Source organism: Phyllobates terribilis, unplaced genomic scaffold (genome assembly GCF_046119375.1).
Source record: "Phyllobates terribilis strain yellow unplaced genomic scaffold, ASM4611937v1 Scaffold_2__4_contigs__length_985480577, whole genome shotgun sequence".
Lineage (NCBI taxonomy): Eukaryota > Metazoa > Chordata > Amphibia > Anura > Dendrobatidae > Phyllobates > Phyllobates terribilis.
This window is the reverse complement of record NW_027362762.1, coordinates 519,839,955-520,993,387: the sequence shown is the minus strand read 5'-3', so window position 1 is coordinate 520,993,387 and position 1,153,433 is coordinate 519,839,955. Positions and strand designations below refer to the sequence as shown.

At 43.9% G+C, this 1,153,433-nt stretch overlaps 1 protein-coding gene across 7 annotated transcripts; it reads right to left on the bottom strand.

The window, feature by feature from the left end:
* Positions 1–404,875: 404,875 nt before the first annotated feature.
* Positions 404,876–1,131,554, bottom strand: DLGAP3 (DLG associated protein 3). Of its 7 annotated transcripts, none has more exons than XM_073666010.1 (13): positions 1,131,162–1,131,544; positions 958,723–958,807; positions 780,055–781,107; positions 672,314–672,519; positions 670,842–670,953; positions 659,544–659,648; positions 599,972–600,206; positions 563,594–563,931; positions 540,331–540,416; positions 489,277–489,704; positions 440,979–441,070; positions 421,551–421,694; positions 404,876–413,377 (listed from the first exon to the last, which is right to left on the bottom strand). In XM_073666010.1, the coding sequence occupies exons 3-13, from the start codon at positions 781,048–781,050 to the stop codon at positions 413,159–413,161; spliced, it is 2,961 nt and encodes a 986-aa protein (XP_073522111.1). In that variant the 5' UTR covers positions 781,051–781,107; positions 958,723–958,807; positions 1,131,162–1,131,544; the 3' UTR covers positions 404,876–413,158. The 7 variants fall into 7 exon arrangements, with proteins under 7 accessions (XP_073522111.1, XP_073522112.1, XP_073522113.1 ...); XM_073666011.1 differs by having other exon boundaries at positions 670,842–670,905; positions 1,131,162–1,131,543; XM_073666012.1 differs by lacking the exon at positions 659,544–659,648 and having other exon boundaries at positions 1,131,162–1,131,545.
* Between the last annotated feature and the right edge of the window lie 21,879 nt (positions 1,131,555–1,153,433).

Below are 1,153,433 nucleotides of genomic sequence, written 5' to 3'. Positions count from 1 at the left end.
TTCGTGCACCAAAATCATAACTGGATTTTTTCTCAGTAATGATGAAAATTAATGTTAATACGCAGTTTGAGTGTACAGCGGGGTGGGGGGAGGGGCAGGGGATGGATCTCTGCAGGAACAATGAAGATCTCCATTTTTTTTTCTCTTTCCCGCATTTACAGTGGGGAGGTGCAATCTGTCAGCCTATCAGCAGCGCACACACGGAGCGAAGTGCTTTTTTTCACACAAGCAAGGGCATGTGTCATTGGCAGTGTATGTCACATGTCCTTGCCCTATAAGACCAAGCCATTTTCCCCGTCGCCACCATTTTCTCACTGCTGCAGCTGCGTGTTAGACGGCACCGCTGTTGCTGTGTGCGCTATACCTTGTTAATTTCAAGCCAATTTTCGCACAAATATACAGATAGCTTGGGAGTAGGGAATAGTTGTGATTGCAGTCCTTTTAAGGACTAGGTTACAGCATTTCCTACGACTTTTATCAGGCAGGTCTGTGCTCTTAAATAGATAGGTTGTGGGAGTAAAGACTAATTGTAATTGGAGTCCTTTTCAGGACTAGGTTACATCAGTTCCTATCAGTTTTTGCCAGGCAGGTCTGTGCCAGTGTTGTGCAAGTTTTTTTCACAGCATTTGGCTGAATCTAGCAAAGCTAATCCTTTTTGGCCTATTGCAGAGTGTGTTAGTCAGTGGAGTAGCCTATCTGTGTTGCAAGATATACCACCTGTGTATAGAATACCAATTTTTTTACTGCACCTAGTGAAGTAAAATCTTTTGGGCATAGCATCATTCTATTAGTCCATCTATACTGACCTCCATCAGGTTGCAAACTGAATCTAATTTTTTTCTGCATCTAGCTCTGAAAAAATATTTGGCCTTCTAGCAGTGTGTGGGACTTGTTCTATTAGTCCACCTATACTGACCTCCATCAGGTTGCAAACCGAATATATTTTTTTCTGCATCTACCTCTGAAAAAATATTGGGCTTCTAGCTGTGTGTGGGTCTTGTTCTATTAATCCATCTATACAGACCTCCATCAGGTTGCAAACTGAATATAATTTTTTTCTGCATCTAGCTCTGAAAAAATATTTGGCCTTCTAGCAGTGTGTGGGACTTTCTCTGTTAGTCCATCTATACTGACCTCCATCAGGTTGCAAACTGAATCTAATTTTTTTCTGCATCTAGCTCTGAAAAAATATTTGGCCTTCTAGCAGTGTGTCGGACTTTCTCTATTAGTCCATCTATACTGACCTCCATCAGGTTGCAAATTAAAAATAATTTTTATCTGCATCTACAGTACCTCTGAAAAAATATTTGGGCTTCTAGCTGTGTGTGGGACTTGTTGTATTAGTCCATCTATACTGACCTCCATCAGGTTGCAAACTGAATATATTTTTTTCTGCATCTACCTCTGAAAAAATATTGGGCTTCTAGCTGTGTGTGGGTCTTGTTCTATTAATCCATCTATACAGACCTCCATCAGGTTGTAAACTGAATATAATTTTTTTCTGCATCTACCTCTGAAAAAATATTGGGCTTCTAGCTGTGTGTGGGACTTGTTGTATTAGTCCATCTATACTGACCTCCATCAGCTTGCAAACTGAATATATTTTTTTCTGCATCTACCTCTGAAAAAATATTGGGCTTCTAGCTGTGTGTGGGACTTGTTCTATTAATCCATCTATACAGACCTCCATCAGGTTGCAAACTGAATATATTTTTTTCTGCATCTACCTCTGAAAAAATATTGGGCTTCTAGCTGTGTGTGGGACTTGTTGTATTAGTCCATCTATACTGACCTCCATCAGGTTGCAAACTGAATATATTTTTTTCTGCATCTACCTCTGAAAAAATATTGGGCATCTAGCTGTGTGTGGGACTTGTTGTATTAGTCCATCTATACTGACCTCCATCAGGTTGCAAATTGAATATAATTTTTTTCTGCATCTAACCCAGCCAATAGTTTTGGCCTAATACCACAGTTTGGCCACTCAGCTCTGCTCGGTTACCATCCATTGTTTTTTTGTGCAAACAACTCCAGAGTTGTGAATTAGTTAACCACCAAAATGAGTGGAAAAAGGCCTGCTGCTGGTGGAAAGGGGAATAGGCGTGTTGGGAAGGGGAAAAAAGGTTGTGTCCGTGGGGTAGGTGTTAAAGCAACAGTAACATCTGCAGAAGAAAGACCATCTTCCAGCCAAACTAAAATGTCTACTTCTTTTAGCGGACAATGTGATAAGATCCCTTTCTTACGGCCACGCCAATCGCTACAAATTCCAGATGAGGCACAAAAACAGCAGGTGCTTCAACGGATATCAAGTGCTCCTTTAAGTGGGCTCTCCTCCACATCAACTTCAACATCACAAATACTCCAGTCCTCAAAGGTGTCACCCAAATCGCACTTGCTTCCTCACAGCTCCCAAATCTCCAGCTGCCCGTCTGAGTATGAGGTAGAACAGATGATTGAGTCTGCAGAGCTGTTTACTCATACTATAGCCTGGGAATCAGAGGTCGACTCCAGCGCTTCTGTGAATCCAGACGAGGAAATGATCTGCACTGATGCCCAGAATCTTTATGAGTCGGATCCAGGACCAGACGCAGAAGGTTCTGACCATAATGTAGACCCTCATTCCCAAACTGTAACTCCTGTTGGTGGAGACAATGAGGAAGACGATGATAAGACTCAAATACCTGATTGGAGCGACAACTTTAGTTTTTTGTCAGGGCAGGAACAGGTTGGCTCTGAGGACGACGGGTGTGATAACACACAGGGTGATGATGATGAGGTTGGAGACCCCACTTACTGTCAACCCACAGTCAGCCAAGAGATGAGGTCAGCAGAGGAGGTGGAGGAAGATGCTAGTGACGACGAGGTCAGGTTGCGCCTTCCTGGACAGAGACGTAGTACTGGAAGCACGTCAACAACTGCATCCTCAAACACAACTCTGCCTCTCACCACAAGTCGTGGTGGCTCTTCAGGTCGTATGGGTGCTAAGCCTTGCATAGCCTGGGCATTTTTTCAGATCAATAAAGATGACCCAACTCGTGTTATCTGTAACATTTGTCAGCAAAAGCTAAGTAGAGGCCAAAAAATACATAGTTTGAGTACTTCATGCATGAACCGGCACATGGACATGAAGCATAAGTTGCAGTGGGAAGCTCAGTGTGCTACAATGCGGCCTAGCCGGCCGGGCCAACCACCGTCTGCCATATCTTGTGCATCCTCGGCCTCTTCATCCTCTGTGACTGGGGGGACAGCAGTCACACCTGTTTTGGGGCGCAGACCTGCCACCTCTTTACCCGCAACAGCCAGCATGATTGGCAGGTCATCATTTTCTTTGGAGGTGGTAACACCAGCTGGTGTTGAGCGCTGTCCGACATCGATAGCACCACCTTTGGATCAAGGCAACCTAACATGTCCGCCTGCATCTTCCTCACAGACCGGCAGTTTGCCGGGGACACCCTTATCAACCCCGTCTAAGCACAATAGCCAGCCCTCGGTCCCTCAGATGTGGACAAGTAAAAGACCATTTCCTCCTAGCCATGAGAAAGCTAAGAGGTTGAATTTCACCATCTGCAAGCTCTTGGCTACAGAAATGCTGCCTTTCCGCCTGGTGGACACAGAGGATTTTCGAGACCTTATGTCCGTCGCAGTGCCCCAGTACCAGATGCCCAGTCGGCACTACTTCTCAAAGAAAGGTGTGCCTGCGCTCCACCAGCATGTCGCACACAACATCACCGCTTCTTTGAGAAACTCTGTGTGTGACAGGGTGCATTTCACCACAGACACTTGGACGAGTAGGCATGGACAGGGGCGTTACATGTCGCTGACTGGGCACTGGGTAACTATGGTGACAGCAGGACAAGGGGCTGCTGTCCAAGTCTTGCCGTCCCCACGAGTTGTGCGTCAATCCTCTTTATGTCAAAGTTCCTCCACTGCTTCTGCCTCCTCAACCTCCTCTCGGTCTTCCACCTGCAACCAAAGCCTGTCTGGTCATGCCACAAGCTTTCTAACTGCGCAGAAGGGATCCTGCACACCTCATTACTATGCTGGCAGTAGGGCTCAACGTCATCAGGCGGTTTTTACTTTGAAATGTCTGGGAAATGTGAGTCACACAGCTGAGGAGTTGTGGTCAGCTCTGGAGAACCAATTTCATGAATGGCTGTCTCCACTGGACCTGAAACCAGGGAAGGCCGTGTGCGACAATGCTGCAAACCTGGGTGCGGCCCTTCGCCGGGGCAATGTCACAAACGTGCCTTGTATGGCTCACGTGTTGAACCTGGTTGTCCAGCAATTTTTAGCCCACTATCCCAGACTAGATGGCCTTCTGCAGAGGGCACGGTCGCTGTGTGCTCACTTCCGCCGTTCGCATCCCGCAGCTCAGCGACTTACATCTCTACAGAAGTCGTTGGGCCTGCCACTTCACCGGCTAAAATGCGATGTGCCTACCCGGTGGAATTCAACTCTGCACATGTTGCAGCGACTGTGGCAGCACCGACAAGCCCTGGTGCAATACGTTCTGACGTATAGCCTGGGCCAACGAGATCCAGAGGTGGGGCAAATCACGCTGGAGGAGTGGTCTCAGATCAGGGACCTATGCACCCTTCTGCACAGTTTTGAAATGGCGACGAATATGTTTAGTGCTGATGATGCCATTATCAGCATGACTATTCCGGTGATTTACATGCTGGAGCACATGTTAAACAGAATTCGGCATCAGGTGGTGGCACAAGAGGAGGTGGAGGAAGTAGAGGAGGAGGAGTTGTATGCGGAAGGGCTAACATCTGCAAGGTCCAGACGGTCGGCAGCACCAAGGCGGCAGGCATGTGAGGGTGGGGGAGATGGTTTTACCAGGGCGCATGGTAGCAGCCAAACTAGTGAGGAAGGTGCAGGAGCCCAGGAAGTAGTGGAGGACGAACTGATGGAAGACTCATCAGATGAGGGAGACCTTGATCACATTTCTGTTGTGCGAGGTTGGGGGGAGAGGACAGAGGAAGGAAGCATGATTGTTACCTCGCCACCAACACAACAGGGACTTGGTGCTCCTGGATGCGCAACACACATGAGTGCCTTCTTGCTGCACTACCTGCAACATAACCCTCGAATTGTGAGAATTAGAAATAATCCTGACTACTGGGTTGCCACACTGTTAGATCCCCGGTACAAAAGTAAATTTGCCGAAATTATTCCTGCCATAGAAAGGGATGCACGCATGCAGGAGTATCAGCAGAGACTGTTGCAGAATCTTACATGTGCTTTTCCACAAAACACCAGTGGTGCACGTAGTGAATCTCACAGTTCCAACTTGCCAACCGTGGGACCGTCAAGTGTTCAGCACTCAAACCGTAACAGAACCACAGTATCTGCTGGTAACATCAATTTTGCGGAATCATTTCACCACTTTTTTAGCCCATCCTTTGCAAGGCCACAGGAGACAAGAAGTCTGACACATAGTCAACGCCTAGAGACGATGGTACAGGAGTATCTCCAAGTAAACATTGAAGCCACGACTGTGTCACTGGACCGTTGCTCTTTTTGGGCTTCCAATCTGGATAAATGGCCGGAGCTAGCCACTTACGCCTTGGAGATCTTGTCATGCCCCGCAGCCAGCGTTCTGTCTGAACGTGTGTTCAGCACTGCTGGTGGTGTGCTGACAGATAAGTGCACGCGGCTCTCCACTGATAATGTAGACAGACTCACGTTCATAAAGATGAACAAATCATGGATCCGAAACGACTTTTCTACCCCTGTGTCATCCTGGGGAGAGTAAAAGCTTGATGATTGGTTAAAATCACCCTACCAACCGTTTTAAGCTTTCAAATTACTAATCATGTTTATCTGTATCTTGACTGGAAAATAATTTGGGCTTTGTAGCAGTGTGCAGCACTGATCCTATTAGGCCATCTATAATAAGCTCCACCAGATTTAAAATTAAAAATAATTTTTAGCTGCATCTAGCCCGGAAAATAATTTTGGGGCTCCGAGATGCGCAAGACACATAAGTGCCTTCTTGCTGCACTACCTGCAGCATGACCCTCATATTGTCAGAATTCGAAGTAATCATGACTACTGGGTTGCCACACTCTTAGATCCCCCAAACTTTTCGATCAACCTTTTCATTTTAATAAAGACCAAAAAAATGGTCATTTTTGAAATTATAAGCATTAGCAGGTTGTTAGAAACTGAAATCAAACAGTTTTCAACTCAAAACTTTATTCTAGGTGATGTTACATTTTCACATAGGACCCCTTGTTCGAAAGGAGCTTCTGAACTCTCTCGTCCATTGAATTTGTCAGGTTTTGGATGGTTTCTGCTTCAATTGTTTTGCATGAGGACAGAATACCCTCCCAGAGCTGTTGCTTAGATGTGAACTGCCTCCCGCCATCATAGACACTCCTTTTAATGATGCTCCAAAGGTTCTGAATGGGGTAGAGGTCAGGGGAGCATGGGGGTCACACCATAAGTTTGTCCCCTTTTATGCCCATATCAGCCAGAGATGCAGATGTTTTATGTGCAGCATGAGATGGTGCATTATCATGCAGAAAAATGATCTTGCTGTGAAATACACGGTTCTTCTTCTTGAACCATGGCAGGAAGTGCTGTTTGAGAAAATCCACATACATTATGGAGTTCATCTTTAGCGCCTTCAGGGATCCTAAAGGGGCCGACAATCTCTCTCCCCATGATTCCAGCCCAAAACATTACTCCACCTCCTTCTTGTTGGCGCTGTAGCCGTGTTTGCGTGGGGTGTCCATCAACGAGCCATCCTCCACTCCATCCATCTGGACCATCGAGCGCTGCACGGCACTCATCCGTGAACAAAACAGTTTTGAAATCAGTCTTCATGTAATGTTTGGCCCACTGGAGCCGTTTCTGCTTGTGTGAAGTGGATAGAGGAGGTCGACAGGATGGCGTATGCACAGCTGCAAACCTCTGAAGGACCCTGCATCTTGTTGTTCGGGGGACGTTGGAGGCACAAGCAGCTTCAAAAACTTGTCTGCTGCTATGACAAGGCTTTTTTGCCGCTGCTCTTTCAACCTGACGTAATTGCCTGTAGGAAAGAGTCCTCAATTTGCCCTTATCAGCACGCACACGTGTGTACTGTGAATCAGCTACATACTTCTTGATTGCCAAGACACTTCATCCTGATCATCGCACAATGTTGATTGTAGTCATGCCTTGACCTAAACACTCCACAATTTGTTGCTTCTCAGCAGCCGACACATCCTTTTTCTTTCCCATTTTGGCAGAAAATGTAGGCTGCTTAATAATGTGAGAGAGCCTTCTTAAGTAGTCTTGCCTTTCATTGGACACACCTGCCAAACTAATTAGCACAGGTGTCTGCAATTGCTTACAGTGATATAAAGAGCCCTGACACACATCACCATCAATGAGTTTAACTGACAAACAAACAAATTCTTCCCTTATCACTCCTAAACACTTTTTGCATAATAATTTGGAACGCAGTGTACATGTGCTTTTCCACAAAACACCAGTGGTTCACGTAGTGAATCTTACAGTTCTAACTTGCCAACCGTGGTCTGTATGGAATTGTTCAATAAAGGGCCCAAAATTAAGATAACATAGATGGGAGAGGTGTCTATGAATAGGAATTCCTAAGTATTTGATACCCTGTGAGGGCCAGGCAAAGGGAAAGTTGGACTGGATGGAATCCTATATGGATTTGGGGAGGGAGACATCGAGGGCCTCAGACTTCGCTGCATTGATTTTAAAATTTTACCATGTAACAAAGTGATCTATTTCAGCCATAACAGCAGGGATGGATATATGTGATTGAGTGATATATACTAGGACATCATCAGCAAATAGAGAGCACTTGTACTCGGTGCCTCCCACCTCAATCCACCTAATATTGGGGTTATGGCGAATTGATGAGAGCAGGTGCTCCGTCACTAGGATGTATAAGAGAGGGGACAGAGGACATCCCTGCCTTGTCCCATTGGTGATTGTGAAAGGTGATGAAAATGTTCTGACGCACCCCCTGGGCCTTGGGACACCCGGAGCCGGACCCTTTTTGGTGGATGCTGGTGGTTGTAGTCTTCGTGGCGGCGACCCGGTTCTGTGGCTCAGGGCGGTCAAACCAGTGGCGGAACTATTTATGTGGTTTTGATGTTTAAATGTCCGACTACGCCACCCGTGGATTGCGGTCAGAGTGCACCGCCGCTACAGGGCAGACCGCTGAGGCTGGTGTTGTGGGTGCAGCAGAGCGTAGCATAACTCCCCACGGGAGGAGTATAGCCTCAGGGCAGTGTATGCGGAGGATGGGGGTGATGGTGCAGGGCAGCAGCAGTAACGACACGGAGTCAGTGATGCAGTCCAGGGCCTTTACTCACAGTTCTTATTATCCAGACCACGTCTGCAGGTAACGGCTGCCCACGTCGTACTGTGCTCACCAGGTTAGGGGCTCAGACAACTCCCAGATAACTTTGGAGCACTTCACAGGACCCCCTTTGTGTGTCCTTTGTCTGGCCTTTCTTACCAACACTTCTGTCCGGCTGCCTCGGGCCTCCTCTTGGTAAACTTGGCGCCAGTTTCCCTGACCCTATGTGGTGCCTTCCTAGCGGGTGTAGCGAGGGGCTGCGCCACATAAAATGTCAGAGCCTCCGGTTTCTAGCTGAGGGTCGTTTCCTGCCTCCACTAGTTCGGGGACCGGTCTCCCCCTTTGGCCTGACCCCTCCACGCAGGTGGATTCGGGCGTGCGGTGGCGACTCGCCCGTCCGCACCCCTGGGATCCCTTCATTCCTCGTTCCTGGAGCCTTCTCCGCTCCTCTTCCTTCCTTCTCCCTCTTCCAGGCCTGGGCCTCTGTTACTAGGCCCGCCTCCGGAGCAGAGCGCATGCAGAGCCCCTGCTCCCTGCCACTTCTGCTCAGACTTCTCTGCACTGAACTAAGATGGTGCCCACCTTTTATACTCCCTTCTCAATGCACCCAGGAACTGCTTCCTCCCTGCTCCTGCACTACAGGGTTCCCCTTCCTCAGTGTTCCCTCCCCCCACTCCAGCCAGGGACAGGGACTGTCGTGCCCATCTCAGGGGCATATTGGTCGCCCTGCCCCACGGCAATGTGGTGTAATGCATGCAGGTGTCGGGTCCTGATCCACACTCCATCCTTACCTGAGAGTGAGATATCACACCTCTGGGTGAGGTGCAATACGTCTGTAGCAACCGAGCCCTCAGGGTGCTACAGTTCCATTTATCTTCAGCCTAGGTGACGTATTGCGATACAGGGCCGTGATTTTGGCTATAAAAGGGTCCCCTAGACCCCTACCCGAAGCTTTTTAAGAGAATCATATATGGCGTGCCAGGAGACTCTATGGAATGCTTTCTCAGCATCCAACGAGAGTATCTAATTACAAATTTTTAACTGCATCTAGCCCAGGAAATACTTTGTGCCTAGTAGCAGTGTCTGCTAGTCAGCGGATTATCCCGGCTGTTAAGCAAGCTACACCACCTGTAGTTTAGACACTTAATTTTTTCAAAGGAAATGCTTCGGGACCATGGGATACTTAGTGAAGAGCATCAGGAGGCACCCCAAGGCATAGGGGCTGGGACTGGCAGTAGGATGCCTTGCGGTGGACAGCCGAGCTCGATCCTTATAAAAGCTTTTTAACTGCAGCAGCTTTAGTGGATGCTACTGGAGCTGGAATTACCGCGGCTGCTGGCATGAGACTTGCCCTCCAATAGATCCTTGTAAATGGACTTAAAGTGTATTCATTCAAATTAGAGAGACAATTTAAATTAAAAAGCTTAGAGCTGCCTCCACCACAGGGGGGCTCGGTCGACCCACCAGCGGACAGGCACCAGTATTGGGAGAGGGGGGCTGGCCGTCAGGGTTCACCGCGGCTCTGGCACAAACCCGGCGACACGGAGGTGGCACGGGCAGGAGCGGACTGGCCGTGTCGGCTTCTCACTTTTTGGATTTTAGAAGGGCATGACATGCCTATATCTGTGTCTCCCCCTCCTTTTACTCCTCCACCTCTTTTATTTTCGCATGACTATATGTACTTGTCACTTTTCCATGTGTTAGTTATGTCTTCTGAGCAGTTTGTCAGCTTTTGGACACCTTTGAAGGTGTTTTCTATGTGTTTCTATGTGTTTTTGTTTGCCTGCCATTGGTTTTAATGGTGTTCGAAGGTGTTCGACGAACAGTTCGACGAACAGTTCGGCGAACACACGGGTGTTCGACGAACCGAACCGAACTCGAACACTACGGGGGTGGCTCAACACTAATTGTGATATACTAACTCAAAGTAGCAAGAATTTGTGAAGTGAAAAGGAAAAGATACATGAGTTTCTAATTATTTTAAAAGTATATATCTAAAAAAGTGACGTTCATTTGTATTCAAACCCCTATTGTCTGATACCCCTAAATAAAATCCTGAGTGACCAATTGCCTCCAGAAGTCACATAATTAGCAAATTGATTCAACCTGTGTGTAGCGTATTTTCAGTATAACTACAGCTGTTCTGTGAAGCCCTCAGAGGTTTGTTTGAGAACATTAGGGATCAAATTGCATCATGAAAACCAAGGAACACATGAGACAGGTCAGAGATAAAAAGTTGTGGAGAAGCGGAAAGCAGAGTTAGGTTAAGAAAAAATAGCCCAAGCACTGAACATCTCAGGGAGCATTGTGCAATCCATCATCCAAAAATAGAAGGTGTATGTCACAACTGCAAACCTACCAAGACATGATCGTCCACCTAAACTGACATATCAAGCAATGAGACCACTTATTAGAGAAGCAGCCAAGAGGCCCATGGTCACTCTGGAACTCTGGAAAAACTGCAGAGATCCACGGCTGAGGTGGAAGAATCTGTCCACCGGACAACTCTTCATTGTATATTCCACAAATCTGGGCTTTTTGGAACTGTGGCAAGAAGAAAACCATTTTTTAAAGCAAGCTATAAGAAGTCTCATTTTCAGTTTGTAAAAGCCATGTAGAGGATACAGCTAGCATGTGGAAGAAGGTGTTCTGTTTAGATAAGACAAAAGTGAAACTTTTTAGACATGATGGCTCAGTGGTTAGCACTACTGCTTTGCAGCGCTGGGGTCTTGGGTTCAAATTCCACCAATGAAAACATCTGCAAAGAGTTTGTACGTTCTCCCTGTGTTTAAGTGGGTTTCTCTGGGTTCTCCGGTTCCCTCCCACACTCCAAAAACATACTGATAGGGAATTTGTATTGTAAGCCCCAGTGAGGGGACAGTGATGATGATGTCTGTAAAGCGATGTGGAATTAATGGCGCTATATAAGTGAATAAAACGAATAAATAAATAAATAAATGGAAAATGCTATGTGTGGTGGAAAACTAACACTGCACATTACCATGAAAACACCATCCCCACCTTCAAACATGGTCGACACAGCTTCATGTTGTAGGGATGCATTTCTTCAGCAGGAACAGGGAAGCTGGTCAGAGTTGATGGGAAGATGGGTGAAGCTAAATACAGGGCAATCCTGGAGGAAAACTTGTTAGGGTATGTGCCCACGATGCTTACCAGTCTGTGGCCCCGGCGCTCTGGAATGGCCACGCGGCTTCTGCTCATTATGCAAATGAGCGGAGCCATATATATATATATTTTTTTACCTGTGGACTTTCCTCATAGAGGTTAGGTCTATGGGGAAAGCCCGCATGCGATCCAGCAAGAGAAATTGATATGCTGCGGTCTGGAAAGACGTGCCGCATGTCAGTTTCCGCGGGTGTGCCGCAGGTGCACGAAGATGCATAGTGGACATGAGATTTCTACAAATCCCATCCACTATGCTGTAACATCTGGCCGCTGCGAATTTGACGCTGCATAAGCACGCAGTGTCAAATCCGCAGCGGCTCCGGATCGTGAACACATACCCTTAGAGGTTGCAAAAGACTTGAGACTGTGGCATAGGTTCACCTTCCAGCAGGACAACAAACCTAAACAAACTGCCAGAGCTACAATGGAATGGTTTATATCAAAACATACTCATATGTGTTTATGGCCTAGTCAAAGTTCAGACCTAAATACTATTGAGAATCTGTGGCAAGGCTTGAAAATTACTGTTTTATCTAGCTTTTACATAATGTACTTTGACGAATCATACAGTTTCAGTCCAAACTTGGACACGTCTGATCATGGAATAGCTTATTTTTTATTAGAATGAGCACATTGTAGATTCAGACTATAGACTACTAAAATACAAAGAAACATGTATGGAAACAAGGAGTAAAAAAACACACATGAAACAAACCCGAATATAAAGTTAAACCTTAGCTCTCTAAATGTGGATTCCTTTTAGGCTGGGGTCACACGACCGTTGATTCTCTCACGTGAGAGAATTGGGCTGATAATGCTAATGTCACTTGGATCAAACGCTGACAGAGTTAGAGCCGGGTGTCTCCTTAGTGTGATGTCAGAATCGTAGCACAGGTGTGGAGAATACGGAGAACTTAATTTCTCCATCGTCTCCATTTTGTGTCCACGGATGTTTCTCATGCACCCATAGACTTGTAGTATAGTATAATATTTGGCCGAGTCCTATCCAACAAAACATCGGATAGCACTCGGCCATGTTATACCCTCGTGTAAGTGAGCCCTTATTCTGATGATTGCTTTAAATACCCTAGGCATTCTCTCAAGCAGATTCATCAGGTCGTCATCTAGAATGGCTTTCCAACTGTCTTGAAAGAATTCCCAGAGGTGCTGACCATCTTCGGGCTGCTTTGCCTTCACTCTGTTGCCAACTCATCATAAAACATCTCAATTGGGTTGAAGTCAGGTGATTGTGATTGTACAAGCCATGTCATCTGACGCAGCTCTCCATCCTTTCTCCTTATTGATCACAAAACCCTTAAAAAGCCCGAAGGTGTGTTTTGAGTCATTGTCCTGTTGCAACACAAATTTGGTCCCACTAAATGCAAACTAGATAGAATGGCCTGTTGTTGCCATACTAGGTAAGTGTGCCTGGAATTTAGAATAAATCACTAAGGTTCACCAGAAAAGCATCCCCACTTGACCAAACCTCACTTCATGGTGGGTACCACACATGTAGGAACCATTTGCTCACCTTTTCTGTGTTTTACAAAGATATGTCAGTTGGTACCAGTAATCTGAAATTTTGACTACTCAATCGAAGTATAAATTTTCATTGATCTAAATTCCAGTCCTTGCGTTGCTTGGCCCAAACAATTCTCTTCTTGGTTGTGGTCTTTAGTAGTGGCTTTTCGCAGCAATTCGACTATAAAGGCCTGCTTCTCACAGTATTTATAGAAAGTTGATGTTGAAAAGTGTTTGGCGCTTGATGTCTGGGCAACATTTATGTTAATTGTAATCTAAGGTGCTGTCAGTTTGGGTCGTGAGACTTGTAACTCTGATAAACTTATCATGAGAGGTAATTATTGGTCTTCCTTTCCTAAGGTAGTCCTCATAAGAGCCAGTTTTATCACAGGAATTGATGGTTTTCTTAACTGCGCTTGGGAATACCGTTATGGTTCTAAAAGGTGTCATCATGTCTTAAAATATTGATGGAGCGTCGTTTTTCTGAGTTGAGTGGTTCTTGCAAAATTCTGTCTTAGAACAGTTGTGAAATGGAGATCAGCACTGTATGGAACTGTGTACCAACAGTTCCTTTGCAAAACACACCCGATTTAATTGTTTTAGTAGTCAACTTTCACAACAATACATGTCACAGCAATACTGCTGGCTGTGGTCACAAATTACTTTGCGCGTGCGTACCTATGTAGCAAAATAATATTTTAGGTTAACATCGTACTTTGCATTTTTTGCCAAAGGTTGGATAATTTAAAAAGAAATAAAAGCTAAAAATTAAATGCTAAAAAAAGTTTAAGACTTTACATTTGTTTTAGTAGTAAAAATTAACAACTGTACATGTCACAATAATACTGCTGGCTTTTGCTGCAAATTACTTAACCCTGTATGTACCAAACAAACAATGTAGCACTCTGGGTTAAGTTTTTGGTCAAGGGAGGTAATGTTTCAAGAACCAAAAATAGAAATTTTAAAACATTATACACATGACTTACTTTTTTCATACCTATTGGCAACCATACACTTTTGAGGCATTTGAGTATGTGTTCATACTTTCACGCATCCTTTGCTGTTACATGATCCATTTTGGGCATGGGTAATTAATTTTCTTTAACAAAACATTTGAATAGAAATTATTAAAGTAAATCAAGACACTTAACAGTGCAGATATTTTGGTGCAAACTGTTTAAACTGGATTTGCATTAGCCTTTTATCCCCTCAGTGATGGAGCCAATTATGTCCTAAAAGAGGACCTATCACTAAATTTTTTATGATTTAACTTAAAAGCAGAGGTAATAATGTTAATGATCGTAGCGTCGATGTCTCTGCCTCCTGCCGGTCAGAAACACCGTTCCCCTCACCGCCGTGGTCCCAGGCCGGCGTCCTCCAGCTCCCCTGCTGATGTTGCGAGCACCGCACGCAGCTTCCTGGGCACTGTGCTTAGGGTGCACGCGCGAGCGCGCTCCCTCCCTCTTAAAGGGGCTGCGCGCGCTGTCCTAAAGAGTCCCCGGCCAATGGCCGGAGGACCAATCCTATTTAAAGCACCTCCTCCAAAATGGAGGTGCCTGTGCAAGGTTGTTGTTTGTGTCCTAACACTCTCCTCAGCCCTCAGGTTCCAGTGCCCGCCAGTCTGTCTATCAGCCGTGCCCGCCTGCCGGTTTATCAGTCGTGCCTGCCTGTCTATCAGCCGTGCCCACCAGCCTATCAGCCATGCCCGCCTGACTGTCTATCAGCCGTGCCCGCCAGCCTGTCTATCAGCCATGCCCGCCTGCCTGTCTATCAGCCGTGCCTGCCAGCCTGTCTACCTGCCGTGCCCGCTGGCTTGCCTACCTCGATCACCTGTCAGGTTACCTACTGTGCCCGCCTGCTTGTCTTCCTGGATCACCTGCCTGTCTACCTGCCATGCCCGCCGGCTTGTCTACCTGGATCACCTGTCAAGTTACCTGCTGTGCTCGCCTGCTTGTCAACCTGGATCACCTGTCTAGCTACCTGCCGTGCCCACCTGCTTGCCTTCCCGGATCACCCGTCAGGCTACCTGCCATGCTCATCCGCTGTACCTGTCAGCCTCAGCCACCTGACCCGTGGGAGTTCCCTGCTCTCACACAAGGTTGGTCCCAGAGTGGCACCTGGTGCACCTGCCCGGTCCCTCCTTCGTTCACGGAGTTGAATAAGCCGCCGTGTGGCCAGGGTCGGTCCGAATTGGCACATAGTTATGCCCCTCTGGTCCCTCCTTGCATCCCAGCACAGAGGTTCCACCACCCGGATCCATAACAGTTTGCACAGGCCATGGAACCCGGTGGCTCCCAGGCTCCTTTGCTCTCAGACCTGTACCAAGAGGTCTTTCGCCAGAAATCCCAACAGGATACTATCCTGTCCTATCTGCGGACAGTCAACTCCCGCTTGGACGCGCTGTCCACCTCGACTGTGTCCGCCTCTAACCGAGCGGCACACGCTCTGGTGGCACCCGCTCTGGCGGCACATCAACCCAGTGGCGCTGTGGCACCCGGCTTTTGACCCCAGCTTTCTGTGCCTCCACGTTTTGGTGGTGATCCTGTCCTATGTCGGGGCTTCATAAATCAGTGAAAGCTGCATTTTGAACTCCTGGCACATCAGTTCACCTCTGACCGGGCCAAGGTGGCATTCATCATGTCTCACCTCACCGGAGAGTCCTTGGCGTGGCTTAACCCTCTGTGGGAGAGAGGTGATCCTCTGGTGTCCGATCTCCAGGCTTTCTGGAAGGTGTTCGATGAGCCTGGATGAAAATCTTCTACTGCCTCCTCACTTCTCCGACTCTATCAAGGGAGTCTCTCTGTGGGCCAGTATGCCGTGCATTTCCGAACCCTCGAATCTGAACTTGCCTGGAACAATGAGGCCCTGGTGTCCACCTTTTGTGAGGGCCTTTCCGGATGGATCAAGGATGAGCTAGCCGGTCGTGACACACCTCCCTCCCTGGACGACCTGGTGTCATTAGCTACCCGGATTGACATCCATTTTCTGGAACCCGCTAAGGAGATGACCCATGTGAGGAAACCTCTGCGCCTCACTCCCATCCTCCAAAGTCCAGTCTCGAAACCTGCACTCCCCCGGGTGTCTTCTCCAGAGCCTATGCAAATTGATCAAGTTAAGATGGTCAAGTCTCGCCAGGACATCCGTCGTGCCGAGGGGAGTTGCTTTTAGTGACAATGTAGAGCATCAGATCCGCTCTTGCCCAGTGAGACCAGGAAACTCCAGTGTCTAGGACCGCTCGGAGAGGTTGTCCTAAGCAAGAGTTCTTCCTCTCCGCCTTTGTCCCTTTCCATTACAAGTGGTGGCACCCGCTTCTTCGAGACTGCCCATCTGGATTCCGGAGCCGCTGGGAATCTCATCCAACAGGCCGTTGTGAAGCATTTTCAGATTCCTACCATACATCTGGCAGATCCTTTAGCGGTTTCCTCTGTGGATGGAAAGCTTCTCCCTGAAACCATCTTGTTGGTCACTGAGCCGGTAACTCTTCAGGTGGGAATGCTGCACTCTGAGAAGATCTCCTTTTACGTACTGTCCAGTCTCTCTCATCCCCTCTTGCTTGGCCTGCCTTGGTTACAGAGACATGAGCCCGTCCTGAATTGTAGCTCGGGTGAGGTGCTCTGTTGGGGTCAGGAATACCATAAAACCTGTCTGGTTCTTGTTCGTCCTACTCGACCCCCGTCTACTCCGGCTAACCTACCTGGCCTGCCAGCACCCTACTAGTCCTATGCGGACATCTTTGATAAAAAGGAGGCAGAGACACTACCACCTCATAGGCCGTATAATTGCCCCATCAACCTAATACCTGGTGCTTCACGTCCTCGTGGGTGAATCTACCCCTTGTCGCTGGCCGAGACCCGTGCTATGTCTGAATACATTGAAGAAATTCTTGCTAGGGGATTTATCCAGGAATCCACCTCTCCGGCTGGAGCAGGATTCTTCTTCGTCAAAAAGAAAAACTGCTCTCTTCGTTCTTGTATCGACTATAGGGGCCTAAACCAGATTACCATCAAAAATAAGTACCCCCTGCCTCTCATCTCGGAGCTGTTTGACTGCCTAAAAGGCGCAAAGATCTTCACTAAGCTCGAACTGCGTGGGGCGTACAATCTGGTCCGGATTCACCAGGGAGACGAGTGGAAGACGGCATTCAACACTCGGGATGGTCACTACGAGTACCGCGTGATGCCCATCGGTCTCTGTAATGCTCCAGCCGTCTTCCAGGAGTTAGTAAAAAATATCTTTCAAGATCTCCTGTATTCCTGCGTGGTGGTGTACCTGGACGATATCTTAGTGTTCTCCCCTGATCTTCCCTCTCACCGGAGGGATGTTCGTCAGGTCCTGCTGAGGCTCCGGTAGAATCGGCTGCATGCTAAGTTTGAGAAATGCCTCTTTGAGCAGACCTCCCTGCCGTGTCTGGGGTATATCATCTCTGAGACCGGACTGCGGATGGATCCCGAGAAGTTGTCTGTTGTCTTAAAGTGGCCCCGACCGGAGGGCTTGAAGGCTATTCAGTGGTTTCTGGGATTCGCTAACAATTACCGCCTCTTCATTCCTCATTTCTCCTCCCAGACAGCTCCCATCTCTGCTCTTACCCATAAGGGAGCAAATACCAGGGAGTGGTCTTCCGAGGCAGAGAATGCCTTTATCTCTCTTAAGCCTTCTCCTCTGCTCCTGTGCTACACCGTCCGGATTGCAATAAACAGTTCTTCCTGGAAGTTGATGCCTCTTCCTCCGGAGCCGGAGCAGTGCTTACCCAGAAATCCTTGTCCGGACGAATGGTGACCTGCGGCTTCTTTTCCATACCCTTCTCTCAGTTCGAGCACAATTACTCCAGAGATCGAGTACTGCTGGCCATCAAATTAGTGCTGGAGGAGTGGCGCTACTTGCTTGAGGGGGCTCTGCACCCGGTGGTCATCTACACTGACCATAAAAACCTCGTTTATTTGCAGACCACCCAAAGACTAAACCCACGTCAGGCCAGATGGTCTTTGTTCTTTGCTCGATTCTGCTTCACTCTCCATTACCGCCCGGCAGACAAGAACATTAAAGCCGACGCTCTATCCCGCTTTTTCCTGTCTTCCGACCTAGAGGAGGAGCCTCTACACATCGTTGACAGCCCCAGAATTATGAATGTTGCTCCATTTTACCTGTCTCATCTACCTCCTGGTAAGACCTTTGTAGAGGCTCAGGATCGGAAGAGGGTCTTACTCTGGGGCCATTCGTACAAACTGGCTGGCCATGCCGGCTAGAGGAAGACGCTTCTGCTCATTGCCCGGCATTATTGGTGGCCCACCCTGCGCAAGGATGTTGCGGATTTTGTCGCGGCTTGTTCCTCTTGTGCCCGTAACAAGATACCTAGGCACCTTCCAGCTGGTCGTCTCCTTCCTCTTCCCGTGCCTTCCACTCCATGGCAACATATTGCAATGGATTTTATCACAGATCTTCCTGTATCGATCGGTTGTACTGTCATTTGGGTGGTCGCCGACCGCTTCTCCAAGATGGCTCACTTCATCCCTCTGCCTGGTCTTCCGTCTGCACCTGTGCTGGCTCAGGACTTCATCCGTCACATCTTCCGTCTCCATGGCTTACCCCTCCACATTGTCTCGGACCGAGGAGTTCAGTTCACTTCTCGCTTTTGGAGAGCCATGTGCAAACTGCTGGATGTCTCTTTGGATTTTTCTTCGGCCTATCATCCTCAGTCCAATGGTCAAGTGGAACGTATCAATCAGATCCTTACCAGTTTTCTTCGGCACTTTGTCAACACTCACCATAGCGATTGGGCTGAGCTCCTGCCCTGGCCGAGTTTTCCTATAACAACCATGTGAGTGAGTCTTCTGCTAAGTCTCCGTTTTTTGTGGTCTACGGTCGACACCCCCGAATTCCGTTTCCCGTCTCCTCTTCAATGGACAATCCTGCCTCGGAGTCTCTCGTCATTGAATTTTCTGCAATTTGGGAAGACACTAGATCTGCGATTCTTCAGTCCTCCGAGCGGATGAAGAAGCATACTGATAAGAGACGTCTGGATCTGCCTCTATTCCGTCCGGGAGACAATGTCTGGCTTTATTCCAAATATGTCCGTCTCAAGATACCATCATACAAGTTGGGTCCGCGGTTCATCGGTCCGTACGAGATTCTGAACCAAATAAATCCAGTGGCTTTCAAGCTGAAACTCCCGGCCTCCTTACAGATCCCCAACTCCTTTCACGTGTCTCTACTCAAACTGGTTGTTCTTAATTCTTTCTCTGACGATCCAGGTACCACTCCAGCTCCCATCTCCACTGAGGACGTCTTTGAGGTAGAAAACATTTTGGCCATCAAGAGGGTAAGAGGAAAGACTTTCTTTCTTGTGGATTGGAATGGGTTCTGTGCCTGAGGAGATGTCTTTGGAGCCCAGGGAGAACATTTATGCCCCTCGGAAAAAGAGGGGGCGTAAAGGCGGGGGTACTGTAGCGTCGGCATCTCTGCCTCCTGCCGGGCAGAGACGCTGTTCCCTTCACTGCCGCGGTCCTGGTCCGGCGTCCTCCAGTTCCCCCGCTACTGTTGCACGCACCGCGCGCAGCTTCCCAGGCACTGTGCTTAGGGCGCGCGTGCGCTCCCATTCCTCTTAAAGGGGCCGTGCGTGCCATCCTAAAGAGGCCAATGGCCGGAGGACCATTCCTATTTAAAGCACCTCCTCCAAAATACTCAGGGTGACAAAAAGTCATTGTGATTCTGATGTTTGAAGAAAGTGACACATCAGACTCACACATAAAAATCAAACATCATTTGAATTTGGCTTGCTTTCAGTCTGTGCATAAGTCCCAATGCGTTTTAGACAAGTTTGCACTAAAAATCATAGAACTGAATAGAACTCCTAGATTTTTACAACTGAGTTTATAGCTCAGTGGTTAGTGTGCTGGCTTTGGGACCCAGAGATTGGGTTCAAGTCCCATCAGCTAACAGTTACTTTTATTATTATTATTACAGTTGTAAAAGTCACTTGTCAAAGTCACTTGTCAGGATCACTTGTCAGAATCACTCGTCAGGATCACTCGTCAGAATCACTCGTCAGAATCACTCGTCAGAATCACTCGTCAGAATCAGTTCTCAGACACGGTATTTAGCTTCAAACTGACATCATTCTGATGTTTGATTTTGATATCTGATCATGTCCTAAAATGGACACTGTATGTATGTAAACATGTGCAATGTGTGTAGAGTGTGTATATATACTGTGTGCAGAGCGAGTGTGTGTATAGACATATATATATATACAGTTGTGCTCAAAATAATTTTTGCTTTCTTGGCCTTGGTTCAGAGAATATGAATGATAACAAAAAAACTTTTTTTCCACTACTGTGTTTTCTCTTTTTAAATCTTAATGACAACCAAAAGCATCCAAATGACCTTGATCAAAAGTTTACATACCCCAGTTCTTAATACCTTGTATTGCCCCCTCTAACATCAATGACAGCTTGAGTCTTTTGTGGTAGTTGTGGATGAGGTTCTTTATTTTCTCAAATAATAAAGCTGCCCATTCTTCTTGGCAAAAAGCCTCCAGTTCCTGTAAATTCCTGGGCTGTCTAGCATGAAATGTGCACTTGAGATCTCTCCAGAGTGGCTCGATGATATTGAGGTCAGGAGACTGAGATGGCCACTCCAGAACCTTCACTTTGTTGTGCTGTAGCCAATGACAGGTCGACTTGGTCTTGTGTTTTGGATCGTTGTCATGTTGGAACGTCCAAGTACGCCCCATGTGCAGATTCCGGGCTAATGAGTGCAAATTTGCCTCCAGTATTTGCTGATAACATGCTGCATTCATCTGTCCTTCAACTTTTACCAAGTTTCCTGTGTTTTTGTAGCTCAAACATCCCCAAAACATCAGCGATCCACCTCCGTTCTTTACAGTAGGAATGGTGTTCCTTTCATCATAGGCCTTGTTGACCTCTCTCCAAATGTAACGTTTATGGTTGTGGCCAAAAAGTAAAATTTTGGTGTCATCACTCCAAATTACATTGTTCCAGAAGTTTTGAGGCTTGTCTCTGTGCTGTTTGCTGTATTATAGGTGAGATACTTTGTGGCATTTGCGCAGTAATGGGTTTCTTCTGGTGAATCGACCGTGCAGCCCATTTTTCTTCAAGGGCCTCCTTATTCTGCATCTTGAAACTGCCACACCGATAGTTTTCAGAGAGTCCTGAATTTTAGCTGATGTTATTGGGTTTTTCTTTGCATCCCAAACAAATTTCCTGGCAGTTGTGGCCAAAATTTTTTGTTGGTCTACCTGACCATGGTTTGGTTTCTTCAGAGCCTTTTCCCATAGATCCGTTGACAATTCTATTGCTTTCTCCATGACTCACAATCCACAAAAGTCAGTGGCTGGATGAAAGATGCAAGAGTCTGTCTGGATATCAGAAACTCACTCAGCTTTTATGCACACACACTAATTACAAGCAAACCGGTCACAGGTGAGGATGTTACCTTTAGTAGCCATTAGTAATGGGTGAGCACTAAAATGATCAGGTGCCCGATGCTCGGGTCGAGCATATTGGAATACTCGGGTGCTCGACCCAAGCAACGAGCCCAATGTAAGTCTATGGGAAACTAGAGCATTTTTCAGGCGGCTCCCCCGGCGGTCTGCAGAGGCCCTAAAAATTGCCCAAATCAATGGGAACAGTGCTCAAATGACATGGGAACAGCATGGGGAAGATCCCTTGAAGCATTTATGACTCCCAGGTCACTTCTGTCAACAACGTTGTCAGAGGTATTACGCCACTTTTACGGACTTACAATAAAACATACAAAAACAAAACCAAAATGGATTTTCCTGGGAAATATGTTAAGGAGCATCCTTTCCCGGGTAATCACTTCTATATAAAGCAAAATAAATAACCAAAACCAAAAATACTCCTACACACACCTTGGGCTATGTTCTTCCTCCTCCTCTTCCTCATTTTCACCCAATCCACATTGGGATGAGATGAGACTGGGCTGTGTGTAATCACCCTGTATGGTTCCTTGCTCCATCTCATCGTGCTCCGCCTGCAATGCATCCTCTTTGATTGTGAGCAGAGAGCATTTCAGAAGACAGAGAAGTGGAATGGTGACGCTAATTATGGCGTCATCGCCGCTCACCATCTTTGTGGAGTCCTCAAAGTTTTGAAGGATGGTACATATGTCTGACATCCATGTCCACTCCTGAGGTCTAATGTGTGGAGTATGAACTGAATACCAATGGCCTTGTTGATGCTGGTACTCAACAACTGCCCTCTTCTGCTCACAAATCCTTCCCAACATCTGCAGTGTAGAGTTTCAACACGTTGGGACTAGAGATGAGCGTTGTTCTACTCGAACTGTTCGCCAATCTCAAATTCGAGCTGTTTTGGGCGGTGTTCGAGCCGTTCGGCGAACACGAACAATTTGAGAAAAATTCGACTGTTCGAGGTTATGTTCGATAACTGTTCGTGCACCAAAATCATAACTGGATTTTTTCTCAGTAATGATGAAAATTAATGTTAATACGCAGTTTGAGTGTACAGCGGGGTGGGGGGAGGGGCAGGGGATGGATCTCTGCAGGAACAATGAAGATCTCCATTTTTTTTTCTCTTTCCCGCATTTACAGTGGGGAGGTGCAATCTGTCAGCCTATCAGCAGCGCACACACGGAGCGAAGAGCCTTTTTTCACACAAGCAAGGGCATGTGTCATTGGCAGTGTATGTCACATGTCCTTGCCCTATAAGACCAAGCCATTTTCCCCGTCGCCACCATTTTCTCACTGCTGCAGCTGCGTGTTAGACGGCACCGCTGTTGCTGTGTGCGCTATACCTTGTTAATTTCAAGCCAATTTTCGCACAAATATACAGATAGCTTGGGAGTAGGGAATAGTTGTGATTGCAGTCCTTTTAAGGACTAGTTTACAGCATTTCCTATGACTTTTATCAGGCAGGTCTGTGCTCTTAAATAGATAGGTTGTGGGAGTAAAGACTAATTGTAATTGGAGTCCTTTTCAGGACTAGGTTACATCAGTTCCTATCAGTTTTTGCCAGGCAGGTCTGTGCCAGTGCTGTGCAAGTTTTTTTCACAGCATTTGGCTGAATCTAGCAAAGCTAATCCTTTTTGGCCTATTGCAGAGTGTGTTAGTCAGTGGAGTAGCCTATCTGTGTTGCAAGATATACCACCTGTGTATAGAATACCAATTTTTTTACTGCACCTAGTGAAGTAAAATCTTTTGGGCATAGCATCATTCTATTAGTCCATCTATACTGACCTCCATCAGGTTGCAAACTGAATCTAATTTTTTTCTGCATCTAGCTCTGAAAAAATATTTGGCTTCTAGCTGTGTGTGGGTCTTGTTCTATTAATCCATCTATACTGACCTCCATCAGGTTGCAAACTGAATCTAATTTTTTTCTGCATCTAGCTCTGAAAAAATATTTGGCTTCTAGCTGTGTGTGGGTCTTGTTCTATTAATCCATCTATACTGACCTCCATCAGGTTGCAAACTGAATCTAATTTTTTTCTGCATCTAGCTCTGAAAAAATCTTAGGCTTCTAGCTGTGTGTGGGTCTTGTTCTATTAATCCATCTATACTGACCTCCATCAGGTTGCAAACTGAATATAATTTTTTTCTGCATCTAGCTCTGAAAAAATATTTGGCCTTCTAGTAGTGTGTCGGACTTTCTCTATTAGTCCATCTATACTGACCTCCATCAGGTTGCAAATTAAAAATAATTTTTATCTGCATCTACAGTACCTCTGAAAAAATATTTGGGCTTCTAGCTGTGTGTGGGACTTGTTGTATTAGTCCATCTATACTGACCTCCATCAGGTTGCAAACTGAATATATTTTTTTCTGCATCTACCTCTGAAAAAATATTGGGCTTCTAGCTGTGTGTGGGACTTGTTGTATTAGTCCATCTATACTGACCTCCATCAGGTTGCAAACTGAATATATTTTTTTCTGCATCTACCTCTGAAAAAATATTGGGCTTCTAGCTGTGTGTGGGTCTTGTTCTATTAATCCATCTATACAGACCTCCATGAGGTTGCAAACTGAATATAATTTTTTTCTGCATCTAGCTCTGAAAAAATATTTGGCCTTCTAGCAGTGTGTGGGACTTGTTCTATTAGTCCACCTATACTGACCTCCATCAGGTTGCAAATTCAAAATAATTTTTTGTATGCATCTAGCTCTGAAAAAATATTTGGCCTTCTAGTAGTGTGTCGGACTTTCTCTATTAGTCCATCTATACTGACCTCCATCATTTTGCAAATTAAAAATAATTTTTATCTGCATCTACAGTACCTCTGAAAAAATATTTGGGCTTCTAGCTGTGTGTGGGACTTGTTGTATTAGTCCATCTATACTGACCTCCATCAGGTTGCAAACTGAATATATTTTTTTCTGCATCTACCTCTGAAAAAATATTGGGCTTCTAGCTGTGTGTGGGTCTTGTTCTATTAATCCATCTATACTGACCTCCATCAGGTTGCAAACTGAATATAATTTTTTTCTGCATCTAGCTCTGAAAAAATATTTGGCCTTCTAGTAGTGTGTCGGACTTTCTCTATTAGTCCATCTATACTGACCTCCATCAGGTTGCAAATTAAAAATAATTTTTATCTGCATCTACAGTACCTCTGAAAAAATATTTGGGCTTCTAGCTGTGTGTGGGACTTGTTGTATTAGTCCATCTATACTGACCTCCATCAGGTTGCAAACTGAATATATTTTTTTCTGCATCTACCTCTGAAAAAATATTGGGCTTCTAGCTGTGTGTGGGTCTTGTTCTATTAATCCATCTATACTGACCTCCATCAGGTTGCAAACTGAATATAATTTTTTTCTGCATCTAGCTCTGAAAAAATATTTGGCCTTCTAGTAGTGTGTCGGACTTTCTCTATTAGTCCATCTATACTGACCTTCATCAGGTTGCAAATTAAAAATAATTTTTATCTGCATCTACAGTACCTCTGAAAAAATATTTGGGCTTCTAGCTGTGTGTGGGACTTGTTGTATTAGTCCATCTTTACTGACCTCCATCAGGTTGCAAACTGAATATATTTTTTTCTGCATCTACCTCTGAAAAAATATTGGGCTTATAGCTGTGTGTGGGTCTTGTTCTATTAATCCATCTATACAGACCTCCATCAGGTTGCAAACTGAATATAATTTTTTTCTGCATCTAGCTCTGAAAAAATATTTGGCCTTCTAGCAGTGTGTGGGACTTGTTCTATTAGTCCACCTATACTGACCTCCATCAGGTTGCAAATTCAAAATAATTTTTTGTATGCATCTAGCTCTGAAAAAATATTTGGCCTTCTAGCAGTGTGTGGGACTTTCTCTGTTAGTCCATCTATACTGACCTCCATCAGGTTGCAAACTGAATCTAATTTTTTTCTGCATCTATCTCTGAAAAAATATTTGGCCTTCTAGCAGTGTGTCGGACTTTCTCTATTAGTCCATCTATACTGACCTCCATCAGGTTGCAAATTAAAAATAATTTTTATCTGCATCTACAGTACCTCTGAAAAAATATTTGGGCTTCTAGCTGTGTGTGGGACTTGTTGTATTAGTCCATCTATACTGACCTCCATCAGGTTGCAAACTGAATATATTTTTTTCTGCATCTACCTCTGAAAAAATATTGGGCTTCTAGCTGTGTGTGGGACTTGTTCTATTAATCCATCTATACAGACCTCCATCAGGTTGCAAACTGAATATATTTTTTTCTGCATCTACCTCTGAAAAAATATTGGGCTTCTAGCTGTGTGTGGGACTTGTTGTATCAGTCCATCTATACTGACCTCCATCAGGTTGCAAACTGAATATATTTTTTTCTGCATCTACCTCTGAAAAAATATTGGGCTTCTAGCTGTGTGTGGGACTTGTTGTATTAGTCCATCTATACTGACCTCCATCAGGTTGCAAATTGAATATAATTTTTTTCTGCATCTAACCCAGCCAATAGTTTTGGCCTAATACCACAGTTTGGCCACTCAGCTCTGCTCGGTTACCATCCATTGTTTTTTTGTGCAAACAACTCCAGAGTTGTGAATTAGTTAACCACCAAAATGAGTGGAAAAAGGCCTGCTGCTGGTGGAAAGGGGAATAGGCGTGTTGGGAAGGGGAAAAAAGGTTGTGTCCGTGGGGTAGGTGTTAAAGCAACAGTAACATCTGCAGAAGAAAGACCATCTTCCAGCCAAACTAAAATGTCTACTTCTTTTAGCGGACAATGTGATAAGATCCCTTTCTTACGGCCACGCCAATCGCTACAAATTCCAGATGAGGCACAAAAACAGCAGGTGCTTCAACGGATATCAAGTGCTCCTTTAAGTGGGCTCTCCTCCACATCAACTTCAACATCACAAATACTCCAGTCCTCAAAGGTGTCACCCAAATCGCACTTGCTTCCTCACAGCTCCCAAATCTCCAGCTGCCCGTCTGAGTATGAGGTAGAACAGATGGTTGAGTCTGCAGAGCTGTTTACTCATACTATAGCCTGGGAATCAGAGGTCGACTCCAGCGCTTCTGTGAATCCAGACGAGGAAATGATCTGCACTGATGCCCAGAATCTTTATGAGTCGGATCCAGGACCAGACGCAGAAGGTTCTGACCATAATGTAGACCCTCATTCCCAAACTGTAACTCCTGTTGGTGGAGACAATGAGGAAGACAATGATAAGACTCAAATACCTGATTGGAGCGACAACTTTAGTTTTTTGTCAGGGCAGGAACAGGTTGGCTCTGAGGACGACGGGTGTGATAACACACAGGGTGATGATGATGAGGTTGGAGATCCCACTTACTGTCAACCCACAGTCAGCCAAGAGATGAGGTCAGCAGAGGAGGTGGAGGAAGATGCTAGTGACGACGAGGTCAGGTTGCGCCTTCCTGGACAGAGACGTAGTACTGGAAGCACGTCAACAACTGCATCCTCAAACACAACTCTGCCTCTCACCACAAGTCGTGGTGGCTCTTCAAGTCGCATGGGTGCTAAGCCTTGCATAGCCTGGGCATTTTTTCAGATCGATAAAGATGACCCAACTCATGTTATCTGTAACATTTGTCAGCAAAAGCTAAGTAGAGGCCAAAAAATACATAGTTTGAGTACTTCATGCATGAACCGGCACATGGACATGAAGCATAAGTTGCAGTGGGAAGCTCAGTGTGCTACAATGCGGCCTAGCCGGCCGGGCCAACCACCGTCTGCCATATCTTGTGCATCCGCGGCCTCTTCATCCTCTGTGACTGGGGGGACAGCAGTCACACCTGTTTTGGGGCGCAGACCTGCCACCTCTTTACCCGCAACAGCCAGCATGATTGGCAGGTCATCATTTTCTTTGGAGGTGGTAACACCAGCTGGTGTTGAGCGCTGTCCGACATCGATAGCACCACCTTTGGATCAAGGCAACCTAACATGTCCGCCTGCATCTTCCTCACAGACCGGCAGTTTGCCGGGGACACCCTTATCAACCCCGTCTAAGCACAATAGCCAGCCCTCGGTCCCTCAGATGTGGACAAGTAAAAGACCATTTCCTCCTAGCCATGAGAAAGCTAAGAGGTTGAATTTCACCATCTGCAAGCTCTTGGCTACAGAAATGCTGCCTTTCCGCCTGGTGGACACAGAGGATTTTCGAGACCTTATGTCCGTCGCAGTGCCCCAGTACCAGATGCCCAGTCGGCACTACTTCTCAAAGAAAGGTGTGCCTGCGCTCCACCAGCATGTCGCACACAACATCACCGCTTCTTTGAGAAACTCTGTGTGTGACAGGGTGCATTTCACCACAGACACTTGGACGAGTAGGCATGGACAGGGGCGTTACATGTCGCTGACTGGGCACTGGGTAACTATGGTGACAGCAGGACAAGGGGCTGCTGTCCAAGTCTTGCCGTCCCCACGAGTTGTGCGTCAATCCTCTTTATGTCAAAGTTCCTCCACTGCTTCTGCCTCCTCAACCTCCTCTTGGTCTTCCACCTGCACCCAAAGCCTGTCTGGTCATGCCACAAGCTTTCTAACTGCGCAGAAGGGATCCTGCACACCTCCTTATTATGCTGGCAGTAGGGCTCAACGTCATCAGGCGGTTTTTACTTTGAAATGTCTGGGAAATGTGAGTCACACAGCTGAGGAGTTGTGGTCAGCTCTGGAGAACCAATTTCATGAATGGCTGTCTCCACTGGACCTGAAACCAGGGAAGGCCGTGTGCGACAATGCTGCAAACCTGGGTGCGGCCCTTCGCCGGGGCAATGTCACACACGTGCCTTGTATGGCTCACGTGTTGAACCTGGTTGTCCAGCAATTTTTAGCCCACTATCCCAGACTAGATGGCCTTCTGCAGAGGGCACGGTCGCTGTGTGCTCACTTCCGCCGTTCGCATCCCGCAGCTCAGCGACTTACATCTCTACAGAAGTCGTTGGGCCTGCCACTTCACCGGCTAAAATGCGACGTGCCTACCCGGTGGAATTCAACTCTGCACATGTTGCAGCGACTGTGGCAGCACCGACAAGCCCTGGTGCAATACGTTCTGACGTATAGCCTGGGCCAACGAGAACCAGAGGTGGGGCAAATCAAACTGGAGGAGTGGTCTCAGATCAGGGACCTATGCACCCTTCTGCACAGTTTTGAAATGGCGACGAAGATGTTTAGTGCTGATGATGCCATTATCAGCATGACTATTCCGGTGATTTACATGCTGGAGCACATGTTAAACAGAATTCGGAGTCAGGTGGTGGCACAAGAGGAGGTGGAGGAAGTAGAGGAGGAGGAGTTGTATGCGGAAGGGCTAACATCTGCAAGGTCCAGACGGTCGGCAGCACCAAGGCGGCAGGCATGTGAGGGTGGGGGAGATGGTTTTACCAGGGCGCATGGTAGCAGCCAAACTAGTGAGGAAGGTGCAGGAGCCCAGGAAGAAGTGGAGGACGAACTGATGGAAGACTCATCAGATGAGGGAGACCTTGATCACATTTCTGTTGTGCGAGGTTGGGGGGAGAGGACAGAGGAAGGAAGCATGATTGTTACCTCGCCACCAACACAACAGTGACTTGGTGCTCCTGGATGCGCAACACACATGAGTGCCTTCTTGCTGCACTACCTGCAACATGACCCTCGAATTGTGAGAATTAGAAATAATCCTGACTACTGGGTTGCCACACTGTTAGATCCCAGGTACAAAAGTAAATTTGCCGAAATTATTCCTGCCATAGAAAGGGATGCACGCATGCAGGAGTATCAGCAGAGACTGTTGCAGAATCTTACATGTGCTTTTCCACAAAACACCAGTGGTGCACGTAGTGAATCTCACAGTTCCAACTTGCCAACCGTGGGACCGTCAAGTGTTCAGCACTCAAACCGTAACAGAATCACAGTATCTGCTGGTAACATCAATTTTTCGGAATCATTTCACCACTTTTTTAGCCCATCCTTTGCAAGGCCACAGGAGACAAGAAGTCTGACACATAGTCAACGCCTAGAGACGATGGTACAGGAGTATCTCCAAGTAAACATTGAAGCCACGACTGTGTCACTGGACCCTTGCTCTTTTTGGGCTTCCAATCTGGATAAATGGCCGGAGCTAGCCACTTACGCCTTGGAGATCTTGTCATGCCCCGCAGCCAGCGTTCTGTCTGAACGTGTGTTCAGCGCTGCTGGTGGTGTGCTTTTGTTCGAAAGGAGCTTCTGAATTCTCTCGTCCATTGAATTTGTCAGGTTTTGGATGGTTTCTGCTTCAATTGTTTTGCATGAGGACAGAATACCCTCCCAGAGCTGTTGCTTAGATGTGAACTGCCTCCCGCCATCATAGACACTCCTTTTAATGATGCTCCAAAGGTTCTGAATGGGGTAGAGGTCAGGGGAGCATGGGGGTCACACCATAAGTTTGTCCCCTTTTATGCCCATATCAGCCAGAGATGCAGATGTTTTATGTGCAGCATGAGATGGTGCATTATCATGCAGAAAAATGATCTTTCTGTGAAATACACGGTTCTTCTTCTTGAACCATGGCAGGAAGTGCTGTTTGAGAAAATCCACATACATTATGGAGTTCATCTTTAGCGCCTTCAGGGATCCTAAAGGGGCCGACAATCTCTCTCCCCATGATTCCAGCCCAAAACATTACTCCACCTCCTCCTTGTTGGCGCTGTAGCCGTGTTTGCGTGGGGTGTCCATCAACCAGCCATCCTCCACTCCATCCATCTGGACCATCGAGCGCTGCACGGCACTCATCCGTGAACAAAACAGTTTTGAAATCAGTCTTCATGTAATGTTTGGCCCACTGGAGCCGTTTCTGCTTGTGTGAAGTGGATAGAGGAGGTCGACAGGATGGCGTATGCACAGCTGCAAACCTCTGAAGAACCCTGCATCTTGTTGTTCGGGGGACGTTGGAGGCACAAGCAGCTTCAAAAACTTGTCTGCTGCTATGACAAGGCTTTTTTGCCGCTGCTCTTTCAACCTGACGTAATTGCCTGTAGGAAAGAGTCCTCAATTTGCCCTTATCAGCACGCACACGTGTGTACTGTGAATCAGCTACATACTTCTTGATTGCCAAGACACTTCATCCTGATCATCGCACAAAGTTGATTGTAGTCATGCCTTGACCTAAACACTCCACAATTTGTTGCTTCTCAGCAGCCGACACATCCTTTTTCTTTCCCATTTTGGCAGAAAATGTAGGCTGCTTAATAATGTGAGAGAGCCTTCTTAAGTAGTCTTGCCTTTCATTGGACACACCTGCCAAACTAATTAGCACAGGTGTCTGCAATTGCTTACAGTGATATAAAGAGCCCTGACACACATCACCATCAATGAGTTTAACTGACAAACAAACAAATTCTTCCCTTATCACTCCTAAACACTTTTTGCATAATAATTTGGAACGCAGTGTACATGTGCTTTTCCACAAAACACCAGTGGTTCACGTAGTGAATCTTACAGTTCTAACTTGCCAACCGTGGTCTGTATGGAATTGTTCAATAAAGGGCCCAAAATTAAGATAACATAGATGGGAGAGGTCTCTATGAATAGGAATTCCTAAGTATTTGATACCCTGTGAGGGCCAGGCAAAGGGAAAGTTGGACTGGATGGAATCCTATATGGATTTGGGGAGGGAGACATCGAGGGCCTCAGACTTCGCTGCATTGATTTTAAAATTTTACCATGTAACAAAGTGATCTATTTCAGCCATAACAGCAGGGATGGATATATGTGATTGAGTGATATATACTAGGACATCATCAGCAAATAGAGAGCACTTGTACTCGGTGCCTCCCACCTCAATCCACCTAATATTGGGGTTATGGCGAATTGATGAGAGCAGGTGCTCCGTCACTAGGATGTATAAGAGAGGGGACAGAGGACATCCCTGCCTTGTCCCATTGGTGATTGTGAAAGGTGATGAAAATGTTCTGACGCACCCCCTGGGCCTTGGGACACCCGGAGCCGGACCCTTTTTGGTGGATGCTGGTGGTTGTAGTCTTCGTGGCGGCGACCCGGTTCCGTGGCTCAGGGCGGTCAAACCAGTGGCGGAACTATTTATGTGGTTTTGATGTTTAAATGTCCGACTACGCCACCCGTGGATTGCGGTCAGAGTGAACCGCCGCTCCAGGGCAGACCGCTGAGGCTGGTGTTGTGGGTGCAGCAGAGCGTAGCATAACTCCCCATGGGAGGAGTATAGCCTCAGGGCAGTGTATGCGGAGGATGGGGGTGATGGTGCAGGGCAGCAGCAGTAACGACACGGAGTCAGTGATGCAGTCCAGGGCCTTTACTCACAGTTCTTATTATCCAGACCACGTCTGCAGGTAACGGCTGCCCACGTCGTACTGTGCTCACCAGGTGAGGGGCTCAGACAACTCCCAGATAACTTTGGAGCGCTTCACAGGACCCCCTTTGTGTGTCCTTTGTCTGGCCTTTCTTACCAACACTTCTGTCCGGCTGCCTCGGGCCTCCTCTTGGTAAACTTGGCGCCAGTTTCCCTGACCCTATGTGGTGCCTTCCTAGCGGGTGTAGCGAGGGGCTGCGCCACATAAAATGTCACAGCCTCCGGTTTCTAGCTGAGGGTCGTCCCGCCTCCACTAGTTTCAGGGACCGGTCTCCCCCTTTGGCCTGACCCCTCCACGCAGGTGGATTCGGGCGTGCGGTGGCGACTCACCCGTCCGCACCCCTGGGATCCCTTCGTTCCTCGTTCCTGTAGCCTTCTCCGCTCCTCTTCCTTCCTTCTCCCTCTTCCAGGCCTGGGCCTCTGTTACTAGGCCCGCCTCCGGAGCAGAGCTCATGCAGAGCCCCTGCTCCCTGTCACTTCTGCTCAGACTTCTCTGCACTGAACTAAGATGGTGCCCATCTTTTATACTCCCTTCTCAATGCACCCAGGAACTGCTTCCTCCCTGCTCCTGCACTACAGGGTTCCCCTTCCTCAGTGTTCCCTCCCCCCACTCCAGCCCAGGACAGGGACTGTTGTGCCCATCTCAGGGGCATATTGGTCGCCCTGCCCCACGGCAATGTGGTGTAATGCATGGAGGTGTCGGGTCCTGATCCACACTCCATCCTTACCTGAGAGTGAGATATCACACCTCTGGGTGAGGTGCAATACCTCTGTAGCAACCGAGCCCTCAGGGTGCTACAGTTCCATTTATCTTCAGCATAGGTGACGTATTGCGATACAGGGCCGTGATTTTGGCTATAAAAGGGTCCCCTAGACCCCTACCCCAAACTTTTTAAGAGAATAATATATGGCGTGCCAGGAGACTCTATGGAAGCTTTCTCAGCATCCAACGAGAGTATCTGATTACAAATTTTTAACTGCATCTAGCCCAGGAAATACTTTGTGCCTAGTAGCAGTGTCTGCTAGTCAGCGGATTATCCCGGCTGTTAAGCAAGCTACACCACCTGTAGTTTGGACACTTAACTTTTTCAAAGGAAATGCTTCGGGACCACGGGATACGCAGTTAAGAGCATCAGGAGGCACCCCAAGGCATAGGGGCTGGGACTGGCAGTAGGATGCCTTGCGGTGGACAGCCGAGCTTGATCCTTATAAAAGCTTTTTAACTGCAGCAGCTTTAGTGGACGCTACTGGAGCTGGAATTACGCGGCTTCTGGCATGAGACTTGCCCTCCAATAGATCCTTGTAAATGGATTTAAAGTGTATTCATTCAAATTAGAGAGACAATTTAAATTAAAAAGCTTAAACCTGCCTCCACCGCAGGGGGGCTCGCTCGACCCACCAGCGGACAGGCACCAGTATTGGGAGAGGGGGACTGGCCGTCAGGGTTCACCGCGGCTCTGGCACAAACCCGGCGACACCGAGGTGGCACGGGCAGGAGCGGACTGGCCGTGTCGGCTTCTCACTTTTTGGATTTTAGAAGGGCATGACATGCCTATATCTGTGTCTCCCCCTCCTTTTGCTCCTCCTCCTCTTTTCTTTTCGCATGACTATATGTACTTGTCACTTTTCCATGTGTTAGTCATGTCTTCTGAGCAGTTTGTCAGCTTTTGGACACCTTTGAAGGTGTTTTCTATGTGTTTCTATGTGTTTTTGTTTGCCTGCCATTGGTTTTAACGGTGTTCGAAGGTGTTCGACGAACAGTTCGACGAACAGTTCGGCGAACACACGGGTGTTCGACGAACCGAACTGAACTCGAACACTACGGGGGTGGCTCAACACTACTGCTGACCTCATCGACTGGCTGACTGTGGGTTGACAGTAAGTGGGATCTGCAACCTCGTCATCATCACCCTGTGTGTTCTCACACCCGTCGTCCTCAGAGCCAACCTCTTCCTGCCCTGACAAAAAACTCAAGTTGTCGCTCTAATCAGGTATTTGAGTCTCATCATCGTCTTCCTCATTGTCTCCACCAACAGGAGTTACAGTTTGGGAACGATGGTCTACATTATGGTCAGAACCTTCTGCGTCTGGTCCTGGATCCGACTCCTAAAGATTCTGGGCATCAGTGCAGATCATTTCCTCGTCTGGATTCACAGAAGCTCTGGAGCCGACCTCTTATTCCCAGGCCATAGTATGAGTAAACAGTTCTGCAAACTCAACCATCTGTTCTACCCCATACTCAGACGGGCAGCTGGAGACTTGGGAGCTGTGAGGAAGCAAGTGCTATTGGGGTGACACCTCTGAGGACTGGAGTATTTGTGATGTTGAAGTTGAGGTGGAGGAGAGCCCACTTAAAGGAGCACTTGATATCCGTTGAAGCACCTGCTGTTTTTGTGCCTCATCTGGAATTTGTAGCGATTGGCGTGGCCGTAAGAAAGGGATCGTATCACATTGTCCGCTAAAAGAAGTAGACATCTTAGTTTGGCTGGAAGATGGTCTTTCTTCTGCAGATGTTACTGTTGTTTTAACACCTACCCCACGGACACAACCTTTTTTTCCCTTCTCAACACGCCTATTCCCCTTTCCACCAGCAGCAGGCCTTTTTCTACTCATTTTGGTGGTTAACTAATTGACAACTCTGGAGTTGTTTGCACAAAAAACGATGGATGGGAACCGAGCAGAGCTGAGTGGCCAAACTGTGGTATTAGCCCAAAAGGATTGGCTGGGTTAGATGCAGTAAAACAATTTTATTACATACACAGGTGGTGGAGCTTAGTATAGATGGATTAATAGAATGAGTCCCACACACTGCTACAAGCCCAAAATTATTTTCCGAGCTAGATGCAGATAAAAATTATTTGTAATTTGCAAGCTGGTGGAGCTTAGTATAGATGGCCTAATACAATGAGTACCACACACTGATAATATGCCCAAAATTATTTTACAGGCAAGATGCAGCTAAAAATTATTATTAATTTCAAAGCTGGTGGAGCTTGGTATAGATGGCCTAATACAATGAGTACCACACACTGCTACTAAGCCCAAAATTATTTTCCAGGCAAGATGCAGCTAAAAATTATTAGTAATTGGAAAGCTGGTGGAGCTTAGTAAAGATGGCCTAATAGAATGAGTACCACACACTGCTAATATGCCTACAATTATTTTCCAGGCAAGATGCAGCTAAAAATTATTATTAATTTCAAAACTGGTGGAGCTTGGTATAGATGGCCTAATACAATGAGTACCACACACTGCTACTATGCCCAAAATTATTTTCCAGGCAAGATGCAGCTAAAAATTATTAGTAATTTGAAAGCTGGTGGAGCTTAGTATAGATGGCCTAAAAGAATGAGTACCACACACTGCTAATATGCCCAAAATTATTTTACAGGCAAGATGCAGCTAAAAATTATTATTAATTTCAAAGCTGGTAGAGCTTGGTATAGATGGCCTAATACAATGAGTACCACACACTGCTACTATGCCCAAAATTATTTTCCAGGCAAGATGCAGCTAAAAATTATTAGTAATTTGAAAGCTGGTGGAGCTTAGTATAGATGGCCTAATAGAATGAGTACCACACACTGCTAATATGCCCAAAATTATTTTACAGGCAAGATGCAGCTAAAAATTATTATTAATTTCAAAGCTGGTAGAGCTTGGTATAGATGGCCTAATACAATGAGTACCACACACTGCTACTATGCCCAAAATTATTTTCCAGGCAAGATGCAGCTAAAAATTATTAGTAATTTCAAAACTGGTGGAGCTTGGTATAGATGGCCTAATACAATGAGTACCACACACTGCTACTATGTCCAAAATTATTTTACAGGCAAGATGCAGCTAAAAATTATTATTAATTTCAAAACTGGTGGAGCTTGGTATAGATGGCCTAATACAATGAGTACCACACTCTGCTACTATGCCCAAAATTATTTTACAGGCAAGATGCAGCTAAAAATTATTAGTAATTTCAAAACTGGTGGAGCTTGGTATAGATGGCCTAATACAATGAGTACCACACACTGCTACTATGACCAAAATTATTTTCCAGGCAAAATGCAGCTAAAAATTATTATTAATTTCAAAACTGGTGGAGTTTGGTATAGATGGCCTAATACAATGAGTACCACACACTGCTACTATGCCCAAAATTATTTTTCAGGCAAGATGCAGCTAAAAATTATTATTAATTTGAAAGCTGGTGGAGCTTGGTATAGATGGCCTAATACAATGAGTACCACACACTGCTACTATGCCCAAAATTATTTTCCAGGCAAGATGCAGCTAAAAATTATTATTAATTTCAAAGCTGGTGGAGCTTGGTATAGATGGCCTAATACAATGAGTACCACACACTACTACTATGCCCAAAATTACTTTCCGAGCAAGATGCAGATAAAAATTATTTGTAATTTGCAAGCTGGAGGAGCTTAGTATAGATGAACTAAGAATAAGTCCCACACACTGCTACAAGCCCAAAATTATTTTCCGAGCTAGATGCAGATAAAAATTATTACTAATTTGCAAGCTGGTGGAGCTTAGTATAGGTGGCCTAATAGAATGATGCTATGCCCAAAAGGTTTTACTTGGCTAGGTGCAGTAAAAAAAATTGTATTCTATACACAGGTGGTGTAGCTTGCAACACAGATACGCTACTCCACTGACTAACACACACTGCAAGAGGCCAAAAAGGATTTGCTTAGCTAGATTTAGCCAAATGCTGTGAAAAACACTTGCACAGCACTGGCACAGACCTGACTGGCAAAAAGTCCTAGGAAATGCTGCAAAATAGTACTCAAAAGTACTGCAATTACAATTAGTCCCTACTCCCAACCTATCTATTTCAGAGCACAGACCTGCCTGCTAAAAGTCGTAGGAAATGCTGTAACCTAGTCCTCAAAAGGACTGCAATCACAACTATTCCATACTCCCAAGCTATCTGTATATTTCAGAGAAAATTGGCTTAAAATTAACACTGACAGTATAGTGCACACAGCAACAGCGGTGCTGTCTAACACGCAGCTGCAGCAGTGAGAAAATGGTGGCGACGGGGAAAATGGCTGGGTCTTAAAGGGCAAGGACATGTGACATACACAGCCAATGACACATGCCCTTGCTTGTGTGAAAAAAAGCAGTTCTCTCCGTGTGTGCGCTGCTGATAGGCTGACAGATTGCACCTCCCCACTGTAAATGCGGGAAAGAGAATAAAAAATGGAGATCTTCATTATTTCTGCAGAGATCCATCCCCTGCCCCTCCCCCCGCCCCGCTGTACACTCAAACTGCGTATTAACATTGATTATTAGCATTACTGTGAAAAGCTCCAGTTATGATTTTGGTGCACGAACAGTTATCGAATATAACCTCGAACAGCCGGATTTTTTTCAAATCGTTCGTGTTCACAGAACGGCTCGAACACCGCTCAAAACAGCTCGAATTTGAGATTGGCGAACAGTTCGAGTCGGACACCGCTCATCTCTAGTTATGAAAATACAGAAAAATCTTTAAATGAGAAGGTGTGTCCAAACTTTTGGTCTGTACTGTTTATTAGTGCATTCTGGTATATAAGAGGCAACTAGAAATAAAGAGGTAGAGATAGTTACCAGGTGTAAGGCAGCGCTCGTCATCATACTGGGGGTAACTCGCTTCGCTGCGTCAATCAATGCACACGTGCAATGTCTTTACGTTTTTCACACAGTGTTGCAGTTTATTATGGCACTTCATAAACCGCTGTTCACACACAGTTCATCTTAGTCCGCCACCGGCAGGTTTACACACATAAACCATTCATGAGCCAAGTGGCACACCGGCCCACTTGCTCCAGGGTACAGCTTACGGCAAGGTAATAAAGTAGCAATGTTCATATCACAATGTCCATATAGCACCGGGTATTACCTTTGCCGGGTATAGCTGTCTCAGTCCGTTATTCTGCCACCACTGTGGCTCTGCGGATTCCCAGGTAGGGGTCTCCAGCCGTCGTTCCCTCAAAGGCCACTGACATCCACACAGGATCCAGGCTCTGCCTTTCAGGACTCTTACTCAAGCCTCTGCCTTCCAAGGCCACTGACATCCACACCGGATCCAGGCTCTGCCTTCCAGGACTCTTACTCAAGCCGGCTCTCCCTCAAAGGCCACTGACATCCGCACAGGATCCAGGCTCGACCTTTCAGGTACCAAGCTTCACTTCAAAGCCGCTGCCTTCCAAGGCCACTAGCATCCGCACAGGATCTAGTCTTTGCCTTCAGGCTGCCAGGCTTCACGGTATCACGGTATCCCACACACATGGGGAACAGGCCTCACGCCTCTCACACCGAACACACCTGTCTCAAATTAAGCAGGTTTATATATGCTGTGCACAGACAGCCTCATACTGACAGGACCTTGCTGATGTCACAGTCATGTGATCAGTCAGCTGTGTGTATAGGTCCTGTGTGCTGTCCCAGTCATGTATACAGAGCTTTACTGTGCATGCAGGACCTGGGTGATGTCACAGTCATGTGACCAGTCAGATAAAGGGGAAGGTACATGGTCCAGTAAGCACATCCTGGACCATTTACAGTAATGCTAGCAACCTGCTGCATTACATATCCCCCCTCTCTGTTCAAACTTGTGGGGTTGAACACATAATATACACAATAACATTATAACCCCCCAGCTCACATATAGACCATGAACTTTACAATTGTGCTACTCAGCCCCTGGAACCTTAGTCAATGACATTAGCCCATTCCTTAGGGACCTACCATTTGTCACTGTCACTGACTTCGTCAGGTCACCTTTCCGGGTCGTAACTTTGTCAGGTCTCCCCCGCTCCCAGCGGTCAATACAGCAGCGCAACTCGCATGCCCCGGTATCTAAGGTCCGGTTCGACTCCGTACTGTCCCATCCTCTATTGGGTCGTTTGTATGGGCTGCTCAAACCGGAGTTACTGGAGGTCTCACTACCTCTAAACCCACGCCCACTACTCTCAGGACATCCTAAAAGGTCCCTAACTTCAGCTGTAGCTGTTCTGTTATTTAGGGGGCCCTTTCTCTGTCGGGTCTCACTATTTCTAGACGGCTTCCATCTTCTGCTGCTCAGATGATGCTGTCTATCTACTCGCAGTCTAGCGAGATTCAATTGTTCTACCTCCTGCAAGCAGGTCACTCGGTACTCAATCAGCATGCATATATATTCTAGGCTTTCTTCTGTTCCTACAGCGGAAAAGGACACCATGCCGTCTTTGTCTGGTATCCAGTCCTGTTGATCACGTGGACTGCTTACTTTCACCACACCAGACTTCTTGACCATCATCTGCATGGCTCGACCGCTTCTCCCAATGAGCTTTCTCACCAGAACATGAGGCACCCGGATGACCTCTTCACGCATACTGTGAGCTTTTCTCCTAAGCTCCAGTTGTCTAACGGCTTTTTCCGTCTTCAACCGGAGAAACCGCTTCGTGCGAACACATCGCCAGTGCATGTCACTTAGGATAGCCACCCTCTTCACTGTGACTTTGGTCGTGGACAGGACCACCAGCTGTTTAGTTTCTGAGGTCAAGTAGACCTTACAGGCTCCCACAGCCTTCTTAAACTCTTCATGCACGGACTCACGGGTGCATTCTTCCCTCAAGTCCTCGGGTACTTCTACGAGGCACTTGTACCGAGACGTTTCGGTCTCACCAGTGGTTTCCAGACGATCAACCAGCTCAGGTTTCAGGAACAACTGACTTCCAGCCTCTTCACCCTGGATGCTTCCCCTGAGCTGACTCACAGCTACCACTTCACAACTTTTCGTCTTGACCACCTCCACTTCACCTTTATCTTCCAACACCATACTTTTAGCTCTCCTCAGGTCCTCCTTCTCAGGGTCTAAGGGAGTAAGTGCAACTTGTTTGCCTTTTCCTTTCTCCAAGGAGACCTCGTTCACCACGTGACACTTTGCTAGGCGACCTTTGAGCTCTAAAACTTCTCCTTCCAGCTCAGTTACTCGCCTCTCAGCGGCCCGTCTCTGAAGCTCTTCCTGCTTCAACTGCTCTTCCAGCAGCAGAGCTCTCTCAGACCTCTCCGTCTCCAATGTGCCCACTCGGCTCTCAATAGCCAGTCTCTCACGCTTCTCTTGCGTCCACTGGGTTTGTAGCAACTCCTTGAGCTCCCTGATCTCGGCTCTTACTTCCACCGAATCATCCAAGCTCGCATCACTCGAGGAGGTATCTGCTTCACACCTCCCCTCACCAGCGGCCAACTCCTGGCCCTGGTCTGTGGATTCTCCGACAGACTCCTCCATCTTTTTCCGCTCAGCTTCCATCTTGCTGACGGTTTCTTTAAGGTACGTCTCCGCCTTCTGGAGAGCATCACAGGACATCTGTAGCTCCTTCACCTGAGCTTCCAGATCTAGGGTCTTTCCCCGGAGACCATCATTCTCCTCACGGGTGTCTTGCAGAGTGGTCTCAACCGCTTGGTGCACTTGCTCTGCACCCACCTTATCCTCCTCTAGTTTCTCCTTCACCTTGAGGAGATCCTCATAATCTCTCTTACTCTGTTGCAGTTCCCTACTGCGTTCACCACACACCTTCTTGGAGTCACACAGCTCCTGGTTGAGCTGTTTGCGCAGTCGTTCTAGGATTTGTTCGCGTCCAGAAACACCATTCTGCCGCGCCTCCTTCTCAAGCTTCAACTGCAAAACCTCTTCCTGGATTTTGCGGCGGTCCTCCTTAATTGCGTAGAACATTTCCTTCCACTGGTTAATTTCCTCGTTGCTTCCCTTTAGATCTCGCTGTAAGTCCTTCACAAGCTGGAGTATTTTCTGCTGTACAGACTCCAGGTTCAGCTGGTCTGAGGACAAGTTCCCCAGGTTTCCACATAATTGCTGCCCATCACTCTGACCCTGCTGGCCGATAGGTTCCAGCTCTTGGTCACGACTGGCCGCCTCCCCTTCCAGGGCTGTCAGATCCTTCTGACTCGGTACCGTACCGGAGGTTGCTACTGGCAACGTCACCTCCTCTTCTACCTCTAATGGAGGATCCACACTTGAAGCAAAGGCACACAGTACTACCCTCTCTTTATTTTTATTTTCAGCCAAGTCTACAGGAGCAACCTTTTTGTGGCCCTTGCGCCGTCTACGAGATGGGGACTCTCTCACCACGTCTAGCCCCTCCTGACTGAACTCACTTTTTACTTTCATAGTGTCACAGTCAGCTACGGGGTCTGTGTCACTACCCATGGTGTTGTGGACTAACAGGTCACCTCCCACTTTGACGTCACCCCCTTCTACTGGAGTTACCCCGTTATCAACGGTCACATTGTCATTTTTAGGAGGCACCAACCCACCAACAGTAACAATTTTCAGTTTTCTACACTCCACACTCTTATGAAAATCCGCCCCTTTTTTAGACTCCGCCCCCTTTTTAACAACCACACCGGCAGGGTAATTTTTACACAAAAAATCTGCAGTAGTCTTAGGACTCAGTTCACAACATCTCTTACCACCTCCCCGGGCACTCTGGGACAACACTGGCGCCCCCGGAGAGTCCATAGAATGGTCCACTGCAGTCATTCCATATGGTGCCCACAGCTCCTGCGGTTCCTGCACCATGTCCAGTAAAAGTTTCCCAAATACCTGCTCCAGTCCCAACCGGCCCTTCAACCGCTCAATAGCTCCAGACAGATCTGCTGCTTTGCTCACAGCCATCGCGGTACACTGTTCACACTAGCACTTCATCGCTCTCCCGGAAAAATTTTCGTGGCCCCACCAAGCCACCGCAAAACCGGATTTGAGTGCGATGAGAATCTTCGCAACCCCGCCGAGTTGCCGCAAGATGCTTTATACTTCGTGAGCCCCGCCGAGCCACAGCAAACCAGGTTTGAGTGCGACGCCAATCTTCGCAACCCCACCGAGTTGCCGCAAGATGCTTTATCCACACTCGTCGTCCTGTGCCGTTGCCCCTAGCAACCAGGGTTGTCGTTGCCACTAGCAACCGGGCTGCCGTTGCCCGCACTCTCGAACCATATGTAAGGCAGCGCTCGTCATCATACTGGGGGTAACTCGCTTCGCTGCGTCAATCAATGCACACGTGCAATGTCTTTACGTTTTTCACACAGTGTTGCAGTTTATTATGGCACTTCATAAACCGCTGTTCACACACAGTTCATCTTAGTCCGCCACCGGCAGGTTTACACACATAAACCATTCATGAGCCAAGTGGCACACCGGCCCACTTGCTCCAGGGTACAGCTTACGGCAAGGTAATAAAGTAGCAATGTTCATATCACAATGTCCATATAGCACCGGGTATTACCTTTGCCGGGTATAGCTGTCTCAGTCCGTTATTCTGCCACCACTGTGGCTCTGCGGATTCCCAGGTAGGGGTCTCCAGCCGTCGTTCCCTCAAAGGCCACTGACATCCACACAGGATCCAGGCTCTGCCTTTCAGGACTCTTACTCAAGCCTCTGCCTTCCAAGGCCACTGACATCCACACCGGATCCAGGCTCTGCCTTCCAGGACTCTTACTCAAGCCGGCTCTCCCTCAAAGGCCACTGACATCCGCACAGGATCCAGGCTCGACCTTTCAGGTACCAAGCTTCACTTCAAAGCCGCTGCCTTCCAAGGCCACTAGCATCCGCACAGGATCTAGTCTTTGCCTTCAGGCTGCCAGGCTTCACGGTATCACGGTATCCCACACACATGGGGAACAGGCCTCACGCCTCTCACACCGAACACACCTGTCTCAAATTAAGCAGGTTTATATATGCTGTGCACAGACAGCCTCATACTGACAGGACCTTGCTGATGTCACAGTCATGTGATCAGTCAGCTGTGTGTATAGGTCCTGTGTGCTGTCCCAGTCATGTATACAGAGCTTTACTGTGCATGCAGGACCTGGGTGATGTCACAGTCATGTGACCAGTCAGATAAAGGGGAAGGTACATGGTCCAGTAAGCACATCCTGGACCATTTACAGTAATGCTAGCAACCTGCTGCATTACACAGGGTTATAGGTTAGTCTGCTTGATAATAATGCCAATCTGGCTTTGTAGTAGTCAGCGGAGTTCCTAATGCTTTAGCCGGAATAGGGTGCTGGTATTTCACTGTTAGAGTAGTCTGCTGAGAGGAACAGCTTAATTGTAGGTCTGATTTGTAGGCACAAAGGATATCAGAACAGGCAGGTTTAGGATACTTGGTCTAAAAATAGCCGACAGGCTCTGTTAGCGTTTCATGCACGCAAGAGGCAAAAGAGTAATGAGAACAATTAGAACAAAAACCTTCTTGTGGAAGAATGGTGGGCACAGATGTAAAAGATCCAATGCGGGATAACCCGTGTTGTACAGGTAAGTGGTTGTTAACCTTGCGTTCTTGAAGAAGGGACTAGTAATGCACGTGCATGAGCAGTGGAAGCTCATGGTCCGTAGAGCAGGAGGCAGTGCCGGAGTCCCGGCCAGAGACTCCGAGCGAGAACACGGTGTCCGGAAGTGCGCTTGAGGTACTAGAACCTGCGTACAAGGACCTGCGTGACGTCAGATTTTGGGCGATCACGTGACCTGGGTTGAGAATGGATAGCAGCAAAGGCCAAAAAGATCCTACACGTTTCGGATACTGCAGTATCCTTCATCAGGGATGGCCTATGGTTCCCTTATGCTCCTTTATATACATGTCCATATGGGAGGTGGTTTATCGCAGTTAAAGACACAGTGCCTAATTAAAACCAAATCGCTCTATCCCACTATTGAGACCCTTTGGTCTCAAGAAATACAGCTTGAAAATCCAGTTTGTTTCTGCTCTTGACATCTGTTTGATAAAATTGCCTTGTCTCCAGTGTTTTTGTATAATTTGGATGCCTGTTACTTCAATCCCTTTCAGAAGACCATTGTGTTTATCTTTAAAATGTTTCGAGAGGGGGTGCCCTTCAAATTTATTTGTAATATTTCTAATGTGCTCCCCTAATCTTTTATTAAGGGGTCTGAGCCAACATAAAGCTTGTTGCATGGGCACCTTAGGCCATATATTATCCCCTTACTAGTGCAGGTTATATGGTCTTTTATGGGGAACTCATTGTTCTCATGTGTGATGTTGTTTTGTTTTTTATATATTTTTTATGGTGGGTGCCACCCTGCTGCCAATCTTTCTGGCCTTTCTAAAAATAAATTTTGGGAAGGTGGATATTTGGTCTCCTATAATTTTATCGTCTTTGAGAATTTTCCAATGTCTATTGATGATGGTTTTGAATGTATGGATGTTTGAGTTGTATGTGGTAATGATCGGAATTTCTAGTTTAAAATCCTCAGTAGCAGTATATATAGGATTTTTATTTGTTAATAATTGGGAACATGGTATATCACTCACTTGATTTTTTGTAGTATCAAGGAAGTGATGCTGGTAACTTTTGGTCAGGAATTTTTCAGTAAGAAGGTCGGCTTCAGTTTTGAAATCTTGTACTTCTGAGCAATTCCTATGTATTCTCAAATATTCACTTTTTGTTACATTCAAAAGGCATCTGGGTAAGTGGCAGCTATCCATGTGGATATATCTGTTTTGTATCTGTTGGCTTAAAAAAGGTACGTGTACAAAGTTGGCATTGGTGGACAAAAATATTGAGATCTAAAAAATCTTTATCTTGACTGACTGAGGAAGTAAAATTCAAATAAAAATCATTCTTATTTATATCAATTAAAAATTCTTCCAAGGAGGAGCGGTCCCCTGACCAAATAAATAAAATATCGTCGATGAAACGGCGCCATAGGACCAGGTCCGCCCACAATGCTTCCCCAGGGTATATGTAGGATTGTTCCCACATACCCACATACAGGTTTGTATAGCTGGGTGAGAATCTTGTCCCCATGGCGGTGCCCCATCTCTGGGTGTAGTGGTTCTGTTCATACTTGAACAAATTTGACACAAACCCATTTGTGTCAAATTCTGAGCATGTTATCAGGCCAAAATCACCAGGGTATGTGAACTTTTGATCAGGGTCATTTGAATGTTTTTGATTGTCGTTAAGTTTTCAAAAGAGAAAACACAGTAGTTTGACAATAAATGGCTTCACCCAACCAATAATCATGAGTGGAGAAAAAGTTTTTTTGTTATCATTCATATTCTCTGAAACCATGCCAAGAAAGCAAAAATTCTGCTGGGGTATGTAAACTTTTGAGTGTGTGTGTGTGTTTATATGTATACACTGTGCACAGCATGTGCATGTGTGTGTATATATACAGTACAGACCAAAAGTTTGGACACACCTTCTCATTTAAAGATTTTTCTGTATTTTCATGACTGTGAAAATTGTACATTCACACTGAAGGCATCAAAACTATGAATTAACACATGTGGAATTATATACTTAACAATAAAGTGTGAAGCAACTGAAAATATGTCTTATATTCTAGGTTCTTCAAAGTAGCCACCTTTTGCTTTGATGACTGCTTTGCACACTCTTGGCATTCTCTTGATGAGCTTCAAGTGGTAGTCACCGGAAATGTTTTTCACTTCACAGGTGTGCCCTGTCAGGTTTAATAAGTGGGATTTCTTGCCTTATAAATGGGGTTGGGACCATCAGTTGTGTGGTACAGAAGTCTGGTGGATACACAGCTGATAGTCCTACTGAATAGACTGTTAGAATTTGTATTATGGCAAGGAAAAAGCAGCTAAGTAAAGAAAAACGAGTGGCCATCATTACTTTAAGAAATGAAGGTCAGTCAGTCTGAAAAATTGGGAAAACTTGGAAAGTGTCCCCAAGTGCAGTTGCAAAAACCATCAAGCGCTACAAAAAAAATGGCTCACGTGAGGACCACCCCAGGAAGGGAAGACCAAGAGTCACCTCTGCTTCTGAGGATAAGTTTATCCGAGTCACCAGCCTCAGAAATCGCAGGTTAACAGCGGCTCAGATTAGAGACCAGGTCAATGCTACATAGAGTTCTAGCAGCAGACACATCTCTACAACAACTGTTAAGAGGAGACTTTGTGCAGCAGGCCTTCAAGGTAAAATAGCTGCTAGGAAACCACTGCTAAGGACAGGCAACAAGCAGAAGAGACTTGTTTGGGCTAAAGAACACAAGGAATGGACATTAGACCAGTGGAAATCTGTGCTTTGGTCTGATGAGTCCAAATTTGAGATCTTTGGTTCCAACCACCGTGTCTTTGTGCTACACAGAAAAGGTGAACGGATGGACTCTACATGCCTGATTCCCACCATTAAGCATGGAGGAGGAGGTGTGATGGTGTGGGGGTGCTTTGCTGGTGACACTGTTGGGGATTTATTCAAAATTGAAGGCATACTGAACCAGCATGCCTACCACAGCATCTTGCAGCGGCATGCTATTCCATCCGGTTTGCGTTTAGTTGGACCATCATTTATTTTTCAACAGGACAATGAGTCCAAACACACCCCCAGTCTGTGTAAGGGCTATTCGACCAAGAGGGAGAGTGATGGGGTGCTACTCCAGATGACCTGGCCTCCACAGTCACCAGACCTGAACCCAATCGAGATGGTTTGGGGTGAGCTGGACCGCAGAGTGAAGGCAAAAGGGCCAACAAGTGCTAAGCATCTCTGGGAACTCCTTCAAGATTGTTGGAAGACCATTTCCGGTGACTACCTCTTGAAGCTCATCAAGAGAATGCCAAGAGTGTGCAAAGCAGTCATCAAAGCAAAAGGTGGCTACTTTGAAGAACCTAGAATATAAGACATATTTTCAGCTGTTTCACACTTTTTTGTTAAGTATATAATTCCACATGTGTTAATTCATAGTTTTGATGCCTTCAGTGTAAATGTACAATTTTCATAGTCATGAAAATACAGAAAAATATTTAAATGAGAAGGTGTGTCCAAACTTTTGGTCTGTACTGCATATGAAATATACAAACACTGTGCACAACGTGTGTGTGTATATATATATATATTTATATATATATATATAAATATATAAATATGCATATATTTATATACTGTTTGTGCACAGCGTGTGTACATATACTGTATGTGCTGACGGGCATGTAGAGTTTTATGCAGCCAATACTGAACACCTGTGGAGGTTTCTCTACACCTCTATGTATTTCTATTTGACAGTCAGTCCCACCACAACCCCCCTTTATATACACTTTTCGTGTTCCTATAACGGTACAATTTGCTAAATGAGCAGTTAGGGTTCCTACACTGCTGCTGAGCAGAGGCGCTGCTTAGCAACCAGCCTTGAATCTGGGCCGTGTCTCATTAGAACACATCACGGTGAGCTGCCAATCCCAAGATGGCCGCTCCCATAAACTGATTTTCTCATAACTTAATTTACATAATAATAGTCATTATTCTTACGGAGGTAATTCATTTATATCTACAATCTCCTTACTGTAATATACCGTAGTAAGTGTGAAGGCGATAGGTCCTCTTTAATGACCAAGCCAATTTTTACAATTCTGACCACTGTCACATTATGAGGTAATTACTCTGGAACGCTTCAACGGATCCCACTGATTCTGAGATTGTTTTTTCGTGATATTGTATTTCATGATAGTGGTAAAATTTCTTCAATATGACTTGCATTTATTTGTGAAAAAATGGAAATTTGGCGAATATTTTGCAAATTTCAAACTTGGAATTTTCATGCTCTTAAATCAGAGAGTTAGGCCACACAAAATAGTTAATAAATAACATTTCCCACATGTCTACTTTGAATCAACACAAATTTTGTTATAAGGGTTAAAAGTTGACCAGCGATTTCTAATTTTTCCAAGAAAATTTACAAAACCATTTTTTTAGCCACAACATCACATTTGAAGTGACTTTGAGGAGTCTATATGACAGAAAATACCCCAAAGTGACACCATTCTAGAATTGCTCATTTTGACTTGTTAGCAAAATTGTTAAGTTTTGGTGCAGGCAAATTGGCGTCTTGAAAGGATAATATGTTTCCCATGTTCAGTGAAGCTTATGCACAGCCGACAGCTGCCGACCGCATGTCTGATCAGTCAATCACTATGTGCTTCTGGCAAAGTCAAAATTTCGGCTTGTGTGCCACCACTACAGCTTCAACAAATAACTAAGGCAGCAGTACCAGTCACAGTATATACTGTATGACATGATGGACCAGATGTTTCCTCTGCTGGTGCACCAACCTGATGCACATCAGCAAATAGCCTGAACATGCGTACTGTCATCTCCAGTCCCTAGTATGCTGACAAGAGGAGATTAAGTGTGACACTTGGCTTTGTCACACCTAAGATGTCCAGGTTATCCTCCATCAGCATGAAAAATCTTTCACTTATCAAAATGAATCAGGCATAAACCAGTAGGGACTTATATTGACCCATGGCTGATGCCAATGATTACATCAGCAAGACCACCTGCCTACATGATCCCTTGCCTGACTTCTACTCAGATCTGCTGCTATCATTGCCAATGGACCATGCTCAGCCGGACATATACACCCTGTCCATTGTGTCATCTATACTGTATTACTGCTGCTGCCAGGGCTTCCTTTGCTGGCCCTATTTTGCCAGACATGTTCTTGCCTTGCTCATCCTAATTCTTTATTGTGAGGCTTCAGCTGCTGCTACTGCACAGCCACACCAGTCATACATCTCCTGGGTGCACACTGTGTTTTACACCATTGATGGGAAATCTACAGAAAATAAAAAAAAGTGAACAAATCCAAGAAACATTTGAAGAGGGTGTTTAGTATATTTGATGGAATGGATTAGAACATTCTTGGTGGCACTGTATGATCTAAAACAAGCAACTTTACAAAAACTAATAAAGTCACTTTCAAAATGTATATCAAATCAAGAAGGATCCCAGCACTCACGTGTTGAAAACATTGCTGTTTATTGCAGTTTCAACACAAGATTAAATGTTTCAGCCCATCCCAGACTTTTTTCAATAATGTGGACTGAATGCAATTTAGAAGCTTATATGGGGTTACATCTAGGAAATGACATCATAGCAGCAGCCGCATATAATATACCCAAATGAAAAAAACTCAGAAATCTATGCATATATATAACAATATCTGTTGTGCAACAATCCATTCATATATTTATACAATTATAGATAACAATAAACAGAAATCAAAAAAACTATAAAAATAAATAAAACTATCTAGAAAAAATATATTAGGAAATATTTTACATAAATTCATCAAAATCATCTCATCAAGTGGAACGCCTCCAGAACCACATCATTATAGCTATTGCTTCTATTGGAATAGGCATTAAAATCATGTCCCTTTAAAATTATTTATATAATTTATTCTTTTTTATTATTTTTTTAATATTTTTAAATTTTCAAATGTTTAATCTTTATTTTTTTATTATTTTTATTATAATCATTTCTATTGATTTCATATTTATTTAATTTTATTTAGATATTTTATTGACATGATTTTTATCAACCACTAGTATAATTTAAGAATATACCAAAAAATATTAATCAAATATATCTTTATATGAAAAAAAAATTGATATTTGTAGATCAAGGTATGAGAGATGTCTGAAAAGAGAAAAAAAATAAATAAAAAGAAAAATTAAATTAATGAAAAAAAAAAAGAATATAGACTGACTAATCTGACGTGATCCGACTAATATCATAATCCTTATTCAATCTGTTGGGGGATAGAGTGTTCAGTCTATGAATCCAAAATGCCTCTCTTTTCAGGAGGATTGTTTTAATGTTCCCCCCTCTCCTAGGCATTGTTACTTGTTCAATGACTTGATATTTTAACTGTGTAATCCTATGATTCTTATCTTTAAAATGAGCTGGAAGAGGTAACATCATGTCCCCACAATGGATTGTGGATTTGTGTTTATTTATACAAGTGCCTACTAGCTGCATTGTTTCAAAATGCTTGCAACATTGTCAACTATAGAGAACATGTAAACTCAGTGCATGAATATACTTTTTAATATACATCTTTCCAACATATTCCTGACTTCTTTATTTCTCAGCGTATAAATGATAGGATTGCACAGAGGTGTTACCACAGTGTATAGAAGAGATAAAAACTTATTTAGGTCTAATACCTGTTCACTCTTAGGAATGATATAGATAGTTATTAGAGTGAAGTAATAAGTACAGACAACAGCCAGATGAGAGCTACAAGTAGAAAAGGCTTTTTGTTTCCCAATGGACGATGGAATATGGAGTATTGCAACAACTATACGAAGATAAGTAACAATAATGAAAATGAATGGAAAAATTGCTATAGGAATGAACAACAGAAATATTTGTGTTTTTAGTAAAGATACATCAGTGCAAGTCTGTTCTAAAAGTGGAGTCAGATCACAATAATAATGATCAATCAAACCTGAGCCACAAAACTTTGACATACAGAGCTGAATAGTGACAATGCAAGTCGACGTAAGACTTAAGACCCAGGTTGGTATGGTTAATTTAAGGCAGAACCTCAGGTCCATTAATTGAGAATAATGCAATGGTTTACATATGGCGATGTATCGGTCATATGACATTAATGCAAGAAAGAAGGACTCAGCATTGGTAGCAACAGAGAATATGTAAAACTGAATGACACAGCCAGTGACAGATATGATGGCGCCTTCTGCCAAAATTACATGGAGCAAGTTAGGTATAATATTTACGGTAAGCATCAGTTCGGCCAAAGACAGTTGGCTCAAGAAAAAATACATTGGTGTTTGAAGATGGTGGACATATATCACTAGTAGGATGAGGAATATATTGATGGTTAATGTTACAAATTGAACTATGCAGATGCTAAAGAAAAATGCAATTTTCATAATAAAAAGATTTTGGAATCCAAGAAGGAAAAATTCTGTAATGATAGTTTTGTTAGTTTCTGGCATGGCATTACCATGGGTTTATTTTTAGACATGAATTTTAGTTCTACGGTAAAAAATAAACACTCATAATTAATATAACTTACATCAAACTTAATGGTATTTTATATTATATTCTTAAGCATTGGCTAAACCATGCGAAATACTACTTAAATAAGACAACGCATATTGGGCATCTTTTGAAAATGTCAGGTATATGAGTGTAATTTCCAAATCCAAACATATCTATGGGCCCATAATATCCCTTTATTCACATCCCAATACAATCTCTATTACATCTGCATTCTTTTAAATATTTAATATGCATTTATTAGAGATGAGAAAATTTCTTTAAGTGGAATTTAATTCTACTTGAATTTTAAAAAAAAATCTGTTTTCTTCTTTGCCAATTTTTTTTCTAATTTGCTCCACATGAATTTGATCCACATGGCTGGCCACCATTTTACTGAACCATAGAGGGCTGGCAAAAGGTTTTAAAAAAATAATATTCACTTCACCGCTCAGCTCTCCAGTCAACTCTACTACTCGTTCTCCCCCATATGGTCCTAGGTGCATCTTGTTACCACCTCCATGCGCTGCATCTTTATGCTAGGCCAGGACTTCGGGCCATGACTAGACCTTGGACAATCCTAAGCATGGGTCATCCCAGTTCTAGTCACGGCTGGGAGTCCCAGCCTAAAGTGCACGTCGGTAGGTCACGGCATACAGTGCGGAAAATAAGTATTTGATACACTGACAATTTTCCACGTTTTTCCACCTACAAAGAATGGAGAGGTCTGTAATTTTATCATAGGTACACTTCAACTGTAGAGACAAAATATAAAAAAAAATGCAGAGAATCACATGGTATGATTTTTACATAATTAATTTGTATTTTATTGCATGAAATAAGTATTTGATGAAATAGAAAAACAGAACTTTATATTTGGTACAGAAACTTTTGTTTGCAATTGCAGAGGTCAGACGTGTCCTCTAGTTCTTCACCATGTTTGCACACACTGCAGCAGGGATGTTGGCCCACTCCTCCATACAGATCTTCTCCAGATCTTTCAAGTTTTGGGGCTGTCGCTGGGCAACATTGAGTTTCAGCTCCCTCCAAAGATTTTCTATTGGGTTCAGGTCTGGAGACTGGCTAGGCCACTCCAGGATCTTGAAATGCTTCATACAGAGCCGCTCCTTAGTTGCAATAGCTGTGCATTTCGGGTCATTGTCATGCTGTAAGACCTAGCCATGACCCATCTTCAATGCAGGAGGTTGTTGGCCAAAACCTCACGATACATGACCCCATCCATCCTCACTTCAATACGGTGCAGTCGTCCTGCCCCCTTTGCAGAAAAGCACCCCCAAAGTATTATGTTTACCCCACCATGCTTCACTGTTGTGTTCTTGGGGTTGTACTCATCCTTCTTCTTCCTCCAAACACGTCAAGTGGAGTTCATACCAAAAAGTTTTATTTTGGTCTCATCTGACCACATGATCCTCTCCCATGTCTCCTCTGGATCATCCAGATGGTCATTGGTGAACTTCAAATGGGCCTGAACATGTGCTGGCATGAGCAGGGTGACCTTGCGTGCCCTGCAGGATTTTAATCCATGATGGAGTAGTGTGTTACTAATGGTAATGTTTGAGACTGTGGTCCCAGCTCTCTTCAGGTCATTGATCAGGTCCTTCCATGTAGTTCTAGGATGATTCCTGACCTTTCGCCAAATCATCCTTACCCCATGAGGTGAGATTTTGCATGAAGCCCCACACCGAGGAAGATTGACAACAGTCATCTTGTGTTTCTTCCATTTTCTAATAATTGTGCCAACAGTTGTTGCCTTCTCATCAAGTTGCTTGCCTACTGTTTTGTAGCCCATACCAGCCTGGTGCAGGATTACAATTTTGTCCCTAGTGTCCTTAGACAGCTCTTTGGTCTTGGTCTTTGGTCTTGGCCATGGTGGAGAGGTTGAAGTGTGATTGATTGAACTTGTTACCTGTATAAAAAAACACCTGTCCACACACTCAAACAGGTGCAATTAGTACAGGTAATGAGTGCAGAGTAGGAGAGCCTCTTAAAGAATAACTAACAGGTGTGTGAGAGCCAGAATTCTTGCTGGTTGATAGGTGATCAAATACTTATTTCATGCATTAAAATGCTAATTATGTATGTAAAAATCATACAATGTGATTTTCTGTTTTTTTATTTTTAGATTCTGTCTCTCACAGTTGAAGTGTACCTACGATAAAAATTACAGACCTCTCCATTCTTTGTAGGTGGGAAAACTTGCAAAATCGGCAGTGTATCAAATACTTATTTTCCCCACAGTATGTGGTGATGTTACGTAGTCCCCATGAAATTACATGCAGATTCACAGAGACTTTTTTTTTACATATTATGTTTATAATTTCCTGGGGTTTATCCAGAGTATACTAAGGAACATTCAATTTGCTGAGAATAAATTTACAGTGAATTGAATTTCTAGGTAAAATCGTGTGATTTGGCAAATTCAAATCTCGTCAGATTCGCTCATCTGTAATATTTAGAGAAAAAAAGCCAAAACAAACATGCTTTTCCTTAGAACAGTTGCTTCAACGATTATTCAACATCCATAATATTACTTTGTGGATTATAGCAGTGAAATTTCTTGTTTGCAGATGCATATTATGTAATGTATCGTATTCTTCTTACTACAATCACCAAGGATCTGTTATGCTGTCTTTAAAGCCCCCGTCACACTAAGCGAGATCGCTAGCGAGATCGCTGCTGAGTCACAAGTTTTAGCAGCGACACTTAGCAGCGACCAGGCCCCTGCTGTGAGATCGCTGGTCGTGTCGAAATGGCCTGGACCATTTTTTGATCGTTGAGGTCCCGCTGGGTAGCATGCATCGGTGTGTTTGACACCTTACCAACGACCTTGTTGACGACCCAGACACAGAAACACATAGGCGTGCATCGTTATACAGATCGTTACGGGTCGCTGCATCGTTGCTGCGTCGTTGGGAAGATCTGACTGTTTGACATCTTACCAGTGACCACACAGCGACGCAGCAACAATCCCTGCCAGGTCGTATCGTTGTCGGGATCGCTGTAGCGTCACTAAGTGTGACGGTGCCTTAAGATTAAACACATGAAATAGATCACTCTGTTTGTAATGACTCTATATAATATATGAGTTTCACTTTTTCTATTGAAGAACTGAAATAAATAAACTTTTTGATGATATTCTAATTTAGCGAGATTCACTTGTACATGTAAATCGCTATTTGATGGGTAATAGGTTGACAATTTTGACAACCTTAAGGATTTTAGGTGCCCTTTACTTTTATACTTTTTATTGCCAAGTTGAGAGAAAATATAGTTGATTGTTTCCTAATATTATTATCAATTTTCTCAAATGCATTCTTTAGTGTATTAAGTTTTAAAGGATTTTAAATAACTGCCGTTCTGTTTTTCTATTGGTATTTGAAAAACTAAAATTAATTTATTAAACTTACCACTATCAGCAGACACTGACTTTTCAAACACCTAAATGGTATTGAAGAACCATATAAAGCTGTTGAGCCTATTGTTTTATACATTTTATTTTAAGTCCCTGTGGTATAAGTAATTTTTGACTTATGCAGGAACATGACGAGTTTATTTTTAACAACTTAAAACAAATCTCTGTTGTATTGCGCAACATGTCTGTTTTTCTAAAATTCCCAGTGCAATTACTGCTAATGATGAGGATTAAAAAAATGGAGATGTGTTTATTTTTAAAATCTGGGCAGTTGAATGATGAAAAAATGTATCTGTGTTTCATCAGTAAAAGAGCTCATGCAGATGAGCGTATTCATCGTACTTGTGCTGTCCGATTTTTAATCAAATAGTACACAGATGGAACACTAACTCAGGTTATTCAATAGGGCTGTTCAGATGTACGTTTTTTTCCTTGGTTCAACCATCCAAGAGAAAAAAAATGCAGTATTCACTACTTTCAGGCCAAATTCACACGTTCAGTATGTGGTCAGTATTTCACCTCAGTATGTGTAAGCCAAAACCAGGAGAGGGTGAAAAATGCAAAAGTGGCGATGTGTTTCTATTATACTTTTCTTCGGATTGTCCCACTCCTGGTTTTGGCTTACAAATACTGATGTAAAATACTGACCAAATACTGAATGTGTGAATATGACTTGACTTGACCGAGTCTTAGATGAGATTCACCCATTCAAGTCTAAGGGTGCGTAAAAAAAAAATCAGATCCCACATGGACCATCCGAGTGGCATTCGATTTTTATCGATACATTTATATTATAAATCTAGAAAACAGTATTTGATCATGTACATTTTTTTGTGTAGATTTCTGAAAATGGATGGCACCTGGACGTCGCACAGACACATCACATATATATCACATAGACATAAAAAATGGACACACGGATGGCACATGGATGAAAATCAGATGAATATTAGAAAAGATATTGACCCAGTTTTCTGGATGAAACTCATACAATTTCTCATAAGCTCCAAAACAGACTATTTTTTCATCCAAGCTGCATCACTTTTGTCTCTCTGCTGTCTTTCATGATCCCATTATCAGCCCACGTAATGTGTTCTGCGAAATTCTCTGCATGTACTGATGCAGAAAATTGCGCATGTGAATTAACCCATTGATTTTAATGGATCAGTGTTCAGTGTGAGTGCTGTTTGATTTACACTCACATAGCACTGCTTGTGAGAATTTGCTGTAAGGATATGGCACAAAGGTAGTTTATCCTTGGCATAATACTTTTTGAGTAATATTTAGTGACGCATGCTCGCCGAGAATTTCCGGGGTTGCTCAGCGGGAGCTCGGGTCTCCTCCATGAATGTTTGGCGCTCTTTAGAGAGCCAATGAACATGCAGGGATTGTCTGCCACACACTGTAATGCCGCAGCCATGTTGGTTGTGGCATTACAGTGATTGGCTGGCCGCACAGCGTCATCAGGTCTATATGAGACCTCGCGCTGTCATGCTTGTCACAGTCTACTCCGGAATCAGGCAGTGTAGGGAGAGGTGCTGCTGAGCTAGGGAGAGATTTGCTTGTTTCTTAGTTAGTGTAGGTGTACCAAACTATATTAGAGACACATATCCATCTCAACAAACAGTCCTTCTGAGGACTAATCCAACTGCATAGATATCAGTGCTAGGCAGACAGGCAGTGTATGTGGCAGACTGCAGTGAATATAGCATGAGGGACCATTCCAGTTCTGTCTGCTGCTGGTGCTTTTACAGATATTTGTAGAAATAGCCCCAGGTATCAGGGGCCAGGAATAATTTTTTTTGGATCTTAATTCTGATTATTTTCTTAAAAAGCAATCCAGAGAACACAGTTTTCTGCTCCATTTGCTTGTTGGCATTGTAGAATACAGCCAGATTCTTTCCATATTACAGCACTAAAAATCCAGCTATTTAAAACTGTGGTTGGTCCGTCACATGGATCACATATAAGTGCGCTCAAAATTCTGCCATTTCTGGCCTCCATTTAAATTTTGTTGCAGTGTGTTAGTGAAGTTATCGACACCAGCTCGCTGTTAAAAATAGTTACCTACAGGCCAGCTATTTTAAACTGTTGTTTTCCGTCACACGTATCACATATAAGTTCGCTACAAGTTCAGCCATTTCTGGCCTTCATGTAAATTTTGTTGCAGTGTGTTAGTAAAGTTATTGACACCAGGTCGCTGTGAAAAATAGTAACCTGCAGGCCAACTATTTAAAACTGTGGTTTTCTGTCACACGTATCACATATAAGTTCGCTCAAAATTCAGCCATTTGTACTGAAAGTGGAAAATATTGTCCTCCATTTAAAATGAAAATGGGCAAGGTGCGTGGCAAGGGACGGGGAAGTAGACGTGATGGTGATGATGGTGCATGTAGAGGATGAGGCCGAGGCCGTGGGCAAGCTGAAATTGTGCCACAACAAACACCCACATCTTCTCGCCTGACCTTCCTGTCCCAATTAATAGGGGACCGCAGAACACCACTATTGAACCCAGAGAAGTGCCAAAAGGTTATTGGTTGGATAGCAGATAATGCTTCCAGTCACTTAGCCACCACCACCACCCTGTCTTCCACATGGTTAATTCTCAGTAGCCGTGAGTCTGGACCGCATATTCCTCACCCTGATCCTCCTTCCTCCCACCATGCCGAGTGCCCGGAGACAATTGATCCCCCACTTGGACACTCCGAAGAGCTGTTCACTTTTCTATTTATAGATTTGGGCCTCTCACCCAGTCCACTTGAAGAGGAGATCACATGTAGCGATGCCCAAATATCTGAGCAGCCACGGTCACATGAATTCAACAGTGGGAAATTGTCACAAGAGGTGGATGATGATGAGACACAATTGCCAGAAAGTCAGGAGGAAGACCAGGGTGTGAAACTGCAAGATGAGGTGGTGGATGATGAAGCCACTGACCCAACCTGGCAAGGTGACATGCAGAGCGAGGACAGCAGCACACAGGGGGAGGGAGGCGTAGCACCACAACAGGCAAGAACAAGCAGTGTTGTGGCCGCAGACAGAAGGCGGGCAAGCGTTCCCCGTAACATCAACATGACGGAAATTGCCAGTACAACTATTAGGTCTTCCCGAGTCTGGTTGTTTTTTAAAGACTCTGCCGATAACCCCAAAAATGCCATTTGCACCACCTGCCAGGCCAGCATCAGCATGGGTAGCAAAACTACCAGCCTGACCACCACCAGCATGATCAGGCACATGGCAGCAAAGCACCCGACTAAGTGGGCCGAACCCCAGGGTCCAGCAACAGTGTCTGCGGGTGACACCACTGCTTGTTCCGCTGTTGTGTGTGCATGCCAATCCCCTGTCCATGCCACATGTCACGATGCCTCCCGCCATGCACCTGTCGTTGAACCCTTTCAACTAGCACCATCAGCAAGCACGTCCATGTCCTTGTCCCAGCACAGCGTTCAGTTGTCCCTACCCCAGTCCTTGGAATGCAAGCACAAATACGCAGCTAACGCCCCACAGGCCACACTACTAAATTCACACATTTCGCGAATGCTTGCGCTCGAAATGTTGCCTTTTAGGCTCATGGAGACAGAAGCTTTCTGCAACCTGATGGCGGCGGCCATCCCTCGGTACTCGGTCCCCAGCTGCTACTATTTCTCCCAGTATGCCATCCCCGCATTTCATGTGTCCCACAGCATTAGCCGTGCGCTCAACAACGCAGTTACTGGGAAAGTCAACTTAACCACAGACACGTAGACAAGTGCTTGTGGGCAGGGACGGTACAGCTCGTTGATGGCACACTGGGTTAACATAGTGGAAGCCGGGACCCAGTCGGACCTTGGGATGGAACACGTCCTCCCGATGCTGAGGATTGCGGGCCCTGGGTCAATCAGGGTTGCCCCCACATTCTAGAGCTCCTGCACCTCCTCCTCTTCAGCATCCATCTCCGAAATGACCATATCAGTCGCAAGCTGGAAGCACTGCAGCATAGCCTCAGCCAAGTGGCAACAGGTTGTGCTGAAGTTAATAGGTGACAAACCACACAACGCTGAAGAGTTGTGGACAGCTCTGAAAGAGCAGGCAGATCGGTGTCTGACACCGCTGAACCTACAGCCAGGCATGGTGGTGTATGACAATGGCCGGAACCTGGTGCCGGCTCTGAGGCAAGGCGAGCTCACACACGTACCATGCCTGGCCCATGTGCTTAACCTCGTGGTTCAGTGGTTTCTCAAAACCTACCCATATCTTTTGGGTTCTGCTTGTCAAAATACGCCACCTGTGTGCCCATTTTAGAAAGTCAGCTACAGCTTCCGCCGCTCTTGCCATGCTTCAGCAGCATTTGCAGCTTCCGGCTCACCGACTAGTATGTGATGTCCCCACACATTGGAACTCTACATTGCAGATGTTGGGAAGGATTTGTGAGCAGAACAGGGCAGTTGTTGACTACCTGCATCAACAAGGCCGTCGGTATTCAAGTCAGACTCCACACATAAAACCTCAGGAGTGGACATGGATGTCAGACATCTGTACCACCTTCCAAAACTTTGACGATTCCACCAAGATGATAAGCGATGATGACGCCATAATTAGCGTCACCATCCCGCTTCTCTGTCTTCTGAAGTGCTCTCTTCTCTCAATTAAAGAGGATGCATTGCAGGCGGAGCATAGTGAGATGGAGCAAGGAACCATACAGGGTGATGACACACAGCCCAGCCTCATCTCATCCCAATTGGGTGACAATGAGGAAGAGGAGGAGGAGGAAGAACAGGAGGTAGTTTTTATGCGCTATAGACGGTATTACCTGCAGAACTGCCATACTGTCTGTTCAGCGTGAGTGGCCTGAGCACAGGGAGGAGGAGGAAGAGGAGGAGGAGAGTATGGTCAGACGTCCTCTTGGTGAGGACACGGAAGTCTTGCTTTTTTAAGTCTGGCACACATGGCTGAGTTTATGTTACGCTGCCTTTCCCGTTACCCTCGCATTGTCCAAATTTTGGGTGACAGTCATTACTGGTTGGTGACGCTTCTAGACCCATGCTACAGGGAGAACTTTATGTCTCTTATTCCTTTGCAGTACAGGCCTAATAAAATGGGGCAGTATGAGAAGGCCCTTGTTGCGTAATTAGTGAAAAAATTCCCATCTGAAAACGCTGGCGGCAGAGGTCACAGTTCGTTGGACAACCAAGGTGTACAGGCGAGCGAGCCACAAATGCAATCCAGCAGAGGCAGGGGAACACTGTCAAAGTTCTGGGAGAGTTTTCTCAGACCCTCCCATCGCACAGGCCCTGAGGTGGGGGGTACTCTCACAAGGAGTGTACATTTTCGGAAGATGGTGAGGGAGTACCTTGCCGACCATACCAGCGTCCTCCGTGATTCCGCTGTGCCTTATAATTATTGGGTATCCAAGCTAGACATGTGGCATGAGCTGGCTCTTTACGCCTTGGAGGTCCTGGCCTGCCCTGCCGCTAGCGTTTTGTCAGAGCGGGTTTTTAGTGCCGCTGGTGGAATTATAACTGATAGGCGCATCCGCCTGTCAACTGAAAATGCTGACAGGCTGACTCTTATAAAAATGAACAAGGGCTGGATTGAGTTAGACTTCTCAACATCACCGAGTGATAGCTGCTTAACATAAACTCAAATACAGTGTCTTTTTTTGGGGAGGTCTAACTCTATTTCCATGCACCTCTGTCTTCACACCCAGACATGGGTATACGCTTCCTGAGTTTATCTATTTGCTCTTGTCCTCCTCCTTCTCCGCATTCTCATCCTCCACCACCATATCACCACCATATGTACCATATCAACATATGTACGTCTCTTGCAAGGGGCATTGGAATTCCTCCAAATTTTTGGCAGTCCTTGCTTCACTGCATAGGCAAACACTATGGGAGACCCACTTCCTAATAATGGGAACATTGTTTTTAGGAGTCTCTCTGACCTCTACGTCTCTTGCAAGGGGCATTGGAATTCCTCCAAATTTTTGGCTGCCGTTGCTTCACTTCATAGGCAAACACTATGGGAGACCCACTTCCTAATAATGTGAACATTGTTTTTAGGAGGTTCTCTGACCTCTACGTCTCTTGTAAAGGGCATTGGAGTTCCTCCAAGTTTTTGTCAGTCCTTGCTTCACTGCATAGGCAAACACTATGGGAGACCCACTTCCTAATAATGGGAATATTGTTTTTAGGAGGCTCTCTGACCTCTACATCTCTTGCAAGGGGCATTGGAGTGCCTACAAATTTTTGGCAACCCTTGCAGTCACTGCATATGCAATAACAGTATAGGAGACCCAGTCATTAATAATGGGAATAACAAAGCATATCTGGTTCATGGCTCTCTAACAATAGCGAGGGCCGACTGCTGGCCCTTTAAGAATAGTAAGGGCCGCCTGATGGCCCTATAAAAATAGGCTTTGTGACTTTCAGAGTCCCTCCATCATAAATTAAACAGGATGTGTCTGATGATGTGTCGTCACACACCACATGGCCAGATAAGGTTGTACAATGTTAAAATGACATTTCCCGGTGAATTCATTTGTCTTGGTTGAAAGCAATGCAAAAGTGCAAAAACGCATAAAAAACGCTACGTGTGAACATAGCTTAAGGTGTGGAGGATCATTATTGTTTTTGGTTATTTATTTTGCCTTATATACAAGTCATTACCCTGTAAAGGATGTTCTTTAACATATTTCTCAGGAAAATCTTGAAAGCTTGTAAGCTTGAAAAAGGCTGTATTCAGCCGAAACGTTGCCACAGCTCTTGCTGAGCTAATAAATCATCTATTTTTGGAGTGCTGTTTCTACTATTTTTTTCATATGTAAGAAGGTTTGGTATTTACCTGGAGGATGGGCACCCACCCATTTACAAGTTGTTTGCTTGTGCTGCTCTTTTTCTTTTTTTTCTATGCAATTTTCTAAGTAAATATATTTAAAGGTGCTATTGACATTAAATTTTTACCAGACGTCGGTAACACCCTACCTATCTAATCCTCTAATCCACACAGACAAAGAAATCAAGTCATAGATGTCCAATGTCCACAAATTAAGGTACGTGGAATAATGAGAAATGACATAGGGAAAAAGTATTGAACATGCTTACTGAAATTTAATTAACACTTTGTGCAAAAATGCAGATGATCCTAAAATATAGGTTAAACAAATGATCCCCTAGTATAGGTTAAGTGCCGTGAAAGGCTACTCAAACCTATGAGGCCTGTACATCCTTAATGAAGACACCATAGAGATAGCAATACATCTCAAATCTCTATAGACGTTATGTGTCCTTAGTTAATCATATATGATAGGACATGTCACATAAACCTCTAAAGTATGAACTAAACCCTTTAAGTGTCTTGCCAACTTCAGTGTATTAAGTTCACAGGGACAGGAATCAACCATAAGCCCTCATAAGCAACCTGCTACCATGGAGGCCATAGGTAGGGTATGTTCATACAGCACGGACCAAACTTGATTCTATCATACATCAATTGGAATCACACGGGTCCTATTGTACATATAGGATGTAACACATCGCCTAAACAAACCATCACAAGCATGAGAGAGAACCATGTGCAGTCATGAGTATTGCTTATTAGCTTTTAGATATAACCACATGATGTACACAGGTAAAAAGAAGCAGGAACCTCCACATCAAAACTTAAGGACTAATCACACTTAGCTTTATCCCTCATTGGTGGCAGTGTTCCTATACGGCAGGCTCTCAACGCGTTTCCCTTAGTTCATCAGGGGAGTATGTTGTCAGTAACTATCAACTCCTCGCTACTGCTCTGTGCTCGCCCGAGCATTTCCGGGATTGCTGGGCGGGAGCTCGGGTCCCCTCTCTGCATGTTTGGCGCTCTTTAGAGCGCCAATCAACATGCAGGTATTGCCTGTGTAGCATCGGCGTCTCTGCCCCCTGCCAGGCAGAGACGCCGTCCCTCTCTGCCCGGCGTCCTCCAGCGCTCCTCTTCCTGCTTCTGCCGGCGCTCACAGCTTCCCGGACACTGTGCTTAGGGCGTGCGCGCTCCCTCCCTCTTAAAGGGGCCACGCGTGCCGCCCTAAGGAGTCCCCGGCCAATTGCCGGTGGTCCTCCCATATTTAAAGCACCTCCTCCAATATGGAGGTGCCCGAGCAATAGTTGATGCACTGTGTACTTACCTCTGTTTCAGCCCTCAGGTCCTGCTGCTAGCCTGACTACTAGTCTTGCCCGCCAGCCTGACTATCAGTCCTGCCCGCCAGCCTGACTACTCTCCAGCCCGACAGTCTATCTTCCGTTCAGTCCGCCAGTCTGTCTATGGGCTTAGCCCGCCTGCTTACCTGGAGGCTCCTGCCCGTCACTTGCTGTGACCACCTGACAGCCTACCTAGAGGCTCCTTCCGTCACTTGCCGTGACCACCTGACAGCCTACATAGAGGCTCCTGCCTGTCACCTGCCATGACCACCTGTCAGCCTACCTGGAGGCTCCTGCCCGTCACTTGCTATGACCACCTGTCTGCCTACCTGGAGGCTCCTGCCCGTCACTTGCCGTGACCACCTGACAGCCTACCTAGAGGCTCCTTCCGTCACTTGCTGTGACCACCTGACAGCCTACCTAGAGGCTCCTGCCTGTCACCTGCCATGACCACCTGTCAGCCTACCTGGAGGCTCCTTCCCGTCACTTGCCGTGACCACCTGACAGCCTACCAAGAGGCCTCCCCCCCGCCTGTTGCCTGCTGTGCCCATCTGCTGTATCGGTCAGTCCCAGTCATCTGACCCATGGGAGTCACCTGCTCTCTTACAAGGTCGTCCCCAGAGTAGCACCTGGTCCCTCTGCTCGGTCCCTCCCTGGTCACGGAGTCATTAGCCGCCGTATGACCTAGGTCGGTCCGAGTTGATACTTAGTTACGCCCCTCTGGGTCCCTCCTTGCACCGCAGCACATAGGTTCCACCTTCCGGATCCGTAACAGTTTGCTCGGGCCATGGAACCCGGTGGCCCCAAAGCTCCCTCGCTCTCTGACCTGTACCAGGAGGTTTCTCGTCAGAGATCCCAACAGGAAACCATCCTGAACTTCCTGCGGAGTGTCAACACCCACCTGGACACACTGACTGTTCCACCTGTGTCCTCCTCGAGTCGTGCGACTCCTGCTCCGGCAGCGCCGCTGCCCACCAATACCATGGCATCCAACCCAGGTCCCCGACTTTCTGCACCTCCTCATTTTGGAGGCGACCCCGCTCTAGCTCGGGGTTTCATAAACCAGTGCACCCTGCACTTTGAACTTTTGGCACATCAGTTTCCCTCCGACCGGGCCAAGGTGGCGTTCATCATGTCTCACCACACTGGTGAAGCACTGGCATGGCTAAATCCCCTGTGGGAGAGAGGGGATCCCCTGGTGTCCGATCTATCGTCTTTCCTTGCTGCTTTCCGGAAAGTCTTTGATGAACCAGTACGAAAATCCTCTACTGCCTCCTCTCTGCTTCGTATACGCCAAGGCAGTCTCACCGTGGGCCAATATGCTATACGGTTCCGTACCCTCGCTTCTGAGCTTGCCTGGGACAAGGAGGCCCTGGTGTCCATCTTCTGGGGGGGCCTTTCCTGCCGGATTAAGGATGAGTTAGCCGGCCGGGACATTCCTACCACCCTGGATGAACTGGTGTCGCTAGCTACCCGATCGACATCCGTTTCCTGGAACGTGCTAAAGAGACTACCTGGGAGCCAAGATTTCCTCATCTTGCTCCTACTTTCCAGAGACCTGTCTCTCAATTAGCAACTCCCCGGGCACGCTCGCCCGAACCTATGCAGGTCGACCAGACCAAGATGGTCAAACCTCACCAAGAGTCACGTCGAGCCGAGGAGAGCTGTTTCTATTGTGGCAGTAAGGAACACTTCATCCGTTCCTGCCCGGTGAAGCCGGGAAACACCAGTATCTAGGACCACTCGGAGAGGTCGTCCTAGGCAAAAGTAAACCCTCTCCTTCCCTGACTTTGTCTCTGTCTCCATCTCCTGGGGAGAGAACCGCTACTTTGAAATTGCAAACCTAGATTCCGGAGCTGCTGGGAACCTCATTTCCCAGTCCCTGGTAGAGAAATATCACATTCCCACCAAACCTCTGGCTGAACCATTGGCAGTCGCCTCCGTGGATGGAAGACTCCTTCCGGTGACTATCCTGCTCGTCACAGGACCTATAACACTGGAGGTGGGAATGCTGCACTCTGAGAGGATCTCCTTCCATGTGCTTTCCGGTCTCTCTCACTCCCTATTGCTAGGTCTACCCTGGCTTCAGAGACATGAACCCGTGCTGAACTGGCAATCCGGTGTAGTTCTCCGTTGGGGGCAGGATTGCCATAAGACCTGCCTGGTCCTGGTCCGCCCGGTTCGTCCGCCCCTCACCCCAGCTAATCTACCCGGTTTACCGGCACCTTACTGGTCCTATGCAGATGTCTTCGACAAAAAGGAAGCAGAGACACTGCCACCTCATAGGCCATATGATTGCCCGATCGACCTGGTACCCGGTGCCACTCCACCCCGTGGGCGTATTTACCCGTTGTCATCGGCCGAAACCTGGGCCATGTCGGAATACATTAAGGAGAATCTGGCTAGGGGACTCATCCGGAAATCTACCTCCCCGGCTGGAGCCGGATTCTTCTTCGACACGAAGAAGGATGGTCCTCTACGCCCATGCATAGACTATCGAGGACTCAACCAAATCACGGTCAAAAACAAATACCCCCTGCCACTCGTCTCCGAGTTGTTTAACCGCCTTAAGGGTGCTAGAGTCTTTTCCAAGCTGGATCTACGTGGGGCATATAACCTGGTCCGGATCCGTCAAGTAGACGAGTGGAAGACGGCATTCAATACCCGGGACGGTCACTATGAATACCGTGTAATGCCCTTCAGTCTCTGCAATGCTCCCGCCGTCTTCCAAGAATTAGTCAATGACATCTTCCGTAATCTTCTATATTCGTGCGTGGTGGTGTACCTGGACGACATATTGGTCTTCTCTCCAGACCTTCCCACACACCGGAGGGATGTTCGTCAGGTCCTGCTTAGGCTCAGGCAGAATCACCTCTATGCCAAATTTGAGAAGTGCCTCTTCGAGCAGACCTCCCTTCCATTCCTGGGCTATATTATCTCCCAGACAGGTCTATGAATGGACCCCGAGAAGCTCTCTGCCGTCTTAAAATGGCCCCGTCCGGAGGGGTTGAAGGCGATTCAGCGATTCCTGGGCTTCGCCAACTACTACCGTCTCTTCATCCCGCAATTCTCTTCCCGGACTGCTCCCATCTCTGCGCTCACCCGTAAGGGAGGAAATCCCAAGGTATGGCCGCCCGAATCTGAGGAGGCCTTCCTTTCCTTAAAGCAAGCCTTCTCCTCTGCCCCAGTGCTGCACCATCCGGACTGCAACAAACAGTTCTTCCTGGAGGTTGATGCTTCCTCCTCCGGAGCCGGAGTGGTGCTCACCCAAAAATCTTCATCCGGGAGAATGGTAACCTGCGGCTTCTTCTCCAAACTCTTCTCCTCGTCTAAGCGCAACTACTCCATAGGAGACCGAGAACTGCTAGCCATCAAATTGGCGCTGGAGGAGTGGCGTTACCTGCTTGAAGGGTCTCTATACCCAGTGATCATCTATACTGATCACAAAAACCTTGCATATCTCCAGAATGCCCAAAGACTCAATCCGCATCCGGCCCGGTGGTCTTTGTTCTTCGCTCGCTTCGACTTTATCCTACATTTCTGCCCGGCGGACAAGAATGTTAAAGCTGACGCCTTGTCCCGATCCTTCCTGTCCTCCGATCTAGAGGAGGAGCCTATGCGCATCATTGACCCCTCCAAAGTGATGAGTGACCACCTGTCAGTCTACCTGGAGGCTCCTGCCCGTCACTTGCCGTCACCACCTGTCTGCCTACCTGGAGGCTCCTGCCCGTCACTTGCCGTGACCACCTGACAGCCTACCTAGAGGCTCCTTCCGTCACTTGCCGTGACCACCTGACAGCCTACCTAGAGGCTCCTGCCTGTCACCTGCCGTGACCACCTGTCAGCCTACCTGGAGGCTCCTGCCCGTCACTTGCCGTCACCACCTGTCTGCCTACCTGGAGGCTCCTGCCCGTCACTTGCCGTGACCACCTGACAGCCTACCTAGAGGCTCCTTCCGTCACTTGCCGTGACCACCTGACAGCCTACCTAGAGGCTCCTGCCTGTCACCTGCCGTGACCACCTGTCAGCCTACCTGGAGGCTCCTACCCGTCACTTGCCGTGACCATCTGACAGCCTACCTAGAGGCTCCCGCCTGTTGCCTGCTGTGCCCATCTGCTGTATCGGTCAGTCCCAGCCATCTGACCCATGGGAGTCACCTGCTCTCTTACAAGGTCGTCCCCAGAGTAGCACCTGGTCCCTCTGCTCGGTCCCTCCCTGGTCACGGAGTCGTTAGCCGCCGTACGACCTAGGTCGGTCCGAGTTGATACTTATTTACGCCCCTCTGGGTCCCTCCTTGCACCACGGCGCAGAGGTTCCACCACCCGGATCCGTAACAGCCTGCCACCCACTGTAATGCCGTAGCCATGTTGGTTGTGGCATTACAGTGATCGGCTGGCCGCACAGCGTCATCAGGTCTATATCACACCTGGCGCCGCTGTGCTCATCACAGTCACTCCGGAATCAGGCAGAGTAGGGAGAGGTGCTGCTGCATCAGGGAGAGATTTGCTTGTGTATTAGGTAGTGTAGGGAGAAAAACCGTACATTACACATATCCATCTTAACAAACAGTCCTTTTGAGGACTAACTAATCCATCTGCAGAGATATCAGGCAGGCAGTGTATATAGGCAGGCTGTGTATATAGCAGTTTGCAGTGCATATAGCACAAGAGGCTCCATTCCAATTCTGCCTTCTGCTGCTGTTAGATATTTCTATACAAAGACCCAGGTCTCAGGGGCCAGGAATACTTTTTTTTGGATCTTAATCCTCATTATTTGCTTAAAAAGCAATCCAGAGAACACCGTTTTTCTGCGCCATTTGCTTGTTGGCACTGCAGAATACAGCCAAGTCCTTTCCATATTACAGCGCTAGAAATCCAGCTATTTAAAACTGTGTTTTCTCCGTCAAACGGATCACATATACTTGTCAGAAAATACTGCCATTTCTGGCCTCCATTAAAAATTTCTTTCAGTGTGTCAAAAGCAATTCACACTAGTTTGCTGTTCAAACTACTTACCTACAGGCCAGTTATTTAAAACTCTGTTTTCTCCGTCAAACGGATCACATATACGTTGTCAGAAAACACTGCCATTTCTGGCCTCCATTAAAAATTTCTTTCAGTGTGTCAGTGAAGCAATTCACACCAGTTTGCAGTTCAAAATAGTTACCTACAGGGCAGGTATTTAAAACTCTGTTTTCTCTGTCACATGGATCACATATATACTGTGTTCCAAATTATTATGCAAATAATATTTTCTCAGATTTTCCCAAATTACCTATATGAATTGCAGTTATTGTAATTTTCCAGTCAAATAACTATTAGAGTACAATTGAAAGGTTTTTGTACAAACTGCCTATGATAACAGTATATTTTTAAAAAAAGAAAAAACTCAAACTGCACTCAAAATGCATGTTCCAAATTATTATGCACAGCAGAGTTTTCAACCTTTTCATTTTAATAAAGAACAAAAAAATGGTCATTTTTGAAATTATAAGCATTAGCAGGTTATTACAAACAGAAATCAAACAGTTTTCAACTCAAAACTTTATTCTAGGTGATGTTACATTTGCACATAGGACCGCTTGTTCGAAAGGAGCTTCTGAACTCTTTCGTCCATTGAATTTGTCAGGTTTTGGATGGTTTCTGCTTCAATTGCTTTGAATGAGGACAGAATACCCTCCCAGAGCTGTTGCTTAGATGTGAACTGCCTCCCGCCATCATAGACACTCCTTTTGATAATGCTCCAGAGGTTCTCAATGGGGTTGAGGTCAGCGGAGCATGGGTGCCACACCATAAGTTTGTCCCCTTTTATGCCCATAGCATCCAGAGATGCAGATGTGTTATGTGCAGCATGAGACGGGGCATTATCATGCATGAAAATGATCTTGCTGCAGAATGCACGGTTCTTCTTCTTGAACCATGGCAGGAAGTGCTGTTTGAGAAACTCAACATACATTATGGAGTTCATCTTTACCCCTTCAGGGATCCTAAAAGGGCCAACAATCTCCCTCCCCATGATTCCAGCCCAAAACATTACTCCACCTCCTCCTTGTTAGCGCCGTAGCCGTGTTTGCATGGGGTGTCCGTCAACCAGCCATCCTCCACTCCATCCATCTGGACCATCGAAATCATTTCATGCATGATAATGCCCCGTCTCATGCTGCACATAGCACATCTGCATCTCTGGCTGCTATGGGCATAAAAGGGGACAAACTTATGGTGTGGCACCCATGCTCCCCTGACCTCAACCCCATTGAGAACCTCTGGAGCATCATCAAAAGGAGTGTCTATGATGGCGGGAGGCAGTTCACATCTAAGCAACAGCTCTGGGAGGGTATTCTGTCCTCATGCAAAACAATTAAAGCAGAAACCATCCAAAACCTGACAAATTCAATGGACGAGAGAGTTCAGAAGCTCTTTTCGAACAAGGGGTCCTATGTGCAAATGTAACATCACCTAGAATAAAGTTTTGAGTTGAAACTATTTAATTTCAGTTTGTAATAACCTGCTAATGCTTATAATTTCAAAAATGACCATTTTTTTGTTCTTTATTAAAATAAAAATGTTGAAAACTCTGCTGTGCATAATAATTTGGAACATGCATTTTGAGTGCAGTTTGAGTTTTTTATTTTTTAAAAAATAAACTGTTATCATAGGCAGTTTTTACGAAAACCTTTCAATTGTACTCTAATAGTTATTTGACTGGAAAATTACAATGACTGCAATTCATATAGGTAATTTTGGAAAATCTGAGAAAATATTATTTGCATAATAATTTGGACACACAGTGTAAGTTCGCTCCAAACTCAGTCATTTGTAGTGAGCATGGAAGATACTGTCCTCCATTTAAAATGGGCAAGGCACGTGGCAAGGGACGGGGAACTGGACGTGATGGTGATGGTGCATGCAGAGGCAGAGGACAAGGCCGTGGGCAAGATGAAATTGTGCCACAACAAACACCCACATCTTCTCGCCTGACCTTCCTGTCCCAATTTCTAAGGTACCACAGCACACCACTATTGAACCTAGAGCAGTGTCAAAAGGTTGTTGGTTGGATAGCGGATAATGATTCCAGTCACTTAGCCACCACCACCACCCTGTCTTCCACACGGTCAAGTCTCAGTAGCCGTGAGTCTGGACCGCATATTCCTCACCTTGATCCTCCTTCCTCCCACCATGCCGAGTGCCCGGAGACAACTGATCCCACACTTGGACACTCTGAAGAGCTGTTCACTTTTCCATTTATAAATTCGGGCCTCTCGCCTGGTCCACTTGAAGCAGGGCAAAAGGAGATCTCGTGTCGCTATACCCAAATATTTGAGCAGCCACGATCACACAAAGGCGACGGTGGGAAAGTGTCACAAGAGGTGGACGATGATGAGACACAATTGCCAGAAAGTCAGGAGGAGGACCAGGGTGCAGAAGTGGAAGATGAGGTGGTGGATGATATAGTAACTGACCCAACCTGGCAGGAGGACATGCAGAGCGAGGACAGCAGCACACAGGGGAGGGAGGCAGAGCACCCCAACAGGCAGGAAGAAGTAGTGTGGTGGCCGCAGACAGAAGGCAGGCAACTGTTCCCCGTAACACCAACATGAAGGAAGTTGCCAGTACAATTGTTAGGTCTTCCCAAGTCTGGTTGTTTTTTAAAGACTCTGCCGATAACCCCAAAAAGGCCATTTGCACCACCTGCCAGGCCAGCATCAGCAGGGGTGGCAAAACGACCAGCCTGACCACCACTAGCATGATCAGGCACATGGCAGCAAAGCACCCGACTTTGTGGGCCAAACCCCAGGTTCCAGGAACAGTGTCTGCAGGTTGCACCATTGCTTCTTCCACTGTTGTGCATGCAAGCCAATCCCCTGTCCATGGTGCATGCGAAGATGCCTCCTGCCCTGCACTTGTCGTTGCTCACTCTCAAGTAGCAGCATCAGGAAGCACGTCCATGTCCTTGTCCCAGCACAGCGTTCAGTTGTCCATTCCCCAGTCCTTGGAACGCAAGCGCAAATATGCAGCCAACGCCCCACAGGCCACACTACTAAATTCTCACATTTCACGACTGCTTTCGCTTGAAATGTTGCCTTTTAGGCTCGTGGAGACGGAAGCATTCTGCAACCTGATTGCGGCGGCCATCCTTCGGTACTCGGTGTGCCGTCCCCGCATTACACAAGCACGTGTCCCAAAACATTAGCCGTGCCCTCAACAACGCAGTTACTGGGAAAGTCCACCTATCCACGGACACGTGGACAAGTGCTTGTGGGCAGGAACGGTACATCTCGCTGGTGGCACACTGGGTTAACATAGTGGAAGCCGGGATCAGTCGGACCTTGGGACGGAACACGTCCTCCCGATGCCAAGGATTGCGGGCCCTAGATCAATCAGGGTTGCCCCCACGGTCTACAGCTCCTGCACCTCATCCTTCTCAGCCTCCATCTCCGAAATGACTACATCAGTCACAAGTTGGAAGCACTGCAGCACTGCCTCGGCCAAGCGGCAACAGGCTGTGTTGAAGCTAATATGCTTAGGTGACAAACTGCACAATGCTGAAGAGTAGTGGACAGCTCTGAAAGAGCAGGCAGATCTGTGGCTCACACCGCTGAATCTACAGCCAGGCATGGTCGTGTGTGACAATGGCCGGAACCAGGTGGTGGCTCTGAGGTGAGGCGAGCTCACACATGTACCATGCCTGGCCCATGTGCTTAACCTCGTGGTTCAGCGGTTTCTCAAATCCTACTGGGGGCTGCCGGATCTGCTTGTTAAAGTACGCCGCCTGTGTGCCCATTTTAGAAAGTCAGCTACAGCTTCCGCCGCCCTTGCCGTGTTTCAGCAGCGTTTGCAGCTTCTGGCTCACAGACTGGTGTGTGATGTCCCCACGCGTTGGACCTCTACACTGCAGATGTTGGGAAGGATTAGTGAGCAGAAGAGGGCAGTTGTTGAGCACCAGCATCAACAAGGCCGTCGGTATTCAGTTCAGACTCCACACATAAGACCTCAGGAGTGAACATGGATGTCAGACATATGTACCATCCTCCAAAACTTTGAGGACTCCACCAAGATGGTGAGCGGCGATGACGCCATAATTAGCGTCACCATCCCGCTTCTCTGTCTTCTGAAACGCTCTCTGCTCACAATCAAAGAGGATGCATTTCAGGCGGAGCACGATGAGATGGAGCAAGGAACCATACAGGGTGATTACACACAGCAAAGCCTCATCTCATCCCAACGTGGATTGGGTGACAATGAGGAAGAGGAGGAGGAAGGACAGGAGCTAGTTTCATGCACTATAGACAGTACTACCTGCACAGCTGTCATACCGTCTGTTCAGCATGGATGGCCAGAGGACAGAGAGGAGGAGGAGGTCAGCATGGTCAGTCATCCTCTTGGTGAGGAAACAGAAGTCTTGCCTGTTAGTAGTCTGGCACGCATGGCTGAGTTTATGTTACGCTGCCTTTCCCATGACCATCTCAAAATTTTGGGTGACAGTCATTACTGGTTGGTGACAATCCTAGACCCACGCTACAAGGAGAACTTTATATCTCTTATTCCTGAGCGGACAGGTCTACAAAAATGGGGCTGTACCAGAAGACCCTTGTTGCAGAACTATTAAAAAAACTCCGATCTGAAAAGGCTGGCGGCAGAGGGCACACTTCGTTGGACAACCAAGGAGTACAGGCGAGAGAGACACAACTTCAATCCAGCAGAGGCAGGGGAACACTGTCAAAGTTCTGGGAGAGTTTTCTCAGACCCTCCCATCGCACAGGCCCTGAGGCGGGGGGTACTCTCACAAGGAGTGCAAAGTTTGGGAAGATGCTGAGGGAGCACCTTGCCAACCGTACCAACGGCCTCTGTGATTCCGCTGTGCCTTATAATTTTTGGGTATACAAGCTGGATATGTGGAATGAACTGGCTCTCTACGCCTTGGAGGTCATGGCCTGCCCTCCGCCAGCGTTTTATCAGAGCGGGTTTTTAGTGCCGCTGGTGGAATTATTACTGATAAGCGCATCCGCCTGTCAACTGAAAATGCTGACAGGCTGACTCTTATAAAAATGAACAAGGGCTGGATTGGGCCAGATTTCTCAACACAACCGAATGATAGCAGCGTAACATAAACTCAAATCCAGTGTCTTTTCTTGGTAGGTGTATTCCCATGCACTTTTTCACACCCACACATGGGTATACGCTTCCTGATTTTTGCTATTTGCTCTCCTCCTTCTCCTCATCCTCCACCACCATATCACCAGGGTTACCGTGGTCCATGATGCAACACCCACATAGTTTTTTAAAGGGTGTTTATGATGCCCGTAAAAAAATTTTTTTATACAGTATGTTCATGTATACCCCCCAGGGGTAAATGTTTGTCAGCCCATACACTTAGTGCATGGGCATTACAAGTATAGGAGGCCCGCTCCTTTCTATTGGGAACATTTTTTTATGAGGGCCCTCCTCCGCGTCTCTTCCAAGGGGCATTGAAGTGCCTCCAAATTTTTGGCAGCCCTTGCATTCACTGCATAGGCCAACACTATGGGAGACTCTCTCATTTCTAATGGGAATTTGTCGTTACTGTGGCCCTGCTCTATGTGTATTTAATTTGTTAGTGGGGTTTTTCCTAAATTTGGTCAGCCGTTGGACTCACTGCATACCCTATAACTTTATAGCAGACCCTCTCCTTTCTAATGGGAACATGTCGTACCTTGATACTGTGGCCCTGCTCTATGTGTCTTTAAATTCTTAGTGGGGTTTTTCCTAAAATTGGTCAGCCGTTGGACTCACTGCATACCCTATAATTGTATAGCAGACCCTCTCCTTTCTAATGGGAACATGTCATACTTGTTACTGTGGCCCTTCTCTGTGTGTCTTTAAATTCTTAGAGGGGTTTTTCCTAAAATTGGTCAGCCGTTAGACTCACTGCTTACCCTGTAACTGTATAGCAGACCCTCTCCTTTCTAATGGGAACATGTCGTACTTGTTACTGTGGCCCTGCTCTGTGTCTTTAAATTCTTAGTGGTATTTTTCCCAAATTTTGGCAGCCCTTGCAGTCACTGCATGGGCATTACTACTATAGGAGACCCGCTCCTTTATTATGGGAACATTTTTTTTACTGAGACCCTCCTCTATGTCTCTTCAAAGGGGTATTGGGGTGCGTCCAAATTTTTGGCAGCCCTTGCAGTCACTGGATAAGCAATAACAGTATAGGAGACCCACTTGTTAACAATGGGAACAACAAAGCATAGCCGGATGATGGCTCTCTAACAATAGCGAGAGTCGACGGCTGGCCTTTTAAGAATAGTAAGGGCCATCTGATGGCCCTATAAAAATAGGCTTTATGACTTTCAAAGTCCCTCCATCATAAATAAAACAGGATGTGTCTGATGATGTGTCACACACACCACATTGCCAGATAAGGTTGTAAAATGTTAAAATGACATTTCCCGATGAATGCATTTGTCTTAAAAAATAACGTAAAAAAAATAAAACAATAGGATCTTTCTTTAGTATAAAAAACAGCGTCATCAATTTAACCTCAATGTAATCACACTGTTCAGCTCCTGCACCTCCTCCTCCATCTCCGAAATGACCACATCAGTCACAAGCTGACAGCACTGCAGCATTGCCTTGGCCAAGCGGAAACAGGCTGTGCTGAAGATAACATGCTTAATGCTTATTTGACAAACCGCCCAGCGCTGCAGAGTTGTTGAAAGCTGTAACACAGCAGTCTGATCTGTGGCTCTCACCACTGAACATACAGCCAGGCATGGTCGTGTTTGACAATGGGCGAAACCTCCGCAGGGGACTGTATATTCCTTGGCCTAAGAAGCCTGGAGGCCCTGCCACAACAGAAGGGACCAGCAAAGCCGTACAAGGCTGGGAGCAGAAAGGAACCCACGTCGTAGGCCATACAGGCGAGAATACATGGAAAGCTCGGAAACGTGGGCTGTTACCCTATAACGAGGAGATAGTCAGAAGGAGCGCAGAAAGCACGGTAGGCCTACACCCTCACCCTGACCAGGGCCAATTTCCCCATTGCTCTCAGACATCCAGGTCCCCTCCTAGCCGGGACTGTTTATGGGTCAGTTTACCTGTTTTAGTAAAGACCCTGGACTGCAACCTGTTGTCTGTGTGCTCCTTAGCGCCTCCAGCATTACCGGTACTGGGACTCCCACCACCATCATTCCCATCATCCATTATACTGCCCTGGGGCCGCACTCTTCCCATGGGGAGTCACACCATCCCAGCTGCATACATCATCAGCCCCAGCGGTCTGCCTTGCAGCGGCGGTTCCTGATGACCGCAAACCCACAGGTGGCGTAGTCGGACATAATCAACAGCACATAACGGACTACCACTGGCGTGACCACCCTGAGCCACGGAACCGGGTTGCCACTACTACCCCCACCGTTTCCCTATTGCCCGGATTCGAGTGCCCCACGGCCCAGGGGGTGAGTCAGCTTTGGCGTAGTCGGCAGGATTGCAACCAACCCGCCACAAACGGGTATTGCGCGCCTGAAAAAGACTTTGCACTTACCTGAAAAGAGGTTTCCCGCCGTCCGGAGCCGTTTTCCGCCATCTTCAGCCATTTTCCCGCCATCGGACGCCATCTTCAGGACGCCGCGCGGGAAGAAGAGGGGCATGGACGTCCAAACCGCGCGAGACCCGAAGCTCCGCCCCACGCACCGACGCTGCGCAAGGTCCTGGAAGGGAGAGGGAGCGACGCTGATGTCATCAGGACACGACGCAAGGTCCTCGTCCGGAGCAGCAGCAGCGGAGCCGCGGCCTACACAAGAGGATCATCGGAAAGTAGGCCACGCTTAACTAGGGGGGAGGAAGATGTCAGACAGGGAGGCGCCCACTACCAACAGCGCAGCTGCAGCAGCGGTGATGCCATTTTCCCTGCCCTACATCCCTGGAGCGGCCTGGCTGCCTAAGTACTCAGGGGAGCCCCATGCCCTAACTGACTTCAAGGAAAGGCTGTACAGTTTGTTCCAAGTCTACCCCCTGACAGAGGAACAGAAGGTCAGCATACTAACAGGGCAGTTAACTGGCGCAGCCCAAAGGGAGGTAAAATCATGGCCCACTGAGGAGAAAAGGACAGTGAAGGGTATTCTGGCCCGGCTGCGGGGTACCTTTGACACACGTACCTCCGCTGAGATTAAAATGAGGTTCTATGGATGTAAGCAGCGGGCACAGGACAGCATCGGAGACTATGCCCTAAATCTGCAGGAAGCCTTGAGGGCTATTCAACAAACTGACCCTGGCAGTGTGCAGGAAACGGATAAGCTGCTAACAGAACAATTCACAGAAGGTCTGCTGTCTAGCGCCCACAGGGCCCAACTGCGCCTCATGTTCTTTCAGAACCCCGACCTGACCTTTGCCCAATTTAAGGACAGGGCCATAAGGGTGCTCCGTGAATCTGCAACCAGTGGTGCTATAAACCCCCGGTGCCCTGCTCTCACCTACCACCAGGAGGCGGCGCCCTCCTCTATGCACCCCGTGGGGGCTGATGCACAGGCCCTGAACCAAGCCCCGTCGAAAGACCTGCACCACCAAGTCCAGGAGCTGACCAGGAGCGTCGCGGCGTTGATCAGGACCGTCCAGGCGTTACAAGTGGACCCGTCAAGACCCATCGAGCTGGCTTCAAGTCCGGAGGATGTCCCGTGGCGTCGACGGAGGAGGATCCCGTCGTTCCGAGGGAGGCCCACAGACCGCTACGCAGAGGATGGACAGCCCATTTGCCGCCGATGCAACCAGCCCGGACACATTTCCAGGTACTGTAATTTAAACGGGTCCAACCTGGGGCAGAGGGCCAACCCCCAGGCATAAGATCACCAGGCCCTTACAATTGGCGTAATAAGTACGTTGGGGGGCGCCCGGTTTTACCCGTGGTGCTGGACGGTATCCCCATGAGCGCCTTGCTGGATACTGGGTCGCAAGTAACCACTATCGCTTATGTACTTTTTAAGCAGTATTGGACTGATGCTGATATCACATGGTATCCAGACAGTAACTTGAGCATCATCGCCAGTAATGGCTTACCCGTGCCGCAGGTGGGGTTCAAGGAGATGACCATTAAAATTGGTAAAGTTGAACTACCGGCACAGGGAGTGATTATCGTGGACATTGACCGTCGTGAAAGTCACCCTAAAATAACTGTGGGTACTAATGTAATTGAAAATTGTCTTTCAGAGGTAATTGTAATTCTACAACAGGTGGCGGTGAATGATAGTTCCAGCCAACAGAGAGTCCTCAACAAGGAGATAAAAGCCCTGATGAGACAGCAGCAGGTAGAACTGTCTGGTGGTGAGATCGGTACCGTAAGACTGAGTGACCCATTCCCCATTTCCATGCCTCCCAAAAGTGAAATGATGATCTGGTGTCGGACTGCAATCGGGTTGAGAGGTAGAGACTACCAAGCCATGGTAGAACCCGTGTACTCAGACAGCAGGCCCACCATTTTGACAGCCAGGGGGGTGGTTGATGTCCGTCATGGGAGGGTGCCCGTCCGCATTCTCAACATTGGGGAGAGGGAAGTACACTTACCAAGGTACTCGTCAAAGTGTTTGTTGTCGAACACAAAGCTATCAGGGCCGTGGAACCCTTGCCTCCATCTCCACAGGCGGAGGGTAATGGCTCCCAGAAAGTAAAGGAGGACTGGTGCCAGAAACTCCATGTGGGTGCTGACTCCACTCCCCTGCACCAAAAACAAGGAGTCTACCGGGTGGTACAGGAGTACGAGAGAGTCTTTAGTAAGCACCCGCTAGACTTCGGCAGAGTAAAAGGGATAGAACACCATATCCCCACAGGGAGCCACCCACCAATAAAAGAGAGACACAGGCCTGTACCCCCTGCACATTATCAGAACGCCAAGGGTATGCTGCGGGAAATGAAAGAAGCTGGGGTCATTAGAGATAGCTGTAGCCCCTGGGCAGCCCCCCTGGTTCTGGTAAAAAAGAAAGACGGCACCATGAGAATGTGCGTAGACTATAGACAAATCAACCGTATCACCCATAAAGACGCATATCCGCTGCCTAGAATAGAGGAGTCTTTAGCCGCACTAAAATCAGCTAACTTCTTTTCCACTTTGGACCTTACTAGCGGGTACTGGCAAGTTCCTGTGGCAGAGGTTGACAAGGAGAAGACCGCCTTCACCACCCCGATGGGACTGAGTGAATTCAACTGTATGCCCTTTGGGCTCTGGAACGCACCAGGGACCTTCCAGAGGCTGATGGAATGCTGTCTAGGGCACCGAAACTTCGAGACGGTCCTCCTTTACCTGGACGACGTGATCGTCTATTCAAAAACCTACGAGGACCATCTAAAGCACCTGGCCGAGGTGTTCGAAGCCCTGGCAGGCTATGGCCTGAAGGTGAAACCATCGAAGTGTCACCTGCTGAAACCAAAGGTCCAGTACCTAGGGCACGTGGTAAGCGCGGAAGGAGTGGCCCCCGACCCTGACAAGGTCATGGCAATCAAGAGCTGGCCAAGCCCCTCGAACATCAAAGAGGTGAGACAGTTTCTCGGATTGGTAGGCTACTACCGAAGGTTCATCCCCGGGTTCACTAGGATGGCAGCTCCTATGCAGGACCTCCTAATCGGACAGTCTAAGTCCAGGAGCCAAAAGCCGCCCTTCAAGTGGGATAAACCAGAAGAGGAGTCCTTCCGCCAGTTGAAGATGGCCCTCACGGGGGATGAGATCCTGGCCTACCCTGATAATGGTCAGCCTTTTATTCTCCACACAGACGCCAGTAATGTGGGACTGGGAGCAGTAATGTCCCAAAACCAACAGGGCAGAGAAAGGGTGATCGCGTACGCCAGCCGGAAGCTGAGGCCCACCGAGAGGAACCCGGAGAATTACAGCTCCTTCAAGCTAGAATTCTTGGCGGTGGTGTGGGCCGTGACAGAACGCTTCAAGCATTACCTGGCCTCCGCAAAGTTCACCGTGTACACGGACAACAACCCGTTGACACACCTGGACAATGCAAGACTGGGTGCCCTAGAACAGCGGTGGATGGCCCGTCTCTCCAACTATGACTTCGTGATCAAGTACCGGGCCGGCAAAACCAATGCCAACGCTGACGCCCTATCGAGGATGCCTCACTTACCTGAAGGTGACGAAGACCCAGAAGAGCTGGAGGAGGTAGAACTCCCCGCGTTTCACCGGTATGGAGCCGCTCAATACTCCCACCGCACGAAGGAGGAGGATCTAACAACCGTGATGATCAATCCCCTATCTCACCACAGCTGGGCCGAGACCCAAGATAGTGACCCTGCCATCCGCCTCGTGAAAGATCTGCTGACCCAGAAGGATGCCCGCATGGATCCGGATTCTCCAGAGGAAGCCAAGCAGCTGTGGAAGGAGAAGAGCAAGCTGTTCCTCTACAAAGGCAAGCTGTGCAGAAGGATTGTCAACCACCGGACGCACGAGCTGACCTGGCAAGTCGTGGTCCCAAGGCGGGATGCAGCTATGGTCCTGGGGGCTTACCATGACAGAGCGGGACACTTCGGTTGGAAGAAACTGGAGTTCCTACTAAGAGGAAGGTTCTTTTGGGTCGGCATGAGAGAAGCTGTAGAAAAATGGTGCAGAGACTGTGGCCCTTGTCACCTAAGGAGGAAGGACCGTGCCAGCCAGAAGACACCCTTGAGGCCCATCGTCACCACGCAGCCTCTTGAGCTGGTAGCTCTGGACCTTGTCAAATTGGCTCCCAGCCGGTCAGGATACATCTATGCCCTGACAATCGTGGACCACTATTCCCGTTTTCTAGTGGTGGTCCCGGTAAAGGACTTGACAGCCCAAACAGCGGCCAGAGCCTTCCAGCAATACTTCTGCCGTCCACACGGGTATCCGGAACAGGTCCTGACGGACCAGGGTCCAGCGTTCGAAGCTGAAATCTTCCAGGAGTTCTGCAACCTCTATGGCTGTAAGAAGATTCGTACAACGCCTTACCACCCACAAACCAACGGGATGTGTGAGAAAATGAACAGCATAGTCAGTGATCTCCTAAAGACGTTGCCCCTGGAGGAACGCAGCCTGTGGCCAGAAAAACTGCCGGATCTGATAGACTTATACAATCATATCCCGGTGAATGCTACCAACTGCACCCCGGCTTACCTGATGCGAGCCAGACCAGGTAAGCTGCCCTTAGACCTGGAGATGGGAGTCCTAACACCTGAGGACACCTCCCCAGATGCGGACTGGGATATGGAAAGGCAACTGCAGTACAAGAAGGTACAGGAGAGTGTGGAGAAGAGCCTGGCCCAGGTGAGAGAAAGGCAAGAAAGACTCTTCAACCAACACGCCCCTGCTGGTCCCCTAGAACCTGGTGAGCAGGTCCTGAAGCGGAAGAGAAGGCTACATAAGTTGGACGACCAGTGGGAAAGGGAACCCTACACCGTACTGCAGTCTGATCACGACAACCCGAAGGTGTGCGTGATCACCAAGGACGGAGGAGAAACCAGTAGTACCGTCTCCAGAGACCACCTCAAAAGGTGCCCCGAGCAACTCCGTAGTGCAGAAGAGGATCAGAGTGACCTTGAACCAGCAGAGGACAAGGAAGAAATGATCAGCACCGTTCTCGGAGAGTTCCCTCAGTCCTGGACCCGAATAAATGATGCCATAGTGGTACCCATCCTGCATTTCCTGCAACCGGCACAGCAACAACCAACACCAGAGCCGGAAGGTGAAGAGGAGCAAGCGGTTCCAGAGGCAGAAGAGCCTGTATCAGCAGCCCAGGAGAGTCAACCCTCTGCTGACAGTGAGCCTGCCATGCCTGCGGTAAGCCAAAGAACCTGCAGACAGCTGCCTGCCCTACCTGTACATCCAGCTGGTAGCTGTACCCCTAACGCTAGTGGGGAAAGCTAGGTTGGTCCACCACCAGACAGTGGGTTAAGGAGGTCAACCAGGAGCACAAAGGGGCAGATACCCGCTCGCTGGAAAATATAGAGCGTACTAAAATTGTAAATAACCCTGTTGCCAAATGTTGAAATGTTTGCCAAGTTACATGCATGTTTGGTAATTCTGTGTTTCAGTTTCTTGCAGCTACCGTAAGGACTCACAGGTTATGGACTTTTTATAACCGGGACTTTGTATGGACTGCTTTCGGAGCCTAACCCAGGAATGAACTAAGACTGTAAAAGACTTGGGGTAGGACAGACCCCCACCTAGTTAAGGCTCCCCATTGCATTGGTGATATGGACACCAGGTCACAGACCACACTGTGACCTTAAGAACTCAATCTGTGCGTCGTCTGTCTGTTAGTGTTTTATGGTTATGCATATTGTCATTGTTTAGTCCCGGAGTACTAAATTTCACTAGGGGGGAATGTGTCACCCTGGCCTGGATGCCACCAAATGTAATAAAGCTGTGTCTGAGAGCAAGGGGGAGGTTCTCTAGTCAGGGGAACATTAGCATGCAGTACCTCCTGTCTCAGGCCAGTAGGGGGAGCAGGCTGCCCCTATAAAAGCTGGTGCTGGGGGCAGGGTTAGGGAGAGCTTGACGACCTGTCTCAGGATTCAGGTCCCAGAGCAGAGAGGGACAATTGTATTGCACCTAAGAGGAAGTGTGGCAGGAGGAGAGCCACAAGCCAGAGACAAGAGGCGAAGAGAGCCTGTCTTGGCAGATAACGGACTTAATTTACCAGACTTTGGTGTCTGAGGCTGGGAGGATTCCACATCCTACAGCAGATAACCAGTCCGCAGGGGACTGTATATTCCTTGGCCTAAGAAGCCTGGAGGCCCTGCCACAACAGAAGGGACCAGCAAAGCCATACAAGGCTGGGAGCAGAAAGGAACCCACGTCGCAGGCCATACAGGCGAGAATACACGGAAAGCTCGGAAACGTGGGCTGTTACCCTATAACGAGGAGATAGTCAGAAGGAACGCAGAAAGCACGGTAGGCCTACACCCTCACCCTGACCAGGGCCAATTTCCCCATTGCTCTCAGACATCCAGGTCCCCTCCTAGCCGGGACTGTTTATGGGTCAGTTTACCTGTTTTAGTAAAGACCCTGGACTGCAACCTGTTGTCTGTGTGCTCCTTAGCACCTCCAGCACTACCGGTACTGGGACTCTCACCACCATCACTCCCACCATCCATTATACTGCATACATCATCAGCCCCAGCGGTCTGCCTTGCAGCGGCGGTTCCTGATGACTGCAAATCCACGGGTGGCGTAGTCAGACATAATCAACAGCACATAACGGACTACCACTGGCCTGACCACCCTGAGCCACGGAACCGGGTTGCCACTAGTACCCCCACCGTTTCCCTATTGCCCGGATCCGAGTGTCCCACGGCCCAGGGGGTGAGTCACCAGTCCTTTCACCGAGCTAAAGAATATGGCTCAAGAGCCCTCAGAATCAAATCCTCTGGTGGGCACAATGTTTTTTATGATAGCAGCTGCAAAGTTAGCACTATCATGAACTCTCCTGAGGTAGAAGTCAAGGCACACCAGAGGATTCTCTGGTGGGACAGTCCAACCCTGCGAGAAGCAGGGTTGGACGGTGAAAAGTGTGGGGGAAGGTTCCCGGACACTCTATGGCTGCTTTTTTAATGCGGATCAGACGTGCTTATGCATGTTATTTCCCAAACCGCATTGGAGATCAGGCCATTGCCCAACTCTGTAGTCATGAAATTAAATGCGCAAAGAAAGATGTGTGTGTGTCAAAGCACCACCGACAAGTGCGAGTTGATGTTGGACGGGCTGCCATTGCTTTTGTAACAAGATGCATTAGAGGACTTCCTGGGAGAAATGATACCCAGAGTAGATACGGTTTCCCTCTATGCCAGTCCTTTCACCGAGCTAAATACAACTCTCAGCAAAAAAAGCTGTGGACTGGCTCCGTACCGTCCCTGGCCACATTTACCTGTCCATGTGTTTGTGGGTAGGCAGTCCTTCCCAGTAAGTGCACTGGGGAGATCACAGGTAATGTTGTGGGACCCGTGCTTGTGGAAGGCGGAGACGACACCGGGAGAAACAGTGGCAGCTGGGGACCGAGTATGGACACCCGGCAGCCGCCGGCATGAGGTTATGAAAAGCTTCCACCTTCACGAGCCTAAAAGGCCACATTTCAAGTGCAAGCAGCTGTCAAAAATTTGGCAGTATAGTATTGCAGCCTGTGGGTGGGTGGGTGGCTGGCTGCATACTTGAGCTTGCATTCCAAGGAATGGGGTAGGGACAACTGAACGCTGCACTGGGACAAGGACGTGGACGGTGATTGTTGCAAGTCTGCAATGACAGGTGCATGGCGGGAGGCATCTTCGCATGCGCCAAGGATCACTTATGATGGGCACACTTTTAGGCAGTGAATTGGGAGTCAGAAATGCTTCCAGAGGTCTTCCCCATGCTGTTCCCATGTCTTTTCAGCACTGTATGCATGTGTCTGATGATGTGTCACACACCACATGGCCAGATAAGGTTGTAAAATGTTAAAATGACATTTCCCAGTGAATGCATTTGTCTTTGTTGAAAGCAATGCAAAAGTGCAAAAACGCATCAAAAACGCTACGTGTGAACATAGCCCAAGGTGTGGAGGAGTATTTTTGGTTTTGGTTATTTATTTTGCCTTAAATACAAGTCATTACCCTGGAAAGGATATTCCTTAATATATTTCCCAGGAAAATCCATTTTGGTTTTGTTTTTGTATGTCTCATTGTGAGTCCGTAAAAGTGGTGTAATACTCTGACAATGTTGTTGACAGCAGTGACCTGGGAGTCAGAAATGCTTCCAGGGGTCTTCCCCATGCTGTTCCTCTCTCATTTGAGCACTGTTCCCATCGATTTGGACAACTTTTAGGCCCTCTGAAGACTGCAGGGGGGAGCTGCCTGAAAAATGCTTGAGTTTCCCGTAGACTTACATTGGGCTCGTTGCTCGGGTCAAGCACCCGAGTATTCCAATTTGCTCGACCCGAGCAACGAGTACCCGAGCATTTTAGTGATCGCTCATCACTACTCCTGTCCCATTGCGGTGTAGAGCGAGCCTCTCTGCTCCGCAATGGGACAGGAGTTGATAGTTACTGGCAACATACTCCCCTGATGAACTAAGAATCAAGTGGGTCCGTGCTGTATGAACATACCCTACCTATGGCCTCTATGGTAGCAGGTTGCTTATGAGGGCTTATGGCTCTTTCCTGACCCTATGAACTTAATACACTGAAGGTGGCAGGACACTTAAAGGGTATAGTTCATACTTTAGAGGTTTATGTGACATGTCCTATCATATATGATTAATTAAGGACACATAAAGTCTAAAGAGATTTGAGATGCATTGCTATCTCTATGGTGTCTTCATTAAGGATGTACAGGCCTCATAGGTTTGAGCAGCCTTTCATGGCACTTAACCTATACTAGGGGATCATTTGTTTAACCTATATACACATCTGTGTATTTTTATTTATGTGTGTTGTTTATTGAGTTAGTATAATGCACTTTTGGGTTTTAAAGTAGTCTAAATGAAAGAATTTGAACCTCTTGCTAGTTCTACAATTTGTACAAAAGCCTTTGTTGGTGATGACAGCATCAAGATGACTCTTGTATGGAGACACTAGTCGCATGCATTGCTCAGGTGTGATTTTGGCCCATTCTTCCACACAAACACTCTTCAAATTCTGAAGGTTCCGTGGGCTCCTTCTTTGAACTCTGAGCTTTAGTTCCTTCCTTAAATTTTCAATTGGATTCAGGTCAGGCGATTGACTGGGTCATTCTAGCAGCTTTATTTTCTTTCTCTGAAACCAAACGAGAGTTTCCTTGGCTGTGTGTTTGGGATCATTGCAGTAGCGTAGCTACCGGGGGGAAGGAGGGGGCGTTCACCCCAGGTCCTGCGCTCTGAGGGGGCCCACCCGGAGCTACGCTAATGTAACTGTATTGGCGTGCACAGCACGCCTTTACAGTTACATTACAGGCAGAGCAGGAAGACTGGATGTCCCTGCACTGCCCGGCGGCCAATATACGGCCCTTGAGCAGGAGGGGGTGGGGCTGGTGCCAGCATCGGGCTCCCTCAACCGTCACCGCCGCAAGTTAACTGATGAGAGAAGGAGCGCGATGTTCCCTCTTCCATCAGTCCCCCCTCAGCGTCTGACGTCAATGACATCATCACCTGGCGCCCGGCCACTGTGCTGAAGATGTGTGCGGGCCGGGCACCCGGAGCAGCATATTTTTCCTATTGGGGGGGATATTATGATACATACTTTACATATGTGGGGGGAGATTATACTCCAGACTGCCTATGGGGGGGAGATTATACTACAGACTGCCTATGGGGAGGGGGAGATTATACTACAAACTGCCTATGGGAGGGAGATTACGCTACAGACTGCCTATGGGGGGGGGGGAATTATGCTACAGACTGCCTATGGGGTGGGAGTACATTATACTACAGACTGCCTATGGGGGGGGAGATTATGCTACAGACTGCCTATGGGGGGATTATGCTACAGACTGCCTATGTGGGGAAGATTATACTACAGATTGCCTATGGGGGGGGGATTATGCTACAGACTGCCTATGGGGGGAGATTATGCTTCAGACTGCCTATGGGGGGGAGGAGATTATACTACAGACTGCCTATGGGGGGGAGATTATGCTACAGACTGCCTATGGGGGGGATATTATGCTACAGACTGCCTATGGGGGGGAGATTATGCTACAGACTTCCTATGGGGGGGAGATTATGCTACAGACTGCCTATGGGGGGGGGAGATTATACCACAGACTGCCTATGGGGGGGGAGATTATGCTACAGACTGCCTATGGGGTGGGAGTACATTATACTACAGACTGCCTATGGGGGGAGATTATGCTTCAGACTGCCTATGGGGGGAGGAGATTATACTACAGACTGCCTATGGGGGGGAGATTATGCTACAGACTGCCTATGGGGGGATTATGCTACAGACTGCTTAATGGGGGGTTTATGCTACAGACTGCCTATGTGGGGGTTATGCTACAGACTGCCTATGGGGGGATTATGCTACAGACTGCCTATGGGGGGGTTATGCTACAGACTGCCTATGGGGGGTATTATGCTACAGACTGCCTATGGGGGGATTATGCTACAGAATGCCTATGGGGGGATTATGCTACAGACTGCCTATGGGGGGATTATGCTACAGACTGCCTATGGGGGGGATTATGCTACGGACTCTGCCTATGAGGGGATTATACTATATGAAGGACTTGTTGTGATCTGCTACAAGCACTAAGGAAAGACAGGAGATCTGTCCCTACAATAGAACTAAGCTAGATCCCTACGATGTAAAGGGGAACCTGATCCTGCGATCAGACCCGCTAAAGTCCTCAGCTAGTCTGAACGAAGACCTATAGATGTGAGGGAGGGATCCCTACAAGAACTAGGGACTGGGAGAAAGATGGACACCTCCTAGCAGAAATTGTAGCAGTAAAAGACAAACAAACAACATAGAACATAGAGGTCAAAATACCTAGCTAAACTGACTGAGAAAGGTAACAAAGCACCTGGCTAGCTTAAGAGTAGAAATTACAATGAAGTCCAGCAAGGCCAGAAGGGCGGAGCAGGATTAAATAGGCAAAAACGGTCATATGACCAGCATAATAAAAAAAACCTAACAGGATAGTTCTAACAGTACCCCCTCTTCTATGAGGATCCTCCGGATCCCCTAGGCCCAGGCTTATCAGGAAACCTATTGTGAAACGCTCTGACAAGTCTGGAAGCAGAAACATCATCTGCCCTCACCCATGAGTTATCCTCGGGACCGAAACCCTTCCAAGCGACGAGATACTGCAAACTCCCTCTATACCGTCTAGAATTAAGGATGCGGGAAATGTCATATTCCCCGCCCTCCACCACCGGAGGAACAGTGGCAGTGGCATCTCTATCTGATACATAAGCTTTTTTCAATAGAGAAACATGAAACACCGGATTAATCTTCCAGGAGGTAGGAACCTCCAACCTAACAGCAGATTGGTTAACTACCTGAAGCACCTTAAAGGGCCCTACAAACTTGGGACCCAATTTTTTAGAAGGAATCCTCAACCGCAGATTCTTAGAGGACAACCAAACCATGTCACCAACCGTAAACAAAACCTCTTGACGTTTCCTGTCAAAGTACCTCTTAGATTTTTTGTTAGCCTCCTGAAGATTACCATGCACATCCGTCCAAACTCTTTCCAAATCACCGGAAAAACTCTCCTCCTCAGGCACAGCCGATACCAATTTGGAGAATGACCCAAAAGACGGATGTCTCCCAGAACAACAAAAAAAAGGTGAACACCCAGCAGAAGAGGATGTATGGTTGTTAAGAGCAAATTCAGCAAGCGGCAGAAACTCCGACCACCCCTCTTGATTGTCTGCCACAAAGCAACGCAAGAACTGCTCAACATCCTGGTTCTTCCTTTCTGTCTGGCCATTAGACTCAGGATGATATCCAGATGAAAATGACAAATGAACTCCCAACCTGTCACAAAAGGCACGCCAAAAGCGAGCCACAAACTGAGGTCCCCTATCAGAAACAATGTCAGTAGGAACACCATGGAGTCTGACAATCTCCTTGATAAAGGCCTTAGCGAGTGTCTGCAGGGCAGTTTGATGAAGGGAACCAAGTGACACATCTTGCTAAAACGGTCCACGACCACCCAGATGACCGTGAAACCCTCAGAGGGGGGAAGGTCAGTAATAAAGTCCATAGCCAGATGTGTCCAAGGTGCACTAGGAACCTCCAGAGGGCAAAGCAACCCCACAGCAGGAGTATGTGAAGACTTAGATCTAGCACACACAGTACATTGACGCACCCACTTAATGACCTCCTTCTGCCATCCAGGCCACCAAAAACTGCGACCCACAAGTCTCTAGGTCTCAGAAATTCCAGGATGACCTGCCAACCGAGACTCATGGCACTCAACAAACAAATCTCTCCTAAAGGTCCTAGGCACAAACAACCTCCCATGGGGAGTGTTAGATGGGGCATTCTCCTGGGCTTTCAGAATCCCATCTTCCAAAACGGAGTCCAATGCTGCTATCACAACACCTTCCTGTAAAATGCTCTCCTCCTCCTCAGTACCAACCATGGGAGAAAAACTGCGAGATAAAGCATCAGCTTTTACATTCTTGGTACCCGGAATGTAAGTAACAGAAAAATTAAACCGCGAAAAAAAAAGTGCCCACCTAGCTTGACGGGCATTCAAGTGCTTGGCAGTGACTCGCCCCCTGGGCCGTGGGGCACTCGGATCCGGGCAGTAGGAGAACGATGGCAGTAGTAGTGGCAACCCAGTTCCGTGGCTCAGGGTGGTCAGGCCAGTGGTAGTCCGTTATGCGCTGATGATTATGTCCGACTACGCCACCCGTGGATTGCGGTTATTAGGAACCGCCACTGCATGCAGACTGCTGGGGCTGATGAGGTGTGCAGCTAGGGTAGTGTGACTCCCCACGGGAAGAGTGCGGCCCCAGGGCAGTATAATGGATGGTGGGAGTGATTGTGGTGAGAGTCCCAGTACCGGTAGTGCTGGAGGCGCGAAGGAGCACACAGACAACAGGTTGCAGTCCAGGGCCTTTACTAAAACAGGTAAACTGACCCATAAACAGTCCCGGCTAGGAGGGGACCTGGATGTCTGAGCGCAATGAGGAAATTGGCCCTGGTCAGGGTGAGGGTGTAGGCCTACCGTGCTTTCTGTGCTCCTTCTGGCTATCTCCTCCTTATAGGGTAACAGCCCACGTTTCCGAGCTTTCCGTGTACTCTCGCCTGTATGGCCTGCGACGTGGGTTCCTTTCTGCTCCCAGCCTGGTACGGCTTTACTGGTCCCTTCTGTTGTGGCAGAGCCTCCAGGTTTCTTAGGCCAAGGAACATACAGTCCCCTGCGGACTGGTTATCTGCTGTAGAATGTGGAATCCTCCCAGCCTCAGACACCAAAGTCTGGTAAATTAAGTTCTTTATCTGCCAAGACAGGCTCACTTCGCCTCTTGTCTCTGGCTTGTGGCTCTCCTCCTGCCACACTTCCTCTTAGGTGCAATACAACTTTCTGTCCCTGCTCTGCTCCGGGACAAGTCTCAGTACTGAGACAGGTCATCCAGTTCTCCCTAACCCTGCCCCCAGCACCAGCTTTTATAGGGGCAGCCAGCTCCCCCTACTGGCCTGAGACAGGAGGTACTGCATGCTAATGTTCCCCTGACTAGAGAACCTCCCCCTTGCTCTCAGACACAGCTTTATTACATTTTGTGGCATCCAGGCCAGAGTGACACATTCCCCCCTAGTAAAATTTAGTACTCCGGGACTAAACAATAAACAAAGACAATATGCATGACCATAAAACATTATCAGGAAAGTGACGCACAGATTGAGTTCTTAAGGTCACAGTGTGGTCTGTGACCGGGTGTCCATATCACCAATACAACGTGGAGCCTTAACCAGGTGGGGGTCTGTCCTACCCCAAGTCCTTCACAGTCTTAGTTCATTCCTTGGTTAGGCTCCGAACGCAGTCCATACAAGATTCCGGTTATAAAAAGTCCATAACCTTCGAGTCTGTACGGCAACTGTAAGGAACTGAAACACACAATTACTAATCACGCAGGTAACTTGGCAAACAATTCAACATTTGGCAACAGGGTTATTTACAATTTTAGCGCGCTCTATATTTTCCAGCGAGCGGGTATCTGCCCCTTTGTGCTCCTGGTTGATCTCCTTAACCCACTGTCTGGTGGTGGACCGACTTGGCTTTCCCCACTAGCGTTAGGGGTACAGCTACCAGCTGGGTGTACAGGTAGGGCAGGCAGCTGTCTGCGGGTTCTTTGGCTTACCTTAGGCATGGCAGGCTCACTATCAGCAGAGGGTTGACTCTCCTGGGCTGCTGATACAGGCTCTTCTGCCTCTGGAACCGCTTGCTCCTCTTCACCTTCCGGCTCTGGTGTTGGTTGTTGCTGTGTCGGTTGGAGGAAATGCAGGACGGGTACCACTATAGCATCGTTTATTCCAGTCCAGGACTGAGGGAACTCTCCGAGAACGGTGCTGATCATTTCTTCCTTGTCCTCTGCTGGTTCAAGGTCACTTTGATCCTCTTCTGCACTACGGAGTTGCTCGGGGCACCTTTTTAGGTGGTCTCTGGAGACGGTACTAGTGGTTTCTCCTCCGTCCTTGGTGATCACGCACACCTTTGGGTTGTCGTGGTCAGACTGCAGTATGGTGTAGGGTTCCCTTTCCCACTAGTCATCCAACTTGTGAAGCCTTCTCTTTCGCTTCAGGACCTGCTCACCAGGTTCTAGGGGACCAGCAGGGGCGTGTTGGTTGAAGAGTCTTTCTTGCCTTTCTCTCACCTGGGCCAGGCTCTTCTCCACACTCTCCTGTACCTTCTTGTACTGCAGTTGCATTTCCGTATCCCAGTCTGCATCCGGGGAGGTGTCCTCAGGCGTCAGGACTCCCATCTCCAGGTCTACGGGCAGCTTACCTGGTCTGGCTCGCATCAGGTAAGCCGGGGTGCAGTTTGTAGCATTCACCCGTATATGATTGTATAAGTCTATCAGGTTCGGCAGTTTTTCTGGCCACAGGCTGCGTTCCTCCAGGGGCAACGTCTTCAGGAGATCAATGACTATATTGTTCATTTTCTCACACATCCCGTTGGTTTGTGGATGGTAAGGCGTTGTCCGAATTTTCTTACAGCCATAGAGGTTGCAGAACTCTTGGAAGATTTCAGCCTCGAACGCTGGACCCTGGTCTGTCAGGACCTGTTCCAGATACCCGTGTGGAAGGCAAAAGTATTGCTGGAAGACTCTGGCCGCTGTTTGGGCTGTCAAGTCCTTTACCGGGACCACCACTAGAAAACGGGAATAGTGGTCCACGATTGTCAGGGCATAGATGTATCCTGACCGGCTGGGAGCCAATTTGACGTGGTCCAGAGCTACCAGCTCAAGAGGCTGCGTGGTGACGATGGGCCTCAAGGGTGTCTTCTGGCTGGTGTGGTCCTTCCTCCTTGTAACATACCTGGCGGCGTCCTTGCATAGTGGTCCATCTCCCACTGTGCAAGAGTGCGCACTTGATCTCCTGTCCAGAATGTCTCTCTGGCTTCCCTCCATGCTGTCTGTTTGTGTCTGTTTCTGCTGCTTAAGGGCGGCGCCTGATCACTTCCTGCTTTTTGTACCTGCTGTGGGTCACACCCCTTGTGCGTCCTCAGCCTATTGCTGTCTGTCACCTGGTATATAGCTCAGCTGCTCCCATCTATCCCTGCCCGAGCATAGTGTTTCATTCAGTGTGTGCATGCACTCTGAAGGTGCCAGGTCCCGTTCTTTGTCTCCTGCCTTGCGGTATCAGTTCCCATGTCTGAACTGAGTCCTGTCTTTGTCTCCTGCCTTGCGGTATCAGTTCCCGTGTCTGAACTGAGTCCTGTCTATGTCTCCTGCCTTGTGGTATCAGTTCCTGTGTCTGAACTGAGTCCTGTCTGTGTACTCTTGCCTGCTGCCTCTCCTGGAGGCTGTATTTCCAGGCCTGTCTGAACACGCTCCTAGCCTGTTCCTCCTGCCTTCTAGGGGCCGTTTACCTAGACCCGCTCCTGTATCTTGTCTGTCCTGTCTGAACACGCTCCTTGCCTGTTCGTCCCGCCTCTCTGGGGGCCGTATTCCCAGACACGCTCCTGTATCCCGCTGCAGTGTCGGTCTCCTCCGTACACTCAGTTCCAGTCTGAACTCTCTCCTATCCTTTACCTGTTTTGCCTCTATGTCCGTTCCCTTCCTTTTTCTGCAGAGTCTGAACTCGTACCTAACTCCTGCTTGTTGTCTCTGTACTCCTGTTTGTGAGTTTGTGGTCCACTCGCTACTTCACTGCAAGTACCCTGTGGGTATCTGGCTCTGCCTTTCTCTTCCTGTCTGTTTCGTGTGAACAGAGCCCTGTCCCCCCTGCTCTGCTTTGTTTGCCGCTCTGCTCCTGCCTTGTTTACCGCTCTGCGGTTTCCGCTCTGCTCCTGCATTGTTTACCGCTCTGCGGTTTCCGCTCTGCTCCTGCCTTGTTTACCGCTCTGCGGTTTCCGCTCTGCTCCTGCCTTGTTTACCGCTCTGCGGTTTCCGCTCTGCTCCTGCCTTGTTTACCGCTCTGCGGTTTCCGCTCTGCTCCTGCCTTGTTTACCGCTCTGCGGTTTCCGCTCTGCTCCTGCTTAGCTTGCCACTCCTGCGGTTTCTGCTCTGCTCCTGCCTTGTTTGCCACTCTGCGGTTTCCGCTCTGCTCCTGCCTTGTTTGCCGCTCTGCGGTTTCCGCTCTGCTCCTGCCTACTTAGCCGCTCTGCGGTTTCTGCTCTGCTCCTGCCTTGTTTACCGCTCTGCGGTTTCCGCTCTGCTCCTGCCTTGTTTACCGCTCTGCGGTTTCCGCTCTGCTCCTGCCTTGTTTACCGCTCTGCGGTTTCCGCTCTGCTCCTGCCTTGTTTACCGCTCTGCGGTTTCCGCTCTGCTCCTGCTTAGCTTGCCACTCCTGCGGTTTCTGCTCTGCTCCTGCCTTGTTTGCCGCTCTGCGGTTTCCGCTCTGCTCCTGCCTACTTAGCCGCTCTGCGGTTTCTGCTCTGCTCCTGCCTTGTTTACCGCTCTGCGGTTTCTGCTCTGCTCCTGCCTTGTTTACCGCTCTGCGGTTTCCGCTCTGCTCCTGCCTTGTTTACCGCTCTGCGGTTTCCGCTCTGCTCCTGCCTTGTTTACCGCTCTGCGGTTTCCGCTCTGCTCCTGCTTAGCTTGCCGCTCTTGCGGTTTCCACTCTGCTCTTGCCTTGCTTGCCGCTCTTGCGGTTTCTGCTCTGCATCTGCTCGCTGCTCCGGCAGTCCTGTCCTGCTCTGCTTCTGCTCGCTGCTTCGGCAGTCCCGTCCTGCTCTGCATCTGCTCGCTGCTCCGGCAGTCCTGTCCTGCTGTGCTTGCGCTCGCTGCTCCGGCAGTCCCGTCCTGCTCTGCTCTTGCCCACCGCTTCGGGCATTCCCTCTCTGCTGTGTTTGGCTACCGCATCTGCGGTTCTGTTTCTGTGACCCAGTCTGTACTGGGTCTTGTCCTCTCTGTGCTCCAGCCAGTCCTTTTGGCCAGTACCTCCCCGCCTGCATACTCGCCTGTATCCACCCGTCTACATACCTGCCATGTTCGCTTATATCCACCAGTCTGTGCCAGCCTAACGTGCCTGTTCCAGTAATCCCTGTGTGGGTCAACCCCCGTGTCCGGAGTTTGACCTGGAGTAGCACCTGGTCCCTCTGCCCGGTTTCTCCTTGGTGCACTGGCGTCGTATGCCGTCGTGCCACCTTGGTCGGATCGGCCAGATACTTAGTCACGCCCCTCCAGGCACTCTCCGGTTCATGGTCCAGTGGAACAACTACTCCCGCACACGCCAGTCAGTCCGGGCGTGTGCATAACACTCCTTAGGTGACAAGGGCCACAGTCTCTGCACTATTTTTCTACAGCTCCTCTCATGCCGACCCAAAAGAACCTTCCTCTTAGCAGGAACTCAAGTTTCTTCCAACCGAAGTGCCCCGCTCTGTCATGGTAAGCCCCCAGGACCATAGCTGCATCCTGCCTTGGGACCACGACTTGCCAGGTCAGCTCGTGCGTTCGGTGGTTGACAATCCTTCTGCACAGCTTGCCTTCGTAGAGGAACAGCTTGCTCTTCTCCTTCCACAGCTGCTTGGCTTCCCCTGGAGCATCCGGATCCATGCGGGCGTCCTCCTGGGCCAGCGGATCTTTCACCAGGCGGATGGCAGGGTCACTATCTTGGGTCTCGGCCCAGCTCTGGTGAGGTAGGGGATTGATCATCACGGTTGATAGATCCTCCTCCTTCACGCGGTGGGAGTATTGAGCGGCTCCATTCCGGTGAAACGCGGGGAGTTCTACCTCCTCCAGCTCTTCTGGGTCTTCGTCACCTTCAGGTAAGTGAGGCATCCTAGATAGGGCGTCAGCGTTGGCATTGGTTTTGCCGGCCCGGTACTTGATCACGAAGTCATAATTGGAGAGACAGGCCATCCACCGCTGTTCTAGGGCACCCAGTCTTGCATTGTCCAGGTGTGTCAACGGGTTGTTGTACGTGTACACGGTGAACTTTGCGGAGGCCAGGTAATGCTTGAAGCATTCTGTCACGGCCCACACCACCGCCAAGAATTCTAGCTTGAAGGAGCTGTAATTCTCCGGGTTCCTCTCGGTGGGCCTCAGCTTCCGGCTGGCGTACGCGATCACCTTTCTCTGCCCTGTTGGTTTTGGGACAGCACTGCTCCCAGTCCCACATTACTGGCGTCCTTGTGGAGAATAAAAGGCTGACCATAATCAGGGTAGGCCAGGATCTCATCCCCCGTGAAGGCCATCTTCAACTGGTGGAAGGACTCCTCTTCCGGTTTATCCCACTTGAAGGGCGGCTTTTGGCTCCTGGACTTAGACTGTCCGATTAAGAGGTCCTGCATAGGAGCTGCCATCCTAGTGAACCCGGGGATAAACCTTCGGTAGTAGCCTACCAATCCGAGAAACTGTCTCACCTCTTTGACGTTCGAGGGGTTTGGCCAGCTCTGGATTGCCGTGACCTTGTCAGGGTCAGGGGCCACTCCTTCCGCGCTTACCACGTGCCCTAGGTACTGGACCTTTGGTTTCAGCAGGTGACACTTCGATGGTTTCACCTTCAGGCCATAGCCTGCCAGGGCTTCGAACACCTCGGCCAGGTGCTTCAGACGGTCCTCGTAGGTTTTCGAATAGACGATCACGTCGTCCAGGTAAAGGAGGACCGTCTCGAAGTTTTGGTTCCCTAGACAGCATTCCATCAACCGCTGGAAGGTCCCTGGTGCGTTGCAGAGCCCGAAAGGCATACAGTTGAACTCACTCAGTCCCATCGGGGTGGTGAAGGCGGACTTCTCCTTGTCAGCCTCTGCCACAGGAACCTGCCAGTACCCGCTAGTAAGGTGCAAAGTAGAAAAGAAGTTAGCTGATTTTAGTGCGGCTAAAGATTCCTCTATTCTAGGCAGCGGGTATGCGTCTTTATGGGTGATACGGTTGATTTGTCTATAGTCTACGCACATTCTCATGGTGCCGTCTTTCTTTTTCACCAGAACCAAGGGGGCTGCCCAGGGGCTACAGCTATCTCGAATGACCCCAGCTTCTTTCATTTCTTTTAGCATGCCCTTTGCGTTCTGATAATGTGCAGGGGGTACAGGTCTGTGTCTTTCTTTTATCGGTGGGTGGCTCCCTGTGGGGATGTGGTGTTCTATCCCTTTTACTCTGCCGAAGTCCAGCGGGTGCTTACTAAAGACTCTCTCATACTCCTGTACCACCCGGTAGACTCCTTGTTTTTGGTGCAGGGGAGTGGAGTCAGCACCCACATGGAGTTTCTGGCACCAGTCCTCCTTTTGTTTCTGGGAGCCATTACACTCTGCCTGAGGAGATGGAGGCAAAGGCTCCACGGCCCTGATAGCTTTGTGTTCGACAACAAACAGTTTGGCAAGTGTAGCGTACCTGGGTAAGTGTACCTCTCTCTCCCCAATGTTGAGAATGCGAACGGGCACCATCCCATGGCGGACATCAACCACCCCCCTGGCTGTCAAAATGGTGGGCCTGCTGTCTGAGTACACGGGTTCTACCATGGCTTGGTAGTCTCTACCTCTCAACCCGATTGCAGTCCGACACCAGATCATCATTTCACTTTTGGGAGGCATGGAAATGGGGAATGGGTCTGTCAGTCTTACGCTACCGATCTCACCACCAGACAGTTCTACCTGCTGCCGTCTCATCAGGGCTTTTATCTCCTTGTTGAGGACTCTCTGTTGGCTGGAACTAGCATTCACCGCCACCTGTTGTAGAATTACAATTACCTCTGAAAGACAATTTTCAATCACGTTAGTACTCACAGTTATTTTAGGGTGACTTTCACGATGGTCAATGTCCACAATAATTACTCCCTGTGCCGGCAGTTCAACTTTACAAATTTTAATGGTCATCTCCTTGAACCCCATCTGCGGCACAGGCAAGCCATTACTGGCGATGATGCTCAAATTACTGTCTGGATACCGTGTGATATCAGCATCAGTCCAATACTGCTTAAAAAGTACATAAGGGATAGCAGTTACTTGTGACCCAGTATCCAGCAAGGCGCTCATGGGGATACCGTCCAGCACCACGGGTAAAACCGGGCGCCGTCAAACGTACTTATTACGCCAATTGTAAGGGCCTGGTGATCTTATGCCTGGGGTTGGCCCTCTGCCCCAGGTTGGACCCGTTTAAATTACAGTACCTGGAAATGTGTCCGGGCTGGTTGCATCGGCGGCAAATGGGCTGTCCATCCTCTGCGTAGCGGTCTGTGGGCCTCCCTCGGAACGACGGGATCCTCCTCTGTTGACGCCACGGGACATCCTCCGGACTTGAAGCCAGCTCGATGGGTCTTGACGGGTCCACTTGTAACCCCTGGACGGTCCTGGTCAACGCCGCGACGCTCCTGGTCAGCTCCTGGGCTTGGTGGTGCAGATCTTTCGACGGGGCTTGGTTCAGGGCCTGTGCATCAGCCCCCACGGAGTCCATAGAGGAGGGCGCCGCCTCCTGGTGGTAGGTGAGAGCAGGGCGCCGGGGGTTTATAGCTCCACTTCTTGCGGATTCACGGAGCACCCTTATGGCCCTGTCCTTGAAGTGGGCAAAGGTCAGATCAGGGTTCTGAAAGAACATGAGGCGCAGCTGGGTCCTGTGGGCGCTAGACAGCAGACCTTTTATAAACTGTTCTGTTAGTAGCTTATCCGTTTCCTGCACGCTGCCAGGGTCAGCTTGTTGGATGGCCCTCAAGGCTTCCTGCAAATTTAGGGCATAGTTTCTGATGCTGTCCTCTGCCCGCTGATTACATCCATAGAACCTCATTTTAATTTCAGCGGAGGTACGTGTGTCAAAGGTACCCCGCAGCCGGGCCAGAATACCCTTCAAGGTCCTTTTCTCCTCAGTGGGCCATGATTTTACCTCCCTTTGGGCTGCACCAGTTAACTGCCCTGTTAATATGCTGACCTTCTGTTCCTCTGTCAGGGGGTAGACTTGGAGCAAACTGTACAGCATTTCCTTAAAGTCAGTTAGGGCATGGGGCTCCCCTGAGTACTTGGGCAGCCAGGCCGCTCCAGGGATGTAGGGCAGGGAAAATGGCATCACCGCTGCTGCAGCTGCGTTGGTGGTAGTGGGCGCCTCTGTATCCGACATCTTCCTCCCCCCTAGGTAAGCGTGGCCTACCTTCCGACGATCCTCTTCTGTAGGCCGCGGCTCCGCTGCTGCTGCTCTGAACGAGAACCTTGCGTTGCATCCTGGTGAAGTCAGCGTCGCTCTCTATCCCTTCCAGGACCTTGCGCAGCGTCGGTGCGTGGGGCGGAGCTACGGGTCTCGCGCGGTTTGGACGTCCACGCCCCTCTTCTTCCCGCGCGGCGTCCTGAAGATGGCGTCCGATGGCGGGAAAACGGCTGAAGATGGCGGGAACCGATGGAAGATGGCGGGAGACGGCTGGAAATGGCGGGAAACGGCTCCGGACGGCGGGAAACCTCTTTTCAGGTAAGTGCAAAGTCTTTTTCAGGCACGCAATACCCGTTTGTGGCGGGTTGGTTGCAATCCTGCCGACTACGCCAAAGCTGACTCGCCCCCTGGGCCGTGGGGCACTCTGATCCGGGCAGTAGGGGAACGATGGGAGTAGTAGTGGCAACCCGGTTCCGTGGCTCAGGGTGGTCAGGCCAGTGGTAGTTCGTTATGCGCTGATGATTATGTCTAACTACGTCACCCGTGGATTGCGGTTATTAGGAACCGCCGCTGCATGCAGACCGCTGGGGCTGATGAGGTGTGCAGCTAGGGTAGTGTGACTCCCCACGGGAAGAGTGCAGCCCCAGGGCAGTATAATGGATGGTGTGAGTGATGGTGGTGAGAGTCCCAGTACCGATAGTGCTGGAGGCGCGAAGGAGCACACAGACAACAGGTTGCAGTCCAGGGCCTTTGCTAAAACAGGTAAACTGACCCATAAACAGTCCCGGCTAGGAGGGGACCTGGATGTCTGAGAGCAATGGGGAAATTGGCCCTGGTCAGGGTGAGGGTGTAGGCCTACCGTGCTTTCTGTACTCCTTCTGGCTATCTCCTCCTTATAGGGTAACAGCCCATGTTTCCAAGCTTTCCGTGTACTCTCGCCTGTATGGCCTGCGACGTGGGTTCCTTTCTGCTCCCGGCCTGGTACGGCTTTACTGGTCCCTTCTGTTGTGGCAGAGCCTCCAGGTTTCTTAGGCCAAGGAACATACAGTCCCCTGCGCACTGGTTATCTGCTGTAGGATGTGGAATCCTCCCAGCCTCAGACACCAAAGTCTGGTAAATTAAGTCCTTTATCTGCCAAGACAGGCTCACTTCGCCTCTTGTCTCTGGCTTGTGGCTCTCCTCCTGCCACACTTCCTCTTAGGTGCAATACAACTTTCTGTCCCTGCTCTGCTCCGGGACAAGTCTCAGTACTGAGACAGGTCATCCAGTTCTCCCTAACCCTGCCCCCAGCACTAGCTTTTATAGGGGCAGCCTGCTCCCCCTACTGGCCTGAGACAGGAGATACTGCATGCTAATGTTCCCCTGACTAGAGAACCTCCCCCTTGCTCTCAGACACAGCTTTATTACATTTTGTGGCATCCAGGCCAGTGTGACACAGCAGCATCAAGGTAGATCAGATTTTTATGATTAGTGAAAACCTGAATGGGAAAATCAGCACCTTCCAAGAGATGACGCCAGTGTTCAAATGCGAGTTTAATAGCCAGCAATTCCCGATTACCAATATCGGAATTAAGTTCAGTCTCAGAAAAATTTTTTGAAAAAAAGGCACAGGGATGTACTCCATCATTGTTTTCCTGAGACAACACCGCACCGACCCCCATAGAAGAAGCATCAACCTCAACCAAAAACGGCTTAGTCACATCAGGCTGCATAAGGATGGGGGCAGAGCTGAACCTCTCCTTTAGAAACACAAAAGCTTCAATGGCCTCAGTAGTCCACTGAACCGTATTAGAACCTTTCCTGGTGAGATCGGTCAGTGGTTTAACAATAATAGAAACATTTTTAATGAATTTTCTGTAATAATTGGCGAAACCCAAAAACCTCAGTATCGATTTCAAACCAATAGGCCTAGGCCATTCCTGCACAGCTTGAACTTTCACCGGGTCCATCTCAAAGCCCTCGCTGGAGATAATGTAGCCCAAAAAACTAATTCTCTGTACAGCGAACTCACATTTCTCCAGCTTAGCAAAAAGCGAATTGTCAATCAATAACTGCAATACCTCACGTACGCTCCGCCAATGAGACTCCAGGTCAGGCGAATAAATCAAAATGTCATCCAAATACACAACCACATTTTTGCCAATCAAAGGTCTAAGGATGTCATTAATAAGATTCTGAAAAAATGCTGGTGCATTGGTAAGACCAAAAGGCATAACCAAATTCTCAAAATGACCCACAGGAGTGTTAAAAGCAGTCTTCCATTAATCACCCTCCTTCATGCGCAACAAATTGTATGCCCCCCGGATATCAATTTTAGAGAACCACTTGGCCCCCACTAACTGGTTAAACAAATCAGGAATCAATGGCAGTGGGCAGGGATTGCGTACAGTAATTTTATTAATCTCGCGAAAGTCCAAACAAGGACGTAAACCGCCGTCCTTTTTTTAACAAAAAAAAAATCCAACAGCCACAGGTGACTTAGAGGGTCTGATATGACCAGCGGCCAAGCTCGTCTGTATGTATTCCTCCAAAGCCTTTCTCTCAGGAATAGTCAGATTAAATAAACGACTTTTAGGAAGAGTCGCTCCAGGGACAAATTCAATGGTACAATCGTAGTCTCTATGGGGAGGCAAAATTTGCGACTCCTCCTCAGAAAAAACTTTCCAAAAATCCTGAATAGGTACAGGTAACTCCCCTTTATCCACAGCAGCAATGCGCCCGTTACAACACTTGTCATAACACTTAGGGCTCCAGGACTTAATTTCATTGGTAGACCAATCCAGAGCAGGATTGTGCAATTTCAACCAGGGCAACCCCAAAACTACTGGAGAAGGCAAATTATTTAATACCACCAAATCCAAATTTTCTTGGTGAATACCATTAATAGTGAGGGGAAATTCATAAACCTTGTGAGTAGTGTTGAGCCACCCCCGTAGTGTTCGAGTTTGGTTCGGTTCGTCGAACACCCGTGTGTTCGCCGAACTGTTCGTCGAACTATTCGTCGAACACCTTCGAACACCGTTAAAACCAATGGCAGGCAAACAAAAACACATAGAAACACATAGAAAACACCTTCAAAGGTGTCCAAAAGCTGACAAACTGCTCAGAAGACACAACTAACACATGGAAAAGTGACAAGTACATATAGTCATGCGAAAAGAAAAGAGGTGGAGGAGTAAAAGGAGGGGGAGACACAGATATAGGCATGTCATGCCCTTCTAAAATCCAAAAAGTGAGAATCCGAGACGGCCAGTCCGCTCCTGCCCGTGCCACCTCCGTGTCGCCGGGTTTGTGCCAGAGCCGCGGTGAACCCTGACGGCCAGCCCCCCTCTCCCAATCCTGGGGCCTGTCCGCTGGTGGGTCGAGAGAGCCCCCCTGTGGTGGAGGCAGCTCTAAGCTTTTTAATTTAAATTGTCCCTCTAATTTGAATGAATACACTTTAAATCCATTTACAAGGATCTATTGGAGGGCAAGTCTCATGCCAGCAGCCGCGTAATTCCAGCTCCAGTAGCGTCCACTAAAGCTGCTGCAGTTAAAAAGCTTTTATAAGGATTGAGCTCGGCTGTCCACCGCAAGGCATCCTAGTGCCAGTCCCAGCCCCTATGCCTTGGGGTGCCTCCTGATGCTCTTCACTAAGTATCCCGTGGTCCCGAAGCATTTCCTTTGAAAAAATTAAGTGTCCAAACTACAGGTGGTGTAGCTTGCTTAACAGCCGGGATAATCCGCTGACTAGCAGACACTGCTACTAGGCACAAAGTATTTCCTGGGCTAGATGCAGTTAAAAATTTGTAAGTAGATACTCTCGTTGGATGCTGAGAAAGCATTCCATAGAGTCTCCTGGCACGCCATATATGATTCTCTTAAAAAGCTTGGGGTAGGGGTCTAGGGGACCCTTTTATAGCCAAAATCACGGCCCTGTATCACAATACGTCACCTAGGCTGAAGATAAATGGAACTGTAGCACCGAGGGCTCGGTTGCTACAGACGTATTGCACCTCACCCAGAGGTGTGATATCTCACTCTCAGATAAGGATGGAGTGTGGATCAGGACCCGACACCTGCATGCATTACACCACATTGCCGTGGGGCAGGGCGACCAATATGCCCCTGAGATGGGCACGACAGTCCCTGTCCCTGGCTGGAGTGGGGGGAGGGAACACTGAGGAAGGGGAACCCTGCAGTGCAGGAGCAGGGAGGAAGCAGTTCCTGGGTGCATTGAGAAGGGAGTATAAAAGGTGGGCACCATCTTAGTTCAGTGCAGAGAAGTCTGAGCAGAAGTGGCAGGGAGCAGGGGCTCTGCATGAGCTCTGCTCCGGAGGCGGGCCTAGTAACAGAGGTCCAGGCCTGCAAGAGGGAGAAGGAAGGAAGAGGAGCGGAGAAGGCTCCAGGAACGAGGAATGAAGGGATCCCAGGGGTGCGGACGGGCGAGTCGCCACCGCACGCCCGAATCCACCTGCGTGGAGGGGTCAGGCCAAAGGGGGAGACCGGTCCCCGAACTAGTGGAGGCAGGAAACGACCCTCAGCTAGAAACCGGAGGCTCTGACATTTTATGTGGCGCAGCCCCTTGCTCCACCCGCTAGGAAGGCACCACATAGGGTCAGGGAAACTGGCGCCAAGTTTACCAAGAGGAGGCCCGAGGCAGCCGGACAGAAGTGTTGGTAAGAAAGGCCAGACAAAGGACACACAAAGGGGGTCCTGTGAAGCGCTCCAAAGTTATCTGGGAGTTGTCTGAGCCCCTCACCTGGTGAGCACAGTACGACGTGGGCAGCCGTTACCTGCAGACGTGGTCTGGATAATAAGAACTGTGAGTAAAGGCCCTGAACTGCATCACTGACTCCGTGTCGTTACTGCTGCTGCCCTACACCATCACCCCCATCCTCCGCATACACTGCCCTGAGGCTATACTCCTCCCGTGGGGAGTTATGCTACGCTCTGCTGCACCCACAACACCAGCCTTAGCGGTCTGCCCTGTAGCGGCGGTTCACTCTGACCGCAATCCACGGGTGGCGTAGTCAGACATTTAAACATCAAAACCACATAAATAGTTCCGCCACTGGTTTGACCGCCCTGAGCCACGGAACCGGATCGCCGCCACGAAGACTACAACCACCAGCATCCACCAAAAAATGTCCGGCTCCGGGTGTCCCAAGGCCCAGGGGGTGCGTCAGAACATTTTCATCACCTTTCACAATCACCAATGGGACAAGGCAGGGATGTCCTCTGTCCCCTCTCTTATACATCCTAGTGACGGAGCACCTGCTCTCATCAATTCGCCATAACCCCAATATTAGGTGGATTGAGGTGGGAGGCACCGAGTACAAGTGCTCTCTATTTGCTGATGATGTCCTAGTATATATCACTCAATCACATATATCCATCCCTGCTGTTATGGCTGAAATAGATCACTTTGTTACATGGTAAAATTTTAAAATCAATGCAGCGAAGTCTGAGGCCCTCGATGTCTCCCTCCCCAAATCCATATAGGATTCCATCCAGTCCAACTTTCCCTTTGCCTGGCCCTCACAGGGTATCAAATACTTAGGAATTCCTATTCATAGAGACCTCTCCCATCTATGTTATCTTAATTTTGGGCCCTTTATTGAACAATTCCATACAGACCACGGTTGGCAAGTTAGAACTGTAAGATTCACTACGTGAACCACTGGTGTTTTGTGGAAAAGCACATGTACACCGCGTTCCAAATTATTATGCAAAAAGTGTTTAGGAGTGATAAGGGAAGAATTTGTTTGTTTGTCAGTTAAACTCATTGATGGTGATGTGTGTCAGGGCTCTTTATATCACTGTAAGCAATTGCAGACACCTGTGCTAATTAGTTTGGCAGGTGTGTCCAATGAAAGGCAAGACTACTTAAGAAGGCTCTCTCACATTATTAAGCAGCCTACATTTTCTGCCAAAATGGGAAAGAAAAAGGATGTGTTGGCTGCTGAGAAGCAACAAATTGTGGAGTGTTTAGGTCAAGGCATGACTACAATCATCATTGTGCGATGATCAGGATGAAGTGTCTTGGCAATCAAGAAGTATGTAGCTGATTCACAGTACACACGTGTGCGTGCTGATAAGGGCAAATTGAGGACTCTTTCCTACAGGCAATTACGTCAGGTTGAAACAGCAGCGGCAAAAAAGCCTTGTCATAGCAGCAGACAAGTTTTTGAAGCTGCTTGTGCCTCCAACGTCCCCCGAACAACAAGATGCAGGGTCCTTCAGAGGTTTGCAGCTGTGCATATGCCATCCTGTCGACCTCCTCTATCCACTTCACACAAGCAGAAATGGCTCCAGTGGGCCAAACATTACATGAAGACTGATTTCAAAACTGTTTTGTTCACGGATGAGTGCCGTGCAGCGCTCGATGGTCCAGATGAATGGAGTGGAGGATGGCTGGTTGATGGACACCCCACGCAAACACGGCTACAGCGCCAACAAGGAGGAGGTGGAGTAATGTTTTGGGCTGGAATCATGGGGAGAGAGATTGTCGGCCCCTTTAGGATCCCTGAAGGCGCTAAAGATGAACTCCATAATGTATGTGGATTTTCTCAAACAGCACTTCCTGCCATGGTTCAAGAAGAAGAACCGTGTATTTCACAGCAAGATCATTTTTCTGCATGATAATGCACCATCTCATGCTGCACATAAAACATCTGCATCTCTGGCTGATATGGGCATAAAAGGGGACAAACTTATGGTGTGACCCCCATGCTCCCCTGACCTCTACCCCATTCAGAACCTTTGGAGCATCATTAAAAGGAGTGTCTATGATGGCGGGAGGCAGTTCACATCTAAGCAACAGCTCTGGGAGGGTATTCTGTCCTCATGCAAAACAATTGAAGCAGAAACCATCCAAAACCTGACAAATTCAATGGACGAGAGAGTTCAGAAGCTCCTTTCGAACAAGGGGTCCTATGTGAAAATGTAACATCACCTAGAATAAAGTTTTGAGTTGAAAACTGTTTGATTTCAGTTTCTAACAACCTGCTAATGCTTATAATTTCAAAAATGACCATTTTTTTGGTCTTTATTAAAATGAAAAGGTTGATCGAAAAGTTTGGGGGATCTAAGAGTGTGGCAACCCAGTAGTCATGATTACTTCGAATTCTGACAATATGAGGGTCATGCTGCAGGTAGTGCAGCAAGAAGGCACTTATGTGTCTTGCGCATCTCGGAGCCCCAAAATTATTTTCCGGGCTAGATGCAGCTAAAAATTATTTTTAATTTTAAATCTGGTGAAGCTTATTATAGATGGCCTAATAGGATCAGTGCTGCACACTGCTACAAAGCCCAAATTATTTTCCAGTCAAGATACAGATAAACATGATTAGTAATTTGAAAGCTTAAAACGGTTGGTAGGGTGATTTTAACCAATCATCAAGCTTTTACTCTCCCCAGGATGACACAGGGGTAGAAAAGTCGTTTCGGATCCATGATTTGTTCATCTTTATGAACGTGAGTCTGTCTACATTATCAGTGGAGAGCCGCGTGCGCTTATCTGTCAGCACACCACCAGCAGCGCTGAACACACGTTCAGACAGAACGCTGGCTGCGGGGCATGACAAGATCTCCAAGGCGTAAGTGGCTAGCTCCGGCCATTTATCCAGATTGGAAGCCCAAAAAGAGCAAGGGTCCAGTGACACAGTCGTGGCTTCAATGTTTACTTGGAGATACTCCTGTACCATCGTCTCTAGGCGTTGACTATGTGTCAGACTTCTTGTCTCCTGTGGCCTTGCAAAGGATGGGCTAAAAAAGTGGTGAAATGATTCCGCAAAATTGATGTTACCAGCAGATACTGTGGTTCTGTTACGGTTTGAGTGCTGAACACTTGACGGTCCCACGGTTGGCAAGTTGGAACTGTGAGATTCACTACGTGCACCACTGGTATTTTGTGGAAAAGCACATGTAAGATTCTGCAACAGTCTCTGCTGATACTCCTGCATGCGTGCATCCCTTTCTATGGCAGGAATAATTTCTGCAAATTTACTTTTGTACCGGGGATCTAACAGTGTGGCAACCCAGTAGTCAGGATTATTTCTAATTCTCACAATTCGAGGGTCATGTTGCAGGTAGTGCAGCAAGAAGGCACTCATGTGTGTTGCGCATCCAGGAGCACCAAGTCCCTGTTGTGTTGGTGGCGAGGTAACAATCATGCTTCCTTCCTCTGTCCTCTCCCCTCAACCTCGCACAACAGAAATGTGATCAAGGTCTCCCTCATCTGATGAGTCTTCCATCAGTTCGTCCTCCACTTCTTCCTGGGCTCCTGCACCTTCCTCACTAGTTTGGCTGCTACCATGCGCCCTGGTAAAACCATCTCCCCCACCCTCACATGCCTGCCGCCTTGGTGCTGCCGACCGTCTGGACCTTGCAGATGTTAGCCCTTCCGCATACAACTCCTCCTCCTCTACTTCCTCCACCTCCTCTTGTGCCACCACCTGACTCCGAATTCTGTTTAACATGTGCTCCAGCATGTAAATCACCGGAATAGTCATGCTGATAATGGCATCGTCAGCACTAAACATCTTCGTCGCCATTTCAAAACTGTGCAGAAGGGTGCATAGGTCTCTGATCTGAGACCACTCCTCCAGCGTGATTTGCCCCACCTCTGAATCTCGTTGGCCCAGGCTATACGTCAGAACGTATTGCACCAGGGCTTGTCGGTGCTGCCACAGTCGCTGCAACATGTGCAGAGTTGAATTCCACCGGGTAGGCACATCGCATTTTAGCCGGTGAAGTGGCAGGCCCAACGACTTCTGTAGAGATGTAAGTCGTTGAGCTGCGGGATGCGAACGGCGGAAGTGAGCACACAGCGACCGTGCCCTCTGCAGAAGGCCATCTAGTCTGGGATAGTGGGCTAAAAATTGCTGGACAACCAGGTTCAACACGTGAGCCATACAAGGCACGTGTGTGACATTGCCCCGGCGAAGGGCCGCACCCAGGTTTGCAGCATTGTTGCACACGGCCTTCCCTGGTTTCAGGTCCAGTGGAGACAACCATTCATGAAATTGGTTCTCCAGAGCTGACCACAACTCCTCAGCTGTGTGACTCACATTTCCCAGACATTTCAATGTAAAAACCGCCTGATGACGTTGAGCCCTACTGCCAGCATAGTAAGGAGGTGTGCAGGATCCCTTCTGCACAGTTAGAAAGCTTGTGGCATGACCAGACAGGCTTTGGGTGCAGGTGGAAGACCGTGAGGAGGTTGAGGAGGCAGAAGCAGTGGAGGAACTTTGACATAAAGAGGATTGACGCACAACTCGTGGGGACGGCAAGACTTGGACAGCAGCCCCTTGTCCTGCTGTCACCATAGTTACCCAGTGCCCAGTCAGCGACATGTAACGCCCCTGTCCATGCCTACTCGTCCAAGTGTCTGTGGTGAAATGCACCCTGTCACACACAGAGTTTCTCAAAGAAGCGGTGATGTTGTGTGCGACATGCTGGTGGAGCGCAGGCACACCTTTCTTTGAGAAGTAGTGCCGACTGGGCATCTGGTACTGGGGCACTGCGACGGACATAAGGTCTCGAAAATCCTCTGTGTCCACCAGGCGGAAAGGCAGCATTTCTGTAGCCAAGAGCTTGCAGATGGTGAAATTCAACCTCTTAGCTTTCTCATGGCTAGGAGGAAATGGTCTTTTACTTGTCCACATCTGAGGGACCGAGGGCTGGCTATTGTGCTTAGACGGGGTTGATAAGGGTGTCCCCGGCAAACTGCCGGTCTGTGAGGAAGATGCAGGCGGACATGTTAGGTTGCCTTGATCCAAAGGTGGTGCTATCGATGTCGGACAGCGCTCAACACCAGCTGGTGTTACCACCTCCAAAGAAAATGATGACCTGCCAATCACGCTGGCTGTTGCGGGTAAAGAGGTGGCAGGTCTGCGCCCCAAAACAGGTGTGACTGCTGTCCCCCCAGTCACAGAGGATGAAGAGGCCGCGGATGCACAAGATATGGCAGACGGTGATTGGCCCGGCCGGCTAGGCCGCATTGTAGCACACTGAGCTTCCCACTGCAACTTATGCTTCATGTCCATGTGCCGGTTCATGCATGAAGTACTCAAACTATGTATTTTTTGGCCTCTACTTAGCTTTTGCTGACAAATGTTACAGATAACACGAGTTGGGTCATCTTTATCGATCTGAAAAAATGCCCAGGCTATGCAAGGCTTAGCACCCATGCGACCTGAAGAGCCACCACGACTTGTGGTGAGAGGCAGAGTTGTGTTTGAGGATGCAGTTGTTGACGTGCTTCCAGTACTACGTCTCTGTCCAGGAAGGCGCAACCTGACCTCGTCGTCACTAGCATCTTCCTCCACCTCCTCTGCTGACCTCATCTCTTGGCTGACTGTGGGTTGACAGTAAGTGGGATCTCCGACCTCATCATCATCACCCTGTGCGTTATCACACCCGTCGTCCTCAGAGCCAACCTGTTCCTGCCCTGACAAAAAACTAAAGTTGTCGCTCCAATCAGGTATTTGAGTCTTATCATCGTCTTCCTCATTGTCTCCACCAACAGGAGTTACAGTTTGGGAATGAGGGTCTACATTATGGTCAGAACCTTCTGCGTCTGGTCCTGGATCCGACTCATAAAGATTCTGGGCATCAGTGCAGATCATTTCCTCGTCTGGATTCACAGAAGCGCTGGAGTCGACCTCTGATTCCCAGGCTATAGTATGAGTAAACAGCTCTGCAGACTCAACCATCTGTTCTACCTCATACTCAGACGGGCAGCTGGAGATTTGGGAGCTGTGAGGAAGCAAGTGCGATTTGGGTGACACCTTTGAGGACTGGAGTATTTGTGATGTTGAAGTTGATGTGGAGGAGAGCCCACTTAAAGGAGCACTTGATATCCGTTGAAGCACCTGCTGTTTTTGTGCCTCATCTGGAATTTGTAGCGATTGGCGTGGCCGTAAGAAAGGGATCTTATCACATTGTCCGCTAAAAGAAGTAGACATTTTAGTTTGGCTGGAAGATGGTCTTTCTTCTGCACCTACCCCACGGACACAACCTTTTTTCCCCTTCCCAACACGCCTATTCCCCTTTCCACCAGCAGCAGGCCTTTTTCCACTCATTTTGGTGGTTAACTAATTCACAACTCTGGAGTTGTTTGCACAAAAAAACAATGGATGGTAACTGAGCAGAGCTGAGTGGCCAAACTGTGGTATTAGGCCAAAACTATTGGCTGGGCTAGATGCAGAAAAAAATTATTTTTAATTTGCAACCTGATGGAGGTCAGTATAGATGGACTAATAGAACAAGTCCCACACGCTGCTAGAAGCCCAAATATTTTTTCAGAGATAAATGAAGAAAAAAAATATTTTTAATTTGCAACCTGATGGAGGTCAGTATAGATGGACTAATAGACCAAGTCCCACACACTGCTAGAAGCCCAAATATTTTTTCAGAGCTAGATGCAGAAAAAAAATATTTTTAATTTGCAACCTGATGGAGGTCAGTATAGATGGACTAATAGACCAAGTCCCACACACTGCTAGAAGCCCAAATATTTTTTCAGAGCTAGATGCAGAAAAAAATTATTTTTAATTTGCAACCTGATGGAGGTCAGTATAGATGGACTAATAGACCAAGTCCCACACACCGCTAGAAGCCCAAATATTTTTTCAGAGCTAGATGCAGAAATTTTTTTTATTCAATTTGCAACCTGATGGAGGTCAGTATAGATGGACTAATAGACCAAGTCCCACACACTGCTAGAAGCCCAAATATTTTTTCAGAGCTAGATGCAGAAATTTTTTTTATTCAATTTGCAACCTGATGGAGGTCAGTATAGATGGACTAATAGACCAAGTCCCACACACTGCTAGAAGCCCAAATATTTTTTCAGAGCTAGATGCAGAAAAAAATTATTTTTAATTTGCAACCTGATGGAGGTCAGTATAGATGGACTAATAGACCAAGTCCCACACACCGCTAGAAGCCCAAATATTTTTTCAGAGCTAGATGCAGAAAATTTTTTTATTCAATTTGCAACCTGATGGAGGTCAGTATAGATGGACTAATAGACCAAGTCCCACACACTGCTAGAAGCCCAAATATTTTTTCAGAGCTAGATGCAGAAAATTTTTTTATTCAATTTGCAACCTGATGAAGGTCAGTATAGATGGACTAATAGACCAAGTCCCACACACTGCTAGAAGCCCAAATATTTTTTCAGAGCTAGATGCAGAAAAAAATTATTTTTAATTTGCAACCTGATGGAGGTCAGTATAGATGGACTAATAGACCAAGTCCCACACACTGCTAGAAGCCCAAATATTTTTTCAGAGCTAGATGCAGAAAAAAATTATTTTTAATTTGCAACCTGATGGAGGTCAGTATAGATGGACTAATAGACCAAGTCCCACACACTGCTAGAAGCCCAAATATTTTTTCAGAGCTAGATGCAGAAAAAAATTATTTTTAATTTGCAACCTGATGGAGGTCAGTATAGATGGACTAATAGACCAAGTCCCACACACCGCTAGAAGCCCAAATATTTTTTCAGAGCTAGATGCAGAAAAAAATTATTTTTAATTTGCAACCTGATGGAGGTCAGTTTAGATGGACTAACAGACCAAGTCCCACACACTGCTAGAAGCCCAAATATTTTTTCAGAGCTAGATGCAGAAAAAAATTATTTTTAATTTGCAACCTGATGGAGGTCAGTATAGATGGACTAATAGACCAAGTCCCACACACTGCTAGAAGCCCAAATATTTTTTCAGAGCTAGATGCAGAAAAAAAATATTTTTAATTTGCAACCTGATGGAGGTCAGTATAGATGGACTAATAGACCAAGTCCCACACACTGCTAGAAGCCCAAATATTTTTTCAGAGCTAGATGCAGAAAAAAATTATTTTTAATTTGCAACCTGATGGAGGTCAGTATAGATGGACTAATAGACCAAGTCCCACACACCGCTAGAAGCCCAAATATTTTTTCAGAGCTAGATGCAGAAAAAAATTGTTTTTAATTTGCAACCTGATGGAGGTCAGTATAGATGGACTAATAGACCAAGTCCCACACACTGCTAGAAGCCCAAATATTTTTTCAGAGCTAGATGCAGAAAAAAATTATTTTTAATTTGCAACCTGATGGAGGTCAGTATAGATGGACTAATAGAACAAGTCCCACACGCTGCTAGAAGCCCAAATATTTTTTCAGAGATAAATGAAGAAAAAAATTATTTTTAATTTGCAACCTGATGGAGGTCAGTATAGATGGACTAATAGACCAAGTCCCACACACTGCTAGAAGCCCAAATATTTTTTCAGAGCTAGATGCAGAAAAAAATTATTTTTAATTTGCAACCTGATGGAGGTCAGTATAGATGGACTAATAGACCAAGTCCCACACACTGCTAGAAGCCCAAATATTTTTTCAGAGCTAGATGCAGAAAAAAAATATTTTTAATTTGCAACCTGATGGAGGTCAGTATAGATGGACTAATAGACCAAGTCCCACACACTGCTAGAAGCCCAAATATTTTTTCAGAGCTAGATGCAGAAAAAAATTATATTCAGTTTGCAACCTGATGGAGGTCAGTATAGATGGACTAATAGAATGATGCTATGCCCAAAAGATTTTACTTCACTAGGTGCAGTAAAAAAATTGGTATTCTATACACAGGTGGTATATCTTGCAACACAGATAGGCTACTCCACTGACTAACACACTCTGCAATAGGCCAAAAAGGATTAGCTTTGCTAGATTCAGCCAAATGCTGTGAAAAAACTTGCACAGCACTGGCACAGACCTGCCTGGCAAAAACTGATAGGAACTGATGTAACCTAGTCCTGAAAAGGACTCCAATTACAATTAGTCTTTACTCCCACAATCTATCTATTTAAGAGCACAGACCTGCCTGATAAAAGTCGTAGGAAATGCTGTAACCTAGTCCTTAAAAGGACTGCAATCACAACTATTCCCTACTCCCAAGCTATCTGTATATTTGTGCGAAAATTGGCTTGAAATTAACAAGGTATAGCGCACACAGCAACAGCGGTGCCGTCTAACACGCAGCTGCAGCAGTGAGAAAATGGTGGCGACGGGGAAAATGGCTTGGTCTTATAGGGCAAGGACATGTGACATACACTGCCAATCACACATGCCCTTGCTTGTGTGAAAAAAAGCACTTCGCTCCGTGTGTGCGCTGCTGATAGGCTGACAGATTGCACCTCCCCACTGCAAATGCGGGAAAGAGAAAAAAAAATGGAGATCTTCATTGTTCCTGCAGAGATCCATCCCCTGCCCCTCCCCCCGCCCCGCTGTACACTCAAACTGCGTATTAACATTAATTTTCATCATTACTGAGAAAAAATCCAGTTATGATTTTGGTGCACGAACAGTTATCGAACATAACCTCGAACAGCCGAATTTTTCTCAAATTGTTCGTGTTCGCCGACCGGCTCGAACACCGCCCAAAACAGCTCGAATTTGAGATTGGCGAACAGTTCGAGTAGAACAACGCTCATCTCTACTTGTGAGTAACACATTTCAAGGGAGTGCCATCGACAGAAACCACGGCAATAGGGGATGACAAAGGTTTGGGTTTTAAATTAAGTTTTTCTAAGAATCCCCCATCAATCACATTCAGAGTTGAACCACAATCCACAAATACCCGAAATTCAATTAATTCTTCCTGAGCTGCGGTAGTAGCAGAAAGAAATCCACCCTTAGTATTTAAACAGGCTATACGGGCGTAACTGACCTTTTTTTTTTTCTTTGTTCATACGAAGCACACAGTTCTTAATGAAATGGTCAGATTTGCCGCAATAGAAGCACAAACCTTCAGAAAACCTGCGGTCTTTTTCCTGAGAGCGGGGTGACATCGCCCCCATCTCCATCGGCTCTCCAGTGTCAGTACAGACCCTCTCAAGACTCGGAGCTGACATGGCAGAGGATTTACTCTCATTAACCCTTGCACGCAGTCTCCTGTCCACCCTTATAGCTAATTGCATTGCCTCCTGCAAGTTTCCAGGTGTAGGATAAGCAATCAGCAGATCCTTAACCCTTTCACCTAGCCCAGCAAGAAACAAACTTTTCAGAGCTGAATCGTTCCACCCCACCTGAGCAGACCACCGACGGAAGTGAGAACAATAATTTTCCACATTACCTGATCCCTGCCTCAAATGTCTCAATTCTGTCTCCGCTGATGAGACACGATCAGGATCATCATACAACAACGCCAAAGTAGAAAAAAAACTATCCACTGATCTAAAGCACGGATAACTAGGTTGGAGAGAAAAGGCCCATCCCTGAGGTTCTTTGCGCAAAAGTGACATTATGAACCCTATGCGCTGTGATTCATCACCAGAGGATCTGGGTCTCAAACGAAAATACAATAAACAAGCATTTTTAAAGGAAAAAAAATCTTGTTGGTCACCAAAAAATAAATCAGGCAATTGTACCTTTGGCTCCACAAAATGCGCTCCAGAACAGCTACTCATGTGTTTTTGGAGCTCGGCCACCTCCAGAGAGAGTCCCTGCAGGCATTGAGCCAAATCCTGAACTGACACCATGATGGAAACTGGAGGTCTTTTCTTAGAGAAATTTTCTGGGCTAGACTTACTGTTGTGATCTGCTACAAGCACTAAGGAAAGACAGGAGATCTGTCCCTACAATAGAACTAAGCTAGATCCCTACGATGTAAAGGGGAACCTGATCCTGCGATCAGACCCGCTAAAGTCCTCAGCTAGTCTGAACAAAGACCTATAGATGTGAGGGAGGGATCCCTACAAGAACTAGGGACTGGGAGAAAGATGGAGACCTACTAGCAGAAATTGTAGCAGTAAAAGACAAACAAACAACATAGAACATAGAGGTCAAAAGACCTAGCTAAACTGACTGAGAAAGGTAACAAAGCACCTGGCTAGCTTAAGAGTAGAAATTACAATGAAGTCCAGCAAGGCCAGAAGGGCGGAGCAGGATTAAATAGGCAAAAACGGTCATGTGACCAGCATAATAGAAAAAACCTAACAGGAGAGTTCTAACAGGACTATCTGGTGCATTATACTATATGTAGGCTATTTATACAGTATGGGAATTACAGTTAGGGTCATACAGTGTGGGAGATAATGTGGGGTCTTTGCACAGTGTGGGGCCATCATACAATGTGGGAGATAATGTGGGGTCTTTGCACAGTGTGGGGGCTTTCATACAGTGTGGGAGATAATGTGGGGTCTTTTTATAGTGTGGGGGCCATCATACAGTGTGGGAGATAATGTGGGGTCTTTTTATAGTGTGGGGGCCTTCATACAGTGTGGGAAATAATGTGGGTTCTTTGCGCAGTGTGGGGGCCATCATACAGTGTGGAAGATAATGTGGGGTCTTGGCACAGTGTGGGGGCCATCATACTGTGTGGGAGATAATGTGGGGTCTTTGTGCAGTGTGGGGGCCATCATACAGTGTTGTAGCCATCAGTTTGGAGGCTACTAAGGGGTCAGTATACTGTGTGGGGTACTATACGTTGAGGGAGCATTGTACTGTGTATAGGAGAGCATCATACTGTGTAGAGGGGAGCTGTACATGGGGGGAGACTCAAGACAATTTTTAATGTTAAGCGGGCATTTATCGTTATAGGGGAACTCAAGTTATTATGACTGTCAAATGGGCACACAGAGGGCATTATTACTTTCTAGGGGACAAAATGTGGGCACTGTTTTCTAGGGCACTTGCACATGGCATTACTATATTCTAGAGATTTATTTAACCATCTAGAGGGCACACAGCAGGTGCAGTAATAGGGACACATACAGTAACAGAGGCTCAGTACTGGGGTATCAGCGGGATGAGGAGTTTGTGCAGGTTGGGAATAGATGGGGACGGGGCCTGAAATGTAAGGAGTCAAATGTGTCTTTGTTGTGATCTCTGCAGACCTGAGACTGAGTCCTGGATGGAGGAGTTGTCGTGTCGGTCTGGGCCAGATGGAAAAGACGGGAAAAATGAACAATTTAATCAGAAAGAACGTCAGCTGTAAGTTACAATATATAACCGTGCTGTGATCTCTTATATGTTATTATTATTATTATTTATTATTATAGCGCCATTTATTCCATGGCGCTTTACATGTGAAAAAGGGGTATAATACAAGAACAATTACAATAATCTTGAACACAATGTGACAGCAACTGGTACAGGAGGAGCGAGGACCCTGCCCGTGAGGGCTCACAATCTTCAAGGGATGGGTGAGGATACAGTAGGTGAGGGTAGAGGTGGTCATGCAGCGGTATGGTGGAGCGGTGGTAACTGCAGGTTGTAGGCTTGTCGGAAGAGGTGGGTCTTCAGGTTCCTTTTGAAGGTTTCCATGGTAGGCGAGAGTCTGATACGTTGGGGTAGAGAGTTCCAGAGTAGGGGGGAAGCACGGGAAAAATCTTGTATGCGATTCTGGGAGGAGGAGATAAAGGGGAGTAGAGAAGGAGATCTTGTGAGGATCGGAGGTTGCGTGCGGGTATGTAACGGGAGACTAGGTCAGACATACAGTACAGACCAAATGTTTGGACACACCTTCTCATTTAAAGATTTTTCTGTATTTTCATGACTATGAAAATTGTACATTCACACTAAAGGCATCAAAACTATGAATTAACACATGTGGAATCATATAGTTAACAAAAAAGTGTGAAACAACTGAAAATATGTCTTATATTCTAGGTTCTTCAAAGTAGCCACCTTTTGCTTTGATGACTGCTTTGCACACTCTTGGCATTCTCTTGATGAGCTTCAAGAGGTAGCCACCGGAAATGGTCTTCCAACAATCTTGAAGGAGTTCCCAGAGATGCTTAGCACTTGTTGGCCCTTTTGCCTTCACTTTGCGGTCCAGCTCACCCCAAACCATATCAATTGGGTTCAGGTCTGGTGACTGTGGAGGCCAGGTCATCTGGCTTAGCACCCCATCACTCTCATTCTTGGTCAAATAGCCCTAACACAGCCTGGAGGTGTGTTTGGGGTCATTGTCCTGTTGAAAAATAAATGATGGTCCAACTAAACGCAAACCGGATGGAATATCATGCCGCTGCAAGATGCTGTGGTAGCCATGCTGGTTTAGTATGCCTTCAATTTTGAATAAATCCCCAACAGTGTCACCAGCAAAGCACCCCCACACCATCACACCTCCTCCTCCATGCTTCACGGTGGGAACCAGGCATGTAGAGTCCATCCGTTCACCTTTTCTGCGTCGCACAAAGACACGGTGGTTGGAACCAAAGATCTCAAATTTGGACTCATCAGACCAAAGCACAGATTTACACTGGTCTAATGTCCATTCCTTGTGTTCTTTAGCCCAAACAATTCTCTTCTGCTTGTTGCCTGTCCTTAGCAGTGGTTTCCTAGCAGCTATTTTACCATGAAGGCCTGCTGCACAAAGTCTCCTCTTAGCAGTTGTTGAAGAGATGTGTCTGCTGCTAGAACTCTGTGTGGCATTGACCTGGTCTCTAATCTGAGCTGCTGTTAACCTGCGATATCTGAGGCTGGTGACTCGGAGAAACTTATCCTCAGAAGCAGAGGTGAATCTTGGTCTTCCTTTCCTGGGGCGGTCCTCATGTGAGCCAGTTTTTTGCAGCGCTTGATGGTTTTAGCAACTGCACTTGGAGACACTTTCAAAGTTTTCCCAACTTTTCGGACTGACTGACCTTCATTTCTTAAAGTAATGATGGCAACTCGTTTTTCTTTACTTAGCTGCTTTTTTCTTGCCATAATACAAATTCTAACAGCCTATTCAGTAGGACTATCAGCTGTGTATCCACCTGACTTCTGCACAACACAGCTGATGGTCCCAACCCCATTTAAAAGGCAAGAAATCCCACTTATTAAAACTGACAGGGCACACCTGTGAAGTGAAAACCATTTCCGGTGACTACCTCTTGAAGATCATCAAGAGAATGCCAAGAGTGTGCAAAGCAGTCATCAAAGCAAAAGGTGGCTACTTTGAAGAACCTAGAATATAAGACATATTTTCAGTTGTTTCACACTTTTTTGTTAACTATATAATTCCACATGTGTTAATTCATAGTTTTGATGCCTTCAGTGTGAATGTACAATTTTCAAAGTCATGAAAATACAGAAAAATCTTTAAATGAGAAGGTGTGCCCAAACTTTTGGTCTGTACTGTATATGGAGGAGACAGGTTGTGAATGGCTTTGTATGTCATGGTTAGGGTTTTGAACTGGAGTCTCTGAGCAATGGGGAGCCAGTGAAGAGTTTGAGAGAGAGGAGAGGCCGGGGAATAGCGGGGGGACAGGTTGATTAGTCGAGCAGCAGAGTTTAGGATAGATTGGAGGGGTGCATGAGTGTTAGAGGGGAGACCACAGAGCAGGAGGTTGCAGTAGTCAAGGCGGGAGATGATGAGGGCGTGCACTAGTGTTTTTGCAGATTCATGGTTGAGGAATGTGCGGATCCGGGAGATTTTTTTGAGTTGGAGTCGGTAGGAAGTGGAAAGAGCTTGGATATGTGGTTTGAAGGAGAGTTCAGAGTCCAGGGTTACCCCAAGGCAGCGAGCTTGAGGGACTGGGGAGAGTGGGCAGCCATTGACGCTGATAGATAGGTCAGTTGGGGGTTTGAATGAGATGGCGTAAAGATGATGAATTCTGTTTTGTCCATGTTAAGTTTTAGAAATCTGGCAGAGAATAAGGATGAAATAGCAGACAGACATTGTGGGATTTTGGTTAGTAGGGAGAAGATATCGGGTCCAGAGAGGTAGATCTGTGTGTCATCAGCATAGAGGTGATAATGAAAGCCGTGAGACTCTATGAGCTGTCCCAGGCCGAAGGTGTAGATGGAGAAGAGCAGCGGTCCTAGAACTGAACATTGGGGGACACCGACAGATAGGGGGCGAGATGAGGAGGTGGTGTGTGAGTGGGAGACACTGAATGTCCGGTCTGTTAGGTATGAGGAGATCCAGGATAGGGCCAAGTCTATGATGCCGATAGATGAGAGAGTCTGTAGTAAGAGGGAATGGTCCACTGTGTCAAAGGCAGATGACAGGTCTAGGAGGAGGAGGACAGAGTAGTGTCGCTTAGATTTGGCGGTTAGTAGGTCGTTGGTGACTTTAGTCAGTGCAGTTTCAGTAGAATGGTGCGGTCGGAAACCAGATTGTAGGTGGTCAAAGAGGGAGCAGGAGGAGAGGTGGGAGGACAGTTCAGAATGGACATGTTGTTCCAGTAGTTTTGAGGCATAGGGGAGAAGTGATATGGGGCGATAGCTAGACACAGAGGATGGGTCAAGGGAGGGCTTTTTGAGGATGGGTGTGATTGAGGTATGTTTGAAGCATGAGGGGAAGACACCAGTTGTTAGTGACGGGTTGAAGAGGTGGGCTAGGGCTGGGATGAAGATAGTGGTAAGGTTTGGGATGAGGTGCGACGGGATTGGGTCAAGTTTACAGGTGGTGAGGTGTGATTTGGAGAGTAAGGAGGAAAGTTGATCTTCAGAAATGGTGGAGAAGGTGGTTTTGAAGGAAGAGAGTTGAGTAGGTGTGGGGAGGGGCTGTGGGGGCTTTAGGCAAAAGCTTTGTCTGATGGTGTCAATCTTCTGCTTGAAGAATGAGGCAACGTCTTCGGCTGAAATAAGATGAGAGGGAGGAGGCACTGGGGGACGGAGGAGAGAATTGAAGGTGTTGAATAGTTGTTTGGGGTTGTGAGACAGGGAGGATATGAGAGATGTGAAGTATGTTTGTTTTGCTGCAGTGAGTGTGGACTTGAAGGTAGTGAGGGACTGTTTGAATGCGATGAAGTGCTCATGGGAGTGGGACCTTTTCCATCTATGCTCAGCAACCCTGGAGGCCCGTCGCAGTTCTTTAGTTAGGCTGGTGTGCCAAGGTTGTCTGTTGATTGTGCGAGCCTTGGAATGTTTGAGGGGAGCGACTTAATCGAGAGCAGCAGCGGTTTTGGTGTTGTATAAAGTGGCAGCAACATCTGCATCATGTAAGGAACTAATGTCTGTAAGAGGGAGAAGGGATTCAGAGAGTGAGTGTAGGTCAAGGTGTTTGAGATTTCTGCGAGGGTATGCAAGTTTGTGGAGTGGGGATTGTTGCCCCGGGGAGGAGAGAGAAGACAATGTGAGTAGGTTGTGGTCAGAAAGAGGGAGAGGTGAGTTAGAGAGGTTAGATAGGGAACAGAGGCGGGTGAAGATGAGGTCCAGTGTGTGGCCGTCTTTGTGGGTGGGTGTGGAAGACCACTGAGTAAGACCAAAGGAGGAAGTGAGGGATAGAAGCTTAGAGGCAGCTGAGAGGGAAGTGTCAATGGGGATGTTAAAGTCGCCCATGAGGATAGTGGGGATGTCAATGGAGAGGAAATGAAGTAGCCAAGTGGTGAAGTGGTCAAAGAAAGTGGTGGTTGATCCTGGGGGGCGGTAGATAACAGCCAGTTGGAGGTTGGATGGGGAGTAGATGCGCACGCAGTGCACTTCAAAAGAAGGGAGAGTAATTGAGGGCGGCAGTGGGATATGGGTGAAGTAGCAGTTTTCTGAGAGGAGGAAACCTATTCCTCCACCGTGCTTGCCGGTAGGGCGGGGGGTATGGGAGAGGTGGAATCCGCCATACGAAAGTGCAGCAGGAGAGGCTGTGTCAGAGGGGGTGAGCACGGTTTCAGTGATGCCGAGGAAGGAAAGCTTGTTAGTGATGAAGAGATCGTGAATGTAGGAAAGTTTGTTGCAGACGGAGCGAGAGTTCCATAGAGCTCCTGTTAGGGGGACTGGGGAAGGAGGGGCTGGGCGGATGGGTATGAGGTTAGAAGGGTTACGAGAGTTTGGGATAGATCATGGCTAGGAGGTGGAAGTGAGTGTAGGGATGTGGAGAGATGTCGCCGGCAGTAAGGAGGAGCAGAGAAAGCGTTAGTAGGTGGGAGCAGGAGAGGGCATGAGGTGGCTGTCTGTGTTTGGAGGCAAAGGATTGTATGTTAAGGAATAGCTCTGAGGAGGAGGTGAGATGGGTGGGGAGAATGGAGGGAGAGATGAAGAGTTCATTACTAGGTGTAGGGATTAGGGGTGGTTGTAAGAAGTGAAGGATTAAGGGGGTGAGAGTGAAAACTAACACAACATTGTTTACTGTGACTTAGTATCCAGTTACCTTCAGTTCACTTCAGGTTCAATTCAGGATTAATTCAAATTTCAGACACTTCAGCTAATGGACACTTAAGGTGATGGACACAGACTAAAGTCTGACACAGACTCCAGGCCCACAATATATTTGTAACAGAATGCATTCAGCTGTGAACCAGTGGGGAGTGGTCTGTGCTCATCTTGATCAGCTGATTAGATTGAGCCAGATGCTGGATACTCAAAGACTGAGTAAACAAGGTCATAAATGAAAGTGGGGGGTAGCTGGTGTAAGTTGGGTGACATACCATTACAAAGTAGGAACAGAACGGTATAGAGAAGACGGCATGGAAGTCAGCATGGGAAAGTTGGGTGACATACCATATGTTCTGCAGGATTGGCATCAATCAATATATGCCACCATATGGCGGTAGTATCAGTGCTGGTCTTTGTATAGAGATTATTTTTAGCAACAGCACCGTCATCTGCTGAGGTTTTCCTACATCCACTATCTGGGTGCGCCACCATAGCTGTATTCAGGGTTACCTGGTAAGGGGCCCACTCAGAAGTTTCGCCCCCCCTGAACCAAAACCCTAGCTATGCCTCTGGATCATTGTCTTGCTGAAATGTCCACCCACATTTCATCTTCATCATCCTGGTAGATGGCAGCAGATTTTTTTAAGAATGTCTCTGTACATTTGTCCATTCATCCTTCCTTAAATCATATGAAATTTACCAGTGCCATGTGTTGAAAAACAGTCCCACACCATGATGATTCCACTTCCAAACTTCACTGTTGCTATGATGTTTTGGGGGTGATTTTCAGTGCATTTTAGCCTTCAAACATGGTGTGTACAGTCATGGCCAAAAGTTTTGAGAATGACACCAAAATTATATTTTCACATGATCTGCTGGCCTCTGGTTTTTATTAGTGTTTGTCTGATGTTTATATCACATACAGAAATATAATTGCAATCATATTATGAGTACCAATAGGTTATATTGACAGTTAGAATGAGTTAATGCAGCAAGTCAATATTTGCAGTGTTGCCCCTTCTTCTTCAAGACCTCTGTAATTCTCCCTGGCATGCTCTCAATCAACTTTTGGACCAAATCCTGACTGATAGCAGTCCATTCTTGCATAATCAATGCTTGCATTTTGCCAGAATTTGCTGGTTTTTGTTTGTCCACCCGTCTCTTGATGATTGACCACAAGTTCTCAATGGGATTAAGATCTGGGGAGTTTCCAGGCCATGGACCCAAAATCTCTATGTTTTGTTCCATGAGCCATTTAGTTATCACCTTTGCTTTATGGCAAGGTGCTCCATCATGCTGAAAAGGCATTGTTGGGCGGCAAACTGCTCTTGGACGGTTGGGAGAAGTTGCTCTTGGAGGACATTCTGGTACCATTCTTTATTCATGGCTGTGTTTTTAGGCAAGACTGTGAGTGAGCCGATTCCCTTGGCTGAGAAGCAACCCCACACATGAATGGTTTCAGGATGATTTACAGTTGGCATGAGACAAGACTGGTGGTAGCGCTCACCTCTTCTTCTCCGAATAAGCTGTTTTCCAGATGTCCCAAAGAATCGAAAACGGGATTCATCAGAGAAAATGACTTTGCCCCAGTCCTCAGCAGTCCACTCCCTGTACCTTTTGCAGACTATCAGTCGGTCCCTGATGTTTTTTCTGGAGAGAAGTGGCTTCTTTGCTGCCCTCCTTGAAACCAGCCCTTGCACAAAGAGTCTCCGCCTCACAGTGCATGCAGAAGCACTCACACCAGCCTGCTGCCATTCCTGAGCAAGCTCGGCACTGCTGGTAGTCCGATCCCGCAGCTGAAACAATTTTAAGAAACGGTCCTGGCGCTTGCTGGTCTTTCTTTGGCGCCCTGGAGCCTTTTTGACAACAATGGATGCTCTCTCCTTGAAGTTCTTGATGATGCGATAGATTGTTGACTGAGGTGCAATCTTTGTAGCTGCGATACTCTTCCCCGTTAGGCCATTTTTGTGCAGTGCAATGATGGCTGCACGTGTTTCTTTAAAGATAACCATGGTTAACTGAAGAGAAACAATGATACAAAGAACCAGCCTCCTTTTAAAGTGTCCAGTGATGTCATTCTTACTTAATCATGACTGATTGATCGCCAGCCCTGTCCTCATCAACACGCACACCTGTGCTAATGGATCAATCACTAAAACGATGTTAGCTGCTCCTTTTAAGGCAGGACTGCAATGATGTTGAAATGTGTTTTGGGGGTTAAAGTTCATTTTCTGGGCAAATATTGACTTTGCAAGTACAGTAATTGCTGTTAAGCTGATCACTCTTTGACATTCAGGAGTATATGTGACTCGCCCCCTGGGCCGTGGGGCACTCGGATCTGGGCAATAGGGGAACGGTGGGAGTAGTAGTGGCAACCCGGTTCCATGGCTCAGGGTGGTCAGGCCAGTGGTAGTCCGTTATGTGCTATTGATAATGTCCGACTACGCCACCCGTGGATTGCGGTTATTAGGAACCGCCGCTGCATGCAGACCGCTGGGGCTGATGAGGTGTGCAGCTAGGGTAGTGTGACTCCCCACGGGAAGAGTGCAGCCCCAGGGCAGTATAATGGATGGTGGGAGTGATGGTGGTGAGAGTCCCAGTACCGGTAGTGCTGGAGGCGCGAAGGAGCACACAGACAACAGGTTGCAGTCCAGGGTCTTTACTAGAACAGGTAAATTGACCCACAAACAGTCCCAGCTAGGAGGGGACCTGGATGTCTGAGAGCAACGGGGAAATTGGCCCTGGTCAGGGTGAGGGTGTAGGCCTACCGTGCTTTCTGCGCTCCTTCTGGCTATCTCCTCGTTATAGGGTAACAGCCCACGTTTCCGAGCTTTCCGTGTATTCTCGCCTGTATGGCCTGCGACGTGGGTTCCTTTCTGCTCCCAGCCTTGTACGGCTTTACTGGTCCCTTCGGTTGTGGCAGGGCCTCCAGGCTTCTTAGGCCAAGGAATATACAGTCCCTTGTGGACTGGTTCTCTGCTGGAGAATGTGGAATCCTCCCAGCCTCAGACACCAAGTCTGGTAAAGTAAGTCTTTTATCTGCCAAGACAGGCTCTCTTCGCCTCTTGTCTCTGGCTTGTTGCTCTCCTCCTGCCACACTTCCTCTTAGGTGCAATACAACTGTCTGTTCCTGCTCTGCTCTGGGACACGTCTCAGTCCTGAGACAGGCCATCAAGTTCTCTCTAACCCTGCCCCCAGTACCAGCTTTTATAGGGGCAGCCTGCTCCTCCTACTGGCCTGAGACAGGAGATACTGCATGCTAATGTTCCCCTGACTAGAGAACCTCCCCCTTGCTCTCAGACACAGCTTTATTACATTTTGTGGCATCCAGGCCAGGGTGACACATTCCCCCCTAGTGAAATTTAGTACTCCGGGACTAAACAATAAACAAAGACAATATGCATACCATAAAAGATTAGTATACAAGTGACAGATTGAGTTTTTAAAGTCACAGTGTGGTCTGTGACCGGGTGTCCATATCACCAATACAACGGGGAGCCTTAACCAGGTGGGGGGCTGTCCTACCCCAAGTCCTTTACAGTCTTATTTCATTCCTTGGTTAGGCTCCGAACGCAGTCCATACAAGGTCCTGGTTATAAAAAGTCCATAACCTTTAAGTCCTTACGGTAGCTGCAAGAAACTGAAACACAGAATTACCAAACATGCATGTAACTAGGCAAACATTTCAACATTTGGCAACAGGGTTATTTACAATCTTAGCGCGCTCTATATTTTCCAGCGAGCGGGTATCTGCCCCTTTGTGCTCCTGGATGACCTACGTAGCCCACTGTCTGGTGGTGGACTGACTCGGCTTTCCCCACTAGCGTTAGGGGTACAGCTACCAGCTGGGTGTACAGGTAGGGCAGGCAGCTGTCTGCGGGTCCTTTGGCTTACCGCAGGCATGGCAGGCTCACTGTCAGCAGAGGGTTGACTCTCCTGGGCTGCTGGTACAGGCTCTTCTGCCTCTGGAACTGCTTGCTCCTCTTCACTTTCCGGCTCTGGTGTTGGTTGTTGCTGTGCCGGTTGCAGGAAATGCAGGACGGGTACCACTGTGGCATCATTTATGCGAGTCCAGGACTGCGGGAACTCTCAGAGAACGGTGCTGATCATTTCTTCCTTGTCCTCTGCGGGTTCAAGGTCACTCTGATCCTCTTCTGCACTACGGAGTTGCTCGGGGCACCTTTTGAGGTGGTCTCTGGAGACGGTACTAGTGGTTTCTCCTCCGTCCTTGGTGATCACGCACACCTTCGGGTTGTCGTGATCAGACTGCAGTACGGTGTAGGGTTCCCTTTCCCACTGGTCGTCCAACTTATGTAGCCTTCTTTTTCGTTTTAGGACTTGCTCACCAGGTTCTAGGGGACCAGCAGGGGCGTGTTGATTGAAGAGTTTTTCTTGCCTCTCTCTCACCTGGGCCAGGCTCTTCTCCACACTCTCCTGTACCTTTTTGTACTGCAGTTGTCTTTCCGTATCCCAGTCCGCATCCGGGGAGGTGTCCTCAGGAATTAGGACTCCCATCTCCAGGTCTACGGGCAGCTTACCTGGTCTAGCTCGCATCAGGTAAGCCGGGGTGCAGTTTGTAGCATTCACCGGGATATTGTTGTATAGGTCTATCAGGTCCGGCAGTTTTTCTGGCCACAGGCTGCGCTCCTCCAGGGGCAACGTCTTCAGGAGATCAAAGACTATATTGTTCATCTTCTCACACATCCCGTTGGTTTGTGGGTGGTAAGGCGTTGTACGAATTTTCTTACAGCCATAGAGGTTGCAGAACTCCTGGAAGATTTCAGCCTCGAACGCTGGACCCTGGTCTGTCAGGACCTGTTTCGGATACCCGTGTGGACGGCAGAAATATTGCTGGAAGGCTCTGGCCGCTGTTTGGGCTGTCAAGTCCTTTACCGGGACCACCACTAGAAAACGGGAATAGTGGTCCACGATTGTCAGGGCATAGATGTATCCTGACCGGCTGGGAGCCAATTTGACATGGTCCAGAGCTACCAGCTCAAGAGGCTGCGTGGTGACGATGGGCCTCAAGGGTGTCTTCTGGCTGGCACGGTCCTTCCTCCTTAGGTGACAAGGGCCACAGTCTCTGCACCACTTCTCTACAGCTCCTCTCATGCCGACCCAAAAGAACCTTCCTCTTAGTAGGAACTCCAGTTTCTTCCAACCGAAGTGTCCCTCTCTGTCATGGTAAGCCCCCAGGACCATAGCTGCATCCCGCCTCGGGACCACGACTTGCCAGGTCAGCTCATGCGTCCGGTGGTTTACAATCCTTCTGCACAACTTGCCTTCGTAGAGGAACAGCTTGCTCTTCTCCTTCCATAGCTGCTTGGCTTCCTCTGGGGCATCTGGATCTAAGCGGGTGTCTTCCCGGGTCAGCAGATCTTTCACCAGGCGGACTGCAGAGTCACTATCTTGGGTCTCGGCCCAGCTGTGGTGAGGTAGGGGATTGATCATCACAGTTGTTAAGTCCTCCTCCTTCACGCGGTGAGAGTATTGAGCGGCTCCATACCGGTGAAACGTGGGGAGTTCTACCTCCTCCAGCTCTTCTGGGTCTTCGTCACCTTCAGGTAAGTGAGGCATCCTCGATAGGGCGTCAGCGTTGGCATTGGTTTTGCCAGCCCGGTACTTGATCACGAAGTCATACTTGGAGAGACGGGCCATCCACCGCTGTTCTAGGGCACCCAGTCTTGCATTGTCCAGGTGTGGCAACGGGTTGTTGTCCATGTACACGGTGAACTTTGCGGAGGCCAGGTAATGCTTGAAGCGTTCTGTCATGGCCCACACCACCGCCAAGAATTCTAGCTTGAAGGAGCTGTAATTCTCCGGGTTCCTCTCGGTGGGCCTCAGCTTCCGACTGGCGTACGCGATCACCCGTTCTCTGCCCTGTTGGTTTTGGGACAGTACGTCTCCCAGTCCCACATTACTGGCGTCTGTGTGGAGAATAAAAGGCTGGCCATAGTCAGGGTAGGCCAGGATCTCATCCCCCGTGAGGGCCATCTTCAACTGGCGGAAGGACTCCTCTTCCGGTTTATCCCACTTGAAGGGTGGCTTTTGACTTCTGGACTTAGACTGTCCGATCAGGAGGTCCTGCATAGGAGCTGCCATCTTAGTGAACCCGGGGATGAACCTTCGGTAGTAGCCTACCAACCCGAGAAACTGTCTCACCTCTTTGATGTTCGAGGGGCTTAGCCAGCTCTTGATTGCCGTGACCTTGTCAGGGTCGGGGGCCACTCCTTCCGTGCTTACCACGTGCCCTAGGTACTGGACCTTTGGTTTCAGCAGGTGACACTTCGATGGTTTCACCTTCAGGCCATAGCCTGCCAGGGCTTTGAACACCTCGGCCAGGTGCTTTAGGTGGTCCTCGTAGGTCTTCGAATAGACGATCACGTCGTCCAGGTAAAGGAGAACCGTCTCGAAGTTTCGGTGCCCTAGACAGCATTCCATCAGCCGCTGGAAGGTCCCTGGTGCGTTGCAGAGCCCGAAAGGCATGCATTTGAATTCGCTCAGTCCCATCGGGGTGGTGAAGGCGGTCTTCTCCTTGTCAGCCTCTGCCACAGGAACCTGCCAGTACCCGCTAGTAAGGTCCAAAGTAGAAAAGAAGTTAGCAGATTTTAGTGCGGCTAAAGACTCCTCTATTCTAGGCAGCGGATATGCATCTTTGTGGGTGATAAGGTTGATTTGTCTATAGTCCACGCACATTCTCATGGTGCCGTCTTTCTTTTTGACCAGAACCAAGGGGGCTGCCCAGGGGCTATAGCTGTCTCTAATAACCCCAGCTTCTTTCATTTCTCTTAGCATGCCCTTTGCGTTCTGATAATGTGCAGGGGGTACAGGTCTGTGCCTCTCTTTTATTGGTGGGTGGCTCCCGGTGGGGATGTGGTGTTCTATCCCCTTTACTCTGCCGAAGTCTAGCGGGTGCTTACTAAAGACTCTCTCGTACTCCTGTACCACCCGGTAGACTCCTTGTTTTTGGTGCAGGGGAGTGGAGTCAGCACCCACATGGAGTTTCTGGCACCAGTCCTCCTTTTGTTTCTGGGAGCCATTACCCTCCGCCTGAGGAGATGGAGGCAAGGGTTCCACGGCCCTAATAGCTTTGTGTTCGACCACAAACAGCTTGGCGAGTGTAGCGTACCTGGGTAAGTGTACCTCCCTCTCCCCAATGTTGAGGATGCGGACGGGCACCCTCCCATGACGGACATCAACCACCCCCCGGGCTGTCAAAATGGTGGGCCTGCTGTCTGAGTACACGGGTTCTACCATGGCTTGGTAGTCTCTACCTCTCAACCCGATTGCAGTCCGACACCAGATCATCATTTCACTTTTGGGAGGCATAGAAATGGGGAATGGGTCACTCAGTCTTATGCTACCGATCTCACCACCAGACAGTTCTACCTGCTGCCGTCTCATCAGGGCTTTTATCTCCTTGTTGAGGACTCTCTGTTGGCTGGAACTAGCATTCACCGCCACCTGTTGTAAGATTACAATTACCTCTGAAAGACAATTTTCAATTACGTTAGTACCCACAGTTATTTTAGGGTGACTTTCACGACGGTCAATGTCCACAATAATCACTCCCTGTGCCGGCAGTTCAACTTTACCAATTTTAATGGTCATCTCCTTGAACCCCATCTGCGGCACGGGTAAGCCATTACTGGCGATGATGCTCAAGTTACTGTCTGGATACCGTGTGATATCAGCATCAGTCCAATACTGCTTAAAAAGTACATAAGGGATAGTGGTTTCTTGTGACCCAGTATCCAGCAAGGCACTCATGGGGATACCGTCCAGCACCACGGGTAAAACCGGGCGCCCCCCAACGTACTTATTACGCCAATTGTAAGGGCCTGGTGATCTTATGCCTGGGGGTTGGCTCTCTGCCCCAGGTTGGACCCGTTTAAATTACAGTACCTGGAAATGTGTCTGGGCTGGTTGCATCGACGGCAAATGGGCTGTCCATCCTCTGCGTAGCGGTCTGTGGGCCTCCCTCGGAATAACGAGATCCTCCTCTGTCGACGCCACGGGACATCCTCCGGACTTGAAGTCAGCTCGATGGGTCTTGACGGGTCCACTTGCAACGCCTGGACGGTCCTGGTCAACGCTGCGACGCTCCTGGTCAGCTCCTGGACTTGGTGGTGCAGGTCTTTCGATGGGGCTTGGTTCAGGGCTTGTGCATCAGCCCCCACGGGGTCCATAGAGGAGGGCGCCGCCTCCTGGTGGTAGGTGAGAGCAGGGCGCCTGGGGTTTATAGCGCCACTTGTTGCGGATTCACGGAGCACCCTTATGGCCCTGTCCTTGAATTGGGCAAAGGTCAGGGCCATAAGGGTACAGCCTTTCCTTAAAGTCAGTTAGGGCATGGGGCTCCCCTGAGTACTTGGGCAGCCAGGCCGCTCCAGGGATGTAGGGCAGGGAAAAGGTCATCACCGCTGCAGCAGCTGCGTTGGTGGTAGTGGGTGCCTCTGTGTCCGACATCTTCCTCCCCCCTAGTTAAGCGTGGCCTACCTTCCGATGATCCTCTTCTGTAGGCCGCGGCTCCGCTGCTGCTGCTCTGGACGAGGACCTTGCGTCGCATCCTGATGACGTCAGCGTCGCTCTCTCTCCCTTCCAGGACCTTGCGCAGCGTCGGTGCGTGGGGCGGAGCTTCGGGTCTCGCGCACTTTCGGCGTCCACGCCCCTCTTCTTCCCGCTCGGCGTCCTGAAGATGGCGTCCGATGGCAGGAAAACGACTTCGGATGGCGGGAAAACAGCTGAAGATGGCGGGAACCGACTGAAGATGGCGGAAAACGGCTCCGGATGGCGGGAACCTTCACCACGGCAGGTATGACAGTCTTTTGAAGGCACGCAGTACCCGGTGATTGCGGGCACGAAATCCTGCCGACTACGCCAAAGCTGACTCGCCCCCTGGGCCGTGGGGCACTCGGATCCGGGCAATAGGGGAATGGTGGGAGTAGTAGTGGCAACCCGGTTCCGTGGCTCAGGGTGGTCAGGCCAGTGGTAGTCCGTTATGTGCTATTGATAATGTCCGACTACGCCACCCGTGGATTGCGGTTATTAGGAACCGCCGCTGCATGCAGACCGCTGGGGCTGATGAGGTGTGCAGCTAGGGTAGTGTGACTCCCCACAGGAAGAGTGCGGCCCCAGGGCAGTATAATGGATGGTGGGAGTGATGGTGGTGAGAGTCCCAGTACCGGTAGTGCTGGAGGCGCGAAGGAGCACACAGACAACAGGTTGCAGTCCAGGGTCTTTACTAGAACAGGTAAATTGACCCACAAACAGTCCCAGCTAGGAGGGGACCTGGATGTCTGAGAGCAACGGGGAAATTGGCCCTGGTCAGGGTGAGGGTGTAGGCCTACCGTGCTTTCTGCGCTCCTTCTGGCTATCTCCTCATTATAGGGTAACAGCCCATGTTTCCGAGCTTTCCGTGTATTCTCGCCTGTATGGCCTGCGACGTGGGTTCCTTTCTGCTCCCAGCCTTGTACGGCTTTACTGGTCCCTTCGGTTGTGGCAGGGCCTCCAGGCTTCTTAGGCCAAGGAATATACAGTCCCTTGCGGACTGGTTCTCTGCTGGAGAATGTGGAATCCTCCCAGCCTCAGACACCAAAGTCTGGTAAAGTAAGTCTTTTATCTGCCAAGACAGGCTCTCTTCGCCTCTTGTCTCTGGCTTGTGGCTCTCCTCCTGCCACACTTCCTCTTAGGTGCAATACAACTGTCTGTCCCTGCTCTGCTCTGGGACACATCTCAGTCCTGAGACAGGCCATCAAGCTCTCTCTAACCCTGCCCCCAGTACCAGCTTTTATAGGGGCAGCCTGCTCCCCCTACTGGCCTGAGACAGGAGGTACTGCATGCTAATGTTCCCCTGACTAGAGAACCTCCCCCTTGCTCTGAGACACAGCTTTATTACATTTTGTGGCATCCAGGCCAGGGTGACACATATGCAAATTGCCATTACAAAAAATGAAGCAGTAAACTTTGGAAAAATTACTATTTGTCTCATTCTCAATACTTTTGGCCATGACTGTATTATAGCTTCCAAAGAGTTCAATTTTGGTTTCATCTGACCAGACTATTTTCTCCCAATATTTCACAGGCTTGTCTAAATGCTGTTGAGAAAACTTTAAACGAGCTTGAACATGTTTTTTGTTCGGCAATGGAGCCTTGGTGGTGAGAGCCCATACAGTCCGAGGAGGTTGAGTGCATTACTTATTGTTTTCGCTTAGACAATTGTACTTGTCTTTCTGTAGCTCTCCCCAGCTGGTCCTTGCCTCTTGGACAACTCTTCTGATAATTCTTTTCACTCTTCTGTCTAAAATCTTGTGGTAAGCACCTGGTTGTGGTCAGTTTATGGTGAAAAGATGTTCTTTCCACTTCCAGATTATGTCCCAACCGGGCTCACCAGGACCTTCAGTAGTTTAGAAATTCTTCTGTAACCATTGCAATCAGTATGTTTTGCAACAATAAGGTTGCCAAGGTCTTAAGACAGCTCACTGGTTTGACTCCTCATGAGATGTTTCTTGTGTGGCACCTTGGTAATGAGACCCTTTTTTAGGCCATCAGTAAAACCAGCTGATATTATTTTTTACAAAGTGGCAGAATTGCTTTCTAATTACTGATAGGTTTCAGCTGGTGTCATGACTTTCTATGGCTTTTGGCACTTTTCTTTTTTCATGTATATAATGCTTTTCCCTGTGTCATTTCTCATTATTCCACATAACTGAAAGCATACCTGTGGTTTTAATTTTTATTTAATAGACTGATGAGCAAAAGGGTAACAATATTTTTAACTTTTTAGTTTCAGGCTCCATATCTCACCATCTACTACTTCTTCGAATGTGAGACTACCATCCTTTTATAGACAATCATCTTGGCTATCTCACGCATAAATTTGACTTGCAACTATTTCTCATATGATTAGTTATGCAGATTCTTGTCATCATGTCACTGCATTATTACTGTTTCGCACCTGGAAAATAATTTTTCTTCCTGTATACTACAAAATACAACCTGTTCTCACATTCCCTAATGGCTGAGTGTGTTATTAGGTTAATTTCCAAGCGAACGGTCACTGGTTTGAATCAAGGAGCAGCCATGAAGAAGATTTAGCGAGAAACAGAATTATCCAGCTAATTGTTAACGGTCTCTCAGCCAAGAAAATTTATTAATTTGCATCATGTGAGTGCCATGACAGTTGGAAGAATATGAAATGAAGTCTATCCATAAATTCAGAGGACAAGAGGTGGACATCCAGGCAAAATACTGGTGTCAACAAATCGACTCATCATAAGGTCTATCAGTTCTGACGCGACAAACATGGCAGTGGATATCACAGAAGTCCATGCAAGCACCTTGCAATGCACGTTACACAAGTCTGGAATAGTGGCCCAAAGAAAGTGTGAAGAAACCTTGACTACAATGTCGTCATAAAAAGCGTTGGCTTGAGTTTGCAAAAAAGTTCGAAAAGTGTATAGTAGAACATTGGAAACAGGTGATTTGGAGCGATGAGATGAAAGTTAATAAACTATGCTCTAATTGGTTCAAATGGGCCTGGAAGAAACAAGAGAAAAAGAGGTTAACAGAGAAATTGAAGGAACTGTCAAGTTCGGTGGAGGAAGCCTGATAATATGGGGTTGTTTCACAGCCAAAGCCTGATACTTGACCAGGATCGATGGTGGTCTCAATGCCACGATATATGTGTGTATCCTACAAGAGGAGTTACTTTGTACACTCGAGTACTATGGGTATAAAAGGACATCATAGTTTCCCAGCAGGACAACGACCCGAAGCATTCATCAAGATTGGCGAAGAAATGGTTCAATGACAATGAAGCAGAGGTGCTGAATTGGCCCCCACAGTCCCAGACCTTAACCCAATTGAACACTTGTGGGAAGAGTGGAAGAAAAATCTGTATACATACCCAAGTGAGTCAACTAGTAAGTACCAACTTTGGGAACGTGTAGAAGAGACCTGGGATCTGATTTTGGTGGAGACATGCTGGAATCTGATCCAGAGCAAGCCCAGAAGGATTCAGGCAGTGTTGAAAGCCAAAGGGAATTAAAATAATAAAAATTTAAATTTAGATTTTTAGGAGCAAAATAGTAACAATGCAGTCACATGACAATCTGCATATTTAATTATATGCTAAATAGTTGCAAGTCAAATTTATGTATGAGATTGCCAAGATGGCTGTCTATAAAACGATAGTAGTCTGTCTCATGTATGAAGCAGTAGTGGGTGGTGAGATTTGGGGCCTGAAAGTCAAAAGTTCAAAACATTGTTACCCTTTTGCTCGTCAGTGTAATAATGAAGAGCGAGCAAATTTATTAGTCCTTCAAATACACCTTATCAATGAAATCTGAAAGAAAACCTTTCAAAATCCTTCTAGAAGATGTCCCCCTATGCTGTTCCTGAAGCAAATACGTATTCAGTTCCACACACACTTCTCAGTGACATCTAAACTTCTCAGTGCTATTCTGTCAGCTGCTAGCTCACGTGCTGCCTGTGAGTGATGGAAATTCCAGCATATGTCCCTCGGGACAAACAATTACACTGTAAAGTGCTGATGTCAATGAGCTCATAGGAACCAGTTGACGGGCAGAAGAAGCAGTGTGATAAACACTGAAAACTATATTACTGAGCTCCTTCTGCCCTGTCAGCTGATTGACCTGTGTGTCTGTGCTATACACTGAGGAAAACAGCCAATGTCACTGAGCACACAGGAACCAAATGAAAAGCAGAGGACCAGTATGCCAACAGCCAAGAGCTGGCACAACTTGTGTATTGTGCCGAAGACTGAGGTAAACTGCTACATGCAGTGCATAAGATTCAGCTAGGAACGCGCACATTGTTCATACTCCGTTCCCACCTTTAGAAAGCTGTATTCAGTGTGCGTGGGTGGAGCTCAATACGGATTTGCTTCAGAAACAGCACAGGGGACATTTTTTAGAGAGTTCTTGAAAGGTTTTCTTTTGAATTTTTGTAGTATTAAAAATGCATTAAAAAGCGGATGAACGTCTGCACCAAAAAAAATCATCAAATAAGTGGAAAAACGCATAAAATAAATGCAGCAAACACACAATAATCAGAGAAGATTGTTATAGTATAGTGTGATGCAGACAGCTGAAGAGAAAAAAAGCAGCAGAAAAAATGCAACATTTACTACATGTGTATATAGCCTTAGCGTTACATTTTTATCATTTCTATGGGTTAATAGAGAAAAAAATCAATCACACAATTTTTTTACACCTTTTACAGATCACCATAAAAATTTTGATCTCTGTGTTGTGCAACTCGTCACGATTACAGGGACACCAAATATGTCCATGTTATTTGCTGATTTATGGTGTTTATTATTTTTTTAAAAAGCGCATTAAAAATGACGTAATTGTTTTTCATTATTTTTTAGCAATTTTATAGGAAGAAAAAAAAACTTTTTTTATTTCCCTTTTAAAATACAGGGACATAGAAATACACTACTATGTACAAATATATCTCTATGTGCCAGTATAGTATAATCTGCTTCTGGATTCACTGCCTGCAATACTGATCAAGTATACAAAATTCTCCTGGTGATGTCAGAGGAGCATGTTGTAGGTTTGGGTCCTGGGGAGTCTCACAGAAAAGAGAAAACTACATTTTTGTAATTGTTTTTTGTTATTTTTAGTAGTTTTATAGGAACAAAACAATCTGACTCATCACTTCTACAATACAGGGACATAGAAATACATTGCTATGTACAGATATATCTCAATGCACCTGTATAAACTGCTTCTAGGTTCACTGCCTGCAGTACAGATTAAGATTAACAAATTCTCCTATGTCTGTCATTGTGTTCTGTGTCTCATAGATTAAGCTGCTGCCTGCAAACGTGAAGATTGTGAGTTCAAGTCTTGGGGAGACCAGATCAGAAGAGAATTGCTTGTTTAATTTAAGTAAGTGCAGTAAAATTCTGGCCTCCGAGGAGGAGGAACTATGGAGCGATGACGACAACGGAGAGAGATGAGTATTGGAAGTCAAAACTAAGCCCATCAAATCAGGACAGTCCTGCTGAATCTGGGATAGTTGGGAGCTATCTGTTAGTAGTAATAGGGAGGGAGACTATAGGTTGCAGTAGCCCCAGGGGTAGTGATGTGGCAGCATGGGTCATTGTAGGCTTTCCTAAAGACATGCGTTTTCAGGTTACATCTGAAGGTTCCAAATATGGGAGACAATCATATGTGATGGGGAAGGCTGGAGGCAGGTGAGAAATGTATGAGTGCAAAGGAGAGATATGTGTGTAAAGATATGAGATACAAGTGTAACGTGGTGCAGGGCGTTAGCCGTGGGCAAGGTACTCGACTCTTTTGCACATTACATAAAAGTGGGGGCATTACGCCCATACAGGCTGCTAGTAACTGATGTTGCTGGTTTGCCAGGACCAGAGGGTTCACAGTTCATTGAGGGAGACCAACATTCAAAAATAAACTCTTTACTGAATGGCAAATTGATAAGGGTTATATACAAGGGATGGCGGATGCACAGTCTTATGAACGTTTCCTATACAATTTGAAGCAATTTCTGCACAGTTTCTTTTCTTAGTAGTTTATAAATCCCAAATTTTTTTTATAAATGCATCAATGCCAAAAAGAAAAAAAACAGATGATATCGGCCCCTTAAAAGACGATAATAAAAAGATAAATATAAAGGACAGAGAAAAGGCTGAGATATTACACAGGCACTTTTCATTCGTGTTCACTAATGAACTGTCTGTACCAGGGAACTTTCAACAAGGCAAAAATCAAAGTTCATCACCTGATATACGGTATTTTTCAGACTATAAGATGTACTGGACTATAAGACGCACCCTACATTTTCAGGAGGAAAATAGGGAAAAAAAATGGAATGTGTCAAATGGGGGTCCGTCTTACAGTCTGAATTCAGCTTACCGGCGAGGGGCACCGGCGGTGATGGAGCGGGGACACAGGAGGTGTTAGGAGGTGAGACGGTGTGGGGTGATGCTGGGAGTCCGATCCCAGGCTGGAAGAAGGGGCTACTAAGCAGTGCTCGGCGGCAGGAGTCGGGTGATACTGCGGGTGATGCTGCGGATCCTGCGCTTGGAGGAGGAGATGTCTGGAGGTGCAACTCTGCATGTCCCAGGGTGGTAAGAGGGGGTGTTTGACGGTCCTCGGCGGTGCGGGGGCTCCGCCGACATTTTGTGAAAGTCCGGAGCCCCCGCACTTCCATGTACTCTATGCGGTGGACTTCGGGAAAATGGCCACTGGAGGCGGCGCCTGCGCAGATTGAGATCTCGGCACTGAAATCTCATCTCAGTATTTGTCTTCGGTCTCCTCTCACTTATGCTCACCCCGGAATGCGGCATTGCTCACCTTTAGGTGCATTTACTATGCATTCCTGACCCTATCTGACTCTCTGACAGGAAATTGTCACTTTCCTGTAGCCATCCCCTCCCACTCTGGGCTAGTCCCAAACATTAACTCTAACTATCCTTATGGTCATATCATTACACAAGTACACACCAAACACACCCCTGAATGAAATTTGGTTAACAGTGCTTGCAAAAAATACTGCACACACCACTCCATGAAAAATAATATAGATTAAATGGCTCAATTATCCCAAAGGCTGTTTTTAGCTGAGGTGGCATACGCCTTCCTTGCCTCTGATACCAATAATGAGGGAGAGGTTGCCACAGTCCTTCATTTTTCCTTCTCTTCCTCTTCCTCCAGAGAGAATGAACCATCATGTAGCTACCCCAAAACTACAGGTGAGGCAACGCCCACAGGCAGGGATCCTCTGTGTATTCCATCTCGCATAGATTTTGAGCCTCAGATTCCTGGTTTTGTGGCCAGCTCAGGAATTCAATTCAAAACTGCAGGGTTAACAGAAATTGACTTTTAAATTCTTATTGTCTGAAGATTTCGCAAATCAGCACAGAATAATTTATATGCGTTGCAATTTCTTGCCCTAAGCGCTACCACATCATTCATTAATTGGATACCCATATATATCATATGGAGTTAGTGTGAAAGTCAGACATTTGGCAATATTGGAGTGCTGACATTTTATATAAGGCTGTTAACATGCAGCATTTTTTCAGTATTTTTTATGCAAATGAAAATCTGCATTTTACAGAACCAGCAAAAGCTAAGAGATTTCAGAAATCTCATACTCACGCTTGATTTTTTTTTGTCCTGACTGAATCGGAAAACTGCAGCATTTTTTAAATCTGCAGCATGTCAATTCTTTCAGCATTTTTGCAGCGTTTTCTTCACTTATAAAAAGCAAAAGCATTTTTGGACAATAAAACTAACTTCATTAAATATTTTCTGTAGAAAAAGCACATATGTATTCTGCACCTAAAACAACTGTAAAATACTATGCGAAAACACTGCAAAAATGAAAAAAAATCGAGCGTTTTAATGCAGAATTATTATTGACAAGAGAACAGGTTTTGTCTGGCTGCAGAAAAAATAGTGAAAACACTGCTTGTGAACATAGTCTAAGACTCCAATTTTCTGCAGGGCTGGGAACTAGACATGCTTTAGGAAGCTTATTGACACCGTGCTTATGTAGCGCCCCGAGGGTTCGGTCGCTACAGGAGTATTGCACCTCAACCAGAGGTGTGATATTCCACTCCTGGGTAAGGATGGAGTGTGGACCGGGACTCAGTTAGCTGCATGCATTACATACACCCCATTTCCGGGGGACAGCTCAACGGTGCTCCCATTAGTACAGTAATGCAGGCACGACAGAACATGTCCCTGGCTGGAGTGGGGAGGGGGGAGGAAAACCCAGTGATGTAGGAGCAGGAGGGGACGGTTTCTGGGCATAGGTAGGAGTCCATTGGTTGCAAGTCACCTGGGCTCATACACAGAGAGGGAGGTATATAAGGTGGGCACCATCTTAGATCAGTGTTCAGTCTGAGAGAGGAAGTGACAGAGCAGGGCCTCTGTGGAGCTCTGCTCCGGAGGCGGGCCTAGCCTGTGAGGCCCAGCCAGCACTGAAAGAGAAGAAGTCAGTGCAGAGAGTTGGAGAAGAGAAGGAGTTCAGCCAGAGAGGGCTGACAGGGAGCTGTGGCTCCGTCTGGGCCCTGCTCCATGAGGCATGCCTGGAGTGGAGGCCAGAGCCAGAGGAGATGAATGGAAACAGAAAGGAACAGAAAGGAAAGTAAGAAGGAACAGAACACCAAGAGAGGCCCAGAGACACGAAGGCAGAAGGAACCCTAAGGACCTAGGAGATTGCGGGTGATGGGTTGGCAGAACAGGGTACCGGATCCTAAGTTGGTGGAGGTGACTAATCCTCAGCCAAGGACCGGCGGTCGTGATCATATCTTGGTGCGACCCCTCGCTACACCTACTAGAAAGGCACACCACATAGGGTCAGGGAGGTGAGCACGAAGCCCTCCCAAGAGAAGGCCCGCGGGAGCTGGACAGACGTAGTGTCACTGGTGGGGCACAGCCAGAGAAAGGAATAGAAGGGAGTCCTGTGACACACTCTGGAATTGCCTGGGGGTTGACCGAGCCCCGCATCTGGTGGACGCAGCACGGCTCGGGCAGTCATTATCGGCGGAGTGACTTGGAATATAAAGAACTGTGAGTAAAGAACTTGAACTGCAACCCCACGTCTCTGTGCTTCATCGCCGCACCAGCACTACTAGTGCTGGGACGCCCGTGCACCATCACTCCCATCATCCACTCTTACTGCCCTGGGGCTGCACTCTTCCCGTGGGGAGTCACACTACCTCAGCTGCATACACCATCAGCCCCAGCGGTCTACCTTGCAGCGGCGGTCCACACTGACCGCAATCCACGGGTGGCGTAGTCGGACAATTAACCCAAAACCCCCACAAAATACCGCCATCGGCCTGACCACCCTGAGCCACGGGACCGGGTCACCGCCACGGATTCTACAACCCCCAGAGACCCGGCTCTGGGTATCCCACACACGTCCACACTAGGCCCAGGGGGAGAGTCACTTATTCAGTGAAAAAGCGACCAAAACCACATGGATTTCCACCGCATGTTTTTATAGAGGCTCAGGCTCCAGATGTAATATGTGCAAGTTTGCAGAGGATAAAAAGAAAATTGTTATTATCAGATGGTTCAGATTTTCGCTTGCATTCCTTTATGAACTGTAATTCTCACCATATAATGTACTGTGTTGAATGTCAGGCGTGCAATGAGAAATATATAGGGTGCACAATACGGAAAGTAAAAAAACATTTCTCCGAACATATTAAAAACATTAAGGACAAAAATGCTTCTTATTCAGGGTGTGCAAAACACTTTGTGAATATACATAATGGCGATGTGACCAATTTAAAAATGTTTGCAATAGAGAAGGTATTTTGCCCTGTTCGTGGAGGGGATTAGCATAAAAAGCTTTTCTTGCGAGAAGCCTTTTGGATCCTGAAGTTGGGCACAAAATTTCCAGCGGGTATGAATCACAAAAGTGATTTATATTATATATATTAGTTTCTTTGTACGCCTGCCCTTCGTTACTGGTCAACTGTGGTGATTTTTAAACCGCAAGATATGTATTAGGAATATATGATATGACAACCTTCCTGATTGTTTCTGATTTCTCCTGTTTTATATATGTATTTGTGATGTGATACTGGTTCATTGATTAAGTCCATCTTGATACATATTTTATTTGTTTATGAGAATATATGCATACTATATTGAACTTCAGCTTTCACATGTATAATATAAATAATGAATTAATTGTTCCTCCTCCCCTTTAAGGGGTGGGATTGCCATGTCATGGATTTTAAATCTCACTTGAGCACAGTTCACCTTTCTGCTATGATTAAGGGCGCAGCAGCGCCAATGTGGCGCCCCTGCGGGTCCAGTTGCCACAGACGTACTGCATCTCACCCAGAGGTGTGGTACACCACACTCAGGTAAGGAGGGAGTACTACCCGGGACCCACACACCCACATCCAATACACTCCACTTCAGGAGGGAAGGGCGAGATTGCTCCTAAGGGAGCACAGTCCCTGGTCCCTAGCTGGCGGGTGGAACTAGGTAGAGGAGGTGGGTGGAGGAAGTAGTTCAGGGGAGCACAGACAGAAAGGGTATGAAAGAAAGATAGAAACATCTATAAGGAGTTCAGAGGTCGAGTCCTGCTCAGGAGAGCAGTGTAGAAGGGTCCAGTCTCCTGGCTCCAGTGCTTGGAGCAGGAGTTCAATGGAGAGAGAGGAGTTGGGCCTAGTCAGAGAGGCCCAGTAGGAGAGAGTGAGAGAGAACAGGAGCAGAGGAAAATGCTCCAGAGACAGAGGGGATCCCAGGGGCACGGTGAGTGCAGGAAGCCACCCGTGCGCCCGAATCTACACAGACATGGAGTGGAGAACAACCAGGCTCAGCTAGCCAACCGGAGGCTGCAGCATTTTCAAGGTGTCTCAGCCAAAACCCACAATTATATCGCTGAAAAGGTGGCCACATAGGGTCCAGGGGATTGCAAGTCGTCCGACAAGACCCGAGGCCACTGGCTTCGGACACTGATTGTGAGGCGCAGTGCAGGAGGGTGAGAGCCAGCGCAGTGAGACGACTGGGAAAGGTACATAGAACGGGGGCCCATTTAAGTGCTCCTAAGGTACCTGAGTGATTGCTGGATCCCTACCCCGGAGGACACAGGACGACATGGGCGGTCATTCCCGGCTGCAGCGGTGACTTGGAACTGCTTTGAACTGTGAGTAAAGCCTGAAGACTGCACCCCACTGTGTCCTCGACTCATTATCTGCGCCATCACCAGCCCTGCACTACACCGCACCAACAACATCTACCTCATAAAATCACCATCCACTGCCCTGGAGCTTAGCTCTACCTGTGGAGAGCTGAACCAACTGCGTCACCATCAGTTCCAGAGGATCTACACTGCAGCGGCGGCCCCATATAGCCGCATACCACAGGTGGCGTCACGACTCACGAACATTATATCAAAAAAATTTAATCCCCTTTTACTTTACCTTTAATTGACCGCCCGGGGCCACGGACCGGGTCACTGCCACTGTGACATTCCCAGCACCGACCGGCCCGGCTACCGAGTACCCCATGGCCCCAGGGGGCGCGTCACCAGAAACGTCAGTTGTCTGTAACATGCGGCTGTATTCCATCATCTAATCATGGATTAATAAACAAGCACTTTGGAATTTTATTGACTGGTATCATGGAGGGGATTGGCATAAGTCCCGTCTTTTCCTATTCATATATATTTTTTCTGGATGGTCGGCTGGCAAGATGTGAAAGACGAGCACCTACCAGACCATTTAAGCTGGAGCTTTTGAAATCATCTGCAGTGTGGTGAGCTTTTCTCCTTTTTTTTTAATTTTTACATAGAAATATACACAATATAGATACTAGTAGGCTGAGGGGTGAATATATATATCATCAATATATTTCAACAATCTGACCAGAAAAAAAAACCCTAACAAAGTCCAAGAAGAAACATATATAATGTCCTTGTGAAACAAAATCAGATCATAAATGAAACTTCAGATCATAAATGGCCGGTCAAGTGGCGGTGCAATTAAAGCCACAAAACATCCATATACATCATAGTCATGTTTCTATGGACATGGACTACCCTAATATATATATATATATTATAAAATATATATATACATATATATATATATATATATATATATATATATATATACATATATATATATATACATATATATATAGAGAGAGAGACCCTATATGGCCTGAACAGTTGTGTACTTAGCTTAATGGCATCTTCTTCCGACACTTTTTCTCCTCCTTTGGTCATTCAGGGATCCATCAGGGAATTCCTTCAATCAGGGCATGAAAAAGAGAATATAAGCCGAACTGCAATGAGAATAACAGCCCACAGGTCCAGGCAATATGCCACCACGTAGTCATCTATATACAATATGAGCCTCCACACAGGCCCCCCATATACAGTATGAACTCACAAACAGCCCCCTACATACAGTATGAGCCCCCCATAGCCCTGTACATACAGTAGGAGCCCACGCACAGCCTCCTACATCCAGTATGAGCCCCCCATAGCCCTGTACATATAGTAGGAGCCCACACACAGCCCGCTACATACAGTTTGAGCCCCCTATAGCTCTGCACATACAGTAGGAACCCACACACAGCCCCCTACATACAGTATGAGCACCCCATAGCCCTGTTCATACAGTAGAAGCCCACACACAGCTCCCTACATACAGTATGAGTCCACACACAGCCCCCTACATACAGTATGAGTCCATACATAGCTACCTAGATACGGTAAGAGCTCTCACACAGCCCCATAGATAGAATATGAGCACCCACATAGCTCCCTTTATACAGTATAAATCCACACATAGCCCCCTACATACAATATGACACCACACAGTCCCCCAATATACAGTATGATCCTCCACATAGCCTCCTATATACAGTATGAGACCCCACGTACAGTATGAGTCCACATACAGCACGCAATATACAGTATGAGCCCCTACATAGCTACGGTAAGAGCTCTCACACAACCCCATAGATACAATATGAGCGCCCACATAACTCCCTTCATACAGTATAAATCAACACAAAGTCCCCTACATACAATGACACCACACAGTCCCCCAATATGCAGTATGAGCCCCCACATAGCCCCCTACATACAGTATGTGCCCCCTACATATAACATGAGCCCCCACACAGCCATATACATACAGTATGAGTCCTCACATAGCTAGCTCCCAATATATAGTATAAGCCCCCACATAGCTCCCTGCAGCCCCCAAACCCACAGGATAACATTAATCTGTAGCCTGCAAGATAATATACTATGCAGCCACTGGTCACATGCCCTGTGGCTTCCCCATGGTCACATGCCCTGCGGCCTCCTATGGTCACATGCCCTGTGGCCCCCCCATGGTCACATGCCATGTGGCCCCCCCATGGTCACATACCCTGTGGCCCCCCATGGTCACATAGCCTGTGATCCCCCATGGTCATATACCCTGCAGCCCACCGGGTGACATGCCCAAGTCACTAACAGAACAGGATGCTATTTGCTGCTTACCATCACCAGGAGCTGCCAGCAAGAGGGAACAGGGAGCATTGAAAGGCAGCACAAGACGAGCAGGGAGGTGGAGCCAGCACTGAGCACCACACAGGTCCCGGAGGTGCAGTGCAGGAGCAGACAGCCGGAAATCCCAGGGGCTCTGCGTGTGAGTACTGCTGAAGTGGCCACGCAGAGTGTGCTGCATGTTCGTGTCTCCTACACTCTCATGCGGGTGGCACACATAACATTATAATGAGGGAAATCTGGCTATTGACTCTCCCCGGAGCGTTGGGGCCCCGGGCGGTAGCCCAGATTGCCCTCATTATAATCTGCCTATGGTCATGTCCGTTATTTATCTGCAGATGCAGAATTAATCTGCAGGTAAATAGCATTAAATTTGTGTTAGGAATTCAGCAGATGTGTGTGCAGAGCTGGCTGTCAAAATACCAGGGCGTGATCACAGCTATGCTCACTTTGTAAAATGAGCGGTGACTAATCACTCCTTGTACTGTCCCTATGAATGAAAGTGAGCGGCAGCAAGGAGGATATAAAATGTTTTTTCCCTGTAGCCCCTGCTCCAGCAAGGTAGCCTAACCTGATTGTAATGCTATTTGCCAGTAGATTAACCCTATATCTGCAGGAAAATAGTCTTTCTGGATTTGACAGGTTCAATTTACATTCCAATAATACCTGTCCAGTAAGAAGGTATGGTACAAAATTAAAATGAATAAACTTTGCAAGATTTCCTCAGGATTCACATGGGAGGAGTTGATCTCTCTGATCAAGTCCTCAAGCCTTAGAGTGCCATATGGAAAACAAAAGAGTGGTATTGTAGTAGTGGTGGAGGTGATAGTCTGCCCCTGATACTAAAAAGGGTTAAAAGCACATTCTCGAAGCTAGAACCCTCTGGGACTGCAGTTTGGCCTAGGTAGGGTTAACTGTGACAGCCACCCCAGTAGAGGGAGGAGGAACTGAGTGCCAGTGTCAAGTGCAGAAAGTGAGCATAGTCAGTGTTGTACAGTTCAGCAGAAAGCATCAGGCATCAGGCTCTGCTAGGGTTGATGTGGGCCTAGTATCACGGACAGTGGATCGCCAGAGAATCCCTCCACCAGAGTCCCTTTAAACAGCCTGGGAACCTCGAGAAAGTCATCGGGCGCCTGGGGGCACATTTTGTCTGCGAGGCTGCAGAAGAAGTCAGGACTCAAGTACTCAGAGGTGGAGAAAAATGGGATCCAGATATACTGTCATTGGTGAGGAAAAGTCTCTAGGGGTAGAGAAGAAAGCAACAGAGATACTTCACCTAGATCGGAAACCAGGGCTGAATACCTGTGGGAAAGATGACAACCCATTGGGCCTTATCCTATATACCTGCCTGTGAATACTGTAAATACTGCCAGTTACCAAGTAAAGTTCTGGTTGTTTTTATGAACTCTGTGTCCTTTGAATGGATTGCTGTCCTGGTTCCAGAAGAGGAGTTCCTGGAGTCTGAAGAGGCCAGCTGGCCAGAAGTAAGTGGGAAATACCACATACACAGCATCACACCAGAGTGAGGACACACTTTGTCTGTAGGGTGCCAAAGTGAGCATGGGCTACAGCTCACCCACGACTACCTCGTTTGGGCATCTTACAGTATAAAAAGCTAGCCATGCACAGTATACAGATGGCACTTGAGGCGCTCCCACATCCCTTCCTGTGTGTCCCACGCCAGCACACCATGTCTCAAGGTATTATATATTACCATTATATGTACTCACTGATGCACAGACATGGTTGTATAGCTGATAAAACAGATCATTGGCTTTTTGTAGGATGATATGATATGATGCTTTCTAAGGTATACTGTATATTCAGCTCCTCATTTTCCCTATAGAGTTGCCCTTTAGCACTATTGCACCATTTTAAGAGTATATACAACTGTTTAACTATACTTCCCCTCCTTTCATTTCGGTCTTTGGTGTAATTATTCTCTGACTTCTACATTTGTAAGTTTCTGCCTATATCTCCTGAGCATATAGTGGCACAGTTGTCTCTTTACTGCTCTTTTGTATATAAACCCTTATGGTACAAGTCCTTTTCTAGCATATTTATATCATTATCTATATATATCTTTAATCATTCTATATAGGTTCCAACTCTAACCAGCAGCTGTTTTTGACTGCAATGTTTACAGGTCGTTTATGGGACTGAACTTAGGGAGCCCAGGAGTTTGGGATTGGTTGTCTTTTTTCAACGGTTGTTCCATCTTCAGTTTATCTTTTAGCCGTACTCACCGATTTCCATTATTTGATTGTACGTTGTATTTTTCTGTAATTATGCTAATAAATGTGAATTGTTTTTTTCTAATCCCTTAGTCTTAATGGGCTTCTTTACCGCATTATACGCATAGGATATATCTATATATTCTTATTTTATCTACTGGTAGATGCCCATTTGTTTGGTTTATAATGTTTGTTCAGGGATTATATTTTTAGGTTAATATTCACATGGGAGGGGTTGATCTCTCTGATCAAATCCTCAAACCTTAGAGTGCCATATGGAAAACAAAAGTGTGGTATAAAAAGCTAGCCATGCACAGTATACAGATGGAACTGTGTAGTACTTACAAGTAATCATGATTACAAGACTTACAAATTCCTTCAGTTTCAGTGCTAGTAATCAAGGCCCCAATATTTGGAAATCTGGAAGCAGAAGGTTACTATACATCTGGGCAGAAGGTGCCCGAATTTTAGCAGAGCAACATATCCTCTGTGAGGTTGCTTAAACTGCAAGTGACAGGTTACAAAAAGGTGCAAGATGCGCAAAGGGGCATACGAAAGGACGCCAATTTTCAGTGGACCATTTCACCGACAAACCTGGCCCAGGCATGAAGGAATGTTTCAAAGTGTACAGTGCTCGGCATAAATGAGTACACCCCCTTTGGAAAGTAAGATTTTAATCAATATCTCACTGAACACAAGAACAAATTCCAAAATTTTGATAAGACTGAATTTCATTAAAAAAATTGAACCCATAACATGAAAGGGAGGTTAATAATATAACTTTCATTACAAAATCTTCAGTTTTACTCAAATTAGTTGATGAAAAAAATGAATGCATCCCACATCAAAAACTACTACATCTAATATTTTGCATGACCTCCATGATTTGTAAGGATTAAATTCTACTAGGCATGGAATGAACAAGTCGACGACATATTACAGCATCTGTATTTTTCTATTTTCCAAGAATGACCTCTTTTAGAGCCAGGATACTGGATGGAGAGTGATGCTCAACTTGTCTCTTCAGAATTCCCCATACATGTTCTGTTGGGCTCAGATCAGTAGATGTACTTGGCCACTGAATCACTTTCACACTGTTCTTCTTCAGAAATGCAACAGTGGCCTCAGATGTATGTTTTGGATCATTGTCATGTTGGAAAAGTCCACGTCTACCAAGGGCAGGGAGTGATGGTAGCATCTTCTCTTCCAATGTAGAGCAGTACATCTGTGACTTCATGATCATATCAAAGAAATGAAGCTCCCTGACAACAGCAGCACTCATGCATCCCCACATAAGGACACGGCCACCACGATGTTTCACTGTAGGCACCATGAAAATGAATTTGTTTTTCATTTTAATAGTCACTGTTATAAAATTCTGTGAAACACCTGTGGGTTCAAAATGCTAACTTGACCCAAAGATGAATTCCGTGAGGGGTGTAGTTTATACGATGAAGTTACCTATGGATAATTTTGCTGGTACCTCAAGTGTTTTACAAATGCTACATGAGATCTGCATACCATTTCAGCATAATCTGTTCTCCAAAATGACCCTTCTTCTTTTATGAGCATTCTATCAGGCGCAAACAATAAGTTCCAACCAGATATGATGTATAGCCATACTTGGAAGAAATTTCATAACAAGTAGTGGGGTTTATATTCTTCTATACCTATAGTGAAAATGAAAAATTTGGGTCTAGAGCAACATTTTAGTAGAAATAATGTAATTTTTCATTTTCACGGCCCACTTTTATAAAATTCCGTGAATCACTGATGAATTTAAAATGTTACACCTCTACATGAATTCCTTAAGGGGTTTTACAGTGGTGGCCAAAAGTATTGGCACCCCAGCTATTCTGTCAGATAATACTCAGTTTCTTCCTGAAAATAATTGCAATCACAAATTCTTTGGTATTATTATCTTCATTCAATTTGTCTTCAATGAAAAAACACAAAAAGAATTGTCCTAAAGCCAAATTGGATATAATTCCACACCAAACCTAAAAAAGGGAGTGGACAAAAGTATTGGCACTGTTTGAAAAATCATGTGATGCTTCTCTAATTCGTGTAATTAACAGCACCTGTAACTTACCTGTGGCACCTAACAGGTGTTGGCAATAACTAAATCACACTTGCAGCCAGTTAACATGGATTAAAGTTGACTCAACCTCTGTCTTGTGTCCTTGTGTGTACCACATTGAGCATGGAGAAAAGAAAGAAGACCAAAGAACTGTCTGAGGACTTGAGAAACCAAATTGTGAGGAAGCATGAGCAATCTCAAGGCTACAAGTCCATCTCCAAAGACCTGAATGTTCCTGTGTCTTCCGTGCGCAGTGTCATCAAGAAGTTTAAAACCCATGACACTGTGGCTAACCTCCCTAGATGTGGACGGAAAAGAAAAATTGACGAGAGATTTCAACGCAAGATTGTGCGGATGGTGGATAAAGAACCTCGACTAACATCCAAACAAGTTCAAGCTGCCCTGCAGTCGGAGGGTACAACAGTGTCAACCCGTACTATCCGTCGGCGTCTGAATGAAAAGGGACTGTATGGTAGGATACCCAGGAAGACCTCACTTCTTACCCCAAGACATAAAAAAGCCAGGCTGGAGTTTGCCAAAACTTACCTGAGAAAGCCTAAAACGTTTTGGAAGAATGTTCTCTGGTCAGATGAGACAAAAGTAGAGCTTTTTGGGAAAAAGCATCAACATAGAGTGTACAGGAAAAAAAAAAGAGGCATTCAAAGAAAATAACACGGTCCCTACAGTCAAACATGGCGGAGGTTCCCTGATGTTTTGGAGTTGCTTTGCTGCCTCTGGCACTGGGCTGCTAGACCGTGTGCATGGCATTATGAAGTCTGAAGACTACCAACAAATTTTGCAGCATAATGTAGGGCCCAGTGTGAGAAAGCTGGGTCTCCCTCAGAGTTCATGGGTCTTCCAGCAGGACAATGACCCAAAACACACTTCCAAAAGTACTATAAAATGGTGTGAGAGAAAGCACTGGAGACTTCTAAGGTGGCCAGCAATGAGTCCAGACCTGAATCCCATAGAACACCTGTGGAGAGATCTCAAAATGGCAGTTTGGAGAAGGCACCCTTCAAATATCAGGGACCTGGAGCAGTTTGCCAAAGAAGAATGGTCTACAATTCCAGTAGAGCATTGTAAGAAACTCATTAATGTTTACCGGAAGCGGTTGTTCGCAGTTATTTTGGCTAAAGGTTGTGCAACCAAGTATTAGGCTGAGGGTGCCAATACTTTTGTCTGGCCCATTTTTGGAGTTTTGTGTGAAATGATCAATGATTTGATTTTTGCTTCATTCTCTTTTGTGTTTTTTTCCTTGCAAGCAAATTAAATGAAGATAATAAGACCAAAGAATTTGTGATTGCAATCATTTTCAGGAAGAAACTGAGTATTATCTGACAGAATTGCAGGGGTGCCAATACTTTTGGCCACCACTGTATTTCCTAAATGGGATTACTTGTTGAAGGAATTTTTGCTATTCTGGCACCTCAAGGGCTCTTTAAATGCATCATGTCATTGGCAAACTATTGCAGCTAGACAACGCTTCTTCCCTTCTGATCCCAATAGTGTGCCCAAACAGTCGATTATGACAAATGGGATAATAACATATTCAGTAGAAATTAGATAACAAATTCTGGGGTCCATTTCTTCTGAATTCTTATTCTGATTCTGATTATTAGATTATTGGAGAACGTCTCAAATAGAATAATTGGATATATCACCCAGTCACCCAGAGACTATAAATATACACAAACGTATTAAAGTTTCTAAAGTAGATAATTTTTCATAAGGCCTAGTGACGCGCCCCCTGGGCCGTGGGGATACCCGGAACCGGGCCTGATGTAGTTGTTGGGGATTGTAGTCACCGTGGCGGCTACCCGGTCCGTGACCCATGGCGGTCAAACCAAGGACATATTGTCTGTATTTAGGTTACCGTCTGACTACGCCACCTGTGGATTGCGGTTATTGTTAACCGCCGCTGCGGAGCAGTCCGCTGAAGCTGTTGAAGTGAGCAGCAAATGTAATATGACTCCCCACAGGAAGAGTGTAGCTTCAGGGCAGCGCGTGTGAATGATGGTGGTTGTGCAGGGTGTCCCAGTACAGTTAGTGCTGGCGCGGTAAGAAACACGGAGACAAGATGGTGCTGTCCCAGGGTCTTTACTCACAGTTATCTACTTCCAAGTTACAGACGTCCGGGCAACTTCCCACGTCATGCTGTGCGTACTCAGTGAGGGGCTCAGTCCACCCTCAGATAACTCCAGAGCACTTATCAGAACCCCGTTCTGTGTACCTTCCTCTGGCCTCTTCCTGCACCTCACACCCAGCGCCACTTCTATCCGGTACCCTCGGGCCTTATCGGGCGACGTATGTTCCGTCCCCTGGTCCTATGTGGACACCTTCTTAGGGCCACTGGTGTGGATTATAGTTACAGCACATTAGACACTGTAACTGCCGATTTCTAGTTGAGCCGTTAATGTTTCTCTGCTAGTTGAGGGATCCGGTTCCCTATTCTGGCCTCGACCCCTCTACCTCCTGGTAGCATCGGGCGTACGGATGGCCTTCTGCACGGCCCATACCCCTAGGGTCCCTTCTGGACTTCTGGAGCCTTCCTGCCCCTTGTCTCTCTCCCAGGCTCAGGCCTTCTGGATAGGCCCGCCCGTGGAGCAGAGCTCGTATGGAGCCTCTGCTCCCTGTCTTCACCTCAGTCTGTCTGACTGGAACTGACTGAACTGCGCACTGTCCTAATATGGCTACTCTCTTTTATATCTGCTACTCCAGTGCTCCCAGGATCTACGTCCTCCACCCACCCACTACATAGTTCCCCCTCTCTAGGTGGTTCCTCCCCACTCCAGCCAGGGATCAGGGACAGTTGTGCTCTCCCTTAGGAGCATTGTCGCCCTGTCCCCCGGAAATGTGGTGTAGTGAATGCAGTGTTAGGGTCCTGAGCCATACTCCTTCCTTACCTGAGAGTGAGATACCACACCTCTGGGTGAGATGCAATACCTCTGTGGCGACCGAACCCTCAGGGGCGCCACACTAGTACTTTCAGAAGTTTTAAAAAAGATGCATAGTCTGAATAGGCACTTATTCAACCACTTTGAGGTAACAAATTTATTTTTTTTAGTGCACAAGTAGTAAAAAGCTCCTAAAAAACAATTAGTAGCAAATTAATAGCAAAGTTCAGTAAAACAATGGTTCCTCTTCATAGCCAATGTTTAATTACATACTCACAATGTAGTATAATGCATGTAAAATCATTATAAAATGCCTTCAAACTACCTTTTCAGTGTGGAATCTGCATTTAGCATACATTTATGGCATATCCTGTGAATATATGCCAGAAATTCATGAGAGTGGAATACAAATTAAATTTATAACATTTTCAAACTGCAGCCTTAGGGCATATGAACTTTGCCAGAAAACAGACATAGTCATAACTGCTTGATACAATGTCAGCTATAAAAACAAAAACTAAAACACAAAAAACTTTTTTTTCAATAAACGTTTTTCCAAAATTTCCCTAATTTCTTTATTTCTTAGCGTATAAATGATAGGATAGCACATAGGTGTGACCACGGTGTATAGAAGAGATAAAAACTTATTTAGGTCTAATACCTGTTCACTCTTAGGAATGATATAGATAGTTATTAGAGTGACATAATACATACAGACAACAGTCAAGTGAGAACTACAGGTAGAGAAAGCTTTTTGTTTTCCAATGGCTGACGGTATTCTAAGTATTGCAGCAACTATATGGAGATAAGTTACAATAATGAACACAAAGGGAAAAACTGCTATAGGTAAGGAGAACAGAAATATCTGTGTTTTTAGTAGAGATACATCGATGCAAGACTGTTCTAAAAGTGGAGTCAGATCACAATAATAATGATCAATCAAACCTGAGCCACAAAACTGTGATATGCAGAGCTGAATAGTGACAATGAGAGTTGATATGAAACTGAAGAGCCAAGTTGACATAGTTAGTTTTAGGCAGTACCACATGTCAATCAATGAAGAATAACGTAATGGTCTACATATAGCTATATATCGATCGTAGGACATTAATGTAAGAAAGAAGGACTCAGCATTGGTGGCAACAGAGAATATGTAAAACTGAATGACGCAGCCAGTGACAGATATTATGGCGCCTTCTTTCAAGATCACATGGAGCAATTTAGGCATGATATTTATGATAAACATCATTTCAGCCACAGCCAGTTGGCTCAAGAAAAAATACATTGGAGTATGAAGATGGTGAAAGTATATCACTACTAAGATGAGAAATATATTGATGCTTACTGTCACAAACTGGACTAATATGACAATGAAGAAAAATACAATTCTCAAATCGGAAAAGTTCTGGAATCCAAGGAGGAAAAATTCTGTAATAATAGTTTTATTATTTTCTTGCATTATTTAACCATTTATTTAATATTATTTTGGCAGTTTTTAGAAATGTCAATTCTGCTGTAAAAATAAATACATGTAATTAACATATGATAGTTTATACCTACATACTTACATATATCTTGCATCAAATTCAGTACCATATTCTGAATGCATTCTGAAATGTGAAATACTGTTAAAACGAAATCGGTAATAATATATATTGTATAGTGGGCAGCCCATCTCCTTTACAGATCAATCTCACAGCAGGTGTATGGCCCTAAGTTCTTTAGATTTTTAATATAGCAGCTATTGACAACATTAGGCAGATATTGTACCCCCTTTTTGCTTAGAAAATAACTCATTATAATGATTTTGAATTGTTTTAAAAGATTTCATATCTATCCATGACAGGAAACGATAAAATGAAGATACTTTCCCATGTTTTGAGATGTCTTAGACAGATGTTTCTGTGGTTACAGAAGTACAATATTAAGCATTTAAGTTTTTAAACTTATATTGATAAGATTCAATATTTACAGTGTTGACTCTTATTTTTCAAGACTTCTGCAATATCCTCTGCTGGATATCAACTTCTGGGCCAAATACTGAATGATGATAACATATTCTTGCCTAATCAGTGCTTGGAGTTTAACACAATATCTATATTTTTGTTTCTCGACACGCTCTTTGATGACTGACCACAGATACTCAACTGGATTGAGATCTGGGGAGCTTCCTAGCAATGTGTCCCAAATTTTAATTTTTTGCTCACCAGCCACTTAGTTATCACTTTTTCTTTGTGACATGATGCTCCATCATGCTGAAAAAAACATTTTTTTCATCACCAAATTGCTCCTGGATCATTGGAAAAGTTACTCTTGAAGGATGATTAGATACCATTCTTTATTCATAGCAGAGGTCTTAAGCAAAATTTAGAGTAAGCTCACTCTCTTGAAAAAATAGCAACCCTACTCATGAACAGTCTCTGGATGCTTTACTGTCAGCATGGCACAAGACTCATCTTTTCATCTCCAGACAATAATTTTTTCAGACTTGTCAAACAGTCTAAAGGATGCTTTAGCCAAGTCTTACCAAGTCCAGTCCCTATACTTCCCATGTGGGCTTGCTTTTAATCTAAGGGATTGGCATCTAAACAACCTCCAAGAGCACCTGCTCCCAATGATCTAGGAGTAATTTTGTTATGAAGAATGTTTTTTTCAGCATGATGGAGCACCATATCACAAGGCAAAAGTGAGAACTAAGTGGCTTGGTGAACAAAACATTGAAATTTTGGGTTTATGGCCAGGAAACTCCCCAGATCTCAATCTAATTGAGAACTTGCGGTCAATTATCAAAAAACGGGTGGAAAACAAAGAAATTCTGATAAACTCCAAGCACTGATTAGACAAGAATGGGCTGTCATCAGTCAGGATTTGGTCCAGAAGCTGATATCCAGCATGTCAGGTCGAATTTCAGAAGTCTTGAAAAATAAGGGTAAACACTATAAATTTTGAGTCTTTACATAAACTTGATGTATTTGTCAATAAAAGTAAAAAAAAAAAACTTATCAAATGCTTATAATGGTATTTCAATGTTATAGAAACATTTGACTAAAAGAACTAAAACACTGAATCAGAAAACTTTGTGTGAAGACAAAAAATTGTGTCAGTCTCCAAACTTTTGGCCCTGACTATAGTGGAGAATATGGGAACTAACAGATTCCATGTGAGAGAACGTGACTGCCACATCTACAGTTTTCTGTTACATGGACGGATGCACAAAGATGACTAAGATTGTAAAACATATAATGATAATATGGGAAGTGTCAAAATGTTCAGAAGCTTTTATGATCACATCCAATGTCAATTGCCATTATTAGATTATAAAAATGATATAAAGGAAAGGATTTTTCAGATTGTTACGTGAATTAAATGCAGGAGCACATAAGCATTTTGCACATGTTGTTGTATATTAACAGTAGGCTATTGTTCTATATTACCAGCATAAAGCATGTTGTCCATTTGTAATACAATTCATTACAAGCATCTCTTGGACTGATTTACCTTGTAATGATTATAACATTTTTAAGGTCTTACAGTATGTACTTTCACATTTTTTATGTCTATATTCTGCAACAATACCTTCGTTACTTTTTTCCCAAAATCATTATCACTGATTCGTTTTCATTCTTTAGTACATTAAATCATTTTAAATTATTGCTATCTAGATGTTTTATTGGTCAATTAATGAAAATAAAAATGAGTTTATTAAACTTACCACTGTCAGCAGAGGTGGATTTTCTGCCACACATCTGATATTGTAGAACCAATTCTACCGTTTTATATATTTTCCGATACGTCCCTGAGGTATGAGTAATTCATTAACTTCACCTGATCCCACTAATTGGAGGCTTATATTTGTAACAAAACAACACATGCTGTATTACTTAACATTTTTACAGAAATAATCATTTCTAGGCATAAGGCTATTGCTCCATGGGGACATCAGCAATTTACTAGTAAAATTTCACAAATTCCTGGTGATTTTTCATTTTACAGATTAAGCTCAAATGTTATAAGGCTGTGTGCCCACGTAGCGTTTTTCAAGCGTATATGCTGCGGAATTTCTGCAGCGTAAACGCTTGAAAAACGCATGTATATCCGCACCCCATGGTCCCCAATGGCATTCCGCAATGTCAATGCCCATGCTGCGGATTTTTCCGCAGCGTATATGCTGCGGTCAAAAATCCGCAGCATGTTCATTAATTTTGCGGAAGCGCAGCGGAATCAATGTGCGGATGGTACCCAAGTCTGGATGAGAGGAGACTCTCATCCAGACCTGGGTACCAAAGAACCTGTAAAAAAAAGAATAAAATAAAGTTTATACTTATCTTCTGATGTTTTCCCTCCGTCGCGCTGTTGTCTGAAGGACCTGCCACATCATTGAGTCATGTGACCCACCACATGACTCAATGACGTCACCGCAGGTCCTGCACACAACAGCGTGAGCCGCTCAAGCCTCCGGACGGGGCAGAGAATGCATCGGAAGGGGAGTATAAACTTTATTTTTTTATTTTTTACCATTCTGAACAAGTTGTCAAGCACTTTTCCAAGTGATGCTTGGAGAAGTGCTTGATAACCCGCAAGCGGAAATGCATGCAAAGACGCCTCACAAACACTTCTACCTGGCGGGAAAACCGCATGTAATATCCGCATGCGATTTTCCCGCCAGGGAGAAGCGTAAAAAATATGCTTCAGGTCCGCAACGTGGGCACATAGCCTAACTCTTTACATGCCATGTTCACACTGACCGAACGTGTAAAGACTTTGACATAGAAGGATCTCTTCCTCCGTCTGCCCATCAGCACCCCTGCTGTGTGAGTGCCAATGTGGTGCCATGGCAGCCAGAAGCCTAACAATGACCTCCATGTCATATGCAGCAGCCTATCAGGTCGCATTGATAAATACTGATAGGATTAGTAATGTACTGTACAACATAAACTGTACAGTGTATTATAAGTATGATCAATAGATTGTTCACAATAGACTGTTCACCTTCTCTTGCGGGATTAGCAAGTATTGTAAAAAAAAAAAATAAATGTTGTAATACCAGAACTGTTTTTCTGTTTATCCTACCTCATGAAAAAGTGAAATGTGAAGGGAGTGATAAAAAAGTTGCCTACAGCCCAAAATGATGCCAAGAGAAAGTATAGCTCTCTACACAAAAAATATGCACATGTACATCTTTGGAAAAAACCAAAAAATTAAAAAGTTATAGCTCTCAAAATATGACTGCCACCCCCTCCCTCACCCACTCAACTAAACAATATGGAAAAATATTTTCTGCTGCAAAAGTATAAAAGAAATACAACTTATAGAAAACTTTTGCAGATCTATTTTTTATTATTCATCCTTGGGTCAAAAAGATGTAATAAAAAGGTGAATAAGTTGTATGTACCCAAAATTGACACTAGCGAAAAATACAATTTGATCTGCAAAAACAGCTTTATCTATAGAAAACTAAAAAAGACATAGGTCTAAGACTATGGCAATCAGCATTTTTTTTTTATTGTCTAACTTATCTAACTATCCCCGTTTTGCCCATACAAGATTTTCTTCAAAATCATGACCCTGGTAGCATCTGTTCACACACCCTCCACCTGTGTGTCAGTACTTGTACACATACTGGCTGGTGACAGGTTCATGCTGCATTATGTGAAGACCCTATTTAGTATATTAAGGCAGGGTCATATAGTACAAGCGCTTTTTACCATTTACCTTTCGTGTCTCCCCTATTTCCTCAGATTGTAAGCTTGTTGTGTGTTATTCTGTGATGTCTTTATTGTCTGTACAAGTCCCTCAAAATATGAATAAAGATGCATGAAGGAAGGGAACAGAGTATCAAAAGTGTATAGGAAAATCCCATAAAAATTCACAAATTTTTATTGTAATATATTAAAATGCACCCAAAAATACCCGTGTGCCAAGAAAGTCAATTAAAACAGACAAGACCTAAGTTGACTGTCTGGATATGTGAATTAGATAATCATCAATACAGTCAGACAAAATGCCAGACAGTTATCAGTGTGTATAGATCAAGTCATATATCCACAGAGAGACACTAGCTTAAATTAGATAATGGAGCATAGTGTCTCTTGTCACATGGATATCGAACGAATCAGCAATGATTGCTCGTCCTGATTGGACAAAACAGAAATACATGCAGGAACAATTCAATCAGCAATTAAGTCATAATGCACAGTGTATTCTTGTCGGACTGATCATTCCGATATTAGTGACATAAATGATATCTTCACATTTAGCTGATATTGCTAATAATGTTTAAAGATGATACATTTGCAAGTAGTAACTGAAAACCCTCCAGTCATATCACAATTTAGGCAGCCCATGTTTCCCTAGGATAGACACTAGGCTGTTCCTGCCTAGCAGCGGAGGTTGGCACCCTAGATTAACGGGATTTGGCGCCCCCTCTCCACGGTGGCTCTCCCTCTCTTTCGCTGTTAGACCCTGCTAGATAGTTACCAATAAATGCTAATCTAGACAGAGGTAATCATAATCTGAGAGGGGCACATTTAATCACACCTTATGCTAGAAATGACGCACCGTACTGTATTCTCTATTCCTCATGCCTCAATGCGTTTCTCCAAAACATGGCTCATCAGGAGGTTCCAATATAGGCCAAAGTGATATGGAGTCTTCATAGCTCATTGTGATATGCCCTATATACCAGGATGGGGGATCATATACCAGGATGGGGGACCAGGATGGAGGAGCATATACCAGGATGGGGGAGCATATACCATGATGGGGGGAGCACATAACAGGATGGGGGAGCACATGACAGGAGTAAGGACCAGGATGAGGGCTAAAATACCAGGATGGGGGTATTGCACAACTTCTGGATACCCACAGTTCAGGTAGAAACTTCACAGAGCAGATTACATGGGATAACAAGCTTTTACTTCTCAGAACATGAGGTAAAGGAAAAAACGCACAGTCACACAGTACTGCACCAGGAAGTAAGAGCAAAACAGAAAGTACAAGAGAGACTTTTTTATTTTACAATACAGTAAACAAGGAAACTTTACACAACATTGCCATCTACTGTCAGATCAGCATAAAGTCCTCCTTCACACAAACAAAGAAGTCCACAACTGTAGCATATACCAACACCCTTTCTCAACAATAAGGACTTATTCAGTCAAACCTAATTTTTTCATTAGTCTCTGATGTTTTTCAGCATTCAATGCCTTTGTGAAAATGTCTGCTGTCATAACTTCAGTTGGACAATATTCTAATTTCAGGATTCCTTGTTCCTGATGGTCCCTCAAGAAATGATGCTTCACATCAATGTGCTTGGTTATTGGGTTAACTCCTTCCATCTGATCAAGAACAAGACATCCTTGATTGTCCTTATTTATTTTTGTTGGTTCCAACTGTGCTTGTCCTAGGTCTGTTAGCAATTGTCTTAAGCATAGAACTTCTTGACTCTCATGTGCTGCTGCAACATATTCCGCTTCTGTTGACAACAGCATTACTATTGATTGTTTTTTACTAGTCAACTAATTGGTCCACCTTAGAGAAAGAAAAGATAGCCACTGGTAGACTTTCTGTCAGTTGGATCTCCAGCCCAATCTGCATCAACGTATCCAGTTAAAATGCATTTATCACTTGTAGGCAGTTTCAGTTTAACATTGCTGGTTCCTTTCAAATAACGTATTACTCTCTTCACAGCATTCCAATCCTCTTTATTTGGCTTGGACACTTTTCTGCTCAGAATTCCTACTGCTGCTGCAATGTCTGGCCTTGTAACAGTTGCTAGATACAGTAATTTTCCTATCGCCATTCTGTACTCTTCATTATTTGGTAACACATTTTTCTCACTTCTCATGTCTTTAAGATAATTAGTTTCCATTGGAGACCTTGCTGGTTTTGCATCCTTCAATCCAAATGTTTTGGTTATGTCTTGAATCATGTGATTTTGATTAAGTAGGAAACTTATATCTTCTTCTCTTTCTATCTGTATTCCTAAGTACTGTTTCACATTTCCCAAGTCTTTGATCTGGAAATGTTGATTCAGGATTTTTAGTATGTCCTCTTTATTCCTTTCTTTTTCAAAACAAACTAAAATGTCATCAACATATATGAGTACATAGATCCATCTATCCATTAGTCTTTTAGTGCACAGGCAAGGATCAGCTTTGCTTCTTTTAAATGTTTCATTTGTGAGCACCTCCGTGATTTTATCATTCCACGCTTTAGCAGTTTATTTTAAACCATATATATTTTTCTGTAATTTGCAAACCATGTTTGGGTTACTTTCATCTTTGAATCCTGGAGATTTTTCCATGTAAATATCTTCTGTTAAACTTCCATTCAAAAATGCTGTCTTTACATCCAGATGTTTCAGTTCCATTTGTTTCATTGCTGCAACTGCAAACAAAGTTCTTATTGTAGTATGTTTGACAACTGGAGCAAATGTTTCATCATAGTCTTCTCCATATTTTTGAGAATAACCTTTAGCTACGAGTCATGGTATCGTTCAGCTGTGCCATCTGTTCGGTACTTCCTATAGCTTTTCTTCCTTCTGGTAATTGTGGTAGTGTCCATGTTTTTGAGTCGTGCATGGATTTTATTTCTATTGCTTCTATCCATTTATTGACTTCTTCTTCAGGAAGTCGAGATATGTCTTCCCAAGAGGTAGGCTCATAAATTTTACTTGTACTTGCCTTGTATGAAAGGCCTATTGGTGTTTTTCCTTTGTTTTCTCTTATTGAACGTCTTGATTCTGTGTCTGTTTGTAGTTGTTTCTCTTCACTTTCAGTATTCTGTTTTTTATTAATTTTAACTTCTTTTTCATCAGATATTCCTTCACCTATATCATTGCTGTTTATTTAATTTTTTGTTTCCAGTGAAATCATAGTGTCTTCATTTAGATCCTCAATGAATGTCACACTGTTACTCACCATAACTCTGTCTGTTTTGGGATCTAGGATTCTATATCCTTATAAATTTTCACTATATCCAACAAATATTCCTTCCATGGACCTATTTTAAAGTTTGGAACGTTTTTCTGTTGGAATGAATACAAAAACTTTACAACCAAAAGCTCTTAAATGATTTACACTTGGTTTCATACCTTGCCACAGTTCATATGTTTTTTTTTTTTCAGTTTTCTAGAAAAAAGTCGGTTCTGTAGATATGTAGCTGTCATTGCTGCTTCACCCCAATATTTCTCTGATAGTTTGGAATCTGTCAGCATAAACCTTATCATTTCAGTCAGAGTTCTGTTTTTCCTTTCTGCTACTCCATTTTGTATGGAACAGTCTTTTGATGCTCTATACCATTTTTTCTTAAGTAGTTTTCTATTTGGTGTCCTGTGAATTCACCTCCATTATCACGTCTAATGACAATAGGCTTCCTCTGAAACTTGTTATTCGACTTTGTCACGTAGTCTACTAGTTTATTGAAAACTTCGCTTTTGTTCTTGATCAAGTATGTGACTGTGTTTCTTGAGTAGTCATCTATGAAAGTCACCATGTATCTTTTGCCTCCTGATGTAGTCACTTTCTTTCATCAGGAAGTAAGAACAAAACAGAAAGTACAAGAGAGACTTTTCTACTTTTACAATACAGTAAACAAGGAAACTTTACACAACATCACTATCTACTGTCAGATCAGCATAAAGTCCTCATTCACACAAACAAAGAAGTCCACAACTGTTGCATATATTAACAGGGGGAGCATATACCAAGATGGGAGACCAGGATAGGATGGGGGAGCATATACCAGGATGGGAGGAGCACATAACAGGATGGGGGAGCACATAACAAGAATAAGGACCAGGATGAGGGCTCAAATACCAGGATGGGGGAGCACATAACAGGATGGGGACCAGGATGGGGGAGCACATAACTGGAGGAAGGACCAGGATGGGGGCTCAAACACTAGGATGGGGGAGCATATACCAGAATGAGAGAGCATATACCAGGATGGGGGACCAGAATGGGGGAGCATATACTAGGATAGGGGACCAGGATGGGGGTGCAAATACCAGGATGGGGGAGCATATATCAGGATGGGGGAGCATATACCAGGATGGGGGAGTATGAACCAGAATGGGGGAGCATGGACCAGGATGGAGGAGCATATGCCAGAATGGGGGAGCATATGCCAATAAAAATGCTCACCACCCGGACGTAGAACGGGCTCAATAGCTAGTATAAATATATATAATCCAGAACTGATGCTTATTTGCTTATTCTACCTCCCAAAAAGTATAAAAAAAAAGTATGAAGTCATACATATCTCATAATGGTACCAATGAAAACTACATCTTACCATGAAAAAATAAACACACAGCTCAAGTATTTTTTATTTTATAACTAGTGTTGAGCGAGTATGTTCTGTTAACCCTTTCGCTGAGTATGCTCGGGCGAGCACTGAGTAGTTACAGCTGCTCGGTGTTATGTTTAAATCACTTCCGTGTGCATGATTTGCGACTGTTTGACAGCTTTATTACATGTGAGGAATGATTGTTTCTTTTGCATTCCTCACATGTAATAATGCTGTCAAACAGTCGAAAATCATGCACACGGGAGTGATTTAAACATAACACCGAGCAGCTGTAACTACTCGGTGCACGTCCGAGCATACTCGGCGAAAGGGTTAACAGAACATACTCGCTCAACACTATTTATAACCAATAGTACAGAGGAAAATAAGAAACTGAGAAATATATATTATCAGAGAAATTTGCTTTTTTCTCTGATAGGGTTTATCTTCCATTTTCAAAATTCTCAATTCACATGTAAAATCTGTCTTCAGTGAATACAGATTGTTACATTAGGTAGGAGATGGCAGTTGTTACTAATAAGATTCCATGTGGGGGAAGGAGCTGTGGCTCATAAACAGTTTGTTGGCTCTTTGGACTCTTCCTCCATTGTTTCGTCAATTAGCCTTTTGTGTACCAAAAAAACATGCATTTGGTCATCTGTTTGTGTGGAAATTGAAGTCCCACATGTCCAACTTCACCACAATTAATGCTAAACAACATGGATTGTACATGGGTTCTATACACTCCTAGGAGACAAAACCCAAGAGAAATACAAAACAAGCCTGCAGTAAATAAATAGCCATAGTGCATGAAAATAATATAGGTTGCTTAGTTAACATACAGTACAGACCAAAAGTTTGAACACACCTTCTCATTTAAAGATTTTTCTGTATTTTCATGACTATAAAAATTGTACATTCACACTGAAGGCATCAAAACTATGAATTAACACATGTGGAATTATATACTTAACAAAAAAGTGTGAAACAACTGAAAATATGTCTTATATTCTAGGTTCTTCAAAGTAGCCACCTTTTGCTTTGATGACTGCTTTGCACACTCTTGGCATTCTCTTGATGAGCTTCAAGTGGCAGTCACTGGAAATGGTCTTCCAACAATCTTGAAGGAGTTCCCAGAGATGCTTAGCACTAGTTGGCCCTTTTGCCTTCACTCTGCGGTCCAGCTCACCCCAAGCCATCTCGATTGGGTTCAGGTCTGGTGACTGTGGAGGCCAGGTCATCTGGCTTAGCACCCCATCACTCTCCCTCTTGGTCAAATAGCCCTTACACAGCTTGGAGGTGTGTTTGGGGTCATTGTCCTGTTGAAAAATAAATGATGGTCCAACTAAACGCAAACCGGATGGAATAGCATGCCGCTGCAAGATGCTGTGGTAGCCATGCTGGTTCAGTATGCCTTCAATTTTGAATAAATTCCCAACAGTGTCACCAGAAAAGCACCCCCACACCATCACACCTCCTCCTCCATGCTTCACGGTGTTGTAGAGTCCATCCGTTCACCTTTTCTGCGTCGCACAAAGACACGGTGGTTGGAACCAAAGATCTCGAATTTGGACTCATCAGACCAAAGCACAGATTTCCACTGGTCTAATGTCCATTCCTTGTGTTCTTTAGCCCAAACAAGTCTCTTCTGCTTGTTGCCTGTCATTAGCAGTGGTTTCCTAGCAGCTATTTTACCATGAAGGCCTGCTGCACAAAGTCTCCTCTTAACAGTTGTTGAAGAGATGTGTCTGCTGCTAAAACTCTGTGTGGCATTGACCTGGTCTCTAATCTGAGCTGCTGTTAACCTGCGATTTCTGAGGCTGGTGACTCGGATAAACTCGGATAAACTTATCCTCAGAAGCAGAGGTGACTCTTGGTCTTCCTTTCCTGGGGCAGTCCTCATGTGAGCCAGTTTCTTTGTAGCGCTTGATGGTTTTTGCAACTTCACTTGCGGACACTTTCAATGTTTTCCCAATTTTTTGGACTGACTGACCTTCATTTCTTAAAGTAATGATGGCCACTCGTTTTTCTTTACTTAGCTGCTTTTTCCTTGCCCCATAATGCAAATTCTAACAGTCTATTCAGTAGGACTATCAGCTGTGTATCCATCTGACTTCTGCACAACACAACTGATGGTCCCAACCCCATTTATAAGGCAAGAAATCCCACTTATTAAACCTGACAGGGCACACCTGTGAAGTGAAAACCATTTCCGGTGACTACCTCTTGAAGCTCATCAAGAGAATGCCAAGAGTGTGCAAAGCAGTCATCAAAGCAAAAGGTGGCTACTTTGAAGAATTTAGAATATAAGACATATTTTCAGTTGTTTCACACTTATTTGTTAAGTATATAATTCCACATGTGTTAATTCATAGTTTTGATGCCTTCAGTGTGAATGTACAATTTTCATAGTCATGAAAATACAGAAAAATCTTTAAATGAGGTGTGTCCAAACTTTTGGTCTGTACTGTAATTTTGATTTTGATCAAAAAAATGTTAAAGCTTTCCCATCACGTCAAGGTGACCCTATATCAGAATGGTCCTAACCTCTAGTATTAAAACTCTATCATATGTCAAGTGATGTATTGTGAATAGGTCTGAGAAGGACTCAGACCTGGCTAATGGACACCCAGCCATTGGGAACTATATGAATGTAATGTCCAGCTCATGGAAAAGAGTGCCCATAGCCTTATTTAAACAGGGAGCAAACAAATCTGAATAAAAAAAAGCTAAAGAGATGAACTGTAACATAAGTTGGTGTGCATGCAGCGTGTAGGTGTTAGAACCTTGCTGTTAGGTTTTTTTTTCCTTTGCTGGTCACATGACCTTGTTGGCCTATTTAATCCTGCTCCGCCCTTCTGGCTTTGCTGGACTTCATTGTATATCTACTTTCTAGCTAGCCTGTGCTCTGTATCTAGCTCTGTTAGTTTGCTTGGTCTACGGACCTCTATGTTCTATCTATTTTGTTTGTTCGTCTGTCTGCTACTATTTCTGTTAGGAGGTGTCCCATATTCCTCCCAGTCCTTAGTACTTGTAGGGATTCCCTCCCCACATCTATAGGTCTCCGTACAGACTAGATTAGGACTTTAGCAGGTCTGATCGCAGGATCAGTTTCCCTGTTACATCGTAGGGATTCAGCTGAGTCCTATAGTAGGGACAGATCTCCTCTCTTTCCTTAGCTTTGGTAGCAGAACATAACAGTAAGTCCAGCCTGCAAATTCTCTAAGGAAAGATTTTTTTTTTTTTTTTTTTTGTTCCATCATGGTGTCGGTTCAGGATTTGGCTAAACACCTGCAGGGACTCTCTCTGGAAGTGGCCGAGCTCCGTCAGCACGTGAGTAACTGTCCTGGAGCATATTTCTTGGAGCCTAAGGTATGTTTGCCGGATTTATTTTTTGGTGAACATCGAGAATTTTTTTCATTTAAAAATGCTTGCTTATTGTATTTTCGTTTGAGACCCAAGTCCTCTGGGGATGAATCCCAGCGCGTAGGGTTCATAATGTCACTTTTGCGCAAAGAGCCTCAGGAGTGGGCCCTTTCTTTGCAACCTAGTGATACATGCTTCAGATCAGTGGATAGTTTTTTTTCTGCTTTAGGATTATTATATGATGATCCTGACCGTGTGGCATCAGCTGAGACTGAGTTGAAACGTTTAAAACAAGGATCAGGTAATGTGGAAAAATATTGTACTCATTTTCATCGTTGGTCCACTCAAAAAGGGTGGAACGATTCTGCTCTGAAAAGTCTATTTCTTGCTGGGCTCAGTGAAAGGGTTAAAGACCTGCTAATTGTTTATCCTACACCTGAGGATTTGCAACAGGCTATGCAATTAGCTATACGGGTGGATAGAAGACTGCGTGCTAGGGTTAATGAGAGCAAATCCTCTGCTATGTCAGTTTCTGGTTATGATGTGTGTACTAACAGTGGTGAACCGATGGAGATTGGATCGGTGGCACCTCGCTCTCAAGAAAAAGACCGTCGTTTTTCGGAAGGCTTGTGTTTCTATTGCGGAAAATCTGGTCATTTGATTAAAGGCTGTGAGCTTCGTATGAAGAAAGAAAAAAAAATGGTCAGTCACGCCCGTATTGCCTGTTTAAATTCCAAGGGTATATTTTTAGCTGCTTCCACGATTGCTCAGGAAAAATTAATGGAATTTCGGGTGTTTGTTGATTGCGGGTCTACACTGAATGTAATTGATGGGGGATTCGTGGAAAAACTCAATTTAAAACCTGAACCTTTATCATCCCCCATTGCTGTGGTTTCTGTGGATGGCTCCCCTTTGAAGAATATTACTCTCAAGGTCAGTGAATTTCCTCTCACTATTAATGGTGTTCACCATGAGAAATTGGATTTGGTAGTGTTGAATAACTTGCCTTCTCCAGTAATATTGGGTTTGCCCTAGTTAAAATTTCACAATCCTGTACTGGATTGGTCTACCAGTGAAATTAAATCCTGGAGCCATAAATGTTATGACAAGTGTTGTAACGGGCGTATTGCAGCTTTGGATAGGGGAGAATTGCCTGTTCCTATTCAGGATTTTTGGAGAGTTTTTTCTGAGAAAGAATCGCAGGTTTTGCCTCCCCATAGAGACTATGATTGTTCTATTGAATTTGTCCCTGGAGCGATTCTTCCTAAAAGTCGTTTATTTAACCTTACTATTCCTGAGAGGAAGGCTTTGGAGGAATACATACAGACAAGTTTGGCCGCCGGTCACATTAGGCCCTCTAAGTCTCCTGTGGCGGTTGGATTTTTTTTTGTAAAAAAAAAGGACGGCGGTTTACGTCCTTGTCTGGATTTTCGTGAGATTAACAAAATTACGGTACGCAATCCTTACCCACTGCCATTGATTCCTGATCTGTTTAACCAGTTATTGGGGGCCAAGTGGTTCTCTAAAATTGACCTTAAGGGGGCATACAATCTGTTGCGCATGAAGGAGGGTGATGAATGGAAGACTGCTTTTAACACTCCTGTGGGTCATTTTGAGAATCTGGTTATGCCTTTTGGTCTTACTAATGCTCCTGCATTTTTTCAGAATCTGATTAATGACATCCTTAGACCTTTGATCGGTAAAAATGTGGTTGTGTATTTGGATGACATTTTGATTTATTCGCCAGATCTGGAGTCTCATTGGCGGAGCGTGCGTGAGGTATTACAGTTATTAATGGACAATTCGCTTTTTGCTAAGCTGGAGAAATGTGAGTTCGCTGTACAGAGAATTAGTTTTTTGGGCTATATTATCTCCAGCAAAGGTTTTGAGATGGATCCGGTTAAGGTTCAGGCTGTGCAGGAATGGCCTAGGCCTATTGGTTTGAAATCGATACAGAGGTTTTTGGGTTTCGCCAATTACTATAGAAAATTCATAAAAAATTTTTCTAGTATTGTCAAACCTCTGACTGATCTCACCAGGAAAGGTGCTGATGCGGTTCAGTGGTCTTCTGAGGCCATTGAAGCTTTTGTGTATCTCAAGGAGAGGTTCACCTCTGCTCCCATCCTTATGCAGCCTGATGTTACTAGGCCGTTTTTGGTTGAGGTTGATGCTTCCTCTGTGGGGGTTGGCGCAGTATTGTCTCAGGATAACGGGGATGGATTACATCCCTGTGCCTTTTTTTCAAAAAATTTTTCGGAGACTGAATTGAATTACGATATTGGTAATCGGGAATTATTGGCTATTAAACTCGCATTTGAACACTGGCGCCACTTCTTGGAAGGTGCGGAATTTCCCGTTCAGGTTCTTACGGATCATAAAAATCTGATATATCTTGATGCTGCCAAGCGCCTGAATGCCCGTCAGGCTAGGTGGGCACTGTTTTTCTCGCGGTTTAATTTCTCCGTTACTTACATCCCTGGTACTAAGAATGTTAAGGCGGATGCCTTGTCTCGCAGTTTTTCTCCCATAGTCGGTGCTGAGAAAGAGGAAAACATTTTACAAGAAGGTGTTGTGATAGTTGCTTTAGACTCCGTTTTGGAAGATGAGATTCTTAAAGCTCAGGAGAATGCCCCATCTAACACTCCTCATGGGAGGTTGTTTGTGCCTGGGACCTTTAGGAGAGATTTGTTTGTTGAGTGTCACGAATCTCGGTTGGCAGGTCATCCCGGAATCTCTGAGACCAAGAGACTGGTGGGTCGCAGTTTTTGGTGGCCTGGATGGCAGAAGGAAGTCATTAAGTGGGTGCGCCAATGTACTATATGTGCTAGATCTAAGTCCTCACATACTCCTGCTGCGGGGTTACTTTGTCCTTTGGAGGTCCCCAGTGCTCCTTGGACACATTTGGCTATGGACTTTATAACTGACCTTCCCCCCTCTGAGGGTTTTACTGTCATCTGGGTGGTCGTGGACCGTTTTAGCAAGATGTGTCACTTGGTTCCCTTCGTCAAACTGCCCTGCGCTAAAACTCTCGCTAAGGCCTTTGTCAAGGAAATTGTCAGACTTCATGGCGTTCCTACTGACATTGTTTCTGATAGGGGTCCTCAGTTTGTGGCTCGTTTTTGGCGTGCCTTTTGTGACAGGTTGGGAATTCATTTGTCGTTTTCGTCCGGATATCATCCTGAATCTAATGGCCAGACAGAAAGGAAAAACCAGGATGTTGAGCAGTTCTTGCGTTGTTTTGTGGCAGACAATCAAGAGGGGTGGTCTGAGTTTCTGCCACTTGCCGAATTTGCTCTGAACAATCATACATCTTCTTCTGCTGGTTGTTCGCCTTTTTTTTGTTGTTCTGGGAGACATCCGTCGTTTGGGTCGTTCTCCAAGTTGGGATCTGCCGTGCCTGAGGAGGAGAATTTTTCCGGTGATTTGGAAAGAGTTTGGACGGATGTGCGTGGTAATCTTCAGGAGGCCAACAGAAAATCTAAAGACTACTTTGATAGGAAACGACAGGAGGTTTTGTTCGCTGTTGGTGACATGGTTTGGTTGTCCTCTAGGAATCTGCGGTTGAGGATTCCTTCTAAGAAATTGGGTCCCAAGTTTGTAGGGCCCTTTAAGGTGCTTCAGGTTGTCAACCAATCTGCTATTAGGTTGGAGGTTCCTACCTCCTGGAGAATTAATCCGGTCTTTCATGTCTCTCTGTTAAAAAAAGCTGTTGTGTCGGATGGTGACGCCTCTGCCTCTGTTCCTCCGGTGGTGGAGGACGGGGAATATGAAATTTCTCGCATCCTTGACTCTAGACGGTATAGAGGTAGTTTGCAGTATCTTGTGGCCTGGAAAGGTTTCGGACCCGAGGATAACTCTTGGGTGAGGTCAGATGATGTTTCCGCGTCCAGACTTATCAGAGCGTTTCACAGGAGATTTCCTGATAAGCCTGGTCCTAGGGGATCCGGAGGATCCTCTTAGAAGGGGGGGTACTGTTAGAACCTTGCTGTTAGGTTTTTTTTTCCTTTGCTGGTCACATGACCTTGTTGGCCTATTTAATCCTGCTCCGCCCTTCTGGCTTTGCTGGACTTCATTGTATATCTACTTTCTAGCTAGCCTGTGCTCTGTATCTAGCTCTGTTAGTTTGCTTGGTCTACGGACCTCTATGTTCTATCTATTTTGTTTGTTCGTCTGTCTGCTACTATTTCTGTTAGGAGGTGTCCCATATTCCTCCCAGTCCTTAGTACTTGTAGGGATTCCCTCCCCACATCTATAGGTCTCCGTACAGACTAGATTAGGACTTTAGCAGGTCTGATCGCAGGATCAGTTTCCCTGTTACATCGTAGGGATTCAGCTGAGTCCTATAGTAGGGACAGAACTCCTCTCTTTCCTTAGCTTTGGTAGCAGAACATAACAGTAGGCACATGATCACACTGACCACTAAACAGACAAAACCCAAGACCAGCTGCACGGGCTTTCCCATAGCAGCTATCATGACACATTGTCTTGCGCAGCCAATCAAGTGGGACTATAAGGCCATGGCCCAACTATCAGTATTCGGTCAGTATTTTTGCTCAGGAGTGGGAGCCAAAACCAGGTGAGGAGCAATCAGAGAAAAGGTATAATAGAAACAAGTGCACCAATTCTGCATTTATCACCCACTCCTGGTTTTGGCTCCCACTCCTGAGAAAAAATACTGACGGAATACTGACCAAATACTGATAGTGGGGCCGTGGCCTTACAGGGAGTATAAAAGATAAGGGCATGTAGCGACTATTTTATGATTTTACACTGTAGGTACAGGAGGTCAAAGCGTTCATCTCCATACCCATATGAGTAGAAAAAAAGCCTAAATCTGCTTATGTCGTATTACTGAAATGCTAAAGCACATTGAACAAGAGAATGTTAGTTTCAGTCAGTGAATAATAATGCAAATGATCAAGTGGTAGGGAGGTGCTGGATCTGCAGAGTCAAATGTGACTGTAAATTGATCAGTGGTATACTTCAGTAACAGCACCTTAATAATGGTATTTTTTTTATTCTTCTCACACTGCAAACAAAAAGGGCAGTTTAATACACATTTGTCCAAATTTTGGTGCTATTTTTTTAGTTTGATAAGTCAAAAGAAAAATCTCCCCATTCCATACATTTTTAATACAACTGTCTACCTCACACACTGTGCATGTTGTAAAAAATGTATATATATGTTTTTTTTTGCAAACTTCCCTTTTGGAATAGTCCAATATTGCAGATGCATGTTATTGTGAACTGAACGCATCCCTTTGAAAAAGCCATGGCTTCTTCCATATCTACTGCCTGTGTAAAAAGCAAGTCAAGCATGTGCCCCCAAAAAGGGATAATTTTTGGACCATTTTTACAATTTAAGGAGCCTAAAATTTGGAAACTGCAACGTGTTGTTAAATAGACTGTTGGTTACCATATTATTATATTGTTATTCCTTAACCAGATAGGTAGAGATAACTTAGACAACATTTCAAAAAGTTCATCTCTAATTGGTTCACTGATTTGGAAATACATTTCAATATGAGATTGATGGGGGTGAGAAATTAACAGCAGTACTCAGAAGTGCCAGCACTATCACTTCTGGGAGCTTGGCTTCCGTGATAGCTGAGCCCCAGCTGTCACAGCAAGGAGCGGGGTGTAGTTTGCAAAATGCTGTCACTCTTGGGGGCTTTCCACTGTTTAGGCACATCAGGGCTCCGCAAATGCAACATGATGTCTCCTATCGATTCCAGACAATTTTCCATTCCAAAAGTCAAATAGTGTTCCTTCCCTTCCGAGCCGTGCACCCAAATAGTAGTTTTCGACCACAAAAAGGGTATCGTTGTACTCAGGAGAAATTGCAAAACAAATTTTGGTATCAATTGTCTCCTCTTACCCTGGTGAAAATGAAAATGTGGGTCTAAAGCAACCTTTTTTTGTGTTAAAAATGTGATTTTTTTTATTTTCATGGCTCAATGTTATAACATTCTGTGAAACACCTGAGGGTTCAAGTTGTTTACCATACCTCTAGATAAGTTAATTCAGTAGTGTTGTTTCCAAAATGGGGTCACTTGTAGGGGGTTTCCATTATTTAGGCATATCAGGGGCTCTGCAAACACAACATTGCATCCGCTATCTTTTCCATCCAATTTTGTGTTCCAAAAGTCAAATGGTGCTTCCCTTCCAAGCTTTGCCATGTGCCTAAACAGTATTTTTACATCACATATGGGATATTGGCGTACTCAAAAGAAATTGCACAACAAATTGTGTGGTTCATTTTCTTCTGTTACCCTTGTGAAAATGCAAAATTTGGGGCTAAAGCAACATTTTTGTGGGAAAAGGCAAAATTTTCATTTTTTCCTTTCAAATTGCTTTAATTTCTGTGAAGCATCTGAAGTGTTAATAAATTTAATAAATAACTTTGGGGGTGCAGTTTTTCAAATGGTGATACTTTGGGTATTTTCTGTCATATAGGCTCCTGAAAATCACTTCAAATGTGATGTAGTTTTTTAAAAAATTGGTTTTGTAAATGTTGTTGGAAAAATCAGAAATTGCTGATAAACTTTTAACCTTTCTAACTTCCTAACAAAAAAATTATGTTTAAAAAATTATGCTGATGTAAAGTATACATGTGTTAATGTGTTAAATGCTATTTATTAACTATTTTGTGTGATATAACTTTTTAAGCTTTAAGGGAAGAAAAATTAAAAGTTTGAAAATTGCAAAAATTTTCTACATTTTCACCAAAATGCAAATATTTTCACAAATAAACGCAAAAAATATCGGCATAAATTTACCACTCTGATGAAGGAGAATATGTCACGAAAAAATAATCTGAGAATCACTGGGATATGTTGAAGGATTCCAGAGTTATTACCTCATAAAGTGACACAGGTCAGAATTTGCCTGGTTAATAAAATTTGGTCTGGTCAAGATGGTGAAAACGGGCTTAGGGCTGAAGAGGTTAATATAGCAACATTAGGTTCATGAAATGCAGACACTGGACAGAGGAAAAAAATTGAGAACATTGCAAGAGCAGACTGATTAAGTGAATTGCAGCAAAGAGAGCAACACCTTCCTGACCAACGCCTCCTTAACAAGTCCGTGTTTCCAGTATGTGTGGTATCCATTTTTGTCATGGATCCCTCACATACCCATTAAAATCTATGGGTCTACTCACATGTCTGTGTTTTTTTTTTCCAGCAGTACAGATGACAAGGGTCAATACAAGTCTCTGGGTCTAGGGGTCCATGAAAAACATGTACAGCACACAGATGGCATCCGTGTGTCATCCATGTTCCATCTGTGTGCTGTCCATGTTTAACATTGCAAAGTATAGGAGAAGCTTTGTAGTGCAATTCTTTCTTTATTTATACCGGGAAAACACTGATGGAAAACACTGATGACATTTTTATGTATCATGTTTCCTAACATGGCCTAACACAGCATCAGTGAACCCTATATCTCGCCTTCTCTATCAATTTAATGCAATTTTATATCTAGCTACTCTCTTCTACTCACATACTAATGCTCACAATGTGTACTGTGTCTCTCCTACTGAACTCTGAGCATCTCTCTTCTATCTAAATTCCCAACAATATAACAGCAGCATTGCCTGAATGAGCTTTTATAGGGGCAATGAGATATTATTGACCTCTGACCTGTAGTTACTCATATTTGGCCAGGTGGTGGGGTACCGGCAATATATTATTGGATAGCTTGCCAGGCCAGGCCTGAGGTCATGTAATCTATTTTCTTTTTCTTATGTCTGATTAGTTAGAAGGAAAAAGAAAGGCTTTGGTGCTGTGTTAGCCAGTTGAAAAAAGATTGATTGTTCTCAGTGGGAGAAACAAAATAATAATCTTGTAGTTATGATACCTTTTAATGGCTAACAAAAATAACATAAGGGGTATCGCAAGGCAAGCTTTCGAGACTGTCACGTACACACTTCTCAGCACGTGAGGTGGGGTGCGCCTCCAGGGGTTAATTTATCTCCTCCCCCTTAATCCAGCACTCAACCTCTGGTTTAGGCTATAAAGTGACCATAAATCACACCCCAGCACATTTGGTACCCCCCCCCCCCCCCCCGATTTCTAAACGCGCGCTATGTTACTGTCAGACAATCAAAAGGTCCCACACTCTCTCAAAGGCTATGGATTCTTTAGAGTGAACAATGATCAAACTTATTAAGGATTTTAAGCTTTAATATAAAAACATACAGTGCTTACAATAAAAGATATAAAAAGATAAAAATAAAAGGACACAGAAATATGCAAAAGAGGTATAAAATAAAAAGGGAGAAATAACAGAAATACCTATTGTCTTTCTGCTTTCCTTTCATCTGCAGCCCCTACATGTGAACAATCTCTTTTGTGCCACTTTTTATAGTATTGACCATAGGCTCATATTTCCAGGATCACCTGATTGGACTATTTAAAAATTGTAGTTTGGTCACTGGACAGTGAGCTTGCATTTTAAATATCCTGTGTCCCCTCCACTCTTCTCTATACAGTCGATAGGAAATATTCTGCCCAGTTACAAACCATTTGCTAACCCCTTTAACCCCTTAAGGACCCTGGGATTTTCCGTTTTTGCATTTTCGTTTTTTGCTCCCCTTGTTCCCAGAGCCATAGCGTTTTTATTGTTTGGTCAATATGGCCGTGTCAGAGCTTATTTTTTGCGGGATGAGTTTTACTTTTGAACGACATTACTAGTTTTACTATATCATGTAAGGGGAAACAGGAAGAAAATTCCAAGTGCGGTGAAATTGCAAAAAAAGTGCAATACCACAGATGTTTTTTTTTTTTTTTACCATGTTCATTGAATGCTAAAAATGACCTGCCATTCTTATTCTCCAGGTTATTACGAGTTCGTAGATACCAAACATATATAGGTTCTTTTTTATTTAAGTGGTGAAAAAAAATTCCAAAGTTTGCTAAAAAAAAAAAAAAAAAAAATGGCGCCATTTTCCAAGACCCGTAGCATCTCCATTTTTCGGGATCTGGGGCCAGGTGAAGGCTTATTTTCTGTGCGCTGAGCTGATGTTTTTATTGATACCATTTTGGGGTAGAGCCGATGTTTTGATCGCCCGTTATTGCATTTTGTTGCAATGTTGCGGCGACCAAAAAACGTAATTCTGGCGTTTCGATTTTTTTTCTCATTACGCCGTTTACCAATCGGATTAATTCTTTTCTCATATTGATAGGTCGGGCGATTCTGAATGCGGCGATACCAAATATGTGTATGTGTTTTTTTTTTTTATTATTTTATTTTGAATGGGGCGAAAGGGGGGTGATTTAAACTTTTATATTTTTTTAATTTTTTTAATATTTTTAAAAACATTTTTTTTCACTTTTTGCTTGCTTCTATAGTCTCCATAGGAGACAAGAAGCAGTAGCTGTCCGATCACCTCTGCTACATAGAGGTGATGAGCAGATCACCTCTATGTAGCAGAAATGTTCCTGTGCTATGAGCGCCGATAACTAGGTGGCGCTCATAGCGATCAGCACATGACAACCACTGGGGTCTGCTGCAGACCCTGGGTTGTCATGCCCACCCATCAGTGACCCGCGATCACGTGACGGGGTCACTGATGGGCTGGATAAGTGACGCGCTTCCGGCGCGGCGATGTTAAATGCCTCTGTCAGAGATTGACAGCGGCATTTAACATGTTAACAGCCGCGGGTGGATCGCGATTCCACTGGCGGCTGTTGCAGGCACATGTCAGCTGTAAGAATCAGCTGACATGTGCCCGGTTCAGTGTGTGCTCAGCTCCGGAGCTGTCCCAGGCTGTAAAGTGGTTAAAGGGAAGGTGCCAACAAAAAAAAAAAATTTCAACAATTGAAAAAAGTATTAATGCTTTAATAAAAAAGAAATTATTATTTGTTTTTCATGAAGTAAAATATGTAAAATAATTTTAAAAGATTCGGTATTTCCACTTTTAAACACTAGAGGGAGCAGCTGCTGAAATTTTCCATGAAAACCTAGTGTACAACTAGCTCACATTACGACTGCAGTAAATGTGGGCTGCATCTGCTCACATGTGTGTGATGTCGCTCCTCTCCTTCTGGGTGTTTGTAAAAAGATAAGCGAGGATGGAGTTTAGGATCACAGTGTGGAGCCATTTTGTTGGTGACTGCCAGTGATAGTGACAAGTACAGTGTCACTGAGGACGGCCGGCAACACCAATTCTGTTAGATGGTACTGCTAGCTGTATCATAAGCTGGGGTTAAATACGCTCAATGTAATATATCACATGATGGGATTAGATATTGAGCTCAGCGCAGTGTATCACACAGGATGGTATTAGATACACAGTATATAAAGTATGTAAGATGGGACCCCACTCCGTCCACTTCTATGGGAGCAGTGGTAAAATGTGTGACAACCAGGAAGGGGGGCAGAGTGGGCGGTTGCCTTGGGCCTCATGCCCTGAGAGGCCCACCCAGAGCTATGCTATTGTAAACTGTATCGACTTGCGCCTATGCAGTGAAACTCTGCAGCAGAGCAGTGGGACATGATCTCCCTGCACTGCCATGCGGCCGATGTGGGACCCATGAGCCGGATGGGGTGAGGGGCCCAGGTCCAGGCCCCCTGCCAGTCCTCTCAAATTCAACTGTATTGACTGGTTGCTGATACAGTTGAAAGCAATGTTGAGTGAGGGAGCGTGACGCTCCCATCAATACCCTTCTGCGTCTGACGTCACTCATGCAGACACTGACATCGAGCGCAATTACGTCACTACAAAGAGCATAAAGAACAAGGAGGAGTGCATTCTACTCTATGGAGGACTATGGGGAGTGCATTATACTGTATGGAGTTCAATGGGGAGTGAATTATACTGTATGGAGTCCAATGGGGAGTGAATTATACTGTATGGAGTCCGATGGGGAGTGCATTCTACTGCATGGAGTCCGATGGGGAGTGAATTCTACTGTATGGAGGCCTATGGGGATTGCATTCTACTGCATGGAGTCCGATGGGGAGTGTATTCTACTGTATGGAGGCCTATGGGGAGTGCATTCTACTGCATGGAGTCCGATGGGGAGTGTATTCTACTGTATGGAGTCCGATGGGGAGTGTATTCTACTGTATGGAGGCCAAAGGGGAGTGCATTCTACTGTATGGAGGCTGATGGGGAGTGCATTATACTATATGGAGTCCAATGGGGAGGGCATTATACTATATGAAGTGCGATGGAGAGTGCATTCTACTGTATGGAGTGCGATGGGGAGTGCATTCTACTGTATGGAGGCCTATGGGGTGTGCATTATACTGTATGGAGGCCGATGGGGAGTGAATTATACTGTATGGAGTCCAATGGGGAGTGCATTTTACTGTATGGAGTTCAATGGGGAGTGCATTCTACTGTATGGAGTCCAATGGGGAGTGCATTCTACTGTATGGAGTCCAATAGGGCATGCATTCCACTGCATGGAGTCCGATGGGGAGTGCATTCTACTGTATGGAGTTCAATGCGGAGTGCATTCTATTGTATTGAGTTCGATGGGGAGTGAATTCTACTATATGGAGGCCGATGGGGAGTGCATTATACTATATGGAGTCCGATGGGGAGGGCATTATACTATATGGAGTATTTTATATTTTTAGTAACAGCGGGGTCATCTGCTGAGCTTCTCCTACATGTACAATTAGGCTGCACCACCGCAGTTATAATCAGAGTTACCTGGTTAGGGGACCACTTAGAAGTTTCACCATCCCAAACCAAAACCCTAGCTATGTTTCCGGTGACACCACTCTGTCCACTTCTATGGGAGCAGTGGTGTAATGTGTGACCCACGCTCCATCCACCATATTACTACTCCCATACTCTACTATATGGAGGCCGACGGGGAGTGCATTCTACTGTATGGAGTGCGATGGAGAGTGCAAAAAATCTTCAACTCGTTGGGCAAAAAATAAGCCGTCAAACAGCTCTGTTCACCAAAAAATAAAAAGTTACAGCTCTCAGAATATGGCACAGAAAAATAAAAAAATTTATGAAAAAGCATTTTTAGTGTGTCATAGTAACAAAACATAAAAGATATATAAATTTAGTATCGCTGGAATCATACTAACTCGTAGAATAAATCTGTCTATCGCCTATACTGCATAAAAATTGGCATAACAAATGAGAACTATTCTTGTACTACTGTTTATTTGCTCATTCTGCCTCCCAAAAATCATAATAAGGTTCCGTTCACATTTATCCTGCGCTCTCCGCTGAGCACTTCTGTCGGGGTGTATATCTCAAAAACTTTGCACTCCATCTGGTCTCTGTTCTGGCAATGTCCCATCATTTTAGGCCTCTTTTTAGTGCACAAGTGTGGATGACGACAGTTCTGTGCATGCCTAAAAAGATGTATAGAAATTGAACAGACATTAAATGGAGTACAAAGTGTCTCCATCTGCGTCATTAGAGTGAGTGGTTCTGTCGGGGGTTTTGTCTGAATCGCTTTTTTGTGGGATTTACATGGAAACCCCGACGTAAGTTGTCAGCAGAGAGAACAAGAATGTGATCCCAGCATTATACTGAAAGCGATTAAAAAATGTTATATACCCTAAAATGTTACCAATAAAAACTTACCCTGCACAAAACCAGCCCCCGCTCAGGTCCATCACTAGTCACGACAAATATAGGGGGTTCTCATGTTACTGGTAGAACAAAGACTTTGGAAAAGCAACATGGCTCCCACCCCCTTAAATAAAATCCAGTGAAATCTGTGTTCCCAAATCCAAATACACCCCCTTGCTTTGAGCCCTACTTGTGTGTGTCTCCAGAAACACAAGCTAGGCACTACTATATGGATGGGTACTAAAATGACAGATTTGCAATTCTTCAGACTAAAGCACAGCGTGGATGTTGCAAACTAGTCACTGCAACCGTAGATGAATTCATTGAGATGTGAAATTTCCACAACAGGGTCACTTTGATTTTTTTCTGCTGTTCTGGCACCCTAGGCTCTCCGCAAATGTCGCCCCCAAACTAAAATCTGTGTTCCAAAAGCCAAATAATGGTCCTTCCTTTTCAGGCCTGATGTGTAGCCAAGTAGTAATTTTTGACAACATATAGGGTATCACTGCATTTGGGAGAAATTGCGCAATAAATTGTGGGGTCCAGGTTGACCTATTAATCATTGTGCACCTGACAAATTTGCAGCTAATAAAAATATTACATTTTTACAACTAAAATATTATATTTCCACATTGCAATGTGATAAAATTCTGCGAGGCCCCTCTGGGTTTAAAATACTCACTACACCACTAGATGAAATCCATAAGCAGTGAAGTTTCCAATATAGGTTCATTTGTGGGGGTTTCTGTTGGTCTGTTACTTCAGGGGCTCAGCTTCTGGAGCCCACAATCTATTCAAATGGAATCTGCATGCTAAAAGCCAAGTAACGCTCCTTCCCATCTGAACCTTGCCATATGCTCAAACAGCTACAACTAAATACAGGGTACTGCCATGTTTGGTAAAAATTGCATAACAAATTATTTTCTCAATTTTCTCCTGTTACCCTTGTGAGAATTAAAACTTTGAGGCTAAAGTAAAATTTTAGCGGAAAAACTCTGATATAGTTTGTGGCTTAAAATTGCTCACCAAATGAATAGTTGAATTCCTTATGGGGTTTAGTTTGCCAAATGGGGTCGCTTGTGGGTGTTTCTGCTTTTTAAGGAACCTCAGGGGCCCTGCAAATGCAGCACAGTATCCAAATTTTTGTTCCAAATATTAAAGTGCTCTTTGTTTTCCGAGTCTTGCCATGTGTGCGAAAAAAATTTTTTGACCACATATGGGGTAAAACTGTGTTCGGGAGAAATTGCTTTAGCATGGGGCTAATGCAATATTTTTGTGAAAAAAATAAAATTTTTAAAAATGTCAACAAAACGTTATCACATTCAGTGTTGATTGTGTGTGGATAAAATCCTTGAAGGGTGTAGTTTTCAAAATGGGGTCTGTTGTGGTATTTTTTTTTTGCTGTTTAGGCACCTTAGGGGCCCTGCAATTGGAACATGGCGACCACAGTCTATTTCACCCAAATTTATGTTCTGAAACTAAATGGAGCTCCTTCACTTCTGAGCCTTGCCCTTTCTCCAAACAAAGGTTTTAGACCACTTGTGGGGTATCAACACACTAGGAAGAAACAGAGTAACAATTGAGGGGTCCATTTTATCATGCTATCCCTTGTAAAAGTGAAACATTGGAGCTAAAGAAACATTTTAGAGGAAATATTACAATTTTTTTTTTATTCCACTTTGCATTAATCCCTGTGTAGCACCTGGAGGGTTAGCACATTTTTTGACAGCAGTTTTGAAGTATTTGAGGGGGGTGTTTTTTAATATGGAATCACTTTGGGGGAGTTTCCAATATATAGGCTGCTTCAAGTCCACTTAAATCTGGATAGGTCCCTAAAGAAACAGGCTTTGCAAATTTCTTGAAAAAAGCAAAAATTGCTGCTAAACCTAACTTTACCACTAACATAAAGTACAATGTGTCACAAAAAAACAATCTGTGAATCACTGGAATATGTTGAAGCATTCCAGAGTTATTACCACATAAAGTGACAATGGTCAGATTTCAAACATTAGATTTGGTCATTAAGGTCAAAATTGGCTGTCACTAAGGGGTTAAATATATTAATTTACTTTAAGAATTTATTTACAAATTTTGGGCCAAAAAAGATTGCGTAAAAACTAAATGCTAGGAACACTGCCTAAATATGTTGCAACAGACCACAGTATACATCGGTGGTATACCATTGCCAGAATGGAAAAATGGGAGAAAGTAAAACGTGTGTGACTGTGTTTTCTTTGGTATTTTTTTCTGGGGGGTGATATTTTTTGTTTAAAATTCTCCCACCATTAACAAAAAATAATCCTAAATATAGAGTTCGCTATGTATGTACATGCACATAAGTAATTTGTGGCAACAGAGAGCGATATTTTTATGGCTTCTACAATTGTTAAATGTGACTAGTCAAACCAGTCAGTTTTCTTCTTTCAGCGAAACTGAAACATGATTTAAAGAAACAAAAATGCTAGGCTGTGAAGTTGCTACACGTAGGTTGACATATGGAAGAAAACATGCGGCAACAGTAGGCAGTATAGTGGTGGGGTGTATGGTATCACTCACAAGCATTAAATTCAGCATTTTGTTTTAGTTGCACAATTAGCAATGAGGGCTTTAATACTGACCCTCCTTGCTAGCACTGTTTGAAAAAAAAAACCTTAAATATTAAGGTGCTGTTACTGCAGTACAGTATATCCCAGATCAATCAATTCACAGTCACACTGGGTGACTATACAGCCATAGCAGTTCTCTGTACAGTATATCACTTGAATTTTTGGATTAGTATACACAGACTGAGTCTATCACTTTCATTTTCAATCTGGTACAACATCACTGAATTAGTACACCTCAATCGCATTCAGCCTTTTTTTTATCCATATGCTGTGTGCTCTCAGCTCCTATCCCTACATAATACAAGCTTAAAACTGCATTCCTTGACTGGCCTCCAAGCTTTATACTGTTTGTGATATTCCCTACACCCCCGGATTGACTGGACTAGACCATGTGAAGTGATTGCTGATGGGCATTACAGATAAGCCCAAGTAGCTGTGCCTTATGCCATGACCACGCTCACTGCGACTTTACCTGTTTGTGAAATGGTGCCATGCATGTTTCTATTTGATGATCCCCGTGAATCAAATGAAGACTGTTTGAATTAACGTGGAACCGAATTTCAAGAAATTCAACTTGAACTCGATCCTCCAGGGATCAATCCGCTCATATCTACAGTAAATGGGACCTTTAACTATATTTTAAGTAGGTGACCAATACAGAAGCATGAATATGTCCTATTAGCAGGTATGTTCCATTTAATTAAAAAATAACTGTCGTTTTATTTATTAAATTTTTTATAAATTAAGTGTACACATAAAAATAAGAAATTTTGTATTATATCTTTTTGGAGAAATATGCTTCTGTCTAAGCCTGGACTGATCATTCATTATTATCAAAATTATCAATTCATGGGTAAAATCTGTGTTCAGTGAATACAGATTTTCCCATTACTGAGATAGTAAAGACAGTTCATGCTTATGAAGTTCTATGGAGGACAGTAACTGTCTTTTCAGGAGAACTTGCAACAGAATGTCTGTGTCTGCCTCCCGATCCTCCCTGCTTACCATCTCCCCTCTCCATATAATTTTATAAGCACCAACTGTCAACTTCTATCTCATTATTTGGAACCATTTCATCCATGAATTGAGAGTTAATGATCAGTCCAGGAGATAAAAGAAGCAGTTTTATCTAATAAGATATCTTAGAAAGTTGCTTATTTATATATGTACTATTGATTCATGAATTGAAATTTAAAATGATGGATACTCTTTTAAGATTGTGTTAAGTTTCATCTTGAGATCATACCTTGATTAGTTGATGTATATAGGTTTCAGCTTGTAGAATATCAATATCAATAGAAGATAAAAAGCTTAAGCAAGAAAGGAAATATTAGTTGTAGAAGAAGAGACGCCTTAATGAATTGCTGATATCAGTTTTTCTAAGCAATTTCAACCAAAGGAAGATAAAAAAAAACTTACAGATAAGAAATATACATTGCAAATATTGTTCCTTGTTTGATTTTGGCACTTGGTCTGTACATTGCTTTCAGTGTGATAAGAAGAAGAAAGGCAGAAAAAGCTCTGCAAATTATAGTTGTAAATTGTGCTGTTATCGAATACTATGTTTTGGGGATACTATGTAATCTAACAATATGCTGAATGAAGAATTTTGAAAGGGCCTGAGAATAAGGCAGTTAAGCCAGAAAAACAGAATGGGACTGCAAACTAAACCCATGTACCACTTATCAGACACAGTTATTTAGAGATGAATGAATTGATTGGATGCATATGAAATTTGTGGCACATTTTTTAGGAATTTGTTGAACCCAAATTTGAACAATTTGAATTTGTATCTCTTAAAATGGTCACCTGCATTTCATGCATTGTAAAAGGTTGCATCAGGAAGGGAAGGCTCACATAACTTTGGGTGTGAGGCAAAATGGTGGTGAACAGGAGGCGTGAGTGAGCCGGGCCATTGCCTCTAGCAATGACGTACAGTACAGGGGTTAGTCTGGGCTAGTACAGCAGACAGGACGGGGGCTGGTCAATGTGGGAGAGGCCCAGCGAGCTCTGCTAGACTTTGTCAGAAAGACTTGCGGTGGAGCGGGAAGAACCGAAGAGGAAGAAATAGGTAAGAAACAGTACAGTGATTCCCATAGTGCCGTGACTATTACCCCTATTAGGAAGGTGTAAGATTATATAACGAGAGAGTGTTATAATAGTTATAGTGAACCCGAGAATCCTCTTGTCATATTGCGTGCTGTAATTATTCTGCGTTACACTATTCACTGTTGCTACAGTTACCCCATTTTCCAGCCCACTCTAGAGAAATAAACAGTTTAATTAGTTACTTCTGCCTTATCTTTGTTGGCTGTCACCTGCTTACATTGAAATAGAAAGAGATCCCAGAGTGAGTAAAAGAAATCACGAAATACACAATAAAGAATTAAGTACGTACTGTTAGAGTACATGTCGCCTACTTCCTAAAAAGAAACTGAATATAGGTGCACTGTAAAGAACATAAACAGCAAAGAGAAAAGCTCTAGCTGGTCTTTCACTGACTAGCTTAAACTACAGCAGTATGGTTGGACATCTTAATAAGACTATCACCAGCAGGAAATACCAACATGGGGAAAGTATATAAAGCCTCACCCGAAAGGCCGAAAGGTAATAGGGCAGACAAATGGGTAAATGAAAACACCTGTTACTCTAACAAGACTGAAGCAAGGATAACAGAAACTAAAAACCAAGAGCAAAGATGTATGAGACTTAAGGCCCCGTCACACATAACGAGATCGCTAGCGAGATCGTTGATACGTCACGGTTTTTGTGACGCTATAGCGATCTCGCTAGCGATCTCGTTATGTCTGACAGGTAGCAACGATCAGGCCCCTGCTGTGAGATAGCTGATCGTTACAAAGCTTCCTGGACCATTCCTGGGTCGTTGCGCTCCTGCTGGGCAGTGTGCATCGCTGTATTTGACACCTTATCAACGACCTCGTTAGCGATTCAGAACTGAGACACGTAGGCGTGCATAAATTGGACTTTTCCGCGCCCCTCGTCCCCGATTGGTGGTCGCTACAGCGTTCTCATTTTCCGCCGTGCATAAAGAAGGCAACAGAATAGCGATTCCATCCTTTGTTTTTGACCTTGTGCTGGATTGCAGATCCTAGCAGAATTCTCCAGGCTGTTGATATCCGTTCATTCGACTGAGTCCTGATTTTGCGGAGATGAGGGAGCACGGAAAAGTAATTTTATGCACACCTTTGTGACACAGTATAGTCCCTATCAAGGTGTGGATCGTTGAAATAGCTGCTGTGTGAAAGCGTCCCAACGACCGCCGAGATCGTTAGTTAGATCGCTGGGGCGGCCGAAATCGTTGGGAAGTTCTGCATGTTTAACAGCTCCCCAGCGATCACGAAACGACTCTCCAGCGATCCCAAAACCGTGACGTAATAACGATCTCGCTAGCGATCTCGTTATGTGTGACGGGGCCTTTAAGGGTTAGAACACAAATGAACACAAGAGAGATAGCAGCAGTGATTTATCACAGTCATTATAGTGCAGCTGCCGAACTTCAATTGGGCATTTTTTTAATTCGTCATGCCGAAGCAAGTCGACAGTATTGCTATGAGAAAACAAAAGTCTAATGAAGAGTCTCACAGTGTGTTACACACAGTGTGCATGTCAAAAACTACTGTACTGAGTTTTTGCACACCTAATATATTAATCTAATTTGAATTACATAAAGTATACACATATTTAATTAAAAAAATATTCATGGCAGGGCTTCTTTAAGATCTCTTGGATGCAGCTCATCTTGGCCTGGGTGGCTTTGATAACATTAATTTTATGTAACATAAATTAGACCATATCTATATTTAGCCAACTGAATATATTAGTTGACTAAGAGCACTGGGATCAAGAACAACAGCCATTTTCTCTTCTTGGATATACAACGAGCTAAAGAACCCATTTAGTAATTCTGCCTTCTTTTCATCTCCAGTGACCAACCATTACCATCATTCAGAGGATCCACCTGTGCAAATTTTATTATTTTGTATTTATATGTTGAAATAATTTATTGTGATTCATTAAGCACTTTTTAGTTTTTAAATGTTATCACTGAGCTCTAAGAATTATGTATTCTAAATGCCCTTTTTTGTCATTAATTATCTTTTTTGAGTAGGTGTAAGCTAAATGGGGTTTAATTTTGTCATCTATAATTGTTACCTATAGGAATATATTTTGCAGTCTGATAGACAGATTTGAATCACTCCCATTGATCATTTGTATTACTATCTAACAGAAGCTACTCCGACTCAATGCCCTAAAGCAGTAAAGGAAGTGTGGGTAACCTCAGGCCTAAGCGCGAATTCCCTGAGACCACAATGCCCGGACTGGCAGCTGCTTTTTGACAGCTGCCAGACCTTCTTGTTATGCGAGCACGTGCATGCACATGCCGCGTTCACTATTGGACACTGTGGCGCACACAATGAAATATTACATCCTGGCCAGTGCAGTGTCAGGATATACTTTGTGGGCAGACTTAAAACATGATGCGCTCCCTTTCTATAAAAGAAGACAACAGAAGTGTCTCCTTTGATATATATACTGCAGCGTCATGTCTCCTCCTGCGATGTCTATGCCACAGCCCCATGTCTACTCCTGTGATGTATATGCCGCTGCCCCATGTCTCTTCCTGTGATGTCTATGCCACAGTCCCATGTCTCCTCCTATGTTGTCTATGCCACTGCCCCATGTCTCTGATGCGCCCCCTGGGCCGTGGGGTACTCGGTGCCGGGCCGGTCGTTGCTAGGGGAGATGTCACAGTGGCGGTGACCCGGTCTGTGACCCAGGGCGGTCAATAAAAGGGAAATATTTACAGGGGATTTATAGTTCTTTTATATAAAGTTCGTGACGCCACCTGTGGTATGCGGCAAAAGGGAGCCGCCGCTGCTGAGCAGGTCCTCTGGAGCTGGTGTTAATGCAGCAGAGGTGGTTTAGCTCTCCACAGGTAGAGCTTATCTCCAGGGCTGTGCTAAGATGTTATGGATGTTGTGGTGTAGTGCAGGGGTAATGGCGCAGCAGTAATTCACGGAGACAGTGGGGTGCAGTCTTCAAGGTTTACTCACAGTTGTTGCAATCCAAGTTACAGGTACCGGTGTAACTTCCCACATCGCGCTGCGTTCACCAGGCAGGGGTTCAGCAATCCCTCAGGTAATTCAAGAGCACTTAACGGGACCCCCCCTCTGTGTGCCTTTCTCAGTCGTCTTCCTGCGCTGGCTCTCACCCTCCTGCCCTGAGCCTCACAATCAGTGTCCCAAGCCGGTAGCCTCGGGTCTTGTCAGGCGACCTGCAGTCCCTTGGACCCTGTGTGACCACCTTTTTGGCGATGTAATTGTGGCTGTGGCAACTGCACCCTAAAAGTACAGAAGCCTCCGGTTTCTAGCTGAACATTGCAATTCTCACTAGTTAGGGGCCGGTCCCCTCTGCGGCTTGATCCTTCCACGTCCTGGTAGATTCGGGCGTACGGGTGGCCTCCAGCACTGCCCGTACCCCTAGGATCCCCTCGTTCCTCCTGGAGCCTTCTTTCCTGCTCCTCTCCCCTCTCCTCTCCTCAGTCTTGGGCATCTCTGCTAGGCCCTCCTCCTGAGCAGAGCTCCTGCAGAGCTCCTGCTCCCACTACCTCTCCTCTCAGACTTCCTTGTCTTTCCAAGATGGTTCCCTCTTTTATATCACTTCCTTTCCTGTGCTCCCCTGAACTACATCCTCCACCCACACCCAAAACATAGTTCCACCCTTCAGCTAGGGACCAGGGACTGTGCTCTCCCTTAGGAGCAATCTCGCCCTGCCCCCACTGAAGTGGAATGTGTTGGATGCAGGTGTTAGGGTCCCGGGCAGCACTCTATCCTCACCTGAGAGTGGGGTACCACACCTCTGGGTGAGATGCAGTACCTCTGTGGCGACTGAACCCGCAGGGGCACCACAAACTCCCTTGGTAAAACACAGCACATCCGCGGGCTGGAACAGAGTAAAACACAAAATATTTTAAAGACATGCAATTTTTAGAATGCATTTGCATAGAAGATTATAAACAAACTTTTTCTTCCCTTTATGGGAGGCACATTACTTGAATGTTACAGGTTTCCTTAGCAGCTTACAACACATTGTAAAACATTCTTCAAGTAGATAAAACATTTCTCATATCAAACATTTTTAGCAGGCCACAGCGCGATCTGCAACCGGCTGTCCATTCTTTTCAACAAGGTGCAATCTAGCAAACATGAGCATGAGGGACCCATCCGAAAACCCTCAACATAGGCCCTGGGCGTGGCTGCAGGGCATAGGTGATCCAGGTGTTGGACCACGTCTTCGGCCACGCCAAACGGGTTTTTGTTCTGAGGTCATCTTTGTTGCATAAAACCAATAAGGGGCACTTTAAGAAGTGCAACTATTTACAACGTCAGTTCTTGGCTGCTCACAGTCCTTAGCCTGTCAGTTTGTATACCCTTACCGGATAATTATGGAAACACACTCATAACTTTTTCCAGTTCACACCAACATTGCTGTACCCTTCCGGGTAACTAACTATATACAGTACAGTTCCTTTTAAAGAAGCAGTTCAATAGTAGTGTTCCCTCCAGGGAAGCACCTGTCCACAATAGGCTGGCCCAGCTGGGTCATCAGCTCTAGATGGCGAGGGTTCACTCTCCTCCACCACCCTGTGGACATTCAGGGCATACCAGCCCCTCTCACCTCTATGCCTGGTGTAGGTGATGTAATCACCAGGGTAGAGATTCCGGTCTGGATGTCCTTCCTTTAGGTGGGATTCCACGTCCCTCCTGTTGACGAAGAAATCTGTCTCGGTGTATGGATCCCGGATAAAACCCCATCCTCCATCCAGGTTAAACTTCACTACGGTCCCTTTGGCACGGGGACCATGTGCAGCTTCTTTGTTTTTGCAGGCCTGGACCTTCTCCTCCATGTTCCGGGCCTCTAGTCTCTCCCAGCGCACCTGCCGGAGGCGCGCAGCCTCGGCTCTGGTTTCCCGGGGAAACCCCATGAGGCCCCCCCAGGGTTGTCCCACAGGAACTGGTCCTCTTCACTCCCGAAGATGGCTACGGGTTCAGGAGCGGGTAAGAGCGGGAGGCAACGGTCTTCCACCTCCGCGGACCAGTCCCAAGGCAGACGCCCGTACACCCACTCAGGTGTCGGAGGCGGTGGTTACTGCAAGGGGCCTAGGAGTGGGCCAGCATCACTGGTGCCTGGGGGTGACGGTTCCGGGCTCCGAGGTACGTTTACTGCGTGCGTGCCCGGCGACGGGCGATATTTAAGGAGGGCTAGGAACTGATCGTCATTTTCTACGCCCAGGGACGGAGGGCTCTGCAGGGGGACCAGGAGCGAGCCTGTGTCGGTGGCGCCCGGTGTAGAAGGCTCTGGGACCAGGAGCAGAGTGGGCGCATGCGCGCCCGGGTACGGAGGTTCCGGCAGGGGGCCCAGGAGCAGATCACAACTTTCAGCACCCGGGACAGGGAGCTCTACCAGGGGGCCCAGGAGCAGGTCAGCGCTTTCAGCGCCCGGGACAGGGAGTCTTCTCTTACCTGCTCCCGTGGCTGCTCCTGTGCTGCACGCTGCCTCCTGGTTCTGGTCAGGCTCCGCTGGGCCTGGGGCGCTGCTGGTCACTTGCAGCGCTGACTGCTGCCGGGTCACCAACTTCTCCATCAGCTCTGCCCTCCAGCAGCAATCGCAGCTCGCTGGGCCTCTTCCATCCTCCTGCCCAGTCCTTGCATTTCGCCCCAGATGAAGCTGGTGTCCTCCAGAGACAACTTGGGTAGCATCCCCTCCATGGTGAGGGGTTTTGCCGCGGGCTGCAGACCACAAGCCGGAGCTTCAGGCTGTCCTCCTTCCATCTTGCCTGCCGGGTGTGGTCTGTCTAGACTTCTCGAGACCACACCCCGTCTCCCAGTTTTCTTCTTTTTTCCTCTCCCCTGTCTGGGGGGGTCCCATGGCTGCTTGCTGTCGGCCACACCCGGGGGCAGCTCCCCCACCTTGATGGACACATCTACGTACATGGTTACTGCTGCTTGGGACGTGCTCCGCTTTTGGCGCCATTCTGGGACCCGGCCCACAATGGGAGGTTCTCTGTTGTCCTTGATAACGCACATAATGGCACCCGTTCTTCTGAGGCGGGCGCCACATTCAGTATAGAACACAGTCTCTAGGCGCACAATACCCAGTGATAACGGGTGGGTTCATATCCTGTTCGTGACGCCAAGGATGACGCGCCCCCTGGGCCGTGGGGTACTCGGCGCCAGGCCGGTCATTGCTAGGGGAGATGTCACAGTGGCAGTGACCCAGTCCATGACCCAGGGCGGTCAATAAAAGGGAAATATTTACAGGGGATTTATAGTTCTTTTTTATAAAGTTCGTGACGCCACGTGTGGTATGGGGCTAAAGGGAGCTGACGCTGCTGAGCAGGGTCCTCTGGAGCTGGTGTTAATGCAGCAGAGTTTGTTTAGCTCTCCACAGGTAAAGCTTAGCTCCAGGGCTGTGCTGAGATGTTATGGATGTTGCGGTGTCCCAAGCCGGTAGTCTCGGGTCTTGTCCGGTGACCTGCAGTCCCTTGGACCCTCTGTGACCACCTTTTCGGTGATGTAATTGTGGCTGTGGAAACTGCACCCTTAAAGTACAGAAGCCTCCGGTTTCTAGCTGAACGTTGCAATTCCCACTAGTTAGGGGCCGGTCCTCTCTGCGGCTTGATCCTTCCACGTCCTGGTAGATTCGGGTGTACGGGTGGCCTCCAGCACTGCCCGTACCCCTAGGATCCCCTCGTTCCTCCTGGAGCCTTCTTTCCTGCTCCTCTCTCCTCTCCTCAGTCTTGGACATCTCTGCTAGGCCCTCCTCCTGAGCAGAGCTCCTGCAGAGCTCCTGCTCCCACTACCTCTCCTCTCAGACTTCCTTGTCTTTCCAAGATGGTTCCCTCTTTTATATCACTTCCTTTCCTGTGCTCCCCTGAACTACGTCCTCCACCCACACCCACTACATAGTTCCACTCTTCAGCTAGGGACCAGGGACTGTGCTCTCCCTTAGGAGCAATCTCGGCCTGCCCCCACTGAAATGGAATGTGTTGGATGCAGGTGTTAGGGTCCCGGGCAGCACTCTATCCTTGCCTGAGAGTGGGGTACCACACCTCTGGGTGAGATGCAGTACCTCTGTGGCGACTGAACCCGCAGGGGCGCCACATCTCCTTCTGTGATATCTATAATATAATCGGCCAAGCGTCCGTCTGTCTGAAGCCTCTATAGACTACGCATGCGCGACGCGCAGTCTGGCTCCAGGCAGAAGAACGCTTGTATCCGTTACAGGTAAGAGGAGTGTATGGCGCCAGAGAACACGGTATGCGTAGACACTGAACGCATACCGCGATCTCCGGTGCCATACTTACATACTTACCTGACCGGGAGGAGCGTTGCCGTGGAGCCTCTCTTCTGGCCGGAGACCAAGGGCGGAGTGACGGCATCGGAATCGGTGCATGCACATAGCGCTATCCGGTGCCATTTTACTGAAGACACATTTACAGTGTGTCTTCAGCAAAATGGCACCGGACAGCGCTGTGCTCCGGCGCCTCACTCCTCCCCCGGCCTCCAGCAGAACAGGACACAGCAGCGCTGGACCACAGGAAAGAAAGGTGAGTATAAGTGTTTATTTTTTTTGTATGTGTGCAGCGTGAAAGGGATGAGGGGTGCCATACATACCTGGATTGGGGGATGAGGGGGCCACACATACCAGGATTGGGGGATGAGGGGGCCACATATAACAGGATTGGGAGATGAGGGGTACCATACATACCAGGATTGAGGGATGAGGGGACCATGCATACCAGGATTGGTGGTGAGGGGACCATGCATATCAGGATTGGGGGTAAGGGGAACATGCATACCAAAATTGGGGGATGAGGGGGCCACACATACCAGGATTGGGGAATGAGGGGTACCTTACATACCAGGATTGGGGGATGAGGGGTACCATACATACCAGGATTGGGGGATGAGGGGTGCCATGCATACCAGGATTGGGGATGAGGGGACCATGCATACCAGGATTGGGGGTGAGGGGACCATGCATACAGGATTGGGGGTGAGGGTACCATGCATGCCAGGATTGGGGGATGAGGGATACCACGCATACCAGGATTGGGGGATGAGGGGTACCATGCATGCCAGGATTGGGGGATGAGGGGTACCATGCATACCAGGATTGGGGGATGAGGGGTACCATGCATACCAGGATTGGGGGATGAGGGGTACCATGCATACCAGGATTGGGGCATGAGGAGTGCCATGCATACCAGGATAGGGATGAGGGGGCCATGCATACCAGGATTGGGGATGAGAAAGCCATGCATACCAGGATGAGGGATTGGGTACCATACATACCAGGATTGGGGGATGGGGAGTTCCATGCATACCAGGATTGGGGGATGAGGGGTCCGATACATACCAGGATTGGGATGAGGGGTGCCATGTATATCAAATTTGGGATGAGGGGTGCCATGCATACCATGATTGAGGATGGGGGCTGCCATGCATACCAGGATTGGGAATGGTGGGGTGCCATGCATACCAGGATTGGGATGAGGGGTGCCATGTATACCACATTTGAAATGAGGGGTGCCATGCATACCAGGATTGGGGATGGTGGGGTGCCATGCATACAAGGATTGGGGATGAGGGGTGCCATGCATACCAGGATTGGGGGAAGAGGGGAGCCATGCATACCAGGATTGAGGGGATGAGGGGTGCCATGCATACCAGGATAGGGATCTGGGGGGCCATGCATACCAGGATTCGGATGAGGGGTACCATGTATACCAGGATAGGGATGAGGGGTACCATGCATACCAGGATTGAGGGTGAGGGGTGCCATGCGTACCAGGATTGGGGGTGAGGGGTGCCATGCGTACCAGGATTGAGGGTGAGGGGTGCCATGCGTACCAGGATTGAGGGTGAGGGGTGCCATGCGTACCAGGATTGAGGGTGAGGGTGCCATGCATACCAGGATTGCGGGTGAGGGGTGCCATGCATACCAGGATAGGGATGAGGCGTGCCATGCATACCAGGATAGGGATGAGGGCAGCACATAACAGGATGGGGGAACAGGATTGGGGAGCACAAATACCAGGATGGGGGCAGCACAAATACCAAGATGGGGGCAGCACAAATACCAGGATGGGGGCAGCACATACCAGCATGGTAGACCATATACCAATAAAAATGCTCGTCACCCGGGCATAGAACGGGCTCAATAGCTAGTCTATATTATAATGGGGTCAGGTAACATCTGCGACGCAGCTCTCCGATTTAAAAGATTTGAGTGACAAGGCGGTAATCAGTTTGGTACCAATAAGTGAGACTAGCAGGACATGTGCTGAGAGAGACGCAGAGGCCGAGCAACCAGTACGGCTCTGGGGACCCAGACGAAGACAGTCAAGACCCAAGAGCCAGACTATGCCTGTCAAGACCTGAGGCCTAGCCCAGCATGGTCAAGACCAGCAAGCCAGACTACGCCTGTCAAGACCCGAGGCCCAGTCCTCATCCGTCCTGGCCCGATTGACTATTGTCATAGATTAAGCACCGAAGACCAAATGCGTGCTCCAATCCGGAAGTGGATGTCCACTGCGATGATCAGGAGGCCCGAGTGAGCCAGGGCGTTACTTCCTATGCTAACGTACGGTACAGGGTTCGATTTGGGGGGGTGCAGCAAATAGGATGCATACCAGCCAGTGTGAGGAAGGCCCAGAAAGCTTTAATTGACTTTGCTAGAAAGACTTGTGGCCTAGCGAGAAAACCTAGTGACCCCCATTAGAGCCTTTAACTTGAGTAGAACCACATTAATGACACCTTTATCCCTATGAACGCTGCACCCACTGGGAATTAACTAGATAGGGAAGAGAAATTCTGTTGTACAAGTTATTTTGTGTTTGATATCAACTTTGCTGACATTGTATTCTGACATATTCTGTTCTCAAATGATTTACTTAGTATTCAAAACTACCCTTCTCTATATCTGTGTTAAGGAGAATAAACTGTTAAGTTAGTTACTTCTGCCTTGTTCCTATCTGCATGTTGCATCCCAGTAACCTGCTTACATTTGAATCTCAAAAGATTCTCTCATCTCTAGAGAGGCTGCCATTAGAGGTAGGAAGCAGCAGATGCTTGTGCCTCTTTTATAGTGCTCCTATCCTGCTGAGGGGAAGTTCTGTGCATTGCTGTGCTGAGAAGAAGCTTAATCCTGTACCCCACTTCATAAACTAGTCTCTCTAGACGCTCAAGGTATATTAGACAGACGGGCATTAACCAGCCTTTCTATGTCTCAATGTGCTATTTCAATTCATCCTACATTATAGCTGCCTCCATTTTTCAGTGAAAAAGTACATTATTTAATATTTTTTAACAGAGTGCCACCTTGTGCCCATACTGTGGAACTGCATTTCACAGAATCCTGATATAGGAGAACTTTGTGTTGCGTGGTCTATATATTATGGCTGGAGAAAACAGGTTTAAAAGCCTATCCCAGAGAGATCCTGGCCCTGATATGGACAAAAATCCAGCTCTGGGTCAGGTGCAAACTACTAATGCAGCAAAAGACCAATGTCCACCAGAGTCAGACTCCTTGAAAAGTAGGTGTGCTTAATCAGCACAGAGGCTAGGTCACAGGCAGTACAGATGAGCATATTGACCTGCAGAGGATTGAGCCCAATTTGAACTTTCTTTCATGTGAAGCATTAAAGGGAACATGTTACCAGATAAAATGCTATTAACCTGCTGATATGGTGTTAATCTGCAGGTTAATAGTGTTACAAACTTTCTCAGTGCCTTCCCCCCAGTGTTTCATCCACGGGGGGCGGTGCCAGCGCAGGTTCAGTCACTGCTCTGAGTATACAGAGTGGTGGCTGCGGTGGCAATTACAGCCGCCGGTGACTGAACCCACTAAGTGGGCTAAGTGCAGGCAGCAGACAGGTTATTAAAGCTATTAACCTGCACATTAACCCCATTTATGCTGGTTAATAGCATTTTTTTCTGGTGACCGGTTCCCTTTAACCCCTTAAGCCCCACGGGTGGTTTGCACGTTAATGACCGGGCCAATTTTTACAATTCTGACCACTGTCACTTTATGAGGTAATTACTCTGGAACGCTTCAACGGATCCCCCTGATTCTGAGATTGTTTTTTCATGACATATTGTACTTCATGATTGTGGAAAAATTTCTTCGATATCACTTGCGTTTATTTGTGAAAAAAATGGAAATTTGACGAAAATTTTGAAAATTTTGCAATTTTCAAAATTTGAATTTTTAAGCCCTGAAATCAGAGCGATATGTCACACAAAAGAGTTAATAAATAACATTTCCCACATGTCTACTTTACATCAGGACAATTTTGGAACCAAAATTTTTTTTTGTTAGGGAGCTATAAGGGTTAAAAGTTGACCAGCGATTTCTCATTTTTCCAACAAAATTTACAAAACCATTTTTTTAGGGACCACATCACATTTGAAGTCACTTGGAGAGGTCTTTTTGACAGAAAATACCCAAAAGTGACACCATTCTAAAAACTGCACCCCTCAAGGTGCTTAAAACCACATTCAAGAACTTTATTAACCCTTCAGGTGCTTCACAGGAATTTTTTGAATGTGGAAGAAAAAAATGAACATTTAACTTTTTTCACAAAAATGTTACTTTAGACCCAATTTTTTTTATTTTCACAGGGGTAACAAGAAAAAATGGACCCCAAAATTTGTTGTGCAATTTCCCCTGGGCACGCAGATACCCAATATTTGGGGAAAAAACTGTTTGGGCGCACGGCAGGGCTCGGAAGAGAAGGAGCGCCATTTGACTTTTTGATTGTAAAATTTGCTTGAATAATTAGCGGACGCCATGTTGTGTTTGGAGAGGCCCTGTGTGCCCAAACTTTGGAGCTCCCCCACAAGTGACCCCATTTTGGAAACTAGACCCCCCAATGCACCTTTATAGATGCATAGTGAGCACTTGGAACCCCCAGGTGCTTCACAAATTGATTCGTAAAAATGAAAAAGTGAAAAAAAAAACACTTTTTCATTTTTACGAATCAATTTGTGAAGCACCTAGGGGTTCCAAGTGCTCACTATGCATCTAGATAGGTGCCTTGGGGGGTCTAGTTTCCAAAATGGGGTCATTTGTGGGGGAGCTCCAATGTTTGGACACACAGGGACTCTCTAAATACAACATGGTATCCGCTAACAAATTGAATGGAAAATCGGCTCAAATTGTTAGCGGACACCACATTGCGTTTGGAGAGCCCCTCTGTGCCCAAACTTTGGAGCTCCCCCGCAAGTGACCCCATTTTGGAAACTAGACCCCCCAAGGCACCTTTCTAGATGCATAGTGAGCACTTGGAACCCCCAGGTGCTTCACAAATTGATTCTCCAAATGCAACATGATATCCGCTAACAAATTGAGCCGACAATTATTATTTTTTTTTTTACCGTGTTCACTGAAGGGGTTAACTAGTGGGACAGTTTTATAGGTCAGGTTGTTCCGGACGCGGCGATACCAAATATGTGTACTTTTATTGTTTTTTTTTTATTTTTTTTATAATAATATTTATTGATGGGTACATTATATTTTTATTTTTGGTGTATTATTTTTTTTATTTTTTTATAATATTTTTGCACATTTTTTATTTTTTTTCCACTTTCACACAGTTTATACACTTTATTACTTTGTCCCACTCTGGGACTTTCACTTTTTTTTTTCTGATCGCCTGCATGGCACAGGAATGAAGCACCATCCCTATGCCATGAAGGCTGTCAGAAGTGCACAGTGTGAAGATTGCTTGGAGATGCACTGCGCATGCCCAAGCAATCTTCCTGCTCTCTGGTGTCCCGGATGTTGTCATGATGACATCGGGTCGTCATGGCAACACCCGGGAAGCCTTTGCAGACTGCGCTGGAAGCCGGAAGAGGAGGTGAGTATCGCCGATCACCTCCCCTTGCCCCCGCAATGCCGTGATCGACTTCGATCGACTTCGATCGCAGCATCGCGGGGGTTAATGTGCTGGGAGCGGTGCAGGACCGCTCCCTGCACATAGTACCGGGTGTCAGCTGTGACAATCAGCTGACACCCGGCGGCGATCGCGCCCGCACAGCCTGTGTGCGCACGCGATCGCCATGACGTACTAATACGGGTCTGGCTCTTAAGTCCCAGGGCACAGACGCGTATTAGTACGTCAGATGTTATTAAGGAGTTAAAGAGCACGCTATTGTCTTTTTGCGAGGTCGCATGGGCTTCTACATAATGCCTTGTAGAGCTATGACATCTAGCTGATTATTATACCTTGTACAGTGATGGTCAGAACCTGGGCCATCACAGATCAGTGGTTCCCAATTGAGCACAGTTTGTACTGCAGAGTTGTTTTCCATTTCCAGAGTCACTGGGTAAGCCTCCCTCTTTGGAGTGTAAGCTCTTATGTTCAGCAGGGTCTTCTCTCTCTCTGCTTTCTGTAGTGTATAATTTCTTATGGTCGGCAGGGTTTTCTCTTTTCTATAGAGTGTAAGCTCTTTGGGTCAGCAATGTTCTCTCTTGCTTTCTCTCTCCCCCCTTACCCACTTGTATTTTCTGAGCAATTACAGGTAGAGATGAGCGAACATTTCAGTGTTCGGGTAGGTTCCCTATCTCCGATGTTCACCGAATAATTAGTCGAACATTCACCGAACATATCCGAACCCCATTGGATTCAATGGGAGGCAAAACCAAATGCATACACAACACCTTCAAACGGGCCCAACAGCTGCCAAAACAGATCAAACTAGGGGCAGACACCAGTAAAGTGGCCTCAATTGACCCACAGTACAAATTTTATAACGGCACTGCAGCAATCAGCCATGGGCCATGCATGAGGCATCAGGGTCTAGGCCAGCATTTACAGCTTTGAATTGAACTTCAAATTAAGACAAGGTGGGAGAGGGATCGGTGTAGACCTGCTGTGCTAGGAGCCCTGATACCACATGCAACAGCTCAAGCTGATATTCTGCTCAGTCACACTATTGCTAGAAAAATTTAAGGATAGTAACACGGTTAGTTGACTGAAAGTAAGGGAAGGCCTGCCGGTTTCGGAGGCCTATTGCTACAGGCAACACACATGAAGGAGACCCAACCAGGAGTCTCCCCATTTCCAAACATTAGGGGCTGATACAATCAAAGTGGCATCAATTTCACCAGGGTATAAATAGTATAATGGGGACCGACACTTCTTCCACTACAGCCTACCCAGCAGATAGAGACCCAAGCAGGAGTCTTCACATTTCCAAAAATTTGTGTCAGACACCACCAAAGTGGCATCAATTTCACTAGAGTAGAACTAGTATAATGGAGACCAACATCTCTTCCACTACAGCCAACCCAGCAGATGGAGACCAAACCAGGAGTGTTCACATTTCCCTAAATTAGGGGCTGACACCACCAAAGTGGCATCAATTTCAGTAGATTGTGACCAGAGAGCGTTTCAGAAGACAGAGAAGCGGGATGGTGACGCTAATTATGGCGTCATCACCGCTCACCATCTTGGTGAAGTACTCAAAGTTTTGGAGGATGGTACAGATGTCTGACATCCATGTCCACTCTTGAGGTCTTATGTGTGGAGTCTGACCTGAATACTGACGGCCTTGTTGAAGCTGGTAGTCAACAACTGCCCTCTTCTGCTCACAAATCCTTCCCAACATCTGCAATGTAGAGTTCCAATGCGTGGGGAAGTCACACACCAGTCGGTGAGCCGGAAGCTGCAAACGCTTCTGAAACACGGCAAGGGTGGCAGAAGCTGTAGGTGACTTTCTAAAACGGTCAAAGAGGCGGCGTACTTTGACAAGCAGATTCGGCAGCTCAAGGTAGGTTTTGAGAAACCGCTGAACCACGAGGTTAAGCACATGGGCCAGGCATGGTACGTGTGTGAGCTTGCCTCGCCTCAGAGCTGCCACCAGGTACCGGCCATTGTCACACACGACCATGCCTGGCTGTAGGTTCAGTGGTGTAGTGGTGTCAGCCACAGATCTGCCTGCTCTTTCAGAGCTGTCCACAACTCTTCAGCGTTGTGTGGTTTGTCACCTAAGCACATTAGCTTCAGCACCGCCTGTTGCGACTTGGCCAAGGCAGTGCTGCAGTGCTTCCAGCTTGCAACTGATGTGGTCATTTCGGAGATGCATGCTGAAGAGGAGGAGGAGGAGAAAGTGCAGGAGCTGTAGAATGTGGGGGCAACCCTGATTGACCCAGGGCCCGCAATCCTCGGCATCGGGAGGACGTGTTCCGTCCCAAGGTCCGACTGGGTCCCAACTTCAACTATATTAACCTAGTGTGCTGTCAGCGAGATGTACCGTCCCTGCCCACAAGCACTTGTCCACTTGTCCGTGGTTAGGTGGACTTTCCCTGTAACTGCGTTGTTGAGGGCTAATGTTGTGGGACACGTGCTCGTGTAATGCGGGGATGGCACACCGGTAGAAATAGTGGCAGCTGAGGACCAAGTACCTAGGGACTGCCACCGCCATCAGGTTGCGGAAAGCTTCCATCTCAACAAGCCTAAAAGGCAACATTTCGAGCACAAGCAGTTGCGAAATGTGGGAATTTAGTAGTGTGGCCTGTGGGGCATTGGCTGTGTATTTGCGTTTGCGTTCCAAGGACTGGGGTAGGGACAACTGACCGCTGCGCTGGGACAAGGACGTGGACGTGCTTGCTGATGGTGCTAGTTGAGAGTGTGGAACGACAGGTGCAGGGCAGGAGTCATCTTCTCATGCGCCATGGACAGGGGATTGGCTTGCACGCACAACAGCGGAAGAAGCAGTGGTGCCACCCACAGACACTGTTCCTGGACCCTAGGGTTCGGCCCACGTAGTTGGGTGCGTTGCTGTCATGTGCCTGATCATTCTGGTGGTGGTCAGGCTGGTAGTGTTGCTACACCTGCTGATGCTGGCCTGGTAGGTGGTGCAAATGGCCTTTTTGGGGTTATCGGCAGAGTCTTTAAAAAACAACCAGACTCAGGAAGACCTAACAGTTGTACTGGCAACTTCCTTCATGTTGGTGTTATGGGGAATGGTAGCCCGCCTTCTGTCTGCGGCCAGCACACTGCTTGTTCCTGCCTGTTGTGGTACTACGCCTCCCTCCCCCTGTGTGCTGCTGTCCTTGCTCTGTATGTCCTTCTGCCAGGTTGGGTCAGTTACTATATAGTGGTGGGCGAGCACTAAAATGCTCGGGTGCTCGATGCTCGGGTTGAGCACATTGGAATACTCGGGTGCTCGACCGAGCAACGAGCCCAATGTAAGTCTATGGGAAACTCGAGCATTTTTCAGGCAGCTCCCCCCGGTGGTCTGCAGAGGGCGTTAAAAATTGCCCAAATCGATGGGAACAGTGCTCAAGTGACATGGGAACAGCATGGGGAAGACCCCTGGAAGCATTTCTGTCTCCCAGGTCACTTCTGTCAACAACATTGTCAGAGGTATTACGCCACTTTTATGGACTCACAATAAAATATACAAAAACGAAACCAAAATGGATTTTCCTAGGAAATATGTTAAGGAACATCCTTTCCAGGGTAATGTCTTGTATATAAAGCAAAATAAATAGCCAAAAACAAAAATACTCCTCCACACCTTGGGCTATGTTCACACTTAGCGTTTTTGATGCGATTTTACACTTTTGCATTGCTTTCAACCGCGACAAATGCATTCACCAGGAAATGTCATTTTAACATTTTACAACCTTATCTGGCCATGTGGTGTGTGAGATATCATCAGACACGTTGTGTTTCATTTATGAAGGAGGGACTCTGAAAGTCACAAAGGCTATTTTTATAGGGCCATCAGGCAGCCATTACTATTCTTAGAGAGCCATCAGCCGGCTATGTTTTATTGTTCCCATTACTAAAGAGTTGGTCTCCTATACTGTTATTGCATATGCAGTGAGTGGCAGAGCTGCCCAAAATTTGGATGCACCCCAATGCCACTTTGAAAATTTAGACGCACCCCAATACCCCTTTGAAGAGACTTAGAGGAGGGCCTCCTGAAAACAACGTTCCCATTATTAGGAAGTAGGTCTCCCATTGTGTTTGCCTATGCAGTGAATGCAAGGGTTGCCAAAAATTTGGAGGCACTCCAATGTCCCTTGGAAGAGACGTGGAGGTCAGAGGACCTCCTGAAAACAATGTTCCCATTATTAGGAAGTGGGTCTCCCATTGTGTTTGCCTATGCAGTGAATGCAAGGGTTGCCAAAAATTTGGAAGCACTCCAATGCTCCAGTGTTGATATTATGGGGAACAGTTTCCTGCCTTCTGTCTGCGGCCACCACACTGCTTCTTCCTGCCTGTTGGGGGCTCTGCCTCCCTCCTCCTGTGTGCTGCTGTCCTCACTCTGCATGTCCTCCTGCCAGGTTGGGTCAGTTACTATATCATCCACCACCTTGTCTTCCACTTCCGCACCCTGGTCCTCCTCCTGACTTTCTGGCAATTGTGTCTCATCATGGTCCACCTCTTGTGAGACTTTCCCACTGTCGCTTTCATGTGACCGTGGCTGCTCAAATATTTGGGCATCACTACATGTGATCTCCTCTTGCCCCGCTTCAAGTGGACCGGGCGAGAGGCCCGAATCTATAAATGGAAAAGTGAACAGCTCTTCAGAGTGTCCAAGTGTGGGATCAGTTGTCTCTGGGCACTCGGCATGGTAGGAGGAAGGAGGATCAGGGTGAGGAATATGCAGTCCAGACTCACGGCTACTGAGACTTGACCGTGTGGAAGACAGGGTGGTGGTGGCAAATTGACTGGTAGCATTATCCGCTATCCAACCAACAACCTTTTCACACTGCTCTGGGTTTAATAGTGGTGTGCTGCAGTTCCCTAGTAATTGGGACAGGAAGGTCGGGCGAGAAAATGTGAGTGTTTGTTGTGGCACAATTTCATCTTGCCCACGGCCTCTGCCTCAGCCTCTGCATGCACCATCACCATCACGTCCAGTTCCCCATCCCTTGCCACGCGCTTTGCCCATTTTAAATGGAGGACAATATCTTCCACGCTCACTACAAATGGCTGAATTTGGAGCGAAGTTATATGTAATCTGTGTGACGGAGAAACCACAGTTTTAAATACCTGGCCTGTAGGTAACTATTTTGAACAGTTAACCAGTGTCAAAAACTTTGATGACACGCTGAAAAAAAATTTGAATGGAGGTAAAAAATGGCAGTATTTTCAGCACAATTATATGTGATCGGTGTGACAGACAAACCACAGTTTTAAATACCTGGCCTGTAGGTAACTATTTTGAACAGCAAACCGGAGTCAAAAACTTTGCTGACACACTGAAAAAAAATTAGAATGGAGGCCAGAAATGGCAGAATTTTCAGAAAACGTATTTGTGATCCGTGTGACTGACAAACCACAGTTTTAAATACCTGGCCTGTAGGTAATTATTTTGAACAGCAAACCGGTGGCAAAAACTTTGCTGACACACTAAAAAAAAATTGAATGGAAGCCAAAAATGGCAGTATTTTAAGCGCAATTATGTGTGATCCGTGTGACGGACAAAACACAGTTTTAAATACCTGGTCTGTAGGTAACTATTTTCAACAGCAAACTGGTGTCAAAAACTTTGCTGACACACTGAAAGAAAATTTGAATGAAGGCCAAAAATGGCAGTATTTTCAGCGCAATCATATGTGTTCCGTGTGACGGACAAACCACAGTTTTAAATACCTGGCCTGTAGGTAACTATTTTGAACAGCAAACTGGTGTCAAAAACTTTCATGACACACTGAAAAAAAATTTGAATGGAGGCCAAAAATGTCAGTATTTTCAGAGCAATTATATGTGATCAGTGTGACGGACAAAGGACAGTTTTAAATACCTGGCCTGTAGGTAACTATTTTGAACAGCAAACCAGTGTCAAAAACTTTACCGACACACTGAAAAAAAATTAGAATGAAGGCCAGAAATGGCAGAATTTTCAGAAAACGTATATGTGGTCCGTGTGACGGACAAACCACAGTAGTAAATGCCTGGCCTGTAGGTAACTATTCTGAACAGCAAACCAGTGTCAAAAACTTTGCTGAGACACTGAAAAAAAATTTGAATGGAGGCCAAAAATGGCAGTATTTTCAGCGCAATTATATGTGATCCATGTGACGGACAAACCACAGTTTTAAATACCTGGCCTGTAGGTAACTATTTTGAACAGCTAACCGGTGTCAAAAACTTTGCTGACACACTGAAAAAAAATTTGAATGGAGGCCAAAAATGGGAGTATTTTCAGCGCAATTACATGTGATCCGTGTGACGGACAAACCACAGTTTTAAATAGCTGGATTTTTAGTGCTGTAATATGGAAAGGACCGGGCTGTATTCTTCAGTGCCAACAAGCAAATGGCACAGAAAAACGGTGTACTCTGGATTGTTTTTGTTAGAACCTTGCTCTTAGGTTTTTTCCTTTGCTGGTCACATGACCTTGTTGGCCTATTTAATCCTGCTCCGCCCTTCTGGCTTTGCTGGACTTCATTGTATAACTACTTTCTAGCTAGCCTGTGCTCTGTATCTAACTCTGTTAGTTTGCTTGGTCTACGGACCTCTATGTTCTATATATTTTGTTTGTTCGTCTGTCTGCTACTATTTCTGTTAGGAGGTGTCCCATTTTCCTCCCAGTCCTTAGTACTTGTAGGGATTCCTTCCCCACATCTATAGGTCTCCGTACAGACTAGCTTAGGACTTTAGCAGGTCTGATCGCAGGATCAGGTTCCCTGTTACATCGTAGGGATTCAGCTGAGTTCTATCGTAGGGACAGATCTCCTCTCTTTCCTTAGCTCTGGTAGCAGAACATAACAGTAAGTCCAGCCTGCAAATTCTCTAAGGAAAGATTTTTCTGTTCCATCATGATGTCGGTTCAGGATTTGGCTCATCGCCTGCAGGGACTCTCTCTGGAGGTGGCCGAGCTCTGTCAGCACGTGAGTAACTGTCCTGGAGCACATTTCTTGGAGCCTAAGGTATGTTTGCCGGATTTATTTTTTGGTGAACACCGAGAATTTTTTTCATTTAAAAATGCTTGCTTATTGTATTTTCGTTTGAGACCCAAGTCCTCTGGGGATGAATCCCAGCGCATAGGGTTCATAATGTCACTTTTGCGCAAAGAGCCTCAGGAGTGGGCCTTTTCTTTGCAACCTAGTGATACATGCTTCAGATCAGTGGATAGTTTTTTTTCTGCTTTGGGACTATTATATGATGATCCTGACCGTGTCGCATCAGCTGAGACTGAGTTGAGACGTTTGAAACAGGGATCAGGTAATGTGGAAAAATATTGTACTCATTTCCGTCGATGGTCTACTCAAACAGGGTGGAACGATTCTGCTCTGAAAAGTCTATTTCTTGCTGGGCTCAATGAAAGGGTTAAAGACCTGCTAATTGCTTATCCTACACCTGAAGATTTGCAACAGGCTATGCAATTAGCTATACGGGTGGATAGGAGACTGCGTGCAAGGGTTAATGAGAGCAAATCCTCTGCTATGTCAGTTTCTGGTTATGAGAATGTGTGTACTAACAGTGGTGAACCGATGGAGATTGGATCGGTGGCACCTCGCTCTCAAGAAAAAGACCGTCGATTTTCTGAAGGCTTGTGTTTCTATTGCGGAAAATCTGGTCATTTGATTAAAGGCTGTGAGCTTCGTATGAAGAAAGAAAAAAAAATGGTCAGTCATGCCCGTATTGCCTGTTTAAATTCCAAGGGTGTATTTTTAGCTGCTTCCACGATTGCTCAGGAAAAATTAATGGAATTTCGGGTGTTTGTTGATTGTGGGTCTACTCTGAATGTAATTGATGGGGGATTCTTGGAAAGACTCAATTTAAAACCCGAACCTTTATCATCCCCCATTGCTGTGGTTTCTGTGGATGGTTCCCCTTTGAAGAATATTACTCTCAAGGTCTGTGAATTTCCTCTCACTATTAATGGTGTTCACCATGAGAAATTGGATTTGGTAGTTTTGAATAACTTGCCTTCTCCAGTAATATTGGGATTGCCCTGGTTAAAATTTCACAATCCTGTACTGGATTGGTCTACCAGTGAAATTAAATCCTGGAGCCATAAATGTTATGACAAGTGTTGTAACGGGCGTATTGCAGCTTTGGATAGGGGAGAATTGCCTGTTCCTATTCAGGATTTTTGGAGAGTTTTTTCTGAGAAGGAATCGCAGGTTTTGCCTCCCCATAGAGACTATGATTGTTCTATTGAATTTGTCCCTGGAGCGACTCTTCCTAAAAGTCGTTTATTTAACCTTACTATTCCTGAGAGGAAGGCTTTGGAGGAATACATACAGACAAGTTTGGCCGCCGGTCACATTAGGCCCTCTAAGTCTCCTGTGGCGGTTGGATTTTTTTTTGTAAAAAAAAAGGACGGCGGTTTACGTCCTTGTCTGGATTTTCGTGAGATTAACAAAATAACTGTACGCAATCCTTACCCACTGCCATTGATTCCTGATCTGTTTAACCAGTTAATGGGGGCCAAGTGGTTCTCTAAAATTGACCTTAAGGGGGCATACAATCTGTTGCGCATGAAGGAGGGTGATGAATGGAAGACTGCTTTTAACACTCCTGTGGGTCATTTTGAGAACCTGGTTATGCCTTTTGGTCTTACTAATGCTCCTGCATTTTTTCAGAATCTTATTAATGACATCCTTAGACCTTTGATCGGCAAAAATGTGGTTGTGTATTTGGATGACATTTTGATTTATTCGCCGGATCTGGAGTCTCATTGGCGGAGCGTACGTGAGGTATTACAGTTATTAATGGACAATTCGCTTTTTGCTAAGCTGGAGAAATGTGAGTTCGCTGTACAGAGAATTAGTTTTTTGGGTTACATTATCTCCAGCGAAGGTTTTGAGATGGATCCGGTTAAAGTTCAAGCTGTACAGGAATGGCCTAGGCCTATTGGTTTGAAATCGATACAGAGGTTTTTGGGTTTCGCCAATTATTACAGAAAATTCATAAAAAATTTTTCTAGTATTGTCAAACCTCTGACCGATCTCACCAGGAAAGGTGCTGATGCGGTTCAGTGGTCTTCTGAGGCCATTGAAGCTTTTGTGTATCTCAAGGAGAGGTTCACCTCTGCTCCCATCCTTATGCAGCCTGATGTGACTAAGCCGTTTTTGGTTGAGGTTGATGCTTCCTCTGTGGGGGTTGGCGCAGTATTGTCTCAGGATAACGGGGATGGATTACATCCCTGTGCCTTTTTTTCAAAAAAATTTTCGGAGACTGAACTGAATTACGATATTGGTAATCGGGAATTATTGGCTATTAAACTCGCATTTGAACACTGGCGCCACTTCTTGGAAGGTGCGGAATTTCCCGTTCAGGTTCTTACGGATCATAAAAATCTGATATATCTTGATGCTGCCAAGCGCCTGAATGCCCGTCAGGCTAGGTGGGCACTGTTTTTCTCGCGGTTTAATTTCTCCGTTACTTACATCCCTGGTACTAAGAATGTTAAGGCGGATGCCTTGTCTCGCAGTTTTTCTCCCATAGTCGGTGCTGAGAAAGAGGAGAACATTTTACAAGAAGGTGTTGTGATAGCTGCTTTGGACTCCGTTTTGGAAGATGAGATTCTTAAAGCACAGGAGAATGCCCCATCTAACACTCCTCATGGGAGGTTGTTTGTGCCTGGGACCTTTAGGAGAGATTTGTTTGTTGAGTGTCACGAATCTCGGTTGGCAGGTCATCCCGGAATCTCTGAGACCAAGAGACTGGTGGGTCGCAGTTTTTGGTGGCCTGGATGGCAGAAGGAAGTCATTAAGTGGGTGCGTCAATGTACTATATGTGCTAGATCTAAGTCCTCACATACTCCTGCTGCGGGGTTGCTTTGTCCTTTGGAGGTTCCCAGTGCTCCTTGGACACATTTGGCTATGGACTTTATAACTGACCTTCCCCCCTCTGAGGGTTTTACTGTCATCTGGGTGGTCGTGGACCATTTTAGCAAGATGTGTCACTTGGTTCCCTTCGTCAAACTGCCCTGCGCTAAAACTCTCGCTAAGGCCTTTGTCAAGGAAATTGTCAGACTTCATGGCGTTCCTACTGACATTGTTTCTGATAGGGGTCCTCAGTTCGTGGCTCATTTTTGGCGTGCCTTTTGTGACAGGTTGGGAGTTCATTTGTCGTTCTCGTCCGGAAATCATCCTGAATCTAATGGCCAGACAGAAAGGAAAAACCAGGATGTTGAGCAGTTCTTGCGTTGTTTTGTGGCAGACAATCAAGAGGGGTGGTCTGAGTTTCTGCCACTTGCTGAATTTGCTCTGAACAATCATACATCTTCTTCTGCTGGTTGTTCGCCTTTTTTTTGTTGTTCTGGGAGACATCCGTCATTTGGGTCGTTCTCCAAGTTGGGATCTGCCGTGCCTGAGGAGGAGAATTTTTCCGGTGATTTGGAGAGAGTTTGGACGGATGTGCGTGGTAATCTTCAGGAGGCCAACAGAAAATCTAAAGACTACTTTGATAGGAAACGACAGGAGGTTTTGTTCGCTGTTGGTGACATGGTCTGGTTGTCCTCTAGGAATCTGCGGTTGAGGATTCCTTCTAAGAAATTGGGTCCCAAGTTTGTAGGGCCCTTTAAGGTGCTTCAGGTTGTCAACCAATCTGCTGTTAGGTTGGAGGTTCCTACCTCCTGGAGAATTAATCCGGTATTTCATGTCTCTCTGTTAAAAAAAGCTGTTGTGTCGGATGGTGACGCCTCTGCCTCTGTTCCTCCGGTGGTGGAGGACGGGGAATATGAAATTTCTCGCATCCTTAACTCTAGACGGTATAGAGGTAGTTTGCAGTATCTTGTGGCCTGGAAAGGTTTCGGACCCGAGGATAACTCTTGGGTGAGGTCAGATGATGTTTCCGCATCCAGACTTATCAGAGCGTTTCACAGGAGATTTCCTGATAAGCCTGGTCCTAGGGGATCCGGAGGATCCTCTTAGAAGGGGGGGTACTGTTAGAACCTTGCTCTTAGGTTTTTTCCTTTGCTGGTCACATGACCTTGTTGGCCTATTTAATCCTGCTCCGCCCTTCTGGCTTTGCTGGACTTCATTGTATAACTACTTTCTAGCTAGCCTGTGCTCTGTATCTAACTCTGTTAGTTTGCTTGGTCTACGGACCTCTATGTTCTATATATTTTGTTTGTTCGTCTGTCTGCTACTATTTCTGTTAGGAGGTGTCCCATTTTCCTCCCAGTCCTTAGTACTTGTAGGGATTCCTTCCCCACATCTATAGGTCTCCGTACAGACTAGCTTAGGACTTTAGCAGGTCTGATCGCAGGATCAGGTTCCCTGTTACATTGTAGGGATTCAGCTGAGTTCTATCGTAGGGACAGATCTCCTCTCTTTCCTTAGCTCTGGTAGCAGAACATAACAGTTTTTTAAGCAAATAATGAGGATTAAGATAGAAAAAAAATTATTCCTCGCCCCTGAGACCTGTATCTTTGTCTAGAAATGTCTAACAGCAGCAGAAGGCAGAACTGGAATGGAGCCTCTTGTGCTATATGCACTGCAGTCTGCTATATACACTGCCTGCCTATATACACTACCTGCCTGATATCTCTGCAGATGGATTAGTCCTCAGAAGGACTGTTTATTGAGATGGATATGTGTAATGTACTTGTTTTCTCTCTACACTACCTAATACACAACCAAATCTCTCCCTAGCTAAGCAGCACCACTCCCTACACTGCCTGATTGCGGAGTAGACTGACGAGCACAGCGGCGCCTGGTCTGATATAGACCTGATGACGCTGTGTGGCCAGACAATCACTGTAATGCCACAACCAACATGGCTGCGGCATTACAGTGAGTTGCAGGCAATCCCTGCATGTTGATTGGAGCTCTAAAGAGCGCCAAACATGCAGGGAGGGGATCCGAGCATCCACCCGAGCATCTCGCAAGTACTCGGCGAGCTCCAAGCATCTCGAGTACTTGGCACTATTACTATATCATACACCAACTCATCTTCCACTTCCGCACCCTGGTGCTCCTCCTGACTTTCTGGCAATTGCGTCTCATCATCGTCCACCTCTTGTGACAGTTTCCCACCGTCGTCTTTGTGTGATCGTGGCTGCTCAAATATTTGGGCATCACTACATGCGATCCCCTCTTGCCCCACTTCAAGTGGATCGGACGATAGGCCCGAATCTATAAATGGAAAAGTGAACAGCTCTTTGGAGTGTCCAAGTGTGGGATCAGTTGTCTCCGGGCACTCGGCATGGTGGGAGGAAGGAGGATCAGGGTGAGGAATATGCAGTCCAGACTCACAGCTACTGAGGCTTGATCATGTGGAAGACAGGGTGGTGGTGGTGGCTAAGTGACTGGAAGCATTATCTGCTATCCAACCAATAACCTTATCACACTGCTCTGTGTTCAATAGTGGTGTTCTGCGGTCCCCTATTAATTGGGACAGGCAGGTCGAGCGAGAAGTTGTGGGTGTTTGTTATGGCACAATTTCAGCTAGACCACGGCCTCTGCCTCGTCCTCTGCATGCACCATCATCACCATCACGTCCATTTCCCCGTCCCTTGCCACGCGCCTTGCCCATTTGAAATGGAGGACAATATTTTCCACGTTCCCTACAAATGGCTGGATTTGAACGGCAGTGATATGTGATGCGTGTGACGGAAAACCACAGTTTTAAATAGCTGGCCTGTAGGTAACTCTTTTAACAGCGAACTGGTGTCAATAACTTCACTAACACACTGCAACAAAATTTCATTGGACGCCAGAAGTGGCTCGTTGCTGCTGCCACAGTTGCTGTGACATATGCAGAGTGGAATTTCACCGTATCCAGACATCGCATATCAACTGGTTAACTGGCATGGACAAAGACCTCTGTATCGATGCAAGTCGATGACATGAGGGGTGCGAACGGTGGTAGTAAGCATACAGCTTCTGTGCTTTCAGCAGCAGTGCATCCAGGCTAGGATATTGGTGGAGAATAGAGATGAGCAGTGTTCGACTCGAACTGTTCGCCAATCTCAAATTCGAGCTGTTTTGGGCGGTGTTCGAGCCGTTCGGCGAACACGAACGATTTGAAAAAAATTCGGCTGTTCGAGGTTATGTTCGATAACTGTTCGTGCACCAAAATCATAACTGGATTTTTTCTCAGTAATGCTGAAAATTAATGTTAATACGCAGTTTGAGTGTACAGCGGGGTGGGGGGAGGGGCAGGGGATGGATCTCTGCAGAAATAATAAAGATCTCCATTTTTTTTTCTCTTTCCCGCATTTACAGTGGGGAGGTGCAATCTGTCAGCCTATCAGCAGCGCACACACGGAGCGAACTGCTTTTTTTCACACAAGCAAGGGCATGTGTCATTGGCAGTGTATGTCACATGTCCTTGCCCTATAAGACCCAGCCATTTTCCCCTTCGCCACCATTTTCTCACTGCTGCAGCTGCGTGTTAGACGGCACCGTTGTTGCTGTGTGCGCTATACTTTGTTAATTTCAAACCAATTTTCGCACAAATCTACAGATAGCTTGGGAGTAGGGAATAGTTGTGATTGCAGTCCTTTTAAGGACTAGGTTACATCATTTCCTACGACTTTTATCAGGAAGGTCTGTGCTCTTAAATAGATAGGTTGGGAGTAAAGACTAATTGTAGTTGCAGTCCTTTTCAGGGCTAGGTTACATCAGTTCCTATCACTTTTTGCAAGGCAGGTCTGTGCTAGTGCTGCGCAAGTTTTTTTCACAGCATTTGGCTAAATCTAGCAAAGCTAATCCTTTTTGTCCTCTTGCAGTTTGCGTTAGTCAGTGGAGAAGCCTATCTGTGTTGCAAGCTACACCACCTGTGTATAGAATACAACTTTTTTTACTGCACCTAGTGAAGTAAAACCTTTTGGGCATAGCATCATTCTATTAGTCCATCTATACTAACCTCCATCAGGTTGCAAATTTAATATAATTTTTTTCTGCATCTAGCTCTGAAAAACTATTTCGGCTTCTAGCAGTGTGTGGGACTTGTTCTATTAGTCCATCTATACTAACCTCCACCAGGTTGCAAATTCAATCTCATTTTTTTCTGCATTTAGCTCTGAAAAAATATTTCGGCTTGTAGCAGTGTGTGGGACTTGTTCTATTAGTCCATCTATACTAACCTCCAGCAGGTTGCAAATTCAATCTAATTTTTTTCTGCATCTAGCTCTGAAAAAATATTTAGGCTTCTAGCAGTGTGTGGGACTTGTTCTATTGGTCCATCTATACTAATCTCCATCAGGTTGCAAATTCAATATAATTTTTTTCTGCATCTAGCTCTGAAAAAATCTTTTGGCTTGTAGCAGTGTGTGGGGCTTGTTCTTTTAGTCCACCTATACTAACCTCCAGCAGGTTGCAAATTCAATATAATTTTTATCTGCATCTAGCTCTGAAAAAATCTTTTGGCTTGTAGCAGTGTGTGGGACTTGTTCTATTAGTCCATCTATACTAACCTCCAGCAGGTTGCAAATTCAATCAAATTTTTATCTGCATCTAGCTCTGAAAAAATCTTTCGGCTTGTAGCAGTGTGTGGGACTTGTTCTATTAATCCACCTATACTAACCTCCAGCAGGTTGCAAATTCAAAATAATTTTTATCTGCATCTAACCCAGCCAATACTTTTGGGCTAATACCACGGTTTGGCCACTCAGCTCTGCTCGGTTCCCATCCATTGTTTTTTGTGCAAACAACTCCAGAGTTGTGAATTAGTTAACCACCAAAATGAGTGGAAAAAGGCCTGCTGCTGGTGGAAAGGGGAATAGGCATGTTGGGAAGGGAAAAAAAGGTTGTGTCCGTGGGGTAGGTGTTAAAGCAACAGTAACATCTGCAGAAGAAAGACCATCTTCCAGCCAAACTAAGATGTCTACTTCTTTTAGCGGACAATGTGATAAGATCCTTTTCTTACGGCCACACCAATCGCTACAAATTCCAGATGAGGCACAAAAACAGCAGGTGCTTCAACGGATATCAAGTGCTCCTTTAAGTGGTCTCTCCTCCACCTCAACTTCAACATCACAAATACTCCAGTCCTCAGAGGTGTCACCCCAATCGCACTTGCTTCCTCACAGCTCCCAAGTCTCCAGCTGCCCGTCTGAGTATGGGGTAGAACAGATGGTTGAGTCTGCAGAGCTGTTTGCTCATACTATAGCCTGGGAATCAGAGGTCGGCTCCAGAGCTTCTGTGAATCCAGACGAGGAAATGATCTGCACTGATGCCCAAAATCTTTATGAGTCGGATCCAGGACCAGACGCAGAAGGTTCTGACCATAATGTAGACCCTCGTTCCCAAACTGTAACTCCTGTTGGTGGAGACAATGAGGAAGACGATGATGAGACTCAAATACCTGATTGGAGCGACGACTTTAGTTTTTTGTCAGGGCAGGAAGAGGTTGGCTCTGAGGACGACGGGTGTGATAACACACAGGGTGATGATGACGAGGTTGGAGATCCCACTTACTGTCAACCCACAGTCAGCCAAGAGATGAGGTCAGCAGAGGAGGTGGAGGAGGATGCTAGTGACGACGAGGTCAGGTTGCGTCTTCCTGGACAGAGACGTAGTACTGGAAGCACGTCAACAACTGCATCCTCAAACACAACTCTGCCTCTGACCACAAGTCGTGGTGGCTCTTCAGGTCGCATGGGTGCTAAGCCTTGCATAGCCTTGGCATTTTTTCAGATCGATAAGGATGACCCAACTCGTGTTATCTGTAACATTTGTCAGCAAAAGCTAAGTAAAGGCCAAAAAATACATAGTTTGAGTACTTCATGCATAAACCGGCACATGGATATGAAGCATAAGTTGCAGTGGGAAGCTCACTGTGCTACAATGCGGCCTAGCCGGCCGGGCCAACCACTGTCAACCACATCTTGTGCATCTGCGGCCTCTTCATCCTCTGTGACTGGGGGGACAGCAGTCACACCTGTTTTGGGACGCAGACCTGCCACCTCTTTACCCGCAACAGCCAGCGTGATTGGCAGGTCATCATTTTCTTTGGAGGTGGAAACACCAGCTGGTGTTCAGCGCTGTCCGACATCGATGGCAACCTAACATGTCCGCCTGCATCTTCCTCACAGACCGGCAGTTTGCCGGGGACACCCTTCTCAACCCCGTCTAAGCACAACAGCCAGCCCTTGGTCCTCAGATGTAGACAAGTAAAAGTCCATTTCCTCCTAGCGATGAGAAAGCTAAGAGGTTGAATTTCACCATCTGCAAGCTCTTGGCTACAGAAATGCTGCCTTTCCGCCTGGTGGACACAGAGGATTTTCGAGACCTTAGGTCCGTCGCAGTGCCCCAGTACCACATGCCCAGTCGGCACTACTTCTCAAAGAAAGGTGTGCCTGCGCTCCACCAGCATGTCGCACACAACATCACCGCTTCTTTGAGAAACTCTGTGTGTGACAGGGTGCATTTCACCACAGACACTTGGACGAGTAGGCATGGACAGGGGCGTTACATGTCGCTGACTGGGCACTGGGTAACTATGGTGACAGCAGGACAAGGGGCTGCTGTCCAAGTCTTGCCATCCCCACGAGTTGTGCGTCAATCCTCTTTATCTCAAAGTTCCTCCACTGCTTCTGCCTCCTCAACCTCCTCTCGGTCCTCCACCTGCACCCAATGCCTGTCTGGTCGTGCCACAAGCTTTCTAACTGCGCAGAAGGGATCCTGCACACCTCCTTACTATGCTGGCAGCAGGGCTCAACGTCATCAGGCGGTTTTTACTTTGAAATGTCTGGGAAATGTGAGTCACACAGCTGAGGAGTTGTGGTCAGCTCTGGAGAACCAGTTTCATGAATGGTTGTCACCACTGGACCTGAAACCAGGGAAGCCCGTGTGCGACAATGCTGCAAACCTGGGTGCGGCCCTTCGCCGGGGCAATGTCACACACGTGCCTTGTATGGCTCACGTGTTGAACCTGGTTGTCCAGCAATATTTAGCCCACTATCCCGGACTAGATGGCCTTCTGCAGAGGGCACGGTCGCTGTGTGCTCACTTCCGCCGTTCGCATCCCGCAGCTCAGCGACTTACATCTCTACAGAAGTCATTGGGCCTGCCACTTCACCGGCTAAAATGCGATGTGCCTACCCGGTGGAATTCAACTCTGCACATGTTGCAGCGACTGTGGCAGCACCGACAAGCCCTGGTGCAATACGTTGTGACATATAGCCTGGGCCAAATTAGATCCAGAGGTGGGGCAAATCACGCTGGAGGAGTGGTCTCAGATCAGGCACCTATGCACCCTTCTGCACAGTTTTGATATGGCGACGAAGATGTTTAGTGCTGACGATGCCATTATCAGCATGACTATTCCGGTGATTTACATGCTGGAACACATGTTAAACAGAATTCGGAGACAGGTGGTGGCACAAGAGGAGGTGGAGGAAGTAGAGGAGGAGGAGTTGTATGCGGAAGGGCTAACATCTGCAAGGTCCAGACGGTCGGCAGCACCAAGGTGGCTGGCATGTGAGGATGGGGGAGATGGTTTTACCAGGGCGCATGGTAGCAGCCAAACTAGTGAGGAAGGTGCAGGAGCCCAGGAAGAAGTGGAGGACGAACTGATGGAAGACTCATCAGATGAGGGAGACCTTGATCACATTTCTGTTGTGCGAGGTTGGGGGGAGAGGACAGAGGAAGGAAGCATGATTGTTACCTCACCACCAACACAACAGGGACTTGGTGCTCCTGGATTCGCAAGACACATGAGTGCCTTCTTGCTGCACTACCTGCAACATGACCCTCGAATTGTGAGAATTAGAAATAATCCTGACTACAGGGTTGCCACACTGTTAGATCCCTGGTACAAAAGTAAATTTGCAGAAATTATTCCTGTCATAGAAAGAGATGCACGCATGCAGTAGTATCAGCAGAGACTGTTGCAGAATCTTACATGTGCTTTTCCCCAAAACACTAGTGGTGCACGTAGTGAATTTCACAGTTCCAACTTGCCAACCGTGGGACCGTCGAGTGTTCAGCTCTCAAAACGTAACAGAAACACAGTATCTGCTAGTAACATCAATTTTGCGCAATCATTTCACCACTTTTTTAGCCCATCCTTTGCAAGGCCACAGGAGACAAGAAGTTTGACACATAGTCAACGCCTAGAGACGATGGTACAGGAGTATCTCCAAGTAAACATTGAAGTCATGACTGTGTCACTGGACCCTTGCTCTTTTTGGGCTTCCAATCTGGATAAGTGGCCGGAGCTCGCCACTTATGCCTTGGAGATCTTGTCATGCCCCGCAGCCAGCGTTCTGTCTGAACGTGTGTTCAGCGCTGCTGGTGGTGTGCTGACAGATAAGCGCACGCGGCTCTCCACTGATAATGTAGACAGACTCATGTTCATAAAGATGAACAAAACGACTTTTCTACCCCTGTGTCATCCTGGGGAGAGTAAAAGCTTGATGATTTGTTAAAATCACCTCACCAACCATTTTAAGCTTTAAAATTACTAATCATGTTTATCTGTATCTTGGCTGGAAAATAATTTGGGCCTTGTAGCAGTGTGCAGTACTGATTCTATTAGGTCATCTATACTAAGCTCCACCAGATTTAAAATTACTAATCATGTTTATCTGTATCTTGGCTGGAAAATAATTTGGGCCTTGTAGCAGTGTGCAGTACTGATTCTATTAGGCCATCTATACTAAACTCCACCAGATTGAAAATTACTAATCATGTTTATCTGTATCTAGCCCGGAAAATAATTTTGGGGCTCCTAGATGCGCAAGACACATGAGTGCCTTCTTGCTGCACTACCTGCAACATGACCCTCAGATTGTCAGAATTCGAAGTAATCCTGACTACTGGGTTGCCACACTCATAGATCCCCCACACTCTTCGATCAACCTTTTCATTTTAATAAAGAACAAAAAAATGGTCATTTTTGAAATTCTAAGCAGGTTATTAGAAACTGAAATCAAACAGTTTTCAACTCAAAACTTTATAAACTTTATTCTAGGTGATGTTACATTTGCACATAGGACCCCTTGTTCAAAAGGAGCTTCTCAACTCTCTCGTCCATTGAATTTGTCAGGTTTTGGATGGTTTCTGCTTCAATTGTTTTGCATGAGGACAGAATACCCTCCCAAAGCTGTTGCTTAGATGTGAACTGCCTCCCGCCATCATAGACACTCCTTTTGATGATGCTCCAGAGGTTCTGAATGGGGTTGAGGTCAGGGGAGCATGGGGGTCACACCATAAGTTTGTCCCCTTTTATGCCCATATCAGCCAGAGATGCAGATGTGTTATGTGCAGCATGAGACGGTGCATTATCATGCATGAAAATGATCTTGCTGCGGAATACACGATTCTTCTTCTTGAACCATGGCAGGAAGTGCTGTTTGAGAAACTCCACATACATTATGGAGTTCATCTTTACCCCTTCAGGGATCCTAAAGGGGCCGACAATCTCTCTCCCCATGTTTCCAGCCCAAAACATTACTCCACCTCCTCCTTGTTGGCGCTGTAGCCGTGTTTGCGTGGGGTGTCCATCAACCAGCAATTCTCCACTCCATACATCTGGACCATCGAGCGTTGCACGGCACTCATTGGTGAACAAAACAGTTTTGAAGTCAGTCTTCATGTATTGTTTGGCCCACTGGAGCCGTTTCTGCTTGTGTGCAGTGGATAGAGGAGGTCGACAGGATGGCTTACGCACAGCTGCAAACCTCTTAAGGACTCTGCATCTTGTTGTTCGGGGGACGTCAGAGGCACCAGCAGCTTCAAAAACTTGTCTGCTGCTATGACAAGGCTTTTTTGTCGCTGCTCTTTTAACCTGACATAATTGCCTGTAGGTAAGAGTTCTCAATTTTCCATTATCAGCACAGACACTTGTGTACTGTGAATCAGCTACATACTTCTTGATTGTGCGATGATCAGGATGAAGTGTCTTGGCAATGTTGATTGTAGTCATGCCTTGACCTAAATACTCCACAATTTGTTGCTTCTCAGCAGCCGACACATCCTTTTTCTTTCCCATTTTGGCAGAAAATGTAGGCTGCTTAATAATGTGGGACAGCCTTCTTAAGTAGTCTTGCCTTTCATTGGACACACCTGCCAAACTAATTAGCACAGGTGTCTGCAATTGCTTACAGTGATATAAAGAGCCCTGACACACATCACTATCAATGAGTTTAACTGACAAACAAAAAAAATGCTTCCCTTATCACTCCTAAACACTTTTTGCATAATAATTTGGAACACAGTGTACATGTGCTTTTCCACAAAACACCAGTGGTTCACGTAGTGAATCTTACAGTTCTAACTTGCCAACCGTGGTCTGTATGGAGTTGTTCAATAAAGGGCCCAAAATTAAGATAACATAGATGGGAGAGGTCTCTATGAATAGGAATTCCTAAGTATTTGATACCCTGTGAGGGCCAGGCAAAGGGAAAGTTGGACTGGATGGAATCCTGTATGGATTTGGGGAGGGAGACATCGAGGGCCTTAGACTTCGCTGCATTGATTTTAAAATTTGACCATGTAACAAAGTGATCTATTTCAGCCATAACAGCATGGATGGATATATGTGAGTGAGTGATATATACTAGGACATCATCAGCAAATGCAGAGCACATGTACTCGGTGCGTCCCACCTCAATCCACCTAATATTGGGGTTATGGCGAAATGATGAGAGCAGGTGCTCCATCACTAGTATGTATAAGAGAGGGGACAGAGGACATCCCTGCCTTGTCCCATTGGTGATTATGAAAGGTGATGAAAATGTTCCATTTATCTTCAGCCTAGGTGACGTATTGCGATACAGGGCCGTGATTTTGCCTATGAAAGGGTCCCCTAGACCCCTACCCCAAGCTTTTTAAGGGAATAATATATGGCGTGCCAGGAGACTCTATGGAGTGCTTTCTCAGCATCCAACGAGAGTATCTAGTTACAAATTTTTAACTGCATCTAGCCAAGGAAATACTTTGTGCCTAGTAGCAGTGTCTGCTAGTCAGCGGATTATCCCAGCTGTTAAGCAAGCTACACCACCTGTAGTTTGAACACTTAATTTTTTCAAAGGAAATGGTTCGGGCCCCCGGGACACTCAGTGAAGAGCATCGGGGAGGCACCCCAATGCATAGGAACTGGGACTGACGGTAGGACGCCTTGCGGTGGACCGCCGAGCTCGATCCTTATAAAAGCTTTTTAACTGCAGCAGCTTTAGTGGACGCTACTGGAGCTGGAATTACGTGGCTGCTGGCATGAGACTTGCCCTCCAATAGATCCTTGTAAAAGGATTTAAAGTGTATTCATTCAAATTAGAGAGACAATTTAAATTAAAAAGCTTAGACCTGCCTCCACCGCAGGGGGGCTCGCTCGACCCACCAGCGGACAGGCACCAGTATTGGGAGAGGGGGGCTGGCCGTCAGGGTCCACCGCAGCTCTGGCACAAACCCGGCGACACGGAGGTCGCACGGGCAGGAACGGACTGGCCATGTCGGCTTCGCACTTTTTTGGTTTTAGAAGGGCATGACATGCCTATATCTGTGTCTCCCCCTCCTTTTACTCCTCCACCTCTTTTCTTTCCACATGACTATATGTACTTGTCACTTTTCCATGTGTTAGTTGTGTCTTCTGAGCAGTTTGTCAGCTTTTGGACACCTTTGAAGGTGTTTTCTATGTGTTTCTATGTGTTTTTGTTTGCCTGCCATTGGTTTTAACGGTGTTCGAAGGTGTTCGACGAACAGATCGACGAACAGTTCTGCGAACATACGGGTGTTCGACGAACCGAACTCGAACACTACGGGGGTGGCTCAACACTAGTGGAGAAATCACTGTACCTCCTGGTTAAAATCGTTATCCATGCAAGGCACGTGTGTGAGCTTGCCTCAGCGTAGGGCCAACACCAGTTTCGCACTGTTATCGCACACGGCCTTCCTTGGCTTCAGGTTCAGCGGTGACAGCCATTGCTCAAATTCAGCCTGGAGAGCTGTCCACAACTCTTCAGCTGTATGACTGCGATCACCAAGGCATATTCATTTTAAGACTGCCAGATTGCGGTGAGCCCTGGCTGCGCAATACGGAGGTGGTTTTGGAACACATGTCTCATTAATACAGAGGTTGAGGGTGCAGGTGGAGGTCCTAGAGGAGGTGGTGGAGGCAGAAGCAGTGGAGAAAGTGTGAAATGCAGAGGTTTGTCCTGCAAGCCTTGGAGATTCCAAGACTTGTGGAGCAGCCCCTTCCCCGCCTGCCCCCACAGCCAACAAAGTCACCCAGTGCCCAGTCAGTGAGATGTAACGCCCCTGGCCATGCTTACTCGTCCAGGTGTCTGTGGTGAAATGCACCCTGGCAGTCATATATTTAGTCAAGGAATGGGTGATGTTGTCTGCGACATGCTGGTGTAGTGCAGCCTTCTTAGAGAAATAATGGCGACTGGGCAACTGGTACTGGGGGTTTGCAACGGCCATCAGCTTTCGGAAACCATCTGTAGTTACCAGGCGGAAAGGCAGCATTTCTGTGGCCAACAGATTTGAGATAATGGAGTTCAACCTCTTAGCTTTGTCTTGTGTAGGAGGAAACAATCTTTTACATGACCACAACTGCGGGACCGAGGGCTGGCTGCAGTGCTGAGAGAGGGCAGAGTACGGTGAACCAGACAAACTGCTGGACTGTAAGTGAGGAGCAGGCGGAAAAGTTATGGTGGATTGAGAAAGATGTGGTGTGCTTGACGCGCCCCTTGGGCCTGTGTTGTGCAGGGGAACCCGGAACCGGGCCTGTTGTAGAATGCTGGGGGTTGTAGTCTCCGTGTGGTGGTGACCCGGTCCGTGCCCAGGGTGGTCAAACCAGTGGCAGTCTATTTGTATTGTAATAAGTGTCCGACTACGCCACCCGTGGATTGCGGTCAGTGGGGACCGCCGCTGCGCTGCCAACCGCTGAGGCTGATGTTGGTTGCGCAGCCGAGTATGGGATAACTCCCCACGGGAGGAGTATTGCCTCAGGTCAGCTAATGTGAGAGAGATGATGGGAGTGATGGTGTGAGCGTTCCAGTACTTATGGTGCTGGTGCGGCGAGGAATCACAGAGACGTGCAGTTGCAGTTTTCAAAGCTTTACTCACGGTTGTTATTCTGGTCACTTGTGCACATGAGGGACCGCCTGAGCCGTGCTGCGTTCACCAGGCAAGGGACTCGGTCAACTCCCAGGCAATTCCAGAGTGTGGTTCAGAGCTCCCCTATCTTCCTTTCTACTGGCCGTCCCCACCAGGGACCCACCTTTGTCCAGCTTCCTCGGGCCTTCTGTTGGCGAAACCTCTCTCCGGTTTCCCTGACCCTATACGGTATGCCTTTCTGGTGGATGTACTGAGGGGTCGCACCAAGATGTGGTCACAACCTCCGGTTTTGGCTGAGGATTAGTCGCCTCCACCAATTCGGGTTCCGGTACCCTGCTCTGCCAACCCTTCACCCTGTATCTCCTGGGCATATGGGGTTCCTTCTGCCTTCGTGTCTCTGGGCCTTTCTCTGTGTTCCTTGCTTCCTTTCTCCTCTGTTCCAGTTCCTTTCCTACTTTCCTTTCTCTTCCTTCTTCTCTCTCTCTCTCTCAGGCTCCAGCCTCCTGACAAGGCCTGCCTGCAGAGCAGAGCCCATGCAGGGGCTCTGCTTCCCGTCTTCTCCTCAGACTGTCTCCACTGAACTGAACTGGACTGGACTGGACTCTGTTCTAAGATGGTGCCCACCTTATATACCTCCTTCTAACACCCGAGCCCAGGTGACTAGCAACCAATGGGCTCCTACCTATGCCCAGAGACCCACCCCTATCTGCTCCTACACCACTGGGTATTCCACCCCCTCCCCACTCCAGCCAGGAACAGATGCTGTCGTGCCTGCACTTCTGTCTAGTGGGAGCACCGTTGAGCTGTTCCTCGGAAATGGGGTGTGTGTGGTGCATGCAGCCTACCGAGCCCTGGTTCACACTCCATCCTTACCCCGGGAGTGGAATATCACACCTCTGGACTGAGGTGCAATACCCCTGTAGCAGCCGAGCCCTCGGGGTGCTACATTCCCCCCTGGTAAATCACAGCACATCCTCGGGCTGGAAAAGAGCAAAGACAATTTAAACATACAAGTTTTTTAGAATGCATTTGTATATAAGACAATAACTTTTCACTCATCCCTTTATGGGAGGTATTCTTCTCTTTTTAACGTTACTGGTACTCTTTTTCATAAAACATCTTGCTAATGCCACTGGAACTCTTTTAGCATATAAAACATCACATAAAACATTTGTATTATTATTCTAGCAGCATACAAAACTTTTCAATATAAAACTTTTTCAAGTAGAACATTCTTGAGCTCTGGCCGCTGTGCAACTTGCGACCAGGTAAAGGTGCAACAGTCCATTTAATCCGTCTTGAGGTAGACGTTGCGGTTCTTGTATAAAACCAGTAGGGGGCGCTTTAAGAAGCGCAACTATTTACAAGGGATTGGCCGCTCTCAGTCCTCGGCCAGTGGGGATAAGGGAGTGGCTGCTCACAGTCCTCAGCCTGGTTAGGGATTGAGGGGGTTAACTTGCACACAGGTAACAGTCCTTTAACTATTCCACACGAGTCCCAACGGGGACCAAACTTCACTCAGCAACAGTTCTTGTACCCAGACGGGTAACTATATACAGTTCCATTTTACCGTTTACTGGTAACGGTGTCCTTCTCGCTCTTCCGGGTAATCTTCTGGTCCGTCCGGATCCTCAGTGTATTCCGTGTCTGGGCGGTACTGCAGTTCCTCCTCTGTGAGCCGGTGAACGTGGAGGGCGTACAGTCCCTTTGCGCCCTTGTGCCGGGTGTAGGTGACCACGTCGCCGGGGTACAGGTCACGTCCGTGATGTCCCTCTGGCAGGTGGCTTTCAACGTCCCTTCTAGTGACGAAGACGTCGGTGTCAGCCTCCGGGTCTCTGATGAAGCCCCAGCCATGCTCTAGCTGGAACTTGACTACGGTCCCGGTGGCTCTGGGTCCGCGGATGGCGTGGGTGTCTTGTCGGGCCCTCCTCTTTTGCTCCGCGCTCCTGGCCTGGAGTCGCTGCTCCCTGATGCGCCTCTGCCGCCGCTCTCTTTCATAGGTGGCTAGCTGCTGACGGCAGTACTCCAGGCGCTGGGCTTCTTCCGCCCGGGTCTCCTGGGTGAAGCCCATGAGGTTCTCGCCAGTGGGGTCCCATGCAAACTGGGCATCCTCCGGCAGGGGTAGAGCGATGTTGGCGGGCTCCGGGGCCGGGATCAAAGGCTCACTCAGGGGTCGCTCTTTCCGGAGACGGGGGTTGGCGAACTCCGGCGGCCATTCAAAGGGTAGCCCGTCCGGGCTGGTATATTGGGCATACAGGTCCGCGCCCAAGGGTGGCACTGTGGGCTTCGGACGGGTGGCAGCGCCCGGGGGCACTCGGCCTTGTGACCAGGCCGGTGGTCGCTTGTTGGTCGCGCCCGGGGGTGGCACCGCCAAGGTAGGGGGCGCTGGTGAGGCAGCGGCGCCCGGGTGTGCTAGGTCTTGCGTCCTGGCCCGTGACGTCTCACGCTGTACGGAGCCAGGGTTCAGAGGGCACAGCGCGGGGCGGGGCGTGACGACGGTGCTTGCTGCCTGAGGCCTAGCTGGTGGCGGTGGAGGCGTGGTGTCAGGTACGGTCCCCGGGGCTTCGGGTCCCGCAACGGAGGGTGAGGGCAGGCTGGTGTTCCCCGGGCTTGGGGTGGTGGCGTCCCCATTACCTGCCTCGGTCTCCGTGGCCTCCTCCGCGGCGTCATCTGCAGCTGCCGGTCCCTCTTCTCCGCGCCCAGTGGTAAGCGCGCTGCCCGGTTCCGGCGGGGTCCTCTGCTGGTCACCTCCGTGCTGCCGGGCCATCTCCTCTCTCCACCCGGCAAACACATCCCGCTGCGCCCAGACCATTCTTCTATTCAGATCTTCCAGCGCTGCGCGCGCACGATCCGGGTCTCTAGGCAGTTGGGCCAACAGTTCCGTCAGGCTGCAGGGTGGCTCCGCCTGCAGCAGGCTGCGGGCCAGGGCGCTGGTGGAGTTTTCTGCTCCCTCCATCTCCGGGTGCAGCAGGTCCAGACTGATCCAGGCCGCACCCAGCCCCTCAGTTTTCTTTCCTATCCGCCCCCATGGGGGTTGGTCTTGGGGGCATCTGCTGACAATCACCTTCAGGGGCAGCCCCCCCATGTTGATGGACATCTCCATTGCTGCATTCATGGCTGGTGGGGGCGGGCTCCTTCTTTTGCGCCACTCTGGGACCTGGCCCACGATGGGAGGTGGCTTCCTGCTGTCCTTTGGTGCGCACATAATGGCGTCCGCTCTGCCAGGGCGGGAAAAACGGATGAAGATGGCGGGAAACGGTCCAAAATGGCGTCTGATGGCGGGAATCGGCTCCGGATGGCGGGAAACGACTCCGGACAGCGGGAAACTTCTGGAAATGGCGGGAGACTTCTTTTTAAGGTACATGTGCAGTTTTCTTCAGGCACGCAATACCCGCTTGTGGCGGGTTGGTAAAGATCCTGCCGACTACGCCAAAGTTGATGCGCCCCCTGGGCCTGTGTTGTGCAGGGGAACCCGTAACCGGGCCTGTTGTAGAATACTGGGGGTTGTAGTCTCCGTGTGGCGGTGACCCGGTCCGTGCCCAGGGTGGTCAAACCAGTGGCAGTCTATTTGTATTGTAATAAGTGTCCGACTACGCCACCCGTGGATTGCGGTCAGTGGGGACCGCCGCTGCGCTGCTGACCGCTGAGGCTGTTGTTGGTTGCGCAGCCGAGTATGGGATAACTCCCCATGGGAGGAGTATTGCCTCAGGGCAGCTAATGTGAGAGAGATGATGGGAGTGATGGTGTGAGCGTTCCAGTACTTATGGTGCTGGTGCGGCGAGGAATCACAGAGACGTGCAGTTGCAGTTTTCAAAGCTTTACTCACGGTTGTTATTCTGGTCACTTGTACACATGAGGGACCGCCTGAGCCGTGCTGCGTTCACCAGGCAAGGGACTCGGTCAACTCCCAGGCAATTCCAGAGTGTGGTCCAGAGCTCCCCTCTCTTCCTTTCTACTGGCCGTCCCCACCAGGGACCCACCTTTGTCCAGCTTCCTCGGGCCTTCTGTTGGCGAAACCTCTCTCCGGTTTCCCTGACCCTATACGGTATGCCTTTCTGGTGGATGTAGTGAGGGGTCGCACCAAGATGTGGTCACAACCTCCGGTTTTGGCTGAGGATTAGTCGCCTCCACCAATTCGGGTTCCGGTACCCTGCTCTGCCAACCCTTCACCCTGTATCTCCTGGGCATATGGGGTTCCTTCTGCCTTCGTGTCTCTGGGCCTTTCTCTGTGTTCCTTGCTTCCTTTCTCCTCTGTTCCAGTTCCTTTCCTACTTTCCTTTCTCTTCCTTCTTCTCTCTCTCTCTCTCAGGCTCCAGCCTCCTGACAAGGCCTGCCTGCAGAGCAGAGCCCATGCAGGGGCTCTGCTTCCCGTCTTCTCCTCAGACTGTCTCCACTGAACTGAACTGGACTGGACTGGACTCTGTTCTAAGATGGTGCCCACCTTATATACCTCCTTCTAACACCCGAGCCCAGGTGACTAGCAACCAATGGGCTCCTACCTATGCCCAGAGACCCACCCCTATCTGCTCCTACACCACTGGGTATTCCACCCCCTCCCCACTCCAGCCAGGAACAGATGCTGTCGTGCCTGCACTTCTGTCTAGTGGGAGCACCGTTGAGCTGTTCCTCGGAAATGGGGTGTGTGTGGTGCATGCAGCCTACCGAGCCCTGGTCCACACTCCATCCTTACCCGGGAGTGGAATATCACACCTCTGGACTGAGGTGCAATACCCCTGTAGCAGCCGAGCCCTCGGGGTGCTACATGCTCATTCTCTGAGATCTGTCAAAAACAGCAGGCATGTCCACGTCCGTTATAGCTGAGGGGCTTTCACTCAGTCTTACTAGAGCAGGTAAACAGGAGGTTCTGCGGTCAGAGACCTGCGTGACAACACTTGGCATGGTAACAGAGGAGGAAGAAGCAGCAGATGCGGTTGATGGGACGACTACTGGTTGTTGAGGTCCGCTGGTCCACATTTTATCGCAGTGAGATTGCCAGAGTAACATATGTTGATTGTGCATGTGAAGGTTCATGCATGTCGAAGTCAAATTATTGCACTTTTTCCCTCTATTGAGTTTTTTTTTGCAAAGTTGGCAGATAACGTGAGTTGGCTCAGCCCTTGTGGTGTCAAAAAAGGCTAGGCTAGGCAACCCTCGCTGCCCCTGCGAGCTGCATACCTGTGCCCGCTGCTGGCCACAGCCACAGTTGTGGCTAAGGATGCAGTTCTCGTCATGGTTGCATCATTCAATGTCTGCGCCGTAGGGTGCAACGTAATCACCTTGTCTACCTCCTCCTCCACCTCCCCAGATGACCTACTCAGCTGTGTGCCTCTGGGTTCACAGCATGTGGGATCTACAACCTCATACTCATCCTATCTGTTATTCCATTCCTCGCCCTCAGTGTCACCCCTCCTCCTCTTCCTGCCGTGACAGCACAGTACAGTCCGTGTGAACCTCAGGTATCTGAGTCTCATCAGGATCACCTCTACCCATGAGGGTTAATGTCTGGTGATTGGGATCAGGATGCTGCTCGGACCCTACTTCGTCCTGCCCCGGATCCAACCTAAAAAAAATTTGTGCATCGGTACAGGTGCTTTCCTCCTCTTGAGTCTGTGAATCTTTGGAGCAGACTTCTAATGCCATGGAACAATGTGTGAACATCTCTGCAGACTCTACAGTCAATTGGGCAGTTAGAGAGTTGTGATGCGGAGGAAAACAAGGGTAATTGGGGTGCCACCTCTGTGGACTGTACTGTGTGTGATGTTGAGGTGGAGGAAGAGGAGGAGAGGCCATTGATGCAGCGCTTGCCATCCACTGGAGCACATGCTCTTTCTGGCCCTCATCTACAAGGCGTACCGCTGTGCGGCTGTGAAAGAAAGGGGGTGGAGTAGCCCGTCCAGTAACAGAAGTTGTCAGTTGTCTTTTGATAGGACGTGACGTGTGTTGGTTCACTAGCGCTTTCACTAACATTACCACCTATCCTATGTATACCTTCAACACTAAGCCTATTCCCCCTTCCACCACAACCTCGCTTTTTACCACTCATGTTGCTCAGTGTGGTTGGAGCACGCTATTTGGCTAAGTGCCCATGATGCAGAAATGCCGCATATTTTTTCCGCTTCTCCCTAGCAGGAAAACGCATTCAGATTTTACATGCATTTTTCCTGCCAGGTAGAAGCGTTTGTCAAGCATTTTTGCATGCATTTCTGCATGTGGGTTATTTTCCAAGCGATTTTAGCATCACTTGGAAAAGTGCTTGACAACTTGGTCACACTATATAAATCATGCAACCGGCATGGATTTATATAGTGTGACTAAGTAATAGTTTAAAAAAAATAAGAAGAATGGTAAAAAATAAAAAATAAAGATTATACTTACCTTCCGATGGCCCCCGGTGTTTTCTCCGCTACGTCAGGTCTGTTGTATGGGTCGCGGTGGTGTGAAAGGACCTGCCATGACGTCATGACGTCGGCAGTCACGTGACCTGTCAGATGACTAAATGACGTTATGGCAGGTCTTTTCTCACCACCGCGACCCATGCAACAGACTGGACGCATCGCTGAGGAGACCGAGGGCCATTAGAAGATAAGTATAATCTTTATTTTTTATTTTAAATTATTTTTTTAACAGGTTCTATGGTACCTGGGTCTGGAGGAGAGTCTCCTCTTCTCCAAACCCGGGTGCCATCCACACATTGAATCGCATAATATCCACTTGTGCAAATGTGATCATACGGATATTATGCGGTTCAATGCAAGTCAATGGCGGCAATTACGCTGCGTGTCCACAAAATTAATGGACATGCTGCGTATTTTTCTGCAATGATAATCCGCAGCAGAAATTTCCGCAGCATATGCACAGCACATGGGGATTATCATTAGGGACCATGGGGCACATATTACCAAGCGTTTTTTAAGCGTTTTCGCTGCGGAAATTCCGCAGCAAAAGCGCTTGAAAAATGCATAGTGGGCACGCAGCCTAAGCAACAAAAAAAATGATTTCTTACTGTGGATGAGGCCTGTAAGAAATAGAATATATGCTCCAAACAATTTGAAACTGAGATCTCCCTTGCTGTATCACGTTAGTAACAGAAGAAATTATTATTTTTACTGTGTATGAGGCCTGTATTAAATAGAATATATGCTCCAAACAAGTTCAAACTGAGATCTGGCCTACTTTATCACGTTAGTAACAGAAGAAATTATTCTTTTTACTGTGTATGAGACCTGTATTAAATAGAATATATGCTCCAAACAAGTTCAAACAGAAATCTGGCCAACTGTATCACATTAGAGACAGATGGCATTTTTTTTTACTGTGGATGAGGCCTGTATGGAATAGAATATATGCTCCAAACAAGTTCAAACTGAGATCTGTCCTACTTTATCACATTAGTAACAGAAAAAAATATTCTTTTTACTGTGTATGAGGCCTGTATAACATAGAATATATGCTGCAAACAATTTCAAACTGTGATCTGGCCTGCTGTATCACCTTAGTAACAGAAAAAAATGTTTTTTTTTACTGTGGACGAGGCCTGTATACAATAGATTATATACTCCAAACAATTTCAAACTGAGATCTGGCCTACTGTATCATGTTAGTAACAGAAAAAAATAGATTTTTTTTACTCTGAACGAGCTCTGCATACAGCTGAATTTCACCGTTACAAAAGGTAAACTGAGATATGGCATGCTGTATCAAGTTAGAAACAGAAAAAATAGATTTTTTTTTCTCTACACGAGCTTTGCATATAGCTGAATTTCACCGCCGCAAAATGACAAACTGAGATATGGCATGCTGTATCACGTTTGTCACAGAAAAAAATAGATTTTTTACTCTGCATGAGCTCTGAATACAGCTGTATTTCAGCGCCATAAAATGTCAAACTGAGATATGTCGTGCTGCATGAAGTTTGTAACAGGCAAAATAAGATTTTTAAAGGTGTAGTCGTGCATTGAGTACAATAGAAGCAGTGCACAACAGAGTTCTATGCTGAAATGTTCCCTGCTCATGTAGTAGATAAGAGGGTCAAATATAAGATAGGATTGACACTTGTAATAGTGGGGAAGGACGTAGCCTTCCCTAGGCACTGAAGTAGTTAAGGAAAGTGTTCCCGTAATTAATCCTCTCTGAACTGTGGTAGGCCAAGCTAAGGGGTTAGCTCTGGCATAGTTCCTTGTGGGCTGCAGTACCTGTAATCAGCCACAAGATGCCACTGTCCTGGGTGCAGATGTCAGGTTGAGTCTGCTAGCAGTGTTATAGACAGTGATGGGTTAAAGTTCTGTGATGACAGCTCACAGAGGGTGGGCACATTAGCAAAAAGCCTCTGTTTTAGTGTCCAGAGGGCAGTTAGAGATAGGACAGTGACCATTACGGGCAGCCTGAATATATGTGGCTGCTAGGGTAGACGGGAGCTCCATACCCTCAGACAGTGGGATCAATAGTGCAAAAGTCTCCCTACGCAAAAGCAAGAGTCCTGTTAGCCGGCCGGAGAAACTCAAAGGAAGTGTTGAGGACCCGGGGCACTTCTAGTCTGCAGGAAGCAGAAGAAGATAAATAGGACTCCAGGCTAAGACATGGGGGAGAGATTGGATCCAGATCACTGTTAGTATTACAGAAGAGTCTCCTGGGCTAGAGATAGAGTCACAGAGATGCTTCACTCAAAGAGGGAACTAGGGCTGAAGATGTTGCCAGCGCCTGTGAGAGAGATGATAACCTGTCGGGCCTTATCCATTATATCTGCCTGTAAATATTGTATATATTCCTCTTCCCCAAGTAAAGTTTAAGTTCTGATTAAGAACCTCGTGTCCTCTGAATTTATTGCTGCCCTGGTCCCAGAATAGAAATGCCTGGAGACAGCCGCGATCGGATGGCTTGAAGTAAGTGAAGAGCACCACATACACAGCCACACTTCAGAGGGAGGACATGTATTGTCTGTAGGGTGCCAGAGCGAGAGGGGGCTACAGCTCGCCCACGACTACCTCGCTTGGGCACCTTACACACTGACACACCAATGTGTTTTTAACTTTAGATCACAGTTACTTTAGAAAGTAAAAAATAAAAGTCATGTTTTAAATCATCCCTAAATCAGGGTTTATTTACCCTTTTGGTAATTAGGTATTAGTCATATGTTTTTCCTATAGGGTTGTGAATATCTTTTGTTATTGTCTGCTGTCTTTATCTGGACCTCACTAATGGCACAAAAAAACTGCTGGAAGGTCAATTTCACAGCCACACAGGACACTAGCTATCTAAACTATCTGACTTAGAAGCAACTGCCTAGCTAACTAGCTAAAATCTCTCCGTATCCAGTAGTCCAGCAGACCAGGAGCATCCTCTTTGATCTGCTATAGTCACAAAATGGCACTAAAACAACATGTATGCTTTTTATATAGAGAGGGACATGTGATTTTAGCAGCCAATGGCACAAGCCCTTGTGTCTGGATATTATGGATGGTTCCTGCACCCTGATTGGCTAGCCGCAATTGGCAAACATAAAATTAGGGGGAAAAAAATTAGATTGCAAGCACGCCGCTCCTCTGACCTCTCCCCACTCCCTCCCCTCATCAAACACGTTCCCCCCGCTCATCATACAGCACCACTATCCTAGTCAAAGTTATGAAAATACTGTAGTGGAAATGCAATCATTTCCTGCACTTTTACCGAATTTTGCAGATTTTAAGTAGAAATACCCATGTGACTGATCACGAATCCGAAAGTTTAATGTTCGTGACCAATTTGAAATTGGCGATCGTTTTTAGAACATGTTCGTTCATCTCTAATTACAAGCTTTCCTGTATTGAGTTTCATGCAACGCAAACTTTGGGAGAAAATTCTGCAAAGAATTTTAAAAGATCTATTCATCTCTACTCCAGAACTGTGGTGGCTAGCCAAGAGTCATCCCTGGATCCCTGTCTCCCACTCTTTGAGAGTTGCCCCAGCCCCTCCATATATCACTCTTTGAGTCTGTAGGCAGGCAACTTGTCTTACCCCATTTGTCAGATATACTTTGAAGTTCTCTCTACTATTAACAAATGCAAAAACATGCTAGAGGTGAAGGTGGATGAGCTTAAGAAAGATTTTACAATCCTCAAGTAGGAATCACAAAAGCTACTGGAGAGAGCTTCTGAATAAAAAAGGCATATATCAGACCTACAGGATATGCAGCATCCTATTCCAGAGCAAAACAACTCCCTGTAAAGGAAAATGTTTGCCCTTAATACACATTAAAACGGCGGCCGTTAAGGGGCCTTATTCCCTCATTAACGATAATCTGAAAAATCATCTCAGATGAAATAATGTTTGCATTGTGTGACATAATGAAAATTGCTAGGGAGATAACTGTGCTGTCTTCCTGGAGTCATGGTGGGAAAGCCTTTTTCTTTATTTTTCACCATTGAGAGGGAGCATAGCGTTCTAGCACACACTGGACCTCCGGGTGGTCCACAGCGCCTTTAGTTGGCACAATTGCTACATTTCAGAGATAGACACTATCTTCACTGCTGTCAAAAGAAGGGAGAAATCTACTACTGGCATGGCTGCCCGCTGCCTTTCATGCATCTATAAGGTCTCCTCAGTGATGTTCTCTGGATTGCCTTGGATAATCTTCTGTTAATCTGCAAGCCGCCTTTTATGTGACACTCATACTTATGTTCTTTGCAATGTTATGATTGTTTTCTCCTTCTCTTCCTTTTTTTCTTTTTGTTTTGCCCACATTCAGGGTGAATCTCTGCAACAATGCTCTGGTAATTGTAGCGTAACACTTCAATGTGATCCCCAGATTTGGATCATTACACTGGACTTGAATGTTTAGTGTACGTTTAGTACATTAATCTCACACTCTAATATACTGTAAGTAGTTTCATTTCATTGTTTTTCTCTTTCCTTCCCTTCCTTTCTCCCTCCCCTTCTCTCCCACTTTTCCTGTTTACTTTTTGAGGGTTGTTTTATTCTCCTCTACTCTTTTCTTACATTCGCCTTCCTTCTCACACTTCACCTAATTTTCTCTGGTTTACTGTTTCCAATCGTGATGCACACTTGATGATAATGTGCAGATCATTGTGGCAGTACTTTTTATTACTATTGTTAGAAAATATGTACAGTATCTCACAAAAGTGAGTACACCTCTCACATTTTTGTAAATATTTTATTATATCTTTTCATGGGACAACGCTGAACATGTGACATTTTGATACCATGTAAAGTAGTCAGTGTACAGCTTGTATAACAGTGTAAATTTGGTGTGCCCTCCAAATAACTCAACACACAGCCATTAATGTCTAAACCACTGGCAACAAAAGTGAGTGCACCCCTAACAAGACAATGACCCAAAGCACACTGCTAAAGCAACACTCGAGTGGTTTATCTCCTTGGTGACCGAGACAATTTTGACCTTAATGAGCAAGCCAAATCTTACAATTCTGACCAGTGTCACTTTATGAGGTATTAACTCTGGAACGCTTCAATGGATCCCATAGATTCAAAGACTGATTTTTCATGATATATTGGACTTCTTTATAGTGGTAACATTTCTTTGATATGGATTGCGTTTATTTGTGAAAAAAATGGAAATTTGGAATAAATTTAGCAATTTTCAAACTTTGAATTTTTATGCCCTTAAATCAGAGAGTTATGTCAGACAAAATAGTTAATAAATAACATTTCCCAAATGTGTACTTTACATCAGCACAATTTTGAAACATTTTTTTTTTGTTAGGAAGTTATAAGGGTTAAAATTTGACCAGCGATTTCTCATTTTTCCAGTGTAATTTACAAAACCATTTTTTTAGGGACCAAATCATATTTGAAGTGATTTTGAAGGGTTTATATGACAGAAAATACCCAAATTGATACCTTTCTAAAAACTGCACCCTTCAAAGTTCTCAAAATTACATTCAAGAAGTTTATTAACCCTTCACGTGCTTCACAGGAACTGAAGCAACATGGAAGGAAAAAATGAACATTTAACTTTTTTTCACAAAAATGTTATTTCATTTCCAATTTTTTTATTTTCACAAAAGTAACCAAAGAAAATGGACCACAAAATTTATTATGTAATTTCTCCTGAGCATGCTGATACCCCATGTGTGGGAGAAACCACAGTTTGGGTGCGCGGCAGGGCTCAAAAGGGACCTTTTGAACGCAAAATTGGATGGCATCGAAAGCGGACGCCATGTTGCATTTGGAGAGCCCCTGATGTGCCTAAACAGTGGAAAGCCCGACAAGTGACCCCATTTTAGAAACTAGACCCCTCAAGGAACTTATCTAAATGTGTGGTGAGCACCTTGAACTCCCAGGTGCTTCACAGAAGTTTATAACGTAATGTCGTGAAAATAAAAAATCAATTTTTTTCCACAAAAATGATCTTTTAGCCCCGAATTTTTTATTTTCACCAGGGTAACAGGAAAAAAAAGGACACAAAATTTGTTTTGCAATTTCTCCTGAGTACGCAGATACCTCATATGTGGGGAAAAAACACTGTTTGGGAACACGGCAGGGCTCATAAGGTATGGAGCACCATGTGACTTTTTGAACGCAAAATTGGCTGGAATCAAAAGCAGATGCCATGTCGCGTTTGGAGAACCCATGATGTGCCTAAACAGTGGAAATCCCCCACAAGTGACCCCATTTTGGAAACTAGACCCCCTCAAGGATTTTATTAAGGGGTATAGTGAGCATTTTGAACCCAGAGGTACAGCACAGAATTTGATCACATTAGATCATCATATTGAATACGTCGTCATTAGTGTTGAGTGCAAGTGCTCAGTACTCAAGTTTGCCTAGGGTGTTCGAGTACGCACTGTGTATTGCAGGTGCTCAAGTGACATGCTCAATTCCCTGCCCCACATGTTTTGCGGCTGTTAGACACCCCAAAAAACTATGCATGGATTGCCCATGTATGGCAGGCAATCCCCGCGTATTTTCTTTGGCTGTATAACACCCGCAAAACATGTGGCGCAGGGACTCGAGCATGTCACTCGATCACTCAAAATACTTGGTGCATACCTGAGCACCCGATGCAAACTCGAGGAGCAAGCATTTGCGCTCAACACTGGTCGTCATAACGTCATCATAACCACAACCCTAACACAACCCCAACCTTAACACAACCCTAACCCCAATCCTAACACAACCCTAACCCCAACCCTAACACAACCCCAACCCTAACACAACCTTAAGCCCAACCCTAACACAACTCCAACCATAACACAAACCGAACCCCATCACAACCCTAGCCCCAACACAACCCTAGCCCAACCCTAACACAACCCTAATCTCAACCCTAACACAACCCCAACCCTAACACAATTTTAAGCCCAACCCTAACACAACTCCAACCATAACACAAACCTAACCCCATCACAACCCTTGCCCGAACACAACCCTAGACCAACCCTAACACAACCCCAACCCCAACTCTAGCAAAGCCCCAACCCTAACACAACCCTAACCCCAACCGTAACCCAACCTGTCAGGGATCACCACAGCGATGACACTGGGGAGATCATGCAATATCTCGCCGTTGCCATCATGCTGTCAGTATTTCGTCTGGAATCGCTAGCACATGATCCAGACTACTCACTCCTTAGGTATCGGCAAGCGACCAGTGCGTATTCCAAAGCATGGAATACGTGTTGTGCCCTACGTACGGTCACTGTCAGCTTCATGATAGCCCTATTATTAATATTATTCGCTGCCACCACCAGCCGAGTTTGAAATATAATACAGGCCTGGCTGGACACCTGCTTTTTGGAAGCTTATATTGCTTTGGAAAAGGGAACGATTAGAGGACAAAAGAAATAGAACTATTACATTTTATACAGTGGTGGCCAAAAGTATTGGCGCCCCTGCAATTCTGTCAGATAATACTCATTTTCTTCCAGAAAATGATTGCAATCACAAGTTCTTTGGTCTTATTATCTTCATTTAATTTGCTTGCAAGGAAAAAACACAAAAGAGAATGAAGCAAAAATCAAATCATTGATCATTTCATACAAAACTCCAAAAATGGGCCAGACAAAAGTATTGGCACCCTCAGCCTAATACTTGATTGCACAACCTTTAGCCAAAATAACTGCGAACAACCGCTTCCGGTAACCATCAATGAGTTTCTTACAATGCTCTGCTGGAATTGTAGACCATTCATCTTTGGCAAACTGCTCCAGGTCCCTGATATTTGAAGGGTGCCTTCTCTAAACAGCCATTTTGAGATCTCTCCACAGGTGTTCTATGGGATTCAGGTCTGGACTCATTGCTGGCCACCTTAGAAGTCTCCAGTGCTTTCTCTCAAACCATTTTATAGTGCTTTTGGAAGTGTGTGTGTTTTGGGTCATAGTCCTGCTGGAAGACTCATGACCTCTGAGGGAGACCCAGCTTTCTCACACTGGGCCCTACATTATGCTGAAAAATTTGTTGGCAGTCTTCAGACTTCATAATACCATGCACACGGTCAAGCAGTCCAGTGCCAGAGGCAGCAAAGCAACCCCAAAACATCAGGGAACCTCCGCCATGTTTGACTGTAGGGACCGTGTTCTTTTCTTTGAATGCCTCTTTTTTTTTCCTGTACACTCTATGTTGATGCTTTTTCCAAAAAAGCTCTACTTTTGTCTCATCTGACCAGAGAACATTCTTCCAAAACGTTTTAGGCTTTCTCAGGTAAGTTTTGGCAAACTCCAGCCTGGCTTTTTTATGTCTCGGGGTAAGAAGTGGGGTCTTCCTGGGTATCCTACTATACAGTCCCTTTTCATTCAGATGCCGACGGATAGTACGGGTTGACACTGTTGTACCCTCGGACTGCAGGGCAGCTTGAACTTGTTTGGATGTTAGTCGAGGTTCTTTATCCACCATCTGCACAATCTTGCGTTGAAATCTCTCATCAATTTTTCTTTCCGTCCACATCTAGGGAGGTTAGCCACAGTGCCATGGGCTTTAAACTTCTTGATGACACTGCGCACGGAAGACACAGGAACATTCAGGTCTTTGGAGATGGACTTGTAGCCTTGAGATTGCTCATGCTTCCTCACAATTTGGTTTCTCAAGTCCTCAGACAATTCTTTGGTCTTCTTTCTTTTCTCCATGCTGAATGTGGTACACACAAGGACACAGGACAGAGGTTGAGTCAACTTTAATCCATGTTAACTGGCTGCAAGTATGATTTAGTTATTGCCAACACCTGTTAGGTGCCACAGGTAAGTTACAGGTGCTGTTAATTACACGAATTAGAGAAGCATCACATGATTTTTCAAACAGTGGTAATACTTTTGTCCACCCCCTTTTTTAGGTTTGGTGTGGAATTATATCCAATTTGGCTTTAGGACAATTCTTTTTGTGTTTTTTCATTGAAGACAAATTAAATGAAGATAATAATACCAAAGAATTTGTGATTGCAATCATTTTCAGGAAGAAACTGAGTATTATCTGACAGAATTGCAGGGGTGCCAATACTTTTGGCCAGCACTGTATTTAATCCAAAAGGGAGGCAGTGTTTAAGAAAAATATATACAAGGATGATACAAAGGAGACATTAAAATACATAAGCATTAAGCAGTTACACAAATAAAACAGGATGAAAAAAGAGAAACTTACACTATAAAGAACGCTGCGACGATTCAATATAGGTGGAGGGGAGACACACCGTTTAAACTGTTATTGAACGGGATCCTCCACTATGATAGACATATACTCCTGGGCAAAGAACACTGCTTTAGTCTCAACAAACTATTTTATGCTGAAGGGAGAGACCCTCCCTGTGATGACATCACAGGGGCTGGGCTTTACCCTTCAGATTTATATTAAAAACCTGTTTTTTGGGATAACTCATCGCACGTTGATCTCAGAAGCCCAAAAGTGATATCATATTTTCTATTATGATTTTACCTTTATGTAGAGACCACACATCGCATAGTTGCAGTCTGCTATCCTGGTGTTTTTGCACTACAGCTCCCTGATTCTGCCACTAAAAATACATGTCCCATTATTGCCGGACGTATGAAACTCACAATATTTCAGATTTAGTTTCGGAGTCGAAGTGTCTGGAGATTAATTTTTTGAAGCTTGGGAATCAAGCTCCAATAGTTACAGGCAAATTTTTGCAATCCTGCCACTAATTACCCTCTGTGTCTGCCAGGGACAAGATGATCGCATTCTAAGTAGCTTGGTGGCACCTCTTGGCTGCCATTTGTTTGTGTAAACTCTTACTCATGGCTTTGTTAATTGGGACTTTGTGCTGGGAAAAAGGGGAATGAGGGAGAAATGGTCAATATCTATGACAGACTTTCAATATTCCTCAATATTTCCCTGACACAGCCCTAAGCCTAAAGGAAAAGTGTCGAAAAATAATATATATATATATTATTATTATTTTATATGACTAATGGGATAACAAAAAGGGGATTTGATTTATTTTTGTTTCTTTTGATCACTGTGATATAATGTATGACAGTGATCAAAAGGAACCAATAGGAAAAATTCCCTATGGTTGCCTGGTACCGGCCAGCTGATCTTGGCCGGCACATTTTTTTACAGGAGATGATGCGGAGGGCCGAGGGATGGATCAGGAGGTCCGGGGCAATGGCAGAGGCACTGGTGGAGATCAGGGGACATCATTTCTCTCTCCTCTGACATATATATCATGTCTGAAGTGAGAGAAATCATTGTAACAGCGGGCAAAGTTTGTTTTTCTTGTGATCACTGTTATTCACTGAATAACAGAGATCATGTGATTGGGGACCGGAAAATCCTGCCCTGATCATGTTCTCCAAGGTCTCAGCTAACCCCAGTAGCTGAGACACCAGTGATTTTGGGGGGCACTACAGCCTTATTCCCGATCACCATTTTAAAACAGCAATCAGGGAATAAGGCCTCTTACCGGCCGCCATTTTAATGCATATCAACGGTCATTAAGGGGAAACGTGTAAATGTTTTGGAGTGGCCTAGTCAAAGCCCAGGTCTTAATTCAATTGAGAATCTGCGGTCAGACTTGAAAATTGCTGTTCACCAGATGAAACCATCTAACTTGAAGGAGCTGGCGCAGTTTTGCCTTACTGAACTGGCAAATATCACAGTGACAAGATGTGGAAAGCTCATAGAGTCTAAGTGTCTTGCAGCTGTAATTGCCACAAAAGGAGGCTCTACAAAGTACTGACTGTAACATACCTGGCGGCGTCCTTGCATAGTGGTCCATCTCCCACTGTGCAAGAGCGCGCACTTGATCTCCAATCCAAAATGTCTCTCTGGTTTCCCTCCATGCTGTCTGTTTGCTTCTGTTTCTGCTGCTTAAGGGCGGCGCCCGATCACTTCCTGCTTTTTGTACCTGCTGCAGGCACACCCCTTGTGCGTCCTCAGCCTATTGCTGTCTGTCACCTGGTATTTAAACCAGCTGCTCCAATTAACCCATGCCTGAGCATTGTGTTTCATTCAGTGTGCTCTCTCACTCTGAATGTGCCAGGTCCCCTTCTGTGTTTGCTTGCCTGCCCTTCCTGGAGGCTGTATTTCCAGGCGTGTCTGAACACGCTCCTTGCCTGTTCGTTCCGCCTTCTAGGGGCCGCATAGCTAGACCCGCTCCTGTATCTTGTCTGTCCTGTCTGAACACGCTCCTAGCCTGTTCCTCCCGCCTTCTAGGGGCTGCATACCTAGACCCGCTCCTGTATCTTGCTACTGTGTCTGTTCTTGTCTGTATTCTCTTCTAGCCTGTTTCCTGCGTTTCTCTATATCCGTACCTAACTCCTGCTCGTTGTCACTGTACTTCCGTTTGTGAGTTTGTGGTCCACTCGCTACTTCAATGTAAGTACCCTGTGGGTATCTGGTTCTCCCTTTCCCTTCCTGCCTGTTCCGTGTGTACAGAGCCCTGTTCCCACTGCTCTGCCTTGCTCACCGCTCCGGCGGTTCTAGCCTGCTCTGCCTTTCTCACCGCTCCGGCGGTTCCAACCTGCTCTGCCTTTCTCACCGCTCCGGCGGTTCTAGCCTGCTCTGCCTTGCTCACTGCTCTGGCGGTTCTAGCCTGCTCTGCCTTTGCTCACCGCTCCGGCAGTCTCGCACCGCTCTGACCCTTTGCTCACTGCTCCGGCAGTCTCGTTCCGCTCTGACCCTTTGCTCACTGCTCCGGCAGTCTCGCTCCGCTCTGACCCTTTGCTCACTGCTCCGGCAGTATCGCTCCGCTTGGACCCTTGGCTCACTGCTCCGGCAGTCTCGCTCCGCTCTGACCCTTTGCTCACTGCTCCGGCAGTCTCGCTCCGCTCTGACCCTTTGCTCACTGCTCCGGCAGTCTCGCTCCGCTCTGACCCTTTGCTCACTGCTCCGGCAGTCTCGCTCTGCTCTGACCCTTTGCTCACTGCTCCGGCAGTCTCGCTCCGCTCTGACCCTTTGCTCACTGCTCCGGCAGTCTCGCTCCGCTCTGAAACTTTGCTCACTGCTCCGGCAGTCTCGCTCCGCTCTGACCCTTTGCTCACTGCTCCGGCAGTCTCGCTCCGCTCTGACCCTTTGCTCACCGCTCCGGCAGTCTCGCTCTGCTCTGACTACTCTCGCTCACCGCTCCAGGTGGCCTCGTCCTGCTCTACTTTCTCTCACCGCTCCTGGCGGCCTCGTCTTGCCCTGCTCTCACTCACCACTCCGGGCGGCCTTACTCTGCTGTGTTTGTCCGCCACATCTGTGGTTCTCTTCCTGAGTCCCAGTGTGTACTGGGTCCTATCCCGCCTGTGTTCCTACCTGCTAGTGCCTCCCTGTCTGCACTCTAGCCGTGCTTGCCTGTACCCCCCTGCCTGCATACCCGCCTGCCTGCATACCAGTCGTGCCTGCCTATACCCACCAGTCAGTGTGCCAGCCTAACCTGTCTGTTCCTGTATTCCCCTGTGTGGGTCAACAGCCGTGTCCGGGGTCTGTCCTGGAGTAGCACCTGGTCCCTCTGCTCGGTTCTTCCTTGGTGCACTGGCGTCGTATGCCGTCGTGCGACCCTGGTCGGATCGGGTGAATACCTAGTTACGCCCCTCCAGGCATTCACTCTCCGGCACGGTCCAGTGGAATCACACGCTCAGCCCGGGCGTGTGCATTACACTGACTTTAGAGAGGTGAATAGTTATGCACACTGAAGTTTTCAGTTATTTTGTCCTATTTGTTGTTTTCTTCACAATAAAAAGAAAACCAAATGTTCACAGTTGTAGACATGTTCTTTATATGAACTGCTGCAAACCCTAAAAAAAAGAGTGAAATCCCAGGTTGTGAGGTGGTAAAACACCAAAAATGTCAGTGGGGAGGGTAATCATTTTGCAAGCCATCTATGTCTGATTCACCAGATCAGATTGGGTTCATGCCTCGTAAGACTACCGATATTAATTTACATTGCCTATTCTCAAATATTGCTGCAGCTAATCTATTCCAAAACCCGGGTTATGTTGTGACCCTTGATACTTGAAAGGTCTTTGAATCTGTTGATTGGTCTTACCTTTGACTCAGGAGAGTCAATATTGGACCCAAGGTTTCATCTTGGATTCAGCTATTGTATGACTCCCTACTAGCTTGAGTCCATACTAAGTTGAATATATAATCCTACAGAAAAATTTGTACATAAAGAACCATATTTAAGAATAAGAGGTAAAATTTTATTGTAAAACACACAAAGCATATTAATAAAAAAGATTAAAAAGTGGGAAGCCAATAGGTGGCACCAGAATATAAATATGTATCACTAGAGGTAAGTATACAGATAAAAATTACATAAATAAGCAAAGAGACATATATATATAATGGAGTAGGATGATAAAAGATAGAAAGCTGCAAAGCAGCTGGGCTTAACATGAGAGATGTGTCATAACAATGATATTAAATGAACACACATATACAGCTCTGGCAAAAATTAATAGACCAGTGCAAAATTTTCATTTTCTCTGATTTTCCTCTTTATAGGTATATTTTTGAGTAAAATGTAAATTGCTGTTTTATTCTATAAACTACTGACAACATGTCTCCGAAATTCAAAGCTAAAAATTTTGTATTTATTTGCAGCAAATGAGAAATCGTCAAAATAATAAAAAAGAAACAGTGCTTTCACACCTCAAATAATGCAAAGAAAGCAAGTTCTTACTCATTTAGAAACAATACTCATGTTTTAGCTCAGGAACAGTTCAGAAATCAATATTTGGTGGAATAACCATGATTTTAATCACAGCTTTCATGCGTCTTGGCATGCTTTCCACCAGTCTTTCACACTGCTTTTGGGTGACCTTATGCCACTCCTGGCACAAAAATTTAAGCAGTTCTTTGTTTGATGGATTGTGACTATCCATCTTCCCTTTGATTACATTCCAGAGGTTTTCAATGGGGTTCAGGTCTGGAGATTGGGCTGGCCATGACAGGGTCTTGATGTGGTGCTCCTTCATCCACACATTGATTGACCTAGCTGTGTGACATGGGGCATTGTCCTGCTGGAAAAAACATGTCTCCATCTAACCATTAGATGACCAGGTGTTGGGCTAAGCTGAAAATTAGACTCATCAGAGAAGATTACCTTACTCCAGTCCTTTATGGTCCAATCCTTATGGTCTTTGGCAAACTTCAGCCTGGCTCTCCTTTGCTTCTCATTGATGACAGGCTTTTTTCTAGCTTTACATGACTTGAGGCCTGCCTCTAGGAGCCTGTTACGAACTGTTCTTGCCGTGCACTTCACCCCAGCTGCCATTTACCATTCCTTTTGTAGGTCACTTGATGTCATCCTGCGGTTGCTGAGTGACATTCGAATAAGATGACGGTCATCCCGGTAATTGGAGAGTCGCTTTCGCTCTCTGCCAGTCTGTAGCTTTGTTGTCCCCAATGTCTGCTGCTTGACCTTGTTGTAATGGACTGCCGTCTTTGAAATTTTAAGGATGGAGGCAACATGACGCTCACTGTATCCCTCTGCTAGTAAAGCCAGAATTGAGCCCTTCTTTTCCTCACTCAAGACTTTTCTTTTAAACTCCTCTGGCATGGTTAAAAGTTATTTTTTCATTCAAATTACTTTTGGGCTATTCTTAGCACTTGTTTTGCCATCCATCTTGTCCTATTGCAAGAGGATTGTAAAGACCACTGCTGTGTTTTTTATACTTTCCCTCGTTACATAAGATTTGGTTCAGGTGATCACCTAATCAGAAGCACATTAAGTAGAATGAGGTGGACTTTGGTTGGAAATCAACTGACACAGGAATGGAATGGCTGTCAGACATGTAGAGATGGTGATTTTTAGAAAACTGTGCAGTGGTCTCTTAATTTTTGCCAGAGCTGTATATGTAACAAATAGATTATTTAGTAAAGAGCTGTTGCGCAATAGAAGTGTATAGTAATATAATTTATCCTAGCATAGATTTCATGACTATGGTATTACATTGCTGTATGCTGTATAACAATTACACCCTCCACACAGCATATTATGGAAAAATTATCACAAAGTACAAGACAGATGCAACATGTGTCATTACTTTCTGTAGCATGTGGTGCCAATCCCTGATGTATGTTTTGGCGTATTGCCTTCTTCTCCCCCAGAAGAATGCAATACGCTGAAATGGCTTAATGGCATAAAAAATTGACATCTCATTCATGCCCCTTTAGGTGGAAACTTACAATAACAGAGTTACTAGTGTTTTTATTTCTTTGTATGCATGCTGTAGCAATGCAGCAACAGTCCAATGTTCATTTTGCTAGAATATGTTAGTCAATTTTGCAGTTTACCTTTGAGGGTAGGTAATTGATTCCAGATTGACTGAGCACTTTTCTTGTTTTTCCAAATTTTGATCCTACATGCCCTTGAAGTTTCCAGGCTTAACCCCAAGAGAGATAAACCTATTAGTGTAAGTTTCCATTTACAGAGATCTTCTTATTACGGACAGATGGGCTCTCACAATTTGATCAAAGTGTGATAAGTACTTCAATTTTATATGGGGTCTGCATAGCAGTAATTCAGTTAAAAATTTGTCTATTCAATGTTCACATTTTCCTTTATGCCCTCAGTATGGGGTTGTATTTATTAGCTTGTATGCTAACAGTCCCAGCAGCGTACATATGTATGTTTATTTCATTTTGTTAGGAGGTGCTTGTTAATTTTATTTTTTGCAGCGGTCAGGAGACAGTGATAGTCACTTCAAAACCATCATTAGGTTCTTCTGCAGCCTCTAAAGTATCGACTCAGCCTTAAGTTTTGGATAATTATAATTGTCATGTTGAAAATCCAAATGTGCCCCATGCACAGCTTCCATGTTTTTTTTTTTACTAAATTCACAGAGATGCTATAGCTCACACTTCCCAAAAGAAGATCCACCTTTCTGATTCATGGTAGGCATTACAAGCTCTCTTTAGGTCTTGTTGACATCTCTCCAATCATAGCCTTTAAAGTTCAATTCTGGTTTCATGACATGATTTCAGAACTTTAATTCAGAAGTTTCTGTGCTTTACAAGTGGCTGCTTTGTGGCTGTCATGCCGCTGGCAAGTCTACCATGCAGCACATATATCCCAGTATTTTTTTTGCATTTGTTTTTTTTCATTCTATCTTGAAAGTTTTTGTGTCTGAAATCCCACTTGGTCTACATGAATGTGGCTTTGGAATAGTTAGAACCATTCCCTTTCCTCTTCTTGATCAGAGTTCATTACTGATTGAAAGTTTCAATTTTTTTGACACATTTTTATATCTTTTTCCTGTTTGATAGTTTTATTACTGTTGCCTGCAAATCCTTTGATGCTTATTTTGCTTCCACATGCCTCATGAAAAATGCAAAGTAAGTTCAGTCTGGATGAAATATACAAGGGTTTCTCAAGAACTAAGAAACTCATTAAATATTTATACACAGTCACCAATCACAATCAAAAAAGGCAAATGTGTTGATACATATTGTCAACCCAAGCTGTGTGTATTTTACCAAACATTAAACAGTTTGTAAACTTTTGATGAAGGCAATCTGTACATTTTCAGTTATCATTATGGTTAGTAAAAGATACGCACAACTTTGGAATAACAAATAGCTTCACTTTCCTAAATTGACTAATAGTGTTTTGCAGAACCACTAATATGTGCCAAAATAGTACACAAATTAAAATTTTTGCTGGGGATACATAAACTTAAAAGTGCAATAAAATCCAATGCACGTATATTGTTGTTTTTCAGCTTGAGGCAAAATTCAGACAAGCGTATTTTCAGCACTCGTGCTATCTGTCGATGCCATGGATCAAACCCAGACAACATATGGGCCAATGTTAGGTTATGTGCTAGTACATATGAATATAGATAGACCACAAGTCCACATGGAAAAAAAACAGCATGCACTAGTCTGGCCTTATTCCCAGACCAAACTAGTGCATGAAGATATTAGGCAGCTCCTTCACTCATAAGCATAGCAGTTTGCAGACATGCATAATCCGCAAAGTTTGGCGCTCGTCAGAATAAAAAAAATTTAGGGCTTGAGTCTAAAAAGAACAAGTGTTGCGCTGTAGTTCACAAATTTTCCATCCATCAAGATACCTTCAATATTATCAGATCTTTAATTATTTTGAAAACAATACAGCATTAGAGGAAGAGGAGTTTTAATTATCAAAATGTTTAACAATTAGAATACTTCAGAGAATCTAGTGATTTGGGATACTAATAAGCCCAATAGCTATATTGTGATTTGGGATATAGGACAGAGCTCCCTGTTAGCCTCATTAATGTTGTTTACAATTTCCTGAGCCTGCTTTAATTAGATACAGCGTCCAATTAGGTGTAATACCTTGTACTTACTGTTATTCTTAGAAAATTGATAACATTTATTGGTAACTATGCAGAAATAATGCTGGGATTTTGAAATGCTATGGCAGTAAGGAGAAAAAAAACTAGTAACAGGTGATAAAATACAATAGAATTATATATCACAAGGAATTCAAAGTAATTAAATTTAAAATAGATTAGCTTAAGAGGAGATATAAATTGATCACTTACAACCAATACATCATATATTTGTTAAAGTTTACCAACAGCAAAATATTTTTTAAAGAGGTTGCCTGATCTCTTACATTTATGGTACATGCACAGGATAAGCTTTAAATGTCTGATGGATAAGACCATTGCATAATGTGGGACATGCTGAGACGTTGTGCCTGTTCTAAATTAAAAGTAAATCCAAACATGTGCACAGAAGAGCCACACTGATACATTGAGCATCAGCGCAGACCTCTCTTTATTACTTCAGTACATCATCTTATATAGGTATTTAATTGACATACATGGTAACAGTAGAATTGGCTTGGCTTATCTCTAAATACGTGCTGGCATTAGCATACATACAGTACAGACCAAAAGTTTGGACACACCTTCTCATTTAAAGATTTTTCTGTATTTTCATGACTATGAAAATTGTACATTCACACTGAAGGCATCAAAACTATGAACTAACACATGTGGAATTATATACTTAACAAAAAAGTGTGAAACAACTGAAAATATGTCTTATATTCTAGGTTCTTCAAAGTAGCCACCTTTTGCTTTGATGACTGCTTTGCACACTCTTGGCATTCTCTTGATGAGCTTAAAGGGGCACCGTACAGACCAAAAGTTTGGACACACCTTCTCATTTTAAGATTTTTCTGGATTTTCATGACTATGAAAATTGTACATTCACACTGAAGGCATCAAAACTATGAATTAACACGTGGAATTATATAGTTAACAAAAAAGTATGAAACAACTGAAAATATGTCTTATATTCTAGGTTCTTCAAAGTAGCCACCTTTTGCTTTGATGACTGCTTTGCACACTCTTGGCATTCTCTTGATGAGCTTCAAGAGATAGTCACCGGAAATGGTTTTCACTTCACAGGTGTGCCCTGTCAGGTTTAATAAGTGGGATTTCTTGCCTTATAAATGGGGTTGGGACCATCAGTTGTGTTGTGCAGAAGTCTGGTGGATACACAGCTGATAGTCCTACTGAATAGACTGTTAGAATTTGTATTATGGCAAGAAAAAAGCTGCTAAGTAAAGAAAAACGAATGGCCATCATTACTTTAAGAAATGAAGGTTAGTCAGTGCGAAAAATTGGGCAAACTTTGAAAGTGTCCCCAAGTGCAGTTGCAAAAGCCATCAAGCGCTACAAAGAAACTGGCTCACATGAGGACCACCCCAGGAAAGGAAGACCAAGAGTCACCTCTGCTTCTGAGGATAAGTTTATCCGAGTCACCAGCCTCAGAAGTCGCAGGTTAACAGCAGCTCCAATTAGAGACCAGGTCAGTGCTACACAGAGTTCAAGCAGCAGACACATCTCTTCAACAACTGTTAAGAGGAGACTTTGTGCAGCCGGCCTTCATGGTAAAATAGCTGCTAGGAAACAACTGCTAAGGACAGGCAACAAGCAGAAGAGACTTGTTTGGGCTAAAGAACACAAGGAATGGACATTAGACCAGTGGAAATCTGTGATTTGGTCTGATGAGTCCAAATTTGAGATCTTTGGTTCCAACCACCGTTTCTTTGTGCGACGCAGAAAAGGTGAACGGATGGACTCTACATGCCTGGTTCCCACCGTGAAGCACGGAGGAGGAGGTGTGATGGTGTGGGGGTGCTTTGCTGGTGACACTGTTGGGGATTTATTCAAAATTGAAGGAATACTGAACCAGCATGGCTACCACAGCATCTTGCAGCGGCATGCTATTCCATCCGGTTTGCGTTTAGTTGGACCATCATTTATTTTTCAACAGGACAATGACCCCAAACACACCTCCAGGTTGTGTAAGGGCTATTTGACCAAGAAGGAGAGTGATGGGGTGCTACGCCAGATGACCTGGCCTCCACAGTCACCAGACCTGAACCCAATCGAGATGCTTTGGGGTGAGCTGGACCGCAGAGTGAAGGCAAAAGGGCCAACAAGTGCTAAGCATCTCTGGGAACTCCTTCAAGATTGTTGGAAGACCATTTCCGGTGACTACCTCTTGAAGCTCATCAAGAGAATGCCAAGAGTGTGCAAAGCAGTCATCAAAGCAAAAGGTGGCTACTTTGAAGAACCTAGAATATAAGACATATTTTCAGTTGTTTCACACTTTTTTGTTATGTATATAATTCCACATGTGTTAATTCATAGTTTTGATGCCTTCAGTGTGAATGTACAATTTTCATAGTCATGAAAATACAGAAAAATCTTTAAATGAGAAGGTGTGTCCAAACTTTTGGTCTGTACTGTAGTCACCAGAAATGGTCTTCCAACAATCTCGAAGGAGTTCCCAGAGATGCTTAGCACTTGTTGGCCCTTTTGCCTTCACTCTACGGTCCAGCTTGTGGCAGTGAGTGGCTGTTCCAGCTGAAGTACCCGTCTACAGACTAACCCAGATACATTCTCCTCCCCTAATAGAAGAAGCCAGTCTTCCTACGCTGCTTCACTGGATTCTCCGGATCAGTCTGTCTGTCACACCATTGTATAGACATACACAAGCCACAACAAGCAAGAAACTATACATGTGCCACATTCATGGGTTCTCTATTGTCAAGTAGAGGGGAAGACAGTTGCCAGACTTACAAGTAAGACAGGATCCTACTGTACAATGTTTGGACACGTATTTTGTTTGTAACAGAGTCATTCAAGTAAGGAGGCTTCTACCCTTGCTGTCTTGTCTTTTCTCAGGCTAGAGAAGGGTTGTAGGCCCAGTCTTTCATCCCACCATACTCCAGGACTGACAATCAGATCCATGGTTAGTATTGGCAGTGGTAATGCATATATACTTTTGGGTGAGTTTATAGGTGTCCCCATGCTGCCACTCCACCCTAGGGCAGGAAACCATGTTACACAGGTCAAATTTGTAACTGACTATAGGGTCTAAAGTATTAAACCAGAAAGTGGTAACTGGCTCCTCAATCTTTCTCTCTTGGGATATAGCCCTTGAAGAGCCCCCATTTATCAAGGTAAAAAGGATAAGGAATAGAGTGTGTGTCCACATCATTCTGTGGCTTTCTTGGGTTCAGCAGTCTTCTTGCAGTGGGAGGCGTGGATCCAGTTGGGCTTTCCCTCAAGCTTTACGGCCGTCTCAGTTGTCAGCAGAACTTGGAAGGGCCCATCAAATCGAGGTTCAAGGGTTCTTCTGACATGTCTGTTGACCACCACCCGGTCACCTGACTGCACGGAGTGGCTCTCTTCCAGAGAATCTGGATCTGGAGGAGAAGGGTAAACTCGAGAGCATATGTTAGACAAGCATTTTGTAAGTTCAATAACATAAGAAGACCCTCTATCATGTTGCATCTGGATCTGCTGAAGAAAATACAACCCTAGCCTAGGGGCTGAACCAAATAACACCTCATATGGGATAAGGCTGTCTTTTTTTTGGGAGTATACCTGACTGAGAAGAGTGCAAGGGGCAAGCTTTCTGTCCATGGTTTTCCCGTTTCAGCCATGTCTTTCTGGATTTTCAGTTTCAGGTTCCCATTCAATCTCTCTACTATACCGCTACTTTGTGGGTGGTACACAGCATAAAAGGCCTGTTCCACTCCCAGGGCGGACATTATTTCCTGCATTACTTCTCCAGTAAAGTGGGTGGCTCTGTCACTAACTATAGTCTCAGGCACCCTGTATCTGCCAATGATTTCTGTGATTAGTTTCTTAGCTGTACTCTTGGTGGTGGCTTTACACATGGGGTACGGTTCTGTCCATCTTAAGAAGAGGTCAACACACACAAGTACATACTCATAGGTTTGCACCCTGGGAAGTTGAATGTAGTCTTTCTGAAGGCGCTGGAATGGGTACAGGGGCCTCGGTGTGTGTCTCATAGGCAACTTGGAATGCACAGGTCAGACAGGCTCGAATGTGTTTGGCTGCAGTGACACTGAACCCAGGAGCATACCAATGGCGGTGGACGAGGTCTGTCATGGCAGTCTTCGATTGGCGGATATTGCCGTGGGTGACTTGAGCCATCATGGGATACAGAACCTGGGGAAGGCAAACCCCATCTCCCACATGCCACAGTCCTTCTGGTGACTGCACAGCTCCCTTTTCTTTCCATCTGGCAAATTCTTCAACACCAGCCTGTTGTAGCTTCTGGAGAAGGTCGTAGGTCACAGGTGGGTCTGCAGCAGGGTTGTCTCTTGGTTGGTAAGCTGCAGATTTTGCAGCCTGGTTGGCCAGGTGATGGCCTTTGACTTTCACTATGACAACTTTCTCTGGTAAAAGTATGGCCTCCATCAGGCGTTGGACAGATTTATCATTCTTGATAGGCTTCCTGCCACTATGAGGAAAGATCGAGCTCTCCATATAGGTCCATAGTTGTGAAAGCATAGTGGTTGTCTGTATAAATGGTGGCAGTTTTGTCTTTAGCACATTTGCAGGCGTCTTCTAGGATACGGAGTTCGGCTTCCTGAGTGGACATGTGTGGGGGCAGCGGTTCTGCTTTTATGGTTTCATGGAGAAAAAAAGCAGCATATCCAGTTTAGAACTGGCCATCCACACCATACCGCGATACATCCACAAAGAGCTCATGGTCTGAGTTATCTAGTGGGACGTCGGTAGCATTGCTGAAACCCCCCTTGAGACATTATTTATATACAGTCATGTTCCTCTTGTGGCTCAACTATCAGGTCACCCACATTACCACTACCACCCCTGCCCCACTCCAGAAGCAACAAGGTGGCTGGATTCAGAGTAGTGCAATGGGAATCGTGATGTTATCAGGCATAAGGAGAGCACATTGAATTCTGAGATGTTGAGCGGTACTGAGATGTTTTGGTTGTACTTGATAAAGAATGGCCGTAACATCATGAGAGACATAAACAGTGAGGGAGAAAGTTAGAAAAGGATTATGCAGGAATAGCTGCACAACATTTACGGCTTAGTGAGACCCTGACTTACCCGCTGGAGAAGGAGGAGGGAGGGGGTTATCTATCTCCCTCTGAGTCAAGCAGGGTTGCAGTTTATCTGTGTTCAGGTTTTTCATAATATAATGCTCTTATAATTAATTATAATTTCTTCGTCCTTGCCTGGTCTGGTCGTACATAAGAAGACCCCTGGACCGAGTTTTTGCCTTGTTATTTAGGGCATTGGATGTTTCCACACCTTTGGCTATTTGGAGTATCATGGCTGGGGACAAAGTCAGGTACTCCGGGAAGAACACTATTAGTGGCTCTTTAATCACGTGCTTTAAACCTTAAACAAAGGCACAGGACAGTAAATGGGTGTGAACTTCAGACGTGTTTTCATAAGACCTACCATCTTTGCTAGAGGCGGGTATAATATTTTTCTACTGATTCTGTAGCATCCTGTTGGATATCATGAAAAGTGGCTTACTGGGAAGGTTGGGTTGTGTCAGGGGAGGAGCTGGAGGGCAGGGTAGGATCTGAAAGGTCATTGGTTCCATCCAGTGCAGGCATGATATTGGAGGCATAGTCGAGACTTATGGGGGCGTACATTTGAGGCGATGACCAGGGGGGCCACACTGGCTTCATCGAGTTCTGGGGGCTTATAGTATGCAAATGGATTGTGGGGCGATAACAAAAGGGTACAATCCTGTCTTTGAAAAGATAAACATCCTACTCCTATGTGCCAACAGGGGGCACCACAAACACAACAGGTCTCCACCCAATCTGGATTCTGATTCCTGCATATACAACATGTCCATCCTTCAGGGACAATGTAAAGTAGTGGAGTCAAACTGGGAGCGGCAGGGGAATCAACGCCATTTTTGTTACATACTTTCACAAACAAAAACTTATCACCATGTTTTTCTTCCTCCAACTCGCCTCTAGTTACAGATTTAGAGGTTTTCCACCATATCTCAGCCTGGTCTAATAAGCCAGCATCATTTAAACAAACTTGCTGTTCCTTCAATACACTTTCCAGAAACCTTCATTAAATCTGCCACCCAGTGGACAACCAGACACTGAACAAAACCTATGCATTTTCTACACAATTTACCCTTACATTGTCCCTGAAGGATGATCATGTTGTATATGCAGGAATCAGAATCCAGATTGGGTGGAGACCTATTGTGTATGTGGTGCCCCCTGTTGGCACATAGAAAAGATAAGCCTCCTACTCCTAAGACAGGATTGTACCCTTAAGACAGGATTGCACCCTTTGGTTATCGCCCCACAATTTTCTACACAAATTTATTTTTTCTATTTCACCAATTTTAACAGCATCTCTACCATGCTCAATCTGCCCCTTAACAAACAGATGACCCATCTTCTGTTTCTTTAAAACAGGAATACAGGACTAGAGAGGCAAACCAGCTGGGACTCTTACCACACTCACTATGGTTTCCTACACTGTCACTCCATGCCTGACTAATATATAAACAGTCGAAAACCATCAGCCCCTATGTCTAGGAGCTAGAACCATATGGGTTTCTTTATCAATACAGGAGTCTGCTGCCATCAATCACCAATGTCGGCTCCACCAGGTACAATCAACTAATTGCTAAAATCCAACCTCACGTACAGATGACCAGTATAATGCCAAATCCACACTCCCCATAGAAGATACAGCAGAGGAATTCAACACAGTACACAAGGTCTCCTCTTCTTTGTCTAACAATAATGGACCTGTAGCGCCCCAAGGGTTCGGCCGCTACAGGGGTGTTGCACCTCAGACCAGAGGTGTGATATTCCACTCCCAGGTAAGGATGGAGTATGGACCAGGGCTCAGTTAGCTGCATACAGCACACACACCCCATTTCCGAGGGACAGCTGAACGGTGCTCCCACTAGACATAAGTGCAGGCACGACCGACTATGTCCCTGCCTGGAGTGGGGAGGGGGGGTGGAACACCCAGTGCTATAGGGGCAGATAGGGGTTGGTTCCTGAGCGTAGGAAGGAGCTCATTGGTTGCTGGTCACCTGGGCTCATGGTCAGAGGGAGGTATAAAAGGTGGGCACCATCTTAGTTCTAGAGAAGGAGTTCTGTCCAGAGAGGAGAAGACAGGGAGTAGAGGCTCTGTAGGTGAAAGGGACCCTAAGAACCCATGAGAATCCAGGGTGAAGGGTCAGGCAGATTAAGGGTACCGGATCCCAAGTTGGTGGAGGAGAAACTACCCTCAGCCAAAGACCGGTCGTCGTGATCATCTATTGGTGCGACACCTCATCAAACCTGCTAAGAAGGCACCATATAGGACAGCGGAGGACGGGGCCCACGTTTAACCGCACAAGTCCGCGGCAGCTGGACAAAAGTGGGTCACTGGTGAGGCAGGCCAGAGAAAGGATTAAAGGGGGTCCTGTGCCATGCTCCTGAACTGCCTGGGAGTTGACCGAGCCCCTCACCTGGTGGACGCAGCACGGCTCGGGCAGTCACTGCCGATGGAAGTGACCCGGAACAAACGAACTGTGAGTAAAGACCCTGGACTGTAACTTGTTGTCTGTGTGCTCCTTCGCTCCTCCGGCACTACCGGTACTGGGACCTCTACCACCATCACTCCCACCATCCACTACACTGCCCTGGGGCCGCACTCTTCCCGTGGGGAGTCACACTACCCTAGCTGCACACTTCATCAGCCCCAGCGGTCTGCATGCAGCGGCGGTTCCTAATAACCGCAATCCACGGGTGGCGTAGTCGGACATTATCTGAAGCACGTAGCAGACTACCATTGGCCTGACCACCCTGAACCGCGGGACCGGGCCGCCACTACTACTCCCCCCCCATCGTTCCCCTATCGCCCGGATCCGCATGCCCCACGGCCCAGGGGGCGAGTCAGCTTTGGCGTAGTCGGCAGGATTTCGTGCCCGCTAGCAATGGGTACTGCACGCCTGAAAAGAGACTGTTTCATTGTACCAAAGATGGCGCCCGCCCCAGAAGAACGAGCGCCATAATGTGCGCACCAAAAGACCACAGGAGGCCGCCTCCCATCGTGGGCCGGGTCCCAGAATGGCGCCAAAGAGGAAGCCCGCCCCCAACCACCATGAGCACGGCGGTAGAAATGTCCGTCAACGTGGGGGGGCTGCCCCTGAGAGTGATTGTCAGCAGAACGCCCCAGGACCACCCCCCATGGGGGCGGAAAGAGAAGAAAACTGCGGGGCAGGGGGTGGTCTGGATCAGTCTGGCCAGGCCACACCCAAAGATAGAGACAGGAACCAGCTCCAGCGCCCTGGCGCGTGGCCTGCTGCAGGCCGAATCCCCATGCAGCTTCACGGAGCTGCTAGCACACCTCCCCAAGGAAGACCCCGAGTATGTGCGGGCTGCGCTGGAGGAGCTGGACCGGAGGATGGTCCGGGCGCAGCGGGACGTGATTGCCGGGTGGAAAGAAGAAATTGCCCGGCGGGCCGTGATCCTGCAGCAGGAGGCGCCGTCGACATCCAGCGGCACACCAGCCACCGAGGGCAGTGAAAGCAGAGCGGAGGCCGAGGACGACGCCGCGGAGGAGGCCGGGCCGGTACAGCAGAGGCAGGTAACGGAGACGCCCCTACCCCGAACCCTGGGGCCGCCGACCTGCCCCTGCACCCTGTTGCGGAGCCCAACGTACCTGAACCCGCCATCGACACCGTGCCCCCACCGCTACCAACTGGTTCCCAGGCCATCGACACCACCAGCGAGCCCCGCCCCACGCCGTGCCCTCTGACCCCGGGCGTGATCAGTAGACCACAATCGCAGGCCCGGTCGCAAGGCCTAGCGCCCCCGTACGCCGCCCGTCGACGGGAGTACTGCCGCCAACAGCTGGAGGTGTTCGAGAGGGAGCAGCGGGAACGACGCATGAAACAGGAGAAGCTGCAGGCCCAAAGTGCGGAGCAGAAGATGAAGGCCCGACGAGATCCCCGAGCTGCCCGCGGTCCCCGAGTCACCGGGACTGTCGTGAAATTTCACATGGAACATGGCTGCGGTTTCATCCGAGACCCTGAGACCATCAGCGATGTGTTCGTGACGAGGAGAGATGTGGAGAGCCACCTGCCGGAGGGTCATCGAGGGCGAGATCTGTTTCCAGGGGATGTGGTGTCTTACACCCGACACCAAGGCGTGAAGGGATGGTACGCCCTCCACGTCCACATAGTAGTAGAGGAGGAGGAACAACACTACTCGGACGCTGAGTATCAAGAGGACCCGGATGGGCCTGAAGATGACGAGGAGGAGCAAGGCGCATATGGAGGACGACGATAGAAAGTAAGAAGAAGCACCAATGTAAATAGTTACCCGTCTGGGTACAAAGGAACTGTGTGGGACTGTTTCCAGAAAAGTGTGGTCCCCATTGGGACTGATATAGGACTGTTTGATTGTTGCCCTATCCCCTAAGTAACTAGGCTGAGGACTGTGAGCAGCCATTCCTCTCCCCAAAACAGGCCGAGGACTGGGAACGGCCAATCCCTTGTACATAGTTGCGCTTCTTAAAGCGCCCCCTACTGGTTTTATACAAAAACCGCAACGTCTACCTCAAGATTTACTGGACTGTTGCACCTTTACCTAGTCGAGATCCAAGAATCCAAGAATGTGCTTTACTTAAAAATGTTTTACATGAGAAAGTTTTATATGCTGCTAGGTAATAATGCAAATGTTTGCAAGATGTTTTATATGACAAAAGAGTTCCAGAGGCATTAGCAAAGTGTTTTATAATAGTGACAAGAAAAGAAAAGTGTTTCCCATAAAGGGAATTGAACCGTATTACCTGTTTTCTGATGTGAAAAGTTATTGAAAAAGTTTTGCATGTCCTGTAATTATCTGTTTTTGCTCTTTTCCAGCCCGAGGACGTGCTGTGCTTTACCAGGGGGTAATGTAGCGCCCCGAGGGTTCGGCCGCTACAGGGGTATTGCACCTCAGACCAGAGGTGTGATATTCCACTCCGAGGTAAGGATGGAGTATGGACCAGGGCTCAGTTAGCTGCATACAGCACACACACCCCATTTCCGAGGGACAGCTCAACGGTGCTCCCACTAGACATAAGTGCAGGCACGACCGACTATGTCCCTGCCTGGAGTGGGGAGGGGAGTGGAACACCCAGTGCTGTAGGGGCAGATAGGGGTTGGTTCCTGAGCGTAGGAAGGAGCTCATTGGTTGCTGGTCACCTGGGCTCATGGTCAGAGGGAGGTATAAAAGGTGGGCACCATCTTAGTTCTAGAGAAGGAGTTCTGTCCAGAGAGGAGAAGACAGGGATTAGAGGCTCTGTAGGAGCTCTACTCCAGAAGGGCCTAGTGAGAGGCCGAGGAGGAGGTGAAGGGGAGCTGAGATTTTGGCTCATCTCAGCTCCAAGAGAAAGGAACAGAAAGGAACAGAAACAGAAAGGAACTGCAAAGAGAGAGAGAGAGAGAAACAGAAGGGCTCAGGAACAAGAAGGTGGAAGGGACCCTAAGAACCCACGAGAATCCAGGGTGAAGGGTCAGGCAGATTAAGGGTACCGGATCCCAAGTTGGTGGAGGAGAAACTACCCTCAGCCAAAGACCGGTCGTCGTGATCATCTATTGGTGCGACACCTCATCAAACCTGCTAGGAAGGCACCATATAGGACAGCGGAGGACGGGGCCCACGTTTAACCGCACAAGTCCGCGGCAGCTGGACAAAAGTGGGTCACTGGTGAGGCAGGCCAGAGAAAGTATTAAAGTGGGTCCTGTACTATGCTCCTGAACTGCCTGGGAGTTGACCGAGCCCCTCACCTGGTGGACGCAGCACGGCTCGGGCAGTCACTGCCGACGGAAGTGACCCGGAACAAACGAACTGTGAGTAAAGACCCTGGACTGTAACTTGTTGTCTGTGTGCTCCTTCGCTCCTCCGGCACTACCGGTACTGAGACCTTCACCACCATCACTCCCACCATCCACTACACTGCCCTGGGGCCGCACTCTTCCCGTGGGGAGTCACACTACCCTAGCTGCACACTTCATCAGCCCCAGCGGTCTGCATGCAGCGGCGGTTCCTAATAACCGCAATCCACGGGTGGCGTAGTCGGACATTATCTGAAGCATGTAGCAGACTACCATTGGCCTGACCACCCTGAGCCGCGGGACCGGGCCGCCACTACTACTCCCCCCCCATCGGTCCCCTATCGCCCGGATCCGCGTGCCCCACGGCCCAGGGTGCGAGTCAGACCCATTACTATGAACAGATCAAGTGATCTGTGGACAGACTTACCCAAAACACACTGGAACCACCAAGACAGAGACAAATTCAGCTATTGTAAGAATAAAACTTCTTACCTATTGCTGCAGCTGTCCCAAGTTGTCTGTCTATCTAGGCACCAGAAAAATGTTTGAATCAAGCAGTCCTTTAACTAGCAGGTCCCTGTTCATTGTGCCAGGTTTTGTCGTCGCCATATAATGTGGGACGTTCTGAGCTGTTGTGCCTGTTCCAAATTAAAATGTAAAACCAAATACGTGCACAGAAGAGCCACGCTGATACATTGAGCATCAGGGTAGATCTCTCTCTTTATTACCTCATTACACCATCTTATATAGGTATTTAATAGTAGTCATACATGGTAACAATATAATTGGCTCAGCTTATATCTAAATATGTGCTGGCTTTAGCATACATACATCTCACTGGCTAAAGTTAATTCTGTCTATACCAAGCTGAAGTCTAGATGTAACTCTATTTTTAGGTTTTGTTTATCCATTATGTCTTCTCTAAGTCCGTTAGACAAAGACATTCCTAAGGGATCCCTTATCTGAAAACACACATACTGGCGAAAACTCCATTTCGGAAAGCAGGGAGATGCACGTACAAAAATCAAAATGAAGTCAGGATACATAAAATAACTCCTGCTCTCACATTGCACTTTTATTTATTTTCTCCCCGTCTTCTGCCTTCCAAAAATCATGGCTTTTTTATTTTTCTGTCGACATAGGCTTCTATTTTGCAGAACAAGTTGTAGGGTTAATTGTCCACATTTAGTTTACCATATCATGTACTTTCAAGCAGGAAAACTATTCAAAGAGGTTTGAAACGGAGAAACAAATGCAATTCGTCCACCATTTTTGAGCTTTAGTTTATAACACCGTTCTTTGTGCAGTACAAAATGGCATTACTTGTATTCTGCTAATCAGTATGACTACCCAATTTATATAGTCTTCTTTTAAGTTTTACTGATTTTAAAACATAAGAGAATTCAATTTAAAAAAATATAAAATAATTGAGTTTGTGTTGCCATATTCTGAAATCTAGAATGTTATTTTACAATTACTTGAGTAATGTGCAAGATTTTTATTTATTTGGCAGGGAAAGTTGTAGTTTGTATATGTACCATTTTGATACATACAATTTTTTGATAGCTTTTTATTATATTCAGAGGCATAGCTAGGGTTTTGGTTCAGGGGGGGCGAAACTTCTGATTTCAAAAATAGTGGCGCACCCAGATAGTGGATGTAGGTGAACCTCAGCAGATGACCGCACTGTTACTAAAAATAATCTCTATACAAAGAACAGCACTGATATTACTGCTATATGGTGACATATATTGATAGATGCCAGTCCTGCAGAGTATATAAGAGATTACAGTTATACATAGTAATTTACAGCTGACGTTCTTTCTGATCAAATTGTTCACTTTTCCCGTCTTTTCCATCATGCCCAGACCGACACGACAACGTCTCCATCCAGGACTCAGAGTCTCAGGTCTGCAGAGATCACAACAAAGACACATTTGACTTCTCACATTTCAGGCACCGTCTCCATCTATTCCCAACCTGCACAAATCCCTCATCCTGCTGATAATTTAATACTGAGCCTCTGTTGCTGTACGTGTCCTTATTACTGCACCTACTGTGTGCCCTCTGAATGGAAAAAAACAAACCTCTAGAACAGGGGCCCTCAAACTTTTTAAACAGGGGGCCAGCTCACGGTCCCTCAGACCATTGGAGGGCCGGAATATAGTTTTTAAAAAAAACTATGAACAAATTCCTATGCACACTGCACATATCTTATTTTGAAGTAAAAAAAACAATACAGGAACAAATACAATATTTAAAATGAAGAACAAGTAAAGTTAAATCAACCGGTATTTCAATAGGTAGGTAACTGTACCCAATAGGCAGCATAGGTCCCCAATAGGCAGGTAAATATCCCCAATAGGCAGCAAAGGTCCCCAATAGGCAGCATAGGTCCTCAATGGGCAGGTAAATGTTCCCAATAGGCAGGCTGTTTCCCTCTTATAATGCCATATGCAGGCTGTTCCCCCCCTTATAATGCCCCATGCAGGCTGTTCCCCCGTTATAATGCCCCATGCTGGATGCCACCCCCCATAAAATGCCCCATGCAGGATGTCCCTTTCTCACACCATATAATGCCCCATGCAAGATATCACTCCCCTGTCTTTATAATGCCCCATGCAGCATGTCACCGCCCCATATAATGCAGCATGTCACCCCCACATATAATGCCCCATGCAGCATGTCACCCCCCCTATAATGCCCCATGCAGGATGTCACCCCCCATATAATGCCCCATGCAGGATGTCACCCCCCCATATAATGCCCCATGCAGCATGTTACCCCCCCATATAATGCCCCATGCAGCATGTCACCCCCCATATAATGCCCCATGCAGCATTTCACCCCCCATATAATGCCCCATGCAGCATGTCACCCCCCCATATAATACCCCATGCAGCATGTCACCCCCCCCATATAATGCCCCATGCAGCATGTCACCCCCCATATAATGCCCCATGCAGCATGTCACCCCCCCATATAATACCCCATGCAGCATGTCACCCCCCCATATAATACCCCATGCAGCATGTCACCCCCCCATATAATGCCACATGCAGGATGTCACCCCCCCATATTATGCCCCATGCAGCATGTCACCCCCCCATATTATGCCCCATGCAGCATGTCACCCCCCCCCCATATTATGCCCCATGCAGGATGTCCCTTTCCTCCCATATCATGCCCCATGCGGGATGTCACCCCCCCATATTATACCCCATGCAGGATGTCACCCCCCATATTATACCCCTTGCAGGATGTCACCCTCCATATAATGACCTATGCCTCCATACATTAAAAAAAAAAAAAATCCAATACTCACCTCACTTCTCACTTGCTGCCGCTGCTCTGGCCTGGACTCCAGCGTCGCGGCGGCGTTGTCCCGCTCTGTGCTGCCTGTGACAGCACTCGGGAGGGCGCGGTGTAAAGACGTCACCGCGCTCTCTGACCTGAGACGTCACAGGAAGCGCAGAGCACGGAAGACAGCGGATCTGCAGAGGCACGGGGAGAGGTAAGTATCCGCCTGCCAGGGCCCTGAGCAAGCGGGGGGAAGGGCGGGAAATGGCACCGCTCTCCTCTCCTCCGCCCATAGCCCGGCTGGCCGGATGAAAGTCCTCCGCAGGCCGCATGTGGCCCGCAGGCCGTAGTTTGAGGACCCCTGCTCTAGAATATAGTAATGGACTGGGCAAGTGCCCTAGAAAACAGTACCGACATTTTGCCCCCTAGAAAGTAATAGTGCCCTCTGTGTGCCCCTTTGACAGTCACCATAACCTGAGTTCCCCGATAACGATAAGTGTCCACTTAACATTTAATAATGTCCTCAGTCTCCCCCATGTACAGCCCCTCTCTACACAGTATGATTTTCTCCTATACACAGTGTAATGCCCCGTCACTGTATAGTACCCCCCACACACAGTATACTGATCCCTTAGTAGCCCACAAACTGATGTCTCCAACACTGTATGATGGCCCCCACACTATACAAAGACCCCACATAATCTCCCACACTGTATGACCCTAACTGTAATCCCCACACTGCATAAATAGCCTCCATATATTATAATGTACCAGATAGTCCTCAATATAGTATAATGCACCCCCAATAGGCAGAGTCTGTAGCATAATCCCCCAGAGGCAGTCTGTAGCATAATCCCCCATCCCCCATGGGCAGTCTGTAGCATAATCCCCCCAGCCCCCATAGGCAGTCTGTAGCATAATCCCTCCACCCCCCATAGGCAGTCTGTAGCATAATCCCCTCACCACACATAGGGAGTCTGTAGCATAATCCCCTCACCACCCATAGGCAGCCTGTAACATAATCCCCTCACTTCCCATAGGCAGTCTGTAGCATAATCCCCTCAACCCTCATAGGCAGTCTGTAGCATAATCCCCTCACCCCCCCATAGGCAGTCTGTAGCGTAATCCCCTCACCCCCCATAGGCAGTCTGTAGCATAATTCCCCTCACCCTCCATAGGCAGTCTGTAGCATAATCCCCCCACCCTCCATAAGCAGTCTGTAGCATAATACCCCCACCCCCCATAGGCAGTCTGTAGCATAATCCCCCCCTTCCCAATAAGAAAAAATAAATAAATAAATAAGTACAATACTCACCTATCTCTCCTCCTCATTCCCACGCTGCTCCAAGCGCCCAGCCCGCACTAATGGTCAACACAGCGAGCCGGGCGCCAAGTGATGACGTCAGTGACGTCAGACACAGATGACGCTATGGGGACTCATGGGAGAGGGAGCGTCATATGGGGGGGGGCGATGCTGGCACCGGGTGCCCCCCCCTGCTCAAGGGCCCGATAGCAGCCGCTGGGCAGTGCAGGAACATCAGGTCTCCCTGCTCTGCCCTTGAGTGTAACTGTAGCTGTGTGCCGCAACAGTTACAATAGCGTAACTCCGGGTGGGCCCCCTCAGAGCGCGGGGCCCAGGGCGACTTCCCCCTCTGCCCCCCCGGTAGCTACGATACTGATTATATTTTTTGTGAGGCTGAGCGATCAAAAAATTCTGGCACTGCTTATTTTTTATCGTATTAAATGTGCATATTTTGTGCATACTTGCGGTCACAAGCCCTCCCACTCCCGATTCCGGGACTACAGACGCCGTTGTAGTAGAAATACCACTTGGTTAAAGGGGTTGTCTGGTCTTAAGTTACAAGTCTGCTGTCACTGCAGATGCACTGCGCGCTATGAGGATTCTCCGGTGCCAATGCCAGTAGTAGTCAGTCATGTGACAAGTATACGATTTGCATAGTTATGACCACATTTCGACTAGACTGTATCTAGCCTTGCTCAATACACTTGCATTGAGTGAGGCTGCTTCCATCTAGTCGGCACGTGACCACATGTGTGCAAATCACATATTTGCAGTCATGAGCCTGCCGCTCCCAATACCAGCACCAGATAATTCTCACAGCGCACAGTGTGCGCGATGTGAGGATTCACAAATCTGTCATCATATAGAGTGACTGCAGACTTGAACCCCCAAGCCTGGACAACCCCTTTAAGTCTGTGTCAATCAGCTACATATTATCAATAGATTATTTCTAAACCACTGTATTTGTTATGGAAAAGCATCCAGTCCTTAAAATGTTGATATAGTATCTGCAATTACTACCTTATGATAGGGCATTCCTCCGTCTGACTGCTCTAAACATAAAGAACTCTTTCCTGTATCGATTTCTGAATCGTCTTTCCTCCACACAAAATAAATGTCCCCTGGTGCTTTATAAAGTTTTTGGAAAGAACAAATTGTGCGGATTCTTTGAACTGTCCACACATGTATGTATGCATGTAAATGAGATTTCCACTGTTGCATCTTTTTTCTAAGCTAAAAAGCCCAATTTTTGCAACCTTAACATTAGAAGACAGACCTTCTATCGCGTAGGTGTCAAACTCAAGCCTCGCGGGCCGAATCCGACCCGCTATATCATTCTATGTGGCCAGCGAGCTCAGGACACTCTTAACCACTGCTCTAACCAGCTCTCCATATGGGGAAAGTGGAGAGCCGGTTGAAGCCTTGTTAAAGTATGCACTGGAGCTCAAAATCTAAGATGACAGCCACCCAGTGTGCTGGTGCCACCCCCTCTACTAAGTACTGGCTGCTTTCTACATTGACATAGCCAGTCGATGCATTGCAGTCCATGATTAAACCATGTTGCACAAACGTCTGTATGAGCCCTTATGACGTGCCCCCTGGGCCGTGGGGTACCTGGTGCCAGGCCGGTAGATGCTGGGGGATGTCACAGTGGCAGTGACCCGGTCCGTGACCCAGGGCGGTAAATAAAAGGGGTTATGGATAGGGGATTTATAGTGTTTTAAAAGAGTTCATGACGCCACCTGTGGAATGCGGCTAAAGGAAGCCGCCGCTGCGGAGCAGTCCTCTGAAGCTGATGTTACTGCAGCAGGGATGGTGTGGCTCTCCACAGGAAGAGCTAGCTCCAGGGCAGTGTAGATAGTGCAGATTGTGCTGGGCATTGTAGTGCCGGGGTTAGTGGCGCAGCAAGAAACACAGAGACAAGGAAGTGCAGTCCCAGGGTCTTTACTGGTGGTGATTAGACAAGCCGGGACTAAGGTACTGGCTAGAAGTGGAAGTCCGGGCAGCCTGGAAGCAAGTAAAGAATCCTCATTGCCAGGTGAAGTTGGAGGCCTTCCCTTTCCACTAAACTCTTTGGCCCTGCAGCTTGTAGCTGTGCGGTGGCCCTCGTCCCTGAGTGCAACGTTTCTGTGCTCACCCGTATGGCAGGCAGCTCTGGCCTTGCTGGTGCATCGCTCCCACGTCGCGGTGCTGGACCCTGCAGTGCTGCTGAGCCTCCGGGCGTCTGATGGGGCCAGGAGACCTGCAATCTCCTCCCCTCCGGTTTCTACTGCTGGGCCTTCGGTGCCCCACAGCCTCGGACTCCGGTGTCCGGTTCTTCTGTGCTGGTTCATCTGGGGTAAGCTGCCGCACAGCTCCAGTCCCCAGCTCCTCTCTCCTCGACGTCCTCGCTTCAACTCCTCACACTAAGACTAACTAATCCCGTCCCCAGATCCCAGTTGCCAAGGGAAGTGGCTCCCCTTGTTGGTCTGGAGACAGGAAAGTGTTGCATGTTTAATATACCTGACTAGGGGATCCCTGCTTGATTCCAGGCATGGCATTATCTCTTTTGAGGGAGACAGTGTCACTGTGGCAACCGGACCCCTGGGGTGCCACATTCCCCCCTAGTTAACTTCAGTACTCCCGGACTGAGGATACTTTTCAAAATTAACAAATAACAATTCACATTAGAAGATTATGAATATAACATTCTGCAACAGGTTACAGCACGATCTGTAACCGGGTGTCCATTTTCTTTAGTTAGGTGCTATCCAGTGAACATGAGGGACCCGCCCGAAAACCCTCAACGTAGGCCCTGGGCGTGGCTGCAGGGCATAGGTGATCCAGGTGTTGGACCACGTCTTCGGCCACGCCAAACGGGCTTTTGTTCTATGGTCTTATTACATAAAACCAATAGGGGTCATTCTAATAAGTGCAACTATTTTCAATATTGTCCTGACCACACCTAGTCCTGGGGTCCAATTGTCCATAAATTCAACAAATATACTTTTCCAAGACTGTTTAACGGGTACAACTATATACAACATACACTTTAATTCTCTTATACTTTAATTCTTTACATTTTAGTTTCTCCAGCGGGCAGGGAGCTGACCTTTTGTACTCCTGGTTGATCTACGTAGTACATTAGTAGTCACTGCTCTACTCTGGTCCCTTGTGTCTACCCCTGATGTGGTGGGCTCAGTGTGAACTACTCTATGGGTAGTCTGAGGTAACACTGGTAGGCTGGGTAATCTCCTACGAATTCTTTGGCTCACCATGGGTACGACAGGTTCACTGCTAGCAGAGGGTCAATTCTCCTGGTCTGCTGATGATGAAGCATCTGTCTCTGGGGCCGACTGGTCTTCCAGCTGTTCTGGGACTTCTGCAGCTTCCGGTGAGGCCGTTTGGAGAAAGATAAGGACCAGTACTACATTTGCACTGTTCACCTGCATCCAAGACTGGGGAAATTCTTTGAGGACTGTCTGAACCGTTTCCTCCACTTTTTCTGTGGACCGAGGGCTGTCTTGATTTTCTTTGTGTTTCAACTGTTCCGGACATATCTTCAAGTGATCTCTTGAGACTGCCGCTGAAGTTTCACCTCCATCTTTGCTGATGAGGCACACTTTGGTGTTATCGTAATTCGAGGGTAGGACGGTGTATGGCTCAACCTCCCACTGGTCATCTAATTTATGGAGTCATCTCTTTCTCTTAAGTTCCTGCTCTCCAGGTGACAAGGGAATGGCAGGTGCGTGCTCATTATAAGTTTTCTCTTGCTTCTGTCTAGCTTGGGACAAACTTCTCTCAACACACTCTTGCACTTTGCGGTATTGTTGCTGCCACTCGGTATCCAAATCCGCATCTGGTGAAGTCGTCTCTGGTGTTAGGACTCCCATGTCCAAGTCAATGGGTAGCTTACCAGGTCTTGCTCTCATCAGGTAAGCAGGTGTACAGTTGGTGGAGTTCACCGGGATGTGGTTATACAGGTCCACCAAATCTGGTAACTTATCTGGCCACAGGCTACGTTCTTCAAGGGGCAACGTCTTCAACAGGTCTATCACCACCTGGTTCATCTTTTCACACAACCCGTTGGTCTGGGGATGATACAACGTCGTCCTGATTTTCTTGCAGCCGTACAAGTTACAGAATTCGTGGAACACCTCTGCTTCAAAGGCTGGACCTTGGTCGGTAAGCACCCGTTCAGGGTAACCGTGCAGGTGACAAAAGTGCTGTTGGAACACTTTGGCTGCCGTCTGAGTCGTCTGGTCTTTTACTGGCACTACTACCAGGAACCGGAAGTAGTGGTCTACTATGGTTAGAGCGTAGACATAGCCTGACCTGCTTGATGTCACGGTCTTTTCGTCTCAGGTTGCATGGACCACATTCTCGACGCCATCTCTCGATTGCTTTCCCCATGCCAGCCCAGTAGAATCGCTTCCAACTTCTTCCACCCGAAGTGTCCTGCTCCATCGTGGTACGCTTGTAAGACCATTGACGCATCCCGCCTCGGGACTACCACCTGCCAGACCAGTTCATGTGTCCGGGAGTTGATGCATCTTCGATACAGCTTTCCTTCATAGATTAACAGTTTGCCCTTCTCCTTCCACAACTGTTGGGTCTCCTGTGGAGCATCTGGATCAGGGTACTAGTCAGCTTGCGTCAGCAACTCCTTGACTAGGCGGACAGCCGGGTCGCTATCCTGCTTTTCTGCCCACCCATGGTGGGGTAATGGGTTGAACGTGGCTTCTCTGTTGGCGGAGCTCTTGTCCCTTTCACAGTGGGAGCACTGGGTCACCCCATGACGATGGAAAGCGGGTATCTCTATCTCTTCCAGCTCTTCCGGGTCTTCTCCCCCATCTGGCAAGTTGGGCATTCTGGACAGTGCATCAGCATTTACATTTTTATGCCCCGCCCGATACTTGATGGTAAACTCGTAGTTAGACAGTCGGGCCATCCATCGTTGCTCTAGGGCACCAAGCTTCGCAGTCTCCAGGTGCGTCAGTGGGTTGTTGTCTGTGAAGACTGTAAATCTGGGGGAGGCGAGGTAGTGTTTGAAGCGCTCTGTTACAGCCCAGACTATGGCGAGAAACTCCAACTTGAAGGAACTGTAGTTGTCGGGGTTCCTTTCCATGGACCGGAGCTTCCTGCTGGCGTATGCAATCACTCGCTCTCTGCCTTGCTGTACTTGGGACAGCACCGCTCCCAATCCCACGTTGCTGGCATCTGTAGGGAGTATAAAGGGTTGGCCATAGTCGGGGTAGGCCAGGACTTCGTCTCCGGTCAGAGCCATCTTCAGTCAGGTGAAGGATTCGTCTTCTGGTTTACCCCATTTGAACGGAGGTTTCGGGTTCTTGGCCTTCTTGGACTGGCCTACCAGGAGATCCTGCATGGGTGCTGCTATCTTGGTGAAGCCCTTGATAAATCTTCTGTAGTAGCCTACCAGCCCAAAGAACTGCCGCACTTCCTTGATAGTGGAGGGTCTTGGCCAGTCCTTGATTACGGTGACTTTTTCAGGGTCTGGCGCTACACCTTCGGCGCTTACCACATGACCTAGGTACTGCACCTTGGGCTTCAACAGGTGGCATTTGGACGGCTTTACCTTCAGACCAAAACCAGATAGGGCTTCAAACACCTCGGCCAGGTTAACCAGGTGGTCTTCATATGTCTTCGAGTAGACAATTACGTCGTCCAGGTACAGCAGGACAGTTTCGAAGTTCTTGTGTCCTAGGCAGCACTCCATTAACCGCTGGAAGGTTCCTGGGCTGTTGCAGAGCCCGAATGGCATGCAGTTGAACTCGCTGAGCCCCATTGGTGTTGTAAATGCGGTCTTTTCTTTGTCGCCTCTGCCACAGGAACCTGCCAATACCCACTGGTGAGATCCAAAGTGGAGAAATAATTAGCAGATCTTAATGCAGCTAGTGACTCCTCAATTCTGGGTAATGGGTAGGCATCCTTATGTGTAATGCGGTTAATCTGCCTGTAGTCAACACACATCCTCATTGTAACATCCTTCTTTCTCACGAGAACTAATGGAGCTGCCCAGGGGCTACAACTATCTCTGATCACCCCAGCCTCCTTCATCTCCCGTAACATTCCTTTGGCACATTGATAGTGAGCTGGAGGTACAGGCCGGTACCTCTCTTTAATGGGTGGATGATCTCCCGTGGGGATATGATGTTGGACCCCTTTTACCTGCCAAAAGTCTAATGGGTGTTTACTGAAGACCCGCTCATACTCTTGGACCACCCGGTATACTCCATGCTTTTGGTGCAAAGGGGTGGAGTCAGTGCCCACTTGTAGCTTCTGACACCAATCCTCCATCTGCCCCTTGGAGCCATTACCCTCCACCAGTTTGGATGGAGGCAAGGGTTCCACTGTCTTTATTGAGTTGTTACTGACAGTGAATAACTTAGCAAGGGTAACATACCGGGGTAAATGGACCTCTTTCTCCCCACAATTCAGGATGCAGATTGGCACTCTCCCCTTGTGGACATCAACCACCCCACTGGCTGTCAGGATGGTGGGCCTACTGTCAGAGTATACGGGTTCTACCAGGGCCTGGTAATCTTGACCCCTGAGACCAATTGCTTCTCGACACCATATCAACATTTCACTCCTAGGGGGCATTGCAATGGGGAACGGATCACTCATCCTGACACAGCCAATTTCCCCACCAGACAGTTCTACCTGTTGTCTTTTCATCAGGGCTCTGATTTCTTTCTGTAGAACCCGCTGCTGACTGGAACTGGCAGTCTCTGCGACCTGTTGTAACAAAACAATAATTTCTCCAAGACAATTTTCTATCAAATTAGTGCCTAAGGTTATCATGGGATGACTTTCTCGGCGATCAGTATCAACAATAATCATTCCTTGTGATAGCAATTCTACTTTGCCAACTTTTATGGTCACCTCTTTATACCCCACCTGAGGCAAGGGCTGACCATTGCTGGCATAGATGTTAAGATGTTCATCTGGACTGTGGGTAATGTTTAAATCAGTCCAGTATTGTTTATAAAGGATATATGGCATCGTGGTCACCTGGGACCCAGTGTCCAGCAACGCGTTCATTGGGATGCCATCAAGCACGACAGGCAGGACCTCCCACGTACTTGTCTCACCAGCTTTGTGGGCCTGGTCGTCTTACTCCTGGGGGTTGGCCTTCTGCCCCAGGTGTTGCTCATTTAAATTGCAGAATCTTGCGTAGTGTCCCGCCTTTTGACAGCGGCGGCAGATGGGTTGTCCGTCCTGGTCGTAGCGATCGCTGTTCCTCCCTTTGATTGGTGGAATTCTTCTCTGTCGTCGCCACTGGATGTCATCTGGACTGGAAACCAGCTGGATCTTTTCCTTTGGAGACACTTGCATGGCCTGCACGGTCTTGGGTAACGCAGCCACACTTTTGGTCAGCTCCTAGACCTGAAGGCGCAGGTCTGCAGACGGGTCATTGTCTAAAGTCTGCGCGTCAGCTTCCACAGGTTCTGGGGAAAAGGATGCCACCTCCTGGTGGTATGTGATAGCTGGGCACCGGTGGGAAGCAGCGCCACCTGGTGTTGATTCTCGCAGCACCCGGATGGCTCTGTCTTTAAATTGTGCAAAGTCCAGATCAGGGTTTTGCAGAGCCATAATGTGCAGCTGTGTCCGGTGAGCGTTAGACAGGAGCCCCTCAATAAACTGCTCAGTTAGCAATCTGTCCTCATCTCGCACACTGTCGGGGTCTACCTGTTTGATGGCCCGCAGCGCCTCCTGCAGGTTTAGAGCATAGTCCCGTACACTGTCCTGCACCCTTTGTTTGCACCCGTAAAACTTCATTTTAATTTCTCCTGCAGTGCGGGTGTCAAAGGTATCCTTTAACCGGGCCAGTATTTTTTTTACAGTGTCTTTGTCTCTGCCCGGCCAGGACTTCACTTCTCTCTGGGCTGCACCGATTAGCTGGCCTATGAGGATGCTGACTTTCTGCTCCTCCGACAGGGGGTACACTTTAAACAAACTGCGCAGTCTCTCCTCAAAGTCGTTCAGGATGTGCGACTCTCCTGAGTACTGGGGCAACCGCGCCACCCCCACTATATATGGCATTGATAACGGCATCACAGTGGCAGTGGCCGCGCCTGCGGCTGAACCCTCCTCCATGTTGGGCATCTTCCTCCCCTCTAGTGAACCTCAGCCAGGTCCTGGGCGTCTCCTCACGCACCAGTTTGCTGCTCTGCAGGCGGAAGGATCTCTTACCCGGCGGTTCCAGATCGGGGCTTCTTTCTTCCCCCTCGGCGGGCGGCAAACCACGTGATGACACAGTTCAATAAAGTCTATGGCACACAGGACCCGGTTATACTGTGCTTCGTGAATCCTGTTCGTGACGCCAAGTTGACGCGCCCCCTGGGCCGTGGGGTACCCGGTGCCGGGCCGGTAGATGCTGGGGGATGTCACAGAGGCAGTGACCCGGTCCGTGACCCAGGGCGGTAAATAAAAGGGGTTATGGATAGGGGATTTATATTGTTTTTATAGAGTTCGAGACGCCACCTGTGGAATGCGGCTAAAGGGAGCCGCCGCTGCGGAGCAGTCCTCTGAAGCTGATGTTACTGCAGCAGGGATGGTGTGGCACTCCACAGGAGGAGCTAGCTCCAGGGCAGTGTATATAGTGCAGATTGTGCTGGGCGTTGTAGTGCAGGGGTTGATGGCGCAGCAAGAAACACAGAGACAAGGAAGTGCAGTCCCAGGGTCTTTACTGGTGGTGATTAGACAAGCCGGGACTAAGGTACTGGCTAGAAGTGGAAGTCCAGGCAGCCTGGAAGCAAGTAAAGAATCCTCATTGCCAGATGAAGTGGGAGGCCTTCCCTTTCCACTAAACTCTTTGGCCCTGCTGCTTGTAGCTGTGCGGTGGCCCTTGTCCCTGAGTGCAACGTTTCTGTGCTCACCCGTATGGCAGGCAGCTCTGGCCTTGCTGGTGCGTTGCTCCCATGTGGCTGTGCTGGACCCTGCGGTGCTGCTGAGCCTCCGGGCGTCTGATGGGGCCAGGAGACCTGCAATCTCCTGCCCTCCGGTCTCTACTGCTGGGACTTCGGTGCCCCACAGCCTCGGACTCCGGTGTCCGGTTCTTCTGTGCTGGTTCATCTGGGGTGAGCTGTCGCACAGCTCCAGTCCCCAGCTCCTCTCTCCTCGACGTCCTCGCTTCAACTCCTCACACTAAGACTGACTAACCCCGCCCCCAGATCCCAGTTATCAAGGGGAGTAGCTCCCCTTGCTGGTCTGGAGACAGGAAAGTGTTGCATGTTTAGTATACCTGACTAGGGGATCCCTGCTTTCTTCCAGACATGGCATTACCTCTTTTGAGGGAGGCAGTGTCACTGTGGCAACCGGACCCCTGGGGTGCCACACTTACAATTAGAAGTAGCCTTTTGAAGCCAATCATAATGCTGATGTTGCCCTTGGTGAAAATGAGTTTGACACCCTTGTTCGATCCTATTTGTTAATGTAGACAACTGCCTTTGTACTGGTTCTGGAGCTTCAATACTAGGCTGTAGTGTGGTACAGTATCAAGATACAGTATATCACATCAGCTGCATAACCACCATCCTGATTTAGGCACAACTCGTCTTTCATGAAACCTGGCTATCAGTTATTAGATTTTTTTCAGATCAGATTTTTAGTTTTGCTCACCACTGATGACAAACTTACTAGATAATAGTAGTATGGATCTCCTTTTTATGTCCTATCTTTCAGTATCATATCAGTCATCCTCTAATGTTGTGGCACCGGCCCTGTTCAAAGAGAGTCTTTGAGTGAAAGATACAGCAGACTATCAAAGACAAAGCTCAATTCCCAAAGATGAATACATTCTGGACTGGGGCTTTAATAGTTATGTTACTGAGATGCAGCCATACTTCTTGTGTTAAAGGTAATGTGTTACCTTTTTTATTTTTTTTATAAAGAAATAGTATATTTGATAATATTTTATTTAAAAACAAAAGTTAAAATATAATTTTTTTTGATTTTTTACATTTTAATTAATTTTTATGCAGCCATTGAAGCTTGCCTTTTTAATTTGCTTGTATGTAAGTATTAATGGGCACACAGGGCATAGGACACTCCAGTATATAGTTTCATGGTTGTAGTTATAAGGTTGAAGGTAGACTTAAGTCCATTGAGTTCAACCTATAGCCTAACATGTTGAGCCAGAGGAGAGCAAAAACCCCATGGGGTAGATATTAATAGCTCCATATTAGGGGAAAAATTTCTTCCCAACTCCATATGGCAGTCAGACTACGGTAGTTCCCTGGATCAACGCCCCATTACAGAATCTAGTGCCCATAACCAGTAATATTATACTTATCAAGAAAGGCATCCAGGTCCGTCTTGAATTTTAGTAGTGAATCACTCATTACAACATCATGCGGCAGAGAGTTCCATAGTCTCACTGCTCTTACAGTAAAAAATCTGCGTCTGTGATTATGATTAAACCTTTTTTCCTCTAAACGTAGAGGATGCCCCCTTGTCGCTATCACAGACTTAAGTGTAAAAAGATCATTAGAATAATCTCTGTACTCTCCTCTCATATATTTGTACATTTTAATAAAATCGCCCCTAATCCTCTGTTTTTACAAACTGAATAAGCCAAAGTTTAATAACCTGTCTTGGTATTGTAGTTCACCCATTCCCTTAATAACCATGATTGCTCTTCTCTGCACCCGCGCTAGTTCAGCTGTATCCTTCTTATACACCGGTGACCAAAATTGTACACAGTATTTTAAGTGTGGTCGCAGTAGTGACTTATATAGAAGCAAAGCTATGTTCTTGTCATGAGCATCTATGCTTCTTTTAATACATCCTATTATTTTATTTGCCTTTGCAGCAGCTGCCTGAAACTGATCACTAAAGTGGAGTTTGCCTTCCATCCATACATCCAAGTCTTTTTCAGTGACAGTTTTACCCAGTGTTTTACAATTTAGTACATACTTATACATTTTATTTCCTCTGCCCAAGTGCATAACCTTCCTTTATCTACATTACATTTCAATTGCCATTTCTCAGCCCAAACCTCCAGCTTACATAAATCCTTCTGTAGTATTATTATAATTATTCTCCTGTATATTGATTACCCTGCAGAGTATAGTATCATCTGCAAATATTGTAATTCTATTCTGTATGCTCCCTACAAGGTCATTAATAAATATTTTAAAAAGAAAAGGGCCCAACACTGACCCCTGTGTAACCCCCTGTTAACTGTAACCCAATCCATATGTGTATTTCCTATCACTGAGCCAGTTGTTAACCCAGTTACACATATTTTCCCCTAGTTCCATTTTATCATTTTAAATACCAACATTTTGTGAGGCACCGTATCAAATGCCTTTGAAAAGTCCATATACACAACATCCACTGTGTATCCTTGGTCCAATCTGGGACTTACCCCTTCATAGAAGCTGATCATATTAGCTTGACAGGATAGATTCCTCATGTTGATGCTGGGTCATGAGGATATTCTTATTGAGATACTCCAGAATAGCATCTCTTAGAAAACCCTCAAGGATTTTACCGATAGCCGAGGTTAAACTTACTGACCTATAATTTCCAGGCTCAGATTTTGTCCACTTTTTGAATATTGGCCTCACATTTGATATGCTCCAGTCCTGTGGTACAGATCTATTGTTATGGAATCTGTGAATATTAAGACTGCGGGGACCACTAATCAAACCTCGACGCACGCTTAGCCCCCCTACAGTCCCCCTTCCCTTGCCAATAATGTACCAAGTACAACTGGATGGGTGAGGATCGGTCACAGCTTTGTTAACTATTTCCATTCATTTCATTAGAAAGGCATTTCATTTTTTCCACTATCAGCTCATTGCCCCATGCCCTGTGTCTCTGCACAGGCAAGTCAGCCAACAAGCGGAACTTTCCAACATGTCTTTTCTTTATTTCCAGGTCGCTGTGACTTGAAATGTCTCTAATTGTCCTTTTTGCCGTGTTCTCACAAGGGAGGGAGGGTGGGACGCTTGATTCCCAGACCACCAGGGAAAAGTAAGGAGGTTGGGACATCTCCTTGTTTATATATCCATGGGACGGCTTGTGACGGCGTCCCTTTCACTTTATTGGTCCCTTCAGGCACTTCCTATTTTTTTGGTCAGTAAGGGACAGTGTAGGGGGACCACCAATCATCACGGCCCAAGGAGGGGCCACCGCAGTCAGAGACCCTCTCCTTATTATGTGCAGCGCCTGCCAGACTGAAGGGAACCCCCAGCCAAACCTCGACGCATGCTTAGCCATCTTACCACCCTTCTTTCCTTGCCAATAATGTGCCAAGTACAACTGGATGGGTGAGGATCGGTCACAGCTTTATTATCTATTTCCATTCATTTCATTAGAAAGGCATTTCATTTTTTCCAAAATAAGCTCGTTGCCCCATGCCCTGTGTCTCCACATAGGCAAGATGGCCAACAAGCGGAACTCTACAACATATCCTTTCTTTATTTCCAGGCCACGGAGGACCCTGCATATCTGTATGCAGAACTCCGACCTCCATCCATCTCACTTAACGCTTGCTCGACTCCATCTTGGAGCCCTGTCAAGAATATATCTAGACCAATATCAGTTAAGTGAACTCCATCGGGCCTTAAAAGGCCTGCTTTATCCCCTTTCAGTTGTCGGTGTCATATCACTACTCCGGCTCTGTCCTCGCCATACCGCTCTCGGCACGATCTCTGACCACACTATCGTCAGTTTTGGGAAAAATGCTCTGAAGCGCCCTGGGTCTAGCTTCATCATTGTGATTAATTCTGCACTCTTGTGATGGCTGAGGTCGTTTGCCCCGGCGTGTATGACTAAGATGACCGAACCTCTTGCCTCCCTGCCTATATCAATCACCTCTAGGAGTAGTTGTGGCCATCGTAGGCCTCTAAAGCCTCTCCAGTTGAAACATGCCTCCTGAAACCCCAACTTCCTACCACCTGGGCAGACTTTCGTCCTTTTTTCTGCCCAGTATATGTATGAGTGGCCTATAATGCAAACTGTAGGCTTTGTGTCACCTGGAAGAAAACAAACCACGTTAAGATAACAAGTCCAGTCTTAGGTATCTCGCAAAACATGCGGAACACCATCTCCCTATCCTCTGAACTTCCGTTTCTGACAGTCCTGCTTTTGCTGCTTCTGTGGCTATGCGGAATGAGTGTGTCCCGTACTCTTTGGAGTGATTCCCTGCTGATGTTAGGCATTTATTAAATAATGATTGGAACTGGTATCTCGTTAATGGGGATCCGTCGATGTGTGATAGGAAGAAATTACTTTGTGGCCTGATGGCTTTATATGTTTTTAGTATTTTTACCGAACAAAGTGTGCCGTGTGTGGAGTGTAAAAGCACCCAAGTGCCCCTGGCAGCTGGGTCCATTTTGGATTTGCATATGCGTAGGCATATTGCATTATTGGCTATGACTACGTCCTGGTGTAATAAGCCTCCGTTGGCGCTATTTTTGGATCGAGGGACTAATTCGCCTATATGCATCGCCCCAAAGAAGGCTATCGCAAATGCGGTAGACAGTAGTGTTCAAATTGGTAGTGGCATGTTACTGATGTTAGGGATATGATGTGGGAAAGCAATCTTAATGACACAAGACGTCTACACTCCTTGCCTGGCTGAGCCCTTTTTCACCCTTTCAAGGCTCGCCTGAGGATGAATCTTTTTGTCACGTCTCCCCAATTCAGTAGTTGGAAATGAAATGCCACTCCGGACAGCCACCGCTGTGCCGACGCCCCTGATATGCCTCTCATCATTAGCTGGTGGAGAAATTCTATTGTGACTTTTAATCTGGCTTGGTCACATTGGTCAACCCGTCTGCGTGCTACTAGTCGTGTCCACTCTTCCCATGCCTTACCGTATGCTTGCACCATCGACAGGTTGACTGACGCTCAGATTAATGGCATCAGCTGTTTGCCACTAGATCCCATAGGGAGGGGGGGCAAAGGGAGCCCGACGGATGGGCATTGGGGAGGAGTTCTCTGAACACCTGCCAATTAAATTGTGATAAAACATTAACAGTATCATTAGTCCCCTCTGTGCCGTAGCTAGCGCGGACCCATACATTGTGGTTTAGGCACAGGTTTAGGCACAAGAGTGCTATCCAGCGTAGTAGGCCTAGCACTGGGAGAGACGATGATGCCATCTTGTTTATGCAGTGTGCTAGGCTGGTGTTTTTTGTTATGAAACGTTTTTGTTCGCCAGGCTTGTGCCCCATAGTTCTATTGCTACCACTATCGGAAAGAGTTCAAGGAGTGTCTGTTTTTTTGTCAGGCCTTGCTCCAACCAATAAGGAGGCCATAAGCCCGTGCTCCACTGGGTGTCTAATATCGCTGCATAACCGCCGATTCTGCCGCCCAGGTGAATCATTTTAATTCAATATTAGACGTTTCTGCTGACATGAATAACGTATGACTGTTGAATGGTTGTAAAAAAGTTTTCCACACCTCTAAGTCTGCCCGTAGCTGCCTGTTGATTCTGATTCTGTGATTCACTTTTGATGTCCCTTTTGTAGCGAGTGATAAGCAACGAGAAAAAACCCTGCCGACTGGCATCACCTGGCTCGCAAACACGAGAAGGCCTAGTAACACTTGCATCTGCTGTAGCGTGACTTTCCGTACTGCGCAAAATCCCTCGATCAGTTGTAATGTTTTTTGTATTTTTTCCATTGGGAGGTGGAACACACTTAACGTAGTGTTGATTTCGATGCCTAAGAACGATAGCTTTGTTGTGGGGCCTACGGTTTTTGTGGGGCATAAAGGGTCTCCGAACCGTTGCGAGATGTTTTTGAATTCGTTCAGTAGTGATTGGCATTGGTTTGAGTTTTTGGGTCAGACGAAAAGGATGTCATGTAGGTAATGTGTGATGGACCTATTGCCGGTTTCGTACCTCAGCACCCATTCCAGGAAGGAACTGAATAGTCGTTGTCCACTTGGCATCCCAACAGGTGGTAGCAATCTGGGTGTATCGGTAGTAGACGAATGGCGGATTCTATGTCTGATTTAGCGAGCAGCACTCCTGGCCCCGCATCGCATACTAACATTACTGCTCTGTCGAAGGATGTGTAAGAGACCGAGGCGTCTTCCGACAAAATACCGTCATTCACAGACTCTTCTTTGGGGTAGGACAGATGGTGGATCAGGCAGAATGACCCTGGTTCTTTTTTGGGGATTATTCCCAGTGGGGAAATTCTTAGGTTACTGAATGGTGGTTTTGGGAAGGGGCCCACTATTCTGCCTAGAGCTACTTCTTTTTGGATTTTATTTCTAAGTATTTCAGGGTGCTCTCTTGCTGATTTAAGGTTATTTGCCAAGGTGGGTGATTTATTGAGCTTGAAAGGGATGAAAAAAAGTATGTGAAACCAAAACGTAACTGCTCCACTGCGTCTTTTCTAGGATATCGGTCTACCCAGGGAACCATCACGGGTTATGGGAGTTTAACTGATACTTTGCTTGTGGGATGAGAACATCTTGCTGCAGGGTGGGCTCCCCCACAGGCTGAGCATTCGTGTTTGTATCTGCATAAGGTGTAAAAACGACAATGTCCCCCATTATACTGCCAGCAGAACCCTGGTCTATGTACGACCACTGAATTTTGAACTGCTGTTGCCGGTTGTCCAGTAGTCTCTGTTGGAAAGGGATGGTGTTTTTGTGATAGCATTAGTTGTAGCCAAACGTCAGTTGCTTTAACCCCCCAGCCCTGCTGTGGTTGCAGGAACTCTTCGTCGTAGCGCCACCATGCTGAACCGCTGTGAGCTTTGTACGAGTTATACACCGTATCTTGATATATGAATAGTTCCGAACAGCGTTCCGGATTCTTTTGGCCCTGAACGCTTGTACCAGTTACTCATTGTTTTTGTGACCTTTTGTCTGTGTTTGACAAATGGTCGGTCGGCTACCCCTCTCTCTTTATCGATAGTATGCTGGTCAGCGGATACAAGTGACCATATGTTGATGTACTCGTTATTTCATATTTTTGTTTTGGTTTCCTCATCTATGTGTGATCTTAATGGAATAATCCTGCAAAAGAACGTGTAGTCTTATTTGTCGTGCCTGGTGGCGCTAATAGTTGATCAACTAGGGCCTTAAGGGCCGCTATCAAGTGGGTGTTGTTATTTCCCATTCCAGTTATGTCGCACTCACCCATTCCTGTGACTGGAGGAGGGACTTCGATGTGTGGAGGAACTTCGGCACCAGTCTCATTTGGGATGAGCGGCATGCCTCTGCTTGAAGTTCTGTGTGATGCCATTTAATTGTTCAGACTGAAAGCTCTGGAGGGTGCCCTTACCTTGCTTCTATCCCCCAAAGGACGAGATCGATGTGACCGGCTGTTGGGGCTCGCCGATGTGCTCTACATCTCTGATGTTGAACATGGTGAGCGCCACCTCGAGGACCGAAACCTGTGACCCCTCCTGTGGGATGCCGATCTCCGACGTGAGTGAGACGACCGCTTCTTTCGTCTGTGATGTGTGTGTGAGGATGTGGACGTTTCTTCGGAGGAACTGCTGTGAGTACACCCGGTGTCTCTCTCTCCATGTGAGGGTATGGGGGGTTATGCTATGTTTACAGGTGCCCGCCGGGGCACGTGGATGGTACTTGTGGCCAACTGGTGGGTGTAAGGGACACGTTGAAAATGAGGTGATCATATGTGAGCTGCGCTGCTGTAGTTGCGGGGTTAAGCGTTTCTGTCACTGCGCAATTGTTGCTGCCGGGGTGTATGGAAGAGGGCTGGGCTACTGTTATGTCTGGGGCTGCCAAAGTGTATATGCTCCCTGCAGCGCGTGTCAGTGGGGTATTGATGTATGTGGTGTTTTGTGTGCTTTTACTTTTCCTTTTATTTTTCCTATTGGATTTGTTGTGATTTGGTACCAGAGGGGGCGGTAGAGCAGAGCTACTGACAGAGAACTGTAAGCCAGAACTTTGCTCTGCCTCAACCTCTATTGTGTGATGAGGGGGCGGGGACTTCTGGCCTTGAAACTGGCGGCTTCAGCTGGGCATCGGTGTGCTGTGCCTGAAGCCTTCTGGAGGGAGTGCGAACCGGACTGCCACTCTCCAGGGCGCTCCTTTGGTGTGGACTGGAGACAGGTAGGTGAGTATGAGGGAGGTCAGGTTTGGGACAATGCAGTCGCCTGCGACGGGTGCGGGCCTAAAACAGGCAACGCACTGGCCACTGCTGCCTGGGCCGCAGCATGCGGCGCCTGACTGGGGGATGACGGGGGCGGCTGGGCTCTTCCTATACCGGGGTCCATGCTGTACGCTGGTGGCGGGTGTGGACCGAGTGCAGGCGCCGCTGACTGTGTCGCATCGTGCGGCACCTGCTTGGGTGTGGGGGGCCGCGTGCCATACCTTTCCATCAGCGGCGGGCACAGGCCTATATCTGATGCTGTGCCGTGCAGTCACCACCCACGCCACATCACATGGAGCCAGTTTGGGGGGATCCTGACTCACCACATACACAGACGGAGGGCGCGGGCCTATCGCCATAGCAGCATCATCCGCCGGTGCCACAGCACGCAGTTGGTTTGACAGCATGGTGAGAGGGGACATGAACGGAGAGGGAGCTTCCAATGGCATAGGTTCCTCGCCGTGAGGGAGCAGCGGGGGACAGGCCGGCGCTACGGGGACTGACATTAGAAGTGGGGATTCAGAGCTGGGGACAGGGGGATGAGCGCTGAGCCCAGAGATGAGGGCCTGTAACCAGCGCTCGCCCCCCTGGGCAAACCCAGTCCGCAGGGCCTCAGCAATCTGACCTGATCCTTCCATGAGACACGCACGCTCGATTCCAGGACCACCAGGGAAAAGGAAGGAGGGTGGGACATCCCCTTGTTTTTATATCCATGGGATGGCATGTGACGGCCGTCCCTTTCACTTTATTGGTCCCTTCAGGGACTTCCTATTTTTCTGGTCAGTAAGGGGCAGCGAAGGGGGACCACCAATCGCCATGGCCCGAGGAGGGGCCACGCAGTCAGAGGCCCTCTCTTTATTCACTGCAGTGCCTACCAAAATATCGGTTTCTCACTGTACTTAATTCCTGCAGTATTCGGGGCTATATACCACCCAGGCCCAGGATTTGTCTACTTTAGTGATTTTGAGATGGCGCCGTACTTCCTGCTGGGTTAATCAGGTGACATTTAGTGGAGAAATTCTTGATCATGTCAGCTGTCATGGGATTTCCTTGTATAAATACTGAAGAGAAAAATGACTTTAGCAGGTTGGCCTTTCCCTCATCCTCCTCCAACATTTAACTCAGACTGTTTCTGAGGGGGCCAGCACTATTATTTTTCAGTTTCTTAATGTTTTTGTAGTTGTAGAATATTTTTGGATAATTTTTACTTTCTTTGGCAATGAGTCTCTGTCTCAATCTTTGCTGCCTTCATTTGAGTTTTACACAATTATTTTTTTTCTATAATTATTTAATGCCTCATCACTACCATCTTGCTTTAATTCTCTAAATGATTTCTTTTTGTCATTTATTGCTCCCCTTACAGCTGTATTTAGCCATAGTGGTTTCCTCCTATTTCTAGCTTGTTTATTCCCATAAGGTATATGTTGTACACAGGTCTGATTCAGGATGCTTACAAAATATTTATTGTATGAACAAAACATGATTAAAATGAAAATGGGTTGATGACAAAGCCATGATCGGCATGGAAAAAATAGGACAAGGAAGGTAAAATAATGAAAACAATAATGGTACTCAGGGTTCGCTCACACCAGCGTATACATCGGACGAGTGCTATCCGATATTTTTACATGATAGCACTCGAATCAATGTTATTCAATACGGAAGGGCTGATACACAACTTTTTTCACTGACAGAATATGTCAGCATGCTGTGATTTCACTTTCAAATCTAATGTTACTCACCCATTCAAATCTATGTGTGCATGGAAAACATCGGACTGCACTCGAATGACAGTCAAGTGTAGTCTGATTTCCACAGACACACAGAATGGAAAAGATGTAAAATTATAGTTCTCCATCTCCCCCTCATAGTGAGCTCCGATTCTCTCATCCAAGAGAATCTGATCATCCTCTCATCAGAATTTTATCAGAGTGTCATTTGCATTATTGGCCTGATTCTCTCAGATGAGGGAATCTACGGCCATCTGACCATAGCCTCAGGCTATATATATAATAGTGACAAATTACTATGTGCCAAATAAGAAGTACATGTGGTATTGATACCGTTAGGTCCAGAAATATTTGGACAGTGACGCAAGTTTTGGCATTTTAGCATAATCAATATGGGCTTAAAGTGCAGACTCTCAGCTTTAATTTGAGGGTATTCACACTCTAATTGGAGTAAGGGTTTAGGAATTACAGCTCTTTAATATGCAACTGCCTCTTTTTAAAGGTACAAAAAGTGATTGGACAATTATCTCAAAAGCTCTTCAATAGGCTGCATGAGCTTTTCCTATTTTAACATCCACGTTAGAAAGCAATGGTGTAAAATGTTGAAGAAAAACCCTTCACAACATCCACCAAAGTGAATAAAACTCTCTATGAAGTAGGTGTTTCAGTATCTAAATCTACCATAAAGAAAAGACTTCATGAAAGCAAATAGAGGGTTCATCACAAGGTGCAAACCATTAATCAGCCTTAAAAATAGAAAGACCAGATTAGACTTTGCAAAAAAAAAACATCTAAACAAGCCGCCCAGTTCTGGAGAAGCATTCTTTGGACAGATAAAACCAAGATCAACCTGTACCAGAATGATGGCAAGAAGAAAGTATGGAGAAGGCTTTGGAAACGCTCATGATCCAAAGCACACCATATCCTCTGTAAAACATGGTGGAGGCAGTGTGATGGATGGGCATGCATGGCTTCCAATGGCACCGGGTCACTAGTGTTTATTGGCATGACTGAAGACAGAATCAGCCGGATGAATTCTGAAGTGTGCAGGGCTATACTTTCTGCTCAGATTCAACCAAATGCAGCAAGGTTGATTGGACAGCGCTTCACAGTACAGATGGAGAATGACCCAATCATACTGCGTTAGCAACCCAGGAGTTTTTTAAGGCAAGGAAGTGGAATATTCTACAATGGCCGAGTAAATAACCAGATTTCAACAATTGACGATGTATTTCACATGCTTAAGACAAAACCAAAGGCAGAAAGACCCACAAACAAGCAACAACTGAAGTCAGCTGCAGTAAAGGCCTGGCAAAGCATGACAAAGGATGAACCAAGTGTTTGGTGATGTTCATGGCTACCAGACTTCAGGCAGTCATTACATTAATTCTCATACCTCATTAGAATAAATCAGAAAATAATAATTCTTGTGCTATCAAAATTTGTAAGTTTATTACATCAAAGAAATACAAAATTACACAACCAACAGACAAAACCCTTATATAAAATAGCCCCTAAAAAGAACCGTTTAAAAGACTTGGTCAGTGTGGTTCTAGATGAAAATATTATTTGGCATCATGATTATATCATCAAAATTTAGTGGTGAACATGATACAAGGATTCAGTTCATATATTCCAGAGATAGGGTAACATGGATAACATATATTATAAATTTCATATATATGTAGCTTTATGATAACAACCATTTGTAACAGTGATTACAGTTGCAATACATGATTCTGAGATAGATATTAGAAGCTAATATATGTATCACACATAATTTAAATTTTGTATCATGATCACTATCTCTGTGGGTCAAGAGATCATACAGTTATAAGATACAAAGAGCCACCCAGAGATAAATCAAAATAGTGAAGGACAAAGAAAATTGCTGTGACCCCCACAGCTTGATAAAAATCTATTTAGCCAGCAGTAAGCATATAGACCATGTGCCATCTTAATGGAAACCACACTGGCTCGTACCCCAACGTGCGTTTCACATTCTACTTCGTCGGGGAAACGCGCGTTGGGGTACGAAGCAGTGTGGAAGTTGCAGTTCTGTCTGCTGCTGCTGTTAGATATTTCTAGAAATAGGTCCAGGTCTCAGGGGCAAGGAATAATTTTTTTGGATCTTAATCCTCATTATTTGCTTAAAAAAGCAATCCAGAGAATACCGTTTTTCTGCGCTATTTGCTTATTGACACTGCAGAATACAGCCAGGTCCTTTCCATATTACAGGGCTAAAAATCCAGATATTTAAAACTGAGGTTTGTCCGTCACACGGATCATATATAATTGCGCTAAAAATACTTCCATTTCTGGCCTCCATTAAAAAAAATTTCAGTGCATCAGTGAAGTAATTGACACCAGTTTGCTGGTCAAACTAGTTACCTACAGGCTAGGTATTTAAAACTGTGGTTTCTCCGTCACACAGATCACATATACATTTTCAGAAAATACTGCCATTTCTGGCCTCCATTAAAAAAAAATTTCAGTGTGTCAGCAAAGTTTTTGACACCGGTTTGCTGTTCAAAATAGTTACCTACAGGCCAGGTATTTAAAACTGTGTTTTCTCTGTCACACGGATCACATATACATTTTCAGAAAATACTGCCATTTCTAACCTCCATTAAAAATTTGTTTCAGTGTATCAGTGAAGCAATTGACACTAGATTGCTGTTCAAAATAGTTACCTACAGGCCAGGTATTTAAAACTGTGTTTACTCCGTCACACGGATCACATATACATTTTCAGAAAATACTGCCATTTCTGACCACCATTAAAAAAAAATTCAGTGTGTCAATGAAGCAATTGACACCAGTTTGCTGTTCAAAATAATTACCTACAGGCCAGGTATTTAAAACTGTGGTTTGTCCGTCACACGGATTACATATAAGTTCGCTCCAAATTCAGCCATTTGTAGTGAGCGTGGAAGATATTGTCCTCCATTTAAAATGGGCAAGGCGCGTGGCAAGGGATGGGGAACTGGACGTGATGATGATGATGGTGCATGCAGAGGCTGAGGCAATGGGCAAGATGAAATTGTGCCACAATAAACACCCACATCTTCTCACTCAACCTTCCTGTCCCAATTAATAGGGGACTGCAGAACACCACTATTGAACACAGAGCAGTGTGAAAAGGTAATTGGTTAAATAGCAGATAATGCTTCTAGTCACTTAGCCACCACCGCCACCACCTTGTCTTCCACATGGACAAGTCTCAGTAGCTGTGAGTCTGGACCGCATATTCCTCACCCTGAACCCTTCCTCCCACCATGCCGAGTGCCCAGAGATGACTGATTCCACACTTGGACACTCTAAAGAGCTGTTCACTTTTCCATTTATAGATTCGGGCCTCTCGTCTGGTCCACTTGAAGCGGGTCAAAAGGAGATTGCATGTAGCGATGCCCAAATATTTGAGCAGCCACAGTCTCACGAAGGCGACGGTGGGAAAGTGTCACAAGAGGTGGACGATGATAAGGCACAATTGCCAGAAAGTCAAGAGGAGGACCAGAGTGCAGAAGTGGAAGACGAGGTGGTGGATGATATAGTAACTGACCCAACCTGGCAGGAGGACATGCAGAGCGAGGACAGCAGCACACAGGGGGAGGGAGGCAGAGCACCCCAACAGGCAGGAAGAAGCAGTGTGGTGGCCGCAGAAAGAAGGCAGGCAACTGTTCCCCGAAACACCAACACGAAGGAAGTTGCCAGTACAACTGTTAGGTCTTCCCTAGTCTGGTTGTTTTTTAAAGACTCTGCCGATAACCCCAAAAAGGCCATTTGCACCACCTGCCAGGCCAGCATCAGCAGGGGTGGCAAAACGACCAGCCTGACCACCACCAGGATGATCAGGCACATGGAAGCAAAGCACCAGACTTTGTGGGCCGAACCACAGGGTCCAGGAACAGTGTCTGCGGGTAACTCCATTGCTTCTTCCGCTGTTGTGCATGCAAGCCAATCCCCTGTCCATGGTGCATGCGAAGATGCCTCTTGCCCTGCACCTGTCATTGCACACTCTCAAGTAGCAGCATCAGGAAGCACGTCCATGTCCTTGTCCCAGCGCAGCATTCAGTTTTCCATACCCCAGTCCTTGGAACACAAGCGCAAATACGCAGCCAATGCCCCACAGGCCACACTACTAAATTCCACGACTGCTTGCGCTTGAAATGTTTCCTTTTAGGCTCATGGAGACGGAAGCATTCTGCAACCTGATGGCGGTGGCCGTCCCTCAATACTCAGTCCCCAGCCACCACTATTTCTCCCGGTGTGACGTCCCCGCATTACACAAGCACTTGTCCTAAAACATTAGCCGTGCCCTCAACAATGCAGTTACCGGACAAGTGCTTGTGGGCAGGGACGGTACATCTTGCTGACGGCACACTGGGTTAACATAGCGGAAGCCGGGACCCAGTCGGACCTTGGGATGGAACTCGTCCTCCCGACGCCAAAGATTGCGGGCCCTAGGTCAACCAGTGTTTACCCCCATAGTCTACAGCTCCTGCACCTCATGCTCCTCAGCCTCTTCTTCCTCTTCAGCCTCCTTCTCCGAAATGACCACATCAGTCACAAGCTGGAAGCACTGCAGCACTGCCTCGGCCAAGCAGCAACAGGCTGTGCTGAAGCTAATATGCTTAGGTGACAAACCGCACAATGCTGAAGAGTTGTGGACAGCTCTGAAAGAGGAGGCAGATCTGTGGCTCACACCGCTGAACCTACAGCCAGGCATGGTCGTGTGTGACAATGGCCGGTATCTGGTGGCGAGGTGAGCTCACACACGTACCAGGTCTGGCCCATGTGCTTAACCTCGTGGTTCAGCGGTTTCTCAAATCCTACCCAGAGCTGCTGGATCTGCTTGTTAAAGTACGCCGCCTGTGTGCCCATTTTAGAAAGTCACCTACAGCTTCCGCCGCCCTTGCCGTGTTTCAGTAGCGTTTGCAGCTTCCGGCTAACAGACTGGTATGTGATGTCCCCACGCGTTGGAACTCTACACTGCAGATGTTGGGAAGGATTTGTGAGCAGAAGAGGGCAGTTGTTGAGTACCAGCATCAATAAGGCCATCGGTATTCAGTTCAGACTCCAGACATAAGACCTCAGGAGTGGACATGGCTGTCAGACATATGTACCATCCTCCAAAACTTTGCGGACTCCACCAAGAGGGTGAGCGGCAATGACGCCATAATTAGCGTCACCGTTCTCTGTCTTCTGAAATGCTCTCTGCTCACAATCAAAGAGGATGCATTGCAGGCAGAGCACGATGAGATGGAGCAAGGAACCATACAGGGTGATTACACACAGCCCTGCCTCATCTCATCCCAATATGGATTGGGTGACAGTGAGGAAGAGGAGGAGAAGGAGGAAAAACAGGAGCTAGTTTCATGCCCTATAGATGGTACTAACTGCACAACTGTCATGCCGTCTGTTCAGCGTGGATGGCCAGAGGACAGAGAGAAGGAGGAGGAGGAGAGCATGGTCAGTCATGCTCTTGGTGAGGACACAGAAGTTTTGCCTGTTAGCAGTCTAACACGCATGGCTGAGTTTATGTTACGCTGCTTTTCCCATGACCCTCGCGTTCTCAAAATTTTGGGTGACAGTCAATACTGGTTGGTGACACTTCTTGATCCACGCTACAAGGAGAACTTTATATCTCTTATTCCTGAGGCGGACAGGTCTACAAAAATGAAGCAGTACCAGAAGGCCCTTGTTGTGGAACTATTAAAAAAATTCCCATCTGAAAACGCTGGCGGCAGAGGTCACAGTTTGTTGGACAACCAAGGAGTACAGCCGAGTGAGACACAATTGCAATCCAGCAGAGGCAGAACACTGTCAAAGTTCTCGGACAGTTTTCTCAGACCCTCCAATCGCACAGGCCCTGAGGTGCTGGGTACTCTCACAAGGAGTGCAAAATTTGGGATGATGCTGAGAGAGTACCTTGCCGACCGTACCATCATCCTCCTTGATTCCTCTGTGCCTTATAATTATTTGGTATCCAAGCTGGATACGTGGAATGAACTAGCTCTCTACGCCTTGGAGATCCTGGGCTGGCCTTCCGCTAGCGGTTTATCAGAGCGGGTTTTTAGTGCCGCTGGTGGAATTACAACTGATAAGCACATCCGCCAGTCAACTGAAAATGCTGACAGGCTGACTCTTATAAAAATGAACAAGGGCAGGATTGGGCCAGACTTCTCAACACCACTGAATGATAGCAGCGTAACATAAACTCAAATCCAGTGTCTTTTTTTGGGAGGTGTATTCCCATGCACCTCTTCACACCCACAAATGGGTATACGCTTCCGGATTTTGGTTATTTGCTCTTGTCCTCCTCCTTCTCCTCATCCTCATCCTCTACCACCATATCACCAGGGTGACCGTGGTCCGTGATGCAACACCCACATAATTTTTTTAAAGGGTGTTTATGATGCCCTTAAAAAAAATGTATACAGTATGTATCCCAAGCACAAGAGATCCCATACCCGTAGAACTTCCTTGTCCCAGTGGTGGCATCCTTTACTTTTTCACTTGCACAAGCACTTTTAGATTTTGTGTGCATTTGAAAGGTGATTCATATGATAATATTCACAGGACATGAATTTATTAATTTGATTAGGAGCATGTTGTCAAAAAAATCTCATGATCCCCTTAACTAGTAAAAGATAGTACAGAATACACTCTAATAATTATTAATATATATATTATAAGACCTATATATGTCACACAGACTGGAGTACTATATTTATATGGTAAAAGCACAACATTTTATTAATATAATGAATAACAACAACGAGTATAAATAATAGAAGGTGTTTTGCCAGAGAAAGATCCAAGAGAAATCCAAGGAATTGCAACATATATAAGGCTAAATCATATTAAATGGATAACAGTTCATGTATTACTTATAGTAAGAAAGTCACAGAAAATATATGATAACACAGACACAAATAAAGAGCAACGTACTGAGTGAGGTATAAAAAGAAGTAACAATGACTGAGAGAAAAGATCAATGCCTATCTGTGACATGAAAACTAATGAACTCTTATGGAATGTCAAACAATGAATCATAAGGAAAGCATGCCCAAAGTGTAAGATGTAAATGCAGAGCCCAGGGGTGATCCCCTAATGAATGATAAACAAAAATAAGGCATGTGCTTTATCAAGGGGAGTAAGGAAATAAGTGTTCTGCCCAGTATATATAGGAGAACTAGTAATGGTTGTCTTTCTTTAAGTGCATGCACAGTGGTACGCAGACTGGAAGTAATACTATCAATTCCAGCATTCAAACAGCATATGTCAGGGAGAAATCTCCCAATGACGTCATGGACATGCTCAACTCTGTATTGGAAGCCGTCGGTGAAATCATATAGGATCACAGCCATTTTTAAGAAGTCCAGAGAGTGGCGCTGTTAGAACCCCCCTGTTTGTTTTTTCCATCTTGTGTTTTGCGGTCACGTGACCTCCTGCCTTTATATTCCAGCTCCACCCTTTTGGCTGTGCTGGACTTCAGTGTTTGACTGTTTCTCTAGCCAGGTGCTTCTGTGCCTTTCTCTGTCAGTTTGTTTGGTCCTCCTGGGACCTCTAGTACTTTTTTGCCTGTTTGTCTTTTTGTGTTCTACAACAACTTCTCTGTTTAGGAGGTGTCCCATTTTTGTCCCAGTCCTTAGTTCTTTTAGGGACCCCTCCCCTTATGCTATAGGTGTTCATTCAGACTAGCCGAGGACTAAGGCGGGTCTGTTCGCTAGGAACAGGCAGCCCGCTAGTTCGCAGGGATTCAGCTTAGTTTTACAGTAGGGACAGTTTTCCCTTATCTTTCCTTATTTCATGCTGCAGATCATAACAGTAAGTCCAGCCCAAAAAAAAACTAAAAGGAAAGAAATTTGGGGATCAGTATGGTTTCCGTCCAGGATTTGGCTCAACGCCTGCAGGGATTGTCTCTGGAGGTGGCCGAGCTCCAGCAACACGTGAGTAGCTGTTCTGAAGCGCATTTTGTGGAACCCAAGGTAGGACTGCCTGATGTTTTTTATGGTAAACAGCAAGATATTTTTTCCTTTAAAAATGCTTGTTTGTTATATTTTCGTTTGAGACCAAGGTCCTCTGGGAATGAATCACAGCGCATTGGTTTTATTATGTCACTTTTGCGCAAAGAACCACAGGGGTGGGCCTTTTCTCTCCAGCCTAACGATCCATGTTTAAGGTCTGTAGAAGAATTTTTTTCTGCTATGGGGCTATTATATGACGATCCTGATCGAATCTCATCTGCTGAGGCAGAACTCAGGCGTTGGAATCAGGAGTCATGTGATGTTGAAAATTATTGCACACACTTCAGAAGATGGGCCTCAGAAGTTAAATGGAATGATCCAGCTCTGAAATGTCTATTTCTTGCTGGTCTGAGTGAAAGAGTTAAGGATTTGCTAATTGCATTCCCCGCACCTGAGACACTGCAGGATTCCATGCAATTAGCTGTTCGTGTGGATAGGAAACTGAGAGACAGAATGAGGTAAAGACTCCTGTAATGCCAGGTCCTAGTCCCCAGAAAATCTGCTCTGACGGCAGAGAACCGATGGAGGTTGGGGCGAAGTCGCTTCCCTCTCAGGAAAGAGACCGGAGGTTCACCAAGGGATTGTGTCTTTATTGTGGTAAAGCTGACCATTTCATTAAGTATTGTGAGCGTCGTTTAAGTAAAGAAAAAAAAAAGGTCAGTTACGCCCGTATAGCTTGTTTACACTCTGCAGGAGTATTTCTCTCTGGGAGTACTACTTTTCAGGACATTTTGATTGAATTTAAGGTATTTGTGGATTGTGGTTCAACACTTAATGTGATTGATAAAGGGTTTTTGGAAAACCTTAAATTGAAATCCAAACCTTTGTCATCACCTATTTCTGTGATTGCAATTGATAACACTCCCTTGAAATGTATTACTCACAAGGCTGCTGCATTTCCCCTCACTATCAATGGAGTTCACCAAGAAATTTTGGACTTGGTTGTATTAGATAATTTACTCTCTCCCGTCGTTCTAGGATTGCCTTGGTTAAAACTGCACAATCCTTTGCTGGACTGGTCTACTAATGTGATTAAGTCTTGGAGTCCGAAGTGCTATGATAAATGTTGTAATGGTCGCATTGCGGCTGTGGAAAAAGGGGAATTACCTGTACCTATTCAAGATTTTTGGAGGGTTTTTTCAGAGGAGGAGTCGCAAGTTTTACCTCCTCATAGGGATTATGATTGCGCCATTGATTTTGTTCCTGGAGCTACTCTTCCCAAGAGTCACTTGTTTAATCTGACTATCCCTGAAAGAAAGGCCTTGGAGGAGTACATAAAGACTAGCCTGGCTGCTGGTCACATTAGGCTTTCTAAGTCGCCTGTGGCAGTTGGATTTTTCTTTGTTAAAAAAAGGACGGGGGTTTACGTCCATGTGTGGATTTTCGTGAAATTAATAAGATTACCGTATGCAATTCCTACCCATTGCCGTTAATTCCTGACTTGTTTAACCAGTTGGTGGGGGCCAAGTGGTTCTCTAAAATTGATCTCAGGGGGGCATACAATTTGTTATGAGTGAAGGAGGGTGATGAATGGAAAACTGCTTTTAACACTCCGGTAGGTCATTTTGAGAATCTGGTGATGCCTTTTGGTCTTACCAATGCACCTGCATTTTTTCAGATCCTTATTATTGACATCCTGAGACCTTTGATTGGTAAGAATGTGGTTGTGTATTTGGATGACATTTTGATTTATTCACCAGATCTAGAGACCCATTGGCAGAGTGTACGTGACGTTTTGCAGTTATTGAGTGATAATTCACTCTTTGCTAAGCTAGAGAAATGTGAGTTCGCTGTGCAGAAAGTTAGTTTTTTGGGCTACATTGTCTCCAGCGAGGGCTTTGAGATGGACCCGGTGAAGGTTTAGGCTGTGCAGGAATGGCCTAGGCCTATTGGTTTGAAATCTATACAGAGATTTTTGAGTTTTGCCAATTATTACAGGAAATTCATTAAGAATTTTTCTGTAATTGTTAAGCCTCTGACCGATCTCACCAGGAAAGGTGCGAATACGGTCCAGCGGACTACTGAGGCCATTGAAGCGTTTGAGTATCTCAAAGAGAGGTTCAGTTCTGCTCCTATCCTTATGCAGCCTGATGAGACCCAGCCTTTTTTGGTCGAGGTCGATGCTTCATCAGTGGGGGTCGGAGCAGTTTTGTCTCAGGAGAACAAAGATGGAGTACATCCTTGTTCCTTTTTTTCGAAAAAATTTCTCGGAAACCAAACTGAATTATGTTGGAAATCGGGAGTTGCTGGCTATTAAACTCGCGTTTGAACATTGGCGTCATTTTTTGGAAGGCGCTAGATTTCCTATTCAGGTTTTCACAGATCATAAGAATTTGATCTATCTGGATGCTGCCAAGAGCTTGAATGCCCGTCAAGCTAGGTGGGCACTTTCTTTTTCTCGGTTTCATTTTTCTGTTACCTATATCCCTGGTACTAAGAATGTTAAAGTCGATGCTTATCTCGCAGCTTCTCTCCTACGGTCGGTGCCGAGGAGGAGGAGAGCATTTTACAGAAAGGAGTTGTGGTGGCAGCATTGGACTCCGCTTTGGAGAATGGAATTCTGAAAGCTCAAGATGATGCTCCCTCTAAAACTCCCCATGGGAGGATGTTCGTGCCTAGAGCCTTTAGGAGAGATTTGTTTGTGGAGTGTCATGAGTCTCGGTTAGCAGGTCATCCAGGAATTTCGGAGACTAAGAGACTTATCAGTCGCAGTTTGTGGTGGCCTGGATGGCAGAAGGAAGTCATCAAGTGGGTGCGTCAATGTACGGTGTGTGCTCGGTCAAAGGCTTCACATACTCCTGCTGCAGGGTTGCTTTGCCCTCTGGAGGTTCCTAGTGCGCCTTGGACGCATCTCACAATGGATTTTATTACTGATCTTCCTGTGTCTCAGGGTTTTAGGTCGTCGTGGACCGTTTTAGTAAGATGTGTCATTTGGTTCCATTCATTAAGTTGCCCTGCGCCAAGACACTTGCTAAGGCGTTTGTTAAGGAGATTGTCAAGCTCCGTGGCATTCCCACGGATATTGTTTCTGATAGAGGACCTCAGTTTGTGGCTCGCTTTTGTCGTGCTTTTTGTGACAGGTTGGGAGTCCATTTGTCATTTTCGTCTGAGTATCATCCTGAGTCTAATGGACAGACTGAGAGAAAGAACCAGGATGTTGAACAGTTTTTGCGTTGTTTTGTGGCGGACAATCAAGAGGTGTGGTCTGAGTTTCTGCCTCTCGCAGAATTTGCTCTTAACAATCATACATCCTCCTCTGCTGGGTGTTCTCCTTTTTTTGTGGTACTGGGAGACATCTGTCTTTTGGTTCATTCTCCAAATTGGGGTCGGCGGTGCCGGAGGAGGAAAACCTTTCCGGTGATTTGGAGAGAGTTTGGACTAATGTACGTTGCAACCTTCAAGAGGCTAACATGAAGTCCAAGAAGTATTTTGACAGGAAATGTAAGGAGGTTTTGTTTACTGTGGGTGACATGGTTTGGTTGTCCTCAAAGAACCTGCGGTTGAGGATTCCCTCTAAAAACCTGGGTCCTAAGTTTGTGGGTCCATTTAAAGTGCTTCAGGTTGTTAACCCATCTGCTGTTAGGTTGGATGTCCCTACTTCCTGGAAGATTAATCCTGTATTTCACGTTTCCTTGTTGAAAAAGGCTGATGTATCAGATAGGGATGCCACTGTCTCAGTTCCTCCTGTGGTGGAAGACGGCGAATATGAAATTTCTCGTATCTTGAATTCTAGATGGCATAGAGGGAGATTCCAGTATCTTGTCTCCTGGAAGGGTTTCGGTCCTGAAGACAACTTCTGGGTAAGGATGGATGGATGATGTCTCTGCGCCTAGGCTTGTTAAAGCTTTCCTCAAGAGGTTTCCGGATAGGCCTGGGCCTGGAGGATCCGGAGGATCCTCATAAAAGATGGGGTACTGTTAGAACCCCCCTGTTTGTTTTTTCCATCTTGTGTTTTGCGGTCACGTGACTATCTGCCTTTATATTCCAGCTCCGCCCTTTTGGCTGTGCTGGACTTCAGTGTTTGACTGTTTCTCTAGCCAGGTGCTTCTGTGCCTTTCTCTGTCAGTTCACTTGGTCCTTCTGGGACCTCTAGTACTTTTTTGCCTGTTTGTCTTTTTGTGTTCTGCAACAACTTCTCTGTTTAGGAGGTGTCCCATTTTTGTCCCAGTCCTTAGTTCTTTTAGGGACCCTTCCCCTTATGCTATAGGTCTTCATTCAGACTAGCCGAGGACTAAGGCGGGTCTGTTCGCTAGGAACAGACAGCCCGCTACATCATAAGGATTCAGCTTAGTTTTACTGTAGGGACAGTTTTCCCTTATCTTTCCTTAGGTCATGTTGCAGATCATAACAGGTGCCACCTTGAAAGATAGCGATAAATAACCAGGGGATAAATGATAAATAGTATAATTAACATCATTAAGGGAAATATACAATCTGGTAAGTATCCAATGCAGGAAAGGAGCAAGAAAAAAAAGAAAAAATATTAAATATAAGGGGAGAAAATGAAATCTAAAAAGGGATGATAAATGTAATGTGCATGCAGTAATGTATATGTGGCACCCTAGGAGTCCGGTTGCCACAGTGACATTGCCTCCCTCACAAAGGGATGATGCCATGCCTGGAAGCAAGCAGGGGTCCCCTAATCAGGTTTTGCTAGCATGCAACACTTTCCTGGCTCCAGACCAGCCAGGGGAGCTTCTCCCCTTAGCAACTGGGATCTGGAGGCGGGGTTAGTTAGTGTGAGGAGAGCAGACAGGAGTTGAAGTCAGGACGTCGACGAGGAAGGACCTAGGGAGTAGAGCTGCATGGCAGTTCACCCCAGAGGAAGCGCAGAAAAACCCGACACCGGAGTCCGAGGTTGTGGGGCACCGAAGGCCCAGCAGCAGAAACCAGAGGGCAGTAGACTGCAGGTCTCCTGGCCCCATCAGACGCCCGGAGGCTCAGCAGCACGATAGGGTCCAGCACCGCCCCGTGGGGGCCGACACTCCAGGAAGGCCTGAGCTGCCTGCCATACGGGTGAGCACAAAGACGTTTCACTCAGGGACGAGGGCCACGGCATAGCTATACGCAGCAGGGCCAAAGAGGTAGCGCAAAGGGAAGGCCTACAACTCTACCTGGCTCAGTGGATCCCCCAACTTGCTTCCAGGCCGCCCGGACCTCTACTACCAGCTAGTACCCATGTCCCAGTCTGCCTAACCACCGCAAGTAAAGATAAGAGGAAACCGCCTTAAGTTCGTGGCGTCACGAACTGTATATAAAAAACTATAAATCCCCTGTAAATATCCCCTTTTTACTGACCGCCCGGGTCACCACCACTGTGACATCACCCCTAGCAATGACCGACCGGCACCGAGTAGCCCAGGGGGCGCGTCAACTTGGCGTCACGAACAGGATTCACGAAGCCCGGTATAACCGGGTCCTGTGTGCCATAGACTGTACTGAACTGTGTTATCACATCATTTGCCGTCAGCAGAGGGGAAGCGGCAGTTCCTCGGGCTGGTAGGCTGCTACAGGAGATTCATCAAGGGTTTCACCAAGATAGCGGCATCCATGCAGGACCTCTTAGTTGGCCAGTCCAAGAAGGCCAAGAACCCGGAACCTCCGTTCAAATGGGGTAAACCAGAAGACGAATCGTTGACTCGATTGAAAATGGCTCTTACTGGAGACGAAGTCCTGGCCTACCCCGACTATGGCCAACCCTTTATACTTCATACAGATGCCAGCAATGTGGGATTGGGAGCGGTGCTGTCCCAGGTACAGCAAGGCAGAGAGAAAGTGATTGGCTATGCCAGCAGGAAGCTCCGTCCTACGGAAAGGAACCCCGACAACTATAGTTCCTTCAAGTTGGAGTTTTTAGCCATAGTCTGGGCTGTAACAGAGCGCTTCAAACACTACCTCGCCTTCCCCAGATTTACAGTCTTCACAGACAACAACCCACTGACGCACCTGGAGACTGCGAAGCTTGGTGCCCTAGAGCAACGATGGATGGCCCTACAGTCTATCTACGAGTTTACCATCAAGTATCGGGCGGGGCATAAAAACACTAATGTTGATGCGCTGTCCAGGATGCCCAACTTGCCAGATGGGGGAGAAGACCCGGAAGATCTGGAGGAGATAGAGCTACCCACTTTCCATCGTCACGGGGTGACCCAGTGCTCCTACTGTGTGAGGGACAAGCGCTCCGCCAGCAGAAAGGCCACGTTCAACCCATTGCCCCATCATGGATGGGCAGAAACGCAGGATAGTGACCCAGCTGTGCACCTGGTAAAGGAGTTGCTGACACAAGCTGACTCACACCCTGATCCAGATGCTCCACAGGAGACCCAACAGTTGTGGAAGGAGAAGGGCAAACTGTTCATCTACGAGGGAAAGCTGTGTCGAAGAAGTATCAACTCCCGGACACACGAACTGGTCTGGCAGGTGGTAGTCCCGAGGCGGGATGCGCCAATGGTCTTAGAAGGGTACCATGATGGAGCAGGACACTTCGGGTGGAAGAAGTTGGAAGTCCTGCTACGTGAGTGATTTTACTGAGTTGGAATGAGGAAAGCAATCGAGAGATGGTGTCGAGAATGTGGTCCATGCAACCTGAGACGGAAAGACCGTGATAGCCAGAGGGCTCCCCTGCAGCCCATAATCACCAAGCAACCACTTGAACTGGTAGCCTTGGACCACGTGAAACTAGCCCCAAGCCGGTCAGGCTATGTCTACGCTCTCACCATAGTAGACCACTACTCCAGGTTCTTGGCAGTAATGCCAGTGAAAGACCAGATGGCTCAGACGGCAGCCAAAGCGTTCCAACAGCACTTTTGTTGACTGTACGGTTACCCTGAACGGGTGCTTACTGATCAAGGTCCAGCCTTTGAAGCAGAGGTGTTCCAGGAATTCTGTAACTTGTATGGCTGCAAGAAAATAAGGACGCCGTATCATCCCCAGACCAACGGGTTGTGTGAGAAGATGAACCAGGTAGTAATAGACCTGTTGAAGACGTTGCCCCTTGAAGAAAGTAGCCTGTGGCCAGAGAAGTTACCAGATTTGGTGGACCTATATAACCACATCCCGGTGAACTCCACCAACTGTACACCCACTTACCTGATGAGAGCAAGGCCTGGTAAGCTATCCATTGACTTAGACATGGGAGTTTTAATACCAGAGACGACATCACCAGATGCAGATTGGGATGCAGAGCGGCAGCAACAATACCGCAAGGTGCAAGAATGTGTGGAGAGAAGTTTGTCCCAGGCTAGCCAGAAGCAGGAGAAAACTTACAATCAGCACGCACCTGCAGTTCCCTTGTCACCTGGAGAACAAGTACTCAAAAGGAAGAGACGAGTCCACAAATTAGATGACCAGTGGGAGGTTGAGCCATACAGCATCCTACCCTCAAATTACGATAACACCAAAGTGTGCCCCATCAGTAAAGATGGAGGGGAAACTTCAGCAGCAGTCTAAAGAGACCACTTGAAGATATGCCCTGAAGAATTGAAACACAGAGAAGAAGACCAAGACAGCCCTCAGCCCACCGAAGAGGTGGAAGAAACGGTCCAGACAGTCCTTGGAGCATTTCCCCGGTCTTGGACGCAGGTGAACAGAGCAATTGTGGTACCGGTCCTGACCTTTCACCGGAAGCTGCAGAGGCTCCAGAACATCTGGAAGACCAATTGACGTCAGAGACTGATGCTTCATCAGCAGCAGATCAGGAGAATCTACCCTCTGCTAGCAATGAACCTGTCGTACCCAGGGTGAGTCAAAGAATTCATAGGAGATTACCCAGCCTACCAGTGTTACCTCAGACTACCTGTAGTGTAGTTCACACTGAACCCACCACACCAGGGGTAGACACTAGGAACCAGGGTAGGTCAGTGACAACAAATGTACTACATCGATCGACCCGGAGTACTAAAGGTCAGCTCCCTGCCAGCTGGAGGAACTAAAGTGTAAGAGAACTAAAGAGTATGTTATAAATAGTTGTAATTGTTAAATAATGCTATATATATATATATATATTTGTTAAATTTATGGACAATTGGACCACAGGACTAGGTGTGGTCAGGACAATGTTGGATATAGTTACTAATTGGCCTAGAAAATAAACCGCAGGCGTGGCTGAAGATCAGGCCCACCGAAAGAGTGCCCTGAAGCCACGCCCAAAGACGATACACAAAGTGGGTTGATGCGGTTCCCACCAGCCAAATTGCAGTTACCCGGATTGTGGCGCAGAGACTAAGCACCGCAGTGACTGCTGTACATTTTTGTTGGGTTTTTTGTAATTTTTAATTTTGTAAACTGTTTGTAATGTGAATTGTTATTGTTGATTGTTAATTTTAAAAAGGTATCCTCAGTCCGGGAGTACTGAAGTTAACTAGGGGAGAATGTGGCACCCCAGAAGTCTGGTTGCCACAGTAGCATTGCCTCCCTCACAAGGGGGTGATGTCATGCCTGGAAGCAAGCAGAGGTCCCCTAATCAGGTTTCGCTAGCATGCAACACTTTCCTGGCTCCAGACCAGCCAGGGGAGCTCCTCCCCTTAGCAACTGGGATTTGTTAACCGGGGTTAGTTAGTGTGAGGAGAGCAGACAGGAGTTGAAGTCAGGACGTCAACGAGGAAGGACCTAGGGAGTGGAGCTGCACAGCAGTTTACCCCAGAGGAAGCGCAGAAGAACCGGACACCGGAGTCCGAGGTTGTGGGGCACCAAAGGCCCAGCAGCAGAAACCGGAAGGTAGGAGACTGCAGGTCTCCTGGCCCCATCAGAGGCCCGGAGGCTCAGCAGCACGATAGGGCCCAACGCCGCCACGTGGAAGCGACACTCCAGGAAGGCCCGAGCTGCCTGCCATACGGGTGAGCACAAAGACGTTTTACTCAGGGACGAGGGCCGCAGCATAGCTATAGGCAGCAGGGCCAAAGAGGTAGCTCAAAGGGAAGGCCTACAACTCTACCTGGCTAGGTGAATCCCCCAACTTGCTTCCAGGCCACCCGGACCTCTACTACCAGCTAGTACCGGTGCCCCGGTCTGCCTAACCCCTGCAAGTAAAGATAAGAGGAAACCACCATTAAGTTGTGGACCATAACAGCAACGTCTACACTGCCCTGGAGCTAAGCTCTACCTGTGGAGAGCTAAACCAACTCTCCTGCATTAACAACAGCTCCAGAGGACCTGCTCCTCAGCGGTGGCTCCCTTTAGCCGCATACCACAAGTGGCGTCACGAACTGTATATAAAAAACTATAAATCCCCTGTAAATATCCCCGTTTTACAGACCGCCCTGGGTCATGGGCCGGGTCACCGCTACTGTGACATCACCCCTAGCAACGACCGGCCCGGCACCAAGTACCCCACGGCTCAGGGGGCGCGTCATATACAGGGCTGTATTTGGTGTTCATGCTTCCCTAGACACTCGAAGCGGTGATGTCCCCTACTGGTAAGTCAGACTAAAAATATCCATACCGTTTGGATAGTAGTTAAGGTCCCCCATACACACCAGACTAATGTAGGCCAAACTCGCCGATATCACCAGATTCGGCTGACAGTTTAAGGGTGCCTGCAGATGAGCGTATGAGAAATCACCTGAGCTTCAACCAGAAAATCCAAAAGATTTTTTCCCATTTTCATTAGATTTTCATCCATATGCCACCCATGAGGCCATTTTTTACGTCCGTGTGACATCCATTTGATATCCATGCATGATCCGTTTTCATACAACTGCCTTAAAACATGTACATGATCACATAGATTTCTATTATAAACCTAGGAAACTACCTGTAAAAATTGGATACCACTCGGATGGTCCATGTGGGATCAGATTTTTTTCACCTTTTTACCACTTGGAAGAGATGTAGAGGTGGGCCTCATTAAAAAAATGTTCCCATTATAAAGGAGCAGGTCTCCTATACTGTTCTTGCGTATGCAAGTGCTGCCAAAAATTTGGACGCACTCCAGTGCCCCTTGGAAGAGACGTAGAAGTGGGCCTCATTAAAAAAATGTTCCCATTATAAAGGAGAAGGTCTCCTATACTGTTTTTGCATATGCAGTGACTGCAAGGGTTGCCAGAAATTTGGACGCACTCCAGTGCCCCTTGGAACAGACGTAGAGGTGGGCTTCATTAAAAAAATGTTCCCATTATAAAAGAGCGGGTCTCCTATACTTGTAATGCTCATGCACTAAGTGCATGGGCTGAAAAACATTTACCCATGGGGGGTATACCTGAACATACTGTATAACAAAATTTCCTAAAGGAATCATAAACACCCTTAAAAAAGTTATTGCTCGAGATGCTCGGCGCTCGGTGAGTATTTCCGGGGTTGCTCGGCAGGAGCTCGGGTCCCCTCCCTGCATGTTTGGCGCTTTTCAGAGCGCCAATCAACATGCAGGGATTATCTGCCACACACTGTAATGCCACAGCCATGTTGGTTCTGGGAATTACAGTAATTGGCTGGCCGCACAGCGTCATCGGGTCTATGTCAGACCTGGCGCTGCCATGCTCGTCACAGTCAGTTCGCAATCAGGCAGTGTAGGGAGAGGTGCTGCTGAGCTAGGGAGAGATTTGCTTGTTTCTAGTTAGTGTAGGTGTACCAAACTATATTAGAGACACATATTCATCTCAACTAACAGTCCTTCTGAGGACTAATCCATCTGCAGAGATATCAGGCAGGCAGTTTATATAGGCCGGCAGGCAGGGTATATAGCAGACTGCAGTGTACATAGCAAGAGGGTCCATTCCAGTTCTGTCTGCTGGTGCTTTTACAGATATTTGTAGAAATAGGCCCAGGTCTCAGGGGCCAGGAATATTTTTTTTTTATTTTAATCCTGATTATTTGCTTAAAAAGCAATCCAGAGAATACCTTTTATCTGTGCCATTTGCTTGTTGGCACTCCGGAATACAGCCAGGTCCTTTCCATATTGCAGCGCTTAAAATCCAGCTATTTAAAACTAGTTTGTCCGTCACACGGATCACAAATAATTGCGCTGAAAATATTGCCATTTCTGGCCTCCATTGAAATTTTGTTGCAGTGTGTCAATGAAGCTATTGACACCAGTTTGCTGTTAAAAATAGTTACCTACAGGCCAGCTATTTAAAACTGGTTTGTCCATCACATGGATCATATATAATTGCGCTGAAAATATTACCATTTCTTGCCTCCATTTAAATTTTGTTGCAGTGTGTCAGTGAACTGATTGACACGAGGTCGGCGCTGTTAAAAATAGTTACCTACAGGCCAGCTATTTAAAACTGTGGTTTGTCCGTCACACGGATGACAAATAATTGCGCTGAAAATATTGCCATTTCTGGCCTCCATTGAAATTTTGTTGCAGTGTGTCAATGAAGCTATTGACACCAGTTTGCTGTTAAAAATAGTTACCTACAGGCCAGCTATTTAAAACTGTGGTTTGTCCATCACATGGATCATATATAATTGCACAGAAAATATTGCCATTTCTGGCCTCCATTTAAATTTTGTTGCAGTGTGTCAGTGAACTGATTGACACGAGGTCGGCACTGTTAAAAATAGTTACCTACAGGCCCGCTATTTAAAACTGTGGTTTGTCCATCACACAGATCACATATAAGTTTGCTCCAAATTCAGCCATTTGTAGTGAGCATGGAAGATATTGTCCTCCATTTAAAATGGGCAAGGCACGAGGCAAGGGATGGGGAAGTGGATGTGATGGTGATGGTACATGCAGAGGCCGAGGCCGTGGGCAAGCTGAAATTGTGCCACAACAAACACCCACATCTTCTCGCTCGACCTTCCTGTCCCAATTAATAGGGGACCGCAGAACATCACTATTGAACAGAGAGCAGTGTGAAAAGGTTATTGGTTGAATAGCAGATAAAGCTTCCAGTCACTTAGCCACCACCACCACACGGTCAAGTCTCGGTAGCCATGAGTCTGGACCGCATATTCCTCACCCTGATCCTCCTTCCTCCCACCATGCCGAGTGCCCAGAGACAACTGATCCCACACTTGGACACTCCGAAGAGCTGTTCACTTTTCCATTTATAGATTCGGGCCTCTCGCCCAGTCCACTTGAAGCGGGGCAAGGGGAGAATGCATGTAGCGATGCCCAAATATTTGAACAGCCACGGTCATACGAAGGTGACGGTGGGATAGTGTCACAAGAGGTGGACCATGATGAGACACAATTGGCAGAAAGTCAGGAGGAGGACCAGGGTGCGAAAGTGGAAGACGAGGTGGTGGATGATATAGTAACTGACCCAACCTGGCAGGAGGACATGCAGAGCGAGGACAGCAGCACACAGGGGGAGGGAGGCAGAGCACCCCAACAGGCAGGAAGAAGCAGTGTGGTGGGCAACTGTTCCCCGTAACACCAACACGACGGACGTTGCCAGTACAACTGTTAGTTCTTCCCGAGTCTGGTTGTTTTTTAAAGACTCTGCTGATAACCCCAAAAAGGCCATTTGCACCAACTACCAGGCCAGCATCAGCAGGGGTAGCAAAACTAGCATCCTGACCACCGCCAGCATGATCAGGCACATGGCAGTAAAGCACCCGACTTTGTGGGCCGAACCCCAGGGTCCAGGAACAGTGTCTGCGGGTGACACCTCTGCTTCTTCTGCTGTTGTGCATGCAAGCCAATCCCCTGTACATAGTGCATGCGAAGATGCATCCTGCCCTGCACCTGTTGTTGACACTCTCAACTAGCACCATCAGCAAGCACGTCTTGTCCCAGTGCAGCGTTCAGTTGTCCATACCCCAGTCCTTGGAATGCAAGCGCAAATACGCAGCCAACGCCCCACAGGCCACACTACTAAATTCCCACATTTTGCGACTGCTTGCGCTCAAAATTTTGCCTTTTAGGCTCGTGGAGATGGAAGCTTTCTGCAATTTGATGGCGGCGGCCATCCCTCGGTACTCGGTCCCCAGCCGTCACTATTTCTCCCGGTGTGCCGTCCCTGTGCTCACAACAATGCAGTTACAGTGAAAGTCCACCTAACCACGAACACGTGGCAAGTGCTTGTGGGCAGGGATGGTGCATCTCGCTGATGGCACACCGGGTTAACATAGTGGAAGCCGGGGCCCAGTCGGACCTTGGGACGGAACACATCCTTCCGACGCCGAGGATTGTGGGCCCTAGCTCAATCAGGGCTTCCCTCACAGTCTACAGCTCCTGCACCTCATCCTCTTCTTCCTCTTCAGCCCCCATCTCCAAAATGACCACATCAGTCACAAGCTGGAAGCACTGCAGCACTGTCTTGGCCAAGCGGCAACATGCTGTACTGAAGCTAATATGCTTAGGTGACAAAAACCGCACAATTCTGAAGAGTTGTGTACAGCTCTGAAAGAGCAGGCAGATCTGTGGCTGACACCTCTGAACCTACAGCCAGGCATGGTTGTGTGTGACAATGGCCGGAACCTGTTAGTTAGCGTCACCATCCCACTTCTCTGCCTTCTGAAATGCTCTCTGCTCACAATCAAAGAGGATGCATTGCAGGTGGAGCATGATGAAAAGGAGCAAGGAACTATACTGGGTGATTACACACAGCCCAGGCTCATCTCATCCCAATGTGGATTGGGTGACAATGAGGAAGAGGAGGAGAAGGAGGAGGAAGAACAGGAGCTAGTTTCCTGCACTATAGACGGTACTACCTGCACAACTGTCATACCATCTGTTCAGCATGGATGGCATGAGGACAGGGAGGAGGAGGAGGAGGAGGATGAGGAGGAGAGCATGGTCAGTCGTCCTCTTGGTGAAGACACAGTAGTCTTGCTTCTTTGCAGTCTGGCACTCATGGCAGAGTTTGTGTTACATTGGCTTCCCCGTGACCCTCGCGTTGTCCAAATTTTGGGTGACAGTAATTACTGGTTGGTGACACTTCTAAATCCACCCTACAAGGAGAACTTTCTGTCTCTTATTCCCGCGCAGGACACTCTCTGCTCACAATCAAAGAGGATGAAGCAAGGAACTATACAGGGTGATTACACACAGCCCAGCCTCATCTCATCCCAACGTGGATTGGGTGACAATGAGGAAGAGGAGGAGGAGGAAGAACAGGAGCTAATTTTATGCGCTATAGACCGTAATACCTGCACAACTGTCATAACGTCTGTTCATCATGGATGGCCTGCAGACAAGGAGGAGGAGGAGGAGAGTTTATTTTACACTGCCTTTCCTGTGACCCTCGCGTTCTCAAAATTTTGGGTGACAGTCATTACTGGTTGGTGACACATCTAGACCCACGCTACAAGGATAACTTTATATCTCTTATTCCTGAGGCTGACAGGTCTACAAAAATGGAGCAGGGGCAGTACCAGCAGGCCCTTGTTGCGGAACTATTAAAAAAAATCCCATCTGAAAAAGCTGGCGACTGGAGGTCACAGTTCATTGGCAACCAAGGAGTACAGGCGAGAGAGACATAACTCCAATCCAGCAAAGGCAGGGGAACACTGTCAAAGTTCTGGGAGAGTTTTCTCAGCCCCTCCCATCGCAAAGGCCCTGAGGCACGGGGTACTCTCATAAGGAGTGCAAAGTTTGGAAAGATACTGAGGGAGTACCTTTCCAACCGTTCGAACGTCCTCCATGATTCCTCTGTAGCTTATAATTATTGGGTATCCAAGCTAGACACGTGGAATGAACTGGCTCTTTACGCCTTGGAGGTCCTGGCCTGCCCTGCCATTAGTGTTTTATCAGAGTCGGTTTTTATTGCCTCTGGTGGAATTATAACTGATAAGCGCATCCGCCTGTCAACTGAAAATGCTGACAGGTTGACTCTTATAAAAATGAACAATGGATGGATTGGGCTAGACTTCTCAACACCAACGAATGATAGCAGCATAACATAAACTCAAATCCAGTGTCTTTTTTTGGGAGGTGTGTTCCCATGCACCTTTTCACACCCACACATGGGTATGCACTTCCTGATTTTGGCTATTTGCTCTTGTCCTCCTCCTTCTACTCATCCTCATCCTCCTCCACCACCATATCACCAGGGTGACCGTGGTCCGTGATGCAACACCCACATAATTTTTTTAAAGAGTGTTTATGATGCCCATAAAAAACAAAATTATACAGTATGTACATGTATACCCCCAGGGGTAAATGTTTGTCAGCCCATACACTTAGTGTATGGGCATTACAAGTATAGGAGACCCGCTCCTTTCAATTGGGAACATTTTTTTTGAGTCCCTCCTCCATGTATTTTTCAAGGTGCATTGGAGTGGCTCCCAATTTTTGGCAGCCCTTGCACTCATTGCAAAGGCCAACACTATGGGAGACCCACTTCCAAACAATGGGAACTTTTTTTCATGAGGCCCTCTACGTCTCTTCCAAGGGCCATTGGAGTGCCTCCCAATTTTTGGCAGCTCTTGCATTCACTGCATGGGCCAACACTATGGGAGACCCACTTCCTAATAATGGGAACATTTTTTCATGAGGCCCTCCACGTCTCTTCCAAGGGGCATTGGAGTGCCTCCCAATTTTTGGCAGCCCTTGCATTCACTGCATAGGCCAACACAATGGGAGACCCACTTCCTAATAATGGGAACATTGTTTTCAGGAGGCTCTCTGACCTCCACTTCTCTTCCAAGGGGCATTGGAGTGCCTCCAAATTTTTGGCAACCCTTGCATTCACCGCATAGGCAAACAAAATGGGAGACCCACTTCCTAATACTGGGAACATTGTTTTAAGGAGGCCCTCCTCTACGTCTCTTCCAAGGGGCATTGGAGTAGGTCCAAATTTTTGGCAGCCCTTGCATTGACTGCATAGGCAAACAGTATGGGAGACCCAATTCCTAATAATGGGAACATTGTTTTCAGGAGGGGTATTGGGGTGCATCAAAATTTTCAAAGGGGTATTGGGGTGCGTCCAAATTTTGGGCAGACGTGTCACTCACTGCATACACAATAACAGTATAGGAGACCCACTTTTTAGTAATGGGAACAATAAAGCAAAGTCGGCTGATGGCTCTCTAAGAATAGCGAGGGCCGACTGCTGGCCCTTTAAGAATAGTAAAGGCCGCCTGATGGCCCTAGAAATATAAGCTTGTCTGAAATGAAACAGGATGTGTCTGATCATGTCTCACAAACCACATGGCCAGATAAGATTGTAAAATGTTAAAATGACATTTCCCAGTGAATGCATTTGTCACGGTTGAAAGCAATGTAAAAGTGCAAAAACGCATCAAAAACGCTACGTGTGAACATAGCATATACGAGTCATTACCCTGGAAAGGATGTTCTTTAACATATTTCCCAGGAAAATACATTTTGGTTTCGTTTTTGTATGTTTTATTGTGAGTCTGCAAAAGTGGCATAATACTCTGACAACGTTGTTGACAGCAGTGACCTGGGAGTCAGAAATGCTTCCAGGGGTCTTCCCCATGCTGTTCCCATGTCATTTGAGCACTGTTCCCATCGATTTGGGCAATTTTTTGGCCTCTGCAGACCGCCGGGGGGAGCCCCCTGAAAAATGCTCATGTTTCCCATAGACTTACATTGGGCTCGTTGCTCGGGTCGAACATCCCAATTTGCTCGACCTGAGCATCGAGCGCCTGAGCATTTTAGTGCTCGCCCATCACTATGGGTGTTGCATCACGGTCACCCTGGTGATATGATGGAGGATGAGGATGAGGAGAAGGGGGAGGACAACAGAAAATAGACAAAATCAGGAAGCATATACCCATGTCTGGGTGTGAAGAGGTGCATGGGAATAGACCTCCCAAAAAAAAGACACTGGATTGGAGTTATTGTATAAGAGCTCCTCCACTTTGTCCTTCATCATAATTATTTTCTTTTTAAAGATGTGATACACCTACAGAGGCGCTGCACGGCAATGGGGGCGGCCTGCGCGCCCTGGTATGCCACTTGTACCATTTAGAAGTACTTAGAACTAAACCACTTGTACCATTTCTGTGACCTGAATTATGGCTTCCAATTAATATGGCATTTGCTGCTGTGATGTGGTAAATACTACTGGGGGACATGTGATAGAGTGCAGCAGCGTTCTCTCCCAGCACACTGCACTTTATGTCTGTTATGGCAATAATTCTCTGATTGAACACTTGAAATTTTATACTTGTATTAAATAAAAAATCTATTTTTATGCCATACTTACTCTTTGTCTCTCCTGGTTCTTGCTATGATATTTCAGAGTAGGCATATGGGTTGCAGGCACAGCGTATTGACTGGCTGCTTAGTAACCCTATCATTAATATGAAGGCCGATGTTTATTTAATAATAAGTAAATATCCTGCAGTAAATAAATAAACAACAATAGTGCATGAAAATAATATAGGGTGCTTAGTTAACATAATTTGATAAAAAATAATGTAGAAGCCATCCCACCACATCATGGTGACCCTATTCAGGACGGTCCTAACCTCTAATATTAAACCTTTCCATTTGCCAAGTGACGTAATGTGAGGGCTGAGAAGGACTGAACCTGGCTAGTGGACACACAGCCATGGGGAACCGCATGAATATAATGTCTAGCTCAAAGAAAATGCACTGGGTGCAAACAAACTGAAACAAAAAAATGTAATTCAGTAGGTGTATGATGTATCAGCAAAGACTTCCTCTCTTTACAGTACAGTTAACAACCTCTACTGGTGTATTCTACTTTTTATCCACAAGATGTCAATGCATGCTTGGTACAACCTTGCATAACAGCATGACCTACTGTACAGTATACATTAACATTGACAAATGTTTAGAATCTTGAGAAAGATTAATTATTTTATGACTTTTACTTATCCGAATATAAATGTGATTGTTCCTTATCCATTAAGGTGGAGTATCAAAAATGTAAAGCTCTGGCCTCATAGCGCTATCATGAGTTCATGGCATACGAAATTGTTGTCAGCAAGTCGCTGGCTGTATCCCACATCCAGCTGCGGACATACCAAATGTGTAAGCTATATGGCCACATGGGTCTAGAGGGTGATGGGGCCCACTACTAGTGTTGAGCCACCCCCGTAGTGTTCGAGTTCGGTTCGGTTCGTCGAACACCCGTGTGTTCGCCGAATTGTTCGTCGAACTGTTCGTCGAACACCTTCGAACACCATTAAAACCAATGGCAGGCAAACAAAAACACATAGAAACACATAGAAAACACCTTCAAAGGGGTCCAAAAGCTGACAAACTGCTCAGAACACACAACTAACACATGGAAAAGTGACAAGTACATATAGTCATGCGAAAAGAAAAGAGGTGGAGGAGTAAAAGGAGGGGGAGACACAGATATAGGCATGTCATGCCCTTCTAAAATCCAAAAAGTGAGAAGCCAACACGGCCAGTCCGCTCCTGCCCGTGCCACCTCCGTGTCGCCGGGTTTGTGCCAGAGCCGCGGTGAACTCTGACGGCCAGCCCCCCTCTCCCAATACTGGTGCCTGTCTGCTGGTGGGTCGAGCAAGCCCCCCTGTGGTGGAGGCAGCTCTAAGCTTTTTAATTTAAATTGTCTCTCTAATTTGAATGAATACACTTTAAATCCATTTACAAGGATCTATTGGAGGGCAAGTTTCATGCCAGCAGCCGCGTAATTCCAGCTCCAGTAGCGTCCACTAAAGCTGCTGCAGTTAAAAAGCTTTTATAAGGATCGAGCTCGGCTGTCCACCGCAAGGCATCCTACTGCCAGTCCCAGCCCCTATGCCTTGGGGTGCCTCCTGTTGCTCTTCACTGAGTATCCCGTGGTCCCGAAGCATTTCCTTTGAAAAAATTAAGTGTCCAAACTACAGGTGGTGTAGCTTGCTTAACAGCCGGGATAATCCGCTGATCAGCAGACACTGCTACTAGGCACAAAGTATTTCCTGGGCTAGATGCAGTTAAAAATTTGTAATTAGATACTCTCGTTGGATGCTGAGAAAGCATTCCATAGAGTCTACTGGCACGCCATATATGATTCTCTTAAAAAGCTTGGGGTAGGGGTCTAGGGGACCCTTTTATAGCCAAAATCACGGCCCTGTATCGCAATACGTCACCTAGGCTGAAGATAAATAGAACTGTAGCACCCTGAGGGCTCGGTTGCTACAGAGGAATTGCACCTCACCCAGAGGTGTGATATCTCACTCTCAGGTAAGGATGGAGTGTGGATCAGGACTAGAGATGAGCGTTGTTCTACTCGAACTGTTCGCCAATCTCAAATTCGAGCTGTTTTGGGCGGTGTTCGAGCCGGTCGGCGAACATGAACAATTTGAGAAAAATTCGGCTGTTCGAGGTTATGTTCGATAACTGTTCGTGCACCAAAATCATAACTGGATTTTTTCTCAGTAATGATGAAAATTAATGTTAATACGCAGCTTGAGTGTACAGCGGGGCGGGGGGAGGGGCAGGGGATGGATCTCTGCAGGAACAATGAAGATCTCCATTTTTTTTTCTCTTTCCCGCATTTGCAGTGGGGAGGTGCAATCTGTCAGCCTATCAGCAGCGCACACACAGAGCGAAGTGCTTTTTTTCACACAAGCAAGGGCATGTGTGATTGGCAGTGTATGTCACATGTCCTTGCCCTATAAGACCAAGCCATTTTCCCCGTCGCCACCATTTTCTCACTGCTGCAGCTGCGTGTTAGACGGCACCGCTGTTGCTGTGTGCGCTATACCTTGTTAATTTCAAGCCAATTTTCGCACAAATATACAGATAGCTTGGGAGTAGGGAATAGTTGTGATTGCAGTCCTTTTAAGGACTAGGTTACAGCATTTCCTACGACTTTTATCAGGCAGGTCTGTGCTCTTAAATAGATAGATTGTGGGAGTAAAGACTAATTGTAATTGGAGTCCTTTTCAGGACTAGGTTACATCAGTTCCTATCAGTTTTTGCCAGGCAGGTCTGTGCCAGTGCTGTGCAAGTTTTTTTCACAGCATTTGGCTGAATCTAGCAAAGCTAATCCTTTTTGGCCTATTGCAGAGTGTGTTAGTCAGTGGAGTAGCCTATCTGTGTTGCAAGATATACCACCTGTGTATAGAATACCAATTTTTTTACTGCACCTAGTGAAGTAAAATCTTTTGGGCATAGCATCATTCTATTAGTCCATCTATACTGACCTCCATCAGGTTGCAAACTGAATATAATTTTTTTCTGCATCTAGCTCTGAAAAAATATTTGGGCTTCTAGCGGTGTGTGGGACTTGGTCTATTAGTCCATCTATACTGACCTCCATCAGGTTGCAAATTAAAAATAATTTTTTTCTGCATCTAGCTCTGAAAAAATATTTGGGCTACTAGCAGTGTGTGGAACTTGGTCTATTAGTCCATCTATACTGACCTCCATCAGGTTGCAAATTAAAAATAATTTTTTTCTGCATCTAGCTCTGAAAAAATATTTGGGCTTCTAGCAGTGTGTGGGACTTGGTCTATTAGTCCATCTATACTGACCTCCATCAGGTTGCAAATTAAAAATAATTTTTTTCTTCATTTATCTCTGAAAAAATATTTGGGCTTCTAGCAGCGTGTGGGACTTGTTCTATTAGTCCATCTATACTGACCTCCATCAGGTTGCAAATTAAAAATATTTTTTTTCTGCATCTAGCTCTGAAAAAATATTTGGGCTTCTAGCAGTGTGTGGGACTTGGTCTATTAGTCCATCTATACTGACCTCCATCAGGTTGCAAATTAAAAATAATTTTTTTCTGCATCTAGCTCTGAAAAAATATTTGGGCTTCTAGCAGTGTGTGGGACTTGGTCTATTAGTCCATCTATACTGACCTCCATCAGGTTGCAAATTAAAAATAATTTTTTTCTTCATTTATCTCTGAAAAAATATTTGGGCTTCTAGCAGCGTGTGGGACTTGTTCTATTAGTCCATCTATACTGACCTCCATCAGGTTGCAAATTAAAAATAATTTTTTTCTGCATCTAGCTCTGAAAAAATATTTGGGCTTCTAGCAGTGTGTGGGACTTGGTCTATTAGTCCATCTATACTGACCTCCATCAGGTTGCAAATTAAAAATAATTTTTTTCTGCATCTAGCTCTGAAAAAATATTTGGGCTTCTAGCAGTGTGTGGGACTTGGTCTATTAGTCCATCTATACTGACCTCCATCAGGTTGCAAATTAAAAATAATTTTTTTCTTCATTTATCTCTGAAAAAATATTTGGGCTTCTAGCAGCGTGTGGGACTTGTTCTATTAGTCCATCTATCATAGAATCATAGAATCATAGAATGGTAGAGTTGGAAGGGACCTCCTGGGTCATCTGGTCCAACCCCCTGCTCAAAGCAGGATTCACTAGATCATCTCAGACAGATGTCTGTCCAGCCTCTGTTTGAAGACGTCCATTGAAGGGGAACTCACCACCTCTCGTGGCAGCCTGTTCCACTCATTAATCACCCTAACTGTCAAAAAGTTTTTTCTAATATCTAATCTGTGTCTCCTCCCATTTAGTTTCATCCCATTGCTTCTAGTCTTTCCTTGTGCAAATGAGAATAAAGATGATCCTTCTACAATGTGACAGCCCTTGACATATTTGTAGACAGCTATTAAGTCTCCTCTCAGTCTTCTTTTTTGCAAGCTAAACATTCCCAAATCCTGCAACCGTTCCTCATAGGACATGGTTTGCAGACCAGTCACCATTCTGGTCGCTCTTCTCTGAACTTGCTCCAGTTTGTCTATGTCTTTTTTAAAATGTGGTGCCCAAAACTGTACACAGTATTCCAGATGAGGTCTGACCAAAGAGGAGTAAAGACCGATAATGACTTCACGTGATCTAGACTGTATGCTTCTGTTAATACATCCCAGAATTATATTTGCCTTTTTTGCTGCTGCATCACACTGTTGACTCATGTTCAGTCTATGATCTATTAGTATACCTAAGTCTTTTTCACATGTACTGTTGCTTAGCTCTATTCCTCCCATTCTGTATATGCTTTTTTCATTTTTATTGCCCTATACTGACCTCCATCAGGTTGCAAATTAAAAATAATTTTTTTCTGCATGTAGCTCTGAAAAAATATTTGGGCTTCTAGCAGTGTGTGGGACTTGGTCTATTAGTCCATCTATACTGACCTCCATCAGGTTGCAAATTAAAAATAATTTTTTTCTGCATCTAGCTCTGAAAAAATATTTGGGCTTCTAGCAGTGTGTGGGACTTGGTCTATTAGTCCATCTATACTGACCTCCATCAGGTTGCAAATTGAATAAAAAAATTTTCTGCATCTAGCTCTGAAAAAATATTTGGGCTTCTAGCAGTGTGTGGGACTTGGTCTATTAGTCCATCTATACTGACCTCCAGCAGGTTGCAAATTGAATAAAAAAATTTTCTGCATCTAGCTCTGAAAAAATATTTGGGCTTCTAGCGGTGTGTGGGACTTGGTCTATTAGTCCATCTATACTGACCTCCATCAGGTTGCAAATTAAAAATAATTTTTTTCTGCATCTAGCTCTGAAAAAATATTTGGGCTTCTAGCAGTGTGTGGGACTTGGTCTATTAGTCCATCTATACTGACCTCCATCAGGTTGCAAATTAAAAATAATTTTTTTCTTCATTTATCTCTGAAAAAATATTTGGGCTTCTAGCAGCGTGTGGGACTTGTTCTATTAGTCCATCTATACTGACCTCCATCAGGTTGCAAATTAAAAATAATTTTTTTCTGCATCTAGCCCAGCCAATAGTTTTGGCCTAATACCACAGTTTGGCCACTCAGCTCTGCTTGGTTACCATCCATTGTTTTTTTGTGCAAACAACTCCAGAGTTGTGAATTAGTTAACCACCAAAATGAGTGGAAAAAGGCCTGCTGCTGGTGGAAAGGGGAATAGGCGTGTTGGGAAGGGGAAAAAAGGTTGTGTCCGTGGGGTAGGTGCAGAAGAAAGACCATCTTCCAGCCAAACTAAAATGTCTACTTCTTTTAGCGGACAATGTGATAAGATCCCTTTCTTACGGCCACGCCAATCGCTACAAATTCCAGATGAGGCACAAAAACAGCAGGTGCTTCAACGGATATCAAGTGCTCCTTTAAGTGGGCTCTCCTCCACATCAACTTCAACATCACAAATACTCCAGTCCTCAAAGGTGTCACCCAAATCGCACTTGCTTCCTCACAGCTCCCAAATCTCCAGCTACCCGTCTGAGTATGAGGTAGAACAGATGGTTGAGTCTGCAGAGCTGTTTACTCATACTATAGCCTGGGAATCAGAGGTCGACTCCAGCGCTTCTGTGAATCCAGACGAGGAAATGATCTGCACTGATGCCCAGAATCTTTATGAGTCGGATCCAGGACCAGACGCAGAAGGTTCTGACCATAATGTAGACCCTCATTCCCAAACTGTAACTCCTGTTGGTGGAGACAATGAGGAAGACGATGATAAGACTCAAATACCTGATTGGAGCGACAACTTTAGTTTTTTGTCAGGGCAGGAACAGGTTGGCTCTGAGGACGACGGGTGTGATAACGCACAGGGTGATGATGATGAGGTCGGAGATCCCACTTACTGTCAACCCACAGTCAGCCAAGAGATGAGGTCAGCAGAGGAGGTGGAGGAAGATGCTAGTGACGACGAGGTCAGGTTGCGCCTTCCTGGACAGAGACGTAGTACTGGAAGCACGTCAACAACTGCATCCTCAAACACAACTCTGCCTCTCACCACAAGTCGTGGTGGCTCTTCAGGTCGCATGGGTGCTAAGCCTTGCATAGCCTGGGCATTTTTTCAGATCGATAAAGATGACCCAACTCGTGTTATCTGTAACATTTGTCAGCAAAAGCTAAGTAGAGGCCAAAAAATACATAGTTTGAGTACTTCATGCATGAACCGGCACATGGACATGAAGCATAAGTTGCAGTGGGAAGCTCAGTGTGCTACAATGCGGCCTAGCCGGCCGGGCCAATCACCGTCTGCCATATCTTGTGCATCCGCGGCCTCTTCATCCTCTGTGACTGGGGGGACAGCAGTCACACCTGTTTTGGGGCGCAGACCTGCCACCTCTTTACCCGCAACAGCCAGCGTGATTGGCAGGTCATCATTTTCTTTGGAGGTGGTAACACCAGCTGGTTTTGAGCGCTGTCCGACATCGATAGCACCACCTTTGGATCAAGGCAACCTAACATGTCCGCCTGCATCTTCCTCACAGACCGGCAGTTTGCCGGGGACATCCTTATCAACCCCGTCTAAGCACAATAGCCAGCCCTCGGTCCCTCAGATGTGGACAAGTAAAAGACCATTTCCTCCTAGCCATGAGAAAGCTAAGAGGTTGAATTTCACCATCTGCAGGCTCTTGGCTACAGAAATGCTGCCTTTCCGCCTGGTGGACACAGAGGATTTTCGAGACCTTATGTCCGTCGCAGTGCCCCAGTACCAGTTGCCCAGTCGGCACTACTTCTCAAAGAAAGGTGTGCCTGCGCTCCACCAGCATGTCGCACACAACATCACCGCTTCTTTGAGAAACTCTGTGTGTGACAAGGTGCATTTCACCACAGACACTTGGACGAGTAGGCATGGACAGGGGCGTTACATGTCGCTGACTGGGCACTGGGTAACTATGGTGACAGCAGGACAAGGGGCTGCTGTCCAAGTCTTGCCGTCCCCACGAGTTGTGCGTCAATCCTCTTTATGTCAAAGTTCCTCCACTGCTTCTGCCTCCTCAACCTCCTCTCGGTCTTCCACCTGCACCCAAAGCCTGTCTGGTCATGCCACAAGCTTTCTAACTGCGCAGAAGGGATCCTGCACACCTCCTTACTATGCTGGCAGTAGGGCTCAACGTCATCAGGCGGTTTTTACATTGAAATGTCTGGGAAATGTGAGTCACACAGCTGAGGAGTTGTGGTCAGCTCTGGAGAACCAATTTCATGAATGGTTGTCTCCACTGGACCTGAAACCAGGGAAGGCCGTGTGCGACAATGCTGCAAACCTGGGTGCGGCCCTTCGCCGGGGCAATGTCACACACGTGCCTTGTATGGCTCACGTGTTGAACCTGGTTGTCCAGCAATTTTTAGCCCACTATCCCAGACTAGATGGCCTTCTGCAGAGGGCACGGTCGCTGTGTGCTCACTTCCGCCGTTCGCATCCCGCAGCTCAGCGACTTACATCTCTACAGAAGTCGTTGGGCCTGCCACTTCACCGGCTAAAATGCGATGTGCCTACCCGGTGGAATTCAACTCTGCACATGTTGCAGCGACTGTGGCAGCACCGACAAGCCCTGGTGCAATACGTTCTGACGTATAGCCTGGGCCAACGAGATTCAGAGGTGGGGCAAATCACGCTGGAGGAGTAGTCTCAGATCAGGAACCTATGCACCCTTCTGCACAGTTTTGAAATGGCGACGAAGATGTTTAGTGCTGACGATGCCATTATCAGCATGACTATTCCGGTGATTTACATGCTGGAGCACATGTTAAACAGAATTCGGAGTCAGGTGGTGGCACAAGAGGAGGTGGAGGAAGTAGAGGAGGAGGAGTTGTATGCGGAAGGGCTAACATCTGCAAGGTCCAGACGGTCGGCAGCACCAAGGCGGCAGGCATGTGAGGGTGGGGGAGATGGTTTTACCAGGGCGCATGGTAGCAGCCAAACTAGTGAGGAAGGTGCAGGAGCCCAGGAAGAAGTGGAGGACGAACTGATGGAAGACTCATCAGATGAGGGAGACCTTGATCACATTTCTGTTGTGCGAGGTTGGGGGGAGAGGACAGAGGAAGGAAGCATGATTGTTACCTCACCACCAACACAACAGGGACTTGGTGCTCCTGGATGCGCAACACACATGAGTGCCTTCTTGCTGCACTACCTGCAACATGACCCTCGAATTGTGAGAATTAGAAATAATCCTGACTACTGGGTTGCCACACTGTTAGATCCCCGGTACAAAAGTAAATTTGCAGAAATTATTCCTGCCATAGAAAGGGATGCACGCATGCAGGAGTATCAGCAGAGACTGTTGCAGAATCTTACATGTGCTTTTCCACAAAATACCAGTGGTGCACGTAGTGAATCTCACAGTTCCAACTTGCCAACCGTGGGACCGTCAAGTGTTCAGCACTCAAACCGTAACAGAACCACAGTATCTGCTGGTAACATCAATTTTGCGGAATCATTTCACCACTTTTTTAGCCCATCCTTTGCAAGGCCACAGGAGACAAGAAGTCTGACACATAGTCAACGCCTAGAGACGATGGTACAGGAGTATCTCCAAGTAAACACTGAAGCCACGACTGTGTCACTGGACCCTTGCTCTTTTTGGGCTTCCAATCTGGATAAATGGCCGGAGCTAGCCACTTACGCCTTGGAGATCTTGTCATGCCCCGCAGCCAGCGTTCTGTCTGAACGTGTGTTCAGCGCTGCTGGTGGTGTGCTGACAGATAAGCGCACGCGGCTCTCCACTGATAATGTAGACAGACTCACGTTCATAAAGATGAACAAATCATGGATCCGAAACGACTTTTCTACCCCTGTGTCATCCTGGGGAGAGTAAAAGCTTGATGATTGGTTAAAATCACCCTACCAACCGTTTTAAGCTTTCAAATTACTAATCATGTTTATCTGTATCTTGACTGGAAAATAATTTGGGCTTTGTAGCAGTGTGCAGCACTGATCCTATTAGGCCATCTATAATAAGCTTCACCAGATTTAAAATTAAAAATAATTTTTAGCTGCATCTAGCCCGGAAAATAATTTTGGGGCTCCGAGATGCGCAAGACACATAAGTGCCTTCTTGCTGCACTACCTGCAGCATGACCCTCATATTGTCAGAATTCGAAGTAATCATGACTACTGGGTTGCCACACTCTTAGATCCCCCAAACTTTTCGATCAACCTTTTCATTTTAATAAAGACCAAAAAAATGGTCATTTTTGAAATTATAAGCATTAGCAGGTTGTTAGAAACTGAAATCAAACAGTTTTCAACTCAAAACTTTATTCTAGGTGATGTTACATTTTCACATAGGACCCCTTGTTCGATAGGAGCTTCTGAACTCTCTCATCCATTGAATTTGTCAGGTTTTGGATGGTTTCTGCTTCAATTGTTTTGCATGAGGACAGAATACCCTCCCAGAGCTGTTGCTTAGATGTGAACTGCCTCCCGCCATCATAGACACTCCTTTTAATGATGCTCCAAAGGTTCTGAATGGGGTAGAGGTCAGGGGAGCATGGGGGTCACACCATAAGTTTGTCCCCTTTTATGCCCATATCAGCCAGAGATGCAGATGTTTTATGTGCAGCATGAGATGGTGCATTATCATGCAGAAAAATGATCTTGCTGTGAAATACACGGTTCTTCTTCTTGAACCATGGCAGGAAGTGCTGTTTGAGAAAATCCACATACATTATGGAGTTCATCTTTAGCGCCTTCAGGGATCCTAAAGGGGCCGACAATCTCTCTCCCCATGATTCCAGCCCAAAACATTACTCCACCTCCTCCTTGTTGGCGCTGTAGCCGTGTTTGCGTGGGGTGTCCATCAACCAGTCATCCTCCACTCCATTCATCTGGACCATCGAGCGCTGCACGGCACTCATCCGTGAACAAAACAGTTTTGAAATCAGTCTTCATGTAATGTTTGGCCCACTGGAGCCGTTTCTGCTTGTGTGAAGTGGATACAGGAGGTCGACAGGATGGCATATGCACAGCTGCAAACCTCTGAAGGACCCTGCATCTTGTTGTTCGGGGGACGTTGGAGGCACAAGCAGCTTCAAAAACTTGTCTGCTGCTATGACAAGGCTTTTTTGCCGCTGCTGTTTCAACCTGACGTAATTGCCTGTAGGAAAGAGTCCTCAATTTGCCCTTATCAGCACGCACACATGTGTACTGTGAATCAGCTACATACTTCTTGATTGCCAAGACACTTCATCCTGATCATCGCACAATGTTGATTGTAGTCATGCCTTGACCTAAACACTCCACAATTTGTTGCTTCTCAGCAGCCGACACATCCTTTTTCTTTCCCATTTTGGCAGAAAATGTAGGCTGCTTAATAATGTGAGAGAGCCTTCTTAAGTAGTCTTGCCTTTCATTGGACACACCTGCCAAACTAATTAGCACAGGTGTCTGCAATTGCTTACAGTGATATAAAGAGCCCTGACACACATCACCATCAATGAGTTTAACTGACAAACAAACAAATTCTTCCCTTATCACTCCTAAACACTTTTTGCATAATAATTTGGAACGCGGTGTACATGTGCTTTTCCACAAAACACCAGTGGTTCACGTAGTGAATCTTACAGTTCTAACTTGCCAACCGTGGTCTGTATGGAATTGTTCAATAAAGGGCCCAAAATTAAGATAACATAGATGGGAGAGGTCTCTATGAATAGGAATTCCTAAGTATTTGATACCCTGTGAGGGCCAGGCAAAGGGAAAGTTGGACTGGATGGAATCCTATATGGATTTAGGGAGGGAGACATCGAGGGCCTCAGACTTCGCTGCATTGATTTTAAAATTTTACCATGTAACAAAGTGATCTATTTCAGCCATAACAGCAGGGATGGATATATGTGATTGAGTGATATATACTAGGACATCATCAGCAAATAGAGAGCACTTGTACTCGGTGCCTCCCACCTCAATCCACCTAATATTGGGGTTATGGCGAATTGATGAGAGCAGGTGCTCCGTCACTAGGATGTATAAGAGAGGGGACAGAGGACATCCCTGCCTTGTCCCATTGGTGATTGTGAAAGGTGATGAAAATGTTCTGACGCACCCCCTGGGCCTTGGGACACCCGGAGCCGGACACTTTTTGGTGGATGCTGGTGGTTGTAGTCTTCGTGGCGGCGATCCGGTTCCGTGGCTCAGGGCGGTCAAACCAGTGGCGGAACTATTTATGTGGTTTTGATGTTTAAATGTCCGACTACGCCACCCGTGGATTGCGGTCAGAGTGAACCGCCGCTACAGGGCAGACCGCTAAGGCTGGTGTTGTGGGTGCAGCAGAGCGTAGCATAACTCCCCACGGGAGGAGTATAGCCTCAGGGCAGTGTATGCGGAGGATGGGGGTGATGGTGCAGGGCAGCAGCAGTAACGACACGGAGTCAGTGATGCAGTTCAGGGCCTTTACTCACAGTTCTTATTATCCAGACCACGTCTGCAGGTAACGGCTGCCCACGTCGTACTGTGCTCACCAGGTGAGGGGCTCAGACAACTCCCAGATAACTTTGGAGCGCTTCACAGGACCCCCTTTGTGTGTCCTTTGTCTGGCCTTTCTTACCAACACTTCTGTCCGGCTGCCTCGGGCCTCCTCTTGGTAAACTTGGCGCCAGTTTCCCTGACCCTATGTGGTGCCTTCCTAGCGGGTGGAGCAAGGGGCTGCGCCACATAAAATGTCAGAGCCTCCGGTTTCTAGCTGAGGGTCGTTTCCTGCCTCCACTAGTTCGGGGACCGGTCTCCCCCTTTGGCCTGACCCCTCCACGCAGGTGGATTCGGGCGTGCGGTGGCGACTCGCCCGTCCGCACCCCTGGGATCCCTTCATTCCTCGTTCCTGGAGCCTTCTCCGCTCCTCTTCCTTCCTTCTCCCTCTTGCAGGCCTGGGCCTCTGTTACTAGGCCCGCCTCCGGAGCAGAGCTCATGCAGAGCCCCTGCTCCCTGCCACTTCTGCTCAGACTTCTCTGCACTGAACTAAGATGGTGCCCACCTTTTATACTCCCTTCTCAATGCACCCAGGAACTGCTTCCTCCCTGCTCCTGCACTGCAGGGTTCCCCTTCCTCAGTGTTCCCTCCCCCCACTCCAGCCAGGGACAGGGACTGTCGTGCCCATCTCAGGGGCATATTGGTCGCCCTGCCCCACGGCAATGTGGTGTAATGCATGCAGGTGTCGGGTCCTGATCCACACTCCATCCTTATCTGAGAGTGAGATATCACACCTCTGGGTGAGGTGCAATACGTCTGTAGCAACCGAGCCCTCGGTGCTACAGTTCCATTTATCTTCAGCCTAGGTGACGTATTGTGATACAGGGCCGTGATTTTGGCTATAAAAGGGTCCCCTAGACCCCTACCCCAAGCTTTTTAAGAGAATCATATATGGCGTGCCAGGAGACTCTATGGAATGCTTTCTCAGCATCCAACGAGAGTATCTACTTACAAATTTTTAACTGCATCTAGCCCAGGAAATACTTTGTGCCTAGTAGCAGTGTCTGCTAGTCAGCGGATTATCCCGGCTGTTAAGCAAGCTACACCACCTGTAGTTTGGACACTTAATTTTTTCAAAGGAAATGCTTCGGGACCACGGGATACTTAGTGAAGAGCATCAGGAGGCACCCCAAGGCATAGGGGCTGGGACTGGCACTAGGATGCCTTGCGGTGGACAGCCGAGCTCGATCCTTATAAAAGCTTTTTAACTGCAGCAGCTTTAGTGGACGCTACTGGAGCTGGAATTACGCGGCTGCTGGCATGAAACTTGCCCTCCAATAGATCCTTGTAAATGGATTTAAAGTGTATTCATTCAAATTAGAGGGACAATTTAAATTAAAAAGCTTAGAGCTGCCTCCACCACAGGGGGGCTCTCTCGACCCACCAGCGGACAGGCACCAGTATTGGGAGAGGGGGGCTGGCCGTCAGGGTTCACCGCGGCTCTGGCACAAACCCGGCGACACGGAGGTGGCACGGGCAGGAGCGGACTGGCCGTCTCGGCTTCTCACTTTTTGGATTTTAGAAGGGCATGACATGCCTATATCTGTGTCTCCCCCTCCTTTTACTCCTCCACCTCTTTTCTTTTCGCATGACTATATGTACTTGTCACTTTTCCATGTGTTAGTTGTGTCTTCTGAGCAGTTTGTCAGCTTTTGGACACCTTTGAAGGTGTTTTCTATGTGTTTCTATGTGTTTTTGATTGCCTGCCATTGGTTTTAACGGTGTTCGAAAGTGTTCGACGAACAGTTCGACGAACAGTTCGGCGAACACACGGGTGTTCGACGAACCGAACCGAACTCGAACACTACGGGGGTGGCTCAACACTAATCAGGACCCGACACCTGCATGCATTACACCACATTGCCGTGGGGCAGGGCGAACAATATGCCCCTGAGATGGGCACGACAGTCCCTGTCCCTGGCTGGAGTGGGGGGAGGGAACACTGAGGAAGGGGAATCCTGTAGTGCAGGAGCAGGGAGGATGCAGTTCCTGGGTGCATTGAGAAGGGAGTATAAAAGGAGGGCACCATCTTAGTTCAGTGCAGAGAAGTCTGAGCAGAAGTGACAGGGAGCAGGGGCTCTGCATGAGCTCTGCTCCGGAGGCGGGCCTAGTAACAGAGGCCCAGGCCTGGAAGAGGGAGAAGGAAGGAAGAGGAGCGGAGAAGGCTCCAGGAACGAGGACGAAGGGATCCCAGGGGTGCGGACGAGCGAGTCGCCACCGCACGCCCGAATCCACCTGTGTGGAGGGGTCAGGCCAAAGGGGGAGACCGGTCCCCGAAACTAGTGGAGGCAGGAAACGACCCTCAGCTAGAAACCGGAGGCTGTGACATTTTATGTGGCGCAGCCCCTCGCTACACCCGCTAGGAAGGCACCACATAGGGTCAGGGAAACTGGCGCCAAGTTTACCAAGAGGAGGCCCGAGGCAGCCGGACAGAAGGGTTGGTAAGAAAGGCCAGACAAAGGACACACAAAGGGGGTCCTGTGAAGCGCTCCAAAGTTATCTGGAAGTTGTCTGAGCCCCTCACCTGGTGAGCACAGTACGACGTGGGCAGCCATTACCTGCAGACGTGGTCTGGATAATAAGAACTGTGAGTAAAGGCCCTGGACTGCATCACTGACTCCGTGTCGTTACTGCTGCTGCCCTGCACCATCACCCCCATCCTCCGCATACACTGCCCTGAGGCTATACTCCTCCCGTGGGGAGTTATGCTACGCTCTGCTGCACCCACAACACCAGCCTCAGCGGTCTGCCCTGCTGCGGCGGTTCACTCTGACGGCAATCCACGGGTGCATAGTCGGACATTTAAACATCAAAACCACATAAGTAGTTCCGCCACTGGTTTGACCGCCCTGAGCCACGGAACCGGGTCGCCGCCACGGAGACTACAACCACCAGCATCCACCATAAAGGGTCCGGCTCCGGGTGTCCCAAGGCCCAGGGGGAGCATCAGAACATTTTCATCACCTTTCACAATCACCAATGGGACAAGGCAGGGATGTCCTCTGTCCCCTCTCTTATACATCCTAGTGACGGAGCACCTGCTCTCATCAATTCGCCATAACCCCAATATTAGGTGGATTGAGGTGGGAGGCACCGAGTACAAGTGCTCTCTATTTGCTGATGATGTCCTAGTATATATCACTCAATCACATATATCCATCCATGCTGTTATGGCTGAAATAGATCACTTTGTTACATGGTCAAATTTTAAAATCAATGCAGCGAAGTCTGAGGCCCTCGATGTCTCCCTCCCCAAATCCATACAGGATTCCATCCAGTCCAACTTTCCCTTTGCCTGGCCCTCACAGGGTATCAAATACTTAGGAATTCCTATTCATAGAGACCTCTCCCGTCTATGTTATCTTAATCTTGGGCCCTTTATTGAACAACTCCATACAGACCATGGTTGGCAAGTTAGAACTGTATGATTCACTACGTGAACCACTGGTGTTTTGTGGAAAAGCACATATACACTGTGTTCCAAATTATTATGCAAAAAGTGTTTAGGAGTGATAAGGGAAGAATTTGTTTGTTTGTCATTTAAACTCATTGATGGTGATGTGTGTCAGGGCTCTTTATATCACTGTAAGCAATTGCAGACACCTGTGCTAATTAGTTTGGCAGGTGTGTCCAATGAAAGGCAAGACTACTTAAGAAGGCTGTCCCACATTATTAAGCAGCCTACATTTTCTGCCAAAATGGGAAAGAAAAAGGATGTGTCGGCTGCTGAGAAGCAACAAATTGTGGAGTGTTTAGGTCAAGGCATGACTACAATCAACATTGTGCGATGATCAGGATGAAGTGTCTTGGCAATCAAGAAGTATGTAGCTGATTCACAGTACACACGTGTGCGTGCTGATAAGGGCAAATTGAGGACTCTTTCCTACAGGCAATTACGTCAGGTTAAAAGAGCAGCGCAAAAAAGCCTTGTCATAGCAGCAGACAAGTTTTTGAAGCTGCTGGTGCCTCCAACGTACCCCGAACAACAAGATGCAGGGTCCTTCAGAGGTTTGCAGCTGTGCATACGCCATCTTGTCGACCTCCTCTATCCACTTCACACAAGCAGAAACGGCTCCAGTGGGCCAAACATTACATGAAGACTGATTTCCAAACTGTTTTGTTCACGGATGAGTGCCGCGCAACGCTCGATGGTCCAGATGGATGGAGTGGAGGATGGCTGGTTGATGGACACCCCACGCAAATACGGCTACAGCGCCAACAAGGAGGAGGTGGAGTAATGTTTTGGGCTGGAATCATGGGGAGAGAGATTGTCGGCCCCTTTAGGATCCCTGAAGGGGTAAAGATGAACTCCATAATGTATGTGGAGTTTCTCAAACAGCACTTCCTGCCATGGTTCAAGAAGAAGAACCGTGTATTCCACAGCAAGATCATTTTTATGCATGATAATGCACCATCTCATGCTGCACATAAAACATCTGCATCTCTAGCTGATATGGGCATAAAAGGGGACAAACTTATGGTGTGACCCCCATGCTCCCCTGACCTCTACCCCATTCAGAACCTCTGGAGCATCATCAAAAGGAGTGTCTATGATGGCGGGAGTCAGTTCACATCTAAGCAACAGCTCTGGGAGGGTATTCTGTCCTCATGCAAAACAATTGAAGCAGAAACCATCCAAAACCTGACAAATTCAATGGACGAGAGAGTTCAGAAGCTCCTTTCGAACAAGGGGTCCTATGTGAAAATGTAACATCACCTAGAATAAAGTTTTGAGTTGAAAACTGTTTGATTTCAGTTTCTAATAACCTGCTAATGCTTATAATTTCAAAAACGACCATTTTTTTGGTCTTTATTAAAATGAAAAGGTTGATCGAAAACTTTGGGGGATCTAAGAGTGTTGCAACCCAGTAGTCAGCATTACTTCGAATTCTGACAATATGAGGGTCATGTTGCAGGTAGTGCAGCAAGAAGGCACTTATGTGTCTTGCGCATCTCGGAGCCCCAAAATTATTTTCCTGGCTAGATGCAGCTAAAAATTATTATTAATTTTAAATCTGGTGGAGCTTAGTATAGATGGCCTAATAGAATCAGTACTGCACACTGCTACAAAGCCCAAGTTATTTTCCAGCCAAGATACAGATAAACATGATTAGTAATTTTAAATCTGGTGGAGCTTATTATAGATGGCCTAATAGAATCAGTGCTGCACACTGCTACAAAGCCCAAATTATTTTCCAGCCAAGATACAGATAAACATGATTAGTAATTTGAAAGCTTAAAACAATTGGTGAGGTGATTTTAACCAATCATCAAGCTTTTACTCTCCCCAGGATGACACAGGGGTAGAAAAGTCGTTTCGGATCCATGATTTGTTCATCTTTATGAACGTGAGTCTGTCTACATTATCAGTGGAGAGCCACGTGCGCACACCACCAGCAGCGCTGAACACACGTTCAGACAGAACGCTGGCTGCGGGGCATGACAAGATCTCCAAGGCGTAAGTGGCTAGCTCCGGCCATTTATCCAGATTGGAAGCCCAAAAAGAGCAAGGGTCCAGTGACACAGTCATGGCTTCAATGTTTACTTGGAGATACTCCTGTACCATCGTCTCTAGGCGTTGACTATGTGTCAGACTTCTTGTCTCCTGTGGCCTTGCAAAGGATAGGCTAAAAAAGTGGTGAAATGATTCCGCAAAATTGATGTTACCAGCAGATATTGTGTTTCTGTTACGGTTTGAGTGCTGAACACTCGACGGTCCCACGGTTGGCAAGTTGGAACTGTGAGATTCACTACGTGCACCACTGGTGTTTTGTGGAAAAGCACATGTAAGATTCTGCAACAGTCTCTGCTGATACTCCTGCATGCGTGCATCCCTTTCTATGGCAGGAATAATTTCTGCAAATTTACTTTTGTACCGGGGATCTAACAGTGTGGCAACCCAGTAGTCAGGATTATTTCTAATTCTCACAATTCGAGGGTCATGTTGCAGGTAGTGCAGCAAGAAGGCACTCATGTGTGTTGCGCATCCAGGAGCACCAAGTCCCTGTTGTGTTGGTGGCGAGGTAACAATCATGCTTCCTTCCTCTGTCCTCTCCCCCCAACCTCGCACAACAGAAATGTGATCAAGGTCTCCCTCATCTGATGAGTCTTCCATCAGTTCGTCCTCCACTTCTTCCTGGGCTCCTGCACCTTCCTCACTAGTTTGGCTGCTACCATGCGCCCTGGTAAAACCATCTCCCCCACCCTCATATGCCTGCTGCCTTGGTGCTGCCGACCGTCTGGACGTTGCAGATGTTAGCCCTTCCGCATACAACTCCTCCTCCTCTACTTCCTCCACCTCCTCTTGTGCCACCACCTGACTCCGAATTCTGTTTAACATGTGCTCCAGCATGTAAATCACCGGAATAGTCATGCTGATAATGGCATCGTCAGCACTAAACATCTTCGTCGCCATTTCAAAACTGTGCAGAAGGGTGCATAGGTCCCTGATCTGAGACCACTCCTCCAGCGTGATTTGCCCCACCTCTGGATCTCGTTGGCCCAGGCTATACGTCAGAACGTATTGCACCAGGGCTTGTCGGTGCTGCCACAGTCGCTGCAACATGTGCAGAGTTGAATTCCACCGGGTAGGCACATCGCATTTTAGCCGGTGAAGTGGCAGGCCCAACGACTTCTGTAGAGATGTAAGTCGCTGAGCTGCGGGATGCGAACGGCGGAAGTGAGCACACAGCGACGGTGCCCTCTGCAGAAGGCCATCTAGTCCGGGATAGTGGGCTAAAAATTGCTGGACAACCAGGTTCAACACGTGAGCCATACAAGGCACGTGTGTGACATTGCCCCGGCGAAGGGCCGCACCCAGGTTTGCAGCATTGTCGCACACGGCCTTCCCTGGTTTCAGGTCCAGTGGAGACAACCATTCATGAAATTGGTTCTCCAGAGCTGACCACAACTCCTCAGCTGTGTGACTCACATTTCCCAGACATTTCAAAGTAAAAACCGCCTGATGACGTTGAGCCCTACTTCCAGCATAGTAAGGAGGTGTGCAGGATCCCTTCTGCGCAGTTAGAAAGCTTGTGGCATGACCAGACCGGCTTTGGGTGCAGGTGGAGGACCGAGAGGAGGTTGAGGAGGCAGAAGCAGTGGAGGAACTTTGAGATAAAGAGGATTGACGCACAACTCGTGGGGACGGCAAGACTTGGACAGCAGCCCCTTGTCCTGCTGTCACCATAGTTACCCAGTGCCCAGTCAGCGACATGTAACGCCCCTGTCCATGCCTACTCGTCCAAGTGTATGTGGTGAAATGCACCCTGTCACATACAGAGTTTATCAAAGAAGCGGTGATGTTGTATGCGACATGCTGGTGGAGCGCAGGCACACCTTTCTTTGAGAAGTAATGCCGACTGGGCATCTGGTACTGGGGCACTGCGACGGACATAAGGTCTCGAAAATCCTCTGTGTCCACCAGGCGGAAAGGCAGCATTTCTGTAGCCAAGAGCTTGCAGATGGTGAAATTCAACCTCTTAGCTTTCTCATGGCTAGGAGGAAATGGTCTTTTACTTGTCCACATCTGAGGGACCGAGGGCTGGCTATTGTGCTTAGACGGGGTTGATAAGGGTGTCCCCGGCAAACTGCCGGTCTGTGAGGAAGATGCAGGCGGACATGTTAGGTTGCCTTGATCCAAAGGTGGTGCTATCAATGTCTGAAAGCGCTCAACACCAGCTGGTGTTACCAGCTCCAAAGAAAATGATGACCTGCCAATCACGCTGGCTGTTGCGGGTAAAGAGGTGGCAGGTCTGCGCCCCAAAACAGGTGTGACTGCTGTCCCCCCAGTCACAGAGGATGAAGAGGCCGCGGATGCACAAGATATGGCAGACGGTGGTCGTCCCGGCCGGCTAGGCCGCATTGTAGCACAGTGAGCTTCCCATTGCAACTTATGCTTCATGTCCATGTGCCGGTTCATGCATGAAGTACTCAAACTATGTATTTTTTGGCCTCTACTTAGCTTTTGCTGACAAATGTTACAGATAACACGAGTTGGGTCATCTTTATCGATCTGATAAAATTCCCAGGCTATGCAAGGCTTAGCACCCATGCGACCTGAAGAGCCACCACGACTTGTGGTGAGAGGCAGAGTTGTGTTTGAGGATGCAGTTGTTGACGTGCTTCCAGTACTACGTCTCTGTACAGGAAGGTGCAACCTGACCTCGTCGTCACTAGCATTCTCCTCCACCTCCTCTGCTGACCTCATCTCTTGGCTGACTGTGGGTTGACAGTAAGTGGGATCTCCAACCTCATCATCATCACCCTGTGCGTTATCACACCCGTCGTCCTCAGAGCCAACCTGTTCCTGCCCTGACAAAAAACTAAAGTTGTCGCTCCAATCAGGTATTTGAGTCTCATCATTGTCTTCCTCATTGTCTCCACCAACAGGAGTTACAGTTTGGGAATGAGGGTCTACATTATGGTCAGAACCTTCTGCGTCTGGTCCTGGATCCGACTCATAAAGATTCTGGGCATCAGTGCAGATCATTTCCTCGTCTGGATTCACAGAAGCGCTGGAGTCGACCTCTGATTCCCAGGCTATAGTATGGGTAAACAGCTCTGCAGACTCAACCATCTGTTCTACCTCATAGTCAGACGGGCAGCTGGAGATTTGGGAGCTGTGAGGAAGCAAGTGCGATTGGGGTGACACCTTTGAGGACTGGAGTATTTGTGATGTTGAAGTTGATGTGGAGGAGAGCCCACTTAAAGGAACACTTGATATCCGTTGAAGCACCTGCTGTTTTTCTGCCTCATCTGGAATTTGTAGCGATTGGCGTGGCCGTAAGAAAGGGATCTTATCACATTGTCCGCTAAAAGAAGTAGACATTTTAGTTTGGCTGGAAGATGGTCTTTCTTCTGCAGATGTTACTGTTGCTTTAACACCTACCCCACGGACACAACCTTTTTCCCCTTCCCAACACGCCTATTCCTCTTTCCACCAGCAGCAGGCCTTTTTCCACTCATTTTGGTGGTTAACTAATTCACAACTCTGGAGTTATTTGCACAACAAAACAATGGATGGGAACCGAGCAGAGCTGAGTGGTCAAACTGTGGTATTAGGCCAAAACTATTGGCTGGGTTAGATGCAGAAAAAAATTATATTCAAATTGCAACCTGATGGAGGTCAGTATAGATGAACTAATAGAACAAGTCCCACACACAGCTAGAAGCCCAAATATTTTTTCAGAGGTAGATGCAGAAAAAAAATATATTCAGTTTGCAACCTGATGGAGGTCAGTATAGATGGACTAATAGAGAAAGTCCCACACACTGCTAGAAGGCCAAATATTTTTTCAGAGCTAGATGCAGACAAAAAATTATTTTTCATTTGCAACCTGATGGAGGTCAGTATAGATGGACTAATAGAGAAAGTCCCACACACTGCTAGAAGGCCAAATATTTTTTCAGAGCTAGATGCAGATAAAAATTATTTTTAATTTGCAACCTGATGGAGGTCAGTATAGATGGACTAATAGAGAAAGTCCCACACACTGCTAGAAGGCCAAATATTTTTTCAGAGCTAGATGCAGAAAAAAATTATATTCAGTTTGCAACCTGATGGAGGTCAGTATAGATGGACTAATAGAAAAAGTCCCACACACAGGTAGAAGCCCAAATATTTTTTCAGAGGTAGATGCAGATAAAAATTATTTTTAATTTGCAACCTGATGGAGGTCAGTATAGATGGACTAATAGAGAAAGTCCCACACACTGCTAGAAGCCCAAATATTTTTTCAGAGGTAGATGCAGAAAAAAAATATATTCAGTTTGCAACCTGATGGAGGTCAGTATAGATGGACTAATAGAGAAAGTCCCACACACAGCTAGAAGACCAACTATTTTTTCAGAGCTAGATGCAGAAAAAAATTATATTCAGTTTGCAACCTGATGGAGGTCAGTATAGATGGACTAATAGAACAAGTCCCACACACAGCTAGAAGCCCAAATATTTTTTCAGAGGTAGATGCAGATAAAAATTATTTTTAATTTGCAACCTGATGGAGGTCAGTATAGATGGACTAATAGAGAAAGTCCCACACGCTGCTAGAAGGCCAAATATTTTTTCAGAGCTAGATGCAGAAAAAAATTATATTCAGTTTGCAACCTGATGGAGGTCAGTATAGATGGACTAATAGAACAAGTCCCACACACAGCTAGAAGCCCAAATATTTTTTCAGAGGTAGATGCAGATAAAAATTATTTTTAATTTGCAACCTGATGGAGGTCAGTATAGATGGACTAATAGAGAAAGTCCCACGCACTGCTAGAAGGCCAAATATTTTTTCAGAGCTAGACGCAGAAACAAATTATATTCAGTTTGCAACCTGATGGAGGTCAGTATAGATGGACTAATAGAACAAGTCCCACACACTGCTAGAAGCCCAAATATTTTTTCAGAGCTAGATGCAGACAAAAAATTATTTTGAATTTGCAACCTGATGGAGGTCAGTATAGGTGGACTAATAGAATAAGTCCCACACACTGCTAGAAGGCCAAATATTTTTTCAGAGCTAGATGCAGAAAAAAATTATATTCAGTTTGCAACCTGATGGAGGTCAGTATAGTTGGACTAATAGAGAAAGTCCCACACACTGCTAGAAGCCCAAATATTTTTTCAGAGGTAGATGCAGAAAAAAATTATATTCAGTTTGCAACCTGATGGAGGTCAGTATGGATGGACTAATAGAACAAGTCCCACACACAGCTAGAAGCCCAAATATTTTTTCAGAGGTAGATGCAGAAAAAAATATATTCAGTTTGCAACCTGATGGAGGTCAGTATAGATGGACTAATAGAGAAAGTCCCACACACTGCTAGAAGGCCAAATATTTTTTCAGAGCTAGATGCAGACAAAAAATTATTTTTAATTTGCAACCTGATGGAAGTCAGTATAGATGGACTAATAGAGAAAGTCCCACACACTGCTAGAAGGCCAAATATTTTTTCAGAGCTAGATGCAGAAAAAGTTATATTCAGTTTGCAACCTGATGGAGGTCAGTATAGATGGACTAATAGAACAAGTCCCACACACTGCTAGAAGCCCAAATATTTTTTCAGAGCTAGATGCAGAAAAAAATTATATTCAATTTGCAACCTGATGGAGGTCAGTATAGATGGACTAATAGAATGATGCTATGCCCAAAAGATTTTACTTCACTAGGTGCAGTAAAAAAATTGGTATTCTATACACAGGTTGTGTAGCTTGCAACACAGATAGGCTACTCCACTGACTAACACACTCTGCAATAGGCCAAAAAGGATTAGCTTTGCTAGATTCAGCCAAATGCTGTGAAAAAAACTTGCACAGCACTGGCACAGACCTGCCTGGCAAAAACTGATAGGAACTGATGTAACTTAGTCCTGAAAAGGACTGCAATTACAATTAGTCTTTACTCCCACAACCTATCTATTTAAGAGCACAGACCTGCCTGATAAAAGTCGTAGGAAATGCTGTAACCTAGTCCTTAAAAGGACTGCAATCACAACTATTCCCTACTCCCAAGCTATCTGTAGATTTGTGCGAAAATTGGCTTGAAATTAACAAGGTATAGCGCACACAGCAACAGCGGTGCCGTCTAACACGCAGCTGCAGCAGTGAGAAAATGGTGGCGACGGGGAAAATGGCTGGGTCTTATAGGGCAAGGACATGTGACATACACTGCCAATGACACATGCCCTTGCTTGTGTGAAAAAAAGCAGTTCGCTCCGTGTTTGTGCTGCTGATAGGCTGACAGATTGCACCTCCCCACTGTAAATGCGGGAAAGAGAAAAAAAAATGGAGATCTTCATTATTCCTGCAGAGATCCATTCCCTGCCCCTCCCCCCGCCCCGCTGTACACTCAAACTGCGTATTAACATTAATTTTCATCATTACTGAGAAAAAATCCAGTTATGATTTTGGTGCACGAACAGTTATCAAACATAACCTCGAACAGCCAAATTTTTCTCAAATCGTTCATGTTCGCCGAACGGCTCGAACACCGCCCAAAACAGCTCGAGTTTGAGATTGGCGAACAGTTCGAGTCGAACAACGCTCATCTCTACCCACTACTACCTTCAAAGTGACAAGCAGTTTCTATCATACATGCATAAAAAGCATATTAAGATAAACTAATGGACTGCATAGGGCCTATGTTCTGATTTTGCACAGGGACCCTTTCTGTCTGTGTCCGCCCCTGACCACATCGCACATACTGCGGCAATTTTTATTTGAAACTAAGGCTTCATTCAGACATCTGTGAGTCAAGTACATGTACTGCGTTTTTCAATAATAGAAAATGTTTCTAATATAACCGATAGTGCTGTACACATATCAGTGTCTTTTTGAGTGGTCAGTAAAAATCACATAGAAATATACATTTTTGATCTGAGTCACGGATCAAAATTACCCACACATCTATGGGTCTGTTAAAAGCACAGACAACACATGGATGGCATCTGTGTGCTGTCCGTGATTGATTTTGCAATGGGTAGGAGAAGCTTTGTCATTTTTTTTTTCTTTTGACTGATAATCTACTAATGGTAAAAACCGACACACTGAGCAAACACTGATAAAACTTGGATCACCAATGTTCCGTATTTTTAAAGATCATAAAAATCACAGATGTTTGATTCAAGTCAGTACCCTAACCTCTCCCAGTTCTTTGTATGAGCCCATACAGAAATAGTGCTCATAGTGAAGCCCAATAATATTGTTACCACATAGTGTGGTACTATTTTCATGGTTCCTACAGTACTCCCTATTCAGTAAGATGTCCCCATAGTCCCCCACAAATAGTATATAGTCCCAACAGTGCTAAAAACTCAGAATGATGCCCCCAACAGACCCCCTGCAGTATGATATCCTCCACACATGGACCTGTCCACATAGTAAGATATCCCCCACAGTGTATACAAACAAACACCTCTGCTTCATCAACACACACACAGCTTTGTTACAACACATACAGTTCTTCAAATCCCATACTCACTTAGTGGTGCTATATACATACACTTAGCTCTGATGCATACTGTATACTGTGTATAATCTCATCTCTGATACACCTCTTCACCCACCCACTTTGCCGATGTCTTGCTCCTCATCCATCCTCTCCACTGCCAGTATTGTGACCCTGATAGAGATTTTTTTAATCATCAAGATTATGGCAATATTAAAATTCTATAGATGATTTGTTTATGTAAGTGATGAAAAAACAATGAAATCTGTAAAAATAATTTTGTCTCCATTTTCTAATATCTGTAATATTTGTATTTTTCCATCGATGGTGCTGTGTGAGGGCTTTCATTGACACCATTTTCAGGTATTCACAATGTTTTCAGAACTTTTTATTGCATCTTGCTAGGGAATTGTAGTGACCGGGAAAAATAAAAAACAAATCCTGGCATTTTGAGTTTTTTCTTTTACACTGTTTACCATTAGGATTAATAATTTTATATGTTGATCAACAGATGTAAAGATTTCATATAAGCTTATTTTTTACTTATTTAAAATTAATAGTGGAAAAAAAGATTCCATTGTTATATTTTTATTTGTTTCACATATATTTTAAAAGCTTTTTTTATTTGTTACTTTATTTTTTAGTCTCCTTAGGGAACCCAACCCTACAATTATTTTATACTATAATGCCATATTGCTTTATATAGACAAAATGATGTTCTCCTGTGTAGCCCAATCACTGTATTATGGCGAGCGCTGTACATTTTTAAAAAAGAAGGGAGTGCTCAAAGAACTGATGCTGATAAATGGATAATTATCAAAAAGAAGAAAAGGAGCACCAATATACAATAAAGACACATCCAAATATTAAAACCAAACATTTTTAGTATTGACACATGACAATCTTGCAAACAAAACCAGACATGATTAAAAACTTCTAAAATCAAGCTGTTCATATAAAAACTTGGCACTCATTGAGATAAAATTTCTTTATTGATAGGCAATCCAAAGTGATTTAGACTTTTTGAACATGAACTCTGACCTTCATCGGTAACACTATATAACATTGCATAATAATCAATCACAATATCACAAAAATACACATCAACTTTACATAAAGACACAAAAAACCACTAAAGAAACAGGACAACAGGAAGAGTTAAGACAGAGAATAAAGTAGTCTGAGAGGACTGTACAGAGACTCAGCATGAAGGAAAAGACATAATGACGTTCGGCATAGTATACACAGTATATATGACTAGTATATTTGACTAACTTTTTGGCTTTTAAATCCAAAAGTGATCCATGTTTTTCTCTATCACAACTTTTTAAGCTACAGGATACTCTCCCTTTGTCTCCATAACCATACAACATGTACATACAATGGAAAATAATGCAAAAAATAACCTGAATGTAATGTTTATTTAAAGGGAATCTGTCACCCCCTGGGACTTTTCAGACCTCTACTATGGGCATACAGGTTATAGAAAAGTAAATCTATACATAACTGTATGGCCCATAGAGGTCTGATTGCAGAGAAAGCACTTTAATCAATTTTTTTTCCACCAATCCCTAACCTCTCTGCTTAATTATCATATCCCCATGCCCAGAAGTCAGGGATGACAGTACACGTCACAGGGCCCTGTGACGTACAGGGGAGGGGGGGATATGATAATTAAGCAGAGAGGCAGGGATTTAGGGGAATAATAAGCAGAGAGGCAGGGATTGGTGGAAAAAAAATTGATTAAAGTGCTTTCTCTGCAATCAGACCTCTATGGGCCATACAGGTATGTATAGATTTACTTTTCTACAACCTGTATGCCCATAGTAGAGGTCTGCTATCGCCCAGGGCGGTGCCACATTCCCTTTAAAGCTACTTTGTTCATACAATGGATATATAGTTACTGAAAGTAAATTGTGTGCATGTAGAAAAGTTAGCAGTTAAGGTAAAAATTTACGCTTTTCCTGGAGTGTTCAATCTGTGGACAATCACTCCTGATGCTCCAACAATAGTCTGCCATCATATATACATCCCGTCTCCGCTGATACCGTCCCTCCATGACCTTCAAATCTTCGTAAAATCATTCACCTTGCTAATCACTGACTGCACCAAGGTTTTCAGGGAAGATAGCAAGATGGGTATGCAGAAAATGCACCTTGATGCTCATGTTGCAACCAAGAATTTTGTAACTTTCCAATAGTTTCTGGACAATTTTGGTGTAATTGTTTGCTCGTATGTTTCCAAAAAAGTCTTTGACATCATCTTTGAACAATAACGTATTCTTTTGGAGTTCTGACATTGTCCCAATGAAATTTTCATCTTTGATGAGCTAACGAATCTGTGGACAATCAAACACATCGGCTTTTATTGTTTCAAATGACAGGAAATGCCAAAATTAGGTATTTGAAACAGTCTCCTTCAGTTGGCATAGCTTTAACAAATTTAACAAATTGCTTCATGAGACCCAGTTTCATGTGCAGAGGTGGGAATAAAATGTTCTCTATGTCTACAAGTGGCTCATGTAGAATGATTGGATCATAAGGTTTGAGATCTTGGAGACCAATTCCACTCCACCCAATGCTTCTCACGAGCTCTGTTGTCCCACATGCACATAAAGCAAGGATACTTGGTGTATCCGCGTTGCTGACCAAGAAGTAAGCATACCATTTTAAGCAGGGCCGGCTACAGGTTTTCGTGGGTCCCGGGCGAAAGAGTCTCAGTGGGCCCCTATAACACATACCACGATTTAGGATGCATAGATAAGGCAGAGAAATATAAGTATAGTACAATGCCAAAGATTTCACTCACCTCTTATATTGCATGAGTGATATTTATTGTAAATTCTACAATAGCTCAGAAACCAGTGAATTCTCGCAGCGCACAGTGCGTGACCTGGGGGATCCAAAAGTTTTAATTTTAGACCGGACAGTATAGTCTTCCATACAATATTATGGGCTCTACATAGTTCTCCACACAGTATTATGGGCACCACATAGTCCTCCACACAGTATTATGGACCCCATATAATGCTCCATATACAATAATGGACCCCATATAATGCTCCATATACAATAATGGACCCCATATAATGCTCCATACAGAATAATGGACCCCATATAATACTCCATACAGAATAACGGGTCCCATATAATGCTCCATACAGAATAATGGGCCCCATATAATGCTCCATGCAGAATAATGGGCCCTATATAATGCTCCATGCAGAATAATGGACCACATATATTGTTCAATACATAATGGCCCCATATAATGCTCTATACAGAATGGGCTCCACATAATGCTCCATACATAAAAAAAATACTCACCTCTCCTCGCTGGCCACAAATCTGCTCCGGATTCGTCAGCATCACCATCTTCCCAGTCTCTTCACTGTGACTGCTCAGCAGAGGGTGCGCTGTAAAGACGTCATCGCACCCACTGACCTGAGACCTCACAGTCAGAAGATGCAGAAGATACAGGACCTGCAAGGAACGGGGAGAGGTTAGTATTGCAAGTGCCAGGGCCCTGAGCAAGCGGGGGGGGGATCCACTCGCGGGTGCTGGCACCGGACTCCCCTGCTCACGGGCCCCATAGCGCGCCGGGTGCTAACGCCTGCCCTGATTTTAAGGTCCACACAGATGATCCAATTATATTTGTGAAAAAACTCAATAACTCTCTTTATGTCTCAGAATTCTTCACTAAGGCCACAGCCCCACTATCACTATTTGGTCAGTATTCAGTCAGAATTTTTTCTCATGAGTGGGAGCCGAAACCAGGTGTGGGTGAGAAATGCAGAATTGGTGCACTTGTTTCTATTACACCTTTCCTCTGATTGTTCCTCACCTGGTTTTGGCTTCCACTCCTGAGAAAAAATAATGACCGAATCCTGACTAAATACTGATAGTGGGGCCATGGCTAGTGATGAGCGAACGTGCTCGCCACTGCTCGGTACTCACCCGAGCATCACAGTACTCAACAAGCTCAGAGAGTATTTCCGGCTTGCTCAGGCGGGAACTCGGGTCCCCTCCCTGCATGTTTGGTCTTTAACCCTAGCATGCGTGATGTCACAAATAGAGATGAGCGTTGTTCTACTCGAACTGTTCGCCAATCTCAAATTCGAGCTGTTTTGGGCGGTGTTCGAGCCGTTCGGCGAACACGAACAATTTGAGAAAAATTCGGCTGTTCGAGGTTATGTTCGATAACTGTTCGTGCACCAAAATCATAACTGGATTTTTTCTCAGTAATGATGAAAATTAATGTTAATACGCAGTTTGAGTGTACAGCGGGGTGGGGGGAGGGGCAGGGGATGGATCTCTGCAGGAACAATGAAGATCTCCATTTTTTTTTTCTCTTTCCCGCATTTGCAGTGGGGAGGTGCAATCTGTCAGCCTATCAGCAGCGCACACACGGAGCGAAGTGCTTTTTTTCACACAAGCAAGGGCATGTGTCATTGGCAGTGTATGTCACATGTCCTTGCCCTATAAGACCAAGCCATTTTCCCCGTCGCCACCATTTTCTCACTGCTGCAGCTGCGTGTTAGACGGCACCGCTGTTGCTGTGTGCGCTATACCTTGTTAATTTCAAGCCAATTTTCGCACAAATATACAGATAGCTTGGGAGTAGGGAATAGTTGTGATTGCAGTCCTTTTAAGGACTAGGTTACAGCATTTCCTACGACTTTTATCAGGGAGGTCTGTGCTCTTAAATAGATAGGTTGTGGGAGTAAAGACTAATTGTAATTGGAGTCCTTTTCAGGACTAGGTTACATGAGTTCCTATCAGTTTTTGCCAGGCAGGTCTGTGCCAGTGCTGTGCAAGTTTTTTTCACAGCATTTGGCTGAATCTAGCAAAGCTAATCCTTTTTGGCCTATTGCAGAGTGTGTTAGTCAGTGGAGTAGCCTATCTGTGTTGCAAGATATAACACCTGTGTATAGAATACCAATTTTTTTACTGCACCTAGTGAAGTAAAATCTTTTGGGCATAGCATCATTCTATTAGTCCATCTATACTGACCTCCATCAGGTTGCAAACTGAATATAATTTTTTTCTGCATCTAGCTCTGAAAAAATAATTGGGCTTCTAGCAGTGTGTGGGACTTGGTCTATTAGTCCATCTATACTGACCTCCATCAGGTTGCAAATTAAAAATATTTTTTTTCTTCATTTAGCTCTGAAAAAATATTTGGGCTTCTAGCAGTGTGTGGGACTTGTTCTATTAGTCCTTCTATACTGACCTCCAGCAGGTTGCAAATTGAATATAATTTTTTTCTGCATCTAGCTCTGAAAAAATAGTTGGGCTTCTAGCGGTGTGTGGGACTTGGTCTATTAGTCCATCTATACTGACCTCCATCAGGTTGCAAATTAAAAATAATTTTTTTCTGCATCTAGCTCTGAAAAAATATTTGGGCTTCTAGCGGTGTGTGGGACTTGGTCTATTAGTCCATCTATACTGACCTCCATCAGGTTGCAAATTAAAAATAATTTTTTTCTGCATCTAGCTCTGAAAAAATATTTGGGCTTCTAGCAGTGTGTGGGACTTGGTCTAATAGTCCATCTATACTGACCTCCATCAGGTTGCAAATTAAAAATAATTTTTTTCTTCATTTAGCTCTGAAAAAATATTTGGGCTTCTAGCAGTGTGTGGGACTTGTTCTATTAGTCCTTCTATACTGACCTCCAGCAGGTTGCAAATTGAATATAATTTTATTCTGCATCTAGCTCTGAAAAAATAGTTGGGCTTCTAGCGGTGTGTGGGACTTGGTCTATTAGTCCATCTATACTGACCTCCATCAGGTTGCAAATTAAAAATAATTTTTTTCTGCATCTAGCTCTGAAAAAATATTTGGGCTTCTAGCAGTGTGTGGGACTTGGTCTATTAGTCCATCTATACTGACCTCCATCAGGTTGCAAATTAAAAATAATTTTTATCTGCATCTACAGTACCTCTGAAAAAATATTTGGGCTTCTAGCTGTGTGTGGGACTATTTGTATTAGTCCATCTATACTGACCTCCATCAGGTTGCAAACTGAATATATTTTTTTCTGCATCTACCTCTGAAAAAATATTTGGCCTTCTAGTAGTGTGTCGGACTTTCTCTATTAGTCCATCTATACTGACCTCCATCAGGTTGCAAATTAAAACTAATTTTTATCTGCATCTACAGTACCTCTGAAAAAATATTTGGGCTTCTAGCTGTGTGTGGGACTATTTGTATTAGTCCATCTATACTGACCTCCATCAGGTTGCAAATTCAAAATAATTTTTTTCTGCATCTAACCCAGCCAATAGTTTTGGCCTAATACCACAGTTTGGCCACTCAGCTCTGCTCGGTTACCATCCATTGTTTTTTTGTGCAAACAACTCCAGAGTTGTGAATTAGTTAACCACCAAAATGAGTGGAAAAAGGCCTGCTGCTGGTGGAAAGGGGAATAGGCGTGTTGGGAAGGGGAAAAAAGGTTGTGTCCGTGGGGTAGGTGTTAAAGCAACAGTAACATCTGCAGAAGAAAGACCATCTTCCAGCCAAACTAAAATGTCTACTTCTTTTAGCGGACAATGTGATAAGATCCCTTTCTTACGGCCACGCCAATCGCTACAAATTCCAGATGAGGCACAAAAACAGCAGGTGCTTCAACGGATATCAAGTGCTCCTTTAAGTGGGCTCTCCTCCACATCAACTTCAACATCACAAATACTCCAGTCCTCAAAGGTGTCACCCAAATCGCACTTGCTTCCTCACAGCTCCCAAATCTCCAGCTGCCCGTCTGAGTATGAGGTAGAACAGATGGTTGAGTCTGCAGAGCTGTTTACTCATACTATAGCCTGGGAATCAGAGTTCGACTCCAGCGCTTCTGTGAATCCAGACGAGGAAATGATCTGCACTGATGCCCAGAATCTTTATGAGTCAGATCCAGGACCAGACGCAGAAGGTTCTGACCATAATGTAGACCCTCATTCCCAAACTGTAACTCCTGTTGGTGGAGACAATGAGGAAGACGATGATAAGACTCAAATACCTGATTGGAGCGACAACTTTAGTTTTTTGTCAGGGCAAGAACAGGTTGGCTCTGAGGACGACGGGTGTGATAACGCACAGGGTGATGATGATGAGGTCGGAGATCCCACTTACTGTCAACCCACAGTCAGCCAAGAGATGAGGTCAGCAGAGGAGGTGGAGGAAGATGCTAGTGACGACGAGGTCAGGTTGCGCCTTCCTGGACAGAGACGTAGTACTGGAAGCACGTCAACAACTGCATCCTCAAACACAACTCTGCCTCTCACCACAAGTCGTGGTGGCTCTTCAGGTCGCATGGGTGCTAAGCCTTGCATAGCCTGGGCATTTTTTCAGATCGATAAAGATGACCCAACTCGTGTTATCTGTAACATTTGTCAGCAAAAGCTAAGTAGAGGCCAAAAAATACATAGTTTGAGTACTTCATGCATGAACCGGCACATGGACATGAAGCATAAGTTGCAGTGGGAAGCTCAGTGTGCTACAATGTGGCCTAGCCGGCCGGGCCAATCACCGTCTGCCATATCTTGTGCATCCGCGGCCTCTTCATCCTCTGTGACTGGGGGGACAGCAGTCACACCTGTTTTGGGGCGCAGACCTGCCACCTCTTTACCCGCAACAGCCAGCGTGATTGGCAGGTCATCATTTTCTTTGGAGGTGGTAACACCAGCTGGTGTTGAGCACTGTCCGACATCGATAGCACCACCTTTGGATCAAGGCAACCTAACATGTCCGCCTGCATCTTCCTCACAGACCGGCAGTTTGCCGGGGACACCCTTATGAACCCCGTCTAAGCACAATAGCCAGCCCTCGGTCCCTCAGATGTGGACAAGTAAAAGACCATTTCCTCCTAGCCATGAGAAAGCTAAGAGGTTGAATTTCACCATCTGCAAGCTCTTGGCTACAGAAATGCTGCCTTTCCGCCTGGTGGACACAGAGGATTTTCGAGACCTTATGTCCGTCGCAGTGCCCCAGTACCAGATGCCCAGTCGGCACTACTTCTCAAAGAAAGGTGTGCCTGCGCTCCACCAGCATGTCGCACACAACATCACCGCTTCTTTGAGAAACTCTGTGTGTGACAGGGTGCATTTCACCACAGACACTTGGACGAGTAGGCATGGACAGGGGCGTTACATGTCGCTGACTGGGCACTGGGTAACTATGGTGACAGCAGGACAAGGGGCTGCTGTCCAAGTCTTGCCGTCCCCACGAGTTGTGCGTCAATCCTCTTTATGTCAAAGTTCCTCCACTGCTTCTGCCTCCTCAACCTCCTCTCGGTCTTCCACCTGCACCCAAAGCCTGTCTGGTCATGCCACAAGCTTTCTAACTGCGCAGAAGGGATCCTGCACACCTCCTTACTATGCTGGCAGTAGGGCTCAACGTCATCAGGCGGTTTTTACATTGAAATGTCTGGGAAATGTGAGTCACACAGCTGAGGAGTTGTGGTCAGCTCTGGAGAACCAATTTCATGAATGGTTGTCTCCACTGGACCTGAAACCAGGGAAGGCCGTGTGCGACAATGCTGCAAACCTGGGTGCGGCCCTTCGCCAGGGCAATGTCACACACGTGCCTTGTATGGCTCACGTGTTGAACCTGGTTGTCCAGCAATTTTTAGCCCACTATCCCAGACTAGATGGCCTTCTGCAGAGGGCACGGTCGCTGTGTGCTCACTTCCGCCGTTCGCATCCCGCAGCTCAGCGACTTACATCTCTACAGAAGTCGCTGGGCCTGCCACTTCACCGGCTAAAATGCGATGTGCCTACCCGGTGGAATTCAACTCTGCACATGTTGCAGCGACTGTGGCAGCACCGACAAGCCCTGGTGCAATACGTTCTGACGTATAGCCTGGGCCAACGAGATTCAGAGGTGGGGCAAATCACGCTGGAGGAGTGGTCTCAGATCAGGGACCTATGCACCCTTCTGCACAGTTTTGAAATGGCGACGAAGATGTTTAGTGCTGACGATGCCATTATCAGCATGACTATTCTGGTGATTTACATGCTGGAGCACATGTTAAACAGAATTCGGAGTCAGGTGGTGGCACAAGAGGAGGTGGAGGAAGTAGAGGAGGAGGAGTTGTATGCGGAAGGGCTAACATCTGCAAGGTCCAGACGGTCGGCAGCACCAAGGCGGCAGGCATGTGAGGGTGGGGGAGATGGTTTTACCAGGGCGCATGGTAGCAGCCAAACTAGTGAGGAAGGTGCAGGAGCCCAGGAAGAAGTGGAGGATGAACTGATGGAAGACTCATCAGATGAGGGAGACCTTGATCACATTTCTGTTGTGCGAGGTTGGGGGGAGAGGACAGAGGAAGGAAGCATGATTGTTACCTCGCCACCAACACAACAGGGACTTGGTGCTCCTGGATGCGCAACACACATGAGTGCCTTCTTGCTGCACTACCTGCAACATGACCCTCGAATTGTGAGAATTAGAAATAATCCTTACTACTGGGTTGCCACACTGTTAGATCCCCGGTACAAAAGTAAATTTGCAGAAATTATTCCTGCCATAGAAAGGGATGCACGCATGCAGGAGTATCAGCAGAGACTGTTGCAGAATCTTACATGTGCTTTTCCACAAAATACCAGTGGTGCACGTAGTGAATCTCACAGTTCCAACTTGCCAACCGTGGGACCGTCAAGTGTTCAGCACTCAAACCGTAACAGAACCACAGTATCTGCTGGTAACATCAATTTTGCGGAATCATTTCACCACTTTTTTAGCCCATCCTTTGCAAGGCCACAGGAGACAAGAAGTCTGACACATAGTCAACGCCTAGAGACGATGGTACAGGAGTATCTCCAAGTAAACATTGAAGCCACGACTGTGTCACTGGACCCTTGCTCTTTTTGGGCTTCCAATCTGGATAAATGGCCGGAGCTAGCCACTTACGCCTTGGAGATCTTGTCATGCCCCGCAGCCAGCGTTCTGTCTGAACGTGTGTTCAGCGCTGCTGGTGGTGTGCTGACAGATAAGCGCACGCGGCTCTCCACTGATAATGTAGACAGACTCACGTTCATAAAGATGAACAAATCATGGATCCGAAACGACTTTTCTACCCCTGTGTCATCCTGGGGAGAGTAAAAGCTTGATGATTGGTTAAAATCACCCTACCAACCGTTTTAAGCTTTCAAATTACTAATCATGTTTATCTGTATCTTGACTGGAAAATAATTTGGGCTTTGTAGCAGTGTGCAGCACTGATCCTATTAGGCCATCTATACTAAAGCTTCACCAGATTTAAAATTAAAAATAATTTTTAGCTGCATCTAGCCCGGAAAATAATTTTGGGGCTCCGAGATGCGCAAGGCACATAAGTGCCTTCTTGCTGCACTACCTGCAGCATGACCCTCATATTGTCAGAATTCGAAGTAATCATGACTACTGGGTTGCCACACTCTTAGATCCCCCAAACTTTTCGATCAACCTTTTCATTTTAATAAAGACCAAAAAAATGGTCATTTTTGAAATTATAAGCATTAGCAGGTTGTTAGAAACTGAAATCAAACAGTTTTCAACTCAAAACTTTATTCTAGGTGATGTTACATTTTCACATAGGACCCCTTGTTCGAAAGGAGCTTCTGAACTCTCTCGTCCATTGAATTTGTCAGGTTTTGGATGGTTTCTGCTTCAATTGTTTTGCATGAGGACAGAATACCCTCCCAGAGCTGTTGCTTAGATGTGAACTGCCTCCCGCCATCATAGACACTCCTTTTAATGATGCTCCAAAGGTTCTGAATGGGGTAGAGGTCAGGGGAGCATGGGGGTCACACCATAAGTTTGTCCCCTTTTATGCCCATATCAGCCAGAGATGCAGATGTTTTATGTGCAGCATGAGATGGTGCATTATCATGCAGAAAAATGATCTTGCTGTGAAATACACGGTTCTTCTTCTTGAACCATGGCAGGAAGTGCTGTTTGAGAAAATCCACATACATTATGGAGTTCATCTTTAGCGCCTTCAGGGATCCTAAAGGGGCCGACAATCTCTCTCCCCATGATTCCAGCCCAAAACATTACTCCACCTCCTCCTTGTTGGCGCTGTAGCCGTGTTTGCGTGGGGTGTCCATCAACCAGCCATCCTCCACTCCATCCATCTGGACCATCGAGCGCTGCGCGGCACTCATCCGTGAACAAAACAGTTTTGAAATCAGTCTTCATGTAATGTTTGGCCCACTGGAGCCGTTTCTGCTTGTGTGAAGTGGATAGAGGAGGTCGACAGGATGGCGCATGCACAGCTGCAAACCTCTGAAGGACCCTGCATCTTGTTGTTCGGGGGACGTTGGAGGCACAAGCAGCTTCAAAAACTTGTCTGCTGCTATGACAAGGCTTTTTTGCCGCTGCTCTTTCAACCTGACGTAATTGCCTGTAGGAAAGAGTCCTCAATTTGCCCTTATCAGCACGCACACGTGTGTACTGTGAATCAGCTACATACTTCTTGATTGCCAAGACACTTCATCCTGATCATCGCACAATGTTGATTGTAGTCATGCCTTGACCTAAACACTCCACAATTTGTTGCTTCTCAGCAGCCGACACATCCTTTTTCTTTCCCATTTTGGCAGAAAATGTAGGCTGCTTAATAATGTGAGAGAGCCTTCTTAAGTAGTCTTGCCTTTCATTGGACACACCTGCCAAACTAATTAGCACAGGTGTCTGCAATTGCTTACAGTGATATAAAGAGCCCTGACACACATCACCATCAATGAGTTTAACTGACAAACAAACAAATTCTTCCCTTATCACTCCTAAACACTTTTTGTATAATAATTTGGAACGCAGTGTACATGTGCTTTTCCACAAAACACCAGTGGTTCACGTAGTGAATCTTACAGTTCTAACTTGCCAACCGTGGTCTGTATGGAGTTGTTCAATAAAGGGCCCAAAATTAAGATAACATAGATGGGAGAGGTCTCTATGAATAGGAATTCCTAAGTATTTGATACCCTGTGAGGGCCAGGCAAAGGGAAAGTTGGACTGGATGGAATCCTATATGGATTTGGGGAGGGAGACATCGAGGGCCTCAGACTTCGCTGCATTGATTTTAAAATTTTACCATGTAACAAAGTGATCTATTTCAGCCATAACAGCATGGATGGATATATGTGATTGAGTGATATATACTAGGACATCATCAGCAAATAGAGAGCACTTGTACTCGGTGCCTCCCACCTCAATCCACCTAATATTGGGGTTATGGCGAATTGATGAGAGCAGGTGCTCCGTCACTAGGATGTATAAGAGAGGGGACAGAGGACATCACTGCCTTGTCCCATTGGTGATTGTGAAAGGTGATGAAAATGTTCTGACGCACCCCCTGGGCCTTGGGACACCCGGAGCCGGACCCTTTTTGGTGGATGCTGGTGGTTGTAGTCTTCGTGGCGGCGACCCGGTTCCGTGGCTCAGGGCGGTCAAACCAGTGGCGGAATTATTTATGTGGTTTTCATGTTTAAATGTCCGACTACGCCACCCGTGGATTGCGGTCAGAGTGAACCGCCGCTACAGGGCAGACCACTGAGGCTGGTGTTGTGGGTGCAGCAGAGCGTAGCATAACTCCCCACGGGAGGAGTATAGCCTCAGGGCAGTGTATGCGGAGGATGGGGGTGATGGTGCAGGGCAGAAGCAGTAACGACACGGAGTCAGTGATGCAGTTCAGGGCCTTTACTCACAGTTCTTATTATCCAGACCACGTCTGCAGGTAACGGCTGCCCACGTCGTACTGTGCACACCAGGTGAGGGGCTCAGACAACTCCCAGATAACTTTGGAGCACTTCACAGGACCCCCTTTGTGTGTCCTTTGTCTGGCCTTTCTTACCAACACTTCTGTCCGGCTGCCTCGGGCCTCCTCTTGGTAAACTTGGCGCCAGTTTCCCTGACCCTATGTGGTGCCTTCCTAGCGGGTGTAGCGAGGGGCTGCGCCACATAAAATGTCAGAGCCTCCGGTTTCTAGCTGAGGGTCGTTTCCTGCCTCCACTAGTTCGGGGACCGGTCTCCCCCTTTGGCCTGACCCCTCCACGCAGGTGGATTCGGGCGTGCGGTGGCGACTCGCCCGTCCGCACCCCTGGGATCCCTTCATTCCTCGTTCCTGGAGCCTTCTCCGCTCCTCTTCCTTCCTTCTCCCTCTTCCAGGCCTGGGCCTCTGTTACTAGGCCCGCCTCCGGAGCAGAGCTCATGCAGAGCCCCTGCTCCCTGCCACTTCTGCTCAGACTTCTCTGCACTGAACTAAGATGGTGCCCACCTTTTATACTCCCTTCTCAATGCACCCAGGAACTGCTTCCTCCCTGCTCCTGCACTACAGGGTTCCCCTTCCTCAGTGTTCCCTCCCCCCACTCCAGCCAGGGACAGGGACTGTCGTGCCCATCTCAGGGGCATATTGGTCGCCCTGCCCCACGGCAATGTGGTGTAATGCATGCAGGTGTCGGGTCCTGATCCACACTCCATCCTTACCTGAGAGTGAGATATCACACCTCTGGGTGAGGTGCAATACGTCTGTAGCAACCGAGCCCTCAGGGTGCTACAGTTCCATTTATCTTCAGCCTAGGTGACGTATTGCGATACAGGGCCGTGATTTTGGCTATAAAAGGGTCCCCTAGACCCCTACCCCAAGCTTTTTAAGAGAATCATATATGGCGTGCCAGGAGACTCTATGGAATGCTTTCTCAGCATCCAACGAGAGTATCTAATTACAAATTTTTAACTGCATCTAGCCCAGGAAATACTTTGTGCCTAGTAGCAGTGTCTGCTAGTGAGCGGATTATCCCGGCTGTTAAGCAAGCTGCACCACCTGTAGTTTAGACACTTAATTTTTTCAAAGGAAATGCTTCGGGACCATGGGATACTTAGTGAAGAGCATCAGGAGGCACCCCAAGGCATAGGGGCTGGGACTGGCAGTAGGATGCCTTGCGGTGGACAGCCGAGCTCGATCCTTATAAAAGCTTTTTAACTGCAGCAGCTTTAGTGGATGCTACTGGAGCTGGAATTACCGCGGCTGCTGGCATGAGACTTGCCCTCCAATAGATCCTTGTAAATGGATTTAAAGTGTATTCATTCAAATTAGAGAGACAATTTAAATTAAAAAGCTTAGAGCTGCCTCCACCACAGGGGGGCTCGCTCGACCCACCAGCGGACAGGCACCAGTATTGGGAGAGGGGGGCTGGCCGTCAGGGTTCACCGCGGCTCTGGCACAAACCCGGCGACACGGAGGTGGCACGGGCAGGAGCGGACTGGCCGTGTCGGCTTCTCACTTTTTGGATTTTAGAAGGGCATGACATGCCTATATCTGTGTCTCCCCCTCCTTTTACTCCTCCACCTCTTTTATTTTCGCATGACTATATGTACTTGTCACTTTTCCATGTGTTAGTTATGTCTTCTGAGCAGTTTGTCAGCTTTTGGACACCTTTGAAGGTGTTTTCTATGTGTTTCTATGTGTTTTTGTTTGCCTGCCATTGGTTTTAACGGTGTTCGAAGGTGTTCGACGAACAGTTCGACGAACAGTTCGGCGAACACACGGGTGTTAGACGAACCGAACCGAACTCGAACACTACGGGGGTGGCTCAACACTAGTCACAAATCTACACTTTTATGTAACGGGCCTTTCAGTGCAAATCATATGGAAAAACTCACATAAATAACTTTTACAAATTTATTTCAAAATTGCAAAATAAGATATGAATAATGCACAACATTTTAATTATAATTTTTTGTAGAAAACACCAAAAAACATTTTTTTTTCCAAATTTCAAACAAAGATATGAAAAACACACAAATATATATAAATCTAGAGTAAACTAGCTGCAGTTACATTTCTTTTCTAACTTTTTATTTTCAATTTTATTGGTCATCCGAACAATTTTCACGTTATCTTTTCTGAAGAATGTTCTTTACAGACATTTTCCCCACAAGTGGTACAATATTGCTCAGTTTTCCTCTCTAAGTTTCTTGGACAAATGAAACAACACTTTCGTTTTCTTTCTCCTGGCCCTGGAATATCCTGAAACTGTACACCACACTGTTTCATTGCTTCTTTAGTTTGCTTTGGCAAGCATTTCATGTTGATTCGCTCCATCATGTGAAGCATTACAAGTTCATGGCAAAGGTCTTTCAAGAATAGGCATCTCCTGTCCCTCCTCCTTGCATGGAATTCTGGGTGAGTTTCTGTATAAATAATGAATGAATTCGGGGCTGTTACATCAAGCATATTTGAAAAAATTACTACAGGCAAACGTCTTGTTTGCCTCTTGCATGAATATTCTCCCACCATTTCAACCATTTTGCCTACACCTCCTTTAGTTTTATTGTAATATAGGATGATTTCTGGTTTCAATTTCCTGTCATTGCTGTCAATGCTGCAATCATAATGCATGGTACTGAGTAATATAGCGGATTTCTCCTTCTTCGCTTTGTAAGATACCGGTGTCGCTTTGTTGTTGAAACCAAAGACACTCTCATAAAGTGCTTGCTGTGGATTGTGTTTCATTGCTTGAGGAATTTCTCGTCGGTTTGGCTTCATAGTACCAAAAAGTGTAACAGTTTTTTCAAGCAGAAAATTGCCCAGTGCAACATTAGTAAAATAATTGTCCATGGTAATGTTTCTACCTGAATTGTATATTGGTACAAAAAGTGTTTTCACAATCTCAGACCCCAGATCTTTCAGTACTGGTGCATTAACTTCTTTGCCACAGTAGATAAGCCCATTTATTCAATAATAATCACACATCCAGAAGATTTTTATTCCATACTTGGCTGGTTTACTGGGCATGTATTGTATGAACTTGCAATGTCCTCTGAAGGGTACAAGTTACTCATCTACTGTAACATTAGTACTAGGATTGTAAAGTTTGGTGCAATTTTTGATAAATACAGTAATATGAAAAAGTTTGGGCACCTCTATTATTCTTAAGCTTAATGTTTTATAAAAATTGGTGTTTTTGCAACAGCTATTTCAGTTTGATATATGTAATAACTGTTGGATACAGTAATGTTTCTGCCTTGAAATGAGGTTTATTGTACTAACAGAAAATGTGCAATCTGCATTCACCCTTGTCATTTTCTTGTTTTAAATACTCCTACCTACTTTTTACTGACTTACTAAAGCACTTTTTTTGGTTTTGTAACCTCATTGAGCTTTGAACTTCATAGCCAGGTGTATGCAATCATGAGAAAAGCTACTTAAAGTGGCCACTTGCAAGTTGTTCTCCTGTTTGCATCTCCTCTGAAGAGTGGCATCATGGGCTCCTTAAAACAACTGTCAAATGATCTGAAAACAAAGATTATTCAACATAGTTGTTCAGGGGAAGGATACAAAAAGCTGTCTCAGAGATTTAACCTGTCAGTTTCCACTGTGAGGAGCATAGTAAGGAAATGGAAGAACACAGGGACAGTTCTTGTTAAGGCCAGAAGTGGCAGGCCAAGAAAAACATCAGAAAGGCAGAGAAGAAGAATGGTGAGATCAGTCAAGGACAATCCTCAGACCACCTCCAGAGAGCTGCAGCATCAACTTGCTGCAGATGGTGTCACTGTGCATCGGTCAACTATACAATGCACTTTGCACAAGGAGAAGCTGTATGGGAGAGTGATGCGAAAGAAGCCGCTTCTGCAAGCACGCCACAAACAGAGTCGGCTGAGGTATGCAAAAGCACATTTGGAGAAGCCAATTTCTTTTTGGAAGAAGGTCCTGTGGACTGATGAAACCAAGATTGAGTTGTTTGGTCATACAAAAAGGCGTTATGCATGGCGGCAAAAAAACACAGCATTCCAAGAAAAACACTTGCTACCCACAGTAAAATTTGGTGGAGGTTCCATCATGCTTTGGGGCTGTGTGGCCAATGCCGGCACCGGGAATCTTGTTAAAGTTGAGGGACGCATGGATTCCACTCAGTATCAGCAGATTCTTGACAATAATGTTCAAGAATCAGTGATAAAGTTGAAGTTACGCAGGGGATAGATCTTTCAGCATGACAATGATCCAAAACACCGCTCCAAATCTACTCAGGCATTCATGCAGAGGAACAATTACAATGTTCTGGAATGGCCATCCCAGTCCCCAGACCTGAATATCATTGAACATCTGTGGGATCATTTGAAGAGGGCTGTCCATGCTCGGCGACCATCAAACTTAACTGAACTGGAATTGTTTTGTAAAGAGGAATGGTCAAAAATACCTTCATCCAGGATCCAGGAACTCATTAAAAGCTACAGGAAGCGACTAGAGGCTGTTATTTTTGCAAAAGGAGGATCTACTAAATATTAATGTCACTTTCTGGTGAGGTGCCCATACTTATGCACCTGTCAAATTTTGTTTGAATGCAGATTGCACATTTTATGTTAGTACAATAAACCTCATTTCAAGGCAGAAACATTACTGTCCAACAGTTATTGCATATATCTAACTGAAATAGCTGTTGCAAAAACACCAATTTTTATAAAACATTAAGCTTAAGATTAATAGGGGTGCCCAAACTTTTTCATATAACTGTATGTTCCAGATATAACTGATAGGGGCTAATTTGTCTGTTTGGAACCGCGCTGCACGAGTTCGCTCAAATCAAATGTTTTTTCTAATTTCCTCATATCTGTCCGCTGCCATTGTCGCTTTATAGTGTGCATCAGAAAGTGGGTCCAGAAATAATTCTCTGATTGGAACATCATATGATTTTTGACTCCCTGCGAGCAGTAAAAGTCCAATATATGCTGTGAGGCAGTGACGGGGATCGTATACTAGGGACGGTAAATATCCCCCAGAATATGTACAGAGACCTATTAAACCCATTGAAGTACATTGCAGTCACAGACACACCTGCGGCTGAAATGCGGGAATGAAGGTGAGCATTGACCTGCTCAGGCTATCTGGCTAAGGCCGATTAGTAAAACCCGGCAGGGCCTTCATTTCTTGGAGGAGGCTACAGGAAGGCAGTGGGGCGGCCTCCTCCCCCCAACCCGGGTTTTCCAGTGGCTCTTGCCACAGGTCCTTTAAAAACTCTGCATTAAGGATTAGTGTTGTTCAGTGTTGGGACCTGCTAGGAGTATAGCAGGAAAGCTCAGCGGACCTGTGTGCAGCTGAACCCACGCCCGGGAAGGCTCTGTACCCGTCAGGCTCTAACGGCAACCGTTATTTATGGACTTATGTTAACCCAGCTGCAAACCGGAGGACTTTCTGTTTACCCCTAAGTTGCTAAATAAAAACTGTTTATGTTGGACTTGCTTGGGTCACTGCCTCAGTTAATGCACGGTGTGAACACCGCCACCTTACAGCTTGGTGGAGAATGCGGGCATTGTGACTGAGGCATACCCCACCGGCAGCTGCATGACCACAATCCGGCCTGCCACCTTTCAGCCCCACCCTGTGGAAAAAATGGAGGAGTTGTTAAAGCAGCTGGTACTCACCCAGCAGCAGCAGCTGCAGTTTCAGCGGCAACAGCACGAGCAGCACCAGAGTCTCTAACGGCAACAGCAGGAGCAGCACCAGAGTCTCCAATAGCAACAGCAGGAGCAGCACCTGAGTCTCCAGCGGCAACAGCAGGAGCGGGAGCAGCAGCATAATCAGCAGCAGCAGCTACTGTACCAGCAGCAGCAAAAAAACAAATGAAATGTTGCTGCAACAGATTGCTGCCCTGCGGGAAACAGCCACAACACCGATTCCGGAACGTCGAGAGGCCCGGGGCAAGGTTCGCTCAGCGTTGAGGAAGATGGTACCGGAGGACGACATGGAAGCCTTCCTGACCGTCTACGAATGCACAGCAGAGCGGGAAAACCTACCAGCTGGCCAGTGGGCGGAAGTGGTGGCTCCGTTTTTGGTGGGCGATGCCCAGAAGGCCTACTTCAACCTCAGTCGGGAGGACGCCCAGGACTGCCAGAGGCTCAAAGGTGAGATCCTTGCCCGGCTGGGGGTCAATACATGCATGAGGGCGCAGCGCGTATTTTCATGGATCTTTGTGGAGACCCAACCCGCTTGGTCTAAGGCTTATGACCTTTTGCAGCTAGTCAAGAGGTGGCTCCAGCCTGTGTCTTTGACTCCAGCCCAAATGGTGGAGAGGGTGGTGGTCGGCCATCAGATGAGGACTCTGCCTGCTGCTGTCCAACGTTGGGTGGGGCAAGGGGACCCCGGCACCCTCGATCAGGTGGTCAGCCTGATCGAGCGCTACTCGGCCACTCAGGACTTTATCCGGGACTCTACCCCCTCGCGGCTGTCATGCCGATCGCTGCCAATCCAGGAACCGGGAAAGGGGTCGCGTCCCTCTGCTGAGGACAGTCAGCACCGTACCTGTGCTGAAGGGGTAGCGTACCATGGAGTGAGAGTAGCAGGAGACCGCTGCCCTCCCAAATGGTCATAAAGAACTAACAGTACCCCTATCATTAGGTGCTGGTGGTGTCAGGGGCTGGGACATGTGGTTGCTAACTGCCCCCTGACTACGCAGCCCATGGACTGCGGGTATAACCGCCAGGTCTCAATCTATGCCCAGACCGTCTGCACTGCGAGTGCCGACCCCTCGCACAGTGAACCCCAACTGTGCCTGGTATTGGATAATGGGTACCCCACGGGGGCCCTCCTAGACTCGGGGAGCCCAGTGACTTTGGTATATGGGTCACTGGTGGCAGGAGACAACCCCAGTGGACGGACAATCAGGGTTGTGTGTATCCATGGGGACCTCCGAGACTACCCAACCACGGAGGTAGTTTTGTCCACGCCATGTGGTGACATAAAACATGTGGTGGGGGTGGTAAAAACTCTTCCCTATGGGACTGTGTTGGGAAGAGACTTGTCCCTGTTCTGGACTCTGTGGAAACACAAAATCCACTCTCCCCCGATAAAATTTGTTACAGGCGCTGTACCCGACGAACCCGAGTCAGGGATACCTGCCATAGGGGTGTCCAACCTAGGGACAGAGTGTGACCCCGATAGGTCTCCCCTAGAGGTGCTGGCAGGAGATGTCGAGGAGACCCCATCAATTCTCGAGCTGGAAGTGTCCCGGGACACGTTTGGGACAGCTCAGCTACAGGATCCCACCCTGACTCGGGCATGGGAAAGGGTGTTAGAGGTAAATGGCGTAGCTCAACAGCCCGATGCAGATACTGTATTTCCACGCATGGTAGTCAACGGTGAGTTGCTCTATAGGGTAGACAAAATTAGAGACAAGGTCGTGGAACAGTTTGAGGTACCTTAGTCGTACCGTCGGGCGGTTCTGGAGATGGCACACACACCCCTGCTGGGTGGACACTTAGGGGTTAAAAAGATGCAAGAGCGTATCTTGCAGCAGTTCTTTTAGCCAGGAATTTACATGGAGGTCCAAAAGTACTGCAAATCTTGCCCCGAATTTCAGCTGACCACACCCACCGCAAGTTTCTGTAGCCCATTGGTACCTCTGCCAGTGATAGAGGTACCTTTTGAACGGATTGCAATGGACTTGGTAGGGCCCATTGTAAAATCCGCTCGTGGCCACCAACATACACTGGTGGTCGTCGACTATGCCACCCGGTACCCGGAGGCTATTCCGCTACGCCACACCTCGGTGAAACTGATTGCACCGGAGCTGTTTGCCATATTCTGTCGCCTTGGCTACCTAAGGAGATCCTAACAGATCAAGGGACCCCTTTTATGTCCAAGGTGACAAGGAAACTGTGCAAACTGCTAAAAATAAAACAATTGTGCACCTCGGTGTACCACCCTCAAACGGACGGGCTAGTAGAACAGTTCAATAAAACCCTCAAGTCCATGTTAAAAAGGTGGTTTCTAAGGACGGAAGGGATTGGAACATGTTGCTACCCTATTTGATGTTTGCCGTCCGTGAGGTACCCCAGGCTTCCACAGGGTTCTCTCCCTTTGAGTTATTGTACAGCAGACACCCTAGGGGTCTGCTGGACGTAGCCAAAGAGACGTTGGGAACAAGAGCTGACTCCACATAGGAGTATAATTGAACACGTGGCTAGTATGCAGGACCGGATCGCGGCAGTCATGCCCATCGTGAAAGAACATCTGTTAGATGCCCAGGCGCACATATAGTAAAAGAGCCACAGTCAGGTCTTTTAGCAAGGGCGATCGGGTGATAGTACTGACACCCACAGCCGAAAGTAAGCTCATGGCCAAGTGGCAAGGGCCATATGAGGTTCAAGAAAAGGTGGGGGAGGTAAATTACCGGGTGTATCAGCCCGGAAGGAGGAAACCAGAGCAGCTTTATCATGTAAACCTACTAAAACCTTGGAAAGATCGAGAGTGTTTAGTTACAGACATCACTTCGGGCATGCTGCCAGAGAGTTCTCTACCTTCAGCCAGGGATGCGTCCGGGGGAGAGGTCAGGATAAGTGATGTTCTCACTAAACAGCAGCGACGGGAGGCTCGCTCACTGGTGCAGCAGAATACCGACGCATTCTCAGAGCTACCAGGTAGGACTACGGTTCTCCAACATGACATTGTCACCAAACATGGGGTAAGGGTACGAATGAGACCGTACCGGGTACCCGAAGCCCGGAGGCAAGCTATCATGGCTGAGGTAAAACAAATGCTCCAGTAAGGCGTCATCGAGGAATCACGGAGAGAGTGGGCTAGCCCCATCGTACTGATTCTGAAACCAGACCGATCGTTATGCTTCTGTAACAATTTCCAGAAATTAAATGAAGTGTCGAAATTTGACCTATATCAAATGCCCAGGGTGGATGAGCTGATTGAGACACTGGGGCAAGCCCAGTACTTTACCACGCTCGATCTCATCAAGGGTTACTGGCAGGTACCTCTCACGGAATCGGCAAAGGAAAAAACCGCCTTCATAACTCTATATCTATATCTCTATGTGGTCTTACCTTACCATGGGGCCCCGGATACATTCCAGAGGTTGATGGACATAGTGCTCAAGCCTCATCAGGAGTACGCGTCCATGTATCTTGATGATATTATCATCTTTAGCACCGACTGGCATACGCACCTATCCCAGGTACAAGCGTTTCTGGATTCTCTCAGAGCCACGGGGTTAACCGCAAACCCCCAAAAATATGTGATAGGGCTAGAGGAAGCCCGATATTTGGGGTATGTGATTGGCCGAGGAGTTATCAAGCCCCAAATCAATAAAGCTGAGGCCATAAAAAACTGGCCTAAACCGTCAAGTACAAAGCAGGTGAGAGCGTTCCTTGGCATCCTTGGGTATTACCGCAGTTTATACTTAATTTTGCTGGGAGAACAGTGGCCCTGACCGATCTCTTGAAATGAAAAAAATCGGTAATGGTGGAACCCTCAGGCAGAAGAATCCTTTCAATCCATGAAGTTGGCCCTGTGTGGACAGCCGGTCCGCATCAGCCCCAACTTCAAGGAAACCTTCATTGTACAGACAGATGCCTCGGAGGTAGGCCTAGGGGCAGTATTATCACAAAAAGTGAATAGTGAAGAGCACCCGTTCACCTACTTGAGTAGAAAACTTATCCCGGCAGAGAAAAACTATAGCGTGGTAGAGAGCGTGTTTGGCTATTAAGTGGGCCTTGGAATCACCACGTTATTATTTACTCGGGCGTCAGTTCCTCTTGGTGATGGACCACTCACCCTAGGTATGAATGAGGAACGCCAAGGAGAGGAATGCGCGAGTCACCAGATGGTTCCTGTCACCGCAAAATGTCAGTTTCTCTGTAGAACATCGCCCTGGGAAGTCGCAGGCAAACGCGGATGCACGGTCCTGGGCACCCTGTATGGTGACAAATGTTCAACCCCACAAGTTTGAACAGAGGGGGGGGGATATGTGAGGCAGTGAAGGGGATCATATACGAGGGACGATATATATCCCCCAGAATATGTACAGAGACTTATTAAACCCGTAGAAGTGCATTGCAGTCACAGACTCGAGAGAGCCCCCCTGTGGTGGAGGCAGCTCTAAGCTTTTTAATTTAAATTGTCCCTCTAATTTGAATGAATACACTTTAAATCCATTTACAAGGATCTATTGGAGGGCAAGTCTCATGCCAGCAGCCGCGTAATTCCAGCTCCAGTAGCGTCCACTAAAGCTGCTGCAGTTAAAAAGCTTTTATAAGGATCGAGCTCGGCTGTCCACCACAAGGCATCCTACTGCCAGTCCCAGCCCCTATGCCTTGGGGTGCCTCCTGATGCTCTTCACTAAGTATCCCGTGGTCCCGAAGCATTTCCTTTGAAAAAATTAAGTGTCCAAACTACAGGTGGTGTAGCTTGCTTAACAGCCGGGATAATCCGCTGACTAGCAGACACTGCTACTAGGCACAAAGTATTTCCTGGGCTAGATGCAGTTAAAAATTTGTAAGTAGATACTCTCGTTGGATGCTGAGAAAGCATTCCATAGAGTCTCCTGGCACGCCATATATGATTCTCTTAAAAAGCTTGGGGTAGGGGTCTAGGGGACCCTTTTATAGCCAAAATCACGGCCCTGTATCACAATACATCACCTAGGCTGAAGATAAATGGAACTGTAGCACCGAGGGCTCGGTTGCTACAGACGTATTGCACCTCACCCAGAGGTGTGATATCTCACTCTCAGATAAGGATGGAGTGTGGATCAGGACCCGACACCTGCATGCATTACACCACATTGCCGTGGGGCAGGGCGACCAATATGCCCCTGAGATGGGCACGACAGTCCCTGTCCCTGGCTAGAGTGGGGGGAGGGAACACTGAGGAAGGGGAACCCTGCAGTGCAGGAGCAGGGAGGAAGCAGTTCCTGGGTGCATTGAGAAGGGAGTATAAAAGGTGGGCACCATCTTAGTTCAGTGCAGAGAAGTCTGAGCAGAAATAGCAGGGAGCAGGGGCTCTGCATGAGCTCTGCTCTGGAGGCGGGCCTAGTAACAGAGGCCCAGGCCTGCAAGAGGGAGAAGGAAGGAAGAGGAGCGGAGAAGGCTCCAGGAACGAGGAATGAAGGGATCCCAGGGGTGCGGACGGGCGAGTCGCCACCGCACGCCCGAATCCACCTGCGTGGAGGGGTCAGGCCAAAGGGGGAGACCGGTCCCCGAACTAGTGGAGGCAGGAAACGACCCTCAGCTAGAAACCGGAGGCTCTGACATTTTATGTGGCGCAGCCCCTTGCTCCACCCGCTAGGAAGGCACCACATAGGGTCAGGGAAACTGGCGCCAAGTTTACCAAGAGGAGGCCCGAGGCAGCCGGACAGAAGTGTTGGTAAGAAAGGCCAGACAAAGGACACACAAAGGGGGTCCTGTGAAGCGCTCCAAAGTTATCTGGGAGTTGTCTGAGCCCCTCACCTGGTGAGCACAGTACGACGTGGGCAGCCGTTACCTGCAGACGTGGTCTGGATAATAAGAACTGTGAGTAAAGGCCCTGAACTGCATCACTGACTCCGTGTCGTTACTGCTGCTGCCCTGCACCATCACCCCCATCCTCCGCATACACTGCCCTGAGGCTATACTCCTCCCGTGGGGAGTTATGCTACGCTCTGCTGCACCCACAACACCAGCCTTAGCGGTCTGCCCTGTAGCGGCGGTTCACTCTGACCGCAATCCACGGGTGGCGTAGTCGGACATTTAAACATCAAAACCACATAAATAGTTCCGCCACTGGTTTGACCGCCCTGAGCCACGGAACCGGATCGCCGCCACGAAGACTACAACCACCAGCATCCACCAAAAAGGGTCCGTCTCCGGGTGTCCCAAGGCCCAGGGGGTGCGTCAGAACATTTTCATCACCTTTCACAATCACCAATGGGACAAGGCAGGGATGTCCTCTGTCCCCTCTCTTATACATCCTAGTGACGGAGCACCTGCTCTCATCAATTCGCCATAACCCCAATATTAGGTGGATTGAGGTGGGAGGCACCGAGTACAAGTGCTCTCTATTTGCTGATGATGTCCTAGTATATATCACTCAATCACATATATCCATCCCTGCTGTTATGGCTGAAATAGATCACTTTGTTACATGGTAAAATTTTAAAATCAATGCAGCGAAGTCTGAGGCCCTCGATGTCTCCCTCCCTAAATCCATATAGGATTCCATCCAGTCCAACTTTCCCTTTGCCTGGCCCTCACAGGGTATCAAATACTTAGGAATTCCTATTCATAGAGACCTCTCCCATCTATGTTATCTTAATTTTGGGCCCTTTATTGAACAATTCCATACAGACCACGGTTGGCAAGTTAGAACTGTAAGATTCACTACGTGAACCACTGGTGTTTTGTGGAAAAGCACATGTACACCGCGTTCCAAATTATTATGCAAAAAGTGTTTAGGAGTGATAAGGGAAGAATTTGTTTGTTTGTCAGTTAAACTCATTGATGGTGATGTGTGTCAGGGCTCTTTATATCACTGTAAGCAATTGCAGACACCTGTGCTAATTAGTTTGGCAGGTGTGTCCAATGAAAGGCAAGACTACTTAAGAAGGCTCTCTCACATTATTAAGCAGCCTACATTTTCTGCCAAAATGGGAAAGAAAAAGGATGTGTCGGCTGCTGAGAAGCAACAAATTGTGGAGTGTTTAGGTCAAGGCATGACTACAATCAACATTGTGCGATGATCAGGATGAAGTGTCTTGGCAATCAAGAAGTATGTAGCTGATTCACAGTACACACGTGTGCGTGCTGATAAGGGCAAATTGAGGACTCTTTCCTACAGTCAATTACGTCAGGTTGAAAGAGCAGCGGCAAAAAAGCCTTGTCATAGCAGCAGACAAGTTTTTGAAGCTGCTTGTGCCTCCAACGTCCCCCGAACAACAAGATGCAGGGTCCTTCAGAGGTTTGCAGCTGTGCATACGCCATCCTGTCGACCTCCTCTATCCACTTCACACAAGCAGAAACGGCTCCAGTGGGCCAAACATTACATGAAGACTGATTTCAAAACTGTTTTGTTCACGGATGAGTGCCGTGCAGCGCTCGATGGTCCAGATGAATGGAGTGGAGGATGGCTGGTTGATGGACACCCCACGCAAACACGGCTACAGCGCCAACAAGGAGGAGGTGGAGTAATGTTTTGGGCTGGAATCATGGGGAGAGAGATTGTCGGCCCCTTTAGGATCCCTGAAGGCGCTAAAGATGAACTCCATAATGTATGTGGATTTTCTCAAACAGCACTTCCTGCCATGGTTCAAGAAGAAGAACCGTGTATTTCACAGCAAGATCATTTTTCTGCATGATAATGCACCATCTCATGCTGCACATAAAACATCTGCATCTCTGGCTGATATGGGCATAAAAGGGGACAAACTTATGGTGTGACCCCCATGCTCCCCTGACCTCTACCCCATTCAGAACCTTTGGAGCATCATTAAAAGGAGTGTCTATGATGGCGGGAGGCAGTTCACATCTAAGCAACAGCTCTGGGAGGGTATTTTGTCCTCATGCAAAACAATTGAAGCAGAAACCATCCAAAACCTGACAAATTCAATGGACGAGAGAGTTCAGAAGCTCCTTTCGAACAAGGGGTCCTATGTGAAAATGTAACATCACCTAGAATAAAGTTTTGAGTTGAAAACTGTTTGATTTCAGTTTCTAACAACCTGCTAATGCTTATAATTTCAAAAATGACCATTTTTTTGGTCTTTATTAAAATGAAAAGGTTGATCGAAAAGTTTGGGGGATCTAAGAGTGTGGCAACCCAGTAGTCATGATTACTTCGAATTCTGACAATATGAGGGTCATGCTGCAGGTAGTGCAGCAAGAAGGCACTTATGTGTCTTGCGCATCTCGGAGCCCCAAAATTATTTTCCGGGCTAGATGCAGCTAAAAATTATTTTTAATTTTAAATCTGGTGAAGCTTATTATAGATGGCCTAATAGGATCAGTGCTGCACACTGCTACAAAGCCCAAATTATTTTCCAGTCAAGATACAGATAAACATGATTAGTAATTTGAAAGCTTAAAACGGTTGGTAGGGTGATTTTAACCAATCATCAAGCTTTTACTCTCCCCAGGATGACACAGGGGTAGAAAAGTCGTTTCGGATCCATGATTTGTTCATCTTTATGAACGTGAGTCTGTCTACATTATCAGTGGAGAGCCGCGTGCGCTTATCTGTCAGCACACCACCAGCAGCGCTGAACACACGTTCAGACAGAACGCTGGCTGCGGGGCATGACAAGATCTCCAAGGCGTAAGTGGCTAGCTCCGGCCATTTATCCAGATTGGAAGCCCAAAAAGAGCAAGGGTCCAGTGACACAGTCGTGGCTTCAATGTTTACTTGGAGATACTCCTGTACCATCGTCTCTAGGCGTTGACTATGTGTCAGACTTCTTGTCTCCTGTGGCCTTGCAAAGGATGGGCTAAAAAAGTGGTGAAATGATTCCGCAAAATTGATGTTACCAGCAGATACTGTGGTTCTGTTACGGTTTGAGTGCTGAACACTTGACGGTCCCACGGTTGGCAAGTTGGAACTGTGAGATTCACTACGTGCACCACTGGTATTTTGTGGAAAAGCACATGTAAGATTCTGCAACAGTCTCTGCTGATACTCCTGCATGCGTGCATCCCTTTCTATGGCAGGAATAATTTCTGCAAATTTACTTTTGTACCGGGGATCTAACAGTGTGGCAACCCAGTAGTCAGGATTATTTCTAATTCTCACAATTCGAGGGTCATGTTGCAGGTAGTGCAGCAAGAAGGCACTCATGTGTGTTGCGCATCCAGGAGCACCAAGTCCCTGTTGTGTTGGTGGCGAGGTAACAATCATGCTTCCTTCCTCTGTCCTCTCCCCCCAACCTCGCACAACAGAAATGTGATCAAGGTCTCCCTCATCTGATGAGTCTTCCATCAGTTCGTCCTCCACTTCTTCCTGGGCTCCTGCACCTTCCTCACTAGTTTGGCTGCTACCATGCGCCCTGGTTAAACCATCTCCCCCACCCTCACATGCCTGCCGCCTTGGTGCTGCCGACCGTCTGGACCTTGCAGATGTTAGCCGTTCCGCATACAACTCCTCCTCCTCTACTTCCTCCACCTCCTCTTGTGCCACCACCTGACTCCGAATTCTGTTTAACATGTGCTCCAGCATGTAAAACACCGGAATAGTCATGCTGATAATGGCATCGTCAGCACTAAACATCTTCGTCGCCATTTCAAAACTGTGCAGAAGGGTGCATAGGTCCCTGATCTGAGACCACTCCTCCAGCGTGATTTGCCCCACCTCTGAATCTCGTTGGCCCAGGCTATACGTCAGAACGTATTGCACCAGGGCTTGTCGGTGCTGCCACAGTCGCTGCAACATGTGCAGAGTTGAATTCCACCGGGTAGGCACATCGCATTTTAGCCGGTGAAGTGGCAGGCCCAACGACTTCTGTAGAGATGTAAGTCGCTGAGCTGCGGGATGCGAACGGCGGAAGTGAGCACACAGCGACCGTGCCCTCTGCAGAAGGCCATCTAGTCTGGAATAGTGGGCTAAAAATTGCTGGACAACCAGGTTCAACACGTGAGCCATACAAGGCACGTGTGTGACATTGCCCCGGCGAAGGGCCGCACCCAGGTTTGCAGCATTGTCGCACACGGCCTTCCCTGGTTTCAGGTCCAGTGGAGACAACCATTCATGAAATTGGTTCTCCAGAGCTGACCACAACTCCTCAGCTGTGTGACTCACATTTCCCAGACATTTCAATGTAAAAACCGCCTGATGACGTTGAGCCCTACTGCCAGCATAGTAAGGAGGTGTGCAGGATCCCTTCTGCGCAGTTAGAAAGCTTGTGGCATGACCAGACAGGCTTGGGTGCAGGTGGAAGACCGAGAGGAGGTTGAGGAGGCAGAAGCAGTGGAGGAAAAATGACATAAAGAGGATTGACGCACAACTCGTGGGGACGGCAAGACTTGGACAGCAGCCCCTTGTCCTGCTGTCACCATAGTTACCCAGTGCCCAGTCAGCGACATGTAACGCCCCTGTCCATGCCTACTCGTCCAAGTGTCTGTGGTGAAATGCACCCTGTCACACACAGAGTTTCTCAAAGAAGCGGTGATGTTGTGTGCGACATGCTGGTGGAGCGCAGGCACACCTTTCTTTGAGAAGTAGTGCCGACTGGGCATCTGGTACTGGGGCACTGCGACGGACATAAGGTCTCGAAAATCCTCTGTGTCCACCAGGCGGAAAGGCAGCATTTCTGTAGCCAAGAGCTTGCAGATGGTGAAATTCAACCTCTTAGCTTTCTCATGGCTAGGAGGAAATGGTCTTTTACTTGTCCACATCTGAGGGACCGAGGGCTGGCTATTGTGCTTAGACGGGGTTGATAAGGGTGTCCCCGGCAAACTGCCGGTCTGTGAGGAAGATGCAGGCGGACATGTTAGGTTGCCTTGATCCAAAGGTGGTGCTATCGATGTCGGACAGCGCTCAAGACCAGCTGGTGTTACCACCTCCAAAGAAAATGATGACCTGCCAATCACGCTGGCTGTTGCGGGTAAAGAGATGGCAGGTCTGCGCCCCAAAACAGGTGTGACTGCTGTCCCCCCAGTCACAGAGGATGAAGAGGCCGCGGATGCACAAGATATGGCAGACGGTGGTTGGCCCGGCCGGCTAGACCGCATTGTAGCACACTGAGCTTCCCACTGCAACTTATGCTTCATGTCCATGTGCCGGTTCATGCATGAAGTACTCAAACTATGTATTTTTTGGCCTCTACTTAGCTTTTGCTGACAAATGTTACAGATAACACGAGTTGGGTCATCTTTATCGATCTGAAAAAATGCCCAGGCTATGCAAGGCTTAGCACCCATGCGACCTGAAGAGCCACCACGACTTGTGGTGAGAGGCAGAGTTGTGTTTGAGGATGCAGTTGTTGACGTGCTTCCAGTACTACGTCTCTGTCCAGGAAGGCGCAACCTGACCTCGTCGTCACTAGCATCTTCCTCCACCTCCTCTGCTGACCTCATCTCTTGGCTGACTGTGGGTTGACAGTAAGTGGGATCTCCGACCTCATCATCATCACCCTGTGCGTTATCACACCCGTCGTCCTCAGAGCCAAACTGTTCCTGCCCTGACAAAAAACTAAAGTTGTCGCTCCAATCAGGTATTTGAGTCTTATCATCGTCTTCCTCATTGTCTCCACCAACAGGAGTTACAGTTTGGGAATGAGGGTCTACATTATGGTCAGAACCTTCTGCGTCTGGTCCTGGATCCGACTCATAAAGATTCTGGGCATCAGTGCAGATCATTTCCTCATCTGGATTCACAGAAGCGCTGGAGTCGACCTCTGATTCCCAGGCTATAGTATGAGTAAACAGCTCTGCAGACTCAACCATCTGTTCTACCTCATACTCAGACGGGCAGCTGGAGATTTGGGAGCTGTGAGGAAGCAAGTGCGATTTGGGTGACACCTTTGAGGACTGGAGTATTTGTGATGTTGAAGTTGATGTGGAGGAGAGCCCACTTAAAGGAGCACTTGATATCCGTTGAAGCACCTGCTGTTTTTGTGCCTCATCTGGAATTTGTAGCGATTGGCGTGGCCGTAAGAAAGGGATCTTATCATATTGTCCGCTAAAAGAAGTAGACATTTTAGTTTGGCTGGAAGATGGTCTTTCTTCTGCACCTACCCCACGGACACAACCTTTTTTCCCCTTCCCAACACGCCTATTCCCCTTTCCACCAGCAGCAGGCCTTTTTCCACTCATTTTGGTGGTTAACTAATTCACAACTCTGGAGTTGTTTGCACAAAAAAACAATGGATGGTAACCGAGCAGAGCTGAGTGGCCAAACTGTGGTATTAGGCCAAAACTATTGGCTGGGTTAGATGCAGAAAAAAATTATTTTTAATTTGCAACCTGATGGAGGTCAGTATAGATGGACTAATAGACCAAGTCCCACACACCGCTAGAAGCCCAAATATTTTTTCAGAGCTAGATGCAGAAATTTTTTTTATTCAATTTGCAACCTGATGGAGGTCAGTATAGATGGACTAATAGACCAAGTCCCACACACTGCTAGAAGCCCAAATATTTTTTCAGAGCTAGATGCAGAAAAAAATTATTTTTAATTTGCAACCTGATGGAGGTCAGTATAGATGGACTAATAGACCCAGTCCCACACACTGCTAGAAGCCCAAATATTTTTTCAGAGCTAGATGCAGAAAAAAATTATTTTTAATTTACAACCTGATGGAGGTCAGTATAGATGGACTAATAGACCAAGTCCCACACACTGCTAGAAGCCCAAATATTTTTTCAGAGCTAGATGCAGAAAAAAATTATTTTTAATTTGCAACCTGATGGAGGTCAGTATAGATGGACTAATAGACCAAGTCCCACACACCGCTAGAAGCCCAAATATTTTTTCAGAGCTAGATGCAGAAAAAAATTATATTCAATTTGCAACCTGCTGGACGTCAGTATAGAAGGACTAATAGAACAAGTCCCACACACTGCTAGAAGCCCAAATATTTTTTCAGAGCTAAATGAAGAAAAAAATTATTTTTAATTTGCAACCTGATGGAGGTCAGTATAGATGGACTAATAGACCAAGTCCCACACACTGCTAGAAGCCCAAATATTTTTTCAGAGCTAGATGCAGAAAAAAATTATTTTTAATTTGCAACCTGATGGAGGTCAGTATAGATGGACTAATAGACCAAGTCCCACACACCGCTAGAAGCCCAAATATTTTTTCAGAGCTAGATGCAGAAATTTTTTTTATTCAATTTGCAACCTGATGGAGGTCAGTATAGATGGACTAATAGACCAAGTCCCACACACTGCTAGAAGCCCAAATATTTTTTCAGAGCTAGATGCAGAAAAAAATTATTTTTAATTTGCAACCTGATGGAGGTCAGTATAGATGGACTAATAGACCAAGTCCCACACACTGCTAGAAGCCCAAATATTTTTTCAGAGCTAGATGCAGAAAAAAATTATTTTTAATTTGCAACCTGATGGAGGTCACTATAGATGGACTAATAGACCAAGTCCCACACACCGCTAGAAGCCCAAATATTTTTTCAGAGCTAGATGCAGAAAAAAATTATATTCAGTTTGCAACCTGATGGAGGTCAGTATAGATGGACTAATAGAATGATGCTATGCCCAAAAGATTTTACTTCACTAGGTGCAGTAAAAAAATTGGTATTCTATACACAGGTGGTATATCTTGCAACACAGATAGGCTACTCCACTGACTAACACACTCTGCAATAGGCCAAAAAGGATTAGCTTTGCTAGATTCAGCCAAATGCTGTGAAAAAAACTTGCACAGCACTGGCACAGACCTGCCTGGCAAAAACTGATAGGAACTGATGTAACCTAGTCCTGAAAAGGACTCCAATTACAATTAGTCTTTACTCCCACAATCTATCTATTTAAGAGCACAGACCTGCCTGATAAAAGTCGTAGGAAATGCTGTAACCTAGTCCTTAAAAGGACTGCAATCACAACTATTCCCTACTCCCAAGCTATCTGTATATTTGTGCGAAAATTGGCTTGAAATTAACAAGGTATATCGCACACAGCAACAGCGGTGCCGTCTAACACGCAGCTGCAGCAGTGAGAAAATGGTGGCGACGGGGAAAATGGCTTGGTCTTATAGGGCAAGGACATGTGACATACACTGCCAATCACACATGCCCTTGCTTGTGTGAAAAAAAGCACTTCGCTCCGTGTGTGCGCTGCTGATAGGCTGACAGATTGCACCTCCCCACTGCAAATGCGGGAAAGAGAAAAAAAAATGGAGATCTTCATTGTTCCTGCAGAGATCCATCCCCTGCCCCTCCCCCCGCCCCGCTGTACACTCAAACTGCGTATTAACATTAATTTTCATCATTACTGAGAAAAAATCCAGTTATGATTTTGGTGCACGAACAGTTATCGAACATAACCTCGAACAGCCGAATTTTTCTCAAATTGTTCGTGTTCGCCGACCGGCTCGAACACCGCCCAAAACAGCTCGAATTTGAGATTGGCGAACAGTTCGAGTAGAACAACGCTCATCTCTAGTTACAACACTGATGTCCAGCGGGGAATGATAGCCAGTTGTTGAGTAATAAAGGGTGCAGAGATCACGTGACCAAGAAACCCAGCACCAGAGGAAAAGACTAGAAGCCAGCAAACCACAACAAGATGGCCAATAGTAAAACAACATAGATTCTAACAGTACCTCCCCTTTTACGAGGATCCTCCGGATCCTCTAGGCCGAGCCTTACCAGGAAGTCTCCTGTGAAAAGCCTTAATTAGCCTTGAGGTCGAGACGTCCTCGGCCTTCACCCAGGAATTATCCTCGGTGCTGAAACCTCACCAGGGCACAAGATACTGTAATCTTCCTCTATGCCACCTGGAATCCAAAATGCGAGAAATCTCAAATTCACCGTCCTCATCAACAGGAGAAACAGTAGGTTTCGCCTGCCTATCAGGTGTGTCCTCCTTCTTAAGTAACGACACATGAAGCACAGAATTAATCTTCCAGGACGAGGGAATGCCCAACCTCACCGCTGCCGAGTTGACAATCTGAACCACTTTGAAAGGCCCCACAAATTTAGGGACCAGTTTTTTAGAAGGAATTTTCAAACGAAGATTCCTAGAGGACAACTAAATCATATCCCCAACAGCAAACAAGGACTCCTTTCTTTTTTTTGTCAAAATACCTTTTTGATCTCCTGTTAGCCTCTTTAAGGTTCAGACGTACACTGGTCCAAACCCTCTCCAAATCACCAGAAAAATTGTCCTCCTCCGGTAGAGCAGCCCCAACTTTGGAAAATGGACAAAAAGATAGATACCTGCCAGTACAACAAAAAAAAAGGAGAACAAGGAGCCGAGGAGTAGGTATGATTATTAAGGGCAAACTCTGCAAGTGGTAGAAATTCTGACCACATTTCCTGATTGTCTGCCACAAAACATCTCAAAAACTGCTCGATATCCTGGTTCTTCCTTTCAGTCTGTCCATTGGACTCTGGATGATACCCCGACAAAAATGACAAATGAATTTTCAATCTGTCGCAAAAAGCACACCAAAAGTGAGCCACAAACTGTGGTCCTCTATCGGAAATAATGTCTGTGGGAACACCATGGAGCCTAACAATCTCCTTCACAAAAGCCTTAGCAAGAGTCTTGGCGCAAGGTAACTTGTTGAACGGAACCAGATGACACATTTTACTAAACCGGTCCACAACAAACCAGATGACAGAAAAACCCTCCGATAAAGGCAGATCGGTGATAAAATCCATGGCAAGGTGCGTCCATGGCGAACTAGGAACTTCCAAGGGGCATAGCAACCCCGCAGCGGGAGCGTGAGAGGCCTTCGACCTAGCGTACACTGAACACTGACGCACCCACTTGATGACTTCCCTTTGCCACCCTGGCCACCAGAAACTCCGAACAATAGACTTCCTAGTTTCCGAAACCCTTGGGTGACCCGCCAACCGAGACTTATGACATTCAACAAACAACGTTCTCCTCAAGGCACAAACAATTTACCACACGGAGTGTTAGTTGGTGCCGCACTCTGAGCTCCTAGGATGCTATTCTCCAACTCAGAATCCAATGCGGTCACCACCACCCCTCTCTGCAAAATACACTCCTCCCTCTCAGCATTCACCGCTGGAGAGAAACTACGAAACAAAGCGTCAGCCTTAACATTCCTTGTCCCCGGGACAAAGGTTACGGAAAAAATTGAACCGGGCAAAAAACAGTGCCCACCTAGCCTGATGGGCATTCAAACGTTTAGCTGCGTCCAGATAAATCAAATTCTTATGATCAGTGAAAACTTATATAGGATGTAGAGCCCCCTCCAAAAAATGTCGCCAATGCTCGAACGCGAGTTTAATAGCCAACAACTCACAATTCCCAACATCATAGTTGAGCTCTGTCTCAGAAATTTTTTTTGAAAAGAAAGCACTACGCCTATTGATGAGGCATCCACCTCAACAAAAATGGCTTGGTCTCATCCATCTGGATAAGAACAGGAGCAGAACTGAACCTCTCCTTGAGATACTCAAAAGCTTCAAAAGCCTCAGTGGACCATTGGACTGTATTAGCACCCTTCTTGGTGAGATCAGTAATGGGTTTAGCGATGACAGAGAAATTCTTTATGAATTTCCTGTAATAACTGGCAAACCCCAAAAACCTCTGTACGAACTTCAAACCCTCAGGCCTCGGTCACTCCAGCACAGCCTGAACTTTCACCGGGTCCATCTCAGAAACATCACAAGAGACAAAGTAACCCAAAAAACTAATTTTTTGGACAGCAAACTGACACTTCTCCAATTTAGCAAAGAGTGTGTTATCTCTCAGAATCTGAAGAACTTTGCGGACTCTCTGCCAATAAGACTCAAGATCCGATGAATAAATCAAAGTGTCATCCAGATAAACAATAAAACTCCTACCGATCAAGGGTCTCAGAATGTCATTGATGAAATGTTGAAAAAATCAAGGGCGTTAGTAAGCCCAAAAGGCATCACCAAACACTCAAAATGTCCTTCTGGGGTGTTAAAATCTCTTCTTCCATTCATCTCCAACCTTCACCCGCAGCAAATAATATGCCCCACGAAGGTCAATCTTAGAAAACCATTTAGCTCCGGTCAATTGGTTAAACAAATCCGGAATAAGTGGTAATGGGTAAGGATTGCCCACAGTGATCTTATTAATCTCCTGAAAATCCAGACATGGCCTAAGAACCCCATCCTTCTTTTTGACAAAAAAGAACCCAACCGCCACAGGAGACTTAGAGGGTCTTATGTGGCCTGCAGCTAAGCTAGTCTGAAGGTACTCCTTCAAAGCCTCCCTCTCGGGAATTGTCAGATTTAACAACCGACTCTTTGGGAGCTTAGCATCAGGGACGAAGTCAATAGCGCAATCGTAATCTCTATGAGGTGGTAAAGCTTTCGACTCCACCTCCAAAAAAAACCCTCCAAAAATCCTGAATGGGTTCAGGTAACTCCCCCTTCACAACAGCCGCATAACACCCCTGACCCCAGGATCTTATGGAACCAGACGACCAGTCCAGCAAAGGATTATGCACTTTTAACCAGGGCAACCCCAGGACGACCGGGGAAGGCAACTTAGCAAGTACAAATAAGTCAATCTGCTCCTGATGTTCCATATTCATAGTAAGCACAAACCCAGTAACCTTTCGAAGAATGCTCCCATGCTCCAGGGGAGTATTATCAATCGTCACCACAGGAAAAGGAGACGACAAAGGTTCAGAATCAAACTTATACTTTTCAAGAAATTGTTGATCTATCAAATTAAGTGCAGAACCACAATCCACCATAACTTGAAACTCAATCAAACGACCCTGACAGGTGGTATTACCAGGAAAATACACCCCAGCAGAACGTAAAAACGCAATGTGAACGGGAGTGTTATTTCTACTGACCATTTTTTTTTCCTTAAGCGAACCTCACATTGCTTTAAAAAATGATCAGCCTTACCGCAATACAAGCAAAGTCCCTCAGAGAACCTCCTGTCCCTCTCCTTGGAATGGGATGACATTGTCCCGACCTGCATAGGTTCCCCAGTGTCGGCAGGAATATCATGAGAAACAGAATCCAACAATACAGGAAACTTCTCATTCTGTCTGGCCCTCGACCTTCTATCCACACGGATAGCTAACTGCATGCATGGCAACTTGCAGAGTATCAGGTGCAGGGAATGCAATGAGCAAATCTTTAACCCTTTCACTCAAGCCTGACAGAAACTGAAACTTGAGTGCAGGGTCGTTCCACCTGACCTCTGCAGACCATCATCTGAACAGGGTGCAATAACTCTCAGCATCAAGAGAACCATGTTTGAGACGTCTGAGCTCTGCCTCAGCTGATGTAACCCGATCAGGATCATCATATAGCAAACCAATGGCATCAAAAAATGCCTCCACAGACCTCAGACAATGATCATCATGAGACAAGGAAAACGCCCAGATGTGAGGTTCCTTACGCAATAGAGACATAATAATTCCTACACGTTGTAGTTCAGTACCAGAAGATCTATGTCTGAGATGAAAATACAACAAACAAGCATTTTTAAATTTAAAAAAATCCTGTCGTTTCCCCGAGAAACACTTAGGTAATCCTACGTTAGGTTCTTTGTAGCGTTCTGCAGGGAATTTACTCACGTACTGCTGAAGATCAGCAACCTCCAGAGTCAACCCTTGCAAGTGTTATGCAAGCTCCTCAACGGTAACCATACTGAAGAAAATCCAAGAAGAAGAGAGGAGAGGAAAAAAAAAACTTTTTTTTTTTCTTTAAACGCGGCTGGACATACTGTTATGTTCTGCAACTTAGAACTAAGGAATAGGAGGGAAAAGCTGTCCCTGCAATGAGACTCAGCTTTTACCCTATGCTGGGGTGGGTGCCCTATTCCTTATGAATAGCCCCAGCGAAACTCCTGCACTGTACTCAAACAAAGACCTGTAGGAAAGGGAAAGGGGTCCTTAAAAGACCTAAGGACTGGGAGCAAAAACAGGAGACTTCCTAACAGAAAAGTTAGTGGCAGAAACGAAAATTAAAGGAAACAAAACTGGTGGAACAAGAAGTCCCAGGATAGCAATAGTCCAAACCAAGAAGAAATAAACACTGCTACTTAGCCAGAGTACGAGCGAACAAACACAGCACTGATGTCCAGCGGGGAATGAGAGCCAGGTGCTGAGTAATAAAGGGTGCAGAGATCACGTGACTAAGAAACCCAGCACCAGAGGAAAAGACTAGAAGCCAGCAAACCACAACAAGATGGCTGATAGTAAAATAACATAGATTCTAACACAGAATAGTGTCAAAAGGTTGTTGGTTGGATAGCGGATAATGATTCCAGTCACTTTGCCACCACCACTTCCACACGGTCAAGTCTCAGTAGCCGTGAGTCTGGACTGCAGATTCCTCACCCTGATCCTCCTTCCTCCCACCATGCCGAGTGCCCAGAGACAACTGATCCCACACTTAGACACTCTGAAGAGCTGTTCACTTTTCCATTTGTAGATTCGGGCCTCTCGCCCGGCCAGCTTCAAGCGAGTCAAGAGGAGAATGCGTGTAGCGATGCCCAAATATTGGAGCAGCCACGGTCACACGAAGGGAAAGTGCAATTACTGTCGCAAGAGGTGGATGATGATGATGATGATGAGACACAATTGCCAGAAAGTCAGGGGGAGGACCAGGGTGCGGAAGCAGATGACGAGGTGGTTGATGATATAGTAACTGACCCAACCGGGCAGGGGGACATACAGAGTAAGGACAGCAGCACACAGGGGGAGGGAGGCGTAGCACCACCACAGGCAGAAAGAAGCAGTGTTGTGGCCGCAGACACAAGGCGGTAAAGCGTTCCTCGTAACGCCAACATGACGGAAGTTGCCAGTACAACTGTTAGGTCTACCCGAGTCTGGTTGTTTTTTAAAGACTCTGCAGATAACCCCAAAAATGCCATTTGCACCACCTGCCAGGCCAGCATCAGCAGGGGTATCAAAACTAGCGGCCTGACCACCACCAGCATGATCAGGCACAGGGCAGCAAAGCACCCTACTAAGTGGGCCGAACCCCAGGGTCCAGAAGCAGTGTCTGCGGGTGACACCACTGCTTCTTCTGCTGTTGTGCGTGCACGTCAATCCCCTGTCCATGGCACATGCCTAGATGCCTCCCGCCCTGCACCTGTCGTTGAATACTCTCAACTAGCACTGTCAGCAAGCACGTCCACATCCTTGTCCCAGCGTAGCATTCAATTGTCCCTACCCCAGTCCTTGGAATGCAAGAGCAAATACGCAGCCAACGCCCCACAGGCCACACTACTAAATTCCCACATTTCGCGACTGCTTGCGCTTGAAATGTTGCATTTTAGGTTCATGGAGAGAAAGCTTTCCACAACCTGATGGTAGCAGCCATCCCTCAGTACTCGGTCCCCAGCCGCCACCATTTCTCCCGGTGTGCCGTCCCTGCATTACGCGAGCATGTGTCCCACAACATTATCCGTGCCCTCAACACTGCAGTTACTGGGAAAGTCCACCTAACCACAGACATGTGGACAAGTGCTTGTGGGCAGGGAAGGTACATCTCGCTGACGGCACACTGGGTTAATATAGTGGAAGCCTGGTCCCAGTCGGTCCTTGGGGCAGAACACGTCCTCCCGACGCCGAAGATTACAGGCCCTGGGTTAATCAGGGTTGCCCCCACATTCTACAGCTCCTGCACCTTCGCTTCCTCTTCAGCCTCCATCTCCGAAATGACCACATCAGTCGCAAGCTGGAAGCACTGCAGCACTGCCTCGGCCAAGTGGCAACAGGCTGCGCTGAAGCTAATATGCTTAGGTGACAAACAGCACAACGCTGACGTGTGGTGGACAGCTCTGATACAGCAGGCAGATCTGTGGCTGACACCATTGACCCTACAGCCTGGCATGGTCGTGTGTGACAATGGCCGGAACCTGGTGGTGGCTCTGAGGCGAGGCGAGCTCACACACGTACCATGCCTGGCCCATGGGCTTAACCTTGTGGTTCAGCGTTTTCTCAAAATCTACCCGGATCTGACGGATCAGCTTGTCAAAGTACGCCGCCTGTGTGCCCATGTTAGAAAGTCAGCTACAGCTTCTGCTGCCCTTGCCATGCTTCAGCAGCGTTTGCAGATTCCAGCTCACTGACTGATCTGCGATGTCCCCACGCATTGGAACTCTACATTGCAGATGTTGGGAAGGATTTATGAGCAGATGAGGGCAGTTATTGACTACCAGTATCAACACGGCCGTCGGTATTCAGGTCAGACTCCACACATAAGACCTCAGGAATGGACATGGATGTCAGACGTACCATCCTTCAAAACTTTATGGACTCCAGCAAGATGGTGAGCGGTGATGACGCCATAATTAGCGTCACCATCCCGCTTCTCTGTCTTCTGAAATGCTCTCTGCTCACAATTAAAGAGGATGCATTGCAGGCAGAGCATGATGAGATGGAGCAAGGAACCATACAGGGTGATTCCACACAGCCCAGCCTCATCTCATCCCAATGTGGATTGGCTGACAATGAGGAAGAGGAGGAGAAGGAGGAGGAAGAACAGGAGCTAGCTTCCTGTGCTATAGACGGTACTTCCTGCACAACTGTCATACCATCTGTTCAGCGTGAATGGCCTGAGGACAGGGAGGAAGAGGAGGAGGATGAGGAGGAGAGCATGGTCACTTGTCCTCTTGGTGAGGACACTGTAGTCTTGCCTCTTTGCAGTCTGGCACACATGGCAGAGTTTGTTACGCTGCCTTTCCCGTGACCCTCGCATTGTCCAAATTTTGGGTGACAGTTATTACTGGTTGGTGACACTTCTAGACCCACCCTACAAGGAGAACTTTCTGTCTCTTATTCCCGCGCAGGACAGGCCTAATAAAATGGGGCAGTATGAGAAGGCCCTTGTTGCGGAATTATTTAAAAAATTCCCATCTGAAAACGCTGGCAACAGAGGTCACAGTTTGTTGGACAACCAAGCAGTACAGGCGAGAGAGACACAACTCCAATCCAGCAGAGGCAGGGGAATACTGTTAAAGTTCTGGGACAGTTTTCTCAGACCCTCCCATTGCACATGCCCTGACACAGGGAGGTAATCTCACAAGGAGGGAAAAGTTTTGGAAGATGGTGAAGGAGTACCTTGCCGACCTTACCAACGTCCTCCTTGATTTGTCTGTACCTTATAATTATTGGGTATCCAAGCTGGACACGTGTCATGAACTGGCTGTCTACGCCTTGGAGGTCCTGGCCTGCCCTACCGCTAGCGTTTTGTCAGAGCGGGTTTTTAGTGCCGCCGGTGGAATTATAACCAATAGGTGCATCCGCCTGTCAACTGAAAATGCTGACAGGTTGACTCTTATAAAAATGAACAAGGGCTGGATTGGGCCAGACATCTCAACACTAGTGTTGAGCGAATTTGTTCGGCGAATGTTCGAAAGTTTCAAATTCGGCACTAATATGGCACATTCAGTTTTGTGATCGCAAAGGCGAGCAAATTTCTTAAAATCGTAAAAGTTTGACGAATTTGCTCGGGACTGTGAATACAGGGCAACCATGGCGTTTTGAACAGTTTTGTTAGCATAGTGGAAGTGTATAATGAGCAGTGACATGTGCCAGGTGAGTGTGGGGGCTGTGGAGAGCTTAGAACAGGTCAGATCAGCGGCGCACTGTTTTGTTTTTCCTGTGGGCGGTCATTTCAACTGAGGAGAGCGCGGCCAGCCAATCATAGCGCAGGAAGCATCTACACTGTCCAGTGTGAGGCAGTGACTGGGATCATATACGTCACTGCCTCACACGTTATATATCCCGCAGAATGTGTACAGAGACCTATTAAACCCGTTGGAGTGCATTGCAGTCACAGACACACCTGCGGCTGCAATGCAGGAATGAAAGTGAGCATTGACGTGGTCAAGCTATCTGGCTAAAGCAGATTAAGTAAAACCCGGCAGGGCCTTCATTTCTTGGAGGAGGCTACAGGAAGGCAGTGGGGCGGCCTCCTTCCTCCAACCCGGGTTTTCCAGTGGCTCTTGCCTCAGGTCCTTTAAAAACTCTCCATTAAGGATTAATGTTGTTCAGTGTTGGGACCTGCTAGGAGCATAGCAGGAAAGCTCAGCGGGCCTGTGTGTAGCTGAACCCACGCCTGGGAAGGCTCTGCACCCGTCAGGCTCTGAGCGGCCCAGCGCGGCCGTTGCCCCTGGCAACCGTTATTTATGGACTTATGTTAACCCGACTGCGAACTGGAGGACTTTCTGTTTACCCGTGAGTTGCTGAATAAAAACTGTTTATGTTGGACTTGATTGGGTCACTGCCTCAGTTACTGCACGGTGTGAACACCGCTACCTTACACCAGACATAAGGGCTTCTGCAATTGGATGCAGAAATCACATGTCCTCTCAAAATAAAAAGTGGCCATGTTCCCTTATATCCATGTCACTGCTGAAGACAGACAAAGCTCAGTTTTCTCCTGTGTAATGAGAGATATTAGCTAGATAGATGGGCCCTTGTGTGGTAGTCAGATAGTGTAGATAATTCCTGGCCTGTGTACCTCTGCTACCACTGGCGAAGCACATTTTTGGTGTTCTTGAGCAAGTATTGAGATTCTGGCAGAAACAGAGGGCCCATGCCATACAATAGTGCTGTGCACCACTGGTATATAGCTCCATGTTTCAGTATATATTGAATCTTTTTTTGCACTTGCTAATGTGATCAAGCAAGCGCAGTGCACCTTTTCATTTAGTGGGGTTGAAATTGTGTTCTGTACAGTCTGCAGAGCTTCTTATTGCAGAGCACAAAATTTATTTTTTTTCTGTTGCTATTGTGATATTGAAAGCTGTGTGCACTAAAGTTTTTTTTTTTTGTGTCAGATACTATTTTAGTGGAGTTGAACTTCAGGTGGTTTCAGAGTAAAAAAATAAATTTTTTCTCTTGCTATGCCCAGTCCAAAAAATATGTTTTCCTGTGCCAAAAGTCATACAGTGCTATAAGCCAGCTACTACGTCAGTGGCGGTCAAATTCAGCTTGTACGCACAGTCATACCTATATATATTTTTGGTTGGCAGGCAGAGTCCATCAAAGGTTTTTTACTGTGGCAAAGTTGATCCAGTCTGCTAAAAGGCAGATCCTATTTTAATGGCTTTGAACTTGTCCTGGTTTCACAGTAAAAAAAACAAAAAAAACTTCTCTTACTAGGCCCAGTCCAACAAATATTTTTGCTCTGAGTATAAAGTGATACAGCTGGCTAGATCTGAGTTTGAAATATTTTGGAGCATATAATCTATGTCATACTGGCCTCATCCATATTCAAAAAAAAAAAATTCTCTGTTCCTAAAGTAATACAGCAGGGGATATCTCAGTTTGAAATTGTTTGCAGAATATCTCGTAGGTTTTATCGGCCTCATGCACACTAACAAATTTCTTTTGTCTGTGAGTAACGTTATACTGCAGGCCATATCTTACCTTGTCATTTAGTGTCGCTGAAATTCAGGTGTATGCTGAGCTATTGCACAGGAGAAAAACATATTTTTCTTTAGTTAATTGCATGCTCCTACCATTGTATCTGACCAACATGAGTGGGGAAAAAGAGAGGGTGTGGTGGAAGGGGGAATAGGCTTGGTGTTCGTGGGGTACGTGGTAATGTTAGTGAAAGCACTAGTGAACCAACGCAAACAGGTCCTATCCAAAGACAACTGACAACTTATGTTAGTGGACGGCCTACTGCACTCCCTTCCTTTGTTGATGCGCCTTGTTAATAAGGCCCAGAAAGATCAGGTGCTCCAGTGGATGGCAAGCTCTGCTTCCAGCGCCCTCTCCTCTTTTTCATCCACCTCAACATCACACGCAGTACAGTCCACAGAGGTGGCACCCCAATTACGCATGCTTCCACCCGTGTCACAACTGGCCAACTGCCCAACCACAGATGGGCGAGTCTGTAGAACTCTTCACCCATTCTACACTATGGGCATCAGAAGTGTAATCCAAACAATCACAAAGTCAAGGGGAGGAAAGCATCTGCACCGATGGCCAAAATTTTTTTAGCTTGGATTCGGGGCAGAACGAAGTAGGGTCCGAGCAAGTTCCTGACCCTCGTCACCAGACGTTAACCGCAGGGGAGGGAGGTGATCCCAATGAGACTCAGATACCTGAGGCTCATGTGGACTGTACTGTGCTGTCAGGGCAGCAAGAGGAGAGGGGTCACTCTGAGGGTGAGGAATGGGATAACACATTGGATGATGACAAGGTTGAAGATCCTACTTGGTGTGAACCCAGAGTCACGCAGCCGAGTAGTTCATCTGAGGAGCTAGAGGAGGAAGACAAGGAGGTTACATTTCACCCTATGGCACAGACACGGAGTGATGCAAGCAAGAGGAGCACTGCATCCTTAGCCACAAATGTGGCTGTGGCCAGCAGCGGTAATGGGTCTGCAGCTCGCAGGGGCAGCAAGGATTGCCTAGCATGTATTAGGTGCCGGGCGCTTGCTAGATCAGAAATGGGTTCTGAATCATCAGTGGATTCTGAGGTCTCCCATTCTGGTTCAGCCAGGGCTGATGCTGCACAGCATCACCGTTGGTCCCAACGCCTAGCCAATGCACGAGAGGTACAAGTGGTATCTCGTGTATTTGTGCCTAGCAACATGAAGCACAGGTTGCGGAGAGAGACTAGGCCACTGCAGCCTAAGTCTAAAATGCATCGCACTGAGCATGTCCGTGACCTGGCGGATCATGATTGGTGGTTTGGCACCCACCTGACCCGGTGACCTGGCACCGCCTGATTGGTCACGGGTGTCGTCACCAATGGTGCGACAGTGGGGCAGGGCTTAATCTTTAAAAGGCCCGCGCACAAACATGGCGGCACGCTCAGATCATTTGAGCTAGCTGTTTGTGGTGTGTGCACGCTTACTCCGGGCTCAAAGAGCCATAGCTTTAGCTAGGCAGGTAGCTTCGCCTCGCTGACTGGCTCTAACCAGGGGGTTCGCCTTACACCCCGAGCCGCCTGTGAGCTAAATAGAGCGGGTTTGCTCAGTCCGGTAGCACGCCGACTGAGTGCTCGAATACCAGGCGGGAATCACCTGCACGCTAGCGCCGTCTCCTATAGCGTAGCGCCTGTACCATAGACAGGGCTACTGCTCATAGTCCGGTCACACGTCTCCTTGCGGTTCTTGGAGAATAGTGTGAACCGCTTTAGCGCCAATCCCCATAGCGTAGCGCCTGTATCAAAGACAGGGCTACTGCTGTTCCCACGGTCGCACGTCTCCTTGCGGTTCTTGGAGATTGTGCGAACCGTCTTACCCTTCCGTGTGCTTTAACACGAAGGGCTAAGGTTTTGTTAGGTGCGTCGCCGGTCGCTCTCCCTCCGTGCAGTCAACAGAGATAGAGCGTACCGCTTTACCCTGTCCAGTGTGAAGTTAACATGGAAGGGTTATCTTTAGTTGGTTGTCTTCCCTTCTCACCCGGGAAGAGTTCGGCAGCAGTCCACCAGGCTGCATCGCGGACCCCGGGGTCGGTTGCGTTCCTATTTAATAAAGTGTTTGCAACCGTCCCCCTAACAGTATCTGAGCGCCAGGTTCTTGCCGAACATGACCGACAACCAGCTGCTGCAGCGTCATATACAGCAACTGGAGACCAGACTCAGGTCTCTGGAACAAACGGTCCTGGTTGCTGATACCACTGCAGTAGCTACCCAGGCGGCTTCTCTAGCAGCCAGCATGATAAACTCGGCTGCCACCGCTGCAAGTGCTCCATTACCTCGCTTTGATCTCCGGGAGAAATTTTCTGGGGACAGTAAATTTTGCAGGGGTTTTATAAATTTATGCTCCATTCACTTGGAGATGATGGAGGCACGATTTCCTTCTGAGAGAGCCAAAGTGGGTTATGTTATCCCCTTGCTCTCCCACAGGGCTCTGGAGTGGGCTACTCCACTGTGGGAGCGGAATGACCCAGTTGTGGCTAATGCAGGTCTTTTTCTTAGGACCTTAAAAAGCGTCTTTCTGGGGCCTCAGGTCACGCATGATATGGCTCTTATGCTGCTTGCATTGACCCAGGGTTCGGTCACCGCCAGCCATTATGCCATTCAGTTCAGAACCTTCGCGGCTGAACTGGATTGGCCGGAGCGGTCGCTGATCCCGGTGTTCTGGAGGGGGCTGGCTGGGCACATTAAAGATGCTCTAGCTACCAGAGAGATTCCAACCTCTCTGGAAGAGTTAATTACACTTGTTAACAGAATCGATCTGCGTCATGCAGAACGCAAGTTAGAGCTGGAGCTTTCCAGACCCCGGTTTCGGTTGGCACCCGCTTTCTCTAGGCCTTTCTCCAAACCCGCGGTTTCCTATCCGGAGCCTGAGGCTATGGACATATCCCCGACTAAGTCTAAGTCCCCTCATTCCCAACTTACACGTCCCCTGGAGTACCCCGTTAATAAGGTCTCCAAGCAGTCGGGAAACGAGAGTGTCTAACCGCCGTTGGAGGGGGTGTGTTAGATTCAGGGGTCTCGTCCTCCAAATTACTTTATGAGGTGACGTTGTCCTTCGGAACAACCATGGTCACAGCCAAGGTGTGGGTGGATTCTGGAGCTGATGGCAACTTTTGTCTGCAGCATTTGCCCAGAGACATGCCATTCCTATGGACTTACTGCCTAGGCCAATGAACATCAGGGTGGTCAATGGGTCCCTGCTGGATACACAAATTACCCACCAGTCTGTTCCTCTCACTATGTCGTTTCCTCAGGGTCACCAGGAGGTTATCTCCTTCCTTATTATCCCCGGGGGATTAGATGAGGTGTTATTGGGCCTTCCTTGGCTACGCCATCACTCTCCACACATTGACTGGTGTACAGGGAGAATTTCGTCCTGGGGTAAAGACTGTGTGCTCCAGCGTATGGTTACAGCTGCCTGAGGAGCAGTCTCTGAGCCTCCTTCCGACTTGTCCGCTCTGCCTGTGCAATACCGGAGCTTTGCGGATGTCTTTTCTAAAAAGGCTGCTGAGACTTTACCTCCCCACCGACCGTATGACTGCCCTATTGACCTGGTCCCCGGTACTGAGCCTCCTCGCGGTAGGGTCTACCCTCTGTCTGTACCCAAGACCCAGGCCATGTCTGATTATATCAAAGAGAATCTGGCTCGGGGGTTTAACAGAAAATCGGTCTCTCCTGCGGGAGCGGGGTTTTTCTTCGTTCAGAAAAAAGGGGGTGATTTGCATCCCTGCATTGATTACAGAGGATTAAATGCCATCACCATCAAGAATAAATATCCTCTGCCCCTTATTTCTGAGCTGTTTGACAGGTTGCGGGGGGCTCATATTTTCACTAAACTGGACCTGCGAGGGGCATGTAATCTGGTGCGAATCCGTGAGGGCGATGAGTGGAAAACAGCCTTTAACACTCATGATGGCAATTACGAGTATCTCGTCATGCCTTTCGGATTATGCAATACCCCCGCGGTTTTTCAAGATTTCGTCAACGATATCTTTCGGGATTTGCTGCTATCTTCCGTGGTAGTCTATCTTGATGATATTCTCATTTTTTCCCCGGACCTCTCCACACACCGAGAGGATGTTCGCTGGGTTTTCGAGCGATTGCGAGCAAATTCCTTGTACTGTAAGCTGGAGAAGTGTTAATTTGAACGAGAGTCGTTGCCGTTCCTGGGCTACATCATTTCCAGTAAGGGATTGGCTATGGATCCACAAAAGTTGGTGGCAGTACAGAAATGGCAGGAGCCCCATTCTCTTAAAGCGGTACAACGCTTCATGGGCTTTATTAATTACTACCGGCAGTTCATACCACATTTTTCCACCCTGGTGCCTCCCTTAGCCGCTTTAACCCGAAAGGGTGCCAATCCCAAGCACTGGTCTCAGGAGACATCCGAGGCGTTCCGGGAGATTAAATCCTACTTTGCTAGAGCTCCCATTCTCCATCGCCCGGATGTGGACAAGCCGTTCTTCCTGGAGGTTGATGCCTCTTCTGTCGGAGCACGAGCGGTTCTCTCCCAAAAGAATGAACAGGGTCGGACAAGACCATGTTTTTTCTTCTCCAAGACCTTCTCTCCAGCAGAGAGGAATTATACTATTGGTGACAAAGAATTGCTGGCCATTAAAATGGCTTTTTCAGAATGGAGGTACCTCTTGGAGGGAGCTAAGCATCCATTCGTGGTATATTCCGATCACAAAAATCTGTTATACCTACTGACGGCGCAGCGTCTTAACCCGAGGCAGGCCAGGTGGTCTCTTTTTTCTTTTCTCGGTTCAATTTCTCCATTCACTTCTTTAAAAGGAGAGAAGAACCCTCGGGCGGACGCTTTGTCCCGGTCCATGGATATGGCTGAGGATGAGGACGAGCCAAGACTCTTTGTTCCGCCTGAGTGTATGCAGACGCTGGCTCCAGTGTCTCTAAATCAGGTTCCTCCCGGGAGGACGTTTGTTCCACCAAATTTACAGAACGAGGTACTGTCCTGGGCACATGCCTCTAAGATCGGAGGTCATTTTGGGGTCAAGCGTACCACAGAGCTTATCCAACGCTCATATTGGTGGCCTCGGTTACCCCAGGACGTTAAGGAGTATGTCCAAGCATGTGTCTCCTGTGCGAGAAATAAACCATCCCGTCAGAAGCCGGCTGGTCTTCTTCATCCGTTACCCGTGGCGGATAGACCTTGGGAGCTGGTTGGGATGGATTTTATTGTGGAGTTACCTAAGTCCCGGGGAAACACGACTATATGGGTGGTGTCTGACCATTTCTCTAAGATGGTTCACCTGGTCCCTCTGCCTAGGGTTCCTTCCTCCCAGGTTCTGGCATCGTTGTTCATTCGTCACGTTTTCCGTCTCCACGGGATGCCTGATAGGATTGTCTGTGATCGGGGACCACAGTTTTCCTCCCGGTTTTGGAGAGAATTGTGTAATGTGCTTGACATTGAACTTAATCTTTCCACTGCTTATCACCCAGAGACCAATGGTCTGGTGGAACGCACTAACCAGACGCTGGTGACATACTTGCGCCATTTCGTTTCTGCCAACCAGAATGACTGGTCAATATTGCTTCCCTGGGCAGAGTTTGCCTTAAACAACGCAGTGGCGGATTCCACGGGTCAGACTCCGTTTCTCCTAAATAATGGCCAACATCCGCGAGTCCCAGTTCCTATGCCAGTTTCCGCTGTGGAATCTGGGGTCAGAGATTGGGCTCAGGAGGCACGGGAGGTTTGGGATCATACCCAGGAGGCTATTTTGGCTTCCAAGAATCGGATGAGAGAGTCAGCTGACGCTCATCGTCGTCCAGCCCCCATATTCTCCCCGGGCGACAGAGTGTGGCTCGCGGCTCGCAACATCAGGGTACGCGGGGAATCCGCTAAGTTTGCTCCCCGGTTTATTGGTCCTTTCAGAATCCTGGCCCAAATAAACCCCGTAGTGTACTGGTTACAATTACCTCGACACATGAGGATTCACGACACCTTTCATGTGTCGCTTCTCAAGCCGGTTCGTCTGACCAAATTTTTGGAACCCCAATCTGCTCCAGCCATCAGGGGTGATGATTTTGAAGTACAGGCGATTGTGGGGTCTAAGATGGTTCGGGGGAAAAAATTTTACCTCGTACACTGGAGAGGTCATGGGTCTGAGGATCGCTCCTGGGAGCCTGTGGACCACATTCATGCCCCCCTGCTCATTGAGGAATATGAGCGTCAAGTGGAGGGGGAGGTTAGAAGGGGGGATAATGTTAGGCGCCAGGTGCTTGCTGGATCAGAAATGGGTTCTGAATCATCAGTGGATTCTGTGGTCTCCCATTCTGGTTCAGCCAGGGCTGATGCTGCACAGCATCACCGTCGGTCCCAACGCCTAGCCAATGCACAAGAGGTACAAGTGGTATCTCATGTATATGTGCCTAGCAACATGAAGCACAGGTTGCGGAGAGAGACTAGGCCACTGCAGCCTAAGACTAAAATGCATCGCACTGAGCATGTCCGTGACCTGGCGGATCATGATTGGTGCTTTGGCACCCACCTGACCCGGTTACCTGGCATCGCCTGATTGGTCACGGGTGTCGTCACCAATGGTGCGACAGTGGGGCAGGGCTTAATCTTTAAAAGGCCCGCCCACAAACATGGCGGCGCGCTCAGATCATTTGAGCTAGCTGTTTGTGGTGTGCACTCTTACTCCGGGCTCAAAGAGCCATAGCTTTAGCTAGGCAGGTAGAGGCCGGGCTCAAAGAGTCATAGCTTTAGCTACGCAGGTAGCTTCGCCTCGCTGACTGGCTCTAACCAGGGGGTTCGCCTTACACCTCGAGCCGCCTGTGAGCTAAATAGAGCGGGTTTGCTCAGTCCGGTAACACGCCGGCTGAGTGCTCGAATACCCGGCGGGAATCACCCGCACGCTAGCGCCGTCTCCTATAGCATAGCGCCTGTACCGTAGACAGGGCTACTGCTCATAGTCCGGTCACACGTCTCCTTTAGCGCCAATCCCCATAGCGTAGCGCCTGTATTAAAGACAGGGCTAATGCTGTTCCCACGGTCGCACGTCTCCCTGCGGTTCTTGGAGATTGTGCGAACCGTCTTACCCTTCCGTGTGCTTTAACACGAAGGGCTAAGGTTTTGTTAGGTGCGTCGCCGGTCGCTCTCCCTCCATGCAGTCAACAGAGATGGAGCGTACCGCTTTACCCTGTCCAGTGTGAAGTTAACACGGAAGGGTTATCTTTAGTTGGTTGTCTTCCCTTCTCACCCGGGAAGAGTTCGGCAGCAGTCCACCAGGCTGCATCGCGGACCCCGGGGTCGGTTGCGTTCTTATTTAATAAAGTGTTTGCAACCGTCCCCCTAACAGCATGGGCCTTTTTTGTCACTGCAAAGGATGAGCCAACTCACGTTATCTGCAAACTTTGCGATAAAAAAACTCAGTAGAGGGAAAAACTGCAAGAATTTGACTACTACATGAATGAACGTTCACATGCTCAAACAACATTCTTTACGCTGGGAATCTTACCGCGCTGAAATGCGGACCAGCGCACTTCAACAACCATCAGTTGCCCCATCAAATGCATCCGCTGCTTCTTCCTCCTCCTCTGTTACCGTGCCAAGTATTGTCATGCAGGTCTCCAATCGCAGAAACTCCGGTTCTTTACCCTCTCCAGTCAGGCTGAGTGACAGCCCGTCAGCTGTAACGGAAGCGGACACGCCTGTGTGTTTGTTTCACCAAGCACACCGCATGTCTCTCAATCCACCGTAACATCTGCACCTCACTCACGCTCCACCAGTTTTTCCGATTCACCATACTCGGCCCTCTCTCAGCACCTTAGCCAGCCCTCTGTCCCGCAGTTGTGGTCACATAAAAGATTGTTTCATCCTACGCATGACAAAGCTAAGAGGTTGAACTCCACCATCTCCAATCTGTTGGCCACGGAAATGCTGCCTTTCCGCCTTGTAGATACAGACGGTTTCTGAAAACTGATGGCAGTCGCAGTCCCCCAGTACCAGTTGCCCAGTCGCCATTACTTCTCTAAGAAAGCTGTGCCTGCACTACACCAGCATGTCGCAGACAACATCACCCGTTCCTTGTCTAAAGCTACGTGTGCCAGGGTGCATTTTACCACAGACACTAGGACGAGTAAGCATGGCCAAGGGCGTTACATCTCGCTAACTGGGTACTGGGTGACTCTGGTGGCTGTGGGGTCAGGCGAGGAAGAGGCTGCTCCACAAATCTTGTAATCCCCAAGGCTTGCAGAATAAACCTCTGTATTTCACACTTCTTACGCTGCTTCTGCGTTATCCACCTCCTCTAGGGCCTCCACCTGCGCACTCAACCTCTGCCTTAACAAGACACGCGTTCCAAGGGTGCGGAGTGAATGCACACCGCCTCCATACTGTGCTGTTAGGGCTCACCGTAATAAGGCAGTCTTCAAATTAATATGCCTCGGAGATCGCAGTCATACAGGTGAAGAGTGAGTTGTGGGCAGCTCTCCAGGCTCAGTTTGGGCAATGGCTGTCTCCGCTGAACCTAGAGCCAGGGAAGGCCGTATGCGATAACGGTGCGATCCTGTTAGCGGCCCTAGGCCGAGGCAAGCTCACACACGTGCATTGCATGGCTCACGTCCTCAACCTGGTGGTACAGCGATTTCTCCGCCACTGTCCTGGCCTGGATGAGCTGCTTCACAAAGTACAGAAGCTGTGTGCTCACTTCTGCCATTCGCACCCCTTATGTCATCGACTTGCATCGATATAGAGGTCTTTGTCCATGCCAGTTAACAGGTTGGTCTGCGATGTGCCAACGCGGTGGAATTCCACTCTGCACATGTTGCAGCGACTGTGCCAGCAGCAATGAGCTCTGACGTAGTATGTCATGACGTATAGCTTGGGGCAACGCAGTATGGACTTGGGGCATATCACGTTTGCGGAGTGGGAACAGATTAAGGACCTCTGCACCCTTCTGCTTGGTTTTGAAATGGTTACTAAACTGGTTAACGCTGACAATGCCATCATCAGCATCACTATTCCGGTCATATACAAGCTGCAGCAATCTTTGAACAACCTGCAGCAGGAGGTGGTGGCCCCAGAAGAAAAGGAGGATGCGGAAGGGATATCAATGTCTCAAATTTCCAGACTGTCGTCACACAGGCGGATGCCAAGTGACAGTGGATTACAGCGATCAAGAGAGTTTGGTGATACCAGGCAAACTGTTAGTGAAGGTGGAAGAGCCGAGGAACTAATGGAGGAGGAAGAGGTGATGGGCGAGCAGCTGTCAGAGGATGAAGAGGATAATCATCCCCTCTCGTTTAAATGTGGTTGGAAGAGGGGACTGAGGGAACAAGCATCAGTGTTACGCATCCCACAATACAGCCTGGCTTTGGACCTCCTGGAAGAGCCCGATATATGAGTGCCTTCTTGATGCACTATCTGCAACATGATCGCTGTATAGTTAGGATTCAAAATAATGCTGATTACTGGGTTGCCACTCTTTTAGATCCACGTTATATGAGTCAATTTTGCCAGATGCTTCTGGCCCTGGAAAGGGACCCGCTTATGTTGGAGTATCGAAACAAGCTTTTAAGCAACCTTAATAGAGGTTTTGCCCAAGGTAACAATGAGGCACACAGTGTGCATCACAGCTGTAGTCTTTCAACCTTTGGCACGTCAGTTCATCAACGCCAAAACATTAGCAGCAGCAGAGTAAGTGGCATAAGCAATTTCTGGGAGTCCTTTCACACATTTTTTGCACCAGCTCGTGCACCAGCACAACAGAGTACAAGTCTGACACATGGTGAACGACTGGAGAGCATGATGCAGGAGTATCTAGAGTTCAGTATCAATACCATCAGGGAGGGTTTGGACCCTTTTACATTTTGGTCTTCAAAAATGGATGAATGGCCTGAGCTTGCCTCTGACGCCTTGGAGGATTTATCATGCCCGGCAGCCGTTCTCTCTGAACATGTCTTCAGCGCTGCTGGCAGTGTCTTGATGGATAAGCGCACCCGGCTGTCCCCTGAAAGTGTAGACCACCTAACTTTCATCAAGATGAACAAGTCATGGATCTCCAAGGACTTTTGCACCCCAATTGCAGACTGTACAGAGTAGGCGATGTTGTCGTTTTGAGTGTGCTGCATTGATCTCTTGAAATTGCAGTCTGTGATATGGCTTCTGTACCTGCTCTTACTGCTGCTGCAGGTTTTAGGCCCTAATTTTGGGAAATGTGGAGAATTCTGATTGTGTCTCCATCCATTGGGTTGGCTGTAGTGGGACAGGTTTGGGTTTGCGTTAAACTACTTGCAGTCTGATGACATTGATGCCACTTCGGTGTTGTTAGGCCCTCATTTAGGGCAATGTTAACTCCTGGTTAGGTCTCCATCTCCTGGGTTGGCTGTACTGGAAGAGGTGTGGGTCTTATTTACACTATTTGTACAGTATTGAAATTGATGCCACTTTTCTGGCGTCTGTCACTAATTTTTTTAAATATGGGGAATCCTGATTGGGTCTCCATCTATTAGGTTGGCTGTAGTGGAACTGGTTTAGGCCTCCTTTGCAATACTTATACTCTAGTGAAATTGATGCCACTTCGGTGGTGTTAGCCCTCATTTAGGGCAATGTGAACATTCCTGGTTAGGTCTCCATCTCCTGGGTTGGCTGTACTGGTACAGGTGTGGGTCTCATTTACACTATTTCTACTGTAGTGAAATTGATTACACTTTGCTGGCGCCTGACGCTAATTTTTGGAAATGTGGGTAATCCTGAATGGGTCTCCATCCATTAGGTTGACTGTAGTGGAAGAGGTTTTGGTCTCCATACATTTCTATAGTTATACTGTAGTGAAATTGAGCATTTGGTGCAGATATTATTCTCCCCAAACGGGTACACAAGCATGATAAACTTTAAATGGATTTTCAATAAATAAACATCAGCCGCCCCATCAAACATCTCTGCTGCTTCTTCCTCCTCCTCTGTTACCGTGCCAAGTTGTGTCACGCAGGTGTCCGACAAAACCAGCTGTATACCCGCTGCAGTTAGGCTGAGTGACAGCCCGTCAGCTGTAAGTGAAGCGGACATGCCTGCTGTGTTTGTTTCTCTGAGCACACCACACGTTTCTGAATCCACCGTAACATCTCCGCCTGCACCTCACTCACGGTCTATCGGTTTGTCCGTTTCACCGCACTCTGCCCTCCCTCAGCACTGCAGCCAGCCCTCAATCCCGCTGTTGTGGTCACGTAAAAGATTTTTTCATCCTACACATGACAAAGCTAAGAGGTTGAACTCCACCATCTCCAATCTGTTGGCCACGGAAATGGTGGTCTTAGGCCCTATTTTTTTAAATGTAAACACTTCCGGTTGAGTCTGCATCTCCTGGGTTGGCTGTAGTGGGACAGGTATGGGTCTGTGTTAAACTACTTGTAGTCTGATGACATTGATGACACCTCGGTGGTGTTAGGCCCTCAGTTAGGGCAATGTGAACACTCCTGGTTAGGTCTCCATCTCTTGGGTTGGCTGTACTGGAAGAGGTGTGGGTCTTATTTATATTATTTCTACAGTAGTGAAATTGATGCTACTTTGCTGGCGTCTGCCACTAATTTTTTTAAATGTGGGGAATCCTGATTGGGTCTCCATCTATTGCGTTGGCTGTAGTGGAACCTTCCTGTTCTGCAGTCTAAGTTGTGTAAGGTTGCGTACCAGTCCTTGCTGCACTCCTGATACAGACTCTGCCTGCTGCACTCCTGATACAAACTCTGCCTGCTGCACCCCTGATACAGACTCTGCCTGCTGCACTCCTGATACAGACTCTGCCTGCTGCACTCCTGATACAGACTCTGCCTGCTGCACTCCTGATACAGACTCTGCATGCTGCACTCCTGATACAGACTCTGCCTGCTGCACTCCTGATACAGACTCTGCCTGCTGCACTCCTGATACAGACTCTGCCTGCTGCACTCCTGATACAGACTCTGCCTGCTTCACCATCTTGTCTGTCCTACTGGGTCCAGCTGCTGCGCGTCCGTTAGTCTGTCCTGGAGTGGCACCTGGCGTTCATCAGGAGCCAAATCTAACCTCACCCTCAGAGGCTCTAATGAACAGTTCAGTGCTCGCTTAGTCACACCGCTCCAGGCTCTCCAGGGTCCATGGCACAGTGGTTCCACAAACCAAGTCCGTGACAGTGCGCCCTTGAAGGCAGGGTCCTCTCTCCTGTTGTACCAGTCGGTGACCCCTTTTGATATGTAAAGAGCAACTGAATAAATGTCGCTGTCACAGTAATAATAATTATAGTACTTGTACTCTGGGTCAATTGATGGCACTTCCCTGGTGTCTACACCTAATTTGATGTGTTTTGGCAGCTTTTAGTCCCGTTTCTAGGTGTTGTATGTGCATTTTTTTGGTCCCTCCATTGACACCTATGGGATTCGGAAATGTTCGACGAACATTCGGCGAATAAATTTGTTCAATATCAATTTGTTCAGCAAACTTTTCCGAACCAAACATTGAAATGTTCGCTCATGCCTACTCAACACCACCGAGTGATAGCAGCATAACATAAACTCAACTACAGTGGGGTTTTATTGGGAGGTCTAACTCTATTCCCATGCACCTCTGTCTTCACACCCAGACATGGGTATATGCTACCTGATTTTGTGTATTTGCTCTTGCCCTCCTCCTTCTCCTCATCCTCCACATCCTACTCTATATCACCACCATATCTACCATATCACCATATCTACGTCTCTTGAAAGGGGCATTGGAGTTCCTCCAAATTTTTGGCAGCCGTTGCATTCATTGCATAGGCAGACAGTATGGGAGACCCACTTCCTAATAATGGCAACATTGTTTTCAGGAGGACCTCTGACCTCTACGTCTCTTGCAAGGGGCATTGGGGTTGCTCCAAATTTTTGGCAGCCATTGCATTCACTCCATAGGCAAACAGTATGGGAGACCCACTCCTTTTAATGGGAAAATGTCGTACTAGTTACTGTAGCCCAGCTCCATGTGTCTATAAATTGTTAGTAGGGTTTTTCCTAAAATTTGGCAGCCGTTGGACTCATTGCATACCCTATAACTGGATAGCAGACCCTCTCCTTTATAATGGGAACATGTCGTTACTGTGGCACAGCTCTATGTGTCTTTAAATTGTTAGTGTGGGTTTTCCAAAATTTTGGCAGCCCTTGCACTATAGGAGACCCACTCCTTTATAATGTGAACATTTTTTTTACTGAGACCCTCCTCTATGTCTCTTCAAAGGGGTATTGGTTTGCGTCCAAATTTTTGGCCGCCCTTGCAGTCACTGCATACGCAATAACAGTATAGGAGACCCACTCTTTAATAATGGGAACAACAAAGCATAGCCACTGCTGGCCCTTTAAGAATAGTAAGGCAGTAAAAATAGTGTTTGTGACTTTAACAATCCCTCCTTCATAAATCAAACAGGATGTGTCTGATGATGTTTCACACACCACATGGCCAGATAAGGTTGTAAAATGTTAAAATGACATTTCCCAGTGAATGCATTTGTCTTGGTTGAAAGCAATGCAAAACTGCAAAAACCGCATCAAAAACGCTACGTGTGAACATAGCCCGAGGTGTGGAGGAGCATTTTTGGTTATTTATTTTGCCTTATATACAAGTCAGTATCCTGGAAAGGATGTTCCTTAACATATTTCCTAGGAAAATCCATTTTGGTTTAGTTTTTGTATGTTTTATTGTGAGTCCATACAAGTGGCGTCATACCACTGACAACGTTGTTGACAGCAGTGACCTGGGAGTCAGAAATGCTTCCAGGGGTCTTCCCCATGCTGTTCCCATGTCATTTGAGCACTGTTCCCATCGATTTGGGCAATTTTTACGCCCTTTGCGGACCGCCGGGGGGAGCCGCCAGAAAAATGCTTGAGTTTCCCATAGACTTACATTGGGCTCGTTACTCTGAAAGCGCACTCGAGCATTCAAATTTGCTTGACCCAATCAATGAGTACCCGAGCATTTTAGTGCTCGCTCATCACTAGTGAGCACACCATTATTGGTTTCACTTAGATTTCTCACTTGTTCATTGGCTTTACATTTTATTAATTGATAAAAAATAAACTATTAATACTTCAATTTTTTTTAAGGCCTAAGGGGTAACGTTTCTCCTTGTGGAGAGTGACATACCGGCTCTGGCATGCCAAGATAAGGAGGCTTATTTGCCGTGCAATCCTCCTCTGGGAAATTTAATGTGCAAATTGTCTCTTCAGAGAGAAAGAGGACTGGAAATCTATAGCGCCACCTATTGGAAGCACCAATCCTACAAGTCACAAATCGACCCTTTAACGAGTCTTGCAATATGACTTAGGATAATAGCCAAATCAGAATCTCAATTTGCAGACACAGTGTTTTGGGCTATTGGCCCTGGTCAGTGCAAAGTATGAGAACTGATTTGGCTAAGTGAGAGGCTTACTTATTTTCCAGAGTTTTTCCTCTCCTGTGTAAAACTTTTCCACAGTACTATATATCTTGTAATCAATATGGTTCATTTTGTTTTTCTAATTTGCCTGTAAACAAAATGTTGGATATCTGTGATTTTTGCATAAGTTGTTCAGAAAAAAATAAAATTAAGGCTTGTAACACTTTAATTGAGCTTGGACTTTAGTGTAGAACTGTAGATATCTTTAGCAAGAGGTTGATAGGTAGTAGTATTATTCGAATAAATAGGTAGAGGCGCTGGTAGGTAAGCCTGGTTGTACCTGCTGCAAGGAGAGACAACCAACCACAAGTTGTCAGAATTGGATAAATCCAATATATGAGAAGTAAATATAAAGGGGTGCTTGTGCAGGTAGTGTTAGACTTTGAGATAAGAATTATCAAAAATTATTAAAAATGTGATGCATAGGTAGATTAAAACACAATATTTATTTAGGGCTAGTATTACAATAAAATAGGAGAAGAGGGGGGATATAAAATAAATAAAATAAATGGAGAATAAAATGAGCTGAGAGCACAGGGGCCTTGAGGGTAGGACCAGGGATCTCAGATGATGGTAGAGGGTGAGTATGGTGAGTAGAGTCCAGGTGGTCTCCTAAGTTGAAATAAGAAGGGAGGAGAGGAAGATTAGTAAATTCACGTACTCATCACGTTAGCGGAGAGGAATAGGATTTACCTGGATTGGAGTGGAGTGGAGAATGAGTCCATATAGTGGAACAATATGATGGTCGTGGTTATGGTGGAAGGTCCATGGACTATAGAGAGAGATAGATCGGCAATGAAGTGACCAGGTAGATTGCAGATCTAACTGGGCCTAGAGAGAGGAGTTAACTTTGGCTCATATAGCTGGATGAATAAGATTAAACAAATGAGTGGGATTTACCTGTTAAGAGTGATGATTGATGCCTGGGAGGATGAGCGTGGAGCGTGTCTTAGAGAGAGCATGGCCTAGAGGGTGCTAAGGGCAGTAGTTGGTTAATAAAAGTCAAGTATTAAAATACAATAATGCTGAAGGTAAGGAAGTTGGGTTACCCGTGGCTCACGCAAATGAAGTTGGAAGGTGGTAGAGACTTGAAGTTCCCACCGGGGAGCTTGCAGAGCTAGCAATGATGGTGAGCATATAGATGCAATTAGAAACCTCTGGACTGAGGTAGCAGCAGCTACAGGTGGGGCCTGTACTGCAGCAACCTGCTGAGTCTGATGTACTAGCACCGGCTTCTATTACATTGATAACAATGCACCTGCTTTAGTGCTAATGTTGGGTTACCAGAGCAGTAAAACCGAGGTATCACAGTTCTTAAGCTGCTAACACAGGTGGAGCTTGGCGGGAGACTTACATTTATTGAGTCCATGGAGTGGTTCCTGCTTGGAGTGCAGTCCTGTGTGGTGATGAGTCAGCGCGGAGCATGGTCGTGCTCCTGAAGTTCAGGGATGTGAGGAGCAGATGGTAGGTTGAGGGAGAGAGAGGGAGTTAAAACAGGGTCCCGGCCGGAGACTCACTGTTTTCCCACGATTCTCTCGGGATCTTGCGTTGTCAGCGTGGAGGAAGCAGCTGAGGACCTGCGGTCAGCGTCTAGTAGTATTATTCAATTGTCCTTCTGCCTCAGCAACATAATAATCTTTTGTCATAAATACAATGTTGCCCCTTTATCAGCTTTTTGTTAGAATAAACTTTTCTCAAAAAAAACAATCCAAATTAGGGAAAGCTGAAAGAGGGCTAAATAGTTATTCAAAACCTAAACTATGGAACGCTCCAGACAGCCACTGCTTGAATTGGGGAAGAATTCAAATTATATTTTTCACCATCAGTAAATTCATTCACTTCCAGGAACACACTATCTGATAGCTTTATTTGAAAATTCAGACAAGCTAGAGGTACATTGTCTTTGTGTTTCATTAAAAGGACACTTTCTCAGTTAATCCATGCTGCCCAAATCATGGGCTGACTGCTCCCCGCTCCACTCTGAAGGACTATCAAGTCTCTTTCTTTACACACTCATAGGCGGAGACCTGTAATTCTAGGTGAACAGGGCTGGGGAAAAGCTGGCGGGGACATACAGTTGAAACCAGAAGTTTACATACACTATATAAAAAGACACATATGCATGTTTAAGATTTGCAAAATGCCAGAATAATGAGAGAGAATGTTTTAAGTCATTTTTATTACTTACTGCAAAGTGAAAAGTTTACATACACTAAGGTTACTATGCCTTTAAACAATTCTGGACTGCCCATATGATGATGTCATGTGTTTGGAAGCTTCTGATAGGTGTTTTGGCAACATCTGAGTTAATTACAGACACACCAGTGGATGTATTTTAATGCACACCTGAAACACACTGCTTCTTTGTGTAGCATTATGGGAAAGTCTAAAAAAATCAGCCAAGATATCAGGAAGAGAATTGTGGGCTTGCACAAGTCTGGCTCATCCTTGGGTACAATTTTAAGATACCTGAAGGTGCCTCGTTCATCTGTACAAACAATTATATGCAAGTACAAACAAGATGGGAATGTCCAGCCATCATACCACTCAGGAAGGAGACGGGTTCTGTGTCCCAGAGATGAACGTGCTTTGCGATTGCGATCAGGGCTTTTGCAAATTTATGGGCAAAGCTAAAAAAGCAGATGCGAGCAAGGCGACCTACAAACCTGGAACAGTTACACCAGTTTTGTCAGGAGGAATGGGCCCAAATTCCAACCAACTATTGTGAGAAGCTTGTGGAAGGTTATCCCAAACGTTTGACCCAAGTCATTCAGTTTAAGGGCAATGGTACAAAATACTAATGAAATGTGTGTAACTTTTGACTTTGCAGTAAGTAATAAAAATGCCTTAAAACATTCTCTCTCTCTCATTATTCTGGCATTTGGCAAATATTAAAAAATTATGGTAATCCTAATTGACCTAAAACAGGAAAGGTTTATTCTGATTTCATGTCAGATATTGAGAAAAATATGCATATGTGTCTTTTTATATAGTGTATGTAAACTTCTGGTTTCAACTGTACCTCTGTGACTATTCATCCTAGTCACTTCTAGCACTAAAGTCAAAAGAGTCAATTGTTAAAGTAATTTCCAGTTCATGTAAGGTCACTATTCATACTGCTTTATAAATATGAGCTGCAATATTGAAACTAAAGACAATTCTGATTCGTTCCAACATCTGTCAGGTATATCACGTTAGGTACACAAACGTTGTCTCCTCCATTTACCGCCTCCAGAATACCTGCTTCTTCTTGTATCCCAATCTGTTGTTTCTTCTTCCTCTTTTGCCCTAGTGGATTCTTTGTAGCAATTCCCTTATAAAGATCTGACAGAGGCTGCTTTGAACAGTTGTGACGATATTTAGATCTGTCTGCTACTTGAACATAGTGAAGCTTTTTTTAAGCCTATATCTGCCGTGCTGTTAACAGGAAGTTTTCAAAACACTTTTTACATAACATTGCTAAAATTAACTGTAGGATATCTGGATTAATGAGTGTACACGATTCTTAAAAATTACTAATTATAACCAATATTATAAAGAACAGAGGGCCATAAATTCTCCAAAAGGTTGTTTGACTCTGAAAGACACTGAAAATAAAATGTTCAATTCATTTTTACTAAAAATGGTTCTAAATGCTATAGAATATTAGTGTGTACTTATTTTTCCTATCTGGTTTCAGAAAGTTGCTAGATTTTAATGAAAATTATTTATTTTACATGTTTTTTTCTTTTTGCCCCCATTACATTTTTATGATTAGTAATCAGATTATCATTAGCAGCAGATATTGTTTTGTCATAAGGCAACTGATTAAGATGTTCTGTCATTATTTTATTAATTAAGATGCAATGAGGCAAAAAGCTAATTACATGGATACATAAGTTTTAACTGAAAAAAATGTGGGTGTGCAAGGCCCTTGTGGGGGGTTACACTATTTAAAACAAATAAATAACTTGATAGTGTAAATAAATAGTTCACATCTCGGGGGTGAATAAGCTAAGCAGGATCTTTAGGCTGTGTTCACACGATGCGTATTTCATGCGTTTCCGCGGCGTTTTTGCAGTTGCGTAAACGCCGCGGAAACGCATGAAAAACGCATGGTAGAAGGGCAGCAATGTTCCCCAATGGAAATCCGCATGTGCTGTGCCCATGATGCGGATTTTTCCGCAGCGTTAACGCTGCGGTCAAAAATCCGCAGCATGTCAATTAATTTTGCGGAAACGCGGCGATTTCGCCGCCATTGACTTGCATTAGAACGCGCCAATTCCGCAAGACAGCATTTGTACTTGCGTAATTGGTGCGTTCTAATGTGCGGATGGTACCCGGGTGTAGAGGAGAGGAGAGTCTCATCCACACCCAGGTACCATTAAAAAAGCTGTAAAAAGAAGAATAAAATAAAAAATAAATGTATTCTTACCTTCTGTCGGCCCGCACAGCGCTCCCGCTTGGTTCCCGGCACTTGCAGTGAGTTGTAGGACCTGCGGTGACGTCAGAGTCATGTGACGGGTCACGTGACGCTGACGTCGGCAGGTCTTTCAATTCAAAGTTGCCGGCAGCCGGGAGAACGGAGTGAGCAGGACAGCGCGGGCCATCGGAGGTAAGTATATACACTCTCTCGGGTCACACTGTATAAATCCATGCTGTTTGCATGGATTTATATAGTGTGACCTAGTTATCAAGCACTTTCCAGGTGATGCTAACATCGCCTGGAAAGCGCTTGTCAATCTGCATGCGGAAACGCATGTGAATCTGCATGTGGATCCGCATGTATTCTGCAGGAAAAACGCATGCACAATCTGCATGCGTTTTTTCTGCCAGGGAGATGCAGAAATGATGCAGAAATTTTCTGCTTCATTTCTGCATCGTGTGCACATACCCTTAGATTGGAAAAACATTTGGCAGCACTCTAAACTAGCAGCTGATCACTGGGACACGTTGCTCGGACTGTCACATAACAGAGTTATTTGGACTTACTAATTATTCAGTTATTCATTATTTATTCATTTTTTCTCCTACCAATAATACCACCTCTTCAAAGTCTTTGAAGAAAAAATAGTAAAAAGAAAAAACAGGAAACAACAGAATTCTAAAAATCCTAAGAATCCAAAGAAAAAATAACCAATCCCGCCAATGATTTCTGAATCCAAAGTCCAATGCATTTACCCTAAGGATCAGAGTAAAATATAAATACACTTCAACAGTTAAAAAAATGAGTTGGTTTTAGTTAAAGTTTAAAAGGGTTGTCTCCTTTCAGGTAATGTTTGTCTCTGAGTGCACTTTAGTATTAAAAAATGAACCACACTATAATCATCATCTCCAGCTCCACTGGCAAGTCTCTGCTCTTGTGCCCAGTGTCTGGCATTGGCTGCGGCACTGAAGTCACGTCAACAGCATGCCAGGCAATGAGTGAGCTCAGCGGCTTTGAGTGGGGCATTTTGCCAACACTGTCAGTGCTGCTGAGTTCACTGATTGGCTGCGGCGCTGTCGATATGACTTCAGTGCCGCAGCCAATGCCAGAAGCAGCAGCAGAGAATTGCTCTTAGACTCAGGAAAGGTTAGTACAGAAGGGTTTGTTTTTTTTCATATCAATCTGCGCTCATTGACAAACCTTAAATGAAATAGAACAACCCCTTCAAGTTTTACAAAAAATTGTGTAATAGGCTAAAACCTTTCTTGACCACCTACCTACAAAAAAAGGATCAGGTAAGTTTTATCCTGAGATGAGTCTGTCAATAACACTGGAGGAAAAGTGGACACAGCGAAGTAAAATTGGAATTTCCGGATCCCTATTGCAACATTTTTACCAGGACACCAAACTTACTACATGTAATTTTTAATAATAGTCTCTACTTAAAGGAAACCTGATGGCAGGATTTTGCTAAGTAAACTACGGGCAGTGTCATGTTGGGGTTGCTGCACTGATTAATATGATATCTGAGATGAAGAAACCGATCTTGTGGTTCTTGTGTAAACCCTCTCAGGCTGTCTCTCTCTGTGTCTGGCTGTCTCTATGATGAGGAACATACTTGTGCTTCGGGGTGGCATGTGGGCAGGTCTTATCTTGCTGATCTGGCCTAAAGCACCAAGGAAAGACCCCGCCTATAGTCCCGCCCTGAAGTACGGGCTTATCATTAACTCAAAACTGCAAACACTGATTACACAAGAGCCACAAGACGGATTTCTTCACCTCAAGTATCACATTAATCAGTGCAGCAGCCCCAACATTACACTGTCTGCAGTTTACTTAGCAAAATCCTGCTGACAGTTTCCCTTTAACTGGAAAAATGGTCTTTAGACGCCATGAACACCAGGGCACCTTCTGTGTATAAAGCATTTGACACTTTTCTACATAACATGGTAACATTTGGAGATTTGAGACCACCTTCTAGACTTCACGATATATGACCATTCATCTATTGATATTCAATGTTGTCATAGCTTCTCAGGGTAGGGAATAACAAATTTGCAACAACAGGAGTATAACTTTATAAGTGTATAAAATATACTTTGCAAACTATTTTCTTAAACAGAATAAATAAAGGGAAAGAAATAGATCCAGATAAAATGATTGTGCTTCATTAAACAAAGATTTCTTTATTTCATTACAGTTAGATCATTACAATGCGAAATAACCACATGTCACAGTCACTGTATTGTCTTACAGAGTCAAAGAGAGTGGAAGAATCCATGAGGCACGTAGCTAAGAGCTAAGGTGTGGAAGAAGAGACGAGTTGAATATATCAGTGAGATCTGGAACCACTCATTATAAAGGCCCAGTGTGTGTGAGCCCTCCAATCCTTTCTTCTGCTGGTAGCTCACAAATCATGTCTGTCAAAAAGATCATTCAAATTATTTGCTACATAACCACCACAAACAATGGATGTGAAAAGACTGGTGCACTCAGACTACAAGTCCCAAGTCCAGGCTTTTAGGGTATACTGGAGAAGTGGCTTTACCTGTTAAGAAACTGGATGAAAATGAATACAGTCCACTCACCAGTCATTCTTATTGGATTGTTAGCCAAATACGAGATTTTCATAGGGACTTACAAAAGACAGATGGAGACACAGGGAATAGGCTTATCAGTGAGGTTAGTCTTTTGCCAACTATGATACCAACTGCTGCCATATTCCTTTGGTAGAAGACAAAATATAGGAGTACAAATTAGTTGTAAAAAGGTAAATTGCGCAATTGCCAAATTTTATTATCCTACAGTCAGTCTCCTATAGCTACCATGTTAGGGGGCAAAATTATTGAGCGAAATGAAAAACAAATATGAGTGGAGCTGTAATCTCAGAAAACATCTTTGATGGAATGGAATCATGGAGAGATATATAATAATAATAATGTTTGTTAGGACAAGAATATTCCTCTGATATTACTTCGAGATCTAGCCTAGAAAGTATTTATGTATGGTAAGAGTGGAGAGGTTCATAAGTGCACTCATGTCATGATGGTCATAAATAGAAGACAGGAAGGGAACAAAGGCAAGTATGGTTTTGTGGAGTATGAAGGAATATTTTTCCACAAAAAATATAAATGTAGTTTTCCACTTTGCTCAATGGCCTTATGTTAGAAAGATCCACCAAAATATGCTAATTTCTGGGCATTTCAGTGCCGTGACCCCTAACAGGGAATGGCAATCTGATGAAGGACCTGACAACGTTTTTTTGTTTTCCCTGCAGCGCCAATACAAAGGTTTCAAAGCGTTTTACAAATCCAATTGAAATCAATGGTTTGCCCCTGTAAACATGCAGGGTCCCCCAGCCTTAGAAATGATCTTGGTAGCTTACATTCACTTTCCTGGGTAATTGATAATGGTATAAAATAAGAGATACTCCTCTGTTCATTTAGAAAATGTTTTTACAGCTACAAATAATTAAAAAAATAATAATGGGTACCTCAACGGAAATGCATAACCTCCTGGATAAAGCTCTGCATCTTCATTTGTTACATGCCCTTTATACAAATAATTATGATTGGCTAATAATTATTGGCTAATAATCCAATTTTTGACACATATTTTTCAATCTAAAAAAAAACATTGCTCTGTGGTTCATAACGGATGATAATAACTGCAGTAGAAGACGTTGCTTTAGGACTGAAATAGCAGTATAAATAGACAGACAATGGTTGCCAAAAAAAGGATCTCAACCTCAATATGTAAACGTACAGCTATTATTGTCAGCAATTCCCAGGCAGGTAATTCACGCTCTGAAAGTGTGATATCTAATGAACTAACAAATAAAGCATAGTGTATCTCAAGCAAGTGAAATGATTACATCTTAGGGTGTCTTTCACATTGCGTTCAGGCACCTGTTCGGTGGCCCCATTATGCGCTTATGGGTCTATAGACTATGATGGTGTCAGCAGAGTGAACGTGCGCTCTGCCGTGCATCATTTTCAGTCATGTATGCCTTTTGGAGGTGAACACTCAGATGTAGTAGACTGCGTCTGAATGTCCCCCTCCGGTAGGCATATACACCCAAAAATGATGTATGTCAAAGCACATGTTCACTCTGCCAGCACCATTATAGTCTATGGCCTCATTGGCACATATGTCCGAATCCCGGTTTGCGCAGGGTTTTGACGTAAGCCCCGATGGGAGCCACTGCACGAGTGCCTAAACGCAGTGTAAAAGCACCCTTACAAATACAATTCACAGGTTCTCCAACCTGGGTTCCATAAAACAATTGGACTCCTTGGAGCATTCTAATGGGTTCAGCTTGCTTGAACCTGCAACCTCTCAGCATGACTGATAGCCTGTTTAAATGTAGACATAAGCCCAAAGTAAAGGCAACTTTCAGAAGGACAGAGAGACCTAGAGTAAATAGCTCAGGTCTAGAATCTCACCATACCCTCTAGAAGGAATTCTAATCAAGAAACATTGGGATGCATTTAGCTTGAGAAATATTCCCATTGCCTTTCAATAAATATTACATTTAATTTCTGTTTGTAAAACATAACCTATATAAAGTTTAAGCATCCCCTTATGGTGTAATGGTGTTACACAAGTTTTAGACCTAGAAGAAACTTGTCCTCTTGACTTTTAAAATCTGTGCAAACTAGTAACCACATTTCACACGAATCATGTCTCCATTCACAGACTTACAGCTGGTGCGTTCTCACCCCTAGGTTAGTGTTCATTGCATGGCTTACACAGTATTCATATCTTAGTAGAGTGGATTTACTAGGAAAATCTGAATGCAGCGCTGTCATTTAAGCATTATAATGAGATAGGCATTTTCACTCAACATACCCAAGTTTTCAAAACCTTTGTACTCAATTCTACAACATGAATTGCATTCACATGTTGACATTTTTGCTGTAATTTTCATAAAAATTACAGAAAAATATTTGCTATAATTTGAGAAGGTTATCCTATCGCAAACATTTATGGCATACCTACATGTTATGGCACAAATGTCCAAGAGATGCGGGTCCTACTACTGGGGCCTTAAACCATCTCAAGAACAGGGACCCATTTCACATGGTAGAGGAGATTCTCTCTATTCAATTGTATGGGCATTTTGAGAAATTACCAAGTAAACAGAGAGATTTGGACTTGCACTGCCACCTCTTGTCCATACCCAACTGTGCAATACAGGGCCCCATTCCCAAAATAGATGAGGGTCCCACCGCATATCCAGTAGATATGCTTTATATGTTCAAGAGGATACAAACTCAATTAAAAAAATATGCCGCAGAAAGATGTGGACCCTGCCTTGTGGATATCAAAACCAAATAATAAAGTGCAAAGTTCCATTACATCCAATTATATTTATTATTAAAAGAATATTGATATAATTGTATCATTAATATGTAAGTAGGTTGATAAATTAGCCTTTATGTCAAGATATTCACTAACCATTTTTCTATTGTGGCACATATTCCATGGTTTAATAAAGAAACAAGATGTTAGAAGTGAACATATGCATGCCATATTGTGACTTGTAGCAAAAAAAAAAAAAATATACAAATATGTACATGCGTTCTTTGATTTAAAGGAATTGAGAACATGAGGTAGATAAGAGAGGGGCGAACCAAATTACTTATCTGAGAAAAACATGGGTCTATTTTACCACAGACTGTGTTTTATTCCTTGTAAATAACATTGCATCATCCATACCGGTGAATTGCCTTGAAAATATGGTTAACCTATCAAAATGTGATTTCAGTAAATAAAACTACAAAAGACAACATATACTAATATAAATAGAGCTATCATAAATTTAACATGTAAGCACTTACTCAGGATTATATCTAAAGCTATGTTCTATGCATATGCAGTGAGATTATAATAGAAACATTTGTCCCCGTCCTCTATGAAACAAATTTACACATTGGCACATTTTAAGTTTCCACTTTGTGAGTACATTGTGCCTTAAATATATTAGAAAAACAGCAGGAAATGATTATAGGAGTTTATAAAGTGTGCAATCCATAGAGAATACACCTCAACAAAAAATAACAGGCATCTACTCGCTAATTAGCATTGTTTGATCTGATCCAATTGATATAAAATAATACAATTACAACATTACCTGAAATTAACATACAAGATATGTGGAAAGAGCATTCCATGTGTAAAATAAACATGCTGTGTTGTATAGAGGCGAATATAGCAAAACGGTATAACTGTATACCTAATTATATTTCCCTGTGTAATAACATGTTAACAATTGATTAAGGCTGTTAATATGGAAGTCTAAAGCCATAAATCAAAAACTCCACGTAAGCCATTTTCTAGAGGTCCAATATTTATCACTTTCATGAAATAGACTGATTTGCAATGGGTATCATGGTCAAGGAAAGGACGACCCTAATGTTATATATTAATGGGGTTAGTTGAGAACCAATGCTACAAGACAGAAGTGGACTACGCAAACCAGACAGTGCAATAAGCACCAAAACTGAGAAAGGTTGTTGGATTTTCAGTGGGTCAAAGGAAGCTAAAATCCAAAATCAATATATCAATTGGTCACCATAAAAAAAAATCTATTAATGCATTGACTTGTAATGCAAGAATTACAGTATGCACAGACTCAAACAGTAAAGGCTTAGACTTCCACAGCCAAAATTGAAATGATTTTCTTTTTTTAGAAATGGCAATGGAAATAAGTCCAGCTAGCCCTAGTTAGTGAAAGCTAAGCCGACGCCAAAACGTAAAGCAGATTTTGAGATGTTTAACATGATCAACCAGAATATCTTGATTTCTAACATCTGTCTGACCTCCATGTACATGATTAGACATAGACACAAATACATGAAAGCATAAATGTTCGCTCAGACTGGCATATAGCCAGAGTATGACTCGGATGAGTGCTAAGCAATGTTTTATTGGATAGCACTCGCTCCAGTGTTATACTATGGAGCAGTGTCGACTAGTGTTTATTTTTTCATGCCGTGCCGGCATGGGAAAAAAATCACTGCATGCTGCAATTGGCAGCATATAGCGGACGGCACGCACCCATACAAATCTATGGGTACGTGCAAAACATCGCACTGAACTCGGATGTAATAATACTGCAGTCCAATATATGCTGACTCACACAATGGAGAAGATGGAGAAATTAAGTTCTCCATCTTCTCCGCACATGTGATCTGATTCTCACATGCAAGAGAATCAGATAACAGTAAAATGACTCTCGGCTCAGGCTTGCAGCAGAGTTTGAGCCGAGGGTCATTTGTATATTGCATCTGAATCTCTCGCATGAGAGAATTATTGGCTGCTACTCGCCAGTGTGAGCCAATCCTAAGAATGAAAACACCATCCATAACCTGGGTATAACCTGCTACACTTAAAATTCCCTGCAGCATGAAATGAACATGATCATCTGCCCCAGTCAAGTAGACACAGTGATGAACTCCTCTTACTTCTGAATCCAGCATTGAATTTGTGGTCAATATAAGCTCACATCCGAGTGGTAAAAGGTCATTGGTTTATGATTGTAAACATGTTCAATAGGCTAAACCCATTAGAGATGTACATGGGAGATTGAAACCTTCCAGCACCAGAAAAAGCCAGTCCAATGTACAATTCTCCAATTTTACCCATAAACTATCACTTGGACCCCTATTCGTGAAACAGAATTTGGGGGCCATCAGTATTTTGTGTGCAGCAATGGCTTTAAAGTTCCTATCTGTTTGAAAGTCCGCATTGCCCCCTTTTTGAACAGTCAGCCCCATAAGTTATTGTGCAATTTATCAGGAGCAGCAAATTAGAGTTTAAACTTTACTGTACAATTTTGCCACACAGACACAAAACGGAATGAAATACACATTTCCCCGTCTGCTAGAGGGTTAATCTCCCAGCCTTAAAAAAGAAACCAAAGAGGTTGGATCTCTTAGCTAATCTACAGAGTGTACCCTATAGTACCAGAGAGAGACGTGAGATCCTGTCTATATACATATACAGTATATTGTGTGCATCAAGCTAATGAATATCCCACTTCAACCAAAAAGGGCCTAAAAACAACGGCACAAGGAACGCACGCCTTCCTGACAGCAAAGTAATTAATACTGAACATGAAACAGGTTCTATGAGGGTTTGTGTCAGCAAAGTGAGGAAAGAAGTAATCTACATATTAAATAGAGATACAGCAAAATGAAAAGTGCATAAAAAGATTAGACAAGAGCAGACTTTTATAGTACATGATTTATACTAATACTTCTAATTATAATAGCAATAAGTAGAATAATAAGTTGCAGGTTATTAACTAGAAAATCCCAGCGCTTTTACTATATATGATAAGCGAACGTGCAACCAGGTGCAAAGTAGTAGAGGCTACAGCTATAATCATCACCTAAAATCTCCTAATAGAATATATTCAATATTTTCATTTAAAAATATTACAGGTGTAGATGAGGCACCGGGAGGTATTGTATATAAAAATCATTATGTGATTTCTAGTGACCTGGCAGAGGTTAGGTCACGCTATGAATATATGGCACATTTGTGGTTATGGCACACAGGTGCGGATTGGTCAGGGTCCCAGAGCCAACCCTTTGGAATATACGTACACATGCACTGATTGCGGGATTGTGCACAGACTGGTACTTCCACTACTCAAATAACTGTTTTACAAAAATCAAGACCTCAGTGGAAAAATATTTCAAAGAGGACTTGCATGTCAAATCCATATAGCAGAGAAGATTGCTTCAGTAAAGTCATACAGTATTCATCAAAAAACAGATGAAGCAGTCTTTTTGATCAATGAGCTGCCCCTGTGGAACAAATAAGAGAACTGTCAAGTATCTCCTTCACAAACAAACAGTCAATCTAGATTTTCGTTCTGGTTCCACTTTACGAAAACTCATAGAAATGGGGATGTGCTCAGCTCTTAGCATGGCAACCCTCATGGCTTGTTAGTAATGGTGTAATTAAACATTGACTATTATGTAAATTAGATTCCTATTATTCTAATCAGAAACGGTAGCTCGTTTAGTTAGGCTCAACCAAAAAATTCTAAATATGCTCCACTACTTATATAGATATAGCATTAGCAAATGAAAAGACCAAGATCATGCCTTCTACAAACTGGTGTTGTATGTATTACATATGGCAGGGTCTGGAAATTTATGTTGGCTGGTTCCTACACATCAGTCTTCCTTTTAGTACTTGCAGTATTATTTTTGCCACAGATTAGACTGGCCTATTTGTTATTCATTTAGTGAATTGCTCCTAGAAAACAACAAAGCCACGTTCTCGGAGGAACACAGCGCGGGAGCTGCACCAGAGGTGCCAGACACGTTCTTCTAATCAGCAAACTATCAACTAGTAGTCTCTATAGGATTACCTAATATTTGACGTCAATTCATCTAGAGCTTCATGTTCTCCACATGGAGCTAAGCAACCTATTATATAAATATAAATTGCGAGTTGGGTGATAATAGCAGTTAAATATAATAAGTAAACCACACAATCATAGTGTATATAATAATGGTAATATAGCAGACGTGAGAGTACAATCAGATCAATAATGGCTTAAATAAATGTGTGTGGGAGGGGCAGTAAAAAAGTTTCTCAACAGTACCTTAATGTCACACTATATTGTTTGGTAGTTTCTTCCAATCTCATTATTATTACAAAAGTGGAGCTCAGCTTATCACAAATAATATTTTTTGAACATATGGTAATGCAAGATAATATAAAATCCTGTACAACAAAATCAAAACACATTTATATACCTAATGTAAGCATTTCAGTTGAAACAATAGTCATTATCATTTTAAAGTAGTTTTCTGTAGAGAAAAAAAGTTTATGAAATAATAAAGTTTCCAATATATCCAAATATATCCATAATGCCACTTTCATACAATTACTGTACAGTGTGTTTAGTGCCCTGCCATAACCAGCTCACATTTTGATGGTACATGCAAACTGGTGGCATTAAAGAGGATTTTTTACTTTAAATTTTATATATGAAATGAATACCTCCTCCAATTGCTGCTGTTCCATTGATTCTGGAACAGTTTTTGTTACCTTTTTGTTCCACCACATTCCAATGTTATACCCCCAGCAAATTTTACTTTCAACCATCTGGACATATAACACAGAAAAAAGCAAACACTCACAGAGAGGTGCAGGAGTATACACCCATCAGGTTGAAGGGAAAATTTGCATCTTTGTTAGCGGGGGATGTAACTTTGGAACAGAGGAGCACAGAAAAAAAGGAAACTTTTCCAGAATCAGTGGAACAGTGGAAACTGAAGGATGCATTCAGCGTAAATTGAAAAATCCAGTGAAAGGTCCTCTTTAAGTCACAATCCCACTCAGTTCTTTGGGTTTACAGGCAACTCACTCTCCATCTAAATATGTCTGTATGACCACTTTTACATCTATTGCATTTTTTTTTATCATGGTACACTTTGGACACATTATTCATATTATCCAGTAGGTTATTGTGAATCTACATCTATTGTGGACAACATGCATAACAGATAATCAAGGCCAAAAATTCAGACCCTAGCTATGTCTCCTGATTTAGCGCTTATACTTCTACACTTGCCTGAGTGTGCATTTGTTCTTTATGGTGGGGAAAGAAGAGTAAGCTGATGTCAGGCAGTGGCTTATCTTCCCAGAGAAGTAAGGAAGTTAAAATTCAATATGACAATCTTCCTCTTCCATGAATAAATGGTTTTCGACATTAGATTTATACCAACATTATTGATCGGTACAGACTCAGACTCCTGTTCTGAGTATTTTTACGCATAAAAAAAATATCCAAAAGACCATATTGCTTCTCTTCCTTACCATCATCTGTAGTAAATGATTGGCTACAAAGTCAGCTCCAAATGGGATAGTCTCTGCTGAACCTTTTCTAGTCTCTGGTGAACTATTAATGTGTCAAAGGTTAGATCGACTAGATGATTCTGTTCTACTCTGATTTGTCAGTTATACATTGCTTAAATGGAAACGGTACAAAAAACAGTAAGGTGATTATATTGGAAACATTATTATTTTTAAAATATGGGGTCTGAAAAACACACTTTCCCCAAGTGTACCTTTAAGGCTAAGTTCATACAATAAATGTTTTTATAATTTTTATCTAGAAAAAAATATAAATTTTTCAGTCCGTATTGTCATTCTTGAATTATCCACATGCAAACCATATGCTATCTGTATGTCTGTTTTTTAAATTTGAATGGCATTCGTTTGTAGGCATCAGCAGTTAACAAAATTTACAAGGCCAAATACAATTTCCTACAGTGGGTACAGGAAATATTCAGACCCCTTTAAATTTTTCACTCTTTGTTTCATTGCAGCCATTTGGTAAATTCTAAAAAGTTTATTTTTTTCTCATTAAAGAACACTCTGCACCCCATCTTGACTGAAAAAAAAACAGAAATGTAGAAATTTTTGCAAATTTATTAAAAAATAAAAACTGAAATATCACATGGTCATAAGTATTCAGACCCTTTGCTCATACACTCATATTTAAGTCACATGCCATCCATTTCCTTGTGATCCAGCTCACAGCTCACAGTACATGTCAGACCAAATGAGAATCATGAGCTCAAAGGAACTGCCCAAGGAGCTCAGAGACAGAATTGTGGCAAGGCACATCTGGCCAAGGTTACAAAAGAATTTCTGCATTACTCAAGGTTCCTAAGAGCACAATGGCCTCCATAATCCTTAAATGGAAGAAGTTTGGGACCACCAGAAGTCTTCCTAGACTTGGCCGTCTAGCCAAACTAAGCAATTGTGGGAGAAGAGCCTTGGTGAGAGAGGTAAAGAACAACCTCAACATCACTGTGGCTGAGCTCCAGAGATGCAGTAGCGAGAGGGGAGAAAGTTCCACAAAGTCAACTATCACTGCAGCCCTCCACCAGTCGGGCCTTTATGGCAGAGTGGCCCGACGGAAGCCTCTCCTCAGTGCAAGACATATGAAAGCCCTCATAGCGTTTGCTCAAAAACACATGAAGGACTCCCAGACTATGAGAAATAAGATTCTCTGGTCTGATGAGACGAAGATAGAACTTTTTGGTGATAATTCTAAGCGGTATGTGTGGAGAAAACCAGGCACTGCGCATCACCTGCCCAATACAATCCCAACAGTGAAACATGGTGGTGGCAGCATCATGCAATGGGGGTGTTTTTAAGCTGCAGGAACAGAATGACTGGTTGCAATTGAAGGAAACATGAATGAGGCCAAGTACAGAGATATCCTGGATGAAAATCTCTTCCAGAGTGCTCTGGATCTCAGACTTGGCCGAAGGTTCACCTTTCAACAAGACAAGGACCCTAAGCACACAGCTAAAATAACAAAGGAGTGGCTTCAGGACAACTCTGTGACCATTCTTGACTGGCCCAGCCAGAGCCCTGACCTAAACCCAATTGAGCATCTCTGGAGAGACCTGTAAATGGCTGTCCACCAACGTTCACCATCCAACCTGACGGAACTGGAGAGGATCTGCAAGGAAGAATGGCAGAGGATCCCCAAATCCAGGTGTTGAAAACTTGTTGCATCATTCCCAAAAAGACTCATGGCTGTACAAGCTCAAAAGGGTGCTTCTACTCAATACTGAGCAAAGGGTCTGAATACTTGACCATGTGATATTTCAGTTTTTCTTTTTTAATAAATTTGCAAAAATTTCTACATTTCTGTTTTTTTCAGTCAAGATGGGGTGCAGAGTTTACTTTAATGAGAAAAAAAATGAACTTTATAGAATTTACCAAATGGCTGCAATGAAACAAAGAGTGAAAAATTTAAAGGGGTCTGAATACTTTCCGTACCCACTGTATGTTAATAATGGCAATGCTTCCATAAAAATAAGAAGATATACAGGTGATACATAGGGGACCAAATTTTAAATTATTTATTTTGCACACCGTAGGCAAATCTCATCCAAATATGCAAGAGAATAGTGCTTGCGCAATTTTTTTCACACAGATATTTGGTCCATGTGAACAAAACCTGTGATCTGAACAGCCCAATTGAATAACATTGTTCTGAGTGTTGTCCGTGTAAAGTCAGTTGTTTTCACACACAGCATTCAGACCAGAAATATGGCCGTGTGAACACATCCTATGGGAAGACTCTACATTACTTATAACCTGCAGAACTTATCAATTTTGAACTAAGTAATGTCTAGAAATAAATTCTGCATTTATGTATATTTCAGTCATTCCGTATACATGAATATTATAATTTGGCACCTATGCAAATGAAGGCTAACATTGCTAATCTTGGACTTGTATTCAAGCCATCGTCATATGTATGTTTATCTCATATGTGCAAAAAAATACCACTGAGCTCCAGCAAAATGACTTTTGGAGCCCAGTTTGATGTACATGTGTACACCTATGGGGTCATTTATTTAAAAATTGTTTAAGACTGATTGTTTGAAGCTTAAATTCCTAAATGTTATAATAAATCTCTTTGCATTGGAGCTTATTATGACCTAAATTAATAGTATGTTACTCTTCATCCACCAAATATTTTAGTATAAATGCTCAAACTGATTTCACATATCATATTCCTTTCTTTAAACTTAAAATGCAAATTTTTTTTTGCTAAATTATCAAAATACGAAACTGTGATTTGCTAATAAATAACTATCTATCTTTATGAAATAGGGTGTGCCAGAAACCTGAATCTGACATAAAAGGTGACGTTATTATGGTCCATTTTTAATTATACACAGAAACCTTAACTTGAGTTATATAATACAATGTTTGTTTAATATTTAATAGTGATTAAATATTCCTACTGCACAGAGCAAAGGCGATAGATCAGCTTTTTCAAAATTAATAAAACATTCATAAGGAAATATATATATTAAAAAATGAGTTTTCAGGGTTCCTCAGCGGAGAAATATGTTACAGATGATGAAAAGAAAACGTGCTCACGTCATATATAGAGATGGCTGCATTTGATACATAAACTGAATATTAAATGGATTTTCAGAACTTTTGTTTCTATTTTGCTTCCGCCCTTCCTAAATCTTTATAAACACTTTGCAATGCATTTACATTTTCAAATTTACCCCCGATCTCCGTTCTGGACATGCATCACGTAATGGGGGATTTTGTCTTTTCTCCTAGATGCAGTGATGTCCTGTATGCCAATTGTATGCTATAAGGAGCTGATCAGTGATGTGATCAGTGTTGTTGTGTTACAGTGGTGTGCAGTTTCACTGTGGGGAATGGCCTATTTTGTGTCCCCTTCTTCTGAGCAGCCCATCATATTAGCATGTAAAGCAAGATGGGAAATGTATTCTTGGCATGAATCTGGGACAACAGAAACAGAGCCCAATAGAAGAACATCAATGGGGCATCACCATCTGTTTGCCATATGTGGAGTCAAGAAAGAAATTTTCCCCTAATTTCGGGTAATTAGAAAGGGTTTTTGCCTTTCTCTGGATTGATTAACATGTAAGGTTATAGGGCGAACTTACGACTTTCAACTTTAAAAACTATGAAACTATCTTTGGTACATTATGAGATCGCCACATTTTTTGCAAATGTTTTTGTTAGATGGGATCTAGAAAAAACCCTTTAAAGGCCAAGCTGCATGTTCAAATGTATGGGGGAGATGGGAGACATAGTAGTGGGTCAAAACGAACATTCAGGCAACAGCTATATAATGCGTATGAGGGCTTTAACTCAGATCCTTGATGCATTTCTTCCAAGCCCCTGGCTTCTATTTTTTTTTGAGTGGAAATGGACGTTTCTTGGCAGTTCATCCCTTTTTTACATGAGAGGATGTGCTATCCAACAACAATGATTTGTAGACCTGGATAAAAGATGCGATCACCCACCTAATGAGTACGTTATTATGAAGAGTATCACAAATGTGTACCCATACACTAAGGGCGCAACACCTCAAGATGAGGAGATGTGCTGGAGTCAGACATTCCTGATTCATGAATCAGGAGCTCCAGCACCTCGCCACAAATCCTATTCCAGTCCCTGCTAGAGTATGATTTCTGGTGTAATGGGTGCCACTGCTAGTCAAGAATTTGACAAGCAGCAGTCGCCACGCTCCTTCACGTCTTAGCTCTGCCTATTCTGTCAGTGCTGGGCAAAAATGGCATGAGAATGCCAAAAGTCACATAACTCTAGCGCAACCTCCAGTTACGTGAAAATGATGTGACTTTTCAAACATTTTTACGCCAGTAAGAGTTTTGAGGCATCGGGACTAACTTCAGTATAGTTATCCAGTTATCATGTAGAAAGATATGAATTATGAATCAATTAGCAGAATTTTTATTTTGGAACGTTACCATGCACATTGTGATGATCACAAGCTATGGTATCTTATCTTTAGCTTTTATACTTAATAAATTGGCGTGCATGGGATTATACTCCAATATTGACAACTATGATACACTATAAACTCTCCATATAGTTTACTTATTAATACACAGGTTGGATTTCAAATTATGACCATCAGAGAATTTCTACACTTAACCACTATTTATTAATTAAAATAGATAAATTAAACATTTTGTGTTATTTCTTAATTTACCACCATTTTTTACAGAACTTTAAAGTGTTACTTTCTAGAATGCTATATTTTTATAGGGAACCTACCACTAGTTTTTTAGTGTCTGAACTAAAATGAAATGCCACCTGTACTGCATTACACAAACTTGTCTATTGTCTCCCTGTATACCCACAATAATACCTTCTGAATTGCTCCCACGCTGTATCTAATTCGGATGGTCTGGTCCGATGTTTGCCATCGCTGCAACGACTGCTCCTAATGGCCATTCTTCAGCTTTTATTGATGTGGATGACGCCTCCTGCGTCATCCACATAGGCCAATGAAATCATGCACCTGCACAGTGGCATCGCCGGCTCACGCCGGCGCACTTTGCTCTGTCCTACTGCGAGAAGGGCATAACTGCACCTGCACTGAGACACATCATTCCGGCTCCTATGTCCCACAACCAGTAGGGCAGAGCAAAGGGTGCCTGTGTGAGCTGGCGATGCTACTGTTCAGGCGCGAGCTTTTATTGGGCTATGTGGATGATGCAGGACGCGTCATCCACATCAATCAAAGCCAGAGGATGACAATTAGCAGCAGGGAGGAGGAACAGATGCCGCAGCAATGACACCCATCAGACTGAACCATTTGATTTACATACAGCGTTGGCGCAATTCAAAAGGTATTTTTGGGGGTATACAGGAAGAGTTAGAAGACAATAGACATGTTTGTGCAATGCAGAACAGGAGCTGTAAAAGGTAGTGGTATTTGTTCAGACACTAAAAAACTGGTGACAGGTTCCCTTTAAGTTATGTCTATGCTATTAAGACATATTAAGAAATTAATCAGCTCAGAATTTTGTCTTATAGCAAGCCTATAATTGAGAAAGCATATAAATCTATATATTATTTTAGTCATGGCACACAGTAAAGGTAAAAGCTGTGTCTTATGTAAAAATAATTATCTAAGCCCTCCGATGCAAGCTTACATCACTTGTACAAAATGTGTTTTATACACATGAAAAGTAAAGAATACACCTAAAAAACATATACTCTCTAGGTTTTGTATGGGTATAATTTACTAGTGTGAGAAAATATGACTGTGTCACACATGGCAGGTGCCATCATTAGTGTTGAGCGAATTTGTTCGGCATTTCAAATTCAGGTTCATGTTCGGGGTTCCGGCTTGTTTGCGCCAAAAAATCAGCTCCGAATTTGAAATGCCAAACAAATTCGCTCAACACTAGCCATCATTACTGAAAATGAATCATACAAATAGAATGCAGTAATAAATGGCTACCTTTCCATTTGGGTGTTAAAGGTATGAAATATCATGAAATTTTATACCTCAGGCAGAATATAGGCAGTATAGGTACCGTCCCAATTTAGGGTCACCTTGCCGCTGGTGGGACGGCTTGTATACTTTTTTTGATCAAAAATAGTTCACTAAGTACCCTATATTTATTATGCAATTTTGCTTTACATTTATATATAATTATGGTAGGGTATGAGATATATTTTTGTCTTGCTTCTTTTTTGCTAGTGTGAACATGCCTCTGTTTCTTGTATGTCTGCCATCTTAGACCTCAGTTCACATTGTCTGGTTTTTTGACTTGTTTGCATTCTGTGCAATTTAAGGGTGTGGCATGCCCTTTGTTGAGCTGATTGGTATATATGTAGCTTACCACGGGCCTAGGTGGTCTGGAGTTGGGACCCGGTCCTATTTGTCTACCCTTTTATATGCATTACTTCAACTTTGATATACAGTAAGGTTTTTAATATAGGCAGTATAGGTACCGTCCCAATTTAGGGTCACCTTGCCGCTGGTGGGACGGCTTGTATACTTTTTTTGATCAAAAATAGTTCACTAAGTACCCTATATTTATTATGCAATTTTGCTTTACATTTATATATAATTATGGTAGGGTATGAGATATATTTTTGTCTTGCTTCTTTTTTGCTAGTGTGAACATGCCTCTGTTTCTTGTATGTCTGCCATCTTAGACCTCAGTTCACATTGTCTGGTTTTTTGACTTGTTTGCATTCTGTGCAATTTAAGGGTGTGGCATGCCCTTTGTTGAGCTGATTGGTATATATGTAGCTTACCACGGGCCTAGGTGGTCTGGAGTTGGGACCCGGTCCTATTTGTCTACCCTTTTATATGCATTACTTCAACTTTGATATACAGTAAGGTTTTTAATATAGGCAGTATAGGTACCGTCCCAATTTAGGGTCACCTTGCCGCTGGTGGGACGGCTTGTATACTTTTTTTGATCAAAAATAGTTCACTAAGTACCCTATATTTATTATGCAATTTTGCTTTACATTTATATATAATTATGGTAGGGTATGAGATATATTTTTGTCTTGCTTCTTTTTTGCTAGTGTGAACATGCCTCTGTTTCTTGTATGTCTGCCATCTTAGACCTCAGTTCACATTGTCTGGTTTTTTGACTTGTTTGCATTCTGTGCAATTTAAGGGTGTGGCATGCCCTTTGTTGAGCTGATTGGTATATATGTAGCTTACCACGGGCCTAGGTGGTCTGGAGTTGGGACCCGGTCCTATTTGTCTACCCTTTTATATGCATTACTTCAACTTTGATATACAGTAAGGTTTTTAATATAGGCAGTATAGGTACCGTCCCAATTTAGGGTCACCTTGCCACTGGTTGGACGGCTTGTATACTTTTTTTGATCAAAAATAGTTCACTAAGTACCCTATATTTATTATGCAATTTTGCTTTACATTTATATATAATTATGGTAGGGTATGAGATATATTTTTGTCTTGCTTCTTTTTTGCTAGTGTGAACATGCCTCTGTTTCTTGTATGTCTGCCATCTTAGACCTCAGTTCACATTGTCTGGTTTTTTGACTTGTTTGCATTCTGTGCAATTTAAGGGTGTGGCATGCCCTTTGTTGAGCTGATTGGTATATATGTAGCTTACCACGGGCCTAGGTGGTCTGGAGTTGGGACCCGGTCCTATTTGTCTACCCTTTTATATGCATTACTTCAACTTTGATATACAGTAAGGTTTTTAATATAGGCAGTATAGGTACCGTCCCAATTTAGGGTCACCTTGCCGCTGGTGGGACGGCTTGTATACTTTTTTTGATCAAAAATAGTTCACTAAGTACCCTATATTTATTATGCAATTTTGCTTTACATTTATATATAATTATGGTAGGGTATGAGATATATTTTTGTCTTGCTTCTTTTTTGCTAGTGTGAACATGCCTCTGTTTCTTGTATGTCTGCCATCTTAGACCTCAGTTCACATTGTCTGGTTTTTTGACTTGTTTGCATTCTGTGCAATTTAAGGGTGTGGCATGCCCTTTGTTGAGCTGATTGGTATATATGTAGCTTACCACGGGCCTAGGTGGTCTGGAGTTGGGACCCGGTCCTATTTGTCTACCCTTTTATATGCATTACTTCAACTTTGATATACAGTAAGGTTTTTAATATAGGCAGTATAGGTACCGTCCCAATTTAGGGTCACCTTGCCGCTGGTGGGACGGCTTGTATACTTTTTTTGATCAAAAATAGTTCACTAAGTACCCTATATTTATTATGCAATTTTGCTTTACATTTATATATAATTATGGTAGGGTATGAGATATATTTTTGTCTTGCTTCTTTTTTGCTAGTGTGAACATGCCTCTGTTTCTTGTATGTCTGTCATCTTAGACCTCAGTTCACATTGTCTGGTTTTTTGACTTGTTTGCATTCTGTGCAATTTAAGGGTGTGGCATGCCCTTTGTTGAGCTGATTGGTATATATGTAGCTTACCACGGGCCTAGGTGGTCTGGAGTTGGGACCCGGTCCTATTTGTCTACCCTTTTATATGCATTACTTCAACTTTGATATACAGTAAGGTTTTTAATATAGGCAGTATAGGTACCGTCCCCAATTTAGGGTCACCTTGCCGCTGGTGGGACGGCTTGTATACTTTTTTTGATCAAAAATAGTTCACTAAGTACCCTATATTTATTATGCAATTTTGCTTTACATTTATATATAATTATGGTAGGGTATGAGATATATTTTTGTCTTGCTTCTTTTTTGCTAGTGTGAACATGCCTCTGTTTCTTGTATGTCTGCCATCTTAGACCTCAGTTCACATTGTCTGGTTTTTTGACTTGTTTGCATTCTGTGCAATTTAAGGGTGTGGCATGCCCTTTGTTGAGCTGATTGGTATATATGTAGCTTACCACGGGCCTAGGTGGTCTGGAGTTGGGACCCGGTCCTATTTGTCTACCCTTTTATATGCATTACTTCAACTTTGATATACAGTAAGGTTTTTAATATAGGCAGTATAGGTACCGTCCCAATTTAGGGTCACCTTGCCGCTGGTGGGACGGCTTGTATACTTTTTTTGATCAAAAATAGTTCACTAAGTACCCTATATTTATTATGCAATTTTGCTTTACATTTATATATAATTATGGTAGGGTATGAGATATATTTTTGTCTTGCTTCTTTTTTGCTAGTGTGAACATGCCTCTGTTTCTTGTATGTCTGCCATCTTAGACCTCAGTTCACATTGTCTGGTTTTTTGACTTGTTTGCATTCTGTGCAATTTAAGGGTGTGGCATGCCCTTTGTTGAGCTGATTGGTATATATGTAGCTTACCACGGGCCTAGGTGGTCTGGAGTTGGGACCCGGTCCTATTTGTCTACCCTTTTATATGCATTACTTCAACTTTGATATACAGTAAGGTTTTTAATATAGGCAGTATAGGTACCGTCCCAATTTAGGGTCACCTTGCCGCTGGTGGGACGGCTTGTATACTTTTTTTGATCAAAAATAGTTCACTAAGTACCCTATATTTATTATGCAATTTTGCTTTACATTTATATATAATTATGGTAGGGTATGAGATATATTTTTGTCTTGCTTCTTTTTTGCTAGTGTGAACATGCCTCTGTTTCTTGTATGTCTGCCATCTTAGACCTCAGTTCACATTGTCTGGTTTTTTGACTTGTTTGCATTCTGTGCAATTTAAGGGTGTGGCATGCCCTTTGTTGAGCTGATTGGTATATATGTAGCTTACCACGGGCCTAGGTGGTCTGGAGTTGGGACCCGGTCCTATTTGTCTACCCTTTTATATGCATTACTTCAACTTTGATATACAGTAAGGTTTTTAATATAGGCAGTATAGGTACCGTCCCAATTTAGGGTCACCTTGCCGCTGGTGGGACGGCTTGTATACTTTTTTTGATCAAAAATAGTTCACTAAGTACCCTATATTTATTATGCAATTTTGCTTTACATTTATATATAATTATGGTAGGGTATGAGATATATTTTTGTCTTGCTTCTTTTTTGCTAGTGTGAACATGCCTCTGTTTCTTGTATGTCTGCCATCTTAGACCTCAGTTCACATTGTCTGGTTTTTTGACTTGTTTGCATTCTGTGCAATTTAAGGGTGTGGCATGCCCTTTGTTGAGCTGATTGGTATATATGTAGCTTACCACGGGCCTAGGTGGTCTGGAGTTGGGACCCGGTCCTATTTGTCTACCCTTTTATATGCATTACTTCAACTTTGATATACAGTAAGGTTTTTAATATAGGCAGTATAGGTACCGTCCCAATTTAGGGTCACCTTGCCGCTGGTGGGACGGCTTGTATACTTTTTTTGATCAAAAATAGTTCACTAAGTACCCTATATTTATTATGCAATTTTGCTTTACATTTATATATAATTATGGTAGGGTATGAGATATATTTTTGTCTTGCTTCTTTTTTGCTCAGGCAGAATTTGTAGGATGTGTACAAATTTTTGAAAATATGTAGCATCCTTAAAAACACTATTAGTTAATTTAGAAATATTGGTCAGATAAAGGTATTTATCATTAATAGGAATGTGTGTAACATTTAATAGTTATACTGAACTAAAATGGAATGGCAATAAATGGTATCTACAGTACCGGTCAAAAGCTTGGACAAACATGTTCATACAATGGTTTTCTTTGTTCTTACTGGAATGTGTACATTGTAGAATGAGACTAAAGGCAGCAAAACAATGAAGGTACACTTATGGAAGCAAGGAGTAAAGAAACACATGTGAAACAAACCAGAATATATGTCATACCTTAGACTCCTCAAATTAATCCCCCATTACTCTGATGACAGCTTTACACAACCTTGGCATTCTCTCAAGCAGTGTCAACAGTTTGTGACCTGGAATGCTGAAACTAACAGGTATGCCTCGTCAAGAGTTCATTTGTAGAAGCACTGGTCCTCAAAAAGTGTTTGCAACCATCAGGAGAGTTTTACAAAGGCAGTGTTGGAACACAGTTCAGAACAGTGGTGTCGTGAGTTGGGGGTGAGGTGGAGGGCAGGCTCCCCAGCCTGTTACCACACTTTCAAGTGTATCGGCATTATGGATGCCAATACAGTTGAAATCAATGATGGAAGTGGCCTCCTCCATCATTGTCCCTGCACGTCTGAGCTCTGATATCTCAGTGCAGCGGGCACAATAATTTCACTACATCATGGCCGCTCTGCCATGCAGCAGGTAAACGAGGAGAGGTGAGTATTTTTTTTTAATCAATGGAGGAAATTATAGTTTTCAGAGCTGTGTAAGGGCCATTAAACTACTGTTTGCATGGCTATGTGGAGAACTTTATAGAGTTTGGAGGGCTATGTGGGGGACCTTATACTGTTTGGAGGGCTATGTGGGGGTCATTATGCAGTTTGCAGGGCTTTATGAAGGTCATTATACAGTTTTCAGGGCTATGTGGGGGCCATTATTCAGTTTGCAGGGCTATAGGGGGTCATTATACTGTTTGCAGGGCTATTTGGGGCCTTTTTGTACTATATGGAGGGCCATTATATAGTTTGCATGGCTATATGGGGCCATTATACAGTTTCCAGGGCTATGTGGTGGCCATTATACTGTTTGTAGGGCTATGTGGGAGCCATTATTCAGTTTGCAGGGTTATGTGGGGCCATTATTCAGTTTGCAGGGCTATGTGAGTTCAGTTAGACAGTTTGGAGGGCTAAGTGGGGGCCATTATACTATTTGGAGGGTTATGTAGAAGCCATTATACTATTTTGCAGAGCTATGTGGAGACCATTATACTATTTTTAGGGCTGTGTAAGGTCCATTAAACTATTTGCATGGCTATGTAGGTGCCACTATATTATCTGGAGGTCTATGTGGGGGACATTATACTGTTTACAGGGCTATGTGGGAGCCATTATACAGTTTGCAGGGCAATATGGGGTTATTATACTATTTGGAGGGCTGCGTATGGGGCTATCATACTGTTTGCAGGGCTATATGGGGGCCATCATAAAGTTTGCAGGGCTATGTAGGGGGCATTATATTATTTGAAGGGCTATGTAGAAGCCATTATTCTGTTTGCAGGGATATGTGGGGGCCATTATGCTATTTGGAGGATTGTGTGGGGGCCATTATATTATTTGATGAAACCTGTTTTAGTGAGGAACGCCCAAGGAAAGGAAAAATAAAAATTACCTTTGCTGCAGAGGATAAGTTCATCAGCATTACCAGCCTCAGAAAATTGACAGTGTCTCAGATAACTGCCCCCACAAATGATGTATGGACATCAAGTAGCAAACACATTTAAACTTCAACTTCCAGGGGAGACTAAGAGAAATAGATGTGTATGCTTAAATTGATGCAAAGAGGCCAATACTGTGTCTTGCAAAACAAGAAGAAGAGACTTGTTTGGGTCAAGCAACACAAAGACTGGACTTTAGCTTAGTGGAAATATGTACTGTGGTCTGATGAATCCAAATTTGAGATTTTTAATACAAACTGCTATGACTTTATAAGATGCAGAAAAGGTGAGTGTACGGTCTTTACATATGTTGTGCCTACCATAAAGCATGGAGAAGTGTCATGGTGTGGGGGTGTTTTGCTAGTGACATTATTTGTAATTCATACAAAGTTTAAAATATACTTACCCAGCATAACTACCACAGAATTCTGCTATAACATTCCATTCCAACTGGTTTGCGCTTAGTGGGACCATCATTTTTCTTGAAACAAGACAATGACCCAAAACTCACCTCCAGACTATATAAGGACTATGTGACCAAAAAGAAAAGGGATTGAGTGCTATGTCAGATGACATGGCCTCCACAATCACCAAACCTCAACCCAATTGAGATAGTATGTAGTGGATTGGACTACTACTTTATGGAGCACCTTGACAGAATGCAAAGAATGTGTAAAGCTGTCATCAGAGTAAAAGCGGGGTACTTTGAGGAACCTAAGGATTAACACATATTCTGGTTTGTTTCACTAGAAAACAAAGGAAAACTGTTGAATGAACAGTTGTATCCAAACTTTTGACGAGTGTTGTATCCAACCAATGCCCTGTAGGGCTGTGATTGGGTTGTGATCAGTGTATGAATAGTCAATGAGTTACTTAGCTCCTAAGAAACTCTTAAATATTTCATCCAGTCTATTTTAACTTTATTATTATTGTTCCTGAAGTGTTTGGAAAAAAAAAATACTGATAAATTATCTGTAAACAAAATTAGTTCAAATTAGTTGAAGTAGTTCAATAAATCACAAATAGGATATAAATAGATATCTAAAGATTTGAAACATGTAATATAGTACGGTTCAAGCTGTAAACACAATGTGATGGCTAGGTATACCAAGTATGATTTTAGATAGGAACATTTTTTGGGATGCAATAAAATCCCAAAACCAACTTCTAGGGAAATCTAGGCCTCTCTGAAACAAAGTGGTGTGGCTATTTCAGAAATAAAAATGAGGAAATATTTGAACAAGAATAGGCAGCATAGTAGAGTTACAAGAAAAAAATATAATTCACCATTGCAACAACAATAGCTGCTTACACTATGCCCAATGACACCTTATATAGCCTGAAAACTTCTGGAATAAAATAGTTTGGAGTGTGTAACCAAAACTGAATTTATGGTCAGAACTATAAAGCCTTAGTGAGAAGTCAAATCCAAAAAAAATAGTGCAAAGTTTGTACCATCAGTAATGTCCCCTGCTACAATGAGAATGGCTAAGGTTTAGCTACATTGTGAATTTAGTCAAAACTGGTGATATTAGGATGAATGCAGCATTTTCACAAAAAATAATGGGGGGGGGCAATAAGGCAATGACAATAAATATTAGACAACTGAAGGATGTAAAGGTTCTTGAGTGGTCCTCAAAGTTTTCTGATCTTAACATTATAGAATCACATTGAGTAGAACTCAAACATGCCATCCATGATAGCCAAACAAAAAATTGACAGGTTTTGGAAGATTTTTAAGAGGAATGGGCAGCTTTATGACATGAGAAAATAAAGGGTCTCTTCACAACTATCACAAAGACTACAACCCGTCATTGATGGGAATGCAGGCAATACACAATTAGAAACTAGGGGCATGCAGTCTTTTGAATTGTATTTTTTAATTATGTATTGCTATAATTTGTTCCATAATATTAAATAGTAACATGTTGAAAATAACAGACTTTTTTTTTGCTTTCTAAAAAAAATGTTATGCACATCTTGGAAGTTCTGCCTGGGGTATGGAAACAAATAAGTATAAAAGTGCATCAAACCTTGTATACAGTACACAGATCTGATTTTGCTACATTCAACAGACGTCATTAAGTAGTTATACTGTATCAACATTTCACAGAAGACAAATATGGAAAACTGTATTTTTTTTGTAATTATCAATTTTCATTTCGACAATTATTATACTACTCCAATTCCAATTTGGCGCCATAAGAAAAAAGTTGTCTAAAGAAAGATAATATGGATTAAGAACTAAAACAAATCACATTTTGACCTCCAGTATGCCAAACACTTAAAGGGAACCTGTTATCTGATCCATTATGCCCAAGCCGCAGGTTGCATGAATCAGAGATTGGCTGCACAACTGCAGCCAAGTATATTTTTCTCAGATACGCCGGAGCCTACTTGAAAGATCGAGCGGCACTGCAAGTAATTAGCAGGTCTCTCCAAGGGTATACTTGGATTTATTAAAGGGTTAAGTGCCAAATCCTAAATTTGGCTTCCTAGTGTGAGAACCTTCAATGCTCATACTGTATTTTTCAATTTAGTCTGTGCTAAAATGTCCAGTGTAGAAATGAATCAGTCCTGAAATCGGTCTTAATCAAAAGTGCCTAAGTTGCCATGAAAAGACATTTATGCTGCTGTTAGGTCTCTCCAGACCCCAAAGCAAAATAAACAGAGGGGAGGTGTTATCAAAAATAAAATACATTATACTCACCGGTCCTAGGCACTCATCTGTCTTAGACTTCTGAAGCAGCTCCCCACTCTTGCTTTCCAGTGCCAAGTTCAATGATTGGCCTCACGTAAGCACTTGGAAGGCAACACATGTCATGATGATCATTGCTCCCCCTACATGACTGGCGCTGAGCTTCATGATTGGTCCCATTGAGAAGGGGACATATATCATGACCACTGCAGAGATTCGTGTATCTGTGCAGGACAGGTGAGGGTCTAGGAAAAGGGAATTTATGCATTTTATTTTTTTAACCATTCCCTTTAAAATAATCCAACAAAATGGGAGCTGGCCACTATTTTGATGGATTCATGCAAATCAAAATCCGAAAATTTCAGATTTGTGCATAAATTTTGGGGAAACTAATTTGATTTGTTACAAATCGATTGGCTCATCTCTAGTTACGTCGTAGTTATGTAATGGAAGTGAACCGTAGTACAGACTGCAAGCTCATCTATTTAAGCAGCTGCAAAGTCAAGTATAGGAGACTGTGCCTATGTTAGGCTGTGTTCACATGTTGCAACCACAATGCGTTTGTTTTTTTTGCCTTAACTATGAGATTTGCCATAACAGTGGCGAAAAAAATTGAGACTGTACCGCGATTACAAAAAAAATACAACACAGCCGCAGTATGTGAATGCAGCTTTACTGCTTCCTCCCAATAGCTGCATTATGTTCCAGCACCTAGTGACAAAATGTAAAGGAAACCTACACCAGGAAGTTAGTAATACAAGTAAGCATAAAATATGGTGGGCTACACTATTAGTCAGTCCTAGGCACATTCCTAAAACTAATAGTTTTGTATAAATCCTGCAGAGAGGAACATTTCTTCTCATCCCCTCTATTTGGGCTCACAGATGCCTTAGGGTAGGTATAAAGAAACTCATATGTCTACAATAGCTGTTCAGATGAAAGTTAGTCCTTTTGACTACCCCATACACATACAGTAGCCTGTGTGCACTATCACTGGGAAGACAAGAATAAGTCACTGCCAGACACCACTTCCTTCTTTCCCCTGATATCTGTCATTGGGCACCCCGCTACACATTGCTCAGCCAGTCCTGCCGAAACGTAATCATATGTTTATGGGCACCTCTAGGGTATGTTCACATGTAGCGGATGCGCTGCAGGCTTTCCCTTAACCTTTTAGCTGGAAAACATGCAGAGTATTACAGTAGCAGCAAACTGCACGAGATTTAAACAAACTTCTTTCATAGGAAAAAAAATCAGAGTGGAAATTGACATGTGGATTTTAAAACTGTAGCATAAATGTTTCTGTGGATTTTCACCATAGATTTCAACATTTCCTAAGCATAATGTGAAATCTTAAGCAAATTTATGACAAAACTAACATGTAAAGCGTAGATCCTGCCACAAATTTGCTGTGAAATATGTCTCAAAATCAACAACTGATATTTTTTCAGATAAAATGAACTTACCCATAGAATAGGTTCACATTGAGTTTTTTAGGCGCAAAAAAATCAGGAAATGCTCCTATTTTGGAAGCGGGTATTTTTTCTTGAAGCATTTCCTGAAGTAATTGAAGTGGGTTTTAAAGCAATACTTTCCCCCAAAGTGTTTTGCAGTCCTTTGACTTGACAGTGCCAAATTTGGAGTGGATTCCATGAGTGACATGTAAGTTTTTTTTAATGTTTTTATAGCTTCATTTTGCAAAACCTTGTTAGGGAAAAAAATACTCAAAAACATATGATCAGCAAATTGGATTTTACAAATGGAAAGGGCTCATGCAGACGTCTGTGGACTTTGGTCCGATCTCCGACTGCAATGCACAGACTGACTGCGGCTCTCCCGACCCGAGGGTGACAGCTACATATGAGACTGTCACGCTCAGGTTGGAAGAGCCGCGGCCAGTCCGTGCATTAGCGGTCCACACTTGGACGTCTGCATGAGTCCTCAGAGTAGTTCAAGTGTATTTCATGCATTTTTTAAAGCTGGTTTTAGAGCAGATTCACTTGAAAATCTCTTTCAAATAAGTGTGTGAACAAAGCCTAAGATTGCAGGGTAAATTACATCTTCTGGGACATACTGTATATGGTAGATTTATTTTTATTTCTTAGTTTTTGAATATAAAACTAAACAGGATCGCGTTCTATTACTACTGACTTTATACTCACATTGTGTAGTTTTTTTTAACATTTGTAATTAGGTTACGCTCCCACAATGAGTTTTTGGTGAGTATTTTACGCTGCGTACTTTCGAAAAAATGCAAGTAACCAATTTTACTTAATGGATGCAGAAATGGTGCAGAAAATCTGCAACATCAAAAACTCACCAAAAGCTCATCGTAGGAACGTAGTATAAGAAACCATATTAATTAAAAAATAACGAACTCAATGTGGGCCAAAACTCCAGTGCAAATGATATTTGTAAATCTTTCTTTCCAGCTTTTAAATTATTTTACTGTAATAAGTAAGGCTGGAAGTTGTCATGTGCCACGCAGCGCATTGCTTCTTCCAGACAGAAATCAATGGCACAAATTGCAGATATATCTTTACACAAAAATAATTACATTTTATAGGATTTTGCAATCTAAGCACACATTGTTGTAATTTTTTATATATGGGAAATCTTCTTTAAATTCCATTTTTTATACACAATTGAACTAAACTGATGTATGATGCCAGAATATATATCATTTCTTATTTAAGACGTCCCTTATAACCTACCTGTGTATACTTCCCCAACAGTAGTGAGTTACCTGTATTCTCAAACATGCATGTACCGGTATATAGCAGGGTCACAGAGCATTTAAAGACTACACAGCACAAACTGAACGCACTGCATTGGAGGTCAATAGAGAGTGTTTCCTTGTATCTAAAAAATAAGATTTTCCCAATACAAATAAAAATTATTGAAAATATCTCTTCTAGTTTGGTTTCCTCCAGGCATTAAACGCCTCTAATCAGGATGCATTAAAACATAGCTCTAAAAGGAGCTACAAAAAGACTTTTGACACAGTGTTTCCTTGTGGTCATACTCAGTACTGCTACACAATGCAGCATGCCATTTTTTAAGCTACATATGAGTTTAAGGGTAGAGGGAGAAGGAATGAGACCGGACGTGTAAGCAATTCCCTCCAGTCTCTGCAATGGAGACAGCACTGATTGGTTAACTAGCTCTGCCCTTTGAAGGGGAGGGATTTTAATGAAAGGGTAGTTTGGTATGGGTTAGAGGGGCCTCCCCAAAATTACACAGCTGTGGTCTTTTTTTCAGCGTTTTTCTTTTTTTTTTCTTAGAATATTCTTTAAATATTTTCTATGTATATATATGTATATTATTATGTACAGAGCATACAAAAGGTTATTAGTGTACATCGTCCTGTTCACAGTCGAGTCTGGGCTTCAGGTATATAAATCTCTATGCTGTCGGCACTCTCTGTGGCAGAGTTATGCCGGTAAGAAGCAGCCCGCTTGGCTGCCAATAGCCTCTTCCTGGCCTCCTGCCTTTGACGGTCAACAGAATCCAAAGAGCGATCTTTGACTGGATGAACCTTCTGACGGAGTGGCTTCTTTGGTATGGGAGGAGGAAGCTTCTTCTCCTCCTAAAAATTGCAAAATACATTACATAATCTATAATACAATAATTAATTTGTACAACACATTTCACAAAATTTTAACTTACCATATTCTTAATTATGCAATTTTATTTAATAAAATTTAGTTCAAAATGAAGACAATAATATTCCGCAGTCACATAAATTTGTAGAGAATTTGACCTGCAAGGCCCCCAAAAAATCACAGAAACTTATATGAATTTCAACAATGCATTCTGATTGTCATCCTGCCGTTTAACCGCTTCCCGACCGCCCACTGTAGATAAACGTCCGCGCTGCCTGGGCTCTGTGCAGCGCGGACGTTTAAAAACGGTGGGTGGTCTCGCAGTGCTCAGGACCCCCTGGGTCCTGCAAGCGCTGTGAGAGCAGTGCAGAGCGTTAGCTCTGACAGGGAACATCATCGGGACCTGATTAGATCAGGTCCCAGTGATGTTAACCCTTTGCTGTCTTCTATATGCTGTGATCTATAGTGATCGCGGCATATAGGAGACAGCAGGAGGAGAGGGGGTCGTCCACTTACCTCTCTGACGACCCCTTGATTGCTTTCAGGACCTGGCGTTGCTATGGCAGCTGGAGGTCACATGACCGCCTCCAGCTCTGCCATATATGGTGTCCTTCCTGTCTGACTTCAGCCTGTATGTAGCTGATGCCAGACAGGAAACTGACTGAAAGAGTCAGTGAAGATCTCATGTAATGTAATATATGTCTATTACATTACATGAGATCAGGGATCAGAAAAATAAAAATTAATGTCCCATACAGGGACTAAGTAAAAATGTAAAAAAAGTAAAAAAAAATATTTTGAAACTGTTAAAAAAAAAATACAAAATAAATAAAAATAAATAAATAAAATATTAAACCGATAAATCCATATAGTTATGCAAAAATAAAAAAAGTACACATATTTGGTATTGCCACATTCGAAACAACCCGAGCTATAAAACTGTCACACTAATTAACTCCTTATGTGTACATCGTAATAAAAATAAATAAAAAACGGAGCAAAAAACTATGCTTTTTCCTCATATCGCCAAACAAAAAGTGGAAAAGAATGCGATCAAAAAGCAAAATGGAAATAGAAATGGTACCGCTGAAAACGTCATCTTGTTCTGCAAAAATCAAGCCACTATACAGCTCCATCAGCCAAAAAATAAAAAAGTTATACCTCTCAGAATAAAGCAATGCAAAAAAAATATTTTTTCTTTAAAATTGTTTTATTGTGTAAAAGCGCCAAAACATAAAAAAATATACAGTAAGTGTAGTATCGCTGTAAATGTACTGACCCGAAGAATAACGCTGCCTGATCACTTTTACCACACGCAGAACGGCATAAAAAAAAAACTCAAAAAACAATTCCTGAATTGTTGGTTTTTGTTAATTTTACCTCCCAAAAAAACGGAATAGAAAGCGATCAAAAAATGTCACGTACCCACAAATGGTACCAATAAAAATGTCAACTCGTCCCGCAAAAAACAAGCCATCACATGACTCTGTCGGCCGAAATATGGAAAAATTATAGCTCTCAAAATATGGCGATGCAAAAACTAGATTTTGCAAAAAAAAAGCGTCTCTTAGTGTGTGACAGCTGTCAGTCATAAAAACCCGATATAAATCTGGTATCTCTGTAATCGCACCGACCCGAAGAATAAAGTAATCTAATCAGTTATATCACACTAGGAACGGTGTAAAAAAATAAATAAAACCAATTCTTCACCTGCTACTGATTTGTTTATTATGTCTCCCAAAGATCCCAGTAAGGCTCTGCCAACATTTATCCTGTGCTCTGCGCTGAGCACTTACGCCAGAGTTTCCATGTAAATCTCTGAAATATGTGATTCAGCCGGAACCCATGACGGAAGATTCCCTGTAATGAGGCAGATATAGGCCACTGTGGATGCCGTCTGGCCTGTGATCCCACGGTGTCATTTGTTTTAGGCGTGCATAAAAGTGCGGTTGGCCACAGTTTTGTGCACTTCTGAAAAAAAGGACACCGCTAAACAGAGGCCAGACGGAGTCCAGAGTAACTCTGCTGCCTCATTACAGTGAATGGATCCCGCAGGGGTTTCATCTGAATTACATCACTTGGAAAATTAGATGGAAACCCCGATGTAAGTGCTCAGCCTAGAGCGCCGGATAAATGTTACGTAAAATGTCCCCAATAAAAGCTTCAACTCAGTCCTCAAAAAAAGCTAGTCCCCACTCAGGTCCGTCATCTGTTAAAAATATAAGGGACTTCCAAGTTACTGGTAGCAGAAAGGCTCTGGAAAAGCGAAATGGCCCTTGCCCCCCAAAAGAAATTCAAAAAATTTTGTGCTCCCAAATCCAAATGCCTATTCTACAATAATTTGTTCTCCAATTGTCAAATAGCACTCCATCCCCCCCAGATCTCGCCGTATGGCTGAGCGGTACGATACAGCCACATATGGGGTATTGGCACTTTTAGAAGAAATTGTGTGACACATTTCGGCACCATTTTTACCCATTGCCCTGTGTGAAAATGTAAAATCTGAGGGTAAAACATTTTTTTGTGGTAAAAATATAATTATGCTTTTTTCACTGCCCAATGGTATAAATTTAAAAATTAAAAAATACTCACTACTTCCCTAGATGAATTCCTTGAGAGGTGTAGTTTACAAAATGTGGTCACTTGTGGGGGTTTCTGCTGTTTCTGCATGTCAGCGACTCTTCAAATGTGACATGGTGTCTGCTGCCTATCCCAGCCAACATAGCGCTCCTTTCTCTTCCGAACCCTGCCGTACACCAAAGCAGTGGTTTTCCCCCACATATGGGGTATCGGCGTGTTCAGGAGAAATTGCACAACAAATTTCATGGTGCAATTTATCCTATTACCCTTATGATAATGCAAAATTAAGGGATGAAAAATGTTTTTGCGGGAAAAATGTGAAAATTTTATTTTTACAGCTGATTATTATAAACTTCTGTGAAGCACCTTGGGGTTCAAGGTGCTCACCACACATCTAGATAAGTTCCCTAAGGGGTCTAGTTTCCAAAATGGTGTCACTTGTGGGGGGTTTCCACTGTTTAGGAACATCAGGGGCTCTCCAAACGCAACATGGCGTCTGCTAATTATTCAGACAAATTTTACATTCAGAAAGTCAAATGGCGCTCCTTCCCTTCCAAACTCTGCCGTGCGCCCAAACAGTGGTTTTCCCCCACATATGGGGTATCGGCGTGTTCAGGAGAAATTGCACAACAAATTTAATGGTGCAATTTATCCTATTACCATTATGATAATGGAAAATTAAGGGATGAAAAACGTTTTTGTGGGAAAAATGTGAAAATTTTATTTTTACAGCTCAATATTATAAACTTCTGTGAAGCACCTTGGGGTTCAAGGTGCTCACCACACATCTAGATATGTTCCCTAAGGGGTCTAGTTTCCAAAATGGTGTCACTTGTGGGGGGTTTCCACTGTTTAGTCACATCAGGAGCTCTCCAAACGCAACATGGTGTCTGCTAATTATTCAGACAAATTTTACATTCAAAAAGTCTAATGGCGCTCCTTCCTTTCCGAGCCCTGCCGTGCGCCCAAACAGTGGTTTTCCCTCACATATGGGGTATCAGCACGCTCAAGAGAAATTGCACAAAAAATTTTGGGGTCCATTTTTTCCTGTTACCCCTGTGAAAATAAAAAAAATTGGGTCTAAAGTAACATTTTTGTGAAAAAAGTTAAATGTTAATTTTTTTCTTCCACATTCCAAAAATTTCTGTGAAGCACCTGAAGGGTTAATAAAGTTCTTGAATGTGGTTTTGAGCACCTTGAGGGTTGCAGTTTTTAGAACGGTGTCACTTTTGGGTATTTTCTGTCATAAAGACCCCTCAAAGTGACTTCAAATATGATGTGGTCCCTAAAAAAATGTTTTTGTAAATTTTGTTGGAAAAATGAGAAATCGCTGGTCAACTTTTAACCCTTATAGCTCCCTAACAAAAAAAAATTTTGGTTCCAAAATTGTGCTGATGTAAAGTAGACATGTGGGAAATGTTATTTATTAAGTATTTTGTGTGACATATTTCTCTGATTTAAGGGCTTAAAAATTCAAAGTTTGAAAATTGCAAAATTTTCAAAATTTTCGCCAAATTTCCGATTTTTTCACAAATAAACGCAAGTGATATCAAAGAAATTTTACCACTATCATGAAGTACAATATGTCACGAAAAAACAATCTCAGAATCAGGGGGATCCGTTGAAGCGTTCCAGAGTAATTGCTTCATAAAGTGACAGTGGTCAGAATTGAAAAAATTGGCCCGGTCACGAAGGCAAAAACAGGCTCTGGTGCGAAGTGGTTAAGAAAGAGTTTCAGACACCCTATTTGCATGGTAAATCACATAGCCAAAGTAAATTGGGAGGCACTAATTTACTATATATCTATTTCCAAGTGACTGTACATTTGCATAATTCTTTAGGAAAGGGTCTAATGATCAAATTTCGTTATTGTAAATTTTCTTTCCATCCACCCAAGTACTGGCTGCAAACTCCAGACCACTAGGGTAAATTCATAAGTCTGCAGTCACACAGAGTGACTGCAGACTTATTAGTTTGGACCGGACAACCCCTTATCATGCCTGTTTTTGCTACTAGAAAAAGACCATACCTAGCAGGCAGTGGATTATTGAGACCCCCTAGTAGTCTGGAGTTTGCAGTCAGGTCTTGGGTAGATGGAAAGAAAAATTTACAATAAAGAAATTTGATCATTAGACCCTTTCCTAAGAAATTATGCAAACATACAGTCACTTAGAAATAGATATACAGGTGCTTCTCAAAAAATTAGAATATCATCAAAAAGTTAATTTATTTCAGTTCTTCAATACAAAAAGTGAAACTCATATATTATATAGAGTCATTACAAACAGAGTGATCTATTTCAAGTGTTATTTCTGTTAATGTTGATGATTATGGCTTACAGCCAATGAAAACACAAAAGTCATTATCTCAGTAAATTAGAATACATTATAACACCAGCTTGAAAAACGATTTTAAAATCCGAAACGTTGGCCTACTGAAATGTATGTTCAGTAAATGCACTCAATACTTGGTCGGGGCTCCTTTTGCATCAATTACTGCATCAATGCGGCAGGCCATGGAGGCGATCAGCCTGTGGCACTGCTGAGGTATTATGAAAGCCCAGGTTGCTTTGATAGCAGCCTTCAGCTCGTCTGCATTGTTGGGTCATGTGTCGCTCATCTTCCTCTTGACAATACCCAAGGCGAGTTTGCTGACCAATCAAGCACAGTTATACTGTTGTTTTTAAACCAGGTATTGGTACTTTTGGCAGTGTGGACAGGTGCCAAGTCCTGCTGGAGAATGAAATTGCCATCTCCAAAAACCTTGTTGGCGGAGGGAAGCGTGAAGTGCTCTAAAATTTCCTGGTAGACGGCTGCACTGACTTTGGTCTTGATAAAACACAGTGGACCTACACTAGCAGATGACATGGCTCCCCAAACCATCACTGATTGTGGAAACTTCACACTAGACCTCAAGCAGCTTGGATTGTGTGCCTCTCCACTCTTCCTCCAGACTCTGGGACCTTGATTTCCAAATGAAATGTAAAATTTACTTTCATCTGAAAACAACACCTTAGACCACTGAGCAACAGTCCAGGTCTTTTTCTCCTTATCCCAGGTAAGACGCTTCTGGCATTGTCTATTGGTCATGAGTGGCTTGACACAAGGAATGCGACACTTGTAGCCCATTTCCTGGATACGTCTGTGTGTGGTGGCTCTTGAAGCAATGACTCCAGCAGCAGTCCACCACTTGTGAATCTCCCCCAAATTTTTGAATGGCCTTTTCTTAACGATACTTTCAAGGCTGAGGTTATCCCGGTTGCTTGTGCATCTTTTCTACCACACTTTTTCCTTCCACTCCACTTTTCATTAACATGCTTGGATACAGCAATCTGAACAGCCAGCTTCTTTAGCAATGACCTTTTGTGGCTTACCCTCCTTGTGGAGTGTGCCAATGACTGCCTTCACTTTTTGCATTGAAGAACTGAAATAAATTAACTTTTTGATGATATTCTAATTTTGTGAGAAAGTGTTAAAAGTAAAACATCACTGTAGTTTATGTGCTAACCAGCATAATTTGAAAAAAAAATGTTCTTCTCCTGGGATTTGAACCACAACACTCCACTCCATAAGGCTGAAGCTTTATCATTCAGCTATAGGGTCAAGTGATAGTGGTTGGTAGTTTTTCTTGGCTTATGAGATCAACCATGAAAATACTCAGGGTGTCTAAAAGTCATTGTGATTCTGATTCTGATGTTTGAAGAAAGTCAGTTATCAGAGTCACATATCAAAGTCACACATCATTTGAATTTGGCTTGGAGGAGGTCTGTGTGAAAGTCTCAATGAGTTTCAGACAGGTTTGCACTGAAAATCACATAACCAAATAGAACGCCTAAGTTTCTTCAACTGAGTGTATAGCTCAATGGTAAGAGTACAGTCTTCTAGACATAAAGTCCCTGCAGCGTACAGTGAACTTTTTTTTTATTATTATTGTCAGTTGTAAAAGTCACATGTCAAAGCCACATATCAAAGTCAGATGTCAAAGTGACTTATAAAAGTCACTTATCAAAGTCAGATGTCAAAGTCACTTATTAAAGTCAGTTCTCAGACAGGATACTTAGCCTCAAACAGACATTATACTGATGTTTGACTTTGATATCTGATATCTGATCATGTCCTAAAATGGACAAGGTACACACCACCTAATCTGTAATATAGTGCCTCAGAAGGAAGTGGGAGCACTTACGTGCTGCAACAGTGCTGTGATATGAAATCCCAGTAAGTAGTTGTAAAATCACAAGTTGCATGTAAGAACCATAAGGCTGGGTTCACAAACCATTTGCCACTACGTTCAGTGGCTCTGTCAAAGATCACAACCAAACGCTTGCAAAATGGGATTTGGGTTCACATACCATTTGCACTACGTTCAGTGACTCAGTCAGGGCTTATGTCCGAACGCTTGCAAAGACAGATTTGGGCATATGCACTGATGGCGCCATTGACTCTAATGATGCAGATAAAGTCATAGTGTGCTTTGTCATGCATAATTTTCAGCTGTATATGCCTAGCTGAGGCAGACAGAAAGACGTAGTCGACTATGTCTTGTTACCCATCTCAAGTGGGTGTATACAGCTGAAAATAGCACCATCAGTGCACGCGTCCAAATCACATTTTGCGGGTGTTCAGACGTAAGCCCCAAGCCACTTAAAGGAGTTGTCCAGTCAAAACCAATAAGTCTGCAGTCATTCTGTGTGACTGCAGACTTATGAATCCTCCCAGGGCACGCACCGTGTGCTGCGGGGATTCGCCGGTTTCAGACCCGGTAACGGAGGGTATGTATGAGTTATACATACCCCCAGCCAGTGGACGCAGCCTCGCTCTCCATACACTTGTATTAAGCGAGGCTGTGCCCTCCAGTCAGACTCCCCCACTGGCCATCCGCGTCACTAGAAAGGGCGTGGCCTCACTCAATACAAGTGTATGGACCGAGGCCACGCCCACTGGCCGGGGGTATGTATAACTCATACATACTTTCCGGTCCCGGGTCTGAAACCGGTGAATCCCTGCAGCACACAGTGCCTGCGCTGAGGGGATTCATAAGTCTGCAGTCACACAGAGAGACTATAGACTTATCAGTTTTGACCGGACAACCCCTTTAACATAGTGGCAAATGCTATGTGATCCAGCCTAAGAGGGATATGGGCCATTAAAATTTTTGACAATGTAGATTAAAATGCATTGTTATCTCCCCTGAGTGCTCTTTAAACTTTTGTTCTTAATGAATATGCCTAAAAGTATGTCATCACATTAACCACAAATTTGTTAATTTTTGGACAAATTTTGTACTATTTTGGCACTTTTTACATGCTATTTTATACATGTGCAATCTCTGCCTAAATGAAGTTTAAACTGAATAATAAATGTACAGATGTACCCATCATTATTTTCTCAGCACAATGCTATTGGTGTAAAGCTCCATATGTTATTTACGTAGCCCAGCCAGGGACGTAAAAATGCAGTCACAAGTGAGATGACTGAGCCCATAGATGAGGTGGGCTCTCCAGTGGGCTGCACTATTTTCAACTGCATGTTTTGCATGGATAACTATTCTAGCACACACTTATTGGAAGTACTATACCTTGCATTCCAATAATTTCCATCCATTGTCTTTCAGTTGCTGCAGCTCGGCAAATTTCATGCCCACATCCTCAAAGGATAGCTGAAGGAGGTCCCAGAAACCAGCCAGGTCTTGAGAAGTGGGTAGAGGAAATGAGGTGGGATCCTGAAAAAAAAGTTAAGTAAATATAGCTGAAAGTTTTAAACAGGCAAATTATTTGTTTCTACTGATCTAATGTATACCTATTTGTAGGATTCTTTTAAGGGCATTTATGTTTCTGGACATCACAGAAAGCTAATGTGCCACTGAAATATCTTCTTAATAATAGTGTTAGTGGTAATATACTGTAAATATTACAAAAGTATAGGCAGGTGTACAAAATAACAGGTGTTGCAAACAGTATCAAGGTATCAATACTTCTAGACAAACTTGCACACAGCTTTTGAAGGAGCTTAGCAGGGAGATTGTTCTAAACATCTTGGAGAACTAACCACAGACCTGTGCAAGTAGGATTTCCCAAATCCTCCTGTCTCTTCATGTAATCCCAGGCACTCTCGATGATAGAAGGGAAATAAGCATGAAGTGTCTTTCATCTGCTGCATTGTTTTTGCTTGGCTGACCGCTGCGTCTACTGTGCTTAACATTGCCTATTTCTTGGTGTGCTCAATGCTGAGAAATTCAAGCAGGTACTTGTCCATCATGCAATACCTACAGGGAGGCTTCTGATAGGCTCTAAATGTATTCTGCAGAAGGACAACCATCCTAAACTTATAGCCACACATACTGTCATTAAGAAGAACTATCTTTAGCATATAGAAAAATGCTGAAGTAGTCTTCGAAGTGATGATATAGCCCCCACAAAGACATCATTGAGTTTGTATGAATATATTAAAGGGAACCTGTCATGTGAAAAAATCGTTATTAACCTACAGATATGGGGCTAATCTGCAGGTTAATAGAGTTCTAAACCTGTCCAGCGACGGCACTTAGAGCCCTGCTGCGGGGAGGACATGAACTTTATTCCTCCGGGCAGCGTTTGGCATTCATTCATAGGGATGGTGCCGATGCAGGTTTAGTCATTGCTTTGTGTACAGAGAGTGGCGGCCGTAACCACACCCTTGGCACTGACTGACAGCTGCTCATCATTAGGGCCGGCTGTAAGTCAGTACTTGTGGCGCAGTTACAGACACCGATCACTATACACAGAGCGGTGATGGAACCCACACCGGTGCCACCCGTGTCTGAACGCCGAACGCTTCTGAGGGGAATAAAGTTAATTTTTGCCTGGCAGTGGGGCTATAAATGCGGTCACAAGGTGGGTTCAGAACAGTATTAATCTGCAGATTAACCCCATACCTGAGGGTTAATAGCATCACGTGACAGGTCCGCTTTAAGAGCCAGAGGGATTTGCACGAGCCTGTATTCACAGAAGATGTGTAGTTTGTTCTCCAATAACATCCCTGTCGAGTTCCTTCAAAAACTGTGTTTAAATGCACCTAAGAGAATTAATGCTTTGATGCTGTTTTGAAGGAAAATTTTGGTCATGCCAAATATTGATTTGATTTACATTTCATTATTATTCATTCACTTTACATTTTATTAATTGATAAAAAATAAACGAATAACAGCCTTTTTTTACTTTGCAGCATTTTTCCACTGCTGCCTAAATGTTTTGCACTGTGACCTGATGGTGCTACCTAGAAAATATACTATAAGAACAAAGAGAGAGGGCAACACATTACACGTTACATATTATCTTATTGGATTCATTTTACTATTCTTTTGTGATTTATTGGTATATTACAGACATTTTCTATCTCTCTGTTTTTTCTATTATTCATTGGTTATTTTCTAGGTTGTTTTTTTTCATCTGTTATTTGTAGCATACTACCATACTATCCCCATACTACCTCCCCCCTATTTAGCATACTACCATACTACCTCCCTCCTACCCCTATCTGACCACCATCTACTCACTTTCTCATCCCTGTCCTCCTCACCTGTCACCCATGTCCAGCAACTAGCACACCCCTGCAGAAACCTTGCACATCTAGACACGCACACACTCTCTGACTCTATTCTACCACTGACATCCATAGCTTCACTTCACGACACAGACAGCACCACTGCTTTCTACGATGCCACTCTCGCATCAGCTATTGACTTGCTCGCCCCTCTTGTGCATGGCAGAGCGCGATGAGTCAACAGGCAACCCTGGCACAACAATGTCACTAAACAGCTTTGACAAGCATCCATGGTTGCGGAGCGGCGTTGGAAGAAAACACATTCTCAAGATGACTTCACTGCATTCAAACAAGCAACACTCGCATTCAAATCAGCACTCACCTCGGCTAAACAGGCCTACTTCACAACCCTCATATCTTCCCTATCCTACAACCCTAAACAGCTATTCAACACTTTAAGTCTCTCCTCTGCCCTCCACTGCCCACTCTGACCTCCATCATCTCTGCTAAGGAGTTTACCACACACTTCAGAAACAAGATTGATCAAACACGGCAAGTCTTTACTGTCCGACCACCACAACCCCTTTGTTTTCCACACCATTGCCCTTCCCCCCATAACCTCCCTTCCCAACATCATGGAAAGAGACCTTACTCATCTCCTCTCCAAATCACACCTCACCAATTGTGCACTTGACCCCATCCCATCCCACCTCGTCCCCAACCTCACCCCCACACTCATCCCATCCCTAACCCATCTCTTCAACCTATCACTAACTTCTGGTACCTTCCTCGCTGCCTTCAAACATGCCACAATCACGCCCATCCTCAAAAAGCCATCTCTCGACTAGAGATGAGCGTTGTTCTACTCGAACTGTTCGCCAATCTCAAATTCGAGCTGTTTTGGGCGGTGTTCGAGCCGGTCGGCGAACACGAACAATTTGAGAAAAATTCGGCTGTTCGAGGTTATGTTCGATAACTATTCGTGCACCAAAATCATAACTGGATTTTTTCTCAGTAATGATGAAAATTAATGTTAATACGCAGTTTGAGTGTACAGCGGGGCGGGGGGAGGGGCAGGGGATGGATCTCTGCAGGAACAATGAAGATCTCCATTTTTTTTTCTCTTTCCCGCATTTGCAGTGGGGAGGTGCAATCTGTCAGCCTATCAGCAGCACACACACGGAGCGAAGTGCTTTTTTTCACACAAGCAAGGGCATGTGTCATTGGCAGTGTATGTCACATGTCCTTGCCCTATAAGACCAAGCCATTTTCCCCGTCGCCACCATTTTCTCACTGCTGCAGCTGCGTGTTAGACGGCACCGCTGTTGCTGTGTGCACTATACCTTGTTAATTTCAAGCCAATTTTCGCACAAATATACAGATAGCTTGGGAGTAGGGAATAGTTGTGATTGCAGTCCTTTTAAGGACTAGGTTACAGCATTTCCTATGACTTTTATCAAGCAGGTCTGTGCTCTTAAATAGATAGATTGTGGGAGTAAAGACTAATTGTAATTGGAGTCCTTTTCAGGACTAGGTTACATCAGTTCCTATCAGTTTTTGCCAGGCAGGTCTGTGCCAGTGCTGTGCAAGTTTTTTTTCACAGCATTTGGCTGAATCTAGCAAAGCTAATCCTTTTTGGCCTATTGCAGAGTGTGTTAGTCAGTGGAGTAGCCTATCTGTGTTGCAAGATATACCACCTGTGTATAGAATACCATTTTTTTTACTGCACCTAGTGAAGTAAAATCTTTTGGGCATAGCATCATTCTATTAGTCCATCTATACTGACCTCCATCAGGTTGCAAACTGAATATAATTTTTTTCTGCATCTAGCTCTGAAAAAATATTTGGGCTTCTAGCAGTGTGTGGGACTTGGTCTATTAGTCCATCTATACTGACCTCCATCAGGTTGCAAATTAAAAATAATTTTTTTCTTCATTTAGCTCTGAAAAAATATTTGGGCTTCTAGCAGTGTGTGGGACTTGTTCTATTAGTCCTTCTATACTGACCTCCAGCAGGTTGCAAATTGAATATAATTTTTTTCTGCATCTAGCTCTGAAAAAATATTTGGGCTTCTAGCGGTGTGTGGGACTTGGTCTATTAGTCCATCTATACTGACCTCCATCAGGTTGCAAATTAAAAATAATTTTTTTCTGCATCTAGCTCTGAAAAAATATTTGGGCTTCTAGCAGTGTGTGGGACTTGGTCTGTTAGTCCATCTATACTGACCTCCATCAGGTTGCAAATTAAAAATAATTTTTTTCTTCATTTATCTCTGAAAAAATATTTGGGCTTCTGGCAGCGTGTGGGACTTGTTCTATTAGTCCATCTATACTGACCTCCATCAGGTTGCAAATTAAAAATAATTTTTTTCTGCATCTAGCTCTGAAAAAATATTTGGGCTTCTAGCAGTGTGTGGGACTTGGTCTATTAGTCCATCTATACTGACCTCCATCAGGTTGCAAATTAAAAATAATTTTTTTCTTCATTTAGCTCTGAAAAAATATTTGGGCTTCTAGCAGTGTGTGGGACTTGTTCTATTAGTCCTTCTATACTGACCTCCAGCAGGTTGCAAATTGAATATAATTTTTTTCTGCATCTAGCTCTGAAAAAATATTTGGGCTTCTAGCGGTGTGTGGGACTTGGTCTATTAGTCCATCTATACTGACCTCCATCAGGTTGCAAATTAAAAATAATTTTTTTCTGCATCTAGCTCTGAAAAAATATTTGGGCTTCTAGCAGTGTGTGGGACTTGGTCTATTAGTCCATCTATACTGACCTCCATCAGGTTGCAAATTAAAAATAATTTTTTTCTGCATCTAGCTCTGAAAAAATATTTGGGCTTCTAGCAGTGTGTGGGACTTGGTCTATTAGTCCATCTATACTGACCTCCATCAGGTTGCAAATTGAATAAAAAAATTTTCTGCATCTAGCTCTGAAAAAATATTTGGGCTTCTAGCGGTGTGTGGGACTTGGTCTATTAGTCCATCTATACTGACCTCCATCAGGTTGCAAATTAAAAATAATTTTTTTCTGCATCTAACCCAGCCAATAGTTTTGGCCTAATACCACAGTTTGGCCACTCAGCTCTGCTCGGTTACCATCCATTGTTTTTTTGTGCAAACAACTCCAGAGTTGTGAATTAGTTAACCACCAAAATGAGTGGAAAAAGGCCTGCTGCTAGTGGAAAGGGGAATAGGCGTGTTGGGAAGGGGAAAAAAGGTTGTGTCCGTGGGGTAGGTGCAGAAGAAAGACCATCTTCCAGCCAAACTAAAATGTCTACTTCTTTTAGCGGACAATGTGATAAGATCCGTTTCTTACGGCCACGCCAATCGCTACAAATTCCAGATGAGGCACAAAAACAGCAGGTGCTTCAACGGATATCAAGTGCTCCTTTAAGTGGGCTCTCCTCCACATCAACTTCAACATCACAAATACTCCAGTCCTCAAAGGTGTCACCCAAATCGCACTTGCTTCCTCACAGCTCCCAAATCTCCAGCTGCCCGTCTGAGTATGAGGTAGAACAGATGGTTGAGTCTGCAGAGCTGTTTACTCATACTATAGCCTGGGAATCAGAGGTCGACTCCAGCGCTTCTGTGAATCCAGACGAGGAAATGATCTGCACTGATGCCCAGAATCTTTATGAGTCGGATCCAGGACCAGACGCAGAAGGTTCTGACCATAATGTAGACCCTCATTCCCAAACTGTAACTCCTGTTGGTGGAGACAATGAGGAAGACGATGATAAGACTCAAATACCTGATTGGAGTGACAACTTTAGTTTTTTGTCAGGGCAGGAACAGGTTGGCTCTGAGGACGACGGGTGTGATAACGCACAGGGTGATGATGATGAGGTCGGAGATCCCACTTACTGTCAACCCACAGTCAGCCAAGAGATGAGGTCAGCAGAGGAGGTGGAGGAAGATGCTAGTGACGACGAGGTCAGGTTGCGCCTTCCTGGACAGAGACGTAGTACTGGAAGCACGTCAACAACTGCATCCTCAAACACAACTCTGCCTCTCACCACAAGTCGTGGTGGCTCTTCAGGTCGCATGGGTGCTAAGCCTTGCATAGCCTGGGCATTTTTTCAGATCGATAAAGATGACCCAACTCGTGTTATCTGTAACATTTGTCAGCAAAAGCTAAGTAGAGGCCAAAAAATACATAGTTTGAGTACTTCATGCATGAACCGGCACATGGACATGAAGCATAAGTTGCAGTGGGAAGCTCAGTGTGCTACAATGCGGTCTAGCCGGCCGGGCCAACCACCGTCTGCCATATCTTGTGCATCCGCGGCCTCTTCATCCTCTGTGACTGGGGGGACAGCAGTCACACCTGTTTTGGGGCGCAGACCTGCCACCTCTTTACCTGCAACAGCCAGCGTGATTGGCAGGTCATCATTTTCTTTGGAGGTGGTAACACCAGCTGGTCTTGAGCGCTGTCCGACATCGATAGCACCACCTTTGGATCAAGGCAACCTAACATGTCCGCCTGCATCTTCCTCACAGACCGGCAGTTTGCCGGGGACACCCTTATCAACCCCGTCTAAGCACAATAGCCAGCCCTCGGTCCCTCAGATGTGGACAAGTAAAAGACCATTTCCTCCTAGCCATGAGAAAGCTAAGAGGTTGAATTTCACCATCTGCAAGCTCTTGGCTACAGAAATGCTGCCTTTCCGCCTGGTGGACACAGAGGATTTTCGAGACCTTATGTCCGTCGCAGTGCCCCAGTACCAGATGCCCAGTCGGCACTACTTCTCAAAGAAAGGTGTGCCTGCGCTCCACCAGCATGTCGCACACAACATCACCGCTTCTTTGAGAAACTCTGTGTGTGACAGGGTGCATTTCACCACAGACACTTGGACGAGTAGGCATGGACAGGGGCGTTACATGTCGCTGACTGGGCACTGGGTAACTATGGTGACAGCAGGACAAGGGGCTGCTGTCCAAGTCTTGCCGTCCCCACGAGTTGTGCGTCAATCCTCTTTATGTCATTTTTCCTCCACTGCTTCTGCCTCCTCAACCTCCTCTCGGTCTTCCACCTGCACCCAAAGGCTGTCTGGTCATGCCACAAGCTTTCTAACTGCGCAGAAGGGATCCTGCACACCTCCTTACTATGCTGGCAGTAGGGCTCAACGTCATCAGGCGGTTTTTACATTGAAATGTCTGGGAAATGTGAGTCACACAGCTGAGGAGTTGTGGTCAGCTCTGGAGAACCAATTTCATGAATGGTTGTATCCACTGGACCTGAAACCAGGGAAGGCCGTGTGCGACAATGCTGCAAACCTGGGTGCGGCCCTTCGCCGGGGCAATGTCACACACGTGCCTTGTATGGCTCACGTGTTGAACCTGGTTGTCCAGCAATTTTTAGCCCACTATCCCAGACTAGATGGCCTTCTGCAGAGGGCACGGTCGCTGTGGGCTCACTTCCGCCATTCGCATCCCGCAGCTCAGCGACTTACATCTCTACAGAAGTCGTTGGGCCTGCCACTTCACCGGCTAAAATGCGATGTGCCTACCCGGTGGAATTCAACTCTGCACATGTTGCAGCGACTGTGGCAGCACCGACAAGCCCTGGTGCAATACGTTCTGACGTATAGCCTGGGCCAACGAGATTCAGAGGTGGGGCAAATCACGCTGGAGGAGTGGTCTCAGATCAGGGACCTATGCACCCTTCTGCACAGTTTTGAAATGGCGACGAAGATGTTTAGTGCTGACGATGCCATTATCAGCATGACTATTCCGGTGATTTACATGCTGGAGCACATGTTAAACAGAATTCGGAGTCAGGTGGTGGCACAAGAGGAGGTGGAGGAAGTAGAGGAGGAGGAGTTGTATGCGGAAGGGCTAACATCTGCAAGATCCAGACGGTCGGCAGCACCAAGGCGGCAGGCATGTGAGGGTGGGGGAGATGATTTTACCAGGGCGCATGGTAGCAGCCAAACTAGTGAGGAAGGTGCAGGAGCCCAGGAAGAAGTGGAGGACGAACTGATGGAAGACTCATCAGATGAGGGAGACCTTGATCACATTTCTGTTGTGCGAGGTTGGGGGGAGAGGACAGAGGAAGGAAGCATGATTGCTACCTCGCCACCAACACAACAGGGACTTGGTGCTCCTGGATGCGCAACACACATGAGTGCCTTCTTGCTGCACTACCTGCAACATGACCCTCGAATTGTGAGAATTAGAAATAATCCTGACTACTGGGTTGCCACACTGTTAGATCCCCGGTACAAAAGTAAATTTGCAGAAATTATTCCTGCCATAGAAAGGGATGCACGCATGCAGGAGTATCAGCAGAGACTGTTGCAGAATCTTACATGTGCTTTTCCACAAAATACCAGTGGTGCACGTAGTGAATCTCACAGTTCCAACTTGCCAACCGTGGGACCGTCAAGTGTTCAGCACTCAAACCGTAACAGAACCACAGTATCTGCTGGTAACATCAATTTTGCGGAATCATTTCACCACTTTTTTAGCCCATCCTTTGCAAGGCCACAGGAGACAAGAAGTCTGACACATAGTCAACGCCTAGAGACGATGGTACAGGAGTATCTCCAAGTAAACATTGAAGCCACGACTGTGTCACTGGACCCTTGCTCTTTTTGGGCTTCCAATCTGGATAAATGGCCGGAGCTAGCCACTTACGCCTTGGAGATCTTGTCATGCCCCGCAGCCAGCGTTCTGTCTGAACGTGTGTTCAGCGCTGCTGGTGGTGTGCTGACAGATAAGCGCACGCGGCTCTCCACTGATAATGTAGACAGACTCACGTTCATAAAGATGAACAAATCATGGATCCGAAACGACTTTTCTACCCCTGTGTCATCCTGGGGAGAGTAAAAGCTTGATGATTGGTTAAAATCACCCTACCAACCGTTTTAAGCTTTCAAATTACTAATCATGTTTATCTGTATCTTGACTGGAAAATAATTTGGGCTTTGTAGCAGTGTGCAGCACTGATCCTATTAGGCCATCTATAATAAGCTTCACCAGATTTAAAATTAAAAATAATTTTTAGCTGCATCTAGCCCGGAAAATAATTTTGGGGCTCCGAGATGCGCAAGACACATAAGTGCCTTCTTGCTGCACTACCTGCAGCATGACCCTCATATTGTCAGAATTCGAAGTAATCATGACTACTGGGTTGCCACACTCTTAGATCCCCCAAACTTTTCGATCAACCTTTTCATTTTAATAAAGACCAAAAAAATGGTCATTTTTGAAATTATAAGCATTAGCAGGTTGTTAGAAACTGAAATCAAACAGTTTTCAACTCAAAACTTTATTCTAGGTGATGTTACATTTTCACATAGGACCCCTTGTTCGAAAGGAGCTTCTGAACTCTCTCGTCCATTGAATTTGTCAGGTTTTGGATGGTTTCTGCTTCAATTGTTTTGCATGAGGACAGAATACCCTCCCAGAGCTGTTGCTTAGATGTGAACTGCCTCCCGCCATCATAGACACTACTTTTAATGATGCTCCAAAGGTTCTGAATGGGGTACAGGTCAGGGGAGCATGGGGGTCACACCATAAGTTTGTCCCCTTTTATGCCCATATCAGCCAGAGATGCAGATGTTTTATGTGCAGCATGAGATGGTGCATTATCATGCAGAAAAATGATCTTGCTGTGAAATACACGGTTCTTCTTCTTGAACCATGGCAGGAAGTGCTGTTTGAGAAAATCCACATACATTATGGAGTTCATCTTTAGCGCCTTCAGGGATCCTAAAGGGGCCGACAATCTCTCTCCCCATGATTCCAGCCCAAAACATTACTCCACCTCCTCCTTGTTGGCGCTGTAGCCGTGTTTGCGTGGGGTGTCCATCAACCAGCCATCCTCCACTCCATTCATCTGGACCATCGAGCGCTGCACGGCACTCATCCGTGAACAAAACAGTTTTGAAATCAGTCTTCATGTAATGTTTGGCCCACTGGAGCCGTTTCTGCTTGTGTGAAGTGGATAGAGGAGGTCGACAGGATGGCATATGCACAGCTGCAAACCTCTGAAGGACCCTGCATCTTGTTGTTCGGGGGACGTTGGAGGCACAAGCAGCTTCAAAAACTTGTCTGCTGCTATGACAAGGCTTTTTTGCCGCTGCTGTTTCAACCTGACGTAATTGCCTGTAGGAAAGAGTCCTCAATTTGCCCTTATCAGCACGCACACGTGTGTACTGTGAATCAGCTACATACTTCTTGATTGCCAAGACACTTCATCCTGATCATCGCACAATGTTGATTGTAGTCATGCCTTGACCTAAACACTCCACAATTTGTTGCTTCTCAGCAGCCGACACATCCTTTTTCTTTCCCATTTTGGCAGAAAATGTAGGCTGCTTAATAATGTGAGAGAGCCTTCTTAAGTAGTCTTGCCTTTCATTGGACACACCTGCCAAACTAATTAGCACAGGTGTCTGCAATTGCTTACAGTGATATAAAGAGCCCTGACACACATCACCATCAATGAGTTTAACTGACAAACAAACAAATTCTTCCCTTATCACTCCTAAACACTTTTTGCATAATAATTTGGAACGCGGTGTACATGTGCTTTTCCACAAAACACCAGTGGTTCACGTAGTGAATCTTACAGTTCTAACTTGCCAACCGTGGTCTGTATGGAATTGTTCAATAAAGGGCCCAAAATTAAGATAACATAGATGGGAGAGGTCTCTATGAATAGGAATTCCTAAGTATTTGATACCCTGTGAGGGCCAGGCAAAGGGAAAGTTGGACTGGATGGAATCCTATATGGATTTAGGGAGGGAGACATCGAGGGCCTCAGACTTCGCTGCATTGATTTTAAAATTTTACCATGTAACAAAGTGATCTATTTCAGCCATAACAGCAGGGATGGATATATGTGATTGAGTGATATATACTAGGACATCATCAGCAAATAGAGAGCACTTGTACTCGGTGCCTCCCACCTCAATCCACCTAATATTGGGGTTATGACGAATTGATGAGAGCAGGTGCTCCGTCACTAGGATGTATAAGAGAGGGGACAGAGGACATCCCTGCCTTGTCCCATTGGTGATTGTGAAAGGTGATGAAAATGTTCTGACGCACCCCCTGGGCCTTGGGACACCCGGAGCCGGACCCTTTTTGGTGGATGCTGGTGGTTGTAGTCTTCGTGGCGGCGATCCGGTTCCGTGGCTCAGGGCGGTCAAACCAGTGGCGGAACTATTTATGTGGTTTTGATGTTTAAATGTCCGACTACGCCACCCGTGGATTGCGGTCAGAGTGAACCGCCGCTACAGGGCAGACCGCTAAGGCTGGTGTTGTGGGTGCAGCAGAGCGTAGCATAACTCCCCACGGGAGGAGTATAGCCTCAGGGCAGTGTATGCGGAGGATGGGGGTGATGGTGCAGGGCAGCAGCAGTAACGACACGGAGTCAGTGATGCAGTTCAGGGCCTTTACTCACAGTTCTTATTATCCAGACCACGTCTGCAGGTAACGGCTGCCCACGTCGTACTGTGCTCACCAGGTGAGGGGCTCAGACAACTCCCAGATAACTTTGGAGCGCTTCACAGGACCCCCTTTGTGTGTCCTTTGTCTGGCCTTTCTTACCAACACTTCTGTCCGGCTGCCTCGGGCCTCCTCTTGGTAAACTTGGCGCCAGTTTCCCTGACCCTATGTGGTGCCTTCCTAGCGGGTGGAGCAAGGGGCTGCGCCACATAAAATGTCAGAGCCTCCGGTTTCTAGCTGAGGGTCGTTTCCTGCCTCCATTAGTTCAGGGACCGGTCTCCCCCTTTGGCCTGACCCCTCCACGCAGGTGGATTCGGGCGTGCGGTGGCGACTCGCCCGTCCGCACCCCTGGGATCCCTTCATTCCTCGTTCCTGGAGCCTTCTCCGCTCCTCTTCCTTCCTTCTCCCTCTTGCAGGCCTGGGCCTCTGTTACTAGGCCCGCCTCCGGAGCAGAGCTCATGCAGAGCCCCTGCTCCCTGCCACTTCTGCTCAGACTTCTCTGCACTGAACTAAAATGGTGCCCACCTTTTATACTCCCTTCTCAATGCACCCAGGAACTGCTTCCTCCCTGCTCCTGCACTGCAGGGTTCTCCTTCCTCAGTGTTCCCTCCCCCCACTCCAGCCAAGGACAGGGACTGTCGTGCCCATCTCAGGGGCATATTGGTCGCCCTGCCCCACGGCAATGTGGTGTAATGCATGCAGGTGTCGGGTCCTGATCCACACTCCATCCTTATCTGAGAGTGAGATATCACACCTCTGGGTGAGGTGCAATACGTCTGTAGCAACCGAGCCCTCGGTGCTACAGTTCCATTTATCTTCAGCCTAGGTGACGTATTGTGATACAGGGCCGTGATTTTGGCTATAAAAGGGTCCCCTAGACCCCTACCCCAAGCTTTTTAAGAGAATCATATATGGCGTGCCAGGAGACTCTATGGAATGCTTTCTCAGCATCCAACGAGAGTATCTACTTACAAATTTTTAACTGCATCTAGCCCAGGAAATACTTTGTGCCTAGTAGCAGTGTCTGCTAGTCAGCGGATTATCCCGGCTGTTAAGCAAGCTACACCACCTGTAGTTTGGACACTTAATTTTTTCAAAGGAAATGCTTCGGGACCACGGGATACTCAGTGAAGAGCATCAGGAGGCACCCCAAGGCATAGGGGCTGGGACTGGCACTAGAATGCCTTGCGGTGGACAGCCGAGCTCGATCCTTATAAAAGCTTTTTAACTGCAGCAGCTTTAGTGGACGCTACTGGAGCTGGAATTACGCGGCTGCTGGCATGAGACTTGCCCTCCAATAGATCCTTGTAAATGGATTTAAAGTGTATTCATTCAAATTAGAGGGACAATTTAAATTAAAAAGCTTAGAGCTGCCTCCACCACAGGGGGGCTCTCTCGACCCACCAGCGGACAGGCACCAGTATTGGGAGAGGGGGGCTGGCCGTCAGGGTTCACCGCGGCTCTGGCACAAACCCGGCGACACGGAGGTGGCACGGGCAGGAGCGGACTGAATGTGTCGGCTTCTCACTTTTTGGATTTTAGAAGGGCATGACATGCCTATATCTGTGTCTCCCCCTCCTTTTACTCATCCACCTCTTTTCTTTTCGCATGACTATATGTACTTGTCACTTTTCCATGTGTTAGTTGTGTCTTCTGAGCAGTTTGTCAGCTTTTGGACACCTTTGAAGGTGTTTTCTATGTGTTTCTATGTGTTTTTGTTTGCCTGCCATTGGTTTTAACGGTGTTCGAAGGTGTTCGACGAACAGTTCGACGAACAGTTCGGCGAACACACGGGTGTTCGACGAACCGAACCGAACTCGAACACTACGGGGGTGGCTCAACACTAATCATGACTACTGGGTTGCCACACTCTTAGATCCCCCAAACTTTTCGATCAACCTTTTCATTTTAATAAAGACCAAAAAAATGGTCATTTTTGAAATTATAAGCATTAGCAGGTTGTTAGAAACTGAAATCAAACAGTTTTCAACTCAAAACTTTATTCTAGGTGATGTTACATTTTCACATAGGACCCCTTGTTCGAAAGGAGCTTCTGAACTCTCTCGTCCATTGAATTTGTCAGGTTTTGGATGGTTTCTGCTTCAATTGTTTTGCATGAGGACAGAATACCCTCCCAGAGCTGTTGCTTAGATGTGAACTGCCTCCCGCCATCATAGACACTCCTTTTAATGATGCTCCAAAGGTTCTGAATGGGGTAGAGGTCAGGGGAGCATGGGGGTCACACCATAAGTTTGTCCCCTTTTATGCCCATATCAGCCAGAGATGCAGATGTTTTATGTGCAGCATGAGATGGTGCATTATCATGCAGAAAAATGATCTTGCTGTGAAATACACGGTTCTTCTTCTTGAACCATGGCAGGAAGTGCTGTTTGAGAAAATCCACATACATTATGGAGTTCATCTTTAGCGCCTTCAGGGATCCTAAAGGGGCCGACAATCTCTCTCCCCATGATTCCAGCCCAAAACATTACTCCACCTCCTCCTTGTTGGCGCTGTAGCCGTGTTTGCGTGGGGTGTCCATCAACCAGCCATCCTCCACTCCATTCATCTGGACCATCGAGCGCTGCACGGCACTCATCCGTGAACAAAACAGTTTTGAAATCAGTCTTCATGTAATGTTTGGCCCACTGGAGCCGTTTCTGCTTGTGTGAAGTGGATAGAGGAGGTCGACAGGATGGCATATGCACAGCTGCAAACCTCTGAAGGACCCTGCATCTTGTTGTTCGGGGGACGTTGGAGGCACAAGCAGCTTCAAAAACTTGTCTGCTGCTATGACAAGGCTTTTTTGCCGCTGCTGTTTCAACCTGACGTAATTGCCTGTAGGAAAGAGTCCTCAATTTGCCCTTATCAGCACGCACACGTGTGTACTGTGAATCAGCTACATACTTCTTGATTGCCAAGACACTTCATCCTGATCATCGCACAATGTTGATTGTAGTCATGCCTTGACCTAAACACTCCACAATTTGTTGCTTCTCAGCAGCCGACACATCCTTTTTCTTTCCCATTTTGGCAGAAAATGTAGGCTGCTTAATAATGTGAGAGAGCCTTCTTAAGTAGTCTTGCCTTTCATTGGACACACCTGCCAAACTAATTAGCACAGGTGTCTGCAATTGCTTACAGTGATATAAAGAGCCCTGACACACATCACCATCAATGAGTTTAACTGACAAACAAACAAATTCTTCCCTTATCACTCCTAAACACTTTTTGCATAATAATTTGGAACGCGGTGTACATGTGCTTTTCCACAAAACACCAGTGGTTCACGTAGTGAATCTTACAGTTCTAACTTGCCAACCGTGGTCTGTATGGAATTGTTCAATAAAGGGCCCAAAATTAAGATAACATAGATGGGAGAGGTCTCTATGAATAGGAATTCCTAAGTATTTGATACCCTGTGAGGGCCAGGCAAAGGGAAAGTTGGACTGGATGGAATCCTATATGGATTTAGGGAGGGAGACATCGAGGGCCTCAGACTTCGCTGCATTGATTTTAAAATTTTACCATGTAACAAAGTGATCTATTTCAGCCATAACAGCAGGGATGGATATATGTGATTGAGTGATATATACTAGGACATCATCAGCAAATAGAGAGCACTTGTACTCGGTGCCTCCCACCTCAATCCACCTAATATTGGGGTTATGGCGAATTGATGAGAGCAGGTGCTCCGTCACTAGGATGTATAAGAGAGGGGACAGAGGACATCCCTGCCTTGTCCCATTGGTGATTGTGAAAGGTGATGAAAATGTTCTGACGCACCCCCTGGGCCTTGGGACACCCGGAGCCGGACCCTTTTTGGTGGATGCTGGTGGTTGTAGTCTTCGTGGCGGCGATCCGGTTCCGTGGCTCAGGGCGGTCAAACCAGTGGCGGAACTATTTATGTGGTTTTGATGTTTAAATGTCCGACTACGCCACCCGTGGATTGCGGTCAGAGTGAACCGCCGCTACAGGGCAGACCGCTAAGGCTGGTGTTGTGGGTGCAGCAGAGCGTAGCATAACTCCCCACGGGAGGAGTATAGCCTCAGGGCAGTGTATGCGGAGGATGGGGGTGATGGTGCAGGGCAGCAGCAGTAACGACACGGAGTCAGTGATGCAGTTCAGGGCCTTTACTCACAGTTCTTATTATCCAGACCACGTCTGCAGGTAACGGCTGCCCACGTCGTACTGTGCTCACCAGGTGAGGGGCTCAGACAACTCCCAGATAACTTTGGAGCGCTTCACAGGACCCCCTTTGTGTGTCCTTTGTCTGGCCTTTCTTACCAACACTTCTGTCCCGCTGCCTCGGGCCTTCTCTTGGTAAACTTGGCGCCAGTTTCCCTGACCCTATGTGGTGCCTTCCTAGCGGGTGGAGCAAGGGGCTGCGCCACATAAAATGTCAGAGCCTCCGGTTTCTAGCTGAGGGTCGTTTCCTGCCTCCACTAGTTCGGGGACCGGTCTCCCCCTTTGGCCTGACCCCTCCACGCAGGTGGATTCGCGCGTGCGGTGGCGACTCGCCCGTCCGCACCCCTGGGATCCCTTCATTCTTCGTTCCTGGAGCCTTCTCCGCTCCTCTTCCTTCCTTCTCCCTCTTGCAGGCCTGGGCCTCTGTTACTAGGCCCGCCTCCGGAGCAGAGCTCATGCAGAGCCCCTGCTCCCTGCCACTTCTGCTCAGACTTCTCTGCACTGAACTAAGATGGTGCCCACCTTTTATACTCCCTTCTCAATGCACCCAGGAACTGCTTCCTCCCTGCTCCTGCACTACAGGGTTCCCCTTCCTCAGTGTTCCCCCCCCCACTCCAGCCAGGGACAGGGACTGTCGTGCCCATCTCAGGGGCATATTGGTCGCCCTGCCCCACGGCAATGTGGTGTAATGCATGCAGGTGTCGGGTCCTGATCCACACTCCATCCTTACCTGAGAGTGAGATATCACACCTCTGGGTGAGGTGCAATACGTCTGTAGCAACCGAGCCCTCAGGGTGCTACAGTTCCATTTATCTTCAGCCTAGGTGACGTATTGCGATACAGGGCCGTGATTTTGGCTATAAAAGGGTCCCCTAGACCCCTACCCCAAGCTCTTTAAGAGAATCATATATGGCGTGCCAGGAGACTCTATGGAATGCTTTCTCAGCATCCAACGAGAGTATCTAATTACAAATTTTTAACTGCATCTAGCCCAGGAAATACTTTGTGCCTAGTAGCAGTGTCTGATAGTCAGCGGATTATCCCGGCTGTTAAGAAAGCTACACCACCTGTAGTTTAGACACTTAATTTTTTCAAAGGAAATGCTTCGGGACGATGGGATACTTAGTGAAGAGCATCAGGAGGCACCCCAAGGCATAGGGGCTGGGACTGGCAGTAGGATGCCTTGCGGTGGACAGCCGAGCTCGATCCTTATAAAAGCTTTTTAACTGCAGCAGCTTTAGTGGACGCTACTGGAGTTGGAATTACCGCGGCTGCTGGCATGAGACTTGCCCTCCAATAGATCCTTGTAAATGGATTTAAAGTGTATTCATTCAAATTAGAGAGACAATTTAAATTAAAAAGCTTAGAGCTGCCTCCACCACAGGGGGGCTCGCTCGACCTACCAGCGGACAGGCACCAGTATTGGGAGAGGGGGGCTGGCCGTCAGGGTTCACCGCGGCTCTGGCACAAACCCGGCGACACGGAGGTGGCACGGGCAGGAGCGGACTGGCCGTGTCGGCTTCTCACTTTTTGGATTTTAGAAGGGCATGACATGCCTATATCTGTGTCTCCCCCTCCTTTTACTCCTCCACCTCTTTTATTTTCGCATGACTATATGTACTTGTCACTTTTCCATGTGTTAGTTATGTCTTCTGAGCAGTTTGTCAGCTTTTGGACACCTTTGAAGGTGTTTTCTATGTGTTTCTATGTGTTTTTGTTTGCCTGCCATTGGTTTTAACGGTGTTCGAAGGTGTTCGACGAACAGTTCGACGAACAGTTCGGCGAACACACGGGTGTTCGACGAACCGAACCGAACTCGAACACTACGGGGGTGGCTCAACACTACTCTCGACCCAACTGCCTTGTCCAGCTACCGCCCCATATTGCTGCTCCCATTTGCCTCCAAACTCCTTGAGCAACACGTTCACGCTGAACTTTCCTCAGACTTCTCATCTAACTCTCTCTTCGACAACCGACAATCCGGCTTCCGCCCCCACCATTCCACCGAAACTGCCCTTACCAAAATCACCAATAACTTACTTGCAGCCAAAGCTAAAAGACAATTCTCTGTACTCCTTCCTGACCTGTCCTATTCTTTCGATACAGTTGACCACTGCCTCCTACTACAGATCCTCTCTTCCTTTGGCGTCAAAGACCTTGCCCTATCTTGGATCTCCTCATACCTTTCTAAGTGCACATTTAGCATCTCCCACACTACCTCCTCACCCCGCCCCCTCTCTGTTGGAGTCCCTCAAGGCTCTGTCCTAGGACCCCTACTCTTCTCACCCTTGGCCTAGGACCCCTATACCCTTGGCCTGGGACAGCTCATAAAATCCCATGGCTTCCAGTACCATCTGTACGCAGATGACACCCAGATCTACCTCTCTGGCCCAGATGTCACCTCTCTGCTGTCCAGAATCCCAGCATGTCTAGCAGCCTTCTTCTCCTCCCGCTTCCTCAAGCTCAATGTGGACAAAACTGAACTCATCATCTTTCCCCTATCTCGCATATCTTCCCCACTTGATCTTTCTATCACAATAAATTACATCACTCTTTCCCCTGTACTGACAAGCCGCTGTCTCGGAGTAACCCTTGACTTTGCCCTGTCCTTCAAACCCTACATCCAAGCTCTCGCCACCTCCTGTTGCCTCCAGGTCAAAAATATTTCCAGAATCCGTACTTTTCTCAGCCCTCAATATACTAAACTGCTTGTGCATGCCCTCATCATCTCCCGCCTCGACTACTGCAATATCCTCCTCTGTGGCCTACCTGCTAACACTCTTGCACCCCTCCAGTCCATCCTTAACTCTGCTGCGCGACTGGTCCATCTCTCGCGTTGCTACTCCTCTGCTACACCCCTTTGCAAATCCCTTCACTGGCTCCCAATTGCCCAGCGTATCCAGTTCAAACTACTAACATTGACCTACAAAGCCATCCATAACCTCTCTCCTCCATACATTTCTGAACTAATCTCCCGATACATTCCCTTACGTAATCTACGGTCCTCCCAAGACCTCCTTCTCTCCTCCACACTTATTCGTTCCTCGCCCAATCGCCTCCAAGATTTCTCCCGAATATCCTCCATCCTATGGAATTCTATGCCTCAACACGTCCGATTATCTGCCACACTTGGATCCTTCAGACAGAACCTGAAAACCAATCTCTTCAAACAAGCCTACAGTCTGCCATGACCTTGCTTGCTGCCACCTCAACAACACCGGAGCTACTGCAACCCCCCAACCTACTGTCTCCTTCCCCATTCCTGTAGAATGTAAGCCCCCAAGGGCAGTGTCCTCTTCCCTCTGTACCAGTCTATCATTGTTAGCTTGTTTACTGTAAGTGATATCTGTATTTGGTATGTAACATGTGTATATGTAATATATATAAATAATAATAATACCAATATACCTCTGTATTTTTGTTCTTCATTGTTTTGTAGAGAGATGGTTTGGATCTCCACATATACAGTATTTCGCTGTGGAGACCTAGTTTGTCTTATTGCAATATTATTTTTTGCTTTTAATTGTTTTTAATGTATGTTTGTTCACTATGACCATATAATAAGTTATCTTATAACTTTTAATTCAGATTGTCTGTCATATTATATGGGTATTAGTGTCTTCTTTTCTGTTCATTGTTTTTTGGGTGTATGGCACAGTAACTTGCTATTTGGGTGGTGGCAATCTATTTCTTTTTTTAGCCAAAAAATGGACAAATGAACACTGATGAAAATTTACTGCAGCACGCTGATGGAAAATAGTCTGTAATTTTAATTATTTTCATATACCTCTATTATTATTATTATTATTATGGTCAAGAATTTAATCACTTACCATGTTTTGCTGGCAAAGCCTGAAAAACTGTTGAACTTTCTGAGACATTAGGAGTTGGGAGCTTCCTACTGCGCTACGAATCTTCTCCAGAACTGCAATACAAACAAAGTTCACAAGTTCAGGTCAATCGTAACATAGGTCCATTTTTGCCACTGAGCAATGGAGGTCCAGTGCTGAGGGCAGCAGGTTTCAAGCGGCACTACCCTCTACTAAAAAAAGAAACCATCCTTGTTTTTTACTGCCCTCTACCCTGCCTACAGCCATACTGTTTCGGGTGCACACAGAAGAAATTAGAAGAGTCTGCAGAGAGAAGTGAATTTGGTAGATCTGCTGACTGCTGTTAAAAATGCTTTTTCACGATTATCTTGCTGTGTAAACAGGCTGCCGATGAACGATCAAAAATCTCAATCATTGGGTGAAATGATCTTTCGTGCAGCACAAAAAAATCATTGTTCTTGGGTGTGCATTGTCTTGTGTAAACAGGTTTTGACATGCAATAAACATGAGGGTTGGTGTATATTTAACCCTTTCACAACATGCGCAGTACATGTACGGCACATGTCGGGTCTCTCCCTTTGGCACAGGCTCCGGCGATATACCCGCGCCTTTCCGGGGACATGACAGCTGATCCGATCAGCTATCATGTGCCCCTAACAACCGCGGGTGAAATCACGATCCACCCGCAGCTGTTAACATGTTAAATGCCGCTGTCAATCTCTGACATTGGCATTTAACATGGCTGCAGTGGAATGCTGTCACTGCTCCCGCCCATCGGCGCCTCTATCACATGACTGCGTGTCACCGATGGTTTGCCGGGATGCTATGAGCGCCGCCCAGCGGCACTTCTGCTACACACAGGTGATATGATGATCGCCTGTGTGTAGCAGAGGCGATCAGATGATTGTAGCTTCTAGTCTCCTATGGAGACTATTGAAGCAGGTAAAAAGTAAAAAAATGTTTTAAAAAACATTAAAAAATTTTTAAAAATATAACATTTTAAATCACCTCCCTTCGCCCAATTCAAAATAAAACAATAAAAAAAATAAAATATACATATATTTGGTATCGTCGCGTTCAGAATCGCTCGATCTATCAATATATAAAAATAATTAATCCAATTGGTAAGCGGCGTAATGAGAACAAAAATAAAAATGCCAGAATTACGTTTTTTTAGTCGCCGCAACATTGTTGCAATAAAATGCAATAACGAGCGATCGAAACATCATATCTACCCCAAAATGGTATCAATAGGAATATTAGCTTGGTGCACAAAAAATAAGCCCTCACCTGGCCCCAGATCCTGAAAAATGGAGACGCTATGGGTCTCGGAATATGGCGACTTTTTTTTTTTAACAAACTTTGGATTTTTTTTCACCACTTAATTAAAAAAGAACCTATACATGTTTTGTATGTACGAACTCATAATGGCTTGGAGAATCATAATGGTAGGTCAGTTTTACCATATAGTGAACCTGGTAAAAAAAAAAAAAAAAAAACACCTGTGAAATTATACTTTTTTTGCAATTTCACTGCACTTGGAATTTTTTCCCATTTTACAGTAAATTCTATTGTAAAAACAATGGTGTCATTCAAAAGTATAACTCATCCCACAAAAAAACATGGCCATATTGACCAAATAATAAAAAAGTTGTGGCTGTGGGAAGAAGAGGAGTAAAAAACGAAAGCGCAAGAACAGAAAAGGGCCACATCGTGAAGAGGTTAAACATTATTGCTTTTGTATGTTTCATGCTATGAAGAAGGATCATAATTGATCTGAAACTCATTGAATGTATATACTCTGTATCTTCTAAACATTTTTTTGTAGATTATTCAATAAAGCCATCTATTATTTTATTTGCATTGTGGGAGCTGGATTTTTTTTTGTTTTCTGTGTAAACTATCCTACTTGGTTTTTTACATAATGAATAAATTGTTATTTTAATGTGTACAGCTATATATAGTATAGTTTTATGTCTATACGAGCAAGGTAGAAATCCCCTAAAATACCAAACAGCGTTGCTGTTTTTTTAATCAATTAAGGATCCTGTTACCTAAACTTAATAACATATTCAAAATGTGACTGTATAAAAAGTTTAGAATGTAAGTCATGCAGTGAATACATTAAAATATTTTAAACAGTGTATCAGGCGGCACCAGAAGAGCTAAAAGAAAGAATTAACATCAATTACTCATTTTCTTCCAAACATGGCAAAAACAAATTATCAGCTGTAGTGACAGGACTTCCCAATGCAGAACTCACCAATCATCAGGAAAAAATGCATTATTTATAGCTACAAACATCAAAGTCTCCCAAATATTATCTAGCTAAACTAGTCTACATTTTCAATCTTTTTTCAAAAATTCAGTATAGCTATATATATATATATATATATATATATATATACAGTATATATATATATATATATATATATATATATATATATATATATACCGCTCAAAAAAGTAAAAGGAACACTTGAACAACAGAATATAACTCCAAGTAAATCAAACTTCTGTGAAATCAAACTGTCCACTTAGGAATCAACACTGATTGACAATCAATTTCACATGCTGTTGTGCAAATGGAATAGACAATAGATGGAAGTTATTGGCAATTCTCAAGACACCCTTAATAAAGGAGTGGCTCTGCAGGTGGGGACCACAGACCACATCTCAGTACCAATGCTTTCTGGCTGATGTTTTGGTCACTTTTGAATGTTGGTTGTGCTTTCACACTCGTGGTAGCATGAGACGGACTCTACAACCCACAGAAGTTGCTCAGGTAGTGCAGCTCATCCAGGATGGCACATCAATGCGAGCTGTGGCAAGACGTTTGCTGTGTCTGTCAGCGGAGTGTCCAGAGGCTGGAGGCGCTACCAGGAGACCGGCAGTACACCAGGAGATGTGGAGGGGGCCGTATGAGGGCAACAACCCAGCAGCAAGACCGCCACCTCCGCCTTTGTGCAAGAGGCCTGCAAAATGACCTCCAGTAGGCCACAAATGTGCATGTCTCTGCACAAATGGTTAGAAACCGACTCCATGAGGGTGGTATGAGGGCCCGACGTCCACAGATGGGGGTTGTGCTCACAGCCCAACACCGTGCAGGATGCTTGGCATTTGCCACAGAACACCATTTGCTCTTCACAGATGAAAGCAGGTTCACACTGAGCACATGTGACAGACGTGACAGAGTCTGGAGACATCGTGGAGAGCGATCTGCTGCCTGCAACATCCTTCAGCATGACCGGTTTGGCAGTGGGTCAGTAATGGTTTGGGATGGCATTTCTTTGGAGGGCCGCAGAGCCCTCCATGTGCTCGCCAGAGGTAGCCTGACTGCCATTTGGTACCGAGATGAGATCCTCAGACCCCTTGTGAGACCATATGCTGGTGCGGTTGGCCCTGGTTTCCTCCTAATGTAGGACAATGCCAGACCTCATGTGGCTGGAGTGTGTCAGCAGTTCTTACAAGATGAAGGCATTGAAGCTATGGACTGGCCCGCCCGTTCCACAGACCTGAATCCGATTGAGCACATCTGGGACATCATGTCTTGCTCCATCCACCAACATCACATTGCACCACAGACTGTCCAGGAGTTGGCGGATGCTTTAGTCCAGGTTTGGGAGGAGATCCCACAGGAGACCATCCGCAACCTCATCAGGAGCATGCCCAGGCATTGTAGGGAGGTCATACAGGCACGTGGAGGCCACACACAATACTGAGCCTCATTTTGACTTGTTTTAAAGACATTACATCAAAGTTGGATCAGCCTGTAGTGTGTTTTTCCACTTTAATTTTGGGGGTGACTTCAAATCCAGGCCTCCATTGGTTAATAAATTTGATTTCCATTGATGATTTTTGTGTGATTTTGTTGTCAGCACATTCAACTTTGTACAGAACAAAGTATTCAATAAGAATATTTCATTCATTCAGATCTAAGATGTGTTATTTGAGTGTTCCCTTTATTTTTTTGAGCAGTGTATATACAGTACAGACCAAAAGTTTGGACACACCTTCTCATTTAAAGATTTTTCTGTATTTTCATGACTATGAAAATTGTACATTCACACTGAAGGCATCATATCTATGAATTAACACGTGTGAAATTATATACTTAACAAAAAGGTGTGAAACAACTGAAAATAGGTCTTATATTCTAGGTTCTTTAAAGTAGCCACCTTTTGCTTTGATGACTGCTTTGCACACTCTTGGTATTCTCTTGATGAGCTTCAAGAGGTAGTCACCGGAAATGGTTTTCACTTCACAGGTGTGCCCTGTCAGGTTTAATAAGTGGGAATTCTTGCCTTATAAATGGGGTTGGGACCATCAGTTGTGTTGTGCAGAAGTCTGGTGGATACACAGCTGATAGTCCTACTGAATACACTGTTAGAATTTGTATTACGGCAAGAAAAAAGCAGCTAAGTAAAGAAAAACGAGTGGCCATCATTACTTTAAGAAATGAAGGTCAGTCAGTCTGAAAAATTGGGAAAACTTTGAAAGTGTCCCCAAGTGCAGTTGCAAAAACCATCAAGCGCTACAAAGAAACTGGCTCACATGAGGACCGCCCCAGGAAAGGAAGACCAAGAGTGACCTCTGCTTCTGAGGATAAGTTTATCCTAGTTACCAGCCTCAGAAATCGCAGGTTAACAGCAGCTCAGATTAGAGACCAGGTCAATGCCACACAGAGTTCTAGCAGCAGACACATCTCTTCAACAACTGTTAAGAGGAGACTTTGTGCAGCAGGCCTTCATGGTAAAATAGCTGCTAGGAAACCACTGCTAAGGACAGGCAACAAGCAGAAGAGACTTGTTTGGGCTAAAGAACACACTGTACTGTAAGTATTTTCCCCACTGTACATATATATACACATATATAACTGTATATATATAGATATATTAATATCTAGATAGATATATTGCTAGATAGATATGTGAGAGATAGATTAATATTATATAGATAGATAGACAAGTTTGCTATAACTATAATCAAATTGACCTGAAGAATGATGCGTCCAGGTCAGTTTTACCGAACAATGCACACCTTAAAAGTAAAACCCAGAAACCAGTAGTGCACTGCATTTTTGTTACACAGCACTTGGATTTTTTTCCCTCTTTTCAGAACATTGTATGGTGAAATGAATGGTGTCATCAAAACTATAACTAATTCCTCATAAGGTTATGTCATTGACAAAATAAAAGCTTTAAGACTCAGAAGAAGTTAATTTGTTTCAGGCCTTTCAGATATGGATTTGATTGTGAGGGGAAGAGGAAGAAGCTAAATGTAGACCTCCCCCTACATAGAATGTTATCACATGTAATTTCCTATCTCAGTAATGGGAAAGTCTGTTTTTACTGAAAACAGATTTTACCCATAAATTGAAAATCTGAAAATGACTGATAAGTCCTGGCAGAGAAAGGAACAGATTTCCCTAATTAAATGTTACAAAGTTGCTTATCTTCATGTGTACTATTGATTTATGAAATAAAAATTAAAACAACGGTTACTCTTCAAGTGATGTTTAACACCTTCACGACACATGACGTGTATTTATGTCATATGTCTTGTTTTTTACTTTGATACAGCCTGCATCTTTCCCAACGCATGACAGCTGATTAAAACAGCTGTCATATGCCTTTAACAGTTGCGAGTGGATTGGAACTCCATCCCTGGCTGTTAACCAGTTAAATCCCATAGTCAATCTCTGACGGCAGGATTTAACACGCTTCAGCCGGAAGCGTGTCACAAATCCCGCCCATTGGCACCCTCTTCACATGATCGGGGGGCGCCAATGGGTTGTCAAGACAGCCAGGGGTCTGCAGAAGACCACTATGCCTGTCAATGTGAATCTCCTTTGAATACTGACTCGAAGCTGACGTTCACAGGAGATCTTGATTTCTGCTATACATAGCAGTGCTGAAGCCCTGCTATGTACAGCACAAGCGACCGGACGATTGCAGCTCCAAGGTCTCCTAAGGGGACTATTGAAGACAATAAAAAGTGAAAAAAAAGGTTTTAAAAAATATGAATAAAATTAAAAAAAAACTCAAAAAATTCAAGTCACCTCCCTTTTGCTCCATTGAAAATGAAACTTTTTTAAAAAAAATACACATTTGGTATTGCTGCGTTCAGAAATGTCCGATCTATCAAAATATAAAAGCAATTAATCCGATCGGTAAACGGTGTAGAGAGAAAGAGAATCTAAATCGCCAAAATTACATTTTTTCGGCCGCCGCAACATTGCAATACAATGCAATAAGAGGTGATCAAAACATTATAACTACCCAAAAATGGTATCAATAAAAATGTCAGCTCAGGGCACAAAAAATGCCAGCCCCAGATGCCAAAAAATGAAAACACTACGGGTCTCGGAAAATGGTGACAAATGAAAAAACTTTTTTTCAAACAAATTTCATAATTTTTTTTTTCACCACTAAAATAAAAAATAAACTGTACATGTTTGGTATCTGTGTACTCTCACTCACCTGGGGAATCATATGTTTTACCATATAGTGAACATGGTAAATTGGTAAATAAAAAAAAAAATCCACTTTTTTGCAATTTCACTGCACTTGGAATTTTTTCCCCGTTGTCCAGTACAGTATATTGTAAAATCAATGGTGTCATTCAAAAGTACAACTTGTCCGGCAGAAAACAAACCCTAATACGGCTATATTGATTGAAAAACATAAAAGTTATGGCTCTTAGAAGATGGGGAGAAAAAAATGAAAATGAAAAAAAAAATGGAAAATGGCCATGGCGTGAAGGGGTTAAAACAGGTCTGGTAGTAATTAGGGCTGGCAGGACATGGCTTGTGAAATTAAACTCAATTGTCTCTTAAATTAGGCTAATTTAGTAGCTAAGAGGCATTCACTTTTTATTTTATTTATTTTTATTTCTATTTAGGGCAAGGTTAGGGCGAACATCATTTTGTGTTTACTTGGGTTATCTATGTCTAATATTAAAAGTAAATAGTAAAAAAAAAATACTTTTTACACAACTGTGCATTGTACATTTATAAGTAAATTCCTACAGAAGATTCTTACGATATTTAGGCTATAGTATAGCACCAGACATGCCGAACAAGGAAAAGACTGCAGAGGATGCGAATACTACCCCCAGTACAACAGTATTAGTCAATGCATTTGACTGTTACGGCAGCTCATTCTGGGGGATAAGTGTATCCAATTATATATGAAGCTAAAACTGGAAAAAGTCCATTGAAACAGTATAAGAAATTAAGTCAAGTCCTTATGCAGACTAAAGGAATTGGGCATAATCTAACACAACTGACAATAGGAAGAAATCAGTATGACCTGCCAGTTTGCATCCAATCTACTCAGTAATTTTCACATATAGTGGTGTGAAAAAATGTTTGCCCCCTTCCTGATTTTTTTATTCTTTTGCATGTTTGTCACACTTAAATGTTTCAGATCAGAAAACAATTTAAATATTAGACAAAGATAACACAAGTATACACAAAATTCAGTTTTTAAATTAAGGTCTTTATTATTAAGGGAAAAAGAAATTCAAACCTTCAGGGCCCTGTTTGAATAAGTTATTGCCCCTGTTAGGGGGACGGTTGCAAACACTTTATTAAATAGGAACGTAATCGACCCCGGGGTCCGCGATGCAGCCTAGAGGACTGCTGCCGAATACTTTCCGGGTGGAAAGGCAAACGACAACTAAATAATAAACCCTTCCGTGTTAACTTCACACCGGACAGGGTATAGCGGTACGCTCTAGCTCCGTTTACTTCATGGAGGAGAGAGCGACCGGTGACGCACCTAACAATTATCTTAGCCCTTCGTGTTAATGCACACGGAAGGGTAAGACGGTTCGCACCATCTCCAAGAACCGCAGGGAGACGTGCGACCGTGGGAACAGCAGTAGCCCTGTCTTTGATACAGGCGCTACGCTATGGGGATTGGAGCTAAAGAGGTTCACACAATCTCCAAGAACCGCAGGGAAACGTGTGACCGGACTATGAGCAGTAGCCCTGTCTTCAGTACAGGCGCTACGCTATAGGAGATGGCGCTAGCGTGCGGGTGTGATTCCCGCAGGGTATTCAAGCACTCAGCCGGCGTGCTACCGGACTGAGCAAACCCGCTCTATTTAGCTCACAGGCGGCTCGGGGTGTAAGGCGAACCCCCTGGTTAGAGCCAGTCAGCGAGGCGAAGCTACCTGCCTACTTTTTCTACCTGCCTAGCTAAAGCTATGGCTCTTCGAGGAGCCCAGAGGTAGCGTGCACACCACAAACAGCTAGCTCAAATGATCTGAGCGCGCCGCCATGTTTGTGGGCGGGCCTTTTAAAGATTAAGCCCTGCCCCACTGTCGCACCATTGGTGACGACACCCGTGACCAATCAGGCAGTGCTAGGTCACCAGGTCAGGTGGGTGCCAACCCACCAATCATGATCCGCCAGGTCACGGACATGCTCAGTGCGGCAAATCCTGGACTTAGATTCTGCAAGCCCTGTCTCCCTCTGCAACCCAGGCTTAACATTGCTAGGCACAACTACCTGGGAGACAACCAGTGCTCGCGGACCAGCTAGGCGTTGGGGCTGACAGCGATGCTGAGCAGCATCAGCCCTGGCTGGACTGAAATGGGAGACCACAGAAGGTCCTGGACCCATTTTGAATCCAGCACCAGACTGACGCCTAACAGCCCCCCTCCACCCTTTAAAACATAAATTACCTGTGGTTTAGCACATCTTTGGGAAGCTGAGTTCAATTTCCCTAGTCACACACAAGCCTGATTACAGCCACACCTGTTCTCAATGAAGAAATCACTTAAATAGGACCCGCCTGACAAAGTAAAGTAGACCAAAAGATCCTCAAAAGCTAGACATCATGCTGTGATACAAAGAAATTCAGGAACAAATGAGAAACAAAGTAATTGAGATCTATCAGTTTGGAAAAGGTTATAAAGAAATTTCTAAGGCTTTGTGACTCCAGCAAACCTCCACAAGTGGCGAAAACATCAAACAGTGGTGAACCTTCCCTGAAGTAGCCAGCTGACCAAAATTACCCCTAATGCGCAGTGATGACTCATTCAAGAGGTCACAAAAGGTCACCCCACAATAACATTCAAAGAACTGCAGGCCTCAGTTAAAGGTCAGTGTTCATGACTCCACCATAAGAAAGAGACTGGGCAAAAAATGGCATGCATGGCAGAGTTCCAAGTCGAAAACCACTGCTGAGCAAAAAGAACATAAAGGCTTGTCTCGGTTTTGCCAGAAAACATCTTGATGATCGCCAAGACTTTTGGGAGAATACTCTGTGGACTGACGAGACAAAAGTTTAACTTTTTGGAAGGTGTATGTCCCATTACATCTGGCGTAAAAGTAACACAGCATTTCAGAAAAGTAGCATCATACCAACAGTAAAATATGGTGGTAGTAGTGTGATGGTCTGGGGCTATTTTGCTGTTTCAGGACCTGGAAGACTTGCTGTGGTAAACGGAACCATGAATTCTGCTGTCTACCAAAAAATCCTGAAGGAGAATGCCCGGCCATCTGTTTGTGACCTCAAGCTGAAGCGCACTTGGGTTATGCAGCAGGACAATGATCCAAAACACACCAGCATGTCCACCTCTGAATGGCTTAAGAAAAACAAAATTAAGACTTTGGAGTGGCCTAGTCAAAGTCCTGACCTTAATTCAATTGAGATGCTGTGACATGACCTTCAAAAGGCTGTTCATGCTCGCAAACCCCCCAATGTTTCTGAATTACAACAATTTTGCAAAGAAGAGTGGACCAAAATTCATCCAGAGCGTTGTAAAAGAATCACTGCTAGTTATAGCAAACACTTGATTGCAGTGGTTGTTGCTAATGGTGGCCCAAGCAGTTATTAGGTTTAGGGGGCAATCGCTTTATCACACAGGGCCCTGTAGGTTTGGATTTATTTTTCCCTTAATAATAAAGACCTTCATTTAAAAACTGCATTTTGTGTTTACTTGTGTTATCTTTGTCTAATATTTAACTTTATTTTGTGATCTGAAACATTTAAGTGAGACAAGCATACAAAAAATAAGAAATCAGGAAGGGGGCAAACACTTTTTCACACCACTATACATGCAGTATATCGCAGGTATATGAACTAGTGGTAATGTCTTTGCTGTTGTTCTTTCTACCCTTGACATGCGCCTTGAAAAAAGGATTCGAAAAAACATGCTTGAGAATATTTTACTATGTCATGACATTTTTTAAAACGCTTCATAACATTTTCTTTAAAGGGGTCTTTAATAAGAATACAGAGAAAGAACAGCATGATCCTGTTAGTCAGGCATGGCGTCCTGGACATATTTAAATGAGCATAGACACAGTTATTGAGTATAAAAAAAATGCTTAAAAAGTGTATATAAGGGTATGTGCACACGATGCAGAAATGAAGCAGAAAATTTCTGCATCATTTCTGCATCTCCCTGGCAGAAAAAACGCATGCAGATTGTGCATGCGTTTTTCCTGCAGAATACATGCGGATCCACATGCAGATTGACATGCGTTTCCGCATGCAGATTGACAAGCGCTTTCCAGGCGATTTTAGCATCACCTGGAAAGTGCTTGACAACTAGGTCACACTATATAAATCCATGCAAACAGCATGGATTTATATAGTGTGACCCGAGAGAGTGTATATACTTACCTCTGATGGCCCGCGCTGTCCTGCTTTACAAAGTTCCCGGCTGCCGGCAACTTTGAATCGAAAGACCTGCCGACGTCAGCGTCACGTGACCCGTCACATGACTCTGACGTCACCGCAGGTCCTACAACTCACTGCAAGTGCCGGGAACCAAGCAGGAGCGCTGCGCGGGCCGACAGAAGGTAAGAATACATTTATTTTTTATTTTATTCTTTTTTTACAGCTTTTTTAATGGTACCTGGGTGTGGATGAGACTCTCCTCTCCTCCACACCCGGGTACCATCCGCATATTAGAACGCGCCAATAACGCAAGTACAAATGCTGTCTTGCGGAATTGGCGCGTTCTAATGCAAGTCAATGGCGGCGAAATCGCCGCGTTTCCGCAAAATTATTTGACATGCTGCGGATTTTTGACCGCAGCGTTAACGCTGCGGAAAAATCCGCATCATGGGCACAGCACATGCGGATTTCCATTGGGGAACATTGTTTCCCTTCTACCATGCGTTTTTCATGCGTTTCTGCGGCGTTTACGCAACTGCAAAAACGCCGCGGAAACGCATGAAATACGCATCGTGTGAACTCAGCCTAAAGGATGATGAAAATGATACACTTTTTTTCTGGATATTCCAATTAACATTCTAATTCAGATTGCAAGTCTAGCTATATCAGTAGCCATAATACTAAATTAAGACTAAATACCTTAACAGCTGCACAGAAAGTCTATGCCCACAAAATTTCAGGAATTAGCATTTTTGAAAATAAATATGGAAGAATGAAAAGGAAACCTACAATACAGTATATGTTCACACAAGGAGACTAGCAAGCAAAAAGCGAGCGCTTGAGGCCTTTGTCACGCAAGGTGTGGGAAAAACTTAGTGCCACACAGAGGGAAGAGGGAAAGGGTGGAGTGGAGACCTCCTAGTCTGGTCTAGTGTCACCCTGTCTCAACTACCGTCCCTATATTGGCACTTCACCAATCGCCACACGTGTGCCTCGCCCTGACTTTCCCTGGCATATGGCTAAGGCTAGGGAAGGAAGGAGATGAGCACTAGTTGATCTCCACTAAACTCTATAGACAACAAGGGTAGACAAACAGGGGGGAAACTGCTTAGCTTTAGATGACTCCAAATAAATGTGCACACCGCCTCAAGCTCCAGACAGGACAAAGTACTGCTCTTGCTAAGCCTCACAAGTAGAAATGAATATCGCCGGCACCTCCCTCTCAGACACACCAGGTATTTATACACCCAGGCCAGAGAGCTAATTAGCCAGAGGGAGATAGCTGCTGTGTCCTAGAGACAGACAGCCTCTAGGAAGATGTTTGTAATGCCAAATGTAGAGATCTCCTGCAATCAACTGTAGGGTGACTGTCTCTCACCTCTGGAACAACCGTGACAGTACCCTCCACCCCTCTACGAGTGGCCTCCGGACACTCAGGACTGGGTTTCTCAGGAAAAGAGATGTGAAATGAGCGTACCAATCTGGGAGCGTTCACCTCTGACGGTAAAACCCACATCCTCTCCTCTGGACCATAGTCTTTCCAGTGCACCAAGTATTGTAGAGAACGATGTTAGAGACGAGAATCTACAATCCTCAAAATCTGGAACTCCAGATTACCATCAACCATTACTTGGGGCACTGGTAGAGGCGAGGGCTCAAGAGGTTCCACATATTTTCCGCAGGCAACGTGACAAAATGAACCATTTTACTGAATCTCCTACCACCAAAAACACTGTTTTGCCTGCAGAAACCGGTAGGTTAATAATAAAATCCATGGACAAGTGTGTCCGTGGCCTACTAGGGATAGATAGCAGAAGAAGAGTACCAGACGGACGGGAATGCGAAACCTTAGAACGCGTGCAAATAGTACAAGCAGCTATGTGTTCAATTACAACTTGATGCAACCACGGCCACCAAAAATGACGAGAAAGGAGGTCCGCGGTTGTCTTACCACCTGGATGCCCAGCAAGCACAGAGTTATGATGTTGCTTAATTACTTTGCGGCGCAGATGAGATGGTTCAAATAACTTTCCTGAAGGGCAGGAGGTAGGGCGTCCCCCTGTGCCTCCAACACGTCACCCTCCAGTTCAGGAAAAAGTGTCAAAATGACTACCCCTTTCAGTAATATCAGGGCAGGGTTCTCATGGTCACCACCACCAGAGAAGCTCCGAGACAAAGCATCAGCCTTGATATTTTTGACCCCTGGACGAAAAGTGACAACAAAATTGAACCTAGTAAAAAACAAGGACCATCTGGCTTGCCTAGGGTAGAGACGTTTAGATGACTGGAGATATGACAGGTTCTTATGGTCAGTAATAACAATAATAGGATGGACAGCCCCCTCCAACCAATGTTGCCATTGCTCCAACGCCAATTTGATCGTCAAAAGTTCCCTATTACCCAAGTCATAATTTCTCTCAGCCAAAGAAAATTTTTTAGAAAAGAAGATGCATGGACGCCATTTAACAGGGGACGAACCCTGAGACAACACAGCCCCAACCCCGAAATCCGATGCATCAACCCCCACAATAAAGGGTTGAGAAACATCTGGTTGACTGAGTATAGGTGCAGTGGCAAAATGATTCTTTAAGGAAGAAAAAGCCTGGAGGGAAGCATCCGACCATATGGGAAAATCAAACCCCTTCTTAGTCATGTCAGTAAGGGGTTTCACTATAACAGAGTAATTTTGGACGAATTTCCGGTAAAAATTAGTAAAGCCCAAAAAATGTTGTAGAGCCTTCAGGTTCTCAGGACGTTCCCAGTCAAGGACTGCACGGATCTTCTCCGGATCCATCCGAAAACCAAATGTGACAACAAGTACCCCAAAAACTGCACCTCCTGAACAGCGAAAACACATTTTTCTAATTTGGCATAAAGTTTTTATCCCTTAATATCTGGAGCACCTGCTTAACATGCCCCTGATGTGTCTCAAAATTAGGTGAGTAAACCAAAATATCGTCCACATAGACCACCACAAACCTCCCCACCAAATGATGGAAAATGTCATTTATGAAATACTGGAATACTGCAGGTGCATTGGTCGAACCAAAAGACATAACCAGACTCTCAAAATGTCCTTTCGGGGTATTGAACGTTGTTTTCCATTCGTCCCCTTTTCTGATTAGGTTGTAGGCTCCCCTTAAATCTAACTTGGAGAATACCTTAGCTCCCACAACCTGGCTGAACAAATCAGGAATCAGAGGAAGAGTGTATGGATCACGGATGGTAATTTGATTTAATTCCTGGAAATCTACACAGGGACGTAAACCGTCATCTTTTTTATTCACAAAGAAGAACCCTGCTGTCAAGGGCGAAGATGAGGGTCTGAGATGTCCCTTCTCCAGACTTTCCGCAATGAAATCCTTCATGGCTTGTCTCTCAGGGCCAGAAAGATTATACAGTCTGGACTTCGGTAGTTTAGCTCTGGGGATCAGGTTAATAGGACAGTCATAAGCATGATGAGGAGGCAAATCCTGACACCCCCTCTCAGAAAAAACGTCCTCAAAACCAGACAGAAAAGCAGGTAATATTTCCGTAGAGACAGTAGCAAGGAAAATATCTAAACAGTTCTCATGGCAGTAATCTCCAAGCCAAGAGATACCAAAGACAATTGGTGTGGGAAGATTGTCCAGAACATAACAAGGGATTATTTACTGACCCCACCCTCAGTTTTACATTATGTACAATCTGAGCAAATGCTTTCTGTGCAAGTGGTGCAGAGTCGATGGTGAAAATGAAAATAAATTTATCAAAAGTACAGCAAGCAAGACCATGAGTTTTCACAAACTCAGCATCCACCATGCTGACTCCGGCTCCACTGTCAACAAGCACAGAAATTTTCTCGGTATTGCTCTCTAGCACCATTTCTGCTGTCAGGACAAAGCAAGAACTGCAGTTTGGCCACAAATGCACCCCTTGTTTATCCAACTCCAGACTACCAAGAGTTAATCGAGTCTCCTTTTGTTTAGAAATTGAAGGACAGGTCCCAACAAAATGTCCCTTTTTCCCACAAAAAAATATACGCCTTTTTTCTTGCAAATCTCTGGGGAGATGTAAGATGCAGAGACACCCCCTAACTTCATGGGTTCCTTCTCCTCCCCCAGTTCTGATTCACCTCCAGAACGCTCTCCTGGCAGAGGTACACAACCCTGACAAGAAGGCCCCGGAGAAGGTGGTCTCACCCGTCTATCCCGAAGACGTCTATCAAGACGTATGGCCAAAGACATGGCCTCCAAGGACTGAGGAGTTTCATATACTGCCAATCTTTTAACGTTTCAGTAAGCCCCTCACAAAATTAACTTCTAAGGGCAGAGTCATTCCATTTGGAATTCATTGCCCATCTACGGAATTCAGAACTATACGTCTCCACTGACCGATTCCCATTCTGAAGGCGACGTAGCCTAGACTCAGCCAAGGCGACTCAGTCAGGGTCATCATAGATAAGGGTCAGAGCCCCGAAAAACCCATCCACAGACTGGAGACAAACCGAGTCCTGTGGTAAAGAAAACGACCAGGATTGAGGATCACCCTGCAGATCAGAATTCCAACCCGTTGCTCTTAATTTTTGGAGGAATAGGGACGAAGTTTAAAATACAATTTGCAGGCCTCCTTGAATACAAAAAACTTGTCCCTACCTCCAGAAAACCTGTCCAGGAGGTCCACGCCCAAAAACACACAGAGATAAAAAAACAAAATGTCAGTCTCCCTTTTTTTTTTTTTTTCCTTTTCGAAACGTGCTTGGCCGGCAATAATGTCACGCAAGGTGTGGGAAAGACTTAGTGCCACACAGAGGGAAGAGGGAAAGGGAGCCCAGACACTAGGGAAAGGGGGGAGTGGAGACCTCCTAGTCTGGTCTAGTGTCACCCTGTCTCAACTACCGTCCCTATATTGGCTCTTCACCAATCGCCGCACGCGTGCCTCGCCCTGATTTTCCCTGGCATATGGCTAAGGCTAGAGAAGGAAGGAGATGAGCACTAGTCGATCTCCACTAAACTCTATAGACAACAAGGGTAGGCAAACAGAGGGGAATTGCTTAGCTTTAGACAACTCCAAACAAATGCGCACACGGCCTCAAGCTCCAAAGAAGACGAAGTACCGCTGTTGCTAAGACTCACATGTAGAAATGAATATCGCCGGCACCTCCCTCTCAGACACACCCGGTATTTATACAGGAAGGAGGAGGAGTGTGTCTGTATGTTGGGAATGGTATGAAAGCGAGTGACAGAAGCAATGGGGAGGAAGGTTGTAAGGAAGTTGAAATCTTGTGGGTGGAATAACATAGGGAGATAAACCATGAAAAAGTTATTTTTGGTGTAATCTATAAACCACCCGCCAACATCACTAAGGAGTTGAAAGATATCGAAGGCTGCACATGCTCATATTAGTGGTTATGGGCTATTTTAATTACCCACATATTGATTAAGGTTATGGTTCTGTTTCAATTGCAAAGGGGAGAAAATTCTATAGGTTGTTGCAGAATAATTTTATTGGCTTGTTTATGGAAGACACAATAAGATGCAATGCTCTGACAGATCTGCTCATTTCTAACAATGCAGAGTCTGTCATACGTGTCAATGGAAAAAAAACAATATAATTTTATTTTACTTACACTGTAGAATGTTGAAGACTCCAACATCTACCCGGGTGGGTCGCTGAGCGCGAACCTGGTCCTATGGTATCGCTTTATTGATGATATAATTTTTATTTGGTCCGGCAACCAACTCTCTCTGGACAATTCATTGAGGATATTAACCAGAATGACTGTTTTTTACATTTTACCTCAACCACGAGTACCCAACAAATCAATTTTCTTGACCTCAATATCCATGTACGTGATAATCAGATCCACCCCCGCACTTTTACCAAACCCACAGGTGCAAACAGCTACATCTCCCTGGACAGTTGCCACCCTCCTAGTTGGTTATTCAACATCCCAAAGAGCCAATTTATGCGACTTCATAGAAACTGTTCAGATACCAAATACTTTGAGGAGAAAGCAGGACTACTAACCACCAAATTCCAAAATAAAGGATATGACCCTCATTTCCTCACCTCAACCAAAAATCTAGTAAAACAAATCCTACGTGACAACATTCTAAAGTGCCCCACTAGAAAGATTCAGGTAGCATCTAATGATTTGAATGTACCCATTATAACACCCTATAACTCCAATACACATTTACTAAAGAGAATCATTAAAAAACACTGGAGTATCCTACAAAATGATAAGATTATCAGTGACAAACTCCCAAAGTACCCACGCTTTATATACAAGAAAGCATGCAACCTGGGAAATCTTGTGGCCCCCACAGTCCAAAATTACCCCCCCCCAAAAAATGGAACCCTCTCCTTTACTAAAGATATCTGCGGCCTCTTCCCATGTCAAAAATGTACAGTATGCAAAAACTAAATTTGAAAAAACAAAAAGTAATAACCGAAAGAGACGTAACAAATACCATACCAGATTTCATTACATGCACAACAGAGGGGGTTATTTATTGCTTAAAATGTCCGTGCAAAAAACTATACGTAGGCAGAACAAAACGCCCCATGAATACGCGTATTAATGAACACCTACGGAATATCACCAACAAGTTTGACGGACACCCACTTTCAAAACACTATGCTGAAAAACATGGGGGATCCATAGCAGGAACTGTGGTGATAGCTATACAAAAAGTGCCAAAACAATGGCGGAAAGGTGACTACCTGAAACAAATGTCTTGGGTTGAAAGTAAATGGATCTTTATGTTTGACTCTCTAAAACCTAGAGGTTTGAACTCAGAAATCAAACTGTTCGCATTTAATGAAGATCGACAGCCATAGAAAAAAAAAGAAAAAAAGAAAGAAAATAAAAAATAAGTGACAGCTACCTGCCCATTGGTACACTCCCACCCATAGACCTATAAAAAGGACCCACAAGTGCCTAGGGATCAGCTCTGAAGAAGGAAACCGGAGTTTCCAAAACGCGTCAGCCTTTCTGATCCCCCTAGGCCACCGCACCGGTACTCACCCACGTGACGTGACGCCATGCAGGTCCTCAAGCGGCCAGTGTGCACAAGAGCGCAGGTCCTCTACTGCACTGCCGAGTGCCGACACAGAGATTGGTGAGAACGGCGGGTCTCCGGCCGGGACCCTGCCCCTCCCCTCTCTGCACCACGCTACCAGCACTCATTCATACAGCGGAGGAAGCTTCTTCTGCCACACGGACTGGCAGCCACACAGGTCCACTGACATTGGATTTCCACAACTGACAAGAAGAGTGCGACTGAACCGTAAGTCATTGTGCCAACTTGCTACAATACGTGCAGCTCCCTGGACTGTTCTATGCACGCTGTGATTAAGCTGTGATTTGTTTTGTTTGACCCACGCAAGGATTTAAAACAACAGTGGTCAGGGGACTGCCCCTACGTCTATAAAACCAAGACAAGCCACCCGCTACTAGTGCTGCAGGAATTCTACCCCATTCCACTACAGCAAGGAACCCATTTGCTTTAACTACTCCTGGGTCCAAGAATACACCCACCAGTGTTTAGCACCTTGCAACCACTAAATGCTGGTCTCCTCCTAAACAGCACCATTCAGCAACAAATAAGTGACTCGACCTGTACAGGTATATTCAACCACTGCTCTGTAGCAGTACTCGTTATAAAATATCACCATTTCCTATTAATCTTTTTTCCCACTCTCTTTGTCACTAAATATAGGTGATTGCCTTCACTCCACAAGTGGAAGCCGCCCCCTTGTCTGCATCCAAACCTTCCAACTACAATCGACCAACACAGGTACAAAAAAACATTCCCCCCCCCCTCCCTTCCATAGGCAACTAAGACCTCCCGTGACTGAAGGAAAATCGACTCTCATTCCCTTGCAGTCTAACTGGAACGTGGATAACCCACACCTGACCGGACCCCTTCCCTAAAACCCTCCTACACCTCAGATCAGGTAACTAGATATCTCAATAATATAAGAAGGCAACTTCTAAAACTTGCCACTAAACAATTCCCTTCCTTTTCTCCATATAAGGGGGACCCTCTGACCTAGTCATCAAAAGACCCTCCAGGAAGCTCATAACTGTCTCTCAACCAGGAAAAACTTCTAGGGCTCTCATCCTGACTATCTTCCCTCTTCCCATTGCTTTTAGCCTACTAGCCACCTTTTAAAACAATGATTTTTAACTTCTTGTAACCTACGTATTTAATAAAATTGGACAATTTTAACATCTTCATTGTTATTTCTTGCCACATACCCTATACACTAGCGCAAGTTGTTTTAAATAGATTTTTTATCTTGAAAACGTCAGACAACTGTGGTAGTTGTCCTCTCTTGCTAAGAATCTGATACAGCGCTTGTTCTTTATTTCCAGGATCTGTGATGGAGCATACTCTAATTTAATTTATCAAATTTGAATTCTGGATGAGCCATGATTTGATGGCAATTGGATTGATAAACTACCTTTATGGAACATTTTCTTGGGATTTCTTGACATGAATTGACCTGTATCTGAAAATTTGTGAAAAGACCATATATTATAATCTAAATGAAAAATATACAAGATGAAAGGACCTACAACAGAGTGTGCCCATTATAGGAGAGTATAGACACTTGCTAATATTTTGCAATAGGGTATCAAATATTTCTATCAGCCAGTGTGATCTCCATATATTCTAATAAACAATAAGAAGATGCTTTTAATAGGGCATTGGACAGGTTATCTACTGGTATCGTGTGCAGCGATGCAAGTTGCATGTGATATTTGTGAACTATTCATAATCTGAATTTTAGATATACTCAAAGGAGTAGGGGATTATCTAAACTTATGACTAGTAAATATCATGACCATTATTTATTGAATAAATTATAAATTTGGAGTGCTTGAAACTACCTCAAAGCACCAATTTTATTTTAAAAGGTATAGATGTTGAAGTTATGATGTGTTCATTGGATGCACATTTTACATGTAGACATTTTGATATATTGCTATATATTTTTTTTATTATTGTTCTATACCATATTTATATTTGTACATCTGTCACAAATTGTATAATTGCTGAAGTATAAAATGCATCTAGATATGTGTATGAGAGTGAATGTTGTGAGTCCAGAGATTTTTATGCCTTGACCCTCCCTTTACGGTAATTTTTCATACTAATATTACAGATTAATTTTCAAATATTCATTTATACATTATGTAGCACGTTCATATTTTTCCTTGCCAGCAATGCAGTTTAAATGCTTTAAAACAATCATTCTTAGCAATTAAGGTTGCAACTATATTGTTTACTATAGCTTAATTTTTTAGTTGGCTCCTGTTCACACTAGTTTGGATGTGCAGGCCATTTTCTGCTATTTGTATCTAATTCTTTTTTGGCATGTGGACTCCCACTCCCATTAGCCTCAGGTGATTTTAAGTGGTTAGCTGGTTCACTCCTGACCAATAAATTGTAGGCTTCTTAGCCCAGAAGAAGTGACAAAGCAGGACAGGGACCCAACAATGAAGGACGCCTTGACGCTAGCTGTTGGGCACACATATATTGGCCAATCTATGTGCTAAATACGTTCCTTTTACTGTAATTTTTTCATATTACTATAACAGATTAATTTTAAAATAATTTATATATACCAGATTTTTTAGACTTTAAGACGCACTTTTTTCCTCCAAAATTTTGGAGGAAAGTGGGGGGTGTCTTATAGTCCGAATGGACTATACTTGTTGCTGTGACTGAGAATGGGGGGAAGCGGCAGCGGAGCGGGGCACATGAGGCAGGAGCCAACCAACACTGCGCCCCCTGCTAAAGAAAATGAATATTCACTGCTCTCCACGCCCATGGGCGTGTGGAGCACTGAATATTCATTCTCCTTAATAGCGTGCACAGTGTCAGCTGCAGCCGCCGGCTCCTGCAGCGGCTTGGCACTTGTGCCCGCTACTAAAGAGCATGAATATTCACTTCTCCCCACTCCCATAGGTGTGGGGAGTAGTAAATATTCATGGTCTTTAATAGTGGGCCGGTGGCTGCAGCTGACACTGTGCGCGCTATTAAGGAGAATGAATAGTCACTACTCCACACGCCCATAGTCCAGGCATGGAGAGTGGTGACTTTTCCGTCAGCTGATCTCTCTGTGTGGGGGCACATGGCAGTGAAGTCATGCGCTGCTCATGTGGTGAGATCAGCTGCTGACAGCAGAACAGGATGCAGCGCTGGAGCAGAGGGAAGGAAGGTGAATAAAATCATTTACTGTTTGTGTGAAGCGTGATGGGGATGGGGGGTGCCATGCATACCTGGATGGGGGTGCCATGCATACCAGGATTGGGGTGCCATGAATACCAGGATGGGGATGAGGGGTGCCACGCATACCAAGATGGGGATTAGGGTTTACCATGCATACCAGGATTGTGATGATGAGTGCCATGCATACTAGGATGGGGGTGCCATGCATACCAGCATGGAGATGAAGGTTGCCATGTAGTGATGAGCGAGCATGCTCGCCACTGCTCGGTACTCACCCGAGCATCTCAGTACTTGAGATGCTCGGAGCTCGCCTAGTACTTTCAAGATGCTCGGGCAGGAGCTCGGGTCCCAGTCCTGCATGTTTGGCGCTATTTAGAGCACCAATCATGCAGGGATTGTCTGCCACTCACTGTAATGTCACAGCCATGGTGGTTGTGGCATTACAGTGATTGCCCAAATCAATGGGAACAGTGCTCACAGTGAAACATGAAAAGCCGGCAATTCATCAGCGGCATACACCGGTACCCGACAATTTATAACAGAAAGAATAGAGCATCACACATAGATTAGATAGATAGAAACATGTCAGTCACATATATAATAAGTACAGTGACAGTGTTGGTTACTGTACTTGTTATTTAGTGTTAAAATAAAGGATTTATTTAAAAAATAATAATAGTGTTTTCATGCACCCGTCTCTTTAAAAAAGCCGGCCGGCAATTCATCAGCGGCATACATCGGTACCCGACAATTTAGAACAGAAAGAATAGAGCATCACACATAGATTAGATAGATAGAAACATGTCAGTCACATATATAATAAGTACAGTGATAGTGTTGGTTACTGTACTAGTCATTTAGTGTTAAAATAAAGGATTTATTAAAAAAAAAATTGACGTAGGGCTCCCCATAATTTTAGTCTCTAGCGGAGGTTAAGCAGACAGCTGGGGCAGATGTTTGAAGCCTGGGAAGGGGGTACTACCCACGGAGCTTCCCAGGCTACTAATATCAGCCCCCAGCTGAATACCTAGCCTTTACTAGCTATTAAAATGGGGGACCCCCCAAAAAAATGACGTGGGGTCCCCCCTATTTTAATAGCTAGCAAAGGCTAGGCAGACAGCTGTGGGCTGATATTAATAGCCCAGGAAGGGTGCCATGAATATTGGCCCCCTCCCAGGCTAGAAACACCAGCCATCAGCCGCCCCAGAAATGTCGCATCCATAGGATGCCTCGCTCTTCCCACTGCCCTGTAGTGGTGGCAGTGGGGTAATAGGGCTGGGGTTGATGTCAGCTTATAATGCCAGCTGACATCAGTGTCTGGCTGTAATCAACACTATCACTGTACATATTATATGTGTGACTGACATGTTTCTATCTATCTAATATATGTGTGATGCTCTATTCTTTCTGTTCTAAATTGTCTGGTACCGGTGTATGCTGCTGATGAATTGCCGCCGGCTTTTTTAAAGAGACAAAAACACTACTATTTTTTTTTAATAAATCCTTTATTTTAACACTAAATGACAAGTACAGTAACCAACACTGTCACTCTACTTATTATATATGTGACTGACATGTTTCTATCTATGTAATCTATGTGTGATGCTCTATTCTTTCTGTTCTAAATTGTCGGGTACCGGTGAATACCGTTGATAAATTGCCGGCCGGCTTTTTTAAAGAGATGGGTGCATGAAAATCGGAGGGCACTAGTGTGTTCCAATTGCCCTGCTCTGTTTTTCATGCACCCTCCTATATATCCTGCCTGCCTGCCTGACGTTTAATTAGAGCACAGTTCCCATCGATTTGGGCAATTTTTGACCTTCTGCAGACCGCCGGGGGGGACCGCCAGAAAAATGCTCGAGTTTCCCTTAGACTTACATTGGGCTCGTTGCTCGGGTCGAGCACCCGAGTATTCCAATGTGCTCGACCCGAGCTTCAAGCACCCGAGCATTTTAGTGCTCGCTCATCACTAGTGCCATGCATACCAGGATGGAGATGAGGGGTGCCATGCATAACAGGATGGGGATTGGAGTGCCATGCATACAAGGAAGGGGATAGGGGTGCCATTATATCAGGGTGGAGATTGGGGTTCCATGCATACCAGGATGGGGATTGGGGTGCCATGCATACCAGGATGGGGATTGGGGTGCCATGCATACCAGGATGGGGATTGGGGTACCATGTGACTCGCCCCCTGGGCCTTGGGGCACTCGGAACCGGGCTTCAGTGTAACGATGGGGGTAGTGGTGGTGACCCGGTCCCGTGGCTCAGGGTGGTCAGACCAGTGGCAGTCTTTTATATGTTTTAGGTAATGTCCGACTACGCCACCCTTGGATTGCGGCTATCATGAACCGCCGCTGCAAGGCAGTCCCCTGAGGCTGATGGTGTGTGCAGCTGAGTTAGTATAACTCCCCACGGGAAGAGTGTAGCCTCAGGGCAATGTAGTAGATGGTGGGGGTGATGGTGCAGGGAGTCCCAGTACCGTTAGTGCTGGCGAAGTAAGAAGCACAAAGACAACATGTTGCAGTCCAGGGTCTTTTACTCACAGTTCGTATACTCCAAGCCACTTCTGTACAGGTAGTGACTGCCCAAGCCGTGCCGTGTCCACCAGGTGAGGGGCTCGGTCAACCCCCAGGCAATTCCGGAGTATGGCACAGGACTCCCTTCTATCCTTCCTCTGGCTCGTGCCCCACCAGTGACTAAGCTTTTGTCCAGCTGCCGCGGATCTATGCGGGTAAACGTGGGCCCCATTTCCCGCTATCCTATATGGTGCCTTCCTAGCAAGGTTTAGCAGGGGGTCGCACCAAGTAATGATCACAACCTCCAGTTCTTGGCTGAGGATTATTTGCCTCCACCAACTTGGGATCCGGTACCCTTTTCTTGCCTGACCCGTCACCCGATTTCACATTGGTCCTTAGGGTCCCTTCTGCCTTCTTGTTCCTGAGCCCTTCTACACTTTGGGTACTTCTCTTCCTTTTCTGTTCCTTTCTGTTTCTGTTCCTTTCTGTTCCTGTTCCCCTCTCCTCTCTGACTCCGGCCTTCACCCTAGGCCTGCCAAGTGGAGCTGAGCTCAGGCTGAGCCGCAGCTCCCTGTCTTCTCCTCTCACTCTGACTGACTGAACTGAACTAAGATGGTGCCCACCTTATATACCTCCCCCTAGTGTGTGAGCTCAGGTGACCAGCAACCAATGAGCTCCTACCTATGCTACAGGAACTGTCCCCTTCTGCTCCTACATCACTGGGTATTCCTCCCCGCTCCCCACTCCAGCAAGGGACATGGTCTGTCGTGCCTGCATTACTGTATAAATGGGAGCACCGTTGAGCTGTCCCCCGGAAATGGGGTGTGTGTGATGCATGCAGCTAACTGAGCCCTGGTCCATGCTCCATCCTTACCCGGGAGTGGAATATCACACCTCTGGCAGAGGTGCAATACCCCTGTAGCGGCCGAACCCTCGGGGCGCTACACATGCATACCAGGATAGGGATGGGGTACGATGCATACCAGGATGGGAATGGGATGCCATGCATACCAGGATGGGGATGAGGGGTGCCATGCATACCAGGATGGGGATGATGGGTGCCATACATACCAGGATGGGGGTGCCATGCATACCAGGGTGGGGATTGGGGTGCCATGAATGCCAGAATGCTGATTAGGGTGCCATGCATACCAGGATGGGGATTGTGGTGCCATGCATACCAGGATGGGGATGGGGTGCCATGTATACCAGGATGTGGATGGGGGCCACATATAACAGTAAGGGGGGGCCATATATACCAGGATGGGAAATATTAGTACAGAATTGTGTAACATTACCCATATAACAGTGTCAACAGCAGACCCCCTCCCCCATAACAATGCATCATGAACACATTTTTTGCTTCACTTTTTTTGTCTATTTTCCTACTCTAAAACCTAGATGCATCTTATGGTCCGGTGCGTCTTATAGTCTGAAAAATACGATACATTATGTAGCGCTTTAATATTTTTCCATGGCAGCAATGCAGTTTCTATGCTTTAAAGCAATTATTCTTAGCAATTCAAGCTGCAACTATATGTTTTTCTAAAGTTTAATTTTTTTAGTTGGCTCCTGTTCAGACTAGTTTGGATGTGCTGGTCATTTTCTACTATTTAAATGGGCTACCGTTCGGCTCACATGGTGAGATACATTCACGAAGCTGAAAGTCAGGGTGAACACATAGCGAGTTGCAAAATGAGTCCGGATAAATCCTTTATATCCAATGGCAATGGTGTTAATGCCACTGAACCCTGAACCTTTGTCTGCCTATTCAACTAGGCTCACCTGATGAGGTGGCTTCATGAAAAAGGTCAGGATAGACACACAAGCCCATAGAGTTTGCACAGCAGTCAGGAAGGCATGTGGAACAGGAACGAAGCAGACAACAGGCTACGATAGACAGTCGACAAACAATCAAGGCAGGACACGCCAGAAGCCACAGAACCAGGAGGGCAGATACAAAGGAAAATGGCAGGTTTGATGCACCATTCAGATGTAGGTAGCAGAATCAACATCAGATTGTAACATAATGCAAGCAGACTCTTAACAACCTTTTTTGATGCTTACAGTGAGTTAATCAGCAAAGACGCAAGTAATAGAAAACTCAGCAGATGGTATGTATTCTGACTCCATAACTGGGCTGTGAGTGTGAGGCTCTCGAGACACCGTTTTTATGGATGTCAGCAGCACAAAATTCAAGCCTTGGTACAGAATGCGCAACTTTTGGCATTAGTTTGGCCTTACCCAGCACATATCCACAATGAACCTTGTTAGCTTCTGAGGTCTTCAGATAGGCTACTGCAGCTATGGCCTCTGTAGAAGCATCAGAGAAAATATGGACTTCTCTTCTGAAGGCAACTGGAAGGGACTTTAAGGTGAGATTTGGAGATGCTATAAGACCTTCCAAAACTTCTTTCATGTCTCCCACTTTTGATGTTTCTGGGATGGTAGCCAGAGTGTCCCAATTTCTGCTCTCAGCAGTAAACTGCCTCAGCAGTATTTTGCCTTGAATGGTGATGGGTGCAATAAACCCAAGAGGGTCATATATGCTGTTCGCTTCAGATAAGACTCCGTGTTTGGTTAAGAGTTTATCTCAGGCTGACATCTAGAATGTGAACCTGTCCTGTTTAATGTCCCACAGGAGTCCAAGACTGCGTTGCAAGGGAGGAACATCATAACTCAGATCGAGGTCCTTTCAGCCTGTTTGAGATAATCTTGTGAAGTCTGAGGCTTGCTGCAGACAGCAATTCCTGTGTTCTACAGAGCAGATTGATTCCCTCTTCACTTTTGGGCAAGTACTTAATTCCATCATCCACATCGAAATTCTTCTCCATAAACTGATGAGCATCAGATCTGTACTCTCACTTTCCTGGGTTGTCCATCTCAGCCATAGATTGCCACAGCAGGTGAGGAGCTGTGGCTGAAGACATATACCTTCATCCGGTAATCTATGACCTCATTGTGGATGTCAATGTCCTTGTGCCATAGGAACCTGGGGTAGTTTCTACTGTCTTCCCTTATGATAAAATAATGAAACATTTGCTGAATTTCGGCCATTACTGCAACAGGTTTTTGTCTGAAGCAAATCAGTTCTCCTATAAAACTGTTGCTTAGGTTTGGCCCAGTGAGGAGTAGGTTATTGAAAGAGATGCTTTCATATAGAGCACTGGAGTCACACACCACTCTGGCTTGGTTAGGTTTGCAAGGGTAATAGACACCAAAGAATGGATGGCGCCAACAATCTTCTCCTTCCTTTAGTGGTGGTACAAGCTCAATATAATATCTGTCAAATATATTCTGCATAAAGTCAATGAAATGTTTCTCCATCTCTAGTTTTCTCTTTAGGGTGTGTTTTAAAGATGAAAACCTTGCAGAAACTTGCTGCAGATTATTTGGCAACTCTGTTCTTGGAGAACAAAAAGGTGTCAACTTGTTGTCTTCACTTGAAAAATTGAACACCATTGACCTCAGGCTGTCATCACAGGACATGAAAGTATTGATGTTGTCAAAGGGTTCTTGCTGCCACTTACTGTCTCTCAGCTTCTGCTTCACCAAATAATGGTGTGGGCATGGCGGAAAATTACTGCAGCGACCATTTGGAAAGATATGAGTCTAACATAAGGAAATTGTGATAGGTATCTTCATCTTATCTATGCAGAGATTGCCTATGATAAGCCAGCCTAGATCAAAGCGTTGGGCGAATGGAACATCATGTGGTGCATTAATTTGCTGACTTACCTTGTGTAGCTGCAGAATGTCTCTGTCAAGCAGAATTAGGATATCTGCATTGTTCTCAAGGGCTGGTAGCTTGTTGACTATAGCGCTTAGATGAGGGTGATGAAGAGCAGCCTCTGGTGTTTGGATCTCCTCCCTCTTGGATGATATCAGGTTGCACTCGATGGCTTTAGGTAAGGGTATCTCCTCAAGAGAAGCACTACAGTCATGGCCAAAAGTGTTGGCACCCTTAAAATTGTTCCAGAAAATGAAGTATTTCTTCCAGAAAATTATTGCAACTACACTACACTACACTAAAATTATTGCAACTACAGTCATATGAAAAAGTTTGGGCACCCCTATTAATCTTAAGCTTAATGTTTTATAAAAATTGGTGTTTTTGCAACAGCTATTTCAGTTTGATATATGTAATAACTGTTGGACACAGTAATGTTTCTGCCTTGAAATGAGGTTTATTGTGCTAACAGAAAATGTGCAATCTGCATTCAAACAAAATTTGACCGGTGCATAAGTATGGGCACCCTTATCATTTTCTTGTTTTAAATACTCCTGCCTACTTTTTACTGACTTACTAAAGCACTTTTTTTGGTTTTGTAACCTCATTGAGCTTTGAACTTTATAGCCAGGTGTATGCAATCATGAGAAAAGCTACTTAAAGTGGCCACTTGCAAGTTGTTCTCCTGTTTGAATCTCCTCTGAAGAGTGGCATCATGGGCTCCTCAAAACAACTGTCAAATGATCTGAAAACAAAGATTATTCAACATAGTTGTTCAGGGGAAGGATACAAAAAGCTGTCTCAGAGATTTAACCTGTCAGTTCCCACTGTGAGGAACATAGTAAGGAAATGGAAGAACATAGGGACAGTTCTTGTTAAGGCCAGAAGTGTCAGGACAAGAAAAACATCAGAAAGGCAGAGAAGAAGAATGGTGAGATCAGTCAAGGACAATCCTCAGACCACCTCCAGAGAGCTGCAGCATCAACTTGCTGCAGATGGTGTCACTGTGCATCGGTCAACTATACAACGCACTTTGCACAAGGAGAAGCTGTATGGGAGAGTGATGCGAAAGAAGCCGTTTCTGCAAGTACGCACAAACAGAGTCGGCTGAGGTATGCAAAAGCACATTTGAAGAAGCCTATTTCTTTTTGGAAGAAGGTCCTGTGGACTGATGAAACCAAGATTGAGTTGTTTGGTCATACAAAAAGGCGTTATGCATGGTGGCAAAAAAACACAGCATTCCAAGAAAAACACTTGCTACCCACAGTAAAATTTGGTGGAGGTTCCATCATGCTTTGGGGCTGTGTGGTCAATGCCGGCACTGGGAATCTTGTTAAAGTTGAGGGACGCATGGATTCCACTCAGTATCAGCAGATTCTTGGCAATAGTGTTCAAGAATCAGTGATAAAGTTGAAGTTACGCAGTGGATGGATCTTTCAGCAAGACAATGATCCAAAACACCGCTCCAAATCTACTCAGGCATTCATGCAGAGGAACAATTATAATGTTCTGGAATGGCCATCCCAGTCCCCAGACCTGAATATCATTGAACATCTGTGGGATCATTTGAAGAGGGCTGTCCATGCTCGGCGACCATCAAACTTAACTGAACTGGAATTGTTTTGTAAAGAGGAATGGTCAAAAATACCTTCATCCAGGATCCAGGAACTCATTAAAAGCTACAGGAAGCGACTAGAGGCTGTTATTTTTGCAAAAGGAGGATCTACTAAATATTAATGTCACTTTTCTGGTGAGGTGCCCATACTTATGCACCTGTCAAATTTTGTTTGAATGCAGATTGCACATTTTCTGTTAGTACAATAAACCTCATTTCAAGGCAGAAACATTACTGTATCCAACAGTTATTACATATATCAAACTGAAATAGCTGTTGCAAAAACACCAATTTTTATAAAACATTAAGCTTAAGATTAATAGGGGTGCCCAAACTTTTTCATATGACTGTACATGTTATACACATGTTTATTTCCTTTGTGTGTATTGGAACAACACAAAAAATAGAGAAAAAAGGCAAATTGGGCATCATTTCACACAAAACCCCAAAACGGGCCAGACAAAATTGTTGGCACCCTCAACTTAATATTTGGCTGCACACCCTTTGGAATAAATAACTGCAGTCAATCGCTTCCTATGACCATCAACAAGCTTCTTACATCTCTCAACTGGAATTTTTGACCACTCTTCTTTTGCAAACAGCTCCAGGTCTCTCGTGTTTGAAGGGTGCCTTCTACCAATAGCAATGTTAAGATCTCTCCACAGGTGATCAATGGTATTTAGATCCAGACTCATTGCTGGCCACTTCAGAACTCTCCAGCGCTTTGCTTCCATCCATTTCTGGGTGCTTCTTGAAGTATGTTTGGGGTCAATGTCCTGCTGGAGGACCTAGGACGCAAACCCAGTCTTCTGACATCGGGCACTACATTGCGACCCAAAATCCTTTGGTGATCTTCAGATTTCATGATGCCTTGCACAGAGGCAAGGCACCCAGTGCTGGAGGCATCAAGACAACCCCAAAACATCTTTGAACCTCCACCATAGTTGTACATACTGTGTTCTTTTCTTTGTAGGCCTCATTCCATTTTTGGTAAACATTAGAATGATGTGCTTTACCATAAAGTTCTATCTTGGTCTCAACTGCACACAAGATGCTTTCCTAGAAGATTTTGGCTTACTCACATATATTTTAGCAAACTAAAGTCTAGCTTTTTTATGTCTCTGTGTCAGCACTGGAGTCCCCTTGTGTCTCCTGCCATAGCATTTAATTTCATTCAAATGTTGTCAGATAGTTCTCACTGACTCTGATGCACCCCGAGCCTGCAGGACAGTTTGAATTTTTCTGGAACTAGATTGAAGCTGCTTATCTACCATCCGGACTATCCTGCTTTGCAACCTTTCATCAATTTTTATTTGATGTCCACATCAAGGTAAATTAGCTTCAGTACCCTAGGTTGTAAACTTCATGATTATGTTGCACACTGTGTATAAAGGAACATCAAGATCTCTGGAGATGAACTTGTAGCTTTGAGATTGTTGATATTCTTCAACAATTTTGGTTCTCAAGTCCTCAGACAGTTCTCTTCTCCTCTTTCTGTTCTCCATGCTTTGTGTGGCACACACAGACACACAATGCTAAGCCTGAATCAACTTTTCCCCTTTCAATCTGGTTTCAAGTGTGATTTTCATATTGCCCACACCTGTTACTTGCCACAGGTGAGTTTAAATGAGCATCACATGCTTGAAACTAAGTTGTTTACCCACAGTTTTGAAAAGATGCCAAAAAAAATCTCCGGTCCATTTTGTGGGTTTGTGTGAAATTATGTCCTATTTGCCTCTTTTTCTCAGTTTTTGTTTTGTTCCAATACACACAAAGGAAATAAATGTGTATAACAAAACTTGTGTAATTGCAATAATTTTCAAGGAGAAATACTTCATTTTCTGGAACAAGTTCAAGGATGCCAACACTTTCGGCCATGACTTAAGTCTATTGGCTTTTCTCCCAGAGACCTCTGTTACACCACTGAGGTGCCCAAGATGAAAGGGTAAGCATTTCCTTTTAAATTGAACAAATCAGAGTTCTGACCTTGTGGGCAATCGGTTGATCTGATCTTTCAAGATGGTGTACACCCATACGGTTTTCTCCGATTGACCCTTGTGATATACATTTGCCAGTCATATCTTGACACATGACTTATCCTAGAGACCTTCTCTGCAGACTTCTGTGCATGAAGAACATATTGTGATAGGACTTGCTGCTTCAGCTGCATCCTCCTCACCATGTTTTGTGGAGGGAGAAGGCGTATGTGGTGCAGAGTTAGGTTGGGATGGAGCACTTGTACGTGGTTATCACTGTCACACTCCAAACAATAGTAATTTGACAGTCTTTAAATGTTCAGTAGAAGCATAACTGTTGTTCAGTAGAAGCCTAACTGAATAATCTGAAACATAACCAAATTTTCTTTAGAAGCTCCTTGTATTCCTGGAACGGTTTCTTTTTTAAGCCTATGCACTTCTTTAGGGGATGTGGATTCTTATGAATGGTACACAGACAATTAGGTTTATAAATTTTTCTCCTTTGTTGCTCTTGTCTGGACCTAATATAGGTGTGGGAAGAATATCAGTCTTCTTGACTTACACTGGAGGAGATAAACCAGGGCCGCTGGGTTCTCCATAGGAAAACCTTGGGTTAGTCTTATACTCTGCAATATTTTTGATAAACTTCCAGAGGTAGGAAAATGGAGGAAAAGAGACTAGATATTCTCTTTTATATCTTGACCCAAGTGACATCTACTTCTCTTGTATATTGTATAGCATCTTTGAAACTATTGGGTTTACCACATAAGCAGAACCCAGGTAGCTGAGGCCAAGAAGATGAAAGTCTGCCTTGGCCAGCTGGAGCTCCAATATCAAGTCACTGAGCTCTTGGAATTTTGAACTTTTCTTACAGAATATTTTAGGAAAATCCTGAAGCCACTTGAACAGTACATTCTCAATGGGTTCGAGACTACCAAACCTTTGTTCTCGTTTCTCCCATGCAGCCATGAGGCCAACCACTGGATTATTGATGTTGACAGATCTGAGTCTATTGACCTGCTCTGTGGATTGTGGTCTGAGCCACCTAATCAGCAGATCCAGCTCTTCAGCAGCAGTGATGCCAAGGTCACTAATTGCAGTTGTAAGGACACATTTCCAACCTATTTAGTTCTCATGTTGATCATTGAACCTTGTGAAAAGCAGTCTTAGTAAGTTCACGGAGAAACACGTACCTCGCAAGTCAGACATATCATTCTTTTCTGATTTTGGGAAGACAGTTGCTGGCTGAGTAGTGTTATTCATATGGTCTATAGCACCTTGACCTAGAAACGCAGGAATATATGGCGCAGTATAGGCATTTAGGCAGTAACTGGTTTAATGTGCATGGTTTCTACCACTCGTGGAACTGGAACTGTGTGAATGTGATGACTTGCCGGCATATTGGCTTAAATATGTGCATCTGTGTATACAGTGGTGGCCAAAAGTATTGGCACCCCTGCAATTCTGTCAGATAATACTCAGTTTCTTCCTGAAAATGATTGCAATCACAAATTCTTTGGTATTACTCTCTTCATTTAATTTGCTTGCAAGGAAAAAACACATAAGAGAATGAAGCAAAAATCAAATCATTGATCATTTCACACAAAACTCCAAAAATGGGCCAGACAAAAGTATTGGCACCCTCAGCCTAATACTTGGTTGCACAACCTTTAGCCAAAATAACTGCGAACAACCACTTCCGGTAACCATCAATGAGTTTCTTACAATGCTCTGCTGGAATTGTAGACCATTCTTCTTTGGCAAACTGCTCCAGGTCCCTGATATTTGAAGGGTGCCTTCTCCAAACTGCCATTTTGAGATCTCTCCACAGGTGTTCTATGGGATTCAGGTCTGGACTCATTGCTGGCCACCTTAGAAGTCTCCAGTGCTTTCTCTCAAACCATTTTATAGTGCTTTTGGAAGTGTGTTTTGGGTCATTGTCCTGCTGGAAACCCATGACCTCTGAGGGAGACCCAGCTTTCTCACACTGGGCCCTACATTATGCTGCAAAATTTGTTGGTAGTCTTCAGACTTCATAATGCCATGCACACGGTCAAGCAGTTCAGTGCCAGAGGCAGCAAAGCAACCCCAAAACATCAGGGAACCTCCACCATGTTTGACTGTAGGGACCGTGTTCTTTTCTTTGAATGCCTCTTTTTTTTTCCTGTACACTCTATGTTGATGCTTTTTCCCAAAAAGCTCTACTTTTGTCTCATCTGACCAGAGAACATTCTTCCAAAACGTTTTAGGCTTTCTCAGGTAAGTTTTGGCAAACTCCAGCCTGGCTTTTTTATGTCTCGGGGTAAGAAGTGGGGTCTTCCTGGGTATCCTACCATACAGTCCCTTTTCATTCAGACGCCGACGGATAGTACGGGTTGACACTGTTGTACCCTCGGACTGCAGGGCAGCTTGAACTTGTTTGGATGTTAGTCGAGGTTCTTTATCCACCATCCGCACAATCTTGCGTTGAAATCTCTCATCAATTTTTCTTTTCCGTCCACATCTATGGAGGTTAGCCACAGTGCCATGGGCTTTAAACTTCTTGATGACACTGCGCACGGAAGACACAGGAACATTCAGGTCTTTGGAGATGGACTTGTAGGCTTGAGATTGCTCATACTTCCTCACAATTTGGTTTCTCAAGTCCTCAGACAGTTCTTTGGTCTTCCTTCTTTTCTCCATGCTCAATGTGGTACACGCAAGGACACAGGACAGAGGTTGAGTCAACTTTAATCCATGTTAACTGGCTGCAAGTGTGATTTATTTATTGCCAACACCTGTTAGGTGCCACAGGTAAGTTACAGGTGCTGTTAATTACACCAATTAGAGAAGCATCACATGATTTTTCAAACAGTGCCAATACTTTTGTCCAACCCCTTTTTTAGGTTTGGTGTGGAATTATATCCAATTTGGCTTTAGGACAATTCTTTTTGTGTTTTTTCATTGAAGACAAATTAAATGAAGATAATAATACCAAAGAATTTGTGATTGCAATCATTTTCAGGAAGAAACTGAGTATTATCTGACAGAATTGCAGGGGTGCCAATACTTTTGGCCACCACTGTAGGTTTTGCTGAAGTGAAGGGGTTCTAGTGCATGAAGGAGGTTTAGGATGAGGGATTGGCAGAACATTGTACTGACCTTGAATGCAGAGTATAGAGCATACATTTCAAACTCTGGCCCGTGGGCCAAATCTGGCCCACAAGGTGATTATACTTGGCCTGCAACATCAGAACCACCAACACTATGTGGGGCCATTATTCTGTATAAAGGACTTTGTGGGGCCCATTATACTGTATGGAAGGAAATGTGGGGCCCATAATACTATAAGGAGGAATATGTGGGACTCATTATACTGCACAGAGGACAATGTGGTGCCCGTTATACTGTATGGAAAGTTATGTGGGACCCATTATACTGTATACTGGTTGGCCTGCCACTTTGTCCAAGTTTTTCATTTTGGCCCTCTATGTGTTTGAGTTTGACATCTCTGGTATAGAGGAAGAACCTGCATCCTATTGCTTAGGAGAAATGTCTATACTGTCAGGAACTATTGCACCCTTGCATTATCTTGACTTAATATATAGTCTCTTGTGTGCTTAAGAGGGTCTTCTGAATCAAAATCACTTAAAGATACTGCCTCTTTGACTCCCATTGATATCTTGTTCCAGGACCTTTAACTTTGCCATAGTTGTGCCATGCTCGCATTCCTTCTTTAGGGTCTCTATTTCTGCCCTCCTGCGTGCTGCTCTCGCTTGCATCTCTGCCTTCTTGCGCCCTGTGTTAGCTTCAATTGCATCCATTTCTGCCTTCTTGTGTGCTGCTTCCACTTCCATTTCATCCATTTCTGCCTTATTGTGTGCTGTCTTGACTTCTATCTCAGATTTCTTTTGCACAAAGGCGACTTGTATCTTAGTAGCCTCAGCTTCTGCGCCTGTCTTTATGAGCTTCTCACTAAGAACTGAAGATTTCGAAGAGCGTGACTTAGATGACTGCTTGGTGGACTTAGAAATGTGTCATGACATTTTTTATATTTGTGCAATTCTTGCCTCTGTCATAGACTTAATATCACGTACTATGCGGTCTCTCTCAGAATTAAGTTGCTACGTTTCTTCAGAGTTATAATCTATTCCCTGCTTTTCCTTGTATGAGGCTATGTGCCCACGATGCAGAAATGTTCCGGATTTTTCCTGAGCGTTTCTGCATCTCCCTGGCAGAAAAAAACGCATGCGGATTGTACATGCAGATTGTACATGCGTTTTCCTGCCAGGGACATGCGGAAGTGAAGCGTTCTTCACTTGCATTTCCGCATGCGGGTTGACAAGCGTTTTCCAAGCGATTTTAGCATCACTTGGAAAGTGCTTGACAACTTGGTCACACTATATAAATCCATGCAAACAGCATGGATTTATATAGTGTGACCCGAGAGAATGTCAAAAAATAATCCCGGCTGCCGGCATCAGTAGACTGAAGGACCTGCCGACGTCAACATCGCGTGACCCGTCACATGACTCTGACGACAGCGCAGTTCCTTCAGTCCATCGCGAGCTTCCGGCAAGCAAGGAGGGCCATCAGAAGGTAAGTATATATTTATTTTTTATTTTATTCTTTTTTTACAGTTTTCTATGGTACCCGGGTCCGGAGGAGAGTCTCCTGTCCTCCACATCCGGGTACCATCCGCACATTAGAACGCATGGAATGCGCATCTACATATACAGTGATGCGTAATCCATGCGATCTAATGCAAGTCAATGGCGGCAAAAACGCAGCGCTTCCGCAAAATAATTGGTAGAGCTGCGTTTTTTTCCGCAATGATAATCCACAGCGGAAATTTCCTCAGCATGTGCACAGCACATGCGGATTATCATTGGGGGACATGGTAGGCCTTCTACCATGCGTTTTTTAAACATTTCTGCAGCGTTTTTGCCGCTGCGGAAACGCTTAAAAAACACATCGTGGGCACACAGCCTAAAACTCATGTACTGCACACAGTTATTCTAGAGCTCCCTCTGGTGGTATTTTGTGAGAAGCAGGCTAAGAGATGGTGATGAGGTGACTCAGCAATTTTTACCATAAGTCTGACACATTGCAAGAAAGATCATGTTTAACACTTTCAACTTTTCTTTAACTTTGTATGTGAGCATGGTTGATCATTTAGCCTTCTCATTGATTGAACTATGGATTAAGACCTAAACATTCTTCATCTGACAGTGCAACGACCATGCAGTCTTCCCTTCAGCCATTGTACTTCACAGGCAGAAGGGCTCTGTATTGTGATGTAGGCTGATGAATTCTGGCAGGGTGTATGCTGAGGGAGACTGATCATGGATTGCTTTACACACACTCTCTCTATCAACCAGTACTCACACAAAAAGATTTCATCAAATGGCTTGACTTGACTGCGGAGGCACGTATGAAGATTCTAGAAGAAGGTTCATTTTCAAGCTGAATTCTTGTAGTTATGCACAATTACAGTACGTAAAAAAGACTATTGTGAACCAGACCTGTTTATAGAATTGATCCTCACATGAATATGGCTGATAATAAGTTTGTGATGCTCATAGCAAACCATGGTTAACCAGAAGCAGCAGATGCAAATAGTAAAAATTACAGGAGTCTGTGGAGGAGATGGCAACAGAAAAAAAGATGGTGGCAGTCTCCAAACAAACCGCAACTGAATGCATTACAGTCTCAATACTCAGACACAGGCATCTGTCTAATTGGACCTTAAAAAGCCTTGGGAGATGATGTCGCTGAAGAACACAGGCCATCGGTAAAACCCAATGTGAAGTACATCAAAGGGTGGCCATCATTGGGGAAGAGAGCAGAATCCAGGCCTGAAGACAAGACAGGCATGCAACAACTAAATACAACATTTCTTAGGGAACTCAACTCAGTTATTGCTGGGCCCCTCTTCATAATTTTTAGAGACTCTCTTGTGACTGGTACTGTATGATGCAACTAAAGCAAAACTAACGTGGTGCCCATTTTCAAAAAAGTCTTTCCTAAGCTCTTTCAGATGAGCACATTATATGGATGAGTACTGTCCTGATAAAAATGAGACATCACACTGACCATTATAATTCAATAGGCCCGTTTAAATTAAAGCTTTTTCACACAGATCCTCACAGCATGCGCTATTAACTCCTTATATCGGATGAGATTCCAGTCTTTGGGTGCGAAAAAATGGATCCCGTACAAAACACCCGCATTGCATCCAATTTTTACAGATACATTGCAAATATGAACCTAGGAAACTGTGTTTGATCATGTACATTTTAAAATATTGATTTATAAATACAGATGCCACATGGTTATCAAGTGGATGCAAAATATGGACACACAGATGGCAAATGGATTACGATAAGGATGAAAATTATCCAAGTTTTCTGGATGAAAATTGGACAATGTTTTACAAATATCGTCTGTCCACAGCCTCATATCTTTTATGGAAGAAATCCTTCAGGGGCCTTTCACAAATTATATACAGGAGTATTTGATAAAAAATAACATTATAAGTGAAAGTCAGTATAGCTTTATGAAAGCCAGAAGCTGTCAAACTAACCAGCCAAGAGTTTATAAAGAGTCGAAACCTGCACAGAGTGGTAGATGTGGATGCATTGTTTTTGGACTTTGCAAAGGCATTTGACAGTGGATCAAAAACTGGTTCAAAAACTGCACATAGAAATTTGTGTTGAATGACTGCCACTTCTGGGTCTGCTAATATTCAACATGTTTATTAATTATATAGATGATAAAATTAATAGTGTTATTTCTAATTTTGCAGAGGACAGCAAACTATGTAGCACAGTGCAGTCTGTGGAAGATGTTCAGAATTTACAAGTTGAGATGGATATATTAAGTGTTTGCACATCCTCTTGGTAGATGAGGTTCAATGTGGATAAATGTAAAGTGATGCACCTGGACACTAAAAATATGCGGGCATGATATGATCTAGCCATAGTAAAACTAGGAGATTCACTTACAGAGACAGACTAGATAACAGAATGCAATGTCAATCATGAACTACTAAGGCCAGAAGGATATTGTCATGGTATGAACCTGCAGGACAGGGACATAATACTAATTTACAAAGCATTAGTGCAACCCCATCTGAAATATGTAGATCTGTTCTGGTTAGCATTTCATAGAAAGGATCTCTTGGAGTTAGAAAAGGTACAAAGAAGAGTCACAAAATTGATCAGTGGCATGGAAGATCTCAGCTGTGGAGAAAGATTACAAAAATTTAATCTGTTTTTGCCTTGAGAAGAGACATCTAAGGAGGACATGATTAACTTGTAGAAGTAAATAAATTATCCATGCAAAAAGAATGGTCAAAAGCTGTTTCATGTAAACCACCAATGACAAGGTGTCAGTCCTACCAACCGCCAGGAGAAAGATTGTTTCGATCTGAGACAGGCATTTTTTTACCATAAAATCTATTAATCTGTGGAATAGTTTACCTCAAGAGCTGTCACTGAAGAAATCATTAATGGTTTAAAAAAATACTTTGATTTTTTTTTTAGAAGAAAATAATATAAATGCTTATGTAAATGTGTAAAGTTGCTTTCTGAATGGTCAATCCAATAGATTAAACATGAAGATATGGATGAACTCTTTATGTATCAAATGATCAAGTTCTCCAAAAAATATGACGCAGTGGTCATGGGAGATTTCAACTATCCAGACATTTGTTGGGAATCTCTCTCAAGTAAAACTAACAGGTCAAGCAAATTCTTATCTTCTCTTGCTGACAACTTTATCTTCCAAAAGGTAGTGGAGAAAACAAGGGGATCTGCTACTTTGGATCTAATCCTTATAAACAGGGAGGAAATGGTTGAGGAGGTAAAATGGCTGGGACGCTAGGAGGCAGCGATCATGCTATTATAGAATTTTGGATAACTAGAGGAGGAAGACATGTGAAGACTCAAACTTCAATGTTAGATTTCAGAAAGGCAGATTTTAATCGACTCAGAAAAAGAATAGGAGGGATCCAATGGCTGGATGTTCTTAAGGACAAAAATGTCCAGAAAGGATGGGAAATTTTTAAAAATTAGATTCTCAAAGCACAATCGTTAACAATCCCAAATTGGGAAGCATTTAAGGAAAAGAGGATGGATGAACACAGAACTTAAACACATGCTAAAAAGAAATAAATAAATGTTTATCAAATGGAAAGAGGGAGGCATATCTAAAGAAGATTATAATGCAATCTGCAGAACCTGAAGGGCACGTATCAGGTTAGCTAAAGCTGACAATGAATTAAGGCTTGCAAGAGATGTCAAAAGCAATAAAAAAGGATTTTGGGGGTATGTCAAAAGTAAAAGAAAAGTCAAAGATGCTATAGGATTTTTACAGGATGAAAATGGTGAAATGGTAAGAAAGGATGTTGAGAAGGCTGAACTTTTTAATTCCTATTTTGCATCAGCTTTCTCTCAGAAAGAAAATGTTACATCAACTGATCTTCACTGTCCTATTAAAGGAATAGAAGAATCCAGGTTATCTGTAAACAGAAAGATTGTGAGGGAATATTTAGCTAACATAAATGAGTTCAAGTCTCCAGGTCCAGATGAATTACACCTCAGAGTACTGAAGGAGATCGTAGAAGAAATTTTAGAACCACTCTCCATAATCTTTGAAAATTTTTGGAGAACAGGAGAAGTCCCAGAAGACTGGAGAAGAGCAAATGTTGTTCCTATCTTCAAAAAGGGGAAGAAGGTAGACCCAGGGAACTATAGGCCGGTGAGTCTGACTTCTATACCAGGAAAGATCTTTGAATAAATTATTAAAAAACATGTATGTAAGTACCTGGATAAGAATGAAGTGATTAACCAGAGTCAGCATGGGTTTGTAACTAACAAGTCATGTCAGACTAACTTAATTTCCTTCTATGACAGAATCACTGACTGGGTGGATCAGGGAAATGCTGTAGATATAGTATATCTTGACTTCAGCAAAGCATTTGACAAAGTATCTCACACCATCCTTATTGAAAAAATGACCAAATATGGAATGGACAAGGCAACTGTTAGGTGGATTCATAACTGACTTAGTGATTGGACTCAAAGAGTGGTCGTAAATGGCTTCACATCAAGTTGGATGAATGTCTCACAGGGCTCTGTCCTGGGACCTGTAATGTGCAACATCTTTATCAATGATTTAGATGAAGGAATTGAGGGTAAACTGATTAAATTTGCTGATGACACAAGGCTAGGAGGGATAGCTAACACTAGAGAAGAGAGAGAATGGCTTCAAAAAGACCTAAATAAACGGGAGCAGTGGGCAGCAACTAACAGAATGGTTTTTAACAGGGAAAAATGCAATGTACTACATCTTGGCAATAAAAATGAAAAAAAGCATATACAAAATGGGAGGAATAGAGCTAAGCAACACTACATGTGAAAAAGACTTAGGTATACTAATAGATCATAGACTGAACATGAGTCAACAGTGTGATGCAGCAGCAAAAAAGGCAAATACAATTCTGGCATGTATTAACAGAAGCATACAGTCTAGATCAAGTGAAGTCATTATCGCACTTTACTCCTCTTTGGTCAGACCTCATCTGGAATACTGTGTTCAGTTTTGGGCACCACATTTTAAAAAAGACATTGACAAACTGGAGCAAGTTCAGAGAAGAGCGACCAGAATGGTGACCGGTCTGCAAACCATGTCCTATGAGGAACGGTTACAGGATTTGGGAATGTTTAGCTTGCAAAAAAGAAGACTGAGAGTAGACTTAATAGCTGTCTCCAAATATCTCAAGGGATGTCACATTGTAGACGGATCATCTTTATTCTCATTTGCACAAGGAAAGACTAGAAGCAATGGGATGAAACTGAATGGGAGGAGACACAGATTAGATATTAGAAAAAACTTTTTGACAGGGTGATCAATGAGTGGAACAGGCTGCCAGGAGAGGTGGTGAGTTCCCCTTCAAAGGACGTCTTCAAACAGAGGCTGGAGAGACATCTGTCTGAGATGATTTAGTGAATCCTGCTTTGAGCAGGGGGTTGGACCAGATGACCCAGGAGGTCCCTTCCAACTCTACCATTCTATGATTCTATGATCTACAATTGGTATTGTTGTTTTGCATGCTATCACCCATAGTCTAAGGAGATGGATCAGTTCTTCAGTCCGCTCTATACATGTAATGCTCACAACCATCGTATATTTATGGTAGATGCCACCAAGTGTGTATTCTGAATATTAGAAATGTAAAGCTACAATTTACAAAAAAAATGTAATTTTGTATGTTATTTTGACATCATTTAAAGGTCTAAACCTTTGCTCCTCCAAAGCATTCATAAAATAACCAGATCTAAAACCTGCAATCAACCTACTAAGTGGTCATTGACATAGCCCAAGATTCTATATGTATTTTAAAGTTGTATCCTGCTGATAAAAACAGTTCACTAACAGAGAAGAAGTTATATGCTAAAAGCATATTTTCACTTTAAACTATAAAGCTATGAAGTTAACATTCAGTGAAGTAAAAATATGAATACATTCATATTTATATGGTTCTACGTGTGGGTGGCCTCCTTCACACTGAAATATGTTTGCATACTGAGATTATTATGGACACAGAATCTAGTTTGCTAAATCTGTGTTCACCTTCAAATTTATGCCCTATTGATTTTAAAAGGGATCTGCTTACTAAAATTGTATTAAAATATGGCCCAGCTGTGAACACTAGTCTCAAAGCAAAGCTCTGCTTTTCACATAAGAGCTCTAAATTGCTTGCTAATTTTGCCAGTAGCATCTGATAAATATACTAGTCTCATCATGGAACTGCTCAACCATGCTGAACCTCTAATGTTGGGTTTGCAATTCTGAACACCCCAAATTATAGTGTTTATTCTGGACACCACAACAAAGACAAGTTTTTGGTGAAATGAGGAGCTATTATGGTAGGAGCAATTCTAAGTGAAATGACTTACAGGGTTACATGGTGACGTGTTGTGCCATAAAAGTATCACACAAGTCGCACAACTAATATTTGTGCGACTGGTCTGCGACTTATGCAACCTTTTGGAGGTTTAACTTATCTTTAAGTCACATCAACCTTGTGATTTGTAACCAAGAATCCAACCGATTGGAATTGCAATGGTTACTTTAAGTTGCATTTTGTCTATCTGGTTACAGACTGCCGAGCACTCCATTAACAATAATTAAATATGCATAAAATCCCCAACCCTTTCTTAAAGTTGAGTATAGTAAAACAAAATGTTTGTTCCATTTTTATAATGCATAACAAAGGGCCATTCTAAGGCTGTGTACACATAGAGTTTTATTCAGAGTTTTTTGAGAGGGTCCCCTCAAATAATAAAACCCTGAAAAAATTTCATAATCAAGGAGAACATACAAAGCTATTTCCCTTGGTTGGATTTGAATCCAGGACACCGTGCTAAGCACTAAGCCAATATGCTACCTGCCGGTTATGAAAAGGGCCACCAAATACTCCCCAAAGAATGAGAGTCTCCTGAAAAAGTTTCCATTTGAAAAACTCCGAGTTACTCAAGAGACCTCCTTTAAGATAATCTCCAGATGGTACAGGGTTCCTGTATTACTTCATAAGTGGTTTCCCGCAGTATCAGATAGATGCTGGAGATGTGGAGTGGAAGAGGGGACGATGACACACATTTGGTGGAGCTGTTCCATAATAAGAGGTTTCTGGACTCAGGTAATTCAGACTATTAAATAAATGACTAGTCTCTCTGTGCCCGACTCTCCTGAATCTCTTTTGCTCTTTATGATCCCAACTAGTCTCACCAAATACAAAAGGTCTTTAATAAGCTACCTTATACAGGCTGCTAAGAATATCATTCCTCGTCACTGGAAAAGTACTTCTCCACCTACTCTGGAGGAGTGATTCTGTGAAATAGCCCTTCTAAATAGGATGGAATATTTGATTGCCCAATCCCCCAATGATTGTGATAGATACTGTGAAACTTGGAGAGACTGGATTGAATTCCAGGAAACTGATGCCTACCGTCTTACATCAGACCCTTTTCTCTGGTGCGTTTCTTCTTTGTCCGGATTGTGCTCTGTGTTGGTTCGCGCCTGGCTGCACTATGTATGGTTTCCATTGGATTTTAGTAACTTCATAATTGTAATACTGATGGCCTAAAATGTTCCCTTCCTTCCTTTTTCTTCCTATAACTTGATGTTTTGATGGACGTTATACTTATATTCTATGATATATTGATGCTGATATTGTCCTGGTTATTCTTTTTTTTGTATTTTTTGCAATTGAAAATCATTTAACCTTTCAATAAAAATTGAATTTTGAAAAAAAACTCGGAGCTTTGACCACCTCAAGACTACATTCACACATCCATTTCCATTGTTACATCTGTATAAAATGGACCATTTTGAAGAAGGTAGTCTCTCTCAACTTTTTTATTCTTAGACTCTTTAACAATGGGTACAAAAAAACTAATGAAATACAAATGAAAAGCTTAAGTAAAGAGTATGTCTTCCATATCTCATGGGCGGCACGGTGGCTCAGTGGTTATCACTGTTGCTTTGCAGTGCTGGAGTTCTGGTTTCAAATTCCACCAAGAACAACATCTACAAGGAGTTGGTATGTTCTCCCCGTGTTTGCGTGGGTTTCCTCCGGGTTTCGTACCACACTCCAAAGACATACTGATAGGGAATGTAGATTGAGAGCCGCAATAGGGACAGTGCCGCTAATGTCTGTAAATTGTCTGAATTGTAAAGCGCTGTGGAATATGTTGGTGCTATATAAATAAAAAGATTTATTATACCATCCCTATAGACGTTCTCCTAAAATGGATGAGAATAGGACATTCTCTGATTTTCATGCATCAGGCACAAACAGGTGTGTAGATGGATTAATAAAACGCTATGGGACTGAGTGCTGTTCGAGGAAAAAACGTACAATACACGGACATGTACGATGGATTTGTGAATGCAGGTTATGTTTAAATTTGTTTTTTTGAGTGGTCAAAAATGATGAGTTTTTTAAGCAGAGCATTCTAATGTTGCATTTCCTAGGCATTTTTTGTCCTGGTGCATTTTTTTTAACGTTTAATATCCTTTTCTTCAAGCATTTTCTTAATGTTTTCTTGTGGAGTTTCCTGCAAATGTTTTAAGTGTTTTTAAGCATGTTTTTGTGGGCGATTTTCTCAAGTTTTTTTTTAAATCCATCAAGCAATAAATAAAATGGTAAGATTGTATGATGCAAAAATGCCACAAACAGTAGCCTTCCCATTGACATCTACTGTAAAGTATGAAGAGTATTCATGACGGAAAATGCATGAAGAGTTGCCAGGCCACTTGTTTTAACCCAAAAACATTTTTTCAAAAAAATGTTATCTGAACATACTCTCAGGGTGGATTTTTGTAAAGCAATGTCAGTACTGGACTATTTCTATAAAACATTACTGACAAGAACTGCTACTTGGTTAGTTCTAAGCTTCAAAACATGATTTCATTTTGTTTTGCGGCTTCATACCACTCATAGTGAAACAATCTGTTATTCATTTTAGCTCAGCCTGCCTATTAACAATAATGTCATATTAGACTGTCATAAAAATATCTCTCCGTTCTCCACATTTTAGTAATGCTGCAAATATTAACCAGCTAATTGATTGACCGGGAGGAAAAGCTTAGGGCAAACCTACTGATGCATTCACAGCCATGTAGATGCGGGCACATTATGCAATCCATGGCAACTGCTTTCTAATGCAACCCTGAGAGATTCCGAACACTCTCAAGACTTGGCACTCTGCTATGCAAATGATAAGCTTGACTAATAAATGTTTGAACACGTGCAGATTTGACCTTTTCAAACCAATGAACAATCTTGTCATCTACAGATCATATATGAAATTCATAGTAACCATTTATATGTGCATCTGCTTCTGTTAGCTTCTACTAGACATTTAAAGAGGGGTAAATGTCCTACCTCAGACTTTTATGGTGTATCAGAAGGATATGTCATACATGCCTGAAAAATGCAGTTCCCACCCTATCTAAAAAAAAACAAGGTGCTGTCTTAAGCAGTCAAATATGGAAAGGCGGCCATACAAATACAGTTTTCACCATTCACTTCTATGGGAGTCATAAAAAACAAGCAAGCTTGGGACCTGCATCCATCAGGAATTTATAGAGTATCCTGTAGATATGCTATAAATATCTGACATAGTATCACCCCTTTATTGGCTCAAAAGCTCAGATTTACTAAGGAAATGTATTGCATGGTCCATACCTCCTAAAAAATTTGCTGCATATTGCACTATAGCAAAAAAATGTATGTTATTAAAACAAAGCTTTTAACAGCAATATGTTACAATAATTTACTAAAATTACCTATAACAAAACGTGAATGGAAATGAAACAACAGCAACCTATAGGTAAGACAAGTATGGATAACGATCGTACTCTGTGGTCAGTCTTAACAGAGGCGGTCTATAACAGAGGCAGTCTATAACCGCAAAAAGTCACCCCACACAAAACAAGAAAAAATTGACCACTATTAAAAACATGTCTATTGACAAAAGAAACATCGAAGACAGAATAAATACAAGGACTAAAAAAAGGAACAATCTCAACCATGTAGAGCTTTCAATGTAGTCATGGCATACCAGATCATGTCATATGGATTCCTGTTCCTTATCCTCAGTAAGCAGGTACTGACCCTACAAAAGAACCTATACACTAAGGTGGCCCTGATTTGTCCCCATAACTCCTGCCCTGACCAGGGCAGTCAACTGCTGTCCCTGGCCACCATGAAGCCCTAGGTTGTCCCTCCGTGATTTCCCAACGAGTTTCTCCCAACCGGGTTCATCAGGGAAGCGCAGTAGGTGTCCATATGTCCAAATAAGAGACAGGGCTAAAACCCTAAACACCGTCATCTAGAACAAGCATATATCTACAATGGCCATTACCTAGGATAAGGAAGAGGAGTCTATGTGACATGATCTGGTATGCCATGACTACACTGAAGCCTCTACATCAGTGAGATTGTTTGTTTTTTTTACTCCTTATATTTATTCTGTCATTGATGTTTGGTATGTTTGCTAATAATGGATGATTTTTTCTTGTTTTGTGTGGAGCGACTTTTTGCGGTTATAGACTGCCTCTGTTATAGACCGCTTCTGTTAAGACTGACCACTATCAGAGTAGGATCGTTATCCATACTTGTCTTACCTATAGGTTGTTATTCTTTCATGTTCATTCACATGTTTTGTTATAGCTAATTTTAGTAAATTAGAGACTGACATTACAATTATTTTAACATATTTCAATTGAAAGCTATGTTTTAATAACGCACCTCTTTTTGCTATTGCTACAATTTGCCTTATGAGTGGTACCATATAGATAAGGTGATTGTCTTTCTTCCTCTCTCTTTTTGTGATTTCTCTCATGCATTTTGAACTATCTGAAAGTGAAGTCTACACCTACTTTGAGGAGTGGGATTTGCAATATTTCAACTTTTTAATACTAAATTTGACTATGCTGTGCGTCCTTGAAGAACCTGTCTGTTTTTCTCATTACTTTCCAATTTGGGTAAAAACCAAAAAGGTAAAGAATAACAATTTTACTGCATATTTTTCACTATTTGCAACCTTTTTTGCACAATTTTCAGTAAAAATTGTGGAAACTGACGATAACAATAGTCTGTTCCTGCAGATAAGTCTGCTCAAGTTTGCCATCAACCACTGTACGACAGCCAAACCTTTCCCGTCCTTTTATCTAATGAACTCTATCGTTGCAGCTACAGTATTTATTGTTGGTGTCCAAAGTTTACAAATGATCCTCCCAACAAATTACTACAGAAGTGTAATCTTTCACATGCTCAAGTCCAAAGTGCGTGCAAACTCAAGAGAATTTAAATAATACAGAAATGTAAATGACTGGGCATGTGCCTTATCTGCCTGCATCAGTTTCCAAGTGAGTGCAGCTCTCTATAAAACCAAGCAGGCAGAGAGAGCTGCAGCCATGTCCTGCTGAGATCTACAAAAGTGAACTCTTCCTGCAAAATCTTAGGCACTCTGTATGTCACCATATGGTTATATATTCTCCTACAGAAGCAATGCTGCCATTTACTTCATATTGATTCTAATGGAATTAAGCTGATTTCAGCAAGACAACCCTACCATCTAGTGTGGGGGGCTTGAGTATTACTGCAAAATAATGTTGCAACACTTTACTTCCATGGCTGGGGAACAAGTACATTATGCAGCTAAGGCTATGCACACAGCTGCCATACAGCTCCTTCATGTGCAGAGCCTAGTCCATGTATCAAAAATGTGTGCCATGAACAGAAATACAGAGATAGATGTTGGGAAAGGAAGTTGTTTCTGCGCTCTCTGAAGTCACGACAAACCATTAGTATGGATAAAAAGGTAGGTTTATTGTCTACGTGTTTCAGAATCCACCGACTCCTTCCTCAGGACAACCATACAGGATATGTATGGTTGTCCTGAGGAAGGAGTCGGTGGACTCTGAAACGCGTAGACAATAAACCTACCTTTTTATCCATACTAATGGTTTGTCGTGACTCCAGAGAGCGCAGAAACAACTTCCTTTCCCAGCATCTATCTCTGACATATCCATAGGAAGCTGCAGCATTTCGAGTCCAGACTTTATAGGTTTTGTGTCCCACACAACCCTACTAGGTGACCAGTTTTTAATACTTTTATGTAACATTTATTAATTGGATAAGACCCTATTGCGCGGCTGCACTTTTCCATGAACAGAAATACAGGCTCTTACACACATTGGTATGCTATCAATGAAGTTATTAATGGTTATGTGAGGAATGTTCTGTCACACTGAATGCACTTGGGCACGTAAATCATCATGATTCTCTGTTGGCAGATACCTTTGCAATTGCCGACAAATGAAATCTCATATGTGCTTCATGGGAAATAAGTCTGGAGATGCTGCAGGCCATCAGGCCATGGTAGCACAATTTGGCCATACAGGCTGCCCATAGTAGCATGAGTAACATTGTCGGGTTAAAAAACGGCTCCTGGGACACTTTGGAAAAATGGCTGTACCACTGGTTACACCACCAAATCAATATAATGCCAAGTCTGGAATGAAGACTGAATGGGTCCGGCTACTGTACATTATACCAGTCTGCTACTGTGTGATACACCAACTTTACTAACAGCTGTATCTTTTAAGATGTCCTTTGTCAAACAGAAATCTATGTCAGCTAGCCCATAAAAATCAAAGTAGCAATATTTTTGTACCACCATATATTTTGTAAAAATTTTAACTTTTATACGCCAATTTTAAGTAAAAACCTGGATGAATTTCCCCCATAATTCTGTTAATGCCAGGTAGAGTATAATGTTCTCTATGCATAATCACATTAATGCAGTTACAAATTATATGCAATCCAACCAAGTAAGATATTGCTTACTAGAGCCATATACAATGAAAAAGCAATGTGTGCAACATCAGCAGGCAATTTTTATCAGTTATTTGTTGCATGTTCTTGGAGAGACTCATTATTTTTCCTACAATAAATTTTATGTTGTTTGATAACCCCTCATCTCTGTAACTGATGTTGGTCTTCCTCATAAGACAAAAGATGTTAGTACTTACTTTCTTCTGGTAGATCATATTCTTCTGCCTCTCTTTCCATCTGCTGACACCATCCTTCCATCCTTTCTACCTCTGCCTGCAACATCTTAATGAACCACTCTCCATCCCTGTGACACGGGGATGCTCTGCCAGAGTCTGGGAGACTCCGAGTGCCTCTGTCCATCCAGGACTCCTGACGAGACTCTTCTCCTGTATCATACTGCATTTGATAGTCCTCTCTGTATGCCCATTGGCCTTGAGTATGAACTGTCTTATACACTGAGTACTGCTGGCTAGTGTCTGAGGGCTCAGAGGAGTGTCTCTGAAAGGAGCGTCCAAACTGGAGACCTTTATCTTCTGTAGGAACAGTCAGTCCAGGAAAGCCTTCAAGCTCCAAGTCAGCCTGGACTCCAGCCGTCACACTGTTAGAACGCTTAAACCTTGCCCTCCTGTTATAGAGGAAAAGAGCAATTAAAGGGAAATTAGTTATAGAAAGTAAAGTGTGCAAGACATTTTTAAAAAGAATGATCGCTTCATTGCTTCCTAGTAGAGTGCGATACATACATAATTATTCTCATAAAAACATACAAGGACTAACAGTGTTCTCTGGAGGGCAGAATACACAATGCCTAATGGTCTATAATAACAGCTCAAAGGCATTCTTCCCCAGAAGTAATATCACAATAGTATTGTTGTAGATTGTCATAGGACATGTATGCCTTAGTGATGGTAGTTCCTAAAATATTGACAAGGGTAGCTCCTACTTTGTTTACAACCTAAGGTGCTTTTACCACTATAGACTATGGCATCCAAGGAGTTTAAAGATTAGAAACTCCACTCTAGGTCATTCCCAAGATATTTCTGCTGTCTGTAAGAATTAGCTGCCATAAAACATAAGCTTCCACATCTGAGCCATGCTAGTATGGCATAATACAGGAAAGACCTAGTACCTGAATACCTCATATACAAAGGTATATAGGGATACAGTATGCAAAATTAATAAAAACTGTCCCACTCGTAAAATATAACATAAGGCCTTTACTTTAAGTCATGTGTTGCTCCATCTGCTATCTTGTAAGAATTTTTGATGGCAAAAATTACCTGTGTGCTAGTCTATCATCTACTATTGCACAAAACTGAGCTGGTAGAAGCAAAGTACTAAGTGGAGCGGGTACATGAGATTAAGGCTCTGTTGTTGCATATAGAAAATAAAATGTTTATTAAGATATCTAGGATGCCGAATATGAAAAAAAAATGTAAAATGTAAAAATTATTTTAAGAACCCAAGGCAACTCTGACTTCATTTTCACTGATTTCAGCTTCCATCTCTAAAAATTCTTCTATGAAAAGCGTCTTATAAGTCTACATGTGTGGGTTAACTTCTAGTTTGTTTATTACTTGTGGGTAATGTAATTACACATATTTTATGAATGAAAAAGTTAATTAATGAATAATAAATAAATAATTTGGAGCCTCTGTCACAGACTCCATAAAATATAGTCCCTGATCCAGAATTCTACCATAAAACACCCTCAAATGTCAGAAGAGTTTTGGGTATCATCAAGTTACACAAAAATGTTGCAACTTTTGGAATTTTTTCACACCAATTTTGGGCAGCTCCGCCAACATGAGTGGATCTAGGGAGGGGCCAGGGAAGGATGGAGCGTGTCAACGCATGTTAAACAAATTCATTAAAAGTGTTGTCATTCCTTATGCAATAAATGTTACTCCAGTCCCTAACAAAGCGCTCCAATAAGTCCCTTGCGAGGTTCATTGTTAAGATGTGCCTAATTTATGAATTGATGTGCACCTGTAAGTATTCTGTATTAGGTGCGTCTGATTCCTTCACGCCCATCATTAAAACTGGCATATGAAACACCAGTCTTAATGAATCGGAGCCATAGTGCACAAAATAGCACAGCACGCTGGTCTGTTTTGTCTAATAAAATGTTGGACATCTTGAAGGAAACTTGAAACCTAATACATCTAATAGGGTATGTTTAGCAACAGTGGTGTCTGTCATGAGAGGGATCTGGAACTGTCATTATTTCTGTTGCTCTACTCCTATGACAGATTAGAACAATGGAAATGAAGAATGCAGATATGAGCAGAGCCTTAAGCCCCTGTCACACTAAGCGAGATCGCTAGCGAGATTGCTGGTGAGTCACAAGTTTTGTGACGCAGCAGCGACCTCAGTAGCGATCTCGCTACGTTTGACACTTAGCAGCGACCAGGCCCCTGCTGTGAGATCGCTGGTCGTGTCGGAATGGTCTGGACATTTCTTTGATCGTTGAGGCCCCGCTGGGTAGCATGCATCGGTGTGTTTGACACCTTACCAACGACCTTGTTGACGACCCAGACACAGAAACACATAGGCGTGCATCGTTATACAGATCGTTGCTGCGTCGTTGGGAAGACCTGACTGTTTGACATCTCACCAGCAACCACATAGCGACGCAGCAAAGATCCCTGACAGGTCGTATCGGTGTCGGGATCGCTGTAGCGTCGCTTAGTGTGACGGGGCCTTTACTGTAAATGGTAGGAGCACAGAATGAATAAAATAATGATATTTCCAACTTTAACCAACAAGGAAGTTCACATTTTATAAACTGGCCATAGTTCTAAGTAGGAAATGGTCTGCAAGTGAGACATTTCCAGTCTGCTGAAAGCATGTGACAGCAATGCATGAAGGCAGTCAGCAAGAAATACCAACATTTCTACAGATTTTTGCTTGAGAAGTTGAACACTCCTGGGACGATTGATCAAAACTGACGTTTTGTACACCAGTCTTGAAGCATACTCAGTTGAAGTACATTTGTGCTTTAATTTACTCCAATTTTGAAGTGTGAATTTTAATTAATTTGTTGGGCCGCACAAGCTAAGCTCCTCACAATTTTCAAAAAGTTAGTGTGGCTCACATAACAGTGCAAAAGCAGCCACATTTTTAAGATAATGTGTGCGGCACAAAAAATGTGACCTTTCCAATAGTTTTATGCCAATTCTCCAGAGAAAACTGATCAGACTCTATGTTGCTAAACTTTGGTCGTTTAGTCTAAACAACAATGCAGTATATACACACTGAGGCACAGCACAGCTAAACATCTTATTTCACAAGATGAATACTTTGTTTCCACTTTTAAATTCCACAAGACGTGTGACTTCTCTGTCCTTAAATGTCATGTTTGATAACATTAAAGGGTTTTTTGTTTTATAGCACTAAAGTCTCACGGTTTACAAAAGAAACTATAAGATAGTGTAGAATCCTTAAAGGGAACCATGTATTTCCCATATAAAGTAGGGCCAGCACCTGTACACCCTCATATATAGCATTCTAGAATGCTGTATATATGTCCCCAAAAAACAGCTAAAGGAAGAAAAAACGTCATACCCAGAACATGCTATGTTTTGAAAAATCCCCAACATAGACTGGAAAAATCCAACAAAAACATCAAAGGCCAAAACACTGTGGCCAGCATTTCTTAAAACAGTTTATGGCATAAAATGTGCCTAAAAAAGTTGAAAATCATGGTGCACATTAAAAATTGTGTGGCTTTTCTTGTCACTCATCAAATTTGAATAGTGACAATAAAAATGGGAATGTTTTCTAAAGAGCAGATGTAGTCTCCCGTTATTAGGCCACGTTCACACGTTGAGTATTTGGTCAGTTTTTTATATCAGTATTTGTAAGCCAAAATCAGGAGTGGAACAATCAGAGGAAAAGTATAATAGAAACACGTCACCACTTCTGGATTTATCACCACTCCTGGTTTTGGCTTAAAAATACTGAGGTAAAATACTGACCAAATACTGATAGGTAAAACTAAGGCCACATTCAAACTATCACCCACAGAAGAAAATCCGAACGGAAAAGATGACCAAATGCAAGCCATATTCAAATATATATATATACATAAATACATTGCTCAAAAAAATAAAGGGAACACTCAAATAACACATCCTAGATCTGAATGAATGAAATATTCTCATTGAATACTTTGTTCTGTACAAAGTTGAATGTGCTGACAACAAAATCACACAAAAATCATCAATGGAAATCATATTTATTAACCAATGGAGGCCTGGATTTGGAGTCACCCCCAAAATTAAAGTGGAAAAACACACTACAGGCTGATCCAACTTTGATGTAATGTCCTTAAAACAAGTCAAAATGAGGCTCAGTATTGTGTGTGGTCTCCATGTGCCTGCATGACCTCCCTACAACGTCTGAGCATGCTCCTGATGAGGTTGCGGGTGGTCTCCTGTGGGATCTCCTCCCAGACCTGGACTAAAGCATCCGCCAACTCCTGGACAGTCTGTGGTGCAACGTGACGTTGGTGGATGGAGCGAGACATGATGTCTCAGATGTGCTCAATCGGATTCAAGTCTGGGGAACGGGCGGGCCAGTCCATAGCATCAATGCCTTCATCTTGCAGGAACTGCTGACACACTCCAGCCACATGAGGTCTGGCATTGTCCTGCATTAGGAGGAACCCAGGGCCAACCGCACCAGCATATGGTCTCACAAGGGGTCTGAGGATCTCATCTCGGTACATAATAGCAGTCAGGCTACCTATGGCGAGCACATGGAGGGCTGTGTGGTCCTCCAAAGAAATGCCACCCCACACCATTACTGACCCACTGCCAAACCGGTCATGCTGAAGGATGTTGCAGGCAGCAGATAGCGCTCCACGGCGTCTCCAGACTCTGTCACGTCTGTGACATGTGCTCAGTGTGAACCTGCTTTCATCTGTGAAGAGCACAGGGCACCAGTGGCGACTTTGCCAATCCTGGTGTTCTGTGGCAAATGCCAAGCGTCCTGCACGGTGTTGGGCTGTGAGCACAATCCCCATCTCTGGACGTCGGGCCCTCATACCACCCTCCACATGCACATTTGTGGGCTGCTGGTGGTCATTTTGCAGGGCTCTGGCAGTGCTCCTCCTGTTCCTCCTTGCACAAAGGAGGAGGTAACGGTCCTGCTGCTGGGTTGTTGCCCTCCTATGGCTCCCTCCACATCTCCTGGTATCTGCTCCATGCTCTGGACACTGTGCTGACACACACAGCTACCCTTCTTGCCACAGCTTACACTGATGTGCCATCCTGGATGAACTGCACTAATTTTTTTCCCTCTGCTTGGTCTGAAAATAATTACCCTTACTGAGTACCACATTTTTTTTCTTGATTTCTTTTAGTGTTTCTTAAAGCCATAAAGTTTCCATTTGAAATGACTTTAGTTTTAAGCCATGTCTGTGATCTGCTTTTTTTCAACAACATTAAACAACTGAATGAACATCCTCCGAGCCTGGTGATTCCATAATTTTTGCCAATGGTTGTAACATGATTTCTCAAGTCGATATGATTACATAGATACCAAATTTATCACATTTTTTAATATAATTTAAGTGATGAAAAAATTCCGAAATTTGTAAAAAAAAAAAAAATGTTGCTTGTGTTTCCATTTTCCAAGACCTATATCATTTTCAACTCGAAGAAGATGTATGAAGCTTTCTTTTTTGCATATTGAGCTGGCGTTTTTTATTGATACCATTTTGGGGCACATAAGAAGCTTGTATCACTTTTAGCTACATTTTTTGCAGATTTACAGTGACCAAAACACGAGGTTCAGGCGTTTTGACTTTTTTTCTCATTATGTCAGTTACCAATTGGGGTAATTAATTTTGTATTTTGATAGTCCGGAATTTTATGGACACAGTGAGCCAAATACCAAATAATTTTGTTTAGGTTAGTGCTCGCTCACATCAGCGTATGAATCAGACGAGGATTATCCGATTTTTCATCGGATAGCAATTGGACCAATGTTATTCGATAGTGAAGTGCCGATGATCAAATTTTTTTCAGAAAAATTCTGAAAAAAATTGGTGTGAAAGACATCAAACGAGTGCAAGCATTGTGTATTGCTGCACTGACTTTTAATAATTACACAACCCTATATATTACAAAATGTGGCATCTTCATTTAAAGTTTAAAGGGGTTGTCCAGCTCTTGAGACATTTTTTTACTCAAGTGGGTGTATTTAGGGATAAAAAAAAATTCAATTGGGCTTCTATAATAATTTTGTACCATTTTATTTTATTGGCTGTTTGCCTGCACATTCAACTTTGATCTGATGTGGTCATAATTCAGTAAAGATGATTTGGTAAAAGAAAGCTAGAAAAGTTACAAACCCTCTGTCAAAAAGCCATAGCGGGTTGAATGATGGAATCTGAATTAATAGTAAGGAGATAGGCAGCTTTCCCTGCGCAGCTGGCAATATCCCACAAATGGATTCGAGAGATCAATGAGGATGAAAGCGACTTTATGTCGTGGTGTAAAAGCTGCGCGTTTCGAGGTTATCCAACCTCTTCTTCAGGATAAAACCACATGCGTAGATTTTACACCACAACATGAAATCATTTTCATCCTCATTGATCTCTCGAATCCATTCATCGGATATCGCCAGCAGAGCAGGCAAAGACGTCTATCTCCCTACTTCTACCTTCTGGTCAATGACACGCAGTTGGAGGAGCTGGTATACATGTTTAAACTGTTGCAATTGCAATAATACAAGGTGAGCAAGTACCCCTTGTTTTGTTTTTTTTTGTCACAGATAAAACCCTATTTTACACCATTTGCTCCCCAGCTTCAATGTGGAATCTCAATTAAGTCATTCTACAGCCAGTAATGTCTAGCAGGATACAGGCTATAGAAGCAAAAGGTACAAACATTGTAATAAAACCCAATAGAAAAAAAATATTTTTGTCCCATTTAAATGCATTTAAGTAAAAAAAAAAATCAAACACCTTTAATAGATAGATGAAGTCTGTGTGAATAAATGACTATTGATTTATTTATTGCTCCTCTATGAAATCATTCCAGAATAGTTGGTGGTAGCTCTTACATTGCCTACGTAATATTTTATATATACTCCTCAAACTTAAAAATGCAACACCAAGAAAGAAAAGTTGTGGAACGATAGACATGTCAGATCAATCTCCGGCTATCAATGTGTCCAAGACAAAAAGGGTTAGTCGCTGAAGAGGATAGACCTCCAATCCAGCATACATTGCTCTATTACAGTTTACGGTCTCCTTCTGGAGATCATATGAGCAACACCATGAAGAGGCCTTCACTATGGAACATCACATCGGTCCTATTTCTGGAATTATGGTGTGGGATATAGTAAAATGCAAGACAGCCAGACCCTTCTAGTCTTCATTAACGATACACTAACAGTTCGGAGTTATATTGATTTGTTAACAGAATTAGTGGAATGGCCATTTCTCTAAAGTGTCCAAGGAGCCATATTTCAATACAACAATGCCAGGCCACATGTTGCTCATGCTACTGTGAGTAACCTACATGGTCTAAACGTGCTACCATGGCCTTCAATGTCTCTGGACTTGTCTTTCATGGAGCACATCTGGAACGTTATTGATCAGCAACGGGAAAGGGAGCTGCCAGTAGTGGATCTTAAAGGGGTTGTCCGGTACTTTTTTTAAGTTGCCCAATGTATTTAGCATGTAGGCGTAAGTACCCTAGTAAATACTTTGTGTTGCAGATAATGACTGTGAGCGGCGCTATCACTGGCTGCTCACAGGCATCACGTGACCCCCGGGGCTGACATCCGCTGACGTCACGACAAGTCCAGGCTGCAGCCGAGGGTCCCTCTTCCGCGTTCTAGGTTGTGGGCGGGGTTATTCCCCTGCGTCACACCCGGCATCCACCGTGTGCTCTCCCTCTCCCCATTCATTTAGAAAGCGCACGGTGGATGCTAGGTGTGATGCGGGGAATAACCCCGCCCACAACCGAGCAGCCACCGCAGGGACCCCATCGCTGAGTCACGCCTCACTTGTCGTGATGTCAGCGCGGGGACACGTGATGCCTGTGAGCGGCCACCGATAGCACCGCTCACAGTCATTATCAACAACACAAGGTATTTACAAATATACTTATGCCCATGCTGAATACATTGGGAAATTTTAAAAAAGTACCGGACAACTTCTTTAATATTTTGCGTGCTCAAGCGTATTCAGCGAGGCAGAACATTCGTCAGATAACCATTAATAACCTTATTGGTAGCATGCCATGGTGTCTAAGTGCATGTATTTCTGCATGTGCTGCTTATAGTTGATACTGAATAAATTGAGATGTTTTGAAAATGTTGTTTCTATTTTTTTCATCATTTTCATATCATTAACATGTCTATCGATCCTGTGATTTCCATAATTCCACGACTTTTTCTTCTTGGAGTTGCAATTTCAATGCTGAGACGTGTATAAACTACTTTGTGCCACATATGCTGCATGCTGTGTAGTGTAATTTGTCAATTAGCATATCCATTCAATAAACATAATTAATATATAAAGAAAAGAAAATATGCATAAAAATAATACATTATGCATTTATTAGTAAAATGTATAAAGATTTAACAGCAGCATAATAATTTGAAGTGCTGAGTAGAATTTTTGTAGTCCTCAAATACCAGCTGCAGTATATGCACCTTGCTCCTCATTTATTTTGTAGCAAATATTAGCAGCAAAAATGTAGGTGATGAGTGGGGACACTCCTAAATCACATAGATTTATAAGTACATGAATAATTATATATTATCTCTGAAAAATAATCATTTGCAGGAAATTTCACATTCACATGTGGTTTCTTTGCAAGCCCAAATGCTGAACTGGACACTTGATGTAATAGTGGCTGCAGAGCGGAATAAAACGGAGGCAGAATTTTGCCTCTCCGTTTTGGAGATTTTATTCATCAAATATATGGCAACTAATGAATTCACTTTTGATAAGTCCAAGAGGGTGTTATCAGACAGTTTTCACTGAGGACATGTACTTCTTCTCCATGTATGATGCTGACTAATCAGCAGACAGCAACACTCAAAGAAGAACTCATTACATGCCAAATACTTTGACTGCTAATATCTCGATGGAGAGGAGAAATGAAAAAGAAAATTAAAAAAAGTTTTATTATAATAACATAGTGTTCCAGCTCAACATGATACATTTGGTGAAAGGTCCTCTTTAACCCCTTTACCTCCTTGGACGTACAGTGAGGAAAAAAGGTATTTAGTCAGCCACCAATTGTGCAAGTTCTCCCACTTAAAAAGATGAGAGAGGCCTGTAATTGACATCATAGGTAGACCTCAACTATGAGAGACAAAATGAGAAAACAAATCCTGAAAATCACATTGTCTGATTTCGAAAGAAATTATTTTCAAATTTTGGTGTAAAATAAGTATTTGGTCAATTACAAACAAGCAAGATTTCTGGCTCTCACAGACCTTTAACTTCTTCATTAAGAGGCTCCTCTGTCCTCCACTCATTACCTGTAGTACTGGCACCTGTTTGAACTTGTTATCAGTATAAAAGACACCTGTCCGCAACCGCAAACAGTCACACCCCAAACTACACTATGGTGAAGACCAAAGAGCTGTCGAAGGACAAAATTGTAGCCCTGCACCAGGCTAGGAAGGCTGAATCTGCAATAGGCAAGCAGCTTGGTGTGAAGAAATCAACTGTGGGAGCAATAATTAGAAAATGGAAGACATACAAGACCACTGATAATCTCCCTCAATCTGTGGCTCTACACAAGATCTCACCCCATGGGGTCAAAATGATCTCAAGAACAGTGAGCAAAAATCCCAGAACCACACGGGGGGACCTAGTGAATTACCTGCAGAGAGCTGGGACCAACGTTACACAGGCTACCATCAGTAACACACTACACCTCCAGGGACTCAGATGCTGCAGTGCCAGACGTGTCCCCCTGCTTAAGCCATTACATGTTCGGGCCCGTCTGAAGTTTGCTAGAGAGCATTTGGATGATCCAGAAGAGTATTGGGAAAATGTCATATGGTCAGATGAAACCAAAGTAGAACTGTTTGGTAGAAATACAACTCGTTGTGTTTGGAGTAGAAAGAACGCTGAGTTGCATCCAAAGAACACCATACCTACTGTGAAGCATGGGGGTGGCAACATCAAGCTTTGGGGCTGTTTCTCTGCCAAGGGACCAGGACGACTGATCTGTGTACATGAAAGAATGAATGGGGCCATGTATTGTGAGATTTTGAGTGCAAACCTCTTTCCATCAGCAAGGGCATTGAAGATGAAACGTGGCTGGGCCTTTCAGCATGACAATGATCCCAAGCACACAGCCAGGGCAACGAAGGAGTGGCTTCGTAAGAAGCATTTCAAGGTCCAGGAGTGGTCTAGCCAGTCTCCAGATCTAAACCCTATAGAAAACCTTTGGAGGAAGTTGAAAGTCCGTGTTGCCCAGCAACAGCCCCAAAACAACACTGCTCTAGAGGACATCTGCATAGAGGAATGGGCCAACATACCAGCAACAGTGTGTGCCAACCTTGTGAAGTCTTACAGAAAACGTTTGACCTCTGTCATTGCCAACAAAGGATATATAACAAAGTATTGAGATGAACTTTTGTAATCGACCAAATACTTATTTTCCACCAAAATTTGAAAATAATTTCTTTCCAAATCAGACAATGTGATTTTCAGGATTTGTTTTCTCATTTTGTCTCTCATAGCTGAGGTCTACCTATGATGTCAATTACAGGCCTCTCTCATGTTTTTAAGTGGGAGAACTTGCACAATTGGTGGCTGACTAAATACTTTTTTCCCCACTGTGTGAGTACATCCAAGATGGTATCCCTGCACTCCAGCGCTGAGCCTGCAAGTTTCCGGACACATGACAGCTGATCTGATCAGCTATCTTGCGCCCCTAATAGTCGCGGGTGGAATCGCGATCCACCCGTGGCTGTTAACATGTTAAATGCCACTGTCAATCTCTAACATTGCTGTGCCAGAAGCGTGTAACTAGTTTGGCCCATTGGCGCACGTGTCACCGATGGGTTGCCATGACAATCGGTGTCTGCAGGAGACCCCTGTGGTTGTCATTGCCGGGATACTATGAACGCCGTCCACTGGTAGACGCTCATAGCAAGTGAGCATTTTGGCTACACACAGCAGGGCTGGAGCTCCGCTGTGTGTAGCACAGGCGATCAGACGATTGCAGCTTCTAGTTTCCCATTGAGACTATTGAAGCAGGTAAAAAGTAAAAAAAATAAATGTTTTTAAAAATATTAACAAAATTAAAAAAATATAAAAGTTCAAATCACCCCCCTTTCACCTTATTCAAAATAAAACAATAAAAAAATAAAATATACACATATTTGGTATCGCCGCGTTCAGGTTCGCCCGATATATAAAAAGAACTAATCCGATCGGTAAACAGCGTGATGAGCAAAAAAATCAACACGCCAGAATTCCGTTTTTTTGGTTGCCGCAACATTGCAATAAAATGCAAGAACAGGCAATCAAAACATTGGATCTACCCCAAAATAGTATCAATAAAAACGGCAGCTCGGTGTGCAAAAAATAAGCCCTAACCAGGCCCCAGATCCTGTAAAATGGAAATGCCACAGTTCTTGAAAAATGGCGCCTATTTTTTTTGCAAATTTTGGATTTTTGTTTTACCACTTAACTAAAAAAGTACATGTTTGGTATCTACAAATTCGTAATGACCTGGGGAATCATAATGGCAGGTGAGTTTTCGCATTTAGTGAATATGGTAAAAAAAAAAAAAAATTGTGGAATTGCACTTTTTTTGCAATTTCACCGTACTTTGATTTTTTTCCCACTTTCCAGTACACAATATGGTAAAACCAATGGTGTCATTCAAAAGTGCAACTCCTCCTACCAAAAACAAGCCCTGAGATGGCTGTATTGACCGAAAAATAAAAAGTTATGGCTCTGGGAATACAGGGAGCAAAAAACAAAAACGGAAAAACTCAAGGTCGCGAAAGGGTTAAAGAAGATCTCATTATTCTCTTTTTTTCATTAAATATGTGTTTATGTGTATGGTGTGTAGAGTGTGTGTATTAATATACTCACCTACCGCTACTCTCTCTGGGATCCAGTGACGCTCTGCTCTTCTCATCGCAATTCAGACATGAGTCACTCTATGCTCTATGCATTGGCCGGAAGCCTTTTTTACAGTGTAAGTCTATGGCGCTTCGTCCTGACGTTCTATAGGCTGTAATGCAGCGGCTTGCGGCATTACTGTAATGGTACAGGCGTGTGTTCTGGCTGACCATGTACCTCTCCCTCAGGTGACTGATCACATGACTGTGACATCATCACAGGTCCTGTGCATACAGAAGGACTGATCACATGACTGTGACATCATCACAGGTCCTGTGTGCACTGAAGGATATATATGTGGCGCCCTGCTACGCACTGGTGCCACAGAACCCAGAAGGGTGCATGGATGGACTTCTCCACAAGAGGCCCTCACACATTCACACACCTCCACCCTACCACCTCAGACCAACAGAGGGAACCCGTTAGGGATATATATAGGGAGGTTGGAGCCAGGCAGCTCAGTTGTTAGTTTAGTTCAGTGTCAGTTTAGTCTCTCAGCCAGAGAGAGAGCGTGCCGACGCTCAGAGAGCAGTGAAGAGGCAGCACACTGGCTGCTGTGCTTAGGTGAGCCAAGGCCTACAGCACGAGGTGAAGCCTAGTGAGGGCCCTGAGTGTGGCCGAAGGCGAGAGGAGAAGGAAGAAGTAGCGAGGGGGCAGAGGAGCATACCAGGCTCACCCCAGATATATACCAGACACCGGGTCCGCGCCTACGGGGTCCCTTTATACCCAGTAGGGACCACCGGACACCTGGAGGACTACAGGTCCCAGGTTTACCAAACGCTGACTACAGTACCAGGGCTAGGAGTCACAGAGACCCCAGCGACCAGAGAGAGTGATCTCCAAGAGAAGGCCCTACCACCAGGTCAGCAGGTGCAAGAGAGAGACAGTAATCAAGCTAGGCCTAGCTCCAGGCAGGTCAGAAGCTTAGCAAGAGGAAGCAACGGATCAGGAGGCCCTACACCCGCTCACTGGGGAGAGTCCAAAAGTGCACCCTTCTAGTGTTGAGCCACCCCCGTAGTGTTCGAGTTCGGTTCGGTTCGTCGAACACCCGTGTGTTCGCCGAACTGTTCGTCGAACACCTTCGAACACTGTTAAAACCAATGGCAGGCAAACAAAAACACATAGAAACACATAGAAAACACCTTCAAAGGTGTCCAAAAGCTGACAAACTGCTCAGAAGACATAACTAACACATGGAAAAGTGACAAGTACATATAGTCATGCGAAAATAAAAGAGGTGGAGGACTAAAAGGAGGGGGAGACACAGATATAGGCATGTCATGCCCTTCTAAAATCCAAAAAGTGAGAAGCCGACACGGCCAGTCCGCTCCTGCCCGTGCCACCTCCGTGTCGCCGGGTTTGTGCCAGAGCCGCGGTGAACCCTGATGGCCAGCCCCCCTCTCCCAATACTGGTGCCTGTCCGCTGGTGGGTCGAGCGAGCCCCCCTGTGGTGGAGGCAGCTCTAAGCTTTTTAATTTAAATTGTCTCTCTAATTTGAATGAATACACTTTAAATCCATTTACAAGGATCTATTGGAGGGCAAGTCTCATGCCAGCAGCCACGTAATTCCAGCTCCAGTAGCGTCCACTAAAGCTGCTGCAGTTAAAAAGCTTTTATAAGGATCGAGCTCGGCTGTCCACCGCAAAGCATCCTACTGCCAGTCCCAGCCCCTATGCCTTGGGGTGCCTCCTGATGCTCTTCACTAAGTATCCCATGGTCCCAAAGCATTCCCTTTGAAAAAATTAAGTGTCTAAACTACAGGTGGTGTAGCTTGCTTAACAGCCGGGATAATCCGCTGACTAGCAGACACTGCTACTAGGCACAAAGTATTTCCTGGGCTAGATGCAGTTAAAAATTTGTAATTAGATACTCTCGTTGGATGCTGAGAAAGCATTCCATAGAGTCTCCTGGCACGCCATATATGATTCTCTTAAAAAGCTTGGGGTAGGGGTCTAGGGGACCCTTTTATAGCCAAAATCACGGCCCTGTATCACAATACGTCACCTAGGCTGAAGATAAATGGAACTGTAGCACCCTGAGGGCTCGCTTGCTACAGACGTATTGCACCTCACCCAGAGGTGTGATATCTCACTCTCAGGTAAGGATGGAGTGTGGATCAGGACCCGACACCTGCATGCATTACACCACATTGCCGTGGGGCAGGGCGACCAATATGCCCCTGAGATGGGCACGACAGTCCCTGTCCCTGGCTGGAGTGGGGGGAGGGAACACTGAGGAAGGGGAACCCTGTAGTGCAGGAGCAGGGAGGAAGCAGTTCCTGGGTGCATTGAGAAGGGAGTATAAAAGGTGGGCACCATCTTAATTCAGTGCAGAGAAGTCTGAGCAGAAGTGGCAGGGAGCAGGGGCTCTGCATGAGCTCTGCTCCGGAGGCGGGCCTAGTAACAGAGGCCCAGGCCTGGAAGAGGGAGAAGGAAGGAAGAGGAGTGGAGAAGGCTCCAGGAACGAGGAATGAAGGGATCCCAGGGGTGCGGACGGGCGAGTCGCCACCGCACGCCCGAATCCACCTGCGTGGAGGGGTCAGGCCAAAGGGGGAGACCGGTCCCCGAACTAGTGGAGGCAGGAAACGACCCTCAGCTAGAAACCGGAGGCTCTGACATTTTATGTGGCGCAGCCCCTCGCTACACCCGCTAGGAAGGCACCACATAGGGTCAGGGAAACTGGCGCCAAGTTTACCAAGAGGAGGCCCGAGGCAGCCGGACAGAAGTGTTGGTAAGAAAGGCCAGACAAAGGACACACAAAGTGGGTCCTGTGAAGTGCTCCAAAGTTATCTGGGAGTTGTCTGAGCCCCTCACCTGGTGAGCACAGTACGACGTGGGCAGCCGTTACCTGCAGACGTGGTCTGGATAATAAGAACTGTGAGTAAAGGCCCTGAACTGCATCACTGACTCTGTGTCGTTACTGCTGCTGCCCTGCACCATCACCCCCATCCTCCGCATACACTGCCCTGAGGCTATACTCCTCCCGTGGGGAGTTATGCTACGCTCTGCTGCACCCACAACACCAGCCTCAGCGGTCTGCCCTGTAGCGGCGGTTCACTCTGACCGCAATCCACGGGTGGCGTAGTCGTACATTTAAACATCAAAACCACATAAATAGTTCCGCCACTGGTTTGACCGCCCTGAGCCACGGAACCGGGTCGCCGCCACGAAGACTACAACCACCAGCATCCACCAAAAAGGGTCCGGCTCCGGGTGTCCCAAGGCCCAGGGGGTGCGTCAGAACATTTTCATCACCTTTCACAATCACCAATGGGACAAGGCAGGGATGTCCTCTGTCCCCTCTCTTATACATCCTAGTGACGGAGCACCTGCTCTCATCAATTCGCCATAACCCCAATATTAGGTGGATTGAGGTGGGAGGCACCGAGTACAAGTGCTCTCTATTTGCTGATGATGTCCTAGTATATATCACTCAATCACATATATCCATCCATGCTGTTATGGCTGAAATAGATCACTTTGTTACATGGTCAAATTTTAAAATCAATGCAGCGAAGTCTGAGGCCCTCGATGTCTCCCTCCCCAAATCCATATAGGATTCCATCCAGTCCAACTTTCCCTTTGCCTGGCCCTCACAGGGTATCAAATACTTAGGAATTCCTATTCATAGAGACCTCTCCCATCTATGTTATCTTAATTTTGGGCCCTTTATTGAACAACTCCATACAGACCACGGTTGGCAAGTTAGAACTGTAAGATTCACTACGTGAACCGCTGGTGTTTTTGGAAAAGCACATGTACACTGCGTTCCAAATTATTATGCAAAAAGTGTTTAGGAGTGATAAGGGAAGAATTTGTTTGTTTGTCAGTTAAACTCATTGATGGTGATGTGTGTCAGGGCTCTTTATATCACTGTAAGCAATTGCAGACACCTGTGCTAATTAGTTTGGCAGGTGTGTCCAATGAAAGGCAAGACTACTTAAGAAGGCTCTTTCACATTATTAAGCAGCCTACATTTTCTGCCAAAATGGGAAAGAAAAAGGATGTGTCGGCTGCTGAGAAGCAACAAATTGTGGAGTGTTTAGGTCAAGGCATGACTACAATCAACATTGTGCGATGATCAGGATGAAGTGTCTTGGCAATCAAGAAGTATGTAGCTGATTCACAGTACACACGTGTGCGTGCTGATAAGGGCAAATTGAGGCCTCTTTCCTACAGGCAATTACGTCAGGTTGAAAGAGCAGCGGCAAAAAAGCCTTGTCATAGCAGCAGACAAGTTTTTGAAGCTGCTTGTGCCTCCAACGTCCCCCGAACAACAAGATGCAGGGTCCTTCAGAGGTTTGCAGCTGTGCATACGCCATCCTGTCGACCTCCTCTATCCACTTCACACAAGCAGAAATGGCTCCAGTGGGCCAAACATTACATGAAGACTGATTTCAAAACAGTTTTGTTCACGGATGAGTGCCGTGCAGCGCTCGATGGTCCAGATGGATGGAGTGGAGGATGGCTGGTTGATGGACACCCCACGCAAACACGGCTACAGCGCCAACAAGGAGGAGGTGGAGTAATGTTTTGGGCTGGAATCATGGGGAGAGAGATTGTCGGCCCCTTTAGGATCCCTGAAGGCGCTAAAGATGAACTCCATAATGTATGTGGATTTTCTCAAACAGCACTTCCTGCCATGGTTCAAGAAGAAGAACCGTGTATTTCACAGCAAGATCATTTTTCTGCATGATAATGCACCATCTCATGCTGCACATAAAACATCTGCATCTCTGGCTGATATGGGCATAAAAGGGGACAAACTTATGGTGTGACCCCCATGCTCCCCTGACCTCTACCCCATTCAGAACCTTTGGAGCATCATTAAAAGGAGTGTCTATGATGGCGGGAGGCAGTTCACATCTAAGCAACAGCTCTGGGAGGGTATTCTGTCCTCATGCAAAACAATTGAAGCAGAAACCATCCAAAACCTGACAAATTCAATGGACAAGAGAGTTCGAACAAGGGGTCCTATGTGAAAATGTAACATCACCTAGAATAAAGTTTTGAGTTGAAAACTGTTTGATTTCAGTTTCTAACAACCTGCTAATGCTTATAATTTCAAAAATGACCATTTTTTTGGTCTTTATTAAAATGAAAAGGTTGATCGAAAAGTTTGGGGGATCTAAGAGTGTGGCAACCCAGTAGTCATGATTACTTCGAATTCTGACAATATGAGGGTCATGCTGCAGGTAGTGCAGCAAGAAGGCACTTATGTGTCTTGCGCATCTCGGAGCCCCAAAATTATTTTCCGGGCTAGATGCAGCTAAAAATTATTTTTAATTTTAAATCTGGTGAAGCTTTAGTACAGATGGCCTAATAGGATCAGTGCTGCACACTGCTACAAAGCCCAAATTATTTTTCAGTCAAGATACAGATAAACATGATTAGTAATTTGAAAGCTTAAAACGGTTGGTAGGGTGATTTTAACCAATCATCAAGCTTTTACTCTCCCCAGGATGACACAGGGGTAGAAAAGTCGTTTCGGATCCATGATTTGTTCATCTTTATGAACGTGAGTCTGTCTACATTATCAGTGGAGAGCCGCGTGCGCTTATCTGTCAGCACACCACCAGCAGCGCTGAACACACGTTCAGACAGAACGCTGGCTGCGGGGCATGACAAGATCTCCAAGGCGTAAGTGGCTAGCTCCGGCCATTTATCCAGATTGGAAGCCCAAAAAGAGCAAGGGTCCAGTGACACAGTCGTGGCTTCAATGTTTACTTGGAGATACTCCTGTACCATCGTCTCTAGGCGTTGACTATGTGTCAGACTTCTTGTCTCCTGTGGCCTTGCAAAGGATGGGCTAAAAAAGTGGTGAAATGATTCCGCAAAATTGATGTTACCAGCAGATACTGTGGTTCTGTTACGGTTTGAGTGCTGAACACTTGACGGTCCCACGGTTGGCAAGTTGGAACTGTGAGATTCACTACATGCACCACTGGTATTTTGTGGAAAAGCACATGTAAGATTCTGCAACAGTCTCTGCTGATACTCCTGCATGCGTGCATCCCTTTCTATGGCAGGAATAATTTCTGCAAATTTACTTTTGTACCGCGGATCTAACAGTGTGGCAACCCAGTAGTCAGGATTATTTCTAATTCTCACAATTCGAGGGTCATGTTGCAGGTAGTGCAGCAAGAAGGCACTCATGTGTGTTGCGCATCCAGGAGCACCAAGTCCCTGTTGTGTTGGTGGCGAGGTAACAATCATGCTTCCTTCCTCTGTCCTCTCCCCCCAACCTCGCACAACAGAAATGTGATCAAGGTCTCCCTCATCTGATGAGTCTTCCATCAGTTCGTCCTCCACTTCTTCCTGGGCTCCTGCACCTTCCTCACTAGTTTGGCTGCTACCATGCGCCCTGGTAAAACCATCTCCCCCACCCTCACATGCCTGCCGCCTTGGTGCTGCCGACCGTCTGGACCTTGCAGATGTTAGCCCTTCCGCATACAACTCCTCCTCCTCTACTTCCTCCACCTCCTCTTGTGCCACCACCTGACTCCGAATTCTGTTTAACATGTGCTCCAGCATGTAAATCACCGGAATAGTCATGCTGATAATGGCATCGTCAGCAATAAACATCTTCGTCGCCATTTCAAAACTGTGCAGAAGGGTGCATAGGTCCCTGATCTGAGACCACTCCTCCAGCGTGATTTGCCCCACCTCTGAATCTCGTTGGCCCAGGCTATACGTCAGAACGTATTGCACCAGGGCTTGTCGGTGCTGCCACAGTCGCTGCAACATGTGCAGAGTTGAATTCCACCGGGTAGGCACATCGCATTTTAGCCGGTGAAGTGGCAGGCCCAACGACTTCTGTAGAGATGTAAGTCGCTGAGCTGCGGGATGCGAACGGCGGAAGTGAGCACACAGCGACCGTGCCCTCTGCAGAAGGCCATCTAGTCTGGGATAGTGGGCTAAAAATTGCTGGACAACCAGGTTCAACACGTGAGCCATACAAGGCACGTGTGTGACATTGCCCCGGCGAAGGGCCGCACCCAGGTTTGCAGCATTGTCGCACACGGCCTTCCCTGGTTTCAGGTCTAGTGGAGACAACCATTCATGAAATTGGTTCTCCAGAGCTGACCACAACTCCTCAGCTGTCTGACTCACATTTCCCAGACATTTCAATGTAAAAACCGCCTGATGACGTTGAGCCCTACTGCCAACATAGTAAGGAGGTGTGCAGGATCCCTTCTGCGCAGTTAGAAAGCTTGTGGCATGACCAGACAGGCTTTGGGTGCAGGTGGAAGACCGAGAGGAGGTTGAGGAGGCAGAAGCAGTGGAGGAACTTTGACATAAAGAGGATTGACGCACAACTCGTGGGGACGGCAAGACTTGGACAGCAGCCCCTTGTCCTGCTGTCACCATAGTTACCCAGTGCCCAGTCAGCGACATGTAACGCCCCTGTCCATGCCTACTCGTCCAAGTGTCTGTGGTGAAATGCACCCTGTCACACACAGAGTTTCTCAAAGAAGCGGTGATGTTGTGTGCGACATGCTGGTGGAGCGCAGGCACACCTTTCTTTGAGAAGTAGTGCCGACTGGGCATCTGGTACTGGGGCACTGCGACGGACATAAGGTCTCGAAAATCCTCTGTGTCCACCAGGCGGAAAGGCAGCATTTCTGTAGCCAAGAGCTTGCAGATGGCGAAATTCAACCTCTTAGCTTTCTCATGGCTAGGAGGAAATGGTCTTTTACTTGTCCACATCTGAGGGACCGAGGGCTGGCTATTGTGCTTAGACGGGGTTGATAAGGGTGTCCCCGGCAAACTGCCGGTCTGTGAGGAAGATGCAGGCGGACATGTTAGGTTGCCTTGATCCAAAGGTGGTGCTATCGATGTCGGACAGCGCTCAACACCAGCTGGTGTTCCCACCTCCAAAGAAAATGATGACCTGCCAATCACGCTGGCTGTTGCGGGTAAAGAGGTGGCAGGTCTGCGCACCAAAACAGGTGTGACTGCTGTCCCCCCAGTCACAGAGGATGAAGAGGCCGCGGATGCACAAGATATGGCAGACGGTGGTTGGCCCGGCCGGCTAGGCCGCATTGTAGCACACTGAGCTTCCCACTGCAACTTATGCTTCATGTCCATGTGCCGGTTCATGCATGAAGTACTCAAACTATGTATTTTTTGGCCTCTACTTAGCTTTTGCTGACAAATGTTACAGATAACACGAGTTGGGTCATCTTTATCGATCTGAAAAAATGCCCAGGCTATGCAAGGCTTAGCACCCATGCGACCTGAAGAGCCACCACGACTTGTGGTGAGAGGCAGAGTTGTGTTTGAGGATGCAGTTGTTGACGTGCTTCCAGTACTACGTCTCTGTCCAGGAAGGCGCAACCTGACCTCGTCGTCACTAGCATCTTCCTCCACCTCCTCTGCTGACCTCATCTCTTGGCTGACTGTGGGTTGACAGTAAGTGGGATCTCCAACCTCATCATCATCACACTGTGCGTTATCACACCCGTCGTCCTCAGAGCCAACCTGTTCCTGCCCTGACAAAAAACTAAAGTTGTCGCTCCAATCAGGTATTTGAGTCTTATCATCGTCTTCCTCATTGTCTCCACCAACAGGAGTTACAGTTTGGGAATGAGGGTCTACCTTATGGTCAGAACCTTCTGCGTCTGGTCCTGGATCCGACTCATAAAGATTCTGGGCATCAGTGCAGATCATTTCCTCGTCTGGATTCACAGAAGCGCTGGAGTCGACCTCTGATTCCCAGGCTATAGTATGAGTAAACAGCTCTGCAGACTCAACCATCTGTTCTACCTCATACTCAGACGGGCAGCTGGAGATTTGGGAGCTGTGAGGAAGCAAGTGCGATTGGGGTGACACCTTTGAGGACTGGAGTATTTGTGATGTTGAAGTTGATGTGGAGGAGAGCCCACTTAAAGGAGCACTTGATATCCGTTGAAGCACCTGCTGTTTTTGTGCCTCATCTGGAATTTGTAGCGATTGGCGTGGCCGTAAGAAAGGGATCTTATCACATTGTCCACTAAAAGAAGTAGACATTTTAGTTTGGCTGGAAGATGGTCTTTCTTCTGCAGATGTTACTGTTGCTTTAACACCTACCCCATGGACACAACCTTTTTTCCCCTTCCCAACATGCCTATTCCCCTTTCCACCAGCAGCAGGCCTTTTTCCACTCATTTTGGTGGTTAACTAATTCACAACTCTGGAGTTGTTTGCACAAAAAAACAATGGATGGTAACCGAGCAGAGCTGAGTGGCCAAACTGTGGTATTAGGCCAAAACTATTGGCTGGGTTAGATGCAGAAAAAAATTATATTCAATTTGCAACCTGATGGAGGTCAGTATAGATGGACTAATACAACAAGTCCCACACACAGCTAGAAGCCCAATATTTTTTCAGAGGTAGATGCAGAAAAAAATATATTCAGTTTGCAACCTGATGGAGGTCAGTATAGATGGACTAATACAACAAGTCCCACACACAGCTAGAAGCCCAAATATTTTTTCAGAGGTACTGTAGATGCAGATAAAAATTATTTTTAATTTGCAACCTGATGGAGGTCAGTATAGATGGACTAATAGAGAAACTCCGACACACTGCTAGAAGGCCAAATATTTTTTCAGAGCTAGATGCAGAAAAAAATTATATTCAGTTTGCAACCTGATGGAGGTCAGTATAGATGGACTAACAGAGAAAGTCCCACACACTGCTAGAAGGCCAAATATTTTTTCAGAGCTAGATGCATACAAAAAATTATATTCAGTTTGCAACCTGATGGAGGTCTGTATAGATGGATTAATAGAACAAGACCCACACACAGCTAGAAGCCCAATATTTTTTCAGAGGTAGATGCAGAAAAAAATATATTCAGTTTGCAACCTGATGGAGGTCAGTATAGATGGACTAATACAACAAGTCCCACACACAGCTAGAAGGCCAATATTTTTTCAGAGGTAGATGCAGAAAAAAATATATTCAGTTTGCAACCTGATGGAGGTCAGTATAGATGGACTAATACAACAAGTCCCACACACAGCTAGAAGCCCAATATTTTTTCAGAGGTAGATGCAGAAAAAAATATATTCAGTTTGCAACCTGATGGAGGTCAGTATAGATGGACTAATACAACAAGTCCCACACACAGCTAGAAGCCCAAATATTTTTTCAGAGGTTCTGTAGATGCAGATAAAAATAATTTTTAATTTGCAACCTGATGGAGGTCAGTATAGATCCACTAATAGAGAAAGTCCGACACACTGCTAGAAGGCCAAATATTTTTTCAGAGCTAGATGCAGAAAAAAATTATATTCAGTTTGCAACCTGATGGAGGTCAGTATAGATGGACTAATAGAATGATGCTATGCCCAAAAGATTTTACTTCACTAGGTGCAGTAAAAAAATTGGTATTCTATACACAGGTGGTATATCTTGCAACACAGATAGGCTACTCCACTGACTAACACACTCTGCAATAGGCCAAAAAGGATTAGCTTTGCTAGATTCAGCCAAATGCTGTGAAAAAAACTTGCACAGCACTGGCACAGACCTGCCTGGCAAAAACTGATAGGAACTGATGTAACCTAGTCCTGAAAAGGACTCCAATTACAATTAGTCTTTACTCCCACAATCTATCTATTTAAGAGCACAGACCTCCCTGATAAAAGTCGTAGGAAATGCTGTAACCTAGTCCTTAAAAGGACTGCAATCACAACTATTCCCTACTCCCAAGCTATCTGTATATTTGTGCGAAAATTGGCTTGAAATTAACAAGGTATAGCGCACACAGCAACAGCGGTGCCGTCTAACACGCAGCTGCAGCAGTGAGAAAATGGTGGCGACGGGGAAAATGACTTGGTCTTATAGGGCAAGGACATGTGACATACACTGCCAATGACACATGCCCTTGCTTGTGTGAAAAAAAGCACTTCGCTCCGTGTGTGCGCTGCTGATAGGCTGACAAATTGCACCTCCCCACTGCAAATGCGGGAAAGAGAAAAAAAAATGGAGATCTTCATTGTTCCTGCAGAGATCCATCCCCTGCCCCTCCCCCCACCCCGCTGTACACTCAAACTGCGTATTAACATTAATTTTCATCATTACTGAGAAAAAATCCAGTTATGATTTTGGTGCACGAACAGTTATCGAACATAACCTCGAACAGCCTAATTTTTCTCAAATTGTTCGTGTTCGCCGAACGGCTCGAACACCGCCCAAAACAGCTCGAATTTGAGATTGGCGAACAGTTCGAGTAGAACAATGCTCATCTCTACACCCTTCGCCCGGAGTACCCTGGACCGTGCCTGTATCACCACCAGTAAAGGTACTGAAGCTTACCCCCATGTGAGTGTCCGTCTTTCCTCCGGGACCGTCCTGCCGTCTCTCACCAGCATCCATCATCTACCCCTACACTGCCCTGGAGCTAGCTCTACCTGTGGAGAGCCACACCATCCCTGCTGCCGTAACATCAGCTCCAGAGGACTGCTCCGCAGCGGCGGCTCCCGTTAGCCGCATTCCACAGGTGGCGTCACGAACTTACTATAAATCCCCTATAAATATCCCCTTTTTGTTGACCGCCCTGGGCCACGGACCGGGCCAGCCGCCGTGATATCCCCCACCAGCATCCATAGGCCCGGCTGACAAGTACCCCACGGCCCTGGGGGCGCATCATATAAATCCTGGTGGTTTTGAAACAGTGTGAGAGGCGTGAGGCCTGATCCTTGTGTGTGGGATACCGTTAGCCTGGAGAGGCTGGAAGAGAAAGAGTGGCCAGGTGAGGCCTAGAGAGAGAGGCCTGGTGAAGCCTGGAAGGCAGAGGCTGGATCCCCCCTGTGTTTGAGATACCAGTAGCCTTTGAAGGTACGTGGCCCGGAGGCCCCATCTGGGAAGCCTTAAAGCCACAGCTGTGGTAGAACCGAGCTGACTGAAGCAGCTACGACCCGGCAAAGGTAAAAACACTGCTTGATGTGGACATTGATATTGTTACCTTGCTGAAGGCTGTGTCTGGAGCCAAGTGGGCATGTCTGTCACTAGAAAGGCTCTGGGATATTATGTGTAACATGTCGGCGAGCCACTGAGATGAACTATGTTATGAGCAGTTTATGAGATGTAATAAACTGCTGGACTGTGAATTACCGGAAAAACGTTGCATGTGTGCTTTAATTGACCCGGTGAAGCGGGTGCCACCAGCGTGATGAATAGCGCTACCTTACAAGGCTTACATTGAAAAAGCGCTGCATGACCCGGGCAGTCTGCAGAGGGGTGACGTCATTGAAAATCGTAGAATAGCGCTGGATCCTGGAGAGACAGCGGCACGTGAGTATACTAATACACACACACACCATATACATATATACTGAATTTATGAAAATTAATATTAATGAGAGTGCTTCTATAAGGGCATATATTTTACTTCTAATCTTAACATGGGACTTCTGAAAAGGTAACCAAGGATGGTTATTTCATTATAGGTCTACAGCGTTCAAATGTAAAATGTAAAAAATACTTTTTTTCTATACAGAATCTCCAACAATTCCAATGATGTTTAAAAAAATGCCAGCGGTGGGCATATCAAATTCTCCATACACTAAATATAAGTTCGCCCTTAGCATGTTTGTTCAATTAACAATTGAAGAGAAGATACATATTTTTAGATATTTGCAAAAAAAATCTAAAATGTATGTAATATTAAGTAATTTATTTTCCAGTCATTAGTATGTATGAGTTCCTAAGGTTTTCATGGCTACTGTTGAAAGATCTCAATTATAAGTGTACGTGCATACGACGTCTCAGACGGGTTCCGCTACAGAAACCATCTTAAAAAAAAAAACAGAAAATGCTCAAAAGAATGAACATATGCATTTCTATGTAAAAATGACTTGCTGTTCATATGTTCAGTCTTCTGCATGACTTTTAACCTTTTCATATTTCTAAAAAACGGCACACGGTTAAAGCACCACTCCAGCGTTTTTATTTATTGCACCGCTGGAGTGGTGCTTTAAATGTAATTCCCCTGCCCCCTGTTATATACTCACCTTCTGCCGCCTTCATCTTTTTCCAACGTCGCTTCCATCGGTCTCTGGCGCCAGTGTTTCATGGAGCGCGCCGGAGCTCAATTTTCAATACAAGTGTATGAGAGCCTCGTTCTGGCCTCGCTCTGGCTCTCATAGACTTGTATTGAGAGCGTGTGACTTAGCTTCTGACGTCTGGTCTGTCAGAAGTTACAGGCACAAGATGGCGCTGCAGGACCGGAGCAACGTTTAGTTTACGTGAATTTAGGGCTTACATTTAAAGTGCCACTCCAGCGCTGGAAAAACAACAATACTGGAGTGGTGCTTTAAATAAAGTTGCATATCCCTTCTAGCAATTTTTTGCCAGAATCAGACTCTGTAGAGCTCCATCTTGAATAGAGGTGTACATGCTTGACCTTCACTCCATTCGTAGTCTATTGGACTACCAAAGAAAGATGATTACAACATTCAGCTATTTCCAGCAGTGCTAAAGGCATCTAAAGGAGCTTATGTGGAGCATGTGCACCTCAGTTACTTTCAATATGGAACTCTACAGATCCTGGTTTCTGAAATGCAGATTCCCATTCTCAAGATTTTTGGAGTCCCATTGATAACTGTATTTTTCTTGGAGCACCCTTTAGTACTTTAAATTTAACAGAAACTAGAAAATAAGGGATGTATTGTTTTTTTTCACGCTTCTGCACACAGACTACCTTCTTAGTAACTAAGCATACCATATGCAGTACAGACCAAAAGTTTGGACACACCTTCTCATTTAAAGATTTTTCTGTATTTTCATGACTTTGAAATTTGCACATTCACACTGAAGGCATCAAAACTATGAATTAACACATGTGGAATTATATACTTAACAAAAAAAGTGTGAAACAACTGAAAATATGTCTTATATTCTAGGTTCTTCAAAGTATAGCCACCTTTTGCTTTGATGACTGCTTTGCACACTCTTGGCATTCTGTTGATGAGCTTCAAGAGGTAGTCACCGGAAATGGTTTTCACTTCACAGGTGTGCCCTGTCAGGTTTAATAAGTGGGATTTCTTGCCATATAAATGGGGTTGGGACCATCAGTTGTGTTGTGCAGAATGTGGATACACAGCTACTACTACTGAATAGACTGTTATAATTTGTATTATGGCAAGAAAAAAGCAGCTAAGTAAAGAAAAATGAGTTGCCATTATTACTTTAAGAAATGAAGGTCAGTCAGTCCGAAAAATTGGGAAAACTTTGAAAGTGTCTCCAAGTGCAGTTGCAAAAACCATCAAGCGGTACAAAGAAACTGGCTCACATGAGGACCACCCCAGGAAAGGAAGACCAAGAGTCACCTCTGCATCTGAGGATAAGTTTATCTGAGACACCAGAATCAGAAATCACAGGTTAACAGCTGCTCAGATTAGAGACGAGGTCAATGCCACACAGAGTTCTAGCAGCAGACACATCTCTACAACAACTGTTAAGAGGAGACTTTGTGCAGCAGGCCTTCATGCTAAAATAGCTGCTAGGAAACCACTGCTAAGGACAGGCAACAAGCAGAAGAGACTTATTTGGGCTAAAGAACACAAAGAATGGATATTAGACCAGTGGAAATCTGTGCTTTGGTCTGATGAGTCCAAATTTGAGATCTTTTGTTCCAACCACCATGTCTTTGTGTGACGCAGAAAAGGTGAATGGATGGACTCTACATGCCTGTTTCCCACCGTGAAGCATGGAGGAGGAGGTGTGATGGTGTGGGGGTGCTTGCTGGTGACACTGTTGGGTTTTTTTTCAAAATTGAAGGCATACTGAACCAGCATGGCTACCACAGCATCTTGCAGCGACATGCTATTCCATCCGGTTTGCGTTTAGTTGGACCATCATTTATTTTTCAACAGGACAATGACCCCAAACACACCTCCAGGCTGTGTAAGGGCTATTTGACCAAGAGAGAGAGTGATGGGGTGCTACGCCAGATGACCTGGCCTCCACAGTCACCAGACCTGAACGCAATCGAGATGGTTTGGGGTGAGCTGGACCACAGAGTGAAGGCAAAAGGGCCAACAAGTGCTAAGCATCTCTGGGAACTCCTTCAAGATTGTTGGAAGACCATTTCCAGTGACTACCTCTTGAAGCTCATCAAGAGAATGCCAAGAGTGTGCAAAGCAGTCATCAATGCAAAAGGTGGCTACTTTGAAGAATCTAAAATATAAGACATATTTTCAGTTGTTTCACACTTTTTTGTTAAGTATATAATTCCACATGTGTTAATTCATAGTTTTGATGCCTTCAGTGTGAATGTACAATTTTCATAGTCATGAAAATACAGAAAAATCTTTAAATGAGAAGGTGTGTCCAAACTTTTGGTCTGTACTGTATATATGGTATATATAAAGGGAACACTCAAATAACACATCCTAGATCTGAATGAATGAATGAAATATTCTCATTGAATACTTTGTTCTGTACAAAGTTGAATGTGCTGACAACAAAATCACACAAAAATCATCAATGGAAATCAAATTTATTAACCAATGGAGGCCTGGATTTGGAGTCACCCCCAAAATTAAAGTGGAAAAACACACTACAGGTTGATCCACCTTTGATGTAATGTCCTTAAAACAAGTCAAAATGAGGCTCAGTATTGTGTGTGGCCTCCACGTGCCTGTATAACCTCCCTACAATGCCTGGGCATGCTCCTGATGTGGTTGCGGATGGTCTCCTGTGGGATCTCCTCCCAGACCTGGACTAAAGCATCTGCCAACTCCTGGACAGTCTGTGGTGCAGCGTGAGGTTGATAGATGGAGCGAGACATGATGTCCCAGATGTGCTCAATTGGATTCAGGTCTGGGGAATGGGCGGGCCAGTCCATAGCTTCAATGCTTTCATCGTGCAGGAACTGCTGACACACTCCAGCCACATGAGGTCTGGGATTGTCCTGGATTAGGAGGAACCCAGGGCCAACCGCACCAGCATATGGTCTCAAAAGGGGTCTGAGGATCTCACCTCGGTACCTAATAGCAGTCAGGCTACCTCCCTAGAGCACATGGAGGGCTGTGTGGTCCTCCAAAGAAATGCTACCCCACACCATTACTGACCCACTGCCAAACCGGTCATGCTGAAGGATGTTGCAGGCAGCAGATCGCTCTCCACGACGTCTCCAGACTCTGTCACGTGTGTCACATGTGCTCAGTGTGAACCTGCTTTCATCTGTGAAGAGCACAGGGCGCTGTGACTTTGCCAATCCCAGTGTTCTGTGGCAAATGCCAAGCGTCCTGCAAGGTGTTGGGCTGTGAGCACAACCCCCATCTGTGGACGTCGGGCCCTCATACCATCATACCACCCTCATGGCCTGCTGGAGGTCATTTTGCAAGGCTCTGGCAGTGCTCCTCCTGTTTCTCCTTGCACAAAGGCGGAGGTAGCGGTCCTACTGCTGGGTTGTTGCCCTCCTACGGCCCCCTCCATGTCTCCTGGTGAACTGGCCGGTCTCCTAGTAGCGCCTCCAGCCTCTGGACACTACGCTGACAGACACAGCAAACCTTCTTGCCACAGGTCGCATTGATGTGCCATCCCGGATGAGCTGCACGACCTGAGCAACTTCTGTGGCTTGTATAGTCCGTCTCATTCTACCACAAGTGTGAAAGCACAACCAACATTCAAAAGTGACCAAAACATCCGCCAGAAAGCACTGGTACAGAGATGTGGTCTGTGGTCCCCACCTGCAGAAACACTCCTTTATTGAGTGTGGCTTGATAATTGCCAATAATTTCCATCTATTGTCTATTCCATTTGCACAACAGCATGTGAAATTGATTGTCAATCAGTGTTGTTTCCTAAGTGGACAGTTTAATTTCACAGAAGTTTGATTTACTTGGAGTTATATTCTGTTGTTTAAGTGTTCCCTTTATTTTTTTTGAGCAGTGTACATACAGTACAGACCAAAAGTTTGGACACACCTTCTCATTTAAAGATTTTTCTGTATTTTCATGACTATGAAAATTGTACATTTACACTGAAGGCATCAAAACTATGAACTAACACATGTGGAATTATATACTTAACAAAAAAGTGTGAAACAACTGAAAATACGTCTTATATTCTAGGTTCTTGAAAGTAGCCACCTTTTGCTTTGATGACTGCTTTGCACACTCTTGGCATTCTCTTGATGAGCTTCAAGAGGTAGTCGCAGGAAATGGTTTTCACTTCACAGGTGTGCCCTGTCAGGTTTAATAAGTGGGATTTCTTGCCATATAAATGGGGTTGGGACCATCAGTTGTGTTGTGCAGAATGTGGATACACAGCTACTACTACTGAATAGACTGTTATAATTTGTATTATGGCAAGAAAAAAGCAGCTAAGTAAAGAAAAACAAGTGGCCATCATTACTTTAAGAAATAAAGGTCAGTCAGTCCAAAAAATTGGGAAAACTTTGAAAGTGTCCCCAAGTGCAGTTGCAAAAACCATCAAGCGCTACAAAGAAACTGGCTCACATGAGGACCGCCCAGGAAAGGAAGACCAAGAGTCACCTCTGCTTCTGAGGATAAGTTTATCCGAGTCACCAGCCTCAGAAATCGCAGGTTAACAGCAGCTCAGATTAGAGACCAGGTCAATGCCACACAGAGTTCTAGCAGAAGACACATCTCTTCAACAACTGTTAAGAGGAGACTTTGTGCAGCAGGCCTTCATGGTAAAATAGCTGCTAAGGACAGACAACAAGCAGAAGAGACTTGTTTGGGCTAAAGTACACAAGGAATGGACATTAGAACAGTGGAAATTTGTGCTTTGGTCTGATGAGTCCAAATTTGAGATCTTTGTTTCCAACCACTGTGTCTTTGTGCGACGCAGAAGAGATGAACGGATGGACTCTACATGCCTGGTTCCCACCGGGAAGCATGGAGGAGGAGGTGTGATGGTGTGGGGGTGCTTTACTGGTGACACTGTTGGGGATTTATTCAAAATTGAAGGCATTCTGAACCAGCATGGCTACCACAGCATCTTGCAGTGGCATGCTATTCCATCTGGTTTGCATTTAGTTGGACCATCATTTATTTTTCAACAGGACAATGACCCCAAACACACCTCCAGGCTGTGTAAGGGCTATTTGACCAAGAAGGAGAGTGATGGGGTGCTACGCCAGATGACCTGACCTCCACAGTCACCAGACCTGAACCCAATCGAGATGGTTTGGGGTGAGCTGGACCGCAGAGTGAAGGCAAAAGGGCCAACAAGTGCTAAGCATCTCTGGGAACTCCTTCAAGATTGTTGGAAGACCATTTCTGGTGACTACCTCTTGAAGCTCATCAAGAGAATGCCAAGAGTGTGCAAAGCAGTCATCAAAGCAAAAGGTGGTTACTTTGAAGAACCTAGAATATAAGACATATTTTCAGTTGTTTCACACTTTTTTGTTAAGTATATAATTCCACATGTGTTAATTCATAGTTTTGTTGCCTTCAGTGTGAATGTACAATTTTCATAGTCATGAAAATACAGAAAAATCTTTAAATGAGAAGGTGTGTCCAAACTTTTAGTCTGTACTGTATATATACATTTACATGGATTATTATTTTTTAAACTTTACTTTATTGTTCACAAACTAGTATAGACCTCAGTTTTTTTATTAAGTTTATCTTTTTCTCCGTTGCACTAACTTAATCTTTATTTCACAATTATCTAAGCAATTCATTGTGTAGTCTACTTGTTCATGCAGAAGGTTTACATTTCAAACCCACACACAGTATGGAAGGACTTTGACTAGTGATGAGCTGACATGCTTGCTACTCGCCCAAGCATCACGGTGCTCGACAAGTATTTCCGGGTTGCTCAAGCAGGAACTCAGGCCCCCTCCCTGCATGTTTGGCGCTCTTTAGAGAGCCAATGAACATGCAGGGATTGCTTGCCACACACTGTAATGCTGTAGCCATGTTGGTTGTGCCATTACAGTGATTGGCTGGTCACACACAGAATCATCAGGTCTATATAAGACCTGGCGCAGCTATACTCGTTTCAGTCTATCCAGAAAACAGGCAGAGTAGGGAGAGGTGCCACTGAGTCAGGGAGAGATTTGTTTGTTTATAGTTATTACGCAACATATATATATATATATACATCCGTTAGGCGTCAGTCTGGTGCTGGATTTGAAATGGGTCCAGGACCTTATGTTGTCTCCCATTTCAGTCCAGCCAAGGCTGATGCTGCTCAGCATCATCATCAGCCCCAACGCCTAGCTGGTCCGCGAGCACTGTTTATCTCCCAGGTAGTTGTGCCTAACAATGTTAAGCCTGGGTTGCAGAGGGAGACAGTGCTTGCGGAGTCTAAGTCCAGAGTTTGCCGTTCTGAGCATGTCCGTGACCTGGCGGATCATGATTGGTGGTTTGGCACCCACTTGACCCGGTGACCTGGCACCGCCTGATTGGTCACGGGTGTCGTCACCAATGATGCGACAGTGGGGCAGGGCTTAATCTTTAAAAGGCCCACCCACAAACATGGCGGCGCGCTCAGATCATTTGAGCTGGTTGTTTGTGGTGTGCACGCTGAAACTCTTGGGCTCCTCTAAGAGCCATAGCTTTATGCAGGCAGGTTGCCATATGTTAGGTGCGTCGCCGGTCGCTCTCTCCTCCGTGCAGTTAACGGAGATAAAGCGTACCGCTTTACCCGGTTCGGTGTGCTGTTTACAAGGATGGGTTATCTGTTTAGTTGTCGCTTTTCCTTTCCACCCGGAAAGTGTTCGGCAGCAGTCCATTTGGCTGCATTGCGGACCCCGGGGTCGGTTGCGTTCCATTTAAACAAAATTGTCTGCAACCACCCTCCTAACAGTATCCATCTGAACTAACAGTCCTTCTGAGGACTAATCCAGGTGCATATTTTCAGTGGTGAAGGTGATAGCAGGAGTTAGGCAGGCAGGCAGTGTATGTGGCAGACTGCAGTGCATATAGTGCAAGAGGGTCCATTGAACGTCTTGTTAGTATAGGTATTCCACAAAATATATATATATATATATATATATATATATATATATATCCATCTGAACTAACAGTTCTTCTAACTAACAGGACTAATCCAGCAGCACATAATCAGTGCTAGGAAGGAGTTAGGCAGGCAAGGAGGCAGAGTATGTGACTGCACTGAACGTCCTTTCTGCTGCTGCGGTAATAATTACAGATATTTGTAGACATAGCCCCAGATATCATGGACCAGGGCAATTTTTTTTTTCTTAATCCTGGTTATTTGCTTTAAAAGCAATCCAGAGTACACCATTTTTCTGCTCCATTTGCTTGTTAGCACTGCAGAATACAGTCAGATCTGTTCCATATTTCAGCGATAAAAATCCAGAAATCTGAACTGAACGTGGAAAATACGGCCTCCTTTTCCATTTTGTTGCAGTGTATCGGTCAAGCTATTAGCACTAGGTCTCTGTGTAGAATAATATTAGTAAATTACAGGCCTGCTATTTAAAATCGTGGTTCTCTGTCAGACATATCACCTATAAGAGCGTTCCAAAATCAGCCATTTCTGCCTTCCATTTCGTTGCAGTGAGTTGGTGAAGCTATTCACACTAAGTTTTTGTAGAAAAATATTAGTAAATTACAGGCCTGCTATTTAAAACCGTGGTTCTCTGTCAGACAAATCATCTATAACAGTGTTCCAAAATCAGCCATTTCTTCCAGTTTCATTTTGTTGCAGTGTGTCGGTCAAGCTATTCACACTAGGTCTCTGTGTAGAATAATATTAGTAAATTACAGGCCTGATATTTAAACCGTGGTTCTCTGTCAGATATGTCACCTATAACAGTGTTCCAAAATCAGCCATTTCTTCCTTCCATTTCGTTGCAGTATGTTGGTCAAGCTACTCACACTAGGTCTCTGTAGAATAATATTAGTAAATTACAGGCCTGCTATTTAAAACCGTGGTTCTCCGTCAGACATATCACCTATAACAGTGTTCCAAAATCAGCCATTTCTTCCATTTTCATTTCGTTGCAATGTGTCAGGCAATCTATTCACACTAGGTCTCTGTGTATAATAATATTAGTAAATTACAGGCCTACTATTTAAAACCATGGTTTTCTGTCAGACGTATCACATATAGCTGCGATCCAAAATCAGACATTTCTCGTGAACATGGAAAATATTGTCCTCCATTTAAAATGGGCAAGGTGCGTGGCAAGGGACGGGGAAGTGGACGTGATGGTGATGGTGCATGCAGAGGCCAAGGACGTGGCCGTGGGCAGGCTGAAATTGTACCACAACAAACACCCCCACATCTTGTCGCTCGACCTTCCTGTTCCAATGACTAGGGGACCGCAGTACACCACTATTGAACCCAGAGCAGTGCCAAAAGGTTGTAGGTTGGATAGCAGATAATGCTTCTAGTCACTTTTCCACCACCACCCTGTCTTCCATACGGTCAAGTCTCAGTAGCCGTGAGTCTGTACCGCATATTCCTCACCCTGATCCTCCTTCCTTCCACCATGCTGAGAGCCCGGAGACAGCTGATCCCACACTTGGACACTCAGAAGAGCTGTTCACTTTTCCATTTGTGGATTTGGGCCTCTCGCCAAGCCAGCTTCAAGCGAGTCAAGAGGAGTACGCGTGTAGCAATGCCCAAATATTGGAGCAGCCACGGTCACACGAAGGCAATGGTGGGAAAGTGCAATTACTGTCGCAAGAGGTGGATGATGATGATGATGAGACACAATTGCCAGAAAGTTAGGAGGAGGACCAGGGTGAGGAAGTGGAAAACAAGATGGTGGATGATAAAGTAACTGACCCAATCTGGCAGGGGGACAAACAGAGCGAGGACAGCAGCACACAGGGGGAGGGAGGCGTAGCACTACAACAGGCAGGAAGAAGTAGTGTGGTTGCCGCAGACACAAGGCAGGAAAGCGCTCCTCGTAACACCAACATGAAGGAAGTTGCCAGTACAACTGTTAGGTCTTCCCGAGTCTGGTTGTTTTTTAAAGACTCTGCAGATAACTAGTGTTGAGCCACCCCCGTAGTGTTCGGGTTCGGTTCGGTTCGTCGAACACCGGGATGTTCGAGGAACTGTTCGTCGAACTGTTCGTCGAACACCTTAGAACACCGTGGAACACCGTTAAAACCAATGGCAGGCAAACAAAAACACATAGAAACACATAGAAAACACCTGCAAAGGTGTCCAAAAGCTGACAAACTGCTCAGAAGACACTCTCTTTAAAAAAGCCGGCCGGCAAATTCAGCAGCGGCATACACCGGTACCCGACAATTTAGACAAGAAGGAATAGAGCATCACACATAGATTAGATAGATAGAAACATGTCAGTCACACATATAAGAAGCACAGTGACAGTGTTGGTTACTGCACTTGTCATTTAGTGTAAAGGATTTATTAAAAAAAATATTAGTGTTTTCATGCACTGTCTCTTTAAAAAAGCCGGCCGGCAATTCAGCATCTGTACCCGACAATTTAGAACAGAAAGAATAGAGCTTCACACATAGATTAGATAGATAGAAACATGTCAGTCACATATATAATAAGTACAGTGATAGTGTTGCTTACTGTACTTGTCATTTAGTATTAAAATAAAGGATTTATTATTAAAAAAATTGGCGTGGGGTTCCCCTTAATTTTAGGCTCTAGCGGAGGTTAAGCAGACGGCTGGGGCAGATGTTTGAAGCCTGGGAAGGGGGTAATACCCACGGAGCTTCCCAGGCTACTAATATCAGCCCCCAGCTGAATACATAGCCTTTACTAGCTATTTAAATGGGGGACCCCCCAAAAAAAATGACGTGGGGTCCCCCCTAATTTAATAGCTAGCAAAGGCTAGGCAGACAGCTGGGGGCTGATATTAATAGCCCAGGAAGGGAGCCATGAATATTGGCCCCCTCCCAGGCTAGAAACACCAGCCGTCAGCCGCCCCAGAAATGGCGCATTCATAGGATGCGCCAATTCTGGCACTTAGCCTCGCTCTTCCACGCTGCCCTGGTGCGGTGGCAGGGGGTAATAGGGTTGGGGTTGATGTCAGCTTATAATGCCAGCTGACATCAAGCCCAGGTTAGTAATGGAGAGGCGTCTATAAGACACCCCCATTACTAACCCCATAGTCAAAGTTAAAAAAAATACAAACACCCAGAATAAAGTCCTTTAATTGAAATAAAGACACAATCCTTTATTGTTCTAAATTAAACCATACTTACCATCACGCCCATTCCAGCTGAAGCCAACGATCTCCTGCAATAAAAGAAAAATAATAAAGCAACCTCATCCTTACCTTTCCATGGTTCCCACGACAGCTTCAGCTCTGCTACATCGAGATGACAGGCTGGACCGCAGCAGAACGCTGCCATCCAGCCTGTCATCCCGCAGACACTGAGAAGCGCAGGCTTGCTTGCGCTGCTCAGCGTCTCTCTGTGACGACATCCAGATGAGCCGAGTTCATGTCCAATGAACTCGGCTCACCTCATGCACGTCACTGACAGCGCTGATTGCAGGAGAATTTTCCCACGCTGTCAGTGACGTGCAGGAGGTGAGCTGAGTTCATTGGACATGAACTCACCTTATGCACGTCACTGACAGCGTGGGAAAATTCTCCTGCACTCAGCGCTTCAGCGTGGGAGAATTCTCACGCTGAAGCGCTGAGTGCAGGAGAATTCTCCCACGCTGTCAGTGACGTGCAGGAGGTGAGCTGAGTTCATTGGACATGAGCTCACCTATGCACGTCACTGACAGCGTGGGAGAATTCTCCTGCACTCACCGCTTCAGCGTGAGAATTTTCCCACGCTGTCAGTGACGTGCATGAGGTGAGCCGAGTTCATTGGACATGAACTCGGCTCATCTGGATGTCGTCACAGAGAGACGCTGAGCAGCGCAAGCAAGCCTGCGCTTCTCAGTGTCTGCGGGATGAGAGGCTGGATGGCAGCGTTCTGCTGCGGTCCAGCCTGTCATCTCGATGTAGCAGAGCTGAAGCTGTCGTGGGAACCATGCAAAGGTAAGGATGAGGTTGCTTTATTATTTTTCTTTTATTGCAGGAGATCGTTGGCTTCAGCTGGAATGGGCGTGACGGTAAGTATGGTTTAATTTAGAACAATAAAGGATTGTGTCTTTATTTCAATTAAAGGACTTTATTCTGGGTGTTTGTGTTTTTTTTAACTTTGACTATGGGGTTAGTAATGGGGGTGTCTTATAGACCCCTCTCCATTACTAACCTGGGCTTGATGTCAGCTGGCATTATAAGCTGACATCAACCCCAACCCTATTACCCCCTGCCACCGCACCAGGGCAGCGTGGAAGAGCGAGGCTAAGTGCCAGAATTGGCGCATCCTATGAATGCGCCATTTCTGGGGCGGCTGACAGCTGGTGTTTCTAGCCTGGGAGGGGGCCAATATTCATGGCTCCCTTCCTGGGCTATTAATATCAGCCCCCAGCTGTCTGCCTAGCCTTTGCTAGCTATTAAATTAGGGGGGACCCCACGTCATTTTTTTTGGGGTGTCCCCCATTTTAATAGCTAGTAAAGGCTATGTATTCAGCTGGGGGCTGATATTAGTAGCCTGGGAAGCTCCGTGGGTATTACCCCCTTCCCAGGCTTCAAACATCTGCCCCAGCCGTCTGCTTAACCTCCGCTAGAGCCTAAAATTAAGGGGAACCCCACGCCAATTTTTTTAATAATAAATCCTTTATTTTAATACTAAATGACAAGTACAGTAACCAACACTGTCACTGTACTTCATATATATGTGACTGACATGTTTCTATCTATCTAATCTATGTGTGAAGCTCTATTCTGTCTGTTATAAATTGTCGGGTACCGCTGCTGAATTGCCGGCCGGCCGGCTTTTTTAAAGAGACGGTGCATGAAAACACTATTATTTTTTTTGATAAATCCTTTACGCTAAATGACAAGTACAGTAAGCAACACTGTCACTGTACTTCGTATATAAGTGGCTGACATGTTTCTATCTATCTAATCTATGTGTGAAGCTCTATTCTGTCTGTTATAAATTGTCAGGTACCGCTGCTGAATTGCCGGCCGGCTTTTTTAAAGAGACGGTGCATGAAAACACTATTATTTTTTTTGATAAATCCTTTACGCTAAATGACAAGTACAGTAAGCAGCACTTTCACTGTACTTCGTATATATGTGGCTGACATGTTTATATCTATCTAATCTATGTGTGAAGCTCTATTCTTTCGGTTCTAAATTGTCGGGTACAGGTGTATGCCGCTGACGAATTGCCGGCTTTTCATGTTTCACTGTTGGCACTGTTCCCATCGATTTGGGCAATCACTGTAATGCCACAACCACCATGGCTGTGGCATTACAGTGAGTGGCAGACAATCCCTGCATGATTGGTGCTCTAAATAGCGCCAGACATGCAGGACACGCTTTTGGTGCACGAACAGTTATCGAACATAACCTCGAACAGCCGAATTTTTTGCAAATCGTTCGGGTTCGTCGAACAACTCGAACACCGCCCAAAACAGCTCGAATTTGAGATTGGCGAACAGTTCTAGTCGAACACCGCTCATCTCTACAGATAACTCCAAAAAGGCCATTTGCACCACCTGCTAGGCCAGCATCAGCAGGGGTAGCAAAACAAGCAGCCTGTCCACCACCAGCATGATCAGGCACATGGCAGCAAAGAACCCCGACTAAGTGGGCCAAACCCCAGGGTCCAGAAACAGTGTCTGCGGGTGACACCACTGCTTCTTCCGGTGTTGTGCGTGCACGCCGATCCCCTGTCCATGGAGCATGCGAATATTCCTCCTGCCCTGTACGTGCTGCACACTCTCAACTAAAACCATCAGCAAGCAAGTCCACGTCCTTGTCCCAGGGCAGCGTTCAGTTGTCCCTAACCCAGTCCTTGGAACGCAAGCACAAATACGCAGCCAATGCCCCACAGGCCACACTACTAAATTCACACATTTCGCGACTGCTTGCGCTCGAAATGTTGCCTTTTAGGCTCATGGAGATGGAAGCTTTCCGCAACCTGATGGTGGCGGCAATACCTCGGCACTCGGTCCCCAGCTGCCACTATTTCTCCCCAGGGTGCAGTCCCTGCATTACACGAACACGTGTCCCACAACATTAGCTGTGCCCTCAACAACAGTTACTGGGAAAGTCCACTTAACCCGGACACGTGTACAAGTGTTTGTGGGCAGGGACGGTACATCTCGCTTTTGGCACACTGGGTTAATATAGTGGAAGTCAGGACCCACCCGGACCTTGGGACGGAGCACGACCTCCTGACATCGAGGATTGCGGGCCCTGGGTCAATCAGGGTTTCCCCCACATTCTACAGCTCCTGCACCTCCTCCTTCTCTTCAGCCTCCAACTCTGAAATGACCACATCAGTCGCAAACTGGAAGCACTGCAGCACTGCCTCAGCCAAGCGGCAACAGGCTGTGCTGAAGCTAATATGCTTAAGTGACAAACCGCACAACACTGAAGAGTTGTGGACAGCTCTGAAACAGCAGGCAGATCTGTGGCTGTCACCGGTGACCCTACAGCCAGGCATGGTCGTGAATGACAATGGCCGCAACCTTGTGGCGGCTCTGAAGCGAGGCGAGCTCACACACTTACCATGCCTGGCCCATGTGCTTAACATCATGGTTCAGAGGTTTCTCAAAACCTACTCGGATCTGGCGGATCTGCTTGTCAAAGTACGCCGCCTGTGTGCCAATTTTAGAAAGTCAGCTACAGCTTCCGCCGCCCTTGCCGTGCTTCAGCAGCGTTTGCAGCTTCCAGCTCACCGACTGATCTGCGATGTCCCCACGCGTTGGAACTCTACATTGCAGATGTTGGGAAGGATTTGTGAGCAGAAGAGGGCAGTTGTTGACTACCAGTATCAATACGGCCGTCAGTATTCAGGTAAAACTCCACACATAAGACCTCAGGAGTGGACATGGATGTCAGACATATGTACCATCCTCCAAAACTTTGAGGACTCCACCAAAATGGTGAGCGGCGATGATGTCATAATTAGCGTCACCATCCCGCTTCTCTGTCTTCTGAAACGCTCTCTGCTCACAATTAAAGAGGATGCATTGCAGGCGGAGCACGATGAGATGGAGCAAGGAACCATTCAGGGTGATTCCACACAGCCCAGTCTCATCTCATCCCAACGTGGATTGGGTGACAATGAGGAAGAGGAGGAGGAGGAAGAACAGGAGCTAGTTTCCTGTGCTATAGACGGTACTACCTGCACAACTGTCATATTGTCTGTTTAGCGTGGATGGCCTCAGGACAGGGATGAGGAGGAGGATGAGGAGGAGAGCATGGTCAGTTGTCCTCTTGGTGAGGACACGGAAGTTTTGCCTGTTAGCAGTCTGGCATACATGGCTGAGTTTATGTTACGTTGCCACTCCTGTGAACCTCGTGTTGCCAAATATTCGGTGACAGTCATTACTGGTTGGTGACACTTCTAGACCCATGCTACAAGGAGAACTTTCTGTCTCTTATTCCCTTGCAGGACAGGTCTAATAAAATTGTGCAGTGTGAGAAGGGCCTTGTTGCGGAATTGTTTAAAAAATTCCAATCTGAAAACGCTGGCGGCAGAGGTCACAGTTCGTTGGACAACCAAGGAGTACAGGCGAGAGAGACACAAATGCAATCCAGCAGAGGCAGGGGAACACTGTCAAAGTTCTGGAACAGTTTTCTCAGACCTTCCCATCGCACAGGCCCTAAGACGCGGGGTACTCTCCAAGGAGGGAAAAGTTTCGGAAGATGGTGAGGGAGTCCCTTGCCAACCGTATCAATGTCCTCCGTGATTCCTCTGTGCCTTATAATTATTGGGTATCCAAGCTGGACAGGTGGCATGAACTGGCTCTCTATGCCTTGGAAGTCCTGGCCTGCCCTGCCACTAGTGTTTTGCCAGAGCGGGTTTTTAGTGCCGCCAGTGGAATTATAACCGATAGGCGTATCTGCCTGTCAACTGAAAATGCTTACAGGCTGACTCTTATAAAAATTAACAAGGGCTGGGTTGGGCCAGACTTCTCAACACCACGGAATGATGGCAGCATAACATAAACTCAAATACAGTGGTTTTTTTTGGGAGGTCTAACTCTATTCCCATACACCTCTGTCTTCACACCCAGAAATGGGTATATGCTTCCTGATTTTGTCTATTTGCTCTTGTCCGCCTCCTTCTCCTCATCCTCATCCTACACATCCTCCTCCATATCACCACCATATCTACCATATCACCTTATCTACAGTGCTGGCCAAAAATATTGGCACCCCTGCAATTCTGTCAGATAATACTCAGTTTCTTCCTGAAAATGATTGCAATCACATATTCTTTGGTATTATTCTCTTCATTTAATTTGTCTTCAATGAAAAAACACTAAAAGAATTGTCCTAAAGCCAGATTGGATATAATTCCACACCAAACCTAAAAAAGGGGGTGGACAAAAGTATTGGCACTGTTTGAAAAATCATGTGATGTTTCTCTAATTCGTGTAACGAACAGCACCTGTATCTTACCTGTGGCACCTAACAGGTGTTGGCAATAACTAAATCACACTTGCAGCCAGTTAACATGGATTAAAGTTGACTCAACCTCTGTCCTGTGTCCTTGTGTGTACCACATTGAGCATAGAGAAAAGAAAGAAGACCAAAGAACTGTCTGAGGACTTGAGAGACCAAATTGTGAGGAAGCATGAGCAATCTCAAGGCTACAAGTCCATCTTCAAAGACCTGAATGTTCCTGTGTCTTCCGTGCGCAGTGTCATCAAGAAGTTTAAAGCCCATGGCACTGTGGCTAACCTCCCTAGATGTGGACGGAAAAGAAAAATTGACGATAGATTTCAACGCAAGATTGTGCGAATGGTGGATAAAGAACCTCGACTAACATCCAAACAAGTTCAAGCTGCCCTGCAGTCCAAGGGTACAACAGTGTCAACCCCCGTACTATCCGTCGGCGTCTGAATGAAAAGGGACTGTATGGTAGGATAACCAGGAAGACCCCACTTCTTACTCCGAGACATAAAAAAGCCAGGCTGGAGTTTGCCAAAACTTACCTGAGAAAGCCTAAAACGTTTTGGAAGAATGTTCTCTGGTCAGATGTGACAAAAGTAGAGCTTTTTGGGAAAAAGCATCAACATAGAGTGTACAGGAAACAAAAAGAGGCATTCAAAGAAAAGAACACGGTCCCTACAGTCAAACATGGCGGAGGTTCCCTGATGTTTTGGGGTTGCTTTGCTGCCTCTGGCAGTGGACTGCTTGACCATGTGCATGGCATTATGAAGTCTGAAGACTACCAACAAATTTTGCAGCATAATGTAGGGCCCAGTGTCAGAAAGCTGGGTCTCCCTCAGAGGTCATGGGTCTTCCAGCAGGACAATGACCCAAAACACACTTCCAAAAGCACTATAAAATGGTTTGAGAGAAAGCACTGGAGACTTCTAAGGTGGCCAGCAATGAGTCCAGACCTGAATCCCATAGAACACCTGTGGAGAGATCTCAAAATGGCAGTTTTGGAGAAGGCACCTTTCAAATATCAGGGACCTGGAGCAGTTTGCCAAAGAAGAATGGTCTACAATTCCAGCAGAGCATTGTAAGAAACTCATTGATGGTTACCAGAAGCGGTTGTTCGCAGTTATTTTGGCTAAAGGTTGTGCAACCAAGTATTAGGCTGAGGGTGCCAATACTTTTGTCTGGCCCATTTTTGGAGTTTTATGTGAAATGATCAATGATTTGATTTTTGCTTCATTCTCTTTTGTGTTTTTTTCCTTGCAAGCAAATTAAATGAAGATAATAATACCAAAGAATTTGTGATTGCAATCATTTTCAGGAAGAAACTCTGTATTATCTGACAGGGCTGCCAATACTTTTGGCCAGCACTGTACGTCTCTTGCAAAGGGCATTGGAGTTCCTCCAAATTTTTGGCAGCCGTTGCATTCACTGCATAGGAAAACAGTATGGGAGACCCACTTCCTAATAATGGGAACATTGTTTTCAGTAGGCCCTCCGACCTCTACGTCTCTAGCAAGGCACACTGGAGTTCCTCCACATTTTTGGCAGCTGTTGCATTCACTCCATAGACAAAAAGTATGGGAGACCCACTCCTTTATAATTGGAACATGTCGTACTCATTACTGTAGCCCAGCTCCATGTGTCTTTAAATTGTTAGTATGGTTTTTCCCTAAATTTTGGCAGCCATTGGACTCACAGCATACCCTATAACTGGATAGCAGACCCTCTCCTTTCTAATGGTAACATGTCGTTACTGTGGCCCAGCTCTACGTGTCTTTAAATTGTTAGTGGGAATTTTCCTAAATTTCGTAGGACGTTGGACTCCCTGCATACCCTATAACTAGATAGCAGACACTCTCCTTTCTAATGGGAACATATCATTACTGTGGCCCAGCTCTATTTGTCTTTAAATTGTTAGTGGGGGTTTTCCTAAATTTTGGCAGCCATTGGACTCACTGCATACTCTATAACTGGATAGCAGACCCTCTCCTTTCTAATGGGAACATGTCGTTACTGTGGCACAGCTCTATGTGTCTTTAAATTGTTAATGGGAATTTTCCTAAATTTCGTCAGATGTTGGACTCATTGCATACCCTATAACTAGATAGCAGACACTCTCCTTTCTAATGGGAACATATCATTACTGTGGCCCAGCTCTATTTGTCTTTAAATTGTTAGTGGGGTTTTTCCTAAATTTTGGCAGCCATTGGACTCACTGTATACCCTATAACTGGATAGCAGACCCTCTCCTTTCTAATGGGAACATGTTGTTACTGTGGCTCAGCTCTATGTGTCTTTAAATTGTTAGTGGACTTTTTTCTCAATTTTGGCAGCCGTTGGACTCACTGCATACCCTATAACTGGATAGCAGACCCTCGCCTTTCTAATGGGAACATGTCGTTACAGTGGCCCAGCTCTATGTGTTTTTAAATTGTTAGTGGGGTTTTTCCCAAATTTTGGCAGCCCTTGCAGTCACTGCATACGCAATAACAGTATAGGAGACCCACTCTTTAATAATGAGAACATCAAAGCATAGCCAACTGCTGGCCCTTTAAGAATAGTAAGGCTGTAAAAATAGTGTTTGTGACTTTCACAATCTCCCCTTCATAAATGAAACAGGATGTGTCTGATAATGTTTTACACATCACATGGCCAGGTAAGGTTGTAAAATGTTAAAATGACATTTACTGGTGCATGTATTTTTCAACGTTGAAAGCATTGCAAAAGTGCAAAAACGCATCAAAAATGCTACGTGTGAATATAGCCCAAGATGTGGAGGAGCATTTTTGTTTTTGGTTATTTATTTTGCCTTATATATAAGTCACTACCCTGGAAAGGATGTTCCTTAACATATTTCCCAGGAAAATCCATTTTGGTTTCGTTTATACCTCTGACAACGTTGTTGACAGCAGTGACCTGGGAGTCAGAAATGCTTCCAGGGGTCTTCCCAATGCTGTCCCCATGTCATTTGAGCACTGTTCCCATCGATTTGGGCAATTTGAAGACAGCCGGGGGGAGCCGCCAGAAAAATGCTTGAGTTTCCCATAGACTTACATTGGGCTCATTATTCGGATCGAGCACTCGAGCATTCCAATTTGCTCAACTCGAGCAACGAGTACCCGAGCATTTTAGTGCTCGCTCATCATTAACATTGACCAATAATTATTGGGATTTTTAATTTTGAATGATGTAATTTTTTCTATTTGCCAATGATGATCAGATATAGTATCACACTGATCGCACTTCCTGGTGTGATGTAACTGCTGTACTGTGTGCTCTTAGCCAGTCTGATGTGTCCCCTTCTCCTTGCAAGAAATTGCAGCTGCATCCTCTTCCCATCCATGCTCTCATTTTACATTTGTTACTGTTTCATACAGATTTTCTGATGACTGAGATGCTTTCTGAATATTTTCAGAGAGCCTGCAAGAAGCAGCTAGGAGGAGGGTTGCAGGGCTGTGGACCAGTGGCCATGGTCCAATGAATCTTTTTGCTCAACTCTACTTGCTACATCACTAAGCTGGACACTCTCTTTATGTATATATATTGTAGGGTTTTACTCACTCAGGTGCTTTTGAGATAGGCACAGGAAGCAATTTCTTTAAAATATCCAAGGCAAGTTTATTGCAACTTCATAAACCGAACTTCAAAAGTAAAACAAAACACAGCCTTGTCTGGCACAAAGTAACAAAACAGAAAATAAACAGTCCACACAGTACTGTGGGTTCGCCCGCTCATGGTCCTTGTCCTTTAGCACAAACACGCTGGAGGTCTCCACACCTCCAGCCACAGATTCTGAATGAGACACTTGGTCTCCATTTTATTTACTAAAATCACGCTCTGGGGTAGGGATATGTGAGCAGCCATTCCCTCCCATCTCTTATGACTGCTCGTAAAAAAAGGCCCTGATATGCCCTATTAACCCTCTCAGAACTACGTGTACTGCAGCATACTTTGTCGGGTTTACATCACCGAAGCTACCAACCTCCGTGATACATATCTCCCCTCAAGGACCTGTTCAGCGGCCATATTACAATATACAGTTGTGCTCAAAAGTTTACATACTCCGGTAGAATTGTTCCTTTCTTGGCCTTGTTTCGGAGAATATGAATGATAACAAAAAAACTTTTTCTCCACTCATGGTTATTGGTTGGGTGAAGCCATTTATTGTCAAACTACTGTGTTTTCTTTTTTTAAATCTTAATGACAACCAAAAACATCCAAATGACCCTGATCAAAAGTTCAAATACCCTGGTGATTTTGGCCTGATAACATGCACAAAATTTGACACAAATGGGTTTGAATGGCTATAAAAGGTAACATCCTCACATGTGACCTGATGGCTTGTAATCAGTGTGTGTACATAAAAGCTGAGTGAGTTTCTGGGATCCACACAGACTCTTGCATCTTTAATCCAGCCACTGACATTTCGGGATTGTGAGTCATGGGGAAAGCAAAAGAATTGTCATCGGATCTGCGGGAAAAGGAAGTTGAACTGTATAACACAGGAAAGGGATACAAAAAAATATCCAAGGAATGATAATGCCAGTCAGCAGCGTTCAAACTGTGATTAACAAATGGAAAATGAGGGACTCTGTAAAAACCAAACCACGGTCCGGTAGACCAACAAAAATTTCGGCCTCAACTGCCAGGAAAATTGTCCGGGAAGCAAAGAAAAACCCACAAATAACATCAGCTGAAATTAAGGACTCTCTGAAAACTAGCAGTGTGGCTATTTCAAGGTGCACAATAAGGAGGCACTTGAAGAAAAATGGGCTGCATGGTCGAGTCGCCAGAAGAAAACTATTACTGCACAAATGCCACAAAGTATCTAGCCAACAATACGCCAAACAGCACAGAGACAAGCCTCAAAACTTCTGAAACAAGGTAATTTGGAGTGATGAGACCAAAATTAAAATTTTTGGCCATAACCATAAACGTTACATTTGGAGAGAGGTCAACAAGGCCTATGATGAAAGGAACACCATTCCTACAGAAAAGCACGGAGGTGGATCGCTGATGTTTTGGGGATGAGTGAGCTACAAAGGCACAGGAAACTTGGTAAAAGTTGAAGCACGTTATCAGCAAATACTGGAGGCAAATTTGCACTCATCAGCCACAAAGCTGAGTATGGGACATACTTGGAAGTTCCAACATGACAACGATCCAAAACACCAAGGCCAAGTCGACCTGTCATTGGCTACAGCAGAACAAAGCGAAGGTTCTGGAGTGGCTATCTCAGTCTCCTGACCTCAATATCATTTAGCCTGCCCAGGAATTTAGAGGAACTGGAGGCTAATTGCCAAGAAGAATGGGCCGCTTTACCACCTGAGAAATTAAAGAACCTTATCCACAACTACTACAAAACTACTACAAAAGACTTCAAGTGGTCATTGATATTAGAGGGGGCAATAGACAGTATCAGGGTCATTTGGATGCTTTTGGTTGTCATTAAGATTTAAAAAGAGAAAACACAGTAGTTGGACAATAAATGGCTTCACCCAACCAATAGCCATTGTAGAGGACATATTGATACTCGTGCTAGAGCAACTCCATTTTGTCTACTCGCTTTAAAATCATGTTATTATCACTCCTTGCATAACATACATTCTTTCTTTCTCTTCCCATAGAACTTCTCTCACACTAACTTTTTCTCAAGAGAACATTTTGTCAGACACTCTGTTATCTAACTTGTTTAGGCTAGGTTCGACCTTGTAAAATATCCATAGTGCTTCGAACTAACAATGATAATATGACCATATATGTGTTTTCCGTAATAATTGTACTAACATCAGTTAGCCTATAGTATTGTAGTATGGCTGTAGAGTTGATTGGCTATTTGATATACTCAAAACAATATAAAATGCTAAGCAAAATAAACGGGAGCAGAGATTCTTTGAATCCTCCCAATACAGAACATTGTTTCCGTTTGGTTTTCTGTGGACTGCAATCAACATAATAATTTGACACTCACTTGGTCAACAGTGAAGGGTTATTGCCCTCCCTTAACAACATGAGTGGAGAAAAAGTTTTTTTGTTATCATTCATATTCTCTGAAACAAGGCCAAGAAAGGAACAATTCTGCTGGGGTATGTAAACTTTTGAGCACAACTGTGTATATGCACTACCGTTCAAAAGTTTGGGGTCACCAAGACAATTTTGTGTTTTCCATGAAAACTCATACTTTTATTTACCAAATGAGTTGCAAAATGAATAGAAAATATAGTCCAGACATTGACAAGGTTAGAAATAATGATTTTTATTTGAAAGAATAATTTTCTCCTTCAAACTTTGCTTTCGTCAAAGAATGCTCCCTTTGAAGCAATTACAGCATTGCAGACCTTTGGCATTCTAGCTTTTAATTTGCTGAGGTAATCTTGAGAAATTTCACCCCATGCTTCCTGAAGCCTCTCCCACAAGTTGGATTGGCTTGATGGGCACTTTTTGCATACCATATGGTCAAGCTGCTCCCACAACAGCTCAATGGGGTTGAGATCTGGTGACTGCGTTGGCCACTCTATTACAGATAGAATACCAGCTGCCTGACTCTTCCCTAAATAGTTCATGCATAATTTGGAGGTGTGCTTTGGGCCATTGTCCTGTTGTAGGATGAAATTGGCTCCAATCAAGTGCTGTCCACAGGGTATGGCATAGCGTTGCAAAATGGAGTGATAGCCTTCCTTATTCAAAATACCATTTACCTTGTACAAATCTCCCACTTTACCAGCACCAAAGCAACCCCAGACCATCACATTACCTCCACCATGCTTGACAGATGGCGTCAGGCACTCTTCCAGCATCTTTTCAGTTGTTCTGCGTCTCACAAATGTTCTTCTGTGTGATCCAAACACCTCAAACTTTGATTCGTCTGTCCATAAAACTTTTTTCTAATCTTCCTCTGTCCAATATCTGTGTTCTTTTGCCCATATTAATATTTTCCTTTTATTAGCCAGTCTCGGATATGGCTTTTTCTTTGCCACTCTGCCCTGAAGGCCAGCATCCCGGAGTCGCCTCTTCATTGTAGACGTTGACACTGGCGTTTTGTGTGTACTATTTAATGAAGCTGCCAGTTGAGGAGCTGTGAGGCGTCGATTTCTCAAACTAGAGACTCTAATGTACTTGTCTTGTTGCACTGTTGTGCAGAGGGGCCTCCCACTTCTCTTTCTACTCTGGTTAGAGCCTGTTTGTGCTCTCCTCTGAAGGGAGTAGTACACACCGTTGTAGGAAATCTTCAGTTTCTTGGCAATTTCTCTCATGGAATAGTCTTCATTTCTAAGAACAAGAATAGACTGTCGAGTTTCACATCAAAGTTCTCTTTTTCTGGCCATTTTGAGAGTTTCATAGAACAAACAAATGTAATGCTCCAGATTCTCAACTAGCTCAAAGAAAGGTCAATTTTATAGCTTCTCAAATCAGCCAAACCGTTTTCAGCGGGACTAACATACTTGTGCAAGTGTTTTCTAGGGTTTTCTAAACATCCATTAGCCTTCTTACACAGTTAGCAAACACAATGTACCATTAAAACACTGGAGTTGTGGTTGTTGGAATGGGCCTCTATACACCTATTTAGATATTGCAAAAAAAACAAGACGTTTGCAGCTAGAAGAGTCATTTACTGATTCATTTAATGTTAGCTTCTTTGAAAAAAAATGTGCTTTTCTTTCAAAAATAATGACATTTCTAAATGACCCCAAACTTTTGAACGGTAGTGTATATATACACATATATATATATATATATATATATATATATATATATACACACAGTATATGCACACACATACATGATATTGATGAATTTAATTGGGATTAGACTTTGAGCAGATTCACTCTATTGAGTTTCATGAAAATATCACTTGAATATGTCTTTCATTGTAATTCTGCACAACTCGAGTTAAAATAAAACATTTATAACACAGAGCTGATACTTTTCTTCCCAGCATCCTTTGGCTGATTTGTTGCCATAGTAACACAAGAGGTGTGCTATGAAGACAGTCAAATGGACATTGTTAGGAAAATGCCCCATGGAGACAGACAGATAGAAAGGACGCAACGGGCTGTCTTCTTCTGCATACCTCTTTGTCAGTCACAATTCCTTCATGGAGCTTTCTCTTTACATCCATCGCAGCCCTGTTTATTATTTTACAGCAATGTGCACCTGCATCTACTGTATATAACAGCACATTTTACCTCTACCTTCTCACCATTATTTTGCTCTGCATCTCAGTATATTAAATGGCTCTTTATTACAGCCCTGTGTGCCACTACCGCTGTAAGCATACTATTATATTGCTCAGTGTGTCCTTGTACAGATTAGCTCTGTGTGTGATTATACCTTGCCGTATATCATTATTATATGAGTCTATTATCATACGTATTTTATGTCTCTACGGATCTACATATTTTGTCATTAGCCTAACTTCTGTGATAATTTGTCAACTGCGTGTTACTATATTAATCTTGCTTTCATACTGGATAGCTAACAGACTCCCTTAACCTAAAACAAATACCTTGTAAATAGACGTATTTCTACACTATTAATAACATAAGCAGGGATTTTCTTTTTTACCAGCTGAGCCTGTGAATGTCTGCTGGGTAGCTAGATTTAATATAATACTCAACATATTGTAGATATACTGTATATAATAATGATTGGCACTAAATTTAGTCAAGAAATTTCAAATCCCACACCAAGATGTGGTTAATTCTCGCTCTTGAGAATCAGTTTGGTGTCAAATAAGTCAGCAATATAAAGTAGGCCTTTGTGGCAGGGGGACAATGGGGTGACATAAGGGGCCCGCTCTGTCCATTTAACCACTCACATGGCACAGTTGCTGCAGAATATATGCACAGTAAATATATATATATATATATATATATATATATATATTGTACTGCCAATAAACACAGTATTCTTGTAAGAGCTATGTTACAGAGACAATGTCAATATCCACAAGTATCAAGTATAAAATCGAGATTCAATCTCATAAACTGAGTGGTTGTTTTTTTTTGCCTTGATAGATGCATAGATGCACTTGAAGAGCATAGTGACGCACAAGAAACGGACTCAGTAATAGAATTAGTCAATAATCAATCAAGTGTGATGTGGGAATAATAAGGAACACATGTAAATTGTGAGCTGTACTGTAAAGTACTAAAAAGAAATAGTGTAACAAGGACAGATGACATGATGTTGGCATTGTCATTGCGCAGGGTACATTTAGGGTTTATGCACATGTCGGCTATATGGATTTGCTGTAAAACAGCACCCATAGAAATATGTGGGCACATATATAAGGGTTATTCACAGTTTACTGTATTGTTGAAGATTTATGATGTAATAAATTATCTAGCCAGTAGAGGGCAGCAGCGAGAGGTCGGAGTTGGAGAACGGGGGTTTGGCGGTTGGGAGGAGTCGAAGGAGAGTCCGGGTGGAAGTGAAGCTGCGGATCCTTGGAGAAAGTCTGGATTGAGCGGTGCAACTCTGGATCTGGTTTTGGTGACTCTGCGACGTGTTGTTAGGGTAGACATGAGCCGACTCGGTGAAGACAACCAAGTACACAGCATATTGGGCTAGGCCACATGAGGCTCTATCTCTAAGGACTTTGAGAAGCCCTGGATTGGATAGATCAGAATTCCCTAAGAGCTTCAAGACAGCGTTTCTGATTATTCGGGACTCAGCCCAGCAAGGACCCTTCTACTTCAGTCTCAGGACGTACCGGTACGATCTTACATCTGAATATATAGGCGCATTTATAAATAGCCTTATAGAGGTCCAGTTAGTTAGGAGAAAAGGCCTCTTCTGTAAGAGATTAGTCATGATCGAGCATGCTCGTTGCTCGAGATTTACGAGCATGCTCCGGCGAGCACCTATTATCTTCAGCATGCTTGGGGGTTAAGTTTTCGTCACTCCGTGAACATGATTTGCAACTGTTTGACAGCTTTAATACATGTGAGGAATGCCTGTTTTTCCAACATTCCTCACATGTATTAAAGCTGTCAAACAGACGCAAATCATGTTCACGGAGCGACGAAACCTTAACCCCCCAGCACGCTGAAGATAATAGGTGCTATTCCGAGCATGCTCGTAAATCTCGAGCAACGAGCATGCTCGATCATCACTATAAGAGATACTTTTAAAACTGCTCTGAGTAGCCAATTACTAAAGTGCTGACACAACACTGTTGTTTTATTGATTTATGTATAGAAAGGGTTAATCACGTTGTATTTTGCTCTCTTATAACTGTTAATTCTGTTTAAGTGTAACAGCGTATACTCTTATTTGGTGTTATTGGGAGTAACTGCTGTCATTGTATTTGTTATATATATGCTATTTAACTACCATCCTTTCCTAGGTTTTATAAACTGGTTTGTAAATATTCAAATTACATTATCTAATCTTTGTGCGTATCTGCTGATTGTTGCTGTAGCCCTCGTCCTGTGGCCGTCCCTCATCCACGTTTCACATAGTTTAAACTTAGTGACTGAAATAAAGGGTGAACACAATATAATGAAATTGCTAATAAGAGGATTTTTAAAGGGAATCTGGCACCACCGTTATATTGCCCTCTCTGAGGGCAGCTGGAGATTTGTAACTTTCATATAAAGGCATTATCTCTATTTCCCTATAATTGTGTCATATAAACACAGTTGTGTAGTCAGCATAATTATGTCCTCTTGACTTGTTGCATAGTAGATAGATTAACAAATAAAGGCACCTTCTGTCATCTTCTACTTGAACCCCAATGGAGTGAACTTCTCTCCTGCTCTTCCCTTCAGTGTCCGAGTCCGAGATAGTCTCTACCTGCAGCAATAAAAAGGTAATATATCAATTATTTAAAAGATTTAGTAGCAATAGCACATACTTTCTAAATATTTAACCCAAGTTTGAAAGTTGGAGAACTTTTAGATTGAAGACAAATTTTCATTGAAAAATAATGGAAACTGTGTACTTGCCTGCAACAGTAGGATATTACTGTTTACAGCTGCCTTTCCACAAACCTTTCCATACAGAATATCAGACATATAATATGCAAAATCTTAGATTCCTTGAGTTGCTGCAATAAGCCATAGTTGACCTACATAGATGATAGAATGCTTTTCCAGAACTGGGCTGGCTTCTATAGATATTTTTTTGACAAAGTCTAATTTGGCCTTTCTTTTTTAAGGCTGATGAATGGTTTGCACCTTGTGGTGAACCCTCTGTATCTGTTCTCATGAAGTCTTCTCTTTATGGTAGACTTAGATACTGAAACATTTGTCACTGCACGGTTGGTTGGTGACCAGGGAACAGGGGCTCCTACCCTGTCCCTAACACTAGGGGGAGCCCTAGCTCGCCCTATTCCCCGGGATACCTCTGAAGGTGAGGATCCTGGGGCCTCTGCCCTTGCCCTAACTCCTGAGTTAGCCCTCCATCTGTTCTTCTCCCCCACCCAGGAAAGGGGGAGCTACTGTGTACCATAGAACACCCACCCAACAAACAAGGCTACACAGACAGGGGTAAACAGAAAACTCCAGGCACACAAAATATTCACTCACATATAACAGAGGGAAGCTGTTATGATCTGCAACATGTACTAAGGAAAGATAAGGGAAAACTGTCCCTACAGTAAAACTAAGCTGAATCCCTACGATGTAGCGGGCTGCCTGTTTCTAGCGAACAAACCCGCCTTAGTCCTCGGCTAGTCTGAACGAAGACCTATAGCATAAGGGGAGGGGTCCCTAAAAGAACTAAGGACTGGGACAAAAAAAGGACACCTCCTAAACAGAGAAGTTGTTGCAGAACAAAAAAAGACAAACAGACAAAAAAGTACTAGAGGTCCCAGAAGGACCAAACGAACTGACAGAGAAAGGCACAGAAGCACCTAGCTAGAAAAACAGTCAAACACTGAAGTCCAGCACAGCCAAAAGGGCGGAGATGGAATATAAAGGCAGATGGTCACGTGACCGCAAAACACAAGATGGAAAAAACAAACAGGAGGGTTGTAACAGTACCCCCTCTTTTATGAGGATCCTCCGGATCCTCCAGGCCCAGGCCTATCCAGAAACCTCTTGTGGAAAGCTTTAACAAGCCTAGGAGCAGAGACATCATCCGTCCTTACCCAGGAGTTGTATTCCAGACCGAAACACTTCCAGGAGACAAGATACTGTAATCTCCCTCTATGCCATCTAGAATTCAAGGTACGAGAAATTTCAGATTCGCCGTCTTCCACCACAGGAGGAACTGTGACAGTGGCATCCCTATCTGACACATCAGCCTTTTTCAACAAGGAAACATGAAACACAGGATTAATCTTCCAGGAAGTAGGGACATCCAACCTAACAGCAGACGGGTTAACAACCTGAAGCACTTTAAATGGACCCACAAACTTAGGACCCAGTTTTTCAGAGGGAATCCTCAACCGCAGGTTCTTTGAGGACAACCAAACCATGTCACCCACAGTAAACAAAACCTCCTTACGTTTCCTGTCAAAATACTTCTTGGGCTTCTTGTTAGCCTCTTGAAGGTTACAATGTACAGTACAGACCAAAAGTTTGGACACACCTTCTCATTTAAAGATTTTTCTGTATTTTCATGACTATGAAAATTCTACATTCACACTGAAGGCATCAAAACTATGAATTAACACATGTGGAATTATATACTTAACAAAAAAGTGTGAAACAACTGAAAATATGTCTTATATTCTAGGTTCTTCAAAGTAGCCACCTTTTGCTTTGATGACTGCTTTGCTCACTCTTGCCATTCTCTTGATGAGCTTCAAGAGATAGTCACCGGAAATGGTTTTCACTTCACAGGTGTGCCCTGTCAGGTTTAATAAGTGGGATTTCTTGCCTTATAAATGGGGTTAGGACCATCAGTTGTGTTGTGCAGAAGTCAAGTGGATACACAGCTGATAGTCCTACTGAATAGACTGTTAGAATTTGTATTATGGCAAGAAAAAAGCAGCTAAGTAAAGAAAAACGAGTGGCCATCACTATTTTAAGAAATGAAGGTCACTCAGTCCGAAAAATTGGGCAAACTTTGAATGTGTCCCCAAGTGCAGTTGCAAAAACCATCAAGTGCTACAAAGAAACTGGCTCACATGAGGACCGCCTCAGGAAAGGAAAACCAAGAGTCACCTCTGCTTCTGAGGATAAGTTTATCCGAGTCACCAGCCTCAGAAATCGCAGGTTATCAGCAGCTCAGATTAGAGACCAGGTCAATGCCACACAGAGTTCTAGTAGCAGACTCATCTCTACAACAACTTTTAAGAGGAGACTTTGTGCAGCAGGCCTTCATGGTAAAATAGCTGCTAGGAAACCACTGCTAAGGACAGGCAACAAGCAGAAGAGACTTGTTTGGGCTAAAGAACACAAGGAATGGACATTAGACCAGTGGAAATCTGTGCTTTGGTCTGATAAGTCCAAATTTGAGATCTTTGGTTCCAACCACTGTGTCTTTGTAAGACGCAGAAAAGGTGAAAAGATGGACTTTACATGCTTGGTTCCCACCGTGAAGCATGGAGGAGGAGGTGTGATGGTGTAGGGGTGCTTTGCTGGTGACACTGTTGGAGACTTAATCAAAACTGAAGGCATACTTAACAAGCATGGCTACCACAGCATCTTGCAGTGGCATGCTATTCCATCCGGTTTGCGTTTAGTTCGACCATCATTTATTTTTCAACAGGACAATGACCCCAAACACACCTCCAGGCTGTGTAAGGGCTATTTGACCAAGAAGGAAAGTGATGGTGTGATACGCCAGATGACCTGGCCTCCAAAGTCACCAGACATGAACCCAATCGAGATGGTTTGGGGTGAGCTGGACCGCAGAGTGAAGGCAAAAGGGCCAACAAGTGCTAAGCATCTCTGGGAACTCTTTCAAGATCGTTGGAAGACCATTTCCAGTGACTACCTCTTGAAGCTCATCAAGAGAATGGCAAGAGTGCAAAGCAGTCATCAAAGCAAATGGTGGCTACTTTGAAGAACCTAGAATATAAGACATATTTTCAGTTGTTTCACACTTTTTTGTTAAGTGTATAATTCCACGTGTTAATTCATAGTTTTGATGCCTTCAGTGTGAATGTACAATTTTCATAGTCATGAAAATACAGAAAAATCTTTAAATGAGAAGGTGTGTCTAAACTTTTGGTCTGTACTGTACATTAGTCCAAACTCTCTCCAAATCACCGGAAAAATTCTCCTCCTCCGGCACCGTGACCCCAATTTGGAGAACGAACCAAAAGACGGATGTCTCCCAGTACAACAAAAAAAAGGAGAACACCCAGCAGAGGAGGATATATGATTGTTAAGAGCAAATTCTGCGAGAGGCAGAAACTCAGACCACACCTCTTGATTGTCTGCCACAAAACAACACAAAAACTGTTCAACATCCTGGTTCTTTCTTTCAGTCTGTCCATTAGACTCAGGATGATACCCAGAAGAAAATGACAAATGGACTCCCAACCTGTCACAAAAAGCACGCCAAAAGCGAGCCACAAACTGAGGTCCTCTATCAGAAACAATATCCGTGGGAACGCCATGGAGCTTGACAATCTCCTTAACAAATGCTTTAGCGAGTGTCTTGGCGCAGGGCAACTTAATGAATGGAACCAAATGACACATCTTACTAAAACGGTCCACGACCACCCAGATGACAGTAAAACCCTCGGACACAGGAAGATCAGTAATAAAATCCATTGTGAGATGCGTCCAAGGAGCACTAGGAACCTCCAGAGGGCAAAGCAACCCCGCAGCAGGAGTATGTGAAGCCTTTGACCTAGCACACACAGTACATTGACGCACCCACTTGATGACTTCCTTCTGCCATCCAGGCCACCAAAAACTGCGCCTGATAAGTCTCTTAGTCTCCGAAATTCCTGGATGACCTGCCAACCGAGACTCATGACACTCCACAAACAAATCTCTCCTAAAGGCTCTAGGCACAAATAACCTTCCATGGGGAGTGTTAGATGGAGCATCATCTTGAGCTTTCAGAATCCCATTCTCCAAAACGGAGTCCAATGCCGCCACCACAACTCCTTTCTGTAAAATGCTCTCCTCCTCCTCGGCACCGACCGTAGGAGAGAACCTGCGAGATAAAGCATCGGCTTTAACATTTTTAGTACCAGGGATATAGGAAACAGAAAAATGAAACCGAGAAAAAAAAAGTGCCCACCTAGCTTGATGGGCATTCAAGCGCTTGGCAGCATGCAGATAGATCAAATTCTTATGATCTGTTAAAACCTGAATAGGAAATCTAGTGCCTTCAAAAAAATGACGCCAATGTTCAAACGCGAGTTTAATAGCCAGCAACTCCCGATTTCCAACATCATAATTCAGTTCGGTTTCCGAAATTTTTTTCGAAAAGAAGGCACAAGGATGTATTCCATCCTTGTTTTCCTGAGACAAAACTGCTCCGACCCCCACTGATGAAGCATCGACCTCGACCAAAAATGGCTTGGTCTCATCAGGCTGCATAAGGATAGGGGCAGAACTGAACCTCTCTTTGAGATACTCAAACGCTTCAATGGCCTCAGTAGTCCACTGGACCGTATTCGCACCTTTCCTGGTGAGATCGGTCAGAGGCTTAACAATTACAGAAAAATTCTTAATGAATTTCTTGTAATAATTGGCAAAACCCCAAAATCTCTGTATAGCTTTCAAACCAATAGGCCTAGGCCATTCCTGCACAGCCTGAACCTTCACCGGGTCCATCTCAAAGCCCTCGCTGGAGACAATGTAGCCCAAAAAACAAATTTTCTGCACAGCGAACTCACATTTCTCCAGCTTAGCAAAGAGTGAATTATCACTCAATAACTGCAAGACTTCACGTACACTCTGCCAATGGGACTCTAGATCTGGTGAATAAATCAAAATGTCATCCAAATACACAACCACATTCTTACCAATTAAAGGTCTCAGGATGTCAATAATAAGGTTCTGAAAAAATGCAGGTGCATTGGTAAGACCAAAAGGCATCACCAGATTCTCAAAATGACCTACCGGAGTGTTAAAAGCAATTTTCCATTCATCACCCTCCTTCACTCGTAACAAATTGTATGCCCCACAGAGATCAATTTTAGAGAACCACTTGGCCCCCACCAACTGGTTAAACAAGTCAGGAATTAACGGCAATGGGTAGAAATTGCGTACGGTAATCTTATTAATTTCACGAAAATCCAGACCCCGTCCTTTTTTTTAACAAAGAAAAATCCCAACTGCCACAGGCGACTTAGAAGGTCTAATGTGACCAGCAGCCAGGCTAGTCTGTATGTACTCCTCCAAGGCCTTTCTTTCAGGGATAGTCAGATTAAACAAGCGATTCTTGGGAAGAGTAGCTCCAGGAACAAACTCAATGGCGCAATCATAATCCCTATGAGGAGGTAAAACTAGCGACTCCTCCTCTGAAAAAACCCTCCAAAAATCTTGAATAGGTACAGGTAATTCCCCTTTTTCCACAGCCGCAATGCGACCATTACAACATTTATCATAGCACTTCGGACTCCAAGACTTAATCACATTAGTAGACCAGACCAGCAAAGGATTGTGCAGTTTTAACCAAGGCAATCCTAGAACGACCGGAGAGGGTAAATTATCTAATACAACCAAGTCCAAAATTTCTTGATGAACTCCATTGATAGTGAGGGGAAATGCAGCAACCTTGTGAGTAATACATTTCAAGGGAGTGTTATCAATTGTAATCACAGAAATAGGTGATGACAAAGGTTTGGATTTCAATTTAAGGTTTTCCAAAAACCCTTTGTCAATCACATTAAGTGTTGAACCACAATCCACAAATACTTGAAATTCAATCAAATTTTCCTGCAAAGTAGTACTCCCAGAAATAAATACTCCTGCAGAGCGTAAACAAGCTATACGGGCGTAACGGACCTTTTTTTTTTCTTTACTTAAATGAAGCTCACAATACTTAATCAAATGGTCAGCTTTACCACAATAAAGACACAATCCCTCGGTGAACCTCCGGTCTCTTTCCTGAGAGAAGAGCGACTTCGCCCCAACCTCCATTGGTTCTCCGCCATCAGAGCAGATTTTCTGGGGACTAGGACCTGGCATTACAGGAGTCTTTACCTCATTCTGTCTAAATCTCAGTCTCCTATCCACACAAACAGCTAATTGCATGGCATCCTGCAGAGTCTCAGGTGCGGGAAATGCAATTAGCAAATTTTTAACCCTTTCACTCAGACCAGCAAGAAATAGACATTTCAGAGCTGGATCATTCCATTTAACCTCTGAGGCCCATCTTCTGAAGTGTGTGCAATAATTTTCAACATCACCTGACCCCTGATTCAAACGCCTGAGTTCTGCCTCAGCAGATGAGATTCGATCAGGATCGTCATATAATAGCCTCATAGCAGAAAAAAATTCTTCTACAGACCTTAAACATGGATCATTAGGTTGGAGAGAAAGGCCCACTCCTGTGGTTCATTGCGCAAAAGTGACATAATAAAACCAATGCGCTGTGATTCATTCCCAGAGGACCTTGGTCTCAAACGAAAATATAACAAACAAGCATTTTTAAAGGAAAAAAATCTTGCTGTTTGCCATAAAAAACATCAGGCAGTCTTATCTTGGGTTCCACAAAATGCGCTTCAGATCAGCTACTCACGTGTTTCTGGAGCTTGGACACCTCCAGAGTCAATCCCACAAGCGTTGAGCCAAATCCGGGATGGAAACCATACTGATACCCAAATTTCTTTCCTTTTAGTTTCTTTTTGGGCTGGACTTACTGTTATGATCTGCAACATGTACTAAGGAAAGATAAGGGAAAACTGTCCCTACTATAAAACTAAGCTGAATCCCTATGATGTAGCAGGCTGCCTGTTCCTAGTGAACAGACCCGCCTTAGTCCTCGGCTAGTCTAAACGAAGACCTATAGCATAAGAGGAGGGGTCCCTAAAAGAACTAAGGACTGAGACAAAAAAGGGACACCTCCTAAACAGGGAAGTTGTTGCAGAATACAAAAAGACAAACAGAAGGACCAAACGAACTGACAGAGAAAGGCACAGAAGCACCTGGCTAGAAAAACAGTCAAACACTGAAGTTCAGCACAGCTAAAAGGGCTGAGCTGGAATATAAAGGCAGATGGTCACGTGACCGCAAAACACAAGATGGAAAAAACAAACAGGATGGTTCTAACAGAAGCACCAGGGTATGAAGGTAGGGGAATAAACCCAAAAAAAGAGAAGGATATGGAATTACCATAGGTACAAACCAAACAACAGTCTCTGATAATCCCTCCAACTCTCCTTCTCATAATAACTCCTATCCCTCTGTTAGCCATGCAGCAAAAGCTAGCTCTGACAGGGACTAAAATCAGAGCCCAGATTATAAAGGGAAAAGGAGTAGCTAACCGAGCTCAGCTGTAAGCACCAAGATTTCCAACATGTCCGTTTAACACGTTCTGCCAGAAGAAATAAAACATGTCTTAAAAAGAAGAAGTGCTTCTTCTCGGAGCAGGAGTAGGAGCCCTCAGATGCTGCGGTCTTCTGGCTCCACCCCATTGCGGTAACCCCATGACAATTTACTTCCTGAAGAGTGTTCTTCATTTGGGTGGACGCTTATTAATGGAATGCTACCTCTTTTTATCTTTATATATCTGACGGATTATGGGATTATTGGTCCAGGAGGCTGGCACCATGAGTTTTTTTGAATTATTTGCAATTTTTTGCATGTTGTGCTGCTTCATTTTTCGATAGATAGATATGGCAAGGAATATGAGCTAGTGTTGGAATATACTGCCTCAATAAAGTTGTTTGCTCCAACAGATTTGTGATGTTGTGATGGTTAATTATATGAGTTGTGAAGTAGGAGGTTTGTCAAATTGCATCTCATAGTTCACTGGCTTTATGCAAAAGAAAACTTGTTTATGCGGTCAGTTCATACAAGGACAAGGCTTACTAACAGTGATTTGTCGGTCGGATAACGTTCTATTGAAGTAAACTAATAGCAAGCTGACTTTTATTTTTGCGCTCTTGTTTTTACCTCATCTTCCAAGAAGCATAACTTTTTTATTTTTCTGTCGACATAGCTATAAGAGAGCTTGTATTTTGCAAGATGAGTTGTAGTTTTGAAAGAAACTATTAATTTTACCATATACTGCACTACTGAACTAAGAAATGTTAAAAAAAATATGGTGAAAAAAAACAATTCTGTCTTTTAGTCTTGGGTTTAGTTTTTAGCGCATTCATTGTGCGGTAACTATGACTTGGCTTAATTCTTCAAGGTCAGTCCAATTATGGTGATACCAAAATATATTTTTTTAATATTTTACTTGCTTGAAAATTCTTAAAGGGTTATTCCCAGAAAATAAACTTTCTGCATACTGGGGGTCTGACTGTTGGGACTGCCAAGGATCCTGAGATCAGGGCTCTGGAATCTTGAGAATGAGGCTATGCAGACCTATTCTGAATGGAGCAAAAGTGCAAATAAATGGCCTCCTCTCCATTCCAGGCCACATTGTCAGATAGAACCAACATCATGGGTCACAATTAGAGATGAGCGTTGTTCTACTCGAATTGTTCGCCAATCTCAAATTCGAGCTGTTTTGGGCGGTGTTCGAGCCGTTCGGCGAACACGAACGATTTGAGAAAAATTCGGCTGTTCGAGGTTATGTTCGATAACTGTTCGTGCACCAAAATCATAACTGGATTTTTTCTCAGTAATGATGAAAATTAATGTTAATACGCAGTTTAAGTGTACAGCGGGGTGGGGGGAGGGGCAGGGGATGGATCTCTGCAGGAATAATGAAGATCTCCATTTTTTTTTCTCTTTCCCGCATTTGCAGTGGGGAGGTGCAGTCTGTCAGCCTATCAGCAGCGCACACACGGAGCGAACTGCTGTTTTTCACACAAGCAAGGGCATGTGTCATTGGCAGTGTATGTCACATGTCCTTGCCCTATAAGACCAAGCCATTTTCCCCGTCGCCACCATTTTCTCACTGCTGCAGCTGCGTGTTAGACGGCACCGCTGTTGCTGTGTGCGCTATACCTTGTTAATTTCAAGCCAATTTTCGCACAAATCTACAGATAGCTTGGGAGTAGGGAATAGTTGTGATTGCAGTCCTTTTAAGGACTAGGTTACAGCATTTCCTACGACTTTTATCAGGCAGGTCTGTGCTCTTAAATACATAGATTGTGGGAGTAAAGACTAATTGTAATTGCAGTCCTTTTCAGGACTAGGTTACATCAGTTCCTATCAGTTTTTGCCAGGCAGGTCTGTGCCAGTGCTGTGCAAGTTTTTTTCACAGCATTTGGCTGAATCTAGCAAAGCTAATCCTTTTTGGCCTATTGCAGAGTGTATTAGTCAGTGGAGTAGCCTATCTGTGTTGCAAGATATACCACCTGTGTATAGAATACCAATTTTTTTACTGCACCTAGTGAAGTAAAATCTTTTGGGCATAGCATCATTCTATTAGTCCATCTATACTGACCTCCATCAGGTTGCAAATTGAATATAATTTTTTTCTGCATCTAGCTCTGAAAAAATATTTGGGCTTCTAGCAGTGTGTGGGACTTGTTCTATTAGTCCATCTATACTGACCTCCATCAGGTTGCAAATTAAAAATAATTTTTATCTGCATCTACCTCTGAAAAAATATTTGGGCTTCTAGCTGTGTGTGGGACTTGTTCTATTAGTCCATCTATACTGACCTCCATCAGGTTGCAAACTGAATATAATTTTTTTCTGCATCTAGCTCTGAAAAATATTTGGCCTTCTAGCAGTGTGTGGGACTTTCTCTATTAGTCCATCTATACTGACCTCCATCAGGTTGCAAACTGAATATATTTTTTTTCTGCATCTACCTCTGATAAAATATTGGGCTTCTAGCTGTGTGTGGGACTTGTTCTATTAATCCATCTATACAGACCTCCATCAGGTTGCAAACTGAATATATTTTTTTTCTGCTTCTACCTCTGAAAAAATATTGGGCTTCTAGCTGTGTGTGGGACTTGTTCTATTAATCCATCTATACAGACCTCCATCAGGTTGCAAACTGAATATATTTTTTTTCTGCATCTAGCTCTGAAAAAATATTTGGGCTTCTAGCAGTGTGTGGGATTTGTCTATTAGTCCATCTATACTGACCTCCATCAGGTTGCAAATTAAAAATAATTTTTATCTGCATCTAGCTCTGAAAAAATATTTGGCCTTCTAGCAGTGTGTGGGACTTTCTCTATTAGTCCATCTATACTGACCTCCATCAGGTTGCAAATTAAAAATAATTTTTATCTGCATCTAGCTCTGAAAAAATATTTGGCCTTCTAGCAGTGTGTGGGACTTTCTCAATTAGTCCATCTATACTGACCTCCATCAGGTTGCAAATTAAAAATAATTTTTATCTGCATCTACCTCTGAAAAAATATTTGGGCTTCTAGCTGTGTGTGGGACTTGTTCTATTAGTCCATCTATACTGACCTCCATCAGGTTGCAAACTGAATATAATTTTTTTCTGCATCTAGCTCTGAAAAAATATTTGGCCTTCTAGCAGTGTGTGGGACTTTCTCTATTAGTCCATCTATACTGACCTCCATCAGGTTGCAAATTAAAAATAATTTTTTTTCTGCATCTACCTCTGAAAAAATATTGGGCTTCTAGCTGTGTGTGGGACTTGTTCTATTAATCCATCTATACAGACCTCCATCAGGTTGCAAACTGAATATAATTTTTTTCTGCATCTACCTCTGAAAAAATATTTGGGCTTCTAGCTGTGTGTGGGACTTGTTCTATTAGTCCATCTCTACTGACCTCCATCAGGTTGCAAACTGAATATAGTTTTTTTCTGCATCTAGCTCTGAAAAAATATTTGGCCTTCTAGCAGTGTGTGGGACTTGTTCTATTAGTCCACCTATACTGACCTCCATCAGGTTGCAAATTCAAAATAATTTTTTGTCTGCATCTAGCTCTGAAAAAATATTTGGCCTTCTAGCAGTGTGTGGGACTTTCTCTATTAGTCCATCTATACTGACCTCCATCAGGTTGCAAACTGAATATATTTTTTTTCTGCATCTACCTCTGAAAAAATATTTGGGCTTCTAGCTGTGTGTGGGACTTGTTCTATTAGTCCATCTATACTGACCTCCATCAGGTTGCAAATCGAATATAATTTTTTTCTCCATCTAACCCAGCCAATAGTTTTGGCCTAATACCACAGTTTGGCCACTCAGCTCTGCTCGGTTCCCATCCATTGTTTTTTTGTGCAAACAACTCCAGAGTTGTGAATTAGTTAACCACCAAAATGAGTGGAAAAAGGCCTGCTGCTGGTGGAAAGGGGAATAGGCGTGTTGGGAAGGGGAAAAAAGGTTGTGTCCGTGGGGTAGGTGTTAAAGCAACAGTAACATCTGCAGAAGAAAGACCATCTTCCAGCCAAACTAAAATGTCTACTTCTTTTAGCGGACAATGTGATAAGATCCCTTTCTTACGGCCACGCCAATCACTACAAATTCCAGATGAGGCACAAAAACAGCAGGTGCTTCAACGGATATCAAGTGCTCCTTTAAGTGGGCTCTCCTCCACATCAACTTCAACATCACAAATACTCCAGTGCTCAAAGGTGTCACCCCAATCGCACTTGCTTCCTCACAGCTCCCAAATCTCCAGCTGCCCGTCTGAGTATGAGGTAGAACAGATGGTTGAGTCTGCAGAGCTGTTTACTCATACTATAGCCTGGGAATCAGAGGTCGACTCCAGCGCTTCTGTGAATCCAGACGAGGAAATGATCTGCACTGATGCCCAGAATCTTTATGAGTCGGATCCAGGACCAGACGCAGAAAGTTCTGACCATAATGTAGACCCTCATTCCCAAACTGTAACTCCTGTTGGTGGAGACAATGAGGAAGACGATGATAAGACTCAAATACCTGATTGGAGCGACAACTTTAGTTTTTTGTCAGGGCAGGAACAGGTTGGCTCTGAGGACGACGGGTGTGATAACGCACAGGGTGATGATGATGAGGTTGGAGATCCCACTTACTGTCAACCCACAGTCAGCCAAGAGATGAGGTCAGCAGAGGAGGTGGAGGAAGATGCTAGTGACGACGAGGTCAGGTTGTGCCTTCCTGGACAGAGACGTAGTACTGGAAGCACGTCAACAACTGCATCCTCAAACACCACTCTGCCTCTCACCACAAGTCGTGGTGGTTCTTCAGGTCGCATGGGTGCTAAGCCTTGCATAGCCTGGGCATTTTTTCAGATCGAAAAAGATGACCCAACTCGTGTTATCTGTAACATTTGTCAGCAAAAGCTAAGTAGAGGCCAAAAAATACATAGTTTGAGTACTTCATGCATGAACCGGCACATGGACATGAAGCATAGGTTGCAGTGGGAAGCTCAGTGTGCTACAATGCGGCCTAGCCGGCCGGGCCAACCACCGTCTGCCATATCTTGTGCATCCGCGGCCTCTTCATCCTCTGTGACTGGGGGGACAGCAGTCACACCTGTTTTGGGGCGCAGACCTGCCACCTCTTTACCCGCAACAGCCAGCGTGATTGGCAGGTCATCATTTTCTTTGGAGGTGGTAACACCAGCTGGTGTTGAGCGCTGTCCGACATCGATAGCACCACCTTTGGATCAAGGCAACCTAACATGTCCGCCTGCATCTTCCTCACAGACCGGCAGTTTGCCGGGGACACCCTTATCAACCCCGTCTAAGCACAATAGCCAGCCCTCGGTCCCTCAGATGTGGACAAGTAAAAGACCATTTCCTCCTAGCCATGAGAAAGCTAAGAGGTTAAATTTCACCATCTGCAAGCTCTTGGCTACAGAAATGCTGCCTTTCCGCCTGGTGGACACAGAGGATTTTCGAGACCTTATGTCCGTCGCAGTGCCCCAGTACCAGATGCCCAGTCGGCACTACTTCTCAAAGAAAGGTGTGCCTGCGCTCCACCAGCATGTCGCACGCAACATCACCGCTTCTTTGAGAAACTCTGTGTGTGACAGGGTGCATTTCACCACAGACACTTGGACGCGTAGGCATGGACAGGGGCGTTACATGTCGCTGACTGGGCACTGGGTAACTATGGTGACAGCAGGACAAGGGGCTGCTGTCCAAGTCTTGCCGTCCCCACGAGTTGTGCGTCAATCCTCTTTATGTCAAAGTTCCTCCACTGCTTCTGCCTCCTCAACCTCCTCTCGGTCTTCCACCTGCACCCAAAGCCTGTCTGGTCATGCCACAAGCTTTCTAACTGCGCAGAAGGGATCCTGCACACCTCCTTACTATGCTGGCAGTAGGGCTCAACGTCATCAGGCGGTTTTTACTTTGAAATGTCTGGGAAATGTGAGTCACACAGCTGAGGAGTTGTGGTCAGCTCTGGAGAACCAATTTCATGAATGGTTGTCTCCACTGGACCTGAAACCAGGGAAGGCCGTGTGCGACAATGCTCCAAACCTGGGTGCGGCCCTTTGCCGGGGCAATGTCACACACGTGCCTTGTATGGCTCACGTGTTGAACCTGGTTGTCCAGCAATTTTTAGCCCACTATCCCAGACTAGATGGCCTTCTGCAGAGGGCACGGTCGCTGTGTGCTCACTTCCGCCGTTCGCATCCCGCAGCTCAGCGACTTACATCTCTACAGAAGTCGTTGGGCCTGCCACTTCACCGGCTAAAATGCGATGTGCCTACCCGGTGGAATTCAACTCTGCACATGTTGCAGCGACTGTGGCAGCACCGACAAGCCCTGGTGCAATACGTTCTGACGTATAGCCTGGGCCAACGAGATCCAGAGGTGGGGCAAATCACGCTGGAGGAGTGGTCTCAGATCAGGGACCTATGCACCCTTCTGCACAGTTTTGAAATGGCGACGAAGATGTTTAGTGCTGACGATGCCATTATCAGCATGACTATTCCGGTGATTTACATGCTGGAGCACATGTTAAACAGAATTCGGAGTCAGGTGGTGGCACAAGAGGAGGTGGAGGAAGTAGAGGAGGATGAGTTGTATGCGGAAGGGCTAACATCTGCAAGGTCCAGACGGTCGGCAGCACCAAGGCGGCAGGCATGTGAGGGTGGGGGAGATGGTTTTACCAGGGCGCATGGTAGCAGCCAAACTAGTGAGGAAGGTGCAGGAGCCCAGGAAGAAGTGGAGGACGAACTGATGGAAGACTCATCAGATGAGGGAGACCTTGATCACATTTCTGTTGTGCGAGGTTGGGGGGAGAGGACAGAGGAAGGAAGCATGATTGTTACCTCGCCACCAACACAACAGGGACTTGGTGCTCCTGGATGCGCAACACACATGAGTGCCTTCTTGCTGCACTACCTGCAACATGACCCTCGAATTGTGAGAATTAGAAATAATCCTGACTACTGGGTTGCCACACTGTTAGATCCCCGGTACAAAAGTAAATTTGCCGAAATTATTCCTGCCATAGAAAGGGATGCACGCATGCAGGAGTATCAGCAGAGACTGTTGCAGAATCTTACATGTGCTTTTCCACAAAACACCAGTGGTGCACGTAGTGAATCTCACAGTTCCAACTTGCCAACCGTGGGACCGTCAAGTGTTCAGCACTCAAACCGTAACAGAACCACAGTATCTGCTGGTAACATCAATTTTGCGGAATCATTTCACCGCTTTTTTAGCCCATCCTTTGCAAGGCCACAGGAGACAAGAAGTCTGACACATAGTCAACACCTAGAGATGATGGTACAGGAGTATCTCCAAGTAAACATTGAAGCCATGACTGTGTCACTGGACCCTTGCTCTTTTTGGGCTTCCAATCTGGATAAATGGCCGGAGATAGCCACTTACGCCTTGGAGATCTTGTCATGCCCCGCAGCCAGCGTTCTGTCTGAACGTGTGTTCAGCGCTGCTGGTGGTGTGCTGACAGATAAGCGCACGCGGCTCTCCACTGATAATGTAGACAGACTCACGTTCATAAAGATGAACAAATCATGGATCCGAAACGACTTTTCTACCCCTGTGTCATCCTGGGGAGAGTAAAAGCTTGATGATTGGTTAAAATCACCCTACCAACCGTTTTAAGCTTTCAAATTACTAATCATGTTTATCTGTATCTTGGCTGGAAAATAATTTGGGCTTTGTAGCAGTGTGCAGCACTGATCCTATTAGGCCATCTATACTAAGCTCCACCAGATTTAAAATTAATAATAATTTTTAGCTGCATCTAGCCCGGAAAATAATTTTGGGGCTCCGAGATGCGCAAGACACATAAGTGCCTTCTTGCTGCACTACCTGCAACATGACCCTCATATTGTCAGAATTCGAAGTAATCATGACTACTGGGTTGCCACACTCTTAGATCCCCCAAACTTTTCGATCAACCTTTTCATTTTAATAAAGACCAAAAAAATGGTCATTTTTGAAATTATAAGCATTAGCAGGTTATTAGAAACTGAAATCAAACAGTTTTCAACTCAAAACTTTATTCTAGGTGATGTTACATTTTCACATAGGACCCCTTGTTCGAAAGGAGCTTCTGAACTCTCTCGTCCATTGAATTTGTCAGGTTTTGGATGGTTTCTGCTTCAATTGTTTTGCATGAGGACAGAATACCCTCCCAGAGGTGTTGCTTAGATGTGAACTGCCTCCCGCCATCATAGACACTCCTTTTGATGATGCTCCAGAGGTTCTGAATGGGGTAGAGGTCAGGGGAGCATGGGGGTCACACCATAAGTTTGTCCCCTTTTATGCCCATATCAGCCAGAGATGCAGATGTTTTATGTGCAGCATGAGATGGTGCATTATCATGCAAAAAAATGATCTTGCTGTGAAATACACGGTTCTTCTTCTTGAACCATGGCAGGAAGTGCTGTTTGAGAAAATCCACATACATTATGGAGTTCATCTTTAGCGCCTTCAGGGATCCTAAAGGGGCCGACAATCTCTCTCCCCATGATTCCAGCCCAAAACATTACTCCACCTCCTACTTGTTGGCGCTGTAGCCGTGTTTGCGTGGGGTGTCCATCAACCAGCCATCCTCCACTCCATCCATCTGGACCATCGAGCGCTGCACGGCACTCATCCGTGAACAAAACAGTTTTGAAATCAGTCTTCATGTAATGTTTAGCCCACTGGAGCCATTTCTGCTTGTGTGAAGTGGATAGAGGAGGTCGACAGGATGGCGTATGCACAGCTGCAAACCTCTGAAGGACCCTGCATCTTGTTGTTCGGGGGACGTTGGAGGCACCAGCAGCTTCAAAAACTTGTCTGCTGCTATGACAAGGCTTTTTTGCCGCTGCTCTTTTAACCTGACGTAATTGCCTGTAGGAAAGAGTCCTCAATTTGCCCTTATCAGCACGCACACGTGTGTACTGTGAATCAGCTACATATTTCTTGATTGCCAAGACACTTCATCCTGATCATCGCACAATGTTGATTGTAGTCATGCCTTGACCTAAACACTCCACAATTTGTTGCTTCTCAGCAGCCGACACATCCTTTTTCTTTCCCATTTTGGCAGAAAATGTAGGCTGCTTAATAATGTGAGACAGCCTTCTTAAGTAGTCTTGCCTTTCATTGGACACACCTGCCAAACTAATTAGCACAGGTGTCTGCAATTGCTTACAGTGATATAAAGAGCCCTGACACACATCACCATCAATGAGTTTAACTGACAAACAAACAAATTCTTCCCTTATCACTCCTAAACACTTTTTGCATAATAATTTGGAACACAGTGTACATGTGCTTTTCCAGAAAACACCAGTGGTTCACTTAGTGAATCTTACAGTTCTAACTTGCCAACCGTGGTCTGTATGGAGTTGTTCAATAAAGGGCCCAAAATTAAGATAACATAGATGGGAGAGGTCTCTATGAATAGGAATTCCTAAGTATTTGATACCCTGTGAGGGCCAGGCAAAGGGAAAGTTGGACTGGATGGAATCCTATATGGATTTGGGGAGGGAGACATCGAGGGCCTCAGACTTCGCTGCATTGATTTTAAAATTTGACCATGTAACAAAGTGATCTATTTCAGCCATAACAGCATGGATGGATATATGTGATTGAGTGATATATACTAGGACATCATCAGCAAATAGAGAGCACTTGTACTCGGTGCCTCCCACCTCAATCCACCTAATATTGGGGTTATGGCGAATTGATGAGAGCAGGTGCTCCGTCACTAGGATGTATAAGAGAGGGGACAGAGGACATCCCTGCCTTGTCCCATTGGTGATTGTGAAAGGTGATGAAAATGTTCTGATGCACCCCCTGGGCCTTGGGACACCCGGAGCCGGACCCTTTTTGGTGGATGTTGGTGGTTGTAGTCTTCATGGCGGCGACTCGGTTCCGTGGCTCAGGGTGGTCAAACCAGTGGCGGAACTATTTATGTGGTTTTGATGTTTAAATGTCCGACTACGCCACCCGTGGATTGCGGTCAGAGTGAACCGCCGCTGCAGGGCAGACCGCTGAGGCTGGTGTTGTGGGTGCAGCAGAGCGTAGCATAACTCCCCACGGGAGGAGTATAGCCTCAGGGCAGTGTATGCGGAGGATGGGGGTGATGGTGCAGGGCAGCAGCAGTAACGACACGGAGTCAGTGATGCAGTCCAGGGCCTTTACTCACAGTTCTTATTATCCAGACCACGTCTGCAGGTAACGGCTGCCCACGTCGTACTGTGCTCACCAGGTGAGGGGCTCAGACAACTCCCAGATAACTTTGGAGCGCTTCACAGGACCCCCTTTGTGTGTCCTTTGTCTGGCCTTTCTTACCAACCCTTCTGTCCGGCTGCCTCGGGCCTCCTCTTGGTAAACTTGGCGCCAGTTTCCCTGACCCTATGTGGTGCCTTCCTAGCGGGTGTAGCGAGGGGCTGCGCCACATAAAATGTCAGAGCCTCCGGTTTCTAGCTGAGGGTCGTTTCCTGCCTCCACTAGTTTCGGGGACCGGTCTCCCCCTTTGGCCTGACCCCTCCACGCAGGTGGATTCGGGCGTGCGGTGGCGACTCGCCCGTCCGCACCCCTGGGATCCCTTCATTCCTCGTTCCTGGAGCCTTCTCCGCTCCTCTTCCTTCCTTCTCTCTCTTCCAGGCCTGGGCCTCTGTTACTAGGCCCGCCTCCGGAGCAGAGCTCATGCAGAGCCCCTGCTCCCTGCCACTTCTGCTCAGACTTCTCTGCACTGAACTAAGATGGTGCCCACCTTTTATACTCCCTTCTCAATGCACCCAGGAACTGCTTCCTCCCTGCTCCTGCACTACAGGGTTCCCCTTCCTCAGTGTTCCCTCCCCCCACTCCAGCCAGGGACAGGGACTGTCGTGCCCATCTCAGAGGCATATTGGTCGCCCTGCCCCACGGCAATGTGGTGTAATGCATGCAGGTGTCGGGTCCTGATCCACACTCCATCCTTACCTGAGAGTGAGATATCACACCTCTGGGTGAGGTGCAATACCTCTGTAGCAACCGAGCCCTCAGGGTGCTACAGTTCCATTTATCTTCAGCCTAGGTGACGTATTGTGATACAGGGCCGTGATTTTGGCTATAAAAGGGTCCCCTAGACCCCTACCCCAAGCTTTTTAAGAGAATGATATATGGCGTGCCAGGAGACTCTATGGAATTCTTTCTCAGCATCCAACGAGAGTATCTAATTACAAATTTTTAACTGCATCTAGCCCAGGAAATACTTTGTGCCTAGTAGCAGTGTCTGCTAGTCAGCGGATTATCCCGGCTGTTAAGCAAGCTACACCACCTGTAGTTTGGACACTTAATTTTTTCAAAGGAAATGCTTCGGGACCACGGGATACTCAATGAAGAGCATCAGGAGGCACCCCAAGGCATAGGGGCTGGGACTGGCAGTAGGATGCCTTGCGGTGGACAGCCGAGCTCGATCCTTATAAAAGCTTTTTAACTGCAGCAGCTTTAGTGGACGCTACTGGAGCTGGAATTACGCGGCTGCTGGCATGAGACTTGCCCTCCAATAGATCCTTGTAAATGGATTTAAAGTGTATTCATTCAAATTAGAGAGACAATTTAAATTAAAAAGCTTAGAGCTGCCTCCACCACAGGGGGGCTCGCTCGACCCACCAGCGGACAGGCACCAGTATTGGGAGAGGGGGGCTGGCCGTCAGGGTTCACCGCGGCTCTGGCACAAACCCGGCGACACGGAGGTGGCACGGGCAGGAGCGGACTGAACGTGTCAGCTTCTCACTTTTTGGATTTTAGAAGGGCATGACATGCCTATATTTGTGTCTCCCCCTCCTTTTACTCCTCCACCTCTTTTCTTTTCGCATGACTATATGTACTTGTCACTTTTCCATGTGTTAGTTGTGTCTTCTGAGCAGTTTGTCAGCTTTTGGACACCTTTGAAGGTGTTTTCTATGTGTTTCTATGTGTTTTTGTTTGCCTGCCATTGGTTTTAGCGGTGTTCGAAGGTGTTCGACGAACAGTTCGACGAACAGTTCGGCGAACACACGGGTGTTCGACGAACCGAACCGAACTCGAACACTACGGGGGTGGCTCAACACTAGTCACAATATTACCAGAGGATTACCTTCTGAATCATTTACTGCATATTGAAATGATGTCCTACAAGTGTGCCATAAGGCTCCCCCATATCAAAAAGATAGATGTACCCTTCCTCATGGATTTGCAGTCCAGAAAGAACAAGACCATGCATTCAGTTTTATCTATTGTAGTATATGCAAGATGCTGAAACAGTTGAGCATTTTCCTTCTCCCATAAACTACAATGAATATAACAGCATTCATGCATGGCCACTTCTTCACCTCATCTACTTCTTTCTGTGCTACAGGAATCAGGATTCGGCCATTCTGCCAAAATATAGCTAGCCTAAAAATGACTGCACACCAGCACACCATTCATAATTACCTGTCTCTACAGTGTTACGCACCACTGGTCTTCTCCATGACATACTGTAAAAAATACAGATGACCCGACACTATGCAGATGGTGGAGGGTATAGTGGATGCAGATGGTGTACTCCTGCTTTAAGAGACTTGAACCTGCGATCATTTGTACTATATACTTCAGTATTTCTGTATTGCAGTATATAGTAAAATTATATATAATTATAGTAAGAATTATTATCTCCAATAAAGACCAGTCTTCACAGAAGCACCAAAATGGTAGTGACTAGGGCCTGCAGCATCCCCAGATGCCATAGCAACCGATCATGTCATGGCCCGAAAGGACACCTCTACCAGAATCGGGCCACTGAAATGCCACTGTCAAAGATTTACAGCAGCATTTAAATGGTTAAACAAATACGAAAGGAAAAAGGAAGCCACAAAATATATTAATAATCTTTATTAGAGCAAATATCAGAAACAATATGACAAAGGTAGATAAAAATGGGAGTGTGGGACAAAAAAGCCTCACAAACCCCAACGAGTGTTTCACATCAGCTTCTTCTGGGTAGACACGAAACAAGGGTTGGTGTTTGTACCCCACCCTCCCAGATTGCTCCAACTATCTCTATCTTTATTGGTATTTACTTTATCTTTCCTCCTTTGGCATTCGCTGTTTGTACTTTACATGGTTTTTGCTCATAGTACTGTGGCGTTATTGCTATATATTTGACCTACGCTTGATCTTTATAGATTTGTTCTTAGCATTTTTGCCAGTCTTTTTGTCATTATTATATACAGTCGTTTCATGTGTATTTCACCTTTGTACATTGGCTTATTTGGCGTTTTATCTTTTTATATTTCACTATTTAGTTGGTCCTTGGATGAGTAGGGGTTTTTAGCCCACACTCCCGTTTTTATTTGGTTTTATGTTATTGTTTCTGATTTGCTCTAATAAAGATTATTGATATGGTTTTTGGCTTTCTTTTCCTTTTCGGATTTGCTTATTTGTTGGAAGTACCTTATTTAGTATTAGGCCACTTATAGGATCAAGGCTAACTCCTATTGCTGCTCTTAGAGGCAGGTTGTGGCTGTATAACACAACCAGCACCTGCCCTATGCGAATAGGACTCGGCTTGTGAGCCTGCTCTATACACCAACCCCCCGGGAAGGGGCTAATACTGAAAAAGACTCAGCCATATGTATTAGTGTCATGGAGATGTTAAGAAAATATTAACAATTTCTCCCTGAAGCCCCTCTCACCCCTACCCCACAGTATTTGTCACAAGAGAAGAGCTGACAATCTAAAGAGTGATCTCTTTGCAAATTATCACCCACAGCAGAAGGGGCTTGTGAACAAATGCTGGCACAAGAGAGGTGCTACCAACCCACTTAAAATGTGAGTGTATTTCCACCTGGCAGAGGCAGGGGATAATTAGACACAGACCCGCGACAATTTACATCTAGATGTTGAGGCTTGATTTCCAGGACATCAAATGGAATTTTACCGAAGCCCCAGTCTGGCTGGCACCGATATGAAATATGGAATATCTCAACTTCCATAATCCTGATAATAATGGGACCCATAGTTTTAGTTACAGGGTCAGCTAGGAAACAATGTGGATATTTTCCTGTCATTGTAAGCCCCTTCAGGGGGCTCTGGCGCAAAGGTAACAAAATAGCAGACCGCAGATACGCCATGTGTGGTCTCTAAATGAAGGTAAAATCATAATAGAAAATATGGTACTGTGAGCAAGGTCCAGGTGGACTGAAATATTGGTGCTTTCCAAGTATTTAGTTACTAACATCAGTGAGAAAATAAGATCTGCCAGAGCTAGGAGGAAAGAGCAGCGGTGGTGCTCAGTAAATAGAAATAGACAAAGTAGAATAACAAGGGAGAAGAAATTACAGCACTCACCTAGTTGCATAAAAAACTTCCTATATTTCAAAATGAGTGAATATCATGGGAGATAGTTACATGATGTAGGACTGGAGAACAACCGTCTCAAGTTCATTTACGCTTCATCTGACCCTCAGATGAAGTCAAATGAAGTGTAAGTGAATGCGAAATGGCTGTTCCCCAGTCTTACACTATGTGACTCTCTCTCTCAAGATATGCACTTATTTTGGAAATAAAGGAAGTTTTGCTATGCAGCTTGGTGAATGCCATAAATTCTTCACTCATTATTTTCCTTCACATTAAACCTAAGTCTTATGCATTGTTTATTGTTCATATCATCTCTTCAATACAGAATAATTTCTGCAACCTAGTAAGGACTTTTTCCATTACCACACGAACAATGGAGTTTTCCAGAGTGCTGGCCATAATTAACCTTGTTTATTGGGCCGCTGGCTTTTTACCCAAAGTGATGATTCTCCTTCAACTTGTTTTTATATGACAATCACAAATATTATTAATAACATCCTGTTTTGGGGTGATGGGGGACTGTTCCCATTCTCCCTGCTGGGTGCGTGGCATTAACATGGGAGGAAGGTGCAGCATAGAGAAAGACAAGGGAGCTGGCACTCTTTGTACATATCTCTTATATCTGGTTTCAGATGTGATTTTCATGCTGCCCACACCTGTTACTTGCCACAGGTGAGTTTGAAGGAGCATCACATGCTTGAAACAAAGTTATTTACGCAAAGTTTTGGAACGGTGCCAACAATTTTGTCTGGCCCATTTTGGAGTTTTGTGATAAATTATGTCCAATTTGCCTTTTTTCTCTGCTTTTTTTGTGTTGTTCCAATACACACAAAGGAAATAAACATGTGTATAACAAAACATGTGTAATTGCAATAATTTTCTGGGAAAAATACTTCATTTTCTGGAACAATTTCAAGGGTGCCAACACTTTCAATCTGTATATTTATAAAGATTTTATTTTTTGGTCACCTTTTACTTCATGAAGTTTCCCTGGAGGTGACAGATCATTTTTAAGTTCCAAGCAGTTTTGAAACTGTTGAAGGTGTAGGTCTTTCAGCAATGAAATGCCATTAACAGTATTCGGCACAAGGCACTAATCTTTATAGCATATATTAATCTTAAATAGCTTGATATACTGGATGAAAATATTCACATATTTTAAACAGTTCCTGTGTTGTTAAGGGTTTAACATCACAAATAATATAATAAGTTCTATTTTATGTAAGACTTTTAATAACAACATAGCTTTGCATGAAGCCAGGAAAATCAACTTGTTGGTAATACTAAGAACGTACCTGTACACCAATAGATGGGCGCCATTTTCTTTGACGTGTGCCACCTTTTAGCTCTTCCCTTAATGGTAGGGCTTTGCTAATCACAGTGGTAGGTTTGGGTGAAGTTCTGTGCTGGACAGTTGCCAGGTCCAAGGAAAGACCTCTGGACTTGGTTCCCTCCAGACTCTCACTAGAATTGCAGTGGGCCTTGACATCTTTGGACCAAGGCAACCGTGTGGGCTCATTGTGCAGAAAAGTTTCATGGGTAGATTCTGTGCTACTCTGGGCTGTCACCGAGATGAGAGGCTTGGAAAGAAGCCTTGGAGGAATAGGTGGAGGGGCTTTGCGGTAACTGAAGGCTGTAACAAAAAAAGTTGATTAAAAATAATTTTATCATTGAAAAGCATCTATAATTTGGTAATACAGAAAAAAAAATATTTCAGTTTGATTACATTAATTTTGCACTTGTAAAGCTTTGGGGTAACTTGAAGCATCGTATCCTCTATGGAAAATCTATGACTGGTCAAGAATTGTCACACACCAGCAATCTATGCATCTCCCATAGTTATAGCACCAGTGACCTATATGAAAAACTGTCAGTCAAACTGTGTGCAGATATTCAGTTTCTCTGTTCCTTTTTTAACACTAAACAAATGGAATTCATGTCCAAAATGTATCTGTTGCATAACTGATGCAAAGAGAAGCAGAGGGGTCCCATTGATTATTATGGGGTCAGTCAGACTTCCATTATGTGTCAGTTTTTAGAACAGAATAACAAGAACATCATGCAGTACTCTATTTCGTTAGGTACTTAAATCCTAATCATTTTAAGTAAGAGTTCATCACCTGTATCATTCATCCACATATTACGCACTCGGCCTCTGATATTCTGACTTTGTAATTAGAAATTTTCAAAGGCTATATCTAATCAAATAAACTTTACGGCATCATGTATCTTAGAATATAACCATGCAAATATTCAAAAAGCAGCAAAAAATATTCTCTTTGGTTAAAGACATATTGATATCAGTCTCTCCATCAATATATGAAAAAATAAGGGGAGTGGGTTACTCCAATATAATTACCTACATATGATTACCAAGGTATTCACTACACCACGCACACATAAATTATTTTTTTTAAAAGAATTTTATTAAACAAAATTAAATACATTTATAAACATATTTCACAAACATAATTCTCAGAGTAAGGATTAAGTAACATATACATAGTCTAATGTTGCCCCAAGTAAAACAAGCAAAACCATACTAGTAGAGATAAGAAAGTGTCAATGCTTACCCATAATTTAGTATTAGTACCACGATGACTGCCCCAACGCGCGTTTTTAAGTCTATTTAATAAAATAAATTTTATAATTTATATATGCTTAGTGTAGTGAAATAGGCTGAACTGGATGAACGCTTGTCTTTTTTCAGCCTTATAAACTATGTAACTATGTAACTATGTAACTATGTACCTTGGTATTCATATGTAGGTAATTATTTTAGAATATGGTATCTTATTTCAAATTTACCTGTCAATGCAGACAAAATCGACAGGCATCAGGAAACACCTGTACACATTGCTAAATTCAGGGAGTTTTTTCAGCCAGCTTTTCAGGTTCCTGGCTACAATGTATGTGAATATTTGCCAAATACCTATTCGGCCTTTTCAGTTTCCATTTTCAACGGAAAAGCTTCTTTATACTGTGAAGTAACTCAGTGAAATGAACAAGGACCAATGGAGGCAGCATAAATAGTCTGTGAAGGCTTCTACAGATTGCTGCAGGCAGAGATGGAGTTTAACTAAACAAAAAGGCTTTAATACTAAAGAGGAAGTTCTAACTGGATAACCTCTGTCTATCTGCCCTGATCCACAAGACCCAATGATCACCCCTGACTCCTCTTTTAACAAGTATGTAGCAGATGTACAGCTAATAGTAAACATTTGTAAATGTAAAATTGATTTCACAAATAATAATTTATTTTTTTACAAAACACTCCTTAACCCAGTTGAGAAGTGAGTGATTTTAATTTTTTTCATTTTAGCATTTGCCAAATTGAATAAATATATTATTATTTTATTACTTTAGACAATTAGACACAAGGCAGTACAAAATATGCTAATTATGTTTTTTTTATTTCAAGATTATTTTTTTTGCATTTTTTATCTATAAATATTTGTAATATTCTACCATATTTTACTAGTTCCCTTGGAGGACTTTCACCTGCGATCACTTGATAGCTTATATACAATACATTACAATACTGTAGTTTTGCAGTCTAATGTATAATTACCAGTCTCCAATGAAGCCTGGCCACAAGTTTACTAACGTGGCAGATATGGGAACTTCAGTAGGCCCCTTGCAGCAACTGTGCACATCCAACATAAATGCACGGGGAGTAAAGGGTACCTGTCTACGTGTTTTTACACATAAAAAACCTGGGAGTCTAAACCGAAACGTAAATTGATGTGCATGCAAAATGTAAATGCATGTTCACATAAGGACACTAGACAGAGAAAAACCAAAGACAAGCAAAGTTAACTAAATACCCTTTATTATTTATCATTATTTTTATGCACTGTGCGATTTATCCATTTACTTCCAGTTATTTGGGTATTTTGCTTGTCTTTGATTTTTCTATGTTTTTTCACATGTAAGTAGTGAAGTTGCGGTATAGGCACTTGACCGCCAATAAAAATTATACTTTTTTATAGAGATCCAATGTGCCAGTCATAAGAAATCTAGTATAGATACAATATATAAATCAGTCTGGAAGTGCACGGGAGGGTGTCAATGCTCTTGTACTGCTTCTTTCAAGTCTACTGACATGCCCCAGTGCACTTTCAGCCTGGTTTTTATTTGGCTTCTACACTAGATTTCTCATTACTGGCACATTAGATCCCTGAAGAAATGTTATCGAAGCACCTATTCACCCATACAGCCATATGTAAAAACATGCTGTCAGGTTCCTCTAAATATGTATAACATTTTCAATGCCATGTTCCTTATAATATAACAAGAATTTTGCACTGTGTTCATAGCTAGCAAAAAAAAGTCTTTACTGTGCTTGAATGACTTGGCACACAAATTCAATAATGTGTAGAGAGGCAGCCTTGGTTGGTTGAGGAATTGTCTTGGTTGCTTGGCTTGGGTGGCAGCTCAGAGTTATGCTTACAGTATGGTAGTAGAGATGCCACTTTGCCCTTCTTACTGCAAACACCATGTTGCAGCAGTGTTGTTTTCCATAAAAGACATAGCTAAGGAGACTTTAGGCGTAGCAGTCACACAAGGGGTAAGGAATCTGGTGCCCGAGAAGAACCTAAAGCCCTTTTGGCACATAAGAAGACCCTAGTATTATAAACAGAACATGGTTGGTCGATGGAGAAGTTTTGTCACAAATTTTCCATACAGACAATTTAGAATTGGGTACCAAATCAATAGCAATCTTTAGATACTTCATTTTAAGGTGTACTCTGTATGACACATTATTTCTTACCACACTATTCTTACATCATGAATAAAAACGTTGAATTTTGTCCATTCCTTAAAATTATCAAATCCTTTCACATTAATGAGCCAGCAGCATAATTTTCTGATTTTGGAGAACAATTTTGGCATTTTGGGACCCTGCTCTTTATAACTGTTGAAAATGTCAGGGATTAGAGACTATCTGCGAAGAAATTCTGAGTATGTCATCTGCCAGCTGTCAAAGTGCCAACCTTACAGTTAGTGTCCGGTGCTAAACGCTGAACCTGAACTTCTCCCGGAAGTCCGTTGCAATGTTCAGAGTTCTGCGGGAAGTCCATTGAAAAGAGAGAGAGAATATTTTCCTGCTCAAAAGTTTAGGTCCTCATTGTTTTCAATGGGGTTCGGGTTCTGGTTCAAGTTCAGGTACAGTTCTGGGACCCGAACCGAACTTTGCAGTAAAGTTCAGGTCGGGTGCCAAAACCTGAACTTCCACGGGTATGCTCATCCCTAATTATAATCATTACAGATTATACAGTGGCGACCAAAAGTTTTGTGATTACTTCTGTCTGGTTGTTGTGATGCCATTTTCATGGTGATTTTAGTAAAGAAAATTGTGTTTGACATTGTTTTATCCCTTTATGTGTTAGTTTTCAACATTTGCTGGGCCAAATGTTTTGCATATTTTGTCATGGGTAGTAGAATTTTGCATAAAATTGTTTTTGTTTTTTGTTTTAGGTGTGTGCTTTAGGTTAAAACATGGCAAAGACAAAGCGAAATTTGTCACCAGATGTCAGTAAGCTTATTATTCTGAGAGTGAAGTCAAGCAAAAGCCAAAAAGAGGTAGCTATGGAATTCAACTGTTCTCAGAGTCAAGTGTCACGTATATTAAAGAAAGAAAACAAAGGTTATGGAACAGCTGACAAACCTAGAAGTGGACGACCACGGAAAACTTCCTCCAGAGTTGATTACATTATTAAGAAAAAGTCAGTATGTGATGTCCATAAAAGTGTGTACAGATTTTGCACGAAATGAACAAAGAATATGGGATCAAAGTGAGTCACCATACTGTGGTGTGACGGCTAACAGCAGTAGGGTTGAATGCACGAGTTCCACTCAAGAAGCCTTTCATTTCTGCAGAGAACCGGAAGGTTCGACTTGAGTTTACCAAAGAACACAGCCGATGGAAAGAGATAGATTGATCTAAGGTGTTGTGGTCGGATGAATCCAAGTTCAATCTGGTAGTGATGGCAAACACTATATATACCATCCAATTGGAAAACGCAATGATGTAAGGTACCAAACACCTACAGTGAAACATGGTGGTGGCAATGTCATGGTTTGGGCTGCTTTTCTGTATCTGCCATTGGACCTCTACATAGAATTGATGGAAATATGAATGCTACCATGTACAAGGATATACTGGAGAATGTAATGCTGCCACATGATAAAACCAAAGTAGGCAGGGGATGGGAATACCAGCAAGACAACGATCATAAGCACACATCCAATTTAGTCAAAAATGGGTTAGCAAAGAAAAATGTTCACCTGTTGCAATGGCCAAGCCAATCACTTGATTTAAACCCTATAGAGCACCTTTGGGATGAGTTAGGGTGACAAGTTGGGGCCCGTACCCATTGAAATAAAGATGAATTGTTTGCAGATTTGCAAATGGAATGGAGCAAGATCCCTCAAGATGTCTTGAATACCCAAGTGGCTTCAATGCCCCGTCAGTGGGGTGCAGTAATTAAAGCAAGAGGTTATACTACAAAATACTAAGTTATGGCATTGTAAGCAATGAATTACTCTCTATGTTTTGATCAATTAAAAATTCAGAATGCTATTCAAAAGCATTTTGGTTAAAATTAAGGTCTTGCATGATGACAACTTCATGCACTTTCAATTCATCACCAGGGAAATGGCAGGAAACAACCAGACAGAAGTAATCACACTTTAAAAAAAAAAAGCAAAACTTTTGGTTCCCACTGTATGTTTTCATATATATAATTATAATCCTACAAAACATGTAATTAAGTTATTCATTTTGCTTCGGTTTCATAGTAATCTGTTGGAAATGCAGTTCTAGAAAACATCCCTGGAACATTGTAAAATAGCACAGTTTTTACATGCACTTATAAACATCAAAAGGGATAGGGTAATTCATGGTTTCAAAAAACATCTAGGTTGAAAATTATATTGAATATTAGGTAAAAAATTTCTTAGTTTTCTTTGTGAAAACTAAAAACAAAACAATAGAAAATGTATCTGAGCTTGCCCTAATGGTATTGTCTGTGTTTGTCCAACTTGACGGTACAGAAAAATAACAATCTTCTTTGCTTTGGGAAAGATGATGAGATTTGGCACAAATACAAAGCCACTTATTCTGCAATTTCTTTTGGAAATTACAATAAAACTTTCTCAATCATTGTTTAAAACTCTTGATTTGTTGCATAACGGAGAAGTTTGTCATGCGGCTTTCGCATACTGTGATTGATGTAGAACAAGAAAGTTGTGGACAGTCATGGTACATTGAAAAAAAAAAAAACAGAAAAGCTTAATTTCATCTTCAAATGGTTTAAGAGGAACACACTCAAGTGTATTTTGCCTTCAGGTTACTAGAGCTGTGGGCAACCTTTTATCTAGCATTTCGAAATGTAAAAAGTTCAGTAAGTGCATTACAAACATCCAGCGTTAAAGAAAACTGTCCTAGAATTCAAAGCTTATTGCCAAACAACACCCAGCATTGAAAAAAAAAACATTCTTAGCATTCAAAGGTTGTCAAAACACAAAAAATGATGCATTATATAATTCATATAATGAATAAATAGGGATTACTATAGGATGAGATTCCAGTCTTGGAGTATCTTTTTGTCAATAGCACAGCATTATAGCCTGGTATCTTTATTGTTTCTCTCCTTATTTTCAAACTACTGAATTTTTGGTATTATTGGATCTCCCGAGGATATACTTTGTGTGGCTTTCTGATTATTTGACTATACAATTATTGAACCCCCAAATTTGTTTATTGTTATGAAATCACCAAAACAGCAGTGATAACAAACTTCTGTTCTATCCATAAATTAAATAGTAGAACTAATAAAAAGTAACCAAGAAATATATAAAGAATATACAATTATTGAATGCTGAAAATAACTGAAACAAGGTATAACAACTACTCAGTCTGTTTGTGAGAGAATGGTTGGGACAACTGAAAAAAAAAATATCTTCTGCTGTTGAATATGGTATGTGAACAGTTGCACATTATGGAAAGGAGGTCTCTTTCATCTTAAAAATGTCTTCTTGAAAGGGGGGTATTCTCAAGTCATTTGAGCAACTCACAGCTATGCAATTTTCTTACTTCCTGGACCTGCTTTGTGAGTCCTGCTTGATTGACAATTCTGGTCAGTTTTCTTCTGCTACTGTCAATGTCCTGAAAGCTACACAGTTATAACTATAATTGCATGTAGAATTAACAGTGCATTTGAACAAAAACAAGGCCATGATTAGGAGAGCTGCTCTAGAAACTGATGTTAGGGGGACAAGAGATTGTGATTATGCAGAATTGTTAAAAACAGCTCTGTCAGGAGCTGACAAGGAGGTGGAAGGGGGTGAGCAGCTAACTGCTTTATAGATATTAAGGAGCTGGAGAGAGCTGACTGAGATCTTAGGAGTTAACTCCTCTTCTTAAATCTATATTGTGCACGTATTCGCCTAGCGTCTGGAGGTCGATAACTATGGAAAAATGCTGTGCACAATGTAAGATAAAAGCTCTCATAGGAGAAGAATAAAAACAAATAGAAAAAGCAAGTCAATTACAAAATTGTTTATTTTCATGCTAACTAAAGCAATTTAATAACATAAGAATGCCCACTTAATGTCTAGTAAATTAAATGTAAGGGTCTTAATTAATTCCATTCCTTACAATTATTAATGAATTGTTAAACAGGCACATAAGAAAGCACACTCTATGATGGGCAAAGAGCCTATGTACAGCTTGTGTATTGAGGCCCCTGGCTATATGCTTCTGACCCAGTATGTGTCTATAATTTAATAATAATCTGAACTGACTCAAACAATAAAGATTTTCAGTACACAGTAGTTTGGAGAATTTTGTATGATATTACCATGAAATAAATTGTATATGATATAATACAGTGCACAAAATAAATAGCTTTTCTTGTAGAAGTAACCTGTCACAGTCCATAGGTCCTGTATAAAGAGCCTGGGTGTTCACGCATTTCATCTTTTGGTGCACGGTGCAGACTTACCATTTATTGTTTTTAATTGTGAATAATAATATTGTGAAATCTAACATGTACCTTTCTTAGTGTTTAGTCTAAATACATCAATAATTATGTGCTAATTCTCCTGGGGGGTCAAAGATCCATTTCCCAGATATACTGTAGAACACCAAATCTCATACTTCTCTTCATACAGCTAGAAGCTGGATTATAATTGTAAACTCCTTCAGTCAAAATGCTGTAATCTGCTCAGATGATAAGAAGCTGATGATTTCATAGGACAAAAAATATATATCATAAACACTTTATGATCACACGATGCCATTGCACAATTGCACTTTGTTTTTTGACACAATTTCCTGACATTTGAAAATGGCAACAAAAAACAGTACAATGGCATAATGTGAACATGGACTTAAATAAATTTCATCCACTTAGACAGTATCTACACTTTTTGCATTCAAATACAGTATAGTAAAATTGAGGATAAGAAACTTTGTAATATATCTTATCAGAAAATATGCTTCTTTCTCCACTGATCAGTCATTTCTTGGTCTCCCGCACTGGTCATTCACTCTCAAAACAGCCTCAACCAGTCAACAAAAACATCTGCAGTGCCTATAAAAGCCTATGGAGAAAGAGAGGGGGAAGAAGCTGGAAGGAGAAAAAGACAGCACACAAAGATAAACTGCTGAGGTTTCTAACGCAGAGCGAAAAACTGCTAAAAATTCAGGATACAAAACATGTAGTGTCCAGAAATTGGATTATTTTTCATGTACGCTTTTTCTGAAAACTCACCTGAAAAGAAGTGCAGCTACACTTGGATATAGTAGTATGGAATAATGGCAGGCTCTATCATTGCAATGAAAATAATTTTACAAACACAGATGTAGATTTGTTCAGACTAGCTTTTGCTACATGAGTCTAAGGCCACGTTCACATGTTCAGTATTTGGTTAGTATTTCACATCAGTATTTGTAAGCTAAAATACAGAAGTGGTGATGTGTTTCCATTATACTTTTCCTCTGATTGTTCCTCTCCTGGTTTTGGCTTACAAATACTGATGTAAAATATTCACCAAATACTGAACGTGTGAATATGGCCTAAAGCTGGTACAAAAGTCTAAGAACTTTATGGAGCAAATTGCACCAAATGAATTAAAAACACTATTTTGGCACTTTTTTATGGCTTAATATCAGAAGAAAAAAAATCTGCTATTGCTATGAACAGTATTTGCATAGGAAGAGACCTAGCAATCAGATCTTTAAGGCCACGGCCCCACTATCAGTATTCGGTCAGTATTTTTTTTCAGGAGTGGGAGACAAAACCAGGTGAGGAACAATCAGAGAAAAGGTATAATAGAAACAAGTCACCAATTCTACATTTATCACCTGCTCCTGGTTTAGGCTCCCACTCCTGAGAAAAAATACTGACCGAATACTGATCAAATACTGATAGTGGAGCCGTGGCCTTAGAATAAAGTGCAGTTCTTTGCAATAAGGAAGCCTGTTGGCATTTCATGTTGCCTGTGGTTAGGGCAAAATTATTTCTGTTGACAACTCTCTTAAATACATATTGAAACATTTTTTAGGATATATTCACATTGACCTTTGTAATTTGGATTTTTCTGGCTGTAAAATCCACATAAAAAAAACACTACCAAAGGATTTTTTTCTGTGATTTTGTAAAAACATGCATACTTTGAAACTGTTTTGATGCATTTTATTGTTTTTTTTGCATGGTTTTATATATATTTGTAACTGTAATATGGGGTGTAGGTGTTTGTCACCTTTCTGCAGCAAAAACACCAAAAATGCACGTTATGTTATAATTTACTCACAGAAAATCTTTTCTTCAACACTGTGTCATGCTACATGATACTCTCTCTCTATATATATTTATACAGTCATGGCCGAAAGTGTTGTCACCCTTGAAATTGTTCCAGAAAATGAAGTATTTCTCCCAGAAAATTATTCAATTACACGTTTTGTTATACACATGTTTATTTAATTTGTGTGTATTGAAACAACAGAAAAAACAGAGAAAATAGGCAAATTAGACATAATTTCACACAAAACCCCAAAAATCGACCAGAAAATGTTTTTGGCACCCTCAATTTAATATTTGGTTGCACAACCTTTGGAATAAATAACTGCAATCAATGGCTTCCTATAACCATCAACAAGCTTCTTACACCTCTCAACTGGAATTTTGGACCACTCTTCTTTTGCAAACTGCTCCAGGTCTCTCATATTTGAAGGGTGCCTTCTCCCAACAGAAATTTTAAGATCTTTCCACTGATGTTCAATGTGATTTAGATCCGGACTCATTGCTGGTCACTTCAGAACTCTCCAGTGCTTTCTTTCCATCCATTTCTGGGTGCTTCTTGAAGTATGTTTGGGGTCATTGTCCTGCTGGAAGACCCATGACACAGGACGCAAACCCAGCTTTCTGACACTGGGCACTACATTATGAACCAAAATGCTTTAGAAATTTTCAGATATAATGATGCCTTGCACACAATCAAGGCACCCAGTGCCAGAGGCAGCAAACCAACCCCAAAACATCTTTGAACCTCCACCATATTTAACTGTAGGTATGTTGTTCTTTTCTTTGTAGGCCTCATTCTGTTTTCGGTAAACAGTAGAATGATGTGCTTTACCAAAAAGCTCTTAGTCTAATCTGTCCACAAGACGCTTTCCCAGAAGGATTTTGACTTACTCACATACATTTTGTCAAACTGCAATCTAGCTTTTTTATGTCTCTGTATCAGCAGTGGGGTCCTACTGGGTCTCCTGCCATAGCGTTTCATTTCATTCAAATGTTGACGAATAGTTCACACTGACATTGATGCACCCTGAGCCTGCAGAACAGCTTGAATTTATTTGGAACTTGATTGGGTCTGCTTATCCACCATCCGGACTATCCTGTGTTGCAACCTTTCATCAATTTTTCTCTGTCATCCACGTCCAGGGAGAGTAGCTACAGTGCCATAGGTTGTAAACTTCTTGATTATGTATCGCACCGTGGACAAAGGAACATCAAGATCTCTGGAGATGGACTTGTAATCTTGAGATTGTTGATATATTTCTCCTCTTTCTCTTCTCCATGCTTAGTGTGGCATACACACAGACACACAATGCAAATATTGAGTCAACGTCTCCCATTTTTATCTGGTTTCAGGTGTGATTTTCTTATTGCCCACACCTGTTTCTTGCCACAGGTGAGCTTGAATGAGCATCACATGCTTGAAACAAAGTTGTTTACCCACAATTATTTTTAGAAAGGTGCCAACAATTTTGTCAGGTCCATTTTGGTGGTTTTATGTGAAATTATGTCCAATTTGCCTTTTTTTCTCTGTTTTTTGTGCTGTTCCATTACACATGAATGAAATAAACATGTGTATAACAAAACATGTTTAATTGTAATAATTTTTCTGGGAGAACTACTTCATTTTCTGGAACAATTTCAAAGGAGCCAACACTTTTGGCCATGACTGTATATATATAGATGTGTATGTATAAATATATCTGTTTATTAAAAATGGTATAGATTTATATATATGAGCATAAATATGCATCCACTGACACAGGCATCATAGATTCCATTTTTACAGAATCAATGGCGGATATGATTAATGTGTTTTGCGGCAGATCTTACCAGAGCCTGGCAGATCCTATTGACTTACATTGAGGGTATCAGACTTTAATTAATCTTCACTATTCTGTAACAGGACACCTGGCAGAGCAGAATCTAATGCCAGTATGAACATTACTTATCCAATGCAAATATTAGGAATCGGTGAACATGGCAATAATTAAAGAATATTAATAACATTACTCAACATAAAGGCTGTACTTTGGGATTAAATGACCCATAGATTTTTTTTCCAAATGTATCCACCATGTAACTGTGTAATATAATTTAATGCAGGAGGAGATAAGTTTTCAGTGCAAACAACAGAATCAAATTTTGTCATGTAATCATTATAATGTACAACAAAAATTGTATTGTTTGTACCATGTTAGCCTGAAAAATCGATGTAAATACTTTTATGCCCAATACTTTTGTCTTTTTGGGGCATAAAAGTATTGACATATTCATGTAATCATGTAAAGTCTTTTCAATTTGTTTACAGTTTAATTGATGCCGGGGGTCTTTTGTGCAAGGTGGTCAAGTAGTAATATTGCTGTACAGCTTGTGAATCCACAATTATATTCACCCCTTTGGTCTAAGTAAATCTGTGGACATTGTGTATATTGCTGGTTTCCATTCACGAGTAAATTAAAAATACAATTTCACCAAATCAGTTCCATTTTCTGGATCAGCGAGCCTTTCTCAAGCAGTGCTTTTATTTCTCTTTAAGGATACCGCTGCGATTTCTTCCAGTGCTATGAATTATAGATAAGGAGATGGGTCCCTCCATTGAGAATGGTTGCATTCAGTACAGCCTGATTTCTTCTTGGCTTCCATTGGTGTTAGGCTGACATATTTTAAGAGATGTTCAGCTGTTCCATCGTTTTAGACACATGTAAGATTACTAATACGCTATAAAATAAGCTTGTACAGCAAAATCCAGCTAAGAGCAGACGGGAATGTGATAATTGCACTGATTCCATTGCTTCCTACCATTCTGTAGTACATTGTATAATTGTGCTCTGGGCCCTAACTGCTGAGTGGACACAAACAAAAGGATGAATTATCCAGCTCAGAAAATACATACACTGATTTATTGAATTCTTCTAGTGTCCTCTGAGACGGCAAGCAATTTGTTTAAGAGTTGGAAGGTGCATTAAAATGAGACAGACCATGCAGGTCAATTATTTCACATACTACAGAGACATTCTCCCTTTACTTAGAAGATCAAGTTCTATGAATTTCAACTGGATTAGCAAGCTTAACTGTTTAAAGGCTAGAAGACAGGATTTTCCTTTTGTACTCTCTATATATTCTGCAAAAGGCAATTTTTCATCCTCAGACTGGTATAACAGGTGTCGTTTACCCTTAAAATATGTTAAGTTGATATGCTTAGTGCATTAGAGAGTAGCTGCCATTTTAATTCCTTTTCATATATCAATAACATATCAATAAGAAACTTTGTAATATATCTGATCAGACAAATCTGCTTCTTTCTCCTCCTGGACGGATCATTCATTATCAAAATTCTCAGTTCACGGGTAAAATATGACTTAAAAAAACAGCCTAACCAACTCCAGGTCAGATTATCAATGCACTAGCAGGATGCAGGAGACCCCCATGATAAAGGCGGGGGCAGCACAGGTGCAAAATACTGATGACACTATCTCTCATACTACCAATTCATGGAGGGGTTGGTTGCCTAGTATTACAAATGCACCCAGATGGAGCTTGCATAGGACGCCAGTCACACAGATACATGTGATACCCATTGATTATGCCCATATTATTCAATCAGGCGGGCTGCCTAGCACTACATAAGTACACCCCACAGGATAGGCAACCCAATTCACCCAACCAACACTAAAGGGCCTGGCTGTATCCTGCATAAAAATGCAAAAATGTGCAATAAAAATAAGATGTATAAAATATATGAGGTATTGGTCAATATTTTGGCCAGACAATGCAAGCTAAAATATTTCTTCAGTAAATACAGATTTTCCCATTCTTGAGATAGGAGATTGCAGTTAGTGCTCATAAAGTTGTATGGAGAACTGTAATTTCAGGAGAACTTGCAGCAGGATGTCTGTGTCTGCCTCTAGCTCCTACCACTCCTTCCTCTCTGCATAGAATTACATACATTAAGTTTGCCAGTGCTGTGTGCTGAAAAACAGCCCCACATCATGATGTTCCCACCTCCAAACGTCACTGTTGGTATGGTGTTTTTGGAGTGATATACGGGGCCTTTTTTCCTCCGAACATAGTGTGTACTATGGCATCCAAAGAGTTCAATTTTGGATTCATCTGACCAGACTATATTCTCCCAGTATTTCACAGGCTTGTCTACATGTTGTTGAGCAAACTTTAAACAAGCTTGTACACGCTTATTGTTCAGTAATGGAGTCTTGCGTGGTAAGCGTGCATACAGGCCACGGAGGTTAAGTGCATTACTTATAATTTTCTTTGAAACAATTGTGCCTGCTGGTTCTAGGTCTATCTGTAACTCTCCACAGGTGGTCCTTGGCTCTTGGACTATTGTTCTGATAATATTTCTCACTCCTCTGAGGAGCATCTGATAGTGGCCAGTTTATGGTGAAATTATGTTCTTTCCACTTCCGAATTATGGCCCTAACAGTGCTCACTAGGACTTTCAGTACTTTAGAAATTCTTTTGTAACCAATGCCATCAGTATGTTTTGCAACAATAAGGTTGTGAAGGTCTTGAGACAGCTCACAGGTTTTACTCATCATGAGATGTTTCTTGTGTGGCATCTTGGTAATGAGAAACCTTTTTAAAGACCATCAGTTGAACCAGCTGATATTTATTTTTCACTAAATGGCAGGATTGCTTTCTAATTACTCATAAATTTCAGCTGGTGTCATGACTTTCCATGAATTTTTGCACCTCTCTTTCTTCATGTGTTCGATACTACTTCACTTTGTCATTTCTCATTATTGCACATAACTTAATTTATGGACATATATGGTTTGATTTCTTTGCCTGTGTGGATTGGATGGGTTGTTACCGACTGTTGAGAATTTCATGTCAATAGCACGTTTAGAGATATATTCACTTAGAAAATTGGTGGCATGTACAATAATTTTTTCACCTGCTACATATATATATATATATACATATATATATATATATATACACTGCTCAAAAAAATAAAGGGAACACTCAAATAACACATCGTAGATCTGAATGAATGAAATATTCTCATTGAATACTGATCCAACTTTGATGTAATGTCCTTAAAACAAGTCAAAATAAGGCTCAGTATTGTGTGTGGCCTCCACATGCCTGTATGACCTCCCTACAATGCCTGGGCATGCTCTGATGAGATTGTGGATGGTCTCCTGTGGGATCTCCTCCCAGACCTGGACTAAAGCATCCGCCAACTCCTGGGCAGTCTGTGGTGCAACGTGACGTAGGTGGATGGAGCGAGACATCATGTCCCAGATGTGCTCAATCGGGCCAGTCCATAGCTTCAATGCCTTCATCTTGCAGGAATTGCTGACACACTCCAGCCACATGAGGTCTGGCATTGTCCAGTATTAGGAGGAACCCAGGGCCAACCGCACCAGCATATAGTCTCACAAGGGGTCTGAGGATCTCATCTCGGTACCTAATGGCAGTCAGGCTACCTCTGGCGAGAACATGAAGAGCTGTGCGGCCCTCCAAAGAAATGCCACCCCACACCATTACTGACCCACTGCCAAACCGGTCATGCTGAAGGATGTTGCAGGCTGCAGATCACTCTCCACGGCGTCTCCAGACTGTCACGTCTGTCACATGTGCTCAGTGTGACCCTGCTTTCATCTGTGAAGAGCACAGGGCGCCAGTGGTGACTTTGCCAATCCTAGTGTTCTGTGGCAAATGCCAAGCATCCTGCACGGTGTTGGGCTGTGAGCACAACCCCCATCTGTGGACGTCGAGCCCTCATACCACCCTCATGGAGTCAGTTTCTAACCGTTTGTGCAGACACATGCACATTTCTGCCCTGCTGTAGGTCATTTTGCAGGGCTCTGGCAGTGCTCCTCCTGTTCCTCTTTGCACAAAGGCGGAGGTAGCGGTCCTGCTGCTGGGTTGCTGCCCTCCTAAGGCCCCCTCCACGTCTCCTGGTGTACTGGCCTGTCTCCTGGTAGCGCCTCCAGCCTCTGGACACTCCGCTGACAGACACAGCAAACCTTCTTGCCACAGCTCGCATTGATGTGCCATCCTGGATGAGCTGCACTACCTGAGCAACTTCTGTGGGTTGTAGAGTCTGTCTCATGCTACTACGAGTGTGAAAGCACAACCAACATTCAAAAGTGACCAAAACATCAGCCAGAAAGCATTGGTGTTGAGATGTGGTCTGTGGTCCCCACCTGCAGAACCACTCCTTTATTGAGTGTGTCTTGATAATTGCCAAAAATTTCCATCTATTGTCTATTCCATTTGCACAACAGCATGTGAAATTGATTGTCAATCAGTGTTGCTTCCTAAGTGGACAGTTTGATTTCACAGAAGTTTGATTTACTTTGAGTTATATTCAGTTGTTTGTGTTCCCTTTATTTTTTTGAGCAGTATATATATATATATATATATATATATATATATATATACATATACCAGATATGTCATTTGAATGGCAAGACTTTCATAGTTTGTTTGTTTTCTTTTCAGAAAAATAAGGCCTTCTAGAACAAGCTGGTGCTGCATTTTTTAATATTGGAGATATGGCTATTCATAGTATGGAAAAAGGAGAGTTCTGCAGAGCTACAGATTGGTGAAGGACACTGTTGATGCCACAGATAATTGTAATTAACATTTGCTTGCAAGGGCATCAGCCGGTATATGAATGGCCTTGTACCCGCTGGGGATGACGATGGGAGGATAGATCTGCAGCTGTATGCTAATCTGCCAGCTTCTAAACCATTCGGAAAGGTCAACATATTGAGATTTCCCCAGCTCATTTCCCTCTCACAATACTTATTGATTCAGACCATCTTTTTAGAAGCGTATGGTTTTAATTAGCAATTCATTGTTCGGAGACTTTTCAAACAGTAAATTGGGAAAAAATAAGTGAAACTTTCTCTTTGTTGATGCAATAAGCATATGATATGCAAACTACATGACAATCTCTGACACAAATCTACTCTGCAAGTCTTATGTAGCTTTCACCAACTGTAATTTATCCTTGCATATTAAAGACAAAGGAAAGCAAGAGTGAAAGAATGAGGATAAAGATTATTTTGGGTAGTGAAAACCTGACTTCCGAAGCCAGAAGCGGATCCAGCAAGAAGAAATAAATGGCGTGGCAGGTATAGTGATGCCTGAAAGTTTGTAAACCCTTCAGAATTGTCCATATTTCTGTATAAATGTGACCAAAAACTAAACCAGATTTTTGCACATGTTAGATATGTACATTTAGGACTTCTGTTACAATCTGATGTAGTTTTAGATCAAAAGTATGAGGAAATATGGAAAGTTCTCAAACTTTCAAACGTCACTGTAGTACATGTGCCCAGCAGCTTCATTCAAGTCTAGGACACTAAACACACCAGTGGATAGATGGTAACCTGCTTATGCTGAAGTACCCCCTAAATGATGCACGGCCAAAGTCATCATTTAGCCCAAGCTTTAGTCCTTTCTAAATATTTCTCTTTCCTTTTGAATCTACTTCTGACAAAGGCTCAAAATATTGCGTTAACCGCAGTGGTATTTTTCCATAAGCACTGTTTGTGAAACCATCTTAAGAGAAAATTACCAGATATACAAACAAAAAGGTTCAGTAATGTAGTGAGATTTTGCAATGCCAAGAACTTAAAGTATTACAAAACTCAAATTTGTCAGATTTGCAATGAAAGAGCCAGGACAAGCCATAATATAAACTCTTTTAATATGAACCTATCACCAGTTTTTTGCCTTATAAACAATGCCCATCACCTTTAAAATCATGTAAATGAGGTTCCTACAACCCCATACATATGTCTGAAAAATGTATTATACATGTCCCACGCTGTATGTAAATGGTGTGGTCCGGTCCAATGAGCGAATCCAGATTCTGATCAGCGTCGCCCCGGTCCCTTCAAACGCCACCTCTTCTATCTGTATGGAAGGGGATGACGTCTTGATGTCATCTACACGGTGCTCAAAGTCACGTGCCTGTACAGTGGAATTACAGACCTGCACAGGCGAGCCTCACTCTGCACTACTGCACAGCCAAGGAGCTGGTAAAGTACAAATGAAGCCGCCTGTGCGTTACATGACTTTACGCTGTCGATCTCTAATTCCATTGCAGTGGCACAAGACTTCGAGCACTGTGTAAAGACGTCATCAGATCCAGATACAACAGGCGGAGTTTTAAGGGACTGGGGCAGCGCTGATCGCAGTCTGGATTCACCCATTGGACCAGATCACACAATTCACATGCAGTGCTGGACATGTATAAAACACTTTTTCAGAGGTATGCAGGGGCACCTATCAGGATATAAAGGGGTTGTAGGAACCATATTTACATGATTTTAAAGGTGATGGGCTGGCTTTATAGGGCATAAAACTGGTGACAGGTTCTCTTTAAATACAGCTGATGATCTCAGCTCTTGGTCATTAGACTCTTACATTTACTCATTAAAGCATACTTATATATTTCATTTTATAAATCAGCAAATATAACATATGATAATACATGAAACTTTGTAATATATCTCATTAGGGTAAGGTGGCATCTTCTTCACCTCCCAGCAGGCTGAAGTTCCCTGCTTGATGCTTTCTGTAAATATTCAGAAATATATTCCGTCTGTAAAACGCTTTGGCCCTGTTTACATCTAAGTAGGAGACTCCATCACTAATGCAATAATTTTAATGAGAAAAATATCCCCGCATGCTGGCAAACACAACAATGTTCTGGAGCCTCATGGACCCCACTAATCGGGTCTGTTGAAGGAATAGAAGTAGTATTTGTTGGAATCATGGATCTAGTGGAGCAGTGTGGCTTTCCGTACAAATATAATCCACAATGCATGTGTTACAGTGCCTACAAGTAGTATTCAACCCCCTGCAGATTTAGCTGGTTGACACATGCGGAATTAACTTGGCATTGTGACATTTGTACTGTAGATCAGCCTGGAAGTGGGAAATGCACTGCAGCAAATTTTTTTTTTTTTTTTTTTTTTTTTTTTTAAAAAACATAAAAAGTTAATTCAGAGTGTCATTTATTATTCAACCCCTCAAACCACAAGAATTCTGTTTGGTCTCCCTAAAGTATTAAGAAGCAGTTCAGGCACCAAGAATAATGAGCTTCACATGTGTGGATTAAAGATCTCTTTTGCCAGCCTTTTCTGACTATTTAAGACCCTCCCCAAACTTGTGAACAGCACTCAGACATGGTCAACATGGGAAAGACAAATGAGCATTCCAAGGCCATCAGAGACAAGATCGTGGAGGGTCACAAGGCTGGCAAGGGGTACAAAACCCTTTCCAAGGAGTTGGGCCTACCTGTCTCCACTGTTGGGAGCATCATCCGTAAGTGGAAGGCTTATGGAACTACTGTTAGCCTTCCACGGCCAGGACAGCCTTTTAAAGTGTCCTCCCGTGCCGAGGCCAGGCTTGTCCAAAGAGTCAAGGCTAACCCAAGGACAACAAGGAAGGAGCTCCGGGAAGATCTCATGGCAGTGGGGACAGTGGTTTCAGTCAATACCATAAGTAACGTACTCCACCGCAATGGTCTCCATTCCAGACGAGCCCGTAAGGTACCTTTACTTTCAAAGCGTTATGTCAAGGCTCGTCTACAGTTTGCTCATGATCACTTGGGGGACTCTGAGACAGACTGGTTCAAGGTTCTATGGTCTGATGAGACCAAGATCGAGATCTTTGGTGCCAACCACACACGTGACGTTTGGAGACTGGATGGCACTGCATACGACCCCAAGAATACCATCCCTACAGTCAAGCATGGTGGTGGCAGCATCATGCTGTGGGGCTGTTTCTCTGCCAAGGGGCCTGGCCATCTGGTCCGCATCCATGGGAAGATGGATAGCACGGCCTACCTGGAGATTTTGGCCAAGAACCTCCGCTCCTCCATCAAGGATCTTAAGATGGGTCGTAATTTCATCTTCCAACAAGACAACGACCCAAAGCACACAGCCAAGAAAACCAAGGCCTGGTTCAATAGGGAAAAAGTCAAGGTGTTGGAGTGGCCTAGTCAGTCTCCTGACCTTAACCCAATTGAAAACTTGTGGAAGGAGCTCAAGAATAAAGTCCACATGAGACACCCAAAGAACCTAGATAACTTGGAGAAGATCTGCATGGAGGAGTGGGCCAAGATAACTCCACAGACCTGTGCCGGCCTGATCAGGTCTTATAAAAGACGATTATTAGCTGTAATTGCAAACAAGGGTTATTCCACAAAATATTAAACATAGGGGTTGTATAATAATTGACCCACACTTTTATGTTTAAAATTTAATAACATTCAACTGAGCAACATAACTTTTTGGTTTGTAAGATTTATGCTTCTGTTCATAAAACCTACTCTCGTTTGCAGTTTGAAGGCTCTAACTTATTTGCATCTTATCAAACCAGCTAAATCTGCAGGGGGTTGAATACTACTTGTAGGCACTGTATCTTCAAAGTACTTGAAGGATGTTTAGAGGGCATAGGGGGGGGGTCATGCTGCAATCTCAAGACTCCTGCAGTGAGAGAGGAGGGAGTGCAAGGTACTCTATACTGAGAGGTAGCTCTCTCTTCTTGCTCTAGAAGGGTCACTGGGAACACCTAGAACTTTATTCTCATTTACTTGCTATTTCATATTAAATATGATGTCTATTATAAATTATATGGTGGATATTGTTGTTTTACAACAAACTTCAGAAAAAAATGTAAAAGTGTAGGTTCATAAAAAGTTGTAATTTGACTTAAAGGTTATGGACACTTTGGCACTGTGTTTTTTTATTTGCTTACTATAAAGATAATAAACTTTCATCATTAAACATATACTACCATTTTTCAGCCATAAAGCCTGTGTAACGCCTTCATGTAGCTGGCTGTGCTGCTGCTTTTGGGATAGTTGCCAAAGCAAACTGTTCTTAGCTTCTGTCTGCTAAGGCCTGATTTTATTTTTTTTATTAGTTAAAGCCTGCTTTCTCCTCTCACCTTAGCACAGTATAAAAGAAAGCAGTGGGCAAGGGGAGGAGAATGTGCACAGCAGAACAAGCTTTATTAATGAGGTAAGAGCTACCATTATAGAGTCAGCAGGGAAGTAGAGAAATCACACATACTGTACCAGTGTATGTAATAATGGGGAAGGACCTAGCCTTCCTTTTGCACTGATGTAGTTAAAGGGGGAACTTAGTGCCCTGAACAAGCCCCGAGTGTTTATAGTTTGTTCCTGACATAATTCCTTGTGGGCTGCAGTATTTGTAACCAGCCACAAGATGCCACTGTCCCGGGTGCAGATGTCAGGTTGAGTCTGCCAGCAGTATTGCAGACAGTGAAGTGGTTAAAGGTGTGCGATGACAGCACACAGAGGGTGGGCATATCGGCTTAGTTTCCAGAAGCAGGAAGTGATGAGTCAGTAAGAGTTAGGACAGTGAACCATATGGGCAGCCTGAGTATATGGTGGCTGCTAGGGTAGACGGGAGCTCCATACCCTCAGATAGTGGGATCATCAGTGTAAAGATCTCCCTGCGCAAGAGTCCTGTTAGCCGGCCGGAGAAGCTCAATGGAGGTATTGAGAACCCGGGGCACTTCTAGTCTGCAGGTAGCAGAGGAAGATAAATAGGACTCCAGGCTAAGACATGGAGGAGATATTGGATCCGGAACACTGCTGATATTGCAGAAGAGTCTCTTGGGCTAGATATTAGAGTCACAGAGATGCTTCACCCGAAGAGGGAACCAGGGCTGAAGATGTTGCCAGCGCCTGTGAGGGAGATAATAACCTGTCGGGCCTTATCCATTATATTTGCCTGTAAATATTGTACATATTCCTCTTCCCCAAGTAAAGTCCAAGTTATGGTTAAGAACCTCGTGTCCTCCGAACTTATTGCTGCCCTGGTCCCAGAAGAGAAAAGCCTGGAGACAGCCGTGATCGGATGGTTGGAAGTAAGTGGAGAGCACCACACACACAGCCATACATCAGAGGGAAGACACGTATTGTCTGTAGGGTGCCAGAGCGAGCAGGGGCTACAGAACGCCCACGACTACCTCGCTGAGGCACCTTACATGTATATAGGGTGAAAATAACCCAAGACCAAGTCTACATTTGCTGAAGGGGGAAGGAAGGAAGGAAGGAAGGAAAGAAGGGGGAAGGGAAGTAATGAAGTCATAAGAGGTTACATGCATTAGAAATTGAAACCAGTAGAGTAATGAAGTTGTGCAGGTTCAAGGTTCAAGCAGTGCCCTGGAAGCACAGATATTCAGCATATATTACTGGGAAGGATATACACACATGAGGAGTTGGTTGCAACTTCATATTAGGGGTAAAGCTTCCTGTCTGAAACTTAGTTCAACTGTTTTAACTTAAGGTTAACTAATAAAGTAGGTAAAAAATATTTTTTTCCATGTCAAAAGTGTCCATAACCTTTAAAAATCTAAATCGGTAACAAATGCAACACAAATTGGTAGCTACTGAATGTTAGGCCCTATTGGCCCGTTCAATTTTCATGTACATGTTCTGTTTTTGTTAATTGTTTTTTGTGTGCATGGACAGAACACATATCCATTATAATCTATATCTAATTTTTATCCGGTTTGTGGGTCACACTTGTCTATTCATTATTGTGCTGTCCATTTTTCACTAGCTAATTAATCTTGGGAAACCTCTAGTAGCTTTTTATATAGTAAACAAGGACATATAAACCAAAAATGGATATAAATCAACCTCAACACCATGAAAAACTGTTAGTTTTTTGTGTATGAAAAAAAACCTGGCATAACTCCGAAAGGTGTTTCATAGTTTTTCTGGTCTTTACAATTCTATCATATTTTCAGTTCTGTGATTCAAATCTGTTACATATAAAGTTATATCAGAAATCCAACCTTATTTTAATATGCAAAGGGCCTCACAAAACAGATGCAATCATATATAATACGTACAAAAATAGTCACAGCAATAAAAAAGACACATGATTTTCAACACCTTCTTTATTGTTGTAAAACATGAAAAAGGCCAGTTCTTTATTTATCCATGGGTATCCCCCATCACTGGTTTGGGGTGGACACGGGGGCGGCCACGAGGTTGTCCTCTTCTGCGCAGAGGGCCGACAAGTCGGCTCCCTGCCCAGGTGGGATTTTCGCTGCTACCCCTGGCCATAGTGCTTGGCACAGAAGACCCAGTTCTTGGATCTTGAAGAAAAAATTGAGCAAAAGAACAGGGCAGAGTGGCTGAAACTGAAGAAATGCGTGTCCCTCTTGGACGTGTTAGTCCACCACGAGCCCTTCGAGTAGTAGTTGCAGTGCCACTACATGGTGTTCCCCTACCTTCTGGACCCTGACCTTCTTGAGCAATTGCTCTCTCTTGCCTTCTTTTTCTAAGTTCATCTCGGATATCACCTAGCACACCAAGTAGCTGACGATGAAGCTCCCTATCTCTTGCTCTTTCCTCACGCTGCCGGGTCATTTCTTCTTCTTTTAAAGCCAATTCTTGACGGTATAATTGGTCCCTCAATTTCTCTAGTTGCAAAAGGCGATGAAGACTAGCTCTCCAACGAGCCCTTCTGTCATCTTTAGCACGAGGGCGTCCTAGTCTTCTTGGCATTGTAGCACTAGAGGCCTGGTCACCCTCAGGATACTCAGAAGACAAAAGGGATTCATTACAACTATGTTCACTGCGCTGAGATGAAGCAAGTTGGTGATCTTCTTCCCCATTATTATCTTTTCTGTGGTCTTGCATCAAAGGCCAAACCATTCCTCCAGGCAAAGAACCGATCTCTGTTTGCTGACTACCTCCATCTCTCTCAGACTGTGTAGACTCTGCTGATTCGGGAACCCTGTCAGATGGTGGAATATCTGAGTCACTCTCATCCCCCCAACCTGTGTGTGCTGAAAGATAGCAGAGAGGATCTTCAGTGGAAGAGGCTAATGGACCTGGAGAAACACGCCTAAAAGACTGTTTGATCTGTCTCCCTACAGTGAGAGACACCCGCACTTCCTCCTTTGTTGGGGACCAGTGCTCAAGGTAAGGATTCATAATCATTCCTTGACATCTTCTGCTTTCTAATTCTTGGTCTTCTGTATCTCCTTCTACTGATGTAGTACTATATGTTACTAATGTGCCACTTCTTTGAGGTGGTGACAATGCTGACCTCATAGGGGACCTTTGATTTGGCAGTGATGATGCTGTGGGAATAAAGCAGAAAAATTGGTAAACCATATAGCACAAGGAAGAAGCTCCTATAAAACTAATATCTAGTGCATTGAGCTAACACTAATACCCTGCAAAAATGCCTTATCTAGCCAATGTTTGCGGATTAAGTTTTCGGTCTACTGTTTAGTGAGAGACTTTATGGTTTTATGAAAACAATAAAAAAAAAAGTGTAAAACATTTTGTGTTAGTAAGAGCTCAAAAATATAAAGATTCTGCATGGGGAAATATGTCTGTAATGCAAACAATTAAATGATAACTCTGTAAAAAAATTTTAATTGAGTAAAAGGGATTTTATAACATGCCTTACAAATCCCTTAAATTGCATTTAAGCATACTTGAAGAAAAAGTTCAAAAGCTGTCAAAGGAAATTTTCAACTTTATTTATACCAAAACATATTTAGTTATTTGAACCTACTTTCAAACACGTATTTTAGCAAACCTAGAATTGTGGCCGGCCACAAAATGCGTCTTCTATAATCCTTGATATGATGTGCTTTGCAGTGTACAGACTTTTCCCCATGCAGTTTCTTGGACTGCTCTGCCTTTAGCCCCTGCTGTTGCCTACAGAATCCAGAAAGCATAAAAAACAGGGAGTATGGGCCTCGGCTATGGATTTCAGGGTGCAGGACCTTCAGCAGAAGCTAAAGAAGAGGGTTGCCTGGAGTCGCAGTGCTGGATTGGGTGGCTGGCGTCATGATTGCTACTCTGTGTTGGAGCTGAGAGAAAAATATCCATACAGCTAAATCATTGGTAAGTAGCTATTCTACTGTATTTTAATGTACAGTATGTCTTAAGAAGGGATTGTATCATTAAAAAGGTAATGTTACAGGGTAATGAAGCACCCTTCACTAATCTATCTCATTTAAGCAGGCTACCATAAACGTGCAGTTTATTTCAATATATATTTATTGTGATTAATGTGGTTTTCTTTGAAGGAAACCACTATGGGAAACCTGGCTTTTTTCAGGTAAGAAAACAGTTAAGGTTACAGTCTTCAAAAATCGATTGGGAATTAATCAGCTGATGTACTAATTTTCTTCTGTCTTTGCTAAAACTACAGATATGTCCCTTAGTACAATGCATTATATTGAAGTCTGTTGAGCTTACCTGGATCAGCTTTGATGCCTTCCAGCTCACCCACCATCCTGCACAACATGCAAGAAAGGAGGACCCTTCCCTCTTACTGGGATGGGGGGTTATGAGCATGGTGGCCCCTCCTGGCAGCCCTGATCGGGAAGCTCCTCTTTAAATCTTGCCGAAGGTCCAGGCACCCAATGTCGTGTGTTGAGACTCTTGGTACGTCATGCATAGCCGAGGCCGCTGGATCTGTGTCCACAGCTGGGGCTCTCTTGATATTTATTAGATGGGGGTTACCATTTTAAATTATACTGAGGGTAATGGAGCTTTTAAATAATAACTGTTTATTTAACAGGCATTGTTAAACAGGGGCAAATGATCACTTGGACAATTAGTAAGGAATTACTACGCATTTCATCTCAAGTTGAACAAATGTTTCTTTCTGTAGCTGTAACCATTCATTCAAGTTTATGTATGCTATCGGGAGGGACAAGAACATTCTATTGACTGATCTGTGTGCTACAAGTGTGGTGTGTATATTTGGTATATAATTCACCCAGCATTTATGATGAACAGTCATACTGCACATTGCACTACAGAAACAAAACAGTTTTAATCAAGATACAACCAAGCTCAAATAAGTTCTAAAAGTTACCAAGTGACTCATGTAAACTTGACTACAGTTGCATAGTTGTGCAATAAAAATTAACATCTTCACTTCAACCTCCCAGTGTAAAGTTTAGAATGCAAATACACAACATACAAATTTCTTTGAGTACTTTCAGGTTTCTCACAGAATTAAAAATATATATCCATTGATAAGTTACCTCTAGCACACATATAGATCAAGATTTTCTAAATTTATAAGTAGGTTGTTAATAATGATCTACAAAAGCCCCTTTTCTAGCTATACAAGCCAGGTTTTAGCTGACAGCCTCCATGTATAATTTTTTTGAATTGTTCAGGCACAGTTGCAATATACAGTAATACACTGAGTTGTATGTAATCTTGTGGACTGCAGTTGTCATTCATTAACAGTAACAAGACAAAAAGTCTCTGAGTAGCCCAGGCCTTAGGGCAGAGACAGACTGCCGTATAACTCGTGCGAGGATCACACTGCACTGAAGGGACTGGCCAGCACCTCTCCAGTCCAGAGCATGACAGCATGATGTATTTCTATGTAGCTGTCAAGCTCAGGTTAGGAGAGGGGCCGACCAGTATGAGGTTTACGATGCAATCCTCTCACGAGAAATTCCGCAGTCTGTCTCTGCCCTTAGGCCCTTTGGCTGCGACATAGGCTGCGGGGCCAAAGATCACTTGGCAACACTTCTACAACACAGCACAATGCAGGTGAGAGGGCTTGCCTCCTAGGGTACAGTGACCACCCTAAGCAAGTTGCAAAAAATCCAGCTGAGTCCAACTTTGTGACTTGCCAGTCATGATCCCCATACCCTGGGGTTCAAAGCGTGACCATATTGCGTTACGATGTAGCAGCTGCACACAGCAATCTTTTGGCTGCGTGACCTGTGTCATGGCCAAAGTAGCCGCCTGGCCCTCGCCTTATTGTTACCATGTGTAAAACAACGCAATTTAAGATACAATTTAACTTTCAGTTTTACATGCAAACGCGTCTGAAAAGAACACAGCATTGAGCCACCAAACAACATAGGTGGGGCAAATAAAGGAAATTTGTACTGTTATTGTGCAACAAATACAACGGGTTGATGAAAGTACAAAGATACTGGAACCGAGAACACTTAGTCTACATGAAAATGCCACATACACAAGTCAAAGTTACCCTGGGAGTAGATTTTACACAACTTATAGTTTACCCAGTACTACCACTTAAATAAAAAAAATGTTCACAAATGTCACCTTCCATCAAACTGCAGAAAAACTGTTCTAGTAGAAGATGAAGTAGAGGTTATTTTGCCATTGAGTGATATGGAAAAGGAGAATATATCCCTGTATAAGAAAGTTTTGTCACATGATAGCTACGTGATAGCACCTGCGGTTGCTGTAATGAAGACCATGTTGGTTTTGGCTGAATTGTATTTTTCAAATCCTCACTTGACCGAAAAATACAGATGTTATTAAAGGGGTATTCCCATCTCCAAGATCCTAACCCAATATGTCGTAGGTGTAATAATATTAATATTAGCAAATACTTACAATTAGAAATGTAGTATGATTTTTCTAATTCTCTGTGTCACTTATCTTTTGTGCAGGCATTGCAGGCCCTTAGGTATCCATGGTTACGACCATCGATATAGTGAGTTAGCTCATTGCTGATGGCCGTAACCATGGATACCTAAGGTCCTGCAATGCCCTGCACATGAGGAAAGAGACAACGAAAAAATGGAAAACTATACTACATTTCTAATTGAAGGTATTTGCTAATATTATTATTATTACACCTACTACATATTGGGATAGGATATTGGAGATGGGAATACCCCTTTAAGTCAAGAACATACAGTATATTTACAGATGTTGTAATGTAACATCTACTAATATGAGTTCTTGACAGTTCCCTTCTGTTTTGTTATAAACAATCATATTGCAGCACGCCAACTCTCTCTTTCAATAATAGCAATTGAATTTGTTCCTACAGATACTAGCAAATTGATTCCAATCATTTAGTTTTTTTTACTGCAAAGTAGACTTCTACCGATAATCTTCATTTCAAAACTAATAATGTATCAGTGGTTAGAAGTATAAAACATAAACTACTGAAACTCCTCCTTCAACAATAAGTGTGTTCAGGAAATGAAAACCTGAAATGAAAAAATGTTGGTCTCCTCTTTTCTTTGATTTCTCCTCCCCTTCCACTCTCGAACAAAATCATGGGGATCTCCACAAATAAACTATGGTGGGAGATGGACCCCATAGCAGTTGCTAGGCCCACTATTTTGCAAATTACACGGCTTCTTTTGTTAATTCTATTCTATTGAATTTTGGGCCAAACGGTCCAAGTGTACAAAAACTAAGACAAAGATTACCACTTAAGAAATTGAAAACAGAAGATCCTTTAAAAATTCTATTTGTGCAATCATGAATTCCTAATACAGATTAATATCAGGCATGCTTCCCCTGTCACTCGCTATCCTCACGACTCCCACAATCTAATTTACACACTGTTTGAAATTCATTGAAGTGCAGGCAAGAGGAAAAATAGCCAGGAACAGGAGTCTGTATGACAATGTCATCTGTTAGGAAGTGATATCTGTGATACAGTATGCAAGTGGGAAGCTTCTCAGTCATTACTGTAAACTTTCAGAGTCCAGACTTGATGGCCAGTTCATCGTGGATCATTGTAAAAATACTCTAAAATTACTCGTTGGTAACATATTATTTGGCTTTCCATGTATGTTCACATTGTTAATTACTGTAGCATATTTTTTCATCATTACAGCAGCAGGATGTTGCCATTATGTTGAAACCTTTTATTGATTTATAAAGTAATATATGCTGTAGATGCTGGCTTTCAAAAATGGAATCACTTCTTGGTACAGAAATATCACTAGATGTAAGATAAAGAAAGCTGCTATTGTTTGAAAAGATGTAAATAGAAATCCCTTCACAATATTCTGATTAGAGATCAGTCTTACAATTGATAGATTCATTTGTCAGAAAGTTGAAGCAGTTGATTTATAAATGACTGACTGAGGCCACTGGGTTTCGAACTGTAGATTTGATATTGCTTTGGTGTCCAAGAAGTACTCTTATATCTCTCTGCACATCTCAATGACTCATGGGGCTGCCTGATTTACAAAATCCATTTCCAAATACCGTATTATGGAACAGTGAATTGTGGTGGGGACAATTCTACTGGACGGAGTGGAGAACACTTACAAGGAGAATCCATCTTTATGATAATCCCAGGACATCCATTTATTACATTGATTTTCCATATTAACAGGATTTGTTCAATATTACTTTTTGCATGCAGTGATGCTACTGGAAAACTGAACATATGCTGTCAACTACAGATAATCGTTGATTACGCGTGGATTTTTCCATTAAAGGGGTTGTCTTGAGCTGTCTATAGTGTCCAGCTCATTGCCTATCTTACTGGCCACCCTGCCGTCTATGAGTCGTTGGTTACCTAGGTAAGGAATATGCGCCACTTGCAGGCTCTATGCTTTAGAGTTTGCTTCTAGCGCTTTGAAGCTGGCCGGATCACTGGATCTGTTAGGCCTCAGAGCCCATGTGCTTGTCCCTTTCTGCATCAACAAAGCTTGCTCTACTAGCTGCATAGGAGAGCGACAGTTCGGGCTAGCAGAGTTTTCACGTCACTGGTCCAAACTGTCAATCTTAGGAGCTTACCGCCACGGGCAAAGCAGGAAGCCGGGGAGTGGCCGGTGCCCTCCTGAAAATAGGACATTATTAACTACCCTTTATGCTCTTTAAAGATTTATAGATATGACTATGATATAACAAGCTGGTCAGAAAAGGGAAATTTTATTTATCACAATATATTCCATAGATTTTCGAATGGAAAAATAACTTGTATTGTGAGAATTATTGTGTATTTGTATAGCATTTATTTGTATGGGTCTGCATGAAAGTATTTTTATAAACTGATATACCAAGTATTATTGCCTTTTAAAAGTAAACCATATTTTGACCCTCTACATTTTTTACTTTTTTTTTTTTAGAGTTAAAGGAAGTCTTACTTGCAGTAGATGAAGTGGAAGCTGAATATAAGTGTTATCTGAACAAATGATACTCCTTAATGTTACATGCGAATTTCAGCAGCCCACAATATCAATGTTATGGATGATATGTATGTACAGGGACTCAATAACTCTGAAATTGATGTATTCCGGTATAAGACCAAAGATAGTTAGTTTCAAGAAGTCAGAGATGGATTTGATGTTGCTTTATATCTGTCCTGAAACAGAGCCTGTAGGTGTTTCATGCAAAGAATATTTTATATCCATCCTGAAACAGTCTCTATATGTGTTGCAGTGCATGAGCCATGATTACCCTTGCTAAGTTCTCTTCTTTATGTATCTTGGGAAACATGAATTTTTCATGTAAAAGTATAATTTAGTATGCAGGAATTTCCAGAACACCATATTTTCAGTTGAAACATCTTTAACATCTGTATAATCGTGCAACACGAACCTGTTCTGGGAAGTTTGAGCTCTGTAAAGGCTTTCTCAACCGTGAGAGCTTCAGGAAAGCCAAAAGACTTTATAAAGGATTTTTGGTATTGAAAACTCAATGGCCTTACAATATCAACTGCGGCAAACTCAACATCTTTGACAAATGGACCTGAGCAAAAACAATATCTGTACAGCATTCATCTCACTGTAGCCATAGTGACATTTACATTTCTGTGCCATCCAATGCCTAAGTGTGGTTTTGCATCTCCCTAAATCTTTCTTTTATATTCCAACATTAATATTCAAGGAAGAATGAAAAAATGTACTCGTGTCACTAAAATATATTGTCAACAATAAGCAATATAACACATACATTGCTGAAATACAGTCAGTACAGCAGTTGTCTCCGCAAACAAATTATTTCTAAAATTGTATGGCATACACTTTATGGATATGGATTCCATAAACAATTTGTATCATCTTAATAATTAATAGAAATACACTCAGACTTTCTCAGCTCCCGGAGCAGGGCCTATGGCTTCAGGCTTGCTTCAAGTGGGGTTTCATTTCAAAAAGGGCTTAACCAGTTAAGACTACACTGCTAACATTTACCCACAAGAACCTATGTAATACATCATAACTGTACAACAATTGCTGCAACTAGAATCTAAAGGCTACAGCCTACATCTTGGCATTGTCATAAAGCACAGAACATTTAACCAGGCTTTAGCTCCAATAGTCAGGGAAATTATACAACTTTTAAGGGCTGAATCATTAAGATTATCATTTTGTCCCCTGGAATAAGATGTGGAATAATCATTAAGATGGTACATGCCTTTTAATGTGTTTGGTGCATCTTTCAGCTGCCAGCATAAGATATTTACTCTAGTCATGGACTGGAGTATATTTCTGAAGTAATTTATGCCATCTTTGTAGCATAAATTATAATGAAATTATTGGCTTGTCTTAGCCATGCCCCTCCCTACTTTTCAAAAAGTTGTCAGACCTAACATAAAAACGCAAAAAGGTGCAGATTTTTTTCAACATTTCAAACACTTTTACTTCAAATTAGGCAGCAAAAGGATCAAGCCATGATGATTTATGTAATAATGAGAAGTAAATTTCTGGTGATACTAATAACTGATCACAGTATGTCAACCGCTTTACTATGTGGATCACATATTTTTCTTTTAAAAGCTGTTGCAACTAGTAATCAATTTTCATTAGAATTTGAAGTTTGAGTAGTGAAATGTTCACCTAACTGTAAAGTACAGTTTTGAATGTTTAAATGCGTTCTCCAAGAATGAATAAAATGGTTCCTGTCATGTAATTCAACTTGCAGTCCATCCTAGTTATGTGTCAGGACAGACTGCAGTCTGAAGAAACACTGCTCCAGAGACCCATGTCTCAACTGACAGAGGAGATGCATCATAAGCACACAGAGAAAGACTGTGACAGAAGAAGAATTAAAACTGCTGCTTGAGCACAAATCATTTTTTTCTCCAGCCTTAGTCCTCCATGTGCAGACAGCGGAGGAGAAGATATATTTCTTCTCATGTTACAGCCCTTCTTCTCAGCACATGAAAGCATGTGTGCTTATGATACAGCTCCTCTGTCAGTTACAGATCTCAGGAGATCAGTCACAGATCTTAGGAGCTGTGTTTCTTCAGATTGCTGCAATTCTTCCTGACATGTGACTAGGATAGGCTGCAGTTTGAAACCCTTTAAAGAGAACCTTCCTCCACTTCTGACATGTCTACTTCAGTAAATATTTCTATGTTCCATACAAAAAAACCTGTGGAGCACATTTTTTTATATTCTGCATTGTACTGTTCCTCTGTTATTCCTCCTAGAAATGTATAAATAAATTGACAACCAAGCATTACCATTCCCCTATTCAACTAGATACAGGTGTACACAACCTGCATTCCGCTTTTCCACCTACCCAGGAGGTATCAATTTATTGCAAATTTTCTATTAGTAATAGGAGAGGAACAAATCAGAGTTCTAAGAAAACAAGCTTCTCAATTGTAACTTCAGGATGATTGCTAAAGGAAATCATAAAGTATTTATTAATATGTCAGGGGAGTTAACAGGTTACCTCTTCATGAAAACATTAACTAGATAATGTCAGCTTTATAAATTAGTCCACAAAGAAGGAATTTGATTGGGTGGAATATAGAAACCTTTACAGATAAAGGATATCATTCACTTGCTATCTGTGTGATAAATAATGCAAATATAACTAACCCTAAGTTCAGGTAGTATAGTTAATAATTCTGCTATATAAAAAGAGTACTGTATTTTTATGTGAAATAAAAAAATTACCAATAGGCCCTTTGTAGTTTTTTCCTCAATTTTTATAACCTTTAATTGATTTCTTTAGCAAAAACTGTTTTCTGAAAATGACAACAAGAAACAGCAGCCATTACAGCGCCTACTGTGGATGGCCCATCCTCCTTGAAGAATGAATCTGCCTGGATATACAATAAAACTATACTTCCCCCTTTGTTGCTCATTTCTTGTTGGATCTGATATTTATTATTTTAGTGGAAATAGCTAACTTATCCTAAAAGAGCAATTTCCTGTCATATACTCGAAGGAAAAAACAACTCAATGGTGAAATTGCTCTTTGACAATATTGCAATATTGTAACAAATTACTGTGTCAAAACAAAGATATTTCATATACATAGTTTGCAGCTACTTTTTACATATGTCTGGTTACAATTACATATTAATATGCAACAGCCTTCACTTACATAAACCACTTTGTAATATATGCTATTAGAGAAGTGTGTGTCCACTAATTAAAAATGACTCAGTGGGCATATCTCCTATGCTCGTATATCAAATAGTAGACCTCTATTGCTGGGCTCCTGGCAGATACTGAGGCCTCTAGTGGGAAAAGAGGTCCAAACATCAAGTGCTGGGTCCATCTTCTACTACTTTGAAGCTATGTAATGGTAGTGTCCAGCATGTACAGTCATGGCTGAAAGTGTTGGCAGGCACCATTCAAATTGTTCCAGAAAATGAAGTATTTCTCCTAGAAAATTATGGCAATTACACATGTTTTTATACACATGTTTATTCCCTTTGTGTGTATTGGAACAACACAAAAAAACTGAGAAAAAAATGCAAATTGGACATAATTACACACAAAACCCCCAAAATGGTCTGGAGAAAATTGTTGGCACCTTGACCATCTAAATTTGTGGGTAAAAACTTTGTTTCAAGCATGTGATGCTCATTCAAACTCACCTGTGGGAAGTAACAAAGTAACAGGTGTGGGCAATATAAAAATCACACCTGAAACTAGATAAAAAGGGGAGGCTCAATCTTTGCATCGTGTGTTTGTGTGTGCCACACTAACCATGGAAAACAGAAATATTAGAAGAGAACTGTCTGAGGGCTTGAGAACCAAAATTGTTGAAAAATATCAACAATCTCAAGGTTTCAAGTCCATCTAAGAGATCTTGATGTTCCTTTGTCCACAGTGCACAAAATCACGAAGTATACAACCCATGGCATTGTAGCTAATCTCCCTGGATGTGGACGGCAGAGAAAAATTGATGAAAGGTTGCAACACAGGATAGTCCGGATGGGGGATGAGCAGCCCTAATCAAGTTCCAAAGAAATTCAAGCTGTCCTGTAGGCTCAGGGTGAACAGTGTCAGTGCAAACTATGTGTCCACATTTGAATGAAATGAAACGCTATGGCAGGAGACCCAGGAGCTAGACAGCAGTTTGCTAAAATGTATGAGTAAGCCAAAATCCTTCTGGGAAAGCGTCTTTTGAACAGATGAGACCTAGACAGAGCTTTTTGGTAAAGCACATCATTCTACTTTTTACTGAAAATTTAATGAGGCCTACAAAGAAAAGAACACAGTAACTACAGTTAAAGATGATGGAGGTTCAAAGTTGTTTTGGGGATGCTTTGCAGCTTCTGGCACTGGGTGCCTTGACTGTCATGAAATCTGAATATTACGAACAGATTTTGGATTGAGATGTAGTGCCCAGTGTCAGAAAGCTGGGTTTGCGTCCTATGTCATTGGTCTTCCAACAAGAAGCACCCAGAAATAAATGGAAAAAAGAGCTGGAGAGTTGTGAAGTGGCCAGCAATGAGTCTGGATCTAAATCCCATTGAACATCTGTGGAGTGGTTCTAAAATTGCTGTTGGGAGAAGGCACCCTCCAAATATGAGAGACCTGGAGCAGTTTGCAAAAGAAGAGTGGTCCATTTGAGAGGTGTAAGAAGCTTGTTGATGGTTATAGGAAGCCATTGATTGCAGATATTTATTCCAAAGGCTGTGCAGCCAAATATTAAATCAATACCATTTTAGGGTTTTGTGTCAAATTATGTCCAATTTGCCTTTTTTTCTCAGTTTTTTTATGTTGTTACAACACACACAAAGGAAATAAACATTTGTATAATAAAACATGTAATTGCAATAATTTTCTGGGAGAAATACTTCATCTTCAGGAACAATTTCAAGGATGCCAACACACAGCCATGACTGTATATGGATAAGCGGCTTATGTAAATACGTTTTATCACATATGCTCTACTAATACAATGCAGATAGATACTAATTAATAAAAAATTTGGTACTGATAACACAGATTATTGATAATCATTAAAACTTTTTTATATTACACTCTACATTTCACATGACAAAAAAGCAATTGGATAAATGAACCAGCTAAGATGATAGGTATTGAAATTTTATCTCAGCCTAGACTTTGTAAAGCTTCAAAAAAACGTACATTTGTATAAATGCACTGATCAGCCATAACATGAAAACCACTGACAAGGGAGGTGAATAACAGATTATTTTGTGACAATGATATCTGTCAATGGGTGGATTACATTAGGCAGCAAGTGAACTTTCAGTTCTTGATGTTGTGTTGGAAACAGTAAAAATTGTTAAGGATCTAAGCAACTTTCATAGAATGTTAGAGTTGGAAGGGACCTCCAGGATCATCTCGTCCAACCCTCTGCTAAATGCAGGATTCACTTAATCATCTCAGACAGTTGTCTGTCCAGCCTCTGTTTGAAGACTTCCATTAAAGGAGAACTTGTCACCACCTCTCGTAGCAGTCTGTTCCACTCATTGATCACCCTCACTGTCAAAAAGTTTTTTCTAATATCTAATCTACATCTTCTCTCATAGGGCTAAACTGTGATAGCTAGATAACCGTGTTAAAGCAGTCCCAAAACTGTCGATTTTGTGGGGTTTTCCCTGTATCCAGGGGTTTGTAACTTCAAAAGAGGCTCACAGACAGTCACAGAACCAGCAACAAAATAACTGGATGGGCGCTCAAGGCTTATTGATAACCGTAGGAAGAAAATGCTAACTTGCCCAAGCTTACCCTGTCTAACCCAAATAGCACCTTCATGGCAAAGGTATTCACTACTGTCAATGTTCTTTGCCCTGAAGCAGTGCAAAAATACTTTAAGAGAAGATTATGAAACATGGCAACAAGTTCAAGGTCTTGACTTGACCACCAAATTGATGAGGTCTTAATGCAATTGAGCATCTGTGAGATGTGTAATAAACAGGTCTGATCTATACTTTTGGATCAAAGCTGTTATAGGGTGACAGAGGTGATGTCCACAATATTAGGCAGGTGGTGTAATGTTGTGGCTGATTGGTGTAATATATATATATATATATATATATATATGTACCTATATAAAGTACATGTATACTACAGTCATTATACCCATTTTCCCTTACTTTCCTAATCATTAGCATCATAAGCACATTTCACTACATTTCTTCAGCAATGTTACCATAAGAAAGTGGAACAATGAGAATGGAGAATACATTTTTATAGGCTGTTAGGAAAAAAAGTGGGAAAAGCAGAACATACATCTTTTGCTAACTGGCAGACACAATTATTACACTCACTTTCATGGCGACAAGCAACACATTACTTTTGCACTAGCTATAACCTTGCACACATGAAAGCTAGCATATGACCTAAAAGAAAGGTCTCCTTCTATTAGCTACTGCGACATTTATCTGCAATGACAGATATGAGTTCAGTTATTATTTCTTAGACCAAGTGACTTGAACTAGCAATGTCTGTGACCCCATGCCTGTAAAGCTTGCCTAACACGACCATTATACTTTATAGTTGCAAAGTAATATTTATGTTTCAACTTTTACAGCTATTTGTCCAACTATCAAGATAAAAAAAGGGAAATGATGAAAGTATGGGAAAATACTCCATATTGCAATACAGTTATTTTATAAGAAAAAATGGGAGAAAAATTTCTTCAGATTACTCTTCAAGTTTTAATTTCTTAGATTGCAGCTCAAAGATCTCAAAACATTGAAAGTTATCACAAGAAACTGAAAGATCTAACTGCAACATGAGCAGAGGGAGACATGAATGAAAACTCAACATGAACACAACTTGCAATGATTGTAATGGAAACAAATAACAAGATTAGACCGCAGGATTATAGACATAATAGGCTACATTGTGTATGTAATAGCCACTTACAAGAGTTGGGCTTGAGAATGCTGCTGGCAAGGGTTGGTCCTGATGGGCCAGACATGGAAAAGACAGAGATGCAGTCGTCATCTTGGGAGCAGCCAGCTTGGATGGCACGGAGGTAGCTGTGACTGCGCATTCGGAAACAGCCAGGGAGATCCAAAGCTTCAACAGCATGAGATTCCACCTCGCTGAACACCGATTCACATGCGGCCCCTGATTGGTGGTTTAGTTCACCCTTAACCTGGAAAGAAAAGATGACTAGGATCAGGACATACTCATGTCACACAACATCTTCTTGACCTGATGTCCCAATCCAAGTTTATAAATTATGTCAAGGAATTATCTCACACCATCACACCAATATTTTTTTACCTATGAAAGTTCTAACACACTTAATCTATAATCAATTAATAGTGAAGCTTATAAAGTGGATTACAATATACTAAAAACTGTCCTGTGTTCTAGCTAAAGAATAATAAGCACAGAGATAATTGCAACATATCTCCCTCCAAGTAGTATGATCTGTAGAAGCATTGCCTATTAGGTTATAATGTTTAGGTGAGTACTGTATATGGCAAACACTTACCAATTAATGTGTATAGTCTATGGAAACGCTTCCCAATGAATGTGTACAGTCTATGGCAAACATTTCCCAATTTATGTGTATAGTCTATGGAAACGCTTCCCAATTTATGTGTATAGTCTATGACAAACACTTCTCAATTTATATGTATAGTCTATGGTAACGCTTCCCAATTTATGTGTATAGTCTATGGAAACACTTCCCAATTTATGTGTATAGTCTATGGAAATGCTTCCCAATTTATGTGTATAGTCTATGGCAAATGCTTCTCAATTTATGTGTATAGTCTATCGAAACACTTCCCAATTTATGTGTATAGTCTATGGCAAACACTTCCCAATTTTTGTGTATAGTCTATGGTAACGCTTCCCAATTTATGTGTATAGTCTATGGCAAACACTTCCCAATTTATGTGTATAGTCTATGGAAATGCTTCCCAATTTATGTGTATAGTCTATGGAAATGCTTCCCAATTTATGTGTATAGTCTATGAAAACACGTCTCAATTTATATGTATAGTCTATGGAAATGCTTCCCAATTCATGTGCATAGTCTACGAAAACACTTCTCAATTTACATGTATAGTCTATGGAAATGCTTCCCAATTCATGTGTATAGTCTATGGAAACACTTCCCAATTTATGAGTATAGTCTATGGAAACACTTCCCAATTTATGTGCATAGTCTATGGAAACAAGTCTCAATTTATGTGTATAGTCTATGGAAAAGATTCCCAATTTATGTGTATAGTCTATGGAAACGCTTTTCAAAAGATGCGTATAGTCTATGGCAAACACTTCTCAATTTATGTGTATAGTCTATGGCAAACACTTCTCAATTTATGTGTATAGTCTGTGGAAATGCTTCCCAATTTATGTGTATAGTGTTATGGGGACGGTTGTAAACAAACTTTATTATAACGGAAAGCAACCGACCCCGGGGTCCGCAATGCAGCCTGGTGGACTGCGGCCGAACACCTTCCGGGTGAGAAGGAAAACAACCAACTTAAATATTAACTCTTCCGTGTTACAGCACACAGGAATGGGTATAGCGGTTCGCTCTATCTCCGTTAACTGCACGGGAGATGTGCGACCGGGGAAGTAGTGGTAGCCCTGTTAACTACACAGGGGCTACGCAGTAGGCGCTAGGGTGCGGGTGTGATACCCGCCGGGTATACGTGATCTCAGCCGGCGTGCTACCGGACTGAGGAGACTCGGTCCACATGGCTCACAGCCGGTACCGGGAATACGGCGTCTGCAGACGGCTCGGGGTGTATGGCGACCCCCTTGTCAGAGCCAGACCACCGGGCGAAGCTACCTGCCTATTTCCACTAACCTGCCTATTTCCACTACAGCTCACGGGGAGCTCAAACGCCCAAGCATACACACCACACCACCACTGCTCAAAGATCAGAGCGCGCCGCCATGTTTGTGGGCGGGTCTTTTAAAGATTAAGCCCTGCCCACCGTCGCACCATTGGTGACGTTGCCCACGACCAATCAGGCGGTGCCAGGTCACCGGATCAGCTGGCTCCCAAACCACCAATCACGGTCCGCCATGTCACGGGCATGCTCAGTGCGATGCATCTTGGACATAGGCTGCCGGAGCCCTGACTCCCTCCGCAACCTATACTTCATATTGCTAGGCACAAACACCCAAGCTACAACCTGTGCATCTCGTGCACTAGCTAGGCGTTGGGACCGACGGCGATGCTGGGCAGCATCAGCCCCGGCTGGACCAGAATGGAAGACCACAGAATCCACTGAAGATTCTGAACCCATTTCAGATCCAGCAACTGTCCAGCGCCTAACATTATTCCCCCTTCTAACATCCCCCTCCACTTGACGCTCATATTCCTCAATGAGCAGGGGAGCATGAATGTGGTCCACTGGTTCCCAGGAACGATCCTCGGATCTGTGGCCCCTCCAGTGTACGAGGTAATGCTTTCTCCCACGGACCATCTTGGACCCCACAATCGCCTGTACCTCGAAATCATCACCCCTGGTGTCTGGAGCAGGTTGAGGTTCCGAGAATTTTGTCAGGCGAACCGGCTTGAGGAGCGACACATGAAACGTGTCGTGGCAAATGTAACCGGTACACTTCGGGGTTTATCTGGGGCAAAATTCTGAACGGACCAATAAAACGGGGGGGCAAACTTAGCGGATTCCCCGCGTACTCTGATATTACGAGCCGCGAGCCACACTCTGTCGCCCGGGTAGAATACGGGGGCCGGACGGCAATGAGTGTCAGCCGACTCTCTCATCCGATTCTTGAATGCCAATATAGCCTCCTGGGTAAGATCCCAAACCTCCCGCACCTCCAGAGCCCAATCTCTGACCCCAGGTTCCACAGAGGAAACCGGCATAGGAACCGGAACTCGCGGATGTTGGCCATTATTTAGGAGAAATGGAGTCTGACCTGTGGAATCCGCCACTGCGTTATTTAGGGCAAACTCAGCCCAGGGGAGCAATATCGACCAGTCATTCTGGTTGGCCGAAACGAAATGACGCAAGTATGTCACAAGCGTCTGGTTAGTGCGTTCCACCAGACCATTGGTCTCCGGGTGATAGGCAGTAGAGAGATTTAGTTCAATTCAGAGCAAATTACACAATTCTCTCCAAAACTGGGAGGAAAACTGTGGACCCCGGTCACAGACAATCCTATCAGGCATTCTGTGCAGACGGAAAACGTGACAAATGAACAGTGATGCCAGAACCCGGGAAGAAGGAACCCTAGGCAGAGGAACCAGGTGAACCATCTTAGAGAAATGGTCAGACACTACCCATATTGTCGTGTTTCCCCGGGACTTAGGTAACTCCACAATAAAATCCATCCCAACCAGCTCCCAAGGTCTATCCGCCACGGGTAACGGATGAAGAAGACCAGCTGGCCTCTGACGGGACGATTTATTTCTCGCACAGGAGACACACGCTTGAACATATTCCTTAACATCCTGGGGCAACCGAGGCCACCAATACGACTGTTGGAGAAGCTCCGTGGTACGTTTGGCCCCAAAATGACCTCTGATCTTAGAGGCATGTGCCCAGGACAGTACTTCATTCTGTAAACTAGGAGGAACGAACGTCCTCCCGGGAGGAACCTGGTTTAGGGACACTGGAGCCACTGTCCGCATACACTCTGGCGGAACAATGAGCCTGGGCTCATCCTCAGCCGTATCCATAGACCGGGACAAAGCGTCCGCCCGAGGGTTCTTTTCCCCTTTTAAAAAATGAATGGAAAAATTGAATCAGAAAAAAAAAAAGAAACCACCTGGCCTGCCTCAGGTTAAGACGCTGCGCCGTCTCTAGGTACGAAAGGTTTTTGTGATCAGAATATACCACGAAAGGATGTTTAGCTCCCTCCAAGAGGTACCTCCATTCCGAAAAAAAGCCATCTTAATAGCAAGTAATTCTTTGTCACCAATCGTATAATTCTTCTCTGCTGGAGAGGTCTTGGAAAAGAAAAAACATGGTCTTGTCCGACCCTGTTCATTCTTTTGAGAGAGAACCGCTCCTGCACAGACAGAGGAGGCATCGACCTTCAGGAAGAATGGCTTGTCCACATCCGGACGATGGAGAATGGGAGCTTTAGAGAAATAGGATTTAATCTCCCGAAACGCCTCGGATGTCTCCTTAGACCAATTCTTGGGATTGGCATCCTTCCGGGTTAAAGCGGCTAAGGGAGCCACCAGTGTGGAAAAATGTGGTATGAACTGCCGGTAGTAATTAATAAAGTCCATGAAGCGTTGTACCGCTTTAAGAGAATGGGGCTCCTGCCAGTTCTGTACTGCCACCAACTTTTGTGGGTCCATGGCCAATCCCTTACAGGATATGATGTAGCCCAGGAACGGTAGAGACTCTCGTTCAAACTGACACTTCTCCAGCTTACAGTATAAAGAATTTGCTCGCAAACGTTCAAAAACCCTGCGAACATCCTCTCTGTGTGTGGAGAGGTCTGGGGAAAAAATAAGGATATCGTCAAGATAGACTACCACGGAAGATAGCAGCAAATCCCGAAAGATATCATTGACAAAATCTTGAAAAACCGCCGGGGCATTGCATAACCCGAAAGGCATGATGAGATACTTGCAATGACCATCATGAGTGTTAAAGGCTGTTTTCCACTCGTCACCTTCACGGATTCGCACAAGGTTATATGCCCCTCTCAGGTCCAATTTAGTGAAGATGTTAGCCCCTCGCAACCTGCCAAATAGTTCAGAAATCAGGGGTAGAGGGTATTTATTCTTGATGGTGATGGCATTTAGTCCTCTGTAATCAATGCAGGGACGTAAATCACCCTCTTTCTTCTGGACGAAGAAAAACCCCGCTCCCGCAGGAGAAACCGATTTCCTGATAAACCCCTGGGCCAAGTTCTCTTTGATATAGTCAGACATGGCCTGGTTCTCGGGTACAGACAGACGGTAAACCCTACCGCGAGGAGGCTCTGTGCCGGGGACCAAATCAATAGGACAGTCATACGGTCGGTGGGGAGGTAGAGTCTCTGCACCCTTTTTGGAAAAAAAGTCCGCAAAACTCCGATATTGTACAGGCAGAGCGGACAAGTCGGGAGAAGATTTAGAGACTACCCTCCAGGTGGCTGTAACCATACATTGAGGCACACAGTTCTTACCCCAGGAAGAAATTCTCCCTGTACTCCAATGTGTGGAGTGTGACAACGTAGCCAAGGGAGTCCCAATAGCACCTCATCTAATCCCCCGGGGATAATAAGGAAGGAGATAACCTCCCGGTGACCCTGAGGAAACGACATGGTGAGGGGGGCTGACTGGTGAGTGATTTGTGTGTCCAGCAGAGCACCATTGACAACCCTGATGTTCATCGGCTTTGGCAGTAACTCCATAGGTATGGCATGCCTCTGGGCAAATGTTGATGACAAAAAATTGCCATCAGCTCCAGAATCCACCCACGCCCTGGCCGTAACCATGGTTGTCCCGAAGGACAACGTCACCTCATACAATAATTTGGAGGAAGAAACCCCAGAATCTAACACACCCCCTCCAACGGTGGTTAGACACCCTCGTTTCCCGACCGCTTGGAAACCTTATTAACGGGGTACTCCAAGAGATGTGCAGGTCGGGAACGAGGGGACTTAGACTTAGTCCGGGATATATCCATAGCCTCAGGCTCCGGGTCGGAAGCCACGGGTTTGGACATAGGCCTAGAGAAAGAGGGTGCCAACCGAAATCGAGGTCTAGAAACCTCCAGTTCTAACTTGCGTTCTGCATGACGCAGATATATTCGGTTAGCGAGAGTAATTAACTCTTCCAGAGAGGTTGGGATCTCTCTGGTAGCTAGAGCATCTTTAATATGCCCAGCCAGCCCCCTCCAAAACACCGGGATTAGAGACCCCTCAGGCCAATCCAGTTTCGCCACTAGGGTTCAGAACTGGATGGTATAGTGGCTGGCGGTGGCCGAACCCTGGATCAATGCAAGAAGCTTAAGAGCCGTATCGTGCGTGACCTGAGGACCTAGGAATACGCTCTTTAGGGCCTTAAGGAAAAGACCCGCATTAGCCACTACCGGGAAATTCCGCTCCCACAGAGGAGTAGCCCACTCCAGAGCCCGGTGGGAGAGTAATGAGATGACATATCCCACTTTGGCTCTTTCGGAGGGGAACCGTGCCTCCATCATCTCCAACTGAATGGAGCATAAATTAATAAAACCCCTGTAGGATTTACTGTCCCCAGAAAATTTTTCCGGGAGAGCAAAACGGGGTAATGGGACACTTGCAGCATTCACCACAGCCGAGTTAACCAGCTTGGCTGCTAGAGAAGCCGCCTGGGTAGCCACTGCAGTGATATCAGCGACCGGGGCAGCTTGTTCCAGAGACCTAAGTCTGGCCTCAAGTTGCTGTACATAGCGCTGCAGATGCTAGTTGTCGGCCATGTTTGGCAAGACCCTGGCGCTTTGATACTGTTATGGGGACGGTTGCAAACAAACTTTATTATAATGGAAAGCAACCGACCCCGGGGTCCGTAATGTAGCCTGGTGGACTGCGGTCGAACAAATTCCGGGTGAGAAGGAAAACAACCAACTTAAATATAAACCCTTCCGTGTTACAGCACACAGGAGTGGGTATAGCGGTTCGCTCTATCTCCGTTAACTGCACGGGAGATGTGCGACCGGGGAAGTAGCGGTAGCCCTGTTAACTACACAGGGGCTACGCAGTAGGCGCTAGGGTGCGGGTATGATACCAGCCGGGTATACGTGCTCTGAGCCGGCGTGCTACCGGACTGAGGAGACTCGGTACACGTGGCTCACAGGTGGTACTGGGAATACGGCGTCTGCAGACGGCTCGGGTGTATGGCGACCCCCTTGTCAGAGCCAGACCGCCGGGCGAAGCTACCTGCTATTTCCACTAGACCTGCCTATTTCCACTACAGCTCACGGGGAGCTCAAACGCCCAAGCTTACACACCACACCACCACTGCTCAAAGATTAGAGCGCGCCGTCATGTTTGTGGTCTTTTAAAGATTAAGCCCTGCCCACCGTCGCACCATTGGTGACGTCACCTGCCACCAATCTGGCGGTGCCAGGTCACCGGATCAGCTGGCTCCCGAACCACCAATCACGGTCCGCCATGTCACGGGCATGCTCAGTGCGATGCATCTTGGACTTAGGCTGCCGGAGCCCTGACTCCCTCCGCAACCTATACTTCATATTGCTAGGCACAAACACCCAAGATACAACCTGTGCATCTCATGCACTAGCTAGGTGTTGGGACTGATGGTGATGCTGTACAGCATCATCCCTGGCTGGTTTAGCATGGGAGACGACAGAATCCACTGAAGGTTCTGAACCCATTTCAGATCTGGCAACAACCCGGCGCCTAACATATAGTCTATAGAAACACTTCCCAATTTATGTGTATAGTCTATGGAAACATTTGCCAATTTTGGTGTACAGTCTATGGATAGACTTCTCAATTTATGTGTATAGTCTATGGAAACGCTTCTTAATTGATGCGGATTGTCTATGGAAATGCTTCCCAATTTATGTTTATAGTCTATGGAAATGTTTCCAATTTATGTTTATAGTCTATGGAAATACTTCCCAATTTATGTTTATAGTCTATTGCAAACGCTTCTCAATTCATGTGTATGGTCTATTGCAAACGCTTCCCAATTTATGTGTATAATCTATGGAAACGCTTCCCAATTTATGTGTATAGTCTATGGAAACGCTTCCCAATTTATGTGTATAGTCTATGGAAACGCTTCCCAATTTATGTGTATAGTCTATGGAAAAACTTCCCAATTTATGTGTATAGTCTAGGGAAACGCTTCTCAATTGATGCGTGTGGTCTATGGCAAACACTTCTCAATTTATCTGTATAGTCTATGGAAACGCTTCCCAATTTTTGTGTACAGTCTATGGAAACACTTCCAAATTTATGTGTATAGTCTATGGAAACGCTTCCCAATTTTTGTGTATAGTCTATGGAAACACTTCCCAATTTATGTTTATAGTCTATGGAAAAGCTTCTCAATTGATGCGTATAGTCTATGGAAACGCTTACCAATTTATATGTATATTCTATGGCAAACACTTCTCAATTTATATGTATAGTCTATGGAAACGCTTCCCAATTTATGTGTATAGTCTATGGCAAACACTTCTCAATTTATGAGTATAGTCTATGGAAACGCATCCCAATTTATATGTATAGTCTATGGCAAATACTTCTCAATTTACATGTATAGTCTATGGAAACGTTTCCCAATTTATGTGTATAGTCTATGGAAACGCTTCCCAATTTATGTGTATAGTCTATGGAAACACTTCCCAATTTTTGTATACAGTCTATCGAAACACCTTGCAATTTTTGTGTATAGACTATGGAAATCCCAATTTATGTGTATAGTCTATGGAAATGCTTACCAATTTATGTGCATAGTCTATGGCAAACGCTTCTCAATTGATGTGTATAGTCTATGGAAACGCTTCAAAATTTATGTGTAAAGTCTATGGAAACGCTTCCCAATGTAAGTGTATAGTCTATGGAAACACTTCTCAATTTATGCGTAAAGTCTATGAAAACGCTTCCAAATGTAAGTGTATAGTCTATGGAAACACTTCCCAATTTATGCGTATAGTATGGAAACGCTTCCCAATTTTTGTGTATAGTGTATGGAAACACTTCCCAATTTATGTGTATAGTCTATGGAAACGCTTCCCAATTTATGTGTATAGTCTATGGAAACACTTCCCAATTTAGGTGTATACTCTATGGCAAACACTTCTCAATTTCTTTGTATAGTCTATGGAAACGTTTCCCAATTTATGTGTATTGTCTATGGAAATGCTTCCCAATTTATGTGTATAGTCTATGGAAACGCTTCTCAATTTATGTGTATAGCTTATGGAAACGTTTCCAATTTTTGTTTATAGTCTATGGAAACGCTTCCCAATTTTTGTGTATAGTCTATGGAAACGCTTCCCAATTTATGTTTGTAGTCTATGGCAAATACTTCTCAATTAATTTGTATAGTCTATGGAAACGCTTGTCAATATATGTGTATAGTCCATGGCAAATACTTCTCAATTTATATGTATAGTCTATGGAAATGCTTCCCAATTTATGTGTATAGTCTATGGCAAACACTTCCCAATTTATGTGTATAGTCTATGGAAACGCTTCCCAATTTATGTGTATAGCTTATGGAAACGTTTCCAATTTTTGTGTATAGTCTATGGAAACACATCCCAATTTTTATGCATAGTCTATGGAAAGACCTCCCAATTTATGTGTATAGCCTATGGAAACGCTTCCCAATTTTTCTGTATAGTCTATGGAGACACTTCCATATTTATGTGTATAGTCTATGGCAAACACTTCTCAATTTATATGTATAGTCTATGGAAACGCTTCCCAATTTATGTGTATAGTCTATGAAACGCTTCCCAAGTTATCTGTATAGTCTATGAAACGCTTCTCAATTTATGTGTATAGTCCATGGAAACAATTCACAATTTTTGGGTAAAGTCTATCAAAACACTTTGCAATTTTTGTGAATAGTCTATGGAAAAGCTTCCCAGTTTTTGTGTATAGTCTTTGGAAACGCTTCCCAATTTTCGTGTATAGTCTATGGATACACTTCCCAATTTTTGTGTATAGTCTATGGAAACTCTTCCCAATTCATGAGTATAGTCTATGGCAAATACTTCTCAATTTATGTGTATAGTTTATGGAAAGACTTCCCAATTTATGTGTATAGTCTATGGAAACGCTTCCCAAATTATGTGTATAGTCTATGGCAAACACTTCTCAATTTATGTGTATAGTCTATGGCAAACACTTCTCAATTTATGTGTATAGTCTAAGGAAACCCTTCCCAATTTATGTGTATAGTCTATGGCAAATACTTCTTAATTTATATGTATAGTCTGTAGAAACGCTTGCCAATATATGTGTAAAGTCAATGGCAAATACTTCTCAATTTATGTGTATAGTTTATGGAAAGACTTCCCAATTTATGTGTATAGTCTATGAAAACGCTTCCCAATTTTTGTGTATAGTCTATGGAAACACTTCCCAATTTATGTTTATAGTCTATGGAAAAGCTTCTCAATTGATGCGTATAGTCTATGGAAACGCTTACCAATTTATGTGTATATTCTATGGCAAACACTTCTCAATTTATATGTATAGTCTATGGAAACGCTTCCCAATTTATGTGTATAGTCTATGGCAAACACTTCTCAATTTATGAGTATAGTCTATGGAAACGCATCCCAATTTATATGTATAGTCTATGGCAAATACTTCTCAATTTACATGTATAGTCTATGGAAACGTTTCCCAATTTATGTGTATAGTCTATGGAAACGCTTCCCAATTTATGTGTATAGTCTATGGAAACACTTCCCAATTTTTGTATACAGTCTATCGAAACACCTTGCAATTTTTGTGTATAGACTATGGAAATCCCAATTTATGTGTATAGTCTATGGAAATGCTTACCAATTTATGTGCATAGTCTATGGCAAACGCTTCTCAATTGATGTGTATAGTCTATGGAAACGCTTCAAAATTTATGTGTAAAGTCTATGGAAACGCTTCCCAATGTAAGTGTATAGTCTATGGAAACACTTCTCAATTTATGCGTAAAGTCTATGAAAAACGCTTCCAAATGTATGTGTATAGTCTATGGAAACACTTCCCAATTTATGCGTATAGTATGGAAACGCTTCCCAATTTTTGTGTATAGTGTATGGAAACACTTCCCAATTTATGTGTATAGTCTATGGAAACGCTTCTCAATTGATGTGTATAGTCTATGGAAAAGCTTCCCAATATATGTGTATAGTCTATGGAAACGCTTCCCAATTTATGTGTATAGTTTATGGAAACGCTTCCCAATTTTTGTGTATAGTCTATGGAAACACTTCCCAATTTTTGTGTATAATCTATGGAAACGCTTCCCAATTTTTGTGTATCGTCTATGGAAACACATAACAATTTATGTGTATAGTATGGAAACGATTCCGAATTTTTGTGTATAGTCTATGGAAACACTTCCCAATTTATGAGTATAGTCTATGGAAACGCTTCCCAATTTATGTGTATAGTCTATGGAAACGCTTCCCAATTTATGTGTATAGTTTATGGAAACGTTTCCCAATTTTTGTGTATAGTCTATGGAAACACATCCCAATTTTTATGCATAGTCTATGGAAAGACCTCCTAATTTATGTGTATAGTCTATGGAAACGCTTCTCAATTTTTGTGTATAGTCTATGGAGACACTTCCCAATTTATGTGTATAGTCTATGGCAAACACTTCTCAATTTATATGTATAGTCTATGGAAACAATTCCCAATTTATGTGTATAGTCTATGGAAACGCTTCTCAATTTATGTGTATAGTCTATGGAAACGCTTCCCAATATATATGTATAGTCTATGGAAACACTTCCCAAATTTTGTGTATAATCTATAGAAACATTTTGGAATTTTTGTGAATAGTCTATGGAAAAGCTTACCAGTTTTTGTGTATAGTCTATGGAAACACTTCCCAACTTTTGTGTATAGTCTATGGATACACTTACCAATTTATGTGTATAGTCTATGGAAACGCTTCTCAATTTATGTGTACAGTCTATGGCAAATACTTCTCAATTTATGTGTATAGTCTATGGAAACACTTCCCAACTTATGTGTATAGTCTATGGAAACACTTCCCAATTCATGTGTATAGTCTATGGCAAACACTTCTCAATTTATGTGTATAGTTTATGGAAAGACTTCCCAATTTATGTGTATAGTCTATGGAAACGCTTCCCAATTTATGTGTATAGTCTATGGCAAACACTTCTCAATTTATGTGTATAATCTATGGAAACGCTTCAAAACTTATGTGTATAGTCAATGGAAACGCTTCCTAATGTATGTGTATAGTCTATGGAAACACTTCCCAATTTTTGTGTATAGTCTATGGAAACACTTCCCAATTTATGTGATAGTATGGAAATGCTTCCCAATATTTGTGTATAGTCTATGGAAATACTTCCCAATTTATGTGTATAGTCTATGGAAACGCTTCTCAATTGATGGGTATAGTCTATGGCAAACACTATTCAATTTATATGTATAGTCTATGTAAACGCTTCCTAATTTTTGTGTATAGTCTATGGAAACAATTCTCATTTTATGTGTACAGTCTATGGAAACGCTTCCCAATTTATGTGTATAGTCTATGGAAACACTTCCCAATTTAGGTGTATACTCTATGGCAAACACTTCTCAATTTCTTTGTATAGTCTATGGAAACGCTTCCCAATTTATGTGTATAGTCTATGGCAAAAAGTTCTCAATTTATATGCATAGTCTATGGAAACGCTTCACAGTTTATGTGTATAGTCTATGGAAACGCTTCCCAATTTTTGTGTATAGTCTATGGAAACGCTTCCCAATTTATGTTTGTAGTCTATGGCAAATATTTCTCAATTAATTTGTATAGTCTATGGAAACGCTTGTCAATATATGTGTATAGTCCATGGCAAATACTTCTCAATTTATATGTATAGTCTATGGAAATGCTTCCCAATTTATGTGTATAGTCTATGGCAAACACTTCCCAATTTATGTGTATAGTCTATGGAAACGCTTCCCAATTTATGTGTATAGCTTATGGAAACGTTTCCAATTTTTGTGTATAGTCTATGGAAACACATCCCAATTTTTATGCATAGTCTATGGAAAGACCTCCCAATTTATGTGTATAGCCTATGGAAACGCTTCCCAATTTTTCTGTATAGTCTATGGAGACACTTCCCAATTTATGTGTATAGTCTATGGCAAACACTTCTCAATTTATATGTATAGTCTATGGAAACGCTTCCCAATTTATGTGTATAGTCTATGAAACGCTTCCCAATTTATGTGTATAGTCTATGAAACGCTTCTCAATTTATGTGTATAGTCCATGGAAACAATTCACAATTTTTGGGTAAAGTCTATCAAAACACTTTGCAATTTTTGTGAATAGTCTATGGAAAAGCTTCCCAGTTTTTGTGTATAGTCTTTGGAAACGCTTCCCAATTTTCGTGTATAGTCTATGGATACACTTCCCAATTTTTGTGTATAGTCTATGGAAACTCTTCCCAATTCATGAGTACAGTCTATGGCAAATACTTCTCAATTTATGTGTATAGTTTATGGAAAGACTTCCCAATTTATGTGTATAGTCTATAGAAACGCTTCCCAAATTATGTGTATAGTCTATGGCAAACACTTCTCAATTTATGTGTATAGTCTATGGCAAACACTTCTCGATTTATGTGTATAGTCTAAGGAAACCCTTCCCAATTTATGTGTATAGTCTATGGCAAATACTTCTTAATTTATATGTATAGTCTGTAGAAACGCTTGCCAATATATGTGTAAAGTCAATGGCAAATACTTCTCAATTTAAGTGTATAGTTTATGGAAAGACTTCCCAATTTATGTGTATAGTCTATGGAAACGCTTCAAAATTTATGTGTATAGTCTATGGAAACACTTCCCAATTTTTGTATACAGTCTATCGAAACACCTTGCAACTTTTGTGTATAGACTATGAAATGCTTCCCAATTTATGTGTATAGTCTATGGAAATGCTTACCAATTTATGTGCATAGTCTATGGCAAACGCTTCTCAATTGATGTGTATAGTCTATGGAAACGCTTCAAAATTTATGTGTAAAGTCTATGGAAACGCTTCCCAATGTAAGTGTATAGTTTATGGAAACACTTCTCAATTTATGCGTAAAGTCTATAAAAACGCTTCCAAATGTATGTGTATAGTCTATGGAAACACTTCCCAATTTATGCGTATAGTATGGAAACGCTTCCCAATTTTTGTGTATAGTGTATGGAAACACTTCCCAATTTATGTGTATAGTCTATGGAAACGCTTCTCAATTGATGTGTATAGTCTATGGAAAAGCTTCCCAATTTATGTGTATAGTCTATGGAAACGCTTCTCAATTGATGTGTATAGTCTATGGAAAAGCTTCCCAATTTATGTGTATAGTCTATGGAAACGCTTCCCAATTTATGTGTATAGTTTATGGAAACGCTTCCCAATTTTTGTGTATAGTCTATGGAAACACTTCCCAATTTTTGTGTATAATCTATGGAAACGCTTCCCAATTTTTGTGTATCGTCTATGGAAACACATAACAATTTATGTGTATAGTATGGAAACGATTCCGAATTTTTGTGTATAGTCTATGGAAACACTTCCCAATTTATGAGTATAGTCTATGGAAACGCTTCCCAATTTCTGTGTATAGTCTATGGAAACGCTTCCCAATTTATGTGTATAGTTTATGGAAACGTTTCCCAATTTTTGTGTATAGTCTATGGAAACACATCCCAATTTTTATGCATAGTGTATGGAAAGACCTCCTAATTTATGTGTATAGTCTATGGAAACGCTTCTCAATTTTTGTGTATAGTCTATGGAGACACTTCCCAATTTATGTGTATAGTCTATGGCAAACACTTCTCAATTTATATGTATAGTCTATGGAAACGCTTCCTAATCTATTTGTATAGTCTATGGAAACACTTCCCAATTTTTGTGTATAGTCTATGGAAACACTTCCCAATTTATGTGATAGTATGGAAATGCTTCCCAATATTTGTGTATAGTCTATGGAAATACTTCCCAATTTATGTGTATAGTCTATGGAAACGCTTCTCAATTGATGGGTATAGTCTATGGCAAACACTATTCAATTTATATGTATAGTCTATGTAAACGCTTCCTAACTTTTGTGTATAGTCTATGGAAACAATTCTCATTTTATGTGTATAGTCTATGGAAACACTTCCCAATTTAGGTGTATACTCTATGGCAAACACTTCTCAATTTCTTTGTATAGTCTATGGAAATGCTTCCCAATTTATGTGTATAGTTTATGGCAAAAAGTTCTCAATTTATATGTATAGTCTATGGAAACGCTTCACAGTTTATGTGTATAGTCTATGGAAACGCTTCCCAATTTTTGTGTATAGTCTATGGAAACGCTTCCCAATTTATGTTTGTAGTCTATGGCAAATACTTCTCAATTAATTTGTGTAGTCTATGGAAACGCTTGTCAATATATGTGTATAGTCCATGGCAAATACTTCTCAATTTATATGTATAGTCTATGGAAACGTTTCCCAATTTATGTGTATTGTCTATGGAAACGCTTCCCAATTTATGTGTATAGTCTATGGAAATGCTTCCCAATTTATGTGTATAGTCTATGGCAAACACTTCCCAATTTATGTGTATAGTCTATGGAAACGCTTCCCAATTTATGTGTATAGCTTATGGAAACGTTTCCAATTTTTGTGTATAGCCTATGGAAACCCATCCCAATTTTTATGCATAGTCTATGGAAAGACCTCCCAATTTATGTGTATAGCCTATGGAAACGCTTCCCAATTTTTCTGTATAGTCTATGGAGACACTTCCCAATTTATGTGTATAGTCTATGGCAAACACTTCTCAATTTATATGTATAGTCTATGGAAACGCTTCCCAATTTATGTGTATAGTCTATGAAACGCTTCCCAATTTATGTGTATAGTCTATGAAACGCTTCTCAATTCATGTGTATAGTCTTTGGAAATGCTTCTCAATGTATGTGTATAGTCCATGGAAACAATTCACAATTTTTGGGTAAAGTCTATCAAAACACTTTGCAATTTTTGTGAATAGTCTATGGAAAAGCTTCCCAGTTTTTGTGTATAGTCTTTGGAAACGCTTCCCAATTTTCGTGTATAGTCTATGGATACACTTCCCAATTTTTGTGTATAGTCTATGGAAACTCTTCCCAATTCATGACATGAGTATAGTCTATGGCAAATACTTCTCAATTTATGTGTATAGTTTATGGAAAGACTTCCCAATTTATGTGTATAGTCTATGGAAACGCTTCCCAAATTATGTGTATAGTCTATGGCAAACACTTCTCAATTTATGTGTATAGTCTATGGCAAACACTTCTCAATTTATGTGTATAGTCTAAGGAAACCCTTCCCAATTCATGTGTATAGTCTATGGCAAATACTTCTCAATTTATATGTATAGTCTGTAGAAACGCTTGCCAATATATGTGTAAAGTCCATGGCAAATACTTCTCAATTTATGTGTATAGTTTATGGAAAGACTTCCCAATTTATGTGTATAGTCTATGGAAACGCTTCAAAATTTATGTGTATAGTCTATGGAAACACTTCCCAATTTTTGTATACAGTCTATCGAAACACCTTGCAACTTTTGTGTATAGACTATGGAAATGCTTCCCAATTTATGTGTATAGTCTATGGAAATGCTTACCAATTTATGTGCATAGTCTATGGCAAACGCTTCTCAATTGATGTGTATAGTCTATGGAAACGCTTCAAAATTTATGTGTAAAGTCTATGGAAACGCTTCCCAATGTAAGTGTATAGTTTATGGAAACACTTCTCAATTTATGCGTAAAGTCTATGAAAACGCTTCCAAATGTATGTGTATAGTCTATGGAAACACTTCCCAATTTATGCGTATAGTATGGAAACGCTTCCCAATTTTTGTGTATAGTGTATGGAAACACTTCCCAATTTATGTGTATAGTCTATGGAAACGCTTCTCAATTGATGGGTATAGTCTATGGAAAAGCTTCCCAATTTATGTGTATAGTCTATGGAAACGCTTCCCAAATTATGTGTATAGTTTATGGAAACGCTTCCCAATTTTTGTGTATAGTCTATGGAAACACTTCCCAATTTTTGTGAATAGTCTATGGAAACGCTTCCCAATTTTTGTGTATCGTCTATGGAAACACATAACAATTTATGTGTATAGTATGGAAACGATTCCGAATTTTTGTGTATAGTCTATGGAAACACTTCCCAATTTATGAGTATAGTCTATGGAAACGCTTCCCAATTTATGTGTATAGTCTATGGAAACGCTTCCCAATTTATGTGTATAGTTTATGGAAACGTTTCCCAATTTTTGTGTATAGTCTATGGAAACACATCCCAATTTTTATGCATAGTCTATGGAAAGACCTCCTAATTTATGTGTATAGTCTATGGAAACGCTTCTCAATTTTTGTGTATAGTCTATGGAGACACTTCCCAATTTATGTGTATAGTCTATGGCAAACACTTCTCAATTTATATGTATAGTCTATGGAAACAATTCCCAATTTATGTGTATAGTCTATGGAAACGCTTCTCAATTTATGTGTATAGTCTATGGAAACGCTTCCCAATGTATGTGTATAGTCTATGGAAACACTTCCCAAATTTTGTGTATAATCTATAGAAACATTTTGGAATTTTTGTGAATAGTCTATGGAAAAGCTTACCAGTTTTTGTGCATAGTCTATGGAAACACTTCCCAACTTTTGTGTATAGTCTATGGATACACTTCCCAATTTATGTGTATAGTCTATGGAAACGCTTCTCAATTTATGTGTACAGTCTATGGCAAATACTTCTCAATTTATGTGCATAGTCTATGGAAACACTTCCCAATTCATGTGTATAGTCTATGGCAAACACTTCTCAATTTATGAGTATAGTTTATGGAAAGATTTCCCAATTTATGTGTATAGTCTATGGAAACACTTCCCAATTTATGCGTATAGTATGGAAACGCTTCCCAATTTTTGTGTATAGTGTATGGAAACACTTCCCAATTTATGTGTATAGTCTATGGAAACGCTTCTCAATTGATGTGTATAGGCTATGGAAAAGCTTCCCAATTTATGTGTATAGTCTATGGAAACGCTTCCCAATTTATGTGTATAGTTTATGGAAACGCTTCCCAATTTTTGTGTATAGTCTATGGAAACACTTCCCAATTTTTGTGTATAATCTATGGAAACGCTTCCCAATTTTTGTGTATCGTCTATGGAAACACATAACAATTTATGTGTATAGTATGGAAACGATTCCGAATTTTTGTGTATAGTCTATGGAAACACTTCCCAATTTATGAGTATAGTCTATGGAAACGCTTCCCAATTTATGTGTATAGTTTAAGGAAACGTTTCCCAATTTTTGTGTATAGTCTATGGAAACACATCCCAATTTTTATGCATAGTCTATGGAAAAACCTCCTAATTTATGTGTATAGTCTATGGAAACGCTTCTCAATTTATGTGTATAGTCTATGGAAACACTTCCCAAATTTTGTGTATAATCTATAGAAACATTTTGGAATTTTTGTGAATAGTCTATGGAAAAGCTTACCAGTTTTTGTGTATAGTCTATGGAAACACTTCCCAACTTTTGTGTATAGTCTATGGATACACTTCCCAATTTATGTGTATAGTCTATGGAAACGCTTCTCAATTTATGTGTACAGTCTATGGCAAATACTTCTCAATTTATGTGTATAGTCTATGGAAACACTTCCCAACTCACGTGTATAGTCTATGAAAACACTTCCAATTCATGTGTATAGTCTATGGCAAACACTTCTCAATTTATGTGTATAGTTTATGGAAAGACTTCCCAATTTATGTGTATAGTCTATGGAAACGCTTCCCAATTTTTGTGTATAGTCTATGGCAAACACTTCTCAATTTATGTGTGTAGTCTATGGCAAACACTTCTCAATTTATGTGTATAATCTATGGAAACGCTTCAAAACTTATGTGTATAGTCAATGGAAACGCTTCCTAATGTATGTGTATAGTCTATGGAAACACTTCCCAATTTTTGTGTATAGTCTATGGAAACACTTCCCAATTTATGTGATAGTATGGAAATGCTTCCCAATATTTGTGTATAGTCTATGGAAATACTTCCCAATTTATGTGTATAGTCTATGGAAACGCTTCTCAATTGATGGGTATAGTCTATGGCAAACACTATTCAATTTATATGTATAGTCTATGTTAACGCTTCCTAATTTTTGTGTATAGTCTATGGAAACAATTCTCATTTTATGTGTATAGTCTATGAAAACGCTTCCCAATTTATGTGTATAGTCTATGGAAACACTTCCCAATTTAGGTGTATACTCTATGGCAAACACTTCTCAATTTCTTTGTATAGTCTATGGAAACGCTTCCCAATTTATGTGTATAGTCTATGGCAAAAAGTTCTCAATTTATATGTATAGTCTATGGAAACGCTTCACAGTTTATGTGTATAGTCTATGGAAACGCTTCCCAATTTTTGTGCATAGTCTATGGAAACGCTTCCCAATTTATGTTTGTAGTCTATGGCACATACTTCTCAATTAATTTGTATAGTCTATGGAAACGCTTGTCAATATATGTGTATAGTCCATGGCAAATACTTCTCAATTTATATGTATAGTCTATGGAAACGTTTCCCAATTTATGTGTATTGTCTATGGAAACGCTTCCCAATTTATGTGTATAGTCTTTGGAAATGCTTCCCAATTTATGTGTATAGTCTATGGCAAACACTTCCCAATTTATGTGTATAGTCTATGGAAACGCTTCCCAATTTATGAGTATAGCTTATGGAAACGTTTCCAATTTTTGTGTATAGTCTATGGAAACACATCCCAATTTTTATGCATAGTCTATGGAAAGACCTCCCAATTTATGTGTATAGCCTATGGAAACGCTTCCCAATTTTTCTGTATAGTCTATGGAGACACTTCCCAATTTATGTGTATAGTCTATGGCAAACACTTCTCAATTTATATGTATAGTCTATGGAAACGCTTCCCAATTTATGTGTATAGTCTATGAAACGCTTCCCAATTTATGTGTATAGTCTATGAAACGCTTCTCAATTTATGTGTATAGTCTTTGGAAATGCTTCGCAATGTATGTGTATAGTCCATAGAAACAATTCACAATTTTGGGGTAAAGTCTATCAAAACACTTTCCAATTTTTGTGAATAGTCTATGGAAACGCTTCCCAATTTTCGTGTATAGTCTATGGATACACTTCCCAATTTTTGTGTATAGTCTATGGAAACTCTTCCCAATTTATGAGTGTAGTCTATGGCAAATACTTCTCAATTTATGTGTATAGTTTATGGAAAGACTTCCCAATTTATGTGTATAGTCTATGGAAACGCTTCCCAAATTATGTGTATAGTCTATGGCAAACACTTCTCAATTTATGTGTATAGTCTATGGCAAACACTTCTCAATTTATGTGTATAGTCTAAGGAAACCCTTCCCAATTTATGTGTATAGTCTATGGCAAATACTTCTCAATTTATATGTATAGTCTGTAGAAACGCTTGCCAATATATGTGTAAAGTCCATGGCAAATACTTCTCAATTTATGTGTATAATTTATGGAAAGACTTCCCAATTTATGTGTATAGTCTATGGTAACGCTTCCCAATTCATGTGTAAAGTCTAAGACAAACACTTCTCAATTTATGTGTATAGTCTATAGAAACGCTTCACAATTTTTGTGTATAGTCTAAGGAAACGCTTCCCAATTTATGTGTATAGTATATGGAAACGCTTCTCAATTTATGTGTATAGTCTTTGGAAACGCTTCCCAAATTTTGTGTATAGTCTATCAAAACACTTTGCAATTTTTGTGAATAGGCTATGGAAAAGCTTCCCAGTTTTGTGTATAGTCGAAGGAAAAACATCCGAATTTTGTGTATAGTCTATGGAAACGCTTCACAATTTTTGTGTATAGTCTATGGATACACTTCCCAATTTATGTGTATAGTCTATGGAAACGCTTCTTAATTGATGCGTATAGTCTATGGAAACGCCTCCCAATTTATGAGTATAGTCTATGGCAAATACTTCTCAATTTATGTGTATAGTTTATGGAAAGACTTCCCAATTTATGTGTATAGTCTATGGAAGAGTTTCCCAATTTATTTGTATAGTCTTTGGCAAACACTTCTCAATTTATGCGTATAGTCTATGGTAAACACTTCTCAATTTATGTGTATAGTCTATGGAAACGCTTCCCAATTTATGTGTATAGTCTATGGCAAATACTTCTCAATTTATATGAATAGTCTATGGAAACGTTTCCCAATTTTTGTGTATAGTCTATGGAAACGATTCCCAATTTATGTGCACAGTCTATGGCAAACGCTTCTCTATTGATGGGTATAGTCTATGGAAACGCTTACCAATTTATGTGTATAGTCTATGGAAACACTTCTCAATTTATGTGTATAGTGTATCGAAACACTTTGCAATTTTTGTGTATAGTCTATGGAAACGCTTCCCAATTAATGTGTATAGTCTATGGCAAACACTTCTCAATTTATGTGTATAGTCTATGGCAAACACTTTTTGATTTATATGTATAGTCTATGGAAACGCTTCTCAATTAATGTGTATAGTCTATGGCAAACACTTCTCAATTTATGTGTATATTCTATGGAAACGCTTAACAATGTATGTGTATAGTCAATGGAAACACTTCTCAATTTATGTGTATAGTCTATGGAAACGCTTCCCAATGTAAGTGTATAGTCTATGGAAACATTTCTCAATTTATGTGTAAAGTCTATGAAAACGCTTCCCAATGTATGTGTATAGTCTGTGGAAACACTTCCCAATTTATCTGTATAGTATGGAAACGCTTCCCAATTTTTGTGTATAGTGTATGGAAACGCTTCTCAATTTATGTGTATAGTCTATGGAAAAGCTTCCCAATGTATGTGTATAGTCTATGGAAACACTTCCCAATTTTTGTGTATAGTCTATCGAAACACTTTGGAATTTTTGTGAATAGTCTATGGAAAAGCTACCCAGTTTTTGTGTATAGTCTATGGAAACACTATCCAACTTTTGTGTATAGTCTATGGATACACTTCCCAATTTATGTGTATAGTCTATGGAAACGCTTCCCAATTTATGTGTATAGTCTATGGCAAATACTTCTCAATTTATGTGTATAGTTCATGGAAACACTTCCCAACTTATGTGTATAGTCTATGGAAATGCTTCCCAATTCATGTGTATAGTCTATGGAAAACACTTCTCAATTTATGTGTATAGTTTATGGAAAGACTTCCCAATTTATGTGTATAGTCTATGGAAACGCTTCCCAATTCATGTATATAGTCTATGGCAAACACTTCTCAATTTATGTGTATAGTTAAAGGAAAGACTTCCCAATTTATGTGTATAGTCTATGGAAAAGCTTCCCAGTTTTTGTGTATAGTCTATGGAAACACTATCCAACTTTTGTGTATAGTCTATGGATACACTTCCCAATTTACGTGTATAATCTATGGAAACGCTTCCCAATTTATGTGTATAGTCTATGGAAATGCTTCCCAATTAATGTGCATAGTCTATGGCAAAAGCTTCTCAATTGATTAGTATGGTCTATGGAAACGCTTCAAAATTTATGTGTATAGTCTATGGAAACGCTTCCCAATGTATGTCTATAGTCTATGGAAACACTTCCCAATTTTTGTGTATAGTCTATGGAAACACTTCCCAATTTATGTGTATAGTATGGAAATGCTTCCCAATATTTGTGTATAGTCTATAGAAATACTTCCCAATTTATGTGTATAGTCTATGGAAACGCTTCTCAATTGATGGGTATAGTCTATGGCAAACACTATTCAATTTATATGTATAGTCTATGGCAAAAACTTCCAAATTTATGTGTGTAATCTATGGAAATGCTTCCCAATTTATGTGTATAGTTTATGGAAACGCTTCCTAATTTTTGTGTATAGTCTATGGAAACACTTCCCAATTTATGTGTATAGTCTATGGAAACGCTTCCCAATTTTTGTGTATAGTCTATGGAAACACTTCCCAATTTAGGTGTATACTCTATGGCAAACAATTCTCAATTTATATGTAAAGTCTAAGGAAACGCTTCCCAATTTATGTGTATAGTTTATGGAAACGCTTCTCAATTTATGTGTATAGTCTTTGGAAAAGCTTCCCAATGTATGTGTATAGTCTATGGAAACGCTTCTCAATTTATGTGTATAGTCTTTGGAAATGCTTCCCAATGCATGTGTATAGTCTATGGAAAAACTTCAAAATTTTTGTGTAAAGTCTATCAGAACACTTTCCAATTTTTGTGAATAGTCTATGGAAAAGCTTCCCAGTTTTTGTGTATGGTCTTTGAAAACACTTCCCAATTTTGTATATAGTCTATGAAAACGCTTCCCAATTTATGTGTATAGTTTATGGAAACGCTTCTCAATTTTTGTGTATAGTCTATGGAAACACTTCCCAATTTTTGTGTATAGTCTATGCAAACCCTTCCTAATTTTTGTGTTTAGTCTATGGAAACACTTCCCAATTTTTGTGTATAGTCTATGGAAACGCTTCCCAATTTATGTGTATAGTCTATGGCATATACTTCTCAATTTATATGTATAGTCTATGGAAACGCTTGTCAATATATGAGTATAGTCCATGACAAATACTTCTCAATTTATATGTATAGTCTATGGAAACATTTCCCAATTTATGTGTATAGTCTATGGAAACGCTTCCCAATTTATGAGTATAGTCTATGGAAATGCTTCCCAATTTATGTGCATAGTCTATGGCAAACGCTTCTCAACTGATGATTATGGTGTATGGAAACGATTCAAAATTTATGTGTATAGTCTATGGAAACGCTTCCCAATGTATATGTATAGTCTATGGAAACACTTCCAAATTTTTGTGTACAGTCTATGGAAACACTTCTCAATTTATGTGTATAGTATGGAAACGCTTCCCAATTTTTGTGTATAGTCTATGGAAACACTTCCCAATTTATGTGTATAGTCTATGGAAACGCTTCTCAATTTATGTGTATAGTCTATGGAAACGCTTCCCAATGTATGTTTATAGTCTATGGAAACACTTCCAAAATTTTGTGTATAATCTATAGAAACATTTTGGAATTTTTGTGAATAGTCTATGGAAAAGCTTACCAGTTTTTGTGTAGAGTCTATGGAAACACTTCCCAACTTTTGTGTATAGTCTATGGATACACTTCCCAATTTATGTGTATAGTCTATGGAAACGCTTCTCAATTTATGTGTACAGTCTATGGCAAATACTTCTCAATTTATGTGTATAGTCTATGGAAACACTTCCCAACTTATGTGTAGAGTCTATGGAAACACTTCCCAATTCATGTGTATAGTCTATGGCAAACACTTCTCAATTTATGTGTATAGTTTATGGAAAGACTTCCCAATTTATGTGTATAGTCTATGGAAACACTTCCAAATTTATGCGTATAGTATGGAAACGCTTCCCAATTTTTGTGTATAGTGTATGGAAACACTTCCCAATTTATGTGTATAGTCTATGGAAACGCTTCTCAATTGATGTGTATAGTCTATGGAAAAGCTTCCCAATTTATGTGTATAGTCTATGGAAACGCTTCCCAATTTACGTGTATAGTTTATGGAAACGCTTCCCAATTTTTGTGTATAGTCTATGGAAACACTTCCCAATTTTTGTGTATAATCTAAGGTAACGCTTCCCAATTTTTGTGTATCGTCTATGGAAACACATAACAATTTATGTGTATAGTATGGAAACGATTCCGAATTTTTGTGTATAGTCTATGGAAACACTTCCCAATTTATGAGTATAGTCTATGGAAACGCTTCCCAATTTATGTGTATAGTCTATGGCTAACACTTCTCAATTTATGTGTGTAGTCTATGGCAAACACTTCTCAATTTATGTGTATAATCTATGGAAACGCTTCAAAACGTATGTGTATAGTCAATGGAAACGCTTCCTAATGTATGTGTATAGTCTATGGAAACAATTCCCAATTTTTGTGTATAGTTTATGGAAACACTTCCCAATTTATGTGATAGTATGGAAATGCTTCCCAATATTTGTGTATAGTCTATGGAAATACTTCCCAATTTATGTGTATAGTCTATGGAAACGCTTCTCAATTGATGGGTATAGTCTATGGCAAACACTATTCAATTTATATGTATAGTCTATGTAAACGCTTCCTAACTTTTATAGATAGTCTATGGAAACAATTCTCATTTTATGTGTATAGTCTATGGAAACGCTTCCCAATTTATGTGTATAGTCTATGGCAAAAAGTTCTCAATTTATATGTATAGTCTATGGAAACGCTTCACAGTTTATGTGTATAGTCTATGGAAACGCTTCCCAATTTTTGTGTATAGTCTATGGAAACGCTTCCCAATTTATGTTTGTAGTCTATGGCAAATACTTCTCAATTAATTTGTATAGTCTATGGAAACGCTTGTCAATATATGTGTATAGTCCATGGCAAATACTTCTCAATTTATATGTATAGTCTATGGAAACGTTTCCCAATTTATGTGTATTGTCTATGGAAACGCTTCCCAATTTATGTGTATAGTCTATGGAAATGCTTCCCAATTTATGTGTATAGTCTATGGCAAACACTTCCCAATTTATGTGTATAGTCTATGGAAACGCTTCCCAATTTATGTGTATAGCTTATGGAAACGTTTCCAATTTTTGTGTATAGTCTATGGAAACACATCCCAATTTTTATGCATAGTCTATGGAAAGACCTCCCAATTTATTTGTATAGCCTATGGAAACGCTTCCCAATTTTTCTGTATAGTCTATGGAGACACTTCCCAATTTATGTGTATAGTCTATGGCAAACACTTCTCAATTTATATGTATAGTCTATGGAAACGCTTCCCAATTTATGTGTATAGTCTATGAAACGCTTTCCAATTTATGTGTATAGTCTATGAAACGCTTCTCAATTTATGTGTATAGTCTTTGGAAATGCTTCGCAATGTATGTGTATAGTCCATGGAAACAATTCACAATTTTTGGGTAAAGTCTATCAAAACACTTTGCAATTTTTGTGAATAGTCTATGGAAAAGCTTCCCAGTTTTTGTGTATAGTCTTTGGAAACGCTTCCCAATTTTCGTGTATAGTCTATGGATACACTTCGCAATTTTTGTGTATAGTCTATGGAAACTCTTCCCAATTTATGACATGAGTATAGTCTATGGCAAATACTTCTCAATTTATGTGTATAGTTTATGGAAAGACTTCCCAATTTATGAGTATAGTCTATGGAAACGCTTCCCCAATTATGTGTATAGTCTATGGCAAACATTTCTCAATTTATGTGTATAGTCTATGGCAAACACTTCTCAATTTATGTGTATAGTCTAAGGAAACCCTTCCCAATTTATGTGTATAGTCTATGGCAAATACTTCTCAATTTATATGTATAGTCTGTAGAAACACTTGCCAATATATGTGTAAAGTCCATGGCAAATACTTCTCAATTTATGTGTATAGTTTATGGAAAAACTTCCCAATTTATGTGTATAGTCTATGGAAACGCTTCAAAATTTATGTGTATAGTCTATGGAAACACTTCCCAATTTTTGTATACAGTCTATCGAAACACCTTGCAACTTTTGTGTATAGACTATGGAAATGCTTCCCAATTTATGTGTATAGTCTATGGAAATGCTTACCAATTTATGTGCATAGTCTATGGCAAACGCTTCTCAATTGATGTGTATAGTCTATGGAAACGCTTCAAAATTTATGTGTAAAGTCTATGGAAACGCTTCCCAATGTAACTGTATAGTTTATGGAAACACTTCTCAATTTATGCGTAAAGTCTATGAAAACGCTTCCAAATGTATGTGTATAGTCTATGGAAACACTTCCCAATTTATGCGTATAGTATGGAAACGCTTCCCAATTTTTGTGTATAGTGTATGGAAACACTTCCCAATTTATGTGTATAGTCTATGGAAACGCTTCCCAATTTTTGTGTATAGTCTATGGAAACACTTCCCAATTTAGGTGTATACTCTATGGCAAACAATTCTCAATTTATATGTAAAGTCTAAGGAAACGCTTCCCAATTTATGTGTATAGTTTATGGAAACGCTTCTCAATTTATGTGTATAGTCTTTGGAAAAGCTTCCCAATGTATGTGTATAGTCTATGGAAACGCTTCTCAATTTATGTGTATAGTCTTTGGAAACGCTTCCCAATGCATGTGTATAGTCTATGGAAAAACTTCAAAATTTTTGTGTAAAGTCTATCAGAACACTTTCCAATTTTTGTGAATAGTCTATGGAAAAGCTTCCCAGTTTTTGTGTATAGTCTTTGAAAACACTTCCCAATTTTGTATATAGTCTATGAAAACGCTTCCCAATTTATGTGTATAGTTTATGGAAACGCTTCTCAATTTTTGTGTATAGTCTATGGAAACACTTCCCAATTTTTGTGTATAGTCTATGCAAACCCTTCCTAATTTTTGTGTTTAGTCTATGGAAACACTTCCCAATTTTTGTGTATAGTCTATGGAAACGCTTCCCAATTTATGTGTATAGTCTATGGCAAATACTTCTCAATTTATATGTATAGTCTATGGAAACGCTTGCCAATATATGAGTATAGTCCATGACAAATACTTCTCAATTTATATGTATAGTCTATGGAAACATTTCCCAATTTATGTGTATAGTCTATGGAAACGCTTCCCAATTTATGAGTATAGTCTATGGAAATGCTTCCCAATTTATGTGCATAGTCTATGGCAAACGCTTCTCAACTGATGAGTATGGTGTATGGAAACGATTCAAAATTTATGTGTATAGTCTATGGAAACGCTTCCCAATGTATATGTATAGTCTATGGAAACACTTCCAAATTTTTGTGTACAGTCTATGGAAACACTTCTCAATTTATGTGTATAGTATGGAAACGCTTCCCAATTTTTGTGTATAGTCTATGGAAACACTTCCCAATTTATGTGTATAGTCTATGGAAACGCTTCTCAATTTATGTGTATAGTCTATGGAAACGCTTCCCAATGTATGTTTATAGTCTATGGAAACACTTCCAAAATTTTGTGTATAATCTATAGAAACATTTTGGAATTTTTGTGAATAGTCTATGGAAAAGCTTACCAGTTTTTGTGTAGAGTCTATGGAAACACTTCCCAACTTTTGTGTATAGTCTATGGATACACTTCCCAATTTATGTGTATAGTCTATGGAAATGCTTCTCAATTTATGTGTACAGTCTATGGCAAATACTTCTCAATTTATGTGTATAGTCTATGGAAACACTTCCCAACTTATGTGTAGAGTCTATGGAAACACTTCCCAATTCATGTGTATAGTCTATGGCAAACACTTCTCAATTTATGTGTATAGTTTATGGAAAGACTTCCCAATTTATGTGTATAGTCTATGGAAACACTTCCAAATTTATGCGTATAGTATGGAAACGCTTCCCAATTTTTGTGTATAGTGTATGGAAACACTTCCCAATTTATGTGTATAGTCTATGGAAACGCTTCTCAATTGATGTGTATAGTCTATGGAAAAGCTTCCCAATTTATGTGTATAGTCTATGGAAACGCTTCCCAATTTATGTGTATAGTTTATGGAAACGCTTCCCAATTTTTGTGTATAGTCTATGGAAACACTTCCCAATTTTTGTGTATAATCTAAGGAAACGCTTCCCAATTTTTGTGTATCGTCTATGGAAACACATAACAATTTATGTGTATAGTATGGAAACGATTCCGAATTTTTGTGTATAGTCTATGGAAACACTTCCCAATTTATGAGTATAGTCTATGGAAACGCTTCCCAATTTATGTGTATAGTCTATGGCTAACACTTCTCAATTTATGTGTGTAGTCTATGGCAAACACTTCTCAATTTATGTGTATAATCTATGGAAACGCTTCAAAACGTATGTGTATAGTCAATGGAAACGCTTCCTAATGTATGTGTATAGTCTATGGAAACACTTCCCAATTTTTGTGTATAGTTTATGGAAACACTTCCCAATTTATGTGATAGTATGGAAATGCTTCCCAATATTTGTGTATAGCCTATGGAAATACTTCCCAATTTATGTGTATAGTCTATGGAAACGCTTCTCAATTGATGGGTATAGTCTATGGCAAACACTATTCAATTTATATGAATTTACTTTTATAGATAGTCTATGGAAACAATTCTCATTTTATGTGTATAGTCTATGGAAACACTTCCCAATTTAGGTGTATACTCTATGGCAAACACTTCTCAATTTCTTTGTATAGTCTATGGAAACGCTTCCCAATTTATGTGTATAGTCTATGGCAAAAAGTTCTCAATTTATATGTATAGTCTATGGAAACGCTTCACAGTTTATGTGTATAGTCTATGGAAACGCTTCCCAATTTTTGTGTATAGTCTATGGAAACGCTTCCCAATTTATGTTTGTAGTCTATGGCAAATACATCTCAATTAATTTGTATAGTCTATGGAAACGCTTGTCAATATATGTGTATAGTCCATGGCAAATACTTCTCAATTTATATGTATAGTCTATGGAAACGTTTCCCAATTTATGTGTATTGTCTATGGAAATGCTTCCCAATTTATGTGTATAGTCTATGGCAAACACTTCCCAATTTATGTGTATAGTCTATGGAAACGCTTCCCAATTTATGTGTATAGCTTATGGAAACGTTTCCAATTTTTGTGTATAGTCTATGGAAACACATCCCAATTTTTATGCATAGTCTATGGAAAGACCTCCCAATTTATGTGTATAGCCTATGGAAACGCTTCCCAATTTTTCTGTATAGTCTATGGAGACACTTCCCAATTTATGTGTATAGTCTATGGCAAACACTTCTCAATTTATATGTATAGTCTATGGAAACGCTTCCCAATTTATGTGTATAGTCTATGAAACGCTTTCCAATTTATGTGTATAGTCTATGAAACGCTTCTCAATTTATGTGTATAGTCTTTGGAAATGCTTCGCAATGTATGTGTATAGTCCATGGAAACAATTCACAATTTTTGGGTAAAGTCTATCAAAACACTTTGCAATTTTTGTGAATAGTCTATGGAAAAGCTTCCCAGTTTTTGTGTATAGTCTTTGGAAACGCTTCCCAATTTTCGTGTATAGTCTATGGATACACTTCGCAATTTTTGTGTATAGTCTATGGAAACTCTTCCCAATTTATGACATGAGTATAGTCTATGGCAAATACTTCTCAATTTATGTGTATAGTTTATGGAAAGACTTCCCAATTTATGAGTATAGTCTATGGAAACGCTTCCCAAATTATGTGTATAGTCTATGGCAAACATTTCTCAATTTATGTGTATAGTCTATGGCAAACACTTCTCAATTTATGTGTATAGTCTAAGGAAACCCTTCCCAATTTATGTGTATAGTCTATGGCAAATACTTCTCAATTTATATGTATAGTCTGTAGAAACGCTTGCCAATATATGTGTAAAGTCCATGGCAAATACTTCTCAATTTATGTGTATAGTTTATGGAAAGACTTCCCAATTTATGTGTATAGTCTATGGAAACGCTTCAAAATTTATGTGTATAGTCTATGGAAACACTTCCCAATTTTTGTATACAGTCTATCGAAACACCTTGCAACTTTTGTGTATAGACTATGGAAATGCTTCCCAATTTATGTGTATAGTCTATGGAAATGCTTACCAATTTATGTGCATAGTCTATGGCAAACGCTTCTCAATTGATGTGTATAGTCTATGGAAACGCTTCAAAATTTATGTGTAAAGTCTATGGAAACGCTTCCCAATGTAACTGTATAGTTTATGGAAACACTTCTCAATTTATGCGTAAAGTCTATGAAAACGCTTCCAAATGTATGTGTATAGTCTATGGAAACACTTCCCAATTTATGCGTATAGTATGGAAACGCTTCCCAATTTTTGTGTATAGTGTATGGAAACACTTCCCAATTTATGTGTATAGTCTATGGAAACGCTTCTCAATTGATGTGTATAGTCTATGGAAAAGCTTCCCAATTTATGTGTATAGTCTATGGAAACGCTTCCCAATTTATGTGTATAGTTTATGGAAACGCTTCCCAATTTTTGTGTATAGTCTATGGAAACACTTCCCAATTTTTGTGTATAATCTATGGAAACGCTTCCCAATTTTTGTGTATCGTCTATGGAAACACATAACAATTTATGTGTATAGTATGGAAACGATTCCGAATTTTTGTGTATAGTCTATGGAAACACTTCCCAATTTATGAGTATAGTCTATGGAAATGCTTCCCAATTTATGTGTATAGTCTATGGAAACGCTTCCCAATTTATGTGTATAGTTTATGGAAACGTTTCCCAATTTTTGTGTATAGTCTATGGAAACACATCCCAATTTTTATGCATAGTCTATGGAAAGACCTGCTAATTTATGTGTATAGTCTATGGAAATGCTTCTCAATTTATGTGTATAGTCTATGGAAACACTTCCCAAATTTTGTGTATAATCTATAGAAACATTTTGGAATTTTTGTGAATAGTCTATGGAAAAGCTTACCAGTTTTTGTGTATAGTCTATGGAAACACTTCCCAACTTTTGTGTATAGTCTATGGATACACTTCCCAATTTATGTGTATAGTCTATGGAAACGCTTCTCAATTTATGTGTACAGTCTATGGCAAATACTTCTCAATTTATGTGTATAGTCTATGGAAACACTTCCCAACTTATGTGTATAGTCTATGAAAACACTTCCCAATTCATGTGTATAGTCTATGGCAAACACTTCTCAATTTATGTGTATAGTTTATGGAAAGACTTCCCAATTTATGTGTATAGTCTATGGAAACACTTCCCAATTTATGTGTATAGTCTATGGCATACACTTCTCAATTTATGTGTGTAGTCTATGGCAGACACTTCTCAATTTATGTGTATAATCTATGGAAACGCTTCAAAACTTATGTGTATAGTCAATGGAAACGCTTCCTAATGTATCTGTATAGTCTATGCAAACACTTCCCAATTTTTGTGTATAGTCTATGGAAACACTTCCCAATTTATGTGATAGTATGGAAATGCTTCCCAATATTTGTGTATAGTCTATGGAAATACTTCCCAATCTATGTGTATAGTCTATGGAAACGCTTCTCAATTGATGGGTATAGTCTATGGCAAACACTATTCAATTTATATGTATAGTCTATGTAAACGCTTCCTAATTTTTGTGTATAGTCTATGGAAACAATTCTCATTTTATGAGTATAGTCTATGGAAACGCTTCCCAATTTATGTGTATAGTCTATGGAAACACTTCCCAATTTAGGTGTATACTCTATGGCAAACACTTCTCAATTTCTTTGTATAGTCTATGGAAACGCTTCCCAATTTATGTGTATAGTCTATGGCAAAAAGTTCTCAATTTATATGTATAGTCTATGGAAACGCTTCACAGTTTATGTGTATAGTCTATGGAAACGCTTCCCCATTTTTGTGTATAGTCTATGGAAACAATTCCCAATTTATGTTTGTAGTCTATGGCAAATACTTCTCAATTAATTTGTATAGTCTATGGAAACGCTTGTCAATATATGAGTATAGTCCATGGCAAATACTTCTCAATTTATATGTATAGTCTATGGAAACGTTTCCCAATTTATGTGTATTGTCTATGGAAACGCTTCCCAATTTATGTGTATAGTCTTTGGAAATGCTTCCCAATTTATGTGTATAGTCTATGGCAAACACTTCCCAATTTATGTGTATAGTCTATGGAAACGCTTCCCAATTTATGAGTATAGCTTATGGAAACGTTTCCAATTTTTGTGTATAGTCTATGGAAACACATCCCAATTTTTATGCATAGTCTATGGAAAGACCTCCCAATTTATGTGTATAGCCTATGGAAACGCTTCCCAATTTTTCTGTATAGTGTATGGAGACACTTCCCAATTTATGTGTATAGTCTATGGCAAACACTTCTCAATTTATATGTATAGTCTATGGAAACGCTTCCCAATTTATGTGTATAGTCTATGAAACGCTTCCCAATTTATGTGTATAGTCTATGGAAACACTTCTCTATTTATGTGTATAGTGTATCGAAACACTTTGCAATTTTTGTGTATAGTCTATGGAAACGATTCCCAATTAATGTGTATAGGCGATGGCAAACACTTCTCAATTTATGTGTATAGTCTATGGCAAACACTTTTAGATTTATATGTATAGTCTATGGAAACGCTTCTCAATTAATGTGTATAGTCTATGGCAAACACTTCTCAATTTATGTGTATAGTCTATGGCAAACACTTCTCAATTTATGTGTATATTCTATGGAAACGCTTAACAATGTATGTGTATAGTCAATGGAAACACTTCTCAATTTATGTGTATAGTCTATGGAAACGCTTCCCAATGTAAGTGTATAGTCTATGGAAACATTTCTCAATTTATGTGTAAAGTCTATGAAAACGCTTCCCAATGTATGTGTATAGTCTGTGGAAACACTTCCCAATTTATCTGTATAGTATGGAAACGCTTCCCAATTTTTGTGTATAGTGTATGGAAACGCTTCTCAATTTATGTGTATAGTCTATGGAAAAGCTTCCCAATGTATGTGTATAGTCTATGAAAACACTTCCCAATTTTTGTGTATAGTCTATCGAAACATTTTGGAATTTTTGTGAAAAGTCTATGGAAAAGCTACCCAGTTTTTGTGTATAGTCTATGGAAACACTATCCAACTTTTGTGTATAGTCTATGGATACACTTCCCAATTTATGTGTATAGTCTATGGAAACGCTTCCCAATTTATGTGTATAGTCTATGGCAAATACTTCTCAATTTATGTGTATAGTCCATGGAAACACTTCCCAACTTATGTGTATAGTCTATGGAAACGCTTCCCAATTCATGTATATAGTCTATGGAAAACACTTCTCAATTTATGTGTATAGTTTATGGAAAGACTTCCCAATTTATGTGTATAGTCTATGGAAATGCTTCCCAATTCATGTGTATAGTCTATGGCAAACACTTCTCAATTTATGTGTGCAGTCTATGGCAAACACTTCTCAGTTTATGTGTATAGTCTATGGAAACGCTTCCCAATTTATGAGCATAGTCTATGGCTAACGCTTCTCAATTGATGTGTATAGTCTATGGAAACGCTTCCCAATTTATGTGTATAGTCTATGGAAATGCTTCCCAATTAATGTGCATAGTCTATGGCAAACGCTTCTCAATTGATGAGTATGGTCTATGGACACGCTTCAAAATTTTTGTGTATAGTCTATGGAAACACTTCCCAATTTTTGTGTATAGTCTATGGAAACACTTCCCAATTTATGTGTATAGTATGGAAATGCTTCCCAATATTTGTGTATAGTCTATGGAAATACTTCCAATTTATGAGTATAGTCTATGGAAAAGTTTCTCAATTGATGGGTATAGTCTATGGCAAACACTATTCAATTTATATGTATAGTCTATGGCAAACACTTCCAAATTTATGTGTATAGTCTATGGAAACGCTTCCCAATTTATGTGCATAGTTTATGGAAACGCTTCCCAATTTTTGTGTATAGTCTATGGAAACATTTCCCAATTTTTGTGTATAGTCTATGTAAACGCTTCCTAATTTTTGTGCATAGTCTATGGAAACACTTCCCGATTTAGGTGTTTAGTCTATGGCAAACACTTCTCAATTTATATGTATAGTCTATGAAAACGCTTCCCAATTTATGTGTATAGTCTATGGAAACACATCCCAATTTTTATGCATAGTCTATGGAAAGACCTCCCAATTTATGTGTATAGCCTATGGAAACGCTTCCCAATTTTTCTGTATAGTCTATGGAGACACTTCCCAATTTATGTGTATAGTCTATGGCAAACACTTCTCAATTTATATGTATAGTCTATGGAAACCCTTCCCAATTTATGTGTATAGTCTATGAAACGCTTCCCAATTTATGTGTGTAGTCTATGGAAACACTTCTCAATTTATGTGTATAGTGTATCGAAACACTTTGCAATTTTTGTGTATAGTCTATGGAAACGATTCCCAATTAATGTGTATAGGCGATGGCAAACACTTCTCAATTTATGTGTATAGTCTATGGCAAACACTTTTAGATTTATATGTATAGTCTATGGAAACGCTTCTCAATTAATGTGTATAGTCTATGGCAAACACTTCTCAATTTATGTGTATATTCTATGGAAACGCTTAACAATGTATGTGTATAGTCAATGGAAACACTTCTCAATTTATGTGTATAGTCTATGGAAACGCTTCCCAATGTAAGTGTATAGTCTATGGAAACATTTCTCAATTTATGTGTAAAGTCTATGAAAACGCTTCCCAATGTATGTGTATAGTCTGTGGAAACACTTCCCAATTTATCTGTATAGTATGGAAACGCTTCCCAATTTTTGTGTATAGTGTATGGAAACGCTTCTCAATTTATGTGTATAGTCTATGGAAAAGCTTCCCAATGTATGTGTATAGTCTATGGAAACACTTCCCAATTTTTGTGTATAGTCTATCGAAACACTTTGGAATTTTTGTGAATAGTCTATGGAAAAGCTACCCAGTTTTTGTGTATAGTCTATGGAAACACTATCCAACTTTTGTGTATAGTCTATGGATACACTTCCCAATTTATGTGTATAGTCTATGGAAACGCTTCCCAATTTATGTGTATAGTCTATGGCAAATACTTCTCAATTTATGTGTATAGTCCATGGAAACACTTCCCAACTTATGTGTATAGTCTATGGAAACGCTTCCCAATTCATGTATATAGTCTATGGAAAACACTTCTCAATTTATGTGTATAGTTTATGGAAAGACTTCCCAATTTATGTGTATAGTCTATGGAAACGCTTCCCAATTCATGTGTATAGTCTATGGCAAACACTTCTCAATTTATGTGTGCAGTCTATGGCAAACACTTCTCAGTTTATGTGTATAGTCTATGGAAACGCTTCCCAATTTATGAGCATAGTCTATGGCTAACGCTTCTCAATTGATGTGTATAGTCTATGGAAACGCTTCCATATTAATGTGCATAGTCTATGGCAAACGCTTCTCAATTGATGAGTATGGTCTATGGACACGCTTCAAAATTTTTGTGTATAGTCTATGGAAACACTTCCCAATTTTTGTGTATAGTCTATGGAAACACTTCCCAATTTATGTGTATAGTATGGAAATGCTTCCCAATATTTGTGTATAGTCTATGGAAATACTTCCAATTTATGAGTATAGTCTATGGAAAAGTTTCTCAATTGATGGGTATAGTCTATGGCAAACACTATTCAATTTATATGTATAGTCTATGGCAAACACTTCCAAATTTATGTGTATAGTCTATGGAAACGCTTCCCAATTTATGTGCATAGTTTATGGAAACGCTTCCCAATTTTTGTGTATAGTCTATGGAAACACTTCCCAATTTTTGTGATAGTCTATGTAAACGCTTCCTAATTTTTGTGCATAGTCTATGGAAACACTTCCCGATTTAGGTGTTTAGTCTATGGCAAACACTTCTCAATTTATATGTATAGTCTATGAAAACGCTTCCCAATTTATGTGTATAGTCTATGGCAAACACTTCTCAATTTATATGTATAGTCTATGGAAAAGCTTCACAATTTATGTGTATAGTCTATGGAAACGCTTCCCAATTTTTGTGTATAGTCTATGGAAACGCTTCCCAATTTATGTGTATAGTCTATGGCAAACACTTCTCAATTTATATGTATAGTCTATGGAAACGCTTCCCAATTTATGTGTATAGTCTATGGAAACGCTTCTCAATTTATGTGTATAGTCTATGGAAACGCTTCCCAATGTATGTGTATAGTCTATGGAAACACTTCTCAATTTTTGTGTATAGTCTATCGAAACACTTGGAATTTTTGTGAATAGTCTATGGAAAAGCTTCCCTGTTTTTGTGTATAGTCTATGGAAACACTATCCAACTTTTGTGTATAGTCTATGGATACACTTCCCAATTTATGTGTATAGTCTGTGGAAACGCTTCCCAATTTATGTGTATAGTCTATGGCAAATACTTCTCAATTTATGTGTATAGTCCATGGAAAGACTTCCCAACTTATGTGTATAGTCTATGGAAACGCTTCCCAATTCATGTATATAGTCTATGGCAAACACTTCTCAATTTATGTGTATAGTTAAAGGAAAGACTTCCCAATTTATGTGTATAGTCTATGGAAAAGCTTCCCAGTTTTTGTGTATAGTCTATGGAAACACTATCCAACTTTTGTGTATAGTCTATGGATACACTTCCCAATTTATGTGTATAATCTATGGAAACGCTTCCCAATTTATGTGTATAGTCTATGGAAATGCTTCCCAATTAATGTGCATAGTCTATGGCAAAAGCTTCTCAATTGATTAGTATGGTCTATGGAAACGCTTCAAAATTTATGTGTATAGTCTATGGAAACGCTTCCCAATGTATGTGTATAGTCTATGGAAACACTTCCCAATTTTTGTGTATAGTCTATGGAAACACTTCCCAATTTATGTGTATAGTATGGAAATGCTTCCCAATATTTGTGTATAGTCTATAGAAATACTTCCCAATTTATGTGTATAGTCTATGGAAACGCTTCTCAATTGATGGGTATAGTCTATGGCAAACACTATTCAATTTATATGTATAGTCTATGGCAAAAACTTCCAAATTTATGTGTATAATCTATGGAAATGCTTCCCAATTTATGTGTATAGTTTATGGAAACGCTTCCTAATTTTTGCGTATAGTCTATGGAAACACTTCCCAATTTATGTGTATAGTCTATGGAAACGCTTCCCAATTTTTGTGTATAGTCTATGGAAACACTTCCCAATTTAGGTGTATACTCTATGGCAAACAATTCTCAATTTATATGTAAAGTCTAAGGAAAGGCTTCCCAATTTATGTGTATAGTTTATGGAAACGCTTCTCAATTTATGTGTATAGTCTTTGGAAAAGCTTCCCAATGTATGTGTATAGTCTATGGAAACGCTTCTCAATTTATGTGTATAGTCTTTGGAAACGCTTCCCAATGCATGTGTATAGTCTATGGAAAAACTTCCCAATTTTTGTGTAAAGTCTATCAAAACACTTTCCAATTTTTGTGAATAGTCTATGGAAAAGCTTCCCAGTTTTTGTGTATAGTCTTTGAAAACACTTCCCAATTTTGTATATAGTCTATGAAAACGCTTCCCAATTTATGTGTATAGTTTATGGAAACGCTTCTCAATTTTTGTGTATAGTCTATGGAAACACTTCCCAATTTTTGTGTATAGTCTATGCAAACCCTTCCTAATTTTTGTGTATAGTCTATGGAAACACTTCCCAATTTATGTGTATAGTCTATGGAAACGCTTCCCAATTTTTGTGTATAGTCTATGGAAACGCTTCCCAATTTATGTGTATAGTCTATGGCAAATACTTCTCAATTTATATGTATAGTATATGGAAACGCTTGCCAATATATGTGTATAGTCCATGGCAAATACTTCTCAATTTATATGTATAGTCTATGGAAACATTTCCCAATTTATGTGTATAGTCTATGGAAACGCTTCCCAATTTATGAGTATAGTCTATGGAAATGCTCCCCAATTTATGTGCATAGTCTATGGCAAACGCTTCTCAACTGATGAGTATGGTGTATGGAAACGCTTCAAAATTTATGTGTATAGTGTAACATACCTGGCGGCGTCCTTGCATGGTGGTCCATCTCCCACTGTGCAAGAGCGCGCACTTGATCTCCAGTCCAGAATGTCTCTCTGGCTTCCCTCCATGCTGTCTGTTTGTGTCTGTTTCTGCTGCTTAAGGGCGGCGCCCGATCACTTCCTGCTTTTTGTACCTGCTGTGGGTCACACCCCTTGTGCGTCCTCAGCCTATTGCTGTCTGTCACCTGGTATATAGCTCAGCTGCTCCCATCTATTCCTGCCTGAGCATAGTGTTTCATTCAGTGTGTGCTTGCATTCTGAAGGTGCCAGGTCCCGTTCTGTGTTCTCTTGTCTGCCTATCCTGGAGGCTGTATTTCCAGGCCTGTCTGAACACGCTCCTAGCCTGTTCCTCCCGCCTTCTAGGGGCCGATTACCTAGACCCGCTCCTGTATCTTGTCTGTCCTGTCTGAACACGCTCCTTGCCTGTTCGTCCTGCCTCTCTGGGGGCCGTATTCCCAGACCCGCTCCTGTATTCCGCTGCAGTGTCGGTCTCCTCCGTACACTCAGTTCCAGTCTGAACTCTCTCCTATCCTTTACCTGTTTTGCCTCTATGTCCGTTCCCTTCCTTTTTCTGCAGAGTCTGAACTCGTACCTAACTCCTGCTTGTTGTCTCTGTACTCCCGTTTGTGAGTTTGTGGTCCACTCGCTACTTTTCTGCTAGTACCCTGTGGGTGTCTGGCTCTGCCTTTCCCTTCCTGTCTGTTCGGTGTGAACAGAGCCCTGTCCCCCCTACTCAGCCTACCCTGCTCTGACTCCTTTGCTCACCGCTCCGGCGGTTCTAGCCTGCTCTGACTCCTTTGCTCACCGCTCCGGCGGTTCTAGTCTGCTCTGACTCCTTTGCTTACCGCTCCGGCGGTTCTAGCCTGCTCTGACTCCTTGCTCACTGCTCCGCAGCCTTGCTCCGCTCTGACCATTTTGCTCACTGCTCCGGCAGCCTTGCTCCGCTCTGACCCTTTTGCTCACTGCTCCGGCAGTCCTGTCCTGCCCTGCTTCTGCCCGCTGCTCCGGCAGTCCTGTCCTGCCCTGCTTCTGCCCGCTGCTCCGGCAGTCCTGTCCTGCCCTGCTTCTGCCCGCTGCTCCGGCAGTCCTGTCCTGCCCTGCTTCTGCCCGCTGCTCCGGCAGTCCTGTCCTGCCCTGCTTGTGCTCGCTGCTCCTGCAGCCCCGTCCTGCTCTGTTCTTGCCCACCGCTTCGGGCGTTCCCTCTCTGCTGTGGTTGTCTACCGCATCTGCGGTTCTGTGACCCAGTCGGTACTGGGTCTTAACCTTTCTGTGCTCCAGCCCGTCCTTTCGGCCAGTACCTTCCTGCCTGCATACTCGCCTGTATCCACCCATCTGCATACCTGCCGTGTTTGCTTACATCCACCAGTCTGTGCCAGCCTAACCTGCCTTTTCCTGAGTCCCAGTGTGTACTGGGTCCTATCCCGCCTGTGTTCCTACCTGCTAGTGCCTCCCTGTCTGCACTCTAGCTGTGCTTGCCTGTACCCCTCTGCCTGTATTGTTCCTGAGTCCCAGTGTGTACTGGGTCCTATCCCGCCTGTGTTCCTACCTGCTAGTGCCTCCCTGTCTGCTCTCTAGCTGCGCTTGCCTTTACCCGCCTGCCTGCATTCCAGTCGTGCCTGCCTATACCCTCCAGTCTGTGCGCCAGCCTAACCAGCCTGTTCCAGTAATCCCTGTGTGGGTCAACCCCCGTGTCCGGAGTTTGACCTGGAGTAGCACCTGGTCCCTCTGCCCGGTTTCTCCCTGGTGCACTGGCGTCGTATGCCGTTGTGCTATCTTGGTCGGATCGGCCAGATACTTAGTCACGCCCCTCCAGGCACTCTCCGGTTCATGGTCCAGTGGAACCACAACACCCGCACACGCCAGTCAGTCCGGGCGTGTGCATAACATATAGTCTATGGAAACGCTTCCCAATGTATATGTATAGTCTATGGAAACACTTCCAAATTTTTGTGTACAGTCTATGGAAACACTTCTCAATTTATGTGTATAGTATGGAAACGCTTCCCAATTTTTGTGTATAGTATATGTAAACACTTCCCAATTTATGTGTATAGTCTATGGAAACGCTTCTCAATTGATGGGTATGGTCTATGGCAAACACTTCTCAAATTATATGTATAGTCTATGGAAACGCTTCCCAATTTATGTGTATAGTCTATGGCAAACACTTCACAATTAATGTGTATAGTCCATGGAAACGCTTGCAACTTTATGTGTATAGTTTATGGAAACGCTTCCCAATTTTTGTGTATAGTCTATGGAAATGCTTCCCAATTTTTGTGTATAGTCTATGGAAACATTTCCCAATTTATGTGTATAGTCTATGGCAAACACTTCTCAATTTATATGTATAGTCTAGGGAATCGCTTCCCAATTTATGTGTATAGTCTATGGAAACGCTTCTCGATTTATGTGTATAGTCTATGGAAACGCTTCCCAATTTTTGTGTATAGTCTATGGAAACACTTCCCAATTTATGTGTATAGTATGGAAAAGCTTCCCAATTTTCGTGTATAGTCTATGGAAACGCTTCTCAATTGATGGGTATAGTCTATGGCAAACACTTCTCAATTTATATGTATAGTCTATGGAAATGCTTCCCAATTTATGTGTATAGTCTATGGCAAACACTTCACAATTTATGTGTATAGTCTATGGAAACGCTTCCCAATTTATGTGTATAGTTTATGGAAACGCTTCCCAATTTTTGTGTATAGTCTATGGAAACGCTTCCCAATTTTTTTGTATAGTCTATGGAAACACTTCCCAATTTATGTGTATAGTCTATGGCAAACACTTCTCAATTTGTATGTATAGTCTATGGAAACACTTCTCAATTTATATGTATAGTCTATGGAAACGCTTCCCAATTTATATGTATAGTCTATGGAAACACTTCCCAATTTTTGTGTAAAGTCTATCAAAAAACTTTGCAATTTTTGTGAATAGTCTATGGAAAAGCTTCCCAGTTTTTGTGTATAGTCTTTGGAAACACTTCCCAATTTTGTGTATAGTCTATGGAAACGCTTCCCAATTTTTGTGTATAGTTTATGGATACACTTCCCAATTTCTGTGTATAGTCTATGGAAACGCTTCTTAATTGATGCGTATAGTCTATGGAAACTCTTCCCAATTCATGAGTATAGTCTATGGCAAATACTTCTCAATTTATGTGTATAGTTTATGAAAACACTTCTCAATTTTTGTGTATAGTCTATGGAAATGCTTCCCAATTTATGTGTATAGTCTATGGAAACGCTTCTCAATTTATGTGTATAGTCTTTGGAAACTCTTCCCAATGTATGTGTATAGTCTATGGAAACACTTCCCAATTTTTGTGTATAGTCTATCAAAACACTTTGCAATTTTTGTGAATAGTCTATGGAAACGCTTCCCAATTTTTGTGTATAGTCTATGGATACACTTCCCAATTTATGTGTATAGTCTATGGAAAAGCTTCTTAATTGATGCGTATAGTCTATGGAAACGCTTCCCAATTTATGAGTATAGTCTATGGCAAACACTTCTCAATTTATGTGCATAGTCTATGGAAACGCTTCCCAATTTAGATGTATAGTCCATGGGAAATACTTCTCAATTTAAATGTATAGTCTATGGAAACGTTTCCCAATATTTGTGTATAGTCTATGAAAATGCTTCCCAATTTATGTGCATAGTCTATGGCAAACGCTTCTCTATTGATGTGTATAGTCTATGGAAACGGTTCAAAATTTATGTGTATAGTCTATGGAAACGCTTCCCAATTTTGTGTATAGTCTATGGAAACACTTCTCAATTAATGTGTATAGTGTATCGAAACACTTTGCAATTTTTGTGTATAGTCTATGGAAACGCTTCCCAATTTATGTGTATAGTCTCTGGTAAACACTTTTCGATTTATATGTATAGTCTATGGAAACGCTTCCCAATTTATGTGTATAGTCTATGGCAAACACTTCTCAATTTATGTGTATAGTCTATGGCAAACACTTCTCAATTTATGTGTATAGTCTAAGGAAACCCTTCCCAATTTATGTGTATAGTCCATGGCAAATACTTCTCAATTTATGTGTATAGTTTATGGAAAGACTTCCCAATTCATGTGTAAAGTCTAAGACAAACACTTCTCAATTTATGTGTATAGTCTATAGAAACGCTTCCCAATTTTTGTGTATGGTCTATGGAAACGCTTCCCAATTTATGTATATAGTCTATGGAAACGCTTCTCAATTTATGTGTATAGTCTTTGGAAATGCTTCCCAATGTATGTGTATAGTCTATGGAAACACTTCCCAAATTTTGCGTATAGTCTATCAAAACACTTTGCAATTTTTGTGAATAGGCAATGGAAAAGCTTCCCAGTTTTGTGTATAGTCGAAGGAAACACATCCGAATTTTGTGTATAGTCTATGGATACACTTCCCAATTTATGTGTATAGTCTATGGAAACGCTTCTTAATTGATGCGTATAGTCTATGGAAATGCCTCCCAATTTATGAGTATAGTCTATGGCAAATACTTCTCAATTTATGTGTATAGTTTATGGAAAGACTTCCCAATTTATGTGTATAGTCTATGGAAACGCTTCCCAATTTATTTGTATAGTCTATGGCAAACACTTCTCAATTTATGCGTATAGTCTATGGTAAACACTTCTCAATTCATGTGTATAGTCTATGGAAACGCTTCCCAATTTATGTGTATAGTCTATGGCAAATACTTCTCAATTTATATCAATAGTCTATGGAAACGTTTCCCAATTTTTGTGTATAGTCTATGGAAACGATTCCCAATTTATGTGCACAGTCTATGGCAAACGCTTCTCTATTGATGGGTATAGTCTATGGAAACGCTTACCAATTTATGTGTATAGTCTATGGCAAACACTTCTCAATTTATGTGTATAGTCTATGGCAAACACTTTTCGATTTATGTGTATAGTCCATGGAAACACTTCCCAACTTATGTGTATAGTCTATGGAAACGCTTCCCAATTCATGTATATAGTCTATGGAAAACACTTCTCAATTTATGTGTATAGTTTATGGAAAGACTTCCCAATTTATGTGTATAGTCTATGGAAACGCTTCCTAATTCATGTGTATAGTCTATGGCAAACACTTCTCAATTTATGTGTGCAGTCTATGGCAAACACTTCTCAATTTATGTGTATAGTCTATGGAAACGCTTCCCAATTTATGTGCATAGTCTATGGCTAACGCTTCTCAATTGATGTGTATAGTCTATGGAAACGCTTCCCAATTCATGTATATAGTCTATGGCAAACACTTCTCAATTTATGTGTATAGTTTAGGGAAAGACTTCCCAATTTAAGTGTATAGTCTATGGAAAAGCTTCCCAGTTTTTGTGTATAGTCTATGGAAACACTATCCAACTTTTGTGTATAGTCTATGGATACACTTCCCAATTTATGTGTATAATCTATGGAAACGCTTCCCAATTTATGTGTATAGTCTACGGAAACGCTTCCCAATGTAAGTGTATAGTCTATGGAAACATTTCTCAATTTATGTGTAAAGTCTATGAAAACGCTTCCCAATGTATGTGTATAGTCTGTGGAAACACTTCCCAATTTATCTGTATAGTATGGAAACGCTTCCCAATTTTTGTGTATAGTCTATGGAAACGCTTCTCAATTTATGTGTATAGTCTAAGGAAAAGCTTCCCAATGTATGTGTACAGTCTATGGAAACACTTCCCAATTTTTGTGTATAGTCTATCGAAACACATTGGAATTTTTGTGAATAGTCTATGGAAAAGCTTCCCAGTTTTTGTGTATAGTCTATGGAAACACTATCCAACTTTTGTGTACAGTCTATGGATACACTTCCCAATTTATGTGTATAGTCTATGGAAACGCTTCCCAATTTATGTGTATAGTCTATGGCAAATACTTCTCAATTTATGTGTATAGTCCATGGAAAGACTTCCCAACTTATGTGTATAGTCTATGGAAACGCTTCCTAATTCATGTGTATAGTCTATGGCAAACACTTCTCAATTTATGTGTGCAGTCTATGGCAAACACTTCTCAATTTATGTGTATAGTCTATGGAAACGCTTCCCAATTTATGTGCATAGTCTATGGCTAACGCTTCTCAATTGATGTGTATAGTCTATGGAAACGCTTCCCAATTCATGTATATAGTCTATGGCAAACACTTCTCAATTTATGTGTATAGTTTAGGGAAAGACTTCCCAATTTAAGTGTATAGTCTATGGAAAAGCTTCCCAGTTTTTGTGTATAGTCTATGGAAACACTATCCAACTTTTTTGTATAGTCTATGGATACACTTCCCAATTTATGTGTATAATCTATGGAAACGCTTCCCAATTTATGTGTATAGTCTATGGAAATGCTTCCAATTAATGTGCATAGTCTATGGCAAAAGCTTCTCAATTGATTAGTATGGTCTATGGAAACGCTTCAAAATTGATGTGTATAGTCTATGGAAACGCTTCCCAATGTATGTGTATAGTCTATGGAAACACTTCCCAATTTTTGTGTATATTCTGTGGAAACACTTCCCAATTTATGTGTATAGTATGGAAATGCTTCCCAATATTTGTGTATAGTCTATAGAAATACTTCCCAACTTATGTGTATAGTCTATGGAAACGCTTCTCAATTGATGGGTATAGTCTATGGCAAACACTATTCAATTTATATGTATATTCTATGGCAAAAACTTCCAAATTTATGTGTATAATCTATGGAAACACTTCCCAATTTATGTGTATAGTTTATGGAAACGCTTCCTAATTTTTGTGTATAGTCTATGGAAACACTTCCCAATTTATGTGTATAGTCTATGGAAACGCTTCCCAATTTTTGTGTATAGTCTATGGAAACACTTCCCAATTTAGGTGTATACTCTATGGCAAACAATTCTCAATTTATATGTAAAGTCTAAGGAAACGCTTCCCAATTTATGTGTATAGTTTATGGAAACGCTTCTCAATTTATGTGTATAGTCTTTGGAAAAGCTTCCCAATGTATGCGTATAGTCTATGGAAACGCTTCTCAATTTATGTGTATAGTCTTTGGAAACGCTTCCCAATGCATGTGTATAGTCTATGGAAAAACTTCCCAATTTTTGTGTAAAGTCTATCAAAACACTTTCCAATTTTTGTGAATAGTCTATGGAAAAGCTTCCCAGTTTTTGTGTATAGTCTTTGAAAACACTTACCAATTTTGTATATAGTCTATGGAAACGCTTCCCAATTTATGTGTATAGTTTATGCAAACGCTTCCTAATTTTTGTGTATAGTCTATGGAAACACTTCCCAATTTATGTGTATAGTCTATGGAAACGCTTCCCAATTTTTGTGTATAGTCTATGGAAACGCTTCCCAATTTATGTGTATAGTCTTTGGCAAATACTTCTCAATTTATATGTATAGTCTATGGAAACGCTTGCCAATATATGTGTATAGTCCATGGCAAATACTTCTCAATCTATATGTATAGTCTATGGAACTATTTCCCAATTTATGTGTATAATCTATGGAAACGCTTCCCAATTTATGAGTATAGTCTATGGAAATGCTTCCTAATTTATGTGCATAGTCTATGGCAAACGCTTCTCAACTGATGAGTATGGTGTATGGAAATGCTTCAAAATTTATGTGTATAGTCTATGGAAACACTTTCAAATTTTTCTGTATAGTCTATGGAAACACTTCTCAATTTATGTGTATAGTATGGAAACGCTTCCCAATTTTTGTGTATAGTCTATGGAAACACTTCCCAATTTATGTGTATAGTCTATAGAAACGCTTCTCAATTGATGGGTATGGTCTATTGCAAACACTTCTCAATTTATATGTATAGTCTATGGAAACGCTTCCCAATTTATGTGTATAGTCTATGGCAAACGCTTCACAATTAATGTGTATAGTCCATGGAAACGCTTCCCAATTTATGTGTATAGTTTATGGAAACGCTTCTCAATTTTTGTGTATAGTCTATGGAAATGCTTCCCAATTTTTGTGTATAGTCTATGGAAACATTTCCCAATTTATGTGTATAGTTTATGGAAACGCTTCACAATTTTTGTGTATAGTCAATGGAAACACTTCCCAATTTATGTGTATAGTCTATGGCAAACACTTCTCAATTTATATGTATAGTCTATGGAATCGCTTCCCAATTTATGTGTATAGTCTATGGAAACGCTTCTCAATTTATGTGTATAGTCTATGGAAACGCTTCCCAATGTATGTGTATAGTCTATGGAAACACTTCCCAATTTTTGTGTATGGTCTATGGAAACGCTTCCCAATTTATGTGTATAGTCTTTGGAAACGCTTCTCAATTTATGTGTATAATCTTTGGAAACGCTTCCCAATGTATGTGTATATTCTATGGAAGCGCTTCTCAATTGATGGGTATAGTCTATGGCAAACACTTCTCAATTTATATGTATAGTCTATGGAAATGCTTCCCAATTTATGTGTATAGTCTATGGCAAACACTTCACAATCTATGTGTATAGTCTATGGAAACGCTTCCCAATTTTTGTGTATAGTCTATGGAAACTCTTCCCAATTTTTGTGTATAGTCTATGGAAACACTTCCCAATTGATGTGTATAGTATATGGCAAACACTTCTCAATTTACATGTATAGTCTATGGAAACGCTTCCCAATTTATGTGTATAGTCTATGGAAACGCTTCTCAATTTATGTGTATAATCTTTGGAAACGCTTCCCAATGTATGTGTATAGTCTATGGAAACACTTCGCATTTTTTGTGAATAGTCTATGGAAAAGCTTCCCAGTTTTTGTGTATAGTCTTTGGAAACACTTCCCAATTTTGTGTATAGTCTATGGAAACGCTTCCCAATTTTTGTGTATAGTCTATGGATACACTTCCCAATTTATGTGTATAGTCTATGGAAACGCTTCTTAATTGATGCGTATAGTCTATGGAAACTCTTCCCAATTCATGAGTATAGTCTATGGCAAATACTTCTCAATTTATGTGTATAGTTTATGAAAAGACTTCACAATTTATGTGTATAGTTTATGGAAACGCTTCTCAATTTTTGTGTATAGTCTATGGAAACGCTTCCTAATTTTTGTGTATAGTCTATGGAAACGCTTCCCAATTTTTGTGTATAGTCTATGGAAACGCTTCCCAATTTATGTGTATAGTCTATGGCAAATACTTCTCAATTTATATGTATAGTCTATGAAAACGCTTGCCAATATATGTGTATAGTCCATGGCAAATACTTCTCAATTTATATGTATAGTCTATGGAACTATTTCCCAATTTATGTGTATAGTCTATGGAAACGCTTCCCAATTTATGAGTATAGTCTATGGAAATGCTTCCCAATTTATGAGTATAGTCTATGGCAAATACTTCTCAATTTATGTGTATAGTTTATGAAAAGACTTCCCAAATTATGTGTATAGTCTATGGCAAACACTTCTCAATTTATGTGTATAGTCTATGGCAAACACTTCTCAATTGATGTGTATACTCTATAGAAACGCTTCCCAATTTATGTGTATAGTCTATGGCAAATACTTCTCAATTTATATGTATAGTCTGTAGAAACGCTTGCCAATATATGTGTACAGTCCATGGCAAATACTTCTCAATTTATGTGTATAGCATATGGAAAGCCTTCCCAATTTATGTGTATAGTCTATGGAAACGCTTCCCAATTTTTGTGTATAGTCTATGGAAATGCTTCCCAATTTATGTGTATAGTCTATGGAAACGCTTCTCAATTTATGTGTATAGTCTTTGGAAACTCTTCCCAATGTATGTGTATAGTCTATGGAAACACTTCCCAATTTTTGTGTATAGTCTATCAAAACACTTTGCAATTTTTGTGAATAGTCTATGGAAACGCTTCCCTATTTTTGTGTATAGTCTATGGATACACTTCTCAATTTATGTGTATAGTCTATGGAAAAGCTTCTTAATTGATGCGTATAGTCTATGGAAACGCTTCCCAATTTATGAGTATAGTTTATGGCAAACACTTCTCAATTTATGTGCATAGTCTATGGAAACGCTTCCCAATTTATGTGCATAGTCTATGGCAAACGCTTCTCTATTGATGTGCATAGTCTATGGAAACGGTTCAAAATTTATGTGTATAGTCTATGGAAACGCTTCCCAATTTTTTTGTATAGTCTATGGAAACACTTCTCAATTTATGTGTATAGTGTATCGAAACACTTTGCAATTTTTGTGTATAGACTATGGAAACGCTTCCCAATTTATGTGTATAGTCTATGGCAAACACTTTTCGATTTATATGTATAGTCTATGGAAACGCTTCCCAATTTATGTGTATAGTCTATGGCAAACACTTCTCAATTTATGTGTATAGTCTATGGCAAACACTTTTCGATTTATATGTATAGTCTATGGAAACGCTTTCCAAATTATGTGTATAGTCCACGGCAAACACTTCTCAATTTATGTGTATAGTCTATGGCAAACACTTCTCAATTTATGTGTATAGTCTATGGCAAACACTTCTCAATTTATGTGTATATTCTATGGAAACGCTTAACAATGTATGTGTATAGTCAATGGAAACACTTCTCAATTTATGTGTATAGTCTATGGAAACGCTTCCCAATGTTAGTGTATAGTGTATGGAAGCACTTCTCAATTTATGTGTAAAGTCTATGAAAACGCTTCCCTATGTATGTGTATAGTCTATGGAAACACTTCCCAATTTATGTGTATAGTTTATGGAAACGCTTCCCAATTTATGTGTATAGTCTATGGCAAACACTTTTCAATTTATATGTATAGTCTATGGAAACACTTCCCAATTTATGTGTATAGTCTATGGAAACGCTTCTCAATTGATGTGTATAGTTTATGGAAACGCTTCCCAATTTATGTGTATAGTCTATGGCAAACACTTCTCAATTTATGTGTATAGTCTATGGAAACACTTCCCAATTTATGTGTATAGTCTATGGAAATGCTTCCCAATTTATGTGTATAGTCTATGGCAAATACTTCTCAATTTATATGTATAGTCTATGGAAACGCTTGCCAATATATGTGTATAGTCTATGGCAAATACTTCTTAATTTATATGTATAGTCTATGGAAACGCTTCCCAATATATGTGTATAGTCTATGGCAAATACATCTTAATTCATATGTATAGACTATGGAAGCGTTTCTCAATTTATGTGTATAGTCTATGGAAATGCTTCCCAATTTATGTGTATAGACTATGGAAATGCTTCCCAATTTATGTGCATAGTTTATGGCAAACGCTTCTCATTTGATGTGTATAGTCTATGGAAACGCTTCCCAATTTATGTGTATAGTCTATGGAAAAGCTTCCCAATTTATGTGTATAGTCTATGGAAAAGCTTCCCAATGTATGTGTATATTCTGTGGAAACACTTCCCAATTTTTGTTTATAGTCTATGGAAACGCTTCTCAATTTATGTGTATAGTCTATGGCAAACACGTCTCAATTTATGTGTATAGTCTATGGAAACGCTTCCCAATGTATTTGTATAGTCTATGGAAACGCTTCCCAATGTATGTGTATAGTCTATGGAAACGCTTCCCAATGTATGTGTATAGTCTATGGAAACACTTCCCAATTTTTGTGTATAGTCTATGGAAACGCTTCCCAATTTTCGTGTATAGTCTATGGAAACACTTCCCAATTTATGTGTATAGTCTATGGAAATGCTACCCAATATTTGTGTATAGTCTATGGAAACACTTCCCAATTTATGTGTATAGTCTATGGAAACTCTTCTCAATTGATGCATATCGTCTATGGCAAACACTTCTCAATTTATCTGTATAGTCTATGGAAATGCTTCCCAATTTTTGTGTATAGTCTAGGGAAACACTTCCCAATTTATGTGTATAGTCTATGGAAATGCTTCCTAATTTTTTTGTATAGTCTATCGAAACACTTTGCAATTTTTGTGTATAGTCTATGGAAACGCTTCTCAATTTATGTGTATAGTCTATGTCAACACTTTTCAATTTATGTGTATAGTCTATGGAAACACTTCCCAATTTATGTGTATAGTTTATGGAAAAGCTTCCCAATTCATGTGTATAGTCTATGGCAAACACTTCTCAATTTATATGTATAGTCTATGGCAAATATTTCTCAACAGGAACATAACTCAGAACATAAGTTTAACCACTGTTCAGAGTCCATGCCGATTTATTTCAGTTACCTCAATTTATATTAAAATGTATCTAAAATATTTTAAAATGTGGAGAAAGTAGTCAGTTACATTTACTGTGTAGCCCCAACCTTATGGTTGCACCAATCATTATGCAATGTGTCGCCCAACATCAAAGTTCTGAAAAGTGCGAGAAAGAAAACATTTGTGCAGCTTATCTGTGACTTGCGGTTGCACGACTAGTTTAGAGCTGTGATTTTGCTTTCAATGCAACAAAATCAGAGAAATGAGCTGGAACACATGTTGGTGTAAGTGCAATGTGTAGGTGGACATTCACGCTGTCCCGCTTTGCTCTGTCTATTGACACCTGCTGGCACACAGAGAGGCTTAATACTAGAGATAGGACTGTCCTGATGGGTACACCTTGTTGCAGTGGGACAACTTTTTAGATCAAACTAGTTTCAACTAAGTTCCCCATGTTATTTGCATGTACCATTACTAGTTATTTACTTACTACAGGGTGTGTGCACATTGTTTTTATTCTAGGTTATGTTTATAAATGCAACAGCCGAGTCGCAGACAAGTGGCACGTGACTCGCACTGAGGACAATGGCAAGTGTGTCGTGCAATTTGTAACCAGAGACAGAAAATCCAACACATTTAGAAACATTTGCAACTCTGTGACACAGTCGCAGTATGTCAAAGATCGCAATGTGACACCATTGAAAAAGAGCCCCCAACCTGTAGCTCGCGGTCCCATGATGTGTAGCTCCCAGCCATCTGCCAGCTTGGTGCATTAGCACCCGGTCTAGCAAACAACTATGAGGAGCAGGTCTTTAGATGTTGAATTTTGTGAGTAGCCCCACACAGAAGAGCAGAACTGATTGTGCATATTCTGAACTTGGGGGTTTGGAGATAATTTAAGTATGGTAAGCTGGAGACTGGATGATGCTTTCAGAGGAGATGCTTGAAGCTGGATGCAACAGTGTGGTGGAAGTGACTGATGAGAAAATACTGAATACTGTGGGAACCTCTGGATCTTGGAATACTGCCTCGGTGTAATTTCTGTTGTAAAGCTTTGGCTGTCATTATACCAGTAATGGGGGCTTTGTGTGTCGCTCCTGTGAGTGTGGCGGGAGCTCTTAGACCTCTTTCAAAGATGAATGTGGCTCTCAAAGGTTGGGGACCAGTGCCATAGGAAATCATTACATCCAATGTTGCAATGTGTTGCTGCAATTTCAGTCGTCATATAGCCTTAGCCTAAAGAGCACTGCTCACTGTATGATGTATGATCCCTTTTGTAAAAATTAAGTCCTCAGTTAGGCCTTTCCAACAACTGGGGATCTCGTCATTCATGAGGTTTGCCTTATTGGTCTAACACTGGACTATGTGACCTGATTTTCATAATCATCTATGGTCTAGTGCTTTGATGTTGCCTTTGCAACTTCTTATATTATTTTAATTTTATTAAAAAATATTGTATATTGTAAGTTTATCTGTGCAGTGATTGACTCCTCGCTTTCTTGCAAGATATATTATGCTGTAAACCTTCTGTAACCATAACAGCAATGATTGATACCATAATATGTGAGATTTGCCATTTCAGCCTAATGATTATAAATTTAGACAATATGAAATTTAGCCTTAAGCTTGGAGGAAGTTAATAACAGCTACTGGATGTATGAAAAGGTGAGTTAATGATACATGCTACACACAAACACAATATAGTAGATGTGGAGGAGAAAGCATAGAAGACCTTTACTGAACCTTTATTGTAAAATTCCTATCATTATTGAAAGTTGAAGCTCATCGTTGGATTTCTTTTTTATTATTCTTATTTGCTGCTTTGCAAGAAGCCAATATGTAGCACAATGAAATTCTCACCGTCTGCGTGCCTTGGGCCACTTCAAGCTCATTTGGAAAGTTAATATAATAAATGTGGCTAACAGACGTTCTATATTGGATTTCTTTTTATATTATAACTAGTGTTGAGCCACCCCCGTAGTGTTCGGGTTCGGTTCGGTTCGTCGAACACCGGGATGTTCGAGGAACTGTTCGTCGAACTGTTCGTCGAACACCTTAGAACACCGTCGAACACCGTTAAAACCAATGGCAGGCAAACAAAAACACATAGAAACACATAGAAAACACCTGCAAAGGTGTCCAAAAGCTGACAAACTGCTCAGAAGACACTCTCTTTAAAAAAGCCGGCCGGCAAATTCAGCAGCGGCATACACCGGTACCCGACAATTTAGACAAGAAGGAATAGAGCATCACACATAGATTAGATAGATAGAAACATGTCAGTCACACATATAAGAAGCACAGTGACAGTGTTGGTTACTGCACTTGTCATTTAGTGTAAAGGATTTATTAAAAAAAATATTAGTGTTTTCATGCACCGTCTCTTTAAAAAAGCCGGCCGGCAATTCAGCATCTGTACCCGACAATTTAGAACAGAAAGAATAGAGCTTCACACATAGATTAGATAGATAGAAACATGTCAGTCACATATATAATAAGTACAGTGACAGTGCTGCTTACTGTACTTGTCATTTAGTGTAAAGGATTTATTTAAAAAAATAATAGTGTTTTCATGCACTGTCTCTTTAAAAAAGCCGGCCGGCAATTCAGCAGCGGTACCCGACAATTTAGAACAGAAAGATAGAGCATCACACATAGATTAGATAGATAGAAACATGTCAGTCACATATATATGAAGTACAGTGATAGTGTTGGTTACTGTACTTGTCATTTAGTATTAAAATAAAGGATTTATTATTAAAAAAATTGGCGTGGGGTTCCCCTTAATTTTAGGCTCTAGCGGAGGTTAAGCAGACGGCTGGGGCAGATGTTTGAAGCCTGGGAAGGGGGTAATACCCACGGAGCTTCCCAGGCTACTAATATCAGCCCCCAGCTGAATACATAGCCTTTACTAGCTATTAAAATGGGGGACCCCCCCAAAAAAATGACGTGGGGTCCCCCCTAATTTAATAGCTAGCAAAGGCTAGGCAGACAGCTGGGGGCTGATATTAATAGCCCAGGAAGGGAGCCATGAATATTGGCCCCCTCCCAGGCTAGAAACACCAGCCGTCAGCCGCCCCAGAAATGGCGCATTCATAGGATGCGCCAATTCTGGCACTTAGCCTCGCTCTTCCACGCTGCCCTGGTGCGGTGGCAGGGGGTAATAGGGTTGGGGTTGATGTCAGCTTATAATGCCAGCTGACATCAAGCCCAGGTTAGTAATGGAGAGGCGTCTATAAGACACCCCCATTACTAACCCCATAGTCAAAGTTAAAAAAAACACAAACACCCAGAATAAAGTCCTTTAATTGAAATAAAGACACAATCCTTTATTGTTCTAAATTAAACCATACTTACCATCACGCCCATTCCAGCTGAAGCCAACGATCTCCTGCAATAAAAGAAAAATAATAAAGCAACCTCATCCTTACCTTTCCATGGTTCCCACGACAGCTTCAGCTCTGCTACATCGAGATGACAGGCTGGACCGCAGCAGAACGCTGCCATCCAGCCTGTCATCCCGCAGACACTGAGAAGCGCAGGCTTGCTTGCGCTGCTCAGCGTCTCTCTGTGACGACATCCAGATGAGCCGAGTTCATGTCCAATGAACTCGGCTCACCTCATGCACGTCACTGACAGCGTGGGAAAATTCTCACGCTGAAGCGCTGATTGCAGGAGAATTTTCCCACGCTGTCAGTGACGTGCAGGAGGTGAGCTGAGTTCATTGGACATGAGCTCACCTCATGCACATCACTGACAGCGTGGGAGAATTCTCCTGCACTCAGCACTTCAGCGTGAGAATTTTCCCACGCTGTCAGTGACGTGCATGAGGTGAGCCGAGTTCATTGGACATGACCTCGGCTCATCTGGATGCCGTCACAGCGAGACAGTGAGGAGCGCAAGCATGCCTGCGCTTCTCAGTGTCTGCGGGATGACAGACTGGATGGCAGCGTTCTGCTGCGGTCCAGCCAGTCATCTCGATGTAGCAGAGCTGAAGCTGTCGTGGGAACCATGGAAAGGTAAGGATGAGGTTGGTTTATTATTTTTCTTTTATTGCAGGAGATCGTTGGCTTCAGCTGGAATGGGTGTGATGGTAAGTATGGTTTAATTTAGAACAATAAAGAATTGTGTCTTTATTTCAATTAAAGGACTTTTTTCTGGGTGTTGTGTTTTTTTTAAATACTTTACTAGAAATTCATGGCGGTCATGTCTAATACTGGCGTGACCCCATCAATTTTGGGCTTGGGGCCAGCTGATAATACCAAGCTGGCCCTAACCCCTTTATTACCCAGTGAGCCACCGCACCAGGGCCCTGGATGAGTTGGGTACAGCGCCAGAAGATGGCGCTTCTATGAACGCGCCATTTTCCGGGGTGGCTGCGGACTGCAATTTGTAGCGGGGGGGGGGGCCCAGAAAGCTTGGGCCTCCCTGCGCTGCAGATTCCAGCCCCCAGCTGCCTAGTTGTACCTGGCTGGACACAAAAATAGGGCGAAGCCCCACGTACTTTTTTTTTAATTATTTCATGAAATTCATGAAATAATTAAGAAAGAAAGGCCTTCCCTATATTGTTGTGTCCGGCCAGGTACAAATAGGCAGCTGGTGGTTGGGGGCAGCCCGTTCCTGCCTGCTGTACCTGGCTGGACACAAATATAGTGCGAAGCCCCACTTCAATTTTTTTTAATTATTTCATGAAATTCATGAAATAATTAAGAAAAAAAGGGCTTCCCTATATTGTTGTGTCCGGCCAGGTACAAATAGGCAGCTGGTGGATGGGGGCAGCCCGTTCCTGCCTGCTGTACCTGGCTGGACACAAATATAGTGCGAAGCCCCACTTCAATTTTTTTTAATTATTTCATGAAATTCATGAAATAATTAAGAAAAAAAGGGCTTCCCTATATTGTTGTGTCCGGCCAGGTACAAATAGGCAGCTGGTGGATGGGGGCAGCCCGTTCCTGCCTGCTGTACCTGGCTGGACACAAATATAGTGCGAAGCCCCACTTCAATTTTTTTAAATTATTTCAGGAAATTCATGAAATAATTTAAAAAAAATTGACGTGGGGCTTCGCACTATATTTGTGTCCAGCCAGGTACAGCAGGCAGGAACGGGCTGCCCCCAACCACCAGCTGCCTATTTGTACCTGGCCGGACACAACAATATAGGGAAGCCCTTTTTTTCTTAATTATTTCATGAAATAATTTAAAGAAAATTGACGTGGGGCTTCGCCCTGTTTTTGTGTCCAGCCAGGTACAACTAGGCAGCTGGGGGCTGGAATCCGCAGCGCAGGGAGGCCCAAGCTTTCTGGGCCACCCCCGCTGCAAATTGCAGTCCGCAGCCACCCCGGAAAATGGTGCGTTCATAGAAGCGCCATCTTCTGGCGCTGTACCCAACTCATCCAGGGCCCTGATGCGGTGGCTCACTGGGTAATAAAGGGGTTAGGGCCAGCTTGGCATTATCAGCTGGCCCTAAGCCCGAAATTCATGGGGTCACGCCAATATTAGACATGACCACCATGAATTTCTAGTAAAGTATTTAAAAAAAACACAACACCCAGAAAAAAGTCCTTTAATTGAAATAAACACACAATTCTTTATTGTTCTAAATTAAACCATACTTACCATCACGCCCATTCCAGCTGAAGCCAACGATCTCCTGAAATAAAAGAAAAATAATAAAGCAACATCATCCTTACCTTTCCATGGTTCCCATGACAGCTTCAGCTCTGCTACATCGAGATGACAGGCTGGACCGCTGCAGAACGCTGCCATCCAGCCTGTCATCCCGCAGACACTGAGAAGCGCAGGCTTGCTTGCGCTCCACAGTGTCTCTCTGTGAGGGCATCCAGATGAGCCGAGTTAATGTCCAATGAACTTGGCTCACCTCATGCACGTCACTGACAGCGTGGGAAAATTCTCCTGCACTCAGCGCTTCAGCGTGGGAGAATTCTCACACTGAAGCGCTGAGTGCAGGAGAATTCTCCCACGCTGTCAGTGACGTGCAGGAGGTGAGCTGAGTTCATTGGACATGAGCTCACCTTATGCACGTCACTGACAGCGTGGGAAAATTCTCCTGCATTCAGCGCTTCAGCGGGAGAATTCTCACACTGAAGCGCTGAGTGCAGGAGAATTCTCCCACGCTGTCAGTGACGTGCAGGAGGTGAGCTGAGTTCATTGGACATGAGCTCACCTTATGCACGTCACTGACAGCGTGGGAGAATTCTCCTGCACTCACCGCTTCAGCTTGAGAATTTTCCCACGCTGTCAGTGACGTGCATGAGGTGAGCCGAGTTCATTGGACATGAACTCGGCTCATCTGGATGTCGTCACAGAGAGACGCTGAGCAGCGCAAGCAAGCCTGCGCTTCTCAGTGTCTGCGGGATGAGAGGCTGGATGGCAGCGTTCTGCTGCGGTCCAGCCTGTCATCTCGATGTAGCAGAGCTGAAGCTGTCGTGGGAACCATGGAAAGGTAAGGATGAGGTTGCTTTATTATTTTTCTTTTATTGCAGGAGATCGTTGGCTTCAGCTGGAATGGGCGTGACGGTAAGTATGGTTTAATTTAGAACAATAAAGGATTGTGTCTTTATTTCAATTAAAGGACTTTATTCTGGGTGTTTGTGCTTTTTTTAACTTTGACTATGGGGTTAGTAATGGGGGTGTCTTATAGACGCCTTTCCATTACTAACCTGGGCTTGATGTCAGCTGGCATTATAAGCTGACATCAACCCCAACCCTATTACCCCCTGCCACCGCACCAGGGCAGCGTGGAAGAGCGAGGCTAAGTGCCAGAATTGGCGCATCCTATGAATGCGCCATTTCTGGGGCGGCTGACGGCTGGTGTTTCTAGCCTGGGAGGGGGCCAATATTCATGGCTCCCTTCCTGGGCTATTAATATCAGCCCCCAGCTGTCTGCCTAGCCTTTGCTAGCTATTAAATTAGGGGGGACCCCACGTCATTTTTTTTGGGGGGTCCCCCATTTTAATAGCTAGTAAAGGCTATGTATTCAGCTGGGGGCTGATATTAGTAGCCTGGGAAGCTCCGTGGGTATTACCCCCTTCCCAGGCTTCAAACATCTGCCCCAGCCGTCTGCTTAACCTCCGCTAGAGCCTAAAATTAAGGGGAACCCCACGCCAATTTTTTTAATAATAAATCCTTTATTTTAATACTAAATGACAAGTACAGTAACCAACACTGTCACAGTACTTCATATATATGTGACTGACATGTTTCTATCTATCTAATCTATGTGTGAAGCTCTATTCTGTCTGTTATAAATTGTCGGGTACCGCTGCTGAATTGCCGGCCGGCTTTTTTAAAGAGACGGTGCATGAAAACACTATTATTTTTTTAAATAAATCCTTTACACTAAATGACAAGTACAGTAATCAACACTGTCACTGTACTTCATATATATGTCACTGACATGTTTCTATCTATCTAATCTATGTGTGATTCTCTATTCTTTCTGTTCTAAATTGTCGGGTACAGATGCTGAATTGCCGGCCGGCTTTTTAAAAGAGACGGTGCATGAAAACACTATTATTTTTTTTGATAAATCCTTTACGCTAAATGACAAGTACAGTAAGCAGCACTTTCACTGTACTTCGTATATGTGTGGCTGACATGTTTATATCTATCTAATCTATGTGTGAAGCTCTATTCTTTCGGTTCTAAATTGTCGGGTACAGGTGTATGCCGCTGCTGAATTGCCGGCTTTTCATGTTTCACTGTTGGCACTGTTCCCATCGATTTGGGCAATCACTGTAATGCCACAACCACCATGGCTGTGGCATTACAGTGAGTGGCAGACAATCCCTGCATGAATGGTGCTCTAAATAGTGCCAGACATGCAGGACACGCTTTTGGTGCACGAACAGTTATCGAACATAACCTCGAACAGCCGATTTTTTTGCAAATCGTTCGGGTTCGTCGAACAACTCGAACACCGCCCAAAACAGCTCGAATTTGAGATTGGCGAACAGTTCTAGTCGAACACCGCTCATCTCTAATTATAACTAGTACATATTAAGAAAATCTAAGGCTAAGGTGCAACATATGCTTCCTATTTACTGTGTGCCTTGCTAGGGGTTGATGTCCATGGCAAACATAGAAGTAATCTAGGACGGAGAGGGCAAATCCACAGGATGCTCGTTCTCATATCTGCATGAGGTTTTTCCTCAGAGGGTGAATAAAGTTCTGTAAAACCTTACTCACAAACATTATACTGTTCTTTATTGTGTTTTTTGGTATAGAATCGACCTCCAAATACATGTGTACATGGTTTTTAGAGATCAATATGTAAACATTTTTTTCTGCTTTCACATAAGGTGTGCTTTCATAGCCTATACTTCCTTTCCACAGTCCCATTATATCCAGAAATGACCATTGTTATGACGAAACAAAGCAACATATAGGGTTAAGATCAAGTGAGAAGCAATGTAAGACATCATGATGGTTGTATTATGTCCCCATAACAGCAGTTGTCAAAAACTACCCTGAGTGCTTGAACAACGAACAATCAATCAGTTTATAGCCTAAAAAGCTACAAAACACTTACCGTACATTACAATTCATAAAGTCCTAATTTAGTCTTAATTTTCTAATGATATTTCAGTTTATTTTAGGACTACATTTTCATAGTAGCAAATGAATAAGGAAATATATTCCAATTGTGCTGCCTTGCGGCTGCTTCGTTGTGCTGGCACCTGGTCTTAATATGAAGCATAAAACAGTAAATCAAGAACATCAAATGGGGCGGGTTACATATGATTCTTTCCAAATGGATTCTGCACTTACTAGGTATTGTTCTTGTGATTTATGATTCCTCTGTATCCTAAACCTTGGCGAGCCTGGGCCCTGAGTATTTCCCGGGTAAAATAAGCCTTCATGTCTGTTGTGATACTGCAATAAAATGGACTAATTTTACAAGTGCCCATGCTCTCCATATCGTTGCATACAATTATATGACCTGGGATCAGAATAAGGTTTGAATGATGTTGTTAGCCTGTAATTTTCCCAACAGTTTTTAGATTATGCTGTATTTTCAGGACATGAAAAGGATTTTTTGGTTCTTACAAAAACAGTTTATATTTATTGCATCTCAGAGAAATGTAAATCCTCATAGGATTCCCTCTTATCACCCTAATAACGTAAAAAATACTCAAAAAACAAGCGTGAAAACAGTTGTAGGCTTCATTCATATGGCCACAATGTGGCTCATTTTAGCATCTGTACTGTTGTTCCTAGTTCTAGCCTGACTGGGAATCTACCAACCCAACCTAACAGCATCATAGAACCCAATAATACTGTTAGTATGGTTCAAGAAACCCGCATTCAGGCCAGGACTTGTGGCCATGGCCCCAAAGATAAAATACGCCTGCCCTACAGCCATCTGAACGAGGCTTATTCTGTTTTCTCAACCTTGATTTTAGAACATTTATAAAAGTCAGTGGAGACATATAAAAAGCTGGTAGTGCCTGATTCTAATGTAACAGCTATTGTACAACATTGAGACTAAACCTCTATTTTATTGATTATAAGCATTTTACAGTAGACCAGGGGTAGCTGAATAATCTATAGAAAGAATAACTGGGGATATGTGGTAGATTGCAGTGACCAGCAGTCACTCCCTATTAAATGGGTTGTCCACCTCTGGGTACATTTTCTTTTTACTTAAAAAAGCTCTCCCACAAAACGTTTTATTTCCTAAACCTGTTTAAATGTACAGGTAGTGTAGTGTAAGTGCGGTAATAAACTCACAACGGTGTCCAGAGCTGCTCCAGTCCTCTTCTGGGTCATGTGACTTCTGCTCCAACCTGCCAGCTCACAATGGGGTCTATGTGTGAGACGAAAGTCACTTATACAATGTACGTCTATGTAGCTTCGTTATGATGCTCCATAGATTACATTGTAAAAGCAACTTCTGGGTAACACATAGACCCCAATGTAATACGGCAAGTTGGAATAGAATTCAAGTGACCCAGAAGAGGACTGGAGCAGCTCTGGAAACTGTTAAAGACGGTAATCTAGGAGTCTATTTAACCCCTCCATGACTGGGACATTTTCCATTTTTGCATTTTTGTTTTTTGCTCCCCTTCTTCCCAGAGCCATAACTTTTTATTTTTGGCCATATGAGGGCTTATTTTTTGCAGGACAAGTTGTACTTTTGAACGACACCATTGGTATCGTGTACTGGAAAACAGGAAAAAATTCCAAGTGCGCTGAAATTGCAAAAAAGTGCAATTCCACAATTGTTTTTTTTTTTTTTACTATGTTCACTAATTGCTAAAACTGACCTGCCATTATGATTCTCCGGGTCATTATGAGTTTCTAGACACCAAACATGTATATGTTATTTTTTATTTAAGTAGTGAAAAAAAAATCCAAAGTTTGTTAAAAAAAAATGGCGCCATTTTCCGAGATCCATAGCTTTTCCATATTTCGGGATCTGGGGCCGGGTGAGGGCTTATTTTTTGTGAGCCAAGCTGACGTTTTTATTTATAATATTTTGGGGTAGATCCGATGTTTAAATCACCTATCATATTTTATTGCAATGTAGCGGCGACCAAAAAAACGTAATTCTGACGTTTACCGATTGGACTAATTATTTTTGTATGTTAATATACCGGGCGATTCTGAACACGACGATACCAAATTTGTGTATATGTGATTTTTTATTATTGTTTTACTTTGAATGGGACAAAAGGGGGGTGATTTAAACTTTTATATTTTTTATCTTTTTAATATTTTTAAAAACCTTTTTTTTTACTTTTTGCTTGCTTCAATAGTCTCCATGGGAAACTTGAAGCTACAATTTTCTGATTGCCTCCGCTACACACAGGCGATCATCAGATCACCTGTGTGTAGCAGAATTGCTCACTTGCTATGAGCACCTACCGCTGGGCGGCGCTCATAGCAATCTGGCAATGACAACCGCAGGGATCTCCTGCAAACCCCGGGTTGTCATGCCAACCCATTGGCGACCTGTGATCATGTGATGGGGTCGCCGATGGGCGGGGCAAATGAGACGCATCCAGTTTGTGCGAGTTAAATGCCGCTGTCAGACATTGACAGCAGCATTTAACTAGTTAACCACCGCGGCTGTTAGTGGCAAATGTCAGCTGTACAGATCAGCTGTAATGTCCCCGGAAAGGTGCGGGTTCAGCACCGGAGCCTGCACTTAAGGGAGGCACCCGACGTGTGTGGTAATAGGGGTTAAAACACTTACACTACACTACATGCACATTTACACGGGTCTAGGTAATAATAAGCTTTGTGGGGGAGCTTCTTTAAATGCATGTAATTGGGGCTTGAAGCGGGTGAAAAATACAGAAGTGGTGATGTGTTTCTATTATACTTTTCCTCCTATTGTTTCACTCCTGATTTTGGCTTACAAATATTGATGGAAAATACTAAGCAAATACAGAATGTGTAAATGTGGCCTAAAAGTCCTTTTTGAAATTGGATTTCAGAAAAATTTTCGGAACATTTGCCTTGTATACATTTTGTGTTGCACTTTATAACACTGGTTAAAAAAAGTTGTTTCAATAGCTTTGACAAAGGAGGACGCCAGAGTGCCTGTCTATTTCTAACCATGTTTGTCAAATTATCTCCATGAAGTTGGAATTTTAATTGTCTATAAAAAAGGATTCTACTTTTAAACTGGAGCAGGAATCAACAATGGTGTTGAGCGAGTATGTTCTATTAACCCTTTCGCCGAGTATGCTCGGGCCGAGCTCCGAGTATTTACAGCTGCTCGGTGATATGGTTGAATCGCTCCCGTGTGCATGATTTGCAACTGTTTGACAGCTTTATTACATGGGAGGAATGTGTAAGAAATAGACATTCCTCACATGTCTTAAAGCTGTCAAACAGTCGCAAATCATGTACATGGGAGCGATTTAACCATATCACCGAGCAGCTGTAACTACTCGGAGCTCGGACCGAACATACTCGCTCAACACTAATCAACAACTCTTCTAGAAAATTAGTTAACTGAGAATCCATCAGTCAACAATGACAGTCTGAAGGGGAGTTTATAACTCTTTTATCTGTTTTTTTTAAGCTCCTTTCAGCTGATTTTTGACCATGGACAACATCAAAATTTAATGTGAAAGGAAACAGCCTGCAAACATCAACTGGTGCAAAAGCTTTAATGAAACTAAATTGCAAAATATATTTTTTTTACCTAAAATACATGCATTAAAGTAAAAAAAAAATAATAAATAAATAAAATTGTCCCCACAGGTGGACGACCCCTTCAATTAGCTACCTAACAATAAGCATCAGTATATTGGCTACACAAGTATGAAGATGTAGAAGCATCATGGCTTCATCTAGCCATAGGCCGACATTTACTAAAGAGGGACTGGAAAGGGACAGGTGGCAGACATACCAAGAATGTGGCACAGAAGGGCCAGAAGAGAGAGCGAAAAGGAATATGGAGACATATATGGAAGTTTATAAGCAGTTCCTCTTATTTTGGGCATTTGTGAATCTCATTATTATAAGTGGCATGAGTCACTTTAGCTGTTATGGGGCCATCTGCAGCTGGCATAAGCAATAATGAGGGAAAAGTGGGAATCTGTGGCCATACTGAATGAGATTGCCCCCTAGTGACAAGCCGTCAGAATCAATAATAAGTAACAGAAAACGTCTGCATTGATTTTCCTACAAGGTTCCTCTTGTAGCTCAACAAAAACTGTGTGTGCCCACCACTGTAGGAGACAACAGCCCCATATTTCACAACTCATTAAGGCTTAGTGCCCATGATGCAGAAATGAAGCAGAAATTTTCCTGATCATTTCTGCATCTCCTTGGCAGAAAAACGCATACGTTTTTACATGCGTTTTTGACACGTATGTCATGCGTTTTTGCATGCAGATTTGCCTTGCGTTATTCCAATGAATTGTATAGGCAAATACGCATACAGAAACGCACAAGAATTGGTCATGTCCGTATTTTTTTGCAAGTAAAATCCGCTCAGAAAAAATCCTGACCATGTGCACAGAACTTGCAGAATGTCATGGGATAAGGTATGCAATGCGTTTCTGGAGCGTTTCCGCACTGCTAATACGCACATAAAACGCATTGTGGGCACACAGCCTTAGGACGAATTCTTGTCTAATTCCCGATAATGGAAAATGGACCTGAAAAATTATCCTGAAATTTTCTTTCTTTATGTGAATGACTCCAGGATAAATATGGTAGATTTATTGTAAATTGCAATTTTTTTACATTAAAAACTGTTTTCTGTATTGAAGTGCATCTTTAATATCAGATGGTTTACATGTTCCTGTTTGATTTGCTTTCTTATGCAGATACATCCTCAGATGATTTATTAAGATACATCAATGATAATAAATCAGAAAGTGGTCATGCTGAGGTGAACATGCAGTATGGCAAGAAAATATTATATACTTATTTTGCACTATTAGCATGAAAAAATGATGACATACCCACCATCTGAGAAAAAATCGTTTATTTATTAACCATGAAAAACGATCTTTTCATAACTACAAGATCATATAAAGGATTTGTCTCAAATTGTTGAACAGGAGTGCACTGCTCGCCTGCCTCTTGGTCTCTGCTTGTCAGGGAACGGTGTGCTCCTGATTGATTGACAATTCAGACAATGCGTCTCACCATTGGCCAGGACTGTACACTCCCCGATACTGCCAGCTCTCTCTCTGCAGCATCAAAAAGCACACAGACACAAAAAGCTGGCTGGATCCAGCAATCTGACCAGCTTCAGAGCATCACTTGCATGCTCTATAGAAAAGCGCAATTTAGAAAAGAGCCTTTAAGTGCTGTTGTCCTTGCCCATGAGACTAGCCATTTTTGATAGCGTGCAGCAGTATCTGGTAGCCTAGGCAATGACTAAATAGTAAATGCAGTACACAATAGAATTAAAAGAAGTTGTCCCACAAAGTACATTTTAATGAATAGATCTAGGAATACAAATTAATTGTACTACAATTGATTGCTTTAAAAATATTTCTGTGCTGAGATAATCTTATAAATGTGAGCAAAAGAGTATGCTGACATTACAGCATGGGAATGCAGCTGATTATTTCTGTGAGGTAAAACATTTCCCTGCCTGTTTAAAAACATGTGTTACCTCACAGAAAGTATCATTTACGATTCCATGTTGTTCTGTCTGTACCCCCTTATGATTCCACCCCTGCCCAGGAGATGTGGTATGATCAGACCATGTCCCTGCACGGTCAGACACAGCCATTACACAGTACACAGCAGGGGCACATTTATAAGATTATCTCAGCACAGGAACATTTTATTTAAACACATCGGATTGTAGAAATTATTTTTATTCCAACATTGATTAAAATTATGTAAAATCTACTTTGTTTGTGGGACAACCCCTTTTAGGCTACGCTCACACTGGTGCATAACACGGCTGAGTGCTACCCAGTTTTATCAGATAGCATTCAGCCCAATGTTACACTATGGGACAGTGCAGATCTCCGATTATTTTCTCATGCCTCAGCATGAGAAAACAATCACAGCATGCTGTGTGTGGCTCCGATATTCGGATCACACGCACGTTTATTGGTGTGTGTAAAATATCGGGACTGGACTCAGATGTCATCTCAGTGCAGTCCGATTACTGTGGACAGAGAGAATGGAAAAGGTGGAGAAATTACGTTCTTCATCTTCTCCGCACCTGTGCTGTGATTCTCTCATGCGAGAGAATCGGATCACAGTAGGATGACACTCAGATCGACTCTGAAAGAGTTTGAGCCGAGTGTCATTAGCATAACCGGCCCGATTCTCTCACATGAGAAAACATATGGCTGTGTGAGCGAGCCCTAAATATTACTCCATTCTTAAGAACAGAGAGAATTTTTAAGAACAAGAAAATTGCAAACTTGCTTTTTTTTACGCAAACTTTGCAATCTTACTCATTTAATAAAAGGAGACATACTTTAAGATAGCCAATTGCTAAATGTGAGTGGGAGAAATATAATAAATGTTTACATGCTGCGCCCTCTCTTCCCCTAAAGTCCCCCCAAAAAAATCTTGAATCATAATAAAATACAAGATGACAATAATCTCATAGAATCATAGAATCATAGAATGGTAGAGTTGGAAGGGACCTCCTGGGTCATCTGGTCCAACCCCCTGCTCAAAGCAGGATTCACTAGATCATCTCAGACAGATGTCTGTCCAGCCTCTGTTTGAAGACGTCCATTGAAGGGGAACTCACCACCTCTCGTGGCAGCCTGTTCCACTCATTAATCACCCTAACTGTCAAAAAGTTTTTTCTAATATCTAATCTGTGTCTCCTCCCATTTAGTTTCATCCCATTGCTTCTAGTCTTTCCTTGTGCAAATGAGAATAAAGATGATCCTTCTACAATGTGACAGCCCTTGACATATTTGTAGACAGCTATTAAGTCTCCTCTCAGTCTTCTTTTTTGCAAGCTAAACATTCCCAAATCCTGCAACCGTTCCTCATAATCTAATCTATGGTGACTTCTAATATTGTAAGATTTAAAGCAGGGGGTACATTATTCTTATATCATAAACCTCAGTTACTGCAGAATCGCTTTTTGAAAAAAGAAAAAATTCCCATTTAGCACTGATTGATATGAATTACCATCAAACTGCAATAAGGAGACGTGCAACAACTGATCTTGTATATTGTTGTACAGTATAATGTTGTTTTGCTGCAGCAGCAGAGACGCAAAACTGTACAATATGCACTGCAGCTTTAAAGAAAAAATAGGGTGCCCCATATGTCAGTCAGTAAGTGACTGGCACAGGAGAAGGTGCTTCCTGCAAAAGCATATGCAATACACTACTCCAGAAGTGGGAAGTAGGGTCTGCGTAGTGTCACTCATCAGTTCTTAGGATCTGACATTACAATGGGAATTATTTATTTATATTTAATAGACAGGCGAGTGGGAAATTCTGCCAAGGGCTACACGGCGACTATGGCTGCAATACCTGTCGTGTTACCAATGTTCGCTAAGTGCCACTTAGTGCCATCTATATTGCGTGCAATACAAGTAAATAGAGTAGAATTGTGACCCTGAGGGTATGCCAATGCGACAAGCTAGTCACAGATTTTTGCGACTTGTGTGAGCCACAATCCCAGTATCCTGCAGGGTTGCAGTGCGACCACATTTACTTGTTTTGTGCAGCAAAGTGGCATCAACAACCAGCGAACTTTGTGCGACAGGCGTCGTGGCCAAAGTCCCGGTGTCGTCCCAACCTAACATTGATGTGAATTATATAGAGGTAACTATATGTATGTCAGTCTATCATGTCTTGTAATTTACCAGGTAAATGATTATGACTGAAATAGAGGCACTTGTTTAATAGGTGCTGCTCGTTTAGCTATCATACTATTGTCTAAAGCAGTCAGCATTTTTTTTACTGATGTTACTTTTGTGTTATATACAGCGAGTGAAATAAGTATTAAACATATCACGAAGTAAATACATTTCCAAAGGTGCTAATGACACCTGTGTCACTTCTCATCATTACACATAACTTCATTTATGGACATCCATGGTTTGATTTCTTTGACTGACATCTGGTGAGAATTTCATGTCAATAACATCTTTAGAAATATATTCACTTAGAAAATTAGTGACGCGCTCAATACTTATTTCACCCTCTGTATGTATGTATGTATATATATATATATATATATATATATATATATACATATAAATATAAATATATATATGTATGTATAGAAATATATGTATATGAATATGGGAAAATGTTTTATGTGCTTTCCTTAGGTAAAGTGCTCTCCACCATATATTTACACACAAAAAAAATGTATTTCACCTTCTTCTAACACTAGGCTGAAGACTACGGTTATCAGTCGATCAGCAACAGGATATCTCTCTTGCCGTCTCTTCACCTCAGATTTATTTTTAGTAATAAATATGGCTCATTTTGAGGTTATATGAAAAGTATGGTTGAAAATGCTATTTGAGCAACTCTGTCATAGTTAGTTCAACACCACTAAACTATTCTTGCAGCTCAAAAAAAGTGGATTGTTGCTCCATCTACAAGTCAATGGTATGGACAGATTGGCGGAATCTGGCTATGTCTTATTAGTGCCATGGCTGTGTAGCTGCTACATTTATTACATGATATCAAATTAGTATACAAAACTGGTTTCTCATTTCCTTCAAACTAGTAACTTTAATACTTTTAAACGGGTCTAAATTTTATTCAGTTTTTCTCCTGGTTGTATAATTTTCTCTTGAAACCCATTGATGAACAAGTTCATGATGGCATTTAGCAAGTCTGAATTCACAAGCCCATGAAATACGGACCATGCTTGGATTGCAATATCAGGTCTGACCGGCGAGTCTCCTGGCCTCAGCTAACTGACTCATATATGCCTATAAAGCAGTTAGCTCAGGCCAGGAGATCGGACAATCAGACCATTACAAAATAAGTACAGTCCCTGTTTCACACGCTGAAAAAAGAGCAAGTACCGCACCTCCAAAAAAATCATACATTAATCTAATGCTGCTAGGCAAAAATATATAGAACTGAACATGAGGTTCTTAGTTTAACATTCTGGTCAGACTGTATGAAGCCCACTGCCACGTCATGGCGAGCCTGTCAAAAGGTCCTAACTCTTATTGCCTTAAAGGAGCGGTGTCACGCGCTAACCACCTCCGCAGCGACAATGCACCAGTAGGGCGGGCGGCCCAGTGCTTCACAGCACCCACGCTGCAAGACTGAATCCCCAGGACTCTAGACCACACTGCCCCACAAACACAAAACCGCAGCAACAATGGCCACCACACAGCACCAACACCAAATGAAAGGAGCATTGAAACTCACCTTCCTCAAGCTCTCAAATGAGAGCAAAAATAGGCTGGACCCCCTTTTTTTTGCAGTCTCCTGCTAATTAAAATCACCTGTGCCAAATGGGTGGAGTGCTGGTCCAAGAAAGGGGACAGATAATGCAATACGCAGGACCCACTGAGAGGTTTGCCGTGACGTGGTAGTGGGCTTCATACAGTCTCATCAAAATGTTAACCTAAGAACCTTATGTTCAGTTATATATATTTTTGCCTAGCGGCATTAGATGAATGTATTATTAATATTAATCTCTAAACAGTGAATCATGAATGTCTCATCAGCAGAATTAAAAATGGTGTACACATTGAGTTGGCTATGTCTAAACAGGGGTCAAAAACTACAGTAGGTAAATCTCAAACATAGGTTAACAGTTTGAAAGTCATGCGCCAGTCCTGCCACAGTTTACTTTCCTAAAAGTGACCAGAGCTGGCTAGGAGTTCCGTAAAAATGGCAAGAATTGTTTGTACTGCTTTGAGTTGCACAAAAATGTAGTCATTTTTCATAGTGTTTTACACCACAGTTGTGGTGAAAACACCTTGATGAATTGGGCCCTATTTCTATATCTTTTTTTTAACTTCAGCACTTTTTTTTCCTGATGGAAAGACTCAGTGCCAGCCATCCCACAACAGAATTTACATTTGCTTTTTGCGTTGACTACAGATCATCTTGATTTAAAATGTATGGACATGTTGCTGGCATTTTTTTTAATTATTTTTATAGAAATGCATGTATTTTGGGATAAAATACTATTGCAAAAGCGTTAAATAAAAATGTAATTATACTGCTTGGCCTCTACAATCTTTATGTATCACAATTAGGGATGAGCAAATCCGTGGAATTTCAGGTTCTGGTACACGACCCAAACTTTATTCAAAAGTTCAGTTTGGGTACCAAAACTGTAGACGAACTAGAACCAGTACCCAAACACCATTGAAAACAATGGGGACCCGAACTTTTGAGCTGGAAAATCTCTCTCTCTGTCTCTCTGCAACTGACTTCCTACGGAACTCTGAACATTGGGAGAAGTCTGGTTCAGCGTTTAGCACTGGACAGTTGGTACGAGCCCCAAACTTTTAAGTTTGGGTTCGCTCATCTCTAATCAAAATACATTACAGACCAAGTTATCCGTCAGTGAGCTTGTGTGCCGGCAGGGAAGTGTAACCCTTACCTCTCTTCTCCTGAATAAACTTTTAAGCTGAATCATGACCAATCAAACTTATAAAAAGTAAATTTGGTTGCGGAGTACCATATGTTATTTTTTTTACTTTATCGAACATATTGGTATTATTATTATTCCACTTTTAGTTGTTGCTTTTTTTCAATATCCCCAAAATTTTAGAAAAGACAAATTTATATTGAATATGTTACAGTATTCATCTGAAACTGGAGGTGCATAGCAGCTCTAGTTACCTACTCTGTGTTAGCCATCCCAAAACAGAATTTACAGTGAGAGGGGAAAACAGTGCTATTAAATTTGCTACATTAGAGCTGTGCTAGCTCCGCATAGCAGGTTCACATGACTGGCCTCCCAGCAATGATATAATCAGCAGGAAAAATTGAGAAAGTTGCACTACGGCCTGCTTTAATGTATACTCATTGCTTCATGTGAGCTCTGTATTTTTTTAAGAGAATATAGATGGATAAAAGCCTTTTAGCTAAAAATGAATTTTTTTTATATATTCCTAAAATTTATTTTTTTAATCCTCCAAGTATCAGAAAAAATATATTATTTCTTATAGCATCATATAAAATTAACTATAAAAAGTAAAAACTATAAAAAAAAAAAAAAAGTATTACTCTAAAGATCCATAGACAGATGTTAGAAATTCTATCCATATAAGGAACAATTAAGGAAACTGTAAAAAAATTGTTTAGATTAAAATTTATAAAAGAGTTTAAAAGAAACACAAAGTACTAGTCCAGGTCAAGTGTTTTGCAAAATATTTTTGAAACTGTTTGCAGTTGGCTGAAGAACGAGTTATCGAATTATCTATATATCATGGTTTCATCACGGCCAATTCCCCAATAGACACATTCCTATGAAATGGATTGATCCTATACAGCCATTTGATGCAATCATTCAAGGCATAATGATTCAAACCTTGCAGTCCATCCAAACAGCGCCCAGGCTTGTAAAAATGCAGAACGCAAGCAAAGTTGGGTGGTCATGCATCCCACCGGCATTCCATCCATTTCCAGGCATCATTACAGTACATGCAGTTCTAATACTTACCTGACCCGAGATGGAGAGACCAAATCCATGTCCCTTGGGATGAATTTTAGGTGGAGTGCAGCAGCTGGGACAGTTACAGAGACATGAGTCAGAATATCGCTTACATGGAAACCTAGTAAAGAGTGGTGAGAAAAGGAGCTAATATGGGGGAAAAGGAGCATATTTGGTAGATATGTTAATCATATAAACAAAGACACATCATTATTAAATGAAAGAATGTCCAGAGAAAACAAGTTAAGTTTGCTGTTTTGCTCACCAGTTTCTAATACTTGAACACGTTAGGTCAGAACTGGCTCCTATGTACTTGCCAGGTAGATCTAAATGACTAACCAAGACGTAGACGTAAGGTTAGTCTAGACAGAATACAATATACTATTGGCGATATAAAGCATATGCTCAATATTGAATCATTGTAAAAATCTATAGTGAAAATGCTAAAATTAGATTTCTGTCCAGCCACAATAACATTGATTGGGCTAAAATGATCAGTCTAGTGAGCATGTGGCCTAGGAGAGACATTTTGAATGTTTTTCAATATTAATGTAACCATTTTCCCAGAATTACTTTCCACTTAAGAGAGCTGCAAAATCAGTTTGGGTTATAGGATAAGGTTGAGATAGAGCAGTGCATTCAACCTGCACAGGGAATATTTGATGCCTGGTAGTTATTCTAAGCTAAAGGCTTCTGAATAAACAGATACGAATAATGCATCACTAATCGAATCATTGCTGAGTCTATTCTGAATACTAAATTAAAATAATAAGCAGATATGACTACTGTAGTTGCAATAGATCGACTAAAACAGGAGCAGATCTGTAACAGTCATAAGTATTTGCTGATCTATCCACAAGATAAGTCATAAATAGCAGGTCAGTGGGTCCAGTCCAACACCCGGCACTAACACCAATTAACTGTCTTTGCCTCTCGTGGCGGCCGGTATAAACACTTTTAGCAGTGCTACTGAGCGCAATTCCATTTAAAGTGTAGGCTACTACAGTACCGCTTCTATTCAAAGGAGCAGCAGCTGTGCTGAAGTAGATGGCAACGGTGGGCCATCTGGATCAAAGCATTATTGATCGGTGGGAACTTCAGGTGTCAGACCCCACAGATCTGCTATTGATAGCTTATCCTGTAGAAAGCTCATCAAACACCTATGTCTGGTCAACCCCATTAAACCTTTACTGCAATAAGATGCATCGTTCTCTGAGAATGGTACAATTAATAGGAAACAAACTCAATATTGTGGACTACAGATGGTGCGAATCTTTACATAGCACAGTTGTTCATTAAAAACTTCTCAACCTAAAAGTGTGGCATTATTTTACGGCCCCTTAGGCTTTATTCAGATTGGTATAATGATGACTCAAAAGGACATTTTTTACATGTTCCATTAAGAGTCTATGTAATCCATTCCAATAGTAAAAAAAAAAACATAAAGAAGGTGAAAGAAGGGTCTAAAGATAATGTCATACTTGTTTCTGGGATGGTCAACGCTTGAAGACCTGCGGTATTTCTCCCGTCGGGTGGCACCCTTTGGTGACATTTTGGTGCTGGTGTCAGAGTCCCCACTGTCATCATCCCCCATGGCTTTGATGTAGCTGCCGCTCCTCATCCTTCTGCATGGTATTTCTCCTTCTTTCCCAGGTGCCGGATATCCCCCCCATTCATCTGGTGGAACCTATAGAAACACAAACAATGCACATTTGCACAGCAAGTCGCTGAATGCTATATTTTATATGCAATAAATTTTTATATATACAGAGGGAAAATAAGAATTTGATACACTGACGATTTTGCAAGTTTTCTCACCTACAAAGAATGGAGAGGTCTGAAATTTTTATCGTGGCTCACTTCAACTGTGAGAGAAAGAATCTAAAAAATATTCCAGAAAATCACGCTGTATGATTTTTACATAATTAATTTGCATTTTATTGCATGAAATAAGTATTTGATCACCTACTAACCAGCAAGACTTCTGGCTCTAGTAGACATGTTAGTTTTTCTTTAAAAAGCCCTCATACTCTGCACTCATTACCTGTATTAACTGCACCTATTTGAACTTGTTACCTGTATAAAAGACACCTGTCCACACACTCAATCAATCACACTCCAACCTCTCCACCATAGCCAAGAGCATAGAGCTGCCTAAGGATAACAGGGGCAAAATTGTAAACCTGCACAAGGCTGGGATGGACTATAGGACAATAAGCAAGCAGCTTGTTGAGAAGGCAACAACTGTTGGCACAATTATTATAAAATGGAAGAAATACAAGGGTGACTGTCAATCTTCCTTGGTCTGGGGCTCCATACAAGATCTCGCCTCGTAGGGTAAGAATGATTCTGAGAAAGGTCAGGAATCAGCCCAGAACTACACGGGAGGACCTGGTCAATGACCTGAAGAGAGCTGGGTCCACAATCCTACAGGGCACGCAAGGTCCCCCTGCTCACACCAGCACATGTCCAGACCCGTTTGAAGTTTGCCAACGACCATTTGGATGATCCAGAGGAGGAACGAGACAAGGTCATGTGCTTAGATGTGACCAAAATAGAACTTTTTAGTATCAATTTCACTCGTCGTGTTTCGAGGAAGAAGGACATGGTGGGTAAAACATCATATTTTGGGGGTGTTTTCCTGCAAAGGGGACAGGACAGCTGCACCATATTGCAAGGGAGGATGGATGGAGTCATGTATCGCGAGATTTTGGCCAACAACCTCCTTCCGTCAGTAAGAGCATTGAAGATGGGTCATGGCTGGGTCTTCCAGCATGACAATGACCAGAAACACACAGCCAGGGCAACTAAGGAGTGGCTCCGTGAGAAGCATTTCAAGGTCCTGGAGTGGCCTAGCCATTCTGCAGACCTGAACCCAATAGAAAATCTTTGGAGGGAGCTGAAACTCAATGTTGCCCAGCAACAGCCCTGAAACCTGAAAGATCTGGAGAAGATTTGTATGGAGGAGTGGGCCAAAATCCCTGCTGCAGTGTGTGCAAACTTGGTCAAGAACTACAGGAAACAACTGAACTCTGTAACTGCAAAAAAACATTTCTGTACCAAATATTAAGTTCTGTTTTTCTATTGTATCAAATACTTATTTCATACAATAAAATGCAAATTAATTGTGCAAAAATCATACAACGTGATTTTTTTTTTTTTTTTTAGATTCTGTCTCTCACAGGTGAAGTGTACTTATGATAAAAATTACAGACCTCTCCATTCTTTGTACGTGGGAAAACTTGAAAAATAGGCAGTGTATCAAATACTTATTTTCCCCACGGTGTATATATAATCACTGTGCAACAGTTTTAGGCTGTAAAGTAAGAATGCTCTCAAAAATAGAAGTTTTAATAGTTTATTTTACACAATTACCAAAATGCAAAGTGAAAGAAAAAAGAGAAATCTAAATCAAATCAATATTTGGTGTGAACACCATTCCTTTGCCTTCCAAACATCATCAAAGCACCAATTCTTCTAGGCACACAAAGTTTTTGAAGGAACTCATCAGGGAAGTTGTTCCAAACATCTTGGAGAGCTAACATTTTGTCTATGGTTGCAGAATTGCACAAATCCTTCTGTCTCCTCCTGTATTCCTATGCAGAAACCATGATGATGAGAGCTGTAGATGCAATGGCCAGCCATGGACACTTGCAGTGCAGCAGATGTAAGACATACAGTGCCTTAAAAAAGTATTCATTAAAATGTTCCACAATTTTTCACGTTACTCCCACAAACTTAAATGTATTTTATTGGGATTTTATGTGATATACCAACACTAAGTAGCAAGTATTTGTGAAGTGTAGAGGAAATGATTCATGTTTTTTTAAATATTTAAAAAATATAAATCTGAAAATTGTGAGGTGCATTTGTATTCAGCCTCCTGTAGTCTTATACCCCTAAATAAAATCCTGAGTGACCAATTGTCTCCAGAAGTCACATAATTAATAAGTCCACCTGTGTGTAATTTATTCTCAGTATAACTACAGCTGTTCTGTGGAGGCCTCAGAAGTTTGTTTGAGAACATTAGGTATCAAACAGCATTATGAGAACAAATGAACATACCAGAGAGGTCAGTGATACAGTTTTGTAGAAAAATAAAGCAGAGTTAGATTATAAAAAATAGCCCAAGCTCTGAACATTTCAGGAAGCATTGTTCAATCCATTACCCTAAAATGGAATGAGTATAGCACAACTGCAAAACTACCAAGACATGGCCGTACACCTAAACTGACATCCCAAGTAGTGTTTAGCGAATTTGTTCGGCATTTCAAATTCGGGTTCGTGTTCGAGGTTCCGGCTTGTTCGCACCAAAAAATCAGCTCCGCCCATGAACATCCCTGATTTGCCACGCTGTCACGCAGATGTTATCCCGAATTTGAAATGCCAAACACTAATCCCAAGCAATGAGATCACTAGTTAGAGAAGCAGCCAAGAGGCCTATGGTCACTCTAGAGGAGTTTCAGAGATCCACACATCACAAGGGAGTATCTGTCCACAGGACAACTATTAGTCGTATACTCCACAAATCTGGCCTTTATGGTGGCAAGAAGCGGCAAGAAAAAAAAGCTATTTTTGAAAGCAAGCCATAAGAAGTTCTGTTTGCTGAAAGCCATGTAAGAGGACACAGCTGGCATGAGAAAAGGTGCTCTGGTCAGATGAGACCAAAGTAGAACTTTTTGGGCTAAATGCAAAATGTTATGTGTGGAGAAAAATCTAACACTGCACATCACTTTGAGAACACTATTTCTCTCGTCCAGTTCCCGTGCATGCGCAAATGACCAGCACTTTTTATCCTCCCGGCTATATTTTTTCCAGTAGAGCTCTTGTGCGCAGGTGCCAGGGAATCACAGAGTCCAGATCCCGGTGCCGAAGCACAAGAGCACTACTGGAAAAAATATAGCCGGGAGGGAAAAAAAGCATGCCTTGCATTATAGGTCATTTGCGCAGGATCTGGACGAGAAGACTGCACGTCACAGGGCCCTGTGATGTGCAGGGGAGGGGGGAATATTGAAATTCAGTAAGTAGGCGGGGATTTCTTTCCATCCCCCGGACTGCAAGCATAGGAAAACGGATTTAATAAAAAGACTTTTCAAAGCAACCAGACCTCTAATATGGGGCATACAAGTATGTACTGTATAGATTTACATTTCTATCACCTGAATGCCCATATTAAAGCTATGGGTAAGTGTACCTAGAAGAATTGATGCTTTGATTCTGCTTGGCAGGCCAAGGGTGATAACACCAATTATTGATGTGACTTAGATTTATTTTTTGTTCACTCTCTTTGCATTTTGATAATTGATAAATATGAACTGTTAACACATCTATTTTTTAAAGCATTTTTACTTTGCTGCATTTTCCACACCTGGCAAAAACTATTCCACATTACTGTATTTGTTTTTTACTAATGGAGTATGTGTAATGCTATGACACTGGGGATTCAAACAGGAAATGACAGACTGTTTGGGGAGAGGTTAGGAATAAGCGGGCCATTTAAAAGGATCATGTGACAGAGGACACAAAGACATCATTTATTATGAGCTGACATCACAATATCGTGCCTCCTGATGAGCCAGCAGGGTGAAACGCATTGAGGCATACCTGGGATACATTATGATGGATGAGTATTAATCTTATCGTAACCCTATTCAGATTTACCATGGGTCCATTTTTATCTGTTAAATGATTGTGCTGGATAACAGATATGTTTATATACTGCTAAATAGTGTTGAGCATTCCGATACTGAAATTTCGGGTATCGGCCGATATTCGCGGTATCGGAATTCTGACACTTAATTCCGATACTTTTACAATATCGAATACCGGAATCGGAAGTTCCCATAATGCCTGCGCTCTGCAGTGTCTCTGAAGTATGACAAGCTGGATGGCAGCGCTCAGCTGAGATCCAGCCTGTCATCAGAATGCCATCCCAGCGTGGGAGAATTCTCCTGATCGTTTAAAAGCCGGCGGGTGGTAAAAAGCCGCCGGCTTTTAAACAATCACACAGCCCCATACTGCTTCCCCGCAGCCTCCGACCCCGATCTTCCGCTCCCCTCGCCACCTCCCATCCCGATCGTAAGTTAGGACCGGGCGGGGAGCGCAGCACCAAGGAGCGGGGAGCGAAGGACCCGGGCGGGGAAGCCGGCAGTGAAAAGACTTCACCGCTGGCTTTCCCGTTCTGTGCTGCGCTTTCCCGCCGGTTATTTCAAATGAACAGCTGAGGTATCAGGTGATGCCGATCAGCTGTTCATTTGAAGTAGCCGCGGTGCCCTCAGAGGGTTCACGTGAGTTCATGCTTGACTGCATTGCATGAACTCACATGAACTTTCCCACTGCCGCACAGGTCAGCCTCACCTCCCAGACGATCAGCCCGTCATGATTAGTGTGTGTGGGTGTCTGTGCGTGTGTCTGCGAGTGTGTGAGGGGTGTCTGTGCGTGTGTCTGCGAGTGTGTGCGGGGTGTCTGTGCGATGTCTGCGGGTGTGTGCGATGTGTGCGGGTGTGTGCGGTGTCTGTGCGGTGTCTGTGCGATGTCTGCGCAATGTCTGCGAGTGTGTGCGGTGTCTGTGCGATGTCTGCGAGTGTGTGCGGTGTCTGTGCGATGTCTGCGGGTGTGTGCGGTGTCTGTGCAATGTCTGCGAGTGTGTGCGGTGTCTGTGCGATGTCTGCGGGTGTGTGCGGTGTCTGTGCGATGTCTGCGGGTGTGTGCGGTGTCTGTGCGATGTCTGCGGGTGTGCGCGGTGTCTGTGGGATGACTGCGGGTGTGTGCGTGCAGGCAGACATAGGCTGATGTGACACTACTACTCCCATCGGCCTATGTCTGTCCCCCATCCACTCGTGCCAGCAGGATCAGCTCGATGAGAGCAGTAGTTCCCATCAGCCTGATCCTGCTATTTAAATTGCCCTACTGTGTCCCCAATAAATGTTAAATACATGTCATTGGTGGCCAGTGGTTGCCTACAATAAATTAGTTCATACATTACCTGTCCCCGCCGATCGCCACCTAAAATAAAGTAAAAAATAAAAAACTACACCTATACTCACCTAGACACCTAATTCCCCGATCTCCTGTAATAAAATATAAAATAATAAAAATAATAAAATAATAAACCACAACCTTATCCTTACCCCTCCGTAGTTGTCCACGAGTGTCCCACGATGATCTCCAGTTTAGAGCAGCCACATAGAATGTGACCGCTCTGAACCGCTGCTGAATGATGGAGCCGTAAAGCAGCCCCGTCATTGCATAAGCGGGTTCGCCGGAGTTCAGGCAGCGCTGCTCTGGTTAGCTCCTTTACGGCCCTGCTGTTTCGTGAGAAATTCCCACGGTACAGCAGTGCCGTAAAGGAGGTCTCCGGAGCTGCGCTGCCTGAATGCACTCCGGTGACCTCAGTCAGTGACTCCCGCTGCCGGGAGCGAACGTGTTCCCGGCAGTGTGAGCTTACAGCAGCCATGCACAGCTGTCACCATCTCCAGATGTGACAGCTGTGCATGGGAGATCAGCGCAGGAACGTGGACAGGTAACTATTTTTTTTTAGTAAACTAAGAATTAAATAAAATTGTGTGTTTTATTTCAAATAAATTATTTTTTTCTGGGTGTAGTGTGTTTTTTCTTTTTAACACTTTGTAGGTTAGTAATGGGGGTGTCTTATAGACGCCCATCATTACTAACCTGGGCTTCATGGCAGCTGGCGCTGACATGAACCCCAACCCTATTACCCCCTGCCACCGCACAAGGGCAGCATGGAAGAGCGAGGCTAAGTGCCAGAGTTGGCGCATCCTATGGATGCGCCATTTCTGGGGCGGCTGACGGCTGGTGTTTCTAGCCTGGGAGGGGGCCAATATTCATGGCACTCTTCCTGGGCTATTAATATCAGCCCCCAGCTGTCTGCCTAGCCTTTGCTAGCTTTAAATAGGGGGTACCCCACGTCATTTTTTGGGGGGGTCCCCCATTTTAATAGCTAGTAAAGGCTAGGTATTCAGCTGGGGGCTGATATTAGTAGACTGGGAAGCTCCGTGGGTATTACCCACTTCCCAGGCTTCAAACATCTGCCCCAGCCGTCGGCTCAACCTCCGCTAGAGCCTAAAATTATGGGGGATCCCACGCCAATTTTTTTTTAAATAAATCCTTTATTTTAACACTAAATGACATTTGAGGAGTTAATAAAGATGCAGTCCCTAAATTATTATTTATTTTTTAATTAATTTTTCCCAAAAATTTTGACGTGGGCTTTGCTATATTTTTGTATGCCAGCCAGGTACAGCATCCAGCTTCTATGAACGCGCCATTTTACGGGGTGGCTGCGGACTGCAATTTGCACCGGGGGGGGGGCAGAAAGCTTGGGCCTCCCTGCGCTGCAGATTCCATCCCCCAGCTGCCTAGTTGTACCTGGCTGGACACACAAATAGGGAGAAGCCCCACGTATTTTTTTTTTAAATTATTTCATGAAATTTATGAAATAATAAAGAAAAAAAGGGCTTCCCTATATTGTTGTGTCCGGCCAGGTACAAATAGGCAGCTGGTGGTTGGGCGCAGCCCGTTCCTGCCTGTTGTACCTGGCTGGACACAAATATAGTGCGAAGCCCCACGTTAATTTTTTCTAAATTATTTCAGGAAATTCATGAAATAATTAAAAAAAAATTGATGTGGGGCTTCGCCCTATATTTGTGTCCAGCCAGGTACAGCAGGCAGGAACGGGCTGCGCCCAACCACCAGCTGCCTATTTGTACCTGGCCGGACACAACAATATAGGGAAGCCCTTTTTTCAAAAAATTATTTCATGAAATAATTAAAAAAAAAATGACGTGGGGCTTCGCACTATATTTGTGTCCAGCCAGGTACAGCAGGCAGGAACGGGCTGCCCCCAACCACCAGCTGCCTATTTGTACCTGGTTGGACACAACAATATAGGGAAGTCCTTTTTTTCTTAATTATTTCATGAATTTCATGAAATAATTAAAAAAAAAATACGTGGGGCTTCGCCCTATTTTTGTGTCCAGCCAGGTACAACTAGGCAGCTGGGGGCTGGAATCCGCAGCGCAGGGAGGCCCAAGCTTTCTGGGCCCCACCCGCTGCAAATTGCAGTCAACAGCCACCCCGGAAAATGGCGCGTTCATAGAAGTGCCATCTTCTGGCGCTGTACCCAACTCATCCAGGGCCCTGGTGCGGTGGCTCGCTGGGTAATAAAGGGGTTAGGGCCAGCTTGGCATTATCAGCGGGCCCTAACCCCGAAATTCATGGGGTCATGCCAATATTAGACATGACCACCATGAATTTCTAGTAAAGTTTTTTAAAAAAACACAACACCCAGAAAAAAGTCCTTTAATTGAAATAAACACACAATTCTTTATTGTTCTAAATTAAACTATACTTACCATCACGCCCATTCCAGCTGAAGCCAACGATCTCCTGCAATAAAAGAAAAATAATAAAGCAACCTCATCCTTACCTTTCCATGGTTCCCACGACAGCTTCAGCTCTGCTACATCGAGATGACAGGCTGGACCGCAGCAGAAAGCTGCCACCCAGCCTGTCATCCCGCAGACACTGAGAAGCGCAGGCTTGCTTGCGCTCCTCAGAGTCTCTCTGTGACGGCATCCAGATGAGCCGAGTTCATGTCCAATGAACTCGGCTCACCTCATGCACGTCACTGACAGCGTGGGAAAATTCTCCTGCACTTAGCGCTTCAGCGTGAGAATTTTCCCACGCTGTCAGTGACGTGAATGAGGTGAGGTCATGTCCAATGAACCTCACTTCCGCATTCCTTGCGGCGTGCCTGCGCGTGCGCGGTGGTTCCTGACGGCTTGGGGGCGTTCCCTGACGCGGGACTCGGCGGGCGCATGCGCCATTCTGGCGTCACTGGGACACCTGTGCACGCCCCTATTACATGTGCGACCGGTCACGTGAGCACTCACGTGACCGTCGCGAACAGTTTAAAAGGTCTCCTTTCCCCACCATTACTACCGTCCCTTGAGAAAGCGGCCTCAGCTGCCGCGAAACGCACGTCGGGGGACGCACGTGGATATTTATCTGAAGCCTGTTATTTTTGGTAAGACAACTCTCTCCCTTATGCTAATCTTGGTGATATACTTCCCCTGGCACTAAGCCTAAGAGTAAGAAGAGATTATTTTCCTCTCTTTTTTGGCGGGGGAATGTGTGTAGATGTTCTCCTACCTGCATAACTTTATATCGTGTGCAAATATGCACGCTGCACCTTACTTGACAAGTCTGGTTTGGCTGCTTTTTAGCAGTGCACTATAGAGTGCGCCACCACATGGTTGGTTCAATAATAGCTTGTCAATCTTGACATCATGTTGTACCTTATTAAATTTTAGGTCTATTACTTATATTTTTATAATCTTTATTCTATTGGTCAAGAATTTGGGGTGCAGGGTTTTTCTACCTTCATGGTAAATTTCTTCTGTAAAGTTATGTCAATTTGACTGAGTATCTAGCACTGATGCAGGCTTTGCTTGGCTAAATTGGATATTTCGTTGTCCACCTTGCTCCTCACTTTGTTTTTGGGTTATATATATTTTTTAATCAATGTCTCAATAAAATATGCATTCCTTTTTAAACCATGATGACTCTGTTTCCCTCTTGTTAAAAAAATGTTGCTTTTGAGTCGGTATAGGAGGGTGTTGGGGGGGACTCTGTTCACCCGCTTACACCCACTTTCTAATATTTGGGCTATTTTGCTAATTATATTTATTTCTGTGGTTCACACAGTTATTTCAGGCCCGCCATGGACTTTCGAGCCCGGGATGGAACCTGGCTCCTACAACTTAATGATGCATGCAAGGAGGACAATGATAGTAATGCGGGGGGGGGGGGGGGGGTTCTGTATGAATGAACATACTAATAAATTTAAGGATCTTATTAGGAAGAGAACACGGCTGTGGTGGAATGTGGCTTTCCTAAAAAAATATATTGAAAGGGGTCTTATACCCCGGGGCTTGAGAGTCCAGATCTTCCCTTCCTTTAGTGTGGAGGATGATTATATCAAGACCAGATGGGAGCAACATTCCAACACATGCTCAATTGGATATATGCATCTACTCAGTGAGATGAATCAAAAATCTCTAACATTGATCGAGAAAGAAATTGAGCAACTACAGATCATATTGAAGAAGGAGATGTCCAATGAGTCTTTAAAAAAATTTAACGAAGACATCGAAATTTTATCTCAGGAACTGGCTAACGAGGTCCAGTCATTTAAATCAAAGAAATTTTTGCGTGATTCACAAGACAAGCAATTACAACATATGTACAAATGGGGACACTCAAACAAACGGTCTCGTCCTCAACAGAGAGGAGGCTCCTTTTCTAGATCAAGATCAACGTCTATGTCATCCACCACGTCTGTGGAGGACCCCCATGAGAAAACGCAACTTGTGGATGGTCAGAGTGTCCTGGGGCAAAGTCCTAAAAGGGTCCAGACTCGACAGACTAGCAAGAATAAAGGTCCATCACAACAACGGGTGAGTGGGTCCCAGGGGGAGTTACAGGTTGTCAATCTGTCCTCCCACGTTCTCTCTGTAGAGCAGTTGGAGGTTCTAAGCAAGGGATTGTCTTTTTCTCCCACTAATGGTTTTAATTATTTCACAGCATTAAAGGACCTCCAACTCTTTGCACGTAAACTCATCCTCCACAAACTAGACTCTAGGAGCACGGCGCCCTGTGAATCCTGGAGTGCGGCGGAGCAGGAGGCAATTTCAAATTTGGAGGAACTGTTACAGGAGCAAGGATCTCAGGATCTCCCCAACAAGGTGGGTTACCCCCATGTGCAAGACCTAAGTCTACTAACTTTCCCCCCTTGTCCCTGTGTCCTGCTGTGGAAATTTTTTCTAAGCTTGTGTCCGAGGACTTTGGAAGGCTATCTACTTCCAGGAGATTTGATAATCTCACAGCATCACAACGGAAAGCAATTAGTACACTACAGTCCTATAGTGACATTGTAATTAAAGCAGCAGACAAGGGGGGAAATATCGTAATTTGGCCTTGCACAAAATATGAAAGGGAAGCATTCCGACAACTAAAGGATGCTAATACCTATTCTAAACTTCATTATAATCCCACCACCTCCTTCTCCGCCGCACTCCAGATGATTTTGGCCCATGCCTGTGAGGGTGGGGTTATAGACAAAAAAACTGTGGAGGCCCTGACTGTCCGGTTTCCAAAAGCACCCACTTTCTACCTCTTACCCAAGATCCACAAGGACCCCACCGACCCGCCTGGAGGTCCGATCGTGTCGGGTTTGGGTGGCCTATGCGAACCCATATGCAGATTTATTGACTTCTATTTGAAGCCAATTGTCGAGACCTTACCCTCTTACATCAGGGACACGGCAGACATCCTTACACGGGTCGATGGTGTCCTTCTGGATGGAGGGGTACTGCTCGTTACAGCAGATGTAGAAAGCCTGTACACCTGTATTGAGCACACCATTGGTCTGGAGGCGATCCGCCTTTTCCTCGGGGCGTCCGACCTGGGCGGCCCTTTGTGTGGACTGATCGTCGAGCTCCTGCAATTCGTCCTGACCCACAATTATTTTTTGTTTAAGGATGCAGTATATCTGCAGAAACGGGGCACAGCCATGGGGGCGGCCTGCGCGCCCTCGTACGCCAACCTCTTCCTAGGAGCATGGGAGAGGCATGTTTTTGGCGACGAGGGCGCGGGGGCCACGGACCAAATCCTATGCTGGCTCCTTTACATTGATGATATTTTGGTTTTTTGGCGAGGGACGGTGCAGCAGCTCGACGAATTTATGGTCCAATTAAACCAGAATACATGGGGCATTAGGCTGACATATAAATTTAACACCACAAAAATTGATTTCCTGGATGTCGAGCTGGAGGTTGATGATGGGAGGTGCCTCCAGACCGATATCTTTAGGAAATCTACGTCGGTCAATGCCCTAATACATGCTGACACGGCACACCATCCCACAACCATAAGGGCCGTCCCGGTCGGGCAGTTACTGAGGGCAAGGCGGATCTGTTCCTCTGACCTCAAATTTGAACGTCAGGCCGTGGATTTGAAGCACAGGTTCAGACGACGTGGGTACAGTAACAGGTGTATCAGGCATGGATATGATAGGGCTAGGCGAACCCCACGTAACAACTTATTATATTCTAACACCATTAAAGGTTTGGAAACCAGACAAGCAAAAATTCGGTATATCTCTAATTATAACCACGAGTGGGAGAATATGAGGAAGATTATGACCAAGCATTGGGACATCTTGGCAACCGACCCCTCCCTGGGACCAATTCTTGGGGATCGTCCTCTTATGACCCCAAGACGGGCCAAAAATCTTAAAGATCTCCTAGTCTCGAGTCATTATGTTTCGATACGACCGAATCCTTTTGGTTCTCATGGACCGACCCTTGGGACTTTTCCTTGCGGTCGTTGTCTTGCCTGCACCAATGTCGCGCGCTGCAACACGTTCACGTCCTCAGATGGCAATAAACATTTTAAAATAAGACACTATATTTCGTGTGGCATTAATAACGTCATCTATTATGCCATGTGCGATTGCCCTTTAATCTATATTGGACTTACATCTAGGGAACTGAGAATACGTGTGCGTGAGCATGTGCGCGACATTGGTGCGGCCAGGACGGCGACTGAAGTCAATGAACTCAAAAGCATTCCCAGGCACTTCAGGGCTGTCCATAATTGCGACCCTCGCTGTTTTAAAGTGCGGGGGATTGACGTGATACATTTGGGTGCGCGGGGTGGCAATGTCAGAAAGGTTTTGGCGCAGGTGGAAGCTAAGTGGATAGTGACACTTGGGACATTGTCGCCCCGCGGACTAAATGAGTCCCTTTCCTTCTCCTCTTTCTTATGACATTAAGATATCTATAGCTGATCCTATATCATACAATGACCCCCTCCTCTCTACCCTCACTGTGCCCGAGGGATATATATGTTTAGTTTGGGGTTTATTTTTGTTTTTAAATAATTCTTCATTTTTAATCTGTTTATATCTTTTCAGTTTTTCTGTAGATAATGTAATAACTTCTTTCTTTGCACCTTATTGGATCAACTCTTATCCATTCAAAATGACTGTGTGATGCAGATGTCTCATATGAAATGAAGGATGGGATGATAAAACGATGGGAAAAAGATAAAGAAAAGGACCACTGATGGATAAATTGTCATGGATATTGTATTACATATGTACTCCCCTGTTAACCCCCTGTTCTGCTCTCTCCTTCTTTCTTACACGCAATCTGTAGGCGAGTACTGCTGCCCCGTGACGTGGCGCGCATGCGCCGGCCCTCCTGTTGTTGGGCACGCACCCAGCTGTCTATATGACGTCCGCGCACGGTCGGGCACTTCCGCATTCCTTGCGGCGTGCCTGCGCGTGCGCGGTGGTTCCTGACGGCTTGGGGGTGCTGCCTGACGCGGGACTCGGCGGGCGCATGCGCCATTCTGGCGTCGCTGGGACACCTGTGCACGCCCCTATTACATGTGCGACCGGTCACGTGAGCGCTCACGTGACCGTCGCGAACAGTTTAAAAGGTCTCCTTTCCCCACCATTACTACCGCCCCTTGAGAAAGCGGCCTCAGCTGCCGCGAAACGCGCGTCGGGGGACGCACGTGGTTATTTATCTGAATAGCCTACTGACAGCCTGTTATTTTTGGTAAGACAACTCTCTCCCTTATGCTAATCTTGGTGATATACTTCCCCTGGCACTAAGCCTAAGAGTAAGAAGAGGTTGTTTTCCTATTTTTTTGGGGGGGGGGGAATGTGTGTAGATGTTCTCCTACCTGCATAACTTTATATCAGTGCAAATATGCACGCTGCACCTTACTTGACAAGTCTGGTTTGGCTGCTTTTTAGCAGTGCACTATAGAGTGCGCCACCATATGGTTGGTTCAATAATAGCTTGTCAATCTTGACATCATGTTGTACCTTATTAAATTTTAGGTCTATTACTTATATTTTTATAATCTTTATTCTATTGGTCAAGAATTTGGGGTGCAGGGTTTTTCTACCTTCATGGTAAATTTCTTTTCTATCTGTAAAGTTATGTCAATTTGACTGAGTATCTAGCACTGATGCAGGCTTTGCTTGGCTAAATTGGATATTTCGTTGTCCACCTTGCTCCTCACTTTGTTTTTGGGTTATATATATTTTTTAATCAATGTCTCAATAAAATATGCACTCCTTTTTAAACCATGATGACTCTGTTTCCCTCTTGTTAAAAAAATGTTGCTTTTGAGTTGGTATAGGAGGGTGTTGGGGGGGACTCTGTTCCCCCGCTTACACCCACTTTCTAATATTTGGGCTATTTTGCTAATAACATGAATATATGTAGTGATGAGCGAGCACTAAAATGCTCGGGTACTCGTTGTTCAGGTCGAGCAAATTGGAATGCTCGAGTGCTCAGACCGAGTAACGAACCCAATGTAAGTCTATGGGAAACTCGAGCATTGTTCCAGCGGCTCCCCCACTGGTCTACAGAGGGCCTAAAAATTGCCCAAATTCATGGGAACAGTGCTCAAATGACATGGTAACAGCATGAGGAAGACGCCTGGAAGCATTTCTGACTTCCAGGTCACTGCTGTCAACAACGTCAGAGGTATTACGCCACTTTTACGGACACATAATAAAACATACAAAAACGAAACTAAAATGGATTTTTCTGGGAAATATGTTAGGGAACATCTTCTCCAGGGTAATGATTTGTATATAAGGCAAAATAAATAATCAAAACAAAAATGCTCCTCCACACCTTGGGCTATGTTCACATGTAGCATTTTTGATGCGTTTTTGCACTTTTGCATTGCTTTCAACAAAGACAAATGCATTCACCGGGAAATGTCATTTTAACATTTTACTACCTTATCTGGCCATGCGGTGTGTGACACATCATCAGACACATCCTGTTTCATTTATAATGGAGGGATTCTAAAAGTCACAAAGCCTATTTTTATAAGGTCATCAGGCGGCCCTTACTATTTTTAAAGGGCCAGCAGTCGGCCCTCGCTATTCTTAGAGGGCCATCAACTGGCTATGCTTTGTTGTTCCCATTATTAATGGGTGGGTCTCCTATACTGTTATTGCGTATGCAGTGACTCCAAGGGATGCAAAAAATTTGGACGCAACCCAATACCCCTTTGAAGAGACATAAAGGAGAGTCTCAGTAAAAAAAAATGTTCCCATTATAAAGGAGCGGGTCTCCTATAGTGGTAATGCCCATGCTGTGACTGTAAGGGCAGCCAAAATTTGGGAAAAACCCCACTAACAATTTAAAGACACATAGAGCTGGGCCACAGTAATGACATGTTCCCATTAGAAAGGAGAGGGTCCGCTATTCAGTTATAAAGTATGCAGTGAGTGCAACGGCTGCCAAAAATTTGGAGAAACTTCAATGCCCCTTGAAAGAGGTCAGAGGGCCTCCTGCAAAAAATGCCTATGCAGTAAAGCAACGGCTGCAAAAATTTGGAGGAACTCCAATGCCCCTTGCAAGAGATATAGAGATCGGAGGGCCTCCTTAAAACAATGTTCCCATTATTAGGAAGTGTGTCTCCCATACTGTTTGCCTATGCAGTGAAGCAATAGCTGCCAAAAATTTGGAGGAAAACCAATGCCCCTTGAAGAGACGTAGAGGTCGGAGGGCCTCCTGAAAACAATGTTCCCATTATTAGGAAGTCGGTCTCCCATACTGTTTGCCTATGCAGTGAAGCAACGGCTGCCAAAAATTTGGAGGAACTCCAATGCCCCTTGCAATAGACGTAGAGGTTGGAGGGTCTCCTGAAAACAATGTTCCCATTATTTGGAAGTGGGTCTCCCATACTGTTTGCCTATGCAGTGAAGCAAAGGCTGCCAAAAATTTGGAGGAACTCCAATGCCCCTTGCAAGAGATGTAGATATGTTGATATGGTACATATGGTGGTGATATGATGGTGGAGGATAAGGATGTGGAGAAGGAGGAGGACAAGAGCAAATAGACAAAATCAGGAAGCGTATACCCATGTCTGGGTGTGAAGACAGAGGTGCATGGGAATAGAGTTAGACCTCCCCAAAAAAATACACTGTATTTGAGTTTATGTTACGCTGCTATCATTCGGTGGTGTTGAGAAGTCTGGCCCAATCCAGCCCTTGTTCATTTTTATAAGAGTCAGCCTGTCAGCATGTTCAGTTGACAGGCGGATTCACCTATCAGTTATAATTCCACCGGCGGCACTAAAAACCCGCTCTGACAAAACGCTAGCGGCAGGGCAGGCCAGGACCTCCAAGGCGTAGAGAGCCAATTCATGCCACATGTCTAGCTTAGATACCCAATAATTATAAGGCACAGAGGAATCACGGAGGACGTTGGTATGGTCGGCAAGGTGCTCTCTCACCATTTTCTGAAATTTTGCACTCCTTGTGAGAGTACCCAGCGCCTCAGGGCCTGTGCGAGGGTCTGAGAAAACTGTCTCAGAACTTTGACATGTTCCCCTGCCTCTGCTAGATTTTATTTGTGGCTCTCTTGCCTGTACTCCTTGGTTGTCCAACGAATTGTGACCTCTGCCACCAGCGTTTTCAGATGGGAATTTTTTTAATAATTCCACAACAAGGGCCTTCTCGTACTGCACCATTTTATTAGGCCTGTCCTGCAAGGGAATAAGAGACATAAAGTTCTCCCGTAGCGTGGGTCTAGAAACGTCACCAACGGGTAATGACTGTCACCCAAAATTTGGACAATGCGAGGGTCACAGGAAAGGCAGCGTAACATAAACTCAGCCATGTGCGCAAGACTGCAAAGAGGCAAGACTTCCGTGTCCTCACCAAGAGTACGACTGACTATGCTCTCCTCCTCATCCTCCTCCTCTTCCTCCTCCTCCCTGTCCTCAGGCCATCTACGCTGAACAGACGGTATGACAGTTGTGCAGGTAGTACCGTGTATAGAGCAGGAAACTAGCTCCTGTTCTTTCTCCTCCTGCTTTTCTTCCTCATTGTCACCCAATCCATTTTGGGATGATATGAGGCTTGGCTGTGTGTAATCACCCTATATTGTTCCTTGCTCCATCTCATCGTGCTCCGCCTGCAATGCATCCTTTTTAATTGAGAGCATAGAGCGTTTCAGAAGACAGAGAAGTGGGATGGTGACACTAATTATGGCATCATCGCCGCTCACCATCTTGGTGGAGTCCTCAAAGTTTTGGAGGATGGTACAGATATCTGACATCCATGTCCAATCCTGAGGTCTTATGTGTGGAGTCTGACCTGAATACCAACAGCCTTGTTGATGCTGGTAGTCAACAACTGCCCTCTTCTGCTCGCAAATCCTTCCCAACATCTGCAGTGTAGAGTTCCAACGCGTGGGGACATCGTAGATTAGTCGGTGAGCTGGAAGCTGCAAACGCTGCTGAAGCACGCCAAGGGCGGCGGAAGCTGTAGCTGACTTTCTAAAATGAGCACACAGGCGGCGTACTTTGACAAGCAGATCCAGCAAATCCGGGTAGGTTTTGAGAAACTGCTGAACTGAGAGGTTAAGCACATGGGCCAGGCATGGTACGTGTGTGAGCTCGCCTCACCTCAGAGCCACCACCAGATTCCGGCTATTGTCACACTGTAGGGTCAGCGGTGTCAGCCACAGATCTGCCTGCTCTTTCAGAGCTGTCCACAACTCTTCAGCGTTGTGTGGTTTGTCACCTAAGCATATTAGCTTCAGCACAGCCTGTTGCCGCTTGGCCGAGGCAGTGCTGCAGTGCTTCCAGCTTGCGACTGATGTGGTAATTTCGGAGATGGATGCTGAAGAAGAGGAGGAGAAGGTGCAGGTGCTGTAGAATGTGGGGCAACCCTGATTGACCTAGGGCCCGCAATCCTCGGCGTCGGGAGCACTTTTTCCGTCCCAAGGTCCGACTGGGTCCCGGCTTCCACTATATTAACCCAGTGTGCAATCAGCGAGATGTACTGTCCCTGCCCACAAGAACTTGTCCTCGTGTCCGTGGTTAGGTGGACTTTCCCAGTAACTGCGTTGTTGAGGACACGTCTAATATTGTGGGACACGTGCTCGTGTAATGCAGGGATGGCAAACCGGGAGAAATAGTGGCGGCTGGGGACCGAGTACCGAAGGATGGCCGCCGCCATCAGGTTGCAGAAAGCTTCCGTCTCCACGAGCCTAAAAGGCAACATTTTGAGCGCAAGCAATTCGCGAAATGTGTGAATTTAGTAGTGTGGCCTGTGGGGCGTTAGCTGTGTATTTGCGCTTGCGTTCCAAGGACTGGGGTAGGGACAACTGAACGCTGCGCTGGGACAAGGATGTGCACGTGCTTGCTGATGGTGCTAGTTGAGAGTGTTCAATGACAGGTGCAGGGCGGGAGGCATCTTGGTATGCGCCATGGACAGGGGATCGGCCTGTACTCACAACAGCGGAACAAGCAGTGGTGTCATCCGCAGACACTGTTGCTGGACCTGTGGGGTTCGGCCCACTTAGTCGGGTGCTTTGCTGCCATGTGCCTGATCATGCTGGTGGTGTTCAGGCTGGTAGTTTTGCTACTGCTGCTGATGCTGGCCTGGCAGGTGATGCTAATGGCCTTTTTGGGGTTATCTGCAGAGTCTTTAAAAAATAACCAGACTTGGGAAGACCAGTGTACTGTACTGGCAACTTCCGTCGTGTTGGCATTTACGAGGAAAGCTTTCCCGCCTTGTGTCTTTGGCCACCACACTGCTTCTTCCTTCCTGTTGTGGTGCTACGCCTCCCTCCACCTATGTGCTGCTGTCCTCGCTCTGTGTGTCCCCCTGCCAAGTTGGATCAGTTACAATATCATCCATCATCTCATCTTCCACTTCTGCAGCCTGGTCCTCCCCTGACTTTCTGGCAATTGTGTCTCATCATCATCCACCTCTTGCGACAGTAATTGCACTTTACTACCATCGCCTTCTTGTGATCATGGCTGCTCCAATATTTGGCATCGCTACACGCGTTCTCCTCTTGACTCGCTTGAAGCTGGCCGGGCAAGAGGCCCGAATCTACAAATGGAAAAGTGAACAGCTCTTCTGGGTGTCCAAGTGTGGGATCAGTTGTCTCCGGGCACTCAGCATGATGGGAGGAAGGAGGATCAGGGTGAGGAATATGCGGTCCAGACTCACGGCTACTGAGACTTGACCGTGTGGAAGACAGGGTGGAGGTGGCCAAGTGACTGGAAGCATTATCTGGTATCGGTATCCAGCCAATAACCTTTTCACACTGCTCTGTGTTCAATAGTGGTGCTCTGCGGTCCCCTAGTAATTGGGACAGGAAGGTCGAGCGAGAAGATGTGAGCATTTGTTGTGGCACAATTTCACCTTGCCCACGGCCACGTCCTCGGCCTCTGCATGCACCATCTCCACCACGTCCACTTCCCCGTCGCTTACCACGCACTTTGCCCATTTTAAATGGAGGACAACATTTTCCACGAGAAATGGCTGATTTTGGAACGCAGTTATATGTGATATGTCTGACAGAGAACCACGGCTTTAAATTGTAGGCTTGTAATTTACTAATATTATTCTACACAGAGACCTAGTGTGAATAACTTGACCGACACACTACAACAGAATGGAAAAGGAGGCAAATATTTTCCAAGTTCAGTTTGAATTTCTGGATTTATGGAACAGATCTGGCTTTATTCTGCAGTGAGAACAAGCAAATGGAGCAGGATGATGATGTCAATAAACGGCTGTGGAATTCTAAGTAAAATAAATAAATAAATTTAGATCCATATATTTAAAATAGAAAGTAACTATGTCTCAATTAAAACATGGTTTATCTCATCACTTGTCTTGAATGCACAGAAAGTTATGCTATGTAGGTTGCATTAAATGCAAATTAAAGCTCCACAGAGAACAATGCAACCAATGCATAAAAAATAGCATGTCTTGTACAACAACGTTTTTTCGCTATCAACATGTAGGTGTTACCAGTGTGTTATGAGTATTTGGTATGGAAAGGGTCATCAACTCTCCATGAGACAAATGGCATGAATTTCAGAGCCAATCTTAGGTATTTTTAGCAATTTTGCTATGTTTTGTGTTAGCATTATTTTTATGCCCTCCACCTATGTAGGTGTATTTATTTAATTAGCATACTCATGAATAATCATGATATGGTGTCACTTTTCTAAAATGGCTAATTTAAAGATTTGTGCTATGTAAATCTGTATTCTATAATTAAGAGCATATGGATATAAATAAAGAATATTTTTAATGTGGATCAGTGCTGAGCCCCACTATGATTTTTGCAGTTATCCCTTTCCTGTAGTCAGTATACAGACAGAGAGTGTGTATAATTTTTTACAAACACTTGTTTTTCTGTATCAGCTTTAATACATAGGAGAGTTTGCATAGTCTAATGACCTGAAAAGTACATTTTCCTTAAAGGGGTTGTCCGGTCCAAATCGATAAGTCTGCAGTCACTCTGTCTGACTGCAGACTTATGAATCCCCCCAGCACATGCACTGTGAGCTGCGGGGATTTGCCAGTTTCTGACTTGGGAGCGGAGGGTATGTATGTGTTATACATAATCCATTGTCAATGCAAGTGACGCGCCCCCTGGGCCAGTGTTGTTAGGAATACCCGGAGCCGGATCAGATGGGGGTTGTAGTCTCCGAGTGGCTGTGACCCGGTCCGTGCCCAGGGTGTCAAACTCAGTGTGTGGCAGTCCTACAGATGTTATTAGAGTTCTTTGTGTCGACTACGCCACCCGTTGATTTGCGGTCAAAAGGCCGCCGCTGCAGCAGGGTCCGCTGAGGCTGTTGGTATGTGTGCAGCTTTGGTAGTATAACCCCCAACGGGAGGGGTATAGCCTCAGGGGGTCAGATGTAGAGGATGGTGGTTGTGAAGGTGCAGGATGAATCAGCAAGAAGACTCAGAGTCGGGCTGTGCAGTTCAGGGGTTTTTTACTTATGGGTGTTCTTATGGTCACTCTGGCCTGAAGCGACCACCCGAGCCGTGCTGCGTCCACCAGGTCCTGGACTCGGCTAACCCCCAGGCAGTTCTGGAGCGTGGTCCTGAGCTCCTGTCTGACTTTCCCTCTCTTCTGGCCGTTCTCACCAGGGATCCACCTATGTCCGGCTCCCTCGGGTCTCTTGGTGGGTACACCTCCTCTGGGTTCCCTGACCCTATACTTGGTCTGCCTTCCTGGTGGATTTGGTGAGGGTCGTGGCAGATCCTGCCCACGACCTCCGGTCTCTGGCTAAGGTGTGCTTATCTCTCTGCCAGCTTGGGATCCGGTACCCTAGGTGCCAACTCTTCACCCTCTGATCTAATTTTGGGTTCTTGGAGTTCCCTCTTGTTTTCTCTGGGTCCTTCAGACTCCTCTCTCTCTCTTGGCCTTGGAGCTGGGCCCAGCCGGAACCACAACTCCCTGTCAGCCCTTCTGGCTGAGCTTCTCTGCTCTGCTCCTCTGACTAAACTCTGACAGACTGACTCACTCTACAAAAGACCCTGTCCTAAGATGTTGCCCACCTTATATACTCCCTCTATGTGTGAGCTCAGGTGACCAGCACCCAATGAGCTCCTAGCTTTACCCAGGCTGCTCCCCCTATCTGCCCCTACACTACTGGGATGTTCCACCCCCCTCCCACTCCAGCCAGGAACAGACACTGTCGTACCTGCACATAAACTGGTGGGAGTACCGTCGGTCTGTTCCTCGGAAATGGGATGTGTGTAGTGCATGCAGCTAACTGAGCTCAGTTCCACACTCCATCCTTACCCGGGAGTGGAATATCACACCTCTGGGTTGAGGTGCAATACCCCTGTAGCAGCCGAATCCTCAGGGTGCTACATTCCCCCCTGGTAAATCACAGCACGCCCTCGGGCTGTAAAATAACAAAACATCCAAAAACATACAATTTTTTTTTTTCATAAACATCATAAACATATAAAACAATATATATATATCATAAAACTTTTCATATAAAACTCCTCATTAGAAACATTCTTGTTCCTCCGGCCACGGTGCAACTTGTGACCGGGTAAAGTGCGACAGTCTCTTTTGGAAGAAAACAGTTTCCTATAAAACCGGTAGGGGGCGCCTTAAAAAGCGCAACTATATACAAGGGGAATATGGCCGCTCTCAGTCCTCGGCCAGGTATTAGGAAAGGAATGACCGCTCTCAGTCCTCGGTCAGTGGGAATAGGGACACACGGGTTTCAGTTCAATCTGCTGGTCCCAACGGGGACTATATTTTAACTAGAACAGTTCTTATACCCTGACGGGTAACTATGTACAGTCTCTCTCTACCGTACTTCAACGACGGCGTCCTCCTGCTCCTTCTTTAGATTCTTCAGACCCGTCCGGGTCCTCTTGCTCCTCCTCACACCGCAGCTCCTCCTCCGTCAGGCGATGCACATGGAGGGCGTAGGGTCCTTTGGCACACTTGTGCCGGGTGAAGGTGACCTCGTCCCCTACATACAGGTCACGACCTCTGTGTCCCTCCGGCAGATGGCTTTCTACGTCTCTGCGGGTTACAAAGACGTCGCCGGGGGTATGATGGTCTCTAATAAAGCCCCACCCATGCTGCATGTTGAATTTTATCACAGTCCCGGTGGCACGGGGACCATGAGCTGCACGGGGTTTCCTCCTGGTCCGGCTCTTCTGCTCCGCGCTCCTTATCTGCATTTGCTGTTCCCGGACCCGCCTCTCTCTCCGCTCCCTCTCGAAGACCTCGAGCTGCTGGCGGCAGCACTCTGCACGCTCCGCTGCGGCCGCCCGAGTCTCCTGAGTGAACCCCATGAGGTCTTCTCCAGTGGGGTCCCACTCGAACTGTGCCTCCTCCAGCGGGGGCGAGGTCCTCTTTACGGGCTTCGGAGCCGGAATCAGGGGCTCGCACATGGGCCTTGCTCTCTGGAGTTCCAGCTGAATGTACTCCTGGGGCCATATGAAGGGCTGCCCATCCGGGCACGTATGCTGGGCAAATAGATTTTCACCCAGGTGCGGCACTCTAGATGTTGAGGGCGCGTTGATGGTAGCGGCGCCCGGGTTAACCAGGCCTTGCGACCAGGCCTGGGGCACCTTAAAGGCAAAGGGCACCGTAAGGACGGCGGCGCCCTGGGTTATTCGGCCCTGCGACCAAGCCGGTGGCTCCGCGGAGGTAGGGGGCGCTGTTGGAATAGCGGCGCCCGGGGGTACTAGGCCTTGCGACCAGGCCGGTGGTATTTCCTGCTTGGCCACGCTCGAGGTCGAGGCGTGTGACGTCACAGGGGTCGCGGCCGCGGTTTCCGGTTGAGGCCTAGTCTGCGGCGGTGACGATGCAGCGACGGGCACGGCAGGGGGAATTTCGGGCTCTGCGACGGGGAGCTGGGGCAGGCACGCGGTTTCTCGGCTCGGGGTAGAGACGTCCCCTTTACCTGCCTCCGTCCGTTCAGCTCCCTTCTCGGCGCCGTCTCCTGCCTTCATTCCTCCTGCGCCATCCTCAGAGGCGGTCTGTCTCCTCGTCTCGGGTGGCGTGCTCCGCTGACGGGTGCCGGTCTGCTGGGCCATCTCTCGGCTCCACTCCGCCAACGTCTCCCGCTGCACCCGGGCCATCCTCCGTGCGAGGCCCTCCAGCGCGGTCTGTGCACACTCCCGGTCTCGGGGGAGCTGTGCCAGGATCTCCACTAAGCCTAGTGGGGTTGTTGCTTGCAGCAGGCTCCTGACCACTGGGTCGGTGCTGCCTGTCTCTCCCTCCATCTCCGGGTAGGCTTTCTCTGGACTCTCCTCCAGACGTCTTGTCTCCGGGTGCGCTCTCTCCAGACTGCTCCAGGCGACACCCATCTTTGCTCTCTTGTTCTGTCTCCGCCCACATTGAAGGTGGTCCCGGGGCAACTTTGTGATTGTCAGTTCCAGGGGCAGTTCTTTCACGCTGATGGACACTTCCAGCATCACAGTCTCTGTTGGTGGGCGCGGTTTCCGCTTTTGGCGCCATTCTTCGACCTGGCCCACGATGGGAGGTGGCCTCTTGCCACCCTCTGGCACGCCCATAATGGCGTCCGCTCTTCCAAGGCGGGAAATCTTTGGAAATGGCGGGAATCGTCTCCCAGTGGCGGGAAACTCCATGGATGGCGGGAAAAAGCTGCAAATGGCGGACAACCGGCGGGAAACGACCTGTGATGGGGTCCGTTGGCGGGGACCCTCCGGAACCGGCGGGAGACTTCTTTTTGAGGTAACGGTGAACTTTTCTTCAGGCACGCAGTACCCGGTTGTTGCGGGCACGTGATCCTGCCGACTACGCCAAAGTTGACGCGCCCCCTGGGCCAGTGTTGTTAGGAATACCCGGAGCCGGATCAGATGGGGGTTGTAGTCTCCGAGTGGCTGTGACCCGGTCCGTGCCCAGGGTGTCAAACTCAGTGTGTGGCAGTCCTACAGATGTTATTAGAGTTCTTTGTGTCGACTACGCCACCCGTTGAGTTGCGGTCAAAAGGCCGCCGCTGCAGCAGGGTCCGCTGAGGCTGTTGGTATGTGTGCAGCTTTGGTAGTATAACCCCCAACGGGAGGGGTATAGCCTCAGGGGGTCAGATGTAGAGGATGGTGGTTGTGAAGGTGCAGGATGAATCAGCAAGAAGACTCAGAGTCGGGCTGTGCAGTTCAGGGGTTTTTTACTTACGGGTGTTCTTATGGTCACTCTGGCCTGAAGCGACCACCCGAGCCGTGCTGCGTCCACCAGGTCCTGGACTCGGCTAACCCCCAGGCAGTTCTGGAGCGTGGTCCTGAGCTCCTGTCTGACTTTCCCTCTCTTCTGGCCGTTCTCACCAGGCATCCACCTATGTCCGGCTCCCTCGGGTCTCTTGGTGGGTACACCTCCTCTGGGTTCCCTGACCCTATACTTGGTCTGCCTTCCTGGTGGATTTGGTGAGGGTCGTGGCAGATCCTGCCCACGACCTCCGGTCTCTGGCTAAGGTGTGCTTTTCTCTCTGCCAGCTTGGGATCCGGTACCCTAGGTGCCAACTCTTCACCCTCTTATCTAATTTTGGGTTCTTGGAGTTCCCTCTTGTTTTCTCTGGGTCCTTCAGACTCCTCTCTCTCTCTTGGCCTTGGAGCTGGGCCCAGCCGGAACCACAACTCCCTGTCAGCCCTTCTGGCTGAGCTTCTCTGCTCTGCTCCTCTGACTAAACTCTGACAGACTGACTCACTCTACAAAAGACCCTGTCCTAAGATGGTGCCCACCTTATATACTCCCTCTATGTGTGAGCTCAGGTGACCAGCACCCAATGAGCTCCTAGCTTTACCCAGGCTGCTCCCCCTATCTGCCCCTACACTACTGGGATGTTCCACCCCCCTCCCACTCCAGCCAGGAACAGACACTGTCTTACCTGCACATAAACTGGTGGGAGTACCGTCGGTCTGTTCCTCGGAAATGGGATGTGTGTAGTGCATGCAGCTAACTGAGCTCAGTTCCACACTCCATCCTTACCCGGGAGTGGAATATCACACCTCTGGGTTGAGGTGCAATACCCCTGTAGCAGCCGAATCCTCAGGGTGCTACACAAGCGTATGCAACGAGGCCACGCCCACTAGAAGGGCCTTGACCGGGAGTATGTATAACATATACGTACCCTCTGGTCCCGGGTCAGAAACCGGCGGATCCCCGCAGCACACAGTGCCTGCGCTGGTGGGCTTCATAAGTCTGTAGTCACACAGAGTGACTGCAAACTTATCGATTTGGACCAGATAACCACTTTAAGCAAAGGACAGCCTCCTAGCAACAGCTGATGGGTACAGGTGACTGCCTCCTAAATAAATCACTGTGCACAGTATGTGCATGGAGTTGCAATTTTAGGCAATCGCCTGGTCAGGACACATGAAGTGCAATAAGAGAGAGAACCATTTAAAACAGTGAGAAAACATTGATTTTTTTAGGGTTTTAGGGTTTTTGTGGGTCTCTATGCATATGTTATATGAATGGTTAGAATACAACAATCATGAACTTTTATTGGTTATACCCATTCTAAATAAGTGGATGCAATTCTGAGAGTTACGGCAGGCCTAAATGTGGCGGCTTAGGATGGGAAGTGTTGATGAGTGTCTGTCCCTTACCTAAATATAATGTAGTATGCAGATGACAGATCACTGCACACTCTTCTTTTCTGTTCACTTGATGGACAGAGTAAATTGCACTCTTGTAGTCTTATAAATTATAGAGACTAAATTCATCAACTCCAGCACTGACCAATATGTGTTCAGTACAAAATGTGCCTCAAGTTACTGGATAAAAAAAATCATTGTCCGAACTGTATATACTTTCTATATTATATTTTGGATGGTACCAACAGTTGTTATTAAACAAATACTTTTAGAATAAATGGATTAGAATAATCCATGTACTGTATATAAACCAATGCTGTAATAATATGCATCTAATTTATTAAAGGGAATCTGTCATTTGATTCATGCTTTCCAAACCATGGGCAGCATGAATCAATGCCTGATTGCGTGATTGCAGCCAAGTATGTCTTTCTCTGAAACGCTCCAAAATGTAAAGCTCCGATAAACAAATCCCATTGACAGGTCTCGCTCATGTGCACATAGAAAGAGACCTCCTGGAGCATTGTGGGGAAAGCCGGCCAAGGACCATAAGGAGAGATGAGACTAGTTCGGCTCCGCTCCTGAAGTCTCTTTCTATGTAACACATAGGCGAAACCTGTCAATCAACTATGTTTTCTCTGGAATCCCAGAACATTTCTGAAAAAAACCTATATGCCTGCAATTGTGCAGTCTAGCTCTGATTTATGCTGCTGGTTAACTTTAAAAGGTACAACATAACATCCAACCGTCATATGGGAGTAAACCAGTTAATTTGACAAACATTAAATCTTGTTTTTGGTTCGGTTTGTGATAGAATCCTGTTCGGTTTTGCTTAGTGAGTTACTGACAAGTGAGAACACAATAGTTTTATTGCTTGAGAGATTTTAGGTTGAAGCTGTACAAAGAACACACCAGAAAGAGAAACAGCCTTACCAACACCAAATCAGATTACAAATGCACTAGCAAGATGCAGCAGACCACCATGATAAAGGCGGGGGCACCACAGGTGCAAAACACTGATGGAAACAGCCACTCACAAACCTACCAATTCATGGAGGGGGTGGCTGCCTAGTAAAAAATGTATACAAATGAGGCTTGCATAGGATGCCAGTCACACAGATACCTGTGATGCACAGTGTGTGGCTTACAGCCTATTGATGACGCCCATACTAGATTAGGCGAGCTGTCTAGCACTATATGAGTGCACCCCACAAGGACAGATGCCCCAGTTCACCCATCCAACACGGCCTAGCTGCATCCTGCAAAAAATGGACAGCCCGTCTGATCTTTTCAAATCCATGTCCTCTACTGAGCCGTTTTTGATTTTAGTGTCAGGACTCGCAAAAGTGAGGACCCTTGACATGGGTTGCGAGCTTGTGTATTGTGACTAATACCTCATGTAATGTATTCATCGTATACATTATTTTTTATTGCACATTTTTCTATTTTTGCTGGACGCAGCCAGGCCCTTTGTGACTGCACAATAAACCTAATAACTGGTTGAACCACCCTTAACAGCAACAACTGCAATCAAGCGTTTGCGATAACTGCCATTGAGTTTTTTTACAACGCTCTGAAGGAATTTTGGCACACTCATCTTTGCAAAATTGGTGTAAATCAGCCACATTGGAGGGTTTCCGAACATGAACTGCCTTTTTAAAGGTCATACCACAGCATCCCAATCAAATTAAGGTCAGGTCTTTGAATAGGTCACTCCAAACTGTTAATTTTGTTTTTCTTAAGCCATTCAAAGGTGGACTTGCTGGTGTGTTTTGGATCATTGTCCTGCTGTATAACCCAAGTGCGCTTCATCGTGAGGTCACGAACAGATGACCGGACATTCTCCTTCAGGATTTTTTTGGTAGACAGCAGAATTTATGATTCCATTTACCACAGCAAGTCTTCCAGGTCTCGAAGCACCAAAATAGACCTAGACCATGCCCTACCACCACCATATTTAACTGCTGTTGGTATGATGTTCCTTTTCTGAAATGCTGTTAGTTCTACACCAGATGTACTGAGACCTACACCTTCCGAAAAGTTCAATTTTTGTCTCGTCAGTGCGCAGAGTATTCTCCCAAAAGTATTGGCGATCATCAAGATGTTTTTTCTGCCAAAACTGAGACGAGCCTGTTGTTTTTGCTCAGAAGTGGTTTTCGTCTTGGAACTTTGACATTTTTTCCCAGTCTCTTTCTTATGACCACTGACCTTAACTGAGGCAAGTGAGGCCTGCAGTTCTTTGGATGTTGTTGTGGGGTCTTTTGTGACCTCTTGGATGAGTCATCGCTGTGCTCTTGGGGTAATTTTGGTTGGCCGGCCACTCCTATAATGGTTCTCCACTGTTCCAAGTTTTAGCCATTTGTGGATAATGGCTCTCACTGTGGTTTGCTGGAGTCCCAAAGCTTTAGAAATGGCTTCATAACTTTTCCAGGCTAATAGATCTCAATTACTTTGCTTCTCATTTGTTCCAGAGTGTCTTTGGATCGTGGCATGATGTCTAGATTTTGAGGATCTTTTGGTCTACTTCACTTTGGCAAGCAGGTCCTAATAAAGTGATTTCTTGGTGTGGCAGTAAACAGGCTTGGGTGTGGCTAGGGAAATTGAACTCAGCCCCGCAAAGATGTGATAAACCACCGGAAGGGGGCAAACACTTTTTCACACCACTGTGTATATATATATATGTACATATATATATATATATATTTATATTTATATATACACAGGTGAATCTCACTAAATTAGAATATCATCAAAAAGTTAATTTATTTCAGTTCTTCAACACAAAAAGTGAAACTCATATATTATATAGAGTCATTACTAACAGAGTGATCTATTTCAAGCGTTTATTTCTGTTAATGTTGATGATTATGGCTTAGAGCCAATAAAAACACAAAAGTCATTAACTCAGTAAATTAGAATAACAAAAAACACCTGCAAAGGCTTCCTAAGCATTTAAAAAGGCCCCTTAGTCTGTTTCAGTAGGCTCCACAATCATGGGGAAGACTGCTGATTTGACAGATGTCCAGAAGGCAGTCATTGACACTAAGTACATGCAAAGTAAATTTTGCATTTCATTTGGAAATCAAGTTCCCAGAGTCTGGAGGAAGAGTGGAGAGGCACACAATCCAAGCTGCTTGAGGTCTAGTGTGAAGCTTCCACGATCAGTGATGGTTTTAGGAGCCATGTCATCTGCTGGTGTAGATCCACTGTGTTTTATCTAAATCAAAGTCGGCGCAGCCGTCAACCAGGAAATTTTAGAGCACTTCATGCTTCCCTCTGTCGACAAGCTTTTTGGAGATGGAAATTTTATTCTCCAGCAGGACTTGGCACCTGTCCACACTGCCAAAAGTACCAATACCTGGTTTAAAAACAACAGTATCACTGTGCTTGATTGGCCAGCAAACTCGCTTGACCTTATCCCCATAGATTCTATGGATTATTGTCAAGCGGAAGATGAGAGACACCAGACCCAACAATGCAGACTAGCTGAAGGCTGCTATCAAAGTAACCTGGGCTTCCATAACACCTCAGTAGTGCCACAGGCTGATCACCTCCATGCCCTACCGCATTGATGCAGTAATTGATGCAAAAGGAACTCCGACCAACATTTCGGAGCACCCTGGTCAAAATTACTGTTATTGTGAACAGTTAAGCAAGTTGAAGATGAAATGATCTCTAAAAGGCCTAAAGTTAAAGATGACACGTCCCCTTTGTATTTTAGGCAATAAAAAATCTATTGTCATCTTTTACATTTTAAAAATTTCAAAAAGGAAATGGGCCGATTCAAAAGTTTGGGCACCCTTGGAAATTTGTGTCCTCAGATAACTTTGACTAAGGTTTCAGACCTTAATTAGTCTGTTAGGGTTACGGCTTGTTCACTATCATCGCTAGGAAAGGTCAGGTGATGCAAATTTCCCACCTTTATAAAAACCCAGCCTCCTCTAAGCATTAAACACATCTGCAGTTGTCCTCTCATTGAGCTTCAGATTCCATCTAACAGGCAGCCAATGTATCAATACAGCAGAGTTGTGAGAGCTGCTGCTGCAAAAGTGTGTGCAAGGAGACAAAGTTCAGTTCTCACACGGTAACGCCCCTTTTTAATTAAACTAACTTCTGGAGGTTGATTCTTATGCAGATCTGTTTACGCCGTTGTCAACAGGGCTGTGGAGTTGGTGTCGTGGAGTCGGAGCCCATTTTGGTGGAGTCGGTATAAAATGGACCGACTCCAACTTCTAAAATATATAATAAATTGGGTACAGTAGTTCAATGCAGTTTGTGGGGAATATTTTTTCATAAGCATTTGGGAAAGAAATGAAATGTCCTATAAATTTCTGTCCTATTCCTAATCTAAGGGTCTAGACTTTTAGCTGAGATTAATCTGTGCTACAGTAAATTTATCACTTAAACATGAGCCATGTATGAGGGACTCGGTGTCGGAGTCGTGGAGTCGGTGACATAGAATTGAGGAGTCGGAGGTTTGGCTTACCGACTCCACAGCCCTGGTTGTCAAGGTACCGGTCACGTGATCCACAGTCATGTGGCGTAAAACATGGGCGGCGTCTATATCACGCAATCAATAGGCATTACAGGACATGTTTTATCTTTTATTTGATTGGTCAATTACATCTTAAATAGTGTTGAGCCACCCCCGTAGTGTTCGAGTTCGGTTCGGTTCGTCGAACACCCGTGTGTTCGCCGAACTGTTCGTCGAACTGTTCGTCGAACACCTTCGAACACCGTTAAAACCAATGGCAGGCAAACAAAAACACATAGAAACACATAGAAAACACCTTCAAAGGTGTCCAAAAGCTGACAAACTGCTCAGAAGACACAACTAACAAATGGAAAAGTGACAAGTACATATAGTCATGCGAAAAGAAAAGAGGTGGAGGAGTAAAAGGAGGGGGAGACACAGATATAGGCATGTCATGCCCTTCTAAAATCCAAAAAGTGAGAAGCCGAGACGGCCAGTCCGCTCCTGCCCGTGCCACCTCCGTGTCGCCGGGTTTGTGCCAGAGCCGCGGTGAACCCTGACGGCCAGCCCTCCTCTCCCAATACTGGTGCCTGTCCGCTGGTGGGTCGAGAGAGCCCCCCTGTGGTGGAGGCAGCTCTAAGCTTTTTAATTTAAATTGTCCCTCTAATTTGAATGAATACACTTTAAATCCATTTACAAGGATCTATTGGAGGGCAAGTCTCATGCCAGCAGCCGCGTAATTCCAGCTCCAGTAGCGTCCACTAAAGCTGCTGCAGTTAAAAAGCTTTTATAAGGATCGAGCTCGGCTGTCCACCGCAAGGCATCCTAGTGCCAGTCCCAGCCCCTATGCCTTGGGGTGCCTCCTGATGCTCTTCACTAAGTATCCCGTGGTCCCGAAGCATTTCCTTTGAAAAAATTAAGTGTCCAAACTACAGGTGGTGTAGCTTGCTTAACAGCCGGGATAATCCGCTGACTAGCAGACACTGCTACTAGGCACAAAGTATTTCCTGGGCTAGATGCAGTTAAAAATTTGTAAGTAGATACTCTCGTTGGATGCTGAGAAAGCATTCCATAGAGTCTCCTGGCACGCCATATATGATTCTCTTAAAAAGCTTGGGGTAGGGGTCTAGGGGACCCTTTTATAGCCAAAATCACGGCCCTGTATCACAATACGTCACCTAGGCTGAAGATAAATGGAACTGTAGCACCGAGGGCTCGGTTGCTACAGACGTATTGCACCTCACCCAGAGGTGTGATATCTCACTCTCAGATAAGGATGGAGTGTGGATCAGGACCCGACACCTGCATGCATTACACCACATTGCCGTGGGGCAGGGCGACCAATATGCCCCTGAGATGGGCACGACAGTCCCTGTCCCTGGCTGGAGTGGGGGGAGGGAACACTGAGGAAGGGGAACCCTGCAGTGCAGGAGCAGGGAGGAAGCAGTTCCTGGGTGCATTGAGAAGGGAGTATAAAAGGTGGGCACCATCTTAGTTCAGTGCAGAGAAGTCTGAGCAGAAGTGGCAGGGAGCAGGGGCTCTGCATGAGCTCTGCTCCGGAGGCGGGCCTAGTAACAGAGGCCCAGGCCTGCAAGAGGGAGAAGGAAGGAAGAGGAGCGGAGAAGGCTCCAGGAACGAGGAATGAAGGGATCCCAGGGGTGCGGACGGGCGAGTCGCCACCGCACGCCCGAATCCACCTGCGTGGAGGGGTCAGGCCAAAGGGGGAGACCGGTCCCCGAACTAGTGGAGGCAGGAAACGACCCTCAGCTAGAAACCGGAGGCTCTGACATTTTATGTGGCGCAGCCCCTTGCTCCACCCGCTAGGAAGGCACCACATAGGGTCAGGGAAACTGGCGCCAAGTTTACCAAGAGGAGGCCCGAGGCAGCCGGACAGAAGTGTTGGTAAGAAAGGCCAGACAAAGGACACACAAAGGGGGTCCTGTGAAGCGCTCCAAAGTTATCTGGGAGTTGTCTGAGCCCCTCACCTGGTGAGCACAGTACGACGTGGGCAGCCGTTACCTGCAGACGTGGTCTGGATAATAAGAACTGTGAGTAAAGGCCCTGAACTGCATCACTGACTCCGTGTCGTTACTGCTGCTGCCCTGCACCATCACCCCCATCCTCCGCATACACTGCCCTGAGGCTATACTCCTCCCGTGGGGAGTTATGCTACGCTCTGCTGCACCCACAACACCAGCCTTAGCGGTCTGCCCTGTAGCGGCGGTTCACTCTGACCGCAATCCACGGGTGGCGTAGTCGGACATTTAAACATCAAAACCACATAAATAGTTCCGCCACTGGTTTGACCGCCCTGAGCCACGGAACCGGATCGCCGCCACGAAGACTACAACCACCAGCATCCACCAAAAAGGGTCCGGCTCCGGGTGTCCCAAGGCCCAGGGGGTGCGTCAGAACATTTTCATCACCTTTCACAATCACCAATGGGACAAGGCAGGGATGTCCTCTGTCCCCTCTCTTATACATCCTAGTGACGGAGCACCTGCTCTCATCAATTCGCCATAACCCCAATATTAGGTGGATTGAGGTGGGAGGCACCGAGTACAAGTGCTCTCTATTTGCTGATGATGTCCTAGTATATATCACTCAATCACATATATCCATCCCTGCTGTTATGGCTGAAATAGATCACTTTGTTACATGGTAAAATTTTAAAATCAATGCAGCGAAGTCTGAGGCCCTCGATGTCTCCCTCCCTAAATCCATATAGGATTCCATCCAGTCCAACTTTCCCTTTGCCTGGCCCTCACAGGGTATCAAATACTTAGGAATTCCTATTCATAGAGACCTCTCCCATCTATGTTATCTTAATTTTGGGCCCTTTATTGAACAATTCCATACAGACCACGGTTGGCAAGTTAGAACTGTAAGATTCACTACGTGAACCACTGGTGTTTTGTGGAAAAGCACATGTACACCGCGTTCCAAATTATTATGCAAAAAGTGTTTAGGAGTGATAAGGGAAGAATTTGTTTGTTTGTCAGTTAAACTCATTGATGGTGATGTGTGTCAGGGCTCTTTATATCACTGTAAGCAATTGCAGACACCTGTGCTAATTAGTTTGGCAGGTGTGTCCAATGAAAGGCAAGACTACTTAAGAAGGCTCTCTCACATTATTAAGCAGCCTACATTTTCTGCCAAAATGGGAAAGAAAAAGGATGTGTCGGCTGCTGAGAAGCAACAAATTGTGGAGTGTTTAGGTCAAGGCATGACTACAATCAACATTGTGCGATGATCAGGATGAAGTGTCTTGGCAATCAAGAAGTATGTAGCTGATTCACAGTACACACGTGTGCGTGCTGATAAGGGCAAATTGAGGACTCTTTCCTACAGGCAATTACGTCAGGTTGAAACAGCAGCGGCAAAAAAGCCTTGTCATAGCAGCAGACAAGTTTTTGAAGCTGCTTGTGCCTCCAACGTCCCCCGAACAACAAGATGCAGGGTCCTTCAGAGGTTTGCAGCTGTGCATATGCCATCCTGTCGACCTCCTCTATCCACTTCACACAAGCACAAACGGCTCCAGTGGGACAAACATTACATGAAGACTGATTTCAAAACTGTTTTGTTCACGGATGAGTGCCGTGCAGCGCTCGATGGTCCAGATGAATGGAGTGGAGGATGGCTGGTTGATGGACACCCCACGCAAACACGGCTACAGCGCCAACAAGGAGGAGGTGGAGTAATGTTTTGGGCTGGAATCATGGGGAGAGAGATTGTCGGCCCCTTTAGGATCCCTGAAGGCGCTAAAGATGAACTCCATAATGTATGTGGATTTTCTCAAACAGCACTTCCTGCCATGGTTCAAGAAGAAGAACCGTGTATTTCACAGCAAGATCATTTTTCTGCATGATAATGCACCATCTTATGCTGCACATAAAACATCTGCATCTCTGGCTGATATGGGCATAAAAGGGGACAAACTTATGGTGTGACCCCCATGCTCCCCTGACCTCTACCCCATTCAGAACCTTTGGAGCATCATTAAAAGGAGTGTCTATGATGGCGGGAGGCAGTTCACATCTAAGCAACAGCTCTGGGAGGGTATTCTGTCCTCATGCAAAACAATTGAAGCAGAAACCATCCAAAACCTGACAAATTCAATGGACGAGAGAGTTCAGAAGCTCCTTTCGAACAAGGGGTCCTATGTGAAAATGTAACATCACCTAGAATAAAGTTTTGAGTTGAAAACTGTTTGATTTCAGTTTCTAACAACCTGCTAATGCTTATAATTTCAAAAATGACCATTTTTTTGGTCTTTATTAAAATGAAAAGGTTGATCGAAAAGTTTGGGGGATCTAAGAGTGTGGCAACCCAGTAGTCATGATTACTTCGAATTCTGACAATATGAGGGTCATGCTGCAGGTAGTGCAGCAAGAAGGCACTTATGTGTCTTGCGCATCTCGGAGCCCCAAAAGTATTTTCCGGGCTAGATGCAGCTAAAAATTATTTTTAATTTTAAATCTGGTGAAGCTTATTATAGATGGCCTAATAGGATCAGTGCTGCACACTGCTACAAAGCCCAAATTATTTTCCAGTCAAGATACAGATAAACATGATTAGTAATTTGAAAGCTTAAAACGGTTGGTAGGGTGATTTTAACCAATCATCAAGCTTTTCCTCTCCCCAGGATGACACAGGGGTAGAAAAGTCGTTTCGGATCCATGATTTGTTCATCTTTATGAACGTGAGTCTGTCTACATTATCAGTGGAGAGCCGCGTGCGCTTATCTGTCAGCACACCACCAGCAGCGCTGAACACACGTTCAGACAGAACGCTGGCTGCGGGGCATGACAAGATCTCCAAGGCGTAAGTGGCTAGCTCCGGCCATTTATCCAGATTGGAAGCCCAAAAAGAGCAAGGGTCCAGTGACACAGTCGTGGCTTCAATGTTTACTTGGAGATACTCCTGTACCATCGTCTCTAGGCGTTGACTATGTGTCAGACTTCTTGTCTCCTGTGGCCTTGCAAAGGATGGGCTAAAAAAGTGGTGAAATGATTCCGCAAAATTGATGTTACCAGCAGATACTGTGGTTCTGTTACGGTTTGAGTGCTGAACACTTGACGGTCCCACGGTTGGCAAGTTGGAACTGTGAGATTCACTACGTGCACCACTGGTATTTTGTGGAAAAGCACATGTAAGATTCTGCAACAGTCTCTGCTGATACTCCTGCATGCGTGCATCCCTTTCTATGGCAGGAATAATTTCTGCAAATTTACTTTTGTACCGGGGATCTAACAGTGTGGCAACCCAGTAGTCAGGATTATTTCTAATTCTCACAATTCGAGGGTCATGTTGCAGGTAGTGCAGCAAGAAGGCACTCATGTGTGTTGCGCATCCAGGAGCACCAAGTCCCTGTTGTGTTGGTGGCGAGGTAGCAATCATGCTTCCTTCCTCTGTCCTCTCCCCCCAACCTCGCACAACAGAAATGTGATCAAGGTCTCCCTCATCTGATGAGTCTTCCATCAGTTCGTCCTCCACTTCTTCCTGGGCTCCTGCACCTTCCTCACTAGTTTGGCTGCTACCATGCGCCCTGGTAAAATCATCTCCCCCACCCTCACATGCCTGCCGCCTTGGTGCTGCCGACCGTCTGGACCTTGCAGATGTTAGCCCTTCCGCATACAACTCCTCCTCCTCTACTTCCTCCACCTCCTCTTGTGCCACCACCTGACTCCGAATTCTGTTTAACATGTGCTCCAGCATGTAAATCACCGGAATAGTCATGCTGATAATGGCATCGTCAGCACTAAACATCTTCGTCGCCATTTCAAAACTGTGCAGAAGGGTGCATAGGTCCCTGATCTGAGACCACTCCTCCAGCGTGATTTGCCCCACCTCTGAATCTCGTTGGCCCAGGCTATACGTCAGAACGTATTGCACCAGGGCTTGTCGGTGCTGCCACAGTCGCTGCAACATGTGCAGAGTTGAATTCCACCGGGTAGGCACATCGCATTTTAGCCGGTGAAGTGGCAGGCCCAACGACTTCTGTAGAGATGTAAGTCGCTGAGCTGCGGGATGCGAACGGCGGAAGTGAGCACACAGCGACCGTGCCCTCTGCAGAAGGCCATCTAGTCTGGGATAGTGGGCTAAAAATTGCTGGACAACCAGGTTCAACACGTGAGCCATACAAGGCACGTGTGTGACATTGCCCCGGCGAAGGGCCGCACCCAGGTTTGCAGCATTGTCGCACACGGCCTTCCCTGGTTTCAGGTCCAGTGGAGACAACCATTCATGAAATTGGTTCTCCAGAGCTGACCACAACTCCTCAGCTGTGTGACTCACATTTCCCAGACATTTCAATGTAAAAACCGCCTGATGACGTTGAGCCCTACTGCCAGCATAGTAAGGAGGTGTGCAGGATCCCTTCTGCGCAGTTAGAAAGCTTGTGGCATGACCAGACAGGCTTTGGGTGCAGGTGGAAGACCGAGAGGAGGTTGAGGAGGCAGAAGCAGTGGAGGAAAAATGACATAAAGAGGATTGACGCACAACTCGTGGGGACGGCAAGACTTGGACAGCAGCCCCTTGTCCTGCTGTCACCATAGTTACCCAGTGCCCAGTCAGCGACATGTAACGCCCCTGTCCATGCCTACTCATCCAAGTGTCTGTGGTGAAATGCACCCTGTCACACACAGAGTTTCTCAAAGAAGCGGTGATGTTGTGTGCGACATGCTGGTGGAGCGCAGGCACACCTTTCTTTGAGAAGTAGTGCCGACTGGGCATCTGGTACTGGGGCACTGCGACGGACATAAGGTCTCGAAAATCCTCTGTGTCCACCAGGCGGAAAGGCAGCATTTCTGTAGCCAAGAGCTTGCAGATGGTGAAATTCAACCTCTTAGCTTTCTCATGGCTAGGAGGAAATGGTCTTTTACTTGTCCACATCTGAGGGACCGAGGGCTGGCTATTGTGCTTAGACGGGGTTGATAAGGGTGTCCCCGGCAAACTGCCGGTCTGTGAGGAAGATGCAGGCGGACATGTTAGGTTGCCTTGATCCAAAGGTGGTGCTATCGATGTCGGACAGCGCTCAACACCAGCTGGTGTTACCACCTCCAAAGAAAATGATGACCTGCCAATCACGCTGGCTGTTGCGGGTAAAGAGGTGGCAGGTCTGCGCCCCAAAACAGGTGTGACTGCTGTCCCCCCAGTCACAGAGGATGAAGAGGCCGCGGATGCACAAGATATGGCAGACGGTGGTTGGCCCGGCCGGCTAGACCGCATTGTAGCACACTGAGCTTCCCACTGCAACTTATGCTTCATGTCCATGTGCCGGTTCATGCATGAAGTACTCAAACTATGTATTTTTTGGCCTCTACTTAGCTTTTGCTGACAAATGTTACAGATAACACGAGTTGGGTCATCTTTATCGATCTGAAAAAATGCCCAGGCTATGCAAGGCTTAGCACCCATGCGACCTGAAGAGCCACCACGACTTGTGGTGAGAGGCAGAGTTGTGTTTGAGGATGCAGTTGTTGACGTGCTTCCAGTACTACGTCTCTGTCCAGGAAGGCGCAACCTGACCTCGTCGTCACTAGCATCTTCCTCCACCTCCTCTGCTGACCTCATCTCTTGGCTGACTGTGGGTTGACAGTAAGTGGGATCTCCGACCTCATCATCATCACCCTGTGCGTTATCACACCCGTCGTCCTCAGAGCCAACCTGTTCCTGCCCTGACAAAAAACTAAAGTTGTCGCTCCAATCAGGTATTTGAGTCTTATCATCGTCTTCCTCATTGTCTCCACCAACAGGAGTTACAGTTTGGGAATGAGGGTCTACATTATGGTCAGAACCTTCTGCGTCTGGTCCTGGATCCGACTCATAAAGATTCTGGGCATCAGTGCAGATCATTTCCTCGTCTGGATTCACAGAAGCGCTGGAGTCGACCTCTGATTCCCAGGCTATAGTATGAGTAAACAGCTCTGCAGACTCAACCATCTGTTCTACCTCATACTCAGACGGGCAGCTGGAGATTTGGGAGCTGTGAGGAAGCAAGTGCGATTTGGGTGACACCTTTGAGGACTGGAGTATTTGTGATGTTGAAGTTGATGTGGAGGAGAGCCCACTTAAAGGAGCACTTGATATCCGTTGAAGCACCTGCTGTTTTTGTGCCTCATCTGGAATTTGTAGCGATTGGCGTGGCCGTAAGAAAGGGATCTTATCACATTGTCCGCTAAAAGAAGTAGACATTTTAGTTTGGCTGGAAGATGGTCTTTCTTCTGCACCTACCCCACGGACACAACCTTTTTTCCCCTTCCCAACACGCCTATTCCCCTTTCCACCAGCAGCAGGCCTTTTTCCACTCATTTTGGTGGTTAACTAATTCACAACTCTGGAGTTGTTTGCACAAAAAAACAATGAATGGTAACCGAGCAGAGCTGAGTGGCCAAACTGTGGTATTAGGCCAAAACTATTGGCTGGGTTAGATGCAGAAAAAAATTATTTTTAATTTGCAACCTGATGGAGGTCAGTATAGATGGACTAATAGACCAAGTCCCACACACTGCTAGAAGCCCAAATATTTTTTCAGAGCTAGATGCAGAAATTTTTTTTATTCAATTTGCAACCTGATGGAGGTCAGTATAGATGGACTAATAGACCAAGTCCCACACACTGCTAGAAGCCCAAATATTTTTTCAGAGCTAGATGCAGAAAAAAATTATTTTTAATTTGCAACCTGATGGAGGTCAGTATAGATGGACTAATAGACCAAGTCCCACACACCGCTAGAAGCCCAAATATTTTTTCAGAGCTAGATGCAGAAATTTTTTTTATTCAATTTGCAACCTGATGGAGGTCAGTATAGATGGACTAATAGACCAAGTCCCACACACTGCTAGAAGCCCAAATATTTTTTCAGAGCTAGATGCAGAAAAAAATTATTTTTAATTTGCAACCTGATGGAGGTCAGTATAGATGGACTAATAGACCAAGTCCCACACACCGCTAGAAGCCCAAATATTTTTTCAGAGCTAGATGCAGAAAAAAATTATTTTTAATTTGCAACCTGATGGAGGTCAGTATAGATGGACTAATAGACCAAGTCCCACACACCGCTAGAAGCCCAAATATTTTTTCAGAGCTAGATGCAGAAAAAAATTATATTCAATTTGCAACCTGCTGGAGGTCAGTATAGAAGGACTAATAGAACAAGTCCCACACACTGCTAGAAGCCCAAATATTTTTTCAGAGCTAAATGAAGAAAAAAATTATTTTTAATTTGCAACCTGATGGAGGTCAGTATAGATGGACTAATAGACCAAGTCCCACACACTGCTAGAAGCCCAAATATTTTTTCAGAGCTAGATGCAGAAAAAAATTATTTTTAATTTGCAACCTGATGGAGGTCAGTATAGATGGACTAATAGACCAAGTCCCACACACTGCTAGAAGCCCAAATATTTTTTCAGAGCTAGATGCAGAAAAAAATTATTTTTAATTTGCAACCTGATGGAGGTCAGTATAGATGGACTAATAGACCAAGTCCCACACACCGCTAGAAGCCCAAATATTTTTTCAGAGCTAGATGCAGAAAAAAATTATATTCAATTTTCAACCTGATGGAGGTCAGTATAGATGGACTAATAGACCAAGTCCCACACACTGCTAGAAGCCCAAATATTTTTTCAGAGCTAGATGCAGAAAAAAATTATTTTTAATTTGCAACCTGATGGAGGTCAGTATAGATGGACTAATAGACCAAGTCCCACACACTGCTAGAAGCCCAAATATTTTTTCAGAGCTAGATGCAGAAAAAAATTATTTTTAATTTGCAACCTGATGGAGGTCAGTATAGATGGACTAATAGAACAAGTCCCACACGCTGCTAGAAGCCCAAATATTTTTTCAGAGATAAATGAAGAAAAAAATTATTTTTAATTTGCAACCTGATGGAGGTCAGTATAGATGGACTAATAGACCAAGTCCCACACACTGCTAGAAGCCCAAATATTTTTTCAGAGCTAGATGCAGAAAAAAATTATTTTTAATTTGCAACCTGATGGAGGTCAGTATAGATGGACTAATAGACCAAGTCCCACACACCGCTAGAAGCCCAAATATTTTTTCAGAGCTAGATGCAGAAAAAAATTATATTCAATTTGCAACCTGATGGAGGTCAGTATAGATGGACTAATAGACCAAGTCCCACACACTGCTAGAAGCCCAAATATTTTTTCAGAGCTAGATGCAGAAAAAAATTATTTTTAATTTGCAACCTGATGGAGGTCAGTATAGATGGACTAATAGACCAAGTCCCACACACTGCTAGAAGCCCAAATATTTTTTCAGAGCTAGATGCAGAAAAAAATTATTTTTAATTTGCAACCTGATGGAGGTCAGTATAGATGGACTAATAGAACAAGTCCCACACGCTGCTAGAAGCCCAAATATTTTTTCAGAGATAAATGAAGAAAAAAATTATTTTTAATTTGCAACCTGATGGAGGTCAGTATAGATGGACAAATAGACCAAGTCCCACACACTGCTAGAAGCCCAAATATTTTTTCAGAGCTAGATGCAGAAAAAAATTATTTTTAATTTGCAACCTGATGGAGGTCAGTATAGATGGACTAATAGACCAAGTCCCACACACCGCTAGAAGCCCAAATATTTTTTCAGAGCTAGATGCAGAAAAAAATTATATTCAATTTGCAACCTGATGGAGGTCAGTATAGATGGACTAATAGACCAAGTCCCACACACTGCTAGAAGCCCAAATATTTTTTCAGAGCTAGATGCAGAAAAAAATTATTTTTAATTTGCAACCTGATGGAGGTCAGTATAGATGGACTAATAGACCAAGTCCCACACACTGCTAGAAGCCCAAATATTTTTTCAGAGCTAGATGCAGAAAAAAATTATTTTTAATTTGCAACCTGATGGAGGTCAGTATAGATGGACTAATAGAACAAGTCCCACACGCTGCTAGAAGCCCAAATATTTTTTCAGAGATAAATGAAGAAAAAAATTATTTTTAATTTGCAACCTGATGGAGGTCAGTATAGATGGACAAATAGACCAAGTCCCACACACTGCTAGAAGCCCAAATATTTTTTCAGAGCTAGATGCAGAAAAAAATTATTTTTAATTTGCAACCTGATGGAGGTCAGTATAGATGGACTAATAGACCAAGTCCCACACACCGCTAGAAGCCCAAATATTTTTTCAGAGCTAGATGCAGAAAAAAATTATATTCAATTTGCAACCTGCTGGAGGTCAGTATAGAAGGACTAATAGAACATGTCCCACACACTGCTAGAAGCCCAAATATTTTTTCAGAGCTAAATGAAGAAAAAAATTATTTTTAATTTGCAACCTGATGGAGGTCAGTATAGATGGACTAATAGACCAAGTCCCACACACTGCTAGAAGCCCAAATATTTTTTCAGAGCTAGATGCAGAAAAAAATTATATTCAGTTTGCAACCTGATGGAGGTCAGTATAGATGGACTAATAGAATGATGCTATGCCCAAAAGATTTTACTTCACTAGGTGCAGTAAAAAAATTGGTATTCTATACACAGGTGGTATATCTTGCAACACAGATAGGCTACTCCACTGACTAACACACTCTGCAATAGGCCAAAAAGGATTAGCTTTGCTAGATTCAGCCAAATGCTGTGAAAAAAACTTGCACAGCACTGGCACAGACCTGCTTGGCAAAAACTGATAGGAACTGATGTAACCTAGTCCTGAAAAGGACTCCAATTACAATTAGTCTTTACTCCCACAATCTATCTATTTAAGAGCACAGACCTGCCTGATAAAAGTTGTAGGAAATGCTGTAACCTAGTCCTTAAAAGGACTGCAATCACAACTATTCCCTACTCCCAAGCTATCTGTATATTTGTGCGAAAATTGGCTTGAAATTAACAAGGTATAGCGCACACAGCAACAGCGGTGCCGTCTAACACGCAGCTGCAGCAGTGAGAAAATGGTGGCGACGGGGAAAATGGCTTGGTCTTATAGGGCAAGGACATGTGACATACACTGCCAATCACACATGCCCTTGCTTGTGTGAAAAAAAGCACTTCGCTCCGTGTGTGCGCTGCTGATAGGCTGACAGATTGCACCTCCCCACTGCAAATGCGGGAAAGAGAAAAAAAAATGGAGATCTTCATTGTTCCTGCAGAGATCCATCCCCTGCCCCTCCCCCCGCCCCGCTGTACACTCAAACTGCGTATTAACATTAATTTTCATCATTACTGAGAAAAAATCCAGTTATGATTTTGGTGCACGAACAGTTATCGAACATAACCTCGAACAGCCGAATTTTTCTCAAATTGTTCGTGTTCGCCGACCGGCTCGAACACCGCCCAAAACAGCTCGAATTTGAGATTGGCGAACAGTTCGAGTAGAACAACGCTCATCTCTAATCTTAAATACTCACATGGTCAGCACCTAACCACCCCTGGATGAAGCATGTCAATGTGAAACGCGTGTCGGGTGTGGTGGGACCTTGGAAACAATAAGTGATGTAATGTAGTATACACTTGTATTTATGTCTATTTAGACTTCATTGATTGCCTATGCTCCGTTTTATATTCTATATATTTATGGCATTATGTAATATCCTACATCATGTTTATTTTTGCTGACAACAGTTAGATTAGTCTTTTATACATAGGAGTGCCATTGACATTTCTTATTTTGGGCTATTTGGTATATACCTTTACTGCTTCCTCATCCTTTTGCCTTTTGGGTATTTTGTCTCGCAATTTTAAATGTATCTTTATGTTTTTTTAAAATATGTATCAATAAAATACTCTGCTTTATTCTTATATATTTGGCCTTTTGTAAAGTTCTTTCCTTGGATATATGTATATATATATATATATATGTATATATATATATATATATATATATATATATATTAGTGTTGAGTGAGAATGTTCTATTAACCCTTTCTCCGAGTATGCTCGGCCCGAGCTCCGAGTATTTATAGCTGCTCGGTGATATGGTTGAATCACTCCTGTGTGCATGATTTGCAACTGTTTGACAGCTTTATTACATGTGAGGAATGTCTATTTCTTACACATTCCTCACATGTAATAAAGCTGTCAAACAGTTGCAAATCATGCACACGGGAGCGATTCAACCATATCACCGAGCAGCTGTAAATACTCGGAGCTCGGCCCGAGCATACTCGGACAGAACATACTCGCTCAACCCTAATATATATATATATAAAACTGTGTCCTGACTAGTCAAAATGTTCAAATGTGTAATTCCCTGGTGTCCAAAAAAGCACAGATCATTCAAATAGATCTATTTAATTACCAATACCGGTGGTTGTGTTGTAGCCCAGTGGTACAGTCAATTGACTAATTCCTGTAGGTCAAGTGATATTACCTAAATGCGTGTTTTATTGTGGACCACGGATTGCAAGATATACGACACGCTATGAACCCTAATACATTTGTGTTTTCATGCTTTAAGAAATCATAGAAAAAAAGTATTGTGGAGAACTGAAAAGATTCAGCGCACGCTGATACAGTTAAAATTAGCGTAGCTGTGGGTGGGCCCCTCAGCGCAGGGCCCAGGACGGCCGCACCCTTTGCCCCCCTGGTAGCTATGCTACTGGATAAACCTATTCAGTTATGTAAATGGAACTTACAAAAAAGTAAGGTGACAAATCTCCGGAATAGTCTACCTCAGGAGCTGGTAACAGCGGGAATAGTTGATGGATTCTGTTATAGATAAAATAGTAATATATATATAAAGTTTTCACATTAGCCTTGAAGCATGGATTACATGAAGCAAAATCTAGCTCTATGACCCCTAGATGACCCTTAACTGCGGCTGAGACATCTAACTCCCCCCTCCCCGCAAACACATAATTAAAGTTGGTCATCTGATAGATCACAGAAACACATATTCCTTCTTCCTCAGCTTGCAGCAGAATAGAGGCAGTAACAGATTTAAGGTTGGTGGAGATAACCTATCACATCTAGCATCAGCTTGATCAGAAAGCCAAGCAAATTACTTTAAGATCCTTCGTCTTCCTTTAAAAATTATGAATTGAGGTTTCTATGAACAGAACAGATATGACAGATATGAAAGACATATTTTCAGGGTCATGACGAAAGTGGCGAACGTAACGCATTGTCTTACTGGATGTTTGCGGCAACACCTCCCAAATTACTACCGATCAGATGGATGACAATATCCATGCCATGTTTCCTATCTATAGAAAGATAAAATCGTGATAGGAAACATGATGTTGATATCTCTCGCCTGGCAGCCCTCGGAAATAAATGTTGCCAGACTTGTCTGATGCCGGCTTATCTCCAGGAAACAATACGATTAGCAGTCCAAAACCGGATGTGCGGATGAATATTTTAAATTAAACATGGTGTGGGACAGGGTCATTACACCTCAGTACATGCCGTTACGTACCGTACTTTGACTTGGGATTGCAATTCTAACTTGTATACAATTAAATGTCTACAACAAATCTTATGCCACCTATCATTATGGTTGATGTATTGGTTTATGTGGCAGTTTAGTCATAAGACATACAAACATTAGGGCAGTAGTGTGTGTAAGGTTGTATCTTCCAAGCAAACTACCTCTTTGACCAGATTTATAGAGTACAAATCAGAGGTCACAATAGCGTCTGTAGAAGTGTCATAGATGCCTTGTCAGGCTGTTTTACACTTGGTGTGAATGGAAGACCAGGGTCGGGATGAGGGGTTGTCATGCACCGCCTTATTCTGCTAACTCACAGCCCACCACTGTACTGTAAGGTGCAATGAATGCACTGTGCCAGGGTGGGCATTGAAAAATGGGGCAAATGTGGAACCTATTATACCGTATGGAGCTATGTAGGGGCTATTATACTATAAGGAAGGCTATGTGGGATCCATTATATGATATGGAGGGCTATGTGGGGCCTATTATACTGTATCGAGAGCTAAGTGGGGCCATTATACTGTATGAAAGGCTATGTAGGGGCCATTACATTATATGTGGCCCATTATATTATATGGTGGGTTATGTGGGACCTTATTATACTGTACGGAAGGCTATGTGGGGCCAATTATATTAAATGGAAGGCAATGTGGAGGCCATTATATTACAGTGGTGGCCAAAAGTATTGGCACCCCTGCAATTCTGTCAGATAATACTCAGTTTCTTCCTGAAAATTATTGCAATCACAAATTCTTTGGTATTATTATCTTCATTTAATTTGCTTGCAAGGAAAAAACACAAAAGAGAATGAAGCAAAAATCAAATCATTGATCATTTCACACAAAACTCCAAAAATGGGCCAGACAAAAGTATTGGCACCCTCAACCTAATACTTGGTTGCACAACCTTTAGCCAAAATAACTGCGAACAACCGCTTCCGGTAACCATCAATTAGTTTCTTACAATGCTCTGCTGGAATTGTAGACCATTCTTCTTTGGCAAACTGCTCCAGGTCCCTGATATTTGAAGGGTGCCTTCTCCAAACTGCCATTTTGAGATCTCTCCACAGGTATTCTATGGGATTCAGGTCTGGACTCATTGCTGGCCACCTTAGAAGTCTCCAGTGCTTTCTGTCAAACCATTTTATAGTGCTTTTGGAAGTGTGCTTTGGGTCATTGTCCTGCTGGAAGACCCTTGACCTCTGAGGGAGACCCAGCTTTCTCACACTGGGCCCTACATTATGCTGCAAAATTTGTTGGTAGTCTTCAGACTTCATAATGCCATGCACACGGTCAAGCAGTCCAGTGCCAGAGGCAGCAAAGCAACCCCAAAACATCAGGGAACTTCCACCATGTTTGACTGTAGAGACCGTGTTCTTTTCTTTGAATGCCTCTTTTTTTTCTGTGTACACTCTATGTTGATGCTTTTTCCCAAAAAGCTCTACTTTTGTCTCATCTGACCAGAGAACATTCTTCCAAAACGTTTTAGGCTTTCTCAGGTAAGTTTTGGCAAACTCCAGCCTGGCTTTTTTATGTCTCGGGGTAAGAAGTGGGGTCTTTCTGGGTATCCTACCATACAGTCCCTTTTCATTCAGACGCCGACGGATAGTACGGGTTGACACTGTTGTACCCTCGGACTGCAGGGCAGCTTGAACTTGTTTGTATGTTAGTCGAGGTTCTTTATCCACCATCCGCACAATCTTGCGTTGAAATCTCTCGTCAATTTTTCTTTTCCGTCCACATCTAGGGAGGTTAGCCACAGTGCCATGGGGTTTAAACTTCTTGATGACACTGTGCACGGAAGACACAGGAACATTCAGGTCTTTGGAGATGGACTTGTAGCCTTGAGATTGCTCATGCTTCCTCACAATTTGGTTTCTCAAGTCCTCAGACAGTTCTTTGGTCTTCTTTCTTTTCTCCATGCTCAATGTGGTACACACAAGGACACAGGACAGAGGTTGAGTCAACTTTAATCCATGTTAACTGGCTGAAAGTGTGATTTAGTTATTGCCAACACCTGTTAGGTGCCACAGGTAAGTTACAGGTGCAGTTAATTACACGAATTAGAGAAGCATCAAATGATTTTTCAAACAGTGCCAATACTTTTGTCCACCCCCTTTTTTAGGTTTGGTGTGGAATTATATCCAATTTGGCTTTAGTACAATTCTTTTTGTGTTTTTTCCTTGCAAGCAAATTAAATGAAGATAATAATACCAAAGAATTTGTGATTGCAACCATTTTCAGGAAGAAACTGAGTATTATCTGACAGAATTGCAGGGGTGTCAATACTTTTGGCCACCACTGTATATGGAAGGCAATATGGGGGCCATTATATTATATAGAGGGCTATGTGGAGCCATTATACTATTTGGAAGGCTATGGGGGGAGTATTATGCTGTTAGAAGGGCTTTATGGTGCCATTATTCAGTTTGCAAGGCTATGTGGGGGCTGTTATACTGTTTGGAGGGCTATGTGGAGTGGTGGCGTATTATACTGTTTGGAGGGCTATGTGGGGCCCATCATATTGTGTAGAGGGCTGTGTTGGGTTGGCAGTAGGGTCAACATACTGTGCGTGTAGAGGTAACTGTGTAGAAATTCACTGTGTGGGTATCATACTGTGTTTGGGGGGCACTTTTGTTGGCATCATACTTTATGGTGGCAATTAAAGGGGAATCTAGGGCTTCAATAGGAGGAAAACTACTCTGTAAGGGCTGCAAAGTTGTGAGATATGCTCTTTTGTGCCCCACCGAATATTATTTTTTTTACTTTTGTAGGGGTGGGGCAATTACAGCTTCTGATATGGGGCCCCAGGATTTCTATGTATGCTCCTACTTGCGAGGGTGGGTTAGGTGCCTTAAGGCTGACAACATCTTCCCTGAAGAGAGTGGGCAGGTCATAATCAGTTAACATTCCCCATACCTTCCCAGCCTCTGTACAACATAATGCAGGTCTGGTACAGTTACAAGTGTGTTCTTTTGACAGGATTCCCTTGTTTGTTCTACTTGCCGCCACTACCTGAATTTCCTACACAGCAATAAATCTCCCCTCCTGACAGTGACATGATGTGGCAGAGAAACGTTTGCTTTTATACAGCAGACTGCTCCCAGAGCCTGTGAGCAGGTACAGACATATATTACATGGCGGCACTGAAAATCAGAGGAAATAACAGACATAATAGAGATGGACAGGATAGGGGATAGAAATAAGCAAATTGATGTAATTAAAGTCTAATTCCCAAAATAGTAAATTATCTCTTATCAAAAGTGTAGGGTATAACTTTCTTATCATTGATGGTATCTATGTTGTGACCCCCTAGCGATCCCAAAAACAGGACTCCGCAGCATGCTCAATCTATCCCTCCATACATTATCTATATGACTGCCAAAAATAGCCAAGAATAGACTACTGTTAGTTCTGGCAGTCCCATAGACGATTAATGGAGCTGTGTTTAATCATTTGCAATTCCTCAACAATCATTCTTAATGGGAGTGCCAAAGACCAGCTGAAGACTAGCCAGAGACCCCATTTAGAAGGAATGGTGTAGCAGTGCACATAATAATCAACCATCACTCCATTCACAGAAAGCTGTTCAGAGCCCAAGTTCTTGGGATTAGTGATGATCTGTCACGGGTGTGTCAGAAGTGACAGACAGTCGCCCTGCAGTTGGTTGCAGGAGATCTCTTTGTTTGGCATTGCAGACACCTTCTTAGAGGCTGTCTCTCTAGGACCCAGCGGCTACCTTCCTCTTGCTAATTAACATCCTGGCCTGGATGTATAAATACCAGCTGTCTGCTAGAGGGAGATGCCGGCGATACTCACATTACCCCTTGTAAAGGCATGGAGCAAGTGCATTACTTCTTCCTCTCTGGAGCTATGAGGACATGTGTTCATCTCTCTAAAGTCAACTAAAAGCTAAGCTATCTTCCCTTGTTTGTTCCCCCTTGTTCTCTTTAGTTGTCAGTGGGGATCGACTAGCGCTCATCCTCCTCCATTCCCTAGCCAGGGCCAAACGCCAGGGAAAGACAGGGTGAAGTTCGCGTGCGGCGATTGGTGAAGAACCAATATAGGGACGTCAGTGGATATTAGATCAGCCTAGGAGGTCTCCACTCCCCCCTTGCCCTAGAGTCTGGGCTCCCTTTCCCTCTTCCCTTTGTGTTGCACTAAATCTTTCCCACACCTTGTGTGACATTATCGCAGGCCGAGCACATTTTGAAAAGGAAAAAAAAACCTGACACTTTTTTTTTTTTTTTTTTGTGTGTGTTTTTTGGACGTAGACTTTCTTTCTTTCTCCCTTGGTATGGTTTCAGTTGCAGAGCTCGCAGAGCAGCTGCACAGTCTGTCTCTGGAGATGAATGACCTCCGCTGTGAGGTTCAGCAACAACATCAGCGGCTTCAGGTTGCTAATGTGGGGGTCTCTGCCGATAGGCCTGTCCAGCCTGAACCCAAGGTTGCACTCCCGGACAGATTTTCAGGAGGTAGGGACAATTTTTTTGTATTCAAGGAGGCCTGCAAACTGTATTTTAAACTTTGTCCTAACTCCTCTGGAAATGAGGAGCAATGGGTTGGAATTGTGGTCTGTCTACTGCAGGGAGATCCTCAGTTGTGGGCGTTTTCTTTACCACAGGACTCGGTTTGTCTACCGTCTGTGGAGGGGTTTTTCAGGGTTCTGGCCCTCATCTATGATGACCCTGACTGAATCGCCTTCGATAAGTCTAGGCTACATCGCCTTCAGCAAGGGAATCGGTCAGTGGAGACGTACAGTTCTGAATTCCGTAGATAGGCAATAGATTCCAAATGGAATGACTCAGCCCTTAGAAGTCAATTTTGTGAGGGCCTAAAGCCCCCGTCTCACATAGCGAGATCGCTAGCGAGATCGCTGCTGTGTCACAGTTTTGGTGACGCAACAGCGACCTCACCAGCGATGTCGCTATGTGTGACACTTTGCAACGATCAGGCCCCTGCTGTGAGGTCGCTGATCGCTGCAAAGTGTCCTGGACCATTTTTTGGTCGTTGCTCTCCCGCTGGTCAGCACACATCGCTGTGTGTGACCAGCGGGAACAGTGATCAGGCTGGTAACTATGGTAAACATCGGGTTACTAGGGGCACACGCGCACCTAGTAACCCGTTGTTTATCATGGTTACGAGCCTGCTAAAGTGAGCGGTAACCTCCCGCTCACTGTAGCAGAGTGGTAACCATAATAAACAACGGGTTACTAGGAGCGCGTGTGCCCCTAGTAACCCAATGTTTACCATAGTTACCAGCCTGCTCCTGCTTCAGCAGGCTCGTAACCAGGAGCAGGACATCGTGGAAAGATTCTTTCCACGATGTCACTGCTCCCCTGATCGTTGGTGAGTCTGGCTGTTTGACAGCTCACCAGCGACCACATAGCAACGCAGCAACGATCCCTGACAGGTCGTATCGTTGTCGGGATCGTTACAGCGTCGCTAAGTGTGACGGGGCCTTTACTGAAAGGTTGAAAGATGCCTTGGCAGTATATGAAACCCCTCAGTCCTTGGAGGCTAGCATGTCGTTGGCAATACGTCCTGATAGACGCCTTCAGGATAGACGGGTGAGCGATCTGGCGGTGAACCAGTACTGGGGGAGGTGGAGGAACCCATGCAGTTAGGGGTGTCTCTGCATCATACATTTCCCCAGAGATTCGCATGAAAAAATACGTATTTTTTTGTGGGAAAAAGGGACATTTTGTTGAGACCTGTCCTTCAATTCCTAAACAAAAGGAGACTGGATTAACTCTTAGTAGTCTGGAGTTGGATAAACAAGGGGTGCATTTGTTGCCAACCTGCAGTTCCCGGTTTGTCCTGACAGCAGAGGTGGTGCTGGAGAGCAAAACCGAGAAAATGTATGTGTTTGTTGACGTCAGAGTCAGTATGGTTGATTCTGAGTTTGTGAAAACTCATGGTCTTGCTTGCTGTACTTTAGCTAAACCTATTTCCATTTTCGCCATCGACTCGGCGCCACCTGCACAGAAAGCATTTACTCAGATTGTACATATTGTAAAACTGAGGATGGGGTCAGTTCATTGTGAAATAACCCCTTGCTATGTCCTTGACAGTCTTCCCACACCTATTGTTTTGGGTCTTCCTTGGCTTGTTAAACATAATCCGTTGGTGGATTGGCAAGCCCAGGAGATTATTGAATAGGGAGATTACTGCCATGAGAACTGTTTAGATATTTCCTTTGCTACTGTCTCTATGAAAATATTACTTGCTTTTCTGTCTGGTTTTGAGGACGTTTTTTCTGAGAGAGGGTGTCAGGATTTGCCTCCTCATCATGCATATGGCTGTCATATTAACCTGACCCCTGGAGCTAAACTACCAAAGTCCAGACTGTATAATCTTTCTGGCCATGAGAAACAAGCCATGAAGGATTTCATTGTGGAAAGTGTGGAGAAGGGACATATCAGACCCTCGTTTTTGCCCGTGGTGGCAGGGTTCTTTTTTGTGAAGAAAAAAGATGGAGGTCTACGTCCCTGTTTAGATTTCTGGGAATTAAATCAAATTACTATCTGTGATCCATACCCTCTTCCTCTGATTCCTGATTTGTTCAGCCAGGTTGTAGGAGCTGGGGAGCTCTCCAAAATGGATTTAAGGGGAGACTACAATCCGGTTAGAATCAGAGAAAGGGACGAGTGGAAAACAGCGTTCAATACCCCTGAAGGGCATTTCGAGAGTCTGGTTATGCCTTTTGGTTTCACCAATGCACTTGCTGTATTCCAGCATTTCATAAATGATACTTTCCATAATTTGGTGGGGAGGTTTGTGGTGGTCTATCTAGACGATATTTTGGTTTACTCACCTGAATTTGAGACACGTCGGGGGCATGTTAAGCAGGTGCTCCAGATATTAAGGGATAACAAACTTTATGCCAAATTGGAAAAATGTGTTTTCGCTGTCCAGGAGGTGCAGTTTTTGGGATACTTGTAGTCATCTTCGGGTTTTTGGATGGATCCGGAGAAGATCCGTGCAGTCCTTGATTGGTACCGTCCCGAGAACCTGAAGGCTCTACAACGTTTTCTGGGCTTTACTAATTTTTACCGGAAATTCATCCAAAATTACTCTGTAATTGTGAAACCCCCTACTGACATGACGAAGAAGGGGTCTGATTTTTCCAAATGGTTGGATGCCTCCCTCCAGGCTTTTTCTTCCTTAAAGAATCATTTTGCCACTGCACCTATACTCAGTCAACCCGATGTTTCCCAACCCTTTATTGTGGAGGTTGATGCGTCTGATGTCGGGGTTGGGGCTGTGTTGTCTCATGGTCTGTCCCCTGGTAAATGGCGTCCATGCGCCTTCTTTTCTAAAAAATTGTCTTCGGCTGAGAGAAATTATGACGTGGGTAATAGGGAACTTTTGGCGATCAAATTGGCGTTCGAAGAATGTCGACATTGGTTGGAGTGGGCTGTCCATCCTATTACTGTTATTACTGACCATAAGAACCTGTCATATCTCCAGTCAGCTAAACATCTCAACCCTAGGCAAGCCAAATGGTCCCTGTTTTTTACTAAGTTCAATTTTGTTGTCACTTTTTGTCCAGGGGTCAAAAATGGCAAGGCTGGTGCTTTGTCCCGGAGCTTCCCTGGTGGTGGTGACCATGAGAATCCTGCCCCGATATTACAGAAAGGGGCAGTCATTTTGGCACTGTATCCTGAACTGGAGGGTGAGGTGTTGGAAGCTCAGGAGGATGCCCCTGCCTCCTGCCCATCAGGAAGGTTATTTGTACTATCTAATCTGCGCCGCAAAGTAATTAAGGAACATCAAAACTCTGTGCCTGCTGGGCATCCAGGTTGTAAAGCAACCGCGGACCTCCTCTCTCGTCGTTTTTGGTGGCCGGGGTTGCATCGGGATGTGATTGAACACATATGTGCTTGTAGTATTGGCGCGCGTTCTAAGGTTTCGCATACCCGTCCGTCTGGTATTCTTCTTCCGCTACCTATCTCTAGTAGGCCATGGACACACTTGTCCATGGATTTTATTACTGACCTACTGGTTTCTGCAGGCAAAACGGTGGTTTTGGTGGTTGTAGATAGGTTCAGTAAAATGGTTAACTTCGTCGCATTACCTGCAGTTCCAAATGCCAAGACACTTGCTCAGGTGTTCATAAATGAGATTGTGAAGCTGAACGGGGTTCCCTCCGATGTGGTGTCAGATCGGGCGACCTAGTTTGTTTCCAAGTTCTCGAAGGCGTTTTGTTCTTGACTGGGGGTGCAGCAGTCCTTTTTCTCTGCCTTCCACCCTCAGTCGAATGGACCGACTAAGCGTGTCAATCAGAATTTGGAGACCCACCTCAGGTGTTTCGTCTCTGAAAATCAGGAGGATTGGGCATCTTACTTACCGCTGGCAGAATTTGGCATTAATAATTATAGTCAAGAATCCACTGGCAGGTCACCATTCTTCGTTTGGTACCTTTAGTGGGGGAGGAGCTTCGGGAGTTCCTGAGGAGGAACGGTTCGCTTCGTCGCTCTCCTCGGTATGGCAGGGTGTTCTGAGTAATTTAAAGATCATGGGAGACATGTATAAATGTATGGCTGACAGAAAACGCTTGCCAGGTCCGGACCTGAATGTGAATGACTTTATATGGTTGTCTACCAGGAATATAAGATTGAAAGTTCCTTATTGGAAGCTGGGACCTAGGTTTATTGGTCCCTGTAAAATAACCACCATCATTAACCCAGCAGCATTTCGTCTTGAACTTCCTCAGGCCCTTAAGGTCCACAACGTGTTCCACAGGTCCTTACTCAAAAAGTATGTGGAATCTCTTGAGCCCTCACCTCTACCACTGCCCCAGTAATGGTTGATGGTAATCCAGATTTCAAAGATTGTAGATTCTTTTCTCCAATGTCGTCCACTACAATATTTGGTGCACTGGAAGGGTTATGGTCCAGAGGAGAGGATGTGGGTTTCAGCATCAGAGGTGAACGCTCCTAGGTTGGTTAGTTCATTCCACACCTCTTATCCTGAGAAACCCGGTCCTGAGTGTCCGGAGGCCACTGGTTTTTCCATGTGCAGCGCAGCGCCCTGAGTACATCCGTCCTACTCACCAATCTCTTTCTCCCAACTTTATGGGTCCATTATCATCATGAATACTTGCTCTTACAATGCAGTCTACTGTCTAATTATTAATGCACAATATAATACTGGTTTAGAATCACCTCCGTTCATTGTTATAAGGTATATTAATGTTTTCATGTATAAATAGCGAGTTCTTAACATTACGTATACCTATAGTTTCTGTTACACAGTTGGGCTTTACATAGTTATAGTCCTCCTTGGCTAAAAGTACTCCTTAAAAATACATCTGTATTCTGTAAAAAATGTAACGTGACCTCTGGTACCTATCATTTAAATTTTTTATGTTATTATCTATAAAAAAATGGTTAAATTCAGTGGGGGGGGGGTGCCTGGGTCGTGAGATCCCACAAATACATTAAACACTACTAACAAAAGCTTACATCTGTAAGTAGCAGCGCTCAGCACATAGACACAGCAGTGGAAGGACTCACAGACACCCAATGAGCCCATACACCGCTCTGTCTGTACACTTGTGTGGGAGCTGTGTGCGGCTGGATAGAGAAGTCTTTTGTGTGAATGGTGGTAGAATCAGGACCTGGACCCACACCGATCTGGAATATGTTATGGAGGAATAATATATAAAAGAAAAATAAATGATAGGTACACTTTAACAAGTCATTTACTTAACCACTATTAGTACTTTTACTTAAATTCCAACATGTTGCATCTACAGCTTTATTTAAAGGTATTTTTAATTCTCCTTCTGCTAGGGTGAGAAAATGAGAGTAAGCTGGCATTCATTATCTACATAACCACATCAGGAGTTACCTAACTATTTAAAAAAAACTATCCTTGAGTTTTACAAAAAGGACTTGATGTACTGTCATTAGGTACTGTATATTATTTTCTAGTATTATCTAACGGCTAGAAAATAACACAAAGGCACTGAATACACAAATGGAGGATATAATAAAAGGAAAACAATATCCTCTCAAAGCAGAAAACATTGTTCAGGATAACAGACAAATTATGTTGGACACTATGTGTACATACAATGTACTGTACATAAAAATGTATCACTTTACCAATGTTATAAGCCATTATAGGCCAAAGCTGCAGTCACAGTCCTGATTCCTACTGGAAGCAATGGATAAGCTTGTCAACAGGGCACCACCTACAATGTAAGAGTTTGCTAATTCCATTAACTCAACAGGCCAGATAAGATAGCAATTGACAAATCAAATCTTGAAAATAAATCATACTAATACTACCAGCACAAACTAATACTTCCAGTAAACTCACACCTATACAGACAGCATGAAATTCAGTAGATGGCTTCCCATCCCTTATTCCATCAGGATAATTGACGCATAGGGTGTTTCTTAAAAGGCTTTCGCCTGATAAATAATATAGAGGATGCAGTTAATTGCTGAGGTAACAATAGTTAAATACCCCAGCTCCCTTGGTATTGATGGACTGTCCTAAGAATAGGCCATCAATTTGGTACTTCCAGAAAACTTCTCTGTTATCAATAACATAGAACCTGTGTACATATGCTATGGAAACACTTGTTTGTAACTGGTCACCATCAGATATTTTGGCTAAAAGGACATTTTTGAATAATTAATATTGTATTCAGGTCCCTGGGATATTGTGTTGTGCTATATTTTAAAATTGTTAGCAACTTTATGAGTTTAAAAAAAAAACAAACTTTAACTTAATATTTTAGGCAGTTAACGTTTAGGTTTATAAAAGCACTTCTAAAATGTGAGTGTGAGCGGAAGATCAAAAGAAATGTCAGAAAATATTATTTTACACACTGAAGGTGCTGGGAAGAAACTTCCAGCAGATATATATACCTGTAAATAGCATGTCTAAGAAGAGAGTCTAAGCCATCAATGCTACAATATATATAGGATTTAACCCATTAAGGCCCGAGCCACTTTGTAGGTTAATGCCCAGACCTCATTTTTAAAATCTGACCAGCGTCACTTTATGAGGTAATAACTATGGAACGCTTCAATGGATCCCGGTGATTCTGACAATGTTTTTCGATAGTAGTAAAAATTCTTCGATATGACTTGCATTTATTTGTGAAAAAAATGGAAATTTGGCAAAAATTTAGAAAATTTCATAATTTTCAAACTTTGAATTTTTATGCCCTTAAATCAGAGAGTTATGTCAGACAAAATAGTTAATAAAGAACATTTCCCACATGTCTACACAAGCACAATTTTTGAAACATAATTTTTTTGGGTTAGGAAGTTATAAGGGTTCAAAGTTGATCAGCGATTTCTCATTATTCCAACAAAATTTATAAAATCTTTGTTTTAGCCACCACATCACATTTGAAGTGACTTTGAGGGGCCTTTATGACAGAAAATACCCAAAAGTGACACCATTCTAAAAACGGCACCCCTCAAGGTGCTCAAAACCACATTAAAAAAGTTTATTAACCCTTCAGGTGTTTCAAAGGAACTGAATCAATGTGGAAGGAAAAAATTAACACTTAAGTTACATTTTTGTGAAAAAAAGTTAAGATCTAATTTTTTTTATTTTCATAAAGGTAAAAGGAAAAAATGGACCCCAATATTTGTTCTGCAATTTCTCATGACTACGACAATACCCCATATGTGGGGGAAAACCACTCTTTGGGCACACGGGAGGGCTAGGAAGGGAAGGAGCATCATTTGACTTTTTAAACGTAAAATTGGCTGGAATCGAGAGCAGACGCATTTGGAGAGCCCCTGATGTGCCTAAACAATTGAAACCCTCCACAAATTACTCCATTTTGGAAATTAGACCCCTCAAGGAATGTATCTAGATGCGTGATGAGCACCTTAAACCCCCAGGTGCTTCACAGAAGTTTATAATGTAGAGCCGTGAAAATAAAAAAAATGACATTTTCCCCACACAAATGTTGATTTAGCCCCAAATTTTTTATTTTCACAAGGGTAACAGGAGAAAATTGACCCCAAAATGTGTAATTTCTCCTGAATGTGCCAATACCCCATGTGTGGGGGAAACCTACTTTTGAGACACAGTGCAAAGCTTAGAAGGGAAGAAGTGCCATATTGGAATTCAGATTTTGTTGTACTGGTTTGCGGGTGCTATGTCACATTGGCAAAGCCCCAGAGGTGCCAGAACAGCAGATCCCCCATAAGAGACCCCATTTTACAAACTATACCTCTCAATTCATCAAGTGGTGCAGTGATAATATTGACACCATAGGTGGGTCACAGAGTTTTATACCATTGGGCAGTGAAGAAAAAATAATTACATTTTTGCCTCAAAAATGTTATTTAAGCCCAAAATTTTACATTTTCACAATGGGAAATTGGGAAAAATGGCACCAAAATATGTCCTACAATTTCTGCTAAATGTGGCAATACCCCACATGTGGCTGTACAGTACTGTTTAACCACTAGTGTTGAGCCACCCCCGTAGTGTTCGAGTTCGGTTCGGTTCGTCGAACTGTTCGTCGAACACCTTCGAACACCGTTAAAACCAATGGCAGGCAAACAAAAACACATAGAAACACATAGAAAACACCTTCAAAGGTGTCCAAAAGCTGACAAACTGCTCAGAAGACATAACTAACACATGGAAAAGTGACAAGTACATATAGTCATGCGAAAATAAAAGAGGTGGAGGAGTAAAAGGAGGGGGAGACACAGATATAGGCATGTCATGCCCTTCTAAAATCCAAAAAGTGAGAAGCCGACACGGCCAGTCCGCTCCTGCCCGTGCCACCTCCGTGTCGCCGGGTTTGTGCCAGAGCCGCGGTGAACCCTGACGGCCAGCCCCCCTCTCCCAATACTGGTGCCTGTCCGCTGGTGGGTCGAGCGAGCCCCCCTGTGGTGGAGGCAGCTCTAAGCTTTTTAATTTAAATTGTCTCTCTAATTTGAATGAATACACTTTAAATCCATTTACAAGGATCTATTGGAGGGCAAGTCTCATGCCAGCAGCCGCGGTAATTCCAGCTCCAGTAGCGTCCACTAAAGCTGCTGCAGTTAAAAAGCTTTTATAAGGATCGAGCTCGGCTGTCCACCGCAAGGCATCCTACTGCCAGTCCCAGCCCCTATGCCTTGGGGTGCCTCCTGATGCTCTTCACTAAGTATCCCATGGTCCCGAAGCATTTCCTTTGAAAAAATTAAGTGTCTAAACTACAGGTGGTGCAGCTTGCTTAACAGCCGGGATAATCCGCTGACTAGCAGACACTGCTACTAGGCACAAAGTATTTCCTGGGCTAGATGCAGTTAAAAATTTGTAATTAGATACTCTCGTTGGATGCTGAGAAAGCATTCCATAGAGTCTCCTGGCACGCCATATATGATTCTCTTAAAAAGCTTTGGGTAGGGGTCTAGGGGACCCTTTTATAGCCAAAATCACGGGCCTGTATCGCAATACGTCACCTAGGCTGAAGATAAATGGAACTGTAGCACCCTGAGGGCTCGGTTGCTACAGACGTATTGCACCTCACCCAGAGGTGTGATATCTCACTCTCAGGTAAGGATGGAGTGTGGATCAGGACCCGACACCTGCATGCATTACACCACATTGCCGTGGGGCAGGGCGACCAATATGCCCCTGAGATGGGCACGACAGTCCCTGTCCCTGGCTGGAGTGGGGGGAGGGAACACTGAGGAAGGGGAACCCTGTAGTGCAGGAGCAGGGAGGAAGCAGTTCCTGGGTGAATTGAGAAGGGAGTATAAAAGGTGGGCACCATCTTAGTTCAGTGCAGAGAAGTCTGAGCAGAAGTGGCAGGGAGCAGGGGCTCTGCATGAGCTCTGCTCCGGAAGCGGGCCTAGTAACAGAGGCCCAGGCCTGGAAGAGGGAGAAGGAAGGAAGAGGAGCGGAGAAGGCTCCAGGAACGAGGAATGAAGGGATCCCAGGGGTGCGGACGGGCGAGTCGCCACCGCACGCCCGAATCCACCTGCGTGGAGGGGTCAGGCCAAAGGGGGAGACCGGTCCCCGAACTAGTGGAGGCAGGAAACGACCCTCAGCTAGAAACTGGAGGCTCTGACATTTTATGTGGCGCAGCCCCTCGCTACACCCGCTAGGAAGGCACCACATAGGGTCAGGGAAACTGGCGCCAAGTTTACCAAGAGGAGGCCCGAGGCAGCCGGACAGAAGTGTTGGTAAGAAAGGCCAGACAAAGGACACACAAAGGGGGTCCTGTGAAGTGCTCCAAAGTTATCTGGGAGTTGTCTGAGCCCCTCACCTGGTGAGCACAGTACGACGTGGGCAGCCGTTACCTGCAGACGTGGTCTGGATAATAAGAACTGTGAGTAAAGGCCCTGAACTGCATCACTGACTCCGTGTCGTTACTGCTGCTGCCCTGCACCATCACCCCCATCCTCCGCATACACTGCCCTGAGGCTATACTCCTCCCGTGGGGAGTTATGCTACGCTCTGCTGCACCCACAACACCAGCCTCAGCGGTCTGCCCTGTAGCGGCGGTTCACTCTGACCGCAATCCACGGGTGGCGTAGTCGGACATTTAAACATCAAAACCACATAAATAGTTCCGCCACTGGTTTGACCGCCCTGAGCCACGGAACCGGGTCGCCGCCACGAAGACTACAACCACCAGCATCCACCAAAAAGGGTCCGGCTCCGGGTGTCCCAAGGCCCAGGGGGTGCGTCAGAACATTTTCATCACCTTTCACAATCACCAATGGGACAAGGCAGTGATGTCCTCTGTCCCCTCTCTTATACATCCTAGTGACGGAGCACCTGCTCTCATCAATTCGCCATAACCCCAATATTAGGTGGATTGAGGTGGGAGGCACCGAGTACAAGTGCTCTCTATTTGCTGATGATGTCCTAGTATATATCTCTCAATCACATATATCCATCCATGCTGTTATGGCTGAAATAGATCACTTTGTTACATGGTAAAATTTTAAAATCAATGCAGCGAAGTCTGAGGCCCTCGATGTCTCCCTCCCCAAATCCATATAGGATTCCATCCAGTCCAACTTTCCCTTTGCCTGGCCCTCACAGGGTATCAAATACTTAGGAATTCCTATTCATAGAGACCTCTCCCATCTATGTTATCTTAATTTTGGGCCCTTTATTGAACAACTCCATACAGACCACGGTTGGCAAGTTAGAACTGTAAGATTCACTACGTGAACCACTGGTGTTTTGTGGAAAAGCACATGTACACTGCGTTCCAAATTATTATGCAAAAAGTCTTTAGGAGTGATAAGGGAAGAATTTGTTTGTTTGTCAGTTAAACTCATTGATGGTGATGTGTGTCAGGGCTCTTTATATCACTGTAAGCAATTGCAGACACCTGTGCTAATTAGTTTGGCAGGTGTGTCCAATGAAAGGCAAGACTACTTAAGAAGGCTCTCTCACATTATTAAGCAGCCTACATTTTCTGCCAAAATGGGAAAGAAAAAGGATGTGTCGGCTGCTGAGAAGCAACAAATTGTGGAGTGTTTAGGTCAAGGCATGACTACAATCAACATTGTGCGATGATCAGGATGAAGTGTCTTGGCAATCAAGAAGTATGTAGCTGATTCACAGTACACACGTGTGCGTGCTGATAAGGGCAAATTGAGGACTCTTTCCTACAGGCAATTACGTCAGGTTGAAAGAGCAGCGGCAAAAAAGCCTTGTCATAGCAGCAGACAAGTTTTTGAAGCTGCTTGTGCCTCCAACGTCCCCCGAACAACAAGATGCAGGGTCCTTCAGAGGTTTGCAGCTGTGCATGCGCCATCCTGTCGACCTCCTCTATCCACTTCACACAAGCAGAAACGGCTCCAGTGGGCCAAACATTACATGAAGACTGATTTCAAAACTGTTTTGTTCACGGATGAGTGCCGTGCAGCGCTCGATGGTCCAGATGGATGGAGTGGAGGATGGCTGGTTGATGGACACCCCACGCAAACACGGCTACAGCGCCAACAAGGAGGAGGTGGAGTAATGTTTTGGGCTGGAATCATGGGGAGAGAGATTGTCGGCCCCTTTAGGATCCCTGAAGGCGCTAAAGATGAACTCCATAATGTATGTGGATTTTCTCAAACAGCACTTCCTGCCATGGTTCAAGAAGAAGAACCGTGTATTTCACAGCAAGATCATTTTTCTGCATGATAATGCACCATCTCATGCTGCACATAAAACATCTGCATCTCTGGCTGATATGGGCATAAAAGGGGACAAACTTATGGTGTGACCCCCATGCTCCCCTGACCTCTACCCCATTCAGAACCTTTGGAGCATCATTAAAAGGAGTGTCTATGATGGCGGGAGGCAGTTCACAACTAAGAGACAGCTCTGGGAGGGTATTCTGTCCTCATGCAAAACAATTGAAGCAGAAACCATCCAAAACCTGACAAATTCAATGGACGAGAGAGTTCAGAAGCTCCTTTCGAACAAGGGGTCCTATGTGAAAATGTAACATCACCTAGAATAAAGTTTTGAGTTGAAAACTGTTTGATTTCAGTTTCTAACAACCTGCTAATGCTTATAATTTCAAAAATGACCATTTTTTTGGTCTTTATTAAAATGAAAAGGTTGATCGAAAAGTTTGGGGGATCTAAGAGTGTGGCAACCCAGTAGTCATGATTACTTCGAATTCTGACAATATGAGGGTCATGCTGCAGGTAGTGCAGCAAGAAGGCACTTATGTGCCTTGCGCATCTCGGAGCCCCAAAATTATTTTCCGGGCTAGATGCAGCTAAAAATTATTTTTAATTTTAAATCTGGTGAAGCTTTAGTATAGATGGCCTAATAGGATCAGTGCTGCACACTGCTACAAAGCCCAAATTATTTTCCAGTCAAGATACAGATAAACATGATTAGTAATTTGAAAGCTTAAAACGGTTGGTAGGGTGATTTTAACCAATCATCAAGCTTTTACTCTCCCCAGGATGACACAGGGGTAGAAAAGTCGTTTCGGATCCATGATTTGTTCATCTTTATGAACGTGAGTCTGTCTACATTATAAGTGGAGAGCCGCGTGCGCTTATCTGTCAGCACACCACCAGCAGCGCTGAACACACGTTCAGACAGAACGCTGGCTGCGGGGCATGACAAGATCTCCAAGGCGTAAGTGGCTAGCTCCGGCCATTTATCCAGATTGGAAGCCCAAAAAGAGCAAGGGTCCAGTGACACAGTCGTGGCTTCAATGTTTACTTGGAGATACTCCTGTACCATCGTCTCTAGGCGTTGACTATGTGTCAGACTTCTTGTCTCCTGTGGCCTTGCAAAGGATGGGCTAAAAAAGTGGTGAAATGATTCCGCAAAATTGATGTTACCAGCAGATACTGTGGTTCTGTTACGGTTTGAGTGCTGAACACTTGACGGTCCCATGGTTGGCAAGTTGGAACTGTGAGATTCACTACGTGCACCACTGGTATTTTGTGGAAAAGCACATGTAAGATTCTGCAACAGTCTCTGCTGATACTCCTGCATGCGTGCATCCCTTTCTATGGCAGGAATAATTTCTGCAAATTTACTTTTGTACCGGGGATCTAACAGTGTGGCAACCCAGTAGTCAGGATTATTTCTAATTCTCACAATTCGAGGGTCATGTTGCAGGTAGTGCAGCAAGAAGGCACTCATGTGTGTTGCGCATCCAGGAGCACCAAGTCCCTGTTGTGTTGGTGGCGAGGTAACAATCATGCTTCCTTCCTCTGTCCTCTCCCCCCAACCTCGCACAACAGAAATGTGATCAAGGTCTCCCTCATCTGATGAGTCTTCCATCAGTTCGTCCTCCACTTCTTCCTGGGCTCCTGCACCTTCCTCACTAGTTTGGCTGCTACCATGCGCCCTGGTAAAACCATCTCCCCCACCCTCACATGCCTGCCGCCTTGGTGCTGCCGACCGTCTGGACCTTGCAGATGTTAGCCCTTCCGCATACAACTCCTCCTCCTCTACTTCCTCCACCTCCTCTTGTGCCACCACCTGACTCCGAATTCTGTTTAACATGTGCTCCAGCATGTAAATCACCGGAATAGTCATGCTGATAATGGCATCGTCAGCACTAAACATCTTCGTCGCCATTTCAAAACTGTGCAGAAGGGTGCATAGGTCCCTGATCTGAGACCACTCCTCCAGCGTGATTTGCCCCACCTCTGAATCTCGTTGGCCCAGGCTATACGTCAGAACGTATTGCACCAGGGCTTGTCGGTGCTGCCACAGTCGCTGCAACATGTGCAGAGTTGAATTCCACCGGGTAGGCACATCGCATTTTAGCCGGTGAAGTGGCAGGCCCAACGACTTCTGTAGAGATGTAAGTCGCTGAGCTGCGGGATGCGAACGGCGGAAGTGAGCACACAGCGACCGTGCCCTCTGCAGAAGGCCATCTAGTCTGGGATAGTGGGCTAAAAATTGCTGGACAACCAGGTTCAACACGTGAGCCATACAAGGCACGTGTGTGACATTGCCCCGGCGAAGGGCCGCACCCAGGTTTGCAGCATTGTCGCACACGGCCTTCCCTGGTTTCAGGTCCAGTGGAGACAACCATTCATGAAATTGGTTCTCCAGAGCTGACCACAACTCCTCAGCTGTGTGACTCACATTTCCCAGACATTTCAATGTAAAAACCGCCTGATGACGTTGAGCCCTACTGCCAGCATAGTAAGGAGGTGTGCAGGATCCCTTCTGCGCAGTTAGAAAGCTTGTGGCATGACCAGACAGGCTTTGGGTGCAGGTGGAAGACCGAGAGGAGGTTGAGGAGGCAGAAGCAGTGGAGGAACTTTGACATAAAGAGGATTGACGCACAACTCGTGGGGACGGCAAGACTTGGACAGCAGCCCCTTGTCCTGCTGTCACCATAGTTACCCAGTGCCCAGTCAGCGACATGTAACGCCCCTGTCCATGCCTACTCGTCCAAGTGTCTGTGGTGAAATGCACCCTGTCACACACAGAGTTTCTCAAAGAAGCGGTGATGTTATGTGCGACATGCTGGTGGAGCGCAGGCACACCTTTCTTTGAGAAGTAGTGCCGACTGGGCATCTGGTACTGGGGCAATGCGACGGACATAAGGTCTCGAAAATCCTCTGTGTCCACCAGGCGGAAAGGCAGCATTTCTGTAGCCAAGAGCTTGCAGATGGTGAAATTCAACCTCTTAGCTTTCTCATGGCTAGGAGGAAATGGTCTTTTACTTGTCCACATCTGAGGGACCGAGGGCTGGCTATTGTGCTTAGACGGGGTTGATAAGGGTGTCCCCGGCAAACTGCCGGTCTGTGAGGAAGATGCAGGCGGACATGTTAGGTTGCCTTGATCCAAAGGTGGTGCTATCGATGTCGGACAGCGCTCAACACCAGCTGGTGTTACCACCTCCAAAGAAAATGATGACCTGCCAATCACGCTGGCTGTTGCGGGTAAAGAGGTGGCAGGTCTGCGCCCCAAAACAGGTGTGACTGCTGTCCCCCCAGTCACAGAGAATGAAGAGGCCGCGGATGCACAAGATATGGCAGACGGTGGTTGGCCCGGCCGGCTAGACCGCATTGTAGCACACTGAGCTTCCCACTGCAACTTATGCTTCATGTCCATGTGCCGGTTCATGCATGAAGTACTCAAACTATGTATTTTTTGGCCTCTACTTAGCTTTTGCTGACAAATGTTACAGATAACACGAGTTGGGTCATCTTTATCGATCTGAAAAAATGCCCAGGCTATGCAAGGCTTAGCACCCATGCGACCTGAAGAGCCACCACGACTTGTGGTGAGAGGCAGAGTTGTGTTTGAGGATGCAGTTGTTGACGTGCTTCCAGTACTACGTCTCTGTCCAGGAAGGCGCAACCTGACCTCGTCGTCACTAGCATCTTCCTCCACCTCCTCTGCTGACCTCATCTCTTGGCTGACTGTGGGTTGACAGTAAGTGGGATCTCCGACCTCATCATCATCACCCTGTGCGTTATCACACCCGTCGTCCTCAGAGCCAACCTGTTCCTGCCCTGACAAAAAACTAAAGTTGTCGCTCCAATCAGGTATTTGAGTCTTATCATCGTCTTCCTCATTGTCTCCACCAACAGGAGTTACAGTTTGGGAATGAGGGTCTACATTATGGTCAGAACCTTCTGCGTCTGGTCCTGGATCCGACTCATAAAGATTCTGGGCATCAGTGCAGATCATTTCCTCGTCTGGATTCACAGAAGCGCTGGAGTCGACCTCTGATTCCCAGGCTATAGTATGAGTAAACAGCTCTGCAGACTCAACCATCTGTTCTACCTCATACTCAGACGGGCAGCTGGAGATTTGGGAGCTGTGAGGAAGCAAGTGCGATTTGGGTGACACCTTTGAGGACTGGAGTATTTGTGATGTTGAAGTTGATGTGGAGGAGAGCCCACTTAAAGGAGCACTTGATATCCGTTGAAGCACCTGCTGTTTTTGTGCCTCATCTGGAATTTGTAGCGATTGGCGTGGCCGTAAGAAAGGGATCTTATCACATTGTCCGCTAAAAGAAGTAGACATTTTAGTTTGGCTGGAAGATGGTCTTTCTTCTGCACCTACCCCACGGACACAACCTTTTTTCCCCTTCCCAACACGCCTATTCCCCTTTCCACCAGCAGCAGGCCTTTTTCCACTCATTTTGGTGGTTAACTAATTCACAACTCTGGAGTTGTTTGCACAAAAAAACAATGGATGGTAACCGAGCAGAGCTGAGTGGCCAAACTGTGGTATTAGGCCAAAACTATTGGCTGGGTTAGATGCAGAAAAAAATTATTTTGAATTTGCAACCTGATGGAGATCAGTATAGATGGATTAATAGAACAAGACCCACACACAGCTAGAAGCCCAATATTTTTTCAGAGGTAGATGCAGGAAAAAAATATATTCAGTTTGCAACCTGATGGAGGTCAGTATAGATGGACTAATACAACAAGTCCCACACACAGCTAGAAGCCCAAATATTTTTTCAGAGGTACTGTAGATGCAGATAAAAATTAGTTTTAATTTGCAACCTGATGGAGGTCAGTATAGATGGACTAATAGAGAAAGTCCGACACACTACTAGAAGGCCAAATATTTTTTCAGAGGTAGATGCAGAAAAAAATATATTCAGTTTGCAACCTGATGGAGGTCAGTATAGATGGACTAATAGAGAAAGTCCGACACACTACTAGAAGGCCAAATATTTTTTCAGTGCTAGATGCAGAAAAAAATTATATTCAGTTTGCAACCTGATGGAGGTCAGTATAGATGGATTAATAGAACAAGACCCACACACAGCTAGAAGCCCAATATTTTTTCAGAGGTAGATGCAGAAAAAAATATATTCAGTTTGCAACCTGATGGAGGTCAGTATAGATGGACTAATACAACAAGTCCCACACACAGCTAGAAGCCCAATATTTTTTCAGAGGTAGATGCAGAAAAAAATATATTCAGTTTGCAACCTGATGGAGGTCAGTATAGATGGACTAATACAACAAGTCCCACACACAGCTAGAAGCCCAAATATTTTTTCAGAGGTACTGTAGATGCAGATAAAAATTAGTTTTAATTTGCAACCTGATGGAGGTCAGTATAGATGGACTAATAGAGAAAGTCCGACACACTACTAGAAGGCCAAATATTTTTTCAGAGCTAGATGCAGAAAAAAATTATATTCAGTTTGCAACCTGATGGAGGTCAGTATAGATGGACTAATAGAGAAAGTCCGACACACTACTAGAAGGCCAAATATTTTTTCAGAGCTAGATGCAGAAAAAAATTATATTCAGTTTGCAACCTGATGGAGGTCAGTATAGATGGACTAATACAACAAGTCCCACACACAGCTAGAAGCCCAATATTTTTTCAGAGGTAGATGCAGAAAAAAATATATTCAGTTTGCAACCTGATGGAGGTCAGTATAGATGGACTAATACAACAAGTCCCACACACAGCTAGAAGCCCAAATATTTTTTCAGAGGTACTGTAGATGCAGATAAAAATTAGTTTTAATTTGCAACCTGATGGAGGTCAGTATAGATGGACTAATAGAGAAAGTCCGACACACTACTAGAAGGCCAAATATTTTTTCAGAGCTAGATGCAGAAAAAAATTATATTCAGTTTGCAACCTGATGGAGGTCAGTATAGATGGACTAATAGAGAAAGTCCGACACACTACTAGAAGGCCAAATATTTTTTCAGAGCTAGATGCAGAAAAAAATTATATTCAGTTTGCAACCTGATGGAGGTCAGTATAGATGGACTAATACAACAAGTCCCACATACAGCTAGAAGCCCAATATTTTTTCAGAGGTAGATGCAGAAAAAAATATATTCAGTTTGCAACCTGATGGAGGTCAGTATAGATGGACTAATACAACAAGTCCCACACACAGCTAGAAGCCCAAATATTTTTTCAGAGGTACTGTAGATGCAGATAAAAATTAGTTTTAATTTGCAACCTGATGGAGGTCAGTATAGATGGACTAATAGAGAAAGTCCGACACACTACTAGAAGGCCAAATATTTTTTCAGAGCTAGATGCAGAAAAAAATTATATTCAGTTTGCAACCTGATGGAGGTCAGTATAGATGGATTAATAGAACAAGACCCACACACAGCTAGAAGCCCAATATTTTTTCAGAGGTAGATGCAGAAAAAAATATATTCAGTTTGCAACCTGATGGAGGTCAGTATAGATGGACTAATACAACAAGTCCCACACACAGCTAGAAGCCCAAATATTTTTTCAGAGGTACTGTAGATGCAGATAAAAATTAGTTTTAATTTGCAACCTGATGGAGGTCAGTATAGATGGACTAATAGAGAAAGTCCCACACACTACTAGAAGGCCAAATATTTTTTCAGAGCTAGATGCAGAAAAAAATTATATTCAGTTTGCAACCTGATGGAGGTCAGTATAGATGGACTAATAGAGAAAGTCCGACACACTACTAGAAGGCCAAATATTTTTTCAGAGCTAGATGCAGAAAAAAATTATATTCAGTTTGCAACCTGATGGAGGTCAGTATAGATGGATTAATAGAACAAGACCCACACACAGCTAGAAGCCCAATATTTTTTCAGAGGTAGATGCAGGAAAAAAATATATTCAGTTTGCAACCTGATGGAGGTCAGTATAGATGGATTAATAGAACAAGTCCCACACACAGGTAGAAGCCCAAATATTTTTTCATAGGTACTGTAGATGCAGATAAAAATTAGTTTTAATTTGCAACCTGATGGAGGTCAGTATAGATGTGTAGCACCCTGAGGATTCGGCTGCTACAGGGGTATTGCACCTCAAACCAGAGGTGTGATATTCCACTCCCGGGTAAGGAAGGAGTGTGGAACTGAGCTCAGATAGACTGCATGCACTACATACATCCCATTCCAGAGGAGCAGGCCGACGGTACTCCCACTTAGAAATGTGCAGGTACAACCGAGCCTGTTCCTGGCTGGAGTGGGAGGGGGGTGGTACATCCCATGTAGTGTAGGGGCAGATAGGGGGAGCAGTCTGGGTAGTGATAGGAGCTCATTGGGTGCTGGTCACCTGAGCTCACACATAGAGGGATATATAAGGAGGGCACCAACTTAGATCAGGGTCAGACGCTGAGAACAAGTCAGTTGGAGAGGAGAGAGAAGAAAACAGCAGCCCTGGAGAGAGAGAGAGGAGAAAGAAAGAGAAAGACCCAGAGGGGGACAGCAGAAGGGACCCAAGAACCCAAATTAGAGCACCGGGTGAGGAGTCAGCACAAGGGTACCGGAACCCAAGCTGGTGGGGGCAAAAACATCCCTAGCCAGAAACCGGAGGCTGTGGGCAGCATATGCCACGGCCACCCACTACATCCACCCTGAAGGCATACCACATGGAGGGTCAGGGAACCTAAGGCCAAGGGTTGCCCAACAGAAGGCCCGAGGGAGCTGGACCTAGGTGGATCACTGGTGGGGACGGCTGAAGAAAGGACAGAGGGAGAGCTCAGGGCCACGCTCCGGACTTGTTTGGGGGTTGGCTGGATCCAGGACCTGGTGGACGCAGCACGGCTCGGGTGGTCACTAACAGCTGGAGTGACCGAAACATCAGCAGTAAGTAAACTCCCTTAACTGCACAACCCGAGTCTGTCTTCATTGCCGGCTGCACCGCACCACCACAACCCCCATCCTCTGCGCCTGTCCCCTCTGAGGCTATACCCCTCCCGTTGGGGGTTATCCCACCAAGCTGCACATCCACCATCAGCCTCAGCGGACCCTGCTGCAGCGGCGGCCACAGTGACCGCATCACAACGGGTGGCGTAGTCGACACAAAAGAACTTTAATAACATCTGTAGGACTGCCACATAACACATAGCTTGACGCCCTGGGCACGGGACCGGGTCTCAGCCGCTCGGAGACTACAACCCCCCATCTGATCCGGTGCCGGGTATTCCCCTCAAAAAGGAATATGTCCCAGGGGGCGCGTCAACTTTGGCGTAGTCGGCAGGATTACGTGCCCGCAACACCCGGGTACTGCGTGCCTGAAGAAAAGTGCAAGGTTACCTCAGGAAGAAGTCTCCCGCCGGTTCCGGAGGGTCCACGCCATCGGACTCCATCACCAGTCATTTCCCGCCGATTGTCCGCCATTTCCAGCTTGTTCCCGCCATCTGCAGAGTTTCCCGCCACTGGGCGACGCTTCCCGCCAAAACCGCAGATTTCCCGCCTTGGAAGAGCAGCGGACGCCATTATGGGCGTGCCAAAGGAGGGCAAGAGGCCACCTCCCATCGTGGGCCGGGACAGAAAATGGCGCCAAAAGTGGAAACCGCCCCCACCAACAGAGACTGTGATGCTGGAGGTGTCTGTCAGCGTGAAAGAACTCCCCCTGGAGCTGACAGTCACCGAATTGCCCCGGGACCGCCCTCTAAGTGGGAGGAGACGAAAGAGAAGAGAAAAGATGGGTGTCGCTTGGAGCAGTTTGGAGCGAGCGCACCCGGAGGCAAGAGGTCTAACAAGGAGTAGCGGAGAAGCTCACCCGGAGATGGAAAGAAAGCAGAACAGCACCGGCCCGCTGGCCAGGAGTCTGCTAGAGACCGAGGAAGGAGGGCAGAGCAGCACCGGCCCGCTGGCCAGGAGCCTGCCGGAAGCCGAGCAGAGCAGCACCGACCCGATGGTCAGGAGCCTGCTAGAGTCCACAACCCCGCTAGGTCTAGCGGAGATCCTAGCGCAGCTCCCCCGAGACCGGGAGTGTGCACAAACTGCCCTGGAGGGCCTCGCAAGGAGAATGGCCCGGGTACAGCGCGAGATACTGGCGGAGTGGGGCCGGGAGATGACCCAGCAAGCAGAGACCAGTCAACGGAGCACGCTACCCTGGAAGAGGAAGCAGACCGCCTCTGAGGATGGCGCAGGAGGACCCAAGGCCGGAGACGGCGCCGAGGAGGGAGCCGAACGCATGGAGGCAGGTAAAGGGGACGCCTATACCCCAAGCCGTGACACCGCTTACCTGCCCCAGCTCCCCGTCGCAGAGCCCGAAAGTCCCCCTGCTGTGCCCGTAGCCGCCAGGTCACCGCCATGGACTAGGCCCCGACCGGAAGCCGCCGCAGCGACCCCTGTGACGTCACGCGCCTCGACCCGGAGCGTGACAAAGCAAGAATTACCACCAGCCTGGTCGCAAGGCCTAGTACCCCCGGGCGCCGCATCACCAACAGCGCCCCCTACCTCCGCGGAGCCTCCGGCCTGGCCGCAAGGCCAGGTAGCCCAGGGCGCCGCCGTATTAACGGTGCCCTTCACCTTCCAGGTGCCCCAGGCCTGGCCGCAAGGCCTGGGCAACCCGGGCGCCACCACCACCGCGCCCGCGCCCGTAATACCAAGAGTGCCGCATCTGGGAGGAGCCAGAGGACCCGGACGGGTCTGAAGAAACATCATATCAAGAAAGAGCAGGAGGAAGACGCCGTTGAGTGCGGCTGAGAGGTGATGTAAATAGTTACCCAATCGGGGTATAAAGGAACTGAAACTGGAACTGTTGCTGCTGCTAAAACAGTCCCCGTTGGGACCAGTGAACTGTTTTACCCGTTAACCCCTTCATCCTACAGGCTGAGGACTGTGAGCAGCCATTCCCTTTCCTCTAACTGGCCGAGGACTGAGAGCGGCCAACTTTCAACTTCCCCTGTATATAGTTGCGCTTCCTAAAGCGCCCCCTACCGGTTTTATAGAAAACCAGTTTTTCTAAGAGACTGTCGCACTTTTCCCGGACACACGTTGCACAGTGTCCGGAGGAGGAACCAGAGACAAGAGAAGTCTACGAGAATGTTTATATAAAAAGTTTTATATATATATAATGTTTATATGTTTTATATGTTCATATAAAAATTTTGTATGTTTTGGTGTTTTATGTCTTACAGCCCGAGGACGTGCTGTGATTTACCAGGGGGGAATGTAGCACCCTGAGGATTCGGCTGCTACAGGGGTATTGCACCTCAAACCAGAGGTGTGATATTCCACTCCCGGGTAAGGAAGGAGTGTGGAACTGAGCTCAGATAGACTGCATGCACTACATACATCCCATTCCAGAGGAGCAGGCCGACGGTACTCCCACTTAGAAATGTGCAGGTACAACCGAGCCTGTTCCTGGCTGGAGTGGGAGGGGGGTGGTACATCCCATGTAGTGTAGGGGCAGATAGGGGGAGCAGTCTGGGTAGTGATAGGAGCTCATTGGGTGCTGGTCACCTGAGCTCACACATAGAGGGATATATAAGGAGGGCACCAACTTAGATCAGGGTCAGACGCTGAGAACAAGTCAGTTGGAGAGGAGAGAGAAGAAAACAGCAGCCCTGGAGAGAGAGAGAGGAGAAAGAAAGAGAAAGACCCAGAGGGGGACAGCAGAAGGGACCCAAGAACCCAAATTAGAGCACCGGGTGAGGAGTCAGCACAAGGGTACCGGAACCCAAGCTGGTGGGGGCAAAAACATCCCTAGCCAGAAACCGGAGGCTGTGGGCAGCATATGCCACGGCCACCCACTACATCCACCCTGAAGGCATACCACATGGAGGGTCAGGGAACCTAAGGCCAAGGGTTGCCCAACAGAAGGCCCGAGGGAGCTGGACCTAGGTGGATCACTGGTGGGGACGGCTGAAGAAAGGACAGAGGGAGAGCTCAGGGCCACGCTCCGGACTTGTTTGGGGGTTGGCTGGATCCAGGACCTGGTGGACGCAGCACGGCTCGGGTGGTCACTAACAGCTGGAGTGACCGAAACATCAGCAGTAAGTAAACTCCCTTAACTGCACAACCCGAGTCTGTCTTCATTGCCGGCTGCACCGCACCACCACAACCCCCATCCTCTGCGCCTGTCCCCTCTGAGGCTATACCCCTCCCGTTGGGGGTTATCCCACCAAGCTGCACATCCACCATCAGCCTCAGCGGACCCTGCTGCAGCGGCGGCCACAGTGACCGCATCACAACGGGTGGCGTAGTCGACACAAAAGAACTTTAATAACATCTGTAGGACTGCCACATAACACATAGCTTGACGCCCTGGGCACGGGACCGGGTCTCAGCCGCTCGGAGACTACAAGCCCCCATCTGATCCGGTGCCGGGTATTCCCCTCAAAAAGGAATATGTCCCAGGGGGCGCGTCAGATGGACTAATAGAATGATGCTATGCCCAAAAGATTTTACTTCACTAGGTGCAGTAAAAAAATTGGTATTCTATACACAGGTGGTATATCTTGCAACACAGATAGGCTACTCCACTGACTAACACACTCTGCAATAGGCCAAAAAGGATTAGCTTTGCTAGATTCAGCCAAATGCTGTGAAAAAAACTTGCACAGCACTGGCACAGACCTGCCTGGCAAAAACTGATAGGAACTGATGTAACCTAGTCCTGAAAAGGACTCCACTTACAATTAGTCTTTACTCCCACAACCTATCTATCTAAGAGCACAGACCTCCCTGATAAAAGTCGTAGGAAATGCTGTAACCTAGTCCTTAAAAGGACTGCAATCACAACTATTCCCTACTCCCAAGCTATCTGTATATTTGTGCGAAAATTGGCTTGAAATTAACAAGGTATAGCGCACACAGCAACAGCGGTGCCGTCTAACACGCAGCTGCAGCAGTGAGAAAATGGTGGCGACGGGGAAAATGGCTTGGTCTTATAGGGCAAGGACATGTGACATACACTGCCAATGACACATGCCCTTGCTTGTGTGAAAAAAAGCACTTCGCTCCGTGTGTGCGCTGCTGATAGGCTGACAGATTGCACCTCCCCACTGCAAATGCGGGAAAGGGAAAAAAAAATGGAGATCTTCATTGTTCCTGCAGAGATCCATCCCCTGCCCCTCCCCCCACCCGCTGTACACTCAAACTGCGTATTAACATTAATTTTCATCATTACTGAGAAAAAATCCAGTTATGATTTTGGTGCACGAACAGTTATCGAACATAACCTCGAACAGCCGAATTTTTCTCAAATTGTTCGTGTTCGCCGAACGGCTCGAACACCGCCCAAAACAGCTCGAATTTGAGATTGGCGAACAGTTCGAGTAGAACAACGCTCATCTCTATTAACCACACGGCAAGACTTGGAAGGGACGGAGCGCTAATTGACTCCTGGTGTGCAGATTTTCCTAGAATAATTTGCGGACTCCATACACAAAGCCCCTAAGTGTAAGAAGAGCAGAATCCCCCCCTCAAGTGACCCCATTTTGAAAATTATACCTCTGCCAAACATGTGGACTCTAAATGTGGTTTAGGCATACTGTGGGGCTGGGAAGGCAGAGGTGCATTTGGATTTGGGAGCACAGAAATCGCTGAAATTCTTTTGAGGGACAAGGAGCCATTTAGCTTTTCCAGAGCCTTTGTGCTACCAGTACCGTGGAAGGCCCTATATTTTCGTTAAGAAATGACGGACCTGAGTGAGGACTTGTTTTTTTGTGGATTGATTTGAAGCTTTTGTTAGGAACATTTTACAAAGCATTTTGGATCACACTTATTCTGTACTCTATGCTGAGCACTTATATCGGGGTTTCCATCTAAATCTCAGTGTGACATGATTCAGATGAAACCCCTGTGGGATCCATTCACTATAATGAGACAGGAGGGTTACTCTGGACTCCGTCTGGCCTCTGTTCAGCGGTGTCCTTCTTTTCAGAGGAGCGGTGCACAAAACTGTGGCCAACGCCACTTTTATGCACGCCTAATAAAAAAATGGACACCACCGAATCACAGGTCAAACAGCGTCCACAGTGCCTCCATCTGCCTCATTATAGGGAATCTTCTGCAGGGGTTTCCGTCTTAATCACATACTTCAAAGTTTTACATGGTGTAAGCGCAGGGTAAATGTGAGCCGAGCCTTACTGCGATCTTTGGGAGGCATAATGAAGAAATCAGCAGCAGGTAAAGAATTAGGTTTATTTATTTTTTACGCTGTTCCTCGTGCAGTATAAGTGATTAGATGACTTTATTCTTCGGATCGGTGCGATTACAACAATACCAGATTTATATCGGATTTTTATGTTTGGCTGCTGTCACACACTAAATGCTTTTTATTGCAAAAACTATATTGCCATATTTTGAGAGCTATAATTTTTTCATATTTCTGCCGACAGAGTAATGAAAGAGTTTGTTTTTTGTGGGACGAGTTGACATTTTTCTTGGTACCATTTTCGCTCACATCATATTTTTCGATCGCTTTCTATTCCGATTTTTGGGGACGTAGAATAAACAAAAACCAACAATTCAGGAATTATTTTTTTGCTTTTTTTATGCCGTTCCGCGTGTGGTAAAATTGATAAGACAGCTTTATTCTATGGGTCAGTACAATTACAGGGACACCACATTTATATAGTTTTTTTATGTTTTGACGCTTTTACACAATAAAAACTTTTTAGAAAAAATAATTATTTTTGCATAGCTTTATTCTGAGAGCTATAACTTTTTTATTTTTCTGCTGATGGAGCTGTGTGGTGGCTTTTTTTTTGCGGGACAAGATGACATTTTCAGCGATACCATTTTTATTTCTATTCGTCTTTTTGATCACGTTTTATTCCACTTTTTTTAGCAGTTTGATGATAAACCATAGTTTGCTACGGTGTGTTGTTTTTTTTTTTACAGCATTCACTGAAGGGGTTAACTAGTGTGACACTTCTATAGATCGGGTTGTCCGGACATGGCAATACCAAATATGTGTACTTAGTTTATTTTATTTTTTCATCAAAATCTGCATTTATTAGTGTAATATTTTTTATTATTTTTAAATATTTTTTTAAAATATTTTTACAATTTATTTTTACTTTTTTTAACTTTTTTTACCTAGTCCCTCTATGGGACATTCACTTTTTTTCACAGGTATAATGCATTGCAATCCACTAGCATTGCAGTGCATTATACCTATACTGAGAGCTTCTCAGAACATGGTGTGAGCATGATCTAAGAAGCTCTCCGTAGCTTGGTGACCTGGGGGTCGTCATGACAACCCAGGGTCACCAGAGCAACAATTGGGCCACTGTAATGACGTCGCTGGGGGGTGCCGATCTGAAGGCAGAATTCCCGTTCCTCTGCCTGACTGACCGATCACAGCGATCTGGGTGCGGGGATCGCCGGCATGGGTCCCTGCACCAGCTCTCGTGCCGTTCAGCTGTCAGTGACAGCTGTCGGCACTGAACTGTAACTGCGTGTTTACACACAGTGACAGTTTAAAGTCATGACGGACATAGCCCGTCATGGTGCGGGAATTTACACTCAGCCTTGATGGGCTATGTCCGTCATTGGACATAATGGGGTTAAGTTCCCAGACATTGTTTGTTTCTTTGGCTGGTTGAAAGGCCAAGTTTAGCTTCCAGGGAGTTCTCCTTGTGATGTATGGGACTTTTCTCAAAGTAAATATAAAGCATCACAGACAGTATAACATCAAGGCAATTCAATCTCAGGAATTGCGGAGCCTGCTGTCAGTCAGTGCCGGGAAGACCGTTTTCTGAGCAATGACTGAAACTGTGCCGGTGTCACCCCTATGACTGGAAGCAGAACACTGTCAGAGGGAATAAAGTTAATTTCCTCCTGGCAGTAGGGCTCTCACTATCAGCGCCGCACAGTTTCAGAACTCTATTAACCTGCAGATTAACCCTATTTCTGCAGGTTAATTTACATGACAGGTTCCCTTTCAAAATAGAAAGGCCAGATTAGACTTTGCCAAAAAACATCTAAAGAAGTTATGGAAATGCATTCTTTGGACAGATGAAACTAAGATCAACCTGTACCAGAATGATGGGAAGAAAAAAAGGTATAGAAAAGGTTTGGAATAGCTCATGATCCAAAGCACAGCACATCCTCTGTAAAACATGGTGGAGGCAGTATGATGGATGGGCATGCATGGCTTCCAATGGCACCAGGTCACTAGTGTTTATTGGTATGACTGAAGACAGAAGCAGCTGGATGAATTCTGAAGTGTACAGGGCTATACTTTCTGCTCAGATTAAAAAAATGCAGTAAGGTTGATTGGACGGCGCTTCACAGTACAGATGGACAATGACCCAATCATACTTTGAAAACAACCCAGGAATTTTTTAAGGCAATCCCATGCATTTCATATGCTTACCTACTTAGTGACTACCAACACGACTTAAAGGAATTGTGTCAGCACAGAATGACTGTTCACACCAAGTGCAGGCGCTCAGTGCCTCACGGCAGGTCAATCATTTAAAATCACCTTCCCACCTGCTTGTTTTCCATCTATATATGCACTTCTCTGGCTCTATAAAGTCTGGGCTGTCAATTAAACAAAAGGGGAGGTGGGAAGGTGTAATTAAATGATTGGTCCTGCTATGAAGCAGAGCAGCGGTACTTAGTTTGAACAGTCATTCTGTGAAGACAGAGTCCCTTTAAACTGACCTGAGATATAGGTTAATAGCATTTCCCTATGAGTCAAAATTCAGCTGAACACTATAGGTGACACCCTGCTGCATCAGCTATGATCAGTGTTGGCACCATTCATAGTCATTTAACACTTTAGATCACATATTTCAAACTCTGACCTTCAGGCCAAATCTGGCTGCAAGTTAAGTATATTTGGCCGCGACACCAGGAAGGCCCCCCGCCCAGCATCGCACTTTCAGCTGTATCGGCATCCTGGATGCCAATACTGTTGAAAGCTATGATGGAGTGATGGAGAAGGGAGCGTCAGTTGACGTTCCATCCACCATCATTCTCCCTCTACGTCTGACGTCTCAGTGCAGCGGGCACAATGATATCATTAGAACATGCTAGCTGTGCTGAGCAGTGAAAAGCTTCAAAGCAATCACTTCTAAGACTGGAGCAGTGGGGTAACGAGGAGAGGTGAGTATTTATTTACTTTTCTTTAATGTGAGGCCCATTATTCTGTATAGAGTACTATGTGGAGCCCATTATACTGTATGGAGCACTATGTGGGGCCCATTATACTGTATGGAGCCCTATGTGGGGCCCATTATACTGTATGGAGCCCTATGTGGGGCCCATTATACTGTATGGAGCCCTATGTGGGGCCAATTATTCTGTGGAGCACTATGTGGGGCCATTATACTGTATGGAGCACTATGTGGGGCCCATTATACTGTATGGAAGACTATGTGGGGCCCATTATACTGTATCGAGCAAAATGTGGGGCCCATTATACTGTATGGAGCCCTATGTGGGGCCAATTATACTGTGGAGCACTATGTGTGGCCATTATACTGTATGGAGGACTATGTGGGGCCCGTTATACTGTATGGAACACTATGTGGAGCCCATTTTACTGTATGGAGAACTATTTGGGGCCCATTATACTGTATGGAGAACTAGGTGGGGCCCATTATACTGTATGGAGCACTATGTGGGGCCCATTACACTGTATGGCGCAATATGTGTATGGAGGACTATTTGGGGTCCATTTTAATGTATGGAGAGATGTGTGGGGATTACAGTTGGAGAATCATATTGTGTTGTGGTCACCATACTTTGCCGGGAAGGGGGGGACGAGAGTGAGGGTGGAGTACAGTAGGGTCATCATAACATGCGTGTGGAGGGTACTGTGAAGGAATTCACTGTGGGGGTTTCTTACTGTGCTGGGTGGGTACTTTTGTTAGTATAATACTTTATTACTTTATTATCTGTATTATTCAAGGTTTTTATCCTTCGTTATTACATATTTAAATTAGGTTATTGGGCCATATGCTTTTTACTGCTCTCCATAACATATTATATTATTCCAATATTTCATTCTAAGATGTATTAATTAAAATGTATTTTGTTTGTGGGACAACCTCTTTAAGTTGTATTTCCATATGAAAACGTTCATCTCTATATTTAATAAGGAAAAACTTCAACCTCAATTGTAGACATTTTTTTTAATAAATATCAAGGTTGGCCCGCAACTTTGTCCAAGATTTTAATACGAGTATATGAGTTTGATATCCCTGCCTTAGTTGCTGCTGTCAATAGTGACAACGACATGTAGATGATTAAAAGAGTGCGAGGCTCCATCTTTAACCCCATTGGCACCCTGAGATCATGATTGTGTGGTCGTGATGGTTGCCATGGCAATTCACGGCTAAAGAACGGCCTTAGAGTCTGCCAACTATAGTGACCTGTTCAGGAGATAACAACATTTAGGTGGTAAAAATAACATTTTTCATTCCGGTCATGCCACTTTGCATTAATTCCTGAAAAGCACCTAAAGGGTTAATAAACTACCTGACAGCAAGTATGCCATTTACCAATCTGATTAATTTACTTTATATTTTGATAGATTGGACATTTCTGAATGCAGCAATACCAAACATGTATATTTTTTTCTTTTTTATTGTTTTTATTTTCAATGGGGCAAAAGGGGGGGTGATTTGAAGTTTTGTGTTTTTTTTAATTTTTTAAATATTTTTTGAAACTTTTTTTTAACTTTTTACTGGCTTCAATAGTCTCCTTAGAATACTTGAAGCTGAGATCGTCAATGACAGGTACGTGGGTCTTCTGCAGAACCCCGGCTGTCATGACAACCCATCGGCACCTGCGATCATGTGACAGGAGCATCGATGGGCGTGTCTTGTGACGCACTTCCACCCGGCTCGTGTTAAATGTCGCTGTCAGAGAATCACAGCGGCATTTAACTTGAGATCCACCCGCAGCTGTTAGAGGCACATGACAGCTGATCAGATCAGCTTTCATGTGCAGGGAAAGATGCGGCTGAGCGCCGGAGCCCGCATCAAATGCAGGGAGACAATCTTGGACGTACCTATACATCCAAGGTTGTTAAGGGTTTTTTTTTTTCAACTTTTTACTGTATTTAATAGTACCCATAAGGGACTTGAAGCTGCTATCATCTGATCACTTGTGCTATACATAGCAGTGCATCTGGACTGCTAGGTATAGAGAAAATCACAATCTCCTATGAACGCCAGCCACTGGCTCGCTTTCACAGAAGTATTGTAATGACAGGCATGGAGTCACCAGCAGATCCCCCTGGCTGTCATCACAATCAATCGGCACACACTGATAACATCACAGGCTCACCAATGGGCACGTGGAAAGATGTGCTCCCGTGTCAGCACGTGTTAAATGTTGCTGTCAGGGATTGACAGTGGGATTTAACACGTTAACACCCACAGATCTTAAAGCTACATGATGGCTGATTAAAGGCATCAAAGACATCAAAGGCAGGGACATGACATATGACATACATGTACATCATATGTCGTTGGGTTATGGGTGTGCATATTTATTCTATTCAATCACATTTAATTCTTTTTTTTTTTCCTTGATTGTACATATTACAGGTAACAGTAAAGGTGGAAAAAGGCACATTTATGCAAGCGTGTGTAGACTCTTTATATCTGCTTTTTGGCCACAATTCTTCCATGAAGACCACTTCTGTCCTGACTTTCCAAACAGTAGATGGATTCAGCTGGGTTATATTGGGCGTTGTCTGAACTGACGAAACTGTTAGACAGCTTCTGAATTTAAAGGGAAGTAAGCATGAAGTGCCTTTCATCTGCAGCATTGTTTCCTTGGCCGACCACTGCATCTACAGTCCTCAGTGTTGCCCATTTTTTGGTGTTACTTCAAAAGAGTTTGAATAGTAAATCTTGAAACCTGTTTTAAAATCTTTAACTGTGAAAGACATGCAGTATAACTAATTTATGTGTTAGTGCTGTACACAGCCTTTCCATGGTGTATTACCTGAGTGTATGACCTTCCACATCGTAAAATGTGGACATTTATTGATCCTTACTCAGTTTTAAGCCTCCCATACAGCTGTTTCTGTTTCAGTTAATGACTCTTTTTCAACCTACATATACAAATGATGATCATTATAACCTGTTTGGCATAATTACTTACTCATACATCAGACTACTGTATATTCCTACAAAAACCTTGACCTTGTGCAAGCGTACCTAGAAGAATTGATGCTATTTTCAAGGCAACGATTTGCCACAATAAATATTGATCTAATTTTGATTTCTCTTTCGGTCACTCACTTTGTTTACTGTCAATTTATAAAAATAAACTATTAACAGTCTGTAACAATGCTTTCAAAAATAGAAGTGTTAGCAAAATAATATTATTTACTTTATGTGTACCAGTTAATGGAATGCAAAGTGAATGAACAAAAGAGAAATCTAAAGTAAATCAATATTTGGTGTGACCACCCTTCGCATTAAAAAGAGCATCAAATAATTCATTCTTCCGGATACACTTGCACAGTTTTTGAAGAAACACGGCAGGGAGGCTGTTTCAAACATATTAAAGAACTAACCACAGATCTTCTGTGGTTGTAGTCTTGTGCAAATCATTTTGTCTCTTCATGTAACCCTAGACAGACTCCATTATTAGATAAGGGCTCTTTGGGAACCATATCATGATTTCCACGACTCCCTGTTTTTCTTTATGCTGAAGAAAGTTTTTACTGATATTGGCTGTATGTTTGGGTTGATGTCCTGCTACAAAATGCATTTGGAGCCAAGCACACACCTCAATGATGATATTACACGATGGATAAGTATTTATTTGTATTTCTTAGGATTGAGGACATCATTAAACTTGACCAAATCCCTAACTCCACTTGCTGGAATGAAGCTCCAAACTTGCAAGGAACCTCAACCATAATGATTTTATTTAGACTTCTGTTTTTTCATTCACTTCGCATGTTAGTAATTTATAAGAAGAAACTATTAACAATTCTAATTTTGAAAGCATTCTTACTTTGCAACATTTTTTCCACACCTGCCTGAAACCATATATACCCTCGCCAATATTGAAATTGCAACACCAAGAAGGGAAAGTTGTGGAATTATGGAAATCACAGAATGGATATGTCTGTGTCGGCCTCCACCGAGCTGGGGAGTAATGGCGGCCAACGGTCATGGTGGTTTCGCCGGCGGGCCGTCCTCAGCAGAATAAAGAGTGGATAGTTGTGGAAGGGATGCAGGATCAACCTGTCTCAATAAACAAAGTCCAGATCTCAAGTGCAACAGGAAGAAAAACTCACTTTTACTGTAGCAGTTGATGATGATGATGATGATTACAGCTCTCCACAGTTATTCATTACACTGAGCCAACAGCACCTCATGATGTGATAAACCCAGCTCTTTTCCGGCAGTGTGTAGCAGCTCTCCTCACTCCCGCTGCATATAGCACTATACGTGCACTAAAACTCCTCTCAGCCTGGACCTTGGCATCCATAGCACCTCAGGCTTACAGGAAAGAACCTCAGCTCTCTCCCCACTGCTGACAAGAAAGGATTCTCCATAGACTTCCCATGTGTGATCCCTAAGTGAAATCGTCTGGCAGTTGGACTCTTCTGGAACCGTGCAGGACACTATGTCCCATGCGGCTGCACAGATTTCGCTGGAGTCCTGACAGCGTCCACAACAAAGGCACGGGCTGGCCTCCTTGATTTCCAGAACCACTCAATCCCAGGGGCGCAGGGTTGCTTCTCCTGGGCTTGGTAGTTCTCCTGAGGGGGCTGCTACTCATCAAACTTCACAATAGTCCTTACACTGATTACATGTGTGTGTAAAAATGACTGAAGAGCCGGCTTCTCACACCATCAGAGTTCACAGACATTTGTGACGCCTAATTTTGCAGGGCGCCGCAGATAGAAAGATTAATGATATGCAAATGATGAAGAAATGGAATCAAAATTATCAAAACATTTAGATTTATTCATTATAGAATATGAGTGTCTCGCGTAGAATATACACCCACTTACACGCCTTGAAATGCTTTTAATGAGATTCAATGTGGAAATAAAGCCAAGAGACTCATTTATGCACAAAAACATAGGAAATGGGATGCAGAAAATAAGCATGTGCTCTTGACTGATGACTTGAAATTTGAAATTTTTGGCTGTGACAGAAGACAGTTTGTTCGCAAAGGGCTTGAGAGTGGTATAAAATGGCTCCTTGGGAGTTTGGGGGTTACATTTCAGTAAACGGAGTTGGGGGTTTAGTCAAGATTAATGATGTCCTCAATGCTGTGAAATACAGATACACAAGTCAGATACTTATTCATCATCATACAATACCATCAAAGTGTTGTCTGACTGACTTTAAATGTATTCTGCAGCAGGACAACAACCCCAATCACAAATGTTATTAAAGGGCCTGTCTGGTCTAAAATTACAAGTCTACCATCAGTCTATGTGACTGCAGACTTGTGTATCCACACATCGTTCGCACTGCGTACTGTGGGGATTCTCCGCTGCCAGCACCAGGAGAGGAGGGGTAATCACTGCAAGTATGCGATTTGCATACATTTGGTCACGCGCCAACTTGCCAATGCAAGTGTATTGAGCGAGGCCAGATACAGTCTAGTCAGAATGTGGCCGGAAGTATGCAAATCACATGCTTGTGGTCACATAACCTCTCGCTGCCGATGCTGGCACCAGAGAATCCTCGCAGTGCATGCACTGTGGGGGTTCACAAGTCTGCAGTCACTGTCTTCACCATAAAAAAGAATAAGGAGTCTTGAAAGAGATTGTAAAATGATTTGAGGTTGTTTTGAAGGCACAGTGTGGTCGCACCAAACATTAATGTGATTTAGATTTCTTTTTTTCTTCATTCACTTTACATTTTGGAATTTGATAAAAATAAAAACCATTAGCACTTCTAATTTTGAAAGCTTTATTACTTTGCGCATTTTTCCAAACCTGCCTAAAACCATGTAGATACTCCTCAACATTGAAATTGCAACACCAAGAAGGGAAAGTTGAGAAATTATTGAAATCATAAGACCGATAGACATGTTATTGATACGCAAATAATGAAAAAATGGAAACAAAATTTTCAAAACATTAAGATTTTGTTCAGTATCGAGTATAAGCGCCATGTACAGCAATACACTCACTTACATACCTTGGCATGCTATCAGTGAGGTTATTAATGGTTGTCTGAGGAATGTTCCACCATGCTGAATGCACTAAATCATAAAGAACCAATGGACAATGATGTCCAACATGTGCTTGTTGGGATACAGGTCTAGTGGTCCAGAGACGCTGCAGACCATGATAACAACATACGGTGCAGGAGAATTATAAAGGGTATTTTTTGGATAAGCAGAGGGAGTTGGGAGCTTATATACAGATTACTGGATTGCAGTACAAAAGGAGTTAAAGGTGGTGGCTTTAATTTACATTGGGAAAATCTGCTGACAGGTTCCCTTTAATAAATTAATGTAAATCACTTTTTACAGATTTGTTTTCACAATAAAGAATGTTTATGAGTGTCAATAATGTCACGTACAGGCATGCACAATTTTTCCCGAATTTCAGTAGAAATGTTGCCATAAGTCTCTTTGTAAGACTGTGTCCTTGAAATTCTCCTTTATCTTTTACAGCAAATCTGAACTTTGCAATGTCTCAGTATAGGCACATTTTGTTTCCACTAACTGGCATATACTTTACCTGACAGAGCTCCATACACTTTTCACATTCTTTTAGATCATTCTGTAAATACATTTAAACCCAAAGATGTACAATCCCTGGCAAAAATTATGGAATCACCGGGCTCGGAGGATGCTCATTCAGTTGTTTAATGTTGTTGAAAAAAAGCAGATCAGAGACATGGCCCCTTGTTCCCAGAGCCATAGTGTTTTTATTTTTTGGTCAATATAGCCATGTGAGAACTTATTTTTTGCGGGACGAGTTTTACTTTTAAACAACATTACTAGTTTTACTATATCATGTACTGGAAAATGGGAAAAAAATTGCAAGTGAGGTGAAATTGCAAAAAAAGTGCAATACCACAGATGTTTTTTTTACATTTTTTTTATCACGTTTTATCACGTTCACTGGATGCTAAAACTGACCTGGCATTATTATTCTCCAGGTCATTACGAGTTTGAAGACACCAAACATGTATAGTTTCTTTTTTATTTAAGCAGTGAAATAAAAATCAAAAGTTTGCTAAAAAAAAAATGTAAAAAAATTACGCCATTTTCCGAGACCCATAGTGTCTCCATTTTTCGGGAGCTGGGGCCCGGTGAGGGCTTATTTTTTGCGCACCGAGCTGATGTTTTTATTAATACCATTTTTGGGTAGATCCGATGTTTTGATCGCCCGTTATTGCATTTTATTGCAATGTTGTGGTGACCAAAAAAAGTAATTTTTTTCTCATTACGCCGTTTACGGATCGGATTAATTCTTTCTTTATATTGATAGATTGGGTGATTCAGAACGTGGCAATACCAAATATGTGTATGTAGGGTTTATTTTTTATTATTTTATTTTGAATGGGGCAAAAGGGGGGTGATTTAAACTTTTATAAATTTTTAAATTTTTTAATATTTTTAAAAACATTTTTTAAAACTTTTTGCTTGCTTCTATAGTCTCCATAGGAGACTAGAAGCAGCAACTGTCCGATCGCCTCTGCTACATACAGGGGACAAGTAGATCCCCTGTATGCAGCAGAAATGCTCCTGTACTATGAGTGCCGACCACTAGGTGGCGCTCATAGTAATCTTTACATGACAACCACTGGGGTCTGCTGTAGACCCAGGGTTGTCATGATCACCCATCGGTGGGTAACCTGCGATCACGTGACGGGGTCACGATGGGCGGGGATAAGGCCACGCTTCCGGCGCGAGGATGTTAAATGCCGCTGTCAGAGATTGACAGCGGCATTTAACATGTTAATAGCCGCGGGTGGATCGCGATTCCACCTGCGGCTGTTGCGGGCACATGTCAGCTGTAATAATCAGCTGACATGTGCCTGGTTCAGTGCGGGCTCAGCGCCAGAGCCCTCAATGAACCGGGGGTGATGGCCTCGGACATACTAATACGCCCTGGGCCGGTAAGGGGTTAAACAACTGAATGAACATCCTCCGAGCCCGATGATTCCATAATTTTTGCCAGGGGTTGTATTTCAATGTCCTTTAATACTCAGTCTATCTTAAAGAAAAAAAGGCATAGTGAAGGGATGGAGGGATGGAGGTATATAAGATTTAATGAAGGCCGTGATTAGCTTCCAATAGTGGGGTGCAATCTACCAACTTACAGAAGAATGATAAAAGTGTAGGGAAGAGGGCAACAAAGTGCAGATGTGCTAGGCTCCACTGGTCAGGGGGTCAAAAAATACAGACGTTTCTAACGTGGGATAAATGATACTGGGGAAATATGGAAAAGAGATATACCATAAAACATAACATTTAATAATAAATAAAAATTACCAAACACACAAAATCCACTACGATATAAAGTGCCCTAAAGTATTACAATTCCTGTATAATCCTCTATAGGATTTCAGTGGAATATTTGGTTTGGATCCCTCTTTATAGTCAAAACTGTATAAGAATGGACACACATTGGATGTTTTTAGGGGTTTACCTTTGTCTCCTACTAATAATTACAGATTGAATTATGATAGTCTCTTGATGAGTTGTCATTTTAGGGCGACGAAACACGTAGAGACTTTTGGTTAGGTTTTAGTAATAAATATAGTGTCTAAAGGACCTGAACTATATTATTTATAGAGAATGTAGGTTTGCTTAAGTGTACGTTTGTGTTTCAGTAATTTTCAGTGATTCCTGCTGGAATATGGAACCTAATTTTCCTTTCTTCAGGTAAGTCAAATTTTTCCTCTTCAGAAAATTGGTGTGGTAATACCATTCAATAGTATTAAAAATTGGAGCTTAAATGTTGGAGAACACAATGTACCGGTGTATTGAGCATTTCACCTTAGGTGACAACCATTACTGGTTAGATTGAGTTTTACTTTATATATTGCATAAAATTATATAGCACTTTTAAAGATGTTTACTAGAGAAACACACTATTAATTATGAAAACATCAATAGACATTAGAATTTGCAATACGTACCTTCTCATTTCCACCTTAATTCGATTTTTCTACCATAAGCCCTCACCTGGCAGTAGCCACTAGGGACTAAATGTTCATTACTATTTAGCTGCAGTTTTGAAGATAAACTGATTAAATACATCATATGGCCTTCTATCCCTACCAACTAAAAACAGGAATAGCAATGGGCACAGTACCTTATTGATTACCCCTACTGCAAAAGTCTAAGGCAATGTGAGTACTCTTTTGTGCAATCTCCAATGTTGTGGATCTCCTTAATGGGAGTTTTGTGTAAATTGAGTTGAACAACTCAAAGAGGAAATTAATAAAAGTAGATGGACATTGTAACCTTTTTGAATGTGAGGACTCTATTAAATAGTTTTATAATACTCCTAATTTTGCAATCAAAGATTTTGTAAATGTATTCAATTCCCATGTACTTCCACTGTTATAAGTAGTCAAATATAGAAAAAAAATAATTTTTGGAGAGAGCTACATAAAAGGTGGCAAGCAAGTGGCAAAGTGCAGTATATCAATCCACAAGGCCTAACAAAACTACTACTGTATACACCATATTGTTCATCTGACTCACCTATTACTACTTTACGTAGCCTGACAAGAAAACATTAACAAGCCCTCCCTATTGATTATAGAAAAATAAACTCTACATGAAATTACATCTTTCAGTCTTCTACAGGCCCCCAAACGTGTAAAAGTAATGTTGGCCAAACCCATCGATTGTGGTGGGACTGACTACTTATCAAATATATATAGGAGCCTACCAACCTTCCCCAGATGAAGTTAGGATGAGAAGGATCGGGCATGGTCAATCTAAAAGCTCGACCCTTCTATTCTCATGGAGATAAGCCAACCTACAGAAATATCTGGCAGGGCCTTAATGCCCCTTAAGTGGAGCCAACAGTCAGGCGCAAGCATTTATTAGAAAGCTCATTTGCAGATCATTGGCTAGTGTTAACCTTCCGACAATCACTCAATAAACAAGTGATTGGATCCTTCATGCCAGATTTAACATCATTGTAATGGGAAGCACATCTTCCTGTGTAAACAGGAGATTGTGCTGCAGATATTGGCATTGTTTTTTGAGCACAGAATGATTGTCATAGAATTGTGGTTGGTCTGTCTAAACAGGCTATTCAATGACTGCCGAATGGCTTGTATATAGGTTGGCAAGTGTAAATGGGCTTTTATTCTCATCTATTCAAACAGAAGACATGCATATGAATGAGATCAGGAGAGATAGCTGTAACATATGGCAGTGATCTTCCTGCTAAATAGCTAGACAGTTTTAATCCATTTTCTCCCTCTACAGCTTCATACTATATGAGGTTCCAGACCTGTGTAATCCATACAGCTCTAAATATACTACATAAAATCTTGTAAATCATAGTTTTTCTATTTTAGAGTACTGTACTAATGTTTTAAGCAGGTGTGGAAAAAATGCTGCAAAGTAACAAAGTGTTAAAAAAATAGAAATGTTAATAGTTAATTTTTATAAATTAACATAATGCAAAGTCAATGAACAAAAGAGAAATTTAAGTCAAACCAATATTTGGTGTGCCCACCATTCACATTCAAAGCAGCATCAAAACATCAATTCTTCTAAGTATACACAAACAGTTTTTGAAGGAACTCAGCCAGAAGGTTGTACCAAACCTGTTGGATAAGTAACCATAGATCTTCTGTGGATGTAATCTTTCCCAAATCCTTCTGCCTCTTTAGGTAATTCCACTCATACTTGATGATATTGAGATCAGGACTCTTTCAGGCCATATCATTACTTTGATTACTTCTTGTTCTTTTTTCATGCTAAAGATATTTCTTTATTACATTGGCTGTATGTTTGGGGTCATTGTTGTGCTGCAGGATGCATTTGGAGCCAATCAAATAGCTCCCTTATGTTATTGCATGATGTTATTGCATGATGGATAAGTATATGTCCTTATTTATCAGCTTTGAGAACACCAACAAATGGACAATGTTGAAGACTGTAGACACTAGCAGCACCAGCTCAGAACTGGCAGCTACACACATCTACTCTTCGGAAAATTCTGGACAGAAATCTTCATGGAAGAATCATGGTGGACAACACTGCCAAGTGACTCAACTATACACGAAAACGTAGGATCCGATATGCATAAAAATGGCACCAGGTGGTCAGGACTAATGAGTCAAAATTTGAAATAGGAGAGGTGTCTGATTGGCTCTAAATCATTTCTGCAGTAGGCCACTGACCCCAAACATACAGCCAATGTCATTTAACTTATCAGTCGATTCATGCTGCCCAAACAGCAGGCACCATGATTCGCAGCCAGGTTGTACAATTTTAACCTGGTGAATAAACTTTGCAAAAGTCCATAGTTAGAGCTGGCTGGCCTCTCCCAGCACTGCTAGATGTGACAGGTCTCTCCCTATGTATGTACTAGAGAGAAGTGGTCAGGGGCGGAGACGGACTAGTCTTATCTCCTGCTATGGACTTTAAGGCATATTTTCTCTGAAACGCTCCGGCTTTTGCTTGAATGCAAACATGCAGCCAGACTGCAATTTCTGCTTGGAAAGCATGAATTACCCGACAAGTTCCCACAAAGAACTATCTTCAGTGTAAAGAAGAACAAGGAGTCCTGGAAGTGATTATATTAGCTCCACAGAGCCCTGATCTCAACATCATTGATTCTGTGTGGGATTACTTTAAAAGACAGAAGGATTTACAGACGCCTACATCTACATAAGATTTGTGGTTAATTCTTCAAGATGTTTGAAACGACCTCCCTGCTGACTCTATCAAAAACTGATTCCAAGTGTACCTAGAAAATGAATGTTTTTATGCCATGTTAAAGGCAAAGGCTGATCACACCAAATATTGATTTGATTTAGATTTCTATTTTTGTTAATTCACTTTGCATTTTGCTAACTTATACATATAAATGAACACTTATTTTTGAAAGCATTCTCACATTTTTCCACACCCACTTTTGCATAGTACTGTAGTCATTGCCAGATTGCTATGAGCGCCGCCCAGTGGTCGGCGCTCATAGCAAGTGAGTAATTCTGCTACATACAGGTGACCTGATCATCCTCTGTGTGTAGCAGAGGGGATCAGACAACTGCAGCTTCTAGTCTCCTATAGAGACTATTGAAGTATGCAAAAAGTGTAAAAAAAAATGTTTTTAAAACTATATATATAAAAATAAAAGTTTAATTAACCCCCTTTCGCCCCATTCAAAATAAAACAGTAAAGAAAAAAACACACATGCACATATTTGGTATTGCCGTGTTCAGAATCGCCCGATCTATCAATATAAAGAAAGGATTCATCCGATCGGTAAATGGCGTAACGAGAAAAATATTCTAAGCGCCATAATTACATTTTTTTGGTTACCGCAACATTGCAATAAAATGCAATAACGGGCGATCAAAACATTGTATCTGCCCTAAAATAGTATCAATAAAAAGTCAGCTTGGCGCACAAAACATAAGCCCTCACCTGGCCCACAATTATGAAAAAGGGAGACGCTGCGGGTCTTGGAAAAAGGCCGCCATTTTTTTTTTAGCAAACTTTGGACTTTTTTCCCCACTTAAATATAAAAGAACCTATAAATGTTTTGTATCTACGAACTCGTAATGACCTGGAGAATAATAATGGCAGGTGAGATTTAGCATTCAATGAACGTGGTAAAAAAAAAACAACAACTGTGGAATTGCATTTTGTTTGCAGTTTCACTGCACTTGGAATTTTTTTCCAGTTCTCCAGTACACGATATGGTAAAACTAGTAATGTCGTTCAAAAGTACAACTTGTCCCACAAAAAATAAGCCCTCACACGGCCATATTGACCAAAAATAAAAAAGCTATGGCTCTGGGAGAAGGGGAGCAAAAACGAAAAAAAAAGCAAATACGGAAATGGAAAATGCTCCGGTCATGAAGGGGTTAAAGCGTTGCAAAGGTTTTTAGGCTTTGCTAACTATTACCGAAAGTTCATCAAGAATTTCTCAGTAAACCCTTTACCGATATAACCATAAAGGATACCGACTTCTCCTCCTGGTCTAATGAGGCTGTAAATGCTGTTGCTGCCCTGAAGACAGCCTTCTCGAATGCCCCTGTCCTCCGTCAACCTGAGGTTGACTTGCCTTTTATGATGGAGGTAGACGCCTCTTCTGTGGGGATGGGTGCCATTCTCTCGCAAAAGAGAGATGATTATCTTCAACCATGTGCTTTTTTTTTCACAGAAATTATGTCTAACTATGATATTGGTGACCAAGAACTCTTGGAGGTTAAGGGAGCATTTGAGGAATGGAGACATTGGTTGGAGGAGGCTAGACATAAGGTACATCTTTACAGGTCATAAAAACCTGCTGTATATTGAAGCAGCGAAATGCCTAGCCCGATGGGCTCTTTTCTTTGCTCAGTTTGACTCTTCAGTTGACTTTTCTCCCTGTATCTCAGAATATCAAAGCTGATGCTTTGTCACGTAGCTTTGTTCCCGAGGTGAGGAACGAGAATCCTGTTAAAAATTTTATTGAAGGGGTGGTGGTGGGTGCTTTTGGGGATTGATCACAAACAACACATTTAAGATGCTCAGCGTAGTGCACCAGAGGGCTTACCCCTGAACAAGCTTTTTGTACAATCTTCGTTACGCACAAATCTTCTTAACGAAGTATATGATTCTGTGTTGGCTGGGCACCTGGGTTCTTCAGCCACCTGGAGAGCTATAGATAGGTCCTTTTGGTGGCAAAACACTCTTAAAGACGTTGATGATTATGTCCGGAAGTGCAGAGTTTGTGCCAGGGCTAAAGCCTCTCATCAAGTCCCGGCAGTTTTTCTCTTGCTTAACAAGATCCCGTCTTAGCACTGGACACACTTGTCCATGGACTTTGACACCGATCTGCCTAGTTCGGGGGCAATACGGTAGTGTGGGTGGTGGTGGACCATTTTAATAAAATTGTGCATTTGGTCCCGCTGCAGAAATTGCCAATGGCTAAAGGTCTGGCTGCATTGTTCATCTCGCACATCGTTAAATTACATGGTGTTCCTAAGAACTGACAGAGGGGTTTAGTTTTTGACCAGCTTCTGGCGTAGTTTCTACTTCAGATTAGGTATTAAACTTTCGTTCTCCTCAGGTTACCACCCTGAGACTAAAGGTCAGACCGAGAAAATTGGTTGCATAATACTTAAGATGTTTTGTTTCATCTAATCAGGAAGGTTGGGTTGAATTTCTACCTCTTGCTGAGTTTGTTTTCAATAATCGCACCGCTACGGCTACCGGTACCTCACCTGTTTTTGTTGTGGAGGTTTTCATGCTGTGTTTGGGAACTTTTGGGGATTGCAGTTGTTTGTACTAGAGTAGGAGAAATTTTCTTCATGCTTCATTAAGGTTATGGAAGGAGGTTGAAAAGGCTTTTCTGGTGACTTGTGATCGGGTCGAGAGAACTGCTAATCGTAGACGTAGGAAGGCTCCTATTTTTTGGGTAGGAGAATTTGTGTGGTTATCCTCAAAAAATGTATGTCTCAAAGTATGATCTAGAATATTTGATCCCATGTTTGTTGGACCATATAAGGTTATTAAAATCCTTAATCCTATGACGGTCAAACTCCAGATCCCAGTGGCATGGAGGATCAATAATTCCTTTCATTCCTCTCTGTTTAAAAGGTTAGAGGGGATGCCTAGTCCTCAGGACACAATTGGGATGGATTTAGAGGGTGAGCAGGAGTTTAAAGTAGAGCGACTTTTGAGCTCCTGACATGTCAGACTCCGACTGCAGTATTTGATTAGGTGGAAGGGTTACCGCCCAGAAGGCAACTCCTGGGCTAATGTGGAAGATCTGCATAGGATCATCTGATAAAAGAGTTCTAGCAGTAACGTTGGGTGATGGGGATCCCGGTGGGTCCAATGGCCCCTAATGGAGGGGGGGGTAATGCCTCGGGATTCAATCCAGCGGCCTTGTATTCTTCTGTTGACATCTCTGTCTGTTGAGCCACAGCAGCTTCTGTCGCTGTCTGGGAGGTAATTACATTTTGCCTTTGTCCGTTCCCCTCAGACAGCAGGTGTTTTTAATTTGTTATCTAGCCTGTCCTATCACATTGCAAGTGCTACTATTTAAACCTCTCCCTTGATGATCTCCTCTGCTGGTGATAGTCTTTAGTGGATTCTGCTTGGAGCTTTGTTCCTACTTCTGGGTATCTAGGCTAGTCAGATAAGTGTACTGTTGGGGTTTCTTTCTTATGCTGCATTCTACCTCGGTTCCCTAGGAGGTACGAGATACACTCGATGGCCTTTCAGGGAGCAGGTCCGAGTGGTCGTCTATAGTTTTACCTGCAGGGGGATATCCAGGTTACGCTGAAGCCACTAGGGCCTGCGTTACCGGATACTTTAGTCTGTACAGGAGCCGGGTGGGGTTTGTGCAGATAATTTATAGTTAGATCCTTTTATCCAACGTTTACTACCACATGTACATAACAGTCTGTCTCTAGCTGCTCCTTTCTCCTCCCCCATTACAAAAATATAAAAGGGAGTCTGTCACCCCCAAAATGCATTTTAAATGGACTATAAAGTGCTGGAGATTTAGCCCCCCGCATATTGGAGGCCTTCCCCCGCTTCTGATATGTCAGTGCTCACTTCCCAGATCGAGCACAGACTGAATGAGTAAGCATGTGAACACACACTGGTGGCATTCAGACAGTCCTCGCTCTGGGAAGTAAACACTGACAATCAGAAGTGAGGGAAGGCCACAAATATGCAAACGAGGAGGCATAATGGCGCACTAAATTCTTGGCCACGCCAAGGGTCACTGTAGCCCCTTCTTTTGCATACAAATTAAAAGTTATTTTCTCAAGCATTGTACCAATAACAGTTACAGTGTTAGTTTGGTTTTTATAGGAGCCAAGTCCCCTACAACACAATATATGTTACGCTCGTGCCCAGACTGACTGGTGTGAGCGTGATTAGTGATCCCACTGTACTATGAACCAAGGAGTGCCTGGAGGGGCGTAACTAAGTATCAACCCGATCCGACCAAGATCGCACGGCGGCTTAGTCGACTCCATGGACCAAGGAGGAACCGAGCAGAGTGACCAGGTGTGACTCCAGGTCAGACCCTGGTCACAGTTGTTGACCCACACCGGGGAATGCAGGAACAGGCAGGTTAGACTGGCAGACAGGCAGGTGGGTATTGGCAAGTACGGCGGGTATGCAAACAGGCGGGCACTGGCAAGCACGACTGGTATGCAGACAGGTGGGCGCTGGCAAGCACAGCTGGAGTGCAGACAGGGAGGTACTAGCAGGTTGGAGTGCAGGCTGGATAGGGTCCAGTACAGACTGGGAGGCGGGTTCAGAGCCGCAGATGCGGTAGTCAAGCAGAGCAAAGCGAAACCGCAGGTGCGGTGAGCAAGGCTGAGCAGAGGGAAACCGAATGTACGGTGGACAAGGCTGAGCAGAGTGAAACCGCAGGTGCGGTGGACAAGGCTGAGCAGAGCAAAACCGCAGGTGCGGTGGACAAGGCTGAGCAGAGCGAAACCGCAGGTGCGGTGGACAAGGCTGAGCAGAGCAAAACCGCAGGTGCGGTGGACAAGGCTGAGCAGAGCGAAACCGCAGGTGCGGTGGACAAGGCTGAGCAGAGCGAAACCGCAGGTGCGGTGGACAAGGCTGAGCAGAGCGAAACCGCAGGTGCGGTGGACAAGGCAGAGAGGACAGGGCTCTGTTCACATGGAACAGACAGGAAAATGCAGGAAGATGGCTAGAACACAGGAAGAAGATACGGAGGAAGGGAAAAGGGACAAGCAGAACCAGATACATACAAGGTACTACAAATGAAGTAGCGAGTGGACACAAAACTCACAAACAGAAGTACAGAGACAATGAGTTGGAGTTAGGTGCAGGATCAGATACTGCAGGAAAAGGGAAGGTATGCTCATAAAGACAAACAGGCTAGGAGAGTGTTCAGACAGGAACTGACACTGCAACAAGATACAGGAGCGAGTCTGGGTATACGGCCCCCAGAGAGGCGGACAAACAGGCTAAGAGATGGTTCAGACAGGCCTGGGAATACAGCCCCCAGGTTGGCGGACAAACAAGAAACAGAACGGGACCTGGCACATCAGAGGCAAGGAGCCCTCTGAAGGTAAGAGTTGCTCAGGCATCTCCTACAGGGTGGAGTGGGTTTAAATATCCAATGACTCACAGCAATAGGCTGGGGACGCATTAGAAGTGTGCCCACAGCAGCTATAAGAAACAGGAAGTAACCGGGCCGCCGCCCTAAACAGTCAGACCAGAGCATGTACACAGTAGAACAGGAGCACGGCTTACAAACTGGACTGAAGGTTAAGATGCGATCTTGCATAGTGGGAGATGGTGCACTATGCAAGCACGCCGCCAGGTATGTTACAATATAGGCCATTTAAAATCCATTTTGGGGGTGATGGACACCCTTTGAGAAAATCAACCGTCATCTCTTATCTCAGTAATGGGGAAATACAGATTTTACATATTTTAACACATGAATTGAGAATGAAACATCAATCCAGTAGGAAAAAGAAGCAGATGTCTCTGATAAGATATATTACAAAGTTTCTTTTTTTGATGTGTTCTATTGATTTATGAGATAAGAATTAAAATGAGGGTAACTCTTTAAGCTTAAAAAAGCAATAAGATTCTGACTGATTATTTTATCATTTGACACTAAGAGCATGTACCAATAAATGGTCCTAAAAATCATTTCACTGGGTGATCCAGGTTTGGTTTATTTACCTATAGAATAGGAAACTATACCATTTTCCAATGTGTTTACAATTCTGTTCAATAATTTTTATTAATCCAGTGTAATAAGCCCTGGTCTCTACGGGATAAAATAATATACCCCCACAGATTATTACTATAGTCCTAAATAAATTTGACAACATGACAATATCATCAGAAGGCAGGCAGACATGCTATACAAGTAAAGCCAAGTTCAGACAATTGTGCTAAAACTTAGGCCAGTTGTGTCTGCAAATGATTACGGATGTGACAAGCTACATGTGCACCACCCCATAGTGGATAAGCGAAATTGACATGCACTAGGCATACGCTTATGGGCCATGAAAAAATTTGGTAGTGTACCCAAACACATTGGCTATTATTGGATAAGTGTGCTGTCAGTTGAGCCCGTGGACAGATAATAAGTTTATCTGGACATACCCAAAATGATAAATATTTGTTGCACTGTCAACTGTCAACAATTTGACTTATGATTACAGGACTAGTAGGCTATATCATTGTACTGTGTAGACAGGGGTCAACTGTGTTGGTTAAAAAGATACAGTATATGCCCAGAATCTGAAATTTATGCACAGAACGGAGCAAAAGTTTTAGGCAGGTGTGGAAAAAATTCTGCAACGTAAGAATGCTTTAAAAAATAGTGTGACTAGTTTATTTTTTGTCAATTAATAAAATGCAAAGTAAATGAGCAAAAGAGAAATGCTAATAAAATTAAAAAAAATTGTGACCACACTATGACCCTTGGCCTTCGAAACAGCATCAAAGCTTCAATTCTATTAAGTACACTGGAACAATTTTCCTGCCAAGTTCTTTCAAAAATTGTGCTCAAAACAATTGTTCCGTGTAGATTGTGAGCCCTCGAGGGTAGGTTCCTCTCTCCTCCTGTACCAGTCGCTGACTCGTTTTGCTCAATATTATTGTGTTTTTGCTATGTATACCCGCTTTTTCACATGTAAAGCACCATACAATAAATGGCGCTATAATAATAAATAATAATAAAAATAATAACATCTTGGAGAACTAACCACAGATCTTCTGTGGATATAGGCTTATACAAATCCTTCAGTTTCTTCATGTAATCCCAGACAGACTCGATTATATTGAGATGAGGGCTCTGTGGTGGCCATACCACCACTTCCTGGACTTTTTGTTCTTTTGTACACAGAAGATAGTACTTATGGTATTGTATCATGGATAATTATATCTGCCTACATTGCACAGTACAGTGTTTAAAAAAAAAAAAAGCCATGTGCAAGTGTGCCTAGTGATATGAAGGCAAAGGGTGGTTACACCAAATATTGATTTGATTTTGATTTCTTTTATGTGCATTACCTTTGTATTTTTTTAATTGATAAAAATAAGCTATTAAGGCTATGTGCCCACGATGCAGAAATGCTGCATATTTTTTACGCTTCTCCCTGGCAGGAAAAACGCATGCGGATTTTACACTATATAAATCCATGCCGGTTGTGACCAAGTAATAATTTAAAAAAAAGAATAAGAATGGTAAAAAATAAAGAATATACTTACCTTCCCATGGCCCGTGGTCTCCTTCTCCGCTCCGTTCGGTCTCCCCGGTGGTGTGAAGGACCTGCAATGATGTCATTGAGTCATGTGACAGGTCACGCGACCGCTGACGTCGGCGGTCGCGTGACCTGTCACATGACTCAATGACGTCATGTCAGGTCCTCACACCACCGAGAGCCGCCCAACACATCGCACGCATCGCTGAGGAGGCCGGGGACCATCGGAAGGTGAGTATAATCTTTATTTTTCCATTTAAATTCTTTTTTTACAGTTTCTATGGTACCCAGGTCTGGAGGAGAGTCTCCTCTTCTCCAGACCTGGGTACCATCCGCACATTGAACCGTGTGATATCCGCTTGTGCAGATGCAGTGATGCAGATGTCACGCGGTCCAATGCAAGTCAATGCCGGCGATTACGCTGCGTGTCCGCAAAATTAATGGACATGCTGCGGTGGGTTCCGCAATGATAACCCGCAGCGGAAATTTCCGCAGCATGTGCACAGTACATGCGGATTATCATTGGGGACCATGGGGCACGTATTACCAATCGTTTTTTAAGCATTTTCGCTGCGGAAATTGCGCGGCAGAAACGCTTGAAAAACGCATAGTGGGCACGCAGCCTAATGCTGCTATTTTCTACAGCATTCTTACTAAGCAGAATTTTTCCCAGACCTGATGAAACTTTTGCATAGAACTGTATATTGTATTAATTCCATGGTTTTCAATTTACTAAACAGAAAAAAATAAAATCCCTAATACTCAATATACTCTATTTGATGTCTTATGAATTGGAGAATGAAGCAGGTGATATTTATTGCCTTTATTACTGGTGACAATCTGTATAATTATAGCTATGCAATATATCAGATTATTAGTCACTGTAGTTTACAAATACAAAATGCAGGAATGTGATATCTTTATAAAAGGTTTAATGGTACGAACAATTTAGAAGGAGATGAGATGGTTATGGGCTTGGTGCCCCAATCAACAATAGTAAGCAGATGGCATGGAATGCAATCAAAACTTCACTGTTTAACCAACACATATGTAGTAACAACCATTTTCAGGTCCTTTGCCAAGCATTACTTGGGCACTGAAAATACTAAACCTATTTATATATTTATAACACAATCAATAAACAGAAAAGATGAAATCATAATCACAGGATGCACAGAAGCGGAAGCCTAACAATGCAGGACTACTACTAAGTTAAAGCATGCCTATTTGTCTTCTCGGAGGAAAAGCATTTAACACTGACAGTCGGTTACAATTTTTCTTCAAAATGTCAAACAACCATGACAGACAGCAGTTTAACAGCGGAGCTAGAACACAATTTTGTAAGCTGTCACTTCAAACATGTATATATGTGAATTACACAGAATAGTAGAGATTGGTAGACACATTTACATCACATCTCCCTGATTAATGCAGAAAATTCTGAATGCCGTGTTTTCACCATATTAAGGGTAAATTCACACGTACAAACTTTCTACTGGGCATTTTCTTCTGCAGATATTGCTGTGGATTTGTGGCAAATTCATTACAAAATTTGCATGTGTTACATGAATATTTATATGGCTGGAGAAGAGTGGGTTAAAGTCTGCGTTGCCGGCGGATCAGTGATGAACAGGAAACAAATACAGTGGTGACAAAAAGTTTTGCTTTTTTTTTTTTAAAGTGTGATTACTACTGTCTGGTTGTTATGATGCCATTTTCCTGATGATTTTAGTAAACCGGAAGCAAATGGTTGTCAGCTGAAAGGATGAAAATTGTGTTTGACATTGTTTTACCCCTTTATGTGTTGAGAACTAACATTTGCTGGGCCAGATGTTTTGCATATTTTGTCATGGGTAGTCGAATTTTACCTAAATTTTTCTTTTTTATGTGTGTGTGTTTTTAGGTTAAAACATGGCAAAGACAAAGCAAAATTTATCACCAGATGTCAGTAAGCTTATTATTCTGAGAGTGAAGTCAGGCAAAAGCCAAAAAGAGGTAGCTATGGAATTCAACTGTTCTCAGAGTCAAGTGTTACGTATATTAAAGAAAGAAAAAGAAGGTTCTGGAACAGCTGACAAACCTAGAAGTGGACGACCACCGAAAACTTCCTTCAGAGTTGATCACATTATTAGGAAAAAGTCAGTCTCTGACATGTAGAGTTTGACATGTATGGTCTAAGGTGTTGTGGTAGGATGAATCCAAGTTCAATCAGTTTGGTAGTGAGCACTATAGATACCGTTCAATTGGAAAATGTAATGATGTAAGGTACCAAACACCTACAGTGAAACATGGTGGTAGCAATGTCATGGTTTGGGGCTGCTTTTCTGCCTCTGCCATTGGCCCTCTACATAGAATTGATGGAAATATGAATGCTACCATGTACAAGGATATACTTGAGAATGTAATGCTGCCACATGGTAAAACCAAAGTAGGCATCGGATTGAGATTCCAGCAAGACAATGATCCTAAGCACACATCCAATTTAGTCAAAAATTGGTTAGCAAAGAAAAAAGTTCGCCTATTGCAATAGCCAAGCTAATCACCTGATTTAAACTCTATACAGCACCTTTCGGATGAGTTAGGGCAACGAGCTGGGGCCCGTATCCATGGCAATAAAGATGAATTGTTTGTAGATTTGCAAATGAAATGGAGCAAGATCCCTCAAGATGTCTTGAATACCTTAGTGGCTTCAATGCCCCGTCGGTGGGGTGCAGTAATTAAAGCAAGAGATTATGCTACAAAATACTAAGTTATGGCATTGTAAGCAATGAATTACTCTCTATGTTGTGATCAATAAATAGTATGTGCAAAACGTTTGGCAGTCAGTTTTCTTTCATTAAATGACCACACGTATTCAAAAGCATTTTGGTTAAAATTAAGGTCTTGTATGATGACAACTTCATATACTTTCACTTCATCACCAGGGAAATGGCATCACAACAACCAGACAGAAGTAATCACACTTTAAAAAAAAAAAAGCAAAACTTTTGGCCTCCACAGTATGTAGGAATGCAGTATATTCACCAATGCGTTCTTCATCTTGATCAGGACAAACCACAGACTACCATTGTTTTTTGTGTTTTGTTTTTACAGCATTCATTCTGTGATAAAAATATCCTTGCTGTACAATTCTTAGTGTCAGTACAATTACAGCGATTCCAAACATATAAGGTTTTTTTTATATTTTAATGGTTAAAAAAAAACTAAATTTGGTTTGCAACTTTTTTACTTTTCCATCGATGAACCTGTGTGAGGATTGTTTTTTTTTATTGATGAGCTGTAGTTTATTGTAATAACAGTCTCCCTACATAATTCCTCTCCCTTCTCCTGGCAGGAACGCCGACATGCTCACTGCCACAGCCACCCTGTTGTTACTTCTGCTCCGGTCCCTGCCGCTGTTTCTTGCTCCCAGGGCCTGCGTACGTCACACAGGTCTCCCGGCAATACACTTAGGGTGCGTTCCCTGCTTCTAAAAGGGGCAGTGCGCACTCAGGAAATGTCCAAAGACTATAGCTTGGAGGCATCAGGTATTTAAGGCACCCTCCCCTGTATGGAGGTGCCTGAGCAACTTTAGTTTCTAGTTAGTGTTTGACCCCACTGTCTGTTCTCAGATCCCTGTTTCTGAACCTGTCCTGTATGAACCTTAATCTGTTCCTAAGCCCGTCCTGTCTGAACCTGTTTCTAGGCACGTCCTGTCTGAACCTGATCCTGAGTCCAGAACCCGACCAGTCTGAACCTGCACCTGCATCCTCTGCCAGTGTTCCAGAACCTGTCTAGCCTAAAACCTGAGTCCATCCCATCAGAACATCCTGTTCTATTTGAACCGGCTCTGATATCCATTCTACCCATGATTTCGAATCCTGTTCTGCCAGTGACTCAGAGTCCGTGCCTCAGATCCTGATCAGCTGCTGCAGTATCGGGGACTGCCTTGGAGTCGTACCTGGCAGCTATGTACAGCTCAAGCATCACTCCACCATCAGGGGCTATAATGAAAACCAGGTAGATGCTTATCCAAGACCCTCCAGGATAAGCCCAGCCCAATGGCACAGTGGGTCCACGACCCACCAATGTGACATTTATATTGAAACCATTTTGGGATACATACAGTATTTTAATTGCTTTTTATTGCATGTCTTAAGGGAAATGCAACAACCCAAAAATATCAGTTCTGGTGTTTTGAATTTTTTTCCTTCATTTCAGTGTTTATCTTATAGAGTAATTATTTTTATATATTATTAAAGGGGTTGTCTACTCCACTACTTGGCCATTCGCATACCTCATGTTTGGCCCTGTTACAATAAAAACACTTATACTCATCTCTGGTGCTGGCGCCATTCCAGCGGTGTTGGCATTCGCATTCCCGGGGCTCACATGAGGCTGTTATGTCATGTGAGCCCTATGCCCAATCAGCGCTGGCATCACTGTCCCCGCCTTAAGACAAATCGAACATCAAAAGGAAGTCAGAGAGCAGTCGTAGCCCTGACTTCCTCTTGATCGTGAATATGTCTGAAAGCGGGGAGAGTGAAGCCTGCACTGATTGGGCGCAGGACTCGTGTGACGTAACAACCTTACATGAGTCCCCGGAATGTGAGTGATGACACCGCTGGAATGGCGACGGCACTGGAGGTGAGTATAAGTGTTTTTATTTTAACAGGACAAACATGAAGAATGAGAAGAGGTTGTCCACTACTTGGACAACCCCCTTAGTTTGTGCATTTACGCTCACGGCAATATCAAAAAATGTTGGTTTCTTTGCATTTCGCAATTTAACAAAGTGTGAAAAGATGAAGATTCAACTAATATATATTTTTTTAATTAATGATTTGTTTTATATATTTAGTAATGTTTTTTACATTATTAGTTCTTTTTAGAGGACTGGAAACTGTGATCACTTAATCACCTTTACAATACTCTGCAATACTGTGGTATTGAAGTTTATTGTGAAAAGCTACAATCTCCTTTCGATGTCCAACCACAAGAGTTCTAGCATAGCAGACATTAATGAAGGCCCCTGGCTGACATGGCAACCAAACAGCACCCTGGTGGCATGATCCACAGCCACACCACTTCTCTACAGAGCTGGTTCAGTACCTGAGTTAACTCCATAAACTGATGGCATACAGGCACAGTACATGTACAGAGGCCATCGCCTAGGGGTTAATGTCGGGCTGGGCAAAAATGATCTAATGGTCAAAATAGCTGCATTGTCCAGTCCGTAAATGGGTAATTCACTATTTTGATTGTAAAAATGGGCCCAGTATTTTGTAAAAATAAAAAAACAGAAAATACTCATCTATCGAATTCTCCCGTTGCACAGATCCCTCGCTAATCTCCTTGAATACCCTTCTGGAAGAGATGACACATGACTGTTCCAGTCAATAACTGGTCATAGCAGTGATGTGTTGGTCATCTCTCCACTACAAAAGGAAGGTGGATCTGTAGGTGAGTATATTTTTTACATTTATATTCAGATGATGATGGGTCTAAAATGAAAACAGGGGTGCACAACCATTTAAGACTAAAAAAAGAGAGGAGAGAGAGAGAGAGAGAGAGAGAGAGAAAAAAAGTTGTTCCCCTCCTAGGGACATGTTGTGATTTTCATTTTTGGAATAAAAGGATTTATCGCATGTGGCACCGGATTTTACCTTCTTTACACAACCATTTAAACCTTATCTCAAAGACAAGGCATCATATATTTCATAAGGATCCCACCCCAGATACAAGTTTGTGCTGCTGTAAGACAGCAATAAGCTAAAAGATGATAGGCTGCCCAACGCGCTGAACATAGAAGTTGGACAGGGTTCAGCGAGTCCTTTTCCTGATGAGTAGAAGTAGAACACTTCATTATACTTATCATTGTTATCTCAATCACCATGTATGCATAGTAACACGTTGACAGATGACAGAATGGATACAAACAAGTACTGAGTACTTTGCTGGATGGGGGAAGGATGTATTGTGCTGTCTGTCAAGGGAAAAGCTGAGCTCAGAAGATTCATAGAATTTGTTAGTGTGCCTTCCCATATGAGTGGGTGTGGAGTATCCACTCTCTCTGTCCCCCTGTTAGCTATGCCTCTGGGGATCAGTTATAATTGCCTTTACTTCAAATATTTGGAGTAAAATGCAACTTTTTACAATGGTTTTCTGCTATGTGCCAAAATCATAACACATTTGCAACACAATTCCTTTCTTTTCTTCACATTTGACAATTTCTTTTTTTTTAGACAAAGTAGGTATGGTTTAGCATTCCCAATGTTTTGGACAGATTTTGTCAATTGCAGCTTATTAAAAAGTTGCAAAAAGAAGTTGTGAAATCACTCAAAAAAAGTGGCGGAGTGGAAAGTGGAGCAACAGTTCTAGATAGAAGAGTTATCTCTTAAGATTTTGCGAATTTACAAAACGTCAGGCAAAACTTTTAAATTTAGTGCAAAAACCCATGACGCTGAATTTGAGTCTTAAAATGAATTTAAAAATTCCACTGATAATACATGTCCGATTGTCTAGTGGGGAGTACAGGGATACAGAAAATAAAGCAGGAACTGGCAAATCGTCACTGCTTTGAAAGGTCAACCTTACATTTTAGTCAAGGACAATATATAAAGCCATATATCAACCTGATGATAGCTAGAGCACCTTAATGGGCGAGGTAATCCTGCTTAGAAGCAAAATTAGAGCATCTTCCCCAGTTTATAGCTACCATTTAAATTCAACAAAAACTTGTCACGTTCTGGAAAAACACATTTGTTTTCTAAGTTGCAGCTAATGTCCCATGTCTGGAAGGTATCACCAGTTATATACACCACTTTGAAGTTACTTAGAAGACTTATCATATATAAGTTTTACCACTTATTTCCCAAATGGTGGACATTAGTGATGGGCGAGCACCTATTATCTTCAGCGTGCTCAGGGGTTAAGTTTTCGTCGCTCCGTGAACATGATTTGAGACTGTTTGACAGCTTTAATACATGTGAGGAATGCTGGAAAAACAGGCATTACCAAACCCCCGAGCACGCTGAAGATAATAGGTGCTCGCCCGAGCATGCTCGTAAATCTCGAGCAACGAGCATGCTCGCTCATCACTAGTGGACATCAACATGCACATCACTCAATTAATATTTTCAACTTCAATTTAAAAGCATTACATATATTTGTTTAAATAAGAAGATACCATTTACAGTTGTTTAGCTCTAGGATGTAGAAAAATGAGGGTTTTTTTGCTTAAACTTTTCAAAGAGAATTAACATTCACCAAGAAAACATTAACATGAGCATGAGACGACATAAGTAACATGTATATATAGGTGTACACATGGAAATTACTGGGTTCGGTAAGTAACAAAATTAGGATTGGATCTATGCCACTAGGCTGCCTGTCAAATTTGCTAGTTATTAATAAAATCATAATGTATTTTTATGAAGCTTTTTATCACACCTAGAACTGTTTTCCACCACCTAAATATGCAATTTGATTTATTTAGCAACTACTGAACTTAAAGGGATTGACAACCCATTCTCATTCTTCATGTTTGGCCCCATTAAAATAAATACACTTATACTCACCCCCGGTGCTGGAGCTGTTTCAGTGGTGTCGGCACTCGCATTCCCAGGGCCCATGTGAGGTTGTCACGTCACGCAAGCCCTGCGCCGATGCTGGCGTCACAGTTCCCACCTACGGTCAAATTGAACATCATTAGGAAGTCAGAGAGCAGCCGCAGCCCTGACTTCCTGTTGATGTTCAATATATCCGAAGGCGGGGTCAGTGACGCCAGCGCTGATTAGGCACAAGGCTCGCGTGACGTGACAACCTCACATGGGCCCTGGGAATGCGAGTGCCGACACCACTGAAAGGGTGCCAGCACCGGAGGTGAATATAAGTGATTTTATTTTAATGGTGCCAAACATGAGGAATGAAAAGGGGTTGTCCAAGTAGTGGACAACCCCCTAAAAGGGATACTCCATCTACAAGGATTTATTACCTATTCACTGAATAGGTTATAATTATTAGATCATTGGGGTCTAGCTGCTCTGCCGTCTCCCTTACTTCTATAAAATGAGAATGGAGCAATGAAGTGATGCTTGATCACTGCTCTACTCAAACTCTTCACTGCAGTCATCTGATTGGGGGGGAACCACGGACTCTGCCCTCTCAGCACAGACTTCATAGCAGTTCTGTGTTCTTACCCACACTGAATGTACATTTCATAACATAAAAGCAACATCTGTATACAATAAGAATTAACATTGCGTAGTACTCACTGAGGTCTTGACAAAATCCCATTACACTTGAATTTTTTTTTTGTTTGATTACATAACCATTGATTGTATAAAATCAGAGTGCTGAGGATTTAATATCAAATACTTCATTAAAATAGAGTGCAATGGTTAAATAGTAATTAGCAGAGATGGAAAAGATAAAGATATTGTTACAATAATTGAGTTCATATTAAGGGCAGATTCAGAAAATGATGGCAATGAAGCACCTTACAGTGAAAATGACAATTAGCATATTCATCGTCAAATATCGAAACATACAAAAAACGGAATCTATGGACAATCATCACCGAAAAGCTGCAGATTTATTATTCATGCTGTAGTAAGCCATGCACATGCATCCGCTGGTAATTCCGATTCCCCATATGAGACGTATGCATTCTGGAGATCTCAGGCACGACTGAGCACAGGCAGCAATGGTGGGTGAGATGATAGAAAGTGGATGGAAACCCACGCAAGGTAACATTGTCTGTACATGACTGCAATCTGTGAACAAAACACTGGGGCTTGCAACCTTTTATCAATTAGTAAATCTCCCCAGAAGCAGGTTTGCCCGTTCTGCGCTTATGATTCACTTCCTACTAACATCTAATAGCTTGAAATATATTTATAAGGCTCAGCAATGGCTCTCTGTGTGCCGCATTCCACAGCTAACAGACTGTGGCATAATTCATATGTATATTTGCATACTTCATATACATTGATTGCATTATAGCTGAGAAAAGATTAATCTGCTCCTTGCTTAGCATTAAACACAGAGAGACAGTACTTTGCAGCTTGCATATAAATGAATAGATAGCTGTGGATCTTTCCAGGGCTGAGAATGTGACACATAAAGTCAGAAACCAAACTGTGCATAATATATTATGCATGGGAAATACAAACAGTTTCAGAATTAGGCAATACTGTTAACTTGACCCTTTATTTTGAGAGCTAACAGGTAGGTAGTTGTTAACTACCTGCCTGTTCTACCCCCCCACCGGCTTAGAGTGGTCGTTGACTGCTACTGCCGGCAATTCTGCTGCTTCACGTCAACAAAGCAGCTCTTCATATTCTGCGCAGCTCTGTCGATGGGGCATGATTGTTGACATCAAACTGATTGACAGCCGGATCCCCACAGTTAGTGGGGAGCCGGCTGTCAATCAGCATGACGCTGGCAGTCACGCCCCGTCAACAGAGCAGAGCAGAAGAGAAGCAGCTGCCCTGTCTATGTGATGTCACTGGAAGCCGCAGAATCACGGGTAGGAGCAGAGATCGGCGACAGGCACAACAGGAAGGTAGTTAGCAACTACCTGTCTCTTAGCTCTCAGGCCCATAGTAAAAAAATAAAAATGTCCTGGATAATCCCTTTAACTTGGTTCACTTGGTGTTTAAAAAGCAACACTTCCATGTGTAATACATATGCGCTTAATAGGCTATTTTTTTAAGAACACTCATGCCAAGAAAAATAACAAGTCCTACCTATTGACAGATTGGACATTATATAGTCACTTTCTTGGGCACTAAATCCATAATGTAGTAATTGTTTCCCAATATTTTAAACTACTGGAATATTTTTTGATCTTTTGAGCACAGCATCACTGACAGATTCCCTTTAGCTGGTTACATTATTAGACATGTAGCTGGCACTTGATAATATCCTCTACAGTGATCACATGTACATACTGTGTGACAAACTTGGTCACTTTGGTTTACAGAAAACATTTATGACTTGCAGTACTTTGTAGCCTAACTAATATTCTTTCCAGATTTCATGTTGCTTTGTTTGGTTATTTTTTATACAATTATCTAAGTTTTATACCATTTAAGCAGTGATATTATTTCCAGAGTATATATTAGATTCTGGGATGATGACCAATATGACTGTCACAAGAGTCCCCAAAGGGACAGTGAGTTTTATCTAACCCCTGAATGACAAACTACCTACTTATGAAAAGATACAACCACAGCAAACAGTGCATAGTGCTTATCAGCGCATTTCTTGTGTAGCACAAAAAATGGCAACAATCACTAAGGAAACTGTAAATGTAGCAATATTGTCAGTCACTCAGCTTTAATGGCTGAAAAGGATTTCTGAAATGTTGACGGATGATGACAACTGCAGGATTTATTGATGTTTTTAAGTTAAGTCAAACATATTTTTAATTGCTTTGATGCAGATTTTAATACCTTAAGTACACTTTTGCCAATGCACTATTATATCAATAGGTTTTTCCAGTTTAGCCAGATGCATATTGACTTGAGTTGGCATGAATCGATTCGCAGCACCATCAGTAATCTGTGGCCAATGAATTGAAGCCCTGAGAATCGCCTCTTACCTGATATCTACAGCTCTTCTTTTGATGAGCTGACCTTGAGCAACGTCCTTGTTGCGGTGTGACAGAAACGTGACGCTGCACCAGGCCGGCTAATCAAAAGAAAAGCCGTGGATGCTGTCATGTAAAAGATTACTGATGTGGCCGAGAGATCCTGAATATCGCGTTGTACCAACTCTAATATTGACTAAAATTTCAAATATACACACTTTATTTCTAAAACTGGGAAAAGCCCTTTAGCCCAACACCTAAACAACTGATTTTCATATGAACAACAGTGCACATCATACAACTACAGTAGGTATTATTTTATTATGAGGCATCTGCTGTCATCTCCAGAGCACTGTGTTGTGACATGTGTCTGGTATACACAGGGCAGGCTAACACAACATCAAAGTGGTCTTTAAATGTAACAAGTTTAATTTGGCATAATGAGACTTTCTACCTACTGAATAGTTGTAGCTAACAATGAAATATTTTGTAGTGTGGACATCGTGTCTAGAACTAATGAAATCTCTCCAGCAGACTGTTATTTTTCATGTATCTAGGCATAATGAAAGTCTATAGTCAGCTATAGTAACAGCCTAAAACTGAGAACCAGCGACAAATTTCTAGGTGCATTTGCTACATGGTTTAAGGGTTAAAGTCAAACCTAAACTGTTTGACTGATCCTCCTGGCACTACACTCACCACTATGATAGATATCTTAGTATGTTTCCCTTAATGGCAACAGGACTGTTTCAGCCAACAAGGTGCCTCATCATCACTGGTTGTGATCAGTCTGGCTCTAAACCTAAAATGACCTGGTATTTTTAATATTTCAAACAGGTAATTGTTGATAATCAATAAATGTTGAATGCGCAAGGGTGAGGTAGCCCACAGACAACACCACTTGCATGAATACATTGTGGTTTACTGTATGTTAATTTCTATTCTACAAGTACAAAAAACAGAAAGGAAGGAACACCTATGACAGAAATATGCATTTTTGAAAATCACTATGGATGCCTTCCAGTAGCTGCTAATCAAGAAGACAATCTGTATGTAACGTTAAACTGATTGCTTTATTATAACTACTATTCTAACAGCATTGATGTATTCATAGGAAGGTAAGTTACACAGTTCTATGACCATGAACCTCGATGTGAAAAGCTGTTTATGTGACTGCTTTTGGCCTGTATTAACAAGTTGCCAAACTAGAGAGTAAGATAATATCTATATGTGATTAAAAAAAAAACACAACATTTCTATTTATGCCTACCTGTAAGTAGTGGTAGCCTCGTTCTTTTCCCTTGGCCTCCTGAAGCATTAGCATCTTGTCCTGGTGATGGCTGCCTGAGCTGGGATAGGCTTCTCGTGCCTGACTGACGGTCATTGTGTGCCATGTGCTCCTTTTAAGTGTCTGCCCATCAAGGGACATAGACATTCCAGCACAGGCCAGGCATTTGCCGTCTCCACCTCCACCTTTTAGACTCTTCAAAGTTAAGTCTCTGAAGGCACTTTCAGGAGTGTCCACTCCAAAGGGAGCTCCATGCTCCATGGCATGACGAGCTGACACCAGAAAACTGCTGTCGCTGTCAAGGTTGTCATCAGAGCTCCACCACCCTGCCATCTTCGACCGATGCTTAGGTTCAGACTTGCGATCTTTACTTTTACTTCTTTTACTGTGTCGAGGCTGGGAGTGCTGGTAGCCTTCTCCTCCACGTCCTTCATACCTGGTGCCATTGTATTCTCTCTTGGAAGGTGTCTCCAGGGAGTGAGATTTGGCAAACAATTTTTGGACTGAGTGCACAAGGTGGCGAATGCGACTTGGACTCTCACTGCGCTGCTCAGTGGTGCTGGTTCGTTGGTACTGCAAAGTATGGAAGCCATCATGGTGCAAGGGTAACTGTTTTTCAAACTGATCCAACAAAGTAGGTGGCAAACGATTAATCTTGCTGGAGTTGTGAGCAATGGCAGCCATACATTCATCACAGTCGAATTGCTGAGGGTTGTGGTGCATTCTGGGGTAAGTACCACCACTGGAGGACCGTGGCTCAGGCATGCTCACAGGACCACCAGGGCAATCTGGTGTCACGCCAGCACTCCTAGGAGGGCAATAGTGCAGATCAAGGGAACAAGACTCAGAGGCGCTGCGGGGAAAGGACTTGCGAAAGTCTGGACCGTGATGAGGAAAATCCAATGCTCTCTCTCGTATTTCTGGGATGCAATGGCATGGAGGCTGTGTTTGACTGCCTTCCCCATGGTAACCTTTCATCCTGTTAATACAGAATAAGCGGCATCTTTCCTGCCCCTCCCATCTTTCTGGGATTACCTATGATAACAATGAGTCATAAAATTAGTACTTATTCAAAATAATTCAAACTCATACATACATATGTGTACATAAAACATAATCTAAGAAATATAATCTTTAATAAAGAGTATAATAATTGGATAATTAGTTTCCACTCAGTTTAATATCGTGAGGAGAAGAGGTTGGTGATCGTGCACAATCGGCAGGTATTGTGTATCTTCTCCTAGAATAGGAAAGGTGCACGATACCTACCAATCACACATGCGAGCCAGCAGGAATCAGTAGACATTATATCATGAGTCCCGCTCTCCTCATAATGCAGAATTGAGCGGAACCAGGATACGTTAACTAGCAGATATCGATGGTCGTGACATCATGGTACCCCTCACCTCCCAATGCAGAACAAACAGAGATGGGACAGTGACACTCTTTCAATATTAGATATTAAATATGTCACTGTATAAAACTGTACTATTTTACTGTAAGAACATGAAATGAATGAAAAGAGTTCTCTGTTATGGACAATCACTATTTGTTACATAGAGTGCATACTTGTTAAAGGAATCCCTTTTCAATAAGCAAATTATCTATGTGATGGGACCCCAAGATACAGCAGTAATATGTGGTGTAATCAGTCAGTAAGTGTTCAAAAGCATTATACTGTGCCATTCAAATCAGTAAGCTGTCTGTATAATGCAGGACAGGTCCTCCAGAGAAAAATTATGTAAGCTGCTCTCCACTCTCACCAAGAGATGAGGAACCTGAAAATAGTAACCCCTCTATTAACTGAGACTTATAAAATGGGCTAAATGAAAATGATGAAACATTCCAAGATTATTTGATATTACACCACAGTTTAGCAGAATAATATGTCAACCAAAATGCTTTGCCCTAAACTATCTGAACTTCACAAATGAAATTAGGGACTTCGAAAAATCTATGATATTTAAGTAAAATATCATCTTATTCTATGTGAACTTATTTGGAAAAAGGCAATTGAAGTTTGATAGTATTCAGTAAATAGGTAGTAACACACCTTAGAATAATATTGTATGTTACAGCCTTGGAGAGCTGAAATTGACATCAGATGTTGAGGGGCTATGCTAATAAACTACTCATCTCCTGATTTTGAGTTACATGTTTTTATCTCTAGCTGAATAGAAACTCAAATGACAGCTACATGGTTAGAGCTTAGATATCTGTCTCTACGTCGTTGTGACCGAACAGCAGTTTCCATGGACAATCAGCACAAATTTGAAAAGAGAAGACATCATGAAATATTAGAATCAGTACAAGCACAAAATAAAACAATTTATGTGAAATCTATTCAGACCTGTAAGTAAAGTTCAACACTAACAATTGAGTGTGGCATAGACTTCGCAGAAAATTACATTTATTTAAAATCACATTAAATGTAGAAATTAATAGTTAAAAAAATATGCTAATCTGCAGCATTGTCTGCATGATCCTTAACGAGTCGGCCTTCTAAAAGTCCTGCAGAGAACTCGGGTTAATCTCATGTTCCCCATCTCCATTATTGGCTGGTGGCATCTTAAAAGAGTTGTCCACTACTTGGACAATCCCTTCTCATTCCCCATGTTTGGTCCCATTAAAATAAAAAGCTTATACTCACCTCCGGTGCCGGCGCCGTTCCAGCGGTGTCCGGACTTGCTCTTCTGGAGCTCACATAAGATTATTACGTCACATAAACCCTCCGCCCAATAAGCACGGGCGTCACTGTCCTTGCCTTCAGATTTATAAGTAATTAACAGGGAGTATGCGGCCAGCCGCAGCTCTCACTTCCAGTTGATTACTTATACATGCGAAGGATTAGTGAAGCCAATGCTAATTGTCCGCAGGGCTCATGTGAAATAAAAACCTCACGTGAGCCCCTGGAGAGCAAGTGCCAACACCGCTAGAACGGCGCCAGCACCGGAGGTGAGTATAAGCTTTTTTATTTTAACGGGGTCAAACATGGGGAATGAGAAGGGGTTGTCCTAGTAGTGGACAAACCTTTAAGCTTCTTCTCTGAAACAAGGGGCAGGCTTAAAAAATTTTTGTCCTACTCTACAGCAGGGAGGCTTCTGTTGCAGCCAGTTGCCTTATATCTACACACAAAGCCAAATAAAAGGAAAGAGCATGTATGATAAGGGTACAGGTAAAAAGAATACAAAACACAAACTACCAGATAAACATAAATAAATTAAGCTTTATTCAGAATAACTCTATAGGATCATATATTCAAAATTAGAACAGCACAAGAGCTCTAATGATACACATTGGGCTGCACCCTCGATACGTGTCCTGTCCCAGACACCATTCAACCCAAACACATGCAATAGAAGAAGAAGCCTGGGGCCCCCTAAAATGTATACTTATTAAGGCAGCAAAAAAGAGTATAGAAGTCAAGTAATAACAATAAGTAAATTAAAAAATGAAACTAATATGATACAACCAGACCAACGGGACTCCATGTACAGAGGGGAAGGAACACGTCACTACACATGTTAGGCCACCAGCAGTGGCTTGCTAGAGGGTCATATTTAGCCTGTTTTACATCCAACAGAAGACTATGAGAATGAGGCTGTTAACTTTCTGATCTCAAACACACACAAATTTCTCAGTTTAATTGTAGTATGAGATAAAATAAGATCAAGCATGAGGAGAAATTTGAATTAGACATTTCTAGGATATTTTGCAATTTGTGTGCATTTTCTCTGTTTAGTGCTCCTTTAAGCTGGTCATCTACAGTAGTGCGTAAAAAATTTGCTGTCACCACCCTTTGCCTTCAAAGCAGAACCAAAGCATTCATTCTTATAGGAACACTTGCACTCGTTTTTGAAGGAATTTGCCAGGGAGTTTGTTTCAAACATCTTGGAGAACTAACCTCAGATCTTGTAAGGACACAATAAATGATGTAAATAATATATATTTTATTACCAATTCATATATATTAAAAGCAATAAACACAGTACAAGGACAAATTAAAATACATAAAACAATACAAACAGAGTAAAAAGGTTATTCAAGTGAGGGGAGCTACAAGTAATTATTAAACCAATAATTACATTTAAATATAGTAATATTCCCTCATAAACATAATTGCACACCTACAATCAGCAGCCAAATAACCTTTGTAATTATTGGTTTAATTGTTCTTGAAATTATTATAATATTGTATTATGTGACGCGCCCCCTGGGCCAGTGCTGTTTGGGGATTACCCGGAGCCGGATCAGATGGGGGTTGTAGTCTCCGAGTGGCGGCGACCCGGTCCGTGCCCAGGGTGTCAAACTCAGTGTGTGGCAGTCTTTACAGATGTTGTTAAATGTTCTTTAGTGTCGACTACGCCACCCGTTGATTTGCGGTCAAAAGGCCGCCGCTGCAGCAGGGTCCGCTGAGGCTGTTCGTATGTGTGCAGCTGTGGTAGTATAACCCCTAACGGGAGGGGTATAGCCTCAGGGGGTCAGATGTAGAGCATGGTGGTTGTGCAGGTGCAGGAGAGCTAAGCAAGAAGACTCAGAGTCGGGCTGTGCAGTTCAGGGGTTTTTACTTACGGGTGTTCTTATGGTCACTCTGGCCTGAAGCGACCACCCGAGCCGTGCTGCGTCCACCAGGTCCTGGACTCGGCCAACCCCCAAGCAATTCTGGAGCGTGGTCCTGAGCTCCTGTCTGACTTTCCCTCTCTTCTGGCCGTTCTCACTAGGGATCCACTTATGTCCGGCTCCCTCGGGTCTCTTGGTGGGTACACCTCTTCTGGGTTCCCTGACCCTATACTTGGTGTGCCTTCCTAGTGGATTTAGTGAGGGTCGTGGCAGATCCTGCCCACGACCTCCGGTCTCTGGCTGAGGATTAGTGGCCTCCACCAGCTTGGGATCCGGTACCCTGGGTGCCAACCCTTCACCCTGCTGTTTGTATTCTGGGGTCTTGGGGTTCCTTCTTCTTCTCTCTGGGTCCTTCTGACTCCTCTCTCTCTCTCAGACTTGGCCTTGGAGCTGGGCCTAGCCGGAACCACAACTCCCTGTCAGCCCTTCTGGCTGAGTTTCTCTGCTCTGCTACAGACTGACTCACTCTACAAAAGACCCTGTCCTAAGATGGTGCCCACCTTATATACTCCCTCTATGTGTGAGCTCAGGTGACCAGCACCCAATGAGCTCCTAGCATTACCCAGACTGCTCCCCCTATCTGCCCCTACACTACTGGGATGTTCCACCCCCCTCCCACTCCAGCCAGGGACAGACACTATCGTACCTGCACATATATTGGTGGGAGTACCGTCGATCTGTCCCCCGGAAATGGGATGTATGTAGTATATGCAGCTATCTGAGCTCAGTTCCACACTCCATCCTTACCTGGGAGTGGAATACCACACCTCTGGCTTGAGGTGTAATACCCCTGTAGCAGCTGAATCCTCAGGGTGCTACATTCCCCCCTGGTAAATCACAGCACGTCCTCGGGCTGTAAGAGAATAAAAACATCCACAAACATACAATTTTTTTTTTTCATAAAACATAAACATATAAAACATCATATATTATCAGCATAAACTTTTCATATAAAGCTTTTCATAAATAACACTCTTGTTCCTCCGGCCACGGTGCAACTTGTGACCGGGTAAAGTGCGACAGTCTCTTGTAGTAAAAACAACAGTTTCCTATAAAACCGGTAGGGGGCGCCTTAGAAAGCGCAACTATATACAAGGGAAGGTATGGCCGCTCTCAGTCCTCGACCAGTGGGGAAAAGGGATGGCTGCTCACAGTCCTCAGCCTGTGGGGAGATGGGACACACTGGAACAGTTCACACTTGTCCCAACGGGGACCTTATTTTAAGTTAGCAGCATGGCATATACCCTGACGGGTAACTATGTACAGTCTCTTTACCGTACTTTAATGACGGCGTACTCCTGCTCCTCCTTCAGACCCGTCCGGATCCTCTTGCTCCTCTTCACACCGTAGCTCCTCCTCCGTCAGCCGGTGTACATGGAGGGCGTAGGGTCCTTTGGCACACTTGTGCCGGGTGAACGTGACCTCGTCCCCTACATATAGGTCACGACCTCTGTGTCCCTCCGGCAGATGGGACTCCACGTCTCTGCGGGTGACAAAGACGTCGCCGGGGGTGTGATGATCCCTGATGAAACCCCAACCGTGCTGCAGTTGGAATTTAATTACAGTCCTGGTGGCACGGGGACCGTGGGCTGCACGGGGGTTTCTCCTGGTCCGGCTCTTCTGCTCTGCACTCTGTTCCTGCAGCCGCTGCTCACGGACCCGCCTCTCTCTTCGCTCCCGGTCGAAGACCTCTAACTGCTGCCGGCAGCACTCCGCACGCTCAGCTGCGGCTGCCCGAGTCTCTTGGGTGAATCCCATGAGGTCTCCTCCGGTGGGGTCCCACGCAAACTGCGCTTCCTCCAACGAGAGTGGGGTGATCTTAACGGGCTTCGGAACCGGAATCAGGGGCTCATCTAGGGGTCTTTCTTTCCGGAGTCGGGGATGGTGGAACTCCGGTGGCCACACAAAGGGCTGCCCATCCGGGCACGTGTGCTGGGCAAACAAATCTTCACCCAGGTGCGGCACTCTAGATGTTGAGGGCGCGGTGGTGGTGGCGGCGCCCGGGTTCGCCAGGCCTTGCGACCAGGCCTGGGGTACCCTGAACGTAAAGGGCACCGTGAAGACGGCGGCGCCCGGGGTTACTTGGCCCAGCGACCAGGCCGGTGGCTCAGTGGAGGTAGAGGGCGCTGTTGGTACTGCGGCGCCCGGGGGTACTAGACCTTGCGACCAGGCCGGTGGTGTTTCCTGCTTTGCCGCGCTCAGGGTTGAGGCGCGTGACGTCACAGGGGTCGCGGCCGCGGCTTCTGCTTGAGGCCTTGTCTGGAGCGGTGACGATGCAGCGACGGGCACAGCAGGGGGAATTTCGGGCTCTGTGACGGGGAGCGGGGGTAGGCTTACGGTGGCTGGGCTTGGGGTAGTAGCGTCCCCTTTACTTGCCTCCGTCTCTTCAGCTCCCTCTGCGGCGTCGTCTCCGGCCTCCGTCCCTTCCGCATCCTCTTCAGGGGCAGGCGTGCTCCTCGTTGCAGGTGGTGTGCTCCGCTGGCGGGTTCCAGCCTGCTGGGCCATCTCCCTGCTCCATTCCGTCAGCGTTTCTCGCTGCACCTGGGCCATCCTCCGTGCGAGGCCCTCCAGCGCGGTCTGTGCACGCTCCCGGTCTCGGGGGAGCTGTGCCAGGATCTCCACCAGGCCTAGTGGGGTTGTCGCTTGCAGCAGGCTCCTGACCACAGGGTCGGTGCTGCCTGACTCTCCCTCCATCTCCGGGTGCGACTTCTCCGGACTCCTCTCCAGACTCCTCCAGGCTGCACCCATCTTCTCTGTTTTGTTCTGTCTCCGCCCACATTGAAGGTGGTCCTGGGGCAACTTTGTGATTGTCAGTTCCAGGGGCAGTTCTCTCACGCTGATGGACATCTCCAGCATCACAGTCTCTGTTGGTGGGGGCGGTTTCCGCTTTTGGCGCCATTCCTTGACCTGGCCCACGATGGGAGGTGACCTCTTGCCACCCTCTGGCACGCCCATAATGGCGTCCGCTCTTCCAAGGCGGGAAATCTTCTGGAAATGGCGGGAATCGTCTCCCAGTGGCGGGAAACTCGGTGGATGGCGGGAAAAAGCTGCAGATGGCGGGCAACCGGCGGGAAACGATCCGTGATGGCGTCCCATGGCGGGGACCCTCTGGAACCGGCGGGAGACTTCTTCTTAAGGTAAATTTGAACTTCTCTTCAGGCACGCAGTACCCGGTGGTTGTGGGCACGAAATCCTGCCGACTACGCCAAAGTTGACGCGCCCCCTGGGCCAGTGCTGTTTGGGGATTACCCGGAGCCGGATCAGATGGGGGTTGTAGTCTCCGAGTGGCGGCGACCCGGTCCGTGCCCAGGGTGTCAAACTCAGTGTGTGGCAGTCTTTACAGATGTTGTTAAATGTTCTTTAGTGTCGACTACGCCACCCGTTGATTTGCGGTCAAAAGGCCGCCGCTGCAGCAGGGTCCGCTGAGGCTGTTGGTATGTGTGCAGCTGTGGTAGTATAACCCCCAACGGGAGGGGTATAGCCTCAGGGGGTCAGATGTAGAGGATGGTGGTTGTGCAGGTGCAGGAGAGCTAAGCAAGAAGACTCAGAGTCGGGCTGTGTAGTTCAGGGGTTTTTACTTACGGGTGTTCTTATGGTCACTCTGGCCTGAAGCGACCACCCGAGCCGTGCTGCGTCCACCAGGTCCTGGACTCGGCCAACCCCCAAGCAATTCTGGAGCGTGGTCCTGAGCTCCTGTCTGACTTTCCCTCTCTTCTGGCCGTTCTCACTAGGGATCCACTTATGTCCGGCTCCCTCGGGTCTCTTGGTGGGTACACCTCTTCTGGGTTCCCTGACCCTATACTTGGTGTGCCTTCCTAGTGGATTTAGTGAGGGTCGTGGCAGATCCTGCCCACGACCTCCGTTCTCTGGCTGAGGATTAGTGGCCTCCACCAGCTTGGGATCTGGTACCCTGGGTGCCAACCCTTCACCCTGCTGTTTGTATTCTGGGGTCTTGGGGTTCCTTCTTCTTCTCTCTGGGTCCTTCTGACTCCTCTCTCTCTCTCAGACTTGGCCTTGGAGCTGGGCCCAGCTGGAACCACAACTCCCTGTCAGCCCTTCTGGCTGAGTTTCTCTGCTCTGCTACAGACTGACTCACTCTACAAAAGACCCTGTCCTAAGATGGTGCCCACCTTATATACTCCCTCTATGTGTGAGCTCAGGTGACCAGCACCCAATGAGCTCCTAGCATTACCCAGACTGCTCCCCCTATCTGCCCCTACACTACTGGGATGTTCCACCCCCCTCCCACTCCAGCCAGGGACAGACACTATCGTACCTGCACATATATTGGTGGGAGTACCGTCGATCTGTCCCCCGGAAATGGGATGTATGTAGTGTATGCAGCTATCTGAGCTCAGTTCCACACTCCATCCTTACCCGGGAGTGGAATACCACACCTCTGGCTTGAGGTGTAATACCCCTGTAGCAGCCGAATCCTCAGGGTGCTACATTATGCACTTGTAGTTTTTGAACATATAAACTCCTGTGTACATACACTGCATTGTGAAAGTATTTGGCCCCCTTGAACTTTTCTACCTTTTGCCACATTCCTGGCTACAAACATAAAGATATAAAATTCTAATTTTTGGTGGAAGAATCAACAACAAGTGGGACACAATCGTGAAGTGGAACAAAATTTATTGGATATTTTAAACTTTTTTAACAAATTAAAAACTGAAAAGTGGGGCGTGCAATATTATTCGGCCCCCCTGAGTTAAAACTTTGTAGCGCCACCTTTTGCTGCGATTACAGCTGCAAGTCACTTGGGGTATATCTCTATCAGTTTTGCACATCGAGAAGCTGAAATTCTTGCCCATTCTTCCTTGCAAAACAGCTCGAGCTCATTGAAGTTGGATGGAGAGCGTTTGTGAACAGCAGTTTTCAGCTCTTTCCACAGATTCTTGATTGGATTCAGGTCTGGACTTTGTCTTGGCCATACTAACACCTGGATACGTTTATTTTTTAACCATTCCATTGTAGATTTTGCTTTATGCTTGGGATCATTGTCTTGTTGGAAGATAAATCTCCGTCCCAGTCTCAGGTCTTTTGCAGACTCTAACAGGTTTTCTTCCAGAATGGTCCTGTATTTGGCTCCGTCCATTTTCCCATCAATTTTAACCATCTTCCCTGTCCCTGCTGAAGAAAAGCAGGCCCAAACCATGATGCTGCCACCACCATGTTTGACAGTGGGGGTGGTGTTTTGAGGGTGATGAGCTGTGTTGCTTTTATGCCAAACATATCGTTTTGCATTGTGGCCAAAAAGTTCGATTTTGGTTTCATCTGACCAGAGCACCTTATTCCACATGTTTGGTGTGTCTCCCAGGTGGCTTGTGGCAAACTTCAAACGAGACTTTTTATGGATATCTTTGAGAAATGGCTTTCTTCTTGCCACTCTTCCATAAAGGCCAGATTTGTGCAGTGTACGACTGATTGTTGTCCTATGGATAGACTCTCCCACCTCAGCTGTAGATCTCTGCAATTCATCCAGAGTGATCATGGGCCTTTTGGCTGCATCTCTGATCAGTCTTCTCCTTGTTCGAGATGAAAGTTTAGAGGGACGGCCAGGTCTTGGTAGATTTGCAGTGGTCTGATACTCCTTCCATTTCAATATGACCGCTTGCACAGTGCTCCTTGAGATGTTTAAAACTTGGGAAATCTTTTTTGTATCCAAATCCGGCTTTAAACTTCGCCACAACAGTATCTTGGACCTGCCTGGTGTGTTCCTTGGTCTTCATGATGCTCTCTGCACTTGAAACAGAACCCCGAGACTATCACAGAGCAGGTGCATTTATACGGAGACTTGATTACACACAGGTGGATTCTATTTATCATTACCAGTCATTTAGGACGACATTGGATCATTCAGAGATCCTCACTGAACTTCTGGAGTGAGTGCTGCACAGAAAGTAAAGGGGCTGAATAATATTGCACGCCCCACTTTTCGGTTTTTATTTTTTTAAAAAGTTTAAAATATCCAATAAATGATGTTCCACTTCACGATTGTGTCCCACTTGTTGTTGATTCTTCTCCCCAAAAATAGAATTTTATATCTTTATGTTTGAAGCCAGAAATGTGGCAGAAGGTAGAAAAGTTCAAGGGGGCCAAATACTTTCACAATGCACTGTATATTTTTAATTATTATAATATTGTATAATGCACTTGCACTTTTTGAATTTATAAACCCCCATGGACATAGATATATATTATAGCTTCCATGTATGGGTGGAGTTAATATAGATACATTGATTGCAGCCATTGATATGATGACATGGTTATAATTCCCCTGCATTTGTGATTATATATATATACAGTACAGACCAAAACTTTGGACACACCTTCTCATTTAAAGATTTTTCTGTATTTTCACGACTATGAAAATTGTACATTCACACTGAAGGCATCAAAACTATGAATTAACACGTGGAATTATATACTTAACAAAAAAGTGTGAAACAACTGAAAATATGTCTTATATTCTAGGTTCTTCAAAGTAGCCACCTTTTGCTTTGATGACTGCTTTGCACACTCTTGGCATTCTCTTGATGAGCTTCAAGAGGTAGTCACCGGAAATGGTTTTCACTTCACAGGTGTGCCCTGTCAGGTTTAATAAGTGGGATTTCTTGCCTTATAAATGGGGTTGGGACCATCAGTTGTGTTGTGCAGAAGTCTGGTGGATACACAGCTGATAGTCCTACTGAATAGACTGTTAGAATTTGTATTATGGCAAGAAAAAAGCAGCTAAGTAAAGAAAAACGAGTGGCCATCATTACTTCAAGAAATGAAGGTTAGTCAGTCCGAAAAATTGGGCAAACTTTGAAAGTGTCCCCAAGTGCAGTTGCAAAAACCATCAAGCGCTGAAAAGAAACTGGCTCACATGAGGACCGCCCCAGGAAAGGAAGACCAAGAGTCACCTCTGCTTCTGAGGATAAGTTTATCTGAGTCACCAGCCTCAGAAATCGCAGGGTAAAAGCAGCTCAGATTAGAGACCAGGTCAATGCCACACAGAGTTCTAGCAGCAGACACATATCTACAACAACTGTTAAGAGGAGACTTTGTGCAGCAGGCCTTCATGGTAAAATAGCTGCTAGGAAACCACTGCTAAGGACAGGCAACAAGCAGAAGAAACTTGTTTGGGCTAAAGAACACAAGGAATGGACATTAGACCAGTGGAAATCTGTGCTTTGGTCTGATGAGTCCAAATTTGAGATCTTTGGTTCCAACCACCGTGTCTTTGTGCGACGCAGAAAAGGTGAACAGATGGACTCTACATGCCTGGTTCCCACCGTGAAGCATGGAGGAGGAGGTGTGATGGTGTGGGGGTGCTTTGTTGGAGACACTGTTGGGGATTTATTCAAAATTGAAGGCATACTGAACCAGCATGGCTACCACAGCATCTTGCAGCGGCATGCTATTCCATCCAGTTTGCGTTTAGTTGGACCATCATTTATTTTTCAACAGGACAATGACCCCAAACACACCTCCAGGCTGTGTAAGAGCTATTTGACCAAGAAGGAGAGTGATGGGGTGCTACGCCAGATGACCTGGCCTCCACAGTCACCAGACCTGAACCCAATCGAGATGGTTTGGGGTGAGCTGGACCGCAAATGGGCCAACAAGTGCTAAACATCTCGGGGAACTCCTTCAAGATTGTTGGAAGACCATTTCCGGTGACTACCTGTTGAAGCTCATCAAGAGAATGCCAAGAGTGTGCAAGAGTGTGCAAAGCAGTCATCAAAGCAAAAGGTGGCTACTTTGAAGAACCTAGAATATAAGACATATTTTCAGTTGTTTCACACTTTTTTGTTAAGTATATAATTCCACATGTGTTAATTCATAGTTTTGATGCCTTCAGTGTGAATGTACAATTTTCATAGTCATGAAAATACAGAAAAATCTTTAAATGAGAAGGTGTGTCCAAACTTTTGGTCTGTACTGTACATACATATATATATATATATATATATATATATATATATATATATATATTAGACATGTCTTCTGCTCCCCTCACTTGAGCTACCTTTTTACTCTGTTTGTATTGTTTTGTGTATTTTAATTTGTCCTTGTACTGTGTTTCTTGTTTTTAATATATATGAATTGGTAATAAAATATACATTATTTACATCATTTGTTGTAAATTTAATATCAATTTTGTGGTTTTCTAGTCTGTTATGATATTGTTGACTTTATTTATTGTTAATATTGAGAAATTCCTTTTGTTTTTTAGGATTTACTTGTATGGATGTAGGCTTGTGAAAATCCTTTCTTTCACTTCATATAACCCCAGACAGACTTGATGATGTTGATATCAGGGCTCTGAAGGACCATGTCATCATTTCCAGGACTCTTTGTTCTTCTCTACACTGAAGTTAGTTCTTAAATGGAACCTGCCAGCAGGATTTTGCTAAATAAACTACAGGCATTGTCATGTTGGGGCTGCAGCACTGATTAATATAATACCTGAGGTGAAGACATGCATCTTGTGTAATCAGTGTTTGCAGTTTTGAGTTAATCATATGCTCGTACTTCAGGGCAGGACTGTAGGCTGGGTCTTATCCTGGTGCTCTAGGCCAGATCAGCAAGATAAGACCTGCCCCCAAAGCACAAGTATGTTCCTCATCATAGAGACAGACAGAGCACCAGGATAAGACCCTGTCTACAGTCCCGCCCCAGAGCAAGGGCAGATCATTAGCTCAAAAGTGCAAACACTGATTACACAAGAACCACAAGATGGATTTATTCACCTCAAGTATCATTTTAATCAGTGCGGCAGCCCCAACATGACAATGCCTGTAGTTTACTTGACACAATTCTGTCTCTGAGCTCCTTGGGCAGTTCCTTTGAGCTCATGATTCTCATTTGGTCTGACATGCACTGTGAGCTGTGAGGTCTTATAAAACAGGTGTGTGCCATTCCAAATCAAGTCCGATCAGTTTAATTAAACACAGCTGGACTCCAATGAAGGAGCAGAACCATCAAGAAGCATCATAAGGAAATGGACAGCATGTGACTTAAATATGAATGTCTGAGCAAAGGGTCTGAATACTTATGACCATGTGATATTTCAGTTTTTCTTTTTTAATAAATTTGCAAAAATTTCTACATTTCTGTTTTTTTTTCAGTCAAGATGGGGTGCAGAGTGTACTTTAATGAGAAAAAAAGAAGACTTTTTAGAATTTACCAAATGGCTGCAATTAAACAAAGAGTGATGATCTAGTGAATCCTGCTTTGAGCAGGGGGTTGGACCAGATGACCCAGGAGGTCCCTTCCAACTCTACCATTCTATGATTCTATGATTCTATGAAATTTAAAGGGGTCTGAATACTTTCCGCACCCACTGTATGTCTGGGTTCGTTGTGGTGCTGAAAAAAATAAGTATAGCCAATCAAATGCCTCCCTGGTAGTATTGCATGATGAATAAGTATGTGCCTATATTTCTAACCATTGAATACACTAAAAAATGGGCAACACTGAGGATCATAGTGGCAGTAGTTGGCGAAGGAAACTTAGTGGCAGCAGATGACAAACGCATCATGTTTACTTCCCTTTGAAATCAGAAGATGTGCAGCAGTGCTCGGAACTGGCAGCAAAAAGTGGTACCCAGCTACACTCATCTATTGTTCGGAGAAGTCTCGCCAGAAAAGGTTTTCATGGATGATTTGTGGCTAAAAAGCATTGGATATAGCAGTTTACACACCCCTGCTAAAATGCCAGGTTTCAGTCCTGTAAAAAAATCATAGCAAAAAGACCCAGAACTTTTTCATGGAAACGGGACCAAGTGACTCATTAATTCACAAAAACATAGAAACTGGGGTGTAGAAAAATCTAAATTTGAAATATTTGGCTGTAACAGAAGGAAGTTTGTCCATAAAGGGTTGGAGAGTGGTTCAAAAATGGCTCCTTGTAAGTTTTGGGATGCATTTCAGTAAAAGGTGTTAGAGGCTTGGACAAGATTAATGGTGTTTTCAATGCTGAGAAATACAGGCAGATACTTATCCATCACGCAATAATATCTGGGAGGTGTTTCATTGACTTTAAATTTATTCTGCAGCAGAACAACGACCTCAAACCCTCAAGTCCTGAAAGTGATGAAATGATGATTTGATGCTGTTTGGAAGGCAAAAGGTGGACACATCAAATATTGATTTGATTTAGATTTCGCTTTTGTTCATTCGCTTTGAACTTAGTTTATTATTTATCAATTAACAATTAAAGGGAAGCTGTCAGGTCCGATAACGCTATTAACCTACAAATATAGGGTTAATCAGCAGGTTAATATTGTTATGAAGGTGCCTGGCCACAGTATTAAATGTGTGGAACCTTGGGAGAAAATGAACTTTATTCACTGAGATTTTCAATTTACCACATTAAGGACATTGTTAACCTAATAACCAATAGAGCAATGGTGTATTTTCTTGATGCATTTGTGTTAGTACATATCTCATTCCTATAACATGACACAATTAGTGTTATAGGTTGTCTGGAACAATATTATATGCTTGAACTATTAACCTCTGAATGACCAGAGGCCTTAATAATCAACTATTTTTTCTGTTTTTTGCCTCTCTGTATTTCAGTGGCTATTTTCTTCCAGTTGTATAACTGTATGTGTCTGTTACAATCGTATCTGAATTCACCCTTACTATTTCTCCCTCTGCCGCTAGGTGGTACTGCACTTTCATTGCAGAAGAAGCAGGGCAGCACAAGTTCAGCTTGGTTAAGTATTGCTTAGTATACCTTAGTCTCATTTGAACTTATTAAGTCTTTCTGCGAGCTTTGGGTGGCACCACCTTCTATTTAAACCTCAAGCCACTTGCTACTAGTTGCCAATTATAAGTTTATTGTGACCCAGGTTGATACCCTGTATTTCTGCTACCTGATCTCAAGTACTATAATCTGTTGCTGACCCTGGAATGACTTGACCATTTTTCTACCTTACCATTCTCTGTCCTCCTGGTTTTGAGCTGATTTTTTCTCTGTCTCCCGTTTTTATCTGGTAAGGTCCATGCTAGTTTTGACCCAGCTAAAGACCCCTAAAGTCAATCTATCTGACCGATATTCAGATGCCTGTACCTCAGACTTCACCCATATATGTCTGGTTTGATAACTAGTGCAGGACTCATCATTTCCCTGCTTTAGAATGACCTCCAGGCTTCGGCCTCCACTCCAGCCCCCTGTCACTCCAGAACTTCCCACAGTTCTCTTTTTTTGAGGCCCCTGGACTCTGAATGTGCTCTTTTTAACAAAAAATAAAATTCCATCCCTACGCCATGGGAGATGTACTGCTCAAAAGTACTGTACTGATTTTTTTGCTAGGCCATAGACTCTCAATGGAATGACTAGGCCCCTAGGCATCGCTTGCATACTGGACTTTCTGACCAAATTTAGGACATGTTCGTGCAATTTCCTCCTCCAGTTTCCTTTGACTTAACAATGTCTTTAGCAATCTGACTGATTCTGATGCTAATGTAGACATTTTACTACTTTTCTTTATTCTAATCATAAAAATTACATTCAGACAGGGTTTAGGATTTTCTAATTGATCTGGTACCAAACTACCACTTCTTCAATGATAACATATATAATCTTTCAGGTCTAGGAGGTCAGGCCATGAAAGACTATATAGCAGAAAGTCTGCAAAAAGGGTTCATCAGACATTCATTGGCACTTGTTGGGAAAGGTTTCCTTCTTATTAGTAAAAAAAAATTGGGTTACATCATGTATTGAGTATTGTGGACTTAAAAAGTAACTGTTGTTTACATTTTTATTTTATAAATCAATACTATATGTGAAAATAAGAAACTTTGTTACTGTTTCTTTCTCCGCCAGAATTGATCATTCATTATCAAAATTCTCAATTCTGAAGTAAAATCTGTATTCAGTGCAGACAGACTTTCCCATTATTGAGATTGAGGAATGGAGGAGCTATAGGCAGAGCTCCACCCTCCTCATCACTTCTATCTACATAGAATTGTATCTGCAGCGACTGTCACCTCCTATCTAAGTAATGGGAAAGTCTGTCTTCACTGAAAACAGATTTTACCTCAGAATTGAGAATTTTGATAATGGCTGATCAATTCTGGCAGATTTCTCTGATAAGATATATTTTAAAGTTTCCTATTTTCATGTGTACTCTTGATTTCTGAAATAAAAATTATAACAAAAATGTAACAAAATTACTGTAAAGAATCATTATTCTCTGCCACTCTTCCCTGATCTCTATAACCCTGTGTGGGAGCCCGTTGGTTCACCAAGCTTGATCTCAAGTGTGCTTGATGCGAATAATGAAGGAGATGAGTTGTCAACAGCATTTTATACACCTGATGGTCATTATGAGTATCTGTGATGCCTTTAGATTTAAGTTATGACGTAGGTTTTATTCAGAATTATGTTAATGACATATTCAGAGATATAAGTGTTCAGTACAGTAGTAGTATTATATCTAGATGACCTCTTGGACTATTCACCAGATTATAAATCACATGCATGTATGCACTGTGCTTCAAAAACTCAGAGACAATTATTTGCAAAACTTGAAATGTGTTTGCTGTTTTGGGAAGTATTTTGACAGCTGAAGTTTTCTGAATGGACCCCTCCAAGGTGCAAGGTATTATGGATTGCAATGGTACAATGTTTTTTAGACTAATTATTATTGCAAAGGTATAAAAAAAATTAACAGTCAGCCAAACTATTTACTGATTTAACTAAGAAAGTAGCTGATGTGATTAACTGGAAACCTGAGGCAATTTTTGCCTTCACTGCAATAACAGAACACTTCTCTCCTGATTAGAGATGAGCGTTGTTCTACTTGAACTGTTCGCCAATCTCAAATTCGAGCTGTTTTGGGCGGTGTTCGAGCCGTTCGGCGAACACGAACAATTTGAGAAAAATTCGGCTGTTCGAGGTTATGTTCGATAACTGTTCGTGCACCAAAATCATAACTGGATTTTTTCTCAGTAATGATGAAAATTAATGTTAATACGCAGTTTGAGTGTACAGCGGGGTGGGGGGAGGGGCAGGGGATGGATCTCTGCAGGAACAATGAAGATCTCCATTTTTTTTTCTCTTTCCCGCATTTGCAGTGGGGAGGTGCAGTCTGTCAGCCTATCAGCAGCGCACACACGGAGCGAAGTGCTTTTTTTCACACAAGCAAGGGCATGTGTCATTGGCAGTGTATGTCACATGTCCTTGCACTATAAGACCAAGCCATTTTCCCCGTCGCCACCATTTTCTCACTGCTGCAGCTGCGTGTTAGACGGCACCGCTGTTGCTGTGTGCGCTATACCTTGTTAATTTCAAGCCAATTTTCGCACAAATCTACAGATAGCTTGGGAGTAGGGAATAGTTGTGATTGCAGTCCTTTTAAGGACTAGGTTACAGCATTTCCTACGACTTTTATCAGGCAGGTCTGTGCTCTTAAATAGATAGATTGTGGGAGTAAAGACTAATTGTAATTGCAGTCCTTTTCAGGACTAGGTTACATCAGTTCCTATCAGTTTTTGCCAGGCAGGTCTGTGCCAGTGCTGTGCAAGTTTTTTTCCACAGCATTTGGCTGAATCTAGCAAAGCTAATCCTTTTTGGCCTATTGCAGAGTGTGTTAGTCAGTGGAGTAGCCTATCTGTGTTGCAAGATATACCACCTGTGTATAGAATACCAATTTTTTTACTGCACCTAGTGAAGTAAAATCTTTTGGGCATAGCATCATTCTATTAGTCCATCTATACTGACCTCCATCAGGTTGCAAATTGAATATAATTTTTTTCTGCATCTAGCTCTGAAAAAATATTGGGCTTCTAGCTGTGTGTGGGACTTGTTGTATTAGTCCATCTATACTGACCTCCATCAGGTTGCAAACTGAATATATTTTTTTCTGCATCTACCTCTGAAAAAATATTGGGCTTCTAGCTGTGTGTGGGACTTGTTCTATTAATCCATCTATACAGACCTCCATCAGGTTGCAAACTGAATATAATTTTTTTCTGCATCTACCTCTGAAAAAATATTTGGGCTTCTAGCTGTGTGTGGGACTTGTTCTATTAGTCCATCTATACTGACCTCCATCAGGTTGCAAACTGAATATAATTTTTTTCTGCATCTAGCTCTGAAAAAATATTTGGCCTTCTAGCAGTGTGTGGGACTTTCTCTATTGGTCCATCTATACTGACCTCCATCAGGTTGCAAATTAAAAATAATTTTTATCTGCATCTAGCTCTGAAAAAATATTTGGCCTTCTAGCAGTGTGTGGGACTTTCTCTGTTAGTCCATCTATACAGACCTCCATCAGGTTGCAAACTGAATATATTTTTTTCTGCATCTACCTCTGAAAAAATATTGGGCTTCTAGCTGTGTGTGGGACTTGTTGTATTAGTCCATCTATACTTACCTCCATCAGGTTGCAAACTGAATATATTTTTTTCTGCATCTACCTCTGAAAAAATATTGGGCTTCTAGCTGTGTGTGGGACTTGTTGTATTAGTCCATCTATACTGACCTCCATCAGGTTGCAAACTGAATATATTTTTTTCTGCATCTACCTCTGAAAAATTATTGGGCTTCTAGCTGTGTGTGGGACTTGTTCTATTAATCCATCTATACAGACCTCCATCAGGTTGCAAACTGAATATATTTTTTTCTGCATCTACCTCTGAAAAAATATGTGGCCTTCTAGCAGTGTGTGGGACTTTCTCTATTAGTCCATCTATACTGACCTCCATCAGGTTGCAAACTGAATATAATTTTTTTCTGCATCTAGCTCTGAAAAAATATTTGGCCTTCTAGCAGTGTGTGGGACTTTCTCTATTAGTCCATCTATACTGACCTCCATCAGGTTGCAAATTAAAAATATTTTTTATCTGCATCTACAGTACCTCTGAAAAAATATTTGGGCTTCTAGCTGTGTGTGGGACTTGTTCTATTAGTCCATCTATACTGACCTCCATCAGGTTGCAAATTGAATATAATTTTTATCTGCATCTAGCTCTGAAAAAATATTTGGCCTTCTAGCAGTGTGTGGGACTTTCTCTATTAGTCCATCTATACTGACCTCCATCAGGTTGCAAATTGAATATAATTTTTATCTTCATCTAGCTCTGAAAAAATATTTGGCCTTCTAGCAGTGTGTGGGACTTTCTCTATTAGTCCATCTATACTGACGTCCATCAGGTTGCAAATTAAAAATAATTTTTATCTGCATCTACCTCTGAAAAAATATTTGGGCTTCTAGCTGTGTGTGGGACTTGTTCTATTACTCCATCTATACTGACCTCCAACAGGTTGCAAACTGAATATATTTTTTTCTGCATCTACCTCTGAAAAAATATTGGGCTTCTAGCTGTGTGTGGGACTTGTTGTATTAGTCCATCTATACTGACCTCCATCAGGTTGCAAATTAAAAATAATTTTTATCTGCATCTACAGTACCTCTGAAAAAATATTTGGGCTTCTAGCTGTGTGTGGGACTTGTTCTATTAGTCCATCTATACTGACCTCCATCAGGTTGCAAATTGAATATAATTTTTTTCTGCATCTAACCCAGCCAATAGTTTTGGCCTAATACCACAGTTTGGCCACTCAGCTCTGCTCGGTTCCCATCCATTGTTTTTTTGTGCAAACAACTCCAGAGTTGTGAATTAGTTAAACACCAAAATGAGTGGAAAAAGGCCTGCTGCTGGTGGAAAGGGGAATAGGCGTGTTGGGAAGGGGAAAAAAGGTTGTGTCCGTGGGGTAGGTGTTAAAGCAACAGTAACATCTGCAGAAGAAAGACCATCTTCCAGCCAAACTAAAATGTCTACTTCTTTTAGCGGACAATGTGATAAGATCCCTTTCTTACGGCCACGCCAATCGCTACAAATTCCAGATGAGGCACAAAAACAGCAGGTGCTTCAACGGATATCAAGTGCTCCTTTAAGTGGGCTCTCCTCCACATCAACTTCAACATCACAAATACTCCAGTCCTCAAAGGTGTCACCCAAATCGCACTTGCTTCCTCACAGCTCCCAAATCTCCAGCTGCCCGTCTGAGTATGAGGTAGAACAGATGGTTGAGTCTGCAGAGCTGTTTACTCATACTATAGCCTGGGAATCAGAGGTCGACTCCAGCGCTTCTGTGAATCCAGACGAGGAAATGATCTGCACTGATGCCCAGAATCTTTATTAGTCAGATCCAGGACCAGACGCAGAAGGTTCTGACCATAATGTAGACCCTCATTCCCAAACTGTAACTCCTGTTGGTGGAGACAATGAGGAAGACGATGATAAGACTCAAATACCTGATTGGAGCGACAACTTTAGTTTTTTGTCAGGGCAGGAACAGGTTGGCTCTGAGGACGACGGGTGTGATAACGCACAGGGTGATGATGATGAGGTTGGAGATCCCACTTACTGTCAACCCACAGTCAGCCAAGAGATGAGGTCAGCAGAGGAGGTGGAGGTAGATGCTAGTGACGACGAGGTCAGGTTGCGCCTTCCTGGACAGAGACGTAGTACTGGAAGCACGTCAACAACTGCATCCTCAAACACAACTCTGCCTCTCACCACAAGTCATGGTGGCTCTTCAGGTCGCATGGGTGCTAAGCCTTGCATAGCCTGGGCATTTTTTCAGATCGATAAAGATGACCCAACTCGTGTTATCTGTAACATTTGTCAGCAAAAGCTAAGTAGAGGCCAAAAAATACATAGTTTGAGTACTTCATGCATGAACCGGCACATGGACATGAAGCATAAGTTGCAGTGGGAAGCTCAGTGTGCTACAATGCGGCCTAGCCGGCCGGGCCAACCACCGTCTGCCATATCTTGTGCATCCGCGGCCTCTTCATCCTCTGTGACTGGGGGGACAGCAGTCACACCTGTTTTGGGGCGCAGACCTGCCACCTCTTTACCCGCAACAGCCAGCGTGATTGGCAGGTCATCATTTTCTTTGGAGGTGGTAACACCAGCTGGTGTTGAGCGCTGTCCGACATCGATAGCACCACCTTTGGATCAAGGCAACCTAACATGTCCGCCTGCATCTTCCTCACAGACCGGCAGTTTGCCGGGGACACCCTTATCAACCCCGTCTAAGCACAATAGCCAGCCCTCGGTCCCTCAGATGTGGACAAGTAAAAGACCATTTCCTCCTAGCCATGAGAAAGCTAAGAGGTTGAATTTCACCATCTGCAAGCTCTTGGCTACAGAAATGCTGCCTTTCCGCTTGGTGGACACAGAGGATTTTCGAGACCTTATGTCCGTCGCAGTGCCCCAGTACCAGATGCCCAGTCGGCACTACTTCTCAAAGAAAGGTGTGCCTGCGCTCCACCAGCATGTCGCACACAACATCACCGCTTCTTTGAGAAACTCTGTGTGTGACAGGGTGCATTTCACCACAGACACTTGGACGAGTAGGCATGGACAGGGGCGTTACATGTCGCTGACTGGGCACTGGGTAACTATGGTGACAGCAGGACAAGGGGCTGCTGTCCAAGTCTTGCCGTCCCCACGAGTTGTGCGTCAATCCTCTTTATGTCAAAGTTCCTCCACTGCTTCTGCCTCCTCAACCTCCTCTCGGTCTTCCACCTGCACCCAAAGCCTGTCTGGTCATGCCACAAGCTTTCTAACTGCGCAGAAGGGATCCTGCACACCTCCTTACTATGCTGGCAGTAGGGCTCAACGTCATCAGGCGGTTTTTACATTGAAATGTCTGGGAAATGTGAGTCACACAGCTGAAGAGTTGTGGTCAGCTCTGGAGAACCAATTTCATGAATGGTTGTCTCCACTGGACCTGAAACTAGGGAAGGCCGTGTGCGACAATGCTGCAAACCTGGGTGCGGCCCTTCGCCGGGGCAATGTCACACACGTGCCTTGTATGGCTCACGTGTTGAACCTGGTTGTCCAGCAATTTTTAGCCCACTATCCCAGACTAGATGGCCTTCTGCAGAGGGCACGGTCGCTGTGTGCTCACTTCCGCCGTTCGCATCCCGCAGCTCAGTGACTTACATCTCTACAGAAGTCGTTGGGCCTGCCACTTCACCGGCTAAAATGCGATGTGCCTACCCGGTGGAATTCAACTCTGCACATGTTGCAGCGACTGTGGCAGCACCGACAAGCCCTGGTGCAATACGTTCTGACGTATAGCCTGGGCCAACGAGATCCAGAGGTGGGGCAAATCACGCTGGAGGAGTGGTCTCAGATCAGGGACCTATGCACCCTTCTGCACAGTTTTGAAATGGCGACGAAGATGTTTAGTGCTGACGATGCCATTATCAGCATGACTATTCCGGTGATTTACATGCTGGAGCACATGTTAAACAGAATTCGGAGTCAGGTGGTGGCACAAGAGGAGGTGGAGGAAGTAGAGGAGGAGGAGTTGTATGCGGAAGGGCTAACATCTGCAAGGTCCAGACGGTCGGCAGCACCAAGGCGGCAGGCATGTGAGGGTGGGGGAGATGGTTTTACCAGGGCGCATGGTAGCAGCCAAACTAGTGAGGAAGGTGCAGGAGCCCAGGAAGAAGTGGAGGACGAACTGATGGAAGACTCATCAGATGAGGGAGACCTTGATCACATTTCTGTTGTGCGAGGTTGTGGGGAGAGGACAGAGGAAGGAAGCATGATTGTTACCTCGCCACCAACACAACAGGGACTTGGTGCTCCTGGATGCGCAACACACATGAGTGCCTTCTTGCTGCACTACCTGCAACATGACCCTCGAATTGTGAGAATTAGAAATAATCCTGACTACTGGGTTGCCACACTGTTAGATCCCCGGTACAAAAGTAAATTTGCAGAAATTATTCCTGCCATAGAAAGGGATGCACGCATGCAGGAGTATCAGCAGAGACTGTTGCAGAATCTTACATGTGCTTTTCCACAAAATACCAGTGGTGCACGTAGTGAATCTCACAGTTCCAACTTGCCAACCGTGGGACCGTCAAGTGTTCAGCACTCAAACCGTAACAGAACCACAGTATCTGCTGGTAACATCAATTTTGCGGAATCATTTCACCACTTTTTTAGCCCATCCTTTGCAAGGCCACAGGAGACAAGAAGTCTGACACATAGTCAACGCCTAGAGACGATGGTACAGGAGTATCTCCAAGTAAACATTGAAGCCATGACTGTGTCACTGGACCCTTGCTCTTTTTGGGCTTCCAATCTGGATAAATGGCCGGAGCTAGCCACTTACGCCTTGGAGATCTTGTCATGCCCCGCAGCCAGCGTTCTGTCTGAACGTGTGTTCAGCGCTGCTGGTGGTGTGCTGACAGATAAGCGCACGCGGCTCTCCACTGATAATGTAGACAGACTCACGTTCATAAAGATGAACAAATCATGGATCCGAAACGACTTTTCTACCCCTGTGTCATCCTGGGGAGAGTAAAAGCTTGATGATTGGTTAAAATCACCCTACCAACCGTTTTAAGCTTTCAAATTACTAATCATGTTTATCTGTATCTTGGCTGGAAAATAATTTGGGCTTTGTAGCAGTGTGCAGCACTGATTCTATTAGGCCATCTATAATAAGCTCCACCAGATTTAAAATTACTAATCATGTTTATCTGTATCTTGACTGGAAAATAATTTGGGCTTTGTAGCAGTGTGCAGCACTGATCCTATTAGGCCATCTATACTAAAGCTTCACCAGATTTAAAATTAATAATAATTTTTAGCTGCATCTAGCCCGGAAAATAATTTTGGGGCTCCGAGATGCGCAAGACACATAAGTGCCTTCTTGCTGCACTACCTGCAGCATGACCCTCATATTGTCAGAATTCGAAGTAATCATGACTACTGGGTTGCCACACTCTTAGATCCCCCAAACTTTTCGATCAACCTTTTCATTTTAATAAAGACCAAAAAAATGGTCATTTTTGAAATTATAAGCATTAGCAGGTTGTTAGAAACTGAAATCAAACAGTTTTCAACTCAAAACTTTATTCTAGGTGATGTTACATTTTCACATAGGACCCCTTGTTCGAAAGGAGCTTCTGAACTCTCTCGTCCATTGAATTTGTCAGGTTTTGGATGGTTTCTGCTTCAATTGTTTTGCATGAGGACAGAATACCCTCCCAGAGCTGTTGCTTAGATGTGAACTGCCTCCCGCCATCATAGATACTCCTTTTAATGATGCTCCAAAGGTTCTGAATGGGGTAGAGGTCAGGGGAGCATGGGGGTCACACCATAAGTTTGTCCCCTTTTATGCCCATATCAGCCAGAGATGCAGATGTTTTATGTGCAGCATGAGATGGTGCATTATCATGCAAAAAAATGATCTTGCTGTGAAATACACGGTTCTTCTTCTTGAACCATGGCAGGAAGTGCTGTTTGAGAAAATCCACATACATTATGGAGTTCATCTTTAGCGCCTTCAGGGATCCTAAAGGGGCCGACAATCTCTCTCCCCATGATTCCAGCCCAAAACATTACTCCACCTCCTCCTTGTTGGCGCTGTAGCCGTGTTTGCGTGGGGTGTCCATCAACCAGCCATCCTCCACTCCATCCATCTGGACCATCGAGCGCTGCACGGCACTCATCCGTGAACAAAACAGTTTTGAAATCAGTCTTCATGTAATGTTTGGCCCACTGGAGCCGTTTCTGCTTGTGTGAAGTGGATAGAGGAGGTCGACAGGATGGCGTATGCACAGCTGCAAACCTCTGAAGGACCCTGCATCTTGTTGTTCGGGGGACGCTGGAGGCACCAGCAGCTTCAAAAACTTGTCTGCTGCTATGACAAGGCTTTTTTGCCGCTGCTCTTTCAACCTGACGTAATTGCCTTTAGGAAAGAGTCCTCAATTTGCCCTTATCAGCACGCACACGTGTGTACTGTGAATCAGCTACATACTTCTTGATTGCCAAGACACTTCATCCTGATCATCGCACAATGTTGATTGTAGTCATGCCTTGACCTAAACACTCCACAATTTGTTGCTTCTCAGCAGCCGACACATCCTTTTTCTTTTCCATTTTGGCAGAAAATGTAGGCTGCTTAATAATGTGAGACAGCCTTCTTAAGTAGTCTTGCCTTTCATTGGACACACCTGCCAAACTAATTAGCACAGGTGTCTGCAATTTCTTACAGTGATATAAAGAGCCCTGACACACATCACCATCAATGAGTTTAACTGACAAACAAACAAATTCTTCCCTTATCACTCCTAAACACTTTTTGCATAATAATTTGGAACACAGTGTACATGTGCTTTTCCACAAAACACCAGTGGTTCACGTAGTGAATCTTACAGTTCTAACTTGCCAACCGTGGTCTGTATGGAGTTGTTCAATAAAGGGCCCAAAATTAAGATAACATAGATGGGAGAGGTATCTATGAATAGGAATTCCTAAGTATTTGATACCCTGTGAGGGCCAGGCAAAGGGAAAGTTGGACTGTATGGAATCCTATATGGATTTGGGGAGGGAGACATCGAGGGCCTCAGACTTCGCTGCATTGATTTTAAAATTTGACCATGTAACAAAGTGATCTATTTCAGCCATAACAGCATGGATGGATATATGTGATTGAGTGATATATACTAGGACATCATCAGCAAATAGAGAGCACTTGTACTCGGTGCCTTCCACCTCAATCCACCTAATATTGGGGTTATGGCGAATTGATGAGAGCAGTTGCTCCGTCACTAGGATGTATAAGAGAGGGGACAGAGAACATCCCTGCCTTGTCCCATTGGTGATTGTGAAAGGTGATGAAAATGTTCTGACGCGCCCCCTGGGCCTTGGGACACCCGGAGCCGGACCCTTTTTGGTGGATGCTGGTGGTTGTAGTCTCCGTGGCGGCGACCCGGTTCCGTGGCTCAGGGCGGTCAAACCAGTGGCGGAACTATTTATGTGGTTTTGATGTTTAAATGTCCGACTACACCACCCGTGGATTGCGGTCAGAGTGAACCGCCGCTCCAGGGCAGACCGCTGAGGCTGGTGTTGTGGGTGCAGCAGAGCGAAGCATAACTCCCCACGGGAGGAATATAGCCTCAGGGCAGTGTATGCGGAGGATGGGGGTGATGGTGCAGGGCAGCAGCAGTAACGACACGGAGTCAGTGATGCAGTCCAGGGCCTTTACTCACAGTTCTTATTATCCAGACCACGTCTGCAGGTAACGGCTGCCCACGTCGTACTGTGCTCACCAGGTGAGGGGCTCAGACAACTCCCAGATAACTTTGGAGCGCTTCACAGGACCCCCTTTGTGTGTCCTTTGTCTGGCCTTTCTTACCAACCCTTCTGTCCGGCTGCCTCGGGCCTCCTCTTGGTAAACTTGGCGCCAGTTTCCCTGACCCTATGTGGTGCCTTCCTAGCGGGTGTAGCGAGGGGCTGCGCCACATAAAATGTCACAGCCTCCTGTTTCTAGCTGAGGGTCGTTTCCTGCCTCCACTAGTTTCGGGGACCGGTCTCCCCCTTTGGCCTGACCCCTCCACGCAGGTGGATTCGGGCGTGCGGTGGCGACTCGCCCGTCCGCACCCCTGGGATCCCTTCGTTCCTCGTTCCTGGAGCCTTCTCCGCTCCTCTTCCTTCCTTCTCCCTCTTGCAGGCCTGGGCCTCTGTTACTAGGCCCGCCTCCGGAGCAGAGCTCATGCAGAGCCCCTGCTCCCTGCCACTTCTGCTCAGACTTCTCTGCACTGAACTAAGATGGTGCCCACCTTTTATACTCCCTTCTCAATGCACCCAGGAACTGCTTCCTCCCTGCTCCTGCACTACAGGGTTCCCCTTCCTCAGTGTTCCCTCCCCCCACTCCAGCCAGGGACAGGGACTGTCGTGCCCAGCTCAGGGGCATATTGGTCGCCCTGCCCCACGGCAATGTGGTGTTATGCATGCAGGTGTCGGGTCCTGATCCACACTACATCCTTACCTGAGAGTGAGATATCACACCTCTGGGTGAGGTGCAATACCTCTGTAGCAACCGAGCCCTCAGGGTGCTACAGTTCCATTTATCTTCAGCCTAGGTGACGTATTGCGATACAGGGCCGTGATTTTGGCTATAAAAGGGACCCTTACCCCAAGCTTTTTAAGAGAATCATATATGGCGTGCCAGGAGACTCTATGGAATGCTTTCTCAGCATCCAACGAGAGTATCTAATTAGAAATTTTTAACTGCATCTAGCCCAGGAAATACTTTGTGCCTAGTAGCAGTGTCTGCTAGTCAGCGGATTATCCCGGCTGTTAAGCAAGCTACACCACCTGTAGTTTGGACACTTAATTTTTTCAAAGGAAATGCTTCGGGACCACGGGATACTCAGTGAAGAGCATCAGGAGGCACCCCAAGGCATAGGGGCTGGGACTGGCAGTAGGATGCCTTGCGGTGGACAGCCGAGCTCGATCCTTCTAAAAGCTTTTTAACTGCAGCAGCTTTAGTGGACGCTACTGGAGCTGGAATTACGCGGCTGCTGGCATGAGACTTGCCCTCCAATAGATCCTTGTAAATGGATTTAAAGTGTATTCATTCAAATTAGAGAGACAATTTAAATTAAAAAGCTTAGAGCTGCCTCCACCACAGTGGGGCTCGCTCGACCCACCAGCGGACAGGCACCAGTATTGGGAGAGGGGGGCTGGCCGTCAGGGTTCACCGCGGCTCTGGCACAAACCCGGCGACGCGGAGGTGGCACGGGCAGGAGCGGACTGAACGTGTCGGCTTCTCACTTTTTGGATTTTAGAAGGGCATGACATGCCTATATCTGTGTCTCCCCCTCCTTTTACTCTTCCACCTCTTTTCTTTTCGCATGACTATATGTACTTGTCACTTTTCCATGTGTTAGTTGTGTCTTCTGAGCAGTTTGTCAGCTTTTGGACACCTTTGAAGGTGTTTTCTATGTGTTTCTATGTGTTTTTGTTTGCCTGCCATTGGTTTTAATGGTGTTCGAAGGTGTTCGACGAACAGTTCGACGAACAGTTCGGCGAACACACGGGTGTTCGACGAACCGAACCGAACTCGAACACTACGGGGGTGGCTCAACACTACTCCTGATCCTGTATTGCTCCAACCTAATCTAGTGACCTTTATAGATGCCTCATAGGTTGGAGTAGGAGCCCATTCTGTCCATGCGCCTTCTTTACACAAATGTTCTGCCAAGAGAAATTATGACATTGGCAATTGAGAATTGTTGACAATCAAATGGGCCTTTCAGGAATGGTGCCACTTCCCCGAAGGTGCTAATCATAAAATCACAGATATACTGGACCACAAAAATCTTACTTTTATACAATGAGCCAAGAGACTTGTGTGAATCTGAGTTTGTGGGTTTTTAATAATCACCTAGGCAGTTTAATGATTCAACAATATTTTATTCCTTTCATCCATGGTAATACAGCAATTCCAGGTAAATGTCCAAAATACAATTGTCTCAGTCCACACTCCTCCAAATGACAGGTAAAAATGATAAAAGCACAGGTATTCAGTACCACGTTTATTCAGCCCAGTTGGTCCTCAGATTAGATCCTCTCCCTTCGACATCATTCCACCAACTCCCCACTAAACATGTGGCTTCTTTTCTCCTTCAATGGGAGAACTTAGTATATAAAAAGTTTCAGCCAGATCACGTGAGCAATCCGAAGAATGGAGCACGGAAATTCGTCCTCATCAGACGCCAACAATACTGAAGAAAACAAAAGGGTATTCAGCTCCAGGATCCGAGGAAACAGGAAAATTTTAAAATAGCAACTTTATTAGAAAAAATTCATAAAAATTACTCCATCCAAAAATGAAGGAATGAATAAATAAAACTGAGATAAAGGTGCAATAGAATAGCTGTTTCTAGGACATTTTCAGCAACAAGTTTCGATCGCTCAGAGGCGATCTTTTTCAAACCTGGATACCTTTTTGTTTTCACTGGGATCAGCCCCCTGAATGTGCAGAACTGCTCTCACCCTCCCGCGCAAAGCTAAGAGTGTATTAGTGGAGGTATTTTTTTCAGGTTGAACCCATCACCTGGATGCATGTGAGAATTTCTTTGGGGACGGCTCCGCCAGATCTACATTCAACACTCACACAATGGGCCTAGTCGCTGTTTGAACAATGGTTTAAGACCTGTGAGATATTAACCGCTTCCCGACCGCCCACTGTACATAAACGTCGGCGCTGCCCCCAGGGTCCTGCAAGTGCTGCGGTTGCGGTTCAGAGCGACAGCTCTGACAGGGGACAACATTGGGACCTGATTGGATCAGGTCCCAATGGTGTTAACCCTTTGCTATCTTCTATATGACGAGATCTATAGTGATCACGGCATATAGAAGATAGTGAGAGGAGAGGGGGTCGTCCACTTACCTCTCCGACGGCCCCCTGATGTCTTCCAGGATCTGCCGTTGTTATGGCAGATGGAGGTCACATGACAGGCTGTAGATCTGCCATATATGGTGTCCTGCTGAGCTCAGCCTGCAGCTGAGTCCAGCAGCAGACAGACAGTGTGAAACTGTCAGCAAAGTTCTCATGCAATGCAATACATGTCTATTGCATTGCATGACAACAGTGATTAGAAAAATAAAAATTAATGTCCCATACATGGCTAAGTAAAAATGTAAAAAAAAAGTCTAAAAAATGTTTTCAAACTGTTAAAAAAAATCACAAAATAAATAAAAATAAATAAATAAAATATTAAACAAATAAATCCGTATATTTATGCAAAAACAAAAAAAGTACACATATTTGGTATCGTCGCGTCCGAAACAACCCGATCTATAAAACTGTCACATTAATTAACTCCTTCTGTGCACACCGTAATAAAAATAAATAAAAAACGGAGCAAAAAACTATACTTTTTCATCATATCGCCAAACAAAAAGTGGAAAAAAATGCAATCAAAAAGCAAAATGGAAATAAAAATGGTACTGCTGAAAACGTAATCTTGTTCCGCAAAAAAAAACAGCTCCATCAGCCGAAAAATAAAAAAGTTATAGCTCTCAGAATAAAGCGATGCAAAAAAATATTTTTTCTATAAAATTGTTTTATTGTGTAAAAGCGCCAAAACATAAAAAAATATACAGTAAGTGTAGTATCGCTGCAAACGTACTGACCCGAATGATAACGTTGCCTTATCACTTTTACCACACGCAGAGCGGCATAAAAAAAAAACCAAAAAACAATTCCTGAATTGTTGGTTTTTGTTAATTTTACTTCCCAAAAAACGGAATAGAAAGCGATCAAAAAATGTCACGTACCCAAAAATGGTACCAATAAAAATGTCAACTCGTCCCTCAAAAAACAAGCCATCACATGACTCTATCGGCTGAAATATGGAAAAATTATAGCACTCAAAATATGGCGATGCAAAAACTAGATTTTGCAAAAAAAAAGTGTATCAGTGTGTGACAGCTGTCAGTCATAGAAACCCAATATAAATCTGGTATCTCTGTAATCGCACCCGAAGAATAAAGTAATCTCATCACTTATACCGCACGAGGAACGGCGTAAAAAATAAATAAAACCAATTCTTCACCTGCTACTGATTTGTTTATTATGTCTCCCAAAGATCGCAGTAAGGCTCTGCTCACATTTATCCTGCACTCTGCGCTTAGCACTTAAACCAGAGTTTCCATGTAAATCTCTGAAATACGTGATTCAGACGGAAGATTCCCTGTAATGAGGCAGATATAGGCCACTGTGGATGCCATCTGGCCTGTGATCCCACGGTGTCAGTTATTTTAGGCGTGCATAAAAGTGCGGTTGGCCACAGTTTTGTGCACTTCTGAAAAAAAGGACACCGCTAAACAGAGGCCAGACGGAGTCCAGAGTAACTCTGCTGCCTCATTATAGTGAATGGATCCTGCAGGGGTTTCATCTGAATTACATCACTTGGAAATTTAGATGGAAACCCCGATGTAAGTGCTCAGCCTAGAGCGCCGGATAAATGTTACGTAAAATGTTCCCAATAAAAGCTTCAACTCGGTCCTCAAAAAAAGCTAGTCCCCACTCAGGTCCGTCATCTGTTAAAAATATAAGGGACTTCCAAGTTACTGGTAGCAGAAAGGCTCTGGAAAAGCGAAATGGCACTTGACCACCAAAAGAAATTCAGAAAATGTTGTGCTCCCAAATCCAAATGCCTATTCTACAATAATTTGTTCTCCAATTGTCAAATAGCGCTCCGTCCCTCCCAGATCTCGCCGTATGGCTAAGCGGTACGATAGAGCCACATATGGGGTATTGCCACTTTTAGAAGAAATTGTGTGACCCATTTCGGCACAATTTTTACCCATTGCCCTGTGTGAAAATGTAAAATCTGAGGGTAAAACATTTTTTGGTGGTAAAAATACAACTATGTTTTCTTCACTGCCCAATGGTATAAATTTAAAAATTAAAAAATACTCACTACTTCCCTAGATGAATTCCTTGAGATGTGTAGTTTACAAAATGGGGTCAATTGTGGGGGTTTTTGCTGTTTCGGCATGTCAGCGACTCTTCAAATGTGACATGGTGTCTGCAACCTATCCCAGCCAACATAGCGCTCCTTTCTCTTCCGAACCCTGCCGTACACAAAAGCAGTGGTTTTCCACCACATATGGGGTATCGGCGTACTCAGGAGAAATTGCACAACAAATTTCATGGTGCAATTTATCCTATTACCCTTATGATAATGCAAAATTAAGGGATGAAAAACGTTTTTGTGGGAAAAATGTGAAAATTTTATTTTTACGGCTCAATATTATAAACTTCTGTGAAGCACCTGGGGGGTTCAAGGTGCTCACCACACATCTAGATAAGTTTCCGAAGGGGTCTAGTTTCCAAAATGGTGTCATTTGTGGGGGGTTTCCACTGTTTAGGCACATCAGGGGCTCCCCAAATGCAACATGGCGTCCGCTAATTATTCAAGCAAATTTTACATTCAAAAAGTCAAATGGAGCCCCTTCCCTTCCAAACCCTGCCGTGCCCCCAAACAGTGGTTTTCCCCCACATATGGGGTATCGGCGTGTTCAGGAGAAATTGCACAACAAATTTCATGGTGCAATTTATCCTATTACCGTTATGATAATGCAAAATTAAGGGATGAAAAACGTTTTTGTGGGAAAAATTTGAAAATTTTATTTTTACAGCTCAATATTATAACCTTCTGTGAAGCACTTTGGGGTTCAAGGTGCTCACCACACATCTAGATAAGTTCCCTAAGGGGTCTAGTTTCCAAAATGTTGTCACTTGTGGGGGGTTTCCACTGTTTAGGCACATCAGGAGCTCTCCAAACGCAACATGGTGTCTGCTAATTATTCAAACAAATTTTACATTCAAAAAGTCTAATGGCGCGCCTTCCCTTCCAAACCCTGCAGTGCGCCCAAACAGTGGTTTTCCCTCACATATGGGGTACTGTACTACAAATTGTGTATTCCATTTTTTCCTGTTACCCTTGTGAAAATAAAAAAATTGGGTCTAAAGTAACATTTTTGTGAGAAAAAGTTAAATGTTCATTGTTTTCTTCCACATTCCAAAAATTCCCGTGAAACACCTGAAGGGTTAATAAATTTCTTGAATGTGGTTTTGAGCACCTTGAGGGGTGCAGTTTTTAGAATGGTGTCACTTTTGGGTATTTTCTGTCATAAAGGCCCCTCAAATTCACTTCAAATAAGATGTGGTCCCTAAAAAATGTTTTTGTAAATTTTGTTGGAAAAATGAGAAATCGCTGGTCAACTTTTAACCCTTATAGCTTCCTAACAAAAAAAAATTTGGGTTCAAAATTGTGCTGATGTAAAGTAGACATGTGGGAAATGTTATTTATTAACTATTTTGTGTGACATATCTCTCTGATTTAAGGGCATGAAAATTCAAAGTTTGAAAATTGCAAAATTTTCAAACTTTTCACCAAATTTCTGATTTTTTCACAAATAAACACAAGTGATATCGAATAAATTTTACCACTAGCATGAAGTACACAATGTCACGAAAAAAAACAATCTCACAATCAGGGGAATCCGTTGAAGCGTTCCAGGGTAACTACTTCATAAAGTGACAGTGGTCAGAATTGAAAAATTGGCCTGGTCACGAAGGCAAAAACAGGCTCTGGCGCGAAGTGGTTAACGAGATTAACAGAATTTACATTTACCTTCAGCAATCTCTTGTCAGGCCTTATATATACATAATTCCCAGCCAGCATGTCTTCCTCTGCTTACTGTCACTGAATGAAAACATTTGATTCTTGAATTTGAACACTTTACAAGTAAAATTAGTGTACATAAACTGACGAGCAAGCAGAACATTAATAAAACACAGCAAGCAAATCTCTAATAAAACACACTAATTATATTGATGGAAACGTAGCTCTGTGATGGAAAAGTCTCATAGTCTTTAGTAAGTGGGCAGATCCTCACGTGACTAAACCCTGGAAAACTAGATGGGCTTTATTCTTCTCTAGGCTTGATTTTGTGTTGACCTTTAGACCAGGTACTAAATACTTTAAAGCTCATGCCAGCTGCCATTCTATCAGGTTATTTTTGTGTTTTCTGTATCACAAGATCTTGTTAATATCTGTAGATCACAAGAGTTAGCCCTTCACAAAACTCCTACCCAAAAAAGTATTTGATCATCCACAGTGTCCTCTGCAAGTCCTTCAGGAATCCCATGATTCAGTACTCACAGATCAGTCTGGGATTAGGAAAACTATCAGAATGGTAACTAGGAATTTTTGGTGGAACCATCTGTACCCAACATGGCCAAATCCCATTACGCAGAACTTCTCCAGTTCTTACCTTATCCTAAGTGTCCATAGACCAACTTGTCCATGGACTTCTTTACTGAACTAAACACAGGGAAAACTTTTGGTCTTTTAGGTGGTAGTTGTAGGATTCAGCAATGTCACTATTTGAAATGGATCCGTTTTTTTGCTTACTGGAATGGATGGATGATTTCTTGACAGTTCACATGTCCAGTAGTCATCTGATTGAAAGTGATCCAATAAGCAAAAAACTGATTATTTTCAAATGGAAGAAAATGGATGGCTATTTAACGGATCCATTTTCCATAAACTTCAAAGTTAAAAAAAACAAATCCAGTTACAATCATTTTTTTTATCTGGAAAAAAACCTTTTTTGTCCTGTTAAGATAACTGATTGTTGCTGGATCCATTTTAAATGGATGATTACTAGACATGTAAACTTAGCCCAACTTTGCTATTAATAATTTGTGTCAAGAGTACAACAAAACTACTTTGTACTTCTGTAACCTTGGGTATCATCCTTGTTTTGGTTCTTTTTCAGCCTCAGAATTATAGGAAAACACAGAGGAGACAATCCTTTTCTGCTAATAAGAATCGTAAAAGTAGGCCTAACTAGGTCAAGATATGGTTAAACACTAAAAATAGGAATTTATTAGGGCATATATGTGTCACAACACTGTTGTTTGCTTACCTTGGCTTACAATACTGAAAATGGTTGGCCAATGACCACAAAAAAGAACAGATCAAGCTTTTTGTTAGTGGTCATTTACGTAAATAGAAAAACGAGATCAATAAATGACAATTATCAAAAACAATAATAATCCTCTGATTTGGTTAACATTTATCTCATGTTACGTTGGAGTTGTGTGTTAGAACCCTCCTGTTTGTTTTTTCCATCTTGTGTTTTGCGGTCAAGTGACTATCTGCCTTTATATTACAGCTCCGCCCTTTTGGCTGTGCTGGACTTCAGTGTTTGACTGTTTCTCTAGCCAGGTGCTTCTGTGCCTTTCTCTGTCAGTTTGTTTGGTCCTTCTGGGACCTCTAGTACTTTTTTTGTCTGTTTGTCTTTTTGTGTTCTGCAACAACTTCTCTGTTTAGGAGGTGTCCTATTTTTGTCCCAGTCCTTAGTTCTTTTAGGGACCCCTCCCCTTATGCTATAGGTCTTCGTTCAGACTAGCCGAGGACTAAGGCGGGTCTGTTCGCTAGGAACAGGTAGCCCGCTACATCGTAGGGATTCAGCTTAGTCTTACTGTAGGGACAGCTTTTCCTTATCTTTCCTTAGTACATGTTACAGATCATAACATTGTGTTTTGTTGAAGTGAGATTAGAAGTGAAGATTTATAATGCAGAGTACCAGAAAAAGATACAGATCTCCTGTAACATATGTTCTTGCCTGTCTGGAATCCGAGTGGCTTGGTAATTTTCACTGGCATTCTCTAACCAGGCAAGCATAATAGTTTTCTTCTTTCCTCAAGTAGTAATCCTGGTACTGGAAGTTTTGAGGAACGCCAACAATATGTGTGCTAAATCCTTTTCTTCCTTTAGTTTGGACAAAGAACATATGTGGCCTACATACAAAGTGGCCTACATACAAGAGCAGTGAAAGGGGTATTCCCATTTCCAAGATCCTATCCCAATATGTAGTAGGTATAATCAGGGTCGGTCTGGGCTGGCGGGATACCGGGAATTTTCCCGGTGGGCCCCGCCCCCTGCTGCAGAGGAGAGGGGGGAGAAGAGAGCAAAAAAAAATCCTGCGGTTTTAAGGGGCACGGGCCCTTTAAAAGCGCAGGCACAGTGTATGCAGGGACGCAAGCACGCGGCGTTCATTACCTGAACCACCGCGGCGCACGTCCCAGTGAAGCAGCTGAAGCTGCGAGTCTCCCTTCGCTGGCCAGCGTAGGACGTCATCATCATGCGCCTGCTGTGAAGGAGGCGCGCAACTCAGGAGAAGGAGGACACCGCACGGGAGCACAGGAAGGTAAGAGGTGTGTGTGTGTGTGTGTGTGTGTGTAATGGTCTGGACCCACTGGCTGGACACACAAGGGGGGGCCCAGCTGGACACACAAGGGGAAGCCCAGCTGGACATACAAGGGGGGACCCAGTTGGACAGACACACAAGGGGGTAGCCTGGCTGGACACACAAGGGGTTAGCCGACTGGACACAAAAGGGGGGGTCCTGGCTGGACACACAGGGGGGTAACCCTGACTGGACACACGAGGGGGGGCCAAGCAGGACACACGAGGGGGGGCCAAGCTGGACACATGAGGGGGGAGCCCTGGCTGGATACACGAGGTGGGAGCCCTGGCTGGATACATAAGGGGGGCCCTGACTGGACACGCAAGAGGGAACCCTAGCTGGACACACAAGGGGGGGCCCGGATGGACACACAAGGGGGGGCCCTGGCTGGACACACAAGGGGGGGAGCCCTGGATGGACACACAAGGGGGGGCCTGGATGGACACACAAGGGGGGACCCTGGCTGGACCCAGGCAAAGGGGGGGGTGGGCAGGATGGGTATATGGGGGGCAGGATGGGTATATGGGGGGCAGGCTGGACACATGGAGGCCAGGATGGATATATGGGGGGGGCAGCTGGACACATGGAGGTCAGGATGGATAAATGGGGGGGCATGCTGGACACATGGAGGCCAGGATGGATATATGGGGGGGGCAGGCTGAACACATGGAGGCCAGGATGGATATATGGGGGTGGCAGGCTGGACTCATGGAGGCCAGGATGGATGTATGGGAGGGGGCAGGCTGGACACATGGAGGCCAGGATGGATCTATGGGGGGGGGCTGAACACATGGAGGCCAGGATGGATATATGGGGGGGGGCAGGCTGAACACATGGAGACCAGGATGGATATATGGGGAGGACAGGCTGGACACATGGGGGGCTAGGATGGATATGTGGAGGGGCAGGCTCGATACATGTGGGCTAACATAAATATATGGAGGGGCACGCTGGATATATGGGGGGTGTCAGGATGGATATATGCAGGGGGTAAGGGCAGGATGGATATATGAGGAGGCAGGCTGGACACGTGGAGGCCAGGATGGATATGTAGGGGGAGCAGGCTGGACACATGGAGGCCAGGATGGATATATGGGGGGGCAGGCTGGACACATGGAGGCCAGGATGGATATGTAGGGGGAGCAGGCTGGACACATGGAGGCCAGGATGGATATATGGGTGGGGCAGGCTGGACACATGGAGTACAGGATGGATATATGGGGGGGCAGGATGGATATATGGGGGGGGTGTTAGGATGGATATATGCAGGGGGGAAGGGCAGGATGGATATATGGGTGGGAGGCTGGACACATGGAGTCCAGGATGGATATATGGGGGGGGGCAGGCTGGAAACATGGAGGCAAGGATGGATATGTGGGGAGGGCAGGCTGGCCACATGGGAGGCTATGATGGGTATATGGGAGGGAGCAGGCTCGATACACATGTGCTAGGATAAATATATGGAGGGGTCACACTGGACAAATGGGGGCCAGAAGGGATATATGCAGGGGGGTGTCAGGATGGATACATGGAGTCCAGGATGGATATATGGGGGGCAAGGTGGAAACATGGAGGCAAGGATGGATATGTGGGGGGGGCAGGCTGGCCACATGGGGGGCTAGGATAAATATATGGAGAGGCCACCCTGGACATATGGGGGCCAGAAGGGACATAGGGACTTAATTACTGTTTGGGGGCCAGATTGAGGAACATACTTTATTAGTTTATGGTGGCCAGTGGGGAACATTATTACTTTAGATTACAATTATTATTATTACATTATTACTTCTGTAATATCATTTACTTTTTAGGAAACTGTTTTCCATGGGATGGGACAAAAGAGGAGTCCTGTTACTGTGCAGGATGGCACTATGTTGCTTTTTTTCTTCAACTGGTGTAGTGTAGAAGTCGGAGGGGGGGAAAGTGGGAATATTCTCTAGAAGAGATCAGTTATTGGTAACTGTGTGTTATTTTCTGCAGAGACGATTCCTGGCTGGAAGAAGTGATGGCCGTCTGTGCCTGATGAAGAAGAAAATCGAAGATGAAAGACTTCACCTAGAGATGTCACTGGTGAGTCAGTGTATTACATGTACACTTACACTACACACGTGGTCAAAATTGTTGGTACCCCTTGTTTCATTAAAGAAAAACCCACAATGGTCACACAAATAACTTGAATCTGGCAAAAGTAATAATAAATTAAAAATCTATGAAAATGAACAAATGAAAGTCAGACATTGCTTTTCAACCCAGCTTCCACAGAATATAAAAAAAAATTAACCTCATGAAATAGGCCTGGACAGAAATGATGGTACTCTTAACTTAATATTTTGTTGAACAACCTTTTGAGGCAATCACTGCAATCAAACGATTCCTGTAACTGTCAATGAGACTTTTGCACCTCTCAACAGGTATTTTGGCCCACTCCTCATGAGCAAACTGCTCCAGTTGTCTCGTGTTTGAAGGTTGCCTTTTCCAGACGGCATGTTTCAGCTCTTTCCAAAGATGCTCAATAGGAATTAGGTCAGGGCTCATAGAAGGCCACTTCAGAATAGTCCAATGTTTTCCTCTTAGCCATTCTTGGGTCAATATCCTGTTGCAAGACCCATGACCTGCGACTGAGACCAAGCTTTCTGACACTGGGCAGCACATTTCTCACTAGAATCCCTTGATAGTCTTGAGATTTCATTGTACCCTGCACAGATTCAAGACACCTTGTGCCAGATGCAGCAGAGCAGACCCAGAACATAACAGCCTCCCCCATGTTTCACAGTAAGGACAGTGTTCTTTTCTTGATATGCTTCATTTTTCCGTCTGTGAACATAGAGCTGATGTGCCTTGCCAAAAACTTCCATTTTTGTCTCATCTGTCCATAGTACATTCTCCCAGAAGCTTTGTGGCTTGTCAACATGTAGTTTGGCAAATTCCAGTCTGGCTTTTTTATTATTATTTTTTTCAACAATGGTGTCCTCCTTGGTCGTCTCCCATGAAGTCCACTTTGGATCAAACAACGATGGATAGTACGATCTGACACTGATGTTCCTTGAGCTTGAAGTTCACCTTTAATCTCTTTAGAAGTTTTCCTGGACTCTTCTGTTACCATTCATATTATAAGTCTCTTTGATTTGTCATCAATTTTCCTCCTGCGGCCACGTCCAGGGAGGTTGGCTACAGTCCCATGGATCTTAAGTTTCTGAATAATATGTGACACTGTAGTCAAAGGAACACAAAGCTGCTTGGAGATGGTCCTATAACCTTTACCTTTAACATGCTTGTCTATAATTTTCTTTCTAATCTCCTGAGACAACTCTTTCCTTTGCTTCCTCTGGTCCAGGTTAAGTGTGGTACACACCATGTCACCAAACCTCACAGTGAGTATCTGTAGCTCTATATACAGGCCCACTGACTGATTACAAGATTGTAGACACCTGTGATGCTAATTAGTGGACACAACTTGATTTAACATGTCCCTTTTGTCACATTATTTTCAGGGGTACCATAATTTCTTTCCAGGCGTATTTCATGAGTTTCATTTTTTTTTAAATTCTGTGTAAGCAGAAAAGCAATGTCTGACTTTCATTTCTTCATTTTCATAGATTTTTAATTTATTATTACCTTTGTCAGATTCAAGTTATTTCTGTGACCATTGTGGGTTTTTCTTTCATTAAACGAAGGGTACCAACAATTCTGACCACGTGTGTGTATATAGTATATACAGTTCTCCTGTGTATGTCACTGGTGATTACTGTATTACGTATACACTATATACAGAGCTTCTGTGTATAATGTCACTGGTGACCACTGTATTACCTGTACACTATATACAGAGCTGCTGTTTATGATGTCACTGTTGATCACTGTGTTACCTGTACACTGACACTATATACAGAGCTCCTGTGTATAATATCACTGGTGATCACTGTATTACCTGTACAATGACACTATATACAGAGCTCCTGTGTATAATGTCACTGGTGATCACTGTGTTACATGTACACTGACACTATATACAGAGCTCCTGTGTATAATGTCGCTGGTGGTAATAACAGTGTTGTTAGTATTGTGGTTTGTATTCATGATCAGTATTGTAGTATTTGGTCACTTTGGGGTGGTAATATGTGGTCTGGTCATAGTGTGGCCGTATTTGTTCCTTGTATGTGGTATTATTCGGTCACTATGTGGTGGTAATATGTGATCTAGTCATGGTGTGGCGATATTTGTCCCTTTTGTATGTGGTATTATTGGTGTTGATATAGTGGACTGTGTTGTGTATGGCGGTCATTTTGTTCTTGCTGATATTAACTAGGAAAAGATTTTTTTCCATTAGGCCACAGCCCCACCATTAGTATTTGGTTAGTATTTTTTCTCAGGAGTCACTGCCAAAACAAGTAGTGGGTGATAAATGCAGAATTGGTGACTTGTTTCTATTATACCTTTTCTCTGATTGTTCCTCACCTGGTTTTGGCTCCCACTCCTGAAAAAAAAATACTGACCGGATACTGACCAAATACTGATAGTGGGGCCGTGGCTTTAGAGATTAAAAACTTGGACCAGAGCGGCAGAGATGCACTTACAGGGGTTCTCCGGTGAAAACAAGTAATCACCTCTCCACAGGATTAGTGATAATATTGATTGGTGGGGGTCTGACTGCTGGGACACAATTGGCAGAATGTGGAGCTTTTCTCCCCATTAGACTGGAGCGGCATGTGAGATGCGACCACTGATCCATTCATTCCTTCAGTGGCTGTGAGCGCTGCTCTTTTTTGGAAGCCCCCAAGAGAATGAATGGAGCTGCGGTCAGACATCCCAGCTGTCGCTGCATTTTAAAATGGGGATAAGTGTCCTGTCAGGGATAAAACTTCCCCATTCTTCCGATAGGTGCATTTTCCAATGTTCGGACCCAAACGATCAATAAGTTATCACCTATCCTGTAGAGCCCATGGATCGGTGATAACTTGTTTTAACCAAAGAAGCCCTTTAATGCAAACTACCGTAATTGTACATCCCAGTTAGTGTTGCACAGTAGATGTGCAGGAGCCGCCAGTCAATGCTCCACTATAACAGGGATAGCGGATAACAGATATTTGCATATGGCTGTAGGTGGGCCCCTAGAGTCAGTTTTCCCTGTGGGCCCCAGACACCCCAGTCCGACCCTGGGTATAATAATCATAATATTAGCAAATACCTCCATTTAGTAATGTAGTATAGTTCTTCTGATTTGATATGTTGCTTACCTCATGTAGGGCATTACAGTAGCTTAGGTTAGTTAGTTAGTTGTGCCTTGCACATGGGGTAAGCGACATAGCGAATCAGAAGGACTATACTACATTTCTAAATGGAGGTATCTGCTAATATTATTTGTATCACACCTACAACATATTGGGATAGGATCTTGGAGTTGGGTATATCCCTTTAAATGGAAACTGTCATTTGATTCATGCTGCCCAAACCACAGGCAGCATGGTTCAGGGCTTGGCTGCACGATTGCAGTCAGGTATATGTTTTTTGAAAAACACTCAGATGTTTCAGGGAAAATATAGTTTAAATATCCCACTGCTGCTCTAGTTGAATGACAGGTTTGTTGCATAGTGAGAGACCTTTTAATCACTTCTAGCAATGCTGGAAAAAGCCAATGTGACGCTACAGCTTAAAATCTTAATAAGCCAGACGATTAAATTAGTTAGGCCAAGAGAAATACACTATTGTGTTTAAATTGACTTGTATATTTTTGTGTATTTCTAACGGACAGACCAGTATTTGTATAACCCTGATTGCTGTCTCCTCTTGGTTAGGTGAACAATGATGTTTGTTACTATGCTAATTAGATATTATACTAAGTCAGCTGAAAGTTTGTTTGCAATAGCCCCTGTGATGCCAACTATGTAAATAGATTAGCTCAAACAATGACAGCTGAGCCATGTGAGTAATGCCCTCCCTAATCCCAACCTGTGACTGATGACCTTACACAGATGTAAATATAAACTGGGATGTCTGTAGTGCTGCATACAGAGAATCAAGGAGAAGCAAGCGGACACACAGACTCTGAGAACATCAGCTTGGAAGCATGGATTTTACCTAAAGATACAAAGATTTGGATTCTACATGATTCCGGCCTAAGGGTATCGGGCCTGACTGGAAAGATACGGATCTGCTCCATTAACCATCAGAGAGACCATGGATACTTTTGGGGAGACCAGGTTGGGACGAAGAAGTCACCTGGCCCCATGCATATGTTGTTTGGGGTTGCCAGGAGGGACCCACCGGTCGCCTGGAAGCCATGGAGACATTCCGAGAAGCCAGATTGGGACCAGCTGGTCATCTGGCCCCATGGAAGCTCTCGGAGAGGCCAGGTTGGGACCCTTGGGTCTCCTAGTCTAGTACCTTGATAGACTGCAAGCTTCCTAAGCTTGCCGCTACCTTCTCTCTGTGGGGGTCCACCACAAGCGGGGAGCCACTGGTTGAGGAAATCGGCCCTGGAAGTCTCCAAAGTCGCAGCTGTTCTATCCCAGGCCGGCGGAGAAGGAAGGGTGAGACTGTGTAATGGTGTACCATCTTGGGTATTTGCTGGGCCTGTTCTGTGTCTTTATTATCCGCCATGTGGTTCAATAAAGTATTGCCACACTGTTTTACCCGCACCCTGTTTTGTCTGAGTAGCATTACGCTCACGGAAGACCCCGGGTCTTCACAGCCATCTAGGGCAGGGGTCCTCAAACTACGGCCCGCGGGCCACATGCGGCCCGCGGAGGATTTTTATCCGGCCCACCGGGCTCTGGGCGGAGGAGAGCGGTGTTAGCGCCCGCTCCCTCCCGCTTGCTCAGGGTCCCGACAGCCGGATACTTACCTCTCCCCGTGCCTCTTCAGATCCGCTGTCTTCCTGCTGTGCGCTCCCTGTGACGTCTCAGGTCAGAGGGTGCGGTGACGTCTTTCCACTGCGCCCTCCCCTGAGCCGTCACAGACAGCGCAGAGCGGGAAGATGCCGGCGACGCTGGAGTCCGGACCCGAGCAGCTGCAGCAGGTGAGAAGTGCGGTGAGTATTTTTTTTAATGTATGGAGGCATGGGGCATAATATTAGGGGTGACATCCTGCATGGGGCATAATATGGGGTGACATCCTGCATGGGACATTATATGGGGTGACATCCTGCATGGGACATTATATGGGGGAGTGACATGCTGCATGGGGCATTATAAAGAGAGGGGGGTGATATCCTGCATGGGGCATTATATGGGGGGGTGACATTCTGAATGGGGCATTATAACGACAGGGGAGTGATATCCTGCATGGGCCATTATATGGGGGGGGGTGACATCCTGAATGGGGCATTATAACGACAGGGGAGTGATATCCTGCATGGGGCATTATATGGGGGGGTGACATCCTGAATGGGGCATTATATGGGGGGGGGTGACATGCTGCATGAGGCATTATATGGGGGGGTGACATCCAGCATGGGGCATTATACGGGGGGGGTGACATCCTGAATGGGGCATTATAAAGACAGGGGAGTGATATCTTGCATGGGGCATTATATGGGGGGGTGACATCCTGCATGGGGCATTATATGGGGGGTGACATCCTGCATGGGGCATTATGTGGGGGGTGACATCCTGCATGGGGCATTATAAAGATAGGGGAGTGATATCTTGCATGGGGCATTATATGGTGGGAGAAAGGGACATCCTGCATGGGGTATTATAAGGGGGGAACAGCCTGCATGGGGCATTATAAGGGGGAAACAGCCTGCCTATTGAGGACCTATGCTGCCTATTGGGGACATTTACCTGCCCATTGAGGACCTATGCTGCCTATTGGGGACATTTACCTGCCTATTGGGGACCTATGCTGCCTATTGGGGACATTTACCTGCCTATTGAGGACCTATGCTGCCTATTGGGGACATTTACCTGCCTATTGGGGACATTTACCTGCCTTTTGGGGACCTATGCTGCCTATTGGGGACATTTACCTGCCCATTGAGGACCTATGCTGCCTATTGGGGACATTTACCTGCCTATTGGGGACCTATGCTGCCTATTGGGGACATTTACCTGCCTATTGAGGACCTATGCTGCCTATTGGGGCATTTACCTGCCTATTGGGGATATTTACCTGCCTATTGGGGACCTATGCTGCCTATTGGGGACGTTTACCTGCCTATTGAGGACCTATGCTGCCTATTGGGGACATTTACCTGCCTATTGGGGATAATTACCTGCCTATTGGGGACCTATGCTGCCTATTGAAATACCGGTTGATTTAACTTTACTTGTTCTGCATTTTAAATATTGTATTTGTTCCTGTATTGTTTTTTTACTTCAAAATAAGATATGTGCAGTGTGCATAGGAATTTGTTTATAGTTTTTTTTAAAAACTATATTCCGGCCCTCCAATGGTCTGAGGGACAGTGAACTGGCCCCCTGTTTAAAAAGTTTGAGGACCCCTGATCTAGGGGCAGAGCTGGTCTAGTCTCATCCCTGTGCATCCAGGCTCTGAGTCATGCTGCCCGCGGTTTTGGGAGCATAAATCAGGTAACAAATTCCCTTTAAAAGATAGAGCATATTTTCTAAATTAATTGTTTTATACAATGTTACTACATTAAGAATAACATGAAGCTGACGATAACGTGGACTGTTTTTCCTTTGATGTAGACAAACGTAGTGATAGAAAAATCCATGCCGGTTGCATGGATTTATATAGTGTGACCAAGTTGACAAGCACTTTCCAAGTGATGCTAAAATCGCTTGGAAAAGCGTTTGATAACCCGCATGCGGAAATGCATGTGAAGAACGCTTCACATCCACATGTCCCTGGCAGGAAAAACGCATGTACAATCCACATGTACAATCCGCATGCGTTTTTTCTGCCAGGGAGATGCAGAAACGCTCAGGAAAAAATCCAGAGCATTTCTGCATCGTGGGCACATAGCCTAAGACTGTAGAAAACACAATACAATCAATGGCTTCAACACAAAAAAATATTTTGACAGTTGTAAATCTGAATCTTTCTATTAATCCCAAATATATATTTTTCTATACATACCTATGGCAGTACAGTATAGAGCATGGCAGTAACATTAAGTTAACTTTCCTGCTTTGACTAGTCTTACAGCTTTCTTCATTCATGTGGAAAATGGATCAATTATAAAACAGATTCAAGCTGAAGCTGAAGGGCGTTAAAGGGGTTGTCCACTACTTAGACAACCCTTTCTCAATCACTATGTTCCTCCTTATAAAATAACAAATCCTTCTACTCACCTCTGGTGCCAGCGCCGTTCCAGCAGTGTCGGCACTGGCCATCTCGGGGCTCACGTGACATTTTTATTTCATTCGATCCCTGGGGCCAATCAGCACTGGCTCTCCCTTCCTTTAGACAAATCAGACATTCACAGGAAATGAGGCTACGGCTGGTCTCTCACTTCCTCCGGATGTCAGTTAGGTCTGTAGGAGTGAAGCAGTTGCTGATCGGCAGCAGGGATCACATGGCATAACAATGTCATGCAAACCCGGGGAGAACTTTAATGTTGCTGGAACCAGAGGAACATAGGGATTGGGAAAGGGTTGTCCCAGTAGTAGACAACCTTTTTAAGTTTTTACTCTACAATCATTTTGGTTGAAATTGTTAATTTTCATTAACTTTTCTGCTTTTTATTTTTCATTTCAAGCTTTTAGCAATCTAGCTAGTGAGCAGCTAGTAATCCTCTCTTTAAACCATGCAATACATAGATGCATCAATTAATTTATTGTATAAAGCTCTAAAATTGCAATAAATCAGCCAAATATAAAAGGCCACATACCATCCAGACAAATAGTAGTAAACAGCATCCATCTAGAACTTTTGGCTATATCCCTGATATTATAGAGCAAAGAAGGTATTAATGTCTCTATCCCTCTAGGGTAGTAATGAGGTTACTGATTATATGTCTGTTAATATTTAGCAGTAAAGGAGTTAATATCAGTGACCTTGGGAATCTAAGAAAATGAAAGGGTTAATGTCAATGTATGTCGTGCCCTAGAGGTTAATATCAGTATTTCTGGTGGTGAAGGGCAATAAAGGTGTCATTTCAGTATTCCTGGTGATCTAGAGAAGTAAATTGCATCCTTTGTCCTTAGGGACAGTGAATGGGCTTAATTTATAAAACCTTGTTGATCTGTGCCAATAAATGGTTTAATGTCAGTATACAGTGGGTACGGAAAGTATTCAGACCCCTTTAAATTTTTGACTCTTTGTTTCATTGCAGCCATTTGATAAATTCTAAAAAGTTCATTTTTTTTCTCATTAATGTACACTCTGCACCCCATCTTGACTGAAAAAAAACAGAAATGTAGACATTTTTGCAAATTTATTAAAAAAGAAAAACTGAAATATCACATGGCCATAAGTATTCAGACCCTTTGCTCAGACACTCATATTTAAGTCACATGCTGTCCATTTCCCTGTGATCCTCCTTCAGATGGTTCTACTCCTTCATTGGAGTCCAGCTGTGTTTAATTAAACTGATAGGACTTGATTTGGAAAGGCACACACCTATCTATACAAGACCTCACAGCTCACAGTGCATGTCAGTCAGACCAAATTAGAATTATAAGCTCGAAGGAACTGCCCAATGAGCTCAGAGACAGAATTGTGGCAAGGCACAGATCTGGCCAAGTTTACAAAATAATTTCTGCAGTACTCAAGGTTCCTAAGAGCACAGTGGCCTCAATAATCCTTAAATGGAAGAAGTTTGGGACCACCAGAAGTCTTCCTAGACCTGGCCATCCAGCCAAACTGAGCAATCGTGGGAGAAGAGCATTGGTGAGAGAGGTAAAGAAGAACCCCAAGATCACTGTGGCTGAGCTCCAGAGATGCAGTAGGGAGATGGCAGAAAGTTCCACAAAGTTAACTATCACTGCTGCCCTCCACCAGTCAGGCCTTTATGGCAGAGTGGCCCGACGGAAGCCTCTCCTCAGTGCAAGACATATGAAAGCCCGCATAGAGTTTGCTCAAAAACACATGAAGGAATCCCAGACTATGAGAAATAAGATTCTCTGGTCTGATGAGACGAAGATAGAACTTTTTGGTGATAATTCTAAGCGGTATGTGTGGAGAAAACCAGGCACTGCTCATCACCTGCCCAATACAATCCCAACAGTGAAACATCATGCTATGGGGGTGTTTTTCAGTTGCAGGGACAGGACGACTGGTTGCAATTGAAGGAAACATGAATGTAGCCAAGTACAGAGATATCCTGGATGAAAACCTCTTCCAGAGTGCTCTGGACCTCAGACTTGGCTGAAGGTTCACCTTCCAACAAGGCAATGATCCTAAGCACACAGCTAAAATAACAAAGGAGTGGCTTCAGAACAACTCTGTGACCATTCTTGACTGGCCCAGCCAGAGCACTGACCAAAACCCAATTGAACATCTCTGGAGCGACCTGAAAATGGCTGTCCCCCAACGTTCACCATTCAACCTGACGGAGCTGGAGAGGATCTGTAAGGAAGAATGGCAGAGGATTCCCAAATCCAGGTGTGAAATACTTGTTGCATCATTCCCAAGAATCATGGCTGTACTTGCTCAAAATGGTCCTGAGCAAGCAGGGGGGTCCACACGCTGTCGGGGACACCGGCGTCCAATGGGGCCTCGTGACTCGAGTGGGACCCCCCCTTACTCAGGGCCCCGGCTCTAGCAATACTTACCTCTCCCCATTCTTCCGCAGCTCCTGTATCTTCCGCGTCTGCTGACTGTGACGTTTCAGGGCAGAGGGCGTGATGACGTCACTTCAGCGCACCCTCTGCTGAGCATTCACAGGGCAGAGAGCAGGAAGACGGCGACGCCAAGGAGTCCGGAGCAGAGCAGTGGCAGGGAGGAAAGGTGAGTATTTGATTTTTTTTTCTGAATGGAGCATTATATGGGGCCCATTATATAAGGAGCATCATATGGGGCCCATTATATATGGAGAATTATATGGGGCCCATTATATATGGAACATCATATAGGGCCCATTATAGATGGAGCATTATAAGGGGTCCATTATAAATGGAGCACTATATGGGGTCCATTATACTGTATGGAGAAATATATGGGATCCATTATTCTGTATAGAGCACTATATGGGGTCCATTATTCTGAATGGAGCATTATATGGCGCCCATTATTCTGTATGGAGCATTATATGAGGTCCTTATTCTGTATGGAGCATTATGTGGGGTCCATTATTCTGTATGGAGCATTATATGGGTCCCATTATGTATGGAGCATTATATGGGTCCATTATGTATGGAGCATTATATGGGGCCCATTATGTATGGAGTACTATATGGGTCCATTATGTATGGAGCATTATATGGGGCCCATTATGTATGGAGCACTATATGGGGCCCATTATACTGTATGGAGAAATATATGGGATCCATTATTCTGTATAGAGCACTATATGGGGTCCATTATTCTGAATGGAGCATTATATGGCGCCCATTATTCTGTATGGAGCATTATATGAGGTCCTTATTCTGTATGGAGCATTATGTGGGGTCCATTTTTCTGTATGGAGCATTATATGGGTCCCATTATGTATGGAGCATTATATGGGTCCATTATGTATGGAGCATTATATGGGGCCCATTATGTATGGAGCACTATATGGGGCCCATTATACTGTATGGAGCAATACATGGGGTCCATTATTCTGTATAGAGCACTATATGGGGTCCATTATTCTGTATGGAGCATTATATGGATTCCATTATTCTGTATGGAGCCCTATATGGGGCCCATTATATGGTATGGAGCAATATATGGGGTCCATTATTTTGTATAGAGCATTATACGGCGTCCATTATTCTGTATGGAGAATTATATGAGTTCTATTATTCTGTATGGAGCATTATATGGGGTCCATTATTCTGTATGGAACATTATATGGGGTCCATTATTCTGTATGGAGCATTAAATGGGGCCCATTATTCTGTATGGAGCATTATATGGGGTCCATTCTTCTGTATGGACCAATATATGGGGTCCATTATACTGTATGAAGCAATATATGGGGTCCATTATTCCGTATGGAGCATTATATGGGGTCCATTATTCTCTATGGAGCATTACATGAGGTCCATTATTCTGTATGGAGTATTATATGGGATCCATTATTCTGTATAGAGCATTATATGGGGCCCATTATTCAGTATGGAGCATTATAAGGGGCTCGTTATTCTGTATGAAGCATTACATGGGGTCCATTATTCAGTATGGAGCAATATATGGAGTCCATTATTCTGTATGGAGAAATATATGGGGTTCCTTAAACTGTATGAAGCAATATATGGGGCTCATTATAGTGTAAGGTGGACTATGTGGTGCCCATAATTCTGTATGGAGGACTATGTGGTGCCTATACTACTGCATGGATGACTATACTGTCCGGTCTAAAATTAAATCTTTTGAATCCCCCCAGGACACGCACAGCTTCTGTGCTGTCTTGCGCAGTAACAGTTTAGTTTCCTTATTCCTCTATTCAGAGATGTGTGCAGAGATGGCATGGAGAGACGACTGTGCAGCTGAACAGTTCTCTTTGTGATCATGCAGACTATGTAAGGAGCTCAAAAACTCAAGAAATCTGCACTAGAGCAGACTTTTCTTGAACATTAGTAACTGCAAAGCTTTGCTACTGCACAGCTTAGAGGGAACAGTGGTCCTAAACAAGACATGGAAGGAAATTAACTTCAGAATTACACATAATGATATATCGATCTTTAATTTTCTTCACAAATCAACCAAACTGATTTTTTTCTTCACCTGATTCTTACATCTTTTTTCATAGCTAAAAGGGCCAAACTCCAGGAGCAGCTGACATCGACAAGAAGTGTTTAAATGATGGAGCAGGGAAGAAGTCACAGAAAATTCACGTTCTTCATTTACTTCGCATAGGCTTTAATCCACAGCTGCCTACCCATAGCCTGCACCCATTTCATATTGATACGCCTCATTCAGACATCAATGATTTTTGTAATACACAAAAAACGCTTCCATTTCATCAGTGTCATTTCATCAGTGTTTTAGGTCAGATTTTCTCAATTTTCAGTTTTTACCATTAGTGTTTTGTCAATGATTATCTCATATGAAAAAAAAATGATGTCACGATGTTGTTGTCTGACAACCCGGGACCAGGGGCTCCTTCCCTGTTCCTAACACTAGGGGCGCCCTAGCTATCCCTGCTCTCCAGGTTACTTCTGATGGTGAAGATGCTGGGGCCATATACCTTGCTGTTCTCCTGAGTCAGCCCTTATCTGTCCCCTCCCCCATCCAGGGAAGTGGGGAGGAATAGTGTATGTAAATACACCAACCAGAAAAACAAGGAAGGACGTACAGGGATAAATGAAAATACCAAACATACAAAATATGCACTCACAGACAACAGAGGGAAACACCGAAAGGATTAGGAAGGTAAACAAAAATAGAAGATGATGGGACTATGCACACAACAAAAACTCCAAGCAACAATAACAGAACAACTCTCTATAAACGCCTCTACTGAACACTGAATCCTCCACACCTTCACCAGGCAGTACAAGACTTAACACTGGCAATACAGATTGCCAGAGCAGAGACTATATAGCAGAGGGGGGTGGCTGATGCTACTCAGCTGAGAACTTTCACAAGGAAGCTTCACAGACTCAAATCTGAGCAGTTTAATGCCTGCACTGCTGAAAGAAACAAGCACCATTTAATAAGAGGGAGAAGTGCTTCTACTCAATGCAGTAGTATGTAAACTTAAATGTTGTGGTCTTCAGGCTCCTCTCTGTCGCGGTAAACCCGTGACAAATGAATTGCAAAGCTTCTATCCATTGCAATGTTAAAAATGGACAGCGCATAGATTGCACACAGACAACAATGTTTGGTGTCAGTGATATTTTTTACAGAACAATAGACTTGTATGGATAGTTTTGATTCGTCACTAGTGTTGAGCATTCCGATACTGAAATATCGGGTATCGACCGATATTCGCGGTATCGGAGTTCCAATACTGAGTTCCGATACTTTTAGAATATCGAAAACCGGAATCGGAACTTCCCATAATGACTGCGCTCTGCAGTGTCTCTGAAGGATGACAAGCTGGATGGCTAAGAATAATGTAGAATGTATTACATGAAAAGCCGGCAATTCAGCAGCGGCATACACCGGTACCCGACAATTTAGAACAGAAAGAATAGAGCATCACACATAGATTAGATACATAGAAACATGTCAGTCACATATATAAGAAGTACAGTGATAGTGTTGATTACTGTACTTGTCATTTAGTGTTAAAATAAAAGATTTATTAAAAAAAAAATTGGCGTTGGGTTCCCCGTAATTTTAGTCTCTAGCAGAGGTTAAGCAGACGGCTGGGGCAGATGTTTGAAGCCTGGGAAGGGGGTAATACCCACGGAGCTTCCCAGGCTACTAATATCAGCCCCCAGCTGAATACCTAGCCTTTACTAGCTATTAAAATGGGGGACCCCCAAAAAAATGACGTGGGGTCCCCCCTATTTTAATAGCTAGCAAAGGCTAGGCAGACAGCTGGGGGCTGATATTAATAGCCCAGGAAGGGTGCCATGAATACTGGCACCCTCCCAGGCTAGAAACACCAGCCGTCAGCCGCCCCAGAAATGGCACATCCATAGGATGCGCCAATTCTGGCACTTAGCCTTGCTCTTCCCACTGCCCTGTAGCAGTGGCAGTGGGGTAATAGGACTGGGGTTGATGTCAGCTTATAATGTCAGCTGACATCAAGCCCAGGTTAGTAATGGAGAGGCGTCTATAAGACACCCCCATTACTAACCCCATAGTCAAAGTTAAAAAAAAAACACAAACACCCAGAATAAAGTCCTTTAATTGAAATAAACACACAATTCTTTATTGTTCTAAATTAAACCATACTTACCATCATGTCCATTCCAGCTGAAGCCTATGTTTTCTGCAATAAAAGTAAAATAATAAACCAACATCATCCTTACCTTTCCATGGTTCCCAGGACAGCTTCACCTCTGCTATATTGACATGACAGGCTGGATCGCAGCCGAAAGCTGCCATCCAGCTTGCCATGCCGCAGACACTGAGAAGCGCAGGCATGCTGGGATGGCATTTAGATGACAGGATGGATCGCAGGTGAGTGCTGCCATCCAGCTTGTCATCCTTCAGAGACACTGCAGAGCGCAAGCATGCCTGCGCTTCTCAGTGTCTGCGGCATGGCAAGCGCAGGAGAATTCTCCCATGCTGTCAGTGACGTGCATGAGGTGAGCCGAGTTCATTGGACATTAACTCGGCTCATCTGGATGCCGTCACAGCCAGACACTGAGGAGCGCAAGCATGCCTGCGCTTCTCAGTGTCTGCGGCATGGCAAGCTGGATGGCAGCTTTCGGCTGCGATCCAGCCTGTCATGTCAATGTAGCAGAGCTGGAGCCGTCCTGGGAACCATGGAAAGGTAAGGATGAGATTGGTTTATTATTTTACTTTTATTGCAGAAGACATTGGCTTCAGCTGGAATGGGCGTGACGGTAAGTATGGTTTAATTTAGAACATTAAAAAATTGTGTGTTTATTTCAATTAAAGGACTTTATTCTGGGTGTTGTGTTTTTTTAAATACTTTACTAGAAATTCATGGCGGTCATGTCTAATATTGGCGTGACCCCATGAATTTCGGGCTTAGGGCCAGCTGATAATGCCAAGCTGGCCCTAACCCCTTTATTACCCAGTGATCCACCGCACCAGGGCCCTGGATGAGTTGGATACAGCGCCAGAAGATGGCGCTTCTATGAACGCGCCATTTTCTGGGGTGGCTGCGGACTGCAATTTGCAGCGGGGGGGGGCCCAGAAAGCTTGGGCCTCCCTGCGCTGCGGATTCCAGCCCCCAGCTGCCTAGCTGTACCTGGCTGGACACAAAAATAGGGCGAAGCCCCACATATTATTTTTTTAATTATTTCATGAAATTCATGAAATAATTTAAAAAAAAGGGCTTCCCTATATTGTTGTGTCCGGCCAGGTACAAATAGGCAGCTGGTGGTTATGGGCAGCCCGGTCCTGCCTGCTGTACCTGGCTGGACACAAAAATATGGCGAAGGCCACGTCAAATTTTTGGTGAAAAATTCTAGTAAAGTATTTAAAAAAACACAACACCCAGAATAAAGTCCTTTAATTGAAATAAACACACAATTTTTTAATGTTCTAAATTAAACCACACTTACCGTCACGCCCATTCCAGCTGAAGCCAATGTCTTCTGCAATAAAAGTAAAATAATAAACCAATCTCATCCTTACCTTTCCATGGTTCCCAGGACGGCTCCAGCTCTGCTACATTCACATGACAGACTGGATCGCAGCCGAAAGCTGCCATCCAGCTTGCCATGCCGCAGACACTGAGAAGCGCAGGCATGCTTGCGCTCCTCAGTGTCTGGCTGTGACGGCATCCAGATGAGCCGAGGTCATGTCCAATGAACTCAGCTCACCTCATGCACGTCACTGACAGCGTGGGAAAATTCTCCTGCGCTCAGCGCTTCAGCAGGAGAATTCTCCCACACTGGGATGGCATTTAGATGACAGGCTGGATCGCAGCTGAGCGCTGCCATACAGCTTGTCATCCTTCAGAGACACTGCAGAAAGCAATCATGCCTGCGCTTCTCAGTGTCTGCGGCATGGCAAGCGCAGGAGAATTCTCCCACGCTGTGAGTGACGTGCATGAGGTGAGCTGAGTTCATTGGACATGACCTCGGCTCATCTGGATGCCGTCACAGCCAGACACTGAGGCGCGCAAGCATGCCTGCGCTTCTCAGTGTCTGCGGTATGGCAAGCTGGATGGCAGCTTTCGGCTGCGATCCAGCCTGTCATGTCAATGTAGCAGAGGGGAAGCTGTCATGGGAACCATGGAAAGGTAAGGATGATGTTGGTTTATTATTTTACTTTTATTGCAGAAGACATTGGCTTCAGCTGGAATGGGCGTGATGGTAAGTATGGTTTAATAGGGAGAAGATTGGAACAAAACAAAATCATGAAACTGCGTGCTAGCAAATGCCAGAAGCCTGACAAACAAGATGGATGAACTGGGAGCAGAAATATCTACAGGTAACTATGACATAGTGGGAATAACCGAGACATGGTTAGATGAAAGCTATGACTGGGCAGTTAACTTACAGGGTTACAGTCTGTTTAGAAAGGATCGAAGAAATCGGAAAGAGGGTGGAGTCTGTCTAAATGTAAAGACGTGTCTAAAGCCTACAATACGGGAAGATGTATGGGAGGGAAATGAGGAGGTCGAGTCCTTATGGGTGGAGATACATGGGGCAAAAAACAATAATAAAATTATCATAGGAGTCTGTTATAAACCACCAAATATAGCAGAAGCCACGGAAAGTCTATTAATGAGACAAATAGACGAAGTAGCAAAAAATAACGAGGTGATTATTATGGGGGACTTCAACTACCCCGAAATAGACTGGGAAACCGAAAGCTGCAGATCTCAGAAAGGAAACAGGTTTCTGTCAATTATCTAAGACAATTATTTGTCACAACTTGTGCAGGAACCAACTAGAGGGACGGCCCTTTTAGACTTAATATTAACTAACAGGCCAGACAGAATAACTGAGGTACAGGTCGGGGGGCACCTGGGAAATAGTGACCACAACATTATACAATTCCACATGTGCTTCAGTAGGGTGCCCAGCAAGGGAGTCACAAAAACACTGAACTTCAGGAGGGCAAAGTTTGATCAGCTAAGAGATGCCCTTCACCTTATAGACTGGGATAGTATCTTCAGTAATAGGAGCACGGATAGAAAATGGGAAATTTTCAAAACAGTCCTACATAGTCACTGTAGAAGGTACATACCTTATGAGAATAAAAGGGCTAAGAATAGGAGGAAGCCAATGTGGCTAAATAAGGAAGTCAAGAGGGCAATGAAAAACAAAAAAAGGGCTTTCGGTAAACTTTAACAAGAAGGCAGCGAGGAAGCGCTAATATCTTATAGTGAAAAAAACAAAATCTGTAAGAAACAAATAAGAATAGCAAAAGAGGAGACAGAGAGACTAATTGCCAAGGAAAGTAAAACGAATCCCAAACTGTTCTTTAACTATATAAACAGTAAAAGGATTAAAACGGATGGAGTTTGCCCATTGAAAAATAACCTGGGTAAAATCACAGAGGGCGATGAGGGTAAAGCAAACCTACTCAATAGCTTCTTCTCCACTGTTTTCACAAAAGAAAACAATTTATCGGAGGAAATGCAGAGTGATAAAGTAAACCCTCCGCTAAATATCACCCACCTAACCCAGGAGAAAGTTCAGAAACGCCTAAATAATATCAAAATAGACAAGTCACCAGGCCCAGATGACATACACCCCCGAGTACTAAAAGAATTAAGTAATGTGATAGACAGACCGCTGTATCTTATATTCAAGCACTCTTTATGGACAGGGACTGTCCCACTAGACTGGCGCCAAGCAAATGTGGTACCAATATTCAAAAAGGGGTCTAAAAGTGACCCTGGGAACTATAGACCAGTAAGCTTAACGTCTGTTGTGGGTAAATTGTTTGAAGGATTTCTTAGAGATGCTATTGTAGAATATCTTAATGATAATAACTGTCTAACTCCATATCAACATGGATTCATGAGGGATCGCTCCTGCCAAACAAACCTGATCGCCTTCTACGAGGAGGTGAGCTCACAGCTGGACCGGGGAGAGTCAGTGAATGTTGTATACCTTGACTTCTCCAAAGCGTTTGATACCGTGCCACACAAAAGGTTGGTATATAAAATGAGAATGCTTGGTCTGAGAGATAATGTGTGCAAGTGGGTAAATAGCTGGCTGAGTGATAGAAAACAGAGGGTGGTTATCAATGGAGTAAGCTCAGGGTGTGTCAGGGTTACTAGCGGGGTGCCTCAAGGGTCTGTCTTGGGCCCTATATTATTTAATATATTTATTAATGATCTAGTGGAAGGGTTGCATAGTAAAATAGCAATATTTGCAGATGATACTAAACTTTGTAAAGTAGTTAATACAGATGAGGATAGGGCACAGCTACAGGCGGATTTAGATAAATTGGGGAGTTGGGCCAAAAAATGGCAAATGGGGTTCAATGCCGATAAATGTAAGGTCATGCACATGGGAAAGAAAAACAGCAGTCACCCATACATATTAAATGGGAAACCGTTGGGGAAATCTGACATGGAGAAGGACCTGGGCGTCTTGGTTAACAGCAAATTAAATTGGAGTGCCCAGTGTCAGACAGCAGCTGCGAAGGCAAATAGAGTCATGGCATGCATCAGAAGAGGAATAGGGGCATATGATGAGAACATTGTTCTTCCTCTGTATAAAGCGCTGGTAAGGCCACACTTAGAATATTGTGCACAGTTCTGGGCTCCGGTGCTCAGGAAAGACATATTGGAGCTAGAGAGGGTACAAAGGAGGGCGACTAAGGTAATAAAGGGAATGGAGGGACTAGAATACCCAGAGAGGTTGTCAAAATTAGGCCTATTTACGTTGGAAAAGAGAAGGCTTAGGGGAGACCTCATAAACATGTATAAATACATCAGGGGGCAGTACAGAGATCTCTCACATGACCTGCTTATACCAAGGATGGTGACAAAGACGAGGGAGCACACTATGTGTCTGGAGGAAAGGAGGTTCCTGCACCATCATAGAAGGGGATTCTTTACGGTCAGAGCCGTGAGACTCTGGAACTCGCTGGGAGAGTAAGTGGTGATGTCCAACTCACTTAATGAGTTTAAGAGAGGCCTGGACGCCTTTCTTGAGAACAATAAAATTACATCTTATGCTTAGTGATAGTAATTAATCCAGAGATTTAATCTGACTGCCAGATTGGAGTCGGGAAGTGAATTTTTCCTCAATGATGTAAATTGGCCTATACCGCATGGGTTTTTTTTGCCTTCCCCTGGATCAACGCTGCGGAATAGCTGCAGTGCACAAGAAATAGGCTGAACTGGATGGACGCTTGTCTTTTTTCGGCCTTATAAACTATGCAACTATGTAACTATGTAATTTAGAACAATAAAGAATTGTGTGTTTATTTCAATTAAAGGACTTTATTCTAGGTGTTTGTGTTTTTTTTAACTTTGACTATGGGGTTAGTAATGGGGGTGTCTTATAGACGCCTCTCCATTACTAACCTGGGCTTGATGTCAGCTGGCATTATAAGCTGACATCAACCCCAGCCCTATTACCCCACTGCCACCGCTACAGGGCAGTGGGAAGAGAGAGGCTAAGTGCCAAAATTGGCGCATCCTATGCATGCGCCGCTTCTGGGGCGGCTGACGACTGGTGTTTCTAGCCTGGGAGGAGGCCAATATTTATGGCACCCTTCTTGGGTTATTAATATCAGCCCCCAGCTGTCTGCCTAGCCTTTGCTAGCTATTAAAATAGGGGGGACCCCATGTTATTTTTTTGGGGGTCGCCCATTTTAATAGCTAGTAAAGGCTAGGTATTCAGCTGGGTGCTGATATTTGTAGCCTGGGAAGCTCCGTGGGTATTACCCCCTTCCCAGGCTTCAAACATCTGCCCCAGCCATCTGCTTAACCTCCGCTAGAGACTAAAATTACGGGGAACCCAACGCCAATTTTTTTTTTTAATAAATCCTTTATTTTAACACTAAATGACAAGTACAGTAATCAACACTATCACTGTACTTCTTATATATGTGACTGACATGTTTCTATGTATCTAATCTATGTGTGATGCTCTATTCTTTCTGTTATAAATTGTCGGGTACCAATGCTGAATTGCCGGCCGGCTTTTTTAAAGAGACTGTGCATGAAAACACTATTATTTTTTTTAATAAATCCTTTAACACTAAATGACAAGTACAGTAAGCAACACTGTCACTGTACTTCTTATATATGTGACTGACATGTTTCTATCTATCTAATCTATGTGTGATGCTCTATTCTTTCTGTTCTAAATTGGCGGGTAACGGTGTATGCCGCTGCTGAATTGCCGGCTTTTCATGTAATACATTCTACATTATTCTTCGTTGTTTTCCTTCATGAAGAATTAACCTACAAGCAAAGAAAGGGTTTATTTTCATTCCGATATTTGTGTCCCATTGACTTGCATTGGTTTCCGGTATCGGAATCGGCGATATCCGATATTTTTTGGGTATCGGTCCGATCCAATCCGATCCGATATTTCCCGAAGGTATCGCTCAACACTATTCGTCACTAGATCAAAAACTGACTTGTCTCTGTGATTTTTTTGAGAACACATGGTCCTCAAAAAAAACACTCACATGTGAACAACACCATAGATTAGAATGAATACATGTTCTACCTGTGAAAAACAGACATTTGAATGAGATATTAGGTGGAGGATCAGTGTGTGCATATTAACAAATGTTACTACTGATTGGAATTGTGTCTCACTGTATTTTATTTTTGTGGCTGAAGCACATTTTTTTCTTGTAGTGTCTGTAAAGGCAAATGGCTCACAATTGTTTGTCTTGTATCTTTTCTAGCTTGTACTTTAACATTTATAACTATAAGATATCTTTATAATGCAACATTACACCAAACGAGATTGTGTGTCACTAGGCAATTTTCTTCACAACACATTTATTCATAATATTACATTTTTGTAAATGTTAAATGCATCTTGATATAATTTACATGAATAATCCTTCATTTTCCTGATCCTCTGAACTCTAACAAATCCAGATGGCTTTGAAGTTAAAGAAATACTTTAAATGTTGTATTGAGAAAAATAATTATACAATATGTAAACCAGTTTATCTACTTTTGCTCTATCCTCTTTATGTGTCCTTTGGTGCAAGTTAACTGCAAACACAAGCCAGACATTAATCACATTCTATTCTAAATGTAGTACATCAGCACAAATGGCTCATTCTGTGAATCAGTCATTGCACCATATTACTAGCTAATGACAGAACTACAGACTCATGTGTAGTATATCTACTGAAGGTACCACAGTTAAACGAGTTTCCTGGATCCAGACAAAATTCTGCATAGTGTGCAGTCTACACACTGTCACAATTCTCCTGTACTCCCAGTGCAAGAGCGCAGTTTTGTGCCGACTAGCTTCTCTCCCACTTCTCTCTGCACACTGTGTAGTACCCATCCTCGGGTACTCCAGTATAGATCCTATTCACTTAAAGAGGATGTCCACTACTTTTACATTGATGACCTATCCTTAGGATAGGTCATTATTGTTTGAGCGGCCAGGGTCAGACACCCGGCATCCCCGCCAATCAGCTGTGATCGGTGTCGGCAGCGGCCGACGGTCGGAAGTACTTACTTGCGTAGCTGGCCGTCTATTTGTAGTGGCTGCCACAGGGTACTAAACATTAGTTTCCTATCAATCTGAACACAACATTAGACCCACACCGATAACAGCTGATCAGTGGGGGTGCCGGGTGTCGGATCCCAGACGATCAGACATTGATGACCTATCCTAAGAATAGGCCGTCAATGTAAAAGTAATGGACAACCTCTTTAAATAGCAGCAGAGCTACCTTACTTGAGAATGATTGATAGTGGTCATTGCCAACCCATTTAAGCTAAATAGATTTAAAATGTTGTGCTTATCAAAGAGGCTGTCCAAGAATAGCCACAAAACAGGGTATGCATTAAAATTATAGAATAACTATAATTTACTCCTCTGGTAAATCCCTAGCTGTTCTAGCTACTGCCCTCTTTGTAAACTGTCCTGCAGTGCTCACCATGCACATAGTACAACTGCAACTAATCACTGGTTTCAGCAGTCATGACAGTACAATTGGAATGTGATTACTGTGGCCAGTGATCGGTTCAGTCAGCATAATCCTCTCTTATTTTGAGTGCCTACCGTCAAAGCTAGGAGGCACTTACTGCTTACTGATAGACACTCCAAAATCAAACATTACAAAGTAAGTGTAGCACCCTGAGGATTCGGCTGCTACAGGAGTATTGCACCTCAACCCAGAGGTGTGATATTCCACTCCCGGGTAAGGAAGGAGTGTGGAACTGAGCTCAGATAGACTGCATGCACTACATACATCCCATTTCAGAGGAGCAGGCCGACGGTACTCCCACTTAGAAATGTGCAGGTACAACCGAGCCTGTTCCTGGCTGGAGTGGGAGGGGGGTGGTACATCCCATGTAGTGTAGGGGCAGATAGGGGGAGCAGTCTGGGTAGTGATAGGAGCTCATTGGGTGCTGGTCACCTGAGCTCACACATAGAGGGATATATAAGGTGGGCACCAACTAGAATCAGGGTCAGACGCAGAGAGTCAGCTGCAGAGGACAAGTCAGACGCAGAGAGTCAGTCAGCTGCAGAGGACAAGTTCAGACGCAGAAAGTGAGTTGGAGAGGAGAGAGAAGGAAACAGCAGCCCTGGAGAGAGAGAGAGTGGAGCAGAGAAAGACCCAGAGGGGGAAGACTGAAGGGACCCAAGAACCCAAATTAGAGCACCGGGTGAGGAGTCAGCATCAGGGTACCGGAACCCAAGCTGGTGGGGGTAAAAACAATCCCCAGCCAGAGACCGGAGATCGTGGGCAGCGTTTGCCACGGTCACCCACCACATTCACCCCGAAGGCAAACCACATGAAGGGTCAGGGAACCCAGGGCCAAGGGTGTCCCAAAAGAAGGCCCGAGGGAGCTGGACCTAGGTGAATCCCTGGTGGGGACGGCTGAAGAAAGGACAGAGGGAGAGCTCAGGGCCACGCTCCGGACTTGTTTGGGGGTTGGCTGGATCCAGGACCTGGTGGACGCAGCACGGCTCGGGTGGTCACTAGCAGCTGGAGTGACCAGTACAACATCTGCAGTAAGTAAACACCCTTAACTGCATAACCCGAGTCTGTCTTCATTGCCGGCTGCACCGCACCACCACAACCCCCATCCTCTGCGCCTGTCCCCTCTGAGGCTATACCCCTCCCGTTGGGGGTTATCTCACCAAGCTGCGCACCCACCATCAGCCTCAGCGGACCCTGCTGCAGCGGCGGCCACAGTGACCGCATCACAACGGGTGGCGTAGTCGACACAAAAGAACTTTAGTAACATCTGTAGGACTGCCACATAACACTGAGCTTGACGCCCTGGGCACGGGGCCGGGTCACAGCCGCTCGGAGACTACAACCCCCCATCTGATCCGGTGCCGGGTATTCCCCTCAAAAAGGAATATGTCCCAGGGGGCGCGTCAACTTTGGCGTAGTCGGCAGGATTACGTGCCCGCAACACCCGGGTACTGCGTGCCTGAAGAAAAGTGCAAGTTTACCTCAGAAAGAAGTCTCCCGCCGGTTCCGGAGGGTCCACGCCATCGGACTCCATCACCAGTCGTTTCCCGCCGATTGTCCGCCATTTCCAGCTTGTTCCCGCCATCTGCAGAGTTTCCCGCCACTGGGCGACGCTTCCCGCCAAAACCGCAGATTTCCCGCCTTGGAAGAGCAGCGGACGCCATTATGGGCGTGCCAAAGGAGGGCAGGAGGCCACCTCCCATCGTGGGCCAGGACAGAAAATGGCGCCAAAAGTGGAAACCGCCCCCACCAACAGAGACTGTGATGCTGGAGGTGTCTGTCAGCGTGAAAGAACTACCCCTGGAGCTGACAGTCACCGAGTTGCCCCGGGACCGCCCTCGAGGTGGGAGGAGACGAAAGGAGAGAACAAAGATGGGTGTCGCTTGGAGCAGTCTGGAGCGAGCGCACCCGGAGGCAAGAGGTCTAACGAGGAGTAGCGGAGGAGCTCACCCGGAGATGGAGAGAAAGCAGAACAGCACCGGCCCGCTGGCCAGGAGTCTGCTAGAGACCGAGGAAGGAGGGCAGAGCAGCACCGGCCCGCTGGCCAGGAGCCTGCCGGAAGCAGAGCAGAGCAGCACCGACCCGATGGTCAGGAGCCTGCTAGAGTCCACAACCCCGCTAGGTCTAGCGGAGATCTTAGCGCAGCTCCCCCGAGACCGGGAGTGTGCACAAACTGCCCTGGAGGGCCTCGCAAGGAGGATGGCCCGGGTACAGCGCGAGATACTGGCGGAGTGGAGCCGGGAGATGACCCAGCAAGCTGAGACCAGTCAACGGAGCACGCTACCCTGGAAGAGGAAGCAGACCGCCTCTGAGGATGGCGCGGGAGGACCCAAGGCCGGAGACGGCGCCGAGAAGGGAGCCGAACGCATGGAGGCAGGTAAAGGGGACGCCTATACCCCAAGCCGTGACACCGCTTACCTGCCCCAGCTCCCCGTCGCAGAGCCCGAAAGTCCCCCTGCTGTGCCCGAAAACGCCATGTCACCGACGCAGACTAGGCCCCAACCGGAAGCCGCCGCCGCGACCCCTGTGACGTCACACGCCTCGACCCCGAGCGTGACCAAGCAGGAAGTACCACCAGCCTGGTCGCAGGGCCTAGAATTCCCGGGCGCCGCAACACCAACAGCGCCCCCTACCTCTGCGGAGCCTCCGGCCTGGTCGCAAGGCCAGGTAGCCCAGGGCGCCGCCGTATTAACGGTGCCCTTCACCTTCCAGGTGCCCCAGGCCTGGCCGCAAGGCCTGGGCAACCCGGGCGCCACCACCACCGCGCCCATAAGACCAAGAGTGCCACATCTGGGAGGAGCCAGAGGACCCGGACGGGTCTGAAGCAACACCACACCAAGAAAAAGCAGGAGGGAGCCGTCGTTGAGGACGGGAGTAGAGACTGTATATAGTTGCCTGTCGGGGCACAGTGAACCGTTGCTGCTAAAATAGTCCCCGTTGGGACCAGTGAACTGTTTACCCGTTAACCCCTTCATCCTACAGGCTGAGGACTGTGAGCAGCCATTCCCTTCCCTCTACCTGGCCGAGGACTGAGAGCGGCCAACTTTCCCTGTATATAGTTGCGCTTCCTAAAGCGCCCCCTACCGGTTTTATAGAAAACCAGTTTTTCTAAGAGACTGTCGCACTTTTCCCGGACACACGTTGCACAGTGTCCGGAGGAGGAACCAGAGACAAGAGAAGACGACGAGAATGTTTATATGAAAAGTTTTATATATATAATGTTTTATATGTTTTATTATGTTTATATGAAAGTTTTGTATGTTTTGGTGTTGTTTTTGTCTTACAGCCCGAGGACGTGCTGTGATTTACCAGGGGGGAATGTAGCACCCTGAGGATTCGGCTGCTACAGGAGTATTGCACCTCAACCCAGAGGTGTGATATTCCACTCCCGGGTAAGGAAGGAGTGTGGAACTGAGCTCAGATAGACTGCATGCACTACATACATCCCATTTCAGAGGAGCAGGCCGACGGTACTCCCACTTAGAAATGTGCAGGTACAACCGAGCCTGTTCCTGGCTGGAGTGGGAGGGGGGTGGTACATCCCATGTAGTGTAGGGGCAGATAGGGGGAGCAGTCTGGGTAGTGATAGGAGCTCATTGGGTGCTGGTCACCTGAGCTCACACATAGAGGGATATATAAGGTGGGCACCAACTAGAATCAGGGTCAGACGCAGAGAGTCAGCTGCAGAGGACAAGTCAGACGCAGAGAGTCAGTCAGCTGCAGAGGACAAGTTCAGACGCAGAAAGTGAGTTGGAGAGGAGAGAGAAGGAAACAGCAGCCCTGGAGAGAGAGAGAGTGGAGCAGAGAAAGACCCAGAGGGGGAAGACTGAAGGGACCCAAGAACCCAAATTAGAGCACCGGGTGAGGAGTCAGCATCAGGGTACCGGAACCCAAGCTGGTGGGGGTAAAAACAATCCCCAGCCAGAGACCGGAGATCGTGGGCAGCGTTTGCCACGGTCACCCACCACATTCACCCCGAAGGCAAACCACATGAAGGGTCAGGGAACCCAGGGCCAAGGGTGTCCCAAAAGAAGGCCCGAGGGAGCTGGACCTAGGTGAATCCCTGGTGGGGACGGCTGAAGAAAGGACAGAGGGAGAGCTCAGGGCCACGCTCCGGACTTGTTTGGGGGTTGGCTGGATCCAGGACCTGGTGGACGCAGCACGGCTCGGGTGGTCACTAGCAGCTGGAGTGACCAGTACAACATCTGCAGTAAGTAAACACCCTTAACTGCATAACCCGAGTCTGTCTTCATTGCCGGCTGCACCGCACCACCACAACCCCCATCCTCTGCGCCTGTCCCCTCTGAGGCTATACCCCTCCCGTTGGGGGTTATCTCACCAAGCTGCGCACCCACCATCAGCCTCAGCGGACCCTGCTGCAGCGGCGGCCACAGTGACCGCATCACAACGGGTGGCGTAGTCGACACAAAAGAACTTTAGTAACATCTGTAGGACTGCCACATAACACTGAGCTTGACGCCCTGGGCACGGGGCCGGGTCACAGCCGCTCGGAGACTACAACCCCCCATCTGATCCGGTGCCGGGTATTCCCCTCAAAAAGGAATATGTCCCAGGGGGCGCGTCATAAGTACCTGAGCTCCTTCTATTGGTGACTGCAGGGATTCTCAATGTTATCTTGAAATCTATTGGGGAATCTATTTTATGTTATATACCGTTTTTAAAGCAAAGTAAAATGTGCCCCATGTGCATAAATTAGGCCTTTCTCTGGCTGTCTATTCGCCAGAAAATAAACTTGTGCTTTAATTCGCATTAATTTGAATCTTAAATTGGCCTCACCCCTATGTTTAAGCTGAGCACATAAAGTGCCATGAGTGGTGGCAAAAAAAATGTTTCAAATTATTGTGCATTGCAGATATCACATGTGTCATGATTGTTTAAGCCAAAAATCTGGCATGCAGTGAATGATAAATACTCTTTATATAAGACTGATGGGACCTGAATCTAATGGAGTCTTGTTGTATGTTGCTGTGAGTGGAGAGGTGATTAGAACTGACATACAAATGAATGGGGATTCTATCTGACGCGCCCCCTGGGACATATTCCTTTTTGAGGGGAATACCCGGCACCGGATCAGATGGGGGGTTGTAGTCTCCGAGCGGCTGTGACCCGGTCCCGTGCCCAGGGCGTCAAGCTCAGTGTTATGTGGCAGCTTTACAGATGTTATTAAAGTTCTTTTGTGTCGACTACGCCACCCGTTGTGATGCGGTCACTGTGGCCGCCGCTGCAGCAGGGTCCGCTGAGGCTGATGGTGGATGTGCAGCTTGGTGGGATAACCCCCAACGGGAGGGGTATAGCCTCAGAGGGGACAGGCGCAGAGGATGGGGGTTGTGGTGGTGCAGTGCAGCCGGCAATGAAGACAGACTCGGGTTGTGCAGTTAAGGGAGTTTACTTACTGCTGATGTTTCGGTCACTCCAGCTGTTAGTGACCACCCGAGCTGTGCTGCGTCCACCAGGTCCTGGATCCAGCCAACCCCCAAACAAGTCCGGAGCGTGGCCCTGAGCTCTCCCTCTGTCCTTTCTTCAGCCGTCCCCACCAGTGATTCACCTAGGTCCAGCTCCCTCGGGCCTTCTGTTGGGACACCCTTGGCCCTGGGTTCCCTGACCCTCCATGTGGTGTGCCTTCGGGGTGAATGTGGTGGGTGACCGTGACAGACACTGCCCACGGTCTCCGGTCTCTGGCTGGGGAATGTCTTTGCCCCCACCAGCTTGGGTTCCGGTACCCTCTTGCTGACTCCTCACCCGGTGCTCTAATTTGGGTTCTTGGGTCCCTTCAGTCTTCCCCCTCTGGGTCTTTCTCTTTCTTTCTCCTCTCTCTCTCTCCAGGGCTGCTGTTTCCTTCTCTCTCCTCTCCAACTGACTTGTTCTCAGCGTCTGACCCTGATCTAAGTTGGTGCCCTCCTTATATATCCCTCTATGTGTGAGCTCAGGTGACCAGCACCCAATGAGCTCCTATCACTACCCAGACTGCTCCCCCTATCTGCCCCTACACTACATGGGATGTACCACCCCCCTCCCACTCCAGCCAGGAACAGGCTCGGTTGTACCTGCACATTTCTAAGTGGGAGTACCGTCGGCCTGCTCCTCTGGAGTGGGATGTATGTAGTGCATGCAGTCTATCTGAGCTCAGTTCCACACTCCTTCCTTACCCGGGAGTGGAATATCACACCTCTGGGTTGAGGTGCAATACCCCTGTAGCAGCCGAATCCTCAGGGTGCTACATTCCCCCCTGGTAAATCACAGCACGTCCTCGGGCTGCAAGACAAAACACCACATAAACAACAATTTTTTTTTTTTTTTCATAAACATAACCATATAAAACATTATATAAAACAGTAGATATATATATATAAATAACATTCTCGTCGTCTCTTTCTTTCTTCCTCCTCTGGTCACCGTGCAACTCGTGACCAGGTAAAGTGCGACAGAAAAGCAGTTTCTCATAAAACCAGTAGGGGGCGCCTTAGAAAGCGCAACTATGTACAGGGGAATTTGGCCGTTCTCAGTCCTCGGCCAGTTAGAGGAAAGGAAATGGCTGCTCACAGTCCTCAGCCTGTAGGATGAAGGGGTTAACGGGTAAAACAGTTCACTGGTCCCAACGGGGACTATTTTAGCAGCAGCAACAGTTTCAGTTTCTATATACCCCGATTGGGTAACTATTTACAACACTTGCTCTGCCGCACTCAACGGCGTCTTCCTCCTGCTCTTTGCTTATAGCTGGTTGTTACTTCAGACCCGTCCAGGCACGTATGCTGGGCGAACAGGTCCTCTCCCAGATGCGGCACTCTTGGTTTTACGGGTGCGGGCGCGGTGGTGGTGGCGCCCGGGTTGCCCAGGCCTTGCGGCCAGGCCTGGGGCACCTGGAAGGTGAAGGGCACCGTTAGGACGGCGGCGCCCTGGGCTACCTGGCCTTGCGGCCAGGCCGGAGGCTCCGCGGAGGTAGGGGGCGCTGTTGGTGATGCGGCGCCCGGGGGTACTAGGCCTTGCGACCAGGCTGGTGGTATTTCCTGCTTTGTCACGCTCCGGGTCGGTGCGCGTGACGTCACAGGGGTCGCTGCGGCGGCTTCCGGTCGGGGCCTAGTCCATGGCGGTGACCTGGCGGCTACGGGCACAGCAGGGGGACTTTCGGGCTCTGCGACGGGGAGCTGGGGCAGGTAAGCGGTGTCACGGCTTGGGGTATAGGCGTCCCCTTTACCTGCCTCCATGCGTTCGGCTCCCTCCTCGGCGCCGTCTCCGGCCTTGGGTCCTCCCGCGCCATCCTCAGAGGCGGTCTGCTTCCTCTTCCAGGGTAGCGTGCTCCGCTGACTGGTCTCAGCTTGCTGGGTCATCTCCCGGCTCCACTCCGCCAGTATCTCGCGCTGTACCCGGGCCATCCTCCGTGCGAGGCCCTCCAGGGCAGTTTGTGCACACTCCCGGTCTCGGGGGAGCTGCGCTAGGATCTCCGCTAGACCTAGCGGGGTTGTGGACTCTAGCAGGCTCCTGACCATCGGGTCGGTGCTGCTCTGCTCGGCTTCCGGCAGGCTCCTGGCCAGCGGGCCGGTGCTGCTCTGCCCTCCTTCCTCGGTCTCTAGCAGACTCCTGGCCAGCGGGCCGGTGCTGTTCTGCTTTCTCTCCATCTCCGGGTGAGCTCCTTTGCTACCCCTCTCCAGACCTCTTGCCTCCGGGTGCGCTCGCTCCAGACTCCTGCTCCAGGCGACACCCATCTTTTCTCTTCTCTTTCGTCTCCTCCCACTTCGAGGGCGGTCCCGGGGCAACTCGGTGACTGTCAGCTCCAGGGGGAGTTCTTTCACGCTGACAGACACCTCCAGCATCACAGTCTCTGTTGGTGGGGGCGGTTTCCACTTTTGGCGCCATTTTCTGTCCTGGCCCACGATGGGAGGTGGCCTCTTGCCCTCCTTTGGCACGCCCATAATGGCGTCCGCTGCTCTTCCAAGGCGGGAAATCTGCGGTTTTGGCGGGAATCGCTTCCCAGTGGCGGGAAACTCGGCAGATGGCGGGAACAAGCTGGAAATGGCGGACAATCGGCGGGAAACGACTGGTGATGGAGTCCGATGGCGTGGACCCTCCGGAACCGGCGGGAGACTTCTTTCTGAGGTAAACTTGCACTTTTCTTCAGGCACGCAGTACCCGGGTGTTGCGGGCACGTAATCCTGCCGACTACGCCAAAGTTGACGCGCCCCCTGGGACATATTCCTTTTTGAGGGGAATACCCGGCACCGGATCAGATGGGGGGTTGTAGTCTCCGAGCGGCTGTGACCCGGTCCCGTGCCCAGGGCGTCAAGCTCAGTGTTATGTGGCAGCTTTACAGATGTTATTAAAGTTCTTTTGTGTCGACTACGCCACCCGTTGTGATGCGGTCACTGTGGCCGCCGCTGCAGCAGGGTCCGCTGAGGCTGATGGTGGATGTGCAGCTTGGTGGGATAACCCCCAACGGGAGGGGTATAGCCTCAGAGGGGACAGGCGCAGAGGATGGGGGTTGTGGTGGTGCAGTGCAGCCGGCAATGAAGACAGACTCGGGTTGTGCAGTTAAGGGAGTTTACTTACTGCTGATGTTTCGGTCACTCCAGCTGTTAGTGACCACCCGAGCCGTGCTGCGTCCACCAGGTCCTGGATCCAGCCAACCCCCAAACAAGTCCGGAGCGTGGCCCTGAGCTCTCCCTCTGTCCTTTCTTCAGCCGTCCCCACCAGTGATTCACCTAGGTCCAGCTCCCTCGGGCCTTCTGTTGGGACACCCTTGGCCCTGGGTTCCCTGACCCTCCATGTGGTGTGCCTTCGGGGTGAATGTGGTGGGTGACCGTGACAGACACTGCCCACGGTCTCCGGTCTCTGGCTGGGGAATGTCTTTGCCCCCACCAGCTTGGGTTCCGGTACCCTCTTGCTGACTCCTCACCCGGTGCTCTAATTTGGGTTCTTGGGTCCCTTCAGTCTTCCCCCTCTGGGTCTTTCTCTTTCTTTCTCCTCTCTCTCTCTCCAGGGCTGCTGTTTCCTTCTCTCTCCTCTCCAACTGACTTGTTCTCAGCGTCTGACCCTGATCTAAGTTGGTGCCCTCCTTATATATCCCTCTATGTGTGAGCTCAGGTGACCAGCACCCAATGAGCTCCTATCACTACCCAGACTGCTCCCCCTATCTGCCCCTACACTACATGGGATGTACCACCCCCCTCCCACTCCAGCCAGGAACAGGCTCGGTTGTACCTGCACATTTCTAAGTGGGAGTACCGTCGGCCTGCTCCTCTGGAATGGGATGTATGTAGTGCATGCAGTCTATCTGAGCTCAGTTCCACACTCCTTCCTTACCCGGGAGTGGAATATCACACCTCTGGGTTGAGGTGCAATACCCCTGTAGCAGCCGAATCCTCAGGGTGCTACATATCCACCTCTCCAATGATATCGCATAGCTCCCAACCGTCCCGTATTCTGCGGGACTGTCCCGTCATGGCTCAGCTGTTTTCCCGGGTTCTATTTATGCTCACCTCTCAGATGTCGCTCCGTAGCTCCTCCTCTGTGGGCGTGCCACTCACTCATCAGTAAATAAATTAAATTATATTACAGTCACCTCTTCTTTCTCCTGTGATCACATCTGCCTGGGAGTCAAACCAGGAACTCAGTGTCCAGAGACTGTAGCTCTAATCACTACACTACAGGTCTCAATGGTGAACATAGGAGGATTCAGTTAACTTGACTCTACTGTACAATGCAGGCAATGAATCCAGAAGCAGCTCATACAAGTTCATAGAAATACATTGTGTATAACAATGTATTTTTATGGTGCCTGTACACTGAGCAGAAGAAAATGATATTTTTGGCCCTATAAATAAAAGTAGTAAATTTATGAGCAATTACAAAAATGTGTATTTTTTTCTGTGAGTCGCTGTTCTTGAATCCACAACCTTAAAAACATTGCTGACACAGACACCTAACCTGCAGAGCCACAACCTACAGCGATCGTATTGCTAGAATTCTGTCTACCTGATCTGTACTGTAGGATCTGCCTAGGCTGATAGAAATACACTGCTGTGTACGATGAATATATTTTAAACATTTATTGTACACAGCAGAATAAGAGATTTTTTAGGCTAAGTGCCCACGTTGCGGAACTGAAGCATCTTTTTTACGCTTCTCCCTGGCGGGAAAATCGCATGCGGATTTTACATGCGGTTTTCCCGCCAGGTAGAAGCGTTTGTGAGGCGTATTTGCAGCGTTTTTGCATGCATTTCTACATGCGGGTTATCAAGCACTTCTCCAAGTGATTTAAGCATCACTTGGAAAGTGCTTGACAACTTGTTCACACTATATAAATCCATGCAACCGGCATGGATTTATATAGTGTGACCAAGTAATAGTTAAAAAAAAGAATCAGAATGGTAAAAAATAAAAAAATAAAGTTTATACTCCCCTTCCGATGCATTCTCTGCCCCGTCCGGAGTCTTGAGCGGCTCACGCTGTTGTGTGCAGGACCTGCGGTGACGTCATTGAGTCATGTGATGGGTCACATGACTCAATGACGTGGCAGGTCCTTCACACAACAGCGCGACGGCGGGAAAACACCGGGAAAACATCAGAAGATAAGTATAAACTTTATTTTTTCTTTTTTTTACAGGTTCTTTGGTACCCAGGTCTGGATGAGAGTCTCCTCTCATCCAGACTTGGGTACCATCCGCACATTGATTCCGCTGCGCTTCCGCAAAATTAATGAACATGCTGCGGATTTCTGACCGTAGCATATACGCTGCGGAAAAATCCGCAGCATGGGCATTGACATTGCGGAATGCCATTGGGGACCATGGGGTGCGGATATACATGCGTTTAACAAGCGTTTACGCTGCGGAAATTCCGCAGCATATACGCTTGTAATACGCAATGTGGGCACGCAGCCTTAGCCTATAAAATTGCTAAAAAATAATAAAGAAAAACATATGATAATGAAAAAAATATTGTAATTTTTAATGAGTTTTGTAAAAAATAATGAACATCACAAATCAGCAAGTAACATGGACATATTTGGTGTCCCTGTAATTGTAAATACCTGCACAATACAGCGATCAGATTATTTACAGGGAGCGGTAAATGACGTAAAAAAATGGCATAATTTATATTTTTTCTCTATTAAACCCATAAAAAATGTAATAAAACTGTAAGGCTGAGGCCGTGTTCACACGTAGCATAAATGCTGCGTTCTTTTTTCACCCGAGAGTGCTCGCCGAAAGGGTTAACAATACACGCTCGCTCATCACTACTGCAGAGTTCAGCAGCGTCTTCAGATGCTTCTATGTGGAGCCTAAAAATCAAAGTTTTTCTGTACTATAAAAAGCACCTTTAACCACATTACAGCCTGTGCTGTATTTGTACGCACAGGCTGTAACCCCATGGTTCAGGGAGGGCTCCGGCGCTGAGCCCGCACTGAACCAGGCATATGTCAGCTGATTATTACAGCTGACATGTGCCCGCAACAGCCGTGGGTGGAATCGCGATCCACCCGCGGCTGTTAACATGTTAAATGCCGCAGTCAATCTCTGACAGCGGCATTTAACATCGCCGCGCCGGAAGTGCATCACTTACCCCGCCCATCAGTGACCCCATCACGTGATCGCGGGTCACCGATGGGTGGGCATGACAACCCTGGGTCTGCAGCAGACTCCAGTGGTTGTCATGAGCTGGTCGCTATGAGCACCACCTAGTGGTCGGCGCTCATAGCACAGGACCATTTCTGCTACATACAGGTGACCTGCTGATCACCTGTATGTAGCAGAGGTGATCAGACAAGTGCTGCTTCTAGTCTCCTATAGAGACTATAGAAGCAAGCAAAAAGTGAAAAAAAAAAAAGTTTTAAAAAATATTAAAAAAAGTAAAAAAAAATAAAAGTTTAAATCACCCCCCTTTCGCCCCATTCAAACTAAAATAATAATAAAAAAAAAACACATACACATATTTGGTATCGCCATGTTCAGAATCGCCCAATCTATCAATATAAAAAAATAATTAATCCGATCGGTAAACGGCGTAACGAGAAAAAAATTCTAAACGCTAGAATTACGTTTTTTGGTCGCCGCAACATTGCAATAAAATGCAATAACGGGCGATCAAAACATCGGATCTACCCCAAAATAGTATCAATAAAAACGGCAGCTCGGTGCGCAAAAAATAAGCCCAGATCCCAAAAAAAATTTTTTTTACCAAACTTTGGAATTTTTTTTCAACACTTAAATAAAAAAGAACCTATATATGTTTGGTATCTACAAACTCGTAATGACCTGGAGAATAATAATGGCAGGTCAGTTTTAGCATTCAGTGAACATGGTAAAAAAAAAAACATCTGTGGTATTGCACTTTTTTTGCAATTTAACCGCACTTGGAATTTTTTTCCCGTTTTCCCGTACACGATATGGTAAAACTAGTAAAGGCGTTGAAAAGTACAACTCGTCCCGCAAGAAATAAGCCCTCACACGGCCATATTGAGCAAAAAATAAAAACGCTATGGCTCTGGGAACAAAAAACAAATATGCCAAAACGGAAAATCCCAGGGTTGCGAAGGGGTTAAAAACGTGGCTTCACATCTGCACCAAAACACATCAACTAAAGGGGAGAAGATTGTTCTTGTGTAGTTTGGTGTGAACATCGGCAGGACGCACAGATGACGTCGCACTGCCCCGGAAAATAAGAGAATTGCAGCCTCCCTCCAGTCGCCAGGTAGCACTGATCTGGATGCTGGACCAGAGACACAGGAATCCACCCACTCATCTCTAGTCCCAATTGTCCCAGATACAGCAGACAGTCCTGGACTTGGGTCTGCTCCCTGCAGTCTTAGGCGTCTGCTGAATTTTCGTCACTACCAGTGCCCCTCTGACAACTCCTCCTGCCAGGGGAGAAAGATAATGGTAAATGGGCGTGGATTGTGGTGTGGCGAAAATTTGCCGTGGCTTGCTACGTGCACCACATAATTTGTCCCTCTTTCTGTTCTCCAAAAGTTGGGAGGTATGGAGCGGTGTAAGTCAACTCAAGGCCTAATTCTCAAGATAGATGCCGGTCCAACTGATGGGACCTACATCTACTATACATTTATTGCATATCCCATGGATATGCCAAGAATGTACAAGATGGGAATACACCTTTAGGTATGTCCTTGGGTCCTTATACAGGTGGCTCTTTTTAAAGTCTCTAGAGTTCTTCACACAACACAGATTTCCTAGTTCGAACAATGGCATCTATGATTCCTTAGTTAATGATATCAGCAGTACACCAGGTGCCTCCTGATGTTTGCTTGACTTGGCTGTAGACACTTGTCACTATTGGCTTCTAATTCTAACACTGTCTGAGCACTGATAATATTCATCTGATTTTCCTCAGACTTGGTGCAACTCTGACAAATGGGCTCCTGCTGTGCTCTTTGTTTTACACACATAAAGGAGTTCTGCTGGAGCACCAGCCACTTCCTGTCTTTCCCAAATCACTTCTCCAGGAACCATTTTTTTTGCACTAGCTTTTCAGTTGGCAACTTAGAAGTTTTTTTCAAAGTCAATACATATTGGATGCAATCTTGTGAAATTAAGCCACGGTGACTGCTGTACCTTGCTACTTTGTGATCATTGTCCAAAAGGATTGATTACCTTCTTCTATAGGTGAGGAGAGCTACTCCACATGCTCATGGTGCTGAATTGGAGTCTCTGGGGATGGCACCCACCATTCAATCGCTAAAAAGTTGGCAGTAGAGAAGGCTCTGGAAGAAGACTCACAATTGTGCAAAGCCAGAGTATGTTCCAGTGCAAAGTTTATATGAGGACTTATGCTCCCTTGGTTTTAGAATCTTGGGGTTAAGCTGTAATACGAATTCTATTCAAGTGTTCCAGGTCCCTGTGCCCTATGGCTTGGTCTTCCACTTTGTTATTGATGTTTTCTCATTTCCAATTAATCATGAGATTACGAGAGCCCAGTCACTACTACTTTTATTCCCACATCTCTTGTACCTTCCTCCTATGACCCTGAAAGGGGTTTTCCCATGAACAAAGGTTCATTTTAATCAATGGCTGTGTCTGACTGTGTACGGAATGTGGTCTTATAATACCACAGCTCCTGGGCAGGGGAGGAAGCAAAAGAGTATATAGATAGAATCAGCTGTGATCCTATGCTATAATGTCTTTGAAGTAAAATATTGTTTAAAAACAGGCAGTGAAATTTTTTGCCTCACAAAAAGAATCAGCTGCAATCCCCTGCTGTAATGTCTGTATACTCTTTTGCTTCCTCCCCTGCCCAGGAGATATAGTATGATCAGACCATGCTCCGTACACAGTCAGACACAGCCATTAATTAAAATGAACTTTTGTTCGTGGGAAAACCCCTTTAATACAGGTCGGCAGCATATTTATGGGGCAGCATCAATTTCTCTGAAACCTCAGCAGGATTGGAGAGTTACTGGTTGAGGAATGCACAGTATTATAGTACACTCACACCAATTTACACAAAATCTTTTCAGCTCTCCTACTTTTGTTTCTGTATCAGCTCTAGAAAAGCACAATTCAGTTGCTCTCAGGGACTATTTCCCTATGGGCGATTTGACGTAGTGTGATACCTGGTAGTAAAATTCAATTGCTGATACAGTACTCCCCCTAATATTGTCATCCAGTATCAAAGTTGAAGCAGTTGCCTCTGTTGTTGACAGTTTCTCTTTCTCCTTAAATCTATGCCAGCTACTTGCCATAATCCTATCACTGCCACTCATCATTCAATTACACAATCTTTTGGATTGCGATCACACTTCATGCTTGGTAGCCCACTATTCAGAGGCTTTCACTTGTGCATTCTACTGTGAATCTCCGTCTCTTTCAGGACTTCATCAGTGGGGCCTTGCTCTGGACACTGGACATCAGTGGGGCCTTGCTCTGGACACTGGACATCAGTGGGGTCTTGCACTGGACACTGGACATCAGTGGGGTCTTGCACCTTGAATTGCAGGACAAGGCATCAGTATTTTCTTTACAAAACGTAGGTCAATACTGGATTATAAACTTGAACTTGGCCAACTGGGACAACCACTTCTTTTCTTGGGTACCTAGCTGGAAAGTTTGTAAATTGACCAAGACGCTTGTTTTCAATGGAGAGCCTGAACTCCGCTACCATAGGGAATTTTGTGAATCTTTCAGTGACCACCTGCACAATTGCTAACAGCTCCAGCTTGCGTGAGCTATAGTAGGTGGGGATCATTCACCCCAGTGCCAGGTCTGTTCCCACTACCTACAGGTTACTATGAGTAGGAGGAGCAGTATCAAGCTACATAAATGGTGTGCTCCATGAGGTGCCTGAGGGATACTAGAGCAGTATGAAGAGCAAACCTTTCAGAGCTTACGAGATCACAGTGACTGTGCTGTGGAGCCACCAAGGTGATTGTCGGAAAGTTGTAAGGACTTATTTACCATTTTTACACAATAAAAGCATTCTTCACCGGACAAAAATCTTTTTGCATCAGAGCAGTAACTCTTTTAGTTTTCTGAGGACATAGACTCATGAAGGACTGTCTGTTACACCACACTGGTGGCCACTATTGCTCTTGCAATGTTGACATCTTGTCCACTATTTATGTGACTGTCGCAGCCAATCACTGGCATCAGAAGTGAATGCTATGCATTCAAATGGGAGGTTAATGGGAAAACAGCAATTCTACTATTGTTTTGGGGATTGTTTTTATTCACTATATGGTATAAACAAAATATTTATTTTATTATACGGGTCATTAGAAATGCAGCAATAACAAAAATACGTATTTCCATTTCACTAAGGGAAGGTATAACAGAGGGGGGCTTCTTCACTCTGTCTAACCTTTTAAGAACTATGATGACTTTTGAATACAGTTTGTGAATTGATTTGCAGGATCTGGTCCATTGGCCCTGGCAGCAGACTGTGGCCACTGGATAGGAGCCCTGAAAGCTGCCACTTACGTAACAGCATCCCCGGATCATCTTTTAATTAAGCCAGCTAATCAAAAGAGGAGGGGGGATCAGGTGAGAGGCAGCTCTCAGGGCTCCTATCCAGTGGCCACAGTCTACTGCCAGGGCCAATGGAGTGGATCCTGCGAATCAATTCGCACCAACTCTTCTTTTGACCATGGCAAACAAGAGGTCAAACAACCAGGATCATAGTGATCTCTGATCCCAGCTATTATAGCCAGATGTCAGCTGTTTGTTACACCTACTGGTCATTATGCAACCACATCTCCTGTGATATTTGCTTTAACCCTGGAAGGGATGGTTAAATGATAAGATGTGACCATGTTTTCTATTACTGCAGTTGATGGGAAAACCTCAAATATCCCTGCGTTTGCTATGACAAGTCAAACATGCTTGAGAAAATGATCTTTTATTCAGTTGTGCCATATGCTAATAAATCATTAATTGTCCACAGGGCATTTATTCTTCAGCGAAGTTCCCTGAGTCACTGGATGCCATGTAACAACTCCTAAACTATCTCCCTCCTTTCTTGATTGATGCCTCCTGCATTATCTGACATCCTTTCCAGGAGACTTAATCTATGCATAATGTACAAATCTAATGAATGCTTGTCTAAAGAAAAACAAACTTTAGTTACATATTCCTTAAACCGTTATTCTGAAGCTCTATACTATGTCGTTTTATCAGCAAACAGTTGATACAATGCAATATGAGCTGAACTTGTACCTTATCCGACATAAGTACATTTACTAAATATGGCTTGTAAATACGTGTATTCACCCTCCTCAGCCTGGCATTTACAGCTGTCATCCACAAACCAACTAATAGGAGCACCACAGGTAGCTTCTTTTCCAGCCTAATTTGTACTGCTACACTCTGTTTTTCGCCTTTTAATGATAGGAATAATCCACAAATGTGCATCATTGGATTTGGAATGGTGCATCAAGTCTCTAAGCTGCCAATTTAACTAATCGGTTTTACATATGTATTCAAGGGATAAAAATGCCAATGACATTTGGTTTTGCAATAGTAACAGTACAACCAAGGTTAAGAAAAGATTTCTCTGGGTCATTTATCTCCCTTATTGTGTATATACAAACACCCCACAGGCACATGGTGATGGAGTATTGGAGCTCAGGTGATAAATGAGAATGTAATCTTCAAGGGCGATCTTATGCTTTTCAGATGAAAAACATTCATGAGCTGAAAATGGAAAGCAGGATTGATTCTGTTTATTCTGGTTTCTAAAATTATAGCAACATAATTGGACAGCTAAAATTTGGGGTCTTATCGACATTTTTATCCCTCTTTAGAAATCCATGGGTTTTCTTCTGGGTTACTACCCTGTGTATCCGGACTGCTCCGTGCACACTAGTGGAGGTAGGCTGGCAAATATCCCACAAAGGATGAAAAGACAGTACATGTAAAACATGGGTCTCAAGCACACTGCCCAAGGGCCGGATGCGGACCCTGAGGCTGTTTCATGCGGCCTGCAGGCACCAGAGCTCCTGTGATGATTGTGGCCCAGTCCTGGGGGCCAACGACGGCAGCAATTCTTTTCAGTTGAATGTGCGTCCTTGGTTATTACTGGTATTTAAGATGGTGAACAGTATGGGCACATTACTATAAGATGCTGACCAGAATGGGGACAGTACTACAAGATGCTGACCAGGATGGGGACATTACTACAAGATGCTGAACAGGATGGGGACATTACTACAAGATGCTGAACAGGATGGTGGCATTAATATAAGATGCTGACCAGGATGGGGACATTACTACAAGATGCTGAACAGGATGAGGACATTACTACAAGATGCTGAACAGGATGGGGACATTACTACAAGATGCTGAACAGGATGGGGACATTACTACAAGATGCTGAACAGGATGGGGACATTACTACAAGATGCTGAACAGGATGGGGACATTACTACAAGATGCTGAACAGGATGAGGACATTACTACAAGATGCTGAACAGGATGGGGACATTACTACAAGATGCTGAACAGGATGGGGACATTACTACAAGATGCTGAACAGGATGGGGACATTACTACAAGATGCTGAACAGGATGGGGACATTACTACAAGATGCTGACCAGGATGAGGACATTACTACAAGATGCTGAACAGGATGGGGACATTACTAAAAGATTCTGAACAGGATGGGGACATTACAACAAGATTCTGACCAGGATGGGGACATTACTACAAGATTCTGACCAGGATGGGGACATTACTACAAGACGCTGAACAGGATGGGGACATTACTACAAGACGCTGAACAGGATGGGGACATTACTACAAGATGCTGAACAGGATGGGGACATTACTACAAGATGCTGAACAGGATGGGGACATTACTACAAGATGCTGAACAGGATGGGGACATTACTACAAGATGCTGAACAGGATGGCGGCATTAATATAAGATGCTGACCAGGATGGGGACATTACTACAAGATGCTGAACAGGATGGGGACATTACTACAAGATGCTGAACAGGATGGGGACATTACTACAAGATGCTGAACAGGATGGGGACATTACTACAAGATGCTGAACAGGATGGGGACATTACTACAAGATGCTGAACAGGATGGGGATGGGCACATTACTATAAAATGGGAACATTACTACAAGAGGGGGACATTGCTACAAGATGAGGACCAGGATAGGCATATTACTACAAGATGGGTACATTACTACGAGATGTTGGTCAGAATTACTTTATGGTGCTAATTTTAAGACAAAATTACTGTTTGTGACCAATTGGAGAATACAAAAAAGAAATAAAAATTGTAAAAATGTAAAAAAAAAAATCAAAATAAAGTATGAAAAATGTTTTTGACACTAAAAATACTGTTTTATGTATAGACTAAAGTAAACAAAAAAGTGCCCATTTGTTATCCCCACACCTGTAATGACCCAAGCTATAAAACTGTACTATAACCCTTGATGAATGCCATTAAAAAAATAAAAATAAAAAGCAAGCTAAAATGTTAAAAAAAATTATCAATAGGTGTATAGAAAAAATAATATGGCATCACTAAAAATGTCATCTCGTCCTGAAAAGAATGCGTCCCATATACCCAGCCGAATTTGAGACCCCTGGTGTAAAGGCTCGTGAATATGATCGGTTTAATAGGATGAGTGCTATCTGTGGTTTTGACAGATAGCACTCATAACACTGTTATTCTATGGGGTTATGCATATTTCCGTGGACAACCGCAATGACATCACGCATGATTTGCCTCCGAGAATCAGTTGATTCTCGCTCATTCATGTCTATGGATCCATGGAGAAAATTGGACTAACATAATGGAGAAGGTGGAGAAACTATTTTTTTTCCACCTCCAAGAAAATCAATGATCTCAAACTCTGATAATTCAGAACAATTTTCTCAGATACAGAAAAAATGATGGTGTGTACGTGGTGTTAGAACAACAATTAACACAAAAAAGGCAACATAATAATTGGTAAATCTAATAGATAAACCACCATTGCACGCACAACATTAAAGTTGCATACACACGTTTCATCCATGATGCATCATAGCAAAATTGTATTGCTTTTCCGCAATTTTCCAAAATAAAAAAATGTAACGTGGCTGCAACGTGTGAACGTAGGTTAAAAAAAGCTATAATATTGGACTTAGTTCTTTATCTAGATGTGGAAATGTCATATTTAGGAAGATCTCATAAATTCACCCCTATTTCTAGGTGCCATTTTAACTGAGTCCAATACAAAGCAGAGTGCATTAAGATTCTTAAAGGGGTTGTCCAGAACGTATATATTGATGATGTATTTCTTGACACCCAATCAGCTGTTGCAGCTCCTGTTGGGGTCGGATGTACACAATATACAGGTCTGAACAGCCTAAGCTTCATAGACTGTATAGTGGCTATTTTCAGGCATTACAGTTGAGCTCTTATGTTAAGGGGGGCAGAATTGCAGTACCCCAGAATGGCCCCTGTGGTATTCTGGCTGTGTACACTGCACATCCGACTGCAGCAGGATTTACAAACAGCGGATCGGTGGGCGTGCACATACTGGATCCCAGCTAATCTAATATTAATGACCGATCTTAAGGATAGGCAATCAATATATATCGCCTAGCAACCCTTGAAACATTAAAGGGGTTATCCACCTTTGGGGACAATTTCTTTTAATTACTTAGATGTATGCATTTGGGGCTAAACATAAAATTTTCCATTGGCTTTCATGAAAAATCTTGCACCATTCATGTTTTGCATACTTTAGAGCTGATTCATCAAAGCATTACCTTCAGAAAAGCATCGAAAAAGCTTTGAAAAGTCAAAAAAAAAATTGCGCAACACAGTGTTGTGCAATAAATCTGTGACTTTTGTCATTTTCACACCACATTGGATCATCTCTGTCGAAATGGGCAGAACCAGGACAGGGCATGTCCAGGAAGGGTAGTGCGGTGGCTTGGTTGTTAATATATTTTGCTTTATACCTGGGGTACTGGGCTCACATCGGACCCAGGACAACATTGGCATGGCATTTCTATGTTCTCTCTATGCCTTACCGCACTCCAAAGACATATTGATCTGAATTGAGACTGTGAGCCCCATTAGGATTAGTGAGTGATGACAATGCCTAGAAAGCGCTGTGGAATATGTTGGTGCTATATAAGCAGCACAAATCATAAATAAGCGCACTAATGAGTCTTGAACATAAACTATAGCAATGCTATACTAAAATCCACTGCCTGATCATTACACCAATGCCAGTTTTAACATTGCTTTGACTACGACCCCCTACTAACCACGCCAACATTTACTGTAATGGATTTCAGTCATACTGTTTGTTAAATCGCTAGGAGCAAAACTCTGACTGTAAATATAATTGCCTATCCGTTAACCCTTCCTGTGCACTACATTACAATGGCGAGGCAGATGGCAAGGGAGGTTATACAGTCTGCAATCACAAGAGACAGCGTGACTTCAGTGCATGACTAAAATCATTAATCAGTTCCCCTACTGTCAGGATGTTTCATGACTCTTCTGCTCAATGATGGTAGAACAAAACTTTTATAAAGCATTTTCATCTCGCCATCGAAAAAAACATGTCTGAGACATGCATATAGGGATGGCAGGAGCAAAGAATCCATGGTGAACAAGGAGAGGAGGATAAACAGAATATTTACAAGAGATTGCAGGGTATCTGGAAGAGCCATTACGTATGCTGCAAGGTGTCTGTCTCTTCAAGGCTGCTACACCGCCATGAATAAGCAACATGATGCTGATTTATGTGCACAGAGATGGGTTTTCGGGCTGTTCTCTGCACTCACAAAAGATTCCACAAATATACTTATAGGTATTATTCTAGATGAATAAAGCAAATTGTTAATAACCAATTCACACATAAATGTCTGACCGGGCAATGACTAATCCCAGCAAAACGTGACAACTTCTTCATAATGTTCCATGATAACAATGTCCAGCTATAAAATTGCAAAATAACATCAGGAGAAAATACCTTTTGTCAAAACCAATTCATCTGGCATTGTGTGAATCACCGCAGACAATTACATAAGAGCGGAATAAATCCATAAATATAGATGTAAAGGAACTGCTGGGGGGATGCACTGGTGGGTGTAAAGCGAGAAGTCATCACTTGCAAAAGAACAGTATGTGTCTACTGTAGGTACAGCAAGTAGATAATATGAACATCGTGACTACAAACATCTTACAAGAGGATTAAACAGGCCTATTTTTTTTTCCTTTTACTCTGGTAAAGACAAAACCAGGCAAGCAAACTTGGCGCATTTTTAATGGGAATAATGCTAGTGCAACTACATTGTATTTAGAGGTTTATCAGAGAACACATGGTGTAATATATATATATATATATATATATATATATATATATATATATATATAGTACAGACCAAAAGTTTGGACACACCTTCTCATTTATAGATTTTTCTGTATTTTCATGACTATGAAAATTGTACATTCACACTGAAGGCATCAAAACTATGAATTAACACATGTGGAATTATATACTTAACAAAAAATTGTGAAACAACTGAAAATATGTCTTATATTCTAGGTTCTTCAAAGTAGCCACCTTTTGCTTTGATGACTGCTTTGCACACTCTTGGCATTCTCTTGATGAGCTTCAAGAGGTAGTCACCAGAAATGGTCTTCCAACAATCTTGAAGGAGTTCCCAGAGATGCTTAGCACTTGTTGGCCCTTTTGCCTTCACTCTGCGGTCCAGCTCACCCCAAACCATCTCAATTGGGTTCAGGTCTGGTGACTGTGGAGGCCACGTAGCACCCCATCTCTCTCCTTCTTGGTCAAATAGCCCTTACACAGCCTGGAGGTGTGTTTGGGGTCATTGTCCTGTTGAAAAATAAGTGATGGTCCAACTAAACGTAAACCGGATGGAATAGCATGCCGCTGCAAGATGCTGTGGTAGCCATGCTGGTTCAGTATGCCTTCAATTTTGAATAAATCCCCAACAGAGTCACCAGCAAAGCACCCCAACACCATCACACCTCCTCCTCCATGCTTCATGGTGGGAACCAGGCATGTAGAGTCCATCCGTTCACCTTTTCTGCGTCTCACAAAGACACGGTGGTTGGAACCAAAGATCTCAAATTTGGACTCATCAGACCAAAGCACAGATTTCCACTGGTCTAATGTCCATTCCTTGTGTTCTTTAGCCCAAACAAGTCTCTTCTGCTTGTTGCCTGTCCTTACCAGTGGTTTCCTAGCAGCTATTTTACCATGAAGGCCTGCTTCACAAAGTCTCCTCTTAACAGTTGTTGTAGAGATGTGTCTGCTGCTAGAACTCTGCGTGGCATTGACCCGGTCTCTAATCTGAGCTGCTGTTAACCTGCGATTTCTGAGGCTGGTGACTCGAATAAACTTATCCTCAGAAGCAGAGGTGACTCTTGGTCTTCCTTTCCTGGTGCGGTCGTCATGTGACCCAGTTTCTTTGTAGCGCTTGATGGTTTTTGCAACTGCACTTGGGGACACTTTCAAAGTTTCCCAATTTTTCAGACTGACTGACCTTCATTTCTTAAAGTAATGATGGCCACTCGTTTTTCTTCACTTACCTGCTTTGTTCTTGCCATAATACAAATTCTAACAGTCTATTCAGTAGGACTATCAGCTGTGTATCCACCTGACTTCTGCACAACACAACTGATGGTCCCAACCCCATTTATAAGGTAAGAAATCCCACTTATTAAACCTGACAGGGCACACCTTTGATGTGAAAACCATTTCCGGTGACTACCTCTTGAAGCTCATCAAGAGAATGCCAAGAGTGTGCAAAGCAGTCATCAAAGCAAAAGGTGGCTACTTTGAAGAACCTAGAATATAAGACATATTTTCAGTTGTTTCACACTTTTTTGTTAAGTATATAATTCCACATGTGTTAATTCATAGTTTTGATGCCTTCAATGTGAATGTACAATTTTCATAGTCAAGAAAATACAGAAAAATCTTTAAATGAGAAGGTGTGTCCAAACTTTTGGTCTGTACTGTATATATACATATATATTATATATACAGTGGGGAAAATAAATATTTGATACAGCGCTGAATTTACAAGTTTTCCCACCTACAAAGAATGGAGAGGTCTGTAATTTTTATCGTAGGTACACTTCAACTTTGAAACAGAATCTTAAAAAAAATCCAGAAAATCACATTGTATGATTTTTACATAGTTATTTGCATTTTTATTACTATTTGATACAATAGAAAAACAGAACTTAATATTTGGTACAGAAAACTTTGTTTGCAATTACATAGGTCAGACATCTTCTGTAGTTCTTGACCAAGTTTGCACACACTGCACTTCTCCAGATCTTTCAGGTTTCAGGACTGTCACTGGGCAACATTGAGTTTCAGCTCCCTCCAAAGATTTTCTATTAGGTTCAGGTCTGAAGACTGGCTAGGCCACTCCAGGACCTTGACATGTTTGTTTCGGAGCCACTCCTTAGTACCCTGGCTGTGTGTTTCGGGTCATTGTCTTGCTGGAAGTCTCAGCCACAACTCATCTTCAATGCTGTTACTGAGGGAAGGAGGTTGTTGGCCAAAATCTTGATACATGACCCAATCCATCTTCCCTTCAATACGGTGCATTCGTCCTGTCCACTTTGCTGAAAAGCACTCCCAAAGTATGATGTTTCCCCCACCATGCTTCACAGTTGGGACGGTGTTCTTGGGGTTGTACTCATCCTTTTTCTTCCACCAAACACGGCGAGAGGAGTTGATACCAAAAAGTTCTATTTTGGTCTCATCTGACCACATGGTAACCGTAATATTTGAGACTGTGGTCCCAGCTTTCTTCAGGTAATTGACCAGGTCCTCCCATGTAGTTCTGGGCTGTTTCCTACCCTTTCTCAGAATCTTCCTTACCCCATGAGGCGATATCTTGCTTTTAGCCCCAGACCGAGGAAGATTGACAGTCATCTTGTGTTTCTTCCATTTTCTAATAGTTGTGACAACAGTTGTTGCCTTCTCACCAAGCTGGTTGTCTATTGTCCTGTAGCCCATCCCAGCCTTGTGCAGGTCTAAAATGTTGTCAAAGGTGTCCTTGGACAGCTCTTTGGTCTTGGCCATGGTGGAGAGGTTACAGTGTTATTGAGTGTGTGGACAGGTGTCTTTAATACAGATAAAGAGGTGTAATTAATACAGGTAATGAATGCAGTGTAGGAGAGTGTCAGGGACATACTGAGGAATATTGTAAGTCTGTCATAGATATTAACCATTTCTCCCTTATTCCCCTTTTGGTCAGTACAAAGCTGTCTGCATAAAAATCTCAGCACAAAGCCCCAATTAACACAGTCATGAGTAAGGCCTTAAACAAACTGCTGGCAGCCAAGAAGTATTATAACTTAGTAAAGATGTGAGCATCTTGCCCCTGGAAGACACAGGGAGTGATTAAAACGTAGGATTGCCATAATTTGCATGTAACTGGGAAAGCTTGTTTCCTGAGCTTCAAACAGAAATCTATAGACACTTCGAATCCGAAACAAAATATGATATATTGTAAGTTTCAAGTTTCATACGTCCGACAATAACGGGACCTATATTTTTAGTGGCAGGGACAACCGAGGAACGTATACATAGTTTTTCATTGCTGTAAACAAGATCAGGGAGCTATAGCGCAAAAACACCACAATAGCAGGCGTAGTTTGCAAGCTTCTGCGATCAACGAGCGATGAGTTACCGCAGATGTTAGCATTTTTAATAAAAATGTGCAAGTTGGAAACCAGCCCACATGGTGTCACCACAAGGGGCGTGTGGACAGATCTCCCCTAAAGTATAAGAGAACCCATGAAAAATAGAGGAGCACTCATTGCCAGGGGGAATATAAGGATTATAAGCAATATAACGCTCAAATCAAACTGGGGAGCCCCTCCTCCACCTATATTAAATCGTCGCAGCGATCTTTATAAAGTAAGTTGTCTTCTTTTATCCTGTTTATTTTATGTAACTTCTTATGTATTTCAATGTCTCCTTTGTACCATCCTTGTATACATTTTTCCTAAACACTGCCTCCCTTTTGGATTAAATATAAAATTTAATAGTTCTGTTTCTTTTGTCCTGTAATTGTTCCCTCCCCCGAAGCCATATACACTACCAAAACGAAGGCGTCCGGCCAGGCATGTACTATATTTCAAACTCGGTCGGTGGTGGCAGAGAATAGTAATAATTGGACTATCGTGAAGCTGACAGTGACCGTACGGAGGGCGTAAACACGGATTCCATGCTTTAGAACCCAGAGGTGTGACGCCATACGCTCACAGGTCGCTTGCCGATACCTACGTAGTGAGTAGTCTGGATCGTGTGCTCGGGATTCTGGACGAAATACTGACAGCAACGGCGAGATATTGCGTGATCTCCCCGATGTCGTCCCTGTGGAGTTCCTGACAAGAGGGCTTCTTAAACATAAACTAACAGGTCTGTGAGAGCCAGAATTGTTGTTGGTTGGTAGGTGATCAAATACTTATTTCATGCAATAAAATGCAATTTAATTATTTAAAAATCAGACAATGCGATTTTCTGTTTTTTAGTTTTAGCTTCTGTCACTCACAGTTGAAGTGTACCTACGATAAAAATAATAGACCTCTCCATTCTTTGTAGGTGGGAAAACTTGCAAAATCGGCAGTGTATCAAATATTTATTTTCCCCACTGTATAAATATATATATATATACAGTACAGACCAAAAGTTTGGACACACCTTCTCATTTAAAGATTTTTCTGTATTTTCATGACTATGAAATTTGTACATTCACACTGAAGCCATCAAAGCTATGAATTAACACATGTGGAATTATATGCTTAACAAAAAAAGTGTGAAACAACTGAAAATATGTCTTATATTTTAGGTTCTTCAAAGTAGCCACCTTTTGCTTTGATGACTGCTTTGCACACTCTTGGCATTCTCTTGATGAGCTTCAAGAGGTAGTCACCGGAAATGGTTTTCACTTCACAGGTGTGCCCTGTCAGGTTTAATAAGTGGGATTTCTTGCCTTATAAATGGGGTTGGGACCATCAGTTGTGTTGTGCAGAAGTCAGGTGGATACACAGCTGATAGTCCTACTGAATAGACTGTGAGAATTTGTATTATGGCAAGAAAAAAGCAGCTAAGTGAAGAAAAACGAGTGGCCATCATTACTTTAAGAAATGAAGGTCAGTCAGTCCAAAAAATTGTGCAAACTTTGAAAGTGTCTCCAAGTGCAGTTGCAAAAACCATCAAGCGCTACAAAGAAACTGGCTCATATGAGGACCGCACCAGGAAAGGAAGACCAAGAGTCACCTATGCGTCTGAGGATAAGTTTATCCGAGTCAACAGCCTCAGAAATCGCAGGTTAACAGAAGGTCAGATTAGAGACCAGGTCAATGCCACACAGGGTTCTAGCAGCATACAAATTTCTACAACAACTATTAAGAGGAGACTTTGTGAAGCAGGCCTTCATGGTAAAATAGCTGCTAGGAAACCACTGCTAAGGACAGGCAACAAGCAGAAGAGACTTGTTTGGGCTAAAGAACACAAGGAATGGACATTAGACCAGTGGAAATCTGTGCTTTGGTCTGATGAGTCCAAATGTGAGATCTTTGGTTCCAACCACCGTGTCTTTGTGCGACGCAGAAAAGGTGAACGGATGGACTCTACATGCCTGGTTCCCACCATGAAGCATGGAGGAGGAGGTGTGATGGTGTGGGGGTGCTTTGCTGGTGACACTGTTGGGGATTTATTAAAAATTGAAGGCATACTGAACCAGCATGGTTACCACAGCATCTTGCTGTTAGAACCTTGCTCTTAGGTTTTTTCCTTTGCTGGTCACATGACCTTGTTGGCCTATTTAATCCTGCTCCGCCCTTCTGGCTTTGCTGGACTTCATTGTATAACTACTTTCTAGCTAGCCTGTGCTCTGTATCTAACTCTGTTAGTTTGCTTGGTCTACGGACCTCTATGTTCTATATATTTTGTTTGTTCGTCTGTCTGCTACTATTTCTGTTAGGAGGTGTCCCATTTTCCTCCCAGTCCTTAGTACTTGTAGGGATTCCTTCGCCACATCTATAGGTCTCCGTACAGACTAGCTTAGGACTTTAGCAGGTCTGATCGCAGGATCAGGTTCCCTGTTACATCGTAGGGATTAAGTTGAGTTCTATCGTAGGGACAGATCTCCTCTCTTTCCTTAGCTCTGGTAGCAGAACATAACAGTAAGTCCAGCCTGCAAATTCTCTAAGGAAAGATTTTTCTGTTCCATCATGGTGTCGGTTCAGGATTTGGCTCATCGCCTGCAGGGACTCTCTCTGGAGGTGGCCGAGCTCCGTCAGCACGTGAGTAACTGTCCTGGAGCACATTTCTTTGAGCCTAAGGTATGTTTGCCGGATTTATTTTTTGGTGAACACCGAGAATTTTTTTCATTTAAAAATGCTTGCTTATTGTATTTTCGTTTGAGACCCAAGTCCTCTGGGGATGAATCCCAGCGCATAGGGTTCATAATGTCACTTTTGCGCAAAGAGCCTCAGGAGTGGGCCTTTTCTTTGCAACCTAGTGATACATGCTTCAGATCAGTGGATAGTTTTTTTTCTGCTTTGGGACTATTATATGATGATCCTGACCGTGTCGCATCAGCTGAGACTGAGTTGAGATGTTTGAAACAGGGATCAGGTAATGTGGAAAAATATTGTACTCATTTCCGTCGTTGGTCTACTCAAACAGGGTGGAACGATTCTGCTCTGAAAAGTCTATTTCTTGCTGGGCTCAATGAAAGGGTTAAAGACCTGCTAATTGCTTATCCTACACCTGAAGATTTGCAACAGGCTATGCAATTAGCTATACGGGTGGATAGGAGACTGCGTGCAAGGGTTAATGAGAGCAAATCCTCTGCTATGTCAGTTTCTGGTTATGAGAATGTGTGTACTAACAGTGGTGAACCGATGGAGATTGGATCGGTGGCACCTCGCTCTCAAGAAAAAGACCGTAGATTTTCTGAAGGCTTGTGTTTCTATTGCGGAAAATCTGGTCATTTGATTAAAGGCTGTGAGCTTCGTATGAAGAAAGAAAAAAAAATGGTCAGTCATGCCCGTATTGCCTGTTTAAATTCCAAGGGTGTATTTTTAGCTGCTTCCACGATTGCTCAAGAAAAATTAATGGAATTTCGGGTGTTTGTTGATTGTGGGTCTACTCTGAATGTAATTGATGGGGGACTCTTGGAAAGACTCAATTTAAAACCCGAACCTTTATCATCCCCCATTGCTGTGATTTCTGTGGATGGTTCCCCTTTGAAGAATATTACTCTCAAGGTCTGTGAATTTCCTCTCACTATTAATGGTGTTCACCATGAGAAATTGGATTTGGTAGTTTTGAATAACTTGCCTTCTCCAGTAATATTGGGATTGCCCTGGTTAAAATTTCACAATCCTGTACTGGATTGGTCTACCAGTGAAATTAAATCCTGGAGCCATAAATATTATGACAAGTGTTGTAACGGGCGTATTGCAGCTTTGGATAGGGGAGAATTGCCTGTTCCTATTCAGGATTTTTGGAGAGTTTTTTCTGAGAAGGAATCGCAGGTTTTGCCTCCCCATAGAGACTATGATTGTTCTATTGAATTTGTCCCTGGAGCGACTCTTCCTAAAAGTCGTTTATTTAACCTTACTATTCCTGAGAGGAAGGCTTTGGAGGAATACATACAGTCAAGTTTGGCCGCCGGTCACATTAGGATCTCTAAGTCTCCTGTGGCGGTTGGATTTTTTTTTGTAAAAAAAAAGGACGGCGGTTTACGTCCTTGTCTGGATTTTCGTGAGATTAACAAAATTACTGTACGCAATCCTTACCCACTGCCATTGATTCCTGATCTGTTTAACCAGTTAATGGGGGCCAAGTGGTTCTCTAAAATTGACCTTAAGGGGGCATACAATCTGTTGCGCATGAAGGAGGGTGACGAATGGAAGACTGCTTTTAACACTCCTGTGGGTCATTTTGAGAATCTGGTTATGCCTTTTGGTCTTACTAATGCTCCTGCATTCTTTCAGAATCTTATTAATGACATCCTTAGACCTTTGATCGGCAAAAATGTGGTTGTGTATTTGGATGACATTTTGATTTATTCGCCGGATCTGGAGTCTCATTGGCGGAGCGTACGTGAGGTATTACAGTTATTAATGGACAATTCGCTTTTTGCTAAGCTGGAGAAATGTGAGTTCGCTGTACAGAGAATTAGTTTTTTGGGTTACATTATCTCCAGCGAAGGTTTTGAGATGGACCCGGTTAAAGTTCAAGCTGTACAGGAATGGCCTAGGCCTATTGGTTTGAAATCGATACAGAGGTTTTTAGGTTTCGCCAATTATTACAGAAAATTCATAAAAAAAATTTCTAGTATTGTCAAACCTCTGACCTATCTCACCAGGAAAGGTGCTGATGCGGTTCAGTGGTCTTCTGAGGCCATTGAAGCTTTTGTGTATCTCAAGGAGAGGTTCACCTCTGCTCCCATCCTTATGCAGCCTGATGTGACTAAGCCGTTTTTGGTTGAGGTTGATGCTTCCTCTGTGGGGGTTGGCGCAGTATTGTCTCAGGATAACGGGGATGGATTACATCCCTGTGCCTTTTTTTCAAAAAAATTTTCGGAGACTGAACTGAATTACGATATTGGTAATCGGGAATTATTGGCTATTAAACTCGCATTTGAACACTGGCGCCACTTCTTGGAAGGTGGGAATTTCCCGTTCAGGTTCTTACGGATCATAAAAATCTGATATATCTTGATGCTGCCAAGCGCCTGAATGCCCGTCAGGCTAGGTGGGCACTGTTTTTCTCGCGGTTTAATTTCTCCGCTACTTACATCCCTGGTACTAAGAATGTTAAGGCGGATGCCTTGTCTCGCAGTTTTTCTCCCATAGTTGGTGCTGAGAAAGAGGAGAACATTTTACAAGAAGGTGTTGTGATAGCTGCTTTGGACTCCGTTTTGGAAGATGAGATTCTTAAAGCACAGGAGAATGCCCCATCTAACACTCCTCATGGGAGGTTGTTTGTGCCTGGGACCTTTAGGAGAGATTTGTTTGTTGAGTGTCACGAATCTCGGTTGGCAGGTCATCCCGGAATCTCTGAGACCAAGAGACTGGTGGGTCGCAGTTTTTGGTGGCCTGGATGGCAGAAGGAAGTCATTAAGTGGGTGCGTCAATGTACTATATGTGCTAGATCTAAGTCCTCACATACTCCTGCTGCGGGGTTGCTTTGTCCTTTGGAGGTTCCCAGTGCTCCTTGGACACATTTGGCTATGGACTTTATAACTGACCTTCACCCCTCTGAGGGTTTTACTGTCATCTGGGTGGTCGTGGACCGTTTTAGCAAGATGTGTCACTTGGTTCCCTTCGTCAAACTGCCCTGCGCTAAAACTCTCGCTAAGGCCTTTGTCAAGGAAATTGTCAGACTTCATGGCGTTCCTACTGACATTGTTTCTGATAGGGGTCCTCAGTTCGTGGCTCGTTTTTGGCGTGCCTTTTGTGACAGGTTGGGAGTTCATTTGTCGTTCTCGTCCGGATATCATCCTGAATCTAATGGCCAGACAGAAAGGAAAAACCAGGATGTTGAGCAGTTCTTGCGTTGTTTTGTGGCAGACAATCAAGAGGGGTGGTCTGAGTTTCTGCCACTTGCTGTATTTGCTCTGAACAATCATACATCTTCTTCTGCTGGTTGTTCGCCTTTTTTTTGTTGTTCTGGGAGACATCCGTCGTTTGGGTCGTTCTCCAAGTTGGGATCTGCCGTGCCTGAGGAGGAGAATTTTTCCGGTGATTTGGAGAGAGTTTGGACGGATGTGCGTGGTAATCTTCAGGAGGCCAACAGAAAATCTAAAGACTACTTTGATAGGAAACGACAGGAGGTTTTGTTCGCTGTTGGTGACATGGTTTGGTTGTCCTCTAGGAATCTGCGGTTGAGGATTCCTTCTAAGAAATTGGGTCCCAAGTTTGTAGGGCCCTTTAAGGTGCTTCAGGTTGTCAACCAATCTGCTGTTAGGTTGGAGGTTCCTACCTCCTGGAGAATTAATCCGGTATTTCATGTCTCTCTGTTAAAAAAAGCTGTTGTGTCGGATGGTGACGCCTCTGCCTCTGTTCCTCCGGTGGTGGAGGACAGGGAATATGAAATTTCTCGCATCCTTAACTCTAGACGGTATAGAGGTAGTTTGCAGTATCTTGTGGCCTGGAAAGGTTTCGGACCCGAGGATAACTCTTGGGTGAGGTCAGATGATGTTTCCGTGTCCAGACTTATCAGAGCGTTTCACAGGAGATTTCCTGATAAGCCTGGTCCTAGGGTATCCGGAGGATCCTCTTAGAAGGGGGGGTACTGTTAGAACCTTGCTCTTAGGTTTTTTCCTTTGCTGGTCACATGACCTTGTTGGCCTATTTAATCCTGCTCCGCCCTTCTGGCTTTGCTGGACTTCATTGTATAACTACTTTCTAGCTAGCCTGTGCTCTGTATCTAACTCTGTTAGTTTGCTTGGTCTACGGACCTTTATGTTCTATATATTTTGTTTGTTCGTCTGTCTGCTACTATTTCTGTTAGGAGGTGTCCCATTTTCCTCCCAGTCCTTAGTACTTGTAGGGATTCCTTCCCCACATCTATAGGTCTCCGTACAGACTAGCTTAGGACTTTAGCAGGTCTGATCGCAGGATCAGGTTCCCTGTTACATTGTAGGGATTAAGCTGAGTTCTATCGTAGGGACAGATCTCCTCTCTTTCCTTAGCTCTGGTAGCAGAACATAACACTTGCAGCGGCATGCTATTCCATCAGGTTTGCGTTTAGTTGGACCATCATTTATTTTTCAACAGGACAATGAACCCAAACACACCTCCAGGCTGTGTAAGGGCTATCTGACCAAGAAGGAGAGTGATGGGGTGCTACGCCAGATGACCAGGCCTCCACAGTCACCAGACCTGAACCCAATTGAGATGGTTTGGGGTGAGCTGGACCGCAGAGTGAAGGCAAAAGGGCCAACAAGTGCTAAGCATCTCTGGGAACTCCTTCAAGATTATTGGAAGACCATTTCCGGTGACTACCTCTAGAAGCTCATCAAGAGAATGCCAAGAGTGTGCAAAGCAGTCATCAAAACAAAAGGTGGCTACTTTGAAGAACCTAGAATATAAGACATATTTTTCGTTGCTTCACAATTTTTTGTTAAGTATATAATTCCACATGTGTTAATTCATAGTTTTGATGCCTTCAGTGTTAATGTACAATTTTCAAAGTCATGAAAATACTGAAAAATCTTTAAATGAGAAGGTGTGTCCAAACTTTTGGTCTGTACTGTACATATATGTATTGTGATAGTCACTGGTGTTATATGCGAGGGGAGGTATGTGTCACTCTGGCTGCTAGCCTGTGAGAACTGAAAACAGACAGCATAGCCAGAACAATAGACAGAATTTTTAGAAAATAGCAAAAGGCAATGGTACTCACCAGCCAAGGTTTCAAGAAAAAATGCACACCAGGACACGGCCGGCCCCCTTTTGTTAGAAGGAGGTAACACAGGTGCAGAATGCTAATGAACAATCGCCCTCACTCACTCTCACTGGAGGGGCGACTACCCAGCATTAAAACTGCACCCAGATGAAACTTGCAGTAGGGTGCAATTCACACACTCGTGGCAGTTTTAATGCTGGGTAGTCGCCCCTCCAGTGAGAGTGAGTGAGGGCGATTGTTCATTAGCATTCTGCACCTGTGTTACCTCCTTCTAACAAAAGGGGGCCGGCCGTGTCCTGGTGTGCATTTTTTCTTGAAACCTTGGCTGGTGAGTACCATTGCCTTTTGCTATTTTCTAAAAATTCTGTCTATTGTTCTGGCTATGCTGTCTGTTTTTAATATTAGAGTAGGGACTCGCAAAACCGTGAGGACCCTTGACGATGGGTTGCGAGTAGAGATGAGCGTTGTTCTACTCGAACTGTTCGCCAATCTCAAATTCGAGCTGTTTTGGGCGGTGTTCGAGCCGGTCGGCGAACACGAACAATTTGAGAAAAATTCGGCTGTTCGAGGTTATGTTCGATAACTGTTCGTGCACCAAAATCATAACTGGATTTTTTCTCAGTAATGATGAAAATTAATGTTAATACGCAGTTTGAGTGTACAGCGGGGCGGGGGGAGGGGCAGGGGATGGATCTCTGCAGGAACAATGAAGATCTCCATTTTTTTTTCTCTTTCCCGCATTTGCAGTGGGGAGGTGCAATCTGTCAGCCTATCAGCAGCGCACACACGGAGCGAAGTGCTTTTTTTCACACAAGCAAGGGCATGTGTGATTGGCAGTGTATGTCACATGTCCTTGCCCTATAAGACCAAGCCATTTTCCCCGTCGCCACCATTTTCTCACTGCTGCAGCTGCGTGTTAGACGGCACCGCTGTTGCTGTGTGCGCTATACCTTGTTAATTTCAAGCCAATTTTCGCACAAATATACAGATAGCTTGGGAGTAGGGAATAGTTGTGATTGCAGTCCTTTTAAGGACTAGGTTACAGCATTTCCTACGACTTTTATCAGGCAGGTCTGTGCTCTTAAATAGATAGATTGTGGGAGTAAAGACTAATTGTAATTGGAGTCCTTTTCAGGACTAGGTTACATCAGTTCCTATCAGTTTTTGCCAGGCAGGTCTGTGCCAGTGCTGTGCAAGTTTTTTTCACAGCATTTGGCTGAATCTAGCAAAGCTAATCCTTTTTGGCCTATTGCAGAGTGTGTTAGTCAGTGGAGTAGCCTATCTGTGTTGCAAGATATACCACCTGTGTATAGAATACCAATTTTTTTACTGCACCTAGTGAAGTAAAATCTTTTGGGCATAGCATCATTCTATTAGTCCATCTATACTGACCTCCATCAGGTTGCAAACTGAATATAATTTTTTTCTGCATCTAGCTCTGAAAAAATATTTGGGCTTCTAGCAGTGTGTGGGACTTGGTCTATTAGTCCATCTATACTGACCTCCATCAGGTTGCAAATTAAAAATATTTTTTTTCTGCATCTAGCTCTGAAAAAATATTTGGGCTTCTAGCAGTGTGTGGGACTTGGTCTATTAGTCCATCTATACTGACCTCCATCAGGTTGCAAATTAAAAATAATTTTTTTCTTCATTTATCTCTGAAAAAATATTTGGGCTTCTAGCAGCGTGTGGGACTTGTTCTATTAGTCCATCTATACTGACCTCCATCAGGTTGCAAATTAAAAATAATTTTTTTCTGCATCTAGCTCTGAAAAAATATTTGGGCTTCTAGCAGTGTGTGGGACTTGGTCTATTAGTCCATCTATACTGACCTCCATCAGGTTGCAAATTAAAAATAATTTTTTTCTGCATCTAGCTCTGAAAAAATATTTGGGCTTCTAGCAGTGTGTGGGACTTGGTCTATTAGTCCATCTATACTGACCTCCATCAGGTTGCAAATTGAATAAAAAAATTTTCTGCATCTAGCTCTGAAAAAATATTTGGGCTTCTAGCGGTGTGTGGGACTTGGTCTATTAGTCCATCTATACTGACCTCCATCAGGTTGCAAATTAAAAATAATTTTTTTCTGCATCTAGCTCTGAAAAAATATTTGGGCTTCTAGCAGTGTGTGGGACTTGGTCTATTAGTCCATCTATACTGACCTCCATCAGGTTGCAAATTAAAAATAATTTTTTTCTGCATCTAGCTCTGAAAAAATATTTGGGCTTCTAGCAGTGTGTGGGACTTGGTCTATTAGTCCATCTATACTGACCTCCATCAGGTTGCAAATTGAATAAAAAAAATTTCTGCATCTAGCTCTGAAAAAATATTTGGGCTTCTAGCGGTGTGTGGGACTTGGTCTATTAGTCCATCTATACTGACCTCCATCAGGTTGCAAATTAAAAATATTTTTTTTCTGCATCTAGCTCTGAAAAAATATTTGGGCTTCTAGCAGTGTGTGGGACTTGGTCTATTAGTCCATCTATACTGACCTCCATCAGGTTGCAAATTAAAAATAATTTTTTTCTTCATTTAGCTCTGAAAAAATATTTGGGCTTCTAGCAGTGTGTGGGACTTGTTCTATTAGTCCTTCTATACTGACGTCCAGCAGGTTGCAAATTGAATATAATTTTTTTCTGCATCTAGCTCTGAAAAAATATTTGGGCTTCTAGCGGTGTGTGGGACTTGGTCTATTAGTCCATCTATACTGACCTCCATCAGGTTGCAAATTAAAAATAATTTTTTTCTGCATCTAGCTCTGAAAAAATATTTGGGCTTCTAGCAGTGTGTGGGACTTGGTCTATTAGTCCATCTATACTGACCTCCATCAGGTTGCAAATTAAAAATAATTTTTTTCTGCATCTAGCTCTGAAAAAATATTTGGGCTTCTAGCGGTGTGTGGGACTTGGTCTATTAGTCCATCTATACTGACCTCCATCAGGTTGCAAATTAAAAATAATTTTTTTCTGCATCTAGCTCTGAAAAAATATTTGGGCTTCTAGCGGTGTGTGGGACTTGGTCTATTAGTCCATCTATACTGACCTCCATCAGGTTGCAAATTAAAAATAATTTTTTTCTGCATCTAGCTCTGAAAAAATATTTGGGCTTCTAGCAGTGTGTGGGACTTGGTCTATTAGTCCATCTATACTGACCTCCATCAGGTTGCAAATTGAATAAAAAAAATTTCTGCATCTAGCTCTGAAAAAATATTTGGGCTTCTAGCGGTGTGTGGGACTTGGTCTATTAGTCCATCTATACAGACCTCCATCAGGTTGCAGATTAAAAATAATTTTTTTCTGCATCTAACCCAGCCAATAGTTTTGGCCTAATACCACAGTTTGGCCACTCAGCTCTGCTCGGTTACCATCCATTGTTTTTTTGTGCAAACAACTCCAGAGTTGTGAATTAGTTAACCACCAAAATGAGTGGAAAAAGGCCTGCTGCTGGTGGAAAGGGGAATAGGCGTGTTGGGAAGGGGAAAAAAGGTTGTGTCCGTGGGGTAGGTGCAGAAGAAAGACCATCTTCCAGCCAAACTAAAATGTCTACTTCTTTTAGCGGACAATGTGATAAGATCCCTTTCTTACGGCCACGCCAATCGCTACAAATTCCAGATGAGGCACAAAAACAGCAGGTGCTTCAACGGATATCAAGTGCTCCTTTAAGTGGGCTCTCCTCCACATCAACTTCAACATCACAAATACTCCAGTCCTCAAAGGTGTCACCCAAATCGCACTTGCTTCCTCACAGCTCCCAAATCTCCAGCTGCCCGTCTGAGTATGAGGTAGAACAGATGGTTGAGTCTGCAGAGCTGTTTACTCATACTATAGCCTGGGAATCAGAGGTCGACTCCAGCGCTTCTGTGAATCCAGACGAGGAAATGATCTGCACTGATGCCCAGAATCTTTATGAGTCGGATCCAGGACCAGACGCAGAAGGTTCTGACCATAATGTAGACCCTCATTCCCAAACTGTAACTCCTGTTGGTGGAGACAATGAGGAAGACGATGATAAGACTCAAATACCTGATTGGAGCGACAACTTTAGTTTTTTGTCAGGGCAGGAACAGGTTGGCTCTGAGGACGACGGGTGTGATAACGCACAGGGTGATGATGATGAGGTCGGAGATCCCACTTACTGTCAACCCACAGTCAGCCAAGAGATGAGGTCAGCAGAGGAGGTGGAGGAAGATGCTAGTGACGACGAGGTCAGGTTGCGCCTTCCTGGACAGAGACGTAGTACTGGAAGCACGTCAACAACTGCATCCTCAAACACAACTCTGCCTCTCACCACAAGTCGTGGTGGCTCTTCAGGTCGCATGGGTGCTAAGCCTTGCATAGCCTGGGCATTTTTTCAGATCGATAAAGATGACCCAACTCGTGTTATCTGTAACATTTGTAGTAGAGGCCAAAAAATACATAGTTTGAGTACTTCATGCATGAACTGGCACATGGACATGAAGCATAAGTTGCAGTGGGAAGCTCAGTGTGCTACAATGCGGTCTAGCCGGCCGGGCCAACCACCGTCTGCCATATCTTGTGCATCCGCGGCCTCTTCATCCTCTGTGACTGGGGGGACAGCAGTCACACCTGTTTTGGGGCGCAGACCTGCCACCTCTTTACCCGCAACAGCCAGCGTGATTGGCAGGTCATCATTTTCTTTGGAGGTGGTAACACCAGCTGGTCTTGAGCGCTGTCCGACATCGATAGCACCACCTTTGGATCAAGGCAACCTAACATGTCCGCCTGCATCTTCCTTCCAGACCGGCAGTTTGCCGGGGACACCCTTATCAACCCCGTCTAAGCACAATAGCCAGCCCTCGGTCCCTCAGATGTGGACAAGTAAAAGACCATTTCCTCCTAGCCATGAGAAAGCTAAGAGGTTGAATTTCACCATCTGCAAGCTCTTGGCTACAGAAATGCTGCCTTTCCGCCTGGTGGACACAGAGGATTTTCGAGACCTTATGTCCGTCGCAGTGCCCCAGTACCAGATGCCCAGTCGGCACTACTTCTCAAAGAAAGGTGTGCCTGCGCTCCACCAGCATGTCGCACACAACATCACCGCTTCTTTGAGAAACTCTGTGTGTGACAGGGTGCATTTCACCACAGACACTTGGACGAGTAGGCATGGACAGGGGCGTTACATGTCGCTGACTGGGCACTGGGTAACTATGGTGACAGCAGGACAAGGGGCTGCTGTCCAAGTCTTGCCGTCCCCACGAGTTGTGCGTCAATCCTCTTTATGTCATTTTTCCTCCACTGCTTCTGCCTCCTCAACCTCCTCTCGGTCTTCTACCTGCACCCAAAGCCTGTCTGGTCATGCCACAAGCTTTCTAACTGCGCAGAAGGGATCCTGCACACCTCCTTACTATGCTGGCAGTAGGGCTCAACGTCATCAGGCGGTTTTTACATTGAAATGTCTGGGAAATGTGAGTCACACAGCTGAGGAGTTGTGGTCAGCTCTGGAGAACCAATTTCATGAATGGTTGTCTCCACTGGACCTGAAACCAGGGAAGGCCGTGTGCGACAATGCTGCAAACCTGGGTGCGGCCCTTCGCCGGGGCAATGTCACACACGTGCCTTGTATGGCTCACGTGTTGAACCTGGTTGTCCAGCAATTTTTAGCCCACTATCCCAGACTAGATGGCCTTCTGCAGAGGGCACGGTCGCTGTGTGCTCACTTCCGCCGTTCGCATCCCGCAGCTCAGCGACTTACATCTCTACAGAAGTCGTTGGGCCTGCCACTTCACCGGCTAAAATGCGATGTGCCTACCCGGTGGAATTCAACTCTGCACATGTTGCAGCGACTGTGGCAGCACCGACAAGCCCTGGTGCAATACGTTCTGACGTATAGCCTGGGCCAACGAGATTCAGAGGTGGGGCAAATCACGCTGGAGGAGTGGTCTCAGATCAGGGACCTATGCACCCTTCTGCACAGTTTTGAAATGGCGACGAAGATGTTTAGTGCTGACGATGCCATTATCAGCATGACTATTCCGGTGATTTACATGCTGGAGCACATGTTAAACAGAATTCGGAGTCAGGTGGTGGCACAAGAGGAGGTGGAGGAAGTAGAGGAGGAGGAGTTGTATGCGGAAGGGCTAACATCTGCAAGGTCCAGACGGTCGGCAGCACCAAGGCGGCAGGCATGTGAGGGTGGGGGAGATGGTTTTACCAGGGCGCATGGTAGCAGCCAAACTAGTGAGGAAGGTGCAGGAGCCCAGGAAGAAGTGGAGGACGAACTGATGGAAGACTCATCAGATGAGGGAGACCTTGATCACATTTCTGTTGTGCGAGGTTGGGGGGAGAGGACAGAGGAAGGAAGCATGATTGTTACCTCGCCACCAACACAACAGGGACTTGGTGCTCCTGGATGCGCAACACACATGAGTGCCTTCTTGCTGCACTACCTGCAACATGACCCTCGAATTGTGAGAATTAGAAATAATCCTGACTACTGGGTTGCCACACTGTTAGATCCCCGGTACAAAAGTAAATTTGCAGAAATTATTCCTGCCATAGAAAGGGATGCACGCATGCAGGAGTATCAGCAGAGACTGTTGCAGAATCTTACATGTGCTTTTCCACAAAATACCAGTGGTGCACGTAGTGAATCTCACAGTTCCAACTTGCCAACCGTGGGACCGTCAAGTGTTCAGCACTCAAACCGTAACAGAACCACAGTATCTGGTGGTAACATCAATTTTGCGGAATCATTTCACCACTTTTTTAGCCCATCCTTTGCAAGGCCACAGGAGACAAGAAGTCTGACACATAGTCAACGCCTAGAGACGATGGTACAGGAGTATCTCCAAGTAAACATTGAAGCCACGACTGTGTCACTGGACCCTTGCTCTTTTTGGGCTTCCAATCTGGATAAATGGCCGGAGCTAGCCACTTACGCCTTGGAGATCTTGTCATGCCCCGCAGCCAGCGTTCTGTCTGAACGTGTGTTCAGCGCTGCTGGTGGTGTGCTGACAGATAAGCGCACGCGGCTCTCCACTGATAATGTAGACAGACTCACGTTCATAAAGATGAACAAATCATGGATCCGAAACGACTTTTCTACCCCTGTGTCATCCTGGGGAGAGTAAAAGCTTGATGATTGTTTAAAATCACCCTACCAACCGTTTTAAGCTTTCAAATTACTAATCATGTTTATCTGTATCTTGACTGGAAAATAATTTGGGCTTTGTAGCAGTGTGCAGCACTGATCCTATTAGGCCATCTATAATAAGCTCCACCAGATTTAAAATTAAAAATAATTTTTAGCTGCATCTAGCCCGGAAAATAATTTTGGGGCTCCGAGATGCGCAAGACACATAAGTGCCTTCTTGCTGCACTACCTGCAGCATGACCCTCATATTGTCAGAATTCGAAGTAATCATGACTACTGGGTTGCCACACTCTTAGATCCCCCAAACTTTTCGATCAACCTTTTCATTTTAATAAAGACCAAAAAAATGGTCATTTTTGAAATTATAAGCATTAGCAGGTTGTTAGAAACTGAAATCAAACAGTTTTCAACTCAAAACTTTATTCTAGGTGATGTTACATTTTCACATAGGACCCCTTGTTCGAAAGGAGCTTCTGAACTCTCTCGTCCATTGAATTTGTCAGGTTTTGGATGGTTTCTGCTTCAATTGTTTTGCATGAGGACAGAATACCCTCCCAGAGCTGTTGCTTAGATGTGAACTGCCTCCCGCCATCATAGACACTCCTTTTAATGATGCTCCAAAGGTTCTGAATGGGGTAGAGGTCAGGGGAGCATGGGGGTCACACCATAAGTTTGTCCCCTTTTATGCCCATATCAGCCAGAGATGCAGATGTTTTATGTGCAGCATGAGATGGTGCATTATCATGCAGAAAAATGATCTTGCTGTGAAATACACGGTTCTTCTTCTTGAACCATGGCAGGAAGTGCTGTTTGAGAAAATCCACATACATTATGGAGTTCATCTTTAGCGCCTTCAGGGATCCTAAAGGGGCCGACAATCTCTCTCCCCATGATTCCAGCCCAAAACATTACTCCACCTCCTCCTTGTTGGCGCTGTAGCCGTGTTTGCGTGGGGTGTCCATCAACCAGCCATCCTCCACTCCATCCATCTGGACCATCGAGCGCTGCACGGCACTCATCCGTGAACAAAACAGTTTTGAAATCAGTCTTCATGTAATGTTTGGCCCACTGGAGCCGTTTCTGCTTGTGTGAAGTGGATAGAGGAGGTCGACAGGATGGCGTATGCACAGCTGCAAACCTCTGAAGGACCCTGCATCTTGTTGTTCGGGGGACGTTGGAGGCACAAGCAGCTTCAAAAACTTGTCTGCTGCTATGACAAGGCTTTTTTGCCGCTGCTCTTTCAACCTGACGTAATTGCCTGTAGGAAAGAGTCCTCAATTTGCCCTTATCAGCACGCACACGTGTGTACTGTGAATCAGCTACATACTTCTTGATTGCCAAGACACTTCATCCTGATCATCGCACAATGTTGATTGTAGTCATGCCTTGACCTAAACACTCCACAATTTGTTGCTTCTCAGCAGCCGACACATCCTTTTTCTTTCCCATTTTGGCAGAAAATGTAGGCTGCTGAATAATGTGAGAGAGCCTTCTTAAGTAGTCTTGCCTTTCATTGGACACACCTGAGAAACTAATTAGCACTGGTGTCTGCAATTGCTTACAGTGATATAAAGAGCCCTGACACACATCACCATCAATGAGTTTAACTGACAAACAAACAAATTCTTCCCTTATCACTCCTAAACACTTTTTGCATAATAATTTGGAACACAGTGTACATGTGCTTTTCCACAAAACACCAGTGGTTCACGTAGTGAATCTTACAGTTCTAACTTGCCAACCGTGGTCCGTATGGAGTTGTTCAATAAAGGGCCCAAAATTAAGATAACATAGATGGGAGAGGTCTCTATGAATAGGAATTCCTAAGTATTTGATACCCTGTGAGGGCCAGGCAAAGGGAAAGTTGGACTGGATGGAATCCTATATGGATTTGGGGAGGGAGACATCGAGGGCCTCAGACTTCGCTGCATTGATTTTAAAATTTGACCATGTAACAAAGTGATCTATTTCAGCCATAACAGCAGGGATGGATATATGTGATTGAGTGATATATACTAGGACATCATCAGCAAATAGAGAGCACTTGTACTCGGTGCCTCCCACCTCAATCCACCTAATATTGGGGTTATGGCGAATTGATGAGAGCAGGTGCTCCGTCACTAGGATGTATAAGAGAGGGGACAGAGAACATCCCTGCCTTGTCCCATTGGTGATTGTGAAAGGTGATGAAAATGTTCTGACGCGCCCCCTGGGCCTTGGGACACCCGGAGCCGGACCCTTTTTGGTGGATGCTGGTGGTTGTAGTCTTCGTGGCGGCGATCCGGTTCCGTGGCTCAGGGCGGTCAAACCAGTGGCGGAACTATTTATGTGGTTTTGATGTTTAAATGTCCGACTACGCCACCCGTGGATTGCGGTCAGAGTGAACCGCCGCTACAGGGCAGACCGCTAAGGCTGGTGTTGTGGGTGCAGCAGAGCGTAGCATAACTCCCCACGGGAGGAGTATAGCCTCAGGGCAGTGTATGCGGAGGATGGGGGTGATGGTGCAGGGCAGCAGCAGTAACGACACGGAGTCAGTGATGCAGTTCAGGGCCTTTACTCACAGTTCTTATTATCCAGACCACGTCTGCAGGTAACGGCTGCCCACGTCGTACTGTGCTCACCAGGTGAGGGGCTCAGACAACTCCCAGATAACTTTGGAGCGCTTCACAGGACCCCCTTTGTGTGTCCTTTGTCTGGCCTTTCTTACCAACACTTCTGTCCGGCTGCCTCGGGCCTCCTCTTGGTAAACTTGGCGCCAGTTTCCCTGACCCTATGTGGTGCCTTCCTAGCGGGTGGAGCAAGGGGCTGCGCCACATAAAATGTCAGAGCCTCCGGTTTCTAGCTGAGGGTCGTTTCCTGCCTCCACTAGTTCGGGGACCGGTCTCCCCCTTTGGCCTGACCCCTCCACGCAGGTGGATTCGGGCGTGCGGTGGCGACTCGCCCGTCCGCACCCCTGGGATCCCTTCATTCCTCGTTCCTGGAGCCTTCTCCGCTCCTCTTCCTTCCTTCTCCCTCTTGCAGGCCTGGGCCTCTGTTACTAGGCCCGCCTCCGGAGCAGAGCTCATGCAGAGCCCCTGCTCCCTGCCACTTCTGCTCAGACTTCTCTGCACTGAACTAAGATGGTGCCCACCTTTTATACTCCCTTCTCAATGCACCCAGGAACTGCTTCCTCCCTGCTCCTGCACTGCAGGGTTCCCCTTCCTCAGTGTTCCCTCCCCCCACTCCAGCCAGGGACAGGGACTGTCGTGCCCATCTCAGGGGCATATTGGTCGCCCTGCCCCACGGCAATGTGGTGTAATGCATGCAGGTGTCGGGTCCTGATCCACACTCCATCCTTATCTGAGAGTGAGATATCACACCTCTGGGTGAGGTGCAATACGTCTGTAGCAACCGAGCCCTCGGTGCTACAGTTCCATTTATCTTCAGCCTAGGTGACGTATTGTGATACAGGGCCGTGATTTTGGCTATAAAAGGGTCCCCTAGACCCCTACCCCAAGCTTTTTAAGAGAATCATATATGGCGTGCCAGGAGACTCTATGGAATGCTTTCTCAGCATCCAACGAGAGTATCTACTTACAAATTTTTAACTGCATCTAGCCCAGGAAATACTTTGTGCCTAGTAGCAGTGTCTGCTAGTCAGCGGATTATCCCGGCTGTTAAGCAAGCTACACCACCTGTAGTTTGGACACTTAATTTTTTCAAAGGAAATGCTTCGGGACCACGGGATACTTAGTGAAGAGCATCAGGAGGCACCCCAAGGCATAGGAGCTGGGACTGGCACTAGGATGCCTTGCGGTGGACAGCCGAGCTCGATCCTTATAAAAGCTTTTTAACTGCAGCAGCTTTAGTGGACGCTACTGGAGCTGGAATTACGTGGCTGCTGGCATGAGACTTGCCCTCCAATAGATCCTTGTAAATGGATTTAAAGTGTATTCATTCAAATTAGAGGGACAATTTAAATTAAAAAGCTTAGAGCTGCCTCCACCACAGGGGCGGCTCTCTCGACCCACCAGCGGACAGGCACCAGTATTGGGAGAGGGGGGCTGGCCGTCAGGGTTCACCGCGGCTCTGGCACAAACCCGGCGACACGGAGGTGGCACGGGCAGGAGCGGACTGGCCGTCTCGGCTTCTCACTTTTTGGATTTTAGAAGGGCATGACATGCCTATATCTGTGTCTCCCCCTCCTTTTACTCCTCCACCTCTTTTCTTTTCGCATGACTATATGTACTTGTCACTTTTCCATGTGTTAGTTGTGCCTTCTGAGCAGTTTGTCAGCTTTTGGACACCTTTGAAGGTGTTTTCTATGTGTTTCTATGTGTTTTTGTTTGCCTGCCATTGGTTTTAACGGTGTTCGAAGGTGTTCGACGAACAGTTCGACGAACAGTTCGGCGAACACACGGGTGTTCGACGAACCGAACCGAACTCGAACACTACGGGGGTGGCTCAACACTAGTTGCGAGCTTACATATTTTGGCCAAAATATCAACTAATACCTCATATGATATTTTTTGCACTTTTTTTTATCTGCCAGGGCACGGCCAGGCCCAGTAATGGTGACCTTGTGAGTGGGGGCTTCATAACTCTGCGATGCACGGATAGGGTGCCGGGCATCCCGCCTAGTCGAATAGTAGGGGTGTGTAATAGGATGCTGGCTAGGCACAATGCCGCGAGTGTGTGAATTGCACCCTACTGCAAGTTTCATCTGTGTGCAGTTTTAATGCTGGGTAGTCTCCCCTCCAGTGAGAGTGAGTGAGGGCGATTGTTCATTAGCATTCTGCACCTGTGTTACCTCCTTCTAACAAAAGGGGGCCGGCCGTGTCCTGGTGTGCATTTTTTCTTGAAACCTTGGCTGGTGAGTACCATTGCCTTTTGCTATTTTCTAAAAATTCTGTCCATTGTTCTGGCTATGCTGTCTGTTTTTAATATTAGAGTAGGGACTCGCAAAACCGTGAGGACCCTTGACGATGGGTTGCGAGCTTACGTATTTTGGCCAAAATATCAACTAATACCTCATATGATATTTTTTGCACTTTTTTTATCTGCCAGGGCACGGCCAGGCCCAGTAATGGTGACCTTGTGAGTGGGGGCTTCACAACTCTGCGATGCACGGATAGGGTGCTGGGCATCCCGCCTAGTCGAATAGTAGGGGCGTGTAATAGGATGCTGGCTAGGCACAATGCCGCGAGTGTGTGAATTGCACCCTACTGCAAGTTTCATCTGTGTGCAGTTTTAATGCTGGGTAGTCGCCCCTCCAGTGAGAGTGAGTGAGGGCGATTGTTCATTAGCATTCTGCACCTGTGTTACCTCCTTCTAACAAAAGGGGGCCGGCCGTGTCCTGGTGTGCATTTTTTCTTGAAACCTTGGCTGGTGAGTACCATTGCCCTGTGAGAACTGAACCTACAACATTTCTCCAGCATGTTATATGTTGGGGGTTAAATTCACTTAAGGGGCGTGGTTTGGTGTGAATGGCATAGAGACAGGTGGGAAGTCATTCACCCCCTACCTCCCCTCAGGGTGTGGCTGAGCAAGCTTAAATGCTCAGTCACTATTTTTTTTCAGTTGTTGTGTCTGGAGAGGCAAGGCCTCCAGACTGGGAAGCCATAGCTCAGGAAGTAGCTGAAGGCTGTGCTTCAACCAGTGTGGGCGAACCCCATACTCCTATGGACTGTGCTATTGTTTATCTTTTGTTTTGGCGTTTTGCCAGTAAGGCCGTGTTTATTTTGCTGGAGCAGCAGGGCTTTATGCCATACAATAAAGCCTGCAGAGAAAACCCGGTTCCTGAGTCTACTTCAGAAAGTGGCCTAGTGAGTCGTCTTACCACAATATATATATTATATTCTATATACACATACGAGGGTCAGTCAATAAGTAATGCCTCCTATTTTTTTTCTCCTTTTAATTGGCAAGAAATTCAAATGCAATTACATAGGTTGAAAACCACAACATTAACGTTTAATTTGTCACTTTTCAATATAATCTCCATCCATTTCCACAGTCTTGGTCCACCGTTTAACAAGGGCATGTATTCCAGCATGGTAAAAATCATTCTTGGGACCCACCGTGCACAAACTTTTCTGTATCCCAGTTGTCCAATAATTTTCATCACACTGCCATTACTGAGGCAGATAATGCCACACAATTCATCTGCAGTCACCCGGCGGTCACCGCGAATGATGTCATCGACTCGCTGAATGTTGCTTGGAGTCACTGCGGTTACTGGCCTGCCACTCCGCATTTTGTCAGCCAACGGTGATGGCCCTGTGTTAAAGCGACGAACCCATCGTCTAACAGTACTGGCATCCACTGTTGCATTACCATACACATTTTCAGTCTCTCATGAATTTGAATGGGTGTTTCACCTTCTGCATGCAAGAATTCAATCACAGAACGTAGTCTAATATGAACATCGATGTCAGCCATTTTGCAAACGGATACAGTCCAGCCACCTGTTGGTGCAGGAAGTTGCAATTGCTGTGGATTGGAGAAGTAGGTTTGAGGAATTGTGCCAAATTCGAATATTTAACATAACTACCTTATTTAAGGAGAAAAAAAAGGAGGCATTACTTATTGACTGACCCTCGTATATATCTAGAAACTAAATGAATAAATATAGCTTTGAGCCCTGTGCAAATGTGTGCTGGCATGGGAATAAAGCATTTTTAAAAATAGTTTTCTAGGTATCTTGGGGTCCAGAGTTAAAATATAACCCTCTCGTCCTGTACAGTCTGTTAAATAATTTAGGATTGGTAATCCTATGAAACATCAAATGGTCCTTGTGGTTTGTAATGATACAGGCATTAAAACAAGAAGTTTAGGGCAGGAGATTTCATATATAATTCAATTTTATATCAACTCAATAAGCTCAAAATTCTTCAAAGGGGTGAGAGGTGTGCTTTTCTAATGCTGGGGTCAGAGCGGGTATCAGAAGGTGGGCCACTTTATTAAGTAACAGGAGCTGATTCATTCTTTCATTCTCGGATAAAATTGAGAGCACTGTATTTTTTATATAGATGCAATATAACAGTTCCAATTACAGTCCACAGGGGGTAGCATCGCCAGCATAGTCTCTGCACCTTTAGGCTGCGTGCCCACAATGCGTTTTTCATGCGTTTCCGCTGCGGAATTTCCGCAGCGGAAACGCATCAAAAACGCTTGGTAATCCGCACCCCATGGTCCCCAATGGCATTCCGCAATGTCAATGCACATGCTGCGGATTTTTCCGCAGCATTTCTGCGGCGCTCATAAATCCGCAGCATGTTCATTAATTTTGCGGACACGCAGCGGAAGCGCCGCCATTGACTTGCTTTGAGACGCATATAATCCGCGTCTGTACATTTGTACACGCGCATTATATGTGGTTCAATGTGCAGATGGTACCCAGTTCTGGAGGAGAGAAGACTCTCATCCAGACCTGGGTACCATTGTACCTGTGAAAAAAAGAATAAAATAACAAATAAAGTTTATATTCACCTTTCCGACAGCTCTCTCTGCATGCCGGCAGCGCTGAAGGACCTTCGGTGACGTCACAGTCATGTGACCGCAGGCCCTTCACCGCTGTGTCTCGCGATATGCCGGCAGCCAGGAACCAGTGAGGAAGCAGCGCTGCAGCACACGCCGGGGCATCGGGGGTAAGTATAGCTTTATTTTAAGCATTGTTTTACGGTCACACTATATAAATCCATGCCGTTTGCATGGATTTATATAGTGTGACCTAGTTGTCAAGCACTTTCCAAGTGATGCTAATCGCCTGGAAAGCGCTTGTCAATCTGCATGCGGAAACGCATGTGAATCCGCATGTATTCCGCATGTATTCTGCAGGAAAAACGCATGCACAATCTGCATGCGTTTTTTCTGCCAGGGAGATGCAGAAATGCTGCAGAAATTTTCTGCTTCATTTCTGCATCGTGGGCACATAGCCTAAAAGATATTGCCTCCTGTTCTTAGACAATTTACTGCAGGGCAAAGAGGTGAACAACGTAAGCACAAATTTATTTAATTTTTCTTTCCTCCTACAGAAAAAAAAAGACCTAGCTTGTGCAAAGTTTGTAATGTGCAGGTCACCCGCTCCTTCCCAATGATAACCACAGCAGTAAATGACCCTGGGAATATCGCTTTGGCATCTCTGTGGCGGGCCTAAAAGTCCAGATTTCTGCACTGCATAAGTACAGCAATTTACAGTACAATAATAGTGGATAAGGTTTTCAAGATTGCTTCCCTAATATTGGGAAAAATCTGCAAAGTAGGAACAAAATTTCTAGAATTGCAAAGGATTTGCAGCAAAATCCATGTCAAAAATTATTCCCCATATCTGGACCTGTCCTCAATAGGGTTGTCCAGTCTTCTGCTAATTCATTCTTGGTGAAGACATTCTGATATACAATAAAATATATTGTGAAAAATGTGGTTTTCTTATAAACATTTGCTATAATAAATACAATTCTTGGTACCAGCTTGTTGAATTTCCAATGAAGTAACAAAATGAATATTGTTATAATGGCTATGTTGGAAAGTGGAAAAAAAGTAGTTGAATGTTTTTGGGTTAGGTAGTCAGTGGAATAAGTCAATGACAAGATACAGGTAAAATGGGAAAAGTCAAGTGTAAATATAATAAGCTGAAATTGTCACCAGTCCCTGTCCCCAATGTGACTCATAATCATCTTTTAGCCTATTTTATATACACACTAGAGACAATTACATATGAAGTCAATGAACCTCTTGGCATACTTTTAGAGGGATGAAAACCCAGGTAAACACAGAAACTCAATGCAGATGTCTGCAGATTATAATCTATGCCACAAAGTAACAATGCTAACCACTGTACCACCATGATACAATATAGGAATCGGCAAGGTGGCAGTGCACTGCCCAGGAAAAATATACAGTGCAATAATCAGTGAATATTATTACCTTTACTGAAGTCCACAAATTGACAGATCACAAACCGGTTTTCAGCTCTGGACAAGAGCCTTCATCGGGTGAATCCCTGATGAAGGTTCCTGTCCAGAGTCGAAAACCGGTTTGTGAACTGTCAAGTCGTGGACTTTAATAAAGGTAATAAAAGGGCAGTGGGCTACGGGGATAACAGACAGGTGAGCGGTGAGGTATTATCTTTTGTTTCTTTACATCCTATCTTTATTATGCTTTGAGGTATGGTCTATTCTTATGAGGTGTGCGTTAACATCACCTATTGGTGTTATCTACTGTTTATAGAGGTATTACCTTTCATTGTAATCCTGTCTGTAAAGGTTATGAAACTACTGAAAAAAATATTTGTAAAGAACAGGAAGCATGAGTCTAATAACCAGATTTAAGCCTTTAATGTCCAGTCTATTTTTGATTTTTGTGCTTTCATTTTTCAGCACCTTTTTCTAAGAGCCATAAGCTTTTTTTTTCTTTTTGTCGATATAGACATATAAGGGCTTGTTTTTTGTGGGACAAGCTGTAGTTTTGTATGTCTCCATTTGTTTTGCTGTGCAATGTACTGGAAAACTGGAAAAAAAATCCAAGTGGGATGAAATGGTGAAAAACCTACCACTGTTTTTGGGGTTTGATTTTACAGTATTTATTATGCAGTAAAATGACCAGGAAACATGATTGTCTCGGTCCATGCAATTACAGTGATATTAAATTTGCATACACATTTTCTAGTTAAGTGATGAAAAAAAATTATTTTTTGCTTTGTGTCACCATTTTTCGGGACCCATAAAGTTTTCCCTTGTCTGTTGAGAGAGGGCTTGTGTTTTGTGTGGTGAGCCGTCGTTTTTATTTATATCAATTTGGGGAGCATACGACATTGTGGTTGCTTCTTAATGCATTTTTTAAGGAGGTGGGTTCACCAATTCTGATATTTAGATTTTTTTTCTCTTTACAGTGTTTACCATACGGTTAAATTAACTTGATATTTTAATAGATTTAATTTTTACAACGTGGCATTACTAATTATGTTTTTTGTTTACATTATGATTTAGACCTCTTAGGGAACATGTAGCTCTGATCATTTGATCACTTGTACTAGATAATGCAATTTCAAAGTATTGTATTATATTGAAAAAATCATGGTCTCCTATGGAGCAGGCCCCTGGCTCCGATGATAACTCAGAGGCAATTGGTCTATTAAAAAGCCGCTGTCAGAAATTGACAGCAGCATCTCAATGGTTAACAGCCGCAGCCAGAGATCATGTCTATCCACAGCTATTAGGCACAAGTGCCCGGTATATAACATAGGATCTACTGTGTGTGGAGAAAGGAAAATTCTGCAGCCCCCGCCACACATTTATACGTGTCCTAAGGGAAGAGGTTAAGCAGTAGGTCAATCTGTGATGACACATTCCCTTTAAATGACAGCTCGACCTAAGTTAGACTAAAAGCTATTAAAAAATACTCAATACTCAGTCACATTTAAAACCGATTTTAAACATTAGCTGAATAAATCTACAGGGACCAGATTTCATTGTATTTTGGACCTGTTTTACATGCCTATAGTGAAGAAGCAATGAAGTACAGGTCAAGATGTTAATGCAGTACTGTACCATTCTGCTACATCATCTTTGAATGTGAGAAACGACTTGTTCAGTTTCTAGAGCCAGAGTAACTGTTAATGAGGATGAGCAATCAAAAAAGCAAAATTTAGACTTTGTTCAGCTTTCAACGTTAACCCTCCTAAATACTAAGGCCCTCTGCTTAACCATCTGTTCTTCAGTAAGTGGGCATGGATGACAAGGATCGCTAATGGCAGATGCTCCTTAGTATATACTATCTGTAAATAAAGTCAGTAGGCAAGAAATGCCTGGGCAAACACCAGTGTCCACTTAACATGTCAGCTTTTCAGTCCTCAGCCATGATTCACAAACTTGGCATTCCATGAATTCACTTTCCGGGAAAAACTAGCATAAATTCCCCTGCACCGGTCTCGTGATAATAAATCATTGTGTCTTTCAGCAATATGTAGCATCTGATACAAATTAATGCATTGTTTCACCTAACACACAATGCGTTAAAGGGAATCTATGCGAAAGATAATGTCATTCACAACTTAAGGGTATGTGCACACGATACGTAAAGGCAGCACTTTTGATGCAGTATATTTTAGGCTGCGTCCAAAGCGCTGCGTTATATGAACGCAGGTGAATCCGCATGTGTTCAGTGAACCATGGGGATTCACCCCATTCAATATATTGTAGTGATCTAATTTCTCCTGCGGAGACTAGCGACTCCGCAAGAGAAATTGACAGGCTGCGGTCTGGAAAGACGCTTCTCATGTCAGTTTTCGCGGGTGAGCCGCAGGTGCAGGGAGATGCATAGTGAACATGGGATTCCTACAAATCCCACCCACTATGCTGTAACATCTGGCTGCTGCGGGTTTGACGATGCATAAACCCGCAGCGGACCCTGACCGTGTACACATGTCCTTACTGAAACAATATGTTGCTACCTGACTGGAAAATCACTGTTTAATTAATAAGCTATGCTTAAGTGCTATGGGAGAATCAAAGCACTTCGCAAGCCTCTGCTTTCCCAAATCTATTTCCCTACCAGCCCCTCCTTCTTCTGCTTGACTAAATGCACACTTGTTTGACTACATAGTCAGTGGGATGTCAATCAAACAGGAAGGTGGGGCTGTGTGGGGAATAGAGGTAGGGAGGTAGACACTTGGGAAGAGTTTTGACAATCCATGAGCACATAACCATTATTTGCATATAAATTACAACTGTAATTTTTCCAGTCAGGGAGCTATAGATTGCATCACTAAAAGTGTGGATGACATTATCTTTGAGGGAGCAACATGACCTTATAAACCGTTTGGGGGGTTGGACTGTGCTGACAGATTCCCTTTAAGTGTGTAATGATGCAGAAAGATATCTTTGTGCCAAAAAATTTAACTGGACACTTAGAGGAGATGTCAAGTCAGAATACAGTATATTAGACTGGTAGGGGGTCAGACATCTGGCAACGATCATTTGCTATAAACTTTTCCAGTGGTAGGATGTGAACACTTTGGGACTAATTCATCAAGACTGGCATTGTTTACGCCAGTCTTGATGAAGGGGGGTACTGGAGTAAGACGCTCATGATTCATAAAGAATTGCACGCCTCCAGTGACTGGAGTGAGATTTCTGGTGTATGAGGCGGTGTGCCCACGATGCGTTTTTTAAGCGTTTCCGCAGCGGCAAAAAAGCTGCAGAAACGCTTAAAAAACGCATGGTAGAAGGCCTGCCATGTCCCCCAATGATAATCCGCATGTGCTGTGCACATGCTGCGGAAATTTCCGCTGCGGATTATCATTGCGGAAAAAAACGCAGCACTGCCAATTATTTTGCGGAAGTGCTGCGTTTTCTCCGCCATTGACTTGCATTAGAATGCGCCAATTCCGCAAGACTGCATCTGTACTTGCGTAATTGTGCGGATGGTACCCGGGTGTGGAGGAGAGGAGAGTCTAGCTGTAAAAAATGAATAAAATAAAAAATAAATATATACTTACCTTCTGGCGGCCCGCGCTGCGCTCCTCCTTGCTTCCCGGCACTTCGCGATGGAATGAAGGACCTGCGCTGACGTCAGAGTCATGTGACGGGTCCTTTACTCTACCGCTGCCGGCAGCCGGGACCGAGCGAAGCAAGACAGCACGGGCCATCAGAGGGTAAGTATATATTTATTTTTTTATTTTTATACATTCTCTCGGGTCACACTATATAAATCCATGTTGTTTGCATGGATTTATATAGTGTGACCAAGTCGTCAAGCACTTTCCAAGTGATGCTAAAATCGCTTGGAAAGCGCTTGTCAACCCGCATGCGGAAATGCAAGTGAAGAACGCTTCACTTCCGCATGTCCCTGGCAGGAAAACGCATGTACAATCCGCATGTACCATCCGCATGCGTTTTTTTCTGCCAGGGAGATGCAGAAACGCTCAGGAAAAAATCCTGAGCATTTCTGCATCGTGGGCACATAGCCTGAAACACAATAGCTTGTCATAAATCAGACGAGATGTGGTGTCACACTCCGCCGTGCCCTAGTTCCATCCATTTTGTCCGAGATGAGAGAAAATAGGTGTGAAAACAACAAAAGTTGCAAAATTTAGGCGCACCTCTGAGTGGCACCTAAATTTTGATACCTATTCAAAGCTTTTACATGAGAATTTTGTCATAAAAGCTTTGATGAATCAGGCCCTTTGAACGGAGATGCAATGCACAGCTCCATTCAAAGTGTAGAACAGCAACAAGATATTTTCCTGTGATTTGGTATATGTGTCATGATAGGTAATGATACATCTCCAACATAAAATCCATTCCCTTGACACTTACTCTTTTCCCATTTTTTGGAGCGCTCTGGAACACCTGTTCATCTGCAATAAGCACCACATCATTCATGACCTCTTTACCTTTCTCAAGGCTGACGCCCTCTGACACAGCCTCACCTGCTGTGCTGTGTTACGGTGGCCTTCACTTTACTCACAATCCTCGCCCTAGCAATAGATATGGTGGAGAAGTGGGTCTTCTCCTTTCTAACAACTGCACCTTCAATCTCACCTCTACCCTCCCTTCTTTTGAAGTGCCCTCTGTCCGTATCCCCTCTCCCTTCAACCTCCAATTGACTGTTATATACCGATCCCCAGGCTCGACCACTGCCTTTATTGACCACTTCTCCACCTTGCTTCTACACTTTCTCTCTGCTGACATTCCCACTATCATCATGTTTGACTTCAACATACCCACTGACACCCGCCAGTTGGCCGACTCCAAACTCCTGTCACTTGTTTCCTTCTTTGGTCTTACTCAGAGGTCCACCACCCACACAAACGGACACACATTAGACCTTTTCTTCACCCGCCTCTGTTCTCTATCTAGTCTCGTAACCTCACCTCTCCCACTATCTGACCATCATCTACTCACATTCGCCTCCAAACTACTCGAACAGCATGTCCAACTTTCCTGTCACCTCTCATCTAACTGACTCTTTGACAACCTGTAATCTGGCTTCCATCTCCACCACTCCCCTGAAACTGCCCTAACCAAAATGACTAACATCTTGCTGACTGCTAAAGCTAACTCTTCTCTAACAATTCTCTATACTCCTTCTTCTAGACCAGTGCTCTGCCATCGACACAATCGACCCCTCCCTCCTACTACAGATTCTCCCTACCCTTGGCCTCAGAGACCTTGCCCTCTACTGGATCTCCTCATACCTTTCTAAGTGCATATTTAGCGTCTCCTATTCCAATACTCCCTCTTCACCTCCTTCCTCTCTCTGCAGGTGTCCCTTAAGGCTCTGTCCTGGGACCCCTACTTTTTTCCATCTATACATTTGGCCTGGGACAACTTATAAAGTCCTATGGCTTCCAGTAGCACATATATGCTGATGACACTCGCCTATCTCCCTTACCATACCTATCTATCACAATATATGACATCATGTTGTTCCCTGTACTGGAAGTTCACTGCTTCAAATAACCATTGACTCTGCCCTGTCCTTTAAACTGCACATCCAAGCTCTTACCACCTCCTGCCATCTCCAACTCCAAAATATTGCAGGAAACCATCCTTTCCTCAACCCAGAATCTATTAAAATGTTAGTGCATTCCCTCATCATCTCCCGCCTCGACTACTGCAATATCCTCCTCTGTGGCCTCCTTACTAACACTCTCACACCGCTCCAGTCCATCCTTAACCCTGCTCTCCGACTGAGCCACCTCCCTCCTTGCTACTCCTCCGCTTCCACCTCTCTCCTCGCTACTCCTCCAAGGAGTAGAGATGAGTACTCCTCCCCTCTCTTAATCCACCTCTCTCCACTTTACTCCTCTGCATGCCCTCATCATCTCCTGCTTCGACTAATTCAATATTTTCCTCTGTGGCATCCCTGCTAACACTCTTGCACTTTTCCAGCCTGTCCTTAACTCTGCTGCCCGACTAATCCACCTATTTCCTCACTACTCCTCCGCTTCTCTCCTCTGCAAATACATTCATTGACTCCCAATTTCCTAACGTATTCAGTTCAAACTAATAATATTGACCTACAAAGCCATCCATAATCTGTCTCCTCCATAGATCTCCAAACTAATCTTGCGATATCTTACAACGTATAATCTCCGGTCCTCCTAAGACCCTGTCCTCTCCTCCACACTTATATGTTCCTCACCCAGTCACCTCCAAAACTTCTCCCGAGTATCCCCCATCCTTTAAAATTCTGTGTCCCACGTCTGATTATGCACCACATTTGAAACTTTCAGACGTAACTTGAAATTGAGTCTCTTCAAGAAAGTTTACAGGCTGCAATATCCCACCTCACCACCACTGGAGCTGCCGCAAGCCCTTAACATACTGTGTCCTTCCCCATTATTCTGTAGACTGTAAGCCCGCAAAGGCAGGGCTCTCTCCCATCTGTACCAGTCAATCATTGTTAGTTTGTTCACTGTAATCTATATTTGTATCTTGTATGTAACAGCACCAGGGAATCAATGGTGCTCTAAAAATAAATAATAATAATAATAATCTCTGCAGGGAAAAAACGTGTGCTGTGGTCCCATTATTCAGATTCTTTATTTATTATAAGGTTGCTTTATTAAATCCAAAAGACATACTTAAAAAAATAAGTTACTCACATGGCCACAAAGAGACAGTCACATCATAAAGCAGTCATGTATATCAATATAAAGGATGCCTCACACTTAGTCAATATGAATGGTCATGGTTCTGATACTTGATGCCCATTACATGCAGGTAATTGAAGCAGAGAAGCAAGGAGAAGAGAGAGCAGCCACCCAAACCAGCGATGAGACCAGAGGTGTGTCTCAGACTACCCCAAACTCCCTCAAAGGTCACAGCTCTGCCCTAATGGTACTGAGCTATAAAGCAGCCAAGAAACAAGATAAGAGGAACAGCAGGTAACTGTTATGTTCTGCTACCAAAGCTAAGGAAAGAGAGGAGATCTGTCCCTACTATAAGACTCAGCTGAATCCCTACGATGTAACAGGGAACCTGATCCTGCGATCAGACCTGCTAAAGTCCTAATCTAGTCTGTACGGAGACCTATAGATTTGGGGAGGGAATCCCTACAAGTACTAAGGACTGGGAGGAATATGGGACACCTCCTAACAGAAATAGCAGCAGACAGACGAACAAACAAAATAGATAGAACCTAGAGGTCCGTAGACCAAGCAAACTAACAGAGTTAGATACAGAGCACAGGCTAGCTAGAAAGTAGATATACAATGAAGTCCAGCAAAGCCAGAAGGGCGGAGCAGGATTAAATAGGCCAACAAGGTCATGTGACCAGCAAAGGAAAAAAAACCTAACAGCAAGGTTCTAACAGTACCCCCCCTTCTAAGAGGATCCTCCGGATCCCCTAGGACCAGGCTTATCAGGAAATCTCCTGTGAAACGCTCTGATAAGTCTGGACGCGGAAACATCATCTGACCTCACCCAAGAGTTATCCTCGGGTCCGAAACCTTTCCAGGCCACAAGATACTGCAAACTACCTCTATACCGTCTAGAGTCAAGGATGCGAGAAATTTCATATTCCCCGTCCTCCACCACCGGAGGAACAGAGGCAGAGGCGTCACCATCCGACACAACAGCTTTTTTTAACAGAGAGACATGAAAGACCGGATTAATTCTCCAGGAGGTAGGAACCTCCAACCTAACAGCAGATTGGTTGACAACCTGAAGCACCTTAAAGGGCCCTACAAACTTGGGACCCAATTTCTTAGAAGGAATCCTCAACCGCAGATTCCTAGAGGACAACCAAACCATGTCACCAACAGCGAACAAAACCTCCTGTCGTTTCCTATCAAAGTAGTCTTTAGATTTTCTGTTGGCCTCCTGAAGATTACCACGCACATCCGTCCAAACTCTTTCCAAATCACCGGAAAAATTCTCCTCCTCAGGCACGGCAGATCCCAACTTGGAGAACGACCCAAACGACGGATGTCTCCCAGAACAACAAAAAAAAGGCGAACAACCAGCAGAAGAAGATGTATGATTGTTCAGAGCAAATTCGGCAAGTGGCAGAAACTCAGACCACCCCTCTTGATTGTCTGCCACAAAACAACGCAAGAACTGCTCAACATCCTGGTTTTTCCTTTCTGTCTGGCCATTAGATTCAGGATGATATCCGGACGAAAACGACAAATGAATTCCCAACCTGTCACAAAAGGCACGCCAAAAACGAGCCACGAACTGAGGACCCCTATCAGAAACAATGTCAGTAGGAACGCCATGAAGTCTGACAATTTCCTTGACAAAGGCCTTAGCGAGAGTTTTAGCGCAGGGCAGTTTGACGAAGGGAACCAAGTGACACATCTTGCTAAAACGGTCCACGACCACCCAGATGACAGTAAAACCATCAGAGGGGGGAAGGTCAGTTATAAAGTCCATAGCCAAATGTGTCCAAGGAGCACTGGGGACCTCCAAAGGACAAAGCAACCCCGCAGCAGGAGTATGTGAGGACTTAGATCTAGCACATATAGTACATTGGCGCACCCACTTAATGACTTCCTTCTGCCATCCAGGCCACCAAAAACTGCGACCCACCAGTCTCTTGGTCTCAGAGATTCCGGGATGACCTGCCAACCGAGATTCGTGACACTCAACAAACAAATCTCTCCTAAAGGTCCCAGGCACAAACAACCTCCCATGAGGAGTGTTAGATGGGGCATTCTCCTGAGCTTTAAGAATCTCATCTTCCAAAACGGAGTCTAAAGCAGCTATCACAACACCTTCTTGTAAAATGTTTTCCTCTTTCTCAGCACCGACTATGGGAGAAAAACTGCGAGACAAGGCATCCGCCTTAACATTCTTAGTACCAGGGATGTAAGTAACGGAGAAATTAAACCGCGAGAAAAACAGTGCCCACCTAGCCTGACGGGCATTCAGGCGCTTGGCAGCGTCAAGATATATCAGATTTTTATGATCCGTAAGAACCTGAACGGGAAATTCCGCACCTTCCAAGAAGTGGCGCCAGTGTTCAAATGCGAGTTTAATAGCCAATAATTCCCGATTACCAATATCGTAATTCAATTCAGTCTCCGAAAATTTTTTTGAAAAAAATGCACAGGGATGTAATCCATCCCCGTTATCCTGAGACAATACTGCGCCAACCCCCACAGAGGAAGCATCAACCTCAACCAAAAACGGCCTAGTAACATCAGGCTGCATAAGGATGGGAGCAGAGGTGAACCTCTCCTTGAGATACACAAAAGCTTCAATGGCCTCAGAAGACCACTGAACCGCATCAGCACCTTTCCTGGTGAGATCAGTCAGAGGTTTGACAATACTAGAAAAATTTTTTATGAATTTTCTATAGTAATTGGCGAAACCCAAAAACCTCTGTATTGATTTCAAACCAATAGGCCTAGGCCATTCCTGCACAGCCTGAACCTTAACCGGATCCATCTCAAAACCTTTGCTGGAGATAATGTAGCCCAAAAAACTAATTCTCTGTACAGCGAACTCACATTTCTCCAGCTTAGCAAAAAGCGAATTGTCCATTAATAACTGTAATACCTCACGCACGCTCCGCCAATGAGACTCCAGATCTGGCGAATAAATCAAAATGTCATCCAAATACACAACCACATTTTTACCGATCAAAGGTCTAAGGATGTCATTAATCAGATTCTGAAAAAATGCAGGAGCATTAGTAAGACCAAAAGGCATAACCAGATTCTCAAAATGACCCACAGGAGTGTTAAAAGCAGTCTTCCATTCATCACCCTCCTTCATGCGCAACAGATTGTATGCCCCCTTAAGGTCAATTTTAGAGAACCACTTGGCCCCCAATAACTGGTTAAACAGATCAGGAATCAATGGCAGTGGGTAAGGATTGCGTACCGTAATTTTGTTAATCTCACGAAAATCCAGACAAGGACGTAAACCGCCGTCCTTTTTTTTTACAAAAAAAAATCCAACCGCCACAGGAGACTTAGAGGGCCTAATGTGACCGGCGGCCAAACTTGTCTGTATGTATTCCTCCAAAGCCTTCCTCTCAGGAATAGTAAGGTTAAATAAACGACTTTTAGGAAGAGTCGCTCCAGGGACAAATTCAATAGAACAATCATAGTCTCTATGGGGAGGCAAAACCTGCGATTCTTTCTCAGAAAAAACTCTCCAAAAATCCTGAATAGGAACAGGCAATTCTCCCCTATCCAAAGCTGCAATACGCCCGTTACAACACTTGTCATAACATTTATGGCTCCAGGATTTAATTTCACTGGTAGACCAATCCAGTACAGGATTGTGAAATTTTAACCAGGGCAAACCCAATATTACTGGAGAAGGCAAGTTATTCAACACTACCAAATCCAATTTCTCATGGTGAACACCATTAATAGTGAGAGGAAATTCACTGACCTTGAGAGTAATATTCTTCAAAGGGGAGCCATCCACAGAAACCACAGCAATGGGGGATGATAAAGGTTCAGGTTTTAAATTGAGTTTTTCCACGAATCCCCCATCAATAACATTCAGTGTAGACCCGCAATCAACAAACACCCGAAATTCCATTAATTTTTCCTGAGCAATCGTGGAAGCAGCTAAAAATATACCCTTGGAATTTAAACAGGCAATACGGGCGTGACTGACCATTTTTTTTTCTTTCTTCATACGAAGCTCACAGCCTTTAATCAAATGACCAGATTTTCCACAATAGAAACACAAGCCTTCTGAAAAACGACGGTGTTTTTCTTGAGAGCGAGGTGCCACCGATCCAATCTCCATCGGTTCACCACTGTTAGTACACACATTATCATAACCAGAAACTGACATAGCAGAGGATTTGCTCTCATTAACCCTAGCACGCAGTCTTCTGTCCACCCGTATAGCTAATTGCATAGCCTGTTGCAAATCCTCAGGTGTAGGATAAGCAATTAGCAGGTCTTTAACCTTTTCACTGAGCCCAGCAAGAAATAGACTTTTCAGAGCAGAATCGTTCCACCCTGTTTGAGTGGACCAACGACGAAAATGTGTACAATATTTTTCCATATTACCTGATCCTTGTTTTAAACGTCTCAACTCAGTCTCAGCTGATGCCACACGGTCAGGATCATCATATAATAGTCCTAAAGCAGAAAAAAAACTATCCACTGATCTGAAGCATGTATCACTAGGTTGCAAAGAAAAGGCCCACTCCTGAGGCTCTTTGCGCAAAAGTGACATTATGAACCCTACGCGCTGGGATTCATCCCCAGAGGACTTGGGTCTCAAACGAAAATACAATAAGCAAGCATTTTTAAATGAAAAAAATTCTCGATGTTCACCAAAAAATAAATCCGGCAAACATACCTTAGGCTCCAAGAAATATGCTCCAGGACAGTTACTCACGTGCTGACGGAGCTCGGCCACTTCCAGAGAGAGTCCCTGCAGGTGTTTAGCCAAATCCTGAACCGACACCATGATGGAACAAAAAAAAATCTTTCCTTAGAGAATTTACAGGCTGGACTTACTGTTATGTTCTGCTACCAAAGCTAAGGAAAGAGAGGAGATCTGTCCCTACTATAAGACTCAGCTGAATCCCTACGATGTAACAGGGAACCTGATCCTGCGATCAGACCTGCTAAAGTCCTAATCTAGTCTGTACGGAGACCTATAGATTTGGGGAGGGAATCCCTACAAGTACTAAGGACTGGGAGGAATATGGGACACCTCCTAACAGAAATAGCAGCAGACAGACGAACAAACAAAATAGATAGAACCTAGAGGTCCGTAGACCAAGCAAACTAACAGAGTTAGATACAGAGCACAGGCTAGCTAGAAAGTAGATATACAATGAAGTCCAGCAAAGCCAGAAGGGCGGAGCAGGATTAATTAGGCCAACAAGGTCATGTGACCAGCAAAGGAAAAAAAACCTAACAGCAAGGTTCTAACAGTAACCATTCCCTTTTTTCAAAGACCCATAGATATGTATGTGTAATTTCAATCCGAGACTCGGATCAAAAACTGACATGTCGCCATGTTTCTTTAACGGACACAAGGTCTGCAAAAAACACCGAAGTGAATAGCACCAGAGACTAATGGATACATGTTATCTCTGTGAAAATCACTGATAGAACACGTACTTGATTCACAGATGTCTGAATGAGGTCTAAAGAATAAAAGCAGCTGGAAAGATAGTTGTTACCTGTGTTAAATGAATCTGTCTCTTTTGGCTCAAATCCTGCTAAAAATGTTACCATTTGATGTTAATTCCTCATGTCCTCATTGTAGCAAAGCCTTGAGTAAGATGAAATGTGTCAGTCATGCTCAGGAACGTTCATTTAATCTTGCCATCATGTCAAGTGGTATGTTCTGAGGCTATTTCATGAGATTCTTGCTTGTTACATAATTTCTTTTATGATCCCTTTTTCAATCCAGTGTTGCCACCATTTCTACAAAATTATTTAACCCCAATAGGAAATTAGGTTTATTAACAAAAATTACAAAGTTTCTGCTGTTTTTAATGAACCAAACAAAAATAATTTAAATACCTCCACAAAACTAATATATCAAGGGGTTCCTCCAAATTCAACCCAAAATGCCACCTTTAATGACTACTGAAGTCCCAGAATTACTTAACCTCTTTGAGACAAGTATCTTTAGTGCTTAATACAGCACCTTTGGCATTTATGACATAATGGAAATATGATGCTTAGCCAGACACTTCTGGCAGTGTTCCTGAGGAATCTTAGCTCATTCATTATGGACAATGGCCTCCAGTTCACAAATATTCTTGGTTTTGTGTGCTGCAACCTCTTTCTTCAAACTCCATTAAAGATTTTCTATGGGGTTCAAGTCAGGTGACTGTGACATACACTTCAGAATCTTAAAGGACTTTTTCTAAAATCAAACCTTCGTCCACTTTGAGGTATGTTTGACTCGCCACATATTTTGAGGAGGAAAATAGGAAAACATTTTTTAATGTGTCAAATGGCCCGTCTTATAGTCTGAACTTAGCTTACTGGGGGGGCAGCAGCGGTGGAGCGGGGTCACCGGAGGCAAAGTCGCTGTTGCAGGAAGCCGGCGGTGGCAGGAGTGGGGCGATGCTGTGGGCCCTGGGCAGTGAGGAGGGGGTGTCCTGACAGTGCGACGCAGGAGCCATTGATCTCTCGGCGGTGGGCTTGAAGAAAATGTAAGCGGTTCAGACAGGAGTGAAGTCCCCACTGGAGTCCCTGGTGGTGGACTTCAGGAAAATGGCCGACAGAGGCAGAGCATGCGTCGATTGAGATCTCGGCTCCTCAAAAAAGACGTCCAGTACTTCTGTAGCTTATTTATGTGGTTTTGATTTAACTTTTCTTTGGCTTTTGGGTCATTAAAGGGGTTTTCCCACAAACATAAGTTCATTTTAATCAATGGCTGTGTCTGACTGTTTACCGAACATGGTCTGATCATACCACATCTCCTGGGCAGGGAAGGAAGCAAGAGAGTATACAGACATTACAGCGGGGGATCACAGAGGATTCATTTTGTGAGGTAAAATATTGTTTAAAAACAGACATGAAATGTTTTACCTCACAAAATGAATCCTCTGTGATCCCCCGCTGTAATGTCTGTATTGTCATTTTTAAAATGAACTTTTGTTTATGGGAAAACCCCCTTAACCGCTTAACAACCCTTGCCGCACATTTGCGTACTGCCCGTTCAGTGAGGGCTGCTGCGCTGAGCCCTCACTGAACGGAGCACATGTCAGCTGATTCTTACAGCTGACATGTGCCCGCAACAGCCGCGGGTGGAATCGCGATCCACCCGCGGCTGTTAACATGTTAAATGCCGCTGTCAATCTCCGACAGCGGCATTTAACACGCGCTTCCGGGTAGCGCGTCATATGCCCCGCCCATCGGCGACCCCGTCACGTGATCGCGGGTCACCGATGGGTGGGCATGACAACCCAGGGTCTGCAGCAGACGCTTGTGGCTGTCATGATCTGGTCGCTATGAGCGCCACCTAGTGGTCGGCGCTCATAGCACAGGAACATTTCTGCTGCATGCACGGGATCTGCTGGTCCCCTGTATGTAGCAGAGCCGATCGGACAGTTGCTGCTTCTAGTCTCCTATGGAGACTATTGAAGCATGAGTAAGTGAAAAAAAAAAGAAGTTTTTAAAAATATTAAAAAAAATAAAAAAATATAAAAGTTTAAATCACCCCCCTTTCGCTCCATTCAAAATAAAATATATATATATAAAAAAAATCTACATAGACATATTTGGTATCACCGCGTTCAGAATTGCCCGATCTATCAATATAAAAAAAGAATTAATCCGATCGGTAAACGGCTTAACGAAAAAAAATTCTAAACGCCAGAATTACGTTTTTTGGTCGCCGCAAAATTGCAATAAAATGCAATAACAGGCGATCAAAACATCGGATCTACCCCAAAATGGTATCAATAAAAACGTCAGCCCGTCGCGCAAAAAATAAGCTCTCACTCAGCCCCAGATCACGAAAAATGGAGACGCTACAGGTCACGGAAAATGGCGCTATTTTTTTTTTTTTTTTACCAAATTTTAGAATTTGTTTTCACCACTTAAGTATAAAAGAACCTATACATGTTTAGTGTCTATGAACTCGTAATGACCTGTAGAATAAGAATAGCAGGTCAGTTTTAGCATTCAGTGAACGTGGTAAAAAAATAAAAATAAAAAACAACTGTGGTATTGCACTTTTTTTGCAATTTTACCGCACTTGGAATTTTTTTCCCGTTTTCCTGTACACGATATGGATATGAAAACTAGTAATGGCGTTGAAAAGTACAACTCGTCCCGCAAAAAATAAGCCCTCACATGGCCATATTGACCAAAAAATAAAAACACTATGGCTCTGGGAACAAGGGGAGCAAAAAACGAAAATGCAAAAACGGAAAATGCTCCGGGGCTTAAGGGGTTAAGGGTAATGTCAGGCATGGAGACCTTTAGCTTGTATGCCATACTGTTCAAACTGGAACCTCAATGCCTTCTGCCACCAAATCTGTTATAAGTCTTTTGCCGTCACTTCAGAGCTTTTGTTTAAATTGATTTTTATTAAGGTTTTAAATAAAATAGATTATATGGAGATAAATAATCAAGAGGAGGAGAATGGATAGGAAAGTAGGGAAGTAAAGGAGAGCAGGTAGGAGATATACCTCATTTTGCGGACTATAAGATGCACCAAACCCATAAGACGAGCCACAAATTTTGAGGAGGAAAACAGGAAAAAAATGTTTTAATGTGTCAAATGTAGGTCCGTCTTATAGTCCGAATTTAGCTTACCAGGGGGCAATGGTGGTCGAGCTGGGTCACAAGAGGCACAGTTGCCGATGCAGGAAGCTGGTGGCGGCAGAAGTGGGGCGATGCTGCGAGCCCTGGGCAGGAAAGATGGGGTGTCCTGAAAAATCTGTTGACAACCTGTGAAAGCTTGCTTTTTCTGCCATTCCAAATAGTGTAATTTTAGCTTTGAACTTGTAAATTCAATGCGTTTGCTTTTTTTTCTCCTTTTCATTGCTTGTACAAGGCAATTATCTCTTAACTTTGTGGACCACTCTCTTGACAACCCAAGGTTATTAGTGAACTGGAGGCTATTTCCCTTGAGGAATGACATAAGATTCCTCAGGAACAGTCAGAAGCTGGTGTCTGGCATTATGCTTGCCGCAAGAAAAAACAGCCAAATAGTGCTCTACTAAGTATGAAAGACACTTGGTAGATAATTCTGAGGCTTCTTTAGTGTTTAAAAGTAGCATTGTGTGTTACATTTGGAGAAACCACTTGTTACATTGTATTGAGAAATTTGAATTATTCTTGTTTCATTGGTTTATTGCAAACAGCAAAAAGTTTGTAAATGTTTCTAATAAAACGTATATGAAGTCTTGTTTTAATCTAAAAAATAAATACTAATTTGGGTATCAATAATTTCTATAAAACTTTTTCTAAAGCAAATATAGAAAAACAAACATTTAGTCTTGTTTTTTTTGTATATTATTTTATGGTGTGTACATTTCACACTGAATTATACATGTATGTAATATATGTACAGGGTGGGCCATTTATATGGATACACCTAAATTAAATGGGAATGGTTGGTGAGATCAACTTCCTGTTTGTGGCACATTAATATATGGGAGGGGGAAAACTTTTCCAGATGGGTGGTGACCATGGTGGCCATTTTGAAGTCGGCCATTTTGGATCCTACTTTATTTTTTTCAATGGGAAGAGGGTCATGTGACACATCAAACGTATTGAGAATTTCATAAGGAAAACAATGGTGTGCTTGGTTTTACATAACTTTATTCTTTCATAATTTTTTTACAAGTTTATGACCACTTATAAAATGTGTTCCAGATGCTGCACATCTCGTATCTTCACAGCATAGACAATTGCCTTGAGATGACCCCAAAGATAAAAGTCTAAGGGGGTCAGATCGGGAGACCTTGGTGGCCATTCAACAGGCCCACGATGACCAATCCACTTTCCAGGAAACTGTTCATGTACAAATGCTCGGACCTGACACCCATAATGTGGTGGTGCACCATCTTGTTGGAAAAACTCAGGGAACGTGCCATCTTCAGTGCATAAAGAGGGCAACACATCATCATGTAGCAATTTCAGATATCCAGTGGCATTGAGGTTTCCATTGATGAAGAATGGCCCCACTATCTTTGTACCCCATATACCACACCATACCATCAAGATACGAGATGTGCAGCACCTGAAACAACGGATACTGGAAGCCTGTGCTAGCATTTCTTCTGCGGTGTTGCTATCAGTGTGTCAAGAGTGGGAGAAGAGGGTTGCATTGACAATCCAACACAATGGGCAGCACTTTGAACACATTGGGGCATATTATACTGTATGGAGCACTATGTAGGGACCATTATACTGTATGGAGGACTATGTGGGGCCCATTATACTGTATGGAGCACTTTTGTGGACATTATACTATATGGAGCACTATGTGGGACCCATTATTATGTGTGGAGCACAATGTGAGCCCATTATACTGTATGGAGGACTATGTGGGGCCATTATACTTTATGGAGCTTTATGTGGGGCCATTATACTATATGGAGGACTATGTGGGGCCATTTTACTGTATGGATGGCAATGCAGGGTCCCATTACACTGTATGAAGGACTATGTGGGGCCCATTATAATGTATGGAGCACTATGTGGGGCCCATTATACTGTATGGAGGACTATTTCGGGTCCATTATACTGTATAGAGGGTTGTTTGGGGATTACAGTTGGAGAATCATACTGTGATGGGGACACCATTCTTTGTTGGGGGGATTGAGGGCAGGGGTGTCATACAGTGATTGGGGGCACTTTTGTTGGCATCATACTGTATTTTCTGTATTATTCAAGTTCTTTTTATTCTTATTACATATTTAAATTAGACCATTGGACCATATGCTCTTTACTGTTCATATATAACATATTATATTACTCCAATATTTTATTCTAAGATCTATTAATTAAAATGTATTTTGTTTGTGGGACAACCTTTTTAAGTTTATTTCCATATGAAAAAGTTCATCGCTATATTTGATAAGGAAAAATGTCCTCAATTGTAGACATTTTTTTAATAAATATCAAGGTTGGCCTGCGACTTTGTCCAAGCTTTTAATTTTGGCCCTCTGTGTATTTGAGTTTGACATCCCTGAGCTACATTCAATAGCACCTATATTTCTAAAGATGCTATTAACATGAAATTCTCACCAGATGTCGGTACCAACCCATAAAATCCACACAGGCAAAGAAATCAAATCATACTGTAGATAATTGAAGTAACTCATATTAGTAGGACTTAAAATTTAAAGGGAATCAGTCACCAAGTTTTTGCTACCCAATCTGAAAGCAGCATAATGAAGGGGCCTAGACCCTGATTCCAGTGACATACTACTTACTGGGCTGCTTGCTTTATATTTGATGCAATTACTGTTATCTGCTGCAGATCTACCAGTTCTTTGGATGCAGAGCTCTGTATAACCCTGCCCACACCACTGACTGACAGCTTTCTGTGTACACTGTACGTAGACAGAAAGCTGCCAATCAGAGGTGGGGGCGGTGTTTTACAGAGCTATTACATATGGAGGACTAACTACAAGGCAGCAGGTTTATTAGCCATGTACTGACAATTTCTTGCTGACAACATAGTGATTTTATCAAAACTACAGCAAGCAGCCCAGTAAGTAACACAGCACTGAAATAAGGGTGTATTTCACTACATTATACTGCTGCTAGATTAGGTGGCAAAAACCTTGTGACAGGTTCCTTTTGAGGCTCCTTTTACGTATGATTTTTTTCTGTGTGTTTAAAAAAATACCGAAAAACACCGAGAATGAAGTATGTGGTGAATTTCTTGTCGGCCAGTGGCATATTTTTTTTTCTGTTGACCAACAGCTACCAACTGGCCAAGTAAATGCTCTAAATTGCCACTATAACCTTACCAAAATATTGCCTGTGGTTCCAGCTTTAGAATAGATAGGAGTATTTTATAGGAAGCAGCATATCAGCGTGGACATTTGGAAGTTTTAGAATAATGTTGGGTATGACTGTTCTGAGAGGCTCATCGGGAGATAGACTAGCTCTGTTACAAAAGCCTCCATATGTTCCTCCTGGCAGTAAGCAGACTGCTTTCCCACCTCTGTGGGCTACAGACGCATCTGATCTAGCTTGGCAAAATCTTCCCTGACAGAAGGGAGGAAAACAATTGCATATTCTCAGCATAAGGGGTATGCCTAGAACGGTAGTGAAGAGGTGGTTCCAATCTTTATTGGATGTCCGCTGGGTTTACTGTTGCTAAATATTTATAAATGTCCTGCTCATATAATATATGAAAGATTACTAAAATAGAATTATATTTATAAATGATCATTTTTATAGTTTGTTCATTTTGGTCCTACAGTTTTACAATTTATTTTTAAATCAATTAATAGAAAAAAATGTAGATATTTTCAAATCTGTCTGATTTTAATCAAACATTTTGCTGAACTACTTTCTTTAAACAAGAATGCCAGACGGCGACTTATATAGGCACATGAGCAGACCAAGATGTCAGACGAACTTTGTACATGGGAAAAATATGGACTCCTCTCTTGAGAGAAAAGGGGGAAAAGCCAGCTCACCGCAGTTGCCTAGATTGGTCCGGAGGACGGAGCAGCTCTTGAGCCTTCCCAAAAACTGCTGAGTGGTTTGGAAGGCATTAATTGTAGGTCATGAATGGAAATTTTCATTTTACTCTTAAGGGTATGTGCACACGGTGAGTTTTTATACGGTAATTTTTTGCGTGGATTTGGCCCCAAAAACTAATTGCAAACCTTATCCCAGCATTTTCTATGAGAATTTGCAAGATTTGTGAACATGATCAGGAATTTTCCTGACAGGATTTCATGTGAAATAAGCAGCATGTCCATTCTTTGTGCGTTTTTCCTATACAATGCATTGGAAAAAAAGCATGGCAAATCCGCATCAAAACGCTGCAGAAATTTCTGCAAGCAAATACTGATCGTGCGCACATACCCTAAGGCCACGTTCACACGTTGAGTATTTGGTGAGTTTTTTACCTCAGTATTTGTAAGCCAAAGCCAGGAGTGGGTGATAAATCCAGAAGTGGTGACGTGTTTGTATTATACTTTCCCTCTGATTGTTCCTCTCCTGGTTTTGGCTTACAGATACTGAGATCAAATACTGACCCAATACTGAACGTGTGAACATGGCCTTAGAATGTAGTCCTTTACTTGTAGGACTCCTGAGCAGCCAGACTGGTTACACATATGGTGTGAGACTGTGTTGTGTGTAGTAGTTACTGAGCAGAGAGAGGGAATCAGAGCTGACTTGTCAGAATCACCCGTCATCAATTGTCAACAGATTCTATGTCACCTAAAGGCCCCGTCACACTAAGCGATGCAGCAACGATCCCGACAACGATACGATCTGTCAGGGATCGTTGCTGCATCGCTAATACATCGCTGGTGAGCTGCCAAGCAGGCAGGCTCACCAGCGATCAGGCGAGCAGCAATATCGTGGAAAAAATCGTTCCACGATGTCCTGCTCCCGTTACCAGCCTGCTGAAGCAGGAGCAGGCTGGTAACCATGATAAACATCGGGTTACTAAGTGCACGTGTGCCCCTAGTAACCCGCTGTTTACCATGGATAACACTTTGCTACCGTGCGCGGGAGGTTACCGTTCACCTTAGCAGAGTCGTATCCATGATAAACATCGGGTTACTAGGGGCATACGCACACTTAGTAACCAGATGTTTATCATGGATACGACTCTGCTAAGGTGAGCGGTAACCTCCCGCGCACCGTAGCAGAGTGGTATCCATGGTAAACAGCGGGTTACTAAGTGCGCGCGTGCCCCTAGTAACCCGATGTTTACCATGGATACCAGCCTGATCGTTGGTCCCGCTGGTCACACACAGCGATGTGTGCCGGCCAGCAGGAGGCCAACGACCAAAAAATGGTCCAGGACACTTTGCAGCGATCAGCGACCTCACAGCAGGGGCCTGATCGTTGCAAAGTGTCACACATAGCGACATCGCTGGTGAGGTCGCTGTTGCGTCACCAAAACCGTGACTCAGCAGCGATCTCGCTAGCGATATCGCTATGTGAGACGGGGGCTTAACTTTACAACAGAGGTGTTACTTTGTTACCTTTCATTGTAACCCTACCCTTGATGATTATATGATGATCACTTTCCAACCCATCAGTGAATACAAAAACATGCTGAAAAGTGATATAAAAAATATTTATTATAAAATAACTCATGTCCTATATATTGATTTTCTTTAACCTCTAAGGCTATGTTCACACATGTTGGGTTTTTCAGCATCACAAATCTGCAGCAAAACCCAGCTCTGGCAGGAAATCAGCTTTTCATGTGTTTTTTGTTGCGTTTTTTAGTGTTTTTTTCACTGTCCTACTGTCCTTATTTATATATATACATAAAGTTCTGTGAAAAAAAAGAAACCCATTCTATTTTGCCAATCAAAAACACTGAAGAAAAAACGATGATGCAAATTTTGGTGCGTTTGTTCAGCGTTTTTTCACCACCCATTACTTCCTATGGGTGAAAAAACACTGAAAAAACGCTGAAAGACGTGACATGCTCTATTTTCCAAAAACCCAACCAAGGCACAAAATATGCAACAACAAAAAAACATGATGTGTGAAACTGAGAATTCTGGTTTCTCATAGACTTTGCTGGTGCTGCTAGATGCAGCTGAAAATTTGCATAAAAATCTGCAGCAAAAAACACTGAAAAACAAAATGTGTATGAACATAGCCTAATTCAAAATTATGTAATATTATATCATATAAAGCAGGTAATTCCAACAAACTGACGAACATCATAATGAGGGCACCGGAGCACAGCCTGCATTAAAGTACTGCTTGTCCCCGCAAAAAAAAGGCAAAAAGCCTTCACTCACCTCTGTTGATAAAAAAATAAAAATGTTATTGCGCTGAAAATATAGTGACATAAAAAAATGTACTGGATCATATTGTGCAAAAGTAGTAAAATGTATTCAAAAATATAAAGTATACATTTTGTATTCATTATAATTGTATTGACCAACAAAATAAAGGCAACTGTAAATTGTACGGCCTGGTGAAGCCTGTAAAAAACACTTCCAATATAAAAAACATTTCCAAAATTGCTGTTTTTTTCTTCAATGCTCCATCTACAAAAATTGGATAAAAGGCAAAGTATTGTGCACCCCAAAACGATACCAATTGAAACATCAACTGGAGCTTACAAAACCAAGTCTTCACAAAGCTCTGGAAAATAAAGTTATTACTCACAAATAGAATTTATTTTTTATAACGAAGAGTATTCTTATTATGCAAATATAGTAAAATCAAAAAAAAAAAATATATATATATATATATATATATATAAATGTGGTATCTCTGTAATAGATCATGCTGATCTGCAGAATAAAGATGACATATCTTTTATTCCACTATTTCAATGCTGCAAAATTTAACATTTATAAAAAAGACAACAATGCAATTGCTTTTATTTCCCATTCTTCCATAGAAAATTACTAAACATAAATCAATAAGTATGTATCCTAAATGGTGGAATAGAAAATTATAACTCATTCAGCAAAAACAAGCCCTTAAAAGGATACCACGATTAAAAATCAAAAAAAGTCACAGCTTTCAAAATGTGACTATGAAAAAATGAGGAAAATAATGCATCCTGAAGATTAAAATAGGCTTTGGCTTTAAGGGGTTAAATAATTTTTATAGAAGGAAAACTATTTTATCACATTTGCAACATGTTGGTCTCTAGACAGGGATAATGCTGCTGGCAAGATCACCTAAGCATTTACCATTCATGATACAATGAGATCTGTGTGGTATCTTCTGTGAATGTGATACCTGTTCCCAGGGACCCAGCAAGTCCCCAGGGTCAGAAAGTACAGAAGCCTCAGATGGTCAGTTTATCTTGTAGAACCAGAAGTGACAGAAGTATGCTCAATGGACCATTTAGTTCTGGCAGTTTGCTACTTTCTGGAAATACATTTTTCGAGATACTTTTTTTTAAATGTTACATTCTTGAGATTATAGTGATAGTAGCGTGTCAACTACTTCTACAGCTTGTGAATTTTCAGATAGGAGCAGTGCTATTTTTATGACTATAATGTATGATTATAGGTGTTAGTTGAGTTAAAAACATATGGGGATTACAACCTCACCTCTGTTATTTCTGCTTCATCTGATGTAACAATATGAGCTAAATTAGCCTTGTATTCAGGAGGCCAGGGTAGAGATCCATACTGGTTCTTTATTAAAGGCGCCTTTATCCAACTATAATGTGGATAAATACACTGGAATAGGAAATTCTGGTGCATTAGCTTGTTTCTATCCAAAAATAACAAATTCATGGTCTTAAGAAAGTATTACTATTTTGGCATTATTCCTATTTTAGCACGACTATTTTGGCAAATACTCCTATTTTGGCAATGTTACTATTATATGCATTAGTCACTGAAATTCTAAAAATGTGGGGAATTTTTTTCAGTTAACACAATGATAACAAGACATAATTATGGAGTTTTTCCCATTGACAAATTATATCCAATAAAAAGTTTTGGAGCCAATTTTGGTACATGCTTGTATAATGAGGAGTAGCCATGCAAGTAGATAAATATATAATTTAACCCCCTTCACCATGTTGGGATTTTCTGTTTTTGCGCTTTAATTTTTTGCTCCCTTTCTTACCAGCGCCATAACTTTTATAATTTTCAGTCAATATGGCCGAGTTAGGGCTTATTTGTTGTGGGACGAGTTGTACTTTTGAACAACACAATTGATTTTATCATATAATGTATTGAAAAACGGGAAACAAAATTCCAAGTGCTGTGAAATTGCAAAAAAAGTGCAATTCCACAATTTTTTTTTTACCATGCTCACTAAATGCTAAATCTAACCTGCTACTATTATTCTCCGGGTCATTACGAGTTTGCAGATACCAAACATGTATAGGTTCTTTTTTATTTAAGTGGTGAAAAAAAATCCAAAGTTTGTAAAAAAAAAAAAAAAAAGGCACCATTTTCCGAGACCCGTAGTGTCTCCATTTTTCAGGATTTGGGCCTGGGTAAGGGCTCATTTCTGCACGCCGAGCTGATGTTTTTATTGATACCATTTTGGTGTAGATACGATGTTTTGATCTCCTGTTATTGTATTCTATTGCAATGTTGCGGCAAACAAAAAAAAAAGGAATTTCGCAATTTCACCGCGGCCGTTAGGGGCACATGGCAGCAGATCAAATCAGCTGTCATGTGCCTGAAAAGATGCGGGCTCAGCGCTGGAGCCCGCATCAAAGAGAAAGAGGCGACCTATGATGTACCTATATGTCATAGGTCGTAGAGGGGTTACAAGGCTACCACCTAGAAGGAATTCCCGAGTAGTAAAGCGATGGGGTTTGTATAAACCAGTGTTTCCCAAACCCCAACTTCACAGCCTCCAAAACACATCATGTTTTCAGGATCTCCTTAATATTGCACAGGTGAGAGAACCTGTGGCAATTTCTGATGCTTTAATAATAATTCTATCACCTGTGCAATACTAGGGAAATCCAGAAAACATCACATGTTGGGGGCCATGAGGACTGGAGTTTAGGAAACACTGGTCAAAATAATCGCTGTGGTTGCACGGTGGCTAATGTTAGTTTGGTAGAAGTAGGGACCTATGTTTGAAATAGTTTCAAAGACAACATTTATAATAGGTCTTATGTTCACCTATGTTTGGGTATGTGCAAACGACATCATTTTCAGGAAGAAAATGCTCAAAATAATGAAAGAAATGATTTGCTGTACATATATTCAGGCTTCTGAATGTCTTTTAACCGTTTCAAGTTCATAGAAACGCCAATTGTTTAAGAGAAGCCGCATGTCTATTCTTCTGATGTTTTCCGATTGGAATAAGCTCTGTACTTTTGAATACAAGTCAAAGAAAAAGCACAAAAGGTGCTCGGAAGATGACCAAAATGTCTTTTGAGCTCTGTACTTTACAATACAAGTCAATGGAAAAGCTCAAAAGATGCCTGGGAGATGCCCATACGTCTTTTGGAGCATTTTGCTATTGTTTTAGCTTAAAACGTGTTTCTTCATCGTTAAATGGAGTGAAAAAAATAAACCGGAAAATAATAATGAAAAAGACGTTACAAAAAAACAAACAAACATGGGAAAATCCTCCAAATAATGTTGTTGGCCAAAACCATAAGAAAAACACTTAGGAAATGACAGAAAAGATGGCACAAAAGATTCTTTAGGCTATGTGCCCACGATGCAGAAATGCTGCATATTTTTTACGCTTCTCTCTGGCAGGAAAAATGCATGCGGATTTTACATGCGTTTTTCCTGCCAGGTAGAAGCGGATGTGAAGCGTTCTTCACTTGCATTTCTGCATGCGGGTTATCAAGTGCTTTTCCAAGTGATTTTAGCATCACTTGGAAAAGTGCTTGACAACTTGGTCACACTATATAAATCCATGCAACCGGCATGGATTTATATAGTGTGACCGTAAAAGAATGGTAAAAAATAAAAAACAAAGATTATACTTAACTTCCGATGGCCCCCGGTGTTTTCTCCGTTCCGTCCGGTCTGGTCTATCGGTCGCGGTGGTGTTTAAGGACCTGCGGTGACGTCATTGAGTCATGTGACAGGTCACGCGACCGCCGACGTCAGCGGTCGCGTGACCTGTCACATGACTAAATGACGTCATGGCAGGTCCTTCACACCACCGTGACCCATACAACAGACCGGATGCATCGCGGAGGAGGCCGGGGGCCATCGGAAGGTGAGTATAATGTATTTTTTTATTTTAAATTCTTTTTTTTTAACAGGTTCTATGGTACCCGGGTCTGGAGGAGAGTCTCCTCTTCTCCAAGCCCGGGTACCATCCGCACATAGAAACGCATATTATCCGTGTGTGCAAATGTACTGACACGGATATTATGCGTTTCAATGCAAGTCAATGGCGGCAATTACGCTGCATTCCGCAAAATTAATGGACATGCTGCGTATTTTTCCGCAATGATAATCCGCAGCGGAAATTTCCGCAGCATGTGCACAGCACATGTGGATTATCATTGGGGACCATGGGGCACGTATTACCAAGCATTTTTTAAGCTATTTTGCTGCGGAAATTCCACGGCAAAAATGCTTGAAAAATGCATAGTGGGCATGCAGCCTTAGGAAAAAAAATGACAGAATTTCTTGAAGTGTCTTTGCTTGAAAAAATCTGCAGATTTGAAGAGTTTAAAAGCCATTGTGTGCACGAACCATTTATGCTTTTCCTCTTGCACTTCAAAAACTGAAACATTGGTAAATCAGTATCCCATATGACTTGCTCTTGTGTGCATGGCCGAGGGCATTAACCTTAATGGGGTATTCCCATCTCCAAGTTCCTATCCCAATATGTAGTAGGTGTAATAATAATAATATTAGCAAATATCTCCAATTAGAAATGTAGTATAGTATTTTTGATTCACTATGTCTCTTTCCTCATGTGCAGGCATTGCAGGACCTTAGATATCCATGGTTACAGCCACTGGTATAGTGACAGCTAGTTGCTAGTGGTCATAACCGTGGATACCTAAGATCCTGCAATGCCTGCACATGAGGAAAGAGAGATAGCGAATCAAAAACTATACTACATTTCTAATTGGAGGAATTTGCTATTATTATTATTACACCTACTACATATTGGGATAGGATCTTGGAGAAGGGATTACCCCTTTAAGGGGACAGGACTAATGTAAGTCATGATGGTCTATGCAGAGCACCAAAGAATATGTTGGTAATATATAACACGGTTCTGCAAGGGTAACATTTTTTGAAAAGAGATGACTTTTATATACTTTCAATCACTGAACTCAGTAAAAATATCGAAAAAATTCTATCACGTACAGTTTATTCACAAACACTGACTCCATAGGTTTTTCCTTGCACCATACTTTGACACCTTTGTGTGACCTTTGGTGGATGATTTTGGTGTCATTATATTGGTTAAAAATTATTAGACGCCGTGTTGCGATTGGCTGCTGTGGACAGAGAAGGTTTTCTTAACATAGCTTCCAAAGAGTGTGGTGGTGTCCTTGACATTCAATCATAGCATATCTCTCATTTTACATGAGCAGTATAAGAAATGAAAGCCGTGATTAGTTGTTATGGGCAGTAAAGAAAGATTTTTTTTTAGTCAAAGTTCATAAGTTTGGTAGTGTCCATAGCAACCAATCAGAGCACAGCTTTCATCTTACCTCAGCAGTACATGAACCGAAAGCTGCACTGTGATTGGTTGCTATGGGGAGCAAAAGCAGATTTTCTTTTAAACAGAGATCAGAAGAGTGTGGTGGTGTGCTCACCACTATTCCTTTCAGTATAGAGTGGTTGTGATGGATTAAGCTTCTGCTTCTAACGTGATTGAAATAGCCACAAGGGGGTGCCGTAATTGACCCTACAACTTTTGCTACATTTGCGGTTGTTTTCTAGTGAAGAAACAGCGAAGGAACATTTTCTACTTCATTAGAAAAGTGCATTATGCATACTTTGGTGTAAAACTCGGTGATCAGGACAAGTCACAGCTCCACATATAGTGTGTTCTGTTTGTGTAGAAGAACTACGACAGTGGTCTAAAGGGAAGAAAGAGCTTTTGTTTTAGTGTGTCTATGATCTGGAGGGAACTGCAAAATCATAGTGATGACCGATACTTTTGTAAGTGCAACTTGGGGGATTCAACCTTAAAAATAAAAAGGAAATAATATACCCGGACCTCCTGTCAGCGATTCGCCCTGTGCCTCACAGTCCCGGAATATGTATCCCCTCACCTCGAAGAAACACCTGATTCAGAAGATTTCAGAGCACGGCAGGATTCTGACAAAGACTTTCACGCTAGTCCCAGCAAGCCACCGCTTTTTTCACAGCTCGAACTAAATGATTTATTCAGGGACTTGAACCTTCCTAAACATTGTGCAGAACTTTTAGGCTCTAGACTAAAGAAAAAAAACTGCTAACTCCTGGTACCTATTTTTCATGATACAGAAGCAGAAAAAAGGAATTCCTTCCATGCTATTCTCCAAATGGTGCTCTAGTGTATTGGAGAGATGTTCCTGGAATGATGGAAAAAATTAACATTGAGTACAATGTGAACGAGTGGAGACTCTTCACTGATTCATCCAAAAAAAGTCTGAAAGCTGTGCTACTGCACAATGACAACAAGTATGGTTCAGTGCCTGTAGGGAATTCTGTGCACTTGAAGGAAAACTATGAGAATTAACACTATATTTTCAAGAAATGTAACTATGAGGAACAAAGATGATCAATATATGGTGATCTGAAAGTTCTCTCTTTGCTCCTTGGGCAGCAAGGAGGATACATGAAGCACCCATGCTTTTGTGTGAATGGGACAACCGGGATAGGACTCATCACTGGAGCCAAAAAAGTTGGCCAACGAGAAAATCTTTGCAACCTGGACTCAAGAACATAGTTGCGGAAAGTTTAGTCGATCCCACTAAAGTTCTCCTGCCACTACTCCACCCACATTAAGCTAGTACTGATGAAGCAGTTTGTGAAATCTCTGCCGAAAGAAGGATAGACTTTTAAATACCTGTGTACCAAGTTTCAGGGACTGTCCGAAGGAAAGCTGAAGGAAGGCATTTTTGTGGGTCCAGATATTCGGAAACACGACGTGTTTGAAACAAAAATGAAAGCTGTTGAGAAAAAGGCTTGGGATTCTTTTAAAGAAGTTGTGAAGAAATTTCTAGGTAACAACAATGATCCAAAATTTAAGTTCATCATGGAGAACATGCTGAAACATTTTAAAGCCTTGGGATGTCTGATGAATTTGAAGTTACATTTTTTACATTCCCATTTCGACAACTTTACTGAAAAACTTGGTGCTTTTAGCGAACAGCAAGGATAAAGATTTCATCAGGATTATCAAGGAGATGGAACAACGATACCGAGGTAGATGAAACGCGAACATGATGGGGGACTAATGCTGGATGCTTCACAGAGAAGATCCACAGGCCTTCTATAAGAGAAAAGGTATTGAGAAGCTTTGAAGAGAAAAGGAGCAAGAATTAATTTTCAATAAAGTTGCAGAATGAATGTTCAATAAATTTTAATATACAGTGGGGAAAATAAGTAGTTTATACACTGCCGATTTTGCAAGTTTTCCCGCCTACAAAGAATTGAGAGGTCTGTAATTTTTATCGTAGGTACACTTCAACTGTGAGAGACAGAATCTAAAAAGAAAAAACAGAAAATCACATTGTATGATTTTTAAATAATTAAATTGCATTTTATTGCATGAAATAAGTATTTGATCACCTACCAACCAGCAAGAATTTTGGCTCCCACAAACCTGTTAGTTTTTCTTTAAGAAGCCCTTCTACTCTGCACTCATTACCTGGATTATTTGAACCTGTTTGAACTCGTTACCTGTATAAAAGACACCTCTCCACACAATCAATCACACTCTAACCTCTCCACCATGACCAAGACCAAAGAGCTGTCTAAGGAAACCGGGGACAAAATTGTAGACATGCACAAGGCTGGGATGGGCTACTAGACAACAGGCAAGCAGCTTGGTGAGAAGGCAACAACTGTTGGCACAATTATTAGAAAATGGAAGAAACACAAGATGACTTTCAGTCTTCCTCGGTAAGGGGCTCCAAGCAACATCTCGCTTGGTAAGGATGATTCTAAGAAAGGTCAGGAATCAGCCCAGAACTACACGGGAGGACCTGGTCAATGACCTGAAGAGAGCTGGGACCACAGTCTCAAACATTACCATTAGTAACACCATACACCATCATGGATTAAAATCCTGCAGGGCACGCAAGGTCACCCTACTCACGCCAGCACATGTTCAGGCCCGTTTGAAGTTCACCAATGACCATCTGGATGGTCCAGAGGAGGTAAAGGAGAAGGTCATGTGGTCAGATGAGACCAAAAAAGAACTTTTTGGTATCAACTCCACTCGCCGTGTTTGGTGGAAGAAGGATGTATACAACCACAAAAACACTGTCCCAACCATGAAGCATGGTGGAGGAAACATAATACTTTGGGTGTGCTTTTCTGCAAAGGGGACAGGACGACTGCACCGTATTAAAGGGAGGATGGTTGGGGTCATGTATCAAGAAATTTGGCCAACTACCTCCTTCCCTCAATACAAGCATTGAAGGTGGGTCGTGGCTGAGTCTTCTAGCATAACAATAACTTGAAACAAACCACCAGGGCGCCCAAGGAGTGGCTCCATAAGAAGCATTTCAAGGTCCTGGAGTGGCCTAGCCAGTCTCCAGCCCGGAACTCAGAAAATCTTTGGAGGGAACTGGAACTCAATGTTGCCCAGCGACAATCCCTAAACCTGACAGATCTGGAGAAGATCTGTATGGAGGAGTGGGCCAAAATCCCTGCTACAGTGTGTGGAAACTTGCTTAAAAACTACAGGAAACGTCTGACCTCTGTAATTGCAAACATTGTAAACATAGGTTTCCGTGACAAATATTAAGTTCTATTTTTCTATTGCATCAAATACTTATTTCATGCAATAAAATGCAAATTAATTATGTAAACGTCATGCAATATGATTTTCTGGATTTTTTTTAAGATTCTGTCTCTCACAGTTGAAATATACCTACAATAAAAATTACAGACCTCTCCATTCTTTGTAGGTGGGAAAACGCGCAAAATCGGCAGTGTATCAAATACTTATTTTCCCCACTGTATAATATTGTGTACATTTTTGGCTACAATAAAGATTTTTCTTGTTCATCTCCCTTGTACGTAATTTCACAAGCACTTTGTGCAAAATCCATATGTGATGGTTAAAAATGTGTTTTTCGAAATTAGTGCATAAGAAAACAAAAGAATCAGTCATTGGATTTGAAAAAAAAAAAATCATAAACCCCAAATTTTCATACATGTGTAATCAAAGGGAAATAAAAAATAAATTACCTGTAAAAACTGTCCTGGATAAGGACCATTTTTTTACTTTAAGTGACTCTTCTTTTTGTTTTTTGTTTTCATGTTAAACACTACACAATTTTGTTCAGACTTATTGAAATCCCCTGGCCATTGCTGTTCTCACTAACGTTAAACAGTTGGAATAAAGGTGTCTGGTTTCTACAACATTGCTAAAATATTTATTAGTCTTTAGACAAGGGTAATGTTCCTCCTTTGAAAAGCTTTCTGAGCTTTCTGTAGTGTTTTTGCATTAAGAAGGTCATGCCCCTGTAAAATCAAAAACTGAGTTTTCTTGGCAACAATGTGATAATTAGTTGGTAATCTGTTCAATTACAGATTTGTAGGTCAACTGCAGAAATGTTTGAGCAGAGTTGGTGAGTTTGTGAGTTGTGTTTGGAAGTTTGCCTGGATAATATATAATCAAGTTATCATTGTAATGGGAGCAACACATCATGGTGCACGAAGATCATTCCAAGCATTCAAATATTAAAGAGAGGCCCATGGGGTACCTATTTTACCCCATCCCCCTTGAAAATCATGGGTGCCAGTGCAAAACTACAGTTAGTTGATGGTTGATATAAACGTATTGATCTTTCACATCACTACAAAGAACCTTGCATTACTGTAACTATTTAAATACAAGTAATTATTTTGCATTATACTGTGGGGGTTGGCTGTGGATGGTGACAGTATACCCCTTTTAAATAGCCTATAATGGCTCTTGATGCAAGAGGGGTTTCCCACTCAAGGATGCCAGTTGTACACAGATGTTGATTCAACAACTTTGTCCACAGGGAGGCAACAAGGTTGGAAATTACAAGATCTAACAACTGCTAACACTTGCAACACTTTACTTACTTGCAACAGTCTTCTAGCAATTCTTTAACCAGCACCCTATCCTGAGAGCAGCTCAGCACACTCACAGTGTCTGTTACACCTTCAGTTACCTCTCTTGGCAGCAATGTTTTGCAGTAGCTGCCATTTTCCACACTCATGTGGTCTACACCAACAGTAAGCCCCTTAACAGCAACACAGGGACCCACTATGTAGCATTCTCTGGCATACAACTTCTCTTTACACTCAGTGTTCAGCTAACCAGGCTGCCAGATGTACTGTCGCAGTCAGGAATGAGCATTAATGCTCTGTTGCCTCTTCTAATGGTGGCACTCTATCCAAGTAGACTGTCTACTTTTCCTGGGACACACTATACTTACTGCAACATAGACTGGAGCTTTGTGTATGCTCCTCTGATGTCCTCATTAAGCTTGTGCGTTGCGTGGTACACCTTACCCTCACTAGTTAGGTAGTTATTGGGCTGTGCAGCATTTATTCTCTGCTGCACAGTTTCTCCTTCTATTTGCCAGTCTGCATCATCTGTGTGTCTAACCTCTACTGGAGGGAAATCAGAAGTATTTTTGCTCTCTGGAAATTATGGATGCGTGATGGTGCATGTTAATATTGACATCACATCGCTCTCTGATAAATAAATTTCAAAATCTTTGCTTTTACCAATGTTTTCTCTGCTACATTGCATCACAGAGACATCCTGCATTACACATTTCTTGGACTAGGTTGTATCTCCCATATACTAACTATATATGATGTCACCAATTGTTCACATAAGTCAGGCACTTTTTTACATATGTCGCATTACACGATAATAATAGCGTACATGTATGTCGGTGTAATTTTGCAGAACATACTAATACTAGGTTCACACTAATACAGTGTTCTCCACCATACACTACAACATTGTTTCAGCCGGAATCCCAAAATACATGATTTCTTCAGGAAAGCCCCAACAAAGCTATTCACTTCAATGACGCAAACTGAGTTATTATGGACACTGCTCCACTTCCTGGCAATATTCAACTTTTTCAGACATGCACAAAAACGTGCCAAACTGTAGTGATCGGCAGACCATAGCCTGAAAAGATATAACACTACCCAGTAATAGCACATTGCCAGCACCACACAGCAGGCATAACATAACATAGAAAATGGTATAGAGCAGCTTATTTTAGGAAAAATAATGACTTTTGAATAGTAATATCACTGATCTACCACAACAGGGCCAACAGTAACTTCTAGCAACCAGCAAAGGATGCATTAGTCCTGGAAAGTTCAGTGGGGTTCAGGTGGCCTCAGTACCAAACGGGTGTCAGGCATCTTTTTTAGCCTTCCTGCTAAATCTGTATTACAGCTGCAATGATTACATATATGAATTTCAAAAACGTTATTGTGGCCAAAGTTTGGGAAAAAGCGTCCCACGTTGTTGCTGTAATAGTGTTGGCCAAATGAGCTGGCAAGTTATTTCTGAAAGGTTATTACTGGTGAACAATAAAATGGCTAGATATTTATTCTCTTGTCAGGATTGTAGAATAATAACAAAATGTTTTTTCTCGTATTTGATCCAAAATTACAATCAGGATATTTTTGGAGTTGTACTATGTCAAGGACAAAAAGAAAAGTGGTTGCTAGGTTGTAATGTGAAAATTCACCCTGGTGACTGGTTTTCACATATCCATGCATTGGGTGGACAGGTGGCATTGGATCAAGCTTTATCTCTCCCTGTAGAAACAGTCACTGACTTTTTCTGTCATGCAGAAGAAGGACCCAGCATCTGGTGGAGCATGTGGGACTCTTTTTTTCTGTACTGTGAAGACATCAATTAGATGGAGGGTATTGCTATAACTACTTTATCACAAAATAACAGCCCAATTAAAACACAACTTTCAATCTATACATCTAAAAATAATCCAAATAGAATATTACTAACAATGGCTCAACATCAAATTAAGGTACCCAAAGGGTAAATAGGAGACATGATAAACCAGAGGACTAAGGAGAAGAATCAAATTATATTTGACGGAATAGGGCCCATTTAAACAAACTTATAAATGTAAATGAGCTTTTTTTTTCTTCCAAAAGTTCGTTTCCATTATCGGCCTGTCTAACAAGGATGGTAATCATCTGACGAACAAACAACATTACTTTAAGCAAGCCTAAAAATAATCGTTCTTGGCAGCATATTGTCCTGTTTAAACAAGACGTGCTACCAATAACATGATGTTCTTTGCACACAAAACAATTGTGTTTATGTACACTGTATGGGCATGGAAGTGAAATGAACCTGTCTAAACAGGGTATTAAACAACTGCCGATCAGCTTGTATGGAGCTGATCAGCAGACATTTAATGGCTATGGTTGGTCTGTCTAAATGGGCCCTTACAAACCAAAATTAGGCCAGAAGGAATCTTTCAATTTCAGTAATGGGGTATCAATGTCAGTGTCAATCTATATCAGTGATCTCCCTTCAGGAAATACTGAATTCTGGGTCTACATTGTGTGTACAATTATTGGGCAAATTGTATTTTAGATGATGAATTTTATTATTGAAGAACTCCAGTGCTGTTGGTGAATCCAAAAGGTTAATAAACCTGAATAATTTAAAAAGTAAAAGTGAAGTTTTGTCTTTCTTTGGAGAATATCTATGTGTGCATAATTATTGGGCAACTATTAGTGTGCAGAGTTATTATTTACTTAAATGAAAAACGTCAATTTTCCAATCTCCATTGTTTATTTTCATCTGTTAAACTGAGAATAACCAAACCACTCAAAATATACAAAAAAATATTTCTGACATTTAAAAAAAAATAGCAGTGACCAAGTTAGCCATCCTTCTTTTCAATAACAGGCATACGCCTTCCACTGGAGTCTGTCAGTTTAATTTGTTGGCGATAAACTTTTTGTGCTGCACCAATTACAGCCTCCCAGACACTTGAGAGATGTACTATTTTCCTTCACTGTAAATCTCCCATCAAGAAGGACCCACAATCTCAGTAGAGTTTATATAAGGTGAGCAAGGAGGCCATGCCATTATTCTTTCAACTTTAAGGCCTTTACTGGCTAGCCAAGTAATGGAGTACTTCAGTGCAAATTTTCTTTGAAAGATGCAGACTTTCTCCCCTACCACTGCTTGAAGAAAGTGTCTTCTAAAAATTGGCAGTGGGTTCTGGAGTTGATTTTGAGTCCATCTTAACCCTGAACAGGTCAAACTAGCTCATCTTTAATAATACCAGTCCATAGCAGTACCCCGCCTCCACTTTGCTGGTGTCTGAGTCCAAGTGGAGGTCTGTGCCAGTTATCTATCCAGCCAAAGACCCATCCATCTAATCCATCAAGAGTCACTCTCATCTCATGAGTCCAAAAAAAACTATGAAAAATCAAGTCTTCAGATATTTTTTGGCCCAGACTTGAAGTTTCAATTTACGTATCTTGCTCAATCTTCCTTACCTCAGCCATGACTCTGAGCATTGAACACCCTGTAATTCTAGACACTCCAGGGAGATTTCAGTTTTGGAATATGACAGCACTGGAGGATAATGGATAATTGATTCTTCTCAAATTTTTGGCAGTTAATGTTTTTACCTTGACACATTTTTTGTGACTCTTTTGACTATTTGCAAGGAAACTTTTGATGGTTCTGTGATCATACCTAAATGTGTTAGTAATTTCAAGAGTGCTACATCCCTCTTTAAGACATTTTACAATTTTTGACTTTTCAGAGTACGTTAAGTCTCTTTTTATGACCTATTTTGCCTGAAGAAAACAAGCTACCTAATAATTCTGCACTTCTTGATAAAGGACGTTGATATCCTTAGGCCTCACCCTCCCTCATTACACAAATACACATCACCTGAAAGGAGTCATTCAATAAGCATTCAAGCTTATATGGCTTGGAGTTTGAAAAATCTACATAAAAATTATGATATGGTCAAAATACTCAAGTGCCAAATAATTGTGCACTCAGTGGAGGTGAAGGTATTCAATGTAAATATACCCTAAACTTTCCATGTTCTATTTAACAAACCAGACATGTCCAACAGTAGAAAATTCATAAGGGCTCAATAATATCCATTATCAAAAAGATTCCAACTTTCCACTTATCTCTTCCTAATGCATTTCTACTTAATCTTTCTCCAACTTCTTTAGTGTGATTCCAATGTGAAACAGAGCCAATATTAGGTATCCACAGGTCTTATGGTACAGTGTTCAGTAGCTTGTATTGTGTCATGCTCCTGGATTCGATCCCTTTGAGTCTGTGTTCTGTAGTTGGCTTCTCTTTCTGCCGAGCCACAGGAGACACACCTTTTTTCTGAGTGTTTGGGTTCTTCTATTCTGGCTGAAGTCTGTCTAGCTTAACACAGGCATTCCTCATTTACTCTGCTTGTATATCCTATCACTTATAGGGTGCAGCTTTAAATATCTTCCTCTACTGGTGTTTCCTGCTGGTGATAGACTTTGTTGGATTCATTCACTTGGCTGTAGTTTCAGTTGCTTGCAGTTATTTTGTGTGTGATTCCTTTATTTCTTAGGGAACTGCTACTCTATCTAACCTAGGAGCTGCTAAGGAAATTCAGAGTAAGCTGCCGTCGAGTGGGGGGCGCCATTGCATTATCTTAGAGTGCCAACCTCCGTGGTCAGGCAGGGACAGACCAGGGTCATAGAAGGTCTTTACCTAGCCAGAACAGCGACCTGTCAGGTTCAGGTTTTGTCCCCCTTGTTTGTTTTCTAATAGTGTGCTTGTGCAGTCATAACATATTATATATTGCCTTGCCAGTCAGAAAATTAAATGTGATTAACATTTCATTAAATAGATTCCATACCTTTCTAGCCAACTTTGCAAATCTGTCTGTGGTGGCTCACCTGGTGAGATGGATTGACTAAGCCATAGGTTTGGAAGAAAAGCAATGTCTGGAGGTATTGGTACAGCGAGGTACTGCAGAGTTGGATAACCCGGACATCAAGTAAAACAGCAGGGTTATGTATGCTGGACAGCAAATGGAATAGTGTGGATTTGCACATCTGCATCTTGTTCATAGAACAGCATAGCTGAGTGTGTTTGATGGCACTGTTGTCGTGGAACAGTATACCTGGTTATGCCAGCAGGCACCTTGGGGCAGCAGTACTGTGGCTGTGGCAGGCATCTTGAAATAGTAGAGCTGAGTATGCAACAGGCAACTTAGAACACCTTGAAACAGCAGAACCGAGTATGCGGACAAGCACCCTGAACTAATGGAAATGAGTGTATGGACTGGCAACCTTGAAACAGTGGGGAATGAGAATGAGTTTGCCAGGAGACAAACTTTGTGAAAAATGTAACAGAGGCCATTGGTAAGAAGAGCTGGACAGTCTTGTGGAACACATAGTACAACCATGTGGTAGATAGCTTGAACAACAATCTACCTGAATACGCCAGTGGCTTAGGAAGTGACAAAAGTGGTGTATGCCAGCTAACGATGATAACCATTTAAACACAATGCACAGCATAGCAATGGTAGAGGGTCACCAGGGAGGGAAATAGCCAGGGCTGTGGAGTCGGCGTCGTGGAGTCGGTGTCCATTTTGGTGTAGTCGGAGTCAGTATAAAATGGACCAACTCCAACGATATATAATAAATTGGGTACAGTAGTTCAATGCAGTTTGTGGGGAATATTTTTCATAAGAATTTGGGAAAGTTATGAAATGTCCTATAAATGTCTGTCCTATTCCTGATCTAAGGGTCTAGACTTTTAGCTGAGATGAATCTGTGCTACAGTAAATTTATCACTTAAACATGAGCCATGTATGAGGGAGTCGGAGTCGTAGAGTCTGAGTCGCAGTTGGTATCATGGAAATTGATGAGTCGGAGTCACAGGTTTGGCTTACCGACTCCACAGCGCTGGAAATAGCAGAGCCCAGCATTGGATTGATGAGAAGAAAGTAATACTGTCATCATCGATTAAAGGAGGAGGCAAGGAGTTTGCAGTGGGTGGCTGTTAGACTGCACAATGGATAGCACATTTGACGCTTTTTAATGGATTAAAAAATACAAAAACCTGTGGAAACCTTTTTTGTTTACTTAAATGCATGTATTTTGGACTAAAAATCATTTACATGTGGTTTTTTAAAAAATGTTTTGCACTATTAACATATTAGCTCATATTGTCTGAATTATCTCCAAAAATATAGATATATTTGAGATTGAATAATTTTTAATTCATCCTTAAATAATACTGGAGAAAAATGGGAGGGAGGTTTATGGGGAAAAAGGGAGAGATTGTTAATTTGGTTTATGTTACACCATATTAAAATATGAACATTATGTTATTAGCTGGTTTGTATCCTAACCAGGGACCAGCTCATGATTTATCTGAATTCATATGTTGCTATTTCTTGACATATAAAAAATAAAACAAATGGGCACTGATTGTATTTTACAGATTTTTGCTGATTTATGATCACAAAGCTCAACTTTGATGTGATATGTGAATATATATCAGAACAGAGAACTTGAGAAAAAGACAGAACGAACTGATTGATGAATTCTTAGTTAACTCATTCTGCAGCCAGCAAAGGACAATGATTAATAGAGAGTATGGAAAGAAACTGTGCAACATTTTTAATAAAACCACAGTGCAAAAATAATTTTATCCCCCCCTCCAAAAAAATGCCCACAAAGGTATTCATATCCTTTAAGAACTCAAAAAACACAAGTGGGCTAAAATATTTAATGAAAAGGATAAAATATAACTGCTAATCTGTGTATTGATTTATTGGATGTTGGATCTTGGTAGGGTTAGAATTTTACAATCTGGATCTGGAAGAAACATTTATGAGGAAAAGGCCTTTTCACTAACCTTTATACCAAAAGCACAAAAACAGTTCCTAGTTTGGAATATCCTTCTTGTAATACATTTTTAAGTTGACACACATTCATTCATCTATTCACTATGGTAACAATTTATTACATGAGTTACAAGCCATATGAGAGTGGAATAAGAATGAAAAATAGTGGTTAAACCCTCAAATAACAGCAGCAAAGTGGTTGTCATGAATGCATGTTAGATCCGAAATTAAAGGGATCCCTAAAGGGCAGTATTCCGTTGCAGAGGAATCGCTTGGATTTGGAAGTATTCAGATCACAAGGATCAGATCTAAACTAAAGGTTTAGAGATAGGACTACCCATTTCACGTTCCCAAAAACTCCTATAGACATGCCCTTAACAGAGAGCAAGTCTCTTTACTATCTCCTAATACGCAGACTGTAGCAAACCAATCAAGTCCAGATTTAATCTTTGGCAGGTTTGATGATGGGACATGCAGAACAAGGCAAATTATTGCTAAATACTGGAGTATTTTTCTTCTGGATAAGGATCTCTGCATGATTAGTTACCTCCCCCATACAGACATTACTTATTTATTAGGTAGGAACCTTAAAGATCTGTCACTAGTTTCACCTTGTTAAACTGGCCACATCATGGATGGTTGCAGAGCTGAGTAAAAAGTGCTTTTTAATTTCTCCTTTCCATTGCGATGATATCAGCTTGTAAAGTTTAGGTTATAATTTACAGTAGTGTTCAAAATAATAGCAGTCAAATATGACCAGATTAATCACTGTTTTTGGTATAAATTATATTACCACATATCAAACAATTTACCAGTTGGTGCAGTAGATTCTAAGAAAACCAACAGACTCCGCATTCATGATCTGCATGTTTTGGAGTCTGTGTATTTGAATAATAAATTGAAAGGGTAATGGTTCAAAATAATAGCAGTGTGGAGTTCAATTAGTGAGGTCAATCATTCTGTGAAGAAACAGGTATACCTAAGGTCCGGCAATGCCTGCACATGAGGAAAGAGACATAGCGAATCAAAAATACTATACTACATTTTTAATTGGAGGTATTTGCTAATATTATTATTATTACACGTACTACATATTGGGATAGGATCTTGGAGATGAGAATACCCCTTTAATAATAAGATTGAGCAGCCTGCACTCAATGGGTTAGCCTAAGTTCCACAGTTCCCAAAAAATGGCTGAACACGCTAAAACTTTACTTTTACTCAAAACTACTTTAAAATCAATTATGCCATTATTACACAGACAGATGAGTATCCATATACATAGTACCGAGTGGTTGTGTACAACTGCACATACAAAACCATTAGACAAGTGTGTCTCTATAAAACAAGAGGAGTATACTAAATATCAAGTGACATGTATTTCCAAGAAAATGGTATTAGTCACACCAGTACATATACAGTAATCACTTAAGGGGACTGAAAACCACAGTCTTAATGGGAGTCCGTCACCCCCAAAATGCATTTTAAATGGGCTATACAGTGTTGAAGGGGACTTAAGCCCTATAACAACCATATTGGCACTGTACCTGTTACTGGTACAATGCTGAGAAAATAATTTTTAATTCATATGCAAATGAACAGGCCTTGGTGCACCCTTGGCATGGCCAAAAGTTTAATACATCCTTACACTTCTTCATTTGCATATTGGGGCCCTTCCTCCCCTTCTGATTGACAATGCCCGCTTCCCAGAGTGAGCACTGTCTAAATACTGCCATTGTGAGTGCGGGCATCAAAGTTTTTATCCTTTTAATATATTGAAATCATAATAATATAAAGCACTGTGTACAATTGCTCATTTTGCCTGTCTACCCAGCTAATTTTTCTATTTTCTCTGCTCTATGTAGAAACAGGAAGTCTCTTGTCCCTGAATTTATCATTCCCCTGGTCAACTCCTGACCCAGCTGATCCCTCTCCCCCCATGCCAGAGACTTTTGAAGTGACTTATGACTCAAACAGGGAAAACTTACCTCCTGTTTCTACATAGAGCTTAGAAGGATTCAGCTAGTCAGTTTTTAATCATGTGATGTCATTGACCTAATGGAAAAGAGAATAATTAGCTGGGTAGAAGGGCAAAATGAGCAATTGTAAGTACACAGTACTATATAATATGATGATTGCAATATATAAAGAGGATAAAAATGTTGATGGGAGGAGTGCTTCTTTAAGCATAATCATCCATATAGTCCATCAGAAAATCGCAAATGCACAGATGAGCAGCCTAGAGGTAAAATTGTGTTTGTCTTAGTAGACCTGTTGTACAATCATTAGGTAGCAGTCTAGTCTGCATCAAAGGGGGGACCATGATGAGTAGTCCTCCAGATGTAGAGATCAGCTCCAATCCATAATATGCCCTAAAAAGGGAGACAGCAATTCCCTATGTCCTAACTCAGTTCTCTCCTTTTTGTGACGGGACTCCCATACTGGAACATGGCTCTAATCAAAGGTCCATACTGTGTGTACTACTTGACTAATATCCTTTTTATAAAAAGAAATGCATGTTATATCATTTCTAGTGTTCTCGTCTTGGGTTGTAGAGACACATGTCTACTGGTTTTGTAGGTGCAACTCTTCACAACCATTCAGTACTATGGGTATGGATTTTAATGCACATAGGAGTAAAGTTTAAGTTTTAGAGTCTAAAGCCATTTCTTCGAGTTCTGGCCCATATACAGCTCTGCTCTCAACCACATAAAACACCTTTGGAATGAACCATGGTTGAGATTACGAGCCCAGCCAAGCCATCCAAAGTCAGTATCTGTCATCACACATGCTCTGCTGGATGAATGAGCAAGAATTCCCATGGCCCGACACCAAAATCTTGTAGAAAGCCTTTCCAGAAACAGTGGCCTTCTTATCGTGGCAAAAAGGGGATCAACTTCATAATGATCCATGTGGATTTAAAAGATCCTGTAGGTATAATGTACAGTAGTCTCAATACTTTTCTCCACATCGCATGTATACAGTGAATATAAAAAGTCTACACCCCAATTAAAATGCCAGGTTTTTGACATGTAAAAAAATCATACCAAAAAGAATAATTTCTGAACATTTTCCACCTTTAATGTCACCCATAGTCTGTACAAATCCATTAAGAAACAAACTAAAATCATGTAGTGGGGAAAATAAAAAACAAAACTATAATAATCTTCTTATCATTTATGATGTGGTAGAATTATGCTTTGGGGCTTTTTTCTGCACCTGGAACTGAGGGAATTCTGAACAGTTCTAAATATCAGAAAACTTTGCAACAAAACCTTCAGATCTCTTCTAAAAAGCTGAAGATGAAGAAGGATTTCACATTTCAGCACATCAACGACCCAAAGCATAAATTCAAATCAACAAAAGAATAGCTTTGCCAGAAGAAGATCAAAGTTTGTGAATGGCCCAGCGAAAGCCCAGACCTGAATCCAATGGAAAATCTGTGGTTTAACCTGAATGCAGGAGATGCCCTCGCAACCTGACAGATCTGGAGCGCTTCTGAAAGGAAGATTGGGCAAAGATTGACAATTCTAGATGTGACATGCTGATAGCATTCAGTTTTTTAGGTAGAAGACAAATTCACAGAGTACTTCAGCAAATTATTAGTTTAAGGGTGTGCAACCACATTATTTTCATTCTATATTTTTTTCTGTTTCCACCCTAAATGTTTTCAGTTTATTTTTCAATTCATTTTTACAGATTAGGGTTGACATTAAAGGTAGAAAACATTCTGAAATGATTATTCTTAGTATAATTTTTTTACATAACAAAAAACAGACATTTTTACATGGGTGTGTAGACTTTTCCATATTTCTGCATAAATTTGACCTAAAGCTACATCAGATTTTGACCCAAATCTTAAACTATATACAGTGAACCAAATCAAACAAATGAGTGCCTGTTGTGACCCCCTCGTCCGGCAACAAACTGCATCTAAACTTCTCGCTTTCCTTTTAAAATATTTTTATAGTGTTAAGTCCATTCTAAAACTTTAACTTTATTCTTCTTTAACTATTCTTTTATAGAACAACTTGTGTGCATTGAGTCGTTGTCTTCCTGCTCATAGATAGAGGTCCTGACATTTTCCCATAGAGTTTTCTGATACAATTCGGAATTCAATGATCCATCAATGATGGAAAGCTGTCCTAGCCCAGATACAGCAAAACAAGCCCAAACCATGATACTACTATCACCATGTTTCACAGAAGGTATTAGGCTTTTCTGCTGTAATGCATTGTATTGCTTTCTACAAATATAATGCTTCTCATTTAAACCAAAAAGCACTATTTTGGTCTTTTGACTAATACCAATCTTTGAAAAATGGCAGATAACCAGCAATGTTCTTTTTGGAAAGCAATGGCTTTTTTCTTGTAATCCTGCCATGCACGTCATTGTTGTCCAGTGTCCTTGTGATGGCGGACTCAGAGAAATGAACATTAGCTAATATGAGAGTGGCTATTAGTTTTTTCGAGGTTACCTTTGGTTCAGGGACTAAGATAGTCTTACTTTTGGAGTAATCATTATTGGCCGAACACTTCTAGGGAGGGTAATAATGATCTTGAATCTAGTTCTTTTGTATACTATCTCTTTGACTGTGTATTGCTGATTTCCAAACTCTTTCGAGATGGTTTTGAAACCTTTTCCAGCCTAATGAGCATCAGCATCTCTTCTTCTGAGGTCCTTAGAAACCTCCTCTATTCATGCCATGCACTTCTACAAATGTGTTGCAATAATCAGACTTTGATAGTTCCCTGTTCTATAAATGAAACAGGTCGTCCTCCCACACGTGATTGACATCCCATTAATTGAAAACCTGAGACTCTAATTTCACCTTCAAATTATCTGCTAATCCTAAAAGCTTTGATTCTTTTGCCACTCACAGACGTGTGATATTAGTTCATTGTCTTTATTTAAAAAATTGAATATTTTTTGACTCATTTACTTTGTTTCTCTTTAACGACTTTTAGGACTTGTGTGAAAATCTGATGCAGTTTTAGGTCAAATTTATGAAGATATATGTAAAATTCTAAAAGATTCACAAACCTTTGAGCACCAATAAGAAATATATATATTGTTTTTCTTTTGCGACTTTCATTCTTGTTTCCTCATTTACCTAAGAATTTAGAAACTTACATTTAAAAAGTAAATACCTTTGAAAAGTTTAATTGTTCTATTTTGGAAGCATAGAGGGGCACCTTCTAGAACGGACCTGTACTCAAGAATTAAGGATGTCCGGGTTAGGCATACCTAAGCGCATTATCTCACAACTCAGTCGATAAATTCAAATGTGATATGACATCTTTGGGAATCCTTTTATTCAGAACTAGAGCCATGCTAACTTACCACTCGTACCATTTCTGGGACAAGACCACAACTGGCACTCTTAGTTTGTTTATCAATTTATCCCGTGATATATTAAAACTTCGAGACTTCCTCGATTTTTCCAATAGAGAGATATAGGTATAAATTGTAAGATGTATACAGCCTGTTGACTTTACAGTATTTACATTTCATGCTTTCTTTCCTTCTGTTTAATATTTCCTTTCTTTCCTTTAATATTCTTTGTTTTGTGTTAGAATAAAAAAATGAAAACCACCACAAACATATAGTTGAAAAAAGAAGTAGATACATCTCCTGTGCATAATAAGGTAACTCATACATATATTCATTCAGTTATTTTACATTTTGATCAGCCATTTATGAACTCCATGGAATTTAAAACTGCAGCAACATTTTTTTAAACCACAATTTATCAAGAAAATTGATGACAAGTTGTCAAAGCATCGACCCTGTAACAACCCTGAATAGCAACCTGATCTTTAACAATTGAGATGGATCTCTGCTTTTCTTTTCAAGCTTGCTTTATACTAAAATGAAACCTGTAATCGGTTGAATTGCCATAAAAATGTTAACTCGCATAAGATTTTATAAAAATCCTCAATTTGTATATTAAAAAATCACAATAAAAGTCTATTTACTCTGCAAGATTATCGTGAACAAGCATTTTTAGGAACAGATGTTTCACGATAATCTTTCTGTCTAGTTAAACTACCGATCACATGATGAACAAGCACAACGCTCTTTCATTGGATGAAATGGTCATTTGTGCTGCACAAGAGATCATCGTTCTCAGCTGTGTATTGACCTACAGTGGTGGCCAAAAGTATTGGCACCCCTGCAATTCTGTCAGATAATACTCAGTTTCTTCCTGAAAATGATTGCCATCACAAATTCTTTGGTCTTATTATCTTCATTTAATTTGCTTGCAAGGAAAAGCACAAAAGAGAATGAAGCAAAAATCAAATCATTGATCATTTCACACAAAACTCCAAAAATGGGCCAGACAAAAGTATTGGCACCCTCAGCCTAATACTTGGTTGCACAACCTTTAGCCAAAATAACTGCGAACAACCGCTTCCCGTAACCATCTGTAATGCACACGCCCGGGCTGAGCGGCGTGTGCGTGTGATTGTAGTGATTCCACTGGACCATGCCGGAGAGTGAATGCCTGGAGGGGCTTAACTAGGTATTCACCCGATCCGACCAGGGTCGCACGACGGCATACGACGCCAGTGCACCAAGGAGGAACCGAGCAGAGGGACCAGGTGCTACTCCAGGACAGACCCCGGACACGGCTGTTGACCCACACAGGGGAATACAGGAACAGACTGGTAGGCTGGCACACAGACTGGTGGGTATAGGCAGGCACGACTGGTATGCAGGCAGGCGGGTATGCAGGCAGGGGGGTACAGGCAAGCACAGCTAGAGTGCAGACAGGGAGGCACTAGCAGGTAGGAACAGAGGCAGGATAGGACCCAGTACACACTGGGACTCCGGAACAATACAGGCAGAGGGGTACAGGCAAGCACAGCTAGAGTGCAGACAGGGAGGCACTAGCAGGTAGGGACACTGGCGGGATAGGACCCAGTACACACTGGGACTCAGGAACAGAACCACAGATGTGGCGGACAAACACAGCAGAGTGAGGCCGCCCAGAGAGGTGAGCGAGAACAGGGCAGGACAAGGCCGCCAGGAGCGGTGAACAAAGGATCAGAGCTGAGCGAGACTGCCGGAGCAGTGAGCAAGAGTAAATCAGGACGAGGCCGCCTGGAGCGGTGAGCAAGAGTGGAGCGAGACTGCCGGAGCAGCGAGCAAAAGGGTCAGAGCGGAGCAAGGCTGCCGGAGCAGCGAGCAAAGGAGTCAGAGCAGGCTAGAACCGCCGGAGCGGTAAGCAAAGGAGTCAGAGCAGGCTAGAACCGCCGGAGCGGTGAGCAAAGGAGTCAGAGCAGGCTAGAACCGCCGGAGCGGTGAGCAAAGGAGTCAGAGCAGGCTAGAACCGCCGGAGCGGTGAGCAAAGGAGTCAGAGCAGACTAGAACCGCCGGAGCGGTGAGCAAAGGAGTCAGAGCAGGCTAGAACCGCCGCAGCGGTGAGCAAAGGAGACAGAGCAGGCAAGGCTGAGTAGGGGGGACAGGGCTCTGTTCACACGGAACAGACACGAAGGGTAAGGCAGAGCCAGACACCCACAGGGTACTTGCAGTGAAGTAGCGAGTGGACCACAAACTCACAAACGAGAGTACAGAGACAACAAGCAGGAGTTAGGTACGAGTTCAGACTCTGCAGAAAACGGAAGGGAACGGACATAGAGGCAAAATAGGTAAAGGATAGGAGAGAGTTCAGACTGGAACTGAGTGTACGGAGGAGACCGACACTGCAGCGGGATACAGGAACGGGTCTGGAATACGGCCCCCTAGAGAGGCGGGACGAACAGGCAAGGAGCGTGTTCAGACAGGACAGACACGATACAGGAGCAAGTCTGGGTAATCAGCCCCCAGAGAGGCGGGACGAACAGGCAAGGAGCGTGTTCAGACAGGACAGACAAGATACAGGAGCGGGTCTAGGTAATCGGCCCCTAGAAGGCGGGAGGAACAGGCTAGGAGCGTGTTCAGACAGGCCTGGAAATACAGCCTTCAGGAAAGGCAGCAGGCAAGAGTACACAGACAGGACTCAGTTCAGACACGGGAACTGATACCGCAAGGCAGGAGACATAGACAGGACTCAGTTCAGACACGGGAACTGATACCGCAAGGCAGGAGACATAGACAGTACTCAGTTCAGACACGGGAACTGATACCGCAAGGCAGGAGACAAAGAACAGGACCTGGCACATTCAGAGTGCATGCACACACTGAATGAAACACTATGCTCAGGCAGGGATAGATGGGAGCAGCTGAGCTATATACCAGGTGACAGACAGCAATAGGCTGAGGACGCACAAGGGGTGTGACCCACAGCAGGTACAAAAAGCAGGAAGTGATCGGGCGCCGCCCTTAAGCAGCAGAAACAGACACAAACAGACAGCATGGAGGGAAGCCAGAGAGACATTCTGGACTGGAGATCAAGTGCGCGCTCTTGCACAGTGGGAGATGGACCACCATGCAAGGACGCCGCCAGGTATGTTACAGTACCCCCCCCCTTACGCCCCCTCTTCTTCAGGCCTGCCAGAATCTTCCGCAGGGAATTCGAGGACCAGTCGTTCACTTCAAGGAGATCACTTCCACTGTCCACAGGAAAAACTGATCTCATCTGGTTAGCTAGGATGCTACCTCCTATCCAGCCATCCTCAGCAACAGACGAAACAGGTGGAGTACCAGGAACAGCACACAAGGAAGTCTCTCTCCACATATTTTCAGGTGGCACCCCAGAGGGTACAGGAGACAACTGGAAGTCCTTCACCGGGTTGGAGGGGGACAGAGACTTGGGGGTAATCTCTGCTTCGAGGTACATCTTGTCAAGCTCACAGGAAGAAATAGACGGGTTATCAGGTACATAATGAGGAAAAGTCACTGTCTCTTTGTTATCTGGTGGTACCCCGGAGGATTCAGGAAACAACTGGAGGTCCTCCGCCGGGTCAGAAGAGTGCAGAGGCTCAGAGAAAACATCTGCTTCAGAGTACACTAGGTCGGACTCACTGGACGAAGCAGGCGAGGTATCGGGTACCGAGTATAGGAAAGTCTCTGTCCATTCACCACCAGGTGGCACCCCGAAGGGTTCTGGAGACAACTGGAGGTCCTCCGCCTGGTCGGAGGGGTGTAGAGACTCACGGGTAACCTCTGCTTCAGAGTACACTAGGTCGGACTCACTGGACGAAGCAAGAGAGGTATCAGATCTAGGATATAGGAAAGTCTCTGTCCATTCACCACCAGGTGGCACCCAGAAGGGTTCTGGAGACAACTGGAGGTCCTCCGCCTGGTCGGAGGGGTGTAGAGACTCGGGAGTAACCACTGCTTCGGAGTACACTAGGTTGGACTCAGTGGACGAAGCGAGCGAGGTATCAGGTACAGAGTATAGGAGAGACTCTGTCCTTTCGCTACCAGGTAGCACCCCGAAGGGTTCTGGAGACAACTGGAGGTCCTCCGCCTGGTCGGAGGGGTGTAGAGACTCGGGAGTAACCTCTGCTTCGGAGTACACTAGGTTGGACTCACTGGACGAAGCGAGCGAGGTATCAGGTACAGAGTATAGGAGAGTCTCTGTCCTTTCGCTACCAGGTAGCACCCCGAAGGGTTCTGGAGACAACTGGAGGTCCTCCGCCTGGTCGGAGGGGTGTAGAGACTCGGGGATAACTTCCACTTTGGGGTACCCATTGTCAGGCTCACAGGACGAAGCGGACAAAGTATCGAGTACCGGGTGTAGAGAAGTCTCTCTCCATTTGTCATCAAGTGGTATCCCGGAGGATTCAGGAGGCAACAGGGGGTCCTCCACCAGGTAGTAGAGGTGCACAGACTCTGAGGTAACCACAGCTTTGGAGCATCCTTGGACATGCACACCGGTTAAAGTGGGTGAAGCATCTGATGCCGGGTGCAGGAAGTTCTCCTGTGTGGAGTCTGGATGGGCAGAAGTCTCTTCGGGCAGGAGAACTGGTGCACTACCCACGCACATTACCCGTTGGGGCTTCTCCGGGATACAGGGAGATGAAGCTTCAGTAGGGACTTCAAGGTTGGGGTCAGGAGGTCTCAGGGAGGACAGACCCTGGCGTGACGGCTTGCCTCTACGTCTAGCACATCTGGACTGCCTCTTGAGGTTGGGAGAAGTATTCCGGAAAGCGTAGTCACCCTGTGAGGATTCTGGGTGGGCAGTAGTCTCATTGGGCTGGAGGACTATTGCGCTACCCACACACATTACCCGTCGGGGCTGCTCCGGGATATTGGGAAGTGAAGCTTCAGCTGGGGCTTCAGGGTTAGGGTCCTCGAAGACCATACGAAAGGCCACCAGGAAGGCCTGCAGGTCAAGGACGACAGGATCCCATGCTTCCCATAGGGGGGTGACCCATTTCAAGGCATCACCCGTTAGGTAGTCAATCATAAAGGCAACTTTAGCCCAATCGGAAGGAAAATAGAGAGGGTAGGCCTTAAAGTGTAGCATGCATTGCTCCACAAATGCACGACACTGTCTTAGATCCCCATAGTAACGTGGCGGATCCGCAGGAACGAGAGCTGATAGATCCATCTGGACGGTGCGTAATTCGCCTGGAACTCAGCTAAGGAAAAAAAAAATTATTTATTTATTTTAATGCATGTATTCACTGGAAAACTTCTCAGAGAGCGAAGGCCGTGGGGCTCAACAGGAACCATGGCCTGAGCATGCTGTAATGCACACGCCCGGGCTGAGCGGCGTGTGCGTGTGATTGTAGTGATTCCACTGGACCGTGCCGGAGAGTGAATGCCTGGAGGGGCTTAACTAGGTATTCACCCGATCCGACCAGGGTCGCACGACGGCATACAACGCCAGTGCACCAAGGAGGAACCGAGCAGAGGGACCAGGTGCTACTCCAGGACAGACCCCGGACACGGCTGTTGACCCACACAGGGGAATACAGGAACAGACTGGTAGGCTGGCACACAGACTGGTGGGTATAGGCAGGCACGACTGGTATGCAGGCAGGCGGGTATGCAGGCAGGGGGGTACAGGTAAGCACAGCTAGAGTGCAGACAGGGAGGCACTAGCAGGTAGGAACAGAGGCAGGATAGGACCCAGTACACACTGGGACTCAGGAACAGAACCACAGATGTGGCGGACAAACACAGCAGAGTGAGGCCGCCCAGAGAGGTGAGCGAGAACAGGGCAGGACAAGGCCGCCAGGAGCGGTGAACAAAGGATCAGAGCTGAGCGAGACTGCCGGAGCAGTGAGCAAGAGTAAAGCAGGACGAGGCCGCCTGGAGCGGTGAGCAAGAGTGGAGCGAGACTGCCGGAGCAGCGAGCAAAAGGGTCAGAGCGGAGCAAGGCTGCCGGAGCAGCGAGCAAAGGAGTCAGAGCAGGCTAGAACCGCCGGAGCGGTAAGCAAAGGAGTCAGAGCAGGCTAGAACCGCCGGAGCGGTGAGCAAAGGAGTCAGAGCAGGCTAGAACCGCCGGAGCGGTGAGCAAAGGAGTCAGAGCAGGCTAGAACCGCCGGAGCGGTGAGCAAAGGAGTCAGAGCAGGCTAGAACCGCCGGAGCGGTGAGCAAAGGAGTCAGAGCAGGCTAGAACCGCCGGAGCGGTGAGCAAAGGAGACAGAGCAGGCAAGGCTGAGTAGGGGGGACAGGGCTCTGTTCACACGGAACAGACAGGAAGGGTAAGGCAGAGCCAGACACCCACAGGGTACTTGCAGTGAAGTAGCGAGTGGACCACAAACTCACAAACGAGAGTACAGAGACAACAAGCAGGAGTTAGGTACGAGTTCAGACTCTGCAGAAAACGGAAGGGAACGGACATAGAGGCAAAATAGGTAAAGGATAGGATAGAGTTCAGACTGGAACTGAGTGTACGGAGGAGACCGACACTGCAGCGGGATACAGGAGCGGGTCTGGAATACGGCCCCCTAGAGAGGCGGGACGAACAGGCAAGGAGCGTGTTCAGACAGGACAGATACGATACAGGAGCAGGTCTGGGTAATCGGCCCCCAGAGAGGCGGGACGAACAGGCAAGGAGCGTGTTCAGACAGGACAGACAAGATACAGGAGCGGGTCTAGGTAATCGGCCCCTAGAAGGCGGGAGGAACAGGCTAGGAGCGTGTTTAGACAGGCCTGGAAATACAGCCTCCAGGAAAGGCAGCAGGCAAGAGTACACAGACAGGACTCAGTTCAGACACGGGAACTGATACCGCAAGGCAGGAGACATAGACAGGACTCAGTTCAGACACGGGAACTGATACCGCAAGGCAGGAGACATAGACAGTACTCCGTTCAGACACGGGAACTGATACCGCAAGGCAGGAGACATAGACAGGACTCAGTTCAGACACGGGAACTGATACCGCAAGGCAGGAGACAAAGAACAGGACCTGGCACATTCAGAGTGCATGCACACACTGAATGAAACACTATGCTCAGGCAGGGATAGATGGGAGCAGCTGAGCTATATACCAGGTGACAGACAGCAATAGGCTGAGGACGCACAAGGGGTGTGACCCACAGCAGGTACAAAAAGCAGGAGGTGATCGGGCGCCGCCCTTAAGCAGCAGAAACAGACACAAACAGACAGCATGGAGGGAAGCCAGAGAGACATTCTGGACTGGAGATCAAGTGCGCGCTCTTGCACAGTGGGAGATGGACCACCATGCAAGGACGCCGCCAGGTATGTTACACCATCAATGAGTTTCTTACAATGCTCTGCTGGAATTGTAGACCATTCTTCTTTAGCAAACTGCTCCAGGTCCCTGATATTTGAAGGGTGCCTTCTCCAAACTGCCATTTTGAGATCTCTCCACAGGTGTTCTATGGGATTCAGGTCTGGACTCATTGCTGGCCACCTTAGAAGTCTCCAGTGCTTTCTCTCAAACCATTTTATAGTGCTTTTGGAAGTGTGTTTTGGGTCATTGTCCTGCTGGAAGACCCATGACCTCTGAGGGAGACCAAGCTTTCTCACACTGGGCCCTACATTATGTTGCAAAATTTGTTGGTAGTCTTCAGACTTCATAATGCCATGCACACGGTCAAGCAGTCCAGTGCCAGAGGCAGCAAAGCAACCCCAAAACATCAGGGAACCTCCGCCATGTTTGACTGTAGGGACCATGTTCTTTTCTTTGAATGCCTCTTTTTTTTCCTGTACACTCTATGTTGATGCTTTTTCCCAAAAAGCTCTACTTTTGTCTCATCTGACCAGAGAACATTCTTCCAAAACGTTTTAGGCTTTCTCAGGTAAGTTTTGGCAAACTCCAGCCTGGCTTTTTTATGTCTCGGGGTAAGAAGTGGGGTCTTCCTGGGTATCCTACCATACAGTCCCTTTTCATTCAGACGCCGACGGATAGTACGGGTTGACACTGTTGTACCCTCGGACTGCAGGGCAGCTTGAACTTGTTTGGATGTTAGTCGAGGTTCTTTATCCACCATCCGCACAATCTTGCGTTGAAATCTCTCGTCAATTTTTCTTTTACGTCCACATCTAGGGAGGTTAGCCACAGTGCCATGGGCTTTAAACTTCTTGATGACACTGCGCATGGAAGACACAGGAACATTCAGGTCTTTGGAGAATGGACTTGTAGCCTTGAGATTGCTCATGCTTCGTCACAATTTGGTTTCTCAAGTCCTCAGACAGTTCTTTGGTCTTCTTTCTTTTCTCCATGCTCAATGTGGTACACACAAGGACACAGGACAGAGGTTGAGTCAACTTTAATCCATGTTAACTGGCTGCAAGTGTGATTTAGTTATTGCCAACATCTGTTAGGTGCCACAGGTAAGTTACAGGTGCTGTTAATTACACAAATTAGAGAAGCATCACATGATTTTTCAAACAGTGCCAATACTTTTGTCCACCCCCTTTTTTAGGTTTGGTGTGGAATTATATACAATTTGGCTTTAGGACAATTCTTTTTGTGTTTTTCCATTGAAGACAAATTAAATGAAGATAATAATACCAAAGAATTTGTGATTGCAATCATTTTCAGGAAGAAACTGATTATTATCTGACAGAATTGCAGGGGTGCCAATACTTTTGGCCACCACTGTATTTAAACAGAATGCACGCTGCCGAGAAGAAGGGCAGCCTATGTTCACTAACCAATTTATTACATATCGCTCAATGTATAAATAGGCAATCAAACGACCCCTGACCAGCTAACATGCTGTTGATTGGTGGCTCTTTAGTGTCACACATCGTCTAATGTAAACAGACCCTTAAGGGCCATTTCATTACTGCTTTTTTAGGCCTAGTTTCTTTGTGTTTTTGGTTGTTTTTAATTTTGCACCTAATTCTTCTTTTCATTTGCTCCCTTTTTAAATTCTATTTTTATATGTCTTCGCTTTTTTATGTTTGTCATTGTAGGCAAGGTTTGAGGTTTCCAGATATTTTCATCTAATTCAAAATTTGCAACTTTTCAAAAAAATTGCAACATTTTTGCAAACTTTCTCCAGTCATCCACTGCAGTGACATTATGTATGCTAAAATATGGCACATTTTTTGTGCTAAGAAGTTGCAAAAAAAGTTAACAAAAATATAGACCATTTTTGGCTGTATGCAAAATTCTGGAACCATCTGTGCCATTTTGAAGAATTTGGAGCAAAAACAGTAACAAACATAAGACAAAAAATCTTAGTAATTTAAAAATAAAAGACACAAATGATGAATTAGATCCTTAGCTTAAAAACGTCTATTTTGATCATGTTGTTTATAGGGTATGTCTCAAGTACTTAAATGGGAAAAATTGGAAAGCGCTTGTAAAATCAAGCAACTTTGCAATTTACTTCTTATTTAAAATCCTCTCCATTCTTAAGAATGGAGTGATTTTTAATTTTATACTTTACTGCTCTGTTGTAAATGTTACTGGCCACCCTGCAGTCTCAGAGTGGTTGGTTACCTGACTAAAAAGCTTGCACCAAGATGTTCCATATTTTATAGCCTGCTTGCGCCGCTCTGACTCTGATGGAATCACTGATCTGGCCAGCCTCAGTCCCACTGCGCTTCTTCCATGCTGCTGTTATGTCTGTCAGAGGCCGCAAACTCAAAACAGCAACCTTGGATAGACTTGGTGCAAGCCACGCCGTCTAGCAGATTCCAGAGGAACTTCGATACCCTTTAACCCCTGTACAGGGATCGGGACTTGAAACGAGGTCCACTGGATTGCTTTCACAGAAGAGCTGCAATGTGGAGAAGCAAACCATGGGCAAGAGAATAATTGGGTAGACGGGTCAAAATCAGGAGGTCGGCGTAGGGATAAAATCGCAAAGAATAAGAATAGTCAGAATAGTCAAAAAAGCAAGCCAAAGTCAAAAGTCAAGACTGTCCACTGGGAGAATAGCAAGGCAAGTTACACAGGAACAGGTCAGAATATAACTGGCAGTGGACAGCAGGATTTCAGGATCTTAAATAGCTTGCAGCCCCACACAAACCACACAGTAGTTAATTATATGTCTCCCAGTATGGATGGTACTACAAGTCCCAGAGGACACAAAACTAGAACTTCGGGCCCACGTCACCCATGTGAACATGGCGCCAACTAGTGACAGAAGCAGAGGCTGGAGGGGCAGGCACAGATACAGGTGTCACAGCTGCTGAATTACAACAAGGCAAGGTCTCAGTTTGAACTGGAGGCCATGTCGCTGGTCCAAACAATCAATCTTCAAGAGTACACCACTCCTGGCAAACAGGAAGCCAGGAGGCAGAGGAGGGATGCACTTTTTTATTATTAAATAATATATATTGGTGTTGTACATAAGAAGAGGTTACATACCACTTCTGAAGATTAATCATGCGAAACTCCATTTCAAGCAATTTAAAAATTTGCTCAAACAAATGGTAAAAATTGTGGTAAAAACTAGTCACTTATCTTGTATCATCATCCAATAGAAAAAAAAAACATTTTTGGTTTGGATACAAACTTGAAGTAACATCCAGATATATACGATAAGAACCTCATATTATAGGTATAGTCATTATAAAAGTAATGCTATTCAAAATCCATATAGTCACTGTTAGTATTTGTTTTATTCATTTGATTCATTTTATGCCTCCTTCCGTCTCTAGACACTTTCTAAAACTGTTGAGGTAGACTTATAGACAAAATACATAAAACATGTGGTGCATGCCATACGCCTTACTTTATTGGTGCAATTTGCAGTAGAATTCTGGCATGTTTTGTTTAATGCAGTGTTTCCCAAACCCCATCCTCACGGACCCCCACAGGTCATGTTTCCAGGATCTCCTTAGTATTACACAGGTGAGAGAATTCCTGATGCCTTGATGATACTTCAATCACCTGTGCAATACTAAGGAGACCCTGAAAACATGACCTGTGGGGGTCCGTGAGGATGGGGTTTGGGAAACACTGGTTTAGTGTATCTTCCACATTGCTTTGAATTATTGCATTCTTTTGCTGAATTTATTTATTTTGATCAGGTTATATGAGCCCATCTTTCAGCAACAAGGTGAATTCCTCAGATGGGAATTAACAAAGTAATATTATACAGCAAATATCTGAACATTCATTAATATTTCCACCCCAAGCTGCTTTTCCTATATGTTAGGGTCTTGAGAACAGAGTAAAGAGAACATAAAGCTGCAGAAATATACTTAATTAAAAATGTAACTAGATGACATTTCCAAAGTTTTGTAAAGAAGAAATAAGGATAGGTGCACAGAAAATGCCACAGTTTATTTTTCACATGACACAGTTTTAAGATGTTCTTGCGTCTCTGAAATGGGCAGCACAGTGGTTCAGTGGTTAGCATTCTTACCTTGCTGTCCAGGAGGGCTGGGTCCAAACCTGGCCAAAGGCAATATCTGCACAAACCTTGTGGGAGAGAATTTTTAAAGCAGTGGCCACGCTAATGACCGGGCCAATTTTTAGAAATCTGACCACTGTCACTTTATGAGGTAATACCTCTGGAACGCTTCAACGGATCCCGCGGATTCTGAGATTGTTTTCTCATTACATATTGTACTTCATGATAGTGGTAAAATTTCTTCGATATCACTTGAGTTTATTTGTGAAAAAATCGGAAATTTGGTGAAAATTTAGCAATTTTCAATATTTGAATTTTTATGCCCTTAAATCAGAGAGATATGTCACACAAAATAGTTAATAAATAACATTTCCCACATGTCTACTTTACATCAGCACAATTTTGGAACCCAAATTTTTTTATTAGGGAGCTATAAGGGTTAAAAGTTGACCAGCAATTTCTCATTTTTACAACAATATTTACAAAACAATTTTTTTAGGAATCACATTTGAAGTGACTTTGCGGGGTGTTTAAGACAGAAAATACCCAAAAGTGACACCATTCTAAAAACTGCACCCCTCAAGGTGCTCAAAACCACATTCAAGAAGTTTATTAACCCTTCAGGTGCTTCACAGGAATTTTTGGAATAGGGAAGAAAAAAATGAACATTTAACTTTTTTCACAAAAATGTTACTTTAGACCCAATTTTTTTTATTTTTGCAGGGGTAAAAGGAAAAAATGGACCCCAAAATTAATTTGTTGTGAAATTTCCCCTGAGCACACCGATACCCCATACGTGGGGAAAAACCACTGTTTGGGCGCACGGCAGGGCTCAGAAGGGAAGGAGCACCATTTGACTTTTTTAATGTAAAATTTGCTTATATAATTAGTGGATGCCATGTTGTGTTTACAGAGCCCCTGATGTGCCTAAACAGTGGAAACCCCCCACTAGTGACACCATTTTGGAAACTAGACCCCTCAGGAAACTTATGTAGATATGTGGTGAGCACCTTGAACCCCCAGGTGCTTGACAGAAGTTTATAACATGGAGCAGTGAAAATAAAATTTTCACATTTTTCCCACAAAAATGTTTTTCAGCCCCCAGTTTTGCATTTTCATAAGGGTAACATAAGAAATTGCACCATGCAACTTGTTTTGCAATCTCTTCTGAGTAAGCAGATACCCCATATGTGGGGGAAAACCACTGCTTGGGAGCACGGAAGAGTTCGGAAGGGAAGGAGCGCCATTTGACTTTTTGAATGTAAAATTTGCTTGAATAATTAGCGGATGTGCCCCTGATGTGCCTAAACAGTGGAAACCCCCCACAAGTGACACCATTTTGGAAACTAGACCCCTCAGGGAACTTATCTAGATGTGCGGTGAGCACCCTTAACCCCCAGGTGCTTCACAGAAGTTTATAACATGGAGCTGTAAAAATACAAAAATCAAACTTTTTCCACAAAAATTATCTTTTAGCCCCAAATTTTTTATTTTCACAAGGGTAAGAGGAGAAAATGGAACCTAAAAACTGTTGTGCAATTTCTCCTGAGTACGCCAATAACACTGTTTGGGCGCATGTCAGGGTTCAGAAGGGAAGGAGAACTGTGTGACTTTTTGAACACAAATTTGTCTGGAATCAAGAGCGTACGCCATGTTGCATTTTGGGAGCCCCTGATGTGCCTAAATAGTGGAAACCCCCCACAATTGACTCCATTTTGGAAACTACACCCCTCAAGGATTTTATCAAGGGGTATAGTGTACATTTTGAACCCAGAGGTACGACATATAATTTGATAACATTAGGTCATCATATTGAATAAGTTGTCATTAGTCTTGAGCGCAAGTGCTCGCTACTTAAGTTTGCATCGGGTACTCGGCCTGCACATAACACCGGGTGTCACCTGTGACAATCCGCTGACACCGGGCGGCGATCGCCCCGCACCGCTTGTGTGCGGGTGTGATCGCCGCACGCGTAATAGTACGTAGCTTGTCCATAAGGCCCAGGGCGCAGGTATGTACTATTACTGACGTCGTCGGAAAGGGGTTAAAGAGACTTCATACATTTACTCCAAGAATGTTGTGTATCTTTCAAAAAGATACTATTAAATGGATAATCTCAGGTCACACAAGAGTACCAAATCACCGCTATTATCTGTCTCAGCCTTGTTCTTATCTTCTAATCAAGCTCTTGCTGTTCTAAACTCTTTTGATATGTATGGCAATTTGTTTTAGTGCTTCTCAGCATATGCAAATTAGCTAAGACTAGTCCAATGGGGTTTCTTTTCCACCATGTTAGTCCAGCCTAAGATCCTGGAATCACGCTGTCTTAGTATGACTTACTGTATATCTTTTTTAGTCTCTATGAAACACAATTTCCTGAAATGAAAATATGATAGGGTAAGTGAAGAAGACATCGATCATGAGCGTGATTATAGGACATGAGGTCGGACTAATATACACTCCACCATACTAAAATTGGTAGATTTGCATATACTGAACAGCATTATAAAAGTGAATTAGCTATACCAGTCAAGACAGTTTTGGAACTGGAAAAACTTGATTTTAATACAGGAATGAACCTCTAATAGATAACTATTGAAATAGGACTTGACTTCTCATTTGATAGATAATTATTAAGAAAGAAATATATCTATAATAATGAATCAACATAAAATACAAAAAAATAAAATTGGTAATATGAATCAACAAAGATGCCTGATTCCCATACAAGTAATCTGGTTACGAGAGCGCTGCCAATCACTGGGAGACCAGAGTTGGTATCAGGTAAATGGGTATTTATTTAGGTAACGCGTTTCGGAGCCGATCTGACTCCTTTATCAGGCACATAAACAACAGGATAGACTCATGACTAATACCCTGTGGTTTATGTGCCTGATAAAGGAGTCAGATCGGCTCCGAAACGCATTGCCTAAATAAAAACCCTTTTACATGATACCAACCCTGGCCGCGCTCTTGTAACCTCGTTATTTTCTCATTGCTTTGGCGTTTTGGTTCCTGGGTACCGTCCTGGAAGCAGCAGCACTTCCCAGGAGATTGATCATTACACCTCTATCAGTGTTGTGCCTGCTGCACAACACCGTAAGAAGACCACATTACCACTTACCTCTGCTATCCCTCGCTAGTGGTATCACACTTATAAGCGCTCTCCTTTCTTTTTTAGTACAAGTAATTTGGGATATAAACCATCCTATATTTAGTATAAAAACTTTTATATTGCACTACCCCCAGACCACAATAAAAAATAGAATAAAAGTGCAAACACGAGGCCTCATAAACAACTTACATAAAGATAACAACAAAACAAAAGTGCAAACCGGAGGGTGTGCAAATGCTCACATTAACGTGGGGATGTCAAGAACCCCCCCTTCACCCTACGCACAGTTCGCATTAGCTACCTCTTTATTGACATAGAGCCCTTACAGGAATATTGTTTTATCTGACAGATTATATTGTCGATTTTGGGGCTTTGTGGGACCTGACAGCTTCCCTTTAAATTGCTTATGCTTCTTAGTATTTTAAGAAAATCTTAAGAGAATTGTAAGAAAATTTTACAGACACTCTACTTGTACTCCTTTCTGCGAAGGCATTTAGCCCAAGAATTATCTCAGCACTTCGTAAAAACATAAAGGGATCTATAATATCAAAGGCCTAGACAGTGTCAGACTGGGGTGTCTGGGGCCCACAGGAGGAATTGATCCTCAGGGCCCACCCTACAGCTATATGCACATACCTGATAGCTGATATCCCCTTTATAGTGGAGCGTCTGCTGTAAATCACAGGCGGCTGCTGAACATCATTGCCATATCTCCCTCCACCTACTCCATCATCATTGCCATATCTCCCCCCACCTACTCCATCATCATTGCCATATCTCCCCCCACCTACTCCATCATCATTGCCATATCTCCCACCACCTGCTCCATCATCATTGCCATATCTCCCCCACCTCCTCTATCACTAATGCCATGTCATATCTCCCCCTACTTCCTCCATCGCCATGCCATGCATATCTCCCCCCCACCTCCCCCATTGCCATGCCATATATCCCACATGTCATATCTCCCCCCACCTACCCCATTGCTATGCCATATCTTCCCCCACCATGTCATATCTCCCCCCACCTCCCCCATTGCCATGCCATATCTCCCCCCACCTCCTCCATTGCCATGCCATATCTCCCCCACCTCCTCCATCACCATGCCATGCATATCCATTCCTCCTCCCCCATTGCCATGCCATATCTTCCCCCACCATGTTATATCTCCCCCCACCCTCCCATTGCCATGCCATATATCCCTCACCATGTCATATCTCCCCCCACCTACCCCATTGCCATGCCATATCTTCCCCCACCATGTCATATCTCCCCCACCTCCTCAATCATCATTGCTTTCCCTCCAAAAAAAACACAAAAAACGTACCTCTCAGCACGCTCCCCCGCAGCACCGTCCTCCGCTTCCTGTCCGGCATCTTTCTCCCTGACACAGGCCCGCGCTGCATGATGACGTCATCAAGCAACGTGAGCCTGTGTGAGGAAGGAAGCGCTGGGCAGGAAGCAGAGGTGAGGATGGATCCCTGCAGCTCCGCTGCCATTTTCCTCCTGTCGGCAGCAGAGCTGGAGGGATCGCTCCCTGTCCGCCGCACAGGATGAGGGCAATCTAGCCATGGACCTCCCGGGAGCCTGGGGGTCCGAGAAGCAGGCCAGATAGCCCTCATCAGCTGCACTGCAAGGGCCCTCCTGAGCCTTCGGGCCCTTGCAGTGCAGAGCACCGGCGGCCATGTTAACCAGGGGCCCCCGTTCGTCCTGCTCGGGGGCCCGCTGAGGACTTGGGCCCACCAGAGAATTCCCCGGTGTCCCGGTGCCCCAGTCCGACCCTGGGCCTAGATATTAATGTGAATGCAAGTTTTTCTAGTAACAGTACACTTTTTACAAGAGAAGAAAATATAAAGCTTCTAATTTAGGATTCCAATATAATCTATGCATCAATGGATATGTTTCATTTAGATGAATAAAGGCAGAATATATATTGAAATATGGATCAATGTGGTCAATAATGATGCATGCCATTAATATAGAATGCCTTGTTCCAGGAATATTTTTATAAAATGAATTTAAGATGTGCATAATCCAAACCAATTCTATATCCAATTCTAGATCCCAAAGATCTTTTGCAAATGATAAGTGCTTATGTGTTACTTCTTATTCATCTTGCCTCCCTACTGAAATGTATTACTATTTACTGTATTAAGGGACTTGTAGAATGTGCACACAGTTTTTTGGTGCTGATCCACTATAAAGAAATGCCTTTTTTTTTTTTCGTTTCTGGCTTTCAAGAAAGCCTGGAAGGAAAAAGAAAGGGCATATCATTTTTTTAAAGCATCTCTTATTGGAATCCACTCCTAACCAGGCACTACTTCCAATCAGATGGCTGCAAACAACACTCCAAGAAAAAAACTGTCCCAAAACAATTCAAAAACTCTTCAAAACCACTTCAAGAAATGAAAAACTCTTCCAAAAACTTACTAAGGCTTTGTGGACATGGCATCCTTTAGATGCCAACGCACCCACCAAGTTTTAATAGGAAAGTCACCTCAGGAATATGCCCACAGTCATCTTCCTGAAGTTTTACCATTATCCTTGCGGCTACTGTGAAGTACAAATATGCAGAAGTACAGTGAAGCTACCCAAAGAATGAGCATTTAATTTTCTTTTAACAGCTTCAGGGTTTCCAACCATTATCCTGATTGCCAACGCACCAGGGCAATTGGGAAGAGCTGAGGCTAAGCGCCAAAATTGGCACATCTAATGAATGCGCCATTTCTGGGGCGGCTGAGGCCTGGTGTTATTAGTCTGGGAGGGGTCCCCGTTCCAGCCTATTAATATCAGCCTGCAGCTGTCTGCTTAACCTTTGCTGGTTATTAAAAATAGGGGGAACCCTGCGTAATTTTTTTGGGCACCCCCCGTTTTAATAACCAGTAAAGGCTAAGTAGACAGTTGTGAGCTGATATTAATAGACTGGAAGCTCCATGAGTATTGCCCCTTCCCAGAATAATAACACCAGTTCACAGCTATCTGCTTTCCCTCAGCTGATTATTAAAAATAGGGGGGGGGTGCACACTCCATTTTTTGCCTTTATTTATTAGCTAAAATCAAGTACAGAAAACTACACAGGCAAAGCACTGATTAAATATATCACATCTATCTATATCAGTATATATGATTGTTTTATTAATTAGAAAACTAGCTTGAAATTAGATAAAGAATTGCTGTATGAAAAGCTGATGTTAAAGACGCATTACATATGGATTGCAAACGGATGTCAAGTGAGAAAAAACACACGTATTGGATACGGATGCTAGGTGAGAAAAAAATGCATGACACTCGTCTGACACTAGCCAACTTTTCTGGCTCAGAATTTCAGAGATTTTATACACACAGATGTGAGCGAACCCTTATGCCGATACCAGGTGTAGAGCATAAAGGGAAACACCTGACTGGGTATTCTCACCTCTAAAAAGCTTTTATGCGTGATGATAATCACCAAAACAATCAATGTTCACAAACTTTGCCCAGTGTGAGCATGACAACCATCCAACATATAGACAATGATTCCATCAATTGACATGTATCACATCTTTTGCACCGACATTAAAAAAATTATCTCTTATTAGTTCAACCACTCATGTAAGCAGGCATCTGTATGATGTTTGTAATGAAATCCTTGTGAATGAGTGGAGAACGATTTTGCTATGTAATTTGAGAACACCAGGAGGTAGGGTCTGAGATACAGATTTCATGCATGTGTCACTTCTTAGGGTGTGAGCTGTTATTTCAATACAATGAATGTTTTATCACCAGGAGATTATCACTGCCTGAACTGCAGCTCCCCTGAGCTCTGGTCTGAGCCACTCCCTCCTTTGATAAGCAGCTTACTGTCAATAGACAATATATATAGAAACCTGTGGTGTGGGCCGAGTTAGCTTTTTGAGCTCTGCTACATGCTACATCTAAAAACTCAACTGCAGCACCCAGTAATCTAAGTGATACATCGTTTCCTATATTGGGCTGCTCCCAGATGAGGTAGCAATAATTTGGTGATACCCTTTAATTTGATTGATAGCTCACTATGTGACTTCTGGTGAAAGGCAAGGAAATCAGACAGCACTTATTTTTAAAAAATGGAAGAACTAATTAACCCAGCATTTTAAAAAAATATCAGTCACTCAAAAAATGTGCTTGAAGAAAAAAACTGTTCTGACTAAGGAAAAGAGGGACAAGGAGATACAATTTGCTCATGACATTTGATAAAATAAACTATTATATTAGGAAAATACTCAACAAATACTGGAACATCCTGAGGAAGGATCTATATTTAAGGGAGATAATCCAGACACAACCATGTATAACATTTTACAAAGATGTGACTATTAAAAATTTCACTGTACCCAGTAATCTAATAATGCAAACTCAAATAAATAAATTAATAAAGAATGCAATCTCAAGCAAAGATGAAAATAAAGCTATGGGGATATATAAATGTGGTATCAATATAGTGCTGCTGTTGGAGACTAATTAACCATAATGTCAAATAAATGAAGTATAGTACAGGAAAAATCCTTGATATCAAAGTTTATCCTATGGGTCAGACTTGGAAATCTACTATGTAATTTATTGTATATGTGGCTTACAACATTTGGGGTAGCACTAGCCAAACACTGCGACCCTTTATGAAAGGCCGCAGGCATAAAACTAAAAATGGATTCCTACAGAAAAGTATGTCTCCTCAACTTCATATTAAACATGAAGGAAAATGTGATGCAGTTACAATCACTCCTTTAGGCTATGTGCCCACGATGCAGAAATGAAGCAGAAAATTTCTGCAGCATTTCTGCATCTCCCTGGCAGAAAAAACGCATGCAGATTGTACATGCGTTTTTCCTGCAGAATACATGCGGATTCACATGCGTTTCCGCATGCAGATTGTCAAGCGCTTTCCAGGCGATAGCATCACTTGGAAAGTGCTTGACAACTAGGTCACACTATATAAATCCATGCAAACAGCATGGATTTATACAGTGTGACCATAAAAATTAAATAAAGCTATACTTACCCCCGAGGCCCCGGTGTGTGCTGCAGCGCTCGTTCCTGTCTGGTTCCCGGCTGCCGGCATATCGCGAGACAGAGCGGTGAAGGGCCTGCGGTCACATGACTGTGACGTCACCGAAGGTCCTCAAGCGATGCCGGCATTCAGAGAGAAGACGCCGGACAGGTGAATATAACTTTATTTGTTATTTTATTCTTTTTTTACAGGTACAATGGTACCCAGGTCTGGATGAGAGTCTCCTCTCCTCCAGAACTGGGTACCATCCGCACATAGAGACGCATAGAAGCCGCTTGTAGAAATGTACAGTCGCGGTTTCTATGCGTTTCAATGCAAGTCAATGGCGGGAGTTCCGCTGCGCTACCGCAAAATTAAATGACATGCTGCGGATTTTTGTACGCAGCATAAACGCTGCGGAAAAATCCGCAGCATGTGCATTGAACATGCGGAATCCCCTTGGGGACCATGGGGTGCGGATGACCTAGCGTTTCACAAGCGTTTCCGCTGCGGAAATTCCGCAGCATAAACGCTTGAAAAACGCTACGTGGGCACCCAGCCTTTGAACAGATTTCCATTGAAAGTTTGTGCAGACAGATGACCTTTTAATATAGTCAATTGTAAGGGTTTTCTAAACTTAAAAGCTTACATCCCGATGGTTTACAAAAATAATAGAATCAGAATGAATAATAGAATCCCGATTATGAGCTCTTATCAACCATCCTAGATTGAATTAACTGTGTAGAAAGGAAAATGTGCAACTGTAAGTATACAGTGCTATATAACATGATGACTGCAATATATTATGAGGATAAAAACGCTGATGGGAGGAGTGCTTCTTTAAGATCATTAAAAAACATTCTACAGGCACAAATCATAAATCAACATACAGTAACTTCATGTTTTTAATGTTTTCCACCTGCTGATATAAAGTAGAAGTATCTACAATTCAGATTTGTCTTCTCTCCAATATGACTAATATACTATTAAAGGGTGTACAAGGCTATCTATATAATAAACCTGTTGGAGTGCATTCACTTCTACTGCTCAGTACAGCAGCTGTGTTCCATTGTCCCTTGTAGCCCACATTACTAGAGCTCTGACTGACATGCTATATAACATGAACGGAGAGAACTGTAATTGCTGCATAGCTCCCAACTGTAATATGTTTAATGATCAGCAGCTAGTCAATTTGTTAATTACTTACTTAGACTTTATTACTTTAATCAATGACAGATATTTATCTACAGTTCAGTGTAATCCAGGAATCTGGTAACTCTTTCTCAGGATGTAAAATCTAAGTGTTGTGTGGGAAAGGTATTTCTGAATATAGTTTGTAAGCATTAATAAACCTTAATACATTATTTTGCTTTAATGTCTAAAAACAAACATTAAACCCCTTCACGACCTTGGACATATAGGTACGTCCAAGGTCGTGTCCCTGAATTTTATTCAGGCTCCGGCGCTCAGCCCGCGTCTTTCCCTGCACATGACAGCTGATCTGATCAGCCAATAACAGCTGCAGGTGGATTCGAGATTCACCCGTGGCCGTTAACAAGATAAATGCCGCTGTCAATCTCCGACAGCGGCATTTAACATGTGCCTGGCAAAGCGCATCACAAGACGCATCGGCGTCCCTGTTACATGATCGCGAGGTGCCGATGGGTTGACATGACAGCCGGGGATCTGCAAAAGACCCCAGTGCCTGCCATTGTGAATCTCCTATGAATGCCGGCCAGTGGTCGGCGTTCATAGGATATTGTGATTTTTGCTGCACAATTTTAGTGCAGCAAAAATAATCATCTCGTTACCTGCATTAAAGACAGCTGTCTTACATAGTCACCTGTATAAAAGAATCCTGTCCACAGACTCAGTCAGACTCTAACCTCTACAACATGGGCAAGACCAAAGAGCTTTCTAAGGATGTCAGGGACAAGATCATAGACCTGCACAAAGCTGGAATGGGCTACAAAACCATAAGTAAGACGCTGGTTGAGAAGGAGACAACTGTTGGTGCAATTGTAAGAAAATGGAAGAAATACAAAATGACTGTCAATCAACATCAAACTGGGGCACCATGCAAAATCTCACCTTGTGGGGTATCCTTGATCATGAGGAAGGTGAGAGATCAGCCTAAAACTACACGAGGGGAACTTGTTAATGATCTCAAGGCAGCCGGAACCACAGTCACCAAGAAAACCATTGGTAACACATTACGCCTTAAAGGTTTAAAATCCTGCAGTGCCCGCAAGGTCCCCCTGCTCAAGAAGGCACATGTGCAGGCCCGTCTGAAGTTTGCCAATGAACACCTGGATGATTCTGTGAGTTATTGGGAGAAGGTGCTGTGGTCAGATGAGACAAAAATTGAGCTCTTTGTCATTAACTCAACTCGCCGTGTTTGGAGGAAGAGGAATGCTGCTTATGACCCAAAGAACACCGTCCCCACTGTCAAGCATGGAGGTGGAAACATTATGTTTTGTGGGTGTTTCTCTGCTAAGGGTACAAGACTACTTCACCGCATCAATGGGAGAATAGATGGAGCCATGTACCGTAAAATCCTGAGTGACAACCTCCTTCCCTCCGCCAGGACATTAAAAACATTTGATAATGGCTGCCTTGCCCAGTTCACTCATTTCACAAATGGATACTTGAAGGCAACCTCTAATATATAAAAGGTCATTGAAAGCTGACCTCTTTGGATAAAAATACTTACATGTTCTTCATATATAGTAAATCCGGGATCCCATTATATAGGGATCCCATTACTCGGCTTAATAACATATTGTAACATTTTATGGTTCCTTCTGCTACACGCACATTATGACCGCTTGATTGTCCTCCACTGTATATGTCCACCTTATGATTTTGTATATTATCTTTACATTTTTAAAGGGGTTACCTTGTTATTTAGTTCTTCCAGTTTAGAAGTTACCAAATAAAAAAAACAAATATTGTCAAAGCAATGTGGACACTGATTCATTTGAGTCATAATCTAATAAATTCTATCCAGTTCCTTGAGACTGGATGCAGACATTTTTACCCTCACAACAGGCATCAAGGTTTATTTGCATTAAACTGTGCTAAACATACTAAACAAACTGATTTTAAACATTTTTCTGGTGATGTTAATCAAGCACAGGCAATTACTTTAAATGGGCTGATTTTTTGCATCATTTAAAAGTGATTTATACAAGAAAGTTTATATAAAGTTGCACAAATGAAGACTGAAAATGAATTAAAATCCTGAAACACTTTCAGAAATTAGTATGTAGTATTACTTATTTGACTGGGTTCATACATTGGATCCCGGCTGGCAGCCGATTGCCTTAACAACATAGAAGCCTGACTAAAGGTTAATTTAGATGAGCCAATATACAGTGAACTAGTGTTTGTTTGGCCGTCGAGACAGTCCAGCAATCACCCAACGAATGAGCAAAATGCATAAAAATCTAAAAATCATCGTTATTGGCAGCACATTGCTCCATGAAAAAGGTTATGCTGCCTGGATTAGCTCATATAAAAGGCAATTAGCCCTCCAGCAATGTCCTCTTGCTCATGTATTAGCCGTGTCAGGTTGACAATGGAAACCAACTCCCATGACTTATGGCTTGTGCCCTTTTACAATGACATCTTTGGTCTGTGAATTAGGGTACAGCCTTGTGTTCTGTATGTTAAATAACCTTGTTCTTGATCCTGAGAATCCAGACTATGAAATTTGACTTGTGTCTGGCTTCCATCCCTTTTCATTTCTAATTTTTTTTACCTTACACCTGGTGCTCTGATCGTTGACCTGTCCTCTTAGCTAAAGACCCCCATGCACATTAGATAAAAGTCATCCAAATCTGCAGATAAAGGTGGGATTGGTTGACCATCGAATATGTATGAGGGCCTTCCAACTGTCATCTGACAAATGATGTTGCGGGAGAGAAGAATCTCGCAGTTGGATTTTCAACAGCTGATCCTTTTGTTCGGCAGGGATATAAGCTGCTACTAGAGGATTCTGGCAGCAGCTCTCTCATAGAGAACACCGGAGCATTTGCCCTTGCCGAGAGTTCCTGTGAATGGGGGAGCAAGGAGAGATAGCTGTAGGCTAAATGATGGTTTGTCCTAGTTACCTAATGTGTATTTATAATGAAGGAAGTATGGCACTCCACCAATTCTTCGGTTCACGGGTAGAGTTCCCAACCCTCCAAACAATTCAATAAGGAATCCGGCACTCAATATAATGCAATTAATAACGCAATTTATTCAACTTAACTTTATAGACAAATATGAATAATGTTTTGGTCTCACCAACCTTCATCAGATGACTGTTCACACCAAGCACTCAGTGCACTAAGACATGCTAATCATTTAAGTGCAACTTCTCACCTGCTTGTTTTCCCTTAATCTCCACTCCACCCTTCTTTGATTGACGCTCTGGCTGAGAAACATGGAGATAGATGGAAAACAACAGGTGGGAAGGTGTAGTTAAATGTTTGGCCATGCCTTAGTGTCTGAGGTCCTGTACTTAGTTTGAATAGTCATTCTGTGCTGACACAGTCCCTTTAATGTGATTTCAAGTTACTCTAGCTGAGGAAAGGTCACTTTTTGTTAAATATATTTTAAGCTGGCGTTATTGTAACTTGTGGGACCACTGTATCTGGCACTAAAAAGCAAAGTACTATCTTATTGAAATACAGTGTACATCCCATAAAGGAGTATGTTAAATAGGACCTGTACTTTTACAAACTTTGCATAAATCAACACTACAGGTGCATATAAGAAACTTTGCAATATACAGTACAGACCAAAAGTTTGGACACACCTTCTCATTTAAAGATTTTTCTGTAGTTTCATGACTATGAAAATTGTACATTCACATTGAAGGCATCAAAACTATGAATTAACACATGTGGAATTATATACTTAACAAAAAAGTGTGAAACAACTGAAAATATGTCTTATATTCTAGGTTCTTCAAAGTAGCCACCTTTAGCTTTGATGACTGCTTTCCACACTCTTGGCATTCTCTTGATGAGCTTCAAGAGGTAGTCACCGGAAATGGTCTTCCAATAATCTTGAAGGAGTTCCCAGAGATGCTTAGCACTTGTTGGTCCTTTTGCCTTCACTCTGCGGTCCAGCTCATCCCAAACCATCTTGAATGGGTTCAGGTCTGGTGACTGTGGAGGCCAGGTCATCTGGCGTAGCACTCCATCACTCTCCTTCTTGGTCAAATAGCCCTTACACAGCCTGGAGGTGTGTTTGGGGTCATTGTCCTGTTGAAAAATAAATGATTGTCCAACTAAACGCAAACCGGATGGAATAGCATGCCGCTGCAAGATGCTGTGGTAGCCATGCTGGTTTAGTATGCCTTCAATTTTGAATAAATCCCCAACAGTGTCAACAGCAAAGCACCCCCACACCATCACACCTCCTCCTCCATGCTTCACGGTGGGAACCAGGCATGTAGAGTCCATCCGTTCACCTTTTCTGCGTCGACCAAAGACACGGTGGTTGGAACCAAAGATCTCAAATTTGGACTCATCAGACCAAAGCACAGATTTCCACTGGTCTAATGTCCATTCCTTGTGTTCTTTAGCCCAAACAAGTCTCTTCTGCTTGTTGCCTGTCCTTAGCAGTGGTTTCCTAGCAGCTATTTTACCATGAAGGCCTGCTGGACAAAGTCTCCTCTTAACAGTTGTTGAAGAGATGTGTCTGCTGCTAGAACTCTGTGTGGCATTGACCTGGTCTCTAATCTGAGCTGCTGTTAACCTGCGATTTCTGAGGCTGGTGACTCGGATAAACTTATCCTCAGAAGCAGAGGTGACTCTTGGTCTTCCTTTCCTGGGGCGGTCCTCATGTGAGTCAGTTTCTTTGTAGCGCTTGATGGTTTTTGCAACTGCTCTTGGGGACACTTTCAAAGTTTTCCCAATTTTTTGCACTGACTGACCTTCATTTCTTAAAGTAATGATGGCCACTCGTTTTTCTTTACTTAGAATTTGTATTATGGCAAGAAAAAAGCAGCTAACAGTCTATTCAGTAGGACTATCAGCTGTGTATCCACCAGACTTCTGCACAACACAACTGATGGTTCCAACCCCATTTATAAGGCAAGAAATCCCACTTATTAAACCTGACAGGGCACACCTGTGAATTGAAAACCATTTCCGGTGACTACCTCTTGAAGCTCATCAAGAGAATGCCAAGAGTGTGCAAAGCAGTCATCAAAGCAAAAGGTGGCTACTTTGAAGAACCTAGAATATAAGACATATTTTCAGTTGTTTCACACTTTTTCGTTAAGTATATAATTCCACATGTGTTAATTCATAGTTTTGATGCCTTCAGTGTGAATGTACAATTTTCATAGTCATGAAAATACAGAAAAATCTTTAAATGAGGTGTGTCCAAACTTTTGGTCTGTACTGTGTGTGTATATATATATATATATATATGTGTGTGAGTGTGTGTGTGTGTGTTTAACTGCATTTAACCATACAAAGTAACCAACTACACTAAGTTTGCAAATTTATACTATAGACTTGAAATTCTGCAATTTCTTGCTTATAAGGAAGGAAGACCTTTGCATAAAAAAGTGCATATGGTTATAAATATTAAGAATTGCATATCAAACAAATATCTGTGTTTTAGTTTGAAATGTCTGCTTTTTACAATTCTTCTCTATGTGACTTTCAATTCTATCTTTCCTATTCTGGGAAATGAAAAAGAGCCAGAGGGTGAAATGAGCTCAGCTTTTCTTACCGCTTTGAGACCGACTCTAACATCCCGCTGACTTCATGGTCCGTGAAGTTCCAGTCACACAACTCACGGGATCCCCTGTCATGAGCTGGAGAGCGAAAAAGAGAGAAGGGAGGTGAATAAGAGAACAGCAGAGAAATGTATAGATGCAGAAAGCGATCAGGCAGGAAACAGAACAGATAGAAGAGATGGGGGATGGGCAATCCAGCAACGGCAGAAAGGGAAAAAAAGATGATTATTGCAAGACTTGAAATGATCCAATGTAAATTGTATCAGTAAATAATATGTATATAGAGAGTTTACATTCTTTTCCACTAGGTATATGAATTCTGTTCGGCAGAGCCTCACGCACACCATAACACCTGTAATGTTCAGTGAAGCTGCAAATGATTTATGTTGGGGCTCAAGCAACAGCAAGCTGGCAAGAAAGGGGTATATCTGCATTGCAGTGCCATGGGCTCTATTCTCCTATTGATTAGCTTACGCTTGCACACTTCTTTAATATGTGTGTAGGCTCCAAGCTAACATTTCACCTAATGTATCACTTCCTGGCATGTTCAAGAATATACTACCAATCAGACTGTTAAATTATCAATAATACCACTAAGAAGAGAATTATATCTTCACCAAAAGTGTCATCAAGGCTTCTCCTGCAGGATGAGACACATTTATATGCTTCTGTGAAAAAAAGACATATTCTTCTAATGGAGTATAGGCCTATGAGAACGATTACACAATCACCATGGCAACACTGAATGCACTTGAGGACAGCCATTTTTAACATACCTAATTACATCAACTAATGAGTACAATTTGACAGGTCTCCCCTGTCTGTCATAGAGAATGAAAGAAGATACAGAACAGCAACTGCTCTGGTCGTGAAAAAGCCTTCCTCAGTGGAAACGGCTTCCTAGCGTCTCATACTCGAAGCATGCAAGGGCAACCAAGATTAAAATGCTACATGTGAACACGCTCATCACATTGTCATCCAGTACAATGAGCAAGCCAAAAGCATCATCCTCTGATCTCCTAGTTAGTACATCAAGTGACTGGCTGAACATATGTGTTATTTCTAACAAATAGCGATGAACTTGTCCAGGGCCGGCTCCAGGTTTTTGTGGGCCCCGGGCGACAGAGTCTCAGTGGGCCCCTTTAACACATACCACTATTCATGATGCACAGATATGGCAGAGAAATATATATATATATATATATATATATATATATATATAGTACAATGCTGAAGATTTCACTTCTTACATTTCATGAGCGATATCTATAGTAAATTCTACAATAGCTCAGAAACCGGTGAATCCTCACAGCGCACAGTGCAGACCGGACAGTATAGTCCTCCATACAGTATTATGGCACCACTAAGTCCTCCATACAGTGTTATCGGCACTATATATTGCTCCATATGGAATAATGGGCCCCATATATTGCTCCATACAGAGTAGTGGGCCCCATATATTGCTCCATACAGAGTAATGGGCCCCATATATTGCTCCATACAGAATAATGGGCCCCATATAGTGCTCCATAAAGTATAATGAGCCCACATATTGCTCTATTCAGTATAATGGGTCCCATATATTGATCCATACAGAGTAATGGGCCCCATATTTTGCTCCATACAGAATAATGGGCCCCATATAGTGCTCCATACAGTATAATGAGCCCAACATATTGCTCCATACAGTATAATGAGCCCCATATATTGCTCTATTCAGTATAATGGGCCCCATATATTGCTACATGCAGAATAATGGGCCTCATAATGCTCCATGCAGAATAATGGACCCCATATAATGCTCCACACAGAATAATGGACCCCATATAATGATCCATACAGAATAATGGACCCACCAGCTCTAGTAGTGATGCTTCATCAACCTCTAGACCTTTTTTTAATTTTTTAGGAAAATGCTGAGCCAGATGCAAATACCATAGGACGAGGGGACCGCATACAGACATGCTCCCGGGTAAGACCGAGAACCTGGTAGTTAATATTTCCTCATTTTTCATTTTCACTTACACCTATGGAATTGAAGGTGTTACAAAATGGTTTATCATTTTGTCTGACCCCTCGGTTAGATATGTTTCTACTTGGCCAAGAATTGCATACATTTTTTTAGTTTGGTTAGGTTAAAGACTCATTTTGGTCTCACCCTGAATACCGTTTCAAGTTCCTCTACTCATTCCACCACAACCTTGACTCTCCCTGAACTCTCTATTAGTCAATTGGGTCTGAGACAAGTTAGCAATTTCATGCCTCCTAAGACATATCACACAACCGAGATGATGATTGATCTCATTTAGATGTCAAACAGTTACTTACACAACATCATCTGGGGAAATTCCCCACTGTGACAAATCTTCCAAGAGACCAGTTTCTAGCACTACAAGGGCTTTAAGGGGTTTTCCCAAGAAGAAAAGTTCATTTTAAAAATTGTCTGTGTCTGACCGTGTACAGAACATACCACATCTCCTGGGCAGGGGAGGAAGCAAAAGACAATTCAGACAGAACAGCAGGGGATCGCAGAGGATTCATTTTGTGAGATAAAACATTTCACTGCCTGTTATTAAACAATATTTTACCTCACAAAATGAATCCTCTGCGATCTTGTGCTGCAATGTCTATATTGTTTTTTGTTTCCTCACCTACCCAGGAGATGTGGTATGTTCCGTACACGGTCAGACACAGAAAATTTTTAAAATGAACTTGTGTTCGTGGGAAAACCCCTTTAAGAACAGTAAAGACATTACCATAAAACAAGCCGATAAGTGTGGAACTATCATTGTCATGGACACTAAGGATTATACAAAGGAGGTATTTCACCAATTAACGGACACAACAACATACATTAAACTCCGGATGGATCCAACATATTCCACTCGAACTAAAATATAAAACATCCTAAAATGATACCTTGAGTTGAACATTATTGACAAAAAAGAGCTGAATTCCTGAACGATCTTCATCCCATAACATCATTCTTCTATATTGTTCTGAAGATGCAATAAATCACTTCTGAAACCACAAGGTAGGCCAAAAGTGGCCTCCATGGACTCAATTTTGGCTACACTTGCTGTTTTCCTTGAAAAAATCCTCACACCCCTTACGAAACAGACTAAATCATTTCTCCTGGATACGAATCAATTCCTTGAGATAATTCACTCTATTGATAGAGTACCTCCTGGAAGTATTTTAACTACATTCGATGTTATAAGTCTTTACATCTCGATAGTTTATCATAAAGGTAAAGAGGCAGGTTTACAATGTATGCTAACTCTATTTTGTTGTGTCTGGATCTTTTACACCTTATCCTCCATGAAAATTTCTTTATGTTCGGTAATGACTTCTACGGACAGATCTGTGGTACCGCCATGGGTTCAAATGTGGCACCTACATACGCAAATCCATATAATCATCCTCAAAACAAGACCTATGTCTATAGTAATTCCATGTTTTTGCCAGTGGCTATATGTGAACAGGACTCGGGATGAGCCGAAACGTTATCATTTTTAAAAAGTCGCAGTTGAATACTCCCTCAGAAGTCACAATTGATAAGGATGAATATTTTTTAATTTTGGTATTATACACAATCACATTTGATTTAAAATTTCCTTTGGATTTAATAAAAAGCAATAAGCATACGAGAGTGTGGTATTTTGACTTTTTGAGATATTTTCTTGCAAGCACCTCCCTACACTGAGTGTCGACCTTTTTCTTTACATTTTTTTATTAAACCACCTTTGACTAGCAAACATGTTGCCAACCAGCGGTCATTTAACACTGCGCATTGAAAGATGTAAATATACTTTTACTTTTTCTTCTAAAATGAAAAACTGTTTGGATGTATAAATTAGGCTTGGTAAGTCTCATCACAGCAATTCTCCATCTAGTCATAAGTATTTTAGAGCTATGATGTTGCGGTTAAAAATTATCAAATTGCAGATAAGTTGTCCACAAGTCTAAAGCCCCCGTCTCACATAGCGAGATCGCTAGCGAGATCGCTGCTGTGTCACGGTTTTGGTGACGCAACAGCGACCTCACCAGCGATGTCGCTGTGTGTGACACTTTGCAACTGACGCGCCCCTGGGCCTGTGTCGCGCTGCGTTGCGCACGCGGGAGCTTACCCGGAGCCGGATCTGTTTAGGGTTGTAGTCTCGTGGCGGTGACCCGGTCCGTGCCCAGGGAGTCAAACTGGACGGCAGTCTGTTAGCGGTAGAAAATGGTTGATGACTACGCCACCCGTTGAATGCAGCCAGGGGGCTGCTGCTGCAGGGCAGACCGCTGAGGCCGGTGGAAGGATGGTGCAGCGTGATAGTATAACCCCCAACGGGAGGGGTATGGCCTCAGGGCAGCCGACGTGGATGATGGGGGTAGCAGGAACCACTCAGAGACGGTATGGTAGCGTTCAGGGTCTTTACTGGTAACAACGATAGACCCTCCCGGAGTACTTGCTAGCGAACGGGGCCTGGTCAGTCCTTGAGCAGATGGGATCTCCCCTGGCCAGGCGTAGTTGTAGGCCTCCCAAGCTGACTGTACTCTTCTGGCTACCTTGCTGGAAGCTGATGTAAGTAGCCCACGTCCCTGAGTGTACCGTGTGGTGCTCACCCGTATGGCCGGTGACTCGGGGCCTTCTAATGGCTTCCGCTCCACGATGGCGGTGCTGGTCCCACGCGTGTGACCGGGCCTTCGGGCTTCTGGGCCAGGGGACCTGAAATCCCCTGCCTGACGGATTCTGCTGCTGGGTAGAAGTTAGTCCCCACAGCCTCGGACTCCGGGTCCGGTAAAGAATCTTCTTAGTCAGGGCGAGCTCTTTAGCTGCCAGCCCCTGACTCCTTGTGACTCTGCTGCTTCCTATGCTGCTCTTGTCTCTACTCTTCCTGGACTCACTAACCCTGCCTCAGCCCCGGGTTTATACAGGGGAAGTTCTTCCCCTCCCAAGGCTGGGCAGGAGGTGTGGCATGCACAGGATCCCTGACCAAAGGACCTCCCACCTGCTCTCAGACGTAATATCTCTATCACTGTGACAACCAGACCCCTGGGGTGTCACACTCCCCCCTAGTGAAATTTAGTACTCCGGGACTAAACACTTTTTAGAAAAATATAACAAGGTATATCAAAGAACAATAAAATACAATAAGGAAACACAATAAGATGGTCACGGATGTCCGCAACCGGGTGCAGTCTTTGAAGAAAAGCAAAGGTGTCCATTTCACCAACACAGGGAGACGTAACCAGGTAGGGGTCTGTCCTACCCCGAGTCCTTAACAGTCTCTAGTCCATCCTGGGTTACGCTCCAACTATATACAAAGGATTCCCGGTAAATCCACCGAAGACTCCTAAAAACAACTAGAAACACAAAATTACACACAAGCAACAATAAACAGGTAAACATTGTAAAACAACTTAAACATTTAGATCCTCCAACGTGCGGGTAACTGGCCTCTAGTGGCCCTAGTGGACCTACGGAGCTGACTGTCTGGCCCTGAACTACAGGGTGTAGGAGCTGTCAAGGGTAAACTGGGCAGCTGTCTACCGGCTCTTTGTCTCACTAGGGGTACGGCAGGCTCACTATAAGCAGAGGGTGGATTCTCCTGTTCCGCTTGGGTGGAGTCTTCTGCCTCCTGGACCGGCTGCTCTTCCAGCTCTACCCGTTGCTCCGTAGGTTCTTGGGATGATGGTTGGAGGAAGGTGAGTACGGGTACCACAACTGCACCATTGACTTGAGTCCAAGACCGAGGGAAGTCCCCGAGCACGGTACTAACCATATCTTCCCTTTCTTCCACGGGTCGATGGTCTTCCTGTTCCTCCTCAGGGTTCCTCAGTTGTTCGGGGCACTTCTTCAGGTGGTCCCGGGATACAATGGCTGTGGTTTCCCCTCCGTCTTTACTGATGGTACAGACCTTCGGGTTCTCGTGGCTTGAGGGCAGTACGGTGTACGGGTCCTTCTCCCACTGGTCGTCCAACTTGTGGAGCCGTCTCTTCCTCTTCAAGACCTGCTCTCCGGGTACCAGGGGAACAGCGGGAGCATACTGGTTGTAAGTCTTCTCTTGTCTTTCCCTAGCCTGACAGAGACTTCGCTCCACGCTCTCCTGTACTTTCCGGTACTGCTGCTGCCTCTCTGTGTCCCAGTCTGTTTCTGGTGAAGTGTCCTCGGGCGTCAGGACTCCCATTTCCAGGTCAACAGGTAACTTACCAGGTCTTGCCCTCATTAGGTAAGCCGGGGTACAGTTGGTGGAACCTACCGGGATGTGGTTGTATAGGTCCACCAGATCGGGCAACTTCTCAGGCCACAGACTGCGTTCTTCCAGGGGCAACGTTTTTAGAAGATCCATTACCACCTGGTTCATTTTCTCACAAAGTCCATTAGTTTGCGGATGGTAGGGTGTCGTCCTTATCTTCCGGCAGCCATACAGATTGCAGAATTCCTGGAAGACCTCCGCTTCAAAGGCAGGTCCCTGGTCCGTCAACACTTGGTCCGGGTACCCGTGTGGACGGCAAAAGTGCTGCTGGAAGGCTCTAGCTGCTGTTCGAGCCGTTAAGTCCTTGACGGGGACGACAACCAGAAACCGGGAGTAATGATCCACGATGGTTAACGCGTAGACGTAGCCACTTCTGCTGGGGGTCAGTTTTACATGATCCAAGGCTACCAGTTCCAACGGTTGCCGGGTGACGATGGACTGCAGGGGAGTCTTCTGGCTGGCCCGGTCCTTCCTTCTCAGATTGCACGGGCCACAGTCTCTGCACCACTTCTCGATGGTTCCCCTCATGCCTACCCAGTGGAACCGCTCGCGCAGCAGGAACTCCAGCTTTTTCCACCCGAAGTGTCCAGCTCCGTCGTGGTATGCCTCCATCACCATGGCTGCGTCTCTTCGTGGCACCACTACTTGCCAGAGTAGTTCATGCGTCCTGGAGTTAACCATTCTGCGGCACAACTTCCCCTTGTAAAGGAACAGTCGACTCTTCTCTGCCCATAGTTGTTTGGCTTCCTCTGGAGCGTCTGATTCCAGGCTAGCCTCCGGGCGAGTCAGCATCTCCTTCACCAGTCGGACGGCAGGGTCGCTGTCTTGCGTTTCCGCCCAGTTGTAGTGAGGTAAGGGGTTCAACGTAGCAGCCTGCTTACTCCTTACCCGGTGGGAATACTGGATAGTCCCATGACGGTGGAACGCAGGGAGTTCAACTTCTTCCAGTCCCTCCGGATCTTCTCCTCCGTCCGGCAGGTTGGGCATCCTGGACAGGGCGTCCGCGTTGGTATTGGAGCGCCCTGCCCGGTATTTAATTGTGAAGTCGTAGTTGGACAGACGGGCCATCCACCTCTGCTCCAGGGCACCGAGTCTTGCCGTGTCCAGGTGTGTCAGCGGGTTGTTATCCGTGTATACGGTGAACCGGGAAGAAGCGAGGTAATGCTTAAAGCGCTCGGTGACTGCCCATACCACGGCCAGGAACTCTAGCTTAAATGAGCTATAATTCTCGGGATTCCTTTCGGTGGGTCGCAGTTTTCGGCTGGCATAGGCGATTACTCGCTCTTTCCCCTGCTGAATCTGGGACAGTACGGCTCCTAGCCCGACGTTACTGGCGTCGGTGTAGAGGATGAAGGGCTGGCTATAGTCCGGATACGCCAAGATTTCATCCCCCGTGAGGGCCATCTTCAGCTGGCGGAAGGACTCTTCCTCTAGCTCTTCCCATTTGAAGGGCGGCTTCTGGTTCTTGGCCTTCCGGGACTGGCCTATCAGGAGGTCCTGCATAGGCGCAGCCTTTTTGGTGAAACCGGGAATAAACCTTCGGTAGTAGCCTACCAACCCTAGGAACTGCCGCACTTCTTTTACGCTGGAAGGGCTTGGCCATCCTTTGATTGCGGTGATCTTATCGGGGTCGGGAGCCACTCCGTCAGCGCTCACCACGTGTCCCAGGTATTGCACCTTTGGTTTCAGGAGGTGACACTTGGAGGGTTTCACCTTTAGGCCGTAACTCGCCAGAGCTTCGAACACCTCCGCCAGGTGTTTCAGGTGGTCCTCATAAGTTTTGGAGTATACGATGACATCGTCCAGGTACAACAGGACCGTCTCGAAGTTTCTGTGGCCCAGACAGCACTCCATTAATCGTTGGAAGGTTCCTGGGGCGTTGCAGAGTCCGAACGGCATGCAGGTGAACTCGCTAAGTCCCATCGGGGTGGTGAATGCGGTCTTCTCCCGGTCCGCCTCTGCTACAGGAACCTGCCAGTACCCGCTAGTGAGATCCAAGGTAGAGAAGAAGTTAGCAGATCTTAAAGCAGCCAATGACTCCTCTATCCTTGGTAAGGGGTACGCATCCTTGTGTGTGATACGGTTGATTTTCCGGTAATCTACACACATCCTCATGGTGTTGTCTTTCTTTTTGACTAAAACTAGTGGGGCTGCCCAGGGGCTACAGCTATCCCGGATTACCCCAGCCTCCTTCATGTCTCTAAGCATCCCCTTGGCGTGTTGGTAATGTGCAGGGGGTACGGGTCGATACCTCTCTTTTATGGGAGGGTGATCTCCCGTGGGGATGCGGTGTTCTACCCCCTTGACTCGCCCGAAGTCTAACGGGTGTTTACTAAACACTCTCTCATACTCTTGAACCACCCGATAGACTCCTTGTTTCTGGTGTGAGGGAGTGGAGTCAGTACCCAGATGTAGTTGCTGACACCAGTCCTCCATGTCTTTCTTAGAGCCGTTACCTTCCTCCGGGTGAGATGGAGGCAAGGGTTCCACAGATTGTATAGAATTTTGATTAGTGGTATATAATTTGGCTAGCGTGGCATACCGGGGCAGGTACACTTCCCTCTCCCCGATATTTATTATGCGAACGGGCACCCTCCCATGGCGTACATTGACCACCCCCCGTGCTGTCAAAATGGTGGGCCTACTGTCTGAGTAAACTGGTTCTACCATTGCCTGGTAATCTCTACCTCTCAGACCAATAGCTGCCCGGCACCAAATCATCATTTCACTTTTTGGGGGCATGGCAATAGGAAAAGGGTCACACATTCTTACGCTACCAATCTCACCGCCGGAGAGTTCCACTTGTTGCCGTTGCATCAGTGCCCGGATCTCTTTCTGGAGCACCCGCTGCTCGCCGGAGCTGGCATTCTTGGCAACCTGCTGTAAAAGGAAAATCACCTCTGCAAGACAATTTTCAATTACATTAGTTCCTAGAGTTATTTTTGGGTGACTCTCATGTTTGTCAATATCTACAATGATCAGTCCCTGTGCGGCCAGTTCGACTCTACCAATTTTGATGGTCACCTCTTTAAATCCGATCTGTGGCACGGGCTGACCATTGCTGGCGATGATACTCAAGTCGTCGTCAGGGTAGCGGGTAATATCCGAGTCATTCCAGTACTGCTTGAAGAGCACGTACGGGATGGTGGTGACCTGTGACCCGGTGTCCAGTAGGGCACTCATGGGAATGCCATCCAGTACCACAGGCAAGACTGGACGTCCTCCCACATATCTGTCGCGCCAGTTCGATGGGCCTGGTGATCTTTTTCCTGGGGGTTGGCCCTCTACCCCAGGTTGTGCCCGTTTAAAGAACAGTACCTTTCCATATGTCCGGGTTGATTGCAGCGGCGGCAGATGGGTCGTCCGTCCTCGCTGTATCGGTCACTGGGTCTTCCTCTGGCCGGTGGGGTCCTCCTTGGTCGACGCCACGGGATGTCCTCCGGTCCGGATGCCAGCTGGATCTTCCCTGGAGTGGAAACCTGTAAAGACTGCACAGTTCGGGTTAGCGCAGCAACGCTTTTAGCTAGCTCTTGGACCTGATGGTGTAGGTCTGGAGCCGGGTCATTGTCCAAAGCCTGCGCATCAGCTCCCACAGGCCCTGCTGACAAGGGCGCCGCCTCCTGGTAGTAAGTGGTAGTGGGGCGTCTGTGGGTCACAACGCCACCTGGTGCCGGTTCTCGGAGCACCCGGATGGCTCTGTCCTTGAACTGTGCAAATTCTAGATGAGGGTCCTGTAAGGCCATTGCCCGCAACTGGGTGCGGTGGGCATTGCAATATAAACCCTCTATAAATTGTTCGGTCAACAGCCTGTCCTCGTTTCCCACTCCATTAGGGTCGGTCTGCTTAATGGCCCTCAGGGCCTCTTGTAGGTTGAGTGCATAGTCCCTTATACTCTCATGCGCTCGCTGCTTGCACCCGTAGAATCTAAGTTTAATCTCGGCTGAGGTGCGGGTATCAAAGGTGTCCTTCAGCCGGGTTAGTATCCCTGCGACAGTCTTCCTCCCAGGTGGCCAGGATTTTACTTCCCTTTTGGCTGCCCCAGTTAGTTGGGCCACCAGGATGCTCACTTTTTGCTCTTCTGTGAGGGGGTACACCTGGAAGAGGCTATCCAGCTTTTCTCTAAAGTCATGCAGGGTATGTGACTCCCCTGAGTACTGGGGTAGCCAAGCTGCTCCCGGGATATAGGGCATGGTGAAGGGCATAACTGCAACAGCGGTAGCGCTGGCGGGGGTTGAGGCAGTGGAGCTCTCCTCCGTATCCGACATCTTCCTCCCCCCTAGTGGACCGTGGCCTACCTTGCGATGATCCTGTTCCGTAGGCCGCGGCTCCGCAGTGGATCGTCAGGGTTGAGGACCTTCCGTCGCGCTCCTGTGACGTCGGCGTCTGCTGGGCTCCTTCCAGGACCTTACGCAACGTCCGGACGTGAGGCGGGGCTTCAGTTCTCGCGCGCTTTCGGAGTCCACGCCCCTCTTCTTCCCGCGCGGCGTCCTCAAGATGGCGTCCAATGGCGGGAAAACTCCACGGATGGCGGGAAGAAGGCTGAAGATGGCGCCGGATGGCGGGAAACTTCACCGATGGCGGGAAGAAGGCTGAAGATGGCGCCGGATGGCGGGAATCTTCACCGATGGCGGGAATCTTCACCACTGGTAAGTTTGAACAGTCTTTGCTTTTCAGGCACGCAGTACCCGGTGGTTGCGGGCACGTGATCCTGCCGACTACGCCAAAGTTGACGCGCCCCTGGGCCTGTGTCGCGCTGCGTTGCGCACGCGGGAGCTTACCCGGAGCCGGATCTGTTTAGGGTTGTAGTCTCGTGGCGGTGACCCGGTCCGTGCCCAGGGAGTCAAACTGGACGGCAGTCTGTTAGCGGTAGAAAATGGTTGATGACTACGCCACCCGTTGAATGCAGCCAGGGGGCTGCTGCTGCAGGGCAGACCGCTGAGGCCGGTGGAAGGATGGTGCAGCGTGATAGTATAACCCCCAACGGGAGGGGTATGGCCTCAGGGCAGCCGACGTGGATGATGGGGGTAGCAGGAACCACTCAGAGACGGTATGGTAGCGTTCAGGGTCTTTACTGGTAACAACGATAGACCCTCCCGGAGTACTTGCTAGCGAACGGGGCCTGGTCAGTCCTTGAGCAGATGGGATCTCCCCTGGCCAGGCGTAGTTGTAGGCCTCCCAAGCTGACTGTACTCTTCTGGCTACCTTGCTGGAAGCTGATGTAAGTAGCCCACGTCCCTGAGTGTACCGTGTGGTGCTCACCCGTATGGCCGGTGACTCGGGGCCTTCTAATGGCTTCCGCTCCACGATGGCGGTGCTGGTCCCACGCGTGTGACCGGGCCTTCGGGCTTCTGGGCCAGGGGACCTGAAATCCCCTGCCTGACGGATTCTGCTGCTGGGTAGAAGTTAGTCCCCACAGCCTCGGACTCCGGGTCCGGTAAAGAATCTTCTTAGTCAGGGCGAGCTCTTTAGCTGCCAGCCCCTGACTCCTTGTGACTCTGCTGCTTCCTATGCTGCTCTTGTCTCTACTCTTCCTGGACTCACTAACCCTGCCTCAGCCCCGGGTTTATACAGGGGAAGTTCTTCCCCTCCCAAGGCTGGGCAGGAGGTGTGGCATGCACAGGATCCCTGACCAAAGGACCTCCCACCTGCTCTCAGACGTAATATCTCTATCACTGTGACAACCAGACCCCTGGGGTGTCACACAACGATCAGGCCCCTGCTGTGAGGTCGCTGATCACTGCAAAGTGTCCTGGACCATTTTTTGGTCGTTGCTCTCCCGCTGGTCAGCATACATCGCTGTGTGTGACCAGCGGGAGCAGCGATCAGCGATCAGGCGTGTGCCCCTAGTAACCCGATGTTTACCATAGTTACCAGCCTGCTCCTGCTTCAGCAGGCTCGTAACCAGGAGCAGGACATCGTGGAAAGATTCTTTCCACGATGTCGCTGCTCCCCTGATCGTTGGTGAGCCTGCCTGTTTGACAGCTCACCAGCGACCACATAGCGAAGCAGCAACGATCCCTGACAGGTCGTATCGTTGTCGGGATCGTTGCAGCGTCGCTAAGTGTGACGGGGCCTTTAGTCGCATGCGACTTACATTTTAGTCTATGGCAAGTTAGTTGCGGGAAATTTATGCAAAACCAGCACATTTGGAAACAATAGATGCAATGAGATTTTGGAGTTGTGCAACAAATGTCACCAAGTAGTCCTAGCCTAAATCCTACCATACACATTAGATGGCTGCTGGTCAAACGATGGCTCAGCCATCTCGGCAGGCTCTCTTATATGTAGGAGCGCCCATTTGGCCATGCGTTCACGTGTTCTCTATGACATAGCTGCTTATCTCAGGGAGAACAAAAGGATCGGTAGTCTGAAATCAGATATGCCAGATTCTTAACTCCCCTGACAAGTGACTGTCCGTGGAAGTTAAGGGGCTGTCCAGGGCCCCCATACCCATCAGACTGTTGGCCAAATCCATCAATATTAGCTTGTTCGGCCAATGCTAGTCTAGTGTCTATGGCCGACAGCCATCTCAGCCAACACTCCCACACACAGGAGTGCTCACTCGGCCTAGCACTCCTGTGTTCTCTAGTTCTGCTAGACTGACAGTGTGAAATTATACATGCGCGATCAACATCTCTCCCGATGATCAGCTGGCCCCCATACATATTTGACTATTGGCTGAACCCCTCAATATCGGCGGCAACAGTCTATTGTGTATGGGGGCCATAAGAGAGCAGCTTTAGATAAACTCCAGATAAAATTGAATGCAATCAACACCTACTATTTATCTTAGCCTCTGAAAAGATAGTAGATTTGACCCTATCCATATAGCGTACAGTACGAAGAGTATACATTAAGTTAAATGAGAAGGCTGGTGTCTATAGAAATTCCCGTTACTTTTTACAGTAACCTTGATATGGTTTATTTTTTATAACAGACAGTAAGGAAACCTTCTGACAGCAGATTGAAAACAAGCGCTATTTGTGTCTGTTCTGATGATGCACAATTTTAGGTAAGACTGTCGGAGCCGGCTCTGCAGTAGATGGAAGCCCTGGACCTCGGAACCTGTCCCGATAAGCTGAATCTAGCCCACTCCCAGCTATGGCTTCAGAAAGCTGGACTGTATCTAGTGAAATCCTGCAATGCAGCACTGCTAGTTAATGAAATGCTCGTATGAGCCTATTAACATTCAGCCAGAAGAGTGTCTCCTCCCTGAGACACAACGTTCCCAGGGTAAATATCACACCTAGAGAAGCCCATACTCCGGCCCAGCCCAGCCACAACCATATCAATGCATTGAGGACAGCTGGCTACTGAAATTGCAAAAGCAATGCATTATGTAACAAAAAACGAAAAGACAATGTTCATGGAATGTGAAAGAATTGGCCTCTAATTGTGGATGACAAATGTAAAGTGACAGCATATAAACAAGCTCATGAAGGAGTTTTAACTATTCATGGGAGTAAGATGAATGAGAATCTAACGTTTCTTTTTTCTTTCTTTTCTTTCATTTTTTTAGTCTTACGTTAAATGCTATCAATTTTAACCATTTTTTTTTTTATTAAGATACCAATTTTCCTGTCCTTTTGAGAAGAATGTGAGATAATGCACACCTGGAAAAAGAGTATGTTGCATGAAAAAAAAAAGTTGGCAATGACCACGATAAAAGAAACTAAAAATGTGAAAAAACATGATGAAAAATGCAATGTTTAACTGGGCTTACTTGTGTCATAAGGAAAAAACTTTTTTTTATTCTCACATTTCAGGAGCCATATGATGTTTTTTTTATTTGTTTGTTTTTTATGGGATGAGGTATAATTTAACACCTTTTTGTGGTACATTTGTTACCTTTATAATGCAGGTCTTTATGATTACAGCCATATCACACTTAAAGTCACCGCTGTATAGAGAGCGTCGGCTATAACCACAATCCTCGGCACTGACTGGCAGTCGACGCTAATGCTGTGCGAGCAGTCAGTCAGTGCTGGAGCGTAGCTACAGCCACCACTCTTGATACAGCGGGGACTGAAAGCCCAAGACTGCTGGGAGGAATAAAGTTCATTTCCTTCCTATTTTGTCATCAACAAAGCTGTGTGAGGGTGTTTTTTTTTTGCTAAATGAATTGATGCTTTACTTGTTTTTTTTTAATTGTTATTAAACAAAAAAAAATAAAAATTGCATCGCCATAATCAAAGACCTGTTACTTTTTTAATTTTTCCATCAATGGAGCTGCATGAGGGCTTGTATTTTGAGGAACAAGCAGTATTTATCCGTACTTTATTAAGGCACATTGGATTGTTCAATTGATTTTTATTTATTTTTTTAAAAGTGACAAGCAAAAACTAAAACAAAAGCAATTCTGGGATTTTCGTTTTTATGGGGTTCACCTTGCGGATTAAAAAATGTGATAATTTAAGAGCTCGAATTTCTATGTGACAGCCATATTAAAGATGTAACATTTTTTTCTTTATATTTTTACGTTCAATGCATTTTTATTTTAGATTTAAATGAAGGACTTTTATGAGCCTGATAGCCAGGGGCAGGTGGGGCCAGTGTGCAGAGGGGCAAACGTAGGGGCTTAATAACTGTTTAGTGCTGCCCCATCCCCGGGTCTTTTAGTGGCACTTTACCTGGCATCGCTCTATGTGCCTCCAATGAAGACAAGCCTCTTTATGCTACTTATTGGCCTGGAGATGCCATTGTGCCTGGCTGGCTATGAGGCAACCAGGTTAGTATGATCATTCATTCAGTAGCAATCAGGTTGCTGAGCACTGCTGTCAGTTTGCCAATGGTTTGTGTGCATCTGGTTGTATCACACTCGCAGCAGTGCATAGCTGTTTTTCTCACTAGAATGGGTGAAAAAACACTGCAAAAATTGACATTCTGCAGATTTGAAACTGCTAGTAATCTGCAAGTGAAAAAATAAGCAACATGTGCATGAGTTTCCAGAAATCTCATTCACTTTAAGACAATAAAATGCTGCATTTTTTGCATAAAAAAGGGGTAACGTTTCTCCTTGTGGAGAGTGACAAGCCAGGCCTGGCATATCAAAGTGAGGAGACTTATTCACCATGCAATGCTCCACTGGGAAGTTAAATATGCAAACTGCCTCTTCAGAGAGGAAGAGGACTAGAACCCTAGTGCCACCTATTGGAAGTAGCAATCCTAAAAGTCAATAGTGACCCGTTAACGAGCCTTGTCATATGACTCTCAATTTGCAGAGACAGTGTTTCAGAGTATTGCCCCTCATCAGTGCAAAGTATGATCTCTGATTTGGCTATGTAAGAGGCTTTAGACTGGGATCTAAGGGGTAACATTTCTCCTTGTAGAGAGTGACAAGTGAGTGAGGAGACTTATATACGCCATGCAAGCTCCTCCGGGAAAATAAATCTGCAACTTGCCTCTTCAGACAGGAAGAGGACGAGAACTCTATTGCCACCTATTGGAAGTAGCAATCCTAAAAGTCAAAATCAACCTTTTAACAAGCCTTGCCTTTCATCCTAAGTAATATGGCAAGGCTCGTTAAAGGGTCGTTATTGACTTTTAGAATTGCTACTTCTAATAGGTGGCAATAGAGTTCAAGTCCTCTTCCTTTCTGAAGAGGCAATTTGCATAAATAAAAACTGGAAAAACGCGGCACAAACACGACATGTGAACATATCCTTTGAGAGTATTATGCGTGTCAGAATAACACATAATGCACCCTATTAGAACATGACCCTCCCACTGTCTAACCACCTGTATGCTGCGGTCGTTATTGACCACAGCATCTAAGGAGTTAAACAACTGGGATGAAAATTATCCTTGGTTCCAGCCATTGAAGAAGGGCATTGGCTGTCAGATCCAGCTTATGTCAGGCTGTAATGGCACAAGCACAGTTCCTACATGCTTGTGAGCATGATGACATGTAGGGCAATCTACAGCATGCAAATTTTGTGGCAGAGGTAACATTTCTTTACTGATATAAAGCCAATATCTTGCCAAAATAAGATAAAAAAAAACTTAGCAGTCTGAAACCACTCTTGTATATGGTATTAAATACAGTCGTCAATATAGTTATGTCAGAAACATGATCGATGACGAGTTAAAACGGGCAATTATTTCAGCAAGGAAAACATACATAGAAGTGAAAAGTATTTCTATAATGATCCGTCTTCTTAATATTCTTGGGGAGATAATTGCTGTATGTTTGTATCATGCCTTATGTCCAAAGCCTGTGATGTTGGGGTATTCATAGCTCCTCAGGCTGGCGGAATCTCTTCTGATGAATTATGTGTGGAAACAACAAAGCAGCATAGCCCCGTATCACAAGGCTTTGAGTTTGAGAGAGATTTTTCTAAGAACAGGACTAGCAAACGGCAGTGGGAAGAGAAGAAGGGAGAGTAAAAAGAAGGAGGGAAAAATGAAAGGATGTAGGAGAAAAGGAACTATGATACATGATATAGGAGCAAAGTGCACTAAGGCAACATTGTGAATGTTGGATAGGATGACCCCTAGTTTCTACACATCAGTAGAGTTTTATTAACATGTTAATATTTCACAGTATTTAGAAGTCCTCCTGTCAAGAAAAACACTGCGGCAAATTGTTAAGGTACATTGCAGAGATTTTGTAATGCATGCACAGTGTATGCATAATAATACTTACCGGTCACCGTCTTCAGCGCTGCTCTGGTCCACCCTGCATTATGTGACCGGAGCTCTTTCTTGGCGACTTAGGCTAAGTGCCCACGATGCAGAAATACTGCAGATTTTTTCCGCTTCTCGATGGCACGAAATACACATGCGGATTTTACATGCTTTTTTCCCGCCAGGTAGAAGCATTTGTGAAGCGTTCTTCACATGCATTTCCGCATGCGGGTTATCAAGCGCTTTTCCAAGCGATTTTAGCATCACTTGGAAAAGTGCTTGAAAATTTGGTCACACTATATAAATCCATGCAACCGGGTTGCATTTATATAGTGTGACCAAGTAATAGTTAAAAAAAAAGAATAAGAATGGTAAAAAATAAATAAAGATTATACTTACCTTTCGATTGCCCCCGGTATTTACGCCGCTCCATCTGGTGTATTGTATGTGACGCGCCCCCTGGGCCAGTGCTGTTAAGGATACCCGGAGCCGGATCAGATGGGGGTTGTAGTCTCCGAGTGGCTGTGACCCGGTCCGTGCCCAGGGTGTCAAACTCAGTGTGTGGCAGTCCTTATAGATGTTACTAGATGTTCTTTTATGTCGACTACGCCACCCGTTGATTTGCGGTCACTACGGCCGCCGCTGCAGCAGGGTCCGCTGAGGCTGGTGATGTGAGTGCAGCTTAGGTAGTATAACCCCCAACGGGAGGGGTATAGCCTCAGGGGGTCAGCCGTGGAGGATGGTGGTTGTGAAGGTGCAGCAAGGAGACTCAGAGGCATAAAATGCAGTTCCAGGGTTTTACTTACTGGTGTTGCTCGGGTCACTGTGTACAGCAGTGACCACCCAAGCCGTGCTGCGTCCACCAGGTCCTGGACTCGGTCAACTCCCAGGCAACTCCGGAGTGTGGTCCTGAGCTCCTTTCTGTCTCTCCCTTCTTCTGGCCGTTCCCACCAGGGATCCACCTAAGTCCGGCTCCCTCGGGCCTCTTGTTGGTCAAGCCTCCTCTGGGCTCCCTGACCCTATTCTTGGTCTGCCTTCCGGGTGGATTTAGTGGGTGATCGTGGCAGATCCTGTCCACGACCTCCGGTTCCTGGCTAAGGTGTGCTGTAGCCTCTGCCAGCTTGGGATCCGGTACCCTGTTGCCGACCCTTCACCCTTTTGTCCTTATTTTGGGATCTTGGGGTCCCCTCTGCGCCTCTGGGTCTCTCTTCCTTCTCCTCTGCTCTGCTTCTCAGGCTCTCAGACAGACTGTCTGACTGACTGACTGTGGCTGACTGACTCTGATCTCAGATGGTGCCCACCTTATATACTCCCTCTATGTGTGAGCTCAGGTGACCAGCACCCAATGAGCTCCTAGCTTTACCCAGGCTGCTCCCCCTATCTGCCCCTACACTACTGGGATGTTCCACCCCCCTCCCACTCCAGCCAGGAACAGACACTGTCGTACCTGCACATTTCTCTAGTGGGAGTACCATCGGTCTGTTCCCCGGAAATGGGATGTGTGTAGTGCATGCAGCCTACTAGCTCAGTTCCACACTCCATCCTTACCCGGGAGTGGAATATCACACCTCTGGGTTGAGGTGCAATACCCCTGTAGCAGCCGAATCCTCAGGGTGCTACATTTGGGTCACAGTGGTGTCTGTCACATGACTAAATGACGTCACCGCAGGTCCTTTTAGACTATCACGAGCTGTACAAGAGACCGGACGCTTTGCTGAGGATACCGGGGGCCATCGGAAGGTAAGTATAATCTTTATTTTTTAGTTTAAATTCTTTTTTTAACAGGTTCTGTGGTACGCGAGTCTGGAGGAGAGTCTCCTCTTCTCCAGACCCAGGTACCATTCGCACAGTGAACCACATGATATCCGCATGGGCAAATGTGCTCATACGGATATTATGCAATTCAATGCAAGTCAATGGCGGCAATTACGCTGCGTGTCCGCAAAATTAATGGACATGCTGCATATTTTTCCACAATGATAATCCGCAGCGGATGGTTGAAACTTTGATTTTCTGATAGAGAGCTTTAATCCTCTTGCATACATATAGAATTAAAAATTCTAGATGCTTGCTGACACCACTAGTGGTATTTATAAACATAATGAAAAAAAAAACATTAAATGGGTTAAAGTCCTCTCTACCAGACCAGAAGTGATAATGTTCCGACCACTGGCAGACAGAAAAGGGTTCCTGTTCAAGAACAGTATATAGGCCAATTTGCAGCCCAAGAGTTGATCATTATGCACAACTGCACCTACTTGGGAGGTAGAAGTGGGAGACGCTTACCTCTTGGGCCCATGTGCGACCGCATAGGTTGCGCCAATGATATGTCTGCCCCTGATTCCGACCACAAGTGACCTGACCATTGAGGGCACTAATCTGCTGCAAAGCCGAGTGACTGGTTGTGAAAAAAAAATAGTAGAAAACCTTAAGGGCTCGCTCACATTCGCGTATAAAGAATCCGATCCTGCTCCTGAAACGTTGGATGAGTGGAATCTGTATGGTTGAACTTATTTCATGCGAGTATAATGCGAGTGAGTGTGCGATTATTTTCTCGCCTAGCATCCTTATGACGTTCATGTGATATACAGTTGTAACCAGAAGCTTACATACACTATATAAAAAGACACATATGCATGTTTTTCTCAATATCTGACATGAAATCAGAATAAACCTTTACTGTTTTAGGTCAATTAGGATTATCATCATTTTTAATATTTTCCAAATGCCAGAATAATGAGAGAGAGAGTATGTTTTAAGGCATTTTTATTACTTACTGCAAAGTCAAAAGTTTACAGAAACTAAGATTACTATGCCTTTAAACAATTCTGGACTGCCCATATGATGATGTCATGTGTTGGGAAGCTTCTGATAGTTTTTTTGGCAACATCTGAGTTAATTAGAGACACACCTGTGGATGTATTTTAATGCACACCTGAAACACACTGCTTCTTTGTGTAGCATCATGGGAAAGTCTAAGGAAATCAGCCAAGATATCAGGAAGAGAATTGTGGGCTTGCACAAGTCTGGCTCATCCTTGAGTACAATTTCAAGATACCTAAAGGTGCCTCGTTCATCTGTACAAACAATTATACGCAAGTACAAACAAGATGTGAATGTCCAGCCATCATACCACTCAGGAAGGAGACGGGTTATGTGTCCCAGAGATGAACGTGCTTTGGTCCGAAATGTGCATATCAACCCAAGGACAAAAGCAAAAGACATTGTAAAGATGATGGCGGAAGCTGGTAAGATTGTGTCAATATCCACAGTGAAACGAGTACAGTATCAACATGGGCTGAAAGGCCACTCTGCCAGGAAGAAGCCATTACTCCAAAAGAAACATAAAAAAGCCAAGAACAAAGACCTTAATTTTTGGAGACATGTCCTGTGGTCTGATGAAACTAAAATTTTACTTTTTGGGCATAATGACCATCATTACGTTTGGAGGAAAAAGGGAGAAGCTTGGAAGCCTAAGAACACCATCCCAACTGTGAAACACAGGGGTGGCAGCATCATGTTGTGGGGGTGTTTTTCTGCAGGAGGGACTGGTGCACTTCACGCCATAGATGGCATTATGAGAACAGAAGATTATGTGGCAATACTGAAGCAACATCTCAAGACATCAGCCAGAAAGTTAAAGTTGGTCTTCCAATTGGACAATGACCTGAAGCATACTGTCAAAATGGTAACAAAGTGGCTTAAGGATAACAAAGTCAATGTTTTGGAGTGGCCATCACAAAGTCCTGATCTCAATCCTATTGAAAATTTATGGGCAAAGCTGAAAAGGCAGGTACAAGCAAGGCAACCTACAAACCTTGATTGGTTACACCAGTTTTGTCAGGAGGAATGGGCCCAAATTCCAACCAACTATTGTGAGAAGCTTGTGGAAGGATATCCCAAATGTTTGACCCAAGTCATTAAGTTTAAGGGCAATGGTACCAAATACTAATTAAATGTATGTAAACTTTTGACTTTCCAGTAAGTAATAAAAATGCCTTAAAACATTCTCTCTCATTATTCTGGCATTTGGCAAATATTAAAAATTATGGTAATTCTAATTGACCTAAAACGGGAAAGGTTTATTCAGATTTCATGTCAGATATTGAGAAAAACATGCATATGTGTCTTTTTATATAGTGTATGTAAACTTTTGGTTTCAACTGTATGTATGCAATCCGTATGCAATGTGTTTTTTACATAATCTTTTACATACTATAATACTTTAGTTTACAAACTAATAAAGCAATCATATATAATACAAAGGGAACTTGCTCTCACAATAAAAATGGTGCTCGTAAAGAAATATGTGCCATTGCGCATCATGTGATGCTCCACTTCAGGGACGGCTGCGGGCTGGTATTTTTAGGCTGGGAAGGACCCAATAACCATGGACCTGATATCAACCCACAGCTGTCTGCTTTACCTTTACTGGGTTTCAGAAATAGGGGGAATCCCACATCATTTTTATAATTATTTATTTATTAAGTTAAACAAGGCTGAACACCCTTTAGTGCCATATGAAAGGCACTAAAGGGTGCAAGTTTATTATATATAGGGGGCTTGTGAAATTATATATCTACAGGATATCTACCTATCTATCTACCTATAGCTCTTTATTCTATCTGTCTATCCTCTGGGTTCTGGCTGTGAATTTACAGTACTCGGCTGATGAAATTTCGAGGTTCCTTTGAGATGTGTGCGTTCAAAATTGGATGGCATACGGATGGTCAGTGTGCCATCCGTTCTTTTTCTCGCACCCATTGACTTGCATGAGCGAGTATCGTCCAATATAAGCGGCCATACCCCGCATGCTGTGATTTTTTCCTCAGCCTGCTTACAGGTGAGGAACAATCAGAGAAAAGGTATAATAGAAACAAGTCACCAATTCTGTATTTATCACCCACTCCTGGTTTTGGCTGCCACTCCTGAGAAAAAATACTGACCGAATACTGATAGTGGGGCCGTGGCCTTAAGAGGACCCTTCACTACTCCTGACATGTCTATCTTAGTAAAGACTTGTATTCTTCATGACATAATTCTAGAGCACCTTTTCTAAAGGTTAAGAGGTTAAGAATACAGCATGTAGAGTATATTAAATGTCTGGCTAATGGGAAGAAAATAAAGATGGCACATATGTAGTTTTTATTCGATTACAGTCAATGTGTACATATGCCCTAGCTCTGTTACCTAAATTTCCTGTACAATTTAATTATTGGCCATATATAAGTAGCCACTTCAGGCAAATGAAAGGTTGACTAAAGTGTCCTTCAACGGGTTTACATATTCAGGGAGCTGGAACATGTACACTGATATTTGCTGTAGCAGCTCATTTTCCAGTTTTATAAACTGTCACCTTTAAGGTTTTGTGGCCCTTTTACTTGTTGGGCAATGTCAGTTTGCAGAATAAATATCAGACAATATTACAGATACATGTCCTTGCACAGGATGCTGAGCTCTCATGGTGCTGACAGCGATCAAAGTTCTAATCTCTGCACTCTAGCTGCAGGATAACCAGTAAGCCATTCTTCCCTGAGAGGTGTAATTAGAGCAGGAACAGAATGGAGTATCTATATACCTGCTGGTCTACAGGGACAAACAGGCAGTGTCGGACTGGGATGTCTGTGGCCCACAGGAGGAATTGATCCTCGGGGCCCACCCTACAGCTATATGCAAATACTTGATATCCGATATCCCCGTCATAGTCGAGCGTCTGCTGTAAATCACAGGCGGCTCCTGCACATCTACTGTGCACATGATATAACTGGGATGTACAATTACGGTAGTTTGCATTAAAGGGGTTCTTTGGTTAAAACAAGTTATCACTGATCCAAGGGCTCCACAGGATAGGTGGTAACTTACTGATTGTTTGGGCCCGAACATTGGAAACCGCACCAATTAGAAGAATGGGGAAGTTTTATCCCTGTCAGGATACTTAGTTACTCCCATTTTAAAATGCAGTGGCAGATGGGATGCCTGACCGCAGCTCCATTCATTCTCTTTGGGGTTTCCAGAAAAAAAACAAGAACAGCTACTGCTCGAATGAATGGATCAGTGGTCAAGTCGCACATGAGCTCCAGTCTAATGGGGATAAAAGCTCCACATTCTACCAATCGGTGTGGGTCCCAGCAGTCAGACCCCCACTAATCAATAATGTACCACTTATTCTGTGAAGAGGTGATTACTTGTTTTCCCCGGAGAACCCCTGTAAGTGCATCTTGTTCCAAGTATTTAATCACTGATGGAAATAAATAATCTTCTCCTAATTAATATCAGAGAGAACAAATGACCGCCATACACAACACAATCCACTGTACCAACACATATAGTACCACATACAAGGGAGAAATACTGCCACGCCATGACTGGACTACATATTGCCACCACATAGTGACCAAATAATACTACATACAAGGGAGAAATACCACCACACCTTGACCAGACCAGATATTACCACCACACAGTGACTGAATAATACCACATACAAGGGAGAAATACCACCACACCATGACCAGACCAGATATTAACAACATACAGCGTCCAAATAATTCCCCATCATTTCTCTCCCCCACCTCCATAATTTCTCTCCCCTATCCCCATCATTGCTCTCCCCCCACTTCCTCCATCATTGCTCTCCCCCACCTTCTCCAACATTGTCATATCTCCCCCACCTCCTCCATTATTGCCATATCTCCCCCCACCTGCTCCATCATTGCCATATCTCCCCCCACCTGCTGTCATCATTGCCCTATCTCCCATCTGCTCCGTCATCATTGCCCTATCTCCTCCCACCTGCTCCGTCATCATTGCCATATCTCCCCCCACCTGCTCCATCATCATTGCCATATCTCCCCCCACCTGCTCTGTCATCATTGCCATATCTCCCCCACCTGCTCCGTCATCATTGCCATATCTCCCCCCACCTGCTCCGTCATTATTGCCATATCTCCCCCCACCTGCTCCGTCATCATTGCCATATCTCCCCCACCTCCTCTATCACTAATGTCATGTCATATCTCCCCCCACCTCCTCCATCACCATGCCATGCATATCTCCCCCCACCTCCCCCATTGCCATGCCATATATCCCCCACCATGTCATATCCCCCCCACCTCCCCCATTGCCATGCCATATCTTCCCCCACCATGTCATATCTCCCCCGCCTCCCCCATTGCCATGCCATATCTCCCCCCACCTCCTCCATTACCATGCCATATCTACCCCCACCTCCTCCATCACCATGCCATACATATCGTCCCCCACCTACCCCATTGCCATGCCATATCCCCCCCCCACCATCCCCATTGCCATGCCATATTTCCCCCCACCTCCTCAATCACCATTGCTCTCCCTCAAAAAAAAAAAAAAACATTACCTCTCAGCACGCTCCCCCATAGCACCGTCCTCTGCTTCCTGCCCGGCATCTTTCTCCCTGACAAAGGCTCGCGCTGCATGATAACGTCATCAAGCAGCGCGAGCCTGTGTCAGGGAAGAAGCGCCGGGCAGGAAGCAGAGGACGGATCCCTCTGCTATGCTGCCCTTTTCCTCCTGTTAGCAGCGGAGCTCGAGGGATCGCTCCCTGCCCGCCGCACAGGATGAGGGCAATCTGGCCATGGGCCCCCCCGGAGCCTGGGGCACAGAGAAGCAGGCCAGATTGCCCTCATCAGCTCCACTGCAAGGGCCCTTCTTACCCTCCGAGCCCTTGCAGTGCGGAGCACCGGCGGCCATGTTAACCAGGGGCCCCCGTGTGTCCTGCTCGGGGGCCCACTGAGGACATGGGCCCACCGGAGAATTCTCCGGTGTCCCGGTGCCCCAGTCCGACCCTGCAAACAGGTGCCTTGAAATGAAACATCACTATTTACAGCGTGACTACTCGCCAAGTAAAATGGACACATTGGAACCAGCAGTATCAGCTTAAAATATTAGGTTCTCTGTGAAGAATCTATTTATTTTTAACTTTTTATTGTGTGCTATAACGTATAAATAATCTGTTCCTAAATGAGAGCAAGCAAGTATAGAAATCTAGGGTTAGTAAAGCTATACAGTGGGTACGGAAAGTATTCAGACCCCTTTAAATTTTTCACTCTTTGTTTCATTGCAGCCATTTGGTAAATTCTAAAAAGTTCATTTTTTTTTCTCATTAATGTGCACTCTGCACCCAATCTTGACTGAAAAAAACAGAAATGTAGACATTTTTGCAAATTTATTAAAAAAGAAAAACTGAAATATCACATGGTCATAAGTATTCAGACACTTTGCTCAGTATAGAGTATAAGCTCCCTTTTGAGCTAGTACAGCCATGAGTCTTCTTGGGAATGATGCAACATTCAGACCTTTCAGCTTTATTATAATGATATCATAATGATACCATTACTTATAGTTTGTTCCTGATATTTCAGCTTCCTTCTTTTGGAAGTATATTATGAAATGAAACATTTTTTACATTACTTCATCATTACTTACATAATATACAGACAGAACATATTAAATACAATCAAAAACAGAAGTACACAAAACAGAAAAAATCTGCTTCTTTCTCATATTGGACTGATCATACGTTGTCAATATTCTCCATTGACAGTTAAAATCCGTCTTCAGTGAACCAGAGTTTCCCATTACTGAGATAGGAGATGGCAGTACTATCTAGAACTTTAACTGTCATTTCAGGAGAATTTGCAGCATAATCTCTGTGTCTATATCTAGCTTCTCCCTCCTACTATCCCATCCATAGAATTTTAAAATCTGCTATAGTGCTGGTCACCATTATTGCCACCCCTTCATTTTTTTCATAGACTGTACAATATCTTCAGAAATAAATGGAAATGTAGCAAAGTTATATCCTCAGGATCTTTTAATTAGAGGTCCAAAGTAATACAACAATAAAACATTGTTTTTCAGCTTCCATGTTGGAATTTCAAAAAAGAAACAGAATAAACAGTATGTACAGCAATAAAGCCACCCCTAATTAATACTTGGTTGCAGACGCTTTGGCATTGCTGACAGCCTCCAAACGTTTCTTGTAGCCATCTATAAGCTTCTTGCACTTCTCAGCTGGAATTTTCTCCCATTGTTCTTTTGTAGTTTGTTCAAACTCTTCAATGTTTGCAGGGTTCTTTTTCCCAATGGCAGATTTCAGATCACCCAAAGATTTTCAATGGGATTGAGGTCAGAACTCATTGCTGGTGATTTTAAAACAATTTTTTTTTCTTTTTCAACCATTACTGTGTACTTTTGGATGTGTGCTTTGAGTTATTGTCTTGCTGGAGGACCCATGATCTTCAACTCAAACCAAGTTTTCTTACACTGGTTAGGACATTTTGCTCTAAAATCTCTTGATAATTCTCTGATTTCATGATTCCTGTGGCACTGTCAAGGACTCCAATACTAGACGCAACAAAGCAACCCCACAGCACTATGGATCCTCCACCATGCGTAAGTGTTGGTAAGGTGTTCTTTTCCTTGTAAGCTTCACTACGTCTGTAAACAAACTGTTGCTTTGCATTGCCAAAAAAGCTCTATATTTGTTTCATCTGTCCACAGAACATTTTCCTAGAAGTAGTGTGGTTTGTCAAGGTACTCTTTGGCAAAGATCATTGTTCCTTTTGTATGTTTTTTTCTTCAGCAATGGTTTCTTCCATGACCTTCGCCCATAAATCTCTGCTTGGTTTAGTGTGCGGCGTATAGTACTTGTTGAAACCATGACCCCAGACTGCTCCAGGTTGGCCTTCAGGTCTTTGGATGTTTGATGTTGTGTTTTTTCCACCATTCGTACCAACTTTCAAAGACATCTCTTGTGAATTCTCCTCTTTCCCCCATGTCCAGGCAGGTTCTTGACAGTTCCATGCTTGGCAAACTCCTTAACAACACTGTACACTGTTGAAACTGGGATACCAAGGTCTTTGGAGATGGCCTTATAACCTTTGGAAGTCTTGTGTTTGCTAATAATAGCAGTTCTGATGTCCTCAGACAGTTCCTTTGTTTTCAACATTGTGACAAAGGAACAGGGCCTACCATGTAGCTTTTTAAAACACTGAAGTCATCATTTATTGCCTAATTCATGTCACTTGGGCACCGAGAATATCAGGAGAATCTCTTTTGTGATTTACCACAGGCGAGTCAGAATGTGTTTCCATACTAAATTAATGTAAAGGATGCAAATACCAGTGACACAAGCTTTAGGATTTTATATTTTTCCCTACCATTGTTTTTTGTTTTAAATTATTGTTTATCATTTGCTCTTTTGTATTTAACATGCGTGCTCTATACAGAAAAAACTGTTTCACTTGATTCATTTTTTTTCAGGAGATATTCCACATTATGTACTTGAACTTCATGGGTGCCAATAACTATGAACAGGACTGTATCTGAGTAATGAAAAAATCTGTTTTCACTGAATACATAATTTACCCATGAATTGAGAGTGAACTATCCATCCCAGAATAGAAAGTGTCAGATTTGTCTGGTAAGATATATGACATAGTTGCTTATTGTCATGTGTACTAGAGATTATTAACAAAAAATTAAAACGATATTTAGTCTTTAATGGGAATCTGTCAGCAGGTTTTAACTTTCTAATTTGAGTGCATCCTAATGGAGAGCCTGATTTACAGTGAGGTGTTACTTACTGTTTCAATACAATCAGTGTTTTATCAGCAGGAGATTATCACTACAGGACAACTGGAATTGTGCATCCTAATTCAACCCCACCCCCAACACCAATTAGCAGCTCTGCCACTATACAATGTACAGGGAAAGCTACTACTCAGTGGTGTGGGTGGGATTATGCATAGTTCAATGCCTCAGCTCTGCTAAATCTGAGAAAACTGTGATTCTCTCATAACTGTTGCACCCAGTAAACTAAGTGATACATTGCTGGAATCAGGGTCTCTCTCCCTACATCATGCTGCTGTTAGATTACATAGCAAAAACCTTCTCACAGATTCCCTTTATAGCACCCCTGCCTTTTAAAGGAAACCTTGTAAATGTGTCCAGAAGGACTTAGATCAGCTGTCAGCCGAAAGAGGAAGCTAAATACAGAACACGTTCCCTACAAGCATACAAGCTTTGTAAGACGAGAATCTGTCACAGAAAAAATTTAGTTTAAATGGGGATCAATCTCTTCAAAGAGATGGCCTTTTGAAGAGGTTTGATGTATCTTGAAATACAGGCTTACTTTCCATTTAACCATTATTTAGATTTTAGTTCTTCCATCATAAAACCAAGTTTAGTTTTCTCTCCTATCCTTACAAGATAAACAGCCAGATGGGTTTGTTTTTGTTTTTAGCAAATTAAGGAACCCCTGTGACCTTATCCTTCCATCTCCCTAGGGACCAATTATCCCACTGTCTAGTAGTACCATCCTCTAATGGTAATGAAGCTTGGATCAAAGTTATGCTCATCCTGCATGGCTGGAGAACAGCAGTCCTAGCAGATTCAGAGACCCCCTAATGAGGAACCCGAGGGATTTAATGCGCTTTGTTTTGAATAATACACCGGTTGAAGGCAATTCAGAAATTGATAACTCTTTTGCTGCCAGCTAAGAGCAATAAAGTGAATATATTCATCTCAAAGGTACATCATTTATAAAGCTTTTAGTCTAGCGATATAGAACACTGGATAGAAAGCATCAGTGCTCTGTCCCCTCAAACACATCATCTGTGGCACTGATTTGGATATATCTTGTAATCCTATAACCTTACATTAGTAGGCACATTTATTAGTGTTATATGAACAATATCATTAACATTTGAATGGAAGAATTACAAGTGTTAAGGATCATTAATGCTGACACATTTCTTTCAGAAGAAAAAAATATTTTCCCCACCAAAGGTGTCAGGCACAAGAAAACCTTGTGCACAGATCCTGTGTAGAGATGGCTCCTCATGATCCATTTAAATGGCAACATATTACAAGATATTCTAATCTGCTAAATATACCATTGGGTTGAGAAAATAAAAGTTATTTTTTCTTTTTTTTTATATATGAATAAAAGCATAGGAGCCAATAGATTCCTATGGATACCACATTGTGGCTTATTACAATGCTGAACTTGTAAGTGGATGAAGTGAAGGGACACATATAACAGTGTTTAAAGCTGAGTATCTGTGGGCGAACACCGCCACCAGCTGATCAAAGAGAAAGAGAAAGTGAAAGCAAAAAAACTGTGTTAGTAGGAACCTAATAGCGGGAACCTATTTTTCCACAGGAAGGGTATTGATAAGACACCTGGTCCTGTGACAGTTGTGTCACATTTACAAAACAGCAAAGGCAGAGAAGTCATTGGGGAACATGGCAGACCTTCTACCAAGCGTTTTTTAAGCGTTTCTGCGGCGAAATTGCCGCTGCAGAAATGTTTAAAAAACGCATCGTGGGCACACAGCCTAATAATCAGAGGAGCTTACAAAGTTTACAACAGGGACGAGCCTAGTACTGAGACCGACGCCCGTTAAGCTGAGACATAAAGGCATTAACAGTCGTTTAACTGCTAGATAACAAGAACAATAAGAAGAGTGCATATAATAGAATGTTGAATAGATATTGTATCTAGTCATATTGCTGTGCTCTGATAGTGTCATAACATACTGTATTGACCTGCAACTGTTAACCATAATATAGTCCCTACTTGTACATATATATATTAATATATATATATATATATATATATATATATATATATATATATACAGTACAGACAAAAAGTTTGGACACACCTTCTCATTTAAAGATTTTCTGTATTTTCATGACTTTGAAAATAGCACAGTTATATGAAAAAGTTTGGGCACCCCTATTAATCTTAAGCTTAATGTTTTATAAAAATTGGTGTTTTTGCAACAGCTATTTCAGTTTGATATATGTAATAACTGTTGGACACAGTAATGTTTCTGCCTTGAAATGAGGTTTATTGTACTAACAGAAAATGTGCAATCTGCATTCAAACAAAATTTGACAGGTGCATAAGTATGGGCACCCTTATCATTTTCTTGTTTTAAATACTCCTACCTACTTTTTACTGACTTACTAAAGCACTTTTTTTGGTTTTGTAACCTCATTGAGCTTTGAACTTCATAGCCAGGTGTATGCAATCATGAGAAAAGCTACTTAGTGGCCACTTGCAAGTTGTTCTCCTGTTTGAATCTCCTCTGAAGAGTGGCATCATGGGCTCCTCAAAACAACTGTCAAATGATCTGAAAACAAAGATTATTCAACATAGTTGTTCAGGGGAAGGATACAAAAAGCTGTTTCAGCGATTTAACCTGTCAGTTTCCACTGTGAGGAACATAGTAAGGAAATGGAAGAACACAGGGACAGTTCTTGTTAAGGCCAGAAGTGGCAAGCCAACAAAAACATCAGAAAGGCAGAGAAGAAGAATGGTGAGATCAGTCAAGGACAATCCTCAGACCACCTCCAGAGTGCTGCAGCATCAACTTGCTGCAGATGGTGTCACTGTGCATCGGTCAACTATACAACGCACTTTGCACAAGGAGAAGCTGTATGGGAGAGTGATGCGAAAGAAGCCGTTTCTGCAAGCACGCCACAAACAGAGTCGGCTGAGGTATGCAAAAGCACATTTGAAGAAGCCAATTTCTTTTTGGAAGAAGGTCCTGTGGACTGATGAAACCAAGATTGAGTTGTTTGGTCATACAAAAAGGCGTTATGCATGGCGGCAAAAAAACACAGCATTCCAAGAAAAACACTTGCTACCCACAGTAAAATTTGGTGGAGGTTCCATCATGCTTTGGGGCTGTGTGGCCAATGCCGGCACTGGGAATCTTGTTAAAGTTGAGGGACGCATGGATTCCACTCAGTATCAGCAGATTCTTAACAATAATGTTCAAGAATCAGTGACAACGTTGAAGTTACGCAGGGGATGGATCTTTCAGCAAGACAATGATCCAAAACACCGCTCCAAATCTACTCAGGCATTCATGCAGAGGAACAATTACAATGTTCTGGAATGGCCATCCCAGTCCCCAGACCTGAATATCATTGAACATCTGTGGGATCATTTGAAGAGGGCTGTCCATGCTCGGCGACCATCAAACTTAACTGAACTGGAATTGTTTTGTAAAGAGGAATGGTCAAAAATACCTTCATCCAGGATCCAGGAAATCATTAAAAGCTACAGGAAGCGACTAGAGGCTGTTATTTTTGCAAAAGGAGGATCTACTAAATATTAATGTCACTTTTCTGGTGAGGTGCCCATACTTATGCACCTGTCAAATTTTGTTTGAATGCAGATTGCACATTTTCTGTTAGTACAATAAACCTCATTTCAAGGCAGAAACATTACTGTGTCCAACAGTTATTACATATATCAAACTGAAATAGCTGTTGCAAAAACACCAATTTTTATAAAACATTAAGCTTAAGATTAATAGGGGTGCCCAAACTTTTTCATATAACTGTACATTAACACTGAAGGCATCAAAACTATGAATTAACACATGTGGAATTATATACTTAACAAAAAAGTGTGAAACAACTGAAAATATGTCTTATATTCTAGGTTCTTCAAAGTAGCCACCTTTTGCTTTGATGACTGCTTTGCACACTCTTGGCATTCTCTTGATGAGCTTCAAGAGCTAGTCACCGGAAATGGTTTTCACTGCACAGGTGTGCCCTGTCAGGTTTAATAAGTGGGATTTCTTGCCTTATAAATGGGGTTGGGACCATCAGTTGTGTTGTGCAGAAGTCAGGTGGACACACAGCTTATACTCCTACTGAATAGACTGTTAGAATTTGTATTATGGCAAGAAAAAAGCAGCTAAGTAAAGAAAAACGAGTGGCCATCATTACTTTAAGAAATGAAGGTCAGTCAGTCCGAAAAATTGGGCAAACTTTGAAAGTGTCCCCAAGTGCAGTTGCAAAAACCATCAAGGGCTACAAAGAAACTGGCTCACGTGAGGACCGCCCCAGGAAAGGAAGACCAAGAGTCACCTCTGCTTCTGAGGATAAGTTTTTCCGAGTCACCAGCCTCAGAAATCGCAGGTTAACAGCAGCTCAGATTAGAGACCAGGTCAATGCCACACAGAGTTCTAGCAGCAGACACATCTCTACAACAACTGTTAAGAGGAGACTTTGTGCAGCAGGCCTTCATGGCAAAATAGCTGCTAGGAAACCACTGCTAAGGACAGGCAACAAGCAGACTAGACTTGTTTGGGCTAAAGAACACAAGGAGTGGACATTAGACCGGTGGAAATCTGTGCTTTGGTCTGATTAGTCCAAATTTGAGATCTTTGGTTCCAACCACCATGTCTTTGTGCGACGCAGAAAAGGTGAACGGATGGACTCTACATGCCTGGTTCCCACCGTGAAGCATGGAGGAGGAGGTGTGATGGTGTGGGGGTACTTTGCTGGTGACACTGTTGGGGATTTATTCAAAATTGAAGGCATATTGAACCAGCATAGCTACCACAGCATATTGCAGTGGCATGCTATTCCATCTGGTTTGCGTTTAGTTGGACCATCATTTATTTTTCAACAGGACAATGACCCCAAACACACCTCCAGGCTGTGTAAGGGCTATTTGACCAAGATGGAGAGTGATGGGGTGCTACGCCAGATGACCTGGCCTCCACAGTCACCAGACCTGAACCCAATTGAGATGGTTTGGGGTGAGCTGGACCGCAGAGTGAAGGCAAAAGGGCCAACAAGTGCTAAGCATCTCTGGGAACTCCTTCAAGATTGTTGGAAGACCATTTCCGGTGACTACCTCTTGAAGCTCATCAAGAGAATGCCAAGAGTGTGCAAAGCAGTCATCAAAGCAAAAGGTGGCTAATTTGAAGAACCTAGAATATAAGACATATTTTCAGTTGTTTCACACTTTTTTGTTAAGTATATAATTCCACATGTGTTAATTCATAGCTTTGATGCCTTCAGTGTGAATGTACAATTTTCATAGTAATGAAAATACAGAAAAATCTTTAAATGAGAAGGTGTGTCCAAACTTTTGGTCTGTACTGTATATGTACTTCTAGATAGATTTTCTTTCTGTGTTAGTCAAATAAACAGTGTTAGTTAGGTACCACTGTCCCTTCATTGTCTGCGCTATTGCATCCAAGTAACCTGCTGACAAGGTTATACAAAGCTGTGGTGCAGCTTCATACATTAGGCCTAAAAATACACATAGACATAAGAGTAATGTTGGTTAGACCCACCCTGGCCAACATGCATATGAAGGAGTCTTCTGAATCTCTCCCAATGGATGATGTTGGGGGATAGAAGGCATTTTGAGTTTAAATGCCCAATCCCTTTGTTCTCCCTTGAGATAATCCCCCCTAAAGGTGTCTGACAGCCATCTAAAGTGGGTTTATGTGAACAGACTTCTGTCGATTTGTACTTGTAAAAGGTCTTTTCACACAGGCAAATGCAAACTGTATTGGGAACAAACAATTGCTAATATAATTGTTTGGTCCTCATACAGTTAATAAATTGCAACAAAAACAATGATTTTTAGACACGCATAAATAATCCAATCAGCCAGTGAATGCGTGTTTTGCTAGTTCGTCTTCTGATTGATGCCATGTGTACATGCGCCGATGATTGGAAATGAAAGCTCGTATAACACTCATTTGGCTGATTATTGGCCTTAGTAAAGGCACCTTTACTCTCCTCTCCCTATACAGAACACACATACAGTACAGACCAAAAGTTTGGACACACCTTCTCATTTAACCCCTTTACCCCGCAGGGTGGTTTGCACGTTAATGACCAGGCCAATTTTTACAATTCTGACCACTGCTACTTTATGAGGTAATTACTCTGAAACGCTTCAACGGATCCCACTGATTCTGAGACTGTTTTTTCGTGGTATATTGTAATTCATGATAGTGGTAAAAATTCTTTGATATCACTTGCGTTTATTTGTGAAAAAATTGGAAATTTGGTGAAAATTTTGAAAATTTCACAATTTTCAAAATTTGAATTTTTATTCCATTAAGTCAGAGAGATATGTTACACAAAATAGTTAATAAATAACATTTCCCACATGTCTACTTTACATCAGCACAATTTTGGAACCAAATTTTTTTTTTATTAGTGCGCTATAAAGGTTAAAAGTTGATCAGCGATTTCTCATTTTTCCAAGAAAATTTACCAAACCATTTTTTTAGGGACCACATCACATTTGAAGTGACTTTGAGGGGCCTTTATGACAGAAAATATGCAAAAGTGACACCATTCTAAAAACTGCACCCCTCAAGGTGCTCAAAACCACATTCAAGAACTTTATTAACCCTTCAGGTGCTTCACAGGAATTTTTGGAATGGGGAAGAAAAAAATGAACATTTAACTTTTTTCACAAAAATGTTACTTTAGACCCAATTTTTTTTATTTTTGCAGGGGTAACAGGAAAAAATGGACCCCAAACTTTGTTGAGCAATTTCCCCTGAGCACGCAGATACCCCATACGTGGGGAAAAAACACTGTTTGGGCGCACAGCAGGGCTCAGAAGGGAAGGAGCGCCATTTGACTTTTTGAATGTAAAATTTGCTTGAATAATTAGCGGATGTGCCCCTGATGTGCCTAAAACGTGGAAAACTCCCACAAGTGACTCCATTTTGGAAACTAGACCCCTGAGGGAACTTATCTAGATGTGTGGTGAGCACCCTTAACCCCCAGGTGCTTCATAGAAGTTTAGAACATGAAGCCGTGAAAATAAAAAAATCTAACTTTTTCCACAAAAATGCTCTTTTTGCACAAATTTTTTAGTTTCACAAGGGTAAGAGGAGAAAATGGAACCTAAAAACTATTGTGCAATTTCTCCTGAGTACGCCAATACCCCATATGTGGGGAAAATACACTGTTTGGGCGCACGTCAGGGTTCAGAAGGGAAGGAGCACTGTGTGACTTTTTGAACGCAAAATTGGCTGAAATCAAGAGCGAACGCCATGTCGCATTACATGAGCCCCTGATGTGCCGAAATTGTGGAAACCCCTCACAATTGACTCAATTTTGGAAACTAGCACCTTCAAGGATTTTATCAAGGGGTATAGTGTACATTTTGAACCCAAAGGTACGACAGAATTTGATAACATTAGGTCATCATATTGAATAAGTTGTCATTAGTCTTGAGCGCAAGTGCTCGCTACTTGAGTTTGCATCGGGTACTCGGGTATGCACCAAGTATCGCGGGTGCTCGAGTCCCTGCCCCGCATGTTTCACGGTTGTTAGACACCCAAAAAAAAACATGCGGGGATCGCTCGAGCATGGCAGGCGATCCCAGCAACGTTTATTTGGTCGTGAAGCATATGGGGCAGAGACTCAAGCATGTCACTCGAACACCCGCGATGCTCAGTGCATACCCGAGCACCCGATGCAAACTCAAGTAGCGAGCACTTGCGCTCAACAGTGGTCACGATATTGTCATCATTTTTTTTTCTTTACTTTTGAAAAAATTCCAACCCCAACTCTAATACATCCCTAGCCCAACCCCAACCCTAGCACAACCCTAACCCTAAAGTTTATTTTTTTACACCGTTCCTCGTGTGGTATAAGTGATTAGACGACTTTATTCTTCCGGTCGGTGCAATTACAGCGATACCAGATTCATATTGGGTTTTTATGATTGACAGCTATCACACACTAAAAGACGCTTTTTTCGCAAAGACTAGTTTTTGCTTCACCATATTTCGAGAGCTATAATTTTTCCATATTTTGGCCGACAGAGTCATGTGATGGTTTGTTTTTTGCGCGACAAGTTGACGTTTTTATTGGTACCATTTTCGGGCACATGACATTTTTTGATCGCTTTCTATTCTGATTTTTGGGAGGCAGAATAAACAAAAACTAACAATTCAGGATTTTTTTTTTTATGCCGTTCCGCGTGTGGTAAAATTGATAATGCAGCGTTATTCTTCGGGTCAGTACGTTTACAGCGGTACCGCATTTATATCTTTTTTTATGTTTTGGCACTTTTACACAATAAAAACGATTTTCAAGAAAAAATAATTTTTTTATTTTTCGGATGATGGAGCTGTGTGGCAGATTGTTTTTTGCGGGACAAGGTGACGGTTTTAGTGGTACCATTTTTATTTATATTCGTCTTTTTGATCATGTGTTATTACATTTTTTGTTCGGCGGTATGATGATAAAGCATGTTTTTTTGCCTCGTTTTTTATTTTTATTTTTTACCATGTTCACTAAAGTGGTTAACTAGAGGGAAAGTTTTATAGGTCAGGTCGTTCCGGACGCGGCGATACCAAATATGTGTACTTTTATTGTTTTGTTTTTTTTTCATAATAAATAAATATTATGGGTTCAATATATTTTTATTTTTTGGGGATTATTTTTTAATTTTTTTAAAATATTTTTACAATTTTTTATTTATTTATTTATTTTCACTTTTCTACTTTTTTTTTTACTCTTACACATTGTCCCACTATGGGACTTTCACTTTTTGCAGCTTGATCGGCTGCATGGCATAGAGAGCAGCAGCTCCCTATACCATGCAGCCTGTCAGCGCTGCACACAGGGGAGACATTACTTTCGTCGCGCACTGCGCATGACCAAAGTAACGTCCTGCCTCCTGGAGACCCGGATGTTGTCATGACGACATCGGGTCGTCATGGCAACATCCTGAAGCCGCCGCAGACATCGCTTAACGCTGGCAGGAGAGGTGAGTATAACGATCACCTCCCCCCCTTGCCACTGCAATGCTGCGATCGACTTCGATCGCAGCATTGCGGGGGTTAATGTGCAGGGAGCGGTGCGGGACCGCTCCCTGCACATAGCACCGGGTGTCAATCAGCTGACACCCAGCGGCGATCGCCCCGCACCGCTTGTGTGCGGGCGCGATCGCAGCGCGCGTAATAATACGTAGCTGGTCCATAAGTCCCAGGGCACAGCTATGTACTATTACTGACAAGGTCGGAAAGGGGTTAAAGATTTTTCTGTATTTTCATGACTATGAAAATTGTACATTCACACTGAAGGCATCAAAACTATGAATTAACACATGTGGAATTATATACTAAACAAAAAAAGTATGAAACAACTGAAAATATGTCTTATATTCTAGGTTCTTCAAAGAAGCAACCTTTTGCTTTGATGACTGCTTTGCACACTCTTGGCATTCTCTTGATGAGCTTCAAGAGGTAGTCACCGGAAATGGTCTTCCAACAATCTTGAAGGAGTTCCCAGAGACGCTTAGCACTTGTTGGCCCTTTTGCCTTCACTCTGTGGTCCAGTTCACCCCAAACCATCTCGATTGCGTTCAGGTCTGGTGACTGTGAAGGCCAGGTCATCTGGCGTAGCACCACATCACTCTCCTTCTTGGTCAAATAGCCCTTACACAGCCTGGAGGTGTGTTTAGGGTCATGGTTCTGTTGAAAAATAAATGATGGTCCAACTAAACGCAAACCGGATGGAATAGCATGCCGCTGCAAGATGCTGTGGTAGCCATGCTGGTTCAGTATGCCTTCAATTTTGAATAAATCCTCACCAGCAAAGCACCCCCACACCATCACACCTCCTCCTCCATGCTTCACGGTGGGAGCCAGGCATGTAGAGTCCATCCGTTCACCTTTTCTGCGTCGCACAAAGACACGGTGGTTGGAACCAAAGATCTCAAATTTGGACTCATCAGACCAAAGCACAGATTTCCACTGGTCTAATGTACATTCCTTGTGTTCTTTAGCCCAAACAAGTCTCTTCTGCTTCTTGCCTGTCCTTAGCAGTGGTTTCCTAGCAGCTATTTTACCATGAAGGCCTGCTGCATAAAGTCTCCTCTTAACAGTTGTTGAAGAGATGTGTCTGCTGCTAGAACTCAGTGTGGCATTGACCTGGTCAAGTGAAAACCATTTCCGGTGACTACCTCTTGAAGCTCATCAAGAGAATGCTAAGTGTGTGCAAAGCAGTCATCAAAGCAAAAGGTGGCTACTTTGAAGAACCTAGAATATAAGACATATTTTCAGTTGTTTCACACTTTTTTGCTAAGTATATAATTCAACATGTGTTAATTCATAGTTTTGATGCCTTCAGTGTGAATGTACAATTTTCATAGTCATGAAAATACAGAAAAATCTTTAAATGAGGTGTGTCCAAACTTTTGGTCTGTACTGTATGCTTGACAGAGCTCGATGTTTGGCCAACAGCTATCTGATCTGTATGGCCATTGTAGGAGCCAGCTCTTATACTTCAGACTATACACCCAGGTACCTTTACATGTTTACAGAAGAAAGTAAACCCTATTATCTTCCATATGTTCCACACAATATATTTTTCACAACAGAACCTAGAGATCAACAGGTTAATACATACCTCCCAACTTTTGAAGAACAGAAGAAGGGACAAATCATGTGGCGTGCAAACTGCGCTGTAGCAATTTTAACCAACCACGCCCCTAGTCACACCTCAAGTCATACCCACTTATCATTTTTTCATCCCCTGGCAGAAGGAGATATCAGAGGTGGCATTTGCAGAGAGGGACATTCAGCAGACGCCCGAGACTACAGGGCATAGACCCAATCCCGGAACTGTCCCACATTTTCCAACATTTTTGGGACTAGAGATGAGCAAATCGATTCATTGGTCTTTGGTCCAGCTTCCAGTCCAGTAGTACCTGGCAGCTGGATGGTAGGCCCACGAATATCTTACTTTCCAGTGTCCCAGGCACGCTTTTGATTAGCCAGGGCTGGGGCGGCATCATCTGTGCATCCTGCTCTTCTCTAGTTGGGACCTATGGATTTATTTTTTGTTCATTGATTCATTGTCGTAGCAGCCAGAACTTTCTCATCTTTATATAGCTTCACTATATGATATTTTGCTTTTTTGTGTCTTTAAGGCCGTGTTCACAAGTAGTATAAATACTGTGCGTTTTGCTTTCTGCAGATGTCTGCACTAAACTGTACAGTACAATAACAATATTCTCTGATTACTGCATTTTTTAGCCTAAAAAAACACATGTAAAAAACTGCAGTTACTTTTTTAAGTGCAGAATCAAAGCTTTTCTGTACTATTAAAAAAGCGGCTTCATATCTGCACCAAGCGGATCAAATAAGGGGGAAACGCTTAAGAGAAATGCAGAAAACACTGAATAATCAGAGGAGACTGTTATTGCATCGTGTGGTGCGGACACCTGCAGAAAACGTGCAGAAAAAAGTAGAAAAAAAGCAGCATTTACGATACATGTGAACACAACCTCAGCGTTACATTTTTATTACTTTTTTATGTGTTTAGTAGAGAGAAAAAAAATAAATCACAACATTTTTATGCCATTTACTAATCACTAGAAATAATCTGATCCCTGTGTTGTGCGGGTAGTTATGATTACAGAGACACAAATATATCTGTTATTTGCTGATTTGTGATTTTTATTAGTATTTTAAAAAGTGTAGCAAAAATTTAATTATTGTGATTACTTTTGATTATTTTTTAGCAATTTTATAGGAAGAAAAAAAAAATCAGACTTTTATTCTCCCTCTAGAATACAGGTACATAGAAACACACTGCCTCAGGGCAGGTCAATGCATCTTCAAGATTAAAAAATTCTCCCTTAGCTGTGAGTCTAAGCTGTTGTTCATAACTCTAGCTACTGCATGCAATGATAGAGGTTGAGGGTTCGGTTCCCAGGGAGACCAAATCTCAAGAAGGAATTGTTTTTCATTATTTTTTTGTAGTTTTATAGGAAAAAAAAAATTGACTTTTTCTTCACCTCCATAATACAGCGACATAGAAATAAACTGCTATGTACAGATGCATCTCTAAGTACCTCTATAATCTGCCTGTGAGTTCACAGCCTGCAATGCAGCTTGAAGAATATCAAATTCTCCAATGCTGATTCAGCGTGGGACAGTCACGCTGAATCTGGGACGGTTAGGAGCTTTGGATAATGTTCTGCCTATACCAAACAAACAGGAGAGTAGGGTTTGCAAATAACTCCAATTATTCCCTAGGGTAAAAAAACTGGAAGCAGCGATGCACTGACTGCATATCTGCTGGAAACTATAATAGTATATGTATAATAAAAACAATTATTTTGCATCACTAAAAAAATAACTATTCCAGCCCTTCATCCTTACCACCCTGGTTTCACTACAAATATAGTAGCATCTAAGAGCCAAAGTACCTGTGTGTGACAAGAAAAGAGCTTCTTCCATTTACGTTAATGCGTCGCCATGACAGCAACTCACAGATTCCCAGCCATATATTTGAGTGTGAATCTCAGATTTTTATCTATTTCTTAACAGCTATAATGTAACCAACTGATGATCACTATTAAAGGGATTTTCTCATAATCAATCTTCCTGCTTGCTGGAGGGGAATATGCGGTGTGCTTCTGCGTGATTGACAATTTGGACCAGCCGTTTGATCGCTCTGTTATCCCTAACTGTGCGGTCTCCGATGCTGCTGCCTGATGCAGTTATGACTCTGCAGCATCAAAGCAGCGCAGGGGCACTGAAGCAGGCCGGATCCATAGATCGAGTCAGCTTTAGACCATCCACTCTTGATAGACTGCAAAGGCGACCCATAACCAAGGCAGCAAGCGGTAAACTAGAAAATTAAAAATTCCTCCATTCTTGAGAACAGAGAATATTTTTAACAATAATTCAAGTATCATAATTTTTTTACTATAAGACACGCTTTTTATCAAGAAAAAACCTTGCTAAAAAAAGTGTGCGTCTCATAATTTGGAGGCAACTGTTAGAACCTTGCTCTTAGGTTTTTTCCTTTGCTGGTCACATGACCTCGTTGGCCTATTTAATCCTGCTCCGCCCTTCTGGCTTTGCTGGACTTCATTGTATAACTACTTTCTAGCTAGCCTGTGCTCTGCATCTAACTCTGTTAGTTTGCTTGGTCTACGGACCTCAGTGTTCTATATATTTTGTTTGTTTGTCTGACTGCTACTATTTCTGTTAGGAGGTGTCCCATTTTCCTCCCAGTCCTTAGTACTTGTAGGGATTCCTTCCCCACATCTATAGGTCTCCGTACAGACTAGCTTAGGATTTTAGCAGGTCTGATCGCAGGATCAGGTTCCCTGTTACATCGTAGGGATTCAGCTGAGTTCTATCGTAGGGACAGATTTCCTCTCTTTCCTTAGCTCTGGTAGCAGAACATAACAGTAAGTCCAGCCAGCAAATTCTCTAAGGAAAGATTTTTCTGTTCCATCATGGTGTCAGTTCAGGATTTGGTTCATCGCCTGCAGGGACTCTCTCTGGAGGTGGCCGAGCTCCGTCAGCACGTGAGTAACTGTCCTGGAGCACATTTCTTGGAGCCTAAGGTATGTTTGCCGGATTTATTTTTTGGTGAACACCGAGAATTTTTTTCATTTAAAAATGCTTGCTTATTGTATTTTCGTTTGAGACCCAAGTCCTCTGGGGATGAATCCCAGCGCATAGGGTTCATAATGTCACTTTTGCGCAAAGAGCCTCAGGAGTGGGCCTTTTCTTTGCAACCTAGTGATACATGCTTCAGATCAGTGGATAGTTTTTTTTCTGCTTTGGGACTATTATATGATGATCCTGACCGTGTCGCATCAGCTGAGACTGAGTTAAGACGTTTGAGACAGGGATCAGGTAATGTGGAAAAATATTGTACTCATTTCCGTCGTTGGTCTACTCAAACAGGGTGGAACGATTCTGCTCTGAAAAGTCTATTTCTTGCTGGGCTCAATGAAAGGGTTAAAGACCTGCTAATTGCTTATCCTACACCTGAAGATTTGCACCAGGCTATGCAATTAGCTATACGGGTGGATAGGAGACTGCGTGCAAGGGTTAATGAGAGCAAATCCTCTGCTATGTCAGTTTCTGGTTATGAGAATGTGTGTACTAACAGTGGTGAATCGATGGAGATTGGATCGGTGGCACCTCGCTCTCAAGAAAAAGACCGTCGATTTTCTGAAGGCTTGTGTTTCTATTGTGGAAAATCTGGTCATTTGATTAAAGGCTGTGAGCTTCGTATGAAGAAAGAAAAAAAAATGGTCAGTCATGCCCGTATTGCCTGTTTAAATTCCAAGGGTGTATTTTTAGCTGCTTCCACGATTGCTCAGGATAAATTATTGGAATTTCGGGTGTTTGTTGATTGTGGATCTACTCTGAATGTAATTGATGGGGGATTCTTGGAAAGACTCAATTTAAAACCCGAACCTTTATCATCCCCCATTGCTGTGGTTTCTGTGGATGGTTCCCCTTTAAAGAATATTACTCTCAAGGTCTGTGAATTTCCTCTCACTATTAATGGTGTTCACCATGAGAAATTGGATTTGGTAGTTTTGAATAACTTGCCTTCTCCAGTAATATTGGGATTGTCCTGGTTAAAATTTCACAATCCTGTACTGGATTGGTCTACCAATGAAATTAAATCCTGGAGCCATAAATGTTATGACAAGTGTTGTAACGGGCGTATTGCAGCTTTGGATAGGGGAGAATTGCCTGTTCCTATTCAGGATTTTTGGAGAGTTTTTTCTGAGAAGGAATCGCAGGTTTTGCCTCCCCATAGAGACTATGATTGTTCTATTGAATTTGTCCCTTGAGCGACTCTTCCTAAAAGTCGTTTATTTAACCTTACTATTCCTGAGAGGAAGGCTTTGGATGAATATATACAGACAAGTTTGGCCGCCGGTCACATTAGGCCCTCTAAGTCTCCTGTGGCGGTTGGATTTTTTTTTGTAAAAAAAAAGGACGGCGGTTTACGTCCTTGTCTGGATTTTCGTGAGATTAACAAAATTACTGTACGCAATCCTTACCCACTGCCATTGATTCCTGATCTGTTTAATCAGTTAATGGGGGCCAAGTGGTTCTCTAAAATTGACCTTAAGGGGGCATACAATCTGTTGCGCATGAAGGAGGGTGACGAATGGAAGACTGCTTTTAACACTCCTGTGGGTCATTTTGAGAATCTGGTTATGCCTTTTGGTCTTACTAATGCTCCTGCATTTTTTCAGAATCTTATTAATGACATCCTTAGACCTTTGATCGGCAAAAATGTGGTTGTGTATTTGGATGACATTTTGATTTATTCGCCGGATCTGGAGTCTCATTGGCGGAGCGTACGTGAGGTATTACAATTGTTAATGGACAATTCGCTTTTTTCTAAGCTGGAGAAATGTGAGTTCGCTGTACAGAGAATTAGTTTTTTGGGTTACATTATCTCCAGCGAAGGTTTTGAGATGGACCCGGTTAAAGTTCAAGCTGTACAGGAATAGCCTAGGCCTATTGGTTTGAAATCGATACAGAGGTTTTTAGGTTTCGCCAATTATTACAGAAAATTAATAAAAAATTTTTCTAGTATTGTCAAACCTCTGACCGATCTCAACAGGAAAGGTGCTGATGCGGTTCAGTGGTCTTCTGAGGCCATTGAAGCTTTTGTGTATCTCAAGGAGAGGTTCACCTCTGCTCCCATCCTTATGCAGCCTGATGTGACTAAGCCGTTTTTGGTTGAGGTTGATGCTTCTTCGGTGGGGGTTGGCGCAGTATTGTCTCAGGATAACGGGGATGGATTACATCCCTGTGCCTTTTTTTTCAAAAAAATTTTCGGAGACTGAACTGAATTACGATATTGGTAATCGGGAATTATTGGCTATTAAACTCGCATTTGAACACTGGCGCCACTTCTTGGAAGGTGCGGAATTTCCCGTTCAGGTTCTTACGGATCATAAAAATCTGATATATCTTGATGCTGCCAAGCGCCTGAATGCCCGTCAGGCTAGGTGGGCACTGTTTTTCTCGCGGTTTAATTTCTCCGTTACTTACATCCCTGGTACTAAGAATGTTAAGGCGGATGCCTTGTCTCGCAGTTTTTCTCCCATAGTTGGTGCTGAGAAAGAGGAGAACATTTTACAAGAAGGTGTTGTGATAGCTGCTTTGGACTCCGTTTTGGAAGACGAGATTCTTAAAGCACAGGAGAATGCCCCATCTAACACTCCTCATGGGAGGTTGTTTGTGCCTGGGACCTTTAGGAGAGATTTGTTTATTGAGTGTCACGAATCTCGGTTGGCAGGTCATCCCGGAATCTCTGAGACCAAGAGACTGGTGGGTCGCAGTTTTTGGTGGCCTGGATGGCAGAAGGAAGTCATTAAGTGGGTGCGTCAATGTACTATATGTGCTAGATCTAAGTCCTCACATACTCCTGCTGCGGGGTTGCTTTGTCCTTTGGAGGTTCCTAGTGCTCCTTGGACACATTTGGCTATGGACTTTATAACTGACCTTCCCCCCTCTGAGGGTTTTACTGTCATCTGGGTGGTCGTGGACCGTTTTAGCAAGATGTGTCACTTGGTTCCCTTCGTCAAACTGCCCTGCGCTAAAACTCTCGCTAAGGCCTTTGTCAAGGAAATTGTCAGACTTCATGGCGTTCCTACTGACATTGTTTCTGATAGGGGTCCTCAGTTCGTGGCTCGTTTTTGGCGTGCCTTTTGTGACAGGTTGGGAGTTCATTTGTCGTTCTCGTCCGGATATCATCCTGAATCTAATGGCCAGACAGAAAGGGAAAACAAGGATGTTGAGCAGTTCTTGCGTTGTTTTGTGGCAGACAATCAAGAGGGGTGGTCTGAGTTTCTGCCACTTGCTGAATTTGCTCTGAACAATCATACATCTTCTTCTGCTGGTTGTTCGCCTTTTTTTTGTTGTTCTGGGAGACATCCGTCGTTTGGGTCGTTCTCCAAGTTGGGATCTGCCGTGCCTGAGGAGGAGAATTTTTCCGGTGATTTGGAGAGAGTTTGGACGGATGTGCGTGGTAATCTTCAGGAGGCCAACAGAAAATCTAAAGACTACTTTGATAGGAAACGACAGGAGGTTTTGTTCGCTGTTGGTGACATGGTTTGGTTGTCCTCTAGGAATCTGCGGTTGAGGATTCCTTCTAAGAAATTGGGTCCCAAGTTTGTAGGGCCCTTTAAGGTGCTTCAGGTTGTCAACCAATCTGCTGTTAGGTTGGAGGTTCCTACCTCCTGGAGAATTAATCCGGTATTTCATGTCTCTCTGTTAAAAAAAGCTGTTGTGTCGGATGGTGACGTCTCTGCCTCTGTTCCTCCGGTGGTGGAGGACGGGGAATATGAAATTTCTCGCATCCTTAACTCTAGACGGTATAGAGGTAGTTTGCAGTATCTGGTGGCCTGGAAAGGTTTCGGACCCGAGGATAACTCTTGGGTGAGGTCAGATGATGTTTCCGCGTCCAGACTTATCAGAGCGTTTCACAGGAGATTTCCTGATAAGTCTGGTCCTAGGGGATCCGGAGGATCCTCTTAGAAGGAGGGATACTGTTAGAACCTTGCTCTTAGGTTTTTTCCTTTGCTGGTCACATGACCTCATTGGCCTATTTAATCCTGCTCCGCCCTTCTGGCTTTGCTGGACTTCATTGTATAACTACTTTCTAGCTAGCCTGTGCTCTGTATCTAACTCTGTTAGTTTGCTTGGTCTACGGACCTCAGTGTTCTATATATTTTGTTTGTTTGTCTGACTGCTACTATTTCTGTTAGGAGGTGTCCCATTTTCCTCCCAGTCCTTAGTACTTGTAGGGATTCCTCCCCCACATCTATAGGTCTCCGTACAGACTAGCTTAGGACTTTAGCAGGTCTGATCGCAGGATCAGGTTCCCTGTTACATCGTAGGGATTCAGCTGAGTTCTATCGTAGGGACAGATTTCCTCTCTTTCCTTAGCTCTGGTAGCAGAACATAACAGCAACTTCCAGTGAGCGAGGAGAAAGCTGATGCAGTGTCCTTCCCAATCACAGGGAGAAGTATGCAGATGCACAATTCTCTCCTCCAGCCTGACAGTGATCAGTCTGATGGGCGCAGGCCAGAAAGCTACCAGTACTTGTACATCGCTAGGCTGTGTGCACACGGTGCGTTTTTGGTGCTTTTTGCGGCAGTGTGAAATTGGCCCAAAAACGCTGGGAATCCTTATGCCAGCAAACTCAATGAGAATCCTGAAGTTCTGTACACATGATCAGTATTTTTCCATTCAGGATTTGCTGTGCTTTTAAATCCGCAGCATGTCAATTCTTTGTGCGTTTTTGCCCCATTTTTCACCCACTGACTTCAATTGAAAAAAGCATGCAAAAAACGCATTAAAAAAAGCACTAAAAACATGTGCATTTTCCATTGCGTTTTTGCTGCCAACAAATTCCTAGAGATGCAGAAACATTGAGTATTTGATTGTAGAAATTTCTGCAATGTGTGCACATACCCCAAAGCTGCATGGATGTCACATGACTGAAAAAACCTTCAAAATGTTATATACATGGTGCGCAGCAGAGGTGTGTTTGTGGATGTAGCAGAGATGTCTTTTGATGTAGCAGAGGTGTGTGTAGAAGAGTTGTGTGTTTATGTAGAAGAGTTGTGTGTTTTTGTGCTGTTTTTTTTCAATTAGAACTTCTGCTATTGGGCCTGATGATTTCTATGTACGTGTATAATACTAATAATGCAGAGAAACGTTAACAATACTGACAGCTCCACTCCTGTAGTAGGAAATATATTATTCCTGTTTTCTGGTGTCTAAGCTTTGGGTGTGTCATAAAGTAAGGTGCATGCTATAGTCCAAAAAATATGGTAAATTGCAAAGTACCTTATATTTACAATTATTTTGCAATTTTAACAATTTATGATTATGAGAATAACCATTTACTTGTCTTAAACACAAGTTTTTCCTCAAAACATCCTAGATAAGATCCAACATTTTTTACTTAGCAGTTTATGTAAGCAATCCATTTATTATGGTCTACTAAATCTATATTGAATCGAAAAAAAAGATATTTCTTAACTGTAAGCTGTAAATGCTGCTTTATGCTTCTTCTGAGTGTTCCAGGGGCCTTATTTCCCTTAATCCAACAATCAAAGTTATTAACAGTGTAAATGGATCAAAATCGTACTTTATTATTAATTAGATTTCCAGTGGAAAAATCTGAAACTATCCTGGGAAATCAGTAGGTCCTAGTAGTGCTGTGCTTCTGGGTTACCTTTTCAGCCAGGAGGTTTTAATTAAGCAGTGGAAGAATTATAGTAGTAACAGTAGAATAGTAGTACTTGTCTCTCACTTCTATAGAAGTCCATTTTAACACAGTAAATGTAAAAAAGAACACTCTATCAAATAGATTTTAACTGATTGTGACAGACCACAGCTCAACTGTCATGGCTCTTGTAAAAAATGGAATTCATAAAACTAGTGTGAACAAAACCTAAACAAGTTGTCCACTACTTTAGTATTGACCTATCCTTGAATGTCTGATTGGCGAGGGTCCAACACCCAGCACCCCTGCCGATCTGCTGTTATCAGTGTCGGTGGCCAGAAGCACTCACTTGCTGAGCTGCTCCGTCTTCTGATATTGGCCGCCGCAGGGTTCTACACATCCTCCTCCTTTTGATTTGAATAGGAGGCGGATGTGCAGTAACCAGCCTCGGCCACTATCAGGAGACGGAGCAGCTCCATAAGTGAGTATTTTTGGCCACTGACACCGATAACAGCTGATCGGCAGGGGTGCCGGGTGTCGGACCCTGACCAATACTAAAGTAGTTCAAGGGGGGCTTACTGTACATAGCCTGTAGACTTGTTAACAGGCCAAAATTGGATAGTCCATAGGGGCCTTTAGTCAGCCCTTTCCAGGACTTTAATTCAGTTGACTGATTACTGCAAAAATTGATATCTTTGTGTTGGAATTAACCACCTACCTACCACTCCCTACTATCCAACGCAGCATAATAATTACTATTCTACAGACAATTCTAGTAACTTTTGTGCAAAATTGGAGGCACAGAAGTAAAGTATGGATATGCATATTTCAATGGCTGCTGAATTTGGGATGTATGTATACTGGATCTCAAATACCGTACAAACATGTACATGATAACTAATTGTAGTCTTTAAAACCTTTAAAGAAAGCAAATCTAGACAGCAAGCTAAAGCCTTCTTCATACTGTCGTTTTCTACATTTTTTACACATATATCACACATTTGAAAGAACACTTCGGTTGATGGGACTATATTTATTTCTATTGGATACAAAGGAGTACTAAAATAACAACTTCAAGACTCATTTTTGCTTTCTTTTAAAAATTGTATTTACTTAGTAAAAACATAAAAGATTTGTTTACATTGAAGTGGACCTCCATGCTCCCTCTTACTAAGGCTCGCTCCTTTCAGTATGCTGTATGTATGCCAATTAATTAGTAATTTTCCTTTTATCCTCTGGTAGTTTAGCAATCTGCTGTTACATTCGTGTCTGCACCACCTCCTATGACCTCCTCAGCCTCTGCCTCGCTAGCGCTGCCGATGACGTTAGGGGACACAGGTGCCATCCTGTTTTTCATTAATCTGTTTGGAACTTGTAGTCCTGCATGGAGAGGGAGTCTATATCTTACTACAGTGTGCTGATTATCTGCCGCAATCAGCTCTCTGCTGTGGGCCTTGGATGGTGCCACTCCATATTTAAACTACAAGAAGCTAACTTCTTGTTAAAGTTAAAGTTTATTACCCTGGTCTGTTGCTTTGTCTTGCTCTTGTATCCTGAATTACCTTGTGTTTAGTTCCTGCATTTGACTAATTGTTCTACTTACAAGACTGACTCAAGCTTCTGTCCTTGACTTTGACCTCCTGGTATCAACCTAGTTTGATGAGCCTTCTCTCAGCCAGCTCGCTCCACCAACCAGCAGTCACTTGAAGGACAAAACCCAATGGGCTCTGAATAAGTCCAGATCCCTGTATAGGAGTTAAAGATTGAAAGCCTGGGTTCTCCTAAGACATGCTAAATGGAGTGGCTTGTGCAAAGCCTGCCTGTGGAAACCCTATTAAGAGCTGCCAGGCTACCATGAACTGAGATACATTACATCTGTACATCATAATTATTCTGTTCTTGCTGTACTAGAAATAGGTTTTCCATGCACTTACTTCTTCGTATGTGATAGGCTTGTACGTGCACACAGCAGCCAGTCAGAAGAAGTAGAACTGTAGAGAAGGGGAGGATATGACAGAAATAGTCTTCATCAATATTGAGACAGGAGGTGTGCCTCAGACTACTGTAGACTTCCTGTATACACTACAGCTAAACTGAATTCACAGAATACAACTCTATCATGCCGATTAGCACATATAGCTAATTTACATAAACTTAAACTCATGTCTGGGCAATCATTTTAAAACTAGTGGATGAAGAGATTTATTAAACAACTGAAGCATGAAATAGTTGTTAAACTTTTGGGTATCCTGGGGGTTGAGTGGATTTTAGGCTATACGTCAAGATTATTTTGTGTAACTCTATCCAGAAAAAAATTATTTATACGACCATATTCTGATTATACTCTAAACATCCTATTTCCTTAAATCATGCTGCAAGTACTAGATATATTTAATTATGAAGCATACTCCACAAGGGACCCTGTCCTTCAAACAATAATTACATTTTCTACTCCCCCTTATATCACACTCCACAACATGACATAGTCAATAGAGACTTATTTCCACAAGGAAGCTTCAAGTATAGACAATTGGAAAATGTACGCTTATCTGTCATGAAACAGCTGCGTTATGAAGAAATGTCATTTGTGCCAGTACTCCCCTCCTGCACGCTAGTTCAACAGTAACACATAACTCTACTATGTCAGGAATTAAGTGGACACAGATCTCAGGAGAGCAGACAGTAGATCATCACAACTGGAAATGATGTGAAAACGACAGCAGATTTAAAGAACTTCTATGAAGACAGAAGGGGGGATGTAGCAGTCACACGGATTCATGCTGAGGCTTTTCAGGCTGTTTAGTGCTAAAAAAAAAAGATGAACATACTGTACATATCCTATATATGTATATATATAAATGTTTATATACATAGAGTCATGGCTGAAAGTGTTGGCACCCTTGAAATTGTTCCAGAAAAATGAAGTATTTCTCCCAGAAAATTATTGATATTACAGGTTTTGTTATACACATGTTTATTTCCTTTGTATGTATTGGAACAACACAAAAAAAAATGAGAAAAAAAAGGCAAATTGGACATCATTTAACAGAAAACCTCAAAAATGGGCAGGATAAAATTGTTGGCACCCTCAACTTAATATTTGGTTGCACTACCCTTTGGAATAAGTAACTGCAATCAATCACTTCCTATAACCATCAACAAGCTTCTTACACCTCTCAACTGGAATTTTGGACCACTCTTCTTTTGCAAACTGCTCCAGGTCTCTCATATTTGAAGGGTGCCTTCTTGTCTTAGTTTTCCATGCTTCTAGTGTCCTTGTTACTACTAATAGCTTGAGATGCTACCTGCAGCCCATTCAGGTTGCACAGATAGTCCAGCTGCTCTAGGATGGCCCAGTCATCTAAGCCATAAGAAAATGTTTTGCTGTACCTCCTAACACAGTTTTAAAAGCAAGGAGCAAAATCCTATGATATGGTCTGTTACACGAGAATACATCAACTCACCAGCAGGATTGGTATTGGCACCTTTGTACAAAGATGATCAGGAATAATACTGCCAGAGTCCTACAAAATTACTTCCAGAACATGTTTCTGTCTAAGCTGTCAGAAACAGACTCAATGAGTATGACAAGAGGATGAAGGGAAATCCAACAGGAAATAATTAAAATGAAAACCTTTCTGAGGTTTCATTTTAGCATGTTTTAGTTTTTTCTTCAATAAAGAACAATTTTTAATTATTTCCTGTTGGATATGCCGGTGGATTTCCCTTTTCTTTTTTATTTGCTTGTGATCACCAATGGGTGCGGCACCCTCAGGATGGATTCCGGCTGACATGGTTTGAAATCGACAACGTGGTAAGCTTTCTACATTTCCCCTCCTCCCTTCTACGCCAGTATGACAAGAGGGTCTGACGTCTGTAGTGGGATCTGGGTTCACAATCTACCACCATGCAGCTTGATTGGTATTCGCCAGGGAACACTAGAATTGTAAAGTCCACCATTTTGTACCCTGTTCTTTTCACAGATGGAAGCAAGTTCACACTATGCACATGTGACAGACGTGCAAGCATCTGGAAACACCACGATGAACATCATGCAATATCATCCAGCATGACCGGTTTAGCAACAGGTCACTGATGACTGTCCTGGAGCCTGATTTCCTCATTCAGATGTTTTAGAAGGTCCCCAGGACACCATCGAACGTTTCATCAAAAGCAAACCTATATGGTGTCAGTAGTGCATACGAGAAAGCCATACACAATACTGAGTCATGTTATTATTTGATGTTATCAAATTCACATTGTATCTGTGACTTAAACCCCTTCCCTCCTCGACCATTTTCCTTTTTTTCATTTTAGTTTTTTCCTCAACTTCTTCCAAGAGCCATAATTGTTCTATTTCTCCTTCAATATAGCCATACGAGTGCTTGTTTTTTACGGGACGAGTTGTACTTTTGAAAGACACCATTAATTTTCCCGTACAGTGTACTGGAAAACATGAAACAAATTCCAAGTACAGTGAAATTGCAAAAAAGTGCATTTCTACAACTGAAGATATCAGTGTATACTACTGTGCTAACACTTATATGTAGTACAGATATTGCAGCCCAATAGTTGATACGTACCTTTCCCAACAGTGCAAGGTGACCTGTGCCCACAATGTGATATAGTTGGAGTAATGTTAGATTCAGGGATCAATAGATCGATAGTCAAAATAGTCACGATAGTATCCCCTGATCCACCGCAGGGAGATTAGCCAAGTTCAGTTGTAATAGGTAGGTACAGCACCGTTGGTTCAAGTAGCCAGGTGAATAAAACACTTACTATTCAAGGAATTTTGTGAGCAGTCCTTCAGCTCCCACTCTACTTTAGTAACTATGGCAGTGTCCCCTGACAAGGTGGAAACGTTGCGGGAGCGTCCTCCCAAGTCTGTCCCTCTCCTGTGTCCTTGTCCGGAATGATGGTAAATAGCGGAGTGCTCTGGCCGGAAGCGTAGTTGCTGAGCCGCGGCACGAGCAGGGGGCGTAACAATGTGACATCACTAAAAGCAAAGCTACGGGACCTCAGTACGGCCACAAACTGACATGTTCTTCATGTGAGAACAATGTCTCTTGCAGGTCTGCATGTGGACTTTCCCCAAAGACCTAACCTCTATGAGGAAAGTTCGCAGGTGAAAAAAAAATGGCGCCGCTCATTTGCATAAAGAGCGGAAGCCGCCGCCGGCTATTCCGGAGTATCGGGCCGCAGGCTGGTATGCATCATAGGCACATAGCCTAAGAGACTGATGACTTACAATTTTAAATATTTGACTATAACAGAAGGCACTTTGATAACTAAAGGGTTTGAGATGACAGTGAAGAATGGTGAAGGCTCCTTGAAAGTTTAAGGCTGCAATTTAGCAAATGTAGCTGGGAAAATTTGTCAGGATTAAGTTTTAAGTGTCCTCAATGCTGAGAAATATAGACTGGTACTTTATTCATCACGCAATACCATCAGAGAGGCGTCTGCTATTAAGAATGGAGCTCTGATCTCAAAGCCATATATTCTGTCAGGGATTATATGAAGAGACAGAAGGATTTGCGGCAGCCTACATCCATAGAAGATCTCCAAGATGTTTAGAACAACCTCCCTTCAAAATCTGTGTTCACACGTTGCATTTTTGCTGCGTTGTTTTCTGCAGGCAAAACTTGCTCTCTTGGCAGTAAAGAAACTGCTTACAAAAAGCAGGTTTTGTTGCATTTTTTGCTGCGTTTTTGCTACATTTTTCAGAATCAGAATCCCAAAGTTCTGCTTTGCTTTCACCAGAGAAGTATGAACAATGCAAGAGATTGAACTGGTCTAGAATAGTTTACCTAAGACACTGGCAGAGCATTAACTTTGTAAGACACAGTTTACTTTTACACTTTGGTTGGCCCTTGAGTTTGTCAGGTATTGTTCATTTTCACACCTTGGTCAGCCAATGTTTACTTTACACAAATCACTAATTGAACAGCCATACTCAGGTGAGGAGACTAAAACATTACTGTTTAAACTTGAGACAATCACAAAAATAAATGGGTTTCACATACCACTGTACATGCTTTTTTTTTGCTTCTTTTGCTGCATTTTTGCACTTATCCATTGCTGTCTATGGGTGAAAAAATACTGCAAAAACACTGAAAAAATTGTGATAGAAATGAGGCTATGTTCACAAGTTGCGTTTTTGCTGCGTTTTTTTGCTGCAAAGAGAGCAGGTTTTACCTGCAGAAAAAAGCAGCAAAAACGCAACTTGTGAACATAGCCTGCATGCTTCAGTTTTTAAAAATGCATCAGTTTTTCGATTCAGCCTGGAAAAAAAAACAATGTGTGTGCATGAGATTTCTGAAATCATATAGCTTTTGCTGGTACTGAAAAACTAAGCTTTTAATTTGCCTAAAAAAACGCAGAAAAAACGCAATGTGTGAACATAGCCTAAGGCTGTGTGCCCACGATGCGTTTTATAAGCGTTTCCACAGCGGCAAAAACGCTGCAGAAACGCTTAAAAAACGCATGGTAGAAGGCCTGCCATGTTCCCCAATGATAATACGCATGTGCTGTGCACATGCTGCGGAAATTTACGCTGCGGATTATCATTGCGGAAAAAAACGCAGCACTACCAATTATTTTGCGGAAGTGCTGCGTTTTAGCTGCCATTGACTTGCATTAGATCGCATGGATTACGCATCACTGTATATGTAGATGCGCATTCCACGCGTTCTAATGTGCGGATGGTACCCAGGTCTAGAGGAGAGGAGACTCTCCTCCGGACCCGGGTACCATAGAAACTGTAAAAAAATAAATAAAATAAATATATGCTTACCTTCTGGCGGCCCGCGCTGTGCTCCTCCTCGCTTCCCGGCAATTCACGATGGACTGAAGGACCTGCGCTGACGTCATAGTCATGTGATGGGTCACGCGATCATTGCTCTCCCCACATCACTGCTCTCCCCCATCACCCCCATCATTGCTCTCCCCCGTCACTGCTCTCCCCATCACCCCCATCATTGCTCTCCCCCATCACTTCTCTGCCTCCATCATTGCTGTCCCCATCATCCTCATCACTGCTATCCCCCATCACCCCCATCATTGCTCTCCCCCCATCATCCTCATCATTACTGCTCCCCCATCACTGCTCTCTCCCCATCATTGCTCTCCCCCCATCACCCCCATCATTGCTCTCCCCGCATAATTGCCCCAGTGTATTGGATAAAATTAAAAAAAACAACAACTTACCTCTCTACACGCTCCCCCGCAGCATTGTCCACACCAGCAACTTTCTCCCAGACATAGGCGCGCGCTGCTTGCTGACGTCATCAAGCAGCGCACGTCTGTGTCACACAGAAAGTGCGGGCGGGCAGGAAGCAGAAAACGGATCCCTGCAGCTCCGCTGCCATTTTCTCCTATAGGGATCGCCACACAGAATGAGGGCAATCTGGCCATGGGCCCCCCGGAGCCTGGGGATCAGAGAAACTGGCCAGATTGCCCTCATTATTATCCACCCTGCAAGTGCCCCGCTGCACCGCTGGGCCCCGGTGCAGTTGCACCAGCTGCACTGGCGTTATGTCCGCCCCTGGATCCTGTCCTATCAGCTTTATACTAAATCAGGATGCATACACAGTATTACAGTATAACGTTACATATTAAGATACCCATAGCACAGTATGTACCCCTATTTTACCTGTGTAGGCTCACAATTTCATACAGATGATCTTCATATGGAATCCAAGAAAAACTGTGGTATGCTCCATGCTACACTGGATTTTGGAGGTATTATGGAGAATACCTCCATAATTCAGTGCCATATGGAATCACCATATAGTGCCACATGAAGGACCAATGTTCTTTAGGATAAAGTTGCTGAAATACCATGTGCTGTCATTAAGTAGTGACATAGGGAAAAAGACTGTTTTCGCGCAAACTCTAGAAAATCCGTTCTTCAAATAAGCACAATGCAAATTCAGAGTTTACAAACACTGTATAATGTTGTTTCTCCTCTACAGCAGTTTGATCAACAGGAAGTGCACCCTGATCATTAATCTATTGGATACTGCAGTAGAGGAGAGACAGGCGGAACGTTCGCATAGTGTGCAGGTATTTACATTTTATTTATTTATTTTACTCACTTATATAGCGCCATTAATTCCACAGCGCTTTACAGATATTATGGGCACTGTACCCATTGGGGCTCACAATCTAAGTTCCCTATCAGTATGTCTTTGGAATGTGGGAGGAAACTGCAGAACCCGGAGGAAACCCACGCAAACACGGGGAGAACATATAAGCTCCTTGCAGATGTTGTCCTTGGTGGCATTGAATCCAGGACCCCAGCGCTGCAAGGCTGCAGTGCTAACCACTGAGCCACCGTGCTGCCCCACATATACATTTCTCCAGTGTGATAAGAAGCTTCAAATGAAATGAAGCAATCTGGTTTGTACTTTATGTTTTCAAAGGCAACTGAAGAGTTCTGAGCACATGTCCTCTGGGTGCAGAGAAATAAAACGCCAAAAAGATTGTTTGACTCCTCGCCTTGTGTCTAGGAAACAACATTTCTGAGAATAAGGAGGTGTATTTAATACTCTGGAGCAGCTCTTTATAACTCCTGGTGGCTCTGGTCATGAAATTTATAATTTATTCATTGGAATATATTTTAAAATATATAAATAATATGTCTAAATCTATCTCATATAATTTGAGACGTGCTTCATGTACAGGAAAGTGGATGGGCACACGTTCAATAATCATTGCATTCCAACATGGAAACCTTTGAAGAAAATTCTGATGGTTGACATAACAGTCCTAGTAGTGTTTTTGAAAATGTAACTAATTCCCCATTGGTATTGTTACAGTACATATCATGCAGAAAAGCAAAATAAATTATTCAGGATCTCCTGTATGCTAAACATTCTCTTTTAGCCAACACAACTGAATCTAAAGAACTATTCATAAGTGAGAAAGAAGTATGCAAAACACTACAAGAGGGTGATTTTTTTCTTTGCATGCAGTGGTATTTTCCTGAAAGTGGTTTTCCAGGGTTCAAGGTAAATTTATGCAGTCACTTAATGAGACTGCGGGTTGGTAACTCCTGATAGTGAGCATTACAGGGAATCCCCAACTTACAAACATCCGACTTATGTACGACCCCAAGTTCCGAACATCGGAGGTTAAAAAACCAAACCTAATATCCTCACCCCTTTAAACCTCCCCAACCTCTCTGACCACTGTCCTCTTCCTTTCCATCGTCACTCTCTGCATCTCTGGCCTCTTCATTATAGACCAAGCTCCCGGCCGGAGCTCACTAATCATCATAAGGTTTTGTCGTCATCTCAACCTTATGATATTGAGTAAGTTTCGGCATGGGCGTGGCTGGAAGTCTTGGCCTATAGTGAAGAGGCCAGAGGTGCATCGCACCTGACAACGGAAAGAAGAGGAGAGGACAGTAAGGTGTGCATTTGTTTTAAAAAGAGAACTAGTAACAAATTCTCCCTCGGCTGCCCTGCTAATCACTGTCCAAGCCTAGTCTTTCAGCTGTCGCTTGCCGCATCTTCAAGACTTCCAGCAGAGTCCAGGTCCCGGAGGTCACTGTGCATTATAAAGTCTGGACCTTATGATGCGCAGCAAATTCTGGCCTATAGTGAAGAGGCTAGGAGATGCGGCACGCCTGACAACAGAAAAAAGAGGAACGGACAGTGAGCAGCAGGGCGCCAGAGAGGTGATTACTCATTAAGAAAAAGACAACCGATACTCACCTCTCCGGCGGCCTCGCTGCATGCAGTCCAATCATCTTATTTATGCCATTGCGTGCAGTATTTCCAAAACATCTGGATCCATAGAGGCCCAAGAGGTCATGTCATGTCATAAAGTCACGCAACCTTATGACACACAGTAACCTTCAAGGCCTGGACGTGGCTGTATGTCCTGGTCTATAGTGAAGAAGCCAGGAAACAGAAAGAAAAGGACTGTATAGCGGGCAACAAGCAGCGAAGTAGCGAGCAGTCAGTGGTAAGCTGTGTATTTTTTTTTGGGCCCTGTTGCTACTTACATATATATCCGAGCTATGAAAAAGCTACAGAACACATCTGGTTCGTAACCCGGGGACTGCCTGCATACTGGATCTGCATACATTCAAATTCTCATCTGCTTCTCTTAATTTTCTGCACACTGTCAGGATTCACCAACCTGCATCACAAAGAGTGACTGGAGAAATGTATCTCAAGCCTGGAAATCCCTTTTAACCCCTTTATGACCTATGACGTATAGCGATTAGCCCGCATCTTTTCAGGCACATAGCTGGAATTGCGATTCACCCACGGTTGTTAACATGTTAAATGCCGCTGTCTAACTCAGAAAGTGGCATTTAACAAGGCTGCGCCACAGGCACGTCACTAGCTCATCACATGATCGCGGGGTTCCGATGGGTTGGCATGACAACCCAAGGTCTGCAGGAGACCCCTGTGGTTGTCATTGCCGATCTGCTATGAGTGCCGCCCTGTGGCCGGCGTTCATAGCAGATGAGCATTTTTGCTATGTGTAGCACAAGCGATCAGAAAATCGCAGCTTCAAGTCTCCTAAGGAGACTATTGAAGCAAGTAAAAAGTAGTATTTTGCCCCATTCAAAATAAAACAATAAAAAATAGATAAAAAATACATGTTTGGTATCGCCGCATTCAGAAACGCCCGATCAAAATAAAAAAAAAATTAAACTGATCGGTAAATGGCGTAACGAGAAACAGAATCAAAAAGCCAGAGTGACTTTTTTTGGTCGCCGCAACAATGCAATAAAATGCAGTAACAGACGATCAAAACACCGTATCCATCCCTAAATTGTATCAATAAAAACGTCAGCTCGGCACGCAAAAAAATAACCCTCACCTAGCCCCAGATCCCGAAAAATGGAGACGCTGTGGGTCTCGGAAATTTGCGCCATTTTATTTTTATTTATTTACAAACTTTTCGATTTTTTTTTCACCACCTAAATAAAAAAGAACCTATACATGTTTGGTATCTGCAAACTTGTAATGACCTGGAGAATCATAACGGCAGGTCAGTGTTAGCATTTAGTGAACATGGTTGAAAAAAAACAATTGTGAAATTGCACTTTTTTTGCAATTTCACAGCACTTGGAATTTTTTTCCTGTTGTTCAGTACATTATAAGGTAAAATCAATGGTGTTGTTCAAAAGTACAACTCATCCCACAAAAAACAAGCCCTCACATGGCCGTATTGACGAAAAAAAGTTATGGCCCTGGGAAGAAGGGGAGCAAAAAATGAAAACGCAAAAACGGAAAAATCCAAGGTGGAGAAGGGGTTAAGAGATTGTAAAAGGTTGATAGGAGTAAAAAAAATATTTTATTATAACGTTGGGTAAGGTGGACGTCCGCCATGTTATGATAAAGGGTTAATCATGATGTTCTCTGCCTTATCGTAAGCCCTAAGGCTGTGTGCTTGTGTTCTGAACTAAGATGAGAGGTCTCCACCATAAAAGCTGACGTCCTGGCAGGTGCCTGAAGCCCAGCGTACCCTCAGAATACAAATGAGGAGACAGGAGCATAATATCAGACAGAGTGCAAGCTCAATTGTTCTTAGCTACAAAAGCTCAGGAGCTAAAATTCCAAATAAAATAAGGATTCTTTCTACAATCTGCTTGCAATGCCTTTTCTGCATATGTTCTGCTGAAAAATAATGGAAGGTGTCAGATAAGTGTTTTATATACTTGGTGCTTGTCTACTTCTCGCACATATGTTGTTGGCTTTCTTAATATGTTTACTGTACACTCAATAAACCATTTGTGTTCAAAGAGAATCAATCTCTACAGGAGGCTTCTCTCAATATGTAGGGGAGCTTATGAATCTAACAATGGATGTTAATCATACATTGGAAGACGTTAATTATTAATTAATATCATGTGTTCATTGCTAAAAGAATCAATTCCAATTAATTGGAATGTGCTTCATTTGTTTATATTTCCCTAAAAAAAAAATATTGTTTTTGTTAGTACATAATATTATCTATAAGTCCTAAAAACAAATCTTAGGCTATGTGCCTATGTAGCAGATTTGATGCAGAGCGTTTTTGCCTCTCTCTGGCAGAAAAAAACGCATGCAGATTTACATGCGTTTTTTCTGCCAGAGAGAAGCGTTTTTTCAGATTTTTACATGCGTTTTTTCAAGCAGTTTTCCAAGCGATTTTAGCATCACTTGGAAAGTGCTTGACAAGTTGGTCACACTATATAAAGCCATGCAACCGGCATGGATTTATATAGTGTGACCAAGTAATAGTTAAAAAAAAGAATAAGAATGGTAAAAAATAAAAAAAAACGATTATACTCACCTTCCGGTGTCATCTCTGCTGCGTCCGGTCTCTTGCAATGCTCGCGCTGTTGTGAAGGACCTGTGGTGACGTCATTGAGTCATGTGATGGGTCACATGACTCAGTGACGTCATGGCAGGTCCTTCACAACAGCGCGAGCATTGCAAGAGACCGGACGGCGTGGACAAAACACCGGGAGGACATCGGAAGGTGAGTATAAACTTTATTTTTTATTTTAAATTCTTTTTTTTACAGATTCTATGGTACCCAGGTCTGGATGAGAGTCTCCTCTTCTCCAGACTTGGGTACCATCCGCACATTAGAACGCACCAATTACGCAAGTACAGATGCAGTCTTGCGGAATTGGCGAGTTCTAATGCAAGTCAATGGCGGCGATTACGCTGCGTGTCCGCAAAATTAATGAACATGCTGCGTATTTTTGAGCGCAGCATAAACGCTGCGGAAAAATATGCAGCATGGGCATTGAAAGTGCGGAATTGCATTGGAGACCATGGGGGAAGGTTTACCAAGCGTTTCCCAAGCGTTTACGTTGCGGAAATTCCGCAGCGTAAACGCTTGAAAAACGCATCGTAGGCACACAGCCTTATAGTTTCTCACAGTGGCCAGAAAATTCAGGGCCCAGAATTCCAAGTTGTTTTTTTATAACATTCTAAATTTCATGCATTGACAATGAGGTTTAACAGGAATTTAATATTGATTATCCTTAGGACAGGTCATCAATAATAGATTGTGGGGGTCCAACTCCCGGCCCACCCATGGATCAGCTGATTGCAGGGACCCCACCAGTTATTGATGACCTATCTAAAGGATAAGTCATCTATATCCTGGAAACCCCTTCCATTGATAAAATTCAGGATTTTTGCAGCCTCCATTGGAGCAAGCAAAGGAACCCAAGACATATAGATTACTATGGGAATTAAGAATAAAACTGTATGCAGTAAGCTCCCTCTAAAAAGAGCTCATTCTTAGTACTAGATTGACATACATCCCAACTTTAGAAGAACAGAAAGAAGGACAAATCATGCAGCGCGCGTAGGCAAATTTTGACCATGCCCCTAGTCACACCCCATAGCACACCCGTTCGCAATTTCTTTCTGTCTCGGCAGGAGATGATGTTGAGGGGTCGGTGGCAGTGAGGGACATTCAGCAGACGCCTAAGACTGAAGGGCGTAGATCCAAATTCAGGACTGTCGCACTGCATCCAGGATGGATGGGAATAGAAATGAGCAGATCGATTCATGGGACTCTAGTTCAGCCTCCAGGTCAGTGGCACCTGATAGCTGGACGGGAGGTCTGTCAGTCTCTTACCGTCCGGCAACCCCGACGAGGCTTTTGATTAGTCACGGCTGGCGCGATGTTATCTGTGCATTACGCCCATCTCTAGCTGGATTCTATTCATATTATATTATGGATTCTAAGTACAACAAGGTGTACAAAAAAATCCTCATAACCGTGACTTATGATAAAGTCAATATGCTGACGCATGGACAAATATGATGTAAGTAAAGTGAAACAACAAACCTTCTAAAATAAGTAAAATAGGGCTATCCTCAAACAAAACCTGAAGACCCCATTAGACTAACATTGGCTCAGTCTCATAGAGAACACATGAGGCTCAGCAGAACAACTGCTCATGTGTTTGGGAGAGTTGGCTGAGATGGCTGTGAGCCATCTCATGTGTATGGCCAACCTTACCTTCAGCACATTCTAGAATAGTACCTAAGTAAATACAGAATACAAATATTTATATTTGTGCCATAAAGTATACATGTTTTGTAAACTTTAGACATATGGTAGGGTTTTAACACTAGATGTTAGGACCGACCCGAATAGGGTCACCTTGAAGTTGTGGGATGGCTTTTACTTTTTTTTTTAATCAAAATTATGTTAACCAACTACCCTATGTTATTTTCATGTATTATTGCTATTTATTTATTTACTGTAGGGTATTTGTTCACTTTGTTTTTATCTTAGGTTTTGTCTGTTTAGTGGCCAGTGTGAACATGCGCCTACACACTGCATGCATACCAACTTATATTCCAGTTCATCTCTTTAGGTTTTTGTTTAAGGTTTCTGCACTTTGTGCAAATAAGGATGTGTCCTGCTTTTTCTTTGAGCTGGACATTACATTTATAAAACTCCCCATGGCTGGGTGTCCATTAGTCAGGGTCTGTCCTGCTCAGCCCTTATTCACATTTACGTCACTTGAGATACGGTAGGGTTTTAATACTAGAGGTTAGAACCACCCTGAATAGGGTCACCTTGACGTGCTGCGATGGCCTTTACATTTTTTTGATCAAAATGATGTTAACTAAGTACCATATGTTATTTTCATGCATTATTGCAGGGTGTTTGCTTATTTTGTTTTTATTTTAGGTTTTGTTTGTTTTGTATCAACATAATCATACTGACCTGGAGAATCATGTTGTTAAGTCATTTTACTGCACAGTCAACACTGTAAAAATAAAACCGAAAAAAAACTGTGGGAGAATTGCATTTTTCCACCATTTCACTGCACTTGGAATTTTTTGCCATTTTCTCTTACGCTATATTGTAAAATGAACATTGTCATTCAAAACTACAACTCATTCAACAAAAAGCAAGCCCTCAAACGTGTATGTCAGTGTAAACATAAAAAAGGTTATGGCTATTTGGAAAAGGGGTGAAAACAAATGAAAATGCAAAAACAAAAATTGGCGGCTTCCTTAAGATGGTAATGACAATTTTGCACAAAATGTTTGCCAGGGATTGTCCTAGCTCAAAGCAAAACCACCAATCGGTCTTCAAACTTGCAGAAGATGCACCTTCACTAGACTTTGAACTGACGAGAGCCAAACTTGTGCAAAAATATCACCAAAAGTATAAAATATGGATGAAATTAAGAGGCATTCCCCTTTTAATAAATTTGACACTATGTGCTCCAACTCTTATAAAATACCAGTCTTACACTGAGGATACACTCCACCAGGATGCTTGAAGGAAAAGAAAATTTACAATGTGGGCTGTGCTAACTGAAATGAAGACCCTTGATCCAATAATAAAAAGTGTTTTTTATTCCACAACTGGTGTTTTTCTCAAGTATAGTTGGTTTTTACACTTGAAAAAGACGCCAGTCTGGGGGGGAAACTCGTTGTGGAATAAAAAACGCATCTTTATATCATTGGATCAAGGATCTTCATTTCGGTTCGGTTTAGCCCAAACCGTGAATTACCTATATATTGTAGCATTCACAACAGTACAACCAATATCGATATTTTAAAGCCATTTTTCACATTCACTCTGCTAGTTCCTGTATATACTGACGCTTCCAAGAAATCTCTGATATCCATATTAAAATCCAGTTTAAATTAAAGCAGATCTGTCAGCAGATTGTACAATACAAAGAACATGCATCAATAAATAAATCTCTTAGACCTGATCGCGCTGATGTACTCACTTTGAAAATCCATGTCAGAATGGCTGCATAATCCTCAAATAATTAAAATGAGTCATCATCACAGTCATATGTAAAGAAGACAACACTTTTTTAAAGTGGTATGTTTTACACTGTTCATTCACCCCATTGTCCTATCTCTTTTGCCAGTCCGACAAGTCATGCTAAGTCAAGAAGATATACGTAATGATAACGATTAAGTTACAAAACTGCAGACATACTACAGATCATTGATCATTAAGACCTCTGACCTTCAATAAGAGATGGGTGACCTACTACTAGGTGTCAGTTTTGCTCCATCACATCTATAATTGGGCTTTCAGTTCTAATATGAATTTGTTATTTGGTAAGTGGCTACAGCGAATCTGTGAATGATAGAAACTCAAAATGACAACCTAGTCAGGATGAGAATCCTGCTGCTCAAACCACATTTACTTGTGTGAAATAGCAAACTATAAAAGAATGTGAGAGCCATAAAGCATGAAAATATGACCACTAATCCTTTAATCTCAATTTCTCTGCTGCAAAATATAAGACAAACTGAAGAAGCGTTAGCGCTGCTGGAGAGAAGCCACCATGAGCCGTGTTCTGCCCCGTCAGCTTGTTCTATCTCTAATACTTCACTGGCTTGGGTAAGAACTAAAAAGCCAATATTAACTCTTTCAGCTTTCCATTAGTCTATCTGCAAATACGAAGCTCATTCCAATCATTGTATGCACAAACATGGTACAGTTCTAGGTAGCTCAATAGATATTAAATTCATAAATCAGATAATTTTAGTAGCATGGTACAAAGTAGCATGCCCTTTATTGTCTAATCTGGGAGGAGTGTGCGTATTTGTAGTAATAGAAAACAGCATTGCATAATGATAGTAACCAGGATTTTTTTAAAAATAGTTTATGATACCATTTTATTGTGTTTTTCGACTTTCACCTCTTCAGCCACAGTTTCTCCTTTTTGGGTATAACATATACAGTAGCATGTTTCTGTCAACTCAAATAGGGGTCCACCAACAGACTTTGTGCTTGCCGCTTGGCTTAGTAGGCCCCAAAGGAGTCCTGGTGTTCACGCTTTGAGCCCATTAAAGGAAAGTGGTGAATGCTAAAGGGGCACCTGTGTTGAGTCCACAAAGCAGATGCTGGCCAGAGGAGTGAATTGAGGAAAAAATGTGAACAAATCAGATCAGAACCAGAAAGACAGGGCCAATAACAAAGTTAAAACCAATTGCATAGTCAAGGATTAGCAGAATTCTAGTTCGAGAGATCAGGTAGAGACGTCAGCGGGTAGAGAAAATAGTCAGGGAATCCAAGGGTGAAATCCAGACGGCATTCAAGTGTAGATCAGCAGAATAAACAATGAACAAAGCCAGGTCATTTGCAGAGGTCAATCCAATAATAAGCGCTCCAGGGTAGTATGACAATACGATAGCTAGGAATGACAAGTGGGGATTTAAATAGTGCATCTAGTGCACTCACTTGCCTGCCTGTTGGTCACCTAACCACCACAGTGTCAATAATTTTTTATTTTTTTGGCTGCGTGGAGCACATGCAGGCCAGCAAGAGGGGAGTGCAATCCCCTTCTGGAGGGACCTACAATAGAGTTGTGGCGAGTGAACTACTGAGCAAGCAAGGAAACCAAAGCTTAGCTGGCGGCTCTCCATTGCAGTTTATGGAGGAAGGTTCCAAGCAGGAGGCCACTATATTATGTCCTACTAGGATATATGGACAAGGGATGTCCTAATGTGACACGCCTTTTTAACTTGAATAAGTGACAGATTTAAACAGATTGAATATTTGACAAAAGAAAACAGTCATTCATGTTCCTATTAACTAGCATTCTGCGCACAGTTGTGTCAGAGACTCTGTCATAAATTCTTGCAGAATTGATGGAAGGAACAGCACTGAATGTACACCATCCTCGCCATCCATATTGCAGACTCCATTGAGAGTCCTAACAAATTTTACTTACTTACCATTGGTTAAAATATCATTTCCAATTGTATATCAGACAATGGTATATGATAAAGGTAGCAATGTTACAAAATACGGAAGAACGTCCACTCACACGATCATCTCACATCCTCCATAAGGGGGTGAACGCTTAGAAATATAAATGCACACAGGTAAAGCTTCTAGAGGGGCCAGTCACAGAGTTACATGGATTGCATCATAGTATCTTGCAGCCTAGTGTTCAAGCCATACAATTAGATTAGGTGGCCTGTGAGCACACCCCACAAGGACCAACACCTTATTTCCCAAACCAATATTTTCCTGCAACATGAAGTTGTAATGATTGATTCACTAAAAAAGTTCAAGGAGGGCCTGGATTCATTTTTTCTGAGGCTGTCGGAAGAAGGTGAGTTAGCCCCATAGGGAATGAACGCAGCAGTGAACGGGCGCACTACCACTCCATTCTAATGGGTATTCAAGTGTCCTGTTTTGCCAATTGGTGTATGTCTCAGAGCTCGGAACCCCACCGATCAACAAGTTATTGCCTATCATTCAGTTAAGTGACAACCTGTCTCCACTGGACAACCCCTTTACGTTATTGACAATGAATGATATTACATACATTTCTTTAAGATTTTAAATAATAGGATTTTGAATAATACCACTGCAATATATTAAAGGGGTTGTCAACTTCATAAATGGCAAAATTTGCTTTTAAAAAGCATTAAAAATCTTCTCATTCCTCAATATCCAAGAGATTTTTAATTGTATACTGTACAGCTCGCTGCCTAGTTTACCAACCACCCTGCAGTCCAAGATTGGTTGGTTACGTAGACAAGGAGCACACGACACAAGCAGGCTCCATGCTTTAGAGCAGTGTTCTCCAACTCCAGTCCACAAGAGTCCCCAGCAGATCATGTTTTCAGGATATTGCACAGGTGAGAGAAGATAAAGCAATTTCTGGTGCCATGATGATAATTCCCTCACCTGTGCAATACTAAGGAAATCCTGAAAACATGACCTGTTGGTGGCTCTTGAGGACTAGAGCTGGGGAACACAGCTTTAGAGCCTGCACTTGCCAGTTCATTGTATCTGGCCAGCTTCTGTCACTCCGTACTTCCCCTGATCTGTAGAGGGAAACCGCTTCTGCTAGCAGGCTGGGAGAGCACACAGTATAGACCAGCAGTAAGACCATGCCAATGGTCCAAACTGTCAATCTTCAGGAGTGCACGCCAAAGCAGGCAGCTGGGGCCTCCTGAAACTACAACTTGAGAAAAGTCTTTTAAGTTTTACACTTTTTAACAACCACCTTCACACTGTTTTTACCTTTCTTCATCCTTCTCGTATTCACTAATCCACTTACCTACTGAACCATATTTGAATCTCTTGCACATTAATAGCATTCCTTAACTTCTTCTCGCAAAATAAAAAAACTGTACATAGAGATTACAAGTGCTCCCCCTAAAACCGACGTACACATACATCACAGGGATAGCATAGACATAGGAGTTGTGCTGGGACCAGACCTAGCTCCGATACCAGCACTTTAATCCCTCAAATACTGCTGTCAATAGTTACAGCGGCTTGTGAGGAATTTGACAAAGGAAGAGTGCCAATGGTTGGTAGAGCAATAAGGAGGCCTAACAATGGCCCCCATGTCTGCCATAACTTTCAACCTGCGGTATCAGATCCTCCTGGAGGCGAGTTACAGTATGTTAGGCTGTTAAACACTGAAAGGTTGGATACATATGTGTGGTATCCCAGTACCCGGTCTACTGCTGCTGAGTGAAACAGTTGTTGTGTGGCAGTAGATTTGATCCATTGTGCCAGAACTAATTTCGGCACTGTGAGTTAGGAGATGTAATACCTTGCATGTGTGTACACTAAGGATTCATTAATTTGCATTATAAATTTTACTTTGCTGCCATCTACTGGTCAATGTATGTGTATGAAAGTTAGGTGGTTAATTTCCTCAAAACAAGCTGCCATAGAAATAACTGGGAGGAGCACACACTGCCTGTGAGCTGGTACTAACAAGTCTACTTCTGTTTAGTTCAGGGAAGAAAGAGGAAGAAGCTCTTCTGCTCCCTGAATCCATTCCAGTTCACGCTGAGGGGACATCATCCTCCACATAGTCACCTCCCCAAAGGAGTGAAGCCTCAAACAGTCAGGAAAGGATAAACAAGTGCTTTCCTGCATACTGGTCTTCCTATGTACTTCCAGCCAAAAAACAGATCCACCGTGTCTGCCATGCCATGAACTTTGACCTACCCTAGTAATAGGGAATAGTAGGGCCTAAACCGTGAGTACTTCCACACTACTAGTGTGTCGCCACAGGGAGCCAACCCATGAAGGTTCCTCCATTAGTGTAGCATTACCTGGACTGTGCTTAATATGTCCAACAAAAGCAAGTGAAAAGAGCTGTGTTCCAACCGCCCTGAGAAGCCCTGAATTTGATTGTTTCATAGGGAGAAGACACCCCCCTTTCATACGCACAATATGCAGTGTAACCTATACTGTGAACTACTGCCACTTTGCATTTAAGTGACTAGGACTGTACCCTGTTATCTGCTTCAGTAAAGTGTTAGGCTATGTTCACACACGGTGTTTTTCTGCGTATTTTGCAACAGATTTTTATGCAAATTTTCAGCTGCGTCTTGCAGTATCAGCAAAGTGTATGAGAAACCAGAATTCTCTGTTCACACATGTTGCTTTTTGTTTGCTGCGTATTTTGTGCCTTGGTTGGGTTTTTGGAAAATAGAGCATGTCACTTCTTTCAGCGTTTTTTCACCCATAGGAAGTAATGGGTGGTGAAAAAAACGCAGCTATATTTTTTTCAGCGTTTTTGATGGCAAAATATGGGTTCTATTTTGTGATTCAACCATCTTGTCTTGGTCACTGTGATGGTAGTTTGTATAAAGAGAGTTTAAATAAATTAGTGATGTGTACATTGGAAACATTAGCTGAGCTACATGTGAAATTGAACAATACCTGTGGCCCAGTGAGGTGTGAAATTGAACAATGCCTGTTTAACTGAATGGCAGACCCCATAGTGTAAAAGCAAATAGAAATAGTGTCATACAAACTCAATGCATTGCCAGTGTCTAAACTATTCCTGAACAATTCACCCCAAAACCAGAATTTTTTTTTTCACAGAACTTTATGTACATGCATGAATAGAGCCAGAAGGACAGTGAAAAAAAAGGCTGAAAAAAAAGCATAAAAAATGCATATAAAAATGCAGCAAAACCTGCGTTTTTGACGCAGCTGTTTTCCTGCTAGAGAAAAGTTGTCAGCAGATTTGCAGCAGAAAAAAAACACAACGTGTGTGAACATAGCCTTACATTTACAAGTTCACGCTTGTGTTTGACTTCTTGAAATTACATGAACAGTACAGACTGCAACACCTGCACCCAGACACCACTTATACAGGAGTGCCCCAGGGGAGAGTCTTATACCATCTCCATAAGTGCCACCTCCTGCTATTGACAATTGTTGTGGACACAAGGGAACAGTTTAGGGGTCCAGGGACCCACATTAGCTACAGTGACATTAAAATCTGCAGAAAGGAACTACATATCTCAGCTGACCAATATGCAACATCTAGCGCCTCCCCCGTGGCTCACCACATATGTAGTACAGATTATTATCAATGCGAACAAAGACCTATGCAATTTTGTTCCCTGTAATTACTTTAAATTCCTACTAAAAATCTAGTTATTGCATTTTAGCAATGCCTTATTGTTAATGCCCCCTCTCACTCTACCCCACTTACACCTTCCCCAATTCATTTTCCACTGTCTTCCTCCCTGGTATAAGTGATGTCTATGCTCCCCTACATTTGGGTATGCTGACAGCGAGGTTGCCTGCTACTCTCTGCACAGCTCTGCTTGGCGAGCCACAAATCATGGCAGCGCTGGTGAGTGTAGGGAGCGTGGATGGTTGATAGGATTGTCTCAAAGTCAAGTATGTGGCAAGAAAGAGGGAGCCATGCTGGGGGACAAATAGGTATTCCCAGAGAGAGAAGGGAGGAGGAACATGAATCAAACCAGGGAGGAAGTCAGCGGTAAATGGGTGGGGGGAAGTTACAAGGGACGAGGGACATCAAAACAAGGCACTGATTAAGTTAAATATCCAGATTTTTATTATCAGTTTTAATAAAAGGGAAGAAGAATAGCATATAATCAGCTATGAAGTATTGCCAATATCTACAGTGTACAATGCAAAACAGAGAAGTACCTATCATGACAAATATAGTTACATAGCAAATGGAAATACATTTTAGAAAGAACAAAATCATACAGACAAAATTCATAGAGATTATAAAAAAATGTAAAGTCTATGAACTAGAAAAGGTCATGCAAATAGTAAAAATGTAGCACTTTGAGTCTAAAGAGGCCAGTTTTTCATTAAAGTAATAGCGTCTTTGCATACTTATTTCAGACAAGAGACTAGAAAGTGAAGGATGGGGTTGTGTGTGTTTCCTAACGTAGCAGTCACCCAGTATAGTCTATGTTCTCCTCGTGTTTGTGTGGGTTTCCTCCGGGTTCTCAGGTTTCCTCCCACACTCCAAAGACATACTGATAGGGAATCTAGATTGTGAGCCCCGATGGGGACAGCGACGATAATGTATGTAAAGCGCTGCGGAATATGTTAGCGCTATACAAAAATAAAGATTATTATTATTATGGGGTTATGCACGGAGGACTCTATGGGCTGCTGTCACTGTTTCTGTAGTAACAGTTATTGGGGAAACTTGTCATTAGTTGAACAAACCATTTTAGTAGCATAAAGTTAACAGCTAAAAATGTAGTAAAATGTAGTAAGTAAAAACGAAAAAACATGAAATAAAGTAGAAAGCATTACCCTAGACCACACAAATTAGTTTTATTTACCCCAAAGAAGTTTTAATCAGTGTGAAACACACGTTATTTTCCCTTTCTAAAAGTAACTGTCCTATAGTTAATCCCCCAAAAATGGCACATACAAAAACCCTATATGACAGCAGACTTGTGAATCCTCACAGTGCACACGGCACAAGCTGACAGGAGTCTCCAGTGCTGGCACCAGGAGCGAGCGGATGCATGATCGCAAGTATGCGATTTACCGCATTCCCATTAGACATGTTCAGCCTCGCTCAATTCACTTGCATTGAGTGAGACCGCACACGTCTAGTGGTCATGTGACCCACCCCATATGACCATCCTGATAGTGCGCACATTGAGACTTGAGTGACTGCAGACTTGAACCCCAAGCCTGGACAACCAATCTAATAAATTCGGCACATCTTATCAGTAACATACGCCTCTGTGCACCTCACTAGAAATGATACTCCAGTCGTTGACTGGAGTAACATTCTTGGTGTAAGAAACGCCTCCACTATCGATGAATATGACAATTTGGCGTACCTAAGCCCTGTCCCGCCCTGGCTCCTCCCAACCTTTGCCCATTTTAGCAGAGCTGGCCAAAACTGGCAAATAAACTGCAAAAGTCGTAAAATGTTTTCTGGCCAAACACTTTAATGAATTGGGGCATTAAACTTTTCTTATCTTTACGGACTTGTTTTTCAACATAAATAGTTGTAATGTATTAATAAAATCACACAACTTAATAAATGATAACATAAATATAATTTGTGCTGATTCTGTGATTACAGACCGGAGAACTTTCTGGGCTGAGCATGGTATCCATAGCAGGTGCCCCAGTGCTTCTAATAAAACCATCTTCTCCAAGGGAGAGTTTAGCAAAATTAACACTATACATCAAACACAGAGCACAGAGATCACTGATAAATGCACAGCAGGATAAAATGCTGATCTAATTGGATAACTCCATAGCAATTTTTTTTTTAAACTCTTTCAATGTTCACTTGTAGTAAAATAATTTATGCAAATTCATATCTGCAAAATCAGTGGTGTACAGCCAATGGCGGCAGACCATGTGGCCACTATGGGGCCCGAGAGTCAGGGGGGCCCGGTGCCTTGGCTGCGAACGCTCACCCCTCCCTCCACCTGGCATCCTGGATGCTGAAACAGAGGAAAGCAATGTTGGAAGAGGGAGCAATATGTGGGGCCCATTATATTGTATGGAAGGCAATGTTGGGCCCATTACACTATATGGAAGACAATGTGGGGCCCAATATACTCTATGGAAGGCAATATGGAGCCCATTATGCTGTATGTAGGACTATGTGGTGCCCATTATACTCTATGGAAGGCAACGTGGAGCCCATTATACTGTATGGAGCACTATGTGGGGCCCATTAAACTCTATGGAACTCAATGTGGAGCTCATTATACTGTATGTAGGACTATGTGGGGCCCATTATACTCTATGGAAGGCAATGTGGAGCCTATTATACTGTAGGGAGGACTGTGTGGGGCCCATAATTCTGTATGGAGGACTATGTGAGGTCTGTATGGATGGAAATGTGGGGGCCATTATACTATTTGAAGGGATATGTTGGGGCCATTATACTGTATGAGAGCATTATACTGTATGAGAGCAATTATACAGTGTGAAAGTTTGTGTAAGGTCCATCATACTGTGTGGAGGGCTGTGTGGAAACCACTATGCTGTTTGAAGGGCTGTGTGGGGGCCATTATACTATTTGGAGGGCTATGTTGGGGCCATTATACTATTTGGAGGGCTATGACGGGGCCAGTATACTCTTTGGAAGGCTATATGGTGGGCCATTATACTATTTGCAGGGCTATGTGGAGGGGGGGCATTAAATTGCATGAGAGCAATTATACAGTGTGGAGTGTTGTGTTGGGGCCATCATACTGTGTGGAGGGATGTAGGGGCTATTACACTGTATGGAGGCCCATTATACTGTATGGAGGTCTGTGTGGGGGTCACATTTGGGGCATCATACTGTGTTTGGGGTCAATATATTTTGCCGGAAGTTGAGGGGGATACAGTAGGACCATCATACTGTGCATGTGAAAGGTACTGTGGAGGAATTCATTGTGAGGGAATCATACTTTGTTTGGGGAGAGCACTTTTTTTGGCATCATACTTTATGGGGGGCAATGAAAGGGTAATCTAGGGGTTTCGATAGGAGGAAAATTACTTTGTAAGGGAGACAAAGTTGTGAGATATGATCTTCTGTGATCCTGACAAATATTATTATTTGTGGGATCAATTAGAACTTTTGCTATTGGGGCCCATAATTTCTATGCATGCTCCTGTGCAAAAACATATCCTTGTCAAATAAATGCACCAAAATGAGCAAATGTGTTGTTTCCATAAACGAAGATAATAGTTTTGATTTATCTGAGCAATAGTTGGCACATACAGTGAAGGAAATAATTATTTGATCCTTTGCTGTTTTTGTAAGTTTGCCCACTGACAAAGACATGAACAGTCTATAATTTTAAGGGTAGGTTAATTTTAATATTGAGAGATAGAATATCCCAAAAAATCAAGGAAATCACATTATATAAATTAGATACATTTATTTGCATTTTTCTGTGAGAAATAAGTATTTGATCCCCTACAAACCATTATGAGTTCTGGCTTCTACACACCAGTTAGACGCTCCTAATCAACTCGTTACCTGCATTAAAGACAGTTGTCTTACATAGTCACCTGTATAAAAGACTCCTGTCTACAGACTCAATTAATCAGTCAGACGCTAACCTCTACAACATGGGCAAGACCAAAGAGCTTTCTAAGGATGTCAGGGACAAGATCATAGACCTGCACAAAGCTGGAATGGGCTACAAAACCAGAAGTAAGACGGTGGGTGAGAAGGGGACAACTGTTGGTGCAATAGTATGAAGATGGAAGAAATACAAAATGACTGTCAATCAACATCGATCTGGAGCAAAATCTCACCTCGTGGGGTATACTTGTTCATGAGGAAGGTGAGAGATCAGCCTAAACCTACATGGGGGGAACTTTTTAATGATCTCAAGGCAGCTGGGACCACAGTCACCAAGAAAACCATTAGTAACACATTACGCCTTAAAGGTTTAAAATCCTGCAGTGCCCGCAAGGTCCCCCTGCTCAAGAAGGCACATGTGCAGGCCCGTCTGAAGTTTGCCAATGAACACCTGGATGATTCTGTGAGTTATTGGGAGAAGGTGCTGTGGTCAGATGAGACAAAAATTTAGCTCTTTGGCATTAACTCAACTCGCCGTGTTTAGAGGAAGAGAAATGCTGCCTATGACCCAAAGAACACCGTCCCCACTGTCAAGCATGGAGGTGGAAACATTATGTTTTGTGGGTGTTTCCCTGCTAAGGTCACAGGACTACTTCACCACATCAATGGGAGAATGGATGGAGCCATGTACTGTAAAATTCTGAGTGACAACCTCCTTCCCTCTGCCAGGACATTAAAAATGGGTCGTGGATGGGTCTTCCAGCAAGACAATGACCCAAAATATACAGCCAAGGTAACAAAGGAGTGGCTCAAAAAGAAGCACATTAAGGTCATGGAGCGGCCTAGCCAGTCTCCAGACCTTAATCCCATAGAAAACTTATGTAGGGAGTTAAAGCTCCGAGTTGCCAAGCGACAGCCTCAAAATCTGAATGATTTAGAGATGATCTGCAGAGAGGAGTGGACCAAAATTCCTCCTGACATGTGCGCAACCCTCATCATCAACTACAAAAAACGTCTGACTGCTGTGCTTGCTAACAAGGGTTTTGCCACCAAGTATTAAGTGTTGTTTGCCAGAGGGATCAAATACTTATTCCTCACTGCAAAATGCAAATAAATGTATCTAATTTATACAATGTGATTTTCTTGATTTTTTGGGGGATATTCTATCTCTCAATGTTAAAATTAACCTACCCTTAAAATTATAGACTGTTCATGTCTGTCAGTGGGCAAACTTACAAACACAGCAAGGGATCAAATAATTATATCCTTCACTGTATACCGGTATATACAGGCTCCACATGTCAGTATTGTTCTGTATCCTTATTATAGTACTGTTCTGGAAACAATATTATGGCGCTACTAAGACATAATATCTCATGCTAGCCTATTAAATTGATGCTTACTCACTCTAATACATTGGTAGCCTCTGGCCAGTAGTGTGCAATCAGACTGACAATGAATCAAAGTAAAAAGATTCATTCTGAAGTGATGGCAGTGAATATTGCCGTTGGGAGAAAGTGGGGCTTCAAAACTGGGATTTAAAGGGGTTTCCTGACACATCAATAGGAAAGCACGGTATCCTTTACAGATATTATTTCTGTGCACAATACTACTCCAAATGTAGCACTCTACAGCTACTGCAACTCTTTTTGGCAGGGAAGCAGTTGCAGTTATCTGCATAGTAATGTGGCTTCCTGTAATAGGTCCTACATGGGTGAAAAAGATTTGAGTGTTTCAAAAACCAATATGCTGAAAAGGACAGGTCCTTGCGGGAAGATATGTATCATCGAGGTTGGTAGCTTCGATGAAGGAAGCCCGGGAAAGCATGCTTGAAGACCAAAGGTCTCATTTAGTGTCTGTGACTGGAGGTTTGGAGACCTCCAGTGTGTTTGTTAAAGAACGCTGACCTGAGCAGGCGAACCCGCAATATTATATGGACTATTTACTTTCTGTTTTTTCACTCTGTGGCAGGAAAGGCTGTTTTTGTCTGCTTATGCTGAGCGGTTTATGGAGGTATAATAAACCTGCCTGGATGTTTTAGTGAAACCGCTGCATGTGCCTATATCAACCCTGCAGGTGATATACTGAAAAAAACAGGCAGAAATCATGTGCTGCATAACTAGCAGAGAATTGTGCTGCAAAACTAGTGGGCACAATGTGCTGTGAAACTGAAAAAAATCTAGGGCAGCACGGTGGCTCAGTGGTTAGCACTGCAGCTGTGCAGCGCTGGGGTCCTGGGTTCAAATCCTACAAAGGACAACATCAGCAAAAAGCTTGTATGTTGTCCCTGGGTTTGCGTGGGTTTTCTCCCACACTCCAAAGACATACCGATAGGGACAGCCATGATAATGTATGTAAAGCGCTGTGGAATATGGTGGCGCTATATACAAATAAAAATCATTATTTTATTATCATAGGGCACAGATGTGGTGCTACGTCTGGAGATTTAGGGATAATGTGTTTCAATGGGGTAAAAGGGAAAAACAATGAAAGCAATGTTGTGATTGAAATACTGGAGAATTTGTGCAGCAAAACTTTACAATAATAAACTGCATTTACAAAACTAAGCACTGATGAGGGGGTAGAAATGGCGCAAACGGTGGTATATGAAATCGCATGTAAGCTCTAATGAAATATTTGTATTCCTAATGACAATTCTGGGCCTTTTTTCTTAAATTTCTGCATTATGCTGCTCCTCTTTTATTCAGATAATAATAGAATATATATTTATACAGAATATATTTATACATAAATTGACAAATGGGTGGATTACAGATTCATACATTTTGTGGAGGAATAACAGAGGAATAGCACAGTTATGGTAATAAAAAAAGCCTCAGAATTATAATTTCATAGGGAATACAGTTGTTTTCTAAAACAGTCATGTCAGAAGAGGTGACAGGTCCTTTTTAAGGGGCTTTATTGTAAACCAGCCTGGGATTATCCACAGTTTTGTGTTCTCCTTGTGTCGTGTCCAGTGCAATTCCTATCAAAATTTTAGAACACGTCCACAAATTGTATGATAATAACAATTGGACCACAATTCAATATTCATTGGGAGAGGATCTATCGTGGAAGAACAGCAGATCCTGCATTGACCCTAGTTCAGAAAGAAATGTTAGTATGTGCAGATATGTACAAGTGGCAAAGATTAAAACTACCTACATTTTCTTCCCCATATTCTCTGGCGCCTGTACTAGAGGCTTATATCCTGGCAGAATCCACTTTAATATAAAATGTTGTTGTGCTCCCTTCAACAATCCTCTTTAAATGGAACATTTTGATGGATAAGCAGAAGACATTACATGTATAATTACCATCTCACAGAGTTACACGGGCTGAGGATTAAATCACTATGGATGAGCACCAGACTAAAGTATTTCTTTTATTTCCTGCCCCAAAACACTGGGTTACGAATTACTGCAAATTACTGCACGCCAAGGGATGTCTTCTTAGACATTAATAGGTTAAATGAGATTAAAGCAGGTAGCTTAGCACCCTTGTAAAGAGGCTTAAGAAACGCCAGCGCTGATCATCCTAGAGTATAAGGGGGCGGCAGGTATCCGAGTCCCTCTACCGCTGCAGATGTGCAGATACGTTGCTAGGATACAGATAGAACAAGCAGCGATGGGAGAAGATGCGGAGATGGTACACAGGCAAGATGGGAGGGAGGAAATCAGGGAGGTGCAGAGGTTGGAGAAGAGCAGAGGAGAATCAGCAGAATGAGTCAAAGAGAAGGAAGTATATGGGAATTGCTGCTAAGAAAACCCAAACTGGGGAAAAAAATAGGAAAAAGCACCAGAAGTGGCAAAATCAAAAATAGACACCAAAAATAACGTGATAATGAATGAAGATGAGAATGGAGGATCTAAGATCTAAAAGTGAAGTATTTTGCATGAAATCGGCAAGGTGCTTTCTGCTCAAGGGGACGAAAATGAAAGAGGAAATTGAGATAGAAAGAAACATAAGCAGGGTTGGAAGGATCAAGAAGAAGGGCAAGGAGTAGAAATTGCTTCTTCAAAATGCCTAATGAAACCGGGTGAAATCATTCTATAAGGAGCACTTTAAGGAGGTTTCACAAACCCCAGTAGAGCACAGACGACATCAAGTGTCAGCGAAAACAGCAATGCCAGACATCTGAAGATTGGCAGCAACATATAGAAGGTTAAAGCATCTCCTTGTAATTTACTATGTGAGCACGGAGAAAATGCGAGCGACACAATGGGATGCAGAACAGGAGCTACTTTAGGATATGATGCTATGATCCTTGCTTTCATTGCAGCCAGGCACTTATAGAGAAAATAGCATGCTACCTACAAATTACCCACTCCCAAGATATTCAGTTGTTTTTCTGACCTTCTTGCTATTGAGGTGGTTAATGGGAATAAAGATAAGGAGAATTTACAGTAAGCCCCTTAATGAATTTTAGGGTATTCTTCCACACATTAAGATTTATACACATGGGCCAAATAATGACAGAAAAGATGAAAATGAGCGTGGAGATGTGTCAGTAGAGCTAGCAGCAGCCAGACTGCCTCAGTGAATGAAGCTAATTTGGGAACACCAAGCTGTACATAAATGAAGCCTTGTCTGAATGTGGAAACAAACAAATGCCAGGAGAGACGTGTGACCAGGAATACCAGGAAAGCACTCATTGCAGGAGGCAGTAATGCTACATCTCATCTGGCCACATTATTCTATGGATTCCACATCCACACTGAGCAAAGGGCATTCTTCTCTTTCATTCCCTTTCTGCACAAACACAATTATTCCCTCATTCTGATTGGTTATAAATTTTAACTAAATTGTTTTTTTGTAACATTGCAGGAGCAGTTGGATAGGGGAGGATTGGTGAATAGGTGGTGGATAGGCAAAGGATACGTAGCACAAGGATAGTCAAAGGATACATAGCACAAGGATAGGCAGAGGATATGTATGACAAGGATAGGCAGAGGATATGTATGACAAGGATAGGCAGAGGATATGTATCACAAGGATAGTCACAGGATATATATCACAAGGATAGTCACAGGATATGTATAACAAGGATAGTCACAGGATATGTATCACAAGGATAGTCACAGGATATGTATCACAAGGATAGTCACAGGATATGTATAACGAGGATAGGCAGAGGATATGTATAACAAGGATCGTCACAGGATATGTATAACGAGGATGGTCACAGGATACGTACCACAAGGATAGGCAGAGGATATGTATCACAAGGATAGTCACAGGATATGTATCACAAGGATAGACAGAGGATATGTATCACAAGGATAGTCACAGGATATGTATAACAAGGATAGACAGAGGATATGTATAACGAGGATAGTCACAGGATACGTATCACAAGGATAGGCAGAGGATATGTATAACGAGGATAGGCAGAGGATATGCATCACAAGGATAGGCAGAGGATATGTATAACGAGGATAGGCAGAGGATATGCATCACAAGGATAGTCACAGGATATGTATAACAAGGATAGACAGAGGATATGTATAACGAGGATAGGCAGAGGATATGCATCACAAGAATAGGCAGAGGATATGTATCACAAGGATAGACAGAGGATATGTATAACGAGGATAGGCAGAGGATATGCATCACAAGGATAGGCAGAGGATATGCATCACAAGGATAGGCAGAGGATATGTATCACAAGGATAGACAGGATATGTAGCACAAGGATAGTCACAGGATATGTATAACAAGGATAGACAGAGAATATGTATAACGAGGATAGGCAGAGGCTATATATAACAAGGATAGGCAGAGGATATGTTTCACAAGGATAGGCAGAGGATATGTAGCACAAGGATAGGCAGAGGATATGTATAACAAGGATAGGCAGAGGATACGTAGCACAAGGATAGGCAAAGTATACGTATCACAAGGATAGGCAGAGGATACGTAGCACAAGGATAGGCAGAGGATACGTAGCACAAGGATAGGCAGAGGATATGTAGCACAAGGATAGGCAAAGGATATGTATAACAAGGATAGGCAGAGGATATGTATCACAAGGATAGGCAGAGAATATGTATCACAAGGATAGGCAGAGAATATGTATCACAAGGATAGGCAGAGGATACAAGGATAGGCAGCTGATATGTATCACAAGGATAGGCAGATCATATGTATCACAAGGATACGCAGAGGATACATAGCACAAGGATAGGCAGAGGATATGTAGCACAAGCAGCACTGCCTACGCTCCATACAATTGTATCTCCTTCTCATTTGAGAGCGGGACTAAGCTGAGACCTGTCAATGAAAGCCAGAAAGTTCAATTTTATTGATAAAGGTGGTAGACAGGCAGATTTTATGTAGCATAAGGAGCACTAGCAATGCTGGATACAAGTGTACCCCCTTCTTATCTTGGTGTGGAACTAGGTTGCGACCTCTCAATGAAAGTCATATTGTTCAATTTAATTCATATAATGATATGTATCACAAGGATAGGCAGAGGATATGTAGCACAAGGATAGGCAACTGATATGTATCACAAGGATAGGCAAATCATATGTATCACAAGGATAGGCAGAGGATACATAGCACAAGGATAGGCAGAGGGAAATGTAGCACAAGGAGCACTGCCAATGCCGCACACAAGGAGCACTGCCAACGCTGCACACAAGTGTACCCTCTTCTCATCTGAGAGCAAGACTAGGGTCAGACCTCTCAATGAAAGCGAGAACGTTCAATTTTATTGATATAAAACAAATCTCTTGAAAATGTATTGAAACACGAAAAATAATTAGAAAGTTGCACCACTTTTTATTTATACACTGATTAAGTTTATTGGCTTATTTTAATTTTTAGAAGTTATCAGTGGTCAGCTCTCTGCTTTTTCTGATAGTCAAAAACGAATGGAGATGTGATGTACATGTCCAACAGACGCTCCACTATGATGGAGCATTTCAGAACCCTGTTCTCTGAGTGGGTGGAGGTCCCAGCAATTGGACCCCACCGATCAGCAAGCTTTCGCCTACACTTTTTACATAAAACTAGAAAATTACTTTAACTTTTTACATGATATGGCTGGCATTATAACAGACCACCGATGGGCACAGTCATTATACCATCCACTCATTTTATTACATTAAGGGGTATTTCAATCATTTAATCACATGACATTTTGCAGTTATATAAAATTATATTATGTTCAGTGAGGGTTAGATGTTTGGTAGCACGAAGAAGCCAATAATATGCTTCATTTTCTTTTAAACAAACATTATTTTCCATGCAATGCGGCAATATATCGATGGGGTAGTCGAAATTTCAAAAGTAAACCAACACAAGAAAATCACCACATGTGAAATGTAGAGGTAAAATACCAGATGTAATAGAAGAATTGGTAACAGCTCTGCGATGCATCCTTACAGTATTATAGCCGAGCAGTGAACTTTACCATGTAGTCAAAGAAGATCGTTCTACCAATTTAAAAGCAGTTAGAAGATAGGGCTATTACGGTGCTTGGAATACCACTGTTAGCTGACTGCATGAATATAATTTATGTGATAACCTAAATACATGATTTTTTTCTCAGATGAGCTAAACAGCAGTTCTGTGCGTCACTTCAACAAAGAAGACAGGAATGGCAATTCAGAAATATATTCTTCCACCCACTGCTGACCTTTCTTCATGATGCATCCTCACGACAAGCAGCAATGTTTAATATCAAAATCGTTTTATCTTCCGCTGCTGAAATATTATTAAGGTCAGCTACAAAAGTTGCTCCAAACTAGCCCAAGTGACTCTAAGTGCACATTTTAGGTGGTGAAATGATCCAACCTAATGAGAAGAAATCAATACAAACAGTAAGCATATACTATGGTGGTGTAACTTGCCAGGAACAAGCATTCTTCTTAATATGCAGCTTATATTCTGAAATGCAATAAAAGTTTCAGGCATTCAATATTTTATATACACGTATAAAATCTGTCTTCCAGAAAACAAAGCAGATAGGAGAAGGGTAAGCTGGGTCTTTCCGTAACGAGTGGTTTCCTGGGAAACTGACAACAATTAATGGTGAGTAAGGACGTGGGCCTGAGCTGTGCTGCTGGTGCTTGGTTCTGGGGGATGCGGGGGAACACAGATCAGCGTTGACAAACGTCACATGTGTAAACCATGCTTGATTACGCTGTAATCCCCGGAATATACTGAGATCCCTGTGGGAAGCCAAGAACAGAGCAAGTATAGGGTTTACTGCTATGAAACTAATTTGTTTCACTGCTGCAAGGAGCCTACTATTTTCTTCCTTGTAATAGCGTCTAGGTGACCACCACATCAATGATGTCAATAGCAAACATTCTCCACAGCTTGTTTCTGATGAGGACGCCTCTGGTACTGTAAAAAGAGGAACCAGACGAGGCTGGGTGTAGAGTCGCCTTCACTGTAACCCTTTATTCAGATATCCACATGCTGCTGGTGGCGCGCTGTATAGCTATACCATTTCTGAAAAGCATAATAAGAAGCACCAGGACCCCAAAGATAGATAAGTTATACCGAGGTCTCTAACCATTACTTGTCATTAATAATATTAATAGCCCCCAGACTTGACACCCCAGTCATAGCTATACTCCAGTCACATCCAGAGTTACAGTCACTATGCCGCTGTTACATCACACCTATACTGTACTCACATCCAGAGCTACAGTCACTATGCTGCTGTTATATAATAGCTATACTCCAGTCACATCCAGAGCTACAGTCATTATGCTGCTGTTACATCATAGCTATACCCAGTCACATCCAGAGCTAAAGTCACTATGCTGCTGTTACATCATAGCTATACTCCAGTCACATCCAGAGCTAATGTCACTATGCTGCTGTTACATCATAGCTATACTGCACTCACATCCAGAGCTAGTCATTATGCTGCTGTTACATCATAGCTATACTCCAGTCACATCCAGAGCTGCAGTCACTATGCTGCTGTTACATCATAGCTATGCTGCACTCACATCCAGAGTTACAGTCACTATGCTGCTGTTACATCATAGCTATACTGCACTCACATCCAGAGGTACAGTCATTATGCTGCTGTTACATCATAGCTATACTGCACTCACATCCAGAGCTACAGTCACTATGCTGCTGTTACATCATAGCTATACTGCACTCACATCCAGAGCTACAGTCACTATGCTGCTGTTACATCATAGCTATACTGCACTCACATCTAGAGTTACAGTCATTATGCTGCTGTTACATCATAGCTATACTGCACTCACCTCCAGAGTTACAGTCATTATGCTGCTGTTACATCATAGCTATACTCTAGTCACATCCAGAGCTACAGTCACTATGCTGCTGTTATATCATAGCTATACTCCAGTCACATCCAGAGCTAAAGTCACTATGCTGCTGTTACATCATAGCTATACGGCACTCACATCCAGAGCTACAGTCACTATGCTGCTGTTACATCATAGCTATACTGCACTCACATCCAGAGCTACAGTCACTATGCTGCTGTTATATCATAGCTATACTCCAGTCACATCCAGAGCTACAGTCACTATGCTGCTGTTATATCATAGCTATACTCCAGTCACATCCAGAGCTAAAGTCACTATGCTGCTGTTACATCATAGCTATACGGCACTCACATCCAGAGCTACAGTCACTATGCTGCTGTTACATCATAGCTATACTGCACTCACATCCAGAGCTACAGTCATTATGCTGCTGTTACTGTTAGAACCTTGCTCTTAGGTTTTTTCCTTTGCTGGTCACATGACCTCGTTGGCCTATTTAATCCTGCTCCGCCCTTCTGGCTTTGCTGGACTTCATTGTATAACTACTTTCTAGCTAGCCTGTGCTCTGTATCTAACTCTGTTAGTTTGCTTGGTCTACGGACCTCAGTGTTCTATATATTTTGTTTGTTTGTCTGTCTGCTACTATTTCTGTTAGGAGGTGTCCCATTTTCCTCCCAGTCCTTAGTACTTGTAGGGATTCCTTCCCCACATCTATAGGTCTCCGTACAGACTAGCTTAGGACTTTAGCAGGTCTGATCGCAGGATCAGGTTCCCTGTTACATCGTAGGGATTCAGCTGAGTTCTATCGTAGGGACAGATTTCCTCTCTTTCCTTAGCTCTGGTAGCAGAACATAACAGTAAGTCCAGCCTGCAAATTCTCTAAGGAAAGATTTTTCTGTTCCATCATGGTGTCGGTTCAGGATTTGGCTCATCGCCTGCAGGGACTCTCTCTGGAGGTGACCGAGCTCCGTCAGCACGTGAGTAACTGTCCTGGAGCACATTTCTTGGAGCCTAAGGTATGTTTGCCGGATTTATTTTTTGGTGAACACCGAGAATTTTTTTCATTTAAAAATGCTTGCTTATTGTATTTTCGTTTGAGACCCAAGTCCTCTGGGGATGAATCCCAGCGCATAGGGTTCATAATGTCACTTTTGCGCAAAGAGCCTCAGGAGTGGGCCTTTTCTTTGCAACCTAGTGATACATGCTTCAGATCAGTGGATAGTTTTTTTTCTGCTTTGGGACTATTATATGATGATCCTGACCGTGTCGCATCAGCTGAGACTGAGTTAAGACGTTTGAGACAGGGATCAGGTAATGTGGAAAAATATTGTACTCATTTCCGTCGTTGGTCTACTCAAACAGGGTGGAACGATTCTGCTCTGAAAAGTCTATTTCTTGCTGGGCTCAATGAAAGGGTTAAAGACCTGCTAATTGCTTATCCTACACCTGAAGATTTGCAACAGGCTATGCAATTAGCTATACGGGTGGATAGGAGACTGCGTGCAAGGGTTAATGAGAGCAAATCCTCTGCTATGTCAGTTTCTGGTTATGAGAATGTGTGTACTAACAGTGGTGAATCGATGGAGATTGGATCGGTGGCACCTCGCTCTCAAGAAAAAGACCGTCGATTTTCTGAAGGCTTGTGTTTCTATTGTGGAAAATCTGGTCATTTGATTAAAGGCTGTGAGCTTCGTATGAAGAAAGAAAAAAAAATGGTCAGTCATGCCCGTATTGCCTGTTTAAATTCCAAGGGTGTATTTTTAGCTGCTTCCACGATTGCTCAGGAAAAATTAATGGAATTTCGGGTGTTTGTTGATTGTGGGTCTACTCTGAATGTAATTGATGGGGGATTCTTGGAAAGACTCAATTTAAAACCCGAACCTTTATCATCCCCCATTGCTGTGGTTTCTGTGGATGGTTCCCCTTTGAAGAATATTACTCTCAAGGTCTGTGAATTTCCTCTCACTATTAATGGTGTTCACCATGAGAAATTGGATTGGTAGTTTTGAATAACTTGCCTTCTCCAGTAATATTGGGATTGCCCTGGTTAAAATTTCACAATCCTGTACTGGATTGGTCTACCAATGAAATTAAATCCTGGAGCCATAAATGTTATGACAAGTGTTGTAACGGGCGTATTGCAGCTTTGGATAGGGGAGAATTGCCTGTTCCTATTCAGGATTTTTGGAGAGTTTTTTCTGAGAAGGAATCGCAGGTTTTGCCTCCCCATAGAGACTATGATTGTTCTATTGAATTTGTCCCTGGAGCGACTCTTCCTAAAAGTCGTTTATTTAACCTTACTATTCCTGAGAGGAAGGCTTTGGATGAATACATACAGACAAGTTTGGCCGCCGGTCACATTAGGCCCTCTAAGTCTCCTGTGGCGGTTGGATTTTTTTTTGTAAAAAAAAAGGACGGCGGTTTACGTCCTTGTCTGGATTTTCGTGAGATTAACAAAATTACTGTACGCAATCCTTACCCACTGCCATTGATTCCTGATCTGTTTAACCAGTTAATGGGGGCCAAGTGGTTCTCTAAAATTGACCTTAAGGGGGCATACAATCTGTTGCGCATGAAGGAGGGTGACGAATGGAAGACTGCTTTTAACACTCCTGTGGGTCATTTTGAGAATCTGGTTATGCCTTTTGGTCTTACTAATGCTCCTGCATTTTTTCAGAATCTTATTAATAACATCCTTAGACCTTTGATCGGCAAAAATGTGGTTGTGTATTTGGATGACATTTTGATTTATTCGCCGGATCTGGAGTCTCATTGGCGGAGCGTACGTGAGGTACTACAATTGTTAATGGACAATTCGCTTTTTGCTAAGCTGGAGAAATGTGAGTTCGCTGTACAGAGAATTAGTTTTTTGGGTTACATTATCTCCAGCGAAGGTTTTGAGATGGACCCGGTTAAAGTTCAAGCTGTGCAGGAATGGCCTAGGCCTATTGGTTTGAAATCGATACAGAGGTTTTTAGGTTTCGCCAATTATTACAGAAAATTCATAAAAAATTTTTCTAGTATTGTCAAACCTCTGACCGATCTCACCAGGAAAGGTGCTGATGCGGTTCAGTGGTCTTCTGAGGCCATTGAAGCTTTTGTGTATCTCAAGGAGAGGTTCACCTCTGCTCCCATCCTTATGCAGCCTGATGTGACTAAGCCGTTTTTGGTTGAGGTTGATGCTTCTTCGGTGGGGGTTGGCGCAGTATTGTCTCAGGATAACGGGGATGGATTACATCCCTGTGCCTTTTTTTCAAAAAAATTTTCGGAGACTGAACTGAATTACGATATTGGTAATCGGTAATTATTGGCTATTAAACTCGCATTTGAACACTGGCGCCACTTCTTGGAAGGTGCGGAATTTCCCGTTCAGGTTCTTACGGATCATAAAAATCTGATATATCTTGATGCTGCCAAGTGCCTGAATGCCCGTCAGGCTAGGTGGGCACTGTTTTTCTCGCGGTTTAATTTCTCCGTTACTTACATCCCTGGTACTAAGAATGTTAAGGCGGATGCCTTGCCTCGCAGTTTTTCTCCCATAGTCGGTGCTGAGAAAGAGGAGAACATTTTACAAGAAGGTGTTGTGATAGCTGCTTTGGACTCCGTTTTGGAAGATGAGATTCTTAAAGCACAGGAGAATGCCCCATCTAACACTCCTCATGGGAGGTTGTTTGTGCCTGGGACCTTTAGGAGAGATTTGTTTGTTGAGTGTCACGAATCTCGGTTGGCAGGTCATCCCGGAATCTCTGAGACCAAGAGACTGGTGGGTCGCAGTTTTTGGTGGCCTGGATGGCAGAAGGAAGTCATTAAGTGGGTGCGTCAATGTACTATATGTGCTAGATCTAAGTCCTCACATACTCCTGCTGCGGGGTTGCTTTGTCCTTTGGAGGTTCCCAGTGCTCCTTGGACACATTTGGCTATGGACTTTATAACTGACCTTCCCCCCTCTGAGGGTTTTACTGTCATCTGGGTGGTCGTGGACCGTTTTAGCAAGATGTGTCACTTGGTTCCCTTCGTCAAACTGCCCTGCGCTAAAACTCTCGCTAAGGCCTTTGTCAAGGAAATTGTCAGACTTCATGGCGTTCCTACTGACATTGTTTCTGATAGGGGTCCTCAGTTCGTGGCTCGTTTTTGGCGTGCCTTTTGTGACAGGTTGGGAGTTCATCTGTCGTTCTCGTCCGGATATCATCCTGAATCTAATGGCCAGACAGAAAGGAAAAACCAGGATGTTGAGCAGTTCTTGCGTTGTTTTGTGGCAGACAATCAAGAGGGGTGGTCTGAGTTTCTGCCACTTGCTGAATTTGCTCTGAACAATCATACATCTTCTTCTGCTGGTTGTTCGCCTTTTTTTTGTTGTTCTGGGAGACATCCGTCGTTTGGGTCGTTCTCCAAGTTGGGATCTGCCGTGCCTGAGGAGGAGAATTTTTCCGGTGATTTGGAGAGAGTTTGGACGGATGTGCGTGGTAATCTTCAGGAGGCCAACAGAAAATCTAAAGACTACTTTGATAGGAAATGACAGGAGGTTTTGTTCGCTGTTGGTGACATGGTTTGGTTGTCCTCTAGGAATCTGCGGTTGAGGATTCCTTCTAAGAAATTGGGTCCCAAGTTTGTAGGGCCCTTTAAGGTGCTTCAGGTTGTCAACCAATCTGCTGTTAGGTTGGAGGTTCCTACCTCCTGGAGAATTAATCCGGTATTTCATGTCTCTCTGTTAAAAAAAGCTGTTGTATCGGATGGTGACGCCTCTGCCTCTGTTCCTCCGGTGGTGGACGGGGAATATGAAATTTCTCGCATCCTTAACTCTAGACGGTATAGAGGTAGTTTGCAGTATCTGGTGGCCTGGAAAGGTTTCGGACCCGAGGATAACTCTTGGGTGAGGTCAGATGATGTTTCCGCTTCCAGACTTATCAGAGCGTTTCACAGGAGATTTCCTGATAAGCCTGGTCCTAGGGGATCCGGAGGATCCTCTTAGAAGGGGGGGTACTGTTAGAACCTTGCTCTTAGGTTTTTTCCTTTGCTAGTCACATGACCTCGTTGGCCTATTTAATCCTGCTCCGCCCTTCTGGCTTTGCTGGACTTCATTGTATAACTACTTTCTAGCTAGCCTGTGCTCTGTATCTAACTCTGTTAGTTTGCTTGGTCTACGGACCTCAGTGTTCTATATATTTTGTTTGTTTGTCTGTCTGCTACTATTTCTGTTAGGAGGTGTCCCATTTTCCTCCCAGTCCTTAGTACTTGTAGGGATTCCTTCCCCACATCTATAGGTCTCCGTACAGACTAGCTTAGGACTTTAGCAGGTCTGATCGCAGGATCAGGTTCCCTGTTACATCGTAGGGATTCAGCTGAGTTCTATCGTAGGGACAGATTTCCTCTCTTTCCTTAGCTCTGGTAGCAGAACATAACAGTTACATCATAGCTATACTGCACTCACATCCAGAGCTACAGTCACTATGCTGCTGTTACATCATAGCTATACTGCACTCACATCCAGAGCTACAGTCATTATGCTGCTGTTACATCATAGCTATACTGCACTCACATCCAGAGCTACAGTCACTATGCTGCTGTTACATCATAGCTATACTGCAGTCACATCCAGAGTTACAGTCATTATGCTGCTGTTACATCATAGCTATACTCCAGTCACATCCAGAGCTACAGTCACTATGCTGCTGTTACATTATAGCTATACTGCACCCACATACAGAGCTACAGTCACGATGCTGCTGTTATATCATAGCTATACTCCAGTCACATTCAGAGCTACAGTCAATATGCTGCTGTTACATCATAGCTATACTCCAGTCACATCCAGAGCTACAGTCACTATGCTGCTGTTACATCCTAGCTATACTCCAGTCACATCCAGAGCTACAGTCATTATGCTGCTGTTACATCATAGCTATACTCCAGTCACATCCAGAGCTACAGTAACTATGTGCTGTTACATTACAGCTATACTGCACTTACATCCAGAACTACAGTCACTATGCTGCTGTTACATCATAGCTATACTGCACTCACATTCAGAGTTACAGTCACTATGCTGCTGTTACATCATAGCTATACTGCACTCACATTCAGAGTTACAGTCACTATGCTGCTGTTACATCATAGCTATACTGCACTCACATCCAGAGTTACAGTCACTATGCTGCTATTACATCATAGCTATACTGCATTCACATTCACAGTTACAGTAACTATGCTGCTGTTACATCACAGCTATACTCCAGTCACATCCAGAGCTACTGTCACTATACGCTGTTACATCATAGCTATACTGCACTCACATCCAGAGCTACAGTCACTATGCTGCTGTTACATCATAGCTATACTGCACTCACATCCAGAGCTACAGTCATTATGCTGCTGTTAGATAATAGCTATACTCCAGTCACACCCAGAGCTACAGTCACTATGCTGCTGTTACATCATAGCTATACTCCAGTCACATTCAGAGCTACATTCACTATGCTGCTGTTACATCATAGCTATACTCCAGTCACATCCAGAGCTACAGTAACTAAGCTGCTGTTACATAATAGCTATACTCCAGTCACATCCAGAGATACAGTCATTATGCTGCTGTTACATCATAGCTATACGGCACTCACATCCAGACCTACAGTCATTATGCTGCTGTTACATCATAGCTATACTCCAGTCACATCTAGTGCTACAATCACAATGGTGCTGTTACATCATAGCTATATTGCACTCACATCCAGAGCTACGATCACTATGCTGCTGTTACATCATAGCTATACTGCACTCACATCGAGAGCTACAGTCACTATGCTGCTGTTATATCATAGATATACTCCACTCACATCCAGAGCTACAGTCACTATGCTCCTGTTACATCATAGCTATACTGCACTCACATCCAGAGCTACAGTCATTATGCTGATGTTACATCATAGCTATACTCGTCACATCCAGGGCTACAGTCACTATGCTGCTGTGACATCATAGCTATACTCCAGTCACATCTAGAGCTACAATCACTATGCTGCTGTTATATCATAGCTATACTCCAGTCACATCCAGAGCTACAGTCACTATGTGCTGTTACATCACAGCTATACTGCACTTACATCCAGAACTAGTCACTATGCTGCTGTTACATCATAGCTATACTGCACTCACATCCAGAGTTACAGTCACTATGCTGCTGTTACATCATAGCTATACTCCAGTCACATCCAGAGCTACAATCACTATGTGCTGTTACATCATAGCTACACTGCACTCACATCCAAAGTTACAGTCACTATGCTGCTGTTACATCATAGCTATACTGCACTCACACCCAGAGTTACAGTCACTATGCTGCTGTTACATCATAGCTATACTCCAGTCACATTCAGAGCTACAGTCACTATGCTGCTGTTACATCATAGCTATACTCCAGTCACATCCAGAGCTACAATCACTATGTGCTGTTACATCATAGCTACACTGCACTCACATCCAAAGTTACAGTCACTATGCTGCTGTTACATCATAGCTATACTGCACTCACACCCAGAGTTACAGTCACTATGCTGCTGTTACATCATAGCTATACTCCAGTCACATTCAGAGCTACAGTCACTATGCTGCTGTTACATCATAGCTATACTCCAGTCACATTCAGAACTACAGTCACTATGCTGCTGTTATATCATAGCTATACTGCACTCACATCCAGAGTTACAGTCATTATGCTGCTGTTACATCATAGCTACACTGCACTCACATCCAGTTACAGTCACTATGCTGCTGTTACATCATAGCTATACTGAACTCACATTCAGAGTTACAGTCACTATGCTGCTGTTACATCACAGCTATACTCCAGTCACATCCACAGCTACAGTCACTATGTGCTGTTACATCATAGCTATACTGCACTCACATCCAGAACTGCAGTCACTATGCTGCTGTTACATCATAGCTATACTGCACTCACATCCAGAGTTACAGTCACGATGCTGCTGTTACATCATAGCTATACTGCACTCACATTCAGAGTTACAGTCACTATGCTGCTGTTACATCATAGCCATACTCCAGTCACGTCCAGAGCTACAGTCACTATGTGCTGTTACATCATAGCTATACTGCATTCACATCCAGAACTACAGTCACTATGCTGCTGTTACATCATAGCTATACTGCACTCACACCCAGAGTTACAGTCACTATGCTGCTGTTACATCATAGCTATACTCCAGTCACATTCAGAGCTACAGTCACTATGCTGCTGTTACATCATAGCTATACTCCAGTCACATCCAGAGCTACAATCACTATGTGCTGTTACATCATAGCTACACTGCACTCACATCCAAAGTTACAGTCACTATGCTGCTGTTACATCATAGCTATACTGCACTCACACCCAGAGTTACAGTCACTATGCTGCTGTTACATCATAGCTATACTCCAGTCACATTCAGAGCTACAGTCACTATGCTGCTGTTACATCATAGCTATACTCCAGTCACATTCAGAACTACAGTCACTATGCTGCTGTTATATCATAGCTATACTGCACTCACATCCAGAGTTACAGTCATTATGCTGCTGTTACATCATAGCTACACTGCACTCACATCCAGTTACAGTCACTATGCTGCTGTTACATCATAGCTATACTGAACTCACATTCAGAGTTACAGTCACTATGCTGCTGTTACATCACAGCTATACTCCAGTCACATCCACAGCTACAGTCACTATGTGCTGTTACATCATAGCTATACTGCACTCACATCCAGAACTGCAGTCACTATGCTGCTGTTACATCATAGCTATACTGCACTCACATCCAGAGTTACAGTCACGATGCTGCTGTTACATCATAGCTATACTGCACTCACATTCAGAGTTACAGTCACTATGCTGCTGTTACATCATAGCCATACTGCACTCACATCCAGAGCTACAGTCACTATGTGCTGTTACATCATAGCTATACTGCATTCACATCCAGAACTACAGTCACTATGCTGCTGTTACATCATAGCTATACTGCACTCACATCCAGAGTTACAGTCACTATGCTGCTGTTACATCATAGCTATACTGCACTCACATCTAGAGTTACAGTCACTATGCTGCTGTTACATCATAACTATACTGCTCTCACATCCAGAGTTACAGTAACTATGCTGCTGTTACATCACAGCTATACTCCAGTCATATCCAGAGCTACAGTCACTATGTGCTGTTACATCATATCTATACTGCACTCACATCCAGAGTTACAGTCACTATGCTGCTGTTACATCATAGCTATACTGCACTCACATCCAGAGTTACAGTCACTATGCTGCTGTTACATCATACCTATACTGCACTCACATCCAGAGCTACAGTCACTATGCTGCTGTTACATCAAGTGATTAGCTATATTCATGTTTTAGCGTCCCTCCCCCTTGGGACTGAAAATAAACTAGACATTTATGTTCTATAATCATTTTTTCTCATGAACATTTTCCTTCTGCTGCCTCTCTTGCTTTTCTCCTCTTTCTTGCAAGATTGTGGCAGCAGTGTCATGGGGATTTAATATCTTAAAACCATATTTTGTGGAGGACACACTCAGTATTTGGCAGGTGTTTGTAATGTAATTGCTGTTGAAATAATGTAAATATGCCATATCTGAAGATAGGTCAATATAATTTATACAAGTTTATGGGTATAGGCAAAAATATTTCTTGATTCATTTCAGGCCCACAACATGAACCACATTGATCACCACTGATCACCAGTGAATCACCACACTGTAGTGTGGAAAGTGGAGAACTGGACACTACGACCTGAACCAGTCACAAGAACTGGGTGGCTGGTACCGTTACAGAAAAGTAAACCCATTTTCAAGCTACTAGGCCACATGCACACGCGGAGTGTTTGGGGAGTTTTTATCTCAGTATTTGTAAGCGAAAACCAGGAGTGGAGCAATTAGAAAAAAGTATAATAGAAACACGTCACCACTTCTGTATTTATCACCCACTCCTGGTTTTGGCTTACAAATACTAAGGTAAAAAACTGACCAAATACTCAACGTGTGAACGTGGCCTTACTCTTGCATCCTATTGAGGGACTATAGAAGTCTGCAAAATATGTAGCTAAGATAGTGACCCCTGACTTTGACAAAATCAAAAGTACCATGTCTACCTATTGTTAGAATCTATGTTGTTTTACTTTTCAGCCATCTTTTTGTGGTTTTCTGGCTTCTAGTCTTTTCCTCTGGTGCTGGGTGTCTTGGTCACGTGATCTCCTCACTCTTTTTTACTCAGCACCTGTCTCCCATTCCTCGCTGGACATCAGTGTTGTTACGCTTGTGCTCTGGCTAAGTTGCCTTGTTAGTTCTTTGTGCTATCCTGGGACTTCTTGTTCCACCAGTTTTGTTTCCTTTTATCTTCGTTTCTGCAACTAACTTTTCTTTTAGGAGGTATCCTGTTTTTGCTCCCAGTCCTTAGATCTTTTAGGGACACCCTTTCCCCTTCCTTCAGGTCTTCGTTTCAGTTCAGTGGAGGAGTGTCGGTGGGGCTATTCACAAGGAATAGGGCACCCACCCCAGCATAGGGTTTAAGCTGAGTCTCAGTGCAGGGACAGCTTTTCCCTCCTATTCCTTAGTTCTTAGTTGCAGAACATAACACCTATACATTTATCTCATTTCTACCATTATACTATCACATTTAGTAATCTTAGTAATTACACAGCCAATGTTTTTCCATACAGGTTTTTACTGGGTATTGTTGGCGGCAGTGGACATTCATAATATAAGGCAGAATACAAGACGAAATTGGCCTTGCCTCCATTAGAAGCTTTAGATCACGGTATATAAGGGATTACCTGGAACTGCAGTCATACTTTGCTAATACGTTTTATTACTTACAGAGCCATCTTGCCAGGACGACAGGAAGTCCAAACATATTGGTTGTCACTTTTGTTTTATCTCTCCAGGAAGATCTCTATGACAAAGACTAAGAGGCTGAAACAAGATGGAAACTGTCTGCCTTCATTACAGGCCTCACTGAACAAATGTTGAAACTGAAATACATTTTCATCAACATTTTTCCCGATTTCCATTAAAACAGATATGGAACTAAAGGAAGTTTGTGCCATCTCCTTACAGCTGATATTACTAGCAGAAATTGTCGCTTTTTGACATGGCGTGAACAAAAAGAAAAAAAAGAATTCTCAAATGACAATTTCACTTGCTAATTATGTTGGGAGCGCAGCTTTAGTGGAGAGACACTTTACACCAGTTGTTATGTACATCTGTAATTGCAGCTATCAACACAATTACTCTAAGCTGCTAATGGAAAGTAGCCTTTTTATCATTTTTTTTCATTTTGGGACACAATATAAGCAAAGGAAACATAACTGTCAAAAGTGAATGTCCCTGGCCATCTGAATTCATGTGCAATGTTATTGCATATTTTGCATCTTAAAGAAAAAACTATATTTTGTTTGCAATCTGTCATATTGCTATTGTGAGCATGTGCTGACTATTCTCATCCGACTTCTCTCATTTCACTTTTATTGAGAAGCTGAAAGCGTCACATGACAACAAGTATACAAATTGTATACCTGTGATCTCATACCCGCCTGTTCACATTGGGAACACCGGGAAATCGTGACAGTGTGCGCACTGCACGCTGTCAATATTCAGCAGTCTACAGTCACAAAGAGTGACTGCAGACTTTTGTCCCAAGCCTGGACAACCCCTTTAATGCACAGACAGTGAGTGCATGACGCTTTAATTTGTGGCATGTTATCAATCTTCTATCCTTTGCATAAGACCTTAAATTATACGGTATCTGAGCTTGTGGGTCACTCTCTTTTCAATAAAGTAAAAAAGAAAAATCTATTGTTTTTATCTGTTGGTGGCAAACAGAGGAAAAATGTAGACAGTAAGTATATTACACCTTACTTGCCGCTATTCCTTCTAGATTCCGGGGACTTTGCAAGAAAAAGATCCAAAGAAGTGATGGTCAGTGATGTTCATTAGGCCTCCATTCACATGGGAAGTGAGAACCACTATTCTAGTGATCAGTGGGATACCAGCAGTTGGACATACATTTATTATCTATCCTGCAGATAGGTGATTAGTATTGTTCAAGGGACAGCCCCATTAGGTCTAGGTTCTCACTAAATTTGGGCTATGTGTAACTGTAACGTTCTACCAAACAAAAGCACTTGTGATATGTAGCGACTGCATTTGTACTGTATGTGCATTATATAGTCTTTTGCATATTGAAGAGCATAGTCATCTTGACTTTCCAATAAGTTAAAGGTATACTGACATATATTAGACACATGTATGCTATGGACACATCAGTAGAAATTGCCAATGTACACATTAAACATAATGCTCCAATGTGGTGTGATCCTAGTCTTTTATTCACTGGCAAGTAACTGAATGCCGCAGGAGCGGTGAGGACCATCAAAGTGGCAGCGTTGGAGTGGTAGCAGTTTTGCAGGGGACGTAATGGTTATTTTTGTATCTTATTCCATTTTCTGCTCTTATGTAACCCGCCTGACATGCAGCATCCACAGCGTGGAAATCCTGCCTAAAATATAAATATAATTTTTGGTGTAAGGTTAAAGGGGTTTTCCACTACTCCAATATTGATGTCCTATCCTTAAGACAGGCAGATGGGGGGGCAGGATCTGACACCTGATGCCCCCATTTATCACCTGCTTGCAGCTCCAACAGCAGACAGATGTGAGCAGTGTGACGGAGCAGAACACCATTACGCCATCATCACACTGCTAGTGTCTGCTCTTGGTATTGCATATGAGCTCCATTCATTTGAATAGGAGCTAATTCCCATCCATCACACTGTTTACATCTGACTGCTGCCAACAGGTGGTCGATGGGGGTGCCAGGTATCTTCTTTAGGATAAGATATCTATATCAGAACGGTGGGGGCTGACACCCAAAGCCAGCAGCAACCAGGGGTTAATAGTGTGAAGGAGCATAACACCACCACTCCATTACAATGTTTAGTGTCTGCTCCTGGGTACAGCACATATGCCCCTATTCCAATGAATGGAGCTGACCTGCAGTGCCAAGAGCAGACACTAAACAGTGGAGTGATGGAGTGGTGGTGTTTCGCTCCGTCACACTGCTCACATCTGACCGCTGCTGGAGGTGCTAGCAAGTGATCGATGGTGATGTCGGGTGTAAGCCCCCAACCAATCTCATATTGATGTCCTGTCCTAATGATAGGTCATCAACATCAGATTGCTGGCGGGGATTGTCATGAACACTGGTGTAAAGGAAAATCCCTTTTGCATAAATAACTTTTCCTGCTTTTGTGCAAAAACCTATATAGCAAATCGTTACCATTAATAATATCACATTATTTTATTTCCTTACAGTTTAAAAATATATATTTTTTTAAAATTGACTTATAGGATTAATAATTGTCCAAACTCTGCATTGTGAAATAAAATTTAGTGATAGGCACCACTATTAACATACAACAGCAAAGCTGTAACTACAAACCAATCATTTACTATACAAAAGAAAAAGATTCACGTACAAAGAAATCGGCATACACCCGCAAACATAATGATAAGTATATACACCAAATGTATTTATCCAAAAAATATAAAAAATAAGACACACAAATTAAAAACATTTAAAGGATTTTAAATGTGTTTTTTTATGTGGTTAGAGGGGAGTAACCAGTAAAAGCTATCCATAAAATAAGGGGTAAGATCCTCAACTATAACACCTCAAATGTCAAGTTAATAAAGGCATAAAATGGCATAAGAGCGGAGCAGCAATAAAAAGTAAAATAAAAAACAATAAAACATAAAACGCAGAACAATAAATAGAAATGAAAAAATAACTGCATGTATTCAAATACCAAATATAATGTATAAAGGATCATAAACCGATAGCACCCAGAGGGTGAGGAGGGTCAGAGAATGCCTGGAAAAAGTGTCTTGCCATATAGATTTCTGATTTGCGGGTGTGCGCAGCTTCTTTGTATTGGAATAATTTTCTTTTGTATAGCAAACCCTGCATTGTCGCATCTCCTCATAGGCCTAATTGCTTGAGAAATGAGTTTCTTGGTTTACATCTGCACCACAGCAAACATATTCAGCCATTCCGTGGTAAAATTAAAAGCCACAGATCATGAATGAAATCCCCGGCAGGAAAGCGGTTAATGACAGCCACAGAAAGAAGGACAGTGAATCATGGGACGCTGCTTGCCAATATCCGTGTAATTACCACAAACCCAGCTGGTTCCTTCACTCTCGTCCGAAAAATACAAGAAAATGGGGGAAGAAAATCCGAAATAGCTCAGTTTTATTTTTAAAGTCTTGTTGAATTATTAAAAGCATGGCAGGAACCTGCGGCCCTTCTTCAATCAATATTTCATCCCATCTCAATGCTTGAGCTTTCTTATTTCTGGTAATGAGTTCAAAATGTAAGGAAGCCACTTTCACACATAGACAACATGGCTTAGCAAGCATTTAGAAGTGTCAGGCATAGATAATAAATGCTGGGGTATTACATGTGTCAAAGAACGACTGGTACGACTCATAAAAGCAACACATTAGGAAGAAAACGTGCACACCTTTATAGCTAATGTCTTGCTTCTGTTTCAGTGCTAACTGGGTAACGCTCTACTTTCTACCAACTAAAATATACCATATCTGAGGTCATGAACTACAGACACTAAGACAACTGTCTGGGGACTTCAAACTGTCCATGACATCTCGTCCTTATCGTAATTATACCATTGCAATCCTTTATTCCTATGTAACTTGTCTTTGTTATAGAAGGCATCTCTTCAATGGTGACTGTCATGGTTACCAAGTGATGTTTTAGACTACCCTACCCCCACCAGTTGTATTATAAGAGCCTCCTAGCACCTCTCAGCATCTCATTCCTATTGATATCAGCATAGTTTCCTTTCCATAGGCTCAGTATCTCTTGATAGGACCAAGAATGCTACTACAAAACTTCCTAATATCATGTCTGTTACAGAATCCCTCATATACAGACCACAGCAGCTGCATATAACCAGGGACAGCTACTGGATGATCCATGAAGTGTAGTGGAAGAACATTATAATATCTGCAAAGGACAATCGTTGGTTCTAGTTTGTCGTCACATTTAGGTCTTTTACATTGGTGGTAACAAGTCTACAGTCAACAGACAGATCCAGTAACAGATCTGAAATTATCTAAAAACCTAAAGTAGCCGGCCACACACAGGGCTGACTGGTGACTTTATATACTGTATTTGTTGATATGTAATGTCTATAGCCACTGAAGCTAGATGTGAACATTTGACGAACGGAGACATATAGAGTCATTGACTTATGACATCATTACCAATATGAAAGAATAGAGTCCCACACATAAAATATATCTGTTATCTCATGTGGTGTTGTCTGTCATTGATTGTACATATCATGAGATAACATCATCAATATAGACAAGTGACTAAGCTACTTAGTTATTGCTTATAGCAGGGCTTCCCAAACTTTTTCTACTGGGGCCTCACGAGACAGACCAAGATTATGTGTTGGCTTCACCAACACATAATCAGCATTTGGCTACTTCTCCGAAAACTGACTCCCCAGCCGCATCTCAACAACACCTAGCTGGAGCTTCTCAGTTTGAAAAGCACTGGGCTAAAGTACATACAGACTGCAGACCTCCCAACAATGCTGGATCCAGTGAGACAGTCTCGGTTTTAAAGCACCACTCCGGCGTTTTTTTTTTACCTCAGTGCTGGAGTGGTGCCACTAATCTAAGTTCTTTGACCAGATTAGTATATTTACCAGCTGCCGTCTTCAGCTCTCTTACTTCATTCTGTCTTCCATAGACTTACACTGAGTTGTGACTACCAGCTTGCCCCAAAAATACTGGAGTGATCCAGCAGGTCACAAACTGCAGAAGATGACCGAAGCGTCGCAGATAACAGATGAAGATGATGGTTGGTAAGTACAGTTATATGAAAAAGTTTGGGTACCCCTATTAATCTTAAGCTTAATGTTTTATAAAAATTGGTGTTTTTGCAACAGCTATTTCAGTTTGATATATGTAATAACTGTTGGACACAGTAATGTTTCTGCCTTGAAATGAGGTTTATTGTACTAACAGAAAATGTGCAATCTGCATTCAAACAAAATTTGACAGGTGCATAAGTATGGGCACCTCACCAGAAAAGTGACATTAATATTTAGTAGATCCTCCTTTCGCAAAAATAACAGCCTCTAGTCGCTTCCTGTAGCTTTTAATGATTTCCTGGATCCTGGATGAAGGTATTTTTGACCATTCCTCTTTACAAAACAATTCCAGTTCAGTTAAGTTTGATGGTCGCCGAGCATGGACAGCCCTCTTCAAATGATCCCACAGATGTTCAATGATATTCAGGTCTGGGGACTTCGATGGCCATTCCAGAACATTGTAATTGTTCCTCTGCATGAATGCCTGAGTAGATTTGGAGCGGTGTTTTGGATCATTGTCTTGCTGAAAGATCCATCCCCTGCGTAACTTCAACTTTGTCACTGATTCTTGAACATTATTGTCAAGAATCTGCTCATACTGAGTGGAATCCATGCGTCCCTCAACTTTAACAACATTCCCGGTGCCGGCATTGGCCACACAGCCCCAAAGCATGATGGAACCTCCACCAAATTTTACTGTGGGTAGCAAGTGTTTTTCTTGGAATGCTGTGTTTTTTTGCCGCCATGCATAATGCCTTTTTGTATGACCAAACAACTCAATCTTGGTTTCATCAGTCCACAGGACCTTCTTCCACAAAGAAATTGGCTTCTCCAAATGTGCTTTTGCATACCTCAGCCGACTCTGTTTGTGGCGTGCTTGCAGAAACGGCTTCTTTCGCATCACTCTCCCATACAGCTTCTCCTTGTGCAAAGTGCGTTGTATAGTTGACCGATGCACAGTGACACCATCTGCAGCAAGTTGATGCTGCAGCTCTCTGGAGGTGGTCTGAGGATTGTCCTTGACTGATCTCACCATTCTTCTTCTCTGCCTTTCTGATGTTTTTGTTGGCCTGCCACTTCTGGCCTTAACAAGAACTGTCCCTGTGTTCTTCCATTTCCTTACTATGTTCTTCACAGTGGAAACTGACAGGTTAAATCTCTGAGACAGCTGTTTGTATCCTTCCCCTGAACAACTATATTGAATAATCTTTGTTTTCAGATCATTTGACAGTTGTTTTGAGGAGCCCATGATGCCACTCTTCAGAGGAGATTCAAACAGGAGAACGACTTGCAAGTGGCCACTTTAAGTAGCTTTTCTCATGATTGCATACACCTGGCTATGAAGTTCAAAGCTCAATGAGGTTACACAACCAAAAAAAAGTGCTTTAGTACGTCAGTAAAAAGTAGGTAGGAGCATTTAAAACAAGAAAATGATAAGGGTGCCCATACTTATGCACCTGTCAAATTTTGTTTGAATGCAGATTGCACATTTTCTGTTAGTACAATAAACCTCATTTCAAGGAAGAAACATTACTGTGTCCAACAGTTATTACATATATCAAACTGAAATAGCTGTTGCAAAAACACCAATTTTTATAAAACATTAAGCTTAAGATTAATAGGGGTGCCCAAACTTTTTCATATAACTGTATAAGACTAAGGGCAGGAAACTTAGACTAGTGATACCTGTGGTAAAATTAAAAAAAAAATGCTGGAGTGGTGCTTTAAGGTATTGCTCCTCTGTACTAAATTTGTCACTATGTGTCTCACTATGTTGCTAAAATCTCAGCATGGCATTGTGCTTTTACAACAATGTCGGCTGAGGGAAAAAAGCTCAGCTATGTATACTTTTTTTTTATCGCTGCCCCCATGGCCCACCCAATCCTTTATGTTTCTCTTGCTGGTACACCTCCACTTGCAAATTGTCCGCCAACCCTTCTGACACACTTTGGGCATGTGAGCTTATAAATGAGTAGGAATGCAATATCATGTCATGTCGCTAAGTCACTAGCGTGGCTTTATGTGTTGCCTTGCTTATAATAACTTAGAACTGTGTTTACTTGGCATCTGGATTTTACCTTGGGATGGATCTATCTGGAGCAACTTCTACAACCTACCCAACATTATGGCTAAATACCTACGCCCTGAAGAAATAATAATGATCTGGTGACTTTCAGGCAGACGAGCGTATACAGGTTAAAATCTCTGCACAATGTATATTCTGCCTTTCCATCTGATATGTTACTTTGTGTCCTTCTAGTGTCAGCCGAGTAATTTATCATATTGTCTGTCAGTCTATCAATTTATGGTACATTTTTGGCAGGTTTACACTACTGATTTTATACAAGTATTCGTATAGCTCCCATCTATTTAGTATCTAGCAGGAAAGTCCAGACTCTCAGATGCTGTCTTGAGAGGACTGCCACAATTCTCCCTTCTGCCTCATCACGATGCTACAAACTCCTCACGGTCTGCTCCTACATGTTGCCCCACCAGATGTTCTGAGTTGAGGTCTGACTGCTTTGAAGGAAGCTGGCTGGATGCTGATTGAGTGTTTTTGGGCAGGGATTAGGTGTGGCTAGAGGTGCAGTTTAACAAAAAAAAAAATTGCTGTGCTCTTTTCATTTTTGGAACGTTTAGAAACTGCAACTATGACTATTCTAAAATCCAAAGGCAAGCTACACAAAATCTACTACAGGATTGAAACAGTCAAAATAATCACAACGGGGTAGGAGTATTGTGTTAACAGAACCATGAATCTGCCCTTTATCACAAAATTCCAAAAAATTCTAATCTGTTGGTAATCTAAATCTAAATCTGAAGTGTGATTGGGTTATGCTTTTAGGCAATGAGCCCAAAAAATTGATAATCTGTAAAGTGGCGTGGGGCAGTAGCCATGGGCAAGGTACTCGTGCTTCAGAAAATGGGGGTCCTGGCTGGGTGTGTGGACTCTAGCTGTGGGGGCGCTATGACTTTGTCCACCAATTTATTACAAAATATGAGTCCCACGCAGGTCTGACGTAGGCCAGTGCTTCCCTCGACGTTCCGTGAGCCAGGAGTGGCTGCTGTTAAAAGCATATGGAGACTCCGAACGTCGGACCTATGTGGGACCCTTATTTTCTAATAAATTAGTGAACGAAGGACAGTGTCTAGTTTTTTACTTTTATGATTTTTTAGTATCCATTGGTGGACTACGTTGGACCTGCTTGTTTTTTGTTTTTTTGTTTTTATAAACTGATGAACCAGGGAAAGTGTCAGGGAGAGTTTCTTCAAATAAAGGATTTTTTTGTGTGTGCATTTTTTTTTTTTTTTTTCAATACTGGGTTAGTAGTGGGGGTGTCTGATAGACACCTCTCCATTACTAACACCAGGGCTTGATGCCAGCTGTGTTTTTGGACAATTCACAACTCACACCAACCCCAACTACCATTAACTCGATTGCCAATGCACCAGGGCATCGGGAAGAGCAAAGACAAAGATCCAGAATTGGGACATCTAATGTGATGCGCCACTTCTGAGGTAGGTGAGGGCTGGTATTTTTAGGCTGGGAAGGACCCAATAACCATTCTCTGCCAAAGATACTTCTAGGTAGGAGAGCACAGAGAACTGCTTTTTGTAATAACTTCCTGTAAAGTTGTGAAATTGTTTTGTTTACACCATCAATGCCTTTATACTCAGTTTGGGTGACGACAAAACTTTATATAATGTTATTTTATTCAAGTATAATACAGTCTCACAAAAAAGGTGTTTAAATGCACTGTCGTATGTTGTATAAATAATACTATCAAACATTGTCCAAATCACACTGCTATAGAACATGCATATAATATATGAAGTCTGAAAAATATTGCTGCACAGATACCAATAGCGTAGAGTGCCCAAATTACAATGTGATAGACTGTACGCGTGTTAAATAGCTCCCAAATAATTCTGTTATACAGTGCCCAACAACTAATACTATATTGCTAAAATAATAATTTCATAGTGTACACAAATATTGTGGTAATATAATACGGAAATATGTATGATATAACTTACGCAACTGTTGTACAATGCTCAATCAATACAGTCATACACAGCCAAACTTATAATCTAATAGCTTAAATAATGTTGATATTTTAAAGTGCCAAATACCACTTCAAGGACAATTAATAATGTCACTCTGTGTTTAACTAAAAGTGCATAAATCCTCTATATCACCATATAGCAACCATGGGAAGATCTCTATGGGTCAAATGTGCAGATAGGGCAGTACTGTATGGAGCAAGATTGGGGTGAGGGTGGTGATAGCGCTCGCCTGTAAGGGTTGTGTAAGGAGACAACACCTTTAGAAGACTGATCTGCCTTAGCTGCAGCCCCGTGGATGGAGGAGAATATCAACCAGATAACAGTTTGGCAAAGCAGAGATTATCACAGAAAGGATGAGATCAGGAGAGTATAGACAAGGTTTTTTTATTCACCAACCTTTGTGACACTTGGTTTTTACCTTAAGAAAGGTGCAAGTCTGACGCCAAAATGCGTTGGTGAATAAAAAAACCTTGTTTACACTCTCCGGATTTCATTCTTTCCGTGAGAGCAGACCACACATCATGATAATCTTCGGGTTGCCATATAGCAACCATAGCACTGTACCACTATACAAAGAGTCCTGCTCTATAGAACACCAAGCAATGACAACTTTCTGCCACATCTAACAGCCGTGCTGTTATACAAGAGATCCTAGAAACTCAGTCCATGTAATACACCACATATGTAACAAAGAAATCCACGTACTATACATGTTTCTCCCAACTTCCCAACAAGAAACACTACTTCTAGCATACTGTGTGTTTGTAGCTCTTCTTAGGGCAAGTGGCATTATAATAATTACAGTCACAATGCTCTATAACAAAGCCAACCAGTGCCACCTAAAACAGACCACCAAAAAGCCCCCCCCCCATACCAGTGCTTGCCACTGAGTCTCTTTAATAATTCCAACCTTCAACCATAATAACCTGTCAATCACTGTGCCCACCATAATAGAGCTATTATACAGTTCTAATAGTGCCAAAGTACCCGCCAAAGTTCCCAGGGAACAGTGTCAGCCATTGAGCCTCATTAGCAATGCCGACCACAGAGTCGCTATAAAACTGCTAGACACTGCGAACCCTGTGTATATTTACTTTCTTTGAAAATATTGCAATCAAATAAGGGACAAGGGCAGTATTGGAATAAAATAAATGTACAACAGTGAGATTCTAAAGGCCCCTATATAGTAGTGTTCAAAATAATAGCAGTGTGTTCAAAAACATGAGTTAAGCACAACATCTTAATACTAGTTTTTATTTTCATGCATTGGGAACATTGCACACTGTTTTCTAATTCAAAACATGAACATGTATATCATTTTTAACTACTTTACAGAAAATAACAAAAAATGAACATTGGGCTGTTCTTAAAAAATAGCAGTATCTGCATTTGTCTTTACAAACTCACAATATTTACTCTTAGTTTTTGAGGATTTAGCATTCCTGTGAATCACTAACCTAATATTTAGTTGTATACCCACAGTTTTTTAGAACTGCTTCACATCTCTGTTGCATAGAGTCAACCAACTTCTGGTACTTGTCAACTGTTATTCCAGCCCAGGATGCTTTGACTACATCCCACAATTTTTTGGCATTTGTTGGCTTTGCCTCAGAAACAGCATTTTTGATGTCACCCCACAAGTTCTATCGGTTTAAGATCTGGGGATTGGGCTGGCCACTCCATAACCTCAATTTTGTTGGACTGGAACCAAGATTTTGCTCATTTACTGGTGTGTGTATAGGGTCGTTGTCTTGTTGAAACATCCATTTTAAGGGCATATCCTCTTCAGCGCAAGACAACATGACCTCTTCAAGTATGTTAATATATGCAAACATACTTCACTGTCTTCAGAGTGTACTGTGGTGTGAATGCAGAGTTTGGGGGTCATCTGATGAACTGTCTGCAGCCCTTGGACCCAAAAAGAACAATTTTACTTTCATCAGTCCACAAAATGTTTCTCCATTTCTCTTTAGGCCAGTTGATGTGTTCTTGGGCAAATTGTATCCGCTTCAGTACATGTCTTTTTTTTAACAGTAGGACTTTGCAGGGACTTCTTACTAAGAGATTAGCTTCACACAGGCGTCTTCTAACTGGCACAGTATTCACAGGTAACTTGAGACTGTGTTTGATCATCCTGGAGCTGATCATTGGCTGAGCCTTTGCCATTCTGGCTACTCTTCGATCCATTTGAATGGCAGTCTTCCATTTTCTTCCACATCTCTCTGGTTTTGCTTTCCATTTTAAAGCATTGGAGATCATTTTAGCTGAACAGCCTATCATTGTCTGCACTTCTTTGTAAGTTTTACCCTCTCCAATCAACTTTTTAATCAAAGTACATTGTTCTTCTGAACAAGGTCTCGAACGACCCATATTTCTCAGGCTTTCAAGGAGAAATGCATGTACAACATGTGCTGGCTTCACCCTTAAATAAGGGCCTCCTGATTCACACCTATTTCTTCACAGAATGATTGACCTCACTAATTGAACTCCACACTGATATTATTTTGAACACACCCCCTTTCAATTAATTATTCAAATACACAGACTCAAAAACATGCAGATCATGAATGCTGAGTCTGTTGGTTTTCTTAGAATCTACTGCACCAACTGGTAAATTGTTTGACATGTGGTAATATAATTTATACCAAAAACAGTGATTAATTTTGGTAGTCATATTGGACTACTATTATTTTGAATGCTACTGTACACATTAGACTAAAGTTGTGCAATCAAGACTCTCCAGCTACAGATGATGTTGGGGGTGAAAAGGATCCAGCCTGATGGATTCCACTGGCTAATTCTTTCATTCTCTGGGAGATAAACTGCTGGCATAGGAGTCTGACAAGGGCTCTCATTAGGCACAATGGCACGTTTGGCAGACACAAAGGTACACTTAGTCAACAGCTATTTAAGGAAATTTATACTATGTGCACAATTATTGGGCAATTTGTATTTTCTACGATTAATTTTATTAATGAACAACTACATTGCTGTCAGTCAATCCAAAAGGTTAATAAACCTGAACCCTGAATATTTAAGAAAGTAATAATGGAGTTCTGTCTTTCTTTGGGCGCAGGCAGATGGCCTTATTACTCGTGGAAGGATCGCATCGCAGTCCTCGGACTGGCATCTGGCCACTGGCTCTTTTGACCTGAGCTTAACAGCTCCATAGAAATACTGTATTTTTCGGACCATAAGACGCACTTTTTTCCCTCAAAATTGGGAGGAAAATGGGGGGTGCGTCTTATGGTCCGAATGTTATGAATACTTGCGGTGGTGGTGGAGCGAGAGTGCCCTCCCTCCTTTGGGAACGAGGTGGCGGCGGCCATGAGGCAGAGCAGCTGGGGCCGGTGTCAAGCTGTCAGCTGCGTCGGGAGGGGAAGCAGAGCGGTCTGTGCAGCTTTCCGGTGTGCCGGTGTCATACTGAGGCCGCGATCTACAGAAAAATGGCAACACAAGTCCTCCAGCCCTGCCCAGGCCCGGCACAGGCCCCTTAGCCCTGCACAGGCCCAGCACTAGCCTTGCACAGGCCCAGCACAGGTCCCCCAGTCCTGCACAGACCCAACACAGGCCCCTTGGCCCTGCACAGGCCCAGCACAGGCTCCCCGGCCTGGCCCAGGAACCAGCCAGGCTAACGGCAACGGCCCTGCACAAGCCCCCAACCCTGCACAGGAACCCGGCCAGACCCCGGCTCGACACAGGAACCAGACAGGCTAAGGGCCCTGGCACAGGTCCCAGCCAGGCTAAGTGCCCCAGCCAGGCACAGGCCCCACAGCATCTCACATTTTCTGCTGCAGCCACCAGGTTCCTGAGGGAGGGAACAGAGGGCCTTGCAATCCTGCTCCACTGCAACTTCCCGCTGAAGGACCCTGTCCCCTGTGACCCTCGCTCCACCGCCCCCCAGGTAACATACCGTACTTATTCAGACTATAAGATGGACCCCATCTTATAAAATTTTTTTTTTCCTATTTTCCACCCCAAAATTTGGGGTGCGTCTTATGGTCCGGTGCGTCTTATAGTCCGAAAAATACGGTACATGCTGTCACGCTCAGGTCAGATGAGCCACCAGCCAGTCCGAGGATTGCAATGCGTTCCTCGCACGCGTAATATGGCCTTCTAACTGCGCCCTTAGGAGGATAACTATGTGTGCAGAATTATTGGGAACTATTAGTGCAGAATTATTATCCAATGAAATTAAAAATGTAAATACTCAAATATACAAAAATAAACATTGGGAAAAATAAGTATTGAACACGTCACCAATTTTCTAAGTATATATACAGGTGCATCTCACAAAATCAGAATATCATCAAAAAGTTAATTTATTTCAATTCTTCAATACAGTGAAACTGATATATTATATAGAGTCATTACAAACAGAGTGATTTATTTCAAATGTTTATTTCAGTTAATGTTGATGATTATGGCTTACAGCCAATGAAAACACAAAAGTCATTATCTCATTAAATTAGAATACATTATAACAACAGCCTGAAAAATGTTTTTAAAATCCTAAATGTTGGCCTACTGAAATGTATGTTCAGTAAATGCACTCAATACTTGGTCGGGGCTCCTTTTGCATCAATTACTGCATCAATGTGGTGTGGCATGAAGGCAATCAGCCTGTGTGCACTGCTGAGGTGTTGTGGAAGCCCAGGTTGCTTTGATAGCAGACTTCAGCTCATCTGCATTGTTGGGTCTGGTGTCTCTCATCTTCCTCTTGACAATACCCCAAAGGTTCTCTATGGGATTAAGGTCAGGCGAGTTTGCTGGCCAATCAAGCACTGTGATATTGTTGCTTTTAAACCAGGAATTGGTGCTTTTGTCAGTATGGACAGGTGCCAAGTCCTGCTGGAGAATGAAATTTCCATCTCCAAAAAGCTTGTTGGCAGAGGGAAGCATGAAGTGCTCTAAAATTTCCTGGTAGATGGCTGCGCTGACTTTGGTCTTGATAAAGCACAGTGGACCTACACCAGCAGATGACATGGCTCCCCAAACCATCACTGATTGTGGAAACTTCACACTAGACCTCAAGCAGCTTGGATTGTGTGCCTCTCCACTCTTCCTCCAGACTCTGGGACCTTGATTTCCAAATGAAATGCAAAATTTACTTTCATCTGAAAACAACACCATAGATGTCCATAAATGAAATTATGTGTAATAAAGAGAAATGATAGAGGGAAAAAGTAAGGACCAAATAGATAAACATATCTATTTGGTCTGCAAATATATTATTATTACTTGACTAGTAATATACAATTACCGTATTTTTCGTACTATAAGACGCACCGGACCATAAGACGCACCTAGGTTTTAGAGGAGGAAAATAAAAAAAAAATTTAAGCAAAAAATGTGGTCATGATGCACTTTTAAGGGGGACACTCTGCTGACACTAGTATAGGTGCAATGTCCCCCAATTCTGACAATATCCCCCATCCTGGTATATATGCCCCCCCCTTCCTTTTATACATGGTCCCCATTCCCATCCTGGTATGCCTGGCATCCCTCCATTCTGGTATGCATGGAACCCCTCCATCCTGGTATGCATGGCACCCCTCCATCCTGGTATGCATGGCACCCCTCATCCCTATCCTGGTATGCATGGCACCCCTCATCCCTGTCCTGGTATGCATGCACCCCTCATCCCTGTCCTGGTATGCATGGCACCCCTCATCCCTATCCTGGTATGCATGGCACCCCTAATCCCTATCCTGGTATGCATGGCATCCCTAATCCCTATCCAGGTATGCATGGCACCCCTAATCCCTATCCTAGTATGCATAGTCCCCCTAATCCCCATCATGCTGCACATAAAAAAAAAAATATAAACACTCCTACTCACCTCTCTTCTCTCCTCCAGCACTGCGTCCTGTATGCCTGCACTGATCTCTCCATGTGAGCCGCGCATGATGTCACTACCATGCGCGGCTCACAAGGAGAGATCAGCTGCCGGAAGTCACTGTTCCCCACGCCGGGACTGTGTGAGCGGGGAGCAGTGACTTCACTCTCCTTCATAGCCGGCACACAGAAGAGCCGCGTTGCGGCTCCTGCTGCTGCCGACTATCGCGTGTGCCCATAGGCGGATTATAATGAGGGCAATCCAGACTACCGCCCGGGGCCCCGCCCCTGCAGGGGGCCCGCGGCTCCGGGCGGGGTGTCCAATGTCGGATTGCCCTCATTATATGTGCGGGCCGCCATGGCACATACCGGTAGCAGTGGCAGGAGGGGGGCCCCGGACCGCTCCCCCAGCAACGGCCGCCGCTACTTCTTCATCGGCCGGGCCAGCACTGCAGCAGTTAACTTCCCTGTGCGCGGCCGTGTCTCCTAGCTGTGACGTCACGCAGTGCGCGCCCGGCCTGCACTGCTGCAACCGAGAAGTCAGAGCAGGCAGGAAGAATGGAGCCGGGGGATGGTGAGTCTGTGTGTGTATGTGTGTGTGTATGTGTATGTGTGTGTGTGTGTGTGTGTATGTGTGTGTGTGTGCAGGCAGATATCATTGTGTGATGTCTGTTTATATGTATTTTTGTGTTTCAAATGTGTTTATGCGTGTATGTATATGTCTGTATATGTTTGTGTGTGTGCGTGACTGCATGCGTGACTGCGTGCGGCCTCCTGCGGAGTATAGTTGGCGCCGTGCGGCCTCCTGCTGTCTCTGGGGGGGCGCCGTGCGGCCTCCCACTGTGTATAGATGGCGCCGTGCGGCCCCCCCCTGTGTATAGATGGCGCCGTGCGCCCCCCCGCTGTGTATAGATGGTGCCGTGCGGCCCCCCGCTATGTATAGATGGCGCCGTGCAGCCCCCTGCTGTGTATAGATGGCGCCGTGCGGCCCCCTGCTGTGTATAGATGGTGCCGTGCGGCCCCCTGCTGTGTATAGATGGCGCCGTGCAGCCCCCTGCTGTGTATAGATGGCGCCGTGCGGCCTCCTGCTGTGTATAGTTGGTGCCATGCGGCCTCCTGCTGTGTATAGATGGTGCCGTGCTTCCTCCTGCTGTGTATAGATGGGGCTACGTGCGGCCTCCTGCTGAGTATAGATGGCGCCGTGCGGCCTCCTGGTGTCTCTGTGGGGAGGCGCCGGAGCGGCCTCCCGCTGTGTATAGATGGTGCCGTGTGGCCCCCCGCTGTGTATAGATGGCGCCGTGCGGCCCCCCGCTGTGTATAGATGGCGCCGTGCGGCCCCCTGCTGTGTATAGATGGCGCCGTGCGGCCCCCTGCTGTGTATAGATGGCGCCGTGCGGCCCCATGCTGTGTATAGATGGCGTTGTGCGGCCCCTGCTGTGTATAGATGGCGCCGTGCGGCCCCCTGCTGTGTATAGATGGCGCCGTGCGGCCCCCTGCTGTGTATAGATGGCGCCGTGCGGCCCCCTGCTGTGTATAGATGGCGCTGTGCGGCCCCCTGCTGTGTATAGATGGCGCCGTGCGGCCCCCTGCTGTGTATAGATGGCACCGTGCGGCCCCCTGCTGTGTATAGATGGCGCCGTGCGGCCTCCTGCTGTGTATAGATGGCTACGTGCGGACTCCTGCTGTGTATAGATGGCGCCGTGCGGCCTCCTGCTGTGTATAGATGGCATCGTGCGGCCTCCTGCTGTGTATAGATGGCGCCGTGCGGCCTCCTGCTGTGTATAGATGGCTACGTGCGGCCTCCTGCTGTGTATAGATGGAACCGTGCGGCCTCCTGCTGTCTCTGGGAGGGCGGCGTGAGGCCTCCGGCTGTGTATAGATGGCGCCGTGCGGCCCCCTGCTGTGTATAGATGGCGCCGTGCGGCCCCCTGCTGTGTATAGACGGCGCCGTGCGGCCCCCTGCTGTGTATAGATGGCGTTGTGCGGCCCCTGCTGTGTATAGATGGCGCCGTGCGGCCCCCTGCTGTGTATAGAGGGCGCCGTGCGGACCCCTGCTGTGTATAGATGGCGCTGTGCGGCCCCCTGCTGTGTATAGATGGCGCCGTGCGGCCCCCTGCTGTGTATAGATGGCGCCGTGCGGCCCCCTGCTGTGTATAGATGGCGCCGTGCGGCCTCCTGCTGTGTATAGATGGCTACGTGCGGCCTCCTGCTGTGTATAGATGGCGCCGTGCGGCCTCCTTCTGTCTCTGGGGGGGCACTGTGCGGCCTCCCGCTGTGTATAGATGGCATCGTGCGGCCTCCTGCTGTGTATAGATGGCGCCGTGCGGCCTCCTGCTGTGTATAGATGGCTACGTGCGGCCTCCTGCTGTGTATAGATGGAACCGTGCGGCCTCCTGCTGTCTCTGGGAGGGCGCCGTGCGGCCCCCTGCTGTGTATAGATGGCGTTGTGCGGCCCCTGCTGTGTATAGATGGCGCCGTGCGGCCCCCTGCTGTGTATAGATGGCGCCGTGCGGCCCCCTGCTGTGTATAGATGGCGCTGTGCGGCCCCCTGCTGTGTATAGATGGCGCCGTGCGGCCCCCTGCTGTGTATAGATGGCGCCGTGCGGCCTCCTGCTGTGTATAGATGGCTACGTGCGGCCTCCTGCTGTGTATAGATGGTGCCGTGCGGCCTCCTGCTGTCTCTGGGGGGGCACTGTGCGGCCTCCCGCTGTGTATAGATGGCATCGTGCGGCCTCCTGCTGTGTATAGATGGCGCCGTGCGGCCTCCTGCTGTGTATAGATGGCTACGTGCGGCCTCCTGCTGTGTATAGATGGAACCATGCGGCCTCCTGCTGTCTCTGGGAGGGCGGCGTGCGGCCTCCCGCTGTGTATAGATGGCGCCGTGCGGCCCCCTGCTGTGTATAGATGGCGCCGTGCGGCCCCCTGCTGTGTATAGATGGCGCTGTGCGGCCCCCTGTTGTGTATAGATGGCGTTGTGCGGCCCCTGCTGTGTATAGATGGCGCCGTGCGGCCCCCTGCTGTGTATAGATGGCGCCGTGCGGCCCCCTGCTGTGTATAGATGGCGCTGTGCGGCCCCCTGCTGTGTATAGATGGCGCCGTGCGGCCCCCTGCTGTGTATAGATGGCGCCGTGCGGCCCCCTGCTGTGTATAGATGGCGCCGTGCGGCCTCCTGCTGTGTATAGATGGCTACGTGCGGCCTCCTGCTGTGTATAGATGGCGCTGTGCGGCCTCCTGCTGTCTCTGGGGGGGCACTGTGCGGCCTCCCGCTGTGTATAGATGGCATCGTGCGGCCCCTGCTGTGTATAGATGGCGCCGTGCGGCCCCCTGCTGTGTATAGATGGCGCCGTGCGGCCCCCTGCTGTGTATAGATGGCGCTGTGCGGCCCCCTGCTGTGTATAGATGGCGCCGTGCGGCCCCCTGCTGTGTATAGATGGCGCCGTGCGGCCTCCTGCTGTGTATAGATGGCTACGTGCGGCCTCCTGCTGTGTATAGATGGCGCCGTGCGGCCTCCTGCTGTCTCTGGGGGGGCACTGTGCGGCCTCCCGCTGTGTATAGATGGCATCGTGCGGCCCCCTGCTGTGTATAGATGGCGCCGTGCGGCCTCCTGCTGTGTATAGATGGCTACGTGCGGCCTCCTGCTGTGTATAGATGGAACCATGCGGCCTCCTGCTGTCTCTGGGAGGGCGGCGTGCGGCCTCCCGCTGTGTATAGATGGCGCCGTGCGGCCCCCTGCTGTGTATAGATGGCGCCGTGCGGCCCCTTGTTGTGTATAGATGGCGTTGTGCGGCCCCTGCTGTGTATAGATGGCGCCGTGCGGCCCCCTGCTGTGTATAGATGGCGCCGTGCGGCCCCCTGCTGTGTATAGATGGCGCTGTGCGGCCCCCTGCTGTGTATAGATGGCGCCGTGCGGCCCCCTGCTGTGTATAGATGGCGCCGTGCGGCCCCCTGCTGTGTATAGATGGCGCCGTGCGGCCTCCTGCTGTGTATAGATGGCTATGTGCGGCCTCCTGCTGTGTATAGATGGCGCTGTGCGGCCTCCTGCTGTCTCTGGGGGGGCACTGTGCAGCCTCCCGCTGTGTATAGATGGCATCGTGCGGCCTCCTGCTGTGTATAGATGGCGCCGTGCGGCCTCCTGCTGTGTATAGATGGCTACGTGCGGCCTCCTGCTGTGTATAGATGGAACCGTGCGGCCTCCTGCTGTCTCTGGGAGGGCGGCGTGCGGCCTCCCGCTGTGTATAGATGGCGCCGTGCGGCCTCCCGCTGTGTATAGATGGCTTCGTGCGGCCTCCCGCTGTGTATAGATGGCACCGTGCAGCCTCCCGCTGTGTATAGATGGCTACGTGTGCTCAATATTGAGTCATACAATTAATGTAAGGCTATGTGCCCACGATACAGAAATGTTCCGGATTTTTTTTGAGCGTTTCTGCATCTACCTGGCAGAAAAAACGCATGCGGATTTTACATGCGGATTGTACATGCGGATTGTACATGCGTTTTCCTGCCAGGGACATGAGGATGTGAAGCGTTCCTCACTTGCATTTCCTCATGCGGGTTGATAAGCGCTTTCCAAGTGATTTTAGCATCACTTGGAAAGTGCTTGACAACTTGGTTACACTATATAAATCCATGCAACTAGCATGGATTTATATAGTGTGACCGTAAAAGCATGGTAAAAAATATGTACTTACCTTCTGATGGCCTGCCGACGTCAGCGGTCGCGTGACCCGTCACATGACTAAATGACATCACGGCAGATCCTTTTCAGACCATCGCGAGTTGCCGGCAAGCCAGGACGCATCGGATAAAGACACCGGGGGCCATCAGAAGGTAAGTATAATATTTATTTTTTATTTTATTCTTTTTTTACAGGTACTATGGTACCCAGGTCCGGAGGAGAGTCTCCTGTCCTCCACACCCGGGTACCATCCGCACATTGAAACGCATGGATTCCGCATCTACAGATGCAGGGATGCGGATTCCATGCGTTCTAATGCAAGTCAATGGCGGCGAAAACGCCGCGCTTCCGCAAAATAATTGGTAATGCTGCGGATTTTTCCGCAATGATAATCCGCAGCGGAAATTTCCGCAGCATGTACACAGCACATGCGGATTATCATTGGGGAACATGGCAGACCTTCTACCAAGCGTTTAAGCGTTTCTGCAGCGGAATTGCCGCTGCGGAAACGCTTAAAAAACGCATAGTGGGCACACAGCCTAAAAAAATATATTATAATTAATATTGTGCCAAATTAATTTCACGTGAACTATCACATGATCTACCACAGGGGATTATGTGACATGTCACGTGATAAATCAGGTGTGTGTGTGTGTGTGTGTGTGGGGCGCGCCTTCTAAACTGCCTGGGGCCCTTGCTACTCTTAATCCACCCCTGCGTGTGCCCACTCATTAAAGGGCATGAATATTCACCCCCTCCCCATGCCCATGGGCGTGGAGAGAGGTTGAATATTCATGCCCTTTAACAGTGGGCACAGGCGATTTCGGCAGCAGCAGGAGCCGCACCTCGGATACACTGTGTGCTGCTATTAAGGAGCATGAATATTCATTTTCTTTAGCAGTGGGGACAGTGTAGGCTGCTGCGGGCGGCTGCAGCCTCCTGTGCCCCGCTCCTCCACCGCTACCGCTGCCCCCACACCCCACATATTTATACACCCCACCCCCAACATTCGGACTATAAGACGCACCCCCCATTTTCCTCCAAAATTTTGGAGGAAAAAAGTGCGTCTTATAGTCCGAAAAATACGGTAAGAGAAACCCCACAAAAACACAATCCCCAAATAGAAGACCCTATACATGAACAATGTATTCATACCTCCCAACTTTTGAAGAACAGAACAAATTATGTGGTATGCATATCGCAAATTTTGGCCACACCCCAATCCACACCCATTTATCATTTATATTACCCCCGGCAGGAGAGGTCAGAGGGAGGGTGGTAGGGAGAGAAATTCAGACACCTGATACTGCAGGTTGTAGACCCAAATCCGCGACTGTCCGCTGTATCTGGAACGGTTAGGAACTAGAGTTGAGCGGATCGATTCTTGGCTTCTGGTCCAGCATCCAGATCAGTGGTACTGGGCTGCTGGACGGGAGGCCGCAAATCTATTACCTCCTGATGTCCCCTGCGCGGCTTTTGATTAGCCAGGGCTGGCACAACATCATCTGTGCCTCATGCTCATCTCTAGTTGGGACCTATTGATTTATTTTTTGTTCATTCATTCACAGTCGGAGCAGCCAGAACTTTCTCACTTTATGTAGCCGTGTTCACAGGTAGCATAAGTACTGTGTTTTTCTTTCCTGCAGGATCCTTCTCTGATTATTGCATTTTTGCTGCATTTTTAGGCCTTTTCCCCTTATTTGATGCGTTTCTGGTGCAGATGTGAAGCAGCTTTTTAAGTGCTTTTTATAGTACAGAAAAGCTTTGATTTTGCATTTAAAAAAAGTAACTGCAGTTTTTTACATGCGTTTTTTTGAGGCTCCACATAGAAGACAAGAGAGAAAAAAAGAACCAAAAACACATAATTCATTTGCGTCTTTAGACGCGCAGTAGGCGCAGTTTTCATGAAATCACATCCACTTTGGCGGCAGAATTTATGTGCAAAAAAGCAGCAGAAAAAACGCATCATTTACACTACATGTGAACACGCTCTAAATGTCTATGCAAAGTGGATGTGACTTCATGAAATCTTGGTCCTCGGTGCGTCTAAAGTTGCTGCTGTACTATGCGGTACTGTACTATGCAGAGCATGAAAAAAACGAAAGGAAAAGAAACGCCATTGAATCTTTAAACGCTTAATTAAAGCTTTCCTGTAGTATTAAAAAAGCATTAAAAACACGGATTCACATCTGCACCCAAAACGCATCAAATTTGGGGAACCGCATAAAAGAAACGCAACAAAAATGCAATATTCAGAGATGATTGTTATTGCATCGTGTGGTGTGGAGACCTGCAGAAAACGTGTAGAAAAAACACAGTATTCACAATACGTGTGAACATGGCGTCAGCGTTATATTTTTATCAGATTTTTTTATGGGTTTAATAAATATCAATCACACTATTTTTTTTACACCATTTACCAATCCCCATAAATAATTTGACCGCTGTGTTGTGCGGGTCGTTACGATTACAGGGAAACCAAATATGCCTATGTTATTTGATAATTTGTGATGTTTATTATTTTTGAAAAAAGCTAATTGACATTATTGCAATTGTCTTTCATTATTTTTTAGTAATTTTAAAGGAAGAAGAAAATCTCTTTTATTCTCCCTGTAGAATACACAGACATAGAGATACATTTGTACATATCAGTGTATTTTTATGTAATCTGCCGATGGAGTCAGAGTTTGCAAAACAAATCAAGTATACAAAATTCTCCCATTGACCTCACCAGAGCCTGTTGCTCAGTAGCTTTAGCTCCTGCTTATAATGTTGAAGGTTGTGGGTTCAAGACCTGGAGAGGCTCACGAAAAAAAGTGAAAATTACATTTTTATAATTGCTTTTTATTATTTTTAGTAGTTTTATAGGAACAAAAAAATCTGACTTTTTCTTCATATCAGTATACAAATACAAAGAAATACATTGCTGTATACAATGTACATGCATAATCTGCTTCTTGGTTCACTGCCTGCAATACATCTCCAGATTACCAAATTCTCCAATGCTAATTATTATAGCATATGGCTCATAGCTAGAGTTGTTGCCTGAACACATAGAGATATGAGTTCAAGTTCTGGGGAGACCAGATCACAGCCGAAGAAGTGAATATTATAATTTAATTTATGTCAGTGTAGAGAGATGCGGCCCTGCACCGCAGAGGAGGAGGCGCTATGAAGACGTTGGAGAGAGGTGAGTATTAGAAGCAAGGACGGTCCCCTTGAATCCGAGACGGTTGGGAGATATGACATATCACAATCACTGATATTTTCTGCACTAATATTTATTTTGTTTCATGTTTGTTTTTATTATATTAGTGACTGCAGCCACTGCATGACAGACAGGAGAAAGGTATCTGAAATAAATATTGGGTATGTGAATACAAACATTCAAAACCATAAAAGGGATCATAAATAATAGCATAGGAAGTAGCACATAGAGACCTTTAGACATGCTGATCTGTAGGTGGGGTAAGTATTGCCTGTTCAGAGAGGTGTACTGTTATTCTTCACCATAAATCTCCTGTGAAGAAGGGCCCAAAAGTTCTCAATAGAGTTTAGGTCAGGTGAAGAAGGAGTCCATGTCATTATTCTTTCATCTTTAAGGCCCTTACTGACTAGCCAAGCAGTGGAAATCGTGGTTTTCTTGGAAGATGCAGACTTTTTTCTTGTACCTCTGCTTGAAGAAAGTGTCTTCTAATAAGTGACAGTAGGTTTGGGAGTTGAATTTGAGTCCATTTCAACCTGAAAATGTTCAGCTAGCTCATCTTTAATAACACCAGTCCATAGCCGTAGCCCACCTCCACCTTGCTGGCATCTGAGTCCAAATGGAGGTCTGCACCTGTTACTGATCTAGCCTTGGGCCCATCCAACTGGTCAAGAGTCACTCTCATCTTATCATAAAACCTTCTGTCTTTAGATATTTCTGATGGAACGTACTGAATCTCCCACCATTATTGCCATCACTACTAAAAGATGCCATGAGCAATTATCTCTTTAACTGCAGGCCCGAGGAAATGTTGTGGAGTATAGAGTCCACGTTCCCTCCTTGTGGGTTGGTCCTTTATGAATATATAGATGCACATATGAATTTATTAAGCATGGCAAGCACACAGACTTGGGCTGACAAGCTTTTACTTACTGCTGAAAAATTTAGACTGAACTTGTCTCTGTTAAATGCTTGACTCCACAATAAGTCCCTAGGATCTCATGCAACCCTGCACACGTAGGACAATCAAAATGTGCGGATTATTGGAAAGGGGGTAAAATTCAAAAATTTTAGAGTGGGAAGACAACAAGCCTACAATGAACAGTTTATATATAATGTAATCAGATAAACACTCTAGTGTAAGCTAAAAGCAATTACATTAGTAATAATGCTAATTACAATACTGCAAGCAGCAGAAGTACAGCCATATTTATTTCCCAAAGGAGTAGGGTCAGAATGAGGCATAGACATGGCAGTGCTAATGTTACTTGCAGGCGTCCTGATACAATATTCATGATGACCACAAAGGAGGGAAGAAGCAGCTGTTCTGCCCTATCACAATGAAGAGAATGGCTGTCAGTTACAGATCGATCTCTATAATATCAGCATGTGAAAGGCTTATTGCAAGAAACGTTAGCAGAGGAGGAGGCTATGATCTGTGTTCGGTAATGAGGGCCCTCATATACATAAGACTAATATCGACAGGTTTGGCTAACAGTCTAACATCTATGAAGGCTCTGGAAAACTGATTTTTGGTAAAGATGTACATCGGGCATGTCCGATTTCGAAAGGCCAGTTGCTCTGTTCTCCTTAAAATAAGCCATTGCCAGACATGTTTGTCAGAAGCTTTCTCATAGGGAATACAGGAGCTCGGCGTTCCTGTGTATGGAGAGTTGGCTGCCAGCCGAATGATGGCCAAACCGTCGTTCAGCCGACAGCCGCATAAGCTTAAGGACACTTACCATCTAGTCACCAGGTACCAGATCCCTACATCACTTTTACTTTTTTGCCTCCTGAACCACAAAGAACACAAAAATAAGTACATAATTAGACAATTGTGTTGCTAAATGAGAGACTGCTGCTGCCATATAAAGGCCGTTCAGCACACATACAATCACTTCAATGAAAATTGCCTCCCTGCTGCCTCTCACCAATAACTAGCTGGCGCCTGACACAGTTTGTGAAACACTGGTTTGGTTAACATTACATTAAGTTAAAGTGAATTAAGTTAGACATGGTGAGCATGAGTAGAAATGATAAAAAAAAAATTATACCTTTATTATAATACAAAAGACACAGAATACAAACATTAAAAAGTGTATATGCAGAGTAACTATGTCACTCAGTGAGACCTATAATAATATACCACATCTAAAAGATATAATATCCATATAATGCCCTAATCTAATGTTGTGTCAAAAATGGACACAGTAGATGGTGAGAGGAACATAAAATTTACCATATATTCAGTATTTTTCGGACCATAAGACACACTCCCCCCCCCCCCACATTTGGAAGGAAAATGGGGTAGGGCGTCTTATAGTCCGAATACAGGCTTACCAGGGAGTTGCGTTGGTGGTGGAGCGGGATCGCAAGAAAGAAGGGTCCCTCCATCTGGAATCCGGCGGCTGGAGAAGCTGTGCGATGCTGTGGCCCAGTATCGGCAGTCAGGCAGAGCTTTCCCGGCGGCAGCATGCGCAATGTGATCTTGGCCCAGCCGAGATCGCAACTGCGCATGTGCTGCCCCCTGGGGCCATCTTCCTGAAGCCGTGGGCCTCAGGTAAATGGCTGCAGAGAACCCACATGCGCTGGCCCATTTTCCTGCAGACCACGGCTTCTGGAAGATGGCCGCCGGAAAAGCAGTGCACTGCGCTCTGCTTCACCGCCGACACCGAGCCCACAGCATCTCACTTGCTCCTGCTGCAGGGACCCTGCTTCCTGATATGCCGCTCCACCATCACCTCAATCCCCTGCTGCTGGGGCACCGCATTCTCCCACCCAGGGCCCTTTGCAATGTTATACTTCTGCCGGCTTCCTGAGGGACCCTGCCTCCTGTGACCCCCGCTCCACCGCCCCTCCAGGTAAGAGACCTATTCGGACTATAAGACGGACCCCCATCTTATAGAAAAAAAAATTCCCATTTACACCCATTTCCACCCCAAAATTATGGTCCGGTGCGTCTTTTTGTCTGAAAAATATGGTAAATACCAAAGAAAACTAAAAGCTTCAGATTTCAGGTTCGCTCCTATCAGCGTATTAAAAATTGCTCCAATGTTCATCCTGAAAAGTTGGACAAGTGTGATGTCCTGTGTATGCTAGTCCCTATGTCATGCGAGTACAATGAAAGGCACTAAAGGGTGCAAACTTATTATATTTAGGGGGATTGTGAAATTATATATCTACTGGATATCTATCTATTCTATTTATTCTGTGGGTTCTGGCTATGAATTTACCATAACCGTCTGATGAAATTTTGTGTTTCCTTTCAGATGTTAGAGTAAAAATCGGACGGCATACGCTTGTGTCGTCCATTTTTTTTCTTGCACCCAATTACTTGCATTGGTGAGTCTTGTCTGACATACGCGGCCTCTCGCATCATGCTGCGATTTTTTACTCATCCCGATTCCAGCTGAGGAAAAACTCGCAGATTAACACTGCCTCATTAAATAATATTGGTGTGAGGGCAATGCGATTTTTTATCACACTGCACTCGCTGATTTTATACGCAGATAGGAGCGAACCCTAAATAATGAAATACAATCAAAAGGCTTAGTGGCCATAAATAGTAATACCAAAAATAGCCATATTAGATGCCAAAGAAAACACAAAGGAATAGAGAGATAATAACAAAGCAGGGGTAACAGGCACATATAAAAGATAAAAAAGGATTAAACCTTAATGACCCCAATGCGCAATTCGCGTTTTAGCTTCTTCCTGGGGATTTCTTAGGATTAGAAATTAGTTTTGAGGGGGTGTCAATATGTAGCGAGGGGTTTTTAACCTTTTAAACAAGATCAATTACATATACAAAAGTACATTAATAAAATTAACTTAATTAGCTAAAAACACAATAAAAACACACAAAAGAAAAGTATGGATGTATATCATTAACGACAAATTAGTAAAGATCAAACAGCAAAGAATAATGCAAAATAATTAAGAACACAATAGTATAAAGATGACTGAGTGGAGACAAATAAAATTCATCATTAGAAAGCATCAAATTATATGTACTAGCGTCAATGTATTTTATTCATGCATAAATCCATAGTAATCAGACTATATTGCTATGACAAAGTGTGTCAGATGTTTTTTTCAGAGTTTATCATTCCTTAATATTAAAGTGTTGTCTCAAGTTGATTAATGGTTAAAATTGCAAATTGCTTGTGAAAACAAGCAACTTTGTAATATACCTCCTTATTAAAAATCCTCTCCTAGGCATGGTGCATGTGGTGTAAGGAGGCTGTATGCTTTACAGCCTGCTCGCTTAACTCTGAAGCTGACGGATTGCTGCATCTGACCAGCCTCAATCCCCTATGCCGTGGGCAGAGTTACCTCTGCTGGCAGCCTGAGAGACAGCACAGTTCAGTCAGATGAATCCAAGTTCAATCTGTTTGGTAGTGATGGCAAGCACTATATACGAGCCGTCCAATTTGAAACCGTAATGATGTAAGGTACCAAACACCTACAGTGAAACAGGGTGGTGGCAATGTCATGGTTTGAGGCTGCTTTTCGGCATCTGCCATTGGCCTTCTGCATAGAATTGATGGAAATATGAATGTTACCATGTACAAGGACATACTGGAGAATGTAATGCTGTCACATGATAAAAGCAAAGTAGGCACGGGATGGAAATTCCAGCAAGACAACGATCATAAGCACACATCCAATTTAGGCAAAAATTGGTTAGCAAGGAAAAATGTTCACCTGTTGCAATGGCCAAGCCAATCACCTGATTTAAACCCTATAGAGCACCTTTGGGATGAGTTAGGGGAACGAGTTGGGGCCCGCATCCATAGCAATAAAGATGAATTGTTTGCAGATTTGCAAATGGAATGGAGCAAGATCCCTCAAGATGTCTTGAATACTCTAGTGGCTTCAATGCCCCGTTGGTGGGGTGCAGTAATTAAAGCAAGAGGTTATGCTCCAAAATACTAAGTTATGGCATTGTAAGCAATGAATTACTCTCTATGTTGTGATCAATAAATAGAATATGCAAAACTTTTGACAGTTTTCTTTAAAGCGCACCTGTCAGCAGGATTGTGCTCAGTAAACTACATACACTGTCAGGTGGGCGACATTACACTGATTAACATGAGACCTTCGTTGATGAAATCCGTCCTGTGGTTCTTGTGTAATCTTTACTTTCAGTTTGTAGATAATGATATACTTTGTGCTCCGGGGAAACCTGTGGAGTGGGCTCTATCTGGTGCTCTGCTTACATATTCATCGGTATGCTCTTATGACAGCTCACTGATCCTTCACTGACCTGCCTCCTATTTTACCTAGCCCCGCACTACTAGATGCATCATGTAAAATAGGAGGCAGGTCAGTGAAGGATCAGTGAGCTGTCATAAGAGCACAGGCCCCCATAGGCCGCCCCGGAGTACGGGCATATTATTATCTCCAAACTGAAAGTAAAGATTACACAAGAACCACAGGAAGGATTTAATCAACCAAGGTATCATTTTAATCAGTGTAATGTCGACCACCTGACAATGTATGTAGTTTACTGAGCACAATCCTGCTGACAGGTGCACTTTAATTAAATGACCATGCCTATATTCAAAAGCATTTTGATTAAAATTAAGGTCTTGCATGATGACAACTTCATGCACTTTCAATTCATCACCAGGGAAATGGCATCACAACAACCAGACAGAAGCAAGTGACGCGCCCCCTGGGCCTGTGCTGCTGCTGCTGTGCAGGGGGAATACCCGGAGCCGGATCGCTGGGGGTTGTAGTTCTCCGTGCCGGTGACCCGGTCCGTGCCCAGGGTGGTCAAACCAGTGGCAGTCTATTTGTATTGGAATAAGTGTCCGACTACGCCACCCGTGGATTGCGGTCAGTGGGGACCGCCGCTGCGCTGCAGACCGCTGAGGCTGATGTTGTTTGCGCAGCTGAGTATGGGATGACTCCCCACGGGAGGAGTATTGCCTCAGGGCAGCTAATGTGGAAGATGATGGGAGTGATGGTGTGAGTGTCGCAGTACTGATGGTGCTGGTGCGGCGATGAAACACAGAGACTTGTAATTGCAGTTTCCAAAGCTTTACTCACAGTTGTTGCTCCGGTCACTTCGGCCAGCAGTGACCGCCCGAGCCGTGTTGCGTCCACCAGGTGAGGGACTCGGCCAACTCCCAAGCAATTCCAGAGTGTGGCTGAAAGCTCCCCTCTCTTCCTTCCTACTGGCCGTCCCCACCAGTGACCCACCTTTGTCCAGCTTCCTCGGGCCTTCTGTTGGTGAAACCTCTCTCCGGTCTCCCTGACCCTATGCGGTATGCCTTTCTGGTGGATGTAGTGAGGGGTCGCACCAAGATGTGGTCACGACCTCCGGTTTTGGCTGAGGATTAGTCGCCTCCACCAATTCGGGTTCCGGTACCCTGCTCTGCCAACCCTTCACCCAGTATCTCCTCTGGGAATATGGAGTTCCTTCTGCCTTCGTGTCTCTGGGCCTTTCTCTGTGTTCCTTGCCTCCTTTCTCCTCCGTTTCAGTTCCTTTCTTACTTTCCTTTCCGCTCCTTCTCCTCTATCTTTCTGTTGTTTCTGGCCACTCCAGGCCTGCCTCTGGAGCTGGGCCCAGACTGAGCCACAGCTCCCTGTCAGCCCTCTCTGGCTGAACTCCTGTCTTCTTCTCCTCCTCTCTGAACTGAACCGGACTGAACCCTGATCTAAGATGGTGCCCACCTTATATACCTTCCTCTATGTGTGAGCCCAGGTGACTAGCAACCAATGGGCTCCTACCTATGCCCAGAAACCCACCCCTATCTGCTCCTACACCACTGGGTTTTCCTCCCCCTCCCCACTCCAGCCAGGAACAGAAGCTGTCGTGCCTGCACTTCTGTCTAGTGGGAGCACCGTTGGTCTGTTCCTCGGAAACGGGGTGTGTGTGGTGCATGCAGCCTACTGAGCCCCGGTCCACACTCCATCCTTACCCGGGAGTGGAATATCACACCTCTGGTTCGAGGTGCAATACCCCTGTAGCAGCCGAGTCCTCGGGGTGCTACATTCCCCCCTGGTAAATCACAGCATGCCCTCGGGCTGGAAAAGAGCAAAGACAATTTAAAACATACAAATTTTTAAAGTGCACTCATATATAAGACATTAACTTTTCACTCATCCCTTTATGGGAGGTACTCTTCTCTTTTTAACGTTACTGGTATAAAACATTTTTATAAAACATTCTACTAATGCCACTGGAACTCTTTTTGCAAAACACCATAAAAAACTTTTGGCATTACTATTTTAGCAGCATATTAAACTTTCCATTATAAGACATTTTCAAATAAACATTTTCAAAACATATTCTTGAGCTCTGGCCGCTGTGCAACCTGCGACCAGGTAAAAGTGCAACAGTCCATTTTAATCCGCCTTGAGGTAGACGTTGCGGTTCTTGTATAAAACCAGTAGGGGGCGCTTTAAGAAGCGCAACTATGTACAAGGGTATGGCCGCTCTCAGTCCTCGGCCAGTGGGAATAGGGGAATGGCTGCTCACAGTCCTCAGCCTGGTTAGGGATTAGGGGCACACAGGTAACAGTTCACACAATCAACAATTTCACAACAGTTCTTGTACCCCGACGGGTAACTATATACAGTTCCACTTTACCATTCTCTAATAATGGTGTCCTCCTGGTTCTTCTGGGTAGTCTTCAGGTCCGTCCGGACCCTCGGTGTACTCTGTTTCTGGGCGGTACTGTAGTTCCTCCTCCGTGAGCCTGTGAACGTGGAGGGCGTACGGTCCCTTGGCACCCTTGTGCCGGGTGAAGGTGACCACATCACCCGGGTAGAGATCACGTCCGCGGTGTCCCTCCTGCAGGTGGCTCTCGACATCCCTGCGGGTGACAAAGACGTCGCCGGGGGTTCGATGGTCTCGGATAAAGCCCCAGCCATGCTCCAGCTGGAACTTTATTACGGTCCCGTTGACTCGGGGACCGCGGGCGGCTCGGGGATCTTGTCGGGTCCTGCGCTTCTGCTCCGCGCTCCGGGCCTGCAGCTGTTCTTCTCGGATTCGCCTCTCCTGCCGTTCCCTTTCAAATACCTCCAGCTGTTGACGGCAGCACTCTTCACGCCGGGCTGCGTCCGCCCGGGTCTCCTGGGTGAACCCTATGAGATTCTCACCGGTGGGGTCCCATGCAAACTGGGCATGCTCCAGCGGAAGCGGAGCGATTTTGGCGGGCTCCGGAGCCGGGATCAGAGGCTCACACAGGGGCCGTTCCCTCCGGAAACGGGGGTTGACGTACTCCGGTGGCCACACGAAGGGCAGCCCGGTCCGGGCTGGTACGTTGCGCATAGAGATCTGCGCCCAAGGGTGGCAGCACGGGTCCCGATCGGGGAGCAGCGCCCCGGGTTACTTGGCCTTGCGACCAGGCCGGGGAACTTCCGGTTGGGTCTGGGAGTGGCACTGTTGAGGAAGAGGGCGCTGGAGGGGCAGAGGCACCCGGGTTCACCAGGCCTTGCGACCAGGCCGGTGGTACTTCCTCTTTTGCCGCGCCCGGGGTCGAGGGGTGTGGCGCGGAACGGGGCGTGACCGCGGCTCCTGCCGCTTGAGGCCTAGTTGGGAGCAGTGGCGGCGCGGCAACGGGTGTGGTGAGTAGGGCTTCGGGCTCTGCGACGGGAGGCTGGGGCAGGCTTACGGCTGCTGGGCTCGGGGTGATGACGTCCCCATTACCTGCCTCAATCCTTGCGGCTCCCTCCGCGGCATCGTCTCCGGCCTTCGTCCCTCCTGCACCATCCTCAGAGGCAGACGTGCTCCATGTTGCGGGTGGCGCCTCCTGCCGGCGGGTTCCAGCCTGCCGGGCCATCTCCCTTCTCAACTCGGCCAGCGCATCCTGCTGTGCCCGGGCCATCCTCCGGTCTAAGTCCTCCAGCGCAGCCTGTGCACGCTCCGGATCTCTGGGGAGCTGTGCCAGGATCTCCACTAGGCTGTCTGGCGGTGCGGCCTGCAGCAGGCTCCGGACCAAGGTGTTGGCACTGCTGGACGCTTCCTCCATTCCCGGGTGCGGTCTGTCCAGACTGATCCAGAGCGCGCCCTGCCCCACAGTTTTCTTCACTTCCCGCCCCCATTGGGGGTGGTCCTGGGGCAACTTGGTGACAGTCAGTTTCAAGGGCAGCCCTCCCACGCTGATGGACATCTCCACTGCTGCATTCATGGCTGGTGGGGGCGGGCTCCTTCTTTGGCGCCACTCTGGGACCTGGCCCACGATGGGAGGTGGCTTCCTGCTGTCCTTTGGTGCGCACATAATGGCGTCCGCTCTGCCAGGGCGGGAAAAACTGATGAAGATGGCGGGAAACGGTCCAAGATGGCGTCTGATGGCAGGAATCGGCTCCGGATGGCGGGAAACGACTCCGGACGGCGGGAAACTTCTGGAAATGGCGGGAGACTTCTTTTTAAGGTACATGTGCAGTTTTCTTCAGGCACGCAATACCCGCTTGTGGCGGGTTGGTAACGATCCTGCCGACTACGCCAAAGTTGACACGCCCCCTGGGCCTGTGCTGCTGCTGCTGTGCAGGGGGAATACCCGGAGCCGGATCGCTGGGGGTTGTAGTTCTCCGTGCCGGTGACCCGGTCCGTGCCCAGGGTGGTCAAACCAGTGGCAGTCTATTTGTATTGGAATAAGTGTCCGACTACGCCACCCGTGGATTGCGGTCAGTGGGGACCGCCGCTGCGCTGCAGACCGCTGAGGCTGATGTTGTTTGCGCAGCTGAGTATGGGATGACTCCCCACGGGAGGAGTATTGCCTCAGGGCAGCTAATGTGGAAGATGATGGGAGTGATGGTGTGAGTGTCGCAGTACTGATGGTGCTGGTGCGGCGAAGAAACACAGAGACTTGTAATTGCAGTTTCCAAAGCTTTACTCACAGTTGTTGCTCCGGTCACTTCGGCCAGCAGTGACCGCCCGAGCCGTGCTGCGTCCACCAGGTGAGGGACTCGGCCAACTCCCAAGCAATTCCAGAGTGTGGCTGAAAGCTCCCCTCTCTTCCTTCCTACTGGCCGTCCCCACCAGTGACCCACCTTTGTCCAGCTTCCTCGGGCCTTCTGTTGGTGAAACCTCTCTCCGGTCTCCCTGACCCTATGCGGTATGCCTTTCTGGTGGATGTAGTGAGGGGTCGCACCAAGATGTGGTCACGACCTCCGGTTTTGGCTGAGGATTAGTCGGCTCCACCAATTCGGGTTCCGGTACCCTGCTCTGCCAACCCTTCACCCAGTATCTCCTCTGGGAATATGGGGTTCCTTCTGCCTTCGTGTCTCTGGGCCTTTCTCTGTGTTCCTTGCCTCCTTTCTCCTCCGTTTCAGTTCCTTTCTTACTTTCCTTTCCGCTCCTTCTCCTCTATCTTTCTGTTGTTTCTGGCCTCCACTCCAGGCCTGCCTCTGGAGCTGGGCCCAGACTGAGCCACAGCTCCCTGTCAGCCCTCTCTGGCTGAACTCCTGTCTTCTTCTCCTCCTCTCTGAACTGAACCGGACTGAACCCTGATCTAAGATGGTGCCCACCTTATATACCTTCCTCTATGTGTGAGCCCAGGTGACTAGCAACCAATGGGCTCCTACCTATGCCCAGAAACCCACCCCTATCTGCTCCTACACCACTGGGTTTTCCTCCCCCTCCCCACTCCAGCCAGGAACAGAAGCTGTCGTGCCTGCACTTCTGTCTAGTGGGAGCACCGTTGGTCTGTTCCTCGGAAATGGGGTGTGTGTGGTGCATGCAGCCTACTGAGCCCCGGTCCACACTCCATCCTTACCCGGGAGTGGAATATCACACCTCTGGTTCGAGGTGCAATACCCCTGTAGCAGCCGAGTCCTCGGGGTGCTACACAAGCACATTTTTAAAATAAAATGCAAAACTTTTGGTCGCCACTGTATGACAAAAAAGAGATTTAACAGGTCTTTAATCTTTAAGTCTTTAATTTAAGTCTTACAGAGGGATGCAAAAGTCCTAAAATTGCCAAGATATTGGGGCATGGTCACAGAACCATCAAACATTTTGCAAATAGTCAACAGGTTCACAAAAAACGTGTTGAGAAAAAAAGTCGCACATTAACCGGCAAAGATTTGAGAAGAATCAAACCAGTGACCAGGAAGCGATTATCCTCCAGTGCTGTCATATTCCAGAACTGCAACCTCCCTGGTGCCCAGGAGTACAAGGTGAAAACAGTCACCTGTCTGACAGTGTCTGGGAGGCTAGAGTTGGTGCTGCCCAAAAAGTTGATCATCAGTTTCTTAATTTGTAGTCAGACTCCATGGACTGTAACTGAAAAGAAGGGTGCCTATATTGGTCACTGATATATTTTTTTTAATATTATAAATGTACTGTACTTGTGTACATTTTGAGTGTTTTGGTAATTATGCTCACTTTAAGAGATGAAAATAAACAATTGAGATGGGAAAATTTACATTTTTCATTTAGTCGTATAATAATTGTGCACACATAGATATTCTCCTAAGAAAGAAATAACCTCACTTTTACTTTCTTAAATATTCAGGCTTATTAACCTTTTGGACTGACCGACAGCACTGTAGTTATTCAATAATAAAACAAATCATCAAAAATACAAATTGCCTGATTGTGCACACAGTGTATGCAGTGTGAAGATCACTACAAATGGGATCTTGTCAGAATGCTATATGAATGCGTGACTACATAGAAATGCTCGCTACTCACATAGTACGTGAAATCTCTTATCAGTGGCTGGATTCATAACAAGAACACAATGCACTGATAACTTAGTATTATCACCTCCACACAGTATAATAGGAAGTGTTACCTGACACTTCCACTTTCCCGGCTGTCCATTTAGCTTTGTCTAAGATGGATTTCAACTTTTTAATTTTGAAAGTGATGATGAATTCAGGACACAGTGAAGAGGGGAAAAAGTGGCTGATAAGTGGAGAAAGAAGCAGATTTCTTTGATAAAGCATATAACAAAGTTTGTTATATTCACCTGTACTACTGATTTATGCCTAATACTGAGCATTTAAATAGGAAAATACATACAGACTTAACACTTTTCATAAGTAAGAATTTGTCAGAAGTATTAATATACATACAGTGAACAACTCTGTATTGATTTCATAGTTACCTACAAAGTATCTATGAACATAAAATGTATGAGTCTGTAATTGCGATTGGAGCATACTCTGAGCAGCAAGGTAAGGACCTACAAACACAAAGCACATCAAATAGTTCCAAAACTTTTTATTTATGCAATTACTAAATGCGTGGCCCAATGAAAACCATTTTTTACATTTATTATCCCTCCATAAAACCCTATTATTGATGAGGAAAATGGAGAGTGGGTTGTGCAAGTCCTTCTTCTTAGGGTATATTCACTGTTTTATGCATTTATTTCTTTATAAAAATTAATTTAAAAAGCATCTCATTGTTTTTAATTGAAAGACTGCTCTGCTGTTCGTATGGCCTTGCGTTTTTCCAAACAGGTTTCCAAAACCGCTTCAATAAAGCCCCCGTCTCACATAGCGATATCGCTAGCGATATCGCTGCTGAGTCACGGTTTTGGTGACTCACCAGCGACCTCACCAGCGATGTCGCTGTGTGTGACACTTTGCAACGATCAGGCCCCTGCTGTGAGGTCGCTGATCGTTGCAAAGTGTCCTGGACCATTTTTTGGTCGTTGGCCTCCCGCTGGCCAGCACACATCGCTGTGTGTGACCCGCGGGACCAACGATCTGGCTGGTAACTATGGTAAACATCGGGTTACTAGGGGCACACGCGCACTTAGTAACCCGCTATTTACCATGGATACCACTCTGCTACGGTGCGCGGAGGCTCCCGCGCACCGTAGCAGAGTGGTATCCATGGTAAACAGCGGGTTACTAGGGGCACACGCGCACTTAGTAAGCCGATGTTTACCATAGTTACCAGCCTGCTCCTGCTTGCAGCAGGCTGGTAACAGGAGCAGGACATCGTGGAACGATTCTTTCCACGATATCGCTGCTCCCCTGATCGCTGGTGAGCCTGCCTGTTTGACAGCTCACCAGCGATGTATTAGCGGTGCAGCAACGATCCCTGACAGGTCGTATCGTTGTCGGGATCGCTGCTGCATCGCTTAGTGTGACGGGGCCCTAAGTCACATGTCAGATTCAGATAAATTCTGAATTCTAAAGCCAAAATACACATTAGAATAACACAACAATAACAATATTAACGAGTTTGGCTAACAGTATAATGTGTATGGTGGCTCCCGACAGATGATAGTCAGGGGAGTTCAAGATCTGACATGTCTGATTTCGGACTGCTGATCCTTTTGTTCTCCCTGAGATAAGACACTATCAGATATGTCTGGCAGCGGCTCTTTCGTATAGAACAGCGATATATAGATTAACCCCATTAGCCCTGTCTCTGTCTTGGCCAAAGTGGGCTTAATTGAAGATGTACAAAGAGGAAACCACTGTTGAAAGAAAATCATAAAAAAATAAGACTGGAATTTGCAAAAATGCATATTGACAAGCCAGAAAGGTTCTGGTAACATAGCCATTGGACAGATGAGACAGAACTAGAGCTTTTTGGCAAGTCACTTCAGCTCTATGTTCATAGACGCAAAGATTAAGCATTCTAAGAAATGAACATTGTACCTACTGTGAAGCATGGAGGAGGCTCGGTTATGTTTTGGGGTTGCTTTGCTCCATCTGGCAAAGGGTGACTTGAATCTGTGCAGGGGACAATGAAATCTCAAGCCTATCAAGGCATTCTGGATAGAAATGTGCTGCCCAGAGTGAGAAAGTTTGGTCTGAGTGACAGGTCATGGGTCTTCCAACAGGATAATGACCCAAAACACACAGCTAAAAACATCCAAAAATAGCTAATAGCACTGGACTATTCTGAAGTGGCTTCTATGAGCCCTGATCTAAATCCTATTGAAAATCTGTTGAAAGAGTTGAAACATACAATCAGGCATAAAGAATACCTTCTCCAAAGACAGCTGGAGCAGTTTTCTCACCAGAAGTAGGCCAAAATACCTGTGGGCAGGTGCAGTTTTGTTATGGACATCTTCATTATTTTTTTTTTCTGTGGAACCAAAATTCAAAAGCAGTGTTTGGTTTTCATTAGTTGATATTCAGTAAAATTGAATTAAACATTACTTTTGTCATTTCCAAGTTATTACAGGGACCATTATGTTTTTTTTTTCTTATTTTAAGAGAAGGGTACTAACAATTTTGTCCATGTGTGCAGATCACCCCACCTGACTCGCTTACATAAACCTACTTATAAAAGTAAAAAAGGGTGTTGTTGTTGGACAACCTGTATAAGGTGTTTACACACAAGCGGAAAACACTTTTACTTTTTTAAGATGAGTAGATAGAAATAGGTGTGTAAACACGGTGTGAAGGAGAAACATGCCAGTGACTTAAAACTCTCATCGTTCAGGCTGAATTTCTAAAATGTCAGCTATACATGTTGTAAAATGAAAAGGGAGTTGTTTCACATTATAGGCTCCCATGGGAACCATTTAGCAGCACTTTTCTATTTCAAAAAGCAGAGCTATGAATGTACCTTAAAGTAGTTAATATGAAGTAAACATGCTCTTAGTAGGGGGAACAGAATTACATTATGTAACTGCCAAAATTTAGACAACTTACACTTCTTATTGTATTGTTCTAGCAAGTTTTTCGATAATAGTTCGATTTTTGTGCACACGGTGCCATTATTCTCGGCAACATAGGTCCTGTTTACATAGTATGATGTGCTGCCAAGGACGATGATCTTTTAAAGAATAACAATATTTTCTTGATTTTTCGTATGTACGGTGCACTTGAACTGCCTGCAAATTGGTCTGGGTCCTGAGACCCCCCACCAATTGTGCAATAGAAAAATTAAAAGTGCCCAGCTCAGCAGATAGGAGTGCACAGCTTCTATGTAAATGTGCACACAAATTCCAATGGAAAGCATAGACTTTGTAGCCTATGACTTCTATTAAATCCTTTCTGCTAATCTTAGCACTTCTTGGTAGTCTATTGCTCATTTGGTAAGGGTTCCAGGACCCGAACCCCTGCAGGTAATTCAGAGGCCTGCTAAATATAAAAATTCAAGAAGTTTAGTTATTCTTTCAGAAAATTAAAGGATCATTTCAATTGATGAACAAGTGTTCTTTTGATCGACAGCATGTTTACATTGCACGATTATCGGGCAAAAAAAGTGTTCCTAGGGAATCAATGGGAAAGTCATCACTCAATCTTATGCACATGTGTATTTGAATCTTTTTTGATATCTTCCTGTGTTTTTTTTTTATACGGGATTAAACCTTTCCTATTTTATGCCACTTTTTGTTTAACCGTCTCTCAGTAGCAGCATAATTACACACCTCTTGAAGTAATTCATTAGTGTCATATATACACGCTCCATACTGCGTGTGAAACCAGACTTTTCAAGCAGTTCCTGGCAGAAAAATATCATATCATTAAATAATGGAGAATTTTGCTATATTAAACCAGTCTCCTTATTGTTCTACCAGTGTTTAATTGCATGTATTTGTTATTTATCTACAGTCAGGTCCTGAAAATCAAAAGCTTGGCTGTTCTGGCCTAGAGCCCCTACAAACCTTTGAGTTTCTATTTTTTTAACAAAATTGCTTTTTATTTTTACAGCAATTGGATTTCCAATCACAAAAGTATAATCCTTTATCCCTCTTTCTATGCTCCTATCCTTGTTAAAGGATCAACAAATTTTCCCCAAAAATGTGAAAATAAACCCATGTAGTTTAGATGAAAAAAATCACTCCCACAAACATTGGTATTGTTTAAATGTGTGTATATGTGTGTAATATATTGTGAGTGTGTTAATATACTCACCTACCGCTGCTCTCTCCTATGTCCAGCGCCGTTCTTCTGCTCCTCTCAGTGACGTCCCCGTAAATGAGATCTGCCAGCTCATAGTATACTCTATACTCTAAGTCTATGTTACAATGAAAGCCAATGGTGCCTCGTTCTCACGTTCCATAGGCTTACATTGTAAAAGTCACTTCTGAGTCACACAAAGTGTGACCTAGAGGAGCCTGCAGAGCAGCGACGTCACTCGGAAGAGCAGGAGATCGGCGCTGGACACAGGAGAAGGCAGCGGTAGGTGAGTATATTAGTACACTCACACTATATTACATCCACATATATACACATTTAGGTTATGTTCACACTAGATGTTTTTTATGCAAATTTTCAGCTGCATTTTACAGTACCTGCAAAGTCTATGAGATTCCAGAAATCTCATGCTCACACATTGTTTTTTTGTGTCCACAGTATTTTGTGCTTTGCCTGTTTTATTGCATAATAGAGCATATCACTTCTTTCAGCATTTTTTCTGCGTTTTTCACCCATTCAAAGTAATGGGTGGTGAAAAACCGCTGAAAAAACGCCTAGTGTCAACATAGCCTTAAACAATAAAAATTTTAGTGGGAGTTACTCTTGAACTTAATCAAAAGATCATTTTATTAAATGTCATACCATTGAACTCCTGAAACTCTGTGATGAATTCAGTGTAAATTATGTGTGTAGAAAATAGTCATGTGGAATGTAGTTGGGCTCTATTCACACTAACTTTGGGCTAAACATCTGTTTAAACAGAAATAAAGTGGACAATCCCTTTAAGGAAACTAAAGGTGGTGAAACACCTTAGAGAGAAGTTGGGTAAATGCTCTTTCAGCCAAAAGTTATTCCTCCTGACTAGTGAGGAGCGAGTATGTTCTGTTATCACTTTCGGCGAGTATGCTCGGGTGCTCGCCGAGTTTCTTCAGCGTGCTGGGGTGTTATGTTTTAGTCATGCTGTGTGCATGATTTGCGACTGCTTGACAGCTTTAATACATGTGAGGAATGCCTAAGAAACAGGCATTCCTCACATGTATTAAAGCTATCAAACAGTCGCAAATCATGCACACAGAGCGCCTAAAACATAACACTCAAGCACTCTGAAGAAACTCGGGAAACACCCGAGCATGCTCGTAAATCACTACTCCTGACCAAACAATCAACTTTTTGAAGCTGGGCTCATCCAGGCATAGTTATATGGGTTGAAAAAAAGGCATAGATCCAACAAGTTCAACCTTTGTCGACCAGTTATACATTCTCTACTGCTAGATTGTTCACAACCCACAACGACTTGGGTAAAATTTTAAATGCTGTTATAGTGTCTACCATTTCTAAATCTTGTGGTATTCAGATTACTCTAACTGTAAAGACTTTTTTCCTATTTAGCTGCCAGAATTGCCTTTCCTGCACATGCGATGTGTGTCCCTAGTACTTTAGTACTTTACAAGGTCCTTGAAAGAAATAAATCATGTGTCAGCACTTTGTAATGACCACATACGTATTTAAACATGAAAATGAGATCCCTTCTGACCTTTTTTTTCCTAAGCTAAACAAGCCCTTATGCATGCTTTCTCAATAAGAAGAGGGGAGTAAGCCACTTCCAGACACCACTGTCAGCTACCTATCTTCTATGAGAACTAAGGATTGAACATGTCACAAATGTAACATGACTGATCCTTCTTTCCCCTGCCATCGACTGTCAAGGGATAGTCAGGTCATCCTCACGTACATTAGATGGTTGGACAGTCCTATTAATATCCTCAGGTTTGATTGATAATCACCTAATCTGTATCTCTACCACACATACTCATTTCTTATGTATATGCTAGGCACATAGGCCAAACGTGATGTGAACCTTAATCATATGATAAGTAGAGCTGATTATGTGTCATGTTATTAAGAGAACAGCTGCATCTGACAAGTCAAGTGTGTCATTTACACTGGCAGCAGGAAAACTGCTGAGTCCTAATAACCCCTATAGAGCACTCTATGAAATAAGAAGAGATCAACCTATTGTTGAGGGCATCTGTACGCTCCATTTTTTACATAGAGTGAAAAGAACTAGTAGCTCATCTTTAAATAAACATTTTTTAAAACACATAAGTAAATCTGGACTTAGCTAGAATTGTGACTGTAATACTACATGACCGCTGTGATGGGAGTCCTGTGGAGTTATACCTTTCGATTTCATTGTGTGACTCTCTTTTCCAACATAAAGACCCTGCAGGATTACAGTTATGCCACCCACTATGGATGCAATCAGGACTTTTCATTACAGTCCACCATAAAAGTGATAATGCAGGGGTATAAAAGGACAGCTATTGTGTCTATTGCAGTACAATTTGGGGTTTAGGGTACAAATGTGAATAGAGCACAATGGTGATATATTAGGTAGCATGGATGGAAATATAATATTCAACCCTTACAAAAATGTAATATGCCTTGTAAAAATCTTGAACCTTTTTTGACAAGTTATCACATTAATCTCTATTATCCCAAGTCATGCGATAGGAGATAAAATATGTAGGAGATAATGTTAAGATGCACATCACATGGCAAGCATAATTCTGTGACAGTGATATAACTATTCCTCCTCGTAAGCTATTTCCTAATGATAAATACAAGAGTAAGACAAAGCTGGACCAAGAACAAAAAGACACTTTGTTAATTCTGATAATGTCAAGTCTGAAAATTGGGAAAACCTCAACCAGCACAAATCCTGCAACTGCTTCTCCAAGCTTAGGTACTGTGCATGGTGAAATAGATATATACACACACGTGGTCAAAATTGTTGGTACCCCTCGTTTAATGAAAGAAAAACCCACAATGGCCACAGAAATAACTTGAATCTGATAAAAGTAATAATAAATTAAAAATCTATGAAAATAAACAAATGAAGGTCAGTCATTGCTTTCCACCCCTGCTTCCACAGAATTTTTGAAAAAAATTAAACTCATGAAATAGGCCTGGACAGAAATGATGGTACTCTTAACTTAAGATTTTGTTGAACAACCTTCTGAGGCAATCACTGCAATCAAACAATTACTGTTACTGTCAATGAGACTTCTGCACCTCTCGACAGGTATTTTGGCCCACTCCTCATGAGCATACTGCTCCAGTTGTCTTGTGTTTGAAGGTTCCCTTTTCCAGACAGCATGTTTCAGCTCTTTCCAAAGATGCTCAATAGGATTTAGGTCAGGGCTCATAGAAGGCCACTTCAGAATGGTCCAATGTTTTCCTCTTAGCCATTCTTGGGTGTTTTTAGCTGTGTGTTTTGGGTCATTATCCTGTTGCAAGACCCCTGACCTGCAACTGAGACCAAGCTAGGGACAGTAGGGACAGTGTTCTTTTCTTGATATGCTTCATTTTTCCGTCTGTGAACATAGAGCTGATGTGCCTTGCCAAAAACTTCCATTTTTGTCTGATATGACCATAGGACATTCTCCTAGAAGCTTTGTGGCTTGTCAACATGTAGTTTGGCAAATTCCAGTCTGGCTTTTTTGTGATTTTTTTTCAACAATGGTGTTCTCCTTAGTCATCTCCCATGAAGTCCACTTTGGAACAAACAACGACGGATGGTGCAATATGACACTGAAGTTCCTTGAGCTTGAAGTTCACCTTTAATCTCTTTAGAAGTTATCCTGGGCTCTTTTGTTACCATTCGTATTATCCGTCTCTTTGATTTTTCATCAATTTTCCTCCTGCGGCCGCGTCCAGGGAGGTTGGCTACCGTCCCATGGATCTTAAATTTCTGAATAATATGTTCAACTGTAGTCACAGGAACATCAAGCTGCTTGGAGATGGTCTTATAACCTTTACCTTTAACATGCTTGTCTATAATTTTCTTTCTAATCTCCTGAGACAACTCTTTCCTTTTCTTCCTCTGGTCCATGTTGAGTGTGGTGCACACCATGTCATCAAACAGCACAGTGAGTTATCTGTAGCCCTATATACAGGCCCACTGACTGACTACAAGATTGTAGACACCTGTGATGCTAATTAGTGGACACAACTTGATTAAACATGTCCCTTTTGTCACATTATTTTCAGGGGTACCATCATTTCTGTCTAGCCCTATTTCATGAGTTTAATTTTTATTTTTAAATCTGTGGAAGCAGGGTTGAAAATCAATGTCTGACTTTCATTTGTTCATTTTAATAGATTTTTAGTTTATTATTACTTTTGTCAGATTCAAGTTATTTCTGTGACCATTGTAGATTTTTCTTACATTAAACGAGGGGTACCAACAATTTTGATCACGTGTGTATTGTCATCCACATCCAATGTGAACTAAACTGAACTGTAAGCCGGGAAGTGTTAACATTTGTGTGTGAAACCACCCTAGTACCTTTCTATTGATTAGCACCAGTTAGAGAAAAATGTGTCACCAGCAGATGACAACCCTACTAATGAAAGAAAATTACCAAAGAAATGAGCCGGAGCATAAGTTGGTGTCAATGCAATGTGTAGGAGCACGTTCACACTGTGCCTGTTTCACAGACAAAACCCAAGAAAATAACTAAATGAGCATATACCCTGTAGTAAGTAAATAAGTAAATAGTAATAGTACATGTAAATAACATAGGGTACTTAGTTATCATTATTATGATCAAAAAAGCATAAAAGAGTACAAGTGTTTCCAGGAAATAATAACCCCACTAATAAAAGAAAATGAGTTCATATCCAGAGATGAGTTTAGTAAAGTAAACAACATCTAATAGCAAGTATGTCAATCAATAAATATAATCCATACCTAGTATCAGTTTAAAGAAACGCAATTGTAGCCAAGATTATTACAGCAAGACATGACTTTCCCTAGCGCCTACAGCTGAACGCTGAGGTTAGAGAAGCCAGACCTATGGCGGCATGCTGCAAGCCAGGTCAGCTTGTATTACCAAAGGATTTTGCCTAAGCGCGACAACCTCTTTGAACCATGGGTAAGTTAAAAAAACATGAAAAAACTATTACTAAGGACGGCTACATGCCAGAAACACGTCAGATGTTTTCTATGGAATGTACACAATAATACGATTCGCTGTTTTTTTAATCAAGATGGGATAAAAAATGGAAGTTTTATAAAAGGAATTGGGATGGCAGCTTTCTCTACTTTTTCTACATGGGTAAGCTAATATAAGCTTATCAGTCATCAAGAGAAAGGCCAAGCCCACCGTCTGATACCCAGCGAGTCTTATGTACAGGTGATCGTCTGTCGGGCAGAAGAGCATACCTTTTGATAAAGGGACTTTCCAGGTCCCATGGTCTCCATGGTCCCATGAAGTATTACATAGTCCCTGGCAGACTCAATGAGTGTATGTATTACATTGATGCCTATTCATGTGATTACTGACATTTAGAGAGAAGGCTGTCTTTGCTGCAGAACCTGGATTGACAAAGGCTCCAGCTGAGTTGGTAATGTTGCTATGTAACGTCTTACGCGCATAAGCCGCTAATGAATTTTTCTTGATTCTATCTGAATGGAACAACTCTTAGGATTCTGCTACGGAGCTGTGAAACCTCTTTGTGGCCAGCTTGGTATTTCCCAAAATGTGGCCATTAAGATGACAAAATCCTGTATTCCTTTACACATTGACCATGATGATCAAACATTATAACATTATAGTTTCACAGACAGACTGTGGCCATTGTCTCATTGTTTGATGCTCACTTTTACAAAAATGTATATGATTTTTCATCTATGTTACAGTAGCTTTCTTTTTTTTCTTCACTAATTACATAACCATGTTAAAATCTATCAGACTGTCGTCAGATCTTAGTGACACATGGCTGCTCAGATTATGAAACCCGCTGGGAAAGAAATGATTGCAATAAGGCTCCCACAGTGCTGAGAAGCAATCAAATATTCAAATGGGATAAGTTTTATTTAAACTAATGGCTGAGGCAATATTAACTTGGTCCCACTTTAAAAAATGTACCAAATGTTCGTGTAATATTTACTATCTCACTGTTAGGATTGAGTGTAATCCAATACGTATGCTCCCTGCAGAATCCAAGGCAGATTTTCAGATACAAAATTCATGGATCATTTATCTATATACAGTACAGACCAAAAGTTTGGACACACCTTCTCATTTTAAGATTTTTCTGTATTTTCATGACTATGAAAATTGTACATTCACACTGAAGGCATCAAAACTATGAATTAACACATGTGGAATTATATACTTAACAAAAAAGTGTGAAACAACTGAAAATATGTCTTATATTCTAGGTTCCTCAAAGTAGCCACCTTTTGCTTTGATGACTGCTTTGCACACTCTTGGCATTCTCTTGATGAGCTTCAAGAGGTAGTCACCGGAAATGGTTTTCACTTCACAGGTGTGCCCTGTCAGGTTTAATAAGTGGGATTTCTTCTCTTATAAATGGGGTTGGGACCATCAGTTGTGTTGTGCAGAAGTCAGGTGGATACACAGCTGACAGTCCTACTGAATAGACTGTTAGAATTTGTATTATGGCAAGAAAAAAGCAGCTAAGTAAAGAAAAACGAGTGACCATCATTACTTTAAGAAATGAAGGTCAGTCAGTCCAAAAATTTGGGAAAACTTTGAAAGTGTCCCCAAGTGCAGTTGCAAAAACCATCAAGCGCTACAAAGAAACTGGCTTACATGAGGATCGCCCCAGGAAAGGAAGACCAAGAGTCACCTCTGCTTCTGAGGATAAGTTTATCCAAGTCACCAGCCTCAGAAATCGCAGGTTAACAGCAGCTCAGATTAGAGACCAGGTCAATGCCACACAGAGTTCTAGCAGCAGACACATCTCTACAACAACTGTTAAGAGGAGACTTTGTGGAGCAGGCCTTCATGGTAAAATAGCAGCTAGGAAACCACTGCTAAGGACAGGCAACAAGCAAAACAGACTTGTTTGGGTTAAAGAGCACAAGGAATGGACATTATACCAGTGTAAATCTGTGCTTTGGTCTGATAAGTCCAAATTTGGGATCTTTGGTTCCAACCACCGTGTCTTTGTGCGACGCGGAAAAGGTGAACTGATGGACTCTACATGCCTCGTTCCCACCGTGAAGCATGGAGGAGGAGGTGTGATGGTGTGGGGGTGCTTTGCTGGTGACACTGTTGGGGATTTATTCAAAATTGAGGGCATACTGAACCAGCATGGCTACCACAGCATCTTGCAGCGGCATGCTATTCCATCCGGCTTGCGTTTAGTTGGACCATAATTTATTTTTCAACAGGACAATGACCCCAAACACACCTCCAGGCTGTGTAAGGGCTATTTGACCAAGAAGGAGAGTGATGGGGTGCTACGCCAGATGACCTGGCCTCCACAGTCATCAGACCTGAACCCAATCGAGATGGTTTGGGGTGAGCTGGACCGCTGAGTGAAGGCAAAAGGGCCAACAAGTGCTAAGCATCTCTGGGAACTCCTTCAAGATTGTTGGAAGACCATTTCCGGTGACTACCTCTTGAAGCTCATCAAGAGAATGCCAAGAGTGTGCAAAGCAGTAATCAAAGCAAAAGGTGGCTACTTTGAAGAACCTAGAATATAAGACATATTTTCAGTTGTTTCACACTTTTTTGTTAAGTATATAATTCCACCTGTGTTAATTCATAGTTTTGATGCCTTCAGTGTGAATGTACAATTTTCATAGTCATGAAAATGCAGAAAAATCTTTAAATGAGAAGGTGTGTCCAAACTTTTGGTCTGTACTGTCAATAAAAATGTAAATGTTCGTTTGTTCAAAATGTTAAATCTTCGAAAGTTCTTCACCGATTGCTTTGAAATTTTGAAACAACGTTGCATTCGAATACACGCATGTTTTTATATACCTACTATGTTTTTATATACCAGCTGTTGGACATAAAAGCAACAGCGAGAGGCGGGTGTTACGAGCTCAATTCCAGGATGACTCTCCCCGGCCGCCCAACATTCCCCCCCCCCTTAGTGACATCTCATTCATAAATCCTTCTCCCTCTCGTTCATTCGCCCCAGGCGCTGCCTGTGCTCTGCTCCTTTCCTGTCCCCCGTGGGGGTTGAGGGGAAGGGGAATGATGAGACTGTCTGTTCGAGGCTGAAAGACGCTGCAGCTCATCACTACCACCGCCTGAGAGGCGGCCGCCTGTGCTCTCCGACACCGCTGCTGCTGCAGCCTCTTCTTCTCAGGTGAGTCTTATTTCCGACTGCGCAACAACAAGTGGGGGAGGGAGGGAAGGATATAGGGAGGCTGCACGGAGAGGCGCAGGCCGTGGCCTCCACTCTGAGCATTGAGCTGAGCCCGAGCCTTACAGCAGTGGGTGGATAGTGAGAGAGTGCAAACTCACTGCGCCACCGGCGGGAGCGACGCTGTGATCTGGCCGCTACTGGCCCGAGACATGTCAAACGGATCATCCCCTCTTCCTCTGCCGCCTGCCTTCATCTCTGCGCCCCCTCCTGTCACATTCTCTCTGTACTAGGGAACTTCATAATTATCAATCCCTGACATGACCGGCTCCATTCAAGCATTGTGAAATTAAATATTTTAGAAATGTGCACTTTCTCTTTTCTTTCTTTTCCATTTAACCACACTGAGCCACAGCAACGCGTGGCCGGGTACAGCTAGTAGTCTATAAAAAAAAAACTGCACACAAAGCAAAAAATAGAACTGTGCACCAGTTGTGCGTATAAAGTCTAAAATGAACATGAAGAACATCCTTTCTACTTCTTTCCCAACGAATGACATTTGTTGTGAACCTTTGATATTCATTGATTTATGTAGCTGAAGTGATTACCCATATCAGAAAAAAATACTATTTCAAATGTTCTTCTGTGTCTCTAACATTGAGGAACCCAACAAACACTGTGTGCAGAATTATTAGGCAAATGAGTATTTTGATCACATGATACTTTTTATACATGTTGTCCTACTCCAAGCTGCATAGGCTTGAGAGCCAACTACCAATTAAGTAAATCTGGTGATGTGCATCTCTGTAATGAGGAGGGGTGTTGACTAATGACATCAACACCCTATATAAGGTGTGCTTAATTATTAGGCAACTTCCTTTCCTTTGGCAAAATGGGTCAGAAGAGAGATTTGACGGGCTCTGAAAAGTCCAAAATTGTGAGATGTCTTGCAGAGGGATGCAGCAGTCTTGAAATTTCCAAACTTTTGAAGCGTGATCACCGAACAATCAAGCGTTTAATGGCAAATAGCCAACAGGGTCAAAAGAAGCGTGTTGGCCAAAAAAGGCGCAAAATAACTGCCTATGAATTGAGGAAAATCAAGCGTGAAGCTGCCAAGATGCCATTCGCCACCAGTTTTGCCATATTTCAGAGCTGCAACATTACTGGAGTATCAAAAAGCACAAGGTGTGCGATACTCAGGGACATGGCCAAGGTAAGGAAGGCTGAAAAATGACCACCTTTGAATAAGAAACATAAGATAAAATGTCAAGAATGGGCCAAGAAATATCTTAAGACTGATTTTTCAAAGGTTTTATGGACTGATGAAATGAGAGTGACTCTTGATGGGCCAGATGGATGGGCCAGAGGCTGGATCAGTAAAGGGCAGAGAGCTCCACTCCAACTCAGACGCCAGCAAGATGGAGGTGGGGTACTGGTATGGGCTGGTATCATCAAAGATGAACTTGTGGGACCTTTTCGGGTTGAGGATGGAGTGAAGCTCAACTCCCAGACCTACTGCCAGTTTCTGGAAGACAACTTCTTCAAGCAGTGGTACAGGAAGAAGTTGGTATCGTTCAAGAAAAACATGATTTTCATGCAGGACAATGCTCCATCACATGCACCTCACTACTCCACAGCCTGGCTGGCCAGTAAATGTCTAAAAGAAGAAAAAATAATGACATGGCCCCCTTGTTCATCTGATCTGAACCCCATAGAGAACCTGTGGTCTATCATAAAATGTGAGATCTACAGGGAGGGAAACCAGTGAAAATAAACAAGTGAGAAGGGATTATATTTGTTTTTTATTAAGTTGACTAATAATTCTGCACAGTAATAGTTACCTGCACAAACAAATATCCTCCTAAGATAGCCAAATCTAAAAAAAAACCACTCCAACTTCCAAAAATATTAAGATTGGATATTTATGAGTCTTTTGGCTTGATTGAGAACATAGTAGTTGATCAATAAAATAATCCTCTAAAATACAACTTGCCTAATAATTCTGCACACAGTGTATATATCCATGCATTGCTTATTCTGATCACTGATGTTAACTGCCAACTTTGAAGGTGCTTTCAGCCTGAGCTGAGAAAGAAGTCCTAAATGGGGACTCCACCACTATAAAGTCCATATGTACAAATAGGCAATGTGGAGAGGAATTATGGTGCATGAACTGCTGTTTTAGAGTTTTGTGCACATGGTAGCTCCATGCTACAAAGCTATATGAAGCCTATGCAGAGTTTCTCTACTGCACAGTATTATGCATGTGTTTTCACTTGTAGTAATTCTAAGTTTCTAGGATATAGATTAACATTTCCTTAGGTAACTATTCACCAGACCGGAGGCCGAATAACTGTCGGCATACCTTTAATTTAACCCTTTCCCTCCACAGCCAATTTTCGTTTTTGCATATTTTTTATAACTCCTTTTCTTCCTAGAGCAATAACTTTTCTATTTTTCCATCCACATAGCTATATGATAGCTTGTTTTTGTAGTTTGTAGTTTTGAATGACACCATTCATTTTACTATTCAATGTACTGAAAGACAGAAAAAAAATTCCAAGTCTGCTGAAATTGTGAAAAAAAAATCCAATTCCGCAATGTTTTTTTTGGCATACATTCTTCTTTATTCTCATAATTTTATACTTTGATAGATTGGACTTTTATGACCATGACAATATCACATATGTGTATTTTTTATTATTTATTTATTTTCAATTGGGGAAAAGATGGGTGATTAGAACTTTTTTGTTAAAAAAAAATTAGAGTAGAAAAAAAAGATTTTTAAAATATAATTGTTAGCCTCCTTAGGGGACTTGGAACTATGATATTCCGACTGATTTTACTATCGGTCTCTTTTTTACCTCAACACATACAGCGGGAAAAAGAAGTATTTGATACACTGCTGATTTTGCATCTTTTACCACGTACAAAGAATGCAGAGGTCTGTAATTTTTATCGTAGGTACACTTCAATTGTGAGAGACAGAATCTAAAAATAAAAAACAGAAAATCACATTGTATGATTTTTAAATAATTAAATTGTGTTTCATTGCAGGAAATAAGTATTTGATCACCTACCAACCAGCATGAATTCTGGCTCTTACAGACCTGTTAGTTTTTCTTTAAGAAGCCCTCCTACTCTGCACTCATTACCTGTATTAATTGCACCAGTCTGAACTTGTTACCTGTCCATACACTCAACCAATCATACTCCAACCTCTCCACCACGGCCAAGACCAAAGAGCTGTCTAAAGACACTAGAGACAAAATTGTAGACCTGCACAAGGCTGGGATGGGCTACAGGACAATAGGCAAGCAGCTTGGTGAGAAGGCAAAAACTGTTGGCACAATTATTAGAAAATGGAAGAAACACAAGATGACTGTCAATCTTCCTCGGTCTGGGGCTCCATGCAGGTTGCCTAGTGGAGTAAGGATGATTCTGAGAAAGGTCAGGAATCAGCCCAGACTACAAGGGAGGACCTGGTCAAGGACCTAAATAGAACTGGAACCACAGTCTCAAACATTACCGTTAGTAACACACTACGTGGTCATGGATTAAAATCCTGCAGGGCATGCAAGGTCCCCCTGCTCACGCCAGCACATGTCCAGGCCTGTCTGAAGTTCGCCATTGACCATCTTCATATTCCAGAGGAGGCATGTGAGAAGGTAATGTGGTCAGATAAGACCAAAATAGAACTTTTTGGTATCAACTACACTCGCCGTGTTTGGAGGAGGACGAAGGATGAGTACAACCCCAAGAACGCCGTCCCAATCGTGAAGAATGGTGGGGGAAACATCACACTTTGGGGGTGCTTTTCTGCAAATGGGATAGGACAACTGCACCGTATTGAAGGGAGGATGGATGGGGTCATGTATCGTGAGATTTTGGCCAACAACCTTATTCCCTTAGTAAGAGCATTGAAAATGGATCGTGGCTGGGTCTTCCAGCATGACAATGACCCGAAGCACACAGCCAGGGCAACTAAGGAGTGGCCCCGTAAAAAGCATTTCAAGGTCCTGGAGTGGCCTAGCAAGTCTCCAGACCTGAACACAATAGAAAATCTTTGTAGGGAGCTGTAACTCAATGTTTCCCAGCGACAGCCTTGAAATCTGAAATATCTAGAGAAGATCTGTATGGAGGAGTGGGCCAAAATCCCTGCTGCAGTGTGTGCAAACTTGGTCAATAACAACAGGAGACGTCTGACCTCTGTAATTACAAAAAAAATGTCAATACCAAATATTAAGTTCTGTTTTTCAATTGTATGAAATACTTATTTCATCCAATAAAATGCAAATTAATTATGTAAAAAACATACAATGTGATTTTCTGTTTTTTTTTAAGATTCTTTCTCTCACAGTTGAAGTGCATCTACAATAGAAATTACAGACCTCTCCATTCTTTGTACGTGGTAAAAGATGCAAAATCAGCAGTGTATCAAATACTTATTTTCCCCACTGTAGATGTGCGTTATAGGAGCACCAAGATGAAGGCGAAGAAGTCTTTTGGCTGTCATAGTATCCCATTGGTGTCCCGCGATTGCGTCACAGGGTGATGAGGGAAGCTAGTAAGCGTGCACAGCCACTTGTGTTCCATTTATATGCTGCTGACTGAGATTGACAGCAGCATTTAAATTAACAGCCACAGCCTGGGCTCATCTCCAGCCACGACTGTTAGAGGCAGATGCTGGCTATTTAATCTAGCCGGCATCTGCTGCGTGTGGATAGAGCTCAGGTCCTGATCCCCCTCAATCACATACATGTACGTGATACTGCATTTAGGGGTTAAAAGATATGTGTCATCAAAAATGTACCTATCGTTTAAATTAGGTTTCGTGTTACACGTACAGTGATGCTTACATTTTGTGAACCTTTCATAATTTTCCATATTTCTGCATAAATTTGACATAAAACTAAATCAGATTTTCACACTAGTCATAAAAGTAGATAAAGAAAACAATTTAAACTAATGAGTCAAAAATATTACTTTTGTCATTTTTCTATTGAGAAATATTATCCATCATCACTTCTCCAGTAGTGTTGAGCCACCCCCGTAGTGTTCGGGTTCGGTTCGGTTCGTCGAACACCGGGATGTTCGAGGAACTGTTCGTCGAACTGTTCGTCGAACACCTTAGAACACCGTCGAACACCGTTAAAACCAATGGCAGGCAAACAAAAACACATAGAAACACATAGAAAACACCTTCAAAGGTGTCCAAAAGCTGACAAACTGCTCAGAAGACACTCTCTTTAAAAAAGCCGGCCGGCAAATTCAGCAGCGGCATACACCGGTACCCGACAATTTAGACAGGAAGGAATAGAGCATCACACATAGATTAGATAGATAGAAGCATGTCAGTCACATATATAAGAAGTACAGTGACAGTGTTGGTTACTGCACTTGTCATTTAGTGTAAAGGATTTATTAAAAAAAATATTAGTGTTTTCATGCACTGTCTCTTTAAAAAAGCCGGCCGGCAATTCAGCAGCGTGGGGTTCCCCGTAATTTTAGGCTCTAGCGGAGGTTAAGCAGATGGCTGGGGCAGATGTTTGAAGCCTGGGAAGGGGGTAATACCCATGGAGCTTACCAGGCTACTAATATCAGCCCCCAGCTGAATACCTAGCCTTTACTAGCTATTAAAATGGGGGACCCCCCCAAAAAAATGACGTGGGGTCCCCCCTATTTTAATAGCTAGCAAAGGCTAGGCAGACAGCTGGGGGCTGATATTAATAGCCCAGGGAGGGTGCCATGAATATTGGCCCCCTCCCAGGCTAGAAACACCAGCCGTCAGCCGCCCCAGAAATGGCGCATCCATAGGATGCGCCAACTCTGGCACTTAGCCTCGCTCTTCCCACTGCCCTGTAGCGGTGGCAGTGGGGTAATAGGGCTGGGGTTGATGTCAGCTTATAATGCCAGCTGACATCAAGCCCAGGTTAGTAATGGAGAGGCGTCTATAAGACACCCCCATTACTAACCCCATAGTGAAAGTTAAAAAAAACACAAACACCCAGAATAAAATCCTTTAATTGAAATAAACACACAATTCTTTATTGTTCGAAATTAAACCATACTTACCGTCACGCCCATTCCAGCTGAAGCCAACGATCTCCTGCAATAAAAATAAAATAATAAACCAACATCATCCTTACCTTTCGATGGTTCCCAGGACAGCTCCAGCTCTGCTACATCGAGATGACAGGCTGGAGCGCAGCAGAATGCTGCCATCCAGCCTGTCAACCCGCAGACACTGAGAAGAGCAGGCTTGCTTGCGCTCCTCAGTGTCTCGCTGTGACGGCATCCAGATGAGCCGAGGTCATGTCCAATGAACTCGGCTCACCTCATGCACGTCACTGACAGCGTGGGAAATTTCTCACGCTGAAGCGCTGAGTGCAGGAGAATTCTCCCACGCTGTCAGTGACGTGCATGAGGTGAGCTCATGTCCAATGAACTCAGCTCACCTCATGCACGTCACTGACAGCGTGGGAAAATTCTCCTGCACTCAGCGCTTCAGCGTGAGAATTCTCCCACGCTGTGACGTGCATGAGGTGAGCTGAGATCATTGGACATGAACTCACCTCATGCACGTCACTGACAGCGCGGGAAAATTCTCACGCTGAAGCGCTGAGTGCAGGAGAATTCTCCCACGCTGTCAGTGACGTGCATGAGGTGAGCTCATGTCCAATGAACTCAGCTCACCTCATGCACGTCACTGACAGCGTGGGAAAATTCTCCTGCACTCAGCGCTTCAGCGTGAGAATTCTCCCACGCTGTAAGTGACGTGCATGAGGTGAGCTGAGATCATTGGACATGACCTCGGCTCATCTGGATGCCGTCACAGCGAGACACTGAGGAGCGCAAGCAAGTCTGCTCTTCTCAGTGTCTGTGGTATGACAGGCTGGATGGCAGCGTTCTGCTGCGGTCCAGCCAGTCATCTCGATGTAGCAGAGCTGAAGCTGTCGTGGGAACCATGGAAAGGTAAGGATGATGTTGGTTTATTATTTTTCTTTTATTGCAGGAGATCGTTGGCTTCAGCTGGAATGGGCGTGATGGTAAGTATGGTTTAATTTAGAACAATAAAGAATTGTGTGTTTATTTCAATTAAAGGACTTTATTCTGGGTGTTGTGTTTTTTTTAAATACTTTACTAGAAATTCATGGCGGTCATGTCTAATACTGGCGTGACCCCATGAATTTTGGGCTTAGGGCCAGCTGATAATACCAAGCTGGCCCTAACCCCTTTATTACCCATTGAGCCACCGCACCAGGGCCCTGGATGAGTTGGGTACAGCGCCAGAAGATGGCGCTTCTATGAACGCGCCATTTTCCGGGGTGGCTGCGGACTGCAATTTGCAGCGGGGGGGGGCCAGAAAGCTTGGGCCTCCCTGCGCTGCAGATTCCAGCCCCCAGCTGCCTAGTTGTACCTGGCTGGACACAAATATAGTGCGAAGCCCCACTTCAATTTTTTTTAATTATTTCAGGAAATTCATTAAATAATTTAAAAAAAATTGACGTGGGGCTTCGCACTATATTTGTGTCCAGTCAGGTGCAGCAGGCAGGAACGGGCTGCCCCTAACCACCAGCTGCCTATTTGTACCTGGCCGGACACAACAATATAGGGAAGCCCTTTTTTTTAAATTATTTCATGAAATAATTTAAAGAAAATTGACGTGGGGCTTCGCCCTGTTTTTGTGTCCAGCCAGGTACAACTAGGCAGCTGGGGGCTGGAATACGCAGCGCAGTGAGGCCCAAGCTTTCTGGGCCACCCCCGCTGCAAATTGCAGTCCGCAGCCACCCCGGAAAATGGTGCGTTCATAGAAGTGCCATCTTCTGGCGCTGTACCCAACTCATCCAGGGCCCTGATGCGGTGGCTCACTGGGTAATAAAGGGGTTATGGCCAGCTTGGCATTATCAGCTGGCCCTAAGCCCGAAATTCATGGGGTCACGCCAATATTAGACATGACCACCATGAATTTCTAGTAAAGTATTTAAAAAAAACACAACACCCAGAAAAAAGTCCTTTAATTCAAATAAACACACAATTCTTTATTGTTCTAAATTAAACCATACTTACCGTCACGCCCATTCCAGCTGAAGCCAACGATCTCCTGAAATAAAAGAAAAATAATAAAGCAACATCATCCTTACCTTTCCATGGTTCCCATGACAGCTTCAGCTCTGCTACATCGAGATGACAGGCTGGACCGCAGCAGAACACTGCCATCCAGCCTGTCATCCCGCAGACACTGAGAAGCGCAGGATTGCTTGCGCTCCACAGTGTCTCTCTGTGAGGGCATCCAGATGAGCCGAGTTAATGTCCAATGAACTCGGCTCACCTCATGCACGTCACTGACAGCGTGGGAAAATTCTCCTGCACTCAGCGCTTCAGCGTGAGAGAATTCTCACGCTGAAGCGCTGAGTGCAGGAGAATTTTCCCACGCTGTCAGTGACATGCATGAGGTGAGCTGAGTTCATTGGACATGAGCTCACCTCATGCACGTCACTGACAGCCTGGGAGAATTCTCCTGCACTCAGCGCTTCAGCGTGAGAAGTTTCCCACGCTGTCAGTGACGTGCATGAGGTGAGCCGAGTTCATTGGACATGAACTCGGCTCATCTGGATGCCGTCACAGAGAGACGCTGAGGAGCGCAAGCAAGCCTGCGCTTCTCAGTGTCTGCGGGATGACAGGCTGGATGGCAGCTTTCTGCTGCGGTCCAGCCTGTCATCTCGATGTAGCAGAGCTGAAGCTGTCGTGGGAACCATGGAAAGGTAAGGATTATGTTGCTTTATTATTTTTCTTTTATTGCAGGGGATCGTTGGCTACAGCTGGAATGGGCGTGATTGTAAGTATGGTTTAATTTAGAACAATAAAGAATTGTGTCTTTATTTCAATTAAAGGACTTTATTCTGGGTGTTTGTGTTTTTTTTTAACTTTGACTATGGGGTTAGTAATGGGGGTGTCTTATAGACGCCTCTCCATTACTAACCTGGGCTTGATGTCAGCTGGCATTATAAGCTGACATCAACCCCAGCCCTATTACCCCACTGCCACCGCTACAGGGCAGTGGGAAGAGCGAGGCTAAGTGCCAGAATTGGCGCATCCTATGGATGTGCCATTTCTGGGGCGGCTGACGGCTGGTGTTTCTAGCCTGGGAGGGGGCCAATATTCATGGCACCCTTCCTGGGCTATTAATATCAGCCCCCAGCTGTCTGCCTAGCCTTTGCTAGCTATTAAAATAGGGGGGACCCCACGTCAATTTTTTGGGGGGTCCCCCATTTTAATAGCTAGTAAAGGCTAGGCATTCAGCTGGGGGCTGATATTAGTAGCCTGCGAAGCTCCGTGGGTATTACCCCTTCCCAGGCATCAAACATCTGCACCAGCTGTCTGCTTAACCTCCGCTAGAGCCTAAAATTATGGGGAACCCCACGCCAATTTTTTTTAAAATAAATCCTTTATTTTAACATTAAATGACAAGTACAGTAATCAACACTGTCACTGTACTTCATATATATGTGACTGACATGTTTCTATCTATCTAATCTATGTGTGATTCTCTATTCCTTCCATTCTAAATTGTCGGGTACCGCTGCTGAATTGCCGGCCGGCTTTTTTAAAGAGACAGTGCATGAAAACACTAATATTTTTTTTAATAAATCCTTTACACTAAATGACAAGTACAGTAATCAACACTGTCACTGTACTTCTTATATATGTGACTGACATGTTTCTATCTATCTAATCTATGTGTGAAGCTCTATTCTTTCGGTTCTAAATTGTCGGGTACCGGTGTATGCCGCTGCTGAATTGCCGGCTTTTCATGTTTCACTGTTGGCACTGTTCCCATCGATTTGGGCAATCACTCTAATGCCACAACCACCATGGCTGTGGCATTACAGTGAGTGGCAGACAATCCCTGCATGATTGGTGCTCTAAATAGCACCAGACATGCAGGACACGCTTTTGGTGCACGAACAGTTATCGAACATAACCTCGAACAGCCGAATTTTTTGCAAATCGTTCGGGTTCGTCGAACAACTCGAACACCGCCCAAAACAGCTCGAATTTGAGATTGGCGAACAGTTCTAATCGAACACCGCTCATCTCTAGTCTCCAGTAAATCCAGTAATCCCAGCCCTAATAAATGTGGCGCTTTATATCATGCCTTAGAAAGTAGGATAGCACAGGTAATTTACAATATTATGTAGGTATGCATGCTTCTACACTCTGAAGGGAATCATAAGAGTGCCTTTAATGATAAACTTGTTAGTTGTAATTGACTAGAGGAATACCTGTGCTAGCTCATCACAGTTAATTAAAAGTGCACAATGGAGGCCTGATATGGGACAAAAGAATTCACTGCTTTTATCACCATGTTAACATAACAAAAGAGGCCATAAAATCCAGAGGGAAAAAAAGGTTATTCATGGAAAAGGTTCTCACCTGGTATTAACCTCCTCCTTACAATGCATAACAACTCATATGCACACAATTTAGTAAATTCGGATAATGCAAAAACATTTCTTTAATACCGATCATTCCTCTAAGAGCACGTCTTAATATAACTCATAGTTATCTCTCAGCACTGTACACTATGGACCTCTTACCCTAGATAAACCAGCATCATTGCCATGCCAACACGTTTCAGGAAAGACCTTGCCGTTGTTATCACGGACAAACAGTGTTTGCATAACTCTGTGACGTAAGGTTCGCAGCAGAAAGAAAACAAGCAGTCCTCTCCTAATTCCTGGCTATATATTCTGCTGCCATGATGCTTCCAGCGAATATCCATAATGTAAGGGTATGCTCACACGGCTGATTTTCAGGCTGATTCCAATGTGTTTTCCATGGTAAAATCAGTTTACATTTGGCTTCCTATTTTCTATGGGAATCTGTGCTGAGGTTCATATAGAGCAATTTTTTTTACATGTGAATTTTAACCCCTTAGTGACAAGCCAAATTTTTTAAATCTGACCTGTGTCACTTTATGTGGTAATAACTCTGGAATGCTTCTACATACAAGGGGATACCCAAACAAAAAGAATTACTTATTTCAAATTTTTTTATTCAAGATAACATCTTGAAAACATTAATTAAAAATTAACATTAATTAAAAATACTGTCCATGAGATGATATACAATTGTCCCAACTTTCTTTCCACTGTTCAAAACATTTTTTATGTTCTTCTGAACTAATGCTGTTAAGTGCCTCCAGCTATTTTTTCTTAACCTCTTTTACCTCCTGAAAACGCTTTCCCTTTAGGTTTTTCTTCATTCTTGGGAATAAGAAGAAGTCACAGGGGGCTAGGTCGGGCGAGTAAGGGAGGTGACCCTGATTTTTTGTCAAAAGTCATCACGGGATGAATCTTGGTGTTACGCCTATGATCCTGAAACAAAACAGCAGTCCAGCCAGTGGAAGACCGCTTCATCGCCCAGACCAAAAAAGAATGGCATGTGAAGTCAAATTCCACAATGGTTTGTTTTTTCAACATCAAAGGAGTCATTCACATTGAATTTGTTCCTCAGGGCATCACAGTGAACCAACATTACTATCTCTATGTGCAGAAGCGATTGCGTGAGGCACTGAGACAAAAACGACCTGAAATGTGGCGATCGGGGGACTGGCTGACAATGCGCCTGCCCACACAGCGTTGAAAATCAACCAGTTTTTGGCAAAAAACGGTAGGACAATAGTTTCTTACCCCTTACTCGCCCAACTTAGCCCTCTGCAACTTCTTCTTATTCCCAAGAATGAAGAAAAAGTGTTTTCAGGACATAAAAGAGGTTAAGAAAAACTAGCTGGAGGCACTTAACAGAATTAGTTCAGAAGAATATAAAAAATGTTTCGAACAGTGGAAAATAGTTGGGACAATTGTATATCATCTAATGGATAGTATTTTGAAGGGGATTAATGTTTTTCAAGATGTCATCTTGAATAAAAAAAATTGTTCTTTTTGGATATCCCCTCATATACCTGTGATTCTGAGATCATTTTTTAAATAACACATTATACTTTATGATAGTGGTAAATTTAGGTCGATGTGTTTTGTATTTATTTATGAAAACATCAGAATATTGACAAAAGTGTAAAAAAATAGCAATTTTCAAATTTTGAATGCTTATACCAGATAGTCATACCGCACAAAAAAGTTAATAAATAACATTTACCTTATGTCTGCCTTACATCAGCATCATTTGTCAAATGTCCTTTTATTTTGTTCAGATGTTAGAAGATTTAAAACTTTAGCAACAATTTTTCATTTTTTCAAAGAAATTTACAAAAGTCATTTTTATGGACCTATTCCTATTTATTTGAAGTCACTTAGGGGACCAATGTAATAGTTTATTAACCCTTCAGATTATTTTCAGGAATTAACGCAGTGTGGAAGAATAGACTGAAAATTTATATTTTTAGCATTAAAATATTGCTAACATCTGGATCGGGCCACCCATTGGGCCATTCCTTGGCTTTGGATTGCCATGGCAACTATCAGGACCATACAATCGCGATCTCAGGGTGACGATTGGGATAAATGCGGAGCCTCACGCTTCTTGGTGGTCATTAAGGCTTTTAATAGTCATTAAGGGGTTAAATCCATGAAAAAAAAGAGTTGACGTGTAAATTGTTATTATCCCAGGGCGAAAACCATAGGGGGTACTATAGGAATAGTGGCCCCACTGAATGGAACTGCTGACTGTCCAGATCCTTAGTATCACCACATGTATTTTTATGGGGGTTGGTGCTTAGGCTGCATTTAGACAATTCAATTACAGCTGTTAAATGACTGCCGCGTCCATCTGTTACATGCAAGCCTATTGGTGGTCGTTTTATAGCCTATTTTGACTGGCCGACTGCACTTTTACATGCACAGAATCTTATTGTTCTTAATAGCACATGCGCTGATGAGAAAGAGGATTTTTAAAAAAGCTTAAAAATCATTTAACCCAGTGATCATTCCTTAGGTGGCTTGTTTACGCTTGACGACAATTAGGAAACGAGCATTTTAACATTTCTTGTTCTCATCCTTTGTAACAATACGAAGTAAAATTAATGTCTATGCACACAGAACAATCTATGACTGACGGTTCTGTGCACATTTTAAGAACAATTGGTTTGTCTAGGCAGGTATTAAATTTCCGCCAATTGGCAAATATGTAGCCAACTGGAGGTCTTTTAACACCACAAGGTGTAAATGTCAACGAGCTCAAATTTCTAGCTTATACATAAAGATAAAATTCTGGTTGGCAGCGGAAAGAGCCTCGGAGCTTAGAAAGAGCTGTTTCATTGTTGAGTTCAGAGTACAGGGTATATGGGTTATACATCTGGCTCATAAAGCTGGCCTTACATACGAGATAGCTGTCTCTCTCAATATTCCCATACACATGAATGCTCAGTCAAACATTCACGATTATTTTTAAAGAACAAATGGGATAAAAACACCATCAGACTCTTCTGGCAGTGGTTTATCTACCCTGAAAAAAAATTGATAGGGCAATAAAATTTCTATAGCCCAATTCATATGCTCCACTGACATCATCTGCCCCCATGGCCACCCATACACACCAGATGGTCCTCTGTTCAAGCTCAAATTGTCAAGTTCTGACAATTTTTATCTAATGGATATAGGGTGCCTTAAGATAGTGGTGGTTGCAAACAGATTGTATATACATAGAGGTAAAAAGTAAAATACTGAGAATTTCCAGCTCTGTAGCAGAAAACACAAGTACTGGCAGGAAAAATGATTGAGAAACTTGACTAACTCAGATAAAACAAATAGGGTGAGATTCATCAAGTAGTTTTCATCAGAATTCTGGCATAAAATTGCTTGAAATGTCACAAACTTATTGCGCAACTCAAAGTTGGCCAAATAGGTAGTGGCTGTGGGGTTTTTATGCCAGTCCTGGCTCAGCCATGGGGGGATTTGGCCAAGCACATCCAACAAGTGGCGTAAATTAGATCAGAAAGTATGCCAGCCCCTGGCTAACATAGATTTCCGGCTGTGGTCCACATGAGTTGAATGATGCGCCAAATTCTTTAAGAGGCATTTTACTACAGTGCTCCCTTCATTAAGACCGGGGAACAAAATGGCAGGCTTACTGAAAGTAGCAAGTGACACCTAGATAATGGGCAATAATATTTTCAGTACCTCTTCCTTTACTATGACCTTCTGATGAACCCGGATAAAGTGGGAGAATCGCTTTGAGGCATGATGTGTAGACCGGAAAGACATGTCAGTTTGATATTTGTTTCTTCAAGAAAAGGCACTTAAGTAATCTTATTTCATTTGAGGTATGACATGGAAAAATGGAGCTAGTTTTAGCCATCATCATAACTAGTCTGACCACATTTCGCATTTAAAGGCGATTATCATACATACGGTTTGGATTTGATTGTAAACTAGCTCATATATGCATAATACCTGATACATATTAGATAATCTGGTAGAGATATTATTATCCCTTGAGCATCTTAGATATAAAGCTTTGGATGCATACAGTAGTCTTAAAATTAATAGCAGTCCAATATGAGTAACTAGATTAACCAGTGTTTTTGGTATAAATTATATTACCACATGTCAAACAACTTACCAGTTGGTGCAGTAGATTCTAAAAAAAACAATAGACTCAGCATTCATGATCTGCATGTTTTTGAGTCTGTGTATTTGAATAATTAATTGAAAGGGAGTGTGTTCAAAATAATAGCAGTGCGGAGTTCAATTAGTGAGGTCAATCATTCTGTGAAGAAACAGGTTGTAATCAGGTGGTCCTTATTTAAGGGTGAAGCCAGCACATGTTGTACATGCATTTCTCCTTGAAAGCCTGAAAAGTATGGGTCGTTCGAGACACTGTTCGGAAGAACAGCGTACTTTGATTATAAGCTTTACCCTCTCCAATCAACTTTTTAAAGAAGTGCAGACAATGATAGGCTGTTCGGCTAAAATGATCTCCATTCTTTAAAATGGAAAGCAAAACCAGAGAGACATGGAAGAAATCAGAAGACTACCATTCGAATGGATCGAAAAATAGCCAGAAAGGCAAAGGCTCAGCCAATGATCAGCTCCAGGATGATCAAAGACAGTCTCAAGTTACCTGTGAGTACTGTGACAGTTAGAAGACGTTTGTGTGAAGCTAACCTATTAGCAAGAAGTCGACGCAAAGTCCCTGTTAAAAAAAAAGACATGTACTGAAGCGGATACAATTTGCAAAAGAACACATCAACTGGCCTGAAGAGAAATGGAGAAACATTTTGTGGACTGATGAAAGTAAAATTGTTCTTTTTGGGTCCAAGGGCCGCAGACAGTTCGTCACACGACCCTTAAACTCTGCATTCAAGCCACATTACACTCTGAAGACAGTGAAGCATGGTGGTCAAGCATCATGATATGGGCATGTTTCTCTTATTATGGTATTGGACCTATTTACCACATACCAGGAATCATGGACCTGTTTGCATATATTAAAATACTTGAGGTCATGTTGCCTTACGCTGAAGAGGATATGCCCTTGAAATGGGTATTTCAACAAGACAACGACCCAAAACACACCAGTAAATTAGCAAAATCTTGGTTCCAGTCCAACAAAATTAAGGTTGTGGAGTGGCCAGCCCAAATCTCTGGACCTTAATCTGATAGAACACTTGTGGGATGACATCAATAATGCAGTTTCTGAGGCAAAGCCAACAAATGCCAAAAAATTGTGGGAGGTAGTCAAAGCATCCTGGGCTGGAATAACAGATGACAGGTGCTAGAAGTTGGTTGACTCTATGCAACATAGATGTGAAGCAGTTCTAAAAAACTGTGGGTATACAACTAAATATTAGGTTAATGATTCACAGGAATGCTAAATCCTCAAAAATAAAGAGTAAATATTGTGAGTTTGTAAAGACAAATGCAGACACTGCTATTTTTTAGAACAGCCCAATGTTCATATTTTATTTTCTGTAAAGGAGTTAAAAATCATACACATTTCTCTTAATATTTTGTGCTTAACTAATGTTTTTGAACACACTGCTATTATTTTGAACACTACTGTATAGTATTGGGATTGCTTTTTCTGTACATCCTTGAGATTTGTTCTTCCAATGGTATGTCTTTCACCTTGTGTGTACTATTGGTAATAAAAAATCACACGCTAGGGCAAACTAGGGCGTTGGTAAGGGTGAGACAATGGAGTGCCAATTTGCGTGTTTTGTATATTGAAGCTGCCAACCTCCACAACAAAGCAAGAATTAATCATAGGGACTATTAGGGACAATATGGTTTACTTCCTTTATTACTAAAATATATCTGTTGCTGTCTCTGATAACCTGTCCTCTCAGCCATATTATTCTTTTTATCTATTTTTTATATACTGGGATTTGTAGATTTTAATTAAAGTTAGAATAAAATTTGTTGGTTTTATTTATGTAAGTTGTTTGTTGTATGTCTGCTGTATATAAGTGTTTCGAAGTGAGCTAATACAAAGCATAACAGAATAAAATGTTTAATACACTTGAGGGTCTAAAGGTGACATAGACACTAAGATATTAATACCATTACCAGCCACTTTCCACCAAGATCTCTGTACTCAAGATTCAATATGCTGCCCTTAAAGTAGCTATGTTTTGGGAGGTGACTGTATAAAACTTTTAGTTAGCTAGACAGATAGATATAAATGATCTATCGATCTATCTATCGATCTATCTATATACCTCTGATCTTTTTTCAGTGTGGGTCTTCTGCTTATAGGTAAGAGAACATTGGATACCTATTTTTTTCTACATATTTGTACAAGTGCACCCAGCTATATTATCTTTCTGTAACAATTTGTTGAATTTTTCGCAGTATTCCTTCATGCCGTACTCGCTTTTAATTAAAAACCCTCATGTGAATTATTTAAACTACAGTCAGCAAGGAGATTGTCAGGGCACTGCCAGGGATTAAGAACTGCAATGCATTGGAAATTATAAGACGAGAATTTATAAAGTCAGCATCTCATTTTATAGCATCAGGAAAATGGCAAACATAGAAAGAAGAAAGCATTAAAAAATAGGAAAACCAGAAGACATTCTGAAAATACAGAGTATCAATTGAGTATCAATAATTATGAAAACCAGCAGAAAGATGAAGTGTACAGCAAGCCGGATAAAAAACCTTGACTGAGCTCATACAATACTCTGACCTTCTGCATTTACTGGACAAAAAAGCTACATCTTGTCAGCCATAAAATGTCTCATGGGGTTAATATAGCAGTCTCAAGATCTGTGTCTACATATAAGGTGTCTAAGAGGGAATGTTTCAATGTTTCTCCTTTTGGAGAGTGGCAAGCCAGTGTAAGGAGACTTACAGGCCATGCCATGCCACTTTAGGAAATTCAATATGCAAATACCCTCTTCAGAGAAGAAGAGGATTTAAACTCTAGTGCCACCTATTAGATGCAGGGATCCTTCAGTCAATGTTGATCATTTAAAGGGAATCTGTCACCACATTTAACCTATCTAAGCTATTAATATGGGCATACAGGTTATAGAATCCTAAAAAAAAGTCCTAATTGTATGCCTCATATCAGATGCCTTGTTGTGGCTAAATCATCTTTTATCACTTTATATAAATGACCTCTTCCAGTCTCTGGGGAGGACATTGTCTGGAAGATAACTATGCCTACAGAGATTATTTTTAAAGATGAGAGGACCCGAACTTAAAAGTTTGGGGTTCCTACCAGACAAATAGGCCCTGAGCACATGTTGAGTATTTTGACTTGCAGATTTTGTGCAGAAAATAATCTGCAGCATGTCAGTTCTCTGTGCATTTTTTGCCTGCGTTTCTCAACCATTGAATGTACTGAAAAAATGCAGGCAAAAACCGCTGCAAAAATGCAACGTTTTTAGGCTGCAATTTCCTGCCAAAGGATGCAGAAATTGTGTAGATATTTCTGCACACAAAATACTTAACGTCTGCACATACCCTTAGTGTCCGGTGCTAAACGCTGAACACAGACTTCTCTTGGAAGTCCATTGCAATTTTTGGAGTTCCGAAAAAGTCCATTGGAGAGAGAGAGATTTTCCAACTGGAAAGTTCGGGTCCCAATTGTTTTCAATGGGGTTTGGGTTATGGTTCAAGTTCAGGTACAGTTCTGGTACCTGAACCGAACTCTGGAATAAAGTTCGGGTCGAGTACCAGAACCCGAACTTATATTACATGAAGGGGGTGTTACTAGTGTGATGTGAAATGGTTACTAGTGTTACCAGTGCGATGTGTAATGATTACCAGTGTTATCAGTGTGATGTGTAATGGCAGCTCTCTGCTCTCCTGATCTCACTGCAGAGCTGTGTGTGATTATACCTGACACATCTGCAGGTTCCTCTCAGCTTCAGCTTCCATCTCACAGGCAGACAGGGTTGGAATATTGTTATAATACAGCAGAACTCACAGAGCTGCAAAAAATATTTTTGCGAGAAGACAAAGTTCATGTTAGTTACTTGTCTCACACTGGTAACTCCCCCTCAAGTAAAATAAGCTCTGGAGGCAGAGTTATCTTCCAGGCCCCATCCAGCCCAGATCCTGGAAGAGGCCATTTACATAAAGTGATAAAAGATGATTTATCCACAACAAGGCATCTGATATGAGACATACAGGTAGGACTTTTCAGCAGTCTATAGTCTGTATGCCCATATTAAAGGGAATCTGTCATCACATTTGACCAATCTAAACTATTAATATGGGCATAATATGATATGCTCAGATGTGTTGTTGCTGAGAAATCATCTTTTATCACTTTATATAAATGACATCTTCCAGGCTTTGGGGCAGATGGTGCCTGGAAGAAAACTCTGCCTCCAGAGCTTGTTTTACATGAAGTGGGAGTTACCAGTGAGACAAGTAACTGACACAGAACAGGATAAATGAACTTTTGTCTTCTTGCAAATAAACTTTTGTCTTCTTTACATGAAGGAAACTACACCTTCATGTAAAATAAGCTCTGAAGGCAGAGTTATCTTCCAGGCAGCATCCTTCCCAAAGCCTGGAAGAGGTCATACAGTTTAGATAGGTCAAATGTGACAGATTCCCTTTAATATTTTAGAAAGGTGAAATGTGGTGATAGATCCACTTTGAATAGCCATGCAACAACACATGACCTAGGATAATAAGCCAAATCAGACACTTCATTTGAAGACACCTGTTTTGTGGTGTTTGCCTCTCATCAGTGCAAATCGGGAGGTCACATTTGGCTATGTGAGAGGCCTGTGACTGTGGGTCTAAAGCCACGGCCCCACTATCAGCATTTGATCAGTATTCGGTCAGAATTTTTTATCAGGAGTGGGAGCCAAAACCAGGAGTGGATGGTAAATGCAGACTTGATGCACGTGTTTCTATTATACCTTTTCTCTGATTGTTCCTCACCTGGTTTTGGCTCCCACTCCTGGGAAAAAAATGTATAATACCTGTGTAAAACCCCTTTTAAAACAATCATGATAAACCGGGCGGAACTCCTCGAAACTTTGTGAGTGGTGGTGTATAGTATAGAAAGACCTCAGAATTCTTGACTGGATTTTTGCTGCCTTTGAAAATGGTAAGTTAATAAAAATGGACTGCTTTCATGTGCACCACTGGGTCTTCAGCAGTTTGCTTGATCATACTGCCTAGAGGTGTTTCCAAAGTATGAATCTGTTTGGTTGCATGCTAGTACATTGAAGATTAATGTTGTAAAGCTTATTAGAAGGTCCAGATCTAATATATCATGCAGCCAATACAGTCACATCTTTGTGTATAGATAATTAAGGGTCCCAAAAGTAGGATCTCCACCAAAATTTCTGTTGCGTATTGGTCCTCCACTTTTCAGCTTTTGAACAGATCCTTGTCGGACAAACTAATAATATTGGAATAACACTCAAAGCAAAATCTACTATCTCAGAGCCTCTTGCATCCTTTCTATCTACTAACAATTTAAAAAGGAACCTATGAACGTACGTGTTATTGCAGCCCTGTATGTTTTTCTCTGAAACACCACAGCATTTCAGCAAAAAGCCAGCCGGGGGGTATGCTTCTTGGATGACTGGTCCGAAACAGGTGCGAGACATTTTCTCCCTTCCACAATTCATACCCTATGAACTTTTACACATTTACTCATGTTACACCCACAAACCTAAACATATTTTATTGAGATTTTATGTGATATACCAACACAAAGTAAGCAAGTATTTGTGAGGTGTACAGGAAATGATACATGGTTTTCTATATATTTTAAAATCATAACTCTGAAACTTGTGATGTGCGTTTGTATTCAGCCCCCTGAGTCAATACCTTATAGGACCACCTTGCGCTGAAATTACTGCTGCAAGTCTTTTGGCACATCACAATTTTCAAATTTACATTTTTTAAATAATTAGAAAACCATTTATCATTTCCTTTACACTTCACGAATACTTGCTACTTTATGTATCACATAAATGTATTTTATTGGGGTTTTAAGTTTGTGGGTGCAACGTGAAAAATTGTGTAAAAGTTCACGAGATATGAATACTTTTTCAAGGCACTGTATGTGAATTTCCTAAAACAACAGAAAGTTAAAGCCTAAAAAAAGTCCCAGTGGCCAGTGTGACAATAATAACATTTCTAATGTTTGTTTTTAATAAAGATCGTGATATGGAAAAAGAAAACACTGCCAAATATTTAAAAAGATAATTTATTACAAAAATGTGATTTAAATAATAGGTCATTTTCTGATGACACATTCCCTTTAATTGTTGTTAATTGGCCATTTGACTGCTGCAAATGAGTGATCCAGTTATAGTCCAGTTGTGCATAATGTTACTCTGCAAACCACCTTTGAGATAATAAATGTCTTCATAGAGAGTTTTTGTTTTCACTGAACGTACGGTGGTATTATTCTGTCTGGTGCTAATTAATCATGTTATGGTGGTATTATTCATTTATTGTATGCTAGAGTTACTCAGTTATTATACTGGTGTTATTAAGTCATTACACTGTTGTATTATTCAGTTAGAAAACATACTTGTAAATAAATAAAAATAATGAAAGAAATGAATTAATTGCTCTAATGCTTGTTCTAAAAAATGTATTATTTTCTGGGGGCTTAGAGGGCCATCTCCCATCAACCTCCTTTTTAACTTGTGAATGTCTTCACTTCTGAAAAGCATTCCAAATTAAATTTGAATATTTTTAATTTTAAGAAGTAAACTTTCAAAAAAAGTTTACCCCTTTTACCGATCCCCTGGTTTCCAATATAAATGATTGTTTGTTTGGGGAGTGGACCAAAATATGTCTTATATGGGTATATGAATACAATTCTTTATCTAGTAACTTAAATTTAGTGTGCAAGTCCACAAATGGAATACATTTTCCATCCATACATTGGTTTTAGAGAAATCCAGGAACCAGGGGACCAGGCGTCCTCCTTTTGGTAAGTTTATTAGTACAGAAAAATCACAACATTTCGACCGCGCAGGGCCTTTGTCAAGCCATAGAAAAAGAGAGAGATGCATTTTTTCTATGGCTTGATAAAGTCCCTGCGTGGCCGAAACGTTGTGATTTTTCTGAACTAATAAAGTTACCAAAAGGAGAACATTTGGTGCTCTGCTTTCTAGATTTCTCTGTGCTGCTACAACATTGTAGAAGGTTGCACCAAGTGCGCATGGAGGGGACTCATCTATTGCATATATTGCTTTTAAGTAGTTATTGTTTTGTGGTGTTATTCAGATATTTTTTGGTGGTGTCATTTAGTAATGGTATGGTGGTATTATTCAGTAATTATATGGTGGTGTTATTTAGTTATAGTATGGTGGTGTTATACACTTACTGTTTGGTAGTGTTATTTAATCATTGTATGGTTGTATTATTCAGTTATTATATGGAGGTGTTATTCAGTTATTGTAGAGTTTAGTCATGGTATGATGGTATTATTCAGTTATTGTAGAGCTATTTTGTCATGGCATAGTGATAATAATTTATTGTATTGTGGTATTACTTTGTCATGGCATGGCGATATTATTTGGTAATTGTATGGTGGTATTATTCAGTTATTGTATAGTGGTGTTATTTAATCATTGTGTTGTTGTGTTATTGAGTTACTCTATTGTGGTGTCATTTAGACATGGTATGGAGGTATCATTAATTTATGGTGGTGTTATTTAGTCATGGCTTGGTGGTATTATTGAGTTATTGTCTGGTGTTATTTATTCATTGTACGGTGGTATTATTCAGATATTGTACAGTATATTGGTGTCATTTAGTTATGGTATGGTAGTATTCAGTTATAGGATTGTGGTGTCATTTATTCATAGTATTGTGGTGTTATTCAGTTATTGTATAGTGGTGTTATATATTCACAGTACGGTGGTGTTATTCAGTTATTGTATAGTGGTGTTATTTATTCATAGTACGGTGGTGTTATTCAGTTATTGTATAGTGGTGTTATTTATTCACAGTACGGTGGTGTTATTCAGTTATTGTATAGTGGTGTTATTTATTCATAGTACGGTGGTGTTATTCAGTTATTGTATAGTGGTGTTATTTATTCATAGTATGGTGGTGTTATTCAGTTATTGTATAGTGGTGTTATATATTCACAGTACGGTGGTGTTATTCAGTTATTGTATAGTGGTGTTATTTATTCATAGTACGGTGGTGTTATTCAGTTATTGTATAGTGGTGTTATTTATTCACAGTACGGTGGTGTTATTCAGTTATTGTACAGTGGTGTTATTTATTCACAGTACGGTGGTGTTATTCAGTTATTGTAAAGTGGTGTTATTTATTCATAGTACGGTGGTGTTATTCAGTTATTGTATAGTGGTGTTATTTATTCATAGTACGGTGGTGTTATTCAGTTATTGTATAGTGGTGTTATTTATTCACAGTACGGTGGTGTTATTCAGTTATTGTATAGTGGTGTTATATATTCACAGTACGGTGGTGTTATTCAGTTATTGTATAGTGGTGTTATTTATTCACAGTACGGTGGTGTTATTCAGTTATTGTATAATGGTGTTATTTATTCATAGTACGGTGGTTTTATTCAGTTATTGTATAGTGGTGTTATTTATTCATAGTACGGTGGTGTTATTCAGTTATTGTATAGTGGTGTTATTTATTCATAGTACGGTGGTGTTATTCAGTTGTTGTATAGTGGTGTTATTTATTCATAGTACGGTGGTGTTATTCAGTTATTGTATAGTGGTGTTATATATTCACAGTACGGTGGTGTTATTCAGTTATTGTATAGTGGTGTTTTTTATTCATAGTACGGTGGTGTTATTCAGTTATTGTATAGTGGTGTTATATATTCACAGTACGGTGGTGTTATTCAGTTATTGTATAGTGGTGTTTTTTATTCATAGTACGGTGGTGTTATTCAGTTATTGTATAATGGTGTTATTTATTCATAGTACGGTGGTTTTATTCAGTTATTGTATAGTGGTGTTATTTATTCATAGTACGGTGGTGTTATTCAGTTATTGTATAGTGGTGTTATTTATTCATAGTACGGTGGTGTTATTCAGTTATTGTATAGTGGTGTTATTTATTCATAGTATGGTGGTTTTATTCAGTTATCGTATAGTGGTGTTATTTATTCATAGTACGGTGCTGTTATTCAGTTATTGTATAACGGTGTTATTTATTCATAGTACGGTGGTGTTATTCAGTTATCGTATAGTGGTGTTATTTATTCATAGTACGGTGCTGTTATTCAGTTATTGTATAACGGTGTTATTTATTCATAGTACGGTGGTTTTATTCAGTTATCGTATAGTGGTGTTATTTATTCATAGTACGGTGGTGTTATTCAGTTATAGTATAGTGGTGTTATTTATTCATAGTACGGTGGTGTTATTCAGTTATCGTATAGTGGTGTTATTTATTCATAGTACGGTGGTGTTATTCAGTTATCGTATAGTGGTGTCATTTATTCATAGTATTGTGGTGTTATTCAGTTATTGTATAGTGGTGTTATATATTCACAGTACGGTGGTGTTATTCAGTTATTGTATAGTGGTGTTATTTATTCATAGTACGGTGGTGTTATTCAGTTATTGTATAGTGGTGTTATTTATTCACAGTACGGTGGTGTTATTCAGTTATTGTATAGTGGTGTTATTTATTCATAGTACGGTGGTGTTATTCAGTTATTGTATAGTGGTGTTATTTATTCATAGTATGGTGGTGTTATTCAGTTATTGTATAGTGGTGTTATATATTCACAGTACGGTGGTGTTATTCAGTTATTGTATAGTGGTGTTATTTATTCATAGTACGGTGGTGTTATTCAGTTATTGTATAGTGGTGTTATTTATTCACAGTACGGTGGTGTTATTCAGTTATTGTACAGTGGTGTTATTTATTCACAGTACGGTGGTGTTATTCAGTTATTGTAAAGTGGTGTTATTTATTCATAGTACGGTGGTGTTATTCAGTTATTGTATAGTGGTGTTATTTATTCATAGTACGGTGGTGTTATTCAGTTATTGTATAGTGGTGTTATTTATTCACAGTACGGTGGTGTTATTCAGTTATTGTATAGTGGTGTTATATATTCACAGTACGGTGGTGTTATTCAGTTATTGTATAGTGGTGTTATTTATTCACAGTACGGTGGTGTTATTCAGTTATTGTATAATGGTGTTATTTATTCATAGTACGGTGGTTTTATTCAGTTATTGTATAGTGGTGTTATTTATTCATAGTACGGTGGTGTTATTCAGTTATTGTATAGTGGTGTTATTTATTCATAGTACGGTGGTGTTATTCAGTTGTTGTATAGTGGTGTTATTTATTCATAGTACGGTGGTGTTATTCAGTTATTGTATAGTGGTGTTATATATTCACAGTACGGTGGTGTTATTCAGTTATTGTATAGTGGTGTTTTTTATTCATAGTACGGTGGTGTTATTCAGTTATTGTATAGTGGTGTTATATATTCACAGTACGGTGGTGTTATTCAGTTATTGTATAGTGGTGTTTTTTATTCATAGTACGGTGGTGTTATTCAGTTATTGTATAATGGTGTTATTTATTCATAGTACGGTGGTTTTATTCAGTTATTGTATAGTGGTGTTATTTATTCATAGTACGGTGGTGTTATTCAGTTATTGTATAGTGGTGTTATTTATTCATAGTACGGTGGTGTTATTCAGTTATTGTATAGTGGTGTTATTTATTCATAGTATGGTGGTTTTATTCAGTTATCGTATAGTGGTGTTATTTATTCATAGTACGGTGCTGTTATTCAGTTATTGTATAACGGTGTTATTTATTCATAGTACGGTGGTTTAATTCAGTTATCGTATAGTGGTGTTATTTATTCATAGTACGGTGCTGTTATTCAGTTATTGTATAACGGTGTTATTTATTCATAGTACGGTGGTTTTATTCAGTTATCGTATAGTGGTGTTATTTATTCATAGTACGGTGGTGTTATTCAGTTATAGTATAGTGGTGTTATTTATTCATAGTACGGTGGTGTTATTCAGTTATCGTATAGTGGTGTTATTTATTCATAGTACGGTGGTTTTATTCAGTTATTGTATAGTGGTGTTATTTATTCATAGTACGGTGGTGTTATTCAGTTATTGTATAGTGGTGTTATTTATTCATAGTATGGTGGTGTTATTCAGTTATTGTATAGTGGTGTTATTTATTCATAGTACGGTGGTGTTATTCAATTATCGTATAGTGGTGTTATTTATTCATAGTACGGTGGTGTTATTCAGTTATCGTATAGTGGTGTTATTTATTCATAGTACGGTGGTGTTATTCAGTTATCGTATAGTGGTGTTATTTATTCATAGTACGGTGGTGTTATTCAGTTATCGTATAGTGGTGTTATTTATTCATAGTATGGTGGTGTTATTCAGTTATCGTATAGTGGTGTTATTTATTCATAGTACGGTGGTGTTATTCAGTTATTGTATAGTGGTGTTATTTATTCATAGTACGGTGGTGTTATTCAGTTATTGTATAATGGTGTTATTTATTCATAGTACGGTGGTTTTATTCATTTATTGTATAGTGGTGTTATTTATTCATAGTACGGTGGTGTTATTCAGTTATTGCATAGTGGTGTTATTTATTCATAGTACGGTGGTGTTATTCAGTTATTGCATAGTTGTGTTATTTATTCATAGTACGGTGGTGTTATTCAGTTATTGTATAGTGGTGTTATTTATTCATAGTACGGTGGTTTTATTCAGTTATTGTATAGTGGTGTTATTTATTCATAGTACGGTGGTGTTATTCAGTTATTGTATGGTGGTGTTATTTATTCATAGTACGGTGGTGTTATTCAGTTATTGTATAGTGGTGTTATTTATTCATAGTATGGTGGTGTTATTCAGTTATCGTATAGTGGTGTTATTTATTCATAGTACGGTGGTGTTATTCAGTTATTGTATAGTGGTGTTATTTATTCATAGTACGGTGGTGTTATTTAGTTATTGTATAGTGGTGTTATTTATTCATAGTATGGTAGTATTCAGTTATTGGATTGTGATGTTATTTATTCATAGTATGGTGGTGTTATTCAGTTATTGCATAGTGGTGTTATTTATTCATAGTACGGTGGTGTTATTCAGTTATTGTATAGTGGTGTTATTTATTCATAGTACGGTGGTGTTATTCAGTTATTGTATAGTGGTGTTATTTATTCATAGTACGGTGGTTTTATTCAGTTACTGTATAGTGGTGTTATTTATTCATAGTACGGTGGTGTTATTTAGTTATTGTATAGTGGTGTTATTTATTCATAGTACGGTGGTGTTATTTAGTTATTGTATAGTGGTGTTATTTATTCATAGTATGGTGGTGTTATTCAGTTATCGCATAGTGGTGTTATTTATTCATAGTACGGTGGTGTTATTTAGTTATTGTATAGTGGTGTTATTTATTCATAGTACGGTGGTGTTATTTAGTTATTGTATAGTGGTGTTATTTATTCATAGTACGGTGGTGTTATTTAGTTATTGTATAGTGGTGTTATTTATTCATAGTACGGTGGTGTTATTTAGTTATTGTATAGTGGTGTTATTTATTCATAGTATGGTGGTGTTATTCAGTTATTGTATAGTGGTGTTATTTATTCATAGTATGGTAGTATTCAGTTATTGGATTGTGATGTTATTTATTCATAGTATGGTGGTGTTATTCAGTTATTGCATAGTGGTGTTATTTATTCATAGTACGGTGGTGTTATTCAGTTATTGTATAGTGGTGTTATTTATTCATAGTACGGTGGTGTTATTCAGTTATTGTATAGTGGTGTTATTTATTCATAGTACGGTGGTTTTATTCAGTTATTGTATAGTGGTGTTATTTATTCATAGTACGGTGGTGTTATTTAGTTATTGTATAGTGGTGTTATTTATTCATAGTACGGTGGTGTTATTTAGTTATTGTATAGTGGTGTTATTTATTCATAGTATGGTGGTGTTATTCAGTTATCGCATAGTGGTGTTATTTATTCATAGTACGGTGGTGTTATTTAGTTATTGTATAGTGGTGTTATTTATTCATAGTACGGTGGTGTTATTTAGTTATTGTATAGTGGTGTTATTTATTCATAGTACGGTGGTGTTATTTAGTTATTGTATAGTGGTGTTATTTATTCATAGTACGGTGGTGTTATTTAGTTATTGTATAGTGGTGTTATTTATTCATAGTATGGTGGTGTTATTCAGTTATCGCATAGTGGTGTTATTTATTCATAGTAAGGTGGTGTTATTCAGTTATTGTATAGTGGTGTTATTTATTCATAGTACGGTGGTGTTATTCAGTTATTGTATAGTGGTGTTATTTATTCATAGTACGGTGGTGTTATTTAGTTATTGTATAGTGGTGTTATTTATTCATAGTATGGTGGTGTTATTCAGTTATTGTATAGTGGTGTTATTTATTCATAGTATGGTGGTGTTATTCAGTTATCGTATAGTGGTGTTATTTATTCATAGTACGGTGGTGTTATTCAGTTATCGTATAGTGGTGTTATTTATTCATAGTACGGTGGTGTTATTTAGTTATTGTATAATGGTGTTATTTATTCATAGTACGGTGGTGTTATTTAGTTATTGTATAGTGGTGTTATTTATTCATAGTACGGTGGTGTTATTTAGTTATTGTATAGTGGTGTTATTTATTCATAGTATGGTGGTGTTATTCAGTTATCGCATAGTGGTGTTATTTATTCATAGTACGGTGGTGTTCAGTTATTGTATAGTGGTGTTATTTATTCATAGTATGGTGGTGTTATTCAGTTATCGTATAGTGGTGTTATTTATTCATAGTACGGTGGTGTTATTCAGTTATCGTATAGTGGTGTTATTTATTCATAGTACGGTGGTGTTATTCAGTTATTGTATAGTGGTGTTATTTATTCATAGTATGGTGGTGTTATTCAGTTATTGGATTGTGATGTTATTTATTCATAGTACGGTGGTGTTATTCAGTTATTGTATAGTGGTGTTATTTATTCATAGTACGGTGGTGTTATTTAGTTATTGTATAGTGGTGTTATTTATTCATAGTACGGTGGTGTTATTCAGTTGTTGTATAGTGGTGTTATTTATTCATAGTATGGTGGTATTAGTCCGCTGTTGTATAATGGTGTTATTTATTCATAGTACGGTGGTGTTGTTTAGTTATTGTATAGTGGTGTTATTTATTCATAGTATGGTGGTGTTATTCAGTTATCGTATAGTGGTGTTATTTATTCATAGTACGGTGGTGTTATTTAGTTATTGTATAGTGGTGTTATTTATTCATAGTACGGTGGTGTTATTTAGTTATTGAATAGTGGTGTTATTTATTCATAGTACGGTGGTGTTATTTAGTTATTGTATAGTGGTGTTATTTATTCATAGTATGGTGGTGTTATTCAGTTATCGTATAGTGGTGTTATTTATTCATAGTACGGTGGTGTTATTTAGTTATTGTATAGTGGTGTTATTTATTCATAGTACGGTGGTGTTATTTAGTTATTGTATAGTGGTGTTATTTATTCATAGTACGGTGGTGTTATTCAGTTGTTGTATAGTGGTGTTATTTATTCATAGTATGGTGGTATTAGTCCGCTGTTGTATAATGGTGTTATGTATTTATAGTATGGTGGTGTTATTTAGTTATTGTATAGTAGTGTTATTTATTCATAGCATGGTGCAGTTATTCAGTTATTTATTTCGGTGTTAATCACAGTACAGGTATATGGTGGTGATATTCAAGCATTGTACAGTGGTGCTACTTAGTTATTATATGGCGATGTTCTTTAACATGGTTTGTTATTACTTTAAGTATGGTTTGTTATTCACTTACTTTGCAGTGGTGTTGAAAACTATGGCATGATAGTACTATTCAATTATTCTATGGTGGTGTTATTTAGACATGGTGTAGAGGCATTAGTCAGTTATTTTACTGTGGTGTTATTTAGTCACAGTATGGTGGTATTATTCAGGTATTACTATATGGTAGGGTTACTCAGGTATTGTACGGTGGTGTTATTTTAATTGTATGGTGTGTTAATCAGTTACTTTATTGTGGTACTAAAACAATGTTATTGTTATTGTATGCCGGTGGTATTCAGTTACGATATGGTGGTTATATTTATTTAATTTATTGCAGCCTTATTGACTATTGGTATGCTAATATTTAGCTGTTGCAAGATAGTATTATCCAAGAAATGTATGGTGATATTGTACAGTAGCTGATATATATTAATGACAAACAGCAATTTTATTATTTATTATTGATCTCTTCCTTAACAGTGGGCAATTACAGCCACAAAAAATGAGCAAATTTTTGTCCAGTATATATGTGCCTTTAAATGGGATTTCCAGTCAATCAAAAAATAGCAAACTGATGGTTAAAGAGGTTTTCCAACCCAGGGCAAACTTTTGGCAAGCAATGCAGCTTGCAGAATACTAACAGAGTCACATACACATGATTAGGATTTGGCTCTGCTTGCCGGTTCGGTCGAGTGGTCATCACATGACCATAAGTAGGCAATTTACATAACTGTGGTCATGTGCAACTAGAATTTTGATTTATTTAATTTGCTTATGTAGCACCAATAATTCCACAGTACTGTACAGACTATATCTTCACTGTCCCCATTGGAGCTCACTATCTACATTTCCTATCAGTATGTCTTTGGAATGTGGGAGGAAACTGGAGGAAACAGCACCAACACAGGGAGAACATACAAACTCCTTCCAGATGTTGACTTGGGTGGGATTTTAACTCAGGACCCCAGAGCTACAATGCTAATCACTGAGCTACTGTGCAGTCCCTATTCTCATTGAACATTGAGAAGCGGAAGAGAGTTAGTTGACATATGACTTATACAAGTCTTCTCCTCTGTAAAACATTCCATCATAATTATGTATGTTTTGATATGATTTTAACCTCCGTCTCCCCAATTTCCAATATATAGACTTGTTTGTTTGGGGAGTGGTCCAAAGCATAAATATGAATGAATATGAATATATGCATGTCATTTTATTATCTGGTAACTTAAATTTGACTTGTAAATTCATTAATTGAATACATTTTCCATCCAAATAGGGGATAAGTATGCCAAAAAGCAGATTTTGTATTCTTACACTGATCTATACCAGATACGCAAAATGTATCAGAAATAGCAGCTATGTATCCAAAGCAGAGAACACCCATTTGGACGTGTGACATGGGAATAATCCGTCCAACCTGCAGCCAAATGTTTCCACAATATATACCAGCGAGGATGGATACTTGATCTATTACTTATTGATAAATGTATAGGTCTAAACTGTAAAGTGCTCCTTATAATGTGCTGCCTCTTCATTAGCCTTCAGGATTGTTGCAGCAAATGCCTTTACTGTGTCAATGAAGGTGGCGCTACACCTTAAATCCTGTTATTAGAGTCTCTAGCATCATCTTACTCTGCGGCATTGTATAATACTAAGTAGATTATTACTACAATAAAGTAAGATTTAATATTCAGTAAAATTCATACAGAAAGCACAGGAACAGGTTACATCCTGCCAATCCTATATACACAGATTTAGGAGTAGAATATCCACAGGTACAGAAGGTTTAACATCGCAATCAAGGCAACATTTTTACTAAATGATTCCCCCAAGACACCCAAAACCTCAGAAGGTAGTCCCATGGTGGGATATACTCAGAGATTTGTTGCAGGAATTACTGCGACTGTCTCATTTATCGGAATGGGGTTGCAGAATTTCATTTGCTTGCTTCCATATCATTTCATTCATCTGAACAGGGATCTGTCACTTATGAATATACCCAATGGAAGGAATCCTGGTGTCCCCATGGCATGGGGCATTTTTAACGAGACACGTACTAGAAGTGAAAACCATAGCTTTCACTCATGTATGCGATGACGGACAGGACAGCTGTGACGGTGGGGGAGGGTGTTTCTGCAGGATCTTCAGGGAAAATGCAACATCTGTCATCTCACATCCAGTGGCTCCTCCGCTGCCTCCTTTACAAGCGTGTCACTGCTAGTACAAAATACAGGATGACACCCAAATCAATACAGCTATAATGACATGGTCCCGAAATGCAACCTGCATCCATCTCTAGCGGCTAAGAACAAGTGTCAGGGAAATTCTATGGCTGGATCAGATCTCACTGGCAAAATGAGGAGTAATCTGACATGATGACAGCGGCACAAGAAAATCAGCATAGTTAGAGCCCACTGTACATACAATGAATATGAAAAACCCACCTAAGCTGGCATATAGATGTATGAATTGTACAGACGGCATCATACAGTCCTGGCACTGCCAGGAGACCATCTCTGAAACTGACTCCAGATCACCAAAGGTGTCATTCACCACATCAGACAGTCAATAGCCAGCTGGTAAATGTGTATGCTATCCAGCCATCCTCACCCAGAGATGGCACAGATCGTGACACCCGGCACTGGAGCATACAGGTGACTGGAGGCAGTTGTGCGCCCCCATACTTTATCACAAATCGGTGACTGAGCTGGGAAAACTTTGCCACCCCACGTCACAGAGCGGCTGTCACCTCAAATGACTTTCTGGTCCAGCTACTTTGTAACCCATGCAGCACCAGAAGAGCCAGGACCGCAGCGCTGTAGGGTAAAGGACGGCATTTGCAGCACTAAAATAAAGTCATGTCTAGGACAAGAGGCACAGGACAGAGGCATAAGCTGGCTTAGTGCTGAGAAGGCAGAAATCCATTCACTCAGCTATGCTTCTTACACTTGTACAGTGAGACATTACATTACAAGTGGATGGCTGTCACCAGTTCCCATCGCACTGCTTAAAAATCATCACTTCACACTGCCAGGTTTAACACTTATCCTTGCTTTCCTTTATGTTTGTATCATGAAAAAAAAGTGCTGTTACTATCAACCATTAGAAACCATTCTGTACTGGGAGAACTTGGTCAAGACTGCAGTATAAGTCAGCTGCCTGCAATATCCATCCACCCTATGAGAGCAGGTGTCCTGTGCAAGCACCAGTCTGCCCTGGATACTGGGTAATGGAGCCCTGCACCATAGGAAGGGCCATTTGTCTCATGTAAAAATAGATGGCAAGCTTTAGGTCAGAGTGCCTAGCAAAGACAGTATTAGGCACAGATAGATAGATAGATGATCGATAATAAATAGATAATAGATAGATGGATGATCGATGATAGATAATAGATAGATAGATAGATAGATAGATGATCGATAATAGATATATGATCAATAATAGATAATAGATAGATAGATAGATAGATGGATGATCGATAATAGATAGATAATATATAGATACATGGATAGATAGATGGATGATCGATAATAGATAGATAATATATAGATAGATGGATAGATAGATGGATGATCGATAATAGATAGATAAATGGATAGATAGATGGATGATAGATAATAGATAGAAAGATAATAGATAGATGATCGATAATAGATAGATATATGGATAGATAGATATATAGATAGATAATAGATATTAGATGGATATATGATAGATATATGGATAGACAGATGATAGATAGATAGATATTAGCTAGATAAATGGATATTAGACATAGATGGATAGATGTTAGATAGATATGTAGATAGGCTATGTATGGAGGTATCTGTCTGCTCAGTGTCCCCATGCCCTGAACCTACCATATGACCATGGGGAGCTCCCCAGCCCTGGCATTACACAGGGGCAGAGTGTTCCTGCTGGCACCTCTGGCAGGGCTGCCCTGGGTTGCATGCCTCCCTTCCCATGCACCAGGGGATGTTCTTCTTCCCTTATAATAAATGACACCATAGCTTTTACCATTCCTTCCAGTGAGCTGCCGTGCTGAGTATGCATTACCTTCCCAGCTGATGCCAGCACCATGAAGCACACATACACAGACGAGCCCTGGTGCCGGAGACATTCGGGTGGCACCGAGCAGCCCACCCGGTGCCCAGACTCACCTCCTCACACAGCCAGCTCCTGCCAGTCCGGGATGAGGTGCATCTTCTCCGGGGAAGGTATTTTATTCCTCTTCTTCTCACAGGGAGAACCCCGTGGGGTTGGCACGGGCAGAAAGTTGGGCAGAGCGTCTCTTCCCCTGGGTGGTGGTGGAGGGGGGCTGCAAGGTGCTGGGGGTGGGGGCTAGAAGGGGAGGAGACCTGGGCTTGTGCTGCAGTGCAGGATAGCTGGGCTCCCAGTCAAGCCAGGCAGGAGCGCTGTCTATGTCTATGAGATCCAGTCAGAGGGAGAGACAGAAACAAAGGAAGGTGGATCCGGCCGAGAGAGGAGCAGAACCTCTCCCCGGTGCCACAGCCGGCTGCCCCCCTACCTGTTACACCAGCCCCTCCATGCACAAACCTGGGCTGCGGACAATCCCGGCCTGACACCCTCCTGACAGTCCTCTACTCCTCAAACTTTCCTATGAGCGCTATGGGAGAGATGACATAAAAGCAGGAATGGATTCTGTCTGGATCTGTAGTCTGCAGATAGTAGATGGGACTGCATGGCTGACTTTTTATTTTGCGATGTCCATCTATGATCGCAAATGTCTAACATACTATGAACCAATTCACTGCAAATGTGAAGCAGAACCCCCAAAGTGATCCTAAATGTCTGCCCGCTTACCTTCTATCACATCAGGGATCCTAAATGTCTGCCCGCTTACCTGATATCACATCAGAGATCCTAAATGTCTGCCCGCTTACCTGATATCACATCAGAGATCCTAAATGTCTGCCCGCTTACCTTATATCATATCAGGGATCCTAAATGTCTGCCCGCTTACCTTATATCACATCAGGGATCCTAAATGTCTGCCCGCTTACCTTCTATCACATCAGGGATCCTAAATGTCTGCCTGCTTACCTGATATCACATCAGGGATCCTAAATGTCTGCCCGCTTACCTTATATCATATCAGGGATCCTAAATGTCTGCCCGCTTACCTTATATCACATCAGGGATCCTAAATGTCTGCCTGCTTACCTGATATCACATCAGAGATCCTAAATGTCTGCCCGCTTACCTTATATCATATCAGGGATCCTAAATGTCTGCCCGCTTACCTTCTATCACATCAGAGATCCTAAAAGTCTGCCCGCTTTCCTTCTATCACATCAGAGATCCTAAATGTCTGCCCTCTTACCTTATATCACATCATAGATCCTAAATGTCTGCCCGCTTACCTTCTATCACATCAGGGATCCTAAATGTCTGCCCGCTTACCTGATATCACATCAGGGATCCTAAATGTCTGTCCGTTTACCATATATTACATCAGGGATCCTAAATGTCTGCCCGCTTACCATATATCACATCAGGGATCCTAAATGTCTGCCCACTTACCTTCTATCACATCAGGGATCCTAAATGTCTGCCCACTTACCTTATATCACATCAGGGATCCTAAATGTCTGCCCGCTTACCTTATATCACATTGGAGATCTTAAATGTCTTCCCGCTTACCTTATATCAGATCAGGGATCCTAAATGTCTGCCCGCTTACCTTCTATCACATCAGGGATCCTAAATGTCTGCCCGCTTAGCTGATATCACATGAGTTGTTAAACTTTTTTTTAATATTTTTGGCTTTAATTTCTGTTTCTTTGTTTGTTGTCAATAAATAGGAACATCTTTGTTCTCTTGTGCAAGAGCGTCTGTCATTTTAAGATCTGTGATAGAGTGATGTAATAAAAAGTTGTAATTTGTTAGGGTCCTGGTCCTGATTACGAGAAACCCAATCAGTAGCTAGAACAACGCAACTCTGCAGTTAAAAGTTTCTCACCTTATATACAGGTTATCTGTAATGGGGATTATTAATTCTCATTAATATGTTTTCTTAACTAGAGATTGATTATAATGCTTGTGGACTATGCTTAGCTCTTCAAGAAGAAGCCAGTAATGGTGAAAAGCTTTTTCTGCTACCTTTTTAAAGTTTCAGAAAAAAGGTATTCTTAAATAAGTGTAATGTATGCCACACCCGACTAGTAGGGCCAGGAGGCATTATTAGGCCCAGATGTAGGTGCTGAGCGATGGTATGGCTCTTCTGCAGTGTTGTGCAATTTGGGGTGTCACGGTGCTCCTACCTGGTTCCTGGTGCTCCAGACCCGCTCACAGGGTACATCTAGCGGATTTTGACGTAGGTAGGAAGAAGGCAGACCAGATCTTGGTATGGACGGTTCAAATGGTTTACTGGATCACAGTTCAAGGAATCACAGCATCTCCAGTATTTAGCCGCATTACTGGTTTTCCATACAGGTGCCGGCTGGATGGCAACAGGACTGATACTCCGATATGGGAAAAGGTTTGGCATTGCTGTGATGGGCTCTAAAAAGATTGTCTGGCAAGATACTTAATCCTAGTAGCCCTTGTACCCTACGCCTCACCTCCAGACAGGCTTGACTCTTTCCAACCGCCAACTGCCAACTCCCCCTGGTCACCATAGTGACCAGACTATAGACGATGTTGATCAGACGTCCTTCAATACAATCCATTGCTGACCTTTATACCGCCACCTGCTGGTCTCCAGTGGTATTACAGAGCAACAATTTACATTTAATTTAACAGAATGACACCGGTCAATACATCAAAGCATAAATTATTCCACAGACTCCTATGAATGTAGAAATGTTTGTAATGGCTCCTTTTGGGTCATTACACAAGCAGTCAGGTAACTGATGGTCAGGACTTCATCACTTCTGCTGTAATGATGTCCCATTCATCAAATACCTGACTGCTGCAGCCAATCAGTGGCCTTAGCAGTCATGTGAATGGCTGTCTGGTGTGATGTTGTCAAATTCACCAGTAGCTCGACCACTGCAGCCAACCAATCGCCTTAGCAGCCAGAAGACTGGTGGTCAGTACAGTATTACTATTATTATTTGGTGTGATAATGTCCCATTCATCAATCACATGACCACTGCAGCTCATCACAGCCTCCATTGTCAGATGATGAACTGGTCATAGTGACTTCATCACTTCTGGTGTGTTGATGCTCCTTTCATCAGTTAGCTGACCATTTCAGTTAGTGGCCTTAGTTGTTAGGTGACTGGTTGTCAGGACTTTATCACTTCCGAACCATCAGTTTGAATGTGTCAGAGGAGACAGCAATTCCAGTGCTAATTATTGCTTGTTTCTTTCTGTTATTAGTATCCTTATTCTGTGTAAACTTTTAAAAAGTAGAGAAAAATATTTTCAAAGGGTTATGGCACTTAGAAGAGTAGTCCCTTCATTCTAACAATTGGTAGAAATCTCTGCACCCACCTTTCACAGAACATTTTAAAAGAACTTTTCATTGTACATTTATTAAACTTTATTTACATACAATACCTTGGAAAAGTACATAGTGACCTTTTCCACATTTTTCATGTTACACCCACAAACTTAAATGTATTTATTGGGGTTTAGGTGATATACCAACACAAGGTAGCAAGTATTTGTGAAGTATAAAGGACATGATACATGGTTTTCCAATTATTTTAAAAGTATAAATCTGAAAATTGTGACTTGCATTTATATTCCGCCATCTGTAGTCTGATACCCCTAAATAAAATCAAGAGTGACCAATTTTCCCCATTAGTTACATAATTAGAAAACTGAGTTCATCTGTGTCTAATTTATTTTCAGTTTAACTACAGCTGTTCTGTGTAGCCTCAGAGGTTTGTTCGAGAACATTAGGGATCCATCATAATCATGAAAATCAAGGAACACACCAGATAGGTCAGGGATAAAGTTTTGGGAAAGAGTAAAGCAGGGTTAGGCTGTGTGCCTACTATGCGTTTTTTAAACGTTTCCGCAGCGGCAATTCCGCTGCAGAAACTCTTAAAAATCGCTTGGTAGAAGGTCTGTCATGTTCCCCAATGATAATCCGCATGTGCTGTGAACATGCTGCGGAAATTTCCGCTGCGGATTATCATTGCGGAAAAATCCGCAGCACTACCTATTATTTTGCGGAATCGCTGCGTTTTCACCGCCATTGACTTGCATTGGACCGCATGACATCCGCATCACTACATATGTACATGCGGATATCATGCGGTTCAATGTGTGGATGGTACCCGGGTTTGGAGAAGAGGAGACTCTCCCCCAGACTCGGGTGCCATAGTACCTGTTAAAAAAAGAATAAAATAAAAAATATACATTATACTTACCTTCTGATGGCCCCCGGTGTCCTTATCCGATCCGTCCTGGCTTGCCGGCAGCTCGCGATGGTCTAAAAGGACCTGCCATGACGTCATTTAGTCATGTGACGGGTCACATGACTAAATGGCGTCATAGCAGGTCCTTTTAGACCATCGTGAGCTGCCGGCAAGCCAGGACAGATCGGATAAGGACATCGGGGGCCATCAGAAGGTAAGTATAATATTTATTTTTTATTTTTTACCATTCTTTTACAGTCACACTATATAAATCCATGCCAGTTGCATGGATTTATATAGTGTGACCAAGTTGTCCAGCACTTTCCAAGCGATGCTAAAATAGCTTGGAAAGCCCTTGACAACCCGCATGCGGAAATGCATGTGAAAAATACTTCACTTCTACTTGTCCCTGGCAGGAAAAACGCATGTACAATCCGCATGTAAAATCTGCATGCGTTTTTTCTGCCAGGGAGATGCAGAAACGCTCAGGAAAAATCCGGAGCATTTCTGCATCGTGGGCACATAGCCTTAAGTTATAAAAAAAATAGCTTACCCTCTGAACATTTCACAGAGCTCTGTTCAATCCATCATTCAAAAATGTAAGGAGTATGCACAACTGCAAATCTGCCCAGACAAGGTTATCGACCTCAACTGACATCCCAAGCACAGAGATCACTACTTAGAGAAGCAGACAACAGGCCCATGGTAACTCTGGAGGAGCTGCAGAGACCCACAGCTCAGGTTGGAGAATCTGTCCACAGTACAACTATTAGTCGTATACTCCACAAATCTGGCCTTAGAAGAAAGCCATTTTTGAAGGCAAGTCATAAGAAGTTCCATTTACAGTTTGTAAAAATTCATGTAGGTGACACAGCTAGCATGGGGAAGAAGTTGCTCTTCTCAGATGAGACCGAAGTAGAACTTTTTACGCTAATGCAAAATGCTATGTCTGGCAGAAAACTAACACTGCTCATCACCCTGAAAACATCATCCCTACTGTCAAACATGGTTGTGGCAGCATTATGCTGTGGGGATGCCTTTCTTCATCAGGGACAGGGAAGCTGGCCAGAGTTGATAGGAAGATGGATGGCGCTAAATACAGAGCAATCTTGGAGGAAAACATGTTAGAGGCTGCAAAAGACTTAAGGAGGTTGTCCACTACTTTAGCAATGATGACCAATCCGTAGAATAGGTCATCAATATCTGATTGGTCGGGATCCAACACCTGGCACCCCGACGGATCAGCTGTGCTAGGTGTCGGTGGTGGCCATCGCCCACAAATGCTCACTTGCAGAGCTGGCCGTTTTCTGATTTTGGCTGCGGCAGGGTATTACACATCCTCCTCCTAGTGATTTGATTAGGATTTGGATGTGTAGTACCCGGCCGCTGCCACTGCCACAAAACGGACAGCTCCGCAAGTGAGCATTTCCGGCCAGCGGAACCTGACACTGGGAACAGCTGATTGGTGGGGGTGCCGGGTTTCGGACCCCGACCGATCAGAAAATGATGACCTATCCTAAGGATAGGTTAGCTGTTCTAAAGTAGTGGACAATCTCTTTAAAACTGGGGTGTAGGTTCGCCTTCCAGAAGGACAACGACCCTAAATATACTGCCAGAGCTGCATAGAATGTTGAGGTCAAAAGCATATTTATGTTTTTGAATGGCCCAGTCACAGTGTGGCACCCTGCTGTTCACAGGTACCACAGGACCCAAAAGGATGCATGGATGGACTTCTCCACAAGAGGCCCTCATTACAAACAAACACCTCCACCCTTCCACCACATACCACCAGAGGGAGCCCGTTAGGGATATATATATGGAGGGTGGAGCCAGGCAGTCACAGTTAGTTGTTCAGAGAGTGTGCTGCCACTGAGAGCAGTGAAGACGCAGCATGTCTGCTGCTGTATTGAGGGCCCCGAGTGTGGCTGGAGGCAAAGAGGAGAGGAGAGAGGAGTCGAGGGGGCAGAGGAGCATCATAGGCTCACCCCAAGACACGAGCTGGACACCGGGTCCGTGCCTACAGGGTCCTTTATACCCAGTAAGGATCACCGGCATACCAGGAGGACTACAAGTCCCTGATCGACCTGAAGCTAAACCCTTGACAGGACTAGGAACCACGAAGGCCCCGGCGTCCAGGCATAGTGGTTGCCAGAAAAAAGGTCCTACTACCAAGCGACAGGTGAAGGAACAGCACGACACAGAAGCTAGGCCCAGTTGCAGGCTGGCCAGGAGCTTAGAGAGAGGGAGACATGGACCAGGAGGCCTTATACCCACTCACTGGGGAGAAGTCCTGAAGTGCACCCTTCCTACCAAGTACCCTGGACCGTACCTGACATCCACACCAGTAAAGGTACTGAAGTGAATCCCCTGTCTCTGTCAGTTACTCCTGCTGCGCCATCTCTCCTGCACTACTAGCCCCAGCATCACCACCATCTGCACCTCCACTGCCCCAGGGGCCCGCTCCACCTGTGGGGAGCAGGAACATCCCAGCTGCCATCCCATCACCCCCGGAGGTCTGCAGCAGCGCCGGTAACCATTACCGGAAACCACAGGTGGCGTCACGAGACAAACTGTACACTAAAACCCCTTTTTAAAGAGAGACCCAGAGTACGGGCCCTGGAGCCGATGGTCGTGACCTCCTAAACAAGGTAAAAGGCCCGGGTACCGAGTCCCCTATATTCCTCCTGGGTGACACAGCTCTCTTTCCTGGTGTCACGAACAGGATTTCGTGCCCGTTGCCACCGGGTACTGTGTGCCATAATTGAACTGTGTTTTTACTGTGGTGAACATCGCCGCCATTACCGCGTCGCCGTGCGGGAAGAAGAGGGGCGTAACCGCGGGAATTGGAGAGGCGTGACTGTTGGAAGGGCGCAAACCTCAAGCCCCGCCTCGCGCTCTGACGCAGCACCAGGAAGTGTCAGGTCCTTGAAGGAGACCGTTGTCGGCGGAGCTGCGGCCTACCCGAAAAAGAAACAGGAGGTAGGCTATGGTTTACTAGGGGGGCGCAACCATGGCCAACGACCAGCAAAACGCCGGAGCACCGGTTAACGCTCCTGATGCTCAACTTACGCCCGGCGCTGCTCAGGCCGGAGCGGCCGCCCCACCAACAGGGGTCGTGACTCCATTCATACCCATGGCCCTGCCGTATACCCCTGGAGCAAAATGGCTTCCCCAGTATGACAGCAAACCAGACACCCTGTCTGGATTCAAAAGGAAAATATGCGGTGTACTGGATATGTACTCAATAACTGGTGCCGCAGAGAGCCGCTGTTGTGCTGGGACAATTGACTGGTGCCGCAGAGCGGGAAGTTGGAACCTGGCCAGCCGCAGACCAGGAATCAGTATCCATTATCTTTAAGAGACTGCAAACTGTCTTTGAAAACCGCACTGAGACAGATCTCCGGATGAGGTTCTACCACTGTGCCCAGAAACCTGAGGACAGTATCCGGGACTATGCCTGGCGCTTACAGGAAGCCCTGCGGGCCCTGAAACAGGTTAGTCCAGCCAGCATCCATGGTGAGGACAAAATGCTGACAGAACAGTTCATCTGGGGGTTGAGGTCCCAGGAGGAGAGCAGAACTGTACGGTGGTGGGCCTTAGATCATCCAAATGCCACCTTTGACGCCCTGAAGGACATGGCTATTAAGGGTCTGCAGCCCCTGGAACCATCAGATAGTGCTATCCAGCGTTACCAGGGTGGGGCCACCCCAGTGCCCGCAGCACCCACTGCTCCTTCATTAACGGCTAAAACAAAAATGCAAACAGTGTCCCCTAGTGAGCTGGACAGCCTGCGCTCTGAAGTGCGTCAGCTAAGTAAAACCCTGGCCACTGTCCTGAGCACCCTGCAGCTACAGACGGAGCCTGAGCCGGAAGGAAGGATCCTACTCGCCGACAGTCCTGAGGATGTCCCCTGGATGAGGAGAAGAAGGAGGACAACGCCACCCCATAGGAGGACAACACCACCCTGTGGGAGGACCAACGACCAACGTCGCCCTCCAGGAGACTTCATCTGCTACCGTTGCCACAAGGCAGGCCACACCGCGCGGAACTGTCCTTTAAACGGGCAAACCCTGGGGCCAAGAGCCGACACCCAGGAGTAGATAAACCAGGCACATCCAGCTGGTACGACCAGTTTGTAGGATGAAGGCCTTTCCTGTCCATCGTGCTGGACGGCATAGCAACACCTGCATTACTGGACACCAGCTCACAGGTAACCATCATACCTGATCTCCTCTACAAAAGGTACTGGTCCATAGATGAACTCCACCCGCCAGCCCGAACCTCTCTGTGTATGCCTCTAACGGCCTTCCTCTTAACCTAGTAGGGGTTAAGGACGTGACAGTGAAGGTGGGGAGAGTGGAACTAAAGGACCAAGGACTAGTGTCATAGAATCTAACCCTGGTGATACCAATCCGTATATGATACTTGGTACAAATATTGTTAGTAACTGTTTGGGAGAAATGTTGTTTTTACTCCATCAGATTGCTAACACTGCCAAACCAGGGCAGAGGAAGGTGCTCCAGAAAGAAATTCGAGCCCTCCTGTACCAGCAACAGGTAAAACTAGCAGGTGGTGAGATTGGTAATGTACGGGTGACAGACCCGATACCCATTGTGATTCCCCCAATGAGTGAAATGCTGATTTGGTGTAGGGCAGCAATAGGTCTCAAGGGACAGAACTACCAGGCGGTAGTGGAGCCCATTAGCTCAGAGCACAGACCTACACTCCTAACTGCTAGAGGGGTAGTTGATGTACGCAATGGGAGGGTATCTGTTCGTCTCCTAAATTGTGGGGAGGAGGAAGTCAAATTGCCAAGATACGCCACTGTTTCCAGATTGTATACTGTGAATAATGATTCCATACCCACAGTGGAATCCTTGACCCCACCAGATACAGTGGAGAACAATGACTCCGAAGCTCAGCTGGAGGATTGGTGTCTACAGCTCCATGTTGGAACTGACGCCACTCCTGTCCATCAAAAACACGGTGTCTACAGAGTGGTTCAGGAATATGAACAAGTGTTTAGTAAACACCCACTTGATTTTGGAAGGGTTAAAGGGGTGCAACACCACATACCCACCACTAAACATCCACCCATTAAAGAGCATTACAGACCCATACCACCAGCACAAAAAGCCAAGGAAATGTTGCATGACATGAAAAAGGCAGGGGTAATAAGGGATAGCTGTAACCCCTGTGCAGCTCCCCTGGTCCTGGTCAGGAAAAAAGACAGTGGCATGAGGATGTGTGTAGATTATAGACAAATTAATCGAATAACACATAAAGATGCATACCCTTTGCCCCATATAGAGGAATCCCTGGCTGCACTAAAATCTGCCAATTACTTCTCTACATTGGATCTCACTAGCGGGTACTGGCAAGTCTCTGTTGCTGAGGAAGACCGGGAGAAGACAGCCTTCACCACCCCGATGGGACTGTGCGAATTTAACAGTATGCCGTTTGGGCTCTGCAACGCCCCCGGAACGTTCCAGAGGTTGATGGAGTGTTGCTTAGGACACCAGAACTTTGAGACAGTGCTGCTGTACCTGGATGACATTATCGTGTACTCGAGGATGTATGAAGACCATCTGAAGCACCTGGTGGAGGTATTTGAAGCATTGTCCCAGTATGGGATGAAATTAAAACCTTCCAAGTGCCACCTGCTCAAACAGAAGGTTCAGTACCTGGGACACGTAGTCAGCTCAGAGGGAGTAGCACAGACCCGGCGAAGGTCACTGCCATCCAAAAGTGGCCTGAACCGAGAAACATCAAAGAAGTACGGCAATTCCTGGGACTGGTCGGGTACTACAGGAGGTTCATAAAGGACTATACCAAAAAGGTAGCACCTCTACAAGATCTCCTGGTAGGACAGTCCACAAGAGGAAAAAGTCCCCCATTCCAGTGGGGCAAAGAGCAGACTGAGTCCTTTGCATCAATGAAGGAAGTCCTAACTGGTGAAGAAATCCTGGCTTACCCTGACTACAGCCAGCCTTTCTTGTTGTACATCGATGCCAGCAATGAAGGACTGGGAGCTGTGTTGTCCCAGATGCAAAACGGCAGAGAAAAGGCAATTGCGTATGCCAGTAGGAAGCTTCGCCGTACTGAGAGGAACCCGGAGAATTACAGTTCCTTCAAGCTGGAGTTCCTGGCCTTGGTCTGGGCTATCACCGAAAGATTCAAGCATTACCTAGCCTCAACTAAATTCACAGCCTTTACCGACAATAATCCCTTGACACACCTGGAGACAGCCAGGTTGGGAGCCATGGAACAGCGTTGGGTGGCCAGGCTGTCGAATTATCAGTTCACAATCAAGTACCGGGCAGGTCACAAGAACACCAATGTCGATGCCCTGTCAAGGATGCCCCACCAGTCAGACACTGAGGATGAAGTGGATGACCTAGAAGAAGTTGAATTACCTGCCTTCCACAGAAGCGGAGTGGTCCACGAGCAACACGCCTCCAGAAGATGTCATGGTAGGACGCAAAAACCCTCTACCTCATCACAGCTGGAAGGACCCAGGACAGTGACCCAGTTGTCAGCCTCATCAAAAGACTGATAACCCAAGAAGGTTCTCACCTGGAGAAGGATGCTCCCAAATAAGCCAAAAACCTGTGGAATGAGAGAAGCCGGCTGTTCATCTACAGAGAGAATCTGTGCAGAAGGTATGTCAACCCCAAGACCCATGAAATGGTGTGGCAGATTGTTGTACCCAGGACAGATATCCAGATGGTGTTAGAGGCCTACCACGACCAAACAGGTCACTTTGGCTGGAAGAAGCTGGAAACCCTGCTGAAGGACCGGTTCTATTGGGTTGGAATGCGGAGCTCCATAGAAAGGTGGTGCCGGAATTGTGGGACCTGTAGCCTCAGAAGGAAAGACTACGGCAGCCAGAAAGCACCCTTGCAGTCCATCAAAACAACCCAACCCCTGGAGATTGTCGCTCTGGATCACGTCAAACTGTCACCCAGCAGATCAGGCTATTCCTATGCCCTGACCATGGTGGATCACTATTCCCAGTTCCTGGTGGTAGCCCCTGTCAAGGATCTGACAGCAGAAACTGCAGTAAGAACGTTCCAAGCCTACTTTTGCAGACCCCATGGATATCCGGAAAAGGTGCTCACAGATCAAGGCCCTGCTTTCGAAGCTGAGCTATTCAAGGAATTCTGCCACCTGTATGGATGCATATCATCCGCAAACCAACGGTATGTGCGAGAAAATGAACAACATCGTTATAGACCTGTTGAAAACACTACCTTTGGAAGAAAGGAACCAGTGGTCAGAAAAGCTACCTGACCTGGTGGACCTGTATAACCACATACCCGTGAGTTCCACAAATTGTACCCCAGCGTACCTTATGAGAGCAAGACCTGGAAAATTGCCCATGGACCTGGAGCTCGGAGTGGTAGAACCTGCTGCAGATACGTCCACTGAAGACTGGGACACAAGTCGGCAAGAGCAGTACAGGAAGGTACAGGCCTGTGTCGAAGACAGTCTAAACAAGGTGAGGGAAAGACAGGAAGAGCAGTATAACAAAAATGCACCAGCAGAACCCTTGGCACCTGGAGAGATAGTGCTAAAGCGGAAAAGAAGAGGTCACAAGCTTGATGAACAGTGGGAAAGAGATCCCTACACTATGCTAAACTCCAGATTTGACAGCAGTAAAACCTGCCTGATTAGTAAGGATGGAGGTAAAACAACCGCAACATTCTCAAGAGACCACTTGAAAGTGTGCCCAGGTCTACTGAAGACACAGGAGGAAGAAGTACCTCCTATAGCACTGGAAGAACCCAAGGAAGATGTGCTTCACACAGTTCTAGGAGATTTCCCTGCGGACTGGCCTCAACTTGATGGAGCAGTTATTATACCAGTAATACACTTCTATCAACCACAAGAAGAACCTGTGAGCGCCCTAGAGGAACCTGCTCAGGAACAGGAAGAGTCCCCGGTCAGAGGAGGATCACCCGTTGAAGCAGAGCCTGAAGGCCAAGTAATCAGTGCACTTGCCAGTCCCATAGAGAGATTGAAGCAGTTTTATAATCTACCAGCACGTACACCTGATAGGTTAGCAGAGAGTGCATGCACAGACACCAGTATCACCCCAGTGCTACGAAGGTCCACACGCAGCACACAAGGCCAAATCCCTGCCAGGTTTAGGGATTAAAATACAAAATGCCTAAAGTATAAATAGTTACCCAGTTGGGTATTGCCTATTGTTTATTGTGTAAACTGAAATAATATGTGTTCATTTAGTTACCCATAAGGGTAGAGAGACTTGTAGGCTGAGGACTGTGAGCAGCCAAAAACTGTCCTTGTAAATAGTTGCACTCATCAAAAGTGCCCCCTTATTTGACCACTGAACAAAAACCCGTTTGGCGTAGCCGAAGACGTGGTCCAACACCTGGATCACTTATGCCCTGTAGCCACGCCCAGGGCCTACGTTGAGGGTTTTCGGATGGGTCCCTCATGTTACTCATGTTATACCATCTTCGGTGAAATGGACACCTGGTTATGGGACATACTGTAACTAGTGTTGAGCCACCCCCGTAGTGTTCGAGTTCGGTTCGGTTCGTCGAACACCCGTGTGTTCGCCGAACTGTTCGTCGAACTGTTCGTCGAACACCTTCGAACACCGTTAAAACCAATGGCAGGCAAACAAAAACACATAGAAACACATAGAAAACACCTTCAAAGGTGTCCAAAAGCTGACAAACTGCTCAGAAGACACAACTAACACATGGAAAAGTGACAAGTACATATAGTCATGCGAAAAGAAAAGAGGTGGAGGAGTAAAAGGAGGGGGAGACACAAATACAGGCATGTCATGCCCTTCTAAAATCCAAAAAGTGAGAAGCCGACACGTTCAGTCCGCTCCTGCCCGTGCCACCTCCGTGTCGCCGGGTTTGTGCCAGAGCCGCGGTAAACCCTGACGGCCAGCCCCCCTCTCCCAATACTGGTGCCTGTCCGCTGGTGGGTCGAGCGAGCCCCCCTGTGGTGGAGGCAGCTCTAAGCTTTTTAATTTAAATTGTCTCTCTAATTTGAATGAATACACTTTAAATCCATTTACAAGGATCTATTGGAGGGCAAGTCTCATGCCAGCAGCCGCGTAATTCCAGCTCCAGTAGCGTCCACTAAAGCTGCTGCAGTTAAAAAGCTTTTATAAGGATCGAGCTCGGCTGTCCACCGCAAGGCATCCTACTGCCAGTCCCAGCCCCTATGCCTTGGGGTGCCTCCTGATGCTCTTCACTGAGTATCCCGTGGTCCCGAAGCATTTCCTTTGAAAAAACTAAGTGTCCAAACTACAGGTGGTGTAGCTTGCTTAACAGCCGGGATAATCCGCTGACTAGCAGACACTGCTACTAGGCACAAAGTATTTCCTGGGCTAGATGCAATTAAAAATTTGTAATTAGATACTCTCGTTGGATGCTGAGAAAGCATTCCATAGAGTCTCCTGGCACGCCATATATGATTCTCTTAAAAAGCTTGGGGTAGGGGTCTAGGGGACCCTTTTATAGCCAAAATCATGGCCCTGTATCATAATACGTCACCTAGGCTGAAGATAAATGGAACTGTAGCACCCTGAGGGCTCGGTTGCTACAGAGGTATTGCACCTCACCCAGAGGTGTGATATCTCACTCTCAGGTAAGGATGGAGTGTGGATCAGGACCCGACACCTGCATGCATTACACCACATTGCCGTGGGGCAGGGCGACCAATATGCCTCTGAGATGGGCACGACAGTCCCTGTCCCTGGCTGGAGTGGGGGGAGGGAACACTGAGGAAGGGGAACCCTGTAGTGCAGGAGCAGGGAGGAAGCAGTTCCTGGGTGCATTGAGAAGGGAGTATAAAAGGTGGGCACCATCTTAGTTCAGTGCAGAGAAGTCTGAGCAGAAGTGGCAGGGAGCAGGGGCTCTGCAAGAGCTCTGCTCCGGAGGTGGGCCTAGTAACAGAGGCCCAGGCCTGGAAGAGGGAGAAGGAAGGAAGAGGAGCGGAGAAGGCTCCAGGAACGAGGAATGAAGGGATCCCAGGGGTGCGGACGGGCGAGTCGCCACCGCACGCCCGAATCCACCTGCGTGGAGGGGTCAGGCCAAAGGGGGAGACCAGCCCCCGAAACTAGTGGAGGCAGGAAACGACCCTCAGCTAGAAACCGGAGGCTCTGACATTTTATGTGGCGCAGCCCCTCGCTACACCCGCTAGGAAGGCACCACATAGGGTCAGGGAAACTGGCGCCAAGTTTACCAAGAGGAGGCCCGAGGCAGCCGGACAGAAGGGTTGGTAAGAAAGGCCAGACAAAGGACACACAAAGGGGGTCCTGTGAAGCGCTCCAAAGTTATCTGGGAGTTGTCTGAGCCCCTCACCTGGTGAGCACAGTACGACGTGGGCAGCTGTTACCTGCAGACGTGGTCTGGATAATAAGAATTGTGAGTAAAGGCCCTGGACTGCATCACTGACTCCATGTCGTTACTGCTGCTGCCCTGCACCATCACCCCCATCCTCCGCATACACTGCCCTGAGGCTATACTCCTCCCATGGGAAGATATGCTGCACCCACAACACCAGCCTCAGCTGTCTGCCCTGCAGCGGCGGTTCACTCTGACCGTAATCCACGGGTGGCGTAGTCGGACATTTAAACATCAAAACCACATAAATAGTTCCTCCACTGGTTTGACCACCCTGAGCCACGGAACAGGGTCGCCGCCACGAAGACTACAACCACCAGCATCCACCAAAAAGGGTCCGGCTCCGGGTGTCCCAAGGCCCAGGGGGTGCATCAGAACATTTTCATCACCTTTCACAATCACCAATGGGACAAGGCAGGGATGTCCTCTGTCCCCTCTCTTATACATCCTAGTGACGGAGCACCTGCTCTCATCAATTCGCCATAACCCCAATATTAGGTGGATTGAGGTGGGAGGCACCGAGTACAAGTGCTCTCTATTTGCTGATGATGTCCTAGTATATATGACTCAATCACATATATCCATCCATGCTGTTATGGCTGAAATAGATCACTTTGTTACATGGTCAAATTTTAAAATCAATGCAGCGAAGTCTGAGGCCCTCGATGTCTCCCTCCCCAAATCCATATAGGATTCCATCCAGTCCAACTTTCCCTTTGCCTGGCCCTCACAGGGTATCAAATACTTAGGAATTCCTATTCATAGAGACCTCTCCCATCTATGTTATCTTAATTTTGGGCCCTTTATTGAACAACTCCATACAGACCACAGTTGGCAAGTTAGAACTGTAAGATTCACTACGTGAACCACTGGTGTTTTGTGGAAAAGCACATGTACACTGTGTTCCAAATTATTATGCAAAAAGTGTTTAGGAGTGATAAGGGAAGAATTTGTTTGTTTGTCAGTTAAACTCATTGATGGTGATGTGTGTCAGGGCTCTTTATATCACTGTAAGCAATTGCAGACACCTGTGCTAATTAGTTTGGCAGCTGTGTCCAATGAAAGGCAAGACTACTTAAGAAGGCTGTCTCACATTATTAAGCAGCCTACATTTTCTGCCAAAATGGGAAAGAAAAAGGATGTGTCGGCTGCTGAGAAGCAACAAATTGTGGAGTGTTTAGGTCAAGGCATGACTACAATCAACATTGTGCGATGATCAGGATGAAGTGTCTTGGCAATCAAGAAGAATGTAGCTGATTCACAGTACACACGTGTACGTGCTGATAAGGGCAAATTGAGGACTCTTTCCTACAGGCAATTACGTCAGGTTAAAAGAGCAGCGGCAAAAATCCTTGTCATAGCAGCAGACAAGTTTTTGAAGCTGCTGGTGCCTCCAACGTCCCCCGAACAACAAGATGCAGGGTCCTTCAGAGGTTTGCAGCTGTGCATACGCCATCCTGTCGACCTCCTCTATCCACTTCACACAAGCAGAAACGGCTCCAGTGGGCTAAACATTACATGAAGACTGATTTCAAAACTGTTTTGTTCACGGATGAGTGCCGTGCAGCGCTCGATGGTCCAGATGGATGGAGTGGAGGATGGCTGGTTGATGGACACCCTACGCAAACACGGCTACAGCGCCAACAAGGAGGAGGTGGAGTAATGTTTTGGGCTGGAATCATGGGGAGAGAGATTGTCGGCCCCTTTAGGATCCCTGAAGGCGCTAAAGATGAACTCCATAATGTATGTGGATTTTCTCACACAGCACTTCCTGCCATGGTTCAAGAAGAAGAACCGTGTATTTCACAGCAAGATCATTTTTTTGCATGATAATGCACCATCTCATGCTGCACATAAAACATCTGCATCTCTGGCTGATATGGGCATAAAAGGGGACAAACTTATGGTGTGACCCCCATGCTCCCCTGACCTCTACCCCATTCAGAACCTCTGGAGCATCATCAAAAGGAGTGTCTATGAAGGCGGGAGGCAGTTCACATCTAAGCAACACCTCTGGGAGGGTATTCTGTCCTCATGCAAAACAATTGAAGCAGAAACAATCCAAAACCTGACAAATTCAATGGACGAGAGAGTTCAGAAGCTCATTTCGAACAAGGGGTCCTATGTGAAAATGTAACATCACCTAGAATAAAGTTTTGAGTTGAAAACTGTTTGATTTCAGTTTCTAATAACCTGCTAATGCTTATAATTTCAAAAATGACCATTTTTTTGGTCTTTATTAAAATGAAAAGGATGATCGAAAAGTTTGGGGGATCTAAGAGTGTGGCAACCCAGTAGTCATGATTACTTCGAATTCTGACAATATGAGGGTCATGTTGCAGGTAGTGCAGCAAGAAGGCACTTATGTGTCTTGCGCATATCGGAGCCCCAAAATTATTTTCCGGGCTAGATGCAGCTAAAAATTATTATTAATTTTAAATCTGGTGGAGCTTAGTATAGATGGCCTAATAGGATCAGTGCTGCACACTGCTACAAAGCCCAAATTATTTTCCAGCCAAGATACAGATAAACATGATTAGTAATTTTAAATCTGGTGGAGCTTATTATAGATGGCCTAATAGAATCAGTGCTGCACACTGCTACAAAGCCCAAATTATTTTCCAGCCAAGATACAGATAAACATGATTAGTAATTTGAAAGCTTAAAACGGTTGGTAGGGTGATTTTAACCAATCATCAAGCTTTTACTCTCCCCAGGATGACACAGGGGTAGAAAAGTCGTTTCGGATCCATGATTTGTTCATCTTTATGAACGTGAGTCTGTCTACATTATCAGTGGAGAGCCGCGTGCGCTTATCTGTCAGCACACCACCAGCAGCGCTGAACACATGTTCAGACAGAACGCTGGCTGCGGGGCATGACAAGATCTCCAAGGCGTAAGTGGCTAGCTCCGGCCATTTATCCAGATTGGAAGCCCAAAAAGAGCAAGGGTCCAGTGACACAGTCATGGCTTCAATGTTTACTTGGAGATACTCCTGTACCATCGTCTCTAGGCGTTGACTATGTGTCAGACTTCTTGTCTGCTGTGGCCTTGCAAAGGATAGGCTAAAAAAGTGGTGAAATGATTCCGCAAAATTGATGTTACCAGCAGATACTGTGGTTCTGTTACGGTTTGAGTGCTGAACACTTGACGGTCCCACGGTTGGCAAGTTGGAACTGTGAGATTCACTACGTGCACCACTGGTGTTTTGTGGAAAAGCACATGTAAGATTCTGCAACAGTCTCTGCTGATACTCCTGCATGCGTGCATCCCTTTCTATGGCAGGAATAATTTCAGCAAATTTACTTTTGTACCGGGGATCTAACAGTGTGGCAACCCAGTAGTCAGGATTATTTCTAATTCTCACAATTCGAGGGTCATGTTGCAGGTAGTGCAGCAAGAAGGCACTCATGTGTGTTGCGCATCCAGGAGCACCAAGTCCCTGTTGTGTTGGTGGCGAGGTAACAATCATGCTTCCTTCCTCTGTCCTCTCCCCCCAACCTCGCACAACAGAAATGTGATCAAGGTCTCCCTCATCTGATGAGTCTTCCATCAGTTCGTCCTCCACTTCTTCCTGGGCTCCTGCACCTTCCTCACTAGTTTGGCTGCTACCATGCACCCTGGTAAAACCATCTCCCCCACCCTCACATGCCTGCCGCCTTGGTGCTGCCGACCGTCTGGACCTTGCAGATGTTAGCCCTTCCGCATACAACTCCTCCTCCTCTACTTCCTCCACCTCCTCTTGTGCCACCACCTGACTCCGAATTCTGTTTAACATGTGCTCCAGCATGTAAATCACCGGAATAGTCATGCTGATAATGGCATCGTCAGCACTAAACATCTTCGTCACCATTTCAAAACTGTGCAGAAGGGTGCATAGGTCCCTGATCTGAGACCACTCCTCCAGCGTGATTTGCCCCACCTCTGGATCTCGTTGGCCCAGGCTATACGTCAGAACGTATTGCACCAGGGCTTGTCGGTGCTGCCACAGTCGCTGCAACATGTGCAGAGTTGAATTCCACCGGGTAGGCACATCGCATTTTAGCCGGTGAAGTGGCAGGCCCAACGACTTCTGTAGAGATGTAAGTCGCTGAGCTGCGGGATGCGAACGGCGGAAGTGAGCAAACAGCGACCGTGCCCTCTGCAGAAGGCCATCTAGTCTGGGATAGTGGGCTAAAAATTGCTGGACAACCAGGTTCGACACGTGAGCCATACAAGGCACGTGTGTGACATTGCCCCGGCGAAGGGCCGCACCCAGGTTTGCAGCATTGTCGCACACGGCCTTCCCTGGTTTCAGGTCCAGTGGAGACAACCATTCATGAAATTGGTTCTCCAGAGCTGACCACAACTCCTCAGCTGTGTGACTCACATTTCCCAGACATTTCAAAGTAAAAACCGCCTGATGACGTTGAGCCCTACTGCCAGCATAGTAAGGAGGTGTGCAGGATCCCTTCTGCGCAGTTAGAAAGCTTGTGGCATGACCAGACAGGCTTTGAGTGCAGGTGGAAGACCGAGAGGAGGTTGAGGAGGCAGAAGCAGTGGAGGAACTTTGACATAAAGAGGATTGACGCACAACTCGTGGGGACGGCAAGACTTGGACAGCAGCCCCTTGTCCTGCTGTCACCATAGTTACCCAGTGCCCAGTCAGCGACATGTAACGCCCCTGTCCATGCCTACTCGTCCAAGTGTCTGTGGTGAAATGCACCCTGTCACACACAGAGTTTCTCAAAGAAGCGGTGATGTTGTGTGCGACATGCTGGTGGAGCGCAGGCACACCTTTCTTTGAGAAGTAGTGCCGACTGGGCATCTGGTACTGGGGCACTGCGACGGACATAAGGTCTCGAAAATCCTCTGTGTCCACCAGGCGGAAAGGCAGCATTTCTGTAGCCAAGAGCTTGCAGATGGTGAAATTCAACCTCTTAGCTTTCTCATGGCTAGGAGGAAATGGTCTTTTACTTGTCCACATCTGAGGGACCGAGGGCTGGCTATTGTGCTTAGACGGGGTTGATAAGGGTGTCCCCGGCAAACTGCCGGTCTGTGAGGAAGATGCAGGCGGACATGTTAGGTTGCCTTGATCCAAAGGTGGTGGTATCGATGTCGGACAGCGCTCAACACCAGCTGGTGTTACCACCTCCAAAGAAAATGATGACCTGCCAATCACGCTGGCTGTTGCGGGTAAAGAGGTGGCAGGTCTGCGCCCCAAAACAGGTGTGACTGCTGTCCCCCCAGTCACAGAGGATGAAGAGGCCGCGGATGCACAAGATATGGCAGACGGTGGTTGGCCCGGCCGGCTAGGCCGCATTGTAGCACACTGAGCTTCCCACTGCAACTTATGCTTCATGTCCATGTGCCGGTTCATGCAGGAAGTACTCAAACTATGTATTTTTTGGCCTCTACTTAGCTTTTGCTGACAAATGTTACAGATAACACGAGTTGGGTCATCTTTATCGATCTGAAAAAATGCCCAGGCTATGTAAGGCTTAGCACCCATGCGACCTGAAGAGCCACCACGACTTGTGGTGAGAGGCAGAGTTGTGTTTGAGGATGCAGTTGTTGACGTGCTTCCAGTACTACGTCTCTGTCCAGGAAGGCGCAACCTGACCTCGTCGTCACTAGCATCTTCCTCCACCTCCTCTGCTGACCTCATCTCTTGGCTGACTGTGGGTTGACAGTAAGTGGGATCTCCAACCTCATCATCATCACCCTGTGCATTATCACACCCGTTGTCCTCAGAGCCAACCTGTTCCTGCCCTGACAAAAAACTAAAGTTGTCTCTCCAATCAGGTATTTGAGTCTCATCATCGTCTTCCTAATTGTCTCCACCAACAGGAGTTACAGTTTGGGAATGAGGGTCTACATTATGGTCAGAACCTTCTGCGTCTGGTCCTGGATCCGACTCATAAAGATTCTGGGCATCAGTGCAGATCATTTCCTCGTCTGGATTCACAGAAGCGCTGGAGTCGACCTCTGATTCCCAGGCTATAGTATGAGTAAACAGCTCTGCAGACTCAACCATCTGTTCTACCTCATACTCAGACGGGCAGCTGGAGATTTGGGAGCTGTGAGGAAGCAAGTGCGATTGGGGTGACACCTTTGAGGACTGGAGTATTTGTGATGTTGAAGTTGATGTGGAGGAGAGCCCACTTAAAGGAGCACTTGATATCCGTTGAAGCACCTGCTGTTTTTGTGCCTCATCTGGAATTTGTAGCGATTGGCGTGGCCGTAAGAAAGGGATCTTATCACATTGTCCGCTAAAAGAAGTAGACATTTTAGTTTGGCTGGAAGATGGCCTTTCTTCTGCAGATGTTACTGTTGCTTTAACACCTACCCCACGGACACAACCTTTTTTCCCCTTCCCAACACGCCTATTCCCCTTTCCACCAGCAGCAGGCCTTTTTCCACTCATTTTGGTGGTTAACTAATTCACAACTCTGGAGTTGTTTGCACAAAAAAACAATGGATGGGAACCGAGCAGAGCTGAGTGGCCAAACTGTGGTATTAGGCCAAAACTATTGGCTGGGTTAGATGGAGAAAAAAATTATATTCGATTTGCAACCTGATGGAGGTCAGTATAGATGGACTAATAGAACAAGTCCCACACACAGCTAGAAGCCCAAATATTTTTTCAGAGGTAGATGCAGAAAAAAAATATATTCAGTTTGCAACCTGATGGAGGTCAGTATAGATGGACTAATAGAGAAAGTCCCACACACTGCTAGAAGGCCAAATATTTTTTCAGAGCTAGATGCAGACAAAAAATTATTTTGAATTTGCAACCTGATGGAGGTCAGTATAGATGGACTAATAGAACAAGTCCCACACACAGCTAGAAGCCCAAATATTTTTTCAGAGGTAGATGCAGAAAAAAATTATATTCAGTTTGCAACCTGATGGAGGTCTGTATAGATGGATTAATAGAACAAGTCCCACACACAGCTAGAAGCCCAATATTTTTTCAGAGGTAGATGCAGAAAAAAAAATATTTTTAATTTGCAACCTGATGGAGGTCAGTATAGATGGACTAATAGAGAAAGTCCCACACACTGCTAGAAGGCCAAATATTTTTTCAGAGATAGATGCAGAAAAAAATTATATTCAGTTTGCAACCTGATGGAGGTCAGTATAGATGGACTGATAGAAAAAGTCCCACACACAGCTAGAAGCCCAAATATTTTTTCAGAGGTAGATGCAGATAAAAATTATTTTTAATTTGCAACCTGATGGAGGTCAGTATAGATGGACTAATAGAGAAAGTCCCACACACTACTAGAAGGCCAAATATTTTTTCAGAGCTAGATGCAGAAAAAAATTATATTCAGTTTGCAACCTGATGGAGGTCAGTATGGATGGACTAATAGAACAAGTCCCACACACAGCTAGAAGCCCAAATATTTTTTCAGAGGTAGATGCAGATAAAAATTATTTTCAATTTGCAACCTGATGGAGGTCAGTATAGATGGACTAATAGAGAAAGTCCCACACACTGCTAGAAGGCCAAATAATTTTTCAGAGCTAGATGCAGATAAAAATTATTTTTAATTTGCAACCTGATGGAGGTCAGTATAGATGGACTAATAGAGAAAGTCCCACACACTGCTAGAAGGCCAAATATTTTTTCAGAGCTAGATGCAGAAAAAAATTATATTCAGTTTGCAACCTGATGGAGGTCAGTATAGATGGACTAATAGAACAAGTCACA

Excerpts from the sequence above, each read along its gene's own strand:
- DLGAP3 (XM_073666010.1), bottom strand. The coding sequence starts at position 781,050 with ATGAAAGGTTACCATGGGGAAGGCAGTCAAACACAGCCTCCATGCCAT. Across the intron at positions 421,695-440,978 it reads GGCTTTGCCAGCAAAACATG|GATCCCACCTCATTTCCTCT; the intron begins GTAAGTGATTAA and ends CTTTTTTTTCAG. Across the intron at positions 413,378-421,550 it reads GGAAATTATTGGAATGCAAG|GAGGAGAAGAAGCTTCCTCC; the intron begins GTATAGTACTTC and ends TGCAATTTTTAG.